The sequence below is a fragment of the Podarcis bocagei genome (genome assembly GCF_964188305.1).
Source record: "Podarcis bocagei genome assembly, chromosome: 2".
Classification (NCBI taxonomy): Eukaryota; Metazoa; Chordata; class Lepidosauria; order Squamata; family Lacertidae; genus Podarcis; species Podarcis bocagei.
In genome coordinates, this window is record NC_138126.1 from 84,530,735 (window position 1) to 85,423,684 (window position 892,950).

General features: G+C 40.0%; 1 protein-coding gene, 1 long non-coding RNA gene and 1 pseudogene across 21 annotated transcripts; 1 reads left to right on the forward strand and 2 right to left on the reverse strand.

Annotated features, from left to right (window-relative positions):
• Positions 1-23,836: 23,836 nt before the first annotated feature.
• Positions 23,837-769,070, reverse strand: TENM2 (teneurin transmembrane protein 2). 19 transcript variants are annotated; one of them, XM_081184704.1, is made up of 33 exons: positions 768,962-769,070; positions 687,894-688,190; positions 639,680-639,955; positions 426,270-426,353; positions 306,386-306,442; positions 305,658-305,867; positions 251,956-252,190; positions 235,599-235,837; positions 176,330-176,452; positions 161,980-162,185; positions 154,411-154,606; positions 150,204-150,305; positions 137,293-137,487; positions 124,287-124,487; positions 123,224-123,409; positions 100,057-100,203; positions 86,776-86,986; positions 85,977-86,096; positions 80,251-80,512; positions 78,908-79,175; positions 77,715-77,858; positions 75,574-75,823; positions 73,980-74,000; positions 69,476-69,532; positions 65,491-65,723; positions 63,775-63,929; positions 62,335-63,209; positions 53,200-53,375; positions 47,047-47,282; positions 34,053-34,349; positions 30,535-32,149; positions 27,743-27,873; positions 23,837-25,777 (listed from the first exon to the last, which is right to left on the reverse strand). In XM_081184704.1, exons 2-33 carry the CDS (start codon positions 688,117-688,119, stop codon positions 25,016-25,018), a joined length of 8,496 nt encoding a protein of 2,831 aa, XP_081040830.1. In that variant the 5' UTR covers positions 688,120-688,190; positions 768,962-769,070; the 3' UTR covers positions 23,837-25,015. The 19 variants fall into 19 exon arrangements, with proteins under 19 accessions (XP_081040830.1, XP_081040848.1, XP_081040841.1 ...); XM_081184722.1 differs by lacking the exon at positions 639,680-639,955 and having other exon boundaries at positions 123,197-123,409; XM_081184715.1 differs by lacking the exon at positions 306,386-306,442 and having other exon boundaries at positions 123,197-123,409.
• On the forward strand, positions 203,237-205,732 carry LOC308581973. The gene is made up of 2 exons (XR_014005424.1): positions 203,237-203,343; positions 205,570-205,732. It is a non-coding gene; the product is annotated as an uncharacterized lncRNA (long non-coding RNA).
• Positions 769,071-843,667: 74,597 nt separating the features above from the next.
• Positions 843,668-844,084, reverse strand: LOC308577949 (copper transport protein ATOX1 pseudogene; annotated as a pseudogene). The gene has a single exon. The product of its transcript is annotated as a copper transport protein ATOX1 pseudogene (transcript).
• Positions 844,085-892,950: the final 48,866 nt, after the last annotated feature.

An 892,950-nucleotide genomic window follows, 5' to 3' on the forward strand; every position in this document is an offset into this window, starting at 1 on the left:
CCTTACATGGCGCGCGCGCACACTCGCACGCAGAGGGGAATGTGTCGGAGGCGGCTATTAGCGCAAAGACGGCCAGCCCTCTGGAGACAAACGCCGCCGCCGCCGCCTCCTACTGCTCCTGCCTGGAGCGGGGAGCTGATAATCCACCGGGAGCCTTAGATACTCCCCAGCCTCTGGCCAGGTTGGGAGCGGCCGAACCTGGAAGGAACGGGATACGCGCGCGGGGGGGGGGGAGGGATTCGCACGCAGCCCTCCCTCTCTGCGGCTAATGGGAAAGTTGCCCAGAGGCAACTGGGGAGGACGCTCTTCCCCACTGCCAGTATCTGCGGACAGCGGGCGGGGAGTTCTCAGGCTGCTTGGGGGTCACTGAGGAGGGAAGAGGCGGTCCCCGCCCCCCGAGCATCTCCCTCTGTGCGAAGTCTCTGAACTGAGGAGACCTGAGGAGTCCCCTCCTTAACGTGGCTGCCTCGTTGGCTCCGAGACAGGTTGTCGTCGAGGAAGCAGGCGGCACCAAGGCAACGGGGAAAAGGGAAGACGCACTCGAGAGACGTCGGGACGGACGGCCCCTGTTGTCAGTCGAAGAGGGGGAAGGAGCCCCGGAGGTCCTGCCGGGTTTACCCCGGGAAAAACATCGAAGAGCCTTGTGGCAACTTAAAGTAATAATAATAATAATAATAATAATAATAATAATAATAATAATAATAATAATAATAATAATAATAATTTTACCTTGAGCTTTGGGGCGCGACTCTCCACTTCAGCAAAGGACTGCAGCTTACCCCTACGCCTTAAAAAGTTGGTAACTTTCTTTCAAGGTGCCACAGGACTTTGTTTTCGCTGCAGCTATCCTCCCGGGGAATTTTCCATATACCTTTCTGCAGACATACCTCAGAAATAAATTTATTTCATCAAAAATATCCATGTGATCAAAACTGTTAGTCTTGAAGACACTACATGGAATTTTTCCCAGCGAGCACCCCCACATTTCCAGATGTACAACTGAACACACACACACACCCTACGCACAGGAGCGCCAGCCTTGTGTATCACCACAAGGATGTGCCAAAGGATGGGGGGGGGAGATTCTGTATATCCTGAAAAATGACACTGATTTATAACTTAACACGGATTATAAGTCCTTTCAATTTCACAGATCTTCAGGCTGAACAAACATTTTTTAAGCTGCCCATTTCATGGGAAACTGCAAATGAAGTGGAAAAACTGAACACACTCAAGGATAGCATTTGCATTACCTATGCTCAGCTGACGGTGTCACACAAATGCAGCAAACTTTAAAATAAAACATAGGTAGGTAGTGTAAACCATTATGCCAACCACAGATGCCATGGCAAGTGCACGACTCCACCAATCACAAGGATGCATCAGAAGAAAGCACCTCTGCATATAGAGGAAGAGCACCAATAATGACCACGTATTTTGTTAGGATGTAGAATGGTTGCCCTTCACCTTGTCACTGCAGTTCTTGTCTCATAATAAAGCTGAACAATCTGATTTAGAACAGCTGTTAAGGTCCCTGTCGCCATTTGCCAACACCATTTGTTTTTTATAATAAATGTATTTTTCAACTCTGGTAATAAAAATTGATTCCTCCACTCTGACCTTGTAGTTCTTTTGGGTTTTTTTTAATATTCAAGACAACGTTTTGATTTATTGCCTCCCCCACCCCCATGTTTTAAAATTCTGATAAGGTCCATCCATTTAAGTCAGTGGTTTCCAACCAGTGTGCTGTGGTACCAAGGTGCCTTGAATGATGGTCAGGGGTGCTGTGGGCAACAGTGGCCTCCCCCCCTCCCCCCCATGTCCTCTTGCGTCTCTGCCTCTCAAAGGCTTTTGCGGCTGTTCGTTGCAGCAGCCCTGGCTACAAGCGCCACAGGTGAATGGTGCCGGCCAGGGGGTGCTGGTTGCCAGGTGCTGAGGCGGCCTTGGAGTAAGCAAGCAAGTGGCAAGGAAGCCCAGCCAGCCCTTGCTGTTGGGAATGGACAGACAAGTCCCAGCATAGCTGTCAACTTTTCCCTTTTTTTAAGGGAGAACCTATTCGGAATAAGGGAATTTCCCTTTAAAAAAAGGAGAATGTTGACAGCTATGAGTCCCAGGCACCTGTGGGGTAGTGTGAAGAGGCACCTCTCTACAGGGCAGCTCAGAGACCAGGGGCGGCGGCTGCGGCTGACCAGAGGGCTCCCAAGGCTGAGGGAACACTCCACAAGGAAGGGTGTTCAAAAAAGAGTGAGAGCCTGCCAGCTCTGGAGGCAAAGGGTGACATAACAGGGCTCCTGAGCCCCACAGGGGTGCCGCAGAAAGAATGTAGTTGCTCATGGGAGCTGTGGACTCAAAAAGGTTGAAAACCTCTGATTTAAGTGTATCTGATAGAATTAGTTGTGTTTTACAGGGATAGAATCCTATGCATGTTTACCCAGATGTAAGACCTGTCATGTCACTACACAGGAGCACAGTCTTAATTGTTCATCTTATCACTGACAGTCACAACAAAAGAATTTGACATTTTCAAAATATGTTTGAATTATGAAGTAATGGGTGACTCTTGGTTCATGCACAAATAAGGCAGAGGGTGGATGATTCAGTGGTATAATAGTTTTTACCTATGTAAAAGGGAGTGTTGTTTACTATACAGAACAGGGAACTTGCTGTGAATTCCTAGCAACCTGCCACTGTGTGTAATGCTAAGTAGTTTACCATGCTGTGAATGCAAATATCAACCTAAGTATACAATGGACAACCTAGACTCAATTAACTGTAGTTGTCATTTCTTGATTTCTATGTTTTCCTACAATAACTTAATTGTAATTGCCGTTTCTGATTTCTGTATTTTCCACCAATTGATAAAGATATTATTGCTGCTCTTCCCTAGGCCAGTATGTTTTGTTTCTTCCCAAATTCTTTGTCTTTAAAGCACTCCCAGGGAAACACACCTCACCCCATTGAGGTGCTGTGGCAGAATGGAACAAAAGGATCTTCCTTCAGCAGTGGACAGGAAAAGGCACGCTCTGCTTACGTCAAGCCATAATGTTATGTGATTTGAAAACAAAACATCTATTTATTTAATACCAAATCTTCAAGGGCCAACATAGCATAATCTAAACAATCTCAATAAGTTTTAATTCAGTGTTGTGGTTGTTTTTAACCATAGGCGCCGACTCCATGGGGCCTGAGGGGGCCCGAGCCCCCTCAAAAATTCGTTTGGGGGGGCTCTGCCCCCCCAATAATCTCAGGCGCCCCTCCAGCAGAGTGCCACCGCCGCCCCTCCCCCAGCCCAAAATGCACAGGGTCGGGCTGCATGCCTCCTGCCCTCCCTCCCGAGCAAAAGCTCCACCCAATTTCCTTCGGAGCTGATTAATAGGCGCAGCACGCTCTCCCCTATTCGCTCACGAGGAGGCGGCCCCACTTTATCTGCATATTCATGAGCTTATTTATTATTCATGAGCTTTCCCGGGCCCCCCCAATATTTTTTATAAGTCCGCGCCCCTGTTTTTAACGCAGGGGCAGCTCCCTGCTAGCTACCCCTACAAGGCCTGCCAGATCTAGGTGAGTATGAGCTCTGTGTAATGCTTTTGTCTCCTTAGTGCTTGAAAAGCCATGCAGATAAGAATGCCTAATACCAGTACTTTGTTTGCTGTTCTCTTTGTTGTACAGAATGAAGGGAGATTCTCCCTCTGTTGACTCCTCAGCTATTCCTGTTTTGTGGCACCTCTCCCTAATTGGTTTTGCTTTGGGGTACTTTTTTGGGGTGGTGCTACTCTGGTTCACCAGAAGCTGCTTAGTCATGCTGGCCACATGACCCAGAAGCTGTCTGAAGACAAACGCCGGCTCCCTCGGCCAGTAAAGTGAGATGAGCACCGCAACCCCAGAGTCGTCCACGACTGGACCTAACAGTCACGGGTACCTTTACTTTACATAGAGCATGGCTGGCCATCTTACGTGCTGAAAGTGGATGAGGTTCATTTTGAATGATTAAATATGATAATATTGTTATGAGTTTGTGGGTGTTGGATGCCTAATCCCTAGGTCCAGCAAGTGTTAACAGCTAATCAGGCCAGGCTAGCCTCCTGGTGAGGTGTAGGGAGAACAAAGGAAGAAGCTTTGTGGGAGATGCAAATGGCTGGGCGCCCTCCCTCAACACCCAGATAGTGAGAACAAATAAAGCCTGGATTGTAGGGAATTTTAGGGTTTGCTGTGATATGACCTAGAGGGAAAAGTTGCAGGCTGGAAAGACAGAGAGAGCCATGGCTGATTTCTGTTTGACTCCAAGGCTGTGGCTATAGGAGAAAGAAGGCCATTTAGGGTGTCCATGCTGTGAACCCCTCCATTGTAGGCTGAGGTTGTATGGTATATGTATGTGTAACTAAACCATGTATCATAAAGACACACCACAGTCTCCACTGTGTCTCATTTCTAAAAAGAAGCACGAACTCTGGGTAAGCTCCTGGAACTCCTGGAATCTTGCACCGCTCATAGATTGGTGTATCATGCAACAATATATTAGCAGACAGGCCATTGCAGAGCAAACTAATGCACCATGAAGCAGGCGGATGAGAATCTAACAGTAAGTAATAGTATTTGCGGAATGAGTGATCATTTGTATGAGAAGAGTTTGTTACATGTGCCCAAGACTAGAGTCCTTTCTTCCATCCTGGTTCTGTATCTATGAAGCCTCAAATCTCATCCCCACCTATTTAATCTTGCTCTGATGTGAAGTTATCTCAACTCTGCGTGTCTCCTGAGTGCATTAGAAGCAATCCTTCCTGGCAGACTACTCTGTGGGGGTGTAGGGGGTTCTTACAATCTTTCATCTCTCAACATTTAAAAATCTATTGGTACAAATTCTATCCCTACCCGCAAATGCATGCAGTAACTGTGACAATTCATATTCTGACTGGCTAGTCTTTAAATCCTTCCCCTTTTTTATTCATCCTGATTTGGTAAATTCTCAACTCTCATAGCAAATCCAGGTGTATGCATGTGATTCTCTTTTGGAGAAATTGTAGCCTTGCATGACCAGGCATGGAACACAGTTCCAGCTTCTCCTTTTTTTCAACAAACAACATATATCAGTCTCTGTTTTGAAAAAGTACTTGTGGATCACTATGTAAGTTATTGGAGAACCTTGCTAGCCATAACTTCTAAACCAGCAATCCAGTATTTTCTACTTTTTAATTGTTCGGCTGCTTTTTATAAGCATTGTTTTAAATACTGTGCAAATTCTAATGTCTGTAAATACCATAAATAAACTCTTGCTCTTCAACTGCATTCTGTGCCTTGTGAAATTCCCTTCTGCCTTCCCAGGTTGCTACTGAGTCTTATTACCAGGCTTGCTTCCCAGATAATAATGAAGGATTTTAGTAAAGTGCCTCTGGAGACCTGATGAATGTCCAGCATGGTTACAATGTACTGAACTTTTAAACTAAGTTTTGGTCCTTTGGGAAACTAATAAACAGGCTGGGAGTAGACAGGAAGTTTAAAGAGAAACTCTGCTTCCCCTATTTTTGTCACAAGCAGGAAGTATTGGATATATTACTCATTGCCCCCAGCAACATCTTGTATGCCCTCCTGCTGTGGAATGCGATTGCAGTAGAAGTTGATGGATGGATGTTTAGAAAGATATAGCATCACTTCATTCTACCTACCCTGAAGGATGGGAAATGGAGGAAGCATTCTGCCAAGGTTAATTCCCCTGAAGTTGGTTGTCCTGGCCTAGAGATGACCTCGCTGTCAATCCATGGACTTGAGTTTTGTTTACTAAACAGAGAAACAGGATATGCTAAAGAAACCTATGCTTAAGAGATCGGTTTCATGACACAGTGTATCACTTCTACTTGCCTAACACATAATCTAGGGCAGTGTTTCCCAACCTTTTTTGGGCAACGGCACACCTGTTTAATGAAAAAAATCTCGCGGCACACCACCATTACAGCCCCGTGACGTCAGCGCGCAGCGTCACGACGGGAGGGACGCACGAAAGTGAAAGTTTTTAATTTTTTCCCCTCCCTCCCACGGCACACCAGCCGATGTCTCACGGCACACTAGTGTGCCGCGGAACACCGGTTGGGAAACACTGATCTAGGGGAATCCCAGTAATCATTGCAGTGTGTGTGTGTGTGTGTGTGTGTGTGTGTGTGTGTGTATGAGAGAGTGCTTTTTCTGGGGGGATGCAGGGGTACACATACCCCCAAACATTTTGTGAATATAAGTTTGGCTTCATTGAGGGGCAGTATTTCAATGAGTAGGAAATGAGAGCACCCCTAAACATTTTTTAGAAAAAAGGACTCTCTCTCGTGTGTGTGTGTGTGTGTGTGTGTTCTCATTGTTGGCCTGGAAACAAGTAGGCCCAATATTAGTTTTCAGATCTGTGTGTTCATTGTTGTGGTCCTCAAATCCACTTTCACTGCTTGAAGTCGAAAACTTCGGGTTGTGATGACTTCATGTCAGACATCCCCTCTTATTACATTTTACTTGGAGAGAAAAGCAGAGGAGATGCAGGCTACTGTTTTGGACGGGTGCAATATCTCTCCCATAATGTGCAGTTCTGTGCTCAGTGCTGCTCCAATAAAAAGAAATTGGGGGGGGGGAGCACAGAGGTGCTATGAAGCCCAGTGGCAACATAGTCAATAGCTTTTTAAAGAACAAAAATCCAAAAAATACACCTCCACCTTTACTGGAAAGGAGTAGGCCTTGGGATGTCATAACCTGTTAAGTACAGAGCAAACATCACTCAGTGAAGCACACTCTTCCTATGGAATGTGTGTCAGGCATGCACCTGCTCTGGAGGCATGAGTCATGTGGAATTTAAGTGACAGGGCTTGGCTGGTGATTGTTAAGTAACTCAGCAGCCTGTTTGTTCTGCATCACCTTTGTAATCATTAGTACTTTGTACACCTGCAGTAGAAATTCCAATCACTCTACAATTAGGTCTGTAGCAAGAGAAATACTTAATTCCTTACCACTAAAACCTACAGATGCTAGAAGGGCAACCAGTTGTTTCTACTGTTGATGTAAGACTCTGTCAGCAATGTGGATAAAAAAGACTATGGACTCAAGTATCTTGTGTTGGCCCCAAGCTCTCACTTATAATCATTTCATTAGGGGAAATATGGGAGGGGGACTTGCAAAGTGAGGACCTTAAGGCTTCCCAGGTGCTGATATCCTATTCAGGCACACATTGTATGTATGAATGGTTTAGTGAGCTTACTTTCTGTTTTGCAGTCTATCAGTAATGGGTGTTGGTGGTGTAATTTGGAAAGAGATAGAATTCATATTTGAGAATAAAGTTATCTGCTTTATCCTCTTTCCTGTTAACTTGCTGTCTCAGTTTTTTAAAAAGCTTCCCCCACCAGGCATAGAGAGAGCAAGAGAGCATTACCAGTAGGTCTATCCTCTGACATATTGATCCAAAAGTGAAACATTTTTATGGAGTACAGGTTTCAAGTTCATGGTGGCAGCAACATGAGGCCATTTGCTTTGGATACGGAGGACACTGAATGTAGGATAGTGTGGTCAATTGATCAGGAAAACAACTGTCCCAGCTATTCATTGTGTCAACAGGTAAAGCTTTTCCTGGAACAGAAAACATTTTCGCTCCCAAACGCTGCAGACCTGGAAGTGAATGTCCCGGTTTGTGAACATTATTTGGAAGCTAAATGTCCGATGCAGCTTCCACAGCTTCCAACAGCCAATTAAAAGCTGCACCTTGGTTATCGAAGTCAAACAGACTTCGGGAACGGATTCCGTTCGACTTCTGAGGTACAACTGAATTTGCTTCTGTGCCACATAATGCCTTTTGTACTCTTGAAGATAGATAGATGAATGTGTTTTGTCTTTGGTACTTATCGCCTCCCAAATAAAACTTGTCCTATGAAAACTACTCAGGCTGCAATCCTAGAGATACTAACTAGGGAGTAAACCCCACCGGATACAGGAGGACATAAGTCCAACTACATATTGAGAGGGTTGCACTAAGTTTTGTGGCACCTTTAAGGCTAATGCTTAATTGCCTGATTGTGGCATAATATTTCTGCCACAGGACATTTCTGTCTTTAAGCCACCACAATACTTCACCCCTCTCTCTCCTCCTGCCTCCCCCTCCCTTATACTGAACGTGGCTACTTCTCTGGAATTTGTTCTGTGAAATCTCCTTACACTCTATGCCACTCAGGAATGGGGGAATGAAAAGAAGGAGTAAATACATTTTCAGCTGAAAGCTCTTTATTTGTGTTGCTGGGCCAGATACTGCATTGCCTGCTTGGTGGTTCATTATTGTGCTCTAGCCTGTCATACCAGGGCTCAGTTGGAGAGAATCATATTTAAATTAGTTTTTTTTTTTTAAAAAAAAAAAGCTTGGTGGGTCAGCACTATGGGCACAGATACTGCTGGAATGTCCTTTGATTTGGCTTTATTTGTATTGCCTGCTGGTTCATTGTATTTGCTCAGAAGTTAATGAGGAAACTTGGCCAGTCAGAAGTATCTTTCTTGATTGCTAGGACACTTTTTAAATAACTGCTGGGTGCGGGGGACTTCACTACTTCTTTTACACACACACACACACAAACTCCCAACACTCTCTTTGGGTTCATCTGCTTGCTTTTAAATCTAGGTGTGTGTTTTCTTAATGATACATTTCACAGCCTTTCATAAAATCTCTTGTGCACACAAAATAGTTGTCAATTACTAATAAAGGAATAACAAGCAAACAGTTACAATCAATTCATGGTTCCTTACTGAAAGTTAATTGCGCAGCATATACTTTTGGAAATATATGAGCCTACTCAGAAGTAAACCCATTTAATTCAATGAGATTTAATCCCAAAGCAAGCGGACTCAGGATTGCAGTCGATGAGTCAGTGCTTGCATATAATGGAAACTACCGTATGCATGCCAGTCTTTTGGTTATATGGGGAAACATAAGCTACACAAATCAGAACTGTGGATATTAAAAAGCATAAACAAACATACTTCAAATAACTCATTGTTGACAAAACCAGTTGCAGCAGGACACTGTGAGCAATGCTAGAAATGGAGCTCTGGGCGGATGGTTCATAGCAACCAGTGTTGCTTAGCAGACATGTGGCAATGTTTTAAACTAGGCGTGTAGGTGAAAGCAATGTTGTTTTCTTCTTTCTGTGCAAGATCTTCCCCAGTTTGGACTTGGCCCCTTGCAGAGATGTGCTAGTGTGGCAACTGCTGGGCAAACACAAATAATGTGAACAAATGAAGGATGCTCCAAGGTACTTGCATTTCTGAGCCCTACTAGTTATAGGACTACAGTTGTGGCCCTATGTCAGGGGTCAGCAAACTTACTTTGCCTCGGGCCGGTGTCTCCAGCGCCGATTGTGCAGCGGGCCAGAGGGTGGGAGAGCGTGTGCCCACATGCGTGCGCACACACTATTTCTGGTGCACTTCCGGGTCGGAGCACCGGAAATAGCTTGTGTGCATGTGCATGGGCCTCCTCCGACCCGGATGTGCACCAGAAATAATGCTTGTGCATGCACAAATAATGCTTGCGCATGCACACAAGCTATTTCTGGTGTTCCTCCGACCCAGAAGTGGGCAGCTGTGCAGCTGGGCAGCAGGTAGTAGCGGGCGGCAGCAGCAGGTGGCGGGAGTCGCCGCGGGCAGGATAAATGAGTCCCTCGGGTCTTATCCGGCCCACGGGCCTTAGTTTGGGGACCCCTGACCTATGCTAAGGGTGAACTGGCTGAATAACATTCTGCCATTATAATGAGAAATGGCAGGGGCAGTAGGTTCTATGGATTAAAGTGAGGAAATTGTTCGTCTGCCTAATATGTAACATGTCTGCATAGAAGAATAAATTCCAAGGGTGATCTGTGCCAAATTTGGGAAGAGGGGATAAAAAATGGCTTGTTTTGAATTAGTTAAACATTTGATGAGAGACTTCATGAATTCACCCTCCTACAAGACCTCGCTGGGGTGGTTTTTCCAGAAACGTTTATCTGTTTTCAGTGCATGTTTTGGGAAACTTTTAGATCAAGGTGAAAAACTACTGCATGCTTTTGTCTAATAGTAGTGGAATATGATTGTAACATGTATTATTTTGTGGCCAATAATCATCAGCTGGAATTCAGAAGGGTGTCCAAGGCACTTGCTTCATACCAACCTGATAGTTGAGAGAAGATGAAGAAAAAGAAGGGGAGGGTTGAACAGAATTCCCTGGCTGAGCAGTAGTTTTTTATTTGGAGCTGAAACCAGCATCAGCAATTCCCTGCATGGTGACTAAAGGTGGATGAGAGTCAAAAAGGATGGGGCAGGGAAAAGAGCTCTCCCTCTTCTGGTGGAAAAGGGTCAGCATCAACAGTGTCACCTCTCAGGTTCTACAAAGGTTAGAATATGGGGATTATGGTCCATCCAGGGAGTCAGCTGTCCCACTTGCCTTTTTTGAATACATACTGGTCTGTGCTGAGTTTGGGAAGTGGCAGCACAATTCACTGTGTCCAAAAGGTTTCGCCTGCAGCTGCCAAGTGCTGCAGATGGACTATGTTATATGCTACTGTGCAGGCAGTACACATTTTCAGCTTTAGTGATGTGGGACTCCCCTGAAGACTCAATATGGGGCTGCCTTCGAAAAGAGCTCAGAAACTTCAACTGTCTCAAAGAGCTGCAGCCAGACTATTGCTGAGTCTGGTTATGGGAAACATACGACTATCTTGTTCCAACAGCTCCACGGCTACCACCCTATTTCTGGACGCAAGTGAAAGTGCTGGTTGTGACCTCTAAAGCCCCAATGCAACTTAGATCTAGGCCACCTGAAAAATTGTATTCCCTCATACAATGCAGTAGACTTCCGGGTCAGTGCCATCAGTGAATGGCGGAGTTCCTCCGTTTGGAGGAACGGGCTCTGTGGAAACTGGGTCTTCCCGCCGCGGCGAAGGTGGGGACCCGCTAGAAATCCCAGGCAGAGGAAGCCTGGGAACGTGGGGTTCGGCAGGGCACCAGGAGCGCCCCCCTACTCGCAGGGAATCCCATTTAGGGGCTCCGGAGCGAAGTGGGGTGAGAAGCGCGGTGCTGCGAACTGACTGCTACTTTCATGGAGTGAAGCCGCACAGCCATTGCCGGAGAGCGCTGACTTTTTCCTGTGGACAATTGGATTTAAAACAAGTACCCGTGAGTAGAAACGGAAAATTGGATCAAGAAATTTCTTAATTTGGTAACGAAGCGGGAAGGTTCAAAACAGGAAGTCTGCCTTCCGCTTTTTGTATATAGACTAAAGCAAAAACTTTGTAAGCTAAAGCCTGGAAAGCTGTCAAAAAAGTCTAAATTTCCTTCATTTAGAATTACTGAAACCCCCTTGGAAGCAGGAGAAAAGGGGGGGGGGGACTTTGTTCAACCCTAGCAGGAGAGGGAGTGAAGAAGGATAAGTTTCCACCGTCTCTAACCTGGGAACGGGGTGTCAGAGACAGAAATTGTTGGAGAGGTTCATTGACTGTCAATGGAATATTTTGACAGATAGCTAAAGAAGAGAAACAAGCTGATTTCAGTGTTGCCTTTTGCATCTTAAAGAAACAAAATATCTGAAAAATATCTGAAAAGCGAAAGAAATTTTCCTTTGTTGGACTTGCCTAAAAGAAATGGATACAAATAGAAATTGCCTCCTCTAGAGGGAGCTTGTCAAATTGTTGCTGCAGTACATTTGAGGGCTCAACAGATGTGAGATTAAGACCATGAGAACAGGCTTATCTGACCTTGACTAAAGATGAGTTGGAAAGAAGAATGGGTGCTTGCCTTATGCAAGACAAGTGCCCTGCTGGAACAGATGCATGAGAAGATGGACTTGATGAATGAAAAAATGGATTTGACTGTTGCAGTTAATAACTGTGGGCAAATAGGGAATATTGATACAGAAATTATCCAGGGACCAACTCATGAATCTGTACTGACTGGGCAAGTGCAGAAGATAATGGAGGAGGATGCGGTTGCACCCCAAATAATACAAATGGAGAGTCCCGAGGCTCTACAGGAGTATGAGCCGTTGTCATTGAAGATTGAAGTTGGAGTGGGCCAGGGGGCGTCTGGAGTTGAGGAGGTTCCCAACGTTGGAGAGACCTTGGAATATGCTTTTAAATACTTTTTGGACTATATTGAGGATTGTGGGGAGTGGGACTGTGGGGAATGGGCGGGTTTGATGAAGGGAGATGGAGACAATTTTGGCTTGGAATCTCCCAGAGGCCTACCCCTCAATGAGAAAGGAAAGAAACTAAGAAAGAGACCAACAAAAGACAAGGAAAAGGGCAAGTATAGACAAGAAGAAGAAGAATTGCAGAAGGGACATGGAAGAGACTTAAGGGCCTCGGACATAAGGCTTCCAGGTTGATGGACTAGATGGAATGGACAGTAAGGACTGACATGATCCGAGACCAGGAAGAAGGGACGTCGGATGAAGATTGGAAGAAAATCTATAAAGAAAATTTTCTATTTGGGGAATTGGTTAAAAATTAATGAATATTAGGGAAAATGTTGGAATGAAACTATATGACTTTAGCAGAAATGATATCAGGAGTAATGTATATTTGATAACTAATATTCAAGCTTTAAGGTGTTTTAGGGTAAGATAAGGTTAAATTAATTAAGGTAATGTGAATAATAGAATATGGGGAAAGATGGAAAGGATTGGTTGAGCTAATTATTAGATTAAATTAGGTTAGGATAATTTTTTTAACAAAAATTGAGAAAGATGGAAAGAATTTGCTGAAATAACTAATTAAACTAGAATACAAAAAGGGAGGTGTGAGGAAGTCAATGAAACAAGCAAATGGAAGTTTTAGATATGTAATCTGGGATTTGTGTTGTTTTCTTTTTTCTTTTTATCTTTTTGTTGTATTCTTGTATTGGTTTTTGTGTTTTTTCTTTATTTTTTGTCTACTATAGTGTTGTTTTTTAATGTTTTTTCTTCTTCTTATAATTCTGAAAACTACTAATAAATATTATTTTTTAAAAAAATAAAGCCCCAATGCAACTTAGATCTAGGCCATCTGAAAAATTGTATTCCCTCATACAAACTTGCCCAAGCTCCAAGATCTTTAAGGGAAGTCCTTGTCTCAGCCCCACCATCCTCACAGGCATGGATGGTAGGGATATAGGAGAGGGCCTTCTCAGTGGCTGCCCCAGACTTTGAACTTTTCTAGAGAAGCTAGACTGTCCTCCTGCCAGCGGGTGAAGACCTTTCTATTCCAACAGGTCTTTTGGAATGGACTGTTTTTGAGGAAAGGGCTGATGCTGTAATAATTTTAATGTTACTGTCTGCATTTAATGTATTTTAAAATACTATTTTAATTCTGTTAGTGTTTAATTACCATTTAATGATTGTTTTCCCCATTGTTTTTAGCTTGTTCTATTTTATCTGTGTAAGCCACCTTGAGTCCTAGACTGAGAAAAATGTGAAACATAAACAAACAACAACAAACATCTTGTGTCCTGATAACTCAAGTCAGGAAACACTAAAATCTTGCATGTCCCCAATTCTTTCACACCATTAATTTATAGTTAGTTGATAGGTTAAGATCCAATATGAAATCAACCATGGCTCAACTGATGAGAATAAGATCAAAATTCTCAAGTCACTTCAAGCCCATGAGTCTTTCAAGGTTCTCAAAATAGCAGAACATTGTACAGTGGTACCTCGGGTTAAGTACTTAATTCGTTCTGGAAGTCTGTTCTTAACCTGAAACACCACTTTAGCTAATAGGGCCTCCCACTGCCGCTGCACCGCCGGAGCATGATTTCTGTTCTCATCCTGAAGCAAAGTTCTTAACCCGAGGTACTATTTCTGGGTTAGCAGAGTCTGTAGCCTGAAGCGTATGTAACCTGAAGCATATGTAACCCGAGGTACCACTGTACTGTTCTGGCTGTTGCAGAAGCAACATAGGCTGAGAAAGTTAGCATCATTAAAAATAGTCATTTGTCCTGTGGAATGATTACACTAAATCAGAGGCTTACAGAAGATAGAGTTAACATTTTCCACATTTGCCAATACAAAATCCAGAGTTTCCATGAAGTGTACTAAATGTCATGAAGCAAAGTACCGTATTTTTTGCTCTATTGGACGCACCGGACCACAGGACGCACCTAGTTTTTAGAGGGGGAAATCAAGGGAAAAAAAATTATCCCCCCCCAGCCCCAAAGAGCAACGGACAGGCTGCATGCAGCCTGTCCACTTCTCCCAGAGCTTCTCGGGGCTGCAGGGTAAGCCCGGGTTTCCCCCCCCCCAGCCCCAAAGAGCAAAGAAGCCAAGACAGTGCACGGGATCCATAGCCGCGCAACCTCTCCAGCCAGGAGCTAAACCTCTCCAGTGCAGCTAAAGAAGACAAGGCAGCAAGCGCGATCCATCCCGCTCACTGCCTTGGCTTCTTCTTTAGCCTTGCACAGCATCTTTAGTCTTGTGCAACGGGATGGATTGCGCCTGCTGTCCACCGGGGCTGGACTAGATGACTCCTGGGGTTCCCTTCCAACCCTGCAATTCTATGACCTCGGAAGGTGTTTGGGGTCTCCACCACTGGAGGCTTTTAAGCAGCGGTTGGGGGACCATCTGCCTGGCGTTCTTTAGCTGTGATTCCTACATTGTGAGGGGGCTGGGCTAGATGACCCTTGGGTGGCCCTCCCAACTCTATACAGTCCTACAGTTCTGCGGCAGGAGATCCACAGCCACTTCACACAATGCCCACTCCCAATTTTCATCTGAGAGACATGTGTCTCTCAGTACCCCCCCCTACCTGCCACACTTCCCCCACCCCACTTAAGCTGAGGGAATTTCTGCCCAGAGAAACTCCCAGCAATCAAGGAGGAGGAATCCGCTGATCCATGGTCCCCTTCCTTCCCTCCTCCGTGGTTGCTTTGAAGCAGGAAAGTGGGAGAGGAGCTGCTTACACGAGTGTAAGCTGCTCCCCTCCCACATTGCCGCTTCAAAGCAATCACGGAGGAGGGAATCTGCTGAAGCCTAGAGCAGCGGAGGATCCATGGTCCCCTTCCTTCCCTCCTCCGTGGTTGCTTTGAAGCAGGAAAGTGGGAGAGGAGCTGCTTACACGAGTGTAAGCTGCTCCCCTCCCACATTGCCGCTTCAAAGCAATCACGGAGGAGGGAATCTGCTGAAGCCTAGAGCAGCGGAGGATCCATGGTCCCCTTCCTTCCCTCCTCCGTGGTTGCTTTGAAGGAGGAAAGTGGGAGAGGAGCTGCTTACACGAGTGTAAACTGCCCCCCTCCCACATTGCTGCTTCAAAGCAATCACGGAGGAGGGAATCCGCTGAAGCCTCCAGCAGCGGAGGATCCATGGTCCCCTTCCTTCCCTCCTCCGTGGTTGCTTTGAAGGAGGAAAGTGGGAGAGGAGCTGCTTACACGAGTGTAAGCTGCTCCCCTCCCACTTTGCTGCTTCAAAGGGAGCCCGGGAGGAGGGAATCTGCTGCAGCCTCGAGCAGCGAAGAGGATCCATGGGTCCCCTCTTTCCCTCCTCCGTGGTTGCTTTGAAGCAGGAAAGTGGGAGAGGAGCTGCTTACACGAGTGTAAGCTGCTCCCCTCCCACATTGCCACTTCAAAGGGAGCCCGGGAGGAGGGAATCTGCTGCAGCTTCCCCCAACTCCCGCAGAAGCCGCCCGCTCTTTAAAGGGGCTGCGCGGCTTCTCCTGGCTTTTCTGGGAGGTGGGGGGATTCCCCCACCTCGTAGAAAAGCCTGCAGGAGCCGCGCAGCCCCTTTAAAGAGGGTGCCGCTCTTGGGGGCTTTTCCCCCAGGAGGGAGAAGGGACTGCTGCAGCCAGTCAGTCCCTTCTCCCTCCTAGAGAAAAGCCCGCAAGAGCGCACGAAGCTTGCGTGCGGCTCTTGAGGGCTTTTCCCGCCTGCCTCCCCCCTGCATTCGCTCCATAGGACGCACACACATTTTCCCTTGCTTTTTAGGAGGGAAAAAGTGCGTCCTATGGTGTGAAAAATACGGTACTTTTATAAAAATGAGGAAATGCTCATTGTTGGGACTTAAAGAAAATATGCTCTGCATTTGTAAATACATGCTTCTTGTCACAAGACATCTGGAATATATTAGTTGCTTCATTTAGTGACCCTCCAGTCATGCCGACATCCAGTTCTGTCCGTTTCCCATGGCTGAGCAGAATGCTTATCTGAAGACTTTTCTTTATAACTTTTAAACAACAAAACTCCCTAGTTGCATTATTAAAGATTACAGACATCTTTTCCTACATCAAGGTAAATTTTTATGTCAGTCTTCATGGAAGCATGCAGTGGGACTTCGTAATAATAATAATAATAATAATAATAATAATAATAATAATAATAATAATTTATTTGTACCCCGCCCATCTAGCTGGGTTTCCCCAGCCACTCTGGGTGGCTTCCACAAAGACCAAAAATACACTAAGATGTCACACATTAAAAACTTCCCTGAAAATGTCTTCTGAATGTCAGGTAGTTGTTTATCGCTTTGACATCTGATGGGAGGGCGTTCCACAGGGCGGGCGCCACTACCGAGAAGGCCCTCTGCCTGGTTCCCTGTAGCTTTGCTTCTCACAATGAGGGAACCGCCAGAAGGCCCTCGGTGCTGGACCTCAGCGTCCGGGCAGAACGATGGGGGTGGAGATGCTCCTTCAGGTATACTGGGCTGAGGCCGTTTAGGGCTTTAAAGGTCAACACCAACTCTTTGAATTGTGCTCGGAAACGTACTGGGAGCCAATGTATGTCTATTCAATATAGAACTACCTGTAACTTTACTAGGGCTTATCCACACTTCCCTTTTGCCTTGCTCTTTGCAGGCAGAGGTTTGCGCTTTAAAGCTCTGTGTCTGAGTGCTACTTTCTTTCTGCCCCAGAGCTTTTCCCACAAAAACCTGCTCTTGAAAGCTGAGGTGCAACAAATGGCAATTCAGGTTTTCCATGGATTGCTGTTTGCTCCCATTCAGCTTTAAAGATCAGGTTTTCACAGGTAAAGCTTCAGAACAAAAATAAAATGGCACTCACAAAGCTTTAAAGCACAAACCATGCCTGAAAAAAGAGGGAACGTAAGTGTAGATAAGCCCCTAGGGCTTGGTATAACTTGGTGGTGGTGCTAAAGCAGCAGGAAAAGCTACTTCTGCAAAAAGTTTCCCATGTGCAAAGGAACAAAAGGTACAGGAGCTCCAGGATCTGCTGAATATGACCGAGGTGTGGAGGGCAATTCCTTATCTGAAGATCTTGGAAAACTGTAATAAAATGAAGTAGGATAATTCTAAGGATCTTCACAAGACTGCATTTGCAATGACCTTTGAACAGAGGATATCAACAAGAACCTACTTCAGTCATCACATATTAGCAAACGTGTAGATGCACCTGGAGGAAGTAGCCAGATTCTGAATCAGTCACTTCCAAGCTTTATGCCTTGCTGAAATGGCATGTTTGCTGCCTGCATTTGTTTACAATTTAAAGGTAAAGTAATGCGTGAAGCAGCCTTCTTTAAAAGGTAGCTTGTGAGAAAAAGGTTATAATCCTTCTTAGGACAATGTCACATTTTTGATAACCTAACAAATACATCTTTTAAAAAAGTATTAAATGACTTTCACATGTGTTTAGTGCAGACGGGTCCAGAGACAATGTCTGGCTTGCCTTCACATATTTTTGATTAATTTATACATGTTTACACAATCAATATTCAAATACGTTGGCAAATATCCACCTACCAAACCACAATTTTATCCAAAATGAAACTAGCAAATACTAGCAACACCTTAGTATTGTTTTGGAGGCAAGTGTTTCTTTTCCACTATTTATGCCTGTGTGATTACTGGTTGAATAAAATAAAAACAAATCAGGCTTCTTTAATGTGAATGAGAATTCTGCCTAGTGTATGTTTACATTAGATGTACCAGTTTAAGTGAAAACACTTAATGTCTTATAAATGCAAATGCTATTACTTTTGCATGTGATTGTTCATTGCTTAAGCCCCTTCTCCACTAAATTTCAGTAACCAACAACATTTGGTGATGGAGGGGATGTAATAGGGATGGCTTATGGCTTGAGAGTTTCCCTGTCATCTTTGCTTTTCATTTGCAACAGAGAGCCTCTGAAATGGAAGGTTCAGGCTACTGTTTTCAATGAACAATGGAGCTCCGCCCCATATGTGTATGGCAATTATCTTATACATCTTGAAGTAGTTCTTCTATTTGACAGTTTCATATTCTTGAAAGGCAGCATAGTACTGTAGTTAAGAGACTAAATCACGAACCAGCAAGTGCTTAGTTAAAACTTCACCTTTACAATAAGCTCATCTTGTGGCCTACGGCAAGCTGAACATTGCAGTGAGCTTATTTCCAGTGCTGGACCACTAAATGCAACAATAAATATTGATGATTTGAAATCTAAATTGATCAAATACATGGTTTGGAGAAATTGTACCAGTTCATTTAGGCTGTGGGAAGTATTCCGTTTATCTCCAAAATTGAGAAACCAGGTTGCTGGTGATTAGTCAACAGAGTGTTTCTTGAATGTCCAATTTCAAACCCTGAACAGAATACAAAATCTATTCCATCACATCTACTACTAGGCTAGAGGTTTTGTGAATGTTGAAAAAATAGATTTAAGAGATTTAATTCAAAAGTTAATGTGAAAAAAAGTTTTACAAGAAAATTAGGCCCAGTTTCATTATTATGCCTAATGAACACAGCTTTAGTACTGTGTGAAAAAGAATCATCATCATCATCATCTCTCAAAGAGGGAAAGCTCTTTGGAATCTTTGACAAGATTGCCACCATGTGGTTTCATAGTAATGGTACACCACCAAAAGAAAAAGGGATACTAAAATTTAACATTGACTATAGGAATGACTGAGATCAGCAACAAAGCTTGTTTGGCCTGCAATCATTTAGGGATCAAAAACAGTTCACTGCTCATTTTTAAGCTTAAATACAAATTTACCTTCCCCCTCCTGCTTTTCCTTGATTATATAAAAGGAAAATCTGAATTAGTCACCCAATAACATAGATCAGATAACTGAATTATTTTTTTTTGAAACGAAGCTGAATATCAAAAGAATTATTGTACAAAAAGCATAAATGTGCTGGCAGTCTCCAATAAAGAAGTTAGGAAGGTAAGCTTGTTTTCTGATCTTCTCCCGGCTCCTTTCTGCTGAAGTCCCTCTGATTGTGACAACTGCTGATGGAACAATGGATGAAATTAACAGGTTCCTACCATTAGGCAAACTGAGGCAGTTGCCCCAAGGAATAGATGCTGAGGGCAAGAAGTTATGGGGCAATGTTGGAGAACAGAGATATGCGCACCACATGGCCTGCCCTGCACCTCCCAAGTTAGCCTGTTGCTCAAAGGATGCCATCCTCTAGCTAGCAATTTTAGTGCAGAATCTTAATTACTGTTGTTATAAACCCTGATCATAGGCTTGCCTTTACTTATATATAGTTATTCTGTCATGGCATTTTGGCAGAATAGTCCCTAACTTGGGATTTTATGTCTATTCCAGCTTAAATGACCCTATTAATGGCAATAACATGTTGGGGTCTACTGTAATTAGAAATCCATCTATATCCCAGTTTAGAATTAAGGATAGTGCATAATAGATCTTAAAAGGCAACTAATAAGTTAGAATTAGCCAATAATAAATTCAGAATTTGGTTGTAAGGAGAATTCATCCACCAAGTGACTTGATATTTTACCTGGAATTACCTGGGCTTCTTGTATTTACCCAGAATCAATGCGCTTGTATTTTGGTAACTTCTTTTCTGTTTCCAAGCATCTTTGATATGTTTTTACAGACAATATTACTATAAAACAAATCACTACAGTAAACATATTGTTAAGGATTTGTGGGGTGCCTGGATTCCCTTTCAAATTTCTGGATACCAAACATTGGCTTTAGCATGGTAAAATACAGGCGAAATCTGTATTCCTGTGTCCAGGCCACCTTGAATGGCCGAGTCCTTAAGCAAACAAAGACAGGTTGGTGACTCATCAAGGAAGCCATCAACAAAGCAAAGACTCTTTGCCAGATGCAGAGGGGTGGAGTCCCATCCTGGGCTAGAGATAGTTAGCAGGAGACAAAAGGCAGAGTTGCAGGAGGGAGGGGCAGAACTGGAGTGGGCAATGATGCATTTTACAAGATGGAAAAAGAAGGGGTTACCACACCAGAGGGGCTGGCAGTTTTAGATCCAACGCTGCAGCCATGAGAAAGAGAGAACCTGCTTTGAATGTAATGCTTTGAACCCCTCTACAGCAGGCTCAGGTTGTATATAGTAGAGCAGACTTCCTCAGACTTGGCACTCTAGATATTTTTGGCCTACAACTCCCATGATCCCTAGCTAGCAGGATCAGTGGTCAGGGATGATGGGAATTGTAGTCTCAAAACATCTGGAAGGCTGAGTTTGAGGAAGCCTGTACAGTGGTACCTCGGGTTGCATACGCTTCAGGTTACAGACTTCGCTAACCCAGAAATAGTACCTCGGGTTAAGAACTTTGCTGCAGGATGAGAACAGAAATCGTGCTCTGGCGGCACGGCGGCAGCGGGAGGCCCCATTAGCTAAAGTGGTGCTTCAGGTTAAGAACAGTTTCAGGTTAATAACGGACCTCCAGAACGAATTAAGTACTTAACCCGAGGTACCAGTGTAGTAGAGTGTGACTAGAGAGGCAGAAAGGGTGCTAACAGTTGAATCTTAAGCATGAAGCAGAAGATAAAACACGTTTTGAGTGTGTTGGGGGAGGATCCAGCTGCGTGCCAAGACCCTTCTAAGTCCTGGATCCAGTAAGTGTTAAAATCTAGGCAGGGATTTAAATACCTGGACTAGCCGGGCTATCTTCCTAGGTAGGCAATAACCTAAGTAAGGTAACAAAGGTAGTGGCTTTGTGCTGGATAGAAAATTAGAGTGGTCTCCCTCTCTCAACTCTGGTAGTCAGGAAGACAAAGACCAGAGTTGATGGTTGAGTTATGGGAGCTAGAAGCTCAACAAAAAGTCATCTGGTATCTTAAATGGATTTTGGGCTGGGATTTGTAGTAACAACCTAATTCACATGGCTGTTTTAGTTATAGAAAACTGTTAACCAGTTATGTGCAATGCTTATGTTTCATTGCCATTATTGCCCTCATGCACACTCAGTAGCTTATATACATGTATTCCTTCAATCTCAGTAGCACACATGCATGAAGCCCATTCTATTATCTATTGAAGGAAAGTTGATTCCTTCTTTTCTGAAGTGCTGCATCCAACAAATAATTCAATATTGTCCTTATGTACTCCGATTATTGACTAGGACTTATCCGTATCCATCCACTAGGCACCCACTTTGAAAGAACTTTAGCTCAAGGTTCCTTATAAAAAGGTGTTTAATAGCATCCAATTTGAATGGATTTCTTTTTGCTGTTTGTAAACTTTATTTCTGCCTACATTCTTCTGTGGTTGGTCTCATTTCTAAAATATGCATGTTAGATAATAAAGATTACATATTATTTTAAACAATAAGTTGTGAGATACCTTGGGGATCACATGGTTAAAAGGTAAGGTAGAAAATCTTTAAAGAAAAATGTTAACTACATCTCCGTGAAAACCAGATTCACCCTGTGTGATGCTGTACTCAATGGGCTTTTCATTCTTGCCAAGTGAAAGGTGTTTGGAAAGGTAGTTACTGTACTTGCTTCTTGAAGAATCGTACAGCATCAGATAGCTGACCTAGCAAGGAAACAGAACAAGGAATGCAGAAAAATCCTTTTAAACTACTGGACTACTTACATTCAGTGACACTGCTGTCTGAACATTACTTAATGGTAGGCCTCTTAGGCCCTGCTGGTAAAATATCTACACAAAGGAGTTAAACAGATTGCTGAGTGACAGGCTCTGTAGGTGTACAAGAATTACTAAAACAATAGTTCTTATTTCAACTTCCTGTTAGGGCCAATATACCTCCTGCTTTCTGCTTCACATAGGTTCTTCGATTGTCTCTTGCTACATCCACTCCAACTAATTCAAACTGCATGATGAACAGACTGTAAAAAGGCAAATATGAGACAGAAGGAAACAACACATACCTTTCCTGAGTACATATCAATTTAAGGCAGGAAAACAATAAGCAGAACAATGGTGCCTTTCTTTTCCTCTAATACCGCAAAGTGTCCTCAACAACTTGCCACAGAAAACTGTGGTGTGATTGCTGCCTGGGTGGGATCTCTTTGCACCTGTGCTGGAAGGAGAATAGGCTTAAAGCCAACATTCCAAGCAGCTGCCAACCATTTAGCTCACCTGTGCAAGCTACAGGTTGTGTCAGCTGAAGCTGAGGTAAAGTTCAACACAACCTTGTAGGAGAATCCTGTTCAGTGCAGCACACAAGCAGTCTGGGAAGGTGAAGGGTCCCCTCTGCTTGACAAAGAGATTGGCTGCCCATATTCTGTGTGAGGTAGAAAATGTTAGCAGCTCTTGTTTTATCTGCTGCTAAGTGGATGCTACTAATTGTTTGAGCCAGCTTTACTCAGTCTTCTTCCACTGTTTGTGCTGCTGCTTTCAGAAATGAACTACAAGCACTGGGTCAACCATGAGCAATGCACCTAGATGCTGTGACAGATGCCCTGATATTCTGGGGAAACACTGTGTTTGAAGCAACTATGAGGCTGGTTTGATTAAACTCCAGGAAATGCAAGGGATAATTACTATTTGGGTGTGTCTGTTTTCAAATGCCGCATGGGCATAATCTACTGATAAATGGAACTCCCAAGAGACTGTGATCTACTCACATTAAAAAAAAACCTGGCAGTGATCTACCCCTTTTGGGGAGAGGTTCAGGTCAAAGGTTTTTTTTTGACCTGTCAGACACCCCTGCTCTATGACACCTATGGAGAGCAGCCTAAGGGCACAGTACTTACTTTTCTGTCCTTGAACATCTGGCTACTGCTTCCCAGCATTTGCCACTTGAGGCTGCTGCCTCACTCTGCCTTATGAGAGGGCTGGTTCTCGTATTTTATTTTAATACATGACACTCCAAGTAAAAAATCACGGGCATTTCTAAACATTTGCTTAAAGTAATTTAATAGCAATCTCGCATGGTAGCCCTGGGAACTATGAGGGGTACTAGGCATTTCACGAGTCATTCACCAATCCCAAGATTTGTTTGGAAAGCTATGATAGTTTATATTGTAGTGTAAAATACAATTCCTCATGCACTACTATATTGCAGACTACTTTTCTGGGTTTATTGTTCTAACCAGGCAACCATATTTTCTTACGTTACAGCCACAGTGTAGAAGGCCAGTTGAACAGTTCCTGGATTTTAAAACCTAACTGAATGTGTAGGGTGGGGGAGGAAAAGGAACATCTAAGAAAGAGGAAGACATTGCTAAGATTGGACATGCTGCATATTACCATGGACTGCTTTGTGCAATATAGTGCAGCAAACCTGTGAGTCATGAAGTGCAGAGTCTTTGGGAAGCTCCAGGCAGGCCCAGAACACAAATATATATAAATCACACATTTGCTTATGCATATTTGTCACATTATCAAAAATGTAATGTGCAAGATTTGTCAAGCAAGACACTACTATGGTGGGTCAATTAAATCATCAACCTTGTCTATAACAGGAGTTTCTTTCTACTGAGTCAATCATACAAAGTCAATGAAGTAGGCAACCATGTACATTAGAACAGTGGAAAGGGCAATTCTCCAAAAGGCCTTATCTGGAAAGGACGGCCGTTAATATATGTATAGCTGTCAAGCTATCTTTACCTCCTCATATACGAGTCTTAAAGCATTACATCTGAAAGAAACATAATGTAATATTTCCCCACTGCTGACTATTATTCTATTCATTTTTCTCAGGACATCTCTAAAACAGAAGACATTACATTCACAGGGGTTTTAGAGACTTTATTTATGTATAAACAATTTAAACACTTTGCCATAAATTATCTTTGCCTGTCTCTATTCTTTGCTTAGCAGCAAATTAAAATTAATATAAAAACTCAATGAACAATTCATACATGTATATTACAAAAAAGTTCTGTACCAAAGTTCTTATTAGACTTGTTTTTATATATTTTTTAATTTCTCCCCCCCGCCCTCGGTGACCATAATGTGATTGTCTCAGTTTCTCGACCAAACAAACACACTAATAATTTTTTCTTTTTTTAAAATCTGAAACAGTGATTGTGCCTTCTGGCTGATGTATGTACAGGGTGATCTGAATTGGTGCCCATTTGCAATAGTGTTAACACAATGCCCACAGCTCTACTAGAACTGATACCAACAAACTACTGAATCTAAACAGACTACACCCTGTAACTGTGTTATACTGTCCACAATGGAATCTTCAAAGACATACAGAGTATGAAATTTATCAGTAGTGATTTATAGCCACCATTTTGAATTGAACTTTACACTCTGCCCTCTTTGAATAAATTAACTTTAGGCCAGACAAAAGCAGGGTTGGAGTGCAAGTGCAGGTTTATATTCCTTAATATACTTCTTTTGCTATTTCCAGTGCTCTGTTGCTCCTGTTCTCATTTCTTCCAGTTGCTACACACAAATCACCCCAGAAGTCATGTATTAAATGCACCTGTATTTTGCTTTTAAATGAAAAAACCTCTTGAATGTTTATCAAACAAGCAGCCTGAAGAATCTTTCCCCATCAGCTGGTCTAGTGGAGGTGGGTGGCCCTCTTGAATATCTTGAAAGTTTGCTCACGTGTGAATGGAGTGAGGTAATATAAGATGAGGCCTTCTCTTTAAATATTTTTTTCTGTTTTGATTTATGTTTTCTTTAGACCCAGAACAAGTGGGTAATATTTATGGGGTACTTTTGAATCTGCACGGTTTAAAGTTTTCAGTCTGGCTTTAGTCCACTTCAGGATGTGGTTTTTAATCACTTGGATAGTAGCATTGAACTCAAAAAATGTGAGCCTTCTTGCCACTTACTATCCCAAAGTAGCTCAGCCAAGTGCCCCCGTTGGTCTTCATCTCCTTAGGAGAGGAGATAACAGTTGTAACTACTGGTTCATCCAGACAAGGATGACAGCAGGTTAATTTGTTACCTCTTTCCCATTTCATTCTGTCTTAAGAACTGGATGTTGCTGCTACTGTCTGCCAGCTCTGGGTACTGCTCCACTGGGAGCACATAGTATCCTTCATAACCTTGAACCCTCCCTGTGCTCAAAAGCTGCTGCTTCTCTCCTTCAGTCCACAGGCGGCTACCCTCTTTGCCATCCCGTGCCTTCTGCTGTTCTTTGGCCCAGGCTGACCCCAAGGCTCGCTGCCGAGCTTGGTCCAGCACTCTTGCCTTCTCTTCATCCAGTGTGTCAGGGGTCAGGCCATAGCGTATGTTAAGGAGCAAGGTGGAGTACTGGAATTCAATATTTGTAAACCTTCGAGTCCTTCCATTGATTAGGAGGGTTGGCTGGGACACCGTAACGTTTACTCCACTGTCCAGCACCTTACGCCCACTGGTCATTGCCAGGGTAACAAGGTCGCCGTCAGATGAGCCAATCTTGACAAAATAATGGGTGTCTTTCCCCTCAATGCTATAGTGCATCTTTTCCAAGTAGTAAGCATTGTTAAGCACTGAGGCGATCTTTCGGCTGTCTTCCGTTGTGACACTTGAAACCCCTGTGGTTACTCTGCCTTCCTTCACAGCAAACATGATGCCCTTGCCAATAATAGGAGTGGTGGTTGCAAACCAGTGACCTGCTTTCTCTCTTATATTGGCATGTAATCTTTTAGATATGACTTGTCCCTCAAGGGCCATGAAAGCTTGGTTGTGTCTCTCTGTCGTCTGCTGGACTCCAGTAATTAACTAGGGGGAAAAAGGACGGAGAAAAGTTACATTATTGTTGAAGCACAAACAGTAAGGGATTATTTAATTCAGGGATAGTGACTCTGTGGATTCCAGATGCAGCTGGACTACATCACCCACGCTGTTCAGAACTGATGGGAGTTGAGGTCCAATAGCATTTAGGAAGCCACCTGTGCTATAATACTCATTGAGAGCCCAATTCACATGAATAATTTCTGTTGCAGATCATTTTACTATGATACTAATCAAGTTATACCTAAACCTCAGGATTTATGCAAGTGCACAGAGATCCTGTGCAATACAATTGTAATGTGTTCTGCACGAGGCAGACTTTAAATATTATTTTGAAACTTTACCTGGCACAGAAAGCAACTGCTCTAACTCTTGTAGGGAGCCAGGCATTAAGAACATATAACATCACTACTATATTAACTGCATTTACTTCCTGTTCAGTTCTGGGCTCAATTTAAAGTGCTGGTGTTTAAAGCCCCAAGCAGTTTGAAGCCACACTATTTTAAGGTCTCACTGTACCCATGCAAACATGCCAAAGCCCTAAGATTGAGATCCTGCTCACCAAGATCTATAAGGGAATTATAAATGGGAAAGAAATTAAAAGTATTAAAATGGGAAAGAAATTAAAAGTATTACTAGGTCTAGCTGGCTACAGATGCCCACTGCCAGGCCAGAAAAAAAGTTAAAGGGAGCCCAGAGTAGGCAGTGGGCCCTGGCAGCTGTCTAAGGTTGCCAGGTGTTGACATCAACCCTGCAGAGACTTACCTGGTGGTAGCACATGGCCACCATGGCTGGAAGCCATTGCTAGTCTTATCCTTTATAAATTTGTCAAACCCATTTTTAAAAGTTATCAAATGAGATTCAAGCCAGTAGTAACCATGCAAAATCTTATGCATTTGTGAACATATTTTACAATGTGGTATCTGAAGTATTTTGCAGAGGAGAGATACCACATCCAATTCTGACATTAACAAAGGCAAAAAAATTAAAATGTTTTTTACTATATTCATGAGAATGAATTAGCCCAAAATTATTCAGACTTTTAAAATCCAAAACATAATTTTACTATTTTAATCCATAATAATAATAATAATTTTTTATTTATATCCCGCCCTCCCCAGCCGAAGCCGGGCTCAGGGAGCTAACAACAATAAAATAATACAACATTCTAAAATCATTTCATTATAAAATTAATTCAAATCAAATTAATGGCAACAATTGGGCTAGAGTTCTGTGAAGATTGCCAAAGGAGGGAGTCAGGCTGTGCTCTGGCCAAAGGCCTGGTGGAACAGCTCTGTCTTGCAGGCCCTGCAGAAAGATGTCAAGTCCCGCAGGGCCCTAGTCTTTTGTGACAGAGCGTTCCATCAGATCGGAACAAAGGGGCATCTGAGATTATTTTTGGATTTGTATCAATAAATAGTTCAACTAATGTTTGCAGCTAAATTTTAGCAAATAATTTGAGGTAATTTTTGAGAGATGATCCCTCTTACATTATGTTTAAGTAAACTGAGAAGCAAAATTTGCAAGTTGTCCACAAATCCAAAACTCTACCAAATAAAATACTAAGGATTTTGGCATTATGTTGACTCAAGCATGCATCTTGACTTTATGCATGACACTTAACCACATATCACAATTTTTAATGCTTATATAAAAGTTGAGCAGAAAGGGTGTATGATATTACAAAATGAACATATGATAAATTATTGTGGGAGTTTTCTATCCATGTTAATCAAGCAGCATTTCAAAGGTAAATCCAGAAAGCTCTGCATGCTGCATTGATGGTAATAATCTGTGTTGACAGCAAACAAATGTGCAGAGTGTGAAATCCAGCTGATTCAGTTTTACTTTACTTTCTCAAGTATGCTTGCTATTCTTAATTTGCAAAATAATGCTAAATGCAACATGAACCAAGGTAAATTTACCATGTGGCGAGAAAGAGCTTTTACTTACCTGTCCCTTTTCACATGCCTGAGACACTGACAGCTCATAAGGAGGTGGAACAAAGTACATTTTTGCTCTTGGGAAGCCAGGTATAATGTTGCTGAGCTGAAAGCCAAACATCACTAACCAGCTTTTCACATCTGAGAATTAAAAGTAAATATGTGTGAGACTTGAAGGTGTGCAGTAAACATCTGTAGCAGTGAATCTGAACTCCTAATTATAAGGCAGGACAAGAGTTTCAAGATTTCTACCCTACTTCTTTCTTTCTTTTTTACTTTGACATTTGGATAACGAAAATTCCCCAGCAAGTGTAAAGGACAGTGTTGTGACATTTGCACTAAAAACAGATTACTGAAAGGGAAGCCCTCTTCTAAATTATATTTAACCCACAGGAATCCTAAGAGCTAGTGTGCTGTAATGATTAGAGTGCTGGACTAAGACCTGGGAGACCAAGGTCCACTTAGCTATAAAGTTAAGTCATCTTGTGCCAGTCACTATTTCTCAGCCTAACATACATTACAGGGTTTTGTGAAAATAAAATGGGGTGAGGTGGGGAACTATATACAGTATACCGCCTTGAGCTCCCTATGAGAAAAGGTAGCACATAAATGCTCTCAGTTCTATTACTACTACCACTACCAATAAATTTTAAAAGAACTTCTGAGCATACCAAATACTTTATAATATCTAATTTTGTGGTTACACATTGAAATGATTATTCCACAAAATGTTCTCAAGTACCGTGACAAATATTTTACCTCAGCTAGTTTCACTATGATGGGAGGATAATGTCAAAACACAACAGTGTCTATCCACCATCATATAAACAGATTCCCCTCCACACCTGCAGCCCCTCCATGTTATCCCCCCAAAAGAGGGTTGGGGAAGCCTCTGGACCAGATGTTGGGGGCATGAGGGCTGCAAAGTACAGAGGAGTCCTGGTATATGAGTGGAAGTCTACCAGGGCATTGTTGGATGTCATCCACTGCCTGTTTCTCAAAGTCCATGTTTTCAGCAAATCATTTAATCCTAGAAGAAATTATGGCCTCAGCTAAAGTATGTCTGCACTTATCTTTGACTACTAACAACAGTTAGTTTAAGTTCTACTAAGTTCTACTAAGAACAGTTGTTTATGGAAAGCTGAAGGGACTGTCAACTTAGAAAGCAGTGTTGGGCAGCTACTTCACCAGGGGTTTAATAAATGTACAATATGACAGGATAACCTATTCCTTCTCTGTATGTGTGAATAATTATTGTTGCAGCTTCAAGCAAATATTGATAGTTCAACTAGTCTGAAAATGAGCCAAGTTCACAGAAACCCTAACAGATGTTACATGGCAATAGGCCCATGGTTTCTTAAAAATAAAATAAAAAGCAGCCTCAGGAGCCTCTAACTTTAAACATAGAACAGTGGATAGTAACAGTCCTTAACTCTTCCCCTTCCAACCATTTCTACACTCAACATGCCCCCTTTTCCACTGTTGCTCCACTTAGAGCTGGGATTTAACATAACACTTTCAGACCACTAATCAGTCCTCTCCCTTCCCCCCTTTCTGCAGCCTTTATAAGAGTATATCACAATGTAGAGTTACCCCAAACGCCAAGGTGACTTTTAAGAAACAATACATGTCCAATGAAATCCTGAATAACCTAATCATATATATTTCCACTTTCTTGAAATATAATTTACTGTTCCTTGAAGTTTTAACCTCCCCTGAAATTATAGTAGCTGCATTTATGGGGAGGGGGTTCTTAGTCATAAAAAAGGCTGTGACTTTAATTATGGCACACTCCATGTTCTATTCTGAAAGATTTTCTCTTGAATAGCTCTTAATTGCCTTTCTTTTAAGAAATAGTTAGCATCTAGTTCAGCACTGTGTGATTCTACTAAGAGGCAAATTAGTACCAGTGGAGTAGAAGTTACAACTTCCACCCAAGCTCAAGGCATGCAGTTTATATTTACTATCTCCAAATGTTTCTTAATAGTTCTCAGCACTTACAGGAGGAAGAATTATTTTAAATGGTAAGGTTTATGCCTGCCCCCCACCCAGTTGGGCTTTAAACTGTAACTCCTACTGGGCTTGATCCTCAATCTTTTTAGGATGATGGCATCATTTTCACTTCCAGGACATTATGAGCCAGATACTATATTTGTTGTTAGGAATGTGGCTTTACTTCTCAGTTCTAGCACTAGTTTATTTAATGGACCTTTGCATGCAACTTTTCTCAAGGCAATGGCTAAAAATGGCTGCATGACTGCAGTGTTTCCATCTGTACAATGAAGCAAGCAGTGGCATTGCATCTGTAAATCAAGGTGAGGTCTGCTTGCAAACTGTCATTAGCACAGTGTCTTACAAAGAGATGAACATGAAGCTCTTGTACGGCATTCAGCATTTTAAATTGGCAAGCTTTCTTCATATGCATGAACTTCAGTGGTTTTGTTTGTTCTCCCAGTCAGCTTAGAAACTTTGGGGATCAAGGTCATAGTACTTAACAAAAGATATGCTGATTTGTTATCATGTGGAGTGATATCAGCTAATTTCAGAGTACCTTAAGGCCACAGAACTGGATAAAGGACTGCATCCCAATTTGAAAAACATGGAGTTGAAGCCATGAGACCCTTTCTCTGTACTGCTGAGTCACAAAGTTTTAAACTGAAAATAAACTTCCAATTTTTTCCAAGCAGAAGGATTCTGAAGTCTTATTTGATACTAAATTATTTGCCCAAATACAAAATCTATCCTATACACGTTCCACAAATCTAACTTCCACAGATTCCTAAACCACAAATTATTTCTCACCTGTCACATAGTTCTTTAAATCCAGTTCATTGCTGAGAGGGTTGTTGCTCTTGAACATATACAAGTTGAATGGGGCAGGTTCCTTACCAATATTTTTCCACATTGTATAGTCGGGAGAGGTCCAGCGTCCAGCCAAAACATCATAATCCCTCTGAGTAAAATGGACCAGTTTTGTTAAGGGATCATACAATCCTCCATGAAATCCAATTACTATCTGGAAGTCAGGATTAGAATCATAGTAGATTTCCCCATATGCCGTGTACTGTAGTTGCTTGATCATGAGGCCATTGATACTGAACACTGCCAGAGGTGTACCTGTGTTATCTGAGGCAACATAGTATTCTTCTCCACTGCTGCTTTCCATTGCAAACAGATGACCTTGCAGATCATAGTAGAGAGAGGTAATTTCTGAATTTGAATGATTATACACATGTGTTATTCTGGTTGGGTTGTGAAGATCAGCATAAAAGTACTGAAGGTGGTGTCCCAAGTTAGTCTTGTAAGAAGCCCGTCTTCCTACTCCATCATAACGGTACTGAATACTCCATCCATTAGCCTTATTGTAAGCTCTTGTTAAGAGCCCTTTGGAATTGTACTCAAATATGTCAGAGCCTCTTTGACACAGAAAGCCATCATCATCGATTTTATACTGCATATCACCTAGGCGTGTAATCCTATCTCTTAGATCATAGCGCAGTGGCATCAATCGTACACTGTTTCCGGGATTCAATAGATGCAAGTTGCCATTTAGATCATAACTATAACGCCAGTTTGGTCTGTCATTGACTGCCACACTTTGGAGTTGCCCATCTCCATCATAATCATAGGTGTATTTAGTTGTGTTGGCATAAGGCCCAAGCTTCAATTCTCTCTTAGTTACCCTCCCCATGCTGTCGTATTGCACTGTCATCCAATACATCAGCGATCGGAACATTTCATACTGAACTTCTTTAATGCGTCCATGTGTATCAAAGTGTTTGCTCAGTGTCATTACAGCTGTAGTGATTATTTGATTTATATCATAATAGATTACCCCAAATTTGCCGAAGTGTTCTACTTTGCCTGAGATTTCATCGTAACGATAAAGGTCAACTGGAAGAGGTATCTCACTTATTATAGGCTTGATGCTAGCAATTCGAAAACTATTATCATGATAGGTATAATCAAACCTCGCATTGACCATACCTTCCTCAGAGAATCTGTAAATCTGTTTGTCAACGAGAGGGCCAATTTTACGATAGCGGATTGTACAAGAAAAGCCTCCACTCTGTAGGTTTACCATCTTGAGAACTCCAGTTGTTTCGTCATATCCAAAAGTCACTGCTGTACTGTCATAAACTATTTCCGACAACTTGGATAATTTCCCATATTTGTAGAAAACCTGCCGACCAGTTCCTAAAAAAGATGTTTTCAAAATCCTTCCATCATCGCTGTAATCAAAAATTACGGAGGCATTACTCTCTGGAGGGTTATAAATATTGCGAATATAGCCGATAGATGTGTGAGTGGACATACTGTGACGAGCAATGCTTGGCATAGTGACAGCATGCAGTCGGTCTGAAGAATCATATTCAAAGATGTACTGCCGCTGACTCTGAAGTAGTAGTACCATAGACTATAAAAAAACATAAAGAATATTAATTATATGATGTTGTACGGTCAAGAGCGTACCAAATAAGGTTTTAGAATTCCAATCCTGAAAACATTAATAAGTTTAAAGAAACACTGAAAATTACCGTATTTTTCGCACCATAGGACGCACTTTTTCCCCTTCAAAAATGAAGGGGGAATGTGTGTGCGTCCTATGGAGCGAAGACAGCATAGCCCCGCAACCCTCTGACCCTATGGCAGGAGCCTCTATAGCCGCGCGCCACCTCTCCAGCTGGGAGAGCGCGCTCGGGGCTAAAGAAGCCCCGCTTACCCTCTCCCAGCTGGAGAGGTGACACGCAGCTATTGTAGCAGCCTCTTTAGCCGCGCTCCATCTCTCCAGCCGGGAGAGCGCGCGCGGGGCTAAAGAAGCCCCCCCGTGACTCTCTCCCGGCTGGAGAGGTGACACGCAGCTATGGCAGGAGCCTTTGCGTTGCTCCCCGACTTGCTCTTTGGGGCTGGTGGTGGGCTTCCCCCCGCCAGCCCCAAAGAGCAGGTCAAAAGGAACCTGAAGCCTGGAGAGTGAGAGGGGTCGGTGCGCACCGACCCCTCTCGCTCTCCAGGCTTCCAAGGTAGCCGCCTGAACGCACCTTAAACGGCACCTTGTTTTAGAGGGGGGAAACAAGAGGGGGGAAATTCTCCCCCTCTCTGCGCAGCGCCTCCTGCCGCTTTGCTGAAGGGGCGCTGGGCAGAGAGGGAGAGAATTTTTTTTCTTGTTCTGCCCCCTCTAAAACAAGGTGCGTCCTATTGTCCGGTGCGTCCTATGGTGCGAAAAATACGGTACTTCTATGTATGTGACAGTTCCACCCACTGCCATTAATATATTTTTAATACATATGCCAAGTAGCTAATAAAAAACGCAATTATCAGATCTAAACTAAAATTGATAACCTAAACTGCATTTTGTCAAATTCTATTCATTTCATGCACTATATTTAAAGAGGGGGAAATGCAATTTTTAAAAAAGTTGCCTCCTTTCTGGATCTTAACATTGTTACTGAAGATATAACAAGGGTGGGATTCAACTAATGAGTCCCATCTGTGGAAGTCCTACACAAGGGTTTCCGCAATGGGGCTTTGCCCCATCCTCCAAACCAAAATTGGCTCAGGTGGGTGTGTGCCAGGTAAATCCTGAAACAGCACACAGAGGAAGGAGGGCAGATTGTTCTGTCTGGCAAGCTGAAATGCTTGCCCTCATGGAACAATTGCCTTAGCGTGATGTTGAATTCCTTCTCAATTAATTAACAAACAGTGGTGGTTTTATTCAGTCTCAAGACCCACTGAAATGCATGGACCAAATTTAGTTATGTCCATTAATTTCAAGGGGTATGCTCTGTCTAAAACTTAGTTGAATACCACCCAATAGTTTTCGTTTCTTTTAAAATTAATGCATAATTTTAAAAAGCTCACCTAGAAAGGTAAACATGGCATAAACAACTAATCTTCCTAGAGTAGGTTAAGAGATAAACTATGTGCTGCCAATCCACCTGGTTTAGTAAGTGATATTAAGCTTACTGTTTTCTTACCAGAAACTGACATTTAGAAGACCTTTCATAACAAAGGTGCATGTATATGTAGTAGTCTTTCCTGCTTTATGGCAGCACCAAAATGCCAAAAGGTTATCAAAGAATTTCTACTAATTAATATATGTTACAATCCTAAACACACTTACCAAGGAGTAAGCCCCAATAGACATAAGGCTGAATACTTCTGCTTATGACTCTGCTGTTAGAAACTCTTTGGCACACACTTTTAACTATTTGTACATCAATGTTTGCAATATATTAGGTGCATGTCTATGTTTAGATATTTCCCACAATAAATGGTATTCCATGTAAGTAATGCTGTTGCTCATGGCAAAAGTTACCTACTTTTTCCAGGTATGTGTAACTCCATACTTTTCCATCAGCAAACATGCGGGAAATAATCCTGCCTTGTTTATCAATATCTGTCCTTTCACTCATGGCACCACGTTGAAGTCCAGCCAGCCGCCCATTGGAGAAATAGGATACATTCACAGCAGCAAGCCCACTGCTGGGTAGCCAGAGAAAAGGGCGTCCCAATTGATCATAAATAATACGCAGTGTAAACTTTCTGTGATCATCATATATTTTCTCTGTACGAATGTTTCTGTCATAATCAATGGAAAGCAAGTTTCTTCCATGGACCTGTTTAAACAAAAGATAATTTTGTTTACTTCAGTAAATAATTTGTCGTTTAGAAATTCAGTGTAAGAACCATGTAGGAGGAGCATTCAGTAAGTTCACTAGTAAATTTCCAAACAGATTTACTTAGAACTTTTAGCTCTAAATGTTTTACATGACAATAAAATAATTGCATCTTTTTGTGGTTGGATGTTGATCTTCTTCTCAAACTAGTTACTTTACTTGCAACAGTTCAATACAGTGGTCTGGAATATTGGACAACTCCTCCGTTGACCCTATAACCAAACAGGTTATCTTACGGTTTTTGTGTGAGGTAAAACTTTGATATTGGAGACTCAGGCAGAAGTTGAACAAATAAGAAAGATTTATTATACAGAACTAAGTTGGAAGAACAAAAGGTGTCAGGAAATAAAGTTCTTTCAGGAAACAGTTAACTTATTAATAATTATACTAAATCTAGTGGATATTAAGGCTTTTAAACAAGGTAGTTAACATATAGTGTTTTTAAACTCCAGTTGCTTCTTTTGAATTATTACTCTCTAGTTAGATGTTACAGGTTTCTAGACTAGATGATAAATTAGCTCATTTCACTTCAGTTCCTTAACTAAGTTGTTGCAGTGTTACAGCTTAATACTTTGGTTTTTAAACAATGTGTACTTTCTGTCAATGTCCCAACCCAACAGTCACACTTCTGAGGTACTTCTAGTAGTATAACAGACCCAGGGGATCACTACACCCCTGTTAACTTGCTTGGGATTCTTCCAGGGACGCGGACTTAGAAAAAATATTGGGGGGGCCCGGGAAAGCTCATGAATAATAAATAAGCTCATGAATATGCAAATAAAGTGGCTCCGGCCCTAAATAGGGCAAGCCACGCCCCCCAGCCAGCCGATTGGCTGGCTGGGAGGTGTGGCCAGTCGGGATTCCCCTGTTCTCGCGGGATTTCCGGCAGTGCCTCCGATTAGGGCGCGCGGCTGGCTGGCTGGCGAAGGAGCAGGTGAGGAGGAGGCAGGGGACGGCGGCGGCGCTCTGCTGGAAGGGCGCCCGCCCGAGATTATTGGGGGGGCTGAGCCCCCCAAAAATTTTTTTTGAGGGGGCTCGAGCCCCCTCAAGCCCCATGGAGTCGGCGCCTATGGATTCTTCTCTATTTAGAAGATCCCTCCCCTCCTGAATGAAGACCCAAGTAGACTGCATCCTCACAACTCTACTTCTCCTCACTCAAACTCGGCCCTCTAGTTAACCCCTGTCTGAATACTCTCACAAGACTGAATATTATACTGAATATTATTCAGTAATATCAGAAATATTAAAAAATGATGCCCAGAGGCATCAGGGGTAAGTGAGCAGGAAAAAGACTACATATATTTCTTATCCAGCAGTGATTTCTCTCCCACCCCCCTTTACCTGGCTAGAAAAAGCAGCCCAAAAGTTTAACCTGAACAGAACTTCAGAGGATGAACCTTTTGCAAGGCTATAGGATAGCCAGGCTCATAGCAGGAGCATACTTTCAGGCAAGCAGATCTGAAAATATTAGCATGAGCCCTAAGTGTTATAAGCAATTTTTACATTTAAGAGTGCTATCTATACAGGTCACGGACTAATAATTACAGTATTGTGATGTTCATAAATGATATGGGATTCTAGATAGTATAGCATAGGGGTGATCAGAAGAGAGTACGCTGGATGATTTGCAGTAAATCTACCCTCAGCTGTTTAACAACAGCAACAACGACAACAACAGCAACAACAAAAGGCTTTTCCCACCAAATTTAGATTACTAAAGTGAAGAAAACCAACCAGAAGTGGACTGAGCTTAGTTTGGGTTCTGGTACTGAAAACAAATTCGTAGGGGCAGAATGTGCTCAGAGGCACCCTGTGCTTTAATTCTATATCTTCTGCACCTGGTCCTGACTAATAGATATTGGGGGTTCTAGAAGAAAAAGTAGATCTGACATGCCTGAAATCTGGTATATGAGTATGAAAAGATGGTCAGGGAAAATGTGTTTGGGATTGAATATGAGCCATACTATAGGATGACACATCTAATAGTAGCATTTCCCACTTTCACCTCTCAAATTCTAACCGCTTTCCCCAATGACATCTGTTACTTTACATTTATCATGCTTTTAATACAGGCCCCAGTCAGTCAGATGGAGAGCTTCTAAGAGAGATTCTCATTGCCTTGCTCAGCAAGGTGCTCTGTAGCACAAGTATTGGCTAAGCTATAAATTACATTTGACTGCTGCCCCAGGAAAGACAGTAACAGATTGAAAAAAGAGTGGACTATCGCATCTGCACAAGTGTAGTATAAGGCCATGGGCATTCCTGTCCCTGCTGAACATGCATGCTGATGAGCTGACTCACAGCCAGAAAGATGCTGCTGTGTTGCTTAATGACAAGCTAGGGAACCTGAAATCAGCCTGCAACACAGTCAACATTCATTAGCCTGAGTTAGTGCTTCTCACACTAATGTGGGTAAGATTCTATACACAGACAGAAAACAAAAAGTCAGTGTGGAATCTGAAATGCTTCTGCTGACATTCCTGCAGCAAAAACATGCTCTGTGTGTGTAAATACAAATGCAAATAGGGCAATGAGTGGAGCTAGTGTGGACTAGCATAATGACCTCCCCCCCTTAAATTTACTCACTGCCTTAAACTACTTACTTACAAAACTCTTCTTTATCATGCAGAATTCCCCTTTCAGCTATCCTCTCCCAGCTATCTATGTATATAGATTTCTCCTGTAAATCAAAAGCTCCTCCCCTCAGGTTACCGTGTCAAGGAAATTTGAAGATTTTAAACTTCCAGCAGCTATGGAGTTTACATTATCTTGATATTTGAGTCTCTGCTAGGTTTCCGCATTAACCATATACTCCCTAAACAAGAGAGATATGTAACAGACAGGAAAAATATGTGTGCCCCTCTGTTAAGCAATGGTTCATACAAGTAGCGAAGGACATCAAAGACCAATTCCTTCATACACTTAAATTTTGAAATCACAGTTGAAGTAAGCACATCTATATCCACTTAAGAAATTCCTGAAAACCAGGTCACTCCATATCCATGCACCCTGGTGAGAGAGCAGACATTGTTAAGAATTCAGAATGTTGGGACCAATTGACATGTTGTACATGCCACAGGGTGAAAGAGGGGAGCGCGAAATATGGTCTGAAGCTCAGCATCAAAAAAACTAAGATCATGGCCACTGGTCCTGGCAAATAGAAGGGAAAGAAATGGAGGCAGTGAGAGATTTTACTTTCTTGGGCTCCATGATCACTGCTAGTCACAAAATTAAAAGATGCCTGCTTCTTGGGAGAAAAGCGATGACAAACCTAGACAGCATCTTATAAAGCAGAGACATCACCTTGCCGAAAAAAGTCCATATGGTCCAGCTATGGTTTTCCCAGTAGTGATGTATAGAAGTAAGAGCTGGACTATAAAGAAGGCTGATCTCTGAAGAATTGATGCTTTTGAATTATAGTGCTGGAGGAGATTTTTGAGAGTCCCATGGACTGTAAGAGGATCAAACCTATCCATTCTGAAGGAAATCAGCCCTGAGTGCTCACTGGAAGGACAGATTGTGAAGCTGAGGCTCCAATACTTTGGCCACCTCATGAGAAGAGAAGACTCCCTGGAAAAGACCCTGATGTTGGGAAAGATGGAGGGCACAAGGAAAAAGGGACGACAGAGGACGAGATGGTTGGATAGTGTTCTCGATGCTACCAGCATGAGTTTGACCAAACTGCAGGAGGCAGTGGAAGACAGGAGTGCCTGGTGTGCTCTGGTCCATGGGGTCACAAAGAGCCAGACATGACTAAACGACTAAACAACAACAACAACTTGCCACAGGAATGCTGCTGAAAACAACTTTCTACTTTAAGGAGAAATGTGAGTTTTCAAATAAAAGATAATAACATTTTAGACTGAACGGCAGCAGGCCTTGAATTTTAAAGCTTGGCAAGGGGGTGGACTAGATGATATTTGGGATCACTTCCAACTCTACGATTCTATTGATTTCCTTCAAAACCTTTTCTCACCATGCAGTGAGAAGTTTCAAGTGCAGTGCTTACCTTTCCTCCTTTTGGAGGAAAGATCACTGGAGACTTCTGGCATTTCAGTAATGTTTGATTAATTTCCAAGTAGAGCACAGGTGGGACAAACAGGATAATGCTTCCCTACTAGGCAGCTAATCCACTGTATGCATCAGTTCCCTGGAGAAAGTTATCTGCAACCCAATATGCTTCCACAGCAAACTGATAGCCTTCAGCTTGCTGACTCTTGCTTCTGTCTCTATCTCATTCTGTGTTTCTTTGTTCCAAAACCACACACACAAAAACCTGCACCTTTCCTATAACAGAAGTGGGTAACATCTTCCCCATTTAGAATATTTCAGAGAAATCTCCACTATTTCCCTGCCATTGGCTCCCAATAAATACTGTCATCTGTTTAACAAGAGACATGGCCCCAGCCCTCTTTCAAAATAAGTCTTTTTGTTTTCTGAGAAGCAACCTGGATTAAAAAGAACAATGTAAACCAGTCTCTTATTTGTTTTTCACAGTCCACAGTTAGGCAACACTTTGTTAGGACCAACCAAAATATTTATTCTGTGGTTTTTGCATGCTTCAAGAAATTTAAGGTAGTCAGCTGCTCTGGCACCAAATGTTATGGGTCTCAGGTAAGCCAGTTATTCCCATGTGTTTGAATCCTAAGCAGCAAATTGTGAGATCCAATACCTAATCCAACACACACCTTTATGTTGCCTCTTTCATGATAAAATGTCACAAATCAGGGCCAACCTTTCTGAGATCTCCAGAGCTATTCATTAGGCAAGATGGTGGACAAAGCAAGGTAGAATGGGATGAGGGGTTATGCTAAGAAAAGTACAAGAATTACGGTGGATGTTGCAGCTATAATGCCAGCTTTTAGTTTGCTTCCAATATGGAGATTGCAGACTAAATAACCTGCCATTTTCCCCTGGAAAACTGCCTTGTGCCCTAGTCATATATTCACCACATTCTCATTCCAGTGCAAAGCACCCCCTTTGAATTTTCCTTCCTTCCTTCCTTCCTTCCTTCCTTCCTTCCTTCCTTCCTTCCTTCCTTCTTTCCTTCCTTCCTTCCTGTACATGCTAGCACGAAGAAGCTTTAAGCCCTTGTTTGCTGATATTCCTCCAAGACTTCCCACAGTGCATATACCGTATTTTTTGAACCATAACACTCACTTTTTTCCTCCTAGAAAGTAAGGGGAAATGTCTGTGCGTGTTATGGAGCGAATGCCTGCGGGTGGCGGGGGGGGGGATCTGCTGCAGTCGTGAGCAGAGGATCCATGGTTCCCCTTCCTTCCTTCCTCCGTGGCTTGCTTTGAAACAGCAAAGTGGGAGAAGAGCCGCTGAGTGGGGGGGGGGGGAGGAAAGGGACAGAGAGCCTGCTTGCTTTAAAGGAGCAAAGTGGGAGAGGAGAGGAGCCTTCTCCTCTTATACCCCTCTTCTGCATTATTAACAGCATCCTTCTCCACCCACCCTATGCGTGTTCCTTGTCCCTTGAGTGCTTTTCCTTCCCTCCCCACTTAAAACGTGGTTACAAAGCACAGATCCACACGGATCCTCAGGATTTTTGCACTGGGTCACCCCAAATTCACCATCAGATCACATAGCATGTCCATGGCTACAGCTTACACCAAAAAAATCATGCACCCACTGTTGCCTGGGGCCACAGTGGTGCAAAAATGTGGTTACAAAGCATGGATCCACATGGATCCTCAGGATTTTTGCATTGGGCTACCCCAAACTCACCGTCAGATCACATGTCTGTGGCCACAGCATGAACCACAAAAAAACATACATCCACTGTTTCGTTTAGAATATATTTTTTTTCTTGTTTTCCTCCTCTAAAAACTATATGCGTGTTATGGTCGGGTGCGTGTTATAGAGCGAAAAATACAGTAAATGGATGTCCACATGAGGGTAATATACTTGCAATGTACAATAATTACTTGCTCTGATAAAAATCGTTTGATGGAGACTAGACTCATGTCATCTTTATTCTGTTCTCAAATAGTTCACTAATTCCTTATAAAAGGAGGTAACATATAGATCAACTCTCAACTCTACCTGTTTACACCCAAACAAGTAATTCCTTCCCCAGCCTTACAGCAGAACTTTTAAATTGCACAAGTGCTGGAACGTGGTGGGAGACGCCATGTCCTGGTCATATGGTTGGCAGAAGCACATGAACCCTCTGGATGTGACTGGAACGATCCTTAAGGTAAGCAGCTTTCAGATTGGCCCCCCAAGCAGAGCCCACAACACAGCAAAGCATTTACAGCAGCTTTCCATGTTGCAGCTGTAATCTTTGCATTGGGTCTTGGTCAATGGTAACTATGCCAAATGGATGCCATATTCCTATTTTATAGGCAGCTATCACTTTCTTCAGATTCATATTTTTGAAGGTCACACAATAAACACACAACATGTAAGAAGTTGGTGGTTTGGGGTCTTTCAAAAGTGAGAACAAGGAATTGTAGTAACCTTAAATGTGTCATGTGCAAACAGTGAATACTGTAATACGAAAGATAAATAACTGCATTCACTGGAGACGGACCAAAGAATCCAGGCCAACCCTGTAATCTAATAAAGCTTCTTAAGCAATTTAATTGTGAATGCACCATTAATAAAGTAGAAGTCTTTAAATTAGATATCTTTTGACAGCAGTGACTACTTAAGAAGTATTCATCGGTTCCTGAGAATCTGTTCTTCAGCTTATATTTTACAGTAGCTTTGATTAAGCAACATTTTCTCTTATCCAAATTTAAACAGCACATCAAACAATATGGAAATAGACCCCCAGCCTTTCTTGAGGACATGAAAGTTATTCTGAATTATTTTCACAGCAAGGGTGAGCTCAATTCCCACCCCAACCCACTCTGTAGGAATTCTGTTACAGAGAAAGCAATTTGAAAATTAATACAACTCTATATTTGTAAGGAAATAATTTTTAATTATCATTCATTTTCTGCATTCTGATTTTTTCCACTTAATGAAGTAGGTCTCTCTTTACCATGGTTTTCATTTCCTCAGTGGATAAGTCGTAAAAATCACTATTCATGCAGGATTTCCCAGAAAAGGTTTTGATACTGCCAAGTAGGCTGTCTCCAAAGAAATGAGTAGCTTTTTTATTTTTAAATGAATCTTCATTTAAGCAACAACAAGAAGTCCAAATTCTTACCCTGCATTTCAGCAGTCCCCATAAAGAAACCAAATTTGCCTACATCGTGTGTGTGTGTGTAATCTTAGGTGGAGAAAGAGAGTCATCTTCAAAACAGCACTTTCCCAATTTGTGATTCCTAGCAACTAGTACTCAGAGGCATACTGAGGCAGAACAGAACCTCTGTGGCTAGTAGCCATTGGTAGCTTTATCCTCCAATAATACTGTATTTTCCCGTATATAGGTTCCCCCCATAAAAAAAATGTCAAAAATTTGGGGTCATCTTATACATGGATATATCTCTCCCCATTTTCTGAAATAGGAGTTCTCAAAAATAGGGGGTGTCTTATACATGGGGGCGTCTTATAGACGGAAAAATACGGTATTTCTTAACTTCCTTTAATGCCATCCAAGTTGGTGTTTATCACTTTGTCATGTTGGAGTGAATTCCATAGTTTAACTATGTGTTGCATGAGGAATACTTTAGTCCTCAGTCTTTCAACATCTATTGGATGACCCCAAGTTTTATTATTATGAGAGAGAGAAAAACTTCTCCCAGTCTATTTTATTTTCTCACCATGTCCAGTTTTACACACCTTTATAATGTTGCCCCTTACTTGCCTTTTCTCTGAGCTAAAAAGCCTCAGATGTGACCTTTCTTTCTACAAGAATTGCTCCAGGCCCTTGATAATTTTGGTTGCCATTGTCTGAACCTTTCCCATCTCTACTGTATCCTTTTTGAGGTGCCACAATCAGGCTGTGGATTTTTTGCGCATTCTCTGAGGCAGAGAGAGTACCTGGCTGATTTAGGAGACATGGTGAACGTAATACATTTCACACTTTTACTGCCTGCTTGCTTTTATAATCTCACCCTCACCCTACAACCAGACCCTGGGAAGTAGGTGTGACAGAACTGAGTTTATTATATGCCATCATTCCGATACAGAGTGTTTTGTTATAGTACTAGCTTCCAAAAGCAAGTGCTCAAATGAATGGCTTAATGTTGCCCCGTATTTTGAATCCAGGTGGTCTGGATCACAAAGTTCTACTTAGCTATACCCTGGGACATCGTGGTTAGGCAACCACCACTTCAGTTCACCATCTGGAAGTGTGGAGGGAAACTACATGATTATTATGAGAATGACTAATCTCTGATGCATCATTCTAATAATGGAATATGTATGGATGTGTCTATGTGCAAGCAAACAAGCTTCATAAACATTACTCAGGAACATAGAGCACCTGCTCCAAAACATCATTTTCTACTGGCAGAGTAAGAAGCACCACAGAGTATAATTGCTGTGTCATATTAATTATATGGAAACCCAAACAAAATGACTAATTCCCACATTCCCACTCTCTCTGGGAACAAGAATAACATTATTATCAACGGCATGACTTTAAATTATCTAGTAAACTATTTTGCCTTTCTTCTGCCACCTACCCACACACCTGTTCTTCCATGCTTGTGTAAGGCACAAGAGGCAATTCCTACGAGTGCTTACTGACTCTTCCAGAAAACATTTCTCACTTGAAATTAAGTTGTATGCAAAAGAGATCAGTCTTCATGAGGACTCACATAAAACAGACTAGCATTCAATTTCTGGCTGATAACTTATTTTGTCAGTAGGTGCTAATACTTGTCTACACAACAAAATTATAGCACACCTCTCGTTCTGCAAGCTTAATCATGGTTTTCACCTGATTGATTAAAAGTAGAACTTTATGCAGCACAGGCAGAAAGGGGCAGAGACAACTTCTCTAGCCATTTCAAAGAGCATGCTTAGCAGAGGTCTTTTATATAGGCGTGCTAATGGTTCAGCATGATTTCCACCCCCATCCCCCTAGTTTTAGACTTGGAAATCCATTGAATGTTTCATTTTCCCAGGTGTCTTCCTTGTGGCACTATCATAGCCAGTGCCTTTTCACATGGTTGGCAGTCATGGGCAAAAAGAAAGAAATAAAAGTTGCATCAGACCAAGATCCACGTTGTCCATATTTCTATTTCCAACAGGAGTTCAGTCCTCCCCTGTAGCATGGGTGGGGAAATGTACAGACTGAGGGCCAAATCACATTGGTGGAAACTTATTGCGTGCCACATTCCAGCGGATTTCTGCAAACTTAACTCTATGCATTCTGAGTAAATGCATGCAAGAACCCTAAATGGATGTGATGCTAAAAAATCTGTTAAAACCCCACTTTCAAAAATCAAAAATATATTTGGGAACTGAAACCAATTAACAAGTTTCTGTCCAGGTGCTACCATTACCTGACTTTCTCAAGTTCACCTCCAACCTCATTAGTAATGCTCTGGGCACTCCTCCAAACTGTCACCAGCAAAGGAAAGGGGAAAAACAACCCTTGCTTAAACACAGAACACAATCAAATGTGTTCACTTGCTTCTGTGTAAAGTATTCTCCATTCCTGATGCTTGAGAAAACAAGACCAAAATATAGATCATCTCATAGTTACCCTGAGCTTATACCTAGAGCTTGCTTTTTGAGTCAGTGCTCCATCCAGGAGCATATGAAATAGTAAGAAGACAGTGCTTTTGAACATGTGCAGACATCCTTTCCTTCACTATCAATAATTCCTTTCTCTCACTGTCGAGGAAACCAAAACAGATTCTGAATCTTGAAATTTAAGAGGAAAAGCTTCTGAATTAGGTGTTGTTTCCAAGCAAGATTAAGAATTCCTTCTTAGTTGTACAATTCAGATATAGGTGGCGACCATTTTAGGTGCGTCCAATTGAAGCGTGGTCACTCATGAGCGGGTCCTTTTGGACCCAGAAGAGGGTGTAATGGGGCATAACAAGGGGAGCATACTTATGCTCTGTCGATACTTGCAGGGGCCAGGAACAGAACCTCTGCATGAAATGATTGTCTCCTGTACTGTCCATTTCCACAAAACAATTATTTGACCCCCCCCCCCACACACATTGGGCATATCAGTCCATTAAGTAGCTGGCAGAAATTTTTAAAACCTTCGAAGTAAGTCCCACTAGGCTCCATTAAAAGGTGTTTAGCACTGTAGCCCAATACTCTAATCCTATGCACACTTACCTTGGAGTAAGCTCTACTGATACAAGGCTTACTTGTCAGTAGACATGCATAGGGTTGTGCTGTTACTGCTGGCTCAAAATCTGCTACTTTCAGCCAAATCACAGTTGCAAATCACAGACATATTGAGGCATCGCCATTAATCACAAGCCTTCACCATTTGTCTCCATCTGGAGGCCAGCACTTCACCAAGGTGTCGTCTGTGACTGACCTGAGTGTTGTATTTTATGCCTCCTGTCTGCTCCTTTGCTATTTTCTAGTGCAGCTTTTTAATTTCATTCACTATGCAGTTTGAAAAAATGCTGAATTAAAATAAATGAGATGCAAATACATTCAACGCTTTCCCTCTTGTTTTCAAATTGCACTTTCAGTCCACTCAACCTGTTATAATCTCATAGTGATTTTCATTTAAAAGAGCTAAATGGATATGTGATTACTGTTACAGGAACTAACACAAGACAATTAAATGCTGAGGTGTTGATAGATAAAGCTATGTTTTGATTTGCATATACATGGTGGGGAAAAAATAAAATCTAACTCTGGCAAGAATTCAGCTCCAATACTTGTACATCTAACTTCTGCTAATTACTGCAAGTATTTCTATTAAGGCTTTATTACTCAGAGCCAGGACTATATCCATTTATTTTAGGGTCTTATTATTTGAGAGCCTCCTCAAACTGCAGAGCTGATTTCATGCAAAGAGTATAACACAACCTCTGCAAATATTTGAAGTTGGCTTGTGGTGTGTGGGTGTGGAACATTCATTGTCTTCATTCCCTGATCAAAGAACTGTACCATGAAAATAAATAAAAACATCATACATATATATGAATCTACAATGGTAAATATGGAATGATGTGACTACAAAAAGTTTCAAAAGATAACTGCCGAATGTGACTGTGTTCTGCAGGATTTCAGACTCTGAGCTTTGCAAATGAAATAGCCCAGAATTCCTCAACCTTTTTGTGCCCCCCCCCTGAAAAGTTTGGTGGAAAGCATACACAGCCGAAGTAGCATATATGGTTCTCTATCTTGCCAAAAATACAGCCGATCATACCAACAGCCCAGTCACAGCAGGATAGGGAATAACATTGCCTAGGGCCCTTTTCTGTTGTAGTGCCCTGTCTTTGGAACTTACTGCCTTGCCTGACACTATCTGTGTTATCTTTTTAGTGTCAGGAATGCTTATTTATTCAAGTAGGCTTTTATGAATGTTTAGTTTATCTGGCTTTTTAAATGCTCTTCTACTGTGATCTTCTTTTGTTGTAAAAGGTAAAGGTAAAGGGAACCCTGACCATTAGATCCAGTCATGACCAACTCTGGAGTTGCAGCGCTCATCTTGCTTTATTGGCCGAGGGAGCCGGCGTACAGCTTCCAGGTCATGTGGCCAGCATGACTAAGCCGCTTCTGTCGAACCAGAGCAGTGCACGGAAAAGCCGTTTACCTTCCCGCCAGAGCAGTACCTATTTATCTACTTGCACTTTGACATGCTTTCGAATTGCCAGGTTGGCAGGAGCTGGGACCGAGCAACGGGAGCTCACCCCGTCATGGGGATTCGAACCTTCTGATTGGCAAGTCCTAGGCTCTGTGGTTTAACCCACAGCGCCACATGCCTCCCACCCGCCACCCGCGTCTTTTGTTGTACTGGATTATTATTCAATGAGGCCCCACCTGCGCTATACATTTAAATCAGTATCATGCCACTTAAAATAGTCATGCCCCCCCACAAGAATAATGGGAAGTGTAGTTTGCAAAGGGTGCTGAAAGTTGTAAAAAACCCCTATTCCCCTCATAGGGCTACAATTCCCAGAGTTCTCTGGAAAGAGGGGAATAGGGATCTCCTAACAACTTTCAGCACCTTTAGCGAACTACAGTACCCAGGAACCTTTGGGTGAAGCCTTGACTGTTTGAAATTAGTATCATGCCACTTTAATCTATAGTGCAGATAGTGCCTAGGGCTGTATCATTTCAAATTGTTGTAAAGAGATATGGAATGGTGTACACCTGAAAAACAATGCTTGACCGGTTTTCTTTAGAGTGCATTTTACCACACTGAGGAGCAAACCATTTGACAACTGCAGGCACCATTCATCAGAGCCATGTGTGCCCCAGTTAACATTATGGTCAGGAGCTACAATTTAAATTGTCCCTTCTTCCCCTCTTTAGTCCCTTCTTTCTGGGGCTTTATTCCAGTCAGGCTCACTTCTAATACTGTAGCTCAGATTGGGGTGGGGTTGATTTTGGTGAATGGATTGTGGGATAGGATTTGCAAACAGAGCTTGAAGCTTATGTGTACATATAGTTAATTTAGTTCAAATAACCCAGGCATATATCTCTTTCACATTTTATATGAAATAAATGATACCGCATATAGGAATTGATAATAGTCCGCATTTCTAAAACAACTTGTTTTATTGGAGGACTGGGTTGAACTTACCCTGAGCTTTCTTCCAAACACAGTAACTTTTCCTTTAATCTGTTCCTTTCTGAGGCGCCACTCTATGGAATTTAAGCCATTCTCCATTGGCAAGGAAATATTGCATCGTCCTATGGTTGGGGTCACAGTACCGGCTAGCACGTGTGGTTCGCTGTGGAAGCTAATACTCATTCCATTGGCATACATCACCCTTAAGGTGCCATTATTGCAGAGCTGATAGCTGTTCCTCACTTGATCTGAAGCAATAATAGGGGTGGGGGAAAACTTAGCAGCATTAGTCATAAAGAAAACATATTACCTAATTTTCTAGGCTTTCATGGTGCATCTGCAAATCTAAAATGATGTTTCCCAGCAACTGTTGTGTGGTGGGGAAGTGGGTACGGTATTTGAGATGTTAGTGGTTTATGTGAAGAACAACATTATTAAAAATTTGAAGCCAGCAGAGGTGTTTCAGTTTATTAGGATTTTGTTTCCCACTTGCTTCTTAATTGTAAATCAAAATGTATATTGATATTTTTTATAGCAAATATCATTGATATTTGTGGCTACCTGTATATTGATATTTTTATAGAAAATATCATTGATATCTGTGGCTACATGTATAATCTGACAAAAAATTATTTTAATTGAAGTGTTGGGTCAGCAAGAAATCAATTCAAGTTGGAAATGAAAAAAGAGATGGCTGGAGCCTTTTCTTAGAAATAAGCAGGTTTTCCTTTTAAACTGGTTTAAGAGCTCCATTAGTGTGTGTGTGTGTGTGTGTGTGTGTGTGTGTGTGTGTGTGTGGCGCAATGTTATAGATTAGGTTTTGGTCCTTAAGGCATGATGCTCACTCAGAATGAGCTGCTAGACATAATCTTTTGTGAGAGTGTCTCTCTTGATTCTGTCTTGAATAAATAGTACTAGCCAAACAGACACCTGGCTTTTTACTGATTGACAGAAGTTACAGAAATAAAACCAAGTTTATGACTTGGTTATACTCTCGAGTGGCTGTTGCAGCCAGACCTATTCTTTAGAATAATAAAAAAAGAGTTTCTCCAGCAAGGCAATGCTGTGACCAGCTGCTATCCAAGAACCTCTATCCTTCTGTCAGAAAGAAAAGATCTACATAATTAATCATCTAGTAGCACAGAAATAAAGGCATTGTAACACAGGCAAATAGTTCATAAAAGTTGGCATTTATATGTTAGAAGGCTATTGTTGTGTGACAATGTTTGTTTTCAGTGACATTATTTCTCAATTTTAAAAAAATCAACAAAATTCATTTCACTGCAGTTTTGGTAACAGTGTCATAGCATATGAAATATGGAATTGCTTTTGTAAGGCTCCCATTAACTCCCTTACAAATCCCTGCTGCAGTGGCTATGCTGTAAATTTGTCTTCTGAAGCTGAGGAAATCTAAGCCTTCCTTAACAGAATAAACAAGACTGTTAGTTCTCTTGGCAACTCTCTCCTGACCTCAGACTAGAGGTAAATGGGTCACAGGAAAATAGGTGAGTGAATAAAAATGCTTTAAACTGACCCACGGGAGAGATACCATGGGGAGAAACACCAGCTTGCTTATCTGTACTTGATTTTTTAAAAAAATATATATTTATAATTTTCACTTATATACATTACAATCATTTAACCATAATTTTAACATTTTCAATTTCGACTCCCTTCTCCCTCTTTCTTCAGTTCCTTACATTTATATTCGTCCTTTCCTGCATACTCAAAATTGCCTTAACTTATTCTTTTAATCGTCTATTCTCTCATGTTTACAGTTTGTTTGTTAATACTCAATGAACCCCTTCCATTGCTTTCTAAAAAGTTTGTTGTTCTTGATTTCTTAATTCTTCCAGTAAGTTTCGCCATTTCTGCATACTCTATTAGTTTCTATATCCAATCTTCTTTCATTGGGACCGCTTCATCATTCCACTTTTGCGCTGTACTTGATTTTTGTGTGCATGGTAACACACTCACACATCTGTTCGCTGCATCTGTGCAGAGTACGCCCTGGAAACTTTCAAGAGTAGAAGTTCAGGATAAGACACTCATGCCTTTTCCCTCAAGGTGCAATGATTTAATTGCTGCACATGCCTCAAGGGGGAAAATAATGTCCTTTGCCTCATGACTGAGACATGAAAAATGTCCCAGTTGAGAATAAGGTATCTTTAGTGGGAAAGGGTATGTGAGTTGTGATCATAGGCGCCGACTCCATGGGGCTTGAGGGGGCCCGAGCCCCCTCAAAAATTCGTTTGGGGGGGCTCAGCCCCCCCAATAATCTCGGGCGGCGGTGGGCGCGTCCGCGGCTTTTATAGGGCGCCCGGCGCGCACCAGCTCGATAACGGGCACCGGCGCGGCGGGGGGCGCCGGGCCGGGGGAGGGGGGCGGCCGGCCTGTCTCCTTGGCAACCCCATTGAGCAGCGCCGGCTCCCCCGGGAGGGCCATCCCCCCCGCGCCGCCGATCGCCAACACCGCCGACGCTGTGGCTGCCCGAGCCCGAGCCTGAGCCTGAGCCCGACCCGGAGCCCGAGCCCGAGCCTGAGCCCGAGCCCGAGCCCCACCCGGAGCCCGAGCCCGAGCCTGAGCCTGAGCCCGACCCGAAGCCCGAGCCCGAGCCCGAGCCCAAGCCAGTCAGTCAGTCAGTCAGGAAGGAAGGAAGGAGAAATGGGGAGGGAGACGAGGGAGGAAAATTGCGCGCAGGGTGAAGAAAGGAGAAGGGCGAACGAGACGAGCTTCCAACCCAAACAAGGGCTGGAAGACTGGGAGGATGCAGGATCGGGAAAGAAAGCGACGCCTTCCCCGCCCGCGACGTCGCCCGCTTGTCATTGGCAGCGCAGCGGGCGCCCAGAGGGGCTGGGCACCGGCGCAGGGCCGCTCCGCAGCCGCGGAGGACAGCTGCGCGGCTAGCAAGGTGTGCCGCGTAGAGCGCGGCCCTTGTGTGGCCCGGTGGCCAGGCAAGCTCGGGCGGGGACCCCCATGCGAATCTAAGACGGGAGAAGAGGGCAGAGCAAAGGGGGTCCCTTCCCCAACCTCCGGCTCTGAGACTTCCCTGCGCCCCAGAAAAGCGAAAGGATTTTCTCTTCTTCTTTTTTTATAAATATTTTATTAAGTTTTCAAATACAAAGTTAGAAACATGCACTGAAGAAAAAAGTAAAAGAACAAGAAAAAGAAAAAAAGAAAAAGAAGAAAAGAAAACCAACCATTCAACACATTTTTTATATAACTAACTGGACTTCCTCGCATCTCCCTTACCCTGCATTCTTTATAATAAAGATATCAGCAAATTATTACCTTGTTTCGTACCTTATTTTGTACTTTTCAAATACTATACCTCTAAATTTAACATACTTTTCATCAGTTACTTATATCTTAAATTAAACATAGTATACCTTAGATTTTGACCTTTTCTTACTTAAAATATAATTTCCTGTTTCCCAAATCTAATTGCTGAAGCTATAGTTTCCGAATCGTGTAAATTTTTAACATTCATACAACTTATATTGTTTTTGTAAATAGTCCTTAAATTTTTTCCAGTCCTCTTCCGTTGTTTCTTCTCCCAAATCTCGGATTCTGCCAGTCATTTCAGCCAGTTCCATGTAGTCCATCAATTGCGTCTGCCACTCTTCCAGTGTGGGCAAATCTTGTGTCTTCCAATATTTTGCGATAAGTATTCTTGCTGCTGTAGTTGCATACATAAAGAAAGTTCTATCCTTCTTTAACACTTTCTGGCCAACAATGCCCAAGAGGAAGGCCTCTGGTTTCTTGGGAAAGGTATACTTAAATACCTTTTTTAACTCATTATAGATCATTTCCCAGAAGGCCTTCACTTTTGGACAAGTCCACCAGAGGTGAAAGAATGTCCCTTCAGCCTCCTTACATTTCCAACATTTATTATCAGACAGGTGATATATTTTTGCAAGCTTGACTGGGGTCATGTACCACCTATAAATCATTTTCATAATATTTTCCTTCAAGGCATTACATGCCGTGAATTTCATTCCGGTGGTCCATAACCTTTCCCAGTCCTCAAACATGATGTTATACCCAATATCCTGAGCCCATTTTATCATGGCTGATTTGACTGTCTCATCCTGAGTGATTTTCTCTTCAACCTGCCCTCCATCCTCTTGCAGAAAACTCTTTGCCTGCCCTGCCCGTATCTCGTTTTTGCTTTTTAATTCCACACACGCACCCTTCGGACTTCGTGGCAATCGGGCGCGCGGGTGCGTTTCCTAAGAGAGTGAGGACCCCCGCCTCCTCCCCACCTGCTCCCTCGCCAGCCAGCCAGCCGCGCGCCCTAGCCGGAGAGCCCCGGCCGTCCCCGTCGCGCAATCGGCTGGATCTCCCTTCAGCAGGCCGTGCTCACAACTCGGCCCAGGGACCCCCAGCAGCGGATCTCCGGCTCAGCTGAAGAATCCGGCAACAAGCCCCCTCCTCCCCAATCGCTCCGCCGAAATACGCTCCAAAACCCCCCAGATAGGCCGCCGGCCGCCAAGTCTAGTGGCGCCCTGAGCGAGGGTCTCTCCCCAACACCGCCACCTTGAACTGCGTTCTCCCGGCTACCCGAGCGAACCAGCGGCAGGACCCCGGTATGGGCCCCCCCAATATTTTTTATAAGTCGGCGCCCCTGGTTGTGATCATCTAAGGTAACATCAATTAGTGAGTGCTATTCAGGCAAAAAACAGCAACACCCTGTTTAGAAAGCTCTAATGAATTATACATCAGGCCTTGCTGATACATCCATGGTGTAAAGCTTTATGAACATCATTACATTGCGTCACGCAGGTAAACATGGCTTGTTTGGAACAAAGGTAAATTCTATCAAGGTGGCAGGACAAAGCCCTCTGAACATGTGGCAATTGAAAGGTGCTTTCCATGTCAGGAAAACATGCAGAAGAATCAAATCTTGACTGAGATGGAATTGGATATAAATTTAGGCCAAATAAAAATCATTATCAAGGTATAAAAACACTTTATCTTGATGGTTGCAAAGATATGGTGAGTCACAGAGTAAGTCACATGCTAGCTGATGTAACAGCTGCCAAAAGGGCAGTTTAAAATTATAACAAATAAGTGTCATGTGCCCATGGGGGAGCCAACAACCCAAGTACAAGGGAGGTGGAAGCAAGTGAACTCAAAGGCCATAATATCAGTTGTCCGCAAAATTCACTTCCAGAGAAAAGCACAGAAATATGATTCCTTCCCCTGAGGGCAGGATTTATTTCCTACATAGATGAGGCAGCCATCACAGCTGTTGGAGATCTGTATCTTAGTTCCATCACTGTGAATACTTGGGAAACAAGACCCACTGCCCCATAGGTGCACAGGGCAAAGGAAGAAGCAACCTGATTAAAATAAACAACCACAAACCATGAAAAAACCATCTAATTAATGTAAAACCGAGTAAGTAAAAGTTTCCCAACAAACCACAAAAAGACAGGGACTTAAGAAAGCTCACTGAAGAGAATCTCCACTAGGAAGGTTTCTTTGATGTGACTGTTGTATCAGTCAAAAGAAAACTGAAGGAGTTTTCCTCCTCCTTGAGGCATGTACAATAGATAAGATATTTTTGCTTGAAGAGAGGGACCATGTGCACTAGTTCACAGGTTTCAGCTTTAGAAAGCTCCTGAGATAAGCTCTCTCTACACGGGTACCTAACACACATGTATGTCTGCACAGGGAGCATGAAGAAGAATAAGTGGCTTTCAAAATAAAAGCATGGTTGTCACCTGGATCCCCAGCATGGATAATCAATGCAAGATACGTATTGCATTGAGTGAGAAGTTGCAGATCTGGGTTAGTCCTGGCCTAAGAAGCACAAATGTGTTGAGGTTTGGAAGGAGCTCATCTTGGGAGGCTCTTCTATCACCCTTGAGGAACGTTTTTAATGTGTGGATATAGCTCCTTCTCAAACTTGTCATTAGATCTTATATGGGAAGCATTAAAAAAATGCTGAACAATCTGATTTCCTTTTTTTGAACTGGAATGATCCACAGGACATGAAATTATTTTTCTGTGAACAAATGCATTTGCACAACAACAGAACATATAATATCTATGCTTCCTTCCAGTCCTATGGAAAGGGTGGTAGTGATGTGGACATTCATTAACTCAGAAGTGATTATTGTTATTGGATAATGATTCTTTTGAGAAGCATTTCTATACCTTGAACAACTGTATAGGACGCCTCCACAGAGGAGAGATTGGTAATTACAGTGACATCATCGTCCCGGTTGGAGTTTTCAATATCAATAGTAATGGACTTTTCCATTTCACGATGAAGGCTGGTTACTACACCAGTAGGGCGAGTCACATTGGTTAGGCGTCCTTCATGGTCATAACTAAAAGATGCAAGAAAGAAGTCCCACATATTTAAGTTTTCAAAAATGAACGGAGCCAATATATACATGTACTTTCTGAAGTTAAAAAATATGAAACAGATGTGAAAGTCTAGAGAATGGAAATAAAAATATCACAGGAGCAAATTATTACAGTAAAGATGAATGGTGTACAATATTTTTTCAGTATCAAAACCAAAGATGCACCAGCATTTTAGAGAAACAATTAACTATTAGATTCATGTGCCAAGGCAAATAGAACCCTAGGACCAGAAAGGAGTATGCTGCATCTAGCAAACCTTTGGGGATGCCTTTTTCCCTATGAATCTTCCTGGAGAACTGTTACCGGTATTTGGATACTCAGTTTTAATTCCTGATATATTTACAGAGTGCAAGAACATCTTCTCTTTGCCTCTGCTTACTGCGCAACCATTCTTTCCATTTCCCCCTCATAAGATAAACTAAAATAATATTGCAGAGAAATTCATTCTTCAAAGTGTGCAGTGACATTATCTGCCTGGAAATGTCTGTGAGAGGGACAGCAGAAATTTCAGCTGGGAGAAGGAAGAATAAGCAAAGTCCAAATGTCACTCTTGGAAACGTTAAAATCTAAATTGCAAAAAAGCAATAAATTTTAAAAGCTTTAAATGTAAATAATTTAACATACAAAAATAGTAACATTTTTACCTACATTTCAGAAGAGTCAGCACACAGGTGCATATCAGGGCACTGTATCTCAGGCAAACCACTTCTCTTCATGTGCTTCCTTCTCCTGATAGGCACTTGTGCAATAACTCATCTAAGATATATCATAGTTTGCCATTGCATCTGAACCAGCAAATTATGTTAGTATCTCACAAAGAACAATTTGCAGTTTTGGTTTTGACAGCAAATACAACCTATAGTTAGTGGTTACATCCACTACATTCCAAATCATGTCTTGCTATGAAATGCAATAACCAGAGTGTGCTATGTAAGGTGTGAGGTCTGAATTTTATCATGTTTTTCTCACTGTGACTTGGTATTATGTGTGAAATGAGCCAGTGAATAGGACCAATAGGTTGACCACAGACAAAAGTGATCTTTAGGGAAAACTGTGTGTCCTGATTTCCTTGTTTCTGTAGTTATTTTGGTTGGTATGGAAGTTGCTGACTCCCACACAGGGCCATAGCTGGGGGGTGGGCTAAAAATTGGCTAAAAATATGTCCATAAATATAAATATTGATTATTGCCTCATAAGAAATGGTTTTAAATAGAGGGTGAATTGAATGGGTGGAAATGGGGGGTTGGGGTTGGAGGAGAGGCGGGAAAAAGAGCTAATTTGTCCATAGCTAGGGGGCACAATAAGGGATGCGGGTGGTGCTGTGGGTTAAACCACTGAGCCTAGGACTTGCTGATCAGGTCGGCGGTTCGAATCCCCGCGACAGGGTGAGCCCCTGTGCTCAGTTCCTGCTCCTGCCAACCTAGCAGTTCGAAAGCATGTCAAAGTGCAAGTAGATAAATAGGTACCTCTCCAGTGGGAAGGTAAACGGTGTTTCTGTGCACTGCTCTGGTTTGCCAGAAGTGGCTTAGTCATGCTAGCCACATGACCCGGAAGCTGTACGCCGGCTCCCTTGGCCAATAAAGCGAGATGAGCGCCACAGTCCCAGAGTCGGTCACGACTGGACCTAATGGTCAGGGGTGCCTTTACCTTTACCTAGGGGGCACAATCTGGGCAGTTCTGCCAGGGGCGGAAGATCACCTAGCTACGGTTCTGCTCCCACCGTCGGGGAGCAGCCTCTGGACAAGTTCGGGATCTGCTGTGACCAAATGCTGTACATTTTGAAGATAAAGGTACTCTACTTTGGAGGAATCTTTATTCTGCAGTTATTGCAGCTCCAACTGAAATACATAATGCTACACTCAGTGATAAGGTTAGGCAGATCTTTGTGTCAGAAGGGCAGAGGCGCAGTTTTGACAGAGAGGGCTAGTTTCCCTCTCCTCACTCCTGTGGCCACCTCAGAGGCATTTGCTATCCTGATGTCAGAGGCTGTGAGGTCGCTAGGTTCAAAAGGAGGGCATGCCAGGGAGAGGAGCAGGGCAAGGCCTGGATCCAAAGAATGCATAGCCTCCCCAGTCCCACCCACCCCCCAAAGCTAGCAAGAAAATTACACCAGCCCAGGACATAGCTGTCAACTTACAGATTTAAAAATAAGGGATTAGCAGCCTCGAAAATAAGGGATCAGCAGCCAAAATAAGGGATTTTGCTCACGATGCGCCCCTGAGGGGGAAAAGGGAGAGACAGAGGTGCGGCAGCTCGTGCGCATTCTCTCTCTCTCTCGCGGCGGAGGACCCCGAGCCGCTGCTTCACTCCCAAGCCGGGTGAGCATGAAACCCGGGAAAATTAAGGGACATCATTAATAAGGGACAGCAGCGGGACACGGCGCTGGGATAAGGGAGTTTCCCGCCAAATAAGGGATTGTTGACAGCTATGGCCCAGGAGCTGATGTAATCCAATCTTGCTTATTTCCTTCCCTTTGTGACAGGACACTGGATAAGGCAGAAAAATCACCTTCAGCCTCAGTCCCCACAGTCCCCTAAGCCTCAGAACTGCAGCCTTAATATGTGTGTGTGTGTGTGTGTGTGTGTGTGTGTGTGTGTGTGTTTCTTTCATCTACCTAGCCTTCACAATCCTTGATGGCAGGGATTGTCTTTGTTCCTCCTTTTTTCTGCTCTGTGAGACTTTTTTGACTGCAGAACAGAATTAAAAAAAAAAATCTCGAGATGAATTAATAAACAAATATGCAAGCAGAAGGGGTTCAGAAATAAGCAATATCATTTTATCAGGAGAAGAACCTCACAAAAAGAACTACTGAGAAAAAGTGGGTGGTATCTACTCCTGAAGCAATAGAAAACACCAATCATTGTTCGGGGAATAGAGCTATTAATGCCTTCTCTCATGGCATAACTGGATTTAATAAAGCAATTTAAAATTATGTATATGATAAAAATTACTTCATTTGGCAGAAGAAAAAAAGTCATTTGGTGCAAATTGCTTTGATCATTTTTTAAAAAAACCTCTGGATCAGCATTTTTTTGGGAGGAGCAGAAAATTAATGTTATCTGTTTCTCAAGAGACATGGGGGGGGGAGCAAGGGGGGATGTGATGTGTTAATGAGGCACTAATAACTGAAACTGGCAAATTGTCCCATTGTGTAACTCTTTCTAGACTTGTCCAGGAGGAAAGGTAAGCAGCAGACTGAATAGCATATGGGGAATGGCAGCTGCTGTCCTGCTTGTCATCATCTGGAAACGAGTCCTCCTGACTCGGTTGCGTTAGGTGCTCAATAATGTGACTTAATTATTGCACGGACCCAGGCAGTAGGCAGCTATAAATACATTTATTAAGCAATAACTATGATGGAGCAGGACATTTCCTGGGAACTGATGAGCAGCTGGGAGGAGTTAGTATCTCAGAAATGCTGGAGAGTCATTAATCTGAAGAAAATGCCCTGATGTAGGAACATTAGTTAGAGGAAACTGAGGATGGGGAGGAGAATGGGATCACTTTATGACCATGGTAGTTTCTTTCAGCATGTGGTGTTTATTTCTAAATGATGTAATGTATCACTACAAATTAGCCCTATAGTTAAAATAATTGCCAGGCATTCACATGTCAGATTCTACACCATGTTCATTAAGTTAGGAGAAACTGGTTTACATTGGTTTACATGAATGACACTCTTAATCTCAGGGCTGTGGGTCGATGCTCACGTTGGACAAAAGATTCCTGCATTACAGGGGTTGTACTAGTTGACCTTCAGGGTCCCTTCCGACTCTAAAATTCTATGATTCCATCAATCCTGCTACTATTTTTCCTAACATATTTCAGGTTGCTCAAATTGCTCCTAGTATCTTGGATTGTTTTGGGTGTCCCTTATGCATGGTTATGCCTGACTGCTATTTTTGTTGTTGTAAATCTTACATTTGCCTGTGACAATTCATTCCCTAGTGGGCTTAGCCAGCAACTTGGCATTTAAAATATACAAGGCTCAGCAGAATGTACATGGAGCATTTTAGCCAATATACCCATTAGACTGTTTTCACATCATCCACAGTCACAAAATTCTGAACAATTAGAGTCAATCCTATTCAGTGTTTTCAAAGTAGGTGAGTTATTCTGTAGGACACAGGAGCACCTAACTCTGCCATTATCTAATGGGAGCCCTCTAAAGTGTGACCCCTCCAAAGTTACACTGCCCAAATCTGCTGTTAGTTATTAACTTATTCATAAATTTTTATTATTCACCAAATAAGCATTTCTTTCTTTTTGTAACCACGGTTAGCTTTAAAAGGTGTATATTTGTATGCCTGCACTAGTGAGACTAAAGCCCCCCAACAAACTATGCAGTACAGAATCATAGAATCATACTGTTGGAAGGGATACCGGGGGGTCATCTAGTCCAACCCCCTGAAATGTAGGAATCTCAATACATGACAGATGGCTATCCAAGCTCTGCTTAAAAACCTCCAGTAGTTGACTGTTCATGAAACTGCTTCATGCTACTCTAGATGAAGCCTGTTTCAATATCATTGTAAACTGTCTTTCAGACAAGGAATGACAAGGTGGTCACACATCTCCTGGTTCAAAAAATAATAACGTAGCTCCATCAGCAAGATCCATGAAACACACATTTACAAGTGGCTATTCTATAAAATGATCAGCAGGTGGCAGTGCTCTCCTACTCCATTGAAAAACTCCATCAAAACCTTAAAAAAAGAGATCGCTTTAGAAATGGTAGTTAGTTTCCAACTATATCAGCTATGTGACTTTTTATGTCCTTGAATATAGTTGTCTGGTGTACACATTATGGGGGTATATACTTTGAAGAGGCCACGTAACGATTAATAATTACCAACAAGTAGCCTGATCTAATGGTGCCCTGAATCTTTTAAAAAGTAAGGTTTATTTTTTAGGGTGTGGAGGAGACATGAAACATACATAGGGTGTCTTTGCATCAGTTTTTTCCCTCAAGAAAGCTGAAATAGTTATATTCATTTTCTGGAGGAGGCACTGATAAAATGAAGAGGAATGTACTTCACCACAGTGTTTGTTTGATATCTGTAGACACATTAGTCCAGTGCATATGTAAAAACCTCTACACACACCACTCCTCTACTACAGCCACAAGGAGATTCAAAGAATCCACTACCTAGCTGAAACTAACTGTAGTCTGTCATTATGTCCGAACCAGTGAATTTTGGTTTGTTAAAACTAAGGAAGCTTGAAGAATTTGGCTTTTATTAATTCTAGTGCAAACAGACCTGATCCACAACTCCTGTACTAACTGAAACATAATTATCACACTTCTCTGAATTCTGTAATACAGTTCTTGGCTCTCAAAGCATACCAAAATGCATTATAATGTGCATTTTAGTAAAAGAAAAAAAGTGTAGAAATGCATTTTCATTCTGTGACAGAACAGCATTTAAACACATATTTAAATACAAATTTTCATGCAGATTTTTTTTTTTTTAAATGCAGACTAATGCAGAAATGAGATAGAATGTATGCAAAATTGATATGGATCATAAACAGTTTAAACTAGCATTTATTGAAACAACGCAGGATAATAAGTCTGGGTTTGACCTTGTCCTGTTTCAGTAAGCCACAGTATAAACTAAAGACAGCTTGACCCAGTCTGAAGGTAACAAGAAACGACAATTAGTTTAAACCAGGAAATGGATGCTTCCAATTTATTTGTGGCTGCATCAGAGGAGAAATAAACAGCCAAATATGCAAGCCTGAGGCTCGCCCAGCCTCACTCACGTATTTCTAAACAATAGCTTAGCATTATTATCGCTGAACTGAGCTGCTGTGAGGAACATTGGGCTGACCATACTTAAGTGAAGCAGAAGGCTAGGGTGCTTCCTTGCGCATAGATCTGCTGCTTGTCCAGACTTCCCCTTAAGATGGAAGCTTTCCCCAGCAAGCAGATCTATTGCAAAAAGAAAAAAAGTTTTGTTTGCTTTTTTATACCAAACGTCCATACAAACATATATAAGCATGAAAAAGTAGGGGTGGGATTCAATACTAGAGAAAGGTCACTGACGTTAATGAACATGGAGCCACAATTTAAGAAGGATATTGACAAGCTGTAAAATGTGCAGTGGCCACCACAATACTCAAGGCAAGGGTCTGGAAACCAAACCTTATGAGAAATGGCTGAGGGAGTTGAGGATGTTTAGCTTGGGGGGGAAAGGAGACCCGAGAGGAGAGATGATAGCCATCTTCAAGTATCTTAAGGGCTGTCACATGGAAGATGGAGCAAGCTTGTTTTCTCCTGCTCCAGAGGGTAGGACTTGAACCAATGGCTTCAAGTGACAAGAAAGGAGATTCTGACTAAACATCAGGAAGAACTTTCTGACAGTAAGAGCTGTTTGACAGTGGAACAGATTCTCTTGGCAGGTTGTGGACTCTCCTTCCTTGGAGGTTTTTAAGCAGAGGCTGGATGGCCACCTGTCATGGATGCTTTAGTTGAGATTTCTGCATTGCAGGGGGTTCATAGAATCATAGAGTTGGAAGAGACCACAAGGGCCATCGAGTCCAACCCCCTGCCAAGCAGGAAACAAGTTGGACTAGATGACTCTCAGGATCCCTTCCAACTTTACAATTCTATGATTCATTTATGGCATGACTTAGGTTAATTAATTTCAATTGGTAGACTGAGTAGAGTTTGGTTTAATACAACCCAAGAGCCCAGATTCAAGTAGCCTGGCACTAGTGGAAGCCAGTGTGAGGGCTCCTTGCTAGCACAATGGCACTTTCTCCCCTCTCCTCCCTCCAAATCTGGTCTGGAGGTTCAGGAGAACCCCAAGAACAGCATGCAGGGGGATTGTCTGGCAAAAAGAAACGCCTGTGCTGATGGAACGATGAGAAGAGTGTGACACTGAATTCTTACCAAGGTAAATATGTTGATACAATAAATAATACAATAAATAATACAATTGTAACTAATCACCAGTGGGAAGCACATTAATCATAGTAATCCTTACATATTGTACCTACAAAATGGAAAAGAAAAACAAATCAGAGTAATGTTAAGGGTGTATGTAAGCTAATAGTAAACATTTAGATCATTCTTTTAAACTCTCAAAATTAAATAAAATTTATTTTAGGGGGCAGTAGAAAAAAAAAAGGGGGGGGAAAGAAAACCAAAAACCAGCTTACTAATCATATTGTTCCTAACACAGCATGTGGCTGAAGTGCTTCCTGTACCTTGCCATTCTTATAGTGAATAATCAAGCTCCATTTATGTATAAACAAATCATTTTGTTGCTTCCTCTCTCTTAATTTTATCACATTGGTTAGTTTGACCATGTAGCCTAATCCCATATACCATTTCTTAATAGATGGTGGATTAATCTTTTTCCATTTACAACTGACAGATAACTGGGTGGCTGTCAATAAGCGCTATCAAAAGCAATCTTATCTTGGAAAATATTTGATTTCCAACAGTGGGGATGGATACTTCCCTGACAAGGACTCTACTTATGAATACTAACCATCCCAGCCTACTGTGTCACATGGCAAGTTGATGTGCTTTCTTAGAAGGGTGTGAACTCCATATAAAGGACAAGAGATGCCACATAACTATCAGTAGGCAGCTAAACATTTTACCCTTAATCACCTACATCTGCATATTCATATTTTTCATAATCAGTATTTGCAGAATGTCACTTACTTGAAGAAATTATACAACACTGGCAAAATATATAGCTGAGGATGTTCTTTGGAAAAACATTGGTTAATGACACTGGTTTTCTTGTGCAGACACGCATACACACGCACACGCACCCTATTATCTTATCTGTCATCTGTTTCAGTTAAAGAGGAAATTTTGTCTTTTTCATCTACTAGTTCCTGAAACGAGTGTAATTTTGAGCTCTCTAGAAATTATATAAGTCACACTGAATTTCTTTCGGATACCTTAGGATCCAATTTCCTCAACAATCTGAGGAATGAGCAATCAGCAAAGTCAATCAATGCTTTATCTGCCCAGATAGAGCACGGTCCCAATATCCTGCCCATTTGAACAGCAAGACTTGTCATCCAAATTCCAAAAGAAACTGCAGTATTGAAATCCCTGGAGAAAAAAAGCTTAGTAGGGTGTAGCCATCATTTATTAGGTTATGAGTTGGGCAGAGCAAGTATGGGAAATATTCTCTGTCGTGGCATGCAGGATCATGAAAGCTGGGTCCTATCCTGGCAGCTGCTATACATATGCATGCATCCTAAACATCCATAAATTGTAGTTGCATTTTAGGCTGCTGGGCACTGTAGTACAACTGCTTCTCCAAAGGACATTCAAAACATTAGCAGTTATCCAAATTCACTTGAATGTCATTACCGTATTCTTTGAGCTGCACTGAAAAGATGTGCACATTTGTAAATAAACAAATAAAATTTAAAGGCAGATATTCTGGGGAAGGGCCAGAGCTCAGTATTAGACTATCTGTCTTGCATGCATAAGGTTTGAAGCTCAATCCAGGTAGGGATGGGAATGTCCTAGCTGCTGCCTGTGAGTATAGGCAATGCTAAGCTAGATGAACTGCTGATCTGACTCTGTATAAGGCAGTTTTATATGTTCCTATGCTTTTCTCTAAAACAAAGACCACCAGTTAATTCACAGGATGGTTCTTCTCTATATAATTCTCTACCCGTCTATCCTTACCTGAAAATTCTTTCACCCATCTCAAGCCTCCTCCTTTGACCTTGCCAAATTTGGACCTTGAAAAGCAGTTTTCAATTATGCAGAAAGGAATTTAGAGTAGATTATGCCAAATAAGAAAATGTGTGCAAAACTAGTGGTCTTTTGAGGCACAGAATATGCTGCCTTGTCCTTGAACCATCACGAAGTCCTACTTGTTTATCACCTAGACACAAAATGAATGTGCAACATTATTTTGAAAAGAGCCTTACTCATAAAAGGTCGTCCATGCTGTCTCATCACTTTTTGTTGCCAAGAGACCACTGCTCCCATGATAAGTCATTAATCCAAGTTCCAAGGTCTGGGTTGACACTACCTTAAGCCCACCATTTGTGGCAACAGCAAGAGTCACTATTTGATTGTCGGGCATTAGAAAATGACGTGGTGCTCCATTGGTATCCCGCCGAATTTTTAGAGAGTTGCCATTGTTATCAATCACCTCCGTCACATCATTATCGGCACTATAGGTGAAATTATATAGATATTCTCCCGTAACAAGGCTGAGGGTATATTGGTGGATACCGTCAATGTTGAAGACATACAGTTCCTGCTCTCCCGGAGATGCAATTTCATATTGGTTGAAAGAGTTAAGAACAGGCTTGTTTTTGCTGACAGCCCTGATACGTATATTTCCAAGATCTGCTATGTAAATAGTGCCATCTGGTGCCACAGCTAAGGAGGATGGGGTATTTAAGATGGCATCAGTGGCATAAGCGTCATCGCCAGCATAGCAATTACAGTTGACATCATTTTTGCAGTCGCAGTCAGAAGCTGCCCCGGCCAAGAGGCAAATCTCGCCATTCGTGGTGACCTGGCGAAGCCGGTTAATTTTTTTCTCATCTGTTTCACTGATGTAAAGAATTCCAGTGTGTGAGATGGCAATGGCACTGGCTGACTCCAGTGCAGAATGAATGGCCAGTTTGCTGAGAGAGTAGTCTATACCAGGAACCTGGCAGTGCATTGGACGGCCAGCAATGATGCTAACCTGATGGTTCTCGGTGATCCGCAAAATGACATTGTTCTCCAGTACATACAGGGAGTTATCCATTGGATTAACAGCAAGGTCAGTTGGCCACTCCAGGCGCACCTACAAGAGGCACAATAAATTAGGACTGGTTTTAGAACAATCTGGACATTTCTTTGAACGCATATAAATTATGTACTGAGATTCCTGCATTCAGGGGGTTGGACTAGATAACCCACAGGGTCCCTTCCAACTCTACAATTCTATTATTCTATGTATGAAATAACAACTAATTGCTCAAATCTTAACTGAGCAACTCAAAGAGCTACGCTGTGTGTAGTTCACTTGGACACATTTCTTTTCTCTATTTATTAAAACTACACACAGTGCCTACACTGAGTAATGATATATGCAGTACATGGGACTAAACACTTCAAAGATATATAGGAAAAGCAAAGCCAATTAAACACAATATGACCACAGCTCTATTTTTCTATCACTGAGATATGTCATCTGCTGCAGAGAAAACTTGTTTGTTATATCAGTCACTGTATTTCATCATCACTACATTCAAAACCCCTTTTCTCCATCAGATTGGAATACATAGTGTTATCTAGGGAGAACAACTAGGCATTTATCCAAAATAAATAACCATCTGTTTTATTACAAACAAGAAGTAACACTCTACCTGGGTAACATCCATGCTGGAATCACAGCTTAGTGGCCGAACAGCAGTTAGGTCGTTAGAGCCAAGCAGAGTTGATATGATTCCATTCTGATCAACTTTTCGGATCATTGTAGCATCAACAAAATACATAAGGCCATACTTATCTACTGCAATTCCTACCAGGGTGCAAAGAAAGTAAAAATGAGTTGTCTGACCTCATGGTTTGCTGATAAATTCACCAATTATTGTAGCTGTCCCTCACTTGTAAGTATTTGCTTCTGACTTTTTGAGCTGAAGTACGACGCCATTTCAACCATCTCAAAAGTACTGCTCCATTAGAGTGAATGAAATCTTTGGTTCTAAATTCTCAACAAATTAATTTACAAGCTAACATTAACACCACTAGTTTCCTGGTATTATATACAAGTATATAAAGCTGACACTACTTTTCAGTATTTTTTTTTGGCAGAAAATAAACTAATTGAAATAACAGTCCATCTAGTCCGCTTTTTATCTGTACAGTCTTAGTCTCTGTTTGTTCTCTATGCTGTAATAAATCTGAGCTTTTGTTGCCCCACCAAAAACTGTACTACTGTAGATATTGTAGCCAATCTCCAGTCATTAGGCAAGGCAACCTCCCCCTGGTGCATTGTGACTCCAGTCACAAAATCTTAGTAAACACATTTTGGCTGGATACCCATGTGCATATGCATGTGTGTGTATGCCTGAACAAGTACATATGTAAACACTACCTTCTTATCCTTTAAGTGCTTCTTCCTTTCCTTCAGATGTTACTGTCCTTGAGCCACAGAAGCATGTGCACCAAGGCAGTTTTGGTAAGGAAAAATACCACCAGTTATGCCACCTACATCATGTAAGGTAATAGCTTCTGTGTTTGGTGCCACTAAGGTGAATTTAATTAGCGCAATGAAAGAAACCTCATGCTGCAGAAAAAGCTAGAGTACTTCATATTGGATTATTTTAAGAGAAACAATCAAGTTATAAAATTAATGTTTATCATTTTTATATTGAAAAATATCCTAAGTGTTTGAATTTTCAGATTTTTATGGTTCGTGTCAGCTGTGCCTTTCAAATTTATTGAATCAGAATTATTTATTTATATGAGCTACTGAAGCTGGAATTTATACTCTTCCAATAGGTAGACATTTCTTTTATACAGTGTTTGTTTATATTTCTTCTGCTCTACTTTCATTCATTCCCAAAGGGAAGACTAGCTGAAGCGTAGGCACTTAGGCTGCAGTTTTTTTAAGTGCAATATTGACAAGCAAGCAAAGGAAACATTAACCTAAGAACCATTATTCCATACAATCTTTACATATTTTTTTTTTAAAAAATCATATTATTAAAATGGAAAATAAAGTCTGGCTTTTGTTTCTTTTGCAGAAACAGAATATAGACCAGACAGTGCCAACCACCTTTGCCCAAAATAACAGACACTTTTGCATCTCCAAAGAGATTTTGCTTCAGACAATCCTGATTGTTTGTACTTCTTCTCCACAATGGAATGTGAAGGTTGTTGTTGTTGTTTTGCAAAGGAACAGGGGCTGCAAGCAAACCCCATGAAAAGAATTGTCTGTGGGAAACAATTGCCAACTTGTTGTGATTCAACCACAGATTAAAAAATAAGTCAGCAAGCAGTGTTTTAATTACCAGATAATTATATATGATTCAGTCTAGCTTCAGATTATAGTTTGTGCAACTTTTTACATCCCTTACCTCGTGGGCTCATTAAAGTTGCATCCACTGCTTTCCCTCCGTCACCACACCTGGCTTCATCAAAAGGCAGACACTGCTCCCCTGTACCGGCCACTACTTCAGAATTTCCAGCTAGGTCTTTTGCACCAGTAAGAGTTTTGACTTTGTAAATACGGCGGCTGTTGGTGTCTGACACATAGAGTGAGCCCGAAACAGGATCCACAGCTAGGTAGTACTTGTGGGCAGGGTTGTTGCTTTAGAAGAGAAGAAAGAGAAAACACAATGGCTAAACCAGACCCCACAAAGCGTAGTTCTTGTCAGTAATGAACTGGGATATGACAGGGGTAGTCTTGGGCAAGAAATGTAGATAGTATCAGTCCCACCACCCTTCTGTCTGAGGGTGACTCCCACCCTCCACCCCACAACAGTGTAACATTAGGTTTGGCAAAGCCTGCCCTTTTCTCAGTCCCATCCCTTAATTTGGTTATATTAGAGTAGAGTTTGGGTGTGAGAAACTCAGCATCAAATCCCTTCTGTGCCATTTGCTGGCCTGGGGCAAGTCGCTATCTCTGAGCCTGCTCTTACTTCCCAGGTTGCTGTGAGGACTACATAGGTAATGCCATGGATACCATCTTGGATGAAGGGCTGGATAAAAAAGTGACAAATAAATAAATGAATCTGAACAGGGGCTACTGGGTAGAAGGTAGCGACATAGCAACTTATGTAATTTAATAAACTCTGGCAAGGTGTCCCATCTCAAATGATGTCTGCAATCGCATGCACACTTTATAGAAAAGAAGTTCTGTTGAATTCAGTGGGATTTACTTCTGAGTAAACTTGCACAGGATTGGGCTAGATGCGTTAGACACTGGCTCTTAACAGCTACACTCACTAACTGTTAGGAAGTGTCTGCCTTGTATAAGACCAGTTCACCTTGGCTTCTAATCAATCTTCCTCTGAATATTACATCATTCTATATCTTTTTGACAACTGGAAATTGTTTTATATCTCAATAATTTGGACACTGAAGATATATATGGTTCTCATTAGCTTCCATTTATGGATTGCTTTTTACCACCCATGTGAATCCATCTATTTTACAGAGCATGGCTGTTTCATTTAGGTACAGAGCTTTGAAAAATAATGTAGCCACAAATGCAAAATATATGGGAAGCCAACGTGAGATGTCTTCTGACAAGAAGCTGTAAATTATTTTTGAAAAAGGTACAGCATCTGTGCCTCCTCGTAAAATCTTTAGCTGTCTTCCCACTGTGCCAAATAATAGAATACACTACAGCCTGCCCTGAAGCTGCATAAAAGACAAATAATCTCATAATTTTTAATTGCAGTCCTTTCCCTTCTCATTCTTCACTCTTCATAGATATGTTTTTTAAAATAAAGAGTTCTGTAACGCTTTATAATAAGATGGTCAGTTTGTGAGGGTTAGAGGTTAACACTACCATTTAGGTATTCCAAAATGCTGACCTCACATTTAAGGTTAGTACTGAAGAAGCAAACAGAAAAGTCTTTCTTATTACTCAGAATAAAAACATTCTAAATCATTCTCCGTCTGGTAAACCATATGCTGTGGACTACTTCCACATTACTTTGAGAAAAGACTGACATACATTCTATCTATCTCTCTCTCTCTCTCTCTCTCTCTCTCTCTCTCTCTCTCTCTCTCTCTATCTATCTTCTTGCCTTTTTACTCCACTTTTCTTCTGTCTTGGAACCCAAGGTGGTGTACAAGTACCGTATTTTTCGCTCTATAAGATGCACCAGACCACAAGACGCATCTAGTTTTTGGAGGAGGAAAACAAGAAAAAAAATATTCTGAATCTCAGAAGCCAGAACAGCAAGAGGGATCGCTGTGCAGTGAAAGCAGCAATCCCTCTTGCTGTTCTGGCTTCTGGGATAGCTGTGCAGCCAGCATTCGCTCCACAAGACGCACACACATTTCCCCTTACTTTTTAGGAGGGAAAAAGTGAGTCTTATAGAGCAAAAAGTACGGTAGTTCCCAGATGGTCATCTAGTAATGTACTGACCAGACCAAGGCCTGCTCTCTGCTTTCAGAACACAACCAGGGCATCCTAAGTGTGGTGGAATTGGGTTTTATGAACATTCTCTGCCCTGAAAACAAATGCCTCAAAATGAAGCAAATGCATGTTGACACCATTCCATCACACTTCTGAATGCATGTATGTTTTCACCCTCAATCTGACATAAAATCCTTTGCTGCACTATCTAAGTATGTACTTTGTGACACTGAAACGCTGTCCTGATTTTTCTTTTCCTTTAAACTCTAAAGACACAGATGGAAAAACAGCTAAGATTCCAAATCTGTGTATTTGTGGCATAAAAACACCAGTATAGTGGCAAAAGTGGTAGCCAGCTTTTAGTTTCTAAACTGTGAACTACTGGATTCAGGCATTATAGGGTTCTTGTAATAAGGGGACAGCAACAATGCCCTTGCTTGCCCCACCCTATCTGTCAAATTTCCATCGCCTGGCTCCACTGTGAACATGCTATACAGGAGTATAGCAGGCTCAGCACTACAGACCTTATTCTCCAATGCCTGAAGACAGCTGGGATCTCAATGGTGGGAGGCAGGGCAAACTGCCTTTCACACCTGAAAGGGCCTTGTGGGGGCTTTAAAATTTGAAGTCTTACTTCCTAATCGCAAATGTTTTGGGATAACAATGGCTACTCTATAGGAGGGAAGATTTATTTTATGATTTATAAAGTATTTATAGATCTCCCCTCATATAAAATATCCAACAAAATTAGCAGCATATGCTCAGAAGTACATATGAACATGAGAAAACCCCTGCTGGATCAGACCAAAGCCCTGTCTAGTCCTATGGGAAATCTACCAAGACAAATGGAAAGGCGGTAGCTTTCTTTTGCTGTTGTTCCCCATTGATTTGGGGGTACTATATAGCCATCATGACTAGTAGCCATTGATAGCTATATCATTCCGGAATTTGTCTAATCTTGTTTAAAAGCTATCTGTTGTGGGCTATCATTGCATCTTGTAGAAGTGAAATCCATAGTCAACTATTCACTTTATGAAAAAGTACTTTCCCCTTTTACAATTATTTCACTATTGAGATACCTTGGGGTATTAAAAACAGGTTTTGAGACTGAGCTTTTGGTCATATTGTTACTAAAATGGGACTCCTGGAAAAGTCATGAATATATCAGGGAGAGGGGGAGGTAAGAGTGTAAAAGTCCTGAACCATGCACTAAAGTGTTGAGTATTTAAAATGCTCCTTTTCTTGTACCTCCTTCATAGGTCATTTGATGGAGAATACAATGGCAACAAGATGGTTCACTGAGCACAAGATATTCATTCACCACTATGCAACAAATAGAAGTGGAGCGGAAAGATGTTGCTATTGCACTCTAATTTGGAAGCAGGAATTGACTGCAGATTCCTATTTTATAGGTTGCATGCCTTTGTCTTATTTCTGCCCATGTCACTCCGGTGTATCAACAGCCCTCTGGTTATCTCACACCACCCCAACAGGTCTCCAAGAAATCATAGCTAAAGGTTGTAACACATTGCTGCAGAGAAGATGCTGATAATATATCCATCTCTAAGAGGACAACTTATAGGCCTCTGGTCAATTGCTAACATCAACTGATATCGCTAACATCACTATTACTTTCTTTGGTGAGGCACAATTGGATGGTTTCGTTTCCCTTGTCAGAAATAGGATTCAGTGCTAACTGCAGCAGTACAAGCAATAGCTTGTGGCCCCAAAATTAATGTACGTCAATAGAATTGGGCTGTAGCAGTCAAGCTTATAATGCCTTAGTCTTGAGGTAAACCTGTTTTTTCTGTGTCTTCATACCATAGAAAGCCCATTATATTATTTGTGCAAGGCTGCAGTGCTAACTGAAACAAGCAACAAGTTCCCCAGATTTGACAGTAAGCTAAGCTAATGTTCTGCTGAAGTTTCCCCCCTATCTTGTGGGGTCAGTGGATGTCTTGAAGTATTACCTTATTTCTAATAAATCTGTTTTGACAGCTGTTCGAGGTGTGGAGCCAGTGAGCCACCTGCAAATTTAGAAATGTCAGCCTCAGCTATTCAAATAGACAACTGGACTAAATGGAGAAGTTCCTGCACAAACATGCCTGGCTAAAAACAGGCAGATGTAATGAGTATTTTAAACAAGATTTCTGCAGATGCCAGCCATGGGTGATATGGGGCAAACTTCTTTAAAAGCCAGTAGAGGCTTTAAAAATCAGCAGGACGAAGACAGAAAGTGAATGATCTAGTTATTTCTCTGCAGTTGGACCTACTGGCCTCTGAAGAGCCACACTCTTGGATTTTTGAGATAAACAAAACCAAACCCCATGAGCAAGGGGTTATGTTGAGACAAGTACAGAAGTAGGCATTCTTGCGGACAGAATAGTTAGGTGGTGTTACCCAGATTTTTGGAGGATGGCTGTGGATGAAGATATAGATACGACAAAAATCCAATCTTTTGTTAACTGTTTTCAGAGGGAGCACCTGTGACATTGTGAGATTCTTATACTCCTATCCTATGGTTACCCTGGTAAATAAATTTTTAGGGCAGGCCACTACAACTGCCATCCTAGCACAATATCATAACATGCAGTGTTGCAATAGTATTGCAAGCTGGGCAAATATGTGTTAATACTGGTCTAAGGACAATAACCATACAGCCAAAGATATTCCTGGCACAGAAGTGGAGCATGTGGGAGAGAGACAGCATAGGGGTCTGGTAGAACTGGGCTCCTAACCTGGATAATCCAGTTTGCCCCTTTGACTGCAAGAGCCCTATTATGAATACTGCTTCTTGGTCATACTGGAATATTGGGAGAATAAAATGCTGAGATGCTTCCACTTAGGTATTTAGTGCAGCATTGCTATGTTTTGTTAATTCACTTTTTATGGGGTGTGTGCATGATGTTGCCATCCAATCATTGCCATCCTAGTTCTTTTGCCCTTTCGCACAAAACAAAAAGTTTGAAACAATCTCCATAGCTGTAAATGACCTTTTTTTGCAATTCTATCTTTTTAAAATGATGGGGTTCTTATGTGGGTAGGGATGTAGTGGACAGAGGAACCTATTAAGCTTAGCACACACATACTGTACTTTCTGTGTGGGCAGTGCAGCTATTTTATTACCCCCTTTTTAAAAACCAATTTTATAGTCAAAAATTATTTTAATGCTATTAAAAAACACACACATAACAGTGAAATACCACTTAAATGAAAGGGTGTTATAACATTATGATGCTATAAATGCATTTTTTTAAAAAGGAAATGCAAAACCCCTTTTGAGCAGCTGCCATTTTAGCAAGATGGTTAATGGTGTTGATCTTAATTAGTATTATTTTAAAATTATATATTTTGGGTGGGATTCACCTAACAAATACAGTCAGCAGAAGCCCTCTGCAGGGGTTTCCATTTGCGCATTTAAGTTTCTCCCACCTTCTTCCCCACTAAATTTGCTTGGGTTGCTCAGAACCCCCCCCCCTAACAGCTTGCAGTGTGAGGGGGCATAGTTCCACCTGACAGGATGATATGTTCACACCGACAAAATGTTCAGCATAGAGTGATGTTGAATTCCATCCTTTGTTAATTATTCTTTTAATGATCAGAACTACACACACCACAAACACCCACAAATACAACCACAATTTCATCATTCCTCCTTCCTAGTTCAGTATCCTTTAATATAAATATGCTAATATAGGCGGCCCCTCCGGTCTCTTTGGGGCTTCCTCTGCCCTCTATGAAGTCCTCTTTGGGCTCCAAGGAGGGTCTCCTTGGGAGCCGCAAGGATTCTCCAGCTCTCTCTCGCCATTTGCATATACGCAGTCTCATGTGAGTCAATCGTGTGTAAGTTGGTGGATATTTCCACCAAATTTGCCACACATCTGCTTTATAGTATTTATACCTCCAGCATTCAGCTTATCATTAGAGTTTTGTAATGCTATAATATAATAAGGTCATAATACTTTAAAGCCTTTCTGGTCACCGCCTTTAATCGCCTTTCTAACCAACTTTGATTTTCATCATTGTGTTGTTACAATACAGCAGCATTTTCATTTAAGTGGTGTTTGACTATTCTTATATATATCTGATCATTGGCTGAGGCTGATGGGAGTTGTAATATGACAATATCTGGTGGGTACCACATTAGCTACCCCTGGCATGCACCAAAAGTATAACTTTTCCATGTTTGGGACAACAGAAGCAAATCTGTGATACTGGTAATGTGAAGCAATGAGCACAGTTGTGTACTTGTGTACTATTGTTATTTGAAACATGTTTCCTTTATTTCCAATATACTATTTTTTTCTTTTATGTCCATTTATTGGGTCAAATGCTTTCCTTTTAACACTTATATTAAGAAGATTCTTTTTTCAAATAGACTTTTTTTCAAATAGCATTGACTTCACAGGAAACTTAAGAAATATAGCTTCTCCTTATTTTCTACTTTGATATATTAACACACACCTTTTTTAATGAACAGCTACCACTAAACTTAGTTCTAACCAATACAAATGCATTCCTCTTTGAACACTGGCAAGAACTATGTACTGATTTATTTATTTATTTTACTCTTTAGCAGTTACAAGCAGCTACAGCTTGTGTGGCACTCACAACAGCGTCTACTCAGACAAAAGAAGGTACTTAAAGAGTAAGCCAGGAAGTGAGGGAAACGGCAGGAAGTAACATCATTTTGGCAAAGCGTGTTCTCATAGAAGAGAGAGCACGTGTTGCGGATGGGGCCAAACAAAACCCCAGTTAGTGACCAGCCCATTGAGGGCAATGGGATGGAGCAGATTGGTTGAAGTTGTTACTGGGGCAAAATTGATGTTGCCAATTTAGGGGTGGGTTTAGTTCCCTTATATAAGCAGGGTCCACAGCTTTCTCTTTCTCTTTTGCTGTGGACATCGGATCTCCCGCCCGCCCTCCCTTGCTTTGGGCTTGCGCTTTGACCTTGCTCTGCCTGTCATGGGGTCGTTCGCCTTGGTGCGGGGGCCCAGTAGGAATTTGTCCAATTGGCTGATTAGTGCGTGCCTTTTGGGTTTTGCCTACTGCTTAGCAAATCGTCACAACTTGTAAGGTTGGCGGTTAGGCATTGGTTAAAATTGGTTGGTGGAGGGGTATGGATTGGCTGTGCCTGCCCCTCCAATGCTGCTGCTGACGGGTATTCTGTTAAAGGAATTCTGAAGCTTACCATCCCCTTCGTCCAAACCCTGACGGCAGGGTGCGGGCCGTGTAAGCTTCAAGGAACATGCGCGGAGCAGTGAGAGTCTGTGACGCAGCTCCAGCTGACTCTGACCATGCTTCCTCCGGGACTGGCTACGGAGTCAGTGCTGTCCCCCAAGGCGGGGGGGGGGGGACAGGTAGTCATAACCAATGCCTAAGCAACCACTCTCAATTTGTATATAAATAAAGTTGTGGCCAAAAATTATGCCAAAAACCAAAACAAAAATTATGTGTGATGTCTGAGTTATTGGGGTAGGGGTTTTGTGGGACCTCAGCACGCAACAATGTGGATATATTAATAGAGCCCTGGGCTCTCCTAGCATACACATCACACCCTTCAACAACATGAATTCCATCTAATTAATCTAAAAGCTTCATTTTTTCTTTCCGCAGGTTCATGCCACAGTTGGCAACTTGTAATACATATTTTCAGTCATTGTGAAAGAGGAGAGCAATTATATTTATCAAACACAGCAGGAGGCTTACACTATCTCAGACACCAAGTTTGAGTTACAGGGCCAATATATTTATCCTGGTCCAACTGGGTTGATGAGCTAATACCTTGAGTGTTTAGTGTAATGTTTTATTTGTTTTATTTTGCAGTAAATTAACTTTTGAGTACAGGCAGCTCCAAGAATTGCCACTGGTGCCAGCAAGCAGACGCATGAGTGTTTCATGCTTCTACTGTGCTTCTACTGTAATGTCCAAGATGTACATGCACCTAAAGAGTGAGCAGAGAAACTGACCAAGAAAGGAATTAACTATTTTGCAAAAGAATTCAAACTCTATTTGAAATAATAACAGATCAACCAACTAATATTGTATTAAAAGGGAGGGAGGAGCTGAATCAAGAAAAAAATTAATGAGTTGGAAATGAGTTTTTGACCCATTTCCAGTTCATTAGTGCCTTCTGAACCCTCTCCAGAATTTACAAAAGCCACTGCTGTAGTTTGCCTCAACCATTTAAGCCAATTACAGACTGCAGGGAGAAGTGCTCATATAAAAGTTAACTTGGGGTTCATTATACTTGCATTCCATTAGACATTCCTAATTGCTGTCAGAACTTATTTGGTTGCTTTTTGACTGCAGTGTATAATTGCTAATGCTTATCATATTCATAACACACAATTAGCATATTAATGTTGCTATATTTGATACATTTAAAACAGAACATTGCAAAAGAAGCACAACAGAAAAAGTAAACACAATGGAACAAACTATAGTAAATAACGATTGTGGTTTTGGTCTTACCTATGTTTAAATTCTTTATTTCTTTATAGGAAAGAAACAGAAAAGAAAGAGGGGGGAAAGGAGAACAGTTAGCTGAAGTAAAGGCTATAAAGCAAACATAACATTTTATCTTATGCGACAAGAAGGCATGGCAAAGGAAACCTCTTTTTAGCTTTAGCCTTAGGTTAATTTAAGGATGAAGCACAACAGTCACAAGATTCCCTGCTGGAATAGCCCCCTCAAGGCATTTTTTTTGTAAGAAACTTTCTGGATCACTGAAAAAACGTCATGTGTAAAACCGTCCTGTCTTTTATACTGACAGTGAAAAGAGTTGGCAGCTGCTTGTCAGCAGGCTTGATGCAGTGTAGGCCTGACAAAAGTGAAATGTGCTAATATCCTTTCCATTCAAACAATTGAACCACAAGAGTTTTTAAACCCTGAGCCCATCTCTACTTTGCAACTGGCTTTCCTCTTCAGTCCCTAAAATTGTCACTTAAGGCAGGTTTGACTGTCAGTGCAGTTATTCATCTTATGTGCTGTCTAACTGAGCAGAAGTGCTGTTTTATAACAGAGCAAAGTGACACTGAGCTTTGTAAATTCACACAGTATTAATCAGTTTATCTCAGCACTGTAAGATGAGATTTTATATTAAATTTTAGGGTCAGGATGTATATATATATCACACATATATGTGCATACATATACCAATACTAATACCAATACCTATTTATCTTGCAATGTTTGTAAGCCATGCTGTGGGATGCCTGTTTTGCTATATACATGAGAACAAAAGTTGAGCCCTGTCAAATCAATCACTGGGTTAGTGCAGTCCAGAATCCTATTTCTTACAGTAACCACAACTAGATACTTCAAAGTAGCCTACAATCAAGACATAACAGCAACAAATTCCAGGAAATGGTATTCAGTGGCATACTGAAACATGACTGTGCTCATTATGTTATCAGGCAGTTATATGTGATCACACTTTCAATAACATTTGCCTCTGCAAAAGTTTCAGCTGTCTTGGTCATACTGCTGCGTTTAAAACAGCTGCACGACCCATAATTTCCTTCTAAAATCCTTTAATTTTTCATACAACAAATGTTTCATTGTGGGGAGTTTTGCCCTGCTTTTGTTGCACTATAGAGCAAGATTACCTCTCCAGACAGGAGTAATGCAGTAACATCTGGGAAGCACTGCAGAACAACCAACAAAGAGGAACTATATGTGGATGATTCAGTTATAAATCCACCACTAATACACTGTTATTGTGTCAATCACGTGTTGCAGAATACACCTGCCCCAAAACCACCAGTCTGGAGGAACCCTAAATATAACTATCCATCTTGTTTATGGGGGAGCAGGTTTCAGGTGGCCTTAGTAGAAAATGGTGCGGCTAAACTGCTGCTTGAATTCCTACTGCAATCCTTGGAAGAAGGGATAAGGCAACTTCAAATATACTCTGATCCAGCAGCCTTCCCTAAACTGAGTCATTCGTGTTTACATACTAAGCTACAGTGGCAGGTAGTGCTGAAAGCAACAACGATATAGGAAAACTAGAAAGAAGGACCAAGTACAAAGGCATTTGTAGCAGTGCAAATAGCAGCAGAATTACCTTAATTCCAAAATGCTAGTGACATTCCTAGAAGGAAAGATGCGCCGAATGTAGTTGAAATCCCCGACAAACAGGCTTCCATCAATTCCTACCGCAAGGGCCACAGGGGCCAGAAGTTTGTTTCCTTCGGCAAGACCATTGCAACTTGGACAGGAAATACTCCTGCGACGACCGTTTCCCATGATGCTGGAGATTACAGCAGGCTGCTGCGTTAGGAACTGATTCTCCCCACTACCTTTGTGTAGAATACCTAAGAAGAAGAAAAGCAAGGACTTACAATAATTTATAACAAATGACTATTAAGTGGCTGAGCCAGTTTACCACTGGTGACTGTTTAGGACCCAACACATCTGCTGACTCCTTTCCCCCCAGTATAGGTCCAAGCCACTTTATGCTATCTCCCTTGCTCTCTTGCTTGCAGCTGCCACTAGCAACTGTTTCTTTTCACTTAGCCCTGTTAGAATCATAGAATCATAGAATCATAGAGTTGGAAGAGACCACAAGGGCCATCGAGTCCAACCCCCTGCCAAGCAGGAAACACCATCAGAGCACTCCTGACATATGGTTGTCAAGCCTCTGCTTAAAGACCTCCAAAGTAGGAGACTCCACCACACTCCTTGGCAGCAAATTCCACTGTCGAACAGCTCTTACTGTCAGGAAGTTCTTCCGAATGTTTAGGTGGAATCTTCTTTCTTGTAGTTTGAATCCATTGCTCCGTGTCCGCTTCTCTTGAGCAGCAGAAAACAACCTTTCTCCTTCCTCTATGTGACATCCTTTTATATATTTGAACATGGCTATCATATCACCCCTTAACCTCCTCTTCTCCAGGCTAAACATGCCCAGCTCCCTTAGCCGTTCCTCATAAGGCATCGTTTCCAGGCCTTTGACCATTTTGGTTGCCCTCCTCTGGACGCGTTCCAGTTTGTCAGTGTCCTTCTTGAACTGTGGTGCCCAGAAGCAACTGTGGTGTTTCAGCTGTTTCACTTTCTGTTCTCCTGTAGCAGGGGTGGGGAACCTATGGATGCTACTGACTACAGCAGACCCACCCATGAGGTAAGGTGAGGCAGCAGACTTCGATGTAGGTCTTTCCTCCCCCTCTTGTTCCTGATGAAGATCTTCACTCACCCCTTCTTCCTTGGCGGGGAGGACAGCACAATTTTGTGGTTCACTTCAGAGGTCAATATTTCTTGGGCCAGCCCTGACTACAACTCCCATCATACCTGACCGCTGGCCATGCTGGCTGGGACCGATGGGAGTTGGAATCAAACACTTTCCATTCTTGATATTTAAAGTGTGGTTTATGGTGACCTGCTTCACGTGTTGTGCACAGGGAGGTTTTGCTTGTGTGTGTGAATGAACATTTAAACATGAAACCTGCCACATGTGTCCCAAAGAACTAGTTGATCCTTGGGGTCCCTTCCAACTCTACAATTTATGAAAGTGATAAAGTGCAAGAAAACCTTTTCTGCTTGAACCCTTGCACAAAATGGCCCCAAGAAGCACTTTTAGGAGAACTATACACCTCACAAATTGTAGAAATAAGAAAATGCATGGTGAGGCATAGAAGGGAAGAGAATATCAATATTATATCACACTCTTATATGGAGCTTCTGGTGGTCTCCCATTAATGGAGGAATTAGATTTCCATTTGCCTTTCACAGTTGCTTAGTTTCATAAATGCTGCAATGGCAAAGACAGTGGATTTATCTTCTCTTGCCCACTGGCCACCCAGCAACCTATCTGCTATCACTTCTCATTCCAGGTGTTCTGGGCAAGGTGGTCTTGGATATCAGCTGCATCCAGTGCTGCCTTGCAGCAGCTAATACTGTTCACAATCTCTAGTGTGGGAGCTGCTGCTTGTGTGGAATTCTAGCCACAAATGTACAGTAATACAAAAAGGCCAAAGGCACTGGCCAAAGGCAGACAGACAACTCTCAATATATTTCAACTGTTTGCTGCAGTGTGCTATAAACCAGTCAATGAACGCCACATGTAATGCTTATGGTTGGCATGCAAATAATCGCTTGTGTGAGTACCACCCATCAGATGTCAGCACAACCACTCCTTGATATTCTGGAGGGAACCATGAGAATAGGGCTTGCACCCAAAGCTTAAACACATATTAAAATTGGTGAACTTACCACTTTTTATATTAAGCACATGATGTTTTTCCAAAGACCAGCCCCCTAGATTTGAGGGGTCAAGTTCAAATCCTTGGAGCAGGGCAGTTCTTTTCTCCCATAAAATCAGACTAGGACAGGTCTCATACTCAAATCCCACAGATACTGAAAAATATGTATCAATAATCAGTGATTGTGCATGATTTGTCCTCTACAACAAACTACTGTTCCCAATATATCATATTTTATTCTGAATTAAATTCAGATAATTGACTGCAGTTGACTGAAAAACTTGATTCACTTATACCCAGGGGAACTATAGATCCTGATAGTTTGGGGGAGGAGTGGGAGCAAATGACTGATTTAATGAGGGAGAAATAGGGGGGAAGTCAGTTATGATGAAAAGGCTAGATTCTATTTTTAATTAACTGGCTGTTCAGCACTGACTGTATTCAATATATATGCTCAATACAGTATGTGATTATGAAAAAAGTGAAAAAGAGTGTTAATACATTAACTGATGCACTAAATATACAGTAGGGAGATTTCTTCATGTGGAGACCTTTAGAAAATATAAATTGCAATTGATCACTCCTACCAAATTGACTTTGCCCTTGCTCCAAATTTAACATGAACCCATTTATTGTTTACTGTAATAGTTATTTATGGAATCTGAAGAAGCCATTACCTATTATGTGGTACCAAACAGGTTTGCCACTGCACTTTTACTGAGAAAAAAGCCACAGTCCACACTGGCTTCCTGATACTTCTTGTGGTAAGCACAGTGCATAATATATATTTTTAATGCACACACGAACAGTTTTGTGAGTATATATTAAAACATTGAGTTCCTTACATATATTTTTTTTAACCAGAAAGCTCGTGTGTCGTAGTGGATGGAAAGTCTAACTAGGCCTAATAGGAACTGGATGCAATGCATCGTTCAGAAATGAAGCTCAGTTGTGGCCTAATGAAGTTCTCTCTAAGCTTCATCTAGCTCACTGTATGAGGAAAACATGTAAACTGTCCTAAGCTCCTCCAAAATACAAATATGATAAATCAATAAATAAGCAAAGTATTATCTTCGAACACACAAAGGACACATGTGACATCAAATATGCTGTAATGGCTTTTTTCCAGATGAAATTTAAGATACTGCTGTTAGCATAACAGCCAATACTTAAAACCTGCAAAATGTGAATCTGATGGCTTACCTACAGCATCTGAGAGCCCATAAACCTTCTGGCCATAAGCATCCGTTTTGTCCCAAATAAAAGTGTAAGCCAAGTTGGGAGATGCTTGAAATGACTTTTGAAAAAGATGTCCTTCCACTGCAACCATCAGATGTACTTTAATTAAGTTCAGAGGCACAAGTGATTGTGTCATGGTGATCTTAAGCAAAGATTTGTATCCAGCAGTACGGGAACTCAGATAGCAGAGTTTTATGTTGGAGCCTGGGACTTCAATTTCTTCATGAAGAACCTGAGTGAGAACACAAAGCACACTTCAAATATGCACTGGAAGAGGGTTTTTAAAATAATAATAATAATAAAAATATATATCATGTGTTTTATTTCAAGACTGATGACTTTTTGCTGCTGAGATGTTTTAATCTGGCCTTCCTGCAATGGCCCAATTTAAAGTAAGATTTCTGGATATTTTGGTTACTTTTATAGTTACTTTTTAAAAAAAACACACACACTTCTGGTAGATGTGTAAATAGGAAACACATGTTATATTGTAAGTTATATGCAAGAAGGTCACTAGAGGCTGTAAGTATTTGAACCTGCAACTTCCTCTGACAATAAGCATTAAACAATATGAATGCCCAAACAGGGGGAAAACACCAGCAAAATAATAATAGCAATCAAGGTGATTACAGGGCCCCTTATTACTTATGAATCCTTGCTTAAAGGAAGAAAAATCAGTTTGTTTTTAGTTAATTATAGCAGTGGGGTCTGCTATAATTATGTCTAGTTTGACTTGTACTTGATCTATAATATCAAGAAAGAAAGCTAAGTGTATTTTTAAAAAGCAGTATACGGGGGGGGGGGGATTAACAGATGCAAGCGCAGAATCAGGTACCTATTACTGGAAATGCACATTTGTCAGCAAGGACAGACACAAGTCTGACACGTATTTGTTTCGTTACTACAATAATTCTACGTACATGAAATACTCATGCCTGTCTTTATGGATGTGATTAAGACTTTGGCCTCCAGAAGTTTTGTACCCAATTTTGTTCAGAAATGCAATGTCAGAAATGGCCACATAGAATGTCTAGACATGTATTTCACTATTTCAAGTCCAAATTAAAGATTTTAATCTGATTTGCACATTATGCAGCAGCAACATTTACTGTACTTTATATTAGTGTTTGATGAACACCTCATATGCGAAGGGTTGAGCGTCTCCCCATGCCAGTGAGCCCTGGCCAGCCATGGCCCCCAACTTGTGCCTGCTATATATTCTGAAGAATTTGGATATGTGTGTCTCCCCCTTCACACTTTTGGCATGACCACCTGCTTGTGGCTGTTTTTACATTCATGCTTGATACCTGAGTCTCTGGAACAATGGGGTTTCGGCCAGGAGCATCACTGAAGAATGTGGAGAGTGGAGACGAAATTATAACTGGATCAGGCCGGATAAAACCACTTAAATCACAGCTAGGAATGGAATTCTCTTCAGTCTTCATTGCAAGTGTATCCATGGCATAGAAGCTGTTCCATGGCAGCCATACTGTCCTCTCTTGGCTCATGAATGGTGCTCGCTCAAAGTGTAGAGTTAGAGATGCTCCTCCATTCGCAATCAAGTCAAACCTAGGAAATTTTGAAGTTCACATCAGGAATAATTCTAGAGTGAGACAAGGGAATAGGCCAGCCTTTATCAACTTGGTGCCCCCCCCCCCCTGGATTATTGGTCATGCTGGCTGAGATTGGGAGTTGTAGTCCAAAACATCTCGAGGTCACCAGGTTTGGTAAGGCTAGAACAGAGAATGACATGTAGAAGAGTATAGAATAATGAATGATCAAGACCTGCTGGAGGCAATTGCTGTCTTAGGTTATACCCAGATCAACAACAGTTGGCTCACTGGTGGCACATCATATTAACCATCAACCCACACTGCCGTATTTATGTGAATCTAATGCACTATTGAATGTGCACCTCAATTTTCAAAACCTTGAAACCAGAAAAGTAGTTGCTGGCAAATGTAAATGCCCCATCAAATCTAATGCGCACCCTAATTTACGCAACGTAATTTGGCCTAGAAAGGTGTGCATTACATTTGTGTAAATATGGTATATGTACAAGGTGGGGCTGTGGCATAATGCAATATCCTGCAAAAATGTGTAGTTGCTGGTGTGACTGTAGTGCTGTATATACCCTGATTCAAAAAGTTTAGTATGTAGCTGAACCTTTGAACAACAAGGGAGTGTGTTAAAAAAGGTAAATTTACACATTTATTTAGAGGTTTTCGTAGCTCATCCTTCCCTTCAAATCAGAGCACAGAGCAATTTACAACGCATGAGATTGCAGAGAAGATTAATAGATTCTTGCATCTATCTTCACTTCAAAAGATGTGGGAAAATCCCTGTGCCTGATCTAACATTCTCAGAAGGGGAGTCTGAAGAACACATGCAAATAGTGGTGATGAGATGAATTCTAAGTCTTTATTGACAAAGTAAAAACTAGCAACTTGCTGCCTCCTGATGATATTCACCTGAGAACAAGACTTGCTAAAGAAGAATCAGCATGGCTCCTGTAAAAGTAAGTCTTCTCTAACAAACTTTTCAGAGTGTATTTGAGTGTCAATAAGCATGTGGGTACAGGTGATCCTATAGACACTGTGCACTTGACCGTTCAACAATTTTTTGATCAAGTTCTTCCCCATAGTCTCTTGACAGTCATATGATAACAGGACAGGTTTTATCATCTTATGGAACAGTTACTAGCTAAGGGACAAATAGTTCTCATGATAGAGAGATGTAGGAAGTGGGTTCCCCCATGAATCTCTATGGGAACTGGTGCTTTTTAAGTTGTTCATAAATGATGTGAAATTACAGGGGAGCAGTGAGGTGACCGAGTTTGCTGATGACACCAAATTAACCAGGGTGCTAAAAACAGATAGTAATTGTGAGGCTCTTTAAAATTGCATTAAAATGGCAAATGTGGTACAGTGTAAAGGTAAAGGTAAAGGGAACCCTGACCATTAGATCCAGTCGTGGCCGACTCTGGGGTTGCGACGCTCATCTCGCTTTACTGGCCGGGGGAGCTGGCGTACAGCTTCCGGGTTATGTGGCTAGCATGACTAAGCTGCTTCTGGCGAACCAGAGTAGTGCACGGAAATGCCGTTTACCTTCCCGCCGGAGGGGTACCTATTTATCTACTTGCACTTTGATGTGCTTTCGAACTCCTAGGTTGGCAGGAGCAGGGACCGAGCAATGGGAGCTCACCCCGTCACGGGGATTCGAACTGCTGACCTTCTGGTCGGCAAGCCCTATGCTCAGTGGTTTAACCCACAGCACCACCCGCAAAACAACAACAATCCCAATTTCACATATATGCTTATGGGGTGTGAGCTGTTGATGACTAAACAGGAAAGTGATATTGTGGTGGATGGCCAGATGAAAATGATGACCTAGCACTTATGAAAAAGGGGAACTGCATATTAGGGATCATTAAGAAAGGGAAAGAAAATTAAACTGCCAATATCATAACACCTTTATACAACTATATGGTGTGACCACACTTGATATACTGTGTACAATTCTAGTTGCTGCACTGCAAAAAAAGATATTGCAGAGCTGGAAAAGGTGCAGAAAAGTGCAACCAAAGCTATCAAGGGGCTGGAACAAATCCCCCACAAGGAGAGATCATGTGGAGATACTCAATTTAGAAAAAAGGGAGAAAGGGGGAAATTATGTAAAATTATGTATAAAATTATGCATGGTGTAGGGAAAGTAGATGAAGATATGGTCTTCCTCTCATAATGCTAGAACAAAGGGTCATCCACTGAAGGATTTATTTGAAGCAGCATTTATATACTGTTAAATCACAAAACATATCAAAGTGGTTTACAACATTAAAAAGATTAAAAAACCATACAATAAAAGCATTACAAAGATTAAAAGCAATTTAAAAACAAATATGCTAAAAACAAGCATCAATAAACCATTGTGAGAGATGTACAGTGGTGCCCCGCAAGACGAATGCCTCGCAAGACGGAAAACTCGCTAGACGAAATAGTTTTCCGTTTTGGAGGTGCTTCGCAAAACGAATTTCCTATGGGCTTGCTTCGCAAGACGACAATGTCTTGCGAGTTCCTGCTGGTTTTTTCCCTCCCCCCCCTTTTCTAAGCCGCTAAGCCGTTTATCAGCTGATCCGATCAGCAGATAAGCCGCTAAAAGCCGCTAATAGCGCTAATAGCGCTAATCCGCTAATCCGTCAATGGGCTTGCTTCGCAAGACGAAAAAAACGCTAGGCGAAGAGAATCACAGAACGAATTCTTTTCGTCTTGCGAGGCACCACTGTACTCTTAATTTCCTGCATAGGCGTGGCAGAATAAAAAAAAGTTTTCAGCAGGCATTTAAAAGTTAGCATAGAAAGTGCCCGCTGAATGTCTATTGACAGTGTATTCGATAGCACCGAGCCAATGACATTAAAGGCTCAGGCTTTTTATTTTTTACACACTGCATAGTTAAACTTTGGGACTGCAGTGGTGGCCACCAACTTGGATGGCTTTTAAAGAAAGGATCAAACAAATTATTGGAGGACAAGGGTATCAATTATTAGTAGTAATGAAGGTTATATTATTTTTGTATCAATGGCAGCACACCTCAAAATACCAGCTGCTGGGGATCAAAAATGTGATAGTGCTATTGTGCTCGTGTCCTGCTTGTGGGCTTCCTATGGACATCTGGTTGGTCACTGTGGGAACAGAATGTTGGATTACATCCAGAAAGGTTCTTCTATAGAAGAAATGTGAGACGTGTGTATGTATTTTACTTATCTGCTGTTCACATGTTCTCATGATAGAAGTCATAGATGCAGATATAGCCTAGTAATTACAACAACAACAACAACAACAACAACAACATATTTTTGTATACAGCGATACCTTGGTTTACAACCACAATCTGTTCTGGAGGTCTGGTTGTAAACCAAAACAGGTTGTAACCCAAGGCGCGCTTTCGCCAATGGGGCCTTCCCCTCAAAATTGGTTGTAATAACAAAAGAAAAGGTTTGTAATCTAAAAAAAGGGACACACACTTCAGGGTTTGACGTGGTTGTAATCCAAAATGGTTGTAATCCAAAACGGTTGCAAACCAAGGTACCACTGTACTGCCCTTCATGCAAAGATCAAAGGGGAGTTAATGATACAATATGGATATGTATTGTATGTACAGCCTGAAACAATGTCTGTAATACTAGGAATCCTCTTCCCTTCTGGGAGCTCTAAAAATGACAGTTCAATAAGGTTCTCCACTAAATAATTTTAAGGACCCTCACAAAAATTCCAATGGTTCCATGAGGAAATCATGAAAGTTTTATAATAGTTTAGAAGAGTAGTACAGAGATGGTCTTAAATGAGTATGCAGGATGACATGTACAAAATATTATCAGATTCCACGTAAATGTTTTTGTGATTTAATCCTAGCCATCCTTTCATTAGGTTGTGGCAGATGGCAGAGAGCAATGATGGAAATTTGCATGACTGCTCTCTGTGCTGGATCAATTTCAAAATGAAGAAAATGTTTCTCTCCAGAATTTAAAAACACTAAACATTTCCTCTAATGAACCTAGTAAACCTGTGGTTTTCAAAATGAGAGATTGGCTTTCTAGGGAGGTGAAGACATCTGGTAGAGAAGAGCTAAACCCTCCCACATACTTGCCATAACTGGAGAGGTCATATTCTCTCCCGACATTTAATCCAGGAAGCAATACTGTTCTGTACTGCATGCTATCTCTCGTTTGTATCAGCAGAATGTAAAGCACTAGTTTCAAACAAGATTGGTTCCTTCTTTAAATCCCCCCCCCAAAAAAAAACACTGTTAAGGATATGGCTCTGAATTGCTTTTTTAAAATTCTGAGTTCTTTCAGAACAGAGAGATGTAGCTTGCCTAACAGGCTGTTTCTTTTCTCCCATGTATACATAAGAAAATCCAAATATTCATTTTCTTGATTCAAGGATGCATTCTAATGCAAACTTTGAGAATTTCCACTGTGAACATGGAGCTGCTGTTAATAGCCCTTGGAAAAAAAGAATGCACATGGGTTTGTGAAACATGGTAAAGCACTGACTGGGGCGTAGCTATCACTATATTACTCCTGTGAATAACCCTTGAAAAACAATGCAAATGCATTCATGAAAAACTATAAAACGTTGAATGGCAGGTAGCTTTGAGCAAACAAAATTCTATGAAGCAAAGATACAGATGGAACAATGTACAGTAATGTATCAAAGCCCTGAACCACCATGGTTAGTGTGGTATTTGTCCTACATAAAACCTGGAAAGCTTAGTACTGCAGCTGTGCAACAGCAACTTGAAGCCGCCCCCTAGCCACAGCTTGGTTTCTGATTAGTTATTCCAATTCAAACTATTTTATATGAGTGCATACTGCTGCAAATAGTCACAATGCCTTTTTCAGAGATGTATTATTTTATTGCCATATCCAATAAATTAGGTAAAGCGTGACATGTTGCATTTTTGTTTGCGCTGAAGTTGTGTGAACTTCAAATCAGATGATAAATAGGAAAACAGGACACACTTCTTCACGCAGCAGGAAACTGTCTAAGTATATTCAATTATACTCCTTTGATTGTGTTCTGCCCCCAAGAAACTCTGAAGATAGTGGATTTTCAGCAAGGAAAGGGGAAAATAGGAACTTTTAAGATAACACACTGTTTTATAAAGAACTCCCCACCCCACTCACTGCCCCCCATATGAATGTTATCCTGCCTTGAATTTCAAAATTAAGTATTTCTGGTCTCAGTTGGATATTGCCGTAGCCCACAAATGTTTTCAGAGATACAGTAGAGTTTCTGAGAAAATAAGCTCGACTGCTAACACATTATTTTCAGAAGTCAGCCCTTTCATATTTATTTCAGTTAGTATTCAAATGCCATGTGAAAATTACTTTTTTGTTTTCTTGAAAGCTCTTTAGCCCAGTAGGAATTCCATACATAATACCACATGGTTTCATTAGATAGCACCACCTGTTAATCTGCACAGATACTGCATACTAAACAGGGCAAACACTAAATGAAGCAAGTAGACTTACGTGCCATCCTGGCGAGTGATGGTATAGCCATACTTGGGAAACTTGACAAAAGACACATTGACTCCAACGAGTGGAGTTCCATCTGTAGTCACCACTTGACCTCGTATAAGAGATACAAGACTAGGAAAGAAATGCAATTAAATGTCAGTTCTGAAAGATTCTTTGGGAACAAAGTATACTATTCTAGATGTGTTTACTCCTGCACAAATGAACATCCACTCTTGACTCTGATCTCTTCAGTTTCAGGGAACAGACTACAGGAATGTACAGTGGAACCTCGGTTTTTGAACGTAATCAGTTCCGGAAGGCTGTTCAACTTCCAATACGTTTGAAAACCGAAAACTGAAAGTGGAAGCCTCAATTAAATAGGGAAACTCAAAACGGAAGCTGTGTTGGATGTTCGGGTTTTCAAAAACGTTCGAAAACCGGAGCATTTACTTCTAGGTTTTTGGCGTCCGGGAGCCAAAACATTTGAAAATGGTGCCATTCAAAAACTGAACTGACTGTATTTAAATTGAGGTCATGTTGGTTTCAGTCACTCAGCTATTCTTTTGATTCTCTTAACATTTCAATGCAGAATAACAAAGTATTCTGGGTTTATGCCTATATGGATCTAGAGTTGAAAGCAAGCATCCTGACGACAGTGTTAGAAAATCACGAGGAAGCCCCTAGAATGAGATTTTACCTCAAGATGGAAAAGAATATCATTTCTAAAAGCAGCAATCTATGTTAAGCCATTATTAAAACTTGTGTCAGAAGTACTTCCCCGTCTCTATAAAATCATATTTTTGGCCATTACCTGCTGTTGAAGGGATTTTCTCCTGGGATTATATGAGTGCTGTCTTTCCCCACTAAAAGCTTGATTCGATCATAGAATGACTTTACAGTTGGTGAACCAGAGTGACTTTGTTGTATAATGTCTAGAGGGTCACGTGAACCACGGCATAGCAGGCTATTCTGACAAGTCGACTGGAGGCAGCAGTCTGGATCAAGGCAGTCAACGAGGCCATCTGAAAGCAAAAACACACAGGCTGTTGTTGTTGTTGTTGTTGATTCATGGATAGCAGTAGCCCCAATGCTTTTGCTGTCTGCAAGCATTCAGATTGGTTGTAGTGCTCAGTTTATTTCCATGCAATGAAATTACAAGTATCACTGAAAACAATATACGTTGTATATATTAGCTGTACTAACTTATTGCTACCCCCTTGTTTCATATATGGTGTTTGCTGTCTTGGTGTCCTAGACAACATTACTGTATTTAAGATCAACCAGAAATAGGGATTTTTTTTCTGTCTGGAGCATAGGACAAGATGATGTCACCCCCTACCCGCTGCCACCCCATATATAAAAGGTGATTAGATTGACAGTTGAATCTTAGTCTGATTCTGGCAATGGGATAAAGTCCTCCCCTGCACCTTGGGACAGTAAACTAGATTAGGGGGCATGGCAGGTAAAGAACTTTGTCCACTTCCTACCCCTCAATATTTGATGCATTAGGTGGCTGCCTCATTCTGTCTCTCGATAGGGCGAGCCCTAATCCAAAACTGTTTTGGAAGAACATGTGTGGAGGAAATTCTCAAGGACTGCTAGTAGTGGATGACATGGTGGGTGGCAGCACTTACCCGATCTTAGGTTCGTTGCATTAATGCTGCTTTTGGAGAGGTAGAGCAGGAGAAATAAGTGGCTTAGTTTAGACACACCAATGGAGTCAATCTGGTGCTTCAGCTGGTGTGTGTGCACCATGCCATTCTCCCCCCTCCCCACCACTGCTTGGTAAGCAGCAGCAACATGACTCACCAGAGGTCAGGTGAATGCTGCTGCCCCAATGCACCATCCACTACTGGCAACCCCATAGCTTTGGAAAGTTTTTTCACTCATAAATCTGCTAAAGGCTGAATATTTACACCTTGCAAATGGGATGAGAAATTTATTCAAATTGAATTTTGTTGGCTATCCAGGGAGAGGGCAGAATAGTTAATAAGCTGTTATCTGTCCCAATACCTTGTGGTGGATTGGGCTATATGTTCAATAAATAAATAATACTCTGCTTGAGCTTGTGTGGGCTTTATTGTAGACCTTTTCTGTGTTGGTATTATTACCCATGGACAATGCAATCTCTTAGAAAAATTAAAAATGAAACAGTTCTTGATTAGTTCTCGTTGTTGTTTGAGCTGTAGATGTTTTTCTTTTAAGGTCAGCCGCCTTTACATGTTAGGATCCCCATTCATCTTGAAGCCTGTTTCTATCATGGAACAAGGATGATCCACCCCGCTCCCTTGCAGTCCATTTGCTACCCACTTTATATAATCAATGTGAGAAAATAATTGGGTTCCAATAATGATTCAAGACAGTTTTTCCATTAAAGCCTGAACACTTTTTCCTTGATATCTTTCCTAGGCTTGTTGTATTTCTACCACTACAGACTGAAAATTGTCTTCTGCTTTTAGTTTGCTCAGTGCTTTTGTTCAGGCAACTGTGAGAGAAGAGAATCCTATCAATACATTAAAGAATCAAAAAGGCAAGACACAGGATAGAAATTACTCCCTTTCCGCAAATTTATATTTACCTGCTCAAGCTATTGTGTATGTGTGTTCTGCTATGTCTATGGGGGGTGAGAATATGTTATGCCTATAATGACCTCATCAAGTTGCATGATTATGGGCTGCAGCGGCTGAACACTTTTGATGACACCATGAACTTTAAATTGGCACACCAATCTCCCAGTGGCCTGTCAGTCATGTGAATAACATCTTCATGCCAGCGAGCCCCCTTGGATATAGTCTGACATTGCAATCTTCAGTAAATTACCCTGTCACTGCCAATCTTACAGTTATCTCGCAAACAATCAAGGAGGCAATCAAACTGTTCTGAAGTACCAGTTCAGGACCTAGGGGGGCTAGAAATGTCTCCATTCAATACCAGTGAGAAACCTGAATATCACTGCTTAGATACTAAATTGAAATATGCACATAAGAATAATACACTATAGGTTTCATGGTTAGGTCTGTACAAAGAATCCACATTAAAAAAAAATCTAAAATCTTTGACTAGGCAATACTTTTATTAGGCCAACCAAAAGGTTAAAAAAGAAAAGAAGTAAGCTTTCAAGTTCTTTAGAACTCTATATCAGACTGGATGTTTTTTTAAAAAGAGGAGGGCAGGGTGGAGGGAGCTGGTTTAATGTTAAACTTTAACACAGCGCAAGGGACTTTGCTAGCCCCTTGCTTGGTGCAAGGAGTTTGCAGAGCTGGCAGTGGGGCATTTGGCAAGTGCTGTGCAAAGTACTTTGGAAGCCCTGTGCTCAGCACTCCCCCAGTGCTGAACATAGGCCCGGCAAAGCTGTTTCTATAGGGATCTGCTGCATGATCAACAGAGAACTCAGACTTGCAGACAATGCAGCATACTTGAACCCACTGCCCATCACTTAAGTACAGCTTTCTGTAGGGGTTGGCTGCAACTAACCTACACCTGATGTGATGCAAAGTTTGGGACACTGCTCAACTATGATGCATATCCATGTTTTTGCTTGTTTTGCTTAGATGCTTTGGAAACACAAAAGCCCTTTCAATTTCAGCACACTGTCAAATATCTATGTGAAATTACGAAAATGTAATGTACATGGTGACAGGACACATTACAATAGACGTCCAAAGAAGATATCAAGTGTACCTGGAGAGAAAACATCCAAAGTGCAAATGCCCTTTCCCCATTGACCCATTTCCCATTACTAGGGAAGCACATTCAGGTCTAGCATTAGCAATAGCAAGTCTTTCTGAAACTCTAATGCTGCAATTCTAAACACACTTACTAGGGGGTTAATCCTATTGAACACAGTGGGATTACAATAGAATAACCAAGCATAAGATTGCTTTGCAAATGGGAGCACAAAGGAAAATGTAATATTGAAGAACTTTAGAAAGTCTACAGTCACACCAATTATTCAAACACTCACACGTTTTTATATATTACACTGTATACATTTGTATTATCACTGTATTGATCCTGGGTAATGAGCCATACAAATGAATATATTTTACTGAAGCAGTATTTGCTAGTGAGAGTAGGTAAACACTTTTAACTTTATTTGAAAGGAAAATAAGGGTATCTCCAAGCTTAAGAATTATACATTTACTATTCTGCTTAACAGATAAAATACACATTTAGTTTACCTCATTTTCCATTTAAATAAACTTAGGAAACCCTGAAAGCTAACATTCTAATAAACAAGTTGGAATATTAAAGGGAAGATGTTAAAACCTCAAAACCTGATATGTTATAGATGAAAAGATAGGTCACATAGTCTTATAAACGAAATTCAAATATGTTGGTAATCAGCAAACACTGCTATGCTTAACCTTCTATTTTTCTGGGGTTAAAACCTTACCCCAGGCACACAAATTATTGTGCAATTTACACATAGGTAGACCTGCAGGGTAGCACTTCTAGGACATTGTTACAAATTGTTACCTGTACAACAACGTCTGAAATTTTAGCCAGTTGTCACTTACCATTTTCCTTCCAGAAACAACACACACACACACACACACACACACACACACACACACACACACACTTTGCCACTGGCGTGCATTTACTACCCCAGCCAATGTTAGAAAGCCACATCATCCCCCCCCCCCCCATGACAAATTATCAAGGAAAGATCAAGAAAGTGTCAACAGGCTGGCAGAAATTGTGTAATGTTGTTTGGGAAGCGTTCTTTAATCAATGGCAGTTTCCTTGAAGGTTTTTTAATGGGTTAGAAAAACACCCGCCAAATTCATTAACATTAGTTTATGTTTGTTTTCAATTGTAATAAAAATAATTCTAGACAGTTTACAATATTTTCACAATATTTTCACTTTAAATTATATTTTTGTTGTCTGCAACAGAAAGTAAAAATCATAGAGACACGGGTGGCGTTGTGGGTTAAACCACAGAGCCTAGGACTTGCCGATCAGAAGGTCGGCGGTTCGAATCCCTGTGACGGGGTGAGCTCCCATTGCTCGGTCTCTGCTCCTGCCAACCTAGCAGTTCGAAAGCAAGTCAAAGTGCAAGTAGATAAACAGGTACCGCTCTGGCGGGAAGGTAAACGGCGTTTCCGTGTGCTGCTCTGTTTCGCCAGAAGCGGTTTAGTCATGCTGGCCACATGACCCGGAAGCTGTACGCCAGCTCCCTCGGCCAATAAAGCGAGATGAGCGCCGCAACCCCAGAGTCAGTCACGACTGGACCTAATGGTCAGGGGTCCCTTTACCTTATTCAATATGCAAGAGCAAGCATTCAGCAGAGACAAATTCTGCCTCTTCTGAGTAAGTTTTTTTGGCCCTAGAGTATTGGGTATTGTCAAGCACACTTCATCCGACACTGGAGACACAAATATTACCTGCGGTTCACACCCTCTCCCCACCCAGCATACATTGGAAATCTCACTGGGGCAGAAAATCACACACACAACCTTGATGAAGTGCCACTGAAATTATATGATAAATAAATAATTGAAATAATATTAGAAAAAATGATGAAATATAGGCTAACCAATTTTTTCATACAATGTATGTATCTGCATGTGCATGCATGCACACAGTATCTCATGTAACATTCCCTAAACTCTAGGGAAACTACATTAATATAAGACTACAATGGAATAAATTAAAAGCAGTAGCTTTCATTCATCCCCTTTCTAAAAGCTTGTCGTGTCAGGAATTTATATTTTTTATGTCAAAAAGTGGTTTTGTAGGAAGATAATTTGTCAAATTGCAGCAGTAAATAATCCAGAATGGAAGTTGAAATAATGAAGAACCTCTATCTGCTTTATAACACAGCTCAGCTCAACTATCCCAAGTGGCTAACTCCACTGAACTCAATGTGAATGATGATTATACCAGTATATAAATATGGTCCTGTTGTTGCAACAAATTCATACTTGTCTTTTCATTAAACCAGGGGATTATACAGCATCTCCTCCTCCTTGCTTTGCTGCTTCCACAAAATCATGACCTGATCATCAGATTTGTCAATGAAAAGCATTCCTAAGGGAAGCTGGAATGTTCTGGATAAGCAAAAGATATACCAGCTATGACAATTTAATTTACTCTTCCAAAGACTTTAATCAGGAAATAACTAGAGTATTTCCCATCTTATTTTATAACCACCTGTATTTACAGAGACAATTTGGCAAGTAAGTAGGTTAACAACTGATGATTTTTAGCTCACTGTGTTTTAATTGACTAACTAATGGCAGGATGTCTGTATTATCAACCACGGTTTTGTGAGTTGTTGTTAAATTACATGATTATCACAGTTTTCTGCTGTTATGAGTTTGTGGGTACTAGACACCTATAATCCCTGGATTCAGTGAGTGTTAGAATTTAATCAAGCCGTGGGGTGTTAAGATACAGACAACTCTAATCCCTGGATCTAGAAAGTGTTAAACGCTAATTAAGACAGGCTAGCTTCCTCATGAGGTGACTGCCATGAGGAATGGGCCATTAAGAGGATAAAGGATCAAAGGGACCCAGTGAGAGACAGTAAATCAGTTGGGCCCCTCCATCAACAGATTAAGCCAGAGTGGGTGGAAAAAAGGCTAGGGGCAGGATGCTCGCAGCCTCCAAGCCCCTGCCCCCAACTGGCTAAGTTATCACTTTCCGCCCTTACCCCGATGCGGCTGGAGGTGGACAGCGCCAGCCATAACCTCCCTCAGCCACACTGGAAGATGGCGGCTTCCCTGAACCCACTGCAGCCATGGCAACGGCTGCCCACCAAGAGTCCCCGGTTAGTGGATATTACCTAGTAAAACATTAAAACTCCCCTTTTGTAGTGTGTTATTAGGCTAATAGCCACATGTCATGATAAATATTTATTTGATGTTTAAACTTGCTAAATATTTGTGGCTACTGTTCAGCGTATCTAAGAGGACTTTGTATAAATTAGCTGAATGCATACAAACACTTGCATTTCTCTCATTAGTCTCAGTGGCCACTCAAGGAATAATAAATGGATAAGATTACAGATTGTTACAGTAGTAGATAGGTAGCCGTGTTGGTCTGCCATAGTCAAAATAAAAAAAATCCTTCCAGTAGCACCTTAAAGACCAACTAAGTTAGTTCTTGGTATGAGCTTTCGTGTGCACACGAAAGCTCATACCAAGAACTAACTTAGTTGGTCTTTAAGGTGCTACTGGAAGGAATTTTTTTAGATTGTTACAGGATAGCATGATGGCTGTTGTTTAAGCACATGACCAAGTACAGCGGAGGGGATATTTTGTCCTGTCAATAAGTAAGTATAGCAGGTATTGATGGAGGTACAATACTCATTCAGTCAAAAGAGAACACTGCTTGCTATCTGTAGATGCTCAGGAAACAGAAGCATAGTTGAGGTGGCAACTGACGCCACTGTTTGAGTGACCTGCTTTATGTCTCCTGAATATTGCCACCATAATAGATGTATTTTCCCCCTTTTTCTTTCTTTTTCTCTTCTTTTTGATAACCAGAAGCCTGGAACACAACCCTGGTCCCTGAAAATGATCAGCTGAAACCTCTGGGCCTGCTCAACTGGTTGCAAGTGCCAATTTTTGAAAATGCTAGCACTAGCTCTACTGCACTCATGTCCTCTGTAGCTGCTTTCCCAACTGAGTCATTGCCAGAATCAATAAAGTTAATGTCAGTAACAGTTTGGGGAAGACAAGAAGTGCAAAGGCTTTGTTACAAAGTATAAAAGATATTTTCTTTAAGTTAGAAAAACAAGCAAATGAGGATTTAGTGACTCATGCGAAGAACCATATTTGCTGCAGATGCTGCCTATATTTTATACATATTTAAAACTGTCAATAACAGATACCAATTGTTTATTATAGTAGCAATTTTAAAGATGCCTTTGAGAACCAGGTCTATTGTATTTGCTCTAGGGAGCCTTTTTATCTCCTGAGGTATTGTGGGTATTTGTATTGAGAACCTTATAAATCTTTTGTCTGACTTGAATTAGAGACCCCTGCTGTGGCAAAGCTTGATGAGGCAAGCTAAATTACATGATTTGCTTTTGTGCTGTGAAATACTTGTATTATCTTAACTATCACAGGCCTGATGAAATATCAAATCACAGGAGTCACTGTTCTATAAAAGCAAAGCTTGTCCAAATAATTATTGCAGAAGGGCAGGATCCACTTTTCCCCTTTCCCTTTCCCATTCCTCCCCCCCCCTTTCGTTTCAAAATTATTTGTTCTAAGAAACTTAAAAACACACCCTTACATTCCAATATATGAACAGGGCAAACATGTTCAGAAACAGTATTGCTCTAGAAGTGAATTTACCTATGAAGGGAAGAAAAAATTAATTTACAGCTACAGGCATAAGTTAGAAATGGAACCAACCCCTGGTAGATTGTGCAGCATACCATGCAAAATTCCCCTCTAATATTATTTTGTGCAAAAGACACAAATTGGGAAACCTGCTGCTCCAGATTGGGCTTCAGTGGTATATTTTCCTTCATATTGAATAGTATTTTCTATGATGTGCAATATTTTGAAAACCAAAACAAGATGTAATAATAAAAAGGAGGGGTTTCTGTTTGTTTGTTTCAATGGGTATTTATGTGATCAATTATTGATTTTAGGTCTTAATCACTGATGGAATGTTTAATTTCATGATATTCCCTCCATTTTTTAAGCTGGTTTGAGACTTTCCAAAAATAGGAGCAAGAGCCTGTAAATTATACATAAATAATGAGACACTCTTTTTAATTGTGTGTGTGTGTGTGTGTGCATATGTGTAGAGGCAGTAGGAGTGGGAGATAGGCTTGGGGGGGGGAGAGAGAGAGAGAAAGAGAGAATATGCCATATCCCAAATTCCTGGAGAAAATCCTCTTAGCTATTATACCAGTGTGTTCTGTGATTTTGGGATATGAGGCTGGCAACTGAAGTACCGTATTTTTCGCCCTATAAGACGCACCTTTTCCCCTCCCAAAATGAAGGGGAAATCTGGGTGCGTCCTATGGGGCGCATGCAGGCTTTCGCTGAAGCCTGGAGAGCGAGAGGGGTCCGTGCGCACCGACCCCTCTCGCTCTCCAGGCTTCAGGAAGCTATCCCAAGTCTTGAAAGCCCGGTGGGATGTCCAGCGGGCTCGCAAGGCTTGCGGGCAGCAGCCTGCACCCAAAAGCTGGGGACAGCGGGGAGGCGCAGAGCCGCCACCCCGCTATTCCCCGACCTGATCTGGAGGCTGGGGGTGGGAGACGCAAGCCTGCTTCTCCCCCCCCCGCCAGCCCCACAACCTCCAGATCAGGTCGGGGAATAGCGGGATGGCGGCGCTCCGCCATCCCGCTATTCCCCAACCTGATCTGGAGGCTGGGGGTGGGAGAAGCAAGCCTGCTTCTCCCCCCCACCAGCCCCACAAGCTCGGGGGATAGGGGGATGGCGGAGCGCCGCCATCCCGCTATTCCCTGACCTGATCTGGAGGCTGGCGGGGGGAGAAGCAAGCCTGCTTCTCCCCCTGCCAGCCCCACAAGCTCGGGGGATAGCGGGCCAAGCTGTCCCTGAAGGCAGAAGAGGGAGACGGAGCACTCCATCTCCCTCTTCTAGCTTGGGATGGTTGCGCAAAGCCTCTGCGGGGCAGCGCAGTGCGCTGCCCCACAGAGGCTTGGGAGGCTGTCCCTGAAGGCAGAAGAGGGAGACGAAGTGCTCCGTCTCCCTCTTCTAGCTTGGGGATGGCTGCGCAAACCTGGGGGGAAATCAAATTTTTTCCTTTGATTTCCCCCCTCAAAAAATAGGTGCGTCCTATGGGCCGGTGCGTCCTATAGGGCGAAAAATACAGTAAATGGGCAATGCCATATACCAGTATATAGATGTTTTATGCCTATGGACATTTCACAATGGCATTTTGCATTATACAAAAATTTGTCAAGACTTTCCAAAGTTTAGGTAGATTTTAATAGGTAGAGTTTTCAATACTGAGAAGGAATATAATTGCAACAAGCTAAAGTAGTGATGAGGAATATTTTGAGTTTCTGGCTCAATGCTATTTGTACATACTGTTGCACACCACCCCTATCTCTGAGTGGTGCTAGAATCTGGGAGTTCCTACAGTTTGTGTTTCCTTTTGGAATGAGGCACAGTGGAGACTGGGTTGTTGATTTACACATAATACAAACTGAGCCCACGATGGAGGGGTTCACAGCATTAACACCCCAAAACTCTGTTGCTTCCACCATAACCACAGCCTTGGATTCAAACAGAAATCAACCATTACTCTGACTCTCTCTCCAGCCAAAAGCACAAGGGATTTTGCAGCTATCTACTCACATAACCCCAAGGTTTGCAAGCAATCTAATTGTTGCTATTAACACTGGAAATCCAGAAAAGTCTGTACTTGATAATAACTTTTTGCCTTTTGTTATCCTGTGAATCTTGTTTTGAAATATTTTAATTCTCTGAATTAAGTCCATGGTGTTTTAAATGGTTATATGTGCCATTTTGAGAGATTTATAGATTTAATCACAGTACTGTGAGTATTAGATTCGTCATATAATCTTGAATAACTGTTCATAATCCCCACCAAAGATACTTAACAGTAATTTAGACTACTGAGGACTTGATTAGAAGAGGGATTAAATTTTAAAGGATGCTGCAAAGAGTAAATTAATGGACTTCAAACATCTTTTTAAAACCAAAAAAGGATTCTGGAATGAAAGCCTTTAACAGGGAGTTGGCCTCAGGAAAACGCTATCTTTTAATTAGGCTGCCACCTTTGGAAAATTATTTTATAAAAAGCCTCACCTTTCACACACACACGCACACACTTTATATATTTAAAAAAAATCAGTTTAATGAAATCAGAAACAAATACCGTATTTCATAAGACACATATACTGCGCCATTCTTCTCCTGGGCACAGAAATTTATTTTATTTCTGTATGAAAAGGTACTTAAATTTTGTTTCACCCCCACAACAGAATACTAGTATGTGACTGAGATATCACTGTGTCCAGCTGTATTTGTATGATTAATAAGACTAGCAGATATCCATAATTAGGAATACAGAATTCCCCTCCATGGGCAGGACAGCAAAAGCATACCAGAAATAATTATACTTAACTCCTACAGAGATTCCGACCTGAAGATAACCTGCTGAAAGCTTAGAATTCACTCTCTAAACATTTAGTAGAATGGCATTTTTTCTTTTACCGGTAGTTTGACATTTCTATACCTTGGATCTAATTTATGCCTCATGTAAGGCTGAACATGACCCTGCCTTTATAAAGACGAGAGACTATTTAAAGGTATGATTCTAACTAATAATCTCTGTATGGCAAACCAAAAGCAACCTTGATTATGTATCTCCTTTGTGAGCAGTTTTCTACCTTTAAGGCTGTAGCAGCTGGACACAAGAACACAAAGAAGGAAGCACAAAGAGAGAAACCACCAGGCATCCTGCCCCCTCCTGCAAACCAGCAGACAGAAAATCTAGTAAACAACACTTTAGCTTCTTTAAATGCTTAAAAGTACAACATTATCACTGTTTTCCACTAAAGATAATTGCCAACAGCCATACAATTATGGAGAAATTCTGGTCAAGGGCACCCTGTGGTGTAACCCTATAAAAATATTGAAGGGAGAAGAAGCATGAAAATTTGTTAACACAGCAGCAGTGTGGAGTAAGGAAACAGACTACAAGAACAAGCGAGTAACTCAAATTCTCCAGTTATGGGGATGTCACAGCAGGCAGAGACAAATGGAGAGGTGAAGCTCTATTATGGAAATTGGAAGATTTCTGTGAGCTCTCTTATGAAGAACCCCCAAAGAATTTAGAAAAAGCAGCTCCAATAGAGATGAAAAATGATATTCGGAGTAGCAGAAAGAATGGCTGGTTTTAACTCTTGGCTCAGTCACAAGTTTCCTCTGTGACATTGGGCAAGTCCTTCAGACATACATTCAAAATACTTTCAGAAGTGGATTACTAAAAGAGCTTGTGGCATGTAGCTGTGGGTCTATGTGAAGGTGAGCCTTCAGGACAAATATTTTACATAATCATGAGGCAGCTACTGAGAAGATGCCTGTGTGCTTCTGTTGTAGTAGTTTCTGCAATTTTTCTAGGATTAGAACGTTTCCTCTTCCCATGGCTTCTGAGTACTTGGTCATAACTATTGAAGCTATTTGGCAAACTTACTCAAATGCGTATCTTGATGTCCTAGAATAGTTTTTCATGTTGGGAATGCTGCATCAGGGTTTTTATTGAAACATTTAGAAATACTTCTTGAAATGATGACAAGACAAGGAGAAATTTATTAGTTAAAAATGCTGAGCAAATATTTAATGTTTAACAGGGCAATTAGTTTTGTTAATTATCATATGGCACTAGGTACTGTATTGAAGACTTCATGAAAAGTTGATGAATTCTGATCTGAAGTCTACTTTTATCAAATTTTTGAAAAGGTTGCTTGGAAAGGAATGTTTCTACAATAACATACGTGGCACTGAGAGATTTAGACATCATTGCATCCACTATTTTTGATCAAATGTCAAGTTAAGTATTCAATATTTCAAATGAAGTAGCAAGAAATTATTTCTATTGCAATAAACAATTCAGTTTGTCAGTTTGGGGAAGGGCTAGTTAGAGCTGAAATTATAAATAAAATGATAAATAGATGGAAATGAAATTGACAGGTTCAGGACAGACTATATAGAAAGCCTTTTCTCATGGAAGATATCATTTACACAAAGAATTCATTTTTACATTATCTGGTGATGGCCAAATATTACACAAATCCATGAACAATAGGCATGATAAACCTATTACACATAACTTCTAAGTGAGGCCTCTGTGTTAAGAGGTAACATGGTCCTTGATTATCAGATACTATGAGTAAAGAAAAGGAGATGCCTTTATGACCTGTTTATGTCATTTCCTGAGGTAACAAGCTGAATGCCTTAGAACACAGAGTAATGCAAGAGATGACATTATGGGCCATCTCTTTGGCATTATGGGCAATTATTGTGCTCTTATTTACATAGGTATTTTGGAGGCAGCCATTCCTGTTTGCAATTCTGGCAAGTACAGTTAGCCCAGTAGCTCCAGGGAGATGTATGCCCCCAAGGTTTGTTCCAATACCTTAAAATGTAAGCAAATTATAATGCATTGCATCAGTGCTTTTTGATTGACTGGTAGGTTTGAGAAATAGATTGACTGATCCTGGGACTGAACCCTCGCCAAAACAACCCTGGGTGAAGGAGCAGGATGGATGCTAACAGGGGTGGCATTGGGAAGGAGGCGGGAAGGCAGCCCCTGTGCACCGTGTGAGGGAACCAGTCATGCTGCCCTAAATCCACCTCTGGTGCTAAAATGAAACACTAAATATGGATTAAAACCGTCTGATCAGCAGGACTTTAAAGCACAGCTCAGGGCTCTTGCAAGCCGCCTGCAAAGAGCACTGTGCTGCGCTTTCAGACATCTTCAGGAGCCAGGTGTGCAGTGCCTTCAAAACTCCACACACCCCAACTGGCAGGCCTTCAGAAGCCCCTTGTGGGCTTCAGAAGCCTAACCATCTTTTTATCTGCCAACATGTGATGTCCTATATGATTCCAGGTGATTGGCAGCTGGCTTTTCAACTGCATCTCTGAACGTAGAATATAAAGTTTCTTGTGTTACCTTTGTCTAAGATTCTGCCTGTCATCTTTGCTCTAACAAATATTTACAGTACTTTGTAAAGTATCCTACTTAATCAGCTGCGTCTTTGCTTGAATAATGTGTAGTACAGGCTGCTTTTCTGGACTTTTAGGTCATAAAGGGTGCATACCTGAAGACAGGACCGAGTCCTAAAGTTCTAAACCATACAATTCCCAACTGTAAACTCCGGCAGCAAAAACCTTAGTTTCACCAGAGATGAATGAAGCTCTACATTTTAAAAAGAAGTCTTTAAGGTCACATCATTTCCCCCACAAGAGCTCTTCTTTCTCCATCTCATTTGTTTTGAAGGAAATGTAACAACAACACTTGACAATAGTAGGAGAGGGGGTCTTTCTCTAGTAAAATGACTCATGACGAAGCCGCACATAACCCTCTGTTCTTTAGGGGCTGGGAATTGGAAGACTTTTGCTCACCTCCCTCATTATCCTTGTTATCAGCACAGGAGGTTTCCATAGCAACATTGCATCCAGGCCCTCTCCAGCCGGTCTGGCAGACACACTGCCAGCTGTTCTGACCGAGTGTGCATCTCCCATTGCCATTGCACAAATCAGGGCAGCCATCTGGTTGAAGAAATGAAGAAGATAAGTACAAGAAATACTATTTGCACTAAGATTCTATGCTCAAGGCACATTAAACAATGTTACTGTGCACTCAAAAAGAAAGCTGAAGGCTGTATCAAACATGCTCGCTGGTGTAAGGAACATCTTTTTGCTTAGAGGATGACTATGGGAAGTAGAAGGCAAAAGAGAAATAATGCGTAAAAACACATGTAGTCTTCAGTGTCATAAATATATCTTTAGGGTTGATTTTAATAGCAAAAAAGAATTAAGCTTCTACTGCAGCTAGATCTTATTCCCCCCCCTTTTTAACTTTTGAATATCTATAATTTTATGACATGTTACTAGCTCTATATAAGCATCCCCCCAAAGAATCTGAGACTGTGGTTGGATTCCTGCTACAGGTATCTATAAATTATTAGGGGACAAGTGTAATCTCAATAAAAGGAAATTTAATCCACGTGCATTTTTGCTATATCAGGGTTCTATAACCTTGATTGTGGGCTTGTACAAAACACTGAAATAGAACCACATTTCAAAATAAATGTGCATTTTATACAAAATATGGTTATGGGTGGGAAAACGAGTGCACCCATTCTTGTACTTAGTGTCGTATCTTATTACCTGCAAAGCTACCTTAAAATAGCGCAGAGATCATTTAAGGGCTCCAAATTATTCAGGGTGTCTTTCCTTGCTTTCAACTAATTTTAAGTCTTGGATTTCCCTGGATTTTTAATATACACACTTGGAATTCTGCAGCAGCCAAAGGCTACAACCAAACTACTCAGGAGTAACAATGTCACAGTAAAAATTGCAGCCTCCCTTGTACAAAAACACAAGAAGGTTAAAAACATCTAATAGCTGAAACCCCTTTCACAAATTGGAGGCAAAGTAATTTGTGTTCTGATTGCATAATTTGCTGAGCTGCAACACTAATGGATGTGGAGCGGTGACCCCTGCGGCAATGGAATGTCATGACTTGTGGAGTTGCACTAAAGCAGTGAACTGGCCTGGAACTTAGAACCACAGGATCACAGAATGTGCTTGTGATGCAGCAGAAAGTGATTTATGTGCACCAGAACCACCCATCAACAGCTGTGGTCTAGCTTAGTCAAGCAAAGCTGTTGCATGAAGAAATTCAGTGGGAAATTAAATCTAAACAATATCTTGAAGCCTTCCTGGGTCACAGCTACAAATATATACAAGATTCAGGAATGAGATGATGATTTAGTGCCAACTAAAGAAACATAATCCTACTGAAGCCACAGTTTAACATACTACAAACAAGCAGTATTTTGACTCTTTAACCATAAAAATGAATTAAAAATTGAACTGAAGTGAATAGTTACTTGTTCTCTCTTCCATTTCACTGAACACTTTTTAAATGGGTTTGGATATTTATTAATGATCTCGCACTATTTTGACATGTGGAATTACATGGAAGCTAACAATTTCAGTAGGTCCCTATGATCTGTAAAGTGAGTAGTTCTGTTTAAATGTTTCGTTGTTCCGAACATACAAATGCGTACAGACAATTCTGACCACACAGAAAAGCAAATTATTAATGGATAATAGGAAAGCTTTGGCAGTCAGCATCCAGAAGGTAAAAAAGTCTCAGAGGAAATAGGACCTGTACTTTTTGATCAATAAAACAAAGACATAGAGAATAGGAATCAGGAACAAGTGTGCTTGAGCAACTTCTTTCAGGAATATATTTTCTCATTCATGCGATGGCATTTGATGCATGAATGTGATACAGATCAAAGGCTGGTAAGCTAACCAAAAGGACATGATCTGATCTATAATGGGAATATCCAAGACCCTTAATTATTATACAGATCATGCTATTTTATAATCTCTACCTCAAAAAATAGTCAAACTGACATCGGCACGATTACACATAAGTTTTTCAGGATTGTGATCAAAAATCTAAAAGAATCAGTTTTAATGCCAGAAGCAATAATAAATATGAATATGGATGGTGCCTCTTGGTTATGACAGCTGCACAATATCAGAGATAACATCACATATCTTGCATCTAAACAATGTGCTTGTTTACTGTGATGAAGTAAAATAAAATAAAATTGTTCTTTGATCAAAATCCTTGGGAACGTTCCTAGCAGGAACGTTCAAGCAACAACCCCGCACCAAAAAAAAATCAAGGCATGTTTCCCTATCTTGAAGGGCAGTAAGCACAAGCACTGGTGTTAGAGGACATCCTCTGGGGAACTGCATTTTCTATGCCCTATGCCTGCATAGGGGTGCAAAACAGGGCTGTGGAATAGAAGTCAGAAGGGGCTTTAGAATGGGACAAAATAAAAATAAAAAATCCTTCCAGTAGTACATTAGTAAAGGTAAAGGGACAGAGCCCAGGGCTCGCCAATCAGAAGGTTGGCGGTTCGAATCCCTGCGACAGGGTGAGCTCCTGTTGCTCGGTCCCTGCTCCTGCCAACCTAGCAGTTCGAAAGCACGTCAAAGTGCAAGTAGATAAATAGGAACCGCTCCGGCAGGAAGGTAAACAGTGCTTCCGTGCGCTGCTCTGGTTCGCCAGAAGTGGCTTAGTCATGCTGGTCACATGACCCAGAAGCCGTATGCCGGCTCCCTCAGCCAATAAAGCGACATGAGCGCCACAACCCCAGAGTCGTCCAAGACTGGACCTAATGGACAGGGGTCCCTTTACCTTTACACCCATTTTTACTTCTTCAAAAGAGAAAGGGGACAACTTCAAGGTACAATTTACAACACTCAGCTAGTGCTGACAGGTTCCTCAGAGAAGCTGTACATCACCCTTAACTATGCCTTCGTATAATCCTTTCTATTTGAACAGAATGTATGTGTACAGCTTTAGGTGCGAGGGAATTGGATACTTCAACTTATTTTAGGTATGGTGTACCTACCGGTACTATTGCTGAACCATTATGTCTAATCTGGACCATTTCTTTTTTGAAGGTAAACTGTTCACTTTCTTTTCACAGCTAGTCCTTGAGCTCTCTGTTGCTACTGCCAACTGTGTGATGTGGGCTTGTTTTTCACAAGCCTGGAGAAGGCAACCGCACTTTATAATGGCCAAGAATCACCACATACTAACAAGCCCTATAAAACTCCTTCTGCTGCTCATAAAGTGTTCTTAGAAAGTACTATTCACCCTGCTCTCAGGCAGAAAAAAAGAAGTGCTTGCATTATACAGGCACAAAAGGAGGCAAGTACTCTGTGCAGTCTAAAATAAATCTTGAAGATGTCTTATTTTACCTCTTCAGCATGTCATGCATGCTGTCTGAACAACCACAATGATACTATATCAAGGGAGGCATCATGCTGCAGGACACCTGATTTGTTTTAAATGTAAAATGAGCATTAATTGTGAATATATACACTCTGGGTTTTCTTGTTGAAGGGAAATTGGAGAGAGATAAACAGATCAGAGTAGCAGAGGGGCTTTCTCCCCCAGTACATCTGAGCAAGATGAAAACATGAACAGTAGGAAGCCAACTAAATCTCTGAAAAAGTTTTCATTGCAGCTGGGAATTAATGGACATGACTTTGCTTTTAGCTTGAAGAAGGAAGGAAGGAAGACTATAACGGACATGGTGTTGCTAGGAAACACTTTACCACCACAGCAAAGTTCATTCCATTTGTGGCCTTCCAAAGGCAGATTTCATATTTCATAAACATATAAAAAATGAGAAACAGTTTTCATTAAAATATAATAAATACCTAAAAGCTAGTGCATAGTCCACAATGTGATCTAATTATTTACGTCAACATGGGTTGCTTTGTGCATGTGTCCCTTTTAAAAAGCTGTGTAAATGAAGGATAAATTTAGCTTTGACAAAAAGCTCTAAGTGCAAAGTAGTGGCTACTTAGGATCTTTATAAATGCAAAAAAGCACATTCAAATTATCTACGCATAAATATTTATTTGGCAGACAACACAAAACTGCTTTGTCAACCATTAGATAGATAGCTAGATAGACTGATAGATAGATATATACATATAGCTTGTCTTAAGAGCCCATTTATACAATACCTAGATGTCTACACAATCATCTATGGAGTAATAATTGTTGTTAAAAGTGTGTCCATTATTTTCATGCAATATATTTACATTTCAATCTAAATTACTTGCTCCTAAAAACTTCCTGAATATGTATAAGAGCTGGTGGTGACTGGAGCATCATGAGATGCTTATATTCATCTAACACTTAATAAGGCTCTTTTCCAAATTATCTTGAAGAGCAGGAATCAAACTCTGCATGCTAGAATAGTGCTAACATTTTTCTAAAACTCCAAATGCTCTCACAAAGAATTCTGTTGCAACACAACAATATGAGTACTATCTATGTAGGTAAATAATGGGCACTTCAATCATTCCTTACAGAAACTCGAGCCAGAGTTTTAAAGTAAACTGGAAACTTAATGCAAGCAGAGTATCCTAAAGATAGGTACACTGCTGTAACTCTATATATATGAAATATGTTAACAAAAGATATTATCAATGGGCCTCTGAAACAGAAGGACATTATACTAGAACAGGTTTCCATTAGCTTCACATAATACACTACTTTAACTATGCTAGTGCAGATTTCTTAGTCTCCAAATTAATATACAGATATATTTTCATGACAGCTTTTTAGCCTATCAGTTATTTAGAGCAACAATAGCCCTATCCAGGCCTGTGCAGAGCTTGTCTGAGCCCTGGTGTGGCAGTCTTGTTAGAATAAAGTTAACATTAATGGGATTTCAAAGCTGGAATTGACGTCCGGGGGCGGGGGATTTCTGAAAGGCGGTACTTTGTCTTGGATCTTAGGCAAGTCAATTGAAAAATAGCAGGTTTTTGGCATTTTTGTAAAAACAAAAAAACTCAACAACTTTTGGGGTGTCCTGGCTTTTACTTTTTGAAATATGGCAACCCTACTATAAACTCCATCAAAAAAGCAGCTGGTTCCTGGCAAGACCTTGGCTGGCTTATCCCAGCAAGGCCCAGGGTATGTATACCCTGGCTCCCCCCACCGTCTGTACAGGCCTGGCCCTCTCACATGCTCCTTCCATGCAATAGGCAATGTATGAACAGGGGCAGGCTTCCCTAAATGATGGTTCCCTAAGTGATGACAAAACCCCCTCCCCATATTTCTTATTTTCATGCTGTCCTCCCTCTTGCTTTCTGTTGTGCACTCCCTCAGCTCAGTGCCCTGAACAAGGAAACCGCCCACACCACCCTAAATCTGGTGTTGGTCTTGCAGCGATTCTCAACCTGTGGGTCCCCAAATGTTGTTGGACTACAACTCCCATCATCCCTGAGCTCTGGCCTTGCTAGCTAGGGGTGATGGGAGTTGTAGTTCAACAACATCTGGGGACCCACAGGTTGAGAAAGGCTGGCTAGAGGCAGGCAACAGCTCCCCAAACTGTCCCTTAGATCATATGTTGTGCCATCCCCACTCCCCAGTGTCCATGCATTGAGCATGGGCATCTGCAAAGGACTGCATCAGCTGCAATTCTCCACACTCAATGCACAGATGTCAGAAGTGGAGTCAGAAGGCGCACCCTGTGCTCCACATATTAATCCTATATGTGGACAGAATGCATTAATACAAATATTGACTTCATGTATTGCAGAGATACAACATGGGAAACATCATTCTCTGCATTAAACAGCATAGTTTTCTTCCTTACAATATATAACAGAAAATGTTTTTTAAAAAGCTCTCTTTGTTCAACTGCAGTATACACAGTCGAGCAGATAGCTTATCAGAATGGGCAAAGCATAAGTAAATGAGGGCAGAGCTCTTGGATGTCTCCAGCAGTGTGCCTCAACATGATCTAGCAAGACCACATATCTGGATAAGAAGTTACCTTTTCTTGACCTTTTGGTTCTCAGCTTGCCTAAATCAATATTAGAGGAGGATTGGGAAAGGCTATTAATTAAGAGAATGAACTTACCTGACTCAGTAAGTTTTGCAAATTTATTGTTTTTGCAATATCAATGCAAATATAGATGATTAAAGTTCTTTTATATAAGAACAAGAAACAATTAGAAAATCCCCATCCTATACTATATACTATGGATAATGGCATTAAAGTATAAATAAATCACTGTGAACTTGAGAGCATAAAGCAACAAGACCCAAATTAACATGGTTTCCTAGTATAGGATTCTATGTTCATTTCAAAATTGATTAAACTTCCATAATAAGTCTAGTTTATCAATGGTGGAACTTGTTAAACAGCTTAAGTAAAATGTATGCTAAGCTCTCAAAATGAGTTACCAATTTAACTCACATATTAAACCCTAACTAAACTTTTCAGACTTGGAATATGGAGAATAGAGGGGTATTGGTACATAGGATTTGGTGTGGTTTTTGTTTTTGTTTTTAAGTTTACAGTATATGGTTATTTGTAGTGGGTATTAGAGGTGGACAAATATGTAAGTTTCTGTTTCTTTCCATTTCTCATTTTTCCAATCTTAAATTTGGTTCTTATAGTTCCACACCAGTTTGCAATTTCTTTTTAAAGGCCTCATGACAATTTATTGGCATTTAGTACAATTCCTCCCAACAACCACACTTTTGTGAAGCAATTTCCACTGATACAATGCACACACACTTGTATTAATTGAATTAATGACAAAATAAGGGGTATAAAAGTGGGCCAACTACAGTATGTTGTAAGTTAAAAGCTTATGTGGATGATGTTGTTTTGACGTTGGAACACCCACTAGAAAGTGTACCAGTGGTTTTGGAGGAATTAAAGGAGTTTGGTAACTTAGCAGGTTTTAAACTAAACAAACAAAAACAACTAGTCAAAATGCTAGTAAAAAATACGGATACTCAACTCACGAAAGACTTGGAAAGAATTAAAAGTATGAAGAGTAAAAAGAAAGTAAAATACCTGGGGATATGGTTAACAGTAAATAACCGCAATATCTTTAATGAGAATTACTCAAGGGCTTGGAAAGAAATTAGAAAAGATTTGCAAATCTGGAGTAGAATGGAGTAGAATATTTTCAGATTATTTTTTTTGTCAATTCCTTGAAATCTATGAAAGGAAAGATTTTTCTTTGTTGTATCGTTTTTGTTCATGCTTTGTTGATGTGGAATGTTATCAGAAAAGCGTGTGCATGCGCACGCACACACACATGGTTCTTTCTGTGAAAAAAAGAAAAGCATGACTGATTTTTTCCAATAAGGTTGAAAAATCAATAACTCCTATGGATTGTACCTTGCACATTCCTAATGAACTCAGACCTTGGCATTCTTACAGCTGCATTTCTTCTCTGTAGAATCTATAACAAGTTGAAAAGCAGTCTTTGGTTTTATTTTGAAGGACGGGGAAAATGATCACAAACACAGATTTAAGGAGTACTCAATGAAATTTAGTCCTGCCGGTTGCATTTGTGTCATGTTAAAGGTATTGTTGATAGATTCATACGAGATTTAGTAAACAGTATTAGTTTTTGAGATCAGATTAAACCACAGAGTATTGTTATACAACTACTGAACATGAGTTTACAAAGAAACAGGTTCCCTTTTGAAAAACAAAGATACTATGGGCTCCTGTCAAAAAGTTACTTGGTTCCCTCAGGAGATGAAGTATGATGAATACAGAGCGCCATAAATCTGTCTGCATCTAGGAAGAATTGTACTTCTAGGCCATTGTAACATGAAGTAGACTACTGCAAATACTACATATCACACAGTAAGAAATCTTTAACCGAGAACCCAATGATTTGATAACTTCTGAAAGTCTTAAGGACACGGCACCATCCTTGTTCTTGATTTCATATGGCAGTGCATTATATCCCAGCACTAATAGCAGCTCAATCCAACAGCTCACATCAATTTAAAGGGCTGGTTCAGACATAATACTAAACCAGGAATGACAAACTTCTCCCTTTTGGCTATGAAGAAGGAATTTAGAAACTAGTAAAAGCATGGCCTCAACTGGGTTCAAAGACTGGTTTAAAACAGAACCATTTCTTTTATGCCTTAATACACTTGTGTATTTGCAGAAACTAAGGCAAGGTATTACCTTTTCCCAGATCCAAGCTACTTAACAATGACATTTCAAAATTCCTCCCCCAACCCATTATACACACAGTACCAGAAAAAATGTACTGAGATACATGGGTCCTGATAGACAAATACAACAGCTATCCTAGTCACACAATTCCCAAAGAAGGAATTGTTTGTATATGGGAAAGCGCTCCATTTCAGGCAAAGTCCCAGATGGAAAGGCTCTGCTGTAAGACCCCAAAACCAGTCCAGGGGTTATGGCAGATATCTATCAGTTCAGGCAGGGGCATGGTCAAGAGGCAGCAGTTCAGGTAAATTAGTTGCGACTGCCATACAGAGCTAGTAGAAAGATATTGTTCCAACAGTTCCTTCAGCCTGGTTCTGAGACTTTCAAGCTGGAGCTGCTGGAACTACACCCAGGATGATCCCCAGGCTCCTTGGACTAAGACTCCTGACTCTTCCTGAGCTACGCTAAGGTATGGGGCCTCCAGGTCATCCATCGGTGAGGAATCCTACAGCTAAAGTATGACAGAGAGAGACATAGATATGCTCCAGGACAGTGGGGGGCAAAGCTGTGACAAAACTGTGACAAAAAGTGATAATGGATCTACATATTTTGAAAAAACTTTGAAATACAATTTCCAACATTTCTGCACTGCTGATATCTTGAAAAATGGTTCCAATACCAGAAGGTCACAGGTAAAATGTTTATTGTGAAGCTCATCCTTAGTGTGAACAGCTTTTGTAAAGCCCTCCTAATCCCTTTCTTCAATCTATACTATATGCAGGGACTATGTGTAGCATGTACATTCTACTGACTACTACATTTGGGCTCCTTCATTGTACAAACTCCTATTTGCACACTGACTTGGACTACTATTTGTAAAAACTCATTTTTTCCCCACACCACATTAGATGATCAGTAATGTAGTATTGCTTGTCCAAAGTGTGGCATATCTCTATTAGGGAATGGTTGTTGCTGTGCTCATAGCTCATGAACAAAGCAAAGTAGAAAACCTGTTGCCTCCTTTATTCATCTTCTTAGTTTCCTTAAGACAAGCACAGCCATGGGATAAATTGTCATGCAACCATCTCAGATCAACCTAAAAATACTCCCTTTAAAATAATTAATACATTTTGCTTTCTTGGATCCATAGTGAACAACAACTTGTTACTTGAACAGGAATAAAAGAGTTGGGAAGTATGTTTGGAATAATGCCAAACTAACCACCAAAATGAAAGGCGCTTCAGATGTAATGGAATGCAGGAAGACCAGCAAGTAGTATAAGCTAAGATTATTATTATTCATTTCATTTATTAATCTCTTCCTATGAAGTGGATCAAAGCAATATTATATAACAGTTGCCAAAAAGAGTAACAGTTAAAACAATTACAAACCAAGTATAGATACTGGCTGGGATAAAAATATCCACTTAGAAGGCTTGTTGAAAGGCTTGTTTTCATGTTCAGCAGAGGCCAAAAAGATAATAGAAATGATGCCCGCCTGATATATAAAGGTAAAGGTAAAGGTAAAGGTATCCCTGACTGTCGTGGACGACTCTGGGATTGCGGCGCGCATCTTGCTTTACGGGCCAAGGGAGACGATGTTTGTCTGCAGACAGTTTTTCCGGGTCATGTGGGCAGCATGACTAAGCCGCTTCTGGCGAACCAGAGCAGCACACGGAAACACCATTTACCTTCCCGCCAGAGAGGTACCTATTTATCTACTTGCACTTTGATGTGCTTTGGACTGCTGGGTTGGCAGGAGCTGGGAACGAGCAACAGCTCACCCCATTGCAGGGATTCGAACCACCAACCTTCTGATTGGCAAGCCCAAGAGGCTCAGTGGTTTAGACCACAGCGCCACCCTGATACAGTGGTACCTTGGGTTACAGACGCTTCAGGTTACAGACGCTTCAGGTTACAGACTCCGCTAACCCAGAAATAGTACCTCGGGTTAAGAACTTTGCTTCAGGGTGAGAACATAAATCATGCAGAGGCGGCGCAGCAGCAGCGGGAGGCCCCATTAGCTAAAGTGGTGCCTCAGGTTAAGAACAGTTTCAGGATAAGAACAGACCTCCAGAATGAATTAAGTTCTTAACCCGACGTACCACTGTATATAGCAAGTCACAAAGGCTAGGTGTCACCACACTAAAAGCCCCATTTTGAAACTGTGAGGAATGAAGCTCCTGATAAGATGGTATTTGCAGGATGCTCTCCCCTGCAGAACACAGAGACCAATTGGGTATATGAGGGATGAGATTACCTTAATTTATGATTAGGTAAGGTTACATTAATGGTTTTAGTGCCACAGATGAACCCTGAAAAAGGACTTTGCTGGTAGACTGAAGAGTATTGCTCTGAGACTGAATTGCATCAGAGCACTGCACTTGTGTGCCCATTTACTCCAGGCCCAACTCAAGGTGCTGACTCCAGTGTATAAGACAAGAACTTGAAGTTGTGTCTCTCCCATGATCTGTCAGCCTGTGCCTTAATATTTTTAGGGGAGTTTCTGCTGGTGGTCTTGTCTATAAAAGTTCATTCAGTGGGGACTCAGAGCAGACTTTTCTTTTATATGGTGTCCCAGTTGTGGGGACTTTTTCCTGGTGGTGATACAATTGTCCCTCATACAATTGGTCTTCAGATGTCACATGAAGACATATTTATTCCTCCAAGTCTTTGGAGATTACTGAGCTGACTCCTGGTTGTTTCCTGCTGAATTATTTGCTGCTTTTAGTATTCCTTGTGTTTTTTGGATATGTATCATAATCTAAACGTTGATGCATGGTTTAACAAACAAACAACATATAGAGGGGCACAGGTTAGCCAACCCTGTTCTAGACCCTGTGGTAGAATTTCACCCTGAATTTTACCATGAGGCATTGCAATGGAAAATGGGAAATATAAAGTACATTCATCAGTGGAAAAGAATTTATATAGCATGTAAACACATATTTGGATGCACTTTTAACTGGATGCTTAATTAGCAGATTTTCTTAACAGCTTTCTTAAAGTGGTTATGGTCTGTTGTGAAAATCCTTCTTAATCAGGATTTTATGCAACTGTGTAATGACCCAAGAGTCTCTTTCTGGTCAGTGTACAAATCCAGGAATGACATATACTTAACACATTTAAAGTATTTTTCTCCTTATAATTTATCAAACAGTTTGCTCTTAATCAGTTATCTGAAAGCTGTGTTTTCTCTAACTGCACCATTCCAACCCAATATGCACAAGGGATATCTAATGCTCATATGGAATGCAATCACAAATCATTCTGCTCCCCTTCCCAGTTCTCCCACATAAAAGAAAATGAGGCTGTTTCTGGTTGTGTGGAGCACCTTGTGTGCACAGGCACCTAACTCCTGCAGGTCGTCAACCAGGTATGTTGCTGATGTCCTTTGCACAATAAAGCACACCTACCATCCCTAATAATATTACACACAGCTCCTATACATTATATACGGTTAGACCCATAGATCAGAGGCTACTTTCACTAAGAACAGTATAGTACACAGAACAGAACAGGAAAGAAATGGTGGGGAAATGCAACAGCAAGTATCTGCAGAAAAAAGATCTGGATCTCCCTTCCCTTCACATTTCTGCATTTATTGCATTAAAAACGTGTATGTAATAATATGTAAAGAATTAATCTAGGAAACACACAATAACAACAGCAGCAGCCAGATTGCACAAAAATACCTTACACCAGCATGCTGGCCTTTGCTCCTTGTTTCTCTGAGATTTAAAGTGCTTCAGTATATACTGCTTCATAATTCTTTTTTTAAAAAACACACAGTTACTACTGCCATTTTAGTTAAACTATAGATGCCCTTGATCCAATGCCAACCCACTCTGTATTTTCCCACTGTAATTGATGTATTTCACACTTTTATTTTATTTTTTCCATCAGTTTCTCAGAACATGCTCTCTATGGAGCAGGCCATAATCAGAAATGTGGGGATTGGTATTCCAATAAAGAATCAATTAATAACGATTCTAGAGAAACAATAGTAAAATACAATTTTGTTTCTATGATGCCAGTTAAGGAATCAATGGGTCTAACCATTTGCACACTTCTTTTCTTTTCCTTGCTTTTATTATCAATTCCTATCAGAACAAAGAAACCAATGACAAATTCCGTTTGTTTTCCCTGTACCTACTAACTTTCTAAAACACAAATATAAACAAAGCAAAACAAGAGGTTCAGTCAGAAATCAATGCTGCATCTTGGAAATTACATTCAGAAAACACAATACTTGTTACTGTTATGCTACCTGTGAACTGTTACTGTAAGACTTTGAAAACAGATGAGGAGCTGATGAAGAGGTGGAAAGTGCCCAGGAGTGGACTGGAGTGAAGCCTGTGAGCTTGGTCCAGTCCGGCCCCAGGGCGGAGCCAGTACTGCAGCTTGCCCACGATTGGCAATTTGAGGGCAGGCTACAATCCCAACTGGCTGGGATGAAGACCAAACAGGGTTGTGCCAGCCTGGGAAGACCCCTGGCCATGTCCCTCATTGGAGCCAAGGGGATGGGGAGTTCCTGTCCTGCACTGCTGCCTGACCACATATGATAAGCAGTCCTGTAAGACTTTGAAAATAGATAAGCAGGAAGTACAGCTTATCAAATGCTGTAACCCTAATGCTGTCTCATATTGTGCTTTATTTTTTATTTTAAAAAGGAACAAATAATTATCATGAAATAAACTTTGACGTGGCATGCAAAAAACCCCCAGTAAAAGTGCTATGATACTTTAAAATCAAAGGAATGCAGATTTTTTTAAAAAAGAAAATTAAACCCTGCTTTCTAACTTTAATGATAAGCAAGCTGCTGCCATAAAGCTTTGTGCTATGATGCTAATTTCTTTATTGGCTCACAGAGGGAATAGGTCTGCAAGAGCAAAAACACACATTCTGCCCTGCTTCATTAAAGGGAAAAGCAAAAGACGTCGGCTTAGTTTATATTCACAATGTGCTGAAAAGTTGATGGCAGCATGCTGAAAGAACCACTTTCCACTTTCCACCATTCCCAGTGGTAAAAACAAAAGAGTGTTCTCTCATCTGTACTGACGTTTCTTTGGTTTTATGAGAATTACAATCATCAATGGCAGTTACTCCTTTTGTATTTGCACAAACTGAATTTGCAAAAATAACATCATTTCTCTCCTTGTGGGAGATTCCAAGCCATTTGAGATCAGTATTTTGATGCTGAACCACTTTTGTGATCAATAAATCACCAGCTTGTAAAGAAAGAGAATTAAGTAAAATGTTATTACTAAACTAGTAAGATACTTATTTTCTCTCCCTCCCCACTTTAATGCAGCTTTCTGGATAAAATATGAGACTATAATTTCTATACTTTTAATTAATTATATATACAGGCAGCCCGCCATTTACGAAGGGGTTATGTCCCAAGGCACAGTGCGCGTTGGTCGTGTATAACTGAAACCCATTGAAAAAGACTGCAGACACCTGCTCTACCCTTTTAGTGACATTTCAGTGACATCTTTATGCTGTTTCTCAGTCACTTCCGGGTCCACATATTGAACACACTTAAACAGGGGGCTGCCTGTATTCCAATATCCTTCACATATTAAAAAAAGTATTAATAGCACTTTGGAATGGACCTATTACTATCATGCTAATGGTGTTATCGTTTTCAGTAGTATGGTGAATTGGGACCATGTTCAAGATATTTGGTGGACCTTTTGGAGAAAATTAAAATGTACGCAGCTGAAATTCTAGCTACATATATTATTCACTAACAGCTTTGTTATTTAACATATACCTAAAGAAAACATAATCACCTTCTTTGTGGTTTTGACTTAGAACTCATATAAAATTGAACACATATTCTAAAGTTACCAGTGCTTGTATATTTCAAATTTTTGTATTAAGAAATGAATCAATGTTTAATTATATGAAAAAATACCTCTATTAACTCCTGTAATTTGATGCAGAATAACTACCTGAAAATGCCTACATGCTGTCCTTCTTTGCTGTGCATAAATAACATGCCTTGTTCTTTGTAAGTTGATTGAGCTACTCTGCACTGGACTGCTAATGCATCAATATAGAATAAAGATATAATGGGATTAGGAGAAAAGCAATAAACCTGCATCTTGAATGGCAGTTTTTCAAAATTATGGTTCCCTGTTACCAATACAGCAAACCTAGTGCCTTTTGATTTACATAGTTTCTCAGAGTACTATGAAAATCTTATACGATTTAGAATGCTATGAGTCTTATAGGATAGGATTGAAACAGGAATGAAAAGAAACAACTTGCTCGTTTGCTTATTTGAAAACCCAAAGGGGAAAAAATAGCCTTGATGAAAGAAAAACATGTGACATGACAATTGCCATTACAAATTAAACACTGGGATCACATAAAACCTCATCCAAGCTGCTGTGGGGGTGGGGTGGGGAGGACAAGTACAGACGGTCTCTTGCACATCAGCTGCCACTGAGTAGTTCACATCATGAAAAACCAGCTGCATGTCCTGCATCTGGAGCAACCTATTATAGGGAGAATGCTGTAAATCAGTCAGTCTACACATGCAACAGTTGCTGTAATCTGGCAGGAATTTTTGCAACTGCACAATACATTTTTCAGCCAGAGTGATTATTGGAATCATTGCTAAATTGCTGGGGACAGCCTAGATCACACATTGTGCGATTTGGCTTTAAATGATAAACGATATTAGATGGAATTCACCCCATGAATTGCATCAATGCAGTTCTGCCTACCCTCCATACTACATCTGCACTCAAGGCCAAATGGCATGGTCAGTGTCGCATGTAGTAAGACTCTTACAAGGGCATTATTTATTTTCATCCTACGATTCCTATTAATATATCAGACTACAATGTAAATCAAATTGTAAAATGTGTCTTTCGCTTCTTATCCCACATTAGTAACACTCAGGTATGTACATAAAGAACCTGAGAGGCTCAGTTACATTTTTGGTGTAAAGAGTGATAAGTCATAGGAGAATGTTTTTTCAAATATATTCAACTAGTAGCAGAAATGATTGAATTATACTGAGATAGTGCCAATACCAGGATCAGCCCTTCACCTTCATGCTAGGTCTTGATGAGGATAAAGTTGGTGGAGAATTTGTGTTTACAACTCTAAGGCATCTCCATAAAACCATACATGATGCCTGTGGAAATAATGCCACTGTCTAGCCCATCAAATGTCAAATAAATAAACAAACAACTACCTGACATTTAGAAGACATCTGAAGGCAGCCCTGTTTAGGGAAGTTTTTAATGACTGATGTTTTAATGTATTTTTAATCTTTTGTTGGAAGCAGCCCAGAGTGGGTGAGGAAACCCAGCCAGATGGGTGGGGTATAAATAAATAAATAAATAATAACAATTAAATAAATATTATTATTATTATTATTAAACAAAGATTTTTTTGCTTACTTTTATTTTAAAAAAAGATAAAGATTGAACTTTGCAAGTTTACTTACAAGTAGTTCCACTGACCTCAGTGAGTGTGCTTCATCTGAGCTCTACAAGAGAATATCACCCAGATCATTTGCAAATTTCTATATACATACAACTTCAATATGCAGCTGGTGTTTGGAAAGACATGATTTCAGTCTCAATAGTTAGCTGAATATTCTGGATTTTTAATTCAAGAATTAAAAGTATGATGGCTATGATGCATTATTATAAAATAATAATGTGCAGACCAATTCTGCAAATCATTTTCATGTGTGGCTCTGAGATTTCCTTCTTTTTAAGAAGCTCCCTACTTTTTATTTGACTTCCAATAGTGAGCGCCCAACTACCACCAGAGTTTAACTCTACAGTTAAAATATCTCTGTTATTTTGTCTCCAGCAATACCGTGTAATACCTTCACTCACGGAAACTGGTGCTTGACACTACAGGGTATAAAATAACATAGAAAACACATTGTTGGAACATTAACAGTTGGCTAGTGCAGTAAATACACTTCAGGACAGCAAACTCAGCTCTTTCCTTTTAGCAGTTAGATCAGCAGCTTGATCAATCCTATTTCATTTTTCTTTTCTTTCTGGGGCTTCATAAAAGTTCGAGAATTGATAGAAAAATCAATATAGCCCATGTAGACACAGGAAAGAAATATTCTTATTTAAGTCAGGAAGTTATTTACAAATATCTGCAGGATGCAGCTCTTTGAAGTCCTGCATGACACAGTTGAGAGGAACACAGCTGAGAAGTACACTGATTGCCTTTTAAAGTGGCCTAGAGAAGGAATAAGGTTGTATGTTTTGCACATAAATAAATGGAAAGGCGAAAAATGGCAACATTGTGTGGCATTTTCTAGTCATGACTAAAGGCGCGAAGTTAAGTGACAGATAACTGATATTCCTATTGAAATTGTGTTTTATCTGTTCCTAGAAGATCATACAACAAGCAACTGTTGATTCTCAATAAAGCCTGAATATAATTAATTATGTTTTTACCCTACCAGCAGATAGAACAAAATTGTCACCCAAGTAGATGCAAGCTACAAAAAATGAAGCACACTTTAAAATTCCACTAAATTATTGATACTTAGGCTGTAATCCTAGACATATTTATTTGAGAGTAAGTTCTATTCAACACAACATGAATTATTTCTGAGTAAACTTGCACAGGAATGTGCTACTAAGACCTATTAGTGCGCAGTTACCAACCAATGGGATCACCACAGCATCAACAGCCTTTCCACGCATGGAGGCCAGAGCGGGGGGAGAGGCAGACGATTGCTGCACTAGCGAACAAGAAAATTGTGGTCATTTTGATCCTAAGACACTGTAACACCATTATTGTTGTTTCCTGCACCCTGGCCCCGGCGACCTCGGACTACCTGGCTGGCAAAGCCACAGTTTCTTTTACTAAACTCAGGTGTGCCTGGGAAGACTGCTTGGCAATTATGGTATTATTTCATTATAATTTTGTTTCAACATAGATTTAGGCAAATGTCATATGTTCTCTCGCACAAAAGAAGATGCAGTATTGATCACATTGGATGAAGACATTTAAATCTCTATTGTAGAAACTTTGTTGATTAAGCAGGTGGCGGCATTTGTATTCTTTATCTAGTCATGTCCTTTTTCTCACTTTCTTATAGATTGGAGTGAAAGGGCTAGAAATAACTACAGGAATATGACACCCTCTCCTCCCCAGCACTTTTTCAGAATTGCTTGCTTTTGTCAGAGGTAGCACATTCCCCTCTTTGTTATCTTCAAATTTTATCCCATCTCTTGCGGAAATTGTTTCTGCTTTTTTAAAGCTATTATTGTAATTACTTTAAGGAAATCAGTAAGAAAAAAAATAAATCTTTGACACAAAGAGTATTCTAATGGGACAAAACTATCCAGCAGTGCTGGAAGGCAACACAATGTTCTACTGGGCATAGATTTGTTGATTACTGACTTAGCTATAACAGTAGATGAAATGCAAGCAATATTCTTGATCGACTGCAACTCTTTCCCCCTTCCCTAATACTCTCCACCCCTTCTGCTCCCTGGGCCTGGAAAAAGCAGAATGTTTGTATGATGCCTAAAAGGGCAAATGTTTTAAGGTGATCTTATCAAAACAATATCTACTGCTCTACACAGTAAGATTAGTGGTGAATACCAATAGTCACAATCTAATGTACAATATTATTGTTTTGTCATTCCAAGGAATAGGGTCCAAAATGAAAGCACTTTTACATGGGCTTTTGCCACAGAAATATCCGGTTGAATAAAATAGAATACCAAATATTACATGTATTTGAGTGTGTGCTGTTTTAAAAAATATTATACATGTGAGTAAAGCTCAGTTTAACTCTTCATTGAAAAGTGGGATCAAACACACCGCAGCAGCCCTGAAAAACATTAACAAGACTTCTATGTAAAGTATTCTACAACTCTGTATTCCAAGAGTCCTCAACCATGGGTGTTTAATCAGCCCTTCATTTTTTTAGTGACAAAAATCAATGTTTTTAGCTTTATGATTCTTTACGTAATGCACATACATGTGCTAAGGGTCACACTGACTCAAACAAATGCTATTTAAAGTAATTAGTTACTTGTCATGTCTATAGATGTTTAGCTCAGAATCTGTACTGTTTATTTCATGTGGGAAAGAAACATAGAAGGTAAAACATCCACCCCACCCTAATATTTTGTTTATTTTATAGTAGGCAAATCACCCATTTTCCTTAATATCACCAAAAATGGTATTAGGGGTCAACAGTAACCCACAGGTTTGCAAAACACATTTACAAACCTATGTGTTCTCTCATTGTTTAATTTTTTATTTGGATCCAGCAAAACTATTTTTTCATCATAGCTATCACATTGCATGGAACTTATTAGGGTAGGTTAGGCATTGGAATAATGTGTTGTGGTGTGTCGAAGTGCTAGGTGTGGCCATCGCCTATGCCTTCAATTTATAGGGGTATTCCGGTAAAGGAATCTGCGGTCGTGTATTCCGTCCGAAGCCTGCTTGGCGGGAGGCCATGGCACGACCCGCGGTGACATCAGGGGTGAGCCTATAGTTGGATTAGCATCAACAGGTGATGAACCCCTGGTGAATAAACCCACTTGTTTTGCGATCCAATGTCTAAGCCAATACCTTTTCATTGCTGTAATCAATAAAGTTGTGGCCTTTTCTAGCCCATTAACCTTATATCACGTGTCCCTGTGTCTTCATTTTACTTCGCGGGGGTCGGGTCCTCGAACCACAACCCACAGGTTTGCAAAACACATTTACAAACCTATGTGTTCTCTCATTGTTTAATTTTTTATTTGGATCCAGCAAAACTATTTTTTCATCATAGCTATCACATTGCATGGAACTTATTAATCTGGGTTTACTGAGTTCCAAATTTAAGGCGCAATAATTTGCAAGCCAATAGCTCCCACACCTCAGCAAGATACCAGACTTAAGGGCTATTCTTAGTCATGAACCTTTAGGTGGCCCTTTTTCCCTGTTCATAGAAATGTGTTGCTGAGGGATGCCCTCATCACTTCTGGGGCACAATGTCACCGGCCTCCTTGAAAAAATTCAATACCATCATCAGATGTGATGATCAGCTTCAACACTGAAGTACCACTGCGAGACAAATTTGCTCCTCTGTAAGATCTATGGGATATGTTTACCTGCACTCCTGCACAATCATTCTTGCCATGTGAAAATAAATGCCATTCACATGAGATGTCCAATGTGGCAGCATATTTATGATTGAAATCTAGGCCCAGTGGAGGTTAACAAAGCAACAATACATTTAATGGGGCTCTGTATATATAACAACTGGGCAGTGGATGATCTAAGCAAAAAAGCAACCTCTGGTTTTCACATGGAAATCATCACACAAACCACAGAACAAAAACAAAAAACCCCAAACTCTCATGGTAAAATTTTAGCATGTAGTATGTTCAAGAATTCACTTTGCGTTGGCATATTTCTTTTTGTTGTTGCTCAGTTGTAATTTCTGTTCTATGGTTTCATTATAACCTTATCCGATGATTGTAAATCACTTCATAAGTACACCACAGACCTTCATTATCACTGCAGGGAGCTGTTTTTCTCTGTAAGTTAGCAGGTGCAGGAATGGGATAGTGGTTGCAATATGCCATATAGAAAAATCTCTGGGATCTACTTCATTGACATAAGGCCACCACCTACTGTGGCTGTTTAAGTGAAGATCAGTGGCATGAGCACATTTTTAAAATGGTGCATAAGGTTTTTGCATTACCACTTTTCCAGTTAGATATAGTCACTTAACCTCTTAAGATTGAAAACGCATCATTTTCAACATATATATTATTATTACTGCACTGCGTGTTCTACAGTAGTTCTACAGTACTGTTTTTACCTGTAGTGAGCATCCACGTCTAGAATAGGTGAGAGTTTGTGTCAAAAATAAAATCCTGTATTTCAGAATTCTCAGCCCATTATGAGCCAAGCCCAAACCCTCTCCGTTGCTTGTACTGAGCTTAGTACCACCTCAGAAGCAGCAGACTATGTGCATTTACATCTCCTACCCTTTACACTAGAATTAATCTTGCAGTTGGTGTAATAACACTGGGGACAGTAGGGGCTGGGGCTTTAATTTTATTGAGAACACTTCTGCAGCTGCATTCTGGACACCAGGACCCCCCAAGGAAACTACATTCCCTGAGGGAACCTAGGACAGCATTCCTCAAGGTCCTCCTTGCTGTGAAGCCCAGTGTTAGCACCACCACTGTCAAGGAAAGTTTTGGAAATATGGAAGAGGGTGATTTGGGGAGGGGGGGCAGGATGTGGAATCACATTTCTTCATCAGCTTGGAAAAATTATGGGGAAGTTTACTTCTATGTACAGTGGTGCCTCGCAGGACGAAATTAATTCGTTCCGCGAGTTTTGTCGTCTTGCGATTTTTTTCGTCTTGCGAAGCACGGTGTCGGGAAAGTTTTGGAAAAGCTTCAAAAATCACCAAAGTCTTTAAAAACCTCAAAAAAGGCTACCACACCGCGTTCTATGAGTTGCTCCTCGAAGTCAAGTCGCAACTGTATTAACGGTGTTAAGAAAAAGGAAACAAACTTGCAAGACGTTTCCGTCTTGCGAAGCAAGCCCATAGGGAAAACCGTCTTGCGAAGCAGCTCAAAAAACAAAAAACCCTTTCGTCTAGCGAGTTTTTTGTCTTGCGAGGCATTCGTCTTGCGAGGTACCACTGTACATGAAGCTCCTGGCAGGACTGAAGTAAAAAGAAAAAATGAAGATGCAGAGATTCACTTGTTATAGAAAAAAATAGAAACCCAAGGATAAACGTTCAAGTTAATTTTGTAAACGTTTTAAGATTCTGTAAGCTCCAATCCTAAAGCATAATAAGGCAACATCATTCTCAGTATATTTTCTATTCACCAATAATAAGGCTACAGTTTTTATACGACTCCTAAGTCCTACAAAGTTTGAGAGGAGTGCTTATGCGTCAATATTTTACACTGGAAAAACAAAGTTCAAATCTGTAGACAATGCTTTGGAAATTATTTGCAGGAAAGACTGTGACAGTGCACATTGACAGTACTTCAAACGTGGTTGTTTTTTCCTCTCACTTGTGAAAAGCAAGGTAAAATGTTTTCTTCATAGTTTAGCCTTTATAGTTGGAACTATTAACCAGTAGGCGTAAAGTGTTATCTAGAACAAATCATATCCGAGCAATCTAAATACATTCATCTTGTTGGGTGCACAGTAACATCAAACTAAGATTGCAGTCCTATACACACTTACCTGAGGGTAAGTCTCACTGAATTAATTCGGACTTACTTCTGAGTAGATATGCATAGGACTGCTCTGTAAGACACTTAGGTTACAAAAATACATGAAGACGTTTTTAAGAATAAAGACGTTAACACAAAGTTAGTGGAATAAGGTAAACCTTTTTGGAACAATTATTGATTAAACACAACATTCATATAAACCGAAATTAGTCTTGAAATTTACCCCATAAATGAACCACATTTGAAGAGATGCTGCTGCTGTTGCTGTAGAAATGCATAAGGCCAAAACAAAAACAGAAAACCAGCCTGCATCTGCTTGGGAATATCGATTTAATGTTTATAAACTGTGTTAGAAGTATGCTATAGCAGTATGCTAGCATCACCTTTAAATATGTGCAGGATATATATTTATTTTAAAGGTCATTTCTCTTTCTAATTTAAGTGTGTGTCCCAAAAGGTTTAGCTACCCAAAGAGACTTAAAAAAAAGACACTTAACAAAAATAAAATAAAATTCTGACAAACACATCCAAATAACTTTGGTTTAAAACAAAAACAAGTCACTGGTAATAGGGCTGTCCTTTTAGAGTCTCCAGTTGCCATCATAATTTCAATTATAATTTGTCCTTTTTAAAAATGTTTCATTCACCCACCAAAGAAACATTAAAAAAATATATTGAATAACTGCTTGTTTTTAATTCTCCTGGACATTTTGAAAAGAATTTGTTATCTAAATAAATGGCTCAGGGGAAAAGAAAACAGGCACACATTCTTGAGGTTTTTCTTCCAGGTTTACAAATAATGATGTGCTCAGTCTTGTATTACTTTTGTACACAACATAAGTAAATTCTCAGCAGCTATCTGGGTTTTCCATGCACAACATACATCTTGAAAGGATAAATTAAGTAACTTAGGTTTAAAATTCAAAATGGTCAAAAACATCTGAAGCGATATATGTTTGTTATTACTTTCCAGGCTGACATATCACAGTGGAGATGCAATTGTGTTAGTCATGGCACTCGGCATGATTCCAAAGCTGTGCTGAGTAGCATGCTGTTTGGAAAGGGTATACCAGCATGCTGTAGCATTGGCTCGGCCCTCCCATGCTGTGTCAGTCTATAGGCAAACACCATGACCACTGTCACAGAACAACGCATGAAAATGCTAGGGAGCTATTTCGGTAACAACGGGAAGCCAGTTCCCCCTCAACTTGACCCCTGCTCTTGATGGGTATTGTGGTGATGTGTTTTGAATGGAATATTTAATAAGCAGGAAGCATCAGGTCAGGAAGTGAAAAAAGAAGGACATTTGTTGAAACACACACACACACTAAAATTTAGTTGAAAATCTCATCTTGTAGGTAATACCCACATAGAATAAATAGTATATCATTTAGTGGAAACCTAGTTTGCATCAGTATACAATTTAACTTAGTACTGACTTGAAACAGATTTTCCTGCTTGGGGTTTCAGAAATGAAGCTAGTGCTGTTTGTTTGCTTATAAAAACTTAAAATCTAAATATTTTTCAATAGAAACTGATGACTGCTCCAGTTATAAAACTGCAGTTATAAAATTAATTATTTATAAAATATAAAACAACCCACATCTCAACCAAATCATAAATACAAATGTCAGCATAAAAAACAAAGACCACAATAACACTAAAAATTGGAAGCATAAGAGTCCATAAAGGGACAGCCCTTTGCCATACACAATAGTAACTATGTTTCTACAAGTTATGAAAAGAAAGCAATATGTGCCTGTTTCGGTGGCTGTCGTTTGCCTACCAATGGTGCAGTGCTCCCCATTCCAGCCCTCTCGGCATTCACATTTCCCATCTTTACAAGTTCCATGCTCTGTGCAGCGGGGATGGCAGACACGTTGGTCACAGGCTACCCCCGTCCAGCCCTCTTCACAGCGACATGCTCCGCCAATGCAGACACCATGGGTGCCACAGTCTACAGAGCACACTTCTGGAGGGAGAAAAAAGAGGAATTCGGTTATTGCCAAACTTTGTCATGGGTACTGGCAGCATCTTGGATTTAGGGATCTGCACTATCATCGGCAAGATATGCAGAAGGGGTACACCTTTGGAACTCAAATGGTTGCTACGACCTACTCAAGCCTTTGCAATTCTGCTGAGAAAGCCAACAAGAAAGACCACTTCAAAGTGAAATTAATGCTACAGACATCTGAGTAAACCAGCCTAGCTCCAAGATTCACCCCAATTAATACCTAAGAAAATGAGTACATTTTTAAATCACCAATTTGTTGGATGTACCCTGAACTGCCACATCTAGATGCCAGGATGCCTCTTCATGACCATGCTACAAAATACAGCCTCCAAAAATGAAATAAATTGGAAATGTAAGTCTTTTGTATTTTGACCTTATTTATCAGCAATATATGCCAGCTACATTATCATTCAGATACCTTTTAAGCAGTGAGAGTAAGTAGGATGGAATCATGTTAGTTACCAAGAATCATATGGATACGTGAGGAGGGGACAATCAACATTTTACCTTAAAATATAAAGTGAGAATGGTGGGGCAAGAACTAAATTTCAAAATTACATTGTATTACTCTAATCAATGAAAAAAATAGAATGAAATAATATGTGCCATATACTATACCTTCATGTGTGAGAGAAGTAGCAGACTCATCAGAATCATTAAGAGAGCTTCAATATAGGTCTCTGAACTTACCTTAGAAGTGTAGCAGTCACTGTAACAGTTGAGTTACTGAGCTGAATCACTGATTTGTACTATCTTGAATGAGTAGTCAAGGACCATTGACTATCAAGATTTCAAAAGGCTAAAATAAATTGCACAAATTAAATGTTTTTCTTACCAACGGAGCAGTCTGGTCCCATCCAGTTGGGATCACAGTTACAGAGGCCTGTGTCAGAGAGGTATGTGCCATGCCCACTACACTGGTCTGGGCACTGGGCACGTGGAAGTTCACAATTTAAGCCTCCCCAGCCTGGGCTGCAGAGACACTCTCCATTTACACAGATACCATGGTTGGAGCAGGAAGGATCCAAGCAATCAACTAAACACACACAAAAAAACAAAAACAAAATAAACACTCTGTGAAAAAGGTCAGTGCACAGGATGTACAGTCTGAATTGACACCATTTGATGGATCTGTGCTCAGCAGGTTCCGCCTTGCTGCAATGAACTAGAGCAAACACGTGCAGTTGTTCTTTAGGCTAGCTATTTTGGGAATCTGAAAATATAAAAAGGTCACTCTGATTGCTCTGGAAGAAATTCCAAAAGCTGAATCTAGTCAGAAAAACAAAGGAAGGAGAGATCATCAAAACAAAGTTGCAGTCAGGGCTAATTTGAAAACAAACCACAATATTCCAAACATTGGGATACCTAAGTGGCTTTTATTCAGTTCTAATTCTGCAGATGTTCCAACAGTACAAACCTGTACATAGCAATTTCTGTAACTGAGAGTCATTAAGCATCTAATCCTTTGTGTTTTTCTGTGGAATCTCTCAAAATAATTACCCCTCTAATTTACAAAAGCTTTATCCTATGAGAAGAGATGGAAAGGCTACAACAGAGATGAAAAGGCTCTCTCTCTTTCTGTTACCTAATTTAAGATGTCAATCTGAATGCTTAAGTCAGCATAAACCAGGTTGTCAACACAAGATATCCATATTGATAGACACACACTCCCCCCCCCCCCGCAGCTCTGCAAATGACTCCAGTGTACCATACATTCACACCAGCGCTGTTATGTTCAAGTGGGAGAGGGGCAGATTTGGTGGGAAGAATAGTACTGAACAATCCCACTAAATGTGCTGATCAGGAAAACATAAGATCCCCAATGAACATGCCAAACAAGAGCGCAACTTTTGAAGAACTTGTGACAATTGCCTGTTTCCACACAAGCATCTGTATCTGAAAATGTGAGCTATTTTATCCCAGCAGCTATTTTACCTGTGATGGGGTTTGGAGTCCCCTTTTCCTTAATTTCTCCTGCCACTCTGCACTGAGTAGTTCTGTGAGATAGAAATGCCACCTTGCCAAGCCCCCATCAGCATTACTGATATGAAAGTTTGCTAAGCAGCCAAAACACACATCCTTAAGTTCTGTACTTTGAATCATTCTGTGTGGCTGTTGAACAGTTGTAGTATCAGGAGTGGGTGAGTGGGATGGGATCCAGGAAGGGACACATAAGGGCACAAAACTCATTTCTTGGTGGGGTAAAGCTTCCCCCCAAAATAAATATTAGCATTTTCCATCAGTAAAAGGAAAGATGGAACTGGAAGGCCTTTCCATCCACACTGCTGAGAGAAGCGTCACCACATTACTCCTTTAACTGCCATTTAACCCCACACATTTCATCAGGCTACAGCAGATATGATGGGACTTCAGAGTTTCTTCATTGGTTCACCTGAGGAGACCAATCACTTTTGGCTCCTCTTCTTAAACTCTTCCCATTCCAGCTGGATATTACAAGAAATTTGTAATTAAGAACTAGTGCTTGACTTGGCTTTCTTCTACCTTCCAAATTGTTGCATGCACAGAATAGGGCCCGCTCACACAATGGAACCTTTCTCCCTTCTCCATCCACAACAAAGCCCTTACTCCCAAAACTGTTCTGCTGGGTTGGGGGAACCACAAGAACAGATTTAGAGTGTACAGGGGCACTTGCACTACTTTGAATCCCACCCAAAATGTCTAGGAAATTCTAGCATACTTGGGTCTCAAGGATTTCAATACAGTGCCTGCTACTGCTGCTACTGCAGGACATACAAACTCTCTTGGGACTGTGTGATCTACCGCCACTGCGGGGCTGTTTGGGTTTTGTCCAGCTCTAGTCCCCTCCATCACTCCCACAGGGTCTATCAGGCCATTTTGCACTTCCACTTGCGCCTTTAGCACTCAGAAAATGACATGTGCCAGTTGCCATGCCATATCTCTACTCCTCTAGGTCTGCCATGTCCAGCATGAAAGCTAATTAGCATGTCCTTCTGGTCTTGAGTGAGGACTTGACTGCCCTTTAGTTTGATGTTTTTGTCATGTTGCTGAATAATTAGTTCAGTAAGTTGAGACCCAGCTAGGTAGGATTTTAAACAGGTGGTAAGCAGCAGCTCAGAAAATTTTGTATAAAGTCTGGCAACTGATTATGAAAGGGATGAGTTTAGAGGTTGATCAGGTCAAGGTATATATGATTAGTTGTAGAACTGATCAATAGGGGAGGGATAAAGTAAGAATTAATTAAATAGTAAAGGGAAAATCAGCTATGAATTAATTAGCAAGGGAATCTAACATATACAGATGCTGAGGGAAAGGTGATGCCTCAGAGAAAGATCAGCAGCAATGTACAGGGGCAGGGGTAAATCCCAGACAAAGAGAGTTCTGAATTAAGAGAGAAAATCGTAACTTTACCCTAAGTCTGTAATCACACACACATTTCTCACTGCACCCAAATTCTCTGCACTTGAACACATATACAGAACCAGAATTAGAAGGCCACAGGCAACCATCAAAATCAGATCCCTTTCAAGAGAGACAGGAAAAATGAACTGGCTGGCTCCCCAAGGGAAGGATAACTCTAAAGATCATTTTGGAGTAATGATGCTTTTCTGCCTTCGAGTGATTGGAGGATAACAATCCACTTGATGGCGTCTTGTGCCCACACACAAAAACAGAAAACACTGTTACTTCCAAGGAGTATCATGAGTGTACTAACTTATAATTCTGTCAGTTTCTAATCTCTAGCTACATCTTCCCCAAAGAATTATCATATTGTTTCTTTAAGCAGGGCCTCAAAAGCCACCTCTGTTTTACCATGGTCCATGGTGTTTGAAGCATGGTTGATGATGGTGAGAAGGAAAAAAAATGTGAGAAAGATGCCAGGGCAGAAACAGACATACCAGCATGCAGAAAGTATCCCAGCTCAGGAGGAAGATACTTTTGCCATGGTGGCTGAAAACAATTATTTTATAATGATTAAGGTTTTAAGCTCTCTTCGTCTTTCATATACATGCGAATGCTGAATATTTTCAGTTTAGAGCTACATCCATTCTAAGATAGTAGGAAGAAGGGCATTTTCTCAGCCGGAACTCACTGGAACTGAGTTCTGGCACCTCTCAGGTAGGTGCCATTGCCATTATAAGAGAACAAGGGAGGCGTTCCTAGTGAGTTCCGGCACCACTTTTTTTTTAAAAAAAATAGCACTGGTCTGCAGTGATCATTTTTCTTTCAATTGTACATCATCCTCTAGATTATATGAAAGAGCATACTGTATAACTGCATACAAAGAATTAATGAAATGAAATCAAGAGTTTAGACTACATACTATCCACCCAATATAGCAGCTGTCCCATAAAAGAAAGAAAGAAAGAAAAACTAGAGGCCACAATCCATAAACTGTTGAAGCTAACGGGACTTCATCAGTATACAACTGCAAGTAATGTGGCTTAATGGGCTCATGGATCTTCATCATAGATTTATTTAGTATGACTACTTTAACAATCCATTTTGGCTACTAACAACCATCCCATTCCCTTCCATTTGCTCACAAGCTGGTTTTCATCTTTTCATCATTTATTTTACCTTTTTCAGAAATAAGACAAACTGATCTATAATTCCTGACCCTTGCATTTCTCTCTAGCTTCCCTTCACCTGACTTCCAGGAGCCCTCAAAGATAATTGCTAATAGCTTTGCAATTTCTTCAGCTAATTCCCTCAGCACCCAAACGTATACTTCATCAGACCATGTTGATTTAAATTTATTCAAATATGATCTATTCATTTCCTGCCCCGACCTGTATTTCTTCTCTTTCTTGGTTATCTTCATCTGATTAATTTGTCTCTCTCAGTGAAAACTGAAGCAGAGTAGGCACTGGAAAATTATGGTTTTTGTATGTGTCACTAGCTTGCCTTTTACACAGAGATGGCAACCCATGGTTTTTCTTACTTTTAATGTACACAGCCGGGCTCACCAACTATGTCAATATCCCTTGTTAATTTTAATTTGTTATGTGCCTTTACCACTATGGACTCACACTTGTGCCAGTCTTTAAATCTAACAACAACAATACACCTTTAGTAGCACCTAAGTTTTGCTAAGAATAAAATGCACAAATTCCAACCCTCATTTTCATCATCTTCTGGCATTTTGCTTTATGAAAGAAAAAACTTGAGTTCTATGCACACCATACTTTTAAAGCACATTCCCCACCTGCCCAAAGAAGCATGGGAACAGTAGTTTACAGAGCACCTTTAACAAATTACAGTTCCCAGGATTCTTGGGGGGTGGGGTGGGTGGACATGCTTTAAATGTGCGGTATGTATGCAGCCTTGGTTGTTTAAAACAAAATTCTAAAGATACTAGTTTAGCATAAGGTGAGCCTATGCATGTTTACTCATAAGTAAGACTCACTGCCACTGGGACTTAATTATAGCAGTCATAAAAATGTCTCCTCCAAAGATCTATGGGACTTAGTCCTAAATGTGTGTAGGACTGCATCCTTAATCCCACTGAGGATATCAGGGACATAGTGCCAAAAGCTATATCAGGAGGTTCTCTAGCATTGTCAAAGTGCAAGAATACCAGCCAGAGGTTTGCCCCTTTCAGATTAATTTGTTTTATAGATTCCAAAGATGTACACATTTCCTGTGTAGGTAAGAAAATAAAACCATTTGAAAAAATACAATCTAAATAATCAATTACAGGCAGCATCTAGAGCAAATAAACAAGTAGCAGATGAATGAACAAAATGTAAGCAGCAGACCAACCAAGAATTTGCTGAAAAAGAGGTGTTTTCTTCACTGAACAGACCACTTGTGAACAAATCATTTGGGGAAGGGTTGGCTGCTTTGAGTGTCACAACAGAAAAAGGCCCTCTAGGAGCGACTGTGCCTCAGAAGGTAGTGTGATGTGCAGAAGGGCATCACCCGTTGATCACAGATTCATATGGGAAAGTGGGGGAGATGGTCCTTTAAATATCATGGTCCAAAGCTGATTTGTATAAGGCTTTAAACATATACCTCCCACTCTGAGTTGTACCTGGAAATAGACTACTAGGTAGTACTATTGATATAGCTGTAAAGTAATACTCTCCAAGAAACCAGCACTAGCCAGAACTCTTGCAGCAGTATTTTCAACTAGCTGAAGTTAGACTGTGTTACCATAATCCAGTCTAGATGGAGCTAATTCAAATGTGTAACTATGAGCAGGTGGCTGTACTAGCCTAAACTAAGCTTAAGCACTCCCAGACACAGCTGCCTCTTGGCATGCAAAAGGAGAGCTGTTCCCTTTAAATGTGAACAAACTTTGAAAGCAATGGAGAAGGAATTAAAAGCATTCACCTTTCAATTACCTTGAATGAGATGCAAGTAAGTCAGAGAGAAAGTATCAAAGTTCGTTAATGGATACAAGATCCCTTCCAGATGACCTCTTTATTGATTGTTCGTCCTGATTTGTTCACAGGGAGGCTAGATGATGTTGGGTATTTAACGAGCATTCATTCTGATTTGTTTGTGAGGAAGTCAGATGATGTTGCATCAAAGCAATTGTTATCCCACACTTTCATTGCATTTCCCCAGTCACTTTCCTTATTGCAAGAAGCCTGATCTTTGGGGGAAGTGGGTTTGCTGCGCAAGACCTGTGAATGAACTAGAATTGCACATCCTGAACTTGGTGGTATGGTATTGAATCCCACCTGAAAATAGTGACGGTCTGGAAGCACACACACCGTCTGCGTCACTTGAACAGAAAAGGCTCACTCCTACTAATCTGCACAGAATTAATTAAGCTAATCACTTTTTCCCATTGTACTAGGCCAGATGTAGAGAACTTGTAGTCCTCCGTATGTTGTTGGACTCCGGTACTCATCAACCCCAGCCAGCATGGCCAATGGTTCTGGATGGTGGTTGTAGTCCAGCAACGTTTGGGGGGTTACAGGCTCACTATTCCTGTGTTACAGATTCCTGGCTCCATATCTAGTTCACATAAAATAGATACCAGGAATGCCTAGCAATAGTGATAAAATAAAAAAATTCCTTCCTGTAGCACCTTAAAGACCAACTAAGTTAGTTCTTGGTATAAGCTTTCGTGTGCATGCACACTTCTTCAGATACACATGGTATTTTCTGGTTACATCTGTTTGGATTCTGTGGCGGAAGCAGTCAATGTACAAGTCCAGTGTGGTATTGCGTCCATCAGGAGGGGTCCATGTGGAGTCCCTTTTTGTGTAACACTTTTTCAGTGGTAGTTGGTGGTCAGTGTTCTGTTGGGAGGGTGGTTGTTGTTCTCCAGTGGGTTGAGAGGTGTTGTGTTGTGAAGTTGTTGTTTGTTCTGATTTGTCTTGTTGTTGTGTGTGTTGAAAATACTCCTTCAGGCGTAAACGGCGGAAAAATGCTTCCAAGTCCCCGTAGAACTGGATCATGTGTAGGGATTTGGTAGGGCAGAATGACAGTCCACGTGAAAGGACTGATTCCTCGGCTGGGCTGAGTGCTTGCTGTGAGAGATTGACAATATTGTTGATCTTGTTTTGATTAGTAGCCTGTAGGTTGGAAAGGTTAGAGAGTTTCTTGTTTTTCTGTTTTTTCAGTAGCTCCAGTTGAGAGTGGTAAATGTTTTGTTTTTCCTTTTGGAACTCTTGCCAAGCTTGGTGGTTCCTGATAGAGTTGTCTAATACAAGGAGTTCCTCCTTTATTAGCTTCTGTTTAGAGTAGAGAACGCTGATCAGATGTTTGAGCAGCTTCTTAGAGAAGGTGTTGCATAGTTTTCTTGCATATTCAGTGGGATACGTGGATTGTAGAGGGTTCTTAATTCTAAGACCCTTGGGTATAATGTCCAGGTTCTTGCATTTAGTAAGAAAGAAGATATCAGTCTGTACCTGTGCAAGTTTCTTGGTGAGGTTGATGGACTTCCATTTCATGCGGCTCAATGTGGTGCCTTCCATGGTTCCAGTTACAGATAGGTAGCCGTGTTGGTCTGCCATAGTCAAAATAAAAAAATTCCTTCCTGTAGCACCTTAAAGACCAACTAAGTTAGTTCTTGGTATAAGGTTTCGTGTGCATGCACACTTCTTCAGATACACGGATACTGTGTATCTGAAGAAGTGTGCATGCACACGAAAGCTTATACCAAGAACTAACTTAGTTGGTCTTTAAGGTGCTACAGGAAGGAATTTTTTTATTTTGACTATGGCAGACCAACACGGCTACCTATCTGTAACTAGCAATAGTGATGTTACTGCTGCTTACTGGGACAGTGTAGGGGTGGGCAGAGCAGTGGTTCAGTTATGACTACAAAGGTACATCAATAGGAAACCTGGATTGGATTCACCAGTGCACCCACCCCATCCTGAGACATCAACCTCCCCACCCAGTAAGCTTCAGTTCATCACATAGCATTATCATGCGCATGACAGTCTAGCTACAGAGTGATGTCAGCACTAGTTGCTACAGGCTCAGGGGGTGAGAAAGGGCCCTGAATCACAGCCAATTTTCTTTTTTAGAAGGATGTCCAATATTATTCAGAAAGGATTTGTGAATGGAGCCTATCATACTTAGACAGTGCATCTCAAAAGTTGTCTTAACAATATGAGACTTAGAATCTGCAACCCCTTAGAGCTCAGATCATTAGAACTCATTTAGTGATGAAGCCTCCATGGATTGACAAAAGGGGAGAGTGAATGTAATTTATTCCCACAAGGACAAAAAAGAAGGTCAAGGAGTTTCCCTGACAATGTGTTCTGTAAGCTCCTCTAGGGCCAAGAATTACACTTACAAAGTTAAATGCCATTGAAAAATGACTCAACCATGAAAGTGACAAGAAAAACACTGTTAACCTAACCTAATTTGTTAATTTCACTCACTTTCTACCCCAAATTGCATTGAATGAAGCCTGACAAGTTAGCTATTTTCATTTTTGTGTGCAGACTTAATAGAGCAACAGTGTTTATGCAGCAAAATTTGTAGATCACAAATATTGATTTTGGTGCCATGGCCATTTCAGGTAAATTGTTTGAACGATATGACTATGATGAATATCTGAAATAAAAAGCTAGCAGGGGGAAAATGCTGACCTACAGTATCCAATTCCATTTCCTAGCTGGAAAGTAGCATATGAATCAACCTTGATCATTCTTTCCAAAAGCACAAATCAATAGAGAAGATTTTTACCCTTTAATAAAAATTCAGGTATGTTTATGTGTTTTGTTACTGTGTTAATTCCTGAAATGCAACGCAACAAGATTTTAAAACTGTTACTATTCATTATCTACACTATTAAAGGGGTGGGGAAGCTGTGTCCCCCCCCAGATCTTGTTGGACTCCACCTCCCATCAGTCCTGGTCAGCAAGGTCAATAGCCAGGGGTTATGGGAGTTGTAGTCCAGCAACATCTCAAGGGCCACAGGTTAATCCTGTACTATTCTATTCAGAAACCTTTGAAGAACTGTGCATAATGTTTGTAAAACGAAAGTGTTTAAAAGAATATGTGCCAATACTATGGAAATCTGTTTTTTCAAATGAGGCGTGCAAAAGGTTATTTTAACCTTTCTCGTCATGTTATTTCACCTTCTATGCTTGTAGTTAAAACACACTGCTTTCTAAAACCAATTTATCTTTCAAATTTCTTATCCTTCCATGCTTTTGATGAAATTATTTGCACCCTTTTTCCTAACACAAAGGAAGGTCAGACTCTACCAGTCACAAAGAGTTTTTAAAAAGAACAGGATTTCATTAATGTTCAAGTGTTTATGGAAAATGTAAAGGAACTGCAGTACAAAGGTGATCTGCCTGTAGCTGATAGTATTCCTTTCCCATACTCTGATAACTTGGAGATGAAAACTAGTTTGAGGGAAAGGCAACACAGGTTCTGACTACTATGACTTGTAAAGGACAGCTGAAATGGAATAACAAAATGTCATGAGTATGAACATGTATAGACATTAACAGTAATAATTGACCATGGACTATAAACATTAATGTGTTATACAGTGTTAATATTTCCTAGGTTTAATTTTGAAAATCTATTATAGCATTTCTTTCAAAGGAAAATGTGCTCATCTTGTAAGTAGTTCTTAAGGAGATGAATGAGCCCCTGTAATTATGTTGGATACAAAAAACTGCAGTGTACATTCTGAAAGCCAGCATTACTATATGCATGCATGGCTACTGTACATAAAATGCCAGGTATTTGTAAGCACTTTATGCAATAATGTAGTGATCATCAATCACTGCCCCTGCCTCTGCCTCTGTTGCGCTCTCTCTCTCTCTCTCTCTCTCTCACACACACACACACACACAGACAGACATAGAAATAATACACTTTTATTAAAGGCTTAGGTAATATTAATAGCTTTCACTTCAGTAAGCTTTAGATCAGATAGTAGGGGAATTCACACTGCTTACAAGATTTGGTCCAGCCCCCACTTCTGTGCTCTGAACAAGAGCAAAATTCAATCCAAAGTGCTTTGGAAGCTGTCCAATTCTGCTTGGAGTTTGAATCTTGACTTGGAAAATGAAACTCATGCCTTCCGCATTATGGAAAAATTCTTTTGACAGAAATGGATGAAATGTGCAAGCAAAGTAGCCCCCCCCCCCCACTTCTGAGTGGATAATGTCTGCCAAACTACAACTACATTTGCCAAACTAAAAAATGTTTACAGATTTTTGTGCTGAGCATCTTTAATTCCTCCCCCCCAAAAGGATTATATTATTGGCAGAACTGGATGGAAATGGCTTGCATGGTAGCACCTTTGGAAAGATGAACACACATGTTTTGGGCAATGAAAGAGTTAAGCAAGAAACTACAATCAAAAGGTCCAGAGATATTAGTGTTGTGCACCTTTAAAGTGGATTCTAAAGTGGGGGGTGAGATAACTAAAAGGCAAATGCTTCAATTCTCGTGGTTTTATGAACAGCAATGTTATTATTAAAACGTCATACATTGTAAAGGAAATGTCAGAACAGTGGAGCCAGAGACATATGATTTAAAAAATAACTTGAGCCTTGTGTTCTGCTCAGTTCACACCAAAACTCACAGAAACAAAGTGCAACACTGATTTGACAGGAGAGGATGTGTGGAAACAAGACACAGAGACCATGTCCAGCAGTTTTCAATCAAGCACAACTAGCAGAACTAGCAAAGAGCACAGACAAGAGAAGAAGGTGATACACATTGTTTCAACATCTCTTCCCCAAAGCGCAGTGCGTAGAGAGCTCTGGTAAAAGCATGCCATCTAATTAGAAGCTTAGATCTATCAGTTATGAATATCCCCCTCTAACTATGGCATTTTATTTATATGGCAAATCTAACAAGAAATGTTTGAATTTTTGCAAATCCACTATTTGCAGCATTTTTAAAACATCTGAACCTCTGAAGCACCACAAAAAGGTCCCCGCTTCACTTTGGAGAGATTCTACCAGGACAGTTAAGCCTCAAGCCCCAAATCTGTTTGAAGTAATTCCACTTTCATTTTTGATACAAGATTTGTCAGACCCTATTGCATGTCCCAATCAGACAGTTCCTCTGTACATTATCCATGGGGAAACACAATGTGATAAAACTGATGGAGACTAAATGGCCATTAAGGCATTAGCAGCATACATCTGAAGCCCACAACAAAATGTGGAAGCATATTCCATAAGAGGAGTGCTTCTGTGTACACCTCCAACCTGCAACAGAGCCTTGTAGTTCTGTTCAGGTTAAATATTAAAATTATCAATATGTGCACTTAAAAAATAAAAACAGAAAATTAAAATTAATACCAAAAACAAACAAACACGTCAACAGTCATGTTTGGATACATTTGCTCAAACAAACATGCTGAAAAAAGCACAGCAAAGGCACCTGTCTGATATCAGTAGGCAGGGAGCTCCAAAGTACAGGTACTGCTACACTGAAAGATTGATATTTTACAACTGCAAAACAAGTAACATGAGACAGATCAAAGTGGTCAAGTGGGCATATTTGGGGCAAGGTGAGACATCAGGGGAGGGTTGAGTTTCAGGAGTGGAGGGGATAAGGGATAAGGAAGAGGCCTCACACAAAAAAACCTTCTCCTACTATGAAATATAGTATTAGAGGGCTGGTAACCCAAATCTTATTATTTTACAGCTATACAGCAAGGGTGGGGCAGAATGCATTTACTGAGATGCAAAATATATCAATCAACCATAACCCCCAGTTATCAGAGGCTTCAGAAACAGGGCTGGCTTTTCTGTGCAGCAGGGTAAAGCAACTTGGAAAGGAATTGGTGTGTGAATTTTGCAGCAAGATAAATGTGTGTGGCTCTAGCCGTACAAGGCGTGCATGTCATTTGGGCTCTAGATGAGGCAGCAAAATGCCTCGAGCAAGCACTGTTGAGCAGGTACACCCCGTGTTCCTCTGCTCTCAGTTTTCTTTTCAATGGGTTATTTTCACCTGACACATGACAATCTTGTGTCTTAAACTGCTCTCAGCTACAGACTTACTCGATAGCCTTATTCACACATTATTCCAAACTGTGTGGAGTTAATGCATGGAGATGACGCCAGGGCTGCACACAGTGCTCCCACCTGCTGCATCATCTTCCCAAATGGAAAGATCTCTAAGCAGAATCTAAGTGTATCCTCCTGCACTTAGAAGCCTCCCCATGATCCGGAACCTACATGTGGCACACATACTGCCACAGCAGGACTCACTTTACCTTAGCAATTAAGGAAGTGCACTAAACAAGGAAGCTGCCTTTGCAAATGACTTTAGAAGAGGTTGAAGCAAATCAGCATGCTTCTACTATTCCTGCAATATGTGCTAATATAAAAGGAAGCTGGAGGTGTTTTAAATTACCTCTTACTTTCCCTTGAAAGGAGTGCTTCCTTTGCCTACAAGTATGTCCTGACACTGAATTCTAAATATGTAGGTAAAAATTTGACATGATCATCCCCCGAGGACGGGTATGCTCAAGAACAGAGAACGGTCCATACTGTCACATGCATTCCTTACATGAGGATTTAGTAGGAACATAGCATTGGATGCTGATAGCATATATCTTCTACTGTACATGGAACCAGCTACTTTGCATGCTTCGACTGTAGCACCTTGTTTTCTGGCAAAGTGGAGTATGCTTCTGAAAGCAGCAGTATTAAATGAAATCTCTCCATTTCTGGCATGCAACACCTTACAAAAATTAACCATATACAAAAATCATTAAAAAGCTTCATTGTTGGCCATATATGGTCATGTTCGATTCCACTTCTCTTCTCTGCCCCCAACTCCTTCTGCAGAAAACTGCAGCTACTTAAATGTTCAATACAAAGTGCTTTTTAGAATTCATTAAATTGCCGTCCTTTCTGTGTACCATCTACTTTCCTTTAATTCAACGTGATTGCATGTAACAATAATAATTTACTCTACATGGGGTCACTAAGTGACATGGATACCTGTAGTCTTTCAAATCTGGTTCCTCTTTTTCTGAATTAATTATGACTGAAGTGTTTGCTTTTATGGGTTTCCAATTATGCCATTTTATATACCGTCTTTTTTATTTGTTTTGTTCTGCATTTTGCACTTTAAAAACGTTCAATAAATATAATCCATATTTCAAAAGAAAGAAAAGATGGATCTGGACTCTTCAACAAAAGAATCACTCAGATTTACCTATGGTATATACTATTCTGCAATTGGTAGAATGATTAGGACTCTAAGTACATGGAAGAAAAGAAGTATAAATAAAAGTTCTACCAGCCAATAACACAGGAGGTACTGAATTCCTGAGATTCTTGTCCAGTACTATTATTCTTATTGTAACCACTGCATTATGGCACATTTCTTTTTGTCCTCTCACCCCCTTTACTCAACAAAAGCTGCAAAAATATAGTTTGTATTGTAGCATTTACCTTCCTCACAGTTTTCGCCTTTGTAGCCAACAGAGCAGACGCAGTTCCCTTCAATGCAAGAACCGTGGCCCCCGCATGAAGGATCAATACATTGGCTTATTGGTACATCACACTCTGGCCCTTTCCAGCCACTGTAGCACAAACAGGCTCCTTTGGTGTATTGTCCATTGCCACTGCACAGAACTGGGCACGCAGCTGGAAAATTGAATTAGAAAAAAAAAGGTAACAGCATGTCATGCATATATATCCACATACTGACTGTGTACAAGGCTATGGGTAAGACTATACTCATAAGCAACAGACTTCAAATTGTGATTTAATGGAAAATGCAAGTCATGCTGCTCTGATTGATCTTTGAGGACCTATAGATCTATGAGAGATGCAAATAACTTTTACTGAACAACCTATACTTGATGAAAAGAGACCCCAACTTTGGGGTCTGAATTTCATTTTATTTCAACAGTGGATATAATTTCAATAAATAGGTTCACTTTCTCATTTTGCACAATTTATAATCTGAAATCTATTACTTAATAAATCTCTATATCAAGCAGCACACAACTGTGGATATTGAATATTACAGCACTCTTTGCATATGAAAGAAAAATAATTTCCATGCATTTTATAGTCACAACTATAAAAGCAATAGACAAATAAGGTATACAGCATCAAATACAATAGGGCATTAAAACATCCTTAATTAAAAAAACACAATAAAATAAACAAGTTTAAAAACCAAGAATAGAGATAGTATTATTAAGGATGAACATTGTTTGACACGGTAGTAACATCTAAACGAAGGGACCTTTCGGACTAGCTGGGCTCTAAGTCAAAATAATAACATGAAAGATACATTATAATAATGTATTATTATAATGTGAGATCCAGGGAAGATGCTGTGGCAATGGCTTTACATGCTGTCCTGACTCATTTGGCGAAGCAAGGGAACTATGCGAGACTGTTATTTGTAGACTTTAGTTCTGCATTTAATACTATTCTTCCGCATCGATTGGTGCCCAAACTATTAGATCTGGGACTTCCACCATGTTTGTGCAGGTGGATATTAGATTTTCTATCAAACCATTCCCAATGGGTCAGGATGAGTTTCCACATCTCTGCGGATCTCATCATGAATACGGGGACGCCACAGGGGTGCGTGTTGAGCCCGCTTTTATATACGCTCTATCCAGCTGACTGTGCCCCCAAATACCCCAGTAATAAGATCACTAAGTTTGCAGATGATACAACAGTTGTTGGTTTAATCACGGCTGGAGAGGGGGAGGTGGCCTATTGGAAGGAAGTTGAGCAGTTGGGGGAGTGGTGCAGGAAAAACAACTTACTCCTTAACTTAAAGAAAACAAAAGACATTATTGTGGACTTTAGGAAATGTAAATTGAATATTCAGCCACTTATTATTGAGGGGAAGTGTTTGGAACAGGTCTCGGTGTTTCGATTTCTGGGAATGGAGTTGAGAGATGACCTAACCTGGGGAGAAAACAGCAAAGACCTGGTGAAGAGAGCACAGCAGAGGTTATATTTTCTGAGAATCCTCTGGAAAAACAATCGCTCAAAGGACCTGTTGATGCCATTTTACCATTGTACTGTGGAGAGTGTATTAACTTATGGTCTGTGTGTGTGGTTTGGGAGCTGCATGGTCAGGGAAAAAACAATGCTGTTCATGGTTGTAAAGACTGCGGAGAGAATAATTGGGTGCACTCTTCCCACCTTGGATCAAATCTATGCTTCCGGGTGCCATAAGAAAGCCGCAGGATAGTGCGCACCCCGGAAATGATCTCTTTCAGCTTCTGCCTTCTGGAAGAAGGTACAGGGTTATAAAGACTAGGACTAGCCACCTGAGAAACAGTTTCTACCCAAATGCAATTTTGGTTTTAAACGCAGTGTAACAAGTCTCTATGGGAGTATATTTTATTTAAAAATGGGGTATCAGAGTTATTAGGGGGCTAACCAGGTTGGGATAGCTGGGATAGCAGGCTTGTTGGGTTTTGAATGTTTTATGTAGATTTTTCAATTTCGTTGTTCTGTATGGGACAACGACAATAACGATTATCGTATCGTATTGTAAACGTCCTTAACACAAATAACTGAAATGTTATAGAAAACTGTAATTACTCCTTACATTTTACCCGTTCAAAAGCATGAAGACCTGAATATGTGCATATTAACATGAAGGTATACTTATGTTATGGGACGTGGGTGGCGCTGTGGTCTAAACCACAGAGCCTAGGGCTTGCCGATCAGAAGGTCGGCGGTTCAAATCCCTGCAACGGGGTGAGCTCCCGTTGCTCGGTCCTAGCTCCTGCCCACCTAGCAGTTTGAAAGCATGTCAAAGTGCAAGTAGATAAATAGGTACCACTCCGGCAGGAAGGTAAACGGTGTTTCCGTGCGCTGCTCTGAGTCGCCAGAAGCGGCTTAGTCATGCTGGCCACATGACCCGGAAGCTGTATGCCGGCTACCTCGGCCAATAAAGCGAGATGACCGCCGCAACCCCAGAGTCGTCCGCCACTGGACCTAACGGTCAGGGGTCCCTTTACCTTTTTATACTTATGTTATATAGTTATGTATATATTTATAGAAAGGTCATTTTAAAAAATCAAATGATGACTGTAAGCTATTACTATTTTAGGTATTAGCTATTTCTATTAATGTCAAGATGTGTTTATAAGTGCTGTGTGAGGCTGCTCCAAGAATAGAAGATCTCAGTGCATCTCTCATATCCTGTCTAACCCTCCTCCTTCAGCTCAATCAACGAATGCATGCATAGACGTCCTGTCCCATTCTTTGTAACCACCTGGTGTGCTTGATGGGGATCCCTCCATGCATAGGAATTATGCTCACAGAAGGAGCGGACTGAACTCATTTGTTTTCAAGGGATTCTAAGAAGAAGATTATTGATACCCACTTAATTAGTTTACATCATATTTATTTTGAAATGAATGGAATGTAAAATAGATATATGTAAAATTTGTGGCTAATGATGTATATAATGTAATGTGTGTTGTTGTGTAGCGGTATGTACGGTAAGTTTATGTTGATTGTTGAATAAAGTTCTTTTTAAGAAAGGAAATATCATGCTGATGTTACACAACACAATACATACAAAACAGTACGTACATACATACATGTACACAAAGAAAAAATGTAGAGGCTTCACAGTAGAAAGCATTTACTGGCTTCTGATTCATAGTTATGTCACAAACCACATGAATTTTCGTTTCTGACACTGCCCAACATGATTTTTTTAAAAAATCTATTTAATTAGACCAAAGCAATAAATTGCAGCTTATTTCTCATTATGATGATGCAGAAAATGGTGGGATCCCCGCCCAAGTCATGGTCATTATGTTTCCTGAATAACACTCAGGAAAGCTCAGGTTTGTGCTTCTGCAGCTCACTCCCTCTGTCAGGGCAGTCCAACTGTTATTCATGGCTCAACTATCTGTTCATTTCACATTCTGTTATGAAAGCAATGGAAAATGTATGCATGTGGGGAAAGTTCCACAATAACTTTCTAACACTTAACATGTAGCTCCTCCTCCTTATCACTTGGAACACTCTCCACTCTAGCACGGTCACTATGAGAAAGGCTCTCCACATTCATTCATTCATTCATTCATTCATTCATTCATTCATTCAACCCTTCTTCCTGCAGGAGCCCAAGGCAATGAAGACCATAACAATATAATCTACACCAGGCGTCAGCAAACCTTTTCAGCAGGGGGCCGGTCCACTGTCCCTCAGACCTTGTGGGGGGCCGGACTACATTTTGAAGGGGGGAAATGAATGAATTCCTACACCAGGCCCCACAAATAACCCAGAGATGCCCCCGGGCCTTAGTTTGCCTACCCATGATCTACACTAGAAAACCTTTTTTAAAAAAACACCCCTAAAACAAAGCAGTAACAGCTGCTAAAATTTCAGTGGACATCCCTATCTCAAAGGCATTCTGTGTGGCAGCTGCTGTCATGTTTTCAAAAGCTGTCACGTGAAGACTCCTTACTGTGGCTTAAACACAGAGCTGTAATATGTAATTCTGAGCTATGCTGCAGCAAAGAAGGGGGAGCTAATCCTGTGTAGAAAAGGCAAGTCCCAGTGTAGGGCCCTGCAGTCTGCTCCCTCAGCACAAGCACTCACAGGAGCAGGCTGAAGCTTTATGGACTGGGCTGTATTAGACAGTATGGTGGAAATCCTGTCTTTTATTATTTCAGATGTAAATGACAATTTAAGACAGAAGTTCATTATTCCACAGACCACTGGGAAGTATGCTGTAGACAGATGTGCAATCAATTTATTACCAGTGCTCTTCAAGCTGACCCTGTGAGAATCCTTCCTCAAGAGGATAATTAATTCTGCATCTGTAATAACTCAAGCCAAAATGTTCTTTTTAGCAGAAATTAAACTGCTGCTGCTGTGATATTGTCTATGTTTTCCCCAATGAGAAAGATGGATGGTGGTTCACTAGGGTCTAAGCTGAAAACTACAAACTTATTCCATATCTAATTTTACTCTAACCTGGAAAAAAACTTCAGTTGTGAACAAAATGCTTCACAAACAGGCAATCTATTTTACTTTCCAAGCAATGAGCAGGAAGTGAAGATGTTGGGTTTTCTTATCTGTCAGAATTATATAATCTTATTTAACCCTTCAATCTTGAAACCCAGCAGAGTCTTCAGAATGTATGTTTTAAAAGAGGGGAATTTCAATATTTTCCCAAAACCATTTCAACTATTTTCCCTCTTTCATTCCCATCCTCATTCAGGACATTTCCAACAGAAAAAAAACTCTTTCCAACTCTTTTTTTTTATTTCTGTTCTCACATGGCCAGCCCCCCATACTAACAGTTCCTGTCTCCTTAGTTTAACTCAATGTGTTTCCTAATCCCAGTTTTCTCTTTCACCACCAAATTCTCAGGCTAACTTCCCTTAAGATCTGCATACCTGCTATCTAGGGAAGATAAGGTAAAGGTACCCCTGCCCGTACGGGTACCTTTACCTTTATAATAATGTTTAGTGGTAAGCTGTAGGTACAATATTATTCAGCTGAGTGTCATTAGCGGCTGAGTTGCTAAGGACCGGGTAGCAAGCTTGTGCTGAATTCCAAACTGACATTTCCCAGTGCATTTTAGACGGTGGGATATGTTGGTAAGACGTCCGTAGGATATGTTGGTGAGAAAGAGTTTTTATAGTAAGGTAAAGGTAAAGGTAAAGGTACCCTGCCCGTTCAGGCCAGACTCTAGGGTTGTTCGCTCATCTCACTCTAGAGGCTGGGAGCCAGCGCTGTCCGAAGACACTTCCGGGTCACGTGGCCAGCATGACAAGCTGCATCTGGTGAGCCAGCGCAGCACACGGAACACCGTTTACCTTCCCGCTATAAAGCGGTACCTATTTATCTACTTGCACTTAAGGGTGCTTTCGAACTGCTAGGTGGGCAGGAGCTGGGACCGAAAGATGGGAGCTCACCCCGCCACGGGGATTCGAACCGCCGACCATGCGATCGGCAAGCCCTAGGCGCTGAGGTTTTACCCACAGCGCCACCCGCGTCCACATCTAGGAAAGATAAGACTAACTAAATTGCATGTTTTGTTTGGCACCAGCAAGTACAGATTCCCTGCTGACACTAAACTTTCAAGGACAAAAATACTCCTTTAGCTCCAAGCAGAGCTGCAGCCAATATGACTGGTTGTTCAAAGCATTCATGTTGACAATGCATAGCTGAATGTTGAATTTAGAAGCAGAAAAGTTTCTTGAATGGGTGGCTGTCCAATTGGTTGAGACCAGGAGACACTGTCTGTTTTCTTGAATCATGCTCATCTAGCTTCCATCCAAATGAAGCTTAGGTTCAAAATTTGTCATCACAATCTGGTTGCTGCTACAAAAGCTTTTTCTTCTGAGGGTGGGTTCCATTTACATAATGTTTGGAAATATCAGCTATATAGGTTTGTTATTTTCTGAATTTTGAAATATTATGAAAAAATAGTTTACATTGCTTTTCAATTTTTAAATACTAATTTAAAAGACAAATATAAAAACGTATTGTTTTTGTGTGAAGTCACTGCAGGGTAGTACTTCTCTAGTAGTAATTGCATTTTTAACAGACTTCAGACAGGGATAGAGGCTGTTATCCTGTTTTATTGATAAGTGGCCTTTGAAATGTGGTCACATTGGTATTGTAGGTGCACAATACCATTTTTACCACACAAACTGACCTTCTCAGGAGTCGTTGATCACCATAAATAAGGCTGACACCATCTAGCAAAAAAGGATTCCCAATTATGGATGATACTCACTCAGGCATACTTTGGGAAATTCTCAAACAGAAATGCAACCTTTAATGATATATTTTTATTCTATCTTACAACTTACTTCTTCTTTCATTGTAAGTAAAACTATGGGCCACCGATTTGCCATTTGTGGTATAGATAACAGAAAACCAGGTAAGGCTTACAAAGCTTTATATTACTTTACATTCAGTACTCTTGGTTTTAAAAACTGCAAGAGAAACAGATACAGAGACACAAATGTATGACCATTCTCCTAATGAGAACTGTGGTAATAATTTAAATTTCTTATTCTAGTGCTATCAAACTACACATTAGTAGGCAAAAAAAGAGAATCATAGAAGGACAAAAAAATCATCAGGTGTGTCAAATTCCTGACATTCAGAAGCCATGTGGGGAAAGCAGCACACGCTGACTTAAGCACTAAAGTATAGATGCTTTAATTAATCCGGGGTGAATTTAATTGCTTTAGTTAAGTGGAAATCGGGTTAAAAATGATGCAGAGCATGCTGGGGTGTGTTAAAAACATGACATATGAGTTGGATGAATCGATAAATTAAAAGTGCACAGATGTTTTAATTAAACCCAGAGAAGTTAACCAAGATCACTAGAGACTTTTAAGCCCATGATTAATTCAATTCATTTTAAATACCTGTAGAGATATGAGGCTGCCTCCATTTTGAGAGTTATAAAAGTTCTCAATCAATAAGCACTTAAGCTGCTTGGGTAAAAAAAAAGCCTTTAAGAATAACAGAAGGCAGATCACTGGGTTCAAGACTTGCTAGTACCAGCAGCTATGAGCAACTGGAAAGGATGAAAAAGAGAAGCAAAGACATAAGAATGTAAGAGCCTGGTGGATCAGACCAATGGCCCATTCAATCTGGTATCGTGTTCTTACAGTGGCCAACCAGATGCCTGTGGGAAACCCGTAAGCAGGACCTGAGAACAAGAGCACTCTTCCCTCCTTTGGTTTCCAGCAACTGGTATTCAGAAGCATTACTGCCTCCAACCATGGAGGTAGAACACAGCCATCATGGTAGTATTCACTGATAGCCTTTTCCACCAAGATTTTGTCTATTCCTCTTTTGAAATCGTCCAAGCTAGTGGCCATCACTGCCTCCTATGGGACTGAGTTCCATAATTTAACTATGAGCTGCAAGAAGAAGCACTCCCCCCACCCTATCCCAAATCTTCAGTGGATATCCACAAGTTGTAGTGCTATGAAAGAGGAAGGAAAACGTTTCTCTGTCCTATTTCTCCATGACATATATAATTTTATACACTTCTATCATGTCACCTTTAAACTGACAAGTCCCAAATTCTGTAACCTTTTCATATACAGGAAATCTCCCAACCCCTTGATCAATTTGGTTGTCCTTTTCTAACTCTCAAATAACCTTTCTGAGGTAAGGCAACCAGAACTGTACACAAAATCCAAATGCAGTCACAAATTTAGAGAAGTGTGGAGCAATTAGATTCGGATACTGACTCAGGAAGGAAATATTTGAGGACTCCTGTACAGTGGGCAGGAGCTCATAGAGGGGAAGGATCTGGAAGCGCAGTTGTAACAAAATGGCAAGACATCATGATGGGATCGAAATGGCTACAACTTTATTGATTACAGAGGCAATTTGGTTTTGGCATAGGCACTGGGTATGTATCAGCCAACCAGATTGCTGGCTGATAGCTCAGTCAGGATTGATCCAGGGGTTAAGGATCCCCCTATGATGCAGATTGAATTGGTCAATCTCACCAGGTTGTCATTTGGGGTGTTCTATGGCCCATCAGTCCCTGTCTGGAATTTCTAGCAGAACCTACTCCTGGACCCCTTTACCTGCATGCCCTGAATTTTGATCCAAGATCCAGAGGTGGGGCACCCAGCCATCCCCTAGTTTTTGACTAAAGGATCCAATCTAATGCTTTTTTCAACCAAAGTTGTGACAGTTGCTATGAGGAAGGCAGAACCCCAAGACAAGCCCAATTTGTCTGCAGGCAAATTCTGCCCTGGCCCCGAATATGGCAACAGAGTAATTTCATAACAAGGCCATACACATGTTCTGCCTACTTTCCTCCAGGCAGAGCCAGAACATACTGGGTAGTTGGGCGGCATGACCAATTCTGGTCTGTGCTGTCTGACCACAGCGCAGCTGACTTTTATGCCTTTGTGATGGACCTGACAGAAGACTGGCACTGTGAGGTCTGCGACCAAAGCACCATGCCCCCCTCCCCCGAGAATAATTGGTCAATTTGAATTTGAAGTTTTTGGCAGCCAATCCTGCCAACCCCTATGGGTGAAACTGACTGTGACGTCAGGAGGCTGTGCGAGACAGTCTCCCTCCAGCAGTGCAGGGCTGCACCTGCCACCACCGCGTGGATATGATTAGCAGTGGACAGAAGCCGACAGGGCAGTGGACAGAAAGTCTTGAATGACTTGCGACACAACTATCTGTTGGAGCTCCTCTACCCAAACCAACCTTTCCAGACCTTACAGTCAGTAGAAGAGCCCTTCTTGTTGTCCCACCAAGAATGGTTGTGTTATGTGGGACTCAAGGGAGGGCCTTTTCAGTAGTCACATACTAGTGTGGAATTCCCTTCCCCTGGAGACATAGATAACCACATTAATAATGAGCTTCTACTGCATAATCAAAATGTACTTTCACACCTAGGCTTATTGTGAAATCTAGCTCATGGAATAGTATTATACCGTAGTAGTTGAATTGTGGTATTTTTGTTACATTGATTTTATGATACTATTATTTGCTTTATTGTGGAAATGTTATATTATTTTAACTGATGAATTTTACTTGGAATCAAATAAAGCTCCTGGTGAACATATGATTCCACCTGAGTTCTATAAGGAATGCATAGAATGGTGGGTGCTTCTCCTGGCTGGGTTATTTAATCATATAATGTATATTGACTAACTGTCTTAAGTTATCTCTGTGCATGTAGGGAATTTTCCTGCTTTCTAGTTGCTGGACATCTTGCATGGACTAGGAGCCTACAGATGGGTGGAGGGCCCATCACATATGGTGTACAGTATTGGGCCCAGAAAATCCCATTAGTACTGTGAAGAAATCACATTTTAAAATGTATTTACAGGGACAAGCCGCTTAACAATCTATGATCCGGCTTTCCAACCCAGCTTTCTTTCTTCTCCTCTCCACCAACCCACTCTATAGGGTCAAGGGAACACCAGAACAGTGTGTCAGGATTGTGCCATCTAGCAAGCTTGCACTGACAGAATAATCAGAAGAGCGCAACATTGAACTCCTTCCCATAGTTACCCCACTGTTATTAATTAAATGGGTTCATGCAATGAATATGCATACCAAATTTACAAACCCCTATGTTGCTAACCATGGGCCTAGCAAAGGGGAGGCGGGGGGGGCAGCTGCCCCCATAAATAAAATAAATTTAAGTATTAAGTAAATAAAAAAAATACTTAACTGAGGTTCTGCCCCCCAGCATGAAGCCTGTCCCCCCCAACATAAATCCTGACTATGCCCATGTTGCTAACAATGGTTTAATGCCCCTGTTGATTACATTACTTCTTCTGACCTAGACTTTGTAAATGCTGTGAATGCTCTATGGATAACGAGTAAAAGGAACCTAACGAGATAGTAGATTTGTAGATATTGAGCCTTTCTCGATTTTTTTTTAATAAAACTGCATGAGAAGTGATCAACAATGATTAAGATTTCATTAGCCTTATTTAAGAAAGGGAAATGTATGCCTGCTACCATTATGACAACTCCTGGATTTCTCTCAAGGTAATAGTTTCGCAGGAAAGTTCCAAACAGCATGACTGCAATGCACATTTTTGTTATTTGCATATGTGAGAGCCCCTGCTTTGCGTACAAGCTGCTGAGCAACTAAATATTTGGAGAATGCCAACATACTTTCACCAATGTCTAATTAAAGACAATGTCTGTGTTTTCTAATAGTAACATTGTTTGGCCTTCAGTGACAGATGTGGACCAGCAGGAGTTGTCATTTCCAGTAGTTAGTATCTACTTACTTACCCACTAATTTGAAATTTACCTTGTCAAGTTCCTATACAGGAGGTCACAAGCATTCATGTAACATAGGGAGTGGATATGGCATGAGTACTCAGCTTGTCAGAGGTGGTAATCAAATGGTAAGCATTTAAACATGAAAATGGATGCACTGTGTTTAATGGGCTTAATTATTTTAAACAAAACAAAATGGAAGGCTATTAATGAAATTTACAGAAACAACTACAACAACAACCTACCCTTATACTGATACTTATTGAAATAGGACCATCCTTTGCCACCAGTCAAAAATAAACGAAGTGAAAGCAGTAAATTGATGAAGCCACACAGGCTGGGATGGGGGGAAATGCTGACAAAAAACTGAGCTTAAGAAAGCAAAACACTTTTATGGACAGAAAGGGGAAGTAATTGTAGAAGGGTGGTGGTAGTACAAAGTAGTTATCTAAAGGTAACAAAAATTCAGTTAAAATTATTAAGGTAAACAAATGGTTTTTATGTTTATTCGCTTAAGCTTATCCACTTAAATGATAGTGTAAATGCCACTAACTGGATATTGCTAGTTGTGTCTCACAGCATAGTCTTAAGCACATGTACTGGGGTGTAAGTCCCATTGGGTCTTACTTCTGAATAAACATGTATAGGTTTGCATTGTTAATTTCTCTGAGTGCTATGAATCACATATCTCAGAATCAAATACTGCCCTTTAAGTTAGCTACAATAGCCACAGACCTATTTATATTAATCATTTACGAAAGTAATGCAAGCCTTCAGTTTTCAACACATGTGCTATGCAATCCTATGCATTTTTACTCAGAAGTAATAGCCACTGTGTCCAATGGGGCTTACTCCCTAGTAAGTGTGTTTGGAATTCCTGTGGACCCCATAGAGAATGTGTAACTTATTGAAAATGAGTCCAGGGTTGTTGTTGTTTTGTTTTTTGTTTTTCCTTAAGAGTGATGCAGAAACAAACATGACAACCAACTAAGACAGATAGGCAGTAGGTGAATATCATGTAACAATATAACTCATGGAAACCCTTTCACAAGACATATGTTCCCTTGATTTTTCCTTGCTGTGGTTACTTCTCCAATCACATATAAAAATTGCTTCTTTACAGCATTTAAACTGGCTAAGTAATGGCTAAAAAGCCTTTTAAAAATGAAATAAACTTTGCCTGTAGTGACATACAAAGAACATACCTTAAAACATAAATAAAATTCACTTCCAGAGATTAACAGGCATAGCAAATATTCTTTGCAATGTACAGCATGAAGATAACAAGTGTCACTATTATTCCTACTGTTACTACAGCATAAATAAACTACTATAAGTTTTACAAAGTAGCATACTGAGACGATTAATCACTGGGATTACAACATTAGTTTTCTTTTTCACATATATGACAAAATCATACCATTCTGAGTTAAAACTCTCTCTCTCTCCAGTCACTCTAGTCAACTTAAATAGTCACCTTTTCAACCTAAGCTGTATCCCCAAAATGGGCAGTCATTAGATTTCTTCTGTTAAAAGATGACTTATCAACACTTTACTTCTCAAACTGTTATTGTTGTTTTTAAAAAATGTTGTCTTACTATTTCCTAACAACATTACTTTCTTCTTTACACCGCTTGACGGATGGTGCAAACATTGTCAGGCATATATCCAACAGATTGTAACAAAAGAGGGATTACAAGAAAACAGGGATCATGTAGCCAGAAGATGTCATCACAATACTAGCCTTCATGCATGACTAATATGTGGAGCGCAAGCACAGTGAAAGGGGTTGTGGGGCCACACGTTCAGCACTGTACCCAAAGACGTGCTGCTGCTCCTGTCCCTGGGCAATCTGGTTACAAAATCACATGGGAAGACTCCCCACATAGAGAAGGATCATGCCATATATAATGGCAGGATCCTAAATCTCATGGTTAGGCTACAATATAAACATTAATAGTATTAATATTAATAGATACTACTGTATATGCATTAGTAATAATAATAGTAACAACAACAACAACAACTTGCCTTTCTTTGTGTGTTATATGCTACATATGTGGACAGCCGAACTCTAGTGTTTGTCCCATTGGAATTAACTGGCAGGAAACATCTTTAGGAACCTCTTAAATATAATTAGTAAGTATAATAGCCCTATGCTAAGTCCTAAATGTTGCAGTAACAAAAAAATCCTTACACTTGAAAAAACATGCTACAAAATACTTTCTGCAAAAACATAGGATTAAATGCAACAGGCTTTACACCAGTGTGAGAATAAAAGAGATGCCAGTGCCAATGATCTAAACAAACCCGGACTTTATCAATTGTACAATTTAATGTTAATATTTTCTGGGCGTGAGATGGAGATGGAAATATGCATTTGTAGGATTGGGCTGCTACTCACTCTACATTTGATTCTTTTTTTCTTGTATAGCGTAGCACAGAAATTAAGTCTCGCTTTCAAAAGTCCTACAGGAAAACAGAACTCCAATATGTCTTAGGTAGAATGTTACACAAATCATTTTCACTACAGTGACAAATGATTCCTATAGCACAGGATAAAACACATAATGAGGAATATTTGAAGACAAATATAACACTACCTTTAGCACAATCTGCTCCATGGTAGCCAGGAAAACAGTGACAAATTCCAGACACACATTCGCCATTCCCATGACAATTACGTGGACAGTCCTGCACAGAATCTGAAAGACAGGTGCAATTAATGTGTTAGTCGCTCCCTTTTTAGTCTATGGTGATGTTATTTTTTAATGGTCACACACAATGTAAGTTCAACAACTGAACTCCATAATCAGAAGTTACCTGAAGAAAGATAAAAATGTTAACACGTCTAAGAAGTATATCTCTTAAGGATTCTTGAATCACAAAGACTGTGTTTAACAGGTGGTTTCTGTAAACTTTTTCCATTTTCTTTTGCTTTGGCAAAGCTGGTGTTTCCGCTACATGGAAAAAACCTATTATATTGCACTTGTAGGCATTAAACAGACCTATTTTCCATATGAGGAAAAGAAGAAGCAGAGAGGTCCCTTCTGTCATATAATGAGTCCAAATTACACAGTCACAGCCAGGGGTCTCTTGCGCTAATGATTAGAACGAGTCGCTGTAACTTTGGTAACCGACTGCAATTGTATATTATGAGTCAGAAGGGAGGTTCCTATACAGTATAAGATGTGGTTTTTGTTACTGTATGTAGCTTTTGTGTGTGATAATTGCTATACCTTGACAATAGTTTTGCATGCACAAAGCATGCTAATGTGGCAATTTTTCAACCTGTTTTTCACAGCTTAACGTATTATACTTATGTTTGAGATACTGGAAGCACAAGCATAATACTGCATCAATCTCAATATAGAAATTATGTTATTATTGCTGTATTTCATGTGAAAATGTTCTTCATTTGCATAAATGTAGGAAAGCATATGTAAAGGACCTCCATGTTTGAAAGCTTGATTTTACAGCTACTTTTGTTTTTATCCACCCTATTAATCAATTACTTTCAAAGTTATAACACAATAACCATAATTCTGTCACATGTAAATTATTAATGCATAAATTTAACAGCGAAAATCTGCAATTTAAAAAGTTATACATTTAGAAAACGCTGAAAGCACAACCCTTCTTTTAACAATGGAATCTTATGTCTATTCAGAAAAAAGTCTGAAGGAATTCAATGGGAATTGCAGCTACATACTACATAAGAGTTATTGCTGAGAGTATTTTGTATCTCATCTTAATATGAGGTCATATTTTAGATTACTGCCTCTGGCAATACTTTTCACTTTTTCAAAAGCTATTCATTTCACCCTTCGTGTCATTCCTTGTATTTTTCATATTTAGACTGTGAGTGCTGCTGTTTATTCAGCCAAAGTAGCAGGGACAAGATTTGCAGAAGTACTGAAAATATTTAAGGGGGGGGGGACATAAGGAGGTACTGTTGGGAGACTCTACAGAAATTCCAGAATTCAATTTGCTTCCTAGTACTCTGATAGAAAATGTCCGGGCAAAAAAATGGCAATGGAATACAAAATCAGCTACTATATCATCAGTTCAATATTTTGCTGCTGACATAGTATTGTCAGATTTTAAAATTGTATCATAATATAAATATAAGTTATCTGGGTTCCAAATCTGTACGGCAGGCTTCCCAGCTATAAGTATTTTCCTAATTTGAGGCTGGTGTGGGGAGCAGGGTCTGCAACAGAGCAAAAGTGTTGAGTCTCCCTGTCTACATGGTTACAACTGTGTGGATCATAACTGAATAGGGCTGAATAAAAGTGCAATGTACTTTATGAACTTATGCTTGTGGGTGTGGGTGTACAAACACAAATAATTTATATACTTCTGTAAAATATAAAGAGCAAAAAAGGTACTACTGCTATTGTTCAGTCTTCTGAAATTATATACCAATTGAAATGACAAAAAGCAAACCATGTAGTAAACCAAAAACCACGTAGTAAGACAAAAAATAAACCATGTAGTAAAAAGGGCATTGCCAATAATAATCATCAGCATTTTTGAACATTATTTACAGTACTTGATAGGAATTATATAAACTGGCTGTAAACATTTTCTAGTTCTCTCATGCATTGAATAATATTCCTATATATTCAGATTGTCTGTGTATTTAGTATGAGAATATCTGGTTGACACTGGCATTTTTTCTTCTATTTCATCTGGGTCGAGATTTCAGACCTCTCAATCTATCTCGAAGCTGAAAGTTCTCATAATAGATATGTGTCAAAGAACCTCTGAACTGAATAAAAGACTGTTCTTTTCTTCACATTTCAGGCCAATTACTATCATTGCACCATCAAGACTTCTACCTAACTATTACACCTATTACCTTCGACTTTCTCATAAACTGCACTTCATTTCTAGCAACACTTTCAGACCAAGCTATATAGACGAAAATGTTGCAAGCTACCGAACATGCATTACTAGGATATCTTTGGCATGTTGGGCATCTGTGTCTATTGTGGCAAGGTATATACTGTATATATCTCAATTATGTGTTTGCATGGGGTGTATGGGGTCTTAGCGGAGCAGTAGCACCTCTGGTGTGGGACACATCATGCTCCCTCTGGGGTAGTTTGTCTACCTTTACCCCCAACCCTGCATTCAGCTCTCACCTGTGGCTTCTAGAAGCTGTCAGCATGTGACAGCGAACCCACCCCAGGACTGGCTTTGACTGGATGGCTAAACCAGGTGAGGGTAGCCAATGGGTCTTAAACCCTCCATGAGTTTGGGACTTTCCCTGCATGCAAATACAAGCTTCAGTGGATTGAGTGGACGAGACCAAAAGTGGGTCCAACAGTCAAGAAGGCAGTCACTGCATGTGCTGTAGAGGGAAATGAGGGCCAGATGGGGCTCATCAAACTGGGAAGGTAGCCCATCTAAGAGAAGGAAAACCAAACGTCTGTTGCATTGCAGCCATACTTATTTGTGAGAAAGTCTTCGGGAGGAAACCTAGAGGAAAAATCTGTACCCACTGCCTTGCAGGACATCTTTGGGAAAAGAAAGGGCTAAGGAGTAAACCCTACACAAGCTGGAGTGAGGTGTCCATGACAGTAGGGTGGCGTCTTATTTGCCTCCTTCTAGCAACTCCTGCAGTGACGACAAATGCATTGCTCTGCTTTCCTTTGAACCACATCAGCAAGGCTGAGAGGCAGGGACTTGTTGCCTGGGCAGCCCAGGACCTCTATATGCACTGCCCAGCCTTGCGTCCCAGAGAGGTTATTCTGATGCTTACTAAGGCAGTAAAAACAGTGTGTAAGGCAGCAGTTACGAGTTACCAATGTCTGCAGCCACAGCAGTCTGCAGCAACTTGGCTTCATCCCCAGAGCCACACTCCATTGTCTCTTGAGACAGACGGATGCCAACAGAACAAAGTGTGTTTGTATGTACACATATGCATATTCTGTTATTACAGCCTACTTCTTGGCTATTTCCTGTTTCTGGGAAAATTTGAAGTTATACTGTCAGGAAAGCCCAAAAGATCTTTCTTGATAGCAACATTTTCTCAAATTTATACAGAGAATTTCCATCTAATTTTGTTGGTTTTTAAAATTATGTATATTGTACTATATATTAAAGACTATCCTTAGTGCAAACAGACCGAAGGACAGATGTTTTTCCTGTGGTCTGCTCCAAAACCACATGCCCCCCAACTTACATGTGATTGGTTGAAAAGCCCACAACCCCTGTGGTCAGTAGGGCTGACTGAAAAGGATGTGACTCCCACTGTCATGCTGGAACCAGAGGAGGAGCCCTGCCTGGCTGCATTAGGCCCCACCCACAGCTTCCTGCCAAGCAGCAGGTAAGGCGGGCCTTAGTGCAATATATTATTAATTAATTAATTAATATTTTATACTGTCCTATACCCACAGGTCTCAGGGCAGTTCACAGGATAAAATCACAATATAAAAACACAAAATACATACAGTATTCAACATAAAACAAGAACAACCCAATAAGCCTCCCACATCCACCATCACAACCCTCAAAAAATGAAGTTCTATAATTTTTTCTTATGTGACACTGTAATCTATAACACAAAGAAAAAGCATTAATCATTTATTTGGTCATTGTCACATTGTGTAATATCTGAGGCAGGTCTGTCTTTCCCCCCTTAGATTCAAGCATGATTGCTAAATTTATATTTATTAAAATTATGCAGTCCCTGACTATACTGAGTTCAATAAAGTAAATTCGTTTAAAATTGCACCCTGAGCATCTTTTCCACATCTTACAGCCAACCAATCGAAGAGTCCACAGCCAAGACATACATACCCAAAATAACAGTATTGAAAGACACAACTTCTTTATCCTTTCCATCATTGTAAAAGGCAAGGTGCCAGGACCCCACATCCAAGTACTGAACAAATACAGCTTCATTCTGGACGAGAGTCTGGATGCTCCGGCGCTCTCGTGGAGATTCCACCACACTCCATTTCTCTTTCCCATCCAAACGCTCCATGAAATCATACTATTGGATAGAAGATCAGGGAAAGGCATTTCATTATAAATTTAAATTGATGGTATTCTTATTCTTATTCTTCTTTCTTGTATCCACCCATCTGTTTGGGTTGCCCTAGCCATTCTGGGTGGCTTCCAACAGAATGCAGTGGTACCTCTGGTTGCGGATGGGATCCGTTCCAGAGGTCTGGTCAGATCCTGAGGTTTCTGCAACCTGAGGACCACTTCTGCGCATGTGCACACGGCGAAACTCGTTAAAATACTTCCGGGTTTGCCGTGACCACATCCCGAAGTTTACGTAATCAGAGATTCGACTGTATACAAAAACACAATAGAATATCACACATTAAAAACCTCCTGATACAAAGCTGCTTTCAGATGTCTATGGAAGATCATATAATTATTTACTACTTTGACATCTGACGGATGACATTCCATAGGGCGGATTCCACTACCGAGAAGGCCCTCTGCCTGGTTCCCTGGAACTCCTCTCAATGAGGGAACCACTAGAAGGCCCTCGAAGCTGGACCTCTGTGTCCAAGCTGAAAAATGGGGGTGGAGATTCTCCTTCAAGTATATAGGGCCGAATCAGTTAAGAGCTTTAAAGATCCACACTAACATTTTTAATTGTGCTCAGAAAAGTACTAATACTGTTCAGTATTTCATGCCTTTATTTTCACTGTAATAATGGTTAATCTTGGCACCTACTTCTAATGCTATCAGGAATAAATAAATACACAATAAGGAGAAATAGGCAGCTTTATATGGTTATATATTTTTTAAATATCCCAATAACTTTTACAGGCCTGTTTTTTTGCAATATAAACTACATACTTTCACTTTTATATTATCATGGATACTCTACTACTATAACTCACTCCCAGAATGCAGAGCAATGTGGAAATGAAGTTATTGGGTGGTATTACTCAGAGCTGATCTATTGAAATTAGTGGGTCTAACAATTCTTTTCATTACAGGTGCACTTTGAGTAATTCTTATTTGAATCTGTCTAATCCTCTTTTAAGCCATCCAAGTTGGTAGGCATTACAAAATCTTGCAGGAGTGAATTCCATAGTTTAACTATGTGCTGTGTGAAGAAGTACTTTATTTTGACTTCCAACATTCAGCTTTCTTGAATGTCTCCCAAGTATTATGGGAGAGAAAGAAAAACCTTTCCTTATCAACTTCCTCCACACCAGCTACAAATGTTGTAACCTTCCATCACAGGGGAGTTACTCCACACACCTTGAACATTTTGGTTGCTATTCTCTGAACCTTCTCTAGCTCTACAATATCCTTTTTGAAATGCAGTGACCAGAACTGTATGCAGTGTTCCAAGTGAGCTCACAACATAAGATTTGCATAACAGCATTATTATATTGGCAGTTTTATTTTCAACCCCTTTCCTAATGGTTAGCATTCCTGCATCATCACTGAGACATTTCTATGCTGGTGGTATCAACTAGCTTATTCTGCATGATATCTTGATAAACTGGGTAGCTGAGAAATAGCATTGCCTCAGGTCAAATTTAGCACTGGACACTAGCCCTCAACCATTTAGCTCACAAGAGTATTGTAATAAATTAAAAAATAAAAAAATTGTCTGGTAGCACCTTCCAGAACAAACTTAGTTGATCGCTAAGGTGCTACTGGGCAATTTTTAAATTTATTTTGACTGCTACCTACCTGAATCAAGAGTACTGTAAGGCAGCTATATAACCCATTGCAACCCAGTTGGGCACATCAATAGGAATTCTAATGGAGACCAGTTGCTTAGGATCTCATTTGAAACACGTCTGTACTAATAGTCCACATCCAATAAAGGTACCTTCATTTGAATAAACTGTATTAATATGAAACTAATAAAACTAGAAGCAAGCAGAAATATCTGGTCACCAATAATTGTAGGCTGATGATAACATCCGACCCAAATTGTTTGAGGAATGGAGTATGTCTTAAATGAGATGTATAATGCTCTGAACTTAATCGAACAAAACCTGTTCCCTCATCTTGGGCATAATTCCACATAGATTGGTACAGACTTCTTTATCATCAATGTGTGAGAACTTTAGAGTATATGACAGCCTGATAGCCTTTAAAGCCCTTTTATGGATACAGTCTTACGATTTATACACAAACATATCAAATATTGTAATAGTTCCCAATGAAAATGTGTCTTGTTTCAGGCACATTTATCTCTCTAGCTGCTGATAGAGATAGATGGATGTGTCTGAAAGAAAGATGTAAGCACTCAATATTAAGTTACCATAACTATGTGTCCCCTAATACTGGGATGCACAAACCAAATAGATTTCATATAAAAGGATGAGTCATTTGGAAGATGCTTGCCTTGAACCTTTAATATGCCTCCATTATGAAAACTAATCATTGTATTGCAAAGTGAGTTTTGCTAAATAATTCTTAAATCTTTATTTAGTAAAGTATTTATTTTCCAAAAAATGAGGGTCATCCTCCTCTAGAATTGTGGAACTGCTTTCAATAACAAAATGAAAAGGTTCTCAGAGGTTTTCTTCCAGATGCCAAACATGTGCCTGGTGCTTTGCTCATAGAAATAGAGGACTCACTAAGTGATCCAAATGTAAATCTGCTAATATTCTTAAGCTTAGTTACCACTGAAATTATAACTCTAGGTGTATGCTGGACTACTTCAGAGCACAGGTGGAGCTTATATGATTGAGTGCTCCTCCATACAAAAATCTATTCACATAAGAAACTGCCTATGCAGAATTTCTGGTGGTGGTGATGGTTTATGAAGGAGCATGCAATCATGTGAATTCCCACCTGCCGCCTGAAATGAAACAGCCAAGTCACAGGTTTATCACTTCAGTTACAACTATGTCTTAGGAGAGCACAGTAGAACTAAAAGGTTGAATCCAACATATACATTGGTATGAAAAATAAAAAGCACAAAGGCTTTTTATCAGCCCCTCAGTCTAGCATCTTTGACAAATGTTATTTAAACCTAGCTGTCAAGAGGAGGTTGAGGAGGAATGAGAGGTTAAAGACACAGTCATTAGCCTTTTGGAAAATATCCTGATTGGGATAACACCCTTGGAAAAACAAAGTTTATTGCTCTTTGGAAGGTTTGCTCACTGAGGGTCAACACAGAACAGTGTAGCAATAAAAGCTGACATTTCTCACTGGCAACATGCTGCTCTGCTTGGATTGTGTTGGCAGACTCTTCTGCCTCCCCTGCGTCTGATACTGATTCTATCTCAGACAGCAGGCAGGCTCAGCAGTTGGTAGGATCGAAGAGGAACAGCACACTGAGGAGCTAAAATGGTTTGAAGTGGCTGTAGCTGCAGGGACCTGGTCTCATTCCACAACTAGAAGTGCAACACTATTGTTAAACAGATAAGCCATTCGAGTTGACCCACTGAAAATGCCTGTTTAATTTATGTATACAACAGAGCCCTGGGGAAAGGTAACATGCTTGCAGAGTGTCTTGTATATTTTGTTGTCTCTGTTCCATGTTTAGTCGTTCATCAGAGCAGTTTACTCAAACAAAAAGGGAAAACCTCAGCTTTCATGACACCAGTAATAAATTAAATAATACCAGCAATAAATAAAGTTTTGGTCCAATCGATACTTGCAGAACCTGACCTGTAATCTTACTTGAGTTACCTCTTAACAACATTACACTGTCATGTGAGCAGTTTGCTGAGTACGTAGAAAATTTCTTTAATGTATCCTATGATAACTGGCAATGTTTTGAATTTCTATATGGTGCTTTACAGAGAAGTATTATGATGATACTACAAAATAGGGGCGGGGAAGAAGGGATGAGCTGACTTTTTGTTATTTGAGGTGCTGCACGAATTATAGCTAACTAATTAAATCAAAGAATATTTTACTGTTAGAGCAAACCAGCCCCAGACAAAAATCCTAGGTCTGATTCTGCTTTACCACTTGGTCACTTGGCTCCTTGCTTTGCATTTTTCAGCTCTATTGATCTGATATAGTTCACTATTATAATAAATTGTTTTTACAAGATGTTCTTGCTGAAAATGTCATATTCTCCCTAAAGCCATGGATAGATAGATAAAAGTGTAAGATGTGGGCCACGTAATGAAAGACAGTGACAGCATTTCTGCTAATCAGGAAGAAAGGCTGCAGATTCTACCCACGCAGCATAGAGGTCTTTGAAAATGTTGAGCACTGACCATTCTAGACATCTCAAAAGAACTATATTTCTTAGGAAAGAATGGATCTGTAAACAGAAAGAGCCACCGTATAGAAACAAAAATGTTAAGAGTTACTGTAAAGCAGTTATGGAACCTGTGGCCCTTCAGGTGTTCTTGGACTACAGCTCCCATCATCCTTGAGCATTGGCTATGCTGGCTTAGGCTGATAAGAAGCTAAGTCTCTTGTAAACCAATAAAGTCTCTTGTAAGTCTCTTGTAAACCAACAAACCCAGCTCTTGTAAACCAATAAAAGGCCCCTTCCTATGCTTTGTGCAAGATTTGTATTTTTTTAAAAAAAAATAACTTCGAATTGTTATAGCAATTCAAAGTAAGGCTGGATAGGATGGGTTGACACCCCATTTCTTTTTCAAACTAAAATATAGCCATGCCACTTCCTTTCAGGTGAACATCAGGCTGAACAGTTCTACTTCCTTTTTTCCTCCCACTTCTAAACCATCCAGCTTCCTCACCTCCCCCCTCCCCAAGATCAGGCATAGGCTTGTTACAAAGAATTTTTCTCTTCACCAGCCTTTTATTTGCAATCTTGTCTATCCTGCTCCTCACAGAGAAGCTGTTGATATAACAGAAGCAAATGCAATCGGATGCAGTGCTTCCTTGGTTTTGAGGTGAAGTTGTCCTTGATGCTCCTATGAAGTGTTGAGTGTTGCATCTTGGAATTATTCAGTTTTGCATTCCCCCCACTTCTTGGAATGTATGCCTTCATGCTGCATTTAATGGGTTCTGTTCTTATTTGTGTTTTTGAAGCGTCAAATGCTAATTACAAAAGAATACAATGAGTGAAGCATATTCAGGCAACACAAGTTCCTAAGAAGTAGTTTGAAGCTTCAAAGAAGAAGCAAAAGAAGTTTTCCCACGGAGATACTGCAAGTCCCATGCAACACCAAAAGTAAAAAAGGAAGAGCATTGTGATCTCTCTTCTTTTGCTGTGTTCTTTGAATCTCTGAAGTGTCTCTAAAGGATAAGTATTACCTAGAGCTTTCTCTTAGTCAACGGATTCCTTCCCTTTCACTACCTCCCTTTTTCTCCCTTGCTATTTCTACTCCCTGTACTATCATGCAAATGTTCACAGGAAAATTACCTCAGGGCACCTCATACTGTTTCTTTCTATAATGACAAATAAACAATTTTTAACTTTTTAGTGTGGTTACCTTGTAAGAAAGTTTAGCAAAACTTACTATAAAAACGTATCAACACACGGACGCGGGTGGCGCTGTGGGTAAAACCTCAGCGCCTAGGACTTGCCGATCGCATGGTCGGCAGTTCGAATTCCCGCAGCGGGGTGCGCTCCCGTCGTTCGGTCCCAGCGCCTGCCAACCTAGCAGTTCGAAAGCACCCCCGGGTGCAAGTAGATAAATAGGGACCGCTTACCAGCGGGAAGGTAAACGGTGTTCCGTGTGCTGCGCTGGCTCACCAGATGCAGCTTCGTCACGCTGGCCACGTGACCCGGAAGTGTCTTCGGACAGCGCTGGCTCACGGCCTCTAGAGTGAGATGAGCGCACAACCCTAGAGTCTGGCAAGGCTGGCCTGAACGGGCAGGGTACCTTTACCTTTACCTTACTATAAAAACTCTTTCTCACCAACATATCCTACGGACGTCTTACCAACATATCCCACAGTCTAAAATGCACTGGGAAATGTCAGTTTGGAATTCAGCACAAACTTGCTACCCGGTCCTTAGCAACTCAGCCACTAATGACACTCAGCTGAATAATATTGTACCTACAGCTTACCACTAAACATTATTATAGGAACTCTCACTCCTCCTGACAGCCCCTTCACTTGCAGGGGGGGGGGAGGCAAAACGTTTAGCAAATATTTTATAATTTGCCACATGATAGAAACCAATTTGCCTGAGATAGCACTGCATTCTTTTATGTTAAGCTCACAAGCATTGCAAGCCAGCATTTATGGAATTTTGCTGCCCCTCTGAAACACTACTCCCTATCCACAGAATTGCAAAACATATTCTGAACAAGTATACAGCTCCATCAGTTTGACTGACTAAACTAGGCTCTTGGAATATTTGCTAAACAGTAATACAGAGAAGTTTCAATCTCATTGGAGCTCTCAGACAGGATCTGAGTCTTCATAGTCTCAGGTTAATCATGTACCTAATTTTCTGATTATTGACTTGTTCCCACAAAGGATTTGACTTGCTTTGGCATATCAGCACTCATCAGTGATGAACTGTCAAGTGAAGTTTTATGCTCTTTTCACAGATCACATTTTTAAACTGAAGGAACATGGTGTTTTCAATTTTAACTTTAGGGCAACATCCAATGTCAAATTCAGATTATTTCTATTAATCTAGTGAGAGGTAAAGGGGGGGGGGGAGCTTTTATTGCTGCTTTCATTTTGATATGGAACAGGCTGACTGTTTGTTTCTAGAATCACATTAAGCAATCGATGGATCCTGCTCAGTTGAGTTACCCTATTGTCAAGCTTTATAGCTGTGCAGAAAGTTAGTGCATAATTTTTGGTTATTGAAATAGGTGAATATTGTTAACTCAAGCCAGGATAAAAGAAGAATTGAAGCTTTTGTCTGGGGAATGCTTGAGCTGTAGGCTCCTGCAGGGAAAAAGCTCACTCAGGAGAAAGCTTAAGCCAAGATTTGTGGATTTAAAAACTTATTCAAGACAACAATAAAGTAAAATCCCAGGATAGAATGTGCCTTATGGATCTGCTGTGTTTGAGCTATGTTAAGGAGATGGAACTGAATTTTCACCTGGTAATTCTCTCTCTAAACTAAGAACATCCAAAATGATGAAAATGTAGAAGAGCTGCATCCATACAAATGCTACTACAAATTAACACACAGCAAAGCAACCTAGGACACAGATAATATTCCATATGTTCTGCAGAAGCTAACTTTGACAAGAAATGTTATGGGAAATGCAAAGTTTTTGCAGAAAACAGCAGTTCTGTACATTCTCTTTCTTCTCCATTCACAGCAAAGTCTAGTAATACAAAACAACTTGGTGGGTACTGCTGAATTTCCTCACTCCTACAAGTAGCAGCCAATAAGGTGAAGTGGAGGCAGGGAAACTCACAAAATTCTTTCAGAAACTCTGTATCTCCAGATCCTAGAACATAATCCCACCGAAGAATTAAAATAATCACTAACACTTTCCCCCATGAAACATCTTCATACAATACCTGGACATGTGAAGGTGGCAGTCCTCTTCTTATGTATACAGCAAAAAGGGCATCCTTCCCTAACGAGATATTGAATTTCAGGAATTGTGGCTGTGTGATATGGATTTGTGACCGCCAGAATACTCCTTGTGGTACTTCCTGAGTGACCCTCCGTCCGACCTCTGCCTCCCCGCTATCTATGCTGTTGTTTCTAGAGGCCCAAGGTCCTGGAAGACAAGAGCCAATAAAAGCAGAGGAAAGTCAGATTCAAATAGCTATATATTTAGCAGTCTCATTTAAGATGAAACTGTGTGGCAATCTTAGACGTCAAAGCAAAACTTAATTGACAAGACTAATTTATCAACCCATTTCTTTAAAAAAAGTAGTGAAAATACACTGCTTTCAATAGAGTTATTTCAGTGTAAGTGTGAGAATCTGCTTCTTAGAAAGCTATAAACTTGCTCCCTGGGGCTTCTGAAATCTTGCATACAGCTTCCTTTCCCATTTTTAATTCCATGATTGCTCTTTACTGATCAAACATAATAAGAGCAGAGAGGCAGCTAAGCACATTAAAAGCTCCTTGCAGCCTTTTCAACATCCTAATGTGAATGGGATATAAAAATAAATCCACATGGGAAAGTAAGGCAGTAATTTCAAAAGGGAAAGGAAGGGGGTAATTTCAATGTAAATTCACTGATTGAGGAATTTTATTCATCATATGTCAAATACCAAGCAAGTTCGTAAACAATCAAACTATTAAAAAAAGAAAAACCCAAGTCCATTAATTTTAGATTTGCTTCTGCTAAATATAAGATTAGAATGAAACCAAATGTATTGTTTTCCAAAGGCTCGTGTTGCTTGAAACTTGACCAGCTGAAAAATAAAATTATCTCTCCAATATAGTTAAAACCCCCTTGCTGATTCTTGACAAACAACTTCTTTCTGGACAAGCAACTTTGGACTGCACCTGGGAAAACTGTGAGATTTTGGATGAAGAGTGGTAGAAAAATATTTTTAAATAAAATAAATAAGAGCATCACCCATTATTTGTCTTTTCAGCAACATAAGGTAGGTCGAGCTTCATGATTTTGTCTGCATAATTTTGTCGCCTTTAGAGTGGATTTTTTTGTTCATTATTGGTGTCTGGTAGTATAACCATGAGGACATAAGAATTGCCTTGCTGGATCATTTCATTTCATGCAGAACCATCTTTAACATGACAACCGGGTGCTCCAAAGCAGCTCACAAACGTGGCACAAAGGCAACAATCATCCCAATATTTGTCTAATGATTTAAAGAACCTTGACTAAAAGTCACATCTTTCAACAATTAATTCCATAAGTTAGTAGAACAAATATTGTGTATATTGGAGCTTCTGCAATTCAATTTAATTCGGTGACTTGGGCAGTTGTATAGCTTGAGGGTACTCCTGCATGCAGTATTGTCCGGTAGTGTCAGTGCCATGGAGTGCTTATTATGATGTTTAGCTAGTTCATCAGCTATGGCATTCCTGGTCACTGCTGGCCACAGAGACCCATCTTCTGGTAATTTCCCGTTTGGATTATGAAACTCTGTAACACTTTCAACATGGATTTCCCCTGAATATGGTTCAAAAGCTACGGTTAGTGCAGAATGTTACTGCCAGATTGTCAAGTAGATCAGTTTATTTTATTTACTTTGATTCTATGATATCTGTACTAACTACGTATATGTTACTCGATCCAATTCCAAGTGTTGCTTAAAATATTGGAGCTCAGGAACACCTCTCCCAATACAGAGTTGCACATGTGTTAAGATTTTCAGAGGCAATGATGAGGGACTGGATAGAAACCTTAACTAAAATAAAATGAAAGTACCGTATTTTTCGCTCTATAACACGCACCAGACCATAACACGCACATAGTTTTTAGAGGAGGAAAACAGGAAAAAAAATATTTTAAACGATAGTGGATATATGATTTTTGTGGTTCATGCTGTGGCCACACACATGTGATCTGACAGTGAGTTTGGAGTAGCCCAATGCAAAAATCCTGAGGATCCATGTGGATCCATGCTTTGTAACCACGGAGGAGGGAAGGAAGGGGAACCATGGATCCTCTGCTCACGACTGCAGCAGATCCCCCCCCCCGCCACCCGCAGGCATTCGCTCCATAACACGCACAGACATTTCCCCTTTCTTTCTAGGAGGAAAAAAGTGAGTGTTATGGTGCAAAAAATACGGTATTTCAAGATTGTGCATCTTATTTCAGTTTCAGCTATCCAGCTGCTTTAAAGTACATGATAAAATGGAAGCTTTTTTCTACCCTTCTAATGCATATTTATAAGAATATTTATAGAAGTTTATATCACTATATGCTTTTATTTCAGATCTGATATGTTGACATGATCACAAATATAGTTTAGATAAATTTGCACCCATATAAGAACACACATCTAGGATATAGTTACACCTCTGGAAGTGAATCAGTTTGCCAAAATCTGTCATAATTTTTGCCAAATATTATCTTTGAGAGACAGCACTTTCAACAAGGGCATAACAATGTGGCAGGGAAGTGTGTATAATCCAAGTAAGTACCAAAACATATCCTCTGCATCCATTGTCTTTAAATGTAATTACCACTGCAACAAGTTTTCAATTTTAAATTCCAAATTGCCTGTGCTCTTGAGGCTTACACTTGCATGTAATGAAAAGCCATTTAAACATATTCTGTTGCCAATGTCTTTACATGGTAAGAGAATGCTTTGACTGAACACTGTTAATCTTTGAATAACAGTTTTTAATAAGCTGTGTCTTTTTTGAATTTTCTAGGTTAATGGGTCTTCAACAATATCCGAGGACAAAGAAAAGGCAAAGAGAAACACAAGAGCATGTTGGCTACAAATGGAACAAATGGGATTAATGTAATATCAAGCAACATGCCTATGTGGGTATGCCTGAGCAACTCATCATCCTCAAGAGGTATCAAGTGAAGATTCATAATGGAACAATGATCCTTTCTACAAGCACTGTCTTTCATCTGAGGATCTGTAAGTACCTTGCACACATTGAGGAACCAAGCAACACAACCAGGTTTTGGCATCCTCATAATAAAAAGAGAAATACCAACTATCAAGAGCATGGCAATGTACTAAGGGTAGCACATCAGTCAGTGGCAGTGATGGATAGAAAGGCTAGAATATAAAAGGTGTAATTTGCATCTATCACTTAAGAACGTAATAAGTGCCATGTATTTGCAAATTGATGCAGATTTCATCATTCAATTAAGACAACAAAGCTTTTCCTAATCTTGTAAGTTCCATGCTTGGACTATAGACCCAAGGTTACCCAAGCAATGAGTCAAATAACGAAAACATAACAGCTTTACTATTTGTTCAAAAACAACACAGAATCTTATGTCAGGTGTAAGAACTAAAAGCTTAAGGCATAATTTAAGGTGCCATACAATTCTTATGTTTGGAGCCGTATGGGGAGAATATAATCCACTGAGGAAGTTTCCATGGGTTAAAAACATGTCTAGATTTTAACTTTTAAATAAAATAATACCGTTTTGTGGATTGACACACCTCTATTGTGGGTAACAGATCACATTATCTGCTCCTGAACCTGGTAAGAGGACCATGATATATGCACATAATATTCAGCAGTAAGTCAACAAACATCTGCCCTACATTTTCTCTTTCTCTGCTAAGCTTTGTTGATCTCTGCTTCCAAGATGACAATGGACTCTAGTTGGCTTAAGCCAAGGTGATGCTTCCCCACAAAAGCCTAAGTCAACCCTACATGATTGCTTGAAGGGTTGCTGTAAGATCACAGCAGTGGGCTGGGTTAAGAGAGCAGTAAAACACCACTGCCAGGCCATTGGCAATGCTTTGGAAATTGAGCCCAAGTATGACCCCATGGATACCTTCCGATGGGTAGGACAAGAAGACAGAACTTCTGATTCTTTGTTCTACCAGCTTATTGTGAAACATGAGCTAGCAAAATGAATATATAACATTGTCTTATAAACCAAACCACTCTACCCTAACTTTTCCCGTTTGCAGTGAGGGAGCCCATTGGAGATGTCTGTTGCCACCTTCACCACTCAAGTCACCCACACATGGGTATAGTTTTTGAACAGGGTTTATCCACATGAATCATAGAGTTGGAAGGGACCTTGAGTGTCATCTAGTCCAATCCCCTGCAATGCATGAATCCTGCCCACAGCTGTCCCTGGGTGGGCTCAAACCACCAACCTGGTTAACAGCCAGATGAACTGACCCATTGCATCACAGAGATTCAAAGTTCTATGCAAGTAAGACAAACCAGCTCGCTTGACAGTGCAATTTGATCCCACAAACGTTAAATTTTATATGAATAGATCCCATTTAAATACTATACCAGTGCAGGGACAGCATTACACCTATGGACACTGTCACAGTGCAAAGACAGGAAGATGTTTTTAAAAGAACTTGTTTCATTTTTTTGTCCACTGTATGCCCTTCCATATTATCAATTATTGGCTTGTATGTTTCATTAAGATATGTTTTCTCTTTAATTGAGGCATACTGGCACATTAAAGATGTGATAAGCAAATGGCATTGTAGTAACTGAAAAATGTCCCCTGTACTGAAATGGTGGAGAATACATATATCATGTGCCTTCAGCATACTTGCGTAGTAAGGAGTATTTGCAGAATTAATTAACTTTGTTTTCAATTTCCTTATCTGAATATTTCATAAGCATGAACCAAACTGCAGTGAAGTTAATAAGAAGCTCTCTGAAAAACTTAGCTTTGGGCTCTAGAACAGCTTACTCCTTCTGCAAAAGTAACAGGTGTTTTAAAGTGGAAGGCTACACAGCAGAAGTCGAAGGCTGTGATGGAAAGACCACTGTAGTAGCCTCATACTTGCATATTTCATACTTCTTGTTACTACAGTGGATAGGCTATTTAATACAGATCTTTGAAGATGTACTTTAGGAATAATGGACTAAATTGGTTAGCTACATGAGTTATCATCCTTTTTTCATGGTGATGTTAAACTAATCAATTTGACATCACATTCAAATGTTATAATTCTATGGAATTGTGCATAATTAGGCAGTGCACAACTCAGGAACAAATTTCAAATATTTCAATCAATTAAAAGGAAATACAATTAAAAATAGTAGTGTCTCCTACAAGCATTAGAGGCAAATCAGTTTTGAACAGTTTTGTCTCCTTAGACTTAGTTCAGGGGTCAGCAAGGTTTATCTTGCCTGGGCCGGATTGGCCCCGTGGGGATCCCTCCATGGGTTGGATTGTGCACTCGTGTGAGTGTGCACGCTTGTGATTTCCAACATCTGCGCATGCGCAGGGGCGATTTTCAGCACCGTGGAAGCAAGTCGCTGCGTCGTGCTGTACCAGTTTAGCACAGCGTGCGAGTGGGCAACTCAGTTCGGGGGTGGCTCGTGGGCCGGTCAAATGACCTCTGCAGGCCGCTTCGGCCCATGGGACTTAGGTTGCTGACCCCTGACTTAGTTCATTTAAAACTGAAATGATAAAAAGATGCTGCAAGGTAGGTTATAGAAATGAAGCCCCTACAAGAGTACCTGTAAAATTTAACAAAAGTTACAAAGTACGCCTGCATAAATCTGCTTTAGAAATTATTCTGCACCACATATTTTTATCTGTAGCAAAAAAAACTGAATACTGAGTATTTTGTAAGACATCACACTTCATTCCCATTAATTCTATAGGCAGTGCAACTAGCCCAGGGATCATTTGAACTCTTAGTAGGGCTCAGAAGACTTGTATTTCATTGTCTATTAACACAGTTCATGCCATACATGATACAGTTTTGAGCTGTCAATAAATTCTGCTAATAGCACTTGCTTATAGTTCTGCTGAGTCTACATTCTTCTGTAGTAACTACTGCTTTACTTCCTAGAACTAAAAAAGTGTCTATCTCTCACCAAAGCTGCAATGTCAACTTACTTGCTCTAAATGAACACTTAACAGTTTTTTTAAATGTAGAAGAAATGAACACATTTCAGATGGTCAAAATACTAAAATAAACATACATGGGGGGAAGGCTGCTCCCATGACGTGTGTGTGTGTGTGTGTGTGTGTGTGTGTGTGTGAGAGAGAGAGAGAGAGAGAGAGAGAGAAAGAGAGAGAGAGAGTTCAGTAGTGTGTAATTAGATAGGCAGAAAGAGTACTAATAGCTCAGACCTAGGCATGAAACAGTAGATGAAACGTATGAGTTTTTTGACGGTGGGGCTAGGCTACATACCGAGACCCTATTAATTTGTGGATCCAGTAAATGCTAAAATCTAAGCAAGGATTCAAATTCCTGGAATAGGGTGTTAATGCTGTGAACCCCTCCATCATATATATGTGTAAATATACCATATATCATAAAGGCGCCTGGAACCCCTTGAATTTCACACGACTTGGAGACTGGAATGGTGTATAACACATACAGTGGTGCCTCGCAAGACGAAAATAATCCGTTCTGTGATTCTCTTCGTCTAGCGGTTTTTTCGTCTTGTGAAGCAAGCCCATTGAAGGATTAGCGGATTAGCGCTATTAGCGGCTTTTAGCGGCTTATCTGCTGATCGGATCAGCTGATAAGTGGCTTAGCGGCTTAGAAAAGGGGGGGGAGGGAAAAAAAACCAGCAGGAACTCACAAGACATTGTTGTCTTGCGAAGCAAGCCCATAGGAAATTCGTTTTGCGAAGCACCTCCAAAACGGAAAACTCTTTCGTCTAGCGAGTTTTCCGTCTTGCGAGGCATTCGTCTTGCGGGGCACCACTGTACATACAACCAGGCTGCGCGTGTGAGTTTATATATATGCACATACAGAGTAACAAATTTTGCACTAAAGACACTCTTTAAATAACTTGGGTTTTCCAGAGGTCCTAGATAGCTTAAACAAATGTATTTATTTGCAGCATTGATCCATTTTGTTTTCATGGTCTACAGCAGTGGTTTTCAACCAGTGTGCCATGGCACCCTGGAGTGCCTTGAATGATGGTCAGGGGTGCCGTGGGCAACACTGGCCTCTGTTTCTCTTTCCTTCCCTCCCTTCCTCTGATGCCTTCTTGTGTCTCTGCCTTCCAAAATCTTGCAGCAGTACTGGCTACAAGCTCCTCAGGTGCCTCTGGGGCTGGCCAGGGAGTACTGGTTGCCAGGAGCTGAGGCAGCACTGGAATAAGTAAGGAAGTGGGCGAGGGACCCTAGGCCAGCCAGTCCACCAGACTTTGCTGTTGGGAATGGACAGACAGGTTCCAGGGCCCCATTGGACAGTGTGAAGAGTCATTTCTCTTTGGGGCGGGGGGTGTGTGCAGCTCAGAGGACTCCCAAGGAGAGGGGAGAGGAGAGGAGGTTGAGGAAACACTCCACAAGGGTGTTCGAAAAGGGTGAGAGGCTGCCAGCTCGGCAGGCAAGGGGTGACATAACTGGGCTCCTGAGCCCCACAGGGGTGCCACAGAAAGAATGCAGTTGGTCAAGGAAGACACAAAAAGGTTGAAAAACTCTGGTCTACAGGAATGCTTGCATCACCCATTTTCACCCACTGTTTGTCAATCTGTTCATTTACTTGTGCATATTTCAGGGGGCTAATGCGAACCATCAGTAACATTCTGATATAGCATAAGCTAGAAGAAACCATGGAGAAAATCTAAAAAGAAGAAGAAGAGGTGAGCCTTTAGCTAAACTATAATACTCTAGAATAGAATAACAGTGGCAGAATTTAAAAATGCTGCAAGCTGGTGTCTTGGAGTTTGCTTATCTCAGGTCTCATAGCTGCTAAAAATATTTGCAGTTTTTTCTCTTTTATCACAAGTCTATATGAAAGGAAGTTTTAAATGCTTATTTCTTCTTTTTACCCAGGGAAGTCATTTTGATCTGTAAATCAAATATGTATTTAGCCACCTGTAAATATAAGATTGATCTCCTTTCTCCATTATTTATTTTTAGAGGGGTGCTATTTACCCAGTTCAAATTATTGTTTTGTTATGTGCACTGCAGTGGAGCTCAGTACTCCTCGAGCATGCCCGAGTGGGGGGAAAAATCTGAGGCCAAAGGTATCCATTTATATCCCCTCTTCAAAAGGATATTCTGAAAATGACACAGCATGGACAATAGCAGCATAAGCTGCATCTCAGACAGACAAATTGACTCTTAACATTATTGAATGTGCCCAGGATAGCACATTTTGTTTCTCAGAACTGAGCTCATATTAACCAATATCAAGGAAGTTTGGAAGATTTAAGACCCAGACACAGTGAAGCTGTGGTGGTGCTGGATTAAATTGGGCCACAACTCTACTGAGCATGTATCCATGTGATCAACGAGCCCACCAGCTGACAAGCTGTCATTCAACCACTGTTGAGGTCTGCCACAGTGTGAACAGCTTCCAGTGGACCTCATCCAGTCACTAGTAGGGGTGCTGTGGCCCACCAGCCCTGAAGCTGAGCTTCTGGAAAGCACCACCATCCAAGGTCCCTTAAGGGGATTCCATGCTGGGTTGGGGTGAGGTGAGGTGCCCCTCCCATGCTCCTCCCTACTAAGGATCCACTCCAAAGTTGTGAAGATTGCTTTCAGGAAGGAAAAAACCCACAGGACCCAGCCAATCCACCTGTGGTCAAAATCCCCCTCTCCCCAAGCCCTGAAGCCAGCGACTAACTGTTGTCCATAGGAAGGCACTCATCTGCACCACCAAGAACAGCTCTGGCTCTGTCCAGTGTATTTTGACAATCTTTAAGAAACTGTGGCATGTTGAGCAAACACCCCATGGATGAAAGATTGTCAAAATACACTGGACAGAGTCTGAGCTGTTCTTGGTGGTGCCATGGGTGAGTTCAGCTGCCTTGGTCTTATTTATGCCCACATGTCATTCAGAGAAGATGAGTTGAGCTAAGGTTCACACAATGTTTAGCCAGGCAGACAAGACATCATCCTAAAGTGATATACTTCCTTCTCTAGATTTTCCTTCTGTTGACCATCCACAATCAGCTGAGCAGGGAGAATATCTTCTTCCAACCTCCACTTCAGGAAACCCTCATTCTTTTCCATAGACAAACTGGCAGGAAATGGGGTGGAAATGTGCTCCTGACACTGCCTACCCTGTGGGGCAGCTCCTTTTATTGTGCTGCGCTTCTGATGGAACAGTTTCAGGCCCATCCCACTGTTCTTATTTTTGACAGAAACCTCTGGGGTAAGCACAGTGCATCTTGACACTGCATGAGAAGGTCACAACCAGAAATCCTTGCTGGTACCCCATGTAGTTAGTCACCCATGTAGTGACTAAAGGCTTGACAAATCACTATATCATGGGTTCACTTCAACATCATCAGAAAGGTGACAAGTGTGATGTACAGTATCTCAGAATATAAAAAGGCGAAAGATTTATACGATCTGAGGTGAAACCAGAGAAAAAATTAAAGAAAAATTTAACTGTGAATGAGAGAGAGAGGTTTCAGGAGGAGACAGGACTAACATTGGTTAAGAAAGTGAAATATTTAGGGGTTAACATGACTGCCAAAAATGTGAATTTATTTAAGGATAATTATGAAAAATGTTGGATTGAAGTGAAAAAGGATTTAGAAGTATGGACAAATTTGAAGTTATCATTGTTAGGCCGAATTGCTGTGATAAAAATGAATGTGTTGCCAAGGATGTTGTTTTTGTTTCAAACATTGCAAATTTTGGATAAGATGGATTGTTTCAAGAAGTGGCAGAAATATATTTCCAGATTTGTTTGGCAGGGCAAGAAGCCTCAAATAAAATTTAAGATATTAAGTGATGCCAAAGAAAGAGGTGGATTTGCGCTGCCAGATCTTAAACTTTATTATGAATCAGCTGCTTTTTGCTGGCTGAGAGAATGGCTGCTTCTTGAAAACACTGAAGTGTTGGATCTAGAAGGCCTCAATAATGCATTTGTCTGGCATGCATATTTGTGGTACGATAAGGTAAAAGCACATAAAGCGTTTAAAAATCATATTGTTAGAAAAGCATTGTTTAATGTTTGGATAAGATATAAGGATTTGTTAGAAAAGAAAACCCCAAGACGGTTGTCACCAATGGAAGCGAAGGTACAGAAAAAACTCAATATGGAGGCCAAATGGCCGAAATATTGGGAAATTCTGGAACAAGATGGAGACAGAATAAAATTGCAGAGCTTTGAAAAATTGAAAAACAAAGTGCGAGATTGGCTCCATTAATACCAAATAATGGAGGCATACAATTTGGACAAAAAAGTTGGTTTCCAGGTGGAAAAATCAAAATTGGAAACAGAATTGTTAGACCCAAAAATCAAGAATTTGTCAAGAATGTATAACTTGCTGTTGAAATGGAACACTCAGGATGAAATGGTGAAATCAGCTATGATTAAATGGGCACAAGATGTTGGACATAACATAATGATGGCTGACTGGGAACAGTTATGGACCACAGGTATGAAATTTACGGCATGTAATGCTCTAAGAGAAAATTTAATGAAAATGATTTATAGGTGGTACATGACACCAGTCAAGCTTGAAAAAATTTACCATTTGCCCGATAATAAATGTTGGAAATGTAATGAGACTGAAGGTACATTCTTTCACCTTTGGTGGACATGCCCAAGGATTAAGACATTCTGGGAGATGATTTATAACGAAATGAAAAAGGTATTCAAATATACCTTCCTGAAGAAACCAGAGGCCTTTCTCCTGGGCATGGTCGGCCAATTGGTCGGCTAAAGAAGGATAGAACTTTTTTTTATGTATGCAACAACAGCAGCAAGAATACTCATCGCGAAGTATTGGAAGACACAAGATTTACCCACCCGGGAAGAATGGCAGATGAAGTTGATGGACTATATGGAACTGGCGGAAATGACTGGCAGAATCCGAGACCAGGGAGAAGAGTCGGTGGAAGAAGACTGGAAAAAGTTTAAAGACTATTTACACAAATACTGTAAAATTAATGAATGTTAGAAGAATGTTGGAACGGAGTTATATGGCTTTAGTAGAAATGTTATAAGGAATTAAGTATAAATAGATTAATAGAATATTAAAGGAAAAAATAAGGTTAGAATGTGTTAAGATAATTATAGGATAGAAAACAGAGGAAGATGGAAAGGAATTGCTGTAACAATTAACAGAAGTGGAATACGAAAAGGGAGGTGTGAGGAGGTCGTTGAAATAAGTGAATGAAAGATAAGTTACTGAAATTGTTTGATGTGTTTTAAGCTGTTTTTGTTTGGTTATGTATCAGTGTTATGTAGTGTTTTTGTATTGTATTGTACTTTTTTGTAGTGTTGTATTTAAATTGTTGGAAAAGTAATAAATATTATTTTTTTAAAAAGTATCTCAGAATATAAATGCTGAGGATGAAGGATTATCACTTCGTTTGGGCTTCTTGACTCCTTCAGGAGGAAGGGTGGGATATAAATTCAATAAAAATATAAACAATAACAATTCACAAACAAGTGATGTAATACTAAATAATTCACATTAATTGTATTTCACATGAATAATAATAATGGATTTCACATCAATTACAGTGCTTTGAAAGTAGTACACTGAAGTTTATGAAACATCCCAAGTGCTCAGAAATCAAAACCTTTACCAATGTTCAATGCTGCATGAATTCACATTACAGCCTTTTGCTTGTTTGCATCTTAATGTGCCCTAAGGTATAATTTACTTGGTACAGTACTTAATAAGGTTAAGCGTCCCACAACACATTGCGTACCTAGATTAAAACACAGCCTAAGTAAATGACTAAATGCAACAATGCTTTGTGGGATAGACAAGGGTGCTGGATATATGGAATTTGACATTTTGAGGGCTTTCATTTCAAGTATCAGAGAAGATGAGGAGGAGCAATACGGTGCAATGCGTTAATTTCTTACTCCACACGTTCTTGCATGTTAGAATAATCACATGTTCAAAATAATTGGTAAGTTGATTTTTATAATACATTCTATGATTTGCAATACCAAGCTGTACATAGCAGGTCACACTTCCTAGGTTACTGTGTCTAATAACCTGGGCATATTTAGAAGTCAGGACATCATAGCATAGAAAAATTAGAACTAGAAATAATCCATTTGATTGTTTACCCACTATTCTATCATTTGAATTATTTAGGAGTTATGGATGGAACAACTATGCCTACCTGCACTGTGTGAAAAATCCCCCCTCTCTATCTGGTGCTTATTCTCTTTAGATATTTGTAGATTAGTCGTTTTCAACCATTTTAGACCTGGGACATACATTTAGCTGAAACATGCATTTTTGAAACCACTTCTTAATTTTTAACCACACATTTGAATAGTGATAGTGTTCCAGGTAAAACCCACAGTAGGTCAGGCTGTGACCCTGTAGCATACCCTGATTAATTAGCAGCAGGCAAATGTTGTGTACTGCTATAATGTTTATCCTTCCCTCTGTTTCTTCTGTTTCACCAGTTTTTCTGGCCAAAGCAGACAAATGACAAATGTAATGACAAATGCCCACTCAACATAGTACACTACTTTCAGCTTTTGATCATGCTTTGATAAAATACCAAGTTTATTAGTACAAGAAGAACATCTGGCCAGTTTTCAACAGCAAAACATGCAGTCACCCCTGAATACAGGGAGACAATGCTTCTTATATAGCCAGCCCTATGCATGTTTACTCAGATGCAAGTCCCACTCTTTTCAGTGAGGTTTTCAACATAAGAGGTTCACATTTACTTCCACACTGCAAAAAGGTAGCATAAGACAGAGTTATCTTACTGCTCATATTTCAAGGGCTAACACGTGTCTCTCTCAGTTTGGAAGGCTATCATCTTTTTAAAGTAGTTGCTGGCTTCATCCTGGGCTCTGTCAATTATGAAAGGTCATTCTGCACAACCGAGGAGGCAGGACCTGAAACAGCTGGTGTGTGAAAAGCTTGACAGAGGGCTTCTTAAAAACTGCTGGCCTGGCAATATTAGCCTTAAATTAAGTGAATGAAAAGGAAAAGGCAGCAAACCTTTCAGACTTCTTCTGCTACCATGTCATGTCTTTTTGAAGTTTGTTTTATTATTGCAGAGAAGAACATACGGGTTCAAATATTATATTCAAAGGTTTTATTTGGGATGTCACACAAAAAGATCATTAATTTCTTTATATCTGATGAGATGGCCTCTAGATCACAAAAGCTGATGACATAATAAAATTTGTTACTCTTTTTAAGGTGCCACACGACTCTTTTTGCTGTACATTTGGTTGTAATTTTTTCACTCTTTTCTAGCTGCTCCTAAATCATACATTTCTTTCTTTTCTGCTCTAGTCCTGGAGACTGCCAGTACATGATAAATGTGGTAATCTCCCCCCACCCCCGGCAAGACTCCTGTGTCATCAGCATTTGTATTACAGGCAGAAAAATTCAACAGGTGAGGACTCTTGCGTCTTCATCTCTGTGACAGAAAAGGGTCTGCTTACTGAGCTTCTGCCTGTCGTGCCACACAAGGGCCTTGACAGAAAGAGCAGCAGCAAGCCCACAGGGGAATAAATCAGAAACAATCCCCTTCATCGTGATACTGTGTTTGAGGTCTATTCATGATTAGGATTACCAACTGGCCGTAAGAATTATGTCCTACCTAGCTTGGGCTTGTGTTGTTAAGAGCAGTTCACTTTTCAGAAATAAGCAAGTAAAAAGTTCTATGGCACTGAGATAAATTTTAGTGCTTGCTAATATGTGCATATCAAGCTACAGCAAAGCGAAAAGGCGGCTGGGGTGGGGGAGAGGAAGGAGTTGGCAACTCTATTCATGATGTTAACTACCCTCAGCATAATTGATCAAAAATCTAGAGTTTATATGGTGACCTGAAAGTCCTCAGCATATGTTTTATAAACAAAAATGGTTTGTGCTTTCCTTCAAATATGCAGATTTCTAAAGGAAAATGACCATCCTACCATTTCTCTATATAACTCCTGGTTTTTCTTAGTTTCCCAATGAGGCAAGCATGGAAGCAATAATCTATTTCTTCAGAAGCAATCCCCATGTTGTTTCCCCTCACTCTGGTTATGCCTGGTTTTGCATCTCTTTAAGATTTCTAAGCTATCCACAGTATGGGATGTGAAGTTCAGCAGTCCATATTATTGTTGCTCAGAACTGCTAGTGATATGTATTAAAGCTGACATTGCAGGATAAGGTCCCTTTTAAAACTGTTGCAATTTTGCCAGATATGGCAGTACAAATGGAATTCATGGAGAAGAACTGCTGCAGTCAAATGATGCAAGTAACAGTACTCCTGGAAGTAGACCGTGAATAATGTTTTTAATATACTCAAATGAAATACATTTATTTTACAGCCTTAACTACAGGTTGTTGTATGTGAAAGACTGGCTGTTCTACAAATAGCAAAAGATGCAGCTGAATCCTCACCTTTACCTCCAGATGGCATTGTTGCTACATCATCAGAGCCTGGCAATCCAGTCCGTATCCCATTGTTAAAGGTGTGTCCATCTGCTGGTTGTAGCTGCCAGTTTAGCCCAAGCATATGCATTGCTGCAAGACACAGAAAGCCGGGAAAAATAAACATACAATGTATACATTACAAAAGTCATGAGGGAAGAGAAAACCATTTTAAAATAAAGCTGCTTCGGGAGGAAAAAAAGCTTTTTTTCGGGGCAGGGGGTGTAATGCATGGGAGCAATGTATTTTATATTTGTTGAACTGCTTCAGTGTAGTACAATGAAAAATATATAGATAAGACTACATATAATAAAAATAACTGGATAAGAGACAAAAAGTGGTTCATTAACATGCCACTATAAATCAAATATAAAGACAAAACAATCCTCAAAATAAAATCACATTATTTTGTTGCGCAAAGACTGCAATAGTGTGCACAATCAGATAGAAGTCAGTTCCACTGAATAAGGGGGACTTACTGCTGAGTAAACATGCCAAGAATACAGTTGAAAGTCTGACAGCTGCCTCTGTTTAGAACTGAAATGTGCGTAATACATTTCACAATAAATGCAAAGCCTTTCTTCAGTGTTTATCATGTGTAGAGTTCATTTTTGGATCTCATTGTGTAGAGGACATTTAAAACTCACTGGGGAAAGCAACTGTTTAATTAACAGTCGCTATTAGCCGTTGATTAATCAGAAAACATTTGCTTTCGTGTCATTGTCTTTACCTTTCTGGAAGACACCTAGGAACTGTAAAAAAGGGGTGGAAAAAGAATAGCCAAGCCTAAAGCCAAACCATAGTTTTTAAGAGGTTGAAAGTAGTATGAGAGAAGCATTGTTTAAGAGGTTATACACTCTTTTCTTTTGTGTCTGTGTTGTCTCTGGAGAAACAGACTTCTCAAAAGCACCTATGAACAAAGAGCCAGATTATATGTTACATTTTATAGGTGCTTAAAGATGTTTACACATAAAATTGTATAGTATGAGGGCCATGCTACATGTTATGCTAAATGCTTATCATGCTGCTACAGATGTGCTTTTGTCTTTATTCAATTATAAGTGCAGGGGTGTGTGGGACTGCAGCACATGGGGGTATCCTTTTTCTCTTCCACTGCAATCCAGAAATATTCTCCCACATGCTTACGAGGGTTAGCACCCAAGGGAGCTTCCTCCCCCAAAAAACTTCATTTGCAGGGGGGAATCTTTCTGTCTGGATCCCAGCTTGAAAGTGAATGAATAAATGTTTCCTTCTGTATGCTGCAGTACCAAAAGAACCCATCTATATATTTTTTTTTAAAAAAAACCCTCTCAGACATGGGCGTGGCAAGGGGAGGGGGCAGGGGAGCAAATCAAGTAAATAAATAAAAATACTTAACTGTCTGACCAATCACATAATGGGTAGCTCAGTTCTGTCCTCCCCCCCCCCCCATGATCCTGGTTACGTGCATGCTTAGACATCGCTGCTTGCTACAAAAATTGATGTCTAGTTTGGCTCTGAATATGTTCCCCAACACTGCAATTTGTCTGCAGCTCCCTGCCTGCTCTCTGTGAAATGGTCCTCAGGTGTGTGTGCCCACCATAAGGAAATAAACATCAACCATATTACCTTAAATTCTCTGAGGAGCAAAACTGTCTTTTTCAAGTGCAATATATTGAAGTCCAATTACATATTTGCATAAAATTTGCATATGCCAACAGAAGTACAAGGGGAACAGGACCCTCCAGAAGACCCCAGCTTTTAAAGACCTAGGCGCACTGCCATAAGAATAGTTGGTTGAAATAATTGATAGGACAGTGATATTTTAAGAGTCCAAAGATTCCCTCACTGCTGGTGAGGGAAGCAGGCAGACAATAGAAGCAGCAAGTGATGGCTGTCTCGTGTCACCAGGCAGCTTAAAAGGATGTATATATTCATGAACCCCAAGTTGTGACCCAGCATCCCTAAGGACTATCCATCAACTACGGTAACCAACCTTCCTTCCTTCAGGATTTACAGAACTCAGTATTACACAGGTGCAGCAAATTATGTAGCTTTGTCCCCATTTCCAATTGCTCAGATCTATCTGAAAAACTTGCCTCATTACAACCAGTGCAATAATTAAATGTGCTTTGAATTATTAATGTGCAAGACCAGTTAATGAGTTTGGAGGTATTATTCTTCACAAATATACTTCGTTCCTAGTCTGTGTTGAGCACTAAATGGTTTTGCTGAGTTCCGTTCTCTACCTTACAAATGGCCAGTCAGCCGTTGAAGGACTGGAAAGAGGACACAGTGGGTTAATTTTTAAAAACAGTTTCTCTCAGGAGAGTCTGGTTCAAATGTAGCAGGGGTCACAAGTGAAATGAATTTGGTAGGCCTAGTCTCCAATGGTAGTTATGGCTACAGTTCAGAAGGAATGTACAATTCATCACCATTGACAGTAGCTACTCAAGAGAGGCCTGGAAATGGAATAGCTGGGTCTTGAGGGTCAGGATAAAGGGCCAACAGAGCAGCTACGTGGTGAAGCAGGCCCAGGCCTGACAACATTATGTTTGAGGCTGCTTAGTGCAATCAGCCATTAAAAATGTATGAGTCTAAAGTGACAAAATCCTCCTGGGCTGATTTCCACAGAAATGTTTGAAGGGGTACATATATTAAGGTAAAAGGTAAAGGACGATAAAGTCCAGTCAAAGGCAACTATGGGGTGAGGCGCTCATATTGCTTCAGGCCAAGGGAGCCGTCGTTTGTCCACAGACAGCTTTAATAAGCACCCCACACAAACATCCACATCCATGTGGTGTTTTTCCCTTGGGGAGGAATACAAAGCAGAATGAGCATAGCTAGATGCAACTCTGATTTTGCTAACAAGCAACACAGTTGTTGAGACATTGAGCAATCACATAGGGAAACAAGAGATCGTATCCTTCACGTACTGAGGTCACAGCAGCTTTGTGGGGCATTGCTAAACTGTTCTCACACAGAAGTGTCTGGTAAAGGATAAAGAACCAATCAATACGTATTAGATGAAATATGTGGAGTGACATCGTCATCTGCTTGTGTAAACACAGTAGCCAGCTACACACTGTGTTTAGAGAGAGGGTTATCAAGAGCTGAAGATTTTTTAAGGATCAGCATTGTCAATATATAGCAGGAGAAGAAAATACCCACTGCTCATCGTAAATGAAAGACAGTTAAGTTTGCAAGGCCAGGTCTTCAATAGATGCTAGGCTCTTTACTTATAATAAAATTTGTTTTATACAACACCATTGGTTCAGACTTTATAACTGTGAATCAGACCCCAGACGATTAGTACTACAAGTAAATATAAAGAAAGCAAGAAAGGTATGTTCCTGTCAAAGGTGTGCAAATGAATTTTTGTTAAACATTAGGACTGGGAAATTAAAACCAAAACCTAAACAATGGGGTCACTTTCTACACATTTTTGCTCTTCACTCGGAGAACTGGCATGTTAACAGGTGATGTCAGCTGAGGGTGAGGTTCAATCCAGTGTGGAAGCTTTGCAAACACATTCCCTGTGGGTTATATGCTGGTAAAACATACCCTGCAGAAAGCAGGATCAAACCCTTCCCACACATCAGCTGTCAAGCAGAGAGTTTAATTCTGCTGGGTGCTTTTTTGCCAGCATGTTCTCTGAGGGGAATGGACTGGTGGGCTCCTGTGGGTCAACGGTCAGAGGTGGTTGGGATCTCCTACTCATAAGTAACCTGACATAGGGAGGGATTCAATGTAGCACTAAAAAGATTGCTCCCCCAGTGCAAGCATGCCTGCTTGCCTAATGGAACAATCTGCCCTCTTCTCCCTTTACTCACAGTTCTAGGTTCTTCTGACCCCTCACAACTGGGGAGGTGAAGGGGTCATGTAAGGGGAGGAGAGGGGGGAAGTTGCCTTGCAGTAGCAGAAGTTCTTGCACAGCCTTCCACTGGCAGGGCTTGTTGGTTGAATCCTGCCCATAAACATGATGTCAACTTATTGACAGGCAAGTGTCCCTGCTGACCTATCAAAGTTCGCCTGTGGAATGAGGGAGATCAAGATCAGGCCCATCAGGCCAAAAAGTGTCACCACCTCTGATTTAACCAGTGAGATCTGTCTTGTAACCGGCCTGTAAATGCAAGTCACATCTGTTCAGATGCTGCTTCTCTAGGCTGCCCTGAAAGCCCAGGTATCTTTAAGCATCGACATGTTCTTTCAGTACATTCAACCTGGACCTCTTGGCTTCTTAACAGCCTTGTGGTGCTTTAACTTATGTTGCGGCATAAGGTGCCTTGCAATGTGAACCCAATTACCAATCATTCCCCAGCACAGATGCCTCAAGTATTGTTTTTAAATCCCAGCAGATCTATGGGATCAAATTATCCAAGGCATTTCCCACAGAAAGCCATTCTGCATGTGCCATTGGCTGTTTTTGCAGGCTTCAGAATCAGTCATAAAAAGGCTGCTTGATGGCTCAATTCCAAAGCTAAAACCTTGTACCCAATTATTATTTTTAAAAAAAAAAAAATTCTAAACATGGTTAACAAATGGCTGAGGACCAGTTTTAGTTATGGGAATGGAAGAGGCACATAATGGTAAGCTTAGGTGTCACAAATGATAGTCTTTACATGTCTTTAGAGGGTATAATTTCATGTAAGTGGCAAAATTAGCTAGGTGTCACTACACAGAGACTCTAGATTAAGCAATCTAATGCCAGGAAGCTGCTAAATCGGTATATCTCAATGATAAAAATGTAGCATTGCAAATGTGTGTTGCTGTATGCTGCAAGCGGCAAAGCATGATTGTTCTCAAATTATATTTTCCAATATTATGGCTGCAAACCTACCGTATATACTCTTTCTTGTGAGTAAGTCATTTTTAGCTCAATGGCATCTACTTCTATGTAATAATCATAGTGTGTGCATTTTAGTGTGTGCATTAAATCACACACTGAGTTCATGTTCTGCTGTACATGTTGATGTTTACTATTACTTGCAGTTCTAGAATAAAGCCTCTTACTTGCTGCTTGCTATACAGGTGGAAGAAGGCAAGAGAATGAGGAATCCTTTTCATTTATCTGTTATCCATCCACAGCTACTTCTGTCAGTAGGTGGGGAAAACAGGGGAACTAATGGCTGTCAGCATGGATATTGATGAAGGATGAATGATAGCAGCCAACAGCCGGGGGTGGGGGTGGGCAGTAAGGAAGAGTCCAGGTTCCTTTAAAATGCATGTCTTGCTTCATTTTGGATCCCTGATTCCAAAAAGGGAATGGGAGTCATCTAATGCTTTTCAGCGTACTTATATGTAGAAGAGGATTTGGGTGAAATAAACACAAAATCGTCTTTCAAAACTGAGTCAGTGATATTTCTTCTCCAGGCCTGCATTGCGTGAATGGAATGGAATGAATTTTCAAAGCAATGCACGACAGATACGCCCACAAATCCCATTAGCTGTAATGGGATTTGTGCGCCTATCGCCCATGCAATGCTTTGAAAATTTACCCCTCCGTGTCCAATTTTAGTCTTTCTGCTTCCAAAATACTTGAAAAGCTTACACACACTTGGAATTACATTACAGTTTTTTTATAAAATAAAATAAAAATCACAAGATCTGGCTTTAAATTCCCTGAAGCACCACCAGAAAGCATGTTTAAAAAGAACTGGAACAATAGTAACAACCTGTATTATCATTAGTTTTCTATCTTCTATTCTGACAGCAATGAGAACAAACTTCTGTTTTATTCTCTTTTTGTATTTCTTCCCTTCAGTCCTCTTGAAGAAATGTTTTGATTTTGTGCCACTTTGCAAATGCAATTTTTGTCACAAGAATGATAACAGCACTGCATGCTGCATTCAGAATTTGAAATCTTAGGACAAAGGCTGTGCAAGAGAACATATTGCAGCAACACCATTCATCTATTCTCATGACAGACCTTAGATTGTACAGAGAGCAGAAAATTGGCACAAGATTCATCAATTCCTGAAACCAAATATAATGAGCCTGCTTTTGTGGCAACCTTAAGATTCAAAATGCAGTCTCTTTGCCCTATGTCCTCTTCGGCTAGAGGACCTGAATGAAAATAAAGAACAAGAATAATACATTGTATTTTACATGGAAAAGGACACGCATGTCAAATATAGTCTACGATCCATTTGCCCATCAGCCCCTTTTTACTCTGCATCAATTCCACATGTGTTATCTTCAATATACAACATAATGCCAGTAATTCTAAGATTCTAACACACATTTTTATTTGTATCTCGCTGCATCACAGTAAGCCAAAATAAGTAACAACTTATTATTGACAGATCCATTAAAATATGCAAAACACAAAATTTTGGGGAACCAAACAAAAGTGCCTGTAATTACCACTGATCAAGCAAGCATGAAAGAATTTAGTCAAAAAAAATAATATTGCAGGTAGACTTAGGATCTTGTTTACATGTGTGCAAAACAACTTTGTTGTGTGTGATAAATACAGCAGTAAGAATGTAAGAACCCTGCTGATTCAGACCAAAGATTTATCTAGTCCAGATTTCTGTTCTAACAACGAACAACCAGGTGCCTATGCAAAGTCCACAAGCACGATACGAATGCAAAAGCACTCTCAAATCCATGTTTCCCTGCAACTGGCATTCAGAGGCACACTGCCTCTGATACTGGAGGTAATATATATCCATCATGCAAAGAAGCCATTTATAAGCAACTACCATTAGGGATGGAAGGATCTGCCAATTTAAGTTCTCTCCACAACTCTGCAGCAGTTGGCAATATTTATTTAATGTGAATTTCTCCCAATAAACACAATTTGCATGCAGTTTTGACTAATGTATACATTCTTGTTAGCAATTTCTCCTAATATAATTCATTTTAAATATATTTTTCATTAATGTAGTCATTGTATGCACATGTTTACCTAATATATGCTTTTTTGGTAAACACTTGTTGGTTGGAAAAGTGCATCACAAAAATCAGGTGTGTGAATTTTTAAGGAGGGCTGTGTTTCATTTCCCACGTGTGTTAGAAAGTGCAAAGTTGATAAATTTGGTTTTAAATGTGAACTGAATCAAATTTCTCCCCTACCATGAATTTGACTAATTTGTGTCCTGCATTGCTGTGTTTAATTATGTTATTTATGTAACCAACCCTGGGACAGTTTGTATTTTTTAATTAAATTTCTATCCCTCCCTTCACCCAAAGATCATGAGGTGTATAGATCACAGTGCGATGAAGAGTGGGCTACAAGTACAAATAACAAATAAACCACCCCCTTTTACTACATCTTGATATAGCAAATTTTCTACTTTAACTATGTGCTTTCTAGTGGGTCAGTCATAACATTGGGCAGCTGGTGAGGCAGCTGGTTTTCGGTATCATCAAAGTTTGGTATATTATTTTATTTATTATTTTTACAATTTTACTGTCGTGAAGGGAGAAGAGGTGCTTCCCGGGTTTCCTTCCCCAGGTGCAAAAATAACTTGGCTAGCTTTGAGTACCATGTGCCTAGACTTGAGGGAGCTGGCATTCACTGCTCCTGTTAAGGCACCAAAATATATTGGGCTGGTCCTGGTTATGTGAAGTACTTCCTTTGGTCTATCCTAAATCTCTCTCTATTCAGCTTCACTGGATGCCCCCAGGTTTTAGAATTATTGGGGGGGGGGGAGGAAGAGCGAGAGATAGAGATGTTTCCCCATCCGCTTTCTCTGCACCATGAAGCAAAAGTCTGTGCCCAGGAGCCTAGCCCCCTCCCCATACCAGCCATCTTAGAAAATAGTGATTCTAGGCCCTTTCCTTCCTTTAGCTAGACAAAATTCTATCTGTAGATAGGGCACGTTTAAAATGCATCTAAAAAGCAGAAGACACAGCTATACTTTTACTTGACAGTTTTCTCTGACTGTTCCCAGCAGGAATGAAATTGGGTAGGAAGCAGGAAAAGTGCAGAATTGTAAAAGAGGTACTTTTTAGGGAAACATTGTAGTAACATCTAAGGTAGTACACCTTTACTAGATGTGCATTTGTGGCCAAGTTGAATTTGGAACCATTGTAGCATATTCAAGATAGGATTAAACATTAGGCTTAAGTATGTGGTAAAACAGGGACCCTGCTGTTGTGTAATTATCTGAGAGTGCCTCTGGGCGAGGAATGAAAACTGTCTGCCATGTGCCAGCTTACTTTAATACAATTCTCCGTTCAAAATATGGTGGCTATTGTGTTATTTTAAGAGAGGAGCAGTAGCCAAGTTCCCAGTTGTGGAAAGTTTAAAATAAACGAGAGCTAACATGATCATGCATGACCTGTCAAAGTTCTTAATTACCAATAAAAGGCAGTGTGCTCATTGCACGCATTAGTTTGGTGCAAGCATATCATTAACTCCTTGCAAACCAAGGTTTGCAAATTAGGAGCCATCACTGGAGCTCTCCCTTTTCTGGGCTGAATGTCATCCTCCATTACCATGCTGGCATGAACCAAGACTGAGAGTCTCAATAGCATCAATGCAACTAGTTTCTTCATAAATCAGCATTAGAAACTATTGTGGAAAGTAGGTTTGAAAACAATGGTTACAAGGGAATCTGGCTAGTGTTAACTAAATCATGAATTTTTGAAATGTATTTTTATTGCATTTTCAAAATGTAACAATAAAATATGAACAATAAGCACATATGTTTCTCCACAAAGAACAGCTAATGCAGTCAAAAACAATGCAGACATATAAGAAAGTACATGAAAAACAGACAAAATCCTTACATCTATCCACAGATTGCAAACAATCTAGGGCAGTTGTCTTGTATGGTCCTCACATTGCATATGTGAAATAAATGATTACCAAGTGACATAAAAAGATAATGGGTTCATTTTACCCTGGCTGCTTGGAATTGGCATGCCAGGTTTACTGCCAGAGCAGCTGCCCAGACTCAAGCACACTAAAAATCAAGAAACAAACCTATTGCAGAACACCAACATCTAGCTATCTCTAAACATCTTGCTATGACATACTGTAAATGTTGACAAGAATCATTCTAAATCCCCCCATGAGGCTAATAAAGGAGACAATAAAATAGTTGTGCTATATATTAGATCTATTTCTGTAAAAACAGTTGACCAAAAGTTTGGTGTAATATCACAATGCCACCATAAATGCAAGAAGGTTTCTGTGGCCCCTGTGTTAGAAACTGAGATATGAAAGCTGGGAGCTAAATGGCACCTTAAACCTAGGCTATGAGTGCAACAAAATGTAGGGACAAAGAATTCAAAATATGGGATAGCTTCACTGACCTAAGAAACCAACCGTGCAAGAGCTTTAACAAGTTCTCTCAAAGAGACAGATTATAGTGGTTTCTTAGAGCATATTCAAACACAAGATTACACAATATTTAAATCAGTTTAAAACAGCTCTAGAATCTAAGAGTCTAGGAACACCTTAGAAACATTTGGCCAAACAACATATTATAGAACAGATGAACTAAGCTAAATCAATTAGCTACTCTGTTTTTTGGATTCCGTTAATCTTGATACCCTTGCAATCTCTCCTTTTTGTAGCCAGTTGCCGGGTCCTTCAAATTATTAACATTTAATATTACAGATCCCATAATATTTTGATGCATAAATCCATGCTAACACTTTCTGGTGTTCTTATGCAACTGTGCATGCTTAATATTTGATAGGTGGCACAACTGATTTATGAAAGGTCTCCTCAAAATACACCAATATACATTTAGTGATAGACACATATCTGTTTGAAAGCATTGTCCTACAAAGAAAAAAACGATGATAGCATGTGCCCAAGATTCAGGATTATCAATTTCTGTATTTATCTGTAAATGTATGTCAATCACTAACCTTGGCTTAACAAATTTCTAAGTGATCCAAAATGAAGGTGAATGGAACAAGGATTGCCTAATTATACAAATACACAACTCAATGGTTGAAAGGCAACTTGCAGACAATCCAGATATACCTTTGTCTTCTGATGCTTATCAACATATCTTCACAGGTGCTACTGATATATTGCTATAGACAGGGGTTGGCAAGGTTTACCTTGCCTGGGCTGGTTCACTCTAGCAGAGATCTCTCCGTGGGCCTGATTGCGCACGCACCTATGATTTCCGGAGTCTGCGCAGACGCGATTTCCAGCGCTGCAGAAGTGAGTCCCTGCATCGTGCTGCGCCGGTTTAGCGCAGTGCACGGAGACTTGCCAAGCGGGTGGCTCAGTTCGGGGGTGGCTCGTGGGCCAGTTAAACGACCCCCATGGGCTGCTTGTGGCCCATGGGCCTTAGGTTGCCTATCCCTGGCTATAGATATGGTTTGCACATGGAACATGAGTTGGACTATCAATCACATATTTAATTAGAAGTAGTTCATAAATGCATGGGAAAACTGCACACCAGTTAGTTTTCACTACTCTTGTTCACATAGGTAGTGGGGAAAGCTGTATACATGGACCTGAACCGAAATACGTATCATTGGGACTTTTGGTAGTAGCAAGAAGAAGTATGAGGGCAGCAAAGCTGGTTCACAAGCTTCTATTATTTGTCTTTGAGACTGGGTCTTGAGCACCTCAACAGAAATGAAGATGTTAGACTGAGAATCAAATACAAAAATTAGACTCTGCATACCCACTATTAACTCTGAAGGTTTGATTTCCCCCATCCCGTTTTCAAGCACAGAATTACAAACTAGATTCTTGCATAGTTTTAAGAATGAATCACTGCTTCCTATTTCAGTACCTGCAAAATCCAGCTACTGAGATTTCAGCTTCTTTCTTTGCAGATTAGCAATACCCTTTAAATGCCCAGACACATTTGTCATAGCCGAAATTTTCCTCCATCTGTTTTAATTCATGAAAAAATGTATTTGATTTTATAGTCTTAACAAAGGAAATCAGTTACTGACTTTTATAAGTAGCTGTCCATACTAATCCTGTCACTTATAAGTGAAAATTGCTGCACTGCTACTTTCTTGGAACAAATGGATAGAGAGAAATTGAGGATAGCAGAAGTTACTCATCTCTGTAAGTATTAGCATCAGGAACACCTTATTCTCAATTTTTCACTGGGTTTTATTACTAATTTTCCACTGTCAATTTTCCATTAAAATATTAGTTTAAAATTCTGATTAATTCATTCTTTTGGGAAGAAAACAATTTTACTAAAATTGTATTTGTGTAATAGAAATCCTGGTCCCCTAATAGTTTCCAGAACATTGTTTTCTAAACTTATTCCCATTTAAACAATAACATTCCATACACACTTTAAGGAGGATGCAGCATGAAGGCTTTTTGCACATAGATTTAATCAAAACATCTTAATCCTTATTGTGCATCATGGAACAGAATGCAAAATCACTTAACAGTTGAAGGAGGCAAGGGAGACCACATAGCACAAATGTAACCAGAGCACTCTATCGTCTAGGACAGGGGTCCTCAAACTTTTTAAACAGGGGGCCGGTTCACTGACCCTCAGACACTGTCGGGGGCCGGACTATTGTTTGAAAAAAATATGAATGAATTCCTATGCACACTGCACATATTTTATTTGTAGTGCACAAAAAACAGGAAGAACAATACAATATTTAAAATGAAGAACAATTTTAATCAACAGAAACTTTTAAGTATTTTAATGGGAAGCATGGGCCTGCTTTTGGCTAATGAGATGGTCAATATCTGGTTCCATATTTGTCACTGCTAACCAGCGCTCAGCAGTAATGCAAATGGTCAGTGCTTATGCCATATTTTCATTCATATGAAGTATATACATACACCCGTACACACATACGCACACTTATATATCTGGAGACTGAAAGGAGATGCAATCAGAGGTTGACCCCAGCCCTGGTTGGCGGGGTTCCCGGCAGAAGGGGGCTTCTCTCTCCCCCTCCCTTCCCCCTGCTTTCCAACCACCTCCTCTGTCGCTGCTGCTGCCCGAATAGCTCTGCCTGCGGTTGAGAGCTGGCTGCAGTAGCAATGCCTCTCCACGTTTGACGAGGGATCCCAGGCTCAGCGCATCAGCAGTGGCTCTACTAATGAAAGGCCCCACGCCGCGATGAGGTAAACACCGACGTGGCCTTTCATTGGTAGAGCCGCCACCACACTCCCAAGATACGCTCCCAAGGAGCTTCCTGTAGCCAATCAGAAGCCGCGGAAGCGTCGCCACCCAGCCAGGCAATCCTCACGTGGTGAGGCGTCCGCGGCTTCTTTTCAAGGAAATGCCTCACTGCTTCAAGTTTACCTCAGCATGCGGGGACTGACTGAGTGGGTGGCAGGGTTCGGGGGCCGGATTTACGAACCTAGTGGGCCACATCCAGCCTGCAGGCTGTAGTTTGAAGACCCCTGGTCTAGGATTAAGACTGCTTCTCTTTGGAGATTGCAAAGGTGCAAGAAAGTACATGGTAAGGCTATCTGGTTGAAGTTTTTCTCATAAAATAAAGAATCACTGTCAGGTTCTTATCCCAAAACATGACAACAGCAGCTCTTCTTTGAGAGTAAGGAAGAAATCTTTATTCCAGCTAATTGCAGTACACGCTCCACAGCAAAGCCCAGAAATCAAGATTTCAAGGTACATAAGCAAGTGAATTTTTTCATAACGTAATGGAAGCTATGAAGATGTCCCAACAGTTAACACCCCTCTCCTACCAAGCTTTCTAAGATGAGGTGGGGCAAACTTACAATACTTTCTTGCCCTACGGATTTGCTGTGTGCACAGACATGTGCACCTCACCCCACCAATGAAGGCAGTGCCTGGTTATTGGGGGGGGGATGATGTTCTGCTCTTCTGTCTCCAGCTCCAGCACCACCTCTTCCGTTCAGCTTTTCCTTTTCCTTTTCCATCTGGAGCTGCCAAACCATGTCAGATCCCAATGGAACCCAAGGGACCCAAGACAATGATTGCATGGTTGCAAGCTAACAAGTGAATAATATTACTCACTTGTGATATCATAGACATATTCCTATTGTAGGGTGTGCCAAAGTACCTGTCAGATTTCTCAGATAAACCAAAAAATGTCCTTCTGAAATATACTGAGACTCATTTTTGCCCAATAGATCTAGATAGACCCAACACGGTTGCTCACTGCCAAGGAACAGGACTCCTGAAAGATTAAGCTTGTTGTATCACGCCTCCCTATCCCCGTAACTGATCATCCTGGGAGGTTAGAAAGGAAACAAGAGTGTGTGCTGACAGCTTAGCTCAGCTTGAACTCTCATTTTTCACACGGAGCTAATTAAAAACTGAAATTAGTTAAATATGGAAATGACACTTGCAAGCACTTTAGCACAGTATTGGCAAAATCCCTCCAGAGTGATGCAGCATTACCTGCTGCTCTGAAACTCCCCAACTGAATTTCACAGTTAAAAGGCTGAGCAAAGGGAAAGTTATTACTGAGATTTTCAATTCAAAATGTGACTGTAAAATTCTAAATTAAATTTCATGGTTGCCCTTGGAATAAGCTAGGGATGTTCTGTGCAGTCCAATGATATGGTGCTCAAATAATGTCCCTATGTGCATGCTCTGATTATCTCACCTTTAGGCACAGTGCTGGTTTTGCCGAGGTTCTGACACTCATAATGCTTACACTACTATAGAAATTATGAAAACAGAAAATGTGCCTGGGTGGAAAAGTAGGCTATATAAAGGGTGCATTTTTGAAAGTTAATAGGAAGCACATCTGAAGCTTAGAGCCCAGGAGTTGAAATATATTCTATGCTTCATAATTTTAATATAGGTGTGTGATAATCCATCAACTTCATAACAGATAGGAGAAGGTCTGACAGTGCAATAAATTATGTTGTAGGTAGTATAACAGGGCAGGCAAGGTAACTGAAAGAACGCATCCCTTTCACCCTGATCAGGAAAAGGCAATCCATGAACAAAAGCAGGCTTCCATATGAATATCAGGAACTGCAAACATTAATCAGACAAACATCCAAATGTGAAAGTCGTCTATCTGTGCTGTATTACTTTCAATGGGATGCACATCCATATCCAAACACAAATGGGAATTTGCATTCTACTGCTCATCCAAAAACATACCCACTGAAAGTAATAGATGACTTCTGCATAAAGATGCTCATTCAATTTGTAGTTCTTGATATGGATGCAAAATCATGCTCCTGCACATGGATCACCTTTTCTGGGTAAGGATACTAGTATTTACACCAACTGTTTAATATGCATAAAATAGACAATGACTGACACCAGCTTTTTGAACACAGTAGCATTCATAATAATTGTGCCTGAGATTATATGACTGGCTTTGATATACAAAAGCAAGGGCAAATTATGATTTCTGCATGCAATTTAAACAAACCTGCCTGCAGAGAAGAAAATTTGGGATGTGAATCAAGAATTTCAGGGTGTCCAGATACTTCCAAAACAACTGAAGTGCTGTGATTTTATTGTTTTTCGTACATCCTTTCCATTTACCCTTAAGGCAATTCTCTCCCACTGGTCTCCATCACTATTGTGCCAACAAATCCCTATGCTGAAGGACTGGCAAGGGAAGCTACTTCTATGCCACAAATCAATTGGCAGAGAACAGAAAGCACTACAAAAGGTGCCAGAATCACATCTCTGGCACTTATCTGTGTAATCTCTGCATCACACCAGGCTTTGCTAGCCTAGAGTCTCAACATAATATCTGCTTACTTAGCTGGGAAGACAGGAGTGCTGCAGCTGTGGCATCTTATGTTTAATTTTGAATGGGAAATTTCAGACTCATGCAAATGAATTTTCCCAACCTTCCAGATCAGGAAAACTCTGGATATCACCTTAGAGGCACCTCCACCCACACTTTGTAATTCAAAAACAGGTGTGAGGCTGGGCACTTCTGTTGTCAGAACTGACATTCATGGCAGAGGAAGGGAAAAAAGAAGAGAAGCCAAATATTACACATGGACTGCAAGAAGGACCTAAGTGATAGTGAACCCAGATTCAAGAAGAGCCTTACTGAGGCAGGAATATTCCACGTTCAAGAGAAGGTTTGAGTTATCAAAACTGTGGATATGCTACTTGGATTGCACATTATGACTGCAACTTTAAAGCTTTCAGTAAAGTCTGCCCTATCAATGCATTATCATTCTGTATCTATACATGCAATATTGCAGAGATTTAAAATACTTTACACTGTAGCTAGTAGCAGTGAAACTGTGATCCTTTGCTGTGAAAGAAAGACATCATGCATGCACATATAAAAGTCTATGCTTATATTTTCCCTGGACTCAGTGGACTAATGCTTTAAATGGTGTGTGATTGCTTAGAGCTTACTTTTTATGAAATATTTTCATGCAGAGATTTTCAACAATATCTATAGTTTGAAACAACCTGTCTCATTGCACTAGTTTTCCCAGAGATTCTGCATTGCATGCAAACACATGTGACCTGTCAGCTTTCCCTGTTCATGATACCATCTAATCTGGATGTTATGTGGCAGGTTGTATACCCTTGAAATCATTCCAGGGCATGTATGATTGACAGATACCAACAAAAATGCTGCTGGGGTCTGCAGCTGGCCAGCCATCAAACTGGTGTGGCAGTAAACTTGAGACAAAATAGAACATGTCAACCATAGTTCTTTGCAAAGCTACGGACCTGCCCACTCCAGCTTTTCAGTTCAAATCAGGCAGAGAATCAGGGAGCAAAATTCAAAGCCATTTTGCCCAACTTCTTTGTATATGCAAACCTACCCCTGAGGAGAAATGGTAAATAACACTGTCTTGTCTTTTCAAAAAGAACTATGTTATTTTTCTGGCGTGGCTCTGGCTGTGTTTAAGGGGTTGATTTATACCCTTTTTGATAGCTATACCCTCATCTTTGAATGCTGCTAAAGCCTGATCCTGTTGAAATCCCAAGAAGGGTGGATTTTCACTTTATTTTTTCTTCTTCATTCTCCCCCAGAAACAGGATCAAATTGAACCACAGAAAATGGAGGGTGCATAAAAAGGATCAAGAAACTAACGGAAAGTAAGAAGGGTCTGATGAATGGGATTTTGCGTAATATCCAGTCACATACCTTATTTTAGAAATAAAAATGGGTATTTTTTTAAAAAAAAAACCAGCCCTAAGAACAACAAATTGTCATAGGGCAGTATGGCACACCTAGACACCTCAAATTTGTACACAATACATTCAGTTATATTGCTCCTGGGTCAGGAAGTCACCAGCACTCAGCTCATCAGCATTGGTGACCACATGCTTGAGGTGGTAGATGATTTTATCTACCTGGGCTCTGCCATAACCAGCAGCCTCTCAATTGACAATGAGCTGGACAAGTGTATTGGCACACTTGTAGTTTAACACTGAATTATGGTTGTAATGGAGACTTAAAAGATTTGGATTAATAGAGAAGATGCAGGAGGAAAAAGTTAACATAAGGACCCACAAAAGGGAGGAGGGAAGTCCAGGGGAAACTAAGGAATTCTCTTTCTATTTTGGTTGTTTGACATTTGTTTGTAAATTTCAAAATTTGAAAAACTAAATAAATGAGAGAGAGAGAGAGAGAGAGAGAGAGAGAGAGAGAGAAGCATATTGGCAATGGCTCACCTATAAAAAGGGGTTTGGGAGAAGGTGATGTTAAAGACCAGAACCAAGATGAAGGCCTACCAGGTATGCATGGTGAGCATGCTGCTTTATGACAGTGAGATGTGGGCAACATACACCCGTCAGGAGCGATGCCTCAATGCCTTCCACAAGCACTGCATCAGGAAGATTTTGGACATCACATGGCAAGGCAGAGTCTCAAAGATGTGTCCTCCCAAGCCCACATTTCTAGCATGTCTGCACTCCTCTCAGGACTGTCTACACTAGCTTGGTCATGTTCACAGAAAGAAAGTTGGCAGGATCCCCAAGGATGTGTTCAACAGGTGCATTACATGTGCATTACAAAAATGCCAGCAAATGAGAAATGAAGGCTGGCAACATTAACCCTACCATGTGAGAATCACTTGCAGATGACTGCAGCACCTAGAGACAATCAGTAATGTCATGTATCCACAGCAGTAACCAGAGGAGGAATGTCTGCTGGGAGCACACAGAAAAAGAAACACCATGGTACACCTGCATCATCACAACTAGATATATTCATATGCCCCGGCTGCAACAAAACATGTCTCTCTTGTATCAGTCTCTACAGCCACAGCAGAAATTGTAACTCTCTAATGGTTTGACCTCACCCCTAAAGAGGCACTCTTTTATTGTCTTCCAAGACAGACGGATGCCAACAACAATTTATTGCTCTTGATGACTGCAGGTAAGTCAAATGAGTTATTTCTGTCCAAGGGCCCCCCCCCCATGATTCCACATTGCTAATTACATGATTTTACATAGAATTAAACTGTCCCAGAGGCTATTTTCAGAAAACACTATGTTAGTGTGCAACACGGCCAGTGTGTAAAGTTACCATGTGGATATGCCCACAAACACAAATTCTCTACTCTAGCACAGCACACATTCTACACTTGCCTTGAAACATACATAACTTCTAAGGAATTTGCTCATTTTCATATCTAATCTCAAAATTGCTACTATCACAGTCTTTCTCCAAGTGTTATTTTTACCTATGGCCACACATATGTGAAGCTAGGTAGGATTCATAAGCCATTCCTTTGAAGACCTAAAATCTGCCTTTACAAGACAGATGCCTATAGGCAAAGACGATTAATACAAGCATGTTATAGATTCCTTTGCATTTTCATAACTCCTTGTAAGAAATGCAGAATATTTCCTTTAAAAAAGGAAAGTTTAAAGGGGAAATAAATCTGCAGTTGAGCAATATCAACTAAAATGGACCAACCAATTTGTGAAAATTGGGTACAAGTTATAGCTAAAAGATATGGATTTAGACCTAGACTCAAAATGAATATTACAGACATTGATGGATTGGTCTGTGTTAGATGCTAGAGGTTGAAATTTACATCTAAAACAAAGAAGAAATGGCTAATCCCCATTTTTTTGAAATATAAAGTCCAGCTGTTAGGGATCTGCCATCAGCCTGAAATGATAAGTAAGACAGCAGAAGCAAACAAGCCAACATTTGGAAAATATTGCATAAGCCCTCAAAAACAAAGTCCCTCTTCAGCTGGTAGGGCCAGGCGATATCTGGTTTTCAATATTGTGATATATCAGCAGCTAAATACTGCAATATACTGATATATCATAATGTCTGGAATTTATTTGGCTGCTTCTTTCTTCCGCAGGCAATGTATTGCCAGTTCAAATTGTCTGAAACCAGTATCGCAATCTGAGCGCCATACTGGTTTCAGACATTTTATCAATATATCGCCAAGCACTACTGGATGTAGATCATGCTCTTGAACAGTTAAATTTATCGTTCTTCCAAGGTACATAAAACACAAGAGAAGCTATGTTGGTCCCCTAAGAAAAATGCCAACAGTTGGGCAATACCTTTATTTAGAGTAACAAAAAGAGTTACTCCACAAAAGTCCACAAGAGTTACTGTCACAAAAGAGTAGGTAAGCACACTAGGAGTAGAGGAGCCATGCCCAAGGAATAAGGAGGCACATTGGACAAATTTTCTAGAAACATGGAAGTTGTTATGAAGTCACCAATTGTATCATCTTCTGGTTCTGTAAAGATGAGCTGGTTTGGTGTCTTCAGAACAAGAAGGAAGGAAGGAAGGAAGGAAGGAAGGAAGGAAGGAAGGAAGGAAGGAAAGTGGTGTGTCCAGTGGTGAACTGATACCACCAACTGCCAACTGTTCCAACAAAATCATTCAGTGTTGCCACCACAAGCAATTTTAACAATGTCAGATAGGGCCGAAACTATTCCTTTACCTTAAGTAAATTCAGGATACTATTAAGTTCTAGAGCTGCAAGGCACAGTCTGAGTGGGACCCAGGAGCAGATGACAGCTGACACATAGAAGTCTGCTGCATCCAGTGAAATATTTACAATTTAAATTGAAAAAGCAAGCCTGAGCCTGCAGCACAGCTATCCTGGGCTTAAAAGGCTAGATATCACAAAATATATTATTTACACAGTTGGAATACAATATATATGCTTCATAAAGTGCAGGTGAAGCTCTACGTGCACAGAGTATACACTGAAACATGAAGACCTCTACCAAGTGCTATTTTTCTAGAAAAAGAGGCTCTGGAACTCAACATGAACAACCTCCCTTGTTCTCTTATAATGACAATGGCACCCACCTGAGAGGTGCCAGAACTCAGTTCTTGTGAGTTCTGGTTGAAAAAAGAGCCCAGTCTCTCTCTTTTTTTCATACCAGTGCCAGATTGTTAAATGCCCTAAGTATAAAGAGGACAGATTTGTTTCTTTAATTTCAAAGTGATTGCCATTTGAACCATTCTTCTTCTTTACACCAGCTATTTTCTCTGCAGCAGGTTATAAGTGCATTAAGAAACATAGGCGCTAATACTTCAATCTATATGCAGTTTTCTTTCACAAAAATTCCTGACAGATTTCAAAGGGGGTGTTGCAGCCAAGAAATGAAGAACCAAGCCTACAGGGTTTGGCTTCACTTTGGGATGAACTGTGCTCGCAATTTTAGGAGGCTGCTAAATAAGCAAACTGCAAGACTGCTACCCCTCTAAGTGACTCCCCAACCTTGTAAATTGTAAGACTGTGATCAAAAGATATCTTGTGATTGGAGCAAGGGGGACAGCTAGATAACTCATTGGCCTTGGTGATGTTGCCATTGCGTATGTATGCACTGAGCACTGTGCAAATTATATCTTGGGTGAGCCAGATTAGCACTGAGTACAGTCATACCTCAGGTTACAGATGCTTCAGGTTGTGTGATTTCGGGTTGTGCACCGCGCCGAACCCAGAAGTACCGGAATGGGTTACTTCCAGGTTTCGGCGCTTGCGCATGCGCAAAAGTGCTAAATCACGCTTTGCGCATGCACAGAAGCGTCGAATCGCAACCTGTGCGTTCGCAGACACAGCGCTGTGGGTTGTGGGTGCTGCGGGTTGCGAACGTGCTTCCCGCACGGATCACGTTCGCAACCCGAGCGTCCACTGTATTTGATTTTCCTAAGATGTATGATCTTTACACATCTTTCAGCCGATTCCCTGGTGGCCCGCTGGAATGTGGAGTTAACCAGGGCTATTGACTGTTTGGCTCCGAAGCGCCCTCTCCGATTGCATGGAGCCCGGACAGCCCCGTGGTTTTCCACGGATCTGAGGGCAATGAAACAATCGTTGAGACGGCTAGAGCGCCGGTGGCGGATAACTCATTCCGAATCTGACCGGACACAGGTTAGAGCTCAACGTCGAGCCTACCAAGTGGCGATAGCGATGGCGAAGAAGAATTTCTTCACCGCCTCTATTGCATCTGCAGAAAACAGCAGCAGGAGACTTTTTCAGGTGGTTCACAATTTAGCGGAACCACCTGCAACATCGGGGCCCAGTACGGGCCACATGTTCTCCTGCAATGATTTTGCAAAGTTTTTTGCAGATAAAATCGCCCAGATTCGGGAAGAAGTAGACTCCACCGTGGGAGCAGGGCCGGGGCGGGAGAGTGCTAGAGTTCTGTCTAGTCAAGTTGAGTGGGATCAATTTCAATCTGTTTCCTCCGAGGATGTGGACAGGCTGCTTGGACGAGTGAAACCAACCACCTGTCTCCTGGATCCTTGCCCATCCTGGCTTATAAAAGCTAGCCGGGAAGGACTGGGCGATGGGCTTCATGGGGTGGTGAATGCTTCCCTCCGTGAGGGAGCCTTCCCAGACCCGCTGAAAGAGGCGGTTATTAAACCGCTTCTTAAAAAACCATCTTTAGATGCGGCCACGATGGCCAACTATCGCCCAGTCTCAAATCTTCCATTCCTGGGCAAGGTGATTGAGCGAGTGGTTGCTGAACAACTCCAGGCACGCCTGGAAGAAGCGGACCATTTGGATCCCTTCCAGTCGGGATTCAGGCCTCATCATGGGACTGAAACTGCCTTGGTCGCACTGGTTGATGATCTCCGGCGGGCTAGGGACAAAGGTGAGAGCTGTTTCCTAGTTCTGCTGGATCTCTCAGCGGCGTTTGATACCATCGACCATAGCATCCTTCTGGACCGTCTTGGGGGGCTGGGAGCTGGGGGCACTGTTATACAGTGGTTCCGCTCCTTCCTCCTGGGCCGTGTTCAGAAAGTGGTGGTGGGGGATGAGTGTTCAGACCCTTGGGCCCTCACTTGTGGGGTGCCTCAGGGTTCTGTCCTCTCCCCCATGCTTTTTAACATCTATATGAAGCCGCTGGGAGAGATCATCAGGAGGTTTGGGCTGGGTGTTCATCAGTATGCGGATGACACCCAGCTCTACCTCTCTTTTAAATCAGAACCAGTGAAGGCGGTGAAGGTCCTGTGTGAGTGTCTGGAGGCGGTTGGAGGATGGATGGCGGCTAACAGATTGAGGTTGAATCCTGACAAGACAGAAGTACTGTTTTTGGGGGACAGGAGGCGGGCAGGTGTGGAGGATTCCCTGGTCCTGAATGGGGTAACTGTGCCCCTGAAGGACCAGGTGCGCAGCCTGGGAGTCATTTTGGACTCACAGCTGTCCATGGAGGCACAGGTCAAATCTGTGTCCAGGGCAGCTGTTTACCAGCTCCATCTGGTACGTAGGCTGAGACCCTATCTGCCTGCGGACTGTCTCGCCAGAGTGGTGCATGCTCTGGTTATCTCCCGCTTGGACTACTGCAATGCGCTCTACGTGGGGCTACCTTTGAAGGTGACGCGGAAACTACAACTAATCCAGAATGCGGCAGCTAGACTGGTGACTGGGAGCGGCCGCCGAGACCATATAACACCGGTCTTGAAAGACCTGCATTGGCTCCCAGTACGTTTCCGAGCACAATTCAAAATGTTGGTGCTGACCTTTAAAGCCCTAAACGGCCTCGGTCCAGTATACCTGAAGGAGCGTCTCCACCCCCATCAGTCTGCCCGGACGCTGAGGTCCAGCGCCGAGGGCCTTCTGGCGGTTCCCTCACTGCGAGAAGCAAAGCTACAGGGAACCAGGCAGAGGGCCTTCTCGGTAGTGGCGCCCGCCCTGTGGAACGCCCTTCCAGCAGATGTCAAAGCGATAAACAACTACCTGACATTCAGGAGACATCTTAAGGCAGCCCTGTTCAGGGAAGTTTTTAACGTGTGACATTTTACTGTATTTTTGGTTTTTATGGAAGCCGCCCAGAGTGGCTGGGGAGGCCCAGCCAGATGGGCGGGGTATAAATAATAAATTATTATTATTATTATTATTATTATTATTATTATTATTATTATTATTATTATTATTATTATTTTGCTCACACAATGTATAAGGGTTCTGAGAATATGCCTAATCATAGGTTCTGTGATTGGTTTCATAGGTTATGTGATTCTGAGGGTTCATGGCACTGGGTAATCAGGAGAGACTGGAGATTCTGCTGGTTTACCGCCCGAGTCTGATCTCAGAAGCAGTGTTGAAAACTCCCAAACTGCTGGTTCTGGGAGACTTCAACATGAGGTGGTTGGCTCTGGGGTGGCTCAAGACTTTATGGCTACCATGAGAACCATGGGGCTGTTCCAACATGTCACTGGCCCAATGCATATCCCAGATCAGACTCTGGATCTTGTATGGGTGGGATGGGAAGGGACTGGATGGGAAGAGGGTGATCTGAAGGTGGGGGATATAGGACATCTATCCCTTGTCATGGTCAGATCACTTCCTATTGTGCTTTACATTTTCAGTACTCTGTCCATCCTGGACCTATTGGGATGGTCCGCCCTGAGAGGCTGATGGATCCAATAGGCTTCCAGAAGACTCTGGGGGTTTTTCTGACTGATATGATATGACTTGCCCTCCTGTTGAGACCCTGGTTAATTGTATCCATACGGCTTGGCCATCAACACAATTGCTCCTGAGTGCCCTCTCCTGCTTTGTGGAGCCCAATTGGTTCTGTGGTATACTCCCAAGCTTAGGGCAAAGAAGCAAGCTGGGAGACGGCTTGAACACAAGTGGAAGAAAACTCCAGATGAATACAACCAAACCATGGTGAGTGCACATTTTGGAGCTCACTCAGTGACAGTGAAGGCAACAAAGAAGGCATACTTTAAGCTTCAATTGCATCCTCACTATGCCACCCAGCAGAGCTTTTCTGGGTAGTGCAGAGTGACACAGAATGCCTTCTGCCAGCTTTGGCTGGTGGCCCAGCTATGCCCTATCTTGACAGGGTTGGCCTAACTTCTGTGGTATACATTCTGATAACCTCTAAGCTGGATTACTGTAATGTGTTATGTGTAGGGCTGCCTCTGAAGTCGGTTTGGAAACCTCAGCTGGTGCAAAATGCAATAGCCAGGCTGCTAACTAGAGCAAGACGGTTTGAGTATATAACACCAATCCTGGCACAATTGAACTGACTGCTGATTAGTTTCTGGGCCCAATTCAAAGTGCTGCTTTTGACCTATAAAGTCATATATTGCTCAGGATTTCAGGATCGCCTCTCTCCACAGACCCTGCACTTGTCACATGACTCCTTTCTCTATGCCCCCCACCCCAGAGAAGTTTGGAGGGTGGCAAAAAGAGAACAAGCCTTTTCTGTGATGACTCCGATTGTGGAAGCCTCTCCTCAGAGAGGCTTGCCTGGCACCATGCCAGGAAAAAACATTCCTCTTTACCCAGGCTTATGGCTATTAAACAATCTATGTCCTATGAAAGTGTGGGGGAAAGGATTGTTATTATGATGACTATTTTACTAGTAGGCTGTCAGCTGTCAGTATGTTTTTTATTATGATTTTATCATTGATGTTTTGTAATGTGCTTCTAATGTTGTACACCGCTCTGAGATGGTATATTATTATTATTATTATTATTATTATTATTATTATTATTATTATTACTATTATTATTATTAACAGGTTCTCTGAAACAATACCAAAATATATACATTTTTAAAAGCAAGCCTTGGAATCATAGGGAGTGTGGTTATGTGTGGGTGGAGAGGCATTGTAGAAGCATATATGATAAATACAAGAGAGGGAACAAGAAGGTTGCTGACTGAGTAAATGTAAATAAGAATGTAGCAGGCATGTAACAAAATACTTTAAACACATCCTTTGTAAGGCACCCTTATATATGACGTAGCTGTCACAAACAGTGTCGAATGCTGTAATTGAAAAGATATCTGAACAATTATCAGGCAGACACTGTAACATTACTCTTGGCAGAATGAAAGCACTGATACTGCACATCAAGCTGGTGCAGTGAAAAATAAGATAGGATTACACATAATATTGTCCCAATATTTTTAGTCTTCTTTTTCACTGAAAGTAATATATTGCAGATGTACTAGCATTAACACATTTGTCTCCATTTCCTGACAATTCTAAAGCTAATGGATTCTAGGATGAAGATGTGACGAAATCAATAAAGAGCACATTTTAAAGACTACATATGATGTAACACTTGCTTCTGGGTTTAAAAAACAGTGTGGTTTTTGTCATATCTACAGATATGCTATGCTGGAATCCCACACCTACCCCACATAGAAATATCAGTGAAAGGTACAACTCTATGATTCTATGTGAACAGTATTGGTTGTCAGCTGGCAGAATGGGAAATTTCAGGCTCACAGAGGTCTATGGAAAACCCATAATAAGGTTACTGTTATTTCCCTCTCCTACAATTTTTACCCATATACTTGCTATCTGCCTGCCACACTCTAAGTCATGATTCTTTTCACTAGTGTACACATCATTTACATATAATGCTTCTCCTCCACCCTTCCTATTCCTATTTCTTTTGAGCACGTTGTATCCCTCAATTTCTACATCCCATTCATGAGTTTCATCCCACTAGGTTTCTGTAATACCTATTACATGTTATGCGCCATCCTGTATTAAGAGCCCTGCCCCATAAACTAAGAAGTCCTGAACATTATAACCTTCTCCTATAGGGAAATTGCTGCATCCTCCCACCCTACCTAGATCATTTTGGCTGACTTTTCTGGATCTTTTCTACCTCTACAATATCATTTCTGAGGTGCGGTCACCAGAACTGTACACAGCATTCCATGCAAGGTCACACCAAAGGTTTTCACAAAAGCATTAGAATATTGGAAGTTTTCAGTCCTTTTCCTAATGATCCCTAACTATGGAATTCACCTTTTTCACAGGTGCTGCACATTGGGTTTGTGTATCACTGAACTATCCACCACAAACACAATATATTTTTTCCTGGTCTGCACCACCAGTATAGACCCCAACTGTGCATCTATATGTGAAGTTTATGGCTTTATTTTATTGCCTCAGTGTGGATCACTTTATGCTTGCAGCTCTATTGTTCAGTTTTGTAATGTCTCTGGACAAAGAAGTCAAAACTTAATGCTGGTAATCGAAAATGAGTAATATGAAGAGAAAGCAATTGTCTGATCACAGCAAGTCAACTTTAACTTTTGTAATTAATGCATGTTGTACTGTTAATTAAATTGTATCACATCAAATTTAATTCCCTTGCATGAAAATTGGTGCCTCACTATGGACAATTCAGAGAAAATTGTCTTGGCCCACTGCTCAGTATTATCTAAAGCTTTCACTGTGCTTGGCAAGACTTGCAGGGGGGGGGGGAACGTTTTCAGATGTTGTGTTACTTACATGAGCATTATCCTTACAGTGCATTACAAAATTCTGAATAATAAAAAAGCAAAATTCCAGCAATATCTAAGACTTTAGAGACAAAATTCACAAGAAGCAGTTGCAAAGAAGTCTCAGTTCATGCCAGGCAACATATTTACAGAAGATTGGCTTGAAATATATTTGCATCTCTGGCATGGTAAAACATTAATGGTAGGTAATAATTTATTCTGTCTTTCATACCTTCTTAAACTCATAGAAATGGAGAGCAATTAACTGAAGTCAAGGAAGCAGTTGCTCAGAGATGTAGCACAGCATAATGTCTACAGTAGGAGTAAAAAAACCCGTCAAGTTCGTAATTTTTCTCATTGTCCCTCTACAATACTTTAAAATTTGGCTACTGACAGACACACACACAACTTCTGAACTGGGAACTATGGTGAATGGTTTGTAAATAGGCCAAGATCCAGAAGCCATATTTAAATATGGCATCCAAATCTGGTTTGTTTGGAACACATTCACCATAGTTCCCACTGCAGATGTAAAAGGAAGCCATGATTAATTGCAGCTTCCTGGTTTGTTTTGCAAAAAGATTGGTGTACCCACAGTGTATCCATATCCTGGTTTATTAAGTCAGGATTTGATCAGCCAAACGGGCCACTAAATTAAGACATCAGTTGTAAAATGACTGCAAATGTGTTTTGTAGAATATGGCTTCAGAAATCACTGCACCATTAAATCAAAACCTGGTCTTGTGTATATCGAAGTGTACCATCCATTTCAGTGACAAATAAGTTCCCCATTAATGTATCCTTTTGATTGCAGGAACACTGTTTAGAGTACCTATCTCTATTGTAAAAATCACAGTTTCCTTTTGCCTCCTATTTGCTAGCATTAATCACAAACAGCATGGTTCCATGTTTAATTTCAATCACAGCATCTATTTCTCTCAGGGAAAAAATTAGGTTCTTATTAAAACATTTAACCTCGGTAGTTTGTATTTCTCCTAATAAGGTGAAGGGTTTTTAAAGGGGGGGAGAGAAATAATTATACTAAAAACTTTACAGCACATCACTTGTGAATTTTGCATCATGTTATTTTTAATTAATGCAGCAATGCCTGGAGACTCATGGGCTCTCCAATTTAATAAATGAAAGGAAGTAAATAAAACAAAACAAATAAAGTGTGGTATCAAAATCTCCCTGGCAGAGGTTCTCTGTGCTACTAAGACTTTAAAAGGATAATGTTAAGAGAATATAATTGTCTCTCCACCCGCTCACTTTTGCATTATGACATCAAAGCAATTGTTTTCTCTATATTTGCAACATTTGATTGTAAAATAGGTCTGCAGCGTTTTGAGTTAAATAACAACACAGGGACAGAGGCAAAGGCTGAACACAACCTAATGGTTTAAGAGGTGGTAAAGCTGGTGAATCAGGCACAGAACCTGAAGGAATCTGGTGAGTGAGGAATACAGCCAAGATGGAATGTTTTGCTGCAACTTTTAACAGCAATGGACTACTCCTCCCCTCCAATTTTGTACCAACAGAGTCTTCCACCTCCACTTCCTTCCTTTTTCTTGGTCTAGGAAAGGAGAAGGGAGAAAGTCTTGTGAGTGGGCAGAAGATGGCAGGTCTGACCAGGCAGGAAGACTGCCACCTGTAGTCACTGATGCCAGATTCAAGGACTCCCAAAGTGCATAGCCTGGGGCAGTTGTCAATATCTGCCTCCTTCTCTAGGGACAGCCCTGGCTCCAACTAGCTTTTCGTTTAAGAGTTAACTAATCAGTTTAAAAATATATCCCATGCTAAGAGCAGCCTGTTCTTCCATGTTTTCTAATCTCCATAAACAGATCAAAAAAGAGAAAACAAGCCCAAAGGAAGCAAACTTCAAATGTTGCAATCGGCATTTACACTTAAAAAAATATTTTATGCCAGTTTCTTTGCTGGCCAAAATGAGAATTTATATGATCACCAACAATTATTTTTTGACATTTCCACAGAATGAAGTATATTAAGAATTTTCAGAGGCCTACATAAAACTTTAGTGGGCAGCTTTTTCATGCTGTTCATTTCTAAAGTTTTGGCTTTATGTGTAAAATAAGTATATGGTAACTTTGGTAACTTTGGATATATAACAGATACGTAATGGTAAATAATATTTTTCTTTGAATATGGAACCCATGGAGGGAAGGAAGGAGGTCCGAAGGTTTGAAAGAACCTTTTATTTTAATATTTTGAAATGGTTAAAGATAAAATGTATAAAATTATGTAAAACCTATAAACATTTTTTATAAAAAATAAGTAAATTGTAAAACTCTTGAACTGCTGAATTGTGAGGATTTCACAGCGACTCTGGGTTAACACATGGTTAACACCCCTGTGACTATTTAGCTCGGAAAAGACCAGAGGAGGCAGTAAGAATCTTTTATTGGTTAATTGTAAATCCCATTCTTTATATTAGAAGTAATCAATAAAGTATTTTCCATTGAACTGATTTCATCCAAGTTCAATAATGTGTTACTTTTAACACAACATTATTGTTATTAAACTAAGAGCAGCCATTTAAATTTCACTGCAAAACACAGCTAAAATAGAAAAAGCAAGAAAATATATCCCAGTATTAATTAACTGTACTCTTCAGTCAATTAACTGCAAATTCAATAATTTGTTTAACGGCATCATATGGCATGTACAGCTCAATTTCTTTTTTCAGTTCAATATCAATCAGCAAAAGATGCTTAAACACACACACACATATTTACATGTCATTATGCTAGTATGGGTTAAGTAGCCTTTCAGGTCACTGCAAATTCAATCAAAAGCTTATTGCTTTCAGTGCATAAGTGGTCTGCAAAGCAATATATTAATATGAGGCTTGCCCTGAAGAACTTGACTATTTGTGCTTTTGGGTAGATTATTTCCAGGATCCACCCTCTTGTCGACATAAGTATTTTCAAGTGATTTTGACCACCCTTACCCATGTTGATCACAGCAGGGCAATAGATTCCTTCTACAGTTTCTCTAGAGCTATTCATATAAATCTCATCACACACTGGGAATGGCATGTAACCTTTCTTGCCACAACAAGGAGAGTAAAACAACATCTAGGGATTAGTAGGAAGTAGGAAATGAGAACTCCTGAATCCTGTGCTGCCTAATGTAAAGAATAACAGTAAAAACTCACAGTCAAGCTGAGAGAACTCCTTGCAAACAGAATTAAAACTCTTGGGGGCTTATAATACTGTAAATGCAACCATAACCACTTTTAGTCCTAGACAAACATGCCAAAGTGACTGTGGCCAAGATCTGCTTGTATTCTTAATAAACCATATTTATACTATTAAGTGGAATTAATGAGGGAGGCGGGAGGATAATGTTTTAAATAATAATAGAAAGCAAAATGAAACATTTTCCAGAGACACACTCCAGATGAGCAGCAAATTTTGTTCTGTGGGTCAGACATGCAACAGAGGGTTACAGAAAATCATGGGACTTTCCTAATACTGCACAAGTCAAACTAAATCACAGAAGTAATTTGTAATCTCTGCTGCATGTATGATTTTTTTAAACCAAATTTTATTTTATATGTAACAACTCAAGAGAAACACAATAAAAAGGACCACCTGAAGAAGAAAAAAATAAAAACTGCATTTCACTTACTAAAATAACTTTGTTATTTTACAGGGTCACTGTAAGGGCCAGTTTCAAAATCTCAACACAATAAATCCAGATAAGAAGATACATTTCAAGCTAATAATTCCACAAACCAGGTTATGATGCTGGGACTCTATGAAAGGTGTTTTCATTTGCAACATGATCAATAAATACTTGCCATGCAATATTAAAAGTGTCTTTCTTAAGCTGCCCTTAAGGAAGCATACCTTTTGTGACATATTTTCCAGTACTGCCAGACTTTATCATACCAGGCCTTGAGAGAAATGCCCTACAAGTTTTTTTTAATAATTAGTAACCAACATTCAGCCAGCCATAGGGCTAAGAAGGTCTGCACTTGTCATCCTTGTCAGTTGTCTTTAATTTCAGTGAAGATTTTGTTTGGAAAAGAAGCTACTGTGGAACAGTCCCATCAAAGAAGGAAATAGGTCCCGTTCTTATTTCTGTACCACCAACAGGCAGGGAAGCTATTGTAGAGATAGTGGCATAACACTGCAGTAAGACGATCCCACAAACTTCCTGCCCCACTTGACTGCTTCAATTAGTGGAACTGGCACTATTAGTGGAAGTGCCACATAATACCCATTCCACATTGGTAAGAACTTAATCTTTTAGTGTGGCACCACATATACTTTGGAACTCCCTGCCTATTGATATCAAGCAGGTGCCTTCACTGTATTATTTTCTGTACAAGCTAAAAATATTCTTGTTTAGGCAAGCGTATCCAGGTGCTTAGAAATGCTGGTGCCCATTTTAATCTGTTTTAGTATTGTAACATTTTGGAGAAAAAGTTCCTAAGCCGGTGCAATCTCCTCTCCTGCCCTTATTGAAACTGACTGAGACTGCTTTATTTACTTTATTTTATTTTATTTACTGCATTTATAGCCCATCTTTTTCTCCAAGGAGCTAAAGGTAGCATATATGGGTCTCCCCCTCCTCATTTAATCCCAACAACAATCCTGTGAGGGCAATCCATTGAGAAGCAGTGACCAGCCAAAGGTCACTCAGAATGCTGGTCTTTGCCCAAACAAGTGTGAGTAGGGATGGGGCAGGGCCAAGGACTTAAGCCTAGCTGTCTGGCTGGATGCAGAGGAGTGGAGTGATGCACCAGCTAGGGAACCCCCAAGAGAACCCCAGGCGAAGACGGTTCAAGAGTCAGGGGATTGGTGGTGGGACGACAATGCATGGTCAGAGGGAGAAGAGGGAGCAGACTGAGAGGGGGTGGTGTCGGAAGCTGAAGACGTAACAGGGTTTTGGTGAGACAGAAGAGTCTGTGGCAGAGAGCAGTCCAGAATCAGAGGTATAAGCGGGGGGCGGGACGGGGAAGAGGCAGAGATCAGTCAGGCTGCTGAAGAAGTCAGTGGGTCTCCCCCTCCTGCTGAAACCAGCTCCTTTCCCCCTGGTCTCCCAGGATCAGAAAAGGTATGAAGAGGGCAGAGCAGAGACTGACTCATCAACAGAGTCTCAGGTTGCTTGGTAAGGATCTGGGAGTGGAGGAGGCTTAGGCAGCTGTAGGACGGTGGGGATCTTCAGTCCTTGCAGATGCTTCATTGGGGCAAGATCTACTGGGAAGAGTTGCTGTGCTCACTAGGCCTGCTCTCTGGAGCTGTTTGTTTCTTTGAATAAAGAATTAACTTCACTGACATGTGAGTTATTACGGACTTGCTACCAGCACCTGTCCTGACAGTAATGCACATTTCATTTGAATATATTCCATCAACACTCAGGGTGAGATTTGTATCAGGGTAGGTATGGCCCTCTCAGCCACTAGTTAATTGAGACTTACTATACATGATGTTCATTACATTGCTCAAAAATCACATGATGTTTTTTAAATAGGTGCAGGGCTGTAGAGAGATTATTCTTCTTTAAATAGATTTTATGAGGTAAAATTTTGTTTTTAAAGTAATATTTATAGGAATTAATTCTGTATACATTATATTCACTTGCTGCTAGGAGCTGTAAGAAATATAATGTATATTCAATAGTACTGCAGGTGATTGGAGCAGTTGAACTGTGAGTTAACATTCTGTCAAAACAAGAACTGCTTTGAGAGAAAGGTCCTATATATAGCAGACTGAAATTGTGGGACAATTCATCCTAATATAACAAAATATGCTTAAGTCTAATGCATGGAGGGGTTGAGACCATAGACTAAGCTATCTTGCAAGGTTTAGCTAGGTGACATGCCCTAAGCTTGGGAGGAAGGGTTATATCAAAGCCTTTGTTCTCTCTCTCTTTTCCACCATGCAACCAACCAGTAAGGATGTCTGGACTGGTTGCTCCAAGCATAGACTGTGTGGCTTTATTTGTATTTCTATACAAATAATTTAGAAACACTTATTAATTTTGAAACTAAGTTGTACAGTACTGCCTGTCTTTTCATGCTACTGTATGGAAAAGCACATTAATCTTATCTTTGGTAAGTTAAAAATGGTTTTTCTTACAAACTCTTCAAACATGCGGTCTCTTTCTACACTAAGGGGAAATGGGAAACTCTGGAACTAAGGAGGAGATATTTTAAAGGTCTAACAGCCTCTACTTCCACACTCTACTTTGCCACATGTTTTGTGATTTTAAATCTCACCAAAGAGTACTTGCCTCAAACCTGGATCTAGGCACCCAGTTCTTTAGCCAAATTACAAAAAACCCCACTAAAATACCAACAGAAACCTAGTGAGTTTATAACCAGACAGATCATTGGACATTCTGCCTCACCCCATTAGACCAGATTTGTGGCCTGATGCAAGGGGAGAGTTCCACTCAAATTTTAAAATATTAGCTGGAAGGAGAATTTGATTGAGCATAAAAGGCTGGTCAAGTCATTCAGCCTTTGGAGACTGTCCTTGCGGTCAGGTCATCATGTGAAGCAGCAGCAGAATCTGGAAGTGGAAGCAAAAGGCCAGGAAAAGGAGACTGTGGCTTGCAGAGGCTAGGGAAGCCTGAAAGGAGCCAAGAATTGGAATCACAGGTTGTAGTGGAAAGTCTGTGAAGGAATGAAATTATCACAAGAGTGAGACATTGAGGGAACTTAGCAGCCAAGGGTCAGCACCACTTTGCAGTGCCTGAAATAGCAGAAGTTGCTGTGCCCAGATGAAGACTTTGAAGGGGTCTGGTTTGAAGATTGAGTGTCTCTAGAGCATGAGGACCAAATAGAAAACTTGGCAGGTGCAGCCCTCAGTGCCAACTGGTTAGGAGTTAACCAGGTTGGTGGGGGGGGGTAGGGTACTGAGGCTAGGTTTAAATACAGTGAAAAACTCTATTCTAACAGCAGCAGAGGAAGGAAAATTATTTCCAGAGGGTGGTGGTTTAAACATCACTGCATACCCAGTTTACAAAAAAAGACATGATTGGAAGCAACAAAGCTAACATCACGTGTAGATATGATAGTATGGCAACTAAACCAGGAGAAAACCCAGAAAGCCTATAAGGTAAGGAAAAGTAGTCCATTACTAAGAATGTCTCTAATCAGAAATTTTCAAATGTAAGTGTAAAAGGTCAAGTGGAATTCAATCTTGCAATCTTGCACAGAACGAAGAAAATAGCAAACTATGTATATATGAAGACAAAGGCAGAACAAATATGCAGTGGCATACAAGGAATAGAAAGGAGATTACCCGTAAATAGTACATGGCCAAAAAACAACAGCACCCCATAGTCAAGATTTCGCCTCAGTTTTTGAACTCAACAGGCCCGTATTAGAAAGAAGATGGGGATCATATATTTAGTGTATTTTTCATCTTTGTTGGAAGCTGCCCAGAGTGGCTGGGGAAACCCAGCCAGATGGGCGGGGTACAAATAATAAGTTGTTGTTGTTGTTGTTGTTGTTGTTGTTGTTGTTGTTGTTGTTGTTGTTGTTGTTGTTGTTGTTATTAGACTATGAGTGTTAGCAATTATGATGTTGTGAAGACAGCTCTTCATGTTTTCAATAAATGGAGTAAGAGTAAACCTGGGAGTTTAACTTCAGTGGTGACTAAAGCCCCAGAAGCAATTGTAACAAAGGAGTGAGAAAAAACAGAAATGTGTGAAATCATCACCTGCTTTCTGTGAGCCTTTTAAGTGCACACAAGCAGAATGCACATTAATTTACAAATCTGTTGTTTATAAAATGTTAGACACTGGACATACACCATGGTGTAAACAGGGCAATTCAAGCTAAAGGAAAGGAAAGTAACTGTTTCTGTATTTCTGAGAACTAATAGCTGTTTCTTGCACAGCTTCATTGTTTCACTATTATCTGTTAATACAACAGCAGACAAAGTGCAGCTGTGGTCCTCAGCATATTCGGCATTTCTTGTCTGAGCATAATCCCTCAGGTAATGAAAAACCCATTTCTATTTCCACATCCTCACTACTCTTCATAGTGAAGGCCCTTGCAGCCTGTTTCCCATTTATTGAAGCTTATTCCTCATCCAAGCTGTCTGGTTAGTATTAAAGAATTAGCTTTTAAAATGCTGCTTTGCCAATATTTATTTTAGGATTTTTCCGATAAATTCCTGAGATTTAAAACTATCAAGAACCCAAATATTCTAAACCTAAATATCTGATCCACACCAGAGAACTCTAGTGACTTTTAAATACCATTTAGGTTTGTAAAGAAATGGATTACGTATACCATATTTTAAAATCAAGAGTTAACAAGATAAGATTAGGCTCAAAAATTGAAGCTACTATATACTCATGTTAGAGTAAGAATAATCTTCAAGCCTCTGAATATTTACAACAGGCAGGTCCACAAAGGGCCGTCTGCCTTTATAGCATTCTGAACACTGTTGGAAATGGCTTTGTCCTGATTCCTTTAATCTTGTAATAATGGTTACTATACAAAGAAACTGAGTGCAACAGTACATAATTGTTGCCTTGAACATTCTTAAAGGTTGCGGTTTTATAACTCTTTTAAGATCCTTTTTCTGTTTTCTTCCTCTTTTGTGCACTCACATTACAATTATGCCTTTATATCAGTGGTATCTCTTGGCCCTCCAGATGTCGCAGGACTTAAACTTCTATCAACCCCAGCCAGCATGGTCAATCATCAGGAGCGGTGTGAGTTGTAGATCAACAAATCTGGAGAGGTACAGGTTCTGCATGGTAAAATGGATCATTTTCATCTTCTATTTGATGTTTACTCAACCCACCCCTGCATAGTCCCAAATGTGCACTAGGGCAGTTGAATAGTGACCAATGTAGCATTTGTAAACTTCTTGACATAATATTTTGTTTTAGCGAATAAATGCCTCCATTTGTACATGTGGTCAGCACCAAGTCCACATGGGAAGTTGTAATGCCCACAGGAATTTACACAGAGCTATGGCAACACCCTGATATTTATTTCTTTTCAACCCAATGTTTATCACTGCATTTATCATGTCATTTTGTTGTTTAGTCGTGTCTGACTCTTCGTGACCCCATGGACCTGAGCACGCCAGGCACTCCTGTCTTCCACTGCCTCCCGCAGTTTGGTCAAACTCATGCTGGCAGCTTCAAGAACACTATCCAACCATCTCGTCCTCTGTCGTCCCCTTCTCCTTGTGCCCTCCATCTTTCCCAGGGAGTCTTCTCTCTTCTCATGAGGTGGCCAAAGTATTAGAGCCTCAGCTTCACGATCTGTCCTTCCAGTGAGCACTCAGGGCTGATTTCCTTAAGAATGGATAGGTTTGATCTTCTTGCAGTCCATGAGACTCCCAAGAGCACCATAATTCAAAAGCATCAATTCTTCGGCGATCAGCCTTCTTTATGGTCCAGCTCTCACTTCCATACATCACTACTGGGAAAACCATAGCTTTAACTATACGGACCTTTGTTGGCAAGGTGATGTCTCTGCTTTTTAAGATTCTGTCTAGCTTTGTCATTGCTTTTCTTATCATATCATATCATATCATATCATATCATATCATAGAAGTCCCATTTTTAAAAGAGGATTTCATACTACTGAACATCATATAATTTGTTATCACCTGGTTAGCAAATTTTCTTTTCAATTTCCCAGTCTCAAACGCAACATTAACAAAATTGTCAACTGGTACCAGTACTTCAGTGACTATTTCTGTGTTTGCCCTTTATTTCAACATAATCACATTTCCCATAGGGTCTTTATTTACTATGTTTGTGTTGTTTGTTGTAATTTATGAAATAAAAAAACATTTCTTGTTAGTTCACCAGATGAGAAAGCAAACGATCAATACAATAAAGCACAATTAACTTATTCCTTTTTTTCTTGGAGAACTTTATGGGGGAGGGAATAGAGAACATCTGAATCATCTTGCATGTCACACTTCTGATTGTTTTATTCATGTGTAAAGAGTCTGTAGGTTGACATTTTCAGGGAATTACCCACTGTTATTATATGCTATTGTACTACAATATTAAGGGCTCTGAGAGACACATCAACAGCAGCAACACAGTAAGGAAGTCCTGGTCAATGTGGGACTAACATTTAGCTGCTTCAAAAGTCATGTCTAGGCCAAGAGACTCAACTGCAGAATGACATTTGTTGGAACATCAGGGAACAAGGATAAAACCTTATATACACCGTTGCCTTTCTTTAGTGACTATCTATAAATTGGATCCTCCTAACTGAGGGTCCATGTTGCGCATGGGCCATAGGCGTCACCCCCCCATCCATGGGAGGGGTAGGGGATGAACCTGAGCCATGCGATGGCCCCATGATCGCGTGTTGGCTTATTGGCCAATCAGGAGTGGTGGTGCGATCGAGTGGGGCCTTTAAAAGGTAGCGGTGCGTCGCTGGGGAGTTTACCTTGCTTCACGCCGCTGAACACCCACCCACGCGCCCTGGTGTTTTAGGTTTGCTTTGGCCTTGCTCTTGACTTTGGTTCGTTACCTTTTTTGGAATAGAGGCCAGGTAGGAATTTTTCCCATTTGGCAGATTGACATGGGCCTTTTGGTTTTCGCCTACCTCTTAGCAATTATCACAACTTTGTAAGGTTTGGTGGTTAGGCATTGGCTTAGTGAGTTGGGGGGGGAGGTGTGGCCATCACCTGCCCCTCCAGGTACAAGGGTATTCAGGTAAAGGAATCCGTGGGTTTGGATTTCGTCCGAAGTCTGCTTGGGAGGCTAGGGCCATGCCAGGACCCAGCAGGAACCCCAGGGTGAGCTTCAGTTGGTCACCGTTGACGGAGCTCCCTCTTTTGGTGGCTTACCCTTCCAGACTTCCTGCAAGGCAGGTAGGAGTCAGATATAGTTATTACCAATGCCTAAGCCAATACCACTCACATTGCTGTAATCAATAAAGTTGTGGCCTAAATTTTGCCCATTAACCTTTAAACTAAAATTCTGTCCAGATGTGTTTCCATTTTCTTAGGGGTGCGCAACTGGAAGTAAGTTGTGAGAGAGGAGAGAGTTATACTTTATAAATGTATACAAATATGTATATGAACAATTTGGGGGGAATTAGGTTGAAAATGATAGAATAGGCTTTAGCCACAACTATAGTATGTTATGTCTAAGAGACGCAGGTGGCACTGTGGTCTAAACCACTAAGCCTTGGGCTTGCTGATCAAAAGGTTGGTGATTTCGAACCCCCACAATGGGGTGAGCTTCCGTTGCTCGGTCCCAGCTCCTGCCAACCTAGCAGTTCGAAAGCACACCAAAAAAAGTGCAAGTAGGTACCACTCTGGCGGGAAGGTAAATGGCGTTTCCGTGCGCTGCTCTGGTGTCAGTGTTCCGTTGCACCAGAAGCGGCTTAGTCATGTGGCCACATGATCCAGAAAAACTGTCTGTGGAGCGGACAAACGCCGGCTCCCTCAGCCTGTAGAGTGAGATGGGCGCCACACACCCAGAGTCGTTCGCGACTGGACTTAACTGTCAGGGGTCCCTTTACCTATGTTAAGTCTGATTGATTTCTGTGGGACTCATTGTGACTAATTTTGGCTGGACTGTGTGGCCTGCAATTTATTCCAAAACTGAGTGTAAAAGTTCTTATTTTTAAAAAAAATTGTAGCATGTTTTTGAGTGAGGTTAGCTAAAATAATAAAATGAATAAACAAAAAATAATAAACTTTGAATTAGGGGAAACAGAAGAACACAACTGATATAGAGAAAGTCAGAACATTAAGAAATGTAGCATTTCATAAAAGATACTGGAGGCTTTTAGTTTCCATAGAAATATCTTGAAGTGCACATACTCAAGACCAAATAGTTTACTTGACATATAACATTTGTGAGGAGCATCTTTTTTCTTCTCCTCTTGTAGTAAACATAAAGACCAAACATTTCAAAAACCCGCTTTGCTGTAGTTTCCTTCAAGGTTATAAACAATATGTTTCCACTTCAAGTTATATTTAAAGCATAATGTTTTAGCTTATGTCCACGCCAGCGCCTAACTACTTCCTACAACAGAACACATTAGTGCTCAAGTGCAGTACCTATATTAGCAACGGGCCAATTGACCTTTCAGAAAGTCTCTTCTAATCCAAATCAACTTGAGCAAAGCAAATAAATATCAAGTAAATAGAGTATGTGTACCCAGCAGGCAAATGGAAACCTATCTCACCATATTCTGCTGGGGGTGGGGAGAGAATAGTAAGTCAAGAAGTTTCTACTTCCTGTAAGTTTCTTAGAAAAGGCCTACTGGAAACCAGAGATCTTAGCAAAGATGAATTATCATAGTACAAGAAAACATTCTACCCAGATAAAACTACTCAACAAGAAGGAGAAGCAGGGCAAGTGAATTGTACAGTCTTGAGAAAATCCCAAGGACCAAATAGAGAGGCATGGTAGGCCACATTCGCCGCCCAGGCCTCAGATTCCCCATTAGGCAGAATTAGGTGACTGCCTCAACTGGCAGAAGCTTCGGGGTGGGGGTGGGGGTTGATGGCAATTCCTTGACTGCACCCTTCTGTGGAAAGAGACTCTCCTCCTGCAAGAGAGGGGAGTGGTTGTGGACGGGAGCCGGACTCCACCTCAAGCAGGGGGCATTAGCCCCCTGCCTCCCACTCACCTGGCTGGCGCCCACGCCCACGGGCAGGCACCCAACCAGGTGCCTGTGAGGGGGCGTGTTTAGCAGCCTAAATTGCTGCGGCACCAGCCTTCCGGCCTCACTTTTCGTCGCTCCCCTCTCAACTACAAGAGCAAGACCACAGCTTTAACAAAATGACAGCCCAAACAGGAAGACACATGGGAGCAATGGTACTGCTTTGAAGTGTTCCAGATCCATTTCCTGTTCTCCCAATGAGCAGGGCAGCTGTGGGCAAAATTGCAAAGAAGTACAATAATGATTTAGTCCTTAGTCCTAGAATCTAGTAAGCCTTTAAGCCCAACAGTCGGAATCGCATAATTTCAATGTTTTAACCATATTAGGGAACATGTATAGTTAGTAAACAAATTGCTAGTTTTGTGAGAAATAACACTTCACTGAAGTGGATAACGCTTTGGCCAAGAGCTCACCTTTGGCAATCTTCTAGAACATGTTGCATATGTAGCAGTTCTTTCTAGCTAGAGTGAAACTGAAACCTGACATTTACAGTACCAGATAGAAGTGTTCTGGAATGTCCTGGCTGTGTCTGTAGTACAACAGTTTTGGAAATCTGTAGGAGAGCATCCCACCAATCTCTTGTCATACTAACAATCTTGTTATCAACTAACAATCAAAAGTGCTAAAATTTTAGCTACATTGGCAACAGGATGTTGGCTAGAAGCAACTGCTTTTCTGAAGCTAAAACTTACAATTTTGTTCTAGGAGTTACTTGATCACAATATAGAACTATTTGTTTATTCCTTATGAGTTTTACACATGATGAAAACGTATACTCAAGCAGATATTTTTATAAGCACTGTACTATACTATGATGCAGTGCATAATGAACATCCACATTCAGTTAGTCTGTGTGACATCCCCCTTCAGATTCAGCACAGAGAGCACCAAGTGACTCAGAAACAAATCAGAAGTTTAAAAGTCATGATACAAAATGAGTCTTGGGGCCTATGTGCATACCTAACCTTAAAAATAAAATAAAATAAAATAACAAACAAACTGCACCACAGGGTAGGACTCCCAAAATCGGTTAAGACAGACCTTGAGATCTGGATCACGTTTCTGGAATGCTACAATGGAGTCTCCTTATGGCAGGAAATCCTCAACCTGTCCTCAGATTTCCAGGTTCATTGATGCCGCTGGGTCCTTGGGCTTCAGTTTATTCTTTAGGGGACACTGGTGTGCTCAACAATGGCCAGCAGAGTAGCAAGGCGAGGCTATCACGTGGGATCTCACTTTTCTGGAGTTTTTTCCCCTTAGTTGTGGCTGTTCACATTTGGACTGAGGAGTTCCAGAATCGCCGGGTGTGCTTCAGAACTGATAACCAGGCGGTGGTCAACATACTGGCTAAGCAGTCATCGCGTTCCGAGAGGGTGTCGCGCCTACTCCGATCATTCGTCCTCCGGTGCCTCGCTTCCGAGCATTAGCTCCCAGGGCTCAGCCACTGCCAGAACCTGTTCCGGAGCACCTGTGGAACCTTGGAGACGTGAAGTGATTAAGGGAGTATTAGCATCTGTCGCACCCTCTACGCTTAGATCATATAAGAAGGTCTGGTGTGATTTCATGGGGTTCAGGTCCAAAGTATCATCCCTTTCCACTAACGTTACACCCTCCACAGAAAACGTTCGGCAATACTTAACACACCTTCATGGCCTAGGTTGAGCCTCGAAAACTTTGACGATACACATAGCCGCTACCACATTCTTTAGTAGACCCAAGTTTTTCCACCGATTCGTGCTGTGCTGCTGTCCCAAATCCGTATGAAACTTAGGTCAATTTGCTGGTCCAAGTTTGAGGCCCGGGTGTTCTCTGCGGCATACGTTATAGCCTCCTTTAGGCCGGGCCCCCAAAACTTTAAAGATACACGTAGCCGCCATCAGCTTCTTTTGTAAAGCCATGTTTTCCTCCGACCCGTGCAGTGACTTCCTGATCCGCAGAGCTATTGAAGGTTGGGGTAAGCTGCAACCCCCTAGAACCGAGGGCCATAAGCCAATTTCTTACAGGCTGCTCTCTCAAATACGCATAAAGCTTAAGTCGATCTGTTGGACCAAGTTTGAGGCCCGCCTCTTTTCCGCAGCATATGCTAAGCCAATTTCTTATGGGCTGCTCTCTCAGATATGCACAAAGCCTAGGTCGATCTGCTGGACCAAGTTTGAGGCCCGCCTTTCCCCCCGCTGCATATGTGATCGCCTTTTTTGGCGCCTTGAAGGTCGGTGAAGTAGTAGCCGAGGTTAACACAACTGGGTCAACGCACGGCCTCCTCACGGAGGGTGTGCAGTTGTCCGAAGCTGGCACGACGGTGCGGATACGTCAATCCAAAACGGATCAGGCAGGTAGGGGTTCCCTCGTAAAACTTACAGCTTCAGCGCAGCGGGGCCCATGCCCGGTCAAGGACACTAGATGGTACCTTTACCTCAGACTGCCAGTCCTGGCCCACTCCTGGTTCACGAGGATGGGTCACCTTTGTTGAGACACCAATTCACAAGGGTACTCCACAAAGCTATTGATGCCTGTGGTTTATCTTCCCAGGATTATGCTGCACACTCATTCAGGATTGGTGCCACCACAACAGCTTGGGTCTGCCGGCGGATAGGATTAAAGAAATGGGCGGGTGGAAATCCGATGCTTATAAAGGTTACATTCGCTAGTATGCGCTCCGCTGCATTACCTCTACTTACCCGTCTTTTTCTTTCCTTTATTCTCAGCCGTTCTCAGAAAAAGTGTTTGGATTTGCGGCCACAGTATAGTCCATTGGGCCCATGTCGGCTAGGTGCGGCCTCACCCCTAATCTTGGGTTGCCACCTGGAGTGCGAGTTTCCTGGTTTTCGAGACGAGGCATGTGTTGGGAAGAGCTTGTGCCACTGCTGAGGGAGAAAGTCGCCATGTTTGGCCCTCCCGACATCCTTATCCTTCAATTAGGGGAAAATGACCTTGTTAACAGAAGAAGTGCGGACTTGTCGTGGAACATAAAAAGAGATTTGGATGAGATTGCTGCCTTGTGTCCCAGAACAATGGTGTTCTGGTCCTCCTTCCTGAAGAGAATTGTTTGGCGTGGTGCGCAGAACTGTATGGCCACTGAAAAATCCAGGAAACTCTTAAATCGTGCAATAGCCCGTTGGGTAAGCTTTATGAATGGCCGAGTCACTTCTCACGACCATATCCGGATTGGCGATCAGGCCTTGTACCGGAATGATGGGGTTCATCTTTCAGACCAAGGAAATGACATTTGGTTAAATAGCATCAGCAGCAGCATCAGGGATTGGTTACAGCTGTGAGGGTATTGGCGGCGAGCCTTTGGGGCTCGGGTGGCAGTTAGGCATTGGAATAATGTGTTGTGGTGTGTCGAAGGGCTAGGTGTGGCCATCGCCTCCGCCTTCAATTTTGGGTATTCCGTTAAAGGAATCCGGCGGTCATGTATTCTGTCCGATGCCTGCGTGGCGGGAGGCCATGGCACGACCCTCGGTGACATCAGGGGAGAGCTTATAGTTGGATTAGCATCAACAGGCTCTACCTACTGGTGAATAAACCCCCCTGTTTTAGACTCTTTAATAAGCTGTTGGATTCAGCAGAGAACAGGGACCAAAGCCACAATAATTATGGCAGCCAGAGAGAGAAAAAGACAGGGCACTTACAGAATCCATAGTTGTGTAGAAGGTGGAATTTCATTGAGTGTAGCTTCTCATGCACTCTATGTTTGCTGAAGCTCCCTCTTAAAGGTGCAGAAGCATGGGCAAGCTAATGTTCCCTCTCTCTCTGTGACAGAGGGTCTGGAAGATGAATCCTCATATTACCATTGTCCAAGTGGGAGTGTCAGGCCCAGAACTATTGTTAGGCAGAGTGAAGCTGCCACATCAAGCAACAGATACTGAGGGGTTTGTTGTATGGTGTTGGGGAGCTGTATGGCATGTAACTTGCCTTTCAACACCTAAGTGAGCCTCCTGCCTTTAGGTGTGGTAAAGGATCTCTGTCCCATGCCCAGTTTCATATAAATATTGAATTGCCATTCTAGTTAGCTTTGGCATGTAGAATTGTAAGGGGTGATCTTGTCCTTTTCTTCAGGCAACAAAATGTCAGACCCTTTAGTTACAAGCACTCTACTATAAATAAATATTCCTATCCCTGTAGATTCATTTACATTTTGTAATGTTTTCACTTTCCAATATATTTACGTCACCAAAATCAGCTTAGATTCAGCAACAATGCAATAAAATGAATGGGGGGGACCCCTATAGAAATTAATTCTGAATAATCAGGATGTAAAGTTAATTAGAGTGAACAGGTGTTGTTTTTACTAGCATTATTGTTTAGGCAAAGGCAGAATTTACTGAAGATATATTTATTCACTTCATCATAGAAAATTGTGCCTAAAATTTGATAGAATTCTATATCTCCTGTCAGTTCCATTCCCACATCCCACCACACAATGCTACATTGCAGCATTTTTATTACCCTTTCTAATTATTATTTTCACACTCTTTATTTCATACCTACTTTTTACACTTTGTTTGCTTTCTCACCATTTTCTCACTTACCTTCCTGCTCTTTTGTGTATCCTTCTTCAGGTTTGGGGGGCATTTATTGTATTACTGAGACGGTATCTTAATTGTTGCTTTAATCCATATGCAGCAAAATAATACCGTAAAACTTAAAGAATGTGATTTATTCTGAAGAAATTTAATGCTATACATGCTCTGACTTTTAAAATGCAACTTAAAATAGAGCACATTCTGCTTAGAAAAATATAGTTAAACCAACAGCTAAAATGGGAAACACTCTCATTGTTGCTGGTGAATTTCTCATTTGCCCTTTGTTTATGCTTTGAAGATAGTATACACTAACCTGTCAGGTAAATTTTAAATGCTATAATATACGGACAGAATAGCTCCACAATGCCTTGACTTTTGTAATTCTAATGTGCCTGAGACACATCATGCAAGCCGAGTCTTGAAGGTTCTAAGAAAAAATGTCTTCAGAAGCATAAAGAAGTACTATGGATGCAGAGTGAATTAAGTAGAGAGAGATAAGGCTTAAAATCCTTTGTTACACATAGACACAAACACATGTACACAGATGTCCTGTATACACATGTATACAGATGTACACAGATGTATACAGATGTACACAGATGTCCTGTATACACATCACATGTATACAGATGTCCAGAGGAATATGGGAATGATGATAATGACAATCCAAACAAATTTCCTAGACACCTTAACACTGCAAAATAAAAGGTGTGAGTTAACCCTCCCTTAGTGTCAGGTGTGGGGGACAGGGAGTCCAGGTTAGATTGGACAGAGGTGTCCCTCCACCCAGCCTTGCTAGTCTCCATCAGCATCACTCCGCCAGCACAGAGATGCCTCCTGTTCTGCCTCCTAAACATGAGAATGGGGTAAAGTGCTACTGGCAGGTTTCCCGCAGCCAATGGAAAACTCAAAAATGTAGCTTCCCAAGGGTGGAAGGGGCTAAGCCAACTCAGGATCCAATACAGCTGGCTCCACCACCATCACATGACAATATGAGGCCCAGTTTGTGTTCAATTGCTGTGATCTACCTGCCCCACCTTTCACTCCAGCTTGTGCGCCAGTAAGGCTGTGGATGGAGTGGTGGCCCTGTTATTCTGTTAAGCTCCTCTGGACAGCACCTGGGATCTGGATTGTGTTCTTCCTCATTCTTCTTCTGCTAGTGGCAATGAAATGCAAGTCTTTTGTCAGGAAAAAGGAAATATTTTCCCAACTGAGAATGAGTAACTTGAGATTTCAATCTCCCTGGAATTTCCCTTATTATGCAAAACTGGGTGTTCACAATCAATTTTAATGTGAACCTATTTTAATGTAATGCCACAGTCCTGTGGTGGGATCTCGTAACATGTTTTTACCTCTTCAAAGCAGCTGTGGGTGAATTTTGATTTTGACAGGATCCATGTTATCTGATTATGAAGCTGCTATTATAGCCACTTGGGGTGGGAGAAAGACACTGGGTAACTCTGTTGTTCCAGTCATGAGAAGAGGGAGTGATGTAGATTGGGGAAATACACATGGAAAGTTTTTGGGTTTTTTTTTTAAACTTTCCTAATGCCGTTTTTCAAATAAAATTGGAGCCCACAAAATCACTTTAAAGTGTCAGACGATCCAATTGTGTATCTTCTATATCATATCTGCCTAAGCTCTCAGTTTTAATGTACCAAAATATAACCTGTAATAATGAAAAAGAAAGCCTTAGTCTATTCAAAAATTCAACACGCTAAACCAGAGAAAGGACTGCATTTCCTATTTAGGGAGCAAATTGTGAGTTAGTTAAGAGCCCAATAATCCTTCTTTCAGAGAGCAGGAACTTTTAAAAACCTGTGTTTCAGAAGTCTGGGTCTGGGATTGTGGAACTCAAACACAGGGGGCCATGCACAACAAACCAAGTACATTAACAATACTTACCCAGTCAAATCACACACAACACTGGATTCATTGCAGCCAATTGCAAATTAATCATCAAGTCAAACACTAGTGTCCTGCAGTATGCTCTATTCTGCAGCCCACTGTGCAACCCCCCTTGGGAAAGAAATGAGAAATTTCGAGGGCTATTGAACACTGACCTTTCAGAGTGAATTGTCACACAAGTTATTTAACACTGATATTTCTGGTAGGAGTGGACTTCAAGCTCACTCTTCCTGCCGAGTAATGGCCTAGTATCAGTATGCAAGGCTATAATATGATGCAGACAAATCTTATCAAAGGGCCAGGCAATGCAGGCAAAAACATCCTTTGAAGAGATGATCCCTAAAATGGCCCAGGAGGGAGCTAGAAAGAAGCTTACAGTCCTGAAACCAATTGTAAAACTTTTATGCCACCTATAGAGAATAGTATTCCCTGGAAAACAGAGTGTGTCACATCACTTCAGAACACCAACTGTACCATAATTTAAGTATATTCTTAATTTTAAAAACCCACAAATTATTATTATTAATTGAATGCATTTGTTGCTTTCCACAAAAAAGTCTCAATACAAGATTAAACTAATAATCTATGGAATCTTGCTCATTCACTAGTGCTGCATTTGCTATCAGTTCTAGCAATTTGGTTCTGCCCTTTTGTGAAGTAGGGATTTGAAGTCTTGGATAAAGAAGTGTTTGCAAAGGAAGAGTTCCTCCAAATCCTGAATAAATTCCCTAGTGCACTGAAGTAAGATTGAAACCCAACCTACATATATTTCCCACTGTTTTATTAAATCAACTTGCAAAAAAAAAAACAGTACAGAAGGAAAACAGAGGCTTCCCCTGACTGTAGTGAAAGTTTTCATTAACTTTGGCTGTAAAAAGACATCTAGTGTAATCTAAGCAAGAAAAAAGCCACAGTTGCATCAGAAGTGTAATCAGAATGAGAGGTATTATGAAGTACTTACTAAGACAATAACCCCCTGTGAATAAAGTTTGCAACAAATTTACAGCCGTGTCCCAAAGTAATGCAGAAGAGGCCACGGGGGAGGAATTCACTCTAATGGATCTGAAGAAGGCATAACAGCAAAATGATGATAGCTAGAAGTAAAGGCTTCCTGTACGCTAAAATTAATATGTGTGGTACAAAGACATTGGGATGGAATTCTGGATAGGCTCTGGGGACTAGTTGCTCAGGGCATTCCTTAAAACTTGCAGGTGCTTTCACAAAGGGCTTTAAAAATACTTCTTTAATATTCCAAGCCCCTTTGGTCACATCATAATGATTTGCAACATTCATGCCCATATGTTAATGTTTTTCACTTGCACAGCCCAATTCTAGGCTTATTTTTTTGGAGGGAAGAGTCCCTCTGACTTCGGTGGAGATTATCTCCAAGTGAGAATGCATAGGATTGCAGTCTTAATCATGCAATTACTGTTTTCCAGTACAGAAAAGACCAGGTAGGCCTATAGGAGGAAATCTTAGTTGCAATTTCTGTACAGTATAGCAAAAGAAGAAGTCACACAACACTGCAACCACTCAAACTAACCAGCTGCTGATTTCCGGATTACAAATCATAGCAACAAAAGTCACAAGTCTTTTAAAAGCCTTTGTTGAAACCAAACACATGTTCTCCCTCAGACATGTGACTGATTTATTTGTTTTTAAAATATATTTCTATATTGTTCTTCACCAAAACAGTCATAGGACAGCTTACATCAGAACAAAGTAATACAAAGCATAATACACAATAAACCAAAACATTAAAACAATTCCAATCAATACATAAATGTCACAATTAGCACCAAAACTTATAAAAAGAACTTAAGCAGCCCCTAAAAGCCTGACAAAATGTGAGTTTTTATATGAATATAAAGCAGGGGCAAAACACTACTGTCAGAGCTGCTTGAAGATCCTAGCTCACAGAGGATCACGCTAGCCAGCGATCATTAAGTAAAAGTCTTTATTGAATTACAGTTTCCATTCTCACGCTGCTGCGCGCAAACTCTACGTCTAGTAGCTAGATCGGCGAAGCTCCGTCTGAGTCTCCGCCCCGTGTGCACCAACTTAATATCCTAGCCTTGCTCCACCTTTTCCGCCTGACTGTCCTCCTCTGGGTCCCTCTACCCCCCGGGGCTTCTTCCTTCCGGGATTCTTCTGACGCTGACCCGGACCCTCCTGCCTCCTTGCGCCGGGCTTTAGGACCTGGTTCCCTTTCGGGGCTGCTTACTGCGCCGCCTTCCTCTGCATTTGAACTTGGCGCGCGCGCCCAACCTTCCACTTTCCTCTTAACCGTTTCTTCGCTCCCCGATGGAGGTGTGGCCACTCCTGACTCATGCCCTCCCTCCTGTGGTGAGCTGCCAGCGCTTCCCCCCTGGCTCCCTTCCTCTTCCCTGCTTCCTGGCGGTGACGCTGGTCCCGATTTCCAGCTGCTCCCCCCTGAGTCCCCTCTGGCTCTATCTTCCTGGGGTGCCCCCCTTGCCCTGGCCACTGGCGCTCCCCTCTGTGAATCCTCCGATTCACTAGAAAGACTAGGAGATCTCGGGTCGTCGTCATCACTCATCTTTTCTTCTGCCTCCTCCCCTTCGCTCTCTGTTTCCTCCCTTGCCCGTGCCTCTGCTCCTAAACCCCTGACATCCATCCCCCCCTCGAAGCCCCCCATTCCCCCCTCCCCTCCTTCCGGTGCTGGAGCTGGGGGCTGCTGTTGCAAAGGGACGAACGTCGGATATCGGTCGCTTCCCGTGGCGGGCCTCCATCTGAACTCTCCCGGGTCTTCCTCCCTGCTCTCGTCGACGACGGTCACCTCCGCTTCCATCTCTGTGCCGCCGTGCTCGAAACCAGGGTCGTCCCCGAAAATGTCCATGTCCGTCTCTCCCTCACTTCCTCCTGGCGGCGTTGCTCGTCCTGAGCATTCCAGCCACTTTCTGCGGAACTGCTCCTCTGGCCTATCGTCCCACCAATACGAGGGTTCTGAGGCGGATCCCGAGGGTGACCCCTCCGGGGAACGGACGTCTCGTGTCGGTTCCTCGTCCGAGTCGAACCCCCGGAACGTGCTGGCCGAAAGCGTGGGCGTGAAAAGCCAGTCGTCGAAAAAGTCTGCTGGCATAGGTCTATGTGGGAAGAGGGCATGAAACTCGTCTTTGAGCAGAGGTTCGTCTAAGGCGTAGCCCGGCACCCAGCTGTTCGCACTGGCCGGGGTGCCCTCCTTGGCGAGAAAGTATTCTACCCCCTCTTCCCCCCATCTGGAGTCCAAAATCTCCGTGACTTCGTTGATGCGCTCCTTCTGTGCCACTCCCGCGTGCCCTGTTCTGTCTCTGGCCGGACTCGGCGCCGTTCCGGGTTCCTGGAACCTGTGCGGTGCCTTGTAGGGAGTGAGCACCGATCTGTGGAATACCGGATGCATTCTGGAACCCTCCGGAAGTGCCAGTCTGAAAGCTACCGGGTTGACCTGCTCTTCGACTTGGTAGGGCCCCAGTTGTTTATGCCCTAGTTTCTTCTTGGCCAACGACCTGGCCGGCACTGCGTGGGCTGCTAACCAAACCCAGTCTCCCACGTGGAGCTCTTCTCCAACCCTTCTGTGCTTGTCTGCTTGTACCTTGTATGCGTGCTTGGCCAGCTCCAGGTGGCGCCTCAGCTGATCGTGGACTTCCTGCAGCTCCGACGCGAACGCATCTGCTGTCTGCGGCTCCCCCTCCCCCATTCTTTCCAGTCCCGGGAAGGTTCTGGGGTGCCTCCCGTTGTTGGCGAAGAACGGCGTGACCCCCGTGGACACGTGCTTCGTGTTGTTGTAGGCGAACTCGGCAAGCGGCAGGTAATCCACCCACGTCGCAGGCTGTTGATTTGCATAACATCTCAGGTACTGCTGCATGATGGCATTGACCCGCTCCGCTTGCCCGTTGGTCTGCGGGTGTCTCGCCGACGCCAGGTTGATCTTGACGTTCAGGAAGCCCATCAGCTTCTGCCAGAAATTCGAGATGAACTGCCGCCCCCGGTCGGACAGAATAGACCGTGGCAGACCGTGAACCTTGAACACGTGGTCTATGAACAGTTTGGCGGTTTGCTCCGCCGTGGCCACCTTAGCACACGGAATGAAATGCGCCATCTTGGAAAACAGGTCCACCACCACCAGCACTGCCGTCTTGCCCCTTGAGCTGGGCAGATCCGTGACAAAGTCCAGGGCCACCCTTTCCCAAGGTTCGACCGGAGTTTGCAGCGGTTCCAACAGTCCGGCCGGCGGTTTGTGCACTGGTTTGGCCCTCTGGCAGGTGTCACACCTCGCCACGTAGTCTGCGACCTCCCCTCTCATTCCAGGCCACCAGAAATCCCTGGCTACTAATTCCACCGTCTTCTCCTTGCCAAAGTGCCCGGCCGTGGGCGCGTCGTGCAGCTGCTGCAGCACCTTGGCTCGAAGTTCGTCTCCCGGCACGTAGATGGCCCCTTTACGGATGAGCAATCCATCTCTTAGCTGGAAACCGTCGGCCGCTGCCTTGCCCCTTTGCACCTCTGCCATCTTTGCTTGTGCGAAGGAGTCCCCCTGCAACGCTCGTCGCACCGCCTCTAGGTCCACGGTCGCCGCGGCGCACGCCCACACTGTCGGTGCGAAGATGTGCATGGCTGCCGCTGGCGTTGCGTCCTCCAGATACTGTGGCTTACGGGAGAGAGCGTCTGCCATGATGTTGGTGTCCCCCGGGACATACTCTATTCGGAAGTCGAAGTTCGCAAAGAACTCAGCCCAACGTATCTGCCTCTGGTTCAGGAACTGTGCCGTGCGCCAGTGCTCTAGATTCTTGTGGTCCGTGCAAACCTGCACCGTGTGCTTGGCGCCGATCAGAAAGTGCCTCCACGCCTTGAACGCTGCGTGAATGGCCAGCAACTCCCTGTCCCAGATGGTGTAGTTCTGCTCGGACTTGCTGAGCTTCCTGGAGTAAAACGCTCCCGGTCGCCACACCCCCTGCGGGTCTTTCTGCAGCAGGACCGCCCCCACGGCTCTGTCCGAAGCGTCTGTCTCCACCCTCATCGGCTTGCTGGGGTTGACATGAAGCAGCTGCTCTTCCGACGCGAAGAGACGCTTGAGTGCCTGAAAGGACTGCTCCGCCTGCTCTGTCCAAATGAACTTCTTTTTCTTGGAGCTAAGCGTGTCAGTGATGGCCGCCGTCTGCATCGCGAAGCCCTTGATAAACTTGCGATAGAAGTTCGCAAAGCCGACAAACCGTTGGACCTCCTTCCGGTTGCGCGGGCTCTTCCAATCCAACACCGCTCGAACCTTGGCGCTGTCCATGGCGAGCCCCTTGTCAGACAGCTTGTAGCCCAGAAAATCCACCTCCGGCACGTCAAATTGGCACTTCTCCAGCTTGGCGTAGAGCCTATGTTGCTTTAGCCTGCTCAGCACTTCCTTGACGTGTTTGTCATGCTCCTGCTGCGACTCCGAAAAGATCAGGATGTCATCTAAGAAACAGACGCACGTCTTGTAGAGAAGTCCCGCCAACACGTGATGCATAAATGCTTGAAAAACGTGGGAGCCATTTTGCAATCCAAAAGGCATAACTCTATATTCGTAGGTCCCCAGTGGCGTGAACATGGCTGTCTTCCACTCATCACCCTCCCGCATGCGAATGAGGTTGTACGCCCCCCGCAGGTCCAACTTGGTGAACACTCTGCCCTTCCGTACCTTTGCGAGGAGGTCGTCAATTCGGGGCATGGGGAAGTCCGATGGCCTAGTCACACTGTTCAAAATCCTGTAATCCACTACGAGTCTCTTTTGGGGCGTGTCCCGCTTCTTAACAAAGAATACGGGACTGCCCCCCACTGCCTTGGACTCCCGGATGAAGCCGCGCTGCAAATTATGATCAATGAACTCCTTGAGTTCTTGCAGTTCGTCCTCTGACATGGAATACAGTCTCCCTTTAGGCAGCGCCGCCCCCGGCAGCAGGTCAATTTTGCAGTCATATGGTCTGTGAGGGGGTAGCCTGTCTGCCTCCTTCTCGCAGAAAACTTCCAAAAATTCAGCGTACTTGTGGGGAATCGCTTGCAGCGTGCCTAGCAGCAGCTGTGACTCCTCTTCCTCTCCTTCCTGCCTGGGCACGATGCAGTGTTCAGCACAAAAGGAAGAGCCGAAGGTCAGCTGCCTCTGGTACCAAGCCATCGTTGGGCTGTGCTTGTCCAGCCAACTCATGCCCAATACAACGGGCGTGTCAGATAGTTGAGTGACGTTGAAGCTGATGATTTCTCTGTGATTCCCAAGTCGCATCACCATTGGTGGCGTCTGCTTCACCACTTGCCCCCCGAGCAGCTCCCTGCCATCCACCGTGACAACCTGCAGGGGCAGTGTGGCCGGCAGCAACTGCACAGCGTGCCTGTCGACAAAGTCCTGCCCTATAAAGTCCGCATTGCTGCCTGAGTCAATGGTGATTGGCACGTCTATGGTGATTCCATTGGGCAGCTGGAGAGATGCTGTGAGCCTCACTACTGGTTTGGGCGGGAGGGGGTTCACGGGCTGTAAAATCTCTGGGGACTGCGTCACTAACACGTCTGGCTGGGCCCCAGTGCCTCTTCCTCCAGCCAGACTGCGTCGTTTCCCTGCTGTGGTCCTCCTTGCTGCGTTGCTGCAGTCACCATTGCTGAGGCTGCAGTGAGCTTGTGGGGCCTCTGGGGACACTCTTTTGCCATATGCCCTGGTTCCTCACAGACGTAACACTTCCTGTTCCCTCTAGGAGGCTTCGCTTTCACTGCTGCCGGTGCTAGGGCTCTGGTTGCTGACTGAGCCCTTGCACCTCCAACCTCCATAGGTTCGGCTCCTCCTCCTGGCGGAGGCGTGGATTGCGCCCGCGCTGCTTCTCTGGGAAGGAAGGAGGGGCCCCCGGCTGGTTCGCGCCCTCCACGCCCTTCGTCCTTGCTCCACGGACGTCCTTCCAGCCTCACCCCCACTGCCAGTGCCCTCTGAACGACCTCCTGGGTGGTTCGGGGTCTCTCCCCCCTCGCGATCTCATCTTTAATCGAGTTGTGCAGCCCCTCCCAAAAGAGGTCTCTTACAGGAGCCGAATCTCTGTCCCATTCCAGGGCACTGACCAAGGCGAAAAAGCGGGCATGATACTGCCTGACGCTGGCCCTCCCTTGTCTCAGCCCATGCACCTCCTTCCGTGCAAGATCCACGTCAATACTTGATAAAAAGCACCCATCCATCGCTTTAATAAAGGCATCCGCATTCTGGAGCGCCGGATCATTATCTCTCCATAAATTGCGTAGCCATGCTTTCGCATCCCCATGCAGATGGGACATGATGAACCCCACTCTCTCTTGTTCATCTCTAAAGTCTTTATGCAGCAGTTGCAGTGCGCACAGTACGTCGGCTCTAAAGTTGGGATACTGTTGCAGGTTCCCATCGAAGTGAGAGACTAGCCCGCCTGTCCGTCTCGCCAACCCAATTCCCTCCTGCCGGGGTGTCTGCTTTGTCAGCACGTCTAACCTGACCTGGAGATCCCTGCAGGCGGCAGCTGCCTCCTCCTCTCTCTTCCTGGATGCGAGAACCTCGGCGTTCAGTTGTGCCACTGCTTTTCTGAGGTCCTCTATCTGCTGCTCAGCCGTCATGTCGTCTGCCGTTCGTGAGCTCGCTAGTAGGCACCTGTTTCTCTCCCCTCCTCGAGGCTGTAGATGCCCACAATGGTGAGACGGAGCTTACTGTCAGAGCTGCTTGAAGATCCTAGCTCACAGAGGATCACGCTAGCCAGCGATCATTAAGTAAAAGTCTTTATTGAATTACAGTTTCCATTCTCACGCTGCTGCGCGCAAACTCTACGTCTAGTAGCTAGATCGGCGAAGCTCCGTCTGAGTCTCCGCCCCGTGTGCACCAACTTAATATCCTAGCCTTGCTCCACCTTTTCCGCCTGACTGTCCTCCTCTGGGTCCCTCTACCCCCCGGGGCTTCTTCCTTCCGGGATTCTTCTGACGCTGACCCGGACCCTCCTGCCTCCTTGCGCCGGGCTTTAGGACCTGGTTCCCTTTCGGGGCTGCTTACTGCGCCGCCTTCCTCTGCATTTGAACTTGGCGCGCGCGCCCAACCTTCCACTTTCCTCTTAACCGTTTCTTCGCTCCCCGATGGAGGTGTGGCCACTCCTGACTCATGCCCTCCCTCCTGTGGTGAGCTGCCAGCGCTTCCCCCCTGGCTCCCTTCCTCTTCCCTGCTTCCTGGCGGTGACGCTGGTCCCGATTTCCAGCTGCTCCCCCCTGAGTCCCCTCTGGCTCTATCTTCCTGGGGTGCCCCCCTTGCCCTGGCCACTGGCGCTCCCCTCTGTGAATCCTCCGATTCACTAGAAAGACTAGGAGATCTCGGGTCGTCGTCATCACTCATCTTTTCTTCTGCCTCCTCCCCTTCGCTCTCTGTTTCCTCCCTTGCCCGTGCCTCTGCTCCTAAACCCCTGACAACTACTCAGTGAGGTCATTCCACAGAAGTGGAGCTACTATCGAAAAAGTTCCCATACAACATAGCTCATTTAACTGAGGGACCACCCGGACAGCCTCCATCACTGATCTTAATGTATGGGTAGGCTAATACAGGATAAGGCGGTTTCTCATGTATTTGTACCCTAGGTCATCAATGGCTTTAGATGTCAACATAAGAACCTTGAATTGGACCTGGCAACCAGTGCAGCTGTTTCAGAATAGAGTTGTATGTGACCAGCCCACTGTTCCCACCAACACCCTGGCGACCACATTCTGCACTAGATGCAATTTCCATAGCATATTCAAGGGCAACATCATGTAAAGCACATTTCAGGAGTCAATCCAGGATGTCGGCAGAGCATGGATTATTATGAACTGGAAATTGTAGTTTGCTTGAGTGAAGGAGACTGCGAGTGAAAGCAAATGACAAAACTTGGCTCCAGATCACGGCTTGTTTAGAGATAAACAAAGCACAATTCCTGGTTCAATTCTCACACAGTTAAGCAAAATATTGTGATTTGGCCTGTCGTCCCGTCCCCCCCCGCTCACTCTAGGAGAGAAGCAAAGCAGGAGCAATCTGCTCATCCATAGCAAACCATTAACCATGGCTTACCATGATGTGTGAACACTTCTGTATCTTAGCAGTGGTGAAAATGGAGAGAAATAGCATATTAAGGATATTGCAAGCCAATTTTAAAAAATATATTTGAGCACTTCAAGTTTCTGATATAAAATTATTGACTTCAGGGAGCAGAAATGTAAAAGATAAAATAGCATAAAATGTTAGGTGGCAAACATATGAAACTAGAAAACTAAAAACCTTAGTGATTGGGGTGTGTGTGTGTGTGTGTGTGTGTGTGAGAGAGAGAGAGAGAGAGAGAGAGAGAGAGAGAGAGAGTGGATAGGTAAAAACCAATGTGATGAATAAGATCATCATTTCAGTCTTACTAGCACTTTCTCTTTGTATCCTAACTGAAAGACAGAGCCAAAAAATCTTAATTTACTCTTTAATTGGCTCATTCACCTTGACCTTCAACTAAATTCAACTGCAGTCATTGTAGTGCCAGTGCCAAAGGTGGCAGCCAGCCAAAAGTAAGTTCTTTCCAACCATATAGATGTAGTTATCCACTTTTCACAGACTGAGATATTCTTTATTGTTTAAGTGTTTGTATAACCTCTCAAACATTTCTAGTTAAACATGTTCCAAGTCATCTCTGGATTGTAATGAATTATAAATCTGAAAGCATTCATATATTAACATATCCAACTAGTATATATCCAATTAATAACTTAACATATCTAATTAATGATACAGGGTGTTTTTTGTGTTTTTTTAAAAAATACACATATATCAAAGTTGTTACTCTAAAACTATGTCATTTGCTTTGGGGTTTCTTGCATGTATAATGAAACCTGCAGTTTCCCCCTCAATGCTGTATGACTACTATCTAGCACAAATCGTGTACCAGTACCATGACATCCTTGACATGTGTAGACATATTTTTTTAAAGACATGCTAGAATTTCTGTCTTACTGCTGATGTCATGTTAATGTTAGCCTCAATCCTGCAGCAACAGTGTAACTATTGGGCAGTGAAAATATTATGGACAGAAGTAAGGACTATAATGCAAAGGAGAGCAGTGCTGGCTAGAGAAATGAAACACCCCTGCTTCAGATGCGGATGGAAAGAGTTAAAAGAAATGCATGCAAACATTTTTAAATGACAGGAAGCTACTTAACTGTCTTTACAGAGGAATTAAATATAGGATATATGTAAGTAAAAGCATGAAAACCCTTTTAATACACCCAAATATCATGTAGGCTTGACCAGTAGGAGAGGCAGCAAGCAATTGTGCCTCATACTGATGTCAGCCCAGTCTGCATGTAACGTTTACTAGGACAGTAGTCCTCAAACTTTTCAGACCTGGGACTTATTTTTTCGCTCAACCATGGTTTGTGTCACATTTATTATTATTTTTACTATATATTTGTTTGATGGTACTGTTGTTGCATCCACCTTAGTCACGGTCCCCATCCCTAGTTGAAGCCCAAAGTGTTAGGCAACATCCTGATACATCTTCCATCACTTTTGGTGATGTGATTTAACTGGCCAACTATGAAACAGCTGAGCCCTACTAGGCATGGAAATATAGTAATATGAAAACTTAATAGGTGTTAATATTGTGCTAATTACATTCCTGTTAGAATACTGAATATGGTTGGCCATGTCACAAAGCTGGATAGTAGGAAAACTAACCAAAGACAGCAGCTTCTGTGCCAACTGGTGATGGGGTATGTGGTAAAATCCCAAGGTACAGTTATGACACCAGTTCTGAAAATCTTATGGTTGATCTTATGAGCTACTATGTTAACATAACAGATTGTAGGAATTGGAAGTTTTCTTGTTATACTTGCCTTCTTATGCCAAAATGTAGACCATCATGGGTCAATCTTTTATTTAATCAATTTACAAGAGAGAACTGATGATTTAACCCCCTTTTTATTAATAGTTGAAGGTAAGGTCTGAAATAATAATATTATCTACATTTTCAGTCAAAAGCTGAGAACTAAATGGATTGTATTCTCCCTATTCTGTGCATACACTAGGGCTGTTATATAAGTATCTCCTCTTCACCATCTTTTTCTGTCATTTCCCCTTTATTTCCCCAAGTCCAGGTCTATTTCACATGATGGAAGGCAGCAAAATAGTCCCAGCACTCTAAAATTCATCAGTATGAGTCTCAACATATCAATTTTCAAGTAGAACAACTTTAAATACATTGCAGGCTTTTAGCTTCCCTAGAAAATAATACTTCTATTGTTTCCCAAGGAAACCCTAAGTACCCAAAATTACCACGCTTTTAACATACTGACATGTTGATGGCCTGATGCTTTTCCAAGCTCAGAGTCAGATTGACAGAAGTCAGAGTAGTTTAGAGGAACACTTAAAATATGGCATTTTACATTTGGAAAGAATTACTGCAGCGAAAAAAAATGACAAGGTGACTTTCTAATTCTCAAAGTTTGGCATGGAAGGAGAGAACAAAAATGAATTTAACTGACAAACGCTTTCATCTCTGATCCAGCTACAAAGAGCAAAGATAGGCCAACAATAGGGTTTGTGGTATATGCTTCATATTAACTACTCAGAGCAATGCTGACTGTATTTTTTTCTGGGTTTATCACTTGATGCACTGTTTTAGAGGCACACCTGTTTTAAAAGGACTAAATCCCAATCTCATAGCCTTCACAATGGATTTTGTTATATTTTGGTTTGGGGCTTTCAGAATTATCTGACAAAGTGGTGACAAGTTTTTGACACAATGTTCTGATGCTTAAAGAAACCCAACACAACAACATAATGTACAATATATGTCACATGATGTTAGAAGGAGCACACAGAGAAACCCCTTAAAGAAAACTTACTGCTGAACTGATACACCTGCTTTCTTTCTAATTATGTAAAACTGCCACATCTTAGTCAACTGCATTTGTGCAAGAGTAGGAGGGAGCACAGATGACAAAAATTAATACATGAAAGCTGTTGAAACTGCTCTATAAAAACCAGCTCTTTAAAAATAGTTCTATCTTCAAAACTTTAATACGTTTCCATCTTTTCCCCTGAGATAAAGCTTTTTCGTCTTGCTTTTAATTTTATGCTGTTGCTTTTGTTGTCCAGCATTATAGTTTCAGGGAAAAGTGAAAGATGGCACAGAGCCAAATTTTCCAGCCTAAATGCCTCCAGGAAAAAACAAAACATTTCCATTGAACCTCTTTGGGGGTGCATAAACATGCATGTGTAATAAATATCATATGGAACATAATACATTCCACATACTTTACCATGCACATTATATTTGTACTTTTGTAGTAACTGACTTTACATGTTGCCAATATTGGAATAGAAACATAGGTTTTTAATGAAATAATTAAGGGGTGGCTCTTTTTTTGTTTAACCTCTAGCTAGTGTAGTATGATGCCCTGAAATATTCACCTACAATATTCTATTTCCATCTAATATAATAATGACACCTGTAAATTAAATATCAAATCTTGCTAAGGTCACAGCTTAGAAGCATGTTGTGGACAACTTATTTGAAAAGTTAAACTGTACATTGTATATAAATGAATTTATCTGTATCTATAAAAAGCAGAATTTAAGAAATGCTTAATGGCAATTTAACTCCCGTACTCGTCTTACTGGCAGCCAATTGAAATGTTACTCCACCATATGGAGGCTGATAAATACTTCCCTATGGTGGCACTTCTTCACAGCTGGGGATAACATTTGCAAGCACTTTTAGCACTTAACCTGTGTGTTCTTCCAATCCTGTGTACAGATTCTCTGCCAGTATAGTTGCAGCGTGGGATGTTCAGCACTGCCATACAAGCTACTTAACTGGTACAGCACATGGTATAAGGCAGGGCTTCCAAACACCCAGCACTGACACACAAGCATTTTAAGTAGCTTCCAGAGGGAGTGTGGCCACAGTATTAAAGGAATACCTTTTGCAAAGCAACAAACAGCATACATCTTAAATACACAACTGGAAGTAGAATTTTCAAAACAGAACAACGCAAATAATGTTAGTCACAATAACATTCAGTAGGATTCAAAATATTTTTCTATTACAGTCATACCTCGGGTTGTGGGAGGCACATTCGCAACCCGCAGCGTTCGCAGCCTGAAGTGTCGTGTCTGTGCATGACATCATTTTGTGCTTCTGCACATGCGCGAGTGCCGAAACCCAGAAGTAACCCGTTCCGGTACTTCCGGGTTCGGCGCAGTCCACAACCCAAAAACGCGCAACCAGCAGCGTTCATAACCCGAGGAATGACTGTATACTTCTATACCACTCTTCAGAAAGTCCAGTGCAGTTTCTAAGGGTTCCAAAAAGTTTTCCATCTTGACACTTACCAGGCTTACACCTGATTTTGACTGTTTTAATCCTCGCTCTCCAATGACAATGTTAATAAATGTTCACAGATGTTAAACAATGAATGAGCTTTTGTGCCAGGTAAAGAAGATGAGCAATGCAATCCTATGCATACTTACTCAGAAGTAAGTCCTACTATATGGGATTTTACTACCTAGTAAGTGTATTTAGGATTAGAGACTAATGTAGAAGAGGGATGCAGACTGCACAACTACTAGTTTGGATCATTTTAAAGGAAATTCACTCTCCGCTAACAAATGCCATTATTCATTCATATTTTTCTCCCTTTTATTTGCCACACATGTATCTTGGGCAAAATTAAAGCTTTTTTGCTTGTATTTCTATACATAATCTTCAAACTCCCAGCAAAAACACCTCTGTCAAAAGCAAAATGTATAGATATGTGGAGCTTGCAGCATGCACTCTAATTAATGGTTGCATGTTTAATAACTGGGACAGTGGCTTTTATGTAATCAAAGAATGAAGTTTGTAAATCATGTAGGTTTATTTGATTGTTAGCAAACTTATGGCTGTCATTAGAATTATGGTGGAGGTGGAAAAGCCCATTCACTGCCAGATTGTCTTGATACAGTAGACTTAACATCTGAGGACACGTAAAAGATCAATACCAGGACCAGCCAATAGTACAAGGAACAAGCTGATTCAGAAACAAAGACAATACACAATCTAACAATGCAAGAGTATGGAGCAGCTAAATCAGTGCCACAGAGCATGACACGATGGAATAAGAACAAAAGTTAAAGAGGGGCTTTATGTATGTTGACTTTCAAAGTACCAATTATTGTGCAGAGAACAAAACCTGTAAAAAAGAAATAGTGGATATACAGTATTCCAAGTCACTAGCTATTCTGCCTCCCACCACCACCAGCCTGCCCCATTCACCTCAGGATGTATAAAACTGATAGAATTAGGTTGTATAAAGAATCCAACACTTGTTGTTATCTCAAAACAATACAAACTGGGCATGCTTCAGGGCTTTACAGTGAAGTATTTCGTAGCCCAAACTATTAAAAAAGCTTGGTATATATGCTAACAAATTTAAAAAACAACAGCCCTGCTATCTAATTAAAATTAGATTAGATTCTAAAATCACCAGTGTCTTTAAGCAATGTATTTCTCTCCCCCTACCCGCAAATAATTGAGGAAAGGGATTTTGGATGAGGGGCACGGCAGAGTGGAGTGAAGCAGTTGCGTACTTCATTTGAGATTTTTTTTGAAATATGGACTTACCTATGAAATAGGCCAGCAGGATGGCGAGCAAGATCGCAGCAGCAATCGCTGATAAAGCAGCACATTTCCAGCTACAGTACTTAGAGGGCTTTTTCAGCTTGAATGCATTTCTGGAAAAAGTATTTCTTGGTAGCAGTCTGGGAGGTGGTGTGTAAACTGTTCCTGAGGTCAAAGGGTATCCAGGGGAAGAACTGCTGAATAGAGGAGTTGTTCCAGAAGATGTCTTGAACAAGAAATGCCTGAAATGCAAACAAATGAATCACAGTTAACAAATATAGGACAGACGAATAACTCAGCTGTTTTGGAATACAAAGTAAAACAGTGGCACAGTCGTTCAAGTGGGTGGTCATAACTACTCCTTGTGGAGCAAAATCCATAGTTTAACTATGCGCTGAGTGAAGAAGTACTTTCTGTCGTCTGTCCTGAACCTTCCAACATTCAGCTTTACTGGATGTAAATGAGTTCTAGTGTTATAAAATAGGGAAATTAACTAGTCTCTGTCCACTTTCTCCATATCATGAACAATTCTATATACTTCTATCATGTCTTCTCTTATTCACATTTTCTCTAAACTATAAAGACCCAGATGCTGTAACTTTTTCTCATAGGGGAGAGTCTCCATTCACTAGAACAGCCCAGTTGCTCTTTTCTGAACTATTTCTAGCTCTACAATGTCATTTTTGAGGCAAGGTGAAAAGTAGCGTACACAATTGGTTGTAATGAACAGAGTTCTGCTCAGGCCCATTTAAATTAACAAATATGGCTAGTCTAGGTTCATTAATCTGTGCAGAACATCGCTGGATCCAACCCAGGATTCCAGGTGTGGCTGCACCATAGATTTGTATTATGGCATTATGATATTGGCATTTTTATTTTCAATTCCTTACCTAATGATTCCCAGCATTGAATTTTTCACAGCTGCTGGATCTTGGGTCGGCATCTTAATTGAGTTATCTGCTATAACTCAAATGTTTCATTCCTGGCAGTAACCACCAATTCAGACCTCATCAACATATATGTGAAATTATATTTTTGATCCCAATGTGCATCACTCTACACTTACTTACATTGAAATGTATTTGGCATTTTGCTGCTCATTCGCCCAGTTTGGAGAGATCCTTTTTGGAACTCTCTGCAATCCCTTTTTGTTTTAACCACTCTGAAACATTTGGTACCACCAGAAAACCTGGCTACCTCACTGTTCTCCCCTAATTCTAATTTGTCATCCAAATATCCAACCACCTCCCAGGCCAGTCTCCTGCTACTAATGTATTAAAGATTTTTTATTTGTTGGTCTTTATGTTCTTAGTGTGGTTCTCAAATTCTTTTCTAGCATTCCTTATTGTCTACGCTACAGAAGTAGCAGTACTCACAGAGAATTAGGTGATAGGAACCTTGGTGACTGTGCAATTTCCACAAACAAAAACACCAAATAGAAGGGCAACCAGAAAACAGAATATTATCGTGCCATTCAGGAAAAAATCCTAACATTATAACAGAAAAAAATAAAACCAACAACAACAACAACAATAATAATAATAGAAGTAGTTGTGAGATATAAAGAGAGCTTCATGACTGACATATTGTCATTTCACCTTAAGAGACCTAAATAAATTTGTATGCAAAGCCGGTAGAAATGATTCTAAATAAGCCTTTGCCAAGGCAACAGTTTCCTGGGCACATTGACTGATTCTAGGAAGAGCCAGAGTTCAGTAATAGACAACGTCCCAAGTTCAATTCCAGCTAAAAGCAGAGGATAGCAGTTATGTGAATAGCCTCTGCCTGAGGCCCCAGAGACCTGTTGTCACTCACAGGAGACAATACTGAGCGGGGTGGACAATTAGGCTGCCCTGGAATAAGACAGACTCCTAAGTTCCTATGAATGAAGGCCATTGTCACTTCATTTTTTAAAATATCCCCACCCACATTTTAAAAAGCTGTATATACCTTATTTTTCGTTCCATAAGACACACTTTTTTCCTCTTAAAATCTAAGGGGAAATGTCTGTGCGCCTTATGGAGCGAATGTCTGGTCCCTGGGGCTGGGGGGGGGGGACTGGGCTTCCCCCGCCAGCCCCGACCTGCTCTTTGGGGCTGGTGGAGGGGGAAAGTACTTCCCCAACCTGCTTTTTGGGGCTGGGGGAAACTCGGGCTTCCCCCACCAGCCCCGCCAAGCTCCTGAGCAGCTCTGGGGTAGCCCGCGAAGCCTCTGCAGGGCAGCGGGGAGCCTTCATCCCGCTGCCCTGGAGAGGCTTCGCATGCCTATCCCTGGCTTTTGCGGGAGGTGGGGGAAGGGACAGAGCGAGGCTCTCTCACTTCCCCCACCTCCCATAAAAGCCCCCAAGAGCAGCATTTTTTTTTTCTTGAATTCTCTCCCCCCCCAAAAAAAAGTAGGTGCACCCTATGGTCAGGTTTGCCTTATGGAGCGAGAAATACGGTAGTCCACATAATTGAGCTTGCATCACTCTTAAACTTAGCTGACTTTGCATAGCATGTACTCAAACTAAACACAGTAACAGAACTGATGATTTGGTTGATACAGGTTTAAGAACATGTATTTATTAATTATTGGAATTAAATTAAATACAGTAACACAGCTGTTGATCTAGGTGATACTGATGTGAAAGAAACACTCTTGATATACTAATTAGAACTGACACTTAAAAGAAAATTGTTTCACACATGATTTTCAAGCATTACCCAGGGGTTGCTGTCAGCATTAGATGCCAGTAAAAGTTGCAGTTATCCTAAAATAGATATTAATAGCCCTGGAGTTTCAACTAGTAACTATTTGATTAAGATTTGCTTTACTTATTGCTATACTGGGAGGGCAGAGGAAGTGAAGAAACATAATGCTGTAAGATCCATTAGTTGATGTGTAGGATTCATAAATGCAATTAGGCTATATAATTTCTTCTTAATGTAGATGCCTCAACCCTATTTTAATGACAGCCCTGCTATTAGGTATGGTAACATATCTTGCTTCCGGGCCAAATTTGAGGATACTGTGCTGTCTATTATATCTTGTGTGTATGTGTGGATTTCCTAGGTTAAATAAAAACTGTCTCTGCATTATTTCCACTATTTACCCATCATTCATGGGAACAGGCATACCTGTTGAAGCCACAACAGATGCAAAGCACATGTTCATATTTTCTGACTGTATTCTTAATATGTTTTAACCTGTTCTGGGAGTCATTTTGGTTGATCACGTTACATAGTTCAATTGTACTGGAATTTCTAGGGAAATTAGATTTGACTTACAGATACCAAAAGCTCTACTGTTTAACAAATGAATGTGCACTCTCTCTACATGCATGCACGATACTACATAACTTTCATGCAAGGGATACCTTCCACAGAAGGCTATTCACATATAAAACCCCTTAGGAAGAAACAGGAGTCACGCAGAAATGGTGCTTTGCTCCTTAAGACGAGAAGTTGGTTCACACATTCAACTACAGCTCATCAGCTGTACTATAATCAAGTAATGTCCACACATGTGGGAACCAGCTAGAGCCTAAAAACAAGGAAGGATCTGAATGTACAAGGAGAAAAAGAAAAGAATAGAAAAAGGCAAATATTTTCATATTGTTTATGAACATTACCAGTCCTTGGAACAACGATATCTGTTCTTTGTTTCCTGAGCACTGAGATTAATCCATTCCTTTTCTTAAAAAAATCAGTGTCTGTGGCATATGATACTTAGCACTACAGATAGAAAGGCTGGTTATGGAGGATGTCAGATTAGAAGTCATAATGAAAGACAGGAAAGAAGAGAATCTGTGTAATAGCACACTGGAAAAGAATACTAAGCATGAGTCATGTCTAGAAAGTGAGGAGTGCACACGGGGAGCTAGCAGAACTCTTTGTGCTCCTGAAGCTGTAATTTTCTAGGACAGCAGCTTTTTCTTTGTGGAAGGGAGATTGCAGTGATATCTTAAGTATCTCACCAAAAATATAGTTAACAGCTTATTAATCACGCTTCCATCTGTAACAGTCTCTCTAGAAATAAGCAGCAACATACAGCCATTTGCAAGTGGGTTAGAAAATAAATATAAGTTTAGAGGAGAATAGTCATAATCAGAACAAAAGGCTAAAGAGCACAACCTTCTTAGGATTACATTGAGGGTTAGGAATGGAAGCAAAGCTACTATTCTTTTAGAATCGTATTGACAGACTCTGATTTCAATAAAGATAAAACCTTTTAAATACACTCCTATTTCTACCATACTGGTATTGCTTTGCTTCCCCTCGCCGGCAGGAGCTTCATAGCACTGAGCTGATGCCTGATACAAAATGCTGACTCCTGGGATAACCATGGTGTGCCATTCATGAACCCATCATGTGAGGTGTGCCTTCCCTCTCTATCTTCCCCAGTCTGTCATCCCCCCCCCCTTTACCAACTCCCAGGTGGGAGTGGGAAGAAGGCAAATTAAACATCACTTCCAACTTTAGCAGGACTGTCATCTCTCCTAGGTAAAGGTACCCCTGCCCATAAGGGCCAGTCGTGACCGACTCTAGGGTTGTGCGCTCATCTCGCTCAAGAGGCCGGGAGCCGGCGCCATCCAAAGACACTTCCGGGTCACGTTTCCTACAATGCCTCTATTAGCAAATGCCCAGTGGGAGAGATCCTGATGACTTTTTTATTGTGATTTTACTCCTGCACTAGGGGTAGCCAACATGGTGCCCTCCATATGTTGTTGGACTATAACTCCTATGATCCTCAGCCAATGAGGCCAAGGAACAGAGATGATGGGAGTAATAGTCCAACAACATCTGTAAAGCACCACTTTGGTTACCCCTGTCCTACACTGTATTTTAAGAGCTTCCCTTAAGAAGATGAAAAGTCAATAGGGGGTGGACAGATGAGCAAGGTTACCAAGAAGTCCAAAGAAGAAAACTGTAGTCAGAAATCACAAGACCCTCTGATAAAGGAGATGATCAAACTACCTCAGGTGAGCAGTTCATTATACACAGTGGGATTTTAAAACAACTTTCAAAGCTGGATGTCTCTTTTGCCTTTGAAAGATGACCATCTGTCATGGATAGTTGTGATTCCTGCATGGCAGGGAGTTGGACTAGATGACCCTTGGGGTCCCTTCCAATTCTACAATTCTGTGATAAGGGCCTGGTTTGCTCAACACAATAAGCCAAACTATGGCTCACCAGGAATGTGGCAACATGTGGGCTTTTGGAGAGCAGATTGCAAGCACTTTGCTCCTCCTGAGTCCTTTTTTCTTCTATGCCATACTGAGTTGAGTTGAGCTGAGCATACTGAGTTGAGCTGAGCTTGCCTTTATGCTCTCTCCTTGTGAACCCCAAGAACAAACCTTAACCACAGCTTGGGGTTAGTGAGGAAAAGAGCTTAAACCACAAGCTGGGGTTTAGCTCAGTGTGGCAAGGGAGGAAAAAGAACCAGGGGGAACAAAGTATTTATGAGCATCTCCCCAGAAGCTCATATCAATAAGGTGCTACTGGAAGGAATTTTTTTCTTTTTTTGTTTTGTTTCGACTATGGCAGACCAACATGGCTACCTACCTGTAACTAGAAGTTTGTAAAGGTCCTGCTAAGTCATAGCATGGATGAGGGTGTCAAGCGAGCCAAGCCAGCAAGGAACAAACTAAACTTCTAAAACAAAAGCACAGTGCCTGGGTAGAAACACTGGTCTCCTTGAAGACATCAATATCAAATCTGAATTAAAAAATGCTACTAATGCTACATCTTTATTGGTCTATGCAATATTCAGATTAAATGGCACAACAGGAGCGGAAGTTAACCTAGAACAAGGTCCTAGAAAATGGGACACACATTCTAAGTCCTTATGACCAAATAAAAAATGTCTATTTAGGGCATTGTCACAGACAGACAGGCACCAAGTGAAAATGATACACTAGCTGCCCAAGTGCACATGGATGTAGGTAACAAAAAGTGCACATCTTCATGGGTAAAGATTACACAGATGCCTATCTTACACGTGTGTGTGTGTGTGTGTGTGTGTACTGGGAATACACTACTGGCAATAGATTCCCAACATATATTTACATTATAAAATATATGATCCTAACTCATAATGCTGTATGCTCTTCCTCCAAGGAAAATGTAAGAAAAATGTCATGTGTGAAGCAGCTTGAATTCAGTAATTAAAGAATGAAACAGAGGATTAGAATTCTATTTCAAGTGTATGTCTCCAGATAGATAAGCATATGCACAGATAAGCTGTAAGTACAAACATATGGAGAGGCATCTCCTTTGTCCACACAAGCATATGCCCATGGTCACAGATAGGCACAACTTGCTGTTTCAGTATGTTTGCTGGCCTGCAGCATATAATCAATATTCAAGTAACTGTTCATGGTTTGGTAGCCAAGGAAATGCCATTAGGTAGGGAAACAATGATTTAGAATCAACACATATATATTGTGGCACTTAATACCTACTCAAGCACATTCTGAAGCCTTTCAGGAGCAAACATGTTTCTAGCACAGCTTTATCTAAAACGTGGCACACCAGTCTTCCAACGGTTAATGTTTTTTAAAAAATGCTAGTTCCTTAGGCCACAGAGGCAAAGCTTTTTAAAAAAATAAACATAAAAAAATGCAAGTGTTAAGTCAGGCTGTCAAGTGCGGTGCCTTAAGTTCCAGAATAGCTTGTCACTGCCATCTTGGTACTCTTAACACAGACACATTTGGACACGCAGAAACACAGTGCTTGAAAGTTGCCTGACAGGAAAGTAGCATGTAAGACTAAAAGGCAGGTGCCAGTTTTTAGGCAACTCGTTCTGTCAAAGCATTAAGTTGAGCCTAAAGGGACATATGTGTGCTGAGAAAATATCTTAAATCAGGTAGAGGAACAATAGAATTGCTGCTGTAGCATCACATGTCTAAATAAGTGGTAACACCTTGCGGGGAACTAGTTCATTTTCTACAGCTGAGATGCTATTTTCCTTGTAAAAGGGAAATGCTGACACATGCACTACTGGGTCACTTCATAGGTCTATAGGGGAATGGCCTTCACCTAGTCAGAGATCAAAAAGTTTGATTTTGCCTCAAGGAAGGCACATGTACATTGCCACATTTTCCAATTGATAACACAACATAACACATGCTCGTCTTTTTATTATTATATCTATTTATACCTCGCCTTTTCTATGACATGGATTCAAGACAGCTTACATATAAAAATAGGAAGAGCTAAAAACATAGGGGGGGGGAGAAACAATTAAACATTGATATCTATCTATCTATCTATCTATCTATCTATCTATCTATCTATCATCTATATATATCAGTGCTTTCCAAACTTTTCATGTTGGTGACATACTTTTTAGACATGCATCATTTCACGACACAATAATTCAATTTTACTAGCACACCGGAGGCGCTCTTCAGCAGTGGAATGTGCCTGTAAGCCGCCCGGGGCGGGTGTATGTGTGCCCCCAACCCCCCTGCAGCTGGGGCAACAACAGCCCCAAGCAGCATTGCTCCTCGTGCCACCATCCCCAGATCTGAGCTGTGCAAGGCTGCTCGGGCAGAATGGTGTGGGGACGCAACAGCCATGCACCCCAATCGAAAGGCACATGGTTGCTACATCCCCACACTGCCCTCTCAGAGCAGCCTTGCAAGGCTTGGCTCTGGAGAGGGCAGCGCGAGAAGGGCGTAAGCACTCACCCCTCAACCACAGCCTGGGATCACATGGCTGTCACATCCCTAGCAGCCTTGAAACTTGGATTGCAGCCTCAGTGCCTGCTTTTGTGCTGATAAAGCACAGTTGTGTGTTTTGTGTTGTTTTACTTGTTGCAAACCTGGAAATAAGTTCTCCTTGTTCTCCTTCTCTTTCTTTCTCTATCTATCTATCTGGTGAGGTGCTCCAAAGGTTAAACTAGAGATTGTCCCATTGCCTAGAGAGGCCCAGGACTCCTTGAGAGACTTGGGGGGGGGGGCATTTAAATACTAGACTATTCTGTTCTAGCCACCCTGGAGAGGGGGAAAAATGGCTTTGGAATCTTCCAGGAGTAGTATTATAGATGGAGGTTGGTGCATTTGGAGGAAAGGTGAGTAAATAACTGCAAAAAAGAGGATGATTTGTTGCTGCTTTTCAGAGACTAGAGTAGGGGGAATTGGACTTCAAGCAAAGATGCAGATCAGGAATCCCATTTTTTACAACCATCAAGTTCAGCCTGGGAGCAAGACATTTGCAAAAAAAAAGCAGCATTAAAAGGGTTCAGAACTGTCAGATCTTTAAATCCACCCCCTGTAGGTGTTTGCTTTTAAATGGCGGTGTTGACCTGCAGGAATCAAGCCCACTAGAGCTGCCATGGTGATCAGCACAGATCACCTGCCTATTTGCTGTGCACAGAAATGTGTGCAGGGCAAGGCTGTGATGCTGTATAAATGGGCTCTCCTGAATAAACACTCTCTGGGCAGGGGCGCCTGTACACCCCTGGCACTGACCCCTCCTCGTGCGCCAGAACCCACCCAGCACGCACAGACCCCTGACAGGCCACAGCCGAAGGAGGCGCAGCAAGTGGAGCATGCGCTGTGGTGCAGCTGGTGGGGACAGGCAGGCTGGGCAGAAAAGGAGTGTGCTGCCCCACAACCCAAGAGGCTTCAGTCGCTTCAGTGGAGGGAGAATTCGCCTCAGGTAGAAAGACTGGAAATCAGCTGGTCGATCCAGCGTAACACAACACACTTCCACACTGCAGCCGACACACTAATGTGTTCCGACACACAGTTTGGAAATCTCTAATCTATATGACACAGATGGTTACAATAAAAACAGCATGGCACCAGCCCTTCAGTAAAAGAAGTCCAAAAGTGTGTTGGAACAAGAAAGCCTTCACCTAATGGTAGAAGGATAGTTTCTGTAGGAAGAGAGTTCCTAAGTCTGGGAGCAGCCACCAAGAAGGCCCTCTCCCACTTCCCTAGCAAGTGTGCCTACGAGGGTGACAGGACCAAGAGAAGGGTATTGCTTGGTTCATGTGTGCACTAACATAAATAGGAATATAATGGTCTAAAGACCACAGATGCAGCAACTAACAGTCAACAGTGAGGAAGTACACCACAAAGCTAGCTACTGTTTTATGCTTGCTGTACTATGAATCAAACTGCCATTTACCTATATACAATTGCCTACTTGACATTTCTAGGGTATATTTAAGATCATGTTAATCTTGTGCCCAGAATTAACCTTTTAGAAAGAACCTAGATGTGATCTTCCTTACAGCACACTTTCTGCTCCTGTAGTGTGATGAAACAGAATGTGGTGAAAGCTCTGAATTACTGTCAGATATGTACATATGGATGAGTATAATATAAAATGAACTGTCCTGAGAAGTATTTTGGGAGAGAATGCAATGAGCCAGCAGGCATGCATGTGTACCTACACTGAGTAGAAGAAGAACTTTCCCACTGTGTGTTGCAGGCACAAAAATAACATTAAGCTCCAGGCAATTCTCTTTGAGCTTCTACATCTGAAGGAGGAAGATTATTTTTTTAAATGAGCTGTCAGACGCCTTCTGACCTCACAGGGCTTCTTGCCGATAGTTATAATGTCCCAGCATGCCACGCATTTGTTATTAACAGTATCAATAAAGCTAATATCACGTTGCCCTTCAGTGGAGGGTTGTGGGGTTTGTTTTGTTTGTTTGTTTTGTTTGAATGAGGCGAATATGAAAGCTACTCATGTTAATTAATGAGTTAAGCCTCATAACCTCCCCCGAGAGAAGGGCAGACTCTCAAGCTTGTTTAAATCTCCAGAAGGACATGCCTTTTCTGATTGTCAAAAAAATAATAATAATATCACAATAAATAAGACATTCCACCTCTAAAATATTATTGCATTTTAAAGCTTGTCATTAAGGGCCATCACCAGTTAATCCAGAAATAATGATTGCCACCACCTACTCCTCAAAAACAGGATTCGTAGACTCAGAATCAGAGTGCAAGCAAAAAACACATGCACACAAAATATTTCTATCCTGCTTTCAGCAGAAAACTAAGTATTCAGGTATTAATCCACTGCTGCAGAAAGTCATTCAAGGGAAAGTGGAGACATACTGGCGAGCCTCATCCCCTCCAGGATGATATAAGACTATAAGAAGAGCCTGCTGGATGAGGCCAGGGGCCCATCTAGTCCCATATCCTGATCTCACAGAGGCAAACCAGATGCTTATGGGAAGCCCACAAACAGCATTTGAGCACAACAGCATTCTCCCCAGTGGTTTTCAGGAACTAGTATTTAGAAGGAAACCATCTCCAACTGTGGAGGTAGAATGTATCTATCAGGGTCAGTAGCCACGGATAGCCTTATCCTCCATGAATTTGTCTTTTAGAGCTATCTATCATTGCTTCTTGTGGGAGCGAATTTTATAGTTTAGGTGTTATGTAAAGTACTTTCTTTCATCTGTCCTGAACCTCCCAATGTTCACCTTCACTGGATGGCCGTGAGTGCAAGTGTTATAAGACAGGGAGAGAAAATTGTCTCTATCCACTTTCTCTATACCGTGAGTAATTCTATACACTTCTATCATGTCTCCTCTTATTCACATTTTCTTTAAACTAAAAAGTCCCAAATGCTGTAACCTTTCCTCACAGGAGAGTTTATCCATCCCCTTGATCAGTCCGGTTGCCCTTTTCTGAAGCTTTCCCCACTCGGCAATATTATTTTTAAGGTGGAGAGACCAGAACCGTATGCAGCATTCCAAATATGGTTGCACCATATATTTATGAAATCATGATACTTGCCATGTTAATTTTAATTTCTTTCCTAATGATCCCATGCATGGAATTTGTCTTTTTCAAAGTGGCTGTACACTGGGTTCCTTAGGGTTTAAAATCATGTGTGAAGACCCTATGAGTAGAGGAAGCTCCTCATTCACAAATTTAGCCTCCAGCCCATGGAGCGCTATAAAAAAGGGGCAGGACTTAACAGTGCACTTCCTCTGTTCATTGTGCAATTGTCTTCACATGAGTAAAATGAATCTCCAAATAGGGCTATAGTTGCAATTTTCAAAAACACAAGCCTCCCTCACACCATTGTGCACATTGACTAGGGTTATGATTTGAGCAGGATGTGATTTATTTTATTCATTTTTTATCTTGGTAATATTCCTCCAAGGAATATTTTCCATCACTATTTTATCCTCACAACAAGCTTGCAATGAAGATTGAGAAAGATGAGAAATAATCACTGGCCCAAATCATTCAGTAAGCTTCATGGCTGAGAGGGAATTAGCCATAGAAGCCATAGAATCATAGAGCAGGAAGGGACACAGAGGGCCATATAGTCCAATTCCCTGCAATGCAGGAATCCTGTCTCTGGATGTGCTTGAACCACCAACTTTCTGGTTAGCAGCCAGACACACTGACACATTGTCATCTCATGATGCAGGCTGCCAGGTTCCGCACCCTCACTGCCCCTTGACTGGACAGAAAGAATAGAGCAACACAGTTTAAACTGGGTCAAATAACGCCACAACTTTACTGACCACAGATGTAAGAGGTTTGACACAGGCGTTGGGCATAACCAATCACTTCTGACCCGCCTGATGGAAGTGAATCAGGGTCAACCCGGCAATGGGGGAGTCCTATGATTTACATCAAATAGGGGGACCCTTGCAGGGATTGCTGCCTTGAGCAGTGCTGTGGCCCAAGCCCTCGCCTGGGAGTACGGAAAAAGCCACTCCTCTTGGATCCCTTTAATGGGATACCCTATCTTTCGGAAGGGTGGGGCAGAGACTACAACTGAGTGCAGGGGGCCAGGGCAAGGAACCTTAAATACCCTGGGAGCAGACCTGAGGGTTGTCTATGTGCTCCGTCAGGCCCTCCCTCAAGGAGAACCCTGCCTCCAAGCCTGCCTGTTATTGGTCAATCTGCAGGCAGGCTTGGATCCACTTCCCAGCCGGTGAGGTCAGCATTAAGCCCCAGCATCCAAAGTCAGATCCACTGGGGGAGGTGGTGCCACTTCAAAGCACTGCTGAACTGGGTAACGGTAAGTGGACTTATACAACAGCAACGATAAAAAGTTGTGCTATTATAAGTTCCCTAGAAGTCCAGAAATATCTGCCTAGTGTCTGAAATTCATTAAATAAAGAAACAAATATTTAAAATTACGCAAAACCCTGGTTACTGACAAAAATGAAGGAAAAATATTCTTGCAGTGCTCAAGAATAGCCCTAATTTCTCTTGCTATTTAAACTTTTTTCTTTCTTTCCAGACTAAAGCATTGCTAATTACAGTAATGCAGACTTAATTCATACCAATATAAATAACACCAGGCAGGCATCAGAACTGGCATTAGGACATCATGCAATCTTTGACAAATATCCTTTCAAAGGAAATCTATAATAGCTTTTGGGTTACCCTAATTTATGAGCCATTATGCCTTTGATTGGCATCTGCAAATGGCCGATGTGTGGTTTCCATAACAAAGGAGCCTAATACATTGAAGGCAATGATGTAAACTTGCACTGTAAAGCATGGAACCATCAACAGAGCTCTCATGAAAAATATTTCAAAGTAATTAAGCCTTTAAACAAAAAACTGTTTCCCTACTCAACATCAAATTATGTTATCTAAGTCTGAATATTTGTTATCAGGCTGCTCATAATTCACCTCAATAAAAATGACTGTTTGAATAGCAATAAACTGACACAACCAGACTAGAAAATGTGGATCTTTTGCAAAAAGAAAGTCAACCAAACAGACAACCAAATAAGAAAACATAAAGTTTCGTACCTAATGGTGAAACAGCAACTACTGAAGAAATGAAACATAGCATCTTTGTGACAGTCACGTCACTTTAGTCAAGGATATGACTGCTCTCTTATGATAAGTACCCCACTTCCAAGTAAACACTGTCAAAGTTTACAAGAGTTTGCAAATATTTAAGGAAACCAAATGCTAAATAGTTGGGGAGAATTTCTGTACACGTAATTGTATTATTTTGTGTTACATAGGGAAGAAAATGTATTTCATTGCAACACTTAACTCTAAATGTCTGGGGAGAAGTTATACATAAACAATTGCATCATTTCATGCTAAAAGGGGGGGGGAGGTGAACAAAACATAATAAAAATAAACTTTTGTTCCTAAGAGGTGTTTAGTATAGATCGCAAAAGTCCCAATATTGAGATTAATAAGCTGCCACATTTCAAGGAAGATGAAGAAAACTGTAAAATTAAAGTGCAGTGCAATGTGAAAAGTCTGTGGCCAACTGGGAGTACAATGTCAATGAAGTAAGCTAAAGTCATAAAGCATGATTTCAGGGGAATGAGTCCCGTTGTTTCTCTGATTTTCCCAATAAAAAATTACAGGTGGTAGTATTTGTAAAAGAAGGAACTAAATTATGGATTAATTTTAAAAGATACAGGTATATTGAGATCAAGTGACAGAACTTAATTTCACAAGAAATTAAGAACACTTAAAAGCCCTGAAAAGGTTAACCATCTCATGATAACTGGGTTATCTGCTTTTACTGTTACTTTAAATATAATTCACTTCTGAGTAAGATGAACTTATGATCATAGCACATCACATGTATGCCTCTACAAATAATCGTCCTATGGTTCCAGTATCATGAACAAGAAGAATTCAGCAAATGCCTCATGGAAAAGGTATATTGTGGATGAGAGAGAGAATATATCTTAAATCTTAGTCCACAGCAACTCCTACAGGCAGATACACTGTGTCCACAGCCAGTAAGCTAAACCTCAACAATGTTCAGAAATAGCTGGATGCCTCATAACCCTTTGTAATCTAATTTTAGAAATGGTAACACTGAGAAACTTGGAAGGTTCAGTGTGTCAAAATAGGATCAGAATTTTCATCAGTGCAATTCTCAGCAATAAGTGCCAGATCCACTATACTACCCAAGATTAAGCCACAAATTGTAGCTGACTTATTCCCAACAAATTTGGTAGCAAAGAACAAGGCCTGGGCAGCTGGCCAAAACATCCTTATCCCTTACAACCTTCTTGAGTCAAATAAATATGCTCTGGGGGGTTCTGTAGTTGAGTCTACATTCACTTATTGTGTCTATGGTTGCCGCTGGTTTGTGATAGCTTTCCTTTCACCTTTGGCCTTGATTCTCCACACCTCACAAACTTTTTATGGACCCTCTGCAATAGGATGACATAAAAATACTAAATTACAGCTATTTAGGAGTTTAGAGTTCTCTTTTCTAAGTCTACTGCAGTAGAGCTAAGTGGGGGAAAATCTTTTACCTTCCAAAAACACAGAGACTGACCATGAAGTCTTAGTTATTTTATTTCACTCCCAAAATCAACCCTTTTAAAGTATTTGATAGGATTCAATGGCATTGCTGTCAGGAGTGAAGGGAATTGCCGGTAACATAAATTCACTGTTAAATCTTACCACAAATATTTTTCAGAACAAGTTTTAGAAGTGTCAAGGCCACCATTAGCTCCTGTCCAGCCACCAGTCCCTAACCTTTCACTGGCATTCTCTGTGAAATCTTGCCAAGGACTCACTACAGTAGTAGACAGGTGCAAAGCCTTACCACCTTAATCTCTGATCTCATATCTGAATGCCTGATTTGTTACGTTTCATGTCCGCCCATGTAAATATCACATTTCCTCACTTCAGCTTCTATTTTGACTCATTTGGACACTATGTGCACATCTACTGAGACAAACTGTGTATGCTGTTACCTACTTTGGACCTTTGCAGTAATTGTTGCTGCTTCTGTCATACTGTTTCCTCACTGTTAAGCTTGTTACCCCTGGAACTATGTTACAACACAAAAATGACTTTCACTTATTAAATGAAGGCATCTATGTTGCATCAGGTACCACATCTCCAACCCCTAACCTGTTCAGACCATAATTTCATTCTGCATTGTAACATTTTAATTAGCAAATTCGGGGGGGGGGGGTAGTCATATCGAAAGGGATTTGCACAAGGCTTCACCAGTTCATCCAAATCCATCAGTAGAGATGATGTCTGGGGAGCTAGTGATGTGTACTACTAGGATGGGATGTTAAGAACTAGCAACAATGCATCCGTGGGAACTGGGAACTAAACAGTGCCAAGGAACTTTGCCAGAGGAGCAGGTGAGAAAGGGATTGTACAAAGAAAACAATAAATAAAGAGTTATGACTATTCTGGCATTTTGAAGAATCTCAATTTTTCTGCATTCATAAACTGAGAATGAATTTAATAAAAGAAGAAAACATATATAAAATATAATAATAATGGAGGAAATTTACAAACAGTAAATTGTATAATTTTTTCTATGTGTCATCAGTTAACAAGCACAGTACCTTTTAAACATTACTGTCTTCCCCACAGACATCAAACTGACAGTATGTACAAAAGGGATTTAAGTGAGCCTGTACGTTGCATGAAATATAAATTAAAAGTATTGTTCTGTCAGTCTTGAATCTGGGATTGTTTCTCCAGGTCTCCCAAAACACTGTCAGAAGAATAAATCAGTATTCAAATAAAGCAAACAAAGATAAGCTGAGCTGACCAACATTTGTTTTTAAATGAGTTTATATTAGTTTAGAAATTAAATACAGTACTTGGTGAAATTACTTCAGAACACACCTAAACCACTGTCTTTCCATTTAGGCATATTCTTTTGTTTTTGAGTAACACTTTCCTTACTGGCGGTTGTAATTTCTAAGGGCACAATTAAGCCAAAGTGAAGCATCTAAGTCCCATTAAGATAGGCACTTACTTGAATGTCTCCCATTGGAATTAATGGGTTCTCAAAACGCTTAATGTCTGACTAGATCATATCTATAATTTTATGAAGCACTTAAGTATAACTTAATAACATTTGATTATAAGTATCCAAATAAAATTGCTGCTTATCAGAAACAATGTATCCAAATATTGGTTAATTATCCCAGAAACCAGACTCATACACTGATCCAGTTCACACATAATGATAAGGCCAAACCATGATTTTGCACTAATGTGAAAACATGTGAAGTTTGTGGCTGCTGCAATCATCCCGAATCCTATGCTGTTATGCTACTCAGGACTAAACCATAATTTGGTTGAGCATTATATCCAAACATGGGGTCACGGTTTGTCTCACTCTTGACAAGCTCTGAGCTGTAACTAAGGTTTGCTCTTGGATTCCTAGTCATGGTTCATTTGGGGTGACACACCACAAACCTGGATTCAGACATAATGCTAAGCCATGGTTTACCCATGGATAGGTTACAGGAGGAGCACAGGGGACATAATCTTTGCTCCAGAAACATGAGCATTCATGATAAGCCGTGGTTTGGCTTAGTGTTATATATGAACTGGACCAATGGCATTCAAAGTCATAATGCCTTCCAGTCAATTTCACCAAATGTCAATCTTTTATTGATAGCCTACCTGGTCTCAAGTGGCACATTGCTATTAAGCACCCAGCTGTCCTGTAACTGAACAGATTCAGGAGTGGTGGCTAGATCATTCGGAGCAGGAGCTGGTGCATGGATCTGGTTCCGTCGATTAGTTAGGGAGTTCCTGTTGAGGGAGTTGGCAGAAGAGTGATGATGGGATAGAGTATGATTGTGAGGTGGTGGAAGAGGTGGTCTCAGAGTTGACTGGCTGTGATGATTTGAAGGGCCTAAAAGGGAAAAGAGAAGTAATAAATAACTATGAATTTCCCAATATTTTGGGAAACAATCAAACCTAAACGCTTTAACCCAAAACTATGTTCACTTACCAAGTAAGTGTTCTTAGAACTACGTTCTAAAGGAAACAGATAAACTTCAGCTCTTTTGAAAAGATACCACTTAAGAAGGAGCTATGTGTATATGAAGAATGTTAAGCAACTACCGGTATTTCCTTTTCACATTAGCATCTGATTCTTTCTTTAATCCTGATCCATAAGTTACCAGAAGAGCATGGAAGCTACTTGCCTGATATTTAGTTTCATGCTACTCTAAGTAACAGCTTAAATAGGATATTATGTGAGTCTACCTCACATATTTTACACATTGTCAGAGCAGTTTGGCTTGGACCAGAAGAATATGGCTCCTGTACCACTCTGGCAATGCATTCATCTGACTTTAGATTGCTTCAAACCATTCCGGTCCACAGCATAATTTGAAGGCACACAATATAGTAACCTTTCTGAAACTGAGAAGGATTTCGTCTGTTCAGTGCCTTGAAGGAAGGTTGCTAGGGAACACAACATATACCTACTCACCTCCAAAATAGAAAAAAAGAAAGATGGGATATAAATGTTCTAAATGAATAAGTAAATAAAATGTTGTACAACATTCCTACTAAAGTAACTGGAGGATTTAAAAGTACATGGTCATCTAATCAATGTGCTTAAAATCTACATTTTTAAATAATAAAGGCAATTAGATAATTTGTAAAAAAGATACCCTACATTATGTAAGTCTTCAAATTGAATGGAAGACAAAAAAACCAAATGTAACAGGCAAGTGAAATATTAATAGCATGTTTAATAATTACACTAATTTGTAAATTTCTAGAGAACAATAATTAGTAAAAATAACATTAGCAAAATCGTAATTATACTGATGTATGTTTATTTTGAGAAACGTGAAAATACATTTTGTATTTAATTAATCAAATAATTAAAGAAAATATCAGTGAGGAAAGTGTTGTAGTTAGGAACAAAGGTTTATGGCAATAAGTGTTCTACACAAAAGTTGAGGAATTTAAGTTATCTTTTAAAAATATGAATGCAGCTAACTCACATTTTAAGTGGGAATGGTTGGAATCACCCTCTGCCTGCAAGGTTGGGGGCTATTTGTCCTACTTGGGGAAGAAGACAGGAGGGCCCTAGGACCCTGCCAGTGCCACAGCCCTAGGGCCTCCTTGCCAAGCTGGGAACAGATGCTGACCGAAGGCTCATGCTGCTTTCCCAAAGCTAGGTAGGGAGTAGTGGTGGGAGTAAATAAATTGAGAGTAGGCTTCCTCTGCTCTCCATTTATTCCTCACCCACCCATGCAAAGTTGTGACCATATATGTAAAATAAGCGCAAGTTGCGAGTTACCAGTATATAAACTTTTAAAATATGAACATAGGCTTCTTCAAAAATGCTGAACAGAAGACCTGTGGTTTAGAAGCACCACAAAAAAGATCATATAGTTAACTTTTGGAGTGCACATTCTAGCAATCTATGCGTGGACAAGAGCGAAAAACCGTTCTCACAATCAAACCTAAGAAGTGTTTGCAAAACTGGCTATGGGAGTAGTTAAATTCCTTCTCTCTATGTCAAGAGCCTAAAATCACCTCTTCAAAGCTATATCCATTTAACCCTTTTTCTCCACATCATGATTTCAACAAAAATCACCTTTCCAATACTGCTTTTATCAGTGGGAGCTTCCCTAAAAATGCTACTAGAAGCTTTCAAGAAGTTGTTTTTGTTGGGATTATGGCAAGAAAAGAGTTAAACTTCCCTCCTCAATCCCCCACAGTCCATGGCTTTTAACATAACACACAGCCTGTGCTGTCACCACCACTTTGTTCCATTCACATATATAATAAGGAGAATGAGCTACAGAGACAACCACTAGAGAAGCAGGAATGGAAACCTCTATACAAATTATTTACTAAAGGTGCATACCTAAAAAGTGTTAACTGTGAACATAACCAACAGATTAAAACACATATGTAAGGCAATAATCAGAACCAGGATTGTCTAAAGCTCCTTGCTGAGTGTATTCTGTGTACACTCAACTGGAATTTACTAGCTTACATTGTGGGGAATGGCTCCCTTTTTCCTCTCATCTCTTCATCAGTCAGTAGAGAGCATTGTAACTATTTAGTGTGCGCTGCAAGAACAGCTGCTGCAATCTGTTCTGTATTTCCCAATATGAGGAACAGTCACCACCAGGGAAGGGCTCTAGGCTATGCTGCAATAAAAGAATTACAATAAAAGAATTACCATGGTTCCCTAAATCATTTTCTGGACTTGACCTCTCATTGAGTAAGTAGATGAAGGAGATGGCAAAGAGAGCCAGTGAAATTAGTTTTTATAGTGGGCTTAATCATATAATGTACACAGAAACTTGTCATAGGATATGATATATCCTATGGATATATCCTATGGATATATTTCAAAACAGCAACAATAATAAAAAGTTATATTGTTCCTTAAGATCTCCCCAGTTATCATAGTAAATGGGTATTTCAGTGTTTACTACATGTCCAACCAGAAAAGTCTGTCTTGAAGAATGGAGTTACAAAAATGCTTTCCTAAATATAAAAAAAACAAAAAAACCACACACACGGGATAAAAAGGCAAGGGTTGTTGTTTGTTTTTAAATGGATACATTTTTACTTCTCCTACAAATAAGTTGGAAGGAACACAATCAGTGTCATTTTCCTATATATGTTAATAATTTATTTAAAGTAGGGGAAGCGACCAACACAGACCGTCACTTTTCCAGGAAGATCCCTCAGGTGTCTTTGAAGCTCTCTATGCTAGAATAATTCCTCATGTTGGTAGTTCTTCTAGAGCTGGGGTGGGGAACTAGATCAGCAACTAGATCAGTGGGGAACTAGATCCTAGGTTCCCTCTCCCTCAGCAGGCCTCAAGGGATGCCACCTGTTTATCACCTAACACCACTATGATGCCAGGTAGCCAATTTTTCCTTTGTAGTGCAGGAAACTGTCCTAGCAAGCAAAATTCAAGCCTAGGCAAGCAAGGCTTGAAGTTACAGCCAATCAGCTCTACTTTCTACAGGTGATCCCAAGCATTTTGAAGTTTCCAGATTCTATAGACAAATGTTGAATTATCTCCACAGCCCACCAACCACTGGCATTTGGCTTCACAGCTGAACAGCAGCTGCCAGTCATTCACACTTACTCCTCAGGCATGCACAGCTGGCCAACGCCTACCCGGCCTGTGTCCCTGTTGTAAGGCCCCCAAAACAGCATGCTTACCACCATTTTGGTCCCCCAGTAGTACAGCAGGCACCAGTGCCTTTCAATTCCCCCTGGATACACTTTATTCAGCAGCAATGGCACTTTCATATAGGAATTGAGCTTTGGGCAATGCATTTTGGGAGATCCAATATGGCAGCTGCCCAGCTTTTTTAAAATCAACCTATCAATCAACAAAAGCTTTCAGTCCCGGCTTTATATCTAGTAAATACATTTGAGTGGGTGAAAGAATGCAAATGCATGCATTGCACATAAATTTAGGAAACTTTTATAACATTTTTCACTTCTAATTAATTCAGCCAATATCCCTGAAATAGCTTCGACACACTGTGCACTAATTATGTATTTTATCCAAACATCCTTACAAAATTGTAGATATAGATCATGGCTCAACAATATAACAACTTGTTTTATATGGGAATAAGATAATGAAATGTGTCTTAGCTTTATTATATTAGAAAGTATAAATGAACAACAGTCCTGATCCAGGAAATAACTTTAAACATTTTTGGGGGAGGAAAGACATTAATAACATTTTTAGGGTTTTGTTTGATTGTATTAAAGTAGAAAAATTAGTTATTTACCAGTTTGTTTGTACACTACTTCCCAAATATATTCATTACAAGAGCTAGCATTTAATAGTATTCCTCTTTTTATATTCAGTAGGTAGTCTTCCTAGTTTACATTTAAGAAGCTCAAAATTGGCTTAAAATAATTTTTAAAGAACATGGTGGTTACTGAATCAATAAAACGCTAACAAATAATAAACATTATTATTGCTATGTATTAACAACACAATACTGTGTTTAACACTGTTTTAATTGTTGTCACCTGCCCTGGGACCTCATGGTGAAAGGCAGGTAAACACCAATGTCACCTTAATAGATCAAATTGATGCCTCCAAGTATGCATTAAATGACACTTTCTACTTATTCTTTAAGTATCTGCCTATGTAATCAGGTTCAAATTGCTGCCTGTTACCTTGTTAATTTTTAAGTGGTATTGCTTTTAGTTATGTGTTAGCCACTCTGAGATGCTTTGGCCTTATAAAGCAGGGTGTATATCTTCAAAACTATAAATAATACGGTTTACATACCACATTATTATGTACCAAAGCAATTATATTTTGGTGTATCTCTAAATAAACTATTCCTGTTTCTTCACACACACATTTGCTATAAGACTGTAGTCAATTTCTAATTTAGGTTTTTATTTCAAAACTGGAAATAAAGGTGAGGGGGTAAGAGAAAGCAAATAATCTACCACCACCAGTCACCAGTACTATGTAGAGGCTTCAAATGAAGATTTGAAAATTTACCATCTTACCTAAGGGTAAGCAAGTGGTAACAATTGCATCATCATATGTAACTTTCTTGATCACGGAACTTCAAGGGAGAATTCATTACTCATATAGCCAGGGTTAAGCATGGATTACAACACATATCTTACAATATGTGGTGCTGTGTGGATTCTTCCTATTGCCTCAGCAGTTGGAAATGTAAAGATGATAAATAACTTGATGGGATAGCAATAATTCTGTTCTCTGAAGAAGTGAGGGAACAGTGTTTTAACAGTGCCGTTATGTGAAGAGATGATAAATAGATAGATAGATAAATAGACAGACAATTAGACAGGCAGATATATATATACACACACACACACACACCCTAAAATTCAGCAGACACTATGAGATTGGTTTCTTTAAGGAAAAGCATAGCTGTGGAATTATGTCTCTTGGTGTGCGTGTGTAAATGAATTTTCCAGTTTCACTCCTTTTAAAATAATTTTTGTAACACAAATGCTTGGAAGCACAAGGAGGAGCAAGTGAGAGCAGGGAGCTCATGAGACCTCAAATGCTATCTTAATAATGGATAAGAGATCAACTGTACTATGCTATACTGATGTTAGGTGTATTAGTCTTAAAGTAATAGTTTTAAAGCAAACAAAAATCAGATGGATAAAACCAGATCTAGTGCTTACAACCCAAAGGCAGCATTTTTGAAAACTGATTTTCTGGCAATGACCCACGTATATATTAATTTTATGTGTGTGAAATAGAACTGAGTATCTGAGTTATATTGAAAACCAGTGGAGCAGGGATGTTGTATAAAACTGAATAGAGTAGTATGTCACAAGCCTCCATCCTGAAAGTGGTGCTAAACCTCCCCTCTTCGCCTTCTTCAAGGATCAGGAAGTTATCTTGAGGCACAGGAAATAGGCAGGGAATTTCAGGTACTCCACAAGTCCTGGTGGAGTGGTCCCCCCCCCTGCAGGGATGAGACTAGGATCATCACTCCCAGAATTCTTGCTGAGAAACAAACACTATTCACATCATTTCTGCTAGGGAGAAGGTATTCCAAGGCAACCATACTCTTAACTACTCTGCTAATGTATGGTTATTTCATTGTTTCAATGAAAGTATATGCGTAGTGTGGGAGAGTCCTAAAAACCAAGGTGGAATTTAGACACATACAAAAACCACTCTGAAAATGATTTTTTTAAAGTATTTTTAAAAATTCATTGAATTTTTCAGTAGTAGATAGGTAGCCGTGTTGGTCTGCCATAGTCAAAATAAAAAAATTCCTTCCAGTAGCACCTTAAAGACCAACTAAGTTAGTTCTTGGTATGAGCTTTCGTGTGCATGCTTTCGTGTGTATCTGAAGAAGTGTGCATGCACACGAAAGCTCATACCAAGAACTAACTTAGTTGGTCTTTAAGGTGCTACTGGAAGGAATTTTTTTATATTGAATTTTTCGTGAGGCTCACCATCACCATCTAGTGTCAAATTGTATAGTGCCCTTAAAACACACTTAAAATGGTTTATTTGCAGCTGTATAGCTGAGTCCCAAAGGAGGAACTAGAACTACCAGCTCACTTTTGATATTTGATTGGATTTAGGATAGGAATTTGCTTTATTTATTTCATTTAATTATTTAGTTCTAGTTTGGTCTATTCTAAGTGATTAACAATACATCAATACATATATAAAATATCCAGTTAAATAAGAAAAGACAACTGTTTTTAATGCAACACAGTATTACAAGTTTAATCTTGGTCACCAAAGCCAACCCAAGTAAAAAACACATTCGTTAAAATCACACTGCTAAGAATTGATGCGTCTCTACCACAGAGGGAAGCTTTCCTTCATGTGATTCCAATGTCCCCGATAGTACAAGCAAGAGAATCATCTCTACCAGACTGAGAGATTGCAATGGCACTTGGAAGAACTAGTTCAGGTATGGTGGTACAATGCATAAAACTACTGTTCAAGTCAAAAGCCGACACAGTTAGTTTTGTTTGAAGATTGCAGGTGGCTTGGTGCTGACCCTGGAAGACTACTTTCAGCAGGTCATCCCAAACAAGAGGTGTGCTATAATTTATTATTTTTGCAAGGGAAACAATAATAAACAGTACCACTATATAGAATGTGTCGTATAGCGGTCCAGTCACAAAGTTAGTAAGGCATGATAAATGATTATATAGCCTCTTTCCTAGAATAAGCTGAGGAAAACAGCTGTGGTGTGGAAAGTGGAAGTTATGAACTCCCTAATCTGATGAAGCTGCGTGGAGAACCTGCACAGATCAAACGCCTTCAAACATATAGCGGTGTTAGAGGTTGTTGCCCTCTCTGTTTCCACATGCATAGGAGGAGTGCAAGGGCCTTTCCTTTCCAAAAAGATGCATAATTTGATCTTCAAGCTTGAAATTGCAAATCAGGAATAGAAGATTAGCTGTGGAGAGTTATTTGAAGTGCACAGGGTGTTTAGAGTCTAGGCATTCACTCTACACCCTGACTAGCAATTCTAGCGCAATGCTTGCAAATGAACACTGGGAATTACAGGTCTACTATCTTATTCCACATGCTGTCCTAGTTATGTTGATAATACTTCATGCCTTTTCAGTTGCCTACAGATCTCTCCTAAAGCCAAACACCATCTCTTGACTATTGTCACTCTTAATTTTCTGCACCATTTTATGCAAGAATACTGACCTACCACTTTCCCGGCATTATCAAATCACTTTGCAAGCTGAGATACTCTGGCATGTGCACTATAGACTCTTGCTAAAACCGCACTACATAGGGATTTCAAAGATAGCCTAGTTAATCTCTCACCTCAAAGCTTCACTTAAAATCCTGCTGAAATCAGGAAAAACATCTGTGAGCACAGTCAAATTGCAGAGCAATCTCTTTTCTGTATCAAAGTTCCATACCAACAGAGCCTCTGAAATGCCACATTGGCTGTAGCTTACTCATACTTACTGACAGAATGTGATGTGAGCTTTAACACCCTTCATTAAATAGCAGCAACTACAATGACCAATACATGGCTCCATTCCTAAAAATAGCTGTGGACATATAGCAAATGTTGAAAAATGAGGCAAAGGTAAGTTACGAAATATGCCGAACGCCAGTATTACTCCCAGCTAATTTGTAATCTTGTTACTTTAAGGCAAAGCATCAAAATTGCTTCAAACGTATACATCCAATTCATCAGTCCAGCTCTGGGAGCTGATAGAACAAAATACCTCGCTCATTCAAAGTAGCTGTGTGTGCCAACAGTATTTACGCTGCATATGATTTTAGCAATAAAAGTACAATGTAAATTTCCTCTCCACTATGGTAATTTGAGCAGTTCCAGATACAAAACAGAACTTCTTAAAACATGTAAAGTTTGATCCCAAAAGTAGATGCACTTAAAAACAATAAAAACAGTAATATCCTCCCTTTAACAACCTAAAAATGCTCTTCTACAAAAACCGTTTTGGCTAAAGTTCCAGTCTGTTGACATTTTTCACACAAAAAGATCATTAGCTGAGCACAGCTTGAAAATCTGATTGTTCTCTAGATGGTCCATGAGGGAGCCTGAAAATTGTCACAGTGATGTAAGAATAATTGTGTTAGAAGGTGGCTTCTTTTCCAGCGCATTCTGAAAATGAGCACTGCTGCCAAGCACATGCCATCCAAGATGAAAAATTCTGGAATCAGGTGCACAACTGTTTTCCCCTAGAACAGTACTTGAACTATACATTATGTTTTCATGTAATCAGGCTATCATACAATGGATATAACAGAAACACTATTCTTAGGTGGCTTAACAGAGTATCAACTAACTCTGAGGGCCAAACAAGAAAGTTAAATGTGGGAATGCAATAAATATGCTTATGTTTTGTAATGTAAATAGCAGCCCAGGTAGTGGTGGTGGAGGGGGAACAGTGTTAGGACTGCTCTGTTGCAGTGCAAACGAAAACCACCCCAGTTATTCCATTGATAAAGGGTTTCCTCTTCACATGCATTAAGGTTAAAATGGATGGTTTGCTGTGTTCTGCTGTGTTCCCTCTAGCTTGGCAGCCCTGCCTTTTCACACTTCTCTTAACATATGGCTGATGTGCAGGAGTATCATGGGAGCAATGATTTGATGGGACGCTCAGAGTGTGGCCCCTGACAAGGGTATTATGGATTGTGTAGGTATAATGTGGGAGAAGGCAGACCTGTAAACCTGGAATGCAATTGTGTATACTTTTGCATCTATAAATATATATAATGCTTGGGGAAACAGTAGTCACTCCAGACATGAATCTCTTTTTGGAGGAAGGGCAGGATAGAAATTTAAATAAACAATAAATAATGCTCTGCAGCCCTACCCATCCCATGCACAGCCATGCTTTTTTATTCAGTGAGAATGTGTGCTCATATGCACCTTCACATACTAAAAAAATCAAAATCACTGATTCAGTTTACATGAAAGCTTGTGCACATAGATAATTCAGATTAAAATAATAATTAATGCAAATGGAAGCACACTATGCATGCACCAGCTCCAAAAAATAATAAAATTATCCATATAGTATTGACTTAATGAAACATGCAGCAGCCAACCCATGGAAAAATAGCAAAATCTGCTCATCCTTAAGTTATGTGTCATTTTTATTGTTTTAGCGATTGTAGGGAGTCATCTGGAAGTCATTATTTTATATGGCCTATTAAAGCCATATCTTTTTTTCTCACACAAATTTTCACAAAATGGAATGTTGTACAAGGATTTGAATAAATCAACGCTATCTGAAGTATTTCGCCACCCTCTCGAGAAGAAGAGCCTATTAGTATGAAATAATCTTTTGATTACTCCGAGGATATCTACAATACCATTAAGGTCTACAAAATCCCTGCTGAAAAGTTTGTGAAATTATAAGGTGAATGTTGCTCAATAACATGAAATGGCTCCAATATTTTTCGAGAGGCATTATCATCATCTCCCAGCGCTTGGCTTCATCAAAAATTTAAATTCTTCTTGTTCCAACTTTAGCTATTACACTTGGGGCTTTAGTCATTACAAGCCCTTAGCACAGAGTTTCAACAGGATTTCAGTGCAAGGAAAATATCAATTTATTTATCTGGAGGTCTAAATAATGAATAATAATTATTATTATTTCTTAAATCTGTATGCCACGCTTCATCCAAAGAGCACAGGGTGGTTCACAACATAAAAATACAGAATAAGAACACAAAAATTAATAATAAACAAACAAACCAATAACTCCATCTTCCATAAACACATTTAAAATAATCTACAAACCATTTAGACTTGTCTCTTGTGCAAGGAACCAGCATAGGCAAAGAAATATCTAGCTGCAATTTCACCTCATCTGAGGAGTTACAGCTCAGTGAAGTCCTATATTCTATAAACTTTACAAGGATCCTCAAGCAAGCTTTTTCTTTTTTGGTCAAAGAACCAGCCATGTAGTGAAGCATGAAGCTAAAAAGGAAATACTGTCATTGCAAAGCAATCTGATTGCTATCTCTCCCCACCCGGGCAAGTCTTTGGACCTCTTTTGTCAATTTCAAGCAGGCTACTTGGGACACTGAAGTTGTAATGTGAGAAAATATTCAGCACTTTGCAAGTGAGGAAACTTAAAACCTTTTGAGTGGGGAGGGGGATAGAAATTCAATTTAAAGTTACAAGAAACAGAATTCCATGAAGTCCAACCACCTTCTAACACTGAAACTGTCCAAAAACAACTGGGTAAGTTGAAAAGGCAAAATAGCTGCTCACAACACTGCTGAATCCAAAGGTCAAAGGCAAAATGAATATCATAACTGTGCCAATTTAATGAGATAGAGCACAAGAAATATTGAGATTTTGACACTTAATCCCCCCCAATGCTTCTTAAAAGGAAGACTGTTTGCTGGGATGTAGGGATATTAAACTCTAACAGCAGCAATATTTATGGAAGTTGGAAGCAGCTTATACCTCTAATTATGCATGTATGTAGTTCACTGTAGCACTGGCATGTGGCTCCTCTAGTGGAATACAGCAATCCATTATAACAATGGGTAGACTACATAATACTACATAAGAGCATAGGAATAGGAAATGAAGAAGGCAGTCATACTTGATCCAATTACATTCACAAGGGAATGGAGACAGGCAGGCAATAATTACCCAAATTGCAATTTGGCTACAACCTCTGGATTAACATCTGCACTCTTGAAGAAGTGGTAAAAGCCTTTTAATGACCACAAATCTTCAAAATCTTTACATCTCAACTAGAAAAAAGTGTTCTAACGGTTTAAATGTATCAGATAGAGGAAGATAACAATAGTTGATGAGGTTTTTGTGTGTTGGCTGTGCTTTAGTGCTTTGTACTCAAGAGTAAGAAAAGTGGAGTTACATAAGAAATTAAATTTTATGGTGCTATTATTTAATCATAGCTCAACAGGAAATTACCCACTAAAAAAGCCAAGAACACAAATCATGAGGGACACAATAATGCGTTATGGTTTCCATTTGGATCTTCCTGAATACACCCTTCCCCAGGGCAGGAATCCCTACCTGCACAAGCACTAGAAACAGTGATTGGGAAAGCTCAGCGCTCCAACCAGCCAGCAACACTGAGCAGACACACAATGTGATATACAAGGTCAATTGGAGTATGTGCTTTTAAACTAATCACACCCTCTTGTAGGAAAACATTTTTAGCACCATTCAAGAAGTGACTCCACCTCTAAGATAAATAAAAAATGTTATTTTTAATAAATAATATTGATGATACTCCTTAAAAACATCCAACTTTGAATAGTAATATATAGGCAGAATTGCCAAATCAAGACAGGATTTAATCTAAACCAGGGTTCACTAGGGAGCAACCCCAAGACATGTTTTCAGTGCCGGGCTCAGCTCAACATGTGAAGTAATGATCCCACTTCATGTGAAATTTCAATAGATGATATTATGGGGCACTGGCAGAAGCCTTGTGTCTTCCATAATGTCTAGTTATGCCCAGAATGCAGCCTTGCAAGACAGATGTGTATTGCACAGGTTGGCACAGCCCCAAAACAGCCTCTGCAGTTGTACAAATTCCACAGGTGCTTATAGTCATCACAGATATTCTGACTTGAAGCTGTAGTGCACTACCAATCACATGAGGCAGTGGCGTAGCGTGGGTTGTCAGCACCCGGGGCAAGGCAAGTAATTTGCGCCCCCTAACCCGTGGATTTGCGCACCCTAACCCCAGATGTTGCGTCCGGTGTGGCCGGGTCCCCCTGCACCCCCCACGCTACACCACTGACATGAGGCAGCTTTGTACCAAAGATACTGGAGGCTTAATGTCCCTAAATGCCAATATATATAATTTACCATGAAAACCTATAAGCTGTCTCGTCCCCTGCCCCAGCCATCTCAACTGATAACAGAATTAGAAAAATAAAACAGATTGCTCTCTATAGAGGTTCTCTGTCTGGAGTTGTTGCAGGGTGCAGGTCAAATGGTAAAATGTCAAGACACTTGAGGGAAAGTGTGGTGATGTAGATGTATCCGGGATATCCAATGGTCTGACTAAGGTATAAGGCAGCTTCCTAAGTTGCTCCTGTGTCAGGAAGGAAGAACTAGGTTAATGTCAAAAATCCCCATTTTGAAGGAAAATAATGTTGCTGGCAGCAATTGAGAAAAGGTCATGGGATATAGGATATGAGGGATCTTTGCACAGCAGGGCAAAATATGATGTGTACTATTATTAATCTTGAAGGCAAGGGGGAAAAACATATTCCACCATCAAAATCTCTAAACAAGGTAATTCTTAATCTCGTCAGGTATGCAGGTGTGTGAATTTCTGTCTTGAAGCATTTTTTTAACTAACCTTCCAGTTAAACTACGCTGCAGAGCACAATGAACATTGACATGAATGTTAATTACTACCACTTAGAAACACTGTAGATGTTTGACTAATCTGTGCTATAAAACGAATTGAATATTTACTGCCATACATTTGCCTGAAAAATAAAAGAACAACATGTTGCGGAATGTAACTGCTTTATAAACATCAGAATGTTTTACTCTTTCCACCACACATCCAAAGGATTCTTTTACTTTATATAATATCTCCTCTCATTCATAGTCACCTCTTATCATAAGCAAAGCTAAAAGTAATAATGTTCAACTCTCAGCAGTTGTTACAAGATAGAAGTTCTCAAAATCATGTTTCACAAGGATTCTGATTACATTATTGTGCAAGTAATTACTATTTATCAGATTTGCCTAAAACATTTAAATGCAATTAAGTGTTTTGAAAACTTAAAATGATTCTTCTGCATTGGTATCGGCAAAGTTATTACAACAGTGGCCACTTGCACAATGCCAAAGAAAGTGCATAGATAAAAAAGAAGACAAAGGGGGGCACTGGTTTGCTTTAATTTTACATCTGATAATTCATATGCATATATGAAGATTTAGAAATTATTACTGCAATTTAAACAGAAATGCAACATATTTCACCATAGCGGGCAAACTTGTGACCATGCCCTGCTCGGTCAAGGCCCTTGTTCTCCCTTTGTATGGCCCTTTATTTTTCAGCTGGACTTGGAATCAGATAGCACTTCAAATTAATGGCACCTTCAAACAGAGGGCTATCATCTGTAAATCAGCACACATGGCCATCCTGTATGACTGAGGGATCACTCGCACTTTCACCTTAAATAGTGAGTAGTGTGTTTCCTCTTCTGAGTGCATATTCCTAAAGCAACAGTCATGCACTCAGAAAAAGATGCTCCCAACAAGTCCCGTTCAGACATTCAAAGCATCTACAGTGAATGTGCATTGGAGAAGGAGAACTAAGATAGCTGCCCAGCTAATGCCCCATTTATACACTAGACTTTCTGCACACCATATCACCACACATGCAAACTTTGTGCATCTAGGTTGATCTATATGATCAAGTACCTGTTTTTCCACGGCTTCTTACAGCTTTTACAGAACTAGCATGAATACAGTTTGTATGTGTGTGGGGATCGTGCAAACAGTCTAATTAATCTATGTGATATGGAGCTGGGGCCTGCCACCATGATCCTGCACTCCATGCACACTGATCATGTGCGTTCCAAACATCAGAAGAGCCATCTGATTTTGGTTGGTCATATTGAATTGGTGGATATACTTGACAAGGTTAAATCTTTGGTCCCTGAATGCACCACATACATTGTAGTTGTGGAATTTTTGTTTGTTTGTTTGTTTGTTTCTGTCTTGTTGGCATCCATCTGTCTTGAGAGACAATGGAGTGGGCCTCCAGGGGAGAAGCCAAACTACAGTGGTACCCCGCAAGACGAATGCCTCGCAAGACGGAAAACCCGCAAGACGAAAGGGTTTTCTGTTTTGGAGGCGCTTCGCAAGACGAATTTCCCTATGGGCTTGCATCGCAAGACGAAAGCCCATAGGGAAATGCTGGCGGTCGGGAGCAAAGACTTTCGCCCACAGCCGGCCTTCAGAAGAGGACCTCTTCTGAAGGCCGGCGGGGGGCAAAAGTCTTTGCTCCCCCCGCCTGCCTTCCCCCCCCCCGCCTGCCCCGGGCGATCTTAAAATGCTGGCGGGCAGGAGCGAAGCGTTCGCTGCCGACCCCCAGCATTTTAAAATCTCCAAGGGACAGCAGAGAAGTCTCTGTCCCGGGGAGATTTTAAAATGCTGGGGGTCGGGAGCGAAGCGTTAGCTGCCGACCCCCAGCATTTTAAAATCTCCCCCTGTCCCGGGAAGGTTTTAAAATGCTGGGGGTCGGGAGCGAAGCATTAGCTGCCGACCCCCAGCATTTTAAAATCTCCCCGTGTCCCGGGGAGGTTTTAAAATGCTGGGGGTCGGGAGCGAAGCGCTGCCGACCCCCAGCATTTTAAAATCTCCCCGTGTCCCGGGGAGGTTTTAAAATGCTGGGGGTCGGGAGCGAAGCACTGCCGACCCCCAGCATTTTAAAATCTCCCCGTGTCCCGGGGAGGTTTTAAAATGCTGGGGGTCGGGAGCGAAGCGCTGCCGAACCCCAGCATTTTAAAATCTCCCCGTGTCCCGGGAAGGTTTTAAAATGCTGGGGGTCGGCAGCGCTTCGCTCCCGACCCCCAGCATTTTAAAACGCTGTTCCGAAGGGGGGGCGGGGACACCTGCCCCAGCCGCCCCACTTCGGAAAGCTGTTCCGAAGTGGGGAGGGGGGGGCGGGGACACCTGCCCCAGCCGCCCCACTTCGGAAAGCTGTTCCGAAGTGGGGCGGGGGGGCGGGGACACCTGCCCCAGCCGCCCCACTTCGGAAAGCTGTTCCGAAGTGGGGAGGGGGGGCGGGGACACCTGCCTCAGCCGCCCCACTTCGGAAAGCTGTTCCGAAGTGGGGAGGGGGGGCGGGGACACCTGCCCCAGCCGCCCCACTTCGGAAAGCTGTTCCGAAGTGGGGAGGGGGGGCGGGGACACCTGCCCCAGCCGCCCCACTTCGGAAAGCTGTTCCGAAGTGGGGCGGGGGGGGCGGGGACACCTGCCCCAGCCGCCCCACTTCGGAAAGCTGTTCCGAAGTGGGGAGGGGGGGCGGGGACACCTGCCCCAGCCGCCCCACTTCGGAAAGCTGTTCCGAAGTGGGGAGGGGGGGCGGGGACACCTGCCCCAGCCGCCCCAGTTCGGATAGCTGTTCCGAAGTGGGGAGGGGGGGCGGGGACACCTGCCCCAGCTGCCCCACTTCGGAAAGCTGTTCCGAAGTGGGGAGGGGGGCGGGGACACCTGCCCCAGCCGCCCCACTTCGGAAAGCTGTTCCGAAGTGGGGCGGGGGGCGGGAACACCTTCTGAAGGCGGGCAGGGGGCGAAAGTCTTTGTCCCCCCTGCCTGCCTTCCCAGGGGCTTTTAAATCGCCCCAGACAGCGGAGCAGTCCTCCGCTGTCCGGGGCGATTTTAAAATGCCGCCCGCCAGCATTTTAAGATCGCCCCGGACAGCGGAGAAGTCCTCCGCTGTCCCAGGGTTTTTTAAAATGCTGGGGGTGGGAAGAAAAGCCCTTGTCCCCCCCCCCCCCAGCCTTCAGAAGAGGTCCGGGGACAGACTGTCCCCGGACCTGGTCTGAAGGCGGTTTCCCTAGGAACGCATTAATTGATTTTCAATGCATTCCTATGGGAAACTGTGCATCGCAAGACGAAAAAACCGCAAGACGAAGAGACTTGCGGAACGAATTAATTTCGTCTTGCGAGGCACCACTGTATTGTGTTAGGAGCACCAAAGTGACCTCCATGGGGCACAAGTCTGCCCAGTGTGCATGGAAGTCCTGGGCAGCCCAGACAAGACGCCCCTCTTGGCCTTGCTGAGGTGGTCCAAAGGAAAGCAGAGCAATATATTTGGCACCAGCTTGACTGCAGGAGTTGCCGCAAGGAGGCGCCCAAGGCAGCATTCCACTGCCTTAGGGACTCTGCTCTGGATTTGTGTAAATTAGCCTTTGTAATCCCAAAGATGTCCTGCAGGGAAGCAGAGGTTTAAGTTCAGAGTTGTCCTACTAGATGGGCTACCTTCCGAAATCAATGAGCCCCACCTGCCCCTCATTTCCCTCTATGGTCAATGCCTTATTGGTCATTGGGCCCACTATTGGTCTCGTCTGCTCAATCTGCACTCTACTTACTCTATTTAAAAATAAATAAAAGATCAACCCTATTCTAATACAGATCCAATTCTAACAAAAGAAAACTAAAAAGAAAAAGGCATTTTTCAAATCAAAACATGTGAGCATAAAGAAATGAACAGTTGCTTTCCCTAAGGATCTATCTGAGCATATTGCTGAGTCTTGTATTTCTGTATTAAAACTTTCCCTGAAATTATTAATTGCTTAGACTTTGTGGCTTCAGATCTTTCTTTCAGTGCATCTGAATCAATGGGGAAAATGGCTCTGCCTGAAGGTGCTTCCAGCTCTCATTCAGGAAATAATCATTTTCCTCTAGTTTCTCACAGCTAGAATGGAAAGAGCACTATGGGTGGGGAACTAACAGTCCTAGGCTATGATAAGAGTAACCTTTATACTATTTTTCTGCATGGTTACTTACAACACTTGGAAGCAGCTCTGTGTTACTGCTCTTGAGTCTATACTTTTCCTCAGAGGATATTCCCCAGAGCTATAATGGGAAGATGGCTATGACTCTTCTCCTGCCTTTGGTGTGGGACTCAGAGGCAGAGATGATTTGGAAGAGACAAAGGGACTCTCTAGACATGAATAAGAGTACAGTGGTGCCTCGCAAGACGAAATTAATCCGTTCCACGAGTCTCTTCGTCTTGCGTTTTTTTTGTCTATTAGCGGCTTAGCGGCTATTAGCGGCTATTAACGGTTTAGCGGCTTAGCAGCTATTAACGGCTTAGCGGCTTTAAGAAAAAGGAAACAAACTCGCAAGAACTCGCAAGACGTTTCATCTTGGGAAGCAAGCCCATAGGGAAATTCGTCTTGCGGAACGACTCAAAAAACGGAAAACTCTTTCGTCTTGCGCGTTTTTTGTCTTGCGAGGTATTCGTCTTGCGAGGTACCACTGTATGTCTTGCATTTGTTTGTTTGTTTATGTGGGCATGCATGCATGCTTCACGCACCTTGTATTCATACTCTTATTTCCCTCACACACACACACACACCCAGAACAGAATAAAAGCAGCACTGGGAGTCCAATTTTTCAAACAAGGCTGTGTACACACTCCTGATTACTCTGCAAGTGGTTTACACACGGTGTTAGCCACAATCCATAGCTACAGACAATCCTATTATCTATGTTGTTTCTTATTGTGCTGTTTCTTATTGTGTTCTTATTGTGTTGTTTCTTCCTAGGGGAAGAACCACTAGGAATTGTGCTTCCTTTCACTCCCCCTGCATACCTCAGAAGCAAAAAACACTGTTCCTTTATCTGAGGACTCATAGTGGGCTAAGAACATGCGTGCACATCTCTGCAGGAGTATTGCAGCAATCAATAAGCTTCAGACCATCAATGGATCAACACTTCACGTTACCTTTTTCTGGTATAGACCTTGCTTGTTAGCTTTTGAGCAAAACTGGATGCAGCAAATAGTTGCTGGTGTATTTACCTTGACAGCCCCCACACCCATTAAACTAAGGTTTGGACAAGGTGATTGGTGTGAAATGGTGCAGGCAAAGCCCTCTTCCACAGCTATTTCTCTGCCCAGCCCCCACAGCTGTATCTTTTTCCTCCTGTGGAGGACTGACAGACAAGGAAGGCAATCAGACCCACTTCCTGTTCCACTCCAGTATTTAGGGCTGTTTTTCATTTAAAAAACCAGACAACCCATCCATCACTGGGGTAAGCAAACAGATTCATGGCTCTGTGCTATGTTTGCTTTGGCCATCAGTCTTGCCTGCAGCTCCAACCATGAACTGTCCCAAGCCTTCCTGCCAAACTAACAACAAACCATAGTTACTGCAAGCTGTTTCAGTCAATTTCAAACTATGGTTTTAGATTATGGCTTGTTGGCCACAACCAAACATAGTCAATGAGCCTCAAAAGCCAAATAAACAAACCACCATTTAGTGTTCTGTTTGAACCAGGCCTTTGTCTCACTACCCCTAACCCCAACCACTATCCAATATTTCAACATTTTAAAGTCCAGGGTATAGACCCACCCCCTCTCTCCCCCCAAAAACACTTATAAATCTGGAAGTGTCACCCCTCAAACATACATGCCACAGTAATAATACTTGTTTAAACATGCTATCCTAAAAGTTACCATTTTCCTTTTGGGGGGCGGGGGGGGGATTATATAACCTTCTACAGTGGACTGAGCTGAAAAGATAATGTGATCCTGTAGGACATACAAGGCATTTACTTGAAGAAAAGAATGCTCTGGCTGATGACAGCTTTTCAAAATTGCATATAACGAAGGATAAGTACTAGAAATTGGGCTGAATTACTTTTTAAAATAAAAAAGTCTAATTTGCACATGAGGGAACTGAGATACAGAAGCCAAAACTATTCTTTATGGAACAAGGGAGAAAATCAGCTACAAAGCAAACGGAGCTAAAAAAAATCCACAAAGAATAAAATCCTAGCTCCACATCTGTGTCGGATTCCTAAAGGCATGTGTACAATGGCTTCTATATTTCAATTTGTTTACACGTTTTTATAAAAGCTCTAGGAAACATATCCTCAAAGACTGCCTCACAAAGAAAAGCACAAACATGAATTAGCAAGTGGTGTCTGTGTGCATGTGTGTGTGTTGGTTATCCACTGAGAGTATGTAAATCCAAAGCTGTCCTATTAATTGCAATAAGAATATTAAGCAAGCAAGCAAGCAGAGGGTTCGTTTGCAACTTGCATTTTGTACAAGGAAGCCCATAGTTTCTAGCAGAATTTTTTGTCAAGCTTTGTAGTATATTCTAAAATTAAGTATGGCTTCACACGTGTACATGTTCTTTCCTATACACAGAAATCAGAATCCCACTGCATATCCCACATACATCTAAGGACTGAATTATGTACATGGACAGCAATTTATAGCTGCATGTGGGATTATGCACTTACATAAATAAAACAGTAATGTGGCAACTGGATAGCAAGAGTAATACATGAATATTGTTTGTAGATTCTAGAGAATTGTGATGTTGCTTCTTTTAGTTTTGGAGAGAAAAACCAACCATCACTTTTATAGTGAAGTAGAAGGGAAAAAATAATTAGAAGTTGATTTTTCAAGATTGCTTCACCATCCTACCTGCACTCCTTCATCTGAGACAAAATTTGTTCTATATTCTTGTTTTATTTATTTTAAAAATTATATCCTGCTCTTTGTCAGAAGACCTGAGAGCAGCTTACCAACAGCAAAATGTTGGCTCTGCAAGAGTAATGTTCTCCTAAACAAGTTCTGGGACCAGAATAGTACTACATCAATAAGTCTGGCATTACTTTATCTCTGAGAACATACTGCAATGCTATCTTATAATGTGGCTATGGCAAACCACAGCACAGTACCTAAAGTGGAAACATTTATGCATCTGACAGTTCAATCCTATGGATATCTACTCAAAGTCAATTCTAAATGCATTTAGGATTTCAGCCTGAATCATTTACGGTATAACCAGCTACTTTAAAAAAAAACCCCACAACCACCTTTTATTTAACCCAATCCTATTCTGATTGGAACTACTATTACTGCAAAACTGGCAGACCACACAAACAATTTTAGAAGTATATGAAAAGAAAGTTCAGTAAGAATCTAGTTATCTGTATCTCAGTTTTGATCCAACAATGAATCAGAGCCTGCCTTTGAAAAGTTCAAACCAAAACATAAAAGATAGTGCTCAATTTCAGTTTGAAATACAGGGAGAGGGCAGGCACAATGGGTTCCCAACAGTTATTCCTTTCTACCACCTATTCCACTAGTGTGCTAACGTATGTGGTGGGTGATATAAAAAGTCATTCAGAGATTATTCATTTACAATTATTATTCAATGGAAATGTAGAATGTTGAGCCACCAGGGGTGTCACCCAATTTAAAAAATCTTAGCCAAGAAATCATGTGTTTTAGTTGATTCATCAATTATTCAATCATTAAAGGTTGCAATTCTATGGACGTTTACATGAAAGTAAGCATAACTTTAAGAACATAAGAGCCACCATGCTGGATCAGACCCATAAGCCTGTCTAGTTGCTCATGTTTCCTAGCAACTGGTACCTTTGATACTGAAGATAACATATTGGCATTATGACTAATAGTCATTGATCCTCCATTAATCTGTTTAATCCCTTTTAAAAGTCCTCCAAATTGATAGCGTTCACTACACCTAGTAATAGCAATTTCTATAGTTTAGTTAGGTTCTGTAGACTTATTTCTTTCCAGAATCTTACACCATTCAATGTCATTGGATGACGCCATGTTTTGACTTGTTAGAATGCTACTGTTCTGGCTCTGCCCATCACGTGAGCTACTCCTGGTTTTAGAACAAGTAACTTGCAGCTCATGAGCATTTAACTTGTGCACATTCAACTTTACATGGCTGGCAAAATAAACAAACTAAACTAAAATAAAATGGAGGCAGAAAGGAGGTGGGTGTCTGGGGGAAAAAAAGACATTAGCAATCCCATTGGCAACACCAATGTGTTTTGACTATGCACAATTTTGGCATTATGCACTATCTCTGGAGTATCCAGAGTGTAATTGGAGAGTCGCCTGTATTATGAGAGGGAGAAAAACATATCCCATGCCAGCCATCATTTTATGCACCTCTATCACATCCCCCTTTCCTCCTAAACTAAAAAGCCCTCAAACATCATAAGCTTTCCTCATAGAAGAAGAAGAAGAAGAGTTTAGATTTGATATCCCGCCTTTCACTCCCCTTCAGGAGTCTCAAAGCGGCTAACAATCTCCTTTCCCTTCCTCCCCCACAACAAACACTCTGTGAGGTGAGTGGGGCTGAGAGACTTCACAGAAGTGTGACTGGCCCAAGGTCACCCAGCAGCTGCATGTGGAGGAGCGGAGACGCGAACCCGGTTCCCCAGATTATGAGACTACCGCTCTTAACCACTACACCATAAAGGAGATGCTCCACCCCATTGATTGTATTTGTCTCCTTTTCGGTACCTTTTCTAGTTTGACAATATTCTTTCTGTATACATGCATTATACAAAATTTTACATTTATAATCCACCATTCACTACTGGGTCCCAGACTGGCTACAAATCAGAATAGCAAACTAAAGCAATATTTAAATATACAACTACAACTGGAATTCCTTTTGAATTCCATTCTGTCACTTGAGGCAAAAAAAGGCCTCAGTGGTGCAAGAGAGCTTCAAATATTTATTTATTGTGCTTCAAATAGTTGTTGTTGTTGTTTGAATTTATATACCCCCCTATGCTCAGAGGTCTCAGGGGATATAAATCCACAAAATCCACAATCAAAATAAACAACAACAACCCAATAACCCCCCCCAAAAAAACCCCACAATTTATAAGGACATAAGACGTCAATCAAGTCAACAAAGGCCTGGTTAAGAAGGAACGTTTTTGCCTGGTGCCTAAAGGTGTATAATGAAGGTGCCAGGCAAACTTCCCTGCTGAGAGCATTCCACAGACAGGGATCCACTGCAGAAAAGGCCCGTTCTTGTGTTGCCGCCTTCCAAACCTCTTGAAGAGGAGGCTCACGAAAAAGGGCCTCAGAAGATGATCTCAGGGTCAGGACTGGTTCATATGGAAAGAGGCAGTCCTTGAGGTATTGCAGTTCTGAGCCATTTAAGGCTTTATATGTCAAAACCAGCACTTTGAATTGGGCCCGGAAACTGGTAGCCAGTGCAGCTGGACCAGGCTCAAACCGTCTTACTCTGGTAAGCAACCTGGCCACTGGATTCCACACTAGCTGAAGTTTCCAAACCATCTTTAGAGGCAGCCCTATGTATAACACACAGCAGTAATCCAACATTGAGGTTACCAGAGCATATACAAGAGTACAGAGGACCCTCTGGCTACAAACTTAATTCGTTCCGGGGGTCTGTTCACACCCCAAAAATTACGTAAATAGAGGCGCAGTTCTGCGCATGCACGCATGGCGAAACCCGGAAATATACACTTCCAGGTTTGCTGTGGCCATAACCCGAAGATTCCGTATTCAGAGGGATACGTAAGTAGAGGTACAACTGTAGTTGGGCTATCCCTGTCCAGTTAGGGGCATAGCTGGGCCACCAGCCGAAGCTGATGGAAGGCGCTCCAGGCCACTGAGGCCACCTGAGCCTCAAGTGACAGCAAAGGATCCAGGAGTACCTCCAATTGCTCAATTTGATTAGATTTTTATGGTAGTTTATAATACATAAAACACAAATGCAAAAAACCCACAAACCCACAAACTTAATGACCATGCTTTTGAATCCAGGCCATTATTACTAACAATACAGTGGTACCTCGGGTTAAGTACTTAATTCGTTCCGGAGGTCCGTTCTTAACCTGAAACTGTTCTTAACCTGAAGCACCACTTTAGCTAATGGCGCCTCCTGCTGCTGCCGCGCTGCCGGAGCACGATTTCTGTTCTCATCCTGAAGCAAAGTTCTTAACCCATGGTAATATTTCTGGGTTAGTGGAGTCTGTAACCTGAAGTGTATGAAACCTGAAGCGTATGTAACCCGAGGTACCACTGTACTCTGTTTATTGTCATTGTTCTGGGGTTAACCCCCAATCTGATATGCTGAAATGTGTATTTCCTCCATTTTACTGAGGTGATGATGGTAGATATCAACATTGTCATGTTTATTATACTGTTTCCCTACCCGCATAGCTCTCCTCTCATTACATGATGGAGTGAGGAGTAAATAACATGTAATGCTACTAGTAGTCTTATAAATACACAGATATAGATGATAGATATAAGATATATTAAAAGGAAAATATCATTCTCTGAGCTCTCAGAGTCACACAGCCTCATTCCCTATTGTGTAATTCAGAATTACCTCCGTTTTATACAAGTTTTAGTATCATCCTAGAATCATAGTTTATCATACATTATTATCATGCTTAAAATTATTCTCATACAGAAGAGGAAACAATGAAGAAACTTTCACATCATGTCATGTTCCACTCACACGCATGACATAATCCCAAAGAATGATCACATTTAAAATACTGCAGCTCTCTCTGTGTTTTTGAGCAATTTCCATTGCAGCTTCTTTACTGCATGTGGCCATTCACAGCTTTTCAAGAAGGGAAGATGAGGGAGATGATTGGATTTGTTTCTGTTTGTTATAACATTTTTTTCCGTTGGGGGGGGAATGTCTTGCTGCCTGAGGTTCTGTGTCATTCACACACAATGATTTTAAGTATTTTGTTTTGTTTCCTGCCCTGAGGAAGTGCAGTCTTGTAGTGCTAGTGTAGTTTATTAGAAAGAGGTTCCACGATTTCTGGAGTTTGTATATGGAATTCTGCCTCCAGCTGCACCCAATACATCTAAGTCTACCATCACTTCCTTTGGGCTTCTTCTTTCAAAAACACATGATAATTACGGACAGTCAAATTACAAACCCTGGAGTCAGGAAAATGGTTATAGTGGTACTGGTTCGGGCCTGGCTCCTGAACAAATCGGCTCCCGAACGCCGCAAACCTGGAAGTGAGTGTTCCAGTTTGTGAACGTTTTTCGGAAGCCGAACATCCGACGTGGCTTCCGATTGAGTGCAGGAAGCTCCTGCAGCCAATTGGAAGCCACACCTTGGTTTTCGAACAGTTTTGGGAGTGGAACTGACTCCCAGAACAGATTAAGTTTGAGAACCAAGGTACCACTGTATCTGATGGGTAATCAAAAATAGTGGCAACTGTGAATAATACTATTTATTATGTAAGCTACAATTGAAATACATCAGGAGAGTAGAAAAGAATAGTGCTATTTTCTCAAACCTTCATCCTGGGCCAAGATCATACCAACTGAACAAAATGCAACCTGCAAAGGACTGAGTTTGAGTAACAGTAACGTGATCTAAAGATAAACAGGTGCAGAACAGCAAATGCCATGCTTACTTCTCAGTAAATAATCATAGCTTCAATCTAGCTGAAAAGATTTGTCCAAGAGAAAACAATAGGTATAAAAACTTTGCTTTTAAAGGGCGCACAGCAGACATCATCTTAGAAAGGTGATTCCCTATTCTCCCTCAACACAGTAGTGAATGCCTCTTTTAAGATATAAAATCTGCAGATGGCAATAGCCAAGTACTTATACTTAAAATAATTACTTAAGGGAAACACTTTTTAGCTGACTTTTTTTTAATCAGTTAAGCTGGTTAAATATTACAGGCCTGTTAGCCAACATTTTAAGTCCATTTTAATTCATTACATGCTTGAGATGAAATTTTTTAATCCATTCTCCTTCATATTCCAAAAATAATGTGTGTGGTCACCTGCAAGTAAGTTTGCATAACATATTGGTTACAGACTTACAAAGAGCCAAGGGGTGGTATCCAACTAATGTGTCCCATCAGAACAAGGATTTCCTTTTGTGCGGTGGGACTTCCACCTCTCTCTCCTCCCTCCCAAGTGCCCTCCACCCTGTCCAAATCTGCTAGAGGATTGGAGGAACCCTTAGAACAGAGTCATGAGGTACATGGGGAAGGAGAGGGGTGATGTCCTTTTGCACCAGTGGAAATCCTCAGTACTCCTTTGGATACAACCCAAGTTTCAGGTTTTCTAAAGTGTGGTTCAACACTCTGCCAGAAATGCAATTCTGAATCTCTAGCATCTGTAGGCCCGAATATAGTAGCTTGAAGCAGAAGCAGGCTGTAGTGTTGATGAAAAAAGCAGTGCATGGAGCACAGAAGCGGGGTGGGGATACCAATGATGCTTTTAGATTGAGCAAAGACCACTCCTCTTCTTCATGCTTTTCTTTTTAACAGCCTTGCCATTATGAAAGAGAACAGACATGGCTTCATCTGTCCTTTCTCCCTTGGCCTTAATTCCCTTCCCCCCCACCTGCTGCAGCCAGGGCTCTAGTTTGATAATTAGTTTAATAAAATTGATATACAGTACTGCTCAATTGTAAAAAAAAATAATTAAAAAAATTCTCAGAGTGGTTTACAAAAACCAGGTGAACATAACTGGCTTATGTTCCGTAACATGTGGGAGGGCCCAGTGGGCTATCATCAAGGAAGGAAAATGTGGCTGTGTTTTCTTTAGTGACTCCAGAAATAGGCAGGACAGTAGATAGGATCTCTGAGATGTGACTTGGCAACCTCAGCACAGAACATCAAATGTACAGTGGTACCTCAGGTTATATACGCTTCAGGTTACATACGCTTTAGGTTACAGACTCCGCTAACCCAGAAATAGTCCTTCAGGTTAAGAACTTTGCTTCAGGATGAGAACAGAAATTGTGCTCCAGTGGCCCGGCAGCGGCAGGAGGCCCCATTAGCTAAAGTGGTGCTTCAGGTTAAGAACAGTTTCAGGTTAAGAACGGACCTCCGGAACGAATTAAGTACTTAACCCGAGGTACCACTGTAATACCTAAGGAAATTCAAAAGCCATTGTTTTCAGTCTTCAACCACTTCTCCTTTTTTGGGGGGGGGCTCTGAAAGAAGCCATTAGTATATATTGGTCCCCATGAATTGAGAACAGTGGAGGAGTGGATTGAGCAAAAAATATCCAGAGAAAGGGTTAAGCAGAACTTCCCCTTACCCTTACAAGCTCCTGAGGCTTCTTTTGATTAAACCTAAATGCCACTGAAAAGATACATGCAACTGCATGTCATGTTTAATTTGAGCAACAGGCACAGTACATATTGTTTATATTTTTTATTAACCCCCCCCCAAGAAAAACCCTGACATACAATATATGGAAAATAAGTCAGTATGTAGTGTTAAAATAATTATTTCTAAGTTTAATTAAGATACCAATTATAAAAAGTCAACAACATTCAGCATCAGAAAAAAGAGAGCCTTCAGTAGAAAAACATCCTACTGAATGTTTTCAATACTTTCTAGAAAATAAACACTGCTATCTCCTGAGGGCTCAGTGAGCAGATCTGAGCATGCTTCTTTTTAAAGCAATAACCATCAATATGGCTTCCACTTGTACTAGACATCTGTAATGCTTTGAGCTGCATTTTCTCTGGAGATAACAGTGTTGTCCTGAGAACCAGAGCATGAAGAGGACAGAAAGGCAGAGCTGAACTGTTCACTCATACTCCTATCTAAGGGGCAGCAGTCTTATCTTTGTACAAAACAGAGCCTTCAGCAATAAAAGGAAAGTTTCATAAATATTTTTTTTCTACCAATTTTGTCAGTTTCTATGCTTTCCTACTACTGAATTTGATTAGAATCAGTATTTACAAGAATGGCAGGGACCTATAATGACTGAAGAACATTTCCGAGCCCCCCTGAGTTGCCGGATATTCCAGCTGCTAACATTACTGATAAGAACTAATGATTCCTAATAGTACTAACAACACTGTTTGCACAGTGGGTACTATAATGCTTCTTTTGTTTTGGCATTACTTAAGTAGTCATGTAGATGTTTGATAAGTACAAAGATACTATATAAATGAAGCAAGCTTGCAGCAACAAATGGCAAATTACCCCACAAGGAGAGACAATGCATTATCCTGCTTCCTTTTCGCAGGTCCTAAATTTTACGACACTGCCAAAACTGTAGCCACAATAAAACAATACCGACGTAAACAATTACACAAATGTGTTAAGACAGGAATGAAAATGCATCCATTTGTTTCAGAACATTGCATTTTTTGTGTTTACAGCAGTAGTTAATATTACTAATCTTCACAAGAAATAAAATAATAAAAGCAAACAATAAGGGTACAAAAAGAAGAAAAGAAATATACCCTAATTTTGCATGCAACAGTAAAACTGGCACGATACACTGAACACATAAAATAGAATAGCATGTGCCTAGCGGGAGGAGGTGGGAAGGAAAAGGAGATATAACAATAACAATCTGTTATTGTTGGGTGGAGCAACAGGGTTTTTGTTCGTGCAACAATGTCAAATGCATAGATTACTAGGCCCTTCAACATTTCCGAGGATGAATTTAATAAGCTACCGGTAGATATTGGCGAGAAACAAAAAAAGAAGGGAGCACCAGGCAAGTGGTACGAAGAAGCAATATCCAACCGTGTCCTTTTCCAGCATGCTCCTACCTGGCACTCTTCCAGCCAGGGAGAGGGGCATGTTGTTAAGGAAGAGGAACAGTTAGGTGACACCTGCATGATGTGTGCATGTGAACTGTGCCAGCAACACTGGGATCAGTATATGTATGAGCTCAGATGTTACCTCTTCATTCAGCTTTAGTTCCAGCACAGCTGCAGTGCCCTTTGCAATGCTGCAGGGGATGCTGGAAAAGCAACTCTCGGGCTTTCAAACTTCAGGAGGTAGCATAGTTTATGCTGTGGGTATGTTCTACTGGCTTGTAAACACTTAGTTTTCTTGTTGATTAGTATACACTAGGATAGCTTCTAGTGTATACTAGAAGGTTCTAGTTTTTTATTGTATTTCATGTGGTGCGTTTTAATGAAATATATACAGATTTTAACAATATAAATAAAAACAAACACACACATGTAATCCAGGGCCACTTTTAAAAAGAAAATTCACTAAAGCTGGAATATTATAGGGCCAAGAAAATTCCCAACCATGATCCAGACAATCCGAAAAGTTACAAGGGGCATTCATAAGGATATTTGGGGTCACACCAAACAGCATGGTTTCTTATTTTGGACACAGGGCCAGATAGGATCATATTTCATAACAAATAGTATGTAACAAGAATGGGAACGCCAGAAATGAACCGGAAGCAGAAGCAAAAAACAGGGAAATTCAGGGAAATACAGAGAATAGTGGTTCAAAATTCAGCTGTGCCGTTTCTTCTATTTCTTAAGGAGTTTTAAAGACGTTTTCTGAATTTCTTTACAGGACCAGTAGGATCTGAAACTCATTGGATTAATTCACATCTTTCTCTTGTTATGCTTCTGCTGACTTTACAGTGTATGAAATCCACTCCATATGTAAGTTGAACCTAAGGATTTTCATCTACCAGATCAACTGTATGTATTTTGGGTTTTTATGTTGTCTTTTTATGTTGTGAACCACCCTGAGATCTGGGGATGAAGAACAGTATACAAATTTTACTACTACTAAAGTTACAAATAAAAATATACACAGAGCCTGGATCTGTATTGACTTTGAATTTTCTCAGTATGCTAAACCCAAATGTAATACATGTTAACTGGATAATATTCTTTTTATGTATCTATTATTATCAAATAATAAATTACTGGTGCAAAATGTCTGCAACCTTTCTGCTTTCCAGATTACAGAAAACACTGTTGCTTGGAGGTGAGCTCTCCAATATTTTAAATATGGGAAGAAATGTGTCATCTCCCACAGCAGGAGATTATTATGCTGATATTATTTTTCTTTTATTTCAACAAGTTGGTTTGTTTTAAAATAGAAGCATTTAGCTACCTTGTTTATTTAGATAACAAAACAAGAAATAAATCTAACTATCATAATGGAGGAGGTTAAGGAAAAACTCTTAACAGCCAACAATACACACAGAGATTAACTTTAAAAGGCTCAGGTTTCCCCCCCAAATTGAACTCTCTTCCATTTATTCCACACGAATCCTTCACAGATTAGATTTTAAAAAAAAGTTAAAGCCATTTAGAAAAAAGTAAAAATAACGCCGCTTCAGTGTGTTTCCAGCTAAGCAGCATAAACAATAGAAAGTAGTAACAGTAGTATTCAGCTAAGCCAGGACTATGCTTTCCAGGAATAGTGAATAACTCATCTTTAAATTATAATTTTCTGCATTCTATGACTTCCTTCCTATCCATTGCCACAATATTCTTTTATGGAAATAAGATTTATTTATTTGCTGGCAGTAGCATTCCATTACTTTTGTCAAAACTGTTTTCATGTGTTCAGTCATCTCTGCATTCTTATAAACTAACTGGATAAGCAATTAACGTTCACAAGCATTTTAGGCTGGCGTGGGAGGGAAAAAACCCTTCATCCCACTGTTGCTAACATAACCTCTGGAGGCGTACGCTAGTGCAAAATGACTGCATCTCTGTGTCGGGGGAGATAAGAGAAGTGACACAGATTAAAACAAATTGTTGATCCACACCAGAGAGGAGCTCGGCAAACAATAGAAGTAAAAGCATAAATGTCAATTTAGGATGATAAAGGATACAATCTAAATGTAATACGAGAAGCCTCCAGATAAAAGCAAGAAATAGAAATTACACATTACTGAAATAGCACAATGTAATAAGTGCATGCATGCACAAACATATAGACACACATATGCATGAATATGCACACAGAGAAGTCCACACAACAAGGCTAATTGCTCAGTAACGTAGATTAAAGGCTAGCATAATTATGTCGACAAAACCTTTTAAAAATTTGGTATGTAGATCACAATGCAAAGCCTTGCTTGCACTCTGGGCACATTTGTCATAATTTTCAATTGCTCTCATGTTTCCTGTCCCAATTTCCCACCCCTCTTTCTGCTTTCTCTGCATTAGCATCTCAGAGTAATTGCCCATGGGGGAGATGTCTGCGATACCCATGCATCCTTCCTGACAGAGGAGCATTGCCAAATGCTTGCTATTTATCCAGTGGAGAAACTCTGAACAACAGCACTTCAACAAGGTCAATCTCGTGTTGTTTTTAATGAATGGGCCTCATCCTGAGTGGGCCTCATCCTTCTTCCTCTCTCCCATCTAAAGCACGTCTAGAAATATTAAAGCTGTTTGCCTAATAAGACAACGTTTTAATACTAGTATAAACTCTATTAGGTTTTATGGGGACTAAAAACAAAGAGCAGCCCAACGTGCAGGCTTCAAAATTCTATCTTCTATTATTTAAACGTTACAAAAATAAAGAAAACAAAGAATTAGAAATGCAAACCATAACACACCACAACACCAAAGTAGAGTTCAGCTCTAAAGGAATAATAAAGTACTGACTCATACAAAAATTCCCTTTATTAATAAAAAATATATGAACTTAACTGAAAGTGCAGAGAGACAGGGCCAATATTCAGTTCCTGGTCCCTCTCCTGTATATGTGAAACAAAGTTAGCACACCTCCTGGAATAGCTTCATCAGGATCAGCACCCAGCTAGCCATTTCCCCTTCTGTGGCGCTTGTCAGATCTTCCAAACCAGAGCTAACAAATATAATGCAATCTTTCTAATGTTTCCTTGGACTCACCTTCTAATATCTCAAAACCAAATCAGCTGTTTGGAGCTCTTCCTTTTTACCAGAGTACACACATTGTTGAATTATAATACTTGCTGTTTGTGAGCTGGTATTATAGATGTTTTAAAAGAGCTTCAAGCAACTGACCTTCCTGACCATTTCCTTCAGTTTCCCCTTAAGATCTGAACATTTTTAGAAGGATGGATCTTTCTCCATCTCCTAATAACTTGAGATGCACTTTTCCCATTGAATATATGAAACTGAATCCAGAAGCAACTGACAAATTCACTACTCGTAAACGCAAGCGTTAAAAGCAAAGTTAGCAATGAGAAAGTCACTTCTGTTGTGTTCATTGAAATATTTAGTGCACTGGGCATATAAGGAGGTACCAGTCCACCAGCTTTCAAGTGACTTTGTAGTGCATTCCTCTGCCATGAATTGACTTATTTTGGGTTTTGAGGTGACTAAAATGAATGTTAATTAGAGTAGAAGTATACTGGGGCTTTTTACCTAAACAATTAGCATCAGCAGGAATTGTCCAGCTAATATATATTCTATTAAAAGGGAAGATGTGAAAACACCTGTAGCAACAGGAAATGAAGGTAAGCCTCCAATAAGATTCCACACTCCCTGTTTCATGCTATAATAAATAACATGGTTCTTGCTAACTTAAGCCAAACAAAGGAGTAAGTTACCATCAAACGAATTACTGTGTATCATAGGCACACACAGTCATCTTTAAAAGAGGAGCAACAGACAACTCTGCCCCTTGAATGCTGAAGCAGGCAAGCAAAGTACACTAGAAATCAGGAAACTGGTGACAGGAACCATGCTGGATCTGTTCTCAAGGACTGGTGATTTTTGCTGACCCACTGACAAAGCTGGAACAGTGGGTGTAGGTGACTGACTGACTCATTCATCCAGTCTGAATTTCTTTCAGCATGTCCTTCTGTACCAGCTTGCTGAACAACATCAAAATAAAGTTTTTAAAAAGTCACCAGTAACTCAAACCAAATCGAAGCACTTCATCTTTACAGATGCACTGTAGATACAACAGGCAAAAGTTTACAACAGAAGGATAAGAACAGAGTAGCATGTCTGAAAGCAGATTTGGCAGCAGAGATCCCCGTGGAGAGAAAGCCCTGATCGTAGTGTTCATCTGACAAGAGAGCCTCCCTACACTTCTACTCTGTGCTCCAGCAAGAGCTGGCTATGTGGTTTTTTGCACTATGAAGGGATACTGGAAAAATTTGTTGTTGTATATTGTTATAAGCCTTGCTTTTGCCAGTGCTTGAAGTATTATTAGTAGTAGAGCTCACTGTTGGAGCACATTCAGTATGCAGTGTTTCAGGGTAGGCTAACTTAGGGTTGCCATACGTCCGGAATTTCCCAGACATACCCAGAATATGGCAGTTGGAAGCAGTGTTCAGGCAGAAATTGGCTAAATGTCTGGGGAAATCTAGACATATGGCAACCCAGGTTGGCAGTGTCATTTTTTTTGTCAGAAAAGTGTCCAGATTTTCACTGTTTGAAATATGGCAACCCTAGCTAACGATTCTCAAAAGACTCCAGCAGTCCAGCCTAGCCCAGGAAGAGAGAAGCTGCTCCAGAGATATTGGGAAGGCCTGCAAGACTGTTAACTTTCAGGCCTGCTTTTGACTATTTGCTGAGATCAAAATATTAGGGGACTTTTTTTGAGACAATGGAGAAAAGTAGGGCCAGCCCTATTATTACATGGAGCAAGATAGTAGATACCAAGGGGCATGGGGAGAAAGTGGTGGTGAGAACAGAATGTGCCATATGTTCTGCCCTGAACTCCCTAGCCTGGTGCCCTTATGTGATACGAAGGACGTTGCCCATTTGCTGGTTTTTTGTGGGGGTATATTGTTTATGGAATATATATTTTATAAGTTATCAATAACTATTATAGTCTCAAAAGAGGCTATGTTCACAGATCAGTAGTTCATCAGTGGCAACACCAGGGGGCAAAGGGTAGCACAGAAGGGGGAAAGTATATTTCTAGGTGGCTCAGTAGTGTTCCATATGCTAAGATCTCTGAATGAAAAATAACAGTCTATGTTAATGACAGGAGTCCAACAATGGGAGTGGGAGGGGGCAAGCTCTTTGTTTGGAGATGCTTGCTGTTCTTGGGTACCACCCATGTAGTTCATTGCCAGGGTGGGCGTGGGGGGTATTTCAATAGGAAACAGGTGAGAAAATGAGTCCCACTACCAGATGATGGCAATGATACCTTTTGAGGAAAGAGGGTGTAGCAATAATTATAAGTGAAATGGAGTGGGGGTGGGGGACACCGAGCAGAAACAGAAATTTTATGCCCTACTACACAATCATAGGAGCAGAAAAGGAGGCTTCTGATGAAATCTTTGTATTCTTTAAGGCAACAAAGCTGTGAAAGTTGTGGGGAACCCCCACAGCAGTTATTTTTGGGTGCACAATAGGCTTGGGGAGGGGCGGGAAGAGAAAATGGAAGTCCTGGCCTGCAAGAGGGTGGACATCACTGAATGTCACCATATAATTCTACATTAAATTCCTGGATACCTTAACTGTTTTATATTGAGCATTAGTAATTTCTCCAACGGGGAAGACCAGTGTAAATTCTTAGCAACAAATAAAAAGGCTAGATAATGTGCATTTTACTCAAGTCTTCTATTTGTCTAATTGGCTAAAACTGCTTTCCTAAATGTCAATCACTTCTTTGTTAAAAAGCAGGAGAATTTCTTATAAAGCAAATGAGAATAGTGTCTGCACATTTTTACTTAGATCTGAGGTTCCATAAAAGTTCCTTTTTTGTTTTCTTGAAAGCTGTGGATCTGGCATTATGGTGTGCCAGAGCAGGGAAGGGCAATTAACTGCCTCTGTGAGGATGCCCATTAACTGTGTTTTTGCTGGCATAGTCTCTGATTAGTTGTTCTTGGTGTCACCTGTTTTCACACCATTTGGGATTTTCTTTGTTGTGTGTTCCTGGCTTAATAGCTATATAGGATTGGCCTGTGAGTTAATATAGCGTTTTGATAATGTCTTTTATTTCAAGGTTTGTAGATTGCATCTTGCAGATTTTTTTTTTTTTAGCAAAACATGTATTTTCAGTGTAATCCTAACATGCGCTGTGCTAGCACACTACTAATTAAGAATGGTATGCATAATAGATAATAATAAAAAGCACCTCTCAAATGGACAGAGAGAAATTTCTACCTGGGCACTGAAAACTCACCAGATATCTCTGATAACAGAAATGCAAAGAAAGTTATTATTTTATGTAGCACAAATGAGCCACAGTTAACCTTAAGAAAGAGGGAAAAGGGTCATCTTATTATCCATTTCAAAAAAAGGTGCTATAATGTCCTTTGACAGAGCACAATTCAAAAAACTACCTTCCATTTCTGTACTTTGACATTTTCTGAATTCTAAAAAATGAAGTCATTAATGTTAATGATAGGCTTAAAGCTTTAGTTAAACAAATATTTTTAAAAGGTTAAAACCAGATTGAAAGGAAACTTGCCTGTTTTAGCACTCTGAAGTTTGAAACCTAAATCTCTTCTCAGTAATGCATAGTCCATATTTTCAGTATGGAGGACAGAATATTTAAGTTGACAGGGAGGCTGCAGTTTTATATGGAGAAATTGAAAATATAATAAATCAGTGACACTGCTAGAAAATTTTGTAAAAGAATCTTAGAGCTGGAAGGGACCCAAGGGTAACCTAGTCCAACCCCTGCAATGCAGGAATCTCAACTAAAGCATCCATGACAGATAACCATCCAAACTCTGCTTAAAAACCTCCCGAGGGAGACTGTTCCACTGTCTTGACACTGTAGTGTCAGAAAGTTTTTACACACGTCTAGTCGGAATCTCCTTTCTTGTAACTTGAAGCCATTGGTTCGAGTCCTACCTTCCAAAGCAGAAGAAAACAAGGGCTATCCTCCATGTGATAGCCCTTCAGATATTTGAAGATGGCTAATTGTGTGAAAACACAATTTAGACAACCTGGAACCTTAAAGCTTTTGAAAAAACACTATATGCATATATTGCTGAAAGCACTAAACCATTATCATCTAAGGGGTAGTTTAATACTGGAACTACAGCTAGATCTGGAACTACTGTATGATTTAAACATAATCATACATACGTTTCTTCTCTGCCTCAGGACAACAGAGAAGAGCAGTGGTAGTTTCTCTAGTAGCAGTAACTATATAGTTACTGCTTAAAAGTACTTTACTGCTGCTGCTGCTGCTGCTACTGCTGCAATAAACCACTGACAATAATATGTAATGTTTGTGTAGTGCTTTCAAATGTTTGAAGTGCTTCATCAGTATTATCTAGTTGTAATCCTTAAAACAATCTGTAAGATAAATCAGTATTATCTCCATATAGCAGATGGAGCATCTGAAGCAGAGAGAGTGTGACTTAGAATAATAGGTTTGTAGAGTTGGAAGGGACCACAAGGGTCATCTAGTCCAACCTTTGCAATGCAGGAATCTTTTGCCCAATGTATGGCTCAAACTCACAACCCTGAGATTAATAGTCTTATGCTCTACCAACTGAGCTATCTCAGGCTACCTAGAAAGTGCATGGCAGAGGTGAAACTTCTGGATTTATAGCTCATTCTCTTAGACACTGTGCTATAGCAACTCTCATACTGCCAGGGCCACCATACACCAGTTTACACACTGCTGTCTGAAAAGATAGGTAAACCTGTTAAGTAGGTCATTAAGGAAAGCAGAAGCTGAGAGAAAGTGGGTTGTCTAAAACAATTATGTGAATTCACTGGTGGGCCAGATCTGAATTGAGAATTTACCAGCTCATTCTCTTAAACATTGTGCTTCACCAATTACCATTGGACCATATGAATGGCCAGGTTTGCACATAATGCTTAAATATTGTTAACATTACCAGCCTAAACTGAAATAAGCCTGAGTGAAGCCTCAGATTCACCTGGTCTCCTCCGCTTCCCTCTCCTCTCCTCCTGTGTTCTAGGAGAAGGATTTCACCACCATTTCACAGAATCTCCGCTTGACATTCCGTTCCAGTTCAAAACCTACTCTGTCCAATTAAAAAAAATCACAAATCAAACCATGGCTTATGAATCTGGCTTGTTTAAAAGTACAGAACTTCTTATATGAAGTTCAGTGGTTAGGCAGTAAAACGGTTCAAAACACAGTTCAAGTGTTAAATCACAGGACTGTGGTGTGCAATTGAGTTTTACTTATAAGAATAAGCTTACCCACTGATACCTCTCTGGACATGCTGACAGTTTCTGTGAGAAAGCTTGGGACCTGAATGCATTAGATGCTCACTCCTGCAGCGCTGGCAGGTGTGGGATACGTCAAATAAATTTATTACATTCTGTGTTAATAATGAAAATTATGGAAAAGCTAGATGAAAGTGCTCTACATCCAGCTAATTTGAAGCTACCTTAGGAGACAATAACAAGCTTCTAACAGTTTTTTATTTTTCTAAAAAAAACAACAACACTAATTATGCTTAATGTTCCCTGTCGCATTAGCTTTCATGGTAATTATATTTCAAAACTTTTGCAATTAGGGTGCAGTTAATATTGTGGAATATTGCAATTATTTTTCATTGTGACACCTCTATTGAAAACTGGTGGCATAATGATCACATTGTTCAACTAAATCAGAACTGTAGAAATATGGCAAATGAACCAATTACAGATTATTATTTCTAATTACAGATAATGCCATTTTCCATGCCTTTGTCCAAAAGAATTTCTCAAAAAATGCACGTGCCCACAAACGAGCACACACACTCTCTCTCTCCTGGTCACAATCCAAAGCAGCACATGCACATGTTCCATATCATACCAATCCCACCCCCTTTAAAAACAGTGACTAAGGGATTTTCTATGAAGATTGTTTTATGGGAAAGCTGAGCAAAAAAGATGATGTATGTACTAACTGCATGAGAACAAACTGCCTTTTGAACTCAGTAACATTCATTTGCTTTTTTATTTATACTAATGTTAGTATACACTTTCCAGCCTTGCAAGGTAAAAGATATAAACCAGTTCAAATAAAAAAATAGAAGCACCCATTAATGAACACCAGAAAACAAGCATCACTTAAATAACCGTTCGGATCTTTGCGGGGAAGTGATGTGATCTGATGATAAAGTGCCTCCAGACCTTTGAAGCCCCATTCTCAAACTGTGAAAGTGGGGAGGCACTTCAGCACATTTGGGGCAGACTGAAGAAATCCTTAAGGATTGGGGGGGGCACTTCTGGGAGCAGGGGATTTATATATTTAGCAGTCAAAGCTTCCGTAGCAAAAGCTTCCTTTTTTGTTAACCATTTCTCTTTATGAAATGATTATGCCAGTGATGTAAAGAATGAGAGCAACTATCCTCCATCCTGGGGCCATTTTTGCTCCACAGTGCATTTGAGGAAGTCCCATCTTGTCATAAATCCCATTAAGTAAGATCCGAGTATCATTTAGGTCACTCCTTTTATTCAATGACCTCCTGCACTGTATATTCACAAGTCATTTGCTTGCACATGCTTAGTGAAATAGGAGTAACAACCTACCCTTCAACCTGGTTAAACTGGGGTCTGTGCCAATCAGAACATATGCTCCTATGTAACACTGTTCTAATAAATTCCCCAAAATAGCAATGAAACTTGTAGAATAATTGTGTCTTGTATGCTTTCGAAACTGATGATAAAGCCATCAAATATTTTCCTTATGATGCTGTTTATTTGAAAGACAAATATTGCCTCCTTTCTCAAGTCACTCATGGCGTCCTTAACTATGATCAGTAGCATTTTAGATATTTAGCGAACTATTTATCTATGTATGCTATTAATATAATTTGACTGTCATAATAACTGTGAAATCATTTGAAAAACCAATCTTAATGAAGCAATTATCAGTTTTAAAATGCAGGTCAAACAGGTCTAGGGGGGAAATAAATACCGGGAAGAAACCTAGCCTATCTAATATACCAAGACCAAAAAACCAAAAAAACATGCATGTCAACTTAGAGGCCACAAACCTTGGGGACATACTATGCAGCAATACAGAGTAGAAGGAAGGAAGTTCTAAGCCAGGGGTAGGCAACCTAAGGCCCATGTTCCACAAGTGGCCCATGGGGATCGTCTAACCAGCCAACGAGCTGCCCCCAAACCGAGCTGCCCACTCGGCGAGTCCCCGCCACTCCGTTAAACCGGTGCAAAGCGGCGTGGGGACTTTTGCAGTGCCAGAAATCGTGTCTGCGCAGGCTCAGACACAGGAAATCGTGGCCACACAGATGCCAGAAATAGCAGCTGAATGCACAATCCGGCCCACAGAGGGATCTCCGCTGGAGTGAACCGGACCAGGCAAGGTAAACCTTGCTGACCCCTGCTCTAAGCAGTGACTTGTGCAGATACCCAACGATGGCAGCTTAATCTTAATCAGGCAATTCTGTTTTGTCTCTGGATTGGGAGTAACTGCATGATCCATTCACATTCAACAGAGGCCCTTTCTTATGTTCTGCCAGTCCGGGGAATTTCGTTAAGGGGATCCAGGGTGGAGGTGCTTCTGTCTAGATGCCCAGGTGGGGGCTGATGGGCCATAGCTCCACTCAGGCGTAATCTCAGACACCATAAAATGTAAGAGTGAATTGATTTTTATTTAAACAACGTAGTTTATGAAACACCTCTTATAATTTTAATTATGTTGTCCTCATTCACACTGAATATCTTTAAAAGAAGTTATACTATTTGGATTTAAAAAGTATCAGTCTCACAGACAGCTTGTGAAAAATATCTGTTACAGAAAGAACACAATAGGAAATCTATTCAGTTGTGAATTAGTATTTGTTCCATGGCCTTAATGTGCTAACTTAAATATCTACGTATGTGAAAAGGAGAAAAGTGAAACTATGCATTTACTAAGTTTTTGACACTTATTAAAATACAAATATGATGCATCCTCTATGTTCTTTCTTTGATTTCAGAAAGCTCAAAATGCTTTTTATTTTTCCAAAGGTTTTGTTTAATTCCTTGACTTGTTTTCTCCTTCTCTTTCATGTACGTATCTGAGGACTCTCTGCAACACTTCTAACAAAGGCATTATCAAATTCTGTTTTCATTCATAGGACAAGATGCAGCCTTATTGATTTCAAGGAAAGGAACTCAAAGATTCACCTAAGACTTCCACTCAAAACAGTCAGCAAAGACTCAGCTGTGTTTAATTTTGTTCCAGACTGTGTCCTATATTAGCACATGGAGTATGTGTATATACAATGTAAGTGTCACCTAGAGTGACCATATAACCACAGTTGCATGTGCAATCCTAGGTAAGCCCAACTGACACAATGAAACTTACTTCTGAGTAAGTATCAGAATATTACCAAAGGGTTTCCAAAACAAGAAGGAATTATGGGTTTTCTCCCCCTACTTGGAGCATGGAAGAAAACAATGAGTGCATAACTGGTTGAAATGTCATGCAACATCAGCTATGCAGCTAATGAAATGACTGGTCCCTACGTACTACTATAACATAAATTGTATTATATTATAAAAATAGGCACAGAAGAGACAAGAGGAAGGTGAGGAAATGATGACAGAGATAAATAGGGAAATTCTGGACACTATGGTTTGTTAAGTATTGAAGGGAATTGAAACTCTTGTGGGGGGTAAACTGCAATGTCCAGAATTCTTTGAGGGGAGAAATGTGCTTTAAAGGTATAGTGTGTGCAGAGTCTCACCAATCTTGTGGTACCAAATTTCATAGTTTAACTATGCCTGATCAAAATGAATATGCTTTATTTATTTATCTGAAACATTTATACCCTAACAATAGTTTGAGGCATCTAACAACACTTCTGTTAAAACAATTTAAATAATAAAAATTCAATTAATGGCGCTTAAGCAGCATAAAACAGTAAACTATAACAATCTACAAAAAAGGCAGCAGAAAACAAACTACTGATCACAACTCAGTATAAAACCATCCATAGCAGAGCAAAGCCCCGCCCCACTATTACTATTCAAAATATTTTCTCCATCAAACAGAATTATGCAAAGCATGCACATACTTTGGCTATTAGATTAAACAAAGCTGCAGTTATAAAGTTGTCTAGCCCTAGCAATGCCATGACACCTCAATTCCAGTATCCCCTTTCCTTTCTTGCCCCGTCACAAACATCCTCTCCAATATACAGTATACAGATGTTTGCCTCTTGTCTGTCAGGAACCAAAGAGGGAGATCCTTTTGCTTCTCTGGTCCTCATGAAGGGCAAATGCTAAACATCCATTTCCTATGAAGGGCAGACATTCCACACCTCCCTTTTCTGCCTTTTGATGTGACATTCTTTGTCTTCCCCCAGTTATCATCCTTATCTCACTCTTTCCCTTATGTTAATGTTTTTTTCCATGCATGAAACTTTAAAGGAGAATTAAAGGTGACCTGCTAATAGTTCTGTACCCTTCATGAATCTGAATTTCATGTGTCCATATTTTGGAGAGCTAACATCGTGGTAATTGATTTAAGGAAATGTATCTTAGCCTGTTCTCATACACAAAAAGAGTGTGTATGGGTGCCTAGGTGCAGGCTTTTAGCTACACAATCTCAACCAGCTATTAAAACCAAATATAGCCAAAGAGCTTTCAAAGTTTCAAGAGGACAGGGGCAAGACAAACTTCTCAGAAGAGAGTTCTGGACCTTTAAAAGAAGATCCCTTCTCTAATCACCAATTTGTTGGTATATGATAATTCCTGGAAGCCAAGATACAAGTTTGGGGCCTGTACTCTTTGGTGAGACAACTCCAGTAGAGATTTAAAGTTACAAATGTGCAGCAAAGTGTGGAAATATAGGTGGCTAGACCTTCAAAATATGTCCTTCCAAATGAGTCCCAAAATTTCCCTCTTCCCCCACCATAGGAAAAGACCACACTTTTGGTAAGTTCAAAATATTGGTTTACTTGCCCGCTCTTCAAATGTCTGATTCATGTTCTTTTTCCTCAGAAAAGTTGTATAGGCGGTAAACCTTAGCTTGGTTACAAAGTGATAAAAGCTCCTAGATTATTGGTACAGGAACTCAAGAGTGGCTTGTGAGAGTCATGCAGCTGAGCTGGAACAATTAGCTCAAACATTTTCACATGCTGAATTTCTCAGGTGGCGGGGGTCAATAGTCTTGATTACTAATTTCCTTCCAAGGTAAGGAAAGTGACATAGCTAAGCCTGGCAGGGCAGCTTACTCTATAGTCTTAACCCTTTCATGCATTAATTAGACTTAAGCATGTTGGTTATATGAGTGTGGTTATCTCACACAATTGGACCCAGAAGCAAGTCATAGAATCATAGAGTTGGAATAGACCACAAGGGCCATCGAGTCCAACCCCTGCCAAGCAGGAAACACCATCAGAGCACTCCTGACATATGGTTGTCAAGCCTCTGCTTAAAGACCTCCAAAGAAGGAGACTCCACCACACTCCTTGGCAGCAAATTCCACTGTCAAACAGCTCTTACTGTCAGGAAGTTCTTCCTAATGTTTAGGTGGAATCTTCTTTCTTGTAGTTTGGATCCATTGCTCCGTGTCCGCTTCTCTGGAGCAGCAGAAAACAAACTTTCTCTCTCCTCTATGTGACATCCTTTTATATATTTGAACATGGCTATCATATGACCCCTTAACCTCCTCTTCTCCAGGCTAAACATGCCCAGCTCCCTTAGCCGTTCCTCATAAGGCATCGTTTCCAGGCCTTTGACCATTTTGGTTGCCCTCCTCTGGACACGTTCCAGTTTGTCAGTGTCCTTCTTGAACTGTGGTGACCAGAACTGGACACAGTACTCCAGGTGAGGTCTGACCAGAGCAGAATACAGTGACACTATTACTTCCCTTGATCTAGATGCTATACTCCTATTGATGCAGCCCAGAACTGCATTGGCTTTTTTAGCTGCCGCGTCACACTTTTGGCTCATGTCAAGTTTGTGGTCAACCAAGACTCCTAGATCCTTTTCACATGTACTGCTCTCAAGCCAGGTGTCACCCATCTTGTATATGTGCCTCTCATTTTTTTTGCCCAAGTGCAATACTTTACATTTCTCCCTGTTAAAGTTCATCTTGTTTGTTTTGGCCCAGTTCTCTAATCTGTCAAGGTCATTTTGACAGATTAAAAGTCAGAAGCTACTTTATAGGCAAACAACTATCTTATAGGCAAATGGACACAGCAACACAATATCTATAGGCAAATGGACACAGCAACACAAACACTGAACCTCATGGATGTTCCAAAGGTAGAAAAGAAATATATTATACAATGGATACCTCCCTCCTTAAAATATGCTTTTGGATGCAGCACCACTGTGTGTGTGTGTGTGTGTGTGTGTGTGTGTGTGTGTGTGTGTGTGTGTGAGAATGAGTAACTGATTCAATCATTGCAACATCATGTTATTAGGTTATTGCACACAACCCAAGGCTGAAATCTGGTTCACATATAATCCAAAACATCCAGTTTACTGGGGGGAAACCCACAGAAATATAAGCTCTATGTAGAGAATATTCAACCTGGATTTGGGTGTGTGTGTGTGGAACACAGTGGAACCACACCCCCAGCTCAGATTTTCTCACCACCAGTTTCACAATATCATCACATATCTTTGCTTATAATGCAGCTGCAGAGGGAAATGTGTATACCAACCCCCAGCTGCCACCTTCCCCTCCTTTTTGCCTCCATTTAATCCTCATGAAAAATTACCAAAATGTACCCCAATTTTACTGCTTGCAAATGGGATAGTGAAATTGGGGGCCCATTTTGACTCTACCATTCAAAGCATCTTAAAACATACTATTTGTATATCTTTACTTTGAAACAAGAAGCCTTAAAAATTGTAATTTTGCACACAGAGAAAATACTGAATAGTCTGCACATCATTTCCTTGAAATGGAACACATGAAGTGTATTCCAAAATGGGCAATATATTTCCAGACTTCTAGAACTTTAAATTTGGTCCAAGGCACCCTAGTTATTACAAAAATCTTAAAACCAAACTTTTGGACATTGAATGGTCAAAATCTGAGATATGAAGTTCACTTCATAATAGAGCCAAGCACAGCTTCACAAGTCACACATGGAACAGAATCCTGTTCCATGGGGCTTCCATTGTATCGTCCCACCCTTGAATTGGCTTCATGCTGGGGCAAAACAGACTCCCAGTAGCAGCCAGAAACACATCTATACTTGCAGGACCTTATTTTCTCCATAGTCCTGAACATTTCTCTCACTTAAGTCTTTGGTGTGTTAATGCAGGGAGGTTGTCTTCCTTCCTGTGATAAATGAATACAACTATCAAACTACTAAAATAAAAACCTAAGACTTTTAACACATGTTCCAGAGTTGAAACAAAGATGCTTATGGCAAAATGTGACTAAATCCCAAGAGATCATCTCACTGAGGCCTAAAGGGCTTTGAACTCTAAGCGAAACCATAGAATCATAGATGTCTGAACAAGGCACGTCTGATGGAGAAGCAGTGATCATTACAAAAGACGGAAATCTATGGCAATCTTCACTTACATTCTAAGAGCGGGAGATTGTTTCTGAACAGCCCTTTAGAATTTCTAAGGATCAGGCTTGAAATTAATATGAAAACCAATCAATTATGCATTAAAATGTGTGGAGAAAACTGAAAGCTAGGTCACCTTACACTGCAGACTGAAAGAGCCAAGGAAAGAAATAGGTAAACCCATGGAAATAAAATGTATGTATGTGTATTTCTCTGTGTATGTATTTTTGTGGATCCTTCCTAAGCACTTTGTCTAAGCTAAGTACCATAAATTGCATGCCACAGCATAAATGCAAACAAGTTAGGACTTTAAAGCTCGATTCTGTGAGTCACTGGACTGGTGTAAAGGGAAGTCTTCTTTCTGCACATAACTTAGTCTCTTTCTGCACAAAACTGCTCCATTTTGGGGAAGCCTTGTTCCTCCTTTCTCTTGCTTTCTGAGAAGTTTTGCTTGTAGATTTTTCCCTGCTTTTGCACACACTGTACGAACCTGCTCTTCACGCCTAGCTGAACCTGATTGTTATATTGTTACATGCTATGATCAATCACTAGTAACAGACATCCTAAGCTCATGGAAAACAAACTGTACTTGCTCTCCATGCCTAGCTGACCATAACTATAGAACCCGATTGTTATATTGTTTGTGCCAATTAATCCCTAGTTACAATTCAATTAGGAGGCTTCATGCCTGTCTAGTTCTACCTCCGATTCTCAGCCTTCTCTCCATCAATGATAAATGATCACATGTAATCCCCACCTTTCACATGTAATTCCCGCCTTAGTACTTATGTTAACCAATCACAAGTTTCTGTGTGTATGTATCAACCAATCAGCCACAGGCACACTTTTGGCAATGCTTGTAATATTCAATAAAAGAGGCTCTCAGGGTCCGCCCAGGGAGACGCCTCATGTTACACCTGCCTCTCTCGTCTCCTGTGATTTTTCATTTCTACATCTGGTGACCCCGACGTGCCAGATCCCTTGCGCAGCCAAGCAGTCAGCCAGCCTCATACTTCACTCGACTGGAGAAGTCTTAGCCGGCTACACCGTGAGTATGGGGGGGGGGGAGCTTACAAAGTCCCAGAAAGTGCATGCTACTGAACTGCTTCATTTAGTCAGACAGAGAGGTGCAGGTGCTCATGTTTCTTTAAAGGAAATTGAACGTTTGCTATGTGAGATTGCATTTCAATGTCCCTGGTACCCTGAGGCAGGCTCCTTGGGGGTAGAGGTTTGGCAAAAGATTGGAAAAACCTTTTTTGCAGAGCCCAGGGCTCCTATCCACTGTCTGCTAACTTGGCAGGATTGTGCAGGAGGCAAAAGCTTAGGATAAGGAGGGGGGTTGTCTCCAACAGACAGAGATGCAGGGGCCGAGGGAGACGCCTGGGACGCCTGAGGTCCAAATTTTGCCACGGCATCTGCACATTTCTGCCAAGTTAGCAGACAGTGGATAGGAGCAAACAAGAAAAGAAAGGGGGAGATAAAGGGAAGTCTTCTTTCTGCACATAACTTAGTCTCTTTCTGCACAAAACTGCTCCATTTTGGGGAAGCCTTGTTCCTCCTTTCTCTTGCTTTCTGAGAAGTTTTGCTTGTAGGTTTTTCCCTGCTTTTGCACACACTGTACGAACCTGCTCTTCACGCCTAGCTGAACCTGATTGTTATATTGTTACATGCTATGATCAATCACTAGTAACAGACATCCTAAGCTCATGGAAAACAAACTGTACTTGCTCTCCATGCCTAGCTGACCATAACTATAGAACCCGATTGTTATATTGTTTGTGCCAATTAATCCCTAGTTACAATTCAATTAGGAGGCTTCATGCCTGTCTAGTTCTACCTCCGATTCTCAGCCTTCTCTCCATCAATGATAAATGATCACATGTAATCCCCACCTTTCACATGTAATTCCCGCCTTAGTACTTATGTTAACCAATCACAAGTTTCTGTGTGTATGTATCAACCAATCAGCCACAGGCACACTTTTGGCAATGCTTGTAATATTCAATAAAAGAGGCTCTCAGGGTCCGCCCAGGGAGACGCCTCATGTTACACCTGCCTCTCTCGTCTCCTGTGATTTTTCATTTCTACACTGGTGTAACAGCTCAGAGAATTGAATGTGAGTATCCCAGGGCTGGTAATAAAAATACATCAGCTGTCTTGATTAGTTTAACCTAGTCAGAGCCTCAATGGTCACTGTTGCTGTGCAGTGGGGCTTGATGCCCTTCGTGTCTAATTCAATAGGTAAGTAGCACAACAACTGCACTATAATAATCCCATAAATCAGGGATCACCAACATGGCACCTATGGGCACCATATTGCCTGTAAATGACTTCATTGGTGCCCCTTGGCAGGGGCCCCAGGTGTTAAGATTTTTCTTATAAGTAGCCCTCCTAGTAACAAAGTTTTGAAGCAAAATAGGTCAGTACAATATACAGGCAGCGACTGTTTTAGGCACATTCAATATGCATCATGCCAAACCCGGAAGTGACCTGAAAATGTCACAAAAAGGGGTGGGGAGGGAGCGGAACAGGGTGCTTGCAGGCATTTTCAATGCACGTTCCGATTATACGCGACTGCATGCAAGTACACAATGACCAGGAATGCAACCCCCACACAAACCTGGGAGTTGCCTGTAAAGGATTTCTAGGAAATGAGCAAGCCTGCCTGCTCCCACCTGTCAGTGTTTTCTGGGCAGCGAGCAATACAAATACCGGTACTTGGGGTCCCAAAGTACTGCTGTTTGCCTCACCTCTTTAAAGCACTTTTGCTTCTGTCTTATCTTACAGGCAGAAATTCAGTAAGTTAAACCTATTGGAAATACAATTATGAGAAACGATTCACCATAACTGTCTGTACTCTCTCTAAATTTTTGTTACGCCATGCCCTCCTTGGCAAATATGTTGTGTTATGCCATTTTGTGACTGCACTCTCTCAAAATTCAAAATGTGCCCTCAAGTTCAAAAGGTTACTGACCCCTGCCACAAGCAATGGCATGCACTTATGTTCTCTTGAAAAAGAACCAAATTGTTCTGTTCCCTACGTAAAACATGAACAAAATACTTCCAGACATCAGGCAAGTGCTCTTGAAACTGTCACAAGGTGATGCCAATTTCATGTCATTTCTGTTTTTTAAACACATAGCTAGAATTAGTGGGTAGTGATGAGTTTTCCATGGTATATTTTTAGAGAAGTTAATCACCTGTCTCCTCACTTAATCATTATCTTATAGTAGGCCTATTACATGCATATGTCTTCAAATCAGTACAGCATGAGCATACAGTAGGCTAATTCAAACAACCTGCATTACCAACTCTTTCGTTGACATATCAAATTTGAAATTAACTGTTAAAACAGAATCAGCAAAGAATCTTGTAGCACCTTAATGTTATGCCTAAATTTTAATAGATTAGAGTTTATTCCATAATGAACTGGCTAGTTTTTAAGGCACCACAAAACTTATTTTTACAGCAGCAGACTAATACTCCTCATAAAATTTCTAAAACACATAAGGGGGAGAGACCTTGTCCCTGCTGCCTTAATCGGTACCATAAAGGAAGAAAATGAACTTTGCACTGTCAATCCAATAGTGATTTCAAAGCACTAAATTCAGTTATAATAAGCGTAAGTGCTCAAATGGAACATTTTAATCGTTTTAACAGCACACAACAATTGCATGTGACCCTGTGATTTTTTTTCTACATAGCTGGGAGTTAAGCACTAATCATGCCTTGCCAATTAGAAAAAAACCCTGATATTCTCTCAAAATAAAGCAGAAATGGAAAGGGCAAGAAAGCACACTGTCATTTTATAATAGACATGGGCTACAAACAATGCAAATCTAACTGACTGACAATGTCATTGGCTCATTTACAATAGGATATTGAGATGTGTTTGAAAAGGAACCAGGATCCAGCCCAACTGGAAAAGATTCCCTGCCCTCCTTTACAAAAAGTCTGCAAAGTCAATATGAAGCCATGATGACCATGGCATTTTTGTTGATTCCCACTACTGAGCCCAGGCATGTGGTGTGGTTGATATCTTATTCAATCTCACTGTCCATCTTGAACTATCACACATTCAAAGGCGTTCATTTGAACTATACCAGCGTGACCAGCAGTCATCCATAACCATCTTGCATTACAGTTTGTCTTCCTTATGCATCATCTGTGTGGCCTTGTCTTCATGATACATTTCCAAAGGGCAAGAATAGTTTTCCAGTTTGGATGTAAGAGCGGAATATGATTTGCCAAAAACTAGTAACTAATTACTCTGGGAGCACAATGAAAGGGTGGTTTTTATTTAATTAAAAAATCATGACTTGCATGGCTCTGGAAAGTCTATGTTGTAACATACAAGTACTCCGCTGACCAAATATAAATCAAAATAATGATTTAAGAAAAACCTGAATCATGCAAGGAAAAAAAAGTAATGTCAGTGGGCTTTTGCACTTCAACCTAATAATGATTTAAGTCTACATCTTGGGCATACGTGGCTTTTCTTTTCTTCCTTTGGACAAATTCTTCTTGTTGGCAGTACTTCAGGATCTATTGACTTTCCATGAGCCCTGCATCCATCTGGATGGCAGCAGGGGGTCTGTGATGGTAAAGGCCCGGAACTCTTAAGCCAAAATATATTTCCAGGGATTTTATATTTATTTATTTTTTTAAAAAGAATTGACCAGCTCACTCTAGTTTGAAAAGTGCCAGGGGATCTTTAATGCCCTTACAACTGAGCCCACTTTAACACAGAAGAGAAGTTCCTCTAGCGATCTAGCAGCTACAGAAGTCAAGCTGGGATGGATACGCATGCCTAGGTTTCTTATCTACAGCTTAAACCAATGTCCTTCTGGCAAGGAGATGAAGGCGCTACCTACTGAGCTGCCCAAACCCTTTTATTTAGTCTGTTAAAATAACTCAAAGTCAATGTTTTTTTATTGCGCATAAGAAAAGAAAAGCTAAGGATTCAGGATTTTTGTTGTTGAAAATGTATTTTCTACCATGTAAGCTGAAAAATACACAATCCATTTTTTCCCATTTAGTAGGGGGTGATACTTAGCCATCTGCAGGAGACTCCATTCTGTATCTGTGGGATTCCATTTTTAATGATTTGTCATAGGGCTTTAAATTATACTGCTAGAAAATAGAGATACCCATTTCTGTAAACCCAGATTGCAGAAGGTCATAAAACAGAATGTTTTAAGCTCTCTTAGAAGAGTATATGGAAACCACCAAGAGGGATGAAATAAAAACAAAACACAACAAAATAGGGCTCCTTTAGGGCAGTGTTAGTACTGTTAATTTTAAGATTATATAACCTTATACAATGTACTGTTCATAATACACCACTTTGGAAATAATTCAATACTGCTTGCTCCTTCACAATAATTTGTTTTATTTGTAATTCATTAGAACTTGCATTCATTTCTATATTATACACATAATGGCCATGTTTATAACCATAGTTAATTTTACTGGCATTACCACAGTTACTGTGAATGTAGAGACCACTCCTTCTTCATACCTCCTCCAAGAAATCACTTTGTGCTATAACTGCGGATCATGGTCTACTGCACTCATATAAACTGTGATTGGGGAGCCAAGAACAAACCACAATCCCCAGTTCAAAAGGAAACGAAGCCAGAGATTTTATCTTACTCCTCCTTCACTCTTCCCCTAACATGAAAAGCAATCTGTGCCTTCATGGTAAACCATTAACTGTGGTTAATAATAATAATAATAATAATAATAATAATAATAATAATAATTTATTATTTATACCCCGCCCATCTGGCTGAGTTTACCCAGCCACTCTGGGCGGCTCCCAATCAATGTTAAAAACAGTACAGCGTTACATATTAAAAACTTCCCTGAACAGGGCTGCCTTAAGATGTCTTCTGAATGTCAGGTAATTATTTATCTCTTTGACATCTGATGGGAGGGCGTTCCACAGGGCGGGCGCCACTACCGAGAAGGCCCTCTGTCTGGTTCCCTGTAGCCTCACTTCTCGCAATGAGGGAACCGCCAGAAGGCCCTCGGCGCTGGATCTCAGTGTCCGGGCTGAACGATGGGGGTGGAGACGCTCCTTCAGGTATACAGGACCGAGGCCGTTTAGGGCTTTAAAGGTCAGCACCAACACTTTGAATTGTGCTCGGAAACGTACTGGGAGCCAATGCAGATCTCTCAGAACCGGTGTTATGTGGTCCTGGCGGCCACTCCCAGTCACCAGTCTAGCTGCCGCATTCTGGATTAATTGCAGTTTCCGGGTCACCTTCAAAGGTAGCCCCACGTAGAGCACATTGCAGTAGTCCAAGCGTGAGATAACTAGAGCATGCCCCACTCTGGCGAGACAGTTCGCGGGCAGGTAGGGTCTTAGCCTGCGTACCAGGTGGAGCTGGTAGACAGCTGCCCTGGACACAGAGTTAACCTGTGCCTCCATGGACAGCTGTGAGTCCAAAATGACTCCCAGGCTGCACACCTGGTCCTTCAGGGGCACAGTTACCCCATTCAAGACCAGGGAATCCCCCACACCAACCCGCTCCCTGTTCCCCAAAAACAGTACTTCTGTCTTGTCAGGATTCAACCTCAATCTGTTAGCCGCCATCCATCCTCATGGTTTACCATGATAGGCAAATGCAGATAGTATTAATATGAATTGGATGACTGAATATAATTCAAACCAATACAATGTCCATGTGTCAAATGTTTTACTTATTTTTTGTGAATAAAATTATAGGGCTTTAGTGCAAGGCTGATATTTGCTAAGGTGCGGCATTCAAAACCAAGGTAACAACAAAAGAGTAAGAACTGCTAGACAGTGGAACTGTCTCCCACCCTCTCTTTCCCTGGAGGTAGTTAAGCAGAAGTTGGATGGCCATCTGCTTTCGTTGAGATTCCTGTATTACAGGGGGTTGGACTAGATGACCATTGGGTCCCTTCTAACTCTACAATAACTCTATTATTTTTCTCTTTCATCCGTATTACTTGCAACTCAAAGAGAGCCCTTGCTGCAAGTATGAAGAGTAGCCTTTTAATTTGTAACTCAACATATAGAGAGGTGTCTCACTCACAAATGGGAGCATCGGTATCTATTCTTATTTTGTCCAAAACTGCAACTACCAGAATAATGTAACTGCAATAACATGTACAGATACACCATTGCATTTACTGCAGTTGGGCTACACAAAAAAATTATGAAAGAAATGAAAGAAAAAGTTTTTAAAATCAATGTATTTTAACTGCAAAAAATTGCAATTGAGGACCAAAAATTGCAACTGAGGACCAAACTATCGGTATATGTTATCTTAACTGCATGGTGAGCAATCTAATCCGGATATATATATAGGCCACCAGAACATGTTTCATCAGGACTACACACACCGGGAATAAAATACAACCCATCCCTCCCCTCCCCAGTCAAAAATTCCTATCAAAAATCACTTCATCTGCTATGCTGCAATTAGACAGAAACTAGTGAATAATAAGAAATTCTACATATTATTAATTTCTACATATTTTTAATTATTATTTTTTTCTGAAAGTTTTTTTTAAATAAATACTTTACAGTAAGTTGGCATTGTATTTGAAGAAAGTGCATTTTTCTATTTAACTTTAATGCTAGTTTTGAGCAATTAAACGTCATTCTGCTGTAAAAAGGTTGAATTCATTTGCTGCGTGGTTATGCTAGTTATGATTGATGTCACTTCTGCAAATGATAAACCAATCACCTCAATGATGTAATGTCATTTTAAGAGTGCTAGAATCTAATTTCTCTCAAAATGTAAGCTCTGATGAGTTCTAATAAAGATTTATTGTAGATTAAAGACCTTCATAATATCAACAATAGATTGCTCATTTGATGAGAGATTTGATTATGTATTTTTTTTAAGCATAGGAATTTTCCATGTATATGAAGAATGGTTAGCAGGAAAGGCACAGAGCAGTGTAATCAGATGACTATCTGCTCATCTTTGGAAAGACTCATAATAAACAGATCTAGGAATTAGTCTCTAATTGTGAGGGTTGACATAAATGTAAGTATACATTTAAGTCAAGTAGCATAAATCATTTGTCTAAGTGATACTTTATTAAAGGCAACACAATGAACTTAGTACACTAGTTCAAACTCACACAATTATTTTAAACCTGCACCCAACAGCGCCTCTATTTGTTAAATCAGGACAAAAAAACAGTAAACATGCTAGATCTCACCTACCACCCTTGATCTCACCCTTGAATTTCAAAATCTAAGAATTCTCATCTACAAGAAGTACTAGATACATATTTCCCCTGCACCCCTCTTCATAATAATAATGAATCTTGGCTCTAGGATTTTTAAGGGTGGAAATAAATGGGCCAACAGTTTGTTAATTTACAGCAGCGTGAACTATTTTGATACTTTGAAAATCAGCCTGCAAACTGCATGCATTCTTACTAATTTATTCAGGTGCAATTACTGCATTGCTCTTGTACATCTTGAAAAAAGAAAGACGACCCAATAATACAAATACATTAAATCATCCAAGATACACCTACAGGTTCCAGGCTGCAACTGAATCAGAAAAGTCACAATCTAACGCCACTGAAAAAAGGAGGTATTTATCTTGCAGTGCTACACATATCAGGAAAATGTAGCTGAAACATAACCGTTGTATATTTGCATTCAGGACTGATTATTGTTGAATTACCTGATTATCCTACTTTTAAAATGAGAAGCACATAACTAGAGCGTATGACCTATTTCATGCTCCATTCTAAAAAGGAAGGAAGTGTGAAAGTTAAAATGCCAGAAGAAACACAAAGCAGCATGGCACTTTTAATTATTTTTGAAATACTTTAAAGGTTTGGTTGAAAGGTGTGCTATAATACCAGCAGGTGAATGAGCAAAGTGAATTCAGACCCCCTTCAAACAGACTGGCTTAAACGTTTAGGGCAACGTCAGCCACCTTGAGTCTAATCAAGGAGAAAGGTGGGGTGTAAATAAATGTTTAATAATAATAATGTTTAAACCTATTTTGCTGTCTATTTGTTTTAGTTAATTTATGGACTGTGTACTATCCACTAATTTTGAAGTGGTTTATAATAAAATCAAAATACATAAATATACAAGGAACATGATTTCAGATGATTAATTTGGATGCAGTAAATGCTAACTATATAATATCCATATCTATATAACTAAAATTGGAGAAGACAACTACTAGAGAATATTATACAAATTTCTTATCACAACACCTCAAATGGTGAAACTTTAAACTTCCATGTAAGCATGCTTAGAATAAATGGTGGCTATCTTTTTTCATTAACAAAATATTGACGCTTTTTCATAATACAGCACCATAAAAAACATACTAATCTAAATGCAAACAAAAACAAAAAAAGAGAAAAGAAATGCAAAGTCCTCTCTCAAAGGTAGATCTTAACGCTTCTCTCACACAGAAAGGGGTGGACCTTCCCAGCTCACACTTACAAGCTTCCCTTTGTTCTCCCACACATCCCTGCCTCTCACACGGGGGTCCTTCACCAGCCATGAATGGTGGACATCTTAAGAGAATTGTGATCTCTTATGCTTCCTTCTCAAGAGAAATGACAGCAGATTCCAACTCAAGTTCATTCCTCCAGTTTTACAGCTCATAAATGCCGAGAATACTGTTCACTGTAATGTGTTAAAGCAAAAACTCAAGTAAAAAGTTTTACCGGTATTTTATTTACTAGTTCTGGATTTACACATCCATTAAGCATTGTGACATATTAATAGCATAAATAAGCAGACATGTTACACTACTTTAAAATGGTACTATAATAGAAAAATTGGGATAATAAGATTCTTTACTTTTATTTTTTAAAAGGTCAAAGAGTAAAAAAGGTCTAAATTTGAAATGGCAGAGCCTCCAAAGACTTTTATACAGAATCTAAAATGATACTGAATATTGGAATGAGTATTGAAACCAAACTAACCTTTAAACGAAGTGAAGAATCACAGTCTACCAGTCTGTTTCCCAAATTTTTGATGCCTGTGTGTGAAAACCACCTGTACCTGGTTTTTCCAAGTACTCTACATTGCTTTTACAGCATCTGAACTCTGACTTGTGAAAGGATCTTCAGCAAGCAATGAGTTATGCAAATCAGAACCTACTTTCTCATGTAAAATGGAACCTACTTTCTCATTTAAAAATACAATCTAAATGTTTTATAAGCCAGAAGTCAATTTCAAAGGGCATCACCATTGCATGAAGACTGGAAAGTTAGGATTAGCTGTTAATACCGATATGAGGATAGTGTGAAACATAACAACAGGGCCAGCTTAACATTTTGCATTTTAAAAGCTAATGTATTATTCTATATAAATGCAAAGCAGTGAAAACCCTATCGGTTATATTTTTCCTACAAACAAGTACAAACCATACATGAAGATTTCCATCAGTTAATAAGGCACATTAATGGTTTTAGTTTCATATAGGTAACTACTAATTCAAAGGAAACACTCCCAAATAAAACTTTGTCAATGAGATATCAAATGAATATTCATCTATCAAGATATAAAACATTAATCTAATAAAGCATTCAAAACCTCCAGTTTTTCACAGTTACAAATATTTGCCCATTTCTCACAACGTTCATGCTTGAGTCACTGTTTTCATGACAACTAGAAATTGCTTATTTGAGCTAAGAATTTTATAATCAAATGCCACATGTATAGCGTTTCCTTACCACTGCTGGAAGTCTGCTGTGGCCCTGAGCATGCTCTTAGCAGGTATGAATTTGGGGAGAACTCCTCATCAGGGTTGGTATCCATGATTTGATGGGAAGTATTGCTGTCTAGCAAGGGCATCTGGCAGCTAACTGGTGGTGGATTATGGGAACTGGGCAGCTGAGCGGATGGGAGAAGGCTAGACGAGGATGTAGGTGGAATGGGACGACCTGGGAAAGAGGACAGAGGGATCAAAGTTCAGCAATGAATGTAATGAAAGAAACCACAAACAGTAACACTGAAATTGTTTGTTACCACATATGATTACAGCTGGGGCTGAATCAAAATACCCATTGTCAATTGGTATTGACTCTCCCCTTTGCATCATATTCAAGACGGTATGATCAGCTGTGTTGACAAGGCATTCCAAGAAAGGGGATTGGCCTCTCCTGATAATGTCTTCACAGCATCAGCCTGTATCAGGCTATATGAACCGATGCTAGATGAATGAAAATAAAACCTATTTGTAAAACAGCACTGAACACACACACTTAAAACCCCCTCGTCACTAATTTTTTTAATATAAGAAAGTTTTAATGCCAATAATTTGTTTTAGAGGGAACAAGCAGTTTTCTATACCCACCAATTGATCTAGCATCAGCATTATGTTTGAGGAGATTCACAGATCCACAATCACAGAATAAAAATCCCACTTGGAAGCATTTTGTAAGCCAGTTATTTTCAGTACCTAAAAGAAAACAGCACTCCTCCCTCTGTTGTTTTCTGCTCTGCTGAACCAGGGTTTCTGAATGTTGTAAAGAAAAATGATATGAACTGGACTCAGAAAACTTGACTGACACATTCAAGCCCGTTTAGAAAACAAAAGCATTATTCACAAAAAAGCTTCATATTGAAGCCTCCATTCACTGAGAGATGGGAGTGAAAGGCAACAGGATTATAAAAATATCCCTCATAAGTACCAGTAATGCACACCTCAGTAAGCCATTGCAGATGTTGCTCCATTTTTGTAAATTCAGGCAATAAATTATTTTGACTCCTGCTGCTGCTACTACTACAACTACTACAGCATTACACACAGAATCTACAAAGCATTGCACAATAAAATGAATACAAAAGCAAAATAACAAAACCCATTTTAGTTTCATAACATAAATGAGAAATGCATCCTAACTCAGTATCAGCAGCAATGCTAAACTAGCTAAGTAGTCCCAGGAAAATCTCTCTCAAATAGCAACCCAAATTCTAACTAGAGTACTGGTAACATTCACTCAAGTCAGACTCAAAGAAAAACTTTGAGGGTTCGTAAAAACCTGCCTGAAACCAGACAACAGCTTTTGAAATTTCACCCTGTATCAGATCAAGTCGTAGCTGGAAAATAATTCCTGGCTTCCCTTCCCACATCCTTGGGAGCTCTCCCTGTTACCATAATCCCCATTCCCAAAAAACCACTCCCTCTTCCCTTACTTGGCAAGCAAAAGTGGCATGTGTTTTAACATGCAGAGAGGAATGAGTTTTCTCCTACTTCCTTCTGTCCTTCCCTCTTGTTGCCCCCCCCCCAGCAGAATAGTAATTGAAGTAGCTCTTTTAAGAACATCTCCCATGAATCCCTTTCAACTACTGACACTCAACATGCTGTGGGACAAAGAAGGAAGGAAGGAATTCTCTTCCTGGACTTCTGGGTTGGCACCATCGCCGAATGGCGGACTCCCTCCGAGCTCCGGAGGGAGTCTGCTCGGCAAGGGCTGGATCCTACCGCGCCGGCGACGCGGGGACCCTTAAAAACCATGGGCACGGAGCCCGTGGACATGGGTGACTCGGCTGGCACCGTTAGCGCCCTCCCGACTCGTGAAGGAGCCTTTTTAAAGGCTTTGGATCGGGTGCCGGGGAGTGGCGTGGTGCTGTGAGTCCTCTGCTTTCCCTGCCGAGCGAAGCCGCATGCCATTCGATGGAGAGCGCTGACTTCTTCCATTGAAAATTCGGACTATCAACAACAACCCGTGAGTAATTGGGAAATCGGGTTTAAAAGGAGAAAAAAAAGAATTTTTTTTCGGATTCGGCACGAGCGGGGGTGATCCAAAAAGGAAGTCAGTCCCCCCCTATTGTAAACATTCTAAAACAAGGACTGGGTAACCAAGGTCGAAAGAGAAGCATATTTTTGATAAAAAAAAATTTAATTCCACGATGGGAAACTATAAGAACTGTGCTGGAGGAGAAGAGTGGAGGGTGAGAAGGAAAAGGTAACCCCCCCTGGGAACCGGGGCAATTTGCAGAGCCTGGTGAAGAGAGACGGAGACTTTGACAGCTGTCAAAGTAGCTGTCAAAGTTGGAGAATATAAAGAGGACTTTGTTATGAGGACTTTGCTGGTTAATTTTGTTACAATTTGCTACAATTTGGATATAAACTGTCGAAAATAAGGAACAACAACTTGACTTTTGGATTAGAGGAAACAAAGTTACTACAATCCCCCTAGAGGGTTTTCGGGACATTACAAGAACGGTCGTAAGTGGAAAAATACTCTTGGATTCGCACAGGACTTGTTATCTTCTGGGAAAGCTGCAAAACTGAAACAGTATTTTGTCTACAGAGGTGTTTATATTAAAGGAGACAATAGAATTTTCTATTGAAGAAAGGAAGGGACTGGACGTAAGTTTTTGTTCCTGAACAACAATAACCTCTGTAGAGGCACCAGATTTCTGAATTAGAACGTTTTAGCAGCTGAACAGGACAAGAAACCTGAGAAAGTGAGGAATAGAAAGAACAAAGGACTGACTACAACATAGAAAGAACAATGGGAGGAGTGGTAAAGATCAAGGAAATTAAAGGCCTTTTTTAGATTGGACGTTTGAAGTTAAATATCATTAAAATAAATAAATTAAAAGAAAACCGGCAAGGTGGAATTGGGGAGAAATCTGGCCATGGATCTGAGACCTCCAGGCTGACAACATACAGACTGATGGACATGGGGAATTCAAACCGGGGAAGGGGGGGGAGATTGGGAATCCAAAGGCTGTGTAACTATTTTTTGAATCTTTTTATATCTTTTATATCTTTATATAACTCTTGTATATCATTTTATTTTGATTGGACGTGTTTAAAAAAGGGAATTCGTGGAAGGAAACTGGGGTGGATCTTGGGGAAAAATCTTTTTTTCTTTTTCTGTTAATGATGTGGGATGGTGGTAAGATTGTATAATTCAAATTGGATAGTGGGTTAAACAAATTAAGTTTTAAACTGGGAGTGAGAGCTTGTAGAACCAAATTAATGAAAGGGGAATACAGTTGGGAGGGGGAGGGGGGAGTCCCAGAAAGTAGGCAATGAAAGTAAGGTTTTAAGTGTATTTTATCTTTTCTTTTTCTTTGTATTTCTATATCTTTTGTGCTCTGGAAACTTTAATAAATATGATTTAAAAAAAAAAGGAATTCTCTTCCTGTGCACCACCATTATGTTTCCTGCCAGCTGTCACTTAATAGGCAAGTAACGGAAATGGGGATGTACTGGATGGGCACTGAAACAAGGGTTATTTGGGAACAAGTATGGCTGGTGGAACAGGCATTCCTAGTTCAGAAAAATGATCAGAGTTCTCTCCAATTTTGGACGACGAATTCACTTGTTGCCAAATTAACCCAATGTGTCTGGAGACAGCTTGCCCATCTCTAGTTTTAATTATCCTGCAAGGTGTACAAGGTGTTGTACAAGTGTTGTGAAGTGGGTTTTGCTGGTTCCAGAAGGGTTTGTGTAACAACCAATAAGAACCTCCTCTGAGTCTGAAAGGGAAGGAAAATGGATGGAATGCTGCTCTATTAACCTTAGAAGATTAAACTATGTGGAAAGATGGTCTTCAATTATGCAGGGCAGAATCTTTTAAAACAGTGAACATAATACCACACTGCAATTGGGTCCAGAAATAATTTGATAGCCAAGGAAAATGAGCAAAAATAAGTGTAACATATTCTTTGGAGGGTCTGATCTCTCAGGAGTATTATGGCACCATCAAGGAAAGGTAAAATCCCAGGCTTATGTATAACAGTCCTAATAAAATTAGCTGTCCTTTTTTGCAGACTCAGGTGGCACCTGTCCCATTTTGGCATGTTTATTTTAAATTTGTGTCAGAGTTCCACACATAAGCACATGAATTTTAATTTGCCAAAGAAAACTGCATTCCAACATAATCATGATTTTGAAATGGATTAATATGTTGTACACACCAGCACATTCCACCCTATACAACCTACCCTGAGCAAAGTCTTCATGGTTACATTCTAGAACACAGTGTGTGCCCTTAGTGAAGTGCTTTCATAGCACAATCTCCAAGGCACTTGACAAAGTCATTCTGTGGGTCTGTTTCCCCTGGAAATTTGTTTAAACACTATCTTACCCGCAGGGTATTTATGTAACTTTGTGGCTGTACGTTATTGGCTTTCAAAAAATCTGTATATCCACATAATAGAGAATGTATTGAATTGTGGTTGTAAATTGTGCAAACAGGTACCAGAACGAAAATAATGTATATATTGTATTTTGCTGCTAAAAAGATATGGTTGACAAATTAGAATTAAGTTAAGCCAAAACATTCTTTGGTTTAATCAGAATTGTACATCATATTTCTAACTGCTTCTATCTTCCAGATAGAAACCCATCAATGCACAACAGAGGAAAACATCCTTCTATATGCTCCCTTCTCTATATTATTTTTGCAGCTCACCACACCAAGCCACCCATCCAACAGAACCTAGTGCAGGAATACATGTTTTAAGGCCTCAGCATTAAATGCTGACTCAACAGAGTTTCTTGCCTAGGGTCAGGACAATTCTCTGCAATTACAGTTCCTAATGACTGAGGCACCTAAATGCCCAAGCTTCTTTCTTGCTTTAGCACTTCAAACATGGAAGGATAGATGGCAGGAGATTCTTTGCATTGCACATATTCATCATCCTTGTCAGGGAAAAAGAAATTAGAGAAGACCTGCTGCTTGACTGATTTTTGGGAGGAGTAAAAATGGTTTGTGTCTGGTGAGATGGAGAAATTGTTCAGGAGTAGCTTAACCATGTGGAAATGTGACCTCTGTATTGCTGCCAAGGTCAGTGAGGCATACAAAGCTCTGCTGCATATATGAATTAGCTACAAATGTTAGAGAAATGGGATTCTACAGTAGTTCTTTTCAACTATGGTTTATACAACTAGTTATAATCATGCAGTAAAATATAGAAAGGGGGTTATGTGAAATCTAAGGCTTGCAGATATCATCAAAGTTAATGATACTTATTTATCCAGTACTAAAGGCTGATTTATATACTGTTGAGAAATGTAAATCTCAAGCAACATGGACATGGGGATTTTGCTCTCCTCCCCTTTCATTCTCAAAACAGACCGCGTGAAATGACAGATTTGAAGAATCACAGATATTTGCATCACTAAAACAATCAACATCAGAGCAGGCTTCTATAGCAGGAATTGTACTTTGGAATACCCCATGGTGCATTATCAGTAGGAGACACTTCCAAGCCACAGCCATAGGGTGGATTGTGCCCCCACCCCTGCAGTGCAAGTTGAAACTTAGAAAGAGGCCTGGCATCAGCACCTGGCATCACCATCAGGTAGATCATCATGGCTGACAGTGAAGTTTCTCCTAACTGCTGTGCAGCAAAAGTTCTGTAATTTCACAGCAATATGGCCATTCTCATAAAATCATTGCAGCTTCCACTCCCCCACTCCCAAACTTCAGGAGCACTCTTTTTCGGATGTTGGCCCTAACCACAGCTATTGGCTCATAGCAATTAATCAATTGCAACAGCACCTGACTAAATGTATGCCTGCATTTCAGGCAATCTAGTAGGTCATGGTGGGTGTGTAAAAACTGTATGTACATTTAAAAAAGCATTACTGCCTTGGGTGAAATGGAAGCAAAAAAATGCAAGCTTCAAGGTTTGCTACAAAAGCAGCCAAACACTTTTTCAGTACCAATAACTCTTTTTCCTAACTTTATCTAAGAGATGTGTTTACTGGTGATAAGAGGACCAAAGTTGTCATAAACCCATGACATGTATATCCTTGTGAAATATTACACAGTATGTCAGAGAGAATTAATATACAGATTCAGATTTATTGTGGTTCTCTTTCCAACAAAATGACTCAAGCATCAAGAATTATATTTGACACACCTTGCATGGGAAAAATATCCTGTATATGAGAAATTCTCACACATTCTGACTGTGTTTAAACACCACATGTGAAATATAAGGAAAGACAGGAAGGATTTTCATATTTTGTAATCCACATATGCTCAGCCATATGCGTGTGTTTTCTAGCATGAGCTCAGCTTGACCATATTTAAGAAGAAGTGGTAAAATACTTTTTAAAAGTGATACGCGGGTCATCATAATTAAATACAATCTTTTTAAATAAATTGTGCAGCTCTAATCATTTGATATATATGAAACATACTGCACATACTGCAAAAGTACAGAACAGATAATACTGATAATACTTATGTCCATTCCATCATTTTGAATTTTACCTTTAGCACAATTATTAAAGTGTTTATTGTTACCATGATTAGTAACAATTTCTGTAAAATCATAAAGTTGTTTCCCAATATTTGTAAATATTTTTCAGTGACGTATTAGTAAATGTTTACAGAACTACTGCAAATACCAGCAAGAAACAAAAACAAAATAAAATAAGGTAACTTCTACAAACACACACACAAACTTAGAGCAAATAAGAGAACAGGCATAGGCCAGAAACCAATCCTATTATTAGCTATTATACTATTGTATAATGTGAGACATGTTTCATCATCCAAATTGTAGTCAACCTTAGAAATGATATATGATTGCTGCAGTGTAAAAAGTTGTAGTGAGCTGGCCAAGACTAGAGTTGTGTACCCTATCTCTGAGCTTTTCATGCACACACAAAAAAGGGAGAGTATGAAAAGTTCCCAAACACATTTGTGGAGGAAAACTTAATGTACTTTTCAAGCATTTCATATGAACACTTGAAAAGTCCCATTTAGCAGCCACCACATTCCTCCTTGCTCTGCTTCTTGCTAGTCCCCACCCATAGGAGACAACTCCTAGGGGCCATGGGGGCTTTGGTCCCCGCAATAATTTTTTTGAGGAGGCTGGCACCCACAAAGTTGATGGGCATTGCCATTCAAAAGGTGTGTGTTCACCATGTCATGTGATCAGTTATGCAGGGTGGGGCTTACCTGGGCCTCCGCAATATTTAATTCAAGTTGACACCCCAGTCCCCACCCTTCCCAAACAGAAATGCCTTATCTTGAATACAATTTGGGATAAGAAATGGTGAAGAGCACAGTATTGTTTCCTCTCAGGATCCACGACAGGAAATGATATACAGTATAAGTAAGAAAAGAAGAAGAAGAAGAGTTTGGATTTGATATCCCGCCTTTCACTCCCCTTCAGGAGTCTCAAAGCGGCTAACATTCTCCTTTCCCTTCCTCCCCCACAACAAACACTCTGTGAGGTGAGTGGGGCTGAGAGACTTCAAAGAAGTGTGACTGGCCCAAGGTCACCCAGCAGCTGCATGTGGAGGAGCGGAGACACGAACCCGGTTTCCCAGATTATGTGACTACCGCTCTTAACCACTACACCACACTGGCTCACCATTGGCCTTTTTTGTCAGCTGGAAACCTTTGTTTCCCGTACTATCCCTTTGCCCAAGATAATGAGTGTGGGCACACACATATGAAAATATGAACTAGCATTTTATATTGTGGAGCACCGTGAGATCTGTGGATGAAGGACAGTATACAATACGATTATGATTATGATTATGCTAAATGCTATCCATTATCCTTTCACTAAGTAAGCCCTTTTTTCTTGGAGTTGTGGTACATTGGCAGCAGGGATGGCCCAAGACATTTTGCCACCTGAGACAAAAAAACACACCACAACTTGCTGCCACACCTGCTCCTTCTCCATGGGCGTGCATGGCACCATGCTCCCACTTCCTTCATTTCCATTGAGGGTGTGCCATGCTGCCACCACACACCCCTCTTCCTGCAGGCAAGCCACACAGCTACCATCCCCCCACAGCAGGAGCATGGCTGAAGCAGAGGTGGAGGTGACCGCGGCAGCTGCAGGGCATGGAGGAGGAGTGACAAGGGAGTGTGGCATGCCCATGACATGGCAGTGAATAACATGCTTCTTGGGCCCAGATCTGCCGCCTGAGGTAACCACTTCATCAGCCCCTAGTTCGCAGAGGGAATAAGACAGCGGTAGAAGAAGAGTGCCAACTCCAATTTGACTCAGACCCAGCTTGAAAAGGGCTGGACCTCATTTCAATTTGGACTGCGCTTTACAAGTGGGGGAAGTCTGCATTTCAAATTTCCCCGTTCAATACTTGTCCCATTTCTACAAGCAGTCAGAAATATATTGAGAATAGCAAGGGATCAAGCTCACTAATGCATGGAGTGGTACTATCATTAAGTACAAGCCCATCTCCTGGCATGCCAGTAACTGAAGCTCAAATAACACAATGGTCCCCTATGTTTGACAGCTTTTACTACCTCTGTATCAGTGAGGAGGAAACAGCCACTAGTAAGAATCAGTCTTATATCTACAATCCTGTAGATGGCTTAGCCATTAGGCTTCAAAATGTCTTTGCCACAGAGTGATGACTGTTAAAATTAAGAAATACTTCAGAAGCATGACAATCCATGAAGAGTCTTGCTTTGGAGTCTCACAAGGACCATCATGGGAAATCAGTAACCCTGACTTATTGAGAAAAATGAGAGCATAAGAAAAGCCTGGTTATGTGCAGTACACCATGCATACTCTTATTGCTCAGGCATCCAGGAAAGAAAACAACTTCCTCACTCTTGGAGAGCAAATAGAGCAGGATAATATGCAAGTTAGCTTCTGCAGGCCTACATGAGAGTCAATTCCCATGACCACTTCTGATGTGCTAAAATTACCATAAGGTGATGTTTACCCAGTATTTTCACATCACAGGTTTCAAGTGATAGCTCTCTCATGTTATAAAATTAAAGGTTACCATATCTTACAGGTTAATTATGAATCTTAGAATTTATTTAACCTGTAATTTAATGAAGTTCCAGCTCAGAATTTACCACAGGGGAAAAACAGGGAAAAGGCACCTTGCGTAACTGTATGTTTTCCTGAGTCATGTATTTGGGAAAGGGAAGCATTTAGATCAGAAAAACAGGGAGAAAGGGTTAAATATCCTCTCCCATTTTGCTGCTGCCCCAATCCAATTAGGGAAAGTGAGAGTGAAATATCAGGAGATCATATTATAAATGCTTGTGCAACATGTTACTTGGCCCTCAGCAATTTGGAGCTAATTGTTTACAAATTTATATCAGCTATTGTATACTTAATATTTACATTAAAAAGAGTAGGAGAGAACTCATATTAGAAAAATGTGTATTCTGGCATGAATCCCTCTTCTGCATATTCAGAAGGCAGTTTCAACTGGTGGAAAGAAAAGTAAGAGCCTTCCAACCTTCTTCATCTGAAGCGTGTGGACATGTTTATGTATACAGTAGTCACAGTCCTTCACTTGCTACATTGCTTTTAGTTCAGGAGAAGATATGCTTGTGGCAACAATCTGTCCACAGATGTGAAAGTCAAGGTGGCATCTATATACAGTCGAGTCAAAACAGAATATACTGTACACTATAGGACAAATAGTGAATGAGTCTAATGAGATTCCCCATTTTGTGCATTTTTTGACCCATTTTGTACAATGAAGATGAAGGCTAATTTTTTCTTTTCTTTTTTTGCATGTGAAAGGGTTAAGATTCTACTTAAATACATTTGACAAGATATGAAAATTTCTTACAGCGGAAAAATAGCTGATGTTGTGTCCATATTTTAATAAAGTAGGTACATGATCTTAAAACAAAGGTTTCATGCATTTATCCTTATGGTATATGTGACTGGAATATTCCGTATGTCTAGAAGCATGTTGCCAAATAATTAGGTGGTTAATTCTAACTAATATGTAAAATTCAGGTGGTCCTCTGTTATCTGCCCCTCCTTGTCTCTTTAAAGTTGTGGAAATGTACTGCAGCAGTTTAAAATAAAAGCCACAAAGGGTGTAATTCTCATGTCAGAAACTCTAGTTGAGTGGCTAGGGGAAAAAATCATTTGCACTTGCTCAAATAACAACTTTGGGGATTCATAAAAGTGTGCATCAAATGAAGGCCTCAGCTTACATCCTATCTAAGCTTCCACTGGCAATAGCACTGCATTACATTTTCGCAATTTTGCCTTTACTTGATAGTCATTTACTCCCTCAAATATCTGTTCTGGGGCCTTCTGAAGCATCTTGAGAGATGGCAGAAGGGGCTGCAGGTGGAACGGGAGATTGGCAAAAATTTAAAAAATTGCTGTCTGACCCCCATACTCCAGCAGGAGTCTCTGTGAAGGGGAAAAAAACCTTGGTTTGTGGAGAGGTAGCCCAAAAGCCAAGATCTTTAATTTTTCTCCAGCTCAGATCAAAAAGTAAAACATTTATACAGGCCCTCAGATCTCTCTCAACTTGTTCTTTATTTGTTTGTTTACAATTTTTAACATACTCATGAAAGAGCTTATTAAAATGAATGCAAATGATATTATCAATACATGGAACATGCAGCTGTGTGATGGTGGCAGGCTCTGACCACCTCATTTGGACTGTACCTGCAACACAGAGGTGCATAGCCTCTGTCCACATGGTCTGTATCCTACAAAAATGCTTTCTTTGAGAGAAAGCCTTCTCACATACATACAGACAGGCTGCCTTCTCATATAATGCTAAACCAAACCAAGGCTTAGTGTGAACAAGCTAGGTTCCAGGAAGGAAGTTTCAGCTGCTTTGCTCCTTCCCAGTCATTTTAGCTCAGCACAGCTTGGCAGCTAAATAAATGTTTGGCTTAGCATGTTGAGGAGAAAGCTTAACTAAAATCTTGGGTTTATACGACATGCTAAGCCAAGCCTTAGAGCTGGACCATAAAGAAGGCTGATCGCCAAATAATTGATGCTTTTGAATTATGGTGTTGGAGGAGACTCTTGAGAGTCCCATGACTGCAAGAAGATCAAACCTCTCCATTCTTAAGTAAATCAGCCCTGAGTGCTCACTGGAAGGACAAATTGTGAAACTGAGGCTCCAATACTTTGGCCACCTCATGAGAAGAGAAGACTCCTTGGAAAAGATCCTAATATTGGGAAAGATGGAGGGCACAAGGAAAAGGGGAGAACAGAGGATGAGATGGTTGGACAGTGTTCTTGAAGCTACCAGCATGAGTTTGACCAAACTGCGGGAGGCAGTGGAAGACAGGAGTGCCTGGCGTGCTCTGGTCCATGGGGTCACGAAGAGTCGGACACGACTAAATTACTAAACAATAACAACAACAAGCCAAGCCTTGGCACAAAGAGGATACCAACAACAGGGCATTTTCAGCTGATCTTATAGGAAAAAAGCTGAACTTATAGAAAGATAAAAATTCAAGATACGTATGATGCAAGTCATTTTAGCCGCCCACCGTGTTCTATCATCAACCAGAGGCAAAGATACAAACTCTCTGACTTCTGAAGTGTGTGCCAAAACCCAAGATCATTTTGCGAGGCAAGCTGCAGTTCTACAGTTCTGTCAGTCATGTGACAGAACTAAAGAATCAATCAGATACCCGCTATTGGACTAATGAGTAGTTTCTCGAGAAATAGTATCAAAAGGCCACAAACTTTTAGTTCTCATTTCTTTGGCACCATATGGAAGTGAGGAAAAATGATTGTGATGTTCTTTGTTGTGGTGAATTTAAAAATCGCCCACTGAAGATCTCTGACACTACACATTGTGGCACTTCAAGTTAATTGCACCCACTTCGTTGCTAAAATAACATGACGGCTAACCTAGCCACATTTGGATGCATTTTCTTATTTGTACTCATTAGCATAGCAGAAAAATCCTCATTCAGAGCAGTCAGGAAGTATTTATGCATTTCAGAGCAGTCCAATAAATAGAAAAGCCTGAAAGAGGTTGCATCCTGCCTTTCCTAAGAAAATGCAAAGGTAGCAATATAAACAGAAAACCACATTAAAATATTATCTAAGCTCTCATTCTAATGAAAAATGTCAACTTCTCCTTTCACATGAATCTGAAAAAGGGACAAAAAAGCGGGGGGAAGACTCTGGCTCCTATTCAAAGACAGCCTAATTGAAGCATCTATGCTGTCAGCAATATTAATGTAATTTTAAAGAGTGGAAAATATTGTTAAATATGCCAGAATGGTGTAAAATGGATAGTAATGTGGGACACAATAATGCAAATTGAAAGATATATTACAGCACATTCAGAAGGCTCTTTGTCAGGTGGTGGCTGGGAGGCAGGAAGGAGGTTCAGTAACTGCATTGTGAGACAAATTGCTCAGGCAGAGTAGCCAGGCCAGAATCCCACCACATGGGACTTTATTTCAGGCCACACAGGACTTTATTTTCTCAAATCGCCAGATTCCAATGGGCAGAGGGTTGCACTACAACTGCTGACTATCTTCAAGATGGCACAGCATGACAGATCACAGACATCAGACTGACAGCTAATAGTTTGTTCTGCCTACACAATGCCCAGAATGAGGCACCTAAACTCTGCTGCTGATTCTGCTACTAAGAAACCACTTTGCAATTAGTCACATTTCAGATAAACACAAAAGCGATTGTCTATTTGGGGACTGCTTGAAAAATTTGAAAAATGGAGTAAGAATCGGAAAACAGTATATATGTTCAAATTTTATTTTGTACATGTTAAAAAAGTACTCCTTCCCTTTCCAGCTTTCCTTAGAAAATCACAATTAAGGGAGCAAAATATTCTGCTCTATAGTTTGCCAATCGTGTCTTCATTTTTAGTTTATGACAGAAAGAATTTTCTAATTGTGAATATACTAAATATACTAACACCAAGCTTCCAAGACTGTGGGTGATAGTCAGCTAAGGTTTACTGAGAGTAGATCCACTGAAATTAATGAACATGACTAAGTTAAGTCCATTAATTTCAATACGGCTACTCAAGTTACAGGCTACACCATCTTATGTTTTACGGACATTCAGAAGTTGTTTTTAAAATACAGTATATTTTTCTTCATATGATGTCTGCCTGTGTTCTCAAGGCCCAGTAAAATTAAACAGCTTGCCTGGGATCCAAAGATTCTATTGCCTTATTATACCATGTATAGCAAGGACGGAGAGCCTGGAGCCTCCAGATGTTAATTGACTCCAACTCCCATCAGTTCAAGCCAGCATGGCCAACAGTCAGGGATGATGGAAGCTTTAGTACAGCAACATCTGGAGCATTACAAGTTAGATAGTAGCTATTGCATTTTCCTCATCTGAAATCCAAATATCACAAAAATTATGTTCTGTAAGGGCCAAATTAGCTGCAATGCAGGACATCTGTGAATAGGATCTTCCAGCCACAAGAGTTCCCAATATAAATTACAAATTGTAGTCATTCCAATAAGCTAGGGTTGCCATATTTCAAACAGTGAAAATCCGGAAAGAAAAGTTGTTGAGCTTGTTTTGCTTTTTGATTTTTCTTTGCCCAGAATTGTTCACAAAAACAAACAACACTGCCGGATTTTCCTGGGCATTTATAGCAATTTACACCTAGACACTGTTTCCGATTGCAGTGTTCTGGATACGTCCGGAAATATGCCAACCCTACCATAAACTGCCCTAAGCAAAATTAGCAGCTTTGGCTGGTGGTTTCCACCCTGGAGAAAGCATTTGGAAAGAGATAAAGCCCCGCTTCCTGGAGCTACACTTGTCATCTGAATCTGGGAGTCCATAGCTGTTTTGCTTTTTAAAAATATATATCACAAGGCACCCTATTTACAAAATGTTCATGCCATATCTAGTTTGCCCCTAAGATAGTTATCATCCCAAAGTGGTTTGTTTTTTTATGGGACAACCATAGGCGCATGTTTGTGAAAACTGAACCTACTGTGTTAGATAAAGTCACATATATCTAACAATAAAGATGTATAATTAAATATGAGCTTTCTCACTTGGACTCTCACTTATTTCTTTTAACTTTAACAAATTATTGCTTCTCAGCTATGAAGATATCATTAAGCATATGCCAAGTAATCAGCCTGCAACTGTAATGGTTTCAAGAACGAAAAGAATTTTCTAATCTTATTCAGTGATGTTTTTTCCCAAGACAGCAACAGATTTTGTAAAATGAGGGTTATATCTTCTCATTATAGAATCTAATCTCCCAAAAGACATTCAGCAGCTGCAGAACCTTTACATCTTTTAGTTGTAAATTGTTTATATTATTTATCCTTCTTTAACTAAAAAAGAAAGGGCCATCAGATTTTTTAACAAGATGAGAATATAATGACTTGGGCTTTCAACTTCAGCAAACCCACACTTTAACAAGGTCTATGTTGTTATGATGACTGGAAAACATATCACAGCCATTTATTTCTAGTATTAATCTCTTTTCATCCTAAATGTCAATTATGTAGTATTATTCTCACTCTCATGGCCTTTTTTTAAGACACTATATAGAGTGATCAGTTTGTATAAGGTGAATGAAAATCCGATGTTCAAGATGGCAAGGGTTGATTGAAGATTTTATTTTTTCTCAATAAGAAACAGATGTGTGAACATGCCTTGGCTTCTGCCACCTATCCCTACACATTTTAAAGTTGCAACCCCATTGAACACAGTGGGACTTACCTCTGAGTAACTATGCACAGAATTGAGTTGTAAACCTCACGAATCTCCCAGCTTCTTTTTTATACGTTACATACATATATCTGCTTTTAAATAATTATTTTTGTTCTCCCTATATTAGTTCACATAATGGAGATATATGTAGGAAAATCATATCTGATTAAAATAATTTCTGTCAAGGGACATTTTTTGTTGCATGGTAAGTTGCAAAAAGGACATTTGCCCTTTTCAGACAAATTCCAAACACTTTGCCTTGCCAATAATGCCAGTTAAATGTACATTTCATGTGATGAAGTCTGCACTAGTCTGAACTAGTCACAAAGGACACAGCACACATATGCATATTATGTACACATACCCTCATATGGAAGCAGTAAGGAATAATAATGCATATGCTGGCATGAACTTTACAGAGTTTTTACATAGAGAAACTACACTACATGGTCCCCAGCATTCCTGGAAGTTCTGTCCTCACATTTCCTCACCTCAGTAAGTTAGAGAAAATAAGATGGCAGGTGGGCTTTCAGGAGGGTGAAGACTGCAAGGGAGCCTCAAAACCATTACATTCCTTGTGGCATTACCAGGAGCAACATGTTTGCCATAAACATTAAAACAAAAACAACACATGGAGTACATATTATTAGACTGTCAGTTACAAAAAGTAACAACAAAGTACATATATAATAGGCCCGCTGATTAGTCCTCTTCATAGAGATGCATGTATTATAGGGGATTGAAATAACTGTGCTGACTGATTGATGTGATCAATAAACAAAGAACACGTGCCTAAAAATCTCTCTCTCTTTGCCTGTCCATTAATAAGTCTTCTGTGTTGCATCAAGCGTTCAGAAAGTGCTATTTCCCATACACACGCATACCAGGAAGGCAAAGTAAGAATTTCCCTGTTTTCCGCATGACAGCTATCTCCAGCCTGGCAGCAGCTAAGAAAAAAGAGACTAGAGTATGAGATGGAACCCCAGGGTTCAAAGCACTAATTTAACACCAGCCACAGAAGCACTAATTTAGGATCCAAAATCAAATTATGATTGATTATAATATAAAATTGAGAGAAAACATTTTGACAAAATGAATGTATAAGGACACAGTCCCATCCCATATAGATCAGAGACCCTAAAGTGTTGCACCACCTCCAGCAACTCTGGGAAAGCTTACAATTAAGTTGTGCTCCAATGCTGCTTTAAGATAATTTATAAGTGTTAATGTGCTTGTTTTAAAGAAATTGTATTATTATGACTCACCCTGAAATCAATTTTTAACGAAGGGAGATATATAAATATTTTTAAAAAGATTAGATGTTATTCAAATTAATCCCATTTAAACAGGCACAAGAGGGGATCCACCCATCACTAAAAATAATGTCTTCTCTCTTTTTGTCTTGCTGTGATTGCTGTGATTTACAATAAATAAATAAATTTTAAAAGACCACCGATGATGATGATAATGAAGAAGAGTTTGGACTTGATATCCCACCTTTCACTCCCTTTAAGGAGTCTCAAAGAGGCTAACAATCTCCCTTCCCTTCCTCCACTACAATAAACACTCTGTGAGGTGAGTGGGGCTGAGAGACTTCAGAGAAGTGTGACTAGCCCAAGGTTACCCAGCAGCTGCATGTGGAGGAGCAGAGACGCGAACCCGGTTCACCAGATTACGAGTCCACCGCTCTTAACCACTACACCACACTGGCTCTCAGTGTGTGCAATGTGCGTGGAGTGAGGACACATGGAGAAGTTATATGGTGGCTGTCTCAGAAAAGCCTTGGCAATCCCACCACCACCCAGCCAACAATGAAAACTGCAAAATTTGGCACACCCTGAGCTAGTGTTGTAAACTGACTTTTATGAGTGAAACCAGCTGAGTATTGGGGAGCAGGGAATTATGGCATCTGCTATTTCAGCTGTTTTAGACTAATTTTAATATAAGTTTAAGCAGATATTTTATATTTGCTATTGATTTATTGCTACTTTAGAATGAACAGCCTACAAATTGAAACATTCTCAAAGCAATCATTTTCCAAGATGAAAGTTTCCATGAAACATACCGTTCTTTCATTATTTTATGCACTGCATGAAGAATCCTTTGAAATCATAGCAATAATTAGTGATTCAAGCAGCTAGAGTTAGGAGTAGGTGGGAAAGATAACACTTTTTGAAAGTAAAATGAGAATATTCAGAGCTGTAACAATTTAGCATTTCTCAAACTAGACTATGTCAATGTCACAGACAGACTAATTTGAAATCCAACTAAAATACCCAAGACTAGGTGTTAACTCTTTATCATCTTTAAACATCAGCATAAGGCATGCCCTGAATTAAGGTTTTGGGAAATGTACTTATTTAAACAATTTCAAAGATATATAACATATACTGAGAGCATCACAGCAGCGCAATTCAGTTCTCTCTCTCTCTCTCTCTCTCTCTCTCTCTCTTGCGCGCGTCTTGATCCAGGCTGTTTGCATTCGCCATACCTGACTCCATTTGAATACACACAAAAACAGCTATTATGGAAAGCCTGCACTATTATGTTAAAGAATCTTTTACATATTTACATATTGGCTTGGATCGTAATTTTCCTTCAATGAAAAGAACAGAGTTCATGGAATACTTTCCCCCTTCTCCTGTAGCTCCCTGAAAATCTGTTCCTGGGAATGTTAGGAAACAATGGGGACTGCAGAGAGGGGAGTAAGTTGGCGGAAAGCAGTGGTATATGTGAGAAGTATGTGGCACTTCTGATTTCTTAATCATGCTTAAAGTATCAAACTGTGGTTCAGAAATTGGGAACCTATTACCAGTCTGCAGTATTTTCCTATAAGAGTATTTGTGAATAATGACAGCTGCCACATGTGATATTCCATAAACTGGCTATCATTATTTGTGACTTGCTCCATATACATATGCATTCAGGCGATTTTCTCGATGCCACCTTACACATGGCTTTGGTGTGGTAAGGTGAATAAAGTTGTCTGATGCATGCAGTGAGTACCTGCAGACAGATTATCATGTTTTGACAGGATGCCACCATATGAAGTAGCTTGAAGCTACAGTGCTATATGAACTGGAATTGAGCTCTTAGAAATGCTTAGAGCAGAACTGCCTAGAACAGTTTGCTTTGTTTAAAAAGGTTTAAAGTTGAAACATAACAATTAGTATGCTCTTAAAAGCCACTGAAACAAATATTGATTCCACCTCCACTGCTACAAAAATACAAACTATAATTAGAAGTTTTTAGCTGAGATGCCATACCATCACCTGTTTCTGAATAATAATTACCTCTTTTTAACACCTCATTAATTAGTTAAGTCAATCTAAAATATAAGATTCGTAGATGTCGACTTTAAACAGCAATCAGGATACATTTTAAAAAAATTAAGGACCAAACAATTCTCTCCTCCTTCTCCCCCAGATTCTTGTGACCTTAGCACAACAGTATTTGTAATTTGTATATAACATATATATCTTTTCATATTGTTGGTGGACAGCCTTACTAGCATAAAAGTTGTCATGGAAATATCTAACCAAGGAAAACCTTTGGCTCTTGTTTCAGACCTCTCACCATGGCACTGTTTCTGTGAACTTATACAGTTCTGAAAATGGACTCTACAAGTGACAGCAGAGTAATTTACTGTATTTCAGGGGGAGGTAGCTCTTTAAAGTAGCTGGCTTCACACTCCTTGTTCTCTTTTTACACATTTAATCTTAAGCCCCTTTACAACTTTTATAAAAGTGAAGATTTTTTTAAAAAAATCCACGGTTGAAATATGCTATGTACATATCCAAACTTTGTTTACACAATTAGAAGACACTCAAATGTATATCCCGGTAAATGACAAGGTTCCAGCAGCGAATTAACAAGAACAATTTTCCCATCTCAGGAGCTGTCAAGATGGGACCCGTTGGCCAATTTATCTTACTCTAGCACATCTCTGGTGCTTGTCAATCAATATGTGAAACATTTGGTGCTGATTGCCATTTTTCTATCCACTTCCTTTTGCCTCTCGTACCAGGCAATTTACTGCAAGTCAATCAAGGTTGAAGCAGACCTTGTTTAAATAAAACACTGTTGAGCTCTTTTCACACCAACAATTTCAAAGACAGAATGAGCTGTATCTTTTTACATTTACATTTATACTGCTTTTTCATTTTCTCCCAAAATGCCACGGTCAAACTATAAGCCATAACGATACCCACACAAAGGCTCAAGCAATAAAAAACAACAACAACAGTCCGTCATTAAAGGTGGATGGAGCACTAGTGTGCACATTTTCACTGTCAAAAATGCAATCAGTCAACAGAGGGGAAGTGCCTAAAAGAGCAGGTTGCGTTTACCTCTATCTTTAACTTCAACTTATTCTGGGACAGAATAAGACAGATGTTATGTCCCGTGCTGTCTGACCCAACTAACTCAAGGATCTTATTTCAAGGAGATTTTCCAGAACTAATTCAGTAGGTTCAGTAATATAGTGTACATATTATGCAAGTTTACCAAAATCAATTTCAATTTGATGCCATTTTGTAATTTTTAATAGGCTTCTAAAACTCTTTGGGATAAGTGCTAGTATTGGCTTGCAACCAAAATTTCATCAAATTTGGTTAAAGACTGCAGCCCCAAGAGCCAATGTTATGTTTGTTACAAGTTGAAACCAGTCATATTGGTTGCCTGATGCTCACAAGTTAAGGTAAAGTTTTGGATTCAGCGGGTCCCAAAAAGTATTTACTGGCTTTGGGTCTGTTTCTGAGCGCAATTCAAAGCGCTGGGTTTGATATTCAGAACCCTTCACAACTGGGGCTCAGATTCTGATGGATTGCCTCTCCCCACAACTATATACCTGGTTGCTGATATCATAATCTGGAGCCCTGCTAGGAGGGAAAGTGACTTTTCAGAAGTCATTCCCCTCCCACCTGATTATGGAATACCCTTCCCAGGGAGACCTGGTGTTCCTCTTACTTTTTAGCTTCAGGAAAGCACTGTTTATTTTCTCACTATTTAGAATTATGTTGTGGTTTTTACAGTGTTTAGATTTGTGGTGGGTTTTTTATGCCTGTGCTCTCTGTTTTAATTAATTTGGCTACATGTTTTTTTTTATCTGATCTCTGTTTTAAAGTGACCATTTATATTTTTATTGTGTTTTTATTTGTTGCTTTTTCTGTGTTTTATTATAATGCGATTATTTTTATGTTGTAGGCTACTACTCAGATCTCGTACTAGGGCAGCATATAAATAATGCTGAAAGAGGAATATCTTTGCCAAATAGCAAAAAGACAGAAGAGAGAGGCCCAAATGAGTCTTACAAGGTAGAGAGTTCCACGCAGCCACCAAATAGGCCATCTCTTATGTCCCAGACAGTTGCACTTGTGGTCATAATGAAACACGGAGGAGAGCTTGCCCATAGATCTGAAATAATTGCAGGTTGGTATAAAAACAAGTTGTCCCTCAGGGTGATAGCTTCCAGCCATGGTACGGCTGGAAAGATAGACATCTCTGCTTCATCCAAAATGATGGCTTGGAGGGTTGCATACTGTATGAAGGGGGAAATGCTTCTGGGCCTGTGCAAATCTCCTTCCATTCATGGGCATAGCCAGGATTTTTGTTGGGGCAGCAAACCTCAGTTTGCTATGTATTTTTATTGATGGGGGGGAGCCGCCCCCCCAATCCCCCCCCCTGGTTATGACCATGCTTCCATGCACATTTAAATAACACAATAAACCCCTTTGGGACTCCAGCTTCAAAGTCATGAATATCAGACTACAGTATTTTTAAAATAAAATAATGTTGTGGATATTAAGAGGGGGGAAATGAACTGAAATAATTTTTATTTTAGTAGCTTCATTTACTCTGTTTGATTCCATTTTCACTAACAGACCCGCTAATGCTTTCACCCCATTATTTAAGCTATATTCTTTTTAACATTGTGTTTTGAAGTCAACAGAAAACAAGTTTAAAAGTGCCTACCTATATATCTGTCTTTAGCTCTCTCCTGAATTAAGAGAAAACAATGCTTCAGATAAAAAGGAAGCCCTCACAGACGCTAGATAATTAATAAGAATAAGAAAATGTTATTTTAAAATCAAACAGTTTATGTTATTAGAACTAAGGAAGAGACATGGGGTTTCAAAGAAAAAATAAATATTATTTTTTAATATATCCTGAAGCTCAAAATAGCCATTGTTTGCATTGTTGAAAAATATGTCCGGGAACATTCTTTGTGACTGTTTACTGCTAACCTTGAGGAAATGACTGTAAGTTAAGAGAAGGCAGGCTGCAGAAGGAACGCCTAGAACCGCTTCTCCCAGGGGCTCTTCTCTGGGATGGGTGCTTTATTTCTTTTTTTAAAAAATGATGTTTATTAAAAGTTTAACAATTACAAAAAAGCGGAAAAAAGCGACAATAAAGAATTACAATACATCAAAAAAATAAAAAACAGAATAAAAAAGGAATTCAACAATACAAGTCAATAAAAAGAAAAAAGGGGAAAAAACAAAACACACAATACATCAAAACCAAAAACAAAAGCAGACAAAAAATTTAAAAACCAAATCCAATATTCCCAAATCTTTATCTTTCATTAACTTGTTTCATCGACCTCCTCACGCCTCCCTTTTTTGTATTCTAGTTATTAATTATCTCAGCAAATCCTTTCCATTTTCCACTATATTCTGTCATTAAATTACCTTAATTTATTTTAACCTTATCTTACCATAAAAAGCCCTAAAGCTTAATTTAAACATAATATTACTTCAATTTCATTTTTCTTAAACATCACTTATTCTCATATATCTTTCAACTAAATTACTGATGCCTTGTTGTTTTCTATCGTGCATTTAAATTAAGTACTTCAGTATATTGATAAAAATATCTAAAGTTGGGGACATAATATTGGAGAATTACAAGATGAGAATTGAAATAAGGTAATAAATTGCTGCTTATAATTTTATTATTGAGAACGCAGGAAAGGGAGATGTGAGGAAGTCCAAAGCTTATGGAAATATGATTTATGGATTGCTGTTTTTGTTATATTTCTCTTCTATTCTATGTCTATTTTTTTGTTTTTCTTTGTCTTCTTTTGTTTGTTATATTGTGGTGATGGCATTTTATATGTTTGGTGATTTTGTGTTTAAAATTTGCAATAAATATCTTTTTTTTAAAAAAAGCCCTAAAGCTTAAAACTTAAAACTTATTTATACATAATTCCTTAAAGCATTTCTACTAAAGCCAAATAGTTTCATTCCAACATTTTTTCTAACACTCATTAATTTTACAAAAATTCTCTAAATGAATTTTTAAACTTTCTTCTAATCTTCATCCATCGTCTCTTCTTCCTGGTCTCGGGTTTTGTCAGTCCTTTCTATCCCTTCCATCTAGTCCATCAACCTGGTGACCTTCTATCCGAGGCTCTTAAGTCTTTTCCATGTCCCTTCTACAGGTCTTCTTCATATTTATACCTGCACTTTACTTTGTCTTCTGCTGATCTTATTCTTAATTTCCTTCCTTTCTCACTGAGGGGTAGATCTCGGGGAGACTCCAACTTGACAGTTTATCCCTTCTCGACAGGTCAGCCCATTCTCCATAGTCAGCACTGAAATCCAAAAGATGTTTGACGGCATATTTCAAAGTCCCTCCAAGGTTAAGGGCCCCCACAACTCCAAACTCCCCCTGGCCCAAAACCAGATCCCAAAAGTCAAAACATCCCTGCTTCCCATCTCCAAACCAAACAGTACTCCATCTCTCCAAATCTGACTTTCTCCAGGTTCAGTCGTCAGAGACAACAACTTATGTTCCTGCAAGGCCGCGACTCTCTCCATTTCTGTTACTTGAGGTTCAGCCACAACCTCCTCCTTTGTCTTCTGCACAACTTGCTCCATTTCTATTACTTGAGGTTCAGCAACAACCTCCTCCTTTGTCTCCTGCACAACTTGTCCTGTCAAAGCAAATTCCTGGATTGGTTCCTGCGTGGTTTCTATATAGGTATTCACTGTTTGTCCAAAATTGCTAACTGCAACAGTCATCAAATCCATCTTCTCATGTAGCTGTTCCAGTAAAGCACTTGTCTTGCAAAAAGCAAGCACTAAAACTTCTTCTGGGCACATTCTTATTCAAGGTCAAATGTCTGGTTCTCACGATCTTTAATCTCCACAGCTGTAGAATTCCCCAGATCGACTCCAGCAACAGTTTCACAAGCTCCCTCTAGAGGAAACAATTTCTGTTTGTATCCGTCTTTTTAAAAGCAGATCCAGCAACAAAGTTCCTTTCGTTTTTCAGATATTTTGTTCCTTTTAAGTGCAAAAGGAAACATTGGAATCAATATGTTTCTCTTTTTTAACTATCTGTCAAAAAACGTTTTCTTCACGGTCAATGAACTTCCCCAAAGCGTCTGTCTCTGACACCCCGTTCCCAGGTTCAAGGCGGTGGAAATTTATCTTTCTTTACTCTCTCTCCTGCAGGTTTAAACAGTCTAAGATTTCCCCCCTCTTCTCCTGCTTCCAAGGGGGGGTTGGTAGTTTTAACTGATGGAAATTTAGTCCTTTACAAACGACTTTCCAGACTTTAGCTTGCAATGTCTTTGCTTCAATCTATTTACAAAAGCGGAAGGCGGACTTCCTGTTTAGACCTTCCCGCTTCGGTGCCAAATTAAGATGTTTCATAATCCAATTTTCCGTTCTACTCACGGGTAGTTGTTTAAAGTCAAATTGTCCACAGGAAAAAGTCAGCGCTCTCCGGCAACAGCAATGCGGCTTCACTCCGTGAAAAGAGCAGTCGATTCGAAGCACCACGCCGCTCACCCCACGTCGCTCCGGATCCCCGAAACCGGGTTTCCCCGCAAGTAGGGGAGGCGCTAAAGGTGCCGGCCGAATCCCACGTCCACAGGCTTCTGCCGCCTGTGGTTTTTAGTGGGTCTCCGCCTCGCCGTGGCGGTTCTGACCCTAGTTTCACGAAGCGGATTCCTCCCAGTCAGAGGAAATCCGCCATTGCCGGAGGCGCTAACCCGGAAGTCGTCAATGGGTGCTTTATTTCTATAGTCACTAGCATTCTTCGCTAGCTGCAGCTTCTGGGTGAAAGACAAGGGAAGCCCCACAGAGTGCATTGCAAAAATGCATTATTGAAATAACTGATGCGTGAACTACTGTGGCTAAGCTTTCACAGTCCAGGTATAGTTGTAGCTGTTGCATCAGTTGCAGCTGCTACAAGGTGCTTCCAACCACTGAGGCTGCCTAGGCCTCCACTGACAAAGCTGGATCCAGAGGCAATCCCAGACTGTGGGCCTTGTCTCTTGTGTTCTTTTTAAATTTAAAAATTCTGTGCAATATTTGTCAGACCTACAAATACAGCTTCACAGGAGATTTCACACTGCCAACTTAGGGTTAGCCTAAATAGCAGGGATGTGAAGATTACTCCATAAGAGGCAGATAGCAACATTAACTCCACATTGTGTTGAAACCTTGTGTTGTTGTTAGTCTGTCGAAATAAAGAGCTGTCATGGAGCTAAAGAGATGATGCATGAAATGAATGTAGTTTATCATCTCCTAGAAATATGATGAATTTTTAATTAAGCATATGCAGCTATGAGACAAGAGATAGCCAAAGGAGTAAACAGTGTTTAATACTTGAAAGAAAGAAACACTGGCATGTAAAAATTCTAAATCTGTCACTAGATCTCAGCATTATTTTAACATCTGATAAAGGTTACTGAACGTCTGTATTTGTAAGCCCAACTGACCATGAATGGGCTGAATACAGGTCATACATTTCAAGCATGATTCAGGCGCTACAATTTGTTAAGCTTCCTTAACAAACTACAGTACCCAGGATTCCTTAGCAGACATCATGTGCTTTATATGTATGGTGTGTCTGCAGTCAGACAGATAATAATAATAATAATAATAATACCCTGTCCATCTGGCTGGGTTTCCCCAGCCACTCTGGGCGGCTCCAAGCAGAATATTAAAAACACAATAAAACATCAAACATTAAAAGCTTCCCTAATATAATATTCATAATAAACTAATGTGTGTACATATATCAGATGAGATAAAATATTGTGGAACAATCTAATTATTACATTTTGCTCCTCAAAATCCTGTCCTATTCACTGTTAGCAAAGTTTAAATTACAGTTGCACATATTGGCTGTAGAATATTGTTTCCATTTAGAAATTACAAGGAAGATAAACATATGACAAACAAATAATAATAAATAAATAAATCATTTGATAGTTGGATGGTAAGCAATTAATTGGCTTGTGGCAAAAAGTTGGTTTGAAATTTTATTCTCTCTAAGGGTTCCCATTGATAGACCAACTGAGTACATGGGAGTCGACTGAGAATGTTTGGCTAGAAAGAGAGAAAAATATGGAGGGGGTGGTGGAGGGAGAGACCGGGGGGGGGGGAGCACTTCTCACATACATTTATATCACCTGACAGATGGGTAAAAAGAATACTTAGTTATTACTTTAATTCGCCAAAAGGGAAATAACACAATTCTCTATGAAAAGTCAATCACATATTTTCCCCTGCCCTATAATAAGCCAAAAGGGCCAGCATTCTCCTCTCTCCCTCTCTCTTTCTCTCTCTTTCCTTTGCCAGATTGGTTAAAGCATCAACCTTAATTTTATCCCGAACCTATAATTTTAGACGCTGTTAAGAGAATTGCACTTCCTTGACTCTCCAGAGCCCTAGGGACTAATTGAGAAGATTACCTGGAGGCTCTTGGTTTAAAGGAAACTAGTTTGAAACCATTTGTATACAGAGTGACAGAAATAGGGATGTCTAGGGCATTTGTCTGTCACTGTAGTTCCTTTAAGTTTTAAACGACAGTCAATATACTGTCTTATCATGTGCGAGGGAAAAATAACAGTAATAAGACAGTGGCTTTCAGTCTGAAAGGATAAAATGTCTCTCGGTAAAGATGGCTAACAGATGCTGTTTGTATAATAGATGCCTTGCTTACAGGCACAAAACTGCATTAAGCAGTAACAGCTTTACCATATGAATTAGATAAGAGCAGTAGTACGATTCCCCAATCTAACTTCTGAAAAGTTATGAAGAAGCACAAACCAGTTGAAATTATTTTATATAAACAGTTGACACTACAAAGCCTTTTTTCAGTCTTCTAGTGTGCCTTGCCTATAGCCAAATTTCTAACAACGTGTCACAACATTAAACAGTGCTTTGATGTTTCATATATTTTGCCAGGGTTCAAGAGGAGGTTCAAGAGGAAAAGTGAGTTTTGAAACTGGCATTGCCACCTTGGATAAGAGGAGGAAAGGAAAACCTCCAGCACAGCATTAGGAGTGTTTAACTCCCCTAATTTTAGAGACCATTCTAGAGAGAAGCTTAATGTAGAGATTAATTGAGCTCTGTCACAGCTATTTTCAGTATTGAGCATCACAAGTTGAGGCAGATGAAGCAAGAAGAGTATGCTTCCAGGAAGGGGTTGAATATGTTCTCTCTCAGAGAAGCTTCACCTCTGACTTAACTGCAAACAGCTATCACGCATATAAGATAGCTAGAAATGGTTTCCAAGTTAGCTGGTAGGATTTACGTTTGAGATATTATTATTACCATTACTATTAAAATAATAATAAATAGAGCTATATTAGTTATTTAGCTTGTGCAATGCCAATAAAATGAAGGGGGATTTGGATCCTGCAGATCCATTGCCTCCCATAATCCTTTTCTACATCTGCAGAGCTTTCTGTGGACACGTGGAGCAGGCTTCTCTGGGGATACCACTCCTCCAGCAGAGCTCTCCTCTGCCAATGGAGCAGTATTTGCATTGCATCCTAAAGCCCCTCAGTCAGTCTTTAGGGCTGCAGTCTAAAACAGATATTATTAAGAAGAAGTACATACAGAAACACTTTCTGCATGCAAAGCATATGCTCTGCCACTGAGCTGTGGCCCTTACCTAAAGCCAAGTTCCAGTGATGTAAATATTCAGAATCACATTCTTAAGAGAAGTTAAACTGAAGAGGCCTGTTAACTCTAAAGACAATTATAAACTGCAATTAAAAATTCAAATTACGTTAATAGGCCAAAGAAAAATAACTGTTTGCAGAAATCAGTGGCAATTAGTAGACATAATGTTTTTCAATTATGCTTGAGGGTATTTTTAGCCCTTCATAATTTACTATCATTTAAAAAACCCAATAATGAGTTATTAATAAACTTGTGTACAAACACAGAACTGTCTTCTAGGGACCTAATTCATTTAGATTTAAAGTGCTCTCTCTCCTAAACTTAGTCAATGTTTTTATTTTAATAAATTGAAGGTAGCTACATGTCTCTCTGTCTCTTTAATACAGATTTCCCTCCTAAGTTTCTTGAAAACGTTTACTCCTTCACTTATGCAGCTTTCATTTCCCGTAGGATTCTAGTCAGCATTCATGCATGCCCTCACAATTCTATTCTTAGACAATGCAACTTACTGTATAAATTGCACTGCACATGTGATGTGAGCCAGGGGACTTACTTCAACCAACTTAAAATATTTGAGCTTTTGATATTTTTCAGTGGAACAAAATTGATATTAAGCAGGAATGCAACAACAACAAAAATAGTAATTAAAATGTGTGGAATGTCTAGCAGGTTCTTATTTACCATTCTGAAACTATTCACTTCTACTAATCCTGTAAAATGGGGAAGTCATACATATACATTAATGTGGAACAACACAGCAAGATTAATTCTGTAAACGACTGACATCAAGGAGGAGGAGGAGCAGGCAGGTGGGAAATTATTGCAGATGACTACAGAATCTTTCACATGTTACAAAATTGTTAGCTACATTGTTCATACGCCATATTTACTAAAAGTAGAGAAAGACAGCATCCAAATATTTAGGGCAAGCAAATACAGCTGTGTAGTTAAATTGTTCCATAATTACCAAGAGATACTCACAATTTTGGCCTGCATGTACACAACACCCATTTTGCACATACAGTGGTACCTCAGGTTACAAACACCTCGGCTTACAGACTCCACTAACCCGGAGGTAGTACCTCGGGTAAAGAACTTTACCTCAGGATGAGAACAGAAATTGTGCGACCGTGCAGTGGCGGCAGCGGAAGGCCCCATTAGCTAAAGTGGTACCTCAGGTTAAGAACGGTTTCAGGTTAAGAACGGACCTCCGGAACGAATTAAGTTCATAACCAGAGGTGAGGTACTGCTGTAATGCTCCTAGAATAAGCCTCAAGAAGACTTGGGCTTGTGCAGTATAGCTCATAGCCCAGCATAGCCACGAGAAAGAAACTGGAAGATTACATTTTAACTTTTAAACATAAAAAGTGTTCCCTATTAGGAACAAACTTAGGTCTGAGGGACTTGGGTTACTTTAAACTATGGTTTTTTAAGAAGTCAGGATTCAAAAGCCACTGTCTGATCCTGGTTTGCTTGAAAAACCATAGTTAAAATAACCAAGTTTCCTAAGATCACTAGCCAGAGAAGAAGAATTAACCAGAGCCCTGCTTCTTTCTGTAGTTCTAAGCCATGGTTTTTAGCATTATGTGCAAAAAGGCCCAATGAATCATAATTGATTCTGGGCTTCCATACATCACATTTGTACCATTAGAGGGTATATCAGGTATACTTTTTGTATCTGTAAATTTTGTAGTACGTGAAGAATCTCTAACCAAGTATTATATGCTGATAAAAACATAAGTCAGTTCAAAGCAGTCAAATGTATCTCCAAGAGCTATATTTGCTGCATTACTGGTATATGTGCTGTTATGTTTTGTTTTGTTTTTAATCGTAATCACCTTAACTGGTGTTGAAGGCTCAGCAGTATTACTAGCCAATATTCCAGATTTCTCTGAAGGTAAACTTATAAGACAAAGGAAGAATCAATATAGACATAAACAAAGGCTACAGAGGAATACTAGTGGCTACATGATCTGTTTAACAATGACAGTTCATACAAAGCCAACTAGCTGTTGTTTGACCTGACTTAAAAAGGCCAAACAATACGTAAATACTTTTCAATATTTACCTGCACAATCTTTATTACCTGCCCCTGTACAGAACCTGTTAGCAAGTCTCCCTCTGTAACGCTATCACAGCAACTACCATAATAATTTATATGCTAAAATGGAGCGGCGTGTTATGATGCATGGTGGGGAACTATGGAATAGGCACATAAACATTGTTCTCTAATAGAATTATCCCCTTAAGAGTGCTAGTACATGCCTTATTATTTTGGTTGGGTTTGTTAGGCAATGGGCAGCATCTCCTATACATGACCACCATGACTAAATGATTTTTTTTGTGGATATACAGGCCATATTCTCATGAAGCACCAAATACAGTTTGCTTTATCCGTGCTATGTTGAACAAGCTAAGATCAGCTTCACAGACAAGCAAAGGAACATAATCTTGTTTTACTAAACAGTGGTTTATTCCAACCCAGCCCTGCCAATATGTAGCTGATACCCTGGATGCCTTCATTGTGGTTAGGAAAAAAAATGTGTAGGGAGGATATAATATTTCTAGGTGTACAAGTTGTGTCCCACACATTAGTATTTCTAAATGAAAAATAGCCATATATTGCAGGAGTTCAGCCATAGGAAGAAAGATGGGTGAGTTCCTTGTTTGTGGGGTGCTTGCCTCTACTGCTTCCTCTCTGGCACTGCTCATAGTTGGGTACTGCTGTCGCTCAAGATCTGCAGCAATTTATGCTGGGCTAAAGAGTTGTGAGTGCCAATGCCAGTAGTGAAATTAGCGTGATTTATCAATTAAACCAATCTGGGTTGGATAGTAAAGCAGATGCAAAGTTGCTTTACTACACAAATTCACAGCTCAGCCCACATTTACTGAAGTACCATGAAGCTTTAAGACTTAAGTATGGTGTGTAGATGGGTAAAACTAAGACAAGCCCCAAATAACTAGTGTAGCCTTTGACTGCACTGAAATGAGGAAATTTGGTGCCAGATATCGACAACTGTTGATTTGACATTGAATTTTCATATGTTGCTGTGAGCTTGTTTTTATAGCAATCCAACTTGCTTCCACCAACATGATTTAAAAGCTACACCTTGAAGAAGGGCCTGAGAGGAAAGATACTCAAGAGATATTTTCTCCCCCAGGTATAAACCTCTAGCTTAATATACAAACAACAGCTGCAAACCTACAGTATCCACTAAGCACTGCATGAGACAGCCATTCATCATCTAGACTACAGAAACTGCTCAGGCTCTTTATTGCTTTGACCTCATTAAAAGCATGTGAGCCATGCACTGATGTAAATCTGTGTCTCTAAATACTTTCCTCTTTAATTTTTTAATAGTTCGCAGATGAAGGGAAAGGTTAAAGTCAATTAAAAGAGATACAAATACCATTATTATTGCCTGGCAAACCGTTAGTTATTGGATTTGGCTGTGTCACTTCAGAAAGTCATTATTTTTCTTTCTGAATGAATTCATAATTACACTGTTTATTGACTTGCCTCTTCATTTCTTTGGGGTGAGGAAATTAGATATCTTATTTATCTTCTACTCTACTGTTTAGTTTTACTAGAAACCAACCCTTCTTGCAACAGAGGCTTTTGGCAGTTGAGCAAGGAAAACTGCATATAAATTCTCTGATACAGCCATTCTTATACAGGTTCAGGATGTTATGATGCACATATGGGGTTCATCACCAAGGGTCCTCCATTAACTAAACTTGAGGAAGAAGATTTTCACACTTTATGTGCAAGGTCCAATATCATAGTTGAAATTATTGGAGAACATATTCATGCAGTAAATCACTGTGCTTGGGTTGTATGATGGATATAAAATGAATAAAATAAAGTAAACGGTAAAAAAAAAATTAAAAATACCTCGCATATAATTGATATGCAACCTCTGTTCATTTCAGAAACTGGTACAAGGAAGGTACAATTAATTAGGATGTGTAGCAGTACTGATTTATGGATTATGTACATACTTAGGGAGTCTGTAGGGCAAACTCCCACAGACCAGGAGTGGCACAATCCTTAATATTGATCTAATAGGATGTAACGCTTCCTTAAAACCATTCTTTATTTTATGCAGGCTCATTCAAATTCTTTGAAAAGGAAAATTCATTTTATATTTTCTACTGAAATAACTGGTAGTTTGTATTTTGAAAGTCTCACCTTTCAGATTATTATTTTTAGTTAAATCACTGATATATTCTTAATACGTGTTTATTTTATCAAATATTGTTTTAGGAATGCAAAAGGGAAGAATCTTGGTAAGAAAATAAAACCTGAAAAGGTTGAACAATTAAAATTATGAGCCCAACATTTTTCTTACATGGTTAGAAAACATAGCCAGAAAGTAACTCCACCTAGAACAGTTCAGAATACTTAAAATGTCATATTTTTGCAACACTCCAATGTTAGACATGCCTATACCAACCCAAGGGACAGTGACTTTAGCTAAATCTAACTGATGAATTGTAGAATCTCAGATTTCAGGCTTTGAAATGAAGCTATACAGTCATTTAATGATTATGTTCAGAAAACACAATAAACCATGTCTCTCTAGGTTGGGAATAAACCTGTATAGGCATACGACTTTCTGGCTTTCCCCCTTCTTTTCCTCTGGTGCAGCTGCAGGGAGGAGTTTGGAAGCTTTCAGTTCTGATTACCTGGGCCTTGTCATGTAAGCTCAACCCAAAAAACTGGTTGATCTTAACTGTGCTTTGTTTGGCATAAACCATGGCTTAAATAAATGTTTCAACAAACTATAGTTAATATTAACCACATTTTAGGGTTCAGACGTAGTGCCTAATCAAAAGCAGAAGAGTCTCAGCACACTGCTGATCCCATGAGGAGTGAAAGAGCGATGGTTTCTCTGTTTTGCTTGTCCTGTTTTCTTTTGTGACTATAGATCAGGGGTAGTCAACCTTTTTATGCCTACCACCCACTAATGCATCTTTCTTGATGGTAAAATTTCCTTACCGCCCACCAGTGCTCGATGGAAGGAGGATTCAGCTTGTGCCGTAGAACCCCCTACCGCCCACCTAGAATCCTGAAATGCCCACTAGTGGGCGGTAGGGACCAGGTTGACAACCCTTGCTATAGATGTACAAGTGGTTTTGTAAACAACCAGACAGTGGTATTAGCAAAAGCCACTGGAAAATGCTATCAGATTGAACAAGAAAGTTCATAAACATACTTCTGAAAAAGCAGCACAAAATATCAATTTCATATATAAGGACATGTTTCTTTAACAGACTTTCAATAAAGAATCACTATTTTATTCATGCTCATTACATTTAGTTTTTTCCTCATTTAGATCTCTATAATAATAAATATAATTACAACCATCTTTAATAACTTTGGTACCTTGAGCTGCAGGTGCTAGTAATGCTGTATCTATTATCATATTTTAAGCCCTCTGAAAAGATTGCATTAATTCCTAAGATAATTTAGAACCCATAATACATTCTGAGTTCTGAATAGATGTTAATCACTGTAGAATGGCTGATTTTCCTGTATACTAATGAAGTCATGCAGTAACTAGTAGCTACTAACTTTCTAAATTCAATATTGCCAGTGAAACAGTTGATTAAAATTTTGCTAGCATAACAATTCCCCAGGAGAAAAGCTGAAAAACTGAAATGAATCACAAACTGTTAGGGTTGCTGCATTCTTTCTAGAGAGATTATTAAGACAATTACAAATGTTTATATTATCCACAACATTGGCTGTCTTGAAAATTAATAGAAGTAATTTCTGCATATTTGTCTTTTGTCATTTCCATCTGGCTAATGTGGGAGCTGTATCAGAGAGAGCAAGTAGCATGTTCCACATTATTCATACAATGCTGTTTTTTTAAAATGTCAAAGGGTACGGGGCTCAGGGGGAAAAATACAGCTCTGATTTCTTTTAAGTAACAATTAATCTGGATTCTAGATTAAGGACCAAATTTAAATAAATCCTATGTAAGGCGATGCAAACAAAATTCTTCGGGCATATGTTCCTTCACAAAGAAAACTGCCATGACATGTTTGTGCCAAAACAAAACTGTACAACCACTGTAAAACAGCTGTTCTCAGCACTATTAGGATATTTCTGTAACCCTGAAATCAGGGCTTCTTATGCCCTGTGTATTTTTGCATTCCTCCTAATCTCTTCTGCAACATTTCTTAACTCCCTCAAGATCCTTTGCATGAGAAACTGTCCAAAGCACTTGGCATAGAGTATGGGGAAGTGGTAGAACATAGCTCCCACACAAGGGAGGGAGGTATGGGGTTCATATCCACACAACTGGAATATTACTCTACAGAATAACAACCCTAGATTTGTACTCATTGTGCTATCACAGTTGAATGAAAAAAGGCACATATTATGTTTTTATACAAAAGCTTTGAAGTGCAACTGATATTAAATCTCATCTCAGGAATCTTGAAAGGAACAACCAGAATCCAAAGGGAAAATATATAAAATATTGAATATTCCTTATTTAATTATTGATGTCAGGTAACAGTCTGAATCTCATATTCTATCTATTGTGTATAGGTTTACAATATATCTGGCTCTCACACAGAATGTTATTTGCTAGGCTATAATCTTATGTGCACAAGCCACAATCAACTAGCTGCTCACTAGCAAGAAGCTAAGCTGCTCTTTGATTTTCAGAATAGAAACTGCATCTGAAATCTACAGTTTGTCAGCCTACAAGCATCTGGGATCCAGAACCTGCCAGATACCATTCCACAAGTTGTCTTCCTGCAACAGCACTTAATAACTCTGCCCAATCTTTCTATTCCTCAGACATTTATTACTTTTGAAAGCTTAGCTGTATCAGCAGTATAAAGAAGGTGGTGAATAGTCAAACAACTGCTCCTCTCCAAACCACAGAGTTTGGAGATAAGCAAAGTATGTATTCTAATCCTGTTTGGAGAATCTTGGACTCAAAGGTCACTGTCAGCCACTCTAATGCTCATTAAGTGCCAATGCAATCACATTTAGTGGTTTATAACAATCAAAACGATCTGCTACCATGAACAATAATATGTACCTGGAGTGTATTTGAGTTAATGTGTTGCTATTCGATTGCTTTGCCCATCATTTGAAAGGTGAACTGCAAATGAAATGGTGAAAATTCCACCCACTTCAGCAGTATGTGCTGAATGACCCTGTTAGTCATTAGAGGATGAGAAGCTTTCAGGAGATTATACAACCTAGCTATTTACCTTTCTTCCTCCAGAACCCACATCCAACCTTGCTGGCAGCATGCTGTGCATGTCCTGACTGATGAATTCATCTTCAGCACAGAGAGGGACAGTTTGCAAAGTGTACTTAGAATAGTTTCTCAAATTCTGTCTAGGCCCTAAGGGAAGGGGGCAGCTGACAAGTTCTCCTGCTGTTTGAGTTTGCCCTTGACCTCCCTGCAGCTGCAGAACAGAAGGAGGGGAGTGCTGCTGCCTGCATATATTTTCTTTTGTCTGTGGCCAGGTTCTGCAACGGCAGCCAAGCCACAGCTTGTTTCCTTCTTGGCCTCTCTATGGCCCACCCATGGCTGAAGCAGCCACCTCGGGCAGTGGAATCCCATAAGGGTGGTGCCTCTCTGGGGGGCCGCACCTGCCCATTCCACCAGGGTTGTGCCACCACTGCCGCACAACCCTGGTTAGTGAGGCTTTGGCAAGGGGCAGCGGCAGTACCTTCCTATTTTGCCCCAGGAAGTGAAACAGGACAGGCTGCCTCTTCCTTTCCATTGTTGTAACTTAATAAAAGCAAACCAAAGGGTTCAATAAGCTCTCACAATATCACCAGTTCAGGGGGCAACTCAGATGCCCCATCAGCTGCCACAACACTCCAGTCACTCCTCCTTCCTGGCTGCTATGTTGTGGCAAGGTTTATTGAACCTTACTGCTTGGTAAGCTGGTTACTGGTATTGGACATAACTACTGTAGTGAAATGGGTTGAATTTGCACAAAGAACCTTTTTCTAGGAAATACTTTAGTTTTCTTTTAGTTGCACTACCAAGTTTTATTCTGCACAATCCCAGAGTTACTGGATGGTAACTATCTAATACTGATGACAGTCATGAGTGGTAAAAACAGTGAACAATTCCTCCTCAACCAAGTGTCACTAGGAAGTGTTAACACAAGGCAGTATCATGACGATGCAGTGGATAGTTGAGAAATTAAAGCATTCCTCACCCCTCACCGAATGATCCTCTCACTGGCATGACAAGGCAACAGAAGTACTGTAGATTCAGGCTTCTACTCAGGCTTGATGTTCCCACACATTTCCTATGCTTATTGGAGCTTCGGATTGCAACAAAAAGTGGATGAACATAGATAAGCCCTATCTTCCCCTACTATTATCTGTCCGCACTCCAGAATTCATAAGGTTTCAGTGAGCACACAATACAGTGCATGAGACTAACATACAGTGGTACCTCTGGATGCGAACGAGATCCGTTCTGGAGTCCCTTTCGCATCCTGAGCAGAACGCAACCCGCGTCTGTGCGTGCGCGGGTTGTGATTCACCGCTTCTGCGCATGCGTGTAACGTTATTTTGAGCGTCTGCGCATGCGGCGAAACCTGGAAGTAACCCATTCTGTTACTTCTGGGTTGCTACGGAACGCAACCAGAAAACGCTCAACCTGAAGCGACTTTAACCCAAGGTATGACTGTATTCTCTTTAATGACAGGTAATGTTCTTCATTACAGAGAGATTCAGGCTATGTACACACTGTATCTTTAAAGCACATTTGAAACACATTCTATCCCTCAAAGAATTCTGGGCACCATAGTTTACACCTCATAGAACTACAGTTTCCAACAAACCTTAAGTGCTCAGAAATCCTTCAAAAGACTGGGTATTTCAAATTTGCATTCCAAAGTTGCTGAACTAAGCCTGCAGTTCGCAGTTTGTGAACATACCTGATCTGGGGAAATGTGAGCATTTTTAAAAATTTAATTATTAATTATTATAGAAAGGTTATTTTGTCTTTGGAAGTGGGTTTACAAATACTTGACAATCGCAACTCACATTTTGAGCTGAGAATTATTCACAAGTGAAAAAAATAGTTCCTTGCTGTTTTCGAAACAATTCATGAAGATTCTATACAATTATTTACTAACATAATTCATTATCTTTTGAAGAAGCATTTTCCATATTCCAAAAAAAGGACTGCCAAAAATGTCAAAAGCACACTCAGATGCAGTTGAAATGATTGCTTATTTATCAGCATTTCAAAAATAATAAAGGAATACTTTCCTTTCTACAAAAAAGGCAAAATGCTACCCATCAACACAGCCATATGATCTAATGGCTAAAATAATATATGGGGATACAGTTAATCTGACAGCAGCTCTGGAAGTTCAATTAGTATCTGCTCATAATTCAGTTACTTTACTCAAAATTTTTGGAGCCAACTTTGCCTCTTCGGTGTTGTAGTTTTTCCAAACCTTCCGCTAGGTAAGAGTTAAGGAGTGATCTTTTCTTCCCTTGAACAGCATCTGACCTTTTTTTTCAGAGGTACTAGTAGTAAGGAAACAACTGCATTTGTGCTGATGCTAAATGCTAGAAGATTTGCCTAAATGCCTCCTAATAGCACCCCTAAAATTAGCTCGGCTAGTAGTGCATGCCTAATGTGTTGCTTTTGCTGTTGTTGTTGCTCAAGTTGTTTTCTGCCCCTCCCCCGCCACACACCAATGACACAGCAAAAAGCATTTGGAATCTATTTTCTATGTATGCATGTCCTTTGCAATATGCAGTGCAGTTCATATTATATAGCACTTGACATGGTGTCATTAAGGTTATAAATCCTAATGTTCTTCTGTTTCATTAAATTAAACATGAAATGTTTAATGTTTTGTTAAATTAAACATGAAGCCGTGACTTTGCCAGGGAAATGCTACGTCCTTCAATCACCTCCCTCTATATGGGCACCTCCTTTGTTCAGAAAACTTAGCTCCATTCAGTCATGTGCCACGCTCAGTTGCCATGTTTCAAATTTATAAAGAATGTTAGAGGTAGAGTAAAGCTTTGGGATATTATTTTTTCCCATAAGCCACAGCACTTAACACAGTTTACTCGCTAACCCAAGGATCTCAAAACACTTTACTGTGTAGGTTTCGTAAATGGTGAATAGCAGCATATGTTTTAGTTAAATAGAATGGCCTTTTACACAGTGGTCAAAAGTAAAAAATCTGCCTGACTGGGCTTGCAAGAAGCGCCTGACAGAAACTTTATCAATTAAAGAATGCTGGTAAAAAGTTCTTTGACATTCATTATCTTTTACAGGCAACATATTCCAGCTTTTTAATATGTGGCAACATTTTCCAGCTGTATAGCTGATACAAAGAGACTCAACATGTAATAAATATGCAGATTGTGCTGATTAAAATATCTTGAAATATTATCTCTTCACCATTCCTGATAGGACTTGATAAACACCTTTTGCACTGTGACTGCCCCTTCAAGTTTGCACTATATTCTCTCTCTCTCTCTACCCGAGGCCCTGTTTATTTTAAGTTTTATAGCCACACACTGAATATTAACTGGTAACGAAAATAATACACAAGCAGTCTGAGGGTGCAATCATAGCCTGATTGCCATTCAGCAAGCCCTAGCTTATAGTTTTCCAGTTTATGTTTGGCAGACAGTTCTATATGCATTTACAAAAGCAAAATGTCCCCATTGAAGCAAATAGGGTTTCATGAAGCTAAAAATCAAGTCGTTAGATGGTGCTTATTATAATTTAGTTATAAATCACATATAATAACAAAAATGTAGAATTTTAAGATCCTCACTTTCTGGAGTCATAGGATAGTCTAGGAAAGCTTTTTCAGATAAAGAATAGGTTGATAGAGCACTGAAGAACTATGGTGTCTTTTGTAATCATCATTGTCATCTAAATACTAAATACTAAATACTAAATACTAATACAGTGTCTTGGAGTTCTCAGGCACCACCCAAGCACAAGAGGAAGTTTGCAGCAGAGTCAACGTAACCCAAATGTTTACAGAAGCACAACATTCAAAAATTATAAATGAATTCCTGCCACATACGGACTAACAGTTAAAAGAAGTGTGATACCTGATAGGGAGGGGAATGGAATGCAGAGGATGGAAAAAGCAGATGGAAGAAGAGACACATAAATATAAAAGTGTAGAGAGAACCATCTCATTGTTTGTAAAGGTCATTTCTTTGTTCCTGCTGAGAAACTATTTTTATATATTCCCAGGATTGTAAGTGAGAGCTTCCTGTAGAAATGAATGGAGTAACTCAAAATTTTAATGCCACTAAAATTGGGCACACACAAACACACCACCCAACCCCATGATCCTAAGATAGTCCAGTGGGCATACAAAGTGGGCACTGAATGCAGACTGACTGTTGAAAGATAAATCCAAATGAATTGCCTCGAGATATAGATTATTTTATAGTTTTTTATTTTATTTTATTTTACTTTATTTTTATACTACCCGTTCTCCCACGGGAACCCAGGGCAGCAGCTGAGATTGCAATAACTATCCATGACTCAAAGGCCCCCAGAAATAAATATGGGCGGGATTCACCTAACTAGTCCCATCAGCGGAAACAAGGACTTTGCAAGGACTTCTACTTGCATATCAGGGCTCCCCTCCCTCCCTCCTTCACCACCCCTTGAAATTGACTCAGGGCTGTGGGATGGTATCTAGAGTACCCCCAGAATAGCATGCAGGGGAGGAGAGTAGGGATCATTCCATCTGGCTAGCTGAAATGTTTGTGCTGATGGAACATTTGACATAACTCAATGCTGAATTCCCTGCTATGTCCTTAGTCCACATCTAAACACCCACACAGGGGGTAGAGGCATTAGAGAGAGCAGGTCAGCAATAAACCACTTGGTGTTAGTGAACTCTTTATTCAAAGAAACCGAAACAGTGCAGGCCTAGGGATCACAGGAACTCTTCCCAGTAGGTCTTGCCCCAATGAAGCAGCCCCAAGGACTGAATGTCCCTGCCTTCTGACAGCTCTCTAAGGCTCTTCCCCTGGACAACCCCTCCCCTAAAGTCAACATCAATGTGCATTAGAGAAAACTCTTTTAAGTTGGCATCTAACACAGCTATATAGACAAAGCATCCTCTTCAGCACACTAGACATGTTGCAAGGCAATTGGCACAAATTTCTATATGTGGTGGACATGTGAATTAGTGCAACCATTTGGGGAAAATATATTTGCAGAAGTAAGCAAAATTACAAATCAGGACGTACAATGCAACCCGTGCCTAGGTATATCAGCACCCAATTTAGGGTGGTGTAGGCGGTTCCTCTGCCAAGGGCACCAAGCCGAGAGGGTGAAAAATAGTGGAGATCCATAATTGAGAAGATCCATCTGAGAACACCAAATTTGGGTCTCATACAGGGCACCATATTATGAAAGTTTACCAAAGTCCACCCCAGGGTATACGGACCATTTTTAAAGAAACCCGACTTAAATTATTACACAATGAAGTTCCTTATCACTTTTTTCTGGTAGTGGCACAATTACTTATAGCAAAAAGCTCTCCAAATCTTTTTCTGTAATTGGGAATTTTACAAACACAACTGCCTGAGACATCACTGCATTGGTACAGCATGTGCCTGCTTACACATACACACACTGTTCAGTTTGCTTCTTTGCCCATCAATGAAGGGTAACACTTTTGGTCCTCTGACAATTTCAGATGGCCCTTTAAACAAGTTTCTCTGAAAGGGATTCTACTAAACAATAAAACACATTTTGCAGGCATCATTAAGGCAGGAAAATCTATAGCAGCAATGGGTATGCTTTTATCTTCATTATGATGAAGCCACCTAGACATATCTTGTTAGTGACAGCTCTGTACACTTACCCAGACTGTGGAAGATCAGTCCATCTTTGTGGAAGATGCAGAGATGGCTAAATTAACCCATTCGCTACCCAGAAACACTGAGTTATATATCCTTCACTTTCATGTACTCACTGATCTATCAAACCAATGCAGATCTAGTATCTGAACTACTCTCCCTGTATATTTGAATGTGAACACAACTAAAAACACTGTATGGTATCCTGTAAATCAGCAACTGATATTGATACTTTACAGACTATATAGGTTGTTTCTGCTACATTTACTAAGTCAACATTCTACTGCAAGCCCACACAGAGTGCAATTTATACCATACTTGATAGTGTATGCTAACAACTTCATTTTTAATGCAAAAATTATCTCTTATGTTTATCTTTCTTTCCCTATCTTTCTTGAATCATTGGAATTCATGCATTTGACGGCTACTCTAATAATAACAAAACAGGTGCTATTTTGCTGAGGACTGCTGACCTGAAGAATACTCTGGAATCTGTGACTAATTTGTTTGTTCCCAAAGTAGAACCTTCATTCATTTTTGGGGGCACAGCACAGAGCAGATGAAAATAAGGAAAGAAATAGTGAGAAAGAGGAAGTATTGAACAAAAGTACTTAAACCTAATGAAAACCATTTTAAAAATTATTCCGCCACTTGGTGGCTTGTATTTCTATTTTGCTGTTAACTCTTGAAGCAATTGCTACTTCTTTATATGAATATTTATATTAATATCATAGTAGTAGAATTTAAACAACTTACAAGATACTCACTACTTACGCAAACTTCTGCCTTGTTGTTTCGTTGCTGCACTCCTATAAGGAAGAGTGTACTTTTGTCTCCCAGTTCCATTTCAGGAAAACAGCTACTGATTATTCTGAATATAACATTGGTTGGTTTAAACTTTGTGAACTTTCTGACCTTCATTAGAACTATGAGGCATGGAAGTATCTACTGGTAATATTAAGTCATCATGAGAACGTGCCACTACAAGAAAAACATGTGTAGGAGGTAATCAAAAGATACATATTTCTTTAGATGATTAAGAGTTCCTTGGGTAAATTAAACTCTTGTGGGACTTCACCTCGGTGGGTGGGAGATCTGAAGCAAATTCCAAGATGTTTACTATCAGCGTTAGCAGGAAAATACCACTAATGAATAAATGTGAGAGTAGTTATGTTTGACAAAGACTGCATTTTAACTGGAACATCTAACCTCACATACAGTGCTTAATGTTCTCACATATAAAACATGCCTCCACCAGCTTATTTAACAGGCTCACTGGATAAAGATTTGCAGCTGATAAGAAATTAATTCATAGCTTGGAGAGAGGTCAAAAGCAAGGAACTTAGAGCAATGGCACAAACTGAACAATCAGTATAGCTGTGATCTCTGGGGTTTACTCTCAAGTAAGTGTGGATGGGATTATAGAGCATAACATTAAGAGCATAAGAAGAATCCTGCCAGATCAGAATATAGGTCAATAAGGTCCAGCATTCTGTTCCTTTAAATGCCCATTGGAAGCCTACAAAAGTAGGACATGAGTGCCATAGCACTCTCCCACTTGTGATTGTTAGTAACTGGTCTCCAGTGGCATACGTTTCTCCAATATTGAAGGTAATATAGCTATCTGGACCAGTAGCAATAGACAGCCGTATCCTCCAGGAATACAGTGGTACCTCGGGTTACATACGCTTCAGGTTATATACGCTTCAGGTTACACACTCCACTAAGCCAGAAATAGTGCTTCAGGTTAAGAACTTTGCTTCAGGATAAGAACAGAAATCGTACTCCGACGGCGCGGCGGCGGCAGGAGGCCCCATTAGCTAAAGTGGTGCTTCAGGTTAAGAACAGTTTCAGGTTAAGTACGGACATCCGGAACGAATTAAGTACTTAACCCGAGGTACCACTGTATGTATAATTCTCTCTTAAAGCCATCCAAGTTGCCAGCTATCATTATCTTGTAGTAGCAAATTCCACAGTTCAACCATACTATTTATTTATCTAAGTACACTTTTTATCTCCTCTTCATCAAAATATTCCAGGGTAAGTAACAAAACAACAAATAAATCAACACAGTTAAAACAGATAAAATAATAGTGAAACAAAATATATCAACCACAGCAGTGACTATCTACTCATTAATTCCCTGGTGCTGAAAAACTATTTCCACAGTTGGAGAAGGCTCTATCACATGTCACTGCGCAAAGTACAGACTAGATGATATACCGAGAAATGTTGATTCAGATTTATTTGGGACATTGTGGGTTAACAGCAGCACCATGAATTCAGACTGTAAGCATAGCAGCAGCCAGTGGAGCTCCTTTAAGATTTGTATTATATGATACCTTGCAGCAGTCCCTCTCAATATCTGGAAGCTGCAGTTCAAACCAGTCTAGAACATTTTGAATGACATTCCCACCTAAAGTGCTCTAGAGTAGTCCATATGGAAAGTAACCACAGCATGGGTCACCACAGCCTGATTAACACCCCAACAAATTTTGCTTCTCTTTGAGGTTTGTAAATAGGGGTTCCAAAGTCAAAGCTTTGGTTCCACACAGAAACCAAACCAAGCCTCTCTTGACTTTTCCCAGCTCAAGATAAGACAAGACGGGTCCCTGGCTTATTTTTCATGCCTCCAGCCATGTAAGGTGGGAAGGCCTGCCTCCTTCTCCTGGAAGCATCTCAGAGTTGTAGTTTCTAAGGCAACACGCCTGTACTTAGCCAACTGGTTAGTCATGCAAAGAGATACTTAGCAGACCTGGCTTAAAAAGGAGACTGGTTTGATCACTTATGCAACCTCTTCCTCTACATAATCCCATTCTACAATTATAAAATCATAGGCTTGGAAGGGATCCAAAGATGACATCCAGACTAACAACCTAATCCTATATCAATGACAAACACTTCAGGCCCCCCCCCCCATCCTATAAAATTCAAGAAGTAGTTATATCTCTACCGCACAATTCTACTACAAGGCTCAGAAAACCCATATGAAGGGTATAATTCCCTACTCATTTTATACAATTCTGTACTTATTTTCATACACTAAAAATACATTTTGATACAGCCATACTGGTTCCTTCCTTATGGAATTATATACTGGAGTATTCCAAATAGGATTATTATGAAAAACACCACTTTAGCATCAGAGCAATTTAAGTTTTAAAAAATCTTCCACATGATAAAATAATATGTCAGTGTTCCTTGTTTAACCTCCTACCACCAAAAAAACAACCTATACTGAACCTGATCTTTTTTAACACTTGCCAAATTAAAACGTGTGAATTTTGATCAAGTGTAGCTAATCACCCATGATGTCTACTTATATCGCAATGTAAAAGCAACATTGCAAGAGGATACCTGTAATTCACACACATTGCTGTGCTTTTCACTTTTTTCTCTGTGGCATTTTCTACAAATTTCTATAAATTTCAGTGTTCTCATTTCTCAAATAAATGCTTCAGCGCATTTTTATTTTAAATAAATCAATGTCAGCAGCCAAGCACCCAGGAGAAACCATACACTAAGCAACTACTGTACATATCACAAGGTCGGAAATAACAGTGCAAAAATAGCTGTGCAAAATGCAGTCCTTAGAGAAGGATCCAAATTTATATACTGTTCAGGATGTTAAGCTTTGGAAGTTTGGTTTGGGCTAGTATATGGATAATCTGGGTCCCAAATCACCAAAGCTTTAAGACTTGTTTATTTATTTTGCTTCCAAGGCATCAGACTGATCTTTAGTTTTTGTAATGATGGCCAGATTTTTAAAAGATTTTGAGCTTGCACATCTGCTGCTTTTCTCTAATAATGAAATGTCTTGTCCCAGATAATCTCCTTAGGGTCTGATAATCTTTTTGGAAGTATCTTTTAGCAGTTTAGCACACTAAACTTTGCTTCATGACCAGAAACACTCCATTTCCCAATTATATCAGCATCAATTGTCTAATCATTTTGTGGCAAAGTTGCAACCCTAAGCACTTTTATCATGGAGTAAATTCCATTGAACTGTGTGGAACTTAATTCTGAAAAAACATGCTTAGGATTGGATGCATTGAAGATAAAGCTTCAAAATGCACTTGGCTCTTTGATAAACATAAGTTAAAGCTAAAATCTTCTACAGGCTATGGCAGTACACAAACTACTCTCCTGTTCTGCACACATCGCTGTTACTACTTTAAGGAAGAACTTGGAAAACTATTTCCAATTCCCCACATCAAAAAGAAAACTACTGCTGATCAACATTTCATTTAATTGATCTTCACCTGTGAAGTCTCCTATCATCCTGACAACAATGGGGTTTAAAGCAGTTTTTGGTGAAATTATCATGACTACAAGTCATACTTAAAAATTTGTCAGAGAGATGTTGGGGTTATCATCCACTGGATGTCGAGATTTCCAATGTTGTTCTGAATTTTGTGATGAACACAATAAAAGCCTGCTGGATCAGGCCAATGGCCCATCTAGTCCAGCATCTATTTCTCACAGTGGCCAAAGATGCCTGTTCTGGTTTGCAAGAAGGACCTGAACACAACAACACTCTCCCCTCTTGCAATATTCAGCAACTGGTTTTCAGAAGCCATTGACAGACTTACCCTCCATGAATTTGTCTAATCTTATTTTATAGCCACCCAAGTTGATGATAATCACTGTGTCTCAAGGAAGTTCCCTGGTTTAACCATGTACTGCATAAAGAAGCATTCCACAAGTATTTGTTTGTTTAATTTGTATACCGCCCTTCATCTGAAGATCACAAAGAGGTTCACAACAAGTCCTAGCATTGTGAGGAGAAGAACAGATTTTCTCTGTCCACTTTCTCCATGCCATGCATAATTTTATAAACTTTTATGTCCCCTCTTACTCACATTTTCTCTAACCTAAAAAGGCCCAAATGCTGCAACCTTTTCTCACAGGGATGTTGCTCAATCCCTTTGATCATTCTGAACCTTTTCAACTCTACAATATCCTTTTTGAGGTGAGGTGACCAGAACTGCACACAAATGTGGTTGTATCATAGATTCGTAGAAGAGCATTATGATGTCTGAAGTTTTATTTTCAATTCATTTCCTAATGATCCCTAGCATGGAATTTGCCTTTTTCATAGCTGCCACACACACCGAGTCGACATCTTCACTGACTTCTCCACTATGACCCAAAGATCTCTTTCCTGACCAGTCACCAGTCACCATCAGTTCAAATTTTGACTGTATATGTTTGTTTTGTTTTGTCCTGACATGCATTATTTTGCACTTGTTTACATTGAAACTGCATTTGACATTTTACCACCTATTCATTAAACTTTGAGAGGTCCTTTTGGAGCTCTTCATAATCCCTTTTTGTTTTAATAACTCTGAACAATTAGTATCAGAAACTTGGCCATCTCACTGCTCACTTCTAATGCTAGATCATTTATGAACAAGTTAGAAAGCACAAGTCCCAGTACTGATCTGTGGGGGACTCCATTATCTACATCTCTCTACTTGGGGAGCTATCCATTTATCCCTACTCTCTTTTTCCTGCTACTTAACCAACTCTTCTCCTCTTACTCCATGACCACTAAGCTTATGCAGTAGTCTTTGGTGAGGTGCCTTCTTGAAAGCTGTTTAAAACTCCAAATACACTATGTTAACGGGAACACCTATATCTATCCTCTTGACACTCGCGAAGAGCTCTAACAGACAGGACATACAGGCTCAGCTTCACCAAGAAATAACCTATATACTTGGTTATTTTATCTTTAACAATACTTTCCACCAGCTTTCTTGGGATAGATATTAAGCTAACCAGGATTGTATTTCCCAGGGCCCCCCCTGAATTCTTTCTAAAAAACCAGTGCTGAACTGCTACTTTCCTTTTCCTCAGCTATGGAGGCTGATCTGAAGGACAAGTTATGTGCAGTCATACCTCGGGTTGCGATCACTGCGGGTTGCGCGTTTTCGGTTACGGACATGCCGAAACCTGAAAGTACCAGAACTTCCAGGTTTCAGCACTAAATCACACTTTGCACATGCGCAGAAGTGTTGAATCGCGCCACGCATGTGTGCAGACGCAGCACTGCAGGTTGCGAATGCTGTGGGTTGTGAACGTGCCTCCCACACAGATCACGTTCGCAACCCGAGGTTCCACTGTATTTTTATTACAAGACAAGCAAATCGATATCTGAATGAAATAGGTTTAGAAGGCAATGACTATCGTAAGTAAGGCCTAGTCCCTTCAAATTATTTGCATGAAATAATAAAGTTACTAGAAATTAGTACAATATTTTCTGACAATTTCATTTGCACAATGGCTTCTGCTGGAGAAACAGGGCTTGCTGCCTCTCTTCCCCCAAAATGGTTTGCTTGGACATCAGGAAATCCCCCAGAACAGTGCGTGGGGAGGAGAGGGGAGATCATTCCAACTGGCAAGCTGAAAAGTCTGTGCTGTCAGAACAACTGCCATAATGCTACATTGAATTGCTCCCTTTGATTAGAGCTAGTTTGCACTTTATCTTTTCCATGAGTCCACAGTAAATGGCCTCTAAGTGGTTGATTCTTCAATACCACCTTTCTGAGATGTAGAAAACTGAGGGCTGTTCAGGAGGTGAAGCCTAAGAGCTCAGACAATTCAGTGGGTCCTATAGACATTTACTGATTCTCAAGTTAGTTCCTCTTATGGCAGAAGTATTATTACTTGCTTTCTCGGGTGTTCATAGATTTATTGTGTTCATATTGATGAATCTCAGTCAGAGAGAAAGGAATGCAATCATAAGCACACTCACTACAGAGTGAATCACACAGAACTCAGCGGGATTTACTTCCAAGTTAACATGCTTAGGAGTGCACTGTAAGACTGGAAAGCACACAATGGAAAATAGGGTAGATTTAACCTTAAAGTGGAGAGAAAAGGCTGGGAATACAGACTCTACTGAAAATACCTGGTGGGGAATGGTCCTTTAGAAAACAGCCCTGACATTTTCCTTCAGCTGGAAACTTGGAGAAAAAGAGGCAAAATCCCTGAGAGGTGTGGTAATATGCATTATTGCTTAGCTTTCTGGAAAGAGTTTCAGTATTAGCATACTAGTACCATATATTCCTTGAAATGAAGTAACTCCAATATGGAAACTTTCCCAAAATCACAGAAGAAACTATGACTGAAACAGTTCAAAAAAGCTGGTACGGCTGGGGTAGTGAAACTTTTTGAGCCTGGGGGCTGCATTCTGTCATGGGCAACCTTCCCGGGTTTGCATGCCAGTGGTGGGTGAGGCCAGAGGCTAAAGTTGGTTGAACACAGGTGTGGCTATATTTGAGCTACGGAAAAGCCAGAAGTGCCCACACTGCCCACATCTCTCCATCCATGCAAGCAAGAGGCACTCTCATAGTTCAAGGTCACAAACTAGTCAGGTAAAAGCATCCCTTTCTCTAAATACGTACAATGCAACTCTGTAATACACTGCCTGCCTGCTTCCATTACTTCTAATTCTAGCCTCACAACAAGTAGGCCATAACTTACAGAAGCTTATATGCTACTAAAATTAGTCTGTCTCAGAGGTGCTACTTGACATTAAATAACTGTTATGTGTGTTGCTCAGATGATGCTTTGTCATAGTTGAGTAGGAGATGCTATAGCTTAAAGTCACATTCAACTATTATTGTTTAAACTGTGGAAAAGGCAAATATTGGTTTGTTTTGTACCCTCTTTCTATATCTTCATATTTTGCCAATCTTCTCCAACTCTCCAGGGGAAAAAAGATGAATAGCTGCTGAAATCAGAAATATACACAGAAAGGAATTAGCAGTTACTTAGCCAGAGGATTCTTTTTCTAAATAACTATATTTATTAAGAAAACAAACATATTTTGCCAAGGACTAAGTCTGGAAAAATGTGCGACAAGTAGAAAGAAATCATGAGAAGAAAGTTGGTAGAATAACAGATTCTGCTGATACCTCTGTTGCACACAAGATAGAATACATGTTGTAACATGCTCTCCAAGGTTAACCTCTTTTGGTTACGTTCATAATGCCACACAAGTAGTTCACAAGCAATAATTATTTTATGTCCTGAGGCACTCACAGGCACATCTTTACTACAAATATCTATATTAAGCACAAGCAAAATGTGTCTATTATGTTATCAAGAGATATGCAAACAAGAAGAATACTCTCCTGCAACACCAGCCTGTATGAACATGTGCTGTACATTCAAATCATTGTTCAATGTGAGTCCATTTCATGCCATTCCCTAAGCAATAATTTATATCTATCTCTTCACAAGCATTCATATAAAGACGCATGTGGTGGTAATTTACACATGCATGTCACTGCGGGAATGAAGGAGTACAACATCCTACAAGGAAATTATTATCTGTCTGTGTTGATAGAAAGATAGATAGACATCCACCCATACATCCATCCATCCCTTCATCTAAGGAGGTCAGAGTGGTGCATATGATCCTTCAAGTTTATTTTAATAACAGCTGAATGAAAGAGAGTGGTTGGTCCATGGCCACCCATATCTGAGTGAATATTTGAACTTGGGTCTTCCCAATAAAAGGGCCAAACTAGAAGTTAACTAAATTGGTGACTGTTTAACTTGTCTGTTTTTTCTCTTTGTGTAAAAACAAAAGTGATGGGAAGGCCTGATCCAGATTAGGACTGCAGCTTGTACAGAAGTGGATGTAACCCTTTTCCCTATAACTTGATAGCAATGAAAATTACTCTTGCTAATATGAATTCTCTCTTGTGACAAACAGCAGCTTCATGAGGGGTGAGATTTTTGTTGCATCTAACCCTCCTCACTGCATTTCCAATCATGATGCCCAAGATATTCAGAAAGGTAAAGGAGACAAGATTGTAACAAATGGTTAAACATTTTCTTTTAAGAAACTGCTGTCACCTGTCTCGTGGAATAAGGCACTGCACAATTTCTTTTTCTTTTTTGGCAGCAATATGCCTATCAGCACAGTAGCTCTCAGTGGCACAGATCTCAAGGTCTATGTCAGCAGTTCTTCTCCAGACAGTGCATTAACCTAAAAACCATTCTGTTGTTTGGTTTGGTACATATCAGCCTCACTTGCTGTCATACTACATTATCCTCTTTCCCACTCCCTGTTTTTCCTTCACCTTGTCACTAAACTATCACTATAGCCATAGCACTGGGATGAGAACTAGGTTTCCTTTTACCCAGGAAAACCTAAAGGTTTTGAGGTGCCTCACTGTACAATTTGTGAAACAAGTATGTAGGCAAGTAACAAATGCTTTAGCAAACAAACCACAAAGGTTCTTCTTTAACTGAAGTATTGAAATCAACAGCACCTCAGTACTATATTAGTGTCGTACTTTCAAGTAAAGCAGGGAAGGGGAACATGTGGTCATTAAGTTGTTTTTGGACTTTGTCTCTCATCATTCCTTAGTTATCCAGTGGAGTTCAATGTTGAAAGATTTGAGATGGACAAACATACTTCTTCACAAAGTGCAAAGCTAAACCATTTAATTTGCTCCCACAGTATGTACTTATGACCATCAATGTGGATGGCTTTAAAAGACGAAGAGACAAATCATTGGAGGATAATGCTATCAGTGACTAGTACTAGCCACAATGGCTATGTTCAGAGACAATGGCTATGCCTCTGATACCAGAGGGAAGCACATGTGGGAAGAGTGTCATTAGTTCTGTTCTGTGGGTATCCAACAGGCATCTGGATGGCCAATGTGAGAACAGAATGCTGGACTAGATAGGCCTTTGGCCTGAACCTGAAGGCTCTCCTTATGTTCTTACTGAAACAAGTTTTTGAAGAAGCCTAATATTTCCTATTAAACTCCAAAATCTGACCTCATTTTTTTCTTAAAGAAAAATTTGGTGGAAACCCTAGAAAGGCTACTGGTTTGAGGGAGGAAGCCCTTTGAAATATACACCATATTAAATACAAATAAAAAGCAAGCAAAAATAATGCTTTGGATGATCATAAATTGGATTTATTACTAAGCAATGAAGATTTGGCTTCATTCTTTTTGTTTTTAACGAATGATAAAAGAGAGCACTTGCTATGTAGGAGGAAAAGCAGATGTTTTATGAGAGATAGCCTGGCTTGAATAATTAATATATTTACGATTATAATCTTAAAAGCAATGAAAATGATTAGTCCTAAGTGGGAGGAAGATAAATGGATGTTGGAAGAGCTTCCCAGCACGAAAGTCCCTTCTAAGGTACTGTGTGCTATCCCTGTGAAAGTGTATTTTGTTTCAGAGCTGAAAGGCAGCTGCAAACCACTTAGAAAGATGTCTGTGCTTGAACTGATGGGCAGGGGAACAATAGTTGACAATTGTTTTTCCCATACAGTGTTTGATGAGCTTCATTTTTCACGGTATCTGTGCTACATCTACATTTCTCACAGCTGTAACTAACAACAAGAAAGCAGTAAGGGAGGAACTAAACCAATTTGCCTATTCTCTTAATTAGCTAGATGCGCAATCTCTTACAGAAAATTGCCGGCCACATCACTTCTCTATGCTTTAAAATGCCATTGGCCTATACATGAAATATTCAATTCGAAGTTATCTGCCTTGAAACTTTTAGAGCTACAGCCAGCCCAGCCACTTGGCTCAATTATGATACATGTTTTACTAGCTTTTCTGCTTTCTGTAGCTATGGAGGAAAGGAATGGAAATTACTTTTCCTCAGCCCTGATCTTTGAAACTGAGAAAGTTTTAGTCTGAATGATCACTTTTGCTTAGCAACAAACCTAAGTCCTTAAATTTATTTGCATTATATACGGTCAGATCTACGACATACAAAATACTACTAAAGAAGAGAGTTCCCATGAGAATGTGTAAAGTGTCTTTGCATCAACACTGACTAAAACCACAGCTAATTTCTATATACTTGGAATTAAGACAAAGAACTTCCAAATTGGAGAAGTGAAGCCCAATATATGCTGTTTGCATGGACAAGCCTGCTATCATTTAAAATTCATGCATTTGAAAATCAGGACCAAGGAAGCTTCAAGAGTTTATGCTAAAGTTTAATAAATCAGAATGTGCCAGGGGAGGGTATACGCCACACAATCACCTGTTCTCCTGTCATCACAAACTTATTTCTTACTAGCTAATATTCCAGAGTTTGTACTTTGAAAAACAAAACAGAAAACCAACACCCCACAAATTGAAGTACCTTTTTCACAACTGTACCCAATACACTTAAAAAAAACACCAAAACATTTTCATCATTCCTCTACGGAGTGCAATAACTTTAAAATGTTTTTGCTCACTGAATTTGGGTTATTTTTAACTTACTGAAATGTAGATTTATTACTGAAAGTAACAGAAGTAGTTAAATCTTAAAAAACCAGAATCTTAACAAAAAGACTATCCCAGTTGTTCTTGCTGCAAAACACTTAACACTGCAAAAAAGAATAGTGTGGGGTTTTTTTAAATGACAATCCCCTCTACGATAATTGCTGATGCATTTGGGTGAATCTGTATATAGCCTGTTTGTGCAAACCAATTCTTCTAAATAAATTGGACTGCATTACAGGAATTACTTGCCAGAGGTTAAAAAACAAAACCACAAACCTTACCATTTTATTTCTAGCCTGCTAAAAGACAATTACCAAACTTGTAAACTTCTTTAAAAATGCTAGCCATTTATCTTCATCTAGGGCAAATATAACAAGTCACAAAGATGGAATTCCCTAGCTGGCTCCATTGAAAGATGGGTTTATTTTCAGCAGCATTTGGTTCATCAGTTTTTGAACTGCATCTGAAATGTTATGGGGGTGAAGCACTGAGGGAATTCTATTTAGATTTATCTCTATTGGTAAAATAGGGCTTTTGACTCAGATTGTTCTCACAGAGTCATTTTGGCAAAGTTTCCATCTCAGCAAGATAAATGTCAAAAAAAGATAGGGTGACTGACAATTTTATAATTGTGGTAGAATTTTGTTAAAAGAACACAGGCAAAGAACACACTGTTTGTTGCTACTACAGCTTTTTACCAGAGTTTGGTCAGTGTGGTTACAGTCAGCCCATTGATATTTGCACCCAACTTTCATGAGAGCATGGCTATGTCGTTATCATCTCAATTAATTACATTCACAGGATCCAAATTACCACTTCAGCATCATTTAAACCTTTGGACTGCAACAGACAAAGTATGGAGTGTGCAACCAAGCATCAACTGAATCTGCTGATATACTTCGCTGTGTGTGGAACCTTTTCCATATTTACGACCAAACTTGACATGACCCAAAAGATCCATCAATAGATTGTCCCATCATTTTTATTTTTGAAACTACTTTTAACTAGAAAAATTATGCAGTGAAAAATGACCAATCCTCCTCCCCAGTGCCACATCTTGATCTGAATATGCTCCCCACACATATGGTGGCTATCTATTGTCCATATAAACTTAGCTGATCTGGTGGGAGAACCCAGAAGTTCAAGATCTTCCCCATTAACACCAATGGCACAAGCTTCAAGGCTCCCATGGAACTTAAGGTTGGAAATTACAATACACATAACACAGCTATAATACAGCTGCACTGTTTTGTTAGGTGTAAGTACTCATAGCTCTGCAAACCAATTTATTCAGACCAAGAGAACATTGCTGAATATATAGCTTACTTTCTTTTAATAGAACAGCCATAAAGGCCCAAGTTGTACTATACAATGGTCTTCCTTCTTCCGACACAAGTTTTATTTACTGCACTGCCCACAACACTGGCTTCACAAGGAAATAGCATGTTTTCCAATTACAGCTCTCTTTCCCACATATAATGAAACTATCTAATTTAAAAACTACCATCTCAGGGCAAAAACCTCCCATTTATTTATTCATAAATACTATTGATACTTATACTGCCATATGAATAATTGATAGTCACAGAGAAAAAGAGGTGAAAACAAGACACGTTTAAGAGTGCTGACAGGAGTGTTATGCCCCCAATACCTGAGGGAATTTATTCAAAGTTCAAAGCTATTTTGGTCTTGCCACATTTTAAGAACATCAAGAACATCAATTTTAAACATGAAGTAACAGAATATTCACACTATTTGTTAACTACCGTATCTCAGAAAAGCTATTCACCTGTGTTCTGTTTCTTTTAAAATAATAATTTAACTTATTTCCCACAGCCTCATAAAAGCATGATGGGGTTTGTGTGTTTGGTGGGGTGGGTAAAGGTAATCCACAATTAACACACGAGAAAGGAATGTGCTATGGAGAGCAGGGAAGAAGGAAACCCTGGCTCTTCCAGTATAAGTTGAAAGGATTTAAAGGTTGCTCGAGATTCATGTTAGTGATTTCATGATACGTATCTGTATACAAGCTAAGAAATCAGACACGTTACATTAATACACTAACTACTGAATATTGGTTAAAAACCACACCATCAAAGGTTTCTGTCACATCACTTTGTGAGAACTTTGCAGGCCCAACGTTTGTTTATCATTCAGCTCAAATCTCATCCTTAATTGCAAATATTTATTATTTAACAACATTCTTCTGGTATCATAAAATAAGTGTATTTTTGGTATAAAACTTATTTTGAAAGGTAGATGTAGGCATTCTGTGTGAAAATAAAAGTCAAATAGTCAGAAAATAGAAGCCGATTGTTAGGAAACATGTTCAGGTATCATTAGTTGCTGTACGGCACCCCCCTACTTTTCAAGCTAGCCATATAGTTTGAAAAACTACGGGAGAACATGTCGAGCTGATCGGCAGATGCAGCGGGAAAACAGTCTATTAGCAATTACTATAGATGCAAAATCAACACAGTGAAAGGAAGTGCCAGGTGTAATTACCTCTAGATGCCAGCAATATTTTTGGTTTCACTACCAGGGAAAAAAATGAATTGATCAAAACAAACTCATGTAAATCAAAGGTTTGTTTTGTATTCAAACTAATTCAATGTTTCATTTTTGTTGTTTTGTTTTTCCCTGTAACATACAATAGTTGGTAGTTTACTACAAAATCGCCCTCCTGGTCTTTTGGTTGCTAACAGAATACTGAAAGTGAGACCTGAAAATACCCCCTAATAACATAATGTATAATTTTAATGGTTTGGGGCATCAGTGGCTCTAGCTAAGGTTTGCATTCTTCTTTAAATGTTTCCTGAGTGTCTGCATGCATAATTGTGGGCAGACATGAGTGGAAGACGTCAGCAATGGGCAGACAATTAAACAGGCTAATGGCATCTTACATTTCCCCCCTTTGCCAGTTGTTTATATATTTTGTTTTCTAAAATCCAAAACAAACAAACAAAAATAGACAGTTGTACATCTTGTAATTACTAAGAGAAAATAATGAGTTTAAGGGGTAGCTCAGTTGGTAGAGCATGGGACTCTAATCTCAGGGCTGTGGATGAAAGATTCCTGCATTGCAAGGGGTTGGACTAGATGATCCTTGTGGTCCCTTCCAGCTAGGATTCTGTGATTCTGCTTTTTGTATAAGGAAGCATCTATTTTAGATTTTCAAGCAAATTCCATCCTTCCACAAGTATAATTCCAAAAGACAAATTTGTGTGAAAAAAAACCTGGAAGTCGTCATCGCAACATTACTTATGAAAGTTTTTCTTTCTTTCTTAATAAGTAGAAAAAGAAAAGATGAAACTGGAAATCACCTGGTGACCTGGAAGCTCTTCTCATTCACCAGAGGCATTGAGGAGTGTGGCTTTTGACAAGTTTGCACGGAACAAATAGTTCTAACCCGCCTTTCACTATGTTGACATGTTTCAGGGATAGTTCCTATCAGCCCTTAAGTTACTAAACTTCCTTTGAACTGTTTTTTTGGTACTCAAAAAATCAGAATCTAATCACTAAGCATTTTATTACACCTTGAGGGATTTATTCAAAATCCAACAACTAGGTTTAACCTTCTAGCTTTCTTGACACCCCATTCACATTTTAGCATGTTGTACATACCAAATAATGCTATTATCATGCCTTCTCACAGCAAAGAATTGGAGCTGGTGAGCAGCTATCCTAGCACTGAAGGCTACATTCCATTAATATATATACAGTATTATTATTTCAAGAAACAAAAGGAATCAGGATCTCTAAGATTGGCTTTAGTACCTACTATGCTTAGTCTTTGTCAGGCAGTCTTAATATGAACTTTCATTAGTCAGGGAGTTTTCTTTAGCAAATGTGTAGTCTCGGTGGTAGGACAAAAAGTAAAGGTTTTATGGGAGGTTCTTCAGTGTGAATGCTACTGTGCAAAAACAGATTTCACATTTGAAATGCAGGGTCTTACAATAGCATCTTATACATGTCTACCCAGAAGTCCCACTAGAGTTCAATGGAATTTGGTCCAATGTAAGTGGATATAATATTGTATTTTAAAATAATAACAATTGAATATTATACATGTTTACTTGTAAATCCCACTGTATTCAATGGTGCTTACTTATAATTTTATTTAGGATTGGTACACAGTCTGGAAAGCCCTGGTGAACTGACTTATTAAGGAGGAAGTATGCATAGGATTAAGCTGACATTACCTTAATTTAAAAGCGAAACACTAACACACAAAATGTTTGGAGTGCGATAGACCAAGCCAGGTATTATTTGACAGAAAATGCATTGTGAATAATAATAAACACAACCAATTTAACAGTGCAGCTGCATTAATATGAAGATGAGTGTGAGAAACAGTCTGTGGATTTCAGATGCAGATAACTGCATGCAGCACTGCACACAATAATATTGAGGTATCTGTTTCATGCCAAAGCAGTAGTCTGTGCTACGCTCAGTGTGTCACTAAATAATTGTTTGCTGGTGTAGCAGCCTTTACAGACAAATTTCTCTTTTTATACTTGGGCACAAAATACAAGTCACAAGGTGTATGCATGTAAAATGAGTTTGCAGTCCATGAAAGCTTCTGTCTTAATAAATTCATTAGTCTTTAAGGTGCCAGAAGGCCCTTTGTCGTTTTTGCTGCAACATATTTGCTGCTACATCTATGGAAATTGTTAACAAGGGATGGGGTTACTGCTTCTGAAGTGACCAGTGGGGTAGTGGGCATATGGCATCTGGACACGCAAAAGGGAATGCCTGTGAAAATTCAGAGGACAGATGGGTTTGTGGAGCAAATGTAATCCTATTTAGTAATCTACAGGGTCATGTGGGATGCATGTCCAAGCATATACACAGCACACTGGGCGGACCTTATTTTAATATTGAACTGCATACTTTCTGTGGAATATGACATACAATTCTGCAGTGGAATTAAGGGTGAGTCTTAACCACAAAGGTTAGCAAGAGAGTGTGGCAGGCAAACAAACATAATGGGTTAAAAAATCCCTGGAGAAAAATATTCCTAACCAAGCATCAAAGCTCACATAAATATAAAAACTGGGGGCACAGAGGTTAAAGTAAAAGATACCTGTTTCTGGGGCAGTGTAAAAGTTAACCCTGCCTTGTGAAACCCAGGAAGAAAAAGCTTAGGTTCTACTAGTGCAGTGTTTCCCAACCGGTGTTCCGCGGCACACTAGTGTGCCGTGAGACACCGGCTGGTGTGCCGTGGGAGGGAGGCGGGCGAGAGGCGGCGGCGAGAGGCGGCGGCGGCGAGGATCCGCGTCGAGCCGGGGCGGCTCCGCGGCGGTGGTGCCGAGCGGCGGGGCAGCGCGCGCAAAAGGGAGGAGCGCGAGACAGCGGAGGAGGAGGAGGCCGGCATGTCCGGGCAGCAGCAGCAACAGCAGCAGCAGCAACTCCCGGCGACGGCTCCTCCTCCGCCCGCTATCGCAGCCGCCGCCGCCTCAGCTGCCGCCGCCGCCTCAGCTGCCCTCGCTCTGCTGCCTCCTCCCACCCCGGCAAGGGGGAGGGAAAAAACGTTCACTTTTGTGCGTCCCTCCCGGCGTGACGCTGCGCGCTGACGTCACGGGGCGGGGCTTTAATGGTGGTGTACCGCGAGATTTTTTTCCGGTAAGCAGGTGTGCCGTTGCCCAAAAACGTTTGGGAAACACTGTACTAGTGCACTCACCTTTAGGAAGTCATGACTGAAGACAGATTTAAATTCTGGTGGATGAGCTTGTGCTCAGTGACAACTATGAATTCACACTGGCTCTAAGCTTACTTTCTGCACCTGTTTATTTTCTGGTAAGAACTGCAAAAGCATCTGAATACAAGAACCTTGTGGGTACACCTGGGCACTGTCAACTCCTTGGCAGCTTATGTGTTTGGAACTCAGATTGTACTTTGGGCTTTTATCATTTATTTTGGTTACAGAACAGTAGTGATAGTTGTACCAGAGTAATTTTAGCAGATGTTCTACAATGATAACACTAATAAAGTAGCCAGAAGTGTGGCTAAGAGTTTTGGTAAGTCCTTGTGGAACTGCTTGAATTGATCCCCCTTTGGGCTGTTAATCTGAACTCATTCAAAAAGAAAAATCCAAGCAGTTGCCTGAATATGTGCAAGGTCTCTGTTATCTCTGTGTTTGTCTAAAAACAGCTTACGCACATCACAGCAGGACAAGTCTAAAATAATGTGGATCAAATGCTATTGAAGTGACACTGCCCCCTCCAATCTAAATGCAATCCCACCACAGCAGTTCCCAAAATTTATGCATGTTTATGCATGTAGGAAAAACACATCAAACCATTTTTGTTTTCTTTTGTGTACTGGAGTTGCTTTTCAGTGAACTCTATTAAACAATCTAAACTCGAAAATTATTTTGACATTTGTCAAATGGTAATTAAACTACACAGACATAACATTCCACAGATATTAGTTTGTAGGAATCTCCTCTGTGTATTCAAGAGCACGTTTGTCTGCTTATGCATCCTTCCTGATAGTGACCATTACAAGATTTTCTTGCAGATATTTTAAACTGACCTTTTCTGCTCATATGTGGGTCACCTGCTTCTACTAAAAGTGTCCCTATATTAGCAGTATGTTACCTTGCTTGAATTGCAGTCGAAAACCCTTCAGCCTTGGTGTGCAGCAATAAATTCAACTGACAGTTGAAATTTGGAACGCTCACTTAATATTGATTCTGAATGTAATAACAAGCGACATGACCTTTTGGAGGGTGTAAAATATGGCTGCCACAACATCTGTGCCACATTTCTTGCTGTTTAGTAATATGCTGTAACAGCATGAAGCTGGCATTAAAGCTAAGCTTTATTATCAAGCAGATCGCTCCATCTCTCTGCCTTCATTAAAAAAAATGTTTTAAGCTTTCAGGGGCTAGTATAGCCTACAATACACATGCCTTGTTTAAAGACCTAATTTACCTGGTAGTTACGAAAGGTAAAAATATTTGGCTGCTTCAAAATTCTGTCAGACAGAATACACTTTAGCAGGCCAATAAGGAGAAGAGTTTATACAAGAGGACCACACCAAATGTTTCATATGTCTACCCTATCTCTCCCAATCTTGGAGGATGCTGTCATAGTCTCTCTTCCACTTATAAGGGCCTGGGGGTGGGGATGGAAGGTTAATGGTTCTATTTTCCTAGACACTAGAGATGCATTCTAATTTAGCGTTACCCCAGGATACCTTGAACTTATTCTGCTATACTGGACTAAGAAATGTTTGCATTAGATTAACTTTCAGTAGCTCTCTTTGAAGTGCTGGTATCTTTTAAAATATACTCCAAGTAGCACAACATCAATTTCTGCACTTTTAAAAATCCAATTTAAGCAGGATAAAATTGTCAAAACAGTCTAAGCTCATCCCAACAGCATGGCTCTCAATCACAGAATACACAATATGGGAAACTTGCATTGCATTGCAGAGAGTATTTGAAAACCTTTTGACTTATTCCTTCCACCATTGTGCATGTACTGAATTGATTAATCCCGTTATCATTACTGCCTTCTTTTGATGAACATTAAAATAAGGCTGCACATTTTATGATTTCATTTTAATTTCACATTTTAATACCAAACCACATAGCCAAATAAATTGTAGCTCTTTAAAATGGTTTATAACTCATCTTTAAACAGAAAATACTGCAATCCTTCATAGTTTACAGTTAAATATAATTTATAAGTAAAAGGCCTGTCAGCAGTTTAAACTAAAGTATAACTTAGGGAACAAGAAAAACACCTTTATTCATTTATCATGTTAATGGCCAATCTATGGATAGCATTGCTTTTCTGTATACGTAATCTAATCTGATACTATGGTAATCTATATCAACAAAGTTATCAGATGTCCACTTCAATGTACAGTGGTACCTCTGATTACGAACTTAATTCATTCCAGAGGTCCATTCGTAACCTGAAACAGTTCTTAACCTGAGGTACCTCTTTAGCAAATGGGACTCCTGCTGCTGCTGCATGATTTCTGTTCTCATCCTGGGGCAAAGTTCTTAACCCGAGGTTCTACTTCCGGGTTAGAAGAGTCTGTAACCTGAAGTGTTTGTACACTGAAGTGTTTATAACCCTAGGTACCACTGTACTGGGAATTGCAGAGACTGATTCTGATAATTAACTATATCCTAAAAGAAATTCCCACACTGGCAGGTAATTGAAAGTTGGTACACACATGCAGACTAGCATCAAGTGATTACTTATATGTGTGAATCAACCATTATAGATCTATTATGACAGACAGAACTTTCATACTGCTCTGTGACAACTGCTACACAGTATTTTATGCATTCTTTTCTGAGCAACCCTCTGAAAGCCACATACCACTACTGAAAGGTGAAATTTGCTTTTGTACAAGTAGGCTAGTTAGTTCTCCATCTCTCTCTCTCTCTCTCTCTCTCTCTCTCACACACACACACACACACACACACACACACACACACACACTTCTCAATCCTCTATCCAGTCCAGCAAGATGCATTATCAGAGTTCATGGGTATATTCCAGACAGGCAAAATAAGTCAGCTGAAGAACAAAGCAGGGTCAATAGGGATGTTGCTGGCAAATGGTTGTGGAGAGGGGAAAGTACAAAGGGTAGGCTAGAAGGCCTTGGGGATTTGCATTAAGCTTCCAAGCCTGAGATTCTTCATTCCTGGTCTACCATGATCAGAAAGCATCATTATTTGTAATGAAGAACATATAGTAGTCTATATAAAATAATGTATACAGCTGAGTTAACAGTCACCTCTAACATAAAACCAGAAAAATCCAATGCTGTTTTTTTGAGATACAGGAGGGTGTATTGTCCTTCCTCCCCCCCTTGTTTTTTTAAAAAAACATTATTTTATTTTTAGGGGGAAATGAAGACACTTCCCATTTTAGTAGTCCCATTGCTTTAGAACCAATCTAAAGGAGGAAATATTTGATTCAGTCTCCATTTAAAGGCAAACCTACTTAATTTGCAGTTTCAGAAACAATACTAAAGTACACCCATCCTTTGATATGAAGTTTGCAATGCAGTTATCCAACCAAGTAATATCTGCAAAAAAAATACACATATGGGGGTGGGGGTGAAGCCCTGTGGGCCATTTGGCCTGTGAGACTCTTTTGAGGAAACCATGGTTACCTGCCTTACATCAAATATCATACATGATGTCAAGTGTGGGTCAGCTAAGGGTTCAAAGGAACAATCTGAAGCTTAAAGTGGACTCCTGAGGTTCCTTTGCTGGAGCAAGGCATGCTTCCACTCACACACCAGCTGATGGACAGTAGGATCACACCTTGCTCAAGGTGCGGGGAGCAGCTTGCATTAAATCGGACCTGCTTTTGCTTATAATAGTAATAATAATAATAATAATAATAATAATAATAATAATAATAATAATAATTTATTATTTATACCCCGCCCATCTGGCTGGGCCTCCCCAGCCACTCTGGGCGGCTTCCATAAAAACCAAAAATACAGTAAAATATCACACGTTAAAAACTTCCCTGAACAGGGCTGCCTTAAGATGTCTCCTGAATGTCAGGTAGTTGTTTATCGCTTTGACATCTGCTGGAAGGGCGTTCCACAGGGCGGGCGCCACTACCGAGAAGGCCCTCTGCTTGGTTCCCTGTAGCTTTGCTTCTCGCAATGAGGGAACCGCCAGAAGGCCCTCGGCGCTGGACCTCAGCGTCCGGGCAGAATGATGGGGGTGGAGACGCTCCTTCAGGTATACTGGACCGAGGTCGTTTAGGGCTTTAAAGGTCAGCACCAACACTTTGAATTGTGCTCGGAAACGTACTGGGAGCCAATGTAGGTCTTTCAAGACCGGTGTTATATGGTCTCGGCGGCCTCCCCCAGTCACCAGTCTGGCTGCCGCATTCTGGATTAGTTGTAGTTTCCGGGTCACCTCCTTCCCAGTACTACTCTCTGAAACAGTCCTGCAGCCACTTTCAATTTATCAAAACAGAAGCTGAGAGAAGCTTGCAAAGGACTTGGTTTGGGTGTGTGTACCAAATCAAGCAGCAGCATCCTCTCAGGTGGAGTGTGGGAGGGAAAGCTTCAACCTCCCCCCTCCACGCTGAGTGGGGATGGCTTGCTTTGGCTGTGTGGGCTTCAAAAGGAGCAGTTGGAAAAAGCTGGTCTTTGAAGCAGCCCTGTGCTCTTCAGCTGATGCAAAGAGAGATCCATCTAGCTTGATTCGGGTGTGTGAGAGGGACCCAGCACTGGCTGCGGTCATCATGTGTCTGTGGTGGCAATATATCTGTCTATAAGAAGGAAAACTACCTTGAAAGTCTGTCAGCTGGGATTTGACTCTCCTAGACTCATACCATGTCCTCACCAGTGCTGATGTGGTGAAAATAACAGGACAACAGTGGAAGATTGTGTAATGGCGTGCTTTCATGGACAACAACATAGAAATAAGAACGTTAAGGCTGCAATCCTATACTACTTACCTAGGAGTAAGCCTCACTGAACTTAACAGAACTTACTTCTGAGTAGACATAAGAAGAACCCTGCTGGATCAGACTAATGGGTAATCTAGCACAGCATCCAGTTTTCAAAGTGGCCAAACAGATGCCTATACGAAACCCACATGGCTGACACAAGTGCAATGAAATTCTTCTGTTCAGGTTTCTAGTAACTAGTATTTAGAGGCAGGCTGCCGCTGATGCTGGATGTAGCATATAGACATCACTAACAGTGTCATATATGGGGTTACATTCTAACTTGGATTCAGTAAATGCAACCATATACTTTGTATTATTTCTTATCATTTTGGACCTCTTATAATTAATTATTACCATAAAAGGATAGGTAAACGAAGGAAGAAATGATTTTTTCAATGGGGCACCAGGTCACACATGCCTGGTCTTTTTGAAAGCTTCCAGAGGCCGTCTTGAGATATGACTGTTTAAATTGATTCCAATTTTGCACATCTCCACTGCTTGATAGCTAGTCCCGTGAAGAAAAATGTTACAACCACACAAGGTAAAATAATTAAAGGATCAGAGGCAGTCATGGCACTGAGCTTTGAGAGAAGATTTGCCAACTGTATCTTTCTCAATAATTTAACTGTACAATCTGGCCTTAGAGTACTAAGTGGCATATCCAGAATACACAACTATCAGACAAAAACTTATTCAGAGCCTTAGACAGAGGTGTAATATTCCTCTTACTGAACTATTAAACATTCACCTGTCCTGCTTACTAAGATGCTGATATGAACTTGTTGTTGGAACTCTTTGAGGGTAACAAAAATGCACATATTTTTTAAAAAACAAAAACAGAAGACACTAAAAAATTCACAAATTGGATGATTTCTACACTCTCAGCTGAGGTAAGATTCAAAACTAATCTGATTATATGTATATTATGAGCCACTAAGCATCTTTCTGCAGCAATTACGAAGCTTTCACACATAAAAGAGGGCATTTTCTTTAGCACTTGGCTAATCCATCAAGTGTTTAGCTTCAAAGGGAAAGTTTAAAAAAAAGAAAAGAAAGAATGACTGAAGTGGGCTTATAAGGCAGTGATATTTCTTTTTTATTGAGCTACAGAGGATTATTTTCAACTCTTAAACATACTGAAACAACTTTGGAATATAATACAGTTTTTCTTTATTTCAATAGCCTCCCTTTCCCTTTCTTTTTGAACTTCTAGAACTTTGAGCAAAAGAGCAGAACTTTCGGATTTTAAAGAGTCTGCTTTGGGAGGTTTGTCAGTATTTCTGACATTGCATGGAGCACTTTAGCTGTTTGGGGAACATTTTAATTGGCAGCAACTTTTGACTGTTCACACAACTTTCAATATATGATGACCTGATCATTATTTTTAAAGAAAACTATCGTTTTGATATACAACTTGTAAGTTAAAGAGAAAACCTTTTGGTAACTGGAAATGTGGGGCAACTAAAGTTAAACTGCTTAACTCTAGCTGAATTGTGCTCAGAAGTTGTAATAAAATGTAGTCTTTCTCACACACAAATACAGATACACACGCAAAAGCTACCTATTGGCTCTGAAGACTGAACAGTAAATGTGGGATTTATTTATCACGTGTATCTCAGCTCTTCCAAGAAATGAATAATTTTCATGGGATTATTCAATTTATCCCCTTCAAACCTGCAAGGCAGGTTGGCTGACAGATGGCAAACTGCTCTAGGCCACAAAGTGATATTAATGGTCATTTGAACTCAGGTGCTCTCTTGTCAGAGACCCAGTTCACATGTACTGCTAAGCCAAAGCAGGGTTTCTTGTGAATGAACAAATATATGGGGTGCCAGATAGAAGACTGCAGCTGCTTTGCTACATCTCTGCTCCTGCTGCTGTGGGCTAAGCCATGGTTTGGCTTCGAGTTGTGATTGCAGCCAAATTTAACTCCAGACAAGCCATGAAGCATAGCCATGGTTTGTTCAATGACTTACGGTCATGGTTTGACTGGGGCAGATAAAACAGAAGCCTGGGTTTGGATGTAAGACTAAGCCAAACATGGCTCAGTTTACAGCAGCATGGCAGCAGCAGGACTAGAGAGGAACAAAGTGGCCATGATCTTCTCCCTGGGAACCCGTATATGCTTGTCCATGGTTTAGCTTTAGTCTAGACTGAACCATAGTCTTCACCGATCCTACCTAGGCATTATGATTACTTAATGCACACCACCAAATTTCACAGAGCCTTAAAAGGAAGCTCCATTAAATAGGCTAGTCCAGAGCTTTCCAAACTGTGTGTCGTGACATGTCAGTGTGTCGGGGGCAATGTGTAACTGAAAAGGGGTTAGTTTAACCTCCAGTTTGCTAGTAAAACTGACTTACTGCAAATGATGCATTTCTAAAAAGTGTGTCACCAACATGAAAGGTATGGAAAGCTCTTCAGCACCATGCTCTAACCAAGTATTTATGTCACTCCTCTAACTGAAGCGCTTGCTGGGCTTATGTTGGCCAAAGCACATGCCTGGCTCCTCCCATTTTTCTCATATTTTGGAAGTGTGTACCCCTTCATTATTCTATAGTGAATGGATTCTGCGCTAGGCTTGATGGTATCATGGACAGGAACACTTAGCAAGAAGGTACCAGGCTCCACCCTCAACAAAGGGTAATGACAGGTGTGGTAACAGGGGCAGTGACCCATGCCATGATTTGAAGACTCAAACATCCCTGGGAAACGCATTTCTGATGAATATGATGAAAAATATTTATCTATTATAAATATGATGACAATTTTTCTGATAGAACAGAAATGTACCGATGTAGTATTCAAGGGGTCCTGGTCCCTTTCCCTCTTTTTCTCACATGTTTTCATGAAAAAAGTGTGAGAATTTCTTGTTTCTTTACCATTTAAATGCAGGCAAAGAAGCAGACTGAACAATAGCCAGTTGTTTGCAGATCGTTAGCAAAGAGCTGGGAAAGTTAGAAAGGGGGGGGGGCTGGCTAACTCCCCACTGAGAACTATCAGTTTCAGCTTCCATAGCCTTAACTGCGGGAACATTAAGGCAGGAGAGGAAGAAATATGGAGGCTACTGATACTTAAAGGTTGTGAAAATAAGTAACAATCAAAGCCAGACAGTAAAGGAACTAGAGGCACAGAGAAAATTCAACAAGAGGTAGAACATACAAGGAATTAACTGGCCTGAAAAAAGGTGAACACCAGGAGTCTCAGGAAGAAATGACCACTTTCTGCGAGGCAAAATTAAAAACTGAGGAAGGAAGGGGCAGGAAGGAACCAAGACGGCAGCTTCCTGTTTGTATTATTTATTTCTTTATGCAAACTTGCAATGTTGACTATTGAACGTCAGGCGGCGCCAAACCTAAACCCAATCTGGCCACAGCTTTTACGGGGGGTTTATGTCTGCTTGACACTGGAGAACTGGAGGAGACATTTATTTTCAAACTACAGGTTTTAATTTTTTATGATAATGTTGATTATTCTTCCTGTTTTATTGTTATTTTGCCTGCTTCTCATCAATAGGCAAAATGACATAAATGCTAGGTTTCTTAACAGCTTGTTGCTCCATTTGTAACTAAGAATTTAAAAGTAAATTCAATTTGTAATTATGGTCTGAATAAACTGTACTTTTAATATACCACATATGATGATTTAATTGCAAACCCAGTTATACATATTACATTTTATTCCTAAAGTAACAAAGGGACTTTTGATCTGTAAAGAAGAAATGTATTGCATATTTTTCAATCCCCCCCCCCAATATCTATTTCCCCTTGAATTTCCCTATGCCACACGACTTCAAAATTTTTGGAAATTTTACTTCTCAGCTCTCTCAGTAAAGCTTGAATACAATAATTGTGACTTTTCAGTTTACTGTACTTTGATAATCTTGACTCTCAAGTTTTGTATACTGTCTTGAAGACTTTTAGAAGGTAGACTATATATATGCAGCCTGAGATATAATTTGCTTTCTTTTAAGCTCTGCACAGTGATCTCAGGATAGAAGTCTGTGCAGAAAGAATTCTAAATAGAGAAGAATATCCTAAAGCAGGCTTTAAAGCCTTTTTATTTCAATCAGTCTTTGGTTTAAATTATCCGCTGGATTTGGAAACAGTTATTGCTCTCTTTTTAAATTGTAACATTCATTTATTGGTCTGCATTAGGAATTTCTTTGTGCTGCTGTTTTAGTTTTTAAACATTTTGATATTGGTTTAAAATATTTTTATGCTCCTGACAGTGTGTTGTGCATATAGATAGATACACAGATAGATAGATAGATAGATAGATAGATAGATAGAAGGCTGTATTTGATATTATAACATCTTGTTTTCCTGCAGCGCAGACCTCTATATATTTTACTGCATTCAATGAAATATTCATCCATGTAAGTGTGTTTGTATTAATAAGGTACATTTAATTAACCACATTTCTGAGATCAAACTATTAACCCTTTTACTATTGCCTCACTTTTATTGTAGCCTACTTATATAAGCATGCATCCTTAAGTATATAGTAAAAGATAGCAGCCTTTAGCTTAAAATTATCATGGTAAGCCAAAACCTTAATTTGCATGTTCACTCAGATATGCACAAAATATAAAGTTGGTTCTTGTAGGTTGCACGAAGTGAGAAATGTTCACTGTTGACATCAATTCTGTTGGCAAAGAGTTTTCTGCATATTTTAAAATAATACATTTTTCCCCCTTCAAGAGATAACACTTTTTGACTTGTAGCATTGCTAAAATGTGCAGTTCCACCCAGGCCTAAAAATACTGTCTTGAATAAGTTTATGTTAAGTTTAAAGGGTGGGAGATCAGTCTGTTTGTGAGGCTATGTGTAGAGGTTATGCTGCTGAGATTACAAATATAAAACCAGCTTCTCTAATATATTTTTTAGGTGTCAGGTATCCAACATGACTGGCTATAAAAGTGCCAAGATGCTCACCTCAGGCTTTCAATTAATTTATCTCTAAGTGTGTTATCATTCTATTTCTGAACTAAAAAGACCTTACTGGAAGCATTTTCTCAGAGTGCTATGACTTCATCTGCATACCTATTTGCATATGCATATCCATCAGTCATAAGAGAGAGTGCCATACACAGTAGGTATGGTAAAGCACCCCATTGATAGAGAGAATGAACATTTATCTTGAGATCATAAATATGCATTCTGAAAGTTTTCATCCCAGTGTGTGGGTAATAGACTAGATGTGGATAAAACTAGGTAAATTCAATCCTCGCAGGCCCATATGTCCTTCATGACTAAAAGATGCTCAGTTTAGAACGAAAGGCAAAGGTAAATGTAGTCTGCTCTCTAGAGAACACTATGTAAACAATGTTTCTCATGCAGCTAAAAACATTGCCAGATTGTCAAGAAAGAAAATGCAAACAACGAATTCCTCACAGGTATGCAACAAAAAACGGCAAAGCAGCTGAAAACCATCACCACACGATTCCATTGTGTACTTGGAATCGGGGTGAACAGGAAGCTCTGATCAGAAAATTATCCACAATAATGGAAGCACATGAGATAACTTCATTTGTAGAATCATTTCATTTTTCCTACGTTTGGCAACTATGTCTGGAAGGTAACCCTTCCAGTACAAAGAAGAAGAAGCAAGCACTGAGTTATTGAGAGACATTCTTATTAGCATCTATTGAGTTAGTCACCATTGCTAATAAGAAAGCTAGGATTAGTAAATAGCAACTGAAGTGTGTATTTCACAGCGCAAAATTGAAAATGAATGTCAGTTTTGTCTGTCCCTCTGCACATCAGGACACTCTCTTCATGGAAGGAACTTTTTTTATTTACTCAAGCAACCATATGTGAGCATTTTTGCAAATTTCTGACCCCAGTTAACAGAAAGTTAACCCAGTTCACTGCCTGGTTAACATTCAGCTTCTTCTTTTGTGGCTTCCCCCCTGCATCTCAAAAACTAAGGGACTTTTAATAGCTCACAGCAGAGACCCCCTCTGTCTCTGGGCCCACATGTTTGGTTCACTAGGTGCTTCTTCTCTCTCTACAAACTTTGCTGTAGGCTCATTGCTGTCAGAGCTTCTCCACAGGCTCTACAACTAACGGCTGGTGCTGTGAGCAGCATCTTATTCCATCTTACCTACTATCCTAACCCTCCAATGGTTATACGAATACATTAAATGTTTCTGGCACCAGGTTCTTTAATACATAGAACAAGGATTTTGTATTTGATTCGATAATTCTTCTCTTACATTATTTGGTAAGCAAAGATAATATTCTGCTTCCATGTCTGAATAGGTCAGCACTCCATTTTAGTTACAGAAAGGCCGCTGATTGACCACTCAATGTCAGTTCCATACTGTAGAGCCAGGCACATACATACCGTACTTTCACAGCGTAGGCACATATATTAAACATTAAGAATAAGGCAGGAAATGTGCTTATTTTAAGATAAAGGAGTTTAAATTTATCTTCATTTAGAAATTCTACCATGCCACAAAATCTGGTTTCCAAACATCACATGACTAAAAAAATAGTATCATGCACCTGTTAGTAGGACATGAGACAATACTAACACAATAATAGGTATACAGAATTTCACAGAGATATAAGTAAGAGCTAATTAGACTAAAATAAATATTAGGGGGGAAAGCTTGAAGAGAAGCTGTTATAGAAAAAGTGTTCAACGGAAACATCCCCTAAACTGAGGCTATGCTGCCAATGCTATTTTGATTTACCCTTCTTTTCCATCAGAAATTACTAATTACACTGAAATGAACAATTACATAATTGCCTGTTTTGTATTTCTTGGACTGTTAACATTTCTGTGACAGCTTAGCATCTTCAAGCTCCTGAGCAGAGACATTCTTTTCCTGACAATCTCAGCTCCACCTTATACAGCACACATTCATATTAGCAACATTGAATGGCCCAGGTAATCAGTACATGTCTAGCAGCTCCAAACACCATGACCAATATAATTGTCAATACACTCTAGGCCAGCTGTTGGAGACTGGTTGCACTCCTGCTGTATATCTAATACTGTGCATTGTATAGACGTGAACTGGGCTAATCTGTCCTCTAACAATGATCTACACCTACACATATCCATTGAAATAACTGCAGGATCAATACAGGGAGCCCAGCTTGCTCAGCCTCAGTTGGTGCATGAGCATCCTTTTCCAGACATACTTCCTGAATCTCTGGCTTGTTTATTGCTCCCACAAACTGTTCTACAAGGAACACACATCTGCATATTTTGTATAACATTGCCCGTTATAATTTTCTGCCTGTGGCTTTGCATAAGCAATACCCCACAAACCTCTCATTGTGTACTGCTTCTGGTAGAAAGAAGGGAAATCCATGTGCTGTGGGGGTGGGGGTGCTTTTGGGGTATGTGTTTCACCAAATTGTTATTAGTTGGCAGGGGTAGCCTGACTGCTGAGACCCTTCTAAGCCCTAGATCCAGCAAGTGTCAAAATCTAATCAAGAATTCAAATTCCTTGAATAGCCAAACTAGTTTCCTGGTAAGGTAATGGGTCATTAAGGAAACGAAGGGAGTGGCTCTGTGCTAGATAGCAGATCAGTGGGGCTTCCTGCATCAACTGGCTGGTAGTTAGAAAGACAAAGGCGAGAGTTGAGAGATGAGTGATGTGAGTTACAAGCTGGAAGCAGCAGGCTGGGAAAGCAGACTCAGAGCAAGACTTGATATTCCATTTGAATCCAAGGCTGCAGCTATATGGGAAGAAAGGCCCTCTTGGGGTGTTAATGCTGTGGACCCAGGCTCAAGTTGTATATATGTATAAATAAACTATATATCATAAAGACACCACAGTCTTTCCCTCATTCCGAAGGAAACACAAACTTTGAGTCAACGCCTGCAATCTTGCACTGCTCAGAGATTGGGATGGCGTGCAACAATATTGTTTCTTTTTTATTACTAGACTGTGCTGCACGTTATTGGTGTAAATACCTTAGAAGGAACATACACACACAATGAGAAGCAAAGAGCCAGGTTCCAGTGTGGTCTCTATCTTAGCCACCCTGCCTTCCTCCTTCCTGTCTGTGTCCCTTGCCCATTTGCCACTTGCATGCAGGTGTCTGGGATGCTGGGGAAAACAGAGGCCATGCACACACTGAAGCAAGGGTGGCAGCCTAGCTTGGTCTGTCTGAGCAGCTTGAATATCAGCTCTGGCTCATTTGCTGCCCAGGGGTACCAACTTGAATAAGATATTGTGGGGTCCCAGGTAAGCCCCACCCCTCATAATCAGTCACATCACACAGTGCACGCACACCCTTTGAATGGCAATGCCGATCAACTTTGGGGCGCCCGGCCCCCTCAAATATTTTATTGTAGGGGCCAAAGCCCCCACAACCCCTAGGAGTTGGCTCCTAATGGGAGGGAAGGAATAGGAGAAAAAGAAATAAGGAAAGCTTTTGCAAGTTGAAGGAATAGATAGAAAAGAGGGCTTTGGGTTTGTTCCTTTGCCAAAGTGTGTGTGGTTTGCAAGCTGGGGAGGGGGTATGTCTCTTCCTCAAACAATCCCTCTCAGTAATGAACAAGTAAGCAAGCACTAAACCTCGTGCCCCAGAACTACTAGTTATCTTACAAACAGACTAAGGAAAATCCATCCTGCAATCGTTACTAACACATCTAACAACTCAGTCTCAAGCACTCCTACTCAGAAGCAAGCCCCATTAAGTGCAAAGGGACTTGTAAATTCACCCAATGTAAATTCACCAAGAAATTAACAGCATCAACAACACGAAAGATATGTGGTAAGTAGGGTTGGTGTTGTGTGGAGGGTGAGGGGTCAATAGCACAGATGAGAAGTTAAGAGACGGGGCAATGAGAAGACCTCAACACTAAATTAGAAAACCTTTTCATGTTACCATTGGTTAGTGAAAAAATAGATTTTAGATTCAGATAAGCCAACATATTATCCAGTCAGTAGAAACACCACCACCATCATCACAAGAATTTGTTAGTCACTTTATCTTGCCCAAGGCAACCCAAAACAACTTGCAAGTTGCAACCAAACATCATGTCAAGTGACCTACGAATCAACTTTAGACATGTTGTGGATGAGCCCTGAATCAACCAACAAGTATTTCAGCCAACAACCTTCTGTTTGAACATGTAGGGAAAAAGGTACAGAACACCGTAACTTTTGCAGATGAAACATTCCCCTTTGCGGTCTGTAGTAGAAGATGCACTGAGGGCCAAACTTATATGTTTAAGCAAGCATTCTTTTGCTGGTTGTTTTTATTTTGGAGAAATAGCAGCTGTCTCCTAAAGTGCTGCTTTCTGCAAACCTGTACAAGGCTCCAATCCAGATACTCTCTTTCCCTGCTCCGAAGTAATGTGGCCAGGTTGGTTGAAGCATGTGACAATGTCATGTATACTTGGGTCTTGAATCAGCAGATAACTCACTAAGGTTCTGCCCTATAGTTAAAGCAGTTGTACCCATGTATCATACTGAATTACTAGCTTAAATATGGGAAGACTTCAATATATATCACTGTTTTGAAATACTGATCAACCAGGGTTAGCCAAGTTGGATAAAAATCTTAAAATAAAGAACAAGCCCAATAATATTCTGTAATAGGAACAGAAATTAAGATTGGCCAATATTTTATATGAGCCTATGAAGCACTTAAAAAAATAAAGCTTTACTTGCTTTTAAAAGCAGGATGATAAATAAGTATACCGTTTTGCTGAAAAAGAATGAGAAATAGCTAGTGGAATTCTGATTGTCTTGCAGTATCACTATAAACTTAATGAACCATCTCTAGTTGAATGTTTCAGAATTGGGTCAAAACTAAAAAGACCGGAGATGGTACTGCAACATATATAAGGAGAAGCTGAAATCCTCAGAAGGATTACTCTGAAATAGTTTCCTTGAGAAGGCAGCTTGCAGCTTCTAAACTGCATTGCAAGAAGGAGACAAAGCACAGCACAGAGAGCATTTCTACTGCATGGAAGTCAATAAAAAGAACTCAACCCAAACTCGTAAAGCACCTTTGTTTTCAGTGGCAGAGGGTTAAGTAATTGCTTAACTCTCCACTGAAATGAATGACACATAAGGGTACTTTGGCTAGATTGTATCCCATAATTCCCTCTGTTTTCAATGTTCAGGCTGTTAGGCCTCTCACATATGCAGCCAAAACAGGACCCCCACCCCCCACATACAGAACTGAAAACCAGGTGGGAGCAGCAATGAAATGGAGCATTGAGGGAATTTGCAGGGGCCCCTTGATTTAACAGGAATATATATTGTCTTCATAATTGCAAAATAAGTGCACTATCCTACCATTGCTACTCTAGTCACACAAAATTCCACCTCATTACAATTACAGTAAGCAAAGCAGCATGAGCAAGAAAAGCAGCAATGGAATCATGGTCCATAAGTATGTGAATACAAGGAAATATACTTCCACTTTCCACCTGGTTTTGTCTTTCTTTCATAATTATTTTACTTGGACTTAATACTCTTGTTTATGCATTATAGTTTTACTGAAAAATAAGTATAATATTGTTCCATGTACCTCAATTCCTAAGCAGCAAGAGACTTCAGGAGTTCCAGTTCTTACCCAGGTTTCGGTTTCCTTTGAATGAATGGATTTATTTACGCACACATATACAGTGGTACCTTGGGTTACGAACTTAATTCGCTCCGGAGGTCCGTTCTTAACCCGAAACTGCTTTTAACCTGAGGTACCACTTTAGCTAATGGGGCCTCCTGCTGCCGCTGTGCAATTTCTGTTCTCATCTTGGGGCAAAGTTCACAACCCGAGGTACTACTTCTGGGTTTGCTGAGTTTGCAACCTGAAGTGTTTGTAACCCGAGGTACCACTGTATATAATCTGAGCCCAAGATAGTAGGACGCACAGCATTAATACTTGAATAGGTCTTTCTTCCCCAATAGGTTTTTTTTGGGGGGAGGGGGGCGTGTTCCAAAGCCATAGCTTTGAATTCAGCACAGAGAGCAAGACAAGCCTCTGTGTCTTCCCACCTCCAGCATCCTAGACAAATGCTAGCTCTTGCACTATTGTTCTCCTGCCTACAAGATGATGTGTACCTACCCCTCCTGAAAGGGCATCACCAGACAATTGTTGTCATGCCAACACATCTGTACTTGACCAACTCTTTAAATACTGTGCTTACAGGTCTGGCTAGGACCATTAACTAAACAAGAAAACTGGTTTGCCACTTCAGCAGTCCCTACTACAGTACTACAAACTCCCATATTACAGATACAAAATAAGAGACTTGGTTGGGATCCAAATACAACATTCACGCCCCCATCTCAATGCTACAACAATATAATCTCTTATATAATTGCACTAACTTTTGTGTCCATTCTTCAGTATTTGGCTGCACAGCAAGTCTTAGGATTAGGCTGGAAACCTCTGAGTGCACATGGATAATCTTAATATTAATATAATATTCCTGATGGCTGATATGTTGAGTATTCAGAATAATACAAAGAGTCTCAGTAGGCTTCTGCCTGGAGATGTACAAAAACAATAACTTCCTTTCCTCTCCCAAGTTCTATTTTCCACCACTTCAAGAACTGAGGAATTTAATAGCCACAGCGATTTACATTGCTCAGCTCAACAGACAATGTGGGAATGAAACTACTGTTCTAAAGAGCAGCAAGCTCCTCAGGCTAGCCTCAAGCATGTTGGGACAATACATCTGTTAATTTATTTCCTGAACATGATGCTGGTACTACATTCACAGCAGAAAACAGGAACCCCAAACCCCACCTGCACATAAACTTAGAAACAAATAATATTTCATTTCTCAAGATGCCAAAGAAACATACAACTAATTTTGCTGCGAATCACCCATACGTATGCCTATTAATGCAATAAATAACAAAAATACCTCCATTATTGCTACTGATGATAATAACATGAATAAAACTGAAACTAGTTCGTAGTGGCTTATTTTTCAGAAATAGTTTGATATCTGGTGGGGCCACCCCACTGGAAATAGCCATGTACAGTGGTGCCTCGCAAGACGAAATTAATTCGTTCCGCAAGTCTCTTCGTCTTGCGGTTTTTTCGTCTTGCGATGCACGGTTTCCCATAGGAATGCATTGAAAATCAATTAATGCGTTCCTAGGGAAACCGCCTTCAGACCAGGTCCGGGGACAGTCTGTCCCCGGACCTCTTCTGAAGGCTGGGGGGGGGGACAACAAGGGCTTTTCTTCCCACCCCCAGCATTTTAAAAAACCCTGGGGCAGCGGAGGACTTCTCCGCTGTCCGGGCGATCTTAAAATGCTGGCGGGCGGCATTTTAAAATCGCCCCGGGACAGCGGAGGACTTCTCCGCTGTCCGGGGCGATTTAAAAGCCCCTGGGAAGGCAGGCAGGGGGGACAAAGACTTTCGCCCCCCCGCCCGCCTTCAGAAGGTGTTCCCGCCCCCCCACCCCGCTTCGGAGCAGCGTTCCGAAGCGGGGTGGCTGGGGCAGGTGTTCCCACTCCCCCCCCCCGCTTCGGAGCAGCGTTCCGACGCGGGGTGGCTGGGGCAGGTGTTCCCGCCCCCCGCCCGGCTTCGCAGCAGCGCTACGAAGCCCGGCGGCTGGGGCAGGTGTTCCCGCACCCCCACCCCGCTTTGGAGCAGCGTTCCGAAGCGGGGTGGCTGGGGCAGGTGTTCCCGCCCCCCCGCCCGGCTTCGCAGCAGCGCTACGAAGCCCGGCGGCTGGGGCAGGTGTTCCCACCCCCCCACCCCGCTTCGGAGCACCGTTCTGAAGCGGGGCGGTGGGGGAAGGTGTTCCCGCCCCCCCGCCCCGCTTCGGAGCACCGGGAGAAGCGATCTCCCCGCAGCCCCTTGCTTCAAAAGAGGTCCGGGACCTCTTTTGAAGCAAGCGGCTGCGGGGAGAAGCGCAGCCGCTTGCTTCAAAAGAGGTCCGGGGGCAGCGGGAGCGCTTCCCGCTGCCCCCGGACCTCTTTTGAAGCAAGGGGCGGTGGGGAGAAGCGATCTTCCCGCCGCCCCTTGCTTCAAAAGAGAAGACCCGCTGTCCCCGGGGCAAGCTTCGTTTTGCGAAGCAAGCCCATAGGGAAATTCGTCTTGCGAGGCAACTCGAAAACGAAAAAACCTTTCGTTTTGCGAGTTTTTCGTCTCGCGAGGCGTTCGTCTTGCGGGGTACCACTGTATTCTCAATCCTTCTTAACCCATGTCTCACTTTATGTAACATAACAATCCGACTTTCCTGTATAAACCGGTTTCCACTAATTATTTTATCTGCAGTTTCAAAAGGTTTGAAATATAATGACTTTTACTTCTAAATAATAATGAATCAAAGTACACATATATTCAAATTTTCAAACAAAATTTGCAAAAAGAATGCTGTCCTCCCATGGCTTCAGGAAGTTTATAGTAACACACTGTTTCTGCTCGCAATCAAATAATACAGGATATAGAAATAAAGTACAGCTTGAACTGTTCCATGACACTTCAAAAGATGGTCCCTATCAGAACTTCATTCATTTCCAGTTTACACATAGAGTATCCTACTCCAAATGCTCATTTTACAAAATGGCTGAAAACTATGCAATTCCATTACTACATAGTTGGTTTTTTGTTTTTGTTTTTAAATGTCATGCTAAGATTACTCTTAGGTATATGAATTTTAAAGTACGTCCCAGCAAGTGGGACTTACTTATAAAGAAAAGCTCCTATTATTAAGCTATCTGTCTCTCAAAATCAAGAAAGGAAAAACCAACCCAAGATTCCTCACTGTGATGGCCCCTACTCAGAAGTGAAAGCAATTTGCAACAATGGGCATTTGCCACCTTCTCTTGGTAAGATATCTTGGTTTTGGAGTCAGTTGTGTGCTGCTGAGATGGAGGGATGTATCAGAGGTCAACTACTTACGCATTCTTAGAAACTAGAAGGCTGGTTGTCACTACCATGATATTTAAATCATACTTAGCAAATTGGGAATTACTAATTTGCACTTTGCAACTGACTGTTAAGTACTGTAACTTGAATTTCACAGGCACCTTGTATATTTCATGTTACTTAGATACTGAAGCAATAATTGTGATGAATTATGAATGGCTGAGATACAAATGACAAGCACATTCCTTCAAGGTTATTTTAAATACAAACCTTTATTATTCAGCAAAGGGCCATCAACTGTGTTATTTTAAGTTTCTCCCGCTTTCAAATAATGTTAATGCAAAATCTAGGAAGGAAACAAATAATACTTCCCAAGGAGATTCTTACATTTTAAAGCTTGAAAAAAGAATAGCCCTGATACAAGGTGGATGAATGCCTTTTGTATTTCTTTTTTCAGGCAGAACGATTCTACATGATGAACAGTGTATTTGAAAATAGAATTACTTTTGAATGAAAAATAAATATTTTGTTTTGAACACACCGAGTTTGAGAAGACAACAAAAGATCCACACAGAAATCTAGAATGGGATGCTAGGAGAAAGTTCTCATGTAAAGAGGCAGAGCAAGAGTAGACAACTAAAACAGACTTGGAGGACTTCCACTCTGATCCTGGAGTTAGCATATAGCTATCATGCCTAACACTATTTATATTCACAATGAATTTACCTGATCCCATTTTAAAACAGTGTAAAACCATAGTATGTTTTGCTTGCTCTTCTCCCTTGTTCCTTTATGCTGTAGCTCTGACCAAGTAGGTCCAGGAATCTGCATTATTAATTAATGTGATAATTAAGTGCAACTTGTTGTAACTATGTGCATGACAAGAAACACATGGAAGGAAAAATAAATCCTCATTTTAGTCCTGTTAAAATATAAGTATGAAACACATAATGGATTGTTCTTATGTTCCTCTAGGAAAGGGTCACAGAATGGTTCCAGAGTCAATTTTCAACAGTATTATTTCAATAATCACAATTTTTTCTAAAGGCATAGTTTGAGCTTATTCTGTTTGAGCATAGGGTAAAACTTTGATATACTTCCGTTTCCTTTGCATTCCCATGTATAACATATTCTCTCTCCAACCATTTCCCCATTTGCAAAAGAATTTTAAAAGGTTAAAATGTTAAAATGATGTCTGTCCATTTGTGCAACAAATATTTGCTTCTGCAATGTCTTCCAATTTCTCTTCACCCCCACCCCATGTGTCCCCCCCAAACCCTGTGATTCAGGTTTTGAGGGTGTGGGGCTCTGCAAGAGACTGCGGGATGAAGAGGAGCCCCCTTGCAGGAGTGGACATCCACTCACGCCACTTTGATACAGCCTGAACTTTTGATAAAGGAATTATAAAGCAATTCGGGATACCAGATTAACAAATTCAGATAACGAGAAACAATGGCTTGCTCAAAGTAATGGAGGGGACAATTTATGCCAACTCTTCCACAATCTCTATCACAAACCATTCCTAATACAGGGAGAATCTTGCTGGAGGGAAAAGTCACACATATATATCACTTTTGTTTGGGGCAGGGGGGGCATCTTTCAAATTACACAGACTTAAAAGGTAGTTTTAATAAGATTATTTGCTGCCTTTGGGGTGGGGCAAAATGGGAAATTATTAGACTACACATTCAAAATTTCCTCTCACAAATTTGAGGCCTAAATTCTTTCTGTTAAAAAGAAAACTCGGATTTAAAATTGTGGGTGCAAGTACATCTATATACTAATATTATTCTTGACTTCTGACATAAAAATAATGAGATCTGGTAGCCTAACAGGAGAATCCGGGTCCAAAAAACATCACCCATAATAATGCAAGGCACAGCTATTTCCAAACAAATAAACTGAGAAAGAAAAAGGCTCCAACTTTACTAACCTTCAGTAATTGTGGAAGCAACATTAACGAGCTGTACATTTGAATGTGTGGCATAATGCCTGCCTTTTATGTTTTTCTCCCTTTTCAAAGGTGAAAATCATAAGCAAATCCCATCTGAGTAAACTCAGGATTCATCTGGGCAGGAGACTGAACAAACACACACACACACCCCTCCCCATCTCCCCTCCGTTCTTTTTTCTTTGCTTTGCTTTTCATCCTGCAGTTCCTCAGAAATTAGTTGTATAAGTTTTTCCCTGCTGACAGCCAAGTGCCAAGTGTATCCTATACATGTAATGCACCTGACATTTTAGCATTTCACCAGGTTAATACATTTTGACAAGCCCTTAAAGATATATATATATATTTATTGAAATGTATGTAAAAGAAGCTTTTAAACTTCATTGAATTAATGTTTAATTTAAAATTGTTTTTCCTACAAAACCAGCTTCTCATTGTGCTTCCCTTTACATGGAAATAATTGGCTTCTGAGAGTGGGAAACCTTTTTGGAATCAGTGAGTATATACTGGTTGATGGATGCTCTAAATATTGTATTTCTCATGCACAATAGAAATTTTGAAAACTGAGAAGATAAGGTGTGATGGACATTTTGTAATTGTCTGTGTTGATTAAATTTTAACTTTCTAATTTCTTTGGGCATTTCCTTTCTCCCTGTTACTGTGCTTGGAAAACAGCACAACATCTTGAACTGATTACACAATGCACTTCTCATGGCATTCTAAAGACTGTGGTGACTTGATCTTTCAGCAATGGTGAATTTAGTAGCCAAGCACACAGAATGCACCCACACTAAATGAGAACAGTGGAAGACCTTTGAGAAGATGCACGCTGCCAACAGCACCAGATTCACAGCAATGCAGGCGGTTTCCCCGCACAAGGAGTCAAACTGAGGGGGTGCAAAATTGAGAAGATCCATTTGGGGGCACCAAATTTTGGCCATAGTACCAGATTACCAAAGTCCTCCCCTGCTACCAAGTCATTTGGAAGAAACAGTCATTTTCAACTGGCTGTTCTGTCAATAATGGGGGATTAAAATTGGCCATAACTTTATTGCTTACAGATGTAGTAGGTTTTGGCATAGGCACTGGGTAAGTATCCTAAATCAACCAACCCACCTTCTGATTGGTTACTCCTTTAGCGGTGATCCTGTGTTTAGGGATTATCATTACACAGATTAAATGAGGCGATCCTACCCAGATGTCAGTTGGGTGTTCTATGGCCTGACTGCACCTGTCTGGACCACTGAACAGAACTCTCCAATACCCAAATACACAGCCTGCCCAAGCACAGCCAGAATTCCAGCAGGCTTGGCTCCTCCCTTAAAAAGCCATAATGAAAAAATATATTTGAGTGGGCAATCCCGAGAGCTCTGCGACATAGCTGTCAACTTTTCCCCTTTTCTTGCGAGGAATCCTATTCGGAATAAGGGAATTTTCCTTTAAAAAAGGGAAACGTTGACAGCTATGCTCTGCGACCAGCCAAAGCCAATGGGCGACAGACCCCCTCTCCCCCTGGCTCACCAAGGCCGCACCAGGCCACAATCGCCACTGTCCCCCAAAGAGGTAAACTATCCTTAGAAAGAACGTGGCAAACACAAAGGTCTGGTACTCCTGGGGAGGGCTATTGCCTTCATTCCCTGCTTGTGGATTTTCCTAGAGGCATCTGGCTGATCACTGCGGGAAACAGCATACTGGCCTAGATGACCCACTGATCTAATGCAGCAGCCTACTCTTTAAGTTATTGAGGTTCCTTCTTAACCCGAAAGGGTTATATCCTGTGCTCAAGGCTGACACAAGGCAACTGTTTTTATTTTATTGTGTGGAAGTTTGGCTCAGTAAGCCAGGTATGTGTAGCTATTTACCATGTGGATACTGTTTTTCTCTTTATAAATTGGTTTTTGTTTTTTTGGATAGCTGGTTGTACAGTGTAGAAATGACAACAAAACCATTCATATCTATATCTACATAAGCTAGGATTGGAATGCACATTTAGTGTTGGCATGTTTGGCTATGAAAGCACCACTGCTTGAACTCATGCAAGGCCCAGCAGTCTCAGTCGTGCTCACATTCATTCATCCAGCCCACCTCTACCTGCTATCAATTCCCCTCCCACAAGTAGACTGAAGGAAGGGGCATCAGGAAGAGAGAGGATGACATTGTACATTTGAAGCATGATTGCAGAAATTGGAGGATTTCAGAGCCTTTGACTTAAATGATTGGACTGCACAATACATTGTCAGGGAAAGCAAAATGGTTCTTATCAAGTTCTTAGAGAAACCTAAATGTTAGCTGATTTTAAAGGATCAATCTGTAAAGATCTGCCATACCAGAAAAAGCTAAAGAAAATTCCTCAAGCCCCAACAAAGGTAAAGTTTTATGATATTTGGCACAGCTGTAAGATATACACTATTATCATTTTAAAAAAAATCAACAACATTGATTTAACAAACTGATTTATAAATGCTTTCAAATTGCTATTTGAAATATAACATTTTTCATTAACCATACCAAGCCTCTCAATATTAATGGTATGCTCAATAAAAATAGTAGGCCATTTGTGTTAATTACAAATTAGAATAAGGATGTGATTTTAAAAATAAATTACCATCGTATTCATTAAAATTATTTTTCCAAGAATAATAAAATGTTCCTCAGTAATAATGAGCACAAAGGGTCAAGTTACAAAAGAAAGATATTACAAATTCTGACTGCACTTTCCTACTTTTTTGGTAAAATGGGGGGACGGGACCCCAGATGGCCTCTGAATTCAGACCAATTCAAGTTCTCTGTTGAACTATTTTGCAATCCACACAAGTTTTATTATCATGCAGTCTTGGAAGAATATCATATCTTGTTGGGCACAGAGTTCTGCAGGTTCTCCCCAACCACCAAGATATGTTTTAGCTGTTCAATGTGTAAATACAATGTGCAATCTATGCTGCAATGCACTAAGTGTGATGTCTCCATTCCTTGAGCCCTACTTAGGAGGAGGAATCTAAAACAAACATGTACTGTGGAAGCATCCTCCTGATGCTTCAGGAAGAGTTGGGGTAGTAGGCCCAGTATAATGCTGTTGAGTTTATGTATAGCAGTTGCTCATCCAACACTTCATGTGACTCAGTGCCCAGTTCCACTCTGTAGTTGTACAGCTTCCCTGCTAATTTGGAAATCTTGTTCCCTGACCTGCTTATTAGACAGCTTTCCAATTTCACTGGTAAGATTAGTACCTAGTCTATACAGTGGTACCTCGGGTTACAAACGCTTCAGGTTACAAACACTTTGGGTTACAGACTCTGCTAACCCGGAAGTAGAACCTCGGGTTAAGAACTTTGCCCCAGGATGAGAACAGAAATCGTGCAGGGGCCGCAGGAGGCCCATTACTAAAGTGGTACCTCAGGTTAAGAACAGTTTCAGGTTAAGAACGGACCTCCGGAACGAATTAAGTTCTTAACCAGAGGTACCACTGTATACTGGTGGTGATGGAAACTGGGCACTAGACAAGAGAAGTTATTGAACAGCTGTTTTTAAAGTGGACAGTACTGGCCTAGGTGGAACCATGGTGCAATTTATTGTAATGTAAATTCATAGGATAGAAACTATAAGAAACAACAACAACAACAACAACAAAAAATAGTTAGCTAACATGGTGATTGGGGTGGGTGGGAGCTGTCCAAGTTCCAGAATCTGAAAAGAGTTCTCAAAGATTTGCTGGTGTCACCAACAAAAGTATTCAGCTTAAATAAGCTAAATACCTTATCATAGGTAATGCAAATTATTCTTTGCAATGTGCAGCAAAACCACTATTGCTTCTTAATAATGGTCTTTGTCTCTGCTTTGTTCATCAAAATGAATTATTTTTAGAGTCATCCCTGAATTTTCATTATTTGAAGATAGTTCAGTAATCCACATTAGAAAATAAAAGAAAGATTTCATTATATTTATAAAATATTACAGAAACACACTTTTCTGAATCAATGGGTGCAATCAGGATAAAGGTATCCTGAATAAGATCAAGGGAAGGAGATGCCAACTGATTATAAAACATGTGCAATAACACCCCTTACTTATATTAGAAGAAGGGTTGACGCCAACCTAGTGGAAAAGGAGAGCAGAAAATAATGCCAATATATTTCACACCTCACAACTAATGCTCCCCTTAGGTTTCAGATGGGTAGACAAGTCTAAAAATCCTGGGACACAAATTTTCATGGCCTTCTAGTGACTATGGTGGCTCATTTACCAGAGGTCAGAGCATTAACTCTGAAAATGTATATACTCCTAGCGGCTTAGTTTGGTCAGAATTGAGTATGCAGAATCAAGTACATTGAGAAGAACTCTGGAGTTTTTCACCAAATCAGCTGAGCCCAGTCATACCCCTGAAATCACCAAAGGGGGTGTTTGAAGCTGAGCTGGGTGACCTTTTCTGACAAAGGCTTTACAGTGGTACATTGGTTTACGAACAGCCCTGTTAACGAACTATTCAGTCTATGAACTTCGCAAAACAGAAAGTAGTGTTCCGGTTGCGAACTTTACCTCGGTCTATGAACGGAAGCTGAATGGTGGAAGGGCACCGGCGGTGGGAGGCCTAATTAGGGAAAGCGCGCTTCGGTTTAAGAACGGATTTGGTTTAAGAACAGTTCATAAACCAAGGTACCACTGTACATAGGTCGCTCGCTCACATGCATCTGTAAACATGCAGCATGTCAGTCAGGAAAGCCAGCAATTTTTCTGCAGCTTGCATTGATTCTCAGCTGGGAAAGGATTCAGGAGCTACTTTGGCATGGCATATGGCCCCATATTTTCTGTTCCAAATCTCAGACACTCTCAAATCATGCTGCCCCATCCCCACCTCTCACCCACCCAGGCTGCCTGGCCCACTACCCACAAGCGTGCCCAGTCCCCATCAGCATGCCACTGCCAGGCTGCCTTGGCCCACCACAAAACAAGCAATTAACATTTCTTCACAAAACATGCAATTATTCTGCGTAATTCATTACTACAAGATGTGGGATGGTAAACAGTATTTTCAGAGATAATTTCTTCCTTCTCTTTCCTGTGTGCTGAAGGGCCCCTCTTGAATGTCCTGAAGGACTATCCGGCTGGTCACAACTAGAGTCAGAATACTTGGCAAAATGGCCCTTTGTTTTAATACAAAAGGTAGATCTTATTTCTTTATGTGAATCAAGTTATGGGATAAATCATCAGAGATTGATAGCAGAATGAAGGCAAGTTTTTCCTTAGCACAATATAAACAAATGTGAAATTTTCCTTTGACTGCTATCTTAAAAGTAATTGGCTAGCCTTAATAATACATAGGTGTTTTGTTTCTTTTACAGATTCCCAGGCATAACCTGCTTCCATGATCCTACAATTAACTGAAAAACCAACATCAAACCAGATCTTTTTCCTGCTCTCATCAAGCATACGACCAGTTATAAGTGCTTTGCTTGATGGAAAGCAATGAGGACAGATCATTATTTAAATGCAGGTTACTTAACCAGCTTGCTATTTCTTTCCCTCTCTCCATAGTTGAGTGAGCTTGGCGATTGTACTGTAGCTTTATCTCTCACTAAACCTATCAAACTGACGGTTGTTCTAATTTAACTCCATTACTCCTCTGTCTTAACAACAAGAAGAGAATCATTTCCTGAAGTAAAAAGAGACTCTTGTTCTCCTTCTTTGAGGTTTATTTCAAACAATTTTCTTTATTTTTAATGAGAATGATCCATATGTTTGCTGTTGCAAATTGTGTTCCGTTAATGGGAAGATTTCAAACACTGCAAGGGGGGAAAAGTTACTCCCCACTGCAATCCCTACTGTGCTTTGTGTCATTTTGAATAGCTGCTGTAATGCTAGATTCAATGCCACATATATCAGCATGTTTTATTTCTGAATAGTCACACACACACACACACACACACACACACACACACACACACACACAAAAATGCAATCTATCTACGTAGTCAACTGGGCTACCTTGTTTCTCTCCCTGCCCCCCCCCCTTCCCACATCCTCCTCTACATCAACTTGTGGGCTCCAAGGGCTTGGTATTTCCCCCCTTTCCATGTTTTGATCAGGTATCCAACAGTGAAGCATTGTACATTAACTGATAAATGGGAGCTGCTGCTGATTCACTTTTAGGCAACAATTATAGGACTTTTAAATTCTGTTGTTGCTGTTCCCCATTAAGTCAAGCCCCGGTTATTAACTGGAAGAAAATGCAATTACTATTCACATTTCTGGTAGCAAATGAATACACATTTTTAAGATGCAAAATGATGAAAGGTTTAATCCTAATTGACAATGTATGTTTAATTAAAAAAAAAAACCTCAGGAAAATACTAATAGCTTGGTTGCATAAAAACAAAGACATGAAAGCTTAGGTGTATTCAAATATACACTCTGAACACTGCTAGTGGGGCAAATAACAGTAAAAGCTATTTATGGATAATACACCATAATACACTAGCTTTGTAGCACAGCATTGGAAATGGTTATGGAAGACCTGAAATTGCCATGTGTGATCCTTAATTGCAACACTATTTACACTGGAATAAATTGATCATGTTAAAAAAACCAAGATGTCTGCTTTTTGTGTCTTTTGCTTTGGGTTTGTGCCTTCACTTAAATAAAGCGCTGTAGAGTTTATGAAGGTTGCACAAAATATTTTTTTCACAAAAATGTGGAAGGCAAAACTCGAAGCAGTAGCGGCCATGTATGACTCACTATAGGGAGTAGCAGTTCTCTGGTATTCTGCCTGCCTCACTTTTAATATGAAATCCTATTGCAATAAACTCTACAAGCCAATGGTACTTATTTGTTTCAATTTTGCTGCAAATAAATTCCATTGGGTGCCCTTTTGTACTATTTCGAAAGGCAGGCAAATGTTTCCTATTACGTTTTTCATAATATGCATTGTTTTGTTTCTAAGCAAAACTATCACCTGTAAAGTAACAAGTTAAAACAAACATGTTTCTCTTCATTTATTTAAAGTTCATTTTACAACTCTTCTTCCTCAAACTCATTAATTAAACAGACCAGGTTTATTTTTATGGCTTTCTCCCAAGGGGATAGGCCCTAAATGCAGCTGCACCTGCTATTCCTGTCAAAGAGTCCTATGGGGTCAATCTGTGTACTGTATTTTGTACACAGGACAAAATAGATTATTCTGAGCATCCATATTTTCCATGGATATATCTCCTAGAGTTCAAATGACAAAGAAAGAAATACAAACTAATGGAGGCATTACACTATTTTTACTGTGGGAAATTTAAGCACCCTTTTACATCAAAACCATATTTTTCATTCAAAGCAGACTACTTACGGATCTATTTTAAATAATGTAGTGGGGCATGTGACATATTATGAAATGAGATACAGTTTACGTGATGGGATAAAAAGGACCCTCACAAAGCACACGTTTAGGCTATTGAAGCACCTCAAGACTGGATGGGTCTCTGTCGGTCTGTCTATCTATCTATCTCTCTATCTATCTAATCTATCATCTATCCTAAGGCAAGTGTTTCCCTGTCCAGTCTGGTAAGTAGTTTTGTTTGGAATAACAGTCTTGTGCTAAATACAAATGAGAAAATAGGGTCTGTGGAGATTAATGAAAAATAATTGTCTGATTGTCTTCAAATGGATCTAGATTGGATGATCTATAGCCAATAAAGCTAAACACCAGCCAATATAAGCCAGATACTTTTCTGTCCAAGCAGTTTTCCCTGGCTGTCCCAAATCTGAGATAGGATGGAGACGTATTAGCTGAACTCAGTTGTACACAGATGGCTGGCAGTTATTACAACAACACCTTTTGCAGCTGCTGAGATCATGGGAATTGCTGTTGACCACTTCTGGCTGTATCTGTATAAAGCTCAGTTCACACAGACCTGCCATTTAAAGAGCTCTCTTGACAAATCCCTGAACTGCTTTTTTGAACTTAACATTTACTGATTCAAGTCACCATGGTTTAATTCAATCCACCTCACTTGAAAAGATTTAGAAGCAAAGATACCAACCTTCCGCAAGGGGAGAACTGCGGGACTAGGTTTAGAATTGAAATATAACATTTGTCATTGTTCTATGGAAACCTTTGACCATCTTAAGGTAGACATATTTAGATCAGACCCAAGCTCTTCAAGCTGCATAACCTCAACTCAGCCAGTAACACATGGGGGTATGTGAATCCCCCATCTGAATGAGTGTCAATCAAGACAGCAATTACTGGAAGACCACCACTAATTTAATCACTTAATGATAACAAGCTCTGTTTCCAGTAGGGCAAACTGAAATACTGGGTCTTTCTAGAGTCAACATAAAGGATATTGCTTTTGTTTGGCTTTTTTTCTTTACAGAGAGTCAGGAAAAACCAACTGAGAATAACAACAATGAAGCACTTCCACTTTAGATCACGTTTGTTTTGGAAAAAAGTCAAATTGTCAGTTTGGCACATCCATAACCAGGCTTGTCTCAAAGCTCTTCCTTTAAGAGATGGAATCACAATTTCTTGGGAACTCCAAGCACATCATCTATCCCTGTCAGAAAGTCATCAGTGAACAATAAAGGAAAGTGCCACCACATGTCATTAATGAAAATACTCTAGTCTTCCAGTCAACTTAAGACAAGAGAGTGGCAGAAAGAGCTAACAAGTATAAAGAAATAATCATGTGAAATTGGTAGTAAAGAAAACTGTTGACATTCTGACAACAAAATGGAGCAGAAAAACACCTAGAAAATCAAAATTTCAAATAAATAGATGTCTTTCTAGCCATACTTTTAAGCCCTCTGAAGAACTGCAAAACATTTAAAGGCAATTTGTCTTTCATTTGATTGTTAGAAATATTTACTGGAAATGCAGTAAAATTATATTTATCCTGGATGACATGAATTTATAGTGACAAGAGAACATAGCATTTCTCTAAAGACAAATCTGTTATTTAGCTTAGAAAAACATTAGAGAAGCACAATAAGAGAACTGAAGCAACTTTTGTTGCTGATAAATGATGCCACCTTTGCATCCATAAACAACAGTAAGGCCTAGGAATGTACTATCTGTGAAGTGAAAGAGAAAATTGAAGTGTGATTAGGCACTTTTTGTCATGATATCCATAAAAATGGGACTACAAGTTTTTAGTCAAAGTAATCTACAACGTTAGGGAAATGGCTACAACAGAAAACCTAGATTCATCTGATAGAAGTTCACTAAGGTCATATCCAATCAAATCCTTAAAGAATAGCATCCTGTAATTCAGTTAAAACTCTCTCACAATCAAGAATATGCGGAGGTCTAAAAACATGGCACATAGTTTTAAAGAATTATGAATATTAATGACAGGGGGTAAAATTGTCAAATGAGATTAGCACAGGAATCTTCAAAGTTTTGTGCTTGCAGCACAAATTGTGTGGATTAGGCTCTAAATTATGCAGATGGCTATATTAGTGATGGAACTTCCAGGTCAGAATTCACTTACATTGAGGTTGTTCCATTGCTATAACTACTGTAACAGCCTGCCTCATATATTACTGTATTTTGAAACCTATCACCCTGGTGTAGTGAGAATGATCCATGAACAAAAACAGTTTTCTTCTCACAAAGCACTGTTAAAGCTGAGTGTACATTCAACATGTGGAATGCACTATTCTTTCCGTGTGTGCAGTAGCAGTGTCCAACTAATAGTAGCATTCACCTGTCAGGCAAAGACAGAAATATGTACATGCTGGGCTTACATCAAGTCCTCTCTATTCCTTCTATTTGATCAGGGCAATTAGAGCACACAGGTAGGAGGCACTTTGGGACAGGGATTATGTGATTGCATCTGTGGGCACACAATCTTTTATTTCACTTTCAAATGTGTGTGTGTACAGCTCAAGCATATGATAGTCTCAAATGTTTTGCCTACACTGAGCAAACTATCATGTTTCTGTTGCATTTATAGCCACCCTGGGCGGCTTACAGCATATCTAAAAACATAAAACATCAAGCATTAAAATTAACTAACAAACATGTTTATAGTGGCTTGAAAGATGGCTTCCAATAACAGGTTCTCCCTTGTCCCCTTCACCACCTAAAGCTAATCACCGTGTGGTACATGGGCACCTCCATGCTAATGCTCTAAATTCCTGGTGGCTGCTTATCCTTGTGTTGGGATGCTCCACCGTTTGTTAGGAAAGTAAGAAAGGTTCCCATTTCCACCTTCACTGTTCAAAGCCAAAATACTGTTTCATAGGAAAGTGGTTGTTCCAACAAATTGAATGAATTTATTTATAGGTCAATGGATCTCTTTTATTAAATACAACAGATTTAAAATACAAGAAGAGTTAGCATCTCATTTCAAATAAACAAAATATACAACTGGGGTTAATCAGGATGTTTACAAAATTCATATTTTGGAATAATACAGTAAATGCAACCCCACCCACTGGGGTTAGCCATCTTTATAATAAAAAATATAGAGGCGCAATTAAGATGCTTTCAATTTTTGATCAAGAAGGTCTGAAATATTTCTGTGCATCAGCAGCATGATCCACACACTTTAATGAGGAGCTAATGTTTAGCTGAAATGGTAATATATACAGCTTCTGTGACTTAAAATACTAAGTTCTACAAGTTCGATTTCAAAGAAGTCTCCAACTGTCATGTATTGACGTCAAGAATAAGTTAAAGCATAACTCATAGGTTTTCTCCTTTCTTTTAAAGAGATATCTTTATTATTATTTCTAGCTTCATATATTATCTAGCAAAATAGAAGATCAATGACTATCCAAACACACTCCCATTCCATTGTGAAGGTGACAACCTGCTCTGAAGACATTCTAAGGCTCATTCCAAAATTACTGTGTATATAAGGACTGCAGAAGCATGAATTCCTCCGAGTGTTTTACATATATTTATTTAGTGAGAAATGGAAGTGATTCACGATTCTACTATCCTTGCATATAATGTAACATCTGAATATAGCTTAGTGGACATGAGTGTTAAATGTCTGGTTCAAACTTCAGCTCAGCTATAAATTCACAAAATTGCTTTAGACAAGCTTCCATTGAATAATACCAGCAGCCCCTATTTCCTAAATCTCCAATAGAGGGATAATAATACTGATATACCAAACAGGTCTATTGTAAGAATTACTGAGATATAAAGTACTTTGAAACTTGAAATGATCCTACTGTGAATAAGAGCCAGCTTTGAAAGTCCCGCCAATTGGACACTGCTGGGAAGGTTTCATTCCTCATCCAGATTGCTATCTGGAAAGAGGGTGAAACTGCAGACGTAGGGGCAGTTTCCATAACGTATTAGTCATATGTGAGCCTCTGGGAATGTCATCACTGTGGCAGCTCAAAAAGGGGCCATACATACATATTTGCACACACAAACTTATCATGTGGACCCCCAGAATCTATCCAAAACAGCATAAATTATATTAAATTATAACTAGTAAGAGCTGGTGCGAGCATGTAACATCTACACATTATTTTAGGGGTGTACACAGAAATCTTCTGAATATATTTCACAAACTTATTTCCTGCTATCTTCCATATGGTTGTTGCAATGACTACATAAACTCACACTTCCGTTTGATAGGTTCCTTTGGCAACCATTAACAGCACTTTAGTTTTCTTTCTTTCCATTTCATAAATGATCATGTCTTAGCTGGTCATATAGGTTCCATCTGTGGCCATTCCAGCTGATTTCATCTGAGAGAAATGTGACATAGCAGACATAGCAAGGCCCCCTGAATTGCTAAGAGAACTGTTATTTGCCTATTCCCTCACAGAGCCATCTTCTGTACTGTATCTCCCATTGCAACTTGGTCATCATGTAACCTTTTTGCTTTTCTATCATTTCTTTTTTATTGTAAACTATAAGAAAGGTGACATTAAATTTACCAAATAACCCATATTTCTAAATGATTTATTATAAAAGAGTATAATATAGATGACTTTTGGCTAATGCAAAGGAATGGGATATAGATTATTTCTCTTCTTCTTCAAACAGCTGACACCACTATCTGATTAAAAATGGGGATAAATATGGGTTGGGGGAAGCTTTGAAACATTTGCAAAAGACTGAACACACAAATCTAAACAAGCACTGATGAGTGCTTTTATATTTCAATACTGTCATATGGAGTGAATTCCTTAGTTGCTTAATAAAGGTGTATTTGCATGTACAATGCAAATGCTTTGTAAATTATTAAAGCTTGTTCATTACTGAATAAGGACTAGTGTGGTCCCTGAAACATAAGGGATACTGGCAGAGGCACCAAGTTGCCCCCAAGATTTCAGCGTCTGAAGGAAGCTGAGAGCTCCTCTGGAAGAGCCGGCTACTGAAGTTGAACTGCACTCAGCTCTCCGCTCAAATTCCTCCATCCTCTGAGGGGGCCCTTCCCCCTTCCAACAAATATTGAGGGGGCTGAAGACACTTCAGCCCCCTAGAGTTGGCACGCCTGGGTACTAAGGCTGGGTAGAAAACAGCAGCCAGCAGGCCACTGACTAGCTTTGAGAAACTCCTCCTAACAACAGAGGGACACAGTAAAGGGGTGGTCTCTACAATATATAAAATACTACTCCAAGACACAACAGTCCCCTTACCACAATTAAAAACCAATGGGAGCAGGACATAGGACATGAATTAAACCCACCCAATGGTCTAGACTATGGTCTAAACCACCATTCAAGTCCATCTCAGCCAAAAGACAAAAAGTCACCCTAAAACATATATACAGATGGTACCTAACACCACAGATGCTAGCACAGATATACCCATGAACTTCATCTAAATGCTGGAGAGGCTGCACCACAATAGGCACATACCTCCACATGTGATGGCAATATCCCAAAGACCAATCCTTCTGCATATCAGTGCTGCAGGAAATTTCCAAAATAACAAAACAGATAATAGAAGCAACTCCAGAACTCGCTCTACTAAACATCTTCCAGGACAACAACACACACGCACACTACAATGAATTCATAAGTCACTTACTCTCAGCAGCTAGAAATATCATAACTAGCCACTGGAAGGACCTATCACGAATGAACATAGACCACCGGTACCAAAACGAATGGGAAACCACCCTACTAGGAAAGTTAATCAACAAACTCAAAGTAGCATGGGGTCAAGCTACGGAGAATGCCTTCACCCCAATGTGGTGCCCTTTATTGCATACTTAGCACAACAGGACAATGACCTATCCCCTCCAACAGCATAGAAATCAATATGGCTAACCTGACCCAACGACTTAGCCCATCTCCCTCACACAAATAAGCCACACGGCTATCAACTAAACACAACCAACCAAGCTCAGAAACCCCTAACCTCTCGCAATATCAATAAAAATAAATAAATGCACAAACAAAGGACCTACCCGTGTGATGCTGTCACAACCCTCCCCATTAAGAATAGGCAATAGAATGAAAGAACATCCCCCATTTTCTCTTTCCCCCAACTGCAAGGTGTCTATGACAAAAATGTCTCTCACGAACTGTGAAAAAGACTATGAATTAAAAGTGGAGACAATAGATGTACCGTTCCTTGCTTGGCTGTTTGCTCTATAACACAATCTCCCAATTAAAAAAAAGTGCTTTGCACAATTAAAGCAAAGACATTATTCAGAAGTGATAAAATAAAAGGTTTCAGATTACTGCATATAAGTTAGCCTTTGATTAGTTTTCACTTCAGTTGTGTTATAATTGTTGTATGTTTAATTGGCTAATTAGGGTCCATTGCACAGTGAATATTTGGATACCATTAAAAATAAATAATTCTCTCGTTTCCTTAAAAAAATATTGAATCAGATAGCTGAATATGGCCCATTCTTAAATATCAATATTTGACATTGCATATATTTAAATTAATTATAATTTCTGCCATTAAAGGCGTGTTTACACAATACATTATCCTAGGAAAGAAACACTTTAATTAACTTAAATCATTGATTTGTTTATATGATGGAGCTAACTCAAAACTGAGATATCCTGAAAATTAGGGGAAATGTCTCTGTATAATCAGAGCATGTGCTTCACCCAGGGCTTTTTTTCAGCCAGAACTCACCAGAACTCAGTTCCAGCACCTCTCAGGTGGGTGCCATTGCCATTATAAGAGAATAAGGGAGGTGTTCTGGCACCTCTTTTTCTAGAAAAATAGAACTGGCTTCACTTACGTTTCATTTCAGAATAAGTGGCAATTGAAAAGGCCATATCTGTCATAGTCACCCAACTAACCTCAGAAAGTGGAGGTACTTAGGGGCCTCTTATGAGGATCCTGGCAGGCAGGCAAGCTTACATGGAAGGCGATGGTCTTCAGATACCATGATATCAAGTCATGTAGGGTTTTTAAGGCCAAGACAAGTATGGAAGCAAAATGGTCTCCAGGGCTTTCAATACTGATATAGTATGCCAATGGCAGGACGCGGGTGGCGCTGTGGGTTAAACCACAGAGCCCAGGACTTGCCCATCAGAAGGTCGGCGGTTCGAATCCCTGCAATGGGGTGAGCTCTCGTTGCTCGGTCCCTGCTCCTGGAAACCTAGCAGTTCAAAAGCATGTCAAAGTGCATGTAGATAAATAAGTACCGCTCCGGCGGGAAGGTAAACGGCGTTTCCGTGCGCTGCTCTGGTTCACCAGAAGTGACTTAGTCATGCTGGCCACATGACCTGGAAGCTGTACGCTGGCTCCCTCGGCCAATAAAGCGAGATGAGCGCCGAACCCCAGAGTTGGTCACGACTGGACCTAATGGTCAGGGGTCCCTTTACCTTTAACTTATGCCCATGGCAAACAGTTCCCATTAACAATTTGGCTGTTCCATTTTGAACCAGTTGCTATTACCCTAGCCCAATGCAAAATCTTGATATGTTAAGAAAATAAATGCCAGGGATAAACAAAGTAACTGATAGGCCACCCACTACACATGTTAGACTAAATATGGAAATGTTGTTCTCCCAGCAGTATGAGAAGATATCCTATTGCCACTATTTGGGAATGAGCTGCTGGGCACACATAACTCTGAATTTTCCATATGCAGTAAACTACTTATTTGTTTTAATGTTTTGGCCCAACTTTACAGATTAATAATTTTGTGAACATGGAGCTCCACCAACGTGTAAGCTTAAACTGGTTGGAGATCCTTTTCATATTGAAGAAAGTCTATGCCTGTCCTGATCTATAAGAAAAATTGAATTAGTAATATAGGAAAAAACCTACATTACCCTTTATTTCCAAAAGTTGATTATCATTATTATATTAACATAATATTCCTATCATATTCCAAAACCCATCAGCCCCATAGCTGGAAAAAGATACAGATCTATAATTAGAAACAGTCATTCAAGCAGAAAAAGTACAATAGGAAAATATGTAAGAATTTGCATACCAGAGTTACTGCAGTAATTATACAGAAAATGAAAGGATCAAACACAGAACACAGTACACCATCTAAAGATCTAGCCATGTCCCAAATCTGGATTTAAAAGCAGAGGTCTTTTAAATCCAAACTGCAGAGCCATTGAATACATTTGGTACTGTGTTAACCTGTAATTAATAGCAGTAGAATGCATCCTAAGTTATGGGTTTGGGAAAATACCAACCCCTCACCCTGCAATAAATTCTTTCTTCCTTTTGGCTATCGTTATTCCCTATCTGATTGTAGGCTGTAGTATACTATCTATTGGAGCATGTACACATTTTTTTTAAGTGTGTACATGTTTTTACACCTCTTCCTAGGAGTACAAAAGATCAATACTATATACTGAAGATAATATTCAGTACTCTGTCCCACGGCAAAGAAGTATGAAGAAAACCAAGTATGAGTCTGTCATAATTTAAAAACCCATCCTTAATAATTAAAAGGCTTGGCAATATAATAATGATTGTTGCACCTGTTTTTAATTAGCTGCTAAAACCCCAAAGTCTCTTGGGTAGTTTAACATCACCGTGATTATTCAGTTAAACTCTTCAACGTTGGGAAAAATTTCCCACCATCTCCAGAGTTCCTCAGTTGCTTCTTTCGTCTGGATAGGGCATCTGGCTCATCTCTAAGAATAAATTATCTCATTGACTATACAACATAGAAAAGCTTATGTCATTTCACTAACAAAACAAAAAATCTCCCCAATGTGTTAATTCATTTTCAAAACTGATATATTTATACAAATACTTCAGAAAGACAGTCTAATGCCATACAGCAAGACAATACATATTGTTCACATGTAAAAATGAATCAAACAGGAAAACTCAAGTACAACCACATAATCTTGCATCCTGAAATCAGGCTAAGTCTGAATTTTTAAGGATGGCTGCAGTTTGGTTCACATATTGTTTTTGGCAAGTGTGAATTTGGTAGGCTCACCTTTATATATGAACTGAATCAATTTTCTCCTTCACTCCTACAGACAATTCAGGCCTGGATCCAAGTTTCTGTGTAGGACCTGACATGCAGTGGGCCTTTGTCTCCCAGAGATAAGCATCTGCCACTGGCAGTGACTTCACATCCTTGCCAATGATGCTTGCCACTTGCCACATCTAGACTAGCCCCACACTCCCACACCTGATCCCGCTGCTGCCCACCTACCCCATGCTTGCTTCTTCACATATATTTCTACCATCAGCACTTGCAGGTGAGTGTAATACCAGAGGGAGAGGGATCAGTGAGTGCATATGGGCTATGGCAGTTGATTCTTTATCTTATTTGCCCATCCAATAAGAGAACACTTGGGAGGTGTAGCAGTAGCCAACACCTCCTTGAATCACAAAGGGCCAGTGAATAGTCGTGGTAAAAGATGAGGAGCCACAGCTACCTAACAGCAATCTGGGGGCCTGGGCTCTGGTATTCCAACCTGATACAATTAAACCTTTGTTTCCTGTTTATGTTTTAATGTTTTATTTAAACTGCCAGGAAATGACATTTTACTCCAACCTCTTTAATCTTAAAACAGTCTGGCATGACACGCTTGAGAAATGGTTTATCTCCAATCACACTGATGTGCTCAAATTATTCCGTTAACAAAATATTAAGAGCTAATCATACAGTGAACCGTAGCCACATGTTTGCTGACACCAGTAATTGTCTGCTTGTAAGAATCACTGCCTGCAGGAAGGTAGAAATTGCACAGCTGAGCCTCACTAAAACAGCACATGGGCTGTAAGATGACACAAGGGAATTTAAGATGCAAGGTAAAATAGGATAGATTTTAGCCTGTATCTCAACTACATATGCCTCCCAAAAGTGATTTATGCCATTTGATCTCTGTTACGAAGTCTCCTTTAAATGAAATACATTTTCATTAAGCTATGCTAGCCTACACAGGTAACTGTAATGGTATTAATGAATATCCATGACTGATAGCTGGGAAAGGAACACAATGCCTCTGAGAATTTTCCCTGTGTTTTAGACTAGGCAAATGCAGCAAATTGATTTCACATGTTACCAGGTAACAGTTCATATGCTAGTAGATAATTACATTAAGTACTCATTCCCTTGAATGAGATGTGCAACGTAGAAGCTATCGTGTGTGTGTGATTAATATCTCCTTTCTTTGCACCACCACCCTCCTAGTTGGGCACTGTGGTGTAGAGAAATTAACAATCTGGGATCAAATTAAAGAACACAGATATAGATTTTCCACAAAAACCCTGTACTTTTGTTACTTTCTTAAAAGAGTTGCAGATTTTTGAAAAGGGATATAACATGAAGTAAATAATGGCTGCAGTCTTTGAGACATGTCCAATTACTAAGTTGGTGTGACATTCAGAGAAAGCCAGTTGTTCCCCCCACCTTTCCCCAATTATTGGCTGAGTTGCTGTGGTGTCATAAAATCTTCCTGATTATTCTTAACACTACAGTGTTACCTATTTTTGGTGGAAATAGTGTCACGAGCCTTTTCCAAGCATGCAGGCCCTGGGAGGTGGCAGTAGGTGCAAGCAATACTTGCAGACCATTACCTGGAGCTTGTTTGCAAGGCTAAATGACAGGGTGTAGAAATTTCTCTATAAACAAACAGGTTTCTAGCTGGACTCTGCCCATTATTTTTAAAAGGCACCTACTACTCAACCAATTATCCTATAAAAATAGTACCCCACTGAGTTATCGAAAAAGTCCTTGGGTTTAGAAGGCCTTTGTCTATATTCCATTAAAAAAAACACAGCAGCATAGCACAGTTGGCACAGAAAGAATAATCTAATTGTCTATCCACTCAGAAAACATAATCACTTAACAATTCTACATAGCTCTCCACCTTTCCTGGTAAAAGCCTTGACCTTCTGCTTACAGAAGCCCTTGACAAACCATGCTTCAGTGGTGAATTGGGTTATAATACATTTTCCCCCCTCACAGCAGCTCAGTGCAGTTATGTGGCAGATAAAATTTCACCTACAGCATTTCCACAAATGCAAGATAGAAATTCCACCTGTTGAAAGTACCCTAGTTGTGAAGAATCCATAGCCTGGAACTGAGGCAGATCTGTAAACATGTGTCTATGTGCTTACAAACTGGCAGACCTTTCCTATGATAAATGTTTATGCCTCCCTCAGGGAATTGGGGGGGGGGGGTACAAGCTGGGTTTAAAATGGGCCACAATTTTATTGATTACAATGTCAATTAATTTTATGTAGCATTTTTGGCATTATACCAGGGACACACTCAATACAGACAGCACCTCATTCCAAATATATTAATGATATGTATTCAGACAAAGCTCAGCTTTATTTCTATTTTTCAGCTAATTCAGGTGATGAAGCAGAGGTACTACACCAGTGTGCACATGGTTAGACTGGATGGTCAACAAACTTTAGTCAACAAACTGAAGTTTAATTCATATAAGATGAAAGTACTACTGATGGGCTGTTTGTCTCCTAGGGTAAATGGTAGTCATTCTATTTGGATGGGGCTGCACTCTCTCTGAACGAACAGGCTTGCAGCTTAGATGCTTGTCCATTTCCGTCACTGGAGGTGGGGGATTCTTTATGGTACAGAGTGCCTTTTATCAACTTCAGCTAGTTCACCAGCTGTGACCATACATGGGTGGAGTCAGCCTACCCATGGCCTTGTAAACTTCAGGTTAGGCTGTTGTAATATATTGTAGATGATAGAAAGCAAGATAAATAAGAAAGCTGCCAACCTTTCTTTCTTTCTCCCTCTCCCCTTTTTAAATAAGTGGTATGTGATTTGGGTGCAAAACTGGCATGTTTCTGTGAAAGTTAAATTAAATTTTATATATATATATATATATATATATATATATATATATATATATATACATACATACATTTTAATGGCCTATACAGTAAGACTGCAGTTTAAAGGTCAAGGGACCCCTGACCATTAGGTCCAGTCGTAGACAACTCTGGGGTTGCAGTGCTTATCTCACTTTATTGGCCAAGGGAGCCGGTGTACAGCTTCTGGGTCATGTGGCCAGCATGACTAAGCCAGCATGACTTCCCGCCAGAGCGGTACCTATTATCTACTTGCACTTTGAGGTGCTTTTGAACTGCTAGGTTGGCAGGAGCAGGGACCAAGCAATGGGAGCTCACCCCATCGCTGGGATTCGAACCGCCGACCTTCTGATCAGCAAGCCCTAGGCTCTATGATTTAACCCACAGCGCCACCTGCATCCCTAGGACTGCAGTTTACACGCATGTAACTTGGCTGATATCAACCACACACTGCTGAAGGGCAGATGGTTGAAATCCTGCAAGTTAAATACAAGCAAGGTGGCAAGCTTAAAATCTCTCTGCCTTACTTGGGGAGGAAGGCCTTCACCACACATTGGGTCTGGGATGCTTTCATGAGATTTTGTGGGAACACAGACAGTCCAACAAGAGCATCCTGGGGCTTCTGGAGCCAACGCGTGGAGATGGTCTTACTCCCCATGCAAGGCAGAGAGCTCTTTTTGCACAAGGAAAATTTGGTGAAAAAATAACTTTTAAGCTTCCTGAGTTGCTTTGGGAGAGTGGCAAGGCCTTTCAGTATACTGGCTCTGGAAACCTTGGTAACCTTGTGCAGGGGCAGTTCCAAGTGCTTGAGTATTTACATTTTTGTCTCTATGCAGAAGCCTTGGAACAAATCCCCCTGTGTAAGATGCAATTATAGAATCAGAGAGTTGGAAGGTAACCCAAGGGTCATCTGGTCAACCCCCTGCAATGCTGTAATCTCAACTAAAGCATCCATTACAGATGGCGATCCAAACTCTGTTTAAAAACCTCCAAAGAAGGAGACCACAACCTCCTAAGGGAGTCCTTTTCATTGTCAGACACCTCTTACTGATCATACTGTATACAGAGATATTAGCATATGTGACATTGTATCCTTTTTTCCAGTGATGCATAACTTCTCTTTCAGCAATGCATAAACAGACATGCATTCCACACCTCTGAACGCTACGCTCAGTTTTTTTAACCCAAGCAACTTTGTATACATAATAGCAGAAAACCTGAGAAACATTGCAGAGCTATATATTTTAGGGTTTATTTTTTAAAAACACTTTAATTTAAATAGACAGAAACAGTGTCTTGTTAAGGTGAAAAATTCCCAGTATTTATTTAAGAAAAAAAGGGGAAATGATTAGCAGAAGGCTTTATATATGTTCCATATGGCCAATCTAAATTCCACAGCAATTCTGCCAGTGCAAAATTTTCCTCTTCAATTAATAAATAGGTATACATATGTTTCAACAGATCTGATTCTCAAGGAAATGCTCTTATAATTAGATTTCACATGTGAAAAAAAGGAAATAAATCAATTAACAAAATGTTCCTGTTCTTTTGTTTATAAGTGGCTTTTTCTTTTTTTAAGATTCTGGAGCTACTGAATAAGAACATTTGAAAGGTTTCCATCTCCAGCTAACTTCCATTCTCACTGACTTCAGCATATTTGTAATGTAAATTCACAACTTATTAATATAGAAATTTTATAGAATATTACTAATTTGAATGAGTCTAAATTAACCCAGATAAGTAAAGGCTGTAGCTTAGGAAGACAACATTCTGGACAAACTAATTCGGATTCAGATTCTGCATTCTTTCTTGATATAATCTAAGGTACATTTGGGCTTTTGAATTAATGGCCAACCATGCCAAGAAATGCATTGGGTACATGATTTTACAGGTTTGCAATAATGAGTAGGTATTTCATTCAGATTATACAAGACCGTGGCTTTATGGGCATTGAAATACTGAGATGTAAACTATACCACTATCCATTAACAGTTGAAAATTAGGCTGCATTGTGTCCATTTGTGCAAAAAGTACCCCCTACTCCAGTTGAAGTTGTTCCAATACAACATTTTAAAATTCTTTGTTTTCTGGATACAAAAAAAATGAACTTATTTGCAGGAAGAGATGAGAAGTAGAACATCAATTCAGCAAATTAATCACACTAATCACAGTATCAGATAAGAACTCAAAGCAGCCCGAAACATTATTTTAGGGTTGGTGCAGCCTGGGGTAGGGGTAGGGGTAGGGGAAACTTTAGCATCCAGATTCAGGCAGAGCATGGAAGTCTTTCTAAAAAACCTTTGTCATGAGTTGAATAACCATTACTGCATTAATCAAATGTTGCTGCTTACATGCTACTGTTCACTTCAGTTCAGAGGTATGCCTTATAGTGTTGAAATGGGCTTATTCCCAGGTAAGTATGTTAAGAAGTGCTGCCTGAGCTGTTGACTCTTTGAAAGAAGTGCTCATAGCACAGGCAGGCAGGTCCAACGAAACAATGGGAAATGGCCAACAACTCTGCTGGACACCTCTGTGGCAGCCAAGAAGTGAATGAATGCTGGTCATACCACTTGCAGCAGTGGCCTCTAACCCATTCTATCAGGGAGCTGTGCCAGAAAAGAGCTGGGATCTCTCCCTTGCTGCTCACATTACAAGTGCTTGCTGATTTAATAAACAACTTCATTATCAACTCCTATCAATCCAGCAGCTTTCCCAGGCATTAGAAATCAACTAGAAAGTGCTTTTCTTTAAAGCTAAAAAAGAAGCACAATCTCTCTGGAGCACACAAGAGGGTATAGCTTTCTGTTTGTGGTGTAATCTTTTGGGAAATATGTCAAAGTCTTGCAGTGTGTCTGGAGAAGGCAAACACTATGGTTTGATTTTAAAATACCCATTAAAACAATAATTTAAAAGTCATTGTTCTCTCCCTGTGACTCCAAGAATGTAGAAAGGATAAGAAATGCTCTGCCTTGGCAATGTCACAGACTTGATCTCTACAATCAAATGCCTCCAGCAGGAGCACACTAAAATCTAAAGCTAGAAATGATTTTATCATTTAATAAAGGAAATGCACACAAACTTGCAGAGAGGTTTGTTGAAAGAAATATAGTGTCATTTATGGCAAGTAAATAGGATTTTTTCCCCACTGAACTCCTGCTGGGAAGTACACTGAAAAATGAGTTCTAATTTGCTTGAGCCTCAATTCCCACTGCATGTATACAAACTACATCTGCTTTGGTGCTCAGGTTCTGTTGTAATATCGACTAATTTTTTTGAGGGGGGGTTATGCAGGCTTATTTTATGACTTTTAAGTCTATGCATGATTTAGCAAAATGTGGCAATGCAACACATTCATGTTACACGAAAGATAAAACCAACTTTACTATCTGGCAACAATATATGTACCTAAATATCCCACTAAATACTATATCATGTGTTAGCTGACTTAATTAACAGTGCCGTCCTATACTTCCCATTTTAAAGTAAGTCTCATTGAGTTCAATGGATTCCTCAGTGAAAGGAAGTGGTGGCTGATAGGCAACCTTCTTTATTTGTTTTCTATTAAGATGTGGAGGCTACTTTTCTGCCCCAAAAGAGCCCTCAATGTGGTATAAAACAATTACACAATAATATATTAACTATTTTGAGCAGTATAAGAACAGGAACAGGTTCATCAAACCCTCACTGAACAGGGTAGCCATTAAACAATATCAAAAACATATCTATGCAACAGAATAATGACTGATATAGAAGGGACCCGCTGAGGCTCCCACATACACTTGTTGTCATCAGCTTACAATTGTGGCACAGTGCTGAGGGGTGCCCCCATCTGAAAGATTGTCACCCAAAGCTTATGCACAGCTTTCCAAACTGTGTCTTGTGACACGTCAGTGTGTCAGCTGCAGTGTGTAGGTGTGTCGTGAGAACACTCTCCACGCTCCTCCCAGCACTTGAAAGGGGTTAGTTTAACCCCCGGTTTGCTAGTAAAACTGATTTACTGTGTCGCGAAATGATGTATGTCTAAAAAGTGTGTCACCAACACGTAAGTACCAACATGAAAAATTTGGAAAGTTCTGCCCTACAGCCATGAACAGTGATGTCTACTAGCAAGCTACTCCACTGCTGTTTATTTCAATGAATTATAACAACTTCAGTGATTATTTACTACTAATATATGCAGGGCCCACTTACTGAACACAAAACATTCCCCGGAAATTAATTGTTAGGTGAGCGTTCACATAACGAGCCCAAAATTTCCATTATTTCCTATGGAAACATTTATAATCAGGGATTTTTCCGATCTCTCCCCCCGCTTTTTCAATGGTTTATTCCTGAAATGGCTGCAGCCAATCAGCAAAAGAGATACAAAGGGAAAACCTGATTTGTCTGATCTCTCCTTTCTGATTTATCCAGTCTCGTCCCTTCATCCCTCCCTGCATAGTTTCTACCCGGAAATGGCAGCTGCCTACCAGCAAAGAGGAAACAAGCAAGGAATTAAGGAAGTGGGCAAAATTTGGAGGAAGAGAGGGAGGGAGGAGAGAGACTGACAATTCTACCTGTGTAAAAAATTAGATCAATGTGATATATATACTGTATTCTCCCCCTTCTCCCTCTCCCCCACCCTGCATATACTTCTTAGATTTAAAACCACAATGCTCACATTCTGTCATTTTTAAAACACTCACAAAGCTAGTCCATAGGTTTTAAATGTTTCATTCTAAGTGGAGTCTAAAGTGTTCATCACTTTCAATACCCTTGCTTTGCGGAGCACCAAGGTCTCTGAGTTGCAGTACACTTTCTTTTAACATTGTGCATGCTTGAGACAGCATATATTTTCCTGACATTTTGAGTTTTACCAACTCTGAAACATCTCAACAGCAATGTCAATAATGTGGATCACCAAAAAAAAGAGACTACAAAATCAATAGATGTCAGTCCTATCTATCTTCCTTAGACTGAGCAGTACTCCATTTTCTTTCTGCACAAAATGCTACTTGTTGGTTACAAACAAAGGACAGAAAATGCCTCTTCCCCTTTTTTTCTGGGTCACTGCTATCTTCCAGCCTTTCTGATGCTGCAATGGTCAGTTTTAACTTAGAAAATATTCATTTTCTCATAAACGTATGATTTCAGTCATAAGGAAAAATATACTTAGAAAAATATACTTAGAAACAAATCGCTCAAGAAATCCATCTAAGAAGAGACCTCCCCCCCTTCAATATGTGAGTTAACATGTGATATCACTGACCGGTTATTGGGGCACATGAAAGATAACATGGAAGTAGACATATCCACTGTTTGATCACATTCTGTTTGTCACATTCCACAGAAGAATGAAAGGATTACTAATTTACTAATTTACAGGAAAACCACAATTGCATTGTGCTGAAGATACTAGTGGAACCACTACCTTAACTAATACGTGCTTAGCCTGCAACAAGAGGGGGAAACATGGAAGAAAAAGGAAAAAAGATTCAGCAGAAAGTCAGTCTTGTCATGGTGTCTCTGGTAACATGGCCTGTGTGCACCAATCCCAACATGCAGTGGTGAGGACACAGAGCACAACACCACACAGACACAGAGCGATCCAATGCATGGTGCCTGCACAAGGCGGCACAGTACCCCTACATGTGTATCCAAATGGCATGGATAGCAAACACACCTCAGGCAGTCTTTCAGCAAGCAATTAAAGACTGAAATAATCCCGACACCCCATTTGATGTTAGCCGCCCTGAGCCCGGTCTTGACCGGGAAGGGCAGGGTATAAATAAAAAATTACTTACTTTATTTACTATCCCATCCACTAGGGTGGCCCTGCTTAGAAGCATCTCTCTGTTCTCTCCCCATCCATCCATCCATCCATCCATCCATCACTCACTCCATATATTGTTGCAGCAGCGACCAGAACCTTTGTGAATCTGAAAAGTCCACTACCAGAAAAAGTAGAGAAGCCCAGTTTGTACCAAATTCACCAACCCTCCCCCTCCCCCCGCTCAATACCTATTTAGAGCCAATTAAACTCAGAAACAACATGTGGCATATTGGCAGTCTTTTGTGAACAGCATCTGGATCAGACTAGATCCTGCCTGCGGAGATTAAGTCATATCAACAGGACTGCCAACCAGTCATCCCTGCAGGATCCCTGTGTTGGTTGGGAATCCCACAAACAAGCAGGTGGAAACACCTGGCCATGGCTGCCAGTCATGAATTGACTCTCCTGATTTACAGAGAACTGGGTAGGAGATGTGTTGGCTATTTGCAGTTTAGGAGCGCTGCAGAGAGCTTGCTGGGGAGACCATGCATTAAAAAGGGACTCAAAAAGTACTTAAACAAGGTTTTAATTACAAAAACAAAAACTCCTTTTACACTAAATACATTAACAAACAAACACGACCCAACCACCAACCCATCCCCCAGGGTAATGGGAGAGCTAGGTGCTGCTCCTTATATACTACACCCAATCACTGACACAGCTTAATCAATACAACTCAGCAGCACCTGCTATGTTTCACAGCTGTAAAGCTGGGTCTCGTTAGTTTGCTCTGGCCCTTGCTCTGGCCCTTGCTCTGGCCCCTTAAAGACATACACATCGGGTGGAACAATTATGAACCTTTACATTTAAAGAATCCTTTCAACAGATAGATCCTGTACCTGTGGGAAAGTGATCTGTGGAGAGGAAAGGGGAAAAGGGAGAGAGAGACATGAGCAATAGTCAGAAGCTGGAACAATAGGCAGAAGCTGGAACAAGAGCCAGAAGCTTAAAAACAGCTACAGCGGAACCAGGGAAGGGCTGTAGCTGTTTGTAAGGGAGTGGTGCCACCTGAGTGCTTTGCCAGTACAAATGGTTCAGCCTCCCATTCAGTAAGGAAGGGTAGTCTGCCCTGACTGTGACTATAAGCCCCAATCTCCCATTGAAAGTTACAGTGAAACCCCACGTGCGCAAAGGCTGTTAGTTCTTCTCCATGCATCCAGGGTGTGGTCTTGCAAGACAAAAAGTGTTTCATCAGCAATAATGGGAAACAATGGTTGGAGTGTCTGGCCTTTGCCAACAGACGGCTTACCTGCACAAAATGCCTCCCCTGTGTGTGAGGCACTGCTCCCCACTAGGGTGGAGGGAAGAGTGCTGCAGCAATACAATTTAGGCAAGACACGGTATTCTCAAATGGTAAAGAAGAAGAGAGACACGGAAAACAGTTGCAGAAATTATACATTACAGAATGTGTCCCTTGACCTTTCATGTGTGGGATACTCTTTCCTGTCATCCCTAGCTGTTGGGAGCACATCAGAGGATAGCTTTTGGTTTTGCTTTGTACTTGGGAGCCCTGAGGCACAGTACTTGTTAGGGTTCCAGGATGAGAAGTGTTAGCAGTATTATCATGTTCCTGTGTGCACCCAGAAGTAAAATGTTGTGCAAACTGATGCCTATTTTTTTCCTGGTTCACATCACCAGAGTCATCCCTTGTGGGCTGTGGATGCAATATAAGGCTAGTGAGATATAGTTCCATGCAGCACTTCCAATCATTTGAGTTGCTTTGGTGGTGTGGTGTGCTGTGATTTGGTTTTGAATTTTCCCATATCACATGCTCTGTCATGGGACAGTTGCAGGGCGCTTATTTTTACACCCCTTCCCCTTTACCACTGAAATGGCTTTTCAATATAGGATTGAGTCATTGGGATTAACTTAAATAAAGCAATCTTTAAGTATGAAATTTCTTACTACTTTTGCCAAAATACTGCTTTTTTAAAAATCCACCAAAGGGACCTTATTTTGTTATGTGGTCGTTGATGGACAGCCAAGTGCTCTTTGGAGACTTTCCTAGCAATCCATTCTGGTCTCAAAGGAGCCACCAATCTATGTTTCTCTGCAATACTTTAACAGTTTGACATTTACACGGTGACCATGGCTAACCATCTAGAGACTACTTCTGCAAGGTGATGTCGACTGCCTAGAGTGCAGACTAATGTGTACTACAAGTCAACCCCTGTAATAAACTGTGAACTTTTCAACAAGGCTTAAAAAGACATTTGTCAGATAATAGAAAAACACAAAATTTGCCATACAGGTGTTAAAGATAATCCCCTCCCCCTTTCTAAGCTGCATTAGAGAGACTATTATCTGCCCATATCCAAGAAATAAAATGTGTGTTTTAAAGTAGCACCCACTATAGTGATAGTGGAGAGGGTACCACTTGGGAGAAGACACAAAGAATGTTTTATGTCTTATTGACAACAATTCTAAGCTCATGACACCATCAGGGCTTATAAACAGTGTGACTCATGACAGTCTCAAGTGTCAGCGACGCCCTGTGCAACACAAAAAATCGGTGCTCCCCACCTGTCACGCTCCATTCTAAATAACAGTTGTGAAACCTTGCACCTTCTGCAACCGAATCAGGTCACACTCCCCAAAATCCACCTCTGCACAAGACAATGTGTCACCTCTGTGTGACAATGGCAATATAAAATAGTTAATTAATTTATAAATAATTAATTAATTTACAACCTACAAAACAGACTGAACATCATTCAGCTCCACAGGAAAAGCTCCCATGAATAGTACCTCCATCTTGTCTAAATTATGTCTCAGTCAACTGGCTCTCATCTAGCCTATTACTGCGCCCAAGCACTGATTCAAAACATCCACTGATGAAAATAAGTAATAGAATTAGATGTCATGAACACATTGGCAACAAATTCTGGATAATGTATCCCAGTAGTTTCATATAGATGTTAAATAACATGGAACATAAAATAAAGCCATTTGGAATCCCATAACATCCCATAACAATCCCATAACCAAGGGATAAAGCAATAATCCCAAAGTACCACCTTTTGGAATCCCTCATTCATGCAAGTTAGAACATTAGAGCTTTCTGAATCAAGGGCCCATCTAGTCCAGCCTCCTGTTTTCACAGTGGCCAATCACATGCCTGTTGGAAAACCGCAAGCAGGATTCGAGCAGCTCCCCTCCTGTGGTTTCCAGCAACTAGACCAGAACTGCCGCAACACAGTATTTCCAGCATGCAACCCAACAGCCTATCCTAAAAGTTATCATGGTTGAGGATACTGATAGGCACTGAGAGGTCCAAAAAATAAACAGGGTCTCACTCTCCCCATCACGTTTTCAGCAGAGATCATGTTGCAAGGTGACCTTTGATTTTCTTTCTAACACTAGGCCTGAAGCCTTTTTGAAGAAGATCTAGAAACTATTTTATCAAAGAGAACCTATGCCACAGTAATAAGAAAGTTTATTACAAACATAATACAAACTCTATGCAGGATACACAATGTTTATTTTTAAAGCATTATTCTGGGTCCATGTCAGTAAACAGGCTTGAGTGCCCTAGGATGGTTCATTTTTGATCTCTGCATTTTATAAAATGAGAATGGTTATGGAACCAGCAACAAAGAGATGCTATTCCTGATTCCTGCCCTGTGGTAACTTTGCTGGATTTGGAATGTATGAAAAGGGCTAATGACAAAATAGCAGAAACTCTATAAGAAACACTACTGGGGTTTGACTGGTTCAACAAAGATCTCCTAGTCCCATTCAGCAAATCAAACCCTATTGCTATATAAAAAAGAACAAGACAAAAATCGTTCTCACTCATCTATTGCCTTATCAAAGCACCAGAAAATTCATAATAGACTTGAATGCATAAGTGATCTTCTGTTCTAATTTCATGCAGAGCAACTGGAAAGATGTTTCAAAGTAAAACAGAAATCATAATATACATAATGGGCAAGGCTATATTTCAAAGAGATTTTTGATAATTCATGTCTTCAAGGTTTACTCAGTTTAGGCCAAGTCAAAGAGACATCTGATATAATCTTTAAATTTATGCAAAGTAACACATCATTTGAAATGATAAAAAACAGGATTGACTCAAATGTCATTAATATTCAATATTCTACCTTATACATAAATATGTGTCAGACTTATTTCATACCATTTTAGGGTAGAAAAATTGCTACTAGTAGAAATCCAGTTAGCTATATAAATAATACAGTCAATATGAGATCTATGGTTTCTTTAAGTGCTTTGTTTACAGCTAACTGACTTTGAGCAACTAATTATAAAACCCAGGTAAAATGGTTTTCAAAAACATTTCCACCCACCTGGTTCTTTCAATATTGTCAATACCTATTACAAATGTGAAGAATCATAACCCATTATTATCCAAGTGTGATGTCCATTTTTTCCAGTACAGGGAAGATTCAGTAAAAGTGATCATATATATTCAGTGCTTTTTTCTGGGGGGACTCAGGGGTATGAATACCCCTAAACATTTTGTGAATCTTTGTACTTTTGTCCATTTACTGTATTTATTTTCCCCGATCTTAACTATAAAATGGTGATTTTCTTGAGTCAAATTGAGAGTGGCCCTAAACATTTTTTTTTGGGGGGGGGAAACACTGTATTTAAAAAAAAAAAATTAAAGGGGGGGGGAACACACAAATATTTGTGGTGAGGCACAGCCACTCTCCCAAAACTTGCATCACTACAGCTTACTTGCTGCTATGCTCCCCAACCTTAGTTCCCTTCTAGGGAAGCTGAAGAGATGTAGATGTTGGAGGACAGCTTCATGGGTTGGTTCTACAACTCCAGCCACTACTGGGGAAAATGACTGACATGGTGTCAAAAATCCATGTTATGACTTCAAACTCAGTTTTGAATCCAGTTTCTCATAGGTCCAAACATGAAACCCTCAAGGTGGTGTGCGCACGGTTCCTAGGTGATTTCCCATCAAAGCACAGACCAGATCCAGATCTGCTTAGCTTCAGTAAAGTCGTAGCCTAATGTACTTTTAGGACATTCCACTATGTTGAAAGTGGTTCCCAATCATTTTGAGGTGGGAGGTTGGAATATTATTACCTTTCATGTACATTTTATGTTTTCAAATATAACAGATAAAGCAGATATAAATTATTCCTTTTATTGTAGCTTCCTTAGGTACCTAGAAGAGGAGAAAGTCTTCAAAGCCACACAGAAGTTCTTCATTAAAGCGTTGGTAGTCAGAGCAAAGTTAAAACACACTTTTGGTTCTAAAAAAATCTTAAATATTAAGGTTAGAATTGTTAACCTGGTTGCTCTGAGAAGAAAAGTGAAATGATATAAGTACATGGATGTTAATTAAATTACCTTAGTAAAGTACTTCAGAGTAGTGATAACTCATGGGTCAGCCGTCTTTTAGGATAAATGTTCCAAAAATAAATTACATGGAAAACAGGTAATGAGTTAAGGCACAGATCTGTCTCCGTTTCACTCAAGCTGTACAAAATCCTCGTAAGGCGGTGAGCAAAAAGGAAAAATAACTTTTCACATTAGACTGCATTCAGATATGGGGTTTACTGCTTTAGTTTTACTGGTTACAATGCTAGCACATTATGACCCAATTTTTAATGTTCCTTTTACACTGCAGTACCTGTTGCAATATGCAACTGTTCCTTTTTCATCAATATGCTGTCATGTCACAAAATATTTAAACAGTGGGAAAGAATTATGTGTTCAGAATCTGCCCCAAATTTCGCCACGTGAGCAGCAGTGGTGCGATCATAAAAATCGCAGGAAAATTACAACTCAAAAGTCCCACAATTCTCTGAGTTAATGGGGTTGAAATTGTATTTCGTCTGGAAACAACACAGAAATGATCGCTAAACATCCACTAGATTTCCAGAAGTTGTCTTTACATCATGCAAAATATCACATAATATACAAAAATTAATAAGATGTAAGGAAGATCAGAAGGATGGAATAAAGTGGTGTCTGAATGACACCTTAGGTGAACACAATTCAATTCAATTGTAGTTACCTAGGTCATATATTATTATTAAACATCTAGAGTTACTCAAATGAAATATGTGAATTATGCAAAATGTTATCCACCATAGGTGCCAACTTCCTGGGGGCCCAAGCACCCACAAATTTCAGCGCCAGGGCCATGCATGGTGCATGGCATCCACAGTCCTGGGCAAGCTGGCACTCCTGCTATCCACCATAAATATGTCATATAAACATGGTAGGTAGCCAAAGGTCCAGCCTGAAGGCACATGAGACCACCACCTTGCTGAAGTTAAGCAGAACTAGATATGGTCAGTGTGTGGATGGATGACCACCAGGCAATCAAATGCATTAACTAATTAATATATCACTTAATGTTAGACTATGCCTTTCAGCTTGAGCTTAAGTGGATAAGGAAATAATAAAAAATCTAAAAGAGCTGGGGGAAAGGGAATAGGACCACAGAGGCCAAAATCTTTAAAGTGAGTCTTCATAAATTAGAGGCTGTAGGAATCCTATTTCTACATATATAGTTAATTCATGGAAGTTGCTGTGTGATCACAATAAGTAGCTCCTTCTTGCAACTGCATGGCTCTGGTCATAACCTCTATATTGAGTGGAACATCACCAGAGTGTCTATGTATGTACAGTTGCACACCTATAGGCTCTCCACACCAGTATGAACCCTGTATAAGGGTGGGGCTGTCAGAGGTGGTCTCACATATTGGCTATACTTATAGATGAGTTTCTTGCAGCAGTCAATTTACAAAGACTTAAGGAGCTGGATAATGTAGCCATAAAAGCGGGATATAAAATAAGTAAATAAATAACCCCATAAAAGAATGATTTGATTGGCAAGGTCATTTTTTTAAAATCTGGAAAAGACAGCACATAGCAGCACAGAAACAAACAGCCAGGGTGCCTTAGTCCTACAAAGACTTATTCCAAGTCTTTGGACATAGACATAGGTTCCAGCCTGCACCAGAGAACTAGCAGGCTTGTTATTGACCACAATAAAATTAGCAATAGCTCAACAATGGAAAAACAGACTGAGATACCCCTGAACACATGGAAAAATAATATCTGGGATACAGCAATGTCTGAGCGTCTTACCAGACAAAGGAGGGCAATTAAAGGCATAATGAATAGAGACACCTTCCAAGAAATGTGGACCCGTTTCTTTAACTATGTTAAAGGCCAAAATCAAGACCTTGTTATACCAACCACTCAATATTCTCAGTAATTATTACATTAAGTAATATGTTTAAATGTTGAATGTGTAAGTTCATGTCTGGAGTCAATGGATAAAACAAACACCATTAGATGTACTGCTGGATAAGTGTTAAATGGTTCTTGTATTTTAAACAAATAAACAATTGGGGGGAGGAAAGTGAAGAAGAACAGCCAAAGTGATGAGAAGAACAAAGCACAGACTAGAATAAAACAAGATATAAGATTGGATCTTGGAAATACTAGCAGGGTAGAGTCCATGTTAATGTGCTTGTTTGTGGAGAAAAAGGAGGGAGATGGAAGTTACTTTTGAGGTTTAATATTTCTGAAACAGGGAAGGTCTCCAGTAGTGAAAGACTGGATCAACCGATAGCAAGTCAGTCCTACTTAGACTGCTTTATTCCCCTAATTCAATGAGACATGAGGAACCAAGAAGAGCCCAACAAAAACTAAAAGACAAACTAGCAAGCAATTCACATGTGAAACAGATGTGGAAAACCTAGTCTACTCTAAACCCATCTTTATGGTACAAAGTAACCATTTAATGGGCAACGCTAGACTTCATCAATTTAGTATTCATCATCGTTAACAATGATTAATTCATTTGCTGTTCCGCGGTCATTACAGTAACACCCCAGATATTCTACAATTATTTTAGTCATTAGTGTGAGCCATTATTTCAAAGCATTAAGACAGTTTTAGTGAGAAAGCTCTTTCACTAAAGCTCTAATCTCCCCCCCCCCGCTACAAAGTCTTGCTACCTTATCTGTAACTTTCTCTAATGTATGCCTTTCAGTGCTCACTGGTATGATGTTTCCAAGTCTTCTGATGTCCTTTCCTTACATCAACGATTATAAAAGAGGGGAAATAATGATATCTGATGCTTCCCTAAAGGTTTGCCATGAATTTCTTAGTGTCTTAAGGTTTGAAAAGGATAATAAACTAGGCTTCTTCATGCCTTCTGGATACCACAGAAAATACAATATTGTAAATTGAAAGTCAGGTGCACAAGCTTTAAGGACTTCAGGAAATAATCAAGGATACACTATTGTGTGTGCAGCCCAATCTTAGTTATGCTTACCTAGACACAAGTCCCACTGTGTTCAATGGAGCTTGTTTCCAAGTGCACAGGGTTGTAGTCTTGGGTTGCAATCCAATACTTTTCCAGGACTAAGCCCCATTGACCTCAATAGGGCTTATTTCTGAGTAGACATATAGATAATTATGCTGCATTTTGTCATCCTAAACAATTTACTTGCAAGTAACTTCCATTAATCTACCTGGGATCACTTCCAAGAAAATAAAATTGTGATGCCTGTCTATGATCCTATGCCAAGTTAAATCATTTATGTGCCTCTATTACTAGTAATAGTAGTGAGCCAGTGTGTTGTCAGAAAGTTGGACTATTCTCAGCCTAATCTACCTCACAGGGTTGTTGTGAGGATAAAATTAGGAGGAGGAGTATTTTTCCATCTTGAGCTCATTGGAAGAAAGGTGGGATATAAACATAAAATATATACTATTTATCTATCCATATATGTATTGCTGCTGCTACGACTACCACTTTATACCACTTGCATGTCAAAATAGCTTCTAAGTTGTTTACAAATATAAAACCAATTATAAAATATCCACACAAAATCAAATTACACATAAAAACATTTCCATCGAAACAGTCAATGTATCCGTAATTAAAATATACAATAAACCAAGCCTGTTAAAAAGCATATCAAGTGAAAGAGTTAAAAGAATTAAACAATTAGGTCAGAAAGTTCAACTGCAGGGGAACGCTTGTCAAAATAGGTATGTTTTCAAGAGGCAGCAGAACGCCAATATCCACTAGGCCCCTCATATTTCAGTCATGGCAAAACTAGCCAGACTCCAATTGCTGATCTAATGCCCTTACCAGACAGCGAAGTTGGTGATACGCCATAGTCTTAGACAGTTCCAAAGGCAATGTTACCTGTGTACTTGTTACTAGAGGAACTCCACAATTTTCAGACTTGGGAACTTCTTACCCATAGGGCCTCTGACACAAGCAGCAGCATCCACCCAAAGGAAAACACTCTGAAATCATATTCATTTCAATTGCTGAGCTGTATTTATGCTTGACTTCCCTATTATTATTATTATTTATTAAATTTGTATACTGCCCTTAATCCGAAGATCACAGGGCCTATTACAACATAAAAATACAAAATGAGAACAGAAGATACATGATAAAACAAACCAAACAAACCAATAATCCCTCTCCGACAAAAATTTTTTTGAAAGGCCATAGAATGTTAATCAGCCCAAGGCCTGGTCAGAGAGCAACATTTTCGCCTGGCATCTAAAGATATGTAATGTATGTGCTAGGCAAACCTCCCTAAAAACACTTAATATGCTGAATGATGCTTAAAGAACCATAAGGATCACAGCTCATATTATTGGTATTATTTTCATTATTGTTCTAATTTGCATTACATATATTACACAAAACCAAGATAAGAGAACAAATTTCCATGGATAAATATGACAACTGTCGCTGAGTTCCACAGGAGAAACACTCCACAGCCCAAACTTTCTTTTAAATGTGGTATCTACATGTAGTCACCACAAAAGCCCGTCTGTTCTACACCACATGTGTCATTGACGATTTCTGGAAAAAATGCTTTAAGAAATAGAATAGCGTTAATACTATGGAATAAGTCAGCACTAAGAGATGGTGTTTATTTTGTCACTGCTTGTGTTAAAAACTGCCACCTATGTAAAAAGTGCCATACAAAATGCCCGTTTTTAAAATCTGCCGTCATTGAATTTCATAAAACATGAACACTTATTTTCATGGTTTCAAATTCTCCAGGATATGGTACAATGCACCCGAGATAAGTTTATATAAATCTGAAACAATGTTGTATTTTGCCAGAAGCTCCATCTTGCAAGATGCAATCTGTTTTATTTCACAAACAAAGTTTGCAAATTTGGTGGTTCGAATTCAAGTGTTCTGAAGACACAAATTCTATAACAAAGAATAAATCTGTCTTGCGGGTTTCTATCACACACAGTTTTCAGTTTTCTTTCTGCTAGTAACTAATCTGCAATTAATTCTTTTTTTCCAAAATGCATTTGATTCTTACAAATTATATTTTTATATACTAACACATATTTCATAATGTACTTTACAACACGTGCTGATAGATGATTCACAGGCAAAACAGCATGTTGTAAGAAAATAAATTGTTCAATCTGAAACTGGCATCTGTAGAAATCAGTGCACATACCTGCAGGATGTAAATACAGTTTGCTATATAACCTGTATGAAGTCAACATGAATAAATATTTGAAACCTAGAGTGAAGGAACCGGGTTGACTAAACTAATTACTGGGTTACCTTCAGTGGAATTGCAACAGGGTGAACAGTGTCTGGTTTATTTAAATGCAATTTTCTATGACGATAGAAATAGTTGGGTGTGAAAATTGCCAAGATTGTGTGTTCTAGTAGCTATTTTAAGATTAATGACAGAAATTTTAGAGATCTAAATTCATAACCATACAGTCACAGTAAGCTAAAATACATCTGTCATTTCTTTTGTAAATATAAACTATACTGTGAATGCCTTCTTAAAACCTCTTAAAAGGTTTTATAGATGTCACTCTGAAATTAAAAATCAAAGACTTGAAACTTTAAAATCATGACCACTGTTTTGTTCATAGAACAGGGCTTTCCCAGCTTGTTGTCATAGCCCCCCTTCCCCCAAAAGAAGCTGACTGGGAGGGTCAAGGGAACCTTAGGATGGTGTTGGGTATGGTGCAGGGGCATACTGAAGATGAGTCCACAATGAAAGTGAAAGTGCCTTCCTGCTTATTGCACTAGGCTTCTTTGAATGAAAGCAAATTATAATTCAGTTTGTAAGCTTACTTATCACAGAAAATTAATAAATAAAGGAGATTAAAATATTTCAGTAATTCTAGAACACCACAGACATATGAGAAACAGGAGTGATGTAGACTTCTGTCCCAGATGTCTTTATTCAACAAGTTATTTCTCATGCCTCCATACCCAGGTTCCATCACAAATAGGAATGGAGAAATTTTTGATTCCCCCTTTCAGTTTTCTGAATGAACAATATCAGAAAGAAACTTTGTAGGAACCACAACAGGCCTGTTCTAGAGATAACCCCACAAAACATAGTGCTCTGAATGTGGTGCAATTAGCAATACACAGGGGAATGTCATGCACAGAGTCCCCAAGGTGAGGACCACCAGTCCTATCTGCATTAAAAGAGATGCCTACAGTGAAGAATAGAAAGGGAAAGTATTACACCCAGTTTGCGTATCTTGTTACCCACCAATCTAGCCCACCAGCCATGTTGCAACTGCCAGGTATTTGACAACTTCCTCATTTCTTTCTGGGAAAAAGAGAGGGTGCTTAAAGATTTCATGAAAAGTTTCAGCACACTGGATCACAGCTTCTTCAGACTTACAATAAGACAATGACCATCTGCATCTTGTCCCTACTAATCTGCATTTGTAGGTTGGCCTTTGTACAGAAGTACATGCCAACATATTGAAGTTGGAAGCTGATCTGCCCCTATTGCTTATAGGTAGTAGCACCGAGCACAATTCCATACCACAGTGATTACCTAACTAGTGTCTGTATATAATCTACTTTCAGACGATGAGAATAATCACACCAACTTCAGTAAGAGTAGAATGTGTCACACACTGTTGTGGTCTACAATGTTGTATACTGGAACTTCCACTGTCAAGTATTTATGAACAGTGCCATAGCGTAAAAATAACAATGAAGTTGGTCATTCTAAGTGTGGCTTAGTATCAGACTAAGATTTACAAGACTCACATTCAAATAACCACTTAGCCCTGAAACCCACTGGGTAAACCTTTGACTAGTTACTCATCAGATTTATCTACCTCATGAGGTTGTTGTGAAGATAAAAGGAAGAGAAGCCTTTTACACAGATATTTTGTTGGAAGAAAAGCAGGGTATAAATGTAGTAAAGGTAAAAAATAAAATAAACATACAGGCTATCAGTGTGTGTGTAAATTTATAAGTTACTTAAGGAAAAGATATGTCCCTATTCAAGAGAACTTGAAATTTAAATATCAACAGTACAGAATAAAATAAGAGTAGGTAAGAGAATGGATGAGAGAGACAGCAAGGGTTAGAAAGATGATTATGAAGTACAATGGTGCCATTTCGGCTGTGGAACTGAAAAAATGGTAAACTATACTTAACTCAGTTCTTCAGTTTCTGAGTAAATGAATTGCAAAACAGAACCTTTTTGTGCACCACCAGCAGAACACAGAATGTATGAGCAAATATAGTGAGGCACATGTTGGAGTTTGGTCAGGGAGATAACTGATTTAGATTCCTGATCAGTGATTCCATGAAGCTCAAGGAGTAATCTTTGAGCCGCACTGGTGATATTATGAAAATAAATGAGGTAAGAATAATTAATTTTAAAAAAGCTTTGCACATTTCTGCAAATTATATGACAGTGGAACCTCGGTTTCCGAACGTAATCTGTTCCGGAAGACCGTTCAAGTTTCAAAATAGTCAAAAACCGAAAACTCAATACAAAACGGAAAAATTAATAGGAAAAACTCAATACGGAAGCTGCCTCGGAAGTTCAACTTCCGAGGCGCATTCGGAAACGGAAGCATTTACTTCCGGGTTTATGGCATTTGAGTTCTGAATCATTCGTCAATGGAGACGTTCAAAAACTGAGGTTCCACAGTAGTAATATATATATATACATAGGTACCTGGGAGTAAAACCCACTGAACTTAGTGGCATTTACTTCTCAGTATATCTGGGACACAGGTGGTGCTGTGGTCTAAACCACAGAGCCTAGGGCTTGCCAAAAGGAAGATGAGCAGTTTGAATCCCCACAACAGGGTCAGCTCCTGCTGCTTGGTCCCTGCTCCTGCCAACCTAGCAGTTCAAAAGCACGTCAAAGTGCAAGTAGATAAATAGATACCGCTCCGGTGGGAAGGTAAATGGCGTTTCCATGCAACTGCTCTGGTTTCGCCAGAAGCGGCTTAGTCATGCTGGCCACATGACCCAGAAAAAATGGTCTGCAGACAAACGTCAGCTCCCTCGGCCAGTAAAGAAAGATGAGTTCAGCAACTCCAGAGTCATTCGCAACTGGACTTAACTGTCAGGGGTCCTTTACCTTTTACCTTTTGAGATCTGTGTCAGATTGCACTGTGAGAATGTACAATAATGATTAGCATGCACACTGCAATTGTAGAATGTTTTAAGCAAATCACATGCATTTAGGTATCTTCATAAATTAATCCAGAATTGTTATCCTTGCACTGCAGATGTAGGGCTATGACTAAGATAGCAGCATTCCTGAGATCTAGTTAATTTATGGCTGAGAAAGATTTGAACAAGTGACTCCTTAGTTTGCAGTATGTTAAACAAGCTCTCATTGCACATCATGCCCAGTGGCTTTAAAACCAGGCTTAATCAATCTTAACCTTTTAATTGGCTTTTACAGTGCTTTATTGTCACATTTTAACTGGCTTTCACAATATTTTCAAGAATTCATATATTGTTAAAAACTAATTAAAAGATTACTGTAAAACATTCAAAGCAGTTTTAACTTGTGTAACCATTTTCAAAAAGTGGTAGTCATCAACACAAACAACAGCACAATAGAAAGCTTTCCCCTAGCTACAAGCAAGAGCTCATCTAGAAAAAAGGCTATGTATGTCTAGAACACAGGCAGTTCTATGCCATTTAAAATACAGAATAAAAGAAAAGTAGATTAAATGTTCTGTGCATTCCACTAATAGTTTTGAGTATATATTTTAAAAATTAATATATACTCAAAACTATTAGTGGAATGAACAGAATGTTTAAAGCAACCTTACTCACAAAAATAAAATGGAGTACATTTTGTTAAAAACATTGCTTCCATGAAATAAGCACACCTATTTCAATAATTGTTTGGGAATCCATACAAAATGGGGCTAAAATGTTTTTCTACTTAAGAGTGAAATCACCTTCAATCTGACCTGGCTTGGTAAGATGGTCACATAACCATATCTTAATGGCTGTATAATGACATGGTATCATTAATTGCCAACTTAATTGCTGATTGGTAGGTATCACTTCATGAAGAAGCCTGTTAAATTACAACTTGCAGGTTAGGAAAAGAAGCAGGTACCAATAGGTGATAAAAAGCACACAAGAATGTCATGTAAGAATGGTTTGGGGGAAATATTCACCCTCACAAAAACTTATTTCTACCCCAAATATTTCAGTGAAACTCTTGTGGCACACCTCCCAAAACTGCTTTGCACAATTGCGGGGTCCTCTAGAACTGGGATGGGGTGCTGCTACAGGGGAGTCAGGGCAATTAGCAAAAATGGTCTCTTATGCCCTTCCACCAGTGGGATCCTCTGCTGGATCAAACACCTTCCATTAATATAAGGAGTCCTTCCATTCGTGGAAGATACATGTAGGATCTAATCTTTTATCTACAGAGAAACAAAGGTTTTGCTTTTACAATAGCCTCATGTGTTGTTGAAACATACTGCAGTCATTGTAGGGATGTGTCCTCAGATAGATGGCAAAGTCTGTGCCATCTGTCTATTCACAGAACCAAAATGCATGATTTGGTCATAATTCTTTCATAATTTCTTTCACATCTGTGTCATTTTATGTAGTATCCTGTTATTTCAGTATACAATGCCCAACTTCTGAATTACTACATTAAGATTATATATGTAGACATGATTCTCATCCCATATTAAAGTATAATAAATAAAAGGGTTATATCTTAATGTGTTAAAATGCATTTTATAAGCATGTGCTTTAACTGAGGTAAATAATCACACACACAAATAAAATCTGTAACAAAATATTCAGTTTGCTTATCATTATTATTGTTGTCAGAGCAATAGGATTACTCAATTTTCTACAGCGAATGATGTGGTTCTTTTTAGATGTAACCATGTGCAAACTATACCAGTAACAGCATTTGTCCTTTCTACAAGAACAAGTTCCTGGCAAGTAATAAAATGGACCAAAGCAAACACAGTGTTTCAAATTGAAAGCAAAGGTTTCATGAGGAAATTATTCCTAGCATGAATTAAGCAACTGTGGTTATTGGGTGCAGATACTGAGTCACATTATGAATGTTGCGATACAATGGCTGATCATGAGTTATCATAGTATTCATGTCTAACAGCCTGTAAGAAAGGCAAAGGAAACTAGCCTTCAGGGAATATTAAGACACCATGGTGTTATTATTACAAATTTACCTGAAGTGATAAGGAACTGACCACTTGCAGACTGTGCAAATGTTGAGAAAAAGTAGTTTCAGACTGTAGTGAGAATGTATGTTTGAACATTCATTTGTGCCATTAACTCCCTGCATGTTAGGGTGAAGGGTAGTTTATAATTTGTATTCCTCGTATGCTACCTTTCCAAACAAATGATTTTCTTCCTGAATTTGGAAATGCCATAGTACACTACTGTTCCCTTGTCAATAAAACTTGGTAGCTGAATGAGGTGGGGTGGGTGACTGACAAAGCACTTTTTCTTAGCATTTTAATTGACTTTTAGATGTGCTCAAATTAACCATTGCTGGGAAACGATAGCAGAAAAGGACTACTGCCTCATGTCCTTTTTCTGAGCATCTGGCTGGCCACTGTGTGAAACTGGATGCGGGAGAAGATAGTTTTTTAATCTCATCCAGCAGGGCTACGTTTTTTGTTGTTATGAGAGCCTGTCACTCATGGCTACAATATGCTTTGCATGCACAAGGTTTCAAGTTTCATGTTTGACATGTTAGGAAAGTTAGCTAAGAATAATTTGAGACCAGTTCTGGTCACTTGTGTGGAAGAAATAACAAGATCATATAATGAGATATTAGCACTTTGGTTAGTAGCCCTAGGAAGAGTAGCTTCCCCAAAAGACACACAAAGGAAAATAAGCAATCACATGTTTACCATATATCTAGTTTTCCTTGTTAGCTTACAAAAAATATGGCTACATATGTGTGGCATATATAGAATGTCACTGAATCTTAATCTGGATAATATCTAGAGCTAGAGTCTTCAACTGGAAGCATAATTCTCAAGCATCCTTCGTTGTTATGAGCACCCCTCCATCTTTTTCAAATATTAGTAAATAAAGGAAACTGGCATAAAAACAGACTTGGCTAGCAACAAAGGGTTAGCTGACAGTCCTTAGATGACCAGCTGGGGAATGTGTGGATGTGCTGTATGTGCGGGACACACTCACGAATAATTTCCTTTGGAAGAATCATGTTGCAGCTGCATATGGGTCTTGAAGTTTAGGCAGCACCTTTACAAGTCAGCACAACTGAATATACAGCAGTGTGCATCATTCCCATTCAGAGAAGTTCATTTATACAAATTATATCAAATGTATATTGACTGGACATGAGAGCCCACTGGCAGGATAATATATTGTTGTGAGGGTGGTTTTTTGGGGGTAGGCTATATACCTGAGTCCCTTCTAATTCCCAGATCCAGCAAGGATTTGATTGTTGGAATAGCCAGACCAGCTTCTTAGTAATGGACCTAAGTATGGGTCATTAGCAGGGCATATGGAGCGTCAGGGTGAAAGGATCCACCCAGCGTCATCCGCCCAGGTTGCCCAGAGTTGTCGACCTTTTTTTAGGGGGGGGCACAGATGTTGACCTTTTTTAGGGAGCTGGCACCACGCTTATCTCTGCTCAGGAAAAGAAAACAGGAAACATAAGGAGCCCAGCGCAACAGATCAGCCTGAGGTGTCTGCGTCAACGACTGAGCGAAACCAAGTGCCTCGTGGTGTAAGCAGCGTGCGCTGGGCGGGCCTCTCCATGGCCCTATGCCAGTCCCAGGCGTGCAGAAGGGTGGAGCCGGCTGGCCGCCTCAGTGTTTCGCTGGCTCACCCACCCCTGAACTCGTGGCACAGAAGAGCCCGCAGCAGAAGAGCCTGCCATGGCGCTCTGACGGGTGGGCTCTTCCCTGGACTCCAACTCTTTGGCCCCGGACTCTCGGCCTGGCACCCCTGAGAGCCCGACGCCCCGCACCCCTGGTGCCTATGGTTAAGATGGCCTTGGTCATTAGGGTAACAAAGGAAGTGGCTCTACACCAGAGGATAAATGGGTGCCCCTCCCTCAACACACTGGGAGTTAGGAGAAAATCGAGAGTTTAGGGGTGTTTGAACTGGGCTAAAGTCAGCAGACAGGCAGAGGCCTGAGATAGAAACAGCTCTCTGTAAATGGAAGGAGCCCTTCCAGGGTCCAAGTCACAGTAATTAATAAACAGTGTTCACATGTATAAAACTTGGCTCTTCTATGTCAGCAGCAACACACAAGCAGCAACTATAAAATGAAAGGTCTCCTCCACACAAACGTATGCTGTAAGTAAAAGCCATGTTTTTATACATATGAGTTCATTCTGCACTGAGGAATTGTTTTCCAAAATATAGCACAGGAAGCAGCCTAAGTTAGTAAAAACCAAAGACAGTATAAACAACATTGCTGCACACACAGAACAACTTAGATGAGTGCAACAGAACTTCACCTTCCTCTCCTTCCCTTGCATGCACCCCAAATCTGCTCTGGAGATTCCCTTAACCCACTGGAGCAGATTTGTGGATTGTATGAGAGGCACCAAGGAGAATAGGGAGGGAAAGTTCCACTGCATTCACAGAAGTTGTTCCATATAACGATTTAGTCAGTTAAAAGCCTATACGCTACCATTTTTGTTACTGAGGTAATTAATTTAAAATATTATTTATTTTAAGAACTACTTTCAATATGCTTTTGGAATATTTGTCACAGATTTTGATATATTTGAACTAAATATTTTTGTGTAGAATTTTCAGAAAAGATTATTGCATAGGACAAGATGCTGACCAGATCCTCCTGGTAGCTTACCTAAGAATCCATCATGGATGTATAATCAAATTTCTCATGTGCATCCTTTTAGAACACCCCCCGGGGGGGGGGGATATTATGTGGAAGAGGTCCTAGTGGAAGTAGTGGAGCATTTGCAGTAAACAAACTTTGCATTTTAACGGTCAAAGGGCAAGTATCGGATTCTGTAACCACATTTTCTAAGAAGATAAAATGCATCTAACCTTCCATATTTTCAACACTAGGTCCTGTACCTCTCACACTTTCAGTACTGCATCTTGACAATGAGCTCTCCATCCAATACATAAACCAATATTTTAAAAAGAAGAAACTAATTCTGAGCAGTAACACTGACCAGCAAACAAGAAACACACAGACAAATAAAAGTAAAAACATCATATAAATTTGGCTAGACTAATCAAAGCTGGAAACACACAGCTAGCAAGGCTGCGAATTGAGTTATAGGAAATACAGGGTGAAGGAAGATGAAAACCTTACGTATTAGAGAGTTCTTTGTTTCAGCCAGCTGCTGCCAGCCTGTCTGTCTGTCTTTCAAAGTCTCAGAAAGTTGTGTATGAAAATCTAAATAAAATAAAATACATAAGTTTTAGAACCAGCTCTTCATCAACCTTCATTGTCACACAAGCATTTTTAGATGGCATGTTCAGCAGTCAGGATTTTGAGAATTGTTCACCTTCGCCACCCACCACACATCAGCAAAACATTTTGTGCAACTACATCTAATATCCCAAAAACATGCTGATAGAATTACTAGGTGTAATGTATATTGGTCCCCATGGACTATACCATTCATGAACAAATTTTCAGTGTGAATATTGTCTGTTTATATTAAGTAATAGATTTTGCCTTGAGTTACTTTACTTACAAATATTAATAAAGAATCAACATCATCTGGATTATTTTTGTAGAATGCAAATTAGACAGGAAACCAAGTAACTGAGAATAAACAGAATAAGCCTAATAACATGTTTCCAATTTATATCACTCTATATTAGTTACAAAAGTAATTTATCTGACTTTTTAGGAATCATTATGAAAGCATATTAAGAAGCATTTTGCAATGGAAGACATATTCAAAAAAATAATAATAATCAAACAGGTCCTTTTCAGATTAACCAAAACATTTTTCAATGCATCTATGAATATCAACACTAAACTCATTTTTAAAAATTTGTATAACCAAGCCTTTTTTGTGCCACTACTCACTGGTATGGAGTACTTCTCTTTTTTCTTAATAAAAAACCCACTATTATTTGGCATTTATAAGGCGCCTAAGATGTTCTGGGTATGGTACAAAGATGGTTAAAAACAAGAAGACCCCTAGCTGATGGCTTACCATTTAATAGACACAAAAGGGAAAGAATAAGGAGTGAAGAGAAAGGCAGGTAAACTCAAGCCGAACAATTTTGCAGGGGTGGAGGTGGGGCTATGGTTCCAAACCAGGGGTCAATCACCCCCTGTGCACATATCCACTATTGTGAATCAGTAGAGGAAATGAAAGTTGCAGCACCTCTGGAATCAATTTTAAAAATTATCTGTGATACATTTGATGATAAGCTGTGCACAATGCAGAGCATTTCCATGGAAAAATGATAGGATGAGGTGGAAATTCACTAATATCAAAACACAGCCAGTTATTATTATTTAAAAAATAGACCAGGTGTCAGGACTGGTCGTTGTCCTCTTCCGATCACCACACAAACGCTTCTTGTTCTTTTATAACTTTTTATTGCGTATTAACAAACCATCTTATAAACGGTTTTTATCTTTAACTATTATTCCTCAGAGTCACTTATTTCAGATACCTTCTGAGCTCTGCTTCTCCGTGACCGCCCACTCTCAAAATGGCGAATGCGCCGTTCCTTTCGCTTTCCCGCTCTTTTTTCTAACCTCCTCACTAGAGCTGGCTTGTATCTCCCCTCCTCCGAATCTGAGCTAGAACTTAACCCTTGCCTTTCCTGGGAACAGCCAGTCCCTCCCTGTTGTTCCTGTTGCTCTCTTCTATTAGATTCACTGCTCTCCCCCCCCCCCTTGGGGAAAGCTTTCTCCCTCTGGGAAACTGGAAACTTCTAACTCTTCCCTGACACCAGGGTAGCCAATGGGATACCCATCAGCTGTTTCAGGCTATGGCTCCCTGTAGATCCAGGCAGCATGCCCAATGGCCAAGAATGATAGGGGTTGTAGTCCACAACATCTGGAAGACAACATGTTGGCTGTCCTGACCCACATTTGTATTCCCATGTTACAGTTGAAGAAATTATATTTTACAAAAATGACATACCCATGATACACCATATACTAAACGCATGACCTGCCATTTAAAAGATCTCTGGCATTTCAATAGTTTCCTCTAATAATGAACTTGGGTGGCTGAATGTCCATTGGTTTCAAAGTGAAATGAGTTCAGCCCAAAGGTTGTGGTTTCTATATATTCAGGGATACCCCGGCAGATGGAGGACATTTGTCTAAAAGATGAAATATAAATATTTTAACAAATAAATCATAAATAAAATATACGTTTGTAAATTAAAAGTAACAAAAAAGTCCCCCCCCCAATAAGGACATTATGAATGTTGTTGTAGGAGTTGTGGGGAGGAGGAGAGGACAGGGGAGCTGGGATAAGGCAGAGTGAAGAAGTTGGCCTGCTGAAAGCCCTAAAAGCTTTATTCTGGAGAGCAGGATTAGGGTTGAGGGAGAATGCTCCAAAAAGCCTGAACAGCACAGCATAGCTTCTGTTTATGGCAGCCTGGAATCTGAGCAAGATCATGCCTTTTAGAAGCTTAGGATACACTGCAAGTCCCACTTGTCCAATGTGATGGACCTGGGACTTTTCATAAATCAGTGATGATTTGTTATCAAATTAACCACATTACAATCAGTTGGATTTCTTAAGCCGATTTGACATTAAAATGTTATGCCATTCAATAGGTGTCTAAAAGCTAGACCCATGTGTGATTTCAAAAGCAGGCTGCTAAGAGCTCTTATTCTACTGTACACAAAGAGAAGTTTGCCGTCTGTAAAAACTGATATCAAAGGTATGAGTGTTTCAAACCATGTCATTTTCAGGTACTCTTGTCCAGGTCTAATCAGCTGAGCTTTATGTCTGATGAGTAACTCTTGATTTTAAAGCACCAGAAAATATTGCAGATTTTCAAGGGCCCTTCATTGCAAGCAAAAAGCTATGAATAATACTAAGAAATATGTAGTCAAGTCAAAACTACTTAGAAATGCAGAACTCAGGATTTCTACTGAATGTTATCTACTAAAAATAGTTGATTTCATCATAACTAACCATGTAATAATTCAGAGAGCATTTTCTCATTTTAAGGTTGCCAGTGATCACCCAACATTAAATGAAGAGGAATATATCTTGTTATAGCTGGCATCATAGAAAGGAAATTAACTCCAAATATATATAATACTAGCTAATGAGGTCAAGCTCAGTGTTGGACACTCCTGATATTCCAGCAGCTTCCAAGGATGTTGCTTTGTCAAACTGGACATTAGGCTGGATGATGTCAGGTTTTCAACATTGTGATGTCTCACCAGCTAAACATCATGATCTGGCGATACACCTTGAGGTTGAAACAACAAACTGCATTGGCTCCAGCCCCGTGAGGTGAAACTGCCACCGTTCTCACCGAAGGAGCTGAAGAGGTTCACCCCAGCACCTCATGGGACCGGAGACGATGTGGTTGGTTCTCAGCACTGGGCACTGGGGGTGGAGGGAGTCCCTCTGTCTCCAGGGCTCAGCCCACTTCCTTGTGCTGCTCAGCTGAGGAGAGTGAAGGCTGAGGAAGATACAGGGTTTAGGAAGCCTTATCGAAATGATCTCACTTTCCTGATGGGACTTCAAAGAGATGTCCCCTCACCCCGGTCCTCTCATTCTGCTTCAGCAGCTCCTGCATTAGCGTTATTGTCCTCCAGGGAATCCCATGACTCCACCCAACCACACGACCCTCTCATATCACAAGGCAGCAGAAGTGCTCCTGCTGTCACCTTGCCTTCTCCTCTTGTTCTCCCTCCCTCCTTCCCTCCCTTTCTCTCCAGCCCTGAGCTCAGCCCACCTTGTACAGTGAGTCATTGGAATGGCGCCAAAGGTGCGGGACTAGAAAAGTAAACAGCAATTTCCTGATTCATTTGAATACTATGTGGAGAGAACAGAGGGACAGGGGAGGAAAGGTGAGCCCACCAAAGGCAAGTGTTCCCCAGGTAGCAGAGAGGGAAAAGTGCCTCATATATTTGTTTGGTTTTTCTCTCTCACACACTGTTGTATGAAGGAGAGGCATGCAAAATGGGCTGCTTCTGGGTTGGGCTGGGGCTGCACCGCTCATGTGTGTTTCTCTACCAGATAGTCATTTTCTTGTGACTTCAGCCCAATCCAACACACTCCAACACACACAACTATTCTCTGTCTCTTTCTCTTGTGTTTGTGTTCCTGGCTCTCTCTGGTGTGTGTTGCCACCCCAGCCATGATTTGTGGGCCATCTCAGGATGTGTGCAGGGAAGCTCGCTCATTTCGGGGGCTGCTCACTGTTACTGATTTAGTTAGATGAATAGATACCCCCCCCCCTTCCCTTTGCCCTGGTGCTAAGAATATTTTCCTATTGATGTAGGTGGACCTACGCAGAAAGCATATTGTTGCTACATTAAGGAATGCAGCAGAACCCCTATAGATCTTAGAAATATCAGTGATACAGATTTGTTTTTGAAAAACTGAAATAGTGGGTCCATGTATAAACATGCATATGCATAAAGTTCAAATTGTTATGCAATAAATAAAAAAGTAGCTCACAGGGAAGGGAGACTCATTTTCCATCATATTACCAATTTTGAGGTAGGTGTTTTCTGTTCTGTCAGGAACAGAGCTAAAGCCTTTTGGGCGATTGTACAAATGTAATTAGCATGCCAAAAGTGCATGCTCATGAAAGTAGAAAGTGCTTTTATTTATAGCACTTCTCTTAACATTTCAGACTGCTGTAAGTGTCCAAAACTGGTGTGAAGCTACTTGTAGTAGCGTTCACACACACACACACACACACACACACACACACACACGTATTTGTGACTATTATGACATGGTTTGGGCTGCTATTGCAGGGGCTGAGCCCCATTTATGTTTGTAGTGTCCAATCAAGAACTGCTATTAAAAATGTGATATTAACAATGTGTCACTTGTGTGAATTGCATATGAGTTCATGATTTTTGAAAAAATAAATAAAAAGCTGGAAAGGAGAGTGAGGATCCTTTTTCATTGGCTGTAGCCATTCATGAGGGATGCTGGTCTTCCTGTCAATAATTTGAATTCAGTTCAACCAATTATGGCTGATCTGAGAGAAAGGCTTTGGGGAAGCCTGTATCCACTCATGTCTGCCTTCACAGCTGCACTGAGTGTGGGCACTGCAGTCGGCAACAGATGTCCCACCCTGTATGTCTTGGCCCTGCCCAAAGGTAAGATGGTAGAGCACATGCATGACCCTGCTATGGAATTATTTGTCACTGTATTTGAGGCCAGCAATAAATTTGCTCGCAAACAAATTGGACCCGTCTGGGGGCTTTGCCTGCCTCATAGCAACTGTCACAATTTTATGGCTGAAAAACACACTGGATTGTATCCTTAGTCGAAACTGGAACACATTTTCAGGTTACCTCGGTAAAGAGGTCCAAGGGGAAAGGTTCTGTCCAAGGGCCCAGACAGGGGCTAACAGGCCATAGAACTCCCCAAATGGCACCCTGGTGGGTTTGTCCTATTTGATTTTCATCATGGGGGGATCCATTAACCCAGGATCAACCCTGGTAGAATGATCAACCAACAGTTGGGCTGGTTGATTCAGGATGCATACCCAATGCCTGAGGCAAACCAACTGACATCCGTAATGAATAAAGTTGTAGCCATTTCTATCCAAACATGCTGAACTGTCTTATTGCTGCTTCAGTAAAGAGACAATGGAGTGTGCCTCTGAGGCTGAAGTCAAAGCGCTGCATTAGCAGCACCAAAGTGACCGCCCTGGGTTGCAGATCTGAGCAGTGTATATGAAGTTTCTGGAATGCCCAGATGACAAGACCCGCCCCATTGGTTTTGCTGATGTGGTCCACAAAAGACAGAGCAATACGTTTGGCCAGCTAGGCTGCAGGAGTTGCTGGAAGGAGGTGTACAAGGCACTATCCAATTGTCTTAGGGACTCCACTCCAGATTTATGTAGGGTTTACTCCTTAGTGTTTCCCCCTAAGGCAGCAGAAGTTTAGCATCAATTTGCCTTCTCCTAGATGGGCTCTCTACCTTCCTAGGTTGCCCCTCACTTCCCTCTACAGCACGTGCAGAAACTGCCTTCTTGACCGTTAGACTTATTATTGGTCTTGTCTGCTCAATCTGCCAGAGCCTGTATTTGCATGCACAGAAATTCCCTAACTCACCAAGGTACCCACTGGCTACCCTCACTTTGTTTCGTCAGCCAGTTAAAGCCATTCCCAGGGTGTGGCCGCTATCACATGCTGGCAGCTTCAAGGAGTCACAGGTAATAGTTGAGTGCAAGGTAGGGACTAAAGGTAGACAAACTACTGCAGAAGGATCATGACATAGATACTACCCCTCCTCAACACACCATACATCCCCATACCTGCACCCCATCTGCAAGAACTGAATTGTTTAGTGCGGCAGCATCAACACTTTGGAACTCCCTGCCTACTGATATCAGGCAGGTGCCTTCACAGAATTCCTTTTGGTCCAATTTAGATAAGCCTACCTTAATTTCACATTAGATGTCCTCCCACAAGCAGCTCATCCACACAATATGCTTTGCAATGAGTCAGACACAGAAGCAGAACCATAGTCTAATCATAACAAGCTATCACCTTTAATCTTCCGTCCTCCCACAATCCACTAAATGACCTAATTTTAAATTACTGCTCTTTGGAACCAACAGCATTTAGGAAGCAGAATTATTTATCTCTTTCCCCAGTACACTTATTTCAATCACTAATGGGTTTTGAAATAAAATCCTGAAAGGTCTGCCACAAACAAACAAAAACAGTATTGCTGGTTAATTTCCAAGGACTCTGTGTTCAGTATTTGGAATATATATATAAAACAATTTCAAAAATTGGAGAGTTAATTTCTCTGAACACTCATACATGTAAGGATCTAAATATTTAGGGCACTGAATTTAAAAGTGTAAAATAAATATTTTTATAGCTGCAATATGCCAGATTTACGGTTTACATAAAACTTTACTCCTGATCCTAGCAGCACTCCTTTTGGTACCATAAAATTAAGGATTACACAATATACTGTACATGAATCATTAGAATGAAAATGTAATGCATGCCTATAATTCTTGAATTTCTTAACTATGTAGTGAATGGCAAAGTATTTCCTCTTTTAAACACAAATCACTGGATCCAGATTTGATTCTTGAACATTAGTGTGTGCATTCTGCAAAACCTGAACCCTTGCATTCTAGTGACAGGAAATGTTATATGGTTGGTGCAACATGCTGTGTATAGAACCAAAGAACTGTAGAATTATAAGGTACCCAAAGGGTCATCTAGTCCTGCAATGCAGGAATCACAGCTAAATAATCTCAGTCAGATGGCCATCTCCAGCGAAGGAGAGTCCACCACCTTCTGAGGTAGTCTGTTCCACTGTGAATGGCTCTTGGTATCAGAAAGTTCATAGCAGAACAAGACATTTGTCAAATGTTCCACGATGCTTTGTATCTCCTCAAAAGGTCTTTGGGCCTTAACACAAAATGCAATGCCCTCCATACTTAAGACCCTGCACCCTCCCCCCACAGAGTTGACAAGGTGCTAAGCTGCTCTTAGCACGTAAAATGGTAGTACCAGAACAAATTAGTAGTGTCTGGAACACAATTTGTGACTGAGTCACAAGGCTAAATACAGAATCCAGGATAAGAAACACTAGATTTCAAGTTGACCTGGAGAACCACAGAGCCTCAGGGCTCATTCCACCAGTTCCACCAAGAATGGCACAAGTGCAACTGAAGGCTTAAGCAGCCTGGAAGCGAAACAGTCTGCTCATCTATTTGGACCGTATCCTGCCCAAACTTGCCTGGATTCTCCTGAAGAAAAGGCTGCCCAAGAGCAATGCTCTTAGTTATGCACTTCTTTGGTGGCATACAATGCCTGTAGGAGCTTAGAATCATAGAGTTAGAAGGGACCCTGAGAATCATCTAGTCCAACCCCCTGCAATGTAGGAATAAATACGTAGTTGTTCCATACAGAGAATGAACCTGCAACCTTGGCGTTATCAGCACAACACACTAACCAACTTACTTAATTTCAAAACAGATTCCTTACTGGTTTGGGGACTGAAATAGCCTTGTGCAAGGTGAGAGAAACAGTGACCTGTTGTTTCTCCAACACCTCTCAGTAACTTTTAATAGTGTTGTGCACCACCCCAATCGCCAAGCGTTATGAGATTCCAAGGGTTCCAGGCACTTACACAGAGTTCAATTTCCTCAGAATGAGGGCCAGCAGAGATTGTGCTGTCTTTAGGATATATGACTTATTTACATGTATATACAATCTGATCCTACAATGGAGGGTCTCACAGCACTAACACCTCAAGAGGGTCTTGCATCTCCCATAGTCACAGCCTTTGATTCAAACAGGGATCAGGCATGGCTCTGCCTCTCCCATCTGCCCAGCCTGCAGCCTGCAGCTCTAGCTCACATACCCGTAACTCAACTCTTTGTCTCTCTAACTAACAGGCAGTTGAGGGAGGAAAAGCCCACTCACTTGTCCTCTGGCACTGAGCCACTTTCTTTGTTACTTTAACGACCCACACTTAGACGGCAACTACCTCACCAGGAAGCGAGCCTGGCTATTCCAGAAATTGAATCTGTGCTACATCCAGGAATTAGAGGTAGCTCAGGCATACAGCCTGCCCGCCCCTCAAAGTCACAATACCATGGTTTCCTTCTACACTGCCTCCTGCGGTTCCAGAAAATAGTACCAGAAGACCACTATTCTACTGGGACGCGGGTGGCGCTGTGGGTAAAAGCCTCAGCGCCTAGGGCTTGCCGATCGAAAGGTCGGCGGTTCGAATCCCCGCGGCGGGGTGCGCTCCCGCTGCTCGGTCCCAGCGCCTGCCAACCTAGCAGTTCGAAAGCACCCCTGGGTGCAAGTAGATAAATAGGTACCGCTTACCAGCGGGAAGGTAAACGGCGTTCCGTGTGCTGCGCTGGCTCGCCAGATGCAGCTTTGTCACGCTGGCCACGTGACCCGGAAGTGTCTCCGGACAGCGCTGGCCCCCGGCCTATAGATGTGAGATGGGCGCACAAACCCCAGAGTCTGTCAAGACTGGCCCGTTCGGGCAGGGGTACCTTTACCTTTACCTTTACAGGCATACAGCCTGCCCGCCCCTCAAAGTCACAATACCATGGTTTCCTTCTACACTGCCTCCTGCGGTTCCAGAAAATAGTACCAGAAGACCACTATTCTACACCAGGACATTTGTGCAATTGGATTCCTCAGGGTTACATTTTGGAAACTTTTATCAGAGCGGCCACAATGACTAACACAAACTGCTATGGATTGGCACTGTGCTTTGTGTGTGTGGGTGAACCTGTTCTTTCATGCCAATCTCTCAAAGCAGCCCAATCTTATTATCCCCAGAGAGGGAAACACATTTCTTCTCTCTGTGCCTTCACATGTGCAGTTTTCATCAGGGAAGTGAAATGGGAGGAAAGGTTAAGCTGTAGTTTGTTCCTGAGCATCTGGACAGTACATTTTTCTTCCTGTTTTGTGGGCAAATTGTCAAATAGTAGCAATGTCCAGTACGCAGGAGAAAGAAAAGTCTTTGTAGGCCACTACCAATGGGACGTGGGTGGCGCTGTGGGTTAAACCTCAAAGACTAGGGCTTGCCGATAAGAGGGCTGGCGGTTCGAATCCCCGCGACGGGTTGAGCTCCCATTGCTCCATCCCTGCTCCTGCCAACCTAGCAGTTCGAAAGCACAATGTGCAAGTAGATAAATAGGTACTGCTCCGGCGGGAAGGTAAACGGCATTTCTGTGCGCTGCTCTGGTTCGCCAGAAGCAGCTTAGTCATGCTGGCCACATGACCCGGAAGCTGTATGCTGGCTCCCTCGGCCAGATAAGCAAGATGAGCGCCGCAACCCCAGAGTCATCAGCGACTGGACCTAACGGTCAGGGTCCCTTTACCTTTACCAATGGACCTTATATTTTCTGCCCTCCTTTCTGAATAGTTTTAATAATAATGATGCCCAGTAAAACCTTGCATATTTTCTTAATACGCAAACTATACTCCTGCAATCTATATACAGTGGTACCTCGGGTTAAGAACTTAATTCGTTCTGGAGGTCCATTCTTAACCTGAAACTGTTCTTAACCTGAGGTACCACATTAGCTAATGGGGTCTCCCGCTGCCACCGCTGCACAATTTATGTTCTTATCCTGAAGCAAAGTTCTTAACCCGAGGTACTATTTCTGGGTTAGTGGAGTCTATAACCTGAAGCGTATGTAACCCGAGGTACCACTGTAACAGTATACAGTTTTGTGTTGTAATTATTTTGTATATTTGTTCAGCAGCTGCATTTACAACACAAGGGAGAGAGATTTAATTGACCTTGGTTCAGTTTGCCCTTTATAACTTGTATGTGTTTAGTGAAAACAGTAGTTTCCTTTTGTCCTTATCACCGACTACCTTGGGAGAATAGTTTCTAACAATTACAAAGCTTACAGATGAGGACAACAAACTGCTTCCCCATGGTGGCAGAAGCATCCATCTTTTTGATGTGAAACATCTAAAACAAGTTTCTCAAAACTAATTTTCTACTGTGTGTTTTCCAAGGCTCCAGTAATTCTTAACAAAGGTTTTGTTGCTGATACTCAAAGGAATGAAAAATGTAAATGTTGGAACACTTTTTTTTAATGTCATCTTTTGGGATACCTCTATGTGACTACTGCCTTTGACACACACAGGGAGTGAGACCTAATTGCATTTAGGGTTCTCACTAGCAGCTACACTCAGAATCAAACATTCTCATGAGGACTATTGTTCTAAATAATCTAGTTATTAAGCTTTTATTCAGATTCTACACCATCTTTTTTAAAAATAATAATACTAATCTCAATGGGACATTGATGGATTTTGCAGTTTTCAGGAAGGATAGGGTACACTATGACCTGCAATCTCTAAACTATTCTTTATGAGGAGGGTATTTTGTAAGCAAAGCCTTATGTTATATTCCTGCTCATCAACACATTGCAGGTCTTTTTTTTTTCCAATGGGTAGTCTCTGCCATCTTGGCATCTTTCCAATCATCTCTGAAATGCTCATTTTCCCCTCACTCTTCAATTCCAACAGCCTTTAATTCCATCGCTGCCTCACTCAACTTCATAGTACATGAACCGCTCCATGGCATTTTCTTATAAAAAACCAACATGCTAGAATAACAACACTGGCTGTGCAGATGCACTGATGGAGCCAATTTAAAGGTCCCACACGTGCTTCAGAACAGCCCCAACTTCACCAACTCCCTATCTTAGCTCCATCCAGGTAAGCTGCAGTGATGTTGCTGTCAGGAGGTAAATGCAACTCTGCTGCACCATACAAACTGCTACTGTAGAATGTGTGTTCCCAGGGATTACAGTCATCATAGCTGCAAGGAGGGCAGTGTAATCAAAGGGTAAAAGAAAAGTACAGTAATCTGTTGTTTATTAAATATTGAGACTGTACTTTTAGAATCTAAAAGTAACCTATATTAGTTATCTTCAGAATAATATGTGCTTACTTTTTCTCTACAATATTATTTCTGGAAACCAGTTATCAAACTCCTTCCAATCCCAAAAGCAGACAAAGCAGGATTTGAGAAACTCCTCATTGGGCTTTGATCAAGAAAAGTCAGGTTCAAACCCCAACACTGGCCAAAAAAAAAAAAAGGTTACTCGGTGGGTATACATCGACCTTGAGCCTTAAATACCTTACACAGCTATTATAACCGTGGAGGAAACCATGCCATTTTTCTCGCACACACAAAAACGAATTGAATGAATCAGAATTTTTGAAATATAGAAGCAAATTCATCTGTATTATAAAGGTATTGGAATATAAAATTCTGATTAATGCACAGTTTGGTACAAACCCTTTTTGTCTTACTCTGCTTCATTAAGTATGTGTCTCTTCCCACATCAAATCCAATAACTAAAAATGATCTCATACTAATTCTACTCTAAATGAAAACTATCTCCACATGCAGATAGAGTCTATGAAGAAATAAAAACAACCTTTGAAAGTAACAAGACAGAAACAAAAACTCAAAGACAATAGAATATGAGCTGTTATGCCCCCCTCTGCTGCAGAAAGCCTGCTTCTTCATCTGATCTGATTATACAGTAAAAGAAAGGATTTGTCGTTTCTCTCTCTCTCTCTCACCTATCATCTTTAAGTGATAGAATTACCTGTTGTGTTTTACACTATTATGTCCATTTTTACATTTTCTTTCTGATGAGTTGTTTGATCTTTTCTTGTCCTTGAAGCCAGAGAGGTAGTTATTGACTGTTCTTCTTGCCTGAACTGCATTCACCAAGCCAATTAAACTAAAAACAGCTTAGCTTTTCATATTTATATGATGCATTGTTAAAACGACTTGCAAATACCATCTTTCTGAAACACAGAATCCGGAATTATCTGTTCCTTTATATGCTAACCATAGAACCCCCACTTTTTTAAATTACAAATTTCAGTGTTTTAAGGCTCATTGTAGAACAGTCAATTTAATTGTGATACACCCTACTGTAATGTGTTGCTCAGGCATTAACTTACGCATTTGTTAGCTCATTATAACTCATTTGACACTTGTAAAAACACACCCTTATTTGTTCTCTTCCCAGGTTCCAATTCAGAAGTGTACATATTGCAACATTACAAGGGAAGACTCTTGATCTATGTTTGCATCACTTCAAAACTGGAGCACTGACATTATTTTTAGCCACATGGACATCCATACTTCCCTAAATTGTTGGTGCTTATTATCCACATTAATATTTTATACAATATATTTTGAAGTGTATTGCTGGCAAGGCTCTATAGCACGAAGCAATTTGTCACACACAACAGTAAAATGTAACAGTATAAAAAAATGGAGGGAAATAAAAAAGATTTGCATATTTTTGTGATTGCACATGTAGCTCCTAGGCATAAGCAAACACATTATATATTTTTGAATTTATATCTATATCTATATATCTATCAGCATGCACAGTATTACTTAATGCATCACAGGAACTGATACCCATATAAAAAGGGACTCAAACATTTATCTTTGTGTTAACCTCAGTGCAAAGTACAGTGCTATCTCGGTTCTTGAATGTCACTGTTGATAAACGTTTCGTAACCCGAAAACCCAGCGTAAACCCGAAGTAAATGCTTCCGTTTTCGAACGTGCCTCGGAAGTCAAACTGCTTCCGCTGCGTATTTTTCAGTTTTCTCAACTGAATTTGCAGACAGCCCTTTGCGCCTCGATTTTTGGACGTTTCAGAACTCGAACAGTCTTCTGGAGTGAATTATGTTTGAGAACCAAGGTACCACTGTATACTTATTAGTGGCAGCAATGTGAGGATATAGGACACACTTTCTGTGTATCTCCAAAACATATCCCTCTGCTATGAGAACACAAACATCTTCGTGGCATATACTATTCTAGATAAGTAGCTACAATTGCTCATAAAATACAAAGGAATAGTATCTCATACATTGTTTTCAAAGGTGACAGTTTCTCTTTTCAATTAGTAAGAAAGTACATTTAGTTTTAAAATGTCTCCCTTCCATTTTCTGTACTTCATTATCAACAATCAGAAATCAGGATGGGGGAGAAATTTGATTAAGGATACTTTTAAAGAAAAACCTGCCAAATTGGTACTTTCCAAAACAAGGTATGAATCGAAGCACAGCTATCCTTTGAAATTTGCGCTTCTCTGAATTCTCCAATGCATTTTTTTCAGCCAGGTAATGTGCACAAAAGTGTATTTTATTAGTATCAAGTGTGCATAATAATACATATATTAGTGAATATAACATACAAAAATGCATTACAGTGGTGGAAACTGTTTTGCAAAAATGTGTATATTAGGCAAAAAAACAAATCCAATGTGTGTTTATTAGGAGAAATTCACACTAAAATGCTAACAGATTTTCATGAGGATTAAAAATAATAATCACAAATTGCTGCAGAAATGTGGAAAAGTGAGAAACTGAAAAAAACTAAAACTGACAGATATATCCATCCTTGGTCAGAAGTCACAGACTCCAGAATTAAAAGAGTTACCGGTATCACTTGAGTTGTAAAACACAGGCATTAAACAATTCCAGATATGATACAGAGAAGCATACATAAAGCATCTGTGCATGCACTATTTTTTTAGGTATTTTAATTGAATTTTAGCCATAAAACCGAAATAACAAAATAGGAATTCATGAGACAAACACATAAAAACCAAACCAGACCAAAGCAGGCATGGGATGTTACAGCCACAAGGGAAAATGATAAAGCCAGTTTTCCAAATATTTGCAGTAAGATGCAATCGGGTAAGTGGATAATACCATTGAAAGAAGTGGGAACTGTGGCACACATGCAGGCACTACTTATGGATACTTTGTGGACATTTCCTGGCAGCATGTACAGTATGTACATGCAAAGGGGCATCAAATGAGTTACATGATGTTATCATGGTGACTGGTGCCTTGCATGCATGGTTAATATGGAGGTGGCACTGCAAATACACTGAATTGTTGGTTGGCCACAGTTTTATTGGAAACTGTTGCACAATCTTTTTTCCCTGCGGTTATCAATGTGCTTCTGACTGCTATACGAACAGGTGATATGCTATGCTTGTCTAAGCTCTGATAGCAGCAGGCTTCTTAACTTAACCACAGCAATATCCTAATATTACAGATACAAATTCTGTCATGTTTTAATAGGGTAATAAGTGTATATATGAGGTGGCATCCATATCACTACTAGGGTATGTCTTACATACATTCTGACCATTTCCTATTCTCAACTTACCATTCAAGAAAATACTGTTGCAAATAATAGTCAGAAGAGAGCTTTTCCTGAAAACATTTTGCCAAGAGCATGACATGATCTTATGCCTACCAAGATCAATATCTTAATTGTCAGGTTAATAGGGAGGATTAAAATTGGTGATGCATAAAACAGAGATAGCAATAGGTTGCATTGGAGCTTTGTTTTGGTCTCCTTTTTCTGTAAGAAAATAGAGGAAGAAAAATATACCCAAACACAGGGGATGAATTAACATTCTAGTGAAAAATTGGATACGTATAGCTTCAACCATGAGCTTCTTAGAAATAACAGAGATACATGATCACTAATAGGATCACAGCACATATTGGTGACTTTTATCTATATGTTGAGTAAAGAGTGAGATAAGCAAATTAACCCAAAAGTGTAATTTTAGAATGTATGTTTCTGTCCTATGCAGAAATGAAATAGCTCCAGCATCCTGGCTCCCACTCTCAGATTGATTATTCACGGAGGCTTTATTCCAAAAGTCACTACACGGTTTAAACACAGACCAGGCCACAGGTTACAAGCCTCAGCAATTCAGAAATAGGACTCAAATGCACATGACTAGGCTAAAGCGAATACACCCCAGGCTTCCTTTTTGAAGAGTGGGGCGGGCACAGTCATTTGCACAGTTTTCATCTCAAGCAATATGACTGGGCAAGTAAGTGGGCACTCCTGTGAGTGGGCTGGGTCTGTTCATGTATCTGATAGAGATGGGACCTGAGTCAGCCAAGTCAACACACTGTTAAGATTCTAGCTTATGTGCTTCCCCAGCTGCCGGAACAACCTCTTGTTCAGGGAAAGAGCTGGGAATGACTCTGTTGGATCTCCCTCCTCCACTGGGGCGTCAGGCTGTGGCAGGGCAGGGATATCATCTCAGGACCCACTCGGTTCCTCCTCATCTACAGTCTCAGTAGTCTCATTCCTATCCTTCTCCCCTTCTGGCCAATCTTGCTAAGATGTCTCCACACACAGGCTGGCCAAAATAAAAAAGTCAACCTACCACAGAAGACACAGAATGCTATCTAACCAAAGCTTTTCAATAATTCTTGGCAGCAGCAAACCTTTCAAGAACACTATTAAGCGGCCAAGGTATCAATGAGGACTTCAGAATCCTTATTATTGTAGCATTATAATTTGATTGAGTAAGGACAGCTAAAATTGACAAATTTTTCAATGTCTTCAGTGGCCTCCTATTATTAACCTTAGAATGAAGCCACCAGTATACACATGTGCACCTCAGATCAAGGAAGCCAGCCAGTGACTGACCTGGCACTGGAGCAGGCTAGTATTTGAGTGCATTAACCTTGTGCAACCTTCACAATCATATAGCACTCAGAAATATAAAGCAGCATGCCCAAGGAAGACAGGCCTGTTAAAATGAACACTGCATTTTCCATCTGAAATGATGGAAGCTATCCATTTTCTATGAATAGGTCCAGCTCTGTCCCTGTGGAACTTACAGATGGAGCATTTAGAGCAAGAGGTATCAGTAGGCACTGAAGTGGAAATCATCTGCCAAATATTATTCTGCTTTCTCCTTTGTGAGTGGAGGAATAAAACCAGAGTTAGCAATTTCTTGATCAGATTGTTATAGCTTTAATTGAAAAGATAATGTCAGTGAAAAGAGAGCATTCTGGCAGACCCAGCATAAATGTTGAGGCATTCACAGAAAATTGGAGAATCTGTTCCCCAGTCAAAAGATTCAGGTCTATTCATACGTCAACTGCTATATACAATTTTGTTTTAAAAGACAGAAGAGAAAAACAAAATAAATGAAAGTGACCCACAGGAGTAAGTGAAAGCCAGCAATTACTAGTCCCTTGCTGAGAGATTGCAAGTTGAGCGAAACATAAAATGAAGTTGTGATTTCCAGGGACTTGGGGTCAAGCTATCAAATATCCACAGGCTCTCTTCTGCTATCTCTGTTAGGAAAGGAAGACATTTTGTAACTTAGTACCCAGCCCTTGTGTACAAGAGATCAGTCACAAGAGACCCAATGCCAGCTCAAGAGGATGATTTTTTGCATTTGCCAAAACATTACCTGTGACAAAGAACCAGCACACTGAATTGGCAAGTACATCATACCGTAACCCTATAGATATAAAGAGACTGCACATGTCCCAGTTAAATGTAAGGGGCTTCTCTAGAGACTGGGCTGGGGAGAAATGCCCCAGCCTAACTTTGCAAACTAGCTGGCTATCATAAGTGGTTTGCCTTGGATGCAATTACTGATACAAAGGTGAGATGTTTAGGGCTTGATAACTCTTCTCAGGGGCATACCTAGGGGTTGGTAAAACCAGTTCTCTCCAAGGGCACAGACGGGGGGGCAGGGCGCATAAAAATTGCTCTGACTTTGGAAAGAGTTAGTTCAGGGGCGCCGACTTATAAAAAATATTGGGGGGGCCCATATCGGGGTCCTGCCGCTGGTTCGCTCGGGTAGCCGAGAGAACGCAGTTCGAGGTGGCGGTGTTGGGGAGAGACCCTCGCTCAGGGCGCCACTAGACTTGGCGGCCGGCGGCCTATCTGGGGGGTTTTGGAGCGTATTTCGGCGGAGCGATTGGGGAGGAGGGGGCTTGTTGCCGGATTCTTCAGCTGAGCCGGAGATCCGCTGCTGGGGGTCCCTGGGCCGAGTTGTGAGCACGGCCTGCTGAAGGGAGATCCAGCCGATTGCGCGACGGGGACGGCCGGGGCTCTCCGGCTAGGGCGCGCGGCTGGCTGGCTGGCGAGGGAGCAGGTGGGGAGGAGGCGGGGGTCCTCACTCTCTTAGGAAACGCACCCGCGCGCCCGATTGCCACGAAGTCCGAAGGGTGCGTGTGTGGAATTAAAAAGCAAAAACGAGATACGGGCAGGGCAGGCAAAGAGTTTTCTGCAAGAGGATGGAGGGCAGGTTGAAGAGAAAATCACTCAGGATGAGACAGTCAAATCAGCCATGATAAAATGGGCTCAGGATATTGGGTATAACATCATGTTTGAGGACTGGGAAAGGTTATGGACCACCGGAATGAAATTCACGGCATGTAATGCCTTGAAGGAAAATATTATGAAAATGATTTATAGGTGGTACATGACCCCAGTCAAGCTTGCAAAAATATATCACCTGTCTGATAATAAATGTTGGAAATGTAAGGAGGCTGAAGGGACATTCTTTCACCTCTGGTGGACTTGTCCAAAAGTGAAGACCTTCTGGGAAATGATCTATAATGAGTTAAAAAAGGTATTTAAGTATACCTTTCCCAAGAAACCAGAGGCCTTCCTCTTGGGCATTGTTGGCCAGAAAGTGTTAAAGAAGGATAGAACTTTCTTTATGTATGCAACTACAGCAGCAAGAATACTTATCGCAAAATATTGGAAGACACAAGATTTGCCCACACTGGAAGAGTGGCAGACGCAATTGATGGACTACATGGAACTGGCTGAAATGACTGGCAGAATCCGAGACTTGGGAGAAGAAACAACGGAAGAGGACTGGAAAAAATTTAAGGACTATTTACAAAAACAATATAAGTTGTATGAATGTTAAAAATTTACACGATTCGGAAACTATAGCTTCAGCAATTAGATTTGGGAAACAGGAAATTATATTTTAAGTAAGAAAAGGTCAAAATCTAAGGTAATACTATGTTTAATTTAAGATATAAGTAACTGATGAAAAGTATGTTAAATTTAGAGGTATAGTATTTGAAAAGTACAAAATAAGGTACGAAACAAGGTAATAATTTGCTGATATCTTTATTATAAAGAATGCAGGGTAAGGGAGATGCGAGGAAGTCCAGTTAGTTATATAAAAAATGTGTTGAATGGTTGGTTTTCTTTTCTTCTTTTTCTTTTTTTCTTTTTCTTGTTCTTTTACTTTTTTCTTCAGTGTATGTTTCTAACTTTGTATTTGAAAACTTAATAAAATATTTATATATAAAAAAAAAGAGAGAGAAAATCCTTTCGCTTTTCTGGGGCTCAGGGAAGTCTCAGAGCCGGAGGTTGGGGAAGGGACCCCCTTTGCTCTGCCCTCTTCTCCCGTCTTAGATTTGCATGGGGGTCCCCGCCCAAGCTTGCCTGGCCACCGGGCCACACAAGGGCCGCGCTCTACGCGGCACACCTTGCTAGCCGCGCAGCTGTCCTCCACGGCTGCGGAACGGCCCTGCGCCGGTGCCCAGCCCCTCTGGGCGCCCGCTGCGCTGCCAATGACAAGCGGGCGACGTCGCGGGCGGGGAAGGCGTCGCTTTCTTTCCCGATCCTGCACCCTCCCAGTCTTCCAGCCCTTTTTTGGGTTGGAAGCTCGTCTCGTTCGCCCTTCTCCTTTCTTCACCCTGCGCGCAATTTTCCTCCCTCGTCTCCCTCCTCATTTCTCCTTCCTTCCTGACTGACTGACTGACTGACTGACGGGCTTGGGCTCGGGCTCGGGCTCGGGCTCCGGGTTGGGCTCGGGCTCAGGCTCGGGCTCGGGCTGCGGGTCGGGCTCAGGCTCGGGCTCGGGCAGCCACAGCGTCGGCGGTGTTGGCGATCGGCGGCGCGGGGGGATGGCCCTCCCGGGGGAGCCGGCGCTGCTCAATGGGGTTGCCAAGGAGACAGGCCGGCCGCCCCCCTCCCCCGGCCCGGCGCCCCCCGCCGCGCCGGTGCCCGTTATCGAGCTGGTGCGCGCCGGGCGCCCTATAAAAGCCGCGGACGCGCCCACCGCCGCCCGAGATTATTGGGGGGGCTGAGCCCCCCCAAACGAATTTTTGAGGGGGCTCGGGCCCCCTCAAGCCCCATGGAGTCGGCGCCTATGAGTTAGTTGTGTGGGGTGAGAGGCACACGAGGCAGATTGCCTGGATGAGAATCGCCTCAGAAGAAATTGAGATTGGGGGTGGGTGGTGTGACGCGATGGCTGGTATCGCTGCTGCCTTCTTCACACCCACTACTGATGGAAGTTTTTTAATTCTCCCAACTTTTGTGTGCGCACACAGCCCTCAAAATTCCCCCTTCCTGGGGGACATGACTAGGTCCTGCCTTCCTCCCTCCTTGGTGGGTGAGAGAACAGTCTAGGGAGTGGCTTTTCCTCTCCATGTGCCCGGCTGGATGGGGAGAGAGGACCATGGAGGCAGATGTGGTGGCCCTAGCAGCTGCTTGCTCCTTGTGTGGGACTCACTGGGCTGCTGGCTATCGTGGTAAAGTGATTCTCCCCCCCCCCAGGAGGGGTGCCTATACAGCTCCTTACCAAGGGAGCAAGGGATCCTAGGTACACCTCTGCCTCTTCTCATGAGCATTATTCAGGTCATGTATTAGTTTGGAAAAGTTCAGAGTTTGGTTGAGCTGCTGCTTAATAAACTTGTGGCATAGATAAAATCCAGATATTGCACTGCATGGAAAGCTCTGGGATTTTGGCTCCTGCAGTACCCTACATTCCTGAAAAAAAATCTTCCTGAGGGTTGGAAGTCAGTGGACTCCTTCTATCACTGGAGAGCACCTTTGGATCCAGACATAGTTTCCTGTCTTTCTTCTGGGGAAACTTGAATCATTTCAAAAGTAATTAAGGAAGAGGACTTCCGGGGAGGCACCTCCGGCAATGGCTGGATTCCTCTGATCGGGAGGAATCAGCTCTGTGGAAATCTGGGTCTGGCCGCCACGGTGAAGGCGGAGACCCGTTAAAAATCACAGGCAGGAGAAGCCTGTGAGCATGGGATTCGGCAGGCACCTTTTGCGCCTCCCCCACTCGCGGGGAAACCCAGTTTCGGGGATCCGGAGCGACGTGGGGTGAGCGGTGCGGTGCTTCGAATCATCTGCTTCTTCCACGGAGCGAAGCCGCATAGCTGTTGTCGGAGAGCACTGACTTTTTCCTGTGGACAATTTGACTCTAAAGTAACTACCCGTGAGTAGAGGTTAATCGGGAAAATTGGATTTTTAAAACGTTTAATTTGGCATCGAAACGGGGAAGGTTCAATACAGGAAGTCCGCCTTCCCCTTTTGTAAATAGACTGAAGCAATTGAGGCTGCAAGCTGAAGTCTTGGAAAGCCGTTTGTAAAAGATTAAATTTCCATACGTAAAGAATATAACCCCCTCCTTGGAGGCAGGAGAAGGGGGGGGGAGTTGTGGACTGAGTTTGCCTGCAGAAGAGACCAAGAGAGGTAAAATACCGCCGCTCGGACCCTGGAAACGGGCTGCTAGTAGGTCCGACGTTTGGTGGGACGTTTATTGACAGTGTTTGGATCGTTCATTGACAGCTAGCATAAGAGAAGATACATTGTTTCTACTGTCTCCAGCAGTGAAAGTAACTGAAAATTGAAAATAGTTTTGGGTCGTTTGAACTGTGCTTATAAGAGGATATTATTTATCAATACAAATAGAAACTGTTTCCCTTCTTGAAACTGGCAACCATATAAGATCTGGGCTGGGAAATTTCCAGCTCTAAGATAAAAACCGTGAGACTGTGAGACTGACCTTGAATCTATTGAGTGTTATGGCAGATGCGAAAGACAGAATGTCGCCAGAAGAGGCCTTAGCGGTTGTATTAGTGAAAATAAATGACTCACTGGAACAGCTTCACAAGAAAACGGATGTGATAAATATGAAAGTGGATGCTGCAAATATTAAAATTGACTTAATGGCAGAAAGTTTAAATAACCTGGGACAAAAGGTGAATACCAATACAGAAACCACCCAGAAATTGATACAGGAATCTACCCTGATACGGCAAACTGCGGATGAAGTTAAGGAGAAAACCCTTGCTGCTGAAGTTAAAGTAATTCAACTGGAGAGAGAGAGAGAGAGAGTCCCATCCATACAAGGACAACTTGATGAATACAAGCTGACACTTGTTATGACTGAATTTAAAGAGAAACAGATGAAATTGAGGATCGGAGCCCTACCTGAGGAAAAGGAAAGCTTGATAGAGTTTCAGGAGGAGATAGGACTAACATTGGTTGAGAAAGAGAGGTATTTGGGGGTTAGTATGACCGCCAGAAATGTGAATCTATTCAAGGGCAAATGTGAAGGACGTTGGCTTGAAGAGAAGGGGGATTTGGAAATAGGGTTAAATTGGAAGTTGTTATTGTTGGGCCGAGTTGCTGTGGTGGGGATGAGGGTTGCTGTGATGTCGGGGATGTTGCTTTTGTTTCAAACATTGCAAGCTTTGGATGGGAGGGATTGTCTCAGGAGGTGGCAGAGGGACGGCTCTAGATTTGTTTGGCAGGGCAGGAAGCCTCGAGTAAAATTTAAGATATTAACGGATGCTAAAGAAGGAGGTGGACTTGCCCTGCCAGACCCCTAAATTTTGTTGTGAATCATCTGCTTTTTGCTGGCTGAGAGAATCGGCAGAATCCGAGACCAGGGAGAAGAGCTGGTGGAAGAAGACTGGAAGTTTAAAGACTATTTATAGAAATATTGCAAAATTAATGAATGTTAGAACAAAGTTGGAATGAAGTTATATGGCTTTAGCAGAAATGTTATAAAGAATTAAGTATAAATAGATCAATAGAGCATTAAAGGGAACAAAATAAGGTTAGAATGCGTTAAGATAATTATAGGATAGAAAACAGAGGAAGATGGAAAGGAATTGCTGAAATAATTAATTGATGTGGAATACAAAAAGGGAGGTGCGAGGAAGTCGTGGAAATAAGCGAACGAAAGATATGACATTGAAATTGTTTAATGTGTTTTAAATGGTCTGTGTTTTGTTTTATTTGTCTTATGTGTTAGTGTTTTGTAGTGTTTTTGTATTGTATTGTGTTGTTTTTCATTTATTTTTTCTTTTTGCTTTTTTGTTTGTATTGTTTAAATTTTTGGAAACTCTATAAATATTATTTAAAAAAACAAAACAAAACAAAAGTAATTAAGGAAGCTTTTAATGTTTGATATTTTATCATCTTTTTAATATTCTGTTGGAAGCTGCCCAGAGTGGCTGGGGGAACCCAACCAGATGGGCGGGGTAAATAGTAGTAGTAGTAATAATAATAATAATAATAATAATAATAGTTTGGGGGTGACAGAAGTATGCAAACAACCTGTAACATCACCTCATTCATTATCACTAATTGGTTTGTCATAATCACAATAGTAAACTCTTTATAATTTTGCCATTAGTGACAATTCTAGTGGGGGAAAGTTCATTACGAAAAAGGTTCAGGTAGATTTATTTTTAAACCAAATACTAACAACCTTTTCAGAAATCATAAACCTCAACTACAAATAATTTATAGTGTTCCTAATTTTTATCTTTTATAAGTAGTTCAATGAAAATACGGAATTGAATGGCGCTTTGCTACTGATTCTGTTGCAATTTTAAAGATGACTACATATCTTAAAAGCTATTACCCAAAATGGAAATGAAAAATAGGAATTCTGTTACATTATTTCAAATGTTAAACATGAACAAAGAAAACAAATAAACCCATCCTTTATTATAGGCTGTAATATCAATGATTTCTGCAAACATTTCATAAAATTCTCATCCGTATTTTATCTCCTTTAAGTATTAACACCTGAAGTGATTTGTGACAGGTCTATGTACTTGAACTGTTATTCTAATGTTAGCCTGCTTTCCTGTGAACCTTGATTTCAGCTTCAAGCTATCGCTCTATAGTGTTTTGTCAATCACAGTTTATCAAATGCATTCTGCTGAGGCAGCTGCCAAGACAAGGCTTGGCACTGACAAGCCATCTTTGCTCCTGTTTATTCCATCCTTAAGTCACCAACTCTCATTTTATCTCTCAGAATAAGAAATGTTCTGGCTAGTCAGACGGGATGTGGAAAGTTACTCTTTAAGCAGGCAAGACAAGCCACTCGGCTGGCAGGACTTTTGATCAAGGGAAGTTGGAGTACCAATAAATTCACAGCAGTCCATTCATGTTTGCTTTTTCCTTATCGTTGAGTGCTATTCTGAAAATACTACTGGCATGCAGTGAATAGAAGTGATTGAGTAAGAAGATACAGTACAGCCTGTCAACTTATCCTGAAATAGCCTACAGTGGATGGAATAAAAGCTGTTCCAGCCCATGGCTATAGAGTTCTGTTGTGGAGAAACACTTGAGGGCACATTTCAGCTGGCAGTTAAGCACACCTGATATTTAAAGCAGTTCTGGTAAACCATGCAGACCCTGTAAGAATGTGTACAAATGCCTTGTGGGAACAAACCTGTCACCTCCTATCCCTGAACTTCCAAAATCCCCAGTTTCTCTCTCACAGCAATCCATTATGTTTTCTTTATATACCATTTTTTTTAGCCCAAAGTCTATCAAAGCAGTGAACATATTAATAGAAAATAAATATGCAATTAGGATACAATTAATCAATCAAACTAGCAAAACAGAAGAATAATTTAATAATTATAATTATACCCTGCCCATCTGGCTGGGTTTCCCCAGCCACTCTGGGCAGCTCCCAACAGAATAGTAAAAACACGATAAAACATCAAACACTAAAAACTGCCACCAATGCCCACCAATCACACCAGGTATGTTTTTGTGAGCAGCATACAGGCTCTCACATACATGCTCTCACCACATGCAGCTCCACAGCATCCCACCTCTCACATGGAAGCCATATTACTTCACATCCTCTCAAGGTCTGGCTGTTTCAATCAACCATGGGATTTGCTCTTGATCTTGTCACATTTGGAGCGATCCCATGAGGGTTAGCCTGTCAGTGACAACCCACCATCAGTGGTGCCTCAAAATAAAAAGGCTTCCCCTTTGGAAACCAGCTACCACTGTGCCACAGTTCTTGCTCTTCATGAGCCAGGCTAGCTGGCCAAACCTCTTGGCTTCTCCAACAAGCTTCTGTTCTACAGGTACAGTGGAAAGCGGGTGTGGATGCTAAGGTAGGTATTCATCGTCTAGTCAGCAATGGTCCTGCTGCTGCTACCTGCCTCCTCCTGCCTTACTCAGAATTTTTAAAAAAGTGATCTTAAGAAAGGAAACTCCACCCCAGAAATTGAGACTTGTAAACATAATTTTACCTTCCTGTAACAATAAAAACATGACACCATATTTTAGCATGATATCCAAACAAGGTTAGAAAGAAGAAACATGTATCTTCACAATTGATTCCATATATGAAACATATGTGAAGGAAATATATTTAAGGAAGGCCCCAGGCAGCTACCTTAAATTGAGTTAGGCCACTGGTCTAGGTAGCTCAGTATTATCTACTAACTGGCAGCGTTTTCCCAAAGTTTCAGAAAGGAATTTCTCCCAGTCTTACTCAAAGATGTCAGGGACACGACTGATAATACCGACATTTGAGAACATGGTCTGCAAACTGCTTATGCAATTAGTTAAATATTCCAAGGTTTGTTTGTTTTTGTGGGGTTTTTTTTACACATAAGGCATCATACAGCATTTGTAGGATAATTTTTGCTGTATATACTATAGTTGTGTATTGTCTATGAAGTCAAAACATTTTAAAATAAAGTAATTCTACGACAAATATGTGATAATGCTTTAATGAAGCCTAGCGATAATAGGAAATGACTCTGCTTATATAACTGCTTTCATTATGCACAACGCAACAGAACAAATAACTGATATCATGATTTGTACTTTGGAATCCAACCCAACAGCACCCTTATTAAGAAGCAAAATGAAGCAGTTGCCTTGATGAACACATTGTAGAAAGGGTTCCAGGTTTGGGGTTCTAGCATCTATCTCTGCAAAACCCTTCTTTCATTTATGACATATACCAACACCTTCTGTAAATGTCCCTCTAAATGTTTTCAAAACAATGAACAGTGGATCTTTGCAGCAGAATAAGAACACATTTTCCTAAGGGCCAAGAACACATTCAGCACCCTAATTAGGAAAGCATAACTGAAAATCCAGCACCTACTTTCGGTCCCAGGACCCATGTATCCACGAATGCTTGGTATATCTATGTCTTGTGATGATACTAGCTTTATGCTCCATACAAATCCACCCTTTCCAACAGGTCTCTTTCAGCTGCCAGTTTCTCTATAAGCTAGTTTCACAGGGGAATAACATTTTCCACTGCAGATTCTGATAGGTTTCAAAAGAGCACATCTGGTCGTCTAAAGGGAACAACTATTATTAGACAGATATGATTAATCCTCCTTGGGTTTCTTTACTGTGGGGACAGTAGTATACTATTATTTTTGCTTTTATATGTGGGATTCGGAACAACAAACAACAACTCACATAAACTTACATTGCCATCTTATTTAATGACATGCAGAATCCATAGAACATCAGAGATTGGAACTATACTGACTTCTCATTGAGCTTTCATTTGAATGGGACGTGCAACTTTTCACGAACTGAAAGGATCTGGCATTAGTGGGAACAAATAACATAGCACTGTGAACTTTCTGGAAGATGGCAGTGTACATGGCAGGGCAATCTGTGACCCTCCAGTGTAGGTTTTGCTACACTACAGCTCCCACCATCCTGACCATGAGCCATGCTGTTGTGGCTTGAAGTCCAATAAAATCTGAAGCAGCAAATGTTTCCCACTATTGCTATATGACATCGCCCACAATAGAATAAATGCTGAACTGTTTTCACTGTGAGAGATGCACTAGGTATGTAAAGGCTTATTGTATCTCACAGCCATTTGAAGCAAAGTGCTGAGAGCCTCCTCCTTCCCCAGTATCTTATAATATGGGAATTGTTAGACTATACACCTGGGAGTTGCAATTTATATGTTACACCAGTGTGTGAACCGCTGCGAAGCAGTTCTGCTGAGGCAATGCAAGAAAACCATGTTCTTCATCACAGATCCAGCATTCTAGAAAGTGAGGTAACTCTGGAATAGGAAGCAGAAGACCACTGACGGGCTTCTACCACATGGCCCAGAACTCTTATTCACATTATACTTGCAATGCAGGAAGGAACAATTCTGTAGTGGTTCCCATGTCACTGGTACAATATAAGAACCCATTTCAAGATTGCTTTCAAAATGGCTGCTTAATTAGTTACTTGCATTTTCTGTATCTGTATTTTGTTTTAAAAACCAGACATTGACTTTCATGTTTCTTTAGTTAAATGCCTCTCTTTTGCTCTCTTTACTATATTGATAATATAGCATTCATGGAAGTTGCACATTCCAAACAAATGTATTTTCTTATCTTAATTTTTTTATTCATAGTTCTGTGTGACAAAAATGATTTTATTTTGAAAATGTAATTATAAATATTCCATGAATTCAACAGAGCAATCCTATGCATGTTTACTTAGAGATATGTCTCATTTTGTTCAATGGAACTTACTTCCATGTAAGTGTGCCTTCCAGGTAAGACTACAGCCTTGGAGTTTGTTTTTTAAACGTCTTTACTGAAACACAAAGCTCAGTGCTAAGTATCTCATTTGTAAAATGCATGTTTCAAAGTATAATATAAATAATAGAGTATAAAGGGTATAGAGTTCAAAGAATAAGAAACCTGATAGACTGGTCTAGGGTGGATATGGGTGGGGAAACTTTTAAGCCTTAGGATGCATTCCCTAATGATCAACCTTCAGGGGGTGGGGAGCAAATTCAGTGGTAAGCAGGTCCAAAGGGGACTGACCAACTGAAGTGGCTCATATCTTTGTACAGTAGGCTACTTTCTACACAAAATCCAGTGATTTCTACATATACAACAAGTAAGTTAAATTATCAAGTCCCAGGATACATTCCAGCCACACAAAAGAACTTGAAGAGGGTGTGGAGGAGACCAGTCAGGGGTGTGGTGGGGGGGGGGGCGGCAGACAGAGAGGCCTGGGGCTGCATTTTACATTTTACACTTGGGCTTGAAGTTACCCACCAGGGATAAACAGTAACCACTAGAAGAGAAACACAGAGAAGCAAAATTATTGAACCTGCAAAATCTGAAAACAATGAACCAAAAAACAGAAGGGAATTTAAAGCTCATACTCAATAATGTTAATGTTAATGTTTGCAAGCTTGTTCTATTTTTGCAAGCACTGTTATTATTGTTATTATTAGTAGTATTAGTATTATCAATGAAATTGTTTCTAGAATTTGATTAATAATCTATACCCCTCTGGGGTATAGTACTGGGAATAAAACTTGCATGTCTCCGTGGTACCAATATAGCTCATTCAACTGACCTAGAAATAGAATTATATAATTTAATATCCATGAAGGATGTTGAAATAAAAGCAATGCAAACAAAGCAAAGAGAAGTGACAAGATTCATTTTTTGTCTGGCTTTTGAAAGGCCTAGGCACTGTACTGGGGAGAAACCGTTATTTATTTCTAATCTGTTTTCTTTTGTTTGTTTCTTTGCTTGACAGAATCACTCTATTTGTTGTTATTTCCTTAGTGCTGTTCTGTTAGTACAAATGGGATGAAATACAAGAATATATTTCAGTAGAATATATATATATTTTTCCTTTAAAAAAAACGTTTTTGAGAATGGCCAATTACTAGGGGCATCAGGGTTGCCTTGAAAATGTTCATGGCTTCCTCAAATGATCAGTAATGGTGGACCAGGTAACCTGAAAAGCAAACAAATTGCAAGACAGTGCTGGTTGTTTTTTAGGGAACACTCTTTGTTCACAATGGGATGCGGGTGGCGCTGTGGGTTAAACCACAGAGCCTAGGACTTGCCGATCAGAAGGTCGGTGGTTTGAATCCCCGCAACGGGGTGAGCTCCTGTTGCTCGGTCCCTGCTCCTGCCAACCAGCAGTTCGAAAGCACGTCAAAGTGCAAGTAAATAAATAGGTACCGCTCCGGCGGAAAGGTAAACGGCGTTTCCGTGCGCTGCTCTGGTCTCCAGAAGCAGCTTAGTCATGCTGGCCACATGACCTGGAAGCTGTACGCCGGATCCCTCGGCCAATAAAGCGAGATGAGCGCCGCAACCCCAGAGTCGGTCACGACTGGACCTAATGGTCAGGGGTTCCTTTACCTTTACTTTACCTTTGTTCACAAATGGAAACAGTAATGCGCAATAGGCCTGATGAGCTTTTCACATGAACTAAGTATCAACATCAGCTTGATTTTTTACATATGGAAAGTCCTTGGTTTCAACCACTGACTGCTATCATGATTGCTATATATTACTTCCAGTATCAGCGGAGTTATGCCTCTGAATGCCAGTTGCTGTGGTACACGAGCAAGGAGAGTGTGACTGCGCTCTTGTCCTGCTTGGAGGGGTTTGCAGAGGCATTCAGTTAGCCACTGTGGGAACAAAATGTTGGAGTAGATCTGATACCACCATGGCGCTTCCTACTTCCTACTGACCCAGGAGAAAGTCCAATCAAACTTACAAGTAAACATACACAAGACTGGGCTGCAGATGGAAAGATATCCCTGAAGGTAGTTTGAAAATCACTACAATAAAGGACGCCTGAGGATCATTCTTAATCAGCTGTAAAGTAGGAGTTTCTTGGCCTTGGGGTAACCTCTTGAGTATGTACATAAAACAGAGTTTTCTTCCTCCTAAACCTATAATAATAAACAACAGTAGAGTGTGCTAACATGGGGTCCTTTCAAGGCTGTCTTTGTAGCATGGAAGCCACTGTTGCACATTTAGATTATGAAAAATAAAACATTACCTTGCTTTTTCTAGTGAAAGGAAGGAAATTTCACTCATGAGCAAGGAAAGAAAATAGCTTTCTATTGTGAGACGAGCTCATATTTTTAAAGGGAGTTATAGGGAGATATAAGGAGGTTCAATATTTAAGGGAAGCATTCCAGAAAGATCATGTGATTATTGGTGCAGAATGTAATGAAGCCGTAAGTTTAAAAACAAAACGGATACTTCAGTGATAACTTTGTTACAATGTAGAATAATAATTGACAAAAGCAACCAAAAAAGCATACAACTATGCAAATAATTATTGTTGGTTGCTGTGAAGTTAAATGCTGTCAAACATATTAATGAAGTTGCTTTGATATCTTGAGTTTCTACAGTATGTTATGGTATGCTATGATTTATTTCTATACTTCCTTTTGACCAAAATTTTCCCCAAGGCAGCTCATAAAGGTTAACAGAAATACAAAATTCAACCAACACAATGCAACTTTGTATTGTACAGAGCTTCTTTTGTGAAATCTGAGACTCCTATGTGGAAGGTTTGCAATAATAATACTCTTATAAGCAAGGAAAGGGTTAAATTTCAGCAATCATGTTAAACACAGGGCTATTTAAAAGTGACAACTGTGCTAATTCACTTCTGCAAGTGAGACTCACTACTTTCGGGATACGGTACATATTCTTCTCCTCTAAAAGCCCCAGTGCCCCAGATCAAAGAACACTCGGCATCAGCATGAGAACTGAGTCTTCAGAATGATTTCTGGTCCCCAAACCAATTTCATCTAATAATTAACTGATCCCCAACATGAAAAGGTGGAAGAATTCCACAGGGAGTCAGGAGAGATCAAAGCTTGTGCTGTGTGTTTCCCTCCGCCTCTCCCTCTTTTCCGGACAGCCATCCATCTGACTTCAGTGCGAGAACAGTCACACACATTTAGCCACTAGAGACTGACATCAAACAGACTCTAAAATAACTTTCCATGATTCCAACTTTTGCTGGAGAAAATGTTGGTGGGAAGGGAAAAGGCAAGGCAAAGAAGATAGAAAACAAGAAAACAGCAGCAATTTGGGAAAAGAGATCTGGGAGTAAAAGTTTGTGATTATGTGGTGTTTCACTTAATGTATTCTACCCTATATAAATCATTGCTTGCTTTGAATGCTGAGACTGAATGTACAAAAACCTTAACGTGATAAGCATTTTTTAAAATAAAAAAAACGGTATTCACACTTGACCCTATCATAACCCTCAGTTTGTACTAGTTTTCAGCCTCAGGTGGTAATATGACTCCCACAGAACATTAGAAATCATAGCAATTACAGAAGTACATTGCCATATATTGCAGAATGGTTTCCTTGAACAATTGAGCAAACTGATCCAACATCAGGGATTTAAAACTAGGGGGCATAGCCCTAGGAAAGGTTTTAAATCAGGGTTTCAAATAAGAAAGGCATGGCTTCCAGGCAAGCTTCAGTCCCAATATCTCTATTTTTTATGTATGTTATTTTGGGAGTTTTACTAAATTCGCTGTGATGTGCTCCCCTTGGCTAAGATTACCTCCTACTTATTATCATTGTCCCCTAAGGTACTGTGGATACTAGCACAGGCAAATGTTGAGCAGTTAGTACACCCACAGCTTAAAATTTTGATGAGGTTCAAGTGTTTAGTGCAATCTAACAGCAAATAGAAGAAACAATGTGTGGTGCTACAATAGATTCATTTTTTAAATAATAATTGAAATGCATTATTGTTCTCACATTTCCCTCTTTACTTGTGATTCCACCCCAGTATTCCATCTATCTACGCACAATTTGCCATCAGAGTTTGAAGTCTGTGTGTAGTACGAGACGACATGTTTGTGGCAAACGCCACCACTATCAGAAACAAAGGAAACAGGAAAAAATAGAAAAAAGGGTCTGTCTCAATTTCAGAGTGCATCAGTTTGTGACACACTTTCATTCCCTGATTGTTATTCCTGCATGTACATGTCATATGTGCTTTAAAGTCTTAAACGCTTAATTAGATCATACTGAACTCAATAGAGATGTGGATTCAAGGACATAATCCGTCCCTTGTACTGTTGTAAAATATTTTAAGAGTGTGACATTAGGCTGCAGTTTATGTCTGGCAGTGATGAAGGTTTAACCTAATAGCATACATAAATGCATTTTTACTCTCATATTAACAAGAGCTTATTGTCAGTGCTTTTAAAAATCATTGGTGTTCTTACTGCACAAGGCACATGTGCCATTCCCAAAAAACTATTATAAGATTAAATGGAACCAGGTGGGAAATTTAAGATAGTAACGATATTGCAGGGAGCAAAGACAATATGTAAATATCACTGCAGTTTCTCTGACATTAAATTAAACTAGGAAGGAAAATGAAATCAGCAGCAGTATGAGATACTGAATTAATTTTCCTTCAAATATTAAAAGTAATGAATCTTCTGCTCATTTTTGGATTGTTAAAGCTACCTTAATACTAAATAGGTTACTTTTACTGTGTTACTTAATTCATTTTAATACTGTAATGCTCCTCTGATCATCAAACAATGACATAATCAAATGACGATAATGCAGAGAAATGCTCTTGGAAATGGTATATGCAAAAGGAAGTTGTGGATTTAGATCCTGAAGCTGAATCTCTATGAGAAGCTCAGGTTTCACTGCAGTTTCCAGTTAAGGTGTATTGCTTGCAGCTGTCTTAGCGACAAAGTTGACAACAGGGGGACTGAATTTAGATGGGCACATTCGTCTTTTCTTATGGGCCGAGAGGAAAGAGGGAATTTGTACGTAGGTCATCTCATCCTTCCTGAATAACTGGGTAGTCTTATGTGACTAGGCAAAGCACTAAACACCTTAGAACTGAATTACCTTAAGAACCATCTGATTCCTTATGCTCCACCTTAATCACTGAAATTCTCTGATGGGCACTTCTGATGGTTCCCCGAGACTGGAAGACAGGCCGCAGCAGATTGAACATACAGGGATAGCCCTGACTCTCCTTCCATAAAGTTAGCCTCAGCATGGGGCTTTAAAGATCCCTTGGAATAACTGCCCTGGGTTCTGCAGCCATTATGTTGGAAATCACTGTCTTAAACAAAAAGGTTATGACAATTGAAATAATGTGGTAGACTAACTAGAGGGTTGGTCACCTAACAAACCAAATCCCTCCCAACACCATTGTCTCATCCATGCACCAAAACTACACAGCTGTACCTGACTAGCTTTTCCTGGGCATGAAACAGCATTTCTCTTAAACTGGGCCTAAAAGAGGAAAAAATATTAAAGATAATATGTGGCACAACTAATTATTCTAAACTATTTTTCTGTACTAAAACTAATAAAAAGTGAAGAATATTATAAACCTATCCTAAATTAACTGTAGCGTTCTTCTCTTCTCTTTTCTGCTATTACAAATAGTATCTCAATTAATCTGTTTCCCTCAAGCCTGTACAGATTCCCCCAAAATGTGTTGTTAACTTATAAGAGTTAGAAATAACAAATGCCTGACACCTTATTGGACTGCAGAAATCCTTCAGAATGGGTACAGACTTTCATTAATCATGTACACTTGAGCAGCAAGCAGTTCAGCAATTGCTGAGTATGCTGGATTTGAGATTTCTAACAACTCCTGCCCACTGTCTGCGGTCACTCTGCAGGAAGGAAACCCAGCAATCTACCACAGAGAGGTAATGTAGAACCAACCTTGACTGAAAGGATAGGCTACAGCTGTAATTAGGGAACCTTGTTTTTGTGACTAGTGAAATTAGCACCCGTTTATATATGTCATACACATGAACCCTTGTTGACATCTTGAGGATAGGGAAATGTATCTGCTAATCAAAACATGTAATTATGTCCTATGAAGCTGAAGTAACACACTGAGCCCTTGAATATTGTGGTGTTAATGAACAGGGAAATTCATTTATCCAATCACCTCAAGCAGTCCTTTCATGCTGTTTCCCTGATCTCCATACCAACAGAGATTAGGAGAAAGCTAAAGCTGTTGTATATCAACAGAAGGACAGTGAATGTACTCTCAAATATCATTCATTAAATACCCATCTATTAAGAGAGAGGCTATTTTCTTCTGACAAATAAGATAAAATAATGAATGAATTAATGAGATGCAGGGTATATAAAATATAGCATGCTAAGTCATCTCCCATTAGGATTGCTAGTGACATCAAGTCATATTTAGGCAGTTAACAACTAGTAATATACTAACTGTTATAGAGTGCAAATTGAGAAGTTACTTCTGCATTTCTTTACTTCATCTATTCTTCTTTTTTAAAGGAAATAAATGGTTTGGAGCTAAAGTGAGTAGGTTTGATAGAGAAAGTACAGCTGTACCCTGAAATAACATGTGCCATGGCAATTTGACTTAGCTGATAAATCATGAAACACTGAACCCACTAGATGGATAAGAAGCTTGGCTCAGGATGGAAGTACTATTAAAATGCATGTCAAGGCCCATTACATCAGCTATTGTAATTAGTGAATAAGGATACACAGGTGGTGGTTGGGCTACTTAATAGCACCAAATAATGGCTGTGCATTTATGTTCTACACTGTGTCTGATCAGTGACAACATGGGCAACAACATTCTGAGCACAAGTTCTGCCATTTCTTTTTGTCTGTCATGCCTTTAGAACATCCACTAAAAAGTAGGAAAGTCACAACTGACAGGACACTTTTTAGTGTTACTCCTCTTCTGACAACCATTCTTATGGAAATCTTTTATGTGAGTGTTTTTTTCAAAAATGCCTTAGCTAGAAACAAGACTGAAAACAAAGGCAAGCCATTTAAATGCTGATGTACAACAGGGTCAAAACATGTCTGCAGTGTATTAGGCTTGTATGGAAAGAATAGCAACTCCTTGGCATGCCCTACACTGAGAAACAGACTAGAAATGCATTTCTTTAAATGCAAGTTTTCCTCAATCACACAGAAAGAAGGGGATAGGGGTTTCCATTTAAAGAACTAAAAGCACCATGTGTGTGCTGAACTACCACTTCACTTCCCAGGTAATTTCCCCACCACTTCTGGAATCTTAAATGCAGTTTCTCTTGATTTTAAAATTACTTCCCCCACCCCCGGCTTTAATCATGTTTGGCCCCATTCTGCAGTTATGTACACCTATGTCAGCACACATCTAGTGACTTCATTTTAGAGAGACAATTCTGCCACACCAGTGTCTAATTTAAACACTGCTCAAGTGTTTAACACATTTAGACACATATCAAGTAGAATCAATATGGATACACCATTCAACATTTGAGACAGCATGCATCATTCAGAGTAAGCAGAGTAAGCATTCAGAGTAAGCATAAAGGACTGTTTTCCAAATACAAGAAAATTTCAAAGCTTTCTAAAGAAAACAACCAAGAGAGCTGCATCCTATGACCTGAGTTTTGGTGGTTTATTTCAGATCAGTATGTGAAACTTCAGCCCCTTCCTCCAAAATACCCTCTGCATCACAATATCACTGATTTCAAAGTTGTGCTCCTCCTGGTTAGCAGCACAGTCCCAACTCGTCACAGAACCTGTGTGAAGTCCCATGCACCCACCCAACCACAATCTTCTTTTTTGGTGTCTCCTTTTGCCAGCATTCTTCCTTTCTTGGCACACCCTCTCCCTTCTTTCAGTCCACAGCTGCTTCTGTCCTCTCTCTCTTTCCTTGCATTAACAGCCTGCAGTTCCTATGCCCTTAAAGATAGATGTGTCAAATACAGTGGTACCTTGTTAGTCGAATGGCTTGGCTCCTGAACAAATCGGCTCCCAAACGCCACAAACCTGGGATTGTGTGTTCTGGTTTGTGAATATCTTTTATTTTTTTATTTTTTTTATAATAATTTTTATTGCGTCTTTTTCCACATTACAGATATAACAATAACAAAAAATAAAAAAAAAGCACGAAAAGGCAAATAAAAAAAGAAAAGAAAAAAGAAGAAACAAGAACAATAAAACCAGACCGTTTCATCAACTTATTTCAAATTTCTATCGGACTTCCCCACGTCTCCCCATAATGCATTCTTGACAATAAAGTTATCAGCAAGTTGTAACCTTGTTTCGTGTGTTTTTTGTATTTTCAATTACTATTCAAGTTTAAATCTCTTATATTCCAATTGTTTTAAAAATCTTACAATATTTCTTTTTTACCCATTTAAACTTTGATTCTTCCATAGATAATTCAACTTTCATAAATAATCTGCTTATATTGCTGGGGCTGACATTCCGAATCATGCGACATCTTAAGATTCATATAATTTATAATACTTTTGCAAATAGTCCTTAAATTTTTTCCAATCCTCCTCCATCGCTTCTTCTCCCAGGTCTCGGATCCTTGCAGTCATCTCGGCTAATTCCATGTAGTTCATCAATTGCGTCTGCCAGTCCTCCAGTGTGGGCAAATCTTGAGTCTTCCAATGCTTAGCAATAAGAATTCTTGCTGCTGTTGTAGCATACATAAAAAAGGTTCTATCCTTCTTTAACACCTTCTGGCCGACAATGCCCAGAAGGAAGGCCTCTGGTTTCTTAGGGAAGGTGTATTTAAACACCTTTTTTAACTCATTGTAGATCATTTCCCAGTAGGCCTTCAATCTTGGGCAGGTCCACCAAAGGTGTAAGAATGTCCCCTCAGCTTCCTTACACTTCCAACATTTGTTATCGGACAAGTGGTATATCTTAGCCAGCTTGACCGGGGTCATGTACCACCTGTATACCATTTTCATAATGTTTTCTTTCAAAGCATTACATGCAGTAAACTTCATACCGGTGGTCCATAACCTCTCCCAGTCTTCAGACATGATGTTATATCCAATGTCCTGAGCCCATTTTATCATAGCTGATTTAACTGTCTCATCCTGAGTGTTCCATTTAAGCAGCAAGTTATACATTCTCGATAATAACTTGGTCTTTGGTTCTAACAGCTCTATCTCAAGTTTCGATTTTTCCACCTGGAATCCTATTTTTTTGTCTAGCTTAAAAACCTCATTAATTTGGGCATAATGTAGCCAACCTTGCACCATACTTTGTAATTTTTCGAAGCTCTGCAGCCTCCATTTGACTCCAATATTTTCTATTATTTCCCAATATTTCGGCCAGTAGGCCTCCATATTGGGTTTTTTCCGAGCTTTGGCCTCAATTGGTGATACCCACCTCGGAGTTTTGCTTTCTAATAAGTCTTTGTATTTTTTCCAGACCATAAATATTGCTTTTCTGACAATATGGTTTTTAAACATTCCATATGTTTTTGCCTTGTCATACCACAAATACGCATGCCAACCTAACGAGTTATTAAAGCCTTCCAGATCCAGGACATCAGTGTTTTCCAACAAAATCCAATCTTTCATCCAGCAGAAGGCTGCAGCTTCGTAATATAACCTTAAGTCCGGCAGGGCAAATCCCCCTCTCTCCTTTGCATCAGTTAGTATTTTAAACTTTATTCGGGGCTTTTTGCCCTGCCAGACAAATTTAGAGATATCCTTCTGCCACTTTCCAAAACATTCCACTCTGTCCACAATCTGCAAGGCCTGAAACAAAAACAACATCTTTGGCAAAACGTTCATTTTTATAGCTGCAATTCGGCCTAACAAGGATAACTTCAGTCTTGACCAAATTTCTAAATCTTTTTTAACTTCTAACCAACATTTCTCGTAATTATCTTTAAATAAATTCAGGTTCTTGGAAGAGAGATTAACCCCCAGGTATTTCACTTTTTTAACAATATTTAGTTCTGTTTCCTTCTGAAACCCTTCTGTTTCAGTAGCTGTCAAATTTTTCCCTAACACCTTAGTTTTTTGTTTGTTCAACTTGAAACCCGCCACCCGACCAAATTTCTGTATCAGTTCCAGAACTCTTTTTGTACTAGATTCTGGCTCCTCTAATGTTAAAACCAAGTCATCTGCAAATGCTTTCAGTTTATATTGTTTCACTCCGACCCGTATTCCTTGTACCTGCCGATCCTTCCTTATCATGTTCAGCAAAACCTCCAGGACTAAAATAAACAATAAAGGGGACAGGGGGCACCCCTGGCGTGTTCCTTTTTCAATCTGGAGTTCTTCTGTCACCACATTGTTCACTATCAACTTAGCTTTTTGTTCGGAATAAATTGCTTCTATTCCGTTCTCAAACCCCCTTCCCACTCCCATCCCTTCCAAGTTTTTCTTCATAAATTTCCAAGAAATATTGTCAAAGGCTTTCTCCGCATCAATAAAAATTAACACTGCTTTAGTGTTAATATTTGTTTGTAAAAGTTCCAGAATATCAATAATATTCCTAGTGTTATCAAACAAATGTCTACCTGGGAGAAAGCCTGCTTGGTCCTTATGAATTACTTCATTTAAAACCTTCTTAAATCTATTTGCCAAAATGTCTGCAAATATTTTGTAATCCACGTTTAGGAGTGAGATGGGACGGTAATTCTTGAGTTGAGTCTTTTCAGTTTCCACTTTAGGTATCAGTGTGATGAATGCTTCTTTCCACGTATCTGGTGCCCTTCCTCCCTCCATAATCTGGTTGCAAACCTCCATTAATGGTTGTATCAAGTAGTCTTTTAACGTCTTATAGTACTTGGAGGTAAGTCCATCAGGGCCTGGAGATTTGCCTAGCTGCATATTCTGAATGGCATCCTCAATTTCCTGTTGTGTTATTTTACAATTCAAGATTGATCTCTTCTCTTGGGATAATTCTGGTAGGCCATTGTCTTTCAAGAATTGTTCTATCTCAATTACTTCCTCGGACCCTTGTGTATAAAGTTTTTTAAAATATTTCTGGAAGCACTTTCTAATTTCTCCCGGTTTCTGAATATTTTTCCCTTCAACTTCTAGATTGGTAACATAATTTAATTTTTGTCTCTTTTTCAACTGCCAAGCTAGCAGTTTCCCACATTTATTCGCAGATTCAAAAGATCTTTGTTTCATTTGTTTGATTTTCCATTCCACTTCTTGGTTGATCAATTTCGTATATTGTGATTGGTGGAATTTGATTTCTCTTAGAGTCTCTTTTGATTTTGGATTCAATCTTAGTTTTTTCTCTCCTTCTCTTATCTTCTCTAGTATCTTATCCTTTTTCCCATTCCAGAATTTTTTCTTAATCGTATTCTGTTGTATCAGAAACCCTCTCATAACAGCTTTACTTGCGTCCCAGATTATTCTTTTTTCCACCGAGGTATTCAAGTTAATTTCAAAGTAGTCCTTTAAAGCTTTTTGGGCCTTCTTTACAATCTCTTGATCTCTTAGCAGGTTGTCATTCATTTTCCATCTGAAGGAATCGGCAGTAGTGAATCTCATTTCCATTTTCAGAGCGTTATGGTCGGAGCAAGTCTTTGGGCAGATTTCTACTCTTGTGGTCTTAGGTGCCAGCCCTCTAGTTGTCCAAATTTGGTCGATTCTTGTCCATGACAGGTGGGCCTCAGAAAAGAAAGTTCCTTCTTTACCTAGGGGGTTTCTCGTCCTCCATAAATCAATCAAATCCATATTGTCAGTTAGTTCAAAGAAGGTTTTTGGTAGTCTTCCATCTTTAGTCAAATTCTGGTTCTGTGACTTGTCCATAAGAGTAGAGACGACCCCATTCATATCTCCCATCATAATGATATTAGAATAGTCCAGATAGTCCAGTAATGTCTCATGTAGCTTCTTGTAGAATTCTGATTTCCCCTCATTCGGTGCATAAATTCCTAAAATCAAAACTTTTTCTCCTTGGATTTGTATTTCAATTGCCAGGATTCTTCCTTGTTCGTCTTTAAACAAGAATTTTGGTGATAAATTCTCCTTTGCATAGATCACCACGCCTCTCTTTTTGACTCTGTCTGATGAAATAAATTCTTGGCCTAGTCTTTTGTTTATTAACACCTTCCTGTGGAGCCTGGTCACATGTGTTTCTTGTAAACATATTATGTCCAAATTTGTGAATATGGTTTGTGAATATCTTTTGGACGCCGAACATCCAAAGTGGCTTCCATGGCTCCTGATTGAGTGCAGAAAGCTCCTGCAGCCAATAGGAAGCCGTGCCTTGGTTTTCAAAATGTTTCGGGAGTCAAACGGACTCCTGGAACAGATTAAGTTTGAGAACCATGGTACCACTGTATAAGATGTAAATAGTAATCAGGAGCCGCCAATGTTGCTCACCATGTGTAGGCGAAATCCATCCCCTATAAGGAGTAACAGTGTAGGTCTCTGAAAATTTAGTTTGTAAAGGAGGCAAGTATACTGTCAGTGAAACAGAGAAACTGTTAGTATATATTTAAATAATAATGGGTATTGTTTCTTACTTTTAGGTATCTAGGGATGTGATCCTGTCCCAAATAAATGTATTTTGGCATATTTATAGCTTCACCTATAATAATAATAATAATAATAATAATAATAATAATAATAATAATAATAATAATTTATTATTTATACCCCGCCCATCTGGCTGGGTTTTCCCAGCCACTCTGGGCGGCTTCCAAAAGAATATTAAAATACTATGATACATTTTTTAGTTTCCCTTTGCATCTTTGCTCTTTTTAAAAAAGTTCTTGAGGCAGCACACAATGGGAGGCATTCGCTTAACAAGTCTAATCAGTGGAAGCCCTGCACAAGGTCTTCCACTTGTACAAGTGGGGTTTTCCCCCTTCCACCACACCCCCTGTACTAGGAGGCTGAGGAGAACCTCCAGAACAGGTGCAGAGGGGGGAGGGGGGTTGCTCCTTCTGGCAACCTGGAAAAACTGCAACTTAGCACATCAGTGAATTCCTCCCGTTACATTTAAACCAATAAAATAGACAATAGTACAAGTCAGATCAGGAAAGGTGCCACTAGTGCAAGGGAAAACCAGCATGGCTAACAAACAGAGTCAAAAATGCAATTAGAGGGAAGATAACTTTCTTCAGAAAGTGAAAGTCTTGTCTAAATGAAGAGAACAAAAAAGAGCAAAGATGCAAAGGGAAACTAAAAAATAAATTATGGAATCTGGCTCCACAAACTTGGATGGCTTTAAAAAAGGAATAGAGCAGGACAATTTAATGGCTACCAGCCATGAAGCCTATATGTTCTGTCTCCACTGAAAGAGACCTCAGAGTCACAAGTGAGAATAGTGCTGTTGCACTCAGGGTTTGTTTATGGGCTTCCTACAGGCATCTGGTGGCTACAGTAAGAACAGGCTGATGGACCATTAGTGCCTTTGGCCTGATCCAGCATGGTTCTTCTTATGTTCTAGTTACTACAGCAGGACAAAAGTATATATAAATTTGCCCCCAGTCCTGAGATGTTCTAGCTGCCAGTCTGGTCAATAAGTGACTGCTGAAGCAACAGACGTTCATTCCTCATAAGCCAGGGCTTCTGCTACTTATGCCCTTCTGGTTCTGGTGGCAAATGTATCTGAGATCCTGGGGGAGCAAAGGTGTCAGAAGCCTCCCTCCCGGTCCTCAGATATTCCAACTGCAGTGAGGAAGGAGTTCGGGGAAGATAATCATTGAAAGGAAGGCAAGGAGGCACTAGTCACAATTGTCATATTTTAACAGTGAAGAAGGCATGAATTCCAGTATGCAGCCTCCTAACAATTTTTAAACTTATTTTAAAAGAAGTAGCAAAAATGAAATAGTACTGCTGTTGTGGGAGCATTCCTCCACGAAAGCTCAGCTTCATGCAGCAACACCTGCTGGGCTTAGAGAATGAATGAGCAGCAGGAATTTTATTCAAGTGAGAGGAGGTGAATGAGAGAGGACATGACACATTTTTTGGTGAGTGGGTCAAACTACAAGAGGAATATTTAAGCACACCCATACACCACATTTACTTCAAGCATTCATGCCATGAAAATGAAATAGTCTCAGGAGTGCTTCTCGTGAAATCGTTTCCTTTGTAAGACAAGGGTCAGAGAGATCAAAGAATTAGAGACACATCCATTTCTTTGACAACTTTTTACAAATATATGTTTCAGAATGTATAAATCTACTTGAATATTTTTTAATTAAAAACATGGTGCAGTTGGTGAAGGAATACTTTTCAAACAGATAATGGGGAAGAGTGAGTAGGAAACAGAGAAAGAGATGGCCTTCCACACTGTCACAAACCCTATCAGAAATCTAGTTAGTTTACAAATTTGTACTACAAATTACACTAATTACACTACAAGCCAGTACTTGAGAAGTCCAGACAGAACAAAGGAAACAGAGGAATCTAATGGTTCAGCATATGGAATAAGGAAATGAATAAATACAGTGGTACCTCGGGTTACAGATGCTTCAGGTTACAGACACTTCCGGTTACAGACTCCGCTAACCCAGAAATAGTACCTCAGGTTAAGAACTTTGCTTCACAACAGAAATTGTGTGGCGGCCACGCGGCGGCAGCAGGAGGTCCCATTAGCTAAAGTGGTACCTCAGGTCAAGAGCAGTTTCAGGTTAAGAATGGACCTCCGGAACGAATTAAGTTCTTAACCCGAGGTACCACTGTACTGTCAATAAAAAGGCCGGTGAAGAATAAAAATTATGAGTGTAACCTATGGCCATCTACTTAATGGGGCATTTAAGCTTGACACACATTTTGTAAATGTATCTTAAAATTTCCCCAAACCAAATGAACATTTCACTAGCCATGTTCAAAGAGTAAACCTGATCATGGGTGGACTATATCTGTGTAGGGAGTCAGGTGCGCACCCACACCATACCTACTCTCAGTGTCCACTGCACACTGTCCTCCCGTCCTTCGAGTGTCTAATACAAATACCTGAACTGTATTCAGCTAAATGCAGATAGATATCTCATCAAGAACAAGAACTCTGATAATAGTAGGTTTCTGATAGTACAGAAAATTGTAAAAATATTCAGCTGCCCCCTTCATACTTTCATGCTAAATATGTAACAGCCAGGGTGGTGGTGAGGGAGAGGGGCAGTGCATAAGGGACATTTGGAATGGCACATGCACCCAACCACATCTAGTCTACCCATGAGCAGGCTAAATGCCTATCCAGGGCTACTGTCTTCATAGAAACTGTTCTCTTTTTCAACATTTGTGAACTTTCTAACCATACAAACATCATGGCAAGTAAGCCAGAGAGATGTGGCAGGTGGTACTATTGTACCATCCTATCTTCACATTTATCTTTTAGCTTCAGTGGAGAATAATATAATTGGCGCATACACACACACACGCACACACTTTTGGATCTTTTAACCCTTTAGCTTATTTTGACTTTTTTTTAGTACAATAGTGATTATTGAGCTATGCATGCCAAATTCACAAAAAATTCAATTCATATCATTAGCTGTCACTAATTATTGTAAACATGAGTAAGTCCAAATAATAATTAAAGGGGGGATATTGTACAGAAATGACTAAGCATCCTGTTAACCTATGTTTAATTATTGAAGCAAACAGTTAGCAAGAGGACTGCTGCATAAATCTGTTTGCACATGGATTCATACGCGTGTATTATAATTACTCACAGCTGTTGGACTTTTAAAACCATATTAGGATTCTAATTGAAAAACTTTCACACTGACATACATCTATCTGCCAATAGCAAGTGCAGGCTTTAAATCAAAAGCTTTGAATTTCCATTACAGATCTTCTATGTTATGATTCAATCAAACATGAACTTGAGAACTTCTTGATTAGACAAAACAGAGTATATTTTCACAAAATAACCAACAGGATTGGGGACAATACCTCATAACACAAAAATATGAGCAGAAGGATTTTCTTAATGGAGGTGCTTATTAGGTAGGAATGTTTATTGCTTACACACAGTTTTCCTGAACTCATAAGCAGATTCCAAGTACATGTTTACAAATAACACATATTACACACACACAAACACACACACAATCATAAAACATATATCCCAATAAACTAATGTGGCTTTCACTTGGAGTACATTTGTGGTTGAGGTCTAATTATTGTTATAACCCACAAAACCTAAATATCACACTTGACATATCAAGTAGATTGCAGAAGAACAAGAATATATATCTGTTTTTTTCTCACCGTTTGAAAATCTGGTAATGTGGTTTGTAGTATACAAAAGTTCATGCCGTTAAAATAACCTGGTCTTAAAGGTAAAGGGACCCCTGACCGTTAGGTCGTCACGGACGACTCTGGGGTTGCAGCGCTCATCTCGCTTTATTGGCCGAGGGAGCTGGCGTACAGCTTCCGGGTCATGTGGCCAGCATGACTAAGCCGCTTCTGTCGAACCAGAGCAGCGCACGGAAATGCCGTTTACCTTCCTGCCGGAGCCGTACGTAAGCTGGGGAGGCATTAGCTAAGCTTTGGGAAGGAGGCGGAAGGACTTAGGCACCCTGCCAGTCCTCTCACACCTCCTTTCTAAAACCCAGCACCTCACTTACCTGGCTTGGGGAAAGCAGTGTGAGGGCTGTGGCAGGGGCATCAAATGTTGTGGAAGGCCACCCAAAAAGGCCTTGAGGGCTAAAGATTACATTAGAATGTGAAGGATTAGTGCTGTGTGTCTTTGGCCAGGTTCTCTACAAGGCTTGCCTCTGCTAGTTATATTTACTATTAATCTTAACGGAATTGACTGAATTAATAGTCTAAGCTTGCACAATGTATTACAATTTTTTTCTTGGTTGGCAATATGGAAGAAACAAGATATATCAAGCTGTGAAATTTTGGGAGACTGCAGCATGTGTTCAGGAGTGTTAGAAAGCATACAAAGTGTTATAACCAGTCTGAGAACATTGCATAAACAAAATTGACTACATATGAGAAAGAAAGGCGTGTGTGCAAAATAAGCCTAAAATGCATGCAATAATAGAACTATACTCCCCAACTGTTGCTATTTAAGATGAATCATCTCACTTTCATTTTCTGTGTCTGGTTTTGCACAAAAACAAATCTTTTAGTGAAAGAAAGGAAGAACTTGGAGTTTAAGAACATTTGCATATATATAGTGCCTTACCCCATCACCTTTTCCTGCTTATTGCCACCAGTTAGATAATTGATCCTCTTTCTAGATCCATATACTAAAGCACAGACAGCTGGCAAACACAGCTATGTGAAGGGATGCTTCTCTGAAGTGATCAATGTTGAGACACTTGCCAGGCAATATGACTATAATTAAATGCCCATCCCTTTAAATATGTTAGGTCTCTGCATATCATTAGATACCACCTTTGTTAGGTACTTGAATTTTAGAACTTATGCTCAAACAGGGCCAGTCTGGCACCTGAGGCAAACCACAAATTGGTTTGTGTTACCCACCAGAGAAGAAAGGGAGAGTCAAGAACTACATCAGGAAAAATGAGGGAGATAAAGATAAACAATGGAAAGGTGTGGTTTGGATTTTAGAAATCTATATTGCATTTGTTCAATGGATAATGTATATAGCTAGCAGAGTTTCCACACAAATCCCAAAAATGAGTTCATAAATCTATGTCCTGATGGGGTTTGCTACTGGTAAAAACATCTAATTTAATACACTGCAGGCTTTCTTCCTTTATGTTTTGTCCACATCCTCAATTGCCACCAATTACTGTAGCTTCGTAAAAATACACACACAAACACATAAAGAGGTCTGCCAAACAAATCCCTCTAGCACCAGTGTCACAGCTATACTTCAGACAAACCAACAGGGCATCTGTAAACTTTACTGCAACTACCTTCTCCCAGAGGACTGAAAATGTCACTTTAACAACTGTAGTCCCTTCTGAGTTAACTGTAGGTCTGTATACCCCACTCTGATCTCTAAATCAACTTGTCTGTTTGGCAGACAGTTCTGCCTACCACATTCACAGCTGCCAAATAATTCCAATGCAATGTTAATATTTAAATCTTCCTTCTGAATATTTTATTATCTATATTCATAATTTCTAACTCCACAAAAGTATCAAATTATTATGTGCGCATTCACAAAGCTCTTATAAATGACAAGATACTTGCATAATATGTTGCCTTAATTTGTTATGAACGTTGCCATCTGATTTTTGTGTGTATGTGTGTGTGTAACATTTTAATAAATATTACTTATGAAGGCAAATTCACAGCTGTTAATTATTATCATGTTTCTCCCCACTAGATTTGTTAAGTTTTGTGCAAATGATCAAAGCAAAGCTATTTATAAATGTCTTCGTAATGTATATTTAAACATGCCTGTTTGAAATTTGCTATATTCCAAATTTGTGATATAGAAATCCCTGAGAATGTTACATTTTAAGTCTACTTTCAGTCATTGTTATGCTCATCCTGTTGCATCTGAAGTCTTTGGTTCAGCAGGGACATCTCGATTCAGAATGAAATTTGCTATTACCTGTAAAGCATGAACAATGTGTTTCTGGGTCAGTGCCATACACAGAACCATTCTCTAGAGCAGATATCTGCAGGGAAGCTTCTTGGCAAGCAGTGAACTCATAATCAGAATGCAGGACTACAGAGATTCTGGCCAAAGCAGCAGAACTCCCTTTTCTAAAAATAACAAACACATCTGACTACAAGAGCCAAGTACCTGGTATGCAGTGGGAATAACAGACAGAATAGGAGACACAGTTCACTTCTTTTGTTGAAGTGGTGGCTTTTACTGCCAAAGATTAAGATTAGTACTTCCTAGACCTACTTCTATGCATGTGGCTTCTAAGGGCAGCTGATAAACGGCAAAACATAGGAAGGCCTACCCCAATATTTTCCACATTTGCCTACCTAAACAGTAGGATTGATATATCTGTCTCAGACAAAAGATGCATGTACAACATGCAAATGACCTTTGTTATCATGTGAAGATGAATAGGCTGTGATAACCAGCATAAAGGAATCTGATGAGGAATGCAAAGCAATTGAAACAACAATCTAGAAGGTCAAAAGCAGGGGTCAGCAACCTTTTTCAGCTGTGGGCCGGTCCACTGTCCCTCAGACCATGTGGTGGACCGGACTATCTTTTGAAAAAAATTATGAACAAATTTCCTTGCCATACAAATAACCCAGAGATGCATTTTAAATAAAAGGACACATTCTACTCATGTAAAAACATGTTGATTACTGGACCGTCTGTGGGCTGGAATTAGAAGGTGATTGGGCTGGATCTGGCCCCCAGGCCTTAGTCTGCCTACCCCTGGTCAAAAGTATGAAGAAAGAAATCTGGGCATGTATAATTCTTCCATGATTTTTTCAGAAAATTTTCAGATTAGAAAAAACAACAACCAATCCTTGCAAGACACTTTGAGAAACTAAGGGCACTATGATTAATTTTGCACCTCTTTCTTTGGCCAAATTGATTTTGACAAAACTAGCTTGATTAATGAGTCCTTAGGGCTGCTTCTGATATGGATAGCCAAGTACAAACTCTGCATGTTGGTACTGCATGAGACACAGAGATATAAGTGCACACATTTATAATTTTTGACTTCTTTCACATACAGGGTACCTAACCATATTTTATTGCACTTGTCCAATTCTATGAGATTACACCACATAAAAAATAGTCCCATAATCATATCATGTGGAATAAATTCCAGTATAGCTAGAATACATGAAACATATAAATAACACCACATATAACATATAAATAACACCACTGAGCCGTCCCATTTTGGTGCAGTATCCTAAAATGAAAATAAGGGGAAGTTATCATTCCACCCCACCCATCTACTACAAACTTTTCAATGTTACAAACAGGGATGAATGCAGGTTGGCTGACTTCCTATGTGAGGGACAATATATATTACATCTGAAGCTATGAAATTTGATCTCTTATATAAAATTGTGTTGTTTAAGAAATATAGCTATTCTCTCTATTATTATTATTATTATTATTATTTATTATTATACTTGTGTTAACCAATCAGCAATAAGCACATATGTGGCAAATGCTGTAACAAAGGACTCTCCGAGACTTGCTCGAGAGATGCCTCCCAGATGACACCTGCTACTCGTCTGTCGCTTATTTCAACCCAACACTAGCTCACATTCAAAACAATTATTCCAATTAAAATTGCCAGCTCTGAAGAAATATTTATTTCAAATACTACCCATGTTTCTATAAAATTAAGGCTTTCTCAGAATCATCTATTTTAAGTACTCCTCTATCCTCTATCATTTTTGTTTGGGGGTTTTGAAATACAAGTAACAAACCAAAGATGGACCAATTTACAGGTCCATGGTTCACAAATGTCTGCAGTAGTTTTAAAAGAAACAACAGAAAAACAAATAAAAGAAAACACAGGAAAAACAAAGTGATGAAAAACCAAGCCAAATGGGCTTCTATCTAGTATTTGAAATGGTACATATACAGAAAAGAATGACTGTGAGGCTGTTTCTTTCTCCCTAGGGAGGAGCTGTCATTTCCATCACTGGAAATGGTACTTTAAGCAACTGTCATGTCTGTAGGGTTCCCCCCCCTTCTTTTTTTTAACATACTGTACTTTAGGACACAAACAAGTATAGAAAAGCTAAAGCTGTTATTCTGAGCGCTCAAAATAAAAATGCATTATTTTGTTAACATTTTGTCTTTCATTTTATTTTTCTAATTCAAATGTTCTGTCCCAAATCATCACACTTTATAATTGAAACTTCAACAAAAATATAACAATTATTTATTTCCTAATTTCACTCAGTTTGCTTGCATTAAAAAAGATAAATTAGCACTGTTGTAAAACAAATTGCACCCTAATGCAACCTTGTTAGGTTCAGTCTATAAAGTACCCTTTAAACGTATGTGGCTGTCAGCAACAATGACTCATGAATATGCAGATCTTTCACTTTTAATAAATTTTCCTTGGAGATCTCATAATGTAAAATTAACTTTTTCGGATAAACTTCTTCGGAAAGGTACTGTTTCATTCAATCCTAGAGAGAAAGCAACTTTTTGCTGTTCTGCTTTGAAAAACCTTATTATGATTTGGCTAGCAGGTAAAAAAAAAGATAAAATATGCTGGAATTAGCAACAGAAACAATTTTTCAAAACCATAAAAAACTAGTCAAATACAAAACAATGGTAGACAAAATCTCAAACACGTAACACAGACATTCATTGATCCTTCACAATGTAAGTGTTGAACAAGTTTTTTATGCTTTATTTAAAAAATCTTATCTAATTTTTGCAAACATCAACCAGCTCAATAATACAAGTTCTTTGAACAATATTAACAGAAAGATATAAACACTTTGAAAGTATCTGGGATGCTTGAAGTTGTGTATACTCTCTTCAATATTTGAGGAGACTGCCCCCTCGTCCCCGGTTGATGGGCACTGCCATTCAAATGGTGTGTGCGTGCCACATCATATGATCAATTATGTGGGTGGAGTTTACCTCCCCTGCCCCCCCCCCCCAATATTTTATTCAAGTTGGCAACCCTGGTCCAATCATATGCATAATATTCCCACCTGCCCAAATTCAAGGGCTGCATGCTGTCAGTGGCCAGGGCTGAAGCCAGAAGGGGGAAGGGCAAGAGTGAAAAGTGACAAAAGTCACCTCCTTTTCTTTCTGCCACCCTTTTCTCTTTCCTCTACATCCCTTGCTTCTCCCTATCCAGAAAACTACTGGAGGATCAGATCACTCTTGCTAGAGGTCTGAACTCCTTTTCTCCTTCCTTCCTTCCTTCCTTCCTTCCTTCCTTCCTTCCTTCCTTCCTTCCTTCCTTCAACAAAGGAAAATAAAATGTAGGCTTTACTCCTGTGAATAGAACTCTTCTTACAGGACACCTCTGCCTGAGACAATTTTAATCCCCCACCCACCCCGTACTTCCCTTGCCACAAACTGCTCCAGTTGTAAACCTCCTAGAACCATGGGTGGAAGAAGAGAGAAACAGCAAAAAGCACCATATATCCCACCTCTTTCTTCCAGCAGGTGTCTCCTCTGACTCTCATTCCCTTCAGAGATTGAAAGAAGTCCTGTTTACAGAAGCAGAAGTCTGGATCTAGCCCATTAAAACATTTAATGCTTAAATAACAATGCAAAAATGGTTATATACTGACCAACAAATACAGTGTTTGTGGATATACAGAGGGGGGAAAGCAACCTAGGTGGGAATGTTCACTCTAAATACAATCCAATTTAGCACAATATTTTACTTTTTACTTCTCCCTGCACTTTTAATGCCACATAAGCACAAATAAGCTAAATAATGCTTATGGAAATTTGTGTCAATGATATCTGCAGTTCAGAAAAAAAGAAAGAATTGTGGTTGTATTTTGCAGTACACAATAGAATTGCCTTTTAATAGTAGATTTAGTTCATCTAATCCATTCTTAATCTAATTAATACAGTGTAAAGCATGATGGTAACACTTCTAAAAATAGATGGCATCTTATGAAAAGCAAGCAAGTGATCAGTGCACAAAAGTAATGACAACCTTTTAAAAAATAATAATTAAGGTTGTGTTTTGATTGGACATTTAGGATTTTTTAAATTTCTGTTATTTTTTGATGTGCAGCGATTAACACCTGAAAGCAAGTAAGATATTCTAAAACATTTCAGAGCTATTAAATCTGTTTGAAAAATAAATTAAAATTATTTTTCATTTTTCCAAACTACTTCACTAAGCAGAAATATAATATGCTAAATATTATTTTGTTAATGACACCTTCTCTTGCAAAAAGAAACCCTCAAACCCTCAGTGAGTTAGGGAGTTCCCATGCATGCAAAACGGGCTCTGGAGGATTGAGTGAATGAGACCAATAGTAGTCCCAAAGTCAAGAAGGTAGTTTCTACATGTACTGTGGAGGGAAATAAGAAACAATGGGGCTCATCAACCTGGGAAGGTAGCCGATCTAGAAGAAGGAAAACTCTGATCCTAAACTCCACTGTCTTGTGAGATATCTTTGGACTAAGGAGCAAATTCTACAGAAATCCCAAGTGGAGTTCCTAAGACAGTTAGATTGTGCCTCGTACATCTCCTTCTGGCAATTCCTGCAGCCAAGCTGGTGCCAAATGTATTGCTCTGCTTTCCTCTGTACCACAACAGTGAAGCCAAGAGGTGGGTCTTGTCATCTGGTCAGCCCAGGACCTGCATACGCACTACGTCAGCTGGTGCCCTGGGGAGGTCACTTTGGTGCTGCTAATGTAGTGGTTGACTTCACCCCTGGAGGTAAACTCCATTATTTCTTAAGACAGATGCCAACACACAACACACATTACAATTCTGAAAAATCAAGCTTTTAGCTTCCCTCTACTTCAAGGGATGAGGCATGCATTTGTAAATTTGATATGCGAAACGCTAAAGAATTGGAAAGTAGGAAGCAGGTAAAAGGAAGGCTAAACTCATTAAGGCCTTCATTTCTGAATATTTCTAAGTCCAGATGTCAACAGCTGACTCAAGCTTTTCACATCTGTGGGTTAACAATTTCGGGAAAAGAATACAGACACTTTTTCCCAGTAAACAAGTGTTTGAAATATTCCACATTCATTATAATGATGTGTGAAACAGCCTCATGGTGATAAACCCCTTTCTACTAGTGACAAAGCTGTCCTCCTTTCCTCACCTAAAGGTTTATTTTGCCTATGATGCCAGAAAATTAAGTGTGAGGCACATTGTCAGGGTCCGCACAAGAGATTTCAAGGTCTTAAGTTAGCATACTCTATGAAGAAAACCTACATTATTATATCTACATTACTTTGTAGCAGATGTAAAATTTGTTTGTTTTATATGAAGACAACGCGAGGGTGGGGGTAGAGCAGATCAGTAAAAATAATACAGCAGATAAACAAACAAAAATTTGAAAACATATAGTTAGAAACATTTTCATTCTTCATCATTTCAGCTGAATTGATCGTTCTATTGGGCCACCCAGAAGTTTGCTTGATGAACCTAGGGCAAAACCACCAAGGGAGACATCCTACTGTCAGAAAGTAATGAAGCGTGCCCCTGCCCTTTGCTTTCAAAATCAATTAAAGGTACTTACAGTCTCAGGTTTAATAAAAGATAATTATTTCACAAACTGAAATTTCACAGGTCATGTAGAAAAGAAACGTCAGTGTGTAACAATTCCTCATATGTTTAATACTAAGAAGAAACATGTATCAACTATGTCCTACTCTTCACTCCTCATTGCACAAATCAATTGTACACTGAAGACTCATTTTAACAGGCTGTAGAGAAAACGTGGCTTTGTTAAAAACCATGCTGGGTTTCCTCCATAGCTTCATATCTACACCAGCCCAAAAGGTAACCTAATACTTGAATGCGTGCTGCGCTTCATTATAAATCCCCTGCCCTGGGGGCAAAAAAATAAAGAATCAAAAGCGTCCCAATTCCCAGTAGAACATAAAGAGTATGACGACTTCAGCATAGCATGATAGTGTAGCATTCATTGCAGGCAGTGTGTAGGCCATACTTTTGTTTGAAGTAACTGTAAAGTTTACCATTCAAACAGGACAGGCATATTTATGAAATTATTAGATGGGTGAAAAGGCATGCACCTTATGCTAACACAATCATCTCCACTATTAGTCTGCAATGTGTGGACAAGACAGGAATCAAGGTGTGTGTGGCTGCTTTGGCTCAAATGATTTGTCTTTACTTCATGGATACAGAAATATCTGAAGGCGGGGGCACACAGAAGATAGCTTAAAAGGAAAGGAATTATCTATCACATTTTATAAAATGTGGAACTGATTTCTGTTGTCTCGCTATCAGAGAGAAATCTGTTTTTAAGCAGAGTGGATGGCATACAGAGTTTTCTTCCACTAGCCTTCCCTTTGATAACTTTCAAGATGATTTGTCGCACTCCTTGTAAGAATTATTGGGAACGCCACACTTTCTTTCAGAATGCACATCATTTCCCCTCCATTGCTTAAACTTTAAACTACCACAAAATTCTTGATGGTTCACCTTCCTCAACTCCCACTTCATTAGTTGTCTTGCTAACATTTTCTGCTGTATGTCCAAACTCAATTACAGCTATATCTATTCAATATATCTATTGAAAAGCTCTTATTGAGAAACTGGTTTCATTCCAAAAATAAAAGCTCAGTGCAGTTAAATTCTGCATTACCCCATAGTGTGTCCATTTGAAAACAGATGTAAGAGGTCCAATGTGATTGGCCAGGTGTGTAGACTATGCAGAAAAAACAAGTAACTAGTCTCCATTAATTCTAGAATAAAATGTAATGTGTGCACAGCCTCCCCTCTCTCTGTGTATTTATATCTATTAAAAAATAAAAATGCCCATGTGCTTAGTAGTAATGAAGATACTCAGCTCTAAGGCTGAGCTTTCACTGTGTTCATTGTGAGAGTGTGCAGTTGTCGTCAAACTGTGATCTGGGTGAGAGGGTAAACAACTATTTTGTTGTATATTATCTAAACACATTTTATTGTTATTATCATCATCTTCATAATCTAAATATCACAATCACCTAAACCTAAGCTTGTAGTTCAGGATTCACCAACATGGCCTGCATGGACAAGTAGTGCCCAGAGCCTTCCTTGGCACCCAGATTCCCCTCCTACCACCAGTCTGCTTTGCCAAAAGAACAGATTGCAGTGTGTACTTGGTTGCAGTGCCTGTGAAAGTTTTTCCAGCTTGCAAATGTGGCCATGGGCCAAAAACGGATGGAGATCCCTGCTTTGTGAGTTACAATACAAACTGATTATAAATGTCAATTAAATACACAAGCCAACCACAGTAACCAAAGGATTCCAAGCACACAAGCTAATTGTATGTCCCCTCTGTCTAGACCTTAATATTTAATTTCAAAGTTTTAAGGATTATTAATTTATTGAAAATTTCTCTGGGTCATATTTTTCAATGAATTTTAAGTGTGTATAATTTCTCTAGATTGTGCCCTATGTTTTTCATGAAGCAAATGATTATGTCATAGCCTTTACAATTAATAGTGAAGCTGTCAGAGTGATCTGTGACATTCTAGGAAATTTTGGCCTCCCACTTACCAAGCTACTTCACATTTACATTAAAGTGACTGTCTGTTAGCATTTGCTTGCCAGAATGTGCTTTAATCTGTCACCTTCTTCAGCACGTGTGATGTTCCAGCAGCCTGACAATATTTCCATCTTAATAATCTAGAGTGCTATTTTTCTGATGCAACATATAACACATATCTGATATGTGATATAGCATAAAAGTGAAGGATATAAACTTGTTTTCAGACTTTGAGTAAATAAAGTCCTCAACAGTTCCTTTTTGCTTATTTGTTTATGGAATATGATCTAGCAAATTAGGCCTACAGTTTTCATTACAAATACAATGTAAATGAAAATGAAAATTCATATTTTGGTCTCAATAATCTACCCCTGCATATATACTTGACATTATGTTTATCTTCCTCCTTTCTGTATACATATGGAGAACTGAAAACAGCTCCAAAAGGCTTGAATCAGTTGAAACAATGAAGATTAAGATCTCTTTGATTGCAATGAGCACACTGCAAAGTACTGTATTTCTTGTATCAGTAAAGACAACATGTTAGTTAGACAATAAACTTCAGAGTTGAAATTTTCATTCACAGAGTGAGGGCATGTGGTTCTTCTCCATTTTAAAGAGGAATCCCTCCTTTGGGGCATGGGAAAGTGGAACAAACAGTTTCAGGAAACACTAGCCAAGCCATAAAAGGTATGCTTTGATATTTTTTTTGCAAATTTGCTGGCTCCTGCAAGTCACAAAGCAACAAGCCTTAGTCCATTAGTATGACAGGTAGTGTTCTTACTAACAACTGCTTTTTACTCCCCCTGACAAATGTGCTCTGTGCCATGGTTGACGTTTGTGTAGTAATCAGGACTGATGGATAGGGACGCCAATGCTGCCGAAAGTGCCCCCCGATTTAATGTGAGCGATTTGTCAAATGTGTTGCGATTGCATTGCTGTCAGGCACAGCCAGGAAAGCACTTTGTCATATTTCCACCAAGCAAGGTCACTTTGGCAGGGGATAGAAGGTCCCACCAATGAAATTTTCATGTTTATTGGTGATGTGCATGGCCTACTTTCAAAACTTGTTTATTTTCTATTAAATAGCCATTTCAAGTCTCCTCTGAGAAGCTTCTTTTGTTAGAAACATCCGTAAGAAGTTTTTTTGGGGGGGGTTTTAGATAAAAGGCCATTGGAATAAATATACATTTGGAACATTCAAATGTAAGGAAGTGCACATTACCATTTCCACTGAAAGAAGGTGGTTTACATGAGATGTAAGAACTCTACTTATAACCTGATTCTTTAAAAAGTGTTGGGAACACTCAAAATGTTATGAATCCTAAACATATGGGATAAGTGAGAAGAAAAAATACATCAGTCAAGGCATTGGATACAAATGGCCAATAATTATTCTATATTTTAAACAGGGAATAGAAGAGTCATAACATTCAACAAATGCACTCTATCAAATTCCACCATTTCAATTAACAGTTAATGTTATAAAGCTATACTTCGGGCAAATTAGCAAAATGTGAAAAAAATATTTTAGTTCCTAGAAAGCTCCAGGAGGTATTACCACTGGAAAACTGAACAATATTTTCAACTGGCTGGTAGCCTTTTCTGACAACATCCCAGGACAGCTCTAGTTTTGAGTAATTATGCACTGCTATCAATGAAAATAGGATAACTATATGTACATCCAATTGACAGGATCATAGTGAAGGTCAATAACTTGTTTTCATCTGCAGCACCTGATCCAGCAAGGGATACATGCATGGAAGACTGCTTTTGCATCCTTCTGTTGCTATCCTTATACAGACTGGGATATTACTCTGCATTACATATACTGTATTATCAAGGGCTGGTCCTGCGTCTACTGAAGCAGCATCACTTACTGAGGGAAGGAGAATCAAGCCATTAATGACCCAAAGCAAAGGTGTAGGGCTATACTTAAACTAAAGCCTCTAATTTTGTCAAAGTACTTTAAGGATTCCGTTCATTTGTCATGTGCCATACTTTCTCCATTTCATCCTCCTTACCAGAGGCTATGGTATGGAAGAAGCAATAACATTTCAGTGCACGTACCGTAATTGCTGCACTTACAGAGTTGGGAACTTGAAAACTTGTTATGTGAGCTACCATGTCATTATGCACAATTATTTTACATGAGACTTCCAAATGAGCCATTGTTAATGGGGACTTATAAGACAGACTCACCAATCTCGTTAGAACAGGGATGGGGGTGTTGTCGAATGACAATTCCCATCATCCTTGATCCTTGGCCATGTTGCTTGGGGCTGATGGAAATTGTAGTCCAACAACCACTGAAGGGTCGCAGGTGCCCCATTTCGGCTTTAGAATTCAGTAGCTAACAGCATGAGCAGGAAATCCTCAGTTCAAATCTTGAGTCAGAATTGAGATCAGTGGGTTGCCTTAGATAACTCCCCTTTAGTGGCATCCTTATTCTAAGAGTTATCAACATAATGCTTATGTGAACTGTTTTGAGTATTCAGGGGAAATCCTTATATAAATCCTAAATATTATTCATCAACATGGAAGCTATAGGAATTAAACTTCTTAAAGACAATCACCTAGACATATTAAGCAATACAACAGCCACTTTCCTTGATATATGCTGAAGTAGGGCAGAGATATGTAGCCACAGCTTTGACTCCCCCTCGCCCCGCACTCTAGCACCTGGTAGACCAGGCAAGTTCCCATTTAAAACTAGTGTACTGAGGCCACAGTGGCCCATGCATTGGTAACCTCATGACTTTATTACTGTAATGTATTTTATGTGGGGCTGCCCTTGTATCTGGTCTGGAAGCTGCAACTATGCAGTATGCAGCAACCAGACTGCTCATGGGAGCAGGTTACTGGCAAATGTTACCCCTCTGCTGAGAGAGCCGTACTGATTGCAATTTGCTACCAGGTCAAGTTCGAGGTTATTGTGTGAATTTTAGCCCGAAATAACTTGGGACCAAAGTATGTTAAGGAGCACCTAATTCTTTATGTTCTACCTTCATCACTGAGATCCTCTGATGTGGCACTTCTGGTTGTTCCAAAGCCGAGGAGGCCTTTGCTGGGGACCAAGCCTTTAGTGTGGTAGGCTCTACATTGTGGAACTTCCTGGCAGAAGATGTTTATAACATAAACACCCACAAAAAAGTACTCAAGGCAGTGAACAATGTAAGATTCAAACATTAAAAACACTACAATTTCAAAACTATAAGAAGTAATAAAATATTAGAGTACATTTCTCTGCCCACTGAAGTATTCATTCAAAGAGGAAAAACTGGCCAACAGAAACAAAAAAATGTCAGACAAATACAGATCTATGCCCAATTGCAATAGGATTTGCATGTAAGAGTTGAAAAGGCTGAACTATCAGCATGGAATATATAGAATGCCTTTACTATTTACTGCAGTGAAGGATATTAAAGGCAACCTAAGATACAATGCAATGAACAGTATTTGTCAGCAAATGTTATATACTCTCTTATTAATTGAGATAAATTGTAAGAATGTGGTTTTAAGAAATGTTATCACCTTAAACTAAATCATAGACTGATTTATAATCTACCCACACACTGAGATCAAGGACATTGTTTCAACCCTGCTTATCAAATATTCAAGATTCATATCCCTGCTCTTATAGATTCCTTCTAAAGCTGCTCAGTTCACAGGAAATGATAAATTGAACTACTATGTACTTCAGAGATTCTCTGGCAAAATGCTTTATAGTATTCACTAAATATTAGAAAGAACTTCCAAAATTGTTTAATGGTCTCAGACCTCATTGAATGAGTAGATTCCCTTTATCTGTATAGCATGATTTTTTAAAAAAATTAGTAGCATCCATTCCTACAAAAAAGGAAACACTTTATTGAAAGACCTAAAATCAAGATCTTATTCCAAATCACACTGAAGAGTGTGCTGTGTGCTTCAGAAGTAAAGGGATATAGAACATAATTCAATACATATGAAAGTGCAAAACGGGGAAGGGGGAGAGATGAGTTAAATAATGTTGAATTAGTAATTGCACTGAGCACAGATTTGTCAGAATACATTAGATAGGAAAGGGTGTAATTGCCCACCCATGTACCTGTGGGAGTCAAGCAGTTACCTATTCCCACAAATACTAATAGCAGTTTTGCCGGTTAATTCCTTAGATGCCGTGGTGCAGCAGTCAAAGACAGGAAAACCAAATACTACAGCAAACATATTTTACTGATGCTGGCAGCTTCTTGGGCAGAAAATAGTTAACCCAAGACAGCAACGTGAAAGGTAGGAATTCCACAGGGAGCCTAAAGAAAGAGATGTTTTCATCTCATTATGTCTACCTTCGTAATTATAAAAAACTCATCAACCTCTAGATGAATACCACATATAATCATTTTTCCCTGCATATTTTCTGAAGCAGGAAGCCTAACAAGATATAAATGCTACAAGACTAATTTAGGTTATTTGCAGTTCTCATATCAAGTAGAGCCAGAATGATATATATAAAAGAAACAGAAGAAAGCTAAAAATATGTTCTTAAATGATTGGTTCATAACCAGATAAATAAGAGCTCTCTTCTGGAAGAACCAGTAAATATATTTAGATCCCACTTTTCCCCCTCAGAGAATAAGAGGGCTTCACTATAGCCTAAAAAAAAAATCAATCCTGGAAGTATCCACTTCCAACTCAAATATCATCAAAGCTTAAAGAACACTGACTCCACATAAAGAAATATGTGCAGTTACCCCATCTCTTATATAGTTATCAGAGGGTTTGAAATGGGGGAGCTGATAGATTCATTTCACATGCACAGCAGCTTATACCCACCCTTCTCTTTCACAGTCTAGTCTGTCATTCCATTTCTTCCTTCAGTGGACCATGCAATGAAGCTGCAAAAGTCAATGTTATCAGACTGTCCAATAGAATACCATCTTGACTTTTCCATCATCATGTAATGTGATGCTGGACACTCTACCTCACTTAGCAAACTGTGGAATGAAGGTAATTCAAATGTCACAAGTTAATCCCAGCTTTATGTACACTTTGCTTACCCCAGTAGATGCAGAACAGGGGTAGTGGGGATCCAAGGAAATAAAAAATGAGCAATGACTGTCGTAGCAGATTATGTAATTTACTGAACCGTTCTTAAAAAAGACAAGTCAATAACATCCCCATTCCTGGTCCAATGTGGAAATGAATTATTTGTAGTCAGTCCACTAACTCACACACAAACAGAGTTGGCATTTCTGGGTGTGCCTGGATATACACAAAGTCGTCAATTTCCCAAGATATGAAAACTTTGTTTTCAGAATACCTCTGTTGAGATACAAAACTTGATCAGTCAATTCTGAATGTATGGAGGGGTGGAAGCAGGACTGATTAATGCATAAATTTCAGGGCTGCAGCTCCACTGCAATCTTAATTTACCCTTTTATGTGTACAGTATGCCCTTTGGTTGCAACCAGAGTTACATTACCAATATTCACCATTTCTGCCATACCGTTTTTACATTGCACTGAAGAAACATATAAAGACAAATGGCATATACAGATGTTTGCCTGAACATGCAAAGAGCTAAACCATGTAAAGGGGCATGGATATGCTGGTCTGTCATGTGGGCTGCTGCCTGAAGATGTTCTTATGCATATTCTGTTGGACTTACAAACCTCCCTGCAAACAGTAGTCCTGTCTAATAAGGATTCCCAATTATGGAGAAGCTTCTAAGTGTATTTGACAGTACATACTTATAAAATCTCATCAGACATAGTACAAAGATCTCAAGAGGAGCCTGTGATGTGAGAGGTGTTGCGGATGGTCCCAATGTGGCACCCCTGTCCATTGTTTAGGGCACTGTGTGTTTAAGCTAATACCAGAACATCTAAAGATGTAAATGCAATGTTCCAGTTACTGATGATCCACTACATAATAGTTCTATAAACAGTGATTTTTAAAATATCTCACCATTAATCGAAACTTGGGACAACAACATTGTAGCAAAATATATTGCCTCTTACAATGACTAAAAGCTCGCATGGATCTTGTAATGCAGTTATTCCTTTGGAGAAATTAGGCGGAGCACTTGCTGGTCTGCTGTTGCAGCAGAAGTTAAACTTTCTTCCATCACCTATAACTGGGGTCACTAAAAGTGTTGTCCTGGGTACAATGGCACCCTCGAGGAGTCCCCCTGATGCTCACATGGCCTCAGAGTCCACCCCCCTGCATTGCCCTCTCCATCATGAGGTGGTGAATGTGATTACCTCCCCATATCTGAAAAAAACACATAAAGGTGAAAGAGGATGTAGGAAGATCAGTGCTCTTTTCCCACTTCCTCCTGCAGATATATGTACTTTCCAATTTAATCAGAAAAGACAATTTATATATTCAATATACTTATAGCAGGTTAACATATAAGCCACAACATCCTTCCTAATCACACATGCTAGATGAACTAAGAATAAGAACCTACACATGTATGTGACTCTGGTTCTTTATTTGCTGAAAGAGCAAGACCAAGGCTTGGCTCTAAATCCCAACATGTGACTCTAAAATAGGATGGATGCACTGCCTCCTTCCCTTCCCCTCCTCGCTGACATTTGGTGAGGCATCCAAAGCTAGCATCTCCATCGGTTTATCTGTATTTTCTCCTATAACCCAGATAAATTTTGATTGCCAAGTACTTGCAGTTATATTATTTGTCAATCAGTGCAATTGCTACTACCATCCTAACCAGTGGGAACTGACCTACAATGGCTTGTAAACTGAGAACAAGTCTGAGGACATTCATGCATATGAGTAACTGGCAGAGAGTTGTTGCCCTCTGAACTCCCAAGTCTGTGAGAAGTTATGAGGTATGAACTACTGCTAAGAGAACAAAGTAGTAAGGATATCCAAAACTCTGATTTTGGCTTCAACATCAGAGCAAACCACTCTTTGATGGAAGGCACACAACACATCTTGTTTCAGCTGCAGTGAGTTAGGCTGTAAAGAAGGCTGTAGTGGATGCTGTTTTGCCAACCATCCAGAACTCAGCATGGTATGCATTCAGCAAAGTGATAAGTAGGATGCAGCTTGAAGAAAGGGCTAACTACAGCTTGTATTGAATAGGGTTCCTTGATGCCATCTGCTCTCCTGAGCTTTGTGTACAAGAATTTGGGACAGAATAGTCGTAATTTGTTAAGCGCTGCAAAGGTCAGATGAATAATAGTTAAATATCACAAATGCCACATACAAAGGAGGATTATGACATTAAAGAGCTACAATCATGTTGACAGAAAACATACATTTACTCACTCCTCAAAGGGCACAATCTGTGGCTGTTACGCAGCTTTAGTTTTCCAGGGAAGTTAAACTAAAAAAAACACAGAAATTTTCTTTGCCCCACCCCCAGCAGAAATAATGAGAACTGGTGTGACTTTTCCCTACAACCATAGGAAGACATCAGCTTCAAAATGTCCATATTTTGTTCCAGTTTCCAACCTTTCTTCATTACAAGAAGAGTAATGCCAGAAATGACATTCCCCATTAGCTTCCATAGTCATCCATATGCATTACAGTTGGCAAAATTTAGAACTATTGCTCTATCTACCCATTTTAATTACCAAAATCCTAGTTGCTTTTAAAATAACAAAGCCTCCTCCCCCCTTGAGTATTCAGGAGAGCTGAAGATCACCATGGAAATAATAAAATGGTGCCAGAATTTTTTTTGGCACTGATTTACTATACGTCTCCGGAGAGATATACACAAGGGAGAAAATGGAGGCAATGTTAAAAAGCAGACGTCTTTCCTACAACCCTCCTTTTAAAAATAATTCTATTTTTACTAACACTACATCACAAAGAAAATAAACACTAATATACTGTGAAAGCATGTTTTTTCTAATGAAGCTGGAATATCAATCACTTGTTCCAAGGTGAAAATCAGATTAATTGGGGTCTTGGCATATGAAATTCATTTATTAACTCAGTTTCATTCATTCATTTTTATTTTATTTTTTGTAATTTTGACAAATAGTGAAACTCATCATAAGGCCAATGATAATGGCACAGCCCTCCAACTAGATTGAAAAAATGCTATTTGCTATATGTAGCACCATTTCCTTACTGTCATGACCACCTTTTTTACTTCAGATGTTGTTTGACTCCAGCTCCCAACAACTGCAGCCAGCAATGCTGATCGCCACATTTCCCATCCACGCAGTAACGCCTGTAAGCTACATGGAGGTTGTGCTTATCCCTCTGCTAGTGCCAAATAGCAGTGACACTGCTATTTGAGACCTTGGGGTCTCAAATTTTAGTAGCACCCTGTGTGACATCCAAATTCTGTGAATGCCCCCCCCTCACCTTCCATTCTATATCAAAGTTCTAGAACCCCTGAGGCTCTGCATCCAGTGCAATTGAACCAGTTGCACTCCCCTAAATCCACCTCTCTCAATAGCTCAAGTGGCAGATGGGCAATTGCCAGGATCAGCATTGATGTAACAATCTAAAAAGGGGATTGATCAGAAATTGTTGCACAACCTCCTCCAAGCTCTTAGTGGTGCTTCCTATGCTTCGTGCTAAATCACACGACCAACACTGTGTGAAGTTGCTAGCTAAATGAAGCCTTATAAGAAAGTGTTTATTTGGCTATACACTGCTTAAGCATATACACAGCACATGAGATGAAATTTATTTTATACCATTGGCAATTACATTTCCCATGATGCACTGTGAATATACATGAATTGTGCTTTTGTCAAGGAGATGTATTAATTGAGGCAGCAATGGTTCCAGAAATGCTGGAATCCACAAGAGGGGAAAGTAGCTGAAAAAGTGCTCATGTTGTGCTTCCTAAATTCCCACAGGCATCTGTTTGGCCACTGTGAGAAAAGGATGCTGGACTAGATGGGCCACTGGCCTAAATCCAGCAGGCTATGGTGGTGTTCTCATTCTCATTCTGCAACACAATATTCACATTAAGTATGTTTTTGCTAAAACTTCCCTCCCACATTCCCTATCCTCAAAAATAAGTTTTATGAGGAGTAAAGCCTTGTGTGTATGTGTGTGTATATTTGTTCTTGAACAGGGATAAATATGCTCTAAACCATTTTTATACAGGAAAAGGAAGATACTCAATGGCTATGATGCTTAGGATTGCATATAGGCCTTTTCTCTTTTGAACAAAGGCCATGGCTCTCCAATATTAAATGAATTCACAATGTCTGTAAGAATACCAATACAGTACTACTAGAGAGGTCAAAAAGGATTCTGAGGCTGTGCACACTAATGAGGATACTTCAAGAGATATTATGAGGAGCACTAAAAGGATAGAAATGAAACTGTATTGTAAAAGCAGAAATCCAGATACTCTCATAAGAAATAAGTATGTATTATTGTTTCCTTCAAATAGCATATTCAGAGATTGCATTGTGGATAACAGAAATGACCATGATAATCAATATTATTCACACATAGCAATATATGTTTTAGTATCATAACTTGATGTCAGGAAGGAAATCTAAAATGTGTCCACACCCTAGGTCCAACAATACATTATATAGTAATCACAATGTTTGAACTTGTTCTTCTACAAACAGCCAGATCGGTTGCTTGATTTGGAATGGAAATCTGGCATAGGGGTTGGGGCAATTAAACCTTTGTGCCCCACTGTAGTTCAACATGGGGGAGGAAACTCCTATTAATTTCAGTGGGAGCCTTTCTGTGATACAAGTAGGAGGTATGCCTGCAGCACTGATCAGGACTTCAGTGGCAACCAAAGGATTAAAGTCTCCAAATTCCTCTCCCTACCAGAGTCACAATCTGGACCTTTGCCTAAAATCTATTGAAGAACAATCCTTGAATCTTTATTGAAAAACAACATGATTAATTTGAAATGTAGCAACCTGGAGCAAGGCTTAGATGTTGAATGGATCTTGTGGAGAAGAATATATGAAGAAGGCAGTCCTCAAGTGTTCAAAAATATTCAAATTGCTCTGTGACATACATGTACATATGGGTCAGATAGTCAATAGTTTTGTGGAGTAGATATTTTGGATTTATTGAGAAAGATATGTCTTGAAGGTTAGAAGAGTGAAAGCTTGCAGTCCTTGTGTTTCTGGTTCAAGGAAAGAGCAACAAGGCATGTTCAGGTGAAATGTTAAACTTGGGCATGGGGAGTGGTAGCATGCAAGACCTGCCCCTAACATTTACAGGTGTGCAGCCTCATCTTTGGACTTCTGCACAAAGGTCTGAAGAGGGTTTCTAAGCATGTTCCAATTAGACAGTGCTCCCAATCACAGGAAGATTTGTTAGCGTGTTTAGGAGAATATTCTTGGAAACCTCCTTCTGACCTCTGAATTAATTTAATGAAGGTTTGAATATGGGACAATGGTACTTGGTACATTGTGGGCAGGGCTTGTGTCTGTGCCACAATGTTTTCTTATATGAAGGTGAATACTAAAATCTGCTTACTGTGTTGCGGCACCAGGAGGACATCTAACTCTTCCCAGTCCCAGAATAAACCAATGAGTGGCCAACAGTTTTCCTGTTCTAAAATCACAGAAACTCTGATCCAGACAGAATTTGACAATTAGAGCCTCTCAAAACACTGCAAATCTTCTCATGATCCATCAACAAAGGTTAGCTGAAGTTGTGCTCCATCTGCCCTGTCTCTGTCACTGGAGGAAAAGTGGTGCCAGAATTGACAGATATTTCCAGCAAGATCTCACCAAAAACACATGAGTTCTTGAGAGTGTGAAATCCCATGTGATATTGCCGTGATCTCACCCAAAATTAGTATAAATGCCTGCAGCACTTCTCCACCAGTAGAGGTAGCACAGGAGACAGTAGCACGGCAGCACTTCCCATTTCACCTCAAGCAGCGAAATGGGATGTGCTGCCCCAGCCAGGAAAGTTTTTCTTAAACAGCCTTGCCACTGCTTATTTTAGGCCTGATAAAACAGCTTCCTCTCTGAGAGTAACATTGACCACAGCTATTCCCACTTTTATAAACCAATAAGGACCATTGTTGAGAATGCATGAAGTAAGCCTCCAAGAATCCTGTCCATATCCTTGAGCTCCATGAATTGAAAAGTATCTACAAGAACTGGGCATGCAGGTATCAAAGCTACAGAAACTGAATCTGCAGCTTTATTGCCACAAAGAGTTCTGGAAGTGAGACTGGACTAAGGGGGAAGAAATACCATTGCAAACGGAATACAGTATAGTCTCTTTGGTTGTCCAATGTACATCACTGAACTACAATCATATACTTTTTCAGTTATGTACAGTAAAAACAGCTCTGACTAAGCAGGCTTTCTCACTCTCCTAGTAAATAATCCGTATGATAATTTGTAGACACAATTCTTCATTTATATTCATACTGGGGGGATTTTTCTCAAAACTGCATATCCTATATTTTAGAATAATTTAATTGTAAATAATATATTGAAACACTGAAAGAAGGAAATTGCAAGGGTTCAGAAAGCATTCAATTATTATTCTAGAACACAGGGAATGTCTATCCTTCTGTCTTAAAAAAACCCTCACCTCTGTAATGAACTTAAATCTACATCTAGTGGTGTCAATGGTAAGTTATAGAAGACACCAGTGGAAGCAGCTTTCTATTCTGCCCTTTAATTTTCTGGGCAATTATTAATGTAAAAGAGCCAGCCATCTTCAATTTCTAAAATTAGACAACCATTCCCTAATATTACATATTGATAACAAAATATTAAATTATTTTTAAGCTGTCAGCTTATTGGACACCACACAATTTCTAGATTTACAGTGGTATCTCGGGTTACAGACGCTTCAGGTTACAGACGCTTCAGGTTACAGACTCCGCTAACCCAGAAATAGTACCTCGGGTTAAGAACTTTGCTTCAGGATGAGAACAGAAACTGCGCCACGGCAGTGCAGTGGCAGCGGGAGGCCCCATTAGCTAAAGTGGTGTCTCAGGTTAAGAACAGTTTCAGGTTAAGAACGGACCTCTTGAACGAATTAAGTTCTTAAACAGAGGTATCGCTGTATACAGAAGAGATGCCAGTACCATACAATACAATCATTTGCTTCTCTATTTAGTTAAGAGTTTAAAATAATACAGTAATTTAAATGCTCTATGAAGTCCATACATTCCCACACTGGAATAAGATCCTTGTGCTGTGTTTTAATAGGAAGGGCAACTTATCACTTCTTTTTATCACATGAAAATCTTGTACTGATTTGATAGCGATAGAGGATTTATTTTAGCAATTAATAATTATGTGTTTATCTGTTTTCAAATAAAATCAGAACTTTTCATGTAAAAACAGAAACACGTATATAAAAACAAGGGGATATAAGAAATCCATGCTGCCTGCTAGAAACAAGTTATTACAGGCACAATCAGGCGACATCGCAGCCACAGAACTTCCATAATCAGCATGCTAGTGCATTCTGCCAAATCAGTTCCACTGTGTGCCTCCTCTAGTATGAGTGAGAGCAACCATCTATAAGCCTTGGCTTACTGTGACGTCTGAACAGGAGCTTGTGGCTTGTTTCTCTCCAAACAAACTACAATATGAAGCTAAGGTTTGTTCTTGGCTTCCCAACTGTGGTTTGTTTAGGGAAAATAAACCACAAGTGCTGGCTTGGATGTCATGGTTTACCAGATTCGTTGTTTTTGCTCATGAAAGGGGAGAAGCACAGTGAGAGCTATTTGGCAGCATGCAGGAGCATGTTGCTCACTCATCCAGTTATAGCCTGTACACAGTTATCCATTGTTCTATATTTTAATAAAGCATTTTCAAGCTCAAATAACTGTGCATAACCATTGTCTTCCAATTTCAAATATAGGGAGGGACCGTGTCCTTAAAAAAATGACTTCTATAGCTTTATAAGGAATCATTTTGCCAAATGTTATTTTAACTTTATAGTTTCATTCAAGGAGCTTGTCTATCTATATGTATTCGAAGAAAATTGTGCAGTCAACCCTAAAGCTTTGAAGGATAACCCTCTAATTTATTATCTCGTTTAAATAATAAGTTAATAAATGAATTTGCTTAATGATAAATAATGCTACTTCAGTTGCTACCGCACCATCATACCTACAGCTCCTTGATAAAATCATGCTGTTCAACCAGTTTCAGAAACGTATATGTATTCTACTCAACACTAGCAACAAATCCCATTTGTCTTGAGATGACCATTCATATATTCTGTTATTAACTGAAATACTTATTCTGGACTTCTCTGTATTGTACTGAACTCCCATTACTGAGCAGCAGTTCTGTCAATTATAAATAGAATTAATATGTTTTACTGAAGTCACGTCTTTCTTATTAATTTCCTAAAGCATTCTGCAAAATTATGTGCAACTAGCATTTATGCTGCCAGGCAACAGTACTGATTCCAAAAATTAAGCAATCCTCCACCCCCAATTAGTGGGTAATTCAAGGTAACAAAAAAAAAAAGTTTTATTTCTTACTCTGATAGGTTCACTGTCTGGATTACAGTTGTTGAAAACAAAGTGGGTACCAGCGCATTAAGGAGGCAACCAAGTATAGCAGCTGGCTTCATGCACAGCATGAGTCATATCATAACAGCAGGATATGCCAGAAACATTAAGAAACATGCTGCAGGAGATCCTAACTGGAACTTGTGGGCACAAGAACAACAAGAGTAAATGATACAAAGGATGACAATAATTTAGCAGGATAGCATTTGTTCAGAAGGCAAGATTCTACTTCTGTCTTTAATAATAAATAAAAAGTTCAAAGAGTTTAAGTTAGAATAATTTTGTTGATTTCATAAGTGACTGAAACCTGTATTCACTGTTGTGTACAAATAATCTAATCTATAATAATCAAAAGCTTGAACATCTTGATTTTTTTATGTTACATACAGATACTGCATGTAACGTATCCATTTTGAACTTGTTTGAACTCTCCATTATCATACATGAATCATACATGAAGAACCAGTATCTCTTCCCTGGTTCTTCTTCATGTATGATTAGAAGTACAGGCAGAGCTCATCTTACATTGATTTTACATATGCAATCACAGCTTTATGCAGATAGCAGAAAATATAAAAAATAAAAAGGGGTGGTAGAGTGGGGTGGGGCATGACCCATAAGGGCCACCTGAGATCTCGCGGGAGCCCTCATGCAACTTTCCCACAGCCTTCAAAGCGGGGAGGTGGGGGGACTTAAAACCTCTTTCCACTCCAAGTTTCCCTGCTGCTGAAACACCTTGGAAGGTTGCACGAGACCTTTGGGGAAGCTCCTGCGAGATCTCATGAGAGATCTGTCCCCATCATCTAGTGATCAGAAGATTCCGAACAAAGAAGTTCCATTTAGCCATCAGCGTTTACTCTCCCTGCCTCTTTTTCCTTCTACCTACCATGCTGCTTCCTATAATCCCTGGAACTGTTTTCAACATGGAAAGTAGTAAATTTAAAATTGTATGAATGAGTTTATCTCAATATAATTTCTTCTCTTCTTGGCTATCTCTTTTCCCAGTCTTTACTGAGCACATTTTCTGACTGATTATGCTCTTTACGCTATAAACCTATACCCTTCCTCATTTTATTTCACACAGATCCCCTCACTTTATTTTTGAAGTGTGAGTGAAAGAATAAAAAAGTATGACTGAGAGGCTATTTGGATGTTAATAATAGGAGAAAGTTTAATTTCTTGTGTTGGTGTATATTATTAACGCTTGAAGTGGGACTTGTGTATACCTTTTGCTTGTGCTTTCAATGTGTGAGTCACCACTTTCAACATTCTTGATAGTCACAAATATAGTAGTGCAACTTATGCTTCCTGTATTTGGCACAAATCATCAAAAACCAATGACAATGTAAAAAAGGTGGGTTTCAGGAAACGATACCATTCTTTTTCTCTAAATTTATACACACAGAAAATAAAATAGAAAAGGTTTAGGTCTTCATGCTTTATAAGAATTGTATCTTAAGTATAATTACACCTATTTCTGTCCTAAGGTCATCTCTTTTCAATAATAGAACCATGTCACTATCCATGAAAACTTCCAATTTTCAAAGACATGTAAAACATGTTGAAAATATGATCTGCATTCAATCTAAACACTTACGAACACTGATGAATTCAGCTCTCCCCATCACTATCCTAAGAACATAGGAAGTTGGGCTACCTAGCTCAGTAAACACGAATCAGCCGTGGCTTACCAGGGTTTCAGATGTGTGACTTTTCACAATTCTACCAGTAGATGCTGGGAACTGAATTCGGGACCTTTTGCATGCAAGACATGGGTTCTACCCTCCCCATCTGTAGACAATAAAAATAAGGATCAACTGGGGAAAGTAAAGAATTGGTGTGTTCACCCATCACTTTCTTGTGCTGGAAATGCAAGCTTCACTGACTATATAGTTTCAACACAGAGCAAATAAATGCTGGTTAACAATGTATTAGTTTAGAACTGGTGATAGTTCAGGGGTTTAAAAGAGTTTACTCAAGTTTGCTATGTAGTATTTTATCTAACTGTATATTGTGTATTTTCTTCTATGTAAAATGTGGAGCTATTTCCTTCCATGAGAACAGCTGGAGATCATGTGCTGGATGTATCAATCACTAGACATTTAAACACTAATCTTATGCTACTTCCTTCTTTCTTTCGCTCGATAATTTTATTGCTTTGGCACATTATTTCCTTTAACCACAGATGAGTGCTCAGCTGGCCTTACAATTTACGATGTAATGCATGAGACCCCCAAACTTTTGCCTAATACCAGATTTCAGAAAAAGTATGAGCTTTATCCACGGTACTTAAAAAAACCGAACAACCTAGCACAGGGCATGTTCACTAAATCAAGTAATTCTTCATGGGGTGGGCACTGAATTGCTTCGAGAAATACTAGTTATCTAAAAACAATCTAAATGAATAATAATAATATAATGGTCTTGACTGAAGTAGTTTTAGTACTGTTCTTGGCATAATGACAGTAATTTAAAACACTTCTAAGCTGCAGCCTATTTTGTAAAGTGTTGACATACCAACTTATTCATTTCTATTCTGTTTACAAAGTATAGATAAGTTAGGAAAGCATGAGGTTTCTTTCTGGAGGTGCTTGAAGAAAGTCTCTTGGCATTAAAAAATAATAAAAAGAAAGCTAATGAAACCACACAGAGTGATAAGGGACTCAGAGTTACAAGTATTAAAAGAGATGAATTGCATTAACCCCTGCCCTCCCCCATTATATTCACTGCCCACTGGAAACAACAACAGAATTACTAAAATCCCACACTCTCTAATGGGATGGTAATAGGATTCAGAGGCCATTAGGGTAAAGGCAATCCATATTTTACAGTTTAATAAGCTCCTGCTGAAGATGTTGCATCCTTCTTCAGAAGTCCAACAATTACCAATTTAATGTTAACTAATCCTCATCCATAGTCAAGATAGCAAACCTAACCTGAGCTTTCTGAGTCTGCTTTTCATAGTGTATGCACAGGGGGGGGGGAATGGGATGAAATAATTTATTATTTGCTGTGACATTGCTTATTACTGTCATTTCAGAGTACTTTGACTAAGAAAGATACCATGGTTTCTGCAAAGGAGATATTATTCAACACATGTTGATGATTTTTACCACTACTACTACTACTACTATTACTACTACTACTATTATAATTTTAAGACAAATGCTGTCATCTGTTTTTTGCCTAATGTTTAATCTTTTTAAACTTTTTCATTTTTATATGACATTAAAAGCAAATTGTAAAACCAGAAAAAATAATACAGAAAGAAACAAAACGCAGATAAATAAATACATATAATCGATGGCTTAAATCCAGACTTATCACCTGCCCTTCATCTATTTGTGTCGCTGCTGCACAGTGGGCTGAGGAAGCAGAAGCAGGTGGTGAAGTCAGCAGAGCACAAACGTACTGGCAGGAGCTTTGGACTGGCTCCACCCTCACTGCCACCCTTCACTCTGTCCCTCCACCCTTCACTCTGTCCACTCCACCCTTCACTCTGTCCCTGTTTTCTCCGTAGGCAGCAGCAAAGCATACAGAGAGTAGGCGAATGGTACAGCTCCACTACACCTTCTGAAACTGATCGTGGCTAGCAAGTCCCATTAATTCCAGTGGATCTACTCTAAACATGCCCAAGTACAGATGCAAACCTGTATGTTGTGGTTTCCTGGCTGCAGCATAAAGCAAGAAAGGCCATCCATGTTTTCCCTTCCCAGATTAATATTTCAATTCATAAGATAGTTTTGTCATTATCATAAGGTCCTGACTCCTAACTCTCATGGTCCTCAGAACTCCTTGCTCTCAAATTAGTTCAATAATATATAATGTCATGTTCAAACACTGCAGTGAATTGTTCATTTAAAGGATCCTATGGAAATTAGGAGAAGACACAGGCATCCTTGATATGTGTGTTCCATCAACAAAATAGTCTCCCAAACACAACTGCTCAAACAGCTTGGCTCCCGAACAAATCAGCTCTCGAACGCCGCAAACATGGTTTGCAAACATTTTTTGGAAACCGAACTTCTGACGCAGCTTCCACTTGACTGCAGGAAGCTCCTGCAGCCAACTGGAGGCTGCGCCTTGGTTTTCAAATGGCTCTGGGAGTCTAATGGACTCCCAGAACATATTAAGTTCAACAGCCAAGGTACCATTGTACGTAATAAAATATGACACGAAACAAGACCATTCAGCTGTTTGTGAGGCATATTTGGCAAATTTGCTGTAAACCTTTCTCAACATGGTTAGATAAGCATAAATTGTTAAAAACAGATAACTTTAAATGCTTAACATAAGGTAATTTGTTAACTGAAAATATATATGAAAATGAAAAAAAAACAAGGCCGCCCACAGTGAAATGCCATGGCTGCCAAACTTGACATCAAGGACACCAGGAGCTGAGAAAGAAAACTGCACATATATATCCTTCATATTGCTTAAATGATCATCTCATTACCTTTTTACATTGCTCTATTAATTTTTTTAAAAGGCATGCAACTCCCTCTATTTCCTCAAGAGATGATATACTGCAATTATAGGACTTTTGTAGATTAATTGATGTAGATACTACTGCTAAAATGGCCTGCCTTGTTGATTTAGATATTGGCAGGTTTAACAGAAGTGTATTCTATTGATTATCTGTTTACAGAACAATTAGGGTCATATCGTGTAAAGTGCTAATCACAACTCTTCCAACATTAGTGAGTTCTTGCCACTTTATTCCACTGAGCAGTAAATGCAGCATTTGCTGTCTGTAATAGCCAGTTTCAAAGATACTGCTAATATAGTTGAGGACTAAGAATTGAACCCATTACATTTTTATTTTAGGAAGGACTTTGGGAAATAGAAGGTGGCAACTACAATTATAACACAACTTTTAACTAAGAAGATCTATCAACCAGTTTTAATTACATGTTGATTTAAAAAATGTTGTCTTTAATATATATCTATTTTTTCCAGGTTCATCATGTTTGGCACCATTCTATTTGGGAGACAACAGATTTATATCATACTTACTTGCCCTGGTTCTGATGACACAATGCTATCATCGATGTCCAACAACACAAGAATCTGGATCGTAGAGCTGAGAAAGAATGATGCCTTCCCTGCACTACTCAGAATATCACTACAGAAATTCTGAATCTGATTATTTTTCTAAACGTGTGCTTTGCTGTCTCAAAAGCATGTCCATGAAATGAGGTTTTACCATGTTATTCTACAAAACTATTTTCTCAACATGTCAAGCGAGTTGAGCAAACTCACCCCCATTTATTACACAAGGATGTGGCAAACTCCAGGTCAAAACCCTGCTCAGCCATGGAAGCCCTTTGTTAAGTCAGCTCAACCTATCACAAAGGGCTGTTGTAGCATAAAATAGATAATGATACAATTGCATGCCCACTATGCCCATGAAATAAAGCAAATAAGAAATCAATTCAGTAGTGACATTTCCTACATACTCTATGGGTAGGTTTTCTAAATACTAAAAAGATCTTTCTCAACTTCTGTTATCCCAAAACTTGTTATCCCAACAATTTAACCCAATTAATTCTAAAAGCCAACTAAGAAGAAAAGTGTAAAAAAATAACAAGATACTGAACTATAAATTATAAGAATCTATGTTTCTGTAAAATTCTGTCTACAAATATGAACATTTATCAGGCACATCCCTAAAACAAATAGATTAAATTTATTTCTGTAACATGAACAGGTATTATTCTATTTCAGTATGGTTATTCTTAACTTCATTTTTTTAATAATTGCAGTATATTTATTGCTTCTAAGATGAAGAGAACTAGTCTATGGACTCTCCAGGCCTCACTGAAAAAGCAGAAAAACTGCCCATTCCTTACATTCTACTGACCTCTAGAGACTGTGTGATTATATAAATATATATAGATATAGATATGCACACATTTGTGTATAATCATAAATGCTGGAGCAAAAGGATCTAAGCATACATTTACACACTATAAATGTGAAGTAACACACACACATTTTATTGTTTCCTAAATACACTTAGGCAAGCCAACACTTATTTCTTTTCTATATTGGCAGCAATGTGAGACTATTATGGGAAGCATGTGAGTTCAGCATATCTTACATGTTCCAAAGTGGGAGCTAAGCATTATATTGTTGAATTGTTTAGAAAGTTATTTGACTTTACTCACAATTCAAATTATGTTTCACACTATTAAGAATTAAAGTATTCTTATATTGTATTAAATATCATTACAAAGTATGAAATATTCTCTGAATAAAATGAATGCATGTGTGATATATAACAAGTGGGTGTCAGTGCTTTTTGGAAATGGTAAGATACTAGTTTCTGCGCTGATGCTTTGATGGTATCTGAGGAAATACCCTCCCCAGTGTGATATCAGTTATTGACCTAAGAAAAATGGTAAGATGCGACAAGTAAGAGATTCGATGGCATGCCCATAAGAAAATCTCACCAAAGTGAAGTTTGATACCCATAAATATTTGGGAATGTAGGTCAGATTATATTTCTACCCTTGTACTAAACAACAGACTATATTTCTACCCCTGTGTTCCCACATACATATGGTACGTCTTTATATATGACAAATTATATAGATGGAATTTTTCGATTAAAATGCATTAGAGATAATTTCTGTTGATGCAAATGATATGAGTGCAAATTCTGAACACTAGCAAGTCTCATCAATAAATTTCCACTGCAAGGCTCTGCAATCTTACCAATGCTTTGTTCAGCACTGATAAAAACACCAGTACAACATGAGGAAACAAAAATCATTCATAGGATTTTTTTGCGGTTAAAATAACAGGTGCAGACATTGTATAAGGCTGACATCCATTAGTTCTGGGTTTCATAATACTTCACTTTGCATCAGGTTGTTACAGCATTTTACATCATACTGAGCACTGTAATGCATGATGTAAATTTTACATGTCCTATAAAAAGTGGTGAGATTCATACAGAAGTTTTAGTGAGAGTAGTACAAATTGAAAATATTAATTGAATCTTAAAACCCTTAAACAACACCCAATTTGGATGTCCAAACCCTTCGCAAACACACAGACATTCCTCAGATTATCAAGCTTTTCAATAAAAGCTTTAAAAGCTTATAACAAACTTTTAAGGATAAAAAATCCTTGAAGAGTTGCTGTATAAATCTTCACTTTTAAAAGCCATTGTGTTCAGTGTGTGTGATATGAGCAGTATTCTTTTGAAGGCATTATATGACAATATAAAATATAAGCACCAGACCTGTATACATGCACACATTGAAAATCATACAGCACAATCTATGGGGAACCCCCACTTGTACGAGTGGGTACAGAGCAGTATCAGGACATTATGTACATAGATTCCAATTCATCTATGCCACATATAAAATTTACACTCAGAACTGTGCATTAACATGATTGACAGAAAGTAATAGCTATATTACAGATATATAATTCCTGATATTTTATTTTTTATATAACAGGTGAAAATATAACTATTTCGAGGCCTTGATTTTATTCCCTTTATTTTATGAGAACATTAAGTATGCAAATAAAAAAATAAAAATTCAGGATTTCATGTCAATAATTGAAAAAGAATTCTAACTTTTACCCTAATTTAATTAAATGTCGAGCAGAAGAGAAAAACATTATGATTTTGAAGTAACAAAAACGATCTGAAAGTGAAGCACATGAAAGTACTTTCTATTCCAATACAAGAAATCTGTTTGCCACATTCTTCTATAGTGTTTGAAGTTACAAAAAGGGAATCTCTATATGTTTGTATAACAAACTGAACTTCTACTTCAGCCTAAATACAGACTAAATACAAATGTCCTTACTGTCCATACACAAGTAGAATCATTAACAGCTAAAAAAATAAAACTAGCCTCCTATGCATATGAAGATCCAGTTATTAGAAAGGTCTCGTAGAGCTAATATAAAAACCTATATGCTAAACAATCTTAATGTTTGTAATAAACATATCTACAATGTGCACACATTAAAATAAGACTTACGAAATAATTTCAATATTAATTTTAAATCTAGTATAATAGAATAATAAAGGCCTGAGTATATATGCACAATCAAGAAGATGGTATGTGTGATTCAACAACTTATTAAGCCAAGTACTTGAATCCAATAAGTTTTTGAAAGCTGTTAACTACACAGAGCACAAAGTGTGGCTTAGAAAAGCAACTTATTGTTATATTGCAAGTATCCTGCAACTGTTCTATATTTAAAATAATTCCTCACTATTTTAAACCTGATGGTTTGGTGATCATTGCCAAAAATAAATATTCCCACAGATAGAGGTCAGTGGTTGCCTGAAATTGCATCAGTAAGTGGCTGTATAGCAAAACTCTCTGGGTTTGCTTTGTCATGTTATTACTGATTACTAGTACAAGAAGGAGTTGCACCATAGGGCACTACAGTATGCAATACACAAATTTCCTCTCTGTCTGCTTGCATTACTCTTTTTTCACTACAAAATCCAGCTTTTGTGTTTCTTACTCCACTGACAATATTATAGTGTGATTTTTAATACTCATGGATCTGGATCTTTTCCAATCAGCAATTTACGCTTTCTGATTCTTTTACAGATTACTCTGTTAAGCACCGACTATTCACCAGGAAGACAACTGTCAGTGCATTTCATTTCTATTAATTTAAGGGCTGCAGGTTTTTAATTTCTTAATATTTTACTTGGCATTGGCAACCAGTGCACATTTTTATAATGAATCTGGGCATTATTCTTTTAAGAGTGCGCCATTTCAGCTCTTCCCCTTAGAAAATTTGCATGTTAAAGGGCTTTAGTATTCAGTGATGAAATGTTCTGCATAGTAATGTACAGTAAACTGATTTTACAATTTAAAATAGCAGACGTGCTATGTGCCTAGCAGAACTGTGATAATTCCAGTAAGTGTGGCTGCAGTTTTAATAACACCCTATAGAATGGTATGAAAATGTAATGATCTCACATTACTCTTCAATCAGCAGCCTGCATACGCAGTATCAGCAATGTTTAAGATTTTTTCTTGAGCTTTTATATTCCCATTGCACTGCTCTCTCTTCCTTTCTCCCCCAACAAATAAAATGATGTTTCCTTTGCTCTACAGCAGCATCTACTGGATTATCTGTAAAATGCTTCAATTCATATTAATCACACTGTTAATGTTTAGAAGAAGCAAGTTAGCATCTGCCAAAAAGGGTGGGGGAGGAGAGAGCTATGAATGAACTGAAATTTGGTTTGGAAACAGAGGCTTTACTATTGCCATTTGGCTTAAAGTACCAATGTTAGAAGTATTAGTCTTCCACATTTGTCTTTTGAGTGGTATGGAATATGCATTACTTATTGCAGGTTAGCTTTTGTTTTATTAACTATCATTACAGTATAAAACATTTTTAAAGACTTGGTTCTGCATAACAGAATCTCAGGTTCTTTGAATTTCTTCCACAATTGATATTCAAAATCATACCCAATATTATTTAGCTGTGTTTCATCTGACACAAGGATACACAGAAGCAAAACTGAACTGGCTTTTATCATATTAGCTTTAAAAAAAATTTAAAACAGGTACTGCTGCATCGCATACCTTCCAGAGGTTTAAACTGCAATAAGCTACATACAACTTTTTATATTTGGCAATGAATTTGATTTTTCATGTTCTACCAGTTCTATATTGCACTTCTTCATTTGTTTGTTTTAAATGGCAGGTTTCATACAAAAAGCTACCGTGCAATGGAAGTGAGCACCTACATTTCTGTACACTGATGAGGAACCATGCTCCCTGGGGGTTCAATTCTATTAACAGAGGCACTGTGGCTCACTTATACATGTCTTGCAAAGTAAAATGTATTTTCAAGTATATGAAAACAGAAGGCAGTCATAGATTTTGTTTACAATACTATTTTTCATTATTCTTGTTTCCATACTATTGTCTACATTCAAATTATCTTTATATCATGGAAAAGCACTACCGTAAGTTTTTGTATATTCTATTGCAATAATAAGATGATACCAATCTTAACAATACCTCGACTGAATTTAAATGTTCCTCCTTTTAGTTAAGGAGTTAAATATATCTAGACCTTAGGGGAAAGGAGGGGCAGAAAAAGAATGCATCAACTGCAGATAGAATAATACAGTAGTCTATCAAGTTGGGAGTAGTCTTACACTAAAAACTATTTTACACACAAACAAACACACTGCAAAATACAGATAATGACTTTAAGCAAGGACTTCCAAACTGCTAAACACCCTGGCAGCTGTGAACTTTAAAAAGCAATTAAACAGCACGCGACTGTTAAATTTAATTGTGATATTACTTTCAGCCCTTCTATCCTACCTATGCTCTTCCCTTTAAAAAAAATTAAGGGCCTAACTATGAAAACCAGGGCTGGTGTATGGTACATAATTGCATTTCCCATTCACCAATCCAAAGTTCAGACCTTCTGACTGATAATTAGCTTCTTTCTGTGTAGCTGTTATACAGGAAGTCCTTTATTATAATCCAGGTGCACTTGTAGGCAGCACTTTCAGAGTTAACTCCATTTGACAGCTGACATTAAACTACTATTCTAATGTGGTGATTGCTTACTAAATCTGGATACTATTTAGGTAGTTTGGTAACCCGTTTCACAGAAGATGATTCTTGGTGCCTATTTATTACATGCTTTGTGTCTACAGCATGCAATGGACTGCATAACACTTTGGAAGGGCTCTCCTCATTTAACAGCGATGCTGGACAAACATAGCATTGCCACCATCTAGCCTCAACTGACCAAGCACAGTTAGATCAAATCCCTACCGGAAAGCACTAAAGATTAATTGTGCTACAAACGGCAGAATGTCTTCTACCTGCAAGGTTGCAAGCTGAGGAACTGGAATTGCACCTTGAGATTTCCTGAAGCACTGAATTTAACCTTCTGCCAAAGTCCTGCCTTTCACTAGAGCAGCATTTGTGTTCTGTCCACACTGAATATAAAAAAGCAAAGAAAAGCATTCCTTGCAAATGCAGCTGCCACACAAGCCCATTTGCAATTGAATCCGTATCACGCTCCAATTCATCAACATTACTACAGGTACTTAACATCACAAACAAAAGAAAGCCCGCACAAGATCCTTGCCATCTGCCACTAAAGATGCCTTCCTTGGGTGCGAAATGATTAAAATCTACAGCTTGGATTAAGCGACTCCACCAAACCCTCCGATGCAGGCAGGCACTTCTTACCTGCCTCGGTGGAAGCCTTCCTTCCCTTGTTAGCAGTATGAAGCATCTCTAGCCTTCCCAGTCCTTGGCACCGATCGCAGATTGCACGGCTAAGTCCCTTTTTCCGAGAAAATTCTTATCGAAAGTGATTAGTTTTTGTTGTCCTTTTTAAGTCCCTCCTGCGGGAAGGAGCAGGGGAGCAATGTGACGCCACCTATTAATCTTTTGCAAGAGTGAAAAGGCAGAAAAGGAGCGCTCGATCAAACTGAGCTTCACACATGACTAAAACTCGCCCGAGAGGCTGCTAGCTCTGGCTTAAAGCACCACTAGGCGTGAGTGTAAGAACAGAGAAGAGGGGAGAGTCAATGGAATGTGACAACGTATGTGCATCAAAGACAAGAAAAAGAGAGAGAACAATGGGGGAGAGAAAGAGAGAGGCAGAGCAGAGCAGAATAAGCTGGAAAGCAAGACGGAGGAGTTTTAAGGAGAGCTCTTGTAGAATAAGGCAAAGGCGTCTAGCATCTTCTGTTTACCTCTCACTGAGCATGACATCCTGCCTCCCTCATATTCAGCAGCACATTCTTCTGTCTCTTAGGTTTGAAAACGGAGCCAGAGTCACCATGTGTGCTGCTCTCACCTCACTGTCATTTCCCTGTGCCCGGGAAGCATGCACGACAACAATTCATCCTGGAATACATTTACATACAATTTTAGTTCACGTATTCATTTGAACTGCCTCGACACCTCCCTCTAAAAGTGAACTGCTAATTTCTACCTCAATTTACAATGGAGTTTAACTGGCAGATGGAACTCTACTTATAACTACTGACAAACTGCCACTGGTAAACAAAAGCCTGAACAAATGCTTAATGCTACTAATTGAATTTGCACTGTAAAAAGAAGGGGGTGGGGGAGAGAAAACCATTATCACTGCTGAATCTGTGCTTCAAAAGGAAAGTATGATAGACGTTCCCCTCTGTTCACACTGTTATTTTTACACTGAAATAAAGTGGTGGTGGTGGGGAGTTGTGATCAAGAACTAACAATATGCCAAATTAGCCAGCCATTAGATTGGTTTTAGAAATAGGAGATACAGTATGATTGAGAATTTAATCTGAGAACGATATTTAGAATTTCGGTTTTGAACCATAAACTGCATCCCCAAATATATTGAATTTATATTTGATGTTCAGCACATTCCTATACCTATTGCTCACATTGATATGTTTTATTTACCAACATTTTTAAAAAATGTTCATTGAGTTTTCAAAAATTACCACATACAAACAAGACAAACAATAAAGAAACAAAGATCGACCGCGTCGAGAACGTTATTGCAGGTGGAATCAAATAAACAGAAGGTTCAGTACACTTTGCAGACATAATAGGGAAACATTCTGTGAATGGAGATGTTGGAACTAAGAGTCGCATATTGATAAGGAAGCCTTGCTTCATAGAAGCCTGTCTTGTTGGGGGCCCATGCAGCACACTATTTTTTATTTACAAAACCTATAAATGGTACCCACACAGCACCAAAATGGTTTCATTTCACAATCCTTCTTAGAACTCTCCTATGTTGGGTGAAATGCTCAGAGAAGTCAATGTCCCACACCTTCTCAAACCATCCATCCCTAAAGGGACCCAATGCAGACTGCCAAAGTTTGGCTATTTCAAGTCTGATTGCAGCCAACAGCAGAGAAAGCAGCTCCTTGTGGACAAGAGTGAGATTTATTTACTAAAATTAAGATCACACATAGGTCTAATCTATACTAGTCAGTCGTAACATTAAAAACGTTTTATAAAAATGTGACACCAGAGGGTGCTGTAGAGCAGAGATCAATCATCAATGAGAAATTGCATTGAGAGCTATATTACGTGGGATTTTTTAAAAAGCTTTTTTCAGATCAGTGTAGATCTAGGAATAGAAAGCAACATCTGGTAGCCCACATTTTCTATCTGCATACCAAGCTGGAGTTACAGGAAAGGTTGTTGAACCAAAAAATAGCACAACTCACACATGCATATTCATTCCCCCTCCCGTCCCTCTCACACACCCCAAGGATGTAAAAACAGCCCTGTTGGATCAAACCAGACCTATCTTCAGATTAGGTGACCACAACTTTACACAGTATTCCACGCATGGTTGTACCATAGATTTGTACAAATGACATTATGTTGTCAATTTTATTTTCAATTACCGCCAGCATGGCATTCACCTGTTTCACAGCTGAAAAGCACATCTACATTGTGCTACCCCAATATCCTGTTCCTGATCAGACGCAGCCACTTTACAGCACATGACTGCATATGTGAAAGTAAGGTTTTTTGCCCTCAAGTACATCACTTTACACTATCCTACACTGTATTGCATCTGCCTTTTTACTGTTTTTTTACTGTATTTTAATTGCCCTCAACAATTTGGTATCATCAGCAAATTTGGCTACTTCACTGATCAGCCCTGACCACAGACCCCAAGGGTGCAAACTTTAATAAAATATTGTGGCAGGGGAGGGGGGAGAGTAAGCCCTACCCTACATAATCGATCACAAGACATGGTGCGTACACACAATTTGAATGGTCATGCCCATCAACTTTGCGGTGGCTCAGCCCCCTCTAATATTTTATTGGGAGGTGAGCCCCTAGGAATTGGCTCCTATGACAGGTCCCAATACTCTGATTGACTGAGAGTACTGCCCAGAGTGGCTGGGGCAACCCAGTCAGACAGGCGGGTTCAAGTAGTAAATTACTATTATTTCTACTCTCTGCTTCCTGGTTTTTTAACGAGTTACTTTACCACAAGAGAACCTTTGCATTTATTCTATGAATGTGATGCTTACTCAGGAGTCTTTGGTAAGGAACCACACCAAAAGCACGAAGGTTTGCACAAAGCACACATCCATGGGTGGTTTTCAACTAAGTTTTATTCAGAGTAGACCCACTGAAATTAATGAACATGATTAAGTCAGGTCCATTAATGCCAGTAGCTCTACACTTGTGTAAAACTTAGTTGAATACCACTCCTACTCTCAAAAACAGGAGAGGACTAACTCTCCTGGCTTCCTTTCCTGGTTGTTCCTTGTCACAGTTGTCTTCTATTTTAGCCACATTACAAACCAAACTTCTTGTGATGGCGAGCAAGAACACCACCATTTGCTCTTCCAATGCAAGGTATATCTTTTCAATTCCTGGGCACTCAGTTTAATTTTCTGTCATCAGAAAAGTCTTTTCCTGAAGGTTTATCACTGTAGCACTTCTCTAAATCAATAATGAGTTGTCATTTATCATAAATATGTCAATTCCAAAATGGACATTGGGAGCTTTCAAATGAACTATGTTCCCAAACTCATCCTCAAATTCACTTGGCCTAAACAAAAGATAGATGCACAGACAAAACTCTGTAGGTAACCTGTGCCGAGGAGGTTCTACTGTCTTCTCATATTTAAAACTACGTATACCTTTAGATTGTTCCGTCAGTATCGGAAGGCTTGCTGAAACCTACCAATCTAGCATGACTATTATTTCAACAGGGACGCAGGTGGCGCTGTGGTCTAAACCACTAAGCCTCTTGGGCTTGCTGATTGGAATGTTGGCAGTTCGAATCCACGCAATGGGATGAGTTCCCTTTGCTCTATCCCAGCTTCTGCCAACCTAGCAGTACGAAAGCACACCAGTGCAAGTAGATAAATAGGTAACACTACGATGGGAAGCTAAATGGTGCTTCCGTGTGCTCTGGCAATAGTCACAGTGTCCCATTGCACCAAAAGTGGTTTAATCATGCTGGCCACATGACTTAGAAAGCGGTCTATGGACAAACGCTGGCTCCCTCAGCGTGAAAAGCAAGATGAGCGTCTCACCCCATAGTCACCTTTGACTGGACTGGTCTTTACCTTTACCTTTTACCTTTACTATTTCAACAGTATAAAAATTTACTTGGACAAGTAAATTATCTCTGTGAGGAAAGAGAATATGAACTGCCCAAAAGAGACTATGTGCTTAGAGTTACATGAATATATACAAGTTATTTTTCTTCTTAAAATGTGCTTGGAGTTAAATTTTCTCCACCATCATTACTGAGCCATGCAAAAGTCATCCCACAGCACATTAGAATAACTATTACAGAGCAAAATTTTGTAATAATGACATTTTCCATGGAAATGTAAATAATTGGTTTCAAGCCCAAGCCTCATGTAAGTTTCCCTAGCTCTAGGGAAACAACTAATCAAAGGTTTCTCTCACCATCACCTTAGAAAAGCCAATTATAAGGCAAGTTTAACACTTAGGAGAAAGACCTCCTGCTTCCTTCTCTTACAAACTAGGCCCTCTCATTTCTTTAGCCTTTCTATAGTCTGAAGCTGTGATCCCAAATGCCCAAAATTTAGGAGATTAGGGGTATCAAACATGTAATTTTCCAAGAGTGCAGGGAAATGTACTAGTGGTAAGACAGCACAAATTTCTGTTAGTTACTCAACCTCAGTGCTGACCAGTGAACCAGATTTGTGGGCAAAATGTACTTTTGCAATGCCCAACAGCATAATATCTGATTATTATTATTCAAGTGGAGTAGTGACTGCATGTGACAGTGTAAGAAGTGGCATTTATTCACAGCAATAGATAGATATTGAGCCCTGGCTGCATACTTGAAAGCCAAATTTAACTGTCTGACTACGCAAAGTACATGGCCCCAGGTAAATGCCGTGAAGTACAGATTCAGTGATTTAAACTTAATTCTCCCCCTGAAGATGGGAAATCCCAGAATCCCCAGCTAGTTCTTTAAAACTTAGTGAATCATCCTGTAATAGGCACTAAGACCACAATAACGTAGGTTTCACATTATTTTTTCATTTATCTTTCAGTCAAGGTTCTTAACAGCTTGCACAGTATATTTTTTAACTGGAGAGGAGATGAGGGCAGAAAAGAAATGCCACTTAATCTGAATACTGACTCATTTGAGGAATGCAGAAATCGTATGCCTGCACCCAAAACAAAGGTGCCAAGGGCTTGCATTTTATTCAAAAGTGTATGTGGCTGTATCTAATTGTGACATAAGGCTCTTTGATCCAACAGAGGACACATTCTCCCTTTGTTCTGAAGCCCCCTATACCACTTCGAATACTGTTCCAAAGCATCAACCAACTCTCTGTAGCAGATGTGGGAGGGTGTTGCAGAAGGGAGGAGGAATCAACAAAAATGGCTTTCTGCTCTCACTATTTAGAATTGTAAGCCATCACTGAATAAGAGAGCCTTGGGTTAAACAGAGGAACATAACTAGATACAAAGCTTTTGTAAAAAAGAATAAATTTAAAAATATTACTTAATTGACTATTTAATTCTCTATACAGGTAATTAAACCAAGAAGGCACAGTGAATGACTTTGAGCCAGCCAGTTTCTCAGTTAACCTATCTTACAGAATTGTTGTGCAAATAAAATGGGAGTGGGGAGACCCCTGTATGCCACTTTGAACAACTTGAAGGAAAGGTAGGAGATAAATGTAAGATGAAAGGAAGGATGGACAAGCAAGTGGCCAGGTTTCCACACAATGCTAAGTCATAATACGATAAAACAAAGCATGTCTAATTTTTCCAAAGTTTGTTTTTGCTTTCCAGGTGCCCTTGTCTCAAAAGCCTTTGTAGGTTGGTGAGCATCTGGGATGAAATTGCCAAACTGTGGTTAAGAAAGGGTTCTAGATTCCAACCATTAGAACAAATCAAGGTTCATAGGTCAACAACAAACCAAGGCTTCAAACTGTGGTATGCTGGCAGTAAACAAGCCCTAGTAAAACCATAGAGTAATAAATAAACCATGGTTTACTGCTATCTGTAAAGCTTGCTTTTGATGGATGGCACAGGTGCTGCAAAAGTTTCCTCTCCTGCTTTCAGGAAACAAACAACCCTCCAAACCCCCCAAAACAAATGCAAGATTCTGCATTAGAAGCCAATGTGATAAAAGTGTTGTTTGTTGTAGAACCTTTGGCCCAAAGACTAAAATAGTGTCTAACACATGTAATGTAAATGACAGGCTAGTAGTACTAGTATTTAAAATGTCATGAAACAGAGTTACGGAGCAATCCAAACCCAAGGATCTGCTGGAATAAGGAGAGTGGATCTTCAGCTGAGGCTGGGCTCAGCCAGGACCATGGCAGCTGAAGTCCCTCACGAGTTGGAGATACATCAATGTAAGTCCTCCACCCCAGCCCAGCCAGAGGTCAGCTGGCTAAGCTGAAGCCAGATCAGCCAGGACCAGTGTCAGTTCCCTCAAAAGGGTGTTGTGGGGCAGTGGCAGGGATGTGGTGGAGAGAGAATGGAAAGGGGTGAGACCTACCCATATTCCAAACTCTTAATCAGCTCAGCAACATGATCGCAGGGCTAGCCTACCCATGAGGCAAAGTGAGACAATTGTCTCAGGCGGCAGGATCCACTGGGGCAGCAAATCCTGACACATATCTTTATTCCCCTCTCCTTGTTCCTGATGCAGACCTTCACTTACCTCTTCTTCCCTGGAATACAGGGTGGCGCCATTTTGTGGTTTGCCTCAGGCCCCAAAATGTCTTTGGGCTGGCACTGAATGATCTAGCAATTCAACAGAATTCACACTGGCAAAAACTTCTGGATGGAGTTAGGAAAAGGGATAAGTTACAATTGCATAATTTACACAAGTGTAAATTACACAGGCTTCCTATAGTTTGGATTGTTGTTAGTACATTACAGAAAAGAGGTTGGTACAGATGGCAGTAGGAACAGAATCTTTACTCTGAATTTTCTTTAAGTGTAAGGTAGACTCTCCCATTCTACTTATCTTTTAAGGGGAGAACTACGTGTTAAGAGAACAAAAACATGTTCCCCAACTCCAGGCATTCCTTATAAGGAGATAATAATAATAATAATAATAATAATTTTTTTATTTATACCCCGCCCTCCCCAGCCAAGGCCGGGCTCAGAGCGGCTTACAAGCAATAATAAAAACAAGATGAGTGATTACAACTTAAAAACAAAAATAAAATACAACATTAAAATAATGGAACATTAAAATATTAAAATGGAGCCTCATTGCAGGAGAAGGAAAAGAAAAAAGAAAAAGGGGGCGGAGGGAATCAAATTGGAAGCAACAGCAGCATTTGAATTGGGAGATGGAAGAAATGCTTAAGCAACTACACAATTATTCTTCTCTGAAATTCCCATTGGCCTTTTTAATTGTTATTTGCCCAGCAAGTCTCCTAAACTTGAAGCAAGCCCAGCTGAGGTAGAGAGTTAAATCAGGCATAGAAGTGGTTAAACATTCTTCCACATCTCCCCCAATTCCCAATTATACCTTCTAACTGTCCCCTTTGCCTCTGCTTTAGGTTACCTTGGCAAACATGAGGTTCAATTAGATAATTCTGTCAAATAGTCACAGTTTAATAACAGTACTATGTACGTCAGGAACCTACACATTTGGTTAAAAACTTACATGGTGTAGCTATGAAATATGCTAGATAAGACTGAATCATAACTTTTTAATCATGGGGTTTCTCATAAATGTCTATAGAAAGTAACCCATCATCCCCAAAACTGGCTATATAGAGCAGAGCAAGAACAACATTAAATCAAAAAAATGTTGTATTTCTTCAAATATTTACTTCCCCCTGTGGAATCGCTAGATTAAGCTCCAGCAAAAGCTGATGACTGAGTATATACTGTCTCTTCCACTCAGTTGCATACAGGCATCGGCAAACTATTTGGTAGTTATTATGAATGTTTTCCAACACTGTAAATTCAGAAGCATCAGAGCAGAAGCTTTATAGTAAACACAGTTTCTGACGTATTCATAAGCAAAGAAATTCAGTATTACAGATTTTTTAAAAAGATTTTTTTTAAAAACACACACACAACAACCAGCAAGCCAGTTTGCCGCAGCTGTTGCCATTTTCCAGTATAGTCCCACCTATGGCAATCACAGAAGCAATTCAGCAAGCTTATCAACAAGCTCTTTTCATAATAATCTGACTGTTATTTGTGAAATCTGGGATAAACTGCAATTCCGGATGACAAATAACTAACACCTTTTGGAAACTAGGAGACAGAGAGAGTGAGATGAACTTCACAATATAATATGCTACAACATCTATACCTATCTGTGAGAGATGTACCTATATATCTATGAGGTTGCCCAGAAACTCTGTTGCAAGAATCACTGAAAGATGCGTTACTGCCTGTTCTACTGACAAGTAGAAACACATCAGCTGAGCAATACCACTGGATACAGCAAAGCACATTCAAAAAACATTATTTCCCTCAGATAATTCTGGGCACTGAACTGAAGTCAACTAACCATGCCCTGGGCCCCCTAACCTCTCTCAGCGCCAATGAAAACTAATAACTGAACAGAGAGAACCTACCCACGTGACAGTGACATAAAAACATTGGATACAGACTATGTAAAAGGACAAAAGTTTACTAACTCCCCTCTCTCCCACTCTCTCTTTCCCTATATCTTTTCTTCCCCAACCTTATACTGGCTATAGCATTGGTGTCTCACAACAAATATAACTGTTTGGTAGAAAAGATTCTATGAACGGAAAACAGATACACTTTATGTACTTTTGCAATTCAAGAAAATCTTCAATGAAAACAATTAAACAAGAAAATAATTAGCCCACACAGAGTTACAATTCCAAGCAACCCTTAACAAACTACAGTGCCTAGAATTCTTTGAGGGGGGAAATGTGCTTCAAATGTACTTTAGAAGTATAGTGCATACACCAAAAGTGCTTGCCTTAATGTAAGGCATGACATGGATAACATTTAAGGGCCCTAGTCTGGAAAAACACAAATAAATATTCTATCTTCAAAAATAGTTGAAATAATCTAAAAAAATCAAACTGTACACTTGAAATGCCAGCCTAGTTTGATCACCATTTTCATAAATGTGCACCTGCATGTTTCTAACTTGCTACTTCTTTCCTCACCAAAAAAGCACACTGACAATACATTTATCCACGCATCCAAGCTTGCTCCCTTCTGGTCCTGAAATGGTGCCTATTCTTTTAAGAGCCGCTGCTGTGAAGTATCTTTTTACTTGTCCCCAGATCTGCTGCCTGCCAAGTGATGACTGAGAGGGGAGAAAAGGACAGTGAAAAGAACACAAGCCTGGTTTACTTTTTGCAAGTGCTATACTTACACAAAATTATCTAGGGGACTATAAAGGTAAAACCAATATATGCATCTCAATAGTGGTGACATCTGCACTATCAGGTTTTAAACACTTCTGTGGGAACAAAATTATAGCACAGAGCAAATTGGGCTTTCTGTTATGTTACATTGCCTCTCCTCCTATCTAGTCAATTGTCACTCCTGGTAGGATTAGAATTCCTGGAGTCAAGTTTAAAATTCTATTCATAGTGTTAAACACCTCTATGGTTGTTTTTTTAAAAACACAGCAAAAGGAATTGCATGCTGTCAACCAATGTGAGCACTACTAGTTTACTTACAGATGCTTTAAAATCAATGTATTCCATTGCCCTTCATCTTTTTATTCAATTGTATTACCCTATTGCTGTTTCTCATTCACTGCATCTTACTGGATTTAAAAGCTTTCTGAAGAATTAATGAGCAAAGATATCATTCAGTAAGGTCATGGTGAAGGAATCTGATAAACCATGCAAGGCAAAATTAAAATAAAATTAAAATAAAAACACTTTCCATTTTGTCTTTATCTAGCACCCACAAAATTACTTTCCTATCACAAAGGTTATTTATTTATTAAATTTTCAGGGAGCAGTTAAACATACATGTTGCAGTGCTCACCAAAATGAGAGTTTATTAGGTTTATTTAGAAAGTAAAATCATTTTGATAAAGGACAATATGAAAGTGCTACCTCAATAGTTCTATCGCCTGTGAACAGAGTCCACAAGATAATGTGTAAGACATTATGAGGGGAAGAGAGTTTGAGCAATTAGTATCATCTCAGAGGACTAGTTTGCACTTTGCACAACTTGTGAGCAGCAGCACAATATTCATGTAGCAGTGTGTTAATGAGCTAACCTTCAGTGTAGGGGCAAATTTGCCCTTACAGTTTTCATTTACATACTTAGCAAATTGCTATAAGCTAGGCATTTCCAAATTGTGATCCACTAAACTGAGTGCTGCTTACCAGACATATACAGTAGTTTACATCTATGTTTTGCTATTATATATAGCTTGACAAATATCCCGTTTATTGCTTCCTGCAGCAGAACAGTCTGGCAGACAACATTTGGCTTTGTAGGCTACAAGTACCACAGGCCTCGTATGGACTATACTACATTCCAGTTCACTGAAATGATACAAATATTCACAGTTCAAGTGATAATATTAGTCCTGTTCAGATATCACTCATGTGGAGAGGCAACACCAGAGAGCTACAATGTCAGCACTGCAAAGGCATGGTTACCAGCTGTTCTGGATGGGGTGACACTCAAATTCTGGGACTAGGACAAGGGCTTTTCCCACTTCAAATTGAGTTTTCTTTCTTTCTTTTTCTTGGAGTTCTTGCTAGAAGCCAAGAGAGCATCTCAGGCTAAGATGATGATGTTGCTTCTTCGAGGAATGGAGTCAAAGAGAGAGATGGCTGCCTACCCTGTGCTATTTTGTTACCTACATAGGTGAGGTGACGCCCACCTCTGGTCACATATAGAGGAAGTTGTCCCAGCCCAGGAGGAAACAGGAAGTTCAGACATCCCCTTTTTATGTCCACCCTAGGAGTGTTGTATCTGACTGCTCTGTGTTTCACACCCCACACTAACTGCCTCAGCACATGGTTCAGCCACAGGTATAGAAAATCTCCATTTTATAGGGCTATATGGAAAATCACTTTCATATGGAAAAGATTCACAGTATGGGGTAGATGCGGTCTTACTTACTGAACTTGTCATTGTCATATGAAATAAAGCTGCAAGAATATTGTCTTGTACAATACATTCCTACATCAAGTGAGACGCATGGGGATAAAGTAGCATGCAAGAGATCAGAAAGAGTTTTAGAATCCTGTAGGCAACCAAATGCCTAGAAAATAAACAAACGCTTCCTATTTTGTGTCCGAATACTTCTGAATTGGCAGCAGTTATTGTGAATTGATCCCCTTAAACATAGTAGCATGGAAAAAGCTATGCCACCACCCAGTGATTTGCAAGCAATGCACAATGTACAGTGCCTTCCACATGGAATGATTTCATCCAGGTTCCACACTACTTTCTCCCACATAAACCTGCTGAACAATTAAGATATTCGTAAGTGCAGAACCTGATATTTGTCCATATTGAAATGCATTTTGTTAGTTTTAAAGAACTGGAACAAAACTAACAAAATGAATTTCAATAGGAACCAATGTCAGGTTCTACACTTAGGCAGGAAGAACCAGCTGAACAACTATAAGATAGGGGACACCTTTACTAGGATCTAGGGATCTTAGGAGACTACACCCTTAACATGAGTCAACAGTGTGATGCAGCAGCAAAAAAAGCTAATGTTATTCTAGGCTGCATTAATAGAAGTATAGTGTCCTGATCAAGGGAAGTAATAAGGTAAAGGGACCCCTGACCATTAGGTCCAGTCGTGACTGACTCTGGGGATGTGGCGCTCATCTCGCTTTATTGACCGAGGGAGCCAGCATACAGCTTCCGGGTCATGTGGCCAGCATGACTAAGCCACTTCTGGCGAACCAGAGCAGCGCACGGAAACGCCGTTTACCTTCCCACTGGAGCAGTACCTATTTATCTACTTTCACTTTGACGTGCTTTTGAACTGCTAGGTTGGCAGGAGCAGGGACCAAACAACGGGAGCTGACCCCATCGTGGGAATTCGAACCACCGACCTTCTGATCGGGCAAGCCCTAGGTTGTATTCTGCCTTGGTCAGGCTACACCTAAAATACTGTGTCCAGTTCTGGGTGCCAAAATTTAAGAAGTATATTGACAAGCTGCCAGATGAGCAGAGGAAGGCAACCAAGATGATCAAGGGTCTGGAAACCAAGCTATAGAAGGAATTGTTGAGGAAACTGAGCATGTTTAGCTTGACAAAGAAGATACTGAGAGGAGATATGATAGCCTCCTTCAAATACTTAAAAGGGCTGTCACATGGAGGATGGAGCAAGCTTGTTTTCTCCTTCTCTGCAGGCTATTATTTCTATAATTGAAATATTAATAATTGTAATCTGAGCAATATTAGCTATTCACTTGTATTAATTATGCTAGTCATGGAACTTTTGCTTTTAAAGTTTCTCAGTTCCGCAATAGTAATTATTCTATTTCATAGAACAATTTCTTTAACGGCAGAAGAGATTACTAATATTTCAGTATAGTAGATTATGACAGAATCAGGCACTTCTTCCTTTCTTTCAGAATTGTGTATATTTTAACATTTGAACTCATTTAACATTAAATATTTGCTTCGTGATTTGCAGTAGAGGAAAATGCCTTTTCCCCTTTTAACTAAATTACAAAAGATGTAAATGTGGTCTCACTTGTAGACAAATCAGCTACTCTTAACAATGAGGTGTAAATTGGTGTCTAGTTAATTCTATTCACAGTAGGGGGAGAAAGTATAGAATCATCAGCTTCTTAATTTTAGCAGTGGAACCTCAGGTACTTCATAAGAATTAACACCTTCCTTTGATTCTAAAACCATTGCTAATACTTTTTATTGCATCTACAATGCCATTCAGTTAGATTACCCATGCAAATAAACATGTATCATGAATATGCACGTGTATTTTTTTATAATTTAAATTCTTCAAAGTGAATTTGCAATGAGTTAACTGCATTTTCAAGAAGGAAGAAAAATAAAGAGGTATCTATAAGAGTTGGAAGAGAGCCTGAGGATCATCAGGCCCAACCAGCTACAGTGCAGGACTATGCAGCTGTCCCTTTTGGGGACTGAACCTGCAACATTGGCATTGTCAGCACTACGCTCTAACCGCCCGAGCTATCCAGCTATAATGAAAGACCAATTTCTGCCCTAATAACTGTAACCATAGTTAATATGTAGTCTACATCAGGCCATGATCAAGGCAAGAATGTAGGTGAGCTGATTGACCCTGAATCCTGACCACACTAAGGGTACAAGACTTGTCTTATTGGTTTGTCAGCTGCAAGGTGGAAGGTGTCAGATACTACTGAACATAAAAAAACTGCTGCTCTGTTGAAAACCTGTGCCATCCATTACCATTGTAACATGCTAATGTGGGGTGGGTACAATCCCATACAGCAAGGAGGCACTGGGCTAGGAAACAAGAGACATTACTTTTGACAATATGTAAGCATTCTTCTACAGCAGCTTGGCCAAGCACAACATGGAGCAGTGGCCTTGATTGCCTAGACAACGGACATTCACCCACCCACAGATTGTTACAACACAGAATAAAACAGTGCAGGGTGATGCAATCACTATGGTGATGTGCACTGCTTTCCACCTTAGCATTGGATTAAAAAATCTTGTGAGACTCAGGTTCAAAACCTTAGCTATGTGTGGCCATCTTAAAAAGCCTTGAGTGCAGTTGATCATAGAGGAAAGATCTCTGGTGCTCCCACATTATTAGAAGAGGATGTAAAATAAGCAAAATATTGAAGAACTCGTGTTTCTTTTTGCTGTGGCCATGGAGACACAATCAGCCTCCAACTATCCTTATATGTCTCATGGTAGCTCTTACAGCTACTGCTGCTGCTGCTGCAGCCATGACACTTCTAGGCAGTCTGAAATACCCCACTTCTCTATCTCTATCTCTGTCCAACCCCATATATGCAGGCAGGGGGACAAAGTAAGAGCAAAGTGGTCTGGCTTGGCTGCAACAGTGGCCCACAAAAAGACCAAACTGAATGGGTTCAGCCTTACAACAGATGCATCACAAATCTGACACAATATAGGTACATCACTTCTCAGCTCATGTCACTTTATTTTTATTAGGGCACAGTAACTCAGAGTATATCAGTGTCAGCCTTCTCTGTCATTTCTCTTATATAACGAGTTTAAACAAGTCCATTTCTGTCTAGAAGGATCGAGTGCTGTCACCCTCAAAAAGTGTGCCCACTGTTTTTAAAGTTTGCTCTATAGTTGTCCACCAGTCTACGAAATGGCCAAGGAAGATCACATAATGGCAAGGAAGGAGAATGATGCAGTTGACTTAACTCTGCCAGTCTGTGTCTGTTTCACTTACCTACTTTGAAAAAAATATACAGACTATATATTTTGTGTGTGTGTATATATTTCTGGGGGACAGACTATATGAGACCTTCACTGTATGGGTGGGAGTACAACTGATGGTTTCTAAGACCTACCCAAGCTTTGCTGCAAAGCTGTTCTCAGAACTGCATGTCATATGATGAAGGCACAAATTATATGTTATTGGTGAGGAAGATATAGAGAGGTCATGCCTCTCTGATGTATATAAGTTCCATTGTACTCTGAAGCTGAACATGATTTTGAGATCCAGCAGCAGCATCTGTAGCATACTGAACAAAGTATGCAGGAAGACTCCAAGGGTGACCCTGTTCTAAGGCTGGGCTGCAAGAGAGAAGGAATAGTCTTTGATGTAAAGCAGGACTGACAGTGTCTGAACTGAGAAAATGCTCAAGAATGGAGAGGGGCAAAGCAGAAAACTCCTTAGGATTGTGGTTGCTGATGATGCAGAAGGAATACCCAAGCAGCACAGCAGATCAAACAGATGCCAAAGGACTAAAACCAGGGGCATTCTCCTTGTGGCAATGGTGTCTAGACAGTCACGACTATGATCAAATTACTACCTAGGTGCCTGAATAAAAAGGTGTCATTTTTAGTCATATTCTGTAAGTGAAAGGTATGGCATTAATCCTGTTCATGTGTAAGGACGTATATTAACATATCCTGAGTAAGCACAGCAGACTATTAACAAATATACATGATTCAAACACCAATATATCAATTTAAAACTACCTGAAAGATCTGCACTGTTGTCATCCCCCCCCCATTTAGAATAGTTTAATTAAAAACAGCTATACAGTAGTTAGTCTGAGTTAACATTACATTCATAAAGCACTACAGCAAAATGTGATTTAAAAATATAGTGATGCAAAACCTCTAGTTAATCCAAGTAGGAGATGAAAACCAATTAAATCAACCAACCTGTGAAAAATTAACTATCCTACTAAATAAAAAAAGTTATCTGATTGGTTAGGATTTACCTTGACTTAATTTAAAAACAGCAACAACCAGAAATGTGTATAAACTTGAGAGAAAGGAACTACTAGGCTCAGAAAACTATCAGGAAAACCACAAAAAGAGTATTAACAATACAACCCTGTGTAAGTTTTCTTTGGAAAGTCCTCTTTGTTCAATGGGGCTTATTCTCTAGTAAGTGTGTTTAGGGTTACAGGCTAAATCAATCAAGCAGATTTAGCAGAATAAGGTCCAATGCAGAATAGCCTATGCTAGGATCAAGATAAAAAGCCTGCCAGATAAGTATTTAAATGGGGATCAGTGATAAGAAATTTTGTGTTACCACTTACAATAGCAAACTGAACCAACAATTGAATAGGACCAACCTGCAATGAACAGCCTCTCACTAGCACCAACAAACCAGTCAGTCCATTATGCAGCAGCTAGAATATAATATATTATCCATTATAACCATTCAGAAAATTCTTCCAAAGCAGTTTATATAATGACTGGTTCAAAAGCTCCTTGTTTTATTTTTGCATAATAAATCAGATCAAGAACTGTTTTCAGGATATTAGAATGTAGTAGTCACTTCTCCCCTCCACGGAGAAAGCCTTTATTTATGTGGTCTGTTTAAGGCAGGGGAGGCAGGTGGACTTTAGTATGGAGGAATGGGGACTAGAAATCAATAAGGAGGTGCACTGGTCTTTCTGGTTTCTATAGCAGAGGTTTTCTGAGGTTTCCCACGTTCACAGGGGGCATCATCTTTCCTGAAGCAGGCCCCATCATTAAAAGTGCCTAAGAAACAGCTTCTAACAGAAAAAAGTGGAATCCTTGCCCTGGTCCTTATCATGAAGGGGAAAGAAGCAGGTTGCGATTCTGACTCAGATTCAGATGGATCTGTGACAGTGCTCACTGCTTTATATCTATCTCACTCTCAATCTTATCAATACCAATTTAGTGCTTAAGCAATAACAGGGATCATACCTAAGTATAGAGGTAAAGATAAAGGGACCCCTGACCATTAGGTCCAGTCGTGGCCGACTCTGGGGTTGCGGCGCTCATCTCGCTTTATTGGCCAAGGGAGCAGCATACAGCTTCCGGGTCATGTGGCCATCATGACTAAGCCACTTCTGGTGAACCAGAACAGCACACAGAAATGCCGTTTACCTTCCTGCCGGAGCGGTACCTATTTATCTACTTGCACTTTGTGCTTTCGAACTGCTAGGTTGGCAGGAGCAGGGACCGAGCAATAGGAGCACACTCCATCACGGGGATTTGAACCGCCAACCTTCTGATCGGCAAACCCTAGACTCTGTGGTTTAACCCTTTACCTAAGTATACTTACTATGAAAATAAATTTAACTTCTCTAATATATTTTAATCTGTTTTATACTGTGCAAACATGAAACAAACACTCACACACCTTTGAGACCAAAGAAATACTAAATAATACATCAAAGCATACATGGATGCCAACAATAATTTTGTAGTCTGCTTTCTTTACCGAGGCAATGAGTCAGTGTAACTTTGTCCTGCTTGAAACTCATTTATGATTCCGAGCAGCAAAGTAATAGTTACCTCATATGAAGAGTGAAAATAAGATAACATATCAAGTGACAATAAAACACAAACTTTGGTTTGTGGTGACAGAGGAACACCTAGGCTCTCTTTCGCCCTTGGCAAGGAACTGTATCAGCACACACTGTATCTGTGCGCATCTTGAGTGCACAGATGGGCAGGTGAACTCCTAGTCACTGCAAGCAGAGTGAATAGGCACCATTTCTGTGCCCCCCAGCCTGTGCCCTTGGCAGGGGCCAACCTAAGCAACCCCTAGATGCACCCCTGTGTGCTGAAATGTGACAGATGCTGCTGGCTCCTATACTGACAATTTCTCAGGCAAAGGGAAGTAAGCACGGACACAAAGTATTAAGTGGATAACTATTCCATATGTTGTCCAGCAGCCAAAATGATGATGAGAAGATTATAACATATAGACAAAGTACTCTTCTTGAAACACAAATATGTTATTAAATAGCTACCAAATATTAATACAGAAAAATGAAACTATACACTATCATAGCTGTCAAAATATTTCAAATTGAAAATATATTGCTCTGTTTTTATTATCTGATTTGTATTCCTCACTATTTATCCGCAGCTCACTCACAGAACAAGTTTGTGAAAGTTATTTGCAGAAACATTTTATCGCAATTAGACCCAAACTTTTCCTCCACATCCCTTCACTATATCAATGGTCAATAAAATTTGAAGACACTATGCCTGCTAACCAGTCTGGAATTGGTTTAAAGTAGAAATTTACCCACACATTATTTTTCAGAATATTCTACATTGGTGTTGAAATATTCTGAAAAATAATGTTGGTCAGTAAGGAACTGTATGTGCCATCCATGCTAAAAATATTCACATGCATGAAGGGTTAAAATGTCAGAAAGAAATCTAGACTGGAATTCTTCCAGCAGACATAACGGTTTTTCCACAGCTGTGAAGCTTTCACACATGCAATTCCATCATTATACCCTGAAATGGTGTAGGAGGCCCATATACCACATAATTTTTCCTCAATGTGTTGTTTGGCCCATAGGCCCAATTCGAATGTTATATCATATAGTATAACTGTGCTCATTCATGAAGTTTTCCACACACCTGATAAATGCCATGACAATATACTTAAGTTACACACATAGTGGCTGAATATCCAATTTAAGCATTAAGAGAACCATGTGGAACAACAGATAAGTAAGCAGCTTTAATCAGCTAGACATCATACCTTAGTTTGTGCATCTTCATGAAGCAATGTAAAATAAATAATACTTTTTGTGTCTTTTTTATATGTACTTATTATGTATTTTGGGTTTGCAAAATGTCACCCACCCTGAGACGACTGATAGCCTTCCCCTCCATTAATCTGTCTAAACCTCCTTTAAAGCCATCTAAGTTGGCTTCCTGTGGGAGTCAGTTCCATAACCTAGCTATGCACTGTGTGAAGTATTTTGTTTTATCTGTCCTGAACCTTCCAACATTCAGCTTCATTGAATGTTCATAAGTTCCAGTCTTAAGAAGAAGAAAAGCTTTGTGGCATAATTTTATAAACTTCTATCATGTCACTTGTTACTCATCTTTTCTCTACACTAAAAAGTCCCCAAACCAAGCTGCAAACTTTTGAGGAGTTGCTCTACCTCCATCATTTTGGTTGCTGTTTTCTGAACCTATTCCAACTCTACATGATATAATAGCACCCGATCTCCAATAACATGCCAGGTTCCCTTGGAGGCAGGAGCACTTTGTCATGGTAAGCCAAGTCTCATGTATTTCCACTCATGTTAAACAAGGAATGCAGTGAGAAATATTTAACAGTAGGCGCTTGCATGCAGATTGTTCAAAGAAAGCCATGGTCTAAACATGGCCACCCAGTTGCATTGCACTGATTTAATCAGTATTAAAACAAAGTTTCAGGTAGTTAAAATTGAAATCGGCCTTGAACATATCTCATTCTGTTGCCTTTGTATTAATCTGAGATGAAAACTATGGTCTGGACATTGGATAGACAGTTTTGCTAATTCACAGCAAAGTCGTCAAATGGTGGTCCGAAGTACATGTAACACACTTTGGGATTCACTCCATCGTCATTATTCTCATTTACTTGTATGCCACTTTTCCATAGCTAAACCAATGCTCAAGGCAGCTTTCAACATCAAAAAAATTGTGTAATTCACTCAAACGCTTACAAAATTTCAATAGTTATATACAATAACTATTGAAAACATTTCAATAAATATAGAATAAAATTAAGAAATTCTTGTATAATAAGGTATAACAATACTAAAAGATATTTCCAATAGCCCTATAATTAGGATGACTATGTTTATAATACTGTTCCTATATACATGTTCCTGTTTTTCCTGCTGCTGTTCATTGTTTTTATGTTTTTTAAAATATACTGCAAACAGATTTCAAAATATTAATTGACTTCAGAAATATTTAATTATGTATAAGTATAAAACCTCCGAATTAAAAAAACAAAAACCAAACCACTAGCATCCCTAATCATGTGATATGTTATATGTTAAACAACTAAATTTACTGCAATCCTATTCATACCTATCTGAGAGTAATCCCCAATGCCCTAAATGGGCCCTACTTCTGAATACACATATAGATTTGCATTGGGGGGAAAAGCCATGACAGGATCACAATATACCGGTAACTGTCACTACCCCCAAACAGGTGTAATTTAACACTGAGGTGGAATAATAATAAGCTATTTGCATAAATTACCAAATTATTGTATGCTTATCAGTGTTTTTACTGACAGATCTTATCCCTGCATGGTGAAATGGCTCAACAACAACTGTCATAGTGACCAATTGGCAGGTGAGAATTGTAGTTCCCCAAACATGTTCGATTTTAGCCGGACAAATATGTACAAATATTTTGTATGGAAAATTTTTAGAAATCATCTTTTAATTGTGTTTTTATTTGAGAAAAAAGTAATTTACTATTTTACAGTAACTTTCATTTATTAGCATACTGTAGGAGCTGTCTACAACATTTAACAATATTAATTTTTAAGAGTTAGTGTTATGGAATCTCTATTTTTTAAAAAGGAACCTTTGAAATGCTACATACATTTACAAACATCTTCTCAGTGTTCAAGTGCTGTATGCTTCTGACACAGAAACTCAGAAATGCCTAGTGGGGTACTTGAAAAATTTCTATTAATAACTAATGAAATGCAGTGATTTATTGCATGGATTTTATATAGGGCTCTTCTTGCTTTGAGATGAAAACTGAAGCAGCTCTGTGAATGAGCAAGCAGAGGATGCTCCCTGAAGGTTTGCAGTGGTGTGGGTGACACTTTTCTTGTCTCCCCAGAGGTGAAGTGTGTCATATCCTGAGCTCTTGCAATCTTTACCAGCCTGGAAAGCTACAGGCTATTCCCAGAGCAGGCTATCTCACATTCACACATGCTTCTTATGTGGTTCGATTTCTTCCTTCTCCCATCCGTATTTTTTCCTTGTGTATAAAGAAAATAAAGGACTGAAGACAGAATGGATGCAGCAAAACCTAAGTAAGAATAGAGCTGAGATAATACTGTTGTATCCCTAGCTTACAATATTATGTAACATAGAGTTTCTCAACTTGGATTTTAGCACAAACTGCTGGTTGTCACAGTAAGTTCTTAGTGTAACAACTGAGCCAACCAATTTAGGGAGCTTCAACTTTGTCTAAATAATAAATGCTACATTGAACAAGACAGAGAGTGGGACAAGGCAAGTCTTGTGAAAACTCCAACCATCACATGCATTTCTATTTCATTTATTGTATTTTTTCGTTTAGAATCAAGAGAAATGATTGATCAAAGATTAAACTAAAAAGAAGCTCATTTCTGTCTATTGTTAGTAGAGATAAATGCTGAGCTACTACTAGTATATCCCACTGAACAATGGGAAATTTATCTTTCTTTATTCTGTTTTCATTGTCTTTTTTCTACTGAAAGGAAAGGGAAAATGAAAGTTGTAGAATTCTCACTAAAAATGTGTAGCACAGCTTGAGTATATCGTTTCAAAAGGGCATGCAGTAGCACAAAAAAAATGTGTTGCTACATTTATTGCAAACTAAAAAGAAGACTATAGTGTGGATTTTCCAACAATAATACTTAGATGTTTAAAGACCTGTGCTCTGGAGTGTTCTAGAGAAGTCATATTCTGCAACTTCAAAACCCTTCTTGCTAAGTCCTAGTACATGAAGACTGCTTTCAGTAATTCAATTTAATGGGGAATTCATTCTGTACATGCTCAGAAGCAGTTTCCCCCACCACTGATTTATGAGCCTTGGGGTTAAATTCTGTCCAGAAAAACAGGTTCTGCAGCTGAAGTCCAGCACAAATCTTAAGAGCTGGTGGGCAGTATAGATCAGAGGATGAGTGCTGTGCAGTTAACTCAAGCAAGCAGTTAAGTAAATATCTTGTCAGATTGTTTCAACAGCTAAAAATATTTTTTTCCTGATGCATTTGACTGAAAAGGAAAAATGTTAGGTAGATGATAATTTAGCAGATGTCTAGTTTTGCTTCATCAGCCTGAAACAGGCAAATTTTGGCAACTCTTCCTCCTCCAATACAATGTTACAACCTGTGAATTTCTCATGGATGTGCCTCTCACAAGCTTCCATTTTCACTCTTGCAAAAACAACTGAAATTGCTCTTGAAACACACACACACACACACACACACACACACACACACACACAATGTGAAGATCTGAAAGAAATAAAATGTAGTCTCAGAAAGTGATAGTTGTTTATATGATTTTTATTTCATTGTTCTAATTTCAATATTATTTATCTCGAAGGCAGAAATTTGAAACATTTTTAGAAATACAGTGTTTGCCAGTGAAGGGGGTATAAGCTCCAAGGAAAAGAAAAGCACCTTAAGACAAAAATGTTTGGAAACACTTAAATGCAATGCAGCCATCAGCAAATAACATATATATCAACAAATGCAAAAGTGTGTCTTCACATATATTGCATTCTGGACATCAGCTATACTTACACAAACCAGGAAGTAAATAAAACAATTAAAGGAGGTGGACAGTATAAAATGTACAATATGGTTATGCCAGACAATATAGTGGCAATTCTTTGCATTTTTCATTTTTGAAAATGTAAGCATGTGAAACCCAAATTAAAAAGGCAGCTCTTCCTCCACTGCTTCAAGAATGTCACATTTGTTATTAAATAATTATGGGATGTATAGAGCATAAAGCAATGCCTTAATGTAACTTTGCCATCATGATGTCAGTCATGCATCTTTAAATCAAATGACTGAAAATAAATTAGGCCAGCTGGTCATGTGCAGGAAGACATTTTTAGAAATGTAAGGTGTTTAGCCACATAGACAATTTCAGCTGTATGATATATGGTAATTTTATCTTTGGAAACTGCAACCATAATCACATTCATAATGCAATGATCCACTTGACAAAGGAATGTAAATGGTTAAGTAAATACAAATTAGTGATCATTTGTTTGTTTTGGAAAAGACAGGTGAAACAATAGATTGTTTACAAAATTTCTGGGCACAATTCAAACTTCTTATTTTGACTGATAAATACCCTGCTTCTAAAACTATTGAAAGTTTTGGTGGCAAGATTCATTTGAGTCCTTTGTCATTTGAACCTTTCACTTCTCACTGCGCCCTCTGGGTGTGTTGTTTTTCCCTCACTGTTAATCTGATCTCCTTTATGTGTAATTTCTAGGGCATACTGCCCTCTCCTCTTAAAACGGACCTGCTTAGATCATACAACATTTGTCTTGCCCCTCCCCCAACCAGCTTGACTAGGACTATGCTTAGCAAAGCAAAGACACATAGGAGACATTCCAGTAATTTCTCTTAACCAAAAAAACCCAAACACCACTACCTCCAGTGACTTGCCTAAATCTAATTTTTTTTCTTGGGGCAGCGTAAGTTCTGTTTAGGCTTTTCTTTGGCAGCATATACACTCATCATGTACCACCAGTCATTATGCAGCTAGGCCATCTTAAGCCCATTGAATCTGAAATTATAACAATAATAATATAATAATATAATATAATATAATATAATATAATATAATATAATATAATATAATATAATATAATATAATATAATATAATATAATATAATATAATATAATATAATATAATATAATATAATATAATATAATATAATATAAATGTTATGCATTGTAATGTAATGTAATGCAATACATACTTCTTAGTTTTATCTTACAGAATATGATTCCCATCCCAGAGCTTCGGTTAGAGCATGACATATGATAGCATAAAATTAATGGGGCTTTTTATTTCAGATAAACAAACATGCCTGCACTTTGCTTTGTTGTATATAACATTTGTTGAATACTAAACATCCTTAATCCTTAATGACATCTGTGTGGTGCAGTATTTACTAGGGGGGTGGGTGAATGTTCTTGCATTCTCATTGAGATGTCAATTACAAGAAAAGGGCAAAAATATTGCCTGAGGGTGTTGAGTTCTAAATTAGGACACTCACACTGACAGAGGGATTAGCTCACTCTTTGAGAAAGAGAAGAAAGATGCAGTGCTGAGGCATACTTAAAGCCAGCGAATGGATCCTGCTTCCATAGTTAAGGGTGCCTTTCCATAGGTACCCTCCATTAAATATGAAATGTTCCTGTCATAGCATTTTTTGCTTTGACACAAATAAGGTGAGTTTAAAAGCAATGCAAATGTAAGGTATGAAAAGAAGTCTTCGATTTCTGAAGAACATCAGCTCAAAAAGATCCCCCCTCCCAATCCCTCTCAGTTTCTGTGTAATCTGCACAATGAAAAGTTAGACTCGATATACATATTCTTATACTGAAATCATGATCAAAGTGCAGCTTGTTTCTTTGTGTAGATATTCATTGAGGAGGGAGTGAGAAGCACACATAAGAAACACTGAAATGGAATTTAGGTCAAGGTAAAAGCACTTGACACCTGATAACTTAGATGAATAGAGCCTGTTTAGAATTAACAACTCCACCCTTTTACTAATCCTGTGTAAAACAGATTTTAGCATTGTTTTACCAGCCTTTAATATCTTATTTCTTCCTTTCAAGCAGGAGTACCGTACATTTCTGCTCTGAATTGCTGCTTTACCATTGAAGACTTGTTGTGTTGATGCTGCTTGCTGCTGAAACAATTACAATCCATTTTTCTCTTAAATCTCCTTCATTTTCCTTGTAAAATCTCAATAAGTATTTGAAGGTTTTTGTAAGAAGTGAATTTCACTAGTAATTTAATTGTTGAAGACTGGCTATATAACAGATGCAACAACAATATTCTTCATAACTTTTTTAAAATTAATCTTAAATCAAAAATATAACCTAGCTTTTGAATAACTTGAAATCAGTGTTGGACTCATAATTTATTATTACATTCTTTCTCATTTTGTATAGCAACAATAAATGTGAAGTTAAACTCATTATTATTTGTTATCACTTTCTTTATAAAATGCCACCAATGTGTGATGCTTTATTTATCCCCCATTGATCAAAATGTCTGAACAGTATCAAAATTAGGAATTTAGTGGGACAGGGAGTTCCACAGTCTGGGTGCCATTACAACCAAGGCCCTTCTTCCTGGTTCCCAATAATTGCTCTTTAGCCAACAGTGAGACACACAGAGGGCCCATCCATCCAGCCATACGCATAGGGTGAGGACAGGTCTATATGGGGAGAGTTGATCTAGAAGGACTGGTAATAAAGCTGTTATAATGTGTACACCAGCCCCAAGATAACAGCCTGAAGATATTTCACTTTTCCCATTTTAAGTTTTCTTTCAGTTTGTCTCTTTATAAGCACTTCCTGTTTTTGCGTTTAATTCAGCTTCTTCTAATTTATTTAATTAATTGTAATTTCTGGCATTTCACAGGAAAATAAAAGTTGGTCCATTTAAAGTTACTGTACCTTAACAAATGCACCTAAAGTGTCACTATTTCTGCATGCACGAAAGCTTAAAGCTTCAAAACTCCCATGAGCAATCTTCTAACACTAATTAGATATTTGCTAATTAGTGTCTGATGTGTGAAATGAAAAACATTTTGAAACTGAAGCAGGTCTAGAAAGATAGTTACTGTACACTAGTACACCTTTTTTCTGTGTTATCGCATTTCATAAATATGAATAAGATCACATGATACTACCCATTCTATAAAATTATCTCTCTGAACAAAGCCTTTTGTATAATATAATAAGGATGTGTCAATATTTTGCATTTAGAAGCACTCAATGGAGGCAAGTGTTTTCTCTCAATGTTAAAGAGATGTCACATTTCACACATCACTTTTATGCTGCATTAACTGGTGCCACTTTTAAACTTGGCTCATCTTTGATGCTTCTGAAATGAAGAATGCAAAACAATAGAAATAATCCTTTTCACTTCTCAACTATCTTGTTCAGTTCATGTTGCTCACAGATGACAGAGAGCTGCTATTTTATGCAGTTACAGCAAACAACTTTGAAAAGTCAGCTTTGGAAAGCTATTAAATACAACCAGTGAACATAACTGATTTCGAAAATCTATGTTGTAGCTATAAGGAACAGAATGCAAATAACTCATTCTTGTACTATGCAAATCCGCCCATTGTAACTGAAATAATTTTGATACTGTTTTGTGACTACACACAAAAGTATGAATGAAAGTTAGCTGCAGTAGTGGCACATAGTTACCCACCAATATCAAAGCACCCCAAGAACCATTACAGGCTTATTTTCAGTTAGGTAAATGATTTTGTTGACTGATTTATTCTTACCAGTGTTATTTATCCAGCTATATATGCCTCATTTTGTTTTAAATAGTGTAACACTTTCTCTTTTATGGCACAATGTCATATAAATAATTTTGTTTCTGAGCTTTTACCCCCTCTGACTTGTTAATTAGAATTTGAGTTTCATTGGTGATTTTTAATTATAAACCCTTTTTTATCTAAACAAAAGTGGTACAAGGAATTTGTCAGAAGGCTGATTTTATACTGTTATCAATGAATAACGCACAACATATTTTTAGAAGTTATTAAAAGTACTTAATGAGACTGGATTCAGCTACTTCACACATCATAAATGTGAAGGGCTACGGACCCAATGCTATTTACACACTAGTTTAAATGCTTGTACAGAAGAATATTCACTTTTTTCAGAAAATGACATTTAGGCTTGTTTCATTTACTGGTGCCATAAAAGCGCTGTAGCCAGGTCACACTCTATGAATGTTTTTAAATAAGGATCAAATTTTGTACTCTGTTATAGAATAGAATAGAATCATAGAATCATAGAATCATAGAGTTGGAAGAGACCACAAGGGCCATCGAGTCCAACCCCCTGCCAAGCAGGAAACACCATCAGAGCACTCCTGACATATGGTTGTCAAGCCTCTGCTTAAAGACCTCCAAAGTAGGAGACTCCACCACACTCCTTGGCAGCAAATTCCACTGTCGAACAGCTCTTACTGTCAGGAAGTTCTTCCTAATGTTTAGGTGGAATCTTCTTTCTTGTAGTTTGGATCCATTGCTCCGTGTTCGCTTCTCTGGAGCAGCAGAAAACAACCTTTCTCCCTCCTCTATGTGACATCCTTTTATATATTTGAACATGGCTATCATATCACCCCTTAACCTCCTCTTCTCCAGGCTAAACATGCCCAGCTCCCTTAGCCGTTCCTCATAAGGCATCGTTTCCAGGCCTTTGACCATTTTGGTTGCCCTCCTCTGGACACGTTCCAGTTTGTCAGTGTCCTTCTTGAATTGTGGTGCCCAGAACTGGACACAGTACTCCAGGTGTGGTCTGACCAGAGCAGAATACAGTGGCACTATTACTTCCCTTGATCTAGATGCTATACTCCTATTGATGCAGCCCAGAATTGCATTGTTGGAGAATCCTAGACAGCCACAGTGTGCGGGGGAAAGTAATGGGCATGTAGCTGTCAATTATTTACTGCAGTTGATCACCCAACTGAAGAAGCAAGGAAGTTTTAAATGGGAAACTGACTTGCCCTTTTCTCCATGTGCTCATCTGTAGTTTAAAAACAACAACATTTCTTTCTGGCCTGCATTACGGCCGTCTTGGATTACATCATTGGTATTATCTGCCGTATTGCACCAATGGTTGGCCAGTTGTTTGGGAATTTGTTAACCAATTGAAATGTATTGCACCAGAATATCACTGCCAAATCTGCAAAATTCTTTGATATAGGGGTTCCTCCAATGTATTTTACACAGCCAATATGTTTCCTATGTAACTACAACAGCTGTGCTTCCTTCAGAAAATATATTAGGGTTATAGATGTTATATGCCCAACTGGAGTTTGGGGATGCTGCTGAGTGTCTTGAATGACGTGTGAAGGAGACATTAGAATAGAAAGCTAAAAGAAAGGTGTGGACTGGAATTCCGAATTTTCTCCTCCCCCCTTTTAAATAGCAACAATCATGCTTGGAAGCCAAACAGCGAAGCTTTGGAAGCTGAGGATGTGTTGGGCTGTATCCAATCTTTTCTTTCTGCTTGCACAACAGACTTCCACTTGTGCAATAGAACTTCCCCCTCCTTTCCAAACCCTTAGGCACCCTCATTTTCCTGAGGGTTTGGGGCCCCCTTGGGGCATATTTGGGGGGGTACACAGATAGGAGTTGATAGAGAAGTCCCATTGTGTGAGTGAAATGCCACTCATGCAGCATGGGATACCAACCAACATTTGGTAAGCCAAACAAGGTGTCAATGTACCTGTAGGAAGAATCAAAGTTCCTAAGGAAAAGGTTGTGAAGGAAGGAGAACTGGATAGATATTAACAAAGGGACCTGACAAAGTAACAGGTGGTTCTGGCAAGGAAGCTTCAATTGAAAGAGAAGGGAACCATGAAGTTCAGAAAACCTGGGGGGGGGGGGAATTGAAGGAAAACTCACAACTGCCCTGAGAACAGGAAAGGGATATTTGGGAAACTGGGAGAATAAAGTCATGGCAGGGACATGTCTTCATATAATCAATGGATCTGATAAGAAGTATCCTGAAATCCTGGCCTACCTGGCAACAAGCCAGTATGTCATGTCTCCAGTCCAGTGTCAATCCACATGTCCAAACAGAGGCAAAGTCCTGCAGACACCCTGGAGCATTCAAATTCAGGTCCATCAACATAAGCAGTGAGCAGACACAGGACCTCAGCTCTGCTGCCCTTTTATACCTTTGCATGATTTTAGCATCTGGGCTTGATGAGGCATGTGACCCTCACCTGTTCCAAGCTTACTCCAGTCAAGGAATCACACATCTCCCAGAGCTAGCAAGTCCCACCTGGTCAGCCAGTGAGCTGGGCTGTGGACCCTTCCCTGCCTCAGCCTCCTGGAGCGCCCTGCTCACTGCTCCCTATGCCTCAGAGCCCGCCGTGTTTGTGGATACACAAGCCCCTCTGGCTCTGGTGATGGGTCCTGCTGCTCTGCTTCCTGTGCATGGACCCCCATCCCCTCATCACCTTCTGCCACCCTGTACTTCCTACACCAACCTCTCCTTCCGCATGCCCAGCTTTCCCTGGTGTGCCCCAATCCCAGCTACACCCTCCTCCCCATTGTCCTGCCAACTCATGACAAGGAGTTGGGGTGGGAGCAGAATAGTAATGCAAAAAGAAAAGCAGTTCTCCTGTGTACGTTTCCAAAAAAAGAGAGATGATGTCTCTTAAAAATACACTGGAAAGGAAAATGGTGGTGATTGCCTCCCAATCAGGTTGTAAAGGACTGATATCATGTACCTACTTTCTTCTGATTTTTGTGGTTGTAATATCTCAGTATAATTAAAAATATTAAAGCATGTCATATGAAAAGGGGGGAAGGTTTCAATAAAATATAGTACTAGAAAACTCACATGCTATCATAATTATAAGGAAAATGCCATGCTCTCCTCTTACTTGGAAGGAAAGGCAGCATAAGGAATCAAGATAACAGTTGCAGACCCTTCATCAATCCAGCCATATTGAGAGGCACGGCTTATCTGCAGTATCATGGATGATTTTGTCTCCTTAGTTTAAAAATAGCTTAATTCACGAGACAGGAAGTCTGGGGCTTTGAGCAGTTTTAGAGGCACTTCCATGTAATTTTAACTGATATTTTGATCTTAATGGATTTATATTCATTACATGAACAGCATTAACCCCAACCCTCAGTCACCATAGGCAAGAAGATTAAAAATAAGAACTAACCTACACAAAACCACACCTATAATTTTCCTTATTATCTTTGATGCTATGCAATAAACTTCATCACAATATATTATCTCCACTGGGCTCTATTTGAAAGAGATCCCAGTCCTGTGGAGCTAGCTTCCATTTCTCTGTATTTCTTAACTAAAATTTAATAAATAATACTGTGGCTTTGATATGACATTGAAGATGTTCTCCCTATTGCTCATGAAGAGGAAAGGCTGAAAGTCTAGTTTTGATTCTAACTAAACAATTTCAAACAATTTTTCTATCACTGCAATCTACAATGCCTGCCATTTTTTATTTTATTTTTTGTAATTGTATGTTTATGTACTTAAATTCATTTACCAATAGCCAACTCTGTTATATTTGTGATGGAGAAACCTCCTTCTGGAAACGTATCAGTGACTAATTAAAAAAGCAGACTTGTCAACTTCCTGGACAAAGCAAATAAACTACCAGGGTTCATTTTGCCTGTGCTTAGATAAAATTGGTAAGCTGAAAACTGAAGCTGATGCTTCTGTTCTCCTTATTGCAGCTGCCCCAGTTGAGGAGAGAGGAAGTGCACAGGGCCAATTTTAATGTACAATTTTAATGTATTTTAATGTATTCTTATGGTAGTGTTGTGTATGAACTGGGCCATAGGACTGATCTAGACAAGTGTACTTCTGCATAATAAGCTCTGATACAAACAAGATTTGTAAGCACACATAGAGTCATTCTGCTTCCCTCCCTTCTGGTGTGAGGAAACAAATCAGGACCTTTTAAATTAAGTATAGTTTCTCGTTCTGTTCAGATTGGGAAATTATGGTTAACAGCATCAGAGCAAGACAAGTTATTATGCCAACTTCAAACCATGACTTAATATCTTGGCTTGTTCTGAAGTTGTAAATCGTAGTTTTCCAATTATAATTTAACAAAAATCTGTAATTATTTCTTATACTATTGTATGCAGGCAATGACCATTTTACACTTGTTCAGCACACATGCGATCATGCATGCAGACATCATGCAACCCAGAAGTGGCCAGAAAAGGGGCTGGAATAGGGCAGACTTACACTGATAGTTATTGCTTTCCTCTCCCATTTGCCTTTAAGAATGAATGCCACACTGAGAAAGACAAACTTCAAAACTACCTTTCTCTCTGCATGGTCCAAATCTGCAACTGACAATAATCTCTGGTTCCCTTGCCTCATTGACCAAGAGCCCCAAAGCAAGATTTCACCTCCCAAAGTCCTTTTGGGAGAAATATACATGTGTGTGAAAGAAAGAAACAGAAAAATAAACAAATCCTATACTTGTTGATGCTTTTCTAATTTACAAATAAAATACCTATTTGGTTTTAAAACATTCTAATCTAAAGTTGTCCAAGTGTGAGCAGAACAAATTTCAGATCCTGCAACATAACTTCACGTATTCTGAACCCCATGGAGACATCATAGTAGGGCTGGTGAGAGGGAAGGAAGAACTGGAAGGCACTATGGTACCTGATCCCAGGGAGCAGCCAACTGGATTCTTAGGAGGAAGTTCCATTTCAGTATCATCAGATATCCCTAGCATTAACTGTGTCAATGGCTGGACAACAGCTTTGCTTATGCCTAATCAAGAACTGTAAAGCTCCATTTTAACTGTTGATCTGCAAAGCCTGATCTGTGTTTGGGCATTGTCATGAATTCCAGAATAAAACTTCTGGAAATATTCAAGACAAAAGTGAATGAGATCCAGAACATCACCTTCCTCTCCTTCCCCTGCAGTCTCACCCTCTCTAAATCTACTTTGGACAATTGGGAAACAGTTTAGATTAGAAAAAATTCTTTTGCAGTGTTGGATTCTGTCCTGTGTGCGCTTGAACTCCTTCATACAGCATGTTTTATTTCACTGATCTGCATTGTTTAATTTGCTTTTGCTAAAAATGCATCCAATGCTATACCAGTGAAGTTCTGGGACTTCTGTTTCCTTTCCTACCCCATGCACTCCAAATATATGCTTTGAAGGGTCCCCCAACATTCTAGAGCTGATTTTGATAGGCTGCAGGGCATTGGAGAGAAAAAGGAAGCTCCTTTGCAGGCATGGAAGTCCATCACAACAGAGGAGCTGCAGTTACATAAAGCCCTCTGTTTTGAAGATACTTGGTTAAAGCCTGCACAAGTTCCAGTTCCTATGATTCTTGTTCAATATAACATTTCTGAGCAAGTTCAAAAACATCTTCAAGGTTCAGAATAATTATGGTTTCCAAAAAACTCCAGTTCTAATTATATATTTTTAAAGAAATTATGTTTCTGAACATACTTAGAAGCATTTTTTATTTAAGCACTTCAGAACGCTTCTGATAGTGAAATATGCTCCCTTCTGCTCCTATTTCTGTTATTCTACCTCCATGTAAGCAAAGGTGATTTAAATTTACCCCACCTCTTCCACTTACCTTTGCTTGTAACGCAAAGGATGATCAGGTTTTAGCAAGTGGGTTTTTGCATGTCTTCTTTCAAGTTTTTACAAGTCCTCAGTGGAAATAGTCACAAGAACCAGATTGTTTTTTAAGCCAAACAGAGGGATGTTTTTGGATCCCTAATCAGCCATCATGTGGAATTAATCAATTAAAACTTTAATAAGAGATTTAAAATGCATACTAATTCATTAGGAAATTAATTACTAGAAGAAACTCTTTTTGTTTGAATTTGCTTGAGCAAATGGAGAAAGATGAAAAAAAATGTATATCCCAGTTATATGAGGTCTGAATGCACACTTCTCCCATTTGTATTGTAAAAAATGCTCGCATACTTCAACTTTGAAAAAAATGAATAACATGAAAATAAAGAGCATTTTGATTGTCTCAAAAACTAGTCAGTTAAACTCACAAATCTAAGTCTGTACAAATATTTCCTGCTTGACATGACTGAGGAAGAATAGCCAATATGACTTCCTATTTTTAAAATAGTGGCAGCTTTTTCTTTTTGACACCTCACAGAAGTAAAACTTTTCTTAAAGTTTTCCTTTAAAAACAGGGGACATTTATTGATGTATTGCAATGTATACATTTAATGAATTATTTATCAGATTAATTAGTTCAAAAGCAGCCTAAGAATTATTTGGCTAAAATGTGTTTTTTTAATTCAACAGACTAGACAACAAGGTAATCAAAAAGCAGAATGTAACCTTTACAATTTAATTTATTGAAAAGAACATACTGTGTTATAATAATAGGCATCTGTTTGTTATTTTGTGTAACTTGAAAACAAGCTATTGCACTCCATGTAAAACTTTTCTAGTTTTTCTTAAAGACCAAAAACCACATAAATTGTCTTCTTTGGAAATGCAGTATGTGAGTGCTACGAGTAAATGAAGGTTAACTGTTCTACTGACAACAGGGAGGACTACTTATCCATTTGTAAAATCTCTGTGGTACAATGATGTGACCTGTGGCAATAGGTTAGACCTAATATTGTTTAGAAGACCAAGCTATTGCTCTATCGGTCTGGACATTCCTTTTCCTTCCAGAATGTTTTTCTCCTCCCTTTCCATTAGCTGCCACACCTGATATGTTCACTGTTCAGAAGCCACATCTGGCTTGGCAGCTGAACGATTGGAGTACTTTAGTGAAAATGTGCATTGAAATCACCTCTTTCAGAAGAGATCTCTCTAATAACAGTATCCATAAGTAATAGGCTTCAGGAAGAAAGAAAAAAACATAAACACTATTGATACTAGCTTGTACGGGTTCCATTTAACAGAGTACATAGGAACTGAAATCACACTACTGTATGCTTTAAAAATCAGGACCCCCCCCCCAAAAAAACCCCACTCACAGCTGTAACATTGGTAATGGATACAAACATTTCTTCTTGTTTTTTAACTAAAGTAGTGCTCTGAAATTTCTGGTTCTCCAGAGTGACTAGCTTCTAAAAGTTTCCCTCTATATGTCTGTATAGTACAAATTGCCCTACAGCTGAACACCAAACAATACTTAGTGGACTGCACAAGTGTCTTTGTCAAATGACAAGGTTACCTTTCTTTCCCCTTGTTCTTCATGGCTATACAGATGACTGCATGAGAGTTTTCGTAACAGTATAATGCCAGACAGGCATTACTGGTAGGTGAGTGTAGTTTTGTTTACTGTGTGCTCTAAAATGTTTCTAGATAACAGCTCTGTTTGTCAATGACGCAGCGGGGAGTAAATGAAAATGTTTATTCAGACCCTTCAGCAAAAAAAGAAGCGCATTAATCCACTCACTGGTAAGATAACACAGCAGAATGTCCTCTGTTAGGAGGCAAAAACTATAGGATTACTTGCCCATTATGGACAATTCTTTGCTTGCAACACTTTGTGACACATTGATTCCAACGAGTTCTATTGCAATCATATAGACTGCAGTAGGTGGAGCCTGATGTCAACAGTGGGCATGCTAAATCAACAGTGGGCATGCTAAATAAGGGATGCTAAATCCTTACCATCACTGTAGCTCATTGCCCCAAAGCCTTTCTCTCCTAGTCAGTTTTTCCATCAGTCACACTCCAAGAGTGAAAGTTATCCCAGCTGGGATAAAAGAGTAGCTGAGGGGAGGAAAGTAATGTTTGGAGAAGGATTTAATATACTTCACATGTGCATCCTTCTGTTATTAAAATTGCACCCTAACCCTCCACTGTTTCTACAGTTAAATACACAGATCTGCCACAGTCACACCTGCAAATGATTATGTCGTAGTTGGCAGTTTGCCCTAGGACCAGGATGGTCTGAGTTCAAATTCCCAATCAGCCATGAAGCTCACTGGGTGACTTAAGACCAGACAGTAATTTTCATTCTAACTTACTGTACAGAGTTGCTTTGCAGGTACGTAGGAAAATAACCATGTGTGCCATCTTAAACTCCTTGGATTAAAGATGGGTCAAATAATAATATGTTGGCTCTTAGACATCAAACTAACTTTTATACAAAAGGTTTCAATTTAACCTAAAACTACAAGAAAGAACAGTAGGCACTGCTGCTGTTAGTAAGTGAAGTCTAAGGCGACAGATGTTGACAATATTTTTTTTCAGTTTTAAAGCATCCTCAAAGTGGAATGTATTACATGTAAATAGTTGTTTTGATCTTTTATTTAATTGGAGATAAAAATCTCTCAAAATTTCTGCCCCGCTACTTGCATATGGAGATTTCCTAGAGCAAAAGCTGTGCAGTTTTTTACAAGAATCTGAAATAAAGTCCACTGACAAATAACAAAGAATATTACTCATTCACACATTAGTTTGGTTGAAGTTTGGTTTAAAAATATATCTAATAGAATGGGAAGAGAGGGCTGTTCCTTCAGACTTGGCTCTTTTCCATGCACTTTCCCAAAGAAATTTTTAAGTGTCAAAAATACATATCTTGTGCTCATTATTAAATGCTAAATACCACAGTGTTTTGAGCTGCCTTGTGGCCATTGTAAAGAAAACAGGTGTTCTGATAGATTATAAAGTGTGAGTCAGATGATGTGCAGAACAGAATTTTAATGAAGCTGCTAGCACAGAAGTCTGACTAGCCTTTTTAACATGATGCTAAAACACTGGAAGTAGTCTTTAAGAGACAAGTAACACAACTCAAAATCCTCACTGATATACACGAAATGGAAAGATATAGGAAGTCATTGAGGCAATCACAGTTAAAACAACCAGACATGGATTATGGAATGGGAAGTAGAAACAGAAGTTTGCTTTCTAAAAAGAGTAGATGACAAATTAAGCTAAGGCAGTGTGAAATGGGGGGGGGGGAGAGAGAGAGAGAGAGAGAGAGAAGAGCAAAAGGTTAGTGGGAGAGAATTGCAAAAGTGTGGGGGGTGTTATTGATGACCGCTAATTCTAAAGTCACAATAGTATCCTGCAGTTTAATACATCCCTCCTGTTAATGTATTTTGATCCTCTGTGATAACTGTGTAGGACATATCTCACTAGTAATTTTAGCAATATACAAGAAAGAGCCACTTGCAACGTGTTACAATTGCTCCACCTCACCCCACAACCCTCAGCAAGCCAGTGATCATGCCCAACATATGAAGTGGGATCAGAGGAACCAAAAAGTAGGGATGGAGTGTAGGAATAGAGTGTGACCAAAAATACCACCAAAGTTGTACAGGTACTTAAAACACATAAATACAAAATGTAACCTAAATGCATCCTGCGTACACTTTATACAACATACAGTAACAGGAAAAGCCAAACTAAAAGGAGGAGGAGGAGGAGGAGGAGGAGGAGGAGGAATAGGGCTTACTTTGAGGTAGCTGTGATATTTCAGATTGATAATATATATTAAGGAAATAATATATATTAAAGAAAAAACAAAAATCTGAATTTAAGATTTTAATTAACCATATCATTATACAACATTATCCTATATAAATCCATCACTAAAATACTGTCATGGACTGGCTGGATACAGAGGCGGCACAAGTCGGGGAACTCCAGGGGAAGAAGGCTCAGAGCCAGGTGAACGGTGGTGAGAAAACCGTGTGTGGTCAGAGAAGAGGGAGAAAACTGGGAAGAGGAGGTGTTGGAAGCTGAAGGGGCAACAGGGTTTAGTGAGCAGGAAGAGGCTGGGGCAGAGAGCAGTCCAGGCTCGGGGCATAGAGACTGGAGAGGACAGGGGCCAAAAGGCAGCTATGAGGCAGGCTGATGAGTCTCCCCCTCTTGCTCCTCTCTCCCCTGGTCTCCTAGAACACACAGAAAAATGAAAACGGCAGGAAAAGATTGGTTGTGTGTAGACACAGTCTACCACTGCTTAGGAAAAACCCTGGAGAGATGACTTAAGCAGCCTTGGGAAGGTGGGGACGTTCAGTCCTTACAACTTCCTCATTGGGGCAAAACCTACTGGGAAGAGTTGTTGGGATTACTAGGCCTGCACAGTTTTGGTTGAGTTAACTCACTGGCACCATATTTTTATTGCTGGCGCTGTTGGCTAAAGCCTCAGCGCCTAGGGCTTGCCGATCGAAAGGTCGGCGGTTCGAATCCCCGCGGCGGGGTGCGCTCCCGCTGCTCGGTCCCAGCGCCTGCCAACCTAGCAGTTCGAAAGCACCCCCGGGTGCAAGTAGATAAATAGGTACCGCTTACCAGCGGGAAGGTAAACGGCGTTCCGTGTGCTGCGCTGGCTCGCCAGATGCAGCTTTGTCACGCTGGCCACGTGACCCGGAAGTATCTCCGGACAGCGCTGGCCCCCGGCCAATAGATGTGAAATGGGCGCACAAACCCCAGAGTCTGTCAAGACTGGCCCGTTCGGGCAGGGGTACCTTTACCTTTACCTTTATGCTTGAATCCAGCTCCTGACAAATACCTACTTTAAATGTCTTCCATTTTCATGACTTCTTACCCTCATTCATGACTTCACCCAACTCTGATTACTTTTATTAGAATAACTAGTTGCACATTTAATGAAAGGTTATTGTCTACCTACGACTTCTTGTGAAGCATACAAGCAGAATGTCAACATTATAATTCTTCAAACATTGATGGTGTAGTTTGATTAACTTGTTATGCATCCTAGAGCTCCTTCCTACACACTCTAAGACATATGTTGTTTATTTCTTAAACTTTAAAATGTATAGATTTTTTTAAAACTTAGCTTTCAGTTACATGTTTTGAAAATCAGCATGCATTTGAGTTCCTGACCATGACTCAAATATCCTCTTTAGGCATGAAAATGGTATTTAACATGTTTTTTAGGTCACTTATAGGACAGAACACTTTCTAGGCAGCATATAAAAATAGAGCAAATACCAGATGCACACACACGGGCAGAGCAATCTAAATGCCCCTTAACCTCCAGTGGGCCACCAAATTTTTGGGCAGGTGGGCCACTGTCAGGATCTCTACCTCTGAGAGCCAGCAGAAAGCCATTAAATGGAATGTTGTGAGGACAGGGAGAGGCTGGGTGAGCCTGGGATCCAGTAGTTCCCAAGCTGGTCTCACTGCCATCACATGATAACATCGAATCCAGCCTGGAGCCAGTGCAGTTGTCCTTCCCCTGTTCAACTGCAATCTCCATGAGCGGCAAGCCTGCACATTCAGCAGTGGCCCTGCCAAGCTGCAAAGTCCTGTAGAAGGGGGTGAGGAGTTTGAACTGCACCTTTAGGCTGCAATCCTAACTACAATAGGGCTTACCCCAAAGCAGGCATGATTAGGGTTGCAATGTAAAAGTCAGAAACAGCACTACTATTTGAGCCCAGAAATAAATTGGTAATCAGTGCCAATGATAAAATATCAGAAAATATGCAACATGCATTATGTCCCAGTTAATTCTTTGCTGCCCACATTTTGAAACAATTGAAATTTCTGGATGTTTTTAAAAGGTAGTCCCATGTGGATGACATTACACTAATCCAAGATGTATGTTACTAAGGCATGAATAGCCATAGCTAGACTGTTTTCTCCAGGAAAGGTCACATATGGTGAACAAATCAAAATCTGCCAAAGCCACCTCTACAACTTTGGCATCCAGTTGCAGTGGCAGATCCAGAAGCACCCACCAGCTACAAACCTGTTTCTTAAGGTGGAGTACAACTCCATCCAAAACATGAAACCAACCTAAAACCAGATAAAAACATCCCCAGCCAACAGCACTTCCGGCTTATTAGGATTAAGTTTCACTTTGATCACATTCAGTCTAATACTGCCCCTAAACACTAGCTCAGGGCCTTCTATCATCTCCATAGGATCAGATGAAAAATAAAGAGTTTGTTTAGTATCATTCATTTTTTTGTAACACTTTAGACTAAATTGAAACCAGTAGCTTCAAGTAGATGCATAGGAGACAAGATGAAATTTTGTAGAACTCAGTAAGTCAAAAGCCAGGGTGTTGAGCAACAATCTCCAAGCATGGCCCTCTGGACCCTACTCTCCACCAAAGCACTGTTGCTGATTAATTTATAACCAACAATCTGATATTTTGAAATGGTTTTCCTTAAGATTAGCATGGGTGTGTGGTTGGGCCTTTTGTAGAAATAGCTTGTTCTGTCAATAGGTATTCCTGGCATAAGCTGCCTCACATAATCCATTTTAGATCCCATTGGGCCAATGTTGATTACTGCTTACATGCATAGTTCTGAGCTTATAGAGCCCATTCTCACATTCCACTAAAGGTACAGGCATTAGAAGCAGGACCAGCAGGCAGACATTAACTGGCACAGGGCAAGTGGTTGCAATCCTGCTCCCCCTTGAGATTTTGTGATGGCATGAATGAAGCATAAAATCAAAGCTACGGATGAAACAGTAATGACTTTTCTTGCACAGTAACAGTTTGTATGATACAAAGGAATAGGACTGCCAGACTTTTTGTTCTTGTTATTCAAATTTGTATCTCTTTGGGATGGAACTCTGGCAGACATCAAGACAGATATATACGATCCTTTGCAACATCTGTGGCTGTCATGGAGCTACTGCTGGTGCTGCAAACCTTGTTCTGATGCAACGACTCTCTGCTGCCTATACCTGGTATCACACATCACCTTTATCATCCTAGCCAACCCTCTGTGGCCATTTCTGGTACCTGTGTGTTCCACCCCTAGTTGGGCCTGCAATTTAGATATTTCCAGATCTTAGAACTATAGGGAGAAAACTCTGTTTCCCCCTGCTCCCAAACAATTGGTGGATTATGATAGTGGGGCTGCTCCAGTTCCTACAGTCCTTTGACTTCTGATCAGCTGTTTGTTGGATGTTGAAAGAAGATGCATAAATGAAAGAAGAAGCTCAAGTCAACTGGCAGTCAAATCATCTCACTTTTGGATACAGAACAACTTTATATATTGAGTGATCAATGAAAAATCCTGTTGTCACTGGAATTATTATAAGCTTACTTTCTGACAGCTATATTGTTTTTAGTACACTTCTTATTTTTCATACCAATTAAGCACAGGATGTTAATCCAAATGGTAAAAAACCCAACCCATTTCATACAGGCCCACTTAACATATGGCCTAGAGCCAGATAAAGAGCATTTTGAAAAACTGAATGAGGCGCTCAAACAAGCATTCTTATATCCAATTTTTGTGAGGTGATGCAAAAAGTCTGTCTCAAAGTCGGCAGGGCGCCTGTGTCACTGTCCCTGGCCTCTGTGCCACTTTCACCTGCCCAAGATAAGCTTTGAGACTATTGTGCAACCCTATAAATAATCCCTCAAGAGTTACTAGCCTGCAAAAATAAAATAAAAACCCCCTCACCCTACTAATCTGCTGGGGGCTGCCAGAGGAAGGATGGAGAGCCTGCTACATTTTTATGCTGGGTGCAGAGGAGATGGTTTTCCTCCCTCCGACTTAGTTTTTATGTTGGCTGCAGAGGGTTGACTAAGTGCTCTGTCCCTCCTTCACTGGAAAACTCACCTGCATGGAATTCTTTGTCATCTATGGATATCATTAATTACAAGGCTTCCCCTGGAGCAGGGAAAAGTGAAGAACGGAAGAGTGGTGGAGACAGTTGTGGGAGGAAAATGACATTCTAAAATGTGTGGATGAAAGCACACGTGGAATGCCCATTCAGGAATTCTAAACATCTCACGCTCTGTGAGGGCAATTGCGCATCCCTAAGATAAACAATGATTTAATTAAAAAAAATCAAATAATGTGAAGTCTGATCCAATGGAAGCAAAGATTCATATATCTCCTTACTAGTCAAGAGAGGTATAGTTAAGCCACATTTTATATAACGTTGTTTATAAGCACCGCTAATCACTTGCCTACAGAGAACAGGTAGGAGGCTGAGATTATTTGCCAAAGAAATGTCAGTGAATGAAATCTAAGTGCCTGAATTTTCTAATGGAGAACAATAACCTCTTCTAATTATTCTGTGGAAGGTATTGCTCTCTTGCTGCATATATCCACAAAGCTAAGACTGAATGTTAACTCTTTAGAAGTCTGAAATGTGTTGAAATGTCAAGAGCAAATGGAATGCCCTATGCTCTTTAAAATATCAGAACATTTGAAGTTAGTTCTGTAATTAAGTTTACATTGTTCAGACAAAACTGGAATAACATCTGAAATAACATCTCTTTTCTAAAAAATAATAATCCTTAACTCTTAAACAATTAATCAAATGGGGAGGAAATGCAAGCTACATAGTGAAAGCCTTTGCAGATGACCAGCAAAAGAACACACCTAGAAATTAATTATTTCAACAATGTGCTCTATAGAAATAACCAAAAATGCCTAATTATCCAAATCTATTTGTTGCCTGAGCAAAATGAGATATTTGGCCCACCTTCCTCATTTCACATTTAATTTGTTTGAAAGTGTTGGAATTTGATTATTCTAATGAATATTAAGATATTAGATATATTTTTATGGTTCTCAGATACGAGTTCATATGACAATTTGAAACATGAACCAATTATCAAAGGTATAGAGAACATGCATAACCATTTTGGGCTTCAAGACTGTTGATATATACATTTAAACACACTGCTCTTTATTTTTCAAGCCTGAATTTCAGGTTGGCTCCCATTCCTGTTTCCAAAGACCAAGAAACACGCCACAAGGCATTATGTCCTTTAAACACTATATGAATGGAAGCTGGTATTCATGATCAGGACCCATTTTACATTTCAGATTTGAAGCCCAGCCTAACCCTGCCGCTAGTTCCAAGAAGGCCTTGAAATATGTTACAAACATGGCAATGCAATGTGTATTCTTTGGAGACTTAATGTCCAAATGAAAGACGACATATACATCCACACCACAGACCACTTGATGATTAAGAAAGCATACTGAAACCTGCTGTTTTTACTGACCTGAGAAACCTAGGAGGATGAAGGAAGTTTCCCAAAATTTCTATCTCACTCACCAGAAAACCAGGTCCTGAATTCAAGTGTCTGTATCTAGCTTTAGTGTCAGATTTTGGATTCTGTTGATGCACTGTACTGTCCAACCACATCCCAGTCTGAGTTGGTCTCTGACCTAGTATTACAGACACCCAGGATTATTGTCTTTGGGGCTTTAGTATTTGAGGCTACCCCATTTGAAGTAGCTCAGATCTTCACGGGGTTGTCCAACGCATCAACAACCCTATATTTATAGTAGCTTATACTCTGATCTGGTGTTTTCTGCAGGATACGAGGATAATGTACAAATTATGGAAGGGTTTGTCTAGCCCCTTTTATCAGGTCAAAACGTTTACTGATGAGGTTCAGACTTGCATCAACTACAGTGGTGCCTCGCAAGACGAAATTAATCCGTTCCGCGAGTCTCTTCATCTTGCGGTTTTTTCGTCTTGCGAAGCACGGCTATTAGTGGCTTAGCGGCTATTAGCGGCTTAGCGGCTATTAACGGCTTAGCGGCTTTAAGAAAAAGGAAACAAACTCGCAAGAACTCGCAAGACGTTTCGTCTTGCGAAGCAAGCCCATAGGGAAATTCGTCTTGCGGAACGACTCAAAAAACGGAAAACTCTTTCGTCTTGCGCGTTTTTCGTCTTGCGAGGCATTCGTCTTGCGAGGTACCACTGTATTTCGTTCTGCAAGTGGATAAGAACTATTATGCTGCCCCCTAGAGGCTGATGGAATCTGAAGAATTCCTTGAAGCCATCATTTAAAATGAGTTACAGCCTGTAAGAGAATTAGTCTTCCTGTATGGAGATGATTGGGCAGTTGACATGATCACTCCCAAGTTTTGTGCTTAAAACCTTTTTCTTTTTTTAATTAATTTTAAATACTTGACTGCTAGCCATTTTATGGTTTTAGCATTTTGAATATTATTCTTATTCTTATATGTGTGATTACGGTAGTTATTATATTGCATTTCAAATTGTAATGTAAATTGTCCTGGGATAAGATTTTATTAAAGGAGGTATACATATACCCCAACAGCACAATCCTAAACATGTCTACTCAGAAGTCAGTACCACTGAGTTCAGTAGGCCTCACTCCTACATAAGTCAGCAAAGACTTCAGCCTAAACAAAGAAGCCAAGAAGCCATGATTCCTAAGCAATCTAAACATGATATTTTAGAGCTAAGGAGGGTGCAAAACCGGGTAACCCAAATTATCATCCCGGGCAGTAACAATTACTATGAGGAAAGGTTACAAGATCTGGGGCTTTTTAGTTAAGTGGGGGAAAGGCCAAGTAATGGGTGACATGATGTGGACAGTATTATATTTTTCTTCTTGTCCCATAATATAGGAACCTAGGGTCATATAGTGAAGTTGAATATTGGAAGATTCAAGACAGACAAAGTACTTATTCAGTGGAATTCACTGCCACACAATGTAGTGATGCTCACTACAGTGGTGCCTCGCAAGACGAAAAACGCGCAAGACGAAAGAGTTTTCCGTTTTTTGAGTCGTTCTGCAAGACGAATTTCCCTATGGGCTTGCTTTGCAAGACGAAACATCTTGCGAGTTCTTGCGAGTTTGTTTCCTTTTTCTTAAAGCCGCTAAGCCGTTAAGCCGTTAATAGCCGCTAAGCCGTTAATAGCTGCTAAGCCGCTAATAGCCGTGCTTTGCAAGAGGAAAAAACCGCAAGACGAAGAGACTCGCGGAACGGGTTAATTTCATCTTGCGAGGCACCACTGTAACTTGGAGAGCTTAAAAAGGGGATTAGACAACTGATCTTAATGGCGACTAATCATGATGAGTATATATACAGCCAGTATCAGATATGATATGCCTCTAAACACAAGTTGCTTGGGAATTGGGGAACACTCAACACTGTTGAGTCATGCTTGTGACTTCCCACAGAAATCAGGTTGGCTACTTTGAGAACAGGATGCTATGCATTTGGTCTGATCCAACACAACTCTTATGTTCTTAACTCCAGAGACCAAAGCTCATGTTTTTTAGTTCAAATCTATGCATGTTTACTCAGGGAGTTCAGTGGGGCTTTCTATCATGGATTTGGGTCAAGGGTTGCAGCCTAATATTTGTAACAATTTATATAGGGAATGCAAGAAATGTCATGTGCAAAAATTATGTAATATACCCTGCATAATCTCTCCAAGTTATTGTTTCTCAAGTACTATTCCAGAATCACAAATGATCTTCCCCATATCCCTAGTCTACACAAAAGAAAACCAAAGAAACCTCATCAATTAGTGATGTGCTGCTTCAACATATTTTGTAAATTTAATAAATACTTCATGAAGCAACAGGGTGACGTGAAGGCCTCCAACAGAGATTCCATGTCGCTACATAAGGTTTTAACAGAGCAGCTGTTGAAAGTTACAGCTTCCTTAGAATTTGCTCGGCTGCATCAGCCTTGTGTTAAGGGAGCAAAAAAAGTTAAAAGGTAATAAAAGCTAGGACAGCCTCCATTATTTTTTCAGTCTTTCCATAAAAGATGCACCCCAGGTACACTAATGCAAACTTACAGCCAATTACACAGTAAAGCAGTCACACTGCTTATCTTGTGGGTTGATTTATTCCTCTGTTGTGCAAGTTTCATGCTGATGTAACTCTGCTGAAGTCAACATATTCACGTGGAATAAAATTGGTGTAGCTCTGTCACAAAAGTCCCTGAAGTTAAATAGCAGAACTTGTCTTTTTCAGCAGCCAATAAATACTAAAATGCAAAGCCAAAATGGCTGTGTATAAAAAGTACATGGCAGGGGTACACATGAAACTTGCCATCCACCTTATGACCGGCTTTCATGTTCAACAGCATCAATTCATTTCACTTCAGTATGAAGGCTTATTCTACACAACCACCAGCAAAAACCTCTATGGGGCGTGGGAGTATCTTGTCTGCACTCCACTCAAGTAACATATCCCTTCCAAAAATATAGGTACATAGTGAAGCATGCCAAGGTTGTTTACCCAGTTCATGATCATCTTTACCACATCTTTACAAACTGCCAAGGAGTTTACATTTACTTTCTCATATATGGAGCATTGCGCTGCACATGTCTATTACAGTATTGTCTGTTTCCATGTGCGGGAAAATGCAGGTACACAGGAGGAACCTGTATCGAGTCTTTAATCAGACAGCAAGCCAAAATTTAGAATAAAATAAAATGCATTTGTTACAGAAGACAAAGATAAATATTAATGTTGTTACAGATGTAAAAGGATGATTATACCAGCAATAATTAAGTAGGTTCACATTAAAATACAAACTGAACCGAATTTCTCATCCCTACCCAAGGGAGGGTTTTTTATAGAACAAAAGTGGGAGAAAGGTCTATACACCAGCATCTCATGGGAATCTTAGTTTCCTACCCAGGGTGATGAGTGCAGGATTATGTAGTGCACAATAAGAGCTGCTTGTGTGTCTGGTGGTGAGCTCTAAATCTTAAGTAATGCTAATGAGTGCTAATGTGACTACTGGTGCTGGTAGTGCCTCAGTCATAAAGGTTTCTTTGTCAAACCAGATAAAATCATGATGTGTCTTGGGTGGCTTAATTAGGTTAAAAGGAAGAGAAGAATGCATTTGCATTTTCTGGAGGACTGATATGCTACACTTAACTGGCAATAATGCCCCATTGTGGATTAATGTGGGTAGTGGTCAGCAAGCTCATGCTGCAAGTGTCTTACTTATACACCTAAGTTTTTGTTTTGAATACTTTTCTAGACAAACTGCATATTCCTTAATTAGGTACTTAAAACAACAGCACGACTCATCTACATGGTACCATGAGTTTCAACACAAAATTGTAACACGTGCATAGAGTATACTTACACAAATAATCATTTATGTCCCAAACCCAAGAAATCAGAAACGAAATTAGCTACTCTTCTGCTCACGATGGTCTAATAGCTATAGCACTGCCATATACAGTTGTCCTGCAATTATTCTTCTCATTTTGAGCGTTATTCCTACATATTTTGTTTTGGATCCAGACAAGCACCAGCAGAAGGTGGTGAGCAAAGTATAACTTTTAGGTCAATTTAGTTCCTTGGAGATAGGGAGTAGAAAATGGGTCTTGATTAAGTGTGGAGTAGACAATGAGTGTCAAGTTAGTGGGGAATTAACTCCCTGTGGAAGATTACTTTCTTCTTTTAAAAACTTTTTTTAAATAAAAAAATAAAAACTAACTAGCTTTTACCTGATATTATACTGAACTGAAAGTACTTTTTAAAGTGCATGTTATCCTGTAGTTTTATGCTGTAACTTGCACTTTAGCTTGAATAAAGTAGACTAGTTTTTAACTGGTTTTCAAACTTTCAAATGAGTCTTTTTCACCTTAAAAAAATATCTCTTAACCTTTCTATCCTTGAAAAACCAAAGTCTACATTGCACCTATTTTAAAAGCTAAGCTCACTTTTTTGTAATATAAGCTGACTCTCCCACTAGCTTGTTCTGTATTGTGTGGAACATTATTACTGGGTTTTTCTTTTCTTCTCTGCTCCAAAATTGGGATTCACTCTAGTTTTCCTTGTTTACTGTGTTTATCTGTTCACTGTGGCCCCTCAATCCTCCCTATACCATAGAGCAGGGGTAGGCAACCTAAGGCCCAGGGGCTGGATATGTCCCCCACCTCCTCAATCGCCTCCTCAATCTGGCCCGTGGATGGCCTGGGTATCAGCATGCTTTTACATGAGTAGAATGCATGCTTTTATTTAAAATGCATCTCGGGTTATTTGTGGGGCATAGGAATTCATTCATTCCCCCCTCCCCCCAAAAATATAGTCTGGCGCACCACATGGTCTGAGAGACCACGGCTGAAAAAGGTTGATGACCTCTGCCATAGAGAAATATGGCAGGCACCTTTTCATCATTCTTTCATACTTATTGTTTTTACTCTACTTGGCCACAGGGTGTTAGGGGAGGGGCAGTACCATAGGTGGGGGACATACCATGCTCCTTCTGAGGTAGTTTGTTCACCTTTGGTCCCCTCTCTGCACTCAGCTATCGCCTGTGACTCCTAAAAGCTGTCAGCATGCGACAGCGGCCACACCCCCAGGAAACAACTTTGATTGGTCATCTAATCCAGGTGAGGACAGCCAATGGGTCTCAAACACTCAGTGAGGGACTTCCCCTGCATACGAAGATTGGTCTTGTCCATTCAATCTGCCAGAGCCTTTCTTCGGTCTATAAGGTGGTTAGTGCATGTGCTGTAGAGGGAAGTGAGGGGCAGATGGGGCTCACCAACCTGGGAATGTAACCCATCTACAAGGAAAACTCTGACCTAAACCTCTGCTATCTTGCAGCTATACTCATTCATGAGAAAGGTTTTAGGAGTAAAACCTGAAGAAAAAATCTGTACCCACTGCATTTCAGGACATCTTTGGGAGAAGAAAAAGCTAAGGAGGAAACCCTACACAAATCATGAGTGGAGCTCCTAAGGCATTTGGATGGTGTTTTGTACGCCTCCTTCCGAAAACTCCTGCAGCGAAACTGGTGCCAGATGCATGGCTGTGCCTTCCTTAGGCCACATCAGCAAGGCTGAGAGTGGGGCCTTGTCGTCTGGGTAGGCCAGGACTTCCATACACACTGCTCAGGCTTGTGCCCTGGAGAGGTCACTTTGTTGTTGCTAATGCAGCAAACAATGTGGGAGGCAGCAGTTACAAGTTACCAGTCTGCAGCCACAGCAGGCGCTATGATTCCCCAGTGGTTTGCTTTCACCACTGGAGACACATTCCATTGTCTCTGAAGACAGACAGATACCAACATGGCCTGGACTCTTCAGGAACCATGGCTACACAACAAGCAAACCATTTTCAACTTTCCTCCTGAGTTTGCAGTTGGGATGGTGGAAGAGATCAATGACACCAGCCCAATTATGCAGCTTTGGAGTTGGGAGGAAGGAAAGCCACTTATCACATTTGCCAGAGAGTAGTAGCATACTAAACATGCTAAGTGTATTGCTGAAGCCTGGATAGTTTTAGTGGCCACCAGTTTGAAGACTGGGAAGAAATACAGTGGTGCCTCGCAAGACGAAAAGAATCAGTTCTGTGATTCTCTTCGTCTAGCGGTTTTTTCGTCTTGCGAAACAAGCCCATTGACGGATTAGCGCTATTAGCACTATTAGCGGCTTTTAGCGGCTTATCTGCTGATCGGATCAGCTGATAAGCGGCTTAGAAAAGGAGGGGGGGGGACCAGCAGGAACTTGCAAGACATTGTTGTCTTGCGAAGCAAGCCCATAGGAAATTCGTTTTGCGAAGCACCTCCAAAACGGAAAACTCTTTCGTCTAGCGAGTTTTCCGTCTTGTGAGGCATTCGTCTTGCGGGGCACCACTGTACAACATTGCAGCAACTTGCTACTTAATCACTGATAGCAACGTTATAATCTCACTCCTTACTCAAGTTGGAAAGAAGATCTTAAAATTCAAACATAGCATCATGCATTGTCTACAAGGGCAACATCCCCCTTACACTGTCAATCTTTTAAGTAACTGGCTTACTTCAAATAATAGGCTCTATTCGTTCCTACAAGGACTATTATTATCATTCCCACAATGCCGTAAGTGTGAATGGCACTTTACCGAGAGATTAGTCATTTTATAAGTTTTCCTTAGAAATGCAACTACAATAATGAACCAAACATAGCTATTAAGCTTTATAAATGTCTCTGTCATTTCTAGAAACCACAGATTTTATCCACATAATTTGACTTAATAGAAAATATGAAAAATCATTTTAAATGCACAAATACTTCAGCCTTTCTTCTATATGTGCATATGACCTTTCAAGCATTTGTTACAGAAGTATAAGTGGTCAATGTATTCCAGAACTAATTTCGGCATTAAGAAAAAAAAATCCAATATAAATATATTCTAGAAAAGAGGAAAATTACAGTACAGCCCTGATAAATGACTTAAATTATAAAAATCATAAACTGCTATTGAAAGTAATTCAGACATACTATATACATGAATTAATTCACTTTCAAAAACACTAGTGGAGATTTTACAGTTTAAATTGCTAATGAATTTTTGTAAGTGTAAGAAATTTCAAAAATATTTGTTTTGGAAGCACTGGCATTGTGTATAATGTATATTATGATATACATACTGAAAGGATATTTAAAACTATAGACTGTGTGCCAGTCTTGTAAAATTAATGCTATGTGTGTCACCACTGATTCCCAGAAGGGCCAATATATTATCTAGGATGAGAAAGGGCAGGTTAGACTATCAGATAACTGAATACCTCATCATGCTAATATTTCTTCATAACTGCATTCTATGACTGATAGTGCAGACACCCAACAATCTCATGTTGCCATTCTTGATTACAGCGGTTCTGTAAAGCCACTGGATTCAAGTATCTCAGCTTCGGGTTGCAATCCTGTATTAACCTATCTGGTAATATGTCTCACTGAGAGGAGCTCACTTTTGACAGATATACATAGGATTGTGCTGTCATTTTGAATTTTAATTAAAGATACTTAGTACCAGTTTGCATTTGACCCTGCCATGTTGAACAAGAAAAGTAGAACCATATACTTCAGTTGAGAGCCTATTTTTAATGATTTCTGGTTGTTTCTATACAAGACTGCTTCATCAGTGTTCAGGCCCTGCTCTTCAGCAGTCTGATGGAAGAGGAATTAAAACACCTCTGCAGCAGTTTCCTTGCATGCTTGTGTGTTTATTTCTTTATGTATATTATTTAAACCACTGTCTTATATTCCACTAAGATTAATTTTCAAAATTTGGTTAACAAAGCTAGCAACACTTAAAAACTCAAAACTATCTTTAAAATCAGCATTAAAATTCCCTGACCATCATTCTTTCTGGCAGAAGGATGATCCAGGCTCATGGACTTCCATGAAGCTTCTTGTTTTGCCTTAGAATTGAGTAAATGGCTCATTTTAGCTGCTCTGGTCTGTCTCCTTAAGGAATTCTACCTATACAATCATATGCATGTATATGAGGAAATGAGTCACATTATGGTTGTTATTATTATTATTATTAAAATTTCCTACTCATCCTCCAAAAGGAGAAATGACGTAATGTGTGGCTTTCTTCTGAGAGGAAGGGACACCTGCTCTTCACTATGCTGGGATAGCTCAGTTGGTAAAGCATGATACTCTTAATCACAGAGTCATGGGTTCAAGCACCAGGTTGGACAAAAAACTCCTGCATTTCAGGGGGTTGAACTAGATTACCGTATTTTTCGCTCTATAAGACACACTTCTCCCTCCTAAAAAGTAAGGGGAAATGTGTGTGCGTCTTATGGAGCGAATGCAGGCTGCGCAGCTATCACTGAAGTCAGAAGATCAAGATGGATCGGTGCGCAAAAGCCATGCAAAGCCTATTGAGCGCAGCTGGAACACTCCTGCCTCCTTGCTCAAGAGGCTTTGCGTTGCTTTCTTGTTTCTTGTTTCCCTCCTCTAAAAACTAGGTGTGTCTTATAGAGCAAAAAATACAGTACCCATGTGGTCCCGCCCAACTCTACAATTCTATGATTCTAACTGATAAAACACCAGTAAAACATACTTAAAACAATTAAAACCATTTAAGACATGTAAAATAATCACCTAATCTCAAAGCTGATAATTTCAAGTTTGACAGGAAAAGTATCTTTCTGCCATCCAATGCTAGGATAAATGGAAATGTTTGAAATTGCCTCCTGAAAGTTAATAATGAGAGAGACAAAGCAGCCTCATCAGGGAGGACATTCCACAAATGAGGAACCACTACTGAGCAGGACTCGTCATGGGTCGGTACTAACTAGGCACAATCCAGGTGGCAGCAACAGGGGCTCACTTGCAAATTGCAGGGCCTGACAAGGTTGATCTTGGGAAAGGCATTCCTTTACCTACCTGGATCCCAAGCCATTTAGGAATCCATATGCCAGTACTAATACCTTGGATTGAGCCTGGTAGCTTACTGGCAGCCAATGCAGTGTTTTCAGACTGGTGAAACATGGTACTATCAGGCTTCCCCACTTACCAACTTAGTACACTGGTTGTAGCCTCCAGACTATCTTCAAAAGTGGTCCTTGAATGCATAGCATGTTACAGTTGTTCAGGTAGGACATGACTAAAGCTTGAGACATTGTTAGCCAAGTCTAGGAACGATCATAGCTGGTGAAGCAGCCAAAGCTGGGTGTTTGCATTTCTAGTCACAGAAGCTACTTTATTTATTTATTTCAACAATTTGTATACCATTTAATCGTAGTAAACTCTAAGCAGCATACAAGAGACACAATACAATATGACTACAAATAAGTTAAAACTATAAACTCAGAGTTCAATCGAAAAGCCTCCTGGAATAATTTTTTTTAAGTATTCAGTAATGTGGGAGTTCAACAAAGGGGGGGGGGTGTCTGACCCCAGCTGGAAGGGAGTTCCACAAAATTGGGCCCACTATACTGAACACATGGCTACTTGTGAATATTCCCTTTGGAGTCACTCCTTCAGGGTTGCCAACCTCTGAATGGTAATCCTTTGCCCATGGCTAGCTCCTTTTTAATGTCTCCCAATACAGCTAGCTATCAATCACTGGGAGCTAGGACCTGATGTTTCCACTCCTCACTCAAACATGCCTTTACAATTCTATCTCCCTCCTCTAGCACAGCTCTTTCACTTTCTCTCACGAAGTCCAGGCACCAATGGCTGCTTCTCAGAAGAACGGCACATATTCCTTGCTATTGCCTCTCCTCTGTTTGGACTAAGTCTAATGGGTCTGCTACATGCCGCTGCTCCTTCTGAGGCTTATGTTCAGGTCTTACTCCCATATAAGTGTGCATGGGATGATAAATAGTCTGTGTTCAGTCCTCATCTCCCAACAGACCACTGTGTTTTCCCAGTTTAAGAAAAGTTGCCAGTGAAGGCATAGGTAATTTTTTAAAAAAGGATCTAATTGTATGTTTCATCAAGTTAAATCTATAAAAAGGTGAATATCCTTGTGGACATTTTGAGACTGAAGCAGGTATTATTGATAGAAAATAACTTTGATATTCAGAAGGGCAGACCACTTGATAATATAGCAGTCTCTTCTGACCTAAAAACTGCTTAATTGAAAGCAGAGATTGACTTTTCAATTGGTTGGTTTTTACCAGTTTGATTTTACCCTAAGGTTAACCCCTCCCTTTTCTTCCTTTCTTCTTCACAAAACTTGCCATAACATCTTCAGGAGTTTTGAGCTTTATTTACTTTATTCCACATTTTTTTAAAAAAAACCAAACACTTACAAAGGAATGTAATGCTCCTTAAAAGTCTGTTGCATGAATTGCCTGACCCCAGAACTAAAGGCTCATCAGAACAGCCTCACTTCCTGCAGCACTTTTATAATAGACAATAGAACAAAACCTAACAAATGACCAGAAGAAACCTTAATAGGCTCACAAGTTCATAGTAAAAGGGAATATGGCTAAAGGCTATAGAATGATCTTGTTCCCTATAACGTTGCAGACTTATAGAAAACACTTCAAATAAGATAATATGAGGCTTCAAAGAGGATTAGAAAATTTGTTATTACATTTATAACATGAATGGATAAAGTCCAAGTAAGAATACAATACCACTGATTAGGAACTTTATTAAGGGAAATGGCAAAAACATTGCACATTTCAGTTAGATAAACATTCACCCTGGAAGATACACAAAAGCACACACTATGCCTGTCCTACTAAATGACCTAAAATTATTGAATCTAAATATTAAAGAGATGTGAGTGCTGGAGAAAAGAACTTGTTTGGCCAGTTGTGAACCACAGACATTGTCTTTCTTATCTGCTACAGAGCACAGAGTAAAGCTGTTTGATCATTATAAGGCAAGAGTGGGGAACTGGATCCAGCCAGTGGACCAGGTCCTTAATTCCCCATCTGCTACAGTCAAAATTTGGCAGGTGAGTGGGGCTGTCCACCTGTCAATCACCCAGCACAATGGCATCAGGTAATATGGTATTTTAAGCATTGATAATCCGCTGATTGTTGAGACTTCAAGACACCATGTTATACTGCCCGGTGAGTGGCATATGGATGTGGCTTGGCCAAAATGGTCTGGCAGGCCAAATGGGAAGCCTGGGAGACCTCATTAGTCCCAAGAGCCAGAGGTTCTCCACATGACAAGTCTATGTCTACTCACAGCACAGAACTGGAAAGGACTTGAACATCTACACGTCATTCAATGGACGGAGATACAGGACGATGAAGACAAGAACGAGCCGTCTTAAGAACAGCTTCTTCTCCAGAGTGATCTCGGCCCTGAATGGGAAGCCTGGACTTTGAAAGTCATCTAATCTTCCTTGCTGTATTATACTGTATTGTTTTAATTAGTGTTTTTATAGTTGTTTTGATTTTGTGTGGAGTGCCCTACCTGGGTGGATGGAGCAGCCAAGTAATTTCGTTGTCCCCGAGAGGGGGCAATGACAATAAAGATATTATTATTATTATTATTATTATTATTATTATTATTATTATTATGTATGGAATGTATGGACAATTGCCTTATCTGAACAACTGACAAAAAGGATGCATGCCTTGAACAATATATCTGATGTGGACAATTTGATCAAAATATGGTACCCCTTTATAAAATATTTGAACAAGCACTCTGATGACTGGCACTAATGAAGGCTTATGACAAAATCTGATACAGTACATTAAACTTCTGTTCCAGCGAGTGAAATTGGGGGAAGCTTAATGCTTTGTTCATATTTTGCTGGGGAAAAAAATTATTTAAAAAGAAAGACAAGTCTATATGCACAACACTTTATCATAACTACGTATGTCAAACTACCACAAGTATATACAACAACTAAGACACATTTCACAAATTTAGTAAGCATTTTATACATATATCATATTGAAGTTACATATTTCAAACACAAGGCTTCCACAAAAGTGAAGCAACAGCCAATTGTCCTTTATTTATGATTAACACAAGACATTTCTCTTTTATTTTCTTATTTTCACCCATACTGTTTAAACTGTACACAAACACAGAACTCTACTTTAATTAAAATATGACACAGCAAAAAATTGTACCTGGCACATATTCAATTCAATTCAATTTTCAATTCAAATTGTAATACAAAATATACAACAAAATCCAGTTCACTGGCTAACCGAGCTGCAGGTAGTTTGGTTAACTACAACCACGTTTACTATCAAACTGATTTCAACTTCCTGCTGATGGCAACAAAACCGCAATACAATTTTGTATTTTTAGTATTTTATTTATTTGTTTCTTCTTCTATAACTAAAATAAAAGCTAATCACAATCTGTAGCCATTTCCAAAAAGAAACATGTCATTTGAAGTAATGCATATTATCATACAATACTTGCAGATTATGTTTTATGCAGTACCAAAGTTGTGTCGCTTGAATAAAATTTTAACTTTTATTTCAATAGTCTCAACTAATGCCAGCCCACAGAGCCAGTGCTTTATCTTTCTGTTTTCCAGAATAAAAGTAAAAGGTAAAGGGACCCCTGACCATTAGGTCCAGTTGTGACCGACTCTGGGGTTGCAGCGCTCATCTCGCTTTATTGGCCGAGGGAGCCAGCATACAGCTTCCGGGTCATGACTAAGCCGCTTCTGGCGAACCAGAGCAGTGCACAGAAACGCTGTTTACCTTCCCACTGGAACGGTACCTATTTATCTACTTGCACTTTGACTTGCTTTTGAACTGCTAGGTTGGCAGGAGCAGGGACCAACCAACAGGAGCTCACCCCGTTGTGGGGATTCGAACCGCTGACCTTGTGATTGGTAAGTCCTAGGCTCTGTGGTTTAACCCACAGCACCACCTGCGCCCCAGATCAGAGTATAAGCTATAGGGTTATTGATGTGTTGGACAACACTGTGAAGATCTGAGCTACTTCAAATGGGGTAGCCTCAAATACTGAAGCCCCAAGGACAATAATCCTGGGTGTCTGCAATACTAGGTCAGAGACCAACACAGACTGGGATGTGGTTGGACAGTACAGTGCATGAACAGAATCCAAAATCTGATACTAAAGCTAGATACAGACACTTGAAATCAGGACCTGGTTTTCTGGTGAGAGAGAGAGAAATTTTGGGAAACTACCTTCATCCTCCTAGGTTTCTCAGGTCAGTAAAGACAGCAGGTTTCAGTATGCTTTCTTAATCATCAAGTGGTCTGTGGTGTGGATGTATATGTCGTCTTTCATTTGGACATTAAGTATCCAAAGAATACACATTGCATTGCCATGTTTGTAACATATTTCAAGGCTTTCTTGGAACTAGCGGCAGGGTTAGGCTGGGCTTCAAATCTGAAATGTAAAATGGGTCCTGATCATGAATACCAGCTTCCATTCATATAGTGTTTAAAGGACACAATGCCTTGCACCACAGCGCCACCCGTGTCCCGTTTTCCAGAATACTGCACAGCAATAGTAATTTTGTGGGTTTTATGGTCAGGGGCAGCAAGGCCAAAAAGGTACATATTGTGTGTGTGTGTGTGTGTATAACACAGAAAGAAAAGGCATGAAGGTTCATCACTCACAAATGACGTCAAGGTCCTATTGTCCAAAGAGAGGGAAATAACTAAGCCACCCCCACCATGTGCTTCACCATGTGCTTCCACATGCTTCACTTTCTTAAAGATCAAGAGCTCTCTGGGGGATCATGCCATAAGGACACAGAGACCATGTGTGCAGAAAAGTATCACACATACATGCAGAGGGATTTCTGGAAGCCTGTCAATAAATCTCCCCCTGCTCCTTCTTCTTAAAGGTTAAAATAATTCAGTATCTTCCTGAGTTTCTATCTGATTGAACTGGGGCAGGAGGCACATTTGCTCTTTCAGCTTCATTTCATTTTTTTTAAAAAGTGAATTCAAGAGAATGCATGATTTTTAAACTGTTAATGGAAAATGTAAATAGATAAAATCTTAACATAATTCATATAGAAAAGAGTGGTTGAATTTGAATATTAATTTCCTACCATGGAACCCTAGCCATGTCTACTCAGAAGTAAGTACTATTAGATTCAATGGGTCTTATTTCTAGTTAACTACTGTTAGGACTGCAGCCTTACTCATAAAAAATGAGCAAGATATAATTGAATCTAAAATAATCAAACTGGTTATTTTAGACACAGAAATTTAGAGATTTACTTTTTATTCTCCCTTCTTATGCATAGCCATAATTGACTGAGTACCATCAAATAGTCCTACATTAAAGAAACTTCTTGTATGATACAATAACAAATGAAAACGGTGTCAACAAATCACTTGCCTGATTACCAACTCTTATTTACAATAAAAACTATTCACTAAAAATAGGCACAAAAATTAACTTCCACTCAGAAGCAAACTTCAGTTTAAATTGCAGCAATTACATCTTTAGCTCTCCTATTTATGTAGTGCACTGATACTTGCTCACTTGAAAAGGTGGTATGTACACGTTAAATATGAAGCATAGACTATGTCACTGGTTTCTCTGCAAATGATTTGTTACTTATTCAGATCAGTTAAAAAAACACCACAGCAACTTTTTTTTACCCCCAAGGAGGAAATAACAGCAAAGGAGGAAATTACTGCAAAGGAGAAATAACAGCAATTTGCACTTTTACAATGGAGTTATGAAATGTTGGTCTGTCACATGTCTGTGCTATCAGGGTTAATTCTAGTTAACTATCATTTACCTTGTCAGCTCCTAAATTGTGGAGATTACTTAAATTTTCATATCAGCTTTGTAAGAAGTGCAGCTGAGTATTGATCTTGGAGGAGGAATATCAGTTTACTGAAGGCAGCTTAATTGCTTTTTGAAGGCCATTGAATTGCTGCAGGGAATAAGCTGGTTTTCTTAAACTGTCCTCTACTACATTTCTATTGGGAAACATACGGTAGCTCAATTGCTGAGTACATGCTTTGCATCCAGACAGTTCCAGCCTCAATCCCTGACACCTGGCAAAGACCCATATCCGAAACCAGGAGGAGCCACTGCTCAGCAGTGGACAATACAGAGTCACGTGGAACAATGATCTGACTTTGCCTAAGGCAGCGTCTGATACCTTTACATAAAGCATAGCAATTCACTAGGTGACGGCAATGTTTGATGCTACCATGCCTTTCTATTTTTAATCATACAATATGATACTATTGTACAACATTATCGTGACATTATTATATCCTGCTTTAACAAACACCTTGATTAAACATCTTGGCTTAACCTCTGTGTATATATTTAATTAAAACCCCACTTCACCTCTGTATTTTTTACATCATGAAAACACTGCACAATTTAAATGTTCTGTTCTGTTGACACATCTTATTTACATGGCAGCTAATAAATCTCTTCTCTCAATGCCCCTGCATATATTATGAACTCGCTCACTATTAGTGCCAACGTTTCAGAGATGATGGCACTAAATATTTTCCTCTAGGCATAATATCATCAGACACATCATGGGTTTCAATGTATCCCTAAAAAGGCAGCTTCTGTGATAAAAAGACTCATTTGTTTGATTAAATCAAAAGTTTTAGTGGATTAACTAAACTTTGAAATAAAATGGCGTGTAGTGGTAAACAAATCAGATCTGCACTCAAGAGAACCACATGACTACACCTGCACAGTCAGTAGCAATGTTCATGTGTTTTATTCACAGTTGCTTTCTTCCACCTCTTCTGTGCTGCAAGCCAACCTATTTTTAGAGCAGGTGGAGTTGGAGAGTGCTGTTCAAGAAGAAATCAAAGGTCCCACTAGGCATCTGCCACATTTGTTTGCTGTAGTAGAAACACCACATTATGGCACTTAAAGACTAACCAATACATTGTTGTATGAGTCTGGATCCAGATACTTAGGTGATTTGGTGATTTAAGTGAACTTTGACCAATGAAACCTTATGCTAAAAGATATGTGCTAGACTTTACTGTGCCATTCACATCTCCAAGCCCCAGCTGTGCATTCTTAAAATGTATTTTTTATATTTGTTTGTTACACCTCTATAGTGTGGGACACACATTTCTATGAATATCTGAAACCAAATTTCCCTGGTTCAGGAGTGAGCAATGCAATGATGGTAGGTGAATTAGTCTAGTCTTGTGTCTGGGAAGCTCTATCCTCTACAGCAGTGTTTCCCAACCACTGTTCCGCGGCACACTAGTGTGCCGCGAGATGTTGCCTGGTGTGCCGCGAGATGTTGCCTGGAGGGAGGTGGGCGAGTCGGGCGGCGAGAGGCGGGGCGGCGGCGGCGAGGAGAGGCCGCCCAGCGCGGGGCTCTCGCCGTCTGCCTGCCTGGCTGCCTGCGAGCTCGGCGGGCAGCGCCTCCGTCCGCAGCGCCCGCCTCGCAGCTCTCATTCCCTGCCCCTGCCAAAGCTCACCCAGCCAAGCCGCGCTCTCCTTCCTGCCTCGCTTTGCTGCCTCCTCCCCCCCCCACCCCCAAAGCTTGGAGGTTCCCCGGCAGGAAGGAGGGAACTTAATCCTCTCCAAGGGCTGCGGAAAACAGACATGCAAATGGGGGCTTGCCAGCTCTTCAAGCACCGCCAGCTTTCTTCGGGAATTACCGCCCGCCGAGCCCGGTAACGCTGACAGGCCGAGCCGCGGGGCTTGGCAGCGCAGCCGGCAGAGTGTGGGAAAGGGCGGCCGCCACGCGCCGGGCAAGGCGAGACTCGACGGGGAGGACACCGGCAGCAGCGCCCCCCCCCCAGAAACCCGCTCCGGACAGGTAATTCACAGAGAGTGGACAGAAGGAAGCCTTAAAGGGCTTCAGCCTCCCAGAGTAGCGAGGAATAATAATAATAATGATGATGATGATGATGATGATGATGATGATGATGATGATGATGATAATAATATTGACAGGTGGTGTTTTTCTAGGTGAGGGGGTGGGGACTGTAATAACAAAAAAATCAGCTGTATATCAACCGCTGTTTTGCAATGAGGAATTGCAAATAAGATCAAAAGGAGAATTTTTTTTGGGGGGGGGACTCTCTTCCTCTTCCTCCTCCTCCTCTCGTTCTTGCTCCTCTTCCTGGCAAAAGGGCTGCTGAGACCCCTTCTCTCTTGGGTGCCGGTGGGTGCTGTGACGTTGACGCTGCTGTGGCAAGTGCCTTTACTTAGCAGAGTGCATTCCCCTTTACACAGGAGGGGAGGGGAAAAAATTGAAACTTACACTTTCGTGCGTCCCTCCCGGCGTGACGCTGCGCGCTGACGTCACGGGGCTGTAATGGTGGTGTGCCTCGAGATTTTTTTCATCAAACAAGTGTGCCTTTGCCCAAAAAAGGTTGGGAAACACTGCTCTACAGCCCTGGCAGTATTGGGCCTGAGGACAGGCTGCTGTCAGGCTGGCAGAGCTAGCCCAGATACATTTAATCAAAGGCACAGGCATAGCACATGAAGAACTTTGAGAAATTAAGTCTAGATAGCAGAATGCCCTCATTAGGCACCTGGGAGGGAGAAACTGATATGAGCATAGAGCTGTTCCAGAAAAAAAACAGGTTTTATTGCTAAAGTTAAAAAAGGCACACTGTAAGGCAAATTACTGAAGGCTTGTCCCAGAAAAGAGAGGAAGGGAGAAAAAGATATGGATAAAGAGAAAGATGAGGTGGCTACAAGCCAAGAGTAGACATGCTGTGATGCTTCAATGTAAGTGGGGAAAAGGGAAGGGAAAGTGGTATAAACTGGAAAGTGGATAGAAAGAGAGAAGAAATAATAGGAATGGAAGAAGAGCGAGAGATTTTAATCATGTTTAACATGTTACCTAGTTGCCATAGGCAACTAGGGATTTCATCCAGGTGAGTGAGTGGGGAGAATGGAAGAGGAAGATGTAGGGTCCAACAACTTTGCTTTCGAAAAACAAAAAAGCACAGTGGAAACTGAAAGGGAGATTTCAAGGTGAACAAAAGGTAGAGGTTGCCTGTAATTTTCTGAATAGAGGGATACATGGCTCTTGGTTGGTCTGTTTTGGTACTAACTGGAAGGTTATGTAAGTGCTTAGGGCTCTCAGTAGTAATCGATAAGCAATTGGGTGTTGCCTTGATTGGTTTAGAAAACTGGAGACTTCTTAGCCAAGGCATCAAGGCGAAAATGCTCATTTGCCCTTATCACCAAAAAGTGGGAACTAGTCCTTCAAACAGGCGATAACTTGGTTCAGACAATGCAGACAACATAGCAATTATGAGCAAAGGGGGTAGCATAGGGACAAAATGTAGATGAGCTGGTATTCTATGGTAACTTTTTTTTAAAAAAAACAAACACCTGAAACTACATAGCACCAAGCAGCTGATGGGTGCTGAGAAACATAGCTTTGAAGTCTGTTTGAAAATGGTTTCAACACAGACTGCTTGCAAACTTCAAAGTGATGGCAGCCACACCTTTACAAGCCTCATACCTCAACATGATACACAGGACAAGAAGTCACTGTAATGGCCATGAGAATCAATAGGGCAGATGTGTATGACCTTATCTGAGCAGAAAATTTAAAATAAATTTGTTAACTGCTTAAGTTAAAAGTAATTTGGTAGTCCAAAGCTTTGTTTCCATTACAAGACAGATATTTTGTGAGCATTCTAGAAATGAAGACTAATAATTTATATATATATAATCCAACCACAGAATATGATTTGAAACATAATCTCCATTAAATGTGAGTTCACTGGACTTTACACACTACAGTAAAATAATTGCATTCAGTTGTACTTGCACTCTCTCTTATGGGACTTCCTGTTGTATCCAGGATTGCTACCCAAGTGTCCTGGTGTTTACAGTTAGACAAGGGAAAAGATATAAAGTGAAGAGGAAAGAGGATTTTAGCAAAGTTGTCAAGTTTTATATATGTCTACCATAATAGCTTATGCTAGCTTGGCTGTTGCTTTCCATTTAAATCAGATTGGTAGAGGAAATCTACACCCCTTACCCCTTATATTTATTATTTCCACAAAACAGATTTAAATACAGACTTAGAAAAGAAAAAAGGGGATCAGCATTTAAGTATTATAGATTTTTTCAAATGTAAACAGCTCTGATGACTTAGTTATCAAAGCACTGAAAAGAAAAACAAATCCATGTACCATACACTGCTTTTCTGTAATTTACATTGGGGTAAACTTTAAAAAACCAGTTTCATAGTACAATAAATAATGAGAATACTATTTGGTTGAGTATGTACAAAGATTAAATTATCTATCATTAAATACTAGTAAGTAAAGCACATATTCTTGCACTAGATGTGCTTATCTATTACATACAGAACAAATATAAAGGAAGAATCAGAGAATTGAATACCACCCTAAGGACAATCCTGCTTCTGGTAATAACTTAGAGATACAAAATGAGCTCATTCATATGAATATAGTGCTTGCACCAATTGTAGTATAAGAAGTAGTGAGTGATTCAACATCAGTACCATTCTAAGAATGCTTTCCAGATAATCCATCCAAATTTTATCTCATGTAAATTGAATTCTGTCAGTCGAATTTACTTAGGAAAAAAATATATACCAATAGAATTCTACTTAAGAGAAATATCTACTGTTGATAACACGAACATTCACATTTTAAATATAAATTGTGGGAAAGTGTGGGGAGGATGGCATGGGCAAGTCTGTTACAAGCTGGGCCTAAATGTCAATGGAGTTCAGGGTTTAGTTCAGTTCTGGGATAAGAAGACAAATTCTCAGTTTGCCTTTACAAGTCACCCAATTATAAATTTTATAATTACCTTTAAGACAGTCCCCTTCCCAATTATCATGAGAAAAACAAACTAGCTTTATGTGATCTGGATGATAACTACTCTTTAACTTTGTGAAATAATTGAAGGCTTTTTACCATGTTTCTTTCAAGAACACAAGCAACTTGCCTGATCTATCCATCTCCCCATCGGTTACCCACCTACACATGAAGAGTTTTATGCAACTAAGGCATACATTAGGGACTTACTGGACCATCCCTCATGGATATTTTTTAGTTTTAAAATTATTTTTGACTAAGTGTAAGGCCCTTTCCTTCTACAAAAGCCTTTCCCCTCCTTTTAAATGTCTTTCTCATAAAATGCATCAACATTCTGTAGGTTATTAATAAATAAGGTAAGTGCCTTAAGTGAGAATCTTAATTTAACATTCACTATCTTCTCTGAGACTATAATGTTCAATTAATTAAGAAGAGAAATATATATATGCTGAAAAAGATATATACTGTTACTCATTTATTCCTTGAAAATTCATCTAGTTTAACACTAAAGTAAAATTTCAGAAGGCTAAGAATGTATTTTGGACAAAGATCTATAATGGCCTCATTCATACAATATGGTATGTCAACCTATGGCTTACTGGGATGGCATTCTGCATCTTTCTGGTCCTTTTGCTCCTGTACTGCACTGAGCTAAGCCAAGGTTTGACATACTGTGTCATCTGAAATGGGTTAAGCTCAATCATCACTATCCATGAGCTGTAAACCATATGCTTCCTATGTTTGTGTTTGTGTATCTCATAGGAAGCTGCAGTCCATGTGCAGGAAATAAAGCTGAACCATGTTCTATAAAACTTGTCATATTTTGTATCATTTCTTCAGTCTAATATTTTCTAAACTGGCTGGCAACAGGTATCCAAGAGGAATATTTCCCAGTCCTACCTGAAGAACTCAGGGAAATAACCTGGGAGTTTTACATGCAATATATGTGGTCTACTACAACACTACAACTCCATCTCAGGTTTTAATTCCACAGACATACAGTATTTGTGTTTCTTATAGTAAGCACTTTTATAGTTATCATAATTTTTCAACTGAAAATATGTAGAAATGTGTGTTTTATTTATCTGTTCTCTGTATTTTCTGCAGGAGTTTGCTTCATGACTTTTGCTTTATTTAGAACACATTCTATTTCCAAAATTTATTTGAATTTTAAAGATGATTCCCGTGTTAAAAGAGCTAGAAAGAGTCTTTAGTAGTTTTTTCACAGTCAGAACTGAAAGTGAAGGGTACTTTATTCAGGGTCAGCTGCCTACCTACATCTTCAAGGAAAACCTTTCCTGTTTAAAACATCTCCCTTTTACTCTCAGGAGCTTTCAACATTATGGCAAGTCAGCAGAAAGTGGATCGGCCAGAGATTTGTGCATCTAGTTTTCATGCTTCCAGTATAATATCCAGGAAAGGCATTCTCACATTTTATCGCATGAGGAGATACACACATTCTTACCTCAGATTGAAACCCAACATGAGACCCACTTTCCTTCTTTTAACATACTGTATAACCAAAGCCCTTCTTAAAGTAAGACCTTCATCCTACATTTTATAAAGTAGATTGAGCAAATGTTAGTGTTTGTATTATGGTTGGATTAAATAAGATACCTAAAAACCAAAATCATGGTTTCCAAATATCACATTTAAAAACCATACTAGAAAAAAGTCATCTTGTTACCATGCAATACCAACCCCCTCCATTACACCCAGCTTTGTTACAAACACTTTATTACAGTTATTGTAGATTGTGCATTGCACAACCCCCAAAATATCCCCAAGTTTTTCCAAAGCATTCACTTTCCTGTATACCGTGTGTGTGTCCAGAACTGCTATCACAGTGCTCTATCATGAAAAGAAGAAACAATGTGAATTTGAAAATCCAGCTTGATTGGTGTTTGCACATTGTGGGTTCCAATACACAGATGTCACTTTTTTGGCACTAGATATATACCACATTGGGCAGCATTTGCAGTTCTAATTATAGTTGTTTAGATGGGAACCAATCAAGAGATCATCATAAATAACAATTGTGCTCACTGCTATACTGTAAAAAAATCCCCTCACAACAGGTGGTTAGCTGATATGATCAGTATGCAGTAGATGTGCCCTTTAAATGGCTCAGCCTTGCTATATTAGAGGAACTTGAATGTATATTTTCATTTTGCGGTGGTCAGAAATTATGGCTGGGCGTATCCCTCCCTTGTGTTGTCTTTGACATCAGACATTCGACACCAGCATGATAGGAACAACCCCATGCCCTCCATCTTAGTCCATAGCTCAGGAGGAAAAATGGAGGCTCATCCCTGTTGCACTCAGCTTCAAGATTATCACTGGAGGGACACATATTTGCAGAAGGGACATTTGCCAAGGCAACTATGGTGAGAAAATTTGTGGAAACTTGGTAATTTGTATGTATGTGGTTTTGTGTGCACTTCACAATTATGAGCCAAGTCTGAGTCAATGTCATAGAAAATTAAAGGTTGCTTCATGCTGACAAACGTCCCTGTTCTCTTGCACTGCCCTGATAGAGATTACAGTATTTCATCTACCCATCGACTTGCTGCCTAACTGCTGAGGTCAAGGATTCTCTTGCAAGAGCTTCCTCTATCTTAATTCTCAAAGGATACAGAGAAATAGGTCATCCATAGCAGTACACTGCAATATGCTAATTCAGTATGCTAAATTCTGTCAGTTGTATCAAATGTTGCAGGCAATGTAATGCCTTCGAATAATTAATTGCTGATGTTAATACATATATTAATCTAGCTGGGTATATGTTTTGAATACATGCAGGATTTGTATTGTAATTTTGTCAAAGGAACACTGTCTTCCTCTAAAATTCTATCACTAGGGCTGAATCAGAAGGGTTATGGTCTACTTTCCTACTGGTCACCTGTTCTTCCAAGAACATACAGTTTTCTAGCTCAATTCATTTTACCTGAATCAATATGACACTAACCAATATTTCTAGTAGCTGGATGTTACTTTTAAACTGCATAAAAAGGAAATACAGCTGCATTGGTCCATAAGAGCCAATATTAAAATCCACAACTGGGCTATAAGCATATTAAGATCCACCCAAAATATCACAAAATAGGAAGTCTTAAAAGTTTCCCAGAACTCTTCATCAGGCTAAATGGTACACAAAGAAGGATGAGATGGATGAGGAATCAAAAACAAAAGTATAAATATTAGGTTGGATATTGTAGTCATGAGGTCTGCATTTAAATGCATTCTTAAGATGGAGATTGCAAACAATAAACTAGTCCCTGTTAGGTGCTGCAGTTATCAGGTCACCCACAGAATTATGGGATAAGGAAACAATGGCGTCTCCATTTTTTGAAAATATAAAGTCCAGCTGTTACTGAGATCTGTCTCACACTTTAAGCAAAACACATGGGTTCCTCATTCTATCACTTTCTAGTCTTCTGTCATTCCTGTCATTCACATTTTTAGCTAGTCTCTTTTGCTTTCTTATACCACAGTCAAAGTGTCTTGTTTATTTTATGCCTTATATTCAGTTTTGAGTATATGAAATAATTTTATTTAACAAGGAAGTATTGCTGCTATAGTCTAAAAGTACAGATACGCTTATTGCTCACATAGCTTTAATGCAGACACATGCAAAGGAGGAAGTAATTTCATGCACCGGACAGAAGATATATTAATTAAGATAAGCTTATAAATGTCAGCTGTGGTTCTGTTTCCTAACCTTTTCCCTCTCACCTCCCTAGTAATCTCAAATAGGGAGAATTATAATTAACCCCAGCATATGCTCATTGAGCTTTTAACCCAAGAACATGTGCAACACACTTTGTTCCCCAGTTTAGAAAGGCGCTGGAAACAACTTATAAGATCTATGTTCATATTATTTGCAGTGGATCTAATTTCAAACACAACTACATTAATCACCATTTTAAATGGTAACCTTTTAGCTTGTCACTGTGGAATTTATGATGAAACATGAATGAAGACAGTGCAAAATGTTGACAAGATATCTAGGACACATGTTGACTGATCTATCCCCATCCTCATTATTGCCAGTTCTCACAGGGCAATTTCTACAATGGGATAAAAGACTGTAAGCAATGATATTTAATGAGAGAGGCACGGTTGGGAGATTTACAGTGCTTAAACCCTGCCCACCAGGGAATCAAAAAACAACAACCACCTCACTGAAGAACATGTTCTGCTGGAGATACAGAAGAACATAGAGACCATAATAAGAAAGGAGTAGAAATGTCTGGCTGCAGGGGGAAAAGCACAGTATAAAGGGCTGAGCTGCTATAGGAGGCTTCAGAACAATGGGGCATGTATTTTACCAAGTAAATCTTAACAAAGCTATCATTTATTTTCCTTTCACATTATAGTGGTCCTGACTGCCATTTGATGGCTGAAAATATCAAACCAATATATTCTTTCCCAAATTAATAAAATTTGGGAAATTTTAAGTGTGTCACACTTATGCACTTATCCAAGACCCTGTAGCTCGTGTCACAACAAGGACTTCAGAGTGTCAAGGAATGGTCAAGGAATCATGTAGTCCCCAAGAGTAGCATCAAATTGTCAAGCTAATAAACCTTCAGATATCTTTCCTTAAAAAATTCGTATCAAATCCCCACTTATTATTTCAAGAAAATGTATCTTTCCTAATATTTTGAAGCTATGGAAATGTAAAGTAGCCTTTTTATTACTTCACGTTAACAAATTTCCTTTCAAGCAGTTCTACCAATTTAAAAATACAGCACATAAGTGCATTGTGAGCACAGAATTTAAAGCATCTCAGCTCTATATACTTATTTTAAATTATTATAAATTGACCTATACCAAAAAATACTTTTCAGGGTGGGACACAAATATAAAACGCAAGCAGCGATACAATAAAATTAAGAGGAATAAAAGCATTCAACTAACTAAAAACACCACCATCTAAAATACATGAGCAAATAAACAGGTTTTAATCTGGTGCGAGATATAATACAGTAGTTTAAGTTCCAGGAGTACAACAATCAGGAGAGTATTTCACAGTTGTGGCACCATCATAGATAAGGCCTCCATTTTTTGTAGATACCTGTGATATACTTCTCCTAAACATGGAATTTGGACAAGGGTTGTCTCTGATATCCTGCATATATTTGGGTCTAAATTATTTGGGACCCAAATTATTTGGATCCAGTTATTATTGTGATACTATGCATTAGTGTAAAGAATGGTTTAATCTGAGAGAGTTTGCATATCTCATTTATAAAGGGTCTTTCAAACACTTATTGTGGTTTATTGTGATTGTGCAGCATGTTCATGCATAATCACTACAAAACAGGGTAGCACAGCTCTAACCCAACACCACCAATCAGATCATTCAAATAACTGATGTCCCATTTATATATATATATATATATATATATATATATATATATATATATATATATATATATATGCAGGTTTTGGTGTCTTCGGGTGTCTTCCCGTGTAAGAGTTGGGGTGTCTAGGCGACGTTTCGACGAGGTCTCACTCGTCATCTTCAGGCTGGTGCTTTCGGCTTCTTGTTACTGGAACAGAGCAGGATCTCAGTGTTTGAGTTCCTATAAATACTGTTGAGGGGGTGTGGTGTATAGCCTCCAACGTTCTGGGCAGAGAGGAAGTTCCCAGGTTAGTGTGTCTTTTCTTCTTTTGTTCATTAATTACTTGAGGGATATCTTGAGTGATTTCTTGAGTGATATTCTGAGTACCACTTAGGAGGGTCATTAGGTGTGGATTAGTTGCTAAAGCTTTCGTGTCTTGACCTCTTGAGCTTGTGAAGAGTTTTTTCTGAGAAGATGGCTGTACTGCACTTAGTTGTGCTCTGGCTTGGCTTCGTGTATAGGGGCGAGCTGTGGTTTTGTGCCCTGTGCCAGCCAGATCTGTGTAGGGATTGCAGGGGGGTGCAGCATCCGGAGGTGCCACTATGGTTTGGCTACTGGATGGTGTCTGTAATTTATCTGTGGAGAGGGTCTGGGTTTGGGTCTGGTGTGGTTGATTGGAGATGGCGTTCTGTGTGCCTCTGGTTCTGGTGTCGGTTTTTGTGGGGAGGGCTATTTTCCAGATGTCTGGCAGGCGGGACGTATCGTCACGCTTGTTCATGTTGTGAGGGTGTTTCTCTATCTCGATGGCTTCCATGATTATTCTCTTGTGGTGGTGTTCCATGTTAAAGAGCAATTTGGAATCTGAAAAATTAATTTCGTGTCCTGTTTCTTTCATGTGTTGGTAAAGAGAGGAAGTTTTTTCTTCTTTTTTGACGGCATTCTTGTGTTCTGCGATACGTGCATTTATTCGTCTGTTTGTTTGTCCAATGTACGTGGCTGGGCAGACTTTGCAGGGTATTTCATAGACCCCTTGGTTTTCTAACTGGATTTTATCTTTGGGGTTTCTGAGGATATTGGCTATTTTTTGGTTGGTGCAAAAGGCTGTTTTGATATTGTGTTTATGGAGGATTTTGCTAATTTTATCTGTAGTGCCCTTGATATAAGGAAGGAGGGCCATGCCATTGTTTTCTTCTGTGTCTTGGTTTTTGGGGGGTGTTTCTTTTTGGATTAGCTTCGTAACCCTGTTTTGCTGGTATCCGTTGGCGATTAACACATTTGAAAGATTCTGTAACTCAGTTGTCAAGTGGTCTTTGTCAGCCAGGCGTTTGGTTCTGGAGATGAGAGTCTTGGCTACGGAGTTTATTTGTGCAGGGTGGTGGTGTGATTGTGCATGTAAGTAGCGGTTGGTGTGTGTTTTTTTCCGGTAGATAGTGTGTCCTAGGGAGCCATCAGGTTTTTTGTAGATTAGGACGTCAAGGAAGGGAAGTTGGTTGTTGGCTTCTATTTCCATAGTGAATTGTATTTTGGGGTGTAGGCTGTTGAGATGTGTGAGGAAGCTATCTAGTTTTTTCTTCCCGTGTGGCCAAATTACAAAGGTGTCGTCAACATACCTGAGCCAAAGTTTGGGTTTGTGTTCTGACTTGTCTAAAGCATTGGTTTCAAAGTGTTCCATGTACAGATTTGCGATGACCGGTGAGAGGGGTGATCCCATAGGTGCTCCTTCTATCTGTTTGTATCTTTGTCCATTGTGGATGAAGTACGTGTTGGTTAGGCAGTGGTTGGTCAGGTCCAGGATGTATTCGGGGGGATTGTATTTGTTTTGAATGGCTGTCAAGGCTTCATTAATGGGCACTTGTGTGAAGAGAGATACAACATCGAAGCTCACAAGTAGGTCGTCGGGATGTAGGTTTTGCTTCTTTATTGTTTCTATGAACTGGAAGGAGTTTGTAACGTGTGAAGCGATAGATTCTGCATAGGGCTGAAGTTGCTTAGCGAGAAATTTAGCGAGATTTTGTAGAGGTGAGCCTATGGAGCTGACTATTGGTCTGAGTGGTGTTCCTTCTTTGTGTATCTTGGGGAGACCGTAGAGTTTGGGGCATCTGGATGATTTTTCTCTGGGGATGATTCTTAGCTGGATTTCTTCACTGATAGGAGAGGCTTTTATTTTGGATTTGGTGGTTTTTTCCAGATAGGTGGTGGGATCTGTTTTTATAGGTTGGTAGGTAGGGTCTTGGAGTAGATTTGATAGTTTTGCTTGGTAGTCCGATGTGTTCATCACAACAGTGGCATTACCTTTGTGATGAACACATCGGACTACCAAGCAAAACTATCAAATCTACTCCAAGACCCTACCTACCCAACCTATAAAAACAGATCCCACCACCTATCTGGAAAAAACCACCAAATCCAAAATAAAAGCCTCTCCTATCAGTGAAGAAATCCAGCTAAGAATCATCCCCAGAGAAAAATCATCCAGATGCCCCAAACTCTACGGTCTCCCCAAGATACACAAAGAAGGAACACCACTCAGACCAATAGTCAGCTCCATAGGCTCACCTCTACAAAATCTCGCTAAATTTCTCGCTAAGCAACTTCAGCCCTATGCAGAATCTATCGCTTCACACGTTACAAACTCCTTCCAGTTCATAGAAACAATAAAGAAGCAAAACCTACATCCCGACGACCTACTTGTGAGCTTCGATGTTGTATCTCTCTTCACACAAGTGCCCATTAATGAAGCCTTGACAGCCATTCAAAACAAATACAATCCCCCCGAATACATCCTGGACCTGACCAACCACTGCCTAACCAACACGTACTTCATCCACAATGGACAAAGATACAAACAGATAGAAGGAGCACCTATGGGATCACCCCTCTCACCGGTCATCGCAAATCTGTACATGGAACACTTTGAAACCAATGCTTTAGACAAGTCAGAACACAAACCCAAACTTTGGCTCAGGTATGTTGACGACACCTTTGTAATTTGGCCACACGGGAAGAAAAAACTAGATAGCTTCCTCACACATCTCAACAGCCTACACCCCAAAATACAATTCACTATGGAAATAGAAGCCAACAACCAACTTCCCTTCCTTGACGTCCTAATCTACAAAAAACCTGATGGCTCCCTAGGACACACTATCTACCGGAAAAAAACACACACCAACCGCTACTTACATGCACAATCACACCACCACCCTGCACAAATAAACTCCGTAGCCAAGACTCTCATCTCCAGAACCAAACGCCTGGCTGACAAAGACCACTTGACAACTGAGTTACAGAATCTTTCAAATGTGTTAATCGCCAACGGATACCAGCAAAACAGGGTTACGAAGCTAATCCAAAAAGAAACACCCCCCAAAAACCAAGACACAGAAGAAAACAATGGCATGGCCCTCCTTCCTTATATCAAGGGCACTACAGATAAAATTAGCAAAATCCTCCATAAACACAATATCAAAACAGCCTTTTGCACCAACCAAAAAATAGCCAATATCCTCAGAAACCCCAAAGATAAAATCCAGTTAGAAAACCAAGGGGTCTATGAAATACCCTGCAAAGTCTGCCCAGCCACGTACATTGGACAAACAAACAGACGAATAAATGCACGTATCGCAGAACACAAGAATGCCGTCAAAAAAGAAGAAAAAACTTCCTCTCTTTACCAACACATGAAAGAAACAGGACACGAAATTAATTTTCAGATTCCAAATTGCTCTTTAACATGGAACACCACCACAAGAGAATAATCATGGAAGCCATCGAGATAGAGAAACACCCTCACAACATGAACAAGCGTGACGATACGTCCCGCCTGCCAGACATCTGGAAAATAGCCCTCCCCACAAAAACCGACACCAGAACCAGAGGCACACAGAACGCCATCTCCAATCAACCACACCAGACCCAAACCCAGACCCTCTCCACAGATAAATTACAGACACCATCCAGTAGCCAAACCATAGTGGCACCTCCGGATGCTGCACCCCCCTGCAATCCCTACACAGTTCTGGCTGGCACAGGGCACAAAACCACAGCTCACCCCTATACACGAAGCCAAGCCAGAGCACAACTAAGTGCAGTACAGCCATCTTCTCAGAAAAAACTCTTCACAAGCTCAAGAGGTCAAGACACGAAAGCTTTAGCAACTAATCCACACCTAATGACCCTCCTAAGTGGTACTCAGAATATCACTCAAGAAATCACTCAAGATATCCCTCAAGTAATTAATGAACAAAAGAAGAAAAGACACACTAACCTGGGAACTTCCTCTCTGCCCAGAACGTTGGAGGCTATACACCACACCCCCTCAACAGTATTTATAGGAACTCAAACACTGAGATCCTGCTCTGTTCCAGTAACAAGAAGCCGAAAGCACCAGCCTGAAGATGACGAGTGAGACCTCGTCGAAACGTCGCCTAGACACCCCAACTCTTACACGGGAAGACACCCGAAGACACCAAAACCTGCATTCCTGTACCCGTGAAAATCTACGAAAGCATATATATATATATATATATATATATATATATATATATATATATATATGTGTGTGTGTGTGTGTGTGTGTGTGTGTGTACCTGTTTCTTCAGGCTGGAGGTAAGAAATAAAGCTTAAGCTTCTTCAATCCCCTCTCTCACTAGTCCTCAAGGTAAGCACTGGCAGAACTGGCAGAAATCCCCTGACTTGAATGTCATATGGAGCTGCTGTGAAGTCTTGAGGCGAATGCAGGTGAATGAGTAGGCCTGTAATCAGACTCGGGGTATTTTCCTCAGTCCAACATAATGTTTAGGCTTAGGTTTGTCAGCTGAAATACCTGTTTCTTATTTAGCCATATGTTGTGTTCCTCTTCAAGTTAATAAGGAATGCTGTTCTTTTCTCCCCGCCCTCCCTTTGCCTTAGACACTGTTCCCAGTGCACAGAAACAGGAGGTTGTAGGCCTATAGAGGGCAGCTGTGGGCACTGATAATCAGCAGAGTTCCCTGTGGTGATGACTACAATTCCCATGATGCTTCTGTTAAAGCCAAAGCTATCTCTTGGCATTTTAGGCCAAGCAGGAAGTTAAGCAGTAGGAGGTGAGCAGCAAGGCATATAAATAATCTCCCTCTAGTTTAAATAGGCTTTGGCTGCCTGCTCTGTCATGGTTGTCATTGTTAATGTTCTGAGACACGGTCCACACGTAATATATAATTTTCTTCCAGTGTTACAATGAACACATTGACATGATCAAATTTGGCTTAATAAATCAGGATATGCAGGAGCTCTTACTTTGCTACTCACGTCACGTGAGTGGAGAAGCAAACCACGATCCTGCAGTTACGTATAGCTTCCTGTTAGGTGTGAATCAGGAAACTATGGTTAATGGTTTCTAAACAAGCTAAGATATGAAACCATGATTTAAAGTTGGCTTTCACTTACTGGGTGTTTGCAGGCCATTATCCACAGTTCCTGGTTTGCACAAAATGGTTGACTGCAGCTTCCTAGCTTGTTTTCACACTCAAATGTAGTATCTGCATATGATGCTCTGTGGGAGCCCAAAATTTGGCACTCCGAAATGGATCGTCTAAATTATGTCTTCTCAATTTTGCACCTCCTCGACTTGGCACCCTGTGTGAGGGATCCACCCATACTGCCCTAAATATGGCACATTTGTGTGTACTCTGACATATTAAACAAGGATTTGATCATGTGAACTAAGTCATCATGTTATTTGTGTTATAGTTCTTCAGGTAGAAACCCTCTCTCCCCCCCTTATGCTCAATTTTCTGTTCCCCACTCCCCCTGCTCAATTTTCCTACAACCTACACCCTAGGGACAAATGTTTGTTACTTGCTTTATTTAAAATTCCACTGTTTTCTAGATCCAGGGTTAAAGAGACATTTGTTATACAATTATACCCCTATAACTTATTTCTTTTGGTTATTCCATGACCCAAACACCCATTCCTGATAAAATGGAGAAGGTGAGAAACAGCATGGCTGGAGCTAAAAAAGCTTGCTGTTGATTGTGTGGATCTGTGGACTGTGTGGATCTGTCACAACATTGTATATTGGATATGGATGCAAGCTGCACAAACACCATGGAACCAACACCTAAGCCTGAACACATGGGCTGAGGCCATATTACATATTACATGGCTTTGTCGAAGGGGTATGACATGGGAAGGCCTGAAGCCTTGTCTGACCTCATGCAATTCAGTAGTGAGCCTGCCAGATGCCCCAATCATTCAGCTAGGTGAAAATAATCTGGTAAACTAGAAAGACATCAACCTCACATTCGCAGCAGCACTGCACCTCGAGGCATTGTACACAATGCACCCAGTAATGATAATTCTGTGGTCAGAACTGCTAGAATATGAGTCAATGAACAGGGTGATGCAGCACATGTTGGCACTCAAGACCAGATCATTTGGCACCCTGGCATCAGATTTGACAATGAGGCTCTATACAGACCCAATTTGGTGCGTTTTTGTCAGCTGGCAATGAGGTTTGGTTGCTTGATGTGTGCAGTGGCATTAGGGATTGGGGTTGCAGATGTGAGTAGTTTGGGGTCGACTCAAGTGATGGATAAGGCATTAGGTTGGATCCTGAGTCTAGATGGACAGAGAGTTGGGAGCACCCCACCACGGTCCAAGGAATCAGGGTATCCATTTTGTCTGGCTGCCCAGACGGGGGTTGATGGGCCATAGTACAACCAAAATGGTGTTCCTTTTGAGGGTTTAAAATGCAGCAGTTACTCAGTCACTGTGGGGAATCCAGATGTCTTCTGCCAAGGGTATATTTTTATGAAAATGGTGAGATTCCTCAGTGTTCAAAGTGCAATACATTGACACTGGGAAATTATACTACCACCACCAGCTATACCATTGTGGTAGAGAAAGCTCTGTAAAATGTGGTTACACAAGCAGCTGGGTACCTATTGGATGGTGCCTGTAAAATGTGTGGCAACAAACACCAAGTACTTCCTTGATAAAGTGCATGCAACTCTACTGGGAGAGTGAAGAGTTAATAATTGTAGGAGGGCCATCTGTCTCCCAGAGATATTGATAAGATGGTTGACTGTTCTTAGAGGCCCTAGATCTTAATTGCATTTTATATTAAAATAATTTAGTGTTATTTTAGTAATCAACAGTGTTTGTTCAAACAGGAAACTTGAGGACAACTCTACTACATCACTAGTCATATTATACAAGCATGACAGCACTTCTGTAGGGATTTTAAAAATACTGTGAATACCTGGAGCACTACTTCCCCCCTCCTCCAGCAATGTTCCATCATTTCCAGAACTCTCTCTATTTTATAAGATGTTTTATTTTGTTCTTCTTTGCAATCTCTCAGCAATCCTCCACAACACAGAGAAAGACTACCCTCTATCTATTATGTCTGGAGAACTATATATCACACTATTACAAGTCTATCCTTCAAGGCTAAAATGAGGTTGGGGCATGCTCTGACCAATTTCTGGGATAATATAGATTAAATTCTATGCTAGTCCTTTTCATTTCCAATTGACATCAACTATTGTTGCTATTCCATTAAATACTCAACTCATTCTTAAAGCTGCTCTAACCACAATGCTGAATGTGAAAGGGTGACATAAATAGAAAAGAGAGCCTGTCATTGATTTCTTCTCTTCCTTTTAGCTTTGTTGTAAGATCATCCTGGGGAAAAATTATTTGGGTAGACATGGAGCAGGACTGGTACCACAGATGGAAAACCTTTGTTATTTTATGCTATTAATATTTACAAAATTACATGCCCCCTAATTGAATACAAGTTTGTAACTCAATCAAGGGCTTGTGCTAACATTATAAATATTGACAGAACAGTTCACACACTTAATGAATGGTGGAAAATTCGGGGAGAATAGTGCCCACCTAAGGATAATAGTACTTTTGTGTGTGTTGCCCTATCTTCTAATGAAAACAAGGATTATTGTAGGACACACCCCGAAAAGAAAAAAAAGGATAAGCAGAAAGATCAAATCAGCATTTAAAATAAATGGGGGGGGGTAGAGATGAGAACGGTAGGAAGGAAGGAGAATGCCTTTAAATTGATGCTGACAGAGGAAGATTACAGTTTGTGTGATGTCAGGTTTCAGATTACTATGCTCCATTTATAATTAAGGCTACTGTGAAAGCCTTTTTGACTGTAATCAAATCATAAGCAGCTGAAAGGAGTAATACCTTACAGAGAACAGCCGTTATCCACTAAACATATCTTACAATCTTGCACTGGCAAACATATCCACATTTGGAACATTAATGAAAAGTGGCATGCAGAAGCATTTACAGTGTCAAACTGTAACCTCTACTGTGCACTATCAGTTCAGTTTAGCACCCTGCAGAAGGTACTCTGGGCCTTGAAGAATTGATCCATAAGGGAATACTGAATATTAAGGAGGAAAAAGAACTATATGGACTAGCAAATTATTATTATTTCTATAATTTCACTTTAAAAGCCACATATGCATACTTACATTTCTGTTGATGATTTTAATCATGACATTTTTATTTTGGGATTTTTTTTGCTTTCTATGCTGTGTTGGGTGTGGCTTGCAATAAAAGATTGCAACATAGAAATATGAGATACAGTACATATTTAAAAAGACTTATATTTTATTATCTGCTATTTGGAAAGTAATTTGGGTTAATACTAATGCTAAATATTATAATTTCTATAGGAGTTGAGACTATATTTACTCATAAACATTCCTTGTTTAAAGAGAAAAGCAAATTATGGTTATACAGCTCTTTATATAATCTTCAAATGGCCATAAAGGAATCAAGAGATTCTCCTCCTTAAATCTTGGACTCAGAACTTATTAACGTGACCTGTGTGCTCAGCCAACTGCTTATTTAACTTGATTTTAGAAATGCATTAGCTAAAGAGATGAATGAAATTTAATCCTAGCTTTATACTTCTTATTAAGATAATATGTGGCTCTGTTACAAGTGTGTACTACTTGTACAAGCATTTAGTAAGTACGATAAGGTTAGCACAGAAAGATTGTATGCTGTAACTATTATGTAACACAAACCAACCACTGCCTATTAAAATACTGTCACTTAGACCTCTTTCATGCTAGAAACTTTTGTTTTAATTAGTGCAGGGTAATAGGATCTAATTCAGCAGAGCTCAGCCACTCTACTCCCCATTCCCTGTAAGATTTTTATGACCTCAAGTAGATTCCTTGAATTGAAATCCCATTCACACTATTGTTATACTTACACATTAAGCAGGGTAGTGTAAGTGAAATATTAGATTCTCCTGCTATAATATTTTAATTAGTATCTGAATTCTATTATTTATGATGTTGATATAAAATACATCTGTTTATACAGACACTGTGTTGTAACCCCAGGATAAAATAAAATATGTGACATGTGTTTGTCACTCAGGCAAGTAGGAAAAAAACAACACTTTTACAGAAGACTAAATGGTGTATCTCAAACAATAATTTACACTGGAAAGGTTAAACTATCAAATGAATTGCCTGGTTAAGATTTGCAAGCACTACAGTTATTAAGCATTTCCCTCCACTACATTTTGTTTTAAGAAGTTTACATGTGTAAACAAAAACAGTTCTACATCAGACAGGAAAGGGGGACTTGTATAGATTCATCCTCATGACACTAGTGTTATGGGTGAATGCAGCCACTAATATCACTTTTGCACTGCAATATCCATTCAGAAGGGTCAAGTGTGAAAAAAGGACACAAGACAATAATTTTCAAAATCAGTTGGTTCTGTACATATGCGCAAGGTCAGTTTCGGAAGGTAAGATTGGTTTTGGTTTTTGCTCAGTTCATGGCATTTGATTTATAGAGTCCCATAAGTTTCCATCTAATCACCCATTTTTTAAAAAAAATCTATATAAAATGGCTTGTTGAAATAACCTGGGAATTTGGAGTTAGGTGTCACAGGGCAACTATTTCTCCTTGTCACCTTGATCAGGTGAGGCTGTAGAAATGCTGAACCACTATCAGGACTTGGTGATGAACTACATGAGGATCAATAAAGTGGAGCTGAACCCTGACAAGGCAGAGTAGGTGCTTCCCAGGACTAGGAACTGGGTGTGCAAATAGTACTGGTGGGTTTGCATTCCCACCAAAGGAATAAGCATACCACTCCAACACTGTAATTATAGATCCAAGTAGCCTTAGATCACCTTTTGCCAATTTTGGCTGGCTTGTCTGCTATAGCCTTTCCTGGACAAAAATAACCTGTCTATGGTGATTCAACCTTCCAGTTGGATAAATGCAATGCATTGCACATGTGGCTGCTGGTCCGGAAGATGCAATTAGCACAGAATTCTGACTGGTTAGTCTAGATAGAATCATATTACATCTATTCTGAAGGAATTACACTGTTTTTATTTGTTTCCAAACTCAATTAAAAATGCTTGTGTTTACCTTTAAAGGTAAACTCAATTGCTAAGGACCCAAATATGTATTTGTCAGGGAACTGCCATCGGAGCCTGAGGGAGAGGGAGGGCTCCAGAGGGATTCCGGAGAGCGTCCGGGGAGGGAGAGAAGCAGCACATCTTCTGGGGAAGGAAATCAGAGTAGCACCAGTGGAGAAGGGGGGCAGATGGGGGAATTGGCGAGGAGGCTCCACGACTCCTCGCCGGGGACCAGCGGGGAGAGCACGGGTCCTCCGCTGCCCACACCCTCCCTGCGCAGAAGGCTTCCGCGCAGGGAGACTAGGCGGAGACTAGGCGTCAAAGAGCTTCTCCAGAGCAGTGCACGGAAACACCGTTTACCTTCCCGCCAGAGCAGTACCTATTTATTTACTTGTACTTTGACGTGCTTTCGAACTGGTTAGGATGGCAGGAGCTGGGACCGAACAATGGGAGCTCACCCTGTCGCGGGGATTCAAACCGCCGACCTTCCAATTGACAAGCGCGAGGCTCAGTGGTTTGGAGGGGACTTTCTTAGCAGGGGAATCCTGGCTTTGGAATACCCTCCAAAAGGAAGTAAGACTGGCACTAACATAGCATTCTTGTTGGGGCCAAGTTAAGTAGTTTTTATTTATTTGCCCAGCCTTTTAAAATCTCAAAAAAAGTATAAAAGGAAATTAAATTTCCCATGTCCTTTATATTTTTACTGAAATGTATTTATATTTTTGAATAGTAAAATATATTCATTTAAGGAAAATACAGTTTTTACAGTTGTGATAGAAATCATGGTTGCACCATTTCTATTCCCCTTACCACGCCTAAGCCACATACACGAGTGAAGAAAGCCAAGTCAGCTAACCTAGGATGTAATTGACAATTGTAAAAATTTTACATTTATCTCACTCAGCATGGAGAATCAAAAAGGCTATCTTGAAACTCCATTCCCAGAAACACTATTTCAGGAAGGCTATCAGCATTTAAGGATGAAGCATAACATTGGCAGATAAACTGATCTTAAGGGACTAGTAAAACAAATGGGATGGCAAATTAATCCTGCAAAGGAATTCCACCTATTGTTTTAAAATGCTAAATTTTTAAAAACCATGTCTCCAACTTTTAAAGGGCTTAAAGTTATCATTCTTTTGCCTCTTGAGGACATTTTCCCATTTGTGTATTATTATTTTTCCTGAATCCATTAAAAGGGTAATTATTTGCAAAAACTACTGATTAAGCTTGTGTTTGTCACAGCCAGATTCACTGAGTACATTATTTTTATATTTTGAAAAAAGATTCCTGTGAATTATTCTTTTTATATTTTTTTCAGTAGGCAGGTGGAAGTAGGCGTGAGTGGGAGGGTAAATGTTCAGGTGAACAGATGCCATAACTTTATTGAGAGGTTGTAAGGAAATGGCACACAGTGACATACTGAAGGCTGACATGAAGTATTGCAACTGAAACATTGTGACAGGGAAACATGAAAGTCGAACTTCCTGAGCTCTCGTAAGACTAACAGGAGAGTGAGAGACAAAAGCAGGAAAGTTAATGGGATTTCCTTTTCAAATATAGGATCTCCAGTGCAGTAACCATAACAACATGCAGTGGTACCTTGGGTTACAGACACTTCAGGTTACAGACGCTTCAGATTACAGACTCCGCTAACCCAGAAATAGTACCTCGGATTAAGAACTTTGCTTCAGGATGAGAACAGAAATCACGCAGTGGCGGCGCAGCGGCAGCAGGAGGCCCCATTAGCTAAAGTGGTGCTTCAGGTTAAGAACAGTTTCAGGTTAAGAACGGACCTCCAGAACGAATTAAGTTCTTAACCCGAGGCACCGCTGTAATATGTATAGTGGAGTATGAGAGTGAGTATGTAAAATGCCTTCACAAGGTTGAGACTATTGGTTAGTTTAGCTCAGTACTGTCTGCTCAGGTTGGTAGCAACTCTCCGGTGTTTTAGACAGGAGGTGTTTTTTGGGAGGGGTTTCCTATTCCCAGCCCTACCTGGATATGTCAGGCATTGAACATGCGACCTACTGCACGCCAAGCATGCATTATCGCTAAGCTATGACCCATCTCCATTATGGTCTTGTAGTTGAACACACTTAATAATATCCTATAATTGTAGAGTTGGAAGGGACCATTAGGATCATCTAGTCCAACCCCCTGCAGTGCAGGAATCTTTTCCCCAACGTGGGGTTCAAACCCACAGCCCTGAGATTAAGAGTCTCGTGTTATACCAGCTGAGCTCTTGCCTAGGTTCTAGGAATCTTGGTAGATAAAAGTTTGAGGTATACTAAACAGCCTTAGGATGAGTATCTGTCCAATTCATGCAGTTTCGTGAGTATTTTTTTGAAGAACATAGACATTTCACCATTTACTACTAAGCTGTTATGAATCTGGAATAGGATAAAGCCTGAAAATTCAGTATTTTCATAGGCAATAAAATCCACCAATACTGCAACTGAAATTCCATAATATGCATATAAGTGAATGTGAAATTTCTCAAGGCAAGACAATGTATGCCGCATTGGAAGATATCAATTTCACACACACCAACACAGATCATATTGTTTCTATAAAATAACAAATACAGTCATGGGAAAAAGAAAGTGCACCCTCTTTGAATTCTGTGGTTTTACATATCAGGACATAATAGCAATCATTTGTTTCTTAGCAGGTCTTAAAATTAGGTAAATACAACCTCAGGTGAACAATAACACATGATATGTTACACTGTGTCATGGTTTATTTAACAGAACTAAAGCCAAGATGCAGAAATCATGGGTGAAAAACTATTTTGAAAAGAATGACTTTAGCTTGAAATCTCTGAAACACATTTTGGTCATTCTAATTGCTTCTGGAGGAGGTTCTCTGCTTAGAGTGAATGGCTTGGCCATACTACTGGCAGTGTGGACTATACTGGCTTCTATGTAGTGGGTCTATGTGCTGCCATTTGCACCCTTAGTATTCAGTTGCAATTTAAACGTTCTCAAAAGCAGTTTCACTTTAGCAAATATTTTCTGTACCCTTTATATGCACAATTATTTCAAGAGACAATCACACACTCTTAAATCACCCCCAAGTTTCAGTTTAATAACAGGATGAGTAGCACAAAACAGTCTGGCAGATGACCAGTGCATGAATATCATGCATACCACTTGCGTAGGAGCTAAGATGTTCTCTACACCTAATATATGGAATCAAATGTGAGGATAATGCATTCACTTGATAAATACAACCACTGAAGGATAGCAAGCAAAATCTATTGTTGGCAATCACCCAAAATTATAAACCTACTCATAATGCCCTGTTCTCTGCATTTATAGTTGACTAGCATATTAATCTATACCTAGTCTCAACAGAAAAAACTATTCAATTCATCCACTTTTAGGTTAATGGAAGGAAGTATCAATATAAACCTATTAAATATTAAAACCTAAATACTATTTAGATATATATTATAGAGTGTTTGGGGAGGAATGTATGTGTAGCATGGCACACTCTGAATATGACAATTCACACAAGCAAGCAAGGTCGCTATAGGAAGCATTTATGACAGTCATATCATTACTTGATAAAGACATAGAACTTTGGGCTTCACAACCTGTGAAAGGGTAGGAATTCTATTAAGGGGGTCTACCATCATTCATGGTTCTTGTTGGTTTCCTACAAGAAGGAAAAGTCTTTATCAGTCTTCGCAGGGCTTTTTTGAGCTGGAACGTGCCGGAACACAGTTCCAGCACCTCTCACCTCATCCCTCCCCAAGGAGGACCCTCCCCAGAACATGAAGGGGACATCCTCCATGGGCTCCAGAGAAGGTCTCCTTGTGAGCTGGAGACCCAGATGGGTTCTTCAGTCTCCCGGCTAACAGCTAATGCACGGTAAGAAGCCCAGTGCATCAGCTCTGCAAGCCGCCCTGTCTCTCCTGCTTGTGCGCAAGCCAAAGAGGCAAGGCTGTTCCATGGACTGTCAGAGCTGAGGCACAGGGAAGAAGCCTCCCCGTACATCAGCTCTGCAAGCCGCCCTCTTTGGGCTCTGGGGTGGGTCTCCTCTTTGAGCCACTAGGACTCTCCAGGGTGCTGCCCATTATATGCAATTTTGCATATGCCCGCAGGGGCCCAAAACGGAACCTCTGCACAGAGGGAGTCACCTCTACTACTTGTACAAAGGTCTGTTTGTGATGAGTTCCTGCACCTTTTTTTCTAGAAAAAAAGCACTGTGTCTTTGAAAAGTGAATGTGCCTGGCAGGTGTCCTTTGGCAGAACGTCCTTCAAAGTAGACACCGGCAATGAGAAAGCCCTGTTTCTTTTAGCCAAATGCCTAACACCAGAAAGGCAGTGTTTCACCCAATGAATTTAGAAATGCAGATAGCAAAAAGAAAGAGGCAAGCCTTCAGTTACCTTAGACCCAGGCCATTTAAAGCAAAACCATAAATGTATATGTGGCAGACAACCTAAAAAGACAATACTACAGTAAAAGTAAAAATGTAAACACATCAGTAAACACCATTCCCTGATCTTTCTGACTCATCCCTCTTTAAGCTTTTGGGAACAGGCCTGAATCAGAAATGTGGAACCTGTGGCCCTCCAGATCTTATTTGACTACCAATCCAACATCCTGACCACTGGCCACTGGCCACGCTGGCTGGGGCCAATGAAAACTGGGAGTCCAACAACAGTTGAAGGAGCTCTGGCTCTGCATTCTTTGTCTAAATGGAGTCATGGTATCTTAACCAGTTTCATTTCAAATTCTGTAAAGCACAACTTTTCTAGCACTATATCTTTGTTATAATTATTTCTGCCTGCCTGATATTAATTTATGTTGACATTAGTATCCTGTCATATGGCACAGCAGTGCTCTTAGTTCCTTTGGCATGGCAATCTTCTGTTGCAAAAGGCTCTGCCTTTTCCAAGGACATTTTATGGACTTGCAGGTGGGTGCTACAATGCCCAACTGGGATGGTGGAAAGCTGCCATATGCTTGGTAGCAAACAAACAAGAAACACACAGTTCAAACGTAATGAAAAGGTTGGCACACGGTGAACACTATGCAAAAATGTCTGACACAAACAGAATGTTTCCAGTTATCAGATAAATATCAGATGATATTGAAAACCTCTCCCACCATTGTGTATGTTTCAAGCTCCTAACATAGAACTTGACAAATTGAGTGATGCAATTCCTAGGCTGATTAATTACTACAGTGGCACCTTGGGTTTCAAACGCTTCACGTTACATACACTTCAGGTTACAGACTCCGCTAACCCAGAAATATTACCTCGGGTTAAGAACTTTGCTTCAGGATGAGAACAGAAATCATGCTCCAGTGGCGCGGCAGCAGCAGGAGGCCCCATTAGCTAAAGTGGTGCCTCAGGTTAAGAACAGTTTCAGGTTAAGAACAGACCTCTGGAATGAATTAAGTACTTAACCCGAGGTACCACTGTATTTACATTTGTTTCTTCTTTAGAAGAGCACAGGTGGTGCCACACAGGAAGCCCAAGTCCTTGCAGATACAACCGTACCTTGGAAGTCCAATGGAATGCATTCTAGAAGTCTGTTCAACTTCCAAAATGTTTGGAAACCACGGAAGGCCCGTTGGATGTTCAGCTTCCAAAAATAGTTTGCAAACCGGAACCTGACTTCCAGGTTTGCTACATTCGGGAGCCAAAACGTTCAAGAACTAAGCTGTTCGGAAACCAAGGTATGACTATACAGAGAAAATGTCATATGGTAGTTGCAAGTGTTTAAGTTCTGCAGATCAAAGTGGTTCAGTAGGCATGTAGGGGGCAAGGCAATACCTCAGCTAAACAAGTTCCAAGCTGTTAAGGGCTGCATATACTTGGAGACCTTGGATGTGGGCCAGTGGCAAATTGGCAGCTAGTGCAGAACTTTGAGCAGAGGTGTACTATGCTAGCAGAATCTCATTTGGGTCAGCAACCAAACTGCAACATTCTGTAGTAACTGCAGATTCCAGACAAATTGCAAGGAAAGCCCCACATAGATTGCTCTGCAGTAATGCAGTCTTGAAGTTACCAATGTCTGAATTACTGCGGTCAAGATATCAAGCTCCAGGAATGGCTACCACTGCCACATCTGATGAGACTCTGGGAAGGTTATCCTAGCCACAGGGGTCAGCTGGCCCTCTAGTAAACAGGTCCATTTTTCAGATATAGGAACCACTCTTCCACAGCACTTGCTGGAATTCAAACTTACTTTATTCACTCTAATCTAGCTCACCACTGTATCCAGGTCCTGGTCCAGGCCTGCACAGCCTCCTTAGTGAGATTGCATTGAGAAATAGAGCTAAGTGTCTCAAATCACCTAACAATATGAAAAGCTAAGAAGAAACATAGGTCTTTCCTTTGCTCAGGTGTTTGTCTATCTGAAGCATAAGAAATTATTGGATTTCAAGGTGATGTTCAAGACAGAATGTGATGGTCCTGGGGAAGGGCTGTAACTCAGTGGTTGAGCATCTGCTTTCTTTGCATGAGGTCTCAGGTTCAGTCACCAGCATTTCCAGGTAGTGCTGAGAACGGTTTCCTTGTCTGAAATTGTGGAATTTTGAAGGGTGGCTGTATTTTGGTTCTCATATTGTTTCAGAAAGTATGAATTTGGTAGATTCAGCTTTCAATAAGAACTAAATCGAATTTGTCCCTCATCCCTAGTCATAACACGCATGTTCCCGACTGGGGTGGAGGTGGTACAGAGTTACATAAGAGAATGACACATTTCCTGTTTTTTTTACTAGATTTGGAATGTTTGTTTGTGTTCCTGAAACTAAAAGGACATGAATAGAACTGCCCAAGATTGACCTCTAAGTAAAGGACACTTTCATGAGCCACGCTGAGGACTGCTTCTCACAATACAACAACCAAAAGGAGTCCACACAAAACTGTTCCATACACCTTGTGGCTTTTGTTCTTCACTGGCAAATATCCTTTCACGTGGCTTTTCATAGCATGCAGCCAAATTAAGAGGTCAGGGCTGATCTATATGACAAACCAGTATGTACAAATTGGCTTGCTGCAAGGAGCTCTTGCCACCCAGAGGCAGTTTCAGGCTGGCAGTGCATATGGTGTCTGCATTACAAAATGTACCCCTTTCTTAAAATGGTATTTTTTTTTTGTATTCTTAAAAGTAAATAATATAGAGTGAGTAAATAAGATAAAAACATAGATCCAAAGATTGCTAGAAAATACTCAAAGAAAGAAAAAAGAATGAACAACAAAGATGAAACCTTAAGAGTTGCTTGTTAAGCTCACGTTTTTTAAGTTCCAAGGTGTATTAAACTGAATCTGAATTCTATCCAATGCACATCCATATTATGTGAGGAAGTACAAAAACTGATTTAAACATCATCTGTGAAAATAGCCTAAGTTTTGTCTTGGTACAGGGCAGATGACTGACTTTTTCCCATTAGCTGGACTGGGATTCTGCAAGTGGTCAGCACTCCTGTGGGTTACTGAGGGCAATTATGTACTTCTGCCTACAAGTCAAAGATTAAATGGTGGAAGAGTTATGAGCATTTCCAACCACCACACTTCTTAATTATTTACTTTCTTTTCTTAAACCTGAGCTCTGAAGGGAAAATATTTGCTCCTTTTTCTCTTCCTGCAAGCCCCTCTAAAACCATTTATTATTAAAGATCTTCTGGGGAAAGATGAGGACAAAAAGACTCCTATCTAGAAAGCAAACAAACAAACTTTTTTGCTTACCTTATTTTGCTTGCTCTATCATGTGTTGAATTACTGAATAATATCAAGTGAGATCTAGACATTTGGATGATATAATGTGGTGGAACAATGTTTTGCTTGCAGCAATTATTTGTGAGTTTAGGCATCTGCAACACGTTCAGGATTTGTGTGAGATAAGACTCTGAAATAACTTTAACATTGCCTTCCTCTGTCTATTGTGAATAAAAAGATGGATTCAGTTGGAGAATAAAGTATTACACAAGTGACTTCAGCAAATCAGCGACACAGGCAGCAAAGGAAGGAGACAGATGTACAGAGAAACAAATACATAAATAAGTTCTCTAACATCTCAGTAATTAATCAGAACAATTATGTTTCTAACAACTCATTCCCACAACAGTTTTTGGGTTTTTTTGTAATTAAGCAGGTCTCTTCCCTCTCCCCCCCTCTGGCCCCACATATACTTTTCATTAGGGTGGCAGTACTCACATCTCATTTACTGTATGGACATCATTAGAGTGAGCAGCACAGAAAGATTATTAGCGCTGCATCTGAACTCTGCAAATGTCAAGCCAAATGGGAATGGTGGATAGTGATACGAAACCTATTCCAGTTATCATATGTTAATGAAAAGAAACAATTCAGTTTTCAACAGGAAGAATGCATGAGGTAGATTTATGAAGAGCCAGCATATATACACTTTTCTGTATTCCCCTCCTCATTAAAATATGTAGATACTACCATTAGACAGTCAGTATACAAGCTTACACCACAAGCCTTCAGAGTGAAGCTAAGAACAGTGCAATTTGCAAGTTAGGACAACCACAAAAGTGGGCCTTGCTTCTATCTCTTAATAAAAATAAATAATTTACCATCACAGCTGATCAGACCAATTAGACACTAGTCACCAATTATGCTAGTGCAATGGCAATGAAGTTGATTGTTCTACACTAGTCTAAGGTGGCTCCTTGCATCATTGCTTTACCAGTGCCTCATCAGCAAAAGTAAAGAGTGTCAGCATAATTTCTTATGTTTTTTCTAAGAAACCCTCTCCCAACTGATTTGTCAGAATCCAGACATCCAATTGTTTTTCAAAAAATGTTTAATGCTATATTACCTCAGTCACATTTGATATTTCTCAGAGGTTTTGTATGTTTATATATATGAATTTAATTGACAGTTTCACATTTAATATTTTGCAAATGCATCACAAATAAGATATCCAGATATGAGCACATGACCTCTATAAAATTTTAATTAATGAAGTTTTCCTACTAGGCCATGTGTGTGTGTATAAAATAAATCAAACACAAATACTAATAAAAGTGTTATAATCTGTTACACCATTGTATTCAATGTTTACATACTTGTGCCTGTACATACAATGGCCTGGAATCAACAAACTCATTCCACTAGTGTAAGCCACACTAGCACCATGGGGCCCCTCCTCTCTCCCTATGCCTCTTGTGCCTCCTCCAAATCCACTTTGGAGAGTCGGGAAAACTCCCAGATAGCATACAAGGGAAGGAGACCCTCTTGACCCTCTCTAGTTGCAGGGAACTGCTTTCATATAGCTGTATGTGTATGCACAACCTAATGCAATTGTACAATACCAGTCTGTGTATCAAAATGTGTCTACATGTGTATGAAATATATATCTTGGCCATTTATAGGACTGAGAGCAGCATTATATTGCAGGACCACCTTCTTTCATATATTTTCCCCTTAATGCTCTGGTTTTCATCTGAGCTACTGCTCCAGCGCCTCAGCAGGACAGACCTGTGGATTAGGGATTTTTTCTGCAGTGGAAAACACTCTGTGGAACACCCTGCCAATGAAGATTCTTCAGGTACTGATGCTTAATGTTTTATATAAGTTTTAAAAGAAATAAATCAATTTAAAAATGCAGCGCACATTCAGACATGCATCAGCACCGGCTACATGAGCAAGATGCTGCTACTGAACATGGATCTTCCTTGCTAGATTAGGGCAAACATTAATACAGTGGTGCCTCGCAAGACGAAATTAATTCGTTCTGCAAGTTTTTTCTTCTTGCGAGTTTTTCTTCTTGCGAAGCACGGTTTCCCATAGGAATGCATTGAAAATCAATTAATGCGTTCCTATGGAAACCGCTTGCCAGGCTGGCGGTGCGGAGAAGGGCTTTTCTCCCCACCGCAAGCCTTCAGGACAGGTACGGGAACAGAGGGGAAGGGGCGCAGCACTTCTCCTCTGTTCCCAGGGCTTGCGGTGGGAGGAGGGTTTTTCCTCCCCACCGCCAACATTCAGAACAGCATTCTGAATGTTGGCGGTGGGAAGGAAAACCCTCCTCCCACCGCAAGTCTTCAGGACAGCCATCCGAAGGCTGGCGGGGGAGAAGGTCTTTCTGCCCCACCGCCAGCCTTCGGAGCAGCCTTCCGAAGCCTGGCGGTGGGGCGGAGAGCCCTCCTCCCGCCGCCAGCCTTTGGAATAGCCTTCCGAAGCCTGGCGGTGGGGCGGAGAGCCCTCCTCCCACCGCCAGCCTTCGGAGGAGGTCCGAGGACAGTGGGGAAGACGCGCTGCGCTTCCCCGCTGTCCCGGAGATTTCCCTATGGGCTTTCGTCTTGCGAAGGAAGCCCATAGGGAAATTCGTTTTGCGAAGCGTCTCCAAAACGGAAAACCCTTTCGTCTAGCGGGTTTTCCGTCTTGCGAGGCGTTCGTCTTGCGGGGCACCAATGTATAGGTCTAGTAAATGCTATTAGTGATCTAATATGCAGACATATTCATGCAAGCAATAAAATGTAGAAATAAATTAAAATAGTTTAAAATTAAAATATCACACCTCTATCTGATGCACAGTCCAGGTTGCAACCCTTGTTTATGACAACTACTGAAACTAAGACCATCCAAAACTGCAAAGTTTGGAAACTGAACACGTGAGAGGACTTGAGTGGATTTTAAGATGTAACTTGTGGAGAATTTTAGAATTCAGTTTTTATCCTCCAAGTATCCTATCTGCACCATCACACACTTAACTTCTTCAGCACATACCAATTATCCAATAAGTCCACAGCTAACTGAATATCATATTAGTGGCCTGTCTTAAAAGAAGAGATTTTGAGCTTCAACTCTCACCTGTTTTGATCTTTAGGCAGCTGCCAAAGTCTCATTTTCAACGTTATGATGCTCCTGCCTAGCCCTAAGAGTCAAGGCTTTGCCCTGAAAGATACACATGGTTCATTCTTCATTGTTGTGAGCACCACAAAAACATCACCTATCTGCCCTATGACAGCTCTCAGCTCTTCCTTTCGACTTCAGGCAACTGTCCCTTCACAATTATTTTGTGAGTATCTGAGATTAGGGCCATCTTAGAATTTCAAATGTGTAGGTGAGTCAAAAAATATCTTCTGCTTTACAAACTATTTCCCTTTTATTCCTCCACCTGCATTCTAATAAAATAATAGACCTTTTGACTAAGTGGTTTTCATGCTTTGAAATTTCCCCCAAACAATACTTACTTCAAGAAAATTGAATAAGGCATATGACAGAGAAGAGAGAATGTGCTACAGACTTATTCAGTGGATACTGGGGAATTAGACTGGTTCTCTCCAGTGACCCTAGTCCAGAGCCTAACCTATTATTTAGGCTACCTCTGGTTTTAGGAATATGTTTCCCCAACCCCTAGGAAGGCTGTGTAGCATATATAGGGGGAGGAGAGGAGGAAAAGTCCCATTCCAGAAGTGGGAATCCTTTCACTGATGGGACATGCAATTGCATACCATTCTATGGATTTTACTTACCCATTTTCTCATTGACACTGCTGTTGTGGCAAGGTTTAACTGCTGAAAGCTGTAAGGCATTAGGGGTGTTCTCAGCCCAGGGTTTCTCGTAGCCAGGCACCTCAAGAATCCAATCAAAAGCCAGACTAAGCTCAAGAGTGCCAACTATACTACACTTCAACTCCTGTCGCTTAGTTGAGAACTCCATCAGTGGATCTCAAGGCCTGGCCCTGCATATCTCCACCCTGAGGAGCAACTTTATTCAACAGAAAATGCCCTTTGCGCCTTCCCCTTTTGGAATCTGATACCTGAGCACCTGCATTAGACTACATTATGTAACTCTGGCCCCTTTGACTTTCGACTAGCGCCTCTGGAACTGGACCTGAATGTATCTTTAACAGGGTTTCTCACATCTGTCTCCCCCACAAATAAAACTGATGACCCCTGGAGCTCAACCTCTTGGTGGTATGATACCAGATGGGTTCTGACACAGTACAGTTGACATCATAAATAACCCCTTCTGCCTTCCTTGTGTACCTCCAAGCTTCTTTTTAAAAAAATGCAAGAATGTTCATAGTGTATCATTTTTCAATATTTGCATTTTTTATTTTTTTATTTTTTGCGAAGGTCTGTTGCCATATCAAGCAATGCTATCTTGGTCTATAATTATATTTGGACCAAAAAATAAGTATTTTTAAAAAATCAATACCATTTATGTATTTAAGATCTGCACAACTGATTTATGTGTTTGTGATCACTGCTCATTTCGTTTTGTGAAGCTGCCTATTACTGGTTTATTAAAGCCTCATTATAGTATTAAGCCTGAATGTCAATCTTGGTTCCAGTCCAGGCTCTGCCTACTCTATTTAGTAATTACCAACATAAATAATATCGAATTGGAGTGAATTTGGGTCTTGCTGATCAATAGAAAATTTACTCTAGACATCCTGGCACTTTGTCACTAATCCCCAAAGAAGCATTATTAATACAAACTTGCCTAGCTGAAAAGAAATATGTGCGCATAGTCAGAACAGTAAGTTGGCCACTAATTCAGTTTCTCCACAAAGCAGTATTATACCACACCGCAGAGGGGAAAATGGCTTACTTGATGGGCAGTGCAGTATTGTTTGCACACTCTTATATAGCAGAGTTTTTAATCCTACCAGATAAAAGCCTAGGCAGCCAATAAGGGCCACATTAGGCATGACATAGAAGACCCATCATTTGATCATCTAAAACTGTTTCTGTTGCTGAAAGAATCTAGTGCATGGTGGAAAACTGGCCACAGGGGTTAACTTTTTCCTCATGCACCATTATTGACATAAACTCCTCCCATGCTAACAGTATACACAGCAGATGGAAATGGAGGTACAATAGAGGTATCTTTTTTCCTTCTCCACTGCTAATAGAGAGGTTACTTTGGGAGGTAACCTCTCCTTCCCCGGAACTATGGGTCATATCTGAGGGCATTGTGGTTGCTTTAATGAAAGAAAAAGACTGAGATAGATCTAAATTTACAGATTTTACACCTAGTCTGACCCTAAGAATGCAATGAATGCAAAGCTTACTGTAAATACTATCATTTACCGGAGGGGATATATATATATTTGTTTACTATGGTAAATTTACGTTTTAGACATATATTTAAGTGGACTATAGGGTGCACTTAAGTAGAAAGATAAGCAATCAGCATCCCTGTCCAAATACCACTCACCAAATATTGATATTGATGAGAAGCAGCTGTGTCAATGGAACTTCTCTGTGTCATACATTTAAAGTATTCTTATACTACTTTAACAGCCATTGCTTCCATCCATCAAAGAATCCTGGGAACTGTAGTTTGTTAAGGGTGTTGGGATATGTCAGTCTGTGAGGTCGGCAGCCTTAAGGCTGCTTTAAATGAATGGTATGAATGTGACTGATTCATAAAAGGCTATTTTAGAATGAGGGGGAATCGATTTTTCTCATAGTTTTCTTCCAGCAAACAAGCTGCTAACCAGCAGTGGTGTAGCGTGGGCTGCCAGTGCCCAGTGCCGTGCAGAGGGGACGTGGGAGGGAGGGAAACAGACGGAGTATGCATGCACATCCAGCTGCCTAAGGTTGTCACCCAGGAGATCACAGAGATACGAAAAGAAGAGTCATTCCATTATCTGGAAAGGTCACTTCCTGGTTCACATGGAGAAGCTGTTTTCAGTGGAGCCCATGTGTGCCAAAGCTTGCACATTTTAAATATTATTTTTATCTAGCTTAGAACAAAAAAATACAAGCAGTTCCTATGTTTATTTTACTGGCTGAGGCATTGTAGTAATGCATCACTTTCTGAACACTGATTTATAACATTAATAATCATTTGGGAAAATACCTTAGTTTAGAAAAAGCTTATCATAATTAAAATGTAATTAAAAATCCAACTTTAAAAAAGCCCCTCTCTTCACACTGTTAGTCATGACACCGACACCACTTTGCCATTAAAATATATCTTTAAAGGTATCTATCAAAAGTGTTTATTAAAATCTAATTACATAGATGATAAGTGTGCATTTCTCATGTAGCACTTGAAATAATCCCCAGTTGATTGGGTCTCTTTTTCCCATCAGGCTAATTTTATTCTTAAAAAAACATTTTTATTTAATCTGTTGTAGAGGGTTTAACACACTCCATAGGATATCTAAAAGATCTAAAAGAACAATTTAATTAGAAGAGTGTTTGATGCTCAAATGCAGATCGCAAATGCATTTTCTTTTCATTTTGACTACAGGAAATGGCCCAATGGAATTTTTATTTATACGAGATCTGCAGTTGGAAGGAGGGTTGAACATTTCTCAAATGAAAGGGGTAAATCAGCATATGGAGCACAAGTAGTTGATTAATTGCTGCATATTCATCTCCGTGCTATACTCCTTGGCTCCAATCAAGAGATATTATGTACATAAAACAACATCTGTCAATGCCTGATTGTCCAACAGGTGGTCAGCAGTATCACTTTTGATAGCACCAGTCACCTCTTTGGAATGAATGGGGATAGTGAATCTACCACCACCATCTTTGTCACAAAGTTGTTGGCATCAATCATCAGCTCAGTGGCTCCCAGTCTGGGATCAATAACTATACAAGCAGCTCCAAGGTCCAGATATTGGGCATCATATGTGTCACACCTTTTGTATATATGACTTCCAAACCATCTGGAAATGTAATTATGAAAGCCCATATCATTGTAGACATTCCCTGATATGGATGAGAACAGCTGGATGGGGGTGGTAGACTCAGATTTATAAATGGAAGCTAAGCATCTCATGCAAAGAAAGAACAGATTATTTCTCATTTTGATTTACAGTTAGAATCCCCAAATACCAACAGGGTAGTATTCATTTAAGTTATTTACTTTAGTTATGTCCACTGATTTTAATCAGTCTTCTAAACTAATTAATAGTACCACCCACATTATGTACTCTGCAAGGTCTTCTGTTGCAGTGATGCAGCTGCCCATTCCCTGGGTTCACTATGGCACATAGGAAGTAGAATGATGGATCAACCCTCAAACAAATTTGGTTGAAGTAGGATATGTGTAGAATAGTTGCTCATCTTAAAACCAAAGTATAATTGTCAGGAGTTTTAACAGGTGGTGGACAAAGGAAGAAATAGCTAGTGCATTGTATGTAGCATTAAACAAGTGTAAACTGATTACTGTATTCTGCTCATTAATACCAAGAAGTTAGTAGTTCAAAATAATTTATCTGCTGAAATGAAACAACCTAATTTATGTAGCTTTCTAAACAAAACTTATACTCATTTTTGAAATTTAAAAAACCTAGTATCTTGAAGTTTTTGTTTCTTATGTATATGCCAATGGATTTTAGGACAGAAAAGGAATATACCGGTACTCAGATCATAGAAACAGCAACAACTTTGAAAACCCTTGGATAAATGTAATGGAAAACAGGAAGACAACAGAGAAGTTTAAAAATGTAATTTATGAATATAACAATTTACTGAAGGAAGAGATGAATGACCTTGTAAAAATCTCTCGTTATTGCTAGACATTGTGCTGGATAAATGTTCTTCTAGCCTTTCCAAGTGATAAAAGTATTTCTCATTCCCTTGAAATTTATTAATATTAGAATTGTCTCCAGAGATTCAATAATTTTGCAAAGGCTATCCTGTCAAGGCGGGTTTCTTTGTGTGTGCTTTTTTGCTTTGTTAGGCCAGAAGACAGACATTTTTGGAAGCTACTGCAAAAGCCACTTACTTCATGAGCATAATTGATAAATTCTAAAAATTACTAACAATGGGTAAAGGGTTTTCCTGTTGTTGATGGTTCTGAACAATAAAATTTACTGTACTTGAAACACAAAACAGGAATATTAAATTAACCAGAATAATGCATGCTGGTTTCAACAAAAAATTACCTGCAAATTTTATTAGAATCTGTATTCAATTTCAAATGGCGACTTAAACTGTGGGTACCATTCACTGTGTTCTGGGGATTCTCCTAATCCCCCAGAGTCATTTATTTTGGCGCTGCAGGTGGAGTAGAGGCAGAAGAAGCCCTGTTATGCTAGTGGGAGCCCTTGTTGGCTTGTATCTAACACTAGTCCTACTCAAAGTAGAGCAACTGAAGTTAATGGATATACACATGGAAGTCATACACATGGAACAGGATTTATGAAACTGGGTTCTACTGCATTTCCTTTTCCCCTGCACTCACTTTCATCTCTAAGGGTCTTCCCTAGCTAGCAGGACCAGTGGTCAGGGATGATGGGAGTTGTAGTCCCAAAATATCTGGTGGGCCGAGTTTGCCTATGCCTGGTCTAAGGGGTGACTATAGACGAGAATTCAAACATTTAAATCAGCAGCAAAAAATAATGGGGGCATCTTATGTGACCAGAAGTGTCACATAGATTAGGGCTGCCATACGTCTGGATCTTCCCGGACATTACTGGGATTTCAAAGGGATTTTGACATTTTTGTAAAATAAAAGGAAATCCTGGGCTTAAACACTTTTTGATCATGTTTGAGCTATATAAATTAGACACCGTACATCAACAAGGGCCTATAAAGTGGTAGTATTCAAATATGTTCAGTATGCACATTAATAAAGCCTTGTAGTAACACTGAACATCTGTTACTGCTTTCCCTATTTCTTCATTGATAGAAAGAAATGACCATTTGGAAATCTGTACACAGCTGAAAGTGTGCGTGCCAATATGCCCTAAAACTAAATTTTAATAATAGTGGTAGATAATTGCTGCAGGCCAACAGAAAGGGCTTGCATAGCAGTTTATTTGACAGGACCTCAGAAGTGTCCTTGAAAGTTTATTCAAGTCCTGTAGGTCAACAATAAAAGAGTTCAATCAGCAATTCTGCCAAGGTTTTTCTCTGACCCAGATGATATGCCTTTGATGTTTCTGTTACTTTGAAATTTTAACTCAGTACAATTCTACCTTCAAATATTTCCCATTGCTTGAAAAGGGGTTTCAAAATAAAACCAATTTGTGCTTTAAAAAAATCAACGTTAATTAAGATTTGGACAATATAGTTGCAAGAAACAAAACAAATAAAAATAAGCAGGAAAGTGTATAAAAACTGGGTCACAAAATGAAAGTATGACTGAGGAGGGAACTGCCACCCAAACCTTCATTTCCATGTGTGATGGTAACTGGCCTCACATTCCACACCCCTTGGCCCAATACTCTCCTGCACTTCTTTCCCTCAGCTCTAAGTACTGTCTCAACTTGTCCCTCATTTGTCTTTGATTTTTGTGGGCACCATCACTTTCTGGTCCACCTTTCGCCCCCTTGACCCCTCCTACTTCTACACATTCAACCTTAGCTCCCTGCTGACTGTCCTTGCTTGTGAGTGTTTATTTTACATCCTCCCTTCCCTTTGGACCTCTTGAGCAAAAACTTGCTGTTATTGATGGAAAGATCTGTGTGGGTAGTATGAAAAGATTGGACTAATGACCAAATGTCACACTCGTTCCTTTTAAATTTGCCTATACACACGAGAGGTCTGTCTCACAGATGAAAGGTTACAGGTTCGTCTATATTTCCCTCCATCTCAAACAGTAACCTCTCCATGTAGCAAATACTAGTGAAGACTGGTAAACACTTGTAGACACTTTAATATTCTTTCTTGTAGGCAGCGGCTCCTATCAAGAAATGAAAAAGTAATACTGGAAGAGGCCCTCCCATTGTGGGGAGTATGTTTCTGACTGTGGAAACAAATTTGCCCCTGTATTAAGGAATAAAAACTGGCAGAGAGAAGTCTGGGGTTGGTTTGCATGAGGTATTAAAACTATATTAATGAACCCCCCAAATTAGCATAACAAATTGCAAATAGTAATCCAGTCTGGGTATCAACCACACACCAGCAATAAATTGTCCCATGTAACTATCTAATATATTTATAACTATATTTTAAAGTGGCAGAACTTTTTCTTCAATTTCATTAGTAGTTTCCTTGGTCAAGGTGAATAATAATATACATTTCTCCACCCCTTTTCCTGTAATGAAACGGGCTTCAGTTTAAACTTTCATCTGCACAGTACTTCAAAATGCATAATTATGATATAGTATTAAAATAGATAGGCTTAAGCTATTCATCATCAAGTGATCCAACAAAAAATATCAACAATAATTAGTCATTCAACTTAATTAATCTTCCATACATGTAAGCATTTATATCCCTCACTTAAACAAGGTGAAAATAAAATAAGAGGCCCGGATTTCTCTGTGTAGATATGTTCCCTGTGTCTAAAAGAGGTGTTTTAAAAATATATGTATCTTTGTTACAACTGTACTGCTAGCAAAAGGCCTGTGCTCCAAAGCTGACTCTGAATAACCAGGATGATTAGATTTGAATGTGACAATTTACTGAAATCTGTGAGCAAAGACATCTTCGCATCAGAGTCGACTGATTCCCATGCTGAATTAACCAAGAATGGGAAAGTTTTAAAAACTATTGGATGAGATTATTTTCATAACTGAACTTGAACCTACAGCACTAGGAAGGATAAAGTCAAACCACCCAACAAAAGAAACATTAGTTCCTTTGAGCTCCAGTACCAGCACTTTAATGTTGTTTTCTAGCTATCTCCTTTGTGTAGCTAATATTATGATCACAGATGAGATTTTATACACCTCAAGCCTACATGTCCTTGAGTTTGTGCTGAAGAATGTAGCATGGCCTTGTACAGTTAATCAAAACGGAGCTTGCAAATTGAATATTAAAGTCCATGTTGAAATGGAACAGACAAGGATAAGCATCTGAGAAAGGTGTAAAAAGACACTCAAATATCTAGGGGTACAAATTCTTCACCCACATAACCTCTGAGGTCATTTCTCACCCACACAGATTCTGTATCCAGCAAGGACATGAAGAATGTGCCCATTCACACGTTCTGTCATTTTTTACTCAGTCCTTTATCAATGTGTCCATCTTCAATGCAGTCATTCCTATCCTCGTATGTACAGCACTCCCCATTGCTTCAACTGCTGAAAGTCTGCTAAAGGAAAATTATTCTGCCATTTAAAACCTTGTTTCTTTAGATTTACATAACCTCAATATTCAGTTTGGAGAGTGACATTTCTAAGAAACTGAGGGCAATCCAACTTTTTAAACATGCAAATTGTATCTGGTGCAAAAATCTGAGGATTAAATGTATTTTGCCATGACTGTTCCAGTATGAACCTTTGTATCTAAAATATGCCACAGCATAGGATAGAGTTGCAGAAACATTTACTGCATACTAACTGAAAATTAACCTTTTGACACTGACCAGTAGAAAATCAGTTTTGTGTGTGTGGAGAGTCTGGATGTTGGGTGACCCGTGCTCGTGATTACAGTATCTGAAATTCTGAATGGCTAGAGAAATAGGCAGGGATAGAGCAATATATTTTCTTTGGGAGAGGCTCTCCATGTTAATCAGTGCTCATCAATTAATATTTTTAAATTGGAAAAAGTAGACACTTCTTCGTTTTACTGATGCCTCCATTCCTGACTGGAGAAAGATTTGCAAAAGGTTTTTCTTTTCCTTTTCTGTTTTGAAAAATCTTTATTATCTATCTGCCGCCACAAATCCAAACACAAAAATCGTTGGCTCCAAGTATGTTATAGGATCATGTTTACTACATGAAGTTACTTAGAGCTACTAGTACATGATACATGGTTTCAATTGCAGCTTTGATATGACTAGACAGCTTGGTGCCAGAAATGAACGATTGAAACAAGTAAAATGGGTTTCTTCTTCCTGGTTCAGTTATCTAAGCCTCTGCTTTTTACCCAATCCACACTTAGAATCTACAGATTGATGTTTTAGAAAATTGGCATAGTGTTCCATGCTAAAAATAATTTCCACAGCCTACTTGTAATATTGGAAGTAATATTGATATTATTCTTGTTTAGCGAGTTAAGATTTTTAGATTTATGTCATTATAGTTCCAGAGCGTGCAGGAATTAAATTGAAAAAGAGACCAACACATCAGGAATGCCCTAAAGCTTTTGCATGTTTACAAGCAGTTTAAGTACTCAAATAAGTACTTTTCAAAATAGGAGAATTTAACATGTGTAAAAAGGTAAAGGACTGTTAGGTCCAGTCGCAGATGACTCTGGGGTTGCAGCGCTCATCTCATTTTACTGGCCGAGGGAGCCAGCGTACAGCTTCCGGGTCATGTGGCCAGCATGACTAAGTCGCTTCTGGAAGGAAAACTGTAGTGTTTAATGAACAATAAAACATGTATTTTACACATGTGTGTTTGTTATGATGCAATCTGCTTTCCTGAGACAATATCAAAAATTAGCAAGCATCCGTTTGTTGTAGGAGTGCACTGGCTTGCTTTTATTGCTTTAATTTATATTGTTGATTTTACTATGTGCCTATTATAATTTTACATGCTCTTAGTACTTCAACAGTCCAATGGGCTAAGAATGTAAAACATGATTTCTTGAGCTGAATAATAAAATTGATTAGTTTCAGGCTCTTTCTTTGAGCTAACAGGTTTTATACAGTTGTTGCACTATATGCATCTTCATGACTATGAATGGAACAAATTATATACTGTACCTAATAGTTCACCCATCCATTTTCATCATTGCAAAAGTGATGGTTAGGGCCAGTCAGCACTGGAAAAGGGAGTGACCTATGTAGAGATTTCCCCTAATAGTTCAGAATGGATAAAGTTCTTTCAGGCTGCAGCACAGCACCCCTCAAATGGTTTGTTCTCCTTGGTCTGACAATAAATGTTTCAACATCAACCATCAGTCTCTGTGCGACAACCAGAAATTCTCACCTTCGCTGAGTGACTTTCTACATCTCTGTTTGTCTGCCTGCCTGCCTGCCTTCTTCCCATTCCTGCAGTTTCCTTGTACAGTGGTACCTTGGGTTACATACGCTTCAGGTTACACACTCCACTAACCCAGAAATAGTGCTTGAGGTTAAGAACTTTGCTTTAGGATGAGAACAGAAATTGTGCTCTGGCGGCGCGGTGGCAGCAGCAGGCCCCATTAGCTAAAGTGGTGCTTCAGGTTAAGAACAGTTTCAGGTTAAAGTATGGACCTCCGGAATGAATTAAGTACTTAAACCGAGGTACCACTGTATATCAGTTACTCCCTTTCATTCCTGTTCCAGACATTACTTGTAACAGAAAGCAACTTTTATTCTAAATCAATTCTCTGTTTTTAAAGTTTTCGTTTATCTCTGGATAAATCACCTGTTGATTTCAACCTTCCTATACAAGAAAGAAAGAAAGAAAGAAAGAAAGAAAGAAAGAAAGAAAGAAAGAAATGTGGCACTTAAAACTAGTTGCTAAATGAACTAAATCCTTAGTTTAATTTCAAGAAGAAATTTTCAAATTAAGATGAAATGGACTCACCACTATCCTAAAACAAGAGAATAAAATAACAAAGAAACATGCCACTTTGTTCTATGTGAAAGAGAATACTTAATCACGTATCAGCAAAGAATTAAAACACCACAGCACATGAAAGTGTTCTCTTTCTTATTTTACTGGACAAATTAATTGCCAGCAATGGTAAAACTACAAAGCTCTTTAAAATTGTTTCCTAAATATAATAAACAGGACCTAGCACATCTAAATTGCAGCTTCTAAGATCACCACGCAAATGACGGTGGTTGAGGGGCTTCAGCTGAGCTTCTTTATTTAAAATTAAAATGCATCCATCTTTAATGAGTTTGCCAGAAAAAGCTCCTATTCTTTTCTTGGTGCCACAGGACAAAATTATTTACATGTAATCATATTGCTCTCTTCTTCCTCTTAATGAAGAGGATTTAACTAGTATTTTGGCGTCAAATGTAACCTGCAAAAATGGGCGCGGCCTATCTGACGTCCCTATGGCAAACACATTAATAAATCAATTAATCAAGAATTCTTTGGTCCAACTAATAATTTGCTGCTATTCTTAAAATTAGGATGATGATTTTAATGTTTGCTCTACTGCCAGGTGAGTAGATAAGGGTTCCTGCAGTGCAGCTTGTAGCATTTTGTAAATTTTCTCTAAACAGAGGTCTAGGAGTACAAGCAAAGCAATTGTGTTTATCACAAAAATGAAAACAAGAATAATCTTGGGTGTTTTTTCTTTCTTGGCACATATTTGATATTAAAATATAACAGCACAGCTGACTGCAATTGTTATAATAATAACCACTTAAGTGATAACTGGGACAAGAGCAAAATACAGAAATATAAAAATCATCACAGCAAATTTTGTATGCACATCACTCCCCACCCCGTCTCAAATGAAACCAAGGACTGATTTTGGCCATGTTTCTAGGTCAGATTACCCCATTTTCTGCTTTGAAGCATAGGAACAGTTCTGTGAAACACACATGCTTGACTCTGTAATTCAGTTTCTAATTGCCCCTGCTTGCACTGGGAATTCATAGGGGAAGATGTTAAGCACCTCAGTTTATGAAGTGAAATTAACACAAGCCTTTTTTTAACATTTGTGTTTATATGGAGACTTGAACTCTGGCTGCACAAAAGCTGTGAAACCACTTTATTTGCTAATATAACTTATGTAATTGTCATTTTTACACGGCCATGCATTGCTTCCTAAGCTGTTTGAGAAGGCTGACAGTAACAACTACTACAACATTCCTAATCAAATTTCCTTGAAAGAAAAAGCTGAACTAAGCACATTTGTTTTCCTATATATAGCTCCTCTTACCTATATAACATAAGAAGATAAAGTGGAGGTGGGTGCATTAAAATTACCTATTTTATTTCTATTAAGTAAATATTATGGTATGCTTCACAATAAAAAGAAATGATATCATGCACAAAGACTTCGTGGAAACAGGCAGAAGTTTCTAGGTTTCCCATTTCCCTTTGTGGCTTAGCAGCATTAAACAACAACAACAAAACAGTGGTACAGATGCTCAGCAGAGAACACGAATCTTATTTACAGTATATGTGCATGCAGTGACGCATTATCACAACATAGCCCAGAAAGACACAGGGTCATTGTGCTCCATATAAGCCGCAATTCATTTCAATTACTTTGGCTGCTAATGGGAGCTGGTGTCCCTGAAACAGATGTTACCAGCTGATAGGCAGAGACTAGAAATGACATTTTTTCCTCCTAGTCATTCATATTTCTACATTCCGTATGCAGTAATAGTTACTCAGATACAGCTGCTACTTGCAGGTAATCTGCAGAGTCTACTCTGGATGCAGGTTTCTGTAAATTAGCCACGAAATGAGCACTGGATGTTGGTCATAACCAACAATATAGAATCTTGTTACCACTGATACTCGTTTATTTTGTGCCCTCTGCCTTTAGGCATTTAATAATATAATAATAATAATAAATTTTATTTATATCCCGCCCTCCCCAGCCGAAGCCGGGCTCAGGGCGGCTAACAACTATAAAACAGTACAAAAGTACAGCATAAACAACACTCTAAAATCATTCATTATAAAATTAATTAATTCAAGCCACTGGCAACCATTGGGCCAAAGCTCCGTGAAGATTGCCGAGGGAGGGAGTCAGGCTGTGCCCTGGCCAAAGGCCTGGTGGAACAGCTCTGTCTTGCAGGCCCTGCGGAAAGATGTCAAGTCCCGCAGGGCCCTGGTCTCTTGTGACAGAGTGTCCCATCAGTATTCTGGTCAACTCTCAAAAAAGTTCCCACCCCCACAAAGATATGGTTTCTAAAATAAAAACACAAACAATACACCTAGGGGATTAAAGGTAGAGGGACCCCTGACCATTAGGTCTAGTCGTGACCGACTCTGGGGTTGCGGCGCTCATCTCGCTTTATTGGCCGAGGGAGCCGGCGTACAGCTTTCGGGTCATGTGGCCGGCATGACTAAGCCTCTTCTGGCGAACCAGAGCATCACACAGAAACGCCATTTACCTTCCCGCTGGAGCAGTACCTATTTATCTACTTGCACTTCTGGCGTGCTTTCAAACTCCTAGGTTGGCAGGAGCAACAGAAGCTCACCCCGTCACGGGGATTCGAACTTGCCGCTGATCGGCAAGTCCCAGGCTCTGTGGTTTAACCCACAGCACCACCCGCGTCCCTACACCTAGGAGATTAACTATATGTTAAATGCAAATACATGTTCCCATGTATTGGGTTGGTACAAGTGCTTAACCATTTCCCCACAAATTTCCTTTTTATCCAACGGTATTCTAGACATGTTTGCAAGGGTAAAAGATGTGTTTACAAACGTTAAGAACAAGAGTCCAGCTAGTTCTAAGGTCCCTCTAAGATTCTGCTTACCACAGTAGACAGGCATGACTAGCAGGGCATGAATGCCTGCCCTTCTGCAACTGCTATTTACAGGTACATTGACCACAAACCTGGAAATTTAATTTCACCATCATGGCGAATAGTCACTAGCACATCTCATGGCTGTGAATCCCACCAATTGTATGTTAATTATATGTTGTGTGAATATTCCCCCCCCCCTTGCCTGTCCTGGATCTATTGCCTATCAATTAAATTGGGTGAAAAACAAGTGCCACTCTGGGGAAACTCCATGGGGGAAAGATTGTTAGAGAGCATTTCAAGTAGGAGCATCAAGGGTTGAGCACTACCTTTCCCCAGTGCTCTTCCACTTCAGTAGAGCAATCCTAACCATGGCTGGGCAGCAGTGGAGTGTGTTGTGGCAGCATAGCCACCACATTTGCAGCCCCATTGCTCATGCCAGTCACGGCAAAGCCCTGATCTGTGCCATGCCACCCTAGACTTGGGTCTGCTGCTAATTAGTGACAGCAGAAGGACCAGCTCATCCCTCCTCAACCCTAGGACACCATATTTTTGAGCATTTGAGCAAAGTAAAACAGTGTTCTAGCAACTGGCTGACAAGGTAATAAATGGTTAGATCCATAGGGAACTGGGTCTTTGTGGTTCACATGTTGAATGGATATAGTGCAAACCTAACCAAATCTCTGGTCATTCATATTCACAACTTTCCTCACATGTCTGTTGACAGGATGGACACCATCAGGATGGTAGAACACAAAATACTACAGACTTCATTATGGTTCTGTAGCATGGCAGACCTGCCTCAGGTAATGATAGGGCTGAGGAAGAGATAAGGAACTTTCCGAATTAAGAGTTGTTTTCTACTGCTATAACATAGTTGCTGTGAAAGATACAGATGATGGGTCAAATGGGGGAGAACTGAAACAGTGTTTCTTGAGGTAGTGCTTCGGTTGCAGGAAAATTGCTGGTTTCCACAATCAAAGTGCAATGTATGATTAATAAATGTGGTTTCCCACTCCCAAAAATGTTGTGTGCTCCCCCCAGCAAGATTATATCAGTACCATGAACATTTATTATCTACGGTACATTTCCTGCTATTTCTTCTTTTAATGGCAAATGCATTTTTTTCTATTAATAATTTTATTTGGCAAGTAGGGAAAACCCTCAAAAATAGAAGAACAACCATTACCAATTAATGGAGTTATTGTTTATAGAGCTTGCTAATGTGAACCACAAAGGATATCTAAAATAGCCACCTATTGCCACCATTCTATTCCCTCACCAAGCTGCTACAACTTAAATAACATTTTCCAAATAAAAATAAATTATGTCTGTCAGTACTGTTCTATTGGTGTCTGCATGGATTGCAAAATATATAAAGTCATTCCAAAGGCATCAAGAGAGCATGTCCGCTTGGCCTTTCAGGAAATGGGAAATCACAGTCCTGGGTATGTTTGCAGACCTGAAAGCTGCATGTTGGGAAGGGTTGATAATATGGAAAGGGTTCGACGGGAAGGCGGAAAATGAAGCCGCAGGGCTGGCGCAGCAGCAAGTTGAGCTGCAAACCCCGCCCCCTCCAAGCCACTCGATTGGGGGCTTACCTGTGGGCGAGGTGCGCCAGCCAGATGAGTGGGGGGAGCAGGGGGCAACGCCCCCTGCATGAGGCAGACATTGGGTCCCGCCCACAACCCCTCCCCTCTTTGCAAGAGGAGAGGCTTTATTGAAAATATATGTTGCCCTGCCCAGTAACTGCAAATATATCCTTTTGCCATATAAATGGTCCTTCTACCTGCACTCCTCTTCTACAGCACACACATAAACTATTTTTTCTTAAAACTGAGAGTGAGCAGGAAATTACTCTAAGGCACACCTGTCTTTTTGCAGGAAGCAGCAGTGGCTCAGAGGTGTGGACATGTGCAGGCAACGGCGTCCTCCTACGGCAGCACTGAGCTCATTAGTTTGGTAACAGGCAAGTTGCAAGGGGCAAAGTTGATGGGGCAAGGATGAAGGAGTTTTGGGAGAGCAGGGGTAGCCCTGCTCATGCAAGCACACACAGAAGGTGCACTGCCAACCTAAGCTCTTGTTTTCGCTGGTACTGCCTGGCACTGCACTGGCTGCCTATTCACTGTTGAGCAGTGTGCTGTTACTGTTGATTTTGATTCAAGGTTTGATTCAAGGCTTACAAAATCCTAAATGGCCCTGGGCTAAATATCTACAAGAGTGCTTTCTCCTTTACAGCCAAACTGATCCTTAAGATTGGCTAAGGGATCTAGTCTTCGGTTCCCCATCAGGATTGGAAAGGTTGGGGTACAGAGACGGGCCTTCTTTGTGGCAAGCACCCAATTCTGAAATAGCCTCTCCCCTAGGGATGTTTGTCACCCTTATTGCCAGTCTACATGTGTCAGTTGAATATATTTTTGCTTACTTATATTTTGGTAATGAGGTGTTTAACCCTCAGCAGCCATGTTTGAATCAGTGTTTTAACAAATTGTTTCTATTTCTTTTTAGTATATGCTTTTAATATTTGAGCTGTGATGTTCCTACGATTGTTGTACATTGCCCTCAGCTCCTTTACAGGAAGGACAATTAATAAATACTTTAAATATACAAACTTTTTTTAAAAAATGATGTTTTTCTTTAGGAAAGTTTAAGTATGATCTGAAAGGTGACCAATTAAATTACAAAGACTCAGGGGGTGGGCTAAACAGGGGGTAATATGAAACAGTAGACTAGAAAGGGGAATTGGGACAATACTATATGTCATTATTACCAGTGTGTGCATTATCTTGTACACAACAGAGACGTAATTTAATTTCAGTGTAGTCATTTATGAGAAAATTAGACTTGTTGATGGGTAAGCACCATTTAAAAATTAACTGAATCAGAAAGAAGCAAATGCTCTTACTTGCTAAGAGCAGCACCAATAATTATTCAATGAATTTGGAAATTTAACTCCAGCAGTGAAGTATATGAGACTCCTGCTGACACTGGTCATCTGAGAAATAATGATTTATAGCTACTCAGTGCATGCTTACTTATGTGAATACATTTTTCCACTAAGGAATCAAAACAAAATAAGTGCCCTAGCCATTTGAATGGTTCTTTCAAAGAGATGGAAAAGTAAATTGAATGCTAATGAGTGGATTTAGCACAGATGATTTACTCAGCAACTCTGAAGTATAAAACCTGCAAAAGTAACAACACCGTCAAGTTAACATTTATATATATCCAAGTTATGGATATGTATGCTACTTTGAGCAAAAAGGAAAGAGCAAAACTTGAAGCATATTTTTGTACTATACACACTGCAAATTTTTGATTGTATGTGTATGTTTCTGATACCTGCAGCAGAATATGAAGCATTATCTGCAGGCACTGCTAAGTTATATATTTACTCTGTTGTAATTTCACTCATACACAGAAGTTACTTCTGATCTACCTAAGCCATGACTGCTCCATATATGATATTTCGCAATTTAATTTTGATAACTGCCTCTTTTAGGAATAATATTTCCAAAACAACCCTCTGGTGCTTTGTAGCTTGCAGACAGAGGTCTGTGTGTTTACACTGACTGATACCATGTACTAGTTTTCTCTATCCATTTCACCAAAATTGAATGGAGAAGGGGGGCTCTTTTTCTTTCTTTTAGGCAGTGCTATCTTTCTAGAAAAAGAGGTGCCATTCTCTTAGAGTGGCAGTAGCACCTACCTGAGAGCTGCCGGAACTGAGTTCCTGTGAGTTCCCCCTACAAAAAAGCCCTGCTTTTAGGTAGGAAGTCCTGTTGTTTGGTATAGTGCCTGGTACAATATTGCTCTCCAGAGCAGTATCATAATTGCACTAATGAATAATAATGAATAATAGAAATAATTACTTTGTCTTTCAGCAGTTAACTTTCAAAAAAGAAATGTGGGAATTCAGACGCATGAAAACATACGATTGGCATCTACTTCTTCATAGTAGAACATAGTATTTCAATGTCAGTGTCAAGAGAGAGTTGAAATTATTGCAGTCACTTATTGTAAAGCAGTATTGTAATTAGACTTCCTTTGTTTCTTGTATTTTTTTCTCTTTGGAACTGCTGCTCCAGAATGTGTTGTGCTAGCCAGTGTAAAAATGCATATTTTGTCACTGCTAGAAACTAATTGAATTGCAACACATGCAGATTCTTAGTATTATTTTCTACAAATCTAAAACTTTTTCTCTTATATTTTTAAATCAAACTAGAAGAATAAATGAGACATTTGAAAACAATTTTAGAAAATGCATATCATAGGGTATAAATATATACTGTATGTAGAAGAGTTAACAACGAAAGAATGTACAGTAATGCCAGATGCTGCCACCAGTTGTTGTTGACTATATTTCTTTTTTTATAAAATGTAAATTTTAGCATACCCTATCTGTATGATGTGCTTTCACAACAATCAAATTTCTTGCATGGATCCAGCTGTGAAATTACAACCGAAAGACATCTGTCCTTTCATCTTTTATTCTGGGATTTCTGAAAGGACAAGCTATTTATGTGTCTGGTGGGGGCTTTTGCTCATGAAGATAATATTTTAGTGAATCAATCATCTATCTGCTTAAATAGCCTAATGCCTAGCTATAAAGTTTCAGAATACAGAGCTGAAAATAATTCTTCAGCTCTGCTCAAACAAAGCTCCATGACACACAGTTCCTGTTGCTCTACTTGCTTCCAAAACTCAGAAAAACCCAAATGGTTAAAAAATAAAAAATTGTCCACTAGCACCTTATAGACCAACTAAGTTTGTTCTGGTATAAGCTTTCATGTGCATGCATGCTTCTTCAGATAAGGTGCTACTGGACATTTATTTATTTATTTATTTATTTATTTATTTATTTATTTATTTATATTTTTACTTTGACTGTGTCAGACCAACACGGCTAGCTACCTGAATCTAAAAACCCCAAGAGTTTGTGTTTAGGCAGAAATCAAACAAGTTAAAAAAAAACTTTGAAAATAATACTTGGGTGAACCCACTGATGATATCTGCTGGCATCCTATGTGGGATAAGTGTCCTTTCTGATCAACCTCTGTAAGAGAAATGCACTCAGAATATAGACCCTAGGATTGTTCTTCCTACCATCTCCTCTACAGACTATCTTCTCTCTCTTCTGCAGACGCTCAGGACTTCACCCAGAAAGACTTTATAACTTGCCTAATGAATGTAGTGTGCCTTATAATCACTCAGTACTGGAGAATTCTAAATGCTGGTTTAGACAAGTGTGGGACTTTATTTTAAGGGAAAACAACAAACCTTGAAACTGAAGAAACAACATAAAAACCAGACAAGTTTTATAAAATCTTTATCTCCTTTATCTCCATGAACATGGCTACAGACTGTCAGCAACTCATTGGGACATATGGAAATATACACTTCTTTGAACAAGAAGTATTTGTGTGTATTTAAATTGGATTGGAACTGTGCTTGAGGAGCAACTGTGCTTGATGGGAAGGAATTTTCCCTTTCGATAAAGTTTATTTTGAAACGATAAACCTTTTTAAAAACCAATAAAATTACATCAATAAAACAAATACAAAATTCATCATAGAGTATTAGACCAGATTAGTACAGCAATATAGCTGGATCACTTCTCAGGTAAAACCTGGGTGAACAGGTTAAAAGCAAGTGTTCAAATGCCAATACTTATGGAAGTGTCCTTAATTCACATAGTGTGTCTATCTATCTATCTCTGTGTATTTGTGTGTGTGTGTGTGTAATAATTTATATTGGAATTATAATAAAAATGGTAAAAAATATTGGGAACAAAAAGAAACCTCAGACTAAAATGATGGTTTATAAGGGGAACTGTTACTCTTAAGTAACAGATGTTGGGTTGAAATAACGACAGACGAGTAGCAAGTGTCATGTGAGAGGCATCTGTGTAAAAGCAAATATTCCTATCACTTAAGTAAAATAATATGAACCACACCAGCAAAACAATGAAAGAAAAGGATAAATATATTTAAGCTGTAGTGGGAGCCACAAGTTGGCAAGGTATAGTGAAATCCTTTCTCTTTACTATTAATTTGGAGGATTGTCTATGTCTTCAAACATTTGAATTCTGTAATTGGACCTATGCTTTAAATTATTATATGATTGGGTATTTGTGTTGTTCATTCATCTATAATGGTAAGCAGAAAAACTCTTACAAATTATAGGAAACTGACATGTTTCGATATTGAATTTAGAGAAATGAAATTATTTTTCTTATTATATGTACAGAAATGATTTGGATAATTAAATATTCTTAATAAAGTCACTTTTAAATTCATCATCAATTATGAAAATGTAAGCAAATACTTTTTCCGTTTGATTTTTTCAAGGCCCTAATATACCAATTGTTACCCATCAATGTTTGCACATAATCTCATGTAGTAGGATCTGCTGTTCTATGTATGGAATAAGTTCCTCTCAGAACACTAACTCTGCTGTGTATGCCAATTCTCCACCTCAATTTTTGCCTGACGTGTATATGAACTAGAAAATTCAAGGAATGTTTGTTGCTTAGCTTCCTCAATTAAAACCTTCCCTCTCGTCCATATAGTGACGAAAATGTGTTAAATCTCACAGTCAGCTAAGAAGCACTCATACACTATTCCTAATTTCATTTTCTACAGCAAAGCCAAACAAGTGCCACTTTGTTCCATCTTATCAAAACAGATGAAAAGGGAAAAAATATTGCAGTGCTAAGCACAAAAGGGAGGTGTTCAAACCACCGGGGTCAAAATGGCCTGGCATATATAGTGAGGACTTATAGTAAGAATTTTGGAATGACATTGCAAAAGTATTATAAGAGTTAAATAACTGCAGCGGAAGGTAACAGGAAGGACACAAATATATTTAGTTAGCAAAGTATTGATGTCATTGAGGTACAAACTGAAATGGGCTATGACTATACTATTTTGCTCTGGGAATCACAAGCAGAAAAGCCGTTCAGCTTAAGCCCTGCTGATGAAACTACAGGAAGAAACACAAGCATTTAACTGTAAATGATCCATGCAATCTTTCATGCCTGCTTATTCAAAGATAGCATTTATCTTGATGTTCATAACTAATAAAGAATAAAGCAGTGGGAGGGTAAGTTTTAACGTTTGGGGGTGACGATGGCAGGAATAGTGCAGAGATTTCTCGCAGTGTTTCATTTTCTACCAAGCTAACCATAGCTGACTTCCTTTCTGCCTCGCATTGCACTGTGGCAGGCATAGTGAACTTCCAGACCACAAGTCAAATTAGGCTCAGCAGGGTTCCTAATTTGGCTTAGGAAGCAATTTTCTCAAGCCACCCGCACCTCAGGAGATTAAAGTGTGGTCCCAATATTGCTTGACAAGTGGGGCTTGCTGACAGTGAATCTCACTAGCATCAACTACACTAAGATTTTCCTTTGGCGACTCATAATGCAGAATGTGGGGGTTGCCATCTGCACTGATAATCAGATTGGTGCTGAAAGGGATTTGCTTTCAGCATAGGTAACTAATTGGTGCTGACAGCGAGCCTTTTTCTTTAAAGTTATCATGTCAAAGTGGCCTTCAGGAGGTGGGAAAGGTTGAGCTCTGACCTGCCAGCCAGAAAAAGATTCCTCACCCCTGCACTATGGTATCCATCTAAAACAGGGCAAGGTACTGGTCAATCTAAGATAGAAGTATGGCTTCCAGATTCATAATTATAAAAAGAGCAGAAGAAAACAAACTTGCTCCATCTTCCATGTGACAGCCCTCTCTCAGCCTCCTCTTATCCAGGCTAAATGTCAGTTGTAAGCTATCTTGAGAATCTTTCAGTTGAAAGATGGGTATAATATTTCAAAATAGAAAATATGTGTTGGAATAAGATTATAGAGGCAGAGCTCACAGTAAAATGAAATGAGAATTTGTGCAAAAGGGGGGGGGGTGATGGTGAGAATGAACTTAAATCATATACAGTGGTCCCTTGGGTTACAGACACTTCAGGTTACAGACTCCACTAACCCAGAAATAGTACCTCGGGTTAAGAACTTTGCTTCAGGATGAGAACAGAAATCGGGCGGCGGTGGTGCGGCGGCAGCAGCGGGAGCCCCATTAATTAAAGTGGCACCTCAGGTTAAGAACAGTTTCAGGTTAAGAACGGACCTCCAGAACGAATTAAGTTCTTAACCAGAGGTACCACTGTACTAAAAACCAAAGATACTGATACCCATTTATCAAAGATACTGATACCCATCTCAATAGCAATTGGTTTTGTTTCTGGATTGCTTGTATTTGCCACTCTTCATGACTTTGGCTAATTGATATTTTAACTACGTATGCAGTTTGTAAATATAGTATAAACAAAACTGCCAAGTTGAATGCTTTACCAACATAAAGGAGACTGCATAGGGAAGGACAGTGATTGAAATCAGAATGAGTTATCCCATAGCATTTTGAGATAGCGTACTTTAATGCTAAATACATCAATTCCTCGATGTTTACTGTGCTAATCTGCATGAACACCTTAACTGATGGCTTGTTAACAGCTCATTAGCAGCACTGAAAATCCCATGATAAACAGTGAACACAAACCAGGTAAATGGACAATGTTTTCAGTGATAACCTATATCCTAAACATTCAAACACTGCAGGTTTTTTTTAAAAAAAGATTATGTGAAGTTGAACAGAGTGTATAGGAGAAAATTTAGGGATTCATCTTTATATAAAAGCCCTGAGATCACAGGGTATTGTATTTAAAACATTTGTATGAAATGTAATTATATATATATATATATATATATATATATATATATATATATATGGCCGCGGGTGGTGCTGTGGGTAAAACCTCAGCGCCTAGGACTTGCTGATCGCATGGTCGGCGGTTCGAATCCCCGCGGCGGGGTGCGCTCCCGTCATTCGGTCCTAGCACCTGCCAACCTAGCAGTTCGAAAGCACCCCCGGGTGCAAGTAGATAAATAGGGACCGCTTACCAGTGGGAAGGTAAACGGCGTTCCGTGTGCTGCGCTGGCTCACCAGATGCAGCTTGTCACACTGGCCACGTGACCCGGAAGTGTCTGTGGACAGCGCTGGCTCCCGGCCTCTAGAGTGAGATGAGCGCACAACCCTAGAGTCTGATAGCCATTATATTGGTCTGTGTTAAAATTCAATCAGATTTCCTTCCCACATAAAAAGATCTAAAAAATACCTCAGACACTTTGGTATTTTTACTATCTGTATGCAAAGTATTAGTATGAATTTCAACATACCACATAAGAGGCGTTAGCAGCATCATAACACACTGAAAACCTATTTGTGTTTTCTGGTAAGGGAGTATTGAGCTACTGAATGTTGTCTTTACTTATCTTTGGAAGAAAGCTTTATTATAAGCTCATTTCAGTTGAACAAATCTCTCCAGACTCCCTGCTGAGCAGGGCATTTAAACTTTAAAGCTGAAAGTCATTCATTTTTCTTTGCTGACAGTGAAAACCTTAACTGTAGAGGCTTCATGGTGTACATGGAAGCTTTTAGACTTTTCATGTGTGGAAAGCATTAAAGTATTTAGCTGCTTACTATATTTTTCTTCAATGAATGGACATCAAAGGCACACACTTTCACTGGTCGCTTTGCTGGACTGTTTCTTAGCCAAGTGGCCTTAATCTCATTCCATTTAGAGTACCCTTTAAACTCTATACAGAAAGTAAGGTGCGAGAATGTTTGCTACATCATGATGCAGTTCATTTTGATATATTACTATTATTGAAGTGAAGACACAGTTATGATGCTTATAGAGGACATTTTGGACTAGAGAATGTAGCTGTATGTATGTGACTTCCAATTAAAATGTTATAACTAACATAAATATGGAAAATATAGACAATTCAATTTCTGCAAATATCTTTTCTGAACCCCCTAAGTACTTTTTTTAAAGGAACTTACTAATAAAAATCTTCAAAAACTTGAATGTAAATTGTTAAAAAGTGTTTGAGGGGGACACTTCTGAATATATATAAACTCATGAACAATCAGCTTTAACTTACGGTATCTCATTGATTAAAAAAATCATCTCTCATACTGACCTAACGCCTTTCATAGGGGCTTAGATCATAATGAGAGCTTCACTATGGAAAGGAAAATAAACCTTGGAAGGGATTTAGCTTCACTATGGAAAGGAAAATAAACCTTTTTCAAATGAGTTTTGTTTTAATATAATAATAATTTATTATTTATACCCCACCCATCTAGCTGGGCTTCCTCAGCCACTCTGGACGGTTCCCAACATAATATTAAAAACACAATGCAGCATTAACATTTAAAACTTCCCTAACAGGGCTGCCTTCAGATGTCTTTTAAAAGTAAGATAGTTGCTTATTTCCTTGACATCTGATGGGAGGGCGTTCTACTGAGGCGCCACTACCGAGAAGGCTGTCTGCCTGGTTCCCTGTAACCTCACTTCTTGCAGTGAGGGAACCACCAGAAGACCTTTGGTGCTGGACCTCAGTGTCCGGGCTGAACAGTGGGGGTGGAGATGCTCTTTCAGGTATACAGGGCCGAGGCCGTTTAGGGCTTTAAAGCCCTACACTTTGAATTGTGCTCAGAAACGTACTGGGAGCCAATGTTGGTCTTTTAGGACCGGTGTTATATGGTCTCGGCGGCCACTCCCAATCATCAGTCTAACTGCTGCATTCTGGATTAACTGCAGTTTCTGAGTCACCTTCAAAGGTAGCCCCAGTAGAGCGCATTGCAGTAGTCCAAGCGGGAGATAACTAAAGCATGCACCACTCTGGCAAGACAGTCTGCGGGCAGGTAGGGACTCAGCTTGCGTACCAGATGGAGCTGGTAGACAGTTGCCCTGGACACAGAATTGACCTGCACCTCCATGGATAGCTGTGAGTCCAAAATGACTCCCAGGCTTCGCACCTGGTCCTTCAGGGCACAGTTGCCCCATTCAGGACCAGGGAGTCCTCCACACCAGCCCACCCCCGTCCCCCAAGAACAGTACTTCTGTCTTGTCAGGATTCAACATCAATTCATTCATTCATTATTTCATACTTAAATGGTTCGGTGCTATAGTCTAAGAATAAATTAACTGAAATAAAATAATTGCAATTGTGGTTGATGTGTTTCTGAAGAAAATCTGTGTTAATTTGTGACTCATACACATAAAGCCTGAGCAACTACCATGCTGAAAAGGTTGGGAAAACACTTCTGAAACTGAAGCCAACATGGAAGAAGGATTTAAAAAGGAACATGTTCAGAAGAGGGCAAGAAAGGTGAACAAGAGTCTAAAAACCAAGCCTTATGAAGAACAGTTGAAGGAGCTGAGTATGTTTAGCCTGGAGGAGGCTAGAGGAGATATGATAGCCATCTTCAAATACCTAAAGGGCTATACCATGGAAGATGAAGCAAGCTTGTTTTCTCATGTTCTAGGGGGTAGGACTCAAACCAATAGCTTCAAATGACAAGAAAGGAGATTCTGACTCAACATCAGGAAGAACTTTCTGGGAGTTAGAACTCTTCAACAGTGGAACAAACTCCTTTGCGAAGTTGTGGATTCTCCTTCCTTGGAGGTTTTTAAGCAGAGGTTGGGTGGCCTTCTGTCATGGATGTTTCAGTTAAGATTGCTGCATTGCAAGGGGGAGGACTAGATGAACCTTTGGGATCCCTTCAAACTCTATGAAGAACTGAGCTTTTGTGGAAGCCACAAAAAATGGTTCACACACTTATACACAGTTGCACATCACTCCAATCACCAAACAGTGCAAGATTCCAAGGGTCCCAGGCACAAACCCAGGGTATGGGTATCTTTATGATATATGGTTTATTCACACATATATACAACCTGAGCCTACCATGGAGGGGTTCACAGCAACAACACCCCAAAGGGTTCTTGTTTCCCCCCTAGCCATAGCCTGGAATTCAAACAGAAACATTATCTCAAATGCTGGACACTGTCTCCAGCTTGCTGCTTTTCACTCCTAGGTCACCTCACTCCTAAACTCTCAACTCTGGTTTTGTTCCTTCTCACTGTGAGTTATTTGCTGTCTCCCACAGAGCCCTTTCTTTTGTTCTTCTTACCTATCAGCAGGAAGCTAGCCTGGCTATTCAAAAAATTAGAAGTATTGATTAGATTTTTAGACTTGCCAGACCCCAGGATTAGAGGAGTCTGGCACCCAGCTTAACACCCTAAATTCACAAAAGTATATAAATTTGTCTAGTTTTGTTTCTGTGCTCATGGAAGTCCCTCTCCTTTAGCAGAGGCTTCTGTGAACAGGAAGGGGAAGACGGTAATTCCCTCACCCCCACTGCAAATTCTCATTTTTATCCATATCACAAACTGTTGTGTGTAATTCCCCAACCCTCTTGAGTGGCTCTGAAGGGTGAAGAGATACCTACAGAGGGAAGGGGAACCAGCAAAAGTAATCTCTCTCCTCTGCCTCCTCTGGGTCCAAGTGACTTCTGTGAGCATAGAGAAGCAATCTGATACAACTCAGTGTGAGCTATATATTCAGCTATTTCAGAAGAATTATTCATATTCAATGTAAATTTCATAATGAAACGTCTGCTGCTCCAACAATTAGTTTATTTCGTTTACAGATTCTTGAGGGAAAAGGAAGTGACAACCATTTTAGTATTTTTAAATCTATTGTAATAAATATACTCAGATACACTGAAAGCAACAACAATAACAACAGCAACAACAGCTGGTTGTATCTGTAGCAATGGCATGCATATACTGGACCAGGATTTACAAGTATTTTATAAGCAAGAACATTGTGATTGCATTTACTTTTATCTTACCCAGAGTAACATTATCTCTTGCAACTGTGAAGAAACAACAGTATCATATAAATCTGATTTCAGGAATTGCCAGAGCTGCAATATGCACAAAACAACAACAACAAACCTATGGTTACATGGAACATACTCAATAAACACACAAAACGTAACCAGCTGTACTTTTGAATAAATAAGGTATACTATTCATTGTATCAATTTGTAGATTTCAACAGAAGTCTCATAAAGTTCGTCAAAAAAAGCAGAAGACCCAGTGGATCAGTTCATTCTCTAGTCAGTTCATGCATAAGGTCCATACATGTATAAGTATCTATTCCACCTGTCTGTTCAAAAGTACAGCCGGTTACATTTTGTGTGTTTATAGAGCTGTAATATGAGGCATCTTTCCCTGTGCCTTGCTCACAGTTGCACATGCTAACTGCTAAAGAGAGCCTCATGATCTTCTCCTTAGAGTGTAAACCCCACTGTAAACCCCTTCTTCAACAACTATACCTCCACTTCTGTCAAAAGCAAGAACAAATTTCCTAACCAAAACTGAAAAGTCCTTGGCTTTTCAAATGACTATAAATTGCATGGCTAAGTGCATATGGCCACAGGGCTGTCACAGTTACTTTTCTTGACAATTCATCATAGCATACTAATTCTGTAATATCATTACTGCATCTCTTCTCACTGTACTGATCCAGGCAGTTAATTTAATCAACTAATAATAGATTCAGAAATGGATGCAAGGGGCCCTAGCACTTCAAATTATATTACTGGAGATGCACAGCAGTGAAAGCAACATATTCACTTCTTACCATTAAATGTAACCTCCAGAAGTTATATATTCCTAGTGAGATGGGATTTTATCTCTTTAAAAACACCAACAACCTCAGAACACAATTACAGAGTTTTAAAGATAGTTTTTCCTCCCAGCAGTAATAAAACCAGATCAGAAAACTTCTCACCAAGCAAATTTCTAATTTCTAACAAATACTAACAATGCAATTCTAAATATGTTTGCTAATTTCAACAATACTTACTCCCATGTAATGGAACATAAACTTGCCTTCTGAAATAGGTTTCACAAAATAGGCTGTAAATAATCTTACGGTCCTTGCAAAGAAAATTGATGGTGTAGGGGAACATACAGCTCTCTAGTGGAACCCCCTAGTGTTCAAACATCAACAATTAATTTTATTAAATTTTAATATTTTCTCCAAAATTTTTTTTCCTAGAGATACTCAACCTTAAACACATGATTCCCCTTGAACCAAACTATCTATCTCCATCTATAACCGTGTATGCTGTACGTTATACAGTATTTCTTTCCTGATAGCCATGCCCTTATTTCTTGATAGGAAGGTCTTTGAATTGTCAATGCATGTACAGTATATATTAATTGAAGGACACTTGTACATCATAACATCCAATTCTTACTATAGCATTACATACATCAAATTAGAAGAAGCATGCCAAACTCTACTCTATCCCATAGTTGTGTGTGCGTCTTGGTCTTACTATGAAATCTCAATCCTTCCATGTCGTTTTTGCATTCCTATGATACTAGAGCAGCTTGGATACATGTAATCACAGGGAAGCACCACCACCACCATGTTCTGGCTCTTCAATAGAGAGATTAGACCAAACTCACAGAGGATGGCTAAACAAAACTTCCATGAGGTGATTTTAATACATTTTAGTATTTTAACTTTTGTATGTTTTAAAGTATGGTTGTGAATTTTTCTTTCATTGTGTATAAATTTCATGAAATAAATAAATGTTCAGATGCTGCGTATGTTTATGGAAGCGATCAGGGGATGCCCATCACCTTGCTACCTTGCTATTTTGCTGTGAGTTTCAAAAGAAATCTCATTGTCAGAATCAAAGTGGAAGCATCAAGTGAATATTTATGGCTTTTCCTTGTGGTGAAGCCAAATTAAGTCTTCCATGTATAGGATTATTCTAGCAATCAACAGTTTAAGAAGCAAGTATTTTCCTATCTAAAATTTTAAAGAACGGAAAGCGGAACTGTACACCAATTATATGAATTAGCTACCTACACAGATGCCTGATGAGTACAGGATGGTTTTTGCAGTAGGTGTACTTGTTGGAGAACAAATTAGTGTTTCACTGATGCACTTATAATCCTGTTATCATATCCACAACTGAAAGATGATTAACATACATTCCTCAGAGAACTTATCTGGAAATAATTTTAGATCTACTTTATGCAGAACTATGGAAGCTGCCAGTCAATTAGATCTTCAAGCACACTGAATTCCACTGAGAAAAACTATAGCTAACTATAAACTGCTCATTTAAATTCATTTAGGAGTGGCTATGTACAGGTTTGTTGCTGCATTTGAGTAATGATGTATCAGATATTTAGCACCTTCTCAAGGATTTCAATTGTGTAGGAGGAAAGAAGGAAAAATGTCAAATTCATGCTGAAAGACTGGCAAATTTTATGTCCGTATCTCAGAACAAAACAAGTAAAATTACTGAACATATGGCTGATTGAATTTAATAGACCCTTTCCAAAATTATTCTGACTACCACATTTTTAAAAAATTACATTTTAAAAAAATGTTCACCATTGTACCATCTGTCTCTGCAAATGGAAAGAAGCTGAAGACTTCTGATTGCTATTTTCCTAATCAAGATTGTCTAATATATTTCTAATATGTTGATTAACCAGATCTGACACTGTATACTGGTGTTATTTAGAAGTATGTTCAAATAACTGGCCACATACATCTTTAAATTCCATATCATTCACTTTACTAAAATAGTAGCATAGAAACAGGGAGTGATTCCTGGTTTTTTAAAGAATGTACCGTAAATAATCTTAGTGGCGTTGTTTTACTTTTCTTAAAAATGGCAAAATGGAACGTATGTATCTCAAATATACTTCAGGGAGTGCATGAAATTTGGAGACTGTTCACAGACACAATGAAACAACAATTGCTCATTTGATCAAAAGTGCAGAGATAGTTGTGTATATGGTAGTCATGTCACATAGAAGCACAACAGGTACTTAATAGGAGGCAAGCCATCAAATATTCATTGGGACTGAATATTTCTTTCCTGGGTCAGGAAGACTGGAGCTTGGAACAGCTCAGACTAGGAGCTTTTTCATGTATGTATATATGTATGCGTGTAATTTGCACTCCACACCTTTCTCCAAAGAAACCCAGGGTAGTAAACATATTGATACTAAAACAATACAATTAAAACTTCCAAAATCAGATAAAAATACAGGCGCTAGAATCTCCATCGCTTCCTGACTCTCAGCCCGGCTTTCTCACCAGGTTTGCTTGTATCTCTGAAGGATCTGGAAGCTGGCCAGGGACCCAAGCAGCTGATGTGAGGACCTCTAGTCCTGAGGCAGGAACATCCAGACCTAATGGCTCTTCAGTCACTGGCAGTGTGAATATCTGCTTGGAGGTTCACTCTGCCTACACCTTAGGTTTGAGGTCTGGGTAGGGTGGAATCCTATCATTGAAGTATATGAGGAGGGAAGCTCTGACAGTTTCCTTTCCAGCTGTGTACACATACTCCATTTACAATGATGAAAGCAGCAATTTTTTCTAGCAACATTCCTGGAACAATAGTAAGGGCCACATTCAACTAAACAATTGTGCTAGCAGGAGTCAGCTCACTACATACAGACAAATCAAAATACTCTAAGCATTGAATTGCTAATATTCCCATAAGCAGGTACAAGTACTTTGTATGTCATCAATGTGTGCTCTATGATCTTGCTCTTATTAGCTAAAACACACTTTTCAAGTACATTATGGCTTCACTTGAAATAATTGCAACTGAAATGAACCCATTAAATGTTATCGATCTCTCATGATGATCATGATACACTACTATCAAGAGTGACTTCCTGAACTTCATTTTGAATGATATTATAAATGAAATGTGTATTGTTAAAATGTGTACAGGCCGTGCCAATACTTAAGGCATTTAATGTTTTCTTTATACATTTTAAGAAGCAACAGCAACAAACATGTCAGTTCCATAACCCTTTTAGAGGCATTAATGTCAATGAAACTAACAATATCATAGAATCATACATTAAGTCATCATTCCTAACCCTACTTACCTAGGAGTGAACCCCACTGAATTACAGACATAGTTAGGATTGCAACCTAAAGTCATTAGTAACTTTAGCTAAAGTGGGTAAGAAAAGGTAAGATAAAAGGTAAATCCAAAATATTCAATGACTAACAGAAATACCACTGGTAATATTTTGAAAAATTCTGGAACCAATACCCAATACAGTTTTCCTCCATGCTTGTAACTAAACACCAACAAATGAAAATTTGTTTTATTGCTATAATGTACTAGACAATTTTTTGCATTGTTCTTTATCCCAAATTTAGGCCATTTTCATAAAAAGTATTCTTTTGTAAGCATTTTTTTAAAAAATGGTCTAGGGGCAATTTCTAATGTATTTGGGATTCTTTATGCCACAGAAAGCAAAACCTAAAGTGAATTACAACTTACAAAAAGGCTCACTTCTACTTTTTATATTCTTTTGCAACATTCAGAAGTAACACATTAGAAACTATGACTGCAATCCTATGCACACTAAAACTGACTGAAACCAGTGGGCTTTACCTCTGAGTACACATCCATAAAATGGGCTATAAGTAGCACATGGGTGACCTTAGAATTTCTTGTAAAAATGTGCTTAGGTTTCAACTGTTTAGTACAATGTGCTACAGTAACTTGATATACAGAAGTTTCTTTCAGGATTCCCCCCGCCCCTGCAATCCATTGTTACTAAATAGTTTTCCTCATTGTACAAGCAAAACAAATGTTGAAAGGTACACACTTGTGAAATTTAAGCATATAATGTTGCTCTTTGTATTTAGCCGAAACCTGGCAGTTGGCTGCAAATCAACTTTTTGTCTTTCCTGCTTTTGTTGGCAGACTTCGCAGAATTTTTTATTATACGTACTTTGAAATTCATGGCTGGCATGAACCTCTGTGTGTCATATTTTTAAATGAAATTTGGGCAAGAAAGTTAATTCTTATTAAACACACACTTAGCTGGTTGTGTTGCTAACAACGGAATACAAAATACATTTGGCTGCAGTACTAAACTTATTTTCTCTGAAGAAGTCTCATTGACATTGTTGGGATTACTCTGGAATAAATGAGACATGAATTGTAGCCTTTCCTTAATATTGTATACAAACAATGCTATTAATTAAGAGTAAAATTCTGGAAGCACTCTACAAGATCAGAAAACATACATAAGCTGGTTGGTAATTGACAATGGGGTGTGTGTCAAAAAGATCTTGTGAGAAGCTTCTGTACCTGCATTTTGGAATCAGAAGAACTTGTTCCAACAGAGCCCTCACCCCTTTTAAAAGGCACGTACAAATGTCAGAAAAATCAACACCATTTTCAGTGGCCATTTTTTGCTCAAGCCTACATACCTGAGCTGAATGTTCTTCATGGGGAACCATCAGTTCAGTACAGTGGTACCTCAGGCTAAGTACTTAATACGTTCCGAAGGTCTGTACTTAAGCTGAAACTGTTCTTAACCTGAAGCACCACTTTAGCTAATGGGGCCTCCTGCTGCTGCCACACCACCGGAGCCTGATTTCTGTTCTCATCCTGAAGCAAAGTTCTTAACCCGAGGTACTATTTCTGGGTTAGCAGAGTCTGTAACCTGAAGCATATATAACCCGAGGTACCACTGTACTAGAGATAACCAATGACTCACACTCAAGGTATAGACTGCTAAATGAAATAATTTCCTTTGGACTCCATGCATATGTAACAGGTTCTGTTAAGATATGACTTTGCTTCTGAATTCAACCATTTAGTCTGCCTTGGGCTCTCATGCTCCGTTTCCACAACACAACCATAAAACCCTTTCCCCACTAGTTAACTGTCTTACATGAAATGAGAATAAAAGGGGTGGGAGACAGTTTGTGCAAAGCCTGTTACCTATCTTATTTCAGATAGTGAAAGAAGAAGCAGTTTTTTGCCACAGCGTGCTCCCCCCCTTTTTTACAGACCATTATAATTAAAGGACTATGTCAGATAACTGGTCCGTTATATATCCAATATTCTGACTCAGATCAACTACTTTTCCTTCCTGGGTACAATTAGTTGCCAAAGCTGCCATAAGGGTCTCAATGCAGGGTGGAATTAAATAATCTAACTGGAATCTGAATTTCTCTGTTGTCAATAAATATATGTGTATATATGCATCCTATTACATGTGGGAAATAATTCAATTTCAATACAGTCATTTCTAGCAGCCAGTCAAATATGATGTAGAAAATAAGCTAAGGAAGTGACATGTTTATTAGGCTTTAACAACAGCAAAGAATATAGTGATTTACTGTTTTAAAATAGAAATGTATTTATAATCAATATTGTTTCAAAACAAATTGTTTCTGGAGCATTAACAAAAATGTCTGCAATACAGAAACAACACATTAATTAATTATTCTCTTTTAGTCAATGCCACTATAAATGAAACACCTTTATAGTTGTGTCACAGAATAACTGGCATGCTTAATGGGAGGTGGGGAAATTATTGTAAATACATACACTCCAAATAAATTTCAGCATTGCTAATGATATTTCAAAGAATAAACTACAAAGTCACCAAGGGGAAAAGGCAAGAAAAGGTGCAAAAACAATCAAATCCAAAAGCTACAGAGGGAGGGAAGTAAAACTGTTGATGCTAACAGAAAAGGCCGAGGGCCAACTTCCACAAACAAAGCAAAACAAAACAAAACAAAACAAAACAAACAAAACAAAACAAAACAAAGCAAAACTTAGCAACATCACCACCAAAACAAATAAACTTATATTCCTTTAATGACTAAGAAATTTAGTAAGCTTTGGTGGTTTACTCAAGTATATTGCACCAGATGCATGAAGTGCTACCCTCGTTTGGCAGGCTATGAGTGTGGGAAACAAGTGTAAACAGTGAGATTAAAATAGTATGGAATAAGTACAGGGAAGAACTCAGTGCTTCACACTTCTGATCATTCCATCACTACATCTCTGCTCCCCTTTCACGCTGTTCTGGAACTTCTCCCGAAGCCCCCAGAACCACTTTCAGGGGTGCGGGGGAGGGGAAATACCACTGCTCTGGCAGGAAAATGTACCCTCAGTGTGAAATGTACCCACAGTTTTTGAAGTATTTATTTAAGATAAGTACAATGAACATTCAAATATCAGTAATTAGTGATAACACAATCTTTTAGTACGCTAGGTAAGTTAATATCTGTACTGCAACTGGAATTCATTGCTTCCACTGAATCCCAAATGAATCGAATCAAACTTCATTTTTAGTTCAAATTGAGGTACAGTCATACCTTGGGATAAATGTGCTTCAAGTTAAGTATTTTCAGGTTGTGCTCTGTAGAGACTCGGAAGTAACAGAGTCCGTTACTTCTGGGTTTGCCACATGCACGTGCGCAGAGGGTCAAAATGACATCACGTGCATGCGCGGAAGTGGCGAAACACAACCCACACTCACAGATGCGGGTTGCAATCGTTTCAGGATGCGAACGGGGCTCCGGAACGGATCCCATTCGCATCCCAAGGTACCACTGTATTGTATTTCACACTGAAGTATCCCCCTTCTAAATTCCTAAATTTTTGTATGGACTAGAGCCTGCTTCACCAGATGCCCAGAAAGCTAATGCAATAATAAATTTGTTAGTCTTTAAGATGCTGCAAAATGCTTTCTTGCTTTTACTGTTATCAAATGCGGCTCTCTCTCTGGAGATGGTTATTAACAAAATATTTACTGAAGGTACAGCAGCAAATGAACAACTTTTATTAGAATTGCATCAGTAACATACCTGTCTACCTAAAACCACCTATTTCTTAAATATTTGGTTAGCCATACAATTAAAATGAGGCTATAATTAAATCTGGGTTATAACTCAGTACCTAAGGCTGCCTAACCATACTTTTTTGTGTATAAGACTAGGTTTTTTCCTTAAAAATTATGCTAAAAAGTGGGGGTCGTCTTACACATGGGTAGTGCATGGGGTGGACGTTTGATTGGTTTCTGCTGCAGCTGTCAGTGACTATTGTGTGCATTATTGGTTGCTGCGTCAATGGGTGGTGTTGATTGGCCATCGCTGCAGCAATTGGACGAGCAATTGGCAGCTTCTGCCGACAAGGGGACATACGGGAGGCGGATTTTGCGACATGTGCGGGTGAGGGATTTTCAGCATTCCCCCCTAAAGAAAGCTCAACAACTTTTTGCCATTTCCCCCATTTTCTGAAATTTCAGTCCCCCAAAATAGGGGCGTCTTATACACGGAAAAGTACGAGAGTTACATATATCAAGTATCATATAGCAAAGCATGTGGTTGTATCATTGCCCTCTATAGATATTTGATATACTAGTCAACAATCAGTCATGCAGAGAATATATAGCACAGGAGCTTGTAAATCCCGTGCATCTTTTGTTTTGGGTGTAAGGTTGCTCACCCATCCCCCCCTCTTCTGGAAACCCTTCTTCTACATTCAGTACAGATCTCTCTCACCCACAGAACTCTATGGCCGGCTTGGGGAAAGTGTACTGAATTAAGCTAATAAGAAAATGAATAGGTTTCAGTTAATATTAAACGTTATAAGTTATCAACTTGAAGCATCTGTTTCTAAATTAACAGTAATCAGAAAATCGATTCCTATCTGCATCACTTGTATATTACCTTCCGCCCTATACACGTGTTGAGAAGTCAAATGTTGTATCAGCCAGAGTGGTTACACTTGTTAGAGATCGGATTCCAATAATGGTTTCTTAATGCATCTATATCCAGCTATATATATACCGTATTTTTCGCTCTATAACACGCACCCGACCATAACACGCACGTAGTTTTTAGAGGAGGAAAATCCGTAGGCATGCCACCTGTAGGCATTCCCTCCATAACACGCACAGACATTTCCCCTTACTTTTTAGGAGGAAAAAAGTGAGTGTTATGGTGCAAAAAATACGGTATATATAATCTCTCTATCTCTCTCTCTCTCACACACACATGCACACATGGCACTACCATATGTATGTTGTTGTAATGGAGGAGGCATGACTTGTACTTAGGCACAAATAGTATCTTCTGTGGATTAAAGTGTAATGGGGGAAAGAATGGCCTTTTCCAGTAAACTTTGATAAATTTTGATAAAACTGCATTTCTGAATAGCATAAAAGAGAGTTATATAATTCTAGCTACTTTGCTTGGAATCACACACTGTGCATCAAGATTTGAGTGACATGAAAAGACAACATTTGTCCTCCAAACAAACTCACTGCAATAGCATGATTATCCTCTGATCTTAGCACTTAGCTTTCTTCTTCTTATTTTCATGGCACTCATATTGTTGTGCAATTTATATCACTTTCTGCTCAGTGACAAAATAATTTTAAACCACAGGAGGAATCTCAAAAAGTATATTTCTCTTTGAACTCAGGCAACAGAAAAGGTATATAAAGTGAATATTTATACCATGTTATGCCATTGGTTTACAACAAATGTATGGGTATTCTTTGTCTTTAGCTCTGCATCTATATTAATTTCAAAGTCACTACTAACTTTTTCAGCTATTCCCTAATGCACATTTGTACATCTTCATAATACCTTCAGAATAATTTATAATATATTATAGCTCTTTTTTAAAAAAGAAATCATCATCCTTTTGATCTAAAAACCCTTATATTTCATCTTTAATACATTCTTTTGAAAAAGACTTTCTGGAGGATTTGCCACGTATGTTTTATTCCTCTAAGGCATCAGCAACATAGAACTTTACAAAGGAACGCTTCATCACATGTACAGAATGCTTTGAAAAGTTGGTGTTTTGTCAAGTGACAATCTTCTCATGGAGAGAAATTAAATATTATTGAAAACACCTAAGTCTAAGGAGCATTTTTAAACATTATTTCAAAAACGTGGTACCATCCAAGAATCTTGTTGTCCAGCAGTTTCCAGAGGGAGAGTTGTCCATTGTTCACAGTTGTATTTGTTTTTAGGATTAGTTTTATTGAGTCAACTGTGTTCCAGTACAGTGTTTGAAAGAATATGAAATATATCCATTCCATTATGATTTGTATTTCTGCAACTGTAAATTGTAGGCTCTTAGCCAAAAGATCAGAGATACAAGAAATCAACCCCCACCCCCCAATGTTCTGTTTTCAAAACTGCATGACTGAATAATCAGGCTTACATCAAACACCACTGAGAAGACTAAATGGGTATTTTGGAATTAAGAACATATTTCCTACAAATATTCAAATCTGCATGTAAAAGAATTGGCATGTAGAATCACTCTTTCAGCAATTAAAAGACAAGGAAATATTATAGGTTACCTTAATGATGGTAACCAATATTTCTGCTGGAAAAGAAGCTTTCAACACCTTGATTAAAAATTATAGAAGGCAAACAAGTTAGAGTTAAGTCTAACACATCTATTTCGAGTACATGACATGGTGTCTAGGTATTTTATTAGCTTTAACTATGTTGTTTGTGAAAGATACCCAGGAGGACTATGGCAGGGAAGCACCATGAAAAATATAGTGTCACACCACAGTGCTGATTATTCACTGCATATATTCCCACAGGGATAGAGTCTTAAGTCTCGATTAAAGCTGATAGCTAGGCTTTAGACAATAACTTTCTAACTTTTCACACAGGTTTCTTCTTAAAGTTTTTCTCTCTTTGTTTTTCAGTCAATACCAGAACATCTAAATCAGTTAAATTTAGTAGCCATTGTAGTTATCTAAATTTTAATAAAATATCAGAAACACCCACTTGAGAAAGTGTGAGAAAATTACAACTTTTATGGCTGTTCCCTGAAAAAAAAAAGGTTTAATTAAGGAGAGATTAAAATTAAAGTAGAATTATTTTAAGCTTTTTGAGCATCTCAGTCATGTTCACATTTAGACTATCTATGCACCAGAGGCAGGTGCTAAACAGTTTTTATCCATATTGTGAAAGATTCATGGCAATTGTGTGCTCTAAACCCCCATTGAATAATATTAGTTCTTACTTAGCGTTATTACAGCTGTTTCCATTCTATCTGAGAAACAGAAAGGAAGAGTTCAGTGTCCTCCTATCAACTCCACAGAAGTCAAAGTACAGTGGTGCCCCGCAAGACGAATGCCCCGCAAGATGAAAAACTCACTAGACGAAAGGGTTTTCCGTTTTTGCGTTGCTTCGCTAGACAAATTTCCCTATGGGCTTGCTTCGCAAGACGAAAACGTCTTGCGCTTTTTTTTTAAAGACGCTTGAAGAGGCGCAGTTGCGACGGACCGTGCTTCACAAGACGAAAAACATCGTAAGACGAAAAGACTCGCGGAACGAATTCTTTTCGTCTTGCGAGGCACCACTGTATGGAGGGAATTGTCACTGCTGTTACATCCAAGCAGGCAAAGGGAATCTCTGTTTAATATATGTCAGCTCGTAATCTTATGATACTATCTAACACACAAATAAATCAAGAAAATGTTAAAGTTTAAACTTGTCCCTTTGTTATTCAGTGAGGCTGACAATAAAAATCAATCTATCTATCAGTCAATCAAAAAATGTCTGTTACTATGCAGGCTGCACAAATGCACACACTAAGTACTCCTCTCGGAATAAGATTTGATGCAAAGGGAATGTCATTTCCTTGCAGCTTCTTTAGGAAGCTACGAAACTTATTGCTTCTTGGGCAGAAAAGGTTATCTAGTTTTGGGTAACTATAAGAACTGTAACTGATGGTGGCAGTACTCAGATGAAATTAACACTGCTGAATGAGGTGTAAAAAGAGACATATGCTCCTTTCCTTTTACACCTTGCTGTACCAACCAAAACACTTCTAGCTAAGGTTCAGAGGGACACCTGGAGTGGCATCCAAAGCAGTGTGGAACTATGGCATGCTCTCAATATGAATTTTTGAAGGTCTTTGGTGGACATTTGTTGGATATCTTTGAAGGACATTGGTACGCTGCTACAATAACAAATAGCCATTCTCCCGCATAAGATGAAAAGTATCATAGGCTCTCCTTTTAACAATGGAATGCTAACAAAAACTATTAAACAATAATTTCTCCTGAAGGTTCTTCTGTTCTTTCTATTTGCTAAAGGACACTCACTTTGGAATATGTAGATATATTCAAATGTAGTGCTCTAACTCATAAATCAATGCAGATGGAGACAGACAGATAAATAATTATAAATACACAAAAGATTACATAAGGGAAAATAAAATCTTTTATTTGCAAAAGTAGAAGAAGGTTGTAACACCTGATAATGAATTAAAAATGAGCAATTAAAAATGAATCAGGGGGGGGGACTATTCAATTCTAAAGTACTGTATTGTAAGAAAAGGAACTAGCTGATACCATTGAAGATGAGAATTTAAGATTGCATTTGTAGGTACTAGGAAAGATGTTCTGTTGAACCCAGTGGGGCTTATTGCCAAGAAAACTTTCATAAAATTAAGTAAAACAAGAGATAACCGCGCACAGTACACATACTGTGTAACTTTCAAAGCTGTGGCCCAATTTGAGTTATTATATGTTGCATAGGAAACCATGAGCATAGGCACAGAGGAGTATGTGGATCCAACAAGTGGAGCTCCATACTTGACTCTTTAAAACAAATAAACTCTATTACCCAGCTGTTTGGGTGGGTGAGCTAATTTCCATCAGAATTCCCTTTCCATACAGTAAGGAACCTGAGGCCTGGGGGCCAAATGTAGCCCCCAGAGCTATTTATTAATAAATTGCTTATACACACACACACACACACACACACACACACACACACACACAAATAATGTTTACGAAATAAATACCTCAACCAGGGGAAAAACACTCAAGAATGGAGACAGGCTGGAATGTGGAATGCCTCCCTCCTCAAGCTCTAGTTTGTCTCCACTCTCTTGAGTGTTTTAACCCTGGTTGAAATGTGACCTCAAACTGTGCTAATGCCTGTTGCTTGGATGGATGAAGAATGGAGAGATGGACTTGTGTGTTGGAAACCTCTGGCTTTTATGTGGCTAGAATATAGTTTACAACGCAAATAAAAGCATCACATTTATTCATCGGCTCATGTTTGGCTCTGGCCCTACGCACACTGTCACTGGAAGGTTGTCCCTGATGCAAAGTGGTCCTCAGGCTGAAAGGGGGGCATGAATCAGGTCAGACAGTCCTTCACACAGTACATAATTAAACTGTGGAATTATCTGTCACAAGATATGTGATGGCCAACAACCTGAACCACATTAAAAGGGACTTAGACAATTTCATGAAGGATAAGGCTATCAATGGCCACAAGTCATTGTATTCTTGATACAAGTACAAAATGAATAAAATATGTATTCTCCTACCAAAGTCTCTATATTTCTTTTTTAACCATTTGGCTAAATTTGGCTTAATCTTTGCATTAATACTATAGAATAATTCTGCCTTCTGGCCTGTACTGCACACCTCTATAACTGTTAAATGTCCAGCAACAAACCTGATTTCCCTCTGCTATTTTCTTGCCGCAGAAAAATCTCTCCTGTAAGAACTGGGGGCAGGGTTGAACCAAGGTAGAGGTCTTTAGATGCTCAGTAAAGAGTCCCTGATATCTGCCTGTTATTATATCTCTGCATTATATCTTACTTCAGCATGTTGATGGGGAAGCATAGCACAAGAATTCCGATGGTTGGTGGTAGCTGGAATAAGCTAACTTACAAGTAAAACACCAGGATCTAAATAATGAGATAATGGTTTATTTGAGGGGCGAAATGCCTATATAAAGCAATGGTTTATGATGTACCCAAGTTTGTCACAACAGGCAATTAGCAAGTTGTATTTTAATCATCTCAGAGAAACTATCAAAAATACGAGTTTTGTGCAGTATCTCAATCTGCTAATAACTGCCTAGGTTTCTTTCATTTACAGAAATATAATTTTAAAACTGTAGCTCAGCCTGTCCTTTTGTTACATGCAAATGCTGACTATTAAATTTAGAAATAATTGGAGTGAATTCCATTTGTCAGGAGAAACACTTGTAAAAATCTGTAAAGGTTTTGCCTCCACAACGCCCTATATATAATTAATTCAGATCTGACACATCTCTAAGGTTACCTCCTGAGGAAAAGGTAACCTTTCAATCACGAAAGTTAATCCAGTGTTACGAAAAATCCCTTCACCATCAGTGGGGAACACTCAACTGCTACCTTTCAAGATTTTTGAAAGTGATTCATGCCTCCAGCAAACAAAAGATGTTCATATATTGTTTATTTCCTATAGTCATGCTGCTATACCACATGGCAATATGCCTACACACAAGCTGGATTCTCGGATTCAACAGGGAACATATGCCAAACAAAAATAAGTTTAGACGAGGGCACCCTCCTGTATGTTCCTGTCAGGCCTTTGTTAGCAGTGAAAAACTCTTTCTGTCTGCCTAGTCAGTGTCTTCTTTACACGCCTTGCCTCTGTGGAAAAAAACCCATGGGTCCCCCCCCCCAACTTTAAGTAGAAAGTCTTCTAACACACTTTATGCAAAATCTATTTCCTTTAAAATAGTAAAAGCAGGTGGTAGGAGGCTGGCGGAAGCTGACCCATCTTCCATCAGCACTCTGCATTGCTCAACAAATCTGCTTGAGAATTGTGGTCACTGCTGAATGTGGTGGGCTGTGGCAAGGGGGTCTAGGTGGAAGGAGGCTGGCTGAAAATGGGGGCAGTGGAAATTTCCATGAGTGGGATCCAACCCCTAGTGTCCTAGTGTCCTTTTTACCTGTCTTGCACGACACAAGACAAAGCTAGCCTGCATGCACCAGCTGAAACCCAGAGAGGCAATTACTGGAAAACAAACAACTTTCCAATCACTTATCTTCATGCTAATAAGTCTATGCCTGCCTTCTACTTAATGGGACAACAACAACAACAATAATAATAAATTTATACCCCACCCATCTGGGCGACTTCCAACAGAATATTAAAAACACGATAAAGACAGAATATTAAAATATTAGAAATATTAGAAAGAGGAAGTTGGCACTGCTACATTGTAATTCACTCTGAAAACCCCAAAACTGCTGGGTCCTGCTACACACTAATTCCTTACAGCCAATGACAAATACCTGTCACTATTGTGAGGCCCCAACATCCATTAGTTCCTCAGTTACTGTGGATTCATAGTGGCAGTAGAAAGCCCTTTTGTCCACAGAGCATTTTGCACACAGTAGAGGAGGGAAAGTTCATCCTTGTGTGTTACCTCCTCCTCATGTCTGCCCAGTGACATTTACTCTGTCAAAATGAGGTGAAAACAAGACGACTGTTCCATTGTTTTACCTTTGCATTTTTGCTCCACTGTGAAATGTGTGATTATGAATGTGCTGGAGATGGTTGTGAGCATGTAAGGGATTAAGGTGACTGAAACAGATCATGATATATGTGTGTTGTAGGGAGTGAGAAAGTGTGTGATATTGTGTGCATGAGCATATGGGGATTGTTACTGACTGTGTGAGGGTGGTGAGGGGGCTAGAACTCTAATGAATACATGAATGTGGTACAAATAATGACATCTGGGCCTAAAATATTTCCAGGGGGGAAAGCTTATGTGAAAACCACACATGAATGATTCAGAACATAACAACAGTTATATACATATAAATATGCATTTAATGGTGCATGATATTTAAAACTTTTAAATTTATCTGTTAAAATGCATATATGTATTTGTCACCTTTTGACATTTAAAAATTATGATACAAATATAACAAAATACAATACAATGGTGCAGTTGCCATTGTGGCATTGTCAGGTGATATTTTTGTCACATGAAACTGGGGTGTATAATTGTTTAACATACTATTTACACAACTATCTTACATACGCAATGTTTTAAAGTTTATTTTATATTTTTATTTTACTCTGTTTGATTCATTGTATTTCTGAACAATGAATTGCATAAACCCTTTACCTGTATGAAACCCGGACTGTGTGTCAAGTCCTTTAGCCACCTCCACTAGATAAATTCCCTCACTCCCCAACTATTTTCTCTCAGAAGCGCCCTTAGGGCTTTGACAGAAAAACAATTTAGAGCCACTTAAGTGACAGAGCTTGATACCATACTTAATGACCTTGTAAATGTGCCACTAGAGAACACATAAAGCAGAGACAAATACATGCATGACTCCATGCAAGTTCTCTTTGCATCTGGGGACAGTTTCCTTAATACCTGTTTATTCTGCAGTATATGTGTGTGTGTGTGTGTGTGTGTGTGTGTGTGTGTGTATAATATATGAATTTATAAAGTTCTTAATAAAACAACCCCTAAGTGGTGTACATAGAACAATTTAAAACATTTATCAATCTACAAATAGTTTCAACAAAAGTTAGAGATATACAGATATATCTCCAATATTTGTACAAGTTTAGACAGGGTTACAAATACACACACACACACACACACACACACACACACACACACACTGTATATGTACGTGTACATATAAAAGAAGGCATCCAAAACAACACAGTGAGGGTGCTTGCCTATTGCTAAGAGGAGGGGTTACAGGGAATAGTGAAAACTGAACTTCTCAGAGATGTAAAGCATTCATATGGTATCTGCTAGAGTATTTGCTCAGACTGAAATGCTTGAATAGGCACGTGACAGGCAACGTGATCCCTACTTGAGCTTATACTGGTAGCAAATCAGAAGCCAGTGTAAATATTTGAGCAGAGATGTGATATGCTGGCAAGATCTTATTCCTGTCAGCAATTGTGTTGCAGCATTCAGCAAGTTTGTTCAGCTTTTGGACAAACTGCAAGGGAAGCCCCATGAAGAGTGCATACCAATAATTCAGTCTTGATATTAGCAGTTGCTGGAATACAGTGGTCAAGCTATCTTAGTTCAGGCACAGCCACAGCTGGCACAACAGCTGAAGTTGGTGGACAGCACTTCTATCACAGAGGACCCATTGGCTTCTGGTGACAGACCTGGATCCAAAACCACTCCCCACCCTAGGCTGTGTGTTTGCTAAACTGCAGTAGTGTTTGGAATGTACACCAAAATTGATGCAGTATCTTGGCAACTCCCTGCCACATGCCCAACAAGACACATTCTGACACTTTGATTTAATAAAAAAACACAGGTAGCAAACCAAGGACCAATAGTGGTAAGTACAGTCGTACCTTGGAAGTCGAACGGAATCTGTTCTGGGAGTCCATTCGACTTTCTAAACATTCAGAAAACCAAAGTGCAGCTTCTGATTGGCTGCAGGAAGCTCCTGCAGCCAATCGGAAGCCACGGAAATCCTGTCAGATGTTCAGCTTCCCAAAATAGTTCACAAACCAGAACAGTCACTTCTGGGTTTGTGGCGTTCAGGAGGCAAAACATTCGAGAACTAAAGCTGTTCGAAAACCAAGGCACAACTGTACATCCCACAATGCCAGTTGGAGGATACGAATTCTGCAACTATACTCCTTCCCCTGCCTTTCACTCAGGAGGACTCCACCAAAATATAAAGTAAAATTATTCTCTATTTATAGGCAGTCAGAAGCACTGTGTTGGCTTTCTGGTGGTTGCTGTTGCTTTGTGGGAGTAAGAGGGAGAGGGACAAGGTGGGAGGAATGTTGGCCCAGTGCAAACGCTGAAGCAGAGTCAATCTGGTGGTTAGTCATGCCGGACACCCCTTCCACTCTTGTTAAACGACAGTGCCCCACTTGCCAGGACACTAGCATAGTCATTCTGCCATGCAAATAAACTGTGAATAGGATTGAGATCATGCTGATCCTAATAAATTGGTTATTATGCCATGTACTGCTGCTCTTTGATGTGTGTGTATATATATAAGAATGAATCAACACAGCTGCCTGCATTTTAAACTTTCCTTTGCAGCATTGATATTGGCTCTCCTTGGTGTTGTGACTATGAGAGCTGCCATATTAGCTCCTTCACTTCAAAATTCACCACTACACCAATGAATACCAGGTGCTGGGAACAAAGTTCAGGAGATGTCTATCTGCACATATGCTGATCCTGAACTTCCAGAAACATTAGACACTCAGTGCTGGGCTAAATGGATGCTAGCATGAAGCAAACTACCATATTTTTCTGTGTATCGGATGCCCCCATGTATAAGATGCCCCCTATTTTGGGGGACTCCAAATTAAGAAAACACCCCTCACCACTATCCTCAGCACTACGAGCCCCAATTTTAAACCTTATTTTTTGGTAAAAAACCCCTATATTTTTAGACATTTGAAGATGGGGAATCTATGTATGTGTGAAATACTATGTACTTTAACACAAATTTAACACGTTCTTTTGTAATAAAATTTAAATGGAACTTGAGGAACATGGTAACTGTATTTTTTCTGCTTCTTTGTTACTAATCAATGAAACACAAGACCCAACCAGTCTGTCCTGAATTTTACTTCATTGTTCTACTTGTAAAATGATGTTCAGTTATTATGTGTCTGAAAGGGAAAAGTAAAATTCCAAACTTAAGCGACCTTTTAAAAATATTTATTTGTGAATTTTACCATTTTTAATTTAATCTAATTAAAAATGCCTCTATTAAGAAGTAAAAAAATAGTTTTGGTAAGAATCATCTACTTGATCAAAGTATTAACCTATTTACAGTACTTACCACCAGGACAACCTTTTCCTACTAAACTCAGTATACCCCAGAATACTTACTACATCTTTATATTATTGCATCCTGTGTCTAACCATTTAATTGCATTCAGTTTCAGTTTTCCAATGGGACCACATTATTCTTCACACACGTCCAAGTCACTAGAAACCGGTACTACGTATAGCCCTTCCTAATGTATTCAGATTTTTAAATGACTTATATTTGTGAAATTCAACACCAGATATTCAGTTGTCCTTATGTCACTGAAAGCCCAATGCTAAAATACAATGAATAAGCAACCCAAAGCATAATTCCTATGGAGTTCAGTGGGATTTCTTCCCAGCTAAGTGTGCAAAAACTTACAGTGCAGATTCCAATAAAGGAAAACATTGTTGAAACAATTCTGAATGTACAAAAACAATTATTGCCTGAAATTTCACCAACTATAACAGTTTTGTTTTTCACCCTAATTTAATAATGCAAGACCACATATTTGTTGCATACTTGCTGTTTGTATTCCACCCTTCCCCTTGGAACAATATGGCTTACAGTACATGCCATTCTCCCATTTTATTTTCATAACAAATCTGTGAAGTAGGTTTGGCTGTGTGACCTATGACTCGCCCATTGAGAGTAACAGCTGCAGAATGATTCGAAGCTGGGTCCCCTAGTCTGAGTCCAGTACTCTAGCCACTACATCACACTACACTGAATTGACTCAATATGCTGGTAAATTATTTGTTGCAGGTTAGTTCTGCTTAGCTTTTAAACATTTTTAGGGATGCCGTGTCTACTCAAACTCAGGTCACAAAATTCATATATATATATGAGCCTGTGCCCTTAACACTCATTCCTACTGAGACGGAAATTCTAAGAAGGCTATAATCCTGATATTTCAGGTCATATACTGAAACATGGCAAACACCTTTGGCAGCACTGTATAACATTATAAAGGCAGCAGAAATAAGCACAATTAGCTTGTGAGAAATGTACTGCTCTGCCAAGGAGCTGGAGAGCCTTGCTCCCTTCACCACACTCCTCTTCTTCTGACCCAGGTAAGTTCTGAGCTCTTAAGAGGAAAAGGAAAGAGGGACCAGATGTCAGAGGAGGCAGTGGCAGGGACCCAAAGTGTGGCTGAGCATGGCCTACTTAAAGGTAAACCAATTAGAGGCACTCACTGTTAACAGGTGTCTCTTCTTGATGAGGTGCTACATCCCTAGTTGTCTGGAGCACAATGGGGTTTCCAAATATAGAATTCAATTCGATATATCCTCTATTTTTCATACATTTTTGCATCAAAGCAAGAGCAGGGAACATTTGGCCACTGCCAGTTTGGATAATTGAGCACACTGAAAATACTGTAATTGAGTTTATACCCACACAATGAAAGACTACAGTATCCTTCTTTGAACTTTTAGGAGTCCCCTCTGTAATAAATATTAAAATTAATAATGGTTCTACCCTTCTGGCTGAGTTCAGAATTAGGCTTGACAAACAAAAAACAAAACAAAACAAGTTTATTCCTAGAAGAATTCAAATCCCACTGCCCTGCTGAACACCTGTCCAAACTCCTGCAAGTCCTTTTAAATCCTGCTCACAACCTCACAACCCTTGCTTATAAGTCCTTGTAGCTTTTCCTGACTCCCACTTACAAGGCCTGGTGGCAATGGCAACAACAAGAGGAGTGATGCACATGCCTTGCTGGAGACCTCTCTTGCTCCCTGGTAGAATGGTGCTACAGCTGAGTCCCCAGCCCTTCTGATGCTAACATGGTCCTATTCAAGAAACTAGGGAGAGAGCAACAACCTAGTTATTGCCAGCAAGTTACCTGGGAAGGTGAGAGGGAGAAAGGGTTTATTTATTTATTTGTACTTATAGCCTGCCCTTCACCAAATGGTCCTAGGGTAGGTTACAAAAATATCACAATTAAAAAAAGTGCAATTTACACTGAAATCCCAAATAAAATTGAAAAACAACCAATGACAAAATGACAAAATAGGAGTGTATAAAACAGCAACACAGATCAATGCAGGAGGAAGAAAGCATCTATTCAACCAAAGGCTTAGGGTAAGATGTGCATCTTGACCGACTGTTGAGAAAGCATACAATGATGGCACAAGGGAGGTTATTCCACAACCTGGGAGCAGTACAGATTAGGCCTTTGCTTGCCTTGCCAAAGAACTCACATGGATGTAATGCTTTACTCAGGCAGAAAAACATTACAGAATCCCCCCCTTCAATTGGACCCCATAAGACTTACATGTAGGTCTACAAAGGCAATAGTCTAGGCTTGGCAAATACAGTAAAGAGGGAAATCTAAAGATTAATTAGTCAAAAGAACAAGGCTATAGTCTTTGGAAAGGAACATCAGAAACATCAACAATAAATTAAAAAATTGATTTATTATTGTAATGAATTCAGATAACTAGGAATTCATTTTAAGGATACACTTTCTTGGAAGACTCATTTTGAATATAATGTAGCTTTCGTAATCTAGAGATTCAACGATCTTGTTAACATTTTATCATACAAATGCTAGCTTTTATTTGGCACTGCTTTAAAACTGTTTTGAAACTAGAATTCAAATTGTAAAACTGGAAAAGTGTTCCCCAACCTTGTGATAGATGAATGATTTTAGGTTTCCAGGTGGCTGTATAATAAATAAAATTGTAGAGATTTTTATTTGGTTACTCTTATGTCTCTGAAACTCTGGAAAGCCGTCGTGGTTATCCATTTTCAGACATATATATATATATATATAATATAAATTTTAAAACATTACTTCAGTTAATCAACACATTTTTCAAAGCTAGTAATACTTCAATGTTCATAAAATTCTACTTTTAAATGGAATTCAATCTTAAGAAGCTCTAAAAGTGAAGAGGCATCCTGTAAGCCTAGAATGTGAATTAGAATTAGCACCAGTGTTGAAAATATTCATGTTAGAGTGATTTATTGCAATTAAGCTTCCACTAAGCTACTTGCAAATGTACAGGAAAGTGCCAAAATTGATTTAATACCAAAAGAAAATTGACAGTTTATTATTTTGAAGTGGAATGATATAATCTGTGATTAGCATTCAGTATCAAAATGCCAGGGTGTTTTTTTTTATAGAGCTTTTAAGTGTGTTTAATATAGCAGCTGAACCATAGCAGTAAAAAACCCTAAGAATTAGAAATAGATTCAGTGAAATCTATTCATCACAATGACAGTTCACATGGGCAGGTGCCCATGTATAAAATTCATTTGAAAAACAACAACAACTGAGCCCATGTGCCTTGCAAATTTGCACTGTGTGTGTCTGCTTTTTCCTACAGTATAGACTCTTGTTATACCTTTTCAAAAGGTGCATACCTAACAAGTTATTGATTTGGATCTGAAGGACACAGTGTTTATTATGTAGGAAGCCATTGCTGGGCACAAGCGTGAGAAATTAATGATAGCTTTGTAAGTGTCCATGCAGTGGTACTGAACCAGTGGGGCACCTGTCAATCTGTATGATAATATAGCTCCAAACTTTATAAAAATCGGTGATGTGAAAAAACATTGATTTTCTTGTGGTAAACAAGATTTTTCAAAGATGAAAGCAAGATGTTTAAAACGTTAATACCTCTGCTTGTACAATTGTAATTTAACATGTGTCTAAACAGTTTCATGCTATGCATAACACACAATAAACCTTTATTTTCTGAAAGACTTTTAAAAAGAAAACAAGGGCTAACCACCTTTTGTGTTTTTCAAATAAAAAAATCTCCTACATATTTACCCAAATATGACTTCAATCCAATGCTAGCCTTATACAATTTAGTGGCCTGAGACAGTCGTATGTACACAGTCCAGTTCTGAAATGCTTTTTTAAAAACGTAGTTTACACTTTTTGTATCCAAATATGTTTGCTTTTATCTAAAACCTCTATATGAGGGCTAGAATGTGACTTTTGGGAAAGCTGAGGCCTGTCATAAATTCCTAGGAAGATCTAATAGCTGCAAAAGCAAACAACAACAAAACTTGCTCCTGTAAAACAAACAAATTCACTAAAATAGATGCACTACGGGTCTGCCAGTTGCTCACCTATGACTGAGATGATTGCAGCAACATGTTTATTTCACAAGGAAAATGGGCAAATAAAAACTTTTATAATATATTATAGAGCAAATACCTGATCCTAAATATGCACCTATAGATGTAAATTATGAAATTTATGGGAGAAATAGGCCTACCGTTTTCCTCATCTGATTTATTGTCATTGTCAGAGTCAGTCAGGGTAAGGGCAGAATTTTCACGGCTTGACAGACCGGAACTGCGCCTGGATTTAATCCCTCTCCCCCACAGCCGTATGGCGTGCTCTGGAGACATTCCTCCCTCTGTATCTGAGTCAGCATCAGACCCAGTGCTGAGGGAATAGCCTTGGTGAAGTATCCCTATGTCCGAACAGTAGCCGCTTCGGTGGGGAGAAGGTTCACAGATTCCTAGTTCAGCAAGGGTGAAGTTAGTTCCTAGGGAAAAAATAGGAAGGGAAAAACATAATTAAAACCTGAGAGCACTTTTAAATTTAAATGTAAATTTATTGGAAAAGTAAAGTAACAGACCTTTTTTTACCTTTCCATTTATGTAGAACATGTATAGAACTAGGTGTGCAGATATTGGCAAGGCTGTTCAGGCAGAACAATATAGCAACATGTATGGGGAAAAAGTGTTTTCAAGAGTTGCAGGGTCCACAAATACTTCAGTAAAAACAGCTGGATACCTAAATGGTAACATGTCACTTTCGCTATCATGTGTATGCAATGTTTTTCTCTTTTGTGGATGTTTAAAAAACCACTGACTCCTATGAATTATGTAAGAACAGGGGTCAGCAAACTTTTTCAGCACTGTCCCTCAGACCTTGTGTGGGGCCGGACTATATTTTTTTAAAAAAGAAAGAACGAATTCCTATGCCCCACAAATAACACAGAGATGCCTTTTAAATAAAAGCACACATTCTACTCATGTAAAAACACTAGGCAGGCCCCATAAATACCCCAGAGATGTATTTTAAATAAAAGGACACATTCTACTCATGTAGAAACACTCTGATTCCCAGACTGTCCGTGGGCCGGATTTAGAAGGCAATTGGGCCAGATCCGGTCCCTGGGCCTTAGTTTGCCGACCCATGTGTAAGAAGATGGCAGCCAATGCTAATTAATAAAAGGGAATTGCAAAGGCTTGCACACATGTTATTCCAGAAATTGACAGCTCCAGACTTAATATCAATATAGACATAATTTATTAGTGATAAGCAAATACCTACCCAGATAATATTGAAATGTAGCACAGCAAGCAACAATAGCTATCCTGAAATAAAAGTATGTTCAGTATGTATGTATATACAGTATGCTGTATATGTACAGCTGTTATGACTTATTTTCAATTGCCATTATTCAAATAACTAGTTATTCAAACAACTAATAAACACTATTATTAAAATAACACTTAAACCAGAAAACTGACTCTGTTAAAACTTTTATTTCTATATTCTTAGGTCTGCCAATACAGAGAGAAGAATTCTTTTTCACGCTAACACAAACTTTCCATCATTAAAATCATTTCTACTTGTCTGACAGAATATTAGCTCTCCTCCTGCTGCCCTCTGTTTTGGGGTTTCCCTTGACCCCCCTAGGACTGGTGGGGGCATTGGGGGTGCTTGGGGAGAGGAGAGGAGAAATGATATTGCTCATCTTTGAAACACTGTTCTCCATCGAGTGTGCAGAAAAGCACTGCAAATAAGGTTTGAAGGCACAGAATGGAAATTATTATTATTTATTTTGACAATGATCAGTGTTTGAAACTCAGTATGTTAGCCAAATGTTGTTCATGAGACTTAGCATTACATTAAATGATTCTTCGTTTAAATTTTCAAGAAACCAAAACAAGTGTTTCTATACTATGATATTGTGCCCAACATATTCAATGGTTATAACCTAAAGAGTTCCTTAAGCCTACACAAGTAAAATGAGGCAGTGCAGTGTATGCCTAAGCTAAATCACAAATTGCATACTATATCATAAAGTTCTCTTAGTAGTAAACATAGTTTACGCTGTGGCCTTTGGCAAGGGTAGCTTATTAAGAAAAAACAAGTCGAAACTGTGATTGAGCTCATGTACCTAGTCTTATGGTTCTCTGGATCATTGCCCACATCTAGCAACTTTTATCAGTTTCTTAAAATGGAGAAGGGAAACCTGGAAAATGTATTATAGTTGGGACAACTTATAAGCATTGGCTTACTTTTCAACAGTCTTCACCTGGTGTCCTCCAGATATTTTGAGCTCCAGCCCCAGCAGCCCCCAGTTGAAGTCCAAAACATCTGAAGGTGAGCGATGGCTGCTCTAAAACTCTATAATTGTATACCTAGAATAGTTTGAAGTACCCCAAGAACCATAAATGAAGCTTGCTTGATCTTTTAGCATTAATATTTTATTGATTTTCAGTAAATTTAGTGGTATTCAGTCACAACTCATTTTTGCAGAATTGTACATGTTATACATAATGCACGTGTATTTGTTTTCTTAGTTTTTATTTTAAAAAGATATATAGATATATCTATAAAAGCATGTAAGTGATATGCCTACGCCTTTATTTACTGATCAACCTGTATGCTGATGGGAGGAGACTGCTATTCTCGATGTCTATAAATGAAGATACCATGAGTAAGTTCCAGCTCAAATGAAGTGCTTTCAAGTTCTGTTGATTTCAAAGATAGACTTAGGCTGCAATCCTAGTATATCCCACCCCTTGCTCCTAAACCACAAGTTGCTTAAGACCTGCAGAAATTAACCCCATGATATGTAAAATACTGCTAGTAAGCTCTCTGCTCCATACCTTCCTCCTACGTCTCTTTAAAAGTTTGGCGCATGAATGAGCAGTTAAGTATGTGGGTGAGACAGCAAAATAGTCAGCTCCACGGCTCTGATTAAAGATAAAGAAAGGTGGTTGCCTGAAAATAATAATTCACACTCAGTATGAATACGAAAGTTAGTTTCAGTAATTCACAAACAAACTGTAGCATACTTCAGTATGACAATGGTATGTGTTCTGCTCTGGATATGAACAGGTAAAACTTCTCCAGGCAAAAATGAAGACATTAAAAAAAATCCTGTCCATTTTATGCCACGTCCTAGTTGGCAAAGACAAAGAGGGGAAAGCTATTGACCAATCAGATAAGATGTTGGGTTTCTCGTTTTGCAGATACATATGGACGGGATACTTAACACACTATATAGCTCAAAGGTATAATTTTTAAGATATGTCCTTGAGGAAATGTATCCTCCCTTCCTGCTACTCAATCCAGAAAAACTACCACCTTGTGTACATATGCAAGTTGTATCCAGTCTCTTTAAGTTCATATGGGAGTTACCTTGCTATTATGGAAAGACATTATTCTTGGCAGATATGGTGATTCTTAAGGAGAAAAAGGTTCATGCTCCTACACCATGGAAGCTTGCAACCAGAACAGTTCTTTACACCAGGGATCGGCAAGCTACGGCTCCTGGGCCAGATCAGGTCCACCAGGGTTCTAAATCCGGCCCGCCTGGCCATTTAAGAACCTGCCACGAAGCCAAGACTCCCGGCGATGGCAACTTGTAGGCTTTACGCATTTTGTGTATGCATGCATGTTTCTATCTACATATTTGGTTTATCTCTTAAAAAAATATTTATGCTATGAAACTTAAATAGGAAATGTGGATACAGTACAAGCACAAAATCAACAGATTTTTATTCACATATTTATATTTCGAAATAAGTGTTCATGCACGCATGCACGCACAAATGCATTCATCTTTTAAAGTAAACAATGGAAAAGGAGAGTACTGTACATGAAGAATTTGAAAATTATAAACTCAGCAAGCAAAGCAAAATCATAACAACTTGTTCACCAATATCCATGGAAAATGTATCTGTAAAAGTGGCTTATTTATTAAAAATTGAAGGGGATAATGAAGCTACAATGAAGAAAAAAGTCTACTATTAAGTGATCCTGAAATGAGCAGAGAATATCAAAACATCTAAAATGTATTCTTCTTGGTTGGCAACAAAAGCAAACATGAACATAATCAAATTCTGAATACATTAAATAAGCTGTTTTATAAATGCAGTAATATATTTTAATGATAAGCTGTAGAATTTAATATCCTTTAAATGCCCAGATGTTTACACTCTAATTAGCATTTGGTTTTGACGTAAAATAGTGTAACACTTGATGCCTGAAATGAACTTAATGACTCCTCTTGTTATTTTGTATGTCATCACTGGAACTATAATGAATGGGACAAAGAAATAAAGAACTTGCTTTTTCAGGCACTTCGGCTTTTTGAAAATTAAATGCCTGGCAAAATGCACATGGCTCCTGAGATAAGAAGCTAACTATTCTAATAAACTGAAATATGCATCAGAACAGGGACGCGGGTGGCGCTGTGGGTAAAACCTCAGCCGATCGCATGGTCGGCGGTTCAAATCCCCGCGGCGGGGTGAGCTCCCGTTGTTCGGTCCCAGCTCCTGCCCACCTAGCAGTTCGAAAGCACAATTAAGTGCAAGTAGATAAATAGGTACCGCTTTCTAGCGGGAAGGTAAATGGCGTTCCGTGTGCTGCTCTGGTGCCAGTTCACCGGAGCAGCTTCGTCACGCTGGCCACGTGACCCGGAAGTGTCTGCGGACAGTGCTGGCTCCCGGCCTCTAGAGTGAGATGAGCGCGCAACCCTAGAGTCTGTCAAGACTGGCCCGTACGGGCAGGGGTACCTTTACCTTTACCTTTATGCATCAGAACTGTAACACTGCCATTTGACCTAAACCAATAGTTCTTCTATACCAGTATTCAATGTGATAATGAGTAACGTGTCCAGAAAGATCAAGGTGGCTTACATCAAGAAGCATAAAATGTCCAATGCTAATTCTAAATTTCAAATAATTTAAATTATGCATGTAATATCTGTAGTACTTGTGGAAAAGTAGACTATTTCTTCAAACTTACAAATTGCTTTATTCATAAGTTATACAATAAAACATTATACACTTGGACAACACTTTTTGGATTGCCTTGTTGGGCAATGTACAGCTTATCATAGGGTCCAGATGCATATCATAGGGTCCAGGGTGGTTCATAAATGCAAAAACTATATCTATTTTACCAGAAGCCTTTTGACAGGGACCAAAAGATCCAAAGAAAAGACAAACCAGATGGAATGTTATATTAACAAGAAAGGAACAGGATATGCAAATAATAAAGACAAGGCAGTGGGTGGGATAGGAACAATGAATGAAAATATTTCCCACTGCATGAGGCTTGGCCTTCTCAGAGACTATGGATGAGATTTAAATATCAGCTTACATTCATGGAAGGGGTTTCCACTAGTCTACTGAAATGGTTTTAATTTGTTTTCTTTGAACAGCTAGTCCCATATCCCAGCTGTTATTGAAAGGGCCTTCTGGCAAATCATTTTGTGATTGGCACTAGAGCCCTTTAAAATTAACACTAGGTGTGGAAGCAGGTCCCTTTTTTGGGGGGTAATGTTTAAATAATTTGACTTCCTGAGTGCGGAGTGACTGCTGATAATGGGTAAACAGTACCCATTCTGATGAGATGCCAGTTCTGTGGTCAACACTCAGGCAGCCAATCCTCACCCACCCTGCCATGAGGGAATCATTCATGGGAAGGTGGTTTCCATGTGGCTGACTGGTAATTAATGGGTCACATTGGGTCATTTAAAAACAAACATACATACGCAATAATCTGAAGTGCCCCAAGGCTCCTAGAACTATTTGCACATTTATGCTGGATTTGGACTATGAAGACCAGGATTTAAATCCATTCGAAATCATGCAATTTACTCAAAGTTCATTGGGTAACCTGTCTCACAGGAATACCACAAAATAAAAAGGGGTGACACAGTTTACACACTGCCTCAAGCTGGTTTGATAGAACCAATGATACATAAATACTCAACAAGGATGATTAATTTTTAGTAGTGGAGGTCAGATTGTCTTTCCTATTTTATCCCTCTAAATCACTTTTCAATTAAGCATTGCACATATTAGGGCAATTCATACATAGCAATTTCCCAAAATTGTTTTTTATAACAATTACTGGCAAAGGTGACAGGAAATAATTCAATGGGAGCATTCATTAAGACAATCTGATTTGACAAGGCTTGTTGAATTAGTACAAAACAGACCAGTGCACTGAACCAACAGAATGAAGTAAAGGTTTCTGTCTATGTGATTTTCAGTCTTCAGAGCTGGAAATGTAGAATGCAGTTACATCAAACAACTTGTTTACACTCTGCTTTATAACTTGCCAGTTCAAAAAGGAAAAAAAATATTCTATAGATTAGCATGACCCCAGTTACAGGTAAAGAGTTCTCTTCCTTTAATAGCTGTTAGATCTTTGCTTAGAAGGGCTCTCTGTACTATACAAATTGTGTTAAGAAGGCAGGGACATCACAGCAAAACACCCACATAGAAATTCAACAAAGCTCACAAAGTATGTGAAAGAGGTTCCATGCACCCATGTAGCCATGGCTTATTTATTTTAGCAGACTCACGCATAAACAAAGAGAAAAGCTAACCAAGTTTAAAAGCATGCTTTGTTATGAGGAAAAGGGTTATGGGAGTAATAAAACTGAAGTGTGGGTGGGTGGAAACTCTTAGTGCTGGTTTTAGAAAACAGAGCCAATCCTGTAGAGCAGCCTTTCCCAACTTGGTGCCCTCCAGATGTTAATAGACTGCTATTTCCATCAACCTCCAACCAGCACAGCTAGCTGAGGGCTGATGGGACTTACAGTCCAATAATGTCTGGAGGGCACCAACTTGGTGACAGCTCCTACAGAGCAAGATACAAGAGTCTGACATCACTATATAGCAAATATTTCTATGTATTTGACTGGTGTGAACTTACGCATTTCTAAAATAAAAAACACATGTTATTGCTAACTCAAAGGTTCTGGAAAAATATTTCATAAAACCCAGTAGTTTAATAATAATAATAATAATAATAATAATAATAATAATAATAATGGACATATGCCTTTTTATGTAAAGAAGAAGGCGAAGAGCAGAGAGAGAGAACAGAGAAAAGCCTCTGGTTTAGCAGATTAAAAATGCCAGACCATGAAAATGCCAGACCATTGTTTCACAAAGCTTATTCCAAAATCAGTGGGAATGGAGCATTAATGGGATCTGATGACTATAACTATGAATAAAATAAGCACAGATATCAGAGGCTCAATCATATACTATTATATCAAAATAAGCAGAACTGAACAGCACATTACCCTGCTATACTGTTCACTTCTGTTTTTGAATCAGGAACACTTTTTAACGTGGTGTGCTATATTTTATCCCCCCCCCCACTGTTATTTAGACCTTGTGAAATAATTCCTTGCTTTCATGGTCAATTTCTATTGTAGTGATATAAAATGGAGCACTTGGCACCAACTCAGCCAATTAACCATGAGCTCGAACATTCATTCCTACAGATGGTGTATCTGTTTTAACATAAGATTCATTTATTTGTTTGCCTTATCTGCCAATGACTGGCATCTGTAAATTTAATATACAGACAGGAGCACAGACAAGTATACTGACCCTTTCCTTAAACAAAATCTGCACAGTACAATGTGCTATTGTCACAGGTAAACAAATGCTGATGCAGGTCAGCATTACTAGATGATTACCAACTTCCATATTGCTTATAAAGGGAGCTGAATGTGATTCTCTGCATTTATGTACTAAGCTTATACACTTCCTTACTCTAATCCACTAGTCAATATGCACATAAAATAATAAAAATGAGTTGCTGGAGCAGCATGCTATTACCAATAGATACCAGCTAGATGCCTCTTGTAGCTTACAAGCAGTTCATGAAGTGAGAGCCTTCTTCTGTTGTTTCTCCCCAGTATCTGGTACCCAGAAATATACAGTGGTACCTTGGGTTACAAACGCTTCAGGTTATAGACTCCGCTAACCCAGAAATAGTACCTCGGGTTAAGAACTTTGCTTCAGGAGGAGAACAGAAATCGCGCGGTGGTGGCGTGGTGGCAGTGGGAGACCCCATTAGCTAAAGTGGTGCTTCAGGTTAAGAACAGTTTCAGGTTAAGAATGGACCTCCAGAACGAATTAAGTTCTTAACCCGAGGTACCACTGTATACCGTTCTCACAGTTGCCAACCAGATTCCTGGAAGCCTTTAAGCAGCATTATCCCTGCTTGTGATTCCCAGCAACTGGTATTGAGAGGTATACTGCATCTGACAGTGGAGATAGAACATAGCCTTTATCATTGTGACTACTCATCACTGATAGCCTTATCCTCTATGAATTTGTCTAATCCTCTTTCAAAGCCATTCAAATTGATGGCCATTGTTATATCTTGTGGAAGTAAATTCGATTTGGAAACTTCACTTTCACTTTCTCCACGTCATACATAAGTTTATAAACCTCTATCACATTGCCTTCCTTTATCCCATTTCTTTCCTAAACTTAAAAGCCCAAAATGTTGTAGCCTTTCCTCACAAAGGAGGAAATGTTACAATATATAATTTGCTACCTCATCTACTGGATGGGTGGGGGTAGCAGTTAATTTGGAAAAGATGTCAGTGTGTGTGTGTGTGTGTGTGCATGTATGTGGGAATGGAACTTATTTTGAGATACAATTATTTGTGAGTTGTTCTCATGATTACTAATAAATGTCCCTACCATAAATCATTGATTATTCCATTTCCTGAAATAATTCTATGTGGGGAACTTGAGACTCAGAATCTAATGGATACATTTTTGGACTGTGATCTGGGACAGAAACCATTTCAAATCCCTTCTAATCAAATCCCTTGCATGGGAATGTCTATTCAGTATTTCCTCCATCCCTATAAACTATCAGTGACCTAGCTGGAACCCTAATGGCATTAAATCTATTAATGGCAAGATCAAAGTTATTGCGTATCATACAGTTTGGGTTTCAGAATCCCACACAGGAGACAACACAATTAAATATACATGATCCAAAACATGATGATTACAAAGACTCTCATACATTTCAGAATCCTTCTGTTTATGATGACAAATAATTTGTACTTATTTGAGCGTCTGTATTTATTTGAGTGTCAGTGGGACTATTTAATTTTAAACTCTGGTATTCCTTCTTCTAACAGTTCATGGATTAGCCTGTCCATATGATTAAATGAGACTTGGGCTGCTGAGAAGACACTTAAATATTAGAAAACAGATAGAATGGATCTGAACTGCTAGTTTATGATTTAAGTTGCACCATCATAGTACAATCACAAGCCCAATTTGAAAGCAAAATAATTTTAGTAATCCATTGCAATCCCATGCATATTTAACTGGAGGCAAGCCCCACCGAACACTGTGGGACTTGCTTCAGAATAAGCATATTTAGGATAGCATGGCTAATCTCACCTTGTGTTATGAATGTCTCAGTTAGGATCATTTTCTGTTTAATAGCTAAAATATGCAGCTAGGGCAGGCTCTATGGGAAGCATTTTGGAACAGTTATCTCCTTGAAAGACCAAGGGTGGAAGTGTTTCTTTTTTCATAGGATGCCAGGAATGTCTCTCAAAGGAGCCTGAGATTTCTTCCTATTTGATGTCCTAATTTTCATAGAATTAGTAAGAGCCTGGTGGCCTCTGCAAACTTAAATATTCTGTGTTGGAGTACACACTGTGGTAATTTTTATCTACATTGTTAAGTTTCGTCTAGCTTCTGTTTGAATGTGGATTTAACTGCTTTTGTAAGTTTTCTATGGTACAATTATTTCAAAATGCCTGGCATTAATAATCCTTTTTTATATTGCTAATAGAAATATTCTGCTTCAGAACCTCAAAAACAGAAAGTTTATATATTTTTCTTTTTTGCATTGCATGCACTGATGAACTAGCCTGCTCAGCAAGCATTTAACAGATTAGACACTTGAACATGGTTTCAGGCAATGCTCTCTCATGTTTCTGCGTATTGCCTGATAAACACTTCAAAGTAAACCGCTCATAAATATGAAATGAAAAGCCGAGAAGTCGTTATGCACAGCTTTGAGATACAAATCTCTTTATTCCCCTCTGAAGTAGGGTTTGATTGACATAATGAGTCATAGATCCTGTCCAGGGACTCACTGCCTTATCCCCCTTTCCTCAGGAGACAGGGAGACTTTAAAGAAATGTACTTCAGAACTTTGTGACAGACAGCTATATAAAAAAGTTGAACTCTACATACAGTGCTTATTATGTTGCATTCATAACCAATTTTGGATGACTCTGACATATGCCAACGATTGATAGCAGATCCATGCAGGGGCAATAATCAATGGCTCCTTTTACTCTCTAAACACATTGATTTCAAAAGGGCATATATGCTTAGAACAGCATCTTCAAAGGACTATCATAGTAAGATTTAGAAACTAACCATATAACTGTGGCCACTGCATGTTAATAACGTGCAGGCGAGTTTATGCAATGACCAGGAAATGGTGCTGTGCCCCTGCCCCCTTGATGCCAACACAGTAGAATCCTATGCACTGCAATGCAGCCTGACTCTCTAGTTATGACACGGAGTCCCCTTCATGTGACCAATGAATGAAGGGGGGCCTTATTGGGTTGATTTGGGGATTTTACTATGATTGTCCTTTGAAGCTGCAATATTAAGTAATCTGTTGTGGAACAATTTGTGTTTATTACAGCAGCATCTAAGAAATGTATTCTCCATAAGAAATTGTACTTCCAGAAAAAAACATTTTCTGGGATTCCTCTCTAACCAATGTAACAAAAATTTCGGCCACTTGCCGTTTCACCCTGATTATACATTGTCACATATCCTTAGCTGCATGCACATATCTATCTGGCACTGTCTTTGTTTAGTTTTAGGTGCCAGTTAAAAACCTTATCTCTTCATGCAGGGCTTTGGTTGGAAGGGTCACAAGTAGATGAGATTGGTGGTGATAGACAGTGTCAGTATTATATGCTGAAATTTTTAATTTATTTTTTGGTTGTTCAGTGGTTTCTACAATACCACTGCTGATAATATAGCAAAAATATTTGTTTTCACATGTAACGTGATCACTTTGCAAATGAAGATAATATTTAGGGCTGGGACCAAAGCTCAGAGGGAGGGATTTTTAATCTGTTTTAATCAAGCTTTAAAGAAAAACAAAACAGAATTACCTTTACGTTTATTTTCAGTTTTAATGTATCTGTTTCTTTCTTTCCTTGTTTTATACTCAAAGCTGCTTAGTTATTTTGGTAAAAATAACCGACCAATAAATTTAATGTACAAACGAACAAACACTTTGTTTTTTTCTGAAAGTGAAAAAATTCCCACAATATTTATTTTCTGCTAGTAAAAATACAAAAATTATAAAAGAAATAAACAATTTGCTGCCCTTTCATGAAACCCAAGATTAGGCAGCTGTTTCACTGTGGCTAATGATAGGGCTGGCTTGCTGAAAAAGGAGCTACTACTGGCACCAGTGGCAACTTACCTCCTGCGTAGAATGTCAGCTTCGGCAGACTAAGATGTGATTTTGTTGGGACCATGGAAGGTGGAAAGAGTTAAACCCCATGTACTGTGTTCTCAAACATGAAAAATTATATGCAGTCATGCATTTCACGGACCATCTAGTTTCCCCCTTAAAATGTTTACAAATGAAATATGTTGCACTAAAGAACACTTTGATAATGTAAGTCAGCATTCCTATACACACTTATTTGGAAGAATCCTGACATAATTCTCCCCCAGAACTGCTGCCTAATGAGATCCAATTTAAATAACCCTAGCCCTACACAAATAACACTTCCATGTTAGGTAAAAGCATGCAAACCACATATAATCATTACTGTACTGATAATTGCATATACAATTTCGAATACATGTTTGCATAGTGGAAGAGGCATAAAAAATTGCTGATATACAAGAAATGAACACATTTGTTTCCCATACAAAAGTGCTATAGTGTAGGAAGTTTAATCCTTCAAAGTTGTCCTTGGAAATGTGAAAATCATGATGGTTAAACGTTATGCAGATTGTATCACTATTAGTTAGCAACTTCACTAGCATTAGCTTTTGTTTGTGTAATAATAATAATATAGGAATGGGGGGAAATTAAAATTACTTACCTAAATGAAATTAAAAAATAAAATGTGAATAAGAAATACAGTGGTACCTCGGGTTACATATGCTTCAGGTTAGAGTCAGCTAATCCAGAAATATTACCTTGGGTTAGGAACTTTGCTTCAGAGTGAGAACAGAAATTGTGCAGCGGCGGCGCAGCGGCAGCAGCAGGAGGCCCCATTAGCTAAAGTGGTGCTTCAGGTTAAGAACAGTTTCAGGTTAAGAACAGACCTCCAGAACAAATTAAGTTCTTAACCCGAGGTACCAATGTATATGGAAATTATTTGATATATCGCACTATTATAGTCATGTTGCTTGGAAGTAACTCCAGTTGGTTTCCACTGGATTCACTTTCAACTAAGCGCTTTTAGAATTGCAGCTTGAGTGGTTTTGCTGGGTGTATTTTCCCCCTAGAGGAAAATGAAAAGTTTGCAGAATTCTATAATCTGCATTTATTATAGTGAGCTTTTGTATTTGTAACACAGAAAAACTCAGTTTAGTAAACACACTATCACACGAGGTGTGCTGAAATATAAAAATTTTCGTACTGCTGATATCTATTTCCAGATATATTAGTACCAGAAGTAATTGATTTTAGATGCCTTGGTTTTTACAAAATTAGTAATATAACAGCACAGACATACACTTTTGCAAATATCAATGTGCTATTTACATTTACATTTACAGACCGCATCTTCTGGTATGCCCCACGGAGGACCTTAGGGTCTACAAATAACAACACCCTAAAGATCCCGGGCCCCAGGGAGATTAGACTGGCCTCGGCCAGAGTCAGCGCCTTTTCGGTCGTGGCCCCAGCCTGGTGGAATGCTCTCTCACAAGGGACCAGGGCCCTGTGAGATTTGACATCTTTTCGCAGGGCCTGCAAGATGGAGCTGTTCCACCAGGCCTTTGGCCAGGGTTCAGCCTGACTCATTTTCTCTTTGTATAAGAACAAACACGAAGGAGGTTTCCCAGCCTGCTCACAGGTCCTTATAATATCAGTGGAAATAGTTGGTCCTGGCGAGTATTAACCGCTTTCAATTTTAATCAAAATTAATTCTCAGGATTGCCATTTGTCCAGTCTAATTTCAATTTCAGTTTATTTGAATTAATTTTAGGGTGCATTTTAATAGTTTGATTGCTTGTTTTTATGTATATTGTATTATTTATATGATGTTAGCCATTCTGAGCCCAGCTTCGGCAGGTGAGGGCGGGATACTAATAATAATAATAATAATAATAATAATAATAATAATAATAAAGTATTTATTGCACCCAATTTGTTTTAAAGAATTTTAGATAGAACTTTTCTGCCCTTGGGACAGTTATGCAGAGTCACTCAGATTCTAAATTAACAGCAATTTAAAAGTTAAACAATTGCAAAAAAATTCAATCTTCTGACTATCTACAGATCTCCAAATGGCAGTTTTGAATTCTGTGTAAAATGTCAGGTGGATTTACACAAAAATCAAAACAAATTGATGGTGGGGAAAATATCTTCACCTCAAAGGTTTGTATATTAATTAGATGGCTTATCATGACCGCACCATTACCAACACAGACATACAGAAAGACAAATAAAACTCAGATAATTGAAACATTTCCTTCTGAAGCTATTTTAATTTGACTGTGTTATGCCAAAAATCCACCCTGCTTACTGTGATATTTAATGCATTAGATAAAACACTTTGATAAAAGAGGATCGCAATAGCATCGTCTCTTCTATGCTGATCCAAAAAGAACAGCTGTCACTCACATCCTTGGCTCCAAAGGTCTCTGGAGTGTACTGAAAGCAAGCTGTCTCCAGGATAAGGGCTCCTTAGAGACTTGCAGTCTCTGCATGGCCTCCAGCAGAAAAGCAATGCTTTGCTCACTCAATAGATTAGCCCTTTGACTTCGTTCTTTCACTGGCTAATATAAATATATGGCTTAAGTGAATGATTAACACTCTCCCTACAGAAATTCAATTAAATACTTGGAACCTCAAGTAAAAATATCCAAGGAGGTTCCAAAACATTAATGTAATTAATTATCAATTATTAAAACTGTCTGTGAAAGACAGGCCTGGCAAAAGCCATTGTCTTCTACTTAACCTTTTCCTTCAGCTTTTTCAGGAGCTACTTTCCCGTTTTATTGGATTTTGTCTCTCAGAACTTTTGTATAAGACACAGCTGAAAGGATGATCTTCCTTCAGCACTTGTACAGCCACATCATCTTTGTGGATCGATATTGCAACTGACCCTTCTTCATAACACTGGCTTACACCACGACAAAGCTCTGCTTGTAGTTAGTACCCTTAACAATCATTGTGCGCCACCTCTTCTACAAATGTCATTAACCTCAATAGTACTCAAACACTCTCCTTCTCCCATTTGCGGGGGGGGGGGGGACAAGTTCCAAAGATTAAAACAATCTGCCACTAAAAATTATTTGCCATTATACTTTAAGAAGCAGCTGTGCCACATTCTCTGATATTTTTTTTAAAAAGTTGATACTGTTTGTTAGTACAGATTCAAATATGAATTAGAACACACAGGCTAGCTCTAAACACATCCAAGAAGCGTTTCAGTTTAAAGCGTTGTAAATTTAAACAGGGAAAACTAGTAGAGAAAAACAGGACTTCACATTGCCATCTGGTGGCACAATGTTATATCGCACATACAGCACATAAAAATCACTTTTTCTTTACCAGTCTAGCTGAGTCCTCAGTTTAAAAGCCAGACAAACACAGGGTCTAGTCTCACAACAACAGCACAGCCTGATTTCCCTCCATTACACTCCCTGCAAACTACAGCATTGTCACTAGCACAGGGTGGGGAAATGCTTCTATAAACCTTCATTAACAATTACTGCTAAGATGACCCCCGAGTCCTGTGTGTGACAGACAGGACTGATCTGAGATTTTTTTCAGGTGAAGGATGAAATGATATACGATATATGATATATACGATATACGATATATTTATTGTCATTGTCCTATACAGAACAATGAAATTGAAAAACTACATAAAATATTCAAAAACCCCTAAAAACTCTGAAACCCCATTTTAAAATACACTATACTATACTATAAAATACACTATACTAAAAATACACTATACTATAGAGACCCCTTATGCTGCATTTAGAACCAGAATTGCATTTGCGTAGAAACTGTTTCTCAGGCGACTAGTCCTGGCCTTTATAACCCTATACCTTCTTCCAGAAGGTAGAAGCTGAAAGAGATCATTTCCGGGGTGCGTACTATCCTGCGCTACCTCTGCAGCTTTCTTATGGCACCTGGCAGTCTCCTATTCCACAAACAGAAAGTGACTGCACTGGTGGTCAAATCTTATTTCAACAATGGGGATGGGAAAACATCTACAACCAAACAGAAGGGCTAACTTAGGAGGTACATGGAACCCTCCAATGCCTTGCCCCTGTTCCCTGTTCCCAGCATCCACTTCCCAACTTGTTCCCCCCCCCCCTCTCTCTCTCTCTCTATATATATATATATGAGAATTACTATGATTGAACACAGTAATCATGGTGGAGGCATGATTACATTTTATCTATGATTTCCTAGTCTTCTCCATACCCTTAACACTTCCTTTTTTGTGATAATCCAAGTTAGTCATCATTTTTAATCACAAGTAATAATCGTAATTTGTTTCAGCAAATTAAGATTATTAAAAATATTTTAGTTAGCCGTACAGAGTCCTTGGAACTGGGAGGCTCTAAACCAAAATAATTTGACAGCAGTTGTAAAATGACAAGAAGTCCAAATGCAAATCTGCACCCAAGTCTCATGTTTAACTTCCTTCATTGTGGGAAACAGGAGTTTCCCCAAAATCTATTAGGAAACATAGCTGGACTACCAGAGATTTTGTATGGCCATTGTATAATAACTATTGAAGATGATAAGGCAATTGCAGAATATCATAAATGCTACTTTAATGTATCTCCTATACTGGTAACAAAACTGAAGGACATTGAGAATATTACTTGGTACAAATTGGCTAAGGTAACAGATAACATTTATACAAGGATAGGATCTGCTGAAGAATTATGGTTCTCTAGTAAGTTCAAGGTGTTGGTACTAACATATAAGACAATCTGTAGTACAGGACCATGTTTATTGAGACACTGCCTTATCTCTTATACACCCAATACAGCTCTGTAGTCTGTGGGGAGTTTCCCATCAGTTCCAAAGATCTCAGAGGCCAACTCCACAGTAACTCAGAGAGGGCTTTTAGTGTGGCTGCCTCTGTTCCATGGAATAGCATTCCTGTCAAGATATGCCAGGCACTCACTATCTGCACTTTCCAGAAACAAATTGAAGACATTTTTGTCCCACCTGGCTTTCCCAGCTGCATAAATGGGTCTTTACCACAAATGTCTACTTGTTAGGGTTTTATCCTTGTTTTAAATGTATTTGTCATTTTTGTGTTTTCCACTGTTTTTAATTCTCTTGTGTGTGAATCGCCTTGAGACGGCAGTTCAGAAACTGATCAATAAATCAATGGTAATAATAATAATAATCAGAAATGCTTGCATGCTAAAACAATCCTGGAAGTAATTCTAAAGACAAGAGGCCGGAGATGCTGCTTTTAGTGCTTCACAAGCTGGCAAAAAATTACTATGGAGGAAAAAAAATGGGTTAAATACATGGATAAACTTGATAAGTCAGGAATTTTGTAAAAGGAAAACCATGACATACAGCCATCAATAAACATGAGGATAAAAGCGGCAGCTTTGATGCTATGTACTTTGACTTTCTAAAAGCTTTTGACAGGGGTCTTTCCCAAGGCTAAGCAATCATGACATAAAAGGAACGTCCTTTTGTGGGCATATCTTGTTGCTTTTGAGAACCTCTCTTACATTACTATACCACTGTTTAGTCATGGTATTATTCTGAATCTCTTTGGGTCTTCTTAGTTTGTTATTATTATTCAACACAAACAAGTCTGTTGCCAGTGCTTTAAAAATATTCATTAATTGTGCTTTTAAATTTCAAAGTTGTGCTGTAATTTTAAACAGATATTGGAAGTAGGTTTACATGCACAAGGCTTATAGCATACAGTAGACTAACATGCTGGTTATAAACTGCACATTACATTCAACCTATTAAGAATAACATGCTGATAAGGTTTCTAATGTGCTATTATTTCCAACCCACATTTATCAGACTGATTTAGAAAATATAAGCATTGGCAAAACTATCCCTGCAGAGGTTTATTTGGAAAATGAAGGCTGGTTTATTACATTCAAAGTACAATAACCATCACTACTATTTTAGAACAACATGGAAGATTTTCTTTAGTTACAAAAGTACGTGCAACGTCTCTTTTTTCAGATCACAGAGTCTTTTTTTTACAGATCAATTATATTCAATGTGAGACATTGGTAATGCAAGTCTCTATTTAGTTTTGTAGATGGTTTATTGTTTTAGCACTTGTTATGTGCTGCATTGGGCTCCTTTCGTAGGAAGGGTATGATATAAATTTAATATATAAGTTAAATAAATAAATAAATAAATAAATAAATGTCAATAATTTATGAGCAGGGTGGAAGGGGAAAGGTCTTCCAATGGCTAGATTCCACACAACTCAGATACTCATTTGGACGGAGGAATCACATGGGATGAGACAACCATATGGAAAGTAACTGTATCAATCCTCCTTAGGGCTGATGACACTGACAGGGTTGTTTACTTCCCACATGATCCATCTGCTGTAGTGTAAGATCCAGTTACCTCAAAATGGCTCCGATAACAAATTACTATACAAACAGTACCATGAACAGTGGGTAGAGTAGCTCATATAGCCAGTCATATTATTCTCATAGAGAGGGAATGTATCACTGTTATGCTCTGGTCCAATCCCAGCACTAAACTAGAATGGGAGAGGGCACAGAAACCCTGCCAACTGTTTGCACCCATTGAAAGCTGAGAATGACAGGTTCAAAGAGAAAAGGATAGGTGACAATATAAAATGTTGTGTTTAATATTTTATCAGAAATTGCTGCATTAAAAATGCTCTGGGAACATCTGTGTTCAGATAAGTAACTTGCAAATGCAGCATCTATTGGTATGTAACATCTGACATTTCCATAAAGATTATTACCTCACTAGGGCTTCTGGAACACATTTCAGATGCCAGAAGGAAAATTTGCTACTCTCAAATCTCAGACCAATTTCCAGTCCATTAAAATTTCCTAAAATTAATTTAAAATGCTTCTTAGTTGGAAAGACCATATTTAACACCCGCGTTTAGAAGAAGTAATATATCCTGGCATCCCCTGATGAGGATAAATACTGTTGGTGGTGGAAACAACAGTACATGCAGATATCCTTCTCTGAATGCAGCCGCCAATAGCCATTTTATTCAAGGCAATGCTTTGATGCAGCTTTTGAATCTCCCTTGGCAAATTGTTTAACCAAAGAACATGGCCATCAAAAGCTTCCTGTTCTTGGACACGATTAAGAGCATCATAATTCTTTGCAGAATTGTGCAGAAATCTACTTGAATCAGTTGCTCTAATCAAATCTCTTATTTTGTGGAAGAGGGGGAAAATGTCAGTTTTAAATGACCTTGATCTGTGTTTCATTTTAGAGTTTAAAAAAAGACAATAGTGAGCTGGTTTACATGGCTTAGTACAGATGTGTGAGTGTGAGGGTTCCTGGAGAGGTGATCCCAGCCACTGTGCTCCTCTCTCCTGGTACTCCTGCTGCTATACTGTTGGGAATCCAAGGCCTTTTTCAGCCAGCGCTTCACAGTTTTCACTTTGCTTTCTGTCAACCCATTACACTGGGCCATTTAAGATTAGATGTTACATGAATAAAATCATAGTCCTTAGTAAATTTACTAAATTCTCATGCTGTACACTGAGCACCATTATCACTCCTGGGAATCTGAGGCATCCCACATCTGGAAAAAATAGACCTCAAGTGAATTATTACCTATTGAACTATGGTATCCTCAGGTGTGGCTATCTTGAGTAAGAATCTATGACCAATAAGTAGTCACATCCAAGACATGCAAATGAAATTATTCCCACCTTGTACCAAGGTCCTAAAGACTCTTGCTCAATAACCATGGGTTTCTTTCTGTTGTCTAGGCTGATATAATTGACATGTGGGACATTTTTATCTCATTCATTTGAGGCTACTAGAACCCTTTCTGGCTCTTCTCATGCATTTCTCTATCCCAATATGCCCTTTATGCATTTTCATAAGCATTTCTGCCTATAAGTGCTTTGGGTACCACAGTCAGTTGTATGATAATTATATCGTCTTGGCAATTCTGTGTTCTGACACGCCTGTAGAGATGGCCATTTTGACCAACTGAAGGGTGTCACCATTGGCTTCTCTTAGTTTAGTCCATGCTCTTGTAGGCACTGGCAAGTTTTATAATTTTATAATTGATGTTTTCTGTCTCACCCTCTGTCTTGCTCCTTGTTTCCACTATGCTCTGGACAATGCATCAGCCACTACTAAATCTTGTCCAGGTGTGAACTCCAAGGAAATAACATAGAATTGCACCTGAAAAAATAACCTCTGCATCCACAAGGCCCTTTTTTGCAATGACGACATGAGGTTTGTAATCTGCTTAAGCTAAAATTAGTATCCCTCTAAAGACGCGGGTGGTGCTGTGGGTTAAACCACAGAGCCTAGGACTTGCCGATCAGAAGGTCGGTGGTTCGAATCCCCGTGACGGGGTGAGCTCCCGTTGTTCGGTCCCTGCTCCTGTCAAACTAGCAGTTCGAAAGCACATCAAAGTGCAAGTAGATAAATAGGTAAGGTAAACGGGAAGGTAAACGGCGTTTCTGTGCGCTGCATGCCGGCTCCCTCGGACAAAAAAAGGGAGATGAGCAACGCAACCCCAGAGTCGGTCACGACTGGACCTAATGGTCATGGGTCCCTTTACCTTAAATACAAGAGGCAGTGCCTCTTTTTCTATTTGTTTTTTTTTTTAAAATGCATTTTTATTGAAGTTATACACAAAAAACAGATATATATGAAAATACAGAGAAAAAATTACAAAGAAAAAAAAGAGAAAAAAAACAAAAACCACACATCCGAAAAAAGAAAGACACACAATCTGAACTTCCCTCCATCCTTTTGATAAGTATCAAATATCTCCTTCCATTACGTATTTGATTTTCAATCTATAGTCTTAAATTCACTCGCTGGTCGTATTGTTCTAACCCCGTCAATTCACTTTAAGCATTTATTCCAATATATTTCCAAAATTTACTCCAATTTTTCAGAAATTTCTGTTCATCCTGATCTCTTATTTTACCTGTTAGTTTGTCAAGCTCAGCATAGTTTACCATTCTAATCTGCCAGTCCTTTATGTTGGGGATGGTTTCCACTTTCCAATATTGTGCCAACATAATTCTCGCTGCTGTGGTGGCGTAGAGGAATATCGTCCTATCTTCCTTTTTAATTTCTTTATCCATCATTCCCAACAGGAAGGCTTCAGGCCTCTTGGGAAAGGTATACTTAAATATTTTTTTAAGTTCATTATAAATTAATTCCCAAAAGCCTTTCACCTTTTTACATGTCCACCATAAATGATATAGGTCACCCTCCACCTCGCCACATTTCCAGCATCTCTTATCCTTTAATCTATACATTTTGGCCAATTTCACAGGGGTATGGTACCATCTATATAGCATCTTCCAGATATTTTCTCTCAATGCCATACATGCTGTGAACTTTATGTTACAATTCCAAACTTCTATCCACCTTTCAAAATCAATGTTATAACCAAAGTCAATTGCCCATTTAATCATTGCCTCCTTCACCTCCTCATCTTTTGTGTACCACTCTAGTAATATATCATAAATTCTGGACAGGGTTTTATTTTTGCCTTCTATTACTTCTATACTAAATTTTGATTTTTTATCATCAAAACCCGCCTTCCTCTTATCCTCTTTTAACAAATCATTCACCTGGTGGTATTGCAGCCAACCAGTGAATAAATTTTTTATTTCTTCATAAGGTCTGAGTTTGGGCCCTTGGTCAGTTTTTCTTAACATTTCTTCATAGGTGGCGTTTATCTCCTCCATATTTATTTTCTTAATCGTTAAGGCCTCTATTGGTGAAATCCACCATGGGGTCTTTCTTTCGAGGAGGTTTTTGTTCCTTTCCCATGCTTGATATAATGGTCCCCTAAAAATATGATCTAAGAAACTCTTGTGAACTTTCACTTTCCCATACCAAAGGTACGAATGCCATCCGTACCAATTATTAAAGCCTTCCAGGTCCAGTAGCTCTCTATTCTCCAGTTTTATCCAATCTTTTACCCAATATATACAAGCCGCTTCATAGTATAAACTTAGGTCCGGGAGAGAAAAACCCCCTCTTTCTTTTTTGTCTATCAAAATTTTCATTTTTATCCGTGGCCTTTTCCCCTGCCAAATATACTTTGCCAAGGCTCTCTGCCACTCTTTACATTGTTTTAGGCCTTTAAGTATGGGGATGGTTTGGAATAAAAATAACATTCTAGGCAGAATGTTCATTTTAACAACAGCTATCCTCCCCAAAAAGGAGAGTTTCATCCTCCCCCAAATTTCCATGTCTTTCTTTATACTCCTCCAGGTGGCATCGTAATTATCCTTGTATCTTTTTCTATTTGTATGTAGTTGCATTTGGAGCTGGTGAGATCCCTTGAAGTGTTTCTCCAGTGTTTCTCATATTATTCCATCAATGCAGCTCCTATGCCTTCTCTGGAGACATCTGAGGACATTTTAGTCTCCCTTTCATTATCAAAATACTGCAGCACAGGATATTTTTTCAAATTAGAATCTTTTTAAGTGTTTGAACTATTGGGCCATGTTTGCATCCCCTTCCATCTTTTTGTAAAAGTGCTCTCAGATTGAGTAAAAATATTGCCATGTTGGGTATAAATTAAGCCTAGAAAATTCTGTACCCTTTCTTTGTCTTGGGGAGGGGCATAACTGTGATGGCTCTCCTGCCTCCAGATCAATCAGAAGTCCTTGATCTGTTAATATTTCTCCCAGAAAGTTTATTTCCTGCAATCTGAATATGCATTTTCACATTTTATTTTCACCACTGTGGCCTAAGCTCTTTCTAAAACTTGCTATAGATGTGCATCACGTTATGCTTTAGTACTACCCCAAATAAGAAAGTCATTTTATGTGATTCTTCTGGCGAGGTGTTAATTCAGAGATGTTTGCACGTTGCAGCCTAGTATCTCTGTTATTTCCTTGTTTCTTTACATTCTTTCCCCCCAGGGGCTGGTTCTTCTATGAAAACCTACTCTTGTTGCATCTAAGATTCCTGGGGCTTCTGTCTCCACTAATTGTATTAATGGAAACATTTGCAGTTTTTCTCTCTGAGACTTGCATTCTAGCCTCTCTTGCAGCAGCAATTGGTGCAGTCTTGATTGCCCTTTCTAGAGTCAGATCACATTCTTCCAGGAGTCTTTTTTGCAGTTTGCAGTCTCTAACTCCCAACACTATCTGATCTCTAATTAATGACTCTGTTAGGGTCCCAAAGTTGCATGTCTGACTCATCAGTTTCAGGTCAGTAAGGAATTCTTTTACTGATTCCCCTTCATGCTGCACTCTGAGGCAAAACTTTTATCTTTCATAAGTCTCATTGCTCTTGGGTTGGGCATGCAATATTTTTCAGCTTTAGAGCTACTGAAAAACTAGCCTGTTCCTCCTGGCTTAACTTGCATGACATGGAAAAAACCTACTACCTTGTGCCCTGCTATATGCAAAAATATTGCGACCTTTTGCAGATATTATTTTTCATGCTTTTCTGTAGCTTCCATGTAGATGGTCAAGTCTTGCTTAAGTCTTTTCCAGGAATTTGCTTCATTGCCAGTGAGTTTCAACTCCCTTGGAGCCTTGAGCCATTCCATCTTTTATACAGGCCATTCTTGTTTAGCATGCGGGTTCTGTTCTGGATGCCTACATACATAAGCCTGCTCTGCTCCGTCCCTGCCCCATTCCACCCCTTTTCATGATGTTTTGGGGTTTGGCACCATGTGTGTGTGCGCAATCAGACACCATTTGTACACGCCTGAATTGGCCGTTGCCTGTACGGTGTTCTCTGTTTAAATGATGAGCAGGTCCATTTCCCCCCTGCACTCTCCCCCCACAACTCTCCAACTAGAGATGAAGCTCTGGGGCCAGCTGGGGGTTGGAGGATGCATGGAAAAGCGGTGGTGGCTGTGCTACCACATGTCAGCTGATAGGCAGGGAGGTTGAGCAGCCTCAACAAAGCCCCGCTGTGCCTCTGGTCTCTTTGGGGCTTTCTCTGCCCTCACCGAAGTCCTCTTTGGGCTCCGGGGAGAGTCTCCTTGCAAGTCATGGAGACTCTCCAGTTCTCTCCCGCCATGTCTTGGTTTGAATCTATCTATCTATCTATCTATCTATCTATCTATCTATCCACTATATCTATTTATTTATTTATTTCCCAGCACTGTCCTATACATGGTCATGCACAAGTCAACCGCACATAAGGTGGTGGTGGGGTGTGTGTCTATATTTTGACCTGGAGTGAAAGAAGCAGCTAGCAGGCTTTCAGAATTAGAGTGCTATACCACACAGTAAGAGGGTGCAGTAACCTCAAGATCAGGGCAAAAATTTTCAGCAGGGGGCTGGTCCACTGTTCCTCAAACCTTGTGGGGGGGGGCAGACAGCAGCGGTTGCGGCGGCGGGACAATAAGCAGTGCATGAAAGGGCTCCAGAGAGGGGCTGCTTTAAATGGTGTCCACTTGAGTGATCACGCTGCTGCTGGCACCAATCAAAGCTCAGCCCCCTTCCTCCGCAGAGCGGGGAGAAGCCAGGAGGAGGGAGGGAGGGAGGAGGCGCTGCCGCAGTGTGTGTGGAGGGGGGGAATGGCACAGCCCGAACGATCAGAATCAGATCCACGCGATGATTCCTGGACTGTCCGCAGGCCAGATCCAGAAGGCAATTGGGTCGGATCCAGCCCCCAGGCCTTAGTTTGACGACCCATGCTCAAGATAGTATGGAGTAATAATGCAGATACATATATTCCTCAATCCATTCTTCACCTTACTGTTCTTCAGAGTAGTGTTTTTGTACTGTTAAAATATTAACTTGCCTCTTGACGAATCACTGTATTTATGAAAGCTGTGATCTGACAGGTATGGTATACATAAAGCAAAATGAAATTACATATTGTATATATGCAGTACTTAAATGTCATCACAATCTGTTTGGTTTTTTGTCTAAACTAAACCAGTAATCTGTCTAAATGGCTATTTTACTTTTGACATGCACCAGTTCATCCTTATATTTATTTTGTGTCTAGTCATGAAATTTTATTCAGAATGGAATGTGAGAGAACTTCAGGATTGGGCTCTGGGGATTCAGAACATGAATAAGTTGATGGGCTGTGGGGAAAGTCAGTATTTTAAAGAAGTCTCTTCCAATTCTCCTGTCATAGCCTTCACCAGTCGCTGAGCTTTCCAAAAATCCTAACATAAAATGTATTTTTTCTTTCATAGGTCAACATTCTTCAACTTTATATAGATTCAGTCTTCCAAGTACATGGGCAGGAAGAGGAAAACATCAAACTATGTGGATGTCACTTAAAATGCTTCAGAGGAACCCTCCATAACTTTGCGCCTTCCAAACGTTTTAGAGCACAACTCCCATCATCCCTCACCATGGCCATGCTGGCTGGGCTGATGAGAGTTGTAGAGTGAAACTTGAGGAAGGCTGCTCTGGAAGGTCTTAACCAAAGCAAATTTCAGGGGAGTGAAATTGGTGAAGGGCAGGTTAGAAATATTATTATTTGTTTGTTTATATGCAACTTATAAACCACTTAGAAGCCATTTTGGCATACAACTACAAAAATTAATAAATTTTAAAAAACACAAGAACAATTATACTGGACACTAAAGCATCCTTAAAATATACAATAAAAGAAGCAATTTAAAAAGCATTAGAATAAGAACAGTTTAAAAAAATAAAAGAACATGAAATGAAATGAGAAGTTCAATTCAGGTGTGTCTAAACAGGTGTGTCTTCAGGATTCAGCAGCAATTCCAACACTGATGTGGCCTCTCATATTTCAGCAATGATGACTTTCCACAACGCTAGTGCCACCAGTGAAAAAGCCAACTTCTGTGTTACTGCAAGTCTATAACCACCAGGGCACGGCAAAACACAGCCCTTACTGGGCAGTGGTCCAAAGTTTTTTAAGGGCTTAGTATGTAAGCAGCAGAACTTTAAAACTGGTTTGGTGGCTAATAGGCAGCCAACACAGATCCTTCAGCGCCAACGTGATATGTGCCCAATAAGGAGCACCACTCAACAGCTGTTCTGCAGCATTCTGTACCAGCTTTAGCCTCTGGACCAACTGTACAAATAGATAAATAATCCAAATTAGCAGAAGAACAGGTAGGGTCTACTTTGTATCCCCAATAAGAGAAGTAAAAGTGCCCAATGAAGGTTATAATCAACCAATCTATGTCTCAACTCTATAAAGTTTTCAAAGGAAAAGGCAATCCTTCCATAATTTGCTTTGCAACACATGGGAAAACATACTGCAATCTGATTGTGCAAGTTGTACTTCAGCAACAGCCAGAAGACTTCTGTGAAAATCAATATAATCTTTCTTTAGTTGAAAGAGAAGATAACAACAAATCCTGTAGACATCTGTGTGAAGGGTTTTAGTGCTCACAAGTGAATTATATCAAGTGCATATTTTGAGAGGACAATCAGGTTTACATTACATGATTATTTACTTATTAAAATGACTGAGTGATTATGGAAATCTGTTTTGATAAGTATTGCCCTGATTTATTGCTGTAGACTATCATGAAATTATTTAAGATGATGCTCATCTTATTTTAAGGTAGGTTTAGGTGTCTCAACACAGATTAAAAAACTGATTAATAAAATTAACATTTCCACCATGTAACTAGCAACATTTGTTTTGCTAGTTATACTAAACGAAGGAATATGATTTTGTCAGCATGCAATATTAAATAAGAAGGTGGTAAGTGATATTGCTACAACATTACATTCCTTATGAAAGTAAGCATCACGTCCTTCCATTGGAGACTACTCTGAACAGTAAATTTTGTCTGAAGAATAGAATGGTAGAGTTGGATAATCTCAAGGATAATCTCATCCAACCCCATGCAATGCAGGAATATTTTGTCCAAAGTAGGGCTGAAACCCACAACCCTGAGATTAAGGATCTCATGCTCTACTGACTAAGCTATCCCAGCAGAGGAATAACTCTGATTTTGTGGTCAAGGAGAATGTTTTGGAAGCAATGCTAATTGTACTGTCATGGACACAGCACTGCTAAACCTAAACATTGAGGGGCCAAGTGTTAACAAATAGTTTTTAATCCAATAGTGGCTTTGTGCTAGTGGAACCACTTCTACTAGTGCAAGACAGAGAATTGTATTTTGCCAATGCAGCCAAAAGTGGGTGGTGAACTCTCTGGAACAGTATGAGGCATGGCACAAAAGGCTGCAATTGATAGTGGGTAAAGCAGTGGCGGAGCAACATGCTGCAGCCCCAGGAATGGAGAACAGGCGGAGGCGTGGAGCATCGCCCACGGGGGCATGGCGAGTGGCGTAGGGGCATGGCGCACATCCGATGTTGCGCGGTGTGTGTCCTGGGAGGGCGCGGTGTTCGGCGTGTGTCCTGGGGGGGGGGAGCTGCAATGACACCCTTTCCCCAAATGGTGCCCGGGGAGGTGCACTCCCCCCCATATGCCAGTGGGTATTGGTGAAAATGGGCTGCCTTTGGTAGGTTTTTTGGGTTTTTTTTACCCAAGAGGCCTTTCATTTTTCATCATTTGTCTGCTGTTTTACTGGATGATGTTTCTGCTTCATTGTTGTTTACACTGTCACACACAGCATTTTTAGTTATTCAATGTAAGCTACCTTGGGGGAATTACAGTGGTGCCTCGCAAGACGAAAAGAATCCGTTCCGCGAGTCTCTTCGTCTTGCGGTTTTTTTCGTCTTGCGAAGCAAGCCCATTAGCGGCTTAGCGGATTAGCGCTATTAGCTTAGTGGGCTTAGTGGATCAGCTGATAAGCGGCTTAGCGGATCAGCTGTTAAGCGGCTTAGCGGTTTAGGATCAGCTGATAAGCGGCTTAGCGGCTTGGGAAAGGGGGGGGAGGGAAAAAAAAGCAGGAACTCGCAAGAGATTTTCGTCTTGCGAAGCAAGCCCATAGGAAATTCGTTTCGCGAAGCACCTCCAAAACGGAAAACCCTTTCGTCTAGCGGGTTTTCCGTCTTGTGAGGCATTCGTCTTGCGGGGCACCACTGTAATAGTGGAAAGGACTTTATATAGCAATTATACAGGGATCTGGTTCTTAGGGTATTTTACATTAAGTTAGGATACCATACATGGGAAGCTAACAGCTGCTTTTTCCTCTCCTCTCCTTATGTCTTTGATTATTATATTATTCATTATAGAATAAACAACAAAAGCCTGAAATTACAGACAGGAATGGAAGAAAATGTGAAAATGGTGAAAGAATGTAACAAATTGGAACAGTGCTGAATTTAATGGGTATTATAATATAGGGAATTGTTGCAACAAAATTCGTGCCTTCTTTTTAAAAGTTTTGTGTGCGAAATGTGGGAAACTGGATTCTGTGGCACACCTACAGTTACAAACATTTGAAGTAATTAGGTGGTATATTTGAAATGATTAAAAATAATTGAGTGCACACATCATAGCAAAAGAGCTGCTGAAGAATAAATTGATACGCCTTAAAAGGAAAATCTTTTAAAAGTTAATATAAGGTACAAAAAACCAACAAAATAAAAACCCACATGAAATAATCTATTTGGGTAGAAATAATCTTTGCCCTTCCAACAGCCCAGAAGAGCAATGATTAACTCGAGTTGTGGAATGAGAAATGCTAAACAAAACAAAACAAAAAACAAAACCCAAACCCAAAAACAGACTGCCTAATGATCTCAGACTATTAAGCTACACACCAGGCAACAAAATAATTACCTGCAACTCATCTCTTTAGATAATATGAAAAGTAATATTTAATCGTAAGATTATGGGACTTCAGTACAAGGGTAAAAACTATTTACCAAACATGCAGTAGCCATGGGTTATGACAAGAAATCAGCGGGTAGATATTTGCATGTTGGAGATAACTGCAATGCTAGTATCCTCCCCATAATTTAACACCATCTCAACATTGATACTGCACAAGAAACAAATAACCATGGATCGACTTCTCATTGCCCCAAGATAAGTTTTGGATATGTGAAAATGTCTAAAGAAGATTTTGACTATCTTCATAACATGAGACAGCAACTGCTCCTTTGTAAACATGGTACTACACTATGTGGACCCTCCAAGTGTCCCAATTTTCCAAGGAACAGTCCAAGATTTATAAAAGCCGTCCCAGTTTCTGATTTGATCCTGGAATGTCCTTAGGACGTCCCTATTTTCATCAGAGAAATATTGGAGTGTATGGAGTTATCTGAACCCCTAGTCATCTGAAGGCAGCCCTGTATAGGGAAGTTTCTAATGTTTTATTATGTTATTATATCTTTTGGAAGATGGCCAGAGTGGCTGGGGCAACCCAGTGAGATGGCCAGGGTATAAATAGTAAAATAATAACAATAATTTTATTGTTTATACCATGTCCATCTGGCTGGGTTTTCCCAGCCACTCTGGGGGTGGGGGGTTTCCAGCATTCTCATATATTATATATAGGGTATGGCCATGGCTTGCACTATTTCTCAGTGACCTAGAGCCACAGCACATATGTCCAAGCAGCAGCAACGAATATAGGTTCTGTAGGATTAATAGATAGCAGATCCATTGTTTGCCTCAGCATTTCTTGAAAAGCATGTGTTTCATAAAAAATCTTTTCCTACAATGTCCTAGGAAGTGAGTGAAGAAAGAAATAAGCTGAAGAGGTGCCTTTATTCTTCCTGCTGTTGTGTCCTGGAGAGCAGAAGCAGAGACTGAGCCCAGCAGGGAAAGAGCTATAGAAGAGAAATGCATTTCAATAATGACCCAGACCTCCTAGAGTTGCTTTCAGCTAGGGAGCAAAGCACAAGGGCCCCTCCCCACTCTGGATTTCACCCTATGATGCAACTACAGAAATTTTATTTCTTTCCTCTGTGTTGCTTGTGGTTTTAGAAATCTGAACTTCACAGTCTGGGGGTCAGCAAGGTGAGCTTTCCAATAACTGGATTCCCCTGACAGTTACAGTATTATTTTCAATCTTACAATCCCCATTAACAGGAAAGTACTTCAGGAACTTTTCATATGGTTAGTAGGGGCCAAAGAGATAAGTTCTATATTCCAAAGTATGGCATATCTGAAATATGTGCATGCCCAATGTTTTCTTCAAAACTTTCAAGAAACATGACTCTTCGCTAAACCTAGGTGGCATCCAGTGCTTTTGCTCCATGAATAGAAGCTTTTAGATTTAATGCCACCACAGACAAATTGTTCACTAATGTTGCAGGTAAGAAGTTCTTTCTCAGTTTTTAACATGAATATAACCTCCTATAGTTTAATTATTATTTTTTGAAAATTATTAAATGAATTTTCATTTTAGACCGGATGAAAGAACAATTAAACGGGACCCAAGTCCCTTCAACATGTCAAATGAAATCATGGTAAAAAACAGGGACTCAAGTGGGATATTCTTGATATTCTTACAATAGAAATGCAATTTTGGTGGAAAACTTTATATTGCTACTCCTACTACTATTTAAAGCTCTCACCCAGTCTTCACTATAAAATCTGGGGTGGGGAGTAGTATAGCTATATAAAATAAGAATTATAAGTTATTCCATTTACAGTGGTACCTCGCAAGACGAATGCCTCGCAAGATGAAAAACACGCAAGACGAAAGAGTTTTCCGTTTTTTGAGTCATTCCGCAAGACGAATTTCCCTATGGGCTTGCTTTGCAAGACGAAATGTCTTGCGAGTTCTTGTGAGTTTGTTTCCTTTTTCTTAAAGCCCCTAAGCCGCTAAGCCGTTAATAGCCGCTAAGCCGCTAATAGCCGTGCTTCACAAGACGAAAAAACCGCAAGACAAAGAGACTCGCAGAACGGATTAATTTCGTCTTGCGAGGCACCACTGTATATGCTGCCCTTTATCAGAAGATTCTAGGGTGGCGTACAACATTAAAAACACATTACAAAACATCAATGATAAAACATAAAAAGTTAAAACAGTAATAAAAATAAGTTTAAACAGTTTACAAACAAAAGAACATATATCAAGTGTCAAAGGCCAGGGTAAAGGAGACATGTCTTCAGCATATGATGGAAGCTATACAATGGAAGTCCCAGACTCACCTCTGTGCATAGAGCTTTACACATCTTAGGTGCTACTACAGAGAAGGCCCTTGCTGAGGTTGCCACCCCAAAAATTTATGGTGGTGGTGGAACTACCAAGAGGGCCCCCTTTGCCAATTTTAACACCCAAAGTGTCTATAAGGGAAGAGGTGGCATTTCAGATAATTGGGACTGAAGTCTTTTAGGGCTTCAAACACTAGTGTGCATGCTTTGAATGAAATGAATTGGCAACCAGTGCTGCCATTTTAAAACAGGGGTTATGTGAATTCAAAACAGAACCTAGCCACCAAAATCTCCAGGTTGGATCCTGGAGTACCCCCAAGCTATGGCTCTTGCCATCCAAAGGAAATGCAACCCCATCTAGAACAGGCAATATAAACATCTAAAGTGTGGATGGCATGTTCACTCATAAATATCTATGTTCATGGATCACTCCCCCCCCCCACTCACCCTATAAAAAGAATGGCCTCTTCATGTTAACTTACCTAGCAAAAGAACCTCACAGGTTACTTTATCAGCCTAGCTCATTCTTGACAGACTGCCAACTGAATAACACCCATTATTGTATTTCCCAGGCCTCAACAGGAAGTACATCGCAAACCCTTTTGCCTCATTTTGTCAAATATTCACAAACCAAATTATTTTATACAGAACAACATAGTTATATATATATGCATCCCGTTTTGCTGCGTGAGGTGAAACAGGAAGTACTACTCCACCCTGCTGCATTCCTTACCTAGGCTGTGTGGCAACGACAGTTCTCTGCCAGCAGCACAGGTGGCAGAGCAAGAGGGGTTCCAACAGGGGCTCCGCCGCCTGAGGCAAATGGTTTATGCTACCTCATGGGTGGGCCATCCTTAATGGTGCTTGCCAGAGGATTTTAGATTACAACTCATATTAGCCCTAGTCAGAACAGCCATGGTGGCTAAGAGTGATAGAGTGATAGAAAGAGTATAAAATCTATGGTGGGCACCAGGGTTGGTGAAAGCTGATCTAAGCTGATTTCAGTATATTGCACTGGCAAGCAGACAAGAATATTTTGTATCACAATATTCTGAGTATTGAGTCTAGAACATAACACACAATGACAGCTTGCCACCACAACCTAAGGCTACTAGCCATGTTGTATTACTGCTAAGCTTTATATAAACTCCATTGCACCCCATAGTAAGTAGAATATTCATTGCTTGCCAACAACCTTTGTTTATATCATGCTCTGGAGGTGAAGCATGTTACTTTTCATATTGTTATACTGTTTTCACAAGTAATAGAATCTAAAATATAAAAAATAGAGTAAGAGGCTCAAAATAAAATGCTGCAGTGTATCCTGGTTGTGTGTGCAAAAGCAAGTTAGGTCCAAGACAGGAATCCATGTTTTAACATACGCTTTCGTGTACAAAATATATTTTGTATTACTATTATTTACATTCAAAACCAAACTGCATGTGTTTTATTAGAGCTTTTGATATGAGTTTTTAATTTTACATTGAAGGAGGACTGAAAGGGCAATTTAGGCAATTTAACCTTTGTTGGAATCTGAGAGGTACAGGGAGTTATGGCTGGGAACCCAATTTATCCAAACTAGTCTCAGATCCATCTCTGACTTGCAGCAGTGATAATGGACTACACTGTATTGGGTTACACTGCTGTAAGCTATTATTTTTCAACACATTTCCCCAACCTGTAATAGGAACATGACAGTGAGCTACACCACAGGGATGCTATATGCTACTTAACATAACTGCAATATGGGCATAAAAGGACATTTGCCTTTCAGTGATTCTATTGCAAAGGAAGAGACTCCCTTGGAAGGTGGTGGACTCTCCTTCTTTGAAGGTTTAGAAGCAGAGTTTGGAAAGCTATCTGTCATGGATGCTTTTGTTAAGATTAGATGGCAGTCGGGACCTCTTCCAATTCTATGATTCTGTATCTATCAACACACACACACACACACACACACACACACACTCCTTCAAACATGCTTTCATGACAACTTACATAAAAATAAGAGTGAAAAAACCACAACTAAGTAGGACTGAGACCCATTACTCCATGGGTAAATTTATTTCTCTTGGCACTACCTCCCTCTAAACATTTTTTAAATATTTGTTTGGCATTACCTCATTATTACCTGGAGGCGGTTGGAGGATGGATGGCGGCTAATGGATTGAAGTTGAATCCTGACAAGACAGAAGTACTGTTTTTGGGGGACAGGGGGCGGGCTGGTGTGGAGAACTCCCTGGTCCTGAATGGGGTAACTGTGCCCCTGAAGGACCAGGTGCGTAGCCTGGGAGTCATTTTGGACTCACAGCTGTCCATGGAGGCGCAGGTCAATTCTGTATCCAAGGCAGCTGTCTACCAACTCCACCTGGTACGCAGGCTGAGACCCTACCTGCCCGCTGACTGTCTGGCCAGAGTGGTGCATGCTCTAGTTATCTCCCGCTTGGACTACTGCAATGCGCTCTACGTGGGGCTACCTTTGAAGGTGACTCGGAAACTACAACTAATCCAGAATGCGGCAGCTAGACTGGTGACTGGGGGCGGCCGCCGAGACCACATAACACCGGTCTTGAAAGACCTACATTGGCTCCCAGTACGTTTCCGAGCACAATTCAAAGTGTTGGTGTTGACCTTTAAAGCCCTAAACGGCTTCGGCCCAGTATACCTGAAGGAGCGTCTCCACCCCCATCGTTCTGCCCGGACACTGAGGTCCAGCGCCGAGGGCCTTCTGGCGGTTCCCTCATTGCGAGAAGCGAAGCTACAGGGAACCAGGCAGAGGGCCTTTTCGCCCTGTGGAATGCCCTCCCATCGGATGTCAAGGTGATGGACAACTACCTGACATTCAGAAAACATCTTAAGGCGGCCCTATTCAGGGAAGCTTTTAATGTATGATATTTTAGTGTTTTTTGGTTTCTGTGGAAGCCGCCCAGAGTGGCTGGGGAAACCCAGCCAGATGGGCGGGGTACAAATAATAAATTATTATTATTATTATTATTATTATTATTATTATTATTATTATTATTATTATTATTATTATTTAAATTAAATGGCTTTTTAAAAATATTGTACTAAGATTAATTTGAACACTGTCTCAGACTTAGGTCTAGTAGACTGAATCCTAACATCTCAATGTGCTTCAATAGGGGATTTAAAAAAAAAGTTTGTTTTTTTTAAAAAAAGAATAGTAATAGCCTTCCTCCATGCCCAAGATGCTTTTATAATGTCTATTCATAAGTAAATTCAATTCAGCGAAGGCCCTTTCTAATATTAACTGAAAGCTTTCTGTTTGCACATTCAGCCCATTTTATTGCTTTCTTGCTTAGTGCAGCTGGAGGATTACAGATGCCCCTTAATTGGTCTACCTTTGTGCTGTTTATGTGTGTGTACTAATGTACTGCTTGCTGTCCATTGTAAGAAAATGGTGCTATGTCATTATAATGGCAAAAAATAATTATAAAAGGAAATAAAACATAACTTTAACAAGGATTCATGAAATGAAGGTATAGATACAACATCCCCTTCTTCTTGTACACAGTGTTTGTTTTGGGCCTTTTAATAACTCTTTTGAGGTTTTAGAAATCTTTTTTTCAGGTTTTTTTCCACTGTTCAGCTTATTGCCATTGATATTAGTTATGTAAATATCATTTTGATTTTTTTTACTCATGTTTTAATATTGTAATTAAATAATTTGCCTGACCTTTTTCATAATTTTGTCATTGCTAAAAACTGCGAGAAACAATTTAAATTTTATTTTCGTTTTTCATAAAAATGGCTTTGCACAAATGGTTTGTAATATAGCTTTATAATATTTATATTCATAAAATACTCATAATGCCCTGAGGAGAACTCAGTTCAGAATATATTCGAATTAATATTTTCTTCTCCTGCATCAAGATTTCCCCTTTTCCTTCCCCTCACCCCCTACAACTGGCTCCTTCTTGGGTTTTTTCTGTTAGAAGGAGCCACATCAACATATAACGTGCTTCAGTGCCAGGTTCAGGGCTTATCAATATAACATTGTGTATGCACCATAAGACAAGATTAATGCTGTAGAAGCCATGCGCTCTGGTGCAAATTGATATCATTTAAACTTGTGTTAGAGTTCTAAAAGAAGAGCCAATGTAGTACAATGGATAAATTATTTACCATTTTGCATTAGCAGACACATGACATATCAGTGCAGTATAAGTAATCTAAGCAATAAAGGTATATTTATAAATAATCTTAGCTACAGAGCATACCTTTTCCATTCTTCGTGATTTGGGAAGAAAGATCCCTGTTGTCTTTGATTGGACCCATGCAGTTAAAATTCTCTGTGACTTTGAAAATATAACCTACTGTGTCAATGAACGTTTCACTAGCACTTGTGTGAAACATTTGGTTTTTCTAAACCCTATTTGAAAGAAATTGTTTGACTTTCAATAAGGTTTACTGTATCTTTCTCACTTGTATAGAAATGTTGGCCTCCAGCAATAGTAAACCACATATTACTCATACTTCTTAATCCCTCAAAAATCAAGATTTTAATTCGCTTTAATGCCCTTTCTTTTAATTAGAATGTTGCTAAATCTCTAGGCAGTCTTACTAACCACTTTAACCTCCTTTTAATTTGTCGTCTAGAAAATTATAACTCTTCATTAACTTTGGGAGACAGAGCATTAAAATTGTGATATATCATTCCCCATTTTATTAACAATCTACTTAATGAATTCAGTGCTTGAAGCAGATCGTGGTGATAATATATGCATTTACAATGTTTTTTTTAACAAGAATTTGGCAAGAAAGCTAATATGAGAGCACACATTTAATTGCATGCATAAGAGTACACGTGCACGGACTCAGACAGAGAATCAAATGCAGTTTGGAGAAATTCGATTTAAGAAATTATGGAAATCAGAGAACAAAACACAAATGTGTGCTTTGATTAACTTTGCCAGAGGTTCACTATCACTATGTCAGAAACATCAGAATTTCATTTATAACACTGAATCATGGCTGACAAATAACAAACACTATTCTTATGCGGTCAAACGTTTGATGATTATAGTGATCCTAACCTCTTTCTCAGTTTGGCAGTGTATCATTTGGAACATATGTCAGGACATGGGTTAGGTTCAGCCAGTGAACCTCTGAAAAAGTGTCAAGTAACAATCAATATTTTTTAAAGCATCAACTTTATTAGAAAACAAACTAAGATACATTGATAAAGTACAATTGCTACTTAACTGAATGGTAGATTTAGGAGGGGTTGTTGGGCTATTGGGTTGGGCTTAGGCTTCACCATGAGGCAGGAGGAAAAAACCTCTTCAGATACATGATTGGCTCCTGATCAGGAAAATAACAGAAAACTCACCTCCTGGTAAAGGGAGGGGGGACACTTCATGAACAACTGTGAACGAATCTAACACAAACACAAACTTATAAACCATTGCAGCCTCCACTAGGGTGTGGTCCCGATAGCCCAGCGACCCTTCCTCAATATGCTATTCAGGTAAGTACCAACAGTACTATTTCAGGAGCAGAGCATACCCAACTAGGATGATTCCAAGCCACACTGGAGATTACTAAGGCAGAAGGACCTGCTGCAGGACATATGGCCAAAAGCGACCTCCACTAAGGCATTTTATGATGCCCTGTGAAAGTAGTCAGGGATACCAAAGTAGCTGCCTGACAGATATCAATCAAAAGAAAGCTGCTGAAGTGGCCGCTGCCCTAGCAGAATAAACTGTAATAGAAGGTCATGGGGGTAGCTTCAACTCCATATGTCACCACAATGATAAGCTTATTAGATGTAAGGTGTGCACTCAAGGTATACATAACCAGGACTAAAGAATGTAGATTTACTAGCTCCTTATTTGTTTCCTTTCATCCCACTTCCTTAGGCAAAAAGTTTAGCTCCTCCACCTTATCTAGGTGGCTTAAAGCTTTTATTGTGATGACATATGGAGTGCCAGGCTTTTCCAATGGGTGAGAAGGGTTGGGACAAAATGTAGGGAGAACATGGAATCTTGACAGAACTTTGGGTAGAGAGGAGAAGTCAGTTCTCAAAACTGCCCATTCCTTATGGATAAATGCTTTGTTATGGGATAGGGTCTCCAACTCTGACAGTCTTAAGACTGGAAGGAACAACTATTTGTCCAAGGGTTCAAATGTAGGCTTCTGTAGGGCTGAGACAATAGCATGCAGGTCCCAGGAAGGAAAACTGTGGGCCACCAGTAGACACAGTAGGGCTGTCACATCAAGGATGTGCTTCAGCAGAGGATGTGCCAATAAGTGGGAGGCATTATCTTCAGTGTGTTGGGTTGAGGATGTCAGGGACTGCTACCTTGTCCACTGACATAGCTGTGCCCAAGGACCACTTCAGAAAGGTCTTACAGGTGGCCTGGTATATATGCTTCGTGGAAGGATGGGAACGCAGGATGGTTGTAATTATTGGTTGATAGAGGCTCAGTCGCTTCAGGTGCCTCCACTCAAAGTACATACAGTCAGACACAGAGAGCAGAGTGAATGAGTGGGCCATGGGACAGCATGTCCTGGTGAAGCAGAATGGGCCAAGGGGGTGATGTTGCCAGAGCTAGAATCTCTGACATCCATGGTCTGTGTAGCCAGAAAGGGGTGATCAGCATACCTGGGGCTTCTGTTCCTGTATCTTGCACAGAATTTGTTGGAGAATGGATGTGCGTGGAAATACATAATGTAGATCAGGAGGCCAAGAGAATATGAAGGCATCCCAACCTTCTGTTTGAGACTCCTGGAACCTGTAAAAATACCTAGGAAGTTGGTGATTTCCCCAACTAGCGAAGAGATCCTCTTTGCAGAGTACCATGTGAAACTGAAGCAGGCACAAAAATGGGGAGTGCAGAGTCCATTCTCCGGGATCCAGCCTGAAGCAACTTAGCCAATCTGTCTGTACATTGAACACTCTTGAGATGTGCTCTGTTGGCAGGCTGAGAAGATGTTCTGTCCACTGGAACAGCAGAAAAATCTCTGCCTGTAAGTCTCAACTCCTGGTGCCACTGTTTTTGATATACGCACACAGTGAGCAGAAAAATATGCTTGATCCTCAAGTGTGGAGTGAAATGCAAAACTGCTTGTCCATTGCAGTGAGTCATCCATCCCTGTAGGCTGGTGTCTGTGGTTATTACTGTGTGCAGTGGATCACAGGATAGAGTCCCTTTCTGCAGGTTGAAGTCCACCATGAAGCACTCTGGGAGGAGGAATAGGTGCCCTACAGGCATGTCTATCCCCCTGATAAGTCAGCAATTGTGGGGTGGTGGTGGTGGTGAGTTGACTCTTCGTCCAATAACAAAGCCAAGTCTCTGTAAGGCTGATAGAGTTGATTCCAACAGCTGTTGTGCCAGAATGACAGACCGCACTATCAGGAACAGGTCGTCTAGGTATGGATAAATATGGTCGCTGTGGAGGTGGAGGTGTGCCACCAAGATCGCCATAATTTTTGTGAATACTCTGGATGCTGATACAAGGCTGGATGGAAGCAAGTTGTACTGGAAATGAAGCTTTCCCAGTGCAAATCTGAGATATTTCCTGTAGGAAGGGTGAAGGGTGAATGAGAATATGAAGGTACATGTCCTGAAGATCTATAGATTTCTCATTACCGCTTTTGTTTAAGGGTTTCTTCAGCTGATGAGAGGAATTCCATGCAGAACCTCTTGTACATTACCTAGCAGTTCAGGAACTTGAGGTCTAGGACCTCCACTTGCTGAGGTAATTTTTGAGAAACACAAAAGAAAATTGAACAGAATTGCTCATCTGCTGGGAATGAATCGATAGTTGCTATGTCTATAAGCTGGTGTACACACTGTCACATGAGCCTTGGAGATTGGTGATGGGACAAAATGGAGGCATGGCTAAGCCAAAAGTTCTGTTTTGTATCCATACATTAAAAAGTTCAGAATCTAGAGATCAATACTTATTTTCTGCCAATAACTGGAGAAGAACTGAAGACAAGTGAATTATTGAATAACCCACAATAGGATACTGCCAGGGGTAGACAAACCCTGCACAACTTTTTCAGGGATTGTCTACCCATGGCAGGATCCTGCTGTGGGTTAGTCAATAATTCAACCCATATGATAAATGCCCTTGAGAAAATGGAGGCAACACAAGCTTATCTAAATGAAAAGCAGCAGCCTCATGAAGTCTGCGCAAGGCAAAGTCTATTCATCTCTCCATGGTATCCTTTAGTTCAGAGTCACCTTTTTTAGGAAGCAGATTTCTAGAAACTAAAATGGCAACTGGTTTGTCCACTGAGGAGGATTTTAAAGAGGACATAAACATTTATTTGCAATCTGGCCATTTTTTTTAAACTGAAGGGAGGTTGAAATTAGTTTGGAAGAGGACTGTGGCTCTGGAGCACTGAAGTTTCCTTAGAAGGAGCAGGGGGACTTTTTGGGTAGGGAGAGTTTAAATCTAGAGCAGTCAGGGATCTGCAAAATCGTGGCATATAATGCAGATCCTGAAAAATGTGATGGGGCTCCTCCTCCTCAGAGATCTCACCATTGCTCCATTCCACCTTCTCCATCTCAGGGATGGAGCCTTCCCCATGAGATTGCATAACCAGTGGGTCAAAGGCTTCCCTTGCTGTGTCACTCTGGATTAGTTGAGCCAGGAAGCATACCATCAGCACCATCAGCAAGGGGGGTGGAGGTCTGGGAAGAGAGGCTTCTCTGCTGTGGTTGCTTCTGCTTCCCAGATTGAGTAGCAGAGATCTCAGAGGCAATAGACACAAGTAAGGCCTCCTTCAGTTGACTAATTAACTGAGAAGTCAGCTGCAAACCCCGTGATGTACTGTGGTAGGTGGGATGGAAGGCCACCACTTTTCTCTCTGTACCTGTATTGGAGAAAGAGGCAGGAGCAAAAAGCTGATGGGTAACCAGTCACATCCCAGAGGAGTCTTTTCCTCCTGCCTCATCATGAAGGCGGAGCCTAAACCCAACCTGATGATCCAGCGACACCTCCTAAAAAATAAATATGCTTATGCTAAATTTTAGAAAGCACATTAGTTAACTCCTATTCTGCACAATTAAATTAACTTTTAAAACAAATGAATTGATTAAAAAAAAATGTTAGGCAAGATTTCTATAAATGTGAACTCATTGAATAGCTCTTCCCTGGCTTTTATCATAGAATATTGTGGCCAGATGGGGCAATACTCATATCCTACCACCACTTGCCAGCCATGGCATTGATGTGAACACAAGCATGCTGGCCCTCCTTGCCCAGTTGCTGCACTGCCCTCACTTCTGCACATCCACTTGGGACGGAATATGCAAATGCTGCCTATACATGCAATGTCCAACATGTGTAGGTGATAATCATGCAGTTGGTTTCCCAGCCGCAGCCCCAGGAAATCAACTGCATGGTTTTAGCCTATGTGAATTAACTAGTAAGGTGTTGCTGCCAAACAAGCTGGGGGGGGGGGAGAGACCACTCCTCTCCATTTGATGGCCAGATTTGGGGTGTGTCAATATCGTCCAAACCAACAGCAACTTTCACTTGCAGCAATATATATATTGTTTTCTTGACACAGTATATTCAGTTATTTCAACAGAAAGCCACCTACAGGACAGAATGCTTTCTGAGTCCTGCAGCAAGCAAGCACTTTGCCAGGGCTGATAATTGCTTCTGTACCTCTTTTGAGATGCCTGCAGCTGTAGTAGGTAGCAAACAGGAAGAGCTGCTAAATTCATTCCTAAATTCTCCAGGACTAGGGGGCAGCCAATGGACTTGCTGAACTGGCAACCAGCCAATTTAACCTTGCTAAAAGACCCAACAATGGAATTTTAAATTGTGAGCAGCTACTTATTTGGTTGCATACTTGGCATCATGGAATATTTGAGGGAGATCATTCTACTAGCTAATTGATCAGCGTGTCAACTCTATACTGAAAATTACTTCTATGTAAAATGTATGCTTTCTCCGAGGATTCAATAGCTTTTAATAAGACACGAAGTCCTCCTTTACATGTCACATTTGTGCCTTCTCCAGGGACGAACTAACTGTAAGTAGTGTTTTCTTCCAGGCAACTCTTATGGAAGAATTACATTTTGTTGATTTGTTTCAGTAATTGTATGTACTGTAATTGTATGTAGACTATCACTCTCTGCTCCAAAATATATTATTTACTTACTTTAAATAAACAGCTATCCAACTACAAAATGAAAGTGTAAAATATTAACCAGAAATCAAATTTAAAATAAAAAGTGGGCATTGTCTTCTGCATCTTAGTATAAGCAACTCCCTGTCTGTGTGGGGGCTGTGTTCTGGGTCATTATGCATGTCAGCAGAGCACACATAAGCACACTCCACCCCATTCCACTCTCTTCAGGTGGAAACGGCATGTGCATTTGTGGCTGCACACACATCGTACCCACGCAATCCGACTGGCTGGGGGGCATGGTTTAGCCATTTTAAAACGGCCGCAGGCCCACAAGCTCTTCACAGTTTGGATAACTGAAGTACCCTGCTGTTGCAGAACCCTTGTTATGGCAACAAAACTCTTATCTGCTTGATTATATTATTGCTCCAGTTGCAGTTAAATATCATCTTAATTATGTGGGCTCATCTTTAGGGGCTTGAGCCTTAAGGGCAAAATATTGGGTGAGATCCATTTATTTCCCTTTTCCAGTCCCAGGATTCCACACTAGAAAACTTGTAGGGTTTTCTTGGGAAAGTGTGAGAGGAAAAATTATCTTGAATTTTGAATTAAGAATCTCTGGAAGAAAGCCAAAGAGCTCTGGGAATGTAGGATAGATGGGGAATTACAGAAATAACCAATAGTAACCCCCCTCCCCTCCACCTTATGCTAATTAGTGATAGCATGAACAAGAAACAATAAATTTAGACGCCCCCCTGACAATTTGGAGGGCTAGAAAATCCCTTATGAAAAGAGAAGGAAATTTAAAACTAAAACTATATTTTGAAAATGCTAGATGAAGTGATGGTGTGATCGAGCAACACAAATAAAAAACTGTTGCCTCCCAGGGCAACACTTTTAAAATTTTAAGTAATAACGTCCCATCAGACTATATCAATAATAATGTCCCAGATGAGTGTGTGTGTGTGTGTGTGTGTGTGTGTGCACACGCGTGCACACACACACGTGTCTTCTACATAATAAAAATTTTGGTCTCATTAACAAGCCCCTTTTCAGCTTTGCATTTATTAAACAGAAATTGTAATCTGTTAATAAAAATGATAGAAATGGTGTTAGTTAACAACAAAGCCTCTCCTCCTCAAGGAGGGGAGGAGTTGCGAGCGCGAGCCGTTTCCCGCGTTGGCAGGGGGTGTTCCACCCCCTGCCCAGCTGCTCCTGCTGCTTCGCCACACCCCCAAGTGGCCAGCCAATCGGCTGGAGGCTTGGGGGCGGGGTTTAGCTCCTCAAACGCGGCCGCAGCAGCGTTTCCCAGCCATTGTGCTGCTGCTTCTCGTCAGATCTATACCGTGTCCATGTGTCTTTCTTATCCTCAAGCGGGTGGCAGGTCCTCGAATCACAACTGAATGTTCAGTAGCACCTTAGAGACCAACTAATAGTTGCAAAATTGTTATTTTCTGCATCCATCCCTATGAGATGCTACCATTTAACACCAGTTTCATGGGCAAAAAAAAAATGCAGCTTTCCACATACTGTGACCCAAATTTTTAAAAGCACCTTTTGGTTTTGAGTAGAGGTCTCTATACCAACTATTACCTGAGGATACATGGAAACTGTTGGAAGCCATAATCCAAGTATTATCCCCAAAAAGTACGAGGAAGAAATAAAACTGCTAATATTCATGCATGTTGTCTGGTAACAGCATTATACCATAAGGAAATCTGCAATAATTCATAACAGCATCTTGTAATAAAACAGTTTTATGCATCCCTCTCAAACTGTTTAGTGCTCAGATCTAATCAGATGGCTGAGTAAGCATTACTCTTTGGGACAGTAAATCTCAGTTTCCAATATGGTCTGCATTCAGAGATATGTATTTTAGCATTCATTCTAAAACACTTACAGCTAAGTATTTGTAAAGAATGGGAAGCTATATATTTAAATGTCTGAATGCCATTTGCTTTGTCAACTCCACTAATCTAAGTTTGTTCTAGAGATGAGTCAAATGGGTCTTCAGGCAGTCCTGCATCAATATTATGGTATATTCAACCACTTAGGACAAAACAATTACAGCTGTTTATTTTTTGTTTATTTGAACCTTGCACAAAATGGGTTTCTGTGGTTTTTTTTAAAAGACAGCAATCTTGGCAAGCTATGCTAATGTGCAATTTCAGGAAGATATGGAAGAAAGAGTGACACTGGGACAGCAGGAAACACATTTTTACAGGCTCCTTTGAGTCACATAACATTTTTCCTAGGCAGGCGTAGGGAAATCTATGTATGTAATTGCATGTCACAAGCATGTGAGTATCTATTTTTTTCTGCAGCAAAGCAGATTCTATATAACTATAATTGTTGCAATATATACAAACACACATACTTTTATGTAAGGGCTGGTATCTTGGGTTAGAGGAAAACAAGTCAGAAAAGTTTTGTCAGCATCCCTAATTACACACACACACACACACACACACACACACACGCGATCCTATTCTTTTAAGGATTATTCACATGAAAATGTAATTCCTCTGTACTACACAAGTACAACATATGGTAGCAGTCAATGTCTACTAGTGTAGGGTTGCCATATCTTGAAGAGCAAAAAAAGAGGATAACCCAAGCTGGGCAAAGAGGCGTGTGGGCATGCGGGGCTGCTACGCCTATGTACATCTTTCCCTGGCTTGGACTGGCAGTGACCACAACATGCAGAACACCCACACACCTCTTTCCCTGGCTCAGGCTGGCAGTGGCAGCACGGTGCAGAGCAGTCCGCCCCACCCGAGCCCCCAACTCCCCCCCCAGCCCCAGACATTTCCTTTAAAATGTAAAAATCTGTCCAGATGGGCATGTTGCGCCCCCAAAAGAGGAGATGTCTGTGTTTTCACAGACTTATGGCAACCCTGTACCAGTGGCTTGAGCCCATAGATGAGAAGTTGCAAACTTCAGGCTTGAGGGCCATATACAGGCCCTTTGGACTCTCCTCAGTCCACAGACTCTCATTTTTAAACCATAGAATCATAGAATCATAGAATCATAGAATCATAGAGTTGGAAGAGACCACAAGGGCCATCGAGTCCAACCCCCTGCCAAGCAGGAAACACCATCAGAGCACTCCTGACATATGGTTTAATATTTTTAAAAACCGTTTTATTTCATGGTGTTCTGATGAGTGCTGGGCAGCTAATTCCTTGCGATTCTTCTGACATAGCCACTATTTAAATTTCCCACAATATCCCAGTGATGCTATTAGTGGGATGATGCCACTTGTGTTTCCCACAGTGCCTCCTTTTGAGTGTTGCTCAAAATGATCTATTTTAAGTTTGATTGTTGTGTCCCCCACATTATTTAATTTCTATAGGAAGATGCTGCAACAGAACAGACAAAGATGTGTGGAAGTCCTTGGTATTTAAGTTCAGTGATGGACTGGATATAAGTTTAAGACCTGAAGCTTAATCCATGCAAGTCAGACATGTCTTTCATTAGTCTTTCATTATCTTTAATAGGATATGTGCATGCTTTTTGTTGCTACACACCTTTTAAGAATCAGGTTTACTGCTTGGGACTGCTCCTAGGCCTGACACTGGTGGGGGTACATGAGGGCTACTATTTAAATCCTCATTTTCAAGTCCCCGATAAAGCTTGTTTGAATTTGTGTTATTACTTTCAGTTGGGTGCTTTATGAATGCATGTTCCTCTTTATGTAGTTATCACTCCATAGTGGAAAATGCAAAGAAGGAAAGTTTACTTTATAGTTGTGTCAGAAGGTTAAACTATCTCAAGGGAACACTTTTTTAAAAAATAGTAAATATGTCATGACAAACTGAAGTGCATATCAAGACCACTGCCATTTTCTTAACTAATGCCACTGAATTAAATTAGAAAAACAACTGGGGAATTTTATTTTTATTTTTAAAAAATATAAAAAATAGAGGGAAGATCCACACAGCAATATTATACAGATACTGTGCTATGCTTCACTGAAATTAGACCTCCTTGCAAGAAAAAGTACAATAAATATGTGCACTGTACACTTATCAACACATATGACAAATTAGAAAAGACTTTATCAAATCATTAAATAATTCCTTGTTGGCTGCACATATTAAAATTTTAAAGCATATACTATTTGTCCTCATAATTCCTGGAGGAGATGGATTACTAGATTGGCTTTGGTTACAACGAGAAAGAAGAGTGCTCAGTAATAACTTACTTATGTGACAGCTAAGAGATGGGGCTTTTGATCATGTAACATTCTAACTGTAGTTTGCAATAATTGTGTCAGTCTTCACACCTTTTCCAAGTTGTTCCAGATCTTCAAGAGAAAAAATTATGATGACAACACTGATAATTAGTCATATCCTACATCTACCTAGAGACATACAGGATATTATACAGACTCCCTGCTTTTACCTTGCAAAGTACAAAAACACTGCAGCGGCTCTCTGCTTTAAATTAATGCAATTAAGATATATCTCAAGTAAAGCATCCAGATATAAATCCTCCCAATACTATTATAAAATTATGGCCCTTTAAAAAAAGGCCTCTATCTTGTTTGTTTTGGACCAGACCATGTTGGGACCGCAGAGAAAGCAAAATTTTTAATTTATTGTGGCATAAATATTCCCTGCAGCTCTGCAGTGTTTACCTAATACAGTGGTACCTTGGGTTACATACGCTTCAGGTTACATACGTTTCAGGTTACAGACTCTGCTAACCCAGAAATAGTGCTTCAGGATAAGAACAGAAATTGTGCTCCGGCGGCCCGGCGGCAGCAGGAAGCCCCATTAGCTAAAGTGGTGCTTCACGTTAAGAACAGTTTCAGGTTAAGAACGGACCTCCAGAACGAATTAAGTACTTAACCCAAGGTACCACTGTACATATTATTACATCAACAAGTTGTTAACTTGTTCAATGGCATCCACACAAGGCAATGAAGTCCATCTAGTGTTACCTTGCTCAATGGCACCCATTGGCACCCAGGTCCGGATCTACCATGAAACTATTGAAAAAGGTCTAATTCTCATGACTTTTATAGATATCTGTCCATTGCAACTAATGCCCATTCTATTCCTGTGACTTCTGAGCCACAACAAGGCACTAGTTGCTAACAAGATGTTATTCCAAGATAAAAGATTTATGCTGTTATGAATTGTGGAAGAAAGATAGTCAACAAAAACCTTACTTTTACTTCCCTTGCGATATTATTATAGTCTACGGGCAGCCTCACTGCAAACTGTTGGCCTGTGTGGATAAAGGGGGACTGCATGAACAACCAATATTGGGTGGACCAGCAAATCAGACAAATGCCCCCATTTAATAGAATGAGCCTCATGTCTAGAGAGTGGCCTGATAAATCCATTTCAGTGTTTCCAGTAAATAAATCTTGTGACCTCATTTAAACTCCAAGTTATTCTGTCGAAATCTAATTCTGCATCCTGAGGCAAATCGGTGCACTTGGCACAAATCAGCAGTTGCCAGCTTGACATATGTGATTCTGCAGTACTCCAGTGTACTTAGAATTCAGAATACTTTGCTAGCAATAAAATGCACTTTTTCAAAGAAAAAAAATGTTCACAAGATGTACTGTAACTTTCCTGAAAACTGTGTTTCCTTTCCATCAAATTATACATAGGACAGACCTATATTTATGTACCGCTAGTAACCACCTGTATACTTGATCCACCAACAAACAGGAGAACAATAGAGTAACAGGGTTTTTTTCTGGCAGTGCATACATTTACCCTTAAAATACACTCATACAAGGCTAATTTACTACACATATTGTTTACTTCAAAGTGGGAATAAACAGTCAAGGAAATGTAAATTAGTAGTTACAGAAATAGTAAGTAGGCCAAAATATGGAAAGAAAAATAATACCAGGGGAAAATACTTGTATTTGGGAAACTGATGTACACAACAACTAACAAAGATGGTAACCATTTTATACCAAAAGAAAGCTGAAGCAATTTCATGAAAGAAGAAGAAAGTTGGGAAGAGGTTTTAAAATCAGTGATCTAGAAACTATGCAAACTATTTTGAATTACAGATAGGTAGCCGTGTTGGTCTGCCATAGTCAAAATAAAAAAATTCCTTCCTGTAGCACCTTAAAGACCAACTAAGTTAGTTCTTGGTACAGTATAAGCTTTCGTGTGCATGCACACTTCTTCAGATACACGGTACACTGTGTATCTGAAGAAGTGTGCATGCACACGAAAGCTTATACCAAGAACTAACTTAGTTGGTCTTTAAGGTGCTACAGGAAGGAATTTTTTTATTTTAACTATTTTGAAGCTATGCAAACACAGGATAATTTATACACTTCATGAGCAACAGTTCTTCAGCTGAAGCATAGTTACAACTTAAACATCACAAGGACCATTGACAAGAAGTGTCTACGCTGTTGTGCCTGAATGTGAGGAATCTAGATTCAGATGCTGATTCAGCATTAAAGCTCACTGAGGTCCTTAGCTAAGTCTCTATTCTGCAGTTTAAGCTGCCTAGCTCACTGGAAGAATGGCAGGGAATATATCTACTGCACAGAGATATTGTGATTTAACGTTCATAGTGCCAAAGAAATTTTAACAATTTTGAAAGAAACAACAAATACCTCACAGGGAATTCTATCACTAAGAGCTATTAGCTCCAATCCAAACCAAGCACATGCATACAGTAATTTAAAACATGTTTAGAGGGCATCAGGTGCTTTTAGCTTTGTACAGTAGGATAAAATTAAAAGCTATGTTGAACAAATACTCTTCCATGAGATGGAGCCATATATGCTTGTGGATCAATTTTGCTGGGAAGACAATCTTTTGAGAAAAGTATTGCCTAGGATTCATTCTGGGCTAGGAAAAGCAACAGAAATAACTTCATTGACATCAATCTTACAAGGGGATTATAGGACTTAATATCATTCTATATGACAACTGGACATTTGAAAAGTGTGCTGGTTTTCCCCACCCACCATTTATGCCTGCCTTAGGAATGCAATTATCTCTTAATAGCCAGACTATCTGGAACTTTTCATATCATATGTCTGGGCTATGTTTTTCTGTATTTGAATTATTCACACACTGAAAAGGGTAAGACACAGAAGCATAATAAATTGTCACTTAAAGTAACATTGAAAGAAATGTATGCAAAGTAAAAACAACATGTAAAGATACTTCTCCCAATCGTTTTTGTTATAATGGAAAAAAGTTATCAAAGGACGTTTACACATTCATGTGAAGAATTTATGTCAATCTAAAATTTAACATGGGCTATTGATTCTGTGTGAGGCACTAACAAACTACTAATGAACTTGAAAATAATTAGATGGGTCTTCTCCCTCCATTTTTAAATTAAATTAAATGTAAGGCTTATGCAGTGACAAAATTATGTCAGGGAAAAGTGTACATTCTCCACATTTCAATTCACTTCAGTAAGAAATATGGGATAAATTACAAAGTACCTCATAGGTAATGATTACCAAATGTTAATCACAATGTTTTACTCATCTTATCAGTAATGCTAGTCCCACAAAAACATAAGTAGTGAAAATGTCTCTGTTATACCTGTAATGAACCTTAGTGACATAACACAAGGGTATAATATGTGGGCCTCTCCAGAAATATGACAACATGACAGCTGGTTAATACTAATAATTATTAATATCTCTATGTTAAAAGGAGGAATCTAGAAAGGCTTTCTGAATATGACAAAGCTAACATATTCACCACTTCACTTCACAATGAAAACTGAATTTTGTACTTGCATGTCAAATCACAACTGAACACATCTTCCAATACAAATGCAGAGTAACTGCATGGACACTTAAATATAGTGCTGTAATGGTATCGTTGAAGTAAAAAAAAAGTGTCTTAGAACATACCTTGTCTTGGAAACTCATCAGACTCTCTGTGAACTAGGTCAGTAACTCGATTTCCATAGTGCATTCTGGTGTCATGATCATAAGCCTTCAGTGTCTCACTTGAACTATAGGACTTCTGAGTAGGCACTCTACAGTCCTCACTGTCCAGTGATGAACTTGTGTAGCGACATTCCTTTCCACACCTGCCTCTTGTCAAAGAGCGGTGCCTTCGATCTTTTATATCCATAATTCTGGGAGAAAAGGAAACTTTTTCCCACTGATGTAAAACTTTAAGGCAGAGACTGGTTACTTTTCCACCTACAAGAAATAAAAATAATGCTTAAGTATAAAGTGATGACTTAAATATACATTTGTTTGTGTGTGTGCGCATCTGTGTGTATGTGTAAAGTCACATTTTCTCACTTTCTTAGAAAACTAAAGTGAAAAAGACACAACAGCCAACAAAGCATTTCAATTGCTTAAAAAAACCTATATGGGTAATTGATCCTAATGGAAACAAATGAAAGAAATTTGATTTAACTGCATGAGTTATATTTTATTAAAACTATGTTTTTATTGAAGAGTTTAAAAATTGATGATAAAACAAACTGCTGTAATTTTTTCATTTATGCATGCACACTGATAACAACATGACAGTCCTTTTGACACTCTGATATTAGCTCATGCTCTGCAACAACACACAGAAAAACAGATTGGAAACAGCTTTAATTACTTCCTTTTATAGCTGCAGGAGGGTCTGAAATGTAGAGCATCATATGAAGTGTGCAGATTAGAATGAAGCACACAGTGAAGTTTAAAGAACGAACCATTAAGATTCACATGCTATACAAGCAAGTTTCAGAAAAACCACAAACGCTTCCTTAGTATTCCTTCATAATTTCCCTTTTTCATCATACTTTTTTTTCTTCAACTGGCTTTCTCACCCACCATAAAGCTCCACCAGTGTTCTGCAGTTTAGGATTGCTCCCTTAGTCTAGTTATGATCACAGCCTAAGCATTTTTTAACTCTCTTACTACATCAGGGGTTAATAACCTTTTGGATCAGGAGGCACATTACAAATTGTTAGAAAGTGCTGTAGGTGTCAGTTACAAAATGGCTCTCATGGGAGCAGGCCATAACACAAAATGTGTACCATGGAGGGACAGGCATAATTATCATAGCTGCTGTGGATGGCATGGCATCACACGAAAACAGAGGGCCATCTTTGCTGCTCCCTACTCCCTCTAATCACATGCTTGTTGTGGGAAGTCACCTATGTGTCCTGATTGTGCAGATCATGCACACAATGATGCTGTTGGTAAACAGGGAATGTTTCCATGTACCAGGAAAAATATACAATGTGGCCACACCACATTTTCTCTCCCTTTCTCTCTCACACACATACACACACACAGAGCACATGCACACATATAGACCACAGACACACATGCTTCTCTCACACACAATCACATACTTCGCATATGCATCCCTCAGTCTCTCACACAGACTGTACACACAGCACATACACCCCTCCCTTTCTTACAGATCACATGTACATGTATGCTTCCTCCCCCCTCCAACTCTCACACACCAAGAGATATCTCACTCTCTTTCTCTGCCCAAGTGGATATCTCTCAATAATACACACATAGCAAGAACATACTTGAGCACACACATTCAGAAAGCTCCTCCATGGGTGAAGGAAGTGCCTGCTATTGGAAATAAATAAAAAGGAGAGCCATGAAATGTGTGCCCATGGGCACTGGGTTGGCAATCTCTGTACTACATCATCCCAAATCTCTTGTATTAATACTCATGCAACCTCTGAATCTTTATGGGCCTGACAGACATAACTTGTTTTAAAATTTATATTCTGCCCATACGGCTAGGTTTCCACAGCCACTCTGGGTGGCTGACAGCATATATAAAACCACAACAAATCAAACATTAAAAAAAAAAATATCCTATACAAGCAACAAACCAACCAAGAAATCAATAGAAATCAACAACAACAACAATAACAACACTAAACAGTTTACAGTTATACTCAAATTAAAGTAACCACCAACTCCAACTAAACATTTAACCAACACCAACTCAGAGGAACCAAAATTAGAAACATTTTAAAATATTTTAGCCAGTTGTCACAAACCAAGAGTTGTTCCAGCAATGTCTCATTGGCCTCCCAGGAGCCTCTTTTAGCTGTTCAGGGTGAGGTGGGCCCCGACCCCAGACCAGGTAGAAATGTGTTTTGCAGCATTCATGGCAGCAGCAACATCCCTGGATTTACATAACTAATATACGGAAGATAAGCCAACAGATGGCTTCTAGCTTAGCTATAGAAAAAGTGTGGCCAACACCCTGAAACCAGTATTCCTCTGACTGCCAGGATTAAGAGCAGGCTACGTGAACCATGAAGCATTTGATGTTCTTTTCCCCCCTTCAGAGTATCACTCTGAAAAGAAGCAATTTTAGGTAACCAGGAGAACCAGATGTTTGAAAACACCCACATGTATATTACAATCTGTGAATTCTTAAAATCATAACAAGTTTATTTTTAAAAAATGTGAGAATCCATGAGACAAGGTAAAAAACCAGAACAATAGAAAACCAAATACCTATCGTTTTCTGGAAAAACACACACCCAAAACCAATATAAGATACTTACTTAAAAGCCTGCAGTGTTACAATTGTAAAAACCATCAGCCTGCATATATTAGGCAAATTTATATACATGTGCATAACTTTAAGCACACGGGCAGCATACTTTTAGTATTCAGTATGTGTTTCCAATATTGGAAGTTTTGCTTCAGGCTTGGAAGTCTAAATATCACAGAAATGTATATGTATGGGGGAAGCTTTTTGCTTAGAGGGCATGGGGAGTACCTAGGTCACCACCCTCAGATGATGATGATGATGATGATGATGATTAATTAAATTTGTGTACCCCCCTTCATCTAAAGATCACAAGGCAGTTCACAACTTAAATATATAAAAATGAAAAAACAAACACACTTAAAACATCATAGAATGTTAATCAGCTAAAGGCCTTGGATCACTTGTAGGTGGAAAGCTGGAACTGATAAATACTATATGACATCATATTCATAGGTATCAACTAGCCCAGCCCAAGGTTTTTTGTTGCATAGATGATTTAAAGTTTTGCCACCACACTTCTTTGGTGAGCAACATAACAATAGAACATTGAACCCATCCAGCATCTTCTATAATATTTTTAGAAAGTAGCCTTGACATGTCCACCCGCTTTTGTGTAGAAAAAAACCTCTTGGTTGACATTCTGTCAGAAAGAGAGGAGGAGGAATGGAAGGAGATTACTGAATCTGTTGGTGGAGAGGGTCTGGGTTGCCCCTAGGAGACCACATTCTCCACATGCTGCCGTATGTTTCAAGAGAGTAGGGAGAGTTGAACAAACCAGCTGTCACCCTGCCACTGGAGATGAAGGCTGCCCTGGCAACTGGGAAAATGCAAGACCCTGAGTCAGATAGTAAGTTGGCCAGGCAAACTTAGGCCCCATCTCCAAGGGTGCATCATCAAATGCAGCTGTACAAGCCAACACAGCCTACTTGGGGTGTTCGCTTGCTTGCCCACTCCCATTGCTTGGGAAGAGAACCAAGAGAATGACTGTGCCTACCACACCCTTGAAAAGGGTGTAAGGTTGCGACAATGCCTTAGATTGTGCCTAGCCATGTATCTTAGAGCCCTGCTTCTGAGCTACTAATTTTGCAACCTGTATCCTAATTTATGTGTAAACCATGTGCTAACCTTTAGAATCAAGTCCTCAGGAATACTTGAGTCGAGAGTCCAAGTTCTGAAAGCAGAGTTCCTGACCAGGCACTTGCTCTGCATTTCACCCTCAGTGCAGCCTGGGAATGCATGATTCACCTTTTCTGGCATTTCGGCAGTCTTCAAGAGTATTCCTGAATATGGCCACTTACTCCAAAACAGCTTGACTTTCTCTTGGCTCTTCTACCTGGATACCAATCTCCACATGTTATTATCCAGTAAAAAACTTACTGGGGACATGAATATCTCTATTTGAATTTAATCTACCAATAAAGACTGCTTCTCCCTTCCTATGTTCCGCTCAGTAAACTTCCTCCATCTTTCTCTTTTCCCTCCTCTTTTCCCTCCTCATTCTGCCTTCTCTCCTTTCCATTTAGGCACTACAGTGGTACCTCAGGTTAAGTACCTAATTCGTTCCGGAGGTCCATTCTTAACCTGAAACTGTTCTTAACCTGAAGCACCACTTTAGCTAATGGGGCCTCCTGCTGCCACCGTGCCGCCGGAGCACGATTTCTGTTCTCATCCTGAAGCAAAGTTCTTAACCCGAGGTACTATTTCTGGGTTAGCAGAGTCTGTAACCTGAAGCATATGTAACCTGAAGCGTATGTTACCCGAGGTACCACTGTACAGCACAGTCTATACTAGTGAATACACAAGAGACAATAAAAGTATTCCTGTTCCACATTCATGTCCATGTCAAGTAGTTCGAAATGAGTTACCAAGCAAAAATGGATACATAGAATAGCTAGTAAAACAGAATGAATTACAGCATAAATGAAATAAAGCAAACAGCAAAAGAGAACTATAAATGACTTCAGGTGACTTAGAATCAGTAGTTAAACTGCAGGTTTAACATGAGTTCTGACTGGTAGTTGCTTTTCTCTGTGCATTTGTTAGCTACAAGGTTCCTCTGGCTTTTTGATTTTTATCATGCTACATAGAAAATATGTCCTGTGCACTAGAATCACATTTATTACAATTTTTTTAGTGGTTACGTAAAAAAAGAAATCAGTCATTATGATCAAAGTTCTTAGTCTTTGTTAAATTATAAATACTTTCCTCTTGCATAAAAAGAACAATTATCTACTGCTACAGTGTGTTAAGGTAGATAAAATAATTTATCATTGCATAATTAACACAATATTGTTAAGCATGCTTTAACAATTTTGTATAATGGATTCATATCACTAGAGAATACTTTCGATTAAGCAACAACTTTAGAAACAATTTTTGACCATGACTGTCTAAATTGATTGTCTAAATTGACTTCTAAAAATCAGATATGTATAAATGACTTTTTTTTAATAAAAACAAACAAACCAAAACCCCCACACACAATCTTTTCAATTGCAGGTACATAGATCTAATCTACATGTTGGTCATAACATCATGTCAGATGACTGGGAATGGTTATGGAACACCGTATCAAATTCACGGCATGTAATGCCTTAAAGGAAAATATTATGAAAATGGTATACAGGTGGTACATGACCCCAGTCAAACTGGCAAAAATTTATCATCTGCCCGATAACAAATGTTGGAAATGTAAAGAGACTGAAGGTACCTTCTACCACCTTTGGTGGACATGCCCGAAGATTAAGGCTTTCTGGGAAATGATCTATAATGAAATGAAAAAAGTGCTTAAATGCACCTTTCTTAAAAAACCAGAGGCCTTTCTCCTGGGCATTGTCGGCCAATTGGTCTCAAAGAGGGATAGAACTTTCTTTATGTATGCTACCACAGCAGCAAGAATACTTATCGCGAAGTATTGGAAGACACAAGATCTACCCACTCTGGAAGAATGGCAGATGAAAGTGATGGACTATATGATAATGGCCGAGATGACAGGCAGAATCCGTGATCAACGAACAGAGACGGTGGAAGAAGAGTGGAGAAAATTTAAAAGCTATCTTAAGGACCATTATAAACTTAATGAATGTTAAAGTGTTTTGGTTTCCAGAAACAAAGGGATACAGTGACACAAGGTCAGAATATAGAGAGGACTAAGATGACAGAGGTTAAGAACAACAGTTGGAAGTTGCTATAAAAATGTGGACATTGGGATGCAGAAAGGGGGGGTACGGGGAAGTCTGAAAAAAGAGGTTTATGAAAATGGGTGATGAAATTATACATGTATGTTTGTCTTTTTAAGTGTTTGTTTGTTGTTTAAAACTTTATAAAACCAATAAAAATTTTATAAAAAAAAAATAGATCTAATCTACATTTTTTGACTCAAGTTCTCTGACTCTTGTCCTCTGACATCCAGTATGTAGCTGTTGGAAGCACATATATTCCCCAGTATGTTATACTGCTTCGAGTGAAGACAGCACAGCACATTCCCTCTACAGTATATACCAATGTTTTTAATATTTTGTTTCACACATAATTGTGGCATTGTTAAATCACCCTGTTAGCAGGTAGAGCTGCCATCAGGATCATGAGTGATTGACAATTGTGTGGAGGATTATTTAGATGAACATATAATTTCATATGGGTGCTGCTGCAATTTCCGCAATGGAAGATGCTGCTCAAAGATGCTGCCACCATTAAGCAAGCCATGACAATCTTGGATAAAAAGGCAACACCATTTCTGCTATGCCCATATCTTATGGACATAAAGAAAATAACATTTCAGCTATAAAGAACTTCATGGTTAAGGATAAGAGAGAAGGGAGAAGGACAGTGAGATCAGAAGAAGGCAGCATTAATGAGAAAGGAAAAGGGGAAAGGCCAGTTCAGGAGATACAAACTGTTAGTAATTTCATTCTCTCATTGCTGTTGGATCTCGTGATTCACTGTTTACATTACATTGTGATAGGAGTGTGGGAACGGAACTCAGACACTGTACTTCCGTTCTGTGTGCTTTTGTATTTTTTCTTTGCTCTCTGCTTTTGGACAGAAAGGACATGTGTGAAGCTGCTGCTCACACTAGCTATGTTTGTTGTTTTGATTTGCTGTAAATAAAGAAGCTTTCACGATGCCAAATGCCTCCACAGCCTCGCTTCTTGCTGGTACTCTGCTACTGCATTAGCGTGCCCACAGCTCCACTGGATGTGGGTCGCTGGACACTTGCGTATGCGAAAGGGTACACATGGCAGATTCGTGTATGCAGCAGCATGCTTATTTCTAGTTATGCTATAGAGCAGATATTGGACTACAGTGCCCATCATCCTATGCTGTCTTGGAATGAGAGAAATGTAGTTCAGCAACATATAAAGGATACCATCCCTGGTATAGAATGTCCCACTGGGTGTTGAGGAGACATGCTTCTTAGCTTCAAAAATCAGATTGTCCCTTAAGCAGTAGGAACTGCTGCACCAAAAATTAAAGCAACAACAACAACAGCAGCAAAGGTCTGGCTGTGCTGTGCACAAAATTGATTGTATGCACATATTTAATTTTCATACTACATTACATCTTTAGACTCCAGTTACTCTCAGGGATTCATGTTGAGAACAACTTTGATAATATGCTTCAAAAACAACACATTTGTGTGTAACTCTCTTTCTCTCTCCCCAAAATATGTATACATGACATGATGGCATCACATTGTGAATTTCTCTGCCCACACTTACATTATTGACTGATGCTGGTATGAGTAAAAAATCTTATGACACTATGATGTCATGCCATATGATGGCTGCTAGTACACATTATGAGGGAGGGGGGATCTCAATATGGGGATGTTTCTTTTGGCAGCATTCCTGTGTCCTGTGACGGCTCAAAAATAAAAATAATAGAACTGAGCTGGACAACTTCCCAGACTGCATCTCAATACATACAATTTGCATCCAGATCCAACACATTTGTATCCATTGGGTTCAATGACACTAATTCTCATGTTTGTGTGCGTATAATGGAAGCATTAATTGTTCTGAGGCTGTAGCAAAGACAGACAAGTCCAGCCCTAGTCTTTCAGTCAAACTAGATTTTATATTCAAGGTGTTGTTTGCCCTTCTGTCTTTTTTATTTTTTAAATGGGTGATCTGAATTAGGACCACAGTGGGGGTGGAGAGTGATAGAAATCCTTTCCTTCTTGCGGTGGTCTTCACAACCACCCCCACTCCAAAAGCTGCACCCCATGAGAAAAGCTGCTCTTGGCACTGATAGCTTTCCTTTCAGGGCAACTCCCAGCTTCAGGGAGCAATTTTTGTGATTTATATGTATGAGGGGAAAGAGTTTTAACATACATACACACTGACTTGGTCCTGATCAGGATTACCCTATCTATATTTTAAACAAAGATGCAAGTACAAACCATGTATATGCATTACGTTTGACCAATTCTCTTTGTTTTCCTTTTACTTGCTAAATCATATACTGTAAGCAAGTTCCCCTATCTTGGCAGCAGTAGCTCAAAGCTTTTCCTCCAAACATCAGAAAAAATAGGGAAAGAAAGAAATGGGGGGGGGGGGAGTCTCTCCAGCAGTATGAATTCTCTGCTCTTGAAATGGACACACGATGGAAGTTTTTTAAGGCTGGGGAATCTTAGACCAGGGGAGCTAAATTAGTTGTGTGAATTGCATATGTTGATTGAAACCTGACAGCAAAATTGTCAACTGGAGTCTTCTTGTAGTCTTTTACTTGATTCATTTATCACAATACCTTTTCTGTTTATTTTCTTTGTGATACACCATGGAGCATATAATTTGGGAAAGGGGAATTGTTGGAGATAATTTACACATTTCCAGAACTTTCTCCAAAAATAATTTCAAAGGTTAGTTTAAAAGCCCTAAATTTCAGTAGAAGAAAGACTGAAGTTGTTTTTTATACAAGTAAATGGAGCTTTGTTCCGCCTACCTTTGAGCATTAAAGTTTCCTTTAGTGTACATAAACCATTAACTTAGTTACCATGAATTCCTAGTGCTTTAGGCACACAAAACTTTGTCAGAAATAACACAACTTCCTACTGTGAGCCTTTGTCCTAACATTTCAAAGCGGGCAGTAAAAACTCTAAGAAAGGAAAAGGTAAAAACACACACAAAGAAATGGACAACTGAAACCTTTAATGAATAAGGAAGTGAATTCCAAAAGGGGAGAATTCCATACCTTTATTTACTATTTTATATCCTGCTATCAAATTCTTTTATGAACTTCAGCTAATCATCAGTATATTACATTTAATACAATCATTTTTTCAAATTAGTAAATTGTAAAATTGAAACTATTATGAATTCAGTAAAAAAAATCCTATTACTGAACACCCTAGTCCACCCACAGTATGCAGAAATACATTGCCTTATTTACAGCCTACCTTATTTACAGCCTACCATCCCAATAAAGATACCTATGCATAAAATACTACTTAAAGCCTAGTGCTCCAAGCCAGAGATCAGTGCATGCTTAGGCCTAGGCTCGATGTTGGGAACTCAGGAACCACTCACCCTCCATCTTCAGATTCAGTTCATCACTACTGCATCCAGACACATAGCCACTCATGATTGTGAAGTTACAGAAAAATAAAAGCTTAGTATCAGCATATGATTACACCTCACTCCAAATCTCCTAATAACAGCTCCAAATGGGGTTATACAGATATCAAATAGCATAGGAGACAAGAAAGCAGAGGACCAAGAAACACTTATCCAATGCCCCCCCCCCTGTTCCTGGAAGCAGTAGTTTAATCACTGCAGAACAGTGTCTCCAAATATCTATCTCCTAGGAGGATACTATGTTGATGGTATCAAAAGCAGGTGATAGAATGTACAGAAGCAGCAGGGTCAAACTCCCACTTGTCTATCTCCAAATGAAGGTCATCAATCAGGGCAACCAAATCACTCCCAAAAGCAGCTCTGAACACAGAAATGGTTTGGAAATGGTTTAGAGCAAGACCTCTCCTCAGGTGGCAGTTAGGCACTGGAATATGTGTGGTGTGTTGGAGGGCAGCTTGTGGCCATCACCTCCCCCTCCTTTTGGGTATTCCATTAAAGGGATCCGGCGGTCGTGGATCCTGTCCGATGTCCTGCTGGTGGCACAACCCCTGGTGACGTCAGGGGAAGCTTCCAGTTGTATTTGCATCAACAAGCTCCTCCCACTGGTTGTTAACCCTCAAAAATGACTTCCTGCTGGACGGGGTTGAGTCAAGTATAGTTTGTTTGATCCAATGCCTAAGCCAATACCACTTACATGCTGTAACCAATAAAGTTGTGGCCTTATTTAACCCACTGATCTAAAATGCATGTGTCCTCGTGTCTTATTTTATTTCTAAGCGGGTGGCGGGTCCTCGACTCACAGTTACCACAATTTTGCGGGGGGCGGGGGCGGAGAGTAGTGATGAGATGCATGATTTCGTAGTTCAGAGGCAATATGCTTTCATTGTATTTCTATGAAAATTCTCATCAAGATGGAATGTTTGCCTTACTGAACAATTCTTTCATTTCTTGCCAATTTCCATCTATAATAATCTGTTCTTCTTCCCCTTTATGTTTAATATATTCTATGTTATCTTACAGCATATTTCACGTCAAGTATAGTTAGCCAATTTTTTTGTTAAGGTGCTGTATGTGTTGGTAAAGAACATTTATCTTGGCTCTATAGATGATCTCTTAAATTAATTCATTGAAATTGCATTCAAATATTTAATATAATATTCTGACCTTTTAATTGCATTAAAAATGTTAATTAACCTATGGTTCCATGCTTAAGAATTTCTCCTTAGTAATTGTTTCTCACTCTAGTTTCAATGAATACTTTAATTGCTGGTGAATATATGAATAGTCAAGGGTCCAGCTTTATGAGGGTAACTATATATACAGTGTTTATGTATATTTTAAATATTTTACTTTAAACTGCTCTGATAAAAAAAATGCCATTGAATTTGCACAAACAAGATAACTACAAAATAAATGTTGCTCTGGTATTAAAAACTTACACTGTCCATTTCAGTTATCAACAAAAATATGTGTACAGTGATACCTAACTAAGTCATATTCAGAGAAGACATCTTGAAGTCAATTGTCAAAATCATTTCATTTGGTCTGTTCTGAGTATGACTAACATTGGATATTACTCATAGTATTTTGACATAATTTTTTTAAAAAAGGAATTCTATGCATAAGGGAAGGTTTAATAAAATAGAAACTATCCTTCAACATGGCCCAGATACATTCAGCAAAATCAATATATGTCTCAATATCCCTACAAAACCCACATGGATAAACACTAAACCAGGAAGAAAGGCCTAAACAGAGGTATGGTGTAATATATGTTGATAAAGGTCAGGGCAACAATCAATCAATCAATCAATCAATCAATCAATCAAGGTATCTGAATATGCAAAAATTAGAAGAACAATATTATTTTAAAGGTAAAGGTACCCCTGACTGTTAGGTCCAGTTGCGGACAACTCTGGGGTTGCGTGCTCATCTTGCTCTATAGGCCGAGGGAGCCGGTGTTTGTCCGCAGACAGCTTCCAGGTCATGTGGCCAGCATGACTAAGCCACTTCTGGCGAACCAGAGCAGCACACCGAAATGCCATTTACTTTCCCGCCGGAGCGGTACCTATTTATCTACTTGCACTTGACGTGCTTTCAAACTGCTAGGTGGGCAGGAGCTGGGACCGAACAATGGGAGCTCACCCCGTTGTGGGGATTCGAACTGCCAACCTTCCAATCGGCAAGCCCTAGGCTCTGTGGTTAAGACCACAGTGCCACCCGTGCCCCATATTCTTTTAGAAGCACTCTAATCTATCATCTAGAGAATGTTACAAGGAGGACCTACAACAAAATGCTGAGTGCTTCTGTTCATGGTTCTAGCTAGTAGACCATGGTGATACTCCATTCCATTTACTTTATTTACTTATTTAAATTTATATACAACTTGATGGGGGGGGAGATACCACCCCAAATACTCAAAGTGGTTTGTTGGCTCTCGTACACAAGCTTAACATGACTCAACACTGCAATGCAGCAGCAAAAAAAGCTAATGGTATTCTAGGCTGCATCAACAGATGCAAGATCAATAGAAGTAACAGTGCCACTCTATTCTGCCGGGGTCACATCTGGAGTACTATGTCCACTTCTGGGTGCCACAGTTTAAGAAGGATATTGACAAGCTGTAACGTGTGCAAGAAGGGTGAACAAGATGGTGATCAAGATGATAAAGGGTCTGGAAACCAAGCCTGATAAAGAACGATTGAAAGAGGTGGGGATATTTGGCCTGGATAAGAGGAGACTGAGCTGAGATAAGATAGCCATCTTCAAATATCTGAAGGGCTGTTACATGGAAGATGGAGCAAGCTTGTTTCCTCTGGCTCCAGAGGGTAGGATCTGAACCAATGGCTTCAAGTTACAAGAAATGAGATTTCGACTAAACATCAGGAAGAACTTTCTGATGGTAAGAGCTGCTCGACACTGGGATGGACCTCAGAGGGTGGTGGCAGTATCTGCAAATCCTGGAGAGTTGTATACAGCTATTAACCAAATGAAAAACAGGAAAGTCAGAGGACCTGGTAGGATACCTGCCGAAGTCTTCAAAGTGGGCAGAATTGAACTTACACAACTTCACAAGCTCATCAAAAAAATATGGGAGAGAAGAGATCCCAGCAGACTTTAGGGATGCCAAAATTATCAAGCTTTTTTTAAAAAAGGTGATACAACGGATTGCAGAAACTATCGAGGGATCTCTTTATTAGGTGTGCTTGGCAAAATTATTGCAAGGATCTTAGCAAACCATCTCCTAACTATATCCAAGGCTACCCTTCCTGAATCCCAAAATGGTTTTTGGCCTTCTAGGGGGACAGTGAACATGATTTTCACTGCTCAACAGCAGTGAAAAATACAGAGAGCAAAACCAACCCCTGTATATGGCATTTATTGACCTGACTAAGGCCTTTGATGGGGTGCGGGTGGTGCTGTGGGTTAAACCACAGAGCCTAGGACTTGCTGATCAGAAGGTCCGGCGGTTCGAATCCCCGCTATGGGGTGAGCTCCCATTGCTTGGTCCCTGCTCCTGCCAACCTAGCAGTTCAAAAGCAACACAGTGCAAGTAGATAAATAGGTACCGCTCCAGCGGGAAGGTAAACGGCATTTCTGTGTGCTGCTCTGGTTTGCCAGAAGTGGCTTAGTCATGCTGGCCAGATGACCCGGAAGCTGTACGCCAGCTCTCTTGGCCAATAAAGCGAGATGAGCGCCGCAACCCCAGAGTCGGTCACGACTGGACCTAATGGTCAGGGGTCCCTTTACCTTTATCTTTTGAGGCCTTTGACACAATAAATCGGCTGCCCAGATAAATCTTTGAACATCCTTCTGCTCCTCTATGATAACATGACAGCAACAACTGCAGATAACAATGACTCTCAAAGTGAACCATTCACAGTGGGATCAGGTGTTAAACAGGGTTGTGTTATCGCCCCAACTCTGTTTATTATTTTCATTGCCATTATCCTACACATTGTCAAAGGGAAACTCCCCACCATGGTAGAAATCATATATTGAACAGATGGAAAGCTCTTTAATTTGAATAGGCTAAAAGAAAAGAGCCAGGCTACCCTAACTTCTATCATAAAGCTTCAATATACTGATGACAACGTAATGTGCACACACTCAGAGGATGACCTCCAAACCATCCTAAATATCTTTGCAGAAGCTTACAGAAAGCTTCGACGGGATGAGCTCCCGTTGTTTGGTCTCTGCTCCTGCCCACCTAGCAGTTCAAAAGCACGTCAAAGTGCAAGTAGATAAATAGGTACTGCTCCGGCGGGAAGGTAAACAGTGTTTCTGTGTGCTGCTCTGGTTCACCAGAAGCGGCTTAGTCATGCTGGCCACATGACCTGGGAGCTGTATGCCGGCTCCCTCAGACAATAAAGCTAGATGAGCGCCGCAACCCCAGAGTCGTCCACAACTGGAATTAATGGCCAGGGGTACCTTTACCTTTACAGAAAGCTGAACATCCCAAAAATCAAAGTGCTGCACCACATGGATTGACATTGATGCCGAAATCCAGCATTGCTTGAGCTCTGTAAATGCAGCTTTTTTCCGACTGAAGTCAGAGTGTTTGAGGACCAGAACATTCATTTGGGAACATTTTGTGAAACCAAACATTTTGGGAAACCAAAATGCTTGTTTACAAAGCTATTGTTCTACCAACTTTACTGTATGCTTGTGAAACCTGGACCACTTATAAATGCCATCTCCAACTCCATCAATGCTGTTTCTGAAAATTTTTACATATCACTTGGGAAGACAGGTGAACTAATGCCAGTGAACTGGGCAAAGCAAAATTCTCCAGTGTCGAAGCAATGTTTCTTCAACATCAACTTCGTTGGACTGGTCATGTTATTTGGATGCCTGAATAAAGCAACTACTCTATTCTGAACTTAAAAATGAAAAGCATAATGCTGGTGGTCAACAAAAGAGGTTTAAAGACTCTCTCAAGGCAAATCATAAAAAGTAGTATAAACACCAACAACTGGGAAACACTGGCCTGCAATGGCTCCAATTGAAGAACAGCATTTTCCAAAGGTATCATGGACTTTGAAGATGCTCGAACTTGAGACGAAAGGGAGAAATGTGCTAAGAGAAAGGTACATTTGGCAAACCCTCACCATGATCAACTCCCACCTGGAAATCTATGTCCCCACTGTGGAAGGACGTGTGGATCCAGAATTTGCCTCCACAGTCACTTACAGACTCAGTGTTAAGACAGTGTTCATGAAAGACAATCTTACTTGAGTACGAATGATCATGAACTCTCATTCCTTGGAGCTTTTTAAGCAGAGATTGGATAGCCATTTGTCAGGGATTTCTTAGTTGAGAATATTATATTTCTGCATTGCAGGGGGTTGGACTAGATAACCCTTGGAGTACCCTCCGACTCTACAATCCTATGATTCTATGATTCAGTTCATTACGAAGACAAGATATCAACCTACCACATTCACTGCCACACCTGCAGTTGCAAAGGAGAAGCAGAGCTGTATGTTAGGGTTGACATATTTCAAGAAGTAAAAACCAGGAAGACCCCAAAGTTGCTTTTTAAAAACAAAAACGCCAAAAACCTGCAATTTTTCTATTGACTTGCCTAAGAAAGTGCCACTCAGTGGTTTCATGTGGGATAATATTGAATCTTGTGGAGCTTCACACTGAAGGCTCCATGTGTCTGAACAACACTCTCCAAGCATCACTCTCTGAAAATGACCACCTAAGTAGGACTGGAAACACTGCAAAATGATGCTGCCCACCCATAGCTCAAATAGCAGCAGGATATCTGGGTTGGTGATATTGAAAGCTGTTTAGAGACCAAGGAGAATTAACAGGGACACTCTCCCTCTGTCCCTCTCCTGACAGGGCAACCAAAATAGTTTCCATGCCAAAACTCAGCCTAAAACATGATTGAAATCAGATTACTCCAATGGATCCTAGATCTGGCCTGTGACCAGAATTCAAGAACTTTGCCCAAGAAGGGGAAACGAGAGGTTGGTGATCAAAGGCAGATCTGACGAAAAGGCAGGGACGACTGCCAGACAGGCTGCAATTTAACAACCCCTGGGAGCAGGCCCGTGTACCCATTGGCTGGTTGGGGCCACTGCCAGGGGAACGCCGAAACAAGGACAGCCAGGTGATCCAGGCTGCCATTGGTCAGATCACTTGCATGGTCTGTGGCCTGGCCGTAACATCGCCCACCCAGGAAGGTGAGTGAACTTCTGTGAGGATTATATTGTTCAGAATTTTAAGATTACGAAAATTCACATAAATCAAAACATAGCTACATAGACAATAATGCTATATTTGCTAAGAATAAATGCTGCGGGGTTCATAGTGTTGAAGTCAATGAATTCACATGTATAATCATGATATGTGGGACTTTTACCATAGTAATAGCATGAAATGCAAGAAAATAAGTATTTGCTGTTATTTATTGAAGGATCAGAAGTATAACAGGGACTGGAAAAGTAGGAAGCAAAGCTAAACGTCTGACATATTCACATTGGTTTAACAGGAAGCATTTACAAATAAAAAACCACAATTAATTAATCACATCCTTCCATAGGTAACTTTCACTAAAATCAGGAATAACTATGGTACTTTTCATCACACTGTAGAAACCCCTTCCTATGGACTTGTTTTTAAAACGACTTTCAGAAAATAGTTATAGTTGCCTTATGGGTTGACTTCTACCACTTTAACCTGGAAAGGGTTTTCATGAGAGTCATTTTGTCCTATAACATCAGGTCATTATTTTTCAGCTTGCACATCTCCCAATAAATCACACAAGGTTGATAGTGACTAGCAGTGATCCCAGTGCAAGAAAGGCCACCTTTTCCATGCTTCATTTAGGCAAACTCTCCACTGATGTGACAGGGGGTTTGATGGGAAAATAAATAAGGCCCAAACCCGGCAATTATTTAACTGCCATTCAACATGAGGACTGAAGGATCACAATCTCAGTAACCAAGCCCTCAGTAACTAAGCCTATGGACTGCTGCATGTTCATACAGCTACCTTTCCCCCCCATATTAGCTGACTTCAAGTGAAAACAAAACAAAAATAAGCAAGGGTGTGAAATTAAGACTGAATTTGTATCCAACTCATTGTATGGGATGTTATATTCTGCAATTTTAAGTCAAACAAAAAAAAAAGTATTTAATTTTATCATTTTCTCTGTGAGCTGCAATACTGGAATAATAAAAATGCTGCATATTTAAGCATTTGTCATTTTTCTAAAGTATATCATTATATTATTCTGTCTACTCATATTACTAAATTAGGTTACAAAGGAAAAACTTATATGACAAACTGGAAGTCAGTTACCTTGCAATGGACCTGAGCTGTGTTATGAAGTGAATCCCCGCCCCCCCCCCCACCTAACATAGCCAACAACTTACTTGCCAAGAACATGAAGTGATTCTTTTTTCTCTCCTCCAGATGGTGCACATAGTGACCATTGGGACATAAGACTATATACACTGAGTATTTATGTAACAATTCATCTCATGCTCTGTATACAGTTGAAAAAGTTCATTAAAACATACAGAAACTGTTCAGGAAATATTTGTGAATGGGGAACATGCTAGAACAATAGCAAAAATCTGTTTCAGTTGAGAGTTGGATCTAAAAATTAGGTGTATCTCAAAAGCAAGAAATTTGGTAGGTCAGCTAATAGGTCTTAAACTAAAAATGGAACCTTTGGTCCCTGAATGCCAGAAGAGGACACCTCTGAACCCACCATGGCTGCACCATGCGGCAACGGCCGCCCACCCAGAGTCCCAGATGAGTGCCTATTATGATAAATTCTGCAGTTTTAGTTTTTAATATGGGGTGTACAGTGGTACCTCTGGTTATGAACTTAATTCGTACCAGAGGTCCATTCTTAACCCGAAACCGTTCTTAACATGAGGTGCGCTTTCGCTTATGGGGCCTCCCGCTGCTGCCGTGCCGCTGGCACATGACTTCTGCTTGCATTCTGGGGCAAAGTTCGCAATCAGGAGCATCTACTTGCAGGGTAGCGGAGTTCGTTACCCAAAGCGTTCGTAAGGAAGATGGTATGTAATCCGAGGTTCCACTGTATTACATTTTACTTTCCCAAAACTAGTGACTTCAATACAGCTGCAGTCACCATCTTCAATACAAGGATTTAAAGATTAACTGGGTTATGTATCAGCTCTTATAATATGTCCTAACTAGAAAAAACATGTTATCAAGTCCCATTTTCATCAGAATGAAATCACACATTAACAAAATATCAGACAAAGTAACAATACATTCAACTGCTGGTTATAAATAAGTTGTATTTACTTATAGTGTATCAAATCATGATTTTTTATTCTCTTGCTGTTGAAGACATGTCCCTCCACCCAGCTGTGGTGATCAGTGCTCACAGAGTGGCTTATTAGTTAACTTCTCTTCCCAGGGAACTCTGGGAATTCTACCTATGTAAGGGGAATAAGGATCTGCCAAGAACTCTCAGCACACTTAAGAAACTACACTTCCCCAGCATTCTTTGACGAAAGCCATGACTCTTTAAAGTGGTGTGATACTGCTTCAAAGGGACAGTGCACATGGGGTCTAGGTCTAGAGATTACTTGTGTAATTTTCCTGAGTATATGTGTAGATGTAAAAAATTATTAGAACAATTAATTTATTATATTTACACCTCATATAGTGTGCCATTTTACAAGGATGCACATTGCATGCAAGAACTACTGTATGCACGATCATGATCACCTGCTTTAAATCAATAAAAATACAGAAGTAAAGAAAGCATATCTAAGCAAGTTAAGTACATTATTATTATAGGAGACTTAGTATTGCAGGTTTTCAAAGTATAAAATTTACAAGTTGAAAGCTGCCAGGGAAGGTTTGTAGGCATAACTAAGACTCTAAAAAATGATGACAACCACGTATTAAAAGCATTCAGGTGCTTCACCAATTTTGAAAGAGTACCTTCTCATAGCATTTGTTAATAATGAATCTTTTCAGGCAAATATCAGAGAGTGTATGGTTCACATATTTTGAACTGAATTAACACATACTTTTAGTATTTATGAAAACTAATGCCTAATTATTTCTAAAGTGTCTATCTAGGGAAAATATTTTATTAAAAAAGTAAAAAAATGTGGTTTTTTTGGAACTGAATGGGATTATTTGGGCAGTCAGACAAAACAGCACTTGAGTACTAATTGCTTCATAGACTTTATTAGACACATTTTATTGTTTATCTATTTGTGCAGAATTTAACTGCACACAACATTAAGATGATTGAAGTGGTTATTTTCAACCCATGTGCTCACTCTTAAATCTGTTAAATCCGATTTCCTTACTAATATGCAATTTTAAACCACATTTCCCCCTCAAAATTGTATTTCTCAACTTATGATTTTTAAAAATGAAAATTGGTATTACAATGATAGCTTTTTAAAACAAAAACTGAGCAACAACATTCTGGAAGTGCAAAAGCTGAAGAAAAACTAGACACTTGTATTAACACAGAAGGACAATGACTCCTTTTCACCCCAAAATATCCAAGATTACTACGTTTTTAAATTAGGTGACACAGCAAATACTGAAGAAGTGTGCATGCACACGAAAGCTCATACCAAGAACTAACTTAGTTGGTCTTTAAGGTGCTACTGGAAGGAATTTTTTTATTTTGACTATGGCAGACCAACACGGCTACCTATCTACTACAGCAAATACTGTAAGGTGGCCTTCATTGTTAGTAATGCATTCTAAATTTTCAAGGCTGAGGGAACGCTTATAATGTTCTTTATAATGTTTAACCAGAATCTCTGTTGTAAATTGAGCCCATTGATTTGGGTCTGTCTACACTCTAGAACAGCACTGCTGATCACTAGTCAATACACTGAACAGCCTCCATCCAGCATGGATTAGTGCAATGAACCAAAACACAGTGCATAGAGTATAGTTTGGAAGTACATGAATGATGCAGTTTTACTGTCTGGCTTTGAGGACTTAGATCTAAAACCACTGGGGTGTTATTTGAAGAAGAAAAAAGTTGTATAATTGACAACACCACAGAATGCAAGTAATTGCAGCCAACTTTCGCAGTAAAATGATTATTGGGTTGGATCCACAGAAGAATAAGCAGAATTCTGCTTGTGCAACACAATTTTTATAGCTCTTCTCCATATTACAGCCCTGTATCCACACAAACTCTTTCCAAAGGTCAAGGGACAGGCTTTCTTAAGAGTGTCAACTCAATCATTGCTCCTTTCCACTTTAGTGTGTCCAACCATGCTGCTTCCTGACGCTATTCTATAATACTGCACCTGTTTTCTATACAATAATTCTTTAAAGTAATACACTTTCAAAATACACATACACAGGAACATGCACTCACAACTAAAAATTGTATTTTGAAGTGAAGTTGTGGTGGGAAATCCTATTCTTTCAAATAGATTCCGTACCATTGTACTCTATAAGAATATTAATTTCACATTCCTTATTGCTCATTTAACATGCAGTACTGCATAATAATCAGTTATATGCACAGAGTAAAATATTTTCATTATATAACTTAGCAAGGGGTTTAGAATTAAGAGAGAAAAGAAAATGTAAGTAGATAATAATAATGGAGTTTATGTCAGCAGAGAAATTGCATCGTAATTAATAGTTCAGTTTTGCGGTGTTGACTAATTTCTAATTAAAAACATCATTCTTACATTATTTTTAAGGACAAAATGATTTTTAAAAAGTAGGGATGTTAAAGAATGTGATGTGTGTGTGTGTGTGTGACATTTATCTTTTAAATACTTAAATTATGTTTTTATAGAAATATGTTTAAAATAAGGTAAATATGTTTAAAAATATAAGGTGGTGAGTTTTTAAAAACTTGTAAGTATTGTATGCTTGGAGCTGCTCATAAAGTTACATTTTCTATGCTTCCAGTAAATGATTAAAGTAGTGTTAACACCAAAACACCTTTCTGTATTTTAATAATAGACTTATATGCTCCTCAGGTGTAATATTGAATTTTCTCCAATTTCGTATTCAATATATAATATGACCCAGCATTGTGTATTTAAAAATGAGAGACCATTTCACAATATTTGCATTATATTTGCTACAGTAGAAAAAGGGAGGCAGAGTATAATCTTTAAGATCAAACTGTCAAATGAAGAGTCACTCAATTTATAAAAAAAGAAAACATAACATTTCTTTTAACACACAAGCATGAATATGTATCTAAAAATCTACCAAATGAATATTTATAGAAAAGAAGACATAAAAATCTATAGCCCCAATTTAAAAAAAAATATATTTCTGGGGTGAGCAGAGTAACTCCTTTATATTTATATTTTTGCTGTTAAAAAAGCAAGACAAGGATAATATATATCCTTTCATTATCAAATTAGTAAGAAAAAATATTAACCATGGTTGCCAGTAATGTAATGTCACCATGCAGTCCACTAAAAAGTTTAGATAATAGAGCACGACTTAGTTATAAATATAATAAAATTACTGTGCTCCTGAAATACTTTCAATTTGAGGTTATAGGTTTTGATGTGGTGTTTAATATGAGAATGCCATTTGGTTTGCCTTATTAGAAATCCTCTTGAGTAGCACTGCTTGAGTCTGTTTAAAAGAAAACATATTTAGAGAAGAGTTTTTAAGAGCCTGAGTAATTTCCATAATTGTGACAATTGGCAAAATTTGATTTTCATGTTTCAAGACAAACAATCATTGGATTATTATCTGCAGTCTAAGCACTGGAGCCTAACCTCCTAATTAGGATGAAAAACTCTGTCAGTTGCAAGCCTAGTAAGTCACAACAAGTCAATATTTTTAATAAGGATTAATTTAAGAAACTCTACAAGGTTGTATTGGAAGCTATTCTGGCATGTCTATTGATTAACATTTGGTATTACAGCCCATAAAGGATTTATTATATAAAGTAACAATGTAAGTGTACAGTTTCCACTTATTAGCAAAATTGCTTAAACATATCATATTTTAGAAAATATAAATTAGCGCACAACATCAAAAGACAACAGATACAGGATAATTGTTCACTGCAGCATTGATTTTCAATAGAGTAATACCGTGCAAGTTTGCAGATTGTGCTTCTCGCAAAGCAACCTGCATTAGAAACTTTCATCTGCATTTGCAATCTCTCTCAATTACTTCTCTACATGTTGTCATGCAGCGTAACAAACCTCCTGGTGCTTAGACAAGGCAGAGGTTTACGCGCAGTCATGTAGGGGATGACTAATTTCATAATTACATCAAATATGCTAATTACTGGATACAAAGAAGACTGTACAGCTAGATGTGACGAAGTATTTCCACAGCAAGAAGAGCAAGGAGTCCGAGGCTTAGCATTACTGTGCTTGATTTCCAGAATGGGAATGTACAATATTCTGGGCACCCTCTGGAATTATATACCTATCTGTAACAATTCTTCAGGCACAGAAACAGTCATTCAAACCAGCATGAAGTTCACATATAAATAGTTTATCGGACTTAAAGGTTTGGGCTGGAACTGACTTACATCTACAAGAACCAAAACCTTTTAAAAAGAGAGGGACTATTTCAAGTAAATTAACTATTTATACCTCTCTGATTAAAAAAAGGAATCATAGCCATTGTAAAAAGTAAATCAAAATTCAAATGCAGTTTTCCCCCTGGAAATTTCAGAGATCTAAGCACAAGGCTATTAACTGATGCTAGGTGGCAGTAGCATGCAATTGAAGCTACACACTCTCCAATGCTGTTCAAAAACAAGCAGCGTGTTCACAAAAAATTACCGTATGTTAACAACATACAGTAAGACCCTGTATTTACTGCAGTTTGAAACTCTTGAGCACTACATTACCTAAACAGATACCTTGAGATAACATTTCCTACTTGTGAAATCATACACTGGGAGGAAAAAAAACTGTATTAACTAAATTTATATTATGATAAGCATAATATATCTGCTGGAAGAACTATAATGGAAGTGGCAATCATTTATATATATTTTTGGCAATGTGGAACATGATTCTTCTCCCTTTTCTTCAAAGCTAGCACTAGTTTCATTTTCCTCACCTATGTCTCTTTGGCAGGTATCCACAAATTTTTGGTGGGCATGCTGGTTTCCAGGGGCTGCCCCGACCTTCTGCTGCATTTCTGAAACATAGCATAGATCACAGGCAATTCCACTACTTCCCTCTCCAGCTCCAAGCTTGGAGAGCTTGAAGGAAATGACCAATAGGCATAGAAACAATGTACTTCTGGTTCCCCTCTCCAGCTTGAAGCTGAACAAAAGCAGAGGGGTGTCATATTATTTTGCCTCTGTACCTGCTGAGTGCTTTGAAATCAGAGTGCCTGGCAGACAGAGACAACCGCACACGCTTCAGCCTACCCCTCTCCAGCTTGAATATGAAAGAGGGTGGAAGAAATGTGCTGTACCTGCTTGATTCTCTGAGCTTGAGGAATGCCTGGAAATTGCATAGACAGGTATACTTGCTTTCTCCTCCCCACTCTAACCTTGAATCCTGAAAAAGTAGTTTCCTGCTTTGGTCCTGGTCCTTCATGTTAACACAGCAGAAGAAAATATATTAAAGAAGCATGGTTTAAGAGAGAAGAATGTGGGTGGGGAATAGGCTGAGATCCTCCTTCCTATTCTGCACTTTAAATCTCTCACTCCCACTCTCACATTGCTTTGTGATGATTTGAAAATGACATGGTCCTTATAAATGGGTCTGCTACCATGACAAAATTCTGTTTTTCAGCTCAGTTCTTTTGTCACTGAGAAAAACAAACAAGTATTAACTGCCTCTGCAAAGAAGGAACTTACCTGGATTTGCTACACTTGGTTGGATAAAAGTGTTTCACTGTTGCTAACACACAATATGCCCAGTTTAAGCAAAATTATGTTTAGAGTTTGTAATTTAAAACTATTAAAAAAACAACAACCCTGCTGGATCAGGCCAAAGAGCCCATCAAGTCCAGTTTCCATCCAGATGCCTATGGGAAGTCCACAAACACTCTTCCCACTTGTGATTCCCAGAAACTGGTATTCAGAGACATATTGCCTCCAACAGTAGAGGCAGAACATAGTCATCACCGCTAGTGGTCACAGATAACCTTATCTTCCATGAACTTTTGTGCTGTGTGAAGTACTTTCTTTCGTCTGTCCTGAATTTTTGAGCATTCAGCTTCATTGAATGGCCCCAAGTTTTAGTATAACGAGAGACTGAGTAACATTCTGCATATAAGATGCTCGATGCACAGGACTTTTCAGGGGCACAGTTCTTTCTCCTACTTCTTGATTTATATGACAATATTTTGTTCCTAATACAGTGGTACCTTGGGTTACATACGCTTCAGGTTACATACGCTTCAGGTTACAGACTCCACTAACCCAGAAATAGTACCTCAGGTTAAGAACTTTACTTCAGGATGAGAACAGAAATTGTGCTCCGGCAGCACGGCGGCAGCAGGAGGCCCCATTAGCTAAAGTGGTGCTTCAGGTTAAGAACAGTTTCAGGTTAAGTATGGACCTCCAGAACAAATTAAGTACTTAACCCGAGGTAGCACTGTAGCCTCAGGAAAACAATAGAGAATGTAAGACTGGGGGAGAGTTCCACTATCATGCACATATAACCTACCTCTCTTCTCCAACTCAGTTTTTATTTGGGTGGAAGGGAAACAATAGAATTAAGCTGCTTAATCATTCATATTTTTACACCTCTAAAATGCAAGTTATAAAATTATATTCACCCCTGCCTTTCAGGGCAGAAATGTGCATGTCTATAACCCATCCCAATCCCAACTTTTTGTGCAACAAATATGCACTGCAGAATCCCGATGAGTGTGTAATCTGATTGGGACATATGTTCTGCACATATTCCTCCATCTCCATTGCAATCAAAATGTCCTAATCCTTCAGTGGGCAGCTTTAAATAAAATATTTTGCACCTGCACAACTAGCCATACCATTTGTAACGCAGATTTAGAACAGTTGATATAATATTTAACTGCACCACTTTATAGTAGTTCAGTTTGAAACAGAGCCACATCTCCTCCCCATTTCTGCATACAAGACATTTGCTAAGAAAAAAACATATTGTGTTAATGATTTCATGTGGAACATATTTATTTTCCTTGTAAAACAGACATAATAGAAGAGACTTGCGAAGTTGTGGTAATCTACACAGAAAGTTCATCACACTTCTCTCCTTAGAATTTACTAATGATGCAGACACATTTGCTGAATTAACTATAAAAGCTACTGAACTATAAAAAAAGGAAACAGTGATATGTATGCCTCCAAAGTATAAAACTGTAGGTATCATAGCCAATTTCTTCATTAGTAAGAGACACTCTCACATGCCACCCATCCTGTGTATTCTCAGATATCAACACCCTGTCTTATCCTGCCTCAGTATCTGGCTCATCAAATTATTCTATCTAACTGATCTTTCAGTTTAGGGAACCTTCCCCCACCAATTATTTAAGTGTAGTTATTTGTTGTTGTTTTTTAAAAATAATAATACTGTAAACCATTATTCTTCATTCTACTGTCCATAACTCCTGCTATTAGTAGCCTTTCATTTAAGCACTGTCCCAGGGAGAGCAACTGCCATGAGGTAACTTGGTATACTTGTTAGCAAGGTTCTTTGCTCTCCTTGCTTAGTCTACAGATGTTTTAAGAAAAAGCTGATAAACTGTTTTTCATAATTCCACATATTCCTTCAAGACTCACAAATTATATAAACTGTTTTCAGTACTTTTGCTGCCTTTTTGAACTTGTGTTGTAATTTCAGCTGTTTAAATAGAGAAACATAACCTACATTTTCCTCCTGACAAGTATATTTTACATTGCACACATGCATTGAATTTTAGCAACAAATCACAGATTACTAATGACTGAAAAGTACGCTACCCAGTAACTGCCAAAATATAAGCCACCCTGATAATTACAGTACTTTCCTGCCAATATTAAGCCACAGTCCGTCTGCAGTGCTAAGATTGTAACATCCCCTAACCTTACAGCTATCCTAATAGGAGCACTTACAGTGTAAAAAACAGTAATCTTGAGAATATATGAAATGAAGAGTGGACGTCTTGAGAACACCCTGCCCCTTGCATCATAAGCATCCACTTTGGGCGACTGAGGAGGGACAAATGTGTTCCTGTGAGGGCACAACCACACTTTCCTTTGTCCCATGATTTCCAGGCATGGGTCCAAGAGATTTTTCTTTTGTCCTGCTGCTTTCTCCAGGAAAACCTGCTGTCTATTGCTGAATCAGAACAAACAGTGATCCGCACAAACCCTGATTGACATCTGTTACGATTCAGCAGTAAATTGTACGTTTTCCCAGGGAAAATGGCAGGGCAAAAGAAAAACCTCTTGGACCCGTGCCTAGAAGTCATGGGGCAAATTGGAGTGTGGAAGAACCCTTAACGGGGACAGAAAGATTATTGCCAATGTCGTGAACTGGTTCCATGGTACTGCAATGTCATCAGGTTGGCTACTTGATTCCCAGTTGACTAGGATACACAACCAGCGAGAAGAACATGCAGTTTGTAGAGAATATGGCTCTGAAACAACAAGATTTTGCAAAGTCCAGAGCAGAAGAGTGATTTGAAACCTCTGTCCTTCTCACTGCATCATGTATTAATGTCATTTTTACCTTCAACTGTGAAGAATGCATAGTCCTTTCTTAAAAATAATAACTATATTTTTACGCCAGACTGACTGACACCCTGTTACTGACTGACTTGACTGACACCAGAAGCAGAACGTTTAATTTTTAGGGACAATATATCTAAAGACAAAATTTATATTGGATTCACTTGCAATGTATACAGGGGTGTATCTAGAAATCTTCTCTTGCTGCAGCCCAATAAATTATACAGGGGCCTACTGTAATTCCTATGCATAGTGTGTGCTTCTACAACACACCTTGGATTTCACACCCATACTGCATACTGATGCAATACACCTGTGCATTTGCCTTGTTTGTATGTACATGCTTCGTTGCTTAGAATCACATTCCATGACATTTAGAATCCTATATAGTGGCAGAAAACCCTCAGAACTGGGAATTTGATAGCACTAATGCAGAACAGCAGAATTCAAGCTTCACGCAAGAAGCAACATGAACTCTAACAAAATTTTATTTGTAGTGAGTATGTCAGATTGGTTTCTCTCTTTTTTGCATCCCCACCCTTACCAGAACATTGACAGCTTCACATGACTTGTCAGGAAAGATACCCCCATCTTGAAAACACTGATGAACACTCTGTGGAGAGTATCAGTAAAAAATGCTCCCTCTCTTTCACAACTGGATGTGAGACAAGTGGAAACAGTTTTAACTGGGGGTCTCTCTTCTCTCTATTTGTAGAGCCTTGATAGGACTCTTTTCTCCTGGTCTCTTTTCTGAGTCGCCAAGCAGAATCTGGCAGTGATGGCAGCTGACAGCCTAGTACAGGCTTCCTCAGCCTCGGCCCTCCAGATGTTTTTGGCCTACAACTCCCATGATCCCTAGCTAGCAGGACCAGTGGTCAGGGATGATGGGAATTGTAGTCTCAAAACATCTGGAGGGCCGAGGTTGAGGAAGCCTGGCCTAGAAAAAAACCCTAGTTTATCTAGTGGTTAAGCTGTGTTGCTGCTATTAGCATTACCCGTGCTAGGGATGGGGTAGAAATTTGATTCAGTTTGCATTTAAAGATAAATTTATCAAATTCACACTGTATAATACAATATGAGAAATTTGCACTTTTGTGTTGCAGTTATTCAAACAATGTTTACAAAAATGCATGTATTAGGGAGAAAATGTGGAGAAAAATATGATAGTGAAAATGGCATACAAAACTGTACCATATTAGAGAAAATTGCCTCCAAAATTTGTATATTAAGCAAATCTGCAATAAAAAATGTGCTTATTTTTAAAATACATACTAACATTATGACAGGATATTTTTTAAAAAATGCTGGAGACTTGTGGGAAATTGAATGTAAGCTTGCGTAAATAAGAATCTAGAGGAATAAAATTGAGAGGTCATTCCATCCCTTCTTTTGGTTATTATCTGTTGGTCATGCTGTCAAGGCAACCCCACAGTGGCATTTGTATGTGAGTTTTGCCATTAGGCTTATGGAATTTGCAAAAAAGGAAAAGAAAGTTAGTAGCAATGCCAGTATTGATGTGGCTCCCTCCATATATGTGGTTTGGTGTGACCTCCTCCACTTAAGAAGTTAAAAAGGTAATTGTGGGAGGAGTACAGTGTTATGATTTAGGGATGGTGGTCTGAAGTCATCTAGTGACTTCAACTGTACTAAGCCTGGGCATGCACTGTGTTAGCTGATAGCTATCAACTCAGCTGCCACCAATATCACAGACATACCAACATTCAAAGAAAATCGAACCAACCATGTCAATGAGGAGTTGTATTTTCAACATTGTAGGCCCACCTCTATGGAGCTCCTTTCTACAAGAAGTTAAACAGGCATCATCCCTACTGAGTTTCAGATGCCTGGTCAAAACTGTTTTATTTCAGGTAACTTTTAAACCCTGAATGCTCCTAAGAAGTTTTACATTTTTTTTTTTAAAAAAAAAGTTCTTAAAGATTTAAATTTTGGAGGTTTAATTTATGTTTTAAATATTTTATTGTTGTAAGCTGCTGTGATATTTAAGTAAATAAAAAAACGGGAAAAATCAGTACACACCTTAATCCTCTCATTGCTCAGAGATTGGGATGCATAAAAGAATATTTCAGAAGCAGGCACAAAGTTACTTTTAAATAACAGTTTTATTTTATTTTAAACATCATCTACACTACTATGTTTTAACTCTCACTTGCTCTGTTTACTATAAAGGTTTACTTGAGCAGTCTGATATGATATTCGTTGTTTATTCAGCACTTACAACATTTTCTTGTACTTGAGTCCTGTTTGATGGTTTTCCATAGGCATCTGAGTGACCACTGTGAGAACAGTATATTGGATTAGATGAACCATTGGCCTGATCCACCAGCTCTTCTTATGTTCTTATGCTCAAGAAATTAATTTAAAACAGTAACAAAAAAGTATTTCAGGGGAGAACTGAATTCTCTTCCTCCCAATATTAGTTCCAGTTATTGACAAACATACTGACATCTCTTAAATTTAACAATCTTCACTTTCCTTCATTCCAACACAACCAACAATAAGAAATAAGAGAGTTTTGGTTCAAAAAATCATATACATATATTCAAAAGCAGCACAAAAAGGGAAAAGGAGAGAGAAGACAAGCTTCCTTATGAAGGGGAGCAGTTGTTGGTTGATCAGATGATAAAACAGTTTTAAGAATGGAATGTTTGGCAGCAGGAGGCATGATGGAGGCAAACACTAATTAATCAAACCTCCACCTGCTTCCCAAATATTCTTTCCTCTTCTGTGCACTCTTACTTGAGAGCATGTCCCTCTGAAGTAAGTGGAGCTGAAGAGCAGCTGGCAGGGAACAGGAAAAGACAAAAGTAAGCCACTTTCTTTGCAAGAAAGACCCTTCCCTTGAGAACAGGAATGGAAAAGTTATCTTGGTCTTATCACCAATGAAGAGTTAAATTCGCTGCCTCCAACAGCATAGTCCTAGGCATGTAGAAGTAACTCAAAGTCTTCACTAGGGCTTCCTCCCTAGAAAGGGTATTTTCTTCTTTAGAAAGGGGACTGATTGTAATTAAAAATGGTGAAATGAAGAAGTAGAGGAGGAGATTATAACTTTGCATTATCAAGGCAACATTCCTTTATCCACCCTGAATTCAAATCAAAGGGATTCCAAACAAGCTTACAGCCCCAGCTACCTCATTGATCATATGCCACTAGTCTTTGTAGCACACAACACTGAATTGCTTTTCCCTGAGGGAAACTGTGTCTCCAGGTGTGCTAATAATAAAATTAATAGCTTAGAGAAACTGCTTGCTGCTGCTGCTGCAGCAGCAGCAGCAGCGGCGGCAGAGTGAGCTGATCGATTCCAGTGTTTAACTGTCCTAATTCCATAGTGTATATACCCTCCTCAGCTACTGGTGAGTTACATGCAGTCTCACAGCTAATCAATATTTCCCTGATTTCAAACAAAGCAGCAGGTTCAGGATTAGAAGTCTTTCTGAATAAAAGATGTATGGTAAAACTGTCAAAACTCTTTCGCTATCATCTTAACATGAGAACAAGAAATTGAAGTCTGAACCACAAAGACAGCAGATGACATTATACTTCATGTACACTGATTAAGCGGCTATTACGAAACAATTGCTGGTTGATCTGCACTTTACATTAATAGTACCTTAACAGTGCAATTCTATGGATTTTTAGTTGGAAGTAATTCCATCAGGCCGGGCTTTGGCACATACCTGTTCCAAACGCACAACCAAAGGCTGATCTATAGCCACACATTGCCACAACAGTATAGAAACCATTTCCCTGAACTGCAGCCCCAGGATACTTTGGTAACGTCCAGAAGGAGGAAAAATGTGCTTAGGGCAATTGACATAATTCCCTGCACCCCAACTTGAGTGTCACTCTCTGTCCTAGGAATAGTGATTTGGGTACTAGATAGCACCATGTTCAAAAACCTTCCATGCAGTTGTGATTAATTATTATCTGGGCCTCAGTCTGGAGAGAATATTAGGCGAATTCCAGTGCTGGGACCCTGCTCGGAGAACAGCTTTTGATTCAGCAGAGGCAACACCAATGTTTAAAAAAGAAGGTAATTTTCATCAAACAACCTCCTCCCACCCTGTGAAACTTTCCATGGCTTTGTGAAGAGCAGCCAAATTCCCTGGAACAGATTTTAGGGAAGGGGCTCTAGGCGGAAGCAGCAATTGACAATCTCACCTCCCCTTCTCTTATATTAGTGGGCATTTCTGCTGGATCAAGATTTCAACCATGAAACTTGTATTATATAATACTAGCTAAGGGGAATAATAAAATTTCTGAATGTGAATAATAACCAGGATGAAACAAGCAAACTGTGCATTTCTTCCCAAAGTTAAGGGAAATAAATTTAGCTGATATGTAATGAACATCACCACTAGTAGAATATAGTATAATAATATTCCAGCAAGTCAAATTTCTACACTGCAATTTTGTTTACTATGCGAAGCAGTTGCCACATGAACTCTTCTAAACCCATACAAACCATCAGTTGCAGTGGATGTGGATAGGATTAGTGTCATTATGATGATTAAAACACAAAAGTCACAGTCAGGAAAAAGCCTTATTCAGACCAATGAAAAATGTCACGAAACAGTGGTCAAGCACTTGTGTTATCTAGAACTTTTCATTGGACTGAATGCTAGGCAAGGTGGGTGTGGGGGCAGAAGACAGGGGAGTAAGCTTGCTTGATGTTGAATCCATGGACGGTCTGGATTTCCACCCCCTTTCTTCATGGACAAAAGGCTTCCTTTGCTTCTCTGTGTGTATTAGAATGTTAGCATACTTCAACAATGTCAGAATCATTAAAAACAAAGCACTCTGCAGCACTCCATGCTGAATCTAGGATTGCCAGTTTTGGGGAGAGGTGTAGAAACTAGAAGTTTATGGTGCAGCAGAATTCCACCGCCCCCCTTATTGTGCAATGTTCACATTGTGTAATCACCCTTGGTGCTTCCTGGATTAGTCTCACAAGCGATTCCACCCAGTTAGGGAATCTCCCATAGCCTAAGCTTCTCCACATTTGATCATTTAATAATACTATGAAGACAAGTCAGTTTTGCCTATTTGGTGATGTCACTGGGGGCAGATGACTGCAAACTAAATTAATAGTGCAAGTGAGTAGAAACTAAATTAATCTTCATAAAGGGGCCAAGATTGTATGCAAAAACATTTTTGGTGCTGCCAAAAATGGTAGTAAAAACTGCAATTTTCAGCTGAGCAATATTAGGATGAAAGAAGTAAAAGCATATTGAGGCCACTGACAAATTTAACCATGTGAAATATCTCTGTGTTGGTCTGAATATGAACAGCCTTATAGCTGTTCTTACAAGTCGTTACCAGATGAGTATAGATTTTACAAAATATGCTTTGAAGACAATTGGTTCCTCTTCTTGTTTTGTTTACTAAAGAGGAACCGCAAGATACTGAATCACTGAGCACTAATTTATACACCCCAAACACCCTCTTCAGTCATTAGTTGCAGTGAAAGAGTGAAAGCATGATGACAGTGATGGGGGGTACATAGAGCTCCATCCCAAAGTTATGCAGTTCCTTCCACCCCACAGTTGCCATATTGGAACATAATCTGTGACACAGGGTGCCCGCTGTATACGTGGAAGCTGGCATGCCCAGGCGCAGTGAGCCTGCTGCCCATGTTGCTGAGTGCACAGGAATATAATAACCACAGAATGAAATTTCTGGAATCAAAACAGGCCATTTATTTATTGCAGATGCAAGGGGAATTTTGGCTCAGGCATTGAATATTCTACTCAATCAACCTACCTGCTGGCTGATCACCACTGGGGGTCAGTCCTGGGGTAGTATTTCCCTATGACATGCATCAAATAGGAGAACCTGTCAGTACTGCCACCTTGGGGATACTATGGGCCCTCAGCCCCCATTCTGGGCTTACGGACAGATGCACCTCCCCTAGGATTCCTTTAATGGGATACCTTGTTTCCTTGGAGAGGGAAGGCAGAGGCTTACAACCCCACCCCACCCCCGTCCATGACAACGGATCCTACCCAAGGCCTTATCCACCAAAGTTGTGACAATTGAGGTTGGCAAAAAAAATTAGTCATTTTGTCTTAAACTACACTGCAAAATCACTAGGTTCCTTAAGGTACTGTAAACTGGATAACAGATTTGCTGTGCAACATGAATCCAAAACTATGCTGATGTGCTGTACTACATTGAGTTCACAAACACACTTGTTCTTTTATAGACATGGTAGCTGAAAAAAGCCGCTTGCCTTCTATTAAATTAGGTTGCATACAGAGAAGAACACGAAACAGAGTATGCTTTTAATGTGTTTTGTTCTCACAGACGTTAGATATAACAAAAGGTACACTGAAAGAAAGCAGACATTACTGACTACTTTCCTTTACAAAAGGAAACCCCTACTATATGCCTTATTTAGAGTGCAACCCTATGTTCTTGGGGAACAGTTGGGATAAAACACCGAAATGAAAACACAGATACTGCCAGAGGCTGGTAACTTTTGACTTGGTAGGGCTGCAATTTTTACCCTTACCATTTTCATCTCAGCAGGACTGGTACAGCACTTTTTTTAGGAACCTGTGTTATTACACATGTGCAGAATGCTATAATAATTGATAATAACATTTTTTTTTTATTTATACCCCACCCATCTGGCTGGGTTTCCCCAGCCACTCTGGGTGGCTCCCTACCGAGTTGCTACTGTCTCCTCACTGAAAAACATCAATTAATCTCTGCAAATCTATGGACAGGGAGCAGGGAGAGGGCCCAAGTAAGCTTTTCAGACAATATCAACTCCATGATAACTCTTATTTAGAAATTAAGCTGTATGACATACATTTTGTAATTCATGTATTGTTTACACCTACACATCAGCTGCCAAAAACTAAACACGCACGCACAAAACATTTAAAATGGGAGGAAGACTTCCCTCCATTTACAGACAGTTTTTAGTATCTAACACACACACAACCTCCATGAACAAAGTATTCTAATTAACAGACTAAATGATTTCATTTGAGCCATGGCACATTACAACATAGCAGAAAATATTTGCAATGCATGGCTCAGTGCAGAAAATGTGAAGTAATACTCTTAGTTCAAATGTGTAATCATAATCAGCCACTTAAAAACGAGATTTGGAAGAATATCTTCCCGGTTTGGGGAAGGACATGGAATCGGTCATGTGATATCCAAACAGGCACAGAACCCAAACTTTTCATTTTAGAAATTCACTGACACAAGCTCACGCAAAAGTAAGATACAGATAACAGCAACAGCATTTTCCTCCATTCATCTGCATTCAATATATTCCGAACTTAAGCTAGATGTACGCAACTTTTCTGGAAATACTCTGGAAAATACTGTGGAATTGCACTTTGCTCATTGTCCACCCAGCTGCTGCAGCTTTAAATGAGTCAATGCAAGGAAATGGTTAATCAAAGCCTGTTGCAGTACATACACAAGCCACCTGCTATTTCTCCCAATCTAGTTCACAAAAAAGAAGTGCAAAATAATTAGGAAAAATAGTTACTTATTGTAGAAAGAGACGGGGCTAATCAACAAGTATCCTTCCTCTGATTTTTCCAGGCATGACCTGCAATTTCAAGCTCTGTATCTGAGCACTATTTTTTGTGGTTGTTGTTGCTCCCACAAAAAGCCACTCTTTAAAGCTCAATTGGAACAAATGTCAATCCACAGAAAACCCATATCTACGTTTGCTCCAATTCAGCTTTAAAAGGAGTTTTTGCGGGGAAAGCTCAGCACAAAAAATAAAAAAGCTCAGACACAGAGAGTTAAAGTGCAGACCTCTGATTGGAAAGAGCGGGACAAAAAGTGTGGATAAGCGTCTACTGTTGCTTACTCACTTTTTCTTTAGTAAATTACTATATATTTGAATCACGCTTATCCCTGTAAGTGGAGATGGAAGATAAGTGAATTAGAAAGAAATTTAGATACTTACAGTATTGGTTGGAGCTGGGATATTCCTAACATTGGAGTGCAACACTTCCAGAAAAGAATCCATCTAAAAAAACCCTGCACTTAGATTCATCTCCCAAAGTGCAAAAAAATCGACAAAAGAATAAAAATACTGTTATTCTTGAAGCATTACTGGATGGAACTGTACCATAATGAGCTTCACTGACTTTGCCCAAAAATACTCTTGCAAACCCTGTATTAAAAAAAGTCTTCACTTGTGATTTCATTGTTTGCCATTGATGAAAAAGTAGGATAGGGAAAATCTATTTTTTATTTAACTGAGGATCAGTTTTAATGCCCATGAAAGCAAGGGAATAACTGCTCTGGTTTGATTCTTGAATAGCAATGGTGGTATTGTGATTCTCTACACAGCTGTTATAGCCAAACCTGCAGTAATCCGGTTGCTCCACAGCTGAGCAAAAGCTGAAGGTCAAATTCTGAACTCTTCAGCTGAGTCAAATCCTACCACAATCAATGCAGTACTGTTGAATGAAGGACTTCAGAAGGAGAAGAACATGCATTGACACATATACTCAAGTATTGTTAGCCTGATACAATAATTTTCACAAGAGAAAATAACATATTAACTTACAAAACAAGTATGACAATTCAACAATACTGAAAAGGTATATGAGCCTCTCTTTTTGCAAGACATATCTTCCCCTTATTCCCTTAAATATATTTAGCATTTACAAGGTTTTTGATAGTTCAAAGTATTATTTGGGTGCCATCCAACATTATATGAGCAGAATTACTCTCCCCCCCCCATTCAGAATTACTCTTCTGCCATATTCCTGCTATATGGAATAGAGTTGGGTGGCATTTGGAGAACTACACAGGGCAGGACAAGACAGGACAGGAGAGCAGAGGAACAGCAAGTCCTGTTGCACAAGCAGAGTTCCAGTGCACAACTAGGCACAACTAGGTATCACTGTTACCTTACTAAACTTAAAACATAATTAATATCTGTAAGTAGCAGAACAGCGGACAGAGTGTTGGTGTTGGCCTGCCCAACACCGTTGAGTAAAGTGATGAATTGACGTGAGATTTGAACTTCAGGTAACAGATCCCAGTCACTAAACCACACATTACAAACTCTTCTTTATATAGCAAAATGAACTCAATGTGCCAACTTGAAACTGAAACAAAATTTGATAACTATACAAAAAAAATAGCTATTTCTTTAAAATTTTCACTGCATTTGTAATAAAAAGTGGCATAGTCGCTTGCGATTTCCATCAGTAAAACACAGCTTGAGTTGAGTTAGAGAGACACATATCACTGTATGTAGCAGAAAAAAGGAATATGGTCCAGACAGTGTCCATTCATTCTCCCCAAACAAGTTGACATTGGGAAAGGGAAGTGTTAACAGGAGATAAATACTAAATAAGAAACTAAAAAAAAAAAAAAAAAGAATAAGTAAAACACAAAAAGACATTATATTCCTTTCCCTTTCAAAGCAACTTAAAATATTGGTTAATGCAATTTATTAATGAAGAAAATAGAAGAAAAAAAGAAAAACTTAGGTAAACTTAGGTAAAACCTAACATTATTCAATAAAATATTTTTCTAACATTCACAGCATTGCTTTGAACCTGGCATGCTAGTAAATGCAGACAATAAAATCATACTTTGAATTTTGCAAATCTGAAAATGACGTCTGGAAATAGTGGATTTAGGCAAGTGCCTTTTCTGAAAGGTGTTAGTAACCTTTTAGAATTCTTTAAGAGTGTCACTAAACTTATGTGTAATGGTTCTAGGGGTTGCTCGTGCGTAAGCAGGTACCTATCTCCCCGGCTGGGTGCAAACACCTGGCTGGGTTGCCAAAGTGAACCTTTTTCTGTCCGGATAGCCACTCACCCGTGGCTGACTGAATCGCTGGCAGAATCCGTGAGTAGGCGTTTCTTAATTTTTTTCCAGCAAAGAAGTTCTTTGACGCCTAGTCTCTGCCTACCCTCTCTGCGCGGAAGCCTTCTGCGCAGGGATTGCGTGGGCAACGGAGGACCCCTATTCTCCCCGCTGGTTCCAGGCAAGGAGTCATGAGACCGCCTCGCCACTTCCCCCAGCTGCCCCCCTTCTCCACTGGTGCTACGCTGATTCTCTTCCCCAGAAGATGGGCTGCTTCTCCCGATCCCTGGACGCTCTCTGGAATCCCTCTGGCTTTTGCTCTCCCCCTCCAGTACTGATGGCAGTTCCCTGACAATATGGGTAAGGGTGATCCAGTAGACCTCTGGCCTACAGTCCAAATAAGGCCTATGAAGTCATTTTCTATCAGTGACATACACTTGACATCCACCTGATGTCATATACTCAAAAGGAACAATCAGAAGTGGGTTAGAAATATTGTAAGTAAATAATCAGAGTATATAAATAAAACTTTAGGGCTCTACAGCCATCCAATGTACCATTTCCCTCTGCTCCAAGGTGAAGTGTTCAAATAAACAATGCTACCATTCACAACATCAGTAACTGATGATAACTAAATCATCCTAGCATTGAGTTTGTGGTTCTCTGTAGTAGCACAGGAAACCATTGTTATGACCGAAACCTAAATGAATAGAATCAAGTTGCTTGGTAAGTTCTAATTCAACAGTTTCACATTAGAGTACAGTGGTACCCCAGGTTAACAACTTAAATCGTTCTGGAGGTCTGTTCTTAACCTGAAACTGTTCTTAACCTGAAGCACCACTTTAGTTAATGGGGCCTCCTGCTGCCGCTGCACCGCCGCTGCACGATTTCTGTTCTCATCCTGAAGCCTCTTAACCTGAGGTAGTATTTCTGGGTTAGCAGAGTCTGTAACCTGAAGCGTATGTAACCTGAGGTACCACTGTACTTCATTAGAATTGTTTTGTGGAAGAATAGCAACTGTCTGGTCAACAGCACTCTGCCCTGGGAGGATCAAATTCCCACTGCTCTCTGAATTTTGCCATTTCTGACGTCAGGTTTCTGTCTGGTTATGCTTTTGCATAGAGACTGATTGTTTGCCTTATGAAGAAAGCAGAAGAGCACTGCAGGTGATGGCAGCATATGCCACATTGTAACATGAGCAGGTGAATAGGATCTTATGTTATGGCTGACATTATTAGGTCCTGTATCAGTGCCACCAGAAAGCAGAAGGTGTGGGGGGGGAGAAAGAGAGTTGGCATATGGGATTGTGGCAATGTCTGGTCCCTGTGTTACTGCTGCCTGTTACTGCTGCTGAGTAGCTGTTTTTGATTAGGCCTCTTAGCAAGGACAGACCTATGAGCCAAGGTAAGTGAGAGGGAAGTATCATTGGATATAGGCTGCAAAAAGTAAAGGATGGATTGCATGCAGTGGTTACATAAATGGAAGGCACCTTGTACTTTTCCTTTTCCTTGTAGCCCCCTGTAAAGAGTCAGTGGGCTGCCCTGAACAGTACGGGCTGTGCTGTACAGTACAGGGCTGTGTAGTAGGGCAGTGGTAGTGGAGCGAATCTTGCACCAACAGAGCTCCCTTCTCTTTATGTAACCAGTGGATATAGCACAGGCCCCCTTCTACTGAAAAAAAGTGCCTCATTTTCTTGAAAAAACTATGACCAACCTGTGTTACATGTAATGCTTGGACATAGTAATAAATGTATATATGGTGCATCTTAATGTTTAAAATAGCTTTTCATGGGAAATGACTCAGCCTCCCTCAGCCTCAGACACACTTTCTTTACCAGACTGGACACAAAAAGGACACTGTTTAGCAGTGAAGACATTTCTATACCTCACTTAAAAGGCACGAAGGTAACAGATTAGGCTACAAGTGATATTTAGTCAGAATTTAATTAGATAAATTGGAATTTGGCCATAGTGCTAGACTGAAATATTTTGCTCCTATAAACTGTGGCATGGGAGCTTTTAATGGCCACAAGTGGCCAAGGTAGTTTTAAATTTCATATGACAGGCAGCTAATGAGATTTCTAGCACTTGTTACTTGCACTGAGACTGACAAAAACCTTTCCTGAAACCTTTCTCCCCTTTTATATATATATATAGATATGGCACACCTGTCCCATAACTGTGTAGCTAAATAGATATAAATTGTATGTATATGGCTACTATTGTATAATATTGTACTGTACAGGAAGGAAGGAAGGAATAAATCCGAATCAAAAATATATTACAGCTTCCTTCTTGGTGGAAAATTGTGCAACCTTTGCAAGAATTGAGTCCATTTCATTTCCGCATTTGTTATCTTCCAACTGGAAGAGATCAAATAAGAATGTACACTTTGGTGACTCTCTTCTGTTTTCTGTGGTTTCTCCAGTAATGGGACACTGAAGAAAAAGGCCTCAAATATTAAAAAAAAAAATCTTTGGGAGGTGTTTTTTATCCTACTCCCCAAAACCTCTGAAAATCACTGGGCTGAGTGGCAGCCAGGTTTGTTTGTTTTTTTCTTAAGCCAAGGATGCTTTTGCTAATTGTGATATATCTTAATGTAGCATCGTTCCCATTGAACTGTTCTCAAAGTAGGAAGGTTTTACTTGGGAGGATGGTTAAAATTCTGTTGTAAACAATCATTCAGCAGATGATTAGGCAAAAGAAGAGTTGGGTTCTCCCACAAGGTCTCTTATAAGGAGGGAGCAACAGAGACAAGATTAGAAAAACTAAAAAAAAAATTACTTATGGGCTATTTAAAAGCTGGGAAAGACTTCAATCAGAAGCTGCTGCCAGTCAGTATGGAGTCCATGGCTGTGTGTATTCCATACATTTAAAACATGACTTCCCCCAAAGAATCTTGGGAGTTTATCCTTCACAGAAGTACCAATACCCTTAACAACCACAGTTCCCAGGATTATTTGTGGGCAGTCATGTGCTTTAAATGTATGGTGTGTAAACAGTGTAAATACTGTAGTGAGCTAGCTGGACCAATGGACTGATTCATTGTAAAACAATTTCCAATGCTCCTAATGTTTTATTTTAAAATGTTTTATTTTAAAATATTTTATTATTTTATGGAAGCTGCTTTGGGGGTCCTTCAGGATAAAACCAGGGTATCCAAATCAACTAAATGAATGAATAACACTTTATAAAAAAAATTCTTCCAGTAGCACCTTAGAGACCAACTATGTTTGTTATTGGTATGAGCTTTCATGTGCATGCACACTTCTTCTCCTGTTCAGGCATCCATTCTTTAGCAGATGAACAGAACTTTCAGATCACAGCTGTACTTGTGGTTCTGTGGCTCAATGTGTACGCATACTTGTGTATCACAAAACAAGGTGCAATTATTATTGGAGAAACACGGGGCAAAATGAGCAGTTATTTCTTAGGCAATCATGCTGAAATTCTTATTGTGTGAGCATTGGTTTTGCTGCTAATTTGAAAGAGTGAGGAAACAATATTTTTCTAATATTTATGTATACTTTTTATTAAAGTGGGATATGCCTAAAACTGACAGTGTGAAAGGAATAAACTATTTTCAGGATGGAACCAGGTACGTCTTATACTATTTTCTTTTTATGTACTAGTCATTTTGACCTCTCTTACTATCTTCTCTGCAAACATACACCCTTCACCATCAAGTTTTTAAATGTATTTAGTACATTGATATCCTGTCTTAACCCAAGGTAGCATACATGGAGTTCCCAAATGGGTTCTTATCCTAGGCATTGATCAGACTGATTCCTCCTTAGTTTCAGCAAGTTGACTGTGCCATGCACCTTTAAACCACACCCTTTGTAAATAAGAAAGGACAAAGTTGGCGCAATCAAGCACTTCCGTATTTTCTTTCTAACTCTGTCTCTTGCCTATTTTGTGCCAAGCTGAAGACCTCCTGTTATTTATCTGTGTGTCAGTGTATTTCCTTTTATGCAAATGTGTCTTGAACTGTCTCCTATTTTCATTATATAAAAAAGCCTAGTTAAATAACAAGAAAAGATTTCTTAATGCCTCATCCCATTTTGTTCTTCTATTCCTTTCTGTTTTTTTAATACCACTTTCCCACTGGGAAAGTATAGAGTGTTAACACAGAAAACAGAGTTAAACCAGAATGTCCTGTAGAGATTCACTATCACAAAGTCTAATGCTGCTTTATTGATCCCTTCCATACTGTCTCCCACAATTGTGTTAAGCCTGTGGCAAGTACAATCTCTGTACAACCAGATCAGGAGATACAAGTTAGCATCTAAGATGAATACTGCCTGGAAAAACAGGATGAAAAGATTTTCCCCCGCCCCCAGAAGTGGAGTACGTTGGTATCTTTGTTATATACACCGTAAATATAGAGAAGAACTACAAAGTTGAGAATCATGTTGATTTTAATAGTTACCTTTTAGTCTCAAAGACTGGAAAAGTAGGTATTATGCTTGAATCAGTTTCAGGAAAGACTTCACAGTTCTTTTGTTTGTGGACAGGCACATTTTCCCTTTAAAGAGAGGATAATCTTTTTGTGCTGTAGAGATGTTTCCTAAATGAACAGTAAGTTTGCTGATTGTTTAATGCTGCAGCCAGTTGATGATGGGCACAAAGAAAGTTGTATAAGTTTCACAAGATATATTTCAGTGTCAGTCTTGAGTAGATTACAGGGTGAAGAATATAAACACAGCAGCATGCAATATATTCTTTACCAAATTGATTCTTCTTTCTTAATTTCTTATAACAACAAAGCTTCTCAGTGTTCTTTCTTTGCAAGCACCTCACATAGGTAGATGTAAAACGTGGTTGAGCCATCTTGTTTGGAGAAATCTAGGGAGGCCAAACTGCATACCGTCAGGTGAAAAGCTCCAGATTTGCAGGACAAACTAGGGCACCGCTTGATTGGGAATGATACATTGGCCTACTTATCAGGCCAGCTGGACCACACAGCAGAAAAACCAGGAGAAAATTTTGCCTCCTGCAAGAGATTAAACAGCAGGAGAGAAGCAGATACTGGGGGAGGAGCACAGATTTAAAGGGAGGAGCAGGATTCTTCTGGCCAAGGCTCCCAAGAATGTGGGCGGAGTGGAGTGGGGAAGATGCTAAGGACTAAAGGTGTGGTTGATACTATTCCTTCTAGACTGCACTCTAGAGAGAAGAGTGCCCTGACACATGCATGCATTACAGGGAAAGGTGTGATACAAACAGTATGTAGGAGTGAATATGTAAATAAATGTTGAATTGTATTTACTCGATACCAAAGTGCTCTTGAGTGGAACCACTGGCTGATGATGAGGTGGTGGTGAGGTGACTGTCTAAAATCCTAATTCAGTGAGGCTACCTTAATGCAAAGGGGGGTGTATCACTGTCATTGCTGGGAGTAACTATCAGAGTGTGATGTAGCACGTAATCCCCTAATAAAAACTGTGAACTGAATATCCCATGGATTGTGAGTGCTTGTGCAACAGAAGAAGAATGCTAGAGGAATGGGCACTGGGATATTAGATGTGCCGCTGACCATGGAAGCCCAACAAATACCACCATAGTTTTTTTCTACACGGATGGATTAACTGTAAATTTATTCTTTGTTAACTCCCTAAGGATTCATTAGCATGGACACAGCTAATGTACCATGACCTGAACCCTATACAGATGTAACTGTGGCCTCTAGAAACAATTTCCATAATCAAGGCAACTGAAAAACATGCCATTGTAATTGCAGTAATCTCTCTATAGCCAGGCACTTTGTTTTATTTTTATAAGGCAAAAGTTATGAGTCTCAGCATTTTTTATTTCATGGAGATATTTCACTTGTCCTGCTTGCCTCTCTGTTACGCTGTGTTCTACAACCAAAGAGGAAACAGGGAACATACCCTGAGCATGACACCATGGAACTCCGAGAGAAATTAATATGTGCAAGACTGTTTCGTATTACTTGGTTGCTAACTCAGCATGCTAGCCACTGTATCAACTGGTTCCCTAGAGACATAAAGACATTATCATAAATATATAGGCAATAATATTATCATTCTCCCTGAAATTGTTGACCTTCAGGCTTAGACCACTGTTATCTATTAAGCAATAAAGGGTATGGTGTTTTGCGCATGTGTATGCCATTTCCTAGATGAAGATATGTAACTCTTGTTAATAAAACACTGAGTAGCATACAATGTAGTGTTAAGAAGCTTGTTTCATCAGCACAAGCATTTCTTTTCTGGGAGTTTTCTGAGGGGAGGTCATTGCACTAATATTGTTCTACTGTAGACCCAGCCCCCTAATTTAAAAAAAAAAAAACTGGTGGGAGAAGTATTCCTCTCCTGACAGTCAGTGGGAGTTTGAATTTGCCAGCCTGTGAAACTGACCAGTCAACATGCACGGTAAACATAGTGCCATGGGCTCATAGCAATCATTACAACATTGGCAGATAAGGCATTGGGTGGGATCCATAATAAGGAATGGGGGAGGGAGGGGAGGCTGTATAGCATTGACTTCCCCTTATTAGTATTCTGTTAAAGGCTTCTTAGGGAAGGTGTTTCTGTCTGAAACCCAGAGTGGGGACTGAGGGTCGTAACACTTCCCAAGGTGGTGATTCTGAGGGGCTGTTCCTACTTGATGTACGTTATGGGGCAATCCTATCTCAGAATCAACCCCAGGACTGGCAAGAAAGTTGTACTGTGTCTCTGTGAACATAGCTGCAAGGCACCCAGGTGGTGGGCACACTGCCCTGTGAACACAATATTACTTTATCATAGAGAATGTGTGATAACTGATATTTATTTTAATAAACAACTATTTAACCAATGAAATGATTACATTTGTTTGGTGACATAAAAACCAAACTATCTGGAAGAAAGAAATGCTTTAGGTTCTGGGAAAAGAGATTCACACTTTTCAATTTTTACAGCTATGGATATTAAATATTGCCTTTCAGCACTTGAGCAAATATTTGCAAAGAAATTATGTTCTGATAACACTGTTGTGCAGTTTTAAGCCAATATATTTATTAGAACATTAGAAAATGATTTTGAAGCCAAGTTAAGTCACAAAACATTTTCACGCTTTGGCACTGTCGCCAACAAGAACTCTGAAAATCTTGTACAGTAATTCACAACTCTTTGTTCATGAGATTTAAAAAGAAAATACTGCCATGTACAAACTAACAGAAAGCCAATAGAAGTATTCATGACTTCCTAACAAGCATACCATGGGTGGACAGAGCTAATTTAACGCTGTCCTGCTGATTCACTTTAGCTGTCCATCTACTTAGATTGAATGTAATTAGTTGGTATCAAAAATGACACAGCTTGAGCTATGGGTAAAATTTATGGGCATAAAAAGAGAAGCTCAATCAGCATGGGACACCCTCATTTCCATTCACAAAACATTAAGCTCAGTATTTTGCCCTAAATTAACTATCTGCTAATTAATACCTTATCTAAAAGATATCCTTTTCTTAAACTAGGAGTGAAAAATAATTCTCCTCAGCGTACTGTAACATAAATTCATTTAAAAATTATTCCCTACAAGTTATGTCACAACTTATTTTGAACTAAATCTATAACAGAACACTCAACCAGAAAGTACTATGCAGAAAAGTCCCATTTTGCGCATGTTCAAAGAACGTGTGACCATGCACAGATGGGCCATTTTTGGATCCGGAAGAGGGCATGATGGGGGTGTAATGGGGTGGGCAGTGCATGTTCTGCAAATGCATGCAATGACCCAGAATGCAACCTCCCCACAAATTCGGGGTTGCCTTTACAGTGGTGCCTCGCAAGACGAAATTAATCCGTTCCGCGAGTATCTTCGTTTAGCGGTTTTTTCGTCTTGCGAAGCACGGCTATTAGCAGCTTAGCGGATTAGCGCTATTAGCGGTTTAGCGGCTATTAAAGGCTTAGCAGCTTAGCTGCTAAAAGGCTTTTAAAGGCTTAGCGGCTTAGAAAAAGGGGGGGGGGGAGCAAAAAAAAATCTCAAGACTCGCAAGACATTTTCGTCTTGCGAAGCAAGCCCATAGGGAAATTCGTCCTGCGAAGTGCATTGAAAAACGGAAAACCCTTTCATCTAGCGGGTTTTCCGTCTTGCGAGGCATTCGTCTTGCGAGGCACCACTGTATTAAAGTTCCATTAGTGGATGGTCTTAACTTCCTAAATATGAAAGTAGACACAGAGTAATGTATGCTTTAGCTTCCAACATTGTAATCCAGGGGTCAGCAAACCTTTTCAGCAGGGGGCCGGTCCACTGTCCCTCAGACCTTGTGGGGGGCTGGACTATATTTTTTTGGGGGGGAATGAATGAATTCCTATGCCCCACAAATAACCCAGAGATGCATTTTAAATAAAAGCACACATTCTACTCATGTAAAAACACGCTGATTCCCGGACTGTCTGCGGGCCGGATTTAGAAGGCGATTGGGATGGATCTGGGCCCCGGGCCTTAGTTTGCCTACCCATGCTGTAATCACACACAGACACAAAGGCCCAGCTTTAGCCCTGCCTGGGCTTTTACCACCACTGGGCCCTCGCATGGATTGCTGTTAGCACCCACTTCCACTTAGGATCTCAGACAGCCCTGTTGTAGTGCCATCAGCCATTCACCTCCTCCCCTGTCCAATAGACCCTTATCCAATAGCACTGGCAATTTTATGATGGGATGGGTACTATGTTATGTTTCCAAAAATGCAATTTGACACCAGGCATTGACTTTGGGGAGACAGAGCATGGCAGCTATCTGGCATTGATTAACTGCAGTGCTTTCAGTGGCCCAAATCGTAGTACGTCCCAGCAACAGTGCCAAACAGGTACCCAGACCAGTGGTACTATTCTAAAGCCTACCCCATACACAATGGTTTAGATTATCAAATTAATGCCATGCAGTAATGGAAACGTTAAACATACTTTCACACTGGAGTATTTTCATTTAAGCATAGGCCCTATAAATAAATCATATTTACTGCACAGTTTTCATGTAACAAACCTCTAGCTTAGTTTCCATCCAGTGCATCTACTTAATCATAAAGCCTTATGCAAGCAAGACTCACAGGACTGTAATGATCAATAGCCTCACTCTTCAGAAACTCCAAAACTGTTTTTAACAATAATTGGTGGCATTCAGCTACGTTTAACACAGAATAGACCCACTGATTTTGTTGAGACTTTATCTTGAGAGGCATCCAAACTAGAAAGAACAGGTGGACAGACAAACCACCTTCATTCTCTCTCTCTCTCTCTCTCTCTCTCTCTCTCTCTCTCTCTCTCTCTCTGTGTGTGTGTGTGTGTGTGTTGACTCACTGGCCCCTCTCCACTCCATGATTATTGTTTCGAAGGGTGCCCTGCAGCTGGGGAAGGATAACATTTCAGGGGCACAAGAGAATGCAGTGGGGCCAGAGAAGCACTACTCCGTAAGCAGAAACATGCAGACACCTCCCCAATGTTCAGATCTATCTATATCTGTAACATGTCTACATTTCTATGAAATGTAAGCGGCAACACAATTGTAATTATTTCATGAAATTGTATTCTTTCCAGGGTTTGCAATAATCTTCCGGCAGCCTGAAATTCAAATCTATTTCTTTACCAAATTGTTTTCCTGCATTTGGTGTGGATAGTAGTTTGCTATAATAAGATTGCTCATGAGTGTCAGGCTGCTGCCATTGATCTTTTTTATCATAGAAAAAAGAACAGTGAAACATTTGTTCTCAGGGGTGAAATGCACATATAAAGAACAGCCTTTGAGGACAGGTATACAAAAGAGGAAGCAGATGAAAATTCTGGACACATCAAGAACAATTGTGTACCCTTAATATTCACAACACCAAGCTTCAGAAATCCAAAATTAAGCTTCCCAATCTATTGCTGAATCATGTACATGAGGTTTTTTTAAAAAAGCGCATTGCTTAAATAGTGTCTGCATTTTTGCTTTAAGACTTTTTAATCTCTTTTTTTCTCCTCATAGTTTGTTAATAATGCAGTATGTCCAAATGGGATAAATTGGATATATCAAAACTGGCCAGTTCCCATCTGATTTGTACATAGAAATACCACAGTGACTTGCACAGTCCACACTGCATTGCACAACTTAATGTGTCCCATTGTAATGAGTTCAGTTTCAGGGAAAGTATTTCCTTAAACGGGGACTGGCTTTGAAAAAGAGGTTTACAACATCCTCAAACATTGTCCCACCTTGATAGTTATAAGTGACTTTTTAAATAAATAAAAAAGTGATGCATTTTATGAATATCTACCCATTCACCACACAACATTCCCCATAAAGGGGCTGAGCACTCACAATTTTTTTGTGCCAGGGTTGTGCACGCCAAGGGGAGGCAGCCAGGCAGGGCATGAGAATGCTGCCTTAGCAGCATCCTTGGGTAGTGCTGCCCAGTTGAGGAGAGGGGTGGCAACACTGCCGCAACTCTCCCCCTTCTCTCCGCCTCCCAGATCAGACCTGACCCAGGAGCAGAGCCAAGGCTGGGTGCAGCCCTATACAGCAGACAGACGCCATTGCAGCAACACAGCTGCCACTGCCTCTCCTCCTACCCTCCGCCCAGTGCAGGAGAGGCGTGCTGCAGTGGCAAAGCTGCCACCGTGGCTTTCCACCCAAGCAGAGTTGAGGCTAAGTGTGAGGGAGCTGGCTGCTCCCTCTTGTATGTAGCCTAGTGGAGGAGAGGGGTGGCAACGTTGCCGCCACTACCACCTCTCCTCCACTCCATCCCCAGGTCAGACCTGAACCTAGAGCAGAGCTGCCACTGGGAACGAAGAGCCAGACTCCAATGAGGGAGCCTGTGGTGGGGAATGCCCCCTCTAAAAAATGTGCCATGGCATGTGACGTCAGCACATGCCATGGGTGTGCTGATGTCAGGTGCACGTGCACATGGTGTGCATGGCCCTGGGCACCCATGGTCCTGGGGCCAAGTCAGTGGACCTTTGTACAGCTGCCAGCATCTGGAAGGTGTAATGCATCTTTGTCCCTGGATTCAAGTCTATATTGTTCCTCTTCCCATTTCCTTCTAGTGAATTGCAAACAAAAACAAAACAGAGTAATTGTAAAAGCACAAGACAGTGACTCAGTGGCTCATATCAGCCCAGATTAAAAGGCTTTCTCACTTTTCTGGCTATTATATTATATAAATAATTATACTAAATGTTCATACAGCTTTGTTTCTTGATGAATGTCAGTGATGTGTGTCTACCTTTTGCACATTTTGATGTTGTAGTAAAGCAGAAAATGGGATAGTTTGTATGCTATAAGTGAAGAATAAAAAATCATAGGCTGTTAAACTGTAAAACAGCATTGGCTGCTGTGCTCATCAATAAACAAACCACCCTCAGTTTATTTTTATTTGTTCCACCTGTGAACCATGTGTTCCCTCTATTTGTTTGCTGAACTAGGCCCTTTCAAACCAGAATGTAAGAGGAACAACAGTAGTATCAAGGACATTTCATTTTTTGCTGCATGAAGTAAACAGATCCACAGCCCATTATTATTTAACATTTTTCTACTGTAGCAGATTGGAGAATTACCGCAGCATCAATAGCACAAGAATCTGCAAAACAGTTCCATTAACACAGAATGCTGGAGTATTATGAGTCATCATACTTGCCTGAATACAAATTATGACATTATACATATATAGCAAGAATGTAAGATGATGACTTATAAAGGTTTTTACCATAAAGATTGTGATCTGGATGTATGATGAAAAGTTACAACGAGTTACGCAGATCACTGCATGCAAGAATGAAACACCTCCCTTCCGCCTTTGCATTGCCTTAGTTTGCTGTGATGATAATCTCGTTTTCCTTGTTAGCAGCCAGCACAGCATTAATTACTCTGCTCAGTTGTCTATTATGTCTACATGCTGCTCTTGAGCTAAAACTGTGATTTATAAGAGCTCACCCATACTGTAGTAATTTACAGTACATAGTAAGCTTCCTGCATGCACCTCCATTAATTCTTCATTCTTCCTATTGTGTTCTCCTTCAAATCACTGCCTTCCCACATATTGCCCTCACTCAACCTTGATTTTCAAGTACCAGGGATACTCCAAAAAGGAGAAAAAAATTGATTGAGGGAGGGGAAAGTGTGGGAAGGTAATGATTTGGAGGAGAACATCAGAAGGACAACAAAGAAATAATGGAGGTACAGGAAGTTTACTATCCCTATTAAACAACAGTATATGAACCTTGAGTTACACCAAGAAAGACATAGTCCTTGAACAGGAAGTACATAGGGTTCAGAGCACTGATCCAATGTGATGTAGTGGTTACGAGTGGTAGTCTTGTAATCTGGTGAACTGGGTTCGATTCCCCGCTCCTCCACATGCAGCTGCTGGGTGACCTTGGGCTAGTCACACTTCTTTGAAGTCTCTCAGCCCCACTCACCTCACAGAGTGTTTGTTGTGAGGGAGGAAGGGAAAGGAGAATGTTAGCCGCTTTGAGACTCCTTTGGGTAGTGATAAAGCGGGATATCAAATCCAAACTCTTCTCTTCTTCTTCTTCTTCTACTGCATCAGCCAAAATTCCAGAATTTTGCCTGGTCTGCATGTAAGGCTAAATCCTGAAACAAGCCAGATTCTTAAATTATGGGTTGAATTTGCCTTTTTTTCAACAAACCATACTGAAGATTAGCTGCAGTTTGGAAAAGCTAACCCATTGACAAAACCGGCAAAATATATCCATTCTCTTTTCCCCCTCAGTTCCCTAATGTTCTAGTTTTAGGTTGCAATAAACAAATCTAAACCTTGATCACACTCATTTGAAGCTATCAGTGACATGCTAATCAAATTTCAGTAAGATTAAATTTGCTCTCTTGTTTCTTCAGTTTTAATTGTCACTAAAACAGAAGGTTAAACACCCTGGGAGGAATTCAATGTAGCATTTCTGCTTGCCTGATGGAACCATCTGCCCTGCCCTCTCCACACTTTCCCCTAGAGCAGTGGGAGGAAAAGAACAAAAGCCCTATTATGCTAATAGAATTCCTTGCACAGGCTTCTACTGGTGGGGCCTGTCACGGCCAAAAATTGACCGCTGTTTCTTTAATGCTAATAGAACTAAGTCAGCATGAGTCAGCAGCCTACAATGACTCATGCAACCTTTCACCTAATTGTACCTGTATATATAGAGTGGTCAGTGTTAGTGTTGGGTGTGGGTTGGCTGGAGAAAGCGGGTAGTGTTGATGTGTGTACAGTTGGTCGGTCGTTTTGCAGATTAACACTTTTAAGAATAAAAGCAGAAAATAATCTGCAAGGACACTCTTCTCGTGGACCCTTTTATGCCAACAAGGGTCCAAGGACCAGGCTGAGGAGACAAAGGAAGTCAGGACCTTTGCTTTTTTCAAACACGGACAGGGCCAGTTAGTTTAATTCATCCCTGTATATATTAAAAGTTAAAAGTTAACCTTTCCCCAAGTACAAGCCTTTTGTATTTCAGTGAGCAAAAGTCTTAATTTTTGAAGCCCATAAACCTGAAAGAGTTAACAGTGACAAATTAAAGTCCAGTTAAACCATTTACTGTACAAAGAAATTGAGAATTTCTTTCAGTCCCAGGGGTATGCAAAGGAAGAAACGGAAGAAATAATGTGTACAAGAGCAAGCAAGAAGATCCAATTAAACTGAAAGGGGGGAAATCCACATGTAAAAAGGAAACGACGACAACAACAAAATGAAACTGAATCACCTGCAGAACAATTTTAGCTATTTTGGTCAGTAAAGTCCAAACAAAATAGTTTGACTGATTTTTTTTCAAAAGCCTCTGGCTTGAATTTAGTAGGTTGTAATGCAGGAGACAGCCTCATTACTCTGATACTGCCTTTCAGGCAGCCTTGTCTAAGAAAGCATAGGCAAGTTTCCAATACAGGGCAAGAAATTCCCACCCCTCATTGCATCTTGTCAGTCTTAGGATATTTGAGATCACAGAGTAATACAGCTGTGGACATCAAGGTCACATGCAAAAGTTGGTGGGTGGGGCATCCACAAGCCACTGGAATACATAAACATATACATAACTCCTGACCTTCAAAGTGTCTTCCTGGTGGTGTGAAGAAGGGCTGACCACATCTTCATCCTAGCTGGGAGAGGTTGCCCACATCTCAACATGCCAAATAATTATTTAGTGGGTTTAGATGAGTGTGATTTAAATGAGAAGAAGGCACAGAGGGATAGCTCTCCTGTGCACCCTAGCTTAATCATGCCCCCTTCATGTTATCTTGCTGGGATTTACATTGTACTCCCCTCCAGAAAGTGGATGGGGGATGGTAGTGGATGGGGGGTATGACATGTGGCGGAAAGTGGATTGGACACCTGAGGAACACTGCAACTAAGGCATGTTAAGGGCTATAGGTGGCCTGTGAGCAACATATAATGCAGTCTTACAGAATCCCTAGGACTTGGCACACTAGACCCCTTATGACAGCCTCTCATTCATTGCAGTTGTTGTTTTTGTTTTATTTCAAAGTTTATCCTTTGGATTTGAGACCTTACAGGGTATGGATAATGGACTAGGCCAAACCCTTTTCACACCCCAATGTATTAGATATCTGACACAGTGAGAGGGATCCTGCATTTTCAGGCTGTAAGGAGGGTGTAACGCAACTTGGGGGAAGTATGCTCTGTATTCCATAAAAAGCAGGTCTCTGATACAGCAAGGTGAAAGTAAAAATACAAATAAAAACCCAACTAGATCAGACTACATCTACACACACACACACACACACACACACACACACACACACACATTAACCTTCTCCTCTCTGGAATGGGAACCTTGACTCCTGGGATGCAGAGTGCAAATTTAGTTCATGGCTAAAGGGAAATCGATATATTATTTAAATGAAAATGATCTGCGCATATGCTTCATTTGCTGTATGTAGCAATTATTTCTTGAATAGAAAGAATGAAATAACATGTTTTCTCTTAGCATCTCTGGATACCATACTACTGTTAGCTGTAAAAAACACACTAATAAAACAATTATTATACCTTTCAGTAAGGGATATGGTAGAAGGAACATTTGGTGTTTTGGAGATAACAGCCTGCAACATGGTGCAAATAACTTTAAAAAACTGACTTAATGTAGATTTTTATAGAAAATAGTAAACATTTTGTGATATTTCTTTTTGGACACATTAATTGCTTTTTCACACACAAGAAGAACAAAAGAAGCAGCATGCTATATTTATTCAATGAAAGCTGAGCCACAGGGGTTATAGTACATTCTTCCCTCAACACCAGCCAAATTATCTCAGTGCCCAACATTTAAGAGGCTGCAATAATACTCCATCATTTGAGAATGCTAGTAGGGCTTATGCATCATTTTAACAGCATGATATAGCAGATTGCGATCATCTTCATGTTATAGGAAACTCAAAACAAATGGCTGGCTTAGTGAATCATTTTCATAAATTACTATTTCCCCCCACAGAACTCTTTAAAAATGACAACAACGAAGTATTCAAGATGCATATTAACTTACGTAATTAAAAGAAAAGCAGAAAGTCATGTTCTACCTGAAAGATGTATGCTTTATTCCATTTTCAGTTAGATCTGAGCAAGACTGAAAAACACTTCATGGAAAACAGTGTTTCATGATTCCCTCCCCCCTTTCAGATGGACCCCAGAATCATTTATTTATAGTTGAGAGATTGATCAGAGTGATCAGGGATTTCTCCAGATACCTATGGTGATGGTGAGAAATATTTTGCTACCCATCTCCATAAGCTACTCATACAATAAGATTGTTGGCATCCATCTGTCTCGAGAGACAATGGAAGTATGTGTAAAGATGGGGTAAAGTCAAACCACGGAGAGTTACAGTGCCTGCTGTGGCTGTAGAAACCAATACAGGAGAGGCATATTTTATTGCAGCTGGAGTAGATGAATGTGTCCGGTTATTTCTCCTCTGTTCACTGCTGTGGAATCACAACCTGTCTATCTCCAGGCACCGTGGTCATCTGCAAGAGATTCCCACACAGCAGGGTTAATGTTGCCAGCCTTCATGTCACACTTGCAAGCATCTTTATAACACAGAGTCGGTCTGCTAACAGGTCTGGGGCCTGAAGCCACCTCCATGTAAAGCACATCCTTGGGGCTCCTGCCATCTTCCATGACCAGCCAGAGTAGACATCACTGAGATAAAAAAGCAAACATGCTGGGAATGTGGGCTTAGAAAAGCACAATTTTGTTGTAGACTCTGTCCTGCCATGTGATGCCCAAAATCTTCCTTCCATATGGAAGGCATTGAGGTGTTACTCCTGGTGGGTGTAAGTTGCCCATGATTCACTTCCAAGGACAGCATGCTCAACACACATGCCTGGTAGACCTTCATCTGAATAATGGACGTCAGCATCACATTCTCCCATACCTTCCAGGATTCCTTCCTGTCCTGGGGCTCTCCCACATGCCTGAGAGTTGATGGTGTTCTTCAGCTCATCAAAGGAGTGAGGGGCACCCAGCTTTTCCAATACAGGCAGAGAGGTGGATACTGTCAGTAGCTGTTTTGAAGATCATGTTCTGCAGTGAATATAGTTATTGATAGTCTGCCAGTCACTTCATCTGCTTGCTGTGGGCTGTGATGGTTTCTCCAGACAAGGGTTTCAGTAATGCAGTTTTCCTGACTGTTGGTCCAGAGGTTTTCTTCATGCTTTCATCCATTTTGTGAGTATTGCCACTATCAGCAGAAAGCTGAATGCTCTGATACAGCTTTAGCCAGTAGCCATTGGCACATTGTCTGGAAATCCAATAGGCATTGCTCCTTGCCATTCTCAGTACAGAACATGCCTTCTTGCAGGGAACACACTTGTGGTTCAGTAGAACCTTATGCTCTGCTGTGATAACAGGCTCCATATCTGTAATGCCACCCTCAAATCAGTTGGGGTCTGCTGCTCTCTTTTGCCAAAAGAGTACATAGCTGTGTTGTAGGTTACCTCTTCAATGTGGTTCCACATTACTTCAATCATGTCTCTAGCGCAGTTCAGTAGTGCTTGCTTGACTAGGGCTGGATCTAGACACATCAAAGAAGTGTTTCAGTTAAACCTACTGTAAACTTTGTATGAGAAATTGCGTTGGCAAAAACGGAACTCCACAGTGCCATCTGGTGTCACAGTGTTATAATCCATATACAACACATATAAAATGGTTTTTCTTTACCAATCTAGTTGAGTCCAGAGAGAAACGTTCACAAACTTCAGGTACAACAATTCTGGCAGTATTGACCTGAGGCTGCACTTTCTGCTTTTTGCTATAGGTCATGAACACAGTTCAGTGCCAATTGCCTGGTGATAATCAAGTCCAGCTGGTGCCAATGGCCTGACCCTGGTTGTCTCCAGAACACTTGCCATTTTGCCTTGGTAGAGAAGAATGTGTTTGTGAAGCAGAAACTTTGATATGAGCACAGCAGAAACAGCCTTTGTTCTCGTTCATGCTGCCAATACCAAAGTGGCCTATGCAGTTGTTCCATGTGTGATGATCATCCCCAATCCTGGCATTGAAATATCTATTTTATTACTATTATTATTGTTATTTATTGAATTTGTATACTGCCCTATACCCACAGGTCTCAGGGCGACCCACAGAATCTTCCAGCAGGAATAGGTGTTTGCAGACTGGGACAGCATTCTCCAGTTCCTCGTGGAACTGGTCCTTGATCTGTGTATCAGAGCACATAGTGCACATAGTGGAGAGAAAGGAAGTGTTCTGAGCCCTTGGTTGACAGTGCTATTGCTGACAGAAAGGAGCTCAACCATGTGAAGCCTACACCGTGAATATGTGGTTCTTCTGAATGCTTTTCTTGCCAAAAGAAGGTTCTTCTCTAGGAGGCTGTCATTCAAAGTGAGTCTGGTCTCTTGTGAACCAGCGGCATCAATGTTGAGTGTTTTATGCTCAGGGTCAGTCATGGCCATCTTCCATGAGTTGGCGACCAGTAGCTACCTATCTCCAAAAGCTACTTGTATAATAACCCTTATTGGAATTAAGCATTGCCGGCAAATAACCATGTTGTTTAGTATATTTAAAATGAATAAAAACACAATCAGCAATGCAGAGAAGCTTGATCCAATAAAGTTGTTGCACAATGTACCAGCTGCATATACTGTATAATAAGCAAATATGCACAATAGCAACTGCCATAGGCAATATTCTACCCAGTCCCAACTCCAAGAAATGGAAAATCCATATCTTTATGAGGATCGCATTGATAAGATGTTTAAATTGTATGTGAACAGATGCTGGAATCAAAATTATGGTCAGAAGTAGAGCTCTGGCCTTCAATTCACATAGACACAATTCAAAGCCAGCCACTACTTGGACCAATAAGCACACAGATCTACAAGAAGTCCCTCAAATGCTTCACAGATCTAACATTACAAACCACTTTTCCATCAGAAAACTATTTGAATATCTGTGTTGTGTTACTAGTGGTTTATATATGTTGCTTTTCAGCCAAAGACCCTTAATGCAGTATACCAAAAAGTATTTTAAATTTTAAAAAATCATAGTAACAGTTTAGCATAAAACCTGCTAGCAAGTAAGGCATGCAATTAAGCTTTTCTCATTCAGAAAGTTTTTAGGTCCTGCTCACTGTGTCAGAACCAATGTTCTCAGCCCTCATCCTAAAGGGCAGGGCTCATTCTGAGCTTCAATGTTGAGCTCAATTCCAATTCTGAGCTCTAATTCAGTTCACTTTGGGCAGGAGCAGGCAGAATGTATAGCAGGATCTTTTGCAGGAAGTCCCCCCCCCAAATAAATTAGAGGAAGGGTTTCAGCACAGCACTAGTCACCATTTCTCTTGAGCACAATTCCTGTGTTTTGTGGAGCAGGATGGCAGCCTGTTTTCACACTATTCACCTCTATTGTACTTTCATTTGTAGTTGATGTTCGAAAGTTTACTTTAATTAAACTGTGCATCGTCAACAAATGATATTATGATATTATACCCAGTAGAAATGAAATGTTTTCCTATTACATGTTTTACTGTTGAGATACTGCGCTTGCTGTTGTAAGCTGTGAAAAGGAATTTGGGTATACTTTAAAATGCATCATGAATGATACAGGAGCCTTGAGAGAGTACACATTTTGGTGCTGTGCCAACTCCAAAGACTTGAGTTGCCACAGCATTCCAAGTGAGTGTAGATAGGGTGGTCCCAAGGGGTTGGTAATGTTGGCTGACTGGGACACTTAAATCTGTGAATGGGAACTATGGATGTTAGTGGATTTAGGAGTGTAAGTAGGTTTGAATGGTGTGGAAGAGTCTATGTGCAGGGCTATTGTTTGTATGTAAAGGAGAGAACCACTGTAGTCAATAGCCCTTCTCTGTCCAGCACCTGAAACTCTCCCAGTTAGGAGCTCAACTGGAGAGTCTGCATCTGTTTGACTAGAAAGACAGATCAGGGATTCTGCTGCTGTAACATCTACCAGGGGTGCCAACTGAAATAAAATATGGGGGGGGGGACAGGTAAGACCTGCCTGCATAACTGATCACATGATACAGCACACACACCATATGAATGGCAAAGCCAAACAACTTTTGGGGGGTACTGCTCTCTCAAATATTTTATTGGGGGGTGAGGGACCTCAGCCCCTAGGAGCTGTCTCCTATGCCACCCTGCTGCTCATCAGTCTCCCTGACTGAGCTGGCTGAGGCAGTCTTGGATGTGGCACTGGAGAAGCCAAGGACTATTTTTCTTGGTTATTCTCAACATTCATAGCTGAGGCTCTTTGCCTATGCTATGCCTATGGCAATCACGGGTCTCACTACTTGGAAATAAGTCTCACTGAGTTCAATGAACTTTACTCTTGGAAATGTGGCTACAGGATTCCAGTCAAAGTCCCTCAACAAATGTTCTGTTACTTCTTTAATAAAGGGAATGGTTTTGGTAAGAGAATCTTAGTAAAACTGGACACAACTGAATGGTGACTGATGATGAATATAAAGATGGTGAATTCATTTATTTACTAATGAGTAAGCTCAGATACTTCATTTCCTTTAGAAGATTAAGTTATTTGAATACAAAATGTTACCGTATGTTCTTCCCAGCGATCTAATCTCATAAGCAGGATGTCTCTTTCAAAAGCCATTTTAATAAGAAGGGAACGGAAAAAAACACATCACATTTTCATATTTTTAAAATATGTAACTGAGCATAAATGGCCTCATTACTTAGGTTTTTCTTACATTGCACACAGACATGTGTCTAATAAATAATGTTTGGGGGTCTGACGAGGCTGTAAAGAGACAAAAAATAGATACTGGCCCTTAACACAATGAATAATGATCCTACCATATACACATGAAGCTAAATTATCCTGCTTAGTATTTGGCCAATTATTTTTCATAAGCCTTCTGAGAGTAAGCATATAGGCACTTTAAAGTAAATAAATAAGTATTTGGAACACTGTAGGCCACCTTTTACCACATTAGATCATTGGTCAATCTAGCTCAATCTTGCTGGCATTGACTGGCAGAAGTTTTCTAGTGTTTCAGGCTGGCGTCTTTCCAGCACTATCAGAAACACTGGGGATTGAACCTGGGACCCTTTGCATACAAAGCACGTGCTCTATCAATAAGTTACAACCTTTATTGGTCTTATGATGTTGAATGGCAAAGCAACAACAATGAATGCCTCACTTTCAGAGTATAATACAGAATCCAGTACTCCATATTTAGATTTCAGTCTTTCAAAATTTTAAATCAAATATCTGACAAATTTATATGCAGAACTTTAATATCTGCTCCTATACAACTTGCTTTTTTCCACAGCTGGTCTTCCATAGCTACTACAGCAAAACAGAGTATAAAAGTGCTAGAATTTATTAGGTATGAGCCTACTGCTCTAGAGTCATGCAAGTCTGTACAGTGGACGCTCGGGTTACAAACGTGATCCGTGCAGTATGCACATTCACAATCCGCAGCGTCTGCAACCCGCAGCAGCGCATCTGTGCACTCGCGGGTCGCAATTCGGTGTGTCTGCGCATGCTCACAGCACGATTTAGTGCTTCTGCACATGCGTGACTGCCAAAACCCAGAAGTAACCCATTCCGGTACTTCCGGGTTTCGGCGGTCCGCAACTCCCCCCCCAAAAAAAACGCAACCTGAAGCGTCTGTATGGTATGACTGTATTTGCATAAATGGTATGGTATGACTGTATCTACATAAATGAAATTCCCATAGGTCAATTGACTGATCTTCCTATTCAAAATTTTCAAAACTATCTCAGTGAGTTCAACCCTTTGGAAAAGTTTGGCAGTTGCAGCAAAGGATATCAATATAATTTCAGTATCTAATAGGTAGCATATCAGGAAGTTCCTAATTTGATGCAATGAAACCACTACACACACACACACACACACACACACACACACACACACACACACTAACTACAGTGCTCAAAATGAAGTGGGATGGAGCAGAATGCCACCCTACTTCTTCCAAGTGAACCTCAGACCATTGTACATCTTTTCAACTGAAGTAAAACTATTCTGGGCTGCTAAACGGAACAGGCTTGCATCAGCATTGTGAGAAAGCTTCCAAAGTTTCTAGAGCTTCCTACAACAACTGAAACAAGAGTGTCAATACCTTAGAGAAGACTGAAGCTGCCTTTCCAAGTTTCTGCTTCTTGGAAAATAGCTGCTTGCTGCCTCTCCCAGCTCAACACATCCTGTGACTCAAGCTTGTGCCTTGAGTACAGTACTGTGTGCCGGTTCTTTGAGATTGTCTTCCTTTAGCAATGAAGGAGGTCCAAACCTGTTTTCAACATTTTTCTGCCCAAATATATCAATTTTCTTTCTCAACGGCCAGCTGCCTGAATAGACGTTGCTTCGAGGTGAGCAAAACATGCAGGGTGGGAGGGTGGGACATCCATTGTCAACTGCACTGCTGGAAGCAAGCACAACTGGTTTAAATGCATTCAAGACAGACCTGAGTGAAGCCAGGCTTAAGTCAGGTCCACCTCACAAGTGCCGTCCCTTAGCTTGGCTGCAATTGGCCTATTCAAAAAAAAGTCCTGATAATTCTTGCAACTACCCGTGGCTGATGACAATTGCCAGCTGGTTAGGTGGAAGCTTTTCGGCCCCCTGCCCTTGACTCCTCCAGTCAACGCTGAGCTGCAAATGCTGCCACTACCAGCACAGTAAGCAATTTTTATGCCGTGAGCAAGGGTAGGCGACATCTTTCCTCCCATTTTTTCTGTCATTCACTGACCAACAATATTTTCCTATTTATGCAATGTATTTACCAGTGGACCAAATAATAAAAACAGCATTAAAAATCAGGCTACACATAAAAGCAACTCAAACATTAAATGACTCATTAATGATATCTGATTAATCAGATTAAATAACATTAGCTAAAAATCTCTTGTAAGCTTTAGCTAATTATTACTGAGAAACTATGGGCTCTCTAAGGTGGTAAACCCTATGTCTTGGCTGAATCAGTTCAGGCCACAGGTGGTGGTGGGCCTCAAATCGAACAGCATTCCTCTGTATCCCTACCACCAAGCTGGAATGCTACAGAGCAAGCACAGGTTTACCACTGTAGTGAAAATTAGGCCTCTTTCATCATAGAAAGGCCATGCTGCTCTCAGAGAAATAGATACCTCCCCAATTCATAGGACATCATTATTACAATTGAAATGGTTTCTGTTATCCATACTTAACAGGCTGCCTTAGGCTTCCCATATATATATATATATATTTCTGATCTGTTAGTGAAAAGTGGCTGGATCTGCAATCCTTTTATTTTCCCAAAATGCAGAACCCAGTGTTGTTCTGCGACATTGTGGGAGTTTAAATGGTTGGCTAAACCCAGCTGCCCAGCACTGCTTGCAGTTCTTACAGCCACTGCAGGGAGATAAGCCTGTTGTGGCTCACTGATAGGAGGAGGGCCCAACAGAGACCCAGGGCACCCTGAAAACCTGGCATTGATCTCCACCTCCTATTCTCACCCTCAGTCAAAACCAATGCCACATAATTTATGGACACAGATAAATCACCATGATTTTGGGGAAATAAACAGCGAATTCAACAGAGAAGACATACTTGGATGGAAGTCATATGAGGGAACATGGGAATCCATTAAAAAAATATTCTGTTGTTAAACGGCAGCTTTCCCTCTGTTCCGCATCTTAACATATAAAAAGCTGATTACATAATGCCAAAACCCCCACGGACTCTGATTCTAAAAGACGTTTTATTTCCAAACATCATTCCCCAGGGCTCAGTAAAATGTTTCATATAGATGATCCCAATTAAATCAGAGGTTTGGTTTTTCCTAAAGACAGCCTTGCAAGTTTTAAATAAGAAGCCATATGTTCCCAGCAATTTGGTGTACCTACAGTTATGCCTTTACTAAGGTATTGCCTTATATTTCCTTCTGCAGTATTCTCATTGTTATATAGTCAGAGAACTATTCATCTAGAATATATAAAGAGAGAACATATGGCTATCAAGGTCACTCCCTTAGCTGAAAGTCTTGCAATGAAAAGGAATTCTAGCTTCATGCAGAGAGCTTAGAGAAATGACCTTCTATACTTTTCTGCTAGTGTTTTGTCATCATGGATCCCATATATGATTGCATTTTATCTATTATCAATTTGGATATGATTGTTTCATAGGATGTTATTGATAGGAAATACTGATTGGATCCAGGGATCGTGTTGCTCACTTGATACCCTAAAGAAATCTAGAAATTAATCAAGTTCAAACTCTAAGCATCAATGTTGTACAGTATTTTATCTTTTGCTTTTTAAAAATTGTCTATACTATTGTATATGTGTGGATATAGTTTTAACCACTTTTTGCTTTCTTGTAAACAAATGATTGCTTGTACACTGAAATTCACACATGGGTTAATCCCAGAGATTTCAGGTGCCTGTAGCTAGGACTCCTCCCCTCTCCTTGATCATAAAATTCCTTTGTGGTAAATGTGGTGATGCATACAACTTTTCTAATGATAAACTATTGGAAACCTTGATGCACTCTGCACTTCATATTTGCAGTTCCCCACAGATTCTGTATAATATCACTAATGCTGTCATAAACCTTCAGAAAATAATGTTTTATTTTTGGTATATTCATATGTATTCAGTTAATATATGGCTGTTTCATTGATACTTTGGCTGGGTTCAGATCCAGATGATCAGAAACTTCAGCTTCCTGTTTTAAACTAATCAGAGTGCTTTGTTAAACTATCATGTGAGAGCAAAACTAGAACAACAACAGTTCATCCTGGTATGTTCTCAGTAACCACAATCTAATATAGATTGTGGGGCTCAAATGGAACAGCATTCCTCTGTATCCCTACCACCAAGCTTTTATGTCCTGTCAATGTCACTTTTGCATATAATTTCATTCCATGCTCACATTGTAGAGCAATTCAGACCCCTAATCTGCTATACCGGAGGAGATTTGCATAAGGCAGAGATTTCCTCCTGCCCAATGCTAAACAGCTTTGCCAGCCTCCATTTTGCAGGAAGCTCTGCTGTCATTGGGGGGCCCAGTTGTCAAGGAATGCCTCAATGTACCTGCTCAAACAGCAGGAAGCAGTAAATTACTGCCAGCGAAATCCCCACCTGCAGCATTTCAAGGGCAGGGAGGGGCAGAGCTGGCACAGGATCTGATGTATCCACTGGATTTTGTGATGACCCTATCACAATCACATTAAATGTGTATTTTGGTATGTCTCAGCTACTGAGAACTGTACCAAAACATTTGGAGAAGTACAAAATTCAGTGGATACGAAGTTCTCATCAACACATCAGTCTGAAAGGTGTGGATAAGGTCATCTTAAGATGTTGTTAAAGTGTGTGGCTGTGCTTTTGCTTTTCTGGGCTTTTATTGCTTCATCTGGTACCGTAGTATTTAAGTTTAGAAGTTAATTACAATTCTGAGATATATAAATGAAACTAAGTTTAGAAGCATGGGAATTTGATGCAAAAACTTTGAAAAAGATAAATATTATGTTCACTATTGGCTCTTGATAACTCTTTAAAAAAACCATATACTTAAACTGTTTCATGAACTCTGGGGAGTTTTCAAGTTCTGTATGGATAGCTTCTGGAAGCCAAATTTTGACAAGGTTTTGCATGCATGACCTCCAGGATCTTGTTAGAGTGTCCATTAAGCTGAACATCTACGAAAAAGCCTTCACTTTTTCTTTGCAATAGACACAGTACTGTAATTTTAAAAGCAAAATATTATGTACCAAAATCATGATGAAACTTTCAAATGATGCAAATGTCTTGCCTTAGCCTTAAATTTTGTTTTTACAACTTGAAATAATTTTGCATACCTTACACATTGCTAGCAATGTATACCTGTGTTTTTTTGGTTTCATTCATTCCTGATGATCATTAAGTTAGATTTAAAAATAAATAAACTTGAACACTCACATTTTATAATACACACAATTATCTGGTTTTTAATTTAATTAATGACAGGTACAGTAATACCAGGGACGCGGGTGGCGCTGTGGGTTAAACCACAGAGCCTGGGACTTGCCGATCAGAAGGTCAGCGGTTCAAATCCCCGTGACGGGGTGAGCTCCCGTTGCTCGGTCCCTGCTCCTGTCAACCTAGCAGTTCGAAAGCACGTCAAAGTGCAAGTAGATAAATAGGTACCGCTCTGGTGGGAAGGTAAACGGCGTTTCCATGCGCTGCTCTGGTTTGCCAGAAGCGGCTTAGTCATGTTGTGTTTTTTTTAAAAAATGATATTTATTGAGAATTTAAAATTACAGAGAAAAAAAGAAAAAGGAAAAACAAAAACAAAAAAGGAATTAAACAGTACAAGTCAATAAAAAGAAAAAAGAGAACAAAACACACAATACATCAAAACCAAAAACAAAAGCAAACAAAAAATTAAAAACAAATCCAATATTCCCAAATCTTTATCTTTCGTTAACTTGTTTCATCGACCTCCTCGCACCTCCCTTTTTTGTATTCTAGTTATTAATTATCTCAGCAAATCCTTTTCATCTTTCACTATATTCTGTCATTAAATTGTCTTAATTTATTTTAACCTTATCTTACCATAAAAAGCCCTAAAACTTAGAACTTATTTGTTCGTAACTCCTTATAGCATTTCTACTAAAGCCAAATATTTTCATTCCAACATTTTTTCTAACACTCATTAATTTTACAATAATTCTCTAAATGAATTTTTAAACTTTCTTCCAATCTTCATCCACCGTCACTTCTTCCTGGTCTCAGGTTCTGTCAGTCCTTTCTATCCATTCCATCTAGTCCATCAACCTGGTGATCTTCTATCCGAGGCTCTTAACTCTTTTCCATGTCCCTTCTGCAGATCTTCTTCATATTTATACCTGCACTTTACTTTGTCTTCTGCTGATCTTGTTCTTAATTTCCTTCCTTTATTGCTGAGGAATAGATCTCGGGGAAACTCCAACCTAACAATGTCTTTATCCCTTCTCGACAGGTCAGCCCATTCTCCATAGTCAGCTCTAAAATCCAAAAGGTATTTGAAGGCATGTTTCAAAGTCCCTCCAAAGTTACAGGGCCCCACAACTCCAGACTCCCCCTGGCCCAAAACCAGATCCCAGAAGCCAGAACATCCCTGCATAGGGGGATCTATCCAACTTCCCATCTCCAAACCAAACGAGACTCCATCTCTCCAAATCTGACTTTCTCCAGATTCAGTCATCAAAAACAAAAGCTTATGTTCCTGCAAGGCTGCGGCTCTTTCCACTTGTATTACTTGAGGTTCACAACAACCTCCTACTTTGTCTTCTGCACAACTTGCCCTGTCAAAGCAAATTCCTGGGTCGGTTCCTGAGTAGTTTCTATATAGGTATTCACTGTTTGTCCAAAATTATTAACTGCAACAGTCATCAAATCCATCTTCTCATGTAGCTGTTCCAGTAAAGCGCTTGTCTTGCAAAAAGCAATCACTAAGGCTTCTTCTGCGCACATTCTTGTTCAAGGTCAGTGTCTGGTTCTCAGGATCTTTAATCTCTGCAGCTGGAGAATTCCCCAGATCGACTCCAACAACAGTTTCAAAAGCTCCCTCTAGGGGAAAACATTTTCTATTTGTATCCGTCCTTTTGAAAGCAGATCCAGCAACAAAATTACTTTCGTTTTTCAAATATTTTGTTCCTTTTAAATGCAAAAGGAAACATTGGAATCAATATGTTTCTCTTTTTTAACTATCTGTCAAGAAACGTTTTATTCACAGTCAATGAACTTTCCCAAAACGTCTGTCTTCCTGGCACCCTGTTCCCAGGTTCAAGACGGTGAAAATTTATCTTTCTTTACTCTCTCTCCTGCAGGCTTAAACAATCTAAGATTTCCCCCCTCTTCTCCTGCTTCCAAGGGGGGTTTAGTAGTTTTAGCCGATGGAGATTTAGTCCTTTACAAAAGACTTTCCAGACTTTAGCTTGCAATGTCTTTGCTTCAATCTATTTACAAAAGCGGAAGGCGGACTTCCTGTTTAGAACCTTCCCGCTTCGGTGCCAAATTAAGATGTTTCATAGTCCAATTTTCTGTTCTACTCACGGGTAGTTGTTTAAAGTCCAATTGTCCACAGGAAAAAGTCAGCGCTCTCCGGCAACAGCAATGCGGCTTCACTCCATGAAAAGAGCAGTCGATTCGAAGCACCGTGCCGCTCACCCCATGTCGCTCCGGATCCCCGAAACCGGGTTTCCCCGTGAGTAGGGGAGGCGCAAAAGGTGCCAGCCAAATCCCACGCCCACAGGCTTCTCCCGCCTGTGGTTTTTGGTGGGTCTCTGCCTCGCCGTGGCGGTCCAGACCCTAATTTCCATGAAGCGGATTCCTCCCGATCAGAGGAAATCCGCCATTGCCGGAGGCGCTAACCCGGAAGTTAGTCATGCTGGCCACATGACCCGGAAGCTGTACGCCGGCTCCCTTGGCCAATAAAGCGAGATGAGCGCTGCAACCCCAGAGTTGGTCACGACTGGACCTAATGGTCAGGGGTCCCTTTACCTTTACCTTACAGTGATACCTGAAATGTATTTTCACAATGAGTTTTATTGTGATTGAAAACCAATTAACTATAAGAAATGCAGCACAGTAAGATGGTGCCTAATTACATAGCTTGTGCTTTCATTTAGTTTATTGTCCAATTTTGTTGAACTTTTGTTTTGATATCAAGCAACTGAAGCAACAAGCACTATTTACACATGGAGATTAATGGGTAGAGGTAACACAGGAGAATGTATTGCATTTTTATCTGTCTTCCACTGCTTATTTCTAGAAAGTAAAATTACCAGTGGCTTGATCCAGAACAAGGCTTATAGCAGAAAAGGACTTGGAACACAGAAGGCCAAATCATAATAATTGTCTTTGTGCCAAAATATTTATATTTTGACTTTTAAATTAATGATAATGATACTTTTTCCTTCACACTAATTCATGTTGCTTAGAGTAAGGATTGCATCCATTTTCTTGGCATATTATTATTTTCCTAAAGATCTCTGCATCAAGTTCTGTGATGAAAACAAGAAAAGATGACACCTACATTAAAACCAATCTCTTTAAGACTCTAATCACAATGTTTAAAAATGTGCTTTACATTAAGCAAAAAGAAACATTCCTGTGGGAGAATTAAAAGGTCTACAGTTCCATTACCAGATTACCAACTGGTGAATTCAGCTTTACTTAGGTTAAAGTCCTTAATGAAAACTGTGCAGAACATCAAGATGTTTACAGCAGTTCAAACTGTGATTGATAAAATATGCTCAAGAGATAAAAGCTTCTGACTTGGTTTTACTAAATTTAGTACTTTCAGAAGCACCATAATGATTTATTTTCTTAAACGGTGATCCATTAGCTGCTAATGTATTTAGTTTTTTATGCACACAACAGATAAATAATTATTGGAGCAAGCCAAAAGCTAAATAGCCGTGGCTTCAAAGTAATCAATAATATTAAAGCATATTCACATCCACTTGGGCCATGAATTCTCTTGCTCAGAGTGTATCACTATGTTTAAATGCTCTAGTTCATAACAAGTAAAAGAATATATTATTACAATTAATTCCCCTAAATTTTGTTTAATTCTAAAGCAGATGTGGCCAAAAGGGTGGCCTCCAGATATTGTTGGACAACAATTCCCATCACCACTGGAAATGTTGACTGGGCCTCATGTGAGTTGCAGTCCAATAACATCTGGAGAAAACCCTATTGGTTACCCCTGGTCCAGAGAAACTAACCTAGTTTTCTATTAGACACTGACATATGGGTCTACAAGCTGGTAGCTCTAATTTATGCAATGTGTCCAGTAGCCGTCTGTTTTGGGGTTGTTTTTTTTTTTTTTTTGACAAACAGTTGTCCCTGAATTAGATGGAAGACCATTTTTCAAATCAAGGGGGAATGGAAAGCAGCTCATTGTGCAGCATGAGAAGAAAGGGCAAGGAACCTGTTTAAAAACACTGTTAATACTGATTTCTTGCTGGGTATAAGCTAAACCTTAATTACATCAGAAGGGAATCTCTTCTTTCCATTTCAATCCAAGGAGGCTGAATTGATGTCTTGCATTGGTAATGGACTAGATGAGTGCAAATAACTTGGAGTTTAATACAGAAAAGACAGAGGTGCTCCTAGTGAAGAGAATGGCAGAGTAAGAAATAAAGGTTTACCTGTTTTGAATGGAGCAGCATTGTCTTTCAAGGCACAGATCCACAGTGTTCCTGGATCTGGTTCTGAGCCTGAGTGTCCAGGTGTTGGCAGTGGTTAGGTGCACTTCTATACGGCTGAGATTAATTGTGTTGATTCTATGAAATGTTAGATCTTGCTATGATAGGACCAGCTGGCAAGGAGGGTAATGCCATGGACCTGGCTGACCAGCAGTGGTGTCACAGCTCTGCACTGGAATAGTGCTGGACAGGATGGCAGTGAGGTCAGAACAGTCTAGGCATACTGGCATAGGCAATCTGCTGCTCCCATCAGTGTGCCTAAACACCTGACCTTGCTGCTGCTCTGCCCCACACAGTCCCAGGAGCTCCTTGGCTATGATTACATGTGTCTTAGTTATTTTTCAGGTGAATTACTCTAGTCGGACATGCTCTATTTGGAACTGCTTTTGAAAAGTGTTTGGAAATTTCAGATAAGCCACAATGCTGTGCGCCTGTGGCTACTCTGCTAAACAAGGCCAGTTTTGGGGAATATATGTGACTACAGTTGCTATACTAGCTGCTAGATCATTTCTAAGCACAACTGAAACCCACATAAATTGGAACCAGATTATAAAGGCTCCCTTTATTGGCAAGAGGTATATTAATATACAGGGACGCGGGTGGCGCTGTTGGTTAAACCATAGAGCCTAGGACTTGCCAATCAGAAGGTCGGCAGTTTGAATCCCTGCGACGGGGTGAGCTCCCGTTGCTCGGTCCCTGCTCCTGCCAACCTAGCAGTTCGAAAGCACGTCAAAGTGCAAGTAGCTAAATAGGTACCGCTCCGGCGGGAAGGTAAACGGCGTTTCCGTGCACTGTTCTGGTTTGCCAGAAGCAGCTTAGTCATGCTGGCCACATGACCCGGAAGCTGTACGTTGGCTCCCTCGGCCAATAAAGCGAGATGAGTGCCACAACCCCAGAGTCGGTCACGACTGGACCTAATGGTCAGGGGTCCCTTTACCTTTATATTGATATACAGGCAGGATGATATTGAAGATAATCCTACTGGTGTATTAATATACTTCTTGCCAATGTACTTCTTGCCAATGGTAGGTGATGATTCTTGGAGAGGACTTTGGCCTATTGAGCCGATTTTCTTGCTGCAGGCCACCAGCAGAGGATTTTAGTCAACTGCTGTTTTGCTATTCTATTTTTAGCTGCTTATTCATGATTTTGATAATTGTTTTATTATATTGTTGTTTATTACTGTTAGATGCAGATAGTTTACTGCATAACTGCAAAAATGGAGTAAATGGTAAAATAATGGGAGCACACTGGTCAGGCACCAATATAAAAGGTTCAGTTTCATCAATAACATATACCTTTCCACCAGAATATGAGCTTGGAGACTTAGAAGTATAGATTTCCTAGCTGGGAAATAGTACCTAAAATATAACATCACTGCTTAACATATCTATCTGAGAATGAACTTTTTGTCACTGGCATCCAGCAATTAAACCACATTAATATGAGTTAATGCAATCTCACAGTCTCGTTAAAATAATTATTCATTAGCAGGTATTTTAGAAGCTTGCATAAGAAGTAGCCCTCCACTTGTATAAGTCCATTTCTTTTTGTCTGTCTAATTATTCCTTGTAGGTTCATCATGTTAATTTCAAGGTTACATTTTAATGGTTTTATAAATGGCACTTCCATTGCATGAAAATAAATGGACTGTACCAAGTTCCTCATCCAGGTGATAATATGTTGTCTCCTAGTTAAAGGGTTCACAAATTACTATCTTCAAAGTACATTCATAATCGTTACTTCCAAATCATGTTTGTAGAAACAATTGAGTTTGTATGCAATCTATTTAAGTTTGATAAACTGCATATTAATAGCTTTAACAATCTGTCACAGGTAGCCATTTTCATTCAAATTAGCAGCAGACTAATTTTGAGTGATTAATCTAGAAAACTCATTTTTGTCTACCACTTTTAACTTTTCTTCTTTATCTTCATCTATTTTTAAAATTCACCTGATGATGTCCTTTAAAGCATGCATAAGAGATGTTGCTGTTCTGAACCCCATATTAATCAGAATGGGTTTACCTCTAGATACTGCAATGAGGAAGAAAAACATTTCATCGTTGGTGTTTTCTAATTATAAACTACCCTTTATCAAAAACTGGTATACAAAGAAATTTAAACTTACAGAAATGCATTCAGATTAAGAAGTATAAAACCTTCAACCAGTTAAAAAATCTTTACCTAAAGCTAATACAATCATTATGAATATGTATATATTTTCTGCCATTTCATTAAGGAAAAATAGAGATCAAAATAAAACATTTCTTCAGCATCTAAACCAAATTACTGGTTTATGACATCTTTAAAAATCTTTCTAGGGTACAGGTCAACAGTAAAGTCAATAGGGCATACAGAGCCTTAACCTCATGGAAACTGAAAGCTACATCCTGACTGAAAATGAAAAACATAATAGTTTTAAGCCAGAAAATAAATATATCCCAATTCCCCAAGGAGCCCTCAAAAAAATAAACTTAAAAATATAAGACAGAAAGGCAGATAAAAAATACATTGTGAGATGTTTCTTTTAGAGTATATTTATTTACTGCTTTCTTAACAGAAAGCCTTTTAAGTGATTTGCAAAAAACATGTAAAGAAATGCAATAAATATGCTCAGAATCACAGATTTGACAGAATAGTGCTGTGGACAATTAATATAGGAAATATTTTTCTATTCTTGGACATTACCAGAAGAAAAGTGATAAAAAAGAGGGGCCAAACCACTGCGAGATTACGAAAGGAATGCAAGATGAAATTCGGAGCTAGCAAAGGAAACAGTACACAGGAGATACATGAACACAGCAGTGAGCTGTTTAATAATGGAGGAAGCAGAATTATCCACAGATTTTAGGTGAGAAACTAGAAGACTAGAATTGGAAAGAATTACATAAACTAGGTTGATATATGAATAAAAACTGAACAAACCTAACTTATTTTTTAGAAAGGGATGATACACAAAATGGGCATCTTTCATGCATGAATGACAAATGCTGATTCTTTTTTTTAAAAAAATTTCCTTCCAGTAGCACCTTCGAGACCAACTAAGTTTGTTATTGGTATGAGCTTTCGTGTGCATGCACACTTCTTCAGATACACTTGCATGCACACGAAAGCTCATGCCAATAACAAACTTAGTTGGTCTCTAAAGTGCTATTGGAAGGATTTTTAAAATTTTGTTTCAACTAAGGCAGACCAACACGGCTACCTACCTGTAACAAATCCTGAAAAAGAGTGTGATATGCATTAAAAAGGCATGGAAAAAAATTAGGCAGCCTTACTTCAGAGCCTGAGGGCTGTTTACTGAAGATGTATTTTCCCTACATTGATCTAATCTCTTTATATTGTTTACCAGAAAAATAGTGAAGTACTGTAAAAATACTATTGTAAATATAAAACAACTGGGTAGCTGCTATATCCAGCCAAAGCCCAAATGATTTACCGTTGTGTTGCACATGCTTTACCCTTATTATATATGTTAGCAGATCAAGTACACAACAGAGACTGCAAACTACATATGGAATGTTGTGGAAAGGTATTCTGGATTGCTATCCAAGATTATGGCAGTAATAAGTACCTATTGGAAAGTCTCCACAGCATGATCAAGTTCTGACTAAACTGTTGTTTTTTATCATGTATTATTATTATTATTATTATTATTATTATTATTATTATTATTATTATTTATTTACAAAGATATTGGAACCACTGTAGGACTCCACAGCTATATGCTGCCTGCACAACCTTAGAACAAAGACCTGTAAGGCAAGTACCGTATTTTTCGTCCCATAGGACGCTCCGTCCCATAGGAGGCACCTAGTTTTTTTGGGGGGAAATAAAGGAATTCTCCCCCCTTTATTTCCCCCCCAAAACCAGGTCGGTGGTGCCTCCCCGCTGTCCCCCAAGCTTGTGAGGCTGGCCGATGTCTACCCGAAGCGTGGGGCGCACTGCTTCAGCCGCAGCCTAGGGAGCCCTGCAGGAACTCCCGCAGGGCTCCCCACACTTTGGATGTCTGCCCGGCGCGAGGGGCACTCTGCTTCAGGGCGCCCCGCGTGCCGGGCAGACATCCGCAGCGTGGGGAGCCCTGTGGGAACTCCCGCGGGCTCCCCAAGCTTGCTGATAGCTTCCGGTGCGCACCGACCCCTCTCGCTCTCGAAGCTTCAGCGAAAGCCTGTATTCACCCCATAGGACGTACACAGATTTTCCCTTCATTTTTGGAGGGGAAAAAGTGCATCCTATAGGGCGAAAAATACGGTATACGGTGTAACTTCACAACTTTATTAACAAGTACCTAAAGCTATGTAGTAATGATCAACAAATAACATCAGGCTTGGAATAAAGGGCATCTCAATATGTTTATCTGTGGTCTTGGGCAACTATGGGTCAAATGCAATCTCCTGATCTCATAGTCAAATCACCTGAAGATGAGTAAGGAAGTCCGTTTCCCCACCCTCAGCAGGGTGGTTCCTTCATGTCCTAAGAACTTCAGACAAAAGAACCCCTCAAGCAGCAATGTGAGGTTGTTAACCCAAGCGTGTCTCCACTGCTTACCTTAGTTCCCTCCCCACTCTAAATGTCAAGTTGTAGCAGCAAGCTAAAATCAAGTAGAATTCAATTATCCACCTGCACCCCAATCTGAACAGTGTGGACTAGGCAAAAACAAAGACAACAGCAGGTCAATCAAAGGTGCCCTCCCAATCCTAAAGGCAACTCACTAATTCTGTATTGTTCACTGTGTGTGGCAAGGAGGATGGTGCTTCTTGAGAGTGGTGCCTCCTCTATAAAGGGATTGATCCATTGGCTATTGACGTGGCCTGAGTTTTCCTGCCTCTCCCTCCCACTGGAGGGAAGCCCCATGAGACTTCTTCTGCTTCAATTAACAATGAATATTACCAAGACATGAAATACTATGACAATATATAATTAGTTAACTATTAAGCAGCCATTAATCTCTTAGAAGTCATTGCTCCAGATTTAGCTGATTACCAGGTTGGACCAGTACTCTTTGGAGGAAGAGGATGAAATTAACAGATTGGTATATTTCAAGGCACTAGTCCATGGGTAGGCAAACTAAGGCCCCGGGGGCCAGATCCGGCCCAATCAGCTTCTAAATCTGGCCCGCAGACGGTCCGGGAATCAGCGTGTTTTTACATGAGTAGAATGTGTCCTTTTATTCAAAATGCATCTCTGGGTTATTTGTGGGGCACAGGAATTCGTTCACCCCCCCCCCAATATAGTCCAACCCCCCACAAGGTCTGAGGGACAGTGGACCGGCCCCCTGCTGAAAATGTTTGCTGACCGTAGTATACTTCCATCACAGTACAGTGTGGACCATTAGGTTGATTTGTACTAAGAAACATGGAAAAAAACTGGATTTCAGAAAGAAATAATTTCTGGAATGGATGATAACATTCTGCCTGTCTGGTATTGAAATGTAGAGATACAGGCTTGTGTGATGCCACGTGAACTACCAACTGCAGTACACAGGCTCCCCAAATTGTCCTTTTAGGGTGTGTCTCTATTTACTAACAAAGGTATAGTGTCTTAGAGCTACTTGCCAGTGGCAGCAAAGACTGGATCCAAGCCCTTGGTTTTTATTTCACCTTTAATTAAAATTGTGGTGTTGTCAATTGAATTGAACGAATTAACTGAATTCACACTTTCAATTACATAATTAATTTTTAAATGGTTTATATGCACCCTGTGACAGAATATACAGCAAAATATTTATCTGTAGATTTTGACAGACAGGAAATCCAAAATAATTCTAAGAACAAAATGCACTTTGAACAGGGAGCTTATATCAGTCTAAAAGCTAAATGCATTTTCAGAAAGGATTACATTTTCTTTGGCAATTTATTTTATTGACAAAGCATATTTCATCAGATATTGCATTGCATTTTGTAGACAAATGCATGTTGTCAAACATCCTATTTCCTTTGTTGGAAGAAAAAGGTTTGTTTTTCACATTCTTTTCTCGTCTGGTGAATACACTCAATGCTATAAAACACTAAGTTATGTGGAAGAAATGTTTCATTATAATTTTGTTAGACTGCTATATAGATACAGGGTAGCAGACAGAACGCAGACTTATGATATGTTTGGACAAAATTAACTTTAAGCACTTTATGGATATAATGTGATTTAAATACAGTGGTTGTGATTTATTTTCCTCTACTTTTATTTTGAAATGCAGGTACACTGGACAGATACTCTCAGCTTTCCCCCAATGAATTTTCAAAGGCTAGGATAAGCCATCAACGAGTAATGTTCTCAAGAATGTGCCTGCAGTGAAATAGGGAATCAAAGGACTGTGGAGGGTAAATTCTGGTATTCACACCCAACAATCCCAGTTCACTACAACATGCAGTGCATAAACACAACCAGCAAAAAAACTTATTGAAACATTTAAGGTTAATTAAATTTCTGAGTGCGTGAACTTCCTAAAAAAGCACTGAATACAAAAGAGAATCGAAGTCCATAAAAAATGTTTGTATATAGACCATTTACTATCTTGCGCTCTCTGGAAACATTCCCTACAATTATTTAAGAAAGAAGGTTTAGATTTATTCATATGGATAAAAAACTTTCACATTCTTTTTTTATTTACAAAGTAGAAAAATAAAGAGAAAAGTAGTTAACAAAAATATTGCTTGATTGCTCTACACTGCTCAAATATCCTTTAGAAAAACACAAAGAATAATCTTAAATGTGTATCTCCATGTAATAGTCTTCCCTGATAGTTTTATAAGTGATAAAAATATGTTGCACACAAATACTTTGCAACCCATGCAGTTGAGTCTTTTCTGAGAAATTGAATAGTGATAATATCGGAAGCCATCATGATTTCAGATGTAAGCAAGCAAGATCATGTCAACAATCATGTGCCAGCCTTGAAGCTCAGTCATTTTGCCAAGTCTCAACACACATAAATGTGATGGAAGAAGTGGTTGTTCTATGGTATACGACTAGCATTTCCTTTTAATTTATAGCTCAGCTCCTTGCCTCCTTTTGAGATTTTTTCACCTTGCCTCCTTTTGAGATTTTTCACCTTTGCTTAAAAGGCTCTACAAAAAATAGCAATTTGGGGTCAGTCCAATAAACACTTTGAGCAAACCATTGCAAGTGAGGGATAATTTTTCATGTAAAGTCATTTCCTTTCCAAAAAGAAACGAATAATCCAGAAATTTACTCTAAATATAAATAATTTACCAGGGTTTATAAAAAAACACAAAGCAGGGTTTACCAGGGTTTATTATATAACAAAGCAAAACAAGAAATAAGATATGAATACAATCTAAGAGAACAAAAACCCCCATCAGATTACAACTTTGAAAGGTACACAGGTATCATCACACTGCACTACCTTAATGCATTTCTAATTTCAGTTAGCGATAGCTGAACTCCCCTTGGCTCACTTCAATTTCCACTTGCTTCTTGCCATCATTCTTTGTGAGAACTTGAAAAAATCGACGAGATTTCACAAGATTACAAAAGCAAGTGGAATGAATGATCCTTCTCTCTGAATCATCATGAATCACAAATCTGCCCTTCTCTTCTTCCAGTTATGGTGATAGGCAGTATCGCTAACATTGAGATAAATGTTTTGTGCATGGTACCTGTAAGCACATGTACAGCATAGTACTACCTGTCACTTACCCACCAAGGGCCAAAATGTTACCTTGAGCAGCAGAAGGGGTAGAGATAAAGGTGGTGGTGGGCCCTTCATGATATAAGCAGAGTGTCCATTCCATTCTAAGAAGTGAATCCAACTAAGAAGTGCAGATCCAGAGCCCCGTGTCCTGAAGGAAGCCCTTTGCAGCCAAAGCAACTCTATATGAGGCAGCCACGGGTTCCACCCCTTGCCCAACCTCAAACTTAACAAAGCCTTTACCCATCTCTTGTGAAAGCACAAACGGATGCTTTGCCCCTTTGTGTTTGGCACCTGGGCTACATGACCATTTACAGCTGAAGAGCTGTGGAATCTTGGATTCTGGCTCCGCATCCCAAAAAGGTAGTTAGAGCTGGCAGAGGTCAGTCTGTAAGGCAGCCAAGGATATATAGCTGTGTATGCCCAGCAGTCACTGCTAAGTAAGTTTGCTGGCATAGGCACATAATGGCCACAGCACATGCAGGGAGGGCCACAAGAATGCACACAGGAGACTGGTATTGGGTTGAATTAGGCCACAACTTTATTGATTACAGGAAATAGTAGATTTGGCTAAGGCACTGGGCATGTATCCAGCATCAGGCTGCCCGCCTGCCACCTGATAGGAACTTGGTGGAGTTGAGGAGTCACCGCTAATATGGATTGGGTGCTGTGACCCCTTACAGGCTGCCAATGGGCAAGGTGTGTTGCCCCATCCGTCCCTCTGCAGACTCCTGGACAGAGTCACCTCTTCTGGACCCCTCCTTCCAATGGGGTCCAGGATAAGCCCAATGCCTTATCCGCCAGTTATGATGGTTGCTATGAGGTAGGCGAAAACCTGAAAGCCAACTTGCTTGCAGGAGAAAATTCCTCCCTGGCCCTGAATATGGAGATTAAGTAAACCATAGCAAGGTCCACACCACACACCCGCTCCACCATTGTGTATGTCCCTAACAGACTGGGTGGCTCAATGGATAATCCGGCAATAAAGAGCCAAGGGGGAGGCTTAAATAGGTGTCCAAGCCCCTGCCTCTGATTGGCATACCAGAGAGACCATTGAGGCTGGAGGTGGGTGGGGCCAGGTAACCTTCCCCTGCTCTGCCATGTTTGAAGATGGTGACCTACCGTGCCCAAGCCATGCGACAAACATCATCCACCCTGAGCCCCAGGTGAGCAATTATTTTCCAGATTATTTTTTTATTGGTGAAGTGTTTAAATGGAAAAATAGTAAACCAAGTGATATAGGAAATTCTAGAGGAGTAGCCATGTTAGTCTGCAGCAAAAAAACCAAAGTAACACAAAATCTTAGTCCTTCAAAGTTTATGCAGTAGTAAAATTTGTTATTCTTTAAGATGTCAAAAGACTCTGAGTGAAAGAACTGTACGGGGTTTAAGCCTCTTTATATTTATCTGTCTTCAGAGTTGATTATGTTACAGCTGTAGGGTGGATAAAGTATCATTAGTTACCAAGCAATCTATGAAATCCAAACAAATGTCTGAAATAAATCAGAAACAGTAATGATTACTGTTCCATTTGTGTCATATAGTTAAATGCACAATAATTCATTGATGAGACTAGAAATGTTTGCTAACCAGCACAGGGTAACGAGAGGCATATGCATTACCAGCAGTACTTATGGCCATGTTTTCTGGCCTCATTATCACTGTAAGATTTCTTAGTAAACAATTAGTAGTTAGCCAATTCAGAGAAACTGTTATTATTATTTTGAAGCAGCTACATACTTTGGATTTAATGACTAAGAGAACATAAACAGATGCCTCTGTTACTAAGGAGACAGAGTGGAAAACAGGTAAACCATATTCCATATTCTAAACTAAGAAAAATTATTTGATTTTGGGTTAACTATTTATTTTATACATAAACTGTCTATTACAGCTTTTTTTCAATAATCCTGTCGTCTACAATATTTATTTACAGCCTAGGGCACTACAGCTAAAATGTGTAAGTGCATTAGCCACAGCACTGAGAATACATTCAAGTTAGAAGAGGACAACCACGTTTCATTATCATATGGAGTTCTCTTCCCCCAAAGTCACACAGGGAAACAAACTTCCACTTCACATTAAGGTGAGGAGTCTGAAGTGGCTGTGAGTGACCGACAAGGAAAACGTCTAGGTATCAAAATGTGCATCACTTTGCACTTACATTAAATTAGGGTTGCCATATGTCTGGAATTTCTGAGACATAGCTGGTATTCTGCCCTCGTAAACAGCATCTGGGCAAAAATTGCTGAAATGCCTGGGAATATCCAGACGTAAGGCCAGGGCTGCCTTAAGCATATGCAGTGCCAGGGTGCAAAGATCCGCCTGGTGCCCCCACCAAGTTGCCCAATGCCAGGCTCGCAGGAGGGTGGAGCTGGCTGGCCGCCTCAGCGTCTCGCTGGCTTGGTCGCCCCCAAACTTGCGGCACAGAGCCGCCCACAGCAGAAGAGCCCATTGCGGTGCTCTGACCAACAGGTGGGCTCTTCTCCGGACTCAACTCTTGGGCCCCGGACTCTCAGCCTGGCGCCTCTGAGAGCCTGGCAGCCAGGTGCCCTGCACCCCTAGTGCCTATGGGTAAGACGGCCCTGCATATGGCAACCCATGTCAGAAGTATAATTTCAACAATTATAATTAAAAATAGCTCAAAAACTATTTTTCTTAGTTTTATTTAGCTTCTGAGCTATTGGGCAGAACTTTTCAATCTCTTTTAAACAAAATGTCCAACTTGGTATGGGATTATCAGTGCCAGTGTGACAATGCCACTTGATTTGCTGAACGGAAACTTCACAGAACGAGAAGCTGAGATGTCTTCTTACAAATGTGAATACTGATTATGTCAGCAGATGCAAATGACCAACTCAGCAAAATTTGTGGCCATTGTGCACAGGCTTGCCAGTAATTTTACCTTTGATGACGCACACATATACACAGGTCATAAGAAGAGGTTCAAAGTTTTGTCTCACTTAAAAACACAAAAATAGTATGGATATGTTTATTTGTATACTATTATTAGCTATAGTTTACTTGCAATCTAGCAAAAGCCTATGTAAGTAAATAGCATACAAATGATAAAGGGTTGAATGTAGTCTTATTCCACCAATGAACTCGAGGCCTCCTTCTATTCACTGGATTGGAATCCAGTGGTAGCTTCTCACTGGTAGGAAGAGGGGAAGTACAGTGGTGCCTCGCAAGACGAAAAGAATCCGTTCTGTGATTCTCTTCGTCTAGCGGTTTTTTCGTCTTGCGAAGCAAGCCCATTGACGGATTAGCGGATTAGCGCTATTAGCGGCTTTTAGCGGCTTATCTGCTGATCGGATCAGCTGATAAGCGGCTTAGCGGCTTAGAAAAAAAAGGGGGGGGGGAAACCAGCAGGAACTCGCAAGACATTGTCGTCTTGCGAAGCAAGCCCATAGGAAATTCGTTTTGCGAAGCACCTCCAAAACGGAAAACTCTTTCGTCTAGCGAGTTTTCCGTCTTGCGAGGCATTCGTCTTGCAGGGCACCACTGTAATTTCCCCCAGTCTCTCCTTTCCCCTACACTACTTCCCCCAACATTTCCAAGAAGTGTACAGGGGATTACAGGAAGAACCAGTGAAAATTGTCTCTGCAGTCCCTTCCTTCAGTGTCAATAGAACTCTGCAAATCTGGATCTAACACATTATATATTAAAAATAATAATGGGAATTATTTTACTGAGCTACCATTGTTTCAGTACAGTGGTACCTCGGGTTCCATACGCTTCAGGTTCCATACACTTCAGGTTACACACTCCACTAAGCCAGAAATAGTGCTTCAGGTTAAGTACTTTGCTTCAGGAAAAGAACAAAAATCGTGCGGCACGGCGGCAGCAGGAGGCCCCATTAGCTAAAGTGGTGCTTCAGGTTAAGAACAGTTTCAGGTTAAGTATGGACCTCCAGAACGAATTAAGTACTTAACCCAAGGTACCACTGTAATGTTTATAATGCTAGGTATTGCTATATGCACTCTAATCTCTGAGCGATGAGAAATTTCAGGAGTGCCAACTCATCCCTTGGGTTTATTTCCACACATTGTACCACAGAATAGTAGAGTTGGCAGGGACCCCGAGGACCATCTAGACCAACCCCTAGGCTGAGCATAATAAAGAAAAGCTTGCAGAATTAAGGCTGTGTACATGCCATAAATTTAAAGCACATTTAAAGCAAAATTTGCCCAAAGAATCCTGGGATCTATCATTTGGACACCACAGAGCTACAATTCCCAGCAATCTTAACAAACTATGTTCCCAGGCTGCTTCTTTTTTTGGCGGGGGGGGGATGGGATGTAAAATGCACTTTCAATATCATGTTCCCTATTATGTTTCAAGAATTCAAGAATTCAGCCAGCTGCAGTGGTTCCCGGTGCAGTACAGGATCAGGTTTAAGGTGCTGGTTTTAACCTTTAAAGCCCTATATTGCCTAGGACCCTCGTACCTACGGGACCGCCTCTCCTGGTATGTCCCACAGAGAAACTTACGGTCTTCAAATAAAAACATCTTGAAGGTCCCAGGCCACAGAGAGGTTAGGCTGGCCTCAACCAGAGCCAGGGCTTTTTCGGCTGTGGCTCCAATCTGGTGGAACACTCTGTCACAAGAGACTAGAGCCCTGCGGGACTTGACATCTTTCCGCAGGGCCTGCAAGACAGAGCTGTTCCACCAGGCCTTTGACCAGGGCACAGCCTGACCCCCTCCCTCGGCAATCTTCACGGAGGTCTGGCCTAATGCTTGCCAGTGGCTTGATTTGAATTAATTTTATAATGAATGATTTTAGAGTGTTGTGTTGTGTTGTACTTTTGTACTGTTTTATTGTTGTTAGCCGCCCTGAGCCCGGCTTCGGCTAGTGACAGCGGGATATAAATTATTATTATTATTATTATTATTATTATTATTATTATTATTATTATTATTATTAATTCAAGCCTCTGAGATTCTTCCAAGTCCAGTTCAAGTCAAGACAGTCTCCTTTCCCCCTGGTCTAACTATTCTTTTACTTAGCAGTGACACTGTTTTCAGCCAGGGGTTGGGAGAGATGCCTGCCTATTTCATCCCACCTTCTGAAGCTCCAGCTAGTGGTTTCTGAGACAGTCTCCTTACTTGACAGACTTGGCTGTTTTATGTTGCTTTCACAGGAGAGAGAGGGGGTGACTTCATGAAAAGCTTTCTTATGTAAACCCCACCAGCAGCATTGGCTCCAGCTGCTCCTCAAATCAGTGTTCCTGATTATTATGTCCAGCTATCTCTCTCTTTCTTCTGTTTGTTCACATGGAACATGCCCTCCATCCTGCATATTCGGCACAATCCTTTAGTTATACATACAATTCATGATTCATGAAAGCCATAGGGGTGCACAACTCTCCCTGCCTCTCAAAATACAAGTGTTTGTTTAACTGCACTAACACTCACTATGTTCACACATAATACTAAGCAAAACCATGCTTTAGCAAAAATAGACAAATGGGCAGGTTTGTAGAGCAAACATCATGGCTACAGTGTTCCTCCCCCAGTCCTGCTGCTGCCTTGTTACCCGGGCCTAAGCCATGGTTTGTTGTAGATTTATGTCTGAACCTGTGCTCATGGTTTGTCTCATTCCAGGCAAACACAGTGGCGTAGCTAGCCACTCGGGTGCCTGGTGTGGGGGCGTGTCCTGCATCCGGGGGCGAGCCTCTACGCCATGTGGAGCCTCTTTGCCGCCTCCCCCTCAGTTGTATGGCGGCTGTGGGAGAGGCAGTAGGCAGACGCAAGTTCCATGCAGCCGTTTCAGGCAGTGCGGAACCTGCAGGCACCTATGCCACCACGTCACTCCTGAAAAGTTTCGTGAGCCCATTTTTTTTAAAAAATCATTTTGTCACACCCACACACCCCCAGTGATAACACTGGGGCAGCCCGCCCACCCTTCCTCTGCCACTGGGCAAACCACAAGCTGTAACCAAGGCTTATTTTTGTTTACCACTTGTGGTTTGTCTGTGAGTAATATCATGGAAGGAGTGTTTCCAGTTACCCCACCCTTTGCCCTTGGACCAGCACCTCAGTGTTCAGAATGTTGCTTGTTTTACTGTAACACATGTTATGATCAGCTCCAGGAAATCTCGTAAGATCTGGGCAAATGGTACACAAATAAAGGAAAACAAGCTTTCATAAATATTCACAAGCATGATCTACAATTTAGGTTCAATTTCCTACCTCATGACATTTATTTATTTTCTTAGTTACTCACTCATCCACTGTATACACATAGGCCACCGAATAACACCTGTTCTCTGGGCCACTCAGAAGACATAACAGAATAAAATACAAAACAAACAAGAGGCAAAAAGCACTCATTCCCAAATGCTTCATTGTTCAGTGCAAATACTAAGGTTCATATTTTCTTCATTTGGGCAAGAACATCAATTTTTAAAGGAGACATCTTGATTTTTATTTTTATACAATGCTTATTAACCATGGTAACATCCTATGGTACTCAGTTTCCCTCCCCAGAGTTTCCTTCTCCATGATAACATCCTACCCTTGTCAATCTAAGTTTCTCCTCAGCAGCACAACCTTTCCCATCTCAACTTCTAAACCAACAAATAGGTCACAATATCTCCATCCCAAGACTACTCTCTCTTCCACTCACAACTTCCCCGCAAAAGACAGCGATACATATATCCCCAACCCGGACCATCCTCTTTCCCACCCACAACTTCTTCCCAAATGAACATTGAGAACTGTCCTCCCCCTATTTCCCTTTCTCTCTCTCCAGAAAGAAAGAAAGAAAGAAAGAAAGAAAGAAAGAAAGAAAGAAAGAAAGCCTTTCTCGGTGCTAGGGAGAAAGGGGAGAGTGGAGCCCCCTGGCAGGTCATGGCAGCATCTCTCCCTTTGGTCCTTTGAGAAGACCCATTTGGGCTCTGAGGTAGATTGGGCTCTTGTAAGGGCCAGCTTCCAAGTACTGGCTCAGCCTCCAAGCCTCTAGCACCATCCAGTGGCTCAGACTGTCATCACAGAGTGAATTGCCTTCAGTTTTGTTTTATCTAATTGTTTTATCTAATTCCCTCATTTTAAAGAAAGTTCCTCCTCTGAAATAAAATATTACTGTGCTGGGCCTTCTACACAATTTCCAACTCACATATATGATGAACCTAGTAGTGCCGTGGTTGCTCTCAAGCAGTAAGGCAACATTTAAATATCAAACCAATTCCTGAGCACAGTGCAATACAATCAAAGGTTGCAGTCTTTGTTGTTGGATCCATAACTAAATTCTAAAGCATAATCATTTACTATATTATTATTATTTGCTTATTTGTCCTGACTGGAATGTACTTTTATCAAGTAGAGATCAAAATTAGTATTCTGAAATAGTAATTAGCACAGATGGAAGATGCACCTACATGATCTTCTACATTTTAAGTGAGTTTTAGCATGCACAGTGAATTTGTAAAATGATCAGCTACAGAGGTTATGCCATCTTTATCTTCTTGAGGTGTTACCAAGCCAGTCAAGTTGGTTTAGTGGACACACTAACACAGAATGTTAATGTAAGTAATTAGATAGAATGCCAGAGCATATGTACTACAATATAATTAAATAATGGAGTGTCTTTCAAACATTTTAGCTACTAGTTGTCAATTTTTGCACTGCAAACATTTCATTTTTAAATGGAAATTCACAATGTTATCAATATACATACTGACTGGATAAAGTTACTTGACTGTTTTAGTATTATTTAATGGCAGCAGCAATAATAGTAGCAGCAACAACAGCATCAGTTTCCACAAAGAAGTTCCAGACTGATACGAGAACATTCTTTGAGGGTGAACAAATTCAAGAATGTAAATCCAAGCAGGCACAGCTAAGAAATAAAATTTCCCCCACCAAAACGGTTTGATCAGGTTCAAATGAACCGCCAAGGAAAATGCTAGATAATACTAGAAAATGCTGTTGGTGTTGTTTTTTTTTTAAAGTAATTTCTGTAGATGACTTGAAAGATAATTTGTAAAAGCTCATGAAGAAGCAATATGAGGCAGTACCGGCTTAAAGCTACACAGAGAGCGGCACACAATCCACTTACCAGAATGGTGGATTTCCAACACCCCCCCAATAGATCTCTCAGAGATTGTCCAACCAGTACAAAGCGACAAAGAGTCCAGACTTCTTAGCCAATGAACAGCAACACGTAGCTGCCAAAGAGAAGGGTGGTATATAAGAAACAAAGAACAGTAGGGTATCTACTATCTGTATATATCTACAATGGTACCTCGGGTTAAGAACTTAATTCGTTCTAGAGGTCCGTTCTTAACCTGAAACTGTTCTCAACCTGAGGTACCACTTTAGCTAATGGGGCCTCCCGCTGCCACCGCAGGATTTCTGTTCTCATCCTGAAGCAAAGTTCTTAACCCGAGGTACCACTGTACCTGTAAATCTCAAGAGGAAACTTGTATGATGACATCTAATAGTTTCTCTCCCTATCTGCTGCACATCTACCTTTAAACTGAATATGATACTACCTTGGATGTGTGTGTGTGTGAATGAAGGTATGTGGACAGCTACATCAAGGGAATATTTTCTGTGTAGCTGGCTGAGTGTGTCATGAAGGTGAAAAATAATGCAGGACCTAACAAGTAGAAAGAGACTACGATATGATTCTAAGGAACAGGCAGTGCTGGGATGGAAACTCTCTAGACCAGGAAAAAGTTACATGTCATAAGTCATATGATGTGTCATTACTACATAGTGAGAAAGTGAGAATACAAAGATTGGTTTTCTTTTTCTTTTTCTACTTGTTGGAATACAGTGGTTCTCACTTCCAAATAAAAGTGGTTATCTGTTGGGTGCTTGCATAGATTAACAGATTATCTGAGAATCAATAATGAGTTATTTTGCTTGCCAAAATCAAAGGACAAAACAAACAAAGAAATTCACTTGTTCACAGTACCATGGATGGCAGCAAGCAATTACAGAAAGCATACCTTTAACAGGTGATTTGTTTTTGTTTTTTTTAAAAAAGAGACCATCAGATAAAATTATTTCCCCTTAATGTTGATCTGGTTTCATTCATATTTCTATATGAAATTAACAGACTTTGTTGCCATTTACAGTAGAGCGTACTAATACTGGTGAAGTGATTAAACTTACTATCACTAGAAAGGAACAGACACTATAATATTTTAGATCTCTTATTGTCCATAAAACAGCAGTTAGATACACAGCACAGAATACACAGTGGCACTACATTGGAGAAAAACAACAACAACTACATGAAGCCACAGAAACGAGCCGTTCTTACACACAACTCCTCAAGGATATTCAGAAATGCCATAAATTGTGTTTTCATTTCAAATTGGACTGAAAATAAAAGTAAGCAATGTATGAAAATGGATCTTTGCTATTGAGATGATGGGAAGTACAAACTAGCACTTATAAGAATAAAATGCACATGTAAGTAGTTACACAGTTAAGACGCTGTAAGTATTCCTTCAGTTCCTTTTTGTATTTAAAGTTATGTTTTACTGCAGTACATCTAAGCCAGGAAGGAATTGCCTTGTCTCAGAAGAGTGAGAGAGTGAGACCACCATTTAATGGCAAGTAAATTGTTACTAACTGGAAGTTAAACGTAAAGAAGTAGCTTTTCCACACCCATTGCTCCAGTGCTTAGCTACTTGTTGACCGTGCTTTTGGTTTGGAAAAGGAGATTTGAAGATATGTTATAGGGTATTTTCACTCAAGGGCTTCTAATACACAGTGAAAATAAGCTTCACTATGTGATGAAGTACTCCTAATGCATGGCTCAACACATGAAATATCTAATTGATGAAATTTAAAGCACAGCAGAATTTAAAAGCAGCCACCCACTGCACCTGTTAATGCAAACCCAAGGTGTAGGTCAAGGTGGTCAGATCCCCCTAACCTATTTGTTCACACCTGCACATTGGCTAGGGATGGCCCAGCTTCCCAGAATAAAGAACACTAGCAGCAGTAGAGAACAATCTTATTGGTACAAATAAGAATGTCAGTCTGGAGAGAATGATGTCCAATAGTAGAACTGCCTTTTGCCTGCTCAGAGCCTTCCCTTCCCGAGCTATCATGAGGTCTCAGCTGCAGTTTTTAGCATCTTTGTACCAGAATTCCTTATATTGAGGCACATACAGCCAATATACTGTGGGTGCTAATATGGAATCTTTAGTACAGTTGGTACGTATGTATAGTATGAGGATATTTTAGTGTCTTGCACATGTTGACAAACAGAGGAAGAATAAATAAATAAATAAATAAATAAATAAATAAATAAATAAATAGTCCAATGTTGAGACTGTTCTGTTAAGATTCCTACTTTACAAATGGCAAGGTGGCTCTCCATTCAATAGAAAAGATAAAAACGGAATCCAGCTGCTCACTGCAGGAGGTAGCATGTAAATATTCCGTAATATAATTTGTTACATCAACACACAGAGGGCTTGATTCTTTTTAATTATAGCCACTTTACACCGCTGCAGTACCATCATCTTTGTCGCAGTTACTCCAGATTCATAGCAGCATAGCTGAGGGGAATTAAGCCTAAAATATCCTAATAAAATTTGTCATCTACTGTTAACTGCATTAATGGCAGATATAATCATATGTTAGTATTGTATTACAAGATAACAATATCACTGCAGATTAAAATGGAAAACAGAGAGCTATTCAGTTGTACATAATTTAAGCAATCATTTTTAAAAAATCAATTAACAGGTTGGAGTGTTCTCCAAGCTCAATTTCTTTTTAATTAAAATAATAAATTCATATGTCTAATTTTTAAAAAGCATTATTGGAGGAAGGGAAAGTGTTAATTGGCGGACTTCTTTGTTCAGTTTAACAAATACAACATGAATACAAAATGTAGCTCTAGTAAGCTCAGACCCTGAATCTAACTAAACCCTAAAGATATCCCCTTCATTCCCAAATCCTAGAGGGCAGAATGATTAAAATGGGACTGTTCTTTTCACATCTAAGTTTTGGGAGTAAAGAAGGAGTTCCATAAGATTACAAACTGCCTCTGGGTGATTCAAATCCAAATGTACTCTTTTTCACATTTTTGCCACTGTTCTCAATCTTGTTGCACTTTGATGTGGTTGATGAAAGTGTTGCAGTGCAGAGGGGCCAAGGAGGAAGCATTGCCTAGTTGCTTAGTAACAGAAAGATATTATCTCCCCCCACCCAAATGGGTAGGCAATGTAGCTTTATTTTCTTGGCTACAATGTCATCTTGCTCAGTACAGGAAACCTAATTAGGTGGGACCATGCAGTGTTAGAAGACAATGGCACTGGAAGAGAAGCAGCAAGAGAGAACACAGCAGCTTCTCTTTGCCCTTGCACAATGGCCAAACATGTTCATCCTTGTTCACAACCTTCTCTCAAAAATATGATCAAAAGAGTTGGTCTTTATATCCTTATATCTCTTTTTAACTATATATATCTGATGCTGGGGTGGAAAATGACCACAGGGCTTGAAACTGTGCACTGAGAACTGTGAGTGGAACGTAACGCCACATATTGTGGTATTGCTTTATCTTCTCAACTTCTTGTCATTGCACTCATGAAATCCATACTCGGTAGAATCTTTTTAAAAACATTTAATTTCTTCCATAATACATTAGTTAAACACTTGAGATTCCTACTTTGGCACAGTTATTATTTTCAAGTTGAATCCATCTGCTGGCCCCATCACACAGCTATAATTATAAGCCTAAAGATGTCTCTCTCACAATGACGTATTATCCTAGGACAACATACACATTCCATAAAGTCTAAAATACAAATGTGCATAATTCTTGTATATACAAATCTATAAATCTACAATTTGTTAACACAACAAAATAAACATTAGGGTTGGAACTATATAAAAGTAAACATGATTCTTCCTGGTTTGTTGTAGCTGCTGCGTTAATACATGAACATCAGTGGCTCTGTCTATTTGAATACCATTAATAGGTCCATTATTGCCAAAAGTTCAGACTTCTCATATGCACAGAAAACAAATATATGTATGTGTGTGTGTTGATACTTTGTCTTCATGCTGAATGGCTGTGATATTTTGAAATGTTTGCATTTTGTTGGCATTCTTTATGTTAAAATGTTTAACATAAAACCTAGAAGCTCATCACATGAGGTGTCTCAAAATTAATTAAATAAATGTGGTTATACCAGGGCAAAAACCACAACATATATTTATGAAACAACAGCCTCAATTATTCTTCAGTATTCTTAATGCATGGAGTATAGATTTCAAGTGTAGCCACAACAAGGAATGGGGAAGGTACAGTTATACTTCCATGTGGAGGTGAGAGATTAGCTGTTCCATTCACAGTTCTCAGTCTTGAGCTCTTAATGCAGAGCGTCAAGCCCTCCATCATGGCTTCAGGAGTAAAAAATTTTCCTATGTGTATTTTGGAAAAAATGTTTTACTGCAAAATAAATATTCTCTCTCTCTCTCTCTCTCTCTCTCTCTCTCTCTCTCTCTCTCTCTCTCTCTCTCTCTCTCTCTGTGTGTGTGTGTGTGTGTGAAATGGGTTTTTAATGGTTTTTTTTTAATCATACCCAAATCAGCTTCAGTCAGGGCAACTCTTAGCCAAGCCTCCCTTGCCTGGAGAAAGTCAGTGGTGGCAGCTGCCCTGTCAGGCATTCCATGGCCAGGCAGCAGCTGAAGCACCGTGCTTGGCAATAGTCACCTACAGAGAGTAGCCAGGCCACATGGGGAGAGGCTTATGTAGGATCTCCCTCAAGTCTCATGAGAATTTGCCCCAGGACTTTATGAAGAACAAGATTTGGGGCAGCTGTTGCTTGGCTGGATGCCTCAGTCACCAGTCTGTGCAACTGGATGCTGGCCATGGAGTACTTGGTCATGCAGCCGCCACCATTGTCTTCCTATTCAGTGTTACAGTGTCTAGGCAGGCAGAAGCCAATAATGGAGCAGGGGGATTTACTGAGGCAAAGAGGCCTCAGGCTTTGGCTGGCCCTTCAAGTAGGGAATTCTACTAAACAAGGCATAGGCAAACTCAGCCCTCCAGATGTTTTGGGACTACAGCTCCCATCATCCCTAGCTAACAGGACCTGCTGCTCTTTTCCCTTTGGATGCTTTTCTCCCAGGCATAGGTCCAGGTGGGGGATAGCAGAAGAAGCTCTGGAGCTGCTCACATTGTGGGCAATTCATCGCTGCCCTAACACATCTCTATAAAAGTTACCTTAATCAATTAACCTGTTTATTTGTGTTATTTGCTTCAGGTGAGTAAATGGTTCCACACGGACACACTCATTTACAGCATTAAACAATTAAGCAATTGTGATTAGTGCAACAGCCACAGAGGGCAAGATGCTAAGAACGTAAGAGCCTGGTGAATCAGGCCAAAAGTCTACCTAGTCCTCCGTCCTGGCCTCACAGTGGCCACCCAGATGTCTGTGCGAAGCCTGCAAGCAGGACATGAGTGCAACAGCATTCTGCCAACTTACGATTCCCAGCAACTGGGAAGCATACTGCCTCTGACAGTGGAGGTAAAACATAGCGTTCTCCTGCAGGAGTACTGCATGGGAAAAGCACTTTATTTTCTCTGTCCTGAATTTTCCAACATTCAACTTTATTAGATGTCCATGAGTTCTAGTGTTGAGAAGGAGAAAACTTTTGGCATGCATAATTTTCTGGAAGAAGACCACTCCCTGCTGCAAGGCCATTTCCACCTAGCCTAGGGGGCAGGACCCAGACTCACCTTGAACAGCTAAAAGAGGCTCCTGGGAGGCTGGAATAACTCTTGGGTTGGGGCAACTGGCTAAAATGTTTTAAAATGTTTTAAACTGTTCTAATTTTGGTTCCTGTTTTGTTTTCGTCAGGTTGGTTCTGGTTAAATGTGTAGTTTGGGTTGGCGGTATTTTAATTTGGGTATAACTGTAAACTGTTATTATTGCTACTGTTGTTGTTGTTGTTGTTATTGGTTTCTATTGATTTATTAGTTAGTTTGTTGCATGTATAGGATATTTTGTTTTTTTAATGTTTGATGTTTTGTTGTGTTTGTATATAAGTCGCAAGCTGCTCAGAGTGGCTGAAAAAACCCAGCCAGATGGGTGGGATATAAATTTAAAAATAAAATAAAATAATTATTATTTGATAATTTTCTATCATGTCACCTCTTGTTCGCATTTCCTCTAAACTAAAAAGTCCTGAAAGATATAAACTTTTCTCACTTTGTTCATTTTGGTTGCCCTTTTCTGAACCTTTTCCCAGCTGTATAAAACACTTTTGAGGTGTGATGATCAGAACTGTACACTATTCTAAATGCAGTCACACCATTGGTTTATATAACAGCATTATTGTATGAACAGTTTTATTTTTAAATCTTTTTCCTAATTATCCCTAGCAAGGAATTTGCCTTTTCACAGCTAATGCACACTGGGTCAACATCTTCATTGAGCTATTTGCGATGACCCCAAGGTTTTGTACATAGTTAGTAACTGCCAGTTCAAACCCTGCGAGTGTGTATATGAAATTAAGATTTTTTGGCCTGCCATGCATCACTTTACACTGGTTTACAATGAATTATGTTTGCCATTTTACCACTCATTCAGTCAGTTTGGATGAATTGACATTCCAAGTAATATGCCAATTTCCAATGTATTCTTTCAAAAAATAAATAACATTTTACATTCTACAATGTAAGAGTTGTGTTAAAAAGTACTGGTAACTGATGCTGAAACAGGGGCATAAACCCCATTGAGTTCAAGTGGGAAAGTGAGTACAACATAGGATTACATCCTAATTGGCATGGTGTTATGATTCCATGAAAGGAAAACACATGCTAGGGGAAATTCTTTATTTTTGGAGGGGGGTGGGGGGTGGTGGCGGATGATCCATGAGATTTTTCTTGAAATTTAGAACTACTACTCAAATCTAATAGAATGCAGGTGATAATCTATCCAAACTTAGCATGACTTAAGGATAGAAGCTAACATTCTCCTCTATTACCTCTATTTTCAGCATAATTTTGCAGCCTTTTGCAGTATATAGTTTTTCCTGCCTACCTACTGACACTTAGAGTCACTGAAACTGTGTACACTAGTTTAAGACATTAGAATGAATTATTCTACTCTTTTAAAGGCAGGGTTCGTTAGCTTGTAATGAAGCAATGTTTTTGAAATATGTATTCCCCCCCCCTTCGTTTGACTGCACCAGCTATAAATACTAATTTACTGCAGACACTTTTCATAATGGCAACGGAAATAGCAGGTGCTAGTGTATATGGCTGAAGAACAGGTGAAATGATCAGATGCCATTCATTTGGTGTGTGAGTTTCAGACATCCTCATGGAAAAAGGATGCTTCTGCTTCAAAAATACTAGGTTTCCCCAGAACTCAGTATGTGATTTCCTGATATAGGAGAGAAAAGCCATATTTTCCCTACAATTCTTTCCTGAGTTTCCCATTTTAATCTGAGTACTGCCTGGAATGGGGTCATACAGATTGAATAGTGTCTGTGATATCCCTAATGAGATGACAGTTTTTCATAGGCTGTACTGTAAAATAGTCACTGCTTCCAGTTTCAGAGGCCTGTTTTTGCTGTCTCCGCATTCAAGATTAATGTTCACTCTGGATAACTTCCAACTCAGTACTAGTTGTTTTGCACTGTTGTTTGGATCCTAGTTTACAGCAATGCAAGGCATCTAGTGCTGAGTTGAATGTGCTGGGTCAGAACCAGACTCAGTCTATTGCAGAATAGACCTTTCCGTGGGATTTATGTTAACAATCTGTATCCAACCCAGTGTTTCACACTACAAGAGACAGAGAAATGGATTATTTATGCATAGTTTATCCTCTGAAAGCCATCAGGTAGCATTGCTTGTTAGGATCATTGCCAACTTACTATTGCATAGGATGCGGTGCTATTTTTCCTCATTGATGTATGGAAAACATCTTGTTCTCTTTCCCCCTTATTTTTAAATCAGCAATACTTGTTCATAAACCTGTTGCTATATTTGAAACAGCTATTCATAGCTGCAAATCTACGAGTTTTGCTCTAGGAAATAAATATAACTGATACATTGAATCCTTAGGAAAAAGTGCTCAAATACGCTGCTGCACTCTCTCACACCTGCCTCCCATAATATGAAGCCCACTCCTCAATGTGCTCGTGCCAAATGAGTAGTTGTAACAGGTAAGTTGCCCTTGCCAGTAAAATAGCGGGGTAGGTTTAGGTCCTTAGGGAACATTCTGAACGAGCTGGTAGTGGCTCTTTCTCCTCTCTATGTTGCCTCAATGTGCTGAGAAATCCTCTTATACTTCTTGTTCCCTTTGGCAATACAGTGGTACCTCGGGTTAAGCACTTAATTCATTCCGGAGGTCCGTTCTTAACCTGAAACTGTTCTTAACCTGAAGCACCACTTTAGCTAATGGGGCCTCCTGCTGCCGCCGCGCTGCCGGAGCCCGATTTCTGTTCTCATCCTGAAGCAAAGTTCTTAACCCGAGCTAATATTTCTGAGTTAGCGGAGTCTGTAACCTGAAGTGTATGTAACCTGAAGCGTATGTAACCCGAGGTATCACTGTATGTAGGAACTTTGCAGCAGTTCATAAATAGGCAGAAAGGGCAACTGTGCTGTGTGCTTGGGTCAGTGGATTGGGTCCTTCATATAAACAATGACTTCAAAGAAGTTTATTTCCTTAAACTCTTTTCATTTACAATACCCACAGTCTACAAGTCACTGTTGAAGTCCACTTTTATGTTTCTGTCATACTGCTTAAAATGGAAGTGTCAGGACTTATGTATAGTAGCTAAAATCACTCATGCTTCACAGTCCTAATTTGTGTAATTTCAGAAGCCTTTAATTCAATTAAAACCTTGTAAAACTAAGCAGAACTAAGCAGGTTTTGACTTTATTCTCCATTTTGAAGAAGTATTTTCTGCTTTTATACTCTATTTTTAAGCAACTCATTTCAATTTTATTATAGTTCACTGTCTACAGAGAATAATAAAGACTTATTTTAATTACTTTCACTTGTAAGAGCTGGCTGATAGATATTCCATCACAGTTATGATCCCCTTGGATGAAAAAAGAGCTAAATGCTAACCCAAACAGATTTTTAAAATGATAATTACTTGGTAAACAAGGGAATTGTAGCCAAATAATTATCTATGAGGTCTGATTAAATTAATCTGAAAGAAATTAAAATAAAATTGTTATCTGATTTACCTCTGTCTGCTATAGAATCACTGAGCATATCATTATCCAAGGTTAAATATCAAAATATCATTAAATTGCATTATTTTCAAAAGGTCTTTTACTCAAAGGAGGCAGAGCCCTCAACATATTTCTAACTCATGAGCTGAAGTATAAAGATGCAATGCTAGCTTATACAGTACATGCCATACTGAGCATAGTAATGTTTCACTATGTGAAATGGCCCATCCAAGGCAATAAAACAGGAGGTCATATGAGGAAGGTCACAATAGGCAGATTATTTCTAATCTGCTTTAAAAATATCATCAGGACTTTGTTTTGAGGTCTAGGGAAAGACTACAAGCTGGCTGAATGATAAATCCAGGTGTTATTTATCTTTTTTGGGGGGGGGGGAAAGACTTTTTTGCGCATTTGTATTGCTTTATTTTTTAAAACAATTTTAATTCAAGATTTTATTGATTTACAAAAGACATGCACTGTCTCTTTTTTCAGGGTGTAGAGTCTTTTTTACATTTGAAGTGAGACATCAGTGTTATATACAGAATAAGGCTGGGGAAGAAGGAGGGAGAGGAGAGGAGTTGGGGAAGGGTGGTAATAGTGTATATGTGAGGTTTTCATGTCAGCTTCACTTGCTAGAAAAGCTAACCAACAGACTGAAACTGATATGGGGAAAAATAAAAGAGGACGACTTCACACTGGGAGGAGACATTTTTGTCCTTCTCTTTGTATTCAGGGTACATATACTCACCTACATATGTGACCACTTCATGCATCTGATGAAGTAGCTGTGGCCCAAGAAATCGTATGCCACAATAAATTTGTAAGCCTTTAAGATGTCACAACTCATTATGTGCAATTCTGAGTAGCACTATTGCAAACATTCTGTCTGAAAAAGCAGATGGAACATTTCCCCCTCTCCTTCCCCTGTATGCTGTTCTCCTGACCCTCCCAGAAACAATTTCAGTGGGGGGAAGTGTGTGTGTGTGGGGGGGGAAGCCCCATTGCACAAATGGAAATCCTTGCATAGGACTTTTGTTTACTGGGCATGAATCACAGCCACTGTTTTTGGCTACAACACAAAACACTGTTACCTGTATTTTAAAATTTTATTTTAAAAATTTCAAAAGAACTTGGACTGACATTGATTAACCTTTAAAATGGAACTATTTAATCAAAGGGAGAAAATGTTTAATGGGTTTTAGATGAACTAATAAATCACAAGATTTTTCATGGAAGAAACAAATGAATAAAATTAATTTATCATATCCTTGGTTTGTAGTGGTGCCAACTGGAAGGAAAGAGATCAGATACGCAGAATACTAATATGGTGGCATTTGCACACCTATTTTTGCAAGAAGTAGGCAATACATCTCCCCTTCCTTTTCTGATAATATTTAGTAAAATACAATGGCTCTTCTCTCAAATGCTATTACTACTGTTACCACTATTGTAATAATATCAACCTACAATATGGGGTGAAATCCTGTACTTGAGATATGTCAACTAAAGGATTGATAGGGTAGAACTGCTCAATGATAGTGCAATATTATGCCAGCGTATTTGTTCTGCCAGCACATCTGCACCAGAGAAGCAGCCAAAACAGGGTGGAGATACAGGTGGAACACTGGTTGAATAGAAGAGGAACAGTCTTGCCACTCACTTCCCAAGGTAACTTGTTCTAGACTAGGGGTCCCAATTGGGGTGAACATGCATAGGGATACCCATGTACATGTGTGACTATGTGGTGCTGTCAACATGAATTGGTGTGTGTTTGTGTGTGAACAGTTTGTGTGAGAATGTACAGGGGGGAATTGATCCTGTGTCTGCTGAGATTCCAGGGGACTTGTAGTCATTGTTGTCTGTACTACAGTTGCTCATGGAGTGAGGAGGGAAGCTGCGGTAGGGCAGGGCAGGGCAGCGCAGCACAGGGCGCTGTTCCAGACATGTACCAACATCAGATAAATGCATTGACATCTTATAAGTGTAAGTAGCATTAAGAGTGTTGCTGTAACAGGTGATTTTGCCACAAACACTGAGATGTGTTGTCGGCTCCTAATGTGTTTTTCCAGGTGAGATTTCCCTCCTCTTTAATGAGGTCTTTAACGTTGTAATCTTGACTGAGGACCTTCCACAGGAAGCAGTCATGTGCATACAGTTATCTTATTGCACTCAGAACAAACATGATGTAAAATAACATTATAAAGCAAACATAAGGAGAAAAACTCAACAATGCTAGTGCCTCAAATAGACTCGTACAAAAATATATATCATATTCACGCAACCTGCTTTCCTTCCTTGACAGGGAAATCAATTCAGCAGTTAACAGAATTGCAGTGGACGTAATATATTTTTTCTCCAAAGCACACAGCTCTGCATGAGAAAGGAGCTTTTGGCAAATGATCTGCGCGCACACACAGTGTGCAGGAATTTCCCAGCGCTGAAATGAAAGTGGAAGGTGCTGCTAATGGATGGCAATGTACACATCAAAGCCCTGCAGAGTTTTAGATTGGAGCCCTTTGACTTCAGAGAGGTTACTGGAACAGTTTTACATGACACTTTTATATTTCACCTAGAGAAATGAAGGTGAGAGGAATCATCTATGGTGGGATCAAGAAATCTGAAATAAAGAATTGTGCTGAAAACTAACTGGTTCAGTCCAATACCATACAAGTTTACTCAGAAGAAAGACACTCAGAGCTGACTTACTACCTGGTAAGCGTTCTTGGGAGTAGAGATTTAATATGTAAACATCAAGCCTGAAGGAAACATATACTGTAGCACTCTATCATTGGTCTACTCCTGTTAATTATTTTATTGTATTAATGAGATTAGAAAACAACTGAAGACTAAAAGAACAGGCCCATTGATTAGAAATCAATGCACAAAATTAGCATTGAGAATTTGGGATTGTTCAGAAGAAGACATTTATGACAGTAATAAGTGGTATATAGCAAAAAGAGGTGTTTTTATTTACCATCTTAATAATGCAAGAACAGGTACAAATCGAACATATATCAGCAAAGCTGACAGAAAAAAAGTCTGTTGGATTGTAGAAGGTAAAGGTAAAGGTAGGTAAAGGTAAAGGTAAAGGTCCCTGGATGGTTAAGTCTAGTCAAAGGTGACTTTGGGGTGTGGCGCTCATCTCCGCTTTCAGACTGAGGGAGCTGGCATTTGTCCACAGACAGCTTTCTGGATCATCCAGCCAGCATGACTAAACTGCTTCTGGCACAACGGCACACTGTGACGGAAACCAGAGTGCAAGAAAATGCTGTTTACCTTCCTGCCACAGCAGTACCTACTTGTCTACTTGCACCGGTGTGCTTTTGAACTGCTAGGTTGGCAGAAGCTGAGACAGAGCAATGGGAGCTCACCCCATCACACGGATTTGAACCATTGACCTTCCAATTGGCGACCCCAAGAGGCTCAGTGGTTTAGACCACAGCACGTGTAGCACATAAACAGCACTCTCTTTGCATGTATGTATGCATGTATGTACGTACCGTATTTTTCCATCTATAAGACACCCCCATGTATAAGACGCCCTGTATTTTGGGGGACTGCTATTTAAGAAAATAGGGGAAGATCTATCCTTGTATAAGATGCCCCCAAATTTTGGACATTATTTTTTAGAAAAAACCATAGTCTTATACACGGAAAAATATGGTATGTATGTATGTATGTGAGTGTAAGAGAGGGAGTGTTTTATGCCTGCATATCTGGTGTGCCTATGTGTGTTTTATGTGTGGTGAATGTGCATGTGTGATGAGTATAGGGGTGTGCGGGTGTGCACACACGTGTGCAATAGCTACAACTACTGCTGGCATGTGGACTTTGGAGGGGTGGGATGCCAAAAAAGATTAGCTACCCCTCTGTCATGATAATTTATTTTTTCACCAGCAAGAGGTAATGGTTTCATGGACCTCTGCTTAGCTTGGTGAGTAAAAATTAATATGAATTTGTAAAAAAATATAATCCTCAATAATTTATTGAAAGACTCCATTAAGACATAATGTATTTTATGGGTACATTTATAAGACGTTTTAGAGAAAGCAAAGCATATTTTTATACATTAATGTGCATTCCTCTAGTCTACCAGATAATATTTTGGAACAAGAATATATGTGCTGAGAATAAATTGAAATAGTTTTAAAAGCTACCATTGAACAGAAATGCTTGCATCATTTTGAGAAAATGCCTTAATATCTCAAAGAATAAAAATAAATATTAAACACGAGCACTAGCATCATTTTGATAAAATACTTAACCATAAACAATTTGATCCCACCCACACATGTTAATTTAAGACAATGCTGCACTCTGTATTTACTAAGTGCTATCTCAGCTACGGAACTTAGTACATTAAAAAAATCTACAAAAGGAAAGTGTGAAGGGAACAAATACCACTGACATAACTGGAACAGAAATCCTATATAAATGAAACAAAATGTTAATCTGAGTTTTACAGAGTATGAAGCCACCTTTACTCCCACATGCCAAGTTAGTCCAAGTCCTACAGGAACTTGCAGTTTTATATACCCATGCACTTCCATCTCACCCTCTTGGGCTTCACATATTTATTAGGGAGCTGGCACTGGAGAAGTAGCGGGTGTTGAAACAGTAATGACAGATAGTATTATTGAATGTCTGTTTGTAAGCCAGGCATATCCATATATATGTTTACTAAAATGTACAAATCACAATAGAAGAGGGAAATCCCATGCACAAACAAAACAAAACAAAACAAAACAATCTATAACATAAAATCAAGCATGAGAAGACAATTGTGATATTTTCCATGGAAGTAGGCATTTCCTTAAACTAAAGAATTCTCATACAGACTTGCAAAATGAACAAGAAAGAAGGAATGAAGAATCAATGCCATTATTTCATTTGCTCCCCAGTTACTAACAATCCAACAGAAATACAACTAATGTATGTCTGCCTAAACATACATTCACAAAATCCACACCTTGGAATTGACAGGAGGGAGTCCATAGATGTTTCTGTTATAGTGGGTTTCCTATCCCTTGTATCTCATAGACTGGGAAGATCATCACCCACATAGTACATAGGCTTGTATCTTGCTTTTCCCTTAATATGTTGTATACTACTTGGAAACTATTTTGCATCTGTAGTCTGCAAATAAATAAATAAAACTGGTACTTTAATGTGAATCAGAATACACATCACTCTGAGATTAAGGAAATGTACTGATGCAACTTCAGCCACCCTTTCTACTGTCAACCTAAACAGTTCAAGAAAATAGAATCGAGTTAAAGAGCTATAGACTGAACTATAGATTGAACTACCAGTTTGGTCAGATAAACTCATGGACCCCAGAGCTCTGTTACCTCTGTTACCTCAGTGCACACATTTGCATGAACATGCATCTTAAATGTGTACAGTGGTACCTTGGGTTAAGAACTTAATTCATTCTGGAGGTCCGTTCTTAATCTGAAACTGTTCTTAACCTGAGGTACCACTTTAGCTAACGGAGCCTCCCGCTGTCGCCGCACCACTGCCGCGCGATTTCTGTTCTCATCCTGAAGCAAAGTTCTTAACCCGCGGTACTATTTCTGAGTCTGTAACCTGAAGCATCTGTAACCTGAAGCGTCTGTAACCCGAGGTACCACTGTATTAACAGGAAAGCTAATATTGGGAAATTACTATACTTGTGATCTTTAATGGATATGATTGCATACTATAGACAGGATTGCACTAGTTATGAATATTTTGTTTGCTCTGGGGAATTTAGTGATGACCAATGAAAACAAATTGACATTTTACTTAATTGACCAGCTAGAACAATACTATACCATGGTTGCAAATGTAATATTAATCTATATTTTTTAAGAAATGGTTTAAGAGTAACAATAATAGCTTTTGTGGTTGGGCAAGCTCTTGCAAAAATACCCAGAGCAAAAAGGCTTAATAATACATTACACAGGCCACTCACCCACATTGCCTGGACCATATGTTTAGTTACTCTTATAAAAATAGAAAAAGAGAAGTCTGAAGGCAGAGACCTTATACTCTTTATAAATATGGAAAGGCTAGGCAGACTCTTAAGGATCCAGCTTAGCTACAGAGCTACAGGGAGAGAGAATGAACGAGGAAGGAGAAAATTCACATGCAAAGTAATAGGTTTCACAATTTTGCAAGAACTGAAAGAGTGAGGGAGGTCAAGGAAATACTGGAGTTAGCAGAGCAGCCTGCCCAGTGGAGCAGAGTCACAGCTATAGCCTCCCAGCAGCAGCATCACTGTTGCTTACTGGATGATGAGAGGAAGATGCAAGGCAGCAGCAAAGTCAGCACTGCACAGCATACCAGCAGAAGCTCAGGACTTTGCTGCCACCTCTTCCCTTCCCCAGTAAGTGGCAGAAATGCCTGAGAGTTAGAAAGATGTTAAGTTAAGATGCTAATACCTGCCTGACACCAAATTGTGCTTTGGAGGTTTTCACTGTAATGATATGTGGAGAACTACTGATACTCCTGACAGCTTTGACAAGGCTTTTCATTTTGGATCATCCTTCACCTAGGGTGACTTCCTCTTTTGCCCAGCAATCAGCTCCCATGTTTTCTGTGAATCCAACAAATCTGGTCAAAAATGGGGGTGGGGGTGGGGAATCCTATGAAGAAAAGTCACTGAGGAGTGTCTCCACAAAGGAGTTCTATCTAATTCCAAAGAAAATAACAAACACAGTTCAAAGACAAGGGAAAGAAAATTGGAGGCAATGAAAGGATTTACAGTGGTACCTCAGGTTACATACGCTTCAGGTTACATACACTTCAGGTTACAGACTCTGCTAACCCAGAAATAGTGCTTAAAGTTAAGAACTTTGCTTCGGGATGGGAACAGAAATCGTGCTCTTGCGGCGCGGCAGAAGCAGGAGGCCCCATTAGCTAAAGTGGTCTTCAGGTTAAGAACAGTTTCAGGTTAAGAATGGACCTCCAGAACGAATTAAGTACTTAACCTGAGGTACCACGGTAGTTAAAGTTAAAAAGCGGGAAACCAGTTCCTTTATTATTTACAGGGGTATGTTGTGTGAAAATATATAGCATGGAGCAGTCTTTTGCAGTGGTTCCAGAAATGTACACCCAGTAATACAAAAATTGTACCAGTGAAATGTAACCTGAATTTTAAAATGCTTTCTCATAAAGGTCCTAGCTGCACACGGGAGGCATTACATAACAAGTAAAAGGTTTTCTGGGACAGCCTGCAACCATACCAGCTAAATTTATTATTGTTTTTATTATTATAATTAATTAAAATTTCTATACCGCCTCTCACCCATGCACCACAAAGCATGTTCTCTTTCATAGAGAGCATGTGTTGCGGTGGGGTCTGACAGGCCACCCCTCTGTTGCTGGGTGGGTTAGTATGGATGACCATCCACAGTGATTGGGCGGTTGAGTTACTGGGCAAATTTTGGTGTTGCCATTTAGGGGACGGACCAAAGGTTATAAAATCAAGTCACGCAGCACTGACTGGGCTCTTTTGTTGCATGTATTGGATCACCCGCCCACACTCCCTAATCTAGGCTATTGCATTGACCTTGCTATGCCTCACCTAAGGGATCTACAGCAAACCTTCTCAGAACTAAAATACCCAGCAGATGAAGTTAGACAACAGATCAACAGAGCCAGACTGATACCCAGAGAGAACTTGCTGCAAGACAGACCCAAAAAAGAAAATAACAGAACACCTCTAGTCATCACATACAGCTCCCAAGTTAAAACAGTACAACGCATCATCAGAGATCTACAACCTCTCCTGGACAATGACAGTTCTCTTTCTCAAGCTCTGGGAGGAAGACCTTTCATTGCCTACAGACAGCCACCCAATCTTAAACAACTCCTAACCCACAATAATACAACCAGACTTAACACAGACACTGGCACCAGAGCCTGCAATAAACCCAGATGCCAACTTTGCTGCCACATACACCCGGACAACACCATTACTGGCCCCAACAACATCACACATACCATCTCGGGACTATTTAATTGCTCATCGTCTAACATTGTGTATGCCATCAAATGCCAACAGTGTCCTTCAGCTCTCTATATTGGACAAACAGGCCAAACCTTACGCCAAAGAATAAACGGACATAAATCTGACATCAAGAATCACAGAACAGAGAAACCAGTAGGAGAACACTTCAATCTCCCAGGACATTCTATACAAGATCTCAAAGTAGCTGTTTTACTACAAAGGAATTTCAGAAATAGACTGGAAAGAGAAGCTGCTGAATTACAACTCATTACCAAACTTAAAACCATGAAAAGACCTGGGCTGAACAAAGACATTGGATTCTTATCTCACTATACATAACTAAACCATTTCTCACCTTCCCACCCCTTGCCTTTTCCTGTAAGACCTATTACAGCCGTTAAGAGTCGTCAAGAGGCTCTCTCAGCTATCTGCCTATCTCCCATTCCCACCACCCTTCTGAGTAACACCCCTCCCCACCTTCTCACTATATAGAAGGATCTGGCAACTTCTGTTTCAGTGTATCTGAAGAAATGTGCATGCACACGAAAGCTCATACCAAGAACTAACTTAGTTGGTCTTTAAGGTGCTACTGGAAGGAATTTTTTTATTTTGACTATGGCAGACCAACACGGCTACCTATCTACTACTTGCTATGCCTGTCATGGGGTTGTCTGCTTTTGGGGCAATTTTGTCCATTTGGCTGATTGGCTGGTGCCATTTGGTTTTTGCCTACTGCGTAGCAAATCGTCACAACATGTAAGGTTGCAGTTAGGCATTGGTTAAAAAATTGGTTGGTGGAGGGGTAAGGATTGGTGGTGCCTACCCCTACAATGCTGTTGCGGAAAGTGAATTCCGTTAAAGGAATCCAGGGACTTGCTATTCTTTCATCCGTACCCCTGAATGGGGCTTTGGGCTGAGCAAGCCCCCGGGTGCATGCAGGGGAGGGGGGGCGGATGAGGGTCTAGGGCCGAGCTCCATGCTCTCCCCAGTATTGTTTTCCCTTACTGGCTTTCGCTTGAATCTGGAAGTCAGTTCTGTCCCTGGGCGTGGGGACAGATAGTCATAACCACTGCCTAAGCAACCACTCACATTTATGTATTTTAATGAAGTTGTGGCCAAAATTATGCTAAAAACCTTAAACAAAAATTATGTGTGAATTGTGAATTATTTAGGGGTGCCTTGGGGGACCTCAACACGCAAGGCAGTTTACAATATGAAAACACATAGCAGAGTAACAGGCAAAAGCAATATCCCCCACACCAATTTAAAAGGCCATAGCTGGTTTAATTAGCCAAAGGCCTGGGAAAAGACGAATTTTTTTTCCTGGTCCCTCAATATATGTAATGAAGGCACCTGGTGAGGGCTTAAGCAAAGTTACAGCAGCATCTCTACCTGCCAGTTCTTATTTTAGTAAGGTGCTCTTACACTCACTGAAATGGGATGAGCTTGAAGTACTTTAGAAAACACAAAGTGCACACATGGGTGGCTCAAATCAGGATGTGTTTGCCAGTTGGCATCCATCCATTAATTCACAACAGATATTAATGGCCAAATTATACACTCACTTGTATAAGATGTGGCAATAGATTCCAGAGAGCAATAATTAGGCAATTTACAACCTCCCGCTTGTGACTGGCATTGCTTGGATAAGTGATGGCTTGCGCCCTAGGGGATTTCTCTGTCTTACTGCAATGATGCCCTCATTGCTTAGAGCAACGCCAGATTATGAACATATTCCTGTGGCACATATAAACTTCCAGTTCAATTGAGTTTCTTGGTAACACCTCTTTCTGCCCAAAGTACCAGAGCTTGGGGCTTCCTTGTCAGCCATTGGGTGGAGTGACCTGTTTCAATTGGTTTGTTGAGTGAGGAACAGATTAGAGCAGGAATTGAATTTTGAGCAGTGATGAATATCTAGGACCAGGGGGGTGGGGGGGGTGGCGGTGAGGGGAGAGAGACTAACTGAAACCACATTTTGGCACATGTGCAGAGTGTCATTTTACATTCTATTTCCTAGAAGAATTTCTGACAAAAAATATGTTCCATTTAGAATGCATCCTAATACACTGAGCTAAGCAAATCCATAATCTGAACCAAATAATTAAAAACTTAGTATTCAATATTGGGAGGGGGGAGAAACATAGCTGAGCTGCTTAAAATGCAACAAGATAAAGTTTTGTTTTTTGTTTTAAATGCTGGTTGTGAACCAAACTATGCTACTCATGTAAGAACCCACTTATTTTTAGATTAATTTCAGGCAAATTTATCAATATGAGCTTGGTTGAACTATGGTATTATGTTATGATCCTATTAAGTTATTAATCCAGAAGTTGTAAGAATCACTCAAGCAATAGCTCCTTCCTAAAAGCCTTCACATATGCTTTAAAATTGCTATTAAGAATTATCATGTGATGATATAAGTATACAAGAAATAATTGATGTCAATAGTGCTTTAAAAATAAAAGGTCTGTTTTATATAGTAACATCGTCTCTGGGTTTACATATTTAAGTCTAGAATAGTATTTGAAATTACATCTCACGAAGGGAAAGAATGCAAAGATGTAATTATAATGTTAACACACTGTAAACTAATAAATGCATAGTAGTTTTATATGTGCATTGCAAATAAGGAGAGAGGTACTATCCGGCATGTTTGTAAGAGTATAGCTGAAAATACTTCACCTCCAGAGCTGAAGTATTTTAATCTTAAGCATTTTAATCTTAAACATACCCCCCCCCATTATACTGGAACACACTGGTAAAAACACTACCAAAACATATTCACTGTTGTTTAGTAAAGCCATATAAATTTAAAATGATTGCATGTCAGTGGGTAAGTACACAGCTGGAAATACTATTGGATTTATCTATTCTGCTGCAGCACTTGCATTTCTCCAGTGGCAGTTCAGTGTTAAATCTGATTTAAGAGGTAGTGTACTTCTAAGTATCCCACTGGAACTGGAGTTAAAGAGACAAGGAGGACAGCTCCAGGTTTCAGAGTAACTACATTTATCTCCTCCAACAGAAACAGATGGCTAGAGTACACTTACTTAACTTCTTCCTGACTACCTTACCCTTTTGCCAGTGGGGTAGGATGACCATCCCAACATGACATGCTTGAGTGAAGGAAACAAGACACATGTCAGAAATATTTTGGAACCATTTGCAACATGTGGATGAAACAATAAAAATGTATTTATGCTAACTGCAGAAACAGGAAAAGAGTTGCTAAAGGAAAAAATTTCCATGCGCTCATCCCTTCTACTTACACATGAATTTTAGCAGCTCAGCTTGCAGATGTCCCATTTCATACAGGTGGGATCACCTTTAAGGAGACTGTTGTGTTGATTTGACTTGACGTTAATTTAATAGCCACATGTGTTTACTAGAAATGTGTTAGGGCATGTGCCATTTCTTGGACATCTAATACTTTTGTTTGAAAAGATCTTCTCATAGGTTGTGCTCATTTCTTGTGTTTTGAACATATTTTACAATATAATCCTAGCCATATTTACAAAGAAATAAGTTACACTGAATTCAGTGGGGCTTGTGTCCAGGTAAATGGGGTTAGGATTACAGCCTTAGTCTGAAGCAGTTGTAATAAGGCATCTTTGATCTGGGTTATTTGATTACCATGAGTTGGTGGCAGTCTTTGCTAGCAGATTAGGCCTTGAATATTTTTGGACCAAATGTTTATTGTCATTTCTTGGAGGGCTTGAAAAGCAGTGAAGCTTTTCCTTGTGTCCCTGAATGGACTCCCCGCCCCACCTAATTATAATAACTACTGATTTGATCTTTAAAATTAGGGAAGCAGAAGCTTGAGAGGAATAGCATTTCAGCAAAACAAGCCTGAAAATGCCCTAAAAGAAACTGATAAAGAAGCAATGTTCTTTGAGCCAATATTACCTATCTGATACGAAAATTATGGTTATATAAAGCCACTCCTAGAACTTTTGGCACTAATAAGAGTTATAAATATACTCTCTCGTTGATGAGTGTCACAGTGAAAGCCTTCATGTGTCTACTCAGAAGTAAACCCATTGATTTCAATGTAACTTCTAACAATAAAAACCATGATGCTTTGTACACAAGAATTAGTAAATTTGCTCCACTTAACAGTGGCGAGGAATTGCGGTGGACCATGTGGCCACCAACTCCCCTTCGGGTGCAGGGGACAGAGTCCCGTATTACCCGGAGGCTCCCTGCCATGGCTGGGCCCCATTTAAACAAAGGCACAAGCCGATGAGCTTTCTCTCGGCTCGCTTCACCCTTATCTTTGGAATTAGAACAAAAGTGCTAAATTTATTTAACTGTTTTACTTAGACCTCTTCAGTAACTAGATAAAATCAAGACTGAGCTTTTCTAGCACTCACTGCCTGAATTCATGACATGCATGTGCCTCAGAAATCTTAGGAGATGAATTAAACCATTTGAACAGCTTTAAAATAGTTTCAGATAGGATAGACTAAGATGGAACTGAAGACTCCGCAAATATTTCCAGTTCTAATACATTTCTACTGGGCACATGCATCATTATATGCTTGTGCGAAATTGAAATATTTCTCAATTAGTTGCGGTTTTACTCCATATACTTATAAGCGGCGTATAAGTGGTTCTGCAAGAAACTACTTTTTTATCATACTAATTTACATGAACAGTAAATGAACAAGAAACATGTTATGTCTGAAAAATTGACTTATGCTTTTTATGTTCTCAGTTAATATTTAATGATGGAAGTTTTAGATGCATGTTGAGACTGCACATCTTGCTGCAAGGAGGAAAGTTGTAGCTGTGGAAAAACAGAAGTATGACTCACTCACACTTTCTTTTCACTGCTTCTTGTAAAATGTGAAGTAGTACAGTGGTACCTTCAGTTGCGGATGGGATCCGTTCTGGAGGTCTGGTCGGATCCTGAGGTTTCCACAAACTGAGGACTGCTTCTGCGCATGCGCGCAGGGCTAAACCCGGTAAAATACTTCCTGGTTTCCCACACGCGCATCCCAAAGTTTATGTAACTAGAGGGTTACGTAAACGGAGGTACGACTGTTTGCTAAATATCCTGCAACAAAATGTTCCCAGAAAATAAGGTCTCTGAATTCATTGGTTTCACTAGTATATTTTCCTTGCTGTATGCTAACTATATACAGTGGTACCTTGGTTTAAGAACAGCTTAGTTTATGAACAACTTGGATTAAGAACGCTGCAAACCCAGAAGTAGGTGTTTTCGTTTGTGAACTTTGCCTTGGAAGCAGAACATGTTCCGCTTCCTGTTGAGTGTGTTCCATTTGTAAATGGAGTCCCCCGCTGCTATGGGAAAGCACGCCTTGGTTAAAGGATGCTTTGGTTTAAGAACGGACTTCCGGAACGCATTAAGTTTGTAAGCCAAGGCACCACTATATATATTCACTTTTTGCTCTCTGAATGCATTGGTCATTGGTCATGACTTAGATTTCTAACACACCAGTAGCTTAATTGTTTAAGATTCTTGAGGGACAGGAACACTCTTTCATAGCAACAGCTACAATAGTATCCAATGCATAACACAGTATAGTTAAGCACCGTACTGTCTCCTTCCACTTAGGAATGTGAATCATTGCCATTTGTGAAAACCCTTTTTCATGTGTATTCCTGTATACTCATGATAACTTTATTTATGTGTGAATCTGAAGAAGTGTGCATGTACACGAAAGCTTATACCAGAACAAACTTAGTTGGTCTCTAAGGTGCTACTAGATTTTTTTTTTTTTTTTGGACTGCATCAGACTAACACGGCTACCTACCTGAATCTTTATTTATTTATTGAATTTAGATACATTACATTATATACATTACTGGGACAACACCGGGGCCTAATAACACTATGCCTCTCCTGAGATCCTTCCAGGCACATTTCCCAATTTAGCATTATCCAAGGTAGAAAGCAAATAAGATCAGACAGGGGCTGTGATGGGGGAGTGGGTGAATCATCTGCAAATCAGTGCTTTTTTTGATTGAAAAGAAAAACGAGCTGCTGACACTCATATCCTGATAGAAGTGGGTGGGTGCAAGAGCAAAATGGCTGCCCTTAGTAGCCAAAAGGGAAGGGAGGTGACGTTTCTCCATACTGGTGACTTCTAATACAAAAAAAAAAAGCACTGCCACAAATAATCAGTTTAGCCAAGTGAGTTTCTGTGTCCAAGGTATCAAAAGTAGTCAAAGTCTCATCTAGACTGGATTACTATAATTGTGACCTACATAGGGTTGCCTTTGAAGGCCATCGATAAGATGGCACAAATTGCGGTTTCTATAGTTTTTAACTTTTGCCAGTTCTTTGGAGCATGTTACTCCTTTGCTGTATCAGCTGCGCAGCTATCAAACATTTTCTGGATCCAATTCAAAGTTTTGATTATCACCTTAAAATTCCTCAGTGACCTAGTGCCATGGTAACTAAGAAAACCCCCTCCAGTCAGAATCTGCTGTCTCCTAAGATCAATCTAGGAGGTATTTCTGCATCTCCCACTTACTTCTGAGATACAGTTGGCTAGAATGCACAGGACTCCCTTCACTCTTAGCATGCAGTGTTGAAAGCCTTGCCCTGGGGGTGTTAGTTTGGCTCCTGATTTATCACTGTTCCTCCATCAACTGAAGACTTTGCACCTACTAGTGCTCTAATATTTATACAGATTCTTTGTTCATATTTTTTTAGTTATTATTTGTCTGCTGCTTTTTGTTTTTATTGCTTTTTTAAAAACAACAACTGAGGATGTCATCAGAACAGGAAAGGGAAATATAATTTTTAATCAAATGCCTAAAATCCTTTTATTGGTTAAAAGTATCAACAGTCTAAGCTCATTTCAGAAACCAGAACACAATCCTCAAATATGCAGTTATTTACATGATGATCTGTAATGTCTATTTTGTGTGATAAATCAGCCTCATATAACCAACATACTTAACTCTAATTAATACATGAAGGGGTTAAGACCAGCGCTTTTTTCTGGGGGTACTCAAAGTATGCAGTACTGGCACATCCCCCCCCCATGTTAAAAATGTGGCACTTACTGTAACTACTTCATGGTGAGTACCAACACCTTTTTTCTTAAAAAAACAAACAAACCACGGGTTAAGACCGTAGAGTAAGCTGTCCTGCCAAGCTTAGCTAGGTCACACACCCTCATCATAAGAGGAGGGGTAACCAAACTCTTTGTTCTCTCATCTCCACCATGTGAATCCTATCAGTAAGGAGGTCTAAGCTAAAAGCTCCAAGGTTAGATCACATGGTTTAAGCAAGCCATCTCTGTGTTTCTATACAAATAATTTAGAAACATTTCACATTTTGGAACCTAAGTTATACTGCCTGCCTTTTCTTACTGCTGCTGTATAGAAAAGCACATGAATTTGACCTTTTGAAGAATTTGTAAGTAAACCATTTTTAACTTACCAAACATGTGGTCTTTTTGTATGCTGCTTTTGAAAAAATTAGATGCGGATATTTAAAAGGTCTAATAGCCTTTAATTTCAAAACTTTACTTTGCTGCATATTTTGTGATTTTAAATCTTTGCTGGGGCGCTGTCACCAAGAAGTAATTGCCCCAAACCTGGATCTTGGCATCCTGGGAATTTTACCAGGTCTATTTTTCCTTTTAATTAAATACCCAAAACCCAACATATTTCATTACACACTAGCAATTACAGGTATGTTTACTGATCAGTATGTTTGCATACTGGACAAATTGAAATATTGCATTTTTAGGAGTATGCCTAATAATGCAATACTTGATGTGCTCCTCCTACCTCTTACTGAATTCAGTGGAAGGTATGTCCAAGTAAGTAAGGCTCAAATTGGGCTGGGGGGGGGGAGGGAAAGAGGAATCATTTCCTTTTTATTTCTCAAGAAAAAAAATGCTAACCACTTAAATTCATTTGCCTTCTGAACTACCAGATTAACTGAATTGCTTTACAAGTTAATTCTGTAAGGCAGTATTTTATGTTCAATCCATTTTCACATTTCAGTTCACACATTTTTATAAAGAATGACAGACTATGGCACATGCAAATATGGAAGACTCCCTAGAGCACTATATGTCCAAAAACCACTGAACACATTATGTTCATCCATACATGTAATGTTTTCATTTGTGACAAAAACACTGATAACATCTTTCATTTATTAAACTGAATATAAAACTATGTGAATTATCACCAATACCAATCAACACAATACTGCAAATAACAATTGTGACAGGATTCTAATGAGTGTAGGTCAAGAAACAGTTTACAATTGCAGCAGCTGTGCCTTGTAGACAGGATTTACTCTCAAGAAAGTACATGGAATGCTTGATTTTTGCTGCTGTGAAATATTAACGGACATAACGGTTTACATTCTTATATTACCTTCTATGCATGTATCCATTATATTCTGTTTATTTGAGTATATAATATTGTTTCATTTATACAGCAGCTTTTATAGAACAATAAAACACACAAGATTCTGCTTGTCCTTCTACATAACATTATCTTTAGTACTGCATTCAAATCACACATCTTGGAAACATGCAATCAAACTACAGGTTTACCACACCTATCAGCCAATCACCCATTCCCACCACCCTTCTGAGTAATAACCCTTCCCACCCTCTCACTATATATAAGGGTCTGGTGACTTCTGTTTCAGTGGATCTGAAGAAGTGTGCATGCACACAAAAGCTCATACCAATAACAAACTTAGTTGGTCTCTAAGGTGCTACTGGAAGGAATTTTAAAATTTTGTTTCGACTACGGCAGACCAGCATGGCTACCTACTTGTAAATCAAACTACTCTTCATATTTTATGAATGTATTCCATGTAGAGCAAGCTTGAGTGACAAAGAATTTGAAAAATAGATATGACTACTACAAGTGTGCTGTATCCCTCCAAAATGTGTGTCATAACCTAATTATTGTGAAAATGTGTAGGAAGATACTACCAATGCTTGTTTTCCTCCTCTTTATGGGAATAAATTTGGTAAACTGTTATCAGCCGGTTTGCTACCAAAATCTCCACAGTTTGGTTAAGTCTATTTGCTGTCATTCAACATCTTAAAAAGCAGAGACATCACCTTGCCAACAAAGGTCCGTATAGTAAAAGCCATGGTTTTCCCAGTAGTGATGTATGGAAGTGAGAGCTGGACCATAAAGAAGGCTGATCGCCGAAGAATTGATGCTTTTGAATTATGGTGCTGGAGGAGACTCTTGAGAGTCCCACAGACTGCAAGAAGATCAAACCTATCCATTCTTAAGGAAATCAGCCCTGAGTGCTCACTGGAAGGACAGATCGTGAAGCTGAGGCTCCAATACTTTGGCCACCTCATGAGAAGAGAAGACTCCCTGGAAAAGACCCTGATGTTGGGAAAGATGGAGGGCACAAGGAGAAGGGGACGACAGAGGATGAGATGGTTGGATGGTGTTCTTGAAGCTACCAGCATGAGTTTGATCAAACTGCGGGAGGCAGTGGAGGACAGAAGTGCCTGGCGTGCTCTGGTCCATGGGGTCACGAAGAGTCGGACACGACTAAACGACTAAACAACAACAACAACATTTGCTGTTATTAAACACAATGGGAAAGCTTCTCTATTAAGGAGCATGGATCAGGCCAAGGGCCCATCTAGTCCACCATGCTGTTCTCATGGTAGCTGAGCACAAGGACCTGAATCCGCTCCTGTGGTTTCTAGCTACAGTACTCATATTCAGAAGCACACTGCTTCCAGCTGTGGAGGAATAGCATAGGTGTCATGGCTAGTAGCCATTGTCCTTCTTTACTAATCTGCTTTTAAAGCCATCCAAGTTGATGGGCATCACTACCAACCTTCATGGTTTACCTACTGTTTATTAAGATAGCCTACTTTCTAATTTCCAGCATATCAATAAGTATTTTTGAAGGGTTTTCTTTACATTCTGGAAAACTGAATAGGGACACGTCCACGTTTTGCTAATGGGACAGTCCAGCTAGCAGAAGAGGGTGGAATGTGATTTTCTCCTATTTCTTCTTCAGCCTCTTCTTAGTCTGTTCCAGAGAGTTGCTCTCTCCCTGTGTATGGGAAGTGGTGTGGGAGGGTTACAGCGAAAGGAGTACTGGCAAAAGCCACCTCTCCTGCTTTCCTCCAGTGAGAGCCTTATCCAGGAGTACCTTGCATGTATGGAAGGAGCATGTATGAATCCATCACAGTCTATTTCCTTTCCAACATTATGTAGTTTAAAACCGTTGCCAAGGAAGTTTACTTGTTACATAAGCCTAATTCATGTTTCATGAAAAAGTGTGGCTGGGTAGACAAATCAGAAAAAAATAAGCCTGTGGTGTTCAGTTTTGCTGCTCACAGTCATTGCCTTCTTAAGCTTCCTAATGGGAAAAACTGCCTTTGGAGGAGGTATTAGCATTGGTGGAATTCCACCCCATCCACCTATCCTTGCACATACACAACAATATCAGAGGGAAAGCAAAATGAAGAAAATGGCAAAATGCAGCATAACCCATATGGAAATGTGATGAAAAATTAATATGTAGAGTGAGCTCTACATTAACAAGCAACTCATCAAACCAAGTATTTTCCTGTCTGATAAACCTAAAGAGCAGAAACAGTGTGGGTCTGTTTTCCTCTTGTTGTTGTTACTCTACTAAAGAAGAAGAACACTGAAAATACTCTATTTCTCACTGCTGTCATCACTCATCCTAATGAGGACAAGAAAGGTTATCCCTACCAGGAGCAGAGTGCTTTCATGTACTCCAAAACCCACCTACTCACTTCTTAATGAGAATGTAAGACTTGCAGGGATTGTGATCCTGCTAGGTTCCTCTTGAAACGCATCAGCTGCCTATTCAATAAATAAGACCTGAAATGGTTTTCTGGGATCCTTCTGCCTGACTACTATGCCAACCTCACTAAGCATCAGGCATGTCAGTTAGATTTATGTTTTGAGAAGCCTCGTTGGTTCCTTCTGACTTTACAAACATATTCTGGCACACATATACACACTGACAATTGCAGGTTATGATTCTTTAAAAAAAAAAAAGAAACCCGAGAAAGCCTTTTGAAAAATATTGGTTATCAGTTGAAGAAATGATATTTTTAATAGATTTCTTCTTCTTTTTCACTTTTATCACAAGTTACCAAATTAAGGTGATAGTAGATCTAGTTTCAAGTGGATATAATTACTGCTAAAGTCCAAAGGTGATCTTGTAGCAGGTGTTTTCAGTCCTTCCCTCATCAATCTGATAAAGTGTAAAAATATTATTGGAGTAGACGGACAATAATCTTTACTGGAAAGTAAAGTAATGAGAACGTAACACAGCTGAGTGAATTATGTGCTGCTCCATATTAAGAAAATTTAGGTAGAGATGTGGGAGTTTTGTGGCAACAATGAAAAACAACCAGAGTGATGCTGAGAGAGAAGAGCAAATATGAGTGGCTGCAATGACAAATCCTATTCAGCACATTTCTCTAACCAATGAGCCATATTCTCATTTGTGCCAACAGCTCACATCCATTCCATCTTGCCTTTTCCTGTGAAACTTACGTATTACAGAAGAACTGTGCTCCTTATGCTGTCCAGAATAAGTAACATTTTCTGCAACTGGCATCTTGTCCACTCTTCCCTGTCACTGGAAAAGAACTGCCATCATGCTTTGAACTAGCAAGGTGGAAACTCTTTAACAACTGTGGTAGAGTAGGGGCTCCAATTTGACTGGGAACTTGACTGCAGCTTCCATTCTTAACATTAGAAATTTGCAAAATATGATTACTTTATTTCTGCAGCTGTTCCCTCCACATGGTTTTGAAAACCCAATGGAAAGTCTGAGTATCTTGTGTTTTGGTGGAGTTGGCTAACCCACAGTTTGTTATACGCAGTTAGTATCTCACACAATGGTTCCCTACTGCATAACTGTTGCCAAATTAATAAAAGTGCCATTGTTCCGCCAACCTTGTGTTTTGCCTCCTGATTGCCCTGGGTTCTTGGTGAAGCCTGGTTCATTTTTTCTTAGTAATTAATCTGTATTATTTAAAAACAAACTTATGTGTTAAATCTTATAGTTGTTGTAAAGCTTGAAATTTGAAACAGATTAAAGTATTAGGATCTAATGATTTTCTGTATGGTTTACTGTAATCTAAAATCTATGGAGAGCACTCAATAGTCAGTGGTCATCTAATCATATCCTTATTATAGGTAGTAGCTGCTTCTTATGACTGAGTATACATATATACACTCCTTACCAATGCTCATGCATTTTTCCTTTTTTAAAAAAATAAACATGTCTACTCAGAAGTAATGTCATGAAGTTCAATAAAGCTTACTCCTAGGTAAGTGACATAGGATTTGATGCTTTGTTTGTTGTTAATTGTCTGCACATCACATGAAAATGTATGCAACACTTTATAACAGTGAAAATTGCGGACACAAACCATACTAGGCCCTTTAGGTTTTACAAACCTTTGTTTCAAGTATGGATGGCAAAAATTTTATTCCTGTTGCTGAACCTGGAAACAACATTACTGCTTCTTTGTAATGAGTGGGTTCCATCTCGTACCCTCTTATGGCAGCTTCTACTAATGGAAAGGGACACACTTTTTGTAGATTCCTCCCACCCTGTCACCAGTGGCGGAGCGTCATGTGATGGCACCCCACCGGGATCGCGCTGCTGGGGGCGGTGTGCTCCCCCCGCACTCCTCTTCCTCCGCCAGTGCCTGTCACCTAGCTTCTCCTGAAAATCAGTTCCAGAGAACTGGGAATCTGGATGAAGGTAGCATTAGAAAAAAACTTCTACTACATCAAAAGTCCCTCCTGTGAGTGCAAGAAATCCACCCAATGTTTAATCTCCCATTATGTTTTCCCCATAGGGTAAGGGAAAATGTATTTCTCTTCTTCCCCCTATTCACCAATAAATGGCTATAGGAATAAATCCTTGTTCTTAAGTGCTGTAAGGGTGACATCTTCTTTGCCACCTGTCTTTTGATGTTCACAGTTAAGCCAGAGAAGTCAGGTTCTGGATTCCTGTACCTAGTACTTTTCCCCTAGAAAAATAGGTGCTGGTACTCACCATGAAGTTGTTACAGTAACTGTCACACTTTTTTTTTTATTTAAAGGTGCTGATACTGCATACCCTTGAATACCCCCTGAAAAAAGCACTGCCTGTACCTTAAAAAAAATAAATTCTTGGCAAGCTATCAGTATAAACATCTTAAAAAAGCAACTCTGCTTTCTCTAAGAGATCATGATTGTAACATATGACAATTAATGAGCTGAAAGGAGCAAAAATCTTAATATAGTATTATTGAATGAATACCAGTTTCATCACACCAAACAGATGTGAAGTACTTCATTCACAGACTAACAATGCCAAATTTAGGTTTGAGATTAACGTTGTTCAGAAATGAGAGGGCTGGGGGACTGATCTCATGATCATAGGAAAACTTGACTAGCATAACTAATATATGTAATGTCAGGTTATTGTGGTCTGATTCATATCTGATTTATAGTCAAGCTAGTTTTTCTCAGCAATGTCTTCTTGGCAAAGCTGAATTTTCGTTTTTAAAACCATTTTCACAGATTCCCAAACTGTTTCATTTTCTCCCTTGGACAAAAGAGGCGAACAAAATTTAAAGATACCCTAAATGAATACTCGAGGAAAACTTCATAAAGGGTGAGGAGTTTAAATAAAATTTGTTGACACCACAATACTGTAAAGAAAATGGGGCCCAGTTTTTATATGGATGCTTTTTCCTCTTTAATAGATACAAATTTCATGAAACCAAAGCACAAAGCCAAACTCAAATGGTTGTCTCACACTATTCTTTTTTGTAATAGTCTAATTCAATTGGTCACATCAGGGGAATCCTGCATTCATAAATGTCTGTGTTTAGGCAAAGAGGCTGAATGTTACCTTTGTGATTGATAGTGTTTGTTTTGTGTTCTACTCTTCAATAACTCTTCACTTTAAGCAGTGTGTTGCCTCAAACAGGAGTGGGTGTAAGGATACTCAGCGTAATGGAATGGGCCAGGTTTAATTCCCTTAATCGCTTGGTCAGGGCAACAGAATTAACCATCCACACATCTGTTCACTTCAAAATGCACATGTCTAGTTCTCTCTATTATATAACAAATGAGCACAGGGCCATTATGCTGTTCCTTGCCTGCCTTTTCCTAGAGTACTGAATCAATTCACAAAGCCCCAAAAGGCAACTACAGACTGACTGTGACTTGACACTGGGTTGATTCTGGACTAAAATTACTGCAATTACATTGTAATTCTACTTTTAAATCAGTAGTTGGAAGGATATATATTCAGCCAATATTATATCCATGGTGCCCAATTAGGAAAGCTGGGATTTTAGTAGGAGCAATTTCAGAAAGCACAATTTGTGACATCAAAGGTTGTGGTGAATTTAAAAAAGGATGGGGGAGAAAACATATTAAGACATTTGCTTTAAATTAACAGACTATTAAATATTAGTGACAGATAGATAGATAGATAGATAGATAGATAGATAGATAGATAGATACATGATAGATACTGGAAGTACAATCCCAAAGGGACAATAGCAAGTGCTATTTAAATCAGTGGAACAGAATCAAAGAAAGGATATTTAGGATTGGGGTGTTTGATTTGGCTGAGCTTTTCATGCCAGAGCTAGCAAATTTCAACTTGAAGCATGAACCATTTCTGAGATCATTGTTAATGACTCCAGCCACATCAAGCAACATAAAAGTAATTCAGCAAGCTAAAATGAAGCGGAATGTATACCAGAGTGATTTTGTTGAGGAACAATTTACAACACAGATTGGCTGCCCCTGCTTGCTAGGCTGTACTAGTGCTTCCCACATAAAGTGTGGCTGGAGGAATTTCATCTAAGCATGTGTAAATATAGCTCTGAACTTTTTAAGGACAAAGCATACATTTTAAGGTGCAAAACAGTGGTTTTAACAGTAATGTATCTGTGGCAATTATGATGGCTATATAAAGCATAGAGTGGAATTTAGGGCCTTTCTGAACTTACCATTTATGAGCCAGTGCTTTGAAGTGTGAATTAGTAGCTGATTGTCTGTACCTTTGGTCACAAGCTGATGTTATTAGTGTTTTTAGAGAGTCTGTGCGGAGTTTTCCTCTCCACGCTAGTGGGGGGTTGTTCTTGAATTGATAAAAGTTATGTGGTGGAGTCACACCCCTTACACAATCTCATGCTTGTAAGTGTCAAGAGTTATGACAGGGATAGCCCTTTTGTGGATTTTTAAAAAAATGTATTTAAGGTTGGTTCCAACCTTTAGTTCAGGATGTCCACCCCAATGAGGAAGGAAGTCTTATGTGGCTTTCTTTTGAAGGGAAGGAACACATGTTCTTCACTATGCTAGGATAGCTAAGCTCATGGGTTTGGGCAAAACGCTACAATTCTATGATTCTATGTGGCTTGTTTGGGGCTAATAAGCTTGGGGGTGGGGAGAAATTTCCTATAACAGCTTGCTTCTCCTCCAAGTATTCCTTCTCATCTTCATAGTGGTCTTCTACCCTTGAGCACTGTGTTCTTGGCCAGCCAGGTGCCAAACTGGGGATGAACAGGAACTTTTTGGGAGTACGCTGATTTTTGGGTGCTCCCCCCCCCACTTCACACGGCTCTGATTTCTATTGGCTTAGTGTGGGATATAGCTTAATTTGGCTGTTTGGTTTATTTGGCATTTAGTTCAGGCATGTAAGAGGTTTAGATAGTGGTTAGCATCCTGAGGTGTGTTGGGTAGAGGGCATAGCTACCTCCTATTGTTGACTGTTTAGTGGGGGCTGTTTGGTTTGGTGCTCTCAGAGCCTTGCAGGTGTCCTCTGCTGAATGCTGCACACTGGAATCTTGGGGTTTCCTTTATGGGAAGATGGTTTTGCCACCCTCCACAGCAGTTTGGGTTAGGGAGCTGCTCTGGGGTGGTTTGGCACAATATTTTTCTGCCTGTTAGAATAGCTAATGGTCTGCCCATACTTCTTTTTACTGTGGTCAAAGTTTTCCTTGTTATATTTTAATAAACATATTGTCTTTAACCATATTGCTGCATCAAGTCTTCACTACAGTCGTAGAATGCCTAGTATTCTGGACTTTTAATCTCATGGGAATATTAGAAGCTATTTATCTACCTGAGCTATGGTGAACGTGCTTATTGTGATGAAATTTTATCTGCAGCTAATGATTGCTGCTATGGGCTGTACTTTGACTCAGTACGATCATCTAAATCTGTCATGCATCTCCTCTGAACTGAGCTCACAAAGAGCACAGAGTCATGGGTGAATTTTGCACCCTAATGATGCTTCTCTCCATGCAGTCAGGTCCCCCCAAAGATATATCTGCAAAGTAGATAGTCAGAAAAACAATGTGTGCTATCCACAGGTGTGATTGAGTGGACAGCAGGTTGTAGGATTGTAATTCTGCAGTCTTATCCTTTCCTGTTACAACATCTCAAGAAATAGTGCATTGCCCTATGTCCTATGTCCTTTTAGGAGTGTTGAAAATACATTTAAAAATCTGCCCACTGTCACCCTCAAATTTTGACAAAATTAACAAAAAGTTTAAACTGTACAGCAGAAATATATTTTTAGATGAAATATCAGTGTCTAATCTGCTTTAGACATATCTACTAATCATGTACATTTGATGTTTGGCATAAAATACTTGACATGAATTTAAATAAATAACACACTGGAGTTATTTAAAGTTATCACTTAAGACAAGAATCTGTGGTATTTAAAAAAGCTGTGCTACAATTCCATAGACACTATAACTTGACAAGGCAACATTATTTCTCCTAAAGTCCAACATATTTTGTAAAACAGTATGCAATCTTATGTATCAACGTATAATATTAATATATTTAATTATAATTAAGACTTATTGAAACCATATTGTCTTGAAGCTTTTTCTCTTTTTTTTCTAGTCTAGTAATACATAGTTCAGTAAGAGAGATAAAGTATGTGGGTGCAGATAGAAGGGTGCTAGTATACCAAGGACATCATCATGTCCGTTTCTCTTTTATTGAAGAAGAACAGGATATTTTAATGCCACAAACATCACAGAAGTGTCTGTGGAGGGGATATATATTAATTGTAAATGTATTATATTGTAACTGTATTGTAACTTTTGAATAAATATTTTATTAAAATGTCAATTCAGGAACACAATCAAAGAAGATTTGCAAGTTAAGGTGTTATAATTTAATAATTTAATAAAACAACAACCCAAATAAAATAAAATTAACAATAAATACAAAGTACTTATCTATCATACAAGGCCTCATACTCATTGATCATATTGGGAGTTAGAAATGAATTTACTTTTATCTGAACATTAGGAAAACATGATGCACACTATGCACATTTCCCACATTCCTCCGTAATCAGAAGCCTAAAGCAACTCTTTTTAAAAATAAAAAAATGAAAACTTTTTGGGATCTCCCCACAAAACCATGAAGGAACAACAGCTTTTGGATAACCAAACTATGAATAACCAACCATAACTGCAGCAAAGACAGACAAGAAAAAGCGAGTATAATTCAGAACCATCCAGACTGACACAGAAAGCAAATGGGCAACAAGGTGACAAGGGATTCCAGTTTCAAGGCAGCAGCAACTCATAAGAGTCAGTAGGCTGCAGCACTTGGACAGCTCCAAGTGTAATTGCAGAAACGTTGCTTCAGCAAAAAGGCAGAACTAGAGTCAAGTCCAAAGTTATCAGCATAGTATTGAGAACTTTCTTCACATTTTTCTTTTTCTTATTGCCTCATTCCAAGAAAAAAGCCACTTTCCATAATTTCCCCCAAATAATTTCCCATCATTTTTTCTGGTGGCCTCCATTCCATCCTTCCCCAGAAATGATGCTGTTTTCTGGGTTCTATGTGAAGGATGCAAAATGGTGGCCAGGCTACCAACATAGTTACTGATGCTACCACTTGCAGTATCAGGGGTGGGAAGTCATAGGAGAAGCCCCACTTCTGAGAATCTCTTTGAGAAATTGTTTCCCCAAATTATCTGACCATAAATAGGGTGGACAATTTTGAGGTGCCATTTGCTAACAATTCTAGATAGAACTCACACGACCCCTGGTTAATCCTGCTCAGTTTCAAAATATATGACTGCATAAGCACTACCTCTTAAGCTGTACATATGAAAGATTTAAAGAAGTGGTGTTCTGGTGTAGTTAAACAGTAATTGATACCTTCAATATATGTATGTTGTTCACACAGTTCAGCCTTAAAGAAAGTAATCAGTCTTACGTGGTTGATGGGCTAATCCAACAGAGCAGTCTGGATAATTGCTTAATGATCTGTACTACCACTCCAGGTTCAGTGGCTTACAACCTGTAATTCTTCTCAGAGTTATTCATGGGTTTCCACCTCAGGGTCTCTTTGGTGCATTTGGATGCTGTGGGTCATCTCATTTTGTAAAAACTCTAAGTGGCACACATAGCTCTTGCTCTCCTCATTTAATCCCCACAACAACCCTATGAGATAGGTTAGGCCGAGAGCCAGTGACTGTCCCAAAGTCACCCGGTGAGCTTCATGAGCATGTGGTCTCCCAGGTCCTAGTCCAACACTCTGACTATTACACCACACTGCATTTCTCCAAGTCAAGTTAGTTAGTAGAGGATGGTGTGGGTAGCATGGCTGCCTTAAACTGTATCTTTAAATAATACGCATTAGATTCAAATTCTAAGGTATTATGGTGCTGGGGGATATGCCAAACCTTCCTTATACCCAGTTCTACCTAAATTGTTATTTTTTATCGGAAAACAAAGTATTGACAGCTGTTTGAACTAACTTTTGCATATGCTAGTCAGAAAGAGAAAGACAGAAAGAGAAATTTAGATGTAGCTGGATGTGCATCTTAGATAACCCTTGACAACTGCATATAATGGATGCAAAGAAGAGCAGTGAAACTGACAAGTTTCCCCTTCACCTCTTCATTTATTCCACAGAAGCCTCCTCACAATAGAGTTGAAATTGACAACAGATTTGAAATGCATGAGTAGCACTGAAAATGTAAATTATAAAATGAGCAAGCTGCAATATTGAAATGCCAATAAGCAAGTATCAGCCAGCCACTTTAATGTGCATTCATTTACAAACTGCTAATTTAGGATTTAAAAAAAATGTAGGAAAATGTTCCGAAAAATGAGGATTGCTGAGACACTTTCTCTGTTTAAAGTTTAAAATGTACTCCAATTCAAGTCCTTCACTGTGTGTCCACAAAGAAATATTTCTATAAGTGTGTGTCATTTCTTTCCCCCCACAAGGATTACAATTCAAGTAATATATGCTCTAATGTTGGACACTAAACAATGCAGTGAAAAGGCTAGAGACATGATTTAATGGAAAAGTCTGGCATATGGATGATACCATTTATTAATATGCACAGAGAGGCTTATATTTATATATCATATGTCAAAAGTTGGTTGAAAATGCTCTTTATAACTACAAAATACCACTGTGCTCTCATCTTCAGCAGTTATGAACCATATGCATCTTGCATATATTCTGCATCCATCTAATGAACAAGTGACAAATTTGTTGCTAATTTCACTGGTTCCAAAAGATCTTTCCCATCACCATCATAATCTAGCCAACTTATCATAACAAATTGGATCTTAGGAAGAGTTGAAGTTGTTAGTCGTGGTTTGTTACGAGGTTATTGGACACTTTAGAGCCCAGTATTGTTGCAGTATTTTTGTCAGTATCTTATTTTCAATGAAATTAGTTTTTTTTTAATTATTACATCTATCTAAAGGTTTCCTCCAGACTGCTTTTCCTTGTCCTTCAGAAGAGCAGCAGATGTTAAAACAGTGCTCACTAAATACATGAGAGACATACCAGTATGTTCAATTGCATTATTTGTAACAACCATGAAATATATCTGACATAAGACATTCAATATAGTCATCAGAGTAAAGTAGTAGAAATATTTCTTTAAAAAAAAGGTTTATTGAATTTCAGATAATGAAATTCACACACCCTCTGGTTTGAATATTACATTCAATGTATCTGTTTCCTTTCCCTTTTCTAAACCTTTAATACTTTTGAATCAACATAAGAAATAGCTACTCTATGGAGAGATATTTTAAAGCTTGTATGCTATGTCATTAGCTTGGCATTTTAAAACCAATCCACCGATAGAGATCCATATGTGTAACCAGGTTTCCACATGGGCATCACTTGCTAGATGATTAAATATCCAGTATGCACACAGTATATGAGTTTTCAAAAGATGTGCTGGCATAAATTGAAAGCATGTTGGGATGCACTGAAGTGTGGATGTGTCTATGTATGCTTCATTGCTTTCAGTGGAATGCAGAACCCTATCCACATGCTGGCATAGTTAGTTACAGGTAAATAATACCTCTATTTCCTTTAAGTACAGCTGGTTTAGAATATTGTGTATTGCTGTAAGTGGGCTTCCATTTTTCTAAAGACCTCTGCCAATGTCCTTGTAAAACTAACACCACAGAGACCATATTTCTGATTAAATGTGCCTTACATTGCACTGTATAAAACACAATCAACTCAGTCCATCAGGAGATATTGTTTGGGAAAACTTCCTAAAATAAAAACATCTTTGTGCTGGAAGGGAACTAAATTATTGCCCAAATAAAGCCCAAAATGGGCATGACGAAATACCATGTTTCTACATCTAAAGGTGCAGGTGAGGACTTACTAAAGACCATTACAGTCCACCAGGCTCAATTTCTGATATTAATACTGTTGTTCTGCTGGTGCAGACAATTATCTGAAGCCTTCCTAATGTCTGATTCTATCCAATTTATTTTCTTTCAGTAAAGAAGATAGCATGCACAACTGCCAGTTAAACTGTTGCACATCCTAAGGAGAGATGGGGAAAAACAGAAGCTGAATACACATCATAATACAGTTGTACCTTGGGTTACATACACTTCAGGTTACAGATGCTTCAGGTTACAGACTCCACTAACCCAGAAGTAGTACCTCGGGTTAAGAACTTTGCTTCAGGATGAGAACAGAAATTGTGCTCCGGCGGCGTGGCAGCAGCAGGGGGCCCCATTAGCTAAAGTGGTGCCTCAGGTTAAGAACAGCTTCAGGTTAAGAACGGACCTCCAGAACAAATTAAGTTCTTAACCCAAGGTACCACTGTACACATCAATGAAGCATGCTTCTAAATTCAAAACTATGTGACTAAAATGAACATACATTTGAACGTGCATTGAAATTCACACTCAGGTGTGGATGATGTCTGTTTGCACTGCATAAAGGTTAAGGTAAAGTACCCCTGACAGTTAAGTCCAGTCATGAAAAACTCTGTGGTTGAGGCACTCATCTCGCTTTACTGGCCAAGGGAGCCGACGTTTGTTCGCAGACAGTTTTCCCAGGTCATGTGGCCAGCATGACTAAGCCGCTTCTGGCGAAACCAGAGCAGTGCATGGAAATGCCGTTTACCTTCCCGCCGGAACAGTACCTATTTATCTACTTGCACTTTGATGTGCATTTGAACTGCTAGGTTGGCAGGAGCTGGGACAGAGCAATGGGAGCTCACCCTATCACGGGGATTCAAACCGTCAACCTTATGATCGGCAAGCCCTAGGCTCAGTGGTTTACACCACAGCGCCACCTATGCACTGCATAGGGTTCCCATATTTCAAGAAGTACAAATCTGGACCACGGTTGCTCCAAAGTTGTTGGGCGATTGGCAGTGGTGAATAATGGGGTGGTGAGCAGGCTTCTAAAATCGCTGTCTAGGAGGCAATAAGGAAGTGACCGTTGCATAGCACTTCAGCTTCCGCCAGGTAACAGATGAAATCCTGAACATTTACTATTAAATTGAAAATTCATCCTGGCCACCAATTTAGCCCTCGCCCCGCCCCCCCCAACGTTACTGGAATTTTTCGGTTTATATGGTGACCCTAGCACCGTACTGCTTTCAGTGGCTAAATGCTAGAAAGCACTTTCTCACAGTCAACACATAAATACTACAGTATCTTCATGGCAAGAGCTGAACAGGGACATATATGGTGATTTGGAAGGAGAGAATCTTTGCAAAGCCTGGCAGACCAAGCACTATTAGATCCGTGAAATGCAGGGACATCCACACAGAAAGACCATCTCAGCCATAGAAAACTGAATGCTAGAGTCACACAGAGATTCTGGCTTTTGGACCAACAGGCTGGGCAGACACATGACATCACACAAAGCTGTATCCTGTGACAGCACAATACAAATTCTAATAATCACAGAGGTTTCTCATGCCAAATCATAATGAAATTTTGGAGGTGATAGTTTCTGAGGTAGAAAGCAGAAAACCCAATCTGGGAACCATACAGGATAGACATTGCCATCAAGCGTAAGCACAATGTGGCTAATGTGTTCTACATGTAGTATCTAGACCAGATTTCAAATTTGTAACAAACTGCTGTTCTGCCACTCCAAATAACTTAAGATTTCTGCCACATTCCAAAGGTGAGAAAAATTTCCAGGTCATAAAGAAAAACATTTACCCATTAGTAAGCCTCTTCTTATCTGTTCACTTTACCAGTTAGTAAGCTTCACTGCTTTCAGTGGGACTTCTTCCTGATTAGACATATATATTATTTTATCAGAAGGAGCATTAACAATTTAAAAAGCAAGTCTTTAAACTTGCCCATTCATGACTGCCAAGTGACACCATAGTAAAAGGTATTTCATGCTAATCTAAAAATCATAACTCATAATAATTAGGGAAGGCAATTCTAAGCTACTATGACTGTTTAGTCAACATGTGTTTAATGTGTGTTCCTATTTCACCCACCACACAGAGAGATATCAGGTTTACCTCAAAACACAAAACAATTGTTGGAGTTTTCATCTCACATTAGTTAAAAAGGGCTTTATGATTAAATAAGATCAGCCCTGTCATTTATAACAACCACAACAAGGTAATTAGGCAGTAAAGAAAACCATGAGAGAGAGAGAGGAATAAACATTTTTCAAAATTCTGGTTCAGAAAGTGGTTTCTGACCAGTCTTCATTGGAATGCCATTCTTAGCATTTCACATAAACTTGTTCATTATTGACAGAAGCTGTCAGTGACAGTCACTAAAAATCCACTGAAGTTATTCCCCATACATAAAAATATTATGAAATCAATAATTTAAACTATTTAGTGACAATGTAACAAAATTTGTATTACCCTACAAACAGCAACATAACCAGGCTTGATGTGAAAAAGTCTTTTCAGGCACAGTCTGCAATTGGGGGGGGGGGGATTCACAGACTAAAGACATAAGCTAATTTAGTGCCAATAAAGTCAAATGGACTAAGTGAACTGTCAGGGAACTGCCATCGGAAGGACAGGAGGTGGAAGGGCTCACAGAGGTTGGGAGAGACTCAGCAACTGAAGAGGGAACCAGCAGGGGGAGAGGAGGAGCTCCAAGGGAAAGTGAGCAGGAGGGATGGCTCCGAGACACTTCCAGCGAAAACAGTGGGGAGGTTTCAGGACCTCCTATAGGGACACCCACTCCTCGCCGGAAACTGTCACGCCGAGAGTCCAGAAGACGCGTTTCCGTTAAGGAGCTTTTATGTTGGAAGAGATTCCGTAAGCAACCACTGTCGGAATCTGCCAGTGACTGACGGAGCCATGCTTGAGGGGCTCCGTTACAGACAGAGGTTTGCAGACTTAACCAAACTCTGAGGGATTAGGATTTTACGCACAAGCAGCTCATCATCCCATCACATGAACCTATATTTTATATCACACACACACACACACACACAAACACACACACACTGATTCCAGACATGTGGCTCCTACTGCTACCTAATTATCGTTCTTCTATTGCAAGTGACTTTCCACACTGTTGGGAATATTTAGTATTTTGCTACCGGTTGCATCCAGTTGTGTCCCTCTACTCACAGAAGGCACTTTGATCCAGTAGATCAAAGGGTCATAAAATGGCAGCCACTGCTAAGAGTGATGAGATGTATAGGTTTACTTTCTAGTAAGTCATTGACAATGTCAAAACCTTGCCCTTTAAAAAAGATGGAAGAGACAGCTCCATCTACAGATTCTATTCTACTGAAAAACACTGAACTAATAATTGTATGATGATGTCATGTGGATGTGCTAGAAAGAGTGAGTGAATGAAGCATGGCAATTCCACACTAAACACCTAGTGAAAAAACATGCATGCATACACAGAGATCTGGATTTACATCCCAACTATAATTTTCTCTCTTTAACTGATATTAAAATCTAGTTTATTTCATGCAAGTTTAAAATCAATTAACTTTTAATTAAATTAAATAGAAACAGTTCTGGTGCGTTTGACGGAAACCCCAGTATCCTGACATTAATCGAGTCAGAGCTTTCTAGGTCATATCCAATGATGAGTACCAACTTACACAATGATGTCTTTGTGCGATGCAACATCCCCTTCTTGTCCCTTCCCTGCTGCCCCCATGCATCCCTCAGAATCTGCCCCAGAGGGTCTCTCATGGAAAAATCTGAATGGAAAGCTGCTGTGGAAAGGATATGCCATCCTATGGGTTTAAGATCAGATTCAGGTCAATCAGGTCAGAGTATCACAGGCCGCGGGATCACATTCATCCAGTGCTTTACCAGCTGCACTGGATCCCAGTGGAGTACAGGGTCAGGTTTAAGGTGCTGGTTTTGACCTTTAAAGCCCAATGCGGCCTAGGACCCTCATACCTACGTACCTGGTACCTCTTACGAGGACCGCCTCTCCTGGTATGACCCGTGGAGGACCTTAAGGTCCATAAAAAACAACACTTTGGAAGTCCCGAGCCCCAAGGAGGTTAGATTGGCCTCAACCAGGGCCAGGGCCTTTTCAGTTCTGGCCCCGGCCTGGTGGAACGCTCCGTCACAAGAGACTAGGGCCCTGCAGGATTTTACATCTTTCCGCAGGGCCTGCAAGACGGAGCTGTTCCGCTTGGCCTTTGGGCTGGACTCAGTCTAACTCCCCCTCTCATTTTTATTTTTTTAAATGAACCCTTACATGGGATTTTGTATATAAATTTTCCCTCAGCTCTTTTTGCTGGCCCATGTAGGACCAGCATGGATTTGACGTTTTCTCCCCTTATGGCTTTGATCTATAGGCTACCACTAAAACGAGGCTGCATTTAAGCTGCATTTTAAACTGTATTCTAACTTAAATTTTAATCAACTGTTTTGGGGGGTGGTTTGTTTTGTTTTTTAAAAAAAGGTTTTTACTGTATTTATATTTGGCGTTAGCTGCCCTGAGCCCGATCTTGGCTGGAGAGGGCGGGGTATAAATAAATTTTTATTATAAAAAAATTCCTTCCAGTAGCACCTTAAAGACCAACTAAGTTAGTTCTTGGTATGAGCTTTCGTGTGCACGCACACTTCTTCAGATACACTGAAGTATCTGAAGAAGTGTGCATGCACACGAAAGCTCATACCAAGAACTAACTTAGTTGGTCTTTAAGGTGCTACTGGAAGGAATTTTTTTATTTTGACTATGGCAGACCAACACGGCTACCTATCTGTAACTAAATTATTATTATTATTATTATTATTATTATTATTATTATTATTATTATTATTATTATTCATATAAAATACTCCTGGTTCCTAATCCTACAATATTTCCTTCATTCCTTCCCCTGCCTCCACTATTCCCACTTATAGAACAGCCACTGGAAGCCTTGTGGAAATCATTCTGAACACTCTAAAAAGGGATAATAGCTTACATAATAAATTATCAGTGTTCTCCTATCCAGAGACTAATCAAGTTTACACATGATTAGTTTTAACAACATTTCAACTAAGGCCAAAGACTGTTGACTTGTAAACAAGCAACTCTTGGCCTTGAAGGTAATATGGAATGCCTAATGGGGAAATTAAAACAGAACAGAGATTCATAAATTTATGTTCAATTTCAGTTTCTTGGAACAAATGAAATACATTTATAATGATCAAAAGCCATTTTTGAGTTATCTACCAAACATCACTGTTATTTCTTTTTATCTCCCACGACTAGCATTTTCCACTACAGAGGAGGTGCTTCTTGAGTAGAAAACTATGATCTCAAATAGCTGCTCATGAAGGATTTCTTAAGTACAGGTGGTGCACTGAACAAAACACAAAATGTGGTAATGGGAGAAGCAGGTGGATCAGAAAATAAGGCTGACACGCCTGACAGTGTGATGGATAGAAGGCAACTCCTGGAAGATGCATGCAAGGGTCAGGGTTTCACAGGGCAAGAACAAGGACAAGAAGATATGAAAGCTGAAGTCAGCCAAAGAATTTGAGGAACAGGGAGGAGGAGTACAATAAGAAACTAAACACTGGATAATTGTGTAGCTATTTGGTTGCTTTTGTAACTCAATTTCATGGGTTAGAAATATCAGAAACTGTAAATATTCTGCCTTTCTGCAATTTGCACGCATGTACTATTGCACCTACTACAGAATCGTAGTCTGATTTAATTATTAAAAGCAAAAAAAGTTGTTAAAGATTGTTCAGTAGTCAGAAGGGAACTGAACATATTTTCCCAATTTAATTAGACATCGGACCACGGCCTTCTGATGACTGTACACCTGTCCTCTCTCCTCCAAGTGTAAACTCCATTACCACATGAGTCTCACTTCTGTTTACCCTCAATTTTCTATGGTAGCTATTTCCTAAGCAGTGTAGCACATTAAGTGAATTATATTTATGCAAAACTCCTTATTTAGATATTTTATTCATTTTATTTTGGTCTAGAGATTTGGATTTGTGTGCTGAAGTTAAAAGACAGTGGTGGTATGTGCAGCCTGTGTCCCCCCCTCTCCCCACCTATGCAGCTGAAGGAGAGAGTAACTCCTTGCCATTCAGTTATAAATTATTAAATTATCAATGGATTTTTCAGCATCCCTTGTCTTCCCCCGATCAAGCGTAATTTATTTTGAAGTACAGTGGTACCTCAGGTTACATACGCTTCAGGTTACATACACTTCAGATTACAGACTCTGCTAACCCAGAAATAGTACCTCGGGTTAAGAACTTTGCTTCAGGATGAGAACAGAAATCGTGCTACGGCGAGAGGCCCCATTGGCTAAAGTGGTGCTTCAGGTTAAGAACAGTTTCAGGTTAAGAACGGACCTCCGGAACAAATTAAGTACTTAACCCAAGGTACCACTGTAGTTGCAGTGTAAATTTTGATACAGATAAGACATGTTAATCAGAGAAACAAGAACACTTTTAATATTATATGAAAAGTGGCTTGCAGATTTCACAAAAAGCTCATTATTTATAAAGAAATAAGGGGTTTCAGTATTATTCATAAAAAAATAAGGGCTTTGGCCATGAATAAGCAAAAATCTACCTAGGACTTTAACAAACTTTGTTGCTAATCAAAAGTCTTTCATGGTTTTAGCCTATTAGGCTCTCTCTATCTCTTTTTAAGAAAGAAAATGATAAAGGGAGAAAAGTGGTCAGGCTGAGATTTTATTGTCAAAGATGTTTCCCTTTTGATCTTACATCAGGGTAGCAGGGCTTAGAAGGAAGAATAGTGTATAATATTTTGAATGTAGAATGATCAATCTGCCTGTGCATGCTATGTGGTTAAAATTCAGTGCAGCAACTTTAGCCTGCTTAAAAGTAGCCTGACTGCATTATGATTAACTGTATGGGGAAAAGTTACCTTTATTATTAAACTTATTTATGTAAAATAAGAAATAGGATTCCTTTTCTTTTTATTGCAAGGACTTCAGCTTGGGAGGAGACAATCAGCCCTCCTGCAGATACCTTTTTATTTAGCCTCCACCTGCTTGAGCACCTTGCCTAGGATAAAGTCCAAAAATGTTGTAAAAATAGCATGAAAATATGCTGCAGGTGTCTCTTTTATTGATGGTTTTTAAATTTTGATATTTTTAAAAAATGTATGCTATACCATCCTTTACACAGGATGACAATTATCAAAAAATAATATGCAAGGGTGTTGAGCAGCCAGTAAGTACTGGCACCAACTGTTTCCTATGTGCCATCAAATATGTTGTAGAGCTGCTTGATCATAAATATACATTCTGAGGAGCCCTAATCATGCAACCATGACCTGCAAAATCATGCATTTTCACTTGAGCGGAGGATAAAAATAATCAAAGCTACAAGGAGAATCATATGGAAAGTCATTCTGGGGGTAGACGAAGAGTTGGGTGAGTTCTTCTGGACTAGTGGCGCTTACAACAAAGCATGTTTAGCAAGAATTAATATAAGCCCAGAAATAAATAAATAAATAAATAAATATATGATGGTGCATTTTGCAACAGGGATATTGCAGTAGTTCTTTAGTTACCCTCAATATACAGCATATGCAAGTGCTTGCGAAAACAAAGCTTTTCTTGTTCAAAAACGTGCTTTTAGCAACCGGAAAAAGAATGAGTTGCTAGTTTCTCCCTTAGTGATAAGAAAACAACTTCAGTCTGCAACTCATCACAGTTGCTCTCACTGCTAACTGTTGACTAAAGTGGTGTTGTTGCTCCAGGGAATAGTTATAGTCTTAAATACATAAAATAAGGTTAAGAGAAAACATAGGAAAGATGAAGTTAGTTTTCTTTCTAGCAGATACCTAAAGCTGAGTTGCACGCTTTACTTGTGCTGAAAGGCCTTTCTTTATGCCATTAGTTTGCATATCTGAGTTCTTTCACATGTGCACTGCATTGTAGCCTGCTTATTTAAGAGTGAGTACCACTGAACTCAAGTGGATCTTCTTGAGTAAGCATAGCTATGACTCCACCAGGTGGAATTCAACATTGTGCCAATATGATAGTCCTGTTAGCACAAGCATTTCTGCTTGCCAGACAAAATGATATTCCCTCTTCCCAGTTCCCATGATTTCTGAGGGTTCTCCTGACACCCCCCCCAAACAGATCTGGGGAAGGGTGTGGGGTGTGAGAAGAGGAAGGGAGTCCCATTGCACTAGTGGGACTCATTGTGCTGGCTTTCTCTAGGAAACAACTTACGTAGTTGATTCCAGCTTGATGTAGTCTTGTGTTACAATGGCTTAATTTTTAAGAAAGGTACTGTAAATACTCAGTTTACAAGGAACTGAAGATGTCTACAGTTTCTCAAGCATTATGCAATCAGCCCTTACACGGTGCTGGGTCATATACACGCTTAGAAGAAGTCTCAGTATGTTCAACAGGGCTTATACTCAAGTTACTGTGTTCTTTATTGGGTTAAGGGAGCTGAAGTCCAGCAACATCTGGAGGTCCACAACTTCCTTTTTCTTCCTCTAGTCTAGATCATGTCTGTGGAACCTTTGGCTCTCCAGATGGTGACAAATGATAACTCTTATCTACCAGAAGTCTGAAGTGAAACAATCCAGACTAATTTCTACTAATTTGCATGTCTGTTTGCAGAGAAAACCTTAGTGCAGGCACAGCTGTTCAAGCTCTGTCCTACCTTGTCCATGTAGAATGATTGATAATGGCCACATTCAATATAGCATTCCTCTATTTTTCCTTTGGCAGCCTGGCCCAGCATGTGATAACATCTAAACTAGTGCTCGAATAACTTCTGAACAGGTATTTTTGAGACGGTCAAAAAAATTTATTAGGTGGTTGTGTAGATTAATTCATGTCATTAGTTAGTGCCCTATTGTTACAAAGTGGAAGCATAGGTAAGACTAGCTTTGTTCTTTGTCTGAGTTAAGAATATAATAAAAAAGCATCCTGTTTTCACAGTGGCCAGATGCATTTCACAGATGCTTATGGGAAATCCACAAGCAGGACCTGAATGCAACAGTGCTCTCCTCTCTTGTAATTCCTCATTGTTTGGTATGTCGTTTGTATGCCAATCCCTTTCTTGCTTACTAGTTTTGTTAGTAACCCTTTACTTTTGGGAAGCGGTAGCAGCTCATAATATTCACTTTGCAAAACCAGGAACTAGTCTGTTTTTAAAGAGAAAAATGTAAGGAATATATACAGTTCAGTCAGTATGGAATTAGTATTCCAGGTCATGCTATTCTGTTTCCCACAAGATGCCTTAAGGCTACAGGAACATACAAGATTTTCTCTCTCTCTCTCACCCACCACCTATTTGACAGATCAGTGTAGACATTACACAAACTACATGTTTTTTGAAACATGGTCTGATTGTTCAAGCTTTGTTCAAGGAGTTCCCAGACTATTTTTTAAAAAAATGAAAAATTGGCCAACATCAGTTTTAAACGGAACGGATGAAGAAGTCTATGTTCAAAAGCTTTATCCATTTAAAATCTGGGTCCATTTTATGGCTAGTGTTTAATCTATTATATTCTAAGGTAAAAAAAGAAAAGACAAAAGAAACCTACAATATCCTAGTAATTCAAGTGCAATAGTAGAATTCCAAGAACTATAGTGCAGACAAGATAAATACATACTGAATGTAATTTATACCCCCCATGTATCCTTTTGAATGCATGCAAGATATTTTCTTTCCCTCCTCCCTCACCCTCACTCTCTCTCTCTCTCTCTCTCTCTCTCTCTCTCTCTCTCACACACACACACACACACAGTGTGTCTCTGTCTCTTGCCTCTTTCTCTCTCACACGATTCTTGTTGATAAAACTTCTTGTGACTTTTAAGCACTTAGGCCAGTCTAATTAGACTGAAATTTGCGTCCTACATTTCTTCTGTAACATAACTCAAGGATAGGGTTGCCATATTTCGAAAAGTGAACATCCGGACACAAAAGTTTTTGAGCTTTTCTTAGTTTTACCCAAAGTTTTTGAGCTTTTTATACAAAATCTCAAAAAATAAAATAAAATTGAAGTTTTTGAGCTCTGACACTGCTTCAGACTGCAGTATTCCGGCTATGTCCGGGAAATTCCGGATGTATAGCAATCCTACTCAAGGAGGAGTGCATGTGGTTCCCCGTTGATCAGCACTGAGCCAGGCACTAACCAGACTCAGATTTCCTTAGCTTCAGCAAAGTAATGGCTTCCTGTGTCTTTAGACGAAACCTAGGACCATATTTTTTTTAATGCTATAATGTAATAATACACACACAAAATAAAAAAAAATGTTTCTTTCATTGTTAAAAAGCAAATACATTATTTACTCTGAAACAAATGAACTTCATATATCTTAATTTAGTTGCCCTAAATAATGTATGTTTTATGAAATTGAGACTAAAAGAAAGGGCAAATAAACTTAATATTAATTATTGAAATCTCTAACTCTGTCAGAGGGGACAATTTCAACCTAATTTTCAATTCAGATTTCTAGACTCTCTTTTGACACTACATATAAAAAAGAGAGTCTTCTTTTCTCCCCTATAATTAGATAAGTGCTGCATCATTCTGCTGCAATAGTAGCAACATTACACTTAAGAGTTGGGCATATTTCAAATTTGCAAACGATTCCTAGGAAAGTCTGCAACATATGCACACCCAGTATATACAAGATTCTTTTAACATGATAGAACAATATTAGTTCAGATCAAAATGTGGGCCATCTACTAGTATGTATTTCTTAAAAGAAAAGTGAGCTATAATTTACATGTTTGCATCAGGGCCAGTCTGCTCATGAGGTGGGATAGCAGCCACCTTGGGCAGCAGAAGCCCAAAGGCAGTGTCCCTGTGGACACCCAGCTCATCCCGCCACTGGAGAAGAAGCTATGTTGCCAGCAGTGCCAGCTTCCAGTGAGATTCCACTGAGAGCTGCCATTGTTGTAGGCACCACCACACAAACCAGGCAGGGGAGGAGATGGCCTTGCCTGGCAGATTGTTCCTATTTCACCTCAGGTGGTGAAACAGGATGCACCACTGCTGAAATGTAGCATATTTCACAATGTCTTTTATAAATCTAAACAAACATCCTTCGCCACATGGGCATCATACCTGCTAATGGAGGGATCCTATAGAGTTTGACCAAGTCATATTTTCATTTCCACCTTTAGTGTGAACACAGGCAGCTGTATCCTGAATGAGCAGATTCAACGTTCATCCACTTGGTGCTCTCCAGATGTTTGGGGTTACAACTCCCATCGGATCTAGCTGGTGTGATGACACTATGCTCCAAATTCACTAATAATCACTCTCAGATAGCACTGGGGGAAAGCACCCTACAGCACAACTGTCAGGAGGCTGAACTATAGCCACTCAATACTACTATCTGAAACCAACCCTGCAGGTAGGAGCAGAATTATGATTAACAGAGGTGATCCAGGAGGATACCATTGTCAATGGTATCAAAAACTGCTGACAGATCAAGGAGAAGCAACACGTTTGCACTCTTCCGTACCTCCATACCCAATAAAGATAGTTTATCAGGGCAACAAATACTAATTCAGTCCCCCAAGCTGGCCTGTAGTCAGACTGCAATAAGTCCAGATAATTTGTTTTTTTCAGAAGTGTCTGGAGCTGAGCTGCCTAGAGTTCAACAGGGAAAAAGGTGTCAAAGATCTCTGGGTCCAGGGTAGGGCTTTTCAGGAGCAACAAACATGTTATTGCCTCTTTAAGAGAAAGCAGGCACCAACTTCAAGCAAAAGCGTGTTAACTACAATCTAATCAAGTTCCCCTAGTGAGTTTGAGTAGGCTAGGATGGGCATATGTTACTAAAATACCTTTTTCAGAAACTGATGCCACCAGGCAACACAGTACATGAAAAATCTTTACTGAATCTGTCATAATAATGGTGTCCAAGTAGTCATGGAGATGAATGACCTTATCTCAAAGTGCCTTATAAGCTTGTCACAGCAGATATCTGAGTATGGTTGCACTTAAGACATGGGCCAGAGAGATTTCACCTTTCTTTCCTCCCCCCTGCTTCAGATGGTCCACCAACATTGTGGAGAAGAATTTGGGGGCAAACAGAGATCTGCGGGGGAGGGGAATGAAGGCAAAGTCCTCTCTGCTCACACATGAATAGCATTGGCCATGCCCCAATATAACTTGCAAACAAGGTAAACAGCTAATAGTCAACTCACATTTTAATAACACAAAGTGCTGTTGCTTTCCTATTTACAGTATAATGTACTGACCTCTCAATGATGGCAGCAGTTGCTAGATGGTTTCTCTTCCCCCCCCCCAGCATAATCCAGCTGATCACATACAACATTTACAATACCTTTCATATATGTTTATAATTATTATTAAAAACAAAATATAACTGAATGCATTTTGAAAACATCATGGCTTCTAACTTGGCATCCCCTTCACCCGTTCAAATGTTGCTTGCAACTCACTGTCACTGCATGCAGACCTTTTAAAAAAGGATTTTATACCATGTAAATGACTGATGCCTTTCTGCCAGAATTATTAATTCTGCATCAGATGACAGGGTGACGAGAGAAATACAGCCAGCCACCTGCAGCTGGTATAATCTGTATACGTATCTAAATGCCCCTTTCCTTATTAAGTATTCTAGAATATATTAGTGTATCTCCTGCAACAGAACTTTTAGTATGCCTTTAATGTTACACTTATGAAATGTGGGTTGTATTTCACCTTCACTCTTGTATACTGGCTATATAGTTTTGCTAGAATAAACCAACATTTCACTTTAGAACCAACTCCAGTTATGTGTTACATATGAATTATGGGAAATGTGGTTTGTTTTAGCCAAAATTAATTTAAACAAAGCAGAATCAAACTCTGATTTGATATTCTCACTTGTTAACTTCATTTGGTTTGAACAAACCATAGTCTGCTGGGTCCATATGTAGCACAGAACAGTTGTTTGTTCTATAGTTGAAGACTTCAACCTCCTTTTGCATATATAAAAAAAATAGTGGGCGAGTGTGAGAGTAAATGTTTTATCAATCAATTGATCAGGCCATAGTCAGACTGTTCAGTATGCCACTTAGCTCACTTCAGGCAATAAACTAACCATAGTTTAACTAATTGCAAATGAGTTGTGGCGAGCCTTGAGCTTGTATACTTCCCCTCTAACTGTAAAAAGAGAGTGAAACATTCCGCTTTCATTTTAGAACAAACAACAGTTGCAACTTTGGTATGCAGATCTATGGTTTCTTCTAACCCAAGGAAATGTCGTAAGCCACCCAGAGTGGCTGGAGAAACCCAGTCAAATGCTATAAATATCATCATCATCATCATCATCTGTTAAATGAACAAAGCAGGAGCTGCTTTGATCCTGGTTTGCTAAATCAGTTTTGGTTAAAACAGATCCCATTGAAGAACTATGGTTTGTTTCCAGGTGAAAGTAGAAGCTCTCACTCTCTTCCTATTGCACACAAACACAGAAAGGAGGACAGCAGTGTGGAAGCATGGGGTTCACCATGATTCATTTGCAGTCATCTAAAGTTCAGATTCTAAACTATTGATTATCTGAAGTAGGTTATATATTTTTTCTATTTACTAGTTAACTAAAGGTCTGCAGATATAAATTCTATTGCATTCTTAACTCTGGAGATAAAAGCAAGTGTGTTGTCTCCCATTCCCAAATGTAGCTGAGAACTCGCTTCGTAAGACAATGTTTGCTATATGTAATAATCACCAAGAGTTATCTCCTAGCTCTTCGAAGTAAAGTGGAACTCCTAACTACATGCTATATTTGCTGTTGAGATGTCAAATTGTATCCCCTTTTGGGGATGATTACTACATTATTAATGTCATTCGATAAAACTTAAAGGAACCAATTTATTACTTTAACATATAGATTGCCTTCTTCTGTGAAAAAGAATCTATAGATAACAATATAAGAGATTTTATATGAAGAAATCAATACAGTATTTATCCAAAAAGTCTGTTTTCTAATATTGAGGAAGTCAGGAAAGAGAATTTACAAAAACAAAAACAACCATATCTGAACATTAGTGACACTGGGAATTCCCAACAAAGACCAATAATACTATACAAAGATCAGCTAATAGAAGAGGCCACAATATAATACTAAGAAATGCCTCTAGAGGATTAAATGAGACCAATGTTGCAGCTACACTTTCATTTTAAAGAATGCTGTTTTGAAACCCCATGTAAAGAAGAACTGCAAGAGTAAACGCACAATGTGCCACAAGACTAGAGACCACTGGTGCACAAAGACAGTCTTTTATATGACTGAAACAGCTTGATACATGCACAAAGTCATTTAGTACCTTACCTCCTACATATACTGTTTTCAGATCTACTATATGTGAATTGTTCTGCACAGTTAGAAATCAAAACAAATGATGCGTTGATGTTAATTGCCGTGGAAACATAACAATGTGAACAAAAGATCCCCCCAAAACTTGATTCCCCCTGTGCATTGTGTCCTAAGTAAGAATGGTCTATTTTTCTATATATGTATACCAGAACAAGTATTTTACAAGAGGCACTCATAGTTAGACTGAAAAATTGCATTTCATCTCAATTCATGAAATGATCTCATTAGTTTAACAGAAAACACTTGTCATATTCTGTAAATATGCTGTTGGTTAACTTGTAAACTACCCCAAAGCACTTGAATTAAAAAGTTGTCTATTAAGTTATAAAATAAATTATGTATTATTTTACTTTTTCCTCTTTGCATTACACAAGTGGGGAGGGGGGAAGCTTTTTCCCAAAAAGAATTTGACAGCTATATTTACACAGTAAATTTTAAATTGTAAATGTTCACTACCACAATCCTTACCACAATCCTTACACTTGAATAAATCTTGACTTCTGGGTAAAATTATTGTTAAGAAGGTTTTTTATTATTATTCTATACTTGTGTTACATTATTACATTATCACATTCACCTCTAGCAGTTACTATATATATCCATTACTTTTCAAAGGTCAGTGGGAACTGGCTGGTAATACTGCGTTCTAGTGACTCTCCATTTAATGTGCAAAAAAGGGCTTGAATGAACTGACAGAGGAATCCTGAACAGATTTACTTAGAAGTATATCACCAAGGCTGAGATCCTAAACACACTCACTAACTTGGAACAGAGCACAGTTATATCAATGAGACTGAATTTTAAGAAATGCGCTGAGGATTAGGATATAGGTCATTCTCTCTTAGTTTAGCCTCCATCACTCTAAAAACAGGGGCGGGGGGAGAAACCTTATTACAATGTCAGCTCAGACACCTCCAGTCTTTTCCAAATACAACATGAGTCCTAAGACGACAGACAAATCTGACTGTCAGCCGCCTCAGATCAATACTCCTGGAGCAGTAGTAATTCTCTCTCTGACCCAACAACTGCAGGCACCTTTTGTCTGCCTTCCTATGTAGCTATTTGACTTCTGGAGGAGGGTACAGAGATTTAAAGCATAGGTCATTCTGCAAGGGGGGTCATTTGTGACAGTATTCTCATCCAACTATTCTTCCCTTCACAACATATAAAAGATGAAAGTTGTGCTTCTTGCAAATAAAACTAGCATCCATCTCTTACCTTGCAACATTTGTCTTTTTGTCTTTTTTTGGTAGTAACAAGATTCTAATTCCATAAAGTTGAGCAAAACAAATATTTGCAGTTATATTCCATTATATTTTTAGTCTCTTTAGAAGTTCACTCTTTTAAAACAACTAGTCCAGTATATGCATTTAGGAAAATACATCACCCTGATTTAGGACACAAGTGGTTCATTTTGGGAGTCAACCATTTGTTTCACATGCCACTATTGTCCTCTTCTATTTATAGAAGTTCATATCACACTCAAGTTACTTTAATGAACTAAAAAGACAATCTTATTAATTTTAGCATAGAAGTTATGACAGAGGGTTTTTTATATAAAAAATAGTGATCCAACTATATAACAGTTCTGAGTCATATGAGCAAAATGAAGTCATGGTGGGTTTTTGTGTTTTAAACTGTGAAGTGTGAACATCGGTATTTCATGCATTGCTTTTTTAACCTAAGAAATAAAATACTGATTTGCATATTCACTTAACATGCCAATGTCTATAGTTGCTTCTATTTGATTTAGTACCCAACAAATATTGGGTACTAAATCAAATAGAAACAACTATAGTGTTTGTGCAACAATGTCATTTCTGGCACCAAGAAATGCCAAGAAACCAAAAAGTCATCTGACAAATGCCTGAAATGCCTAGATTTTATTCCCTGATCATAACCAGTACACACAGCTGGGGATAGCAAACCTAGAAATGGGTGGATGGGTGGAGTTTGCTGTGCTATAGACACAGAAGAATCCAACCCAATATATCTTTGTAATAACAAACTCTGTAAACCAAACATCTTGATTCAAAATACCAAAACAGTCCAACTAAATGCCAAACAAATACATTCATGTGACCCTAATAAGAACAGTGACCAGGCACACAATCTACAGGGAAGTTCTCTTCTGCAAGTCCAACTGAAAGGAACAGGACTTATGTGAGAGCATGTTAGCACTATTCTGCAACTCCCATTTATTTCAATATGGCATTCACAATCAACACTTCCCAGTAGATTATGCCCCAAATCACTTGACAAAGAACACTGAAAGAATGCATAATTTAAAGTAATGCATATTCATAGGATAAAACATATGGTCACAAACCAGCCCAAACTAAGTATTTTAGTTTAGTTTAGTTTAGTTTAATGAGAGAGATTTAAGCATGAGATTCTCATTGAAATCAATAGGGAGAAAGTGCTTATTTTTATTGGATTTTGCACACTGTTATATAATAGTTGAGAAGGAAAGCAATATTTAAAACTTGAATTACTTTGAATATCATACTTATATAAGTGAATACTTTTTCTTTTTGGCATTTTGCCAAAGCCTGCTTGAAAGACATCTATGACCCTTGTCAGTGGTAGGAAAACTGACGTTGTTTGATAACATTAGTAATTTTTAAGACATCTTTTGAAAGACTCAAAACTAAAACATGCCAGTCTTATTTGGTTTCGCATCCTTACAGTTAATATGAAATTATCATTAATTAATATGAACAAAGTGTAAAGAGAATAATACATTTTTTCTTTATAAACAGTAGCTGGAAAAAACACACAACTAATATCCCAAGTTAATGTTAAATGATAAAGTTTGTGCAGGTGATTTGTGATGTTAGTCTCCCCCCCACACACCAAAAAAAGAATTATATGATTTAAATTAATTTAATAATTAACTGTTTACTATCCTGACTATCTCTTCTGAAATTCATGACCTTTAGAAAAGTTTTATATAAGGTCATATTTTAATGTAACACTATAGTGACTCCTGGAGTTTCATTTATGGAAGACCTTCATTTTTAAACTCATGCAGTTGAACATGGCAAAGTATAATTTATATAGTATTATTTCAGCAGAGTGTCTCTAAAACCTGAAGCTGTATTTAGACTTATTTTTTACATGCAGCATTGGCATCACGTATGTTTTACAGTGCAACTTGAATGTTTCTATAGCCGCTGCTAACTGGCTTGCCTATTTTCCCTTCTATAATGAACTTTGTTAAAAAACAGAACTGATAAATATAGTTAGTCCATATCTTATGCATCGGTTCTAAACATATGTTATGATTGTTTGTCCTAAAATTTAAAGCTATGCTTGACAGGAAGACCTTAAAAGGAGATATAATTCAAAGGTATCAAAAGCCTGCCACCTTACAGCTCCATTTGCTTTCATCAGGTTTGCTAACCTAAATATCACTACACCAATTGGCATGATGATAATAAATCAAGCTGCTACACAGTGTAAAGTCTACCAGGAGTGATATCAGCAAATGCTATACACTGGACTTAGGTATGAGTAGTACAAAACTAGCAATCTCCCTCTCCCACCACATTTTGGAATGCATATTAAGTGGAATTTAGCAACAGCTCAAGCACTGGACAGTATGTGATGCACTAAAGCACGTCCACGTTTATGGTCTTTGCAAGCAACATGAGCAGTGTTTGTCCTTTATTGCCTCCTGGAAATCTGCAGCAGTAATGCATAGCAACATTTATAAAATGAAATAAAATAAAAATGACACATAGAATACAAATGCTTTCTTGCTCTTAGTTCTGACTATTCTAACCAACGTGCCCCTTTGCAAAGCAGTTTCTGGGTCAAACGACACCTCTCTCATCTATCGCGTTACCCCAAAACTGGAATAAAATTGCACTTGAAATGTGTGGTTGGGTGGGGGGAGGGGAAAAAAGGAACCTTGAAGACCAAATAAATAAATAACATAACGTTCAATAGAAACCACCCACTAATAATAAACAGCCCACAAACCAACAACATGGAAACTCCATTGAAGCACAACAAATGTCAACAGCCAAAGATGACAATTAATGGGCAGAGAAAGCAGCAGCAGCAGCAGCAGCAGCACTTCTAGAGCAGGGACAAGAGAGCGAGTCCTCCTGGAACTCGGGCAACTAATGACCTCTCTCCAAGTGCTGAATCCAAGGAGACTAACCCCTCGCTAGCGAAAAAGCAGCCGAAGTTGTCGACGGCACTCGCGTGCAATTACGGGAGGCAAAGGGGGGGGGGAGGGAGGGAAAGACCGAAAGAAAGCGGGGGGGGGGCGGTAGGGGGGGAGAGAAAGAGAAAGAGCGAGCGGGCTGCAGTTTGAGGCGCCGATGCAGAGCTAGGAGAACCCCTTAAGCATGCAGACAACTACACGACAGAAGTGAAGAGCGTTTACCAGCGGCGGCGGCGGCAGCAGCAGGTTGAGCAGCCGGAGCTCCTCACACCATCTCCGTGAGGTAACTTCGCCAGCAGAGCCCTGGCGGATTCCTTCACTGAGGGAGGGGAGGCCCCTCCTGAGGGGGAAAAAGGCGCGATATCCCGAGCGGCCAAAGCGTCTCTCCTGTCGCCGGGCTCGTGCCTCCACCGGCGCCAGGGAGAGCCGAGGGAGGAAGGCTGCCTGCCTTGCCTGCCTGCCTGCCTGCCTGCGAGCTTAGCCACCCAAGCAGCTCAGTGGCAGCTGGTCTCTGAATCCAGCCTAGCGGCGGGCGGCACAACCACCAGGTTGCACGAGCTCCTGAATGGGGGGCGCGAGCCAATCCCCGGGCTCAGTGGCGCGCGCGCAGGGGTACCGTGCACAGGCGCGCCCGGCCGCCGGCTGCCTGCAAACAGCGAGAGCAGCAGCAGCTTTAAAGCCAGAGCGGCAGCCGCGGCGGTGGCGGCGGCGAACAGCGGCCGCTGGGTTGGTTTATTTTTTTGCTCTGTGCAGGGCTGGGGAGGTTATGCAGGGTGCGAGACGCGAAGGCGGCATTTGTTTTCCCTCGCGGCTGCTCAGGCAGTTAAAGGGGAATCTCAGATATATATATTTTCCCCCTTTCTCGCGCGCGCGCGCGCCAGGCGCTTTCCCGCTGCTGGGAAGGTCCCGCATAGGCGAGCGTTGGCGAGGCGGGGAGGCGTTTGCCAGCAAAGGTAGCAGGCGGTTGGGGGTCGGGTGTCAAGTTCCCAGCAAGTGCTTGCGGCTCAGGACCAAGGTCCCTGACAGCACAGGAGGGGAAAGGGTGGAGTTTCCCCATAGCATCTCCATGGCGGTGGGGCAGGTAAGATGGCTCTCTCGTGCGCTGTTAGGCGTGCTGCCCCCCCCCCCAATAAAGCCCTCTTTAATAATTGCACCGAAGGAGTCAATGGACATTTCATTTGCACGTTGCTATGGGGAATAGGGAATGGCACTAGGGAAAAACTGAACAGGGAAGAATTTACTGGCAGGCTGAGGGCCTAAGTAAAAGTAAAATCTATGCTGCACTGGAATGATCCTGGATTTTTAAAGTAAGGATCACCTATGCCTTGTCAAAAACACACCTCTTGTTTATCCGCCTTCCTCATCTCTTTAGCCTCTGATAGCTGAGCAATATATTTTTAGGACCCACCCTATTCTTCATTTTGTTTTACCTGATTTCAATCTTTTCTTCTTATAGTGTTGTAACCCACCCTAGGCCCTGTGGTGAAAGCCAGGTAAGAAATCAAATAAAGAAATAAATACGCCTTTAAAAAAAAAAGGATCCAGCAAGGCCTGTATGTACAAAACTCCAGGCCCAGAACATAAAGACTCCAAGATTTGCTTCATTTCTCCACACAAATTTCAAAAATATCCCAATTTCTGTTGACTACCACAGTAATGAGAAAATCGAAACTGGGCACGTGATTTCTTATATACAGTTCTTCTCTCACACCCCCATGCCTAATTGTGCTTTAAAGACACTGCACTTTTCACCAACATTTCTTTCTCCCCCTCCTATCATTCATAAGAATTGTGTGTACCTAGCAATAACATTTACAGAACTTTTAAATAGGCTTACTATATTGTTGTATTATTTTTCAGCAGAAAAGTCAAGGATCGTGATGGAAATGGATACTCTTCACTTTGCTCAGGATATACTTGGTACTCACAGGGAAGAGTTGAACATTACAGTCTTTTATTTCTGTGATCTATAGAATTAGAGGGAGGCAATGACTACCTACTCCAATGAACAGTCCAGTTGCTGAACCATAAGTAAGGATGACTCCTGGGAATACTGTCATCTCTCCCAAAATATTTCATGGGATGCAGGTGGCGCTGTGGTCTAAACCACAGAGCCTAGGGCTTGCCGATCAGAAGGTTGGCGGTTCGAATCCCTGCAATGGGGTGAGCTCCCGTTGCTCGGTCCCTGCTCCTGCCAACCTAGCAGTTCAAAAGCACATCAACGTGCAAGTAGATAAATAGGTACCGCTCCAGCGGGAAGGTAAACGATGTTTCCATGTGCTGCTCTGGTTTGCCAGAAGCGGCTTAGTCATGCTGGCCACATGACCTGGAAGCTGTACGCCAGCTCCCTCGGCCAGTAAAGCGATATGAGCACTGCAACCCTAGAGTTGTCCATGACTGGACCTAATGGTCAGGGGTCTCTTTATCTTTACCTTTACCATATGCACACACCTCCCAGGAACATAGCATAGTTTCTTGAATGCAAGCAAATGAATGATGAGTTTAAATTTTAAGAAGACATAGTAAGCCTGAGATAGTTTCAAGAAGAAAAATAGATGGTTCCATCTATCTACCAACCTCCAGCTTGGCAAGTAGAAGCTAGTGAACTAACTCTGCCACTTTTTAAAAATTTTATTGTGAAAGAACTTGGCCAGGACTGAAAGACAAGCCTTCAGCCTCTCGCCAAAGAACCAATACAGTCATCTGTAAGAGAGCTCTGTAAGGGCAGCTTAATTAAAACGGAATAGAGCTTTTACAACCACATCAGAAAATTATTTGAAGGCTGGATAGCACACAGTTGTACACAAAAGAAGTCCAAAATGCTTCAGTAATACATTTTGATTGAAGTGTCAAGTGAAGAATAACATCTTTCCCACTCCTTTGTATGAAAGAGACTTCCAGGGAAATGCCTTTTTGTCCATACTTCATCATATAACTGGAAAACTTTGAAGGACATTACCTGACAACCAGTTTCTTCTTATTGGTGTCAGTGGCCTGAAACTAAAGTATGGGGGGGGGGGAAATGACTTTCTAAACTTAAACCCACTTGTAGAACACTATGGATGTGCTATAGACATATTTGTATGTTGTAGATCACCCTGTGATCTTTGGATGAAAGGCAGTATACAAATTTTAATAGTAGTAATAGTAGTAGTAGTAGTAGTAGTAGTAGTAGTAGTAGTAATACAGTGGCAGAATGCTGGGAAGTGGCAGCAGTAGCCCCTGGCCTATCCTGCAGAGCTCCCTAGGCATTCCTCTCTGTTGCCACATGGGCTGTCCTGGCGCCCCTAAGATCGTCTGCAGCCTCGGGTTTGGTAAAGGATGCTATCTGATCGCCAGCATCAAAATAAGATTCAACTTCCAGTCTAGTCAGTTTCTGCATGTGGAGTGGGTGGGTGCCATCTTGTCCTTCACATCAGGCAGCAAATTTTCTGGGCCTGGGCCTGCTTATTTAGGTGTTGAAGTCATGAAGGGGCAACAATTGTAGAAAAGCTCTGCCCATGTTGCTTGGTTTATGCCAGCTTTCCTGTGTAACGTCTGCAGTTGGAAACTTTTTCTACTCCTGTAATTAAGTCTTACAGCATTCTCTGAATAAGAAGCCTCCACAGATACAAAATGTCCCTTGCTGCAGACAGAAGTTATACAAGGACAGGGGGAATCCAGAGGGAGCCATTTGATGTCAGGGATAGGCCCCTACAGCCCTTTTCTCTATGCTGCCCTTTCATGGCTGTGACACCAGAGGAGGGCTAGTGTGGGGATCACATGAAACTGATGTCAAAGGCAAATTAATAATATGATGAACACTTAAATTAAAAGTGGGGACTGTTGCAAAAGATTAATGCAAACCTGCATGCCATGAATTTGATAAATTATGTGTGATGAGTGTTCATCAGTCAAGACCTCTGTGTGAAAGAGCCAACCTCCGCTGTATGAAAATAAAATCCCTTTCCCTCAGATGAATTAGTGTAGCGTTAGAGCAACCCACACAATCCAGATCCCATTGTGCTTTGCAGCAGAAAGCAGACACACAGCCAGAGATGCTTGCAGAGTGAAAGCCCCAACTCTAAATGGCCCATTGTTGTTTAGTCGTTTAGTCATGTCCGACTCTTCGTGAGGTCCCCCCAAATTGGGACCCCACAATAAATTATTGTACAATAAACAATTGTACAATAAATAATTTTTAAAAATAATAAGAAATTAATAAAGAAATGCAGAACATACCCAATGGCTCCATAGCTGTACCATACTTTTGAAAAGAGAGAGAGAGTAAAAGAAAGCAAATATTCATGTGCAAAATGGGAAGTTTTCTGAGTTCTGCTTTTGGAGCCAGCTACATTCCACTCTATTATAAGATAGGTGTTACCTCACTCTTCAATACACACACACATCACAAGAGGAGAGAGGGAGAAGGTGGAGGGAGAGAGAGAAAAGTCTAGAAGAGGTGTGTGCATCGGGGGTGGGGGTGGGGGTGGAGCGAGCAGAGGAAATCCCAGCACCTCAACATTCCAAACAAGAAGAGAAAAGAGATTTACAATCTTTGGCTACTTCTGCAAAGTGTGTGTGTACACAGTGTAATGGTTCTCAGGTGCTATAATATTTTGTAAGAATGACTTTTGTTCACTTATTTTCCTAGACTTAGATAATAAATAACGCATAAACTAGAGGTAAAAGTATGCACGAACAATACAATATTTTGCAAATGAGATTGGTAATGGAAAATATAAGCCATGGAGCACTTCCACCTCAGTGTAAAATTTTATATATAGCTATAAACTGAAGCACAAATTTGTTAAAGGGAATAAAAGATGACCTTATGTGGTCATTTTTAAATATTCTTTTAACCCATTAATTATTTAGCTAGACTCTTTTGACAGAATGACCTTTGGTCAGAATGTCTGGGGTGTTAGGGGAGGTGTAGTACCTCTGTTGGGGGGACATGCCATACTTCTGCGTAGTTCGTCCACCATTGGTCCCCACCCTGCACTTAGCTCTCACCTCTGGCTCCTAGAAGCAGTCAGCATGTGACAGTGGCCACACCCCTGCACCCCTGGGAATGGCTTTGACTGGCTGACTAAACTAGGTGAGGGTAGCCAATGGGAGTCAAACTCTTGGTAAGTTTGGGAGTTCCCTTGCATGCAAAGACAGGTTCTGGCAGATTGAGCGTATGAGATTAATTGTGGGTCAAACAGTTAATAAGGCACATTGATGCCAAAAATATTGCTCTGCTTTCCTTTGGAACACATCAGCAAGGCTGAAGGGGGGGTCCTCTTGTATGGGCAACACAAGACCTCCATACACACTGCCCAGGCTTGCGCCCCAGGAAGGTCACTTCAGTGCTACTGACGCAGCAGCTTGTCTTTACCCTCAGAAGCATACTCTATTGTCTCTTGAGACAGATGGATGCCAGCATCATGCATACATATCTCCAAATAATTTACAGCCACTATGGAGAATGCATGTGTGGGCATTAAATGATGTGCTTCTTAATGCTGTCTCTCCCCGCCCCCCTGAAAAAGCACACAACTGTTAAATAACACATTGGAAGATAAATCAGTTAGCATGAGAAGAAATGTTGAATTGTGCTACATGCAAGAGTCATTTGAACTAACACATTTGCTGGTTAGCTATTATTCAGACTTAGATCTTCCCTACAGTAGTGCAGCAGAAGATCAGATGCTTTTATTCATTCATCATTTAAAAGTTTTTTTCATACTGTGAAAGAAAGACCCCATTCCCATGAGGTTTATGCTAGTCATAGAGCACTAGTATCCTTGTTTCTGGTGTTGCCTTTCCAGATCTGTGCTAGCAGATCTGTGAGTACCATCATTAGGCTATGCAAAAATTACAGTTACTGTGACTATGAACAAAATCTGTTTAATGTTAATAGACTGCCTTAGAATCTGGAACAAGCTAGGACTTGACAATGCCCTGTGTATTAAAGTCTTTGGGAACTAACTACAGGCACTCACCTTTGGGAGGTGTTCTCTCTAATGATCTAGCAATGCGCATGATGTGCATTTTGTAGTATGGTATTCTCTCATTCTTGTATTCTATGGTAGGTACACATTCATTTCAATAGCACTTGCTTTATAAGAATATTTTTTTAAGCTTGAGATTCTGAAATGGTGGAATCACTGAAAGTTTAACAATATGCAATCACAATATGAATCTTAATATACACACTATTATATAACTTAGCTTTCTACTTTTCTTTAGATTATGGCTTAGATCCATAAATCTTTTCTGCTCCATCTTCCCTCTGCAATCCCTTGCTTATCTGCAAAAGAGAGGTTTTTGGGAAGGGGCTGGCAAAGACACTTGTACATACAGTCTTTGAAGGGACGCAGGTGGCACTGTGGTCTAAACCACTGAGCCTAGGGCTTGCCGATCGGAAGGTCAGCAGTTTGAATCCCCACGATGGGGTGAGCTCCCGTTGCTCTGTCCCAGCTCCTGCAAACCTAGCAGTTCAAAAGCACATCAAAGTGCAAGTAGATAAATAGGTACCGCTCTGGCGGGAAGGTAAATTGCGTTTCCATGCACTGCTCTGGTTTCACCAGAAGCAGCTTAGTCATGCTGGCTACATGGCCCGGAAAACTCTCGGCAGACAAACTTTGGCTCCCTTGGCCAGTAAAGCAAGATGAGCGCCACAACCCCAGTCGTTCGTGACTGGACTTAACTTTACCTTTAAATGTTGCTAACTTGCTATTACAGAAAACATACTGAAAATAGATAGATATAAATATAGATTTTGCTTGCTTGATAAGTAGATCAAGCAAGCAATCATAGCATCTGTTATGATTACTGATTACTTCATTCTTCATATATGGGCATTTGGAGATTCCCTGAACAATGCTCAGCATTATTTCACAACACACATGATAAGAGTTAAATTCAGTAATAAATGGTACATAAAGATATTCGCTTTGTTATGCCACGATGATTCACATCCTGTTTTATTCTATTTATCAACTTTTAAAATATTCAACATTACTTGAAAAAATATAATGGGGCAGTTTATTTGAAAGCAAAATTGTTGTTCCTGTTACCATTATTAGCAAGGAAAATAAAAACAAGGCACTGACTATTATTATTTATGCTCTAGTAACATCAAAAGCCTTCCTTCAGTATGCGACTTCAATGTGCTGGAGACTGTACAAAACACATCGGTTATCATGGCAGTTCTGTGAGAGGTTTACAAAGTTCAATACTTTTCAAATACTTTTGTAATGAAAAGCAGAATCATACAACTAAGCATTGTGCTTAACATTTTGCACTGGAAAACAGTAGATGTTTGATTTCTACTTTATTCTGCAGTGAAAACTCCACAAGGTGCTTATTATTTATTATTTTTGTGAATAAGTGCCAGTTCACATAACCATCAAACTTGTGGCAGCCACTTAAAAACATTTGTACATCTCTTAACTACCTGTTCACAGGTAGAGTTGGATTCTTAAAAAGAAAGTAAGTTCCCACAAAGCTAGCAGAAGGTCTGATATCCTCCCATGTCTACAACTTAGGTTTCTCATAGGGTTTATTGTAACTCTTTAATTTTCCTTTTCCAATGACCATTGGCTGGGCACAAGCATTGTAGCACTTTAACAATACTTGTAAGGGAGAACTGTGCATGCCTCCTTAATGGTAAAGTATAGTGCATTTCCTTTTCTAAAACCAAATATGCTGTTCCTCTCTGGTCAGTGACCTAAATAAATTGATTCATTCAGTCCTATGCTGTTCTTACACATACAGTCTGTGTTGCAGACTAAATAATATGTGCAGATTGGATTGTGCACCATTCTTTCTTTGCAGTGACCAGGAACACAATCTAGCTATACCTGTTGAGTAGCAAACTAATACATGCAGAAATTTGAAGCTGGAAAGAGTATGCAGGTTATGTAAATAAGTCCTTATAATAATAACTGTTACAACTCTAGAGCAAGATATAGCTCATGCTAATTATTTTATGAAAATAAATGCAAAAAAGAAAATGACCCTGCCTCATAAATGTCAATGAGAGAGTAAATTATATGCTTCAATTTTCCAATATAAAGAACCAGAACTTTAAAGTATTGTAACATTGGAGGTTTGGACAGGAGGCGGTTAATGGGACCCAAATCACTGCAGATGTTCTTTAATGGTCTTAGGTTGTCAAGCATTTTGTTTTGTGAGAGAGATTATTAGGGAGATAGTGCTAGGAATGAGTGTATGGGGTGTTGGGAGGGGTAGTACCTCTGGTGGAGGACACAGGGTAGTTTGTTCACTCAGCTTTCACTTGTGGCTCCTTGAAGCTGTCAGCATGCAACAGCGGCCACACCTCAGGAACGGCTTCGACTGTCAAGCTAAACCACATGAACCACTGAGTCTCAAACCCTCAGTGAGTTAAGGACTTCCCTTACATGCATTGAGCGGATGAGACCAAGAGCGGATGAGACCAACGGTCTGCATGTTCTGTGAAGGGAAGTGAGGGGCAGATGGGGCTTGTCAACCTGGGAAGACAAGAAGAAAAACTCTGGTCCTAAACCTCCACTGCTGTGTGGGATATCTTTGGGAGAAGAAAAGGCTAAACTGGAGAAGAGTCCCTAAAATGTTTGATGGTACCTCATATGCCTCCTTCTGACAACTCCTGCAGCCAAGCTGGTGCCAAACCTTTGTCTCTGCTTTCCTTTCAACCACATCATCGAATTCTAGAGTGGGGCTTGCCATCTGGGCAGCCCAGGCCTTCAGTACACATTGTTCAGGTTTGCGCCCCAGCGAGGTCACTTGAGTGCTGCTATCACAGGTTTGACTTTCCCCTGGCACACTCCACTGTTTCTCAAGATTGGCGGATGCCAACAACAAAAGTGCTAAGAACTTTCTCTTTCCCTACCCCATAGCTGATGAGATCCAGATGCCTTTCTGTTAAAAAGAGCAAAATACTGTAGTTTTTAACTGGGAGTAAGACAGAGGAAGAAAAGAGGCACCATTAGAGAGCTGAATTCAGTCTTTGTGAGCAAACAGCATTTGAGGGTATACCATGCCCCTCTCTGGAGTAGTGAATTTGGAATGTTTAATCTGCACCTTTGTTTATATTCAACCTGTTTGTTAATAGACTCAGATCTGTCAAAAATGCCAATCAATCTCCAGTTACATCCTTCTGAAGAAAACCAAACCCACGAAACTGTTTGGAGAAGTGGTGGGCCCTAACTGTATTGTACTTTGGAGGAATCATGTCTTATATTCCATTGCTGACAATATGATATTATAACACCCAGGACTGTGCTGCAAGGAGTACTGTGTGCATGTGAATGCATGCATAGACATACATGCAGTTTATATGAAAATAATTATGTGACCATGTTTAAGAAGGTGGTGTTATTTTTTTAAAAAAAACAACTAGGTATAAAGGCCTGTAATTATACTTCTCTCTAATGAAATACTTACTGAACACTTAATGAATATCACTATCACCATTAGCTACCAAAATTACTATAATGTTAGCAATGAAAGATGAAAAGAGAGCACACAGACTGATCCACAACAGATTTGTGTCTATTTGATTAAAAAATGTTACATTTCAGAGAGTAAAATCAAATGAAACTAACATAAGAGTCAGGAGTGCATATACTAACATGATTTGATTGATAGGCTTTGCATTTCTCTTGCTTTTATATCTCACACTTCTTGTTTCATAAGCTCTGCCAAATTACTGCAGCACAATTACTTTTACTTATTTTTTAATGCTCTTGGAATAATTCTTTTATATTCTTTGATATCTTCAAACAATAGTAAGCTATATTCAGGCTCATGTCATAGAGATATCTTTTTTTAAATAACTTGATTAAGTTAACTAAGTATCTTCATCTGCAGTAGTTCAGCAGGAAATTAACATTTTGATCACTGCTTCCAAGTAAGCACATGCAAATGTTTGCTGGTCTTTTGTATTGGTCCTTTTGTTTTATCCTGATTTTAAAACATAGTTGAGCTGCCAGGGGATTCATCCTCTATGCCGACAAAGGGTTGCATTCAGTATCATGCACTTGAATAAGGAATAGTTGTGTTCAAGAGGAAGGTGAAAGCTCTGTTGGATCCAATAGCCGGGCCTTGTTTTCTTATCTCTGTGTACAAAGCAGCTATAGGAGGACATCTATCAAGACCAGAGGAGGGTCATTGGTAGTCCCCCCAGTCTCTGACACTTTTATATTTATTTCATTTATAATATTTATAAATCTTTATATAATATTTATGAGTAAAACTCACTCAAGGTAGATTGCACTATAACAGATGAGCATGTAATTTTAAACAATAGTAAAACAAAACACAATACAAAACCTCACAATATTAACAAAAGCTTCAATAACTACACATCTATGGAATGGGAGCAGACCGTACAGTCCTGTTGACTAGGTTAAGACAAAGTGTGTTCTCCTTCATGGAGAGCACGTGTTGCAGTGGGGTCTAACAGGACACCCCCTCTTGGTTACTGGGTGAGACCGTTTGGGTGGCCATGACTGTGATTGGGCCAATTTGGATTGTTTGGGAGATTTTGATGTTACCAATTGGAGGGATGGCCCGAAGGTTATATTTTCTTGGCACACAGTTTTTTCAGTCTCTTTTGCTGCGTGCATCGGATCGCCCTACTGCCCTCCCTAATTTAGGGCTATTGCGTTTGACATTGCTATGCCTGTCATGGGGTCGTCTGCTTTTGGGGCAGGAGCCTGGTAGGAATTTTGTCCATTTGGCATATTGGCTGGTGCCATTTGGTTTTTTCCTACTGCGTAGCAAATCGTCACAACTTGTAAGGTTGCGGTTAGGCATCGGTTAAAAATTGGTTGGTGGTGGTGGGGGTAACGGTTGGCTGTGCCTCCCCCTCCAATGCTGCTGCTGCAAGGGAATTCCATTAAAGGAATCCAGGGGTTTGCCATACTTTTGTCCGTATCCCTGGTAAGGGGCTAGGGCCGTGCAAGCCCCTAGGAGCATGAGGGGAGGGGTGACGGTACGCTGCCCAGCCCCATTCTCTCCCCAATATTGTTTTCCCTTACTGGCTTTCACTGGAATCCTAAAATCAGTTCTGTCCCGGGGCGGGGAGGGGACAGATAGTCGTAACCAATGCCTAAGCAACCACTCACATTATGTATTTTAATAAAGTTGTGGCCAAAATGGTGCCAAAAACCTTAAACAAAAATTTCTGTGTGAATTGTGATTTATTTAGGGGGTGGCTTGGGGACCTCGACATGCAAAAGGCTAAGATTCACAGGGAGACATTTAATGTCACACTAAGGTGATAATTCTGTCAGGGCAAGCATTCAGCTTGCCAGATGGAATGTTTTCCCCCTTCTACCCCATGCATAGTTTCAGGGGTTCCCCTGCCCTCCCCCCCTGATCTAATTGCAGGCGGTGTGGAGGTGCTTGGGGGAGGAGAGAGGGAAAGCCCCACTCGGTAAGTGGAAGCTGTATGTCAGGGGCGGATGTTGCATACTATTGCTTCTTTCTGTATTTGAAAAGGCTCTGAGATCTGAGCACACACAATTCGCAGAAACTAGTTCACCAGCCCCACTAAGCCAACAAAGTATTCATACGCAGAAGGGTTCATGACTGGTTATCACCTATGATCATTTTTTTAAAATTATCCCATACATGTCTACATAGTAGACACTGAGTTCAACGGGACTTTAGATAAGTGCATATAGGATCATGTGAAGACAAAAGCATTTAGTATAACTTTAAAAAGGAAAGGAAAAAGAAATCAGGAGTCTAAACATAGTCAAAAGCAGTGCTTAGCATATTATAAAGTGGTGCTTTTTACAAAGGCATGCAGCCGTCCATCACAGATGTTGCTATATTAGAAAGCCTTTTGAAAGGGGAGCATTTTTCAGTCTGCCACAAATTATGCTTTTAAAAACGCAGGAGGATATGCTTTGCCATTTAACTTAGGGTTACAAAACAATGTGGTAGCTCGTGTAGCATGACTGGATGAAAGCATATTTATTCATTTATTCCCACTGTGGGCATAAACTGGATGAATGCTTACAATAGAAGCTACGATATCCATTAGTACTTTGACCAAACCACCTTAAGTTATATTCTGTCACACTTTCTCAATTTAAAGCTGAAATGTCCCCATATCTTAGCGATGCACAATAGATTTTAAAAAGATAAAATATTTACAGTAGATCATGTATAATATCAGTTGCTACTCAGCTATGAGGGGGAAAACATTCACATGCTATTCATTTGTGTGGGTCATTATGGGGTATCTGCCTTCCTCTTAAGAGCTGGAAGAAGAAACGGGCATCCTCAAGAGAAAAGGCATGTATAGAGCTGGTCCCAGAGATTCCCTTGTTTTCATCACAGCAGTTCCCACTGCTAAAGAGAAAGGAGCTACTTTTCACATGATATACAGCAGCTTTTGCAGTGAAATCACCAAGCAAAGCTCTGTCCCTTTGTGAATTTCTCTCTTAGATGCTCGAGTCTTTTCCCGACGATAATCCTTTGTATTCAATAGAAATCGCAACAATATCCTTAATTTCCCAATAACTCTCAGTGTGTGTGTGTGTTTATTTTAATTTTACTGCTACAGCTGTGCCAACAAATATACAAACAGAAATTACACTAGAATGTTTGGCTCCTCCTTAAGAAATACATAATTATGATTTTATGTAATACACCTCCAGGCTACAGAATACATCTATAGGATTTCTCTCTGTATAGACGAGATGTGCTATCCTCCGTGTTTTAGCAGTTCAGTGAACTAAGCTGATACAAATGAGGCTTGAAATGTTAAATGAAACTAGCATTATCAAAGGTTCTCATATCAAATAATTTTATTTCTGTAGAATTCGATTGAGATTAAGAACTCATGTGATGACTAAAACACCCAGTATTTAAATCAAATAGTCTAGCAATATATCTGCAGGGGAGCCTGAAAATAAATGAAATATTCTGTATGTCTTACTGTTTGTAAGCAAGGCTTCAGAGTCATGCAATGTAACACAGGCCTGTGTGGTTTAGGGCCGACAGTGGGCCTAAACCTCATCTTCCATAAACTGAAAGGACCCTTCTGTCTATGAAAGACTTTGATCTGGAAGAGGGATTATGCTAGTGGAAGGGGAAGGGAACTTGACTGCCAGCCATCCAGAAGTGTGGCACTCTGAGGGCTGTAAGGGATGCATGTGGAAATCAGTAAATATGCTTCCCTTTTTTGCCCATGGGAGTGAATTTGGATTCAATCTAGTATGTGTGTGGATGGATGGATGGACAAACAGACAGACAGATGGCATAATGAAATCAAAGCAAATTATGGAGTCTTGAAGGCAGCCACTAAATTTGTCAGCCACTAAATAATACAAATAACGGACAACCACATTTTCTTTAGCTCTGTTAAAAACTCAGCCAAGCAAAATAAGGTACCACACTTTAGCATACTTCCTGATATATATTTTACAGAATATTTAGACTGAAGATGGTTTGAAATAATGGGGGGAAAGTGTTCACATGCTTCCCAAACTCGCAAAAGGGGAAAGTGTCTCACTCCTAGCTTTTAAAATTGCTCATGTATTTCAGTAGTGCCATAATATATTCTGAAGTGACCAGAGTGACCAATTAAATTGTGCTGAATTCTTTCAGGCCAGCTTTAATGGACATACAGAGGAGACTTTAAGAATACTTTGGGATAAAGTCCAGATGCTTTAATCAAATAAACTACTCAGTTTAAGCATAGGTGGGCCTATTTCTGTATTTCACTTTAAGGTCTTTGCTGCCTGTAATATTTTGGCGGCAATCCAGTCCCCATTTGCTGTTAAAATCAGCTTCTGAACATCTTTTCACAAGCCACACATAATTTGGTAACCACCTAAACCATCACTGAGTTTAAGGATCGTATTCTGAGAAACTTCACAGTCATGCCAAGCTCCTATCAGATATATCTGATTTATATATTGTTGGCATACAGGCACAATGAATCAGTAATTTCAACATTAGCTATATGTGGAACTTCGATCTATAACAGCCATTGCTGTTATAGATTATACAGTTTTCCGCAGAGACTATTTTGAGGCTGGACCAGTGTTCTACCATAAGCTTTCTTCCAAAAGATGGGTTCATACAATGGGGCAGTAACTAGTCACAAACCTACATTTTCCTTCAGGGATCACTTTCAGGCTGAGTTTCAGCACACACTGAGTAGTATGTGAACAGCATTATGTCAGGACCGTTGATTTCATGACAGCAGTGAGTCACGAAAAACCACCAACCAAATGATGTGTCTTAACCACAAATATATGTATTATAATATTTATTATGGGAAACAAAGTATAACCAGAGTCCCAGCATTACTGAACTCTCTACAGTGTTCAAATCAAACAGGGAATGGAGGGTGCAATGGCTTGTGAGAGAGTTCATTTGTATTCAGCCTATTCTTTTTGGTCCATCTCTCTCAGAGGTTGCTACAGAGGGATTCTCAGTAAGTTCATGCTGTGAGCAGCCCAAGAGTTTTCATTGGTTGCCTTTTCTGTGTTCCCAAACTCTCATCTATACATGTTGGGATCAGAAATACCCCATAGCTCTTAGATCTGCAGGAGAGGTTTGCCTCTTTTATATACAGAACCCCTAGCTATGCAAAAGGTGTAGGATTAGGATGGGCATAGCAGCATATACACGATGAATTGTTAATCCGCCTTCACTCAAATACTAAGAAAACAAACAACACTCACATAGCTCTCAGCTACCTTATTAGACTGAAGTAAAATCTGACTTGCAGATTATTGGCTGCAGGAAGATGTGTGGCAGGACACAAGTCTTACTTACCTAGTCTTAGAGTCAAGAGCAATTCTTACTCATTCTTTGATGTCTTTGCAAAGTATATTCCTATTCTCTATAGGAAGGGACTGTACAAGAGAATGGTACATCAAGCTGGTCTCAGCTAGAGTCCAGAAACACATTAAAGCATCTTTTACAGTGCACACCTGCTGGAGGTAGCTTTATTTTGGATTTGGCTCTTAATTCACTACTAAAACAGTCACTGGATTCCAGCTTAGAAGAAAATGGTGATAATAAGATATTACATATGCTTAGCATTTAATACTGCAGTTCACCCTCACTCCTGCAATTTAGCAGATGCTTTTTACAAAACCATGCACACACAAACAAGCAAAAACCCTAAGAGATGGGATGTGTAAGAATCTCATAGCATATTGCAGGATGATGACTTCTTAACCTGGTCTTTATACAGATCCCTGAAGAGGTTCAGAAAGAGATCCTTTCTCATTATGTTGTTTCGTATCTGAAATTGAGAGTGAATATCAGAACTCTTCCACTGAGATTTTATCTCAGGTGGTTTGCTAGTTTATCTGTCATACACAAATTGCCCTTAAACGAAACCACTTTGGCTGGTGTGTCAAAAAATCTTGTTCAGTATATGCAAGGGACATATAACCCTTTTGATAGGAACATAGGAAGCTACCTTATACACAGGCAGACTGTCCGTCCATCCAGCTCAGTATGGACTAGGAGCAGCTTTCTAAGGTTTTGAAATGTGGTCTCTTTCACCCCTACCTAGAGTTGCCAGGGATTGAATTTAAGATCTTTTGCATGCTTTCTACCATTAAGCCATTGCCCCTCTCCTTATAGGCACTCATATTACTAGATTTGTTTCTGCTTATTTATTATTCCTTAGTGTTGGATCTGCTACAATTTCTAGTGGAAGTGAACAATGCTGATTTAAAGAGATTATTGTTATCCCTCTCTGGGTATCCAGAAGGAGTTATGGAGTATTGTTCCTTATGATCTTGGAAGTTGTCTTTATGGAGAGATGTTTTCAGAGCACTGAAGTGAAATAACATCAGTTTGTCATAGTTTATATCAACTGCATGAGAAGCAGTATAAATTCTTGATTAGTGGAGATAATGCTTAACTGGTGACAGCTAGGAAGCTTAATCCAGACAGGATTGAACAGATGGTGTTGAGGGTATTTGGAATCTAGAAGTGTGGACTGTGTATAAATGGGATTTTCTCTTCTAAAGAGAAAGGAGAGATATTTTAGATGTTCTCCTGGATGTAGCATTTCCTCCCAAATGGTCAGATGGTACCTGTGGCATGGAACATATTTAACTAGCTTTGTTTATTTTAGGAGTGGGGCTTGGCACACATCATCAGTGGTTTGGAAACTCAAGGACAAACTATTAAACTGGTGAGATTTGACCCAAAGTGACTGGCATCATCACTCCCCTGACTTTTTGTGTTCTTTTATTGTTTTTTTTTTAAAAAAAGGGGGGAGTGGCAGACAGAGAGAGAGAGAGAGAGGCAACAAGATGTAAAGAACAGAGTCCCTTTCTCTTCAATAGTTGCAAGGAAGAAGCTATTTAGTTCCAGTGTCTTTTTCACACCTGCACTGTAAACTGAATCTGCAAAACTCCCATTTTATACAGCTGTTAAGAATATAGGAGTCCTGCCTCTTTGCATTATTTGCATAATAGCCCACCTACCTGATGAGAATGGCTTTAGATTTGACATTGGGGGGAGGACACACACAAGTGCCTTGTGGTTCTTGTTCTTCTACATCATTCTCTATCTTTTCCAAAATGCCAAATTGCAGCAGCATTTCTGTTGCCTGTGAGATGCTTCTGCCTCCCAGTAAAAGACAGCCTTTCCATCCTCTAGGATGGGTGGGAAGATACAAATTTCTATTTCAGGTGAAAAATGGAGATGTAAAGGAAAGCACAAGACACTTGCCCTTTCTGTTCCATCAGCATCAGTACTGTTTGAAGTAATTCAGAGGTTTTCAACCTTTTTAGGTCCACAAATCCCTTGACCAACTACATTCTTTCTGCGGCATCCCTATGGGGCTCAGGAGCCCAGTTATGTCACCCTATGCCTGCAGAGCTGGCAGTCCCTCACCTATTTTTGAACACTCTCCCTTGTGGAGTGTTCCCTCTCTTCTCCCCTCTCCTTGGGAGTCCTCTGGGCAGCTGCAGCTGCTGCCCCCGGCCTATGAGCTGCCCCCCTGCCTCAAAGTGAGGTGCCTCCTCACACTGCCCCACAGGGCCTGGGAAGCACCCCCTGGCCAGCCCTAGAGGAACCATTCACCTGGGGAGCTTATAGCCACGTCTGCTGCATTGAACAACTGTGAAAGCCTTCGGAGGAGCAAGAGGGCATCAGAGAAGTGAGGGAAGCAAAGAAGGACAGAGACCAGTGTTTCCTGTGGCACCCCGACCATCATTCAAGGCACCCCAGGGTGCCACGGCACACTGGTTGAAAACCACTGAAGTAATTAATTGAGCTGTGGTCTTAATATACAATGAGATACATTTAGGCTAAATATTCACAATAAAAACATTCATAGCTGCATGGATAGTAGAGCAATAGAATATGCCCAGAGAGGATGTAAAAAACCCAAAAAAACCCACCCTCCTTCCTTGGAGACTTTAAGAAAAAGGTAGGGCTGACATCTTTTAAAGATGCCTTTCGCATAGAACATCCAGTTGTACAGCAGATGATTTTACAGATGATCCACTGTGCCCTTTAAAATTCTATGGATGTGAGATGAGAGCCATACATAACATAGTTCAGAAAATACCAAGTAAACATTGGACTATTAAAGTAGTGCTCTCTTTGATGTGGGGAGAAATCCTAAGCATAACTACCTTTCACCCAGAATAACAAGCTGCGTGTAGTTTTCAACCTCCAGCTGAATCACCAGTCTCAACATAAAGTAGCAGTCCTGATTTCCACTTAATGCAAATGAAGTTGGGGGGAAATGCTAAAGTAACATTTTCCAGGTAGGATATAGCTTTTCTCTGAAATGATCATAGATGCATTAATCATTTTATATAGAACTAGAATCTAGTTAATAGATCATAAACGATGTAGGCAAAATGCAGAGAACTGATATTTTATTTATTCTGAGTGTAGAATAAGGAAAGTAGAGTAAGGAAAAAATGAGCTTATTATACCAACATGGAACCAACACTGGCTGCTTACACAGTTTCAAAAGAAAGGGGGAAACCCTATTCCTGAATCCTAAGAGCAGGATAGTAAGTGATGAACATGAGGAAATGCAGTTACATTTACTTAAAATTGGTTCAGATGAAGATTAAGCACAGGTTTCCTAAAACCTATGGGTTTTCTTGTGGAATTTAAATGAAATTTTAGAGAAGTCATAATGTAGGTTTTCAGAGAGGGAGATTCAGGCATAAGGGCAGCAAAGACAGTGACTGAGATTGCAGTCCTTTCTTTTCTCTTTTCTTGTCTTTTCTTTTCTACTTGAATATAGCAGATCCAAGTTTTATTACAAGGCCAAAGAAAAGAAACACTACTGCTGTGGGACAAGACATGGAACATCTGCAGTCAAAATTTCTCATAGTCCTTCCCCCACCAAAGGACTTCTTCCTCCCACCCTTCCCCTCTTCTCCAACATCTGGCAGGGCAACTGTGGTCAAAGGAAGATTGACAGAAGTGTAAACAGCTGCCTTCTGACAGAAGCCATGTTAAGCGTTGCTTCCCTAAAGCACAGTAGCCCCACCGACCAAGCCTTCCTTTGTGGCTATTTGCCTCCAAGGTAGGAGACATACTTCCCAGTTTTCTTCAGGGTGTTCAGTAAGGTGTCAACACTGTGCTCTGAGTCTATATTCACCTTCTCGTTGGGCAGGTCAATTTCAAACTGAACACCTCCCAGCTTGTTGAGAACACAGCTGACAGCATTAGAGCACCCTTCATGGATCATGTCTACAAAGAATTCATGTTTTGGCATGGCTGCTGTGGCTGCTGCTGCTCCTCTTCTTCCTCCAAAGCATGGGTCAGCAAACGAAGGCTCGTGGGCCAGAATAGGCCAAATTGCCTTCCAAATCCGGCCCGCAGACGGTCCAGGAATTGCCACGTGGATCACCAGCAGGTGGATTGCCAGTGCACGTGTTCTTTCCCTCTCCCTCCCTCTCCTTCACAGAACGGTGGTGGTGGCGGCGGCGGCAGCGGCAGCGCCTCCTCCCTCCCTCTCCCCGCCCTGCCTAGAGGAGGAAGGGGGCTGGGCTTTGTTGGTGCCAGCCCCTCTCCAGAGCCATTTTGCACCCTGCTCATCGTCCCTCCACCGCTGCCGCCAGCCCCTGCCACTCGCAAGACACAGGAGCCATGGTTGGCTGAGTGCCCCTCTCGAGTGTCCATTTAAAGCAGCCCTTCTCTGGAGCCCCTCCGCCGCCAGCCCCTGCTGCTTGCAAGACACGGGAGCTGTGGTTGGCTAAGCGCCCCTCTCAAGCAGCCGCTATTTAAAGCAGCTCCTCTCCGGAGCCTTTTCACGCACCGTTCATCATCCCTCTTTCATTTTTTCTTCTTCAGAATATAGTCTTGCCCCCCACAAGATCTGAGGGACAGTGGACCGGCCCCCTGCTGAAAAAGTTTGAGGACCCCTGCTCCAAAGCCTTCCTGGCTGCTGCTCAGTGGAATAACACAGCTCCCTCCGCAAAAGAAAAAGCCTCTTTGTTTCTTTTTGAAAGAAACTCAGCTCCCAGGCTGAGTTTCTGCTTCATGGGTGGAGAAACCTGGGTCCAGAGGCCAAATGTAGTCCTTCCTGGAAAGCAATTTTCTGACAGATTCATGTCATTGAACTGTGAACTTGGTCCAGTATACCTGAAGGAGCGTCTCCACCCCCATCATTCTGCCCGGACGCTGAGGTCCAGCGCCGAGGGCCTTCTGGCGGTTCCCTCAGTGCGAGAAGCAAAGCTACAGGGAACCAGGCAGAGGGCCTTCTCGGTAGTGGCACCCGCCCTGTGGAACGCCCTCCCATCAGATGTCAAAGCGATAAACAACTACCTGACATTCAGGAGACATCTTAAGGCAGCCCTGTTCAGGGAAGTTTTTAACGTGTGATATTTTATTGTATTTTTGGTTTTTATGGAAGCCGCCCAGAGTGGCTGGGGAGGCCCAGCCAGATGGGCGGGGTATAAATAATAAATTATTATTATTATTATTATTATTATTATTATTATTATTATTATTATTATTTAACTTTCCTGGTAGACAGGTGTGTGTGTGTGCATGTCTGGAATGCAACATACTGCACAGAGTTATATCCATTGCTCTGATGACCTTTGCCTCTGTTCCCATACATAACCAGCATGTGGCTTCCTGAAGACTGCCCATGAGGAAAAAGTTTCCCATCCCTACTCAATAAGGTTGATGGAGCTCCCTCCCTCAGGTATTCCTTGAATGTAGAGTGGTTTATAAATTCTGAAATAAAGGAAAAACGAAATTGCATTCTAATTTTCATACAACTGAGGCCTTGTGTTTTAGGTCTGATTTCCTGTTGGCCCCTTTCCCCCTGGTTTTGTGTTAGCATTACAAATAGTCACTGTTCCTATTGCAAGAAAAGAAATTATGAAGCTTGGCAACATCATTAGTGCCAGACTGATTCCTTCTTGTCCTTTGATCCCCACATTCAAAGATAAAGATAAAGGCAATGCTGCATGCCTGAGAGTAACTGCAGAGAGAAAGGCTTTGAAGAAGAGTAGTAGTTCAGGGTAGACATGCTGAATATGAGACAGATATTGGATAGCTAAGTGGCTGAAGAAGATGCACACCTGGATATAAGGTGCTTTATACAACTTTCCCATTGTGCCACTGTTTTCCAAGAAGTCACTTTTTCGTTGTCTATGCTTGTTTTCCTCTGCATAGTGTATAGCTCAGAACATTCCTGATGAATAATCAGAATCCCCATTCCACTGTCCTTTGGGCTCATCTGGGGAAACTGGCAGCTTCTAAGGCCGGCAGCTCAAGGCTGCAAGGTCCAGGGGTAAGATGGGGACCACCTCTGAGGCTAATTTGCCTCTTCAGCTTGGAGATTTGGTTCAACATTTAAGAAAGTGGCGCCATTTTCATTCCATCTGCCTATGTCTTTATTTCAGGCCTTGGTCATAAGTAACTTCATCTAGGTCTGTTCGTAATGTCTGGGAAAGGCATGTGTTTGTTTTGAAACTAATGGACAGGAATTATCCTATCGATAATAGAATAGAATAAAATCCAATTACAGCCCTTCTTATCATGTTATAATCAGCATGCCACATATTCTAAAAGTTGATGAAAAGAATCATACTTAATTTACTAAATTGCAAAATCTATCCTTGTAAAGAAAATCCTGATTCACTTAAGATAGCAGGAACCAGAATATTATTGTGAATTAGCAATGTGTCCAACACTAGGTTGGCTGAGATATTTCTGCATAGAAAGCCTGTATATTTAAGAGATCCCTTGTTCAGGTGAAGCGGCACAATGTGTGTCTGTATGCTGCAGACCACAGCAACCATTCATTCACATGTGGAAAGTAAAGGAAGTATTGGGGAACACCACAGATGGGATTAAACCTTTATAAATTTACAGTTGCATTTTCTTTTTCCTGTATAGCTTAATCTAAGCCATTGGGAACTGCCAGCCATTATCTCCAAAACATCACCCCTTCTTCTGCAGGGCCCTGTCTGGAATTTCATTTCTTAGTAACCCTGCACCTATATAAAGATAAAGGTAAAGGGACCCCTGACCATTAGGTCCAGTCGTGACCGACTCTGGGGTTGCGGCGCTCATCTCGCTTTATTGCCTGAGGGAGCCGGTGTACAGCTTCCGGGTCATGTGGCCACCATGACTAAGCTGCTTCTGGCGAACCAGAGAAGTGGTACCTATTTATCTACTTGCACTTTGACATGCTTTTGAACTGCTAGGTTGGCAGGAGCAGGGACCGAGCAACGCGAGCTCACCTATATACCTGTACCTAAATAAGCCCCAGTGAACAGTGTGGGTTGTTTGTGAGTAGACATGTTTAGGATTTGTTATGGTATTTATATTTCCCATCAATTGTGTTTTTTGAGCTAGATTTGATAAAGGACTGGATCAGATAATATTTCTACCGTCTCCCAATCTAGAACCTCCCAACTCATCTGGAATGTAATCAAGACATAATCACTTAATACATTAGGTTTTGCATATAGGTTATATTCAGCCATGGTACCTACTGAATAACTGGGGTTGGTTAAGCTGGCACTAGGCAGGCAGGCAGGGAAAGCATGTTTACAGTTCTTTCCCCATGATGGGGCCAGACTGAGGGGGAAGTATTATCTGATCCAGCCCAAACGTGTTCTTGGTTACAAATGCAGCATTCTCATATTAGAACATGGGTATCATTTCTTACAGATTAAAATTAGCTACTGGTCAGCTGCAGGTGTCAATTCATTTAACCTTTCATATAACTAAGGGTGTTGCTAACCTAAAGGAAACATCATCTGAATGGTAAAAATAATAATAATGGTAATTTTTTAATGGCCACACAAACTGGAAACCTTCCTTGGCTAATATTCTATACATTGTGGTTGCTTTTGTTTACTCAGTTTTGGACAGACCTTTTCTTGAATACAGAATCAGAAGGGTGGCACAGCCACCCAGTCAATGTCTAGTTACGAGCTAGGGCAGTAAGTGTGGCAACTGGCAAGACCTATTTGAGATGAAATATAGGCAAATCAGGTAACAAATGCCAAACTTGATCCCTGGCTCCTGCTTGAAATAACACATGTTTGACCAGAAAGATCACTGAAGAAGAAAACTGACCTTCAATTATAAATGTTAAAATGCATCAATATACCATCTAAGCCTTTTCTCTATGGCCTTTATTTTAAAATAAGAATTCTTTTAAAACAAATTAGCTATGACATTTTCTTCATCGGCTTTGTTATACTCAAATATACCTTCCCACACATTAGCATAATTTCGAAATTACTCACTTACTATATTATGAAACTATATCGTCTAATCATTGAGAACAAACTATTTTGTGCCCCATTTATGTGATCTAGAACACACAGAACATATTCTGATTCATAGAGGAGAACAGAAAGGTCCCTTTGGGTTGCACTCCACACATTTTGAGAACTACTTGCTGGGTGGGGGGTGGGGGGCGGCGGATGCCTGAATAGTGATACCGTGTGGCTGGTATAAGGACTTGTTTGTATATGCTGATTTATATCTTATGTATATATCCAACCTCATTGATACCACCAACAGTATGACATAAATATTGTAGTGGTGAATTCTAGAATGAATAGACATTCTGAAATATAATCAGCATTAACAAAATTAATGTGCTATACCTTAATTTCTATTGATATATATCCTTTTCATCAACATGTTTTCAAACTAACAACATCCCCAGCAGAAAGCAACCACATTCTCTGGGGAAATTGATCTTAAGTGTGGTTAATACACCCGTCTGTTATGATGATACATAATTAGGCATTATCAAAATGGTCAGAAATAAAAGGTTTCAGAACAGTTATGAAACCTCATAGCAGCAACAGGACAGGCTTGTTGGTTTTAACAAATCTGGCTTCAACAAATGTTTCACCAAGACTCCAACAGTTCAATGCCATGTATGTGTTTTCAAAGTAAGCCATGTTAAGTTCTGTGAGACAAACAAGTGTATGTAGGATTGTAGCTCATGTCTAGTATTCCATCATTCCTGATTCCAGGATAATCAGACAATATTCTGAATTCTTGAGGTTTATACGTAACTTCTTTTGAATTCTATGCTGCTTGTTAAGAGGTAGGTACTGATGGGAAATGGTTATTGCCTTATCCGTGGTTTGCCCTTATTTTACTCTTCCCTGCTATGTGTTTATTTTCTGCATTTCTCTTAATCAACAAACTCATTGTTTAACCTTACATATAAGTGTTCACCTTACATTCAAATTTTGATGTGCAATTGTGATCTGATAATGACAAGCATGTGGGTGCACACACACACACAGAGTAAGGAGCACTTTTTACTCCTGTGCAGTCAGTGTGAAGGAGATGCATTATTTTGGCCTGCAGGACGTGGCTAGATGTTGCCGATCCCTTAAGAAACCTCTAATGATTGTGGGCTAAGCCAGACACAGCATTCATGCAGTAAAAATGTAAGAACAACAATCCTCAGCAAATGAAGGGGGGGGGAGAACAAAATATTAACAACAGATAAGCATAAAAGGAGGATTGAAAGACCCAAGGGAAGACATTTAAATGCATTAGTCAACTACATAAAAACAAATAACAAGAAATTATTTAAGTTTATCAGAAGCAAGAAGTCATTAGGTTTCTTTGACTATCAGGAAGTGTAGTGAGCAATTAAAGAAGATGAGAACATTGTGCAGCATTAAGTGACTTCACCACAATGATTGCTGGATGACTGTCTTAGCTCAGAACTAAGAGTCATGGTTCTCATGCTTTCTAGTGCCAGAATGTACTTTCGATTAATTTATGATAAATCTAAATAGAACTGAAGATGAAATAAGACACAATCTGTAGTGAAATTTGGGTTCTAAAACTGATGAAATCAGAGCAAGAAAACAGCAAGAGCAGTTCCTAGCTGCAATTAAAAAAAAAATGCAATAAATTATGGAACCACTTTTAACAACAGCTGTAACAACAACAACAATTTACTATTTATACCCCACCCATCTGGCTGGGTTTCCCCAGCCACTCTGTGCAGCTCCCAATCGAATATTAAAAACACAATACAGCATTAAACATTAAAAACTTCCCTAAACAGGGCTGCCTTCAGATGTCTTTTAGAAGTAGGATAGTTGGTTATTTCCTTGACATCTGATGGGAGGGTGTTCCACAGGGCAGGTGCCACTGCCGAGAAGACCCTCTGCCTGGTTCCCTGTAACCTCACTTCTCGCAGTGAGGGAACCACCAGAAGGCCCTCAGCGCTGGATCTCAGTGTCTGGCCTGAATGATGGGGCTGGAGACACTACTTCAGGTATACAGGACCGATGCTGTTTAGGACTTTAAAGGTAAGCACCAACACTTTGAATTGTGCTCAGAAACATACTGGGAGCCAGTGCAGGTCTCTCAGGACCGGTGTTATACGGTCCTGGCGGCCACTCCCATTCACCAGTCTAGCTGCCGCATTCTGGATTAATTGCAGTTTCTGAGTTACCTTCAAAGGCAGCCCCACGTAGAGCGCATTGCAGTAGTCCAAGCGGGAGATAACTAGAGCATGCACCACTCTGATGAGACAGTCTGCAGGCAGGTAGAGTCTCAGCCTGCATACCAGATGGAGCAGGTAGACAGCTGCCCTGGACACAGAATTGACCTGTGCCTCCTTCAGGGAACAGTTGCCCCATTCAGGACCAGGGAGTCCTCCACACCAGCCCGCTCTCTGTCCCCAAAGAACAGTACTTCTGCCTTGTCAGGAATCAACCTCAATCTGTTAGCTGCCATCCATCCTCCAACCGCCTCCAGACACTCACACAGGACCTTCACTGCCCTCACTGGTTCCGATTTGAAAGAGAGGTAGAGCTGGGTATCATCCACATATTGATTAACACCTAGCCCAAACTCCCTGATGATCTCTCCCAGCAGCTTCATGTAGATGTTAAAAAGCATGGGGGAGAGGATGGAACCCTGAGGCACCCCACAAGTGAGAGCCCAGGGGTCTGAACACTCATCCCCCCAACACCACTTTCTGGACACAGCCCAGGAGAAACAGTGCCCCCAGCTCCCAGCCCCTCTAGACAGTCCAGAAGGATGTTATGGTCAAAGGTATCAAAAGCCACCGAGAGATCCAACAGAACTAGGAAACAGCTCTCACCTCTGTCCCATGCCCTCTGGAGACCAAGTCAGTTTCAGTACCATGGTGAGGCCTGAATCCTGATTGGAAGGGATCCAAATGGTCCACATCCTCCAGGCGTGCTTGGAGTTGTTCAGCAACCACCCGCTCAATCACCTTGCCCAAGAATGGAAGATTTGAGACTGGCTATAGATCAATCTGATTTACCCTACTTTTGCTTAATTTAATTGTAACAATAATTGAAGAGACACCAAAACACTGACATATAATCTAAATTTACACTGTTGTATGATATGCCACATGGCTTTTTGGATCATTGCCTTCTAGAAATGGATGATGTACAACACACCTGCAAACACTAAATAAGGGATTCTCGCCAAATGCCTAATACATACTTGTGTAAACCACAAGAGTTATCTATCGTACATCAAATGAGAAATTCATGTTACTTTCATATGCATTTAGTGCATAATGCCAGTAGAATGTCAAGAGACCATTAATATAAGCCATATTATCATTAATCATAAAACAAAATACAAGGATAATAACCATTTGGGGGAAAAGTGTAGACTCCTGCCAGACAGAAATTGCTTTTCACCAGTCACAAAGCACTTAGTTGACCAAGTTACTTAATTGGCATTGCATTCATCATAAGAAAACACTTAATTTGATATGCTTGCTAAGTAATATTTACTGATCCCATGTATTCCGGTGAAAGACATTGTGCTATATATAGGTCATCCCAGCACAAAATGAGCAAATGACATAAACACAATGTTGGCTTTTGATACCCCATAAGTTTTTGGGGTGTTTAAAGCTAGGGGCATGATTCAGTCCAAGTTAAGACCCTGGTGCCTTTGGTCTGAGTGAGAGAGAATGCTTAGCTTTCCCATTGAAAAAAATGGATGCTTAACTTCATCTTAACTTTGAATTGTCCATCAGGTTTGGATACTTGGTACATGTTAAAGTACAGGTCAAGTATACATATTTGGGTAGGCTTGACTAAACAGAAATATTTAGCAGGTGCAGAAAACAATACAGTGAAGGCAGAGAGTTATAGAGTGTAGGCGCTGCTACAGTGAAAGGCTGATTCCTTGCAACTGCAGAATGAACATTATGTGGCACTTTTGCACTTGCAAAAGTTCTGCAGATTGAATTGATCCAATGGGCACATATAGAGGAAGGTGATACTTTAAGTAAACTGTTCCAAAACTGTTAAGTGTTTTATATGCTAATAGCAACACCTTGAATTTGGTTCAGTAACAAGTCAGCAGATAGCGCAGGTCTCTGATCAGGGTGTAATATCCTGATAGCATCTCACTCCCGTCAGCAACTGTGCTGTAGCCCTCTGTACTAGCTGTAGTTCCTGGACCAAAATCAAGGGAAGTCCCACATTGCAGTTATCTAATCTTGAAGTCACAAATGTCTGGACTACTGTGGTCACGTTATCCCAGTCCAGGAATTTCTGCAGCTGTTGTACCAGCCAAAGCTGATGAAAGGTGCTCCTAACCACCGAGGATACTAGAGCCTCCAGTGACAAAGCGGGATGCAGAAGTACCTCCACACTTGGTACCTGCTCTGGGGAGTACAGCTGCACACAGGACAGAGAACTGGCCAATTTTTTATCCATGGGGACCACTCACCCTCAGCACCTCTGTCTTGGTGAGGGCTTCTCCTTCCTCTTTTCCCTCATGCAGCCTCCACACAGCCTCCCAATCTGCTGTGGAAGCCTAGTGGACTTCCCAGAGCACATTTGGCCAGCCAAGGTCTGCAGGGGGAAGGAGAGGCAGGATAAATTCCATTGCATAACTCTGGTTGAACAATGTTTCACCAAACATGTGAGTTTCATGTTAAGTTTATTTTTTAATTTCTAAAATAAATCTTACATTCCTAAGAAATTTATGGACAAAGTTTTATGGCTGTGTTCACAATTTGCTTTTTGTGAAAAACAATTTCAGTTTCAAGCTTTGATTTTTATGTCAATAGTCACTGAAGTGTTTGTAAAGTGTGCTTGCTTAATTTCAAGTGGCATATATCATCAAAAGGGGAGAATGTGCATCTGCAATCCTATGCATTTTGCAAGGGTAAGTTTAAAAATAATGTGATAACAAAAGAACTGTTGCAAAATGTTTAATTTGAGTTGCTTCAAGATACAAATGTGAAAAGTGGACGTTATTCTAATATAGCCAATTTATGAAAGTCAGGTTGAGATGTGGAATCTATATATCCATTTTAGCAATACCACTGAATTCTAATTATGGATGCAAAGAACGTACATCTCCCTCACCACATTTCAAATATCTTGATTGTTTAATCAGTACTCCTGATTTCTAAGGCGAGGTGGTTGATGACTACCAAAATGTGACACTTTGGACATCATCCAGATGGAATGCCAGTTTTCATTTGAGGTTAAAGAGGTAAAGCTGAACAAGAGAGGGTTTTCCAGTATTCTGAACTAGAGCTGGTTTGATATCAAATGACAAATAAAACCTGGCAGCTTGGTTTGCACATAATATTAAACAGGAACTTTACTGAATTGTCGTTTGTGCAATGAAGTGATTAGCATTCATTCTGATTATAGCTTCATTGTACATTTCCATTATTGACATTTTATGCTTTGGATTCTGTTATTGCCTTCTTCCCCGGTCAAGGTGTGGTGTGTATTATTTTTACACACACTCTCTCTCTATTGTAAAGTGCTGCCATTGTGTAAGATCCCTGGCATTCATATTACTCTGAATGCAGGCTTCAAGGTTTTTGCTTCCTCAAATGCAACACAGGATGAACAATAGAATCACAGAATTGTAGAGCTGGAAGGGACTCCAAGGGTCATCTAGTCCAACTTCCTAAAATGTAGAAATCTCAACTAAAGCATCCATGACAGATGATGATGATGATGATGATAATTTATTTGTACCCCACCCATCTGGCTGGGTTTCCCCAGCTACTCTGGGCGGCTTCCAACAAAGATTAAAAATACATTAAAATGTCACACATTAAAAATTTCTCTAAACAGGGCTGCCTTCACATGTCTTCTAAATGACAGGTAGTTGTTTATCTTTTTGACATCTGATGGGGTGGCATTCCACAGGGCAGGTGCCACTACCGAGAAGGCCCTCTGCCTGATTCCCTGTAGCTGGCCATCTAAATACCTCCAGGCCACTGAAGCCATTGGTTTAGGTCCTACCCTCCAGAGCAGGATAAAACAAGCTTGCTTCATCTTCTATGTGACAGCTCTTTAGATATTTGCAGATGACTACAGTGGTACCTCGGGTTACAAACACTTCAGGTTACAGACTCAGTTAACCTGGAAGTAGTACCTTGGGTTAAGAACTTTACTTCAGGATGAGAACAGAAATCACATAGCGGCGGTGCAGCGGCAGCTGGAGGCCCCATTAGCTAAAGTGGTGCTTCAGGTTAAGAATAGTTTCAGGTTAAGAACAGACCTCCGGAATGAATTAAGTTCTAAACCAGAGGTACCACTGTACTAAGAGCACTAGATCCTTTCCCCATATGCTACTGGCAAGCCAGGTGTCCCCCATCTTATATTTGTGCAGTTGGTTATTCCTGCCTAAGTGTAGAGCCTTACATATGTTCCTATTGAAATTCCTTTTGTTAGTTCTGGTACGGTTCTCTGGTCTGAAAATCATTCTCCTCTGCTCTTCCACTTCCATTCTCCCCTTCTGACTATGAGATGCGAACGTGGGTAGAAGAGAACTGTCAGATGCATATTTTATCAGTTTACCATACTGAAAAAGGCCAATAGTGCTAAATTGCACAGCTGAGAACTAAAATGTATATGCATGGATGGACCTACAAACAATTGTCCTGATTATGAGAGGCTGGAGTCATGGGAATTGATTTGAAACATTTATGCTACTTTGCTCTCATTATCTGAACAAAACTGTCTAATACAAGGTAGTTTAGGCAGCAGTGATAATCCAGATAAAGAGTAGTGGGGCTTAATATAGTGGAGGGTCACCACCACATCTGTCACTCTGCCACTCACACAGGCCAGGGAGGAAGGCAGTAGGAGGCAGGCAGATCACTGCATCATCCTGGAACTGGCACAGGTAGTAGGCCTAATGCTAGCATATGACAGCAGTGGGATTAGCTTGGGATCCAGTGGAATTGTTTGGGAGCTTTATGTAAGCTGCTGCTACAAGGGATCCCACCAGGGGCACTTCCAGACACCTGCCTCTTTTTTTCCTTAGTCACACACTTCAAATAAAAAATGTTCCATAATTGGTGACATGCCTTTGTCTGCTAAAATTCCAGCCAATAATATTTATGTATTGGAATATTATTCTTGCTCTCTGCTGTAGGTGATGATGTCATTTATACACAATAGCTGCATTTCGTTGGTTTGTTCAAACATTCTCCCAGTGAGAAGAGTTGTGGCAGCTGATGGAAATAGTGGAGGTGGGTTAGATTCATGTATGACACATGGGAAAGAACATGCTGAAAAGTGCATGGTGCTCGGATTCCAAACAGAAATGACTGACATGTCTATACAGTTGTGTGTACACACACACACACACACACACACACACACACACCTCTATCATCTATCCATCTATTTATCGGGACAAATTTGATGGAATCATTAGCCCTTTTCATGATTTATATAAATAAATAACAATGGGTAGAGGTGCTGAACTGGATCAGGACCATGGTGCGGGGGGAACCCCACCATAGTATGAATTGAGCCTCTCCTCCCAATGCCATTTGTCCCACCCAGGAGGAAAACTTCCATTAGCACCCCAGGACAAACAGCAGGCATGGTATTGGAATTGGAATCCCATGGTTTGGAATTGCATGGTAAATAGGTTAATCCCTCCTGCATCCATTAATTAGCCAATGGCTATTTAAGTGATTCTCCTTCGTGGATCACTGCCTTGTCGTGGCAAAGGGGCTTGAACAACTCAGAGAAGCTATGAGCTATGCCGTGCAGGGCCACCCAAGATGGACATATGGAAATATCAACAACCTCAGATATGCAGATGACACAACCTTGATGGCAGAAAGTGAGGAGGAATTAAAGAACCTTTTAATGAAGGTGAAAGAGGAGAGCACAAAAAAAGGTCTGACGCTCAACATCAAAAAAATGAAGATCATGGCCACTGGTCCCATCACCTCCTGGCAAATAGAAGGGGAAGAAATGGAGGCAGTGACAGATTTTACTGTCTTGGGTTCCATGATCACTACAGAAGGTGATAGAAGAAGAAGAAGAAGAAGAAGAAGAAGAAGAAGAAGAAGAAGAAGAAGAGTTTGGATTTGATATCCCGCCTTTCACTCCCCTTCAGGAGTTTCAAAGCGGCTAACAATCTCCTTTCCCTTCCTCCCCCACAACAAACACTCTGTGAGGTGAGTGGGGCTGAGAGACTTCAAAGAAGTGTGACTGGCCCAAGGTCACCCAGCAGCTGCATGTGGAGGAGCGGAGACGCGAACCCGGTTACCCAGATTACGTGACTACCGCTCTTAACCACTACACCACACTGGCTCACACTAGCAGTCACGAAATTAAAAGACGCCTGCTTCTTGGGAGAAAAGCAATGACAACCTAGACAGCATCTTAAAAAGCAGAGACATCACCTTGCCAACAAAGGTCCGTATAGTTAAAGCTATGGTTTTCCCAGTAGTGATGTATGGAAGTGAGAGCTGGACCATAAAGAAGGCTGATCGCTGAAGAATTGATGCTTTTGAATTATGGTGCTGGAGGAGACTCTTGAGAGTCCCATGGACTACAAGAAGATCAAACCCATCCATTCTTAAGGAAATCAGCCCTGAGTTCTCACTGGAAGGACAGATCCTGAAGCTGAGGCTCCAATACTTTGGCCACCTCATGAGAAGAGAAGATTCCCTGGAAAAGACCCTGATGTTGGGAAAGATTGAGGGCACTAGGAGAAGGGGACGACAGAGGACGAGATGGTTGGACAGTGTTCTCGAAGCTACCAACATGAGTCTGACCAAACTGCGGGAGACAGTGGAAGACAGGAGTGCCTGGCGTGCTCTGGTCCATGGGGTCACAAAGAGTTTGACACTAATAAATGACTAAACAACAACAACAAACAAACTACCTCTAGTTTAGCCATTCTTTATCCATTCTTCATCAGAGCTTAGATTTTTAGAATCTTCCCCATGGCTTCTTCCTCTTTCGCTGCTCTATAGAGCATTGCAATATATATAATGCAGATAAATCCTACCTTTGTTTTTAATATAGTACTTGAAAAAATTCTTTAGAAAGAAAGCCTGCTTCATTGATTTTTAAAGAATCAGTTAGTAATAGTTCATAATTCTGGGTTTCCTAGAGAAGAGCTCCCCCACCTCCCCAAATATGCTATTTATATTATTTAGCATTTCTTATTCTGCAATGCCCTGTGCCACATCATTGTTCCTGGAATGTATGCATGAGATTGGATGGTGATTAATAAATCAGGGCACCATTTTTCCTGGCCTTAATCACATTCTACTACTTCCCACATTGTTCATGCATCTAAGCCTATGAGACTATGGCAACAAATGTTTCCATTTATTCTTGAATAAAAGCAACCTTGACACTTTTGTCAGAGCTTCTCATAAAAACACAAAACAAACCCCTGCACTATATACAGAACTGCTGGTAAACAGATCACTGACTGAACAACAGGGAGCTGGAACAGTCAAAATTCTTGACAGTCTAGAAAAGCTACCTGTATAATTTAACATTACACCATGAGCAACACTGCAGTGGATAACCAGGCCAATGAAGCAGGAGAGGAGAGATTTTAGAAAGCACAAACCAGAGAATTAAATCCCTAGCCTGCTGCCTTTTATATTTATATTTTTTAAATCTTTGATGAGTACACTTAACTAGGCGAAATCTTAGCTTTTTGCATTAGCATGAAAACCAGCAAATATATGACTGGTGATATTTGTTCTTGAATAATAATTCCTCTCCCTTCACCTCATTGGTGTGAATTGATATGGGCCCAGTAGCTGAACCTATTCCCAAACAAAGTGTGTCAAAGAAAGAATGGTCTTTATATATTTTATTTACTTAAACTTCAATCCCATACCTTTAAAGGAACTGTCTGGAGTGGGAAAGAACTTTAAACCCAATTCCAATCAAAACCCAAATAAAATGTTACTGTCATGTTTTTTGTTATTAAGCATAGAATTTGATGAGCCTCCAGAAGGCATTTTTTTTAGTTACAGGTAGGGAGAACTATACTGCCACTGCTCCCTGAATGGACCACAGTAGCAGGGCCAGCCTAGCCATGAAAGGGGGTGAAGCAGCTGCTTTGGGTGGCAGGCACCCCACCCACCCTGCTGTTTCCATCAAGGGCAAAGCACCGCTGGAAGCCTTTTCTGGTGGCACAGGCGGCAGAGGCAGCAGGGTGCTAACTGCCTCTTTGGCTTCCCAGGTGAGGGAGGTCACCCCTGTACAGTATATAGAAGTAGAATGGCAACTAATAAGATACAGGAGAAACAAAGATATTAGAATAGTATGCATATGGTGGCCTATCTCCCACTTCATTCTATATCAGGAGTTGTCCTCCAGGTCTCTCTCTTTGGCACTTTAGAGTTTCCCTCCACGTTGCCTTCCTAAGCCATATCCCTCACTATCCTTGTTGCATACTGTCTTTGAGTGTTTTTGCCTTACTGGAGTGTGCCTTAGAACTCTGATAATTACTCTTGTTTGCCTGGGTGGAGAGAAGTGTGTGAGTTGTGTAAAAATTAATCCATAGTACAAAGGTAAAGTCTACTTTTGCCTCTAGCTCCACCAACCACTGACTTCTGAGTGAGTAGTAACACTTGACAACATATTTTTGAACATTAAGCATAGCCTGCAATCACCAGTGTCTCAAGAGAAAAGCATCAAAAGTCCACAGGAAGATCTAATAGCAGCCAACAATGGGCTATAATTTCCTTAATTGTTCTCTAGATGAAGATCATCACTCGTGTTGGAGTATCATGCCATGAAAGCCAAATGCAGACAGGTCTAAACAACTCATACTTTCCTAATGAATTATTGCTTATAGGTTTAGCAAGTGTTCTTAGAAAGAGAGGGAAAGGAATGGAAAATTGGCTGGAGAATCTGTGCCAAGGTATGACTTTTTGAGCAGGGGCTGAACTACTATAGATTCTGTAGAGGTATAATGATCATTCCAGTAGTGATCATTGTACATCTAAGGGCCCAGCTTTTCCCAGCAGGTTTGCTATGATAGTAATGAATCCAGCTCATGGCTACTGAATGCAACTCCCTGGTGTATCTCCAGTGTCTCACATAGGAAAAGCACCTTCTATGGTGCAAATGCTGGGATACCACTCACAGGCCAGTATGTCTTTAAAGCTACCCCAGACAGATAGATTTAATACAGAAAGAGCCAGTAGTGTCATTCAAAACTGCATCATAGTGGATAGACATTTAACATTATAAACAAATACCATTTTTTAAAAATTTAATTTGTATATCATCCTTCATCCAAAGATTTCAGGGTGGTTTAATTCTTTAATAGCCATGTTTGATGTTTTTAGTTAATCACTCCCTGTATAATAATTCCTTGCACAGACTCAGAATTAAATTATATGCTGGGAAACATAGGCCAGCTTGGAAAATACTTTTTGGTGAGTTGGCAAATGTTCAAAATTAACACCAGAAAAGATTTAGCAGTAGGAATCTGTGAAGCCTTCTCTATTATTTACATGACTATTTCAGTTTTGCCAAAACTGTCTGTTTTCGATACCCACCCACCAAACACCAAACAGAGCGGTCCACGGACACCCCCAATCTGCCCTGTGGCCTTGATCTCTGGCCCCTGGATCACAGTCATTTGCTCTGGCCGAGCCGGGGGCCATCCACCCCACTCTGGATCTCTCCCTGAAATAATCTAAGGGTAGGGCTAGGGGGTTTTATGAGGTTTTTTAAACCCCCAAATCCCTTTTTAAAGGTTGGGGGGTCATGGCACCACATTGGATTTGATCCTCCCATTTAACAACTATTGAGTGGGAGGATTCAATCCTGCATGGTGCTGGCCACTGCTCCTCCATGAGCTGATTCCCTGCGTGCAAGTGAAGCCACCCACAAAGAAGAAGCCACCACTGCACAGGTTCAGATCCTCATCTGCGCAAAAGGATTTCCAGTCCTGTGTTGTGCTGTTTCTCTGTTTCCTGCAGGAATACTCATAAGCAGTAACATGAAAGACAAGGGGGAGGAAAGAGATAATTTGGGGGGAACAGGCTGAGATTGTTATTTTACTGTTAGGGCCGTAACTGTATATAGTCTTTTGTAGAGGATGCGTAGCACAGAGTCCTACTAAATCTGAGATCTTTTGGTATACCGTAAATACTGAAGTGGCAGCAGCTTTCAACAGATGCCTTTGAAGGAGTTACACCTGGTTCCTATGCCTGCCCAAATATTACTTGGGTGTAGTTAAGAAAAAGCCACATAATGCCACAATGCAAAATTTTCTGTTTTCTATTCCCTAAGTGCACATTTGTTATTTATTGTGTAATTTATGTTTATAATATCTTATAAATTTTATTTTCATGCTTCTAATATCAGTGGGGCTGCTTTACACAACTGCAGCTGACTTTCTGCTTGTAGAAGACATCTCTGGATCCAAACCTCTGATTATTAAAAGCAATAATCATATTAATAAGAAAGGTACCAGACTTTAAATTGCATGTTGTAAATCTGATTGAAAATCTGTTCCTTGCTGCACCATATTACTGTAAACACCAATTATCAGTTTTCATCCATACGTAAGTAGAAGATTTCTCTGTGTAAAGTTGTTGGGTTAAGTGAATTATTCACTCAATTTACAAACACAACAATTTGTACTGATGACTCATCATAGAAAGGGGTGAGGGATCTGCAGTATTTAACAGGCCTCTAAAGTGTCACAGTAAAATTAGTTTATATGATCTCAGGCATTTGGGCAGAAAAAGCGCTTCATTTTTCTCAATTAAAAGTGTACATTGATTGTAACTTCATTTAAGGTTAAATTAAATTCATGTATGGTTCCTTTAAGCAAAGAAAGATTGCATTGATTGGTTGCGCCTGCTTTAATTCTCTGGTTGAGAATGTTCTTTAGTGGATTTATTTACAGAGTAGAAAGAATGAGATGCTGTCAACAAATGAAAAATAAAAGCTTACATTTCTTGGGAAGAAGACATCCATCTTTTTCTATTTGTGAGTACTGATGAGCAGGGTTTAAGGAGGGCTAATGTCTCCCATTCATCTTAATTAAAGAGTTAATTGCTCGTGTATCCTGATTTGGTTAGCTGATCTTGATAGCATGAAAAGTCCTTGCTTCTATGTATCTTATTGACCGGTATAATGACATCATTGCTAAGTCTCAGGATTTATACATTTTTCACCCTATCCTCATAACTTTAATAGCCTCCTACATGAGAAAACTTTCAAGAGCAAAGGAGTTCTTTAGTATGGCACAGAATACAGAAAGGTCTGTTCAGGAAGCTGTTAAATGTCTCAGTTCGGCTGTCATTGAAGTATTACTTCAAAGTCTAGAGTCTGGAAGATAAGTAAAAAGTAATTTTAAAGACCAATTTCGTCAAATGTATATATGGAAATAGAATGAAACATCTAAAAACGCAATATCAAACATAAGCAATTGATCTGTTTTTATTCAGTTTTCCCCAATTGTAGTCGTAGTCAAGTAAGCACTACTGCTAAAGACTGTCACCCAGAGTTGACAGCATGCTCTGTGGATTAGAGGGCAAATTGGTTTAGTCACATGTCTAGCCACACAAAAGAAAGAGGCTCTGATCTGGTGAAAGACCAGTTAACTAACAAGGATGGCTGTGAGGTTTTTTTATATATATATGCAAAGTCTTTCAACTTTCAAACTACAATTCCCCATGTAAGCTTTCTTAACAATTCTTTATAAATACTTGAATGGAGCTTTCATCAAAGAGGACAAAGTGGATGGTGAAATTCTTTTGGAATGTGGTCTCCACAACAGAAATTAAAGGTAAATAACTAAATTAAATAAAGGTTTATGCTATAGTGTTAATTATTTTTGTGTTTATAATGGTGAGCAATGCATCTTTGCAGACTGGGGCAAAAGGAGTGGGGTAGGGAAGCGGGTGGCGCTATGGTCTAAACCACAAAGCCTAGGGCTTGCCAATCAGAAGGTCAGTGGTTCGAATCCCTGCGACGGGGTGAGCTCCCATTGCTTGGGCCCTGCTCCTGCCTACCTAACAGTTCAAAAGCATGTCAAAGTACAAGTAGATAAATAGCTACCACTCCGGCGGAAAGGTAAACACCATTTCCGTGCACTGCTCTGGTTCACCAGAAGCAGCTTGGTCATGCTGGCCACATGACCCGGAAGCTGTACACCAGCTCCTTCGGCCAATAAAGTGAGATGAGCGCCGCAACCCCAGAGTCGTCTGCAACTGGACCTAATGGTCAGGGGTTCCTTTACCTAGGGAAGTTGCCACCAGCAAGGTGTGTAGTTCCAAGAAATGTGACACATGCATAGTGTTGCTTTTGGCCTTTGTGTTGAATGAATTGTCCTACTGCAAAGGAACCAAGACCTATATGTTCTTTCAAGTCAAAGAAGCTATTTGGTGGCACCTCAACAACTGAAAATATATCATGTTTTTCTCTTCTTTCAGCCATGTAACAGAAAGGTAGGTAACTGAGACCAGAACTGCTACAAGTAATTAAGAGGTATCCCTCTGGACAACCTGAATAGTAATCCTCGAGACTGTGTCCACACCAGAGTTGAGTTGTGTATTTCCTTCTCAACCAAGCAGGTCCAACCAACTGTCCAAAAATGTGCTTTTGCTCTCCTTCATACTTTTGGTTGACTATCCACCCCATGAATAGCAAATAAGTTTTCTTGTTAGTAAACATACATGTGCTGTGTTGTACAAGGAAGGGTGCTTACTTGCACAAAGATTCACTGCTACATGGGTAACTAATGAAGTGCTCATCAGATAATGGCCTACAACTCCGATCAGCCCTAGCCTTCATGGAGAATGGTCAGCATTGACAGGAAATGTAGTCCAACAACATCTAGAGGGCATAATGTGGGTAATCTAGCCTGTTACTTGAAAGTGAAGTGAAGTATCTGCTCACAAATAGATGCTGTCCTGAGTAGATGCTGCAATATCTCTTTTGAAGTGGCATTATAAAGCATCAGCTTCAAAATGTGGAATGTTCCAAAATGTAGTGCTATGTTTTGCTTGTTTTTCTGCTTTTTTATACATATATTGTAGTTTTTATGTTTGTAAACAGCTTAGAGGCTGTCTTGGTATTAGGCTGTATATAAATACATAAAAATACAATACATTTCATTGTTAAGTTTCATACAAAATTAATTCTTCACCAGTGGTTCTATTCATGAACAAATATTATATGTTATAATATTTATAATATAGGATGAGGTGCAAATGGAATTCGATTCTTCCTAGAACAGAAATTGTGAGGGAATAATAGCTTGTGGGGGACAAGTATCAGGACTAATCTCGGACATCATCTTAAAGGTAAGTATGTTCTTTGGAACTCATCCCTTAACAAAGGAGAAAATGCTTTCACCTCCCAGCATTCATTTTAGCCATTTTGTTAATATCCTGCCAATTTAGCTCCTGAATTAATTTTAAACTGTTTATTTTATCAGCTCTCTGTGCACTTTGGTAGCAGTAGCTGTTAGTGAAAATCCCCAATGCCTGAAAGTAATAGTGCTGAATGTTTAATAAACTTTAAATGTTGCTGCATCCCCTCCATTTCTTTGTTGAAGGTTATATTGCTGGCCCTATAAAATATGCATAGAAACCAACACCAAAGGGACAAACCAACTGTGTTAGAACATCAGACATCTGAGTGGCCTCAGAGCAATGACTATCACTTCTGAAACTTATTTAAAACTTTTAGAACAGGGATGGATAACCTGTGACTCTCCAGGTATTACCGAACTACAGATCTTATCATCCTTGACCATTGGCTGTGGCTGATGGGAGCTGGAGTCTGTAGGGCGGCCACAGGGCCACCATCCCTGTTTGAATAGATCATGATTCATGTCAGCAATGGAGACTTAAATCTTGGTATCTTGCCCACTCAGGAGAGAGAGCCACTGGCTTAACTAAGCATTGCAATTTTTAAGTTATGTTTTTTCAGCAGAACAACACTGGCAAGTGTAGAATCATGCTGCTGGCACACCAGAAGCACTTGCCATGGCTGCCAGGCTTTGCGGCTGCTTAGGGAAGGGAAGCCTGGCATCTGGCCTCATGTGTGCACAAGCAAGCTGCACTGTTCCCATCTGGATAGGTGGATGTTGGGTAATTGATGCCTCCCCCTTGACCCTTCTGCAGCTTTTATGGCACACCCCACCCCTCTTTATTCACCACAGGCACTGAATTATTGCCTTTTGGGGCTGAGTAGGAAGCTTTTGCCTGCCATCTGACTGGCCCTGTGGGCTGTTTTTTTAAAAAAAATCTTTTTTGTGTTGGTTGCTTTCTAAGAGGGTAATTGGCAGACAGATACGGAAAACTATCAGGGAATTAAGGTTTGGTCACCCTGAGGTGAAGGGTGTAGACCCAAGATTTGCATTCAGGGCGGTGGGACCTGCAAGCTGGGAAAGGACACCACTGAGGCCAACTTGCAACACCCTCTTGGAGTTGTGGGATCCTGGGAAGAAGTGAAGCAGAGGCCTCCCTATTCACCTGAAAGCATGGGGCTTAAAAGAAGGGGCAGTTGAAATGTTGTCTCTTCCCCTTGCCAGGGTTGGCTCTATGTGCAGTTAGTATTCCATATCTTGGTTCCCTCCTGCTAACCGGTTATGTTAAATTAATAAAGGTGGCCCAGTTCACCCAACCTTTGTTTCTTTCCTCCTTATGATGTCGCAAATAAATACACAATGCTATCTAAATCAGAATAAATGTAAGCGTGCACGATACTTAATGAATATATGAGTGCTGCCACCAAAACAGCAAATCTTAAGCATGAAAGAAGATAAAGGAAGAGATGAAAAGTAGTACTTCAAAGACTAGGAGAGATCTAATGTACAATTAGCATCTAAAATATACCAAAGATAGGGAACAAAAATACAAGTAATAATAATACCCAGGACAGCAACAAGGAGTGTGTTCCTAGTTTATGCTCCAATTAACTGTTATCCAACTGTTCAAACCTGACATTCAGAGGCACAAGTACAAGCAATTAGTGATCAGAGAAGGGCAGTTATTATTATAACCTTACAATGAGACAAACATTCTTTAATCTCTTGTGCAGACACTTCGCTCTATTTTTTGTTAGAAGAATTCTGCGCTAGATGCACAATCACTGGGCAGTTTGGGTTCTTCTCCATTCCACTCTTCTAAAATAGTCCATGCTGTGCAGTTTTTTCAATCTTGCTATACCTTCTCCAAGACAGATTTGCTGAAACACACCCCGGTCCAGAAGTGTGCACAGAAGCAGAACTCATGCATGGATTGCCGCCTTTTGGATCTCTCGCCACAAGTCCTAAGTGCACAGAGCATGCTATGTGGGGAAATCATCCCACACCCAGCCCTTGCTTCTGTTCTGATGCTGTGGTTGAAAGCTCATGTGTGCAAAAACACTAGGCACACCTCAAAGAGCACACCCGTCACTTCCAAGTCAATCACATCAAACCTATACTAAGCTATAATCACAATAAACATCTACATTTCTGATAGCTGGAAGAGAACATTCTATGTGGACATTTCCCCCTAAATAGAAAATAGAACAAATGAAAAGGAAGACATATAAAACTTGTAATAGTGTACCTAATTTACACACATTCTACTATGGGTTATTTGTCCTCCCTTCACAAATGTGATAAATGTCATATTTTACCAGCATGAATTATATATAGCCATAGTGAAAGATATGATTCTAAAAATACATAGAGAAAGACTTGAGTTATTTTAATGATATATTAGGATAGGACCACCTGACGATGAAACATCGTCTTCCAGGGAAGATAAATGGGGATATCACTACTTTAGAACAATTACATTTTTGTGTGTGGAACGGATGAAATTCTCGATGGGACAGCTGGTATATTATTAAAACAAGAATATACAACAATTTTCAGGTGTTTATTATAACTTAATTATAATACATTCATACTTTACACAAGCTGGTGAGCAAAAACATAATGAGACACATGGAATTCTATGTACTGTTTCTGCTGCATGCTTAGGCACTTACAGTGCTAAAAGATTTTACTGTCCACTCCTCCTCCCCTTTTTATCAATATCATGAATGTAACGGGTGAAATACACACAATGAAAATTAGTTTCCCAAAGAAAAACGTACGTGAAATATAGAATCATAGAGTTAGACGTGACCCCGAGGGTCCAGCCCCCTGCAATACAGGAATCTCAACTAAAGCATCCAAGACAGATGACCCTCCAACCTCTGCTTAAAAACCTCCAATGACGGAGAATCCACCGCCTCCCAAGGCAGTCCGTTCCACTGACAAAACTATTCATATTTGAAACCCAGTTGCTTTTACTGTCTAGTTTTATGCAGCTCTGTTCAAGTGGCATGGTTGGCCCTTGTCATGAAACACCTAGAAACACCATAAGCATTTGACATTTTGCACGCAAATAAAAGAATGTAGATTTTAGTAAATACTTACTAAAAGATTAGTATATTATGTATCATGTGCAGCATTGGTTGCCTTGCTGCATGTTAAGTTTATCATCATGATGGAAGTGTTGAATAATGCTTTCATTAACATTTTTTTATTTGTGGGAGGTTTAGTCCTCCTTTTCCCTCCTAACACCGCTAAAGGAAAAAAGCAAGCAAACAGCAACACGGCATAACAGCCTGATTGACAACAGATGTACAATTCCAGCCTAGGTTGTATAAATTGGACACCCCCACCCCCACCCAACACTGTTCTCTATAATATTTTCACCTGATCAAGCAAAGAAGGCCTATAGTTGTTTGATAATTATCCTCTCATATTCAAATACCCTGTCATATACCAGTTTGGAACAGATGGTTCGCTAGCTTTAAGGTGATTTGCAGGCTCAATTACCAATTTTGCATAAGTAGCATATAGATATCAGTGGTTATGTTTTATGCATCTAGGTTGCAGAAAGGATGACTTTAAGAAAGGGTATTTTGAATTAACTTCATCTAATAAGCTGTGCTAAAAGTAATTATGCAACACAGTCCAAGCAAGTATGCACTGGTGTTAATAAAATAGGTGTGTGCCTGAATAAATCCTAAGGAAACTTGAAGTGTTCCAGTCCTTCAAAATGAGTGTTCATCCTTCAGAAAAGGTTCTGATTAAGGCACATTAAATTACTGCAAAGTGATTCATTCCAACCCCAAGCTGTTTTGTAGCCTTTTGGTTTCTGACTTCTTCCTTCATGGCAGTAAATTGATTCCAGCCCCCACCCCTTACCAAAGATTCAGCTGCAAATGGATTAATAGCCTTCAATTGTGAGTAAGTATGATGGAGTCCTCCCTCCTCCTCACTAAGGTCTTTGCTGGTCAAAGACAACCCGCATATCAATTAAACTCACCTGTTAATTAAAGGCTTGTTTGGAAATGTCTTGCTAGTTGGATGCAAGAGAAAGTATAAAAGGTGTCTGAATGCTAAGGCTTTGAATGTTAATTACTTACTCCCAAGTTTTTTCCTGGTCCCCCTGGTTTTTGTCAGGCACCGTTAAAGAACTGGAAGAGAAAAAAAGAAACAAAATTAATTTGCAGTTTCTGCTGAGGGGAAAAAACAACAACAGGAGAACAAATCAACAAGGCTTCCAAGCTGTTCTCTCTGTTCTCTTGTTTAGATTTATTCTTTATTCATTTATTTATAAGAAAACACTGGCATACTGCAAACAGAAAGCAGTATTCTACTGGAGCACAAACAAATGCACCAACCACTCCTAAACATATTTCTTTCATATATATATATATATATATATATGCAAATATATTGTCCTAGAACTATGAATGAGGTGCTCTGTCTATAATAATTTAGGGTATGACACATTAACAAGGTGTTTTATTATTAAAAATTGTAGTAGTATAAACACTAAGAATATAGTGAAATGAGTGATTGGTGATAGTGGTTGGTGACTAAGTGGGATATATTGAAGTGATTAGATAGATAATGTGCTTGTGTGTCTTGGCAGATGTGTGTCGGATGTGGGAGTGGAATGCAATGCGTAATATTTATTTATTTTATTTATATTCTTCCTTCTTGCAAAACACCAGAATGATGTACAATAACATTAAAAACCTCAACCTAAAAACCTCAAAATGTCCTGCAAGCTGCTTGCAGCTAGTCTCCATGTGTTCCAGAGGCTCCCCCCCTGAACTGGGTGCAGCCGAACAACTTTGCTGGCTAACTCCTTGTGTCCTAATACTTAAGAGGTCAGCACTGCAAAATAAATGCCAAACGCTGCCCAGAGCACCACTGCAATGTGCTGTCCTAGATATAGCGACCCATGCTCACTCGCTGGATCATCACCTTGCCGTGGTGAGTGGGCTTGCATGTTCCTATGACCCTTGTGAGCAAAGCCATTGGGAGTCTCATACTCCAGAAGGGTCACCCAAGGTGGTAAGGTCAAAGGGGAGGAGCTAGACAAAGAATGATCCAAAAAGTCCTCAACGGTAGAACAGGTGGAAGGTAACAAGCAGTATGTTACAACGGCTGTGAAGGCAGATGAAGGCTGCAGCAGATAAGAATCTACTGGTTGTTGTGATTACTCATGCCATCGGAATAAAGCCTTACTGTGAAGACTGTGCATTGGTCAACATGCACTGCTCTACACACATAAACAAATTCACGTACAGGCATCTTCCAAAAACCCATCCCAAACCCAAAGTCCCCACTGTGGAAGGGCGTGTGGATACAGAATTGGCCTCCACAGTCACTTACAGACTCACTTTTAAAATTGTGTTTATGGAACACAATCTTACTTGGCTACGAGTGACCGCCAAAGAAGAAGAAGATAGCTAGGGGTAGTCATATCTTTCAGTGTTGCACTGTTTTCCAGACATCTGATACTTGGAGAAAAGTCTCACAGTCTCCAGGTTTAAAATTGAAGTTACTGTTCACTGTTACTTTTTAAAAGATTTGCTAATACAGTGGTACCTCGGGTTAAGTACTTAATTCGTTCTGGAGGTCTGTTCTTAACCTGAAACTGTTCTTAAACTGAAGCACCACTTTAGCTAATGGGGCCTCCTGCTGCTGCCGGAGCCCGATTTCTGTGCTTATCCTGAAGCAAAGTTCTTAACCTGAAGCACTATTTCTGGGTTAGCGGAGTGTGTAACCTGAAGCGTATGTAACCCGAGGTACCACTGTATCAGCTGTACCAGCTCCCAGAAGAACAGGCAAGACTGACTTTTCAACAGCAATTTAGACCATTTCATCACACAATCCCGCATCATATACTCCCTACATAGATCCTGCATCAGGGGGCAGGGATGAGTTCTGCTTTTTAGGCAACAGTTGCCTTGATATTCCACAGTTTGTCATTATATCAGAGAATCACAGTGTTCTTATTCCTACCTTCATTCTTCAGGATGGTGTCACTTTCCATATGGTCTGATGCAACATGGGCAGTCTTCTCTGTCATGGCACCCAGAACGGGAAATCTCCTTCCTCTATGAAATAAGGCATGCATTTATTCTGATAAGTTTTCAATTCCTGCTAAAGATTTCTCTGTTCACTCGGGCGCTTATTGGTTGGTAAGGACCGAATTTATTATTAAAATTTTTAACTGTGGTTGGAATTTTGCTGAATTTTATTGTATTTCATTATGTTGGTTGTATTATAAGTAGCATGTGTGCAGCTAGCTCGGTTGGTTACAGTGTGGTGCTGATAATGCCAAGGTTGCAGGTTCGATCCCCGTATGGGATAGCTGCATATTCCTGCATTGCAGTGGGTTGGACTAGATAATCCTCAGGGTCCCCTCCAACTCTACAATTCTATGATCTATGAGCTGTAAACTGTCCTGGAAGCATAGCTGTATGAAGAGAAATATCTTAAAAACAATGTTTGATATTTTTTATTTTATATATACTGTTTTTTAAAGTGTGTTGATATTATTGGTATTTTCTTATTAATATTTTATATTATTTTATGTAAACTAGTTACAGGCCTGTTTTAAACATAAATCTTGTTAAACAAACAAACAAACAAACAAACAAACAAACAAACAGAAAAAGAATCATTGCTATACAGGGCCTCCTTATTCTGAGTGATGTAGGATAGATGCATCCATCGTGGCAACTTTTCAAGCTTCTTAGACTAGCAGATATCACCATGTTAAAGACTCAAAGGGTCAGGTCCATAGTACCACAGAACTGAAAATTGTCAGGAAAAAGCACCAATGCAAAAGCCAGCTCCAGATTGCTGGAATGCAAAACAGGATGTTGTGGTTTGCTGCTGTACTGCTGGAGAAAAGGTGGAGCCTATTCTCTGTACTGAGCACCGGATGTTAGCTCAGAGTGTCATGTGACCTGTGCTGGAAGTACAGGGGAGGAGTGTGTGTCTCTTCTGATGGAGACTGAAGGGTGCAGTCACATTTCTATGTACTGTTGAGTGACAGGAATAAACATGTAGAAAGGACTCCTGTCTGTCTCATTTCTCCTCCCTGGGAGAATGCAGGGAGGGAGAGAGAAGCAGAAAAGCAGAGGGTGTGTTCTATCTCACGTCTGATGAGAAGAATCGCCGGGTTTGTTTACCTAGCCTGCCGGGAGGTCGCAGAAGGTAAACACAGTATCTCGCTCAATTGCCTCGGGGGAGGCCAGGTACCTCTGCCTGTGAGCGAAGATACTAACAAAAATACACATCCACATCACCACCACCACCACCATCATCTTAGGGTCAAATTATATGCTACACAGGAGAAACATGATTTATGGGGTTTTTAGTATATGACAAATGGCATCAGAACCTGTGATCAGGAGTAAGAAAGCAGCTAGTTAGATTGCATACGCACTACACCTTTAAAACCCATTCAAAGCACATTTTTCTCTTTCAAAGAATTCTGGGCACTGTAGTTGGTGAAGTGTTGCTGGAAATGGAAGCTCTGTGAGGGGTAAACTCCAGTGCCCAGAATTCTTTGAGGGTGTGTGCTTTGAATGTGTTTTAGAGGTACAGTGTGTGTGCACAGCCATTTGTCCAATTAAAATTCTCCTCAGTGGCCATTTCAACCAATGGGACAGAGGATCATCAATATCCCTAGTGTAAGAAAAACAGCTTTGTAAAGCAAGCAGACAAACAGCAGCTGTGCAAATGCTCATGTAGACTCTTCCCCTACCATTCTTCCAAGCAAACTGTTCAGTAAAAAACAAATGGATGATTTTTGTCACACTTCTCATGTAACATTTTATTTGGACCTTATATACAAATTCAGACACATGTAAGTGCAACACTGACCCAATTAGAGGACAATCAAGAGAACTTCAACCATTTGTGTGCTAAATTGATAATGGAAAGTAAGATGACACTGGCATAAAATGGAGCGAAGAATGAGGGAAACCACTAAGGTTTACTTTAACATGCTTCCCCAAGAAACCAGAGGCCTTCCTTTTGGGCATTGTCGGCCAGAAAGTGTTAAAGAAGGACCGAACATTCTTTATGTATGCAACAACAGCAGCAAGAATACTCATCGCAAAACATTGGAAGACTCAAGATTTACCCACACTGGAAGAATGGCAGACGCAACTGATAGACTATATGGAGCTGGCCGAAATGACTGGCAGAATCTGAGACTTGGGAGAAGAGACAATGGAAGAGGACTGGAAAAAGTTTAAGGACTATTTACAAAAACAGTATAAATTGTATGAATGCTAAGAAATTGCACGATTGAAAATAACATGGTACCAGCAATTTAGTTGAAGGATATATAAGATTAAGTGATGTTCAAGAAAAAGATGAAATTTGAAGTAATATTATGTTTAAATCAAGCTGATAAGTATTTGACAAAAATTATTTGAAGTTTGAGACATAATATTTGAGAAGTACAAAATGAGAACTGAAATAAGGTAATAAATTGCTGTTTATAACTTTATTATTGAGAACGCAGGGAAGGGAGATGTGAGGAAGTCCAGTTAGTTATGAAAAAATGTGTTATGAGCAGTTATGATTTTCTTTATTCTAGGTTTATGTTTCTGTTTACTTATGTCTTTCTTTGTTTGTTACTCTTTGGTGAAGGTATTGTATATGTTTGGTGATTTTTCTTTGTTTGAAATTTGCAATAAAAATATTTTTTTTTTAAAAAAATAAGGTTTACTTTAACATGCAATTAAAATGTGTTTATTCTAAAAAGCATCAAGGTAAGAAATATGTAATCTCAGTTAGGGTGGTGAAGGGGGCTGGGGAAAGAGGTATGAGTAGCTTAATGAATATTTTCTTATCCCAACCCAAATACTTTATCTACTGTCAAAGTCTGCAACATTTTTATAGATTGTCAGCTTTTGTCACCCTACTGACTTCATGAAAGACAAATGACTGGAAAGACTGTTATAATAAGAAGTAGCATCCACACAGTCCTGAAAAATATAAAAACAATAAACAGTTTTCACTGTGATAGGAAGAATAGTGTATAATGGGTGGTCCAACAAAATTAATGTAGCCAGGATCCAATGACTTAGAGAAATCTGAAATGAGAATTTTTTTTCATGCCACAGTATCCATATATCACTTTATTAAACTGTTCACTTAAAATATATTTATGTTTCATGAAGAGAAAAATCAACTATTGTCTTGCCAAAAGGTGTAATGCTCTATAGAGAATTTTGAGATATATCTTTATTTTTCTTTTGAGACTTTCATTAAGAAAAAGGTGAAAATGTATGCATTCTGAAATATATTTCATGCTAAAATATGCATTTCAATGCATTGGGATAGGTTTTCTGAACTGAGCCCTCTGTCACAACATTCAGAAAAGTCCAAAGTCCAAATAATAATTACATTCTGATCCAAAGGTGCAGATCATGTCAATTCACATCAGAACTAACAGAAATCTATTTCCTAAAGCAACCTTACTGTGAGGTTCTTGGAAGTATCCAGTTTCTCTGCTCCTTTGCAAATACTTTACTAATACACACGCATGGCTTCAAATGTCCTCCTTTGATGTAGGCAACCCTTAATTAAAGCAACCACGGTTCTCATTCATACTTTTTTAAAAGCCATTTTTCTTCTTATCAGCATTCAAGCTGGTTTCTAATATTTTCTATACATTATGGTCAGTTTGTACTTCATGCTGAAATTTGTACTTTTCTGCTGAAAAGCAATCAATTCCTTCAAGTTCTCAATAGTTATGAAGCTGAATCTCACATAAAGATGCTAAATTACATTAAGCTTCCATATGATACTTTATTGAAGTGTACAAGCTAGACGGTGTACAATGGATAAGAAGAAGCTATAAAGCTTTTCATTCCATAGTCCAAGTTATCTCGGTTTGCTTTTAAACAATTAATTGCCATTTATTTAAGCTGGGCAGAAAGTACTCATAACAAATCCCCCCCCCCCGAGAAACCACTTAGGAAAGCAACATAAACCACCAAACATTAGTTCACATTTATTAATAATTTAATGGCAGCCCGCTTTGAAATCTCTCAACTATGTGGCTATGGGACAATTGTCCCATATAGGAAGCATAGCTGTCAACTTTCCCCCCTTTTTAAGGGAAAATCCTATTCAGAATAAGGGGATTTCCCTTTAAAAAAGTGAAACGTTGAGAGCTATGATAGGAAGCACTCCTGAGAAAGTGCTGTTGTGAGAACTGGGGTCTTCAGATACACATTATTCACAATATTGCTCTGATACATGTAAACCTTATGGTTGCACAGATAATGGTTGCTATACGTTTGCAACTATTTGGGATTCTCTTGAGTACCAATATCACTCTGAACATGGTCTTTATGTACACACGAGTGAAATGTAGGGCGATATTCTTGAAGTAACGGAAATAATTACCAAAGATGGAACTCTCTTTTGTTTCCTGCCAACACTGAAAAATACCATTTGTTGACAATTCTCAATGAGTAATGTAGAACAGGAAGGTAATATTCTTGGACTGTAGGATGAACACTAGTCAGATTTCTATTTCATTTCATTTTTAAAGCAATATTGTGACTTTAGGCAGTGGTGGTCAGTGATGAAGTTCCCTGCCAAAGTGGAGCTGATGGTGAATGCAGTCAGCAGCACCATGTTAAAAACCATGCAAGGCTGGTTGCTGACCAGATATCCAAGCCTCTTGATGCTCACACACCAGGCAACTGTCCAGGCAGGAACCATTTGTATCCATGCTGACAGTGGCACCTCCTGATTTGATTACATCCTTTCAACATGTGAAGATGTAGGCGGAAGTTCCTCTTCTCCCTTGAAACCACTGCACAGTGAACTGCCTTAAAAGCTGTATTTGACTTTAGGGTACAAGTCTACGTACCTGGAGAGTAGGCCCCATTTTATTTATTGGGCATTAACTCTGAGTAAACATGAAGGGATCTTTTGAATCTGGATCGGAGCTGGGTGGAGGAACCTATACACACATGCTAGATTGTGTTCCTTAACCTATTATCTGATGAATTTGGCATCACCAAATTTTTAAAAAAAACATATTAAGAAGATATGGATATACTAGAAGCTGATATTAGAGTCCCACATTATTTGCTTAGATAATCTTTTAATAACTTAAAGGGCATGGTGTACAAGGCTATTTGAAAAGTGAACATTGCTTTAAGCAAATCTTCATTTCCCTCAGCCCCAGTGAAGTTGATGCAAAATGTATACTTGGAGTGCAGCCTTGACATTAAGACTGAACATGACAAGTGGCTGGCTGGCTGAATGCTCTCTACTGCAAGATGACCAGATCCAATTATTTTCTGATCCCCTTACATGACTTGGAAAATGCAAAGCAGCAAAAATGCAACAGAGAAAATAGCTTTAAAAATCTGACTGGGACTCTGTGTAGATAATGCATTTCTCTGTCCCTCAGTTCTACAAGACAATCGCTTATGACAACCCCATGAGCTTGATGTTTGAATTACTCTTTTATCCCCAGGGTGTGCATAGACTTCCAAGAACTTGTACATAAACTATTTATCATGGCCCTCCTTTGGTGGGGGAGCCAGTGTTGTTGTAAATGAATCCAGTGGACATAGTAAGTTTTAAAAATAAATGTGATAAAATGCAAATCAATAACAGAAAAGGGAAACCTGGATGGAATCTTGATCAACTCTGACATTTATGGCATTAACAAATGCTGCCTGAGCAGAATAAAAATGCCAGCCTGATGGCTGGAAGGCAAGTAGTTTTAAACTTCAAGCGGCAAAGTGACTTCTATATGAATACCTTAGAATACCAAGGTCATTTTACTGAAGCAAGGTGGTAAGATACTGCAAAAAACAAAACAAAAAATTGCAGTTATGTGTCTGCTCACAGTTGCTCCCCAGGAAGATGTACTTTAACATTCTGAACTGCTGCAGGTTTTATTGTACTTTCCTGAAATAAACAGTTTAAGTTGCTAACCTTAGCTCACCCACTAAATGGGAGGTTGGGATGTGTGTGTGTATGTTTAGTTTTTTGTTTTTATATAAATAAAAGCTGAAAGATGGGAATAAGAAGTTTAAACTTTTGCACCTTATAATTTCTTACATCTTGATACTTTATAAGATCTTACCAATAGTTTAGAAATGCAAGACTGAAAGGTAAAAATCTTGTCTTGTACAATAAAGTCCCATAAAAAGCACTGAAATTTCAAGAAAGCAGGGAATAACCTGAGAGTAGAAATATGATATTTCCAAGATTCAGTAACCAAGGAAGAAAATAGGCTATTGATCCATTTAAGTAAGCATGCCTTGTTGCAATGGATCAAAGCACCTCTCCATCCAATATTATATTATCCTACAGATGTACTGCCGCAGAAGAGTGAGCCTTGTGATCCAGTAGCAAGACCAAGATCACATACATACAGGACACTTTCCAGTCAAAGGGTTTTGTGAGTGAAGGAGACACAAGCTTCTATAATCCACATGAGAACTGTGCTGGCCCTCATGGTGATTGTTAGTCCAGATGGACTTGCGAGATGAGCATCTGTGGCCTTCCAAATGTACAAAAGCAGCATAAAGTAGCTTCCAAAACCTTTGTTGCTTAATGCCTACCTCCTAAAGACACCTTCCTTATCATATTTCGTTCGGCAACAGTAACAAGGAACAATGTCTGGAGGCATTCCTAGGAAAATGAAGAGAAATCCAAAAGGAAGATGATAAGCCATTAAGAAAGCCAAAGAGAAGGGGGCTCTGTGCCAGGTGACAAATGGGAGGGGCTGCTCCCTCAACTCAGTTAGAAGATAAAGGCAGAGTTTGAATTAGAATTTTAGATCTGATTGTGTGTGTGATGTGACCTAGGGAAATAGGTTAAAGCAGAGTTTTCAACCATTTGGGTCCACAAATCCCTTGACCAACTACATTCTTTCTGTGGCACCCCTGTGGGGCTCAGGAGCCCAGCTATGTCACTCCTTGTCAGCAGAGCCAGCAGCCCCTCACCCCTTTTTGAACACCCTCCTTTGTGGAGTGTTTCCTCAGCATCCTCTCTTCTCCCCTGTGCTTGGGAGTCCTCTGGGCAGCTGCAGCTGCCGCCCCTGGTCTATGAGCTGCCTTCCTGTCCCAAAGAGAGGTGCCTTCTCACACTGCTCCACAGAGGCCTGGGAAGCACCCCCTGACCAGCCCTAGAGGCACCATTTGCCTGGGGAGCTTGTAGCCAAGGCTGCTGCAACAAACAGTTGTGCAAGCCTGTGGGAGGCAGAGAGGGCATCAAATGAAAGAAGGGAGAGGAAGGGGGACAGAGACCAGTGTTGCCTGAGGCACCACTGACCATCATTCAAGGCACCCCGGGGTGCCACTGCACACCGGTTAAGAAACACTGGGTTACAGGTGAGTCAAGGCAGCAAGCTAAGGAGAGGGTCAGAGCATGATGGCTGATTTCTGTTTGGATCCAAGGCTACAGTTATAGGAGAAACACCCTTTCTGGGTGTTAATGCTGTGAACACTTCCATCATAGGCTCAGGTTGTATATATGTATAAATAAACCATATATCATAAAGACACCACAGTCTCCATTATGCCTCATTTTCCAAAAGTAAACGCAAACCTTGGATAAGCACCTGGTACCCCTGGAATCTCGCACTATTCGGAAATTGGGGTTGCGGGCAACACTATTAAATCTGCTCTTTCTGAGTAGTAAAACTATGTTGCTGTTTTTTAAGAGGAGCATGTGCCTAATGAGAAGAAGAATAATGACTCAAATCAGAAAACACAGCAATTTCACTGAGCTGTAAGAGAGTTGAAAATCAGAAGCCAAAATTATCCTTACAGTAATCACAAAGTTAAAATCCTAACTGCCTCAATTTGTGCATAAAAATTACACATTTTAAATATCCAAAAGCTCATTGGGAATTTTATACTCTGTTTATGGTAAAGGAAAAGAAATGTGAAAGTAAAGTAATCATGTAAATTGAATGATAATAAGAAAACTTTTATATTTTTAGACTAGCTACAAATGAATAATTTAAAACATATTGAGCAAAATATTTTATTAACATAAAGTTAATGGTATATGTTTACAGGATCTGATTTTCAAAACTTTGCACTAATACATTATCATAATCAGCTTGTGTTGTGTGTGCTGTGCCATTTTATGTATACGGTTTTTGAATATATTCCATGCACTCACTGGCACAGACACTTAGTTTAAATCTTACTCATGAATAAGCATTAGTCCCTCTTTAAGCATACTTTTGATAGCCTCTCTCTGAGTCTAAAATAAGATTATATGTACTTTATAAAGTAGGTATTCTGGAACGGCAGCAAACGGAACTATAAACACCTTAAAAATAGGGATGCAATGATAACCTGCCAGGTTTAATTTATGACATGGATATTGTAGACAAGAATCCCAGACCTCCCCTATTAACTTAACTCTCCTATGCAACTTAACTTCCACCAGAAAAACTAAACCCTTGAGTATAATGATTTTTTTAATCTGATATAGAAAAAGCTCAGAGATTGGTATACAAATGCTTAAAATAAATGTTATGACATTAACAAGCTTTCCCTTACCATCACTACCATCCCCTTTTCAGTGAGGGCAGAGAATTCCCTTACTATGAAGGTGACATAAAGTAGGGATTGAAATTACTTGTCAATTTCACATCTACAATGGAGTTCTTTCAACTCAGCATTATCAGCTTCACTGCTGTTCTCTACAGCAAAGATAACACTCAAAATTTTACTTAATTGGGGAAACTATATTCACACCATGTAAAAAGCAGTGATGAACCTGGGAGAAACTTTGTAGAGAGACATGCAACAGCTTGCATGTAGGCCACCATTTTGTTTTCTATTTCCTATAAATTTAAACAGGCTGAGTATTTCTGTTCGCTTCATTCTGATTAAACTAAGATTGCTATAGGAAGGGTGAAGGAAATGGGTCATTCACCTATCACTTTGTGCATGTAGTTCTGTATCACTGAATATGTGTGGTGTGCCTGTTTAAGTACTCTCAGTATCACTATTTAAGGGTAGCACCATAATAAGAAAAATACCATTTGCAGACAAGGCTACAGAAACCAATTTGGCATGTTAAATTATTCCTATCAAATAACTTGATACTTTGATAATATTCTGGATAATATACTGGCAAAAATGTTTGAGAACACATTAAATTAAAAATTTGAATTGATGATTTGTCAAAATAAAACATGAAAAGATTAAGACAGTGAATATGTAGTCTCATGAGTTTTTTAGCAGTACCTCAGTGATTAAGTAATCACCCAGTAAACATTTGAGGCCTCCCCAAAAATGTTCAGATGCTTTATTTAAAGAAGAAACAAAGCAGGGACATTTTTGTATGTGAAGTCATTTGACAAACTTCAAAGATTCCTTAAAAGTGAATCAGCCTGTTTAAATACATAGGAAATAGAAATCAAAATAAAAATAAAGAAAGAAAAAATTGTCCAGTATCACCTTATAGACCAACTAAGTTTGTTCTGGTATAAGCTTTCGTGTGCATGCACACTTCTTCAGTATGTTTGTGATATATGGTTTATTTAAACATAAATACAACCTGAGCCTATGACGGAGGGATTTACAGCATTAGCACTCCCAAAGGGTCATACAGTGGTACCTCGGGTTAAGTACTTAATTCGTTCTGGAGGTCCATACTTAACCTGAAACTGTTCTTAACCTGAAGCACCACTTTAGCTAATGGGGCCTCCTGCTGCTGCCACGCCGCTGGAACACGATTTCTGTTCTCATCCTGAAGCAAAGTTCTTAACCTGAAGCACTTTTTCTGGGTTAGCGGAGTCTGTAACCTGAAGCATATGTAACCTGAAGCGTATGTAACCCGAGGTACCACTGTACTTATCTCATAGCTGTATAGCCTTGTATTCCAATAGAATTCAGGCATGGTGCTATCTCCCAGCTGCCCAGCTGCCAGCTTACACACATACAACTCTCCCATCAGCCCTTTGTCTTTCTGACTAGCAGCAAGTTGAGTCCCACCCATTTGCCATCTGGCACAGAGTTACTTCCATTGTTACCTTAATGGCTCATACTTAGAGGGCCATTACCTCACCAGGAAGCTAGTCTGGTTATGCCAGGAATTGAATCCATTCACCAGCGATGATTTCTACTATTTGGTACAACCAGGATGTCCTATAAAAAAACACAGTTGAAGTAGTGTATTCCTATAAGCTTTAAATTCATTGTTTAAAAAAAAATATAGAACTTGTAATCAAACTAAATAAAGTTGGTCATTTTTTAATTGGCAGGGCTAATTACCAAATTAGCTAGTCAAGGAATGCCAGTGCCAGGTATGGGAACAAGTGCTTTTTGCTCAGATTTCTTCATGTCACTGATCTTTACAGAAGCAATTTCCACCCTTCCTTCCCCACAGGTGGGTGGGGTTTGCGGCACCGAGCGAGCTTACCTGGGCAGGTGCCACCCACCTGCTTGGGCTGGCCTTTGACCCACCCTTGGCCAGGGAGAACAATGGACAGTCGGCTGGTGGTGGGGCTAAGGTCAAAGAAAAGAGGCTGACCCCCTTGTCCCAGATTTCTACATGTCACTGATCCTTACAGCAGCAAAAGGAAAGCCCTCCCAATGAACTGCCATTTGGAGCTCCTACTTCCATTTTCTGCTGCTTTGGCACTGCTGTGGATAAGAAAGGGCTCTTAAGGAGAAAACTCTTTAATTGATTTGATAATCTCGTTGTCCAGCAATTTTCTCCTACCAAGGAGCTTTTTGTTTTCTAATTAAAAGCACCTCTTAAATGCAGGATTTCCCTGAATGTCGTGAACACCATCTAGAATAAATGAAAACTTCATGTAAATCAGGCATATAAAGAATACTAGTGAGAAAAAGTTGCATGCTTAAGCCATCCCTTATTGGCTACCCTATTTAATCCAAATTTGGGGAACATAAAATTGCCCTTTAGAGAAAGAAAATTGACCTTTAAACAGTTTAATGAATGACCAGGTTCCACCTCTCACAACTGGAGAGCCATACAGATCAACATTCCCAGCCGGAGTAAAGATATTTATAAGCAATCTGTAGCAGCCGGAAGGCTTGATGGGAGAGTAGGAGGAAAGTCCTTCATGCCAGGCTGGCAAGAAATTGGTTGTTAATAAGTGATGCAAAGACTTAGCAGGATAGCATTAAATATGATAAAAGGTGGTTGAGAATATCAACATGTCTTAGAAGCCAGGCACTTAAACACAGAAAATGCTATATTTTTGTCTTCTAGAAGAATACCTGGCAGAAAGTCAGCAGTTGTTGAGAGAGTAGTTAATCTAATTTTTGGCTAAGTTAATCGTCAGCTCATAAAATACAGTTTCTGAGTTTACATGGAGCCAATTTCTATGAATCAGATGGAAAGGTTTATGGGAGGTGGAGCACTCATTATGGTTCACCATGGGAGGTGCTCCTACAACTCACCAGACACTGTTTTGCAGCCAGAGAGAGCTCTCTGCTGTTTAATGTAAGGAGACACAGAAGCAAGATGCCCAGCTCTCTGTTGCTCCCGTGCTGTGGATGTTTTCTGCTGAATAGCCCTAAAGAAAACCTTTCATATGTATTTTTGGAAGTAGAGTTACTAACAGTCGCAGAATGACTGTAATCAACATCCTGCTGACTGGCAAGTGTGGGAGGAGATTAACGGACCCAGAGAAAGTGGCCTTGAAAGAGTTGAGGTAGTCTAAAGTAAGTGGAAGTTTTAGATGGACACTTGGAAGGTATTTGGCATTATAAATGTCACTAAAAAGTAAAAATGTTCTGTGAAACATCTACTTCTCCTGACCGGTTTTTGGCTGTATGACACAATTACCAGATATTATTTAAATATGATCTGGAGACCCAGTTATCATAAAAACCCAGGAGAACAGCACCTTTGTATTTGTGATGCCTTCACAGTAGAATAATTTTGTCATGTTTTGGGTGTCAGAGTTTGTGGGTGTAAGTCACTCAAAACAACAGATCTGGTAAACGTTAGAAATTAATAAATGCTCAGAGTCTTAATCTGGGTGCCAGGTGTTGGATTTAGCAGCGTTAAAATGCAGGCTAAACCAGTCTATTTTGACCAGGAAATTGGCTGGAGAGAAAAGTCATCATGTATTACAAAAGAAGGCAATGGGCAATTAACAAAATAATTACTCTGTGCTCTCCTCCTAGGCAGAGCCAAAGACTAGGTTTAGGATTTCAAGGTGGATGGTGTAATTGAGGGAAATCTCGTTGGGCTCTGTTAAAGGAAGCAGACAGGAAAGGGGTCAGAGCAATATGGGTCTGAAGCTGTGTTATGTGGCAGTCAGAGAGCAGGAGACAGAGAAACGGCTGATTTCAGTTTTGGATCCAACATGGCAGCTGGGAACCTCTCCACAGTAGGCTCAGGTTGCATATATATGTGTGTAAATAAAACCATATATCATAAAGACACCACAGTCTCCACTGTGCCACAATTCCAAAGAAAACCACAACACTGGGTAAGTACCTGGACCTCCCTGGAGATTTGGGGTGGCGTGTAACATTATTATTCCCTCCATTTGCAAAGTTCATGGGTGATTGCTGATCCCTGTATAATGAAAACAGCACCATCTATACACAAGAGAGAGGTGTCAGAAGTTGTGGGGCAATCCCAAAGGTTTGCAGAGCTACAACAATTTTTGGGAGGGTGAACCCTAAGGGAGGCAAAAAACAAGTCGGTATTATATGTTTACTGTCTGATCAAGACACTTTTGCAACAGACAGTAGACAATGAAGAAAAAAGTTAGTTGAGAATAACCTACTGAAATATAAATATGTCCATGGACTGTGAGCATTGGATGGACATACTTATTGCTCACATACACAGTTCTTTGCAATATATTTTAACTAATTATGGAACTCCTTCCTATTAAATATCAGGCAGGCACCATTGCACTAAGTTTCAGAAGCCAGGTTAGAATGGTTTTTATTTCAGGTATGCTTTGCACCATAAATGTTATTCTCACGTTCTACTCTCTGATGTTTTAATTTTCTTTACTTTGAGATATAGGGTATAATTTTTAAAAATAAGTAAACAATGAGAAGATAGCAATAAAAAGACTATATAACCAATCTACCTGCCTGATCTCTATTATGTGTGATACCAAAAAGACAGTTACACATTCTGTTCAGTAAGTATGCAATCTGTCTACTTGTGTACACAATAGTTGAGCTGTGAAAATCAACAAGCACACACTTTTTCACTATCACACATACATGTCTAGACAGTTTGTAACTGTGTGTTTAGTATAACCAGAGGGAATAAAAGATGGGGAGCAAGTGCTTATCTGAAAATTTAAGTCACGTCTGCAACCAAAACGTCATCATTTCTTTAGGTGCGGAGTGGAGACAGATTTTGGTGCAAATCTGGATGCTCATACTGTGGGTGGGGAAAAGGAAGATCACATCTGGAGGTGTTTGGAAGTTTTTGCTGCTGCAAATCAGTCTGTGGAATTGATAAACATCAGCTATTTTTAAATTTTAAACAGGTTTCTCTGTCCATTCTAAATACATACCTTCTAGATTTCCACTGTTCATAGCTTTACCCTACAACTGATTTCTCTCCTTTCCACTCTAGCAGGCCCTACTTCCCCTTCTTTCCCCTAAAGCCTTTATTCCAAAAGTAGACTTGCAGGGGGCAGGAAGAGGAGGCCTTGGATCACCACTAAGCATTAAAGCTGTAGAGGTAAAGGACCCCGACAACTGTCCAGTCGCAAACGACTCTGGGGTTGCAGCGCTCATCTCGCTTTACTGGCCGAGGGATCCAATGTTTGTCCGCAGACAGTTTTTCTGGGTCATGTGGCCAGCATGACTAAGCATCTTCTGGCAAACCATAGCAGCACACAGAAACACCGTTTACCTTCCCGCCGGAGTGGTACCTATTTATCTACTTGCACTTTGACATGCTTTCAAACTGCTAGGGACCAAGATGCAGGAGCTCACCACTTCACAGGGATTCGAACTGCCGACCTCCTGATCGGCAAGCCCTAGGCTCAGTGGTTTAGACCACAGCACCACCTGTGTCCCAATTAAAGCTGTACCAGTACTTAATTCCCAGTAAAAATATCTCTGAGAATTTTTGTTTCCCATAACTTTGGTCTCCGAAGCCCTCGTAAAGTAATATATTTAGGGTTCTTTTCATTGGAAACTTCCTGTTGGTGAGGCTTTGGGGCTTAGTGAAGGCACCAGAAATGGCCCTCCACACCCTGCTGGTGCTGCTGCAGAAAATGGCAAACTCACAATATGTTGAACCTGGTTTATGAGCTTAGGTAAAGCTCAACAGGATTTTGGCATGGGTCATAATAAGAAATTTCGCCCTGAACCCTCCTTTCTGGAATCCAGCAGCATCACTTGAAATACTTGCCAGGGTGAATAGGAAATTACAAATAATTCAGTCAGAACTGTGAGATATATTTATGTGTCATGCTGTGATTAAGAATGAAACAAAACTATATCAGATTCCAAGCTGTAATTCAAAAAGACTTCCTATGTAGAAACTCTGCGTATGTAGCACAGTAACTGTTGTTTTAATTTAAAACATTAGTTGGTTTATATTTTTGGTTTACTTTTTTAAAGTAGGTTTTAGTGCATTTATTACATTCGCTCCATAAGACGCACACACATTTCCCCTTACTTTTTAGGAGGGAAAAAGTGAGTCTTATAGAGCAGAAAATACGGTATATCCCAAGCACAGCGCTGCTGCATCAGAACTGTGATGTTTGTTCTGCACAAAGGTCAACCAGATGCCTACAGGAAGTCCCAAAAGGGAGGGGGGCAGCAACAGGGAGGTGGTGGGTTGTCCTGGATTTTGGTTAGAAAAGGTTCGAGGGTATGCTTGTTTAAACCTCTGTACAAGTTGCTGGCCACTGTCACAATGTCTTGTGATTTTAGTATTCTCTAGTTTAACTATGCAGTGTTTTTTTTTTTGGGGGGGGAATATTTGTTTTGTCTCCCTTGCATCTCCTACTGTCCAGCTTCTTTAGATAACCCTGGTTTCTAGCCTTATGGAAAATTGTTTTCCCTCTAAAATGACTGTCTCTTTAATGCAGCCTCCCCACTGATACTTCTTTTTGTTCAAGAAACAGGGCAGAATATCTATAAGAATGAACAGATTCAAATTAGTGACTATATGGTTTATAAAATGTAAAATTGTGAGCATAATGAAAGAAATTAACACTGTCATCTTGGATCAACATAGAACTTAATAAAATAGGAGGGCCAATAAATTGAAATGAAACACTGTGATTAAAGCTGGTTGGATTAATCACTGAAAAATAATATTTATCAAATATTTAATCCTATTTAGTATTCAGCAATTCTTTACCAGACTGATTTATCTGAATTTGTTCATAATTGTGAGACATTTTAGGATAATAAATTTCAGCCTCCAAGTATAATTTCAAGTATTCATTTCACACTTTGTTACTCAGTGGCTGCTGTAGCTGGTCACCAGAAATCCTCTGCCAAAAAGACATATTTCAAACTAAGCAACGCATCTCATATATGGAAATGCTGGCTTCATACAGCTTTTGTACTTGAACTGAAATGCAGTTGTTCTTCTGGCAAAATCACAGTTATGTGTAGCGGCAATCAGAGCAAAGAACTGTACTGAATCAAAAGGTAATTTGCAATTTGAATTAATTGCCCTCACATGCTGCATTTAGAGTATTTAAAACAACTCCAGTTGGAATACGGATACATTATACAAATACAGTACAAAAGTGGTAGCACTAGCAACAGAAATGTAGTGCTCTGATTCATTGTACTCTGTTGCATTTGTGCCATGACTTTTATAGTCAATTCATTCTTTCATGCTGCATTTTTCACAGTATACTATTGAAGACCTCAGACAAAATCCAGCACTCAAAACAACCCAAGCATGATGACCTTTCCTATTATTGCAACAGCTAGTTCCTGATCCATAATAATGTCCAAATTCATTAGGAATAAGTGTCAAGAAGAATATAATTTACATCCTGTGGCCATTCAAAAAAAAGTTACTTAGTAAAGAAAGACATAAATAAACCTCTAAATTCTCTTCTGGAGAAGTGGCAATAATATAGACTTTAAGTACACATCTCAAAATTTGCTCAAGCCTAAAACTTATTTTTTTAATGTGCACATAATCAACACACACACACACACACACACACACACACACACACACACACACAAAAGAAGAGGGTTGCAATACCAACATTATTATTATTTTCTTGCTGGGAGAAACTAGAGCAGAATGAAAGGCAGAACAAAAGTGTGAAATAATAACAGAATGAAGCTGGAGGACTTTGTTCATCCATACTAGGAATAGGCCCTTTGAAAACCTTGTTTATAAACATATTCTATCTTTCTGAGAAGTACTGAAACATATTCTAGAAGAGCTCATGGGCTGATAACAGAAAATCCACCTTTTATATATCATAAGAGTGAGGACCAAGAACTAGTCCCCTAAAAACTCCAGAGTTGCTAGATTTACTCATTGTGCTAAATCTAGCTGCCGTCCCATAACATATGGACCACTTGTATTTTTCATGGCCCCGAGTCATATTTATTTCATACCCTATGTGAAAAAGATTCATGCATATGGTTAACAAATTTCAAAAGAAGATGAACCATAAGAATTGTTTTTTTATAGAAAAGGCCCTTCCTTGATTGCTTGCATGATAATTCCTTTTTCATACTTTAACAATTATAATATATTAACTAAAATAAACATGAATGAATATACATATTCATCATAGAAGTTATCTTTAGCTGAGGAGCTCAGCCTTAGTGCCATTCTAAGTATACAGAAAAACCCATTTGGTTTGGAAAGATGAACTAAGTAAGGCTTACGAAACCAGGGCAGGGTGATAAGTTTTTAGAACCTTCAAGAAGAATGACTCTTGAGCATTGCCAACACACCCTAGAAGAAGACTTGTGAGCCATACTACGGGGGAAAATTGGTTATATTTATCCAAAATATAATAATGGATCTGAAAGTCAACCAATTAAATAACAAGCCAAACAAAATGTACTCTGAGCAGAAAACTCCCTTAATGAAAGAGGGATAAACTACTTTCCCAGTCCTGGGTATAGTTATAGCTGCAATCTGTGGCCCTGGAGCAAAGGATGTGCATGAGTGAATATTGCTTGAATTGACCCTGAATAACAAGATTAGTACTCCATGGATCCTCCAAGTAAGGTAAAAGGTAAGGTAAAGGACCACTGGACGGCTAAGTCCAGCCAAAGGTGACTATTCAGGCTGAGGGAGCTGGCGTTTGTCCACAGACAGCTTTCTGGGTCATGTGGCCAACATGACTAAATTGCTACTGGCGCATGGAGGACCGTGATGAGTGCCAAAGTGCACGGAAACACCGTTGACCTGATAAATATATATTTTATTGGCAGTTGTTAACAGTCGTCAACAGGTTTACCACACCTATCAACCAATCACCCATTTCCACCACCCTTCTGAGTAATACCCCTTTCCACCCTCTCACTATATATAAGGGTCTGGTGACTTCTGTTTCAGTGTATCTGAAGAAGTGTGCATGCACACAAAAGCTCATACCAATAACTAACTTAGTTGGTCTCTAAGGTGCTAGTGGAAGGAAATTTGTTTTGTTTTGTTTTGACTACCTTCCTGCTGCAGCAGTACCTATTTATCTACTTGCACTGGTATGCTTTCACACTGCTAGGTTGGCAGAAGCTGGGACAGAGCAACAGGCTCACTGTGTCATGCAGATTTGAACTGCTGACCTTCTGATTGACAAGGGCAAGAGGCTCAGTGGTTTAGACCACAGTGCCACCCGTGTCCAAGATCCTCCAGATGGAAACGTTGAATTAGTACTGTATTACTTTGCAACTGTAGCTCTATTTTTTACTCATAATGAAAGAGCATTGTCTAGGCATTTATGCTGATGTGGAAGTCCTAATATAAAGTGGGATACATATTTTTTAAAAATAATGCAATCCATATTTCTTAGCTATTAGGCAGAATCTGTTGTCAGGTTTGGCAATACATACATTAATGCCCTAATAGAAACAGGATTTGATCCTTTCTGTTTAGAAAGTATCATACAAATCAAGATGTGTGGTAAAAATAGGCTTTTAAAGCATTTTGAACTTTCCTAGTATGTTTTTAAAAGGAGGAGATAATCCTCTTTTCAGCAATTGTATTTTATTCTGTTGGGGGCTGATGGCTGTAAAACATGGTACCACCCTTTAAACTTTTCCATATAACTTGATTAGACAGCAGTAATCTCTAATGCTTTCATGTGCAAATTTAGGAATGACCCGGAACAAACGAGTTTCCTTCATCACCATAGCAACCAGGACTATGGAAGAATGCCACTCACCAGGCAATGCAAGTCAAATTTCATCCCTTTGATGTTAATTAACAAATTGCTTTCAGAAAAAGTCAATGTATTTTTCCTCTTTAAATGTTTGTGATAAAATTTTAATACCCTTGAAAATGAGGAGGCAGATACTGTATAGCAGTTGCAGACAGGTAGAGTGTGGGCTGCTACTTTCACAAGCGGTTTCCCACACAGTGCTGTTAATACAACTATAAACTATGCCAGGGAGAGCATTAGCAGGCTGCCCACATTTCAGAGCCTGGAGCACATAGCTGGTGCCTTACCCTGATCAGAAGACTCCCTACTCACAAATGCCCTAAGGTACTGCCTCACTCTTAATAGGGCAGGATTCATTTCCAAGCTTTGTAGCTCAAAAACATGAAAGAAATATTTGCAAAAAATTAAGAAACATTTTTCAGCATTAAAAAACAAACAAACACAGAATTAAGGGAATAAAAATTAAAGCGGTGGGGAAGATCAAACATTTTATTTCTTCCTAGGTTTTAACCTCAGTTCCTGGCCTAATACACACCCATGCATTGAATTAAATTTAGTAGGTGGCATACATCGTTTCTTTTACATAGCCTAATTGTAACATATCTCAACAAACGCCCAATGTACATTTTGAGGAAGCTGCAATCCCTACTGGAACTAAACCTGCCTGGGGCTACCTGACTGGCAGCGACAGGGCCTTGTCAGTGGTAGTTCCCCATTTGTGGTGTGCTGTCCCTGGTGAGGGGCATCTGTCTTCCTTTTTATTGGCTTTCATGAGACATTTAAAAGCATTCATATTCACCCAGTTATTTGATGGCTGATAAGACATTCTTTCTGGCAACTCTGTAATCACAGGTTGAGAATGTGTCAAACGCTTTTTTAAAACTGTTTTAAACTGTTTTTAGTTATGTTCTCATTGTTTTATCATTGCTGTATCTGCTACCCTGGGCTTCTTTGGGGGGAAGAGCAGAATATAAATCAAATAAATAAACCTGTAGGGTAATGACTAGGAAAGGGTGGGTGTGATTAGCTGGACTGTGGACGAGAAAACACGTAAGCATCAGTTAGACTAGTGGTATGAAATAAAAGTAAGCACACATGAATTTGACTTCATCTCTATAAACAACTGCATTTCAACAATGCTTTTATCATAACAAATACTATCATGTGCTATTAAGAACGTATAAGGAAGTCTGGTCTCCCAGATACAGGTAAGCACTTTCACATAACACACACATAATGGACATGTTTGGACAATCATACTTCAGCTTAATATAAATGAGGCTTTTGCCCACACAGTCCTTTCTCTACTCCCATCACTCAAATCATGATTAAACTAAACCGTCTCTGATTAACTTGTTTTGTCCAAATGGAAAAACCATTGTTACCAGGTTTGGCAGAGGTCAGATCTTAAACAAATCCATATTTTGTTCTATGATCCAGGCATGTTCTGAGCCTATATTTCTTGGTTCAGACAAAATTGTAAACCATGGCTTATTGGAAACTCCTCTGTTTAACTGCTGTGGGCCACAAACACAATGGAAATGGGGTCTGCATGCATGGAAAAAGTTTCACGTCTATATTGGCCTATTATTTTGAGATATGATTGTCTGAACTGAGCCAATAACTATGGGCAGGAAGAAAAAGAAAGCACTGAAAGCAAACCTTTCAAATATAGCCATAAATCAAACCAGTAACTGAATGCAAAAACAATTGTTTTTAACAGTACTATAGCAGCAAGGAACCTATCCTTTTATCCTTTTGGTTTGTGATCAAAGTATATTCCCAGCATGTAGAAACTTTTAAAAAGCTATTGTTGTGATAATAACATAATAGAATAGCTTCTGTCCTCTTTTTACCTCTAGGATTGATTTTGCAGCAAAAAGTCTGAAACTGTTGTGATGGCTGACCAAACTGGGCTTGTGTACACACTATACCTTTACTGCACACTTGAAATGCATTCTTCCCCTCAAAGAATTCTGGGAACTGTAGTTTACGTCTCACAGAGTTGCAATTCCCAGCAACCCTTAACAAACTACAATGCCCTGAATTACCGTATTTGTGGGGGGCAGGAATGTGCTTCAAATATGCTTTAAAGTTTTAAATGCGTATGCCAGGTGGGTGTCTCCTGCAGAAGAGGTGTTAGTACCTAGGTGTTACAAGTCTATAGAAACACTCTGGATAAAACCTTCAAGTTTTTCATGCTGTTTCTTTGGAAACATCAGAAACAAATGGTGCATGAGAGCCTGTGTAATGTAGAGATTTGTTTATGTGTAGGTGGATACCTGACACCTAGGTTTTTTCAAAGCAAGCAGCAGATGGTGTGTATGAAAATATGTATATATACTCCTGTTACTGCATCAGGTACAAGAGTGTGGTTGTGTAGAGAGAGAAATCAGTTGCTGCAGCCTTGCTTTTTACCGTCTGGCCACTGCAGTTGTGTTGTTTTAATTCTTGCCACTGCCAAATTTCAGTGCACTTATTGGCATGAAAAGTCATCTAATGTCACCTAAGTTGGGGAAACATTCTCCCACACATGTGTTAAGCATATTTCCAACTTAAATTTTCATTGCCCAGGCAGGTACATTCTGTGGCCTGAAATACGTAACAGAGACAAGATACCAGATGTTGGGTGAAAATCAGGCCAAATCTTTACTCACTACCAGCAGGTATGTGGGGTTGGTATGGCAATAGGGCAAGGATCATATTCTCATTCCATTCAGCCCTTTCTGATGGAATGACACTCCAATGGGGTCGGGAAGCACCCAAACCACTTCCATGAGAGTCAATCATGAGAGTCAAGATGCAAGTGAAGCACTGGAAGTCCCACTGGGTGACGGGGGTGAGAGATTCCAGCCAGGCAGAGGACTAAACCTGATCTTAGGACATGCCATACCTGATCCTCTCCCCAGGCCCCTTATGGCAGGGGACTTTATTATGAGGATCCTGCCCAATGCCATTTCTGCCACAAGAGAGGACCATACCATGGTCCAACTCCTACTAATCCGCAGCCAATCCAGAAGGCCTGAGCAAAGATCCTTAAGCTAGGTATCTTTGCCACTTTCTGATAGGTGCAGTCCATCCAGGCTAAAGATGTCCATGCACTTAAATCTGATCAAGGGGTGATGGATCTCAAGGCCACCCTGGACAACCATGAAGCAATTGGCTTGCCATTGTGACGTGAACATATGAGAGCGCTGGAGGTGAAATAGTTAAACAGGTTACCCAATCAGAACCCAGGGGGGTGGAGTCAGAGGGACTATAAAACCGGCTCTGGGAGGGGCGAAGGGAGGTTCATTGGGAGTTGGGTGGTTGGTTGGAGTGGGAGTGAATTGGGATAGAGTCTGTGGGTAGGTTGAGTTAGTGTAGCGAAATAAGCTGAGTCAGGAACAGTTAGGAGCTAGGAAGACAAGTCAATATCTGAGAGGTGGTTTAGTGAGTGAGAGCAGGTAGCGGAAGTTATAGGTCTGGATAGGCATCCCATGATTGTAATTGACTGAGACCGTTTATGAAACCACATGCTTGTTAAACTGCAATAAATAAACAGAAGTTTATGTTCCAACTTAACCCTGACTGGACTCAGTATTCTACCAGGTAGGGCCTGGGTGGTGGCAGCGAGAAATAAAGTGGTGGCACAGGGATCAATAGACGGCGAAACGTCCGGGGACCCTGTGTGATCGCCACAGCCATCGAGCCACATCCATATTGTGGGGTTGAGAGCTCCCCTCCAGTGACAGCGCTGCAGCTACAACAACCAAGCAATGCACACACATGGCTGACCATTTGCCAGGCAGACAAGGTCCCTCTTGACAGCCAGCTCCAGATTGACACAATTTTGGAAGCACAGGTCATTCCTTTGCAGATGGTTGACAAGCAAATTAGGAGGGCTTCAGTGTTGGAGCTAATTGTCGAACAGGGGCATAGCCTGGAGCATCTCACCCCCCCCCCTTTGGAGATCCAGGAAATGTGTGCCCACGGCAAGAGGTTGAGTTACTGTGACCATAGCACTGAACTCACATGCTGCTCTGCCCAGTGCATAATACTGTGCTCAACAATCCATAGACATTTCCAGCCTAAAACAGTCAAAGATTACTTGCACTTGGACTTTCCTGAGAAGGACAGACATAGCCCTTATATGCACTGGAACGCCAGTGGCCTATAGGGTACTGTGCCTCGTGGAGGCCCCAGTGGGCTGCCCAAGTAGCTGCTCCAATAGGGAAGGAGTGCATGGCATACTCTTTGGGGGCAGACCAAGGGTGTGTAGGCTGTTCCTGAGCGCCCCCATTACCTGATGTCTAGTGAGCAATCTTGGCGAATGAACAGCTGGCCCTCATCACTAGGCCATACTCTCATGTAGCCTTGTACTGGATAGAGACCATGAGCAGGAAATGGTCTAAGGATGACTGAAGTGTCTCTGCCCTTTTGGTCAGATTTTGACTGACATATGAAAATGGACACCCCTGAGTCCCCAGTGTTGCATAAGGCAAACCGGACCTGTCCCCCTGCAAGGGGTCAAAGAACTCACCCACTCTTAAAGCCCCCTCTCTCTCCTGAGATCCCACAGGATGTGAAAGAGAAGCCCCCCCTCAATTAGGCCATTTATAGCCTCCACCTACTCCTCCCTCCTACTGGCAATTGCCAGGCTCTTCTTGAGAGGAAGTGACTTCTTGCCCAGCTTCCTCTCCTTCTGCAACAACACTTCCAGCCAGATCTCTTCAGGACCACTCTGCTGACTGCTCTGTTCTCCTTCCCCTGATCTCTCAGATTGCCCTGCTTTCCTTCCTAACCCTTTGGTCAGTTTGCTTTCTGTTCAGCTGCTCAGGTGGTGACCTGAGTCTTGTCAACCAGAGAGCTGTAAGAGAAATTGGGAAAGGGTGTCATTTCTTCAGCTTTCTCCTTTAGCTCTATGCACTTCTCAAGTGGAAAATAGCACCTGCCCTCACCAACTCATGATTAAGGGGCAGTGTGGGGGAGTGCCAGAGGTTTTGCAGGTGCCAGTGGGAATTCAGAAAGCGTGACATTGCACACCTGGGGTCTACTTTGGTGACCCCATGTTTAAACTTACTGCAGCTTGGTCCAAATCAGACATAAGTAGAGTTAGATTAAATTAGGAAGCTGATTATTCCAATCCATTATTCGTAGCCAAATCACAGGAGGAGCATAGAAACTGGACCTAAAATGGCTTAATGATACGCCGAGTAGTT

What these genes read in the sequence shown, in the direction of transcription:
- TENM2 (XM_081184704.1), bottom strand. Translation starts at nt 688,119, where the DNA reads ATGGATATAAAAGATCGAAGGCACCGCTCTTTGACAAGAGGCAGGTGT. An exon ending in AACAAAGAACTCTCTAATAC is followed by an intron (nt 306,443 to 426,269) that starts GTAAGGTTTTCA and finishes TACAACATTCAG; the next exon opens with AAACCCTGGTTCAGCAGAGC. An exon ending in TTTAAAGAACTATGTGACAG is followed by an intron (nt 27,874 to 30,534) that starts GTGAGAAATAAT and finishes TTTAATTCTCAG; the next exon opens with ATGTGAAAAGCTGGTTAGTG.